General features: G+C 37.8%; 5 protein-coding genes, 3 long non-coding RNA genes, 2 other non-coding genes and 2 pseudogenes across 24 annotated transcripts; 8 read left to right on the forward strand and 4 right to left on the reverse strand.

Moving 5' to 3' along the window:
- Nucleotides 1–10,033: 10,033 nt before the first annotated feature.
- On the forward strand, nt 10,034–117,321 carry SLCO1A2 (solute carrier organic anion transporter family member 1A2). Of its 4 annotated transcripts, XM_081592266.1 has the most exons (18): nt 10,034–10,264; nt 42,328–42,410; nt 44,713–44,928; nt 69,037–69,226; nt 69,571–69,692; nt 74,206–74,347; nt 76,331–76,463; nt 80,457–80,563; nt 84,287–84,433; nt 88,693–88,791; nt 89,884–90,099; nt 92,000–92,164; nt 94,566–94,761; nt 98,271–98,433; nt 100,637–100,809; nt 109,318–109,382; nt 109,987–110,104; nt 114,769–117,321. In XM_081592266.1, exons 5-18 carry the CDS (start codon nt 69,633–69,635, stop codon nt 114,983–114,985), a joined length of 2,001 nt encoding a protein of 666 aa, XP_081448392.1. In that variant the 5' UTR covers nt 10,034–10,264; nt 42,328–42,410; nt 44,713–44,928; nt 69,037–69,226; nt 69,571–69,632; the 3' UTR covers nt 114,986–117,321. The 4 variants fall into 4 exon arrangements, 3 of the variants coding, with proteins under 3 accessions (XP_081448392.1, XP_081448391.1, XP_081448390.1); XM_081592265.1 differs by lacking the exons at nt 10,034–10,264; nt 42,328–42,410; nt 44,713–44,928 and adding exons at nt 56,157–56,387; nt 66,126–66,235; XM_081592264.1 differs by lacking the exons at nt 10,034–10,264; nt 42,328–42,410; nt 44,713–44,928; nt 69,037–69,226 and having other exon boundaries at nt 69,490–69,692.
- On the reverse strand, nt 24,375–29,778 carry IAPP (islet amyloid polypeptide). The gene is made up of 2 exons (XM_081588289.1): nt 29,693–29,778; nt 24,375–24,564 (listed from the first exon to the last, which is right to left on the reverse strand). The coding sequence occupies exons 1-2, from the start codon at nt 29,776–29,778 to the stop codon at nt 24,375–24,377; spliced, it is 276 nt and encodes a 91-aa protein (XP_081444415.1).
- A 10,335-nt stretch (nt 117,322–127,656) lies between the features above and the next one.
- Nucleotides 127,657–366,275, forward strand: LOC145546186 (uncharacterized). The gene is made up of 8 exons (XR_014082627.1): nt 127,657–127,786; nt 130,623–130,717; nt 313,495–313,571; nt 361,007–361,273; nt 361,830–362,378; nt 362,473–362,554; nt 364,309–364,554; nt 365,564–366,275. It is a non-coding gene; the product is annotated as an uncharacterized LOC145546186 (long non-coding RNA).
- On the reverse strand, nt 129,179–199,595 carry LOC145546180 (solute carrier organic anion transporter family member 1B3-like). 2 transcript variants are annotated; one of them, XM_081592263.1, is made up of 14 exons: nt 199,506–199,595; nt 174,108–174,249; nt 171,427–171,559; nt 167,259–167,380; nt 166,026–166,172; nt 165,734–165,832; nt 160,339–160,584; nt 157,190–157,354; nt 154,485–154,680; nt 142,843–143,008; nt 140,526–140,710; nt 137,815–137,879; nt 131,521–131,638; nt 129,179–130,484 (listed from the first exon to the last, which is right to left on the reverse strand). In XM_081592263.1, exons 1-14 carry the CDS (start codon nt 199,593–199,595, stop codon nt 130,289–130,291), a joined length of 2,070 nt encoding a protein of 689 aa, XP_081448389.1. In that variant the 3' UTR covers nt 129,179–130,288. The 2 variants fall into 2 exon arrangements, 1 of the variants encoding a protein (XP_081448389.1); XR_014082623.1 differs by lacking the exon at nt 199,506–199,595 and adding an exon at nt 185,204–185,592 and having other exon boundaries at nt 130,249–130,484; nt 137,720–137,879.
- On the forward strand, nt 163,725–189,754 carry LOC145546189 (uncharacterized). Its single transcript, XR_014082632.1, has 2 exons — nt 163,725–165,228; nt 188,152–189,754. It is a non-coding gene; the product is annotated as an uncharacterized LOC145546189 (long non-coding RNA).
- On the forward strand, nt 181,030–181,136 carry LOC145504017 (U6 spliceosomal RNA). The gene has a single exon (XR_014052010.1). It is a non-coding gene; the product is annotated as a U6 spliceosomal RNA (small nuclear RNA).
- On the reverse strand, nt 248,554–325,886 carry SLCO1C1 (solute carrier organic anion transporter family member 1C1). 2 transcript variants are annotated; one of them, XM_081592261.1, is made up of 15 exons: nt 325,438–325,886; nt 314,619–314,772; nt 313,090–313,231; nt 300,403–300,535; nt 293,250–293,374; nt 288,541–288,687; nt 286,213–286,311; nt 282,239–282,484; nt 280,901–281,065; nt 268,209–268,404; nt 264,557–264,722; nt 261,438–261,622; nt 257,825–257,889; nt 250,688–250,805; nt 248,554–249,149 (listed from the first exon to the last, which is right to left on the reverse strand). In XM_081592261.1, the coding sequence occupies exons 2-15, from the start codon at nt 314,745–314,747 to the stop codon at nt 248,927–248,929; spliced, it is 2,139 nt and encodes a 712-aa protein (XP_081448387.1). In that variant the 5' UTR covers nt 314,748–314,772; nt 325,438–325,886; the 3' UTR covers nt 248,554–248,926. The 2 variants fall into 2 exon arrangements, with proteins under 2 accessions (XP_081448387.1, XP_081448388.1); XM_081592262.1 differs by lacking the exons at nt 288,541–288,687; nt 325,438–325,886 and having other exon boundaries at nt 314,619–314,747.
- On the reverse strand, nt 327,566–954,669 carry PDE3A (phosphodiesterase 3A). Of its 9 annotated transcripts, none has more exons than XM_081592256.1 (18): nt 680,195–680,266; nt 555,725–555,856; nt 554,448–554,531; nt 499,272–499,322; nt 427,393–427,650; nt 424,515–424,669; nt 417,121–417,245; nt 402,141–402,360; nt 398,609–398,694; nt 387,350–387,504; nt 385,283–385,420; nt 377,318–377,429; nt 370,770–370,883; nt 370,432–370,631; nt 368,585–368,788; nt 367,738–367,893; nt 365,541–365,793; nt 358,144–359,480 (listed from the first exon to the last, which is right to left on the reverse strand). In XM_081592256.1, the coding sequence occupies exons 4-18, from the start codon at nt 499,317–499,319 to the stop codon at nt 359,251–359,253; spliced, it is 2,454 nt and encodes an 817-aa protein (XP_081448382.1). In that variant the 5' UTR covers nt 499,320–499,322; nt 554,448–554,531; nt 555,725–555,856; nt 680,195–680,266; the 3' UTR covers nt 358,144–359,250. The 9 variants fall into 9 exon arrangements, with proteins under 9 accessions (XP_081448378.1, XP_081448382.1, XP_081448381.1 ...); XM_081592255.1 differs by lacking the exons at nt 554,448–554,531; nt 555,725–555,856 and adding exons at nt 599,018–599,086; nt 675,853–675,903; XM_081592259.1 differs by lacking the exons at nt 554,448–554,531; nt 555,725–555,856; nt 680,195–680,266 and adding exons at nt 768,870–768,938; nt 954,376–954,669.
- On the forward strand, nt 685,897–775,625 carry LOC145546188 (uncharacterized). Its single transcript, XR_014082631.1, has 4 exons — nt 685,897–685,957; nt 687,282–687,487; nt 770,793–772,950; nt 775,054–775,625. It is a non-coding gene; the product is annotated as an uncharacterized LOC145546188 (long non-coding RNA).
- LOC145504118 (small Cajal body-specific RNA 11) lies at nt 860,789–860,917 on the forward strand. Its single transcript, XR_014052100.1, has one exon.
- Nucleotides 941,713–941,808, forward strand: LOC145504050 (U6 spliceosomal RNA; annotated as a pseudogene).
- A 52,082-nt stretch (nt 954,670–1,006,751) lies between the features above and the next one.
- On the forward strand, nt 1,006,752–1,011,442 carry LOC145546184 (mitochondrial carrier homolog 2 pseudogene; annotated as a pseudogene). The gene has a single exon (XR_014082625.1). The product of XR_014082625.1 is annotated as a mitochondrial carrier homolog 2 pseudogene (transcript).
- The last annotated feature ends 5,482 nt before the right edge of the window (nt 1,011,443–1,016,924 follow it).

Here is a 1,016,924-nt window from a genome sequence, read left to right on the forward strand (position 1 = left end):
CATTCCTGACCACACTGGTAATCACTCCTGCAAATCCAGTCTAAATAAATCTTTCTGATAAATTTACTTTGTGAGAGAGTGTGACATATTTTATCAGACATAGATTTCGATTTGCTACCCTTTTCACACTGAGGCTGATTAACAGTGAACAGGAAGTAGGCCACTGAACAGATTAACTTATAATTAATACCTGTATGCGTGCTAAGTTGCTTCAGTTGTATCCAACTGTTTGCGACTCTATGGACTGTAGCCTGCCAGACTCCTCTGTCCATGGGATTCTACAGGCAAGAATACTGGAGTGGGTTGCCATGCCCTTCCAGGGAATCTTCCCAACCCAGGGATCAAACCTGAGTCTCCTCTGACTCCTACATTGCTGGCACATTCTTTACCACTGAGCCAACTATACAGGAAGCCTAATACCTGTATATCTACTTCTAGATGTTTATCTGCTTATCTCTATGCCTAGATCTGATTGGAGTAGCTATATAAATACAACTGGTTCCCAAGTGGTGGCTTTGTTTTCTTTCCAGTTATCATGGATTCAATTTAATGATTTAATGTGGTCAATTTCTGAATCTGAATATATTTCTTCAGTTTCAGAAGTTTGTATTAATCGAAATTACCCAAATGTACTCTAAAAAGCATGTTTTACTTTTATAATGAAAAATATAATAAAATGAACTAAGAGAAGTACATTTAGGTTATGCAAATGCAAATCAGTATGACCATTCTAGTGTCATTTGAAAGTTTTTGTTTTATTTATTCATTCAACAAATATTTACTGAACACCTGCTTCATGTCAGACATTATTCCAGTCACTTGGATACATCGGTGAATAAAACAGACAAAAATTTCTGCCCTACCTGGATCGGGAAGATCCCCTGGAGTAGGAAATGTCAACCCACTCCAGTATTCTTGCCTGGAAAATTCCATAAACAGAAGAATCTGCTGGGCTATAGTTCATGCGGTTGCAAGAGTTGGACATGACTGAGCATGCGCATGCACGCACGCACGCACGCACACACACACACACATACACACACAAACAAATTAACTTGGATTATATGGTATGCAATAAAATTGATGGATCATAGCAATAAGTGAAAACCTTGAGTCCTCTCAAATTACATACAGCCTGAAGCTCTTTATAAAGTTTAGAACAATTAAATATGTACACGTGTACATGCAGGCACACACTCTTCAGAATTATATATACATGCAAAATTATATAAAAATGAAAGCAAGAGAATGATAAAAGATTCACAATGAAAACAAACTCAAGTGGTGGTTACCTTGGGCTGGATAAAACAGGAAGTGGGTTGGTGGGGGAAAACCACATGGTTAGATGTAGTTTATTCTAGATCTTATGAATAAGAACATACCATTTGTGGACAATGATGAGAATAAATTGTGAAACAATGAGTGTGATTAATCTAATTCTCTGTTTCTGAGGTCCCTAAAATAAAAATTTTTTCCCACATGAAGAAAAAGAAACCCTTTCCCCTAAAAGGGTTGTTTTCCACATTAAAAGAAAAAATAGAGCACAGAAAACAATTATGAGGGACCATGTCTGACTCATCATAGCTCACAGTGAGGAAAGAACTTATGCAATGGCATGAGAAGAACACCTACAATGTGTTTGATGTTCAAAGAGACATAAGATGCATGTACAGATTCTGAGGGAAGCTTCTGTACCATACAGCTCAAAGACACAACTATGATCTCAGAATTATTGTCAAAGCCAAGGATGCCAGCCACACATGGGTATGATCTCCCATGGCCTTGGCCTGCAATGACATAGAGCTGGGCTTGGGTTCCCACTCAGAGATTGAGGCTGGGTCCTGGCAGTGAGAGCACCAGATCCTAACCTCTAGACCGGTAGTCGGTGACAAGGGCCCTGACCCTTTGAGTTTGAAGAAAAGAATTTCCACAAGGAAGGGAAGTAGTGAAGCAAGTAGTTTGTTAAGAAGAAAAAGAATACACTATGGGTAAATAGACATAAGGGCAGGCTCAGAGAGAGAGTCCCTGAGTCACACCCTCATGGCAGTTTAAGTCACTTCAGTCAGTTCAGTTCGTCACTCGTGTCTGACTCTTTTAGACCACATGCACTGCAGCATGACAGACTTCCCTGTCCATCACCAACTCCCAGAGCTTGCTCAAACTCAAGTTCATCGAGCCGGTGATGCCATCCAACCATCTCATCCTCTGTCGTCACTTTCTCCTCCTGCCTTCAATCTTTCCCAGCATCAGGGTCTTTTGCAATGAGTCAGTTCTTCACATCAGGTGGCCAAAGTATTGGAGTTTCAGCTTCAGCATCAGTCCTCCCAATGAATATTCAGGACTGATTTCCTTTAGGATGGACTGGTTGGATCTCCTTGCAGTCCAAGGGACTCTCAAGAGTCTTCTCCAACACCACAATTCAAAAGCATCAATTCTTCGGCACTCAGCCTTCTTTATAGTCCAACTCTCACATCCATACATGACTACTGGAAAAACCATAGCCTTGACTAGATGGACCTTTGTTGGCAAAGTAATGTCTCGGCTTTTCAATATGCTGTCTAGGTTGGTCATAGCTTTTCTACCAAAGATCAAGCATCTTTTGATTTCATGGTTGCAGTCACCATCTGCAGTGATTTTGTAGCCCAAGAAAATAAATTCTGTCCCTGTTTCTATCATGGAGTGATGGGACCAGATGCCATGATCTTGGCTTTCTAAGCGTTGAGTTTTAAGCCAACTTTTTCAGTCTCCTCTTTCACTTTCATCAAGAGGCTCTTTAGTTTCTCTTCACTTCCTGCCAAAAGGGTAGTGTCACCTGCATATCTGAGGTTATTGATGTTTCTCCCAGCAATCTTGATTCCAGATTGTGCTTTATCCAGCCTGGCATGTCTCATAATGTACTCTGCATATAAGTTAAGTAAGCAGGGTGGCAATATACAGGCTTGACATACTCCTTCCCCAACTCGGAACCAGTCTGTTGTTCCATGTCCAGTTCTAACCGTTGTTTTTTGACTGGCATACAGATTTCTCAGGAGGCAGGTAAGGTCTTTTGGTATTCCCATCTCTTGAAGAATTTTCCACAGTATTCTGTGATCCACACAGTCAAAGGCTTTGGTATAATCAATTAAACAAAAGTAGATGTTTTTCTGGAACTCTCTTGCTTTTTCAATGATCCAATGGATGTTGGTGATTTGATCTCTGGTTCCTCTGCCTTTTCTAAATCCCGCTTGAACATCTGGAAGTTCATGGTTCACGTACTGTTGACACTTGGCTTGGAGAATTTTGAGCATTATGTTGCTAGCGTGTGAGGTGAGTGCAATCATGTGGTAGTTTGAATATTCTTTGGTGTTGCCTTTCTTTGGGATTGGAATGAAAACTGACCTTTTCCAGTCCTGTGGCCACTGCTGAGTTTTCCAAATTTTCTGGCATATTGAGTGCAGCACTTTCACAGCATCATCTTTTAGGATTTGAAATAGCTCAACTGCAATTCCATCACCTCCACTAGCTTTGTTTGTAGTGATGCTTCGTAAAACTCACTTGACTTCTCATTCCAGGATGTCTGGCTCAAGGTGAGTGATCATACCATCGTGATTATCTAGGTCATGAAGATCTTTTTTGTATAGTTCTGTGTATTCTTGCCACCTCTTCTTACTATCTTCTGCTTTTGTTGGGTCCATACCATTTCTGTCCTTTATTTTGCCCCAAACCTCTGAATTTAAGCTCAAGTATTATCTCCTCAAGGGTTTTCCCAGATAATCCCACCAAATATATACCTCTTAGGCACTCTCTGTATCATCATGCTGTTTGCTTCTCTTCATGAAATTTATTTTTTTAAGAGCTTCCCAGGTGGCTCTGTGGTAAGGAATCTCCCTGCCAATGCAGGAGATGTAGGAGATGGGGGTTAGATCCCTGGGTGGGAAAGATCCCCCTGGAGGAGGGAATGGAAACCCACTCTAGTATTGCCTGGGAAATCCCATGGACAGAGGAGTCTGGTGGGTTACAATCCGTGGGGCTGCAGAGAATCAGACATGATTGAGCATTCATGCACAATGACATTTATGCCTTCTAAAAATTATCTGGTTAAATTGTTTCATAAAACCTCTGGATGATCCTGCCAGAAGATGGAGAAATAGGAGATGGGCTAGGGGTTTGGACAAGGGGATGGTTCAGGGAGGGGATAGGGGTGTCTTGGGATATTGGCAAATATTGGCAATGGGATTATGTTTTCATATGATAAAAGTTAAAATTTACAAACTCATATGCTTTCAGAAGTATGGTTCTCCAAGGCTTTGAACACTCTAAGAGTGTATATATATTGCATCATAAGAAGGAAACAGAATATACAAATCTCTACAAAATTATTGTAATGCTCTTTCCCACCTGTTTGCTAAGTTAATGTCAGCTCTTGAAAGTTAGTGCAGTGTGTGATTCTGAAGCTGAGCTGTTGGAACTCAGCAGCCAGAACTCAGCTTTAAATCCCTCCTCTTAAGTTTCCCAGCCATCTGATCTTGATGACATTAAAGCTTGCCTATGTGTCCCAGCGACCTGATGAATTCTTTGAGAGAACTAAATGAGTTAATACACTTCTATTCTGGGAATGGCTCGTAGCACGGAAGGAATAGTTGATAAATATTAACTATCATTATCAGACAATAGGAAACAACCCTGCCACTTGGGGCTTCTTAAGAGAAAGGAAAGGCTGGAATTTCCATTTCCACTCTGGAAATGGAGGTGACCAGAAGGATCAGAGCACTTCCTGCTCCACCCCCTCTCACTTTCAAAGCAGTTCTCAGATTTTTGTCCACAGAGCTGCAGGTGGGCAGATATTTTTGTGTCCATTTTTCCTCAAACTACTTAAACAGGTTGAAAACAGTGACAGAAACATCACCTTCTGAGGTTGAGGAGGAGTACAAGAAATTTCTGAGAATTACTAAATGGTATTTGGGTAGAAAAAAATGTTGCAATTGATCTGGTTGTTGAGTATTTACACATACACAGATACACATCTTCTATCTTTTAAAATGTATTTATTAAATAGGTCTAGTGAAGGGAAAAGAGTCCTTCTTACAGAACTCAAGATCTCTCAACATTTAGATATTGATCCTTTTGGGGTACTTAACTGATCTGTGGGTTTCTTTTATCATCTGCTCTTTGTGCTGCCAAAAGGCAATTGGGAAATGCAAGACTGTAGGTGGGGGAAAAGGTTGGATTTAGAGGTAAAACAAAACAAAAAGCAGAAGAATAAAATCTCGGAGGAAGGCAAGAGTAAGGAGAGTTGGATTGCTATTTTCAAAATGATAAGTCATTAGGTTTTTGAAGGAAGTAAGGCCAGTTATCAGGCTTTGAAAGAAAGTAAAGTCATGCTCCTATATTCAGGGTCAGGTTGTCTGACTCAGTGGTAAGAGCTTACCTCTGCCTTCTTCCTGAGCCTTTAGCAGAGGATACAGCCTGAGGCGGTCACCACACAGGATTTCCTTAGATTCCCATCAACAGTTTGATAGATGAGTTTTCACCCCAAATCTCACTAAAGCTGTTTGTTTCTGTTCAGAGTGTCTCTGATTTCCAGAAAGGAGGTGGAGAAGCTGATGATTTGTGTAGAAAGGTTTGTTGAACCTATGTTGATTTATGACCTCCTGGCCTGAGGAGATAGAGCCCTGGCTCACCAGGCTCTGACAACAGCACCCCTGGAATTCTCGCTCCTCCTGGGCCAGCCTCGGGGCGATCACTGACCCATCGAAGCTTCTCTTCAGATGTCCAAGAGACCTGACACACTGCTGTGACCCGGCTGAAGGAAGTACAAAGTTTTAATACAATGAGAGAAAATGGGACGATAGGACAAGATGGCTCTCTTCAATATTTAAAGAGTTGCTGCAAGAGAGACTAGAGTAGTTTTGTGGCTTTAAAGAGCAAAATCAGAGCTGATAGGAGTCACCGATCTGAACTCAAAATGGTTCAGAATCGGGGGGAGGGGGAATTGGACGAAGGTGGTTCAAGGTACAAACTTTCAGTTATAAGATAAATAAGTCCTAGGGATATAAGGTTAAACATGACTCATCTGATTAACACTATATGTCACATGAAAGTTGTTGAGAGTAAATCCTAAGTGTTCTCATTAAAAGGAATAAATATCTTTTTTGCTTAAAAAAAAATCTCACAGTGAACTGCTTGCTTTTTTTTTTTTTTTAAACAGTTTTGGATTGTGAACTCACCTTCAGTGGGATTTTTCTAAAAATGTATTTATTATATTTTTTGGCTGCATTGGGTCTTAGTTGTGGCATGTGGAATCTTCGTTTCAGCACAGGAGCTCCCCGCAGTATGCGGGATCTTAGTTCCCCAACCAGGGATTGAACCCACATCCTTTGCATTGGAAGGTGGATTCTTAACCACTGGACAACCAGAGAAGTCCCAAGAGCCCCTCTTAATCTTACTATGTTGACTTGCTTATTTTCACCCTTCCTTTAACGAGAACCAACAAAGTAGAAATTTAAACTACTTTGCTTATTATTATATCCTTAGTACCTAGAATAGCATTTGGCATAGAACGTGTGCTAAGTCACTTCAGTTTTGTCCGACTCTTTGCAACACCATGGACTGTAGCCCTCCTGGCTCCTTTGTCCATGGGATTCTCCAGGCAAAATACTGGAGTGGGTTGCTATGCCCTCCTCTAGGGGAGCTTCCTGACCCAGGAGTTGAACCCTCGTCTCCTGCATTGCAGGTGGCTTCTTTACTACTGAGCCTCCAAGGAAGCCCTTGGCATAGAATAGGCACTCAACAAGTGTTTGTTGAAAGAAAGAACTATGATCTCAGCAATTCTTTCTGATTAGTGCTGTAATTATCCCATAGCATAGATAAAAAACTGAGGTTAATGAACTTGCTGAAGATCACAGCTCATCGGTGCTGGAGCTGGGTCTAGCTGGCACTTTTAAGCATCACAATACGTTTGTATTATGTTTCCCTGTTTTAACATATCAGTCCAAACTATGCTTCAAACTTCATCTCAAATTCCATTTGGATAAGACCACCTCAGCTACTGACACTGTCCCTAATATTTTGCTCATCCAGTTCTGCGAGCAAGTTGTGTGTATGCTCAGTTGCTCAGTTGTGTCCGACTCTTGTGGCCTCATGGACTGTAGCCCTCCAGGCTCCTCTGTCCATAGGATTCTCCAGGCAAGAATACTGGAGTGGGTTGCCATTTCCTTCTCTGAGGGATCTTCCTCGGGATTGAACTCACCCCTTGCATCTCCTGCGTTGGCAGGCGGATTCTTTACCACTGAGCCACCTGGAAAGCCCAGGTAGAAAGTTATCATGAGAATAATTGGTAAATGGTGGTTTTCTCACCGCAGTCAACTGCTCAAAAACGGTGGTGGCACCCAGTAGAAATGAATGTTCCTGCCTAAAACAACTCTGTTCTTCAAGTTTATTTCTTTTTGTAATATTATCTGTTCTTACATTTTCCAGTCACACGAGAAACTGAACTTATGCTTAGTATATTAGCCTCTTACTTTACTGAATGAGTGAGTGAAAGCAAAAGTCGCTCATTTAAGTCTGACTCTTTGCAACCCCATGAACAGTCCATGGAATTGTCCAGGACAGAATACTGGAGTGGGTAGCCTATCCCTTCTCCAGGGGAACTTCCCAACCCAGGAATCGAACTGGAGTCTCCTGCATTACAGGCAGATTCTTTACCAACTGAGCTATCAGGGAAGTCCTACTGAATGAGTAAATCAGTAAGTAATTCTTTGATTTACAAAAGACTTCTTAAAGCACAAAAGAAAAAAACTCAGAAAAGAGGTTCAGCTAGTTAAGTAACACGAACGCTTTAACTGAGTTCTCCTGTAGTCTCTGAACACGATGTCATAGTCAGAGCTCTGGCCAGGTAAGGGTTAACTGTTCAGACAAAACAAAACAGGAAGGAGGAGCCTCTGGTTCCAGTTGACTAATCTTTTCTCTCACCTGTTTCATGCAGCCTTCAGAGCCAAAGAAATTTTACCAAAGGATTAAAACTTAGGTAAACAGAGATTCTTTTATTTCTAGCTCTGATTCTCTGGAGAGCAAGAAGCCCCAGCTTACATGTATGCAGATGTTAATTCATATTGGTTACTCAATATATAATTTTAAAAAGTCTGAGTATCTTACAGTATAGAGGCAGCAATGAATGAAGGTGATGGTGAATGCTAAGGTAAAGGAAGTTCATTTATTTGGGCTGTTGTGGGTTGTAGTTTATCACTTCTGGTTGGGAAAAATAAAAGGTAGACTTAATGCTGAGAAACAGAAGACTCCTTGGGTTTTCTAATTTGTCTTTGATTTCCTGATAGTGACACCAATTCTATTTAATGTAGGATCATGTAATAGTAGCACTATTGCTTGTTCACCTACAAATCTGGAAATATAGATGTTGATTTTCAATCACAAAATATATTGATTTTTTTCAAATACATAGTTTCCAGTGGTTTAGAATATTTGAAGTGAGTCTAAATGATCCAGATAGTATTTGCTTCCTGCTTTTTTCTATCGTCTGAAAAGCCCTCTTTTGTTTATCCAGTTCCTCCAAGTTCATCCTTCAAGTTTCGATCAAGCCATATGTTTTCCATATACCTGTCTCCCTCCCCTGAAATCCTAGAGCATTAATAGTCTATACTAGACTGACGTACACAGATGTACACACACACACACACTTTGTTGGAATTTTCTTTCAAAATTCAAAAATGAGAAAGTTAGTTTTTCAAAGCCAAATAGCACGAAAAAAGTATAAAAAGACAAAGTCAACTTGGTGAATATCTTTTTACATGTAAAAATATATAGAACAAACATAATTGTATGAATTTATATGCATGTGCTCTCCTACTTTTATTCACAGGAATAGGATCATCATTAGATACATGACTTGACTTGCTACTGTATTCATTTAAACTGTGTACTCCGGGTATTCCTCTAGGTCAGCACATGTGTCTCAGTCATTCTTGGGCTATTTTTTTTTTCTTTGAAATATATCTATTTCTATAGAACAGATTTTCAAAACTGAAATTATAGAAACAAAGTGTGCGGTAATTCACAACCCTACTGTTTCTATACCCCATTATGCTGAATATTATAAATCTTTAAAATTTTGTTAACTTATCATATGAAAAAGTGAGAATATTGTGTTGTTTTAAATTGTGTTTCCTTGTCTATTAGTGAGACTTAGCATCTTTTATAAACTGCTTTTAATATATTTTTTGTTTATTTGCATTTCTTCTTTTATGAACCTCAGTCCATACCCATGTTTGTTTTTTTTAATCAATCTGTAGAAGCCCTTTTTTTTTCACATTAGCGATATAACCTCCTGCTTCTTATATATATTTTAAACATTTCCTCCAGCTCTGTTTTTCAAACATTATTTAAGGTAATTTTTTTTGCCTTTGTTTACTTTGTATTATGATGAATTCAACTTTGAGAACTTTTTCCATTACTGTTTTTTAAAGTTTCTTTGGTCTTTTTGAAGAAATTTTTTCCAATCCTAGCACTTTTCTACTTAAAAAAAAAAAAACATATATATATGTTTTTACATTGAAGTCTTTCATCCTTTGCTCTTTTTATTTTAAACATGATATTTAGATAGGACTAGCAGTCTATTTTTTTTTCAGATAGCGATTCAATTATGATACCACTATCATTCATTAAATAAGCTCTATTTTTTTCCCGATGAACTATTATTAATGTATTTATCATATACACATGTTCTGTTTTACTGAATGTTGTAATGGACTCAGTTTTACACCATTGACCTGTGTGCTCGTTTTTTGGCTCAGAACGTGCTGTTCTAATCAGACTAATGTTACAGAAGGTTTTAGTATCTTCATGGCAGTTTCCCACCATCCTTTTTGATTTCACGGCAGGGAGGGGCGGTCTTTCTCTCAAACTCAAGCCCAGTGAGCGAGCATGACTTTAAGAAGTTTGCTATGAGTGGTTTATCTGTCCTCTGCAATTTGGATGACACAGGGACTGGTGTCCGACTCCTGCTGAAGAAGTTTAAAAGGTTGTGGGAGGATCCACCTGCCAGGAGGTGGAAAGAAGAGAGGGCTCCGTTCAAACAGGAGTGATGTCCCAGTCAGTTGTGGGTCAACCAGAGCTAGTTTGGAGCTGTCTTACATCTGGACTGGATTATATGGAGCGATGCTGAGATCCCAGTAGAAAGAGGCTAAACGTGTATGCTGCTCCTCGAAATTTGAAGGAGAGATTGTGCCTGATCAATTAGCGGAGGTGCATTTACCCTGCCAGGGCACTGCAGGTGAGAGACGGTGAATGAGGGGTGGGATCGCCCAAGACCCCTGAAAGCGGTCACCAGAGAGCGTCAATTTCAAATATCAATCCTGGCCAAAGGAGGCAAGGATGACATTTCCTGCTTCATTAACCACTCCCCTCCCCACCACTCCTACCAAGTTTCAATTCTGCAGGAGACAAAGGCAGCCTTGTTCTGCTGAGGAGGAAGTGAGGGGTGTGTGGGGATGGGGAGAGGCCGGAAGAAGCTGATAGAAAACAGAAGCAACCTGTTTATGATGATATCAGGAGTGAGTATAGAATTTTAAATCTTCAAAATAGCCATTTACTTCTCATAAGTCAATAAATAAATAGAATTACATGTCCTGTATTTGAAATGAGGATAGAAAGTAGAAAATGTCTTGCTCACTCCAGTACTCTTGCCTGGGAAACCTCATGGACGGAGGAGCCTGGTAGGCTGCAGCCATGGGGTCGCGAAGAGTCAGACACGACTGAGCGACTTCACTTTCACTTTTCCCTTTCATGCACTGGAGAAGGAAATGGCAACCCACTCCAGTATTATTGCCTGGAGAATCCCAGAGACGAAGGAGCCTGGTGGGCTGCCGTCTATGGGGTCGCACAGAGTCGGACACGACTCAAGCGACTTAGCAGCAGCAGCATGCCAAGTTCCTTCAGTCGCGTCAGACTCTTTGCGACCCCACAGAACCCTCCTCTGTCCATGGGGTTTTCCAAGTAAGAATCCTGAAGTGGGTTGCCATTTCCTTCTCCAGAGGATCTTCCGGACCCAGGGATCAAACCCACATCTCTTGTCTTCTAGATACTTAGAGGCAGGATGTGGATAAGATGAAACTCAAGTTTGACAACTTCACTTTTCAGTTACTTTGTTAGCAATAGAGGCAGCTGAAACTACCAATTATTGAAACATGTCAGGCTCTCAGATTGGCACTTTACATCAATCATTTCATTCTTTGTTATATGCCAGGTGGAAGTCTAATCTTTTTAGGATCCAGCAAGAGACTTACTTATCTCCTATTTAGTCGATCTAGGAAGCTTAACAAGATTTATCAAGATGTTTTCTTGGCAGTTTCTGACGCTTCAGAGAAATTTAGGTCACTTGGATTTCAGTGTTAGAATTAATTCAAACGCTGACAGCAGCTGCTTCAGTATTCCAAATATACGATGTAAATGACAATGTAGGACAAGAATGAAAAAATGTAGACTGAATTCTGCATTGGCTTGGTTCACCAACATTTTTGTTTCACAGATTAGAAACTTTTTGATAGTAACAATCTGTCATTTCATCTTTTATGAGAATATAATAGAATGATTTTAGTGAGATGGTGTAATTTTTATTTGCATTCTAAAATGGGAAAAGTGAAAGTTACTCAGTCATGTCCAACTCTCCAAGCCAGAGTACTGGAGTGGGTAGCCTTTCCCTTCTCCAAGGGATCTTCCCAACTCAGGGATCGAACCCAGGTCTCCCACATTGCAGGCAGATTCGTTACCAACTGAGCTATCAGGGAAGCCCAACAGCATATGAAATACAACAATTTATGAAAAGTCCATACAAGGCCCTTCATTTTGAAAAAGTTCTGGTTTCTTTTTCTATCCACTTTCTTCCTTTTATCTCTATGTTTACCAGTGAGCTTATGTCATTTGTGGCTTCTAAGCTCCTGTTCCTTATGCTGTAAATCTTGTTAAAACCCAGGCTAGATGAGGCTAGTTGGTTGAACTACCAATGTGAATTCAGATATTCATTCAGAATAAATAAATTCAGAAATGTCAGAAACATACCCAAGTAGTGAACTTATCTTTGAATCTGCTATTCTATCTTTTGTTTATTTACGTGGCTGAATAAGTTGTTTATATGTGAAAGGAAGAGGGTAGAAGGTAAACTCTGTTTGAAGTTTCTGTTTTCTGGTAGGGACACTGATCATTTGTTAAACTGGATCTTAGCCTAGAAATGTCTCAGTGTATCTGGAAATTATGGTCACATTTGTGGATAATTTTAAGGGTGAATTAAGTTTTAAATATATAGTCCTAGGAAAGGCTAGAAAGAAAAGTGTATAGGTGACACTAAGACGTAAGCTTTTCTGGGACAAATTTCTGGATAAAAACATATAATAGAAAGTAACTCTAATGATTATAACTATTTTCAGACAGGTAAATATTACATCCTATTGCCTTCCTGTATTACAGATGGGAAGACAATTTGCCTCAGATTACTGGTCATAGCCCAAGCTCATTTCTGGTGGTAAAGCAGTGCATTATCCATTTTGGGTGATTTAGCTCCTAAAAAACTCAAAAGTAACAAAATAACAACATGTACTAGAGAGACATAAGATTTAAAAGATTTTAAAGAGCCTTGGCACATCATGTCTTAAGACAGCTCCATTTAAGCATACATTGTCGTTTAGTCGCTAAGTTGTGTCTGACTCTTTGCTAGCCCCATGGACTGTAGCCCACCAGGCTCCTCTGTCTGTGGGAAAGCATGCATCAGATTGTTATATTATGGTGTTTACAATGATTAAGTACAGAAAGGTCTTTTCTACATTTGAATACACTCTGGAAGATTAATCCTACACTTGCTGATTTTTCCAGTTGTAGCTATTAGACTCTCCTAAAGCCTTGACCTGGGTTTATTTTTTTCTTATTTTTTTACTCAGAAGTCTTAGAATCAAAATGGGGCCACATGTGGCAGTAGTGAAGTTGTATAATTTTTTTTTAATATCTCATGCTTTGGTCAATGCCATATCCTAGAATTTAATGAATAATAATCACAGGCAATATTTGTTAAAGGTGGTCGAGACAGGTGTAATTATATTCTGAGCCTTTTTCATGAATCATCTATCTTCCTATCTCTGCCAAGAAGACACATACACACACACATATATATACACACACACGTATATGTATTTTCACATACAAATAAGGCAGTTGAGGCTAAAAGAAGTTAAGAAATATATATAATGTTTTGAAAAGGAACTAGGATTTTAACAAAGGTCAGTCAGCCTGATTTTAAAAACCCTGCCCTTCTCACTATACCGGTAGTCTTACCATAGTAGTTTTCAGTGTCTTGTTGATTTTTTATGCTTCAAAAGCACAACTGGGAATTTTTTAAATGCTTAATTGTACTTTTAATATTATAACATTTGAACACATTTAGACAACCTGTCCTGGTACAGACAGTTATTAATCCTAAACTCAAATTCAAATAAAGCTCCAGAAACTTTCAAATAAAACTCCAGTGTCCTGGAACTCAAAGGGTTTGGTTCTGTTTCATAGCCTCTTTTATTTTCCAGTGTCCTTTCTGCAGGAGGGATTCTGGAAGCGGAGGATTCCTAAGGATGCAATACTGTCTGAGGAAGTCTGAAGAAGGTTCAGAGAAACAAATGATTTCTGTTGTCTTGTTCTTTTCTCTTGTCCTGCTAGCCTTTTCTACCTTGTTGGCCCAGGTTAACATTTAGGATTTTCATAACCAGAGTACAACCGGTGCTTTCAATATTGTTCAGGCATAGCTGATTGCAGGGAAATGGTTGCAAATGTATGTAGGCCCCAAAGCCTGAACACAGATATTTTAAGCGGTAATCAAGGCTCCTGTATGCCTTTTTCCTCTTTGCTCCTTCTTTTTCTTTTCCTTATAGCTCTCCTCGTTTCTTCCCTAATCAGTTTTTGTGTCTGCAGGAGCGTATTCCATTCTTCTAGGCCTTTGCTCTCAGGTCCTGTTATGTGACTTCAACTAGGCTATTAGTAATAGTGATAAAGATTTCCCTGTCAAGAGGGATTTGTCTTTTAATGAGACTCTTGAACTAAAATGCTTTTGAAATGCCAAAGAATGAATTTCAAGTTGCAGGAAGTTTGGGAGGTTAATTTGGGACATGAGTTCTTCTTGAGACCTGCTTCTATTTAGATAATTCATATTTCAAAAGTGGAGGTGTGTGTTCAATAAAGAAACTGAATTATCACAAGCCAGAATCTACTTTTTTTTTGGCTTCTCTGTTGGCTCAGATGGTAAAGAATCTGCCGGGAGACCCAGGTTTGATCCCTGGGTAGGGAAGATCCCCTGGAGATGGGAATGGCAACCCACTCCAGTATTCTTGCCTGAATAATTCCATGGACAGAGGAGTCTGGCGGGCTACAGTCCATGGGGTCACAAAGAGTCGGACACAACTGAAAGATTAACACACACACACACACACACACACAGAATCTACTATTATCACAGTTATAATTGGAACCACAGCTTCCTAGCCTTCATGTAAGCTGACACTATTCCATCATTTCACTTACGAAGGCCTCATATTCACACATTTATAGGATAATCAGGGCATTATACCCGTGAAGATGAAGAAGAGATTTTTTTTTTTAATGTAAAAATCTCCAAATTTTAATTAAGACAGTTACAGGAATTCCCTGGTGGTCCAGTTGTTAGGACTCCATGCTTTCTCTGCAGAGGGCCTGGGTTAGATCCCTGGTTGGGGAAATAAAATCCCACAAGCCTTTAATCATGGCCAAAAAATAAAGATACTGCTTTAAAAAAAAGGGCCATGATAGGTTTTTAAATTGAAGTGTGATTGATTTACAATATTGTGTTAGTTTTAGGTATATGGAAAATATATATTTTGGTAATTTTTTAAGATAATTTTCCATTATAGGTTATTACAAGATGCTGAATATAGTTCCCTGTACTATACAGTAAATTCTTGTTGCTTAAGAAAGATTTTTAAAAGTTTGTGCAATTTTTTTGATAAAATTAATTTTCCTTCTTATAATGCCTATCCATGATTTCAATTTTAGAAGTATTGAATTCATCAGTATATGATTTGTTATGTAGGAGGTAACATTGCCAGTTGCTGAAATTCTATTCCTTTCAGACATTTCAGAATTTGCTCTCACTCTTCTAATCTACTTATAAGTCAGGTAATCTCTGCCAGATGTGCTGTTTCTGCATTGTCTGAGATTTCCTTTATAGAATTTGTGTGCCACTTCTCACTGATCATAACTGTTGTTCTAAATAACAAGCAATGTTCCCACAGGGAAGAAAGAGGGGGGATTTTCAGAACCTGCATCTCGTGTAGTCCGATCAAAGTTTTGTAATTTTAGATGCGATGGTGTGGGACAAATGCCTTTGCATCATTGGTTATTGGAGCAGGAAAGGTATCCAATGATACAAATCCTCTTTAGGATTTGGACAGATTATTGTCATTATCCTAGTTCTCTTTTTGTTTCTTTGAACATTTCCCTACGCTGTTTTGTGCTCACTTTCGTTACCTACCTTTATGCTCCCCGCATTTCTCTCTCTTTTTTAATCCTCTGGTCTGGTTTGCTATTAATAACAAAAGTGCCCATGTAATATTATATCAGTTTTTGTTTGTGTAGAGTTATCATGGCCAGAATAGTTACCACTGACTGAATACCAGAGACATGCCACACACTTCGTGTATTTATTTCCTAATCTTTAATACAACCCTACAATTATTCTTGTTTTACAAAGAGGTTATAATATGTCATACTCTATCAGCTTCATCATTGTGTGATATCAGAAATTTACATGTGCAGTTCTAAGACAAACTGATTTGGCAGGGTTCTACAAAAAATAAGCTACAGTAGAAGTAAGAAAAAAAGATTTCTGTTTGGATATGATGTGTCAAAATTGCCCAGGCTTCGGAGTCTGATAAACCTCGGTTCCAGTCTTAGAATGACGGTTATTAACTGTGTGATCTTGGACAAATCAGCTCATTTTCTTTTATAGCTACTGTCCTTTATTTTGACAGACGTGTCTTATTATGAGAAGGCAAAGAAATCCATGTCATTTTTATCTATTCTTATTCTTATCTATTCAGAACGAAATTTTTATATCAGCCTGTTTGTTATTCCTTAGTTTATATCAGTTAATAGTGTAACAATACCTGCTTGATGGAGTTTTATGAGGATTAACAATAGAATACATATAAAGTCCTGGGTGTTCATTGGTAGGGCTGATGTTGAAGCTGAAACTCCAATACTTTGGCCACCTGATGCGAAGAGCTGACTCATTTGAAAAGACCCTGATGCTGGGAAAGATTAAGGGCAGGAGAAGAAGGGGACCACAGAGGATGAGATTGTTGGATGGCATCACCAACTCAGTGGACATGGGTTTGAGTGGACTCCGGGAGTTGGTGATGGACAAGGAAGCCTGGTGTGCCGCGGTTCATGGAGTCGCAAAGATTCGGACACGACTGAGTGACTGAACTGAACTGAACTAATATATAAAGTGCACGTAGATGGTACTTAGAAAACAACGACTTTTTTCCCCTCCTAATTCTGTCCTGATTTTTCATTTTCCTCAAAGTGCTGTGAAAGGAAGATGAGAGATTTTTACAAACCCCTGTGATTGGGGGAAGTCTTATAGCATAGTGACTAAGAGTACACTTTGGTACACACCATCACCCCACAAAATTAGAAAGTAAATTCCATGAGGATGGGGGATTTTGTCAGTCTGATTTACTGAGGTATCCCTAAAAGTTTAAAGAGTGTCTGACACATAAGAGGTACTAAGCAAACATATGGAATGATGAATAATTGGGTTAATATCTTGGCTCCATCATTGACTTGGTTTGTATTTGGTATAAACTGAGGCAGAAGAAGGTGAAATGATTTATCCAAGGTCAGACAGCCTCAGTTTCTTCATCTGTAAGATAGTGATAATAATAGTATTTTTATTGAACTATCATTGGCATATAACATTAAATTGGTTTCAGGTTTTCACAGTGTAATGATTTGATTCATGCATATATTGATAAAGATGACCACCATCATTCTAGTTGACATCCATCACCGAACATGGTTACACATTATTTTCTTGTGATCAGAACTTTTAAAGTCTACCCTCTTATCAACTTTTAAATGTACAATATATTATTATTTAGTCACTGTGAAGTTCATTACATCATCACAGCTTATTTTATAACTGGAAATAACTTCACTTCACAGGGTTTATTAGAAGTAAATGCATATAAATTTGAATGAGTTTAAAAACAGCATTTGGCACATAGTAAGACTACCATAAATGAAGCTCTAAATTGAAAGGCACTGGGGCTCAGAAATTAATGGGTACCATTAAAATCCTGCCAAGTACAAGCTGAGATAGAAAAATAGAAACGGAAATTCAAAGGTAGGGTAGAATCTCTATTATTTAAAGAATATATTAACTGCTCCCTCAAACATCTTCCTGAGCTCTGCAGTGAGCAGTTTCCACCCTCTTCCACAGTGTGATCCAGCTCCATGTGCTGTGGCAACGTGGCCCTTGTGGGAAACACATCACAGGGAGAAAGAGTGACCTTCTTCTACAAGGGGAAAGGGGAAACCAGCATTTATTGTAAGGCGAATTTGCAGCCAAAGTCTTAGCTATTCTCATCACTGAAAAAATCTCATTTCTTCCTCACTGCCCATCTCTTTGGTGGCTCAGACGGTAAAGAATCTGCCTGCAATGTGGGAGACCTGGGTTCAATCCCTGGGTTGGGAAGATCCCCTGGAGGAGGGCATGGCAACCCACTCCAGTATTCTTGCCTGGAGAATCCTCATGGACAGAGGAGCCTGGTGGGCTATAGTCCATGAGGTCGCAAAGAGTCGGACATGACTGAGCGACTAAAGCAGCAGCAGCAGTCAATCTCTGAGTCATTATTCTGTTCATGTCACACAAGAGGAGACAGAAATCCAGAGTAACTTGATCGTAGTCACCCAAGTCTATGTGGCTGCAGGCTACAAACACATTTAGGATACACCCTTATTGGCTGTAGCTTGGTTCCCCCAAGCCGCTTTGCTGTAGAACAAACACAAATCTCTCATCTTCCGAAGCATGGTGACTAACAGCAAAATGGTGTTTCCCTCCTCTGAGAAAGAGAAAGATTTTCTACCCCGTCCCAGGAGAAATATATTATCTTTTCTAAGACATATAAAAGACTTTGGATCAATAATGATACATCAAAACTCAAATCTCTGGTTCATACTGTTGTTCTCCCCCCCCCCACACTTCATAAGCATTTCTGCACTGTCATAATGAATAAATAAAAGTGAAAGTGTTAATCACTCAGTCATATCTGACTCTTCAGGATCACATGAACATAGCCTGCCAGGTTTCTCTGTCCATGGAATTCTCCAGGCAAGAACACTGGAGTGGGTAGCCGTTCTCTTCTCCAGGGGCTCTCTCCAACAAAGGGATCAAACCTGGGTCTCCTGCATTGCAGGCAGATTCTTCACCATCTGAGCCATTAGGGAAGCCCCATGAAGAAATAGCAGGTTTGAAATGATCAGGAGTGCTATTGACACCTCTTACACAATAAAGAAGAGGTGAAGAATTTGACTGCAATTTTTGAAGAAGCTACCATTGCTTACTTCATCTCAGCAAAGTTGTATCTCAAGCCATTAGAAGATGCCCAGAAATAGAACAGACCTTAAACGCACAATGAAATTTTCCACTGAATCTTGTTAATCAGTGATTTCTTCAGCAGAAAAAAGTCACTGTATAATAAAGGATTTCTCCCTAAGTATAAAAAGAAAACTATTAATATTAGTTGCTTTGTGAATAACTGTCACAGCATAATTTAATTTTCTAAGAAATTATTGAGAGTTGTCCTAATTCCAGATAATATAAAGTGTGACAACCTTTGTAACTTTAAGGATATTAATTGCAAGCCAAATGATAAAGCTATTTTAACTCATTCACAAGTTGTTTCACAGAAAAACATTTGGCTGTCAATATGTAAACTCTAAGCTTCTGTTTGTCTTCTAAGTTGATAAATATGCTTATCACGACTGCTTCATCCATTTCTCTCTTGTTTGACCAGAACTCTTAAGTTTATTTATTAAGGCATGTTTGAGTATAACAAATGAATTTCAGGTGTGGTCTGTGTCTTTATTTCTCCTGTTGGAAATTTCACAGAGCTATGACTCACTGTGTTTTTTGATATCTCATTGTGCTTTATTAATAGATGTTTCAAAGCAGAAACTTTCTCAAAAAGTATAGATTAAAGAGCAGCATGTAGATGACTGACCAATGTATATCACTATGTCTTCACAAAAAAGATCAAAAATTAATTTTCAAAGTTTTGTCAATAGGCAAAGATTTGAATTTTGTTTATAAAATTTGCTCATGAATTAAACTTATATTGTAAATTAGTCAAGGGGAAGGAATGTATGCTAGCATACATTATTTTTCAAATGCAAGAGCACTGTTCTTCCAGTAAAGTGAGAAACATGACCATTTGCTCTTATCTCATTCCCCCAGAAAAACTTTTATTTATGGAATTTACTTAATCTTACTTATTATGAAAATTTAGAATCTTTATTTTGATAATTATGCTATAGAATTTAAATATTGTATAGCACAATATTTAGTTTATTTGGAGATGGTATTCATTTCATAAATGGTTTAGTATTTCAAATCAAGAAAACCTGTTAATGAAGATACATTTCACAGCAATTTATCAATTACTTTTAGTTACATGGTAAAACACCACTGGGATATAATGTTGTGTTCTTCCATGATCTTTATGATATGTTTAGAAAGCACAGTTGCTTGATTTATTGTCAACCAAAAGATGCTGGTGGTAAATATCAAGTTATTTTCAGAAGATGAGTTGTTTAGCTGTATGCCAGCACCATATCAAGAAGAGAATATGGGAAGTGCTCAAGTAGTCTAAATTTCTCCAGATTATGTAGATAGGCTTAACTTCTTGATTGTGAAGTAATTTGTGGAATGGAAAATGACTAAGTTCCAGTCTCGTGTCCTTAGGAACCTAGCAGTATTGAAGAGTACTGTGTCATTCACACAAATAATACAGCAATGATATAGTTATAATACAGTATTTTACTAAAATAAAATAGTAATAATATAATATTCTAATATCAAACTTCTTTTGAATATTCACAGTGTGAGGAGAGCTCAGTGTGTGGGGAAATCATATTCAGTAGGGCAATGATGAAAGATTCTTGACCTCGTCACTGAAGGACTTCAAAAGGCTGCATCATGGGATAGTTGTACAATTTGCAGGGAATGGAGGAATAAGCCAGAGCCTGGGAAATAAGAGGAAATGTGATGATATCAGTTAAAGAGAAACAACTAAAGCAAGCAGAGAATTTGGGAGAGCATATGAATAGGAAATGAAATGAGGTGGGGAGAAGCTGGAAAAGAGGCTAGGGGTTACTTTACGAAAGGACTTAAATGTCAGGCAAAAGGAATTGATGTATTTTTGTAGATAATAACAAGGCTTTGAAAAATTTTGTATAGAAAGATTGATGCAGTAAGAAATGTGCATGTGGAACTTGTTCTGTATCAATGTATAGAGTAGCAGTAAATACTGGAGGTTGGAGAACTATTTTAGCAGCCTGTTGCAGGAGTCCTGGCTTGCAGTAAGGAGGACTGGAGCTATATGACTGGCACTGGGAGAAGAAAGGAGAAATATATCTTAGTAGCAGGAAGGTACTTTAGAGTACCTGTGTCTTGATGACTAGTTTGAATGTGTGGGACGAGGAATTAGAGCACTTGGTAATAATTTTAAGATTCAAGGCTGAATTATAGTGGAAGAATGGTTCTGCTACTATTAGATACCATAAAGTCAGGAGAGAAGTATTAACAGGGTAGTTAGGTATCATGAAGGTTACCTAACTGATTGATTTTGGTTATTGTGTGTGTGTTTTGGAAGGCTGTAGATAATGTCACAGAAGTTTATTTCTTGGTCGCACTCCATGTCCAAGACAGACGAGAGGGAATCTTTTTCTCCGTGAAGCCACTCAGAGTCCCAGCTAGAGGGACACCTCATCAGATTTTTTAACATACTGTGTCAGCCTAGATGTGATGCACATCATTTCTGCTAATATTTCATTGTCCAGAACGAGCCTCATGGCACCACCCAAATATGAGGGGGTTGAGAACTACACACCCTTGTATGCTCAGGAAGAAGAGGATGTTGGTGAGCACTAACAGTATCTATTACACACGCAGTGAATGTAAGGAAGATGGATTTTTCCATCCCTGTGGGTTATGTATGTGTAAAAGGTAGGATAATGGGTAGAAAAAGAATACTTTCTCCTACTGTATATGAAAAGCTCTCCCTGCACTCAGCCAAAGGAGCTTTAGACTCACAGGCATTTCTACTCTTAACCAAAAGGTATTCTTTCATTTCAGCATAATATTACCAGGTAATGATATTCAAGATTGACTGGTTTGACCAAACCAGTCAGTCCTAAAGGAAATCAACCCTGAATATTCATTGGAAGGACTGCTGCTGGAGCTAAAGCTCCAATACTTTGGATACCTGACACAAAGAACCAACTCATTGGAAAAGAAAGACTCCGATGCTGGGAAATATTGAGGGCAGGAGGAGAAGGGGGTGGCAGAGGATGAGATGGTTAGATAGCATCACTGACTCAATGGACATGAATTTCAGCAAACTTCAGGAGGTAGTGGAGGACAGAGGAGCTTAGTATGCTATAGTCCATGGGGTCTCTAAGAGTTGGACACGACTTAGTGACTGAACAACAATGAGATTCAGTCTTCAGAGGAATAAGAGGCTTATTGCAGAATGTTCTCTCACAATGCTCAAGAGAATTTCTGGAAGTTTTAGATGCTATATTAATAAATAAATTCTTTGTTCTGGGTCAGTATTGCAACAGGGAACATAGAATCATTTGTATTTCTAAATCTTCAATAAAATTTAATTTGTAGCATGTACATAAGTATTTGGAAGGCTACTCAATAGCACCTATGATTTCATGTACCACAGGCACAATAAGAAGAGTTGGAATAAGCTTAGTCACCAATATTTACTGTTGATATCACCAGTTACATAAATAAAGAAAAACTAATTATTTCCACAGGGTAATTATGAGAGGCCAGGGCAAGTATTTGTTAGGTTTCATGGCATAAAGCATTCCCAACCTTTATATATTTAGATTTCTATTGGTCTATGAATACCAATGAGGGAAAGGATGCTGCATGTGTTCAGATGTTTCACTTTCTTAATAAATATAATGAGTAAACTTTAGAATAACATCAACTATTTATATGTATTGTATCAATGTAATGAACTCTTTCCTTCTCGAAAGTCTCCTGGTTGGAGTAAGTGACATAGTAACCTTAACTCTATTCTATTCCTTAGCACCAGAAGTTGTTGGGTTACTATACATTAATTCTTCTTGCCTTATACCTGGGAATTGTGTACTGCTATATACAATGTCCTTGAATATTATATGAGCTCATTAAAGTGTCATTAACTCTTGAAAAATAGATTGGGGAGTTGATATAGATGGGAGATGCAATGCTGTTATTTAACGTAGACTATTATGGGAAAATTTTTAACTGAGTAAGTTTAAGAGATCAATTTATTTGTACCTTGAATGTGTGCTAAGTTGCTTCAGTGGTGTCCAACTCTTTGAGACCCTATGGACCATAGCCTGCCAAGCTCCTCTGTCCATAGGATTCTCAAAATGTTGAGCTTATATCCACTTTGAAAGGGGGCTAATAGTTGAATATCACAAATAGAATTTAATCACTTATTTATTTCTGTATGCAATTCATGATATAAAATCACTATAACTAACATCTCTTTTCTCTATACCCTCCCCTCCAAGAAAAAACCAACCAACCAACCAACAATAACAAACTCTAAAGATGATAATCTAAGGTAAATTTTATGAGGAGCAATTTTAATGTAGCAATTAAGTCAATGAGCGGGATTCTCACTATGATTGAAATGCTTCTTTTTTTTTTTCTTTTTAGTTTTTGTAAATAAAAGCTGAGCCCTGAGCAATGCATAATGCAGCATAATAGCCATTGATATGAGTTAATGATACGTTCAAAATTATGGAACTCACAGTCAGGGAAAAGTAGATACACTGTAGAAATTTGACTTAGAGCAAAATATTTCATTTCATTTCTAGTACTGCAGGTTCCTTCAAAAAAAAAAGGAGGGGGGCATCACACACTTGGAACTTCTGCCAGAAAAGTCCAATTAATTAAACAAAGAAAATAAGTTGCTATACAGTACATAATTTCCAGAAGTCTATAGTCTTTTAAATGAAGACAGAACTAATAGGAACACATATTGATTTTGCAGTACTCTGTATAAAAATGTGACTAAGATTTGCTGAAAGCCCCTTAAACAGAATAAAAGGCATATACATTTAATATAAGCTCACTGATAATAGCAGACAATAAAACTCTCAGGGACATTGTTCTTTTTTTTTTTTTTCTGTCTTATTTATTTATTTTTAAACTTTTAATTTTGTTTTGAGGTATAGCTGATTAACAATGTTGTGATAGTTTCAGGTGAAGACCGAAGGGACTGAGTCATGCACATATATGTATCCATTCTCCTCCAAACTCCCCTCCCATCCAGGCTACCACATAATATTGAGCAGAGTTCCATGTGCTATACAGTAGGTCCTTGTTAGTTATTCATCTTAAATATGGCAGTGTGTACAGAGACATTCCTTTTTAAATTTTGAAGTAACCTCTTAGTACCAGTAAGTACAACAAAAAGCAGAATTTAAAAAAAGTATTTTGACTGAGTCAGGAGAAGGCTTTAATTTATTTTGTAAGTAAACGCTTCATACCAGCAAATGCAACAAAAAACAGAATTAAAGAAATATTTTGACTGAGTCAGGAGCAGCCTTTTATTTTTTTAACAGCATTTTATCTCATTTCAGAAACCTAATGCAAAAAAGGATTGCTGAACAAGGTTACTTACAATTACTAGTTTTCTAATGTTTATAATCATAACTTTATTTTTAGCTCTCTACAATTTATCAAGTTTCCAACAACCATTTTCTCCTCTTTTCTCAAACTCAGGTCCTAAAGATACAGGCAAAAGAAACAGCTTTTAAAAAGTTTTTTAAAAATAAACACTACAGCAAGAATATTTCATTTTTAAAGACACTGCCTTTTTATTATGGGATCTTAATCAGTATTAATTTAAGCAATTCTTAACATGGCATTTTATATGCATTAGCAACAAACATGGGATGCAGAGATTCATACATTCACTCTAGTAATGGAAGAGGTACTGTTAAATAACAAAGGAAATCACTGGAGTAGTTATATAATACATTAAAGCAATAAGAGCTGTAGAGGTGCACTGACTCTAAATGGGTAAGTAACTCAGTGGTTCTCTCCTTAAGATCTCAACTTTTTTCCTCTTACCATATGTATTGGATCCCACCTTCGTAGATGAGAAAATGGTGCCAAGTTTGTTGCCAGATGGAGCTAAAAAGTTTACCAGCCGTTGAGTCGCACAAGTAGCAGTGCCGCACTTCCGCTTTTCCATCTGATGACTGGTGACATTGAACAAATACGAAAGGTTAGAAACTTAGCGTCAGGATTGGATACAACTATCTCTGTGACATCAAATACCTCACGTTGATGAAAATTAAAGGAAACGTCTTCACATCAGTAACTCAGTGTTTTGGTTTGCAAAATACTTGGATGATTTAATTGAGTTTCTGGACACCTTGAAGATGCAGCTTAGAAATCATATAGCAAACCCTCCGTTATAGTTAATGTTGAATTTCCCAGTGTAATCTTTTTCTTTAGAAATTCAGAATATATTCCAGATAATTATAAAAATATTTTTGTCTCATATTCTTTTAAATATTGGTTAATCTATTTCCCTCACAGCTCAGTTGGTAAAGAATCTGCCTGCAATGCAGGAGACCTGCGTTTGATCCCTGGGTTGGGAAGATCCCCTGGAGAAGGAAAGGGCAACCCACTCCAGTATTCTTGCCTGGAGAATCCCATGGACAGAGGAGTCTGGCAGGCTACAAGTCCATGGGGTCTCAAGAGTTGGACACAACTTAGTGACTAAACCACCACCACCAATCTATTTCCCAAATTTTTAAAAAAGTTCCTGAATTGCAAATTATATATGTAATCTGGAATATGTGAATTTAAATATATATATATATTCATTTCTCATACCTTTCAAACAAGAATTAAGCAGTGTTAGTTAATTTTTGTTAAGTTTCCTGATTTCAATGAATTGACAGTGTTGAGAAATGTCAGATATTATTTCAAGGGAATAAAATTTATCACCTATTCAGGCACTCTAACTACTGTAGTGTGGGAATTCTATTACTATTAGCATAAATACATGAAGATTAATATGTTCCTGCTATGTACAATGTTCCTATATTTTCAACAATTTTAATGATAGGTTAAATGTTAAAACCAAAAGGCTTTTTGTGCCAATGGTATTAATATTCATCATGTTCCTTCAGCCACCTGGAAAAATTACATAATAATAATATTATGGATAATTCATAAATGATAACAGTAAAAATTCATTTGAATCTTAACTTCTTAGTATTTATTTACATCAATCCTATATTTTTGCACCATCTTTTGTTTTAGTGTACTGGAAATAGACACAATGATTGCTTTTTTGCTGATTATTAGGAGTTCTAGGGAAATTTCAGCTCCTGTAAAAACCAAAATCTTGGTTAAACTTTGATTAAGTGTAAAGTGGGAGAGAGATACTGGTAGGAGGCTAAAAACTCAATGTCCAGAAGCCCGTGTATATACATAATTTGAAGCAATATGCAATGGCTTTTATCTCAATGTGTTTATTTTGTGTGGGAAGTACTTCATTGTCTATATCTTTGTATAGAGATAGCCTAAGAGTAAATATTTTAAAAACTCATGTGAAACTTTATGGTTTATACTCTCAGATATTCTCCACAGAAAACTTTTCTTACAGAATTACATGAATTGAGTATCTGTTGAGCGTGAGTTTATGCTGACAAACCAATTACTCAGGCAAAGGAAACACACCTAGAAGCTTAATTTGTGTATGTTAGTCGCTCAGTCGTGTCCAACTCTTTGCAACCCCATGGGTTGTAGCCCACTAGGCTCCTCTGTCCATGGAATCTCCAGGCAAGAATACCGGAGTGTGTTGCCATTCCCTTCTCCAGGGGATATTCCTGACCCAGGGATTGAACCCAGGTCTCTTACATTGCAGGAAGATTCTTTATCGACTGAGCCACGAGGAAAGCCCACAGAAGCCTAATTACCTGGCTTATATATCAGTCTTATTCATATTATCTGTTTAACTCTTTCTTTTCATGTGTGGTAAGCATGGCCAATGTGCATTTTCAAAGAATGGTTTAATGCTCCTATAAAGATTGAACCAGCAATTCATCTACTGAACATTCAATTCTAACAGGTGATAAACTTTTCCTGAAAAACAGTAGTAATCAGAATTTGACCCAAACACTTCAAACTAATAAATTTAAAGTAATAAAAGAAATGTGGGTCAAATTGAGAAGGTGCAAAAGGATTTCTTTTCCAGGATATATTTGGTGAATGCCTTGAACAGAATGTGAAATACTCTTTGTGCTCAGTGATAATTGGTGAATGTTTGATAATTGGTCTCAAGACCTGTAATAGAATTTAAAATTATTCTAACTAAAATATTATTTAATTTGAGTTAGCTAGGAGGGTCATGATTCTACTTTAAAAAAATACAAAGAACTTTCATGTTTTTTAGTTTCATACTTGTGAAACTGCTTTCCCAAACAGGAATTTTTATGTAATTATGATAGTCAGGATATACCCCAAATTATCATTAAGATGGAGAAAGTTGACTGAGTTGGTTAGTGAAAGGCCCAACACCCCAACTTTTAAGTATTTTCCCTCATTGACTACCAGCAGACATGGCCTACCAGCCTACTCACCAGCTAATAACAAACACTAGTTTAAAGCTATGACCATTCACACACACAGAAATTCTTGGCTTTAAGAGAACTTATTATAGGATATTGACTATAGCTCCCTGTGCTATACAGTAGGACTTTGTTGTTTATCTATTTTATGTATAGTAGTGTGTATCTGCTATTCTCAAACCAGTTTATCCCTCACCCACAATATAAGATTGTTTTCTATGTCTAGATCTGTTTCTGTTTCATAAATAAGTTCAATATCCTGTAATAAACCATAATGGAAAAGAACACAAAAAAGAAAAGAATATATAGAGAGAATACACATATATGTATATATGTATATATATAACTGAATCACTTTGCTATACATGAAAAACTAGCACAACAGTGTAAATCAACTATACTTCAATAAGAAGAGAATATAAACAGTGATAATTATAGGGCAAATTGTGACTCTTAAATTGTCTCTCTTTAAAAACATCTCAGTTTCAGGGGCTTTTGAAACAGTGTTTAAATGGGTCCTTTATCCCAGCTCTTAATAGTTGTCTGTGAAGGTGTGTGAGTTTCTAAAGGGAGCGTTCAGTGACTCTAGCTTGAAACTCATGTAATTATACTTTTGGTCACTCTCTTACTATCTGCCAGGCAGATGCCACTGAGCCTTATTTGCTACTGAGTCTTAAAAAGTTGGTGGGCAAGCGTGGGATCCTGCTGCCTCACTCATGAGTGTCAAGTAACATAACCATGTTTTGGTATGGCTTGTAAGGTCTGCCACGTCTTAATCCCATCCCATGCAGGTATAAGAGTTGAAAAAGATCTCAGATGAGATGACTGATTTTTGTGAAAAAACAATATTGAAGAATAAATCTTCATCAGCTTTATTTTTTAAAGGTGTTCAAAGTTTGAGATATTTTCTACATAGGCTTTCTCAGCTTTTTATGAGCTTCATAGAATAGTACATGGTTGAATGGCTCAGGATGTTAAATTCTTCCTCTCTCCTCAAAAAACTGACCAAATATACTGATTCCAGGAAATTCAATTTCCTGAAAAGTAATTGATGAATGTTTTATAAATATTTCTAATAATTCAAAAAGATTGTGAGACCAAAATGAAAATATATTCGTTAATAAATAATATTTGTGTTATTCTGTTTGTCAGTGAAATTCACTTCATAATAAATGAATTTCCTTAAAAACATACTGGGTAAAGATAGTTAGCAGATGAATATATCTAATGAAAGAAAAGATCAAGATATAGACAGAAATACTACCTAATATCACTAAATTTCTGTCATTGTTCAAATATTCTGCTAGTTTACCAGAAACTTCATGGCAGGTTTAAAGTTGTTTTTATCCAGGAGAAAACCAATTGAACATTACAGTCAGTTCTGAGAAGAATGTCCTGTAAACTAGGTAAGCCTTGAAATTAAAGGGAAAAAAAATCTACTTGTACTATCTATTACACGTAGGTGCTTTAGAAACCTTTATGTATTAGCAAAGGACCTCCACCTCGACAAAACACACCCAGAAGGAAAACAGACAAAATGCTGATAATTCTATGAGAAGAGTTATAATATGACTTAAAGCAAGATTTTTCATGAGTAAACTTATTCTCCTTGGTCTTCAAGAGAGTATAAATTCAGTTTTATAAAACCGTATGGAGTCAAAACCAATTTAGACACAAGCAAATCTTCATATTATTTATGACATATGCATGAATTTGGACTTAAGACTTTTTTTATATAGCATTTTAAAATTAATTTATTTTTTATTGGAGGATAATTGCCTTACAGAATTTTGCTGTTTTCTGTCAAAGCTCAACATGAATCAGCCTAAAGGGGTGGGATAGGGAGGAAGATGGGAGGGAGTTTCAAAAGGGAGGGGATATATGTATAAACCTATGGACTTAAGACTCTTAATATTAAAATGGATAATAACAGTTTTAAAGGCTTTCCAGTTGAAAGTTGTAAATACTGCAAACATTTTCACCCTTCACAGTTTTTAAAATTCCTTAAAATTACCATTCAATTAAAATGACACTTTTCAAAATAAGCTTTTTTTAAAAAAATCCTATGCACATGCTATTTATTGAAAACATTTTCAAGAAATATTAATTTATATTTAGAGCATCTTGGAATTAGTCTCAGGAAGAATAATATTTTAATTATAATTCTGTTTCATTAACAGAGCAGTTAGCAATATAGAAAGAATCCCCTAAGGACTAATGGCTTTTTAACTGGATCTTCTCAATTTAACTTCTTAGCAGATCTAATCTGCCACTTGATTATTTCCTACTTAGATTTCCAGAAAGAGATGTGAAAGTTCAGGATATTGCCAGAGCTAAGAAAAATAAGTCTATATAAGTACACAGCAAAATTCCACCTTATATAAAATATATACTTTGAGTTTCTCCTAGTTGGCTTGAGAATCAGATTAGTATAGTAGAAGTTACTACCTTTTGGGTTTTCTTGCTTCATGCTCTGGTTCTGCTCCTTTAAGTTCCAATAGCATATTTCTTGACAAAGCTGAAGCTATCCATTCCTGTCTGTCAGAAATTTCATCAGAGAGATTTATCAGACTAACTTTATTCTTTAAAGAACATAGAATTCAAGAAACAGTGGAAGAGCTTAATGTACTGTTCTTAAATATGACTTAGAAATCTAATGGCAGAAGGGCCGTTAATTACATAGCAGTATTTGATTACAATTTTTTCATACTTTCAGAGAAACTAGGATTTTCAAGTTACTAACCTTTCAGTGGCTTTACCACCACCTTCCAGATGGTTTAACGCAACAAAGAGCACAATCAGAACCACTGGCAGCTTCAAAATGCCCATCGCTTCTCAAATTTTCTGAAAAGAATAATTTAGCTCTGAAATCAAGAAATCTATTGTAGCTTTGTTTAATGACATATTAAACTAGAGCCTACTTTAAAAAATCTTTTAAAAATTTCCAAGGATCATAATTTTATTGATACGGTTCAGACTGTTCATGTAATTTTCAAAATTTTCCTTTACCCAGTTTCCTTCTAAAAACAATCTAGAAAATTGATATCAGTATACATTATCTCTTTAGTCTTCCTTTGAAATAAGCCATAAATTTAATCCCAAATTTGTTCTAATGCTAAATAAATAGTAGTATCCTAGACACAGAAAATTCCTTACCTTTTAGTGTCTCAGTGTTAGCAATATCAGAAAATGCTTTTGTTAGCAAGGAAGCCTCACGAAAAACCTCAAGTTGCATCCACTGGAGCATTTACCCCCAACCTGGTAGCCAGTAGTTCAGCTCATATATACCCTTCACACCTTTTCTAGCTCTGACATCAGACAGTTCAGAGAGACTCTGTCATTAATTTCCATCCCTACAAAGAGAAAGAGCCTTACAGATAGGAATAGCAGGTGGGTCATTATTATATTAACACATCAGTGAATGTTAACCTAGGAGATACAAAGTATCTTGGCAGAGTTAATGGTGTGTCACACACAACAGAAGTTTGAATTTGCCATCTTTGTAAAATACCAGAGTGAATTTTCAAGGATTAAAGAGAAGTTTCTAGTAGTGTGTGTGGCATGTTCAGTCGTGTTCGACTCTGCAACCCCATGGACTGTAGCCCACCAGGCTTCTCTTCCGTGCAATTTTCCAGGCAAGAATCCTGGAGTGGGTTGCCATTTCCTCCTCCAGGGGGTCTTCAGGACCTAGGGATTGAACTCCCATCTCTTTCTGTCTTCCACATTGGCAAGCAGATGCTTTACCAGTGTGCCACCTGGGAAGCCCAAAATCACTGTGTACACTTTGTAAAATACATTAGTTATCTTCTTACGGGAAATCATTAGTCTTCTAAATCATGTGATTTTTACATTCCCTTTCAGAACTTTTTAAAAAAAATACTGAAATTTCAGATTCATTGGTAACTAGAGCAAGGATTGGAAAACAGTTTCTTTCCTCCAAAGATCTTCATAAACACCCTCAAACTATATTACTCAGTTTTAAAGAAATATACGAAATCAGAGAACTTAAAATTTATTTGGAGAAGTTCCATCTTTTCTAGATGATACATACATGCCCATTTTCACTGACAGTCAGAATTTTAGTTGACATATATGTTCTTAAGTTGTTATAACTTAAAATATTAACTTAAATATATCTTAGAAATACAGAAAACAGAAACAATTTGGAGAAAATAAAAAATAAATCTCTTTTAAAATAATTATAATGTTTTCTATGTGATAATGAAAAAAGTGAGTGAGAAAACTGCTTGACTAGGGTTGTGAAGTTATCTGTCTCTAATGCTGACAAATGAATTTGTGTATTGGAAATGATTGCTTTTAGGCTTCAAGCCCTCTTGCTTCATTATAAATGGCTTTCAATTCTCTTCTGTGTCTTTTTTTCTATATACCTTGACTTTATACCTCAATATACTATTGAATATTCATGGAATTAAGCCCTTGGGGTTATTTGAATTCAAGTAGATGCTTCAAAGTCCCTGGCTTCATTCTTTGCAAGTAAACATATTTGTTGATATTTTTAATCACCTCTTTTTTACCAATTCCTTACTAGAAACTTTGGGAGATTCTCAAATGGTACCGGGGTAGAGTCTGCGTGCCAATGAAGGAGACTCAGGAGACGTGGTTTTGATCCCTAGGTCAGGAAGATCCACTGGAGCAGGAAATGGCAACCCACTCCAGTATTCTTGGAGAATTCCATGGACACGGACTGTGGGCTGCAATCGGTGGGGTCACAAAGAGTTGGACGCAACTGAGCATGCATTGCACATACAATGATTTAGAAATAATACAGAGGCCCAGGGGTGTCAAATAATATGTCTGATGTCTCACATTTAGTTTGTGTTGAATCCTGGACCAGATCTTTGCTTTTCTAATTCACAGTCTAGTGTTCATTTAAACCAAAATGCTTGCTTTTAACCTACATAGTTATTTGTTTTCCTAACTTTTTTTTCCCTCTGAGATGGTAAATGTACCAAACATACACTCAAAAATTGATTCTCTCTCCCCCTGGGAAATTAATGTTATAAGGAGAATGTTCTACCTAAGGAAGGAACAGGAGCCTGATAAGAACTACCAGATACCAAGCACAGTTATTTAACTGACATGAGAGACCCACTTCATCTGCTCACTTCTAAGGTGGGTATCAGTTGCCCTGATTGATAAATGATGAAACCGAGATCCAGAGAATATAAATTACTTAAGGTTGCACAACTACTCAAGGGCAAAATGAAATTCAAATTCTCATCTGTCTGTCCCATGATATTTATTGCCTTGTGGAAAAAGCACCTCTATTCCTATAGACTGAATTACCAATTGCTTCTTGTAAATTTTATGTTTTATTATAACTCTTTGAATGATTTTCTGATAGCTAGACATTTCTTTATGTTGGTTTTGTGTACTGTTGGGGTAAGGTCAACTTTGACACCAATTTCAAACAGTTTCAGGTCTTACAGTTTTCCTGTACCAATGAAAATCATGATAATTATGGTGTTTTAGACAATTTTTCTGAGGCAACTTCTTTACCAGATCATAAGGACAAACACCACTATCACTCATCTTTATAATCCCTCTGACCTTGCTAGTCAAAATGTGAATAAGGCACTGGCAGATTTGACATCACCCAAGAGCTTGTCAGAAACACCGAATCTCAGGCCAGATCCTAGATCTACTGAATCAAAACATGAGTTGAAAAACAGATCTCTTCTGTGGCTATCTGCAAGCTTTTGAGAAAAACTGTCCTACTGTACATTCCACTCATTCATTGATTCAGTCAGGATTGATCAAGGGCCTGTTCTGTGAAAGGGAATGTTCTAGGAAAGTGAAGGTCCTGGTCTCATGCAGCTTAGAGCCTGGGGAGGAAACAAAGACAAGCAAGTGAATAAGTATATATGCAATTACAAATGATAAGTACTGTGGAGAGAATGGATATGGTGGTGAGAGAAAGAAAAATGGCGGCATTTAAGTTGAATCCTAAACCATGAGACAGAACCAAGAAGAGAGTGCTGGGGAAAAGTTCAAGGCCAGAGAAGCAGCATGTGCAAATCCAAGGGAAGGATGAGGAGGGGGTGGAAAGATGGTACTGAAGACATAGTAGGAGCTTGAAGATGCAGAACTCAGAGGCTGAGTTTAAGACTTGGATTTATTCAGAGAGCAATCTGCAGCTATTGAAGGAGTCCAAGCAGGGTTGTGACCTGCTTTGTTCTTCATCTTTAAAACACCAGCCTGACTGCTGTGTATGGAATGGCTCAGAGGGTGGCAAGAGTGAAAACAGAACATCTGTTGGGAGACTAGGCAGTATTCCAGATGAGAGATGATGAAGGCTTAGTCTTAAGAAGAGTTAGAGAAATAAACAAATGCAAATCACATTTACAGTCGTGCATGATGTGGAAAGGATCAGGTATGGGGAACAAATGAGGGAAAATTGAGCACAAAGATGAGTGCCAGGTGAGGATAATATAAATGCATGGGCTTCGTATAACATTTTTAAAAACTAAAAGATTTAATTTCATGGCTGCAGTCACCATCTTTAGTGATTTTGGAGCCCAAAAAAATAAAGTCTCTCACTATTTCCACTGTTTCCCCATCTATTTGCCATGAAGTGATGGGACCGGATGCCATGATCATAGTTTTCTGAATGTTGATCTTTAAGCCAACTTTTTCACTCTCCTCTTTCACTTTCATCAAGTGGCTCTTTAGTTCTTCACTTTCTGCCATAAGGATGATGTCATCTGCATATCTGAGGTTATTGATATTTCTCCCAGCAATCTTGATTCCAGCTTGTGCTTCCTCCAGCCCAGCCTTTCGCATGATGTACTCTGCATATAGGTTAAATAAGCAGGGTGACGATATACAGCCTTGACATAGTCCTTTTCCTATTTGGAACCAGTCTGTTGTTCCATGTCCAGTTCTAACTGTTGCTTCCTGACCTGAATACAGGTTTCTCAAGAGGCAGGTCAGGTGGTCTGGTATTCTCATCTCTTGAAGAATTTTCTACAGTTTGTTGTGTTCCACACAGTCAAATGCTTTGGCATAGTCAATAAAGTAGAAGTAGACATTTTCCTGGAACTCTCTTGATTTTTCGATGATCCAACAGATGCTGGCAATTTGATCTCTGGTTCCTCTGCCTTTTCTAAATCCAGCCTGAACATCTGGAAGTTCACAGTTCACATACTGTTGAAGCCTGGCTTGGGGAATTTTGAGCATTACTCTACTAGCATGTGAGATGAGCGCAATTGTGTGGTAGTTTGAACATTCTTTGGTATTGCCTTTCTTTGGGATTGGAATGAAAACTGACATTTTCCAGTCCTGTGGCCACTGCTGAGTTTTCCAAATTTGCTGGCATATTGAATGCAGCACTTTCACAGCATCATCTTTTAGGATTTGAAATGGCTCAACTGGAATTCCATCACTTCCACTAGCTTTGTTTGTAGTGATGCTTCCTAAGGCCCACTTGACTTCGAATTCCAGGATGTCTGGCTCTAGGTGAGCGATCATCCCATTGTGATTATTTGGGTCATGAAGATCTTTTTTTTTTTCAAGTAATTTAGGTTGAATTTATTTATTTCATAAATAAGTATTCTTTAGGGATTAAACTTGAATTCAGCGAAGATCTTTTTTTGTATAGTTTTTCTGTGTATTCTTGCCACCTCTTCTTAATATCTTCTGCTTCTGTTAGGTCCATACCATTTTGTCCTTTATTGTGCTCTTCTTTGCATGAAATGTTCCCTTGGTATCTCTAATTTTCTTGAACAGTTCTCTAGTCTTTCCCATTCTATTGTTTTCCTCTATTTATTTGCAATGATCACTGAGGAAGGCTTTCTTATCTCTCCTTGCTATTCTTTGGAACTCTGCATTCAAATGGGTATATCTTTTCTTTTCTCCTTAGCGTTTTGCTTCTCTTCTCTTCACAGCTATTTGTAAGTCATCCTCAGACAACCATTTGCTTTTTTGCATTTCTTTTTCTTGGGGATGGTCTTGATCCCTGCCTCCTGTATGATGTCACGAACCTCTGTCCATAGTTCTTCAGGCACTCTATCAGATCTAATTCCTTGAATCTATTTGTCACTTCCACTGTATAATCATAAAGGATTATACAGTATGACCTTTGATTTAGGTCATACCTGAATGGTCTAGTGGTTTTCCCTACTTTCTTCAATTTAAGTCTGAATTTAGCAATAAAGAGTTCATAATCTGATACACAGTCAGCTCCCAGTCTTGTTTTTGCTGACTGTATAAAGCTTCTCCATCTTTGGCTGCAAAGAACATAATCGATCTGATTTCGGTATTGACCATCTGGTGACGTCCATGTGTAGAATCTTCTCTGGTGTTGTTGGAAGAGGGTGTTTGCTATGACCAGTGCATTCTCTTGGCAAAACTCTATTAGCCTTTGCTCTGCTTCATTCTCTACTCCAAGGTCAAATTTGCCTGTTACTCCAGGTGTTTCTTTTTTTCCTACTTTGCATACCAGTCCCCTACAATGAAAAGGACAGCTTTTTGGGGGGGCATTAGTTCTAGAAGGTCTTGTAGGTCTTCATAGAACCGTTCAATTTCAGCTTCTTCAGCATTACTGGTTGGGGCATAGACTTGGGTTACCGTGATACTGAATGGTTTGCCTTGGAAACGAACAGAGATCATTCTGTCGTTTTTGAGATGTCATCCAAGTACTGCATTTCACACTCTTTTGTTGCCTATTATGGCTACTCCATTTCTTCTAAGAGATTCCTGCCCACAGTAGTAGATATAATGGTCATCTGAGTTCAGTTCAGTCCAGTCGCTCAGTCGTGTCTGACTCTTTGTGACCCCATGAATCGCAGCACGCCAGGCCTCCCTGTCCATCACCAACTCCCAGAGTTTACCATTGAGTCGGTGATGCCATCCAACTATCTCATCCTCTGTCGTCCCGTTCTCCTCCTGCCTCCAATCCTTCCCAGCATTAGGATCTTTTCCAATGAGTCAACTCTTCACATGAGGTGGCCAAAGTATTGGAGTTTCAGCTTCAACATCAGTCCTTCCAATGAACACCCAGGACTGATCTCCTTTAGGATGGATTGGTTGGATCTCCTTGCAGTCCAAGGGACTCTCAAGAGTCTTCTTCAGCACCACAGTTCAAAAGCATCAATTCTTCTGCGCTCAGCTTTCTTCACTGTCCAACTCTCACATCCATACATGACCACTGGAAAAACCATAGCCTTGACTAGACGGACATTTGTTGGCAAAGTAATGTCTCTGCTTTTAACCCATTCCAGTCCATTTTAGTTCGCTGATTGCTAAAATGTCAACATTCACTCTTGCCATCTTCTGTTTGACCATTTCCAATTTGCCTTGTTTCATGGACCTAACATTCCAGGTTCCTATGATATATTGCTCTTTACAACATCGGACTTTGCTTCTGTCATCAATCACATCCAAAACTGGGTGTTGTTTTTGCTTTGGATCTGTCTCTTTGTTCTTTCTGGAGTTATTTGTCCACTGATCTCCAGTAGCATACTGAACACCTACCGACCTGGGGAGTTCATCTTTCAGTGTCCTATCTTTCTGCCTTTTCATACTGTTCATGGGGTTCTCAAGGCAAGAATACTGCAGTGGTTTTCCATTCCCTTCTCCAACAAAGGATTGGGATTATGAAATCAGTTCCTGAAGAAGACCTGTTTCACCAGTTTCCCTGGAGCACAGAGTGCCTCATTCTTCACCCTGGACACCCTTCAGGGCGTGTCAAAGGTCAACAGTGACAGCAGCACAGATTGAATCTCTGCAGAGGGAGATGGCAAACGCTCTTGGCAAGTGGCTGTTTGTAGTTGACACACTCGACCACTCTGACATAAGTGAGTTATTCTCTAGGCAAAAAGGTACAAATTAGCAAGTTGTGTGATTTTGTGATGCACATACACTTTCACTGCTTTGTACTGAAGAATCATTTTGCCGGAGAGGAATCTAGAATTGATACACATAATAGTCATTCTTTCTTGACATCCTTTTTGAAGTCCCTAAGTGAAAAATGACTTTTCCAACATTCTCCTCATATTTCCTACCAGGGTTTGAGTCAGACAGACTGGAGCTGCAGGCAAGTACCAGACAGGGCATCTCCTAGGTTCATTGGTAGTCATTGTCCCATTGCTGGAGGGGCCGGTTCCCTGAGGGACTGATGCTGCATTTCTTAGCTAGCTCTGGGTCTCTGCCTTGGTCAGAGGTGGGATCAGGGCTCAAGAAATTTGAGCCACACTTCTGCCCTGACTGTTGGCAGAGCTGGTCCTGAGCTGGCTCTGCTTCTTCCCTGGGGTATGCACACGCATCTGCAATGGTGAGTGCCTTGTGAGGAGAAGGGTTGGAGCAGAAGGGGCTGGTGCTGGAGTTCAGTGCAGGCTGCAGTGCACACTGAGGTAGTTCTGGCAGGCAGGCCAAAACCCCTGGCAGCTTTCAGTCTGCTGTCTCTGTGCTGCGGATCAGAGCAAATGTGTTTGTGCATGCACTCTTCAAGAATGGAGTTTTGCTTTTCTATAGCCCTCCCCGTACTGCATGCTGTAGTCCATGGGGGTGCAAAGAGTTGGACATGACTTGGTGACTGAACAACAAGAACAACAACAATGTCCCAGTGGTTTTCAAACCATCAAAAGTGCTCGTCTTCCCACTGTCATTCCCAAAGACGGGTTCCTAACGTGTAGCTCAAGCCCCCTGCTCCCTGTGATGTCCCTCCCCTCTTCTGGGTCCTCCTCTAAGGGTGCAGGCCTTGATCAACTCTCTTCTCTTTCTCTCCTACCAAACTCCACATGGTTTATTCTTTACAGCCTTGACTGTAGAAGTGTGGTTCTGCAGGTAGTTGTCAGCAAGAGTATGTTTTATATTCTCTCCTTTAATTCTGTTTTTTAAAAAGTTTTCTCAGTAAAGGAATTTCTTTAATTATTTTGTGGTCAAGCAATGTTTTCTACGCTACTTATATTTTAGACTTTATTAAAATTTTTTGTGATCTAATACATAATTAGTTTTAGTAAAACTTCCATAAGCACTTAGAAAGAGTCATATTTTCAATTCAGGTATAAAATTCAATATATATCCATACCATCTCCTTTATTGAAAACATTATTTAAGTCTTCTAAATCCTTTCTTATGCTTTTCATCTTGCTCTACCTTGGACTGGGGAGAAATGAATTCCTATTACTTGAATGCCTCTACCTGTTAATCTTTGTACCTCCTGCATTTTCTGTTTTATGAAATTGCCTTACTTCCACTGAGTGCATAAAAATGTGTAACACTTGTGTTTTCACTTTGAACTGTTTTCTTTAGTACCTTTAAAGTACCTTTCAATGTCTTGTATACTGCATTTAACTCTGAATTTTACCTTGTCAGATACTAAGATCATGACTTTTGCTTTTTCTGTTTTTTCTCTTTTCTTTTTTTGCATATGCTAAAAATACCATTGCTCATTCTTTAATTTTAGTCTTTGTATTTAGTGTGTCTTTTATACACAGCCTATATTGAGATTTGTTTCATGAATTACCTGGAAAAATTTCTTTGTTTTAATAAGCAAGTTAAGCCCATTTCTTGATGCAATAGATATGTTTGGGCTTGGTTCTGTCATATTAATAATGAAATATATTCTTCAGTGTTTAATTTTATCAGACATTGATCCAAGTATTTTATGTATATTATCTTGTTTAATCCTTACACACATGCCCCCCACCCTTTTAGACTAGAGAGGGATTTAGTGATAGAACTGGGATTCAGATTTAGTCTGAATCTTGTCTTGTGTAAAGGAGGTTGTCTAGATACTGTGCTTGAAATTTAGATTGCATGTTCAAATTCACATTTTTGAGAAAATAGAGGCCATTTTCCTCCATCAGAGTCTTAAAAAACACTTGATTCTCAATATGTTAAGATCCATTGATCTATATCAGTAACATTTCAGGACTGTCATGCTATCCCATTACACTATGCCTGTCCAAACCAAGCACTGAGTACACCCCAGTTATAGTCCTTTATATGGATTCCCTTACTGTAGCCTCATGGCAGAGGATTCATCATAAAGGGAAGAGAGACAAACTGATAGCTCCAGGAGAGGTAAGAGTTAGGTTAAGATAACATGTAAAAAAATGCCTGGCACCTACTAACTACATGTTCAATGAATGTTTATTGACTTTTTGTCAGGAAAGAAGAGTTTGGTGAGCCAGCAGAGAGAAAAGATAATTATTCGTATCATGTTCCCAAAGAACTGGGAGGCCATGAGGTTGTGAGCATAATGGAGAGATGAGTCCATGGGGAGGAGGGAAGTAGCCATTAGAAATGTGTGTCTTTCAGAAACTGTTTTGAGTCAGGCATTGTGTCCCAACATGTTTGTCCAATACGTAACTTCATCTTCAGACAACCCTGTGAAGTAGAAAATGTTAGCTTTCACAGATGAGCATTTGAATCTTTAGAGAGATTGAATAGCTTTTTCAGGTTCACCTTAGAAAGTGGCAAGGGGAAGAGTCTAACCTCTACTCATCACACAGAAAAGCTGCCACACCTGGGACAGTTATACAGATGTAGAGGAGTTAATTTGTATAGTTAAGACCAGAATTTGAGAGGAGGGAAATTTGAGTCTCTGTTTCCACTGTTTCCCCATCTATTTGCCATGAAAAAGGAAAGGTTATTTTATTCAGGAGACTGGCAACCTGGGGAGAAGGCAAACTTGTGTCCCAGTGCTCATGCCCAGGTGTGTCTGACTCTTTGTGACCCCATGGATTGTAGCCAGACAGGCTCCTCTGTCCATGGGATTTTCCAGGCAAAGAATACTGGAGTGAGTCACCATTTCCTTCTCCAGGGAATCTTCTTGACCCAGGGAGATAACCCGTGTCTCCTGCATTGCAGGCAGATGCAGTGGCTCTTTACTGCTGAGCCGCTGGAAAAGCCCCAGAACCAACTTCAAAGATTCTTTTTGGCCATGGAACTTTTTAAAGGAAAAAAAGAGGAGATAATCTTAATCATTGAGTTAGAAGTTCAGATTTTTCACCATCTTCCATTGTGTGCAGGTTTGTTGACTTGGGATCTTTCTTCAGATGCCATCTTGTTCATGCAGTCAGCTCACAGGGTTACTGAAGGGGAAGCTGGAGAAAAGTTTTAGTCATTCATGATTTATTCTTCATTCCTACTTCTTCAATCTAAGAAAAAAATCAACAGGTTTGACAAGGCATTGTGTGATCAAAAGACTTGAGAGGAGTGCTTGGGTGGGAGTTTGGTGAAGCACAGAGGCACCCAATGTAAAGGTTAAGTTAAAATATAACTTTACTAAAGTGACAAGACAAAGGGCCTTCTGAGAGGAGCTGCTTACAAATGACAGAATGATCCAGTGGGAATGACCATTAGCCTGGCCTACTCCTCTCTACTGACTTTTCAGCACTGTCCCTTTGATTCCTAGAGAGGTCACGTAGTCCTGCAGCCCCTGGGTCCTGCACCCTGCCCTCCTTCAGATCTGACAGCATGGAAGCTGGGACTGATGCAAAGCTCTGGGAAGGAGCCAAGTTGTTTAGAGATTTTCAAATATGAGCTAAATGGAAAGGGAGAACAAAAAGAACATCATAGATTCATCAGAGCAATCATGTGTTATTTCTTACCAAAGCCTCCCAGCTTTGATTTTATTTTTGTTGTTACTTTATTCTTTCCTAAAAAACAACCAGCAAGTACAGAAAGAGGCTGTGGAACCATCCATATTGTAGAAGCTTTAAGACCAACCTTGTTTCCCTCTGTACAATATTACTGTTCATTTTGGTTCAGGAGATTATTAGCTCTTTGGAGCCTTATTTACTTTTTTTGTTTTATATTTAGGAACACTTTACAAATAATATTACTTTATGTTGTTTGTATTTGAGTTTCATTACAATTCAATCGAATGCTAAGTAACTTCCAAACTAAGTAGATATGTGATAAAAATTAACTGGTTTTAAATAGTCATTTTTTTTTTGTTGTTGTGGTTGTGAATGCTGTGATTGTATATAATTACAGTCGTTGTTCAGTCACTAAGTTGTGGCCCACTCTTTGCTACCCCATGGACTGTATTCAAGGCTCCTTTGGCCTTCACTAATCTCCCAGAGTTTGCTCAAATTCATGTCCATTGTCTTGGTGATGCTATCTAACCATAATTATAGAATGAGTTTTAAGTGATAATGTGCATAGTCAAAAGAACTCTGATTTGGATATGGTTCTTTAGGCAGATCTTATAATAATCTGACAGGAACACCCTGTGATTAAGTTGTAGCACTGCTCAGAGAAGTAGCATGTGATTAAAGTTGAATTCTAGCTATTTTATATTCACTCTTAAAAAGTTTAATAATGTATGCCAAAAACTCCTTTAAAGATTAGCTGTTTCCCTTTAAGTGTAAATGTATTGGTTGACAAAATTGCCAAACTCACTGAGATAGTTTTGCCCACATCTACCCATACTCCTCTCATCTCCACTCCCATGGAAACAACCAATGAACCAACCAAACATGTGAGAAACAGAGAAAGAGCATTTCTATTTTAATGTGTTTCAGCATAAATGGATTGAAGATATTTGTTGCACTATGCTTTTGGCTTTGGGTAGAAGAGCCAACATCTATGTATTCTGAAAGTATATGTTTAGACTCAGAGACCCACCACAACAGAGTGAGGTTGTTTAACGTGTAAACAACAGATGAGGAGACAAAAAGGAGTGTTTACCTGTGGGCAACCATGAAGGACTCCTTGACAGTGAGTGATGGTTTTGGATACATGCTGCTGCTGCTGCTGCATCTTCAGTCGTGTCCGACTCTGTGCAGCCCCATAGATGGCAGCCCACCAGGCTCCCCCATCCCTGGGATTCTCCAGGCAAGAACACCGGAGTGGGTTGCCATTTCCTTCTCCAATGCATGAAAGTGGAAAGGGAAAGTGAAGTTGCTCAGTCATGTCCGACTCTCCGCGACCCCATGGACTGCAGCCCACCAGGCTCCTCCATCCATGGGATTCTCCAGGCAAGAGTACTGGAGTGGGGTGCCATTGCCTTCTCCGTAGGAGGGGTTTGGACACATACACAGCCATAATAACATCCTTAAGAGGAAGACTCAAAATGTTCAATTTAGAGATTCACTCGGTCAGATGACTTAATTGCAATCAGATGAAGGGAGAGAAAAAGCATAATGATCCAGTAATTGGGGAAATAGAATAGGCTTAGTTGGGGTTCTACTGACACTATTGCAATGGAGTCACCAGACTAAAGCCCTTCAGGACTTAGAATTTTATCTAATTGCTACCATCCACCCCTTCTTAATTCTTCCTCTCTCTGCATTTCCAGAGATAAATTCAGTTTTGGGGATGTAAGTCTGAACTCAATTGCTTGGTGAAGTACAATTTAATCTTTGTAATAAAACAGCAAACCTTCTGTTATGGTCTTTACAGACTTGGACCTGGGGACTGGAGTCGACGAAAAGAAGGTGAAGAAAAGAAGGACGTGGGGGACCCAAGTCTTGAGCGAAACAAGGGTACTTTATTCGCAGAAACGCATGCTTATGTATCTTCAATAAAATGATTACTTAGCCATTAAGAGTGAAATTCCATCAGTTGCAACAAAATAGATAGTCCTGTAAGTAAAAGGTCACTGAAGACAGTCACTGAAGGGAATCCAAGCATGTGCTCTTTCCCATGATCTCAGTCCTGAGAACTGTGTGCAGCTCTGCTTGTTCCTGTTTTCCAGGAGCTGATAAGGAACAGAGTCCTTGAGAAATGGCACACAAAGGAAGACAATGCAACATATTGGATCCCTTAAAGTTGAACGTCCCCTGACAATTCCCCTTTTTTTATTTTTTCATAATTGGGGGTAACTGTAGATACTTTTTGTGAAAAAGGCCCTGACCAATTGAGTTTGTTTAGTTTGAACAATTTTAGTTGAAAAGCATTGGTATACTACAAATATAATCACCAGGATAATTATCAGCGTTACAGCTCCAGATCCAATACTATATGTAATGCTTTGAAACCATCCTCAAGGATCTAGCCCAGATAATTGATCAGCTAGCTGTTCAGCTAAGGTTTCCAAATTGTTGGAAGAGGGTAGACTATTAGAGAAGGTTTCAAAGATTTCCTTTTGTAGTAATTGTACATTTAAGAAAGGATTATCATGTATGTTTTGCATATGAAATTTGATTTGTTCCCAATTGTAGGTACTATAGTTGAACCAAACAGGGATAATATAAAATTGAGTAGAATTCCAGTCACATTTTAGTATAACTTGTTTTTGTAAATCTATTAATTGATCTCCGACCCATTGGATGGCTGTTTTTATTTCCTGTATTTCATCTTTAACTTCCTCATTTATCTGAGCCTGAGTGGTCCACATAGTATGAGCATCTTTGGTCCAATTTTGAATAAAGTTATGTGTTTGAATTGAGGTTTGTAAAGCAATGCCTGCGACAGTGGCAGTAGTGCAAATGGCTATTAATCCCAAAATGCCAAGAATTAACCATCCAATGAATCGTTTAGATCACTGAAGTAATTTAGTAAGTAGCTGGGAGGCAAGTCCTGCCATGGGACCCTCTTCCCAGGGTCGTTGGAGATCTACTGGCAACCATAGATTACGTCGAGATTGAAGAATAAAAAGGGGTTCGTTTTTCAAAGAAACAGAGGAATTAAGACAAGTATACAATTTGCAATCTATACATGTCATAGAACATAAAGTCTTATTAAACTGCAAGTTCCCTATAGCTATAACAAAAGGAAGGGGAACACAAGCTTGTATGAAATATGAATGATTATAACAAAAGGAATAGTTACTATGACTACGATTAGTCCCCATAAAATATCTAGTCCAAGTTCCAAGTTCTTTGGTGCTCGTGGCAAGTTTCCAGATTCCCATTGTTCAGGCCCAATCCGTTTATTGAGGATGATTTGAGGGCAAGGGGGTGCCATTCCATCATCAAGCCAGCCAAGAAGTCCTTTGTCATGGTAATGTTCCCTCGTGGTATTAGTAACCTTCTATGCTACTTGAGTAGCATAATCACATACAGTGTTGTTTATATCACCTGAGCAGTTAGACAACCATATACCATGGGGTCCCCAATCATCAATGGTGTAATTGACCACAAATATTAATTTTCCTGATTTAGCTTGACATCTGTCCCAATGAACATGAGTATATTTACAGTTCTTATATGTAAACCATTTGCATAATGATTTTTGTCCTTTTCCTAGAGTTTCAGTAGTGTTGACATGGTTCTCATAGAAAGAAAGGGCAGTAAACAGTCCAAGCAATGCCCGAAAGTTCTTTGGAGGCAGAATGAAAGCCCATGTCTGTCGGCTAATGTTAATGCATAATTCTGCTGAACCCATGCATAGCGGAAGGACTTCATACCCTAGAGAAATATTAATTAGTCTTCCTTCTTTCTCAGGATGAGAGGGCCCCTCCAAGCTCCAAGGAGGAGGCATATGTACTGAGTCATTGGTGGATACGATCAGTCCTTTATCTGTTCATTTTACAACCTGCAGTAAAGGGGGGTTGGGTATATAGGCCCAGTAAGTATGATTAATTAATTCAGCTTGAGCAGGGGAAGCAAAAGCAAGCAAAGCAAGCACAGAAACAAAAATATTTTCTGGATTCCAAGGCATTCCCTGTTGAGAAAACAGATTTTCAGCTTGATTAGTAAGGGTTTTTACTTGTCTCCAAGTAAGGAGATCATGAGGTCAATGACGTCAAGGGCGGTGCTTCTTGGAGATTTTTAGAGCCGCCATGGCCTGTATGGGAATTTCTTCCTCCTGGAGATTCTGTCTTTTTGTCTTTATTTTGAACAGTGGAGGCTCCCCTGGAGTGGACCTTCTGAAGAGGAAGCCAATTGAGTTTGTTGGATCCATCTGGAGAAATACAAGCATACCCCTTTCCCTGTAAGATTAATTTCCCAGATTTTCATTGCTTAGTTAGCCCATCTTGATACCAACAGGGCAGAGGAAGAGAGGTATCCTTCAACGCCTTGAAATGTTTTTCTGCTCGTGTCAAGATATCTCCTTGAGGTAAGTTTAAAAAATTTAAAACAAATAAAGCTGTGTTAACAACAGTTATAGGATTAGAGAGTATATAGTGTTGAAATCTAGTAAAATCTGCTCTGGACAAGGAAGATAGAAATGTTCCTGTGTATTCCCTCTTTTTAAATTTTTTTTATTTGTAGTTTTAGTGTGTGATGTGTTTGTTCAGTTATGTCCTGTGCTTGTGGATTATAAGGAATGTCTGTAATATGCTTAATAGAAAAAGATTGTAAAAATTGCTTGAATTGCCTAGAAGTATAGGCAGGGCCATTGTCTGTTTTTATGGAGTTGGGAATTCCCATTATTGAAAAACAAGCTAATAGGTAGGTTATAAGGTGTCATGTAGCCTCACCTTGAAGAGGTGTGGCCCATATAAAAGAAGAATTTGTGTTGATACAAACAGTTAGGAAAGAAGATGGAGAAAGTTCAGGGCAATGAGTTACATTCATTTGCCATAATTTATTGGGTTGTAATCCTCGAGGATTAACATCTTGTGCAATGGGTCGAAGATGTAAGGGTCTACAAGTAGAGCAATTATGAATGATTTCTTTAGCGTGGCAGTATGGAATTTTTAAAATTTGGTGTAAGGAGCCACCATTATTGTGCAATGTTTTTCTGGAGTAGCAAAAGAAACAAGTTTATCAGCTTGTTTATTACCATGAGTCATAGGGCCAGGAAGGCAGGAATGTGTTTGAATATGGGTAATATAAATGGGGGAAGTGCGGTCTGTAATAAGAGACTGTAGTTTGAGAAAAAGTTGTTGAATAATAGGTTGATTGGAATTTATAATAGAGGTTTCTATATTTATTAATATAAAAACTGAATATAAGGAGTCAGAAACTATATTAATAGGGTAAGGATGTAGGTGAATAACTTGAATAAGAGTATATAATTCGTTTTGTTGAGCAGAATGAAATTTGGTATAAAAGACTTTATATTCTTTGAGAGACCAGAATGAGGCTTTGGCGTTTTTAGTCCCATCTATATAGAAAAACAGCTTGAGGTTATAATGTGACAATGTGAGAAATAATAAATTCAGTATTTTTGAAGAAATTCCAGAGTTTGTTAGAAGGATAATGAAATGAAATGTCTCCAAAATATTCCAGAAAGGCTATTTGGAAATTGGTAAAAGTTTGTAGTGTATTCTCAAATTGAGATTTATTAATAGGTATTACAATTTGATGAGGATTGGAGCCAATTAGAGTCTTAGTTCTATTTCTCCCATTGATAATTATTAGAGTGATCAAATCAAGATAGGGCGTAAGTGACCTTGTCCCTTTAAAATGGGTATAGATCCATTCTATCGGGTGTTCTTGTTGGGTAAGAAGTCTTTTGGGAGAATGGAGAGAGGGGAGTATAAATAACTCTAGAGGTAAATCAAGTCTAATACGAGTAAGAAACTGTTTTTATAATTTATTTTGTATTAAATAGAGTTTTTTTGTGTGTCCCTTGTGAAAGTGAACAAGGGCTATTTAAATTGGGATTTCTTTTTAAAGTGTTAAATAAATTAGTCAGTTGATAATTTGTAACGTCTAAAGAGGGTCTAATCCAATCTATATTGCCTAAAAGTTTTTGAAAATCATTCAAAGTTTATAATTTATTAACATGAATCTGGTTAGTTGGGGAGTAACAACAAATCTTAAGTAATAGTAAGGTGTAGATGTTTGAATCTTTTTAGGGGCAATGATTAATCTAGAAGCTTTTAAGCATTGTTGAGTTATGTCAAATATCTGTTGAGTTTCTAAAACAGATGGAGTTGAAAACAATATATTATCTATATAGTGAATAACAAGAAAGTTAGGAAGTTATTTTCTTATAGGTTCAAGAGCTTTGGCTACATAATATTAACATATTGTGGGAGAATTCATCATTCCTTGAGGCAATATAGTCCATTGATACCATTTGTGAGGCCTGATATGATTAGGATAAGGGAGAGAGAAAGCAAATCTCTCTCAGTCTAGAGGGTGTAAAGGTATAGTAAAAAAGCAATCTTGGAAATCTATAATAATGATGTGCCAGTTTTGAGGAATAGTGGTAGCTGATGGAATTCTTGGTTGTAATGCACCCATAGATTTCATGGATGCATTAACCTTTTGAAGGTCTGTTAAAAGATGCCATTTGTTAGATTTTTTTCTTCTTCATCATAAAAATGGGAGAATTCCAAGGGGAATAATAGTCCTTAATATGTTTTAATTTTAATTGTGTATCTATAAGTTCTTTAGTAACCTCTAATTTCTTTTTTGTAAGGGGCCATTGTTCTGTCCAAATAGGCTCATCATTTTTCCAAGTTACTTTAATAATTGTATTGTTTATTAAATGAGCAGCGGCCCCTAGGAAAAAATGTGGAATGTATATTTGAGTTTTCCATTGCATAAGTAAATCTCTTCCTGTTAAATTAAGGGGTGCATCTATCACATAAGGTTGTAATGTTGTAGGCTGGCCTTTTGGTCTCTCATATGGATATATTTGGACATTTTGATAAACCTCTTGTACTTTGGTTTGAGATATTCTCGTAATTTGGCAAGAAATTTTTTGTAAAGGCCAAGATTTGGGACATAAATGTTTGAAAATAATGGTAATATTGGATCCAGTATCAAGACCAGAAAATCTTTTGTCATTAATTTTGATATTTATATTTGTTTGTGTATATTTAGATACTATTGATGTCCATAAGAATTGTTTTTGATCAGTATTACCAAATCCACATGTCTGTATATCATTAGAGGAGTTAACAGAAATGTAAGGTAAAAGAAGTGTTGGGCAATTTTGTCCCCCTTTTTGAATTGCCATAGTATCTAAGATGACATCATAATTTGAATTTCTCCCTTATAATCTGAATCAGTTATTCCAGCGTGAACAGTAATTCCTTTAGAAGTCAAACTAGATCGGCCAAGTAAAAGGCCGAAGGTTTGCGGGGGTAGAAAGAGTATCTGCCTCATTAGTTTAAGTGGGACCTTATATATTTCTCAACTAGCTGCTGAAAATAGATGAAAAGAATACCTCAACGTTTTAAGAATTCTATTGGGCCTTTTCCCAAGATATACATCCTGAGATAACTTTGGTACAAGATCAGCCAGGGAGAACAGGTTCCAGACAATGTCTCTGGGAAAGATGTACTGTTGCTGTGTAATCAGGGGTACAATTCTTGGGATATAGGTTCCCAGGCAAGATTTGTTACAATTAAAATCATTAACATATATCTTAAGAAAAGCATTTCTATGAGTAAGACATTGTGCTGTGTAATCATTAGAAAGGTCAGTTCTTTGGCAAGATACATTGTTGCACAAGGCTTAAGGAAAGCATGAGTGAGAATGTTTGCCTCCTCCTTACAGGGCCTTGGACTGCCTGCCTAAGCTTTAGCTCTATCATTTCCTCCTGCTTTTAGGAGAATATGGTTGCCAGGGAAAAGGGTGGAGACATTGTTCTGTAACTTCTTCCTGCTGGGAAGGGGTGTAGACCCTAAATTGTTGAGGCAACATATTCTCCTTATCCTCATATTGGGGGTCTCTGATCCAGGGGCCCTCAGTAATAGCTAGAGGCAGTGGAAACAGAGTATGAACAATCACTTGTAACTTAAATGCCTAAGCCACTTAAATACAAAGTTCAAGCCACACAGATACAAAGATATATAGTTACAGATATAAAAAGCAAACAGCAAGAATAAGATGACTACAATTATTACAGTAAAGATAGTTTTCCACCAAGGAGGGCTTTGTATTTGAGCTTCTATAGCCTCAAATTGTCCTGTACTGATTAACATTTCAAAAGTAATTTGGTTTTGGGGAGTGCCAGCTCAAGCATTAAAATTGGCACAATCTCGGGCCACATCCTGAAACCACATTGTCCATTGAAGATATTCTCTTGGTTTAAGAAGAGGCCTTGTCAAAAGTTGCCAATCATAAGGAACAAAATTTCTAATAGAAGATGCCATAGCATTTAAAAGTTTTTTAGTAAAAGACAAATGAGGGCCATATATAGTTACAGCTTTTTTCATCTGTTGCATGTGAGAAAAATCAGTGTCTTCATATTGAGGTATTATTTGTCCTTGGGCATTAGTATTTTTCAAAACAGGAAAAGCAGAGAAACCATTGGCTTTAGAGATTCAAGATTGCAAACCCAGTAAATCAGAAAGCCTTCGTTGTGAAGGAGAATGAGTGGGAAGTATTTTTTTTTATAAATATGAGTGTGTGCCAAAGGCTTATCATTGTCATCAAGAAAAGTATTGTCATCCTTAGTGTCAAAAAGAGCCTCGGAAGAATCATCATCAGGGTCATCTTGTTTTTGAATCGAGGGGACTTTTGGTTTTGTGTCCATTGTAAGAGGAGGAGGAGGAGCATTTGAGGCAGGCTGGTGGGAAAATTTTGAAATATTTTATGTTGTTTTAATTGAACCTTTTGTAAAGTTTCATCATCTAATTCACATACATGTAGCAAGTGTTTTGCCTGTTGTTGAATATCGGGGCGGGGTGGGGGGTGGCTAGAATTACCTTGAAATGGCAGAATCACAGCTCTAATAAGAGCCTATAAAGGCAAGAAATCTATTGGAATATTTTTTTCCCCGTCTTGAGGCTCGTTTAACATTTTTTTAAATCTGGTTTCAAATTTTTAAATTGAAACTGTCTTTATTGGGGAACCGGGGATTATGTTCAACCACCGTTTGGAGATAAGCCTCTATTCGTTGATGCGAAACTGAAAGTCTTGAACTTTAAATAAATGATGAAGTAAAGTAGTGGAGAAGGAAATGGCAACACATTCCAGTACTCTTGCCTGGAAAATCCCATAGACAGAGGAGCCTGGTAGGCTACAGTCCATGGGGTTGCAAAGAGTTGGACATGACTGAGAGACTTCACTTTCACTTTTCACTTTCATGCATTGGAGAAGGAAATGGCAACCCATTCCAGTGTTCTTGCCTGGAGAATCCCAGGGGCTGTGGAGCCTGGTGGGCTGCCATCTATGGGGTTGCACAGAGTCGGACACAACTGAAGCGACTTAGCAGCAGCAGCAGCAGAAGTAAAGTATAAAAGTGGTGGGGCTTTCCAGCTGTTTGTCTCATATTCCCACACTTAGCGACATCCGTAGTTCCACAGTCACTCTGTCCACTTGCCAAGGGCATTCTGCAGGTCCCTGTTTGGGCGCCACTTGTTATGGTCTTTACAAACCGGGACCTGGGGACTGGAGTCAACGAAAAGAAGGTGAAGAAAAGAAGGACGCGGGGGACTCAAGTCTTGAGTGAAATAAGGGTACTTTATTTGCAGAAATGCATGCTTATATATCTTCAATAGAATGATTACTCAGCCATTAAGGATGAAATTCCATCAGTTGCAACAAAATGGATAGTCCTGTAAGTAAAAGGTCACTGAAGAGAGTCACTGAAGGGAATCCAAGCAGGTGCTCTTTCCCATGATCTCAGTCCTGAGAATTGCATGCAGCTCTGCTCCTTCCTGTATTCCAGAAACTGATAAGGAACAGAGTGTCCTTGAGAAATGGCACACAAAGGAAGAAAATGCAACATATTGGATCCCTTAAAGTTGAACGTCCCCTGACAACCTTCCTCTTAAAGACTGTCCAGAAATACAAAGGAAGGAAAGACCAGGAGGGATGGCAGGTACCAATTAGGGGTTTGAGTCATTGAAAACCTGAGGAGTTTTAGCTCCACATGCAATGGAGGAGCTTTGTTGTTGTTTAGTTGCTAAGTCATCTCCAACTCTTATTAACCCCAGGGACTCAGGCTCCTCTGTCCATGGGATTTCCCAGGCAAGAATACTGGAGTGGGTTGCCATTTCCTTCTCCAGGGGATCTTCCCAACCCAGAGATTGAATCCTTATCTCCTGCACTGACAGGTGGATTCTTTACCACTGAGCCGCTGGGAAGCCCAAGGATGAAGTTATGCTACAGGAAATAATCAGCCAGTCACAGAAGGACAAATACTGAGTGATTCCACTTTTATGAAGTACCTAAAATAATTGAACTTCCAGAAACAGAGCCAAATGGTAGTTTTCTGTGGCTGGGAGCAGGGGGAAATGGAGAGCTACTGTTCAACAGGTATAAAGTTCCAGTTGCACAAGATGAATAAGTTCTAGAGATCTGCTGTATAACATTGCACTTATGTTAACAATACTGTATTGTGTCCTTAGACATTTAAGACGGTAGATCTCGTGTTAAGTGTTCTTACAACAATAAAAACAACAACAACAAAACAATATGGAAATAAAATAAAACTAAAAAGTGGACAGTTAAAACCAAGACAAAACCAAACCAAACAAAAAACCCCAGCAAGCACTTAGGAGGCTGGTGGCAATTCGGAGGCCTGACATTTTCCATAACAATATAGGGATCTGAAGGCATCTTGAATCCTTCTCAATTTATTCCACAGATTTGTCCCAAGATTTTGTTGAGGTCATAAACTTTTTTTGAAACCCAGGAGGAAATGGCCTAAGGCTAATTTCAAATCAGTATAAACTAAGACCCAAAGACCCAAGAGCTTCCATGCTGTTTGTCTGATTTCAGTTGTTTGGGGACGTAACAGCCTAGTGTTGGTATATTTCATATACTCCCTTGGTTCTTTTGAGGCTTTTTTTTTCTTGAGTGTGTACTCAGTCATGTCCGACTCCTTGCAACCCCATGAACTTTAGCCTGCCAGGCTCTTCTGTCCATGGGATTTCCCATCAAGAATACTGGAATGGGTTGCCATGCCCTCCTCTGGGATCTTCCTGACCCAGGGATCAAACCTGGGTCTCCTGCATCGAAGGCAGATTTTTTACAGTCTGAGCCACCTCTATTAAAATATATATCTGCCTGGGAGGAGCATATTAAAATCAAAATTGAAAGGTGGTAATATATCGTATGAATTTATTAACTCAATTAGTTTCATAGCAACTGGAAAAGAGTAGAACCAGGGCATAAAACAATGAGTCAGGTGAAGCACTATAATTTATACCTCTGTGAGGCCAAGTGTAGGGTATACTGTGGGGTTGAGGTATGGTGGTTAAGGGGAAGAAATACTCCTTGGATTGTGTCTTCTGTCAGGCTTTCTACTTTCTATAATGCTAAATGGCTCTCTCATGCCAGACATTCTAAAAGCACATAGAACTGTTTAACCCCTAACGTTAATGCTGCTCTCAAATAGTCACTCAATACATTAGATTTATCTCTTTTTTTTAAAGATATATAAATTCAGTTATGGAAGTGCCAGTTTTCACTGCTTAGCAGTACTTTTATCAAACTTGCCATCATCAAAAGAAAAAAATGTCCGGCTCATATCATCCTTTTGGTTTTTTTTGGTCAATTCTCATACCTTATCTGTATCTTTTTTTAAAACTTATTTATTTTTTTTAATTAAAGGATAATTGCTTTACAGAATTTTGTTGTTTTATGTCAAACCTCAACATGAATCAGCCATATGTATACATATATCTGTATCTTGACTTTGTGTAGACATAGTTAGTCGCCTTGTAGTGGATGTGATTTAAAAGGTAGTGCAATATTTTGTGCTATTCTAGCCCATGTCCCTGCCAATGGAAACTTATTCCTTGCATGAGATAACAGAAGTGAAAACTTTTTCCTGTGTTTTACAAACACGCATTTCTTTTTATCTGGGAAAGAGGAAAAGGATAAGCTACTTCCTAATCAGAATGATGTCTTAGGTGAGCAGGTGTTATATTGGAAAGTAGTAAAATGAAGCAGTCAAGGATCATACCTAAAGAGTTAGGGGAAAGGGAGTCTAGGGGAAAGGCCTGAAAAATATGTTTTCATATTTTTATGAAGTTTAGCCTGACTTTGATTGATTAAAGAGAAAAAAAATGAAAAGGGCAGTTTACTGTCTGGAGATGGCAGGTGTGGGTCATGTGGGTACACATGTGGTGTGGGTTTTTCATAGGTGCTTTAGCTTACTGGAGACATGTGGTGCAACTACAAGCTTTATCAACTGTATCTATTGACCAAATATTTCACTATGCATAACGGAATCTGATAGTGGCTGATATAAAATTATCCAATCTACCCATATTTATTGAGCCTCTTTTACACATGGAAATACATTTTTAACAGAGATTTTTCAAGACTTTATTATGAAGGAGTGAAGGAAACTGCAACCTCTTGAGAATGATATTTTGGAATTAGTTTACTTAAAATCCCATCGGGGGCTTCCCTGGCAGTCCAGTGGCTAAGACTCTCCACTTCCAATGCAGGGGGTACACATTTGATCCATGGTCAGGGAGCTAAGATCTCACATTCAGTGCTGCATGGTCAAAAAATTAAAAAAAAATTTTTTTTTTAAAAAATGCTATTGAGTAGGCAACCATTTATTCTGGCTCAGTTGAAAGAAAAGAGTTAACAAGCCACCAACAGATGTTTAATTAACTCTCTCCATATTGGTAGGGCCAATGATATTTTAAACAAAAAGCATGTTAGTAAATTACACCTATTAACTGTTCTGCTAACCAAGAACCTATTACCCTTGTATAATGAATTGGAGGACAGGCACATTTCCACAAACTCAGAATTATGGCTTGGTAAGTAATGAAAGTAAAATGTTATCTAGTTACAAAAGCCAGTGATTGATGAATCATAATTAATGACCTTTTATGAAAACTTGAGAAAATGAAGTCTTTGTGATACAACCTACATTGCATTTCTTTCTGTAAGTTGTATTAATCAAAGCCCTTGGTGTAGCACAGCTAATTTGCAAGCAACTCAGATGATTAGATAAACTCAAAAGGATTTCATCTGTCTTAAATAATAATATCACTAAGGGAGTTGCTTAGAAAGTTGCTTGCTTAACTTTAAATAATACTTTGATCACTGGAGATACTGATGTCCATTCTATGCAGTGCCAAGTAAGGATCAAATTGGCAAGTATCCACTAACTTAAGATGCAGAGAGCTAGTTTGAATATTTCAGAAGCAATTAAAAAAATTTTTTTACTCTGCTTTCTCTAGTATTAAACAATGGTTTTTGTGCCTGACATAGTTATATCATTTTGGGGTGCAGACTAGATTTTTATCAGCTCCACTTTCTCCTTTATACACAATAGCATTAGCTACAACTAGGTTACATGAAGGAATTCTTTGTGGTTCTGTTACTCAAAAATAAATAAATAAATAAAATGCACATAGCCGCAGGCTGCAGGGCCACTTATTTCTTCTGTTTGGTTTGAAACCAGTCCCTCCTTTGGGTTAATATGGAGAAAACGGGGGTCGTTACCTCTAGGTGTTCACCTTAGGATACAACTGCCTGCAACTAGGTGGAAAATAAGGGATATGTGTGTGTGTGTGTGTGTGTGTGTGTGTGTGTGTGTTGGGGTTTAAAAGAACAGAGTTGGGGAGATGAAAGCAGAGGTGAGAGAACTGCTTTGGGAATCAGCAGATGATGGCTCACTCCTACAAATATCTCAGGTGTTACCTTGAGCTAATCTCAGTGTTTCTGGTTTCGGTTTCTCCATCTGAAAAAGGATATAATTATCTAATTCATCCCTGTCTTTCTATACAAAGAAAACATCAGAAATAGCAAGGAAATAGCAGAGAAGAAAGGTAGGCAAGGACCAGAAGAGCAACAATCATCAGACATTTAGTCCTGCTTCTTAGCAACTGCCCACCTTCTATTTTCGCCTGAGTGCCTGTGATGGAAATGCAGAGGTTCTTGAAAGAGCCATGCTGCTTTTGTGCTGACCTTGTTCTTTCAATCTCCTATCTAGAATGCCTTCACCCCTCACTTCGTCTACCTAAACTCTACCTTTTAAGGTCGAGTTAAGAATCTTAAGAATCACCTAATTCATGAAACCTTTCTTCCTTAATAATAGTAACTAACATTTTTGAGTACTTTCTATGTTCCAGGCATGATGTTAAGATCTCCACATATATTAATTCATTTGATTCTCACAAGAAACCTGGGAGGCGAGTTCTCCTATTGAGTGGATTTTACTGAAGAGAAAACTGAGGTTAGATAATTTTTCCAAGGAAACATAGGGAGAAAGTTATGTATCAGGATCAAAATCAAGATGATCTGGCTCCATGACCCCTTATTCCTTAGCCTAGGCATTGGCATTACATGACTTTGAATGATAGTTTCTGCTGTAGATGTTTTATCAGGTGATAGGCTTCATATAAATAGAAATCACACCTTCTAAAGCTACCTGTCCTCCACCTGTAAGACTGTTCTGTATGTATTAAGTTTTATTAAGTTTTCCAGGCAAGAGTACTAGAGTGGGGTGCCATTGCCTTCTCCGATGTATTACTGCTGCTAAGTCGCTTCAGTCGTGTCTGACTCTGTGCGACCCCATAGACGGCAGCCCATCAGGCTCCGCCGTTCCTGGGATTCTCCAGGCAAGAATACTGGAGTGGATTGCCATTTCCTTCTCCAGTGCATGAAAGGGAAAAGTGAAAGTGAAGTCGCTCAGTCGTGTCCGACTCCTAGCGACCCCATGGGTCTGCAGCCTACCAGGCTCCTCCACCCATGGGATTTTCCAGGCAAGAGTACTGGAGTGGGGTGCCATTGCCTTCTCTGTCTCCAATGTATTAAGTACATATAATATATGTTCATTGAGGGCTTCCCGGTTGCTCTGTGATAAAGAATCCACCTGCCAATGCAAGAGATGCCGGTTTAATCCCTGGGTCAGGAAGATCCCCTGGGGAAGGAAATGGCAACCCACTCCAGTATTCTTGCCTAGGAAATGGACAGAGGAGTCTGGAGGGCTACAGTCCATGAGGTCACAAAGGGTCAGACATGACAGCAATTAGACAACAGCAAATGTGCTTATTGAACAAATCTGTTACATACAGAAAGAATGGGGAGAAATATGTGATCAAATAAAAGAAGAAGAATTATTTTTTCCGTATTAAATAAAATGGTAGTGTACCATTGAAACCACGTGAGACTAGATGGTGAATTGGACTAGGATGGTGGCAAAGAGAGGAAAAAATAATTGAATCAAAGGTTACTTAGGAGGGAGAATAAAAACGTTAAATAAACAAGATGGCTCCAAATACTTAATGATTTCCTCCCCTCCTGGGTGGCAGATCTCTAAATTAAGGTATGTGCCTGGTAAAACAGTCGACAGGACTTAGCGACTGAACAACAAAAATGACAACAAGTATTTTTATCTACCTCATTTGTCCTGGTATGAGTTTCATGAAGGTGAAATAATAGGCAGAGACAGCTGCCTAAACTGAAAAGAGAAGGCATAGCCCATTCCTTAACCTTTATTATGTTTTCTATTTTTAGCTTTGTCAAAGGGAGAAGCAGATGGCCCCAAGATTCAGATGTATGTAGATAATGCGGACAGGTAGAAATTAGTTTGGGAGAAGGAGCAAGATGGCCGGTAGGTGGATGTGGAGTGCCTCTTCCTCCACGGATGCGTCAAGAATACATCTACAGATGCAATAGAACGCCAGCTGAATACTAGCAGGAGTCCTTGACCACCAGAAAGGATTATGCGGATCCACGAATAACTGGGTAGGATGAAAGAAAGAAGGGGAAGGAGGAGGAATGCGAGCAGGAATGGACCTCCACCCAGGGGTTGGGGAGCTGAAGCAGGGGAGAGACTCCGCATCTGGGGAAAGCGGTTGGGGCAGAAGGGAAGCGTTTGAGACTGTCAGAGGAGGGTGAAACAGCTGATCTGTGACAGTCTGAATAGAGTGAGAACCACAGACAATCTGTGCTGTGGCTCTTTGTAACCTGGACAGGCATGCTTGTCCACCAGTGCACATGGGTGCTGGAAGCTGGAGCTGTTGTGCCGTAAAGCCAAAATCATTAACTGTGCATACTGTAACCAAGGTATTGTTCTTATGAAATTGTTCATTGTATAAAGAACAATTTTATTTTTTTTTTATTTTTTATTTTTTTAGGACTTTTTTTTTTTTATTTTATAAATTTATTTATTTTAGTTGGGGGCTAATTACTTTACAATATTGTAATAGTTTTTGCCATACATTGACATGAATCAGCCATGGGTTTACATGTGTTCCCCTTCCTGGACCCCCCACCCACCTCCCTCCCCATCCCATCCCTCTGGGTCATCCCATTGCCCCGGCCCTGAGCCCTTGTACAGAGTCTCAGGCCCTGGACCACCAGGGAAATCCCATAGGCTTTTGGTATTTTTTTAATCATATTTTTTATTTCTTTCATATATTTCTACTTCTATGCTGGTTTTTTGCTGTTTTGTGCTTTGTTTTTGGTTGTTGTTGTTTTTCTTAAATATATACATCCTTTTAATATATTTCTATTTTAATTTCTATTTCTATCTTCTATTTTGCTTTTCTATTTTTTTCACCATTTTTGACTGCTTGCTTTGTTTTCTTTGCTTTATTCCTCCATTAGACTCTGCTTTGGTTTTATTTTCTGTTTTAGTTTTGTTTTTAACTGGTTGATTTCATTTTTGTCTTCTTTTGTTCATTGGGTCACTTTCTGTAATTTGGTTTCTTTGCTGTGTTTTGGTTTCTTTTGTATGTGTATGGGTGCATTTGTTTGCATATGGGTGCAAATGTTCCTTTGTTTTTGTTTTTCTGTTTGTCTGATTGTGCTTTTACCATTTGTCTGGGTTTGGTTTTTTGTTTTTGATTTTTTAAATTTATTTTTAATTGGATGACAATCACTTTATAATATTACGTTTGTTCTGCCATACAGCAATGTGAATCAGCCATAAGTGTACACATATTCTCTCTCTTGAACTGTTTCTTTTTCTTCTTTTTTTTCTGATATTGAGCTGCATGCTATACTACCCAAAGCAATCTACAGATTAAGTGCAATCCTTATCAAATTACCAATGGCATTTTTCACAGAACTAGAAGAAAATTTTTACAATTTGTATGGAAATACAAAAGATCCAGAATTTGAGAAAGAAAAATGGAGCTAGAGGAATCAACCTTCTTAACTTCAAACTATACTACAAAGCTACAGTAATTAAGACAGAATGGTATTGGCACAAAAAACAGAAATATAGGTCAATGGAACAAGACAGAAAGCTTAAAGATAAACCCACACACCTATGGGCCCCTTATCTTAGACAAAGGAGGCAAAATTATACAGTGGAGAAAAGATAGCCTCTTCAATCAGTGGTACTGGGAAAACTGGACAGATACATGTTAAAAAATGAAATTAGAACACTAATTCTGGTGGGCTGTTAATAACTCACCACTCCTTTAACCCGTTCACTAAATAAATGGCCACAATTTGGGAAGCTCTAGTGTAGAGGAGGACAACCAGTGAAATATCCTATCTTTCTTCAAAGAAATTATAATGTTACAAATATCCACATATTTATAATGCAAGGGCAGTGATACATTGAAAGGCAACAAATCATATGAAGGAAGATGAAAATGGGATGGGGAGACTTCAAAGAGTGACCTTGAGGAATAAGATAGCAGAGAAAACAGCAACATATTCTAGTGAGATGGACCATCATGCAGGAAGATACAGTAGTAGATGAGTTTGAAAGAGTGTCTAGCAGGTACATGCGTGTAGTTGGAGCACAGCATGAATAGAGAAGTGAGTATGGGTGTGATAACTTTTCAGAACCTCTGACATTATGGGTGTATATATGTCTCTACACATTGATATCGGCATGGCCATTTGGCATGTTTTGATCAGTGAAATGCGCTCAGAATGATATTTCGTAAGTTCCAGCATGAAGCATGAAGGAGCATTGATTGCAATTGCAAGTTTCTACTCACTTCGCCTGCATTCCAGTGAACTGATATGAGAAGAATATGCTTCAGATAACCTGTGTCCCTAAATGAATCAGTGAAACAGAACTAAAGCATCACAGAACTCTGAAGTCCCACCCAGCTCAACTAAGTATAGCCTTTATCTGCCTTAGAGCCAAACAAGAGCTGGAATGTGAACACACTTGTTGTTTTAATGCCATTGAAGTTTTTGTGATTGTTGTGCAGTGTTATTGTACCCAAACCCAATAAATGTAGGAATTGTTACTGGTAATAGCGTTCTTCTGTCACAAAAACATGAAACAGACATCACTGGTTTTAGAATCAGATGGCAATGAACTAAATCTGAACTGGAAAAATAAGGTCCCATGGTATGTGCTGGTGAAACATTTGGTCAAAGAATTGGTCTGCAATAATGTAGAAAACAAAAGAGAAAAAGTACCCAGTGAACTTGCAGCATTGGCAAGGAAGTTTTGAGGCAGAAATGTTGATAGCATGAATTGGTTTTGCTAATTGCAATAGGTAAGGTACTACAAAAAAAGAGGTACTCAGAGAGTGGCTTGTTTGCAGGCAGAATTGGAAGAGATTATGGAGAGCCCTAACCCACTCCAGTACCCTTGCCTGGAAAATCCCATGGACAGAGGAGCCTGGTAGGCTGCAGTCCATGGGGTTGCGAAGAGTCGGACACGACTAAGCGACTTCACTTTCACTTTTCACTTTCTTGCATTGGAGAAGAAAATGGCAACCCACTCCAGTGTTCTTGCCTGGAGAATCCCAGGGATGGTGGAGCCTGGTGGACTGCCGTCTATGGGGTCGCACAGAGTCAGACGCGACTGAAGCGACTTAACAGCAGCAGCAGCAGCATGGAGAGCCCCTGGTGGCTCAGATGGTAAAGAGTCTACTTGCATTGCAGGAGACCTGGGTTTGATCCCTGGGTCTGATCCCTGGGTCAGGAAGATCCCCTGGAGAAGGCAATGGCAACCCACTCCAGTATTCTTACCTGGAGAATTTCATGGACAGAGGAGTCTGGTGGACTACAGTTCTTGGGGTCGCATAGATTTGGATATGACCTGAGCAACTAACACTTTCACTTTCATGGAGAGCCCAGAAACTTGTGATTGCAAAATAAAATTGTTTCTCATCACGTTGATGATGTCTTGGTGATTAAGATGTATGTGCATGTGTGCATGCTAAGTCACCTCAGTTGTGTCTCTTTGCAACCCCGTGGACTGTAGTCAGCCAAACTCCTCTGTCCATGGAATTCTCCAGGCAAGAATAGTGGAGTGGGTTGCCACGCCTTCCTCCAGGGACTCTTCCCAACCCAGGGATCAAACCCAAGTCTCCTGTGTCTCCTGCACTGCAGGCAGATTCTTTACCACTGAGCCTTTGGGGAAGCCCAATTAAGGCATATCCTCAGGACAAAAATCATATCCTAGAACTATTCTCTAGGTACAGCTGCAGAGCAGAGGTTGGTCTATATAAAGACTTCTGAGAGGGTGAAAACCATGCCTACTAGTTTCTTTCATTTAGACAAAATGACTGGTCAGCAGTTGCATTACCATGAAGATAAGTATCTGTTGCTTCAGGCCATTAAGATATTGTGGTTGTTTGTTAGGCAGAATTCTCAAAGCAAAATTGCCCCTGAGTTTGGATACATTTTCACATTGGGCCATTTCTCTCACCACACAAAGTGGAGGAGCAAGTTCATTGCCTGAAGGTCTGCTAACTAGGAGGATCGCCTGTCATCTCTGGGTTTCGAGCCGCTCCCCGGAGGGGCTCTAGTTCAGCAGTGATTCGTTTTTGGTTTACCTCCACATAGTGAAATCACCCATCTGTAAACCAAACTCAGTCTTTCTCTGCCTTGTCTGTCAGCGGATTTTAAGGAACTTTGCTGATATTATAGGTATAACTTGATGGGGAGATGCAGGTGCAACACTGGTGGATGATGTGAAGTCTGATCTACTTGCTCTTGCCCTCTGAACCCGCTTGTATCTGATGCTGAAGGTATCACTTTGTTCTGAGAACAAAGGTCTTTGTTCAAAGGAGGCTCAGGACCTACCTCCTTTTCTGCCTTAGTGAATCTGACAGAGAACCCAGCTCATTATGGGCAGCTCTGGCCACATGGTCACTTGATGTGCCCTGGGCAGTCACTCCATCATTTCTAGCACCTGGTAGCTGCAGCCTTGATTTAGAAATCCAGGGGGTCTCTTTTGTGATTCTTATACTGAGGTTTACCATATTCTTCACACTGTCTTTTCCCCTTCTAGCTATCTCTGTAAATGTCTACTGTTTCCTATATGAACGCTCAGTTGCTCAGACATGTCCTCTCCTTCAGTCAATGGTTTCCAACTTGAAAAACAGCTCGAGTAGGGTAACTAAATAAGGTACTGTAACATTTTATTAGAGATGGCATCTCTCAGCCTCCTGATTATCCACCCTTGTTTTCTTTTGGTTGTGTAGGTTGAGTTATGTCCTTGTTGGTCATCTACCTATCTTGCACCTAGGGTTGTCATGTTCTGTTAACCATTCCCATAACTTTCTGTAGTTCAGATACCACTAGTTACCACCCCAGCCCTTATGCTCATTGCAATAATTATACATGTTTTGCTTCTGATCTTTAAACGCTACCAGCTGACTTCTGTTATTTTGTGATTTTTATCCTCTTTTGCTCTCTGCTCTCAGAGAACTCTGTTCTTTCTCCCTTTTGTTTTTCTTTTCAGCTGCGCTTTGCAGCTTGTGGGATCTTAGATCCCTGACCAAGGATCAAACCTGAGCCCCTGCTGTGAAAGTGTCAAGTCCTAACCACTGGACCTCCAGGGAATTCTCAGAGAGCCCTATTCTTTAATATCATCCCTTAATTTTAGCACTAGCCTGCAGAGGGCAGCCATCCCTGAGGTTCTCAACAATGCCAGCAATGAATTCCATATTGCTGCGGTGAACAGAGCGTCCTTTGGACTCCACTATGAAATACAGATGACTGGTGGGGGTTTTGGCCTTATGTGATATGTCCACTCTAGCCTGCTCACTTTGATCTTTTTGATCCCCTCTCCCATCATCTCCTATGGAAGTTCTGGAATTTCTACTTCACTTGGTGTGCGCTACCAGTTTTCTAAGTTTCCAAGAGACAGTCTAGAGGAATGCTTGCCTAACCTTTGACAAATATTAAACTTTGAAGAAACTTTATATGTAAGGGGTGGGTCATAAAAGGAAGAGAAAAACAGTTATAGATTGTTTTGAAATGTTGGCTATGGGGATTTTTTTTTAAAAGGGCAGAAGAAGTCATAGTCTTGCCAAATGCTAATTATAAATGTATCAGAAAATTTTCAGGAACAATGTATTTGAAAGCCTTTTGCTTAGCCTGAGAAAATTTCACACCCTTTGGGTGAACTATTCAAACCCTGATCTTGCCTTTCTGGGTGTTCTTCCATTACAGTTATTTTCACTTCCAACCTTAGATCAACAACCCACATATCTGGCTGTTCTGTGGCCTAATCCCCTCAAAAACCTACTTCTTAGCTGATATCTTCCACTAGAAAATACATTTCAATATATTTTTCTTTAACCAGTAATGTTTTATTTGTCTAACTCTCTCACCTTTCAATTAGTCAACTTTTGACCTGTATCATATTACTCATAACACAACATTCCCTGGGGTTTTAATCTGTCACTTCCTTCATTCTTTCTCTCTTATGTATATTCAAAATAACCTCATGGTCCATGATTTCAATTCTATACTTGTCTCTTAGATTCGTTTACTCTCTCAACCCATTGCTGAATCAAAACAACCAATTCCAAATTCCGAGTGAACACATGCATCTATGTGTCTCCCTCTTTTTTTGTCTTTCAAATTGAATATTTCTGGCGTAAAAATCATGATGATGTTGATGATCTGTATATTTCATATGATCCAATCTGACTCAGTCTAGCAAGCAATCTTTTTAGTCACTTCCATTTGACTTCCTGTTTTAATATCCATGATGACTATTTTGACTTTTTTCATTCTATTGAGGTCTTCTACCATATCCCTGATGCTCTGCCTTTCTGGTGAGAATGTAGGAGTCATTCTACACATATTCTTTCAACTTCCTCTTACCTCAGAATTTCTTCAGGTTTTAACAACTTTGCTTTCTCTAAGGCACCCCACATATCCTTCCTCATGCCAAGAATGTCTACATGAACATATAGACTGTACAAATGTGTACCAATCTCAATAGTAAGTGAGCAAGGATTAAACAGTACAGCCATTAATTGCTATCTCTGGGTGGAGTGTTTAATTGTAGGAGGGAAAATTATAACAGAGTCCATGATTCTGCTGAATAGAGAGAGAATGTCTTGGATCCAGTCTAAAATTAGTGTTCTAGCAAAAAGCAAATAAGAAAGTATAAAAACTTACAAAATGAATAAAAAAATACAAAAACAAACAAAACAACATAACATTTTAAATCAACAACAACCAAAAACAAGTACAGTATAGATTTCCTATTGCTTGAACACTGAGGCAATTAGCCAGAGGACAAAGGGTGCTCAAAACAGATAGGCTTGAGCAAATCGCAAGGCAACTGCAAATAGAGACACTGTCATCCATGGATAATAATTATCCATGCGGCAAGTACTTTCTAAAAAACTTTATTTATCAATTTATGGCTGTTCTGGGTCTTCATTGCTGAACATGAGCTTTCTCTAGTTGCAGCGAACGGGGGCTCCTCTCTAGTTGTGGGGTGCGGGCTTCTTATTGCAGTGGCTTCTTTTGTTGCAGAGCATGGGCTCTAGGTGCATGAGTTTCAGAGTTGTGGCACATGGGCTCAGTTGCTCTGAGGCATGTGGAATCTTCCTGAACCAGGGGTCGAACCCGTATCCGTTGTATTGGCAAGCAGACTCAGAATCACTAGACCACCAGGGAAGTCCTGGCAAGTACATTATGAAGCTTAATTTTACTTTAAACTAATAAACTAAGAAGGAGCATGAATTTTTTGAATAAAATTTCCAGGTTCTCTTGCATCTGATTTCCAGTTAGGCTGTCCATGGGAGGTACTGGCGTGAGACTGGAGTTGTAGAGGGGAAAAGAGACTTCTCCTGCTCCCTGCTCCCTGTGTTAAGAGGTGCCTCTGGCAGTGTCTGTCTGTCCCTGGCAGCTCAGCCTTTTTCCCTTTCTGATATAGTCTCAGGAGTGAGAGAGACTTGCCATTAACGTAAGTCTCTGGGTTGCTCACTGTCTTCCAAGTTTGACTTTTTAACTCTTCTGATGCTTATATAACTAATTTCCCATAATTAAATCCTCTATTAAATTACCTGTCATGGGTTCTATTCTTTTGTCTGAACCTTGACTGATAAAAAGATACAGATTATCTTCATTGTATGGGTGGATTAAGCAACTTGAACAAAATCACACAGCTAGCTTAAAAACAGGCTTTCAAACCAGTTGTGCCTCATTTCAAAGCCCAAGTAAAATGACTATGCTGTATGCAAAGGATATTCAGAATGAATGTTGAAATAAACAATTTTCATGCATTGCTTATTTTTATTACTTGGGTCAAATTGTCTGCATGATATCACTAAGCAACTATTATTAACATTTAACTGTCTATCTCTCCCTTTAGCTTGTGATACTGCTTGAGAGTAAGCACTTATTGTATTCAACTTTGTACTCCTAGCACCAACTACTGTGCTTGGAATGTAGTAGAGCCTTAATAGATATTTGTGGAATGAATGAATAATAATCACTACTGTTTACAGAGTGATTATTCATTCTAGTAAGTCTGCTAGGGGTCTTACATAAATTTTATAACTCAATCTTCATAACGATCTTGCAAGGTATTCCAGCATCATAGATAAGGGAAAATAGACTCAGAGTTCAAACAATTCACAACTAAACTAGAGTTAAAGTCTGATTATATCTGGCTGCTTCCGTTAATGTGAAGAAACAAATGTATAAATAATTGGGTTGGAAAAAAATCTAAGCATATTATTGGATTTACAGTTTTTAGAGGAGCTTCATAAACAGATGAAGTTTTATCTCTATGAGAAAAAGGAGGAGTTTGGTGTTTTCTTGCCATAATTAAATAAAAGAACGAGTTTTTGTATCTAAAACTATGCCTATGAAGTCAAAAGAAAGAGAAATTAGGATAAAAGTATGAAAAATGAAAGAGTTTAAGTTGCTGATGTGAAAAAACATTGGCTACTCCCATAATTATCTAATCATTCTCTAGAGTTACTTGACATGAGATGTAACACTGATGATATTCACAACCAGCTCTCCTAAAGACTTAGAAGACAGCTGTGGTACATATACACAATGGAATATTACTCAGCCATTAAAAAAATACATTTGAATCGGTTCTATTGAGATAAATGAAACTGGAGCCCATAATACAGAGTGAAGTAAGCCAGAAAGAAAAACACCAATGCAGTATACTAATGCATATATATGGAATTTGAAAAATGGTAACGATAACCCTATATGCGAGACAGAATAAGAGACACAGATGCATAGAACAGTCTTATGGACTCTGAGGGAGAAGGTGAGGGTGGGACGTTCTGGGAGAATAACATTGAAACATGTATATTATCATATGTGAAACAGAACACCATTCCATGTTCGATGCATGAGACAAATGCTCAGGGCCGGGGCAATGGGATGACCCAGAGGGATGGGATGGGGAGGGAGGTGGGAGGGGGGTCCAGGAAGGGGAACACATGTAAACCCATGGCTGATTCATGTCAATGTATGGCAAAAACTACTACAATATTGTAAAGTAATTAGCCCCCAACTAAAATAAATAAATTTATTTAAAAAACAAAAAACAAAAAAAGACTTAGAAGACAGATTTTAGCTTTACTTTCCCAGATCTTGGTTTATTATCCAATGTGCGTGTGTGCTAAGTCACTTCAGTTGTGTCTGACTCTTTGCAGCCCCATGGACTGTAGCCTGCCAGGGTCCTCTGTCCTTGGGATTCTCCAGGCAAGATTACTGGAGTGGGTTGCCAGGCCCTCCTCCAGGATCTTCCCAACCCAGGGGTTTAATCTGCATCTCTGGTGTCTCATGCTTTGGCACGTGGTTTCTTTACCACTAGCACCACCTGGGAAGCCCATATTATCTAGCACTAGTCAGTAAAGTAACTGGGTATCCAAAGTAACTGGGGTAGGTATGTCTATTGCTGGTCTACTGATAATGATTTTTACTTATATTTCTGAGTGTTCCATTCTTTGCTTTGCACAGTAAAATCATATGTGCAAGTCTATGGCCTGATTAAGTTTTTCCCTTAGTGTTAGCAGAGTGATACATTCCTGATACCTCCTTTGAGTTTGCACTTAAAATAATGCCTCTATTTGTAAGGCTGATTTGCAGAATCCATTGTCTTATTCTTTGATTTCTGATGAAAAGGAACTAATAGAAGCAAGATAATTTGGTAGGCATCATACAAAGAGCTGTTGTTGACTCTCCTTGTGCTTCTTTGGCATGTACTTGCCTGGCTTGGTATTCGCTGATATGATTTCAGCTGGATACCACCAAGAGGCTGTTCTCTTTTTGCAGAGCAAGGAGCCATTTGAAGATTCTGGAAATAAACAAGTTTCGTAAGATTTTTGCTGGTGTGACCCTGTCTTTTTTCCCAGGGATAGGATGTTCTCCTAAATCTTCTTCATGTATGTACTATTAGTTTTACCATGATAGAGTAAAGCCTTTATTATGTTAATTCAATAGTGTAGAATAATATAAAATTAAATGTATGCATTTCCCCAGGAGGTTTGTAACAATAGAAGCTATGTTTGTGTATTTATCATTGGGAAAAGAACACAATAAGACCATTTACTTGTTTTATAAAAAATTGTATTTTTTTGTGGTTGAGATGCATCATTATGGGCTGGATACCAAACGGTGTCAAAACCGCCAGAGTGTTGCTGTTTCATGGGTATAGACTTTCAATCACATAAGATGAAAAATTTCTAGAAATCCACTAACCAAAAACGTGCTAATTGTTCTGGAGTGAACAATTCTGTAATGTGATTTTACCACAATTAGAACGAAAACAAAAAGATGACACAAAAAGCAGAGTTGTGACCAGTAGACATGGAAAAAATTCAACTACCTTCATGCTGCAGAATTACCTGCTCCCATTTGAATGCTCAGAAGGAGTTAGAGAAATAAACTGATCGTCTACTTAATAAAACTGCAGCAAGGCATTTTCATCAGCAGTGATGATTGATAGGGATTGGGTCAGTGATGCTGCAGTCCTAGGAGCAGAAATCTCCATGTAAACAGAGCTGTGATGACAAAAGGGGACTGTTCATAAGGCTGGCACTAGGCTGGTCTTGAGGATATGAAGGAAAAAATATGTGTAGTCTCTGATTTAGGGCCAAAGTGCTCAGCAGTGACGGTGACAGTGACATTAACTAATTTTGTTAAGTAAGAAGAATAGAACTCATTTATTTATTTCCACTAAAATTTTTCCAAAGTGTCTGAAAAGCTAAAATGTATAAGATGGCAAATTTGGGAAAGTTTAGTGCTAATTTAGTGCTAATTGAGGGCTTCTCTGGTGGCTAAGATGGTAAAGAATCCACCTGGCAATGCAGGAGACATGGGTTCGATCCCTGGGTTGGGAAGATCCCCTGGAGAAGGGAATGGCTACCCACTCCAGTATTCTTGCCTGGAGAATTCCACGGACAGAGGAGCCTGGTGAGCTACAGTCCATGAGATCTCAGATAGTCGGACATGACTGAGGGTTAACACTAGTGCTAATTGAATCACATTTAATTCTTTCCAAATCCTTAGCTTTAAACACTGCATTTTGTCCCAGTTAAGACAATTGTTTAAAAACTTCTTTCAAGGCTGGAAACACATTTTGTAACAAATCCTTGAGGCATGATGATAAAACCTGCACAGTATCACAGTGCATATAAAGAAACAGAATTCCCCAGGGTAGTGATTTTTCTCTTACCAACTCCAACTTCTATGCCTCTGCAGCAATATGGGGAAAATGGGCATTTAGAATAGTCATGATTTTAGCCACCAAGATGCATGAGTACAACTTTGATGCCAAGAGGAATAAGTTCTCTCCCTCTCATTGTTTGGTTGGGTGGTTATATTGAGCTCTAATACATTGAAATATAAGCAAGCAAGGATAGGGAAAAAAGGGAAAAAAAGCATAGGAGAGAGGGATTTAGAAATGTATGAGAAAGAAAAAATCAGGGCAGGTAAGAACTTTATGATAAAACCTGATAAAGATGTGTGTGCTCAGTTGCTTAGCTCAGTCTGATTCTTTGCGACCCCTTGGACTGCAGCCCGCCAGTCTCCTCTGTCCATGGGATTCTCCAGGCAAGAATACTGGAGTGAGTGGGTTGCCATTTCCTTCTCCAGGGGATCGTCCCAATGCAGGATAGAACCTGGGTCTTTTCATCTCCTGCATTGCATCCCCGTAGATGAAGAACAAAGAAGAGGCGTTCCCAGTCTTTTGATTGATCATCCCTGTCTATGGGTTTTCTAAAACTGGTATCATGTACTTGCACTGTACTTAAGGTGATTTGGAATTTTATGGGAGGGGTTTTAGTGTGAGTTCATTTGTATTGTCATTCAGAATTGCTAAGGGTGGTCTCTAATAATTTTCACTTGTGATCTACGAATTTTTTCACCACTGACATACCAAACAATTTGTATTTGATCACACACTGTCCAGTTCTATTCCAATATGTTTTATTGAAGAGTTTTAACTTTCCCAATAAAAATATAAGTTCCTTGGGATCTGGGTTCAAGTACCTTTCACAGAACCTTATTCTTCTCTAGTGATATATATTTTTTGTCTTTAGGGCAACTTATCTGTCCTGTTCGCAGCTGGAATCCTATGCTTAGCACAATGACTGGCATAGAGTAGACTTTTGATACATATTTGTTGTTTTCATAAAAGAAGGACTAAAGAGAATTAAATTCATATATAACTTTTCAGTGGCTATTGCCTTAATGTGTGTAGGACATTAGATTCAGGTTTTTAAAAATTAGGGCCAGTCTAGATATTGTTAAATGGATATATTTCAGAGGATTTTGATCAATTAATCCTGGGGATACTGTTATGATAGCATCTGACAACTTGAAGTAAATTTATTAGAATAAATATTGTCAGAGTGAAATAGTTTGGTTTTGGTACAAAATATTGCCCTGGTTTCAAGAAAGGAAATAGACAAAATCTTTGACAACGCATTAGTAGAATTTAAAAGACATGGCCATCTTTTTATTTTACATATAAAAGTGTGTATCTATATATTACATATATATACTTAGACACACACATATCTGTATTTATTATACGTGTATACATATAGATTGCCACCTTTGTTCGGTCTTCTCCTAGACCTCACTTCTTAACTGGCAGCTGTAGGATTCCTTTCTAGATCAAAGAATTATTTGTTGTTTTTACTTAGGCTATTTCCATGATTAAAATTCCATGTCTCCCCAGGTTTCCGTGAATCAGCAGTGCCCCAGAAAGCGTTTCCCTTCTTGAGGCTCCAGGGAAGTCTTGGAATCCAAAGAACTTGAAGAGAGAGCCTGGCCAAATGAGATTTTTGAGCCTTTGTAGGCTTGCTAAACCAGATATTTAGCACAAACAGAAATCAAAGTCTGTGTGTTCCTAAAAGCAGCATTTTCATGTAAGTCCAAAGAGCTCATTTTGGTTTTATTTATTTTGGTTAAAGAAGTGAAGTTTTGTTTTAACCACGTGGCCATTATTTTGCAAGGAGACCATAACAAATTATTCTAATCTTTAATCTCATTAAAGAGTAACTAAAGTGATTTGATGTAACTTTTTCAATGGAAAACTAACAACTAAATCTTCTCTAACGTCATTACTTTCTGGATCTGAATCAGAAGCTTCCTAGGTATATTTGTTACACAACGGATTCTTGATTCTGTTATTCAGATTCAGTGTTTTCTTCACATGAATGACACATTATGACTTTGTCAGTAATTTAATAGATTTTTGTCTTCTTAAAAGACTAGAATTAAGAAATATCAAGATTTAGAACATAAATATCTTGGAGTATTCAGAAGAACAACATGGGAGAAACTGAGAAAAGAATCGAAACTCATAGAATAAGATGTATTTCCAAGTTGAAGGTATGGACTTGCTTTGTGTGGATATATGTATATGTACCGTATTTTCTTTTTAAACCTAGATCTTGTAAAGTTGTTTATATCTTCATGCGGTGATCTGATAATAACATCATACTACCTGATTTATTAATAATTTCTTGCTTTAATGAAATGGGTTTGTAACTGAGAGTGTGTCTAAATATGATTATTGATTCAGGAAATTTAATCAGTATAGCTTTGAAGGATTTAAATGGGAGACAGGATCTTAAACATTTTCAAGCACACATAATACAGTACGATTTACTTTCCTGGATCAAAGGCCAATTTAATGTTCACCCTTCTGGTGAGAGGAATATGGAGATCTCTCCTGGAAAATGGTACATTGGACAGAAAAGCTGTGTTAATCTGTATTCAGTGATGACTTCAAAATGACCCACTAAAACAAATGTTTACTTCAAGCTTTGGCAACATTCCAGTCATTCGCTATAAGAAAAATGCCCATTTTGCTAGTTGTTTTGGGCATTCTTAACTACTTCACAGCAATTCTTTTTGCATAGCCGTAAAACCATTTTGCCTTCAAGCAAGATTTGAAATTATTTTAAACCAGAAGAGCTGGATGCTTGTCCTGATTCTACAGCTGGTGCCTACAAGTGGTTATCAAACTCTGACACTGCAACCAATTTTCTTCCCATTGAAAGTTTGTTTTCTGTTTATATGTGTGTAGGAAAAACCTACACATGTACAGGAAAGTTGAGAATCATGATATAGATTTAGAAAACTACTTTTGTCTGAAATGCTACATTAATTATGTATTTTAAAAATCCCCTTAAATTATTCTTTAATTCTGATGTCCATCTCCTAAAACCGAGGGTTTAAAAATGAAGATTGAGGACCAGGCTTCCTAGATTTGTGCTGAGTTCAACTGCTGGTTTGCTATGTGCCCTTGGATAAGTTGCTTAACTTCTTTGTGGTCCAGTTTTCTCCTCTGAAAGAGATAATTATAATTTACTCTTATCTCATAGAATTTGTTTTTCTTTTTACATGCTCTGAACAATGACTGGAATGTTGTAAACATTCAATAAATACCAATTATTATTAATAGCATTTGTGGATAAAAGTCAAGAATTAAATATTAACAATTGGCTTTTAATTTTTTGTAACGTTGGAGTTTGGCAGGATTAGATATTGATTTGAATGAGACAGTCAAATATTACAAGCACAAGTTTATCAGGTAAAAGACAGCTGCTTAATAAGTCATTTGGGTTTCTTTGATTCTCTGACCTTAGAAATATGCTCATTAAGCAAGCATTTTTAGAAAGTAATAAAGGACTCTCTTCAACAAGTTTGCTTCAAAGGCTGGGGCATTATTAAAAGCTGATAGGACTAGATTTGTAAATATCAGGGTTATTTTGTACTAGACACGAGTAGAAATAGCGACTAGTTAGACAGCCTACCTAGATGTTTCAGGAAAAGAAAAGTGGGATCATGATTTATCTAGTTTCCTTTCTTAAAATGTTAAATAAAAGAAATTATTCTTTCAAATATGATTTGTACTGTGCTTGGTTGGCTTTGTTTGTTTGTAAATATAAAATCTGAATTATAAAATCATGTGAAAGTTATTTACAGTGTGTCTGCAAAGATTTACAGGAAGATGCCAGGCATGATTTTTATAAATGGGATTTAATATAAAAGGATAAATAGCTAGAGATATAACTATGCTATCTAGTCAGTCATATGACAGTATGCATTTTGACTTATATTGAGCTTGATATTTAAATTTCCCAAGTCTTTTCCACATATATTTATATTCAGATTTCCCCATATTAATTGGTGCAGGTAACTTTTGGCTTAGATGTTGTTAATCCTATTGAATTTCATCTATAGTCAGCTTACTTTCAGATCTGACTACTTTTTCAAGATGTTTTTGAATACTGATTTTGTCATTTATTCAATAAATTGCACTGAGTACCTATTGTTTGTGAGACTGAAGATTCAAAGGTAAGTAATATATGGCTGCTATCATTGAGACACTCGCAGGATAGTGAAGTAGGAGGTTATAGTCATCCAAACACATAAGTAAAGTGTACTGTGGGGAATTCCCTGGAAATTAAGTGGTTAGGACTCTGGCTTCCATTGCAGGGGACTAAGATCCCATGTGCTGTGTGGCATGGCCAATAAAAAAATAAAGTCCCTTAAAAAAAATAAAGTGCACTGTGCCGAGGGCTGTAATAGAGGCAGGAACACAGCAGAGTGGGAAGATAAGGAGGATAACTGGGAAGTAGAAAGACAAGGAAGACTCCTCAATAGAAATAATGGTATAGTGAATTTTAAATATTGAGCATACACTTATCAGATGCACAAACTGAAGAAAACACTACAAGTGGAGGACCACCAGTAAAAGTCACTGAGATTTAAAGTAGCATGGTGAATTAAAAGAGCTATAAGTAGAATATCATGCTTGGGGACAAGGGGCAGGAGATGATAGTGAGATATAGATGAGGCTTTGCCATGTAAAAAGTAGGGGTTTTTGTTAATGGGAAGCCACTGAAAAGTTTCAGGAAGTGGAATCACATGCTAATTATGAATTTTATTCATTAATTGGATGAATAATTATCATGGTCCAAGTTAGTGGTGGTGGCAGGTAGAAGGGAGATTGGAAGTGGGAAAGAGTAGAGGAGACAAGAAAAATGACTGCAATTGTCTAAGCTAAACTGTGTATCCATTTGAGAGATTTCGGCATCTGGGTGGTAGTCAAAGCTATAGGAATATGAGATTTACTAGAAAGAAGATATCAGGCGAAAACTAGAGGATATGAGACAAATGCCTGAAGAAGCTGGCCAAAGAAGAGATGACTGAATGCAGAGTCTAGCAGGTAGGCAGAGACATAAATATGCATTGGGAGAGGAAATTTCAGGAAGGAAAGAGAGATTGATGATGCAAAATGACTCTTTTAGACATCAAGTTAGCTGAGGACCGAGAAGTGTCTATTGGATGTGGAAATCAGGGAGTTGTTAATGACCTTTTACAGAGTAACTTCCAGAGGGGCTAGACTGTAGTAGACTGAAGGGTGAGTGGAAGGTTCATGTAGGCAATGAATCTAGACTGTTCTTCCAAACAGCTTGATAGTAGCTGGTGCAACCACCAGGGCAAAAGGAAGATTTTTAGGACAGAAATATCTTGCATATATTTATAAGTTAGTAGAGAGGGAGGTAGTAAAGAGTATGAGGTTGAAAATAGAAGAGGGGTCAGTAATTGATGAATTAGGACTTCAGCAATGGAAAGAATGGGTTCCAGAGCATGGATGGAGAGATTTTCTTATATATAGGGAGAGATCCATCCTTTTAAAAGTGGAAGGAAAATTAGAGGGGCAGGGAGAGGTAAATTTGAAAGTGAAGATGCTGAAATCATTTTCTGATCAAGAGGAGCACATGGCTGAGTTGGAGCCCTCCCTCTTGAAGGGAATGTATAAATTATGGGGTTGGTTCAAGATTGAGAAATTGGAGGGGTAAGGATTTTGGTGTATGAGTGTACTAGCTGGAGAGTGAATTGAATGGTCTTTCAGGATGGAAGTGTGATCAGGTAATATTTTTAAGGAGGTGAAGGAAAAAGCCCCGTGGTATAAGATTGGAGACCACCATTCAGGTTGACATAAATCTATTTATCCATAATTTGTTGATTTTGAAGCAGTAATTAATCTACCTAACTTATGATTACCCAGTATACAATGCTCCTTTTTCAAATCCCTTTCTAAGATCTAAATCTTTTCCCTTCTGATTTAATAAAACTATCAAAATGTTAACCTTTCATGTTTTAACCATTCTCATTCCTGCTGATCACAATGATTCTATCTGTTAAGTTGTCCTTGATTTTTGTTATGGATTGTGTCAGCCTGACAGCTGTCTAGAGTTATACCAATACATAGGAAATGCAATTCAATATGTGGAATATTGTATTCATATTTGTTTATCTTAGAAAGTATCTGTTCAGTTCAGAAACATTTCTGTTATTGTTTATAATTAAAATATTGCTTTAAATAAATTAACTGGCAATAAATAGCAAAATAATGCTGCATACATTGCATGTAGCTTTGCATGAAAGAGAACTTAAGCAAACTTGCTACAGAAATAATCCCTTTGTGTAATGCTACGTTCTTTTTTAAAAATTAACATGCATGTATTCTTTTGTTCTATGATAGCATTATAATGCTGAAAATCTATATAAATCATTTGCTATGTCTTATTTAGAATGATAACTTGTTTCTATGTATGTATAAGACATTTCCATAAAATAATGAGGCTACCAATGACCTACAGAATTCAGTATCACTAATCAATTAGTTCAACTTTGAATTTTTAAAGTGAGAACATAGCATAGAAAACAAGAAGAGTTCACTTTAAACGGTTCTTCCAAACATAAGAGTTACTTGAACAGGCAACATTCAGTATTTTGGTAGAAGATATTTATTTCATCAACAAGTGGCAAACATACAATTTAAAAATAAGTTTTTCATGTTTTCTTGTACTTTTTTTCTTCCTAGATGTTTCTGTTGGCAATAACATGTGCATTTGTAGCCAAAACACTATCCGGAGCTTATATGAATTCCATGCTCACACAAATAGAAAGACAATTCAACATCCCAACATCTCTAGTTGGATTTATTAATGGAAGTTTTGAGATTGGTAATGAATTGTTTTTGCATTGCTTCTTTGTATGTATTATCTATGGAGCTAGTCTGAATTTTACTTTCCTTATTTTCTGCTTTATGTCATTCAATCTGACTGAATATATTTTCTAAAATGGTTTAAATAACCTGGCTCACTTTGGAATATGTTTAGAAAGAATTCGTTTAAATATTATACCCAAATAACACTTAAACATTGTCACATATCCAATCACAGGATTTTTTATTCTAATGGTTAAATTTTTTTAAATCTAATCGTCTTTTGGTCAGCTAGCATAAGCAACAAAGTGTTTAGAGTACTAATACTTAATCTATCATTTAATTATCTTTAGGGATTTATCTTCATGTTTAGAAGATATCAAGGGGAAAAAGGGAATTCATTTTTTTTAAAGCAAATATTTTTATTCTCCTGTTGTTTCTGGAAGGTTGACAATTCTCTTTTCTAAGTGCAGAGGGAAGAAGAAACTGTTTTCATGTCTCACTGACTTTATTTTAGAAACAGCCTGTAGGGAAGAATAAAGTCTATTCTTGGGCTCTGATATTTGTGGCTGATTGGGAAGATGTGAGGACAGAGAGAAAGAATGAGGAAGGGAAAGATTTCTCCTATGAACAAAGTGGCATGGAAATACAAATACTACTCCTTTAGTTTTAGAGTGGATTTTACTTCCTTTAGGAGGAAAGTTGCCTTTAATACTTTTAATCAGTATCTGATAGAAAAATTAGGATTGGAGAGAGGCAAAACTGAAACCAGTGATGCTTGATCTCGTCTCCTAGTCTTCCGTCCTCTCAGACCTCATTTAGCACCACACGTGTGACAGATCCTGGCCACGGAGCCAGAAGTCACTCCTTCTATAGACCCTGTGTAAACCCAGCTCACAGTCTAACGAGGGCATAGATGCAAAATAATTTAATTGAATGCAGTTAAGTTTGGTGACATAGGTATTGACAGTTCCTATAGGAACACAGAGAAGAGACACAACCTCCCTTAAGGAAGATAGGCTCTTGAAGGAAAAGTTTTCCAGATGAAGAAACAGGGTTGATAAGTTTGAAGAGAATTCCCTTAGAAGAAGAAGCATAAGGATGAAGCAGCATGGTAGCTCATGTGTGGAGCAACATTAAGCCCAATATTATCAACTGGCCAAGCTTCAGGTGGGAATTACTAGATTATAAGTCTGGAGAAATGGGCAGGAGTGAGAAATAAGCTACTGGAGAGCTTTGTATGCTCACTACAAAACTTATCTTTTATCCTCTAGGTAACGGAGAGTCATTAAGAGATTGGCTGGGGTTATTAATATTTCTGTGTCAAGGACCTCTTTGGCAATCTGATGCCAAATGTTCTCAGAATAACATTTTAATTGCATAAATTAAAAACTATAAGAATACAAAGGAAGCCAATTATATTGAAATAAAATTATCAAGATATTAAAAATAACATATATTTGCACTTTTTACCAACCCATTAGATAACGATATCTACACCAGTTTTTAAGTAATCATTGATGTCAATAATATTTTGAGGCATCTGCATCAACTGTAATGTCATATGCAAATACCTGTAACTTCTGTTGGTGATAATTGGTGACAAAATTGCACATGCTGTCAATACTACTGTAGTTTGTGTCTGCTTTCATTGTCAAAGGAAATACTAATATTTAGTTAAGTTAGTGAAAATAAAGATGCAATTTTATTTTCCTCACTCAAGCTCATGGAACACCTGATTTCTATTCATAGACTGTTTCAGGGTTTATAGATAGCAGGTAAAGAACCTCTGTTGAAACACATTGTTAAACAGAGCCCTCCTTTGTGGCAGGAGTTGTGTTTTAATCACTTATTGTTTCATGCACCTCTAGCACCAATTCCAGTATTTGAGATATTTATTATACAATGAATGCTAGATAGCTAATGATTGGGTGAGGCTGTTAATTCAGACTTTGTTGATAATTATTGAAATATTTATTTCTCACATCAATTTTTTTTCTAGGAAATCTTTTGTTGATTATATTTGTGAGTTATTTTGGAACAAAACTTCATAGACCAATAATGATTGGTGTTGGATGTGTGGTTATGGGCCTAGGGTGTTTGTTACAATCACTACCTCACTTCCTCATGGGCCGGTAAGTATTGCAGCTTCCGATGATTTTTTAGGTGCAATTTTCAGCTGCAGGAAATCAGCTTGGATTTTCTTTCTAGGAATAATGCTTCCTAAAGGCACAGAGAACTGTCATAAGAACTGCAAAAAGAACTGTAGGTACAGATTCTGTCCTACTTGCCTCTTCTATGCTCTTGGCTGTCTGACTTCCATTTAACATGTCAATTTATGAAACAGAGATTTGGGACAGTGCTTTTGTGGAATTGAGTCTGATGAAGATTCTTTTTTTAATTTTAATTTCTTTAAATTATCAAACTATGATAACACATTTATAGGGGACTTGGAAAATACAGAGCGAGGTTACTATATATTACAATGATTTTTTTTAAGTAGATAAATTGAGATTTTTGTTGGAGTTTCCATATCAAACTCTCAAAAATTAATAGCATGAATATACAGAGAAGTAGAAGGATATAGTAGACCTGAAAAGCCCTGTGAACCAGTTCAACATAATTAAATTTATACAATTTTCACACAATAGTAGGATACAAATTCTACACATCAGACGGTTTCATTTTTGTCTTTGAGCTGCCTCCCCTGTCACCATTGATTCCATCTGCAATCTGAACTAGGAACTCTCCATGCCTGCTGCATGGCTTCTTCCTCGAAATTTTCACTCACTATTCTCCTTGGGAACTTGTTTTGCTTCTTTCTTCCATTCGGTTACTTACTTCCTGGGTACCGTATCTTCCACTTTCCTTTTCATTCTTACTCTTTTTGTGGAAAACATTATCTAATAGGTTTCTGAGAAAGTGTGTAAGGGATGTAACGATTTTAAGACCTTGGACACCTGAAAATATTCCTATTCTCCTTCCATACCTGGTTGACAGTTTACCTGGTATAAAAGCCTGGTTTGAGGTTTTCTCCCTAGGGATGTTGAAAACATCATTTTCAATGTTTTTCTCAAGAATCCTGTACCATGTTAAACCCTGTGATCAGTTTCTTCTCTCTGGAGCTACTGGGATTTTCCTTTAAACTCCAGAGTTTGAATTCATGATAATTGCCTTGGTATAAGTGTTTTTCCTTTACTGTTCTAGGTGTCTTCAATCTGGACATTTATAAAAATTATTTGTATTGTTTCTTGGATAATATCCCTTCCCCCCACTTTCATTCCCCTGTGGTATGTGTGTGTGCTCGGTTGTGTCCGACTCTGCGACCCGACGGACTGCAGCCCACCAGGCTCCTCTGTCCGTGGGATTTTCCAAAAACACAAGGGCGGCCTGCCATTTCCTTCTCCAGGGAATCTTCCTGACCCAGGGATCCAACCCAGGTCTCCTGCCCTGCAGGCAGATTCTTTACCAACTGAGGAATGGCAACCGACTCCAGTATTCTTGTGACACGACTGAGCACACATGCTTGGTCTGGAACTCTCACTCCTCCACTTCTCTCTGTAAAACTTCCATTCATTCTTGAATATTGTTACACTCGGAGTTAACCTGCAGTTTTCTCATCTTTTCTCTCCAATTTTCTATCTCTTTGTCTTCTTGTTACTTTCAGGGGAGATTTCTTTATCTTCCAAACCTTTGAATGCATTTCTAACTTTTGCTATCATATTTTAAATTTTCAAGGTATTGTGTGTTGTTCTTTGAAGGTATGTTTTTAAGAAACATCTTGCTGTTATTTTAAGAATGCAATGTCTTTTTCCCATCTACATTTTCATTTGTCTTCTTGTCTCTGTCTCCTTCAAGTGTACAGTTTTTTATTTGCTTTGTCTCTGTTCTTATGTTATAGGTCTTCATACATCTGGTGGTCCTTGGTTAGCTATTCATACTTAAGAAACAGGAATAACGACAACAAACTAACCGGAAGTTCTGTGTCCATGTACATCATGGTTGTGGGAGGACTTCTTCACAGCACAGGGACTAGATGGTTCAGAGCTGGCTCAGAACTGCTCATAACCTGTCAGTTAATCTAGGGAGGGGTTCTCCAATCTGCTGTCTGAAACATGGTGCAACTTGGCTACCAGCCAGGTGGGAGTGGGAGTCTCACTCTTCAGCACACAGATTCTTCTTTTACTTAATATCCCTAGTTTTTAGTGTGGCCTCTTATACGACTTAGGGACTAAATGGCAATGACAAGCTATCCTCAAATGCCTGTTCTGACTGTCTGCAGTCAAAGGCCATTTTTGTTGGGCTGGTGGACAATACCTGTAAAGGTTTAACTGCTCTTTATACACATTTTAAATCAATCCTCTGATTTTTTGGATCATATCCACCCCCACCTTTATCTTGTACCCTGTCTGAAATTTCCAAGCATGTGTGGCTCATGTTTGGTTGCTCCCCTGCAGGCACTTCCTCAGGCCTGTGTTTCTCATATTTTCTAGTTCAGTGACCACCCACTTATTGATTTTCCCATTTTCCAAATCTTGTCTTCTTGTCAAAATTTAAATTCTCTTTCTTCTTGTCAATCTTCCATTCTCTTTACCTTTGTGACATTATGCTTTTCCTTTGCCATTTTATAACCCATCAGCTGTCATTTTGCTGAGGTTTTAGGGATGAACGAACTTTGAATGAATTATTTTGATGAGTTTCGTGGATCAGATAAATGAAAATGATATGACATCTTCTCAGGTATTTCTGAAGGGATCAGGAGTTTTCAGGCAAAAAGTTTTTATTACCCTTTTATTTTTTATCCTGTCCAAGACAACATCAAGTAATATTCAGCTATTATTTACATTTCTTTCTACCCTCTGCTAAAGGTGCTAGTTTTTTGTCTGAAGCTGGCATGTCTCATGGGATCATGGGTGTGGAGACAAAAGCCTTGTTCACAGGCAAGCTCTGTGGCCATGACTGGACAATTGTTCTAAGGGGAAGGTATATTGACCCTTTTTATTATGTTCAATAGGATAGAAACTATAATTATCAGTGACTTCCAAGTATAACATTCTTTAGCTCATTTGGAACTCAGAACGGCAAGTTTATTTACTTATTTATTTATTTTGGCTTTCTCTTATCTAGTAGAAATATAGAAACTAGTCCAGCATAATTTCTAACAAAGAGAGATTTAGCTGGAGATATTTTCTTCCATTATTGCAGCTTATAATTTACTTTCAGAGAAAGGGCATGGGGATCTTGACGTATACACACTATGATATTTAAAATAGATAGCTAATAAGAACTTACTGTATAGCACAAGGAAATCTCCTCAATGCTCCATAAGGACTGATAAGGGAAAAGAATCTTAAAAAGAGTGGATATATGCATATGTATAACTGATTCACCTTGCTGTACAACAGACACTAATATAACATTATGAATCAACTATACTCCAACAAAAATTAATTAAAAAATAATTTACTTTTTGAGAAACGGCCTAGGATTCTTGTGGTTATTTGCCTATGGTATATAAGGTATATGTTCACAATCTATTAACCATTTTGTTCTTATGAGAAGAGAAAACGTCATTATATTTGTCACAGTGTTTGAATCTCCAAAGGTCTCTCATTATGATGGGCAAATGTTTTGTTTTTCTTGGAGATTGGTGAATGCATGAAAAGATTATTGTTTGAATTCTCAGAAAGTGGGAATATGTATCTTACGAGCAAACCTTAGAGAAAACAAAGTGGGAGACTTATTTCATTATGTTGTTCCTCTCCACCCACAAGCCTTTATTTTCTTAATTATACTTTGTAGAGTCTATTATTTTTCTTAGTTTTTGTTCCTTATCCCACAGTAATATTTCCAGGAAATGATCACCTAAAAATCACCAAAGGTTGATGTTAGGTAATCTAAAGTGTAGATATGCAGATAATCAAAAGCTAACTGTGAGTGAATTGCAGATTTACATGAGTGGCAAGTTCTTTTTGACATCAATCCAGGATGATTGGGTGGCAAAGATAAAAGGACATCTCATTGCCTGGGTTTGGATGTTGTATCTTAAAGGAAGCATGAACATCTTCACAACGCTCACGTTGTCCTCATTGACTCCATAACACAAGCATGTTTTTGTGTTCATACAGATATGAATACGAATCTACAGTTTCAATTTCCGGCAATTTGTCCTCAAACAGTTTCTTGTGTATGGAAAATGGAACCGAGATTTTCAAACCAACAAAACACCCGTCAGGTTGTAAATTTCATTACTTTAGTTAATTTGTAACAGAACACTTTCTATGGAGGGGCTTTGAATGAGTTATTGGGTTTGGCTAAATAAGGTAAATGAACAAAAAGATATTTTCCCCCCAGGATTTTTGAGAGGATCACAGAGAATAGGAATGGAGGACAGAGAATGTTAGTCCTCTTATATTTGCATCCACTTACTAAGACTGCCTTGCCTATTCTTTAAAATGGTTATTTAAAAAAAGTCAGGGACTTCCCTGGTAATCCAGTGGCTAAGACTGCATTCCCAGTGCAGGGGGCTTGGGTTCAATCCCCGGTCAGGGAGCTAGATACCGTACGCCACAACTAAGGGTTTGCATGCCACAACTAAAAAGATCCCACCTGCCACAACTAAGAACTGTTGCAGCCAAATAAATAAACAGATATTAAAAAAAAATAAGTCAAATACATCCTCCCAAGGACCACTGTAGAGTTAATTCCATCATGGAAAGCATCTTAGAAGGATGGGTTTATACTGATGATTTGGTCTATACAATTATCTAAACAAGAAACAGAGGTAGAAAGAAAATTCTTAAGATTTGTGTTATATTATTGGCCACTGATGCAAAGAACTGACTCACTGGAAAGGACCCTGATGCTGGGAAAGATTGAGGGAAGGAGAAGAAGGGGATGATAGAGGATGAGATGGTTGGATGGCATCACTGACTCAATGGACATGAATTTGAGCAAACTCCAGGAGATAGTGAAGGGACAGGAAAGCCTGGCATGCTGCAGTCCATGGGATCACAAAGAGTCAGACATGACTGAGCGACAGAATAGCAAACAATTGATATTCTATAGCAAAGAGGTGACCCTACTGACTTGCCTCGGACCAGAACTTCTTTTCCTGTGATGGGGACATTTTCATGCTGGATTCATATTAGTGAAAGTTATGGTGGTCCCCTAGGTTGGAAATTTCACTACCAGCATGGAATAAGAGGGAATCAAAATAGTTTATTTTTCTTTAAATTTTCATTGATGTATAGCTGATTTAAAATGTTGTGTTAGTTTCAGATGTGCAGCAGAGTGAATGTTATAAATATACATATATCCATTCTTTTTTAGATTCTTTTCCCATATAGGCCATTATACAGTATTGAGTAGAGTTTTCTGTGCTATTATATAGTGGGTCCTTATTCAAAATAGTTCAAAGGAGTTTAAGAATAGCTGTCTCAGAAACTCTAAGCTAAAGGAACCTCCTGGGGAAACAAAGGGAAACAGTGACATCAGCAGTAGGCTGTGTTCTCCTTGAGCTGGTTTTTACCAAAGAATGATTCAGGTCCTATTTCCTATTTTTCTTAATGTGCTTTGTAGTAGATAAACAAAGCCTTCCCAATATGGTGTGCCTCCAGGAGAGTGTGTTGATTCCTTGATTCCTTGGTATATTCATTTTTGCCTTAGAGGAAACCTAGAGTTTGCTTATTATTTATAGACATAAATCTTTGTGCTTGTCAAAGATAAAACATGAATACCAAGAAATGGAGATTATGATTTTCTGGACTGGACATGACTGACAGATAGCCTCACAAGAAATTTCAAGATCCAGCTGTGTTCAGGACCCTCACATCTGCAGGTGGTACAGTTTACTACTCATTGGGAAAATGCAAATCAAAAACCACAACGAGATACCATCTTACACCTGCCGGAATAGCTGTCCTCAAAAAGATGACAAGTAACAAATGTTGGTGACGATATGGAGAAAAGGGAACACTTCTAGGCCTCTGATGGGAATGTAAATTTGTGTAGCCACTGTGAAAAACAGTATGAAAGTTCCTCAAAAGAATAAAAATAGAGCTAACATATTGTTGTTCAGTCGTTATGTCGTGTTTGACTCTTTGTGACCCTATGGACTACAGCCTGCCAGGCTCTTCTGTCCATGGGATTTCCCAGGCAAGAATACTGGAGTGGGTTGCCATTTCCTTAGGATTCAGCAATTCTACTCCTATATATATATATATATATAGGAGTAGAATTAACAAAAATGTTAATTCATAGAGATACATGAATCTCAATGTTCACAGTTGCATTGTTTACAATAGCCAAGATATTGAAGCAAGCTAAATATTCATCAACAGATGGATGAATAAAGAAGATGTGGTATATACACAATGGAATATGTTAGCCACAAAGGAGAATGAAATTTAGCCATTTACAATAACATGGAGGGTATTATGCTTGGTGAAATAAGTCAGAAAAAGAGAAACACTGTATGTTTTGACTTATATGTGGAATTCAAAAAATAAAACAAATGAGTGAATATATCAAATCCAAAACAGACTCATAAGTACAGAGAACAAACTAGTGATTACCAGTGGGGAGAAGGATAGGAGAGGGGAAAACAGGAGAAGGGAATTAAGAGACACAAACTACTAGGTATAAAATAAATCAGACAAAAGGATATATTGTACAACACAGGGAATATAGGCAATATTTTATAGTAGCCTTGTATAGAGTATAATCTGTAAAAATATTGAATTACTATATTGTACACCTGAAACTAATATAGTATTGTAAGTCACTGTACTTCAATTTTAAAAAAAGTTATTTGGTGGTTAAGTACATAGTGGACTCTATATTACTATCCAGTTAAATATTTTAAGTTTGTATAAAATAATTATAACTGTAAAGGACTTAAACTCTTAAATCTTATAAATATAGTAACAATTTTAGAATGAGATATTTGTGTTTATTCCTCTCCCCAAAGTTAGTATATAAATTGGGTAGCAGTTACAGCAGTTAACTAAGTAGTTAACTAAGTAGTTGCTAGTAAATTAAGTCTCTGGAGGGGAAAAAAAAGCTATGATTTTTAGTGTTTGTAAATTTCTGTGGTGTAAATACTTGCACCAAACTACCGCTAAATACTGAATTGGGAAGAGATGTGTATACTCATCTCTCCTAACCCAGTCGGCACTGGCTCCAGGATACCACTCATTGTTGCCCATACCTAAGTATCTGTTAGAAAATGCAAAAAAGATGGCCCAATGAGTCTTTGCTGGCGTAGTAAATTTTTTTCACTTTATGCAATATTGCTTTGAATTCAATATTTTTTTTTTTATAACTTTTTGTTTTATATTGGAGTCAGAGAGATCTCCTGGAGAAGGAAATGGCAACCTGCTCCAGCATTCTTCCCTAGGAAATCCCATGGACAGAGGAGCCTGGCGGGCTACAGTCCACGGGGTCTCAGAGAATCGAACATGACATAGCAACTAAACAGCAACAATGAAAGAGTTGATTAATGGGCTTCCCTGGGGGTGGCTCAGTGCTAAAGAATCTGCCTGAAATGCGGGAGATATGAGTTTGATCCCTGGGTTGGGTTGATCCCCTGGAGAAGGAAATGGCAACCCACTCAAGTATTCTTGCCTGGAGAATTCCATGGACAGAGAAGCCTGGCTGGCTACAGTCCCTGGGTTCACAAAGAATCAGACATGATGTAGCAACGAAATGACAACAAAATAGCTGATTAACAATGTTGAGATACTTTCAGGTGGACAGCAAAGGGACTCAGCCATACATATACATGTGTGCATTTCCCCCAAACTCCCCTCCCATCCAGACTCTGGCATAGTAAATTGTTGGCAAGTGCTGGGGTCACATAAGAACTGTGACATGCTTACCAAAAACTCAGAGTTAAATATTGCTAATATTTCACTACTCAAACACTAATGCAATGCCTTTTTTTCTTTTAATGCAGAGTGTGTGAAGGAAGTTAAATCGTTAATGTGGGTGTATGTACTAGTTGGCAATATTATACGTGGAATTGGTGAAACTCCCATTATGCCTTTGGGTATTTCCTACGTAGAAGATTTTGCCAAATCGGAAAACTCTCCTTTGTATATTGGTGAGTTGGAAAATCTACCTTAGCCTCTTTTCAGGACAGTAATTTCTTTGAGCATGGATATGAGTTATTTATTTAGACACTTAGGCATTTTCAGAATGTTGAACAGCGTGCTTTGGCTCAATTGGCCATCAATTAAACTTTGTTGAATAGAGCAATTATAGGCTATCTCCAAGTAAGCCACTTTGCTAAAAGTGCTTTTTACTGTTGAAAATACTGATAATCTAGTTCCCCTGGAGTTCTATTTGCCTTCTCCATTTTCTTGGCACCACTATATACCCAATCTGTGAAGAAATTTAGCAATGTTTTCTCTAAAATATCATTTATTCAAAATCTTTCCCACTATTTTCATTACATCTATTTCATTCAGGTCTTTGTTAGCTTCGATATTGGTCATTTGATCTGTAGTATTTAAAATCAATTTCTTGTAAAAATTTTTGCAGTATAATTTTTCTCAAATATATTAAATGTCTTCTCTCTCATGTTGATGAAGCATGCTGACTCTTTATTAAATATGAGCCGTCCACTTATTCCTAGCTCTGCCCTCAATTTATCTAGTTAGTTTCCTATATAGTTTCTCTTTATCACAATCTCTCTATGATATCACAATCTCTCTACAGTATTTTCCATAAATATCTGTCTTCAGACCTTTGGTTATGTTTCCTGAAATTTCATTTTCTAAAATCTATCAGTACCTCCCACAATAGGCAACTTAACATCCACCTTTGTATGTTGCCTTACAATCTCCTAAAGAGTCTTAATTTATTGTGCATAATTTGTTTATATTCCTTAGTTATTCCATCTTTTGTTAGTTGTAAAATCATAACTTTGAATACTGGGACATTTTGCTATTAATGTTGAAATAGCTTTTTAAAACCAGAAAAATCAAAGAGGGTGAGAAGATAGGAACATAGCTACACATAATGAGGAGTTAAAATATTTATGAACCATTATTTGAAGCAACTTTGGGAGATTTTTGATGACTTATTGATTTTGAAATAATCTTTTTCAGTGTCTTTCTATTCAATCCTTTCAAATCCCTCTACATACTTATATTGAAAGAATACAAAATGCTCACCTGCAATAAATTAACAAATGTCTTGTTAAAATATGTATTTCTTTCTTCAACAAATATTAGAGTATATAATACATAGAAACAACTGATAATCTCTAGATGTATTAAGATGAGTAAGACATTGTCCATATAAAACTTAGTATATAAATAACTACATGTGCTCAGTTGCTAAGTTGTGTCTAACTATTTGTGGCCCTCTGGACTGTAACCCACTGGTCTCCTCTGTCCACAAGATTTTCCAGGCAAGAATACTGAAGTGGGTTGCCATGCCTTCCTCAGGGGAATCTTCCTGACCCAGGGATTGAACCCTCGTCTGCTGTGTCTCCTGCAGTTAGATTCTTTATCACTGAGCCACCTGGGAAACCAAATAACTACATAATTATAAATAAATAAAATTTGATAAATAAGTATATAATTAAATTTGAAAAATTACATTGAACTTAGGGGAAAGTGAAATAAATATGGCCAGGTATAATTTAACTAGCTATATACCAAGAAAAAATTTCCATGTATGTCTCTGGAGTTTAGGAGAGAATGTAAAAGCTAGACATAAAATTTAAGAATCATCTATACAGAGACAAAAATAAAATCAAGACGGAGAAATAAGATTGTGATAGGATGACTTATGCTATATAGTGAAAGGTCCCAGGATGATATACTAAGCAACAATTCTTATTTGTAGAGTAGAGGAAGTAGCGAAGGAAGCAGAAGAAAGGAAGGAAGTAGAAGGAAGGAAGGAAGTAGAAGGAAGAAAATTTTTAAAAAGGGGTTGTCATAAGGGAAAAAAGTAGAACAATAGATGAATGTATAGATTTCTGACTCTTAAGAAGAAGAGCGTCAAAAGAAAGCTGGCCAGATAAGAAGATGAAGACCATGAAAAGGACACTAGATAAGTGGCGGAGCAACTAACATAGATAAGTGGCAAAGAGAACACCGAGAGTTTTTTGAGTAGAAAGTGATAACATTTGAGTAGAGTGAGTGGTGAGGAAGTAGATGCAGAGTGTAATGACAAGAAAGAAATCAGTGTGAATTTGATATATTGCAGAAATCAGTGGATGGGGGAGATTGAACAGATACACAAGAGAGAGTGTTTGGTTGAACAGACATCAGAGAAGACAGAAAGGGTTAGCATCAAGAAGTCAGGTGTGTACAGGGTGGACTAACGCATGGAACTATGGAGAAGGCATAGGCAGTAAGTGAAGATCTATTTTGAAGTAAAGAGGAAGAAAGTTGAAGAAGCTAGTGCCTTGATTTTTAACGGAAGCAGGGAAGGATCACTATAGACTCAGAATTACAGACAAGTCATGAGATAGCTGATGATAACAATCCAGAAGAGTAAAAAGTCAAGTGAGGATGAAAGGGGATGTGGAGGATAAGAAAGGATATGACAGTACGATGGAAGAGAAGTATTATTAAAAGTGAGGATAGAACCAGAAAAAGTTCAAGTATTCTAACTAGAAAGTATTCCCCAAATTGATCTACATATTCAGTGAAATGCCTAGGGAAATTATAATACCAGTTGCTTTTTATTATTGGAGAAATGGACAAGCTGATCTTAAAATGCAAATGGAAATGCAAGGGGCACTGGACAGCCACAACATCCTTAAAAAATAAGAACAGTGGACTTCCCTGGTGGTCTAGTGGTTGGGAATTCATCTGCCAATGCAGGGGACACAGATTTGATCTCTGGTCCAGGAAGATTCCACATGCCTGTGGCAGCTAAACCCATGTACCACAGCTACTGAGCCTGTGTGCCCTAGAGCCTGTGCTCTGCAGCAAGAGAGTAGCCTCCATTCACCACAACTAGAGAAAAGCCCATGTAGCAATGAAGACCCAGCACAGTCAAAAATAAATGAATAAATAAAATTAAAAAAAAAAAAACAGACTCACACTTCTGATTTCAAGATTTACTACAAAATTATAATAATAACATTGTGATTCTGGCACAAGTGTAGATATATAGGTCAATAGAATAGAAGTGCTAGTCTAGAAATAAACCCATACCTCTATGGTTAATTGACTTTAAGATAGATGTTAAGATCATTCAATGAGAAAAGATTATTTTCAGCAAATAGTGAAAGGGAAACTGGCTATCCAGGTGCAAAAGTATGAATTTGGATTCCTACCTGGTACCATATGCAAAAATTTAACTCAAGATGGATAAAAGACCTAAATGTAAGAGGTAAACTCTGAAACTCTTAGATGGAAACACAGGTGTAAATCTTCATGACTTTGAATTAGACAACAGTTTTTAAATATGAAACCAAAAGCACAAGCAACAAGAGAAAAAAATAGAGAATTAGATTTTATCAAAATTTAAAAGCTTGTGCATTTAAAGACATTATCAAGTTGTTGATTTAGGAATGAAATTTTTCTGAAAATATGCCACAAGAAATTTATCATAACCTGATATTGCTTGAAAATTCATTCAAAAATATGACTGTGGAAAACATCAAAGAGGTTTTGCTCCATATTGTGACTTTTTCAATAGCAAGATCTCAGTTGTAATCAAAATATCCACCCATGATACGGGTATTGAAAATTCTATCCCAATATGGGACACGGTAATGGTTTACTCACAAAACACAACAGAATTCGCCATAAAAGGCCATGACTTTAACCAACCTATAATACCACAAGAGAAAATGGTTTTGAATCATAATATGGACAGTCTACTAATCTAATCTTTGCCTTATCAATTTACCAGGTCAATTTGAGATTGTGGAATATAAATGCCATAGAATTTAAAGATTCACATTTCTTTAGTTTCATTTTAAAATTATTATTAAGGAATGGAGTCATACAAACACTTTGCTAATTTTAAGTAAGTTAGTTTTTCATAAGTGAAAAGGGATATTTTCATCTTGGAGAAGGGAGTTTGCATACAATATCCTCATCCTGCTGCAGCCAGTCACTTCTAATCGCAAGTCTTTACTTGTAACCTGGCATGAAAGAGAATTTGGAGGCCTAGAGAAAGTGGCGTCAAATCATGAGATTCCTTTTTCAGCATTTAAAGAAACAACCGTGTTACTTATCGTAAACCAAGCTTAAGTTTCCAACAGATTGAATATATAAGGCAAAAATATCTAAGGTAATAGCAGTTCAGTCCTCAGACTCTTCATGGGATTAGAACTCTTTATGTGGGTGTAGTACTTTACCATAACTCTACATTTACCTTCATTTTTAGGGTTTATTGAAACAGGAGCTATCATTGGTCCTTTGATTGGTCTTTCATTAGCATCATTCTGTGCACATCTTTATGTTGACACCGGATTGGTGAACACAGGTAATTCCATAAAATCTATACAACATCTATAGTACAGAAAACATCATCAAGTATGTCATCACATTTAAATTTTGCTTACTTGACCCTCAGATAGAATCTCCACTTTTCAGGTGACCAATATGAGGTTGAGGAGTTTAAATAATTTTTCAAGTATTTCAAATCAGTGAACAGGAGAGCATGATAAAATGCTGATGTTCTAACACAGAATCCAATACTCATTCTATTGCACAAATAATATTTCTTTTTTTCCAGAGATTTAAGCACATACGTTTGAATTTTTTTAAAATCAAGCAATCATTTGTGGATAACAAAGTAGAAAGTGAAAGTGAAAGTCGCTCAGTTGTGTCCGACTCTTTGCGACCCCATGGACTATACAGTCCACGGAATTCTCCAGGCCAGAATACCGGAGTGGGTAGCTTTTCCCTTCTCCAGGGGATCTTCCCAACCCAGGAATCAAACCCAGGTCTCCCGCATTGCAGGTGAATTCTTCACCAGCTGACCACAAGGGAAGCCCAAGTATACTGGAGTGGGTAGCCTATCCCTTCTCCAGCGGATCTTTCTGACCCAGGAATCATACTGGATTGCGGGCGGATTCTTTACCAACTGAGCTATCAGGGAAGTCCCCTTATAGCTAATTAATATGTGCCTATTTATATATTTTTTTGTGTGCTCAGTTGTGTCTGACTCTTTGCAACTCTGTGGACTGTAGCCCACCAGTCTTCTGTCCATGGGATTCCCCAGGCAAGAATATTGGAGTGGGTTGCCATTTCCTACTCCAGGGAATTTTCCTGACCCAGGAATCAAACCCGAGCCTCTGGCATCTCCTGCATTGGCAGGGGGATTCTTTACCACCTGAGAAGCCCTTGTACCTATTTATAAATTCCTTACCCGTTAGGGCAGATAGTCAAACTAGTTTACTGCCAGGAAATATTGTAATACCATATGTTTTCAGACAAGTTTTATCAATGTCTGAATATTATGCAAATTCTATACTTGGCTAGAACTTGACAGCTGTAATGGTAATAATTTTCTGTAGCTTGTACAAGAAATAATGACTTAAGCTAATAAAAAAATGTGTATATCTCTTTACAGATGATCTGACCATAACTCCCACTGATACTCGTTGGGTTGGTGCATGGTGGATTGGCTTTTTGATTTGTGCAGGAGTGAATGTGCTCACTGCCATTCCTTTTTTCTTTTTGCCCAAAACGCTTCCAAAGGAAGGACTAGAGGGTAATGATGAGACCATTAAAAATGACAAAGAGAAACAAGGAGATGTCAAGAAGAAAAGGGATGGAATCACTAAAGGCAAATATAAACATTTCAAGTCTATATAATTTACTTTATATTGTCTATAATTGTGTCTGTATTTTAGTCTAACATTGCAGTGTACTAGGCTACATTAAGACAATTTGATATTAGCAGAGAGCAGTCAATTTCTAGTTAGTCTGATTCTTCACATGCTATTACATGAAAATAAGCGATATTACTTAGAAGATGAATTATCTCAGATCAGCATTTATATAAAATTTTATGTCAACCTGGGCATTCAAATAAGTAAGTAAATAAATTTGTCCCCATTTGCCTTAAAAAACTATTTTATATAGAGCATGCTGCTGCTGCTGCTGCTAAGTCACTTCAGTCGTGTCCTACTCTGTGCGACCCTATAGACGGCAGCCCACCAGGCTTCCCCGTCCCTGGGATTCTCCAGGCAAGAACACTGGAGTGGGTTGCCATTTCCTTTTCCAACGCAGGAAAGTGAAAAGTGAAAGTGAAGTCGCTCAGTCGTGTACGACTCTTAGCGACCTCATGGACTGCAGCCTACCAGGCTCTGCCGTCCATGAGATTTTCCAGACAAGAGTACTGGAGTGGGTTGCCACTGCCTTCTCTGATAGAGAGCATAGATCTAATTAAAAAAGAAATTCAAACCAAGGAAAAAAAGAGGAAAGATACACACTAATCAAAATAAGTACTGTATAGTTCTGAAACAAAAATACTAGCTTATCTGTGAGCTTCTTGGAAGCTAAGGCAGAAAAAGAAAAATGACAGGTCATGTAATTCTTTATATTTGATAGAGGAAAGGATAACAAGGGCTTAACTCAGTATAAGAAATCTAGAAAATAAATAGAAACTGCTGAGACTCATCTATTAGAACAGATTGTCAACAAACATGGGTAACTTAAGAAGCTTCAAAGAGCTCTGACACAAGTTTCTCCTCAGCCATGACTTTATTCAGAAATATGAATCCTACAACTAGATTCATTTCTTTCCTTCTCTTCCAGTTTATTTATTGATACTTTGTTTTAGAATGGTTATTAGGCAGTTTATGAAGCAAACTAAGATAGTATATGATAAGTAAGGAAATCAACATGAAGAACGTGAAGATAGGAGAAGTAAAAAGAAGCCGTAAGTGACACTTTGACCCCAAATGCAGGCAGCATGACCCAGAATCGTTGCCAGAGCTAGGTCACAAATTTGACTCTGAGCTTTCTTAGTCCATACAAACAGGAAAATGTTTTGGTTAAAGCATTTACACAGTATGTACAGTGTATCTTTAGTATATACCAAATGATTTGCATGGTATATTCTTAGTATACACCAAATGAATCAGGATCTCAGGCATGAGACCTATTTTAAGAGATTATTTATGAACCACCAAAATTGTACTGTAGAAGCAGAGAACCTAGTACTTGAGAAAATTTTTATGCTGTGAATTTCCACATGTATCTTCATTTTAAATGCTCAGGAATGATAATGTCAATTGTGAACCTCTCTATCAAATTAATTTCCTTCCTGACTTCAGAGAACAGAACAAGAGAACAAGTGATACCTAGAGAAGAGAGGAAGATAGTAGTAGAGGAAAAAAGAAGGATAAAAAAGGAAATGGTGTGAACTCAAACAATGTTTTACTCATGTTATGCTTTTTCCTGAAGGCACGATAGTAACTTAGTGAAGGTAAATGATTGTTTTCTGATCCCTGTCCAGTCAGCAGCCTCACTGACTTGCAGAAGCTACCAAAACAATGATACAACTTTACCTTCCAAAGGGTAAAAAGAATCAAAATAAATCATTTTGTAATGCACATTTTGTAATGTGCATTACAAAACAGGAAAACAAAATTTAGAGGGGAGGTTGATATTTCAGAAAAAGTCAGTCATAAAATGCAAAGCCAAGTTAGTTTGACACATTTATCACCCTTTCCTTTCAGATTTTTTACCCTTCATGAAAAGTCTTTCATGCAACCCAATTTACACGCTTTTCATACTGATAACTGTGCTGCAGTGCAATGCATTTGTCTGTATGGTTTCCTTCATGCCTAAATATATGGAACAGCACTACGGAAAATCAGCTTCAGAGGCAATCTTCCTCATTGGTATGTTTGTTCTTCTCTGTATTAGTAGCCCACTTTTTTTTCCCCTTGAAATGCTGAACAATGTGATGATGAATCTAGGAAACTCCTCAACTGAAATCTGTTAGGATATTTTTGCCTCTGGTACTCTCCCCCTTCTGCTTCCAGGGAAATCGTGAGAGGGTAGGGAAGGGAAGGAGGCAGAGAATCCTGATTTTCCTTTTCTCTTTGGGTCTTTTTCTGGGCTTCCCTGGTGGCTCAGAAGGTAAAGAATCTGCCCGCAGTGCAGGAGACCCAGGTTCAATCTCTGGGTTGAGAAGATCCCCTGAAAAGAAAATAGCAACCCACTCCAGTATTCTTGCCTGGAGAATTCTATGGACAGCGAAGCCTGGTGGGCTACAGTCCATGAGATCGCAGAGTTGGACATAACTGAGTGACTAACATACTTGGGTCTTTCTCTAGTCAGAATGCAAATTTGAAATGTTTGTAGAAATCTGGGGAATGTCCGTGTGATAAAATTTTCACATTGATAATTTGTTCACGTAAAAAGTAAGATAGTTAACTCATCAGGAGGTGTATTTCACTCCCAGATTTTGCTTTTCTGGCTCCGATCCATTAATTCTATGGTTTCTAACTTAGTTCCTCAGCTCTTCTGATTTTATTTATTTATTTATGCATTTTTGGGCGTGCTGGATCTTTGTGGCTATGTCCTAGCTTTTTCTAGTTGTGGTGAGTAGGGGCAACTTTCTAGTTGAGGAGCAGGGTCTCTAGAGTGTGTGGGCTTCAGTTAGTTGAAAAGCACGTGGGCTCAGTAGTTGCAGCTCCCATGCTTTAGAGCACAGGCTCAGTATTTGTGGCACCAGGGTTTAGTTGCCCCATGGCATGTGGGATCCTCCAGGATTTAACCCTTGTCTCCTGCATCAGCAGGCAGATTCTTTACCACTGAGCCACCAGGGAAGCCCCTCTTCTGGTATTTTGAGATATCTCTTAGTGCATATATTCTGATTTTCCTGCTACTACACTAATCTGTGTGGATTTAAAAAATATCCACAACCTAAAAAGCTGAGAGTTACGGTTTATTCAGGAGAAATTTTTAGGACTTTTAGCCTGGGAAATAGCATCTCAAGTAACCCCCTGGGAGAACTGCTCCTAAGAGGTAAGGGAGTGAGGAGCTAGGTTATAAAGTTTTACAACAAAGAGCAGGTAGTCAGAACATTGAAAGATGATTGCTAATTAAAGGAAACCAGATATGGCAAGTTAAGGAATTTAGCACTTTTCTATGTATGGAAAGATACAAGAGTCTGGGCTCACTGAAATCATTCCTTTGAAATGCATCTCAGCTATCTGGGGCCAGTTTTGGGTGTTTTAACATCCTGAGTTTCACATCCTCAGGGCTCACCATAGGGAGTGGCTGCAGTCTGATGGCTGCTAGATGTCACGTGTTCTTTCTTTCCTGAGTTCCTTCAGGGCTCACCAACTCGCCATCTGTGGCGGCTGCAATTGCTGCTGACTGTGCTGTCCTTTATTTACTGATATGGCTGGAAGCAGTCTATTTCTCAACTCCATAGTTCTACTCCACCTTGAGTTTTTCCTGAGATCTTTTTACTGTTTTGAAAGGAGAATTTCCAGATTATATGTATCTACGTCACCTAGAGTATTAAAAGTCCATATGCCTAGGACCCATCTCAAACATACTAAATTGGATTCTCTGGTTTGGGACTCAAGAATGGATATTAAGCTCTTCGAAGAATGTGATTCAGTAGACAGACCCTGATATTTTAAGGATGTAACCTAGGGCTGTCTTTCTCCCCTTTTTTTCTTTCCTTTACTAGGGGATTAGGGGAGGGAGAGTGCTAGTCAGTAGCAGTAAGGCATGGAATGAAAAGACACTTGACAATTACAAGCTCAGCAAAATACCTTTAAAATACCTTGAGCTGAGTCAAATCCTTAACAATCAGAATGGGAATAAACAGCTGTAGAATCATACAAATCATACTATTTATGATTTACTATTACTGTTTATGGTTTAACAATATATATTACATACAAATCATTATATATATAATCCCACCCAAACAACAGAAAGTAATAAATGGCTGGTTGACTTTGATTTGTCACTTCTACCTGCATCCTAAGAAAAGAGATATAGAACATAACCCTTTCGGACAAGAAATTTACATACTTCTGCTATTAATTAAATACATGATAATGATAACAGTCTTCCAAAACTACTTTGATGTTGTGGGGCATTTAAAAATCTCTCTGTATGTAATATGTAACTAAGTGGGGATAAGTTTAAATTAAACTTCTTCACTATGAGTTGGACCTAAATGATTTTTTATGTAAGACATAGTAGATCAATGTGTTATAATATTTGTTCCTTCGCTATGTCACTTTGTATATAATATTCTAATTGCATTTATAGGTATTTATAACTTCCCTCCAATATGCATTGGATATATAGTTGGTGGTTTAATTATGAAGAAGTACAAGATTACTGCTGTACAAGCTGCCCACATAGGATGTTGTTTATCTTTTACTGAGTATCTTCTCCATTTTTTGTGTTTTTTCATGATCTGTGATAGTTCTTCAGTTGCTGGCATAACCATGTCTTATGAAGGGTATGTTGTTTTCTAATGAATATTATACTCTCTCAACTGTTAATATTTTCCACAATGATTATCCATGACCAGATTAGTTGCCTATTGGAGTTAATTTGTGGTCTTTCTCCATCTTATTAAAAAGGTTGGGAATATATCACAGAGTTAGTGAGTTTATTATTGTGTTTGTGTGTCTTTGTGATATCCTAGTAGATAGTAAAATGAAGATCATAGAAACTACCTATGATTTTAGGTTGTATTAGGATGTGTTATGCATACATCCTATACAACCATAAATAGGTAAAATTAAGAGTTGACTATATATATAGTCTCAATCACCTTTATATCTTTCTTTGATGGGCTTAAATTTAGCTTAACTGAATCCTAACACATGTATAACAATGCTTTTATAAATTTATATATTTTATTTGAATATATATATCCATATCATTGAATGGTTTTAGATTCATATTTTGAGGGCTACCTGGGTTCACAGGAAGATTTTGCATATTGATGTTAATTTTTAAAATTCATCTATAGGACATATCTAGATAAAGGAGTAATTAGTTAAGATGAAATTAAGAGCATCATAAAATGGTTCCTTTAAAATTATCAAGGACTATATGATTAGAATCATATCAAATACATAATATGACTATTTATCAGATTACATCATGAAAATGTAATCAGAGTATATCATGCGAAATGCTGGGGTGGACGAAGCACAAGCTGGAATCAAGATTGCAGGGAGAAATATCAATAACCTCAGATACGCAGATGACACAACCCTTATGGCAGAAAGCGAAAAAGAAATAAAGAGCCTTTTGATGAAAGTGAAAGAGGAGAGTGAAAAGTTGGCTTAAAAATCAATATTCAAAAAACTAAGATCATGGCATCTGGTCCCATCACTTCATGGCAAATAGATGGGGGAACAATGGACACAGTGACAGACTTTATTTGGGGGGGCTCCAAAATCACTGCAGATGGTGGGTGACTGCAGCCATGAAATTAAAAGATACTTGTTCCTTGGAAGAAAAGCTATGACCAACTTAGACAGCATATTGAAAAGCAGAGACATTGCTTTGTCAACAAAGGTCTGTATAGTCAAAGCTATGGTTTTTCCAGTAGTCGTGTATGGAACTGAGAGTTGGACTATAAAAAAAGCTGAGTGCTGAAGAATTGATGCTTTTGAACTGTGGTGTTGGAGAAGACTCTTGAGAGTCCCTTGGACTGCAAGGAGATCCAACCAGTCCATTGTAAAGGAAATCAGTCCTGAATATTCATTGGAAGGGCTGATGCTGAAGCTGAAACTCCAATACTTTGGCCACCTGATGCAAAGAACTGACTCAGTGGAAAAGACCCTGATGCTAGGAAAGATTGAAGGCAGGAGGAGCAGGGATGACAGAGGATGAGATGGTTGGATGGCATCACTGACTCAATGGACATGAGCTTGAGTAAACTCTGGGAGTTAGTGATGGACAGGGAGGCCTGGCGTGCTGCAGTCCATGGGGTAGCAGAGAGTTGGACATGGCTGAGCGACTGAACTGAACTGAACTGAAAATCTTAAAGATCATCTCTATGTCCAATTATCCTGATTCCCAGAGCAAATGTATAAAAAGGCACAATCTAGTCATGAGCCAGGACTTTAATTCAGTTTCTAGACTCCCATGCTAGGGTTCTTTTTATCATATTACATTAAGCACAAGAAAACTATTTTAATTAGACTTTTAGATCTGTTTTTAAATTGAAAGAAAGTGAAAGTTGTTCAGTTGGGTCTGACTCTTTGTGACCACATGGACTATATAGTCCATGGGAATTCTCCAGGCTAGAATACTGGAGTGGGTAGTTGTTCCCTTCTCCAGGGGGTCTTCACAACCCAGAGATTGAACCAAGGTCTCCCACATTGCAGATAGATTCTTTACCAGCTGAGTCACCAGGAAAGCTCAAGAATACTGGAGTGGGTAGCCTGTCCCTTCTCTAGTAGGTCTTCCTGACCCAAGAATTGAACTGGGGTCTCCTGCATTGCAGGCAGATTCTTTACCAACTGAGCTACTAGGGAAGCCCTCTTTTTAAATTGAAATATGATTGATGTACAGTGTGTTAGTTTCAGGTGTACAGCAAAGTGATTCAGTTACACACACACACACACATATTCTTTTTCAGATTCTTTTCCATTATAGGTTATTACAAGATATTGAATATAGTTCCCTATGATATATAGCAGGTTCTTATTCATTTTACATAAACTATTTTTTATGTAATTCCATTTATTTTCATAGTGTATATCAGTTAATCCCAAACTTCTAATTTTATCCCTCCTGTCCTTCCACTTTGGTAACCATAAATTTGTTTCCTATGTCTGTGAGTCTGTTTCTGTTTTTGTAAATAAGTTCATTTGTATCATTTTTTTAGATTCCACATATAAGTTATATCATATACTATTTGTCTTTCCCTGTGTTATGCCCTTTCCCCCCTGATTTTATTAAGACATAAATGACAAAAACCATCAGGTATAATCTGATGATTTGATACATTATATATTCTCAGGATCAGACTCTGCAGATTGCCTCAGTGATCCCTGAGTGGAAGCTTTCCACAATCTGGGGGCACTAGGCTCTCTTTTCGCACTGCAGAAACCATAAGCGGAGCGGAGCTCTCGTGACGTGGTGTTGTGCTAACCTGGGGGAGGAGCCATCCAATCAGAGTTTTACTGCTCCTGTTATCCTTCTGAGGTCATCATTCTTGGTCTCTGGTTCAGGGGGTGCTTTGGTCTCACTGCTGGGTTCTTGGATTTTCACAGTAGTGTCTGTTTAAGGGTAGCTACGAATTGGTCTTCTTGATGATCACTGAACAGCCTTTTTTACTAGAAGACTGTGTTTGTTTACTCAAACAGTTACATTTCTGGAGCTAAATATATTATCTGCATTATAAATTGCGCTTACAGATTTTGAGCCCTTGAGATCGCTTTTATAAAGCAATAATCTCTCTTGTTATTTTGCCACCATATTGAGGTGCCTCCAGTGGTAAAGAACCCACCTGCCAATGCAGGAGATGTTAGAGACATGGGTTTGATCCCTGGAGGAGGGCATGGCAACCCACTCCAGTATTCCTGCCTGGAGAATCCCACGGACAGAGAGGAGCCTCGTGAGCTACAGTCCATAGAGTCACACAGATTCAAACATGACTGAAGCAACTTAGCATGCATGCATGGACCTAACACAGGGATTTATTTATCTTCATTTTTGAGTTCTGATTAATACCTGGAAAAATACTTTCTGTATAGTAGGTTTTCAGTTAATGCTTGCTTACTGGCTTTTATTTACTTGAAAGAAATCATTGAAAAAGTGGCTATGGTCACCAAAGCAACCTATCTGTTAGGCCAGAGTTATAATATCCAGGCCATATATTGACAGTTGAAAGATTTCTGTTTCTATTTTGGGGAGCAGAAGAAATATACTTGTGAACTGAGATGAAAAGAAAAAGCTCTAATATTCTTTCAATATCTATGGCATTATTTTAAATCATTTCAGAATGCACCAAAATTTACATGCGGGAAATTTCCTTGCTGACTGCAACATGAATTGTAACTGTCCGACTCAAGTATGGGACCCTGTGTGTGGAAACAATGGCTTGTCCTACATGTCAGCTTGTCTTGCTGGTTGTGAGATATCCTCTGGCAAAGGAAGAAAAATGGTAAAACATCCTATTGGCCTCTTTTTTTTTTTTTTAACAGAACTTTTGTCTTATGCACTGCATTGGTACATTCCAGCTATGAACTCGGTCCATATTTGACAAAAGTAAAATTAAAGTCTTTCCTCAAAACCAAATTAGAAACTTTTGTGAAAAAAATGTTACTTTCTATAGTAAGTCTGCTACATACAAATGTGCTCCATTCTGAGAGCACGTTTGTAAATCCGGTTTGTTTGTAAATCCAACAAATTTAGCCTAGATTCCCAACTAACACAATCGGCTCTGTAATACTGTACTGTAATAGGTTTATCATACATTCACACAAATAATACAAAAAAACCAGACACACAAAATAAACATTTTTAATCTTACAGTACAATACCTTGAAAAGTATGGTAGTACAGTACAAGAGCTGGCATTCAGGGGCTGGCATTGAGTGAACAATCAAGAAGAGTTACTGATGGGAGGAGGGAGAGGAGGTGGGAGATGGTAGACTGAAGGGTCATCAGCAATAGGAGATGGAGGGCAAGCTGCGACTTCACTCACATCTGATGTTGGTGGCACAGGTCCTTGTTTCTTGCTGGATTCAATGTAATCTACCCTCTTGAAAAACTGATCCAGCAACTTCTGGATAGTAACGCTTTGTCATCATAGATGACCCAGTAGCACTAGATTGTGCACTGTTCTACATTTGTTTTCCATGCCTCAAAAACTAACAGTGCCTCCTTAAATAAAGAAAATGCCCTTGCCATTTCCTGTGTTGTGACTCTTTGCAGTTCCTCAGTTACTTCTTCCTCTTGTCTCTGTCCTTCCTCTGGGCCTCCAGTTCTATCAGGTCTTTATTAGTAAGCTCCTTGTGTTGCACAGCAAGGAGTTCAATATTATAACAACAAGTGACTTCTACCATCTTTAAACCTCATTCCACTCTGAATTATTTTCACTTTTGTTTCCATCTTTATTGCTTGGTGCTTCTTAGCAGTACAAGCTACATCATCGCTGCTCTTACGCTTGCTTCCAGACATCCTGTGCTTACTGAACTATTGTACTCTGTACTGTACTGTATTGTATTGGGCTTCCTTGTGGCTCAGCTGGTAAAGAATCTGCCTGCAATGTGGGAGACATGGGTTTGATTCCTGGGTTGGGAAGATCTCCTGGAGAAGGAAAAGGCTATCCACTCTAGTATTCTGTCCTGGAGAATTCCATGGACTGTATAGTCCATGGTGTTGCTAAGAGTCGGACACAATTGAGGGACTTTCACTTTCACTTTCACAGTAAAGTACACAAAAGCACAACCACTTGTAGATGATACACACACGTGACAGTGTATGCCAGACACACGAACTAACTTACATGATTGGACATGTGAACGCATGCTGACATCTTTGAAAGTTCAAGACTTGAAGGTTTGTGTGTAGGAGACTTACTGTGTGTGCTCACTTCGTTTATATTTTACTTCCTAGATCTTATCTGAACACTTTAGCATTCCTGAGCATTGATCTTTAACTTCATAGCAATTGACATGATTACTTAACTTCATTTAAAACTATCTAGACTGAAAAATAATACTATCAACTGAGATAAAGTTGGCAGTTTTGATCTCAATTATCCAGTCAATTATTTTGCTATTTTTTTCTTTATTTCTGTGTATATACACATGTGCTTTCTGTGTTTTTTACATCCTGACAGCTTTTTAAGAAGATGGAATTGGGCATGTTTTATTGCTTAAAAAATGTCACTTAAAATCTTAGTTGGTGATAAAAATAAAATATAAATTTTGATTCTTATTAAAACCTGGGAATGTAAGAATTCAAAAAGGGTTGACTTTATTCTGTCTGTGAAATAAACTTTATTTTAAACAAAGCTTTGTTTATTGGTAAGTATCTAAATATTTCAATTGGGCATTCTGAAGCAAATTTTATTTGTCATATTTAGCATATGTCAAAATCGTGTGTGTTTGTAAAAAGCATGACTTTAGGACAGCTGAGTTATTGCAAATTTACTTAATAAATTCAGAAAGAAGTACCATTTTTTGGAAGCCACCCTTCTATGTTTTGTCACATGCTATAATCCTGAGAGAGATCATAAAGGATATGAGAATAAAGGGAGTAAACAACGTCTATCTTGATCTAACTGGGAAAAGAAAATATTTAGGATATGTGTTCAAGAGTTTCCTTCCTTACATAAGGTAATATATTATTTTTGGCAGGTGTTCCAAAATTGTAGCTGCATTCGAACACCAGGAAATTCATCTGCAGTTCTTGGGCTATGTGACAAAGGAAAGGACTGTTCCATGATGCTACAATACTTTTTAATCTTGTCCATGTTCCGTAGTTTCATATTTTCCTTATCTGTCATACCTGGATATATGGTTCTCCTGAGGTACAAGAATTATTTTCTTTATTTGGATTTATTTCTGGTTATTTAGTATGGAAGCTTTTTCCAAGAAAGTCACTTGAAGCTCACAATATCTGAGAACTTGGTGCTCTAATATATTATACCATTTATTAAGATTTTCCAAATAAGCATTGTTGAATTTTACAAAAATTTTTAAGTTAGCAACTTTAAATGTTCATCTGCTGGTATTTCCCTCCCTATCTTTCCTACCTTATTACTTAGAGTTAAATTAGCAAGCGCTCATGGTTTAACACAAGAAGAGACACATTTATATTTTAGGATAAATCATATGAAATGGTCAGTTCAGTTCAGTCGCTCAGTCATGTCCAACTCTTTGCGACCCCATGAATTGCAGCACGCCAGGCCTCCCTGTCCATCACCAACTCCCGAAGTCCACCCAAACCCATGTCCATCGAGTCAGTGATGCCATCCAACCATCTCATCCTCTGTCGTCCCCTTCTCCTCTTGCCCCCAATCCTTCCCAGCATCAGGGTCTTTTCCAATGAGTCAACCCTTCGCATGAAGTGGCCAAAGTATTGGAGTTTCAGCTTCAACATCATACCTTCCAATGAACACCCAGGATTGATCTCTTTTAGGATGGATTGATTGGATCTTCTTGCAGTCCAAGGGACTCTCAAGAGGCTTCTCCAACACCACAGTTCAAAAGCATCAGTTCTTCGGCGCTCAGCTTTCTTCACCGTCCAACTCTCACATCCATACATGACCACTGGAAAAACCATAGCCTTGACTAGACGGACTTTTGTTGGCAAAGTAATGTCTCTACTTTTAAATATGCTATCTAGGTTGGCCATAACCTTCCTTCCAAGGAGTCAGCGTCTTTTAATTTCATGACTGCAGTCACCATCAGCAGTGATTCTGGAGCCCCAAAAAATAAAGTCTGACACTGTTTCCACTGTTTCCCCATCTATTTCCCATGGAGTGATGGGACCAGATGCCATGATCTTAGTTTTCTGAACGTTGAGCTTTAAGCCAACTTTTTCACTCTCCTCCTTTACCTTCATCAAGAGGCTCTTTAGTTCTTCTTCACTCTCTGCCATAAGGGTGGTGTCATCTGCATATCTGAGGTTATTGATATTTCTCCCGGCAATCTTGATTCCAGCTTGTGTTTCTTCCAGCCCAGCATTTCTCATGATGTACTCTGCATATAAGTTAAATAATCAGGGTGACAATATACAGCTTTGACATACTCCTTTTCCTATTTGGAACCAGTCTGTTGTTCCATGTCCAGTTCTAACTGTTGCTTCCTGACCTGCATACAGGTTTCTCAAGAGACAGGTCAGATGGTCTGGTATTCCCATCTCTTTCAGACTTTTCCACAGTTTCTTGTGATCCACACAGTCAAAGCCTTTGGCATAGTCAATAAAGCAGAAACAGATGTTCATTTTCCTAGATAAGAGTGGTTGCCTATAGTTCATTTCCTATAGTTTGATGTATTAGGACAGTGGAATTAAAAGCTGTTGGAAATCCCAGTTTCACCAGTTATTAGCAACAGGGCAAAGGCAGGTGAATTGATCTTTCTGAGCTCTTTTTTTGTTTAATAAAAAAATGGATATAATAATGAATGCTCAACTGTCTTATGAGGCTCTTATGAGACACAAATGTTGAAGGGCTTACTAAAACTAGGAAACTGGAGAGCTAGATTGTAAACTTAGGTTTATCACAGAAGCTTTTTCAATGACAGCATCTTCATGCTTCATAAACAATTTTAAATATGGCTAGTAAATAAAGTCCATAGTTTTCTCTTTTCTTCATCTTGAAGAAGAGTTAAATTGATTGTAATTCTCAGTTCATAGTTTATCCTACGTGGTGTAAGGTTTTTCTCTTGTTTTATTTTACTTTATTTTTATTGTCTTTCATTCCATTTCCCACTTCCTATCACCATAGGCATCCACATTAATACGATAGACATACAGTCTTAAATACATGCTTTCCTTTGTAAAATACTGTTTGTTGTGTATTGTGTTTTACATTCACACAAGCAATACTGTGCTACAAATTTGTTTTGGTTCAAAATGCACATGCAAACATAAATTCACCAAATACTGCTATTATTTCTGAGTTATTCTCATGCCATCAACTCACACCTCCTTATTGGGCTTCCTTCATAGATCAGTTGGTAAAGAATCCACCTGCGATGCAGGAGACCCCGGTTCGGTTCCTGGGTCAGGAAGATCCGCTGGCGAAGGGATAGGCTACCCATTCCAGTATTCTTGAGCTTCCCTTGTGGCCCAGCTGGTAAAGAATCCGCCTGCAATGCAGGAGACCTGGGTTCGATCCCTGGGTAGGGAAGATCCCTTGGAGAAGGGAAAGGCTACCCACTCCAGTATTCTGGCCTGGAGAATTCCATGAACTAAGTCCATGGGGGTCACAAAGAATCGGACATGACTGAGCGACTTTCATTTTCACTTTCATAGCATTGCTAATATTTAGAATTATTGAACTTTCTGACTTTTACTATTCCAATGGGTATTAAATAGTAGCTCACCGATGTTTTAATATGTGATTTCCTAATTCAATGAGTTTAAGAGTTTCCTTAAACTTTTTTTCTAGCTACCAGTACTTTTACTTCAAGATGCTTATTTGTTATTTTTGTCCATTTTCATGTTAATTCCTATACTTTTCTGGTGAATTATAGACATTAATCTAATATTGTTTACTTGATACAATTATTTTCTCCTGATCTCTCATCTTTTCTTCAAATTTTTTCATGGTATTTTTGTGAAATTCAATAGTAACTTTTGTCGTACTGAAATCTGACAATTTCGTTGCCTTAGGTTTATGTATTGGGGAGTCACATTTCAAAAGGGTTTTTATATGACTAATTTATAAAAATATTCCCCTAAACTTTATCCTACCAGTTATATAGCTTTACCTAGTTCTTTAAATCATTATAAGTTTATCTTCATGTGTATGAAAGGGAGAGAGACATTCAATGTTATTTTTACCCAAACAATTTTTTTTCCCAACACCACAGCACAAATAAGAAGTCCTATTTCCATAGATTCATGGGGCCATCTTTATCATATTTAAAGTTTTTATATAACACAGGATGTTTTCACGCTTCCAGAGTTTTATTTGTCTGTTCTCAAAGTAGTGACACTGCATATGTTCATGTCTCACACAGTTTCTTCATCTACTCATCACTTTCACCTTCGCTCTGCCTTTCCCCCCCCCCAAATTGATTTAGCTATTGATGCATGAATCTTTATACTTACATATGAATTTTGATTGTATGGATTATATATATTAATTAAAGAAACTCTGACATCAAATATTTGTGACCATGAAATATTTTTCCATTTATTTAAAATTTCATGTGTAGATACTATACATACACATATATGTAATGTATATATGTATACATATATACAAACACAAAATGGTACAATGTACAATTATAAATATATGTGTACCCATTTATATCCAAGCCCATATGGATATGGGCTTATTGTAATTTAATATGGTACTATTTTCTCTTATATTTTCTAGTTGGTTATTGTTGGTTTAGAGAAATGCTGTTGATTTTTTGAAGTGTACTATTTATCCAGCAACTTTTCTTATTTGTTCTGATAACTTGCTGACTTTGTTAGGTTTTCTTTACAGAAACATGTGGACACAAGGAGGGTTTTATCTCTTTACTTCTAAAGCTTATACATCCAATTATTTTTTTTAATAAATTTATTTATTTTAGTTGGGGGCTAATTACTTTACAATATTGTAGTAGTTTTTGCCATACATTGACATGAATCAGCCATGGGTTTACATCTAATTTTTAAAAATTTTCTTATAGCATCAACTTGGACCTCCAAAACTGTGTTAAACTGTAATGGTGATAATGAGTATTCTTGTTCTTTTCTACTTTTAATGGAAACCATATAAAATTTTTCCATTAGATATGGTGTTTGCTATAGATTTTTAGTATGTAATTCTCATCTGGTTTCTGAGTTTTTAACCATAGAATCAGCCTCAAACTACTATTTTTCTTCTTCTAGGAAAAATTTACATATAATCTTCCAATTCAGTACTTTTAGTGCAGTGAAAAAAGTGATAGATTTTTTTAACTATTTGGACATCTAAGAAAAACCATAGTCACATTTAAATAACAATTTATTTAAAATTATGTATCTATGTTGATTGGTAAAACATAACTGTTATTTTCTATTCTTTTCATTTGTTTGTTTTTGAATCATTCTAGGCCCACAAAATGAATTGACAAATTTTTTATTTTTCAATTTCTGGAACCACTTACATTAAATATCTATTTGTTGAAAGTTTTATGAATTCACTCATAAAACTATTTGTACTTTGGGCTTACTTGGTCAGTGATACTTGGTTATTATTTTCATTAATCTAATGTTAGTGTTTATTTACATTTTCCATTTACGCTTATATCAGATGTTACTGAATAACTGTTTATAATATTCTTTTATCATTCTGATATTCTCTGATATATCTGAATGATTTTCCATTTTCTCTGTATTTTGTTTATCGCATTTTTTTTCTTGATCATTGTTGCCAGAGGTTGTTTTTTATCTCTTTTTTAAAGAATCAATTATTAGTTTTGTTGCTCTTTATTTCATCTATTTCTGCTTTTTATTTTATTTATTTAATTTTTCTTCCTTTTTGGCTTTCTCTGTTGTTCTATATCTAACTATTTGAGTTTAACACTTACATAATTTGCTCATTTTGATTAATATATATAAAATGATGCATTTTCTTCCAAGTATTGCTTTAACTATACCTCAGGTAATATTTTCTGTAAAGTTTTATTTCTAACTGTTTTGTAACTTCTTAGGTATAAGGATTTCATGCTTTTGTGAGATCATAAGGTGCTGTGTTAGAGGTCAGGGATAAAGAAAAATTCTTCAGTAAAATTTAAATACCGTATTTTCTATATTAAATGGTAACCATGGAAGCAAGAGGGTCATGTGATGTCTCCTGACTTTTATCACTTCCTTCTGAGTAAAATCAGTGATGTTGCCTACATAACCTATGTGTTAGATAGTGAACTGGTCAACTGTATCTCACTCTATGGTACTGAAGAGTTTTTCAAGTTAGTAAAACATTTATGTCAAGAAAATGCCCATCAGTTCAGTTCAGTTCAGTCGCTCAGTCATGTCCGACTCTTTGCGACCCCATTGACTGCAGCACACCAGGCCTCCCTGTCCATCACCACCTCCCGGAGTTTACTCAAACTCATGTCCATTGAGTCAGTGATACCATCCAACCATCTCATCCTCTGTCGTCTCCTTCTCCTCCTGCCCTCAATCTTTCCCAGCATCAGGGTCTTTTCCAATGAGTCAGTTCTTCACATCAACTGGCCAAAGTATTGCAGTTTCAGCTTCAACAACAGCCCTTCCAATGAACACTCAGGACTGAACTCCTTTATGATAGACTGGTTGGATTTCCTTGTAGTCCAAAGGACTCTCAAGAGGCTTCTCCAACACCACAGTTCAAAAGCATCAATTCTTTGGTGCTCAGCTTTCTTTATAGTCCAACTCTCACATCCATACATGACCACTGGAAAAACCATAGCTTTGACTAGAGGGAAATTTGTTGGCAAAGTAATGTCTCTGCTTTTTAATGTGATGTCTAGGTCGGTCATAGCTTTTTTTCCAAGGGGCAAGTGTCTTTTAATTTCATGGCCACAGTCACCATCTGCAGTGATTTTGGAGACCCCAAAATAAAGTCTGCCACTGTTTCCACAGTTCCCCCATCTATTTGCCATGAAGTGATGGGACCAGATGCCATGATCTTGGTTTTCTGAATGTTGAGGTTTAAGCCAATTTTTTCACTCTCTTCTTTCACTTTCATTAAGAGGCTCTTTAGTTCTTCTTCACTTTCTTCCATAAGGGTGGTGTCATCTGCATATCTGAAGTTATTAATATTTCTCCCAGCAATCTTGATTCTAGCTTGTGCTTCCTCCAGCCCAGCGTTTCTCATGATGTACTCTGCATATAAGTTAAGTAAGCAGGATGACAATGTACAGCCTTGAGGTACTCCTTTCCCTATTTGGAGCCAGTCTGTTGTTCCATTTCTAGTTCTAACTGTTGCTTCCTATCTGTTGCTTCCTGATACAGATTTCTCAAGAGGCAGGTCAGGTGGTCTGGTATTCCCATCTCTTTCGGAATTTTACAGAGTTTGTTGGGATCCACACAGTCAAATGCTTTGGCATAGTCAATAAAGTAGAAGTAGATATTTTCCTGAAACTCTCTCGATTTTTCGATGATCCAACAGATGTTGGCAATTTGATCTCTGGTTCCTCTGCCTTTTCTAAAACCAGCTTGAACATCTGGAAGTTCACAGTTCATGTACTGTTGAAGCCTGGCTTGGGGAATTTTGAGCATTACTTTACTAGCATATGAGATGAATGCAATTGTGTGGTAGTTTGAACATTTTCTTTGGCATTGCCTTTCTTAGGGACTGGAATGAAAACTGACCTTTTCCAGTCCTGTGGCCACTGCTGAGTTTTCCAAATTTGATGGCATATTGAGTGCAGCATTTTCACAGCATCATCTTTTAGGATTTGAAATAGCTCAACTGGAATTCCATCACCTCCACTAGCTTTGTTTGTAGTGATGCTTCCTAAGGCCCACTTGACTTCGAATTCCAGGATGACTGGCTCTTGGTGAGTGATCACACCATCGTGATTATCTGGGTTGTGAAGATCCTTTTTGTACAGTTCTTCTGTGTATTCTTGCCACCTCTTCTTAATATCTTCTGCTTCTGTTAGGTCCATACCATTTCTGTCCTTTATTAAACCCATCTTTTCATGAAATGTTCCCTTGATATCTCTAATTTTCTTGAAGAGATCTCTAGTCTTTCCCATTCTGTTGTTTTCCTCTATTTCTTTGCACTGATCACCGAGGAAGGCTTTCTTATCCCTCCTTGCTATTCTTTGGAACTCTGCATTCAAATGAGTATCTCTTTTCTTTTCTCCTTTGCCTTTTGCTTCTCTTCTTTTCACAGCTATTTGTAAGGCCTCCTCAGACAGAAATTTGGCCTTTTTGCATTTCTTTTTCTTGGGGATGGTCTTGATCCCTGTCTCCTGGACAATGTCATGAACCTCCGTCCATAGTTCGAATGGCACTCTATCAGATCTAGTCCCTTAAATCTATTTGTCACTTCCACTGTATAATCATAAAGGATTTGATTTAGGTCATACCTGAATGGTTTAGTGGTTTTCCCCACTTTCTTCAATTTAAGTCTCAATTTGGCAATAAGGAGTTCATGATCTGAGCCACAGTCAGCTCAGATCATGAACTATACATCATCTCTGTTTAGAAAGCAATTTTTTAAAATTACTATCTTTACCTGAAGCTGGTGGAGTCATATATCCTGCATGCCCCTGACTCACCACACCTCAAAGTGCCCCAGTGTAAACATGTGGAGTCCACTAAAGCTCCAAAATATATAGGTGCAGGAATTCCAGCTACAATTAAAGGGAGAAAGAAGAATCCATTAGCAAGGTAAGAAGATAATATGATAATTGGTAAGATAATTGGTAAGAACCAGAAATATGATGTTTTGCTAAAAATGTATTGTGTCCTTTTGTGTAAAAATTTGCTTTCATTTTCTCAGCTTTGGCTAGTCAAAGAAGGGAAGGGAATACAGAGGAAATCTCTAAGTGGATTCATTGAGCAGATAGCCATGCTAATGCTAAAGAGAGTGGAGCATAGCAAATGCCACTGGAAAGGATAGTCTTTATTTCTACATATAAGGGCTTCCCAGGTGGCGCAGTGGTAAAGAATCTGCCTGCAATGCAGGAGACCTGGATTTGATCCCTGGGTTGGTATTCTTGCCTGGAGAATTCCATGGACAGAGAAGCTGGCAGGCTACTGTCCAAAGGGTTCCAAAGAGTTGAACATGACTGAGCGACTTATACACACACACACACATTTCTACGTAAGGAATTTCAGGCAATGGTGAAAAGGTGGGGGAATTTTTGGAGAGAATGGATGAATCTGTGCAACTCTTAAAAAGATGACAAGTCACTTAAAATATGTTTGCTTTGGATTTTTTTTTATCACTTTCCTTGGAAAACTTTTTTTCTTGTTTTCTTTTCTCTTTACATTTACTTATGTAAATCCCTGGCTTTTCTGTATTTTGTTAATATGAATAATTTAAATACACCTAGGGTTGCATTCTTCTTTGGTTGAGGCTAAAGGTTTAACCATTAGAATCACAAACTACTTTGAGAAGAGGATACTGGGGTAGAAATCAATTGATATGAAATGTTTTCTTCTTTGATAACTTTATGATAGAAGTGAGTGAGCAAAAAGTGATGGATAAAATGCCAAAGACCAGAGGTGGGGCTTCTGTGAAACTTATGAACTGAATAATTAGGCCTTGAATAGCCAAGACTTGAGTATGCAAGAAAATTTGCTAATGCTCAATGCATTACTAGCATACAAACAGTTGTGTTAAGAAACTATGGTAGTTTTTAAATTTATGAATTCATTAATTTTTTAGGTGTGTCAAGCCCGAAGAGAAGTCTCTTGGTGTCGGATTACATGCGTTTTGTACACGAGTATTTGGTAAAAATAGTTATTTTTCCCAATATCACATCAGACCACTATTAAATACTAAGTAAATGAAATCACTCCCTCAGAGTAACAATTTAGCAAATATTCCTTCTGCTTGTGAATAGCACTTTGTAATTAGTATGAGAATAAAGAACAAGAAGAGATGAACAACTTCTTCCTTTTACTTGAAAAAGACCTACCTGACCTTAATTCTACTTTTCATCAATACACTTGAAAAGCAAAGAGGCAATGCTTTGTTAAAATAAAATGTGCTTGTCATTTGCCCAAAATATTGCAGAAAAAAGTATAAATAATCATTAATTCAATGTTTTTCTCTACTGATAATTTTTATTTTGCCTTTATCCATCTGATTACCTACCTTTTTTTTCCTTTTTTTTTCTTTTAAATTAATTTATCTATTTCTTAACTTTACAATATTGTATTTGTAGAAACTTGACTGTAAAAGTAACTTCTAGTTCCTAAAGGTAAAATTTAAAGCTGCAGATTTATATTCTGTTAAACTGTTCTACAAATAGAGAAAATTTAATCCTTTCAAACAAAACAACATATCTTCTTATCTTGCTAACGGATTCTTCTTTCTCCCTTTTAATTGTAGCTGGGATTCCTGCACCTATATATTTTGGAGCTTTAGTGGACTCTACATGTTTACACTGGGGAACTTCGAAGTGTGGTGACCCAGGGGCATGCAGGATATATGACTCCAACAGCTTCAGGTAAAGACAGTCATTTTAAAAAATTGCTTTCTAAGCAGAAATGATGTATAAAATGGTACATGGTACCATGGTACATGTCTAACACTTTCTTTGTCAAGTGACTAGACTACTTTTGGTTTTATTTACAAAATAGATACTGATACTATATCTCCATTTGTTATTTACATATTCACTTTATTTCCTCAATATTTTCAAAGTACTTGATAAATATAAGCACAGATGGCTTTCAAAAGGTTGTTCCTTAAATTGGTTGCAATCAGTATATTATGGAAGGCCATGTCTGTGCAGTAACTGCCTATCTAAATTATATTACTCTCAGTAGCCTCGTTTAATCCTACATGATTCCAGCATCTTACTAGCTTAAATCCTTACTTCCTTTGGCCATCCACTTCTGATCTCTAAAATATTTTTTCTCCATTAGTAAATTTCACTGACACGATATTCTTCATGTCTCTTGAAGTCTTATTTTTTGTAAATACAGATCTGATTTTGAACAAACTTCATCTGATATCTACCTGTTTTTGAGCAAAACTCTTCCATTTTTCTCTTTATTTTCACACTCTTTTCCATTTGGAGACCTGAATTTTGTTTAGATTTGTCTTAATTGCTCACTATGGGCAGTAAGAAAACTCTTTTAATTACTAAAAAATGATTTGGTATTGTTTAAAAGAGTCTAAGATCTTGATCAGTAAAAGGATATATATGTCAAGTACTGTGAAGAGAGCAGGCAGAATGAGATTCATGTTTTCATCAGTTCCCTTTTCCTCGGTTATATTGACTATAAGACAAACAGAATTTAAAGTAAGAAAATATCATAGAGTTAAAAAAGGGTATTATTTAATAATAAAAGAAATACTTTACCAAAAATATATGACAATCATGAATACATATAAATCTATCACTATAACCTCAAATATATAAAACAAAAATTCACAAAATTATAATCAGAAATCTACAGTGGAAAATTGCAACACATTTTTACAACAAGTGAATATAAAATGAAAAATTTGTCAGGATATAGAAGATTTGAACCATCTGACTGTGCAAGCATTATCTAATAGATACATAGTGATTTTTTTTTAACCCAACTACCAGCAACCATAGGAAAATAATAGAAATCTCATTGTAAAAGAGATTTTAAAAAATCTTTTGCATATTATTGCTGTGATACTAAGGAGGGAATAAGATACAGATACACCCAAGAACTAGATCAAATGATCTGCTCCTTCTGTGATTATTTCTAGTATCACTGTGAAAAAAACTAGGAAAGGCGTAAGAACCTGGGAAAGTGGGAAAAACAAAGGGAAAATGAACAGATTTGGAGGAGTAAATACAGAGAAACAGAGCAAACAAAGAAAACTGAAGGAAACAAAATACTCAAAAAGAGCTTGTAAACTAAAACATTAAAATGCATGAATAAATCCAATATTAAAAATGACAAGCACATAAATTACCAGTTGAAACATGACTTCATTCCAGATTAAATTACTCTAATGTAAGAGTCTGAAAAACTTTAAAATAAGATGTTTAACCAGCTCAATAGGATTAAAAATAACAAATTGATAGCATAATACCCATTAAAATGAATAAGAAATAACAACAAAAATTCTAGCAGAAATAAAAATATGAATAAGAACCCTTGGAAATATTAGAGATTAAATGGATAGCATTGAAATAAAAGGAATTCTAAATAGATAATAAATTTCAAGTCCACATAAGTTAAAATGAGAATTGGTGAACTGAAAGACGGTATTATAGAAATTATCTAGAATGAAAATTAATGATTTGAACTCATAAACAAAAAAGAATCACTTTAGTAATATTAAAGATCAATTAGCAATTAAAAGATATATCTCAGAAATTTTCAGAACAGAGAGCAGAGGAAATAGCAGAGATAAATTAATGAATTAATGGCTTAGAATTTCCTAGAAGTTAATAGAGACATACATTTTCAGATCAAAAGTGCTCTTTAAATGCCTAGTAGGATGAATTAAATAGACATAGCAAAATGAAATCACAAATGTTCAAATTAAGAAAAAAACATAAGCACAACCCAGAGAAATAAACATGTGGCTTGTAAAGAAATATGATTAGACCAATAGCTGATGGATTATCAACAACCATAGATCCTAATATCTTTATGATCCTTATTGCCTTGGGTTTGGGTTGAAACAAAAACAAACTAGAGAACAAGAAATGGGGAAATGTGACTGCATATAAAACTAAAAGCTTGTTTGCAATTAAAGACACTATAGACATGAAGAATGATAGAACGTAAATCGTGAGCATCAGGAACTCTCATACACTGCTGGTGTTGAATAAAAACTACTGAAAAGAACTTTTGGGCAATATTTAGTAAACTGCATCCTCTAAAATCCTTAGACATATTTTAGAGAAACTCTTGCTCACATGCACAAGAAGAAATGTCAACCAAGGTTTATTGCAGCTTTATTGATATTAGAAAAAATCTGAACAAAAGTGTCCAATAGGAAAATGGATAGTAAGCTGTGGTGTATTTATTACTGAACTCAGGTTTGGTTGCTCACCACTCAGAAGCCAGTAATTCGAGAGGTAGTGTTGGTAGAGAGGAAAGGTGCTTGAGTCAGAAAAGCTGCCAATCTTGGGAGAAGGTGAACTCATGTCCAGAGACCAACTCCAAGGATTCTGCTTAGTCATGATCGTTTTTAAAGGAAAAATATTGCGGGGAAAGATCTCAGTGAATCATCGAGGCAGGAGGGTGGGTTCTGTGTTCTTCTCCATTGAGTGCAGACTGGCTGACTCTCTCTTTAGTGTTATCTTGCCTGAATGATCTCCCTGAAGGATTGCTAAGAGGGCTGTTGGGGGTCAGAGAGCTAATCATTTTTTAACTATTTAATTCTTCATTCTTACCTCTTTTTATCTAGGAAAAGAATCAACAGTTTAGGCAACGCATGGTGTGCATTCAAGAAAGCATAAATCAGGAATTAGTTTCAATTGTTTAGTGATTTCTTTACTATAACTAGGTTTTTAAAGTTACAGGGGACAGAAATGGGTAAACAGAAAAGGGGCAAAACAATTGCTTTTATGTTCATATGTTGCAATATAGTTCAATAGTTAAACAATGTAGAACTACATGTATAAGCCTAGTTTTAAAATGGTGGACTGATAGAAAAAGTTCAGAATAAAAACATAATATTATGCCAATTATTTAAAATGTGAAAATATATACAATAATTGTATAAAGTATGAGTGGATACATGCATAATTTGTAAAGCTATAGAAATACAAAAATTTTGTAGGAACAAAATCCATAAAATTCAACATAGTGTTACACCTGAAGTGGGTTAGAATATAATAGAATCATAGAAATACACAGAGGAATTAAATGTATTAATATCTTTTAAAATGGTCTGAAACAAAAATGGCAAAATTTAATCATTTAAAAAACCTGGATGATGAGTATAAATATGTTTAACTCTTTTTTTCCTGCATTCTTGAAATGTTTCCTAATAAGAGAAAATATTAGAACTAGGAAAATGAATACAAGAAGCAGAAATTCATGAACAGACTATAGACCATAGAGGTTACCAAAAAGCTGTGTTCTTGAAAAGATTAAAATATAATAACAGCAATCTGGAAAGGCAAATAAAGAGAAGAGGCACAAATAAACACTATTAAAAATGAAAAAGGAAATATAAATACAGATACTTAGGAAGTTTAAACATTGTAATTTGGAAGCATATTAAGTAGAGAGTTTTTTAGATAAATATGTATTACCAAATTTTACTATAAATATGTAGAAAACATAAATATTTTCATAGTCATTAAAAAGTGTGAATGAGTCATAAATTCTCATCTTCCAAAGGCATCAAGTCCAGAAACTTTTAAGGCAAGTTTTACAAACCTTCAATGAACTGTTGATCCCTGCATTACACAAGTTATTCTTAGACATGGAAAAAGAGGGAAAATTTCCCTGTTCATTTTATAAAGCTAATGCAATCTTGATATTGACATTAGACAAGCTCAGTACAAGGCAAAAAGTATAGACTGATTTTAGTTATACATGCAAAAAGTTAACAAACTGAATCTGTTACTGTGTAAAAACTAACAAATGGAGTTTGTTTCTGAATAATAATAGTCTTGGCTATTCTGCTAACTACATACAGAAAAATGATTTGGTGATATTTTACAAATTCAAAACTAAAACTTTGAGCAAATTCAGAAGAGAAGAAAGCAATTTCCTTAACCTGATTAAGGTCATCTAAGGAAACTCAGGAGTAAATATTACAAATTAGTGATGATTCTTTGGAAGCACTCTTGCTAAACACTGAAATAAAACTGCTATCACTGTCAGTATTAAATTTAAGTCGGAGAGTCTAATGTAAAAAGATAAAATAAAAATAGTAACAGAAGATTAAAAAAGAGGAAAATCAATTTTGATTTTCCTGGATAAAAAATTCCCCAAATCATTTCAACAAAAGTTAGACTTCATAAGCTAATGAATGAACGCTCATGAGGTTCATTCCTAAGATTGATGAGATTCATTCCTAAGGCTGACATGCAAAACAATTAGCTGCTGTTGTCCTTATGGGGTAAAATATTAATAATTAAAAATATGCAAAGCTAGTTATTATTCACTACAGTCTCTTCATAAGTTTTAATATGTTTTAACTTTTTTTTAATAGATACATCTACCTTGGATTACCAGCAGCACTAAGAGGAACAAGCTATATTCCAGCCTTTTTGATCCTCTTTGTTTTGAGGAAGTATCGTCTACCTGAGGAAAATGCCTCTTCAGAAACTATGCTTGTGGCAAAGTTTACAGGGAAGGAAAATGAGGGCAAAGAAATGGATCAAAATTCCAAAGTTTTGAATGACAATGAATTGAAAACTAAACTATAATGCTCTTTTATATCATGCTTTCCAGAATTGGAGAACACAATACAACTTAATCATTTTTAAAATCAATAGAGGTACTGCGGGTAACTTTTCCTTATTTTTAAGAACCTCAACATTTTTTTTTTTTAACTCAAGGAGAAAAAATATTCATGATAGTATTTCTGAGGCAACAATGGCATTTGAGATTTTCCTCAGAGAGACATTTACACACAAAACAGGATATTAGAACCAGCTTTATTTTTATGTTAAATTGTTAAAACAACAATTTCTCTTTTAACTCATGCAAAATATTTCCATCTCTTCCAAATGATTTTTTATAATTTCCTATTATGAAAATCTATTTAATTCTATTGAAATCCTGCATTGATATAGTGATTATTAGGAGAATGAAATTCTTTTCTTCATATGTGAATATTTAAGGATTTTCTTCAAATTTAAGTGAACAAAGTGAAAGAAGTCAACAAAGTCAAAGACTTTAAGTGAAAGAAGCCTGAATAATTTTATTCTATTTTGGAATTTTTCTTTAACTCTTCCTATCCATTCCACATATGATTCTTTTAAAATAGATTATTCACAATAAAGGACAGAAATGGTATGGACCTAACAGAAGCAGAAGACATTAAGAAGAGGTGGCAAGAATACACAGAAGAACTATACAAAAAAGATCTTCATGACCCAGATAATCACGATGGTGTGATCACCAACCTAGAGCCAGACATTTTGGAATGCGAAGTCAAGTCGGCCTTAGGAAGCATCACTACAAACCAAGCTAGTGGAAGTGATGGAATTTCAGTTGAGCTACTTCAAATCCTAAAAGATGATGCTATGAAAGTGCTTCACTCAATATGCCAGCAAATTTGGTAAACTCAGCAGTGGCCACAGGACTGGAAAAAGTCAGTTTTCATTCCAATCCCTAAGAAAGGCAATGCCAAAGAATGTTCAAACTACTACACAATTGCACTATCTTACAGGCTAGTAAAGTAATGCTCAAAATTCTCTAAGCCAGGCTTCAACAGTACGTGAACCATGAACTTCCAGATGTTCAAGCTGGTTTTAGAAAAGGCAGAGGAAACAGAGATCAAATTGCCAACATCCGTTGGATCATTGAAAAAGCAAGCAAGTTCCAGAAAAATATCTAGTCCTGCTTTATTGACTATGCCATAGCCTTTGATTGTGTGGACCACAACAAACTCTGTAAAATTCTGAAAGAGATGGGAATACCAGACCACCTGACCTGCCTCTTGAGAAATCTGTATGCAGGTCAGGAAGCAACAGCTACAACTAGACATGGAACAACAGACTGGTTCCAAATAGTGAAAGGAGTATGTCAAGGCTGTACATTGTCACCCTGCTTATTTAACTTATATGCAGAGTACATCATGAGAAATGCTGGGCTGGATGAAGCACAAGCTAGAATCAAGTCTGCAGGGAGAAATATCAATAATGTCAGATATGCAGATGACACCATCCTTATGGTAGAAAGCAAAGAAGAACTAAAGAGCATCTTAATGAAAGTGAAAGAGAAGAGTGAAAAAGTTGGCTCAAAACTCAACTTTCAGAAAACAAAGATCATGGCATCTGGTCCCATCACTTCATGGCAAATAGATGGGGAAACAATGGCAGACTTTACTTGGGGGGGCTCCAAAATCACTGCAGATGGTGACTGCAGCCATGAAATTAAAAGATGCTTGCTCCTTGGAAGGAAAGTTGTGCCAACCTAGACAGCATATTAAAAAGCTTTGCCAACAAAGGGTCTGTCTAGTTGGACTATGGTTTTTCCAGTAGTCATGTATGGATGTGAGAGTTCGACTATAGAGAAAGCTGAACACTGAAGAATTGATGCTTTTGAACTGTGGTGTTGGAGAAGACTTTTGAGAGTCCCTTGGACTGCAAGGATATCCAACCAGTCCATCCTAAAGGAGATCAGTCCTGAATATTCATTGGAAGGACTGATACTGAAGCTGAAACTCCAATACTTTGGCCACCTGATGCAAAGAACTGACTCATTTGAAAAGACCCTGATGCTAGGAAAGATTGAAGGGGGGAGGAGAAGGGGATGACAGAGGATGAGACGGTTGGATGACATCACCGACTCAATGGACATGAGTTTGAGTAAACTCCATGAGTTGGCGATGGACAGGGAAGTCTGGCATGCTGCAGTCCATGGGGTTACAAAGAGTCAGACACGACTGAGCAACTGAACTGAACTGAACTGACTCACTAATATGCTATCACTTGCTTTCAGTTCATTCCCTCCTTTGTGATTAATATCATATATTTTCTCATTTTGTCCAGAGTACTGACAAACTTAATCAAATAATTAAAAATCATGTAGCAAAGACTGTTGGATTTTTATTTCTTCAGCTATTCAGACTTGGCAACTAAATTTTGCAGACCAATATGATCCCCTGAAAATTGGTTGCATCTTTTAAGAAGAAAGCAACCGAGAGGACTGAGTAGAACAGGTTTGGGTGGAGGATTAAAAGTTAAATTCTGTGCTCGTGAAATTTGAGATTTCACCTCTGAGTGTATTAAAAAAGAACCTTGATTCAAGACAAGAATAGTGTTGACACTGGAGAGAGGAGCTAAAATCATTGCAGCTGAGGACTTCCAACTCAGAGGAGGTGTGGCAACTGCGATGAGGGCCCATTGGGTATTAGAGTCAGGTGAAATGAAACTTGGAGCTGCTGTGTTTGGGAAGGGATGAAATTGGGAGAGTGGTCTGGAAGGTAAAAGAGGAGCAAGGACTCACTTTGTATCCAGAGAGTTGTGAGAAAAACAGCTACCATATGAGAAGCTTTTGGGGGAAGCAGAGGCCTCAGGAGAAACCCAGATTTTGGTGAGGCTGAACCTGTGAAAAAGAATGCTGGTTTATGAGTTTTAGAATATGAACATTTTGGAAATGAGGGACTCAGAATTCCAGGGGACCCACTGAAAGTGGGAAGATTTCAAAATTTGAGTCTGAGAGAAAAAGTTGATAATTGGAAATGAAATTAGACAATGAAAATTAGAAGAAAGGGAAGGAGAGATCATCTGGAATTCTGGGAATTTTTAGGTAACTGACATAGAGAGATGAGTCCGGATGGATTTCAAGGCAGATGGTGTTGGCAAGACCATGAATGTCAAAATCAGGCAGTGTCATGACTGGGTTCTCTCATGACTCCTTGTCACGGAGGCAAACTGAAGAAGTAGAATCTTGCTTGAGTACCTGTGGCTCTTTCTTGACTACTATTGATGCGTTTAAAGTGATCAGGGAAAGCTGAGTCTTAACTCTATGCATGGTTCACCCACTTGAATACCCTAAATGGAGCAAAGTAGATCAAGAGAGATATGATTTTGGACCCAGTGTCTTGGGCTCACCCTTATTCCTTGCTGGGAAAGATGGCATTTTGCTGTAGGGTTCTCTTTTGATGCTTCTTGAGTGTTGGAGTGCTTTGTGACCACTCCTGACCTCTGTTGTTCAAGTTCGTGAAGCCTGGGAAAGTCAATTATTGTTCTGGGCATTTGGCCTCTCTCAGGATAGGGTAGAAGTGAAAGTATAGCAGATGAAAGTAGAGGAGAGAAACAGCAGGAAACAGGTAATGGGAAGCCTAGAGTCATTCATGGTCTTATTTAATATTGCGAGGAGCCTACGTTCTTGAAATAAGAAATGATTCAATATATTATTTATAATTCTAAATATAACTAATATTTATAGGAACTTTACAAATAAGTACTTAGAAAAACCATGAAAATTCTGGAAAAGCATAAAGGGAAGGAGAGGGATTTTTCATATTTTATAGCACAGTTAAATGTGTTTTAATCATGATAAATTCAGATAAAATTGGCAAACATATCTTATTGGAACCAGAGAAGTGGTTGCCTCTGCAGCATCAGACCCAGGAAGAGATGCAAAGAGCAATGCATTTGCCTTTCATTTTTGTCTTTTTTATATTCTGATTTCTTTTCCCTGTGATCTACTTCCCTGGTGGCTCAGACGGTAAAGCGTCTGTCTACAATGCGGGAGACCTGGGTTCAATCCCTGGGTTGGGAAGATTCACTGGAGAAGGAAGCAGCAACCCACTCCAGTACTCTTGCCTAGAAAATCCCATGGACGGAGGAGCCTGGTGCAGGCTACTGTCCATGGGGTCGCAAAGAGTCAGACACGACTGAGCGACTTCACTTTCCCAGTGCATGTAAAATACAATGAAAAAATAATGTTTCACAGAGAACATATCAGCAAAAGCAATAATAAAAGAAGTAAGGCATTTTACAGAAAGGGAAGAAACTGAGTCTTCCAATTGTGAGAGCTTCAAAGTTTCTCCAGTGGGTGTTTATTGAACAATTTTTTTTCTATACTTGGTTCTAGAGGATATGCGTGTTGGTGCATGTATGTAAGGACATGGTAATAAACTAAGTTGTAGGCTGTAAAATTCAAGTTGGTGCCATTTTATTAGGTAAATACATATACACAGAAAACAATGACAGAACGATAAACAGCACAAAGTAATTTCAAACCCTCTGGACATAAGATGAGTCACTAAGTAATCAGAGTTGTTTTTTTTGTTTGTTTTTTTTTCCCAAAAGCTTCCCATCTAGTCTTGAGGGTAAAGATGACTCTGGGTTGATAAAAGAAAGATTAACACTGTGTCTTGATTCACAGAAGGGTAGAAACAAATGTAAGAACATCTCTTTTGCTGCTGGCTACAGTTACAGAGACTACAAGCTTTGATCAATGAGATACTGGCAGAGGCATAGATGGGAAGCGATTTCTTTCCAAAATAATAAGACAAAGCTTTCTAGACTCAAGGAGTGGCAAGAAGCACTGGGATGAAAGATGATGAAACATGGTGTGGCAGGGAGACAGGAAAAGCCTGGCCACGAGCAGAGGCAGGGCTGAGTTTTATGGATTTTTTAGCTTACCAAATTTGAGAGAAAGGCCTATAAAAAAATTCAAAATGGGGATTTCCTTGTGACCCAGTGGCTAAGACTCCCTGCTATCAATGCAGCGGGCTCAGGTTTTATCCCTGGTCGGGAAACTAGATCCTGTGGTTAAGACCTGGTGCAGCCAAATAAATAAATATTTTTACTAAATTAAATATGATGAATACAAATAAAGTTAAAAGTGAATATTTATTTATAATAACAATCAAAAACGTCATAACAAATTCCATGTGCTATACTTCAAGAGGATCATGATTTTTTTTTTTTAAATCCCAATGCAAACATTAGCGTTAAATGGGAAATTTAATTTTAATAAAGGTTTCCTGCTGAGTCCCTTGGACAGCAAGGAGATCAAACCAACCAATGCTAAAGGAAATCAACCCTGAGTATTCATTGGAAGGACTGATGCTGAAGCTCCAATACTTTGGCCACCTGATGTGAAGAGGTGACTCATTGGAAAAGACCCTGATGCTGGGAAACATTGAAGGCAGGAGGAGAAGGGGATGACAGAGGATGAGATGGTTGGATGGCATCACTGACTCAATGGACATGAGTTTGCTCAAACTCCGGGAGATGGTGAAGAACAGGGAAGTCTGGTGTGCTGCAGTCCATGGGATCACAAAGAGTCAGACACAACTGAGCGATTGAACAACAACAACAACTTCTAAGGAAGAGAAGCTTTTCTCTTCATGAGGATGGGCAACAAAAACTGTAGCTTGTGGTGCTGATGAAAACTCCTGCAGCTGGGAAGGGCAGCAGGAAGAAAAGCTCCACCACCCAGGGAAGGACAGGTCACCCCCAAGATCCTGGTTCACCGAGCCTGCCTGTCTCCATAGCCATGTCCACGTGAGACAAGAGATAGGCTCCAGACTAAGAAGGTGGAATTGGTGCCCTGTGGATAGATACTCGGAGAAGGCAATGGCACCCCACTCCAGTACTCTTGCCTGGAAAATCCCATGGACGGAGGAGCCTGGTAGGCTACAGTCCATGGGGTCGCTAAGAGTCGGACACGACTGAGCGACTTCACTTTCACTTTTCCCTTTCATGCACTGGAGAAGGAAATGGCAATCCACTCCAGTATTCTTGCCTGGAGAATCCCAGGGACGGGGGAGCCTGGTGGGCTGCCGTCTATGGGGTCGCACAGAGTCGGAGACGACTGAAGCGACTTAGCAGCAGTAGCAGCAGCAGGATAGATACTCCAAAACAGCAGGAGTGAGAGAGGAGCTGAGTTGTGCTCAGATAAGAGATCAAAGACCTCATATTCCTCATTCTCAAAGTCAAGGAGACCTTCCTGACTACAAACATACAGAAAGGCTCCTTGGAAGTCAAAAGACAGGGGTCATCACCTCATAGTGATATCAACCTACTCATAGGCCTCTTCACTAGAATTCATCTTGGCTAAGAGAGGCACATGCATGCATGGGAGGATCCTAGTGTTTTTGATCTCCTTTAGGATTGACTAGTTTGATCTCCTTGGTGTCCAAGGGATTCTCAAAAGTCTTCTCCAGCACCACAGTTCAAAACACCATTTCTTCAGTGCTCAGCTTTCTTTATAGTCCAACTCTCATTTTCATACATGACTACTGGAAAAACCATAGCATTGACTGTATGGACCCTGAGACCAACCAAATACAGATTCAGAACCAAGCAAAGCAAGATGATTTGCTGAAGAAAAAAACCCAGAAGAAATGCCCTATAAAAGAGATTCAAACTACCATGAGGGTTTGACTCTCTCTCTGAGCCTGCCTGTGTGCCTGCTATGCACATGGACTCTTTTTCCTCCTAATAAATAAACATTTTACTTGTTTTACAACTTTCTATCTCTATGTGGAAATTCATTTCTATGCAGTTGATGGGCCAGGGCCTTGTCTCTGGTCACTGGACCCTGATGGTCTAGTGGTTAGGATTCAGTGCTCTCACTGACTTGGCCTGACCTCAGTCTCTGGCTGGGAACCAAAACCTTGCTTCAAGCTGCTGCAGACTGAGGCCACACGAGATCACACCCATGGTAACAAGGATCCAGTAAAAAGAAGAGTGGGATATATTTGGGTGAGTGGCAAGAGACAGATTTTTCATGGGTAGCATGGCAAAGGGAGAACCAAATCCATAAAGGGAATAGATCCTAAATAAAGTTTTCCTAGAGGGATTTGAAGCTCTTGGTGCACTGAGGGTAACCATGCATGTGTGCACACAAGCTCAGTCACTCTGTGGTGTCCGACTCTTTTACGACTCCATGCACTCTAGCCTGCCAGGCTCCTCTGTCCATGGAGTTTTCCGGGCAAGAATACTGGAGCGGGTTGCCATTTTCTACTCCAGGGGAATCTTCCTGACCCAGGGATCGAACCTGTGTCTCCTGCATTGGCAGGTGGATCCTTTACCACTGAGCCACCTGGGAAGTTCCTGAGGGTAACCAGAGCAACCACACACCTCAAACCCAGCCTCACTCTTGATACAGAGCCCACACTAAAGGTCTAGTAGAAGGAAAGATGTGCTCATCTCCAAGTTTGAAAAATATTTACCTCCATATCAACTGTCGGCTACTACATTTATAGCCTTCAACAAAAAATTGTAAGACACAAAAAGGTAATAAAAAACAGAATAGACAAGGCAATCATCAACCACAAACCCAGATATAAAACAGATTAGTCAAATTATTAGAATTATTAAAAAAAAGACTTTGAAAAAGTGAATGTGACTCAAAAGGACATTTTTACAGAGGGTTTAAATGTCTGGAATCATTATGGTAGGATCAGTCTTAAACATAATGGTGAATAGACAAAAGTTGTTTAGCGCTTATGATCTCACTTTTCTGTTACTTTTGCTCTTGCTTTCTGAAAATCTTCATGTTTTCTACTTCCACTCCTTTCAAAAATATATTGCTTGAAAATGATTTAAATCTCATGCCCACTGTGATTGGAATCTCACTCTGGATAAATATATGATCTCTTCCAACTGAACTAGAGATGAAATCTTAATTCAAAGGGATAATGTTCTAAGGATAGAAGTTGAAACAGCCCCAAGTTTAACAGTGGAGATTGGCTGAGACTCAGAGGTATATCTGTGGGGTTTTTTAGTGATAATTTTAAAATTTTATTGTTGACTTAAAAATGCACAATGTGAGAGTTGTAAGTTAACTTTTATTTGGGGCAAAATGAGGACTATCACCCAGGAGACAGATCTCGGATAGCTCTGAGAAACTACTTCTAGGAGGCAGAGGGCAAGATCAGTATGTATGTGGTTTTGGTGAAGGGGGAATACATGCAATCAAACCCACAGTTTTTGCAGATTTCTGCTAGTCATGAGGAGTAATCATCACCATGAAGGATTTTAGCACTTTTGTAGATATGAAGAGGTACAGGTACAAGAACTGGGTTCATAAAATTGGTTCCTGAAAAGATCTGACTATCTGAAGCTCTGTTCTGCCATTTTTCCCAGAGCACAGAGTGCCTCATTTCTGCTCTCCACCATGAACTCCTCTCAGAGGGTGTTGAAAGTCAGCAGCTGCAGCAACATATGATTTAATCCTTGTAGAGATAGATGGCAAGTGCCAATGTGTAGTTGACGCCACTTTTCATCTACTTCTGAGGACATCCCCCTTACAAAACCTCATAGTCTTATAAACTACAGGTTTAAAGTTGGTGTTGCTGAAACCACACTGCTTATCTAATCATCTCATAAGGTTGGTTCTTGGTTTCCATGTGGTGAGCAAGCCTATTTAGGGTTTCCCAGGTGGTACTAATGTGCCGGAGTCCAGCTCCAGCAGGTCCAGGGTTTCCCTCAGGATGGACGGCGTCGGCGATGCGAATGAGAAGACACAGCGAGTCTCAGCATTTCCAAGTGTCTCCCAAGTGTCTTCCAACTTTATTATTTTTAAGACAGCTTTTATATTTTTTGTGGTACATAGAAACAAATGTAAAGTATAGAGTCATACCAATTCAGCTTAGTGGGCATACCAATTTAGCTTAATGGGCATATGAATTCAGCTTAATGGGCCTATCAATTCAGCTCAATAGGCCAGCAGTTTTGACCTTCATCGAAACTGTTTGCGTGTTTTTAGTTACAAAAAGCCTCATTTTGTTTACATCATCTTCTGGCCTGGTGGCCTGCTAACACCTTGTGACTCTCCATTGATAAGGGTTGATCAGTCAGAACACTTTTGTATCAGGCACAGCAGGACAGAATTCATCAACAGGAAGTTTTAAGGTAAAACCTGTTTTTGGTAATTTACTCTATGCCTTGAGCTTAACAGAAAAGAATGCAGTTCCATAAAGTCAAAGAACAGCAAGCTGAAGTTCAGCTTTAAGTAAGAATCATCAGTTAAATCAACGATTGTCTTATTATTTGTATTAAAGCTAAACTTCTACTTATATAAATCTCTAACTATTATGCTTTTATTATATAGGCTAAATACGTTAAGAGTAAAAACATAGTGAGTAAATATAGATTAAGTAACAGTTTCATAAAGCAATATTTCTTATATTTCCTAACAAGCCTTTTTTCCTGCGAAGGGTTTTGTGCCCATAGGGGCTTTCTGTGTGGAGGCTCTCAATGTTGTTTTATTATTAAGGAGCAGTTATGCATATTAGCTCTAAAGGCACAGGCTTATTTATTAAACAAATTAATGTTAGCAAAAGGAATTTAGATCAGCATACTCTATATCCCAGATAATTTTATTTAGGGTGCAACCGTTCAGGGGCCTTGTTGATTTGAGGTTTCAGAATGATCTATTTTAGAAGGAAATCGGGAAAGGCCTTTTGCTTAAGTCATAGAAAATAAGAAGAGGTTTTTTATAGTCAACATCAGAAAGACAGGTATCTTTAAGGTGAGCGCTGAGGCAGCCTTCCGAGAATCCCTGAGGCCTGAGAAGCCGTGCTCAATCATTCCTCTTTCCCATGACTCTGTCATGGGTGGGATCTCATGGGCTGGCTCCCGGCACTAATGGTAAGGAACCTGCCTGCCAATGAAGAGACATGGGTTCGACCCTTAGGTTGGGAAGATCCCCTGGAGGAGGGTATGTCAATCCACTCCAGTATTCTTGCCTAGAGAATCCCATGGACAGGGGAACCTGGTGGTCTACATTCCATATGGTTGCAAAGAATCAGACACGACTGAAGCAACTTAGCACAGTATACAAGTGCACCTTAGCGAAGGTGCAGAAGAGGAAAGTGACAATGGCCACTGCCAAATTTGTTGTGGTTAATTCTCAATACTTTTTGCAGGGGGCACAGTCTCCAGAAAGATGAATATTGAAATTGAGACAAAGAAGATTAGCATGGTCCCTATGAATGAGACACATGAACATCTTTATTCTAATATTTATTACATTGTATATTATACATTCATATTTTTAAGTCTTTAATAAATTTGCTAGAATACTGCTTCTGCTTTATGTTTTGGTTTTTTAGCCAGAAGTCATGTAGGATCTTAGCTCCCCAATCAGGGATTGAACTCACACCTCCCACCCTTTAGATGGAAGGTGAAGTCTTAACCACTTGACCACAAGAGAATATATTATCATACATCTGTGTGCCTATTCTCCACCTCATTTGTGGGCTCCCAAAGGGTCAAGATTCTGTTTCATAAATGTTTTAAATCTCTTGTGCTTAGCATCAGATGGCAGTCAAAAAATACTTTTTTGACATTTAAAATTTTACCTTTTCATTTAAAGATATTAAAGAAAATCTTCAAAAAATCAGAAACCATCACTACTTATCCAATGACTTAATGCAGCTATTCTTGCATGTTGTTTTTAGTTCTTATTTATAACATTCATATTTCATGTGACTGGCACTTTTGGAGTTCATTCACTCATTCATTCTCTCAAGAATAATTGATAAAGCACCTATGTGTCAGACACCAGCTAGATATTGGGGGCTTCCCTGGTGGCTCAGATGGTAAAGATTCTGTCTGCAATACAGGAGGCCTGGGTTCGATCCCTGGGTGGTGACGATCCCTTGCAGAAGGAAATGGCAACCCGCTCCAGTGTAGGGTCACAAAGAATTGGACATGACTGAGCGACTTCCACTTTAAACTAGATAGTGGGAATAAAATAAGTAGGTAAAATGAGTTCAGTTTCTACCCTCCTAGAGCTTATGACTAGTGGGGTACACAGTTATCAAATAACCATAATAAGTGTAAAATTACCTTTTTGATAAATGCTATACTGCTACAAATATATTGGAAGTTTTTTTGTTTTTTTTTTAACCAATGAGGAAGTCAGAGACATTGAAGGAATAGTGACTGAACTTAGATTTGAAGGCTGAGAAGCAGTTACATGGAAAAAAAGAGCATTTCAGGAAAAAACATCATAATCAAAGACCCCAGTTCATGAAGGTGAAAGAGAGTGTGAAGACGCAGTGTAAACAAGGAGACCTCAGTCTGGGTACTCAAGTCTTTCTTCAGAGCAGGAAGGCATTCTACCACTGAATCTCTGATTAATAATTCTTTTCTAACTCCATTTCTTCCTCAAAAATAGATTCATTAGGTTGGTGCCTTGTTTGTCCTCTAAATCACCTATTTTTATTTCACAAATTGCTTCGTTATCTTTTTATTCTACATTTTCACTGATTTTTTAAAATATCTACTCTTCTTTAGATTCTATTCCCACATAGGTCATTACAAAGTATCGAGAAGAGTTCCCTGTACTATACAATAGGTTCTTATTTGCCGGGAGCCAGCTCACGAGATCCCACCCGTGACAGAGTCATGAGGAGAAGACCTGACGAGCAGAGCAACTCAGGCCTCAGGGATTCTTGGAAGGCTGCTACAGCACTCACCTTAAAGATGATATCTATCTTTCTGATGTTTGCTATAATAAACTTCTTCTTATTTTCTGTGACTTAGGCAGAAGGCCTTTCCTGATCTCTTCCCAAATAGATCAATATGAAACCTTAATCGACAGGGCCCCCAAACGGTAGCACCCTATGAGATTATCCAAGATATAAAGTATTTTAATCTAAACTCCCCTTGCTAGCATTTTAGTTTGTTTAACAAGTGTGCCTGTGCCTTTGGAGCTAATGTGCATGACTGCTCCTTAACAATAAACAGCATTGAGAGCCTGAATGCATGAAAGGCCCCAATAGGCACAGAATCCCTCGTAGGGGAGAAAGCCTACTGAAAAATATAAAAAAATATTACTTTATGAAACTGTTATTTAGTCTATATTTACTTGCTATGTTCTTGCTCTTAACTTGCTTAGCCTACATAATGAAAGTATAATAGTTAAGGACTTATATAAATAAAAGTTTAGCCTTAATACAAATAATAAGACAATTGTTGAATTAACTGATGATTCTTGCTAAGAACTGACCTTTGTGCTACATTGTTTCAGCTTGCTGTACCATGACTTTATGGGATCACATTCTTTTCTGTTAGGCTCAAGGCGTAAGATAAATTACAGAAAACAGGTTTTACTTTGAAACTTTTAGTTGATGAATTCTTTCTTTGTCATAATCTGCTGTGCCTGTATGCTTTAAAAAATGTGACTCTGGTACTTTCTGTGCCTGATACAGAAGTGTTCTGGCTGATTAACCCTTATCAATAGAGAGTCACAAGATGTTAGCAGGCCTCCAGGCCAGAAGATGATGTAAACAACTCAAAACTTTTGTAACTAAGATATACAAACGGTATCCTGGTCTCGGTAAGGGTCAAAAAACTGCTGACCCATTGAGCTGATTTGGCATGATTCTACATTTTACATTTGTTTCTATGTACAACTAAGATATAAAAGCTGCCTTGAAAACAATAAAGTCAGGAGACACTATGAGACACTGAGACTTGCTGTGTCTTCTCATCCTTTCACCGACGCCATCCATCCTGAGGGAACCCCTGGACCAGCTGGAGCAGGACTCCAGCACTTATTAGTTATCTATTTTCTATAAAGTAAGTGTGTATTTGTCAATCCCAAACTTCCATTTCATCTCTCACCCTTCCATCTCTCTTTCCTCCTTGGTTACCATAAGTTTGTTTTCTATATCTATGACTCTATTTCTGTCTTCTAAAAAGGTTCATTTGTACTGTTTTTTTTTTTAAGATTCCACATATAAGTGATATCATATGATATTTGTCTTTCTCTGTCTGATTTATTTCACTCAGTGTGATAATCTCTAGGCCCATCCATGTTGCTGCAAATGGCATTATTTGTTTTTTTCCAAATGTATCTTCTTCTTCATGGATTTGGGTTTTGGGCCATTGACTTCTTTCAATTTTATCCAATGTATGGTTTAACTAGAGTCTTGCATTATTTTGCTTCCTCGAAGACTTTTCTTATCATATTCTTATCTCCATTGAATTTTTCCCCTAGGATCTGTATTTATGTTTAATAAATGCAATTGAATTAAAGATTAATATTTATTCTGGATTCTTAGGTTCTGAAGTAGATCAAATAATCTGTTGTATATGTGTTAATGTTCCTTTCCTTCACTGTACATGTCACATATAAACATAAAATTATCTTTTAATTTACATAATTTTATAAAATGTTATAATTTAATCTTGTTAATGTTCTTCTTCCCCTTTAAAGTGTAACCTCCATGAGGTAGTTCCTTTTTTATTTTACAGTTATATTTCATTTTACCTATCAGTTTCTTGACATTCAATAATTGTTGAAGAAATAAATATTCAAAATACTGCCTTTATTTTCATGCAATGTTTTAAAAAACAGCTCTGTAATTTTCTCTATTTATTTTTTAATGAGACAAGATCCCATTAGACCTGTCATATAGTAACCTTGCCTATGGGTGATTTTTCCCAATTTCTGCTTTTTTGATGAATGAATCTTTCTTAGGTCTACAGTTTAACAACAGGTTCATATCTATAACTTCCAATGTAATTCTCAGATTCTAGCAAGCATCCATGTGGTGTGACTTTGGTATACTCAGAGATATCTTCTCCTATCACATGGTTTGATTTTCTTGTGTCTCTTTATCAAGAGTTCTATGTGAATTTTTTAAGATAATTTTGTTTATTTATTTTTGCTTGTGCTGGGTCTTCATTGCTGCATAGGCTCTTCTCTAGTCATGGAGAGTGGGGCCATTCTCTAGGTGCAGTGTGCAGGTCTCCCATTGCCATGGCTTCTCTTGTTATGGAGCATGGGCTCTAGGGTGCATGGGTTTCAGTAGTTGTGGCCCGTGGGCTCAGTAGTTGCAGCTCCTGGGCTCTAGAGCACAGGCTCAATAGTTGTGGTGCAGGGGCTTAGTTGCTCCACTGCATGTGAGATCTTCCTGGATCCGGGTAGAACCTGTGTCTCATGCATTAGCAGGCAGAGTCTGTACCACTGAGCCACCAGGGCCGCCCTATGCGGATTTTTTTAAGGGGAGGTCCAGGCTGGTACTACAAATAATTAGAATCAGAATCTTGGGTGGATGTATGATTGTTATTTCTTTAAAAACATGTTTCACAGGTGATTTTAATGACCTCTAATTTTTTGTTTTAGCCTATTGAGAATAAAAACTACAGTTTTTAGCTTTCATTATAAAAAGCTGTCATCACTAGCAAATGCAATATTCAGATATTTGTTCTCATTCACTCCACTTCTTGTCCAACTTGTGGAGTTGTGAAAGATGTCTTTTTGTGTGCTAAACACAAACACAAAAAGCCAGGCAATTTTGAGACAGTTGGTAAATGATTCAATGCGGACTCCATTTCTTATAGAGAGCAGACAAACAAAGTGAAGACACACCTTTAAGTGGGCTTTGCTTTCTCAAGTTAATGTCAGTGTTTCTTAATCCACTTCCATGGACCTGAAGGAAACTTAACACAGTCTATAATATGCTGACAGCCGCAACTTGCAAATTTTTGATTAGCTCTATTTCTTCAGTAGTATTTTAATAAGAGGTTGGAAGAATATGCATCAGGGGTTGTGTGATAGTCAAATACAATTTCAAATTATAAAATAATAAGGTCTGAGAAATAAATGACTTAATTCATGAATGACAAATGTCATGATAGCATAAGTCTTCCATTATAATAGACTTTAGGTTTGAATAACATGGTCCAAACTCGTTTATTTGTAAGGAATTGGGCTTTTCTCCATATTTAAACTATTAATTTCTCTCTTCCTCTTTCACCTATACCTATTTTCTAGTCACTGGTTTTATTGTACTACAATCATCTGAACAAATATTTTTCTTCTGTTACATATTAATTATAACTTTCACCTTAAATTTGTATGGCTCATGCATTCTAATCTTAACCACAAAGGCATAGTCATATGTTAACAATGAGTACTTCCATTTTTTTTTCCCCCTTTGGTTTTGGCTCCATCATTAGTATAGAATGTGGAAATTGTCAGTGAAAACACCAGGAACTACTCAAAAATAACATCCTAATCAATTAATACAATGTTAGTTGAAAACACAGCAGCAGAAAAGAATTTTTTCTCCCCTAAATATGTGTTTCATGGTCCACTTTGACATCATTAATTAATGATTCTGAGTTTGCTTCATTCATGGCTTTTGTTTCATTTTCTGATGCCTTAATATCTTTCCCTTGGTATTTTTTCTTCATAGCAGAAATCAATACAATGAATAAAACAAGGGATGGGAATTTCAAGCCTGTAGTCAAGCCAAAGAAAGTATTTCTGTGAAAAGAGAAAAAAGAATCCATGTATAAAACACTTTACATTGTTGCTCTCCAGTATGCAGAAGACCTTAAAAAATGATGCTTGAAATCTTATGTAGAAATACTGAAGTAGTGATTCCAGTGATTCTTTTGATAGGAGCAGAAGAAGCCTATGATTATTTTTAAAGGAATGTTAACCCACAGAAGCCAAGGATGGTTCAAGATCTGCCCAAGTGCTATCCATAAAGTAAGGTGTGTTTGGAATGTTCAACTTTCTCAAAGACTGATTAGTTCATGTGTAATGAGAACAGATTATAAAGGAAATGAAGTGACTGTGAGATAATCAAATTGAGTCCATTTAGATTGAACCAGGAGCCAATTTTTACCTTATAGGCTTATGGTCCACAAGATCCTTGTAGTCTACTGAAAATTTTTTACAACAACCACATAAAATTACCTAGCATGCATGATCTATTCCTGTGATTTTTCAACTGGTTGAACATTAGAATCACCTGAGGAGATTTTAAAACCCTCATTCCGCAGGCCATACCCCCCAGACCAATTAAATCAAAATTGCTGAAGATGGGACACATAAATTAGCATTTTGAGGGGATTCTCTGGTGGTCCAGTGGTTAGGACTCTGTACTTTCACTGCTGAGGGTACGGGTTCAATCCCTGTTTGGGGAGCTAAGATCCTGGCAAGCTGTGTGGTGCAGCCAAAAAAAAAAGAAATTAGTATTTTTAAAAGCTCCTCAGGTGATTATAATGAGCAAGAAAAATTGATGACCACTGACCTGGTAGGTCAGGAATCTCTTGTCTGATAACATTGTTAACTAAATGTTGACAAACTTTATACAAAAGATACTTTGAACAGTTATTAGGGTTAACTGAAGGTGAATGGAATCAATTCTATAACTTTGAGCTATTTTTAAAGTTTATTAAATGGTGGCTATAATTATTAATACTGTTACTACACTTAAAATGATATCTCATTCTTTAGCAATTAACAGAGTCAAAGGAAAAAAAATTAATGAAGTATATTTATGACAACTTACCCATATAATGAGGAATTATATATTCTGCAAGATCCTTGCTTCCCATGGTTGTTGATAGACCACTTTATACAAGCTCTATCAATCAGAGCCCCAAAATATATAGGAGTCGGAATTCCTCCTGTAACATCAGATGAGAAGATGTCAATGGAGGAGAATGTTTCAAAGGAAACAGTGACATTCCACACTGATACATTTTGGATTATGTAGAAGTTGAAAATTTTGAAAGACTCATCCATTGATTTGGTCTAATTCTACTTAAGAATCAAGAGTACTGGGACTTTCCTGGTGCTCCAATGGTTAGGACTTGGCCTTCCAATGCAAGGTATGAGGGTTTGATCCCTAATCAGGGAGCTAAGGTTTCACATGCATTGTGGCCAAAAACTAAAACATAAAGTAGGAGAGATATTGTAACAAATTCAATAAAGATTTACAAAAAAGCATAGTTATTTTTTTTTTAAGATTCTAAATTATTAGGAATCTCCAAAGCTCAAATCACCTTTACCATGCCAACACACATAGGGAAAAAACAAGATTACATGTCTTTACATTGTTCTTATAATACCAATTAACTTAAGCCTGGTTAGCAAAAAGCAGAAAACTGTCAGTAAAACACAGAGGTTATATTGGTCATATGTAATTTTTTTCTTAGGCAAGGACAGCTGAAATAGTAGGAGTAGAGATATAACTTCACAGGGAAAGCAAAAAACTTTTTGCTCAAACGTAAAGACAGAAGCTTCAAAGACAGAAGATTTTTCAACTCAATTTTTAAGCAAAATTTAAGGTGAATGCCAGGTTTTCCCAGTGGATCAGTGGTAAAGAATGCACCTGCCAATGCAGGAGATGCAGTTTCAATCCCTGGGTCTAGAAGTTCTCCTGGAGAAGGACATGGCAACCCACTCCAGTATTCTTGCCTGGGAAATCCCATGGACAGAGGAGCCTGGCAGGCTACAGTCCATGCGGTCACAGAAGAGTTAGATATGACTTAGCAACTAAATAGCAAACAACAACAAGGCTTCTGGTTGTGCTTATTTCTTGCCTCAGGGCTCCACTCCCATCATCTTGGAGTCATTAGAGCCCACAACCATGCATTTTTCCCTCTACTGATTGTGTTTATTTTTTAATACCTCTTGAAGCAGCCTGGGCTGTCCAAATTATAGACTCTGGTGCTGAATTTTGTTTCTGTTAATATTCTAATCATAATGGTCTTGAGTGGTCTGTTACCTAACCTAGTTTTTACTTGTAGTATATGGTCTTGCAGTTTTCAAGGCTTTTCAGGAGCACTTTTGTTGTCTTATAGTGAAGTGTCCATCTGCTCTTGTTGTTATCATTTAGTCACTAAGTCATGTCTGACTCTTCTGCAACCGCATGAACTGTAGCCCGCCAGGCTCCTCTGTCCATGGGATTTCCCAGGCAAGAATACTGGAGTGGGTTCCATTTCCTTCTCCGGGGGATCTTCCCAAACCAGGGACTGAATCCATGTCTCCTGCTTGGCAGGCAGATTCTTTACCACTGAGCCACCTGTGAAGTCCATCTACTCTTACTGCTATTTTAATAAACTCTGAGATTGACTCCTAGTTCCAAGCATTGGTAATGTGACCAAAATTTTAGAGATATGCTGATTTTCAACTTCTATATTGTTACATAAAAATGACAGTGATTCATAGTTTACACTTTTGGAAATTCCATTTACTTATGAAGTGAAGTGAAGTGAAGTGAAGTGAATGTCACTCAGCCGTGTCTGACTCTTTGTGACCCCATGGACTATAGAGTCCATGGAATTCTCCAGGCCAGAATACTGGAGTGGAGAGCCTTTCCCTTCTCCAGGGGATCTTCCCAACCCAGATATTGAACCCAGGTCTCCCGCATTGCAGGCAGATTCTTTACCAACTGAGCCACAAGGGAAGCACATTTACTTATAGTCAGTCTCAATTTGAGATTTAGAATGAGAAACCTCAGATGTCAAGAAACTGGTATCCGAGACAAATACACCTGATGAAAATCGGTACTGAGAAACCAGGATTAGGAATTCTCAGGTTTTCACAAATCAAAGCCACCCTTTGTAAAATGAAAAATCAATTCAGTTCAGTCGCTCAGTCATGTCTGACTCTTTGTGACCCCATGAGCCGCAGCACGCCAGGCCTCCCTGTCCATCACCAACTTCCAGGGTTTACTCAAACTAATGTCCATTGAGTCGGTGATGCCATCCAGTCATCTCATCCTCTGTCATTCCCTTCTCCTCCTGCCTTCAACCTTTCCCAGCATCAAGGTCTTTTCCAATGAGTCAATTCTTCGCATCAGGTGGCCAAAGTATTAGAGTTTCAGCTTCAACATCAGTCCTTCCAATGAATATTCAGGACTGATTTCCTTTAGGATGGACTGGTTGGATCTCCTTGCAGTCCAAGGGACTCTCAAGAGGCTTCTCCAATACCACAGTTCAAAAGCATCAATTCTTCGGTGCTCAGCTTTGTTTATAGTCCAACTCTCATATCCATACATGACTACTGGAAAAACCATAGCCTTGACTAGACAGACCTTTGTTGGCAACGTAATGTCTCTGCTTTTTAATATGCTGTCTAGGTTGGCCATAACTTTTCTTCCAAGGAGTAAGCGTCTTTTAATTTCATGGCTGCAGTCACCATCTGCAGTGATTTTGGAGCCCAGAAAAATAGTCTGTCACTGTTTCCACTGTTTCCCCATCTATTTGCCATGAAGGGATGGGACCAGATGCCATGATCTTAGTTTTCTGAATGTTGAATTCTAAGCCAACTTTTTCACTCTCCTCTTTGATTTTCATCAAGAGGCTCTTTAGTTCTTCGCTTTCTGCCATAAGGGTGGTGTCATTTGCATATCTGAGGTTTTTGATATTTCTCCCTGCAGTCTTGATTTCAGCTGGTGTTTGATCCAGCCCAGCGTTTCTAATGATGTACTCTGCATATCAGTTAAATAAGCAGGGTGACAATGTACAGCCTTGACGGACTCCTTTTCCTATCTGGAACCAGTCTGTTGTTCCATGTCCAGTTCTAACTGTTGCTTCCTGACCTGCATACAGATTTCTCAAGAGGCAGGTAAGGTGGTCTGGTATTCCCATCTCTTTAAGAAAAATATATGCCAACAATTTATTTTCCCAATTTAATGGCCCTGGCTTGATCAAACTTATTGAATTTAATGCTTCCAGTAACAAACTTGGTCTTACATTACTGAAATTTAAAAATTTCAAATACTCTGTTTTCAAAATACATTTTTTCAGTTTAAAATGCCTTCCACATTTTACACCTACATTGTATTCAGACAGTTGTTCTTGATTAGATGTTTGGTCCTCAGTATGTACTTTTCCCCTAGAAGCAGTTAGATTCCTTTGGGCCATATGCTGGACACTTCAAAATAAGATGCTTGAACTCACAAGCAAAATCCTTTTTTCTCTATGTCATATCTCTAAAGGAACTTCTTCTATTCTAGGCTTCATTGCAGCATATTAGAAGGAGAACTAGTTCCCCAAATACTCTTTCCATCTGCTAACTTCTGTACCTTAGATTCTAGGAGTGAGGTATCCCCATTGGATCTTGAGGAACTGCCAGGATTAGACAGAGAGCTACGAAGAGATCTGTAGAAACTTAAATGCACATAGCTAAGTGAAAAAAGGCAGTCTGGAAAACTACTTATTGTATGATTCCAACTATATGATCCTTTTCCATAACGTTTGAATTATTCCTGCCAGCTGGAAATATACTATCCTCTTTAGAATGTTTTCCCCTATTTTTTTTGCCACTCTGTGCAGCATGTAAGATCTTAGTTCCCTAACCAGGAATCAACCCTTTGCCCCCTACAGTGGAAATGGAGTGTCATAACCACTGTACTGCCAGAGAAGTTCCCTCTTTAGTACTTTCAGCACTTTGCAGTTCACTCACAGCCCTTATCATCCGCAGTATCTCTATCTTCTCCTCTCTCATGCCCTTTATATGTTCTCTTTTTACCTTTGAGGATCTGTGAACTTCCCCCCAAATGTACTTCTTGGACAACTTCCCACTGTAATATGGCCATAGTTATGCTTCCTTCTTTTGCTCGCAAGAGTACCAGGGATTGACACCCTCTCATTTCCTTTCCCTTCTGCCATCAGTGATTGCCTCCAGGCCATGATAAGTCATCTACCCCAATCACTAGAGCAGTTATGCCTCTTCCTTCTTCCCTGAAGTAAGTATATAAGGTTAACAGGTCTTACAAAGGAGTAGCACATGGGTTATGTTAGAAGTTGTTAAACTAACAATAGGACTCTGTGTGGTATAAATAGCAAATGGCAGCAAGGGAAAAAGGATGATTTCTTAATTCTTGTACTAGTCGTCTCATTTGAATATTTAGAAATAAGCTTTTAGTCTCTGAATTCTATAGCTCTACTATTTGACTACCACCACCAACAAAACCACATGATTTCCCGAGCTTTCTTTCATTCAGAGCAATCCCAATTCCTGATACTCAGTTCTAGAGCTTTAGTTCCCATGACACCAAGCAGAATACTGTGGGGCAGCCAAGTACAAAGTTCCCTCCATGTTCCCTGCCTCTTGTTTGTATAAAAGCTGAAGTCTCAAATGCTCAGGGCTGGGGCAATGGGATGACCCAGAGGGATGGGATGGGGAGGGAGGTGGGAGGGGGGTTCAGGATGGGGAACACATGTGAACCCATGGCTGATTCGTGTCAATGTATGGTGAAAACCACTACAATATTGTAAAGTAATTAGCCCCCAACTAAAATAAATAAATTTATTAAAAAAAAAAAAAAAGCTGAAGTCTCCCAGGCATCCCTGAGTCACAAAAGAGCAAGCTCAAGCAGTTAATGATTAGCACAATAAAGTCACAGACTCTTTGTGTGTCTGATGTACACCCTGGAGTTGTTTTGCAGATATCATATCTGCTCCCAAGGGGAAAAGCTAACTGCATAATGACCAGACTGTAGACACGACATAAACTGTTGTCTTATGGTTAGCCCAATTGAAGAACTGGGCTCCAGATAATGGGATTCACATTATTGCTCATAATAATTATATCTTTGTGGGATCAAAATAATTGTAGTTTGCTCGGCCCATGTATGTAAGTGGGCAACTAAGATTATCAGCAAAAGGATACTACAGATCCATGTTGACATCTTTCACTTTAGGAATACGGAGTCCTATGTCATCCTGAAGAAGTTACAGAGACAAACCTTCCTCCCTAATCCCATAGACATGAAATGATATCTGACAAGTGGGAATTTGTAAGCACCTCTTTTGCCCCTTTCCTGTTTGTCTATTTCCGTTCCCCTTAAAACTTAATTTTAAAAATGAGATCACTAGGTAACATGTAACCTAACTCCTCACTTGGGCTCTAATAATGCACACTGTGCGTTGCCTAAACTGTTTACTCTTTTTCTACATTAAAATAAGTAGGAATGAGGAACTGAGTAGTTAAAATATGACTGACTCTCTCTACTCCCAGTAGCCCCCTTAGCAAATCTGAAGGCAGATCATGCAGGGGTAGGGGGAGTAAGAGAATCCAAAGGAAGATCAGGAGTACTTAACGGATCTGCATGTAGTGGAAAAATGACAAAGAATCTGACCTCCTACCTTAATAATTGACTGAGATTATTACACCCTTTTCCCTTGAAAAACTGTCACGGCTGAGCAGAATCTTCAGAGTTGGTTTTGGGGCATGAGCTTGCCTTCTCCCCAGATTGCTGGCTTTTTTGATTAAAGCAACTTTCCTTTCTATCAACCCTTGCCTCTGGAGTTTTGACTGGAGCATTGACTTTTGAGGAGGCAGCAGCCGAACCTGAGTTCAGTTAACACCCATTCCCTTTTGCATTTTAAATTTCTAATAAAGGTTAGCTGCTTCTGCTTTACAGAACTAGTCAGTGGGACTGTGAAAGTCTGCATTTGTTGTTTGGCACGATCTGTGGGCCTTTGGAGCTGTTTTGAGCATTAAGCCCCTCAGTGTATAAGGACAGCCCTCCACTCTGCATATGGGCAGAAATACCCCTACATCTTAAGTTAAAAATCTTTGGAGACCACTCATTCTTGCTTTGGAAAGGATATAATACAAGTGCAATGATCTCTTATTCTTACAGATTGATTTTACATAGAACTGACAATCAATTTTTCTTTTAGGTCATTTAGTTCTCCTTTATCTCATTATTTTTCATTTACCACAAAGATACAAATAATTTTTACTTATACCTTTAAAAAACTTTCTTACGATGAGAAATCACTTACATTTGGTCTTTGACATGAAAAATTGTATCTGAAATTTATCATCTATGTATTTATCATACCTAGTGTTCGAATAGTTAGTGAATGGAAACCCATGGCAAGTGATTTCAGTTCAGGTTCAACATTTCTGAAACAAGATAAAGGCAAAGAAACATTAAATATCCCTAAAATACCAAACGGAGTTAATATTAAAGCATTTTTCAGTGTTATTCTTTATGATTGAATGAAAACCCTCAAGTGAAGCATTGACATTGTTTAAAGTTATGTTTTCAGTTGTTTTAGAAGGCAAATAATGGTTATTATTCCTTTACTTATTCTATGTGTTACAAGCTCAAGACAGTTTTACAAACATTGTCATGTTTTATCTTTAGGAAATCCTGAGATAGTGGTTGAAATAGAATTTAGGATATCTAGGAAGACAATAATTTCATGTAATCTATTTAGTTGACATAGGCCATATGAGAAAGCAAATATGTTTATGTAGTTTTTTAGACTGAGTAGAATTCTTTTTTGTACCTTCTTTCTATCATTGCTATTAATAGAAAAGTTAACTAATATGTTTCAGAAACAACAAAATATAACCAGGAAGATCAAAAAAGTTATCTATATTCTAATGTCTAGTGTATTTAAATGTCATTTTAAAGGTAGTAAGTACATATTTATCCTTTCTTAAAAATTAACTCAGTCTTGCATTTAGAAAGTTCTTTCCACAATTCTATTTTTCTATGTTCAGTTAGCTAATGACATGACCATCTCTGATATGGTGAGGGACTAAGGCTCAAAAATTCTGTTTTTACCAAAATAATGATTTAACTGATACAAAGGCTTATTTTTTCTTGGTTTAAATGACTATATTTATTCAGAGATAAACTTTGTCATTCAACAAACCTTTGCCAAGTGCCTCCTACGAGATTCTATGCTAGTCTTTGTTCCTGATAATAAAGAGATAAATCATGTTTCATAGTAACTAGATGTCTTTGTTATTGTTTAGTCACTAAGTCATGTCCGACACTTTGCAACTCCATTGACTGTAGCCCACCAGGCTTCTCTGACATGAGATTTCCCAGGCAAGAATACTGGAGTGGGTTACCATTTCCTTCTCCAGGGGATTTTCCAGACCCAGCGACTGAACCCATATCTCCTGCATTGGCAGGTGGGCTCTTGACCACTGAGCCACCAGTGAAGTCCAACTAGATGCCTTTGTTAAGTCATTTAGCCTCTCTTAGCCCTAGTTTCCTTATTTTCTTAGTAGACTTATCTTGTATGTTATGAGGAGCCTATATAGTGAGCTAGCCCTCCAATCCTCCATTTTCTTTACACAAAATTGTCTGTTAAGTCTTTTAGGAGTGCTACTGTTGAGTGAGATTCTCAAAAGTATCCAAGAAAGCTTATAAAAATAAACAATATAAAAATTAAATTAAGCATAGCATAATAAAAATTAAACACAGCAGAGTTATTTATTAAAAGAGAAAATGAATTGAAAGGGGTTTTTGTCTGCTTTTTCAAAAGACAGGGACACTTCCAACTAGCTGAACTGAGGATTCACAATAATACACTTGAGGGCAGTGAAGCCATGCTAGCACGAAGAGGCTGTCATGTTATTCAAGGAGGCGGTTTCTTCCCTGAGGACATAGTCATGAAGGAACCAGCTGTGACAGTTAACTAGTGCATTTAACTGTCTCTCTTGCATATCAGAATTTTTAAAAAGGAGTCTTGGAAAGAGAGAAAATGCAGTTTGTTCTTGGTTGAACTCTCTGTAACAAGTGCCTGAAGTGTTACTTTTCATTGCTTTTGATTTCTTAAAGGGTACTTTTGGCATGCATGCCAGATGCAATAGAGGCAAAATTGAAATATTTGTTATCAACTTGTATTTTTAACCAAGGAGTGGGATAGTGGGCAGGAGAATTGAGGGGACTTGGAGATTGAGATAGTATCTTCCTGCAAGGAGGCTTGAAATCTTAGACAGCTCAGTGAAAATGATAGATTTATGTGTTATAGTGACACACACACACATATACACATATACAATAATGATCACAGACACTCCTACATCCACATGCACACACACTCACAGACCCCCATGCTCATACTTACATGCATGATCTCATGCATACACACATCATTATCATGTAAAATATTGTTCACTGCAGTGTGAGTGCTACATCAATCTGTATGGGAACAGGTACTTTATGTATTTTATTCACCATGGATTATTCCTCACCAAATGTGGTTTAAATATTTGCCTAATCAATGAAGAAAGAAATAAATTCTGCTCATATTCATTTCTTTTCTCTATGAGGGTATTGAAGAGACTAGGTCAAAAGCTATTCTTTTGGCTAGGATTAAAAATTTTGGAGTATCATAGACTGTTTATATTAGTTTGTCTGTCTGGTTCCCAAATTTTTAAAAATGAAATAAATAGGTGTTTCACTCTGATAGACATCTTAAAATTAGAAGTTTTTTAGAATCACAACAGGATTCTTCCACATTGATGCAGTTGTCAATCAGTCTCTGTCTTAAAATTCTTATTAAGAGAAGAAATTTTGTAGTGGAGATCAAATTTTGTAGATTTGGTAGTGGAAGAATCCAAGGCAAAATTATTAATAATTATGGCAGTGAAGAATCACAGTAATTCTAAGAAAATACACTCAGAAAATTTAAATGTAACAAAATCTGAATTTGGTTTCCAAATATATTATGGAAAAATATGTACATTATTAGGTATGTTTATAGGCTAATATACATAAAACCCCTTTTAAAAAGTCGTACTCACTTAAAAATCAGCATGATATTTGAGGTGCTTCCCAATGAAGCAGAAAAAAGGGCGAGTATTTGTGCTACTATGTAAAAATAAAATTTTCTTTTACAGTCATCACTTTTCGGGCATTCACCCAACTTCATCGAGTTATTTTTGCTCTGGAACCCATTTTCTTCCACACAACTACAGTTATGAAACATCTAAAAAATAATTTTTGAAATATTACAGAATATATTTGTAAAATATGACTGGGCTATAAATATATTTCATTATATTTAAAGACATCTCACTCATTTAAGCTAAAATATTTACAGTTTTAAAGAAAACATTCTAACAATGTTAAGTATTGAAAGGCATAATAGTTTTCTGGATTCCTTTCCAGATAAAAAAAATATTTTATTAAATTTTCAGTCATCCCTAAATTAAAAATTAGGAAAGAGTAGAAAAAAGTAATGTCTAAAACTCTGTAAATAATTTTCTCATTAATATGAAAGTTTCAAATATTTCTCTACTACTCACTTTTATTTTCTATGGCACACTTACTTATTCTCTTTAGCAATTTCTATGATGTGGGACGATCCCTGGGTAGGAACTGTCTAGGGAATCCAGAAAATATAGTAGTTTTGGAGGGGCCAAACCCAGGACTAAGTCCACCCACCAAAACGGAGCAGAGGAAAAGGCAAAGGAACCAGGTAGAGATGCTCGAATTATGCTTTGGCCGGCAAACACACCATTCGATTGCATAATGACAGATTATAAGATAAATAATGCCATTACCCAAGAGGTTCAGCATAGCAAAATACCCCAAAAGTTAGGGTTCAGCAGGAGAAAATTTAGGAACAAATGATTTTAGAGACTTATTTTAGCAGACAGTTTATGTGGCTAGATGGCTTTAATAAATTCTTTTCTGAGTCTAAGCTAAACCAATGTTTAAGGGAAGTTTGAACCCGTTAATGCCAAAGAAAAAATACTGAGGGAGGAACTGAGGAAGAATTTGAATTCATACTTATTTGATGACCGAGTTTTACCTTTTTACTAAGTACAGTATGGAGAAGTTCTTTATATAGCAAGCCTGCTGGTCAATAAAACCAAACTTACGTACAAAGAACATTATTTTGAGTGAATAAGAAGGGATGACATATTACTAAGAATTTGGTAAAAGAACTCCCCAGTGGTCCCCAAATGATAAAATCATTGCTAGTTTTAAGATGTTTCCATAGTAGACAGAGTTCTCTTTAGAATTCTAACATCATGTTGCTTCCAGCCCTTCATTCATGGACATGGTGGAACAATGTATTAAAAGGGGCACCCTTAGTGAAAGGCACTATAGCCATAAATATGAGATGTGGTTTTTTAAGTATAGTCTTTGGGGAATTTTTGTGCAAATTTATGTTTCAGCTTCAAAGAATCTAGGTTCTTCAAAGTTCTTGGTGCTATTCATTAATGCAATTAGCATGACTATGAGCAAGAAAAATGATGGAAAAAGTTTGAAAAGCAAAGACAAAAGGATGTGGTAGAGAGCAATGATCATATTGGATGCTATTGCTAACTGGTGATAGGAAAAGGGCCCAGGAAATGAGATATTCAGTGGATTGGAAGTGGAATGGATAACACCATGGGTGATGCCCAGCTGTTGGAAGTTATCTAGAGGATTGGGAAGAACTCATAATTTACATGGAAGGGGATATTTTTAGTGAAGAAGGCAATGGCATTCCTATGGGAGATGTTAGCAATAGGTAAGCAGAATATTGTTACCTTGGATAGGAGAATGCCAGTTTTGAAAAAAAATCAAAATTAGAAGTCAAAAATTGGACAGTCAAGTGAGCAAGAAGCCTTAATCAATTTCTTGGGAAGTCAAAGGATATTGAGCTCAGAGATAAGCTCTCTAGAATCTATATGCAAGACAGCATATAAATGGCTGTTCATCTAGGTTGACAAGGGATTGGCTCAAAACTTCTGCTTAGCATCTGAAGGGTAGAGTATCTCCAACCTAATGGAAATCACATTCTTTAGTCAAATGAAGTGCTTCCAAAAGATCTAAGTGTTCTTAAATTTCAAAAGGCTATAGTCTTATAAAGAAGAAAAAAAATGGGAGTAATCTCCTGAGAATTGAAGCCACAGAGAAACCTGTTGTGTCTCAGGCAGGATTTTATGTGAGGCTTTGTTTATATATTACAGCCATCACAATGACAAGCAATACGGGAATCTTTTTCTCTCTCTTTACTGGGGACCTTAGTTGTAAAAACATTTGACACGTCATTATCAAAGTTTAGTAAGTTACATCAGATCTGCAACTTTGATTAAGGAGAAGAGAGTAAAAACTAATACTCACAATAGACTTTTTGCTGCCACTTGAAGACGTACATCCTGCTAAACAAGGTGATATGTAAGTTATTCCATTGCCCCCACAGAGTGGTTCCCATTGAGTTGGGTCACAATTGCAGTCTGAATTGCAATAAGAAAGTGGTACATTTAGATGCGATGCCACTGGAGTATTTCTGGAAATATATGATAAACATGTATCAGAGAAAGAAGAGACGAAGAAGGGGAAGGAGAAAAAAAGATGAGGAGGAGAAAAAAAGAAGGAAAGGGAAAGGATGAGAGAGGAAGAGGAGAGGAGGAATAATGAAAAGTGCTGTCTTTAAATTAGAGAAATTTTGCTTTTGCTTTTCCAAAATGACAAAGTTTATTTTTGGTGCTTATTAACTTTTTCATCTTTTATCACTACCCAGACATTATTTATTATATAGAAAAAGTAAAACACAAAAAAGAGACCAAAGAGGGTAGGTCTTTACGAGGCTATTAAAAATTACTTTAAAAAAATCACTTCATTTTTCTGAAAATGATTCTGTTCAGTAGGGTCATGGCATTAGGCTAAGGTTCTTCCCAGCTCACTATAAAGTCCCATGAATCTGTGAATATTACTCAACTAGTTTGAATTTTAAAATCTATACTTTAAATACAGAAGAAAATAATTCAACATGGACAAAGGAGAATACTTAAGGATCAATTTTTTAAAATCAAGAGCAATATAATCAATTGAGAGAGACTAGAAAAGCTTCATAAAAAACTGAAACAAATTTTATAATAATTTACTGTAAAACATAGTTGTGCTTATGAAATATAATCTTATGGTTATATTTATAAAAAAGCTATTTGCACAGTTAATTTTCTGACTACAGATTTTTTAAAAAAAATTCTTGTTTTTGGTAAAAATCTTGATAAATTATCTTTGAAAGAGAAAATAATTTTCACAAAGAAAGAAAGAGGTAGAGTCAGAAATTCTGTAATCAATAATTTTTCAAAAGCATCTAATATCTGATTCTGCTTGGAGATATATAACAGATGGTGAATAATTTAGTATAATGATTAATAACTGAGTTCAGACATTGCAATTAGACATTCTTATGTTCCCATTAGGTCTGCCACCTCATAACAGTGTGACTTCACTTTCTAAAATCAGCTTTGCCATTTGTAAGTCATAAATCCTCATAGAAATTTGTTTTGGAAAAGTATTAGTTTAGCTGTTCTCAAACTTTCTGTTCTCAGCAGCATTTTCACTCTTGAAAAGTATTGAGGAACCTAAAGGTTTTCTCTTCAAGTGGGTTCTATTTAGTGATATATATATATATATATCTCACATATATATACACTACTAGGGATTAACAGCAGTAAAAAATTAATACACGAGAATGCACAAGCGCACACATCCTTAGCCATTAGACTGATATTATTATCACATATTTTGTAGCCTTAGAAAATATCACTATACAAGCACCGGAAACTCTGTTCAGAACGCTGTAATATCCTAAATGGGAAAAGAATTTTGGAAAGACTAAATACATGTATATGTATAACTGAATCACTTTGCTGTACACCTGAAACTAACACACCATTGTTAATCAAGTATACTCCAATATAAGATTAAAAAAAAAAGAAAATATCACTAGATATTCATGAGAAAATGAAAAAGGAAAACACTATCTTGTGTTAGTATAAAAATAGTTTAGAATTTGTTGGCCCTCTGATAAAGGCTATAGGTTCTCGGATCACATTCTGAGAACCTCTGCACTAAGTCATACTTTAAAAATTTACCCCAGGGGGCGGGGCTAAGATGGCGGAGGAATAGGACGGGGAGACCATTCTCTCCTCCACAGATTTATCGAAAGAACATCTGAACGCTGAGCAAACTTCACAAAACTACTTCTGAACGCTGGCAGAGGACATAAGGCATTCACAAAGACAGCGCATTATCTTCAAAAGAGGTAGGAGAAATTATAAAAGATAAAAAGAGAGACAAAAGAGTTAGGGACGGAGACCCGTCCCGGGGAGGGAGTCGTAAAAGAGGAGAAATTTCCAAGCACCAGGAAACCCTCTCACCGGCGGGTGTGGGGGAAGATTTCTTATCTCGGAGGGCAAAGTAACTGGGAAAAAAAAAAAAAAAAAACCCCACAGATTACGTGCCTAAAGCAACTCCCAGCAAAGAACCCCAGACGCTCGCATCATCCGCCACCAGCAAGTGGGGGCTGAACGGAGAGGAGCGGGCGGCACTGCTTAGGGTAAGGACCGGGCCCGAGTGCCCTGAGGGCAATCTGAGGGAGCTAACGCGAGATAGTAACCTAAACTGTGGGACAGCCAGAGAGAGAGAACTATCCCGCGAAATGCCCAAATCTAAGGCACTGCCAGCCCGCTCACAGAACAAAGGACTGAGCGATACCAGAGGAGAGCTAGCCGGCTGCGGACCGCCCCATCCCCCCGCCGGACACAGCAGGCAGGCGGGGCCCGCCAGAGCCGGAAAGGGGCAAACTCGGCCCCAGAGAGGGCACCCCCTACCAAACTGCAAACAGGCTCCCAGTTTCTAAGCAAAGACTGCCTGAGATCCCAGAGGGTCGACAGCCGCCGGGAGGGTCACAGCCAGAGACCAGCTCCCCAGAACCGACACAAAGCACACCGGAGCCGGGCGCGCCCGTAAACCGAGGCGGGGACCAGGGAGGTGATAAGCCGCACCGCCCCAACAGGGGAGAGTGCGTTCGCCAAACTCCTGGCCGCCTGAGCAGCTCCGACCGGGAACGGCACAAGCCGCGGGCGAAACCGAGTCTGCGCCTTTGTGGAGTAACCGGGAGCCTGAACCTGAGCGGCTTAGACCTGGGAAGTGCACGCATCTCAGGGCCCACTCCCTGGCCGAGTAACCTGAAGCCTGAGCAGGGTAGACGGGGAAAGCACACACGCTGTGAGCGGGGGCGAACCCAGTGCGGCCGAGACACTGCGAGCTCACCACACACACGCCAGGTTTGCAGTGTTCCTTTCTCCCCACAGCACGACTGAACAAGCGAACCTAAAGAGACCACCTCCACCCCTTTGTTGCAGGGCGGAAATTAGATACTGAAGAGACCTCCAAACAGAAGCCAAATAAACAGAGGGAAGCGCCTTGGAAGTGACAGGCCAACAGATTAAAATCCCTGTAGTTAATACCGACTGCATTGAAAGGGGCCTATAGATCTTGAAAAGTATAAGCAGGAACAAGGATCTATCTGAAACTGAGCAGACCCCACACTGCTCACAACAGCTCCAGAGAAAGTCTGGGATATATATTTTTTTACTATTATTAATTAAAAAAAATTTTTTTTTCTCTTCTTTCCTTTTTCTTCAAGTCCTCTATTACACCTTTAACTTTCATTTTCATAACCCACTATTAACTTGCAAAAAAAAAAACAACCCCTATTTTTGAAGCAAACTGCATACATATATCTTATACCTTTTGTGTTTTCTTTTTTTACTGTTTTTTTCCTGTTTTTCTTTTTTTACTGTTTTACTGTTTTTTTTCTTTTTACACTGTTTCCTTTTTTTGCTTTTTTTTTATATTGTAAGTTTTATAAGAGTCTAACCTCTACTCTAGATTTTTAATCTTTGTTTTACATATTTGATATCAATTTTGTACATTTAAGAACCCAATCTTTAGGACCCATTTTTACTCAGGAGTGTGATCACTGGCCTGATTACTCTCTCCCCCTATTAATGTTCTTTCTTCTACCCCAGGGAACCTCTATCTCCCACTCTCTGCCTTCTCTTCTCAACCCAATTCTGTGAATCTCTGAGGGTGTTCTGGGTACCGGAGAACACTTCAGGAACAGGATACTGCCCAGATCTCTCTCTCCCCTCTTGATTCCTCCCTTTCTGCTCATGCTCACCTCTATTACCTTCCTCCCCCCTCTCTATGTATCTCTGTGAACCACTCTGAGGGTTCCAGACTGTGGAGAGCACAGAGGGAAGTGCTTACTGGCTAGACTGCTCTGTCCACATTTGAATTCCCCTCTTCCCCTCCTGGTCACCTCAAACCCCCCCCCCCATCTCTCCATGTAACTCAGTGAACCTTTCTGGGTATCCCTCACTGTGGAGAATATTTTCACCATTAACCTAAAAGTTTTATTATTGATGCTGTATGGATGGAGAAGTCTTGAGGCTACTGCAAGAATAAGACTGAAAGCCAGGGGAAACATTAATTAATAAGAGACCATGCAATAGCCTCCACATATACACTGAAACCAAGCTCCACCCAAGAGCCAATAAGTTCCAGAGCAAGACATACCACGCAAATTCTCCAGCAACGCAGGAACATAGCCTTGAGCATCAATATACAGGCTGCCCAGAGGCACACCAAATCCACAGACATCTCAAAATTAATACTGGTCACTCCATTGCACTCTAGAGAGCAGAAATCCAGCTCCACCCACCAGAACACCGACACAAGCTCCCCCAACCAGGAAGCCTTGACAAGCCACCTGTCCAACCCCACCCACAGTGAGGAACCTCCACAATAAAGAGGAACTTCAAACTACCAGAATACAGAAAGGCCACGCCTAACACAGCAATCTAAACAAGATGAAAAGGCAGAGAAATACTCAGCAAGTAAAGGAAAATGAGAAATGCCCACCAAACCAAACAAAAGAGGAGGAGATAGGGAATCTATCTGAAAAAGAATTTAGAATAATGATAATAAAAATGATCCAAAATCTTGAAAGCAAAATGGAGTTAACAGATAAATAGCCTGGAGACAAGGAATGAGAAGATGCAAGAAATGTTTATCAAGGACTTCGAAGAAATAAAAAGGAGTCAATATATAATGAATAATGAAATAAAGGAGATAAAAGACACTCTGGAGGGAACCAATAGTAGAATAACGGAGGCAGAAGATAGGATAAGTGAGGTAGAAGATAGAATGATGGAAATAAATGAAGCAGAGAGGAAAAAAGAAAAAAGAATCAAAAGAAATGAGGAAAACCTCAGGAACCTCTGGGACAATATGAAACGCCCCAACATTCGAATCATAGGAGTCCCAGAAGAAGAAGATAAAAGGAAAGGCCATGAAAAAATACTCGAGGAGATAATAGTTGAAAATTTCCCTAAAATGAGGAAAGAAATAGTCACAGAAGTCCAAGAAACCCAGAGAGTTCCAAACAGGATAAACCCAAGGCAAAACACCCCAACACACATGTTAATCAAATTAACAAAGATCAAACACAAAGAACAAATATTAAAAGCAGCAAGGGAAAAACAACAAATAACACCCAAGGGGATCCCCATAAGGATAACAGCTGATCTTTCAATAGAAACCCTTCAGGCTAGAAGGGAATGGCAGGACATACTTAAAGTAATGAAAGAGAATAATCTACAACCCAGATTACTGTACCCAGCAAGGATCTCATTCAGATATGAAGGAGAATTCAAAAGCTTTACAGACAAGCAAGAGCTGAGGGAATTCAGCACCACCAAACCAGCTCTCCAACAAATGCTAAAGGATCTTCTCTAAACAGGAAACACAGAAAGGATGTTTCAACACGAACTCAAAACAACAAAGTAAATGGCAACGGGATCATACTTATCAATAATCACCTTAAATGTAAATGGGTTGAATGCCCCAACCAAAAGACAAAGGCTGGCTGAATGGATACAAAAACAAGACCCCTATATATGCTGTCTACAAGAGACCCACGTCAAAACTAGGGACACACACAGGCTGAAAGTGAAGGGATGGAAAAACATATTTCATGCAAATGGAGACCAAAAGAAAGCAGGAGTCGCAATACTCATTTCAGATAAAATAGACTTTAAAATAAAGGCTGTGAAAAGGGACAAAGAAGGACACTACATAAAGATCAAAGGATCAATCCAAGAAGAAGACGTAACAATCATAAATATATATGCACCCAACATAGGAGCACCACAATATATAAGGCAAATACTAACAAGTATGAAAGGGGAAATTAACAATAACACAATAATAGTGGGAGACTTTAATACTCCACTCACGCATATGGATAGATCAACTAAACAGCAAATTAACAAGGAAACACAAACTTTAAATGATACAATAGACAAATTAGATTTAATTGATATTTACAGGACTTTCCGCCCCAAAACAATCAATTTTACCTTTTTTTCAAGTGCACACGGAACTTTCTCCAGGATAGATCACATCCTGGGCCATAAATCTAGCCTTGGTAAATTCAAAAAAAATGAAATCATCCCAGCCATCTTCTCTGACCACAATGCAGTAAGATTAGACCTCAATTACAGGAAAAAAACTATTAAAAATTCCAACATATGGAGGCTAAACAACACGCTTCTGAATAACCAACAAATCACAGAAGAAATCAAAAAAGAAATCAAATTATGCATAGAAACAAATGAAAATGAAAACATGACAACCGAAAACCTATGGGACACTGTAAAAGCAATGCTAAGGGGAAGGTTCATAGCAATACAGGCGTACCTCAAGAAACAAGAAAAAAATCAAATAAATCAACTAACTCTACACCTAAAGCAACTAGAGAAGGAAGAAATGAAGAACCCCAGGGTCAGTAGAAGGAAAGAAATCTTAAAAATTAGGGCAGAAATAAATGCTAAAGAAACAAAAGAGACCATAGCAAAAATCAACAAAACTAAAAGCTGGTTTTTCGAGAAGATAAACAAAATTGACAAGCCATTAGCCAGACTCATCAAGAAACAAAGGGAGAAGAATCAGATCAACAAAATTAGAAATGAAAATGGAGAGATCACAACAGACTCCACAGAAATACAAAGGATCATAAGAGACTACTACCAACAGCTATATGCCAATAAAACGGACAACTTGGAAGAAATGGACAAATTCTTAGAAAAGTATAACTTTCCAAAACTGAACCAGGAAGAAATAGAAGATCTTAACAGACCCATCACAAGCACGGAAATCGAAACTGTAATCAGAAATCTTCCAGCAAACAAAAGCCCAGGACCAGATGGCTTCACAGCAGAATTCTACCAAAAATTTAGAGAAGAGCTAACACCTATCCTACTCAAACTCTTCCAGAAAATTGCAGAAGGTGGTAAACTTCCAAACTCATTCTATGAGGCCACCATCACCCTAATTCCAAAACCAGACAAAGATGTCACAAAAAAAGAAAACTACAGGCCAATATCACCGATGAACATAGATGCAAAAATCCTTAATAAAATTCTAGCAAACAGAATCCAACATCATATTAAAAAGATCATACATCATGACCAAGTGGGCTTTATCCCAGGAATGCAAGATTTTTTTTAACATCCGCAAATCAATCAATGTAATACACCACATTAACAAATTGAAAGATAAAAACCATATGGTTATCTCAATAGATGCAGAAAAAGCCTTTGACAAAATTCAGCATCCATTTATGATAAAAACCCTCCAGAAAGCAGGAATAGAAGGAACATACCTCAACATAATAAAAGCTATATTTGACAAACCCACAGCAAACATTATCCTCAATGGTGAAAAATTGAAAGCATTTCCCCTAAAGTCAAGAAGAAGGCAAGGATGCCCACTTTCACCACTACTATTCAACATAGTTTTGGCCACAGCAATCAGAGCGGAAAAAGAAATAAAAGGAATACAGATAGGAAAAGAAGAAGTAAAACTCTCACTGTTTGCAGATGACATGATCCTCTACATAGAAAACCCTAAAGACTCTACTAGAAAATTACTAGAGTTAATCAATGAGTATAGTAAAGTTGCAGGATATAAAATTAACACACAGAAATCCCTTGCATTCCTATACTCCAATAATGAGAAAACAGAAAGAGAAATTAAGGAAACAATACCATTCACCATTGCAACAAAAAGAATAAAATACTTAGGAATATATCTACCTAAAGAAACAAAAGACTTATATATAGAAAACTATAAAACACTGATGAAAGAAATCAAAGAGGACACAAACAGATGGAGAAATATACCGTGTTCATGGATTGGAAGAATTAATATAGTGAAAATGAGTATACTACCAAAAGCAATCTATAGATTCAGTGCAATCCCTATCAAGCTACCAATGGTATTTTTCACAGAACTAGAACAAATCATCTCACAATTTGTATGGAAATATAAGAAACCTCGAATAGCCAAAGCAATCTTGAGGAAGAAGAATGGAACTGGAGGAATCAACCTGCCTGACTTCAGGCTCTACTACAAAGCCACAGTCATCAAGACAGTATGGTACTGGCACAAAGATAGAAATATAGATCAATGGAACAAAATAGAAAGCCCAGAGATAAACCCACGCACCTATGGACACCTTATCTTAGACAAAGGAGGCAAGAATATACAATGGAGAAAAGACAATCTCTTTAACAAGTGGTGCTGGGAAAACTGGTCAACCACTTGTAAAAGAATGAAACTAGAACACTTCCTAACACCATACACAAAAATAAACTCAAAATGGATTAAAGATCTAAACGTAAGACCAGAAACTATAAAACTCCTAGAGGAAAACATAGGCAAAACACTCTCGGACATAAATCACAGCAGGATCCTCCATGACCCACCTCCCAGAATATTGGAAATAAAAGCAAATATAAACAAATGGGACCTAATTAAAATTAAAAGCTTTTGCACAACAAAGGAAACTATAAGCAAGGTGAAAAGACAGCCTTCAGAATGGAAGAAAATAATAGCAAACGAAGCAACAGACAAACAATTAATCTCAAAAATACACAAGCAACTTCTGCAGCTGAATTCCAGAAAAATAAACGACCCAATCAAGAAATGGGCCAAAGAACTAAACAGACATTTCTCCAAAGAAGACATATAGATGGCTAACAAACACATGAAAAGATGCTCAACATCACTCATTATTAGAGAAATGCAAATCAAAACCACAATGAGGTATCATTTCACACCAGTCAGAATGGCTGCTATCCAAAAGTCTACAAGCAATAAATGCTGGAGAGGGTGTGGAGAAAAGGGAACCCTCTTACACTGTTGGTGGGAATGCAAACTAGTACAGCCACTATGGAGAACAGTGTGGAGATTCCTTAAAAAACTGGGAATAGAACTGCCATATGACCCAGCAATCCCACTGCTGGGCATACACACCGAGGAAACCAGAATTGAAAGAGACGCGTGTACCCCAATGTTCATCGCAGCACTGTTTACAATAGCCAGGACATGGAAGCAACCTAGATGTCCATCAGCAGACGAATGGATAAGGAAGCTGTGGTACATATATACAATGGAATATTACTCAGCCATTAAAAAAATACATTTGAATCGGTTCTACTGAGATGGATGAAACTGGAGCCCATTATACAGAGTGAAGTAAGCCAGAAAGAAAAACACCAATACAGTATACTAATGCATATATATGGAATTTGAAAGATGGTAACGATAACCCTATATGCGAGACAGAATAAGAGACACAGATGCGTAGAACAATCTTATGGACTCTGAGGGATAAGGTGAGGGTGGGACGTTCTGGGAGAATAGCATTGAAACATGTATATTATCATATGTGAAACAGAACACCATTCCATGTTCGATGCATGAGACAAATGCTCAGGGCAGGGGCAATGGGATGACCCAGAGGGATGGGATGGGGAGGGAGGTGGGTGGGGGCTCCAGGAGGGGGAACACATGTAAACCCATGGATGATTCATGTCAATGTATGGCAAAAACTATTACAATATTGTAAAGTAATTAGCCCCCAACTAAAATAAATAAATTTATATAAAAAAAAATTTACCCCAGTGACTAGCATTTCATAAATGCTGCATATATACATTCTGTTAATAGTCATCACTAGACGATGAGTTTCATGAGGGCACTGATACATCCTGTAAATCTTCTTGACCTTTAAGGAGGCATTTAGTGCAATTTTACTGAATTAAAAGTCACATAGAAGTCTAGCTGTCTTCTTTGACTAGATAGCACTGTTACTGTACTGTATTCAGGGAATTGACTTTAGGTTAAAACCTATATACTTGTGACATGTTAAGTAGCATCATTCTGGAGTCACTGATTGGTTTCAAACAAGTCAAAGTTTCTCCAGGTCTCAACTAGAAAAGGAAGAGGATATAAGAGGGTTGGGTTGTGTAATCTCCAGGGTTCTTTTCCCCCTAAAGTTCAATGTTCTAGGTACTCTGTATTTGGATTTACCAGAGTGATAGTTGATAAGAATATTCAACAACAAAGAGGATGAGGACAGAGTGGGGAGATAATTCAAGATTAAGTTGGTGAGCCTCCAAGAATAAGATGATGTTAAGTCAATGTGGGAAGATTCAACAGGTTCAAATGGACACCTTATAAGATCCAAAGTTTAAAAGCTCAAAGCCAGCAATAAGCAGCGCTAAGAACCATGGTTACTAAACTATGATCCAGGGATATTTGCTTGTTACTTTATGTGATCTTTCCTAAACCAAAATTGTTGGTTATATTCAGGAGATGACAACAAATCTTCATAGAATCAGAAAGTACCTTGGTAGGGGCCAGAAGTTTGGGGTGGAGGGCATGGAGAGAGGCAATGGGGAATTAGTGTTTAATGGGGACAGTGTTTCAGTTCAGGAAAGTTAAAAATTCAGGAGATGGATTTTGGTGAGATTTGTACAGCAATATGAATGTACTTAGTAGGCACTGAACTGTACAGCTAAATATGGTTAAAATAGTGTGTTTTACACTATGTGATGTTTACCACAATGAACAAAAAAACAAAAAAAGCTGCACAGGAAGCTTGCCCTTGATTTGGGATAGAGACATAGTCCTGGTGGCTCAGATGGTAAAGAATCTACCTTCAAATCGGGAGACCCAGGTTTGATCCCTGGGTTGGGAAGATCCCTTGGAGAATGGAATGGCAATCCACTCCAGTATTCTTGCCTGGAAAATTCCATGGACAGAGGAGCCTGGTGGGATAGAGTTCATGGGGTCACAAAGAGTTGGACACAACTAACACTTCCACTTTTTACTGTAGTACTAGGTATATGCACAATGAGTGATAATAATGAAAAGTAGAAGTTTTCTAGGCCTAATATGCCTTATATGTACAGAATATCAATTCTAGTGCCAATAAAGATAATACCAGAAAACGTAATAGGTTTGCAGAGGAGGAGAACTCAGCACAATGTAAGGGTTTTCTTATAAAGATAATTGTTAAACATCAAAATTAACTGCAGATAAAGATTGTTCAGTCACTTTTGGAAAATGTCATTTATGTTTCTCTCATGAGTCATCCAAGACCGTAGTGGTTAGGACTAAGAGTTTTGAAGTCAAAGCCTTCAGATTTGAGTCAGAATCATATAATCTGTGTCTCTAAGTTCTGCTCTTCTTATCTATGAAATAGTGACAAAAGTACCTATCATTCATTGTAAACACCCCATAAGTAATAACTATTACAGTTACAGACTATATAGCTTTTCTTTTATGTATCTATTTTTTAAAGAATTTTATTTTATATTGGAGTACAGTTGATTAACAATGATTTGTTAGTTATAATTTTTTTTTAAGGAGGGAAAAAAAGGATCTTAAGAAGTGAATCTTTTGAGATCTTAAGAAATGTTTTAAGAATTTATAAACTGACATTCCTCTCAGCTTAAAGTTTAGTAAAAATTGGTATCTGCCTTGCTTTTCTTACATTCTCTTAAATTAAATAGCTTACATATTGTGCAATTGATATATTGATATATACAAACCCATCATAGGTCAGGGTTAGTCCGGCGACTGATTTATTTTCACAGATTAGGGCAAAGTTTGATAGATGAAATAGGAAGGACACCAAATGGGCACAAAATGAAAATTTGGCAATTCCAATCAAGGTAAATTTGAACTTTTTAACAATAAATCCTCCTGTAAACATCCCAGCTGCCAAAGATGGTATGGTTATGAATCCTAGAAGAGAAAAAAAATGTAATTATGTAATTATATAAATATGGTTATCCCGAATGTCTTTATGTGTGAAATGCTATCTATCAACCAAATTAATCCAATCTTATTACTTCTTAAATAGAAGACTGACTAGGATAGAGGTAGAGGAACAGTCTACCATGTAGAAGAGACAAAAATAATTTCTCCCTGCCAATGCTAAAGGTTTAGCTTCCCAGTAGTAAAAGTCAGTGACTGAGAATATTTGTATATCTGAGCATATTGTTTCTATAAGGTACTTTTTGTTCTCTCCCTGGAAAACTATAACAAAGTATCATCTTCCTGACTCTGAGACTTTTATCCTATCACCTAAATCCTATATATTTCTTTAAAATGAGGATTTCCTACCCTTAAAAACTTACTATAAATTTTCCCATTACTTTAGATTTGAACACTTAAATTAGTATCTCTTCCTTATTCGTCTAAACACACATATGCCCTGTGGTGATAAACAGGCCTATATGTGGTGTCACGAATAATCGATTCCGCTTATAACTTCCATTTCATGTCCTGCAAGATTTGTTAAAGATGAAGTTTCTTTTAACAAAAAAATTAGGCTGAGAATCTTATTAGGAGTTAAATTTATAGTTTTAAATTCTCCAAAATCACTGCAGATGGTGATTTCAGCCATGAAATTAAAAGACACTCCTTGGAAGGAAAGTTATGACCAACCTAGACAGCATACTAAAAAGCAGAGACATTACTTTGTCTACAAAGGTCCATCTAGTCAAGGCTATGGTTTTTCCAGTGGTCATGTATGGATGTGAGAGTTGGACTGTCAAGAAAGCTGAGCACCGAAGAATTGATGCTTTTGAACTGTGGTGTTGGAGAAGACTCTTGAGAGTCCCTTGGACTGCAAGGAGATCCAACTAGTCCATCCTAAAGGAGATCAGTCCTGGGTTTTCATTGCAAGGACTGATGTTGAAGCTGAAACTCCAATACTTCGGTCAGCTGATGCAAAGAGCTGACTCATTGGAAAAGATCCTGATGTTGGGAAAGATTGAGGGCAGGAGGAGAAGTGGACGACAGAGGATGAGATGGTTGGACGGCATCACTGATTCGATGAACATAAGTTTGGGTAAACTTTGGGAGCTGGTGATGGACAGGGAGGCCTGGCGTGCTGCGGCTCATGGGGTCACAAAGAGTCAGACATGACTGAGTGACTGAACTGAACTGAACTGAAGTTCAATAAGAACATCATACACAATTATTATTTTCTTGTTTACTTATGACTTGTTTATATACCTCTTGATAAATATAGCTTTAACTTATCAAATATTAAGTTTCTACAAAGAGCTGGGCTCTATACTGGGTATTCTACTGCTCTTCAGAATCTTACATTGGGGGTGTTGCTCTTTTAGTTGCTAAGTTGTGTCCTACTCTTACAGCCCCATGAACTGTAGCTCACCAAGCTCCTCTGGGATTTTCCAAGCAAGAATATAGGAGTGGATTGCCATTTCCTTCTCCAGGGGATCTTCCTGACCCAGGGATTGAACCTGTGTCTCCTGCATTGGCAAGTGGATTCTTTACTGCTGAGCCACCAGCGAAGACTATACTGTGGGTAGGGAAAGAATAATATAAGGAAACCTTTCCTTCATAAACACGCCTTCATGTGTCATTGGAAATAGATACTGTAGCTCTCCACCCCGCAAAAAACCTCTCTAAAATATGATATTTTTGTTTTGAATTATGTAGATATCAATGATGTATTTATATTGATTTTTCTTTTGGAAACAACAGTGCCCTATTTTTTATAAGTATTTGGGTCCTAATTCAAAGTTCATGAATGATGGGAGTATAATAGCCACATTACGAAAGGATTTGCCTCACGATCTCAGCACTAGATTGTAAGATCCAGTTATACAGATATCATAGCTACATGTATATTCACATTCACATGCCGCTTTTCCTTAAGGAATTCATCTCCTCCAAAATTACTTGAGGGCTTCGCTAGTGGCTCAGTGGTAAAGCATCCACCTGCCAATGCAGGAGATAGGGGCTCAATCCCTGGGCCAGGAAAATTCCACATGCCATGGAACAACAAGGCCCCTGCCCCACAACTATTGAGCCTGTGCTCTAGAGCCCAGGAACTACAGCTACTGAGCCTGTGTGTTGCAACTCTTGAAGCCTGTACTCCACAGAGCCTGTGCTCCACCACAAGAGAAGTCACCACAATGAGAAGCCTACACACTGCAGTGAAGAGTAGCCCCTGCTCACCACAACTAGAGAAAGTCCTTGCAACAATGACCCAGCACAGCCAATAAATAAAGGAATAATATTATAAAAAATAACATGAGATGCAACTCCAAAGGCAGAACAATGGTTATATCACAAGATGGATGGATCTGATAAAATTTGAAAAAAAGAAAACTATGTTTAATGAAACAGGAAATTACCTTCACAACAAAATATCACTTGGAACTCATTTACCCGGTAGTTTGTCGTTTATAAAGCAAACATAAACAATGGGTCTTACCAAGCATAATGCTTGTATCAGATGCTGATTTGCCATACTGCTGCTCTACGTATTTGAACACGTAAGTAACAGAACCAATATGGCTGCTGACTTGTAGCAGTGTCAAAAATAATGTTAAAACATACAAGGGATTGGTAAGGATGCTTTTCAAGGACTGGAGAAAACCTATAAAAACATCAAAAGAAAGAAAATATAATGCAGCTTAAAAGTACATTAATATCTTAATCTGGTAAATATAATTTATATGACTTAAAATTCCATAAATATATAGCACAGAAAGTCAGAGTACTCTGCAATTCTACCGTCAGCAGTTTTCTTAAAATATATTACTTCCATTCTTTCCATATGTACATTCATATTTTTATGAATAAACTGAATAAAATGAACTATTTATTTTGTTCATTTTATTCCCAAGTGGGATCAAGCATACATAACAAATGTTTGGGTTTTGATTGGGTACCAGGTAATATGCTAGGCACTGAAGGAACAAAAGCTAATGAAATGTCTCTTATTTATTAGCATTTAATAGTATAATGATTATATTAATAATATAATTATTAAGTAGAAATTTACCCTAAAAATAGTATGAACCCAAAGCTTACAAAAATAGAATACTAAGGTTCAAAAATCATAAAGGTTAATTTAGTACCAGGACTCAAAACTCTTTTTTTATGGTATATAGTTTCTACCATAAAATACTGCCTCAATAATTCTGGCAGTATTAACAATTACCTTTATTAAAGAGATATTGTGTCTCAAATGACATTATGAAAACAGTAGGCAAAAACCTATGCCTACAGACAGGAGTATAACAAATCCATAATTTCTGTACCTAGCAAGAATTATGTGATTTCAGTCTATGATCACCAGGTTAACCAGCTGCAATGGGAGTTAAAGTGGAAAGAACTACTTAGAAAAACAGTGGGAAGTATCAAAGTCTAGCAAGACTGAACCAGATATCGTTCTTGAGAGATGAATGGTATGGACTTTGAAAGATCTTGTGCTGTAGAACTCTAAAGGTTTCCATCAAACATGGTCAGAATCAAAACTTCTATCCAATGGTAATTAAGAAATAGCTTCATCTGCTTATAATAATAAGAAAAAAGATAAGGGCAAAGGACATAGAAGAGGAAAGAAGAAGATGTATGGAAATGTATAGCAGGAACAAATAATATTTAAAACTATTAGGTCAAAATGCTAAACCTTGCTCCATGGGACTCCCCAACCAGGAAGAACCATTGACTTGTGAGGCATTCTGTGTGAGTTGTGATATTTGATCAAAAGAAATAAGACATATAGGTTCATCAAATCACTGAATTTTTGAGGTGACTGAGAACTTGGACATTATTTGTACTTCTACATAATCATGATCCATTATGTAACCTCAATAACTGGATCAATAAACAACTCAAGTGACATTAAGCTGATTATTTCAGAAAGAAATTGCTCCATTTTTGGTCGATTCTCCATGTTTACAAATTGTTTCTTTAATGAACTGAAAGATTTATTTCTTTCTAATCAATTAGTCTTATTTCTGTTCAAATTAGATATATAATTTTTCTGACTAAAACTTCTTAGTTATTTCACCTGTTCCTAGTAGCACTTATGAAGGACCTGTTTGCTATCTTATATTGGTCACTATCTTGCAAACACAGCTGATAATATAGATGATATTAACAATTGTTCTAATTTTGTATTTTCATTATCCTCTCCTTTCTGGGCTTACAGTCAACCATGTTCTTTACAGGTTAAAATAATCAACTACTTTTAATGGATTTAACTTGCTGCAGTATGAAAATAGCATAAATTGGATGAAAATTCAATGGGATGCTATTTTTAGTGTGCATATTAATTTCAAAAACCTCCTCAGTGATGTGCTGATAAATGTTTAACAGCTGATTCTTGGGAGCACAATACCTGATTTGAGTATTTCCGAATTTTGGTAATAAGTGGTGGTAACTGCTCCCATTTGGCCAATTGCAAGTTACCAATGTGGTCGAAAAATTAAACCTTCTCTCATGAGCCCATACAAGTAACACCACTGCTTTCAGATTAGAGCGATGGAGAGGAGAAAGTAACAATAAAAGGAGTAGGTGGAAGAACTGATGAGAGGGAGAACTTGGGCTATACTAACAATCTCTAATGTCACTTCAGCTTTAACTTGAAAGGTTGCCAAGGGTTCAGGTGTTGCTCTGTTTTGGCTCTTAGTGCTCCACCATTGCTGCGTGATCTGAAAACTGCACTGTTAACATCTCATTGTTTCAACCATCTTGCTCTGACTGCTGCTGGATCAATCACAGATTAGTGCTCCTAAATTGTTCTCTACTAGTCTTTGGCGGCTTATGTTGGAAAGGAAAGTCACTATCCTCTACTATGGAGGATTCTTATTCATATGACTGACTCCAACACTCTTTACTACTACTCTTGTTTCTACTTCATTTTTGAATATTTAGGTAAGCAATTTTTTCTATATAAGTACCAAGACAATCTTACTCTAATTATCTAGAAAGAAACTTAATCTGATTTCCTTTTGCATACTGCAAGTCGCCACCTAAGTATACTTAAGTTACCCAATTTATAGGCACTCAAAATTCCTTATATAGGCACTGTACGGCTGTTGTCTATATTGTTCTTGTTACAACCTCACTGTTTTGTAAATACTTGAAAAACAGAGGCAATATTCTGTTATCAGGGCATAATATGATTCCTGGTACCATTTGTGAAGTGAAAGAAAGGAAGGAAGAGAGGGAAATAAAGAAGGGAAAGAAGGAAAAGCGAGAGAAAGGAAGGAAGGAAGCGAGAGAGAAAGCAAGAAAGAAAAAGAGAGAGAGTCTTTTAACTCATAATTTGTACTGTATAATTTGGAAATGAATATATACTCTTTGGTTTACTAATAACAGATAGTTTTTAAACCTTTAACTGGTTTCTCCCTGCCAAAGACCACAGCCTAAATCCTCTTCTCTACAGAGCTGATATGTGTTCAGAAAATATTATGACATTTAGTAGGAATCTTAGAAGAATAATCCAGCCAAATTTAGTACAGAACACTCACTTCAGGTGATTTGAGTATGACGTTATTTTGGAATATTCACCTCTCTCTTTCACTGGGATTAACAACTCCAAACTGACTATAAATGTGAAATACTTACTAGTTACCGTGTCAGTAACATTTTGCCCAGTCTTGGTCAAACGAACCATTTGACTCTTTTCTTCATTTTGCATAGGCAGAGATGTTGAGGATGCTGAAGCTTTTTTTTCTCTATTTGGTTTGTCCAAAGTTTTGGGCAAGAAAAAGAATGGTATAGAAGAAATAATGGACATCAGTCCAGCTGCAAGGAAACCAAGCCACCAAGCACCAACCCAACGAGAGTCCTCAGGAGTTATCCTGATAGTGCCTAGAATAAAGAATTAGAAGAAGCCAGTCAAAACTCATTTTGAAGTGCAAGAATTTCTGGGAAATAAGGGTAATAATTTCTGTCCTTCGTAGATGAAGAAAGTAAATTATGTTTCATCCATTCTGAGACAATGTTTTCTTTTTTTCACACATTTTCATTTTTGAAATAAGGGTAAGTCTAACATTTAATGACATCTTACAATTGCTCTTGTCTAGGAATCAGTCACGACACTGTTGTCATTGATGGAGCCTGTGTGAACTTGGTGGCTTTTGTATTGACATGACTGAACAGCTGCCCTTATGGAAGAATTAAAGCATGCAAACTATTTAATGGCCAACTTTGGAATTCCCTGGTGGCTCAGTGGTAAAGAATCCAACTGCCAGTGCAGGAGACACAAGAGATGGCAGATTCCATCCCTGGGTTGGGAAGATTCCTGGAGTAGAAAATGGCCACCCACTCCAGTATTCCTACCTAGAAGATTTCATGGACACAGGAACTTGGCGGGCTGAAGTCTACAGGATCACAGAGTTGGATGTGACTGAGCATCACAACGATGGCAATATGGAAGGCATGAATCCTCACTGTCTGAAAACTTATATTGGCACCAACTTCTGAGGTCAAGAAATCACCAGCAATGAAACTTATAGCAGTCTGCAAGAAATTCCCAGAGCTAATAATAAGGTTCCCCCCCCACCTAGAACCTGCATTTCCAACTCTTTGACAGCACAAAGGATGATAATGGTGAAGATATATACATACTGAAACTCTGAGTTCAAAATCTGAACTCAAAATTTTAGGGAAAATTTAACCATTTTATTTCAATAATATTTTCCCTTAAAGCTGTGTGAGTGATATGTATGTGCTATATTTGTATGTGTGTTAGTCACTCAGTTGTGTCTGACTCTTTGTGATCCCATGGACTGTAGCCTGCCAGGCTGCTCTGTCCATGGAATTTTTCAGGCAACAATACCGGAGTAGGTTGCCTTCTCCAGGGGATCTTCCTGACCCAAGAATCAAACCCAGGTCTCTCGCATTGCAGTCAGATTCTTTACCTTCTGAGCACCAGGGAAGCCGATGCGCTATATCTAGCTGAACTGTTTCAGTGAGTATAAAGTAAACATTCTAATAAGGAAGTACCACACACACAAACACACCACTGAAATTTGAAGCACAAGAATAGTGTTGCTACTCTTTGATCTATAAAAAAAAACTCTTTAACATGAGAAACATTGAATTGATATAGAGAAATAAATTATTCATTCTATTTATTGAAGTGGTTTTAAGCTATGCACACATCTGATTTTAAAATTGATTTGCATGTTCATATTATTTCATAATCAGCAACTCTAGTAGACTTTAGAAATGATTGGTAAAATCAGAGACTCCATCTATATGCCAAGTACTTATTCATCACCTGTCAGAAATGTCATTATGGTAACATTTTTTTGTGCTCTATCCCTGGTCTACACATAAGAACTAGAGATCATAACCTGTCTAGACACAGCCTTCTGAAGTGTTCTCCTTTACTCACACACTATCATAAAAATTGGAAGATTCTACATGGAAGTCTGGATTTCTAGATTTTCTTGAAAACCAGTCAGTAGATTTTGTCAATGCTGGATCCTGCTTTCTGCATGAAAAGAATAGGTTGAGCCTGAGTAATAAATTCATTTTCAAGTGTGTTCAGAGGGTAGTTCACCACCACCAGTTCTTACAAGTTTAACCATCATACATAACACTCTTTATTCATTTGTTATCTCATTGGCTCCTTTGGCGTTGGAGCTTGCCAATGTGTACTTCATAATATGTTTACATCACACCCATGACTGGCTAAGAGAAGATGTAATTAAGTCTTGACATTCAGTGGTAGAAATGGGATTACCATGTATCTAAAACATTATGAGTAGTAATTTCTGACTATAGAAAAGAGGTTATAAAACTATCATTTCAAAGACTTTAATAACCATTTATTTCTAAGTTACTGGTGGCAAAAACAATGATGAACCTGGAAGTGAATGAATAGGAACATAGGTTATGATTCACACATCCAAAATAGAAGACATAACATATTCCATCAGGTCCACATTTTAGTTTTATATTAAAATAGTTGCAAGATTGTGGTTATCATTGGACTGCTGTGAAGTCTACTCTATGTAGCCCTGGTGCAAATCTGATTTGAAAATCTGATTTGCTTATTTCCAAATGCTAATTACTTATTATATGTCAATACAGACACTATATTGTTGAGTTCTAATGGAGAAGCTCTATACAGTCAGCAAAAATAAGACCGGGAGCAGACTGTGGCTCAGATCATGAACTGCTTATTGCCAAATTCAGACTTAAATTGAAGAAAGTAGGGAAAACCACTAGTTCATTCAGGTATGACCTAGATCAAATCCCTTATGAGTATACAGTAGAAGTGACAAATAGATTTAAAGGACTAGATCTGATAGACAGAGTGCCTGATGAACTATGGACAGAGGTTCGTGACATTGTACAGCAGACAGGGATCAAGACCATCTCTATGGAAAAGAAATGCAAAAAAGCAAAATGGTTGTCTGAGGAGGCCTTACAGATAGCTGGGAAGAGAAGAGAAGCAAAAGGCAAGGGAGAAAAGGAAAGATACTCCCATCTGAATGCAGAGTTCCAGAGAGTAGCAAGGAGAGATAAGAAAGACTTCCTCAGTGATCAGTGCAAAGAAATAGAGGAGAACAACAGATTGGGAAAGACTAGAGATCTCTTCAAGGAAATTAGAGATACCAAGGGAACATTTCATGCAAAGATGAGCTCGATAAAGGACAGAAATGCTATGGACCTAACAGAAGCAGAAGATATTAAGAAGAGGTGGCAAGAATACACAGAAGAACTGTACAAAAAAGATCTTCACGACCCAGATAATCACGATGGTGTGATCACTCACCTAGAGCCAGACATCCTGGAATGCGAAGTCAAGTGGGCCTTAGAAAGCATCACTACGAACAAAGCTAGTGGAGGTGATGGAATTCCAGGTGAGCTATTTCAAATCCTCAAAGGTGATGCTGTGAAAGTGCTGTACTCGATATGCCAGCAAATTTGGAAAACTCAACAGTGGCGACAGGACTGGAAAAGGTCAGTTTTTGTTCCAATCCCAAAGAAAGGCAATACCAAAGAATGCTCAAACTACTGCACAATTGCACTCATCTCACATGCTAGTAAAGTAATGCTCAAAATTCTCCAAGCCAGGCTTCAGCAATACGTGACCCATGAACTTCCAGTTGTTCAAGCTCGTTTTAGAAAAAGCAGAGGAACCAGAGATCAAATTGCCAATATCCACCGGATCATCGAAAAAGCAAGAGAGTTCCAGAAAAACATCTATTTCTGCTTTATTGACTATGCCAAAGCCTTTGACTGTGTGGATCACAATAAACTGTGGAAAAGTCTGAAAGAGATGGGAATACCAGACCATTTGACCTGTCTCTTGAGAAACCTGTATGCAGGTCAGGAAGCAACAGTTAGAACTGGACATGGAACAACAGACTGGTTCCAAATAGGAAAAGGAGTATGTCAAAGCTGTATATTGTCACCCTGCTTATTTAACTTATATGCAGAGTACATCATGAGAAATGCTGGGCTGGAAGAAACACAAGCTGGAATCAAGATTGCCAGGAGAAATATCTATAACCTCAGATATGTGGATGACACCACCCTTATGGCAGAAAGTGAAGAAGAACTAAAGAGCCTCTTAATGAAAGTGAAAGAGGAGAATGAAAAAGTTGGCTTAAAGCTCAATGTTCAGAAAACTAAGATCATGGCATCTGGTCCCATCACTTCATGGGAAATAGATGGGGAAACAGTGGCTGACTTTATTTTTTTGGGCTCCAAAATCACTGCTGAAGGTGATTGCAGCCATGAAATTAAAAGACGCTTACTCCTCGGAAGGAAGGTTATGGCCAACCTAGATAGCATATTTAAAAGCAGAGACATTACTTTGCCAATGAAAGTCCATCTAGTCAATGCTATGGTTTTTCCAGTGGTCATGTATGGATGTGAGAGTTGGACGGTGAAGAAAGCTGAGCGCCGAAGAATTGATGCTTTTGAACTGTGGTGTTGGAGAAGACTCTTGAGAGTCCCTTGGACTGCAAGGAGATCCAATCAATCCATCCTAAAAGAGATCAATCCTGGGTGTTCATTGGAAGGACTGATGTTGAAGCTGAAACTCCAATACTTTGGCCACCTCATGCGAAGAGTTGACTCATTGGAAAAGACCCTAATGCTGGGTAGGATTGGGGGCAGGAGGAGAAGGGGACGACAGAGGATGAGATGGTTGGATGGCATCACCGACTCGATGGACATGGGTTTGGGTGGACTACGAAAGTTGGTGATGGACAGAGAGGTCTGGCGTGCTGCAATCATGGGGTCACACAGAGTCGGAAACGACTGAGTGACTGAACTGAACTGAACTGAAAAGAGATGGCATATCAGTGTACAAATATTTGTGGCTCATTGTGATAAAGACTACAGTAAAGACAGGCTCTTGGTGATTAACAGGGGTGTTTAATTTTTGGTGCCAGTAGAAGATGGTGAAGTAAGGCTTCTCTGAAGACGAGCCACATTTTAGAAGAGACTTTAAACTATGCAGATGAGAGGGTTTTCTAAGAAATGCAGGTAAGTGACATCAGAAGGCCTACTGAGAGATCTGCAATTAGTTTGCAATTATTTTGGATGAAGTCATCTTAAATTTCTTAAATTTTCTTGTTTTGTGCTTTGTTGTAAAAGCCTGAGTTAGATAGCTATGTGTGTGCTCAATTGTGTCAGACTCTGCGACCCCATGGACTGCAGCCCTCCAGGCTCCTCTGTCTATGGAGTTTTCCAGGCAAGAATACTGGAGTGGGTTGCCATTTCTTACTCCAAGGGATCTTCCTGACCCGAGGAATGAACCAGCATCTCTTGCATCTCCTGCACTGGCAGGCAGATTCCTTACCACTAGCACCACCTGATGCTGATAGGAGATGTATTTTATTTTTATTATAGATGTTAACACATTTCCTGTTTGTAATTTTGGATGATTAGTCTGCAAAAAGCCACTGAAAGAATGAATTCACTTATTTGGAAGAATGCTGTCATGTACTTCAAAAGCATTATCTTGTTACCTTGTTCTGAGAGTACTTACTCAGATCCACGAATCCAATATCCACATACATTTTAGAAAACTGAGATACCAGTACAAAGCCAATGATTGGACCAATCATTGTTACTGCAAGCAAATTACCTAAAAACATTATAAAACATTTTTATCAAATGCCAATAATATATGGTTCTTATTACATTTTTTAAAGTAATACTACTCAATATATTTCTCCAAATAACTTTTCATTAAATGAAAGAATGAGTTGAGGAGCACTGTTATCTCAAGTTACACCCATGGAAAGTAACCATAAAATCTACTATTTTCTGTACATTACCTAAATACAAAGAAGAATGTCCTTCTTCAGCAAAATCATCGATGTAAGAAATCCCCAAGGGTACAATAGGGGTCTCCCCAATTCCACGAAGCATATTACCCATTAGAACATATATCCACATATATGACCCAGAATCCTTTCCCAAACCTACATAGACAAGAGAATGCTATATTTTAAACATTAATCTTAGCATTCCTGTTAAAAACTCAACTAATGTAACCATTTAATTATTCCATTTAAAGTGTTTTGTTCTTTTCTAATTATAAGAATGATTTATAGTCACATTACAGAATTTGACAATATAGAGAAACACAAAGAAAACAAGTAAAATGATCTGTAATCCCACCACACAGAGAGCCACTCCTGATGTTTGCTTATATCTTTCACATTTTTAGTGAACACAAAAATATGCATAATATTCTCTGTGTTCTTATAGCAGGATTTTAATGACTGCATCATAGTGTGCTGAATAAGTTTCATCATTTCTTTAATCAATCTCTCTCCTTGTTTGTTGATTTTAGCTGCTGAGTCATGTCTGACTCTTTTGCAATCCCATGGCTCTACTGTCATGGGATTTCCCAGGCAAGAGTAGTGGAGTGCCATGGGACGCCATGATTATAATGATAAATAAATCCTTCTCTATATTCCAGATTATTTCCTTTAAGATAAATCAATAAAAGTAGAATAGCTGATTTAAGCAGATATGCATATTTTTGTCCTTTACCATCTTAAAAATTAACCTCCAAAAGAGAAATTTATACACTCTCTACAATACATAAAATGTGGCTTTTTCCTCTACCTCATTTCTTTTTATTTTTAATTTTTTTCCTATCTAATAGGTAGCAAAATCTTTAACTAGTACTATAATAAAAATGATTTGCATTTTAGTAGGTAAACAATTTTTAATTTGTGCAATAATTTGCATTTTTTGTAAAGAGTAAAATTACATTTAAATATATTCATGCCACTTCCTCTTCTTTTACATTAGTTGCATATTTTCTTTGCCAATTTCATATCAAAATATTCCTTTTTTCTTATTGCTTCTATAAGCTCTTTATATATTAACAATGATTTTTGTCTTACATACATAAAATGAAAATGTTTTTCCTATTGTTTTTTAATAAACTTTTCTAATAGATAATATAATAGTTTTTTATAGATGTAATATAATTGTTAAATTTTAGAATATTTATTTGTGACAGTAATATTCTATAGTGTGAGTTCAATTCTTACCTTTTCCCACTACCTCCAGTGATGTTCTATTGGGTAACAAATTTTGGTTAATAGAACAAGTTGGTAAACTCAATGTTGAATTCTCTGATGGATCAAAAGTGGTGTCTTTAGAATACCTGTAACTGTAAGAACATCACTATATTTACTGAATAATTTTACTTTTCCCAGAAATGCAGGGGAATTTTCCCTTTAACTGTACCATTCTCTTCTCCAAATTATCAGGATACTCTTTATCAGTTTCCCAGCCTATATGTTAGGAGAAGTGATAGGTAAAAGTAAAATAGAAGTGTTCGCTAAGAAATATCATGCAATACTCCCCAGGCAAGGTGGATTATCACATTGCTGTCATCCTAATAATTCTTACGTTCTGGTCAATATATGAAATATCTTGGTTTCAAGTTTTTAAAAAATTTCTAAGTGCATTTATTCATCCCTTTGAATTATCTTCAAAGATGGTTACAATCTAAACTTTCAAAATTAATTTACAATCATATTGATTCACCCGCATTTTCCATCAATAATTTACCTGAATGTCTTTCATGGACACACAGACACACACACCACACAGAGTCATATGCCTGACTCCTCAAAACTTAGTTTAAAAAGTTCTAGTCTATTTCAGTTTGATAAGGAAGAACTTAATTAGAACAACAGAGATGGATCTAGAATAGGTACAAATGTTGTTATTTAAAAATACATGAATGGATGTAAAGTTATAGTGCTTAGTAAAATAAGTCAGGCAGAGAAAGACAAAGATTGTATGTTTTCACTTATATGTGGAACCTAAAAAAAATAAAAAGAACATATATAACAAAACAGAAACAGACTCACAGATACAGACAACAAGTTAATGGTTACCAGTGGGAAGAGGATTGGGGGAAGAGAGAGAAAATAGGTTAAAGGGATTAGAGGTACAAACAACTAGGTACAAAACAAATAAGATACTAAGATGTGATGTACAGCACAGAGAATATAGCCAGCATTTTATAACTGTAAATGGAGTCTAATCTATAAAAATAATGAATCTCTATTTTATGCACCTGTTACTATTATAATTCATCCATTATAGTTCAATAAACAATATAAATTAAAAATACTGAGGTACCCTGTGAGTTCCAAGGGCAATCTACTGTGTGCCAGGCATTATGTACAACAAATCACTAGAAATAAAACACACAGCTTTTGTTATCAAAATATCTTACATCCTCTAAGATAAACATATATGATAAAAGATACAAAAAGGTTAATATGTCAGGTCCTGAGTGGTTGTAAAGGAAAGAGAGATGATCAACTTTGCTTGGATATTGAGAAGGGTGTGGATTAGAGAAAACTTCACAATGAGGATTTCTTAGGAGATGAATTTTGAAGATAGAAAGGAGTTTAACAGGTAGACAAAGAAGGAAAAATACTCAAAGCTGTAGAAATACTATGAACAAAAGTATGACCTATTATGGCACATTTGGAAAACTCTAGACCTAGAGTGCAGTCCTCAACCGTGGGAAGCCGTATAAAATGAAACTGGGAAGATAGTCAAGGCCAAATCAATGAGTTACCTGTATATGCAAATGAACCTAGATATTAATTTGTAGGCAAGAGGTTTTCAATACTTTGACCAACAGTGAGAAATGTATTTTGCATCACAATCACAATACAGACGTATCCACACACACACACACACACACACACACACAAATTTATAAAATCAAAAAGAAAGTTTCACAGAATAACTGTGTTTTCTTCTATTCTGTTCTAGTCTATTCTATCCTATCATATTAAAAAATTGTTGGTCTCAATAATCTGAATTGATTTATTGATTGGCAAGTTTTTCAGGATCTGAATTTTGAAAAATATTGCTCTAGGATATTGGGAGTTTTAAGTAGGAGTAAAATAATAAGATTTTTGTTTTTAAAATGAACACCGTAGGACTTTCTTGCTGATCCAGTGGCTAAGACTCCAAGCTCTCAATGTAGGGGGCCTGGGTTTGATCCCTGGTCAAGGAACTGGATCTCACATACTGCAACTAAAGATTCTGCATACTGCAATGAATATTAAAGATCTCATGTGCTGCAATAAGGCCCATTGCAATCAAATAAATAATTTTTTAAAATAAAAATTACAAAAAGTAAAATGAATACTGTAGTATAGAATGTGAGTTACAATGAAGTTGAGATGGGATGCAGAAAGTCCAGGCCAGAGATGATGGGAAAGAAAAAAGGGACAACTTTGACATACAGGAGGCAGAAAAAGCAAGATTTGGTGACCACTGGTCATGTGTGCTGAAGCAAAGAGTAAGTCTAAGATGAGATCCTTGACTTTGGTTAGAATCCCTCTGTGGATACATGAATCACTGCTGAAAGAGTGAATGTGAAAAATCTGAGCTGGTTTTGACACAGAGATAAATTCAGTTCTGAATATATGGGTGGAAAATGTTTGTAGGATATAAGGCTGGAGATACCCATGAGGCAGTTGATTATATAAATCTTGAGTATAAGATAAACTCACTGTTTAGTGATAGTTGCATTTAATGCATGTACTTGACACAGATCATGTAGAGTGTAAAGTGAAGAAGATTGGTAAGGGAACTTAGGCAAGACTGACCCTATGGCATCAGAAGCAGAAGGAAAGGGTGGGTATGATGGAGAAGCCAAAAGGAGGAAATAAATCAAGAGGGAGTAAGATGATGGAAATAAGAAGGAACAGTACTAGGAAGAAGAAAGACCTTATGAAAATCAAATATAGTAATTAACATAGTAACAAAAAAAGCATGGCTGTTGGCACTGATAATGAGTAAGTAATTTATATCTTTAGCAGAAGCTGCTCATTGACTCTCAGTATCCATTATTCTCCCCTTTCTATGGTAACAGAATCTAGGATCTTCAGCTGGGAAATGGAAGCCTGAAATAAAGTCTATCTTTTCCCAAGAACTTTATATCTAGATGTGAGGTGTAACAAAGTTCTGGCTAGCTTGAAGCCAGTAGAAGTGTTGTGCTTCTGAAGATATTTTTTAAGCCTCAGCCTGTGGGAGTTCTGTTTCTTCTTATTCTTCTCTTCTTCTGTCCTGTTGTAAGGAACAACATTGCCACAACTCAGACCATGAAGTCAAGGCCAGTCAAGGCCTAGGTTGGCTACGTTAACTTTTTATGTAAAAAATAAGCTCCTACCTTGTTTAAGCCATCACTAGTTTTGGTTTTCTGTCATCAGTATCTGACTCTACTTAAAACTACATAGAGACTTAGGTAGAAGTCTCAGTGGAGATGGTAGTGGGAAAACCCATACTACAGTGAGTTGAGTGGGGAAGTTGTGAGAAGCTTTTGGCAGGAAAGAGGTCTCTGCAGGAGGTCCCTTTGTCTCTTCACTTTAGCAAAACTACATTGTAACTAACTTTTAAATCAGGCACCGCATGTGCTACTCAATCTCCAGCCAAAGCACACCTTTCAAATCTTTTGATCACACGATATCTTACCTAACCTGTCTATTCCTTCCGTAGATCAAAGAAGTAAAAATGAAGACTGAGTAATTAACAGGTGATCAGATCTCTTTCCTAGCTTTCCCTTCAGTGAACAAACTGTGTGAACAAGGTAGCGTCTAAAGAAAGATCACAAGAAGTTGACAAGCCTGCCCACAGTGGGGGATGGTAACTTTGACCCTCTTTCTCAAGGATTAACAGATGCCTTCTGTTTTCCCTTCAAAAACATTTATGGCTAAACAGAATTATGGGAATTGATTTTGGGAGGATAGGAGTCCATCTTCTCCCCAGATTGTTGACATTCTGATTAAAAGCAAAGTTAACCTTTCTACCAACAATTGCCTCTCAGGTATTGATTGTTGGGTGGTAAGCAGTTGGACCTGAGGTCAGTAAATAAAGTCTTATTAAATAGTATCAAAATCTTGTAGGCAGAGACATAAAATATATGTTATAGTAAAAAGTCACAAAAAGCTTATTTATTTTCTATGAAACTGCACCTGATTTATTGCTATTCCTATTTCAATATCAATGAGAGCCACAGTAGATAAAACAATGAGTTAATTATTACATAGAAAATATAAAACATTTCTATACATGCTTAGTGGACATTCTTCTTAAAGGGAATACTTATTTAAAAATAAAAAATAAAATTCTATGATTAATTTACAAGGAAATTATCATTGATAGCATAGAGCCACTTACTATCCCATGAAGAAATGTGGTAAAGCAGTCAAAATACTTCCAGTTCCCATAATAATGCAACCAATTCCAATTAGCTTCGGTCTGTGTAATTTGGCTCCAAAGTAACTCACAAATACAATCACAAGCAAATTTCCTACAAAGAGAACAAAATTATTTTTATATGATTCATTATAGCAAACAGAAACTGAGTCTACATTTGTGTCCAAGAGAATAGAAAGCCCAGAATGGATACAAATAAAGCATAAGACATAGTATGTGCATGCTAAGTTGCTTCGGTTGTGTCGGTCTGTTTGCAATCCTATAACTGTAGCCCACCAGGCTCCTGTCTCAATGGAAGAATACTGAGGCAGAATATTGAGGCAAGAATATTGTAGTGGGTTGCCATGCCCTCTTCCGGGAATCAAACATGTACTTCTTAGGTCTCCTACATTGCCAGGTGAATTCTTTACTACTAGCACCATCTGGGAAGCCCATAAGACGTGGTACCTTTCTTCAAAGGTCTGGTAATATAATTAGGATAAAACTCACTTACCTTAGGCCACTCACTATACAGTTTATGGTATTAATAATAAATAGACTTGACTTTAGATAAGAGCGAAAGTACTTGAATTACTTGGTGATATCAGTGAAGCAAAATTTTATGAAGAATTTGGAGTTGAGTTGGTTGTATTGGAATGGAGAAAAATGGACAAAATTACTCAAGGAAAGATATCTACTCAATGCATTTTTCATTCACTTTTAGCATTCTTTAAATTCCTATTAAGTACAGAAGCCAGAAGTATAAGAAAAGAATAAACACTGTATGGTATCTGCTCTAAAAGAACGTACATACCACTGACAAGAGTAGATAAATGGACAGAGGGTTCAATCGCTGGTTGAGGAATTGGGATCCCACATGGATCATGGCATGGCCAAAGAAAAAGAGCATACTTGTGAAAAATGTATGTAATCTATACAACAGACATAAATTTTGAGTCCTTTCAAATAATTAAAAAGAGGGGGAAAGAGGAAAATTGGCAGAGGCATTCAGCAACCAGTTCATAAAATAAGAGAAATAATTCAATTTCTCAGTAATTCAATTGCTCAATAATTATATAAAGTCTCACTAGTATTGGAGAAATCCAAATTAAAATGAAGACAACAAAGCAATATACTCAATGTTCTTAAAAAAAAACCAAAACAATTTAACCCCAAATTCTATATCCTGTTAAATAGTCTGCCCATTTTCCTTTTCCCCATCTTTTTAGTGATTTGAAGGGACTCAAAATTTATGTCTGCTCTGTCAGGGGACATTCAACTTTAAGGGATCCAGTATGTTGTTTTCTTCCTTTGTGTGCCGTTTCTCAAGGACTCTCTGTTCCTTATCAGCTTCTGGACAGCAGGAAGGAGCAGAGCTGCACACAGTTCTCAGGACTGAGATCACAGGAAAGAGCACCTGCTTGGATTCCCTTCAGTGACCTTTTAGGACTATCCATTTTGTTGCAACTGGTGGAATTTCATTCTTGTTAATGGCCGAGTAATCATTTTATTGAAGATATATAAGCATGAGTTTCTGCAAATAAAGTACCCTTGTTTCACTCGAGACTTGGGTCCCCTGCGTCCTTCTTCTCATCGACTCCATTCCCCAGGTCCCAGTCTACGAAGACCATGACAATGCTCCATGTGGGATCCCAGTTCCTCAAGCTGGGATTGAACCCTCTGTTCGTTTATCTCCTTTGTCAGTGGTATGTATGACCTTTTAGAGCAGATACCATACAGGGTTTATTCTTTTCTTATACTTCTGGCTTCTAGGACCATGAAAGGTACTCAATAGGAATTTAAAGAATTCTAAAGGTGAATGAAAATTAAATTGAGTAAATATCTTTCCTCAAGTATTTTTGTACTACAGGTATTTCCTATAGCTATAGGAAAAACAGCTAAAGAAGTCAACATTCACAGGTAGTACGTTCTAGGAATACATTTAAACAGCTTTGAAACTGCAGGGGGACGTGTGTTTGTGAACCTGGAATTGGGGTATGATGGCTCAGATGGTAAAGAATCTGCCTGCAATGCAGCACACCTGGGTTTGATCCCTGGGTTGCAAAGATACCCCTGGAGAAGGGAATGACCACCCACTCCAGTAATCTTGGAGAATTCCAGGGACAGAGGCGCCTAGTGGGCTACAGTCCATGGAGTCACAAAGAGTCAGGCACAACTGACTAACACTTTTACTTTTTTCAAACAGTAGAACCTAACAAACATTGCTTCAAAACTGTTCCTCCCTCCTTAAATCATCAGAATCATATTCCTCTCTCCAATCTTTTTTTGCACTAGTGCATCTTGAGAAAAGGAAGGTTAAAACCCTGCAAAATATTAGTTTGCAGACAGTGAGCTTGTGTAAATCAGAGCTGCTTAACCTCTATACTTTTGACCTTTTGGACTAGGTAATTCTTTGTTTTGGAGCTGTCTTGGGCATTGCGGGATGTTTCGAGGCATCTCTGGCCTCCACCACTAGATGCCAGTACCATTCCCTAATCCTCAGTGATGACAACCAAAAATGTCTCCAGATACTGCCAAATTGCCATGGCAGGGGAGTGGGGATCCTTACCTCTGGTTAAGGATCAGTGGTGGAGAGCATATACGAACAGTTTTCACCTCTGCAATTCTGATTACTAAATAATCAAAATGCATATAAAACTTACCAATTTCAAAGCTTCCATCAATTAAGCCAACAGTAGAAGATGATATGTCAAATCTCCTTTCTATTTGAGTGATGGAACTTTTCATAATGATTGCACCCAGTGCCTTAGAAATAAAGCTGAGTGACAGGGCTGCCAAAAACATCTAAGGAAAAGCAGGAAAGGGAAAAATGATTAATCATAAGATCACATAATGCTTATATATATACAGAATTTAAAAAGCTTTCTTCTTTACTTACTATTGTGTGTGTGTACATGTGTGTGTTAAAAGAGTACTCACTTTCTTCTATTTCAATTGGTACTTCTTAGTCCTTTTAACATTAACATCATTATATCCATAAAGCATCATTTTCTAACTTGATTACAGTAGCAGATTATTGCAGCTGCTACTGCTGCTAAGTCGCTTCAGTCGTGTCCAACTCTGTGCAACCCCATAGACGGCAGCCCACCAGGCTCCGCTGTCCCTGGGATTCTCCAGGCAAGAACACTGGAGTGGGTTGCCATTTCCTTCTCCAATGCATGAAAGGGAAAAGTGAAAGTGAAGTCGCTCAGTCATCCAACTCTTAGCGACCTCATGGACTGCAGCCCACTAGGCTCCTCCGTCCATGGGATTCTCCAGGCAAGAGTACTGGAGTGGGGTGCCATTGCCTTCTCCAGCAGATTATTAGAGTAAGACAAAGTTGAATTTTTCTTTAAGTTAATGTCATTGGTTCATTTCTCAGTTCATTTCAGTCGCTCAGTCATGTCCGACTCTTTGCTACCCCATTAACTGCAGCACGCCAGGCCTCCCTGTCCATCACCAACTGCCGGAGTCTACCCAAACCCAGGTCCATTGAGCCGGTGATGCCATCCAACCATCTCATCCTCTGTCGTCCCCTTCTCCTCCTGCCCTCAATCTTTCCCAGCATCGGGATTTTTTCAAGTGAGTCAGCTCTTCGCATGAGGTGGCCAAAGTATTGGAGTTTCAGCTTCAACATCACTCCTTCCAATGAACACCCAGGACTGATCTCCTTTAGGATGGACTGGTTGGATCTCCTTGCAGTCCAAGGGACTCTCAAGAGACTTCTCCAACACCACAGTTCAAAAGCATCAATTCTTTGGCACTCAGCTTTCTTTATAGTCCAACTCTCACATTCATACGTGACTACTGGAAAAACCATAGCCTTGACTAGACGGACCTTTGTTGACAAAGTAATGTCTCTGCTTTTTAATATGCTGTCTAGGTTGGTCATAACTTTCCTTCCAAGGAGTAAGCGTCTTTTAATTTCATGGCTGCAATCACCATCTGTAGTGATTTTGGAGCCCCCCAAAATAAAGTTAGCCACTGTTTCCCCATCTATTTGCCATGAAGTGAAGGGACTGGATGCGATGATCTTAGTTTTCTGAATGCTGAGTTTTAAGCCAACTTTTTCACTCTCCTCTTTCACTTTCATCAAGAGGCTCTTTAGTTATTCTTCACTTTCTGCCATAAGGATGGTGTCATCCGCATATCTGAGGTTATTGATATATCTCCCTGAAGTCCTGATCCCAGCTTGTGCTTCCTCCAGCCCAGCGTTTCTCATGATGTACTCTGCATATAAGTTAAATAAACAGGGTGACAATATACAGCCTTGACACACTCCTTTTCCTATTTGGAACCAGTCTGTTGTTCCATGTCCAGTTCTAACTGTTGCTTCCTGACCTGCATACAGGTTTCTCAAGAGGCAGGTTAGGTGGTCTGGTATTCCCATCTCTTTCAGACTTTTCCACAGTTTATTGTGATCCACACAGTCAAAGGCTTTGGCACAGTCAATGAAGCAGAAATAGATGTTTTTCTGGTACTCTCTTGCTTTTTCGATGATCCATCAGATGTTGGCAATTTGATCTCTGGTTCGTCTGCCTTTTCTAAAACCAGCTTGAACATCCGGAAGTTCACGGTGCATGTATTGCTGAAGCCTGGCTTGGAGAATTTTGAGCATTACTTTACTAGTGTGTGAGATGAGTGCAATTGTGTAGCAGTTTGAGCATTCTTTGGCATTGCCTTTCTTTGGGATTGGAATGAAAATTGACCTTTTCCAGTCCTGTGGCCACTGCTGAGTTTTCCAAATTTGCTGGATATTGAGTGTAGCACTTTCACAGCATCGTCTTTTGGGATTTGAAATAGCTCAACTGGAATTTCATCACCTCCACTAGCTTTGTTTGTAGTGATGCTTCCTAAGGCACACTTGACTTCACATTCCAGGATTCTGGCTCTAAGTGAGTGATCACACCACCTTGATTATCTGGGTCATGAAGGTCTTTTTTGTATAGTTCTTCTGTGTATTCTTGCCACCTCTTCTTAATATCTTCTGCTTCTGCTAGGTCCCTACCATTTCTGTCTTTTATTGAGCCCATCTTTGCATTATATCCCTTGATATCTCTAATTTTCTTGGAGAGATCTCAAGTGTTTCCCATTGTATTATTGTATTATTTTCCTCTAGTTCTTTGCATTGATGGCTGAGGAAGGCTTTCTTATCTCTCCTTTCTATTCTTTGGAACTCTGCATTCAAATGGGTATATCTTTCCTTTTCTCATTTGCGTTTCACTTCTCTTCACAGCTACAAGAAAGGAAATCCTATCACATGCTACAACATGGCTGAGCCTCAAAGACATGCTAAGTGAAGTAAGCCAGTCACAAAGGGACAAATACTGTAAGATTCCACTCGTGTGAAGTATTAAAGTAGCCAAAATCATAAAAGTAGAAAGTAAAAATATGGGTCCCCAAAACCTGACAAAGACAACAGAGAATATTAGTGTTTAGTGAGTATTTCAGTGTTGCAAAATGAAAAAGTCTAGAGATCGTTGTAAGTAACACGAATATACTTAACACCACTGAGGTTACCTTTAAAAGTTGGTTAAGATAATAAATTAACATCATATGTTTTTAAAAGTATAAAAAATGTATTTTCCCATTAAAAAAATGTGGGTAGCCTTCTACTGAGAGAAGTAACATGTCCTGCTGGATATGTTCAAACTGTCACTGTGGCTGATGGATAGAGGTATGTTACTACATAGGTTCATTTTTTTTCCCCTGTAACTTCTCTTCACTTTTGTCCTCCCATGATATATGAAATTTATACAGATGTAGAACTTCCTGGTAAGCATTTCCTCCTCCACTCCTCTCCCCTACCCTTTATTAATTTTAAAGTTCTGTTCTTTTTATAAATATATATGTATAACTATAAATAAATAAATCTTATAGATATGTATGTATACATATACACACTTATGTGTGTGTGTGTGCACGCACGCCCGTGTGTGTGTGTGTGTACAGCCATAGGTGAATTTTTTAATTTATTAAGTTGTTGCCTCTTTTCAAGAGTGGTGAAGTAAATAAAATATCTGGTGATTCTTGCCTGCCTACTTTCTTTTACATATGGAAGCTCCCTGTCCTTGTCTTTGAATATTCAATCTTTGTGAAGCCTTTCTGGGATAGAGAGGCAGCAGTCTTTGGCAGCAGAGTTGCTCAGCAGTAAAGAATCAGCCTGCAAATGTAGGAGACCCAGGTTTGATCCCTGGGTCAAAAAGATCTCCCAGAGAAAGAAATGGCAACCTGTTTCAGCATTGAAGGGACAGAGAAGGCTGGTGGACTACAGTCCACAGGGTCGCAAAAGAGCCAGGCATGTTGTAGTGACTAAAACAAGTCAGTAGTTAATCTGCATGTGGGCCCTTCACTTCTCCATTGGTGTCACCAGCCACTAGAGACACTGTTCTGCTCCATATGCCCAGGCATCCACCCACACTCACTTTTCCTGCCCAGGGTAGATGCCTCTGCAGCTTGCTGCTTGAACTAAGTTGGGGTGGGAGGGTAATTTGACAATCAGGTGAAATGTTAAACAAGAAAAGAGGCATGTTTTCTCCGACTGAGTGAGTGACTATCCAGATGCCTGCTGCTTGTCTCTGGGACCTGTCTTGATCCCATGATCAATGGCTTTTGCCGTTGAAGCACCCTCGGAGTCACATCCGTGTTTTTTCAGCTTTCTTCTCCTGCACTTGTATTAGACTGTGATTTCTTTCTTTAGCCTAATTCTTTTTCCTTCTTAGTTTTCTGAAAACTCATAGTTTCTGATTTACAGAATGTATCTCTTCTTGTTTTCTAGCACATCCACAAGTTGCTTTTAATATCTTTTACATTTTTATTAAAGTCGGAGCGGGGAGGACATGGCTTCAGCCTTATTATTCGCAGTGTGCTGTATTGAACTGGAAGTCAAGTTCTACCTTTCCTTCTCTAATAAATGGAAAAAAATGTTATCAGGCTTTTTATCAAACTCAGATGCCTGACACATTATGAGTATGTACTCCATAAATGGTTTTTGTTTGTTGAATAAATTGTTGTTCCTTGGTTATAAATATGGTATAGAGTTTACATGCAGTGAAACCTCTCATTTTTTAGATTTTCAGCTTTTAGATGGAGATAATTCCAGTAAAATTGTTATGAAGATTAATTAAAATAATATACATAAAATTTTTGGCACATAATAAGCATTGATAAATGTTTGATTTTATTATCACTGTGAGCTATCATCACTTAGCTTTGGGCTATAAATTCATTCAGTTAAAAATAGAACTCTGATCACCTAGCCAAACACATTTTTTGTCAGGTACTATTTGAGTTGCTGCAGAATCAGTAATGAGCACACTGAAAAAATGATTTATTGATTATTAAAGAAATACTGAGGCACTCTTATCTAAGTCCTGATCATCAAAGCTCTAATTGGTACAATCAAAGAGGAGGGGGTTTCAGAAAGTAACAGGACATTATCTCATTAAAGCAGATACAAGTGTGACCAGAAGTAAAACTTGTCCTATATAAGAGCAGCTTTCTAAAAGTTCTGAAAAAGGTTTTGCAATGTCCATATTTTCAATCCTAAAAGGAAAATTAGCTCAAAACAAAAGAGAGATTCAATAAAATCAAAATTCGCACGGTATAATTCTAAGTTGGTTTTACAAAGAAGAAAAGAGTAACAGATGCAAACACAAGGGCTACAATAGGATTCTTCATAAACTGGGATTTTAGAAGGATATGGAATGAGTTACTGTAGATAGATTTATAAATGTGCTTTCTTTTATTCTATCTATAACCTGAGCTTTGAGCATTTTAGCCGTGTTCCTAATGTGGGGCTGAAGTTCAGAGAAAGAATGGTATGGCGGTTTTCTTAGAACATAAATAATTAGATAATAAAAAACTAATTTCTTCAATGAAAAATATTAAAAGACTGATGCCATGAGGATAGAGAATTTAAGATTGAGAGATTTCAGGACAGAGATACAAATATCCACAATTATCAAATACATTTTAAAATATCACAGGCAGAAAGACACAACTAGCACTGAGATAAAAGGTAAAGTCTGTATTTACCTTCAATAGTCAGGACTGACCAGCAGGTCAGTCGTTTGTTTATTATGGCAAGAGCTCTAGAATTAAGATCAGAAGGCAGTTCCAAGTTTCCACATTGCCATGTGTACAGCCATAATCAACAACATAAACTCATTTGAACCTCAATTCATTTACTCAGCAAACATTTGTTGAGCAACTACAGTATGGTAATTAACTCCACTAAGCCTTGGAGTTGGAAAAAGACTTAGAGTAAGATGGGAAGTAAAAACGATTAAGACATAATAAATACCCCCAAAGAATTAATGTTTCCCTGGCCCAATAAACAAATAATGCCAGTATAATAATGTAATGAGTACTGCAATTGCTATACATTTATAAATGTATGAGTACACAGGGAAGTGGGTAATTCTGTCTGAAAAGATCAAAGTTCCTATAGATGTGGTAACATTTGAACGAAGTTTTTAGGGAATAAAAGAAGCTTAGAAACCGAAAAAGAAATAAACATTTTAAACAAAATAGGAAACTCACAGAAAGCCCAGAGTAGTGGAAGAACACAGATCATTTGCAAAACATAAAGAATATCTGTGGGTGAAATATAAGGATAGAAATATGCCAACCGTTGGGAGATCAATCTGCATTTTTAAATGTGACCTAAGGAAATTAAATTTTAGAGGGCTAATTCTGTAGTCATGAGAAAGATGAATTTATGGCAAAGAAATTAGTTAGGAAGCTGATTTCAGAAAGAAAGATGAGCAGAGATGGGAAGAGGGGAACAGAAGGTTATAGACATGCTTAGGAGAAGTTTAAGAGGAGAACCAATAAAATATGGGAATAACGGAATATAAGTATTCTGATTTTGTTTTATAGTTTGCTTCATTTTATTTAGTAATACTATTATTTGGGATGAGAAAAAGAAGAAGTCTTAGGGAAGACAATGAAACCATCTCTTCACAAATCAAATTTGAGATGTCTAAAAATAAACTTCTACCTGATAGACACAGGTAAGGCAGATTTGGTGCTCAAGAGAGAGTTTTGTCTGGAAGCAGTTTTGAGATTTACCAGTGGATAACTGTACAGTTAATCCACATTCAGGGTTGTTACAATATAACGGCTTATTCCTGCCCCACTGCATCCTAACTTTTCCATAACTCTCTTTTTTTTTTCCTCAGTAAAAACCAAGATTTGTTTACATTTCCATGAATCAAATCTTATTTTTTTACAATATTCTTCTTAAGTACCTTCAGCAGGCTGAGGGTGATTTTTAAACATTTAGTTCTCCAGTGTAGCTGAATAAGTTTCCACTGGACTGATCCTGTAAAGTCTTAGGGGAAAACAAAAAACACCCCAAAACATGGGAGAGCCAAAAAAGCTGTCAGATTCTGGAGAGGACTTGACACTTAAAAGGAGACACTTAAAAGGAGACATCTAAGGTTAGTTTCTTTTTCTTATGGCTTTAAGGTGAGGCCACAGTTAGCATTATTCAGAAAAGTTAAGATTCTTTTAGAAAACTCACAGTACTTTTGACCTGAAGAATGAGAAAAAAGAGTTTAGATTAAAATTTAGGGGAGAGTGTTTGCTTTGGCAGCACATATACTAAATTTGGAACAATACAGAGAAGATAAGTATGGTCCCTGTGCAAGGATGACATGCAGGTTTGTGAAGTGTTCCATATTTTTTATGATACTTCTTAAAGACCATGAAATATATTAAAATGTGGATAGACAAGAGTAAATTAACATTTTGCCTGCAAAAAAAAAAATCTGTAGGTCGTCAGTGTAATGTTCTGATCAAAATGTAAATGTAGGGGCTTCCCTGGTGGCTCAATGGTAAAAGAATCTGTCTGCCAATGCAGGAGACACAGATTTGATCCTCTGTCCAAGAGGATCCCACATGCTTTACAACAACTAAGCCCATGTGCTGTAACTACTGAGGCCGTGCTTTAGAGTTTAGGAGCCACAACTACTGAGCCCAAGTGCTGCAGCTACTGAAGCCCGTGCACCCCAGAGCTCGTGCTACACAACGAGAAAAACCATTGTAATGAGAAGCCCACGAACAGAACTAGAAAGTAGTCTCCACTCACTGCAACTAGAGAAAAACCCATGCGGCAATGAAGACTCAGCATATAAACATAAATTTTAGAAATGTATATGTATACACATATGATTGGAATTGGATTATCTTAAACTCTCAATTTTTTATCTAAATATACCCTTGCATCAGAGGAGCCAAAGCACTTGGATCAGAAAACCTGCTTGTATTTTTGCAATAAATGTTGGTTTAATCTGAAAAATAAATTAAAGGGAGAATCTCATAAAGGAGAGATCCAGAGAATGGGGGCCTTAAATTCTGTATGTAAACTGTCCAAATATTTGACCTCTGAACAATTTAAACTAGCCCAGCTAAGGATAAAGTAATTGAACTGAGATTTGAACTATTTCCTAAGAGATAGAGATTGCAATTTCAGGTCAACAAACTTAATTGCCTTGTAACACAAATAAAAAATATCAACAAACTTTGGAAGAATACAACAATGTCTAAAATAATGAACACATGAAGAGCCAGGAAAATGTAGCCAATTCTCAAGAAAATGAACAATCAACCAAGTCCAACCCTTAGATTATGTTAGTAACTAACACATATGTTAGTATTGCTAGACAAGAATTTTAAAGCAACTAATCTAACTGGGCACTCTGATGTAGAGGAAAGTATGTCAAAAACAAAGGAAAAGAAACAGAACATTTCACACACAAAAAAACTGAAAAGAAGCTATAAAAATGAGAAAAATGCACTATCCAAAATAATATGCATAATAAAGATGCGAATTTATACCGCATCTTCTGAATAGATATATGTGTACTCTCTTTGTGCTTTCCTATGACATAAATATTAGTATACATCCAAATTTTCTTAAACAGAAACTGTAAACAGTCAATATATCCTTTAAAAAATGTTTGAGAGCAGAGATAAAGATGAAGGTTTGCATCTGACACCCTACAGAAAACTTAGTTTCTCCTCATTCACTAGATATTTCTTTTTCCAATTAATGCAGGAAGGACATGAAAACAATTTATGTTATTATCTGGAAGCTGATATTTGCTAGGATGTATACCAGGTATTCTACAATTATTATTTCTAATGCTCACAAAATCCTTGCCTGTCATGCATTTCTGTCTTCAGAATAAGAATAATAAAGTTTAGAGATGCTAAGTTATTTAACCAGAGGAGTAAAGATAAAAATGTAGCAGAACTGTAATTGAAATGCAAGTATTTCACACAGGAAAAGCAAACAATTCTTGGATCTGATATACTCACATACTTTTCCTTCATCTCCTTATCATCCTAAATCACATCCTTATTACTCTCATTTGGCTTATTTTTTTTTCTTAATGATATAGATTCTGACAGGTGTAAGGTGATATCTCATTATGGTTTTGATTTGCATTCCCCAAATAATTAATGATGTTGAACATCTTTCAATGTACCTTTCTGTATCTATGTATGCATGGCCTTTCAAAGGCCATCATATGTCTTCTTTGGAAAAATGCATTTCAGTTCCTCTGCCTATTTTTTTTTAAATGAGGTTGATTTTTTTGTTGTTGTTGTTAAGTTCTGTGAGTTGTTTAATATATTTTGGATATTAACACCTTATCTGACATATGATTTGCAAATATCTTCTCTCATTCAGTAGGTTGCCTTTTCTTTTTTTTTTTGATGGTGTCCTGTACTGTGCAGAAGATCTTTTGTTTTTTATTTTTGCTTTTGCTTCCCTTGCCTGAGGAGATATATCCAGAAAGTATTGCTAAGACCAATGCCAAAGAGTGCATTACCTATCTTTTCATCTAGTTTTATGATTTCAGTTCTTACATTTAATTCTGATCCATTTTGAGTTGCTTTTTAAAGTTGTCTGCTCCTGGACGTCTGTTTTTGGGACTTTCTTGATTACTATTTTAATCTCTTCACTAATGATAAGTCTGTTCAGAATTTATATTTCTCCACAATTCAGTTATGGAAGGTTGTATGATTCTAAGAATTTGTCCATTTTTTTTCTAGATTGTCCAATTTGTTGGCAAATAGCTGTTCATAACATTCTCTTGTAATTCTTTTTATTTCTGGGGTATCTGTTATTATTTCTCCTCTTCAGTTCTGCGTTTATCAGTTTTCCCTCTTTTTTTAATAGTGAGTTGAGCTAAAGGTTTGTCAATTTGTTTATCTTTTCAAAAGACAAGCATTTAGATTCATTGATCTCTTCTATTGTCTTTTCGAGTCTGATTCATTTATTTCAGCTCTGATATTTATTATTTCATTCCTTCTACTGACTTTGGGCTTCATTTGTTCTTCATTTTCCAGTTTCTTTAGATGTGAGATTTTATATATATATATATATATATATATATATATATATACATCTTATTTGTTAAAGTAGACCTCTACTGCTAAAAAATTCTCTCTTAATACAGCTTTTGCTGCATCCCATATATTTTAGTATGTTATATTTTTATTTTCATCTGTCTGAATTTTTTTCCTTTGAAATATTCATTGAAGTTGTTCAGTAGCATATTGTTACTCTCCAATATTTGTGATTTATCCAGCTTTGATTTATAGTTTAATGCTATTGGATTTGGGAAAAAATGTTTGATATGATTGCAGTCTTCTTAAATTTAATGTTTTGTATCCCAACATGTGGTTCATCCTTGAGATTGTTCCATGTGCTCTTGATAAGAATGTGTATTCTGCTTTATTTTGATGGAATGTTCTAAACAAATCTGTCAAATTCTCTTGCCTAATGTTTCATTTAAGACTGCTGTTTCTTTGTTGGTATTTTGTCTGGATGATGAATCCATTGATGTAAGCAGGGTGTTAAAGTCTCATTATTATTGTGTTGCTCTCAACTTCTCTTTAAGTCTTTTTATAATTGCTTTATATATTTTGTTGCTCCTATTGTAGGTGCATATGGATTCATCACTATTATGTCTCCTTTATGAGTTGTCTCCTTTATCATTGTATAATGCCTGTCTTAGTGTCTTGTTATTTTATTTAGCTTGAAATTCATGTTGTCTGATATGTATATGGCTATACTTGTTTTTTCTATGTGCTAGTTGCTTGAAGTATCATCTGTTATCCATTCACTTTGAGCCCAAGTTTGTTTTTAGAGCTGAGACGAGTCTCCTGGAAGGAGCATATAGTTGGGCTTTATTTTTAAATCCATCCAGACCACCTTATCTGCCTCCTGAGAAATCTGTATGCAGGTCAAGAAGCAACAGTTAAAACTGGACATAGAACAACGGACTGGTTCCAAATAGGGAAAGGAGTACTTAGAGGCTGTATATTGTCACCCTGCTTATTTAACTTATATGCAAAATACATCTTGCTAAATATCTGACTGGATGAAGAACAAGCTGGAATCAAAATTGCCAGGAGAAATATCAATAACCTCGGATACGCGAATGACACCACCCTCATGGCAGAAAATGAAGAGAAACTAAAGAACCTCTTGAAGAAGGTGAAAGAGGAGAGTGAAAAAGCTGGCTTAAAACTCAACATTCAAAAAACTAAGACCATGGCATCTGGTCCCATCACTTCATGGCAAATAGGTGGGGAAACAATGGAAACAGTGACAGACTATTTTCTTGGGCTCCAAAATCAATACAGATGGTGACTGCAGCCATGAAATTAAAAGACTCTTGCTTCTTGGAAGAAAAACTATGACCAATCTAGTCATCATATTAAAAAGTAGAGACATTACTTTGCTGACAAAGATCCATCTAGTCAGAGCTATGGTTTTTCCAGTAGTCATGTATGGATGTGAGAGTTGGACCATAATGAAGGCTGGACACAGAATTGATGTTTTTGAGCTGTGATGTTGGAGAAGACTCTTGAGAGTCCCTTGGACTTCCAGGAGATCCAACCATTCAATCCTAAAGGAAATCAATCTTGAATAGTCATTGGAAGGACGGATGATGAAGCTCCAATACTTTGGCCACTTGATGCGAAGAGCGTACTCATTAGAAAAGACCCGATGCTGGGAAAGATTGAAGGCAGTAGGAGAACGAATGACAGAGGATGAGAAGATTGGATGGCATCACTGGCTCAATGGACATGAGTTTGAGTAAGCTCCAGGAGATGGTGAAGGACAAGGAAGCCTGGCATGCCACAGTCCTTGAGGTCACAAAGAGTCGGACATGATTAAGTGACTGAACAACTGACAGTTGTTGTCAGTTGACAACAAAGCCACCCTATGTTTTTTCGCATTGGTGAATTCAATCCATTTACCTTTAGGGTGATTATAGATGAATGAGGACTTAATACTGTCTTTTTGTCTTTTGTTTTCTGATTTATCTATATCTCCCTTTTTTCTTTTTGTGTTTGTGTTTTTGTCAATCATTTTAGTTTGCTAAGTTTTTTTTTAAATCAGGTTTTTATGTTTCCTCTTTTTTGTGTTTTGTGTCTCTTCTCTAGATTTATGTTTCATGGTTACCATGAGGTTTGTATAAAATATCTCATAGATAAAATAATCCTTTTTCTGCTGATAGCATCTTATCTTCATTTGCCTATATAAGTGCCATTCTTTTCATCTTTTATGTTTCTGTTATCTCAAATTATCCCTTTTTATGTTGTGAGTTTGTTATCAATTTAAGGAGCTATGGTCATTTGTATTGCTTTTTTCTTTAACCTTTATTCTATAATGAAGTGTTTAAAATTCTATGTAGTTGCAATTTTCAGACTCTATTTATCACCTTACTCAGTGTTATGTACCTTTGACTTTTTGTTTCTGGTAGAAGACTTTTTGTTTCTGGTAAAAGAGTTTCAGTGTTTCTCATAAGGCAGGTCTAGTGTTGATGAAGTCCTTCGGCCGTAGTTTGTCTTGAAAACTCTTATTAGTTTCTCCTTCATATCTGAATGATAACTTTCTAGAAGTTATCATTAGCTAGATAGGATATTTTTGGCTGACAGTTTTTCTTCATTTTGAAAATGTCATTCCACTCTCTCCTGGCCTGTAATTTCTGTAATTTAAGAAACCTTCTTTCCTTTGTAGGTTACCATCTATTCTTTCCTAATTGCCTTTAAAAGTCTTTTTGTCACTGAGTTTTGATAGTTTTAATATGGTGTGTCTTAGAGAACATCTTTTTGTGTTGAGGTAATTAGGTATTCTCTTAGCTTCATAGAGAATGAATATTTTTCATTGCACTTCCAATTTCTGCCCTACATTTGGGAAGTTCTCAGCTATTATTTCTTTAAATAGGCTCTGTTTCCTTTTCCCTCTCTTCTTCTGGGATACCCATCATGCTAATATTTCCCTTCATAAAAGAGTCAGATATTTCTCAAAGAATTTCCTCATTTTGTTATGTCTTAATTATCTCTTCTCTTTTATCTACATCATTTCTAGATTTCCACCTTTGAGCTTGCTAATTCTCTCTCATATTATCTGCTCTATTTTTAGTGCTTACTAATGCATTCTTCATTTTGTTTATTGAGTTTTCCAGTTCCAGAATTGCCCTTTCTCTCTTTTTTTTTTTGTTGAGAATTTTGATCTTTTTTAGTAAAGTATCCCTTCTGTTCATTAATTTCATTTCTGAGCTTATTGAATTGCCTTTCTGAGTTTTCTTGTAACTCATTCAGTTTCTTCATGACAGCTATTTTGGATTCTCTATCAGATCACTATACTCTATCACTTTAAGAAAACTGTCACCTTCTTGTGACTCTGAGATTGTTGATGCCTTGCTGCTGTCAGTGTCACCACGTAGGTCACTGGAATGGCAGGATCTCCTTCACCAGAAAGACTTCTTCACCACAGACAGAGGGAAAGCATAGACTGGAAGCTAGGTTTTCAAGTGCCTCTGCTGTGTTCAGAGTTATCAGATTCACGGGGGCACCTACTGTGGGTGGGAGGTCTGGCTCAGAGTTGTAGGCACCTCCCAGACTAGAGGAAATCATCACAGACCCTGTTGCCGTCACTGCCCAGTTTCCTATGGATTTGGGCATTGCTGTGCCTGAGAGCCTGGAGATATGTGCACTGCTTGCCCTGAGGCTGTTGGGTCAGCAGCCATAAATGGGGGTCTGGGGTCATAGGAACTGCCTCTGCTGTCCCCCAGTTCCGCCTCTTCTGGGCATCCCAGCCCACTCTACTTTGGATGTGCAGATGCAGGGATGCTCTGGCATCCTGGTGTGTTGTACAGAGTCAGCTTTTCTAGGCTGTGGATGTTCTACTGGTTGCAGATTTAAGGGGATGGAAAAAGGGAGACTCTTACTTAACCATGATTTTGATGTCACCCAATTAGTCTTATTTTCAGAATATTTGTAATCTAAAATTGGGCTTCCCCAATGGCTCAGTGGTAAAGAATCTGGCTGCAATGTGGGAGACACAGGAGATGCAGGTTTGATCCTTGGGTCAGCAAGCTCCCCTGGAGGAGGAAATGGCAGCTTGCTCCAGTATTCTTGCCTGGAGAATTCCATGGATAAAGGAGTCTGGTCGGCTTTGGTCCATGGGTTGTGAAGAGTTGGACACAACTGAACAAATGAGTACACACATAATCTCAAATAACTACTATTTGTATTATTGAGACAAATTTGTTTTTTTCTTCTCATCTTTAAATTGTATAATTTCTTAGAAGAATTCCTAGCTAGAATGCTTAGTGAATGACATTATTATTAGATCTCAATTTCCATAAAGTTTAGTCTAATTTTTAAATGCAGCTTGGACCTCAAGGAGATCAAACCAGTCAATCCTAAAGGAAATCAGTCCTGAATATTCATTGGAAGGACAGATGCTGAAGTTGAAGCTCCAATACTTTGGCCACTTGATGCAAAGAACTGACTCATTAGAAAAGACCGTGAGGCTGGGAAAGATTGAAGGCAGGAGGAGAAGGGGATGACAGAGGATTAGATGACTGGATGGCATCACCGACTCAATGGACATGAGTTTGAGCAAGCTTCAGAGGTTGGTAATGGACAGGGAAGCCTGGGGTGCTGCAGTCCATGGGGTCACAGAGTCGGACGCAACTGAACAACTGAACTGAACTGAACTGACCTGAAGTATTATTGATTAAATATGCTACTTCCAAACAAGATTGGAATACAATTTGTTGGTATGTTTCAGAAAAACTAAGTTCTTGATATACTGTATCTATTTTTTTAACCCTGACTTTATTTTGTATATGGACTTTATATCTCATAATTCCCTCTTCTTTCTTCTGATATCCCCTACCCACTACTTTGTTTCCTTCTTAGCAAAGGTAGAAAATTATTTATGGATTACCTGGTATGCATGTGATGCAAGAAAAAAGAACGTATTTTGCAATCATAAGATCTAGATCCAGTTGTCTTGTTTTTAATTTCCTAACCCAACAAAGATGAAAAAATTACACAGTTCACTGAACTTCAGTTTCCTAATCCATTAAAAGATAATACAAAATAGTTAGCTTATTTATTTTATAGGGTCATTGTAAGGTTCAAAGGAAAAAATGTTCATGAGCTCATGGATATGTTTGTGAATGTTTGTCAATGCACCAAATGTATGTAAATTGCAAGGCCATTATAGATTTATCCTGTTTTTTCTTTTTATTAATATGACTTGTTTTTAAAACTTTGCTCCATTCACACTCTGCAAATAAATATATATTTTTTTGCACTAATGGAAGAAGAATGTTAAATGCCAAAGCCATTCCTACCACTTCTGTAAAACATATCATAACGAAGTTAGAATCATGTATATTATAGAGTGAAAAATATTATAAAGTGCTTATCTAATATCTGGGCTTCCCTCATAGCTCAGTTGGTAAAGAATCCACCTGCAATGCAGGAGGACCCCAGTTCAATTTCTGGGACGGAAAGATCTGCTGGAGAAGGGATATGCTACCCACTCCAGTATTCTTGGGCTTCCCTTGTGGTTCAGCTGGTAAAAAATCTGCCTGCAATGCGGGAGACCTGGGTTGGGAAGATCTCCTGGAGAAGGGAAAGGCCAGTATTCTGGCCTGGAGAATTCCGTGGACTGTATAGTCCATGGGGTCGCAAAGAGTCCGACACAAATGAGTGACTGTCACTTCACTATCTAATACCTAGCCCAAAGACTTAATTTTTATTAAATATTAACCTTATGTTTTAAAAAATATTTTGATGTCTTTCTAATGTGCTTGATGTCTTCGATTTTGATCTCTTTGATTGAATTTTGCTTTATGTAATTTTAATACATTGTGAAAATCACTTAAAAGTTTTTTGATATTTGATGTATTTCTTCTCTTTTCTATTATGTACTAATTATAAGCAATTGTATTGTCTTTTAAACTTCAATTTGGAAAACTATCTTGTGGTTAATTCCTTTCTTTTTTTTTTTTTTTTTACAGATTTTATCATTTTAAATTTCTTTTTTATCCATGCATTTTGGTTTGATTAATTTCAGCCAGATTTTACGTGTTCATTGTCATAATCCAGAGCTTTTGGTAATATACTGGTTGTTGCCTATGTGATTAGTTTTAGTGCTTATCAGTTTTAAAGCGCTTTATGAAACTTTGAACTTCTTTTGGCATAAGCTATTCCCTTAATTATTTAAATACATATGAATGCTGGGAGGAAAAAATTATAAATAAATAATTTAATAATATATATGTAATGTGCCACACTAAGGCATTGTATGAAACATTATGGATGGAGGTTCGTGACATTGTACAGGAGGCAGAGATCAAGACCATACCTCCCCACAAAAAAGCAAAAAGGCAAAATGGTTGTCTGAGGAGGCCTTACAAATAGCTGAGAAAAGAAGAGAAGCAAGAGGCAAAGGAGAAAAGGAAAGATATACTCACTTGAATATAGGGTTCCAAAGAATAGCAAGGAGAGATAAGAAAGCCTTCCTCAGTGATCAATGCAAAGAAATAGAGGAAAACAATAGAACAGGAAAGGCTAGAGATCACTTCAAGAAAATTGGAGATACCAAGGGAACATTTCATGCAAAGTTGGGCACAATAAAGGACAGAAATGTTATGGACCTAACAGAAGCAGAAGATATTAAGAAAAGGTGGCAAGAATACACAGAAGAACTATACCAAAAAGATCTTCATGACCCAGATAACCACAATGGTGTGATCACTCACCTAGAGCCAGACATCCTGGAATCCAAAACCAAACAGGCCTTAAGAAGCATCACTAGAAACAAAACTAGTGGAGGTGATACGATTCCAGTTGAGCTATTTCAAATCCTAAAAGATGATGCTGTGAAAGTGCTTCACTCAATATGCCAGGAAATTTGGAAAACTCAGTGGTGGCCACGGGACTGGGAAAGCTCAGTTTTCATTCCAATCCCAAAAAAGGCAATGCCAAAGAATGTTCAAACTACCGCACAATTACACTCATCTCACACTCTAGCAAAGTAATGCTCAAAATTCTCCAAGCCAGGCTTCAACAGTACGTGAACTGTGAACTTCCAGATGTTCAAGCTGGATTTAGAAAAGGCAGAGGAACCAGAGATCAAATTGCCAACATCTGCTTGATCATCAAAAAAAGCTAGAGAGTTCCAGAAAAGCATTTACTTCTGCTTTATTGACTATGCGAAAGCTTTTGACTGTGTGGATGACACCAAACAGTGGAAAATTCTGAAAGAGATGGGAATACCAGACCACCTGACCTGCCTCTTGAGAAATCTGTATGCAGGTCAGGAAGCAACAGTTAGAACTGGACATGGAACAACAGGCTGGTTCCAACTAGGGAAAGGAGTACATCAAGGCTGTATATTGTCACCCTGCTCATTTAACTTATATGCAGAGTATATCATGAGAAACGCTGGGCTAGAAGAAGCACAAACTGAAGTCAAGATTGCCAGGAGAAATATTAATAACCACGGATATGCAGATGACACCACCCTCATGGCAGAAAGTGAAGAAGAACTAAAGAGCCTCTTGATGAAAGTGAAAGAGGAGAGTGAAAAAGTTGGCTTAAAACTCAACATTCAGAAAACTAAGATCATGGCATCTGGTCCCATCCCTTCATGGCAAATAGATGGGGAAACAATAGAAACAATGAGAGACTTTATTTTCTTGGGCTCCAAAATTACTGCAGATGGTGACTGCAGCCATGAAATCAAAAGACACTTGCTCCTTGGAAGAAAAGCTATGACCAACACATACAGCATATTAAAAAGCAGAGACATTACTTTGGTGACAAAGGTCTGTGTAGTCAAGGCTACGGTTTTTCCAGTAGCCATGTATGGATGTGAGAGTTGGACTATAAAGAAAGCTGAGCACCAAAGAACTGATGCTTTTGAACTGTGGTGTTGGAGAAGAGTCTTGAGAGTCCCTGGGACTGCCAGGAGATCCAACCAGTCAATCGTAAAGGAAATCAGTCCTGAATATGCATTGGAAGGACTGACACCGAAGCTGAAACTCCAATACTTTGGCCACCTGATGTGAAGAACTGACACCTTGGAAAAGACCCTGATGCTGGGAAAGATTGAAGGCAGAAGGAGAAGGGGACGACAGAGGATGAGATGGTTAGATGGCATCGCCAACTTGATGGACATGAGTTTGAGCAAGCTTTGGGAGTTGGTGATGGACAGGGAAGCCTGGTGTGCTGCAGTCCGTGGGGTTGCGAATAGTTGGACACAACTGAGCAACTGAACTGAACTGAAGGCACAGTATAATTAAAATAAAAAGAAAGACAGAGAACTTTTTAGAATCAAGAAGAGAGAAACTTTTCATAGAAAGAGGAATCCCCAGAAGTCTAAGAGCAAGTTTTTCAGCATAAACCTTACAGGTCAGAAGAAATGAAATGATATGTTAAAAGAACTCAGAAAAAAGCAAAAACAAACCATACCATCCAAAAATGCTATACTGAGCAAAAGAAACCTTCCAAATGAAAGAGAGGTAAAGACTCTCCCAGACAAACCAAAGCTGAAGGAGATCATCAACACCAGACTTCCTTTATAAGAAACACTAAAGCGAGTTCTTCAAGTTGAAATAAAAGAATACTAGACAGCAATATGATAGCAGAAGAAAGAACAAAACTTGTTAGTAAGGTAGACATAGAGACAAATACAATATACTGTATTTCTATAATAGTAGTGGGAAAATCAGTTTTGATTCTAGTATAAAAGTTTAATGACAACAATATTTAAAAAATAGTTATAAAAAATATTTTAAAAGATAGTATACATAGATGTAAACTGTGACAATAATAATGTAAAGTATATGAAAGGGGAGAATTTAATATGTAGAGCTTTTCGGCTATCAAATTTGTTGCTATCAGCCTCATAACTGTTATAATTATAGATATGGAACCACAAAAGACCTCAATTTGCCAAAGCAGTCCTGAGGAAAAAAGATCAAAGCTGAGTGTGTCACTCTCCCAGATTTTAGACAACTGAACAAAGATATAGCAACCAAAACAACCTGCTACTACCACAAAAAACAGATACATCAACAGAACAGAATAGAGAGCCTAGGAAAAAACCTCACATACCTATGGTCAGTTAATCTACAATAAAGGATGCAAGAATATACCATGGAAAAAAGACAAATCTCTCAACAAGTGATGTTGGAAAAAATGAACAGTTACATGTAAGACAATGAAATGAGTACATTTCCTCACACTAAATATATATATATATATATATACACACACGCACATATATATATATATATATATATATATATATACACACACACAGCTCAATATGGATTAAAAAGTTGAACGTAAGACCTGAAACCATAAGACATCTAGCAGAGAACATAGGCAGAACACTGTTTAACATAAATTGCAACAATATTTTTTTTGGATCTGTCTCCTAAGCTAAAAAAATCAAGCAAAAATAAACAAATGAGATCTAATTAAATTTAAAAGTCTTTGCACATCAAAGGAAACTATGGATAAAAAGAAAAGATAGTCTATAGGATTTGAAAATAATATGACTGGCAAGGTGTTAATACCCAAAATACATAAATAGCTCATACAACTCAATATTTAAAAAAAATAATTAAATAATTGGCAGAAGTTCTGAATAGACATTGTCCAAAGAAGACATACAAATGGCCAACAGACACATGAACAGATACTCAACATCACTAATAAATAAATGCACATCAAAAGAACAAGTGTAAGATATAACCTCACGCTTGTCAGAATGGCTTATCATCAAAACAACTACAAATAATAAGTGTTGGTGATGATGTGGAGAAAAGATATAGCACAGGGAATTATATCCATTATCTTGTAATAAGTTCTAGTGTAGCATAGTCTGTATGCTGTATGCTGTTGATGGGAATGTAAATTAGTGCAGACACTTACAGTATGGAGGTTCCTCAAAAACCTAAAAATAGAACTAATATATGGTCCAGCAATTCCACTCCTGAGTCTATATCTGGAAAAATCAAAGACACTAATTAAAAAAGATATATGAACCCCACTGTTTATAGTAGGACTATTACTCAAGCATAAAAAAGAATGAAAATCTCCCATTTATAGTGATGTGAATGGACCTAGAAAATGTGATTTGATAAAAACAAATATTGTATGATATCACTTACACGTGGAATCTAAAAATTAATACAAGCAAAGGCTTTTTCTGTATAGCAAAACAGAAAAAGACACAGATATAGAAAAAGAACTAGTGGTTTCCAGTGGTGAAGGGGAAAAGAGGAAGGAGGCAATTAGGGGTATAAAATTAAGAGATACAAACTGCTAAAATAGATAAGCACTAAGTCTTCCCTGATGGCTCAGATGATAAAGAATCTGCCTGCAATGTAGGAGACCTGGTTTCAATTCCTGGGTTGGGAAGATTCCCTGGAGAAGGGAATGGCTACCCAATCCAGTATTCTTGCCTGGAGAATTCCATGGACAGAGGAGCCTGGTGGGCTATGGTCCATGGGATTGCAAAGAGTCAGACATGACTGAGTGACTAACACTTTCACTTTCAAGGATATAAGATATAGCACAGGGAATTATATCCATTATCTTGTAATAAGTTCTAGTGTAGTATAGTCTGTCAAAATACTGAGTCTCTATGCTATACACCTGAAACTAATATAATATTGTGAGTCAACTACACTTCAACTAAAAAACTGAAAATTAAAAAGAAGCAAGACTCAACTATACCCTATGTATAAGACTCTCACTTTCTCACTTTAGAACTAAAGACGCACAAAGACTGAAAGTGACGTGATAGAAAAGGATATTCCACAAAGTAGGTAACCAAAAGTGGTTGTACTTGCTTCAGACAAAACAGATTTTAAGTAAAAATGTCACAAGAGACAAAAGAAGACATTGATATTAAAAATGAAAGAGTCGATTGACCAGGAAGATTTAATAAATATCTCTTTCTATCCCCAACATCAGAGTACCTAAATATATAAACACTGAATGGAGAAATAAACAGCAGTACAATAATAGTAGAAATTGAATACCTGATTTTAAGTAGTAAATAGAAATAATAAAGAAGTGGATAACTTGAACAACATTATAGACCAAACTGACCTAAAATACATACACAAAACATTCCACCCAACAATAGCAAAATGCATATTACTTTCAAGTGTACACATATCTTTGCATGTTTTGCCACAAAATAAATTTTAACAAATCTAAGAAGATTGATCTAATCCCAAGTATCTTTTCTATCCACAATGGAATGAAACTAGAAATCAATAGCAGGGTAAAAACTGGAGAATTCACAAATACGTGAAAATTTGCAACACCCTCTTGAACAATAGTAAAGAACGCTAAAAAGAATTTAGAAAATACCTCAAGACAAGCAAAACTGAAATCATAACATACCAAAACATATGGGATGTACATATACAGTACTAAGAAGGAATTTCATAGTGATTAGTGCCTTTATATAAAATGAAGAAAGATCTCAAATCAGCCACCCAGCTTTACATTTCAGTGTGCTGGAGGGACAGTGGTTTCATTCTCACAGGCACACCAAAGTGATGACAATCTGGCCAAGCACGTATGATTGCCTGCATGGTCCCATGCAGCATATTTGGAGAGGAGCTTAGAGCTAGCAAGATGGCCTTGTGTATAAAGTATGTTAATGGCTGTCTAATAATAAAGCCCAGAGGAGCAATACAAATAATAGTAGCTAGCTACTAATAGTACTATACACCAGATGTTGTTCTAGTGTTGTACTTCTATTAGTAGATTTATTTCTTAGCATAATTCTCTCAGTCAGATGCTATTATTTCCCTTTCACAGATGAAAAATCTTAGATACAGAGAGGGTATTTTTTTCCTTAGAGGTTTTGGAGATTAGGATCTGGGCATCTTTGCATGCCGTTACTCTGCCTAACTATGACTATATTAGGTAACATGACAAGGGGATATTAAATTTGCAAATGAAATTAAGGTTGCTAATCAGATGACCTTGAAGAGATTATCATATGTTGTCCTTGTTAACTCAATGTAATCCCAAGAGTCCTTTAAGCATGGATAAGAGAGCAGAAAAGTCAACACCAATGTGATGCAATTAACAAATATTTGATTGACCATCACTAGCTTTGAATATGGAAGAGAGTTATTAATCAAGAACTTTGGATAGTTTCTAGAAACTGGAAAAGACAAGGAAATTAGCTTTCCTCTAGAGTCTCAGGAAAGAATACAACCCTACCAACACCTTGGTTTTAGCCCAGTGAGACCTATTTCAGACTTCTTGACTTCAAAACTGTATGATTATTACACAGCTGTAATAAATTTGTGTTGCTTTATTCCATTAAGGACATAGATATGCACACACACCTATACATATGTGTGCATTTGCATGTCAGTGTCGAGTGGTGATAAATGCTTTGAAAAAAAATCAATTTGGTTGAAGAGTTACAGACAGGAAGTGCTATCTGTATATATGGGTGATATATGGTGTATATATATATATACATATATACAGATATATGTATATACATATACATATACATATATATATACATACATATGCATATATATGTATATATATATATATATATACCACTGTTTATATGGGGTGGTCAGAGATGAGGTAATGTTTAAACAGAGATTTGAGTGAGATGAAAGTGTAAGATATGGGATTAGAACATTTCAGATGAGGAAACAGTAAGTACAAGTTTCTCCAAGTCAGAAGTGCACTTTGCATCTTGAAAAATAGCAATAGGACAGAGGCAATGAGCCAGAGGAAAACTGTGGGATAGGTATTCTGTTGGTGGATACAAATGGGATAGTTATCCTAATGATTTCTGGAAAAGGAATAGGAATGAAGGTAGACTGAGACAACTTTTACTTTTGCCCTGTTATTTATATTTTTTTGATGATGATGCATTACTTTTATGTTTTTAAAGAATTTTCATTATAACGCAGCAGTACAAGAAATATGTTTGCTTGAAGCTGAATTATTTGGTATGAAGGGGAATATTTGGAAGTATAGAATGACAAAGATTATTTAAAAATCCACTTATAAATCCATGGTTACCAGAATATCTTGAGGGTACTAATGTTATGGAAATTCACAGATACTTTGGCAACATGGAGTACAACTGAGATCATGGGATTTCAGACTGCCTGAGTTCAGACCTTGGATCCACCACTTAGCAGCTTAAGGACCTAGAGAAAGTCATTCAACCTCTTAAAGTTGTTTTTTTTTTTTTCCCATCTGAAAAGGGAAATAATAGCACATGGCTGACTGAATTGCGATAATTAATACACCCACTAGTAGAACTAAAACAGGCTTCCCTGGTGGCTCAGTGATAACAAATCCGCCTGTAATGCAGGAGATGCTGGTTCAATCCCTGGGTTGGGAAGATCCCCTGGAGGAGGGCGTGGCAACCCACTCAAGTATTCTTGCCTGGAGAGTTCCATGGACAGAGGAGCCTGGCAGTCTACAGTCTTAGGATCACAAAGAGTCAGATAAGATTGAAGCAACTGAGCACATGTGCATGCAGAACTGAAACACTAGAACAGGACTTCCCTGGTCCTGCCAGTGGAGGGCACACGGGTTCAGTCCCTGGTCTGGGAAGATTCCACATGCCATGGAGCAACTAAGCCCATGCACAACTACTGAAGCCCATACACCTAGAGCCGTGCTCTGCAACAAGGGAAGCCACCACATTGAGAAGCTCCATCTGCCATAACTAGAGAAAGCCTGCACAGCCAGTGTTCAGTTCAGTCGCTCAGTTGTGTCTGACTCTTTGCAACCCCACGGACTGCAGCACAGCATGCCTCCCTGTCCATCACAAACTCCCGGAGTTTACTCAAACTTCTGTCCATCCAACCATCTCAATGGATGGTGATGCCATCCAACCATCTCATCCTCTGTCGTCCCCTTCTCCCACCATCAATCTTTCCCAGCATCAGGGTCTTTTCAAATAAGTCAGTTCTTTGCATCAGGTGGCCAAAGTATTGGAGCTTCAGCTTCAGCATCAGTCCTCCCAATGAATATTCAGACTTATTTCCTTTAGGATGGCCTGGTTGGATCATTATACATCCAGTGTAACAAAAAATTAAACACTAGAATAGTGTCTTGCATAACAGTAGATGCTCAATATACTATTATTGTGATTGCTTCTCTGGTCTTTATTATTGGACTGCAATTAACATACTTTATACACACTGATGACTTGTTAACTTGAAGCTTTTCTACAAATATGCTGCAAGAGTCTACACAGGCAACTTTATTTGCTTTAGCTAGTTTGTTGTCATCTTGAATACACGTGCAAATGAAATCACTATAACTGTCCATGTTTAAAAGCAAAATAATCCAGCACATCATACTACCCCTAGACAATAGAATTGTTCCAAATGCATTAGCCAGTAGCTTCTTCTGGTGACTGCTTCTTGGCTTAAATATTACTTAAATATTTCATCAGAATAGACTTTACCAGTAATCCCTGAAAAACAAACAGACCTCATGTTCCCTGGACAAAGTTAAAAAATACATTATATAACATGATTGCAATTGAGTTTAATCGCTGGTCTTTATTCAATTAGACAAAACTATAACTTTGAGGAAAACATTTTAAATAATGATCAACATCAGCCCTGCTTGAGTTTTTGATTTCTTCTAGTCTTCTCTGCATGTGTGCGTGCTCAGTCATGTCTGACTCTGCGACACTTGGACCATAGCCTACTAGGCTCCTCTCTCATGGGATTCTCCGGACAGGAATACTGGAGTGGGTTGCCATGCTCTCCTCCAGGGGATCTTCCTGACCCAGGGATCAAGCCCGCATCTCTTAGGTCTCCTACGTTGGCAGGCAGGTTCTGTATTACCACTAGCACCACCTGGGAAGCCCTATGGGGGTTTAAAGTCTTTATTACCATATGTAAAATAGATAGCCAATGGGAATTTGCTGTATGGCTCAGGAAACTCAAACAGGGGCTCTGTATCAACCTAGAGGGGTGGGATGGGGACGGAGATGGGAGGGAGGTTCAAAAGGGAGGGTCTATATGAATACCTATGGCTATATGTATACCCTGTCTGTGAAAATCCAAATACAGTCTATATCATTCAGTGTTTCACTGTTTTGTGACAAAAGCAAGAGAAAGGATTATCACTTTTACCCATTGCATACAGAAAAATTAACTGACCATCCCAAGTTATCAACTAGGCTTTTGGGCCAGGTCTTTTAGTTATTACAGATCTCTTTTCCATCAGACTATATTATTTAAATTAATAGAATAAAAATGCTATTTTCTTTTTTAAAAATTAAATAGGTCAAGACCACAAAGTAATTCACAAGACTGATAAATCTTCTCTGTCAATAGGTCAAATATAAGATTTTTTAAAAAACATATCATCCATTATACAAAGACTACTTTTATTTGAATCATATTTTTTATAAGTACCTTTTGTTCCATGAAGAATGAAGAGAGGATACCAAAATCTTTCTAAATTTTCGTTAATAAATTCTAAGCCAGAAATATCACCAAAGAAATACTTTTTCTGATTTAAAGACCAATGTATACCAAGATAAGTATCATTCTATATTTTAATGTATGCTTCTTTCAAAAACTCTAATTTGACTTTTAAAAAGACTGGCTGCCTTTTCTTGAAATAAAAATTCTCCCTTTACTTATTTTAGTTTGAAAATATGAAACTCTTTCTACCTTGAATCCATTGCAGCAGTTCCTAGTTTTCCTTTTCTCAGAAGGTTGTGCCTCTGCTGTCTTATCCAAATGATGATTTTGGTCCATCATTGAACTGCATGTATCATGTGAATGTTTTCAGTTGTTGTTGATATTTAGTTCAAAATGATCACCTTTTGAGAGAGAAAAAGTATGTTTTATTTCACATTAACAATTCAGAAATGAGAAAAACCTCAAGGTCAACATCCATCAATAAATAATTCCACAAATATTCATGTAGGATTTATTATGTCCTGATGAGGCAGAAATTGCTAGACAGTCTAAGACTCTGAGACCTCGGTTCTTTTTAATTTCATTTTTTTTCTCTTCCCAAGTATGATCTCACTCTTTGTTCCAATTACCAGGCGATCAGAGGAATACCTCCCTGATCTGGAGGGTCATAAAACATTCAGACCAAGGACAAGACAATCATTACCTACTGTCCAGTTTATCAAGTGGAAAAACAAAAACAAAACTCCAAGAAGACCATTAGCTCTTAAACATACCTCTGGTTCCTAAATAATGGTCTGGGGTCTTGAGAAAGGGTTGAGGGATGGCATCACAATGTTTAGAGAAACTGAGAAATAGGGGAACCAAAAAAGCCATAAAAATGGCAAACTGGACTTTGCGACACTCAATCTGATTGGTCAAAAATGATGTACATTAAAGTCATGAGCCAACCAAAGATATACAATTTCATACTAGTAAAGATATAAAACTGCTGTAATCCCCGCCTTCTGGGGGCTCTTCACCCCCTCTCAGTGTCTATGCTGTGAGCTTTGTATCTCTATCCTTTAAAATAAACTTTGCCTGTGTGAGTGTTTGCAAGTTTGCAGATTTCATTTTTCGGCTTCATGAACAGAACTCGGGTTTCACGTTTCACCGATCACTGAAACACAAAATGAAGGGGAAGCGCACACACACACACACACAAATTTCTAGTTTTAGTGAGATTATAATTTAGGAAGATAAATTTATAAAGGGAAACTTGAATCAACAAATAAGGTAAAATAGAGTCACACACTAGATTAGATTAAACAAATTATTAGCAATATCTATTAGAAATAAAACCTGGGGACTTTCCTGATGGCACAGTGGATAGGAATCCTCCTGCCAATGCAGAGAACATGGGATCGATCCCTGGTCCAGGAGGATTCCACATGCCACAGAGGAACTAAGCCCACACCGCAACTATTGAGCCTGTGCTCTAGAGCCCATGAGCCGCAACTACTGAGCCCCCAGGAAGAGTAGTCCCTACTTACCACAACTAGAGAAAATCTGTTCACAGCACAGCCAAACAAATAAATAAATATTTTTTTAAAAGAGAAAGAAAGAAAACTTTGTTACATCTTCTGCATATCTGCATTACAAGATCTAGGAAAACAAACATGTTTAATTCATCTTTGCATACTCAGTCGTGTCCTACTCTTCGAGACCCTAAAGACTGTAGCCCACCAGGCTCCTCTGTCCATGGAATCTTCTGTGAAGAATACTGGAGTGGGTTGCCATTTCCTTCTCCAGGGGATCTTCCCAATCCGGGGATCAAACCTGCATCTCTTGCCTCTCCTGCACTGGCAGGCAGATTCTTTACTCCTGAGCCACCTGAGAAGCCCTTAATTCATCTTTATGTCTTTACAAAGTGTCAAATACTGCCTTCCACATAGTAGATAGTCAAAATGAGCAGAAAAATCAATGTAATAAATTATAATTAGAATGGCCTAAAAAGGTTTCATAGAGAAAATACCTCTGGAACCAGGCTCAAAAAGCAGGTAGAGTTTGGACTTGTTAAAAAGTGCTTAGTGTACTCCAAGTAACTCTCAGAGAGATATGGTCATGCCTGACCTCAGGATAACCACAATTCCACTTTATTTTAACTAATTAAACAGAATCATTCCTTTTCTTTGTATTTCTACTACTTTCCCAGACAGACTATGTGTCCTCACCTCTCTCCTACATATTGGGAAAAATATCCAGGTAAAGAGTTGGAAAAGTAGGCACTTTTACCTTATTTCTGGAAAAAGATTAAATTGCAATAAATCACTACAAATTAATTAAAAGAGTGGAATATCAATTCAGAGTTGACTGTAAACATCATGACATTTTAGCCTGACCTGTACTGGTGGTACTAAGGCGGGGAAAAAAAGGGAAAACAGCATTCACTAACTTTTTAGATCTTTTACAGTTTTGTAAAAAACAATAATTTTTAATTAAATAAACTTAACAATAATTATTAGGCTAGCCATCTTCCTGAATTGGAGAAGGGAGCTGATATTTTTGAGTCCATAGTTTGTGCCAAGAACTGGGCTGAGCAGAATTTTTTCTCATTGAATCAGAGATAAAATAATCTTGAAAACCTATTTCTTCCCCTTGAGTCAAACTTGAGTTGAAACAAATAACGTCAAGGTAGGTAAGTGTCTTTGAGACACATCCCATTTCTCAATGCTTGCCAGCTAACACTTCAACCCACATTATCCAGTTGGAATCAAAGAAATCAAGAGCAAGTTTAATAATTCTATATAGTCAGTGATAATAATTGCCTTGGAGCATGTTTTGAGAAGATAACCAGAGGTTCATTTTTTCAGACTTGAATTCCACTTGGATAGAAAGTAACAGGAATGGGATTTCAGACTTTATTGGTGAATTATCAATGTCTGATTTTCTGTCTTTTATTTTCAAAAACACAAGCCTGAGGCTCAGCTACCTCTAGAAGATAGGTTTTAAGGGCTTAGAATATAAGCATATAGAAGACACACGGCATAAAATGTGTAATATTTATCATATCCATCAAAACAATTTTTGTCCTTGAAATTTGTGGGAGTTTCTCACATAAGAGAAACACTGAAGTTTGAGAATTTAAAAAGTTCTTTCTTACCTGGACTTAGGATCCCACAGCAACAGGTCTATCCCTTTATCTGTTGTCAGAGTCTCTTGCTAAATAGTTAGCTGGTTATTTTTTTTTTCAGTCCAATGATGATTAACTACCTTATTAGGTCATTGTCCTAGGCAAATAGAAGAAAATAGACTACTTATTATAAGAATCTCCACTGCACACTTATATTTTAAAAATTATGTTAATAATGTCTCAGAACTTACAAAATATTTGTATATAAGAGTTCAAATATTAAGCTTTATTTCTGAGAATAATTTATATTTTCTTACTCAGTTTGCATATTTTCTTTAAAAATACAAATACAACAGATTATCCAAAGTATCAAAACTCTTCCATATAAAGAAGACTACAAGGCAATTTTTAAAACTTGTCTATAGATTGCTTTAATATTCAAAGGATCAAATACACTTTTTTGCTTGATTCTTTTTGTTATGAAAGTTGCTCAGTTGTGTCCAACTAACTGCACCCTCATGGACTGTAGCCCACCAGGCTCCTCTGTCCATGGAATTCTCCAGGCAAGACTACTGGAGTGGGTTGCCATTCCCTTCTCCAGTGTATCTTCCTGACCCATGTATCAAACTCAGGTTTCCTGCATTGCAGGCAGATTCTTTACCACCTGAGCCACCAGAAAGCCCCCTTTTGTTTGGTACTTGGGTGCAATTCTAACATGATCTGTCTGGATACCAGATGTCCCATATGGAATAGTAAAAGTGTCAATTTACTACAAGATAGATTTTCTAAATGACAAAATTTTTTAAAGATGATGGAAGTCAAGACTACTTTGCATGACAGGTTTCTTATAACAATGTCTACAGAAAGATAGATCACAAAGTTTCTATTAACCTGGTTTTTAGAGAAGGGGAGAGCTTGATCCAGTTGCAAGTTTTCTTGAGGAGGTATGAAGTTTAATGCTTTCATTCTTTCATTCACTCACTCAAACATTGTTGAATCCCCGTTATACCTCTTTACCCCAGTCATTGGACTCTGTTCTGGAGGTGTACAGAAGTTAAGTAAACGTGAAAGTGTTAGTCACTCAGTTGTGTCCAACTCTTTGCGACCTCATGGACTGTAGCCCGCCAGGCTCCTCTGTCCATGGAACTTCCCAGGCAAGATTACTGAAGTGGGTAGCCATTCCCTTCTCCAGGGGATCTTCCTGATCCAGGGATCAAACTCAGGTCTCCTTCACACGTACTGATGTAAGTGTCAACTTAAAAAATTGTCATAACCTAAAAGTTGAGTGTTTTGCTTTATTTGGTGGGAATTCTTAGGATTTCAAGCATGAGATGGTGACTGTAGCCATGAAATAAAAAAACACTTGCTCCTTGGAAGAAAAGCGGTGACAAACCTAGACAGCATGTTAAAAAGCAGAAACATCACTTTGCCAACAAAGGCCCATGTAGTCAAAGCTATTATTTTTCCAGTAGTGATGTACGAATGTGAGAGCTGGACCATAAAGAAGGTTGAGTGCTGAAGAATTGATGCTTCCCAACTGTGGTGCTGGAGAAGACTCTTGAGAGTTCCTTGGGCAGCAAGAAGATCAAACCAGTCAACCCTGAATATTCATTGGAAGGACTGATGCTGAAGCTGAAGCTCCAGTACTTTGGCCACCTGATTCAGATACTAGACTCATTGGAAAAGACCCTGATGCTGGGAAAGACTGAGGGCAAGAGGAGAAGGGGCAACAGAGGATGAGATAGTTGGATGGCTTCACTGACTCAATGGACATGAGTATGAGCAAACTCTGGGAGATAGTGAAGGTCAGAAAAGCCTGGAGTGCTACAGTTCATGGTGTCACAGAGAGTCGGGCATGACTTAGCTTCTGAAAAACAACAACAAGTAGCTCAAGAGACAGCATCTCAAGTAACCCTGAGAGAACTGCTCCGAGGAGGCAGGGGGAGGAGGCAGGTTATAGAGAGGTTTGCAAGAAAGGGCAGGTAGTCTGAACATCAAAAGATTATTGTTAATAAAGGAAAAACAGATATCTCAAGGAATTTAGCACTTTTCTGTGTATGGGAAGATACAAAAGTTTGGGCTCACTGAAATCATTCCTTTCATATGCATCTCAGCTATGTGGGGCCAGTATCTGGCATTTTCCACTCCTGCCCCCAGCTCCTCAGTGCTCACCTTAGGGAGTGACTGATGGCTGCTTGATAGCAGGTGTTGTTCTTCCTGGGCACCCTCGGGACTCAGAAATTCACATTTGGAGTGCCAGATTCGTGGATGACTGTGAAATCCTTATTTGTTGATATGACAGAAATACTCTATTTCTTATAAGTAAGATTTATACCTTTCTTCTATCACATGAATAAATAATATATATTATATATGTTTTATACATGTATGTTATTTATTTATTATGCAGCATACTTAATATCATATATGGATAGAGATATCTGCATGTGTGTATATATATATATATATATATATAGCTATTATATAGAGATAGCAATGTAAATGTATATGTATGTACCTAGATATGCACATACACATGTGAATATATATATACGCACATACTTATGTTGTAATGTGAAGATGCGTATGTGAAAATACTGTTATCCCTTATCACTTCTGCAGGACAATCTTTGATACAACTGCAACAATATTTATTTAAGCCCTGTATCTCAGTTATTTGATTGATTAGTTCTATCCTGGCTTATTCTTAGAACTGTTGGAACCACGGGAAGAACAAGAAAGTGCTGAGGGGAAAGGTTTAGGAATCTCTAATTTCTCAATTAAAGGTAACTGAGAAAAGAAGATCTGGGGCTGGGAAGATTAGGGTTCAGCCTCCCAAATATTCCTCAGCAGAATCAGCATCTATAGCAGTCGGGTCCCGACACCCAGGAGATTCTGATTCAGTTGACCAAAGATTATGATTTCTTAATAAGCACTCGAGTGACCTTTTGTGTGACACCCGATTTTGAGAACCACTGTAGCAGAGCTGGAGGACGTTTTGAATTGATTTTGTGTGCTTCCCTTTCATTCAGAGTCGGGATACGGTTTAGGTGTTCCTATGCTAATGATTTTCTCTCTAAATTCTATTCTACTCTAGCCGCACCACGTTGTTTTGAGACAACCGTAGAAAGAATGAAGGTAAAACAGTACAAGTTAACTAGATCCTTTTTAATCTAATCTAATCTCTGGTGAAATTCTGGAGTGTTTCCAGAGATCAAAGAACATTTGCTCTTTTTCTTGCGTGACTGTTTAAGCACTTAGACCGTTCTTGTGTGACTTGTGGAAGAATAAAAGTGGTCAGAGGAAAGATATTGCAACAGTTCTTTCAAGATCAATACTATGCTAACCTCCATAGGTCAATAGAATTGCAAAATTTCCTAAAAATAACCTTATTGATATTTACTGCAGAAATAATCACCCCAGTTCTAATGATATATTATGGTCTTTGAAATCTGATAGACTTTGATGCCAGTGTGTCTCTGCCACTTGCTAGCAGTATGAACTCAAGTAGGTTATCTAAACTTTTCTGAGCATTAATAACCATGTTTATACAGTAGGAAGACAATACTTGGATTAAGGATTAAATAATATACATAAAGTGTTTTGCATAGTACTTGACAAATTATTGATTCAATACTTAATAAGATTAACTGTATGACATTAGTGTATTATAAATATTTAAAGCAATTACTTCATATGAAGTGAATAAAAATAAAATCTCTAAGACACACCCCCAGCAGTTCTTTTTTTTACAGAAGCTTTTTATTTCCTGAGTGCTCAGATGTGTCCACAGACATTATTGAGCAGGGAGCCTTCAGGCTCAAAGCCAACCTGCAGTTGCCTACTCCAAACTTCTCTTGACAATGGTCAAGAGGCTGTTCTATAACACAACGTTATAAATCAACTATACTCCAATAAAAGTTAATTTTAAAAAAAGAGGTGGGGACTTCCTTGGCAGTCTGGTGGCTAAGGCTCTGTTCTCCTAATGCAGGGGGCATAGGTTTGATCCCTTGTCAGGGAACTAAGATCGTGCATGCTGCCCCAAATCCTGAAAGCTTTCCAGCATCACCAAAATTAAAAAAACACAGGAAAATAGTGGAAAACATATTTTAGAAAAAAATGGGAAGCACTAGGAGGCTGCAGACTCTTGGAAAGAACTCACATCTCTCTACCCACCAAAGCCCTGGTATCGTCGTGACTGATCTTACTGTGGCCATCATCTCTCTTATGTTGATCACCGCCATGAGAAGCAAGGGATTCCCTGATCATGCTTGTCAGTGCCATTCTGATTCCCATATGGCTCTGCACACTCCTGTATTTGTCCCTCATCTCCTATCTCTCTCTCAGTCCTGAAATGAGATCCTTCTCTTGAGATTTTTTTGGAACTCATGAGTAATCGCAAGTATAATTCCCTTTACCTTCAGCCTCTTTCCTGACACATTTTGCCTCACATTCTTGCTTTCACTTAAACTTTGCCTTTCCCTGAAGACACTTCCTCTCTGGCTGCTGTGATCAATGCTGGATGCATTGTTCTCTATTTTACACCACATTGGAAGCACTGGTTTCCAATTTGCCGCCTTACTTTGTTGCTTCTTTTTTTTTTTTTTTTAAGGATTTTTTGAATGTGGACTATTTTAAAATTCTTTATTGGATTTGTTACAATATTGCCTTTGTTTTATGTTTTCATTTGTTGGCGGGGCTGCAAGGCATGTGGGATCTTAGCTTCCCAATGAGGAATTAAACCTGCACCCCCTGTATTGGAAGGTGAAGTCTTAACCACTGGACTTCGAGGGAAGGCCCTCCTCTCTGTTTTTAAACCTTCTCCTCTCTGAACGCATTGGTATGAATCTCAAATTTAAAGACCATCACTTCTTCATGGTGGAATAATCTACCAGTCCTTGAGTGGTTCCTACCTCTTCTATGAGGTTCAGCTCTTGGTTCAAAGCCAATCTCTCAAAGTATCCCTGCTGTCATAATTATTGTAATGTCATTGGTCATGAAGAGAATCCTTCTAATCCTTCCACTTCTTAGTTTTTCAACTTTCTCTTCTCTAATAGTCTTTCTTCTATCCACTCCAATGGACATATCCTAGACTTTGTCACATCAAATTGCAATTTCTCCCTACTGCCAGCTGCAAGGATTGGATCTCCACTATCTATGTTGCCAGCTCACAAACTAGAGTACTCTGGATGCAACAGTGCTTTCTAATGACCAGGATCTATCTGACTATTGATGGATTCTACCAGAGATTTCACTGTGCCTTATTTCACGTCGCCATTTCCCTCCGTATCTGGGTTAAATTGCTGGTCATGGTAATCACTTTCATCCATATATCTTCAAGTCATTTATGATCTTGGTATCATTTTAATTGCTTAGCAGAACTACAACCTGGATTAAATACAACTCTCAGACAACTCTGTCCATTCATCCATATTGCTGAACATGACTAAAGGAAAATTCTCAACCATGTTGGCTTTAAATTTATGATCATGAAGTTCAAGGGGGGTCTTTCTTGGGCTTAGGTATCATGCTGCATTTTCCCAGTCCACATTTTGCCTTCTCAGTAACTATTTTGTGCCCTCATCTCTCTCTCCTCAAAACTCTAACACATCCTTTCCTATCTCCACCTTCAAATGATGATGATTTCACTAACAAAAATGAAGAACAACTTGGGAGTTGGTGATGGACAGGGAAGCCTGGCGGGCTGCAGTCCAGGGGGTTGCAAAGAGTCGGACACGACTGAGTGACTGAACTGATTGAATGAAGAACAAAATTTCCCAAATCTCCTTTCAATGCATCTATTAACCTGTAGCATCAGTACCACATACTCTGTCTTGATGAACTGTCTATGCTCTAGCTAAAACCAACCTCCACTTGTCCACTTGTGCTTTCTCTGGTGTTTTCAAGGATACCCATTTTTCCTTTCTAAAGACTTGTTCCCTTGAGCATATATACATGCCATCACTTTTTCATCTTCAAAAATCCCTCTTTTGATCCCATTCCCCTTCCAGGTATCACTTTACTTTTGTGCTGTTTTTACATTTTAAAAAATCTCAAAAAGCTTATCTATAATTACTGTCTTCTATTCCTTCCCTCACATTCTCCCTTGAGTACACTTCCATCAAGTTTTTACCCCCAACTCTTCACTCAATTATTCTTGCCTAAGTTATAAATTACCTAAATGCTACATGTAATGGTCTTCAGCAGACTAGAGCTATTAGGATTTTTTCCACAGTTGATTATTTCCTTCTCCTGAAAATACTTTTCAGGATACTATCTATTGTGATTTTCCTCTTAACTGGCTAGCTACTCCAATTCCACATCATTTACTGACTCCTTTATATACTTTGGCTTCTTAAAGTATTTCAGGGGACCTCCCTGGTAATCAAGTGGTTAAGACTTTCCCTTCCAATGCAGGGGGGAGCAGGTTCAATTCCTGGTCAGAGATCTAAGATTCCACATGCCTTGGGGCCAAAAAACCAAAATATAAAAAAAGCAGTATTGTACCAAATTCAATAAAGACCTTAAAAATTGTCCACATCCAAAAATCTTTAAAAAAACAATCGAAGTGCCTCAGGATTTAACTGTTCTGTTTCAATGCTCTCATTTTTCTCATGTCTTTAATGCTATCTATATGTTGCTAATTACCAGATTTTTATCTCTGATCAAGACTTCGCTTCTGAGCTGTTGATTTTTCCATTGCCTGCTCACCATCCCTTTTTAGCTGTCACAGACATCTCACACTTAGCATTTCCCAAGTTGTCCTCATCATTTTCCATTCCCAAACCTCATCTCCTGTACTATTCCCAATTCCAGGTGGCTCAGTGGTAAAGAATCCACCTGCCAATGCAGGAGATGCAGGAGACACAAGTCCAATCCCTGGGTCAGGAAGATTCTCCTGGAGAAGGAAATGGAAACTCACTCCAGTATTCTTGTCTGGAGAGTCCCATGGACAAAGGAGGCTGGTGGGCTACAGTCTGTAGCATCACTGAGAGAGTGAGCATGCACTCATCTTTCTAGTTGCACACACACACGTACTGGAATCATTCTTGACTTCTCTCTGACACCATATCAGGCTCTAATTTAAAAATAAATCCTGAAGCTGTTTTTTTTTTTTTTTTATCATCAGCAGTTATCACTTTGGTCCTGAATTACTGTAACACCCTTTAGCTTTTATTAAAAGTTACCTTCTTTACACTCACCCTCCTCCCCCCTCTTTCCCAACCTCACTTCCCAGTGTAAACTTTAATACAGCAGCCTGAACCCTCATGTCAAACAGGTCATCTTATGACACTGCTCTACTGAAGTCCTCCAACGGCTTCCTATCTTACTCAGCATAAAAATCCAAAGACTAGCCTCAAGGCTGTGCAAGATAGAGATCCTATAGCCAGGATCTTTGTACTTGCTGTTGCTTTTGTCGAGAATGTTCTTCTCCAGATATCTGCCTCATTATCTTTCATCATCATCATCATCGTTTCAATACCCATCTGAATGATACTTTCTCAGTGAAGTGTTCTCTGAAAATTATTTTAAATGTTGTCTCCTCTGACCTCAATATAGCTCCTCATTAATTTATTTTTCTCTTATAATTCATTGTATTATGAATTTTAGTCTTTAGGGGTCTTCAGTCTAGGATATGTATTTTCTTGGAGAAATGAGAAGGCTTTCCAAAGGTTATGCAAGCATAGATAATGTTTTAGAGAAAAATTAACAGCTTTATCAAAGAATATTGGATACACAGTATACTGTTTACTCAGTCACTCAGTCGTGTCTGACTCTTTGAGATCCCGTGGACTGTAGACTGCCAGGCTCCTCTGTCCATGAAAATTTCCAGGCAAAAATACTGGGACGGGTTGCCATTTCTTCCCCCAGGGGATCTTCCAACCCCAGGATCGAACCTGAGTCTGTTTTGACTCCTGCATTGGCAAGTGGCTTCTTTATGATTGCACCACCCGGGAAGCCCACTTAGTACACTATACATATGGAAATATAATTTAATATTTTGACTTATGTTTTCAATGATGAGACCAAAATAATGAACATAAGATCACTCCCAGAAATTTTCTTCTACCTCCTCCTTATTCCCCAACCTAGACCAAGCCAGCTCTATAGATTAATTAATATTTTATAGAATTTTATACTAATGTAATCAAATTGCATGTACTGCTTTTTGTCTGACTTCTTTCATTCAGCATAACTATTGTGAAATTCGACCATGTTATGTATATAAATAGTCTCATTCCTTTCAATGCTAATTAGTATTCTAATATATGGATATGTCATAATTTGTCTACTCACCTGGTTATAAAAATTTGAGTTGTTTTCAGTTTTGGGCTAGTACAGATAAAAGTCTTATGAATATTCATTTACATGTATTTTTGTGTACATATGCTTTCATTTCTCCTAAAAAAATATCTAGCTGTGGAATGCCTGGTTCATATAGGAGATTTGTGGTTAAGAAATTGTTAAACTTCTTTCTAACACAGTTGTATCATTTTACATTCCCATCAGCAGTGTGTAAGAGTTACAGTTCCTCCACATCCTCACTCATGTTGGTATGAACAGTCTTTTTAATTTTAGTCCTTTTAGTAGATGTGTAGTGGTATCTAATAGTGGTTTTAATTTACATTTCCCTAATATTAAATGATGCTAAAGAGTACTGGAGTGGGGTGCCATTGCCTTCTCCAGCTAAACATCTTATCATGTATTTATTTCCTGTCCATCTCCCTAAATATATTTTCATTTTTTCTTTTACTTTTGTCTTGTGAAATGTCTGCTCAAATCTTTCACCCAGTTTTGACTGGAGTGTTTGTCCTCTTATTATTGAATTGTAAGAGTTCTTTACATGTTCTCAAAGAAGGACTTTCTTGGATAATTGTTTGCAAAGACTTTTGAGAGCAAAAATTTAAAATTTGATAGAGTTCAATTTATTTTTTCTTTTCAGTTTGTGCTTTTGTGTTCTACATGAGAAATCTTTACCAAAATCAAGGCCAATGAGATTGTCTCATTCTGTTCTAGAGATTTTACAGTTTTAGTATTACATTTATGTCTGCATTCTATTTTGCATTAATTTTAGTATAAGGTGTGAGGCAAGGGTCAAGATTAATTAATTTGTCTATTATTATCTATTTATTTAGCATTGTTTGTTAAAAAGATTATTTTTCCCCTATTGACTTAAAATGTTTGTAAAATATCAGTTAAATATAAATGTGTTGGTCTAGATCCAGGCTCTTTATTCTATTCCACTAATTAATATGTCTATCTACACAGCAATAACATAGTATCTTCTTTACTATAACTTCATAATAAGTCCTGAAATGAAATAGTTTAAGTCTTCCCACTTTGTTCTTCTTCAACAATGTTGTGGCTATTCTAGGTCCTTGGCATTTCTATATAAATTTTTTAATCTGCTTGTCAATTTCTGAAAAAAAAAATCTCTGCTGAAATTTGGGATTGCAGTCACACTACAGATCAGTTTTGGTATAAATGGTATCTTAGCAATATTGTGTCATACAGTTCATGAACATGGTACATCTTGTTTAATTTGTTTTGTTTACATCTTGTTTAATTTCAGCTCAGATTGTAGTTTTCAGTGTATTGGTCTGTCACATGTTTTGTCAAATTTGTTAAGCATTTCATATTTTATACTATTATTGTTTTATTTTAATTTCAATTTCTGACTCTTCAGTACCAGTATATAGAAATAAAATTGATTTCTGTATATTGGACTTATATCCTGCAACCCTACAAAAATCATTTTTTAGTTCTAGTGGATTTTAAAAAAAATATGTTTCTTAGGATTTTAAATATAGGTTACCATGGTCTGTGCAAATAAAGACAACTGTACTTCTTTTTTCCTTTCCAATTTTGGGTCCTTTTCCTCCTCTTCCTTAGTGTACTGACTAGGACTTCCAGTCCCCTCTTTAGGCTAATCTATCACAAAATAAAAGTGCTGAGAGCAAGCATCCTTGCTTTGTTCCCGACATTAGGGAATAGAGTTTTTAACAACTAAGTATGATTCGAGCTGCAGGTTTTTGTAGATGTTGGTTAAAAAAAGTTTCCTGTTATTTCTATTTTTTCTGAGTTAAATCATTAATAAATGGCTTAACGTTCAAAGTCAATCAAGGTAATTAATTGCATCAGTAGGCTAAAGAGAAAAAAATCCCTTAAACATATATTATTTCAAGAGATGAAGAAAAAAGCATTTGATGAAATTTTTCATTCATTTATGATAAAAAAATCTTAGCAAACTATGACTAGAATGTTCTTAAGATAACATAGAGCATCTACCAGAATACCCATCTACTTCATTACTTTTGTATTGGTACTGATGAATAGGGAGAAAATCGGGGATCCAACAAATTGGAAGTTCAATGAGTTAGGAGAAAAGATACCTGAGAGAATTTGAGGGAATGAGATGAAGGTAAAATGTGGAAATCTAAATATATTATTTTAGAGCATTTCTGGATGATAACAAACACCAGAAAATGGCTACAGAATGGGTTTACTGAAGTGGAATAGAGGTGTGCGTTTTCTCATTGATCAAAAAGGCATAGAAATTCTACTTAAAACAACAGATATCATTTTCACCTATCATATTGGCAAAAATCTAAAAGATTCAATGTAACCAATATTGATGAAGATGTGGGAAAACAGGTATTTGCCCACATTCCAACTGAAGTGCAAATCATGTAGAGCCCTTTTAGAAAGCAAAGTGTCAGTATTTATTAAAATTCAAAAAATTTTTTTTTTAAAAAGAAATTCTACTCAAGGCTGTGTTGTGCCTTCAAGGCAGAGCTGAACATATTTCCTTCTATGATGATGAAAATGTTCATAAGTGGATTCTCAAATGCAGCAGCATTAGCTACACATGGCTATTTAGCACTTCAAAAATGACTAGTGAGAACAAGAAACTGAATTTTTAATTTTATTTAATTCAGATTTAAGTTGTCACATATTTCTAGTAGCTACTTTATTGGATTGCATAATTTCAGGGTACCAATCTGTACCCTTTTGGAGCAGAGGAAGAATGATCTTTTCCTGAGAATGTCACAAAATCTCACTTAAAACATTACCTTTAACTTAATTCTTTCCAAGGATTGAACTGCCTAATCATAAGGCAATTAAGAAACAGAGAAGATAGGCTATACTCTATTACTTCTATTTTCATGTATGATTTACCTCTTTCTCCTCTTTTCTCTCCTTTTCATATCCTGCTATCTCTCAAGATTAAGGATCAAGCACAATATCAGATATTGCAATCATTCAATACATGACAGCTATTATGATAGTCTTTTTCTATTTATAAACAATACTATAATGAACATCTTTATTGTAAACATTTGAAAATGTCTATGATTATTTCTATAGGGTACAATCTTAGTACCAAAATTACTGATTCAGAGAGTGTAAGCTTTTAAAAACTCACTTTTCAAATTGATTTCCAGATAGATTCTATCAATAGTGGACCCTCCATATATATTTCACCTCTCATTTCATATCCATCAGTCATATATGCTTTCAGTCTTAGAGTATAGATGCAAAATGGAAACTCACTGTTTTTTCATTTTGCATTTTTTGGTCAAGGACCATATTTATGCTAATTCCATAGGATCTTATGATCAAGTCCTCAAACATATTTTATATGACACAGATATTATTTCCTTTGTCTCTTTTAGTTTACTTTGGCTTAAACTCTGAAAAATAGTTTTTCATCCTCAAATGGCAAAAAAGTGTCCTCTTGAACTCTACCGGTACAGCATTTGGTTCACTGTAATAGAAATCCTAGTCATAAAATAAACATTTTTTTTTTCTGGAAATTCTAACTTTCCTAGATAATTCTCAGTTTGTTTGCTCTCCTGGGATATATTATAAAAAGACCAGTCACAATTCCCAAGGTTGTCTCTGCAACAACAGGATTCTCCTATTCTCAACTCCTGCTAATCAAGAGTCCCCTGAAATTCTAGTTGTGACCTGAGTTCCTTGAATCATCTTGTCCTCAGGCCTCTCTAAGTATGTCGTGTTCCATGGACTTCTTGTGGCTTCCAACGTCCTCTTGGATATCTGTAGCTGTCTAACAATATTCATAACACAACACGCTGAATTATTTAATCAATCACTCCAGAAGCTAGTACTAGAGACAGCTGGTAGGTTTTGGAGTAAGAAGCGCTAGGTAGATAGGAGCTGACATGGCTACAAGTCAGAAGCAAATACAAAGACCCAAATGGAAATTACCTGTGCAGTCCTGATGATTGTGAAATTCTCCTGCCAGTAGGTGGAAGCAGACTCCTGTCTGTAAAAAGTGATCCTATAAACAACTTGCATACCTGAGCCCTTGTTTACCACTTTGCAGTAAAAGCAGCTTTCCTTCTCCAAGAATCTGCCCTTTCTTGGGTAATATTTATGCAGTCAGTAATCCTTATTCAAAGGAGATTAGGAGCCTTCATGAATTTAACCCATGCCTAGGATATTATAATATTTTTCCATGCAAGTTCAGGTTAGGCAAAGCAAACATAACAAAAGAGTAAAATCTCATCTGTTGTTGTTTAGCTGCTCAATCGTGTCTGACGGTTTAGCAACCCCAGAGATCTTCTGTTCATGGTATTTCCTAGGCAATAACACTGGAGTGGGTTGCCATTTCCATCTCCAGGGGATCTTCCTGACCCAGGGGTCCTGCACTGGCAGACGAATTCTTTATCACTGAGGCACCTGGGAAGCCCCACACATCATCTGAGTAGGTTTTTAATGCTAATAAATTGATCATGGGACATCCTAAATAAATTCTGTTCTTACCTCATTTTCCTAAAAAGACAGTGCTACTTGCCTTAGGCTCAGGAAGGGAGGATTGGACTCAAAAGGGCAAATCCACAGAGAAGGAAGTAGGTGGGAGGGCAAACATGATTTAGTAATGGGGATAATGTGACCTGAGCTCCATGAGAGCAAGGATATATCTACAATGTCGGCTTCAAAGGCTAACAAGTTCCAAATACCTAGTGGATACACATGAAATATCTGTTAGCAAAGTGGTGAATGACTACAGAGAAGTTTGTATGGTGTCTCTTCTTAAGATTAGATATCTCAGCTGTATCCCTTGTAAAATGTATGTAATGCATGAAAGAACATTGAAGGCCATTGGAGAATGATGATGTGGGAGGCTGAAGAGTAGTCCTGAAAGATGTCTACACCCTAATCCCTCACCCCTGTGAATATTAACTTACATGACAAAAGATGCTTTATTAGTATAATTAAGGATCTTAACATGAGGAAGCCATCCTGGATAATCCAGATGAGTCCTAAATGTGGTCAAAAGTGTCCGTTAAGAGGCAGATAGGGCTTCCCTGGTGCTCAGGTGGTTAAGAATCCACCTGCCAATGCAGGGCACAGGGGTTCGAGCCCTAGTCCGGGAAGATTCCACATGCCATAGGGTAACTAAGCCTGTGCACCACAACTACTGAAGTCCGCAGGCCCTATGCCCATGATCTGTAATAAGAGAAGCCACCACAATTAGAAAACCCATGCATCACAACTAGAGAGTAGCCACTGCTTGCCTCAAGTAGAGAAAGCCCTTTCACAGCAATGAAGACCCCATCAGCCAAAAATCAATCAATCAATAAATAAAATTAAAGAAAAAATGAGAGGCAGGTAGAGGAAATTTGAACTTGGAGGAAGAGGCCATGTGTCAAGGAATCCAAGAGGCCACTACAACTTGAAAAGGCAGGAAACAGATTCTATCCTCTCAGAGATCCCAGAAAATTCCAGCCCAACTGACACTTTGACAGCACAGTGAAACTGATTTCAGACTTGTGACTCCAGAGCTGTAGGGGAAAATGTTTGAGTGTACTGCTGGGAGCCAGCTCACGAGATCCCCACTCATGACAGAGTCATGAGGAGAAGGACTGACGAGCAGAGCAACTCAGGCCTCAGGGATTCTCGAGAGGCTGTCTCAGCGCTCACCTTAAAAATGACATCTCTCTTTCTGACGCTTGCTATAATAAACCTCTTCTTATTTTCTATGACTTAGGCAAAAGGCCTTTCCTGATTCCCTTCTAAAATAGATCATTCTGAAACCTCAAATCAACAAGGCCCCTGAACAGTAGCACCCTAAATAAAATTATCTGGGATTTAGAGTATGCTGATCTAAATTCCTTTTGCTAACATATTGGTTTGTTTAATAAAGGTACCTGTGCCTTTGGAGCTAATGTGCATAACTGCTCCCTAGTAAAAAAACAGCATTGAGAGCCTCCGCACAGAAAGCCCCCATGGGCACAAAAACCTTTCACAGGAAAAAAGGCTTGTTAGGAAATATAAGAAATATTGCTTTATGAAACTGTTACTTAGTCTATATTTACTCACTATGTTTTTACTCTTAACAGCCTATATAATAAAAGCATAATAGTTAAAAATTTATATAAATAAAAGTTTAGCTTTAATACAAATAATAAGACAATTGTAGATTTAACTGATGATTCTTACTTAGAGCTGACCTTCAGCTTGCTGTTCTTTGACTTTATGGAACTACATTCTTTTCTGTTAAGCTCAAGGTACAGAGTAAATTACCAAAAACAGGTTTTACCTTGAAACTTCCTGTTGATGAATTCTTTCCTGATGTGCCCTATACAAAAGTGTTCTGACTGATCAACCTTTATCAATAGAGAGTCACAAGGTGTTAGCAGGCCACCAGGCCAGAAGATGATGTAAACAAAATGAGGCTTTTTATAACTAAAGACATGCAAATGGCTTTGATGAGGGTCGAAATTGCTGGCCCATTGAGCTAACTTGATGGGCCCATTAAGATATACCCGTTAAGCTGAATTGGTATGTCCCTTAAGCTGAATTGGTATGACTCTATACTTTACATTTGTTTCTATATACCACTAAAAATATACAAGCTGTCTTAAAAAATAATAAAGTTGGAAGACACTTGGAAGACACTTGGAAACGCTGAGACTCGCTGTGTCTTCTCATTCGTATCGCCGACACTGTCCATCCTGAGGGAACTCTGCACCCGCTGGAGCTGGACTCCAGCAGTGTATTAAGGCACTAAGTTTGTGACACTTTGTATTGTAATAATGGGAAATAATGCAGGTGGTAACTGCCTTTTTCATCCCTCATTTCTCCTCTGTGGGCCTCCAAGTTGCATATAACCAATAGAACATGAAGTTAAAGCCATCTGCTGCTAAGTCACCTCAGTCGTGTCCGACTCTGTGCGACCCCATAGACGGCAGCCCACCAGGCTCCGCCATCCCTGGGATTCTCCAGGCAAGAACACTGGAGTGGGTTGCCATTTCCTTCTCCAGTGCATGAAAGGGAAAAGTGAAAGTGAAGTTGCTCAGTCGCGTCCGACTCTTCACGACCCCATGGACTGCAGCCTACCAGGCTCCTCTGTCCATGGGATTTTCCAGGCAAGAGTACTGGAGTGGGGTGCCATTGCCTTCTCTGTAAAGCCATCTAGTTGACATTATCTATCCTAGGAGGAAAGACTTAGGCACTGGGATAGGCAATGGGACTCTGACATTGGAGTCCCAGCCAGGCCAGTCTTAGGGTAAAGGAATAGAGTCCCTCAACACAGAACTAAATTTTAGAACACCATTACAAATATATTAGTGATTCAAGGTCTGGGGAAAGTCAACTTCATTTCCATATTTTGAGAAATGTAGGCTTGAGATGATCTCTATTTGTGTCATCTATATATCTTAGGAACTTTTTCATCAGTCTTAGGATTATGGAAATTTGCTGAACACTGGAGACTGAGTACAACACACTAGTGCTGAAGACTCAACTTATTCAATTGACACAAGTTTATTGAGTGGTATTAACATTCTGAGAGGTGGGCATCTACACAAACAAATATGTTCACGTCCTCAAGAAGCTCCCAGACTGATTGTAGATAAAATGAATGACCTTAGGATGTGCTTCTCCCTAAGTAATATGCTACTTCACCTATGGTCAAACTATCAAACACTTAAATTTCTTTGATTAAGTTCAAGAGTCAGTAAAATGTTCAAACTAAATGTTAGGAGATTAAGAAAAGCAGGGGCTGGGGTTGGTTTTATGGTAAACAGCTTATTGATAATTATTTTCTTTTAAAAAATATTTTATATTGGAGTATAGCCAATTAACAATATTGAAATAGTTTCAGGTGGACAGCAAAGGGGTTCAGCCATTCATATACATGCATCCATTCTCCCCTAAACTCCCATCCAGGTGCCACATAACAGGGAGTAGAGTTCCCTGTGTTATACAGTAGGTCCCTGTTGGTTATCCATTCTAAATACGATCATTAGTTTCTGTTCCTCTAAATCAATGGTGGGGAAATTACACACTGAGGACCAAAAATAACCCCTTGATGGTTTTCTCAGAAAAAAATGCTTCATTGAAACATAGCCATGCTCATTCACTTATGTATTGTCTTCAGCTGCATTCATGCTACAGTTCAGTTCAGTTCAGTCGCTCAGTCATGTCTGACATTTTGCGACCTCATGGACTGCAGCACGTTAGGCCTCCCTGTCCATCACCAACTCCCGGAGTTTACTCAAACTCATGCCCATTGAGTCGGTGATGCCCTCCAACCATCTCATCCTCGGTTGTCCCCTTCTCCTCCTGCCCTTAATCTTTCCCAGCATCAGGGTCTTTTCAAATGAGTCAGCTCTTCGCATCAGGTGGCCAAAGTATTGGAGTTTCGGCTTCAACTCGTGCTACAATGGCAGAGTTAAGGGCAGAGTTAAGTGGTTGTAACAGAGATCTTATGGCTTACCATGAATGTATAGTCTGCCCTCTTTTGGGAAAAAGTTTGCTAATCTTTGCCTTTGTAAATTTTATCCCTTTCTGGCTATTAGTCTTACTCTCTATTTTGGGCTTCATATCAAAACCTATGATGAACAAAAACCTATAATATCAATTATTTGATGACTAGAATTAGAGTGGAGCCTGAATCCTCTCTCTCACTGGCCTATGTTCCACTTTCTTAATTAATTTCTCTACAGACTCCCTCTTTCCCAGGTTAGTAACACTAAAACCTATCTTATTCTTCCATAACCCCATATAATAACAAGTACATAAGTCTTTTCCATATACGTCTTCCCAAACTTGCAAAAACCACACGTACACTGGTAACATCAGGGTAATTTCCTCACAGGCAAATTAAGTTTGAGATATCTGTGATTAATTAGAAATGTGTCCAACAGACAGCTCTAGATTAGAAATGTCACTTTTAGGAGACAATGGTAAGAAAAAAAATTTGAATACAAGAGAAATCACTTAGGGGTGGGTGCAAGCATAAGTCTAAAAAACATAAACTCAGAAGAAATAGAAATGAAGGAGGGGCTTCCCTGGTGGTCCAGTGGTTAAGATTTCACCTTCAATGTAAGAAGTGTGGGTTTGCTGTTCAGGGAACTAAGAGGCTTCCCAGGTGGCACAGTGGTAAAGAATCTGCATGCCAATGCAGGAAATGCAAGAGAGGTGGTTTCGATCCCTGCATCAGGAAGATCCCCTTGAGGAGGAAATTGCAACCCACTCCAGTATTCATGCCTGGAAAATTCCATGGACAGAGGAGCCTGGTGGGCTACAGTCCATGGGGTCTCGAAGAATTGGACACAACTGAGTGACTAAACAACAGCAAAGTACAGATATGGCACTTGGCCAGCTCCCAGGTGATCTTGACCCAGATTTAGAATGGCAAAAATGCTATTTCAGAATGACAGTAAACTACATACTTTCAAAATGGCCAGGGTTCTGGCAGGCTTTTTTTTAAAATATGTGTTTCTTAATAAGGCAAAAACAGATGCATTTGTTCACCTCCTGAATACTTTTCTGTCTTGGAATTGGAATCTTTCACTACTTTGGATTTTCCTTATGAAGCATGGAGTATGTTCCAATCACATTGGCCTTAGGCATGAAATAAATCAATGCCTGGATTTTTAAAATATGGGTTTAATCCAAGCCAGACCTGGCCTAAAGCACTGTATAACCTAAGATTTGGTTGTACTGATGTTGGAGGCTGAATGTTAGAAAATGCGTTTATTAAAGGATCTTATGTGTAGATGCACCTAAGTAACCTCAGTTGTAAAGTCTAGTTAATTGTAAATAATACCTTAATAAAGGCTTTCTGCAAAGAGTAACTCCTGGAAAACTTTGGGTAAAAAGTTTGTTAGTTTCCAGTATGTGACATCTATTTACAAACTTTTCATGGGCAAATTGATTATTTTTTAATGGAGAAGATGTCTTCTACATCTCTAGATTTTTCTCTGTTGTCCTTCCTATTTATTTCAAATCTGGGATGTTTTATTCATTCAGTCATTAGGTGCTCTGTTCTATGTTCTTTATAGTAGAGAATAACAACTATTCCTTGACACTTTATGGAGCTTGAAGACAATAAATAAATGAGCAAGAGGATCTATATTAAGGAGTGATAACTACTATAAGGAGAAATAAGTAAGGTTAAGAGTGTACAGAGGGCCCCAAGAATACTGAAGTGTTTAGCTTATCCCTTCTTCTGATGATCTTCTTCATCCAGGAATTGAACCAGGATCTCCTGCATTGCAGGCAGGTTCTTTACCATCTGAGCTATCAGGGAAGTCCAGAGAGGGCCAGCATGTACTATTTTAGAGAAGGTGGTCAGGAAAGGCCTTCAAAAAGCTAATATACTAGAGGAAAGGAGTAAGAGATCAAGTCTTAGGGGGCACTTCCCTGGAGTCCAGTTGTTAAGAATCTGCCTGCCAATGCAGGGGACATGGGGTAAATCCCTGGTCCAGGAAGATTTCACAGGCTTCAGGACAACAAAGCCCATGCACAACTACTGAGCCCATGTTCTGCAGCAAGATAAGCCACTGCAACGAGAAATCCACGCACCGCAACTAGAGAGTAGCCCTTGCTCATTGTAAATAGAGAAACCCTGTGGGCAAGCCACAAAGACACAGTGCACCCAAAATACATATAAAGTCTTACAGGGCAAAATGTTGCAGGCAGAGAACTCAGGAATGTTGCAGGAAGTACAAAGACCCGTGACTTAGCGGCTGCTTGATTTTTGGTGCAACAGAGAGGGCGACCAAGTGGAACAGAGTGAGTGTGGATACAATGAGAGGAAATCATATTTGAAAGGCAGCTATGTTAGCTGATGGAAAGCCATGAAAACATTAAATATATCTAATCAACAATTATATGCTATATTGGGTTTCCCAGGTGGCTTAGACAGTTAAGAATTTGCTGGAGACCTGGGTTCAATTCCTGAATTGGGAAGTTCCCCTGGAGCAGGGCATGGCAACCCAATCCAGTATTCTTGTCTGGAGAATCCCATGGACAGAGGAGCCTGGGGGGTTACAGTCCATGAAGTCTCAAAGAGATGACTGAGTGATTAACACACACACAAACACACACACACACCACACGATATGTTAGTTTAAGTGCTTTATATACAAAGTTATCTGAGTTTCTCAGTTTTTAATTCTAGGCTTATCTATCTCAAATTTCAAAGTCTTTGATTTTCAACTCACTTTGATTAACAGCAGGTCTGGGTGAGAGATCACAGGATGTCAGGCATCCAGTCAGCAAGCTCAGCATAGCCAGTAAGTAACTGGATGTGTTTGGACTATGAGACCTTTCACTTGGGGACTCTGACTTTCCTGTCTGTTCACTGAACAATTTCCAAGATGACCTCCAATGCTGCATGCTGATATTTGGTTTGCCATGGGTGTAGGTGCTCTGTGTTTATTAGCAGGCCCTACTGCTGTTATGGGGTTCTTCGCAGGGTGTGTGCTAGTTGCTTAGTTGTGTCCGATCTTTTCCACCCCATAGACTGTAGCCCACGAGGCTTCTCTGTCCATGGGATTTTCCAGGCAAGAATGCTGGAGTGGATTGCCATTTTCCCCTCCAGGGGATCTTCTTGACATAGGGATCAAACCTACATCTCCTGAATCTACTGCACTGCAGGCAGATTCTTGACTCCTGAGCCACCGGGGAAGCCCTATTCTAGTCTAGTCTTAATTCATTCTTGCCAAATTCTTCCTGCAGTGAATTCAACAAAAATATGGAAATTTTATGAAGAATTATGTAAGGTGTGATTTTATTAAGACTTTTCTCAATTCCTAAAGGAAGTTTATTTTTCCTATATCACTAGTTCATTCACTTATTCAACATTTAGTTTGTAGCATGTATCTGGTAACATACAAGATTAAAGAGTTTCTACCACTAGTCCATATGGGGCCACTATCAGGTACTTTGGTGGTGCTGTGAGGCTGAGGGACAGGGAAACTGACTAGAGGGTACTGAACTGAACTGTCATGGAGGGGGAATTAGCCAGGTCCTTGCTAAGGACATGATGCTGCTGGTCTGTGGGGCTGGTTAGAATTGTAGAATCTCGGGCCTCACCCCAGAACCATTGAATCATCTGTAGTTCAAACAAGATCTCCAGGTGATTCACAGACATAATAAAGTTAGAGAAGCCCTGAGGTGGGTGAAAAGGTGAAAAAAGAGAAAGTGATTTTTAGGCAAAGAAAGTAGTAGGTCTGAACAGCACATTTAGGAAACTTTGTTTGGTACAATGGGCCAGGGGATCTAGTGAAGAATTTGATTCAGGGAGTTTGTGGGATATGGAGTGAGGAGGTCATCAGGGATCAGATCCTGAAAGGTCATGTTTTACCAGGATGATTGATATTTCCCCAAAATGCTGGAAAGCTATTGGTTGATTTTGAATAGCAGATTTAAATCATAAACAAATTTAAATTTTAGATGTATGACATATATAAATATCAGTAGGTTTCCCACCAGACAAAACAAAAAATGACAAGAAGTATCAGCTTTGAAAAGGAAAATAACACTCTTTCCTAGATTCTTTGATCACCTCCCAAGATATACTAAGAGAATCAATTGAGCAAATTAAACTAGTAATGGACTTTGGTAAAGAATACCAGTTACAAAATTAACATGAAGTTCCTAATAGCTTTGCTAAATCTGGTACTTATAAAATATAATAAAAGATCCTATGTAATCTGGAGTGGCAGCTGCTTGGTGCTGGAACAACTGTGAGGAGATAACCCATGTCCAGGGGCAAAGCAGAAGCTCCAGGAAGATGGGGTGGGGGGTGAAATCAGGTTTAGAATCAAACCCCATACCCACTAGAGATGTTCAGAGGGCTAAAACAAACCTTGTGCACACCCAGGACCCAGAGCCCCACAGAGACTGAGACAGAACTGTGTTTGAATGTCTCCTGTGGAGGTACGGGTCAGCAGTGGACTACCGCAGGAGCAGGGGCTCTGGGTGCAGCAGACTTGGGTATGGCCTAAGCCCTCTAGGAGGAGGTCACCATTAATCTTACCATAGAGCCACCAGAACTTACACAGTACTGGGAAACCGACACTTGGAGGGCACAAACAGAACCTTGTGTGCACCAGGACCCAGGAGAAAGGAGCAATGACCCCACAAGAGACTGACTCAGACTTACTTGTGAGTGTCCAGGAGTCTCTGGCAGAGGTGTAGGTCGGCGGTGGCCTGCTGTGGGGTTGGGGGCACTGAGTGTAGCAGTGCTTTCATGGGACCTTTTGAAGGAGGTCGCCATTATCTTCATTACCTCCACCATAGTTTGGCCCCAGGTAAATAACAGGGAGGGAACACAGCTCCAGCCATCAACAGAAAATTGTATTAAAGATTTACTGAGCATGGTCCTGCGCATCAGAACAACACCCATTTTCCATCTCAGTCAGTCTCTCCCATCAGAAAGCTTCCATAAATCTCTTATCCTTCTCCATCAGAGGGCAGACAGACTGAAAACCACAGTCACAGAAAGCTAACAGTTTGATCACATGGACCACAGCCTTGTCTAACTCAAGGAAATTATGAGCCATGCCCTGCAGGGCCACCCAAGACGGACAGGTCATGGTGGAGAGTTCTGACAAAACATGGTCCACTAGAGAAGGGAATGGCAAACCATTTCAGTATTCTTGCCTTGAGAACTCCACGAACAGTATCAAAAGGCAAAAAGATGGGACACTGAAAGATGAACTCCCCAGGTTGGTAGGTGCCCAATATGCTACTGGAGATCAGTGGACAAATAACTCCAGAAAGAATGAAGAGATGGAGCCAAAGCAAAAAACAACACTCAGTTGTGGATGTGAATGGTGTTGGAAGTAAAGTCCGATGCTGTAAAGAGCAATACCGCATAGGAACCTGGAATGTTAGGTCCATGAATCAAAGCAAATTGGAAGTGGTTAAACAGGAGATGGCAAGAGTGAATGTTGATATTTTAGGGATCAGCAAACTAAAATGGAGTGGAATAGGGAAATTTAACTCAGATGACCATTATATCTACTACTGTGGGCCAGAATCCCTTAGAAGAAATGGAGTAGCCATCATAGTCAACAAAAGAGTCTGAAATGCAGTACTTGGATGCAATCTCAAAAATGACAGAATGATCTCTGTTCGTTTCCAAGGGGAACCATTCAATATCACAATAATCCAAGTCTATGCCCTGACCATGATGCTGAACAAGCTGAAGTTGAATGGTTCTATGAAGACCTACAAGACCTTCTAGAACTAACACCCAAAAAAGATGTCCTTTCCATTTTGGAGACTGGAAAGCAAAAGTATAAAGTCAAGAAACACCTGGAGTAACAGGCAAATTTGGCCTTGGAGTACAGAATGAAGCAGGGCAAAGGCTAAGAGAGTTTTGCCAAGAGAACACACTGGTCATAGAAAACACCTCTTCCAACAACACAAGAGAAGACTCTACACATGGACATCACCAGATGGTCAGTACCGAAATCAAATTGATTATATTCTTTGCAGTCAAAGATGGAGAAGCTCTATACAGTCAGCAAAAACAAGACTGGGAAGTGACTGTGGCCTTAGATCATGAACTCCTTATTGCCAAATTCAGACTTATATTGAAGAAAGTAGGGAAAACCACTAGACCATTCAGGTATGACCTAAACCAAACCCCTTACGACTATACAGTGGAAGTGAGAAATAGATTCAAGGGATTAGATCTGATAGACAGAGTGCCTGAAGAACTATGGACGGAGGTTCATGACATTGTCCAGGAGGCAGAGATAAAGACCATGCCCAAGAAAAAGAAATGCTAAAAGGCCAAATGGTTGTCTGAGGAGGCCTTACAAATAATTGTGAAAAGAAGAGAAGCAAAAGGCAAAGGAGAAAAGGAAAGATATATCCATTTGAATGCAGAGTTCCAAAGAACAGCAAGGAGAGAAAAGAAAGACTTCCTCAGTGATCAATGCAAAGAATTAGTGGAAAACAAAAGAAGGGGAAAGACTAGAGATCCCTTCAAGAAAATTAGAGATACCAAGGGAACATTTCATGCAAAGATGGGCATAATAACAGACAGAAATGGTATGGACCTAACAGAAGCAGAAGATATTAAGAAGAGGTGGCAAGAATACACAGAAGAACTATATCAAAAAGATCTTCACAACACAGAAAATCACAATGGTGTGATCACTCACCTAGAGCAAGACATCCTGGAGTGAGAAATCAAGTGGGCCTTAGGAAGCATCACTTCGAACAAACCTAGTGAAGGTGATGGAATTCCAGTTGAGTTATTTTGAATCCTGAAAGATGATGCTGTGAAAGTGCTACACTCAATATGCCAGCAAATTTGGAAAACTCAGCAGTGGCCATAGGACTGGAAAAGATCAGTTTTCATTCCAATCCCAAAGAAAGAAATGCCAAAAAAAGCTCCATCTACCACACAATTGCACTCATCTCACATGCTACTAAAGTAATGCTCAAAATTTTCCAAGCCAGGCTTCAACAATATGCGAACCGTGAACTTCCAGATGTTCAAGCTGGTTTTAGAAAAGGCAGAGGAACCAGAGATCAATTTGCCAACATCTGCTGGATCATCGAAAAAACACAAGAGTTCCAGAAAAACATCTACTTCTGCTTTATTGACTATGCTAAAGCCTTTGACTGTGTAGATCACAGCAAACTGTGGAAAATTCTGAAAGAGATGGGAATACCAGGCCACCTGGCCTGCCTCTTGAGAAATCTGTATGCAGGTCAAAAAGCAGAAGCTAAAACAGGACGTGGAACAACAGACTGGTTTCAAATAGGAAAAGGAGTACTTCTAGGCTGTATATTGTTACCCTGTTTATTTAACTTATATGCATAGTACTTATGAGAAATGCTGGGCTGGATGAAGCACAAGCTGGAATCAAGATTGCCGAGAGAAATATCAATAACCTCAGATATGCAGATGGCACCACCCTTATGACAGAAAGTGAAGAGGAATTAAACAGCCTCCTGATGAAAGTGAAAGAGGAGAGTGAAAAAGTTGGCTTAAAGCTCAACATTCAGAAAATTAAGATCATGGCATCTGGTCCCATCACTTCATGGCAAATAAATGGGGAAACAGTGGAAATAGTGACAGACTTTATTTTTTTGGGCTCCAAAATCACTGCTGATGGTGATTGCAGCCATGAAATTAAAAGACACTTGCTCTTTGGAAGAAAAGCTGTGACCAACCTAGACAGCAAAAGCAGAGACATTACTTTGCCAACAAAGGTCTGTCTAGTCAAAGCTATGGTTTTTCCAGTAGTCATGTATGGGTGTGAGTGTTGGACTATAAAGAAAGCTGAGTGCTGAAGAACTGATGCTTTTGAACTGTGGTGCTGGAGAGTACTCTTGAGAGTCCCTTGGACTGCAAGGAGATCCAACTAGTCCATCCTAAAGGAAATTAGTCCTGAATATTCATTGGAAGGACTGATGCTAAAGCTGAAACTCCAATACTTTGGCCACCAGATGTGAAGAACTGACTCATTTGAAAAGACTCTGATGCTGGGAAAGATTGATGGTGGGAGGATAAGGGGACAACTTAGGATGAGATGGTTGGATGGCATCACCGACTCAATGGATGAGCTTGAGTAAACTCTGGAAGTTGGTGATGGACAGGGAGACCTGACATGCTGTGGTCCATGGGGTCACAAAGAGTCGGATATGACTGTTTGACTGAACTGAACTGAACTGAATCTTCTATTCTGAATAAATAATCTGAATATTTATTGGAAAGACTGCTGCTGAAGCTGGAGCTCAAATACTTTGGACACCTGATGCAAAGAGTCGATTCATTAGAAAAGACCCTGATCCTGGGAAAGGCTGAAGGCAGGAGGAGTAGAGGACGAAGAGGACAAGATGGTTGGATGGCATCACTGACTCAGTGGACATGAATTTGAGCAACTTCCAGGAGATGGTGAAGGACAGGGAAACCTCATGTTCCCCACACCATGTTCCTGATGGGAAGACTCAATATTATAAAAATATCAGTTCGTAAGTTTGGTGCTAGGAGACTATGTATTATTGTAATTTATAATAAGAGCAGAGCTCCTATAATCATTGGAAATTCATAAGTTAGAAAAATGAAAAGTTTAAAAGGAGCATCTTTTGTTTTTTGTAACATGCCCCTTTCAATCATCTGAGTTTAAGTTAATGAAATAATTTTAGCAAAGTTCCTAAGGAGGTGGGGCTGGTTGCCAAGGGAACCAGATATTTTAACTACACCAATTTTCATGCCCACTGCCCACCCCCCACTGGCACCTCGTGGTTCCTCCAGGAATAGGAAAGAGTTTGGAGGTTGAGTTCTCTGGTGGCCAATGACTTCATCAATCTTGCTTATTTAGTGAAACCTCGATAAAAAAACAAAACAAAACAAAAACAAAAGGAAACAGGGTTTCAGAGAACTTTCAGGTTGTTAAACAGTTGGAAGAGTTGGGAGGATGATGTACCTGGAAAGGACATGAATGCTTCTTACTCCTTCTCATATACCTTGCTCCATGCCTTTCTGTTCCTGAGTTGTGTGTGTTAGTTACTCAGTCAGGTCTGACTCTTTTCAACCCCATGGACTGTAACCAGCCAGACTCCTCTGTCCATGGAATTTTCCAGGCAAGAATACTAGAGTGAGTTGCCATTTCCTTTTCCAGGGGAACTTTCCGAAGCAAGGATCAAGCCCAGGTCTCCTGCCTTGCAGGCAGATTCTTTACCATCTGAGCATGAGTTACATTGTATCATAATAAATCAGTAATCTAGTAAGACTTCATGGATTCTGTGAGCAGTCTAGGTCACATGTGCTGTGTGTGCATGCTCAGCCGCTCAGTTGTGTCTGACTCTTTGCAATGCCTTTAGCTGTAGCCTGCCAGGCTCCTCTGTCCATGGGATTCTCCAGTCAAGAGTGGGTTGCAATTTTCTTCTCCAGGAATTCGAATTGATCTTCCTGACCCAGGAATTGATGCAGGCAGATTCTTTCCCACTGAGCCACCTGCATACAGCCTTTTATTGTGTGCATGATTAGACCACTCCCCATGGCTCTTCTCTTGGTCTCCGTACATCCCCTGCCTAACCACTGAGCACTTGCTTCACCTACACTCTACATACTTACCTGAACTTCTTATATACTTGCCCGAGACCCCAGCCATTGATTGCTCTTACTGAAGGGCAGTGAAGGACATGCCCCTGTGATAATTTCCCTGGGAATTGATAAGCCAACCTGAGATCAATTCCTCCTATAAATGGCATTCTCCCCCTCCCCGCCACGGAAGCCAGACTGCCGCCACGTCCTGCTCACTGTCTGCATCACACAGTGGGGTGTTGCTCCAGGACCTTGCTGCAGAGAGGTAAGCTCCCCGTTAGTTAGGGACTAAGAGGTTAGTCCCCAACCTCTTAGGCACCAGTGACTGGTTTCGTGGAAAACAATTTTACACCAATAAGGGTAGACATGGCAGGGTGATGATGGTGGTTTCGGTTTATCCCGTAGCTCACTTCCTGCTGTGCGACCCGAGTTTCTAAGAGGCCATGGACAGGTACTAGTGTCTGGGGACCCCTGCGTTAAACCTTGGGATCTCTATCACTGACTCCTGACTCTTTAAAGTTGGGGAAGTACAGTTCTCCTAGAACTGTGGAGTGCAGCCCAACTTGTGCTTCACAGATAATTGCATTTTCTTTTTTTTTAAAATTGATGGCTTGTGGCCACCTTGTGCCAAGCAAGTCTGTTGCCTCTGTTTTTCCAATAGCATTTGCTCACTTCAGGTCTCTGTGTCACAGTTTGGTAATTGTCAAAATATTTCAAACCTTTTCATTATTTGTTATGGTGAACTATGATCAATGATCTATAATGTTCCTACTATGTATGACTTGCTGAAGACTGAGATGTTGGTTAGCATATTTAAACAATATTAAGTATCTTAAATTACGGGATGTACATTGTTTTATTGAACATAATGCTGGGAATTCCCTGGTAGTCTGGTGGTTAGGACTCTGAGCTCTCATTGCTGCGGGCCTGGGTTCAATCCTTCCCGAGGGCCTGGGGAAATAAGATCCCATAAGCCTCATAATAGCTCTGTGATGTGGACAAAGAAAAAGAAAAAAAAAAAAAGATAGACATAGTGCTATTGCACACTTACTTGACTAGATCCACTATATTGCGGTGGTCTGGGACTGAACCTGAGCATCTCTGCAGTTTGTCTGTATTGAACCTGAAGAGGTGGTTTTTGTCACCTTATATCCGGATGGTCAGAAGCCCAGGTGATAACCTGCACTTGTGATTGGCCTCTGAAGGGGTGACCAGTCTTCTCTGACGAGCTCTTCATCTGTGGGATCTGACAATTACTCTAAGTAGATAGAACTGAGTTAAATTGTAGGACATCCATCTGGGGTTGGCAAACTGGTTAGTGCAGGGGGCCTAGGGGGAAATCCTGCTTGAGAAGAATGGGGATTTTCTTTTATTTTGTTATATATAGTACAGAGAGGAAGAAGGTTTATTTTTTTTCTCTTTTAGATTAATACTCTCAATTGGATACTTTTGGAACCTGACAAAATAATCCTAAAATTATTCAGGAAAAAGACAGTGAGTTTATTTAAGAAAAGTTTTTCAATGTTTATTTATTTTTGGCTGCCCTGTGTCTTTGTTGCTGCATGCAGGCTTTCTTTCATTGTGGGGAATGGGGATATATCTGTAGATGCACGGACTTGTCATCGTGATAGCTTCTCTTATTGTGGCTCTAGGGCTGTGGCTCAGCAGTTGTGGCACAGGGTCTCAGTTACCCAACAGCATGTGGAATCTTCCTGGACCAGGGATGGAACTCGGGTTGCTTGCATTGGCAGGTGGATTCTTCTCCACTGGGCCAAGGAAGTCTGAGAAATTTTGAAAATGAATTGTATGAAGAAAGACATTAATTGTCAGAAATTAAAATGCATTTTTACATTTTACAGATATAGTCTTAGAGTGACCCTAGGCAGTAATAGGCATATTAATGAGACTAGAAAGTCCCCAAACACCCATAATTTAATAAGTTTTAAAGGTGTAGGGTAAGAATTTGTTGTAAAAAATCTTTTTGTATGGGGGTATAGTCATTTAATAGTGTTATGATAGTTTCAGGTGAACAGCAAATGGACTCAACGTACATATACATGTATCCATTCTCCCACAAACTCCTCTCTCATCCAGGCTGCCACATAATGTTGAGTAGAGTTCCATGTGCTATACAGTAGGTCCTTGTTGGTTATTCATTTTAAATATAGCAGTGTGTACATGTCCGAAATAAGGGTTATTAAACAACAATATTGGGACAAGTGTCAACCATTTGTCAAAATAATGGTGCTTTTTATCTCAAAACTCATCAAAAAATTGAGATATTTTAAAGATCTTTTGGCATTAAATTATAACATACAGATAAATGTAAGTAATCATATCATCTTAAGGTAAGAAAATTCTTTAAGTATATATGCAAATATAGACTACAGAGAAAGGACATAATTGATTATACAAATTAAAAACAATTTTAAATTAAAAACAATTTTAAATTAAACTATATTTAAAACTAAACTATATTTAAAAACAAATATAGACTACAGAGAAAGGACATAATTGATTATACAAATTAAAAACAATTTTAAATTAAAAAACTTTAAATTTAAAAATCACATTAAACAAAATTGAAAATTTAGCCCCTATTACAAGTTAAACTGTGTTCCTCCCAAATTCATATTTTAAAGCCCTAACTAACACCCAGTACCCCAGAATATGAGTGTATTTTGTGATAGGGTTTCAAATATGTAATTGAGGCCACTCAATGGGCCTGAACCCAATCTCTCTGGTTCTTATAACCAGAGGAGGTTATGACATAAAAAGAGACATCAAGGATACATCTGTACAGAGAAAATACCATGTGAGCACATTGAGAAGGCAGCCATCTGCAAGCCAAGATGAAAGTCCTCAAAAGAAACAAAACCTGCCATACCTTGACTTTCGACTTGTAGCCTCTAGACTGTGAGAAAATATATTTGTGTTGTTTGAGCTTTACCCAGGGTGGTATTTTGTTGTGGTAACTCTAGCAGACTAATACAGCTCCCAAATTAGAAAATAATTGTTATAAGTGGGACACAGTAATGGTTAATATATTAATAAGATAACTACCACAATAAACATATAAGCAAAGCTATGAACACAATCTATAAGCTAAGAGATATGACCAATACACATAAAAGTTTTAATTCACTAGCAAAGACATGAAAATAAAAAAATGGGATGCTATTTTTATTTACAAAATTGATAAATTAGAAAAGTTTAAGGAAAGCTAATTCCCATGTGGCTCAGTGGTAAAGAATCCCCCTGCCAATCCAGGAGACCCAGGAGACTCAGGTTCGTTATCTCTGGGTCGGGAAGATCCCCTGAAGGAGGAAATGGCAACCCACTCCAGTATTTTTGGATGGGAAATTCTATGGACAGAGGAACCTGGCAGGCTACAGTCCATGGGGTCACAAAGAGTTGGACATGACTGAGTGACTAAACACACACACATATTTGTTTGAAGTATAAAATATTATTGTGAAACATAAACCATGTTCCTGATGGGACGAGTCAAGATTATAAAAATCAGTTACTAAGATTGGTACTAGGAGATTACATGATATTGTGAAACTGATTTATAATGAGACTAGAGCTCCTAAAACCATTGGAATTTTCTAAGTGATAAAGTTGAAAAGAACATCTTTGTTCTTCCTATCAAGCCCCTTTCAACCACCTGAGTTTATGTTTATGCAGTAATTTTAGGCAAGTCTCTAAGGAGGTGGGAGCTGGTTGCCAGGGAAACCAACTACTTGAACCACTGCAACTTTCAGCCCCCTTTCCCACCACCTCCAGGGATGAGAGATAGGCTGGAGGTTGAGCTAATCACTAAGGGTCAATGACTTAATATTGCTTACTTAATGAAACCTCCATTTCATTAAAAAAACAAACAAAACCATAAAAGGATGTGTGGTTTCAGCAAACTTCAAGTTTGGTAAACACTTGCAAGAATTGGCAGGGTGATGTACCTGGAGAGGATGTGAAAGCTTCCTGCTCTTCCACATACCTTGCCCCATGCATTTCTTCCATCTGCCTATTCCTGAGTTGTACCTTGCAATAATAAATCAGTAATCTAGTAAGTCTTCCTGAGTTCTGAGAGCTGTCTAGGGCATACCTTGTTTCATTGTGTGTGTGGTCAGGCCACTCACCGTGGCTGTTCTCTCGCTCTCTGTACATCCCCTGTCCGACCAGAGAGCACTCGCTTCACCTACACCCTACTCATTTACCTGACTTTCTTACATACTTGCCCCAGACCCCAGCCACTGATTGCTCTTACTGAAGGGTGGTGAGGGGGTGTTGTCCCTCTACTAGTTTCCCTGGGAACTGATAAACCAATCTGAGGTCAATTCCCCCTAAAAATGGCAATCTTCCCCCCCCTCCCCTTCGAAAGCAAGACTGCCACCATGTCCTGCTCACCATATGCCTCACAGGTGTGGTATCAGTCCAGGACCTTGCTTCAGAGAGATAAGATCCCCTTATCTGTCAGACCAGCAGTCCCTAACCTCTTAGGCACCAGGGATCGGTTTTTGGGAAGATATTATTCCACGGACAAGGCTGGGGGCAGTGGGGTGGTGGCGGTATTTCAGTTTCTCCTGCAGCTCCTCTCCTGCTGTGTGGCCTGGTTTCTAAGAGGCCACGGACAGGCACTGGGGTTTGGGGACAATAATGGTTTGTCCCCAAATGGTTTAACATTATTGTCTCTGTTGCTGACTTCTGGCCTTTCTTTGGCCTTAAAGTTGGTCAAGTACAGGTCTCCTAGGATTGTGGGGTGCAGTTGAACTTGTGCTTCACAGATAATCTAGTTTTTATTTTTTAATTGATGGTTTGTGGCCACCCTGTATCAAGCAAGTCTGTTGGCTCTGTTTTTCCATTAGTATTTGCTCATTTTATGTATTTGTGTTACATTTTGATAATTCTCAGAATATTTTAAATGTTTTCATTGTTTGTTATGGTGAACTGTGACCAGTGATCTATAATGTTACTACCATGTATGATTTGCTGAAGGCTGAGATGATGGTTAGCACTTTTTTTGAGCAATATAAAGTATTATTGAATTAAGGTAACTACACGATTTTATGAGACATAATGCTGGGAATTCCTGGTGGTCCAGTGGCTTAGGACTCTGACCTCTCATTGCAGAGGGCCTAGGTTCAATCCTTGCCAAATGCCTGGGAACTAAGATCGTACATGTGGCATGGCAATGCGGCATGGGTGGAAAAAAAAAAAAATATATATATATATATAATGCTATCACACACTTAATTGATTCTATTCACTTCATTGCAGTGGTCTGGAATGGAACCTGCAGAATTTCTGAGCTTTGCCTGTATTGAACCTGAAGAGGTCATTGTGGTCACCTTTGTGGCCACCTTTAGCTTATAGCCAGATGGTCAGAAGCCCAGGTGATAATCTGCACTTGAGATTGGCCTCTGAAGGGGATGGCCAGTCCTGTGTGATGAGCACTTAATCTGTGGCATCTGACAATTACTCTAAATAGAATTGAGTTAAACTGTAGGACACCCAGCTGGGGTTGCCAAAATGTTTGGTGTGGGGGAAGAGTAAACTCTGCTTGAGAAAAATGGGGATTTTCTTTTTCTTTAAATGTTACATATGATACAGATAGCAAGCAGATAGGGTTTGTTTTTTTTTTTTGTCTTTTAAATTAATAGTCTCAATTGGTACTTTTGGAACTTGACATGATAATCCTAAAGTTATTCAGGAAAAATAAAGTGAGCATATTTAAGAAAATTTTTTTCAATGTTCATTTATTTTTTGGCTGCTCTGGTCTTTGTTGTTCTGCCTAGGCTTCGTTTAGTTGTGGGGAATGGGGACTACTCTCCAGTTGCAGTGTACAGGCTTGTCATTGTGGTAGGTTCTCTTGTTGTGACTTGAAGGACCTAGGGTACTGGCTCAGTAGTTGTGGTACAGGGGCTTAGTTCCCAGCATTTATGTGGAATCTTCCTGGACCAGCGATTGAGCCCATGTCCCCTGCCTTGGCAGGTGGATTATTAACCACTGGATCACCAGGGAAATCCAAGAAATTTTGAAAATGGATCTTATGAAGGAAGACGTGAATTTTTAGAAATTAAACATATGTTTACATTTTACAGATATAATTCTTATATAGAGTGACCCTAGGCAGAAATAGGCATGTTAATGAGATTAGAAAGTCCCAAGACACCCATAATTTAATAAGTTTTAAAGGTACAGAATCAGGATTTTAAAAAAAAAGCTTTTTGTATTGGAGTATATTCATTTAACAATGTTGTGATAGTTTCGTGTGAACGGTGAAGGGACTCAACCATACATAAACATGTATCCATTCTCCCCCAAACTCCACTCCCATCCAGGCTGCCATAACATTGAGCAGAGTTCCATGTGCTATACTGAAAGTCCTTGTTGGTTATCCATTTGAAACATAGCAATGTGTACCTGTCTGAAATAAGGATTATTAAATTAATAGTAATGGGACAAGTGTCTACAATTTGTCAAAACAATGAGGTTGTTTGTCTCAAAATATTACATCAAAAGAGATATTTTAAATATCTCTAGAAATTAAATTATAAGTGTAGATAAATATAGGTAATTGTATCATCTTAAGGTAAACAAATTATTTTAAGCACATATGAAAATGTAGAATCTACAGAGAAAGGAGATATTTGATTATATAAATTTTCAAAAAATTTTCAACTTTAAAAATCAATTAGAAAAAAATTAAAATTTAGTCCCTGTTACAAGTTGAATTATGTTCACCCCAAATTCATATTTTAAAGCCCTAACACCCAGAACCTCAGAATATGAGTGCATTTGGCAATAGGGCTTTAAATGTGTAATTAAGTTAAGATTACCGTTAAAATGGCCCTAACCCAGTCTCTCTGGTTCTTAAAACAAGAGGAGATCAGGACAGAAAAAGAGATCCCAAGGATACATACATACAGAGAAAAGACCATGTAAGCACAATGAGAAAGCAGCAATCTGCAAGCCAAGATGAGAGCCCTCAAAAGAAAAAAAAAAACTTTACAAACATTGACCTTGGGCTTCTAGCCTCCAGACTGTGAGAAAACACATTTGTGTTGTTTGAACTTTACCCAGGGTGACATTTTGTTGTGGCATCTCTAGCAAACTAATACAGCTCCCAAATTAGAAAAATAATTATTATATTGGGACACAGTAATGGTTAACATTATCAATAAGATAACTACCACAATAAACATACAAGCAAAGCTGTGATCACAATCTATAAAATGAGAGATATGACCAATACGCATATAAAATTTTAATGCACTTGCAAAGACATGAAATTCAAAACTTTAAGATGTCATTTTTAATTTATAAAATTGATAAGATAGTGAAGTTTGAGGAGAGCTAATTCCTAAGTGGCTCAGTGGTAAAAGAATCCGCCTGCCAATGTAGGAGACCTAGGAGACTCAGGTTCGATCCCTGGGTAAGGAAGATCCCCTAGAGGAGGAAATGGCAACCCACTTCGGTATTCTTACCTGGAAAATTGCCCGGACAGGGGAGCCTGGTGGGCTACAGTCCTTGCGGTGCCAAAAAGTCAAACACAACTGAGTGTGAGTACACACACATATTTGTTTAAAGTAAAAAAAAAAAAAAATTATTGTGAAACATAAACCATGTTCCTGATGGGAAGACTCAAGATTATGAAATTATCAGTTACTCAGGTTGGTACTGGGCTTCCCAGGTGGCACTAGTGGTAAAGAATCCACCTGCCAATGCAGGAGACAGAAGAGATGCGGGTTTGATCCCTGGGTCAGGAAAATCCCCTGGAGGAGGAAATGGCAACCCACTTCAGTCCTCTTGCCTGGAGAATCCCATGGACAGAGGAGTCTGGCAGGCTACAGTCATGGGGTTGCAAATAATCAGACACAACTGAAGCAACTCAGCATGCAAGGTTGGTTCTAGTAGATTACATGATATTGTGAAACTATGATTTATAATAACAGAGCTCCTAAGACCACTGGAATTTTCTAAGTGATAAAGTTGAAAAGAGCATCTTTGTTCTTCCTAGCAAACCCCTTTCAACCACCTGAGTTTATGTGTGAGCAGTAATTTTAGGAAAGTCCCAAAGGAGGTGGGGCTGGTTGCCAAGGAAACCAACTACTTGAACCACTGCAACTTTCAGCCCCCTTTCTTACCGCTTCCAGGGATGGGAGAGAGGCTGGAGGTTGAGCTAATCACTAATGGTCAATAACTTAAATTGCTTATGTAATGAAACCTCCATTAAAAAAAAAAACATAATGGAATGTGTGGTTTCAGACAACTTCCAGGTTGGTAAACAAGTGCAAGAGTTAGGAGGGTGATGCACCTGGAGAGGATGTGAAAACTTCCTGCTCTCCTACACACCTTGGCCCATGCATTTCTTCTATCTGCCTATTCCTGAGTTGTACCTTGTCATAGTAAATCAGTAATCTAGTAAGTCTTCCTGAGTTCTATGAGCTGTCTGGGGATTACCTTCTTTTATTGTGTGTGTGGTCAGGACCAGGTGACTGTTCTCTTGTTCTCTGTACATCCCCTGCCCGACCAGTGAGAGCCTGCTTCACCTAACACCCTACTCATTTACCTGGCCTTCTTACATACTTGCCCCAGACCCCAGCCACTGATTGCTCTTATTAAAGGGCAGTGAGGGGGCGTTTCCCTGGGAACATATAAGCCAACCGGAGCTCAATTGCTCCTATAACTGGCAATAAGCCCCTCCCCCTGGAAGCCAGGCTGCGGCCATGTCCTGCTCACCATCAGCCTCACAAGGTGGGGTGTTGGTCCAGGACTTTGCTTCAGAGAGGTAAGCTCCCCTCCTCCGTTAGACCAGTAGTCCCTAACCTCTTAGGCAGCAGGGACTGGTTTGGTGGAAGACAATTTTTCCGCGGACAAGGCCTGGGGCAATGGGGTGGTGATGGTGGTTTTAGTTTCTCCTCCGACTTCACTTTCACTTTTCACTTTCTTGCATTGGAGAAGGAAATGGCAAGCCACTCCAGTGTTCTTGCCTGGAGAATCCCAGGGACAGGGGTGCCTGGTGGGCTGCCGTCTATGGGGTCACACAGAGTTGGACACGACTGAAGCGACTTAGCAGCAGCAGCAACAGCCATCTCCTCTCCTGCTGTGTGACCTGGTTTCTAAGAGGTCATGGATGGGCACCAGAGTTTGCAGACCCTTGCCTTAAACCATTGTCTCTGTTGCTGACTCCTGTCCTTTCTTCGGTCTTAAATTTGGGCAAGTACAGGTCTCCTAAGACTGCGGGATGCAGCCCAACTCGTGCTTCACAGATAATTGCGTTTTTGGTTTTTTTTTTCCGATTGATGGTTTGTGACCACCCTCTGTCAAGCAAGTCTGTTGGCTCTGTTTTTCCAATAGTATCTTCTCACCCTTGTGTCTGTGTCACATTTTAGCAATTTTCAGAATATTTCAAACGTTTTCATTATTATGGTGAACTGTAATCAGTGGTCTATAAGGTTACTACTGTGTATGAATTGGTAAAGGCTGAGATGATGGTTAGCGTTTTTTAGCAATATAAAGTATTATTTAAGGTATGTACATTGTTTTATTAGATATAATGCTGGGAATTCCCTGTTGATCCAGTGGTAAGGACTCTGAGCTCTCATGGCTGAGGGTCTGGGTTCAATCCCTTCCGAGGGCCCAGGGATCTAAAATCCCACAAGTGGCATGGCAGTTGTCTGGTGAAAGCAAAAAAAAAAAAAAAGATATAATGCTACTCACACTTAATTGATTCTATTCACTTTATTGAGGTGGCCTGAAAGTAAACCAGCAGTATTTCTGAGGTTTGCCTGTTATGAACCTGAGGGGGTGCTTGCGATCATCTTTTACTTATAGCCAGATGGTCAGAAGCCCAGGTGATAACCTGTACTTGTGATTGGCCTCTGAAGGGGATGCCCAGTCCTGTGGGATGAGCACTTAATCTGTGGCATCTGACAATTACTCTAAATAGATAGAATTGAATTAAAGTTGAGGACACTTAAGGGCTTCCCTGGTAGATCAGCTGTTGAAGAATCCACCTGCAATGTGGAAGACCTGGGTTTGATGCTTGGGTTGGGAATCCCCTGGAGAAGGGAACGGCTACCCATTCCAGTATTATGGCCTGCAGAATTCCATGGACTGTATAGTCCATGGGGTTCCAAAGCGCTGGACACGACTGAGCAACTTATACTTTCCCTTTAGGACACCCAGCTGGGGTTGGTGAAATGGTTGGTGGTGAGTGTGGGGAGACACCCTGCTTGAGAAAAGTGGGGATTTTCTTTTACTTTAAATGTCATATATAGCACAGAGAGGAAGCAGGTAGCTTTGTTTTTTTTTCCTCTTTTAGATTAATAGTTTCAATTGGGTATTTTTGGAACTTGACATAATAACCCTGAATTTATTCAGGGGAAAGAAAAGAGTGAGCGTATTTAAGATCTCTTTCGATATTTATGTATTTTTGGCTGTGCTGGGTCTTCGTTGTTGCTCGGGCTTTCTCTTGCTGTGGTGAGTAGGGACTGCTCTCTAGTTGTGGTGCTTAGCCTCTCATTGAGGTGGCTTCTCTTGCTGTGGATCCTGGGCTTTAGGGCACACTGGCTTCAGTAGTTGTGGCACATGGCTCAGGAGTTGCAACCAGGAGCTTAGTTGCTCCATGACTCATGGAATCTTTCAAGACCAGGGATGTAACCCATGTCCTGCATTGGCAGATGGATTCGTAACCACTGGACCATGAAGGAAGTCCAAGAACTTTTGAAAATGAATCATATGATGGAAGATATCAATTGTTAGAAACTTGAAATGTAATTTTACATTTTATAGTTATAATTTTTATATAGAGTGACCCTAAACAGAACTAGGTATATTAATGAAACTAGAAAGTCCCCAAACACCCATAATTTAAGAAGTTTTAAAGGTGGAGAATAAGGATTATTAAATTAACAGTATTGGGTTGTGTCTAACCATTTGTCAAAATAATGGGATTCCTTATCTCACAATATTACATCAAAATAAACAGATATTTTAAATAGCTTTAGAAATTAAATTATAAAACAGGTAGATGTAGGTAATCATCATCTTAAGGTAAAAAAATTCTTTTAAGCACATATGCAAATATAGAATCTATAGAGAAAGGAGATATTTGATTATATAAATTTTTTTAAATGTATAAATTTAAAAAATCACATGAAACAAAATTAAAATTTAGCCCCTGTTATGTGTTGAATGTCTTTCCCCCCAAATTTGTATGTTAAAGCCCTAGCATGTAGTATCTCAGAATATGAATGTATTTGGTGATAGAGTCTTTAAAGATGTGATTAAGTTAGTGATAAAGAATCCACCTGCCAATGCAGGAGATGCAAGAGACACAGGTTCAATCCCTGGGTTGGGAAGATTCCCTGGAGTAGAAATACCCATTCTAGTATTCTTGCCTGGGAAATCTCATGGACAGAGGAGCCTGGAGGGCTTTAGTCCAAGGGATCACAAAGAGTCAGACAAGACTGAGCATGCAAGCCTAAGTTAAAATGAGGCCATTAGAATGGGCCTGCCTGAGTCCAGTCTTTCTGGTTCTTACAGAAAGAAATTAGGACAGAAAAAGAGACATTGAGGACTCATATGCACAGAGAAAAGACTGTGTGAGCACAGTGAGAAAGCAGCCATCTGCAAGCCAAGACTAGAACCCACACACAAAAAAAACAAAACTTGCCAAACATTGACCTTGGACTTCTAGCCTCTAGACTGTGAGAAAACACATTTTCTGTTGTTTGAGCTTTACCCAGGATGATATTTTGTTGTGGCAGCTTTAGGAAACTAATACAGCTCCCATATTTAAAAAAAATGGTTATTGTACATGGGACACAATAATGATTAGTATCATTAAATCTACAACTATAAACATATAAACAAGGCTGTGAACACAATCTATAGAAGAAGAAATAAGAAATATGACCAATACACGTATAAAAGTTTTAAGTCACTAGCAAAGACATGAAAATCAAAATATTGAGATGCCATTTTAACTTATAAAGTTGATTAATTAGTGAAGCTTGAGGAGAGCTAATCTTTTAAGTGCTGTTTGTGTCAGGCTCTACTATCTTTGTCTTTTGGAATGCTGTTGATTCATATGTTTGAAATATTCTATCCCTAGGAATCTATTTTAAATAAAGATAAGGAAAGAATGCATGCACAAAAGTTTCCTTGTAGATTTGTTTATATTGCAAAAAGATTTAGAAAGTAAAAATAATCTATTAATAACTTTAAAGTTGTAAATCCTTGATTATATTAGTAAAAAAAAAATCTTGGACTTATGGGTAGGAGTGGAGGTTGGAAGTAAAAACTTTTTAGTTAAAATTTTTAAAGTTTTAGCTTTATTGAGCAATAGTTGATGTATATCCATTCATCTGTTGACAAACATGTAGTTTTCATACAAGATCTTGTCTATTGTGAATAATGATGCAGTGAACATAGAAGGGTGGATATTTCTTGAGATTCTGTTTTTATTTCCTTTAGATATATTCCCAGAAGTGAAATTGTGGGATTATATGGTATTTCTATTTTTAATTTTTTGAGCAATCTCCATACTGTTTTCAATAGTGGCTGCACAAATGTATTAATAATTCCTACCAAGAGTCTACAAGTGTTCTCTTTTTTCCACATCTTTGCCAACCCTCATGTCTGGTCTTTTTGATGGTAGCCATTCTAACAGGTGTGAAGCGATATCTTGTGGTTTTGATTTACATTTCGTTTTTATGTAGTCCTACATATTTATTTTTGCTGTTGTTGTGATTGATTTTGGCGCAAATCTGGAAAACCATACCATGACTAATGTCCAGGAGCTGATCCCTATTTTTCTTCTAGGAGCTTTATGGTTTCAGATCTTACGCTTAAGTCTTTTAAACTTAACATTTTGAATATTTAGTATTTCACGAAGAAAGTCAATAGACAACATTTATTGTCTGATTCTTGGTATTTTTAAAAGAGGAGAATGATATCAATGCATATTTTTATAATTTTGAGTTAACCAATTGCAGAATATTTTCCAGATTGCTAAAAAAGTGGCTGTAACTTCTATATTGCTGAGAAATAAAAGCAAAAATATAATACATATAGCATATGAAAGAATGTAAGGAAAGCATAAGGGAAAATTTAATGAATAATATGACAAAAATAAAACCAAACATATGTGATAATTAAATGACTTATTGATAGGCAAAATTTTAAAGTGAAAATAAAATTCAATTCTATACTGTTAACAAATGTCTAATGTCAAACAGAATACGGGGAACTTTTAAAAATAAAGGAAGGACCAAAGATATATCAAGTAAACATAATAAAGCAGAAATGGCAATATTAATTAATGAAGATAATTATTTAAAAATAAAAGTCAAAGTATTAACTATGACAACAAAGTTTTAATAATCAAATATATACATTATAATAGTTGTGAAACACAATGTTCATTTCTACAAATAAAACCTTTTTAAAAGTAGAAGTAATTCACAAAGATTCATTCAATCATAATTGGGAGATTTTAACATATTGTAACTCCAACCTTGAAGAGAAAACAGGGAAGAAAATAAGTATCAAAAGATGTGACTAGTATAATTGTTTGGTTTGGTAAATATATATGTAGTATTATCCTCTATAATCAGTGAACATACTTTATTTTCAAAATCTGAACATTTTCAAAAAGTGATGACTGCCTTAAATCCTCAAATTTCCAAAGTGATAAGTTGAGTAGGCTACATTCCCTAATTATAATGTAGTTAATCTAAAAACTAAAAGATTAAACTGAAATATTCAAACACAGGGAAACTTTAAATCATTCTACTTTTAGAGAAAATAGGAATTCTGAATTGAATAGAAAATCAAGAATGCATTTGTAAACAGTTAGGAAAATATTATGGGTACTGCAGTAGGGCAAAACTTTGTATTATGAACAAACTCAAGATTAGGCATGTTAAATTTTCTAAGCTAGAGCATATAGTTATATGCATACTCATCAAGTATTTAGGTAAGTGATTTTTTTTAGGTAAATAGTTGTGTGTGTGTGTGTGTGTGTGTGTGTTTAAAGCATGCATAAACAAAGAAAAAAAATTAATCAATTAAGTAGCAGGGAAACAGAATTCAAATGCTCTTTCTTTGAAAAGTCCAGTGAAACAAGTTCCTGGCAAGCACAATATGCAAAAAAGACAAACCCAAATACACAAAATTAAGAATGGGAAAAAGCATAATGATTATCTTAATTTCTCTAAGCTTATAATATTAAAAATGTCTTTTAAAAACCTGGAAGATCTTTCTAGAAAAATTACAAATATTGAAAGTTGAAATCAGTCAACACATTTTTTTTAGGAAAAGCTACAATAACCAATACACAACTTTTCAAGGTATTATTTCTCAAAAAAGCCTAAAATGTAAGAGCAGCAGATAATTCCTGTGCTACAAAATCTTTTCCAGACATTTAAAAACAAGATAGTTTTCTAGTTAATTTTATAAAACTGCGTAATCCTAATACCAGAAGCTGACAAAGATAGCAAAATTTTTAATAAAGAGGAGGATAAACTTGTGTTTTCCAAATATATTGTATGGAAGATTAGTCAGGTCCAAGACTTGTTAATAAAGCAGTGGATTTAACGCCAAATAAATTTGAAATGCACACTCCCTTTAGGAGATTGGCAATCTATAGCATCACCTCAAAGAATCTGAGATTCTGCAAACATATGAGAGCTAACATTAAATATTCCAAAATTATTCAAACATAAAACACTTTTAAACATCACACTTATTAATATTTAAATATGCTACCACTAGGCTGGTCCATAGCAGGTCCTCATTAAATATGTTTTTCCTTCTTTTTTTTTTTCCTAATGGTAGATTTCATGACTTCAACAGTAGATGGCATTGACATTGATCGTGATTGTAAACTTCAAGCCTTTCCTAGATGTAGCAGTTGCAGAGTTGACTGAAATTGTCGTCATTTTAACAATGTGAAAATAGAGGTACAGCTAACAGAAACAGAAAGATATACCAGAGTGTGCAAACATAAAGGGAAGGGAGGGGATCTCTAAGGTCTTCATTTTGTAGAGTGGGGAAAATTATAATACTTAATGTTTATTGAATAAGAAATGAAGGTATCAGTGTGATATTTGAGGAAACTAGTGACCTCACTATGTAGAGACTACTGAGGGATGAGTAAGTGAAATTAGTTCTAATCTAATAGAACACCTACATAATCAGTCAATAAACATTGCCTGCGATAATAAATCCAGAAAGTGGTGTGTGCATACTATTTAAAGATAGTGGAAGTGACCATCAGAAAAACCAACAAACCAAACTGGTTAGAAGTAATTCCCTTGAGGAACAGAAGTGAGGGTGGTGTGGAGAACTGTTTACTTCTCATTTTAAATCATTTTGTGCCATTTGATTTTTTTTTTTTTAAACATGTGCATGATTTAGTATGCTAAAACTTCTCTAATGGCCATGTGCAAAATTGGCTTTCAGCAAAGTTAGTGGAAGACTACAATTTAGGATCTGAAAGAGTCATTTCCTAGGCAGATTGATAAGAAGTCCAGGGAGGAGAAGGGGGTCTGGGGCTCTCAAAGTGGAGATAGGGGTCTGGAATTCTCAAGGAGGAGGAAAGGACAAACTTTCTTTTGTCTACATTCCTTAGTCTTAGTCAATTACACAACTCAGTTTAAACTCTGTACTAGGGATTATACAACAACAATGTATCCTGCTTGAGGACAGTTTCTCCTTCCTGAAAGTTCAGTTCAGTTCAGTCGCTCAGTCGTATCCGACTCTCTGCAACCCTATGAATCGCAGCACGCCAGGCCTCTCTGTCCATCACCAATTCCCGGAGTCTACCCAAACCCATGTCCATCGAGTCGGTGATGCCATCCAACCATCTCATCCTCTGTCGTCCCCTTCTCCTCCCGCCCCCAATCCTACCCAGCATTAGGGTCTTTTCCAATGAGTCAACCCTTTGCATGAGGTAGCCAAAGTATTGGAGTTTCAGCTTCAACATCAGACCTTTCAATGAACACCCAGGATTGATCTCTTTTAGGATGGATTGATTGGATCTCCTTGCAGTCCAAGGGACTCTCAAGAGTCTTCTCCAACACCACAGTTCAAAAGCATCAATTCTGCGGCGCTCAGCTTTCTTCACCATCCAACTCTCACATCCATACATGACCACTGGAAAAACCATAGCATTGAGTAGACGGACTTTTGTTGGCAAAGTAATGTCTCTGCTTTTAAATATGCTATCTAAGTTGGCCATAACCTTCCTTCCAAGGAGTAAGTGTCTTTTAATTTCATGGCTGCAGTCACCATCAGCAGTGATTCTGGAGCCCAAAAAAATAAAGTCTGACACTGTTTCCACTGTTTGCCCATCTATTTCCCATGGAGTGATGGGACCAGATGCCATGATCTTAGTTTTCTGAACGTTGAGCTTTAAGCCAACTTTTTCACTCTCCTCCTTTACCTTCATCAAGAGGCTCTTTAGTTCTTCTTCACTCTGCCATAAGGGTGGTGTCATCCGCATATCTGAGATTATTGATATTTCTCCCGGCAATCTTGATTCCTGAAAACCTTCTGGCTAATCCTGTTATCTTAAAATGTAAATTATGGGAGTAGGTCTAGTAAGATCTCTAAAACCTCCAGACGTTCTTTTGATTCATTGCAATAACTGATTAAAAGGTATACAACTCCATTACTAACACTAGCAAGGGGGGTACTCTTTTTGCCCTCTTCTGATGTCTATGTTAGAAGCTTTCTCTATCTCCTTTATACTTTAATAAAACTCTATTGCACAAAAGCTCTGAGCGATCAAGCCTCGTCTCTGGCCCCAGATTGAATTCTTCTCCTCTGGAGGCCAAGAATCCCGGCATCTTTTCGTGGTTCAGCAACAACCTTTCAGATCTAGATTAATATGGGCATAACATAGCTGTTTGGAGAAGGCAATGGCACCCCACTCCAATACTCTTGCCTGGAAAATCCTATGGATGGAGGAGCCTCGTAGGCTGCAGTCCATGGAGTTGCTAAGAGTCAGACATGGCTGAGCCATTTCACTTTCACTTTTCACTTTCATGCATTGGAGAAGGAAGTGGCAACCCACTCCAGTGTTCTTGCCTGGAGAATCCCAGGGACGGGGGAGCCTGGTGGGCTGCTGTCTATGGGGTCCCACAGAGTCGGACACGACTGAAGTGACTTAGCAGCAGCAGCAGCAACATAGCTGTTTAAATTTGATCAACCTCAGATTTAATCTTGGCTTTACCATCTATGAGAACACCTTGCCCTTGGAAGAGTCACTAAAATTCTCTCAGCTTCCTCTGAAACTTCATATCAGTACTCACACCTAACACATAAGTTATTTTGACCTTTGAAATTGAGATAATGTGTCTAAAGCATTTAGCACAGGTAAAGAGAGTGCTTAATTAATTAATATTAATTGTTATACTTAAAATTGTTATAACAAGTATAGACAGACATGTTGCAATCAATTTACTCTTTCAATCTCCTTTTATGTCTGAGTCTACAAATTTATAGTAAGTGAAGATTTCTTAAATGCGCGTGGTGACAACCTTCTTCCAGCTATTTTTAGGTGTTTTATATTGTTTACTTTTATTACTTGCTTTAGAGGCATCATAATATAAGGGAAGAAGCCAGCATTAGTGTGACCGCCTCCACCTTGAGCAAGCTGTTTAATCCATTTTAAGTCACTCCATTAATAAAATTATATTGCTAGAGCATTACCTGTCTGAAGGTTAGAGTGACTCAGATGTTCTTTTGAGGTGCTGATGACCTCCAGCGATCATGAATGTACAGTGAATGAATAAAGTGGTGCAATTGTGGGATCCCACACGTCTGTCAAGGCCTTACCTCTAATATTTGGCCCTGGGACTGAGGGAATTTTTTTGACCTCTGAAATGAGGTTTGGTTTGTCAAAAAAAAAAAAATTAATCATTTATTTTCTGAGCCGTAAAAAAATCTCTTTACTTCTGTCAGATGAATTTACTCATCTAAAACATCAAGGTTCCTTTTACTAAATTCACTTTGACTCTAAATGATACCCTGTTATACCATACAGCTGAATTTAGTATGTATAATTCCACTGTTCAATTAATGGGTATGCATAAAAATATGCTTTTCATTGACAGTTGGTGTTTTTATGAAAAAGTCATTATAAATATCCTTTATGCTAATTTTTATTTTTCAAGTCATTCAGGAGTACATTGGATAGGATCCTGTTGAGAAATTTACTTGCAAAGAAGTTATTTTTCAGGATATTGCTACAAAGGCTTTGAAAAATAAAGAGGATGTGGGAGACAGGATGAGGAACTTGAATTTTAATTACGTCTCTACAAAGAAAACTCTTGACAAGTGTACCTACTCACCCATTCAGTAAATATTTGTTATGGGGAAGACTGATACTGAGACAACAAAAGGGATTTTTGCTGACAAATTAGTGCAGCGGCAGCAGGTTTAAAGTAGAAACAAAACAAGTCTATGTTCATTTTAAAAAATAGCAAAATAGGAAATAATCTTGTACCACCAATTCAAATAAAAGGGAAAAGTTAATATATATTTAAAGAAGTTTTTTTCTGTTCTCCACCCCCACACTTTTCATCTCTGGTTTTTTCCATTCATCGTATTCTCAGGACTGGTACATAGAGGGGCAATTTAGAGACTATAAACCCTTTTGTCTGTACTATATGATCCTTGAACTATGTGAGTAAGGTGACTGCATTTCTCAGCTGGACCTTTTTGTTTAACTCGGTCTCCTAAGAAATACCTCAAAAAGACATGTTGCTGGGAGTGCCCTGTTTGTGTTTTCTGAAGGCTGCTAAGAATTGTGGCATAATTTCAAGACTTTCCTGGTGGGGAGGGGTGGATCTACCTGTCTGTCTTTCTTGGGAAGGTCAGATCCCTCCTAGGGTGCAGTTGTGATAGAGGAAGAAAGACATAGCACAGAGTGGAACTGAAGATTAGAGATAGTGGGCTGCTGAATCTGCTAGTTTTAGTGAGAGCAAGACCAGGAGGTCAGTCCAGAGGAAATGCCTGGCTTGACTTTTTCAGTTGCAGACAGAGAACTATATGGCAGGGTGTACCAGTGGTACCACCCCATCCAGAAACCTTGAGACGGATGCTTGAAGGGCACCAAAAGGGACCATACCCACCACCACTCAACCCATCACTCTGTGTTCCTATCATAATATATAAGTTCATTGTAGATTTTCAGAAATTCACTTTCAAATATGTATCAGTACCATGTCACAGTCATAAGTCTGGAGCTACTTATATACTTTAAAATGTGGGCAGTGTTAACAATATTTTTTACTCCATTGAATTGATAGAAGGACAGGAAAGCATATACATTTTATTACTTCACAACTACGGTCACTTAAAAAATCTCACACAAAATGTAGAAATAATGAACAGCAGAAGAGTTAGTAATTCAAAATTTGAATCCTCTAAGATCATTTGCAATGATAGAGCATATATATACTATATAGATTAATAGTAATCTATATCAGTTACTGTATTTCAAAAGAAAGGAACTTAAAATGAAATCTTCCTCTGCATGTTCTTACTCTATCCAAACATCATCATTAAGTTGATATTTGAAGGATGATGTTTCCTAGGTGGGTGGTGCTAGTAGTAAAGAATCTGTCTGCCCATGCAGGAGACAGTAGAGACACAGGTTCAGTCCCTGGGTCAGGAAGATTCCCTGGAGTGGGAAATGGTGACAACCTCCTCTAGTATTCTTGCCTGGAAAATTCCATGGAATTTTTCCCATGGCGAGCTACAGTCTGTGGGGTTGGAGAGAGTCAGACACAACTGAGTGACTGAACACACACACAAAATGCTTAATTTTTTTCCTTAAGTATTCTTTTATCCTAGGCAAGTATGTCGGTTTGGAAATTACATATAGCCATTGAATTATATTGACAATTGTTCTACTAGAAGTACAGCTAATATATCAATGGGCACAGGCAAAATTCCGCAGAATGAGTAAATAATATAAGGAATTTGTTTATAAATTAAAATATTTAAGATTAACTTTACCATCTACATCTTCTATAACATGATTAATTATGTTTGTTATCAGGTACAGTATCAAAAACAAAGCAGACCGCTTTTTGAAAGGAGAAAGAATTCACACATTTAAAACCCTTCTGATTAAAATTGGTTTGCAGAATTTCCAGAAATCAGAAAACATGGCTTCAAGTCACCATTTTTCTAAAGTTGTGTTTCCTTGCCTGGCCAATAGTTGGGTTGTAGCAAATGATCACTTGTAGTACACTTCTCCTTCCTGATTCTTGTTGACACTATTGTTCTTTCTCTCTTGGTTCTGAAGCTTCTGTGTTTTGAAACATAATTTTTCTTTAACGTGAAAAGCACTGCAGTACTTAGGAAAATGGACATTATGCCAAGCATCATGGTTAGTCCCAGATATATGTGTCTAGAAGAAGACAGAACCTCAGTCTTAATTATTGTAGCTATCCAATTTTAAATAAAATGTAATAATATCCAAAAATATCAATATCAATGAAATCAGTCAGTATCAAATCAATCAATATCAATAAAACTATCATGAGGATGGTTTTCTTTAAAAATGCAGATTCAGTGGCTATAAAAGGCCTTTTTGTGAACATTTGCAGACTATTGAAGGCAGTAAGCTAGTATAAAGCAAATTTTTAGTAGTATCATCATTTTCAGTTACTGCTAATTATATAATCCTTTCCATCCTCTCTGTAACTTATTTCCTTAGACCAGGTGACTATATACCTGTTTGCTTAGAACAGTCCCAGCATAAGCTAGCATAAGCTAGTGTTGTCCCAGGGTAATCTTTAATAGTTTCCCCTTTCCTTGTCAAAAATATCGAGATTTGAATGATAAATTATATGGTTATCCTCCCCTTAAAACTTGCCCAAATTCACTCCTACAGAAAAACTGCAAGAAGTAACATTAAGGGGGAATTGGAGATCTTAGTACACTAGCGTGACCTAAGCAAACCAGAGGTTTACGTCAGTGTCTTCCATGAGAAGCCTTTAGTTCTATTAGATCATAAGACATGAAGGTCTGAAAGCACAGGTTGAATGACTCATGCTGGTCACCTTATACATACACTCATAGTCTCTAAGTTACATTGTCTTTACAGTAAAATACAGCCTGAGTAAATGTGAATAAAGTGCCAATCTTCCTCATAGATCAGGTCCCTTTCAAAGACCAACATAAATTTCTCACATATCATCAAAGCCTATTAAGCAAATTTATTTGAGATGGTCAGCTCAATTCACATCCAACTTCCAACTTACAGGGTTTAGCACCAAGTTTATTTTTCTGGAGAATACTCAGCTTGTAAATAGAAAAAAAAAAAAAATCCTTCCTGCTTTTAAGCCATTGAAGCATTGCTTTAAGCACTAAGGGGGCTAAATGTTTGCTGAATTGCATTGAATGATACCATAGTGAAAAATCCATGCCTTCAACCCCATACACACATAGAGAAAACCTTTTACTTTTATGCATTTCAAGTACTGGAATAATTGAACATCAGTTTGGCAATAAAAGCCGGACAGATTTAGAGCCAAATCCAAATCTTGCCCAGGGGGATTATATCTGACGTAAATGGGACAATTTGGCTCAGTTTGGAAAAAAAAAAGAATTAAACCCCAAATGTGACCTAAATCTAAATGCTTCTGAGTTTCAGAGAATTAACTCAGTTGTGTGCATAAACTTTGAAAATCCTACTCTATTCTGAAATCTTCTGTCTTATCTTTTTTAAATGATGGGAGTCAAGATTAAGAATGGGGGAAAACGAAAGATCTAGCCAAATGGTCAGATGATAATAGAATTATTCTTTAAAACAGGACAAACTTCTGGATTAGATTCTCCTTTTCTTTACTAGTGATGAAACTGTGAGGATTATTCGTGCCAGTTGCCTCTTGCAAACCTGGCATGTGGTAGCAATGAGATGTAGGAAAGAGTTTGATACGGTACCTGAAAGCATTTGAATCATACAATCTACAGGATCCTTTACTTCCACATCTTTTAAATCCCCACTTGAGGCATGAAGTATCAATCAAAACTCCAAAATATATGGGAGATGGGATTCCTGCTGTGAGAAAAACAAGTAATTGCCACTAAAAATATATGCATATCTTTTTGGTTAGCCTACAAAGAATGACTCTCAGAAACCACATTCTGTCCAAAATTCACTTCTTTGGAAATAGCAGGGCCTCTCCAGGAGACCAGAATATGCCACCCTCAAGTATGCCTCTGGTATAAAGATTATTTTGAACTGATAATTTTGAGAAACAAGTCGTAGAAGAAGCTCTGAAGACAGAGCATAAGTCTCCCTTTTGTAAGGAAAATGTACATTTACAAAGGAAATGATTTGCAAGTTTCTCAACTCTTTGTAAAGCCTTCCCTGGAGGCTCAGTGGTAAAGAATCTGTCTGCCAATGCAGGAGATGCACGTTTGATCCCTGGGTTGGGAAGATCCCCTGGAGAAGGAAATAGCAACCAACTCTTTCATGCACTGGAGAAGGAAATGGCAACCCACTCCAGTGTTCTTGCCTGGAGAATCCCAGGAACGGCGGAGCCTGGTGGGCTGCCGTCTTTGGGGTTGCACAGAGTCGGACACGACTGAAGCGACTTAGCAGCAGCAGCAGTAGCTAGTATTCTTGTCTGAGAAATCCCATGGACAGAGGAGCCTGGTAGGGGTCGCAAAAGAGTCAGACCTGACTCAGCAACTAAGCAACAACTCTCTCTTTGTACCAAGATGAGAATTCCAGATTCAAAAAAGAACTAACTGCATAAACTTTTATTTTGCATAGAGTCCCATAAAACAAGATCACTAAAAGCTATATGGTAAAGCTTATATTGATAAAGTTGAATGGTTAATTTGGATTTTTGACATCATAAATAAAAATTATTTTTATATACATTCTCGAACTAAACAGATTGTCACCTAAAAACATTTAGATGATAACTATTAATAACTTTACATTGCTCCTAATAATGTGAAGACATTCCTCAGTATTCAAAGACTTGCCATCTTCTGTATGTTTTAAAATTTTCATAATGGCAAAATTTCAAACCTTCACAAAATTAGAGAGGATGATATAGTGCGACTTTATGTACCATCACTAACTTTAACAATTATTAAAATTTTGTTATTTTTGTGTCATATTTCTTCAGTCCCTCAATCTGTTGTCCATCCAGAAGCTTTTTTAAAGTAACATTTTAAGAGATATCTCAGCTATTAAGCAAGTCTCCTTACACGTATTTCAGAACACACCTCTGACAGGATTTTTTAAACATATCACTATGGGAACTTCCCTGGTTGGTCCCGTGGTTAAGACTCTGCACTTCCAATGCAGGGCATGTGGGTTTGATCTCTGGTCAGGGAACTAAGAGCCCACATGCTGTGTAGCTTGGCCAAAAATTAAAAAATATATATATATATAAAATATAATATATATAAAATAAAATAAAAAATATATAAAAATATAAATACAATAAACATAAAATAAAAAACCCATAAATTAAAAAATATCACTGTGCCATTTAACACATAACACATATTAAAATAATTTTTTTAATCCTATTGAACTCATATTCAAACTTTTCTAAATGTCTTCAAGGCATTGCTTTAGAACTGGTTCATTCTAACCAGAATTCAAACCAAGTAGACACATTAAATTTACCTAATGGCTCTTTATATCAGTTTCTTTCCCAACTTTTTTTTTTATATAGTAATGATTTTTGAAAAAAGACATTTGTCCTGTAGAATGTGCCACAGTCTGGGTTTGACTGACTGTTTCACAACATCATTTGCGTTGTTCTCCTATCCTTCATTTTCCCAATAATTTGGTAGGGCCTGCATTGACTCAGGCAGGAATAAGACATAGGTGGTTTGTGTTCAGACAGGAGACACTTTCTGCCTGCTTTCCACTCTTAGTAATGTTAAAATGAAACAGGTTCATGCTATGCCCTCCATTACTAAGTTTTTCATTCATTTTCACTTGTAGCTTTTAACAACTATTGATAAGGTTGCAAAGCAGATTTTTCAAAATTGCATTATTTCTTGTGTAAATAATTTAGGATTTCTCTATAAAAGAACTTATCTTCATAATTATATACTTGGTCACTTTGAAATACAATTAGTAGGAGGAAGGCAGGGTAAATGTTCAATTCTTTTCCATTTTAAGAATAATGAGTTGGCGTCCTAGTATTCTTCAAAATTACTTAGGTATCATTACAAACTTACAAATTTACAAATTTTACAAAATTACTTAGGTATCATTATATCTTTTTTATATTCAATGTATTTTGAGACACTGCAGCTATTACAATGATTGTTATATATTAATATAATAATTTTTTTCTTTTTTTTCATATAATAATATTTTTATTTATTATTTTCAGAATTATCTCACCTTGGACCAAGGTCCTCAGATTGTTCCTGTGTCCTTTTGATATATCCCTTTGATAGCTTTCTCACTTTCTTGCACCAAAAGTTGTCCCACAATCATGTTATATATTTTCTAACCTAGACCTTGGTCAGTTTTCCAAGGTCCTATGGTTTCTTTATTGAGGAATGATATTTAGATACCACAGATTCATTGCTATGGGTGCTCATTTCTCCTGGGTTAAATAGATTCTAGATTTTTCAGGAGACAGAGTTGTAAAATACACATTATTTTAAAATAAAACTATATGAGTTCATATTGACATTTTAAGTTTAAATTAAGAATGAATTTTACTTACAATATTTTATGCTTTTATCACTTTTCTATTATGCTGAAAATATTGATTCCTAATGATATTAACATAACGTCTTATCTGCTTTATCTTAAAATATATAATAGTTTTAACATAACAATGCCAAAGTTACTATTAAAAACAATACTATAAAATGTACTGAAGCAATGGGGAATTCGTAGTAATTCTGTTTTTCATGTAGTTTAATGTTTTTTCTGTATGGTGTGTCACTCCTGTAATATACAGTTAGTTTTGATTTGTTTTAAGAATTTCTTTGGTTCTTTTAATTATTTAAAACTATATAAACTTTTTGCATTATTTCAAACTAAAAATTATACAACAGCTATATTTACAAAGTCTCATTTCCATCCTGTTCTCTCCCCCTGTTTTTTTCTTTCTTCCCTAACAGGCAACTTTTTAAAAAATTATTATTCATTTTTAGTTTATTCTTCCATTGTTTCTTGTTAACAAGAGCAAATACACACCTGTGCGTGTGTATAATATTTTCACCTTTCTATACTTACACCAAATGCATCATACTGTATACAGTTTTCTACATTTTGCTTTCTTAACTTAGTTGCATATCCTGGAGATCATTTGACATGAATTGTGTCCCTCCACAATTTATAAATTGAAGCCCTAACTCCCAATATGATTGCATGTGGAAGCAAAATAATTGAGATAATCAAGGTCAAATGAGGTCGTAAGAGTGAAGCCCTAATCTGATAGGGAGACTGCCATTAAAAAAAATTATTATATAGTTTCTTTACAAAGTTGTGTTAGTTTCTGCTGTATAGCAAAATGAATCAGCTGTTTGTGTACATACATCCCCTCTTTTTTAGATTTTCTTTCCATTTTGGTCACCACAGAGTGCTGAGTAGAGTGCTATACAGTAAGTTCTGTGCTATACAGAATATACAGTGTATCTGTATATATATCTGCTATACAGTATATCTGGGTTATACAGTAAGTTCTCATTGGAAGTGAAAGTTGTTCAGTTGTGTCCTACTCTTTATGACCCCATGGACTGTAGTCCATGGAATTCTCCAGGCCAGAATACTGAAGTGGGCAGCTGTTCCCTTCTCCAGGGGATCTTCCCAACCCAGGGATCAAACTCAGGTCTCCTGCATTGCAGGAGGATTCTTTACCAGCTGAGCCACAAAGGAAGCCCAAGTATACTGGAGTGGGTAGCCTATCCCTTCTCCAGGGGATCTTCCCAACCCAGGAACTGAACCGGGATCTCCTGCATTGCAGGCAGGTTCTTTACCAACTGAGCTATCAGGGAAGCCCTCAGGTTCTCATTAGTTATCTATTTTCTACATTCATGCATGCTAAGTCCTTCAGTCACGTCTGACTTTTTGCAACCCTATGGCCTGTAGCCTGCCAGACTCCCTTGTCTGTGGGATTCTCCAGGCAAGAACACTGGAGTGGGTTGCCATGCCCTCTTCCAGGGGATCTTTCCAACCCGGGAATTGAACCTGCGTCTCTTATGTCTCCTGCACTGGCAGACAGGTTCTTTACCACTAGCACCATCTGGGGAGCGCATTTTATGCATAGTAGTGTATATACTGTCCTTATAAGAAGAGGAAGAGACACCAAAGACTGCTCTCTGTGCACAGAGAAAAGGTAGTGTGAATGCACAGTGAGAAGGTGGCCATCTACACATAGGAAGAGAGGTCTCACCAGACACCAGTCTGTTGGCACATTGATCTTGGACTTGGCAGCCTTTAGAACTATGAGGCAGTAACTTCCTATTGTTTAGGCCCCTCAGTCCATGGTGTATTGTTATGACAGCCTGTACTGACTAATAAACTTGGTAACATTAGAGACTTTTCCCCATTTGTCCATACAGCTGTAAAGTATTTCCTTATGTGGGTTTACTATAGTTTATTTAACCAGTCTCATATTGATGTACATTTAGACTGCTTGTAGCCTTTTACTAATATAAATAATGCCACAATGATTGGACCTTCCATGAGATTACAATTCAAATTTTCAGGAGCTCATTTTTTGGCATCAATTGCTAGAAGTAGGATTGCTAGGTCAAGAGATAAATCTAGATGTAATTTTTTTAGTTATTGCCAAATGTCCTTCTCCAGCAATAGTATAATTTTTACAATAGCAATGTATGAGTGTATCGATTTTCTATTTGTATTATAATACATAACAAACAACATTTGGTAATTTTCCGGTCTGTTAAGTAAGAATCAGTGTCTTAGCATAGCTTTAGTTTGTACTCTTCTTCTTATGAGGGGCCTTGACCATCTTTTTATATATTAAGATGTATCCATTTATTTTTCCATGAAATGGTTGTTTATACATTTACCCACTTTTGGGCTTCCCTCATAGCTCAGTCAGTAAAGAATCTGCCTGCAAATACAGGAGACCCGGGTTCGATTCCTGAATTGGGACGATCTCCTGGAGAAGGAAATGGCAACCCACTCCAGTATTCTTGCCTGGAGAATCCCATGGGCAGAGGAGCCTGCAGGCTATAGTCCATGGGGTCGCAAGAGTCGAACACAACTTAGCCACTAAACTGCCGATGCCACTTTTCTCTTAGAGCTTTGATCTTTTTGTTTTCAGTACCTAGGCATTCTCCATATAATAGGATGTTAGTTACTCATCTGTTATATAGATTGAAAAAAAATACTATATGTAGTTTTTCATTTGCTTTATGATATGTTTTCATTTTTAATTATATTTTTATTTTTTGAAGGTTACTTTTCATTTACAGCATTTACAAAGTATTGGCTACATTTCCCATGTTGTGCAATAGATCCTTGAGCCTATCCTATACCCAGTAGTTTGTATCTCACTCCCTCACCCCAATATTGCCCCCCACCACTGATAACCATTAGTTCTCTATATCTGTGAGTCTGCTTTTTGGGGGGTTATATTAACTAGTTTGCTGTAATTTTTAGGTTCTATCTATAAATGATACATGGGGCTTCCCAGGTGGCTCAGTGGTACAGAATCTGCCTGCCAATGCAGGAGACATGGGTTCGATCCTTGAGTTGGAAAGATCCCCTGGAGGAGGGCAGGGCAACCCACTCCAGTATTCTTGTTGGAGAAACCCATGGGCAGAGGAATCTGGCAGGCTATAGTCCATGGGGTCACTAAGGAGTCAGATATGATATAGCAACTAAATAACACCAATAAATGATATCATATAAGATTAAATGTATCTTCATTTTTATGGGGTCAACTTTATGAATTATTTTTTTTAATTAAGATGTGTTTCATACTGTGGTTACATCTATGTTCCCAAAAGGAGGTAGACAGACTAATTACAGCCTGGGATGTACATCAGACTCAATAACCTTTTTTCTAAATAATCTCTGTTTTAATATTGTAGAATTTGAGCCAACTGTGATGGCATAGACCTCCATTTTCATTGTTTTCCCAGGATTATGTTGTATCTTTGTATATATCCCTTTTTATATTGGATATCCTTTTATATCCTTTTTATATCCCAAGTTACATAAACCCATTTATTTAAAACTCTGAATTTTAGTTTTTCTCCCAAGTAGCTCCTTGGCAAATTGCTGTGCTGTTCTTAGTTGCTCTGTCTCCGACTCTTTGCGATCCCATGGAATGTAGCCCACCAGGCTCTTCTGTCCACGGGGTTCTCCAGGCAGGAGTATTAGAGTGGGTTGCCATGCCCTTCTCCAGGGATCTTCCCAACCCAGGTCTCCCTCATTGCAGGCAAATTCTTTACTGTCTGAGCCTCCATGGATGCCCAGAGGAACGTTTATAATGGTTTCCCTTTCTTCTTTAGAATATAAACTCTTGAAGGACAAAACCTAATCTGACTTATTCACTCTGTTTTCTATAGGTTTTAACTAATGAATATTGAAAATTCTGATAGTCATAAAAAATCATTTCAATTACATTTAAGAAATCTTGAACTCCAAGCCATACTGCTTTGACCGTTTGGATGATCTTTCTACCAGTGATATATACTAGCATTGAAAGTAGTTCAAAAGAATTTATATTTAGACTTGAGATTTTTTTACTAATTCATTTTTTGCTTTCCTCTCAGAGGGCTCTTTTATAATAGCAATGGGTTTTTGGAGACTAGATCAGTACTAGAAGAGGCAAGATTGTTATAAAAAAAATATTATTACTCTCATAAGATCACTTTATTATGGATACATCATTGATTCTCGATAAATATTTCTGGAAAAAAGGAGAGTATTCAAGGAAAAGAGGGAGGGAAGAAGGACATAAAGGAGGGAATAAAATTAAAAGAACATGAATCTACTACCTACAGCATTTAGTTATGTATCATAATTCTGTAAAAATATTTAGAAGACTATTAAAATATACTTATAATGGCTACCATAATTTAAGCATAGATTATACTTACCAAGAACTCTTACTGATAAGGTGTAGATACCCAGGGCAAAAGACTTAAGTTGTGGTTTAATGCACCTAAAAACAACAAAAGCACTATTACAAAAAAATAGTGCATTAAAGCATATAGTAAAGTCAGTTTATTATAAATCAGTCTTTAATGAGGTGGATTAGGTTACTTTGAAATTAATTCACATGTCAAAGGATGACTGTTAAGTTTCTCTAAAATTAAACTGATCAAAATATTGTATATATTTTTAATTTCCCACAGCTTATATAATAGAAACTGGTTAGGAAATATCTACAGAAAATAGGACCAAATATCCACAAATCTTTTTTGTATAATTTTTTAAAAAATTTAGTTATTATTTTTTTTGGCTACTGCATGTAGAATCTCAGAATTCAAGTAGCATTTATGGAGAACCACATATTCTAGCATAGGGAAAGCAAATTATGTAGAAGCCGTGTTCAATTATATGCAATGTATTGGGTTTTTAGTTAATATTTCTAAAAGATAAATCACTCTTATATGACATATTCAAATGGTATTCAGTTCAGTTCAGTTCAGTCGCTCAGTTGTGTCCAACTCTTTGCGACCCCATGAATTGCAGCATGCCAGGCCTCCCTGTCCATCACTAACTCCCGGAGTCTACCCAAACCCATGTCCATCGAGTCGGTGATGCCATCCAACCATCTCATCCTCTGTCGTCCCCTTCTTCTCCCGCCCCCAATCCTACCCAGCATTAGGGTCTGTTCCAATGAGTCAACCTTTCGCATGAGGTGGACAAAGTATTGGAGTTTCAGCTTCAACATCAGACCTTCCAATGAACACCCAGGACTGATCTCCTTTAGGATGGATTGATTGGATCTCCTTGCAGTCCAAGGGACTCTCAAGAGTCTTCTTCAACACCACAGTTCAAAAGCATCAATTCTTCAGCGCTCAGCTTTCTTCACTGTCCAACTCTCACATCCATACATGACCACTGGAAAAACCATAGCCTTGACTAGACATACTTTTGTTGGCAAAGTAATGTCTCTGCTTTTAAATATGCTATCTAGGTTGGCCATAACCTTCCTTCCAAGGAGTAAGTGTCTTTTAATTTCATGGCTGCAGTCACCATCAGCAGTGATTCTGGAGCCCCCAAAAATAAAGTCTGACACTGTTTCCACTGTTTCCCCATCTATTTGCCATGAAGTGATGGGACCGGATGCCATGATCTTAGTTTTCTGAACATTGAGCTTTAAGCCAACTCTTTCACTCTCCTCTTTCACCTTCATCAAGAGGCTCTTTAGTTCCTTTTCACTTTCTGCCATAAGGGTGGTGTCATCCGCATATCTGAGATTATTGATATTTCTCCCGGCAATCTTGATTCCAGCTTGTGTTTCTTCCAGCCCAGCGTTTCTCATGATGTACTCTGCATATAAGTTAAATAAGCAGAGTGACAATATACAGCCTTGACGTACTCCTTTTCCTATTTGGAACCAGTCTGTTGTTCCATGTCCAGTTCTAACTGTTGCTTCCTGACCTGCATACAGGTGTCTCAAGAGGCAGGTCAAGTGGTCTGGTATTCCCATCTCTTTCAGAATTTTCCACAGTTTATTGTGATCCACACAGTCAAAGGCTTTGGCATAGTCAATAAAGCAGAAATAGATGTTTTTCTGGAACTCTCTTGCTTTTTCGATGATCCAGCAGATACTGGCAATTTGATCTCTGGTTCATCTGCCTTTTCTAAAACCAGCTTGAACATCTGGAAGTTCACGGTTCACGTATTGCTGAAGCCTGGCTTGGAGAATTTTGAGCATTACTTTACTAGCATGTGAGATGAGTGCAATTGTGCGCTAGTTTGAGCATTCTTTGGCATTGCCTTTCTTTGGGATTGGAACGAAAATTGACCTTTTCCAGTCCTGTGGCCACTGCTGAGTTTTCCAAATTTGCTGGCATATCGAGTGCAGCACTTTCACAGCATCACCTTTGAGGATTTGAAATAGCTCAACTGGAAATGGTATTAGGTAAAGTAAAATCAAGTTTTATCAGTATAGAAGCAAAGATGGAATAATTCTAACAATTTGTAAGAATATGAGGCACAATAAAGGATTAATGACCTATAGCTAGTTTTTGTGGGTTTTGGTCTAAAACCATGGGACCCTATTGACTTAAGTTGAATTAAAATCACTGTGACATGCTGAGTGCTTTTGGTAAGTAGCGTGGATCTGAATTTACCAGCCAAGTACAAGATTATCTAAAATAACAAGAGCATCTTTAATAAAATGACTGTATATCTTGAACTGGGACCTCCCTGGTTACTCAGTGGTAAAGAATCTGCCTGTCAATGCAGGAGATACTGGTTCGATCTCTGGCTTGGGAAGATCCCCTGGAGAAGGAAGTGGCAACCCATTCCAGTATTCTTGCCTTGGAACTCCTATGGGCAGAGGAGCCTGGTAGGCTATAGTCCATGAGGTGTCCAAGTTGGACACAACATAGCGACAGAGTATGCATGCATAGCTTGAACTGATGGATTTTAATAGCGATAATCATGAGGATATATAATAACTACTGAGTGTTAACCATGCTAGTAAATTCTTCATATGCATAATATTTAATCTCTGCTTTAAAATGATCAAAAATTACAACTTTTCTCCTTTAAGCAAACATGTTTCTTTCTGGCATCAAAATAAAGTGTGGTTCATTTATGAGCTGGTGGTGAGGAAAACTCTTCCTCTGTTCACCTGTTTATTCACGACGCCCAGGTGACTACTTGGCACTACATAAGAAAATGTTGAAGAAATAGGTACCTGTGGAGAATGATCCCAGTCTGAGAATTCTGGTGTAACACTTTCCCACTAAACCTATGCTTCCATTTGAAAACATCAATATCTCATGTTCCCATTAAATCCTTTTATGAGGGACTTCCCTGGTGATCTAGGGAAGGAGATGCATGTTGGGGAACTAAGATCCTGCATGCCTTGTACTACAGCCCAAGAATTTAATAACTAATAAATAATTTTTTAAAAACCCTTTTATGAAAACAGATTTGTGGATGTTTGGTCCTATTTTCTATAAATATTCCTAATCAATTTCTATAATATAAGCTGTGGGAAATTAAAAATATATATACTATTTTGATTAGCTTCATTTAGAAAAAATAATCCTTTGATGTGTGAATTAATTTCAGTCACCTAATCCATCTCATAAAAGACTGACTTACAATAAATGGTGACTTTTCATGTTTAACAATTTCATCAAAATTTGTAGTATCTTTAGGTGATCTTGATCAGTTGTATAACAGTAATAATTGCAATACTAATTCAATGAGGACGAAACATTTACCACTGAGAATACTCGTTACAAAACTAGTATTTTAACATTTGAACTTATGTGTATATTGCATCGATTTTTGAGACGAGAGCCAATAAAAAATGTTCAAGCATAAATTATATTACAATAGAAAAAAATTTCTATCCAACCACATTTTTGTATAAAAACCTAAAGAGAGAAAAGCATAGCAGTGTAACAAGTTTCCTGAGAGTGCTGTAAGGAATCACAGTGACTCCACAGAGCAGAGTTTGGAGTAGATGGTCACAGTGTGTCTTCTATTAAAATTGGTGCAGGGAGATTCAAGGTTCACCTCAGAAGCAATATGTATCCAGGTATCCCGCCTACAGACAAAGTATAGGATGTGATGACTGCAATTACGAGGAAATACAGAAACATGTTGGCACATCCATTATCTTTTTGACATCTGCCCACCATGCCTGAGGAATTTCCTGATTTTGAGGCTGCAAGTCCCACACAGGTACAGTTATTAAATATCTGTAACACAGTACAGAAAAAATCCAATTATTGAGGTAAATACTATATAACATTAAAGACAAATATTTATTTTAAACGACTTTATAGTATACATTTATAACACAAACAGTGGGGAAAATTGTATTTTTCTGTGTTAGACTGTATCAAGCAAAGTGAAATCGAGAGAGAAAACATTTCAGTACCCAAAGAGCAGATGGTCTACAAACTGTTGATCCTACAGAACCATCTCTAAGCAAATCTCACCAAATCCAACGCTACCTTACCTTCTTCCCTACCACATCTAAATCCAAGCCACCATGGTCTCTTTGTGCTTGACCTGTTTCTACTCTTACCTGGCTCTGGTCTTTTTTCTACAATAACCCACGAGCCTTTAAAGATGGCAGTCAGATTGCATCACTATTCTCAACTTTCCAATGGCTTCTCATTGTACTTGGGTAAAATCCCAAGTCCTTAGAGAGGCTTCCACACTATCCACGATGCATCTCCTGAATCCCACTCTGATCTCATTGCTCCGTGATCTTCCCCTTCTCCCTCTGCTTCATGAGTTCTCATGGGACCCTTGCCAACCCTCAAACGTGGTGAGTCCAGGCCTCATGGTCTTCCTGTTTTCTCTGCTGGGTAATTCTTCTAGGGAGTACATGGTTGGCACACACACTTCAGGTCTCTGCTCAGATAGTTCATTAGAGAGAGCTTTCAAAACCACCGATTCAAAACAGTACCTCCATCTCTCCACACTGTTATTCTAACTTGTTTTCCTCACAGTGTTTATTACTTTTTATCAGGATATTATATAATCATTTAATTCTGAACTACATATCCCCACTAGAATGTAACTTCTGGCAGAAACTCTTTGCTTTGTTATCATTGTACATGTAGGCTTAAAAATAGGCCCTCAATTTAAGTGCTTAGTAAAAATTTGTTAAATAAATGGGCACAGTTTGAAGATATGAAAGAATATATAGTGATTAAGAGAAGGAAAGAAAAACCTTGATAAGTAAAACCCAACTAAATCTTGGATAAAGAGGCAACTTTCATAATCCCTCACCAGTTTACTTCTGTAAGTTTCACGTGTGAATGTGTACATGTAATTAGTTGTCATTTTTATTACAAAAGACTGTGCATTTTTTGGGTAAAAAAATGAAATAAAAGTGGCATTTCCTTTTCGAAGAGGAGTAGCAATAGGATTTTTGATTTTGTTTTGCGTGTCAGTGAAAAAGCTTTTGAATCTTAACTTTGCCTCTCACCAGATACATAAGTTTAGGCAGATCCCTTGTATCTTAATGCTTCAATTCTCACATGAGGAAAATAAGTAAAATAATACCCAATCACTTGAGAATCATGATGTCTAAATATTTTTTTAAAGCACTTCCCTTAGTCTCTGGCATGCAACATTTTCAATAAATGGACGCTCTGGTTAAGAAAGACCTTTCAGTGTAACTAGAGATTATCACACTAAGTGAAGGAAGTCAGAAACAGAAAGAAAAGTACTATATGTTACCACTTACATGTGGAATCTAAAATATTACACACATGCAACTATCTATGAAGCAGAAACCTGGACATTGAGAACAGATTGTCGGCTGCCAAGGGAGAAGGGTGTTGGGGAAGGGATAGAGTAGGGGCTAGGGTTAGCAAATGTAAGCTTTTATATATAGAGTGGATAAACAACAAGGTCCTACTGTATAGCACAGAGAACTATATTCATATCCTATGATAAATCATATGGAAAACAATATTTTAAGAAGGATGTATATATATTATAACTGAATCACTTTGCTATACAGCAGTAATTAACACAACATTGTAAATCAATTATACTTCAATTAAAAAAAAAAGCAAATCCAAAGTAAAAGAAAAGAAAATCCTTCAAGTGGTTTAGGCCAGAGTCTAGTGGCCAAAGTTGGGGGTTGGGTGGAGGAAAGTCAAGAAGGAAGAAAAGGAAGGAAATGTTAAAGCTCAGATTTCAGATGGGTGGGTGGTCTTGATAGCAGTGTTGCTAGAGACCAACCCATTCTTCTCTGAATAAAATGTCAAAATAACAGTAAACGGAAAATCAACAAGCATGAGACTATCTATAGAAGTGGTTGCCCAAGCATGCTTAATCTAGTGGGTAAGAATACGTAAATATGTGTGTGGTTTAATTTTCAGCTCTCTGGGGCGGTCAAATACAGGTAGATTTAATCAGTCACAAGCAGAAAGCCATCTGACCACTGTGCCTTATACACAATGAGTGTGAGGAAGAGTCTGTTAGGGACAGGGCTGTAAAGGTGTGATTAGAAGAATGAATCTGTTAATGAAGTACATAGTACTCTTAATTGAAGTACACAATACTCTTTGCAACTGGTTTCCTACCTATATTTCCAGCCCTGTCTTCCTCTTACATCCTATAGGAATCCTTGATTCCAGCCATCTACTCTTTTCATCATTACATGAATTGGCTTGATATCTCAGGCAGAGCTATGTCAGAACCATCAACCTCCTCTGGATCTCTGACCCCTGGGGCTAGACCTTTGGGCTAAACTTCCTTACACTGGCCTCTATGTGTCCTGACCTCCAAAACCTGCAAGGACCACTGGTCATGGGATCAGGAGAGATGGAGCCCAAGGCAGATGTTATTAAATGATCTTGTGACTGAGACATTCTCATTTGAGGCTATATTCCTTACTAGTAAAATAAGAGAACTAGATTACATAATTACAAAGTTCCTCCAGCCTGTTTCATTATTCTCATACTGACCCCAATTCTTACAACAACTGTAGTTCTACTAGTAGTGCTTTTATTTTCTGCCACCACACAAAAGAACAAAGGCAGAGTGAACACCATGGATTCTATCAGTGTGGTCTGCCCCTGGGTTGGTGCCTGAGCCCCCACAGGGTTGTATAGTTAAGCACTGTTGCATGCCCAGGGGCACACACTTTAGAGAAGGTTTCTTACAGTAGTCTTTCCACTCCTGGTGGAGGTTTGACAACCAGCAAGACAAGCTGATGCATATGTGATTCCATTCTCACCACATATGGGTTCCCATTTTGTCTCTGAACATTTGCATCTTGAGTTGCAATCTGAAAAGAGAGCTCGTTCATGATAAGAGACAGGTTTGGTTCTGGAAAAAAAAAATGTAATGATATAAAATGTTACCTCTTAGTAGGCAGTACCCTAATACTTTCAAAAATCAATGTTCTTGGGTATGTAAATGGCAATGCCAACAAAGTTTAACTGGAGGGAACACAACTGTCATCAGAAATACCAGCTTCTCATCATTAAATGTGAATTCACTCTTAGACAGCTTTCTTTTGATAATTACCTTTAGAGGTTTACCACTTTACATGATATCCTGGTCTTGGCTGATGGGTTTTACTAACATCTACTGACTCTAGAATGTTACAATATTTTTCTATGTTATGATGCATTTGAAAAAACTATCAAAGTAGAAAAACAGAATAAACTTCAAGAGCAATTTATGAAATTACTCTTACTATGTATCAATATAATAACAAACTCTCATATAGTATTCCATCTTGTAGAACTACTGTGGATTTGGTCACCCCAAATGTAATGACAAAAGACCTTTGAGATATCTTCTAGCAGAATGAGAGGCTATTTAACTAGGCCTCTTAAGAAGTCACCCAGGAATATTTTATCTTATTCTCTTCTCTAAGGCATGAAGTTTTAACTGAGACTGTTTTGCTGTATCTGAAAGTACAAATATGTGTCTTTGAAAGTTTAGAATCAGGCCACTATGGATACTGTAGAGCCGAGATTATAGAAGATTAGAGCCAAAAGAACAGTGAGGATGATCTAGGTTAACTTCTCATTGGGAAAATCAGGAAATTCAGGGCCAAAGTAGGCAGATAACTTGCTCAAATTCACAATGTTTGTCAGTGACAAACCCAGAGTTAGAACCCTTCCAGGCCTCTGGATTCTAAGTTCTTGTCTTGGGCATCAGACTGAATTCTCATCAATGCAGAAGAGAAACTTCTTGCACTATCATATCTAAAGCTTCTCTATATTGATCCTGAATGAATGTTTGGAATCAAAACAACATGGTGGAACAAAGAAACTCTGGATAAACCCTGGAGAGCATGTTTTTTTATATAGTCAATTCTTTTATATCACTGAAGGTAACATTAAATTTATCACTTAGGATAATCTTGAAGCAGAAATTAATTGCATATGTTTCCTGAAGGAGTGTTGGCAGTAGAGTCATTATTTAAATTTTTAATTATTAGTTTTATAAAATATGCCAGAAAGTTTATAATTATGAGATTTTTCTTTCAAAATAGTTGTGGTGAGAGGCGAAAGATTTCCCCAGTGATGTTGCCTTTTCTTTGGTTGCTTCCAATAACAGAGCTACTCTTAGAGGTTAAATCTTTGCCATTGTTGAGAATATTCTTAAAAATATGGAAAGCAATTTCAAAAGAGGAGATTTAAACAATGATAGCATTATTACTGGAGAAGGAAATGGCACCCCTCTCCAGTACTCTTGCCTAGAAAATCCCATGGACTGAGGAGCCTGGAGGGCTACAGTCCATGGGGTCACGAAGAGTCAGACACAACTGAGCGACTTCACTTTCACTTTTCACTTCCATGCATTGGAGAAGGAAATGGCAACCCACTCCAGTGTTCTTGCCAGGAGAATCCCAGGACGGGGGGGCCTGGTGGGCTGCCTTCTATGGGGTCGCACAGAGTCGGACACGACTGAAGCGACTTAGCAGCAGCAGCAGCAGCAGCATTATTACATTGTAGTTATAGTCTTTCAAGGTGAACTGCTTTCAGGGACCTAGTACTCAATGAAATTTTTTGTTTGTTTAAGAATATTGAATCTTTTAATATCATCTGAGTATACTTTTAATGTAAATCTCAAAATTTTTCTGTTGTCTACTTCTGTATTTGCTTTTGGCTTAGAGATAGCACAATGCAGTAGGAAAAAACATTATACTGGAAGGAAGTTAACTGACCTTTCTAATCTCAGTTCTTTAAATGAGGGTAACAAAACTTCATAAAGGCACGTTAAGATAGAAGTGAGATGATAAAAAGGTAAGGTGTTGTCTAAACTGCAAAATATAAAGTACTTGACCACTGTCCATCCACCATGTGGATCTTAGAGATAGGAAAACATGGCACAGGATTTCTACTCTCTCCAGAATCTTCTTGCAATTCCTGTTTATAACTAACATTCTTGATCTATATTGTTCAATGTTACCAAGGCAACACTACACTCTGTTAAGTCGAACTATTGCAGTGACAACTCCCAGAAGTAATGTTTTGTGAACTTTGCATTCACTAATTTTCCTGAACACTTGAGAGGACAAAAAGTATAATTGATGTGGGCTTCCCTTGTGACTCAGTGGTATAGAATCCGCTTGCAACGCAAGACATGTGGGTTCATTCCCTAAATCGGGAAGATCCCCTGGAGGAGGAAATGGCAACCCATTTCGGTATTCTTGCCAGCAAAGTCCCAAGGACTAAGGAGCCTGGTGGGCTGTAGTCCATGAGGTTGCAAAGAGTCAGACATGACTGAGTATGTATGTAACAACAGGAGAAACTAGCTTAATGAAGGTGTTGGAACATGAACACAAGACAGATAAATATGGAAAGAGGCTGGAGAGCAAGCAGTGAGCAAGAAGCAACTGAATCGTCAGGAAACAGAACATATTGTCAGGATGGTTGCCCTTTGAGCCAACAGGTAGAGTTTTAGGTAGCCGGACAGATAAAATCAGGGAGACTGGCCTGGCAACCTGTAGCAGCTCAATACTTTTTTTTTTTTTTTTAAACAAATGATGTATGGATAGGTAGGAGGATGAAGAGAACTGTCTCTGGGAACTCAGGTGCAGAGACGGAGTGATAGCGAGGACTCTTAAAGGGGAAGGATGAAGTAATTTCTTCAAGACCCAGCCTTTAGACTCTGGAAACTAAGAAATCTAATCACTGCCCCCACACAGGATGGCATAAATCTAAAAGCATCAGTAAATACTCTTGTGATCAAAGAGCTGCACGTTCGTCATCGGGTTGAGGGATAGCCAGTTTCTTCTTCAATTTCCCTTGACTTGAATGACAAAGACTATAAAGTGTAGCATAGAAACCATTTCAGTTTTCTAGGTATCTAGATGTTCAAAGAAAAAAACTGCAATTGTTTCCAAGAATGGCACTTCTATTTTGTGCTGGGTAAGTGCTAATCCCTTTCATATGTATTATCTTGCCTTACAAAACCTTAAAAGGGAGTTATTATTTCTGTTTTTAAAATACTAACATTGAGGCTAGATTAAATGACTCATACAGTATCACTTCACTAAGAATGGAGAAGCAAAATACAAGGTCTGTATTTTCTACTATCAGGTTGCTTCCCTAAAGAAAGATGTGGATTGGTATTTTTTAATATTTGCTTCCACTTTTAGATTCAAAGGAAATGACAGATTTTGGTGACAATAACAGCTTCCACGTCATAAACATTGTCCATTCTTCCACAATAAAACAATAATTCCTTTTCATAGGTATGATTCTTAATAATTTAATTATCTTATTTTGAAACATAATAATTAATTTGATTAAACAAACTGATCTCCTCTGATTACATAATGAGTAAACATACCCTTGGTAAGAGATAGTTAATCCTGCCACATCAGAGTTTTCACAGCCCAGTGCAAACAGGGAAAGGAATAGGAGGTACCCAAGGACCGATGATCCCAAATAAAGTTTTGCAGCACCACGAATACTGATTCTGAATTTTTTCATAACTATTCCCCCAGAGAATATTCCAAGGGCCACTGCAGGTATGTTGATGAGCCCTGAGGAAAAAGAAAAATGTGTCATTTTTGAGAACCTTTAAAAGAAATCAGTACATTCACCCAAACTTTCTAAGGGATTGATATGAAACTGTGTAATAATAGTTTTTAACTTATTATTAGACTACTTGGTCAATTTAAGTTTATAGAGCTTTTCAGCCACTAACATCTAGGTTTTAGATTAATGATAACACAGCTGACAGACCCAGGTTCTTCCTATCACAATGTCTAGCATAGGGTTTGAAATCAATAAACACCAAATCAATCAATGAATCTGGTGTTTTTGGTCTAATCCCCGGGATAACAGGTGCAATCAGGTGGCAATTAGATGATTATAATGCTTTTTAAGGTTGTGAATGAGGCACACAGACTGTAAGGAATTAACAAACGAGCACAAAAACAGGCCTGGTTCTATTTTCTGACCCCAACAATATTTGCTTTTATTGCCCAGCCTCTTAGTTTGATGCTTTCTTACAGCATGAACAATCACAGCATATTATTAGGCACCTTTTATATTTTTTTTATTTGCTTACAGTGTACCAGTCAGTTAGTTAAGCATTTGACATATTATCTATCACATCTACTCTTCACCACAACCTTAGAAGATAGGCATATGTTATCTTTATTTCAGAGAGCAGTTTATTCACGGTTGTGGTTAGTAAGTGGAAAAGCCAGATATGAATCCAGGAAGGCTGTTATCAAGTTAAATGCTTTCAATAACTATGTTAAACTGACTCTCCTTCAAGGGGGTTTGGGAGATAGAATTCTTCATAAATAGATGTTCAATCTCACTAGTAGTCAAACAAGTGTGACTTAAAAGCAATACTAGGAAGAAGTTCAACAAAGTGATAGAGAGTTTGGATCCCAAAGACCAATCTCAGTTCCACAACTTAAATAGCTGTGCAACTGCAAGTAATTCTCTGAGCTTCTTTAAAACTGTCTCCTCACATACAATATGGAACTAATAATAGTGTCCTTAAAGTGATTAAATGGCATGAAAAGTTATTAGCTTAATATCTGGCACAAAACATCATCCAGTTAGGTTATTATGAACATTTCCATCTACGAGACAAAGATGAAAATTTTGGGGTTGGGGGAAGTGGAACACCTCTGTGTTAGGAAAGATGGAGAAAGAGGCTCTTTGGTTGGATTGTGAATTGGTAAATAACTGTAGGGAAAGGTAATCAGGCACCCAATGCTAAACTTCTCTGTGAATTAGAATCTATTTCTCATTTTGTCTACTCATCAATCACTGATGTATCTTGAGATTTTGAGATAACACATTTCTTTCATGTAATAAAAAGGCTGAAGTTTGTATAAACCTTGGCCAGCATCTGTGGAGGTAAACAATAATTACAAGTATCCTTTTCTGACTCACACTGAAATTTGTGTTAAAAAATTAAGAATACTGACATACAGTGATGATAGATGCAAAGTAACTTCCTTTCTTCCTTTCCTTTCTTTCTTTATTTTCTGATTTATATATCTAGTCACTTAACTAAGTTTCATAGGGTCTAAAACATCAAATATATAGTGATACTTAGTTAGCTATTACATTATTTTAAACAATGTTTTCATTATTTATTTATAGATGATTTTAAAAAGGATATTTTGTTTCATTTCCTAATGACTATGCATTAAGTTAGCATTAACGTGATCACACTGGAAATTAACCCACTTTGAAGGGGACATGATAATGAAATTAGTGAAATTGAAAAAAGAAGAGATGTTCATTTTTGCTTCTTCAGCTGAGCTGAGGTTTGTGGGTGTGCAAATGGCAGAGATTGTGCATTGGGCTCCTGAAGAGCTGAACATCAGCTGAGAGGCTGATAATGATGTTGATGATTTTAACTTGAAAGTTTATTTATTTGAATTAAAGAGTATTTAAATTCCATAGTGCTTTACAATTTTTGAAAGGTTCACACAATGTGATTTCAGACAATCCCATAATAACCCCCCCTTTTTAAAAATCCCTTATCTCTATATTGTTCCTATCCCCTTCCCTCTCCCCACTGGTAACCACTGGTTGGTTCTCTGTATCTGTGAGTCTGCTTCTTTTTTTATTTTATTCACTAGTTTGTTATATTTTTTAGATTCTACAGATAAGTGATATCATACAATATTTGTCTTTCTGTTTGGCTTCACTTTTTAGCCTGATGTCCTCCAAGTCCATCTATGTTGCTGCAAATGGCAAAATTTCATTCTTTCTTATGACAAATGGGCTTCACTTGTAGCGCAGCTGGTAAAGACTCTGCCTGCAATGTAGGAGACCTGGGGTTGATCTCTGGGTCGGGAAGATCACCTGGAGAAGGGAAAGGCTACCCACTCTGGGATTCTGGCCTGGAGAATTCCATGGATCGCAGAGAGTCGGACACAACTGAACTACTTTCACTTTACTTTTTATGACAAACAGCTCATACAGCTCAATATTAAAAAAAAAACCAAAAAAAAACCCCAAACAACCCAGTCAAAAAATGGGCAGAAGGTCTAAATAGACATTTCTCTAAAGAAGGCATACAGATGACCAAAAAGCACATGAAAATATGCTCCACATCACTAACTACTAGAGAAACGAAAATCGAAACTACTATGAGGTATCACCTCACACTGGTCAGAATGACCATCATCAAATAACAAATGCTGGAGGGGGTGTGGAGAAAAGGGGACTCTCCTACCCTGTTGGTGAGAATGTAAACTGGCATATGGAGAACAGTGTGTAGGTTCCTCAAAATCTAAAAAAGTGGAGCTACCATATGATCCTGAAACCCTACTCCTGGGCATATATCCAGAGAAAACCATAATTTTAAAAGATACATTGCTCCCCAGTATACATTGCAGCACCATTTACAATGGCCAAGAAATGGAAGCAAACTAATTGTCTATCAATGGATAAATGTATAAAGATGTGATATAAAAAATATACACATACATACCTACACACACACGGAAAAAGAAACATGAAATACTATTACTCAACCATAAAAAAGAACAAAATAACACCATTTGCAGCAACATGGATGGACCTAGAGATTATCACACTAAATTAAGTAAACCAGACAGAGAAAGATAAATATCATACAATATCACTTTATGTGGAATTAAATTTATACAAATGAACTTATTTCCAAAACAAGCTCACAGACATAGAAACAAATTTATGGTTACCAAAGGGAAAAGGAAAGTTGGGGGAGGGATAAATTAGGAGGTTGGGGTTAACATATACGTACTCCTATATATAAAATAGATAATTAAGGACCTAGTATATAGCATAGGGAACCATATTCAATATTTTATAATAACCTATAGGGAAAGAGAATCTGAAGAATATATATATGTGTATGTGTATATATATATATATAAATAATGTATAACTGAATCTCTGTGCTGTAGAATCTCTGAAACTAACACAATATTAAAAATCAACTATACTTTAATAAAAAATAAAGAAATTTATTTTTTAAAGTACCCATCTTGCCTGGGACATCAGAAGCAATGGCACAAAATACACTCTTTGGCCTGAGCAGCATGTTGTGCTGAATTCCACTGACTTCCCAGCACTCCATCTGGCTTAGAATAGCCTGAGAATAAAGGAATTCTAGGGATATTTCTCGCTCAGAACAGATTGTTAATAATCAGGAATATCTTCTCTAGACTGACCTCTTTTTAGAGGCTTGTGTTCTCTTGAAACTTGCAGAGGGTTTAATGTGTTCTCTTGTAGGTCTCTCTGCTCAAGAATATTTGCTATCTCTGACACAGCATCCTCCCCAATCTCCATCCCTGTTCTCATGCGTTCGTCTTTTAACACCTCCCTATCCTTTTGCTCTTAATTCAGATATCATCATCTCCCAGGTAATTCTTTCTCACTCCAAGGGTATGCTTGTTCAACCAGAGTACTCTGCATGCATGCATGATCAGTTGTGTCTGACTCTTTGTGACCCCACTGACTGCAGTCCACCCAGGCTCCTCTGTTCCTGGGATTTCCCAGGTAAGAATACTGGAGTGGGTTGCCATTTCCTCCTCCACCAAAGTACTCTGGGCTTCCCCTAATTAGAGCACCTATCATATCCTCTACCAGCCATATCATGCCTCCAGAGGATGCATCTGATACCAGGGTGCATGACTTGGTCATGAGAACCCCCTTTTCATCCCTTGTGTGGGGTCCTAGAGGCAGCCTTGGTACTTATCACAATTTCCCGTTAGCTTGTTTATTCATACCTCTCACCCCCCAATCAAACCTTCAAGGGAAGAACTATGCTCATGATAGAATCCTGTGTTTTCACATAGGTGGATTTCTATTAAAATGTGCATAAAAACCATTTCTCCAGAATATCTTTCTCTATTTCAGGATGACTAAATTATAACATGATTCAAAAAAAGATTAGTAGGACTTGTTAAATATATTGTCAATTTGGTTCTCCCTTTCAAGTTCCCTAAGATCTGTATGTCATCCTTGCAGGGCCAATTTGGTGGCAAATTTCCTGAAAAGCAGATGAGATGTGCTTCTCACCTCCCAAAGCTTCTTTTCTTTCATCTTAGATATTTTTGAGCCATTTAATGAGGTAGAAATTTCAGTCTGATTTCTTCATTGCACACTTTTTCTACTCACGTCATAAATCTGAATATTTCAAGTGGAAATATTAGCCATAATTTATGCTGGCATCTATAATTTGTTTCAATTTATTTTATATATTTTCTCTTGAATTTAACATTTGTATTTATCCAAATATCAGGCAAGCTGAGCTTGTTGTTCAGTCACCAAGTCGTGTCCAACTCTCTGCGACCCATGGACTGCAGCATGCCAGGCTTCTCCGTCCCTCACCATCTCCCAGAGTTTGCCCAAGTTCGTGTCCAATAAATTGGTGATGCCATTCAACCACTTTGTTCTTTGTCACCCTCTTTCCTTCTGTCTTCAATCTTTCTCAGCATCAGGGTCTTTCCTAATGAGTCAGTTGTTCGCATCAGGTGGCTAAAGCATTGGAGGTCCAGCATCAGTCCTTCCAAAGAGTATTCAGGGTTGATTTGCTTTAAGATTGGCTGGTTTGATCTCCTTGCTCTCCAGGAGACTCTCAAGAGTCTTCTCCAGCACCACAGTTCAAAAGCATTAATTCTTTGGTGGTCTTCCTTCTTTATTGTCCAGCTCTCACATTTGTACGTGACTACTGGAAAGACCACAGCCTTGACTGTACAGACCTTTGTTGGCAAAGTGATGCTTTTGCATTTTAACACACTGTATAGGTTTGTCATAGCTTTCCTGCCAAGAAATGATAATCTTCTGATTTCATGGCTGAAGTCACTATCTCCAGTGATTTTAGAGCCCAATAAGAGGAAATCTGTCACTGTTTCCACGTTTTCCCTTTCTATTTGCTATGAAGTGATGGGACTGGATGCCATGTTCTTAGTTTTTTTTTTTTAATATTTAGTTTTAAGCTATCTTTTTTACTGTCTTCCTTCACCCTCATCAAGAGGCTCTTTAGTACTTTAGGATATTTTTAGAGATTTTTCCTCAGTGAAGTAAAAGTTCTGGTTACATCATAGACCTTTACGATGTTACTCTAATATTAGAAGACAAAATATTAAGATTTGAATTTTACAAAGAGAGAAAAATATAAGTAAAAATGTACACTTTCATATACCTGTTGGGTGTAGACAAGTAAACTTAGCCATCCTTCTTGGGCATAATAACAGTTTTTCCCCCTCACAAATTAAGATAGTTTTCCATCACCTCACAAGTTTTTAATGTAACTTTACTTAATTCTAGAACACATCATAATATTACTATTCTAAATTTGCCATTCTAGCTTAGCCACAAAATAAAGCTTTCTATTATAATTATCTTTTCTCAGATGATTATTTTAATTTTTCCTTATTTGTGTAACATCTCCAAAAATTGAGAATGGTAATCATTTTTGTCAGTTACAGTCAGTATTGTTATATCTTGTCTACTAGTTACTATTTTATTTAATCAAAAAATTTCAAGAAATTAAGCAAAAATAATTAATTGCAGTCTGAATTATAAGAAGCAGAAGAAGAGATCATGTCCATGTACCTTCACAGTGATTAAAAAAAGGCTTAAATGAAAGATTCACCTGCTAGTCAAATTTCTTTCAGTAGAAGTTGCAATGGAAATTTTTTTTAAAGCTCATACCATTTAAAAAAAGCAGAATCATTTTGCAATATACCCTCTCGTCCCTGAATTTGAAATATCTTTATCTTTCTTTCATTTATTTGTAAAATAAAAGTCATTAATATTAGAAAATACTATTTCTATACTTTAGAAATAATGTGACCGACATATAAAAACACGTACAGTAAAATAAATTTCCAGTTTTTTAAGGAATCTCCACACTCTTCTCCGTAGTGGCTGTACTAGTTTGCATTCCCACCAACAGTGTAATAGGGTTCCCTTTTTCACACCCTCTCCAGCATTTACTGTTTGTAGATTTTTGGATAGCAGCCATTCTGACCTGCGGGAGATGGAACCTCATTGTGGTTTTGATTTGCATTTCTCTGATAATGAGTGATGGTGAGCTTCTTTTCATGTGATTGTTAGCCATCTGTATGTCTTCTTTGGAGAAATGTCTGTTTAGTTCTTTGGCCCATTTTTTGATTGGGTCATTTATTTTTCTGGAATTGAGCTGCAGTAATTGCTTGAATATTTTTAAGATTAATTCTTTGTCAGTTGCTTCGTTTGCTATTATTTTCTCCCATTTTGAAGGCTGTCTTTTCACTTTGCCTATAGTTTCCTTCGTTGTGCAAAAGCTTTTAAGTTTACTTAGGTCCCATTTGTTTATTTTTGCTTTTATTTCCATTACTCTGGGGAGGTGGTACATAGAGGACCCTGCTGAACCCATTTTGATTGCCATATGACCCAGCAATCCCACTGCTGGACATACACACTGAGAAAACCAGAATTGAAAGAGACTCGTGTACCCCAATGTTCATCGCAGCACTGTTTATAATAGCCAGGACATGGAAGCAACCTAGATGTTCATCGGCAGACAAATGGATAAGAAAGCTGTGGTACATATACACAATGGAATATTACTCAGCCATTAAAAAGAACATATTTGAATCAGTTCTAATGAGGTGGATGAAACTGGAGCCTATTATACAGAGTGAAGTAAGCCAGAAAGAAAAACAGCAATACAGTATACTAACACATACATATGGAATTTAGAAAGATGGTAATAATAACCCTATACGCGAGACAGAAAAAGAGACACAGATGCATAGAACAGTTTTTTGGACTCTATGGGAAAAGGAGAGGATGGGATGATCTGAGAGAATAGCACTGAAACACGTATATTATCATATGTGAAACAGATTGCCAGTCCAGGTTCGATGCATGAGACAGGGTGCTCAGGGCTGGTGCAATGGGGTGACACAGAGGGATGGGATGGGGAGGGAGGTGGGAGGGAGGTTCAGGATGGGGAACACATGCACACCCATGGCTGATTCATATCAATGTATGGCAAAAACCACTACAATATTGTGAAATAATTAGCCTCCAGCTAAAATAAATAAATTAAAAAAAAATAAAAAGTAAAATAAATTGTCACTGGATCAGTCAGCCCTTGAACACTTTAGAGAAATTCCTGTTTATTCTTTCATCCATGTCATATCAAATGTTTTCTCTGAGAGTAGAATGGAAATGTGTCTTCTTTGGGCCTTTCTCATATTTTATCACAGAAAGGATCATTCTCCCACAACCCAAAGGAAAAAGCTGAAGGAGAAAAGAGCCAGGGGTAGGAAAGAAATGAAGAAAAGGAGAAAGCATTTGTTGAATGAGAGTTATGTGCATTTCCAATCCATTTTACATGTCTTTTCTCATCTTTATTTTAACCCAGTGATGCATTTCTTTTCACCATTCTAATTAAAATAAGTGTTAGGGATGTCAAATAATTTACCCACTTCCCTTACTCTGCTGTATCCTATAGTTACTAATGTAAAATCACACCACTCAGGAAAGTATCCTAGTTATCTCATGCTTATGTTAGTTGCTCAGTTGTGTCCAACTTTTTGTGATCCCATGGATTGTAGCTCACCAAGTTCCTTTGTCTATGGAATTTTCCAGGCAAGAATACTGGAGTCAGTAGCCATTCCCTTCTCCAGGAGATCATCCCAACCCCTTGCAGGCAGATTCTTTCCATTCTGAGCCACCAGGGAAGCCTAACAATATTGGAGTGGGAGCCTATCCCTTCTCCAGTGGATCTTCCCAACCCAGGAATTGCATTGCAGGTGGATTCTTTACTAGCTGAGCTACCAGGTATGCCCTGTGAAAGTCGCTCAATTGTGTCCAACTCTTTGTGACCCCATGGGCTGTAGCCCACCAGGCTCCTCTCGCCATGGAATTCTCCAGGCTATAATACCAGAGTGGGTAATGATTCCCTTCTCCAGGGGATCTTCCCAACCCAAGAATTGAACCCAGGTCTTCTGCATTGCAGACGTATTCTGTACCATCTGAGCTACCAGGAAAGCCCATCCTACTTATAAGGATGTGGAATTACTAAACATTTTTATTTATCTCTCAGAAAAGTGCCTGAATTATCTATAGATATGTCAGAAACATGAGAAATTAGAGTTCTAGGCAACCTTTGCTAGATGGCTCAAAAAAATCTGATGATGAGTCTGTTTGGATCTCAGAGTCCATTTCAGTATACAGCATAAGGTCATAGATTAAAAGAAATCAGCTAGTCATAGATCAAAAGATAATTATTAATCAGATTCTTCTTGTCAGTTTTCCAAAAATAATTATGCCCAGTGAGGAAATACAACTCAGAAACTCATATAAAATAGTTTCATTCCTGGCTATATCATTATGTATGTATGCTATATAAGCATGAAATTGGGCAGGCCGTTAAATCTCTCAGAATCTTACATTCTTCATCTGTGCTAATTACCCTTACAATAATTTTATAGGCAAAGCATATTTCATTTATTACCTACTTAATAAAGGAATGAGATTACATATAGTTTCATTTCTATTCTAAGTACCTTCCTCCAAATGCCCTTAATTTTCCTTTATGAAATAAACTTTTCAATTTGAAAATGGTAAAAAAAAAAAAAATCCTTATTCATCATTGTAGTGAGAACAAAATCAAATGTGTTATGTGTTATGCACATATGGAATCTCTAAGTATTATGCACATATTGAATAATGAGAAATAAACATGTATTAATGGTGTGTTCCTTCACTATAATTCACGGGGAAAAGATAGTCTCTTCATTTTGATAAGTGAACCTTGACTTCCTTCACATAATACAAAAAATAATAACTTGAAGTGGATTATAACATAAACATGAAATTTTAAACAATCTACTAGGAGCAGTTTTATTTTTCATAACCTTGGAGTTTGATAAATATTTCTAAAACAGGCTCAAACTAGCACTAATGAAGAAGCAAAAGATTAAAACTGACTTAATTAAAATTAAGAAGAGTGAAAAGGAAGGTTGAAGTCTGTGAGAAAGTATTTGCAAAATACAAAGAATTTGTATCAGGAAAAATCTACAGTACTCCTACAAATCAATAAGAAAAAGACTAACAATCCAATAAAAATGGGCAAGCCACTCAAACAGAGTTAACAAAAGATAATGCTGAAATGACCAATAAGCTTGGGAAAACATGCTCAGTATTGTTAGTCAGCAGGTTAAGCCACAGTAAGATACCATCAGACCCCATAAGAATGGTTACAATGAAAAAGACTGACAATACCAAACAAAAGAAGGGTGTGGAGCAACTGGAGTGTTCTTACACTTCCAATGAGTGTAAACATTTGTACAACATTTTAATGAAATATTGTGGCAGTATCTACCAAATCAAAGCATACACACACCATAGAATCCAGCAATTCTACTCCAACATATAGCCAAGACAAAGGACTGAATCTGCTTACCAAAATACATGTGGAATGTTCGCACAGTATTATTTAGAATAGCCCAAAGCAGTAAACTGGAGAAGGCAATGGCAACCCACTCCAGTACTCTTGCCTGGGAAACCCCATGGACGGAGGAGCCTGGTAGGCTGCAGCCCATGGGGTCGCAAAGAGTCGGACATGACTGAGTGACTTCACTTTCACTTTTCCCTTTCATGCACTGGAGGAGGAAATGGCAACCCACTCCATTATTCTTGCCTGGAGAATCCCAGGGACAGGGGAGCCTGGTGGGCTGCCGTCTATGGGGTCGCACAGAGTCAGACACGACTGACGCGACTTAGCAGCAGCAGCAAAGCAGTAAACAGGCTTCCCAGGTGGCTTAGTGGTAAAGAATCCTTCTGCCAGTGCAGGAGATACAGATTTGTACCTGGGTCAGGAAGATCCCCTGGAGGAGGGCATGGCAACTCACTTCAGTATTCTTGCTTGGAAAATCCCATGGACAGAGGAACCTGGTGGGCTACAGTCCATGGAGTCACATAGAGTTGGACATGACTGAGCAAGCATGCAATGCCAAAGCAGTAAACAACCCAAATACCCACCAACATGAAAATGAATAAGCTGTGGTATATTCATATAATGGGATATTGCACAGCAATGAGAACAAACCACCATTGCATGCAATAACATGAATGAACGTTTGTAGATTTCACTTCCATTAGAAAAAACCTAGACACAAAGGAGTACATAGCTCATTATACTATTTATATAAAATTCAGAAACAGGCAAGACTCATCTGTGATGATGGACATCAAAATAGTTATTAGTTTGGAGAAGAATGTTGGGTAGAAGAAGGTTTGAGGGAGCCAACTGGGATACTAAAGTGAGCTACATGTTCTGGATAATGATCACTACACACATTTTTGCTTAAATATTTGTCTAGCTGAGCTTACATTTAAGTTCTGTAGACTTAACTGCTGCTTGCAAGTTATGTCTCAATAAACAAAAGAAATATTAAAATAAAAGTTTTAAATGTTTCGGACTTTCATTCCATACACTGATTGGCATGGGTGGAATATGGGGTTGAAAAATGCTAAAAATATTTCTTCAGGTCAACCATTAAATAATAAAATTAGTTTGAACCAATTAATGTTGAATGTAAAACTTCAGTGGTATGTGCTAAGTTGCTTAGTCATGTTTGACTCTTTGCAACTCCGTGGATTATACCCTGCCAGGCTCCTCTGTCCATGGGATCCTCCAGGCAAGAATACTGGAGTGGATGGTCTTTTCCTTCTAGAGGGGACCTTCCCGACGCAGGGATCGAACCTGTGTCTTTTATGTCTCCTGCAATGGCAGATGGGTTCTTTACCACTAGTGCCACCTGGGAAGCCTCTCAATGGTATAGCCTTAGCAGTTAAAATTTAAGGGAAGAACAGACCAAAGAGTCAATTAAAATTGCATCTGCTAAGTGTCCATTGTCTACGATTTTATAGAAAAATTATATGTCTTAAAATATTATATGCTTAGCTGTTTCCTCACTCCCCATTCCCCAGGTTTTCTTTCAGAGATAGATGAATAGAGCAATATTTAAAATGTTTATGAAGGAATGATTCTAAACCACTGGAATCTCCTATCATAAAAGAACATGTCCAAAGGGATAGCATATGAAACAGTAGCATTAAATGACATCTTCATGGATTTTGGGGCTTCCCTGGTAGCTCAGCTGGTAAAGAATCCAGCTGCAATGCAGAAGACCCCAGTTCAATTCCTGAGTCAGGAAGATCTCCTGGAGAGGGGATAGGCTACCCACTCCAGTATTCTTGGGCATTCCTGTTGGCTCAGCTGGTAAAGAATCCACCTGAAATCTGGGAGAGCTGGGTCCAATCCCTGGGTTGGGAAGATCCCCTGGAGGAGGGCATTGCAACCCATTCCAGTATTCTTGCCTGGAGAATCCCCATGGACAGAGGTGCCTGGTGGGCTACAGTCCATAGGTCTCAAAGAGTCGGACACAACTAAGCAACAAAGCGCACAGTCCAGGTTTTAAAGTATACAGTTGCTTGCAGGACCGTGGTTATGTATTTGGAGATTCTGGTTCTTCTTCATTCATCTTTTCATGTTTTTCTTTGCCTTTGAATATCTTCCTCTTAAATGGTGGTTCTGCTCTGCTAGAAACACAGCCCTTTTAAACAACCCCAAATGCTGGGAGTTAGAGAAGTCTTTCAATCCTGAGTAAATACAAACTTTGTTTTGCAATACATACCTTCTTACCTGTCTGAATACTCAACTTTTGTAATCCTAGAAACTCTTCAGGTAGAAGAGGCACTATTATGAGGTTTCAGCTACACTTGAAAGACAGATAGCCAGTGTTAACAATTTCCTAACAAAATGCATGTTTAGTCTACACGATATGTTCATGGTCATTCACACACTGTTCTAAATAATTTTTGCTACAAAGTTGTACCATGGACTATCTAAATATCTTACTCTGCTAGATTTTTTCACTCACTTTCTAAAATGTCATAAGTTGCTTTCAGTCTAAATATCGGAACAACTTTTTAAAATTACTAAGGATCAACAAGACACGGAGTTGATAATACCTATTGGAAAGCAGGAAGGGCAGAGAGGCATACCAATAACAAAGTTGGCCTTAGAGGCTGACTGCCCATACTGTTGCTCAATGTACTTCGGTTTGTAAGTTACCATGCCAAATAAAGAATTGAACTGAACGGTGCTTGCACACAAATATAAGAAGTACACTGGATTTCCAAAAAGACTCTTCAGTGATGGCAGGAAATCTATAAGACAAAAATAGCACGGAGTAATTAAAGACAGTGTCACACTTGGCAGAAGATGCAGCCATAGCCTCAGAGCTGAACGGCTGGGTCCCATTGTCATGGTTCCCAGGAGCGTTTATAGAGTGTACACCCACACACTGGATGTTAAGCCAGTGGCACAAGACAGAGTTGAGATCTTGCCAGGCTCAGATCCAGACATAGGTGCTCACTTTCACAGGCATAAAATCTAGATGATAAATTAGAATCAGTCAGATGAGAACAGATTCCTCTGATGTGGTAAGAGACCTGAGGTATAAGAAAACTCCCTCCCCATCAAGCGGAAAGTCATAGGGTAGACATCAGAAACTTGAGTCTTCTGATCTCTCTCCTTTGAACGTGGGTCATGGAAGCAGAGAAGAGAATATGAAACTTTTCTCCAGTTAATTTCTGATAGAATGAGCTTTAGCATTCTCTCTTCTTCCTTTTATGCAAGCCAAAGAGAAAGTTGAAGATTTTCTGTAAATGTCAATATTCCTGGGCCAGTTGAAGGAGACCAGTCTTTCTCATGGCCATCCATTTCCACAGGAAGGGAATTCACTAGAACGTGTCTGACCTTTGGCCCCACACCACACTCACTCCTTTGATCATTGGTGGGACACATGCAGTGGTGGACGTTCTCAAGTGGGTGGATGTTATCTGTCAAATGGCCACAAGCCCTGAAGGCTCACTTTTCTGACCACGCAGACTAATGTGAAGCAGCCCTCCCAGGAGCACTGTTTGCAAGGTCTACACGGAAGAGGTGTAAGGGTGGGGATGGCAGCAAAGATTTTTAATAATCTTCATTTCTGCTTCCTGTGCTCAGTTGCATCCAACTCTTTGCAACCTTATGGACTGTAGCCCAACAGGCTCCTCTGTCTGTGGAATTTCCCAAGCAAGAATACTGGAATGAGTTGCCATTTCTGCCTCTAGGGGAGCTTTCTGATCCAGAGATTGGACTCTGAAGTCTCGTGCTTATCCTTCATTGGCAGACAGATTCTTTACCACTGTGCCATGTGGGAAGCCCTGCACCTGTACAGTTTCTCAATTTTTTTTCTGAACACATGAAGTGGAGAGAGAAGTACTGTTTATAGATCACCTCTAAAGTTTCAACAGGAATATGGAAAGTGCTTCAGAACCAAAGAGAATCGGGCTTACCTCTTGCCATTTCCATGATTTTTGATTTTTCTTCAGGAGGTGTTTGGTAGTCCGTGTGATCATCCATAATAAACTTAGATTTCTCAGAGGAGGAACTGGAGTCCTCTCTGCTCCTGGGTCTCGGTAGGGTCCTTGGTAAACACCAGAAAGGCACAGCTGCCAGAAGAGTGATGCATCCTGCTATGAGATAGCCAAGCCACCAGGCACCCACCCACTGCGGGTCCTTTGGGGTGATGGTTATATGATCTGAAAAAGAGACAAGGTGGCTAGAGAACATATACAGCAAAGCTAGTGTTTAAATCAGCTTCTTAAAAAAATCTTAGCATTAGCTCTATCACATCATAAAAATACATAATAATTCATACACGACAACTTTTTTTTATCTAATCTGAACATGTGCCTGATGAACTATGGACGGAGGTTCATGACATTGTACAGGAGACAGTAACAAGACCATCCCCAAGAAAAAGAAATGCAAAAAAGTAAAATGGCTGTCTGAGGAGGCCTTACAAATAGCTGTGAAAAAAAGAGAAGCCAAAAGCAAAGGAGAAAAGGAAAGATACACCCATTTGAACGCAGAGTTCCAAAGAATAGAAAGGAGAGATAAGAAAGCCTTCCTCAGCGATCAATGTAAAGAAATAGAGGAAAACAGTAAAATGGGAAAGACTAGAGATCTCTTCAAGAAAATTAGAGATACCAAGGAAACATTTCATGCAAAGATGGGCTCGATAAAGGACAGAAATGGTAGGGACCTAACAGAAGCAGAAGATATTAAGAAGAGGTGGCAAGAAAACACAGAAGAACTGTACAAAAAAGATCTTCACGACCCAGATAATCATGATGGTATGATTGCTCACCTAGAGCCAAACATCCTGGAATGCGAAGTCAAGTGGGCCTTAAGAAGCATCACTACGAACAAAGCTAGTGGAGGTGATGGAGTTCCAGTTGAGCTATTTCAAATTCTGAAAGATGATGCTGTGAAAGTGCTGCACTCGATATGCCAGCAAATTTGGAAAACTCAGCAGTGGCCACAGGACTGGAAAAGGTCAGTTTTCATTCCAATCCCAAAGAAAGGCAGTGCCAAAGAATGCTCAAACTACCACACAATTGCACTCATCTCACACGCTAGTAAAGTAACGCTTAAAATTCTCCAAGCCAGGCTTCAGCAATACGTGAACCGTGAACTTCCAGATGTTCAAGCTGGTTTTAGAAAAGGCAGAGGAACCAGAGATCAAATTGCCAACATCCTCTAGATCATCGAAAAAGCAAGAGAGTTCCAGAAAAACATCTATTTCTGCTTTATTGACTATGCCAAAGCCTTTGACTGTGTGGATCACAATAAACTGTGGAAAATTCTGAAAGAGATGGGAATACCAGACCACCTGACCTGCCTCTTGAGAAACCTGTATGCAGGTCATGAAGCAACAGTTAGAACTGGACATGGCACAACAGACTGGTTCCAAATAGGAAAAGGAGTACGTCAAGGCTGTATATTGTCACCCTGTTTATTTAACTTACATGCAGAGTACATCATGAGAAACGCTGGGCTGAAGGAAGCACAGGCTGGAATCAAGATTGCCAGGAGAAATATCAATAACCTCAGCTATGCAGATGACACCACCCTTATGGCAGAAAGTGAAGAAGAACTAAAGAGCCTCTTGATAAAAGTGAAAGAGGAGAGTGAGAAAGTTGGCTTAAAGCTCAACATTCAGAAAACTAAGATCATGGCATCTGGTCCCATCACTTCATGGGAAATAGTTGGGGAAACAGTGGAAACAGTGGCTGGCTTTATTTTTCTGGGCTCCAAAATCACTGCAGATGGTGATTGCAGCCATGAAATTAAAAGACGCTTACTCCTTGGAAGGAAAGTTATGACCAACCTAGACAGCATATTGAAGAGCAGAGACATTACTTTGTCAACAAAAATCCGTCTAGTTAAGGCTATGGTTTTTCCAGTGGTCATGTATAGATGTGAGAGTTGGACGGTGAAGAAAGCTGATCGCCGAAGAATGGATGCTTTTGAACTGTGGTGTTGGAGAAGACTCTTGAGAGTCCCTTGGACTGCAAGGAGATCCAACCAGTCCATCCTAAAGGAAATCAGTCCTGAATATTCATTGGAAGGACTGATGTTGAAGCTGAAACTGCAATACTTTGGCCAGCTGATGTGAAGAGCTGACTCATTTGAAAAGACCCTGATGTTGGGAAAGATTGAGGGCAGGAGGAGAAGGGGACAACAGAGGATGAGATGGTTGAATGGCATCACTGACTCAGTAGACATGGGTTTGGGTGAACTCCGGGAGTTGGTGATGGACAGGGAGGCCTGGCGTGCTGCGGTTCATGGGCTCAGAAACAGTCAGACACTATTGATCAACTGAACTGAACGTTATTATGATCTTGCTTTTTAAAGGAAAGAAGATGTCTTCAGAGCACAATTATTTCTCTTTTGTTCCTTAGATTAAAAGTATTGAATCCACAGTCTGGAAGGAGTTCTCACTCTGCTCTGGGCTTCTGCAGAGGGACCCTCAGACCTATGACAGGAGGAAAGCAACATGTGAGAAAGACTTAGGAGGGTTTAAAACCTCCCGCTATCTCTCCCACATGAATGCCATTTTCATCTGATTTACACATTGAATGTCTAGGATTTTACTGAAAGAAAAAGACCCTATATGCTCTGGCCCAAATCTAGTCTGAGCCACTCAGAATGTTATCTATTAAATGATGATTAGTAATATTTCAGAGATATTCTAGGTCTAAAACAAGATTTGTATATGTTTTAATAATTAAAACATCAATATTCATTATAAAATTTTTGATACTGTTTCTTATTTGACTGAAATGTAAGCATTGACAAGTGTATTTTAAGCAAATATAGTTTTTTTTAATGTGTATATAAGAACATGAAACATACTATTATACCCTAACTCTACTACACTCTATGAGAATCCTTTGACAAGTAGGCTTGACCGGCACTACTCTATACTCAGTGAAATGTTTGATGTAGTTTATTTCTGCATGTTCATTGCTTCCTTTTCATAATTTTCCTCTGTACCTCTCATCATGCCAGCACTTTCTTATCTGTATCAGCCACCATGACCAGATTTTAAACATCATGAAGTCAAGGAATCAACTATTTTGCTCACTTTGGTAGAACATCACTTGAGTTAGTGTAGACATGAAATAAATTTGAGGAGTAATAAATGAATAAACAAAATTTCTGGAATGCATATTCTGATTATTTGATTAAAAAAGAACAGCTAGCACAAGTGTTTTGCATTCTATTGTAACATAATAATCATTTGTAACACACACTAGTGACAAGGCAATTCCAAAATTTTTAAAAATAAAATTTGCTTTCTTGTTTTTAACTGCTTTCTAGGAATTCTTCAGAAAAACAGATAATTTCTATCTATGTCTAGGGCCTACATCTTATAAGGAAAGAAACAAATTAACAGCTATGGAGAGATGAAGTCCTCATTTATCCCCTCCACAAGCATTCCTCCAGAAGGAAAGTTAGTCTCACTATAAAGTTCCTTCAACTAAAAAAGATTTGTACGTTAAAGAAGGGAATTTTAGTTGCCAGAGATTTTCAATCATTGGCCTTTTTGGAAAGTCCAGAAATATGTTATTAATTGATGTGACTGTAGTAAATGTTGATTCACCTGAAGCCAACAAGAAGCCACAGTTGTTAGTCTTAACTAAGCTTGAATGCCTTTAAACTAGGAAACCAGAAGTGGAAAATGATACAACTGATTAACAAACTATGGGTCATCTGGTTATAATCACCACCTATTTTTCATGTGTCATTTATTAATGTGTGTGATAATTGTGTAAGTAACAAGTTTTCAAGGATTATTTTCATTTTATGAAAGACTACCATCCTATCACTTTGTAAAAAGACAACTTGATATTTTTGACACTATTCCCATTAAAAATTACAGTAACTAAAATGAATAAATATAAATAAACTTCCTTACCTAGATTTACAAAGCCAATGTCAACATACAGTTTGGCACATAACGAGCCTAACAGGAAGCCAAAGATTGGCCCTATAATTGCAACCGTCTGCACACATCCTGCAAAATACAAAAGTACCATTTCTTTGCTCTTGTAAATTAATAAATTTTTAAACAAGAAACATGCATGAGATCCAGTTAGTCACTGAAAATATTTCATCAACTCTTCCCTTAAGTGTGCTTAATTTGTCAACTTTTCAACCTCATTGAATCTGGAAATAACTTCTTCTCAGTGTTGGAAGAAGAATGAGCATCTTTAAGGCATTAATTACCTTTTTAGTAAGAAAATAACACTAAGACTCAGCTAATTTTGGCAAATGGAACAAATTTTACTCCCTAGGATTGGATTCCCCCTAGTGATAAAAATCAGAATTATATTGTTCCGACAGCCTTTTGAAAACCTTTTGTGGTCAGTTGCTTAATTGACCATAAGACTTGTTTCGACATTAAAATTGATTTCTTCCCTCTTAATGGGAAAGAGCTTGTGTTTAGAGCTTCCAGGGGACCACCTGTGAACACAGTAACTACGCAGCTCAAGCAAAGGAGCTTGACTTGAGAGAGGGGAGAGGTGCACTCTGCAATGCTCCTGACCCACCTGGGCAGCTCCAGGTAGCTGGAGCAGATCTCCTCAACGACATCATTTCTAGTAACCAGAAAGTCTGCTATTCCTTGCAAAATATCACCCATCTGCCTTTTATTTCATCACAGACCATATTGCGTATATCCCTGGGAGATTAACTGGAGGAGTAGATAGCAGCTGCGTATATGCATGTATGCTCAATAGTGTCTGACTCTCTGTGACCCCATGGGCTGTAGGTGGAGGACAGGACAGATCAAAGAGTCTAGCTCAGCAGTGGGTCCCCACAGTGTCATGCTGTACAGTGGAAGAAGAACCACATCTGGGCTAAGGGCTGAGTCCTCAGTCTTGTGGTCTTTGGCACTTTTCTTAAACTTTCTAGACCTCAGTTTTGTTGTTATTGTTGTTTAGTCACTAAGTCATATCCAACTTTTTTATGACCCAGTGGACTGTAGCCCACCAGGCTTCTCTGTCCATAGGATTTCCCATGCAAAAATACTGGAGTGGGTTGCCATTTCCTCCTCCAGAGAACCTTTCTGAACCTGGGATCGAACCCACATCTTCTGTGGCTCTGGCGTTGGCAAGCAAATTCTTAACACTGAGCCACCTGGGAAATTTGTACCAGATCTTTTACAGAATAGAAAAGAGGACAAAGGAGAAAGAGCAGCCTCTGAGCTCCTGGCCAGGACAGGGACATGATGACACCTATGTGCATCTCTTGGCTACAGTCTTTCTTCTGGTCCCCAGAGTAATGGCCTAGCACATGTGGTGGAGCTTCTGTTCTACTTCTACATCCTGATCTGTGCTGCAGCTTCTCATTAGAACAGGTGCCCTGTTTTTAACTACATAGAGCATGCTTGGCTGTCATCAGAACCCTCTGGAATTCCATGTGACTAGCCAGGACTGAGCTATACCTAGCTATAGTTAAGTGAGTGAAATTGCTCATCATGTCCAACTCTTTGCCACCTCATAGACTGGGGCCCACCAAGCTCCTCCATTCAGGCACAGCGCCACCTGCCCCACCCCCCGCCACTACCTTAATGAATTTAAATCTTGTCCTTCTGTTTCTGAAGGTGAAACCCTCAGAAGATCAGAACCCCCAGAAACCAAGACTAATGTATGAAACAGAGAACAAATTTAGCTCCCAGAACATAGAGGCTTTCAATAAATGCTGTTTTGATTCGCCTGGCTTTGGAATTGCTATATTTTTGTTTTGGGTCAGGAAGATCCCCTGGAGGAGGAAATGGCAACCCACTCCAGTATTCTTTTCTGAAAAAGCCCAAGACAGAGGAGTCTGGTGGGGAATAGTCCATGGGGTGGAAAAGAGTTGGACATGACTGAACGACCAAACACATATTTTTGTTTTCGTGATTTTAGCCACTATTCTATGCACTGGGACCTGTTCTAGAAAAGAGTGGCTCAGGCCTGGCTCTTGTCCTCCTTCTGTATCCGTAAAGGTACAGGTCATACATCACAGCAGTTGAGCTCACAGATAATTTCTTTTAATCCGATATTCTTTCCCTAATGCAATAGGTCCTTTTAACTGAAGTTTCTTCACTATCCAAACCCTCAGTGTGAACTTCAGAAAAGTGTGAACTGAATAGAGGAGTTAGATATGAAATATAAAACCTTCCACACCCTATTTAGTTGAGAATAGAGTTGAGAAAACCAGGTATCCTGCACCCCAGGAAGATGAATGAGGTGGAAATTACCAATATAGAAAGCCACGTTGTCCTGGCTAGCAAAATCATCAAGGTAGGCAATGCCTAGAGGCTGAATGGGAGTTTCTCCAAATCCACGAAGAAGGTTTCCCAGGAAGACGTAAACCCACATGGAAGAGCTGGCATCAATTTGACATTCTTAAAAGGAAAGCAAACAAGACGATTGAAATTCAATCAGTATTGAAGTTAAACATTTATTCTACATGTCTACAAGTTGTCCTAAAGATGCATGAGAATGCAGAAGTGAAATCAGCAATAAATCGATTGATAGGAGTTCGAGCAAGATATTTTAGGTAGTGTAAATCCCCCAGAAACTGACCAAGGAAATCTATTGTTCGCCTTATTTCTTATTTTCTTTCTTTTTATTTCATATTTCTACTGAATTATTTGAATTTCTACACTTTAGTAACATACAATATCCAATCTGGGACAAAAATAGAAAATTTGAACAAAGCCTTTTCTTGTCTTAATCTTTAAACCTTCTATTTTGCATTAGAAATCACTTGCAATTTTATTGGTGACCAAGGTTTATCTGAATTTCAAATTTATATGGGTGATACTTCAAATTTTAGCAGCATTGCCTACAGCTAAAATTGTTTGATAGTGAACAGACATGTTAAGGGCTCACATTTCAGAATCAAATTCATATAAAACTTAAAAACCATACTTGGTGGCTCAGATAATAAAGGATCTGCCTGAAATGCAGGAGACCCAGGTTCAATCCCCGAGTCTGGAAGATGCCCTGGTGTAGAGAATGGCTCCCCACTCCAGTATCCTTGCTTGGAGAATTCCATGCACAGCGGAGTCTGGAAGGCTACAGTCCATGGGGTCGCAAAGAGTCGGACGTGACTGAGCGACTGACACTTTCATGCTTTAGTGGTATAACTATTCCAAAAAAAGAAACTTCTGATATTATTTTTAGAGGGAAATTCAAAGCTAAAAATTTTTAAATGCTTTCATAAAAGTCATGTCTTAATATGATCATGTGAAGTAGAAAAATTACTCCCCATATTGTAATTAAATACAGTTAGGTGACTTTAACAAAAGTGACAATATTAACTACCTCCAACAATCACCACTTCTGGAAGCTCCCTTTCTGGCAAGCACTGAGCTAAGTGGTTTGCAGACATTTTCAAATTGAATTATCCTAAGAATCCTATGAGGTAGGAGATATTTTCTCTTCTAGTAACTTTGAAAGTAATTTTTGAAAGTGAAGTGTGGGTTATTAAGAACTGGGGTGAATGCTTTTTTGTGGATGAATCAGACTTTGTGACAGAAAAGATTACTGTGCAATCATGTGACGTTTAGTTCTGATTCTGCCTCTCCTAGAAATGTAGCCAAGTGACCAGGGATATTTCACTTAACTTCTCTGGATTTTTATTTCACTCCCCCAAATATAATGGGACTCCATTATATTTGGGGGAGTGAAATATCAATATTTCAACATTGATTCCAGTGTCAATTTCAGCCCTGACTTTGGGGGATTCTATTATTGTTGATAAGAAGTCATGTAGACAAATGTAGACACTTTACCTCTGGGCTTTGCAATACAGTGGCCACAAGTCACATGTGGCCAGTGGAATTTATTAATTAAAATTACATGAAATTAAAAATTCAATTCAGTCTCACTGGCTATACTTTAATTACTCAATAGTCACATGGGGCTAATAGCTACCGTGTGTGTGTGTATGGTGTTAGTCACTCAGTTGTGTCCAACTCTTTGCAACCCCATGAGCTGTAGCCTGTCAGGCTCCTCTGTCCGTGGTATTCTCCAGGCAACAATACTGGAGTGAGTAGCTATGCCCTCCTCCAGGGGATCTTGCTGACCCAGGGATCAAACCTGGGTCTCCTGCATTGCAGGCAGATTCTTTACCGTCTGAGCCACCAGTGGACACTATAGACATAGAACATTCCTATCACTACAGAAGTTCTGGTAGACAGCTCTGGCTCTAAAATATTTGGAGGAAATGGGGTTTGCATGCAAAGCATTTTTGAGGTGAGTCCTCTATTTACCCCGCTAACCCCTTTAGGATATGCTTGTGTCCACTGTGTCTAAGGTTTATATATATCTATGACTTTAAGTGAACAGGATTTCATTTAAAGGAAAGAAAAGCATTGATTTATGAGTCTTATATTCTGTACCTGCCTAATAATTTTTATCTTTACATTGAAAAACTTCATCTCCCACCCCTAAACCCTACCTTTCTCTTTTTAATATGAAAGGTTTAAATATTAGTTGTATTGTCATTTATGGGCTTCGTGGGTGGCACAATGATAGAGAAACTGCTTGCCAATGCAGGTGACACAAGAGATGTGGGTTTGATTGCTTTTCAGGAAGATCCCCTGGAGAAGCAAATGGCAGCCCACTCCAGTATTCTTGCCTGGAAAATTCCAAGGACAGAGGATCCTGGCAAACTGCAGTCCATGAAGTCACAAAGAGTCAAAAACGACAGCACACAAACACACACACATTGTCATTTATAACACGTCTCTCCCTTGATTGTCAAAACCAAACCCAAAATATCTTCAATGACTGTATATTATGTACAGACCAAAGTCTAAATCCTTTAGTCTGTCTCTTTGCTTCTTTGTGTGGATCTGAATTAAACTGAATTAAACTTCTGTTGCTCAGTGGCTAAGTCATGTCTGACTCTGCAATCCTGTGGACTGCAGCATGCCAAGCTTCCCTGTCCTTCATTATCTCCCAGAGTTTGCTCAAACTCATGTCCATTGAATCGGTGATGTCATCTTATCCTCTTTTAACCCCCTTCTTCTCTTGCCCTCAATCCTTCCCAGCATCAGGCCTTCTCCAATGAGGCGTCTCTGAGCATCAGGTAGCCAAAGTATCGGAGCTTCAGCTTCAGCATCAGTTCTTCCAATGAACATTCAGGGTTGATACCTTTTAGAGTTGACTGGTTTGATCTCCTTGCTATCCAATGGACTCTCAAGAGTCTTCTCCAGCACCAGAGTTCAAAAGCATCAATTATTTGGCACTCAGCCTTTTTTATGGTCCAAATATCCATTATATTCTTACATAAACAATCCCTCTGTTCTCATTCATTGATTTGTATATGTTCTCCTGAATGTATATATTGCCTTCTTTCATGCTTTCCTTTTCTTCTAGAATGCCTTCTTTTCATACAGCAGGACAGGATAAACCTTTTACATGTATATGACCACCCCCATTTTTCTCCTTATATTTCAGTATTTCTTTTAATTCTCCTATCCTTGCTTTTATTCAGAGTCAGGCCTCTCCGGTTCATTGGCCAGAAAAATGACATCTCAAAGGAAAGCATCAATGAGGACATCAGGGGAGTGAAAAGCTTTTATGCTGTAGATAGAAGATTTAGATGGATAGCAACTTTATAAAAGAAGGGCTTCCACGCTGCCTCTATAGAAGTGGGTTCCACAGCCTAGGAGTAGGAGAGAGATGAGGGTAGTGGAGAGGAAGGGTTGAGCCTATTGATGCTGAAGGTCTGTGGGGAGAGAGGATTTGAGTGTTCACCAGTGCAGCATCCCAGAGACATGGCAAAGACCTGTGGGTAGATTCATGGACTCCATGAGTGAGGAAACCTGTGCCGCCATGGCCAGGTAGAGCCAGGGAGGTAGCAAGATCCCAAGGACGAAATGCAGTATCGCTAAGCATCCTTGCCCCTGCCTCTTCACAGGGCTTCCAATACCTCGAATAACACAGAAGAGATGGTTCCCATGCTCCCAAGCATGGCCCACACATAGCCTTGCTGTGCATTGTGGGTCAGCCACGTGGAACTCTGGATATGCTAACAAAATTCCCCGAATCCTGTCTTGTGTGGACAGTAGAATTATTACCATGTTTCCATGATGGCCACTTTTGCATCAAAGAGAGCTGGTATGCTAAAAAGGACACGAATGTGGATATAAGATGACCCTAAGATGATGTGTATGAACAAACACTGTGGCCAGAAGGATTTTAAATATTTAGGCTGACAGAGGACTGATAACACCAAGACCTCCCCTCCCACAATTTCCCCCTTTACCATTATGTAAGCTCCTGGGAACGTGGTAGAGATTAGGGACAAATTGACTGACATCACGTTTTTGCCATTTTGATGAAAAGGGGCTAAACACAAAAATTAAACTGTGTTTGGGGAAAAAATAAATTTACTTTATATGAGAATTGTACATGTTAAACTTGTTTTACCCCATTTCACAGTCCACATTATTTAGAACTGCTGTAAACTTTCCCAGTCACCAGCAATCAATACACCATCTTTCCATAATATTTGATTCTCTGAGTATTTTCTTAAGATCTCATCATATACTGCTTTTGTTTTTGTCGTTCAGTCACTAAGTTGTGTCTGATTCTTTGCAATGCCATGAACTGCAGCACACCAGTCTTCCCTGGCCTTCACTATCTCCCAGGGTTTGCTCAAACTCATGTCCATTGAGTTGATGGTGCCATCCAACCATCTCATCCTCTGTTGCCCCCCTTCTCCTGCTCTCAATCTTTCCTAGCATCAGGGTCTTTTCCAATGAGTTGACTCTTCACATCAGGTGGCCAAAGTATTGGAGCTTCAGCTTTATATTCTGATTTTTTAATGGCACTATAATATCTCAATTTAAGTAGTAAAGCTTTTGACAGCAAAAATCATATACATATAAATTACATATAAAGACTTTAAAAAGAACTTGTTTACTCAAGTAAAAAATAGTCATCTTACCATTATTTATTTTGGATTGTGATTTCTCCACAACTGGAATTGGTAATGAATTATTTGAATCCAGGAGACATGGAGAGATGCTGAGAGTGGAATTGGAGACAGGAGAATACCTTTCATATTTGTACCTGTATAAAAAGAACATTTTCTTAACATCGTACTAAAAATATTATATTACTTGACTCACTAGGACACTTGTTTGAATCTACAGCTCTCCCTGAATCTATATCACTAAATCAAACCAGCATTTAACAGTACAGTTTTCTGAAGAGAGTGCTAGAATATCTGCTTCACATATATTATACTATATCTGAACCAACTGCCCAGTGTCATGAAAGACAATAAAAGAATGATTTAGAGAGGTTCATTTTAATATAAAATAATAACTATAAATCGCCTACTCTGTTGGTGAAAAAATATCAAACATTTCATAAAATCATGCTTATCTCTGAAAGCAATAATTTAACAATTATGGCTATTGATACACTGTACTTGGAGTTGTAAATTTAGTAGAACACCTGGAATGTTGATTCTAGAGAACTGAGAATGATACTTGGGCTTTTTGAACCCTTTATCCAGACAGTATCCTATTCTTCATTTTATTAATCTGGCTCTAAGTTATTTCTAATGTTCTCTGTTTATAAGGTTACTATGGCAACTGGATTGAGGAGCCAATGCCAGATGGTAGGACTGTGATCATTCCATCAACAGCTCCCCAGCACCGTTGTTGTTTTGTTCAGTTGCTAAGCTGTGTCCAGCTCTTCGCAACCCCATAGACTGTAGCATGCTATGATTTTCTATCCTTCACTATCTCCTGGAGTTTGCTCAAATTTGTGTCCATTGACTCAGTGATGCTATCTAACCATCTCATGCTCTGCCACCCACTTCTCCTTTTGCCTTCAATCTTTCCCAGCAACAGAGTATTTTCCAGTGAGTCAGCTCTTCTCATCAGATGGCCAAAGTACTGGAGCTTCAATTTCAGCATCAGTCCTTCCAATGAATATCCAGGGTTGATTTCCTTTAGGATTGACTGGTTGGATCTCCTTACAGTCCAAGGGACTCTCAAGAGTCTTCTCCAACACCACAGTTCAAAAGCATCACTTCTTTGGTGCTCAGCCTTCCTTATGGTCCAACTCTCATATCCATACATGACTACTGAAAAACCATAGCTTTGACTATATGGACCTTTGTTGGCAAAGTGATGTCTCTGCTTTTTCATATGCTATCTAGGTTTGTCATAGCACCGTAATCCTTCTCAAATTACCCTTCAGAAGTCGATTTTTTGCTCCACATGCACCGTTCAGGGCAGAGGTAACTGATGAAAGGAATCACATCACCTTGATTCTCATTTTGTTCAGGCATTATGTAACTAAAGGCTAATCATCATAGTAATGTTTAAAATAGTAATAGTTTAAAGCTATTTAACACAATAAGGTCAAGATGTATTGACTTGTTAACATATTCAGATTGATAAATGGCTTATCTTATATCAGGGCTTCCCTGGTGGTTCAGATGGTAAAGAATCCACCTGCAATGCGGGAGACTTTGGTTCGATCCCTGGGTTGGAAAAATCTGCTAAAGGGGGACGTGGCAATCCACTCCAATATTCTTGCCTGGAGAATCCCGTGGGCAGAGGAGCCTGGTGGGCTACAGTCCATGGGGTTGCAAAGAGTCGGATATGACTGAGTGACTAAGCATACAGCGCATTTCAGTGTTGCATAACCTACACCTCAATGGGTCTATGAATCCCATTGGAAAAATAAAAATATTTTTGTATATATGCATTTAAGGGAAGAGGTTCACAGTTTTGGCACTTTTATCAAATGAATCCTTAACCAAAATAGGTTTCCTAAGTTACAAAGACAAGTAACATCTCAGGTGTCAGGTGTATGGATGTTCCTGTGCAATTGTTTTAAGTTCTTTTTCATATGTCTGAATATTTTTATAATAAATCTCAGAAAAATTAAAAAAAGAACTACTTAATGAGAATAGATTTTAAAAATTATTAGCCACAGAGGAGAACATTTAGCATTAAAATTCTGGTAAATATAATTTTCTTTCTTTAATATAATTCCAGAGATACCAGGGATTATTATTGGGTTGGCCAAAAGTTCATTTGAGTTTTTCCGTGAGATGGTTACGGAAACATCCTAGTGGAGTTCTTGATATTAACCCAATATAAAACCTAAATGCCCTTAAAATGACTATCAATAGCAATTAGGTAGTATTTTGAAAATTTTTAGTTATTTGAGCTTTCCATTTAATCTATCAGAAGCAACTGCGGCATTAAAATTATTTAGATCTTGAATAAATAGAATTTTATGTAAGTGCCACTTTTGTCACTAAAGACTATAATGACAGCCTTTTCAAATTTCAGTTTTCTTAGTTATAAGATGGGGGCTATAGATGTGGTCTATGCTTATTTAGGCTCTATTGTATAAGGAAACAAAGAAGTGTTTGAACAGGGGGCCAGTGGTATTCATGTCAGTTCAGTTCAGTTCAGTCACTCAGTCATGTCTGACACTTTGCGACCCCGTGAATAACAGCAGGCCAGGCCTCCCTGTCCATCACCAACTCCCGGAGTCCACCCAAACCCATGTCCATCGAGTCGGTGATGCCATCCAGCCATCTCATCCTCTGTCATCCCCTTCTCCTCCTGCCCTCAATCTTTCCCAGCATCAGGGTCTTTTCCAATGAGTCAGGTCTTCGCATCAGGTGGTCAAACTATTGGAGTTTCAGCTTCAACATCAGTCCTTCCAGTGAACATCCAGGACTGATCTCCTTTAGGATGGACTGGTTGGATCTCCTTGCAGTTGAAGGGACTCTCAAGAGTCTTCTCCAACACCACAGTTCAAAAGCATCCATTCTTCGGCACTCAGCTTTCTTTATAGTCCAACTCTCACATCCATACATGGCCAGTGGAAAAACCATAGCCTTGACTAGACGGACCTTTGTTGGCAACGTAATGTCTCTGCTTTTTAATATGCTGTCTAGGTTGTTCATAACTTCCCTTCCAAGGAGTAAGCATCTTTTAATTTCATGGCTGTAGTGACCATCTGCAGTGATTTTGGAGCCCAGAAAAATAGTCAGCCTCTGTTTCCCCGTCTATCTGCCATGAAGTGATGGGACCGGATACCATGATCTTAGTTTTCTGAATGTTGAGCTTTAAGCCAACTTTCTCACTCTCCTCTTTCACTTTTATCAAGAGGCTCTTTAGTTCTTCTTCACTTTCTGCCATAAGGGTGGTGTTATCTGCATATCTGAGGTTATTGATGTTTCTCCCGGCAATCTTGATTCCAGCTTGTGCTTCCTCCAGCCCAGCGTTTCTCATGATGTACTCTGCATGTAAGTTAAATAAGCAGGGTGACAATATACAGCCTTGATGTACTCCTTTTCCTATTTGGAACCAGTCTGTTGTTCCATGTCCAGTTCTAACTGTTGCTTCCTGACCTGCATACAGATTTCTCAAGAGGCAGGTCAGGTGGTCTTGTATTCCTATCTCTTTCAGGATTTTCCACAGTTTATTGTGATCCACACAGTCAAAGGCTTTGGCATAGTCAATAAAGCAGAAACAGATGTTTTTCTGGAACTCTCTTGCTTTTTCGATGATCCATCGGATATTGGCAATTTGATCTCTGGTTCCTCTGCCTTTTCTAAAACCAGCTTGAACATCTGTAAGTTCACGGTTCACGTATTGCTGAAGCCTAGCTTGGAGAATTTTAAGCATTACTTTACTAGCGTGTGAGATGAGTGCAATTGTGCAGAAGTTAGAGCATTCTTTGGCATTGCCTTTCTTTGGGCTCTATTGTATAAGGAAACAAAGAAGTGTTTGAACAGGGGGCCAGTGGTATGAAAGCTTTTAAATCTGGGATTTTAATTCTGTCCTAGCTGCCACCCCCACTGACACACTCTTGATTCTGATGTATGAAATTGCAGAGTGGCCTCCTAAATCGTCTGCTTTCACATTGGCCCCACCAGAGTTATTTTCCTGAGCAGTGGGTATTAGATCCCTTTAAAAATATGTCAGATTGTGTCATTCTGCTCAAATCTCTCACCTGGCTTCTCATCCCATTCTGAGGCGGTATGGTCCTTGCAATAATTGGTGACCTTGCTACCTGTGTTGTGGGGTCTGTAGAGGTGTAGCACCAGCTGAATCTCAACCACCCACCCCGAGCTACTGACTCAGAATCTACATTTTACCAAGAGCTTCAGGCGATTTGAATGTCCATCAAGGTTTGAGAATCAGCTTGAAGTCTCCTTCTGTACCCCTCCCACACTTTCCTCTTGCTCGTCCCTGCAGCAGACATCATGGCTGACTGCATCCTCCTGCTATAGAAACATTCACTGTTCATTTATCCCCCAGATGTCTGTCCCCTCATCTCTTTCAGCCTTTCCCAAAAGTCATCATCTTGGTAAATCATCCCCCGACAACACTGGTTTAAACTGCAACCCCTCACGTACTGTTACGTGTCTCCCCTGGATTATTTTTCTCTCTGGCCCTTAACATTTCCAGCATATGTCATTATTTATCTGTTTGCTTACTCTCTATCTCTTTCTAATAAGATACATGACAGCAGAGAGTTTTGTCACTACTCTGTTCCTGTTACCTAGAACAGTGATCAATATGCATTTATCAAATTCATGAATCAGATGAGCTAACACACATAAAACTGAACACAGTCTGTTGGGAGTAGGCCCTTAATAATTGATATCTATAATTAATATTATGTTTTCTTGACATCTAGGGAATTTCTGCTAACCAGAGCATAGTCATCATTGAAAGAACAAAAATTAACATTTTGGACAAGTGTCCAATTAGTGACTAATGCTGTGAAAGGTTGAAAAGAAATTATTATAATAATCCTCAGTAGAGAGTAAAGTTCATGAGGGAAAGAAGTGTGTGTGTGTGTGTGTGTGTGTGTGTGTGTGTGTGTTTGGGTGGGGGGGTGTTTTTGTTCTTTCTTTTTGATTTTTCTCCATTGTCTGGCATGGTACCATCTGAGCCACCAGAAAAACCCACCAGGCAATTGGCAGACACTAAATAATAAATGAATAACTGTATCTTTCAACATATAAAGGTGGTTGATAAGAATCCGTCTTTATTTTTTCAGCACGAGCCTGAATGGCTTCTTAGATATAGTTCTCTTTCTGATTTTCTTGTGTTAGTATATTTGTCATTAACTTGAAGCGACACTATTCTTAATCTGAATGCAACACCTTTAAGACAAATCATTGCCATCTCTGGTTAAAACCAAGTGGCTTAATTATTTAAGGAGGATTGATAACAATACACGACAAGGATGACACAGCTGTTAGCTATGTTAGGAAACTTGGTAAGCATTTTACCTGTGTCATCTCACTGAATATCTTCAACAATATTACAAGCTAACTATTGTTTTATTACCTATAATGTGTATTTTAAGATGCATAAACTGAGGTCTAGGAAGGCTAGGTAATATGCCCAAGGTCACATTTCTTCTGAGCTACTGATGCCCTTCAGAATGAGTTAGGTCAAGGGTCAAGAATTTATCTAGTTTCTGTAACTTCTTTCAAATTTTATAATATTTTTAGTGGAACTCTTTTTTCCCCCCTGTGAGCAAATTGCTGCATGAAGGCTCAATGATTAGAATAGATAACAGAAATGGATCAAGCAGGGGTTAGGCAGATTGCAGACTATTTCCTTAGCCCTCTCCTTTGCCTCCTCCTTACCCACTGGCTGCATATAATACCTTTGTAGAATCTCAGTGACCTAAGGACACATCTGCTCTGTAGAAAGGAGGTCAGATAGGTTTCTAAAGAGTAGGCAGAAACCTTGAAGCCATGCAAAGACAAAGGGGTCACAGAAACCATCCAAACAGGTAGGAAAGATTCTATACAAAGGATTCTGTGAGCTGTCTTTACAGATCAGATATGGATGTCAAAATCAGACTATATTTATATAAGTGACCTGGAAATCCAAGAAAAATTTTGGACCAGATCATTTGTGGGCTTCTCAGGTGACACTAGTGGTAAAGAACCTGCCTGCCAAGCAGGACATGTGAGAGACATGGGTTCGACCCCTGGATCGGGAAGGTCTCCTGGAGGAGGGCATGACAACCCACTCCAGTATTCTTGCCTAGAGAATCTCATGGGCAGAGGACCCTGGCAAGCTAGTCTATAGAGTCACAAAGACTCAGACACAACTGAAGCAACTTAGCACACAGATCATTTGTAAATCTCTACGGCTTTAAAATGTCATTGTATGGTGGTCTAGAGTGGGCAGGCATCAAAGATTTATCTGATACATAATTTCCTAAAGTATTCTCTTGCTTGTTGCTTGGCTCAGTAGGCAATGGGCAACCACAGAGAAGAGAGGCAGTGTGTATATGTATGAAGAAGATATCAGAATGCCTGTTTTAAGGACCCAGTTCTGTAATTACAAGACACCTAAAGTTGAGAAGGTCCGACTCTCTAGGTATGGCCCTTAGCTCTAACTAAGAGTAAAAGGATAAGCTGTGCTCTCCTGCCTCAGGGGTTGTCATAAAGATGAAATAATACGATGACATCTTTGGAACTACTAAAGTTGTATGCAAGTACTAATAAAATTACTAACAAAAGTATCAACAGGAAACTTCAAGTCTACAGAATACAAACACTTCACTTCTGTTGAGAAAGTTCTGTGAGATAATATTTGAATATTGAATAGTTATTTCAGTTGGTAATGTATCCCTCAATGATCTACCAATCAATTTTATCATGATCCAGCATATTGTCTGTAGCATTCATTTATTACCCATTTGACACTCATTTGATGCTTATTATTTTTTCTTTACTTAGAACTTTGCCTCTGCAGTTGTGTTAAATCATTTGAATGAAGGCATACTTGTGACAATTTCCCTTAAATAATGTTGACATCCATACATAATGGTATATTGAAAAACATTTTTTTACAGTTTGTTAAATCATAAGTAAAATTGTAAGCATTTTGAAATTTTGCCCAAAGTACATGTGATAAAATAAGATGTAAATTATCATGGTTATCATGATACAAACTATCATGGTTATTGTAATAGCCAGGAATTATTTTCTCAAATTTAAATAATTAATTGTATTCATTAAAAGAGAGACAATACAGTTGTTGGTTAACACAAGAAAAGTATGTTTGCTTTAGACTTACTGCTTCATGAAGAACTGAGGCATTGCAATGAGCAATGTTCCAACTCCCATGATCAGGCACCCAGCTCCAATTATTTTTGGCCTGTGAAGCTTGGCTCCAAAGTAGCTAACAAATGCTATAACTAAGAGATTCCCTTTGGGGAAAAGAATAAAATATTCATCAATTAGAGAACTTAGAAAGTCATCAGCGTAATTAAATGACTATAAATGAATGAATGAATGTCTATGGCAAGTTGGGCAATGTTTGTTTTGACTAAACCATCTCCCACCATCTTCCGCATCATTTGTCTTTCTTTGCTTTGATCTGAGATGACTGTTGAAACAATCTTGAGATTCATTACTTCAATCATCTCATCCCTTTATCAAAATACTTTAATAACTAACTGTTCTACCTTGTTTTCATCCACCTTAATTATTTGTCCTTTTAAAATGTTTTATCAATAAATCAAATTGTAGAAGGTTTCCTATAGTTGCACTCTTAAATTTTCCTTGGTGATTTTGAAGTAAACTTTATGACTTTCTTCATTTGTTAACATTTTCTATTAAAACCTCTATTGGTTTACCATTGCTCTTGAAACATACATCATATAGTCTTGCTTTAGCTGATATTCCCCAAAGAAAAAAGATAAACACAACAGTTTCACTTTAAATGAAATCTAATTATGAAATACTTAGTTGTGTCCAACTCTTTCAGACTCCATGGACTGTAGCCCACCAGGCCCCTCTGTTCATTGAATTTTTCAGGCAAGAATCCTGAAGTGGGTTACCATTTCCTATTCCAGGAGATCTTCCTGACCCAGGGATTAAGACAGCATCTCTTGCATCTCCTGCTTTGGCAGGCAGATTCTTTACCACTACACAACTTGGGAAGCCTGCTTGCTTACTTTTTACAAAAATAAAAGGTTATTCTACATAGCTTCATAAATACATCAATTATATTTATATAATTATATCAATGTATGCTCAGAATACAAATTTTATGAAATAGAAAGTCTCTGTAAGATATAACCATCTCTTTTTAAAAAATAAAGAATAACATTTTTTGAAGGTAGGACTTAAGGCTTTCTAAAATATCTCCAGTGAAGTTGTCGATGATGGTGATAACTTATTAAACATGCTTTAGGCAAGATTTTCTCATGCCTTGCTGTGTACAAAAATTACTGGAAAGGAGTGGCAAGGTAAATATTCACAGAAACATTAAAAATGCAGAATCTTGGCAGCTCTCAACAGTTTCTGATTTCATGGATGGGGGAGGGGATGCAGGCCAAGAAATCTGCATTTTTAATACTCATTCAAATGTGTTGATGGGGATAAATCCTGGAACATGCTTTGATAAACATTGCTTAGGGTTTTAGATTTCAAAGGACTTTAATGTTTTAGCTATTTACATTTGGAGTATTTATTTTTGTAAAGATTGTGGTGCTAGATAAAGTAAAACTTAGCATTTCTCCAGCAATTGATTGTGGAGTTTGTTGGGTGGCCTAGGTTTGAAGTTGCCGATGTTTTCAATTTTCCAGAAAGAGTGAGTTTCCTCACATCTGTAAGCAATCATCTAATTTACTACTGTCTGTTCACATTGCCAGCTTTAGTTAAGTGCAAAAACAGCAGCAATTTTTATCATTTTGAGGATAATAATGATAGTGAAAAAAGTAGCTTGCTCCTGGCTGCAGTGGCTTCAGGCTTCTTCACCAGGAAGAATTGAGCTCTTTCTAGGTTTCATATAAAAAAAGCTTAATTCAGTATGAGATCTCTTATTTAAGTATTTAGTAGAAGAGAGGTTGTAATATATATATTGATAATTATGTCTGTAGTTTTGGTAATGTGTCACAGTAAATAAACAAAACTAAATCAAAACCTAACTTTCAGTTTATAGGTAATGTGCCCCCCATCACCACCATTACCTCCTTCCCAAATTCCCATATCACCAATATGTCACAATAAAGGACACATGTTTACAGGCTGTTTCTGTGTTATATAAGTGGGTATGCCAGACACTACAAAATACCATTTGAACTTCTGTAATATCTGTAGGTTTTGCTTCCTTTATTTAGTAACCTTTCTGAGTTCTCACAAGATATACTTAGAAAATAAATGGTGATGTGTAATCTTTAAAAAATCAAATTGGATATCAAAATTCTTTCACATCTACCATTACTAACTTCTGAAAAAACAACAGGTCCAGAGAGGTTTACAATTATGTTTTTATCAAATTTTGGAGTGCTAGATTTTTCCACTTTCTCTCTCTCTTTCTTTCCCCAAACACAGTACTTCAAATAATAGAAAAGAAAGCTGCCTAACTCACGCCTATAAGACTAATACAACCTTGTAATCCAAACTAGATGAAGACAGTGAAAGAGACCAAATGCAGTGTATTCTAGGAGTGGAAGTGAGTGAAGTTGCTCAGTCATGTCTGACTCTTTGCGATCCCGTGGACTGTCACCTACCAGGCTTCTCATCCATGGAATTTTCCAGGCAAGAGTGCTGGAGTGGGTTGCCATTTCCTTCTCCAGAGGGTCTTTCTGACCCAGGGATCTAACCCAGGTCTCCCTCATTGCAGGCAGATGCTTTACCGTCTGAGTCACAAGGGAAGCCCAGAAGTGGAAGGGTACCACCAAATAAGAAACAAATCTGTTAATTAAAGCTTTATATAAAATAATGGAGGAGAAAAATTCCATGGTTATATTGTGCTCAGTCACTTCAGTCATGTCCAGCTCTTTGCGGCCCCCTGAACTGTAGCCCACCAGGCTCCTGAATCCTTGGGATTCTCCAGGCAAAAATACTGGAGTGGGTTTCCATTTCTTATTCCAGGGGATCAGACATATAAAAGCACTTAATATAATTAACCATTTATGATGAGAAAAATCTGGGCAAATTAATTTTTAAAGTGTATCTATCAAAACTGCACAGCTCATAGATTGTTTAATGGTGAAATTTTAAAAGTATTTTCATTAAGGTAAGATGTAAGGCAAGGATGCCCACTGTCACTGCTTCTATTCAACATAGTACTGAGGCCAGTGCAATAACACAAGAACAAGAAATAATATATCTAATAATGGGAAAGAATGATATAAAATTACCTTGTTTCAGACAATACAATTGTTCAGGAAACTCTACAGCATCTATAGACAATCAATTAAAATTAACAAATTCAACAAGATTGCTGTATACTTGTAACACTAGATGTTAATACTCTTCCAGTACCCTAGGAATTACTAAATAAATGTAACAAAAATTCTTTTCACAACGGCAACATAAACTTTTAAAATGTAGGAACAAATACAACAAAAAATAAGTAGTATATTTATAGTTTAATACATATAATATTGAAAGCTTATAAAAAGACCTAACTAAATGAAGATATATACCATGTTCTTGGATGGAAAGACTCATTAACATAAAATGTCAGTTATCTGATTTGACATATAAATTCTATGCAATTTCATCCAAACCAAAATGGGATATTTCAGAAAACTATTCCAAGTACAACCAAGAAAAAATTTGATAGAAAAGTTGGAAATTTTCCTACCTAATTGCAGAGCTAGTTATAAAACTGTAATCAAGAAGACAGTCTTGTATTGAGTTAGGGATCAACGGACTTATGGAAAAGATTTACACTTAAGAGATATGTTTTTATGTGATAAAGAGGGTATTTCAAATACCTGGGTTAAGTATATATTGAATTAGTGCTGATTTGGACAATTTGTTATGATGATATAAAGAGGCTGCTACCTGGCTTTGTATTTTTCTAAAATTCTATTTTAAGAATGCCTCTTTTGATCCAGCATATAAGAAGCTAGAAGAATCCTCTTCATCCTAACACTAAGTAAAAACCTGAAAAATCAACAGATCTTCTTAGATCTGTCAGAGAGGTGGGGTCATAGGGTAAACTGCTGCTCTCATAATTGGAGAGACCAACAGGCAAATGCAAAGAATTGTGGCCAGCTGGAAAAGAAATCCACAACAATAAATCTCCTTGGGAACAAGTTCTGTGGTAAGGAAAACCTGAACTGTACCTGACAAGAGGCTCAGCATTGACACTTCTGAGGGATGAAAATTCCAGAGGGATCCAGTGATTGAGGGCCCCCACACTTTTGTGAGCTTTACTTCAAGAGCTCAATTAGGTTTTCACAGTGATATTGGAGAATAAATTTTTTGTGCTTCCAGCATGGAGAGGGGAAAGGGAACCATTTTGAAATATGCCAGGGCACTCTGTTTATCTTAAGAAAGCCTGCATTTAGGGGGAACTAGTAACCAGAGTCTAACCTGCTGGGGCATGATCAGAGCCCAGCTGACCTGGGGGAAGGGAAATATCCAACTCCAGCCATTCTTGTGATCCTGTCCCACCAGTGAGGTGTTGGGGGACTGACAAGCACACCTGAAGTTCACAGTCCAGAGGCACAGACGCCCTAAGAGCCCAACGCCCCTAGGACTGTAGAAAGCTTTCACTAAGATTCCCTGGAGAAGAAAATGGCAACCCACTCCAGTATTGTTGCCTGGAGAATCCCATGGACAGAGGAGCCTGGAAGGCTACAGTCCATGGGGTTGCAAGAGTCGGACATGCTGCTGCTGCTAAGTCGCTTCAGTCATGCCCGACTCTGCGCGACCCCATAGATGGCAGCCCACCAGGTGTCCCTGGGATTCTCCAGGCAAGACCACTGGAGTGGGTTGCCATTTCCTTCTCCAATGCATGAAAGTGAAAAGTGAAAGTGAATTCACTCAGTCGTGTCTGACTCTTTGCGACCCCATGGACTGCAGCCCACCAGGCTCCTCTGTCCATGGGATTTTCCAGGCACGAGTACTGGAGTGGGTCGCCAGTGCCTTCTCTGGAGTCGGACATGACTTAGTAACTAAAGAGAAAAAGAGATAAGTGAAGATAAATTTAAAACTTTTATTTTTCTTATTTGTAATAAGTAAGTCTAGCAGGTAACAGTTCAAAATAATAATATCAAAAATGTGTTCAGTGACGTATTCTTATGTATGCACGTTTTCTTATATATAAGTGAAATAAAATGACTAAAAACAGTGATACAAAGGATGAGAAGGAAGAATTCAAATTGAAAGATACAATCTGCCAAAAATAACATAGAAAGAAACAGATAATCTGAATACACCTGTATCTATTAAAGAAATTGAAACAATAGTTAATATTCTACCAATACAGAAAGTACCACATCAGATAGATTCACCGTGAACTTTTCCAAACAATTAATGAAGAAATTATACTCATTCTCTACAATCTCTTTCAGAAGATAGAGAGGGAATACCTCCTAATTCTTTGAGGGTAACACTGCCCTAATACCAACACCAGAAAAGGCATTACAAGAAAAGAAAACAAACTGAAACATCTCCTGAACATAGGAGCAAAAATTGTCATCAACATAATAGCAAATCAAATCCAACAGTATATAGAAATAATTATATGTTAAAACCAAGCAGGACTTATCCCAGGTATCCAGGGCTGTTTCAGCAATAGAAAATCAATTAATGTAATCCATCACATCAACAGGTTAAAGAAGAAAAATCACATGCTCGTATCAATATGTGCAGAAAAAACATTTGGCAAAATTCTACAACCAATCATGATAAAAAAAAAAAAACCTACATGAACTTGAAAGATACAGAAATGTCCTCAAGTGGATTTTTTAAAAAAACTACCAAAAAGTATAGCTAATATCATAATTAACGGTAAGAAATTCAAAGCTTTTCCACTAAGATCAGGCACAAGGCAAGCATGTGTCCTCTTAAAATTCCTTTTCAATATTGTACGGGGAGTCCAACTAAATGCAATAAAACAAGAAAAGGAAGTAAAAGTATGCAGATTTGAAAGAAAGAAATAAAACTGTCTTTCTTCCCATAGGACATGATCATCTTTGTAGAAAGTCTGAAAGAATTAACAAAAGAACTCCTGTAACTAATATGTGACTATAGAAGGGTTGTAAGATACAAAGTTAATACACAAAAGTCAATCATTTTCTAGTATGCCAGCAGTGAACAATTGGAGTTTAAAAACATATCATCTACATTAGCACCTCCTAAAATAAGTATAAATTTAACAAAATACATACAAGATCTACATGAAGAGATCATGTATAAAACTATACAAGAGATCATCTATAAAACTCTGACTAAAGAAATCAACTAACTCTATACATGGAGCGAGATCATATCCCACATCCACAGATAGGAAAACTCTGTATTATCAAGACATCAGTTCTTTCCTATTTGATCTATGTAGTCAATGCAATCTCAGTCAAAACCACAGCAAGTTATTTGTGGATAGTGACAAACTGATTCTAAAGTTCACATGGAGAAGTAAAATACCTAGGCAGCCAGAAGTAAAATACCTAGAACAGCCAACAAAATATTGAAGAAAAAAATGTTGGAGGACAGACACCACCCAATTTCAAGACATGCTATAAAGCCATAGTAATGAAGACAGTGTGACATAGGTGAAAGAATAGACAGATACATAGAACATAATAGACAGCCCAGAAAAGACCTACATGAATTATAGTTAACTGGTCTTTGGGCTCCAAAATCACTGCTGATGGTGATTGCAGCCATGAAATTAAAAGATGCTTACTCCTTGGAAGGAAGGTTATGGCCAACCTCGATAGCATATTTAAAAGCAGAGACATTACTTTGCCAACAAAAGTACGTCTAGTCAAGGCTATGGTTTTTCCAGTGGTCATGTATGGATGTGAGAGTTGGACGGTGAAGAAAGCTGAGCGCCGCAGAATTGATGCTTTTGAACTGTGGTGTTGGAGAAGACTCTTGAGAGTCCCTTGGACTGCAAGGAGATCCAATCAATCCATCCTAAAAGAGATCAATCCTGGGTGTTCATTGAAAGGTCTGATGTTGAAGCTGAAACTCCAATACTTTGGCCACCTCATGTGAAGGGTTGACTCATTGGAAAAGACCCTAATGCTGGGTAGGATTGGGGGCGGGAGGAGAAGGGGACGACAGAGGATGAGATGGTTGGATGGCATCACCGACTCAATGGACATGGGTTTGGGTAGACTCCGGGAGTTGGTGAGGGACAGGGAGGCCTGGCATGCTGCAATTCATGGGGTCGCAAAGAGTCGGACACGACTGAGCGCCTGAACTGAACTGAACTGAACTGGTCTTTGAGAAGGGAGCAAAAGCAACACAATAAAGCAAAGATAGTCTTCTCAATAAATGATTCTGGAAGAACTTGACATCCACAAGCAAAAGAACCAACAAAAAATCCTTAATCTAGACATAAACTTTAGTTTTCACAAAAATAAACTCGAAATGGATCACGGATCTAAGTATAAAATGTGAAACTATAATACTTCTAGAATATAACATAGAAAACCTAGATGACCCTGGGTTTAAGTGTTAGCCACTCAATTGTGTCCCGCTCTTTGTGACCCCATGGACTGTAGCTCATAAGGCTCCTGTGTCCATGGGATTTCCCATGCAAGAATACTGGAATGGGTTGCCATTCCCTCCTCTAGGAGATGTTCCTGACCCAGGGATTGAACCTGGGTCTCCTACATTGGTAGGCAGATTCTTTATCATCTGAGCTACCAGAGAAGAACCTGGGTTTGGTGATTACTTTTTAGAAATAACACCAAAAGCACAATCCATGAAAGAAAAAAAAACGATAAGCTAGACTTTATTAAAATTAAGAATTTCTGCTCTATGAAAGATAATGTTAAGAGACTTAAAAGACAAGCCACATACCAAGAGAAAATATTTGAAAAAGCCATATCAGATAAAGGACTGTTATCCAAAATACATGAAGAACACTTAAAATCTAACAATAAGAACACAAACAACCTGTTTAAAACATGGGCTAAATACCTTGACAGATCACCAAAGATACACCAATGGCAAATAAACACAAAAAAGAGATATTCAAGTTTGCATATCATCAGGAAACTACAAATAAAAAAAAAAATGAAACACTACTACGTATCTATTAGAATGGCCAAAATCTAGAACATTAAATGGTGCTGAGCGTGTGGGAGTAACAAGAACTCTCATTTGTTGTTGAGCTCTCATTCCAAATGGTACAGCCACTTTGGAAGACAATTTGGCAGTGTCTTACAAAACTAAACGTATTCTTCCCATAAGACCCAGCAAGTATGCTCCAATGTATTTCCCCCAAAGAGTTGAAAACTTACGTCTACACAAAAATCTGCGCATGTTTATAGTAGCTCTATTCATAATTGCCAAAACTTAGAAGCAGTTGAGAAGTCCTTTAGTAGATGAACAGATAAACTAAAGTCCATCTGGAAGATAGATTATTATTCAGTGCTAAAAAAATCATTTACCCAGTATGAAAAGACATGTAAGAACCTTAAATGCTTATTGCCATGTGAAAGAAGCCAATCTGAAAAAGCTACATACTGGATGGTTCCAAATAAATAGCATTCTGACATAGGCAAAACTATGGAGACAGTTAAAAGATCAGTAGTTACCAAGGGATAGAGGGTAGGGATGGATGGATAGTCAGAGCACAGAGGATTTTTAGGGCATTGAAAGTGCTCTGTATGATACTTTAATAGTGGATACATGTCATTATACATTTTTCAATCCCATAGAATACATAACACCAAGAGTGAACCTTAATGTAGACTCTTGACTCTGAATGATAATGACGTGTCATTGTATGTCATCAACTATAATGAATCCCACTCTGGTGGGGGATGTGGATAATGGGGGAGGCTATGAATATGTGCCAGTAGAGGGTATATGAGAAATCTCTATCTGCTCACTCTTGCTGTGAACCCAAAACTGCCTGGAAAAGCAAAAGCTTTTACATATTTAGAAGAAAACACCTGGGAAAATATTTGTAACAAAGAATTAATATCTAGAGATATTAGTAGGTCTTGATATAGAAAAAAATTCCTGGCCATTGTTTGAGAAAGAGTCCTTTGGGAAAATTTTACTTGGGAAGAAACTGAGTGTCCAGTATGTGGATATTAGATGATAATGACAATTGATATTAGAGGATAAATGAAATTGTTCTCCAAAAAATAATTGAAGAATTTAAAGCTAGAGACAGAGGGTGGGAATGGGTCCAGAACACTGGAAGGGAGGAATGTGGAGAGAGACAAAGGAGTGAATTAAAATTATGGTCAGGAAACCCACTTTTCTGGAAAACTAGGGCTTGCAATTAACTAGAGCAATCCCGTGATGTTTGGGATAAAGTTTTGCAATGAAAGTAAGAGGACTTTTATTGCATCTAATCCAGTAAACAATTTCTATCCTTAGAATGCTCTGGAAGGGTTAATGTGAATTTAGACTCAGGGTCCTTTTTCACTTCCTGTGTAACATTAGTACCCTCTATTAGATATAGATCCTCTCAAGTTTTGCACTGGGGTCTGGGAATGTAAGAGTAAGTTTGGACCAGATTCTAAGTTTCTTCAGCTCTAAAATGTTTTTATACTATAACCTAGAGTAAGCAATAATCAAAGAAATATTTCATGTATAATTTTCTATCTGCATATTTCTTCTTTTTTCTGTAAATCTAATTTATTCCTTTGATCTGCATCAGTTTCCTCTTTGTACTTGTTTCTTCTCTTGATGCAGTGTTACCTTTAACCTTGACTCTTTGTGGCGTTTTTGTAAGCAAAAATTATTTATTTTTGGTTGTGCTGGGTCTTTATTACTGTGTGCCGGCTTTCTCTAGTTCCAGCAAGCAGGAGCTAGTCTCTAGTTGCAGGGCACAGGCTTCTAATTGTGGTAGCTTCTCTTATTGTGGGGCATGAACTCTAGGGCATGCAGGCTTTAGCAGTTGTGGCTTACATGCTCAGTTGCCCCAAGGCATGTGAAATCTTCCTTGAGCAAGGATCGAACCCATGTCCCCTGCATTTGCAGGAAGATTCTTAACCACTGGATCACCAGGGAAGTTCTCTCCATGGTTTTTCATTCTGTTTGGGGTTGTAGGTAGGGCAGGCATCAAAGAATACATCTACTAACCAGACCTATCTAACGCAGGGGTCCCATAAACCCCAGGGCCAAGGACCAGTACTAGTCTGTGGCCTGTTAGGAGCGGGGGACACAGCAGGAGGTGAGCATTGGACAAGTGAGTGAAGCTTCATCTATATTTACAGGAAGCTCCCCATCGCTCACATTACTGCCTGAGCTCAGGAAAACAAGCTCAGAGCTCCCACTGATTCTGCATTATGGTGAGGTATATAATAATTTCATTATATATCACAATATAATAATAAAAGGTATAACGTGAACAATAAATGTAACGCACTTATTGCAATGTAATCATCTCAAAACCGTCCCCTCCCATGCCATTCACAGAAAAATTGTCTTCCTTGAAACTGGTCCCTGGTGCCAAAAAGGTTGGGAACCACTGATCTAAGGAGTTTACACAAGGGAGTGATACGATCAGATGTTTTATAAACTTGTTACACAGATTGCAGCCCATTGATGAATAGCATCAACATTGTATTGAAGCTTGTTAGATATGCAGGGCCTTACTTCCCTTCCTACAGAATCAGTCTATGCATTTTAACAAAATTGTCCAGTCATTTGTGTGAATATTAATGTTTGACTAGCACTGATCCAAGACATTTTTTCTGTAAGATGTTGAAAGATGGATTTGGGAAGCAAAAGCCTGAAGGTAAAAGATTACCTATATACTCTCTTCATTCTTATTGTGTTATTTAGGGTGCATGCTCAGTCGCTAAGTCATGTCCAACTCTTTGCAACCCCGTGGACTGTAGCCCACCAGTCTTCTCTGTCGATGGGATTTTCCAGCCAAGAACATTGGAGTGGGTGGCCATTTCCTTCTCAAGTTATTTAGGGTAAGAACTGAAATACATAGTATGAACTTATATGATCAGGCCCCCCAAGATAAGTGTTCTCTTGCTCTCTGTACATCCCCTGTCCAACCATGGCCTGCTTCAGTTACACCCTGCTCACATGACTGACCTTCCTATATACTTGCCCCTCCAGCTACTGATTGTTCTAACTTCAGATCAGAACATCTCCACAGGATAGCTTATCAAAGGGGCAGTGAGGGGGCGTGTCTCTTACTGGTCCTGGGAAACCAATAAGCCAACCTGAAAGGAATTCCCCCTATGGATGGTAAGCTCCCCCCTCTTCCCCTGGAGCAAAGACTACCACCAAGTCCTCCTGCCTGCCATCTTCCGCACACATGGTGGGGTGTTGCCCCAGGGCATTGCTTCAGACAGATAAGGCCTCTCAGTTAAACCATTGATGTCTCTATCACTGACTCCAGGCCCTATGTCTTCAGTTAGAGACTTAGAAATACGGTGGGGGTGGTGGGGTGGGGGGTGAGGGGCAAGGAGAGGGTGGGATGTATGGCGAAAGTAACATGAAAACATATATTACCATATGTAAAATAGATAGCCAATGGGAATTTGCATTGTGACTCAGGGAACTCAAACCAGAACTCTGTAACAACCTAGAGGGGTCAGATGGGGAGAGAGGTGGGAGGAAGGTTCAAGAGGGAGAGGACGTATATATACCTGTGGCTGATTCATACTGAGGTATGGCAGAAACCAACACAAGACTGTAAAGCAATTATTCTTCAATTAAAAATAAATTAAAAAAAACTTAAAAAAAAAAGCTGGGCCAAGTACAGGGCTTTCTAGCCTGTGACCCAACAGAATGAAAAAAGTAATTGTTGAAGAGTTGAAAAAGATTTCTTCACTCTTCTAAAGGTTCAAGTGAAGCTGAACCTGGAGCCATTATTATAGCATGTTACTTGAATTTCAACAGGCACTAAGGACCACAGAGGCTACTAATTTGTTTATTTCAACCAAAGATCGAAGACTTTAGTTTATCAGTTTAGGAAGATGACTAAGCAGGATTATGCTCTTTAAAATACTTCCAAAACAGTGACTAAAATCTCTTGGTCTTTTCAAGTCCTAAGAGGAAGTATAGAGTTGGTGGCTAACCAAAGGCCCCAGAGAGTAGAATTTTTGTTTCCTGCTTTGCTCTAGTGTCGTTATTAATAGAATTCCTTTATCTTGTTTGTAGGCCACTGGGCAGAAACACTCCTTTTATGGCTCAACTTTTTCTTAAATTATTACAATACATTTTTATTATAAAAATTTTATTGTGATAATTCAAAGACCTCCTTTGAATTCTTACAAATTTTGAATCACAGGGCTTCCAGAATATAACTTTTGTAAAGATGTTTCCCACATACTTCTAACTCAAAATACCAGCAGCATTTCACCCTCTCTCCTTGAAAAATCTCACTCTGATTGAAAACTTGTGTGAGTCATATGATAGAGAAAATCTGGGGCAGGATGTTAATTGTTTACTTGGAGAGAACAAATTGCCTCTACTGTAGCACAGGGCTTCCCAGGTGGCTCTGTGGTAAAGAATCCACCTGCAGTGCAGGAGACCTGGGTTCGATCCCTGGATCGGGAGGATTCCCTGAAGAATGAAATAGCAACCCACTCCAATATTCTTGCCTGGGAAATTCAATGGACAGAGGAGCCTGGTGGGCTACAGTCGCTGGAGTCACAAAAGAATCGGACATGACTGAGCACATATGTACACACTGTAGCACAAGGCTGTGGCAAATTATGTCCAAATAAGATTTTACACATAGAGTCTGATTTTGCACAGAGAGCAGATAACAATATGCAGTGAGGATGTCCTTCAGTCACGCCTAGAAACTTTGTACTTAAAAGTAAAGTCAGGTATCTGTAATACATACCAATTTCAAAACTACCATCAATAATGCCCACCAGTGAAGAAGGGATATCAAACCTTCTCTCTATCTGAGTGATGGTGCTCTTCAGATAGCCTTCTGCCAGTGCTTTGGCAAAGTAAACGAAAGACAAGGCACCCAAGAACACCTGGAAAATATGACAGGTCACACTTAGTCTAAATCCAGCCTGACCTAAAACTGGAAATTTGATAAACAAAGAAACAAACACAAACCAAGAACCACGGAACAAACTTGTTACCGTCGAAGATTTCATTCAAGCACAGTAACAGTCTTCTTCCCACCTCAAGCTCATGTGAAGTTCTAAAAATTCAAATTTTCTTAGAAGTAATAAATTTTCATTTATAATGTATATTGAATTTCTTTTTTCCCTTTCTCCTCCGCTCCCCAAAGGATATTTAAAGGTGTCTCGGCTTTGAAAAGAAGATCCATTGCTTGGGGAAGCAGAAGGAGGAAGGAGCCATTGAAAGGTAAGAAAATAAAAACCATAAACCAGACACTTAACATCTTATCACAAGTCTATTACTCATGACTGTGTTTCACAGGGATGGTACATGTTCCAGCAGGGAACGTAATAGATGAGAAGTAGAACTACTATTCCTAGTGATTAAGTTCATATTAAAGTTAAATCAACACTCAGATTCTTATTCAGTGAACAAAATATTTGTTTGATATCTGGCTTGTGTGTTTTGCTAGACCTGGGTCTGTGATGGAGTATCCATAGGTAGATTATATGGAAAAAGCATTGAATATGTTTGATGTGAAGAAGGTACAGGAACTTGGAGTCACATTGAGTTCCATTTAAAAGGGAATTCTGTCCCTTACCACGTGGGTAGGAAAGTCAAAATTTTTGATTATAGAACAGAAATAAAATGGATGTTTTGTAGATTGAATGTTGCAACTGTGCATAGAATAGTAACTGATCCATGGTAGATATTTAATAAATAATAGTTTCTTTTACCTCTCTTCTTTCTGTTTATGAGGGACATTCAAGTGAGCCAGAAAAGTAATATTTAGAAATTTAACCTGCATGGTCAAGCAAAGATTGCTTTCATTGTCTGGCAAAATGTGATTTTCATAAATTTCATCTAAGATCACTTTTTATTTTTCATTTTAAACTTTGTATTTTGTCTTGGGGTATAGCCGATTAACACTGTTGTGATAGTTGCAGGTAGAGAGCAAAGGGACTCAGCCATGTACGTATTCTCTCCCAAACTTCCTTCCCAACCAGGTTGCCATATAACATTGAGCAGAGTTCCATGTGCTATAGAGTAGGTCCTTGTTGATTATCCATTTTAAGTATAGCAATGTGTACATGTTCATCTCAAACTCCCTTACTATCTCTCCCCCCATTCTTCCCCCTGGCAACCATAAGTTAAGATTATTTTTTAAAATGGAAAAAATTTCTCACTTGTAGTTACAACATGGATCGAGAGCCAAGAGCATGGACTTCATCAAATTCTCCGACACTCTTCAGTTAACCACTTATGGTTGTTAATCACTTAATTGCTTGTTACCTTTAGTTGACCACAGCAGGGTTGTTTCTCCTCTGAGGAGGGATATTCTGTTTTAAAAGAAAGCCTCCCAGCAGGTTGCATGGAATTTTTGCTGAATAACCGGATATTTTCTTTGGATGAAGTGTCCATTTTGAAAAAGTTCCTTGATTCTGATCTGTCAAAGTTGATTTTTAAAGTAAAAAAAAAAAAAATTTAATACACATCCAGTTTTAATTTCCATGCAGTTTGTTAAACGATGTTTTTATGTCACAGTGGATCACAATTCTGTAGACATAATACTATGTGAAGCTCCCTTATTTTACCACAGTAAGTTGGCAAAGTTTTTCAATTAAAATTGACCAGGATAACTGATTAAGCAATCCTGCTATTGGGAGTCTGTAGCCAGCATTCTTTCTCAATCCCTCCAGTAAGCCTCATTATGGCAAAGAATAAATTTAAATGTTGCCTTTGGAATAAATAAAGAGGGAGAATTTTGCTAACTTTGTGGTCTTGCCAACTAAAACTAGAGGCAAGCAGGAAGTGAGGAAGAGGAATTCAGCCATTTGAATATTGATTCATTGGAATTAAATCTTTAAAACCTTTAAATCTATTATCTTTGTGGAATGAATAGAAAAGACTGATGCCCCTGGTAGATGCCTATAATACACCATGACTCCTATAGGGCTGTAGCATCCAAAGTAAATCTTAAAATATGGGTTGGGGGAGAAGGGGACCACTCTGTGTAACATTTTAGTTTGACAAATAGGGAAGCAGCATGATTTATACCTCAGGCTTAGTTTTCATTCAGGCCCAAGTAGTCTTTGGTGTGCCTTAAAGGAAGTAAGATGCCTCCTTTCCTGTGTCTAATTCCCACCCTCCTTTGTCCTTACCGAACTTTTCACAGGTTCATATACTCTAAACTTCTTTTCTTTTGATTCTCATCAATATTTACATATCCTATGCCCCCACTTCTTTAGGATTCCATATAGCTCACTGCCTGCCTGCTAAAGTAGTCTTAGTGAAGGGATTTAGAAATAAAATAACTTTTGGATCACCCTAATGTTTATTAGATGATGTATTTATACATTAATAGAGATTTTCTATATTCTCATCATACTAAAAGAATGACATTAGGGATAAAACTTAATGTTCTGTGGTAGAAATTTAAAATGATTCTATGAGTATATTACCTTGCCTTTATGTAATGATTGTTCTGTGTCTATTCAACCTCATTTTTCATAGTTTGAATTCATAGATAGTATCTCCAGCTGACTTAGTGGTAAAGAATCTGCCTGCCAGTGCAGGAGACACAGGTATAATCCCTGGCTTGGGAAGAGCTCCTGGAAGAGGGCATGGCAACCCAGTCTAGTATTCTTGCCTGGAGAATCCCATGGACAAAGAAGCCTGATGGGCTACAGTCCATGGGGTCTCTGAGCCAGGTGGGCTACAGTCCATGGTGCACTACAGTCCGTGGGGACACAGTGAGCTACTGATCATGCACACGCATGTGTATGTTACCTTGACTTTATGTAATGCTTGTTCTGTGTTTACTCAGTCTCATCTTTCATAGTTTGATTTCCTAGATGGTATCTCAAATTGAAAAATCAAGAAATAGCAGTGAACAAATTGTATTTTGAGATATGGAGTTAAATAACAGAAGAAAGACCTAAAAGATTTAAAAGTGGAGGGATTTTCTCCAGGGAATGAGAAATGGGTTGAGAAGGGTAGGTCAAGGACTTGTTTTTGTTTTAAACTTGCTATTACACTTTTAGATTACTCAATTTCATAAACAGGCATAAATTTAACTTTTTAAAAATGGATAAAGGAAAGTGAGGAAAACAAAAAATTTAAAGCCAAAAAATAAACAAAGAGCAGAGAATTCTAAACAAGAGCAAAAGCCAAAGACAAATGAACACAATATTAGTAAGATCTAAACACGGATGTTTAGAATACAAAATAAAAATTATGGGAAATATATAGAAATAACTTTAAGGTCTTTTCAAAATGGATAACTTTCTAGCAAATATAAGTTGCTATATTGATACAAACCAGGAGAAAAACACAGCTAAGAAAAACAGTAACAAAAATGCTCTAAACCTATCCCCTAAGTAAAAATAGTAAGACTAGATGATGTAACAGGGGTGCTTTATCAAGGAATATCCTTTAAGGAAAAATAGTAGATAATGGAAACAGATGCTAATAGTCTCCATTCATTTGACCAAGCCAGAATTATCTTAATAACAAAATCTCATTAAGATAGCACCAAAAATGAAAAGAACCAACCTAGAGATGCTAAAATCCTAAATACAATACTCGAAGATACAATTAATTAAAATTATATAATTAAGATTTTTTAAAAAAATATAACAACTGATTAATATTAGGAACTTTTCACTTAAATCATCATATTAAAAATTCAAAAGGTTACATGTATAATATATCAAGACATCACATTGTGTACCTTACATATATACAATCTTTATTGTCAGTCATATTTCAATAAAGATAGAAAAATTCAAAATAAAAAATAATAAAACTTCAGAAGATGCAGCATATCAGGTGATAAAGTTCAACAGGCATTCATGATTTTAAAATGTTTAAGAAATTGAGTACATAGATATTCTTTTTTACTATTTGATACCAATAGCCAACTTCTTATAACCACTGAATCATTAAAACTAGCTTTTCAGAATGATATTTTGCCGGAACAGTGAAAAAACATTTGGGAAGCATTGAGTTAAATAGATATCTTTACTAAAAAAATACCTTTACTTAAACCCCTGTAGAGACATATTGCTTATAAAAAAATTACCTAAATGTCCACAAATTACGGTATACTCACATAGGAAATCTTTGAAATCATTAGAAATTAGTGTAAAGAAGTGAATACAGAAATATATAACTTTTTATTACAGAGTTGATTTTAAAAATACAATGCTTAAAAACAATATATATGTGTATAAAATAATAGAAACATACATTCACTGGTGTGTATACATAGAAACAAAGCTACAGAAAGTTTATAAAAACAGGTTAGGGAGAGAAAAGATGGCAGAGGAGTAGGTAGACAGAGAGTACATCTCTTTTCATGAACGCATCAGGAATACACCTTCAGATGCAGATCTTGCACAGCACCAGCTGAAAACAGGCAGGAGTCCCTGACCACCAGAAAGGAATATATAGATCCACGCAAATCTCAGTAATATGAAGGAAGGAAGGGAAAAAGAAGAGAATAGTGAGCAAGCTGGACCTGCACCCAGGGTGTGGGCAAGCTGAAAGCAGGGGCAAGATCCCCACTTTGAGGCAATAGATTGGAACCAAGGGAAAGGCTGTTGGAGAGTAGAGGAGCTGATCTGTGACAGTCTGAATGGAGTGAGAGTCACATAGACGATCTGTGCCGCAGCCCTACATACCCTGGTCAAGGATGCAAGTCCACTGGAACATGCAGCAGTTGGGCGCTGGAGCACAGGGACTGGAGAGCAATCCCAGGGTGAGGGCTGCTGTTGACTGTGGGGAGATGGCCTGAGGGAATGGGAGGGAGATAGTGGCAGGGAATACCTTTGGAGGAGAGCTGGGCAGCCAATGGGTGCAGGGTGCTAGTGCTGAGTCACACGCAGGGATGGAGCCATCGCTGTAGCCTCTGGTTGGTTTCCTGACCAGAGATTAGGCCTGAGCCTGTGGCATGGGAGCACTGAGTCTGGAACGCTGGACTGCCAGAGAACTCCTGACCCCAGGGAGTATTAATTAGTGAGAACTCTCTGGAAGACCTCCACCTGTATCCAAGACCTGGCAGCACTCCGTGTAGGATGCCTCACCCAAACAACAAGGAAGACAAGAACACAAACCCAATCGTCAGCAGATAGGCTTCCCACAGACACCCCAAAACACACCACCTCACACAGTGCTGCCCATCAGAGGGAAGGAAAACCCTCTTCCCACCAGAACACAGGCACAAGTGTTCATGAAGCCCAAAATGAAGCCTACACAAACCATTAGAACAGCCTCACCCACTGAGGGCAGAGACCAAAACCAAGAGGAACTAAGGCCCTATAGCTTAGGGAAAGGAGACCTAACACAGAGTAAGATAGATAAATGAAAAAGAAACACTGTGCAAATGAAGGAACAAGGTAAAAGCCCACAGAACCAAATAAATGAAGGGGAAAGAGGCAAACTACCTGAGAAAGAATTCAGAGTAATGATGGTAAAGATGATGCAAACTCTCAAAAGTAGAATGGAGAAAATTATTTAACACATTTAACAAGGACCTAGAAGAAATAAAAGATTGGACATACAGTGACAACACAATTACTGAAATTAAAAATACTCGAAAAGGAATCAATAGCAGAATAATTAAGGCAGAAGAATGGATAAGTGAGCTGGAAAATTTGCTGTTGTTCAATTGCTAAGTCATGTCTGACTTTTTACAACCCCATGAACTGCAGAATGCCGGGCTTCCCTGTCCTTCACTCTCTCCCTGAGTATGCTCAAACTCACGTCCATTGAGTCAGTCATGCCATCCAGCTATCTCATCCTGTCACCCACTTCTTCTCTTGCCCTCAGTCTTTCCCTGCATCAGGGTCTTTTCCAATGAATCAGGTCTTTGCTACAGGTGGGCAAAATATCGAAGCTTTAAAGTATTGGAGCTGGAGTATTCAAAGTATTGGAGCTGGAAGATAGAATATTAGAAATAACTGCTGAAGAGCAGAATATAGAAAAAAAAGAATGAAAAGAATTGAAGATAGTCTCAAGAGCCTCTGGGGCAATATTAAACAGACCAACATTTGAATTACAGGGTCCCAGAAGAAGAGATGGCGAAGGAAATGGCAACCCACTCCAGTATTCTTGCCTAGAGAATCCTGTGGACAGAGGAGCCTGGTGGGCCGCTGCCCATAGGGTCGTACAGATTTGGGCATGACTGTAGCGACTTAGCATGCATGCATGCTTTGGAGAAGGAAATGGCAACCCACTCCAGTATTCTTGCCTGGAGAATTCCATGGACAGAGGAGTCTGGTGGGATGCCATCTATGGGGTTGCATAGAATCAGACACAATTGAAGCAACTTAGCAGCAGCAGCAGCAGCAGCAGCAGAAGAGAAAATGAAAGGGTCTGAGAAAACTTGTGAATAGATTATGGTCAAAAATGAAGTCCACGAAGCACAGAGAGTCCCATACAGTATAAACCCAGGGAGAAACATGTTGAGACACATGTTAATCAAACTAACAAAAATTAACACAAGGAAAAAATATTAAAAGCAGCAAGGGAAAAGCAACAAGTAATATACAAAGGAAACCCCATACAGTTAACAGCTGATCTTTCAACAGAAACTCTGCAGGCCAGAAGGGAATGGCAGGATATATTTAAAGTAATGAAAGGGAAAAATCTACAACCAAGATTACTCTTCCCAGCAAGGATGTCATTAAAAATTGATGGAGAAATCAAAATCTTTACGGACAAACAAAAGCTAAGAGAATTTAGTATCACCAAACTAGCTTTACAACAAATGCTAAAGGGACTTCTATAGGAAGGATACACAAAAGAAGGAAAAGTTCTATAGAAACAAACTAAAAGAAATTAATAAAATGTCAATAGGAACATATGTATCAATAACTACTTTAAATATAAATAGATTAAAGTAGAAAGCCAAAAGCACAGACTGGCTGAATGGATACAAAAACAAGACCTATACTATCTACAAGAGACTTTTCAAACATAGAGACATACAGACTGAAAGCAGAAGATGGAAAAAAATAGTCCACACAAGAGGAAATTAAAAGAAAGCTGGAGTAGCAATTCTTGTATCAGGCAAAATAGACCTTAAAATAAAGCGTGATATAAGAGATAAGGAGAGACACTATATAAAGATTAAGAGATCAATTGAAGAAGATGTAACGAATGTAAATGCTTATGCACCTAACATAGGAGCAGCTTAATATATAAGGCAAACACAGATATAAAAGGGAGAGGTTACAACAGACAAAACAGAAATACAAAGGATCAAAGGAGACAATCGCAGGCAACTATATGCAAATGCAGTGGATAACCTGGAAGAAATGGACAGATTCTTAGAGAAGTTCAACTTGCCAAGACTGAACTAGGAAGAAAGAAATTTTGAACAAGCCAATCACAAGCTCTGAAAGCAAAGCTTTGATCCAAAATCTCCCCCAAAAAACAAAAGCCCAGGGCCAGATGTCTTCACAGGTGAATTCTATCAAATGTTTAGACAAGAGCTAACACCTATCATTCTCAAACTCTTCCCAAACGTTGTGAAGGAAGGAACACTTCTAAACTCATTCTATGAGGCCACCATCACCCTGATACCAAAGCCAGACAAAGACATCCCCCAAAAAGAAAATTATAGGACAATATCACTGATGAACATAGATGCAAAATTGTTCAACAAAATTCTAGCCAACAGAATTCAACAACACATTAAAAAGATCACACACTATGATCAAGTTGGGTTTATCCAAGGGATGCAAGGATTTTCAATATATACAAATCAATCAGTGTGATACACCATGTTAACAAATTGAAAGATAAAAATGATATGATAATCAATACATGCATAAAAAGCTTTTGATAAAATTCAACACCCATTTATGAGAAAACTCTTGAGAAAATTGGCATGAAAGGAACCTACCTCAACATAATAAAGGCTGTATATGATAAACCCACAGCAAATATTATTCTCAATGGTACTGAAACCATTTCTTCTAAGATCAGGAACTAGACAAGTGTGCCCACTCTCACCACTATTATTCAGTATAGTTGGAAGTCTTAGCCATCACAATCAGAGATGAAAATGAAATAAAAGGAATACAGATTGGAAAAGAAGTAAAATTCTCACTGTTTGCAGATGACATGATACTGTACTAGCACCACCTGGGAAGCCCAATAATATACATAGAAAACCCTAAAGATGCTATCAGGAAATTGCTAGAGCTAATCAGTAAATTTAGTAAAGTTGCAGAATACAAAATCAATACACAGAAATCACTTGCATTCCTATACACTATAAATGAAAACCCAGAGAAATTAAGATATCAACCCTATTCACCATTGTAACAAAAATAATAAAATGCCTAGGAATAAACTCACCCAAGGAGACAAAAGAGCTGTATACAGAAAACTATAGACACTGATGAAAGAAATCAAAGAAGACATAAACAAATGGAAAGTATATCATGTTCTTGGATCAGAAGAATGAATATTGTGAAAATGATTATACTACCCTTTCACAGTTTGTATGGAAACACTAAAGACCCTAAACAGCCAAAGAAATCTTGAGAAATAAAAATGGAGATGGAGGAATCAGGCTTCTTGATTTCAGACTATATTACAAAACTACAGCAACCAAGACAGTATGGCACTGGCACAAAAACAGAAATACAGACCAATGGAGGGCTTCCCAGGTGGTGCTAGTGGTAAAGAACCCACTGCCAATGCAGGCAGATATAACAGATATAGTTTCTATCCCTAGGTTGGGAAGATCCCCTGGAAGAGGGCATGGCAACCCACTCCAGTATTCTTGCCTAGAGAAAATTCCATTGACAGAGGAACTAGCAGGTTAGGTCCATAGGATTGCAAAGAGTCAGATATGACCAAAGTGACTTAGCAAGGGTACAGACCAATGGAACAAGATAGAAAGCCCAGAGTTAAATCCATGGGCACCTTATCTTTGTTAAAGGAGACAAGAATATACAATGGAGAAAAGACAGTCTCTTCAATAAATGGTCCTAAGAAAACTGGTCAGCTATATATAAAAGAGTGAAATTAGAACACTCATAACACCTTACATAAAGATAAACCCAAAATAGATTAAAGATCTAAATATAAGACCAGAAGCTATAAAACTCTTAGAGGAAAACATAAGCAGAACACTCTTTGACATAAATCACAGCAAGATTCTCTACAATTCATCTCCTAGAAAAATGGAAATAAAAACAAAAATAAATACATGGAACCTAATTAAACTTAAAAGTTTTGTACAGCAAAGGAAACCATAAACAAAATGAAGACAGCCCTCAGAATGGGAGAAAATAATTGTAAATAAAGAAACTGAAAAAGGATTGATGTTCAAAATATATAAGCAGCTCATGCAGCTCAATATCAAAAAAACAACCCAATCAAAAAATGGGCGGAAGACCTAAACAGACATTTCTCCAAAGAAGACATACAGATGGCTAAAAAACACATGAAAAATGCTCAACATTGCTTATTATTAGGGAAGTTCAAGTCAAAACTACAATGAGGTATCACCTCACACTGGTCAGAATGGCTGTCATTAAAAATCTGCAAACAAATGCTGGAGAGGATGTGGAGAAGAGGGAACCCTCTTGCACTGTTGGTGGGAATGTAATTGGATACAGCCACTATGGAGAACAGTATGGAGATTCCTTAAAAAACTAGGAATAAAATTAGCATATGACCCAGAAATCCCACTACTTCGCATACACCCTAAGAAAACCATAATTGGAAAAGGCACGTGTACCCCAATGTTCACTGCAGCACTATTTACAATAGCCAGGGCATGGAAGCAACCTAGATGTCCATCAACGGATGAACAGATAAAGAAGCGCTTGTACATATATGCAATGGAAAATTACTCAGCCATAAAAAGCAATAAGTTTGAGTCAGTCCAGTTCTAGTGAGGTGGATGAACCTAGAGCCTATTACATAGGGTGAAATAAGTCAGAAAAAGAAAAACAAATATCATATATTAACACATATATGGATTTTAGAAAAATGGTACTGCTAAACATATTTGCAGGGCAGGAATAGAGATTCAGACATAGAGAACAGACTTACGGACACAGCAGGGAAAGGAGAGGGTGGGACAAATTGAGAGAATAGTATTGAAATATATATATATAAGTACATTACCGTATGTAAAATAGATAGCTAATGGAAAGTTGCTGTATAATACAGGAAGCTCAACCTGGTTCTGTGACAACCTAGAAGGGTGGGATGGAGTGGGAGGTGGGAGGAAGGTTCAAGAGGAAGGGGACATATGTATACCTATGGCTGATCCATGTTGATGTATGGCAGAAACCAAACAACATTGTAAAGCAATTATCCTCCAAGTAAAAATAAATACATTTAAAAAATAGGTTAACACTTTACTTTTGGCTGGTGACATTGCAGATGATTTCTTAAAATGTTTTGTATGTCCATATTTTCTAATTTTTCTATAAAGAATATACATTTCCTATATGAAAAAATGTTTTAAATATTAAAGATATAGAAATATCACCCAGCAAGAAATATATACCAGAAAGATTTTAAAATACAAAATAAATAATATCAAATTTACCATGTAAAATGGAATTCTGTTCCACAAACTAAACTCTATAATACACACTGGACTACTGTTTTAGCAGTTCAGGTATATTTATGATCAGTCATAATAGTAAAGTCAGTGACCAGAAATAATAAATTATTTAATAATAAAATACACTATTAGTTATGCTAATCATACCTTTAAAAGACTCAAAGGGTCATATGTAGAATGCTAATGCTAAAGAGGGAAAAATGTTGAAAATAATATTAAAAAACTTGGGACACCAAAACACACTGTCTTCTCTTTAGAGATGTTGACCCCAAAATCACTCTCACTAGAATCCAAAGGGATAACAGAACAAGAGAACTCCTAACTGATGTTGTATTAAGGCAAAATAACATCTAGATCAAAATATTGACACTGCGTAGTTTTACTGAGAAGACATTGTCATCTTGATGGTTAATTTGCATATCCTCTCAAGTATAGTATGTTTCACAGAGGCTACATGATTGAGCATTGAGCTTTTCATCTGTCTGTGAAAAGAAGGGGAAAGGCGACGCTCAGTGACATGAATGGAGAAATCCTCTGGGCTTGCCAGTGCACCTGCCCTCTCCCTGTCTCTCTCTCTATTAGCAATTGCAGAAGTAGACTGAGAGCAGTTATTTAGCAGGACTTGCATTTGGCAAATCGTTACTTTTTCTTATACAACTTGAACAGATTTCTGCAACGTTTCCCTTCAACACTCCGGGTTGGAGTAAAACTTATTCTGGAGGCCAAAAAAAAAAAGAGCTAAACAGTTTTTCTTCATTTCAGTTCCAAAAATGGAATTCTCTGTTCACAGAGGTTTGGAAGGTACTCAGTACTCCTATCTTGAAAAAGTGCAGGTGTGCTAGGAAGGTTGTAGCTGGATCCTGCAAATAGCCTGGCCGCCGTGCCCTGATCCTGTTAACAGATTCCATCCAGTGGTCAGCCTCCACCAACCCCACAGAGAGAGTCAGAAAGGCAGCCACTCCCATCACTGTCTTGTCTTAGTCATCTCCCATGAGGAAAAGCCTTGCACTAGCTTGTCTGGTGGACACCAGGATCCCTTCCTTCAGAAGGGAAAATAACCTCTAGGTACTTTCTAAGGAATATGCATTGTATAGAAAGCTGATCCCCTCACTACAAGTAACTGTTTGTGTCAGATGCAGATTTAATAAGCACTGTTTATGTTCCAGGTGATTTATATACTTGGTGCTAATCCTTAAAACAAGGTTAACACTTTAATTCTCACTTTATAGAAAAATCATATGACTCAGAGCAGTTAAGGGACTTGTCCAAAATAACCCATAAAACATGCATCAGAGTCACAATTGGAACCCAGGTCTGAGTTTCTGGGTTTATCTTCTTTAACCAGTATCCTCTCCCATTTCCACCAGCCTTACAAGGGCCCCCACAAGTTTCATGAGAAGTGGTGTGAGTAAGACATGTGCAGTGCAGAACACAAGGTTTATTGACCTCTCTCCTGTGAGACTCTGATATGATCATCATGAAATACAAAAGCAGAGAACCAGATCTTACCTGGAGGTGGAGATCAGATGGCCATTTCCCCTCTGTGTGCCCAGCAAGAGGCTGGACCACACTCAAGAACCTGAAAGAAGAAGCAGGTGGATCCTACAGCAGCTTTGAGCAATTTTGTCAGGTGGGGAGAGCCTGGTTGGACACAGAGCAGATCAGGGCAAAGTAAAGATACAGGGCATGGTCTCACCCCTGGCCAGTTTCTTCTCTTTTCTCTTGGCCTCTTTTCTCTGGCAGTCTGCAGGGAACAGGCCATGCTGGCAAAGCCACTGACGTGCATCTCAGCTCCCAGGGCACAGAAAGAGCTGAAGCCTTTGAGCCATTTCTTTGCAATTTGCTGCAAGTTTAAGGCCGCACGTGATAAAGCTTTCTTTATGGGAGAGAGTGAAAAAAGAAAAGACTACTTGTGATCTTACTTGCTGATTCCCAGAAAACAGAACTCTGCAGGAGGCAGAGGGTAAGGGAACAGAAGCAGGAGGAGGGACGGAAGTTTGTAACAAAGATCTCTCCTTCTCCTTCCAAGAAGTTTTTAAGCCAGCCGCTCCTTGAGGACATCACTGGAATTTTTTTTTTTTTTAAAAAGGTCCATCGTCTCAACCTCTGTGTGGCTCTGTATGGTCTCTTTCCCCATTGGGATTCTTTCTAGAATCTTCAGGGACCACGTATCAAGCCAGGATTAAGGCTCTGCAGAGTTCTTTCCAGAAAGAGTTAATTCTCAAAGAGACATGATCAGTTGCTTACACCCACGATTTTTATAAATCTTAAAAGTAGGGGAGAAAAAGAAAAACATTGAATTTTTGGCATTCAAGAGTTCATTCTATGTAAATTCCAAAGAACTCTTTGCACTGAGAAATTTTACAATTCTAATAAATTCTTTTTTCAAGAGAACCATTTTAGAGGATTTTTGAGCACTATTAGCTTGCATGTACTTTAAACAATAAATGAATTTGCTACCAGAATTATCCAAGATCTGCCATTTTCTTAAATGGCAGTGACCCTGGTCTGGTAACCCACCAGGCTCCTCTGTCCATGGAATTTTCCAGGCAAGAATACTGAAGTGGGTTTACTAGTTCCTTCTCCAGGGGATCTTCCCAAACTCAGGGACTGGACCCGTGTCTCTTGCATCTCCTACATTGCAGGCAGATTCTTTACCACTGCACTGCTTAGGAAGACCCTGGTCACTTTACTGAGTCTCAATTTCTTCCTTGGTGAGGAGAATTTAAAAAAAATAGATTCAGAGGGTGTTTTTAAGGATTAAACTACTATGTATTCAAATATACATTTCAAATAACAGAGTACTGACTGACAAAGTTATCATCATTATGTAATTTCAGTTCACATAATGGTCAGGATCATTAATAGTCAGATGTTATTATAAGGCATTTTACTATAAAAGAAAAAAAATACGAGAAAAATAAATATTTTAATGAAGAAATGGTATATCCAGACTTTGTAAGACCAAATACTTTGTTTTAGCAATCAGCCAGCACTTGCCGTCAAAAATAGTGAGCAAACATCTAACAAGTCATAGACTTTTCAATGTGTCTGACAGGTGGCCATTGGTGCATTGAAGGGGAGACACTGTTCACCAGCCAAAAAGGGCTACATTTTCACAATTTTCCCTCAAGAATGTAACTTGGTCTATTCTCAACTTGCTCAATTTCACTCTCTAATATGATTTCTGAACTCTTCACACTTCACACAAAATGTTCCTATTATGAACGTACATCATACTTCTTTTACATGATATTCAGAGTTTCTCATACACAGCCTTGCATTGGATTATATTCTACTTCCATATTGTAGACCAGGGCTCAGCAAACTTCCTGTAGAAAGTCACCTAATAAATATTTTAGGTTTTGCAAGGCCAGTCTCGGTCACAGACACTCAACTCAGTCCCTATGCTGTGAGGTCAATCATAAATGAGTTAACCATGAATGAATGAATTTCCTGGGATTGTGCAACAAAGAACCACAAACTGGGTACTTAAAAGAGCAAGACTTCATTATCTCAGTTCTAGAGGCGACAAGTCCAAAACAAAGTTGTGGGCAGAGCTATGCTCCCTCTGAAATCTGCAGAGGAGAATATTTCCTTCTCTCTTCTACCTTCTAGCACTTGCTGCCAGTCATTGGCATTCTCTGGCTTACAGGTGCATCACTTTAATCTTTGCCTCCATTGTCACACAGTCATCTTCTCCTTCTGTGCCTTGTCTGTCTTCTCCTGTTGTTTAAAGGACACAAGTCACATTGGATTAGAGTCTACTCTCAGGACCTCATCTTAACTTGATTATATCCGCAAAGACTTCATTTCCAAATGAGGACACATCCATTGATACAGGGGACTAGGATTTCAGTATATCTTTTGACGGAAACACAATTCAATCCATGTTACTTACAGCCTCATTTCCTTCCTTACCTGAGTTTCACACAATCATTTCATTTATTTGTTTATTTATATTAAAGTACAGTTGATTTATAGTATTGTGTTTCAGGTATATAGCAAAGTGATTTGGTTGCATATATACATATGTGAGCTAAGTCACTTCAGTCATGTCCGACTCTGTGCAACCCCGTGAACTGTAGCCTGCCAGCACCCTCTGTCCATGGGATTCTCCAGGCAAGAATACTGGAGTGGGTTGCCATGCCCTCCTCCAGGGGATCTTCCTGACTTAGGGAGTAAACCTATGTCTCTTATGTCTCCTTCATTGGCAGGAGGGTTCTTTACCACTAGCACCACCTGGGAACCCTAATATAAGCAGATATACATATATATGTCCCTATATTCTTTTTTTTTGGATTCTTTTCAATTAGAGTTTATTGCAAGATATTGAATATACTTCCCTGTGCTATACAGTAAATCCTTGCTGTTTATCTGTTTTATATATGGTAGTATATATCTTTTAATCCCATACTGCCATTTAATGCCTCTTCTTCCCCCCAACCTTTCTCCTTTGGTAGCCATAAGTTGGCTTTCTATGTCTGTGAGACTTCCTGTTTTGTCAATATGTTCACTTGTACTATCTTTTTAGATTATTTTTTGTTTGTGAAGTTGCTCTGTCGTGTCTGACTCTTTGCGACCCCATGGACTGTAGCCTACCAGGCTCCTCTGTCCATGGGATTTTCCAGGCAAGAATACTGGAGTGGATTGCTATTTCCTTCTCCAGGAGATCTTCCCCACCCAGGGGTCGAACCTGGGTCTCCCACATTGTAGACAGACGCTTTACTGTCTGAGCCACCAGGGAAAGCTCTCAGGACTCACTTTAGATGATCCCAATTTTGTTGGCAACATCCAAAGCATCATAGTCAGGAGCCAGTGGAACATATGCCTTCTTCTCTCCATCAGGCCTGATCAGAGTATTGACCTTAGCCACTTCAATGTCATAGAGCTTCTTCTTTTAGATTAGACAGTGATATTAATATCATATAATATTTGACTTTGTCTTATTTCACTTAGTATGCTAATCTCTAGGCCCATCCATGTTGCTGCAAATGACATTATTTTGTTATGTTTTATGGCTCAGTAGTATTTCAGTATATATGTCCACATCTTTATGCGGTCATCTGTTAATGGACATTTAGGTTGTTTCCATGTTTTGGCTATTGCGACTGGATCTGCTATGAACTTAGGGCTGCACATATCTCTTTGAATTAGAGATTTTTCTGGATATATGCCCAGGAGTGGGATTGCTGGATTATGTGGGTAACTTTATTTTTAGTATTTTTTAGGAAACACCATACTGTATTCCCAAATAACTGCACAAATTTACTTTCCCATCAACAGGGTAGGAAGGTTCCCTTTTCTCCACACCCTCTCCAGCATTTGTTTTTCATCTTCCATTTTTCCCATCAGTGTCTTATAGTTTTCAGAATACAGATCTTTTGCCTCCTAAGGTAGGATTATTCCTAGGTATTTTATTCTTTTCAATTTGATGATAAATGAGATTGTTTCTTTAATTTCTCTTTCTAATCTTTTATTGTTAGTCTGCTCAGTGGTAAAGAATCTGCCCACAACACAGGAGACCCAGGGAAAATCCCCTGGAGAAGGGAATGGCAACCCACTCCAATATTCTTGCCTGGAGAATCCCATGGACAGAGGAGCCTGGTGGGCTACAGTCCATGGGGTCTCAAAGAGTCGGCCACGACTGAGTGACTAACACACACACACACACACACACACACACACACACATACACACACACAGAAATACAAAAGATTTCTGAGTATTCATTTTGTATCCTGCAAATTTACAAAATTCATTGATGAGCTCTAGCAGTTCTGAAGATTTCTGGAATCTTCTGGATTTTCTGTGTAGAGTACCTTGTCATCTGCAAAGAGTGACTGTTTTACTTGTTCTTCTCCAATTTCAATTCTTTTATATCTTTTCCTTCTTCATTGCTGTGGCTTTTGTTGTTGTTGTTTAGTCACTCAGTTGTGTCTGACTCTTTGTGACCCCCTGGACTGAAGCACGCCAGGCTTCCCTGTCCATCACCAACTCCGAGAGCTTGCTCAAACTCATATCCATTGAGTTGGTGATGTCATCCAACCATCTCATTCTCTGTCATCCCCTTCTCCTCCTGCCTTCAATCTTTCCCAGCATCAGGGTCTTTTCCAATGAGTCAATTCTTCGCATCACGTGGTCAAAGTATTGGAGTTTCAGCTTCAGCATCAGTCCTTGCAATGAATATTTAGGACTGACTTCCTTTAGGATCGACTGGCTTGATCTCCTTGCAGTCCAAGGGACTCTCAAGAGTCTGTTCTCCATCACCACAGTTCAAAAGTATCAATTCTTAGGTGCTCAGCTTTCTTATGGTCCAATTCTCACATCCATATGTGACTACTGGAAAAATCATAGCTTTGACTAGATGGATCTTGTCAGCAAAGTGATGTCTCTGGTTTTTAGTATGCTGTCTAGGTTGGTCATAGCTTTTCTTCCAAGGAGTGTCTTTTAATTTAATGGCTGCAGTCACCATCTGCAGTGACTTTGGAGCCCAAGAAAACAGTCTCTCACTGTTTCCATTGATCTGACATCCATAAATGGCTCTCCCATTCAGGAGTTGTTTCACTTGGTGGCTGGTAAAAATAGTTAGTTTGTCCTAAAACTCTAAAAATAGAGTTTTAAAGCATCTTCTATCAGGACTGCAATAGATGCAAGATTTCAAAGGCAGGGAAAGATCTCTTCCCAATAAGGGAGTAGGACACTCAGGGACCACCAGAAACTTATGGGAAGATATTTGTCCATTCCAGCAACAAAGAAGTCCTCAGGTGAATCTTTTTGTAATTGTTTTTTGTGTAGCACCCCAAATTGTACAGGTTTGGGAGGAGAATGCTCCAGAGTAGAAGGTCAGGACAGAGTCGGTAGCCCCCGTGTCAACCAGGAAATTCTTGGACCTACCTGCCACATCCAGTTGCACCCTTGGCTCCAGCCCCATGATGGTTATCTGTGACAGGTGGGCTGGCTGGACCAGGAAGCTTCAGTCCTGTTGAACCATTGTGAGGGAAGGCTTGGCACTTGACCTTGAGCCTCTTGGGTCCCGAGGGCAGAGTGCTGCCCAATGTCCAGATTGATGGCACTTGTAGCAAGTTGTTTTAGGAGATTTGCCATGGTTTGGACACTGTTTGACCCAGTGTCCTGCCTGTCTACAGATTAGGCATTTGCCTTGTGCCTTGTCCTTCAAGCACTTGGGATTTGCCATAGGTCTTTCCTGGAGGGTGGCCAGCATTTGGGCATACCTTGTCTCTTTCCTTTTCTCCCATTCCTGGGCCTTGGCCTCCCTCTCCTGTTCTCTATTATAAAAATGTATTGGTGGCTCTCTGGACCATCTCATCTAAAGAGGCAGCAGGGTCCTGCTGCTGTAGCTGTTGTAACTTTATCCTGATGTCTGATCCACACTAGCACAGGAATTTGTCCTTTAAAACCACCTGTCCCTCATAAGAGTCTAAATCCAGATTGGTAAACTTTTGAAGGGCCTCTTTTAGATGTTCTAGAAAGGGAATGGGGTCTCATTGAGTTATTGCTGAGACTGTGCACAGTGCCACAACTAATAGGCTGCCTTCTATTTCCATGGTGGACTTCCTTAGGGGTGAGTCTTTCTGAAGCTTATCCTACCCAGTATCGTTGCAACCTGAGAGGTGGGCATCCCTGGGTCAGGGTGCAGATCCCCAGGCAGGCTGAGGGGTGACAGCCTCCTGGAGATCGAATCCCCGAACTGGTCAAGGCATGTTGGCCTCCCGAGAATTGGGTCCCTGGGCAGGTCAAGGCATGTCGACCTCCTGGAACTTCTGGACTGGTGGATCTTCTTTTTCTTGACTTGTTTTATGAGTATTCCTTTGTAATTAATTCTTTGCTTTTATCTTATTGCCTTTAGAATTCTCTATTTAACTTTTACCATTTTTATTATTATCTGTTTTGGTGTAGATCTGTTTGAATTTATCTTGTTGGGAGTCTTTGTGCTTCCTGTACCTGGATATCTATTTCCTTCTTTGGGTTTGAGAAGTTTGCAGCAAAAGTTTCTTCAAATACATTTTTTATCCCCTTTTCTCTTTCTTGTCCTTCTGGAATCCCTATTATGCTTTTATTGGCACACTTTATATTGTTCCATAGTGAAAGTGAAGTCGCTCAGTCATGTCCGACTGTTTGTGACCCCATGGACTGTAGCCTACCAGGTTCCTCCGTCCATGGAATTTTCAGGCAAGAGTACTGGAGTGGGTTGTCATTTCCTCCTCCAAAGGATCTTCCTGACCCAGGGATCGAACCCAGGTCTCCCACATTGCAGGCAGATGCTTTACCATCTGGGCCACCGGGGAAGCATATTGTTCCATAGATCTCTTTAATTGCTTTCATCTTCTCATTTGGCTTTCTGTCTGCTGTTATGATTGGGTAATTTCCATTATTCTGTCTTCCAGATCACTTCTTTTTTCTTCTGCATTGTTCATTCTTATATTCATTGCCCTTAGTTTATCTTTTGTATAAGCAAATGAATTTTTAAGTTTTTCTTGACTCTTCCTTTTTATAGTAATCTTCATCTCTGTTGACAGCCTTTCTTAATTCCTTCAATATTTTCATTGTGTCCTTTTAGAACTTGGTATCTATTGCACTGAAGGAGTCTGTTTCATTGTTTGTGCCTTCAGGAGAATTCTCTTGGTCTTTTAACTGGGAGTAATTCCTCTGCTTCATCAGTTTGATTATATTTCTCTTATCATTATGCATTTATTAGAATGACTCAAATCCAGAATGCTGAAAACATCAAATGCTGAAAAGGATGTGGAAGAACAGGTACTTATATTCATTGCTGGTAGAATGCAAAATGGTACAGCCACTTTGGAAGAGAGTTTGATGATGTCTTATAAAACTAAATTTACCTGTCCCATATGAACCAGCAATCATACCTCTTGGTGTTTACCCAAAGGAGTTGACAAAAATTTTGTCCACTCAAAACCTGAACATAGACATTTGTTGTTGTTTAGTTGCCAAGTTGTGTCTGGCACTTTTGCGATCCCATGGACTGTAGCCTGCCAGGCTCCTCTGTCAATGGGATTTCCCATGCAAGAATACTAGAGTGGGTTGCCACTTCCTTCTCCAGGAGATCTTCCCCACCCAGGGACTGAACCTGCATCTCCTGCATTAGCAGGCAGATTCTTTACCACTGAGCCACCAGGGAAGCCCACACACATATTTATAGTAGCTTTAACTGGTAAAGAATACACCTGCAGTGCAGGAGACCCTGGTTCGATTCCTGGGATGGAAAGATCTGCTGGAGATGGGATAGGCTACCCACTCCAATATTCTTGGGCTTCCTTGGTGGCCTGCAATGTGGGAGACATGGGTTTGATCCCTGGGTTTGGAAGATCCCTTGGAGAATGTAACAGCTACCCACTCCAGTATTCTGGCCTGGAGAATTCCATGGACAGAGGAGCCTGGCAGGTTACAGTCCATGAGGTCACAAAGAGTTGGACATTACTGAGTAACTTCACTTTCACATTGTTCATAATTGCCAAAAGTTGGAAGCAATCATGATATTCTTCAGTAGGAAAATGGATAAACTGTGGTCCATCCAGACAGTGGAATATTATTCAGTGTTAAAAAGACATGCATGCATGCTAAGTCGCTTCAGTCGTGTCTGATTCTTCACAACCCTATAGCCCATAAGCCTGGAGGCTCCTCTGTCCATCAGATTCTCCAGGCAAGAGTACCAGAGAGGTTTGCCATGCCCTTCCCCAGGGGATCTTCCTGACTCAGGGATCAAATCCAGGTCTCTTAAGTCTCCTGTATTAGCAGATGGGTTCTTTACCACTAGCGCCACCTGGGAAGCCCACTGAAAAAAAAAATGGAGGTATTTAAAATGCTATTTCTAAGTGAAAGAAACCAAGTTGAAAAGGCTATATGATTCCCACTACATGACATTCTGGTAAAGTAAAAATTATGACAACAGTTAAAAGATCAGTTAGAGTTGCTATGGTTAGACTTGGGGGGAAGATGAATAAACAGCACAGAGTATTTTGGGGGGAAGTGAAATTACTCCATCTGATACCACAATGAGGAATACATGTTGTATATTATATAATCAACCAGCTAGGTGAGGTATTGTTTTTCTTTTACCGATGATGTGACCCAAAATTTCAGTCTTGAGGGCCAAGATTCTTCATGGTCCTGCCTTTATTGGGATGCTCTAGTTTTATACTACATTTGCTGTTTGACATGAAAGTACTAAAATGCTCAATAGAGAATCCTCTGTGCTTGAAGTACAATCTTGCTACTGTACTGTAGCAGAAATCATATTTCAACTTGATAAATTGGGATCAATCACTTCCTCTCTTGTTGAGAGAGAGAGTGAGAGAATAAAATGAGTAGATGATAGCATTAATTCTAGATAATGGAAACATCTTGTCCTCTGGTCAGAGTATCCCTTACTCAGAAACCATTTTATTTCAACAAGAAAAACCAAAATTTTAAAGCATAGGTAGAAAATATAACTAAATTATTAGGTATAATAATGAGAGAAACAATTCCTATTTCCTTTTTCTTTAATTCCAATATGTATATTTTTTTGGCTATTGGATAGACAACAACATATAATGGTAGCTGGTCAAGAGCATAAACTGCATTATATCATACCACATCTCAACAGCTTATTTTCTTTATTATTTTTTCAATTTATTTTTTTAAGTACAGTAGATTTACAATGTTGTGTTAGTTTCTTCTGTACAGCAAAGTGATTCATTTTTATGTTTATATATTCTTTTCCATTATCATTTATCACAAAATATTGAATATAATTCCTTGTGGTATATAGTAGGACCTTCTTGTTTTCTGTTCTACGTATAATAGATTGCATCTTCTTATTCCAGACTCTTAATCCATTCCTCCCCCAGCTCCCATTCCCTTTGCAACATAGAATTTCTTCTCTATGTCTGTGAGTCTGTTTCTGTTTTATAAATAAGTTCATTTGTATCATTTTAAAAATATTCCACATATAAGCGATATCATATATTTGTCTTTCTCTCTCTAGCTTTCTTCATGTAGCATGATATTCTCTAGGTCCAACCATTTTGCTGCAAATGGTATTATTTCATTCTTTTTTACAACTGAGTAGTATTCCATTGTATATGTGTACCATATCTTCTTTTTTCATTCACCTATCAATGGACATTTAGGTTTTTTCTATGTCTTGACTATTGTAAGTAGTGTTGATGTGAACATATGGATGCAGGTATCTTTTTGAATTAGAGTTTTGTCTGAGTATATGTCCAGGAGAAGGATTGCTGAATCATATGATAGTTCTACTTTTAGTTTTCTGAAAAATGTCCATATTGTTTTTCATAGTGGCTGCACCGACTTTTAGTCCCACCAGCCGTGTAGGAAGGTTCCCTTTTTTCCATATCCTCTCTAGCATTTATTTGTAGACTTTTTAATGATGGCCATTTTGGCAGATATGAGAAGGTACCTCATTGTAGTTTTGATTTGCATTGTTCTAATAATTATTGATTTTGAGCATTTTTTCATGGGCCTGTAAACTATCTGTACATCTTCTTTAAAGAAATGTCTATTTAGGTGTTTTGTGCATATTTTGATTGTTTTTTTTTTAATTGAGCCACATGTTCAGTTCAATTTAGTCACTCACTCATGTCTGACTATTTGTGAACCCATAGACTGCAGCACACCAGGCTTCCCTCTTCCCCATCATCTCCCAGAGCTTGCTCAAACTCATGTGCGTTGAGTCAGCGATGCCGTCCAACCAACTCATTCACTGTTACCCCTTTCTCCTCCTGCCTTCAATCTTTCCCAACATCAGGATCTTTTCCAAAGAGTCAGTTCTTCATATCAGGTGGCCAAAATATTGAAGTTTCAGCATCAGTCCTTCCAATGAATATTCAGGACCGATTTCCTTTAGGATTGACTGGTTTGATCTCCTTGCAGTCCAAGGGACTGTCAAGAGTTTTCCCCAACACCACAGTTCAAAAGCATCAATTCTTCGGTGCTCAGCTTTTTATATGGTCCAACTCTCACATGAGCTGCATGAGCTGTTTGTAAATTTTGGAAACCAATCCCTTGTCAGTCGCATTATTTGTAAATATTTTTACCCATTCTGTAGGTTGTCTTTTCATTTTGTTTATGGTTTCTTTTGCTGTGCAAAAACTTTTGCGTTTAATTCAGTACCTTTTTTTTTTTTTAATTTTACTTCTGTTGCCCTGTGAAACTGACATAAGAAAACATTGTTATGGTTTATGTCAAAAAGTGTTTTGCCTATGTTCTTATCTACCATGAGTTTTATGGAAGTTTTATGCCTTATATTTAACCATTTTGAAATTTTTTGCATGTATGGTGTGAGGATGTGTTCTAACTTCATTGATGTACCAGCAGCTGTCTAACATTTTCAGCTCCACTTCCTAGAGAGCCTATCTTTTCTCCATTTTATATTCTTGCCTCCTTGGTTGAAAACTAGTTGACCGTAGGTGTTTAAGTTTATTTCTGGACTGTCTATTCTATTCCACTGATCCATACGTCTGTTTTTGTGTCATTACCTCACTGTTTTAATTACTTTAACTTTGTAGTGTTGTCTGAAGTTTGGCAGGATTGTGCTTCCTGCCTTATTATTTTTTCTTAAAATTGCTTTGGCAATTCTGGGTCTTTTATGGTTCCATATAAATTTAAGGATTATTTGTACTAGTACTGTGAAAGCTTTGATGTGGATTACATTAAATCTGTAGATTTCTTTGGGTAGAATGGCCATTTTAATGATAGTAAAACAACAACACCAAAAATTCTTCAATCCAAAAGCATACAATATCTTTCCAGTTCTTTGAATCATCATCAGTTTCCTTTATTAGTGTTTTATAGTTCTCAATCTGCAAGTCTTTCATCTCCTTGGTCAAGTTTATTCCTAAGTTATTTTGTTTTATGTGATCTTAAGAGAAATTTTTTTATACTCCCTTTCTGGTATTTCTTTTTTAGTGTAAATAAATGCAACCAATTTCTCTGTTAATCTTGTATCCGGCTACCTTGCTGAATTCATTTATCAGTTCTAGTAGTTTTTGTGTAGAGTCTTTAGGGTTTTCTATATATGATATCATGTCATCTGCATATAATGACAATTTTACCTCTTCCCTTCCAATTTAGATACTTTTATTTCTTTTTCTCATATGATTGTTATGACTAGGAATACCAATGTTAAATTAAATAGAAGTGGTGAGAGTAGACATCCTTGTCTTGTTCCTCATTTTAGCAGGAAGACTTTCAGCCTTTCATTGTTGAGTATTATATTGGTTGTGGATTTGTCATAAAGAGCTTTTATTGAGATATGGTTCCTTTATACCCATTTTGGAAAGAGTTTTTATCATGATATGGGAGATTAAATTTTATCAAATGATTTTCTGCATCTATTGAGATGGTCCTGTGTTTTTTGTCTTTATTTGATGTGGTGTATCACATTGATTTATTTCCATATGTTGAATTATTCTTGTGACCCTGGGATGAATCCAACTTTGTCATCATATATGCTCTTTTTCATGTGTTGTTGGATTTGGTTTGCTAATATTTGTTGAGAATATTTGCACCTATATTCATCAAAGATGTTGATTGATCTGTAATTTTCTATTTTTTTGTGGTATGTTTGTCTGGTTTTGGTATCAGAGTGATGGTGGTTTCATAGAACGTCTCTGGAGTGCTCATTCCTCTTCAATCTTTTGGAAGAGCTTGAGAAGGATTAGTATAGTTTCTTCTCTGTATGTTTGGTGGAATTCACCTGTGAAGCCAAAAGTCCTGGACTTTTTAGTTTGTGGGGAGTTTTTTAAGTCCAGATTCCAATTTACTTCTAGTAATCAGTCTGTTCAAATTGTCTTTTTCTTCTTGATTCAGTTTTGGTGGGCTGTATGTTTTTGGAAGGGGCTTCCCCGGTAGCTTAGCTGGTAAAGAATCCACCAGCAATGCAGGAGACCCCAGGCTGATTCCTGGGTCAGGAAGTTCTCCTGGAGAAGGGATAAGCTACCATTTCCAGTATTCTCGGACTTCCCTGGTGGCTCAGATGGTAAAGAACCTGCGTGCAGTGTGGGAGACCTGGTTCGATCCCTGGGTTAGGAAGATCCTCTAGAGGAGGGCATGGCAACCCACTGCAGTATTCCTACCTTTTGAATCCCCATGGGCAGAGGAGCTTGGTGGACTATAGTCCATGGGGTTACAAAGAGTTGGACACAACTGAGTGACTAAGCACAGCACAGCACATGTTTCTAGAAACTTCTCCATTTTTTCTTTCTAGAAACTTCTCCATTTTTTCTTAGTTCTTGAATTTTTTAGCATATGATTATTCATGGTATTCTCTTCCAGTTTTTTGTATCTCTGTGATATCAGTTATTATTTCCCCCTTTTCATTTCTTATTTTGTTTATTTGGGTCTTCTCTCTTTTCTTCTTGGTTAACCTAGTCAGTGGTTTGTCAATTTTGTTTACCCTTTTCAAAGAGCCAGCTCTTGGTTTTATTGATTTTTTTTTTCCTATTTTTTAAAAAATCTCTATTTCCTATCTGTTCTTTACTATTTTTTCCTTCTACTGACTTTTGACTTTGTTCTTTTTTTCTGAATTCTTTTAGGTAGTACGTTAGGTTTTTCTTGTTTTGAGGTTTTTGTTTTTTGAGTAAGGCCTGTGTCCCTATGAACAGAATTCTTTCTAATTACTGCTTTTGCTGCATCCCATAGATTTTGTAAGGTTGCATTTTTATATCATTTGTCTCAGGCATCTTTTGCTTTCCTCTTTGATTTCATTGCTGGTTTACTGGTTTATTAGTAGCATATTGTTTAGTCTCCATGTAATCTTGTTTTTCTAATTTATTTTTCTGTAGTTGACATCTAATTTCATGCTGTTGTAGTCAGAAAAGATATTTGAAATAATTTCTATACTCTTATATTTGCTGGGCTCTTTTTGTGCCACAGTGTGTGTTCAGCTCTAGAAAATGTTCCATGTGCACTTGAAAAGAATGTGTATTATGGGTTTTTTGGATGTAATGTCCTGAAAATATCAATTAAGTCTACCTGTTTTATTGTATCATTTGGGATCTCTGTTACCTTATTGATTTTCTTTCATTGATATGAGTAGGGTATTAAAGTTTCTTACTATTATTATTGTATTCCTGTCAATTTTTCCTTACACCTGTTGTTTTATGTATTTGGGTGCTCATATATTGGGTACATTTAGGTTGATGAGTGTAATGTTCTCTTCTTGTACTGATCCTTTTAGCATTATGTAGTGTCCTTCTGCATCTTTCTTCAGCAGTTTTGTTTTAAAGTCTACTTTGTCTGATATGAGTATTGCAAGCCCCTTTTTGTCATTTCCATTTGCATGAAATATCTTTTTCTATATGTTCCCTTTCAATCTATGTGTGTCCTTTGCCCTAAAGTGGGTCTATACACTAGAAACTACACAGCATGTTGAAAACTCTTGTTTTTTTTTATCCAGTCTTCTACTCAGTGTCTTTTAATTCAAGCATTTAATCCATTGTCATTTAAGGTAATCAATGTTGTTGGTGTTCAGTCACTAAGTAGTGTCCGATTCTTTGCAACCCCATGGACTGCAGCACCCCAGGCTTCCCTGTCCTTCACTAACTCCAGGAGTTTGCTCAAATTCATGCCCTTTGAATTGGTGATGCTATCAAACCATCTCAACCTCTGCCACCCTCTTCTCCTTTTTACCTTCAATTTTTCCCAGCCTCAAGTTCTTTTCCAATGAGTCGTCTCTCCACATCAGTTGGCCAAAGTATTAGAGCTTCAGCTTCAGCATCAGTCCTTCCAGTGACTATTCAGAGTTGATTTCCTTTAGTATTGACTGGCTTGATCTCCATGCAGTCCAAGGGACTCTCACAATTCTTCTCCAGCACCACAATTCAAAGGCATTAATTCTATGGTACTCAGCCATCCTTATGGTCCAACTCTCACATCCATACATGATTACTGGAAAAAAACATAGCTTTGACTCTATGGTCCTTTGTCAGCAAAGCGATCTCTTTGCTTTTGAATATACTTTCTAGGTTTGTCATAGCTTTCCTTCCAAGGAGCAAGCATTATTTGTTTCCATGGCTGCTGTTACCATCTGCAGTGATTTTGGAGCCCAAGAAAAGAAAATCGGTCACTGCTTCTATTTGTCCCCCTTCTATTTGCCATGAAGTGATGAGACCAGATGCCATGATCTTGGTTTTTTGGATGTTAAGTTTTATGCCAGCCTTTTCACTCTCCTCTTTCACCCACATCAAGAGGCTTTTTAGTTCCTCTTCATTTTCTGCCATTAGAGTGGTATCATCTGCATATCTGGACACTTTTCCCAGCAAGCTTGATTCTAGCTTCCGATTAACCCAGCTTGGCATTTTGCATGATGTACTCTGCATGTAAGTTTTAAAAAATGGGGTATAGCTAATATACAGCCTTGGCATAGTCCTTTCCCAATTTTGAACCAGTTACTTGTTCCATGTAAGGTTCTAACTGCTGCTGCTTGACCTGCATACAGGTTTCTCAGGAGACAGGTAAGGTGGTCTGATGTTCTTGTCCCTTGAAGAATTTTCCACATTTTGCTGTGATCTACACAGGTGAAGGCTTTAGTGTAGTCAATGATGCAGTAGTAGATGTTTTTCTGGAATTTATTTGCCTTCTCTATGATCCAACAAATGCTGGCAATTTGATCTCTGTTCCTGTGCCTATTCTAAACCCAGCTTGTACATCTGAAAGTTCTCAGTTCATGTACTGCAGACGCCTAGCTTGAAGGATTTTGAGCATGACCTTAGACTAACATGCAAAATGAGTGCAGTTATTCAGTAGCTTGAACATTCTTTGCCACTGACCTTCCTTGAGATTGGAGTAAAAACTCCTCTTTGAGTCCTGTGGCCACTGCTGAATTTTCCAAATTTGCAGGCGTATTGAGTGCAGCACATTAACAGCATCATCTTTTAGGATTTGAAATAGGTCACCTGGAATTCCATCACCTCCACTGTCTTTGTAATAATACTTCCTAAGGCCCACTTGACTTCACACTCCAGGATGTCTGGCTCTAGGTGAGTGACCACATCATTGTGGTTATCTGGGTCGTTAAGACATTTTTTGTACAGTTCTTCTGTGTATTCTTGACACCTCTCTTAATCTCTCCTGCTTCTGCTAGGTCACTACCGTGTTTGTCCTTTACCAAGCCCATGTTTGCATTAAACGTTCCCTTTGATATCTCCAATTTTTTTGAAGAGATCTCTAGTCCTTCCCATTCTATTGTTTTGCAATAAGGAGCTCATGATCTGAACTACAGTCAGCTCCAGGTCTTGTTTTTGCTGACTGTATAGTGCTTATGCATCTTCAGCTACAAAGAACATAATCAATCTGATTTTGGTACTGACCATTTCGTGATGTTCATGTGTAGAGTGATCTCTTGTGTTGTTGGAAGATGGTGTTCGCTATGACCAGTGTGTTCTCTTGACAAAGCTGTTAGCCTTTGCCCTGCTTCTTTTTGTATTCCAAGGTCAAACTTTTCTGTTACTGTGGGTATCTCTTGACTTCCTACTTTTGCATTCTAATCCCCTATGATGAAAAAGACATCTTTTTTGGTGTTCTAGAAGTTCTTGTAGGTCTCTGTAGAACTGTTCAACTTCATTTTCTTCAGCACCAGTGTTGGGCATAGACTTGGATTACTGTGATGTAGAATGGTTTGCCTTGGAAACAAACATCATTATGTTGTTTATTGAGACTGCACCCAAGTACTGCATTTTGGACTCTTATGTTAACTACAAGGGCTACTCCATTTCTCTAAGTGGTTGTTGTCCACAGTAGCAGATATAATGGTCACCTGAATTAAATTCGCTCATTCGCACCCATTTTAGTTCACTAATTCCTAAGATGTCAATGTTCAGTCTTGCCATTTCCTGCTTGACCACCTACAATTTACCTTGGTTCATAGACCTAACATTCCAGGTTCCTAGGCAATATTGTTCTTTACAGCATCAAACTTTCACCACCAGATCCATCCACAACTGAGCATCATTTCTACTTTGGCCTGGCCTCTTCATTCTTTCTGGAGCTATTATTAATTGCCCTCTACTCTTCCTCAGTAGTGTATAGGATATCTTCTAACCTGGGGGTCTCATCTTTCATTGTCAAATCTTTTGGCCTTTTCATACTGTTCATGGGGTTCTCACTTCAAGAATACTGGAGTGACTTGCCATTCCCTCTGCCAGTGAACCACCTTTTCTCAGAACTCTCCACTATGATCCGTCTGTCCTGGGTGGCCCTGCATGGCATGGCTCATAGCTTCATTGAGTTACACAAGCCCCCTTGCCACAAGGCTGTGATCCATGAAGGGGGCCATTGATATATATATATATATATATATATATATATATATATATATATAGTCATTTTAAACCTCGTTTTCCAGTTGATTTTATGTTTTTCTTTGTTCCTGTTTCTTTTTGTCTTTTTTCCTTTGTATTATGCTTGTGTTCTCTTATTTTTGGTTTTTGTGAATCTATTATGTATTTTCTGCAGTTATTCCTTTTAAAAGTATGACTCCTTTCTATGTCTACTTTGTTTAGACTGATAGTCATAAAAATTAAAACACATTCTATAAACAAAATCTACATTTTTTACTCTCCTTCCCCACATATATGATATAATTTTATGCCCTCTTTTATATCTTCATGTTTATGATTTTGCTTTTCATTATGGTTATCATCACTTTCAAAATTGTTTTCTTTTGTTTTTAAAAAAATCTATGCTGGTTTATTTAAATGAATTACTTTCTAATTGTGGCTTACTTTCTTCTATAGATTCTTGGTTATTTTCTATTTGAGACATCCTTTCAATATTTCTTTTAGGATAAGTTTTGTATTCCTGTATTCCTTTAGTTTTTGCTTGTCTGAGAAATACTTTCTCTCTTCTTCTATTCTAAATAATAGTTTTGCTGGTTACAGTAGTCTTGGTTGAAAAATTTTCCCTTTCAGGACTTTGAATGTATCTTGCTACTCTTCTGACCTGCAACATTTCTACATAGGAGTCAGCTGATAGCCTTATGGGGGTTCACTTTTAATTAACTCTTTTTTATTATTGCTGCCTTTGAATGCTGCCTTTGTCTTTAACTTTTGCCATTTTAGTTATAGTATGTCTTGGGGGACATTCTCTGGCAGTTCAATAGTTGAGACTGTGCTTCCAGTGAAGGGGTTGGGGGTTCAATCCCTGGTCAGAGAAATAAGATCCCATATGCTGCATGGTGCAGCCAAAAAATAAATAAATAATTTTTTTTAAAAAAATTGAAAAAATATCTTGGTGAAGGTCTGTTTGGGTTCACTTGGTTTGAGACCCTCTTTTTTCTGATGCATGGATATGTTTCCTTCTTTAGGTTTGGGAAGTTCTCAGCAATAACTTCTTCAAATACATTTTTGATCCCCTTTCTATTTCTTTCCTTTTGGAATCCCTATTATGCTTAGATTGGTATGCTTTATATTATTCCATAGGTTTCTTATATTGCTTTCATTGTTTGCATTTGGCTTTCTGTCTGCTGTTCTTAGTTGCAGCACATGTGATCTTTAGTTGTGACATGCAGGATCTATTTCCCTAACCAGGGATCAAACCTGGGTCCCCTGCATTGGGAATTCAGAGTCTTAGCCACTGGACCACTTGGGAAGTACCTGTCTGCTCTTCTCGTTGGGTGATTTCCATTATTCTGTCTTCTAGATCATTTATTTGTTTTTCTGTATTATTCAATCTGTTATTCATTACCTTTAGCTCAGCTTTTGTTTCAGCAAATAGGTTTTCTAATTTTTCTTGGCCACTCTATGGTTTCTAGTTCCTTTTTAGAGTAATCTGCATTTTATTAATATTCTTTCATAAGTCCTTCAGTATTTTCATTATCTCCTTTTTAAAAAGTGCCTATTAGACTTAAGTGAAAGTCTCTCAGTCATGTCTGACTCTTTGCAACCCCATGGACTGACTATACAGTCCATGGAATTCTCTAGGCCAGAATACTGGAGTGGGTAGCTGGTCCCTTCTCCAGGGGATCTTCCCAACCCAGGGATTGAACCCAGGTCTCACACACTGCAGGCAGATTCTTTACTGCTGAGCCACAAGGGAAGCCCAAGAACACTGGATCCTTCTCCAGCGGATCTTCCCAACCCAGTAATCGAACCTGGGTCTCCTGCATTGCAGGTAGATTTGCTACCAACTGAGCTATCAGAGTAGCCTTCTGTCAAGGGGGATTCTCCAGCAAGAATCCTGGAGTGAGTAGCATTTCCCTTCTCCAGGAGATCTTCCCAACCCAGGGATTGAACCCAGGTCTCACACATTGCAGGCGATTAGACTTAAGTGGTCTGTTTTATTCCTTCTTTCAGGCATTTGCTTGATCTTGTAATACAGAGTGGTTCTTGTGCTTCATTTTTGCTTATATTTCTTTTACTATATGTATTTAAAAGAAAAAAAATTACTGTTCTTAGAGGACTGTCTTTATATGGGAGCATCCCAATGTAGCCTATGTGCGGTTAATATTTTTGGTGTGAGGTCTGTTTTTAGTGTGGATGCTTTCCACCTCTTTCCTCAGCTTGTGCTGGCTGTTATCCCCTTCATAAGGGGTGTGACTTGTGTTGTGGTGACCAAAAGGCTTCACTGGATGTTGAGTGAAGCCTCTTTGCTGTGTGATTGTAACAGCCCTCTCAGGGGAAGTTCTCCTCCCTAGTTATTGGAGTAGAAGTCTCCAGATCTGTTTTTGAGCTGCATTGTGAGGTGGGTGGAATATTGGAGTGCTCCCACTGGGAATGGAGCTACTGAATATCCCCCCACTGAAGCTGTCTACCAGGACATGAGCTTTATGGTGTTGCCCATTACCCATTGTATGGGCTCACAAAGTATCCTGTTTTGGACACTGCCAGCCCCACCTCAACCATGGGAATGCTGGCAGTTGGCCCAGGTGTCCCTAAGGCATTGTTTTTACAAAGTCATAATGTACATTTGTAGGCTCAGATCCACTGAAGTCAGATTAATAGGACTGTTTTCAGTATTCCCATGTTGGGACCCTCCTCGGGAGTTATGGAGACAGCCCAGACCCCGGCCCAGCTCTGCCTCCATGTGCCTGCACCCGTGAAACCTTAGCTTCTAAGGTCTGAGCTGTCTCAGTCGTGGAGCAACCATTGTTCACAAGGATGTCCTGAAGATGCTGAGTTTCCAAAGCCAGCAGTGGTAAATCTGTTGTAAATCTGTGGATCACACTGGTATAGGGAGAAGGCTAAGATTTCAGCCCTGCTTCTTAATTTGCATGGCCCCTGGGAATCAGCTCTGATTTCAGCCCTGCCTATGTATGGGTAACCCACTGGGCACCTGCAGATTCCTAGCGCTCATAGAGGTAGCGCTAAACCAGATGAGAGTGCTTGGAGAAAGAGGTTGCTATGGCAGGCCCATCCTTTTCTTTGCTTGTATGTGGATTAACAATAGGGTTTCAATGGTGGCACCACGCCCACTATGAGCATGCCTAGAATGAGACTGCTATAGTGGGCTCAACTCCTTCCTTTGCGTGCACCTCAACAATGGCACTTCACTTCTATGGCAGGCCCCGGCTTCTTCTGTGTACACTCTGGGTTACAGCACTACCACACTCTAACCCCTTTAGGCTGTCTCTGCAGAGCTAACCCCAGTCCTGTGCCGGGTCTGTCCTCTACGGCTTGAGTTTCAGCACCCGGCCCCTGCCTGTACCAGTAGATGCACATCTCAGGTTTGGGGGTGCAGGGTAGGACCATCTGTGCAGGTCTTCCTCTGTTCTGTCTGCTGCAAGCCCATTGCTGTGCTCTCCTCTAAGCTTCTGAAGCTCCCTTTCTTTCCCAATGTATCTCCACACGGTGAGGGGGTCTTCCCAGGGTACACGACTATTTCCTCTTTTGTAGCCCTCTCCCAGTGGGGCAGGTCCCTTCCCAGATTTTTATTTCCTCCTACCCAGTTATGTGGAGATCATTCTTGAACTTCGTTTCTGAGATCTTCTGCCAGTGTTCAGTAGGTATTCTGTGAGAACTGTCCCATGTCTAGGTGCATTTTTTGATGTATTTGTGAGAGGAGGTGAACTCTGTGTCCTTGTATCCCACCATCTTGATTGGAGTCCCTCCAACAGCTTATTTTCAATAGGCTGTTCCAGTGTTTTCAAGACTGGGCCTTTCCCGCTTTCACCATTGTCACTGCTGGCTTTTTAAAACTGAACGGCCAGTTTCATTACGGACATGAGCTTCCATGATGTGGAACCGCTGTGTGGTCCATATGCCTTCACTGTCTTAATTGTGTTCCTCATTCTTTTCATGATTTGTGGAAGATAAGATTATAGTCACCAAAGATATCTACCTTCTAGTCCCTAAGAAACTAAATATGTTCAGTGGTAAAGAATCTGCCTGCAATGCAGACTACTGCCTGCAATGTGGGAGACCTGGGACCCAGGGAAGATCCCCTGGAGAAGGGTATGGTTGCATAACCCACTCCAGTATCCTTACCTGGAGAATTCCATGGGCAGAGGAGCCAGGCAGGCTACAGTTCATGGGGTCACAAAGAGTCAGACCTGACTGAGCCACTAACACTCATTTTCACATGGCAAAAGAGTTTTCAGATATAATTCACGTTAAAGATCTTAATATAGGGAGACGAGCTTGGATCATTTGGATCTAAGATAATCACATGGGTTCTTAAAAGCAGAAAATTTTCAGGAGCTGGAGTAAGAAAGAATGCAACAGCAGCAGCAGAAATTAGAAAGTTGCAGAATATAAGAAGGAATCATATGCCACGCTAGTCTGAAGGTGGAATGGGAGCTGGGTGTGAGGGGCAATGCTCAGAGGAACTTAGAAGCTAAGAGAAGTTCCCAGAGGAATGTCAGCAAAGAAACGGAACCTCAGCCCTGTAATTGGAAGGAACTGTATTCTGCCAACAAGCTGAATGATTCTAGACACTTCAGAAAAGAGGCCAGGCTGGCAAACACTTGATTTCAGTCTTGTGAGAGACCCAAAGTAGAGTCCAGCCAACCCCATCCGGACTTCTGACAGAGCTGCAAGCTAATAAGTTTGCCTGGTTTTAAGTTACGACTTTTGTGGCAATTTCTTATGCCAGAAATAGAAAACCAATATATCATCTTTATCTACTTTGAAGTCCCTGAAGGATAGAGTCCAACCTTCTATGAATTCACCTTTGGCATCTGGTGGGGAAAAGCCAGTCACTTTGACAATGGAGGAGGAGCTATTCCATCTCCTGACTGTAACTACAAAGTGTAAAGCAACACTCCCCTCTCCCATCCAGCTCTGTCTGGTCCTAGTAGCCCAGATGAGCCCAGAAAACAGCACAGGCCACTCAACAACTCTTCACATCTGTCAGATTACCACAGAGGTGGATCTGGGTCTTTACTTTTTTAAAGAGCTATTTATTAATTTCTTTGAATTTTTGGCTGTGCTGGGTTTTTGTTGCTGCAAGGGTTTTTCTCTAGTTGCCGTGAGTGGGGGCTATTCTGTAGTTGCAATGTGCAGGCTTCTCATTGTGGTGGCTTCTCTGGCTGTGGAGCATGGCCTCTCGGGTACACAGGCTCAGTAGCTGTGGCTCCCGGCTCTAGACCGCAGACTCAGTAGTTGTGGTGCACAGGCTCTGCTGCATGTGAGATTGGGATCAGGGATTGAACCTGTGTCTCCTGCAAGAGACAGGGAGAGAACTGGCAGGCGAATTCTTTACCACTGAGCCACCAGGAAGACCCCAGGTCTCCTTTCTTAAGCCAGTAATGGTGTAAGAAAGAATGACCTGGACATGGAGTGGTTCCAGGATTTAAAAGAAGCAAGACTGTTGCTTAAAACCAGTCAAATGGGCAGAAGTTTTTTTTAATTATATAAGAACTAATTTTATTTTTTCTTTTCATTGGTCAGCTCCACCTCAGGTGGCTCAGTGGGAGCAGGAGTGATCTGTAGAGTTGGACCAGGTGTGGATTAGTAATATGCCCAAGGACATACTGAGCTGCTCTCTGAGGCTATTTTAGGCCGTGACCTTGGCCAACCTTCTCCTCTGGCCTGGATCTCAGGCTTCATTATAATTTACCTATCATCCTTACTCCATCACATAAATTAACCTTTCCTTATCTAAAGCCAGTTTGGTAGCACCTAATGCGGGAAGATGAAAGTTAAGATTGGACTACCTACTTATTATCTCCTTTCTGTGAGGACCAGATTATCACCATAAGAAAATCGGGAGAGGGATGGAGTGCAGAACTCAAAAAAACATAGTCAATCTAGTCCTGTTGTGTTGTGTGTTCAGTTCAGTTCAGTTGCTCAGTCGTGTCCGACTCCTTGCAATCCCATCAACCGCAGCACGCCAGGCCTCCCTGTCCATCACCAACTCCCTGAGTCCACCCAAACCCATGTCCATTGAGTCGGTGATGCCATCCAGCCATCTGATCCTCTGTCATCCCCTTCTCCTCCTGCCCTCAATCTTTCCCAGCATCAGGGTCTTTTCCAATGAGTCAGGTCTTCGCATCAGGTGGTCAAAGTATTAGAGTTTCAGCTTCAACATCAGTCCTTCCAGTGAACATCCAGGACTGATCTCCTTTAGGATGGACTGGTTGGATCTACGTGCAGTCCAAGGAACTCTCAAAAGTCTTCTCCAACACCACAGTTCAAAAGCAACCATTCTTTGGCACTCAGCTTTCTTTATAGTTCAACTCTCACATCCATACCTGACAACTGGAAAAACCATAGCCTTGACTAGACGGACTTTTGTTGGCAAAGTAATGTCTCTGCTTTTTAATATGCTGTCTAGGTTGGTCATAACTTTCCTTCCAAGGAGTAAGCGTCTTTTAATTTCATGGCTGCAATCACCATCTGCAGTGACTTTGGAGCCCAAAAAAACAAAGTCAGCCACTGTTCCCACTGTTTCCCGATCTATCTGCCATGAAGTGATGGGACTGGATGCCATGATCTTAGTTTTTTGAATGTTGAGCTTTAAGCCAACTTTTTTTACTCTCCACTTTCACTTTCATCAAGAGGCTCTTTAGTTCTTCTTCACTTTCTGCCATAAGGGTGGTGTCATCTGCATAGCGGAGGTTATTGTTATTTCTCCTGGCAATCTTGATTCCAGCTTGTGCTTCCTCCAGCCCAGCGTTTCTCATGATGTACTCTGCATATAAGTTAAGTAAGCAGGGTGACAATATACAGCCTTGATGTACTCCTTTTCCTATTTGGAACCAGTCTGTTGTTCCATGCCCAGTTCTAACTGTTGCTTCTGACCTGCATACAGGTTTCTCAAGAGGCAGGTCAGGTGGTCTGGTATTCCCATCTCTTTCAGAATTTTCCACAGTTTATTGTGATCCACACAGTCAAAGGCTTTGGCATAGTCAGTGAAGCAGAAATAGATGTTTTTCTGGAACTCTCTTGCTTTTTCGATGATCCAGCGGATGTTGGCAATTTGACCTCTGGTTCCTCTGCCTTTTCTAAAACCAGCTTGAACATCTGGAAGTTCACGGTTCATGTATTGCTGAAGCCTGGCTTGAGAATTTTAAACATTACTTTAGTAGCGTGTGTGATGAGTGCAATTGTGTAGTAGTTTGAGCATTCTTTGGCATTGCCTTTCTTTGGGATTAGAATTAAAACTGACCTTTTCCAGTCCTGTGGCCACTGCTGAGTTTTCCAGATTTGCTGGCATATTGAGTGCAGCACTTTCACAGCATCATCTTTCAGGATTTGAAATAGCTCAACTGGAACTCCATCACCTCCACTAGCTTTGTTCGTGTGATGCTTTCTAAGACCCACTTGACTTCACATTCCAGGATGTCTGGCTCTAGGTGAGTGATCACACCATTGTGATTGTCTGGGTCATGAAGAACTTTTTTGTACAATTCTTCTGTGTATTCTTGCCACCTCTTCTTAATATCTTCTGCTTCTGTTAGATCCCTACCATTTCTGTCCTTTATCGAGCCCATCTTTGCATGAAATGTTCCCTTGGTATCTCTAATTTTCTTGAAGAGATCTCTAGTCTTTCCCATTCTATTGTTTTCGTCTATTTCTTTGCATTGATCACTGAGGAAGGCTTTCTTATCTCTCCTTGCTATTCTTTGGAACTCTGCATTCAAATGGGTATATCTTCCTTTTCTCCTTTGCTTTTTGCTTCCCGTCTTTTCACAGCTATTTGTAAGGCCTCCTCAGACAGCCATTTTGCCTTTTTAGATTTCTTTTTCTTGGGGATGGTCTTGATTCCTGTCTCCTGTACAATGTCACAAACCTCCGTCCATAGTTCATCAGGTATTCTGTCTATCAGATCTAGTCCTTTAAATCTGTTTCTCACTTCTGCTGTATAGTCATAAGGGATTTGACTTAGGTCATACCTGAATGGTCTAGTGTTGTGTGAGTGTTGTGTGTAGTTGGAAGAATTTGTGTGTGTGTGTTGTGTACATGAGTGTAGCATAAAGGGAGAAAGATAATGGATCTATACAGAGTGTGAAAATACCCCGCTAAATTGATTTGCCTAAGATACAGAAATATAAATAATAAATAGCTGGTTCCTTTAGATGGGGGAATGGTTTGAGGCCAGAGTGAAGGGAGCTTTGAATATAACAGGCTTAGACATTTGAATTTTGTTTCATAGGTAATGGGGAAATTGATCTGTGTAGAATGAAGAATTGATTCCTTGGAAACTGAATAGAAATTGCATTTTGCTTTTGTTTGTTTCAGAGAACTCCATTTGAGTGTTTTCAAATCATTCAAAGTTTTGTAAACTTTTCATCTACACAGAACAAAACCAATTCTGAGTCTGTACAACAAATACTCCCATATACTGGACATTCATAGACAATCTAGGATTAATTGTGGCATTCATGGTATAAATGGCAGCACTGTGTATTTTATAGGACTTGGAAGCTAACTATCAGAAATCTGGTTATCTTGGTTTTGGTGCTAACTATGCAGTTGGAGAAAGGACACAGTAATTTAACATGTTTACAGTTTCTCAGGGATTAGAGGGTAGATATCTTGGGTGGCTATAAGTTTAGCTGAAGAAAGTTAGATGAGGATTAATGCAGCTAAGAATTCATCAGTGGTAGGAAGAGGTATGTGAGCATGGGAATAGAAGTTTCCAGGAGTCCTTTGAAGTTGTAGGAAGGCTTACATGCATCATTATAGACAGTGTAGGCTGGGTACAGGCTACTGCATTTGAATATGAGAAGAAAGGGCTCCTTCAAAACTGAATGGAGGGCTTTGGTTATAGAAATGACTACATCATACATGATACCACAGAATATTTATATTATACATTGTCTTCACATTGTAACATCCACATCAATCATCTGTGACACAATTCTAATAATTTTGAGTATATATTTACTATAACATTAATATATATATGTATATATATATAAAACCAAGAGGCACTTCCAGTAATTCTGGCCAAAAAGGAGCATCATTATAGTGTCTAAGCTAAAAAATAATAAAAATAAATACAATGTATCTAATTTTTTTCTGTACAGATTCTACTTTTTACAAAACATTTATCAGTCATTAACTAAGTCACTTAACAAATACTTGTTATAGGACAATACAAAGTATTGCTACATATATTAAGTGCAAGATACAGATGAGAAGACAAGATTTATTTCAACTGCAAAATGATCACTTAAGTTCAATGCCTCATTCTCTTGTTTTTAAAAGTTGATAAATTTGGAAAGTTATTAACAAACATATTCAGGTTTGTCGAGATTGATGAGCATTACATTGTTAAAAATCATCATGTACAAATGACATCCCTTACAGTGTTACTTTGGTAGTTATTTGAAAATATTGCTTTTTAGGAATACTAAATTAAATTAATCCAATACTCTCTGGTTTAAAAATAATACAGAGACAAATATTTGGGACATGCTAATTTGAACTTTCCAATGAAAGTTTTTGTCAGGAAGAGGTAATGACTGATCAGAGTAACTGCCCCACCAAGAATCACAACATATTTTAACACCAAAACCCAAATCAATTTAACCAAACCAGTCAAAACCCAAAATACTCTGAATTAAAGTTATTTCAGTTGCATATCTTAATATTATTATAAAAAGCCAGGGAGAGTCTTGTTTTCATTATTTTGCATTGTGAATTTCAGAATATCTGAAGGAGCACCAATTTCATTTTGTGATTTGTATGACAAAAAAATCTGTAGGAAGAAATATTAGGGGATAATTGGAATTAGTGATAATTTATTTCCAGTGCTTGTCAACTAACACACTATTCTTGTTGAAATAGAAACGGTATGCATTCTTCTGTGAGAATGTATTAGGAAATGAACTGACATTCATAAATGGCAAAAACTGCACCAGTTAAGCAAATATAGCAAAATAGCCCATGCACATATTTTACAGAGTATTAAAATAGTGATTTTTTAAACTAACAAATATATACTTAACGTCAAGACATTGAAACTTCACTGACAGGTGATAAATAGATATGTCAGGGTTGTTATTTAAAGATAGAAATACTGTAGTACTGGTTTATGCTTATACATAGCTAAAATGAAATACCTGGTATAATATGCATTTTTGAGTCATAAATATAATCAATTTTCAAAAGAAAAGTGATGGAAAATTCTATCAACTAACAACTGATATACACAAAGAAAACATCTTTAGATAATTACTTTTAATTTCACATTAAACCATATGAATATTTTGTTATTATATAGCAAGAAAAATTACCAGATTAAAAAAAAAAAATCCCTCCCTTCAAAAAGTATTCAAGCAGCTAAGGGCTAGTTCACATTGCAAAATGTGTATGTAAGTGCCGATTGTAAAAGGAAGTCAGGGTTGAAATATGGATCCATTAAGTCCCTTTGCTCCAGAGTAACTAAGAACTGAATTGGTTTGCCACAAAAAAGATGGAGAAGGGTCCTGGGATGAGCCTTCAAGTTTTATGCAGTGTTCGCTCCCAATCCACCGCTTTTTTTTTTTGTTTGATTTTTAGTATCATTGGGCTGCATGATGAAACTAGGTGTGGTGCATTAAAACGAGGTGAAAGTCCTCTTTCTCCTTATCATAGCAGAAGAGAATTTCTGATGGATTTTTCCTGTACTAACTTTGAGTTAGTGAAGTAAAATTGGAAATAAGTTATACTTTTCCCCTATAATTTGACTTTTTTTTGTTTTAAAGAAGAATTCCCTGCTATAGTGTGTTTCATTTGAAATAGGTATTTCTACTGACACCAAAAATTTAAAGCACTTATGCTTTAAAAATAGTTTAAAAATTACTTTTATACTTGTGAATTTCAAATTTTAACCTACCATTTGATCAGTCTTGGCAGATGCATGTAGTGTGTGTGGTTTATTGATTGGTCAGTGCTTGCTTTGTGAAAGATTAGTAAGATTTAATTTTTCTCAGTAATGAAGATAAGTATTTGGGTTCTTAACTGTGTTAGAATTTAGTGAAATACAATCTACATTAGTAAATCATTTATCTTAAAACAAGAGCTTCCCTCCTAGCTCAGTTGGTAACTAATCTGACTACATGCAGAAGACCCTGGGTCAGGAAGGTCCCCTGGAGAAGGAAATGGCAACCCACTCCAGTATCCTTGCTTGGAAAATCCCACGTACAGAGGAGCCTGGTGGGCTGCCGTCCATGGGGTCTCAGAGCTGGGCATGCCTGAGTGACTAACATTTATCTTAAAACAACCTAAACCACGACAAATTGCTAGATAATGCATTTCTCTTTCTTGGGATAATTCAGACTCTATACCCTAAATCTAATTAAATTATGGAAACTAAATTTATTTTTATCTATTCCATGTATTTATTGGGCTCTTCATAAAATATTTTCCTCCCTGAGGCACACAGGGTATTGGGAAAAGAATTAAATATTTTTTCTAGTTTTCTGTTACATAATAGTAGTTCTGATTATATCAAAACATTCAGCATCTCTACACTATGAAATATCATTTTGTAGGTTTCATTTTAATTGATTAAAAGTGTTAAAAGCTTTGTTTCAAATACTGAAATTTAATATTCTTGATAGTAGGTATGTACCATTTAATATTATTCTCTTTGAAGCATTTTTTGTTTGAATTATGTGCATGATTAAAGAATCACTTCTTAATGTGAAACAATTGAGAAAATTTGTCTGAACGTGGACATATTCAGTATTTCTTATCAATAATAAGGCTTGCCTTTTCTTCTTTTGCTCCACAACTCCTCAGGGAAGTAGAAATCCATGATACTAATGCCTATCGATATAATCAACCTTATAAGTATGACAGGGAAAATAACTAGCTGCCTTTAGATGGGGAATTTGGAGTCATAAAAGCCCTAAGCACATGTCAAATTTCCATACGGTCTTACCGTATGGAATATAAAAACAATTTATACCAGATCAGTATTTTTTGGATCATGATATTGAGTTCCACCAGCTAAACAATGCCTTAATCTTCAGTTTTCTATATTCAAACATATTTAGCAACAAAATGTTCAATTATTTTTTGTCACCATTGTTAACCTGTTAGAACAATTTGATAGTGTGAACATAAAGATCAGCTCAGATGAGATAAAAACAGCATCATTTTAACAAATGAAATGTGTTACATGACAGCACAAATTAGCTAACATCTCTGGTGCATAATATAGATTGAAAAACATGTCCTTGTTCTTCTCAAGCCATGGCTCACTAGTGAGAAACCACAAATACTTATGCAAACCTCAATTTAAATTCATTATCTAATGTACTGCTTGTACTTTGACTCAGTGCTTATAGTTAATTACTTTATCCCCAAATTCACAATAAGAATTTGAGTATTTTCTGGAGGAACAAATGAATATAAGACCTAAAACTAGTATATTTCCTTTTGATTAGAAATGCTAAGCATAGTTTAATTCCAGAATGTTTGTCACCTAAAATGGCCAATTGTTCTATTTTGGCAGGGGGTGAGGGGAGTGTGGTCATGCAGTGCAGCACGTGGGATCTTTATTTGCTGACCATGGAATGAATCCACACCACATACCCCTGCATTGGAAGCATCGAATCTTAACCACTGGACCACCAGGAAAGCCCTGGTCTCCTAGAGTTCCATTTGGGTGGACAGACAGTATCAGCAAGGTCATAGTTTTATTTCATAGAGAAATCATGAGAGAAATGAATGACCTATAACAATGGTTATGCAGTATTCTCCTGCATGTTAGGAGAGAAGGCAGATGAAATGAATTCAGTTTGGTCTGAGAGTATACAGACATTGTAGTGCTCAGATATCGGGAAGTGAGCTATTAGCATTTGAAATTTTATTGATTTTTTTTTCCCCACACTCACTAGCTGATTATTTTATGGAGAATTTTATTCACTCTAGACTATGAAAGTGTACAGACTGTGTTTTACTGGAGTCTTCTGCCAGTTTGAAAAAAGGAAAGTATTAAGCAGGAATCAGACTTAGGATGGAAGAGTAGGATTATAAGACCCTTATTGTGGCTTTCACTATTATTTTAGAAATTTTGTAAATGGCAAGGACAGTGGAGATCCCTATACTAACATGAAAGCACCCAAAAACCTCCTAAAGCAGAAAAGAAATATTTTTTTGACTCATCATTTGCCACTTGTCCATAACACAAATAGTTCACATTTGTAAAGCAGTTGTTTCAAACTTTAGACTTTATTTACAATGATAATTTTCATATCTTTATTACTTAGAAAATAATTTATATTTTTTCATCATTTAAACAAAGAATAGGCCTGAGTCTCATGCCTTTTGCACAGCTTTTACCTTCAGTGAAAGTTCTCTGGGAAGGTGACACGGGACACTGCAAATCTTAGAGAGGCAAGGGCGTGAGGAAATGGCAATACACACGTGCAATGAAGCCTGCTTGACATACAATGCCTTATCTTTAGTTTTACTGGGACTGCAATGGTAAGGATTTGTTCTGGAATTCCATCAAAACAGAACAGACATAATGGGGATTTTTGTGTTTAGAAAGTAGATATTTTCTTAAACATCATATGAGGAAATTCCTTCACTTCTCAGATGAAGACCAACATAGATAAATCCCTGTACAGAGCTACTGTCTTCATTTTCGACTAAGAGCAAAACCAGGTCTTATGTAAGTTACAAAAACAAATTATAGTTTAAAAATATGCTAAAGTGGTGTTTTCACCAAGGAAACAATATAGCCTCAGAGTTGGCTTAGATTGATAACCAGAAAGACAGTTTATCAGCATGCAGGAAATAATGTTGGTGACACATTTAGTATACCTGGTCTTTTACTGAACAGAGAGTGACCACAAGCATCAAGGTCACCAATTCATACTTTTCCTACCATTAACTTCATGGCTGTCCATACAATTCTCCTTTTCCGTAAGAGGGCTAGACATTCCTTCATTTGTAAGACCTGAGTTTATCTAATGGCACCTATAATTAGGCTCATATAAAAATGTAGTAAATTACAACAAATACACTGGCACCACAGGAAGTAAGCTTCGGAGCTGGAAGGGTGCTGTCGCCAAGGACAGGGAGACCATCACTAGCAGAAAGTATCTTTTCACGTCCCTTGGCATCCTTTGGGATGTAGGTACGGGTGTATGAAAGTCACACACTTGATGAATCTCCATTCCTTTTTTTGAACTGATTTTTAGCTTTAACACATGGGCAATTTATCTTAGAAGAACAAATGGTTAATCTGCCTGGACTGATGAGCACAGTTCTGGAATGAAGAGGTTCTCACTGCTTTGGCTATCATTATTTCACGTACTTTAAACAAAATGAAAATCAGGCCATGTGCTTAGACTTCTACTCTGGCAGCCAGGTTGGCTCCTACTTGGGGTTACCGAGCTTTGATGAAACCACCAATACACAATTATGAATTTAGAAGTATTTTGCTGCCATTTTACTTGCTCAACACCTATTTTTTTCCTTGACTTTTCTATTTATGGCATTTGGAGCAGGGGAAAAGATTAGCTTTGTTAAGTAATTAGATACAAGAGGTATGTGAATATAAGTGCTTTTCTAAATCCTTCTGTTATTTGCAACGGAAGGAGAATAGTTAAATTTGCTTGGGAAATGTATTTGACTCACAGTAAGTTTTGCAAACATAGGGACACACAGGCAATACAAGGGAAAAAAAAAACTCAGTAAGTCCTGAATAATGAAGACCTGGTATTAGCTAAAAAAAAAAAAAAAGAAAATCTCATTTAGGTAGAATCTACATCCATTTGATCATTTTCATATTTTCCTATGTATTGGGAAAGTTGTCTTGAAACTGTTTATTTTTGATTCTACTATCTTTGCCTTACTTTAAGAATGCCATGGGTTATTGTATTCATTGCTTTAGAAGGGAAGAGTATCCATTTATGAGAAACAAAGGCATTTCAATGTAAACACTCTTTTCTATGATTTCAGAGGAAATAAAAAGTAGAAATTACAAGCAAGATTAACTTGAAGCTAAGGTTGTTTAGATGATGAACAGGCTTGAATATAGTATTGTACTGAAGGAAAAGTTATCAGCAAAAAGTCTTGGGGAGAAAGGGACACTGATTATAAACATTCACGATTAAGACGGTCTTTTGCTTGGGAGACACGGATCCAAGAGTTACCCGAAGTTACTTACTGGTGAAAAAACGTTGTTTGCAGCATCCTCATTTAATTGGCATAAAACAACTATATCAGATGATTATTTAAATTAGAACAGGTAGATGAGTGGGTGTTCATAGACCTCATGCAAATGAACCATCACTCTTACTGGGCTTGGAGATAGCTACAATGTATAAAAATGGTGATTAAAGTAGAACTTTATAAAAATGTTTCCCTTTTCCCTTTAAAAAAAAAGTTGACTATCTACAGAAACACAAACAAATCTTTATATTTACATCAAGATAACTATTCATGACAAATATATAATAATATGAAATAAAATATTGAAAGTGAGTATCAACTTTTTAAATAGAGGTTTGGCTCACAGCATAAACAAGTGTAGATAAACAAACCAAAAACAAAGAAAAAAAGATTTTCAATGATAGGCCCAATCCCCCCAAATCCCTCTTGAGTCCTCCCTGCCAAAAGAAATGTGACAGTGGGCCAGGTTGCACATACAGGCCACCCCATCACACCCCTCATGGAATACAACAGGGTTGTCCGTGCAGCTTTAGCCAACTAAAAGTCAACCTTCAACAGCTGCCAAGAATCAGGCTTTCACTATGTCAATAAATACCAAACCCTAGGTTGAAATTTTTCCCTTTCATCTGTCACCATCTATCTCAGAGTGGGTTTCTGTTTTCCTTCCTTTCTTTCTTTTTCTACCACACATTTTGCAGCAAATTAAGACATGGGAGAGCCCAGTGAAGAGTGGTTTCCCAGGTCTTCTCTGGCTACCGTTTAGAATTCTCACCTGATGAAAAGACCTGACTCCAGCTCCTTCTGAGGTGTTTCTGTGTAAAGAATGCCATCCCCTTCCATGGCGAATTGATCTTAGGTGAATGACAGACACACTCGCAAACAGCTCCTATACATTCATTCGGCGACTAGACTGGAAAATGCCTCAGTCTTCCGGGCTTAAGGCTGGTGACAACAGGAGAACCAGACCTGTGGCCCTGTCCCTCATCCTGACAATTCCCTCCGTCTGCAGAGGGGCTTCTACTGAAGCCAAATGGAGGTGGAGACACTCCAGAGTGCACTTCATCCTGTTTGTTCACCTGTGCTGAGTTGTCTGCTGCAGCCATGCTGTGAACGACCAAAGCCAATTCTCTATTTAGGTGCACACAAACGTACATACACCTGAGCATCACTTCTATCTCTCTCTCTCTCTCACACGCATACAATGTTGGCAGGATGTATCAGAATTCAAACAATGCTCTGGAACTTTCATCCCTCAGGACTGAGAGCAAACGCTCCTTAGTCATAACTTCATTTGCCGTACTGCTTCTGGGCTAAGCCGCACCATCTCCTTTGTGATTTGTTTTCCTTCATTTTTTTCCTTTATGATTTATTATATCACAGTGACCACTATATATCTTAATATGAACGTTACTATATTGTGGGGCCAGGAATCCCAGCTTTCAGTGTGTCTGTGTGTTTGCATGTGTGTCTGTGAATATGTTTTACATGGATCTACGTGAGAGCTTATATACATACACACATATATACTTCTTCCTTTAAAAAAAAAAAATCCTTGGAAGCTGGTGTTACAATGTGAAAGCTTCTCTGAGCGAGAGTTTTTTAAATCATGTACCTCACTGTAAAAATAAACACATAAAATGCGAAGAATCCCAAAATGCCGTAGCCATTTGCCCATCTTCTTGTATTTCTACAGTGTTGTGTCTAAGTGTTGTGCTGGCTTGAAGAGAGTCTGTGTGACAAGTAACTGTTTGGAAACAGCTCATTCTATCCATTGTCACTGGTTTGGCTTTGGGGCTGGGGTCTCCTCTCCTTTCTGCTTCCCCTTTTCTTCATCTTCTTCCCTGATGGCCTGGATCTGTTCTGAGGGATGCTGCTGGGGGGACTGGTCCTCTATGCCCGCCAACCGCTGTTCCTCCTCAATGACTTTCTTCCACATCTTGTGGTTCTGCAGGAGGTGCTGAGTTATTTGACAGTAGACTTTCCTCCTTTTGAAAATTTTCTTTCCTGAGAAAGCACCAAATTAGACTATTTATTTGTGTGTTAAGTACATGGCAGTTTTTCCATCTTATTCATAGGAGTTAAGTACCAAATGATATGTGTACACTTGATGTGTATATCATAATTATCATTTTTGAGAGTGGGGAAATAAGAGGAAGATGGCAAGAAGCATTAATGTATCAGTAAGACGTACTGTGAACAGTATTCAACATCTGGTAATATCCAATACAAGGTTCTGTTTGTATCTTGGAATTATTACTCCCACTCCATTCAGGCTCTCAAGATTTCCACCTAGATTATTGGGATAATTTCTTGTTACATCGTTCTTTGCTTTGTCAACCAATTCAACTCATAAAAGTTTTTTTTAAAGACATTTTTGATAGTACTGTTATGCTTCCTGTGGACTAAAAAAATTAATTCCGAACTCTTCAAGCAGCGAGCTTTGATTCCAGTGGGAAGATAGAGAGTAAGCAAATAGGGACAATTATATTGAGTTGTACAAAGTCTTTGAAACTGGCAGGAAGAGAGGGAAATGACTTAGCTGGGAGGATGCCTCATGATGAAGGTGGCTAGGACTAAGATGGGGATAATGGAAGTGAAGATGCATAGGTTAATAAATGTGAGATACATTTGTGAGGTATAATCAATAGGACTTGGCAACTATAAAGAAAAAAGGGAGAAATCATAGACAACCCTGAGCTTTCTGATGTGACTAGGTGAGTGACAAGATGAACTGAGAAAGGGGACAATAGGTGAGAAGCAGATTTGAGGAATATGTTGAACATGCAGGGATTGGTAAATCTCCAAGCAGAGAGGTTAAGCAGGCAGCTGTTCTTGTCTAAGCAACCAGATTATAACGTGCCTTCGTTTGAGTGATCATTTTAGACACAGGCTGAGAATTTGGAAGTTAGGGCAAGATTCTCACATTGGACTGTAAACTTCTCCATGGACAGAAGTTTTACTAAGTGAATTATGTTCTTTCTAGTTTCTGTTCCACAGTACCAAGTAAATGGTAAAGTGTTGATATAATAAAGTGATAAACATAATAAAGGTAAGAAAAAGTGGTTCCCAGGAAGTTCTGATTTGAGACTATATTAAAGAGTTAACAATACAAGTTACCAGGATGATCTGCAAGGCAATTTGAGGGTACTTAATCAAATAGTAATGATTTACCATGAATAATCTGGAAGGAAAAAGAAACAAATAGTAACAAACAAATAAAGCTGATGGCTATGAGATATGCCATCAACCAAAATTTTTGTGGAAATGCTGACGATTCCTTCAACAATTTTATTATAAATTTTTTTCTTGTACTTTATAAAATGTTAAGATCAATTTTAAAAACAGTTCAGAAAAAGAACACTAAATTAAGTTGCTTTTGAACCATAGAGACACATAAGGAAATTAGCTGAATGAATGACAGGGGGAATGGATATAGGTAGTCATAAGCAAGAATTAAAAAAATATTTTCTATGTTATATTATTCATGATACGAATAAGCTTATCTTTACCACCTACTAACTGACAAGCAGGGCTTCCCTAGTGGCTCAGTGGTAAAGAATCCACCTGCAACGCAGGAGACGCGGGAGATATGAGTTTGATCTTTGAATCAGGAAGATCCCCTGGAGAAGGAAATGGCAACCCACTAGAGTATTCTTGCCTGGGAAACCCCATGGAGAGAGGAGCCTGGTGGGCTACAGTCCACGGGGGTTGCAAGGAGTGAAACACGACTTAGCAACCGAGCATGACACACAGGAACTGATGTGGCAGTTTTCTGGATGCTACAGAAACAAAAGCCAGTGAGTCTCAGAGTCTGCCTTAAAGGAGCTTACCATCTATAGGAGAGGGGGCCCAGAAGACCAAAACTGAAATACACATGCTATGTTTTATGATAGACCTATAGTGATCAAGAGAGCCTTAATGTTTCCCTCATGTTCATTAAACTTTAGTTAGACAGGTTTCTTCCAGACTCTAGGACCCTGATCTCTTTTTTCTTAAAGCATCTACTTTATAAAACTTGTAATTGCAATTTCTTGCTCCGCTCCTACATAGTGTAGAAAAATCTCTCAGCCTCACTGGTTTGACAACCCAGGAAACATTTTTCTCGAGGACCTGAGACCCAATTCTTTGAAATGCAATTATTCAGAAAGACAGGGTCCCTTCCCCCACATCTCCATGGGAGGGAAGGAGGCTAACTTCAATAAGAATCAATTAACAAACATAAGTGGCCTAATCATATCGACCAACTCCCCTCTAAGGCCTCCAGTACTTTTATCACCAGCTTATCCCAGTGTGTAAAAACTCTTCTGCTTTTGTTTCAATCAGTTGAGTCTAACGTCTCTTTCCTATTACAAGAGTCTTGAAGAAAGTCTTCCTTGTCATTTTTAAGAATATGCAGCACAATTTCTCTCTGACACATCAAAGTATGGCAACATCAGGTACTCAACCTGTGAGGGAATAAATAAGACTTTTCCAAAAGGATGTGTAAATTATGCGAACGAAATATACTGGGTGAGTAAGCATTCCAGGTAAGTGATAGGCATGTGTATAGGCAGACAGCATGGAGTATAATATCACTTTCTTCAATTATAAGATCCTTAACAAGGGAAATAAATAAACTAAAATTTAAAACAATCTGAACTCTTTCTATAGAAACCAATAAAATATATGCCTCTATTAATATTTAAGAGCAAACCTTGAAAATTACTCTTCTACCAAAGTTATCTACTTGTCTATTTCTACATTGTTTTTATTGCAGTTAAGGTCATATCAGTTACTGTTGAGAATCTTTACATGTCAACATAATTTTTAACCTAATCCTTTGAGTCAGGACACTTCTAGGTGAATCATCATTGGCTGAAGGATGGACTTGAATCAGACATAGGACATACTCTACTGCTCAAGGTGATTAGTCCATCTGAAAGTTATACACATTCATGGCAGTGAATTCACAGGGAAGAAGCTAACAAAAGCTCATTTTTTCTCTTTTTCCTTTCAGGGCAGCCCCCATGAGAGCAGCTGTTCTCTTATTAAGGCTGCTCAACGTTAGCAATAAACCTCTCGGAATTAAAATGAATAAGGTGACGTAGAAGGGAGTTTGTACCAAATAAATTTGCGTAGATTAGAGTCCGCAGGTGGTCTAAAACATGCCTATATTGGGAGCCAAATTGTTCAGCACTGGAACCTTTTGAACTGAGAACAAAGGTCCTTTCATTGCTCAAATTCTAAATGCAGCTTAGTACTTCATTAGAAACCTCTTAGTTCACTGTAGGAATCTTTCAGATTTAATTATGATTTGGGGAAAAAAGCCTTCTTTCCCTAGGATACCATATTGAAACATTTTATGCTGTATTTCCTGAGAGATCTACAAGTTAAGCAGATTGCTGAAATTATCAGTGCATATTTAATTTACATTTTTTCTGAAATCTAAATTTTAGGATAAATCAAGTTAACCATCTCAGTCATTATGAATCCTGAAATTAAAATTACTAAGAGTCAGTAATAATAGAGTTAAAACTGAGGAAACCTGAGTTTCCTTTCTGGTTCTGCAGAAACCATCTACACCTTGGGATGCCAGTTGAACTCTTCAGCCTCAGTGTAGAGTTTTGTAAAATGAGGCAGCTGAACTGGGTGGTCACCAATTCCATTTCTAGAATTCCATGTGGCCAAATTTTACTAAACACTAATGCTGCTCAATATTTATCATTTTCTTGGCTATAATGGGAAACTTCAAAGGTAATTTTTCAAAACCTATGGTTATCAAATCATCGCTGATGATGTCTTAAATTTTAATTTAAGGTGACCAGTTGACGTTTAGAAGCCATTAGTAAACAGAATCCACAGAATTCTCATTCCCGCTTTAGTGAGCATGATTAAAAAATGGGAATGTCAGGAGAGTAACACATTAGAATCTGGGAGTCAGTATGACCACCCAACTCTACAGAACAGAGACAAAATGGATATTTAGCATTTGCTGCTAAACCCAATATTGACAGGTTGAGCCTGTTGAATTTCCTAACCTAGGTGCTTTAATTCTTGATGCGTAGATTATGTGTGTGTTGTTTCAATGTATTTGAGTTCAAATAGCAATCAGGTAGGGCCCATGGGAACAAAGCTTTTCCAGAGACTAAGCCAACCACACTTTCCAATAACATTCAGTGGAAAAACTGCCCAGTCCTTAGTCAGACAGCAAATTACCTGGCTCTTTGAATGAAAAAAAAAATCATGCATGTTTGTTAAATGAGAAAATGAATAAATAATCCATGAATCCTAGCTTGGCTCCTAACTCTGAATGCCAAGATCAGCACAGAATTTTTAATAGAAATCTTTTTATAAGCATCAGAGGAATAAAATAAAATTACCTTGAGAATAGAATACTGAAGAAAAACAACATCTGGTTTTCCTCTCATTCTGTATTAACATTAATATATGGGTAAGAACTTAAGCAAAAGCTGACCTAAAACCAAATTTGCCCCTCTCTCCCCAGCCTGTGGTTAATAATGAGTTCTTTTTCTCTGCTTATGTGAGCTTATAACAGGGCACTTATGTGAGGGTGAATAGGTTAATATCCACATTAGACTATCTCTTTACAAGATGGCCAAAATGAACTATGTCATGCATTTTCCTGACTGCTAAAAAACAGGAACAAATGATCATGGTGTCTTTCACTGGTAATATTTTTGGGAAGGGCTCTGAAAACTACCAGTAGTAAGATTGTGTTTGATGAAGGTAGCTAGAAACTGCATACTATATTTCCATGAAAACAGGAACAGTATTTGTGCAATGTCACTATAAAGGTTATTGGTTTTCCTAATTGTCCTTGTCCCTATGGCAGGAGTAACAGCAGAGAATATTTCAAGAGATGAAGAGATCGGAATGGCTGGACGATACACTGCAAAATCAATGACCAGATGTGACCACTTCTCACTGTCGCTACTGTCACTGCCCTGGTCCAACGCCTCAGTCATCTCTCACTTGGATGATTTCAAGAGCCTCTTAACACACTGTCCTGCTTACACCCTTGCTCACCCCAAACTCCAGAAGATTCTCCATGCAATAGCTGAAGCAATCCAGTTAAAACGTAAGTTGAATCAACTAAGTCTTCTGTTCAAAACCTCTGATGGCTTCCCATCTTACTCAGAGAAAAAGCCAAACTCCGTTCTGTAGAGCCCTACCTTCTAACCCTCTATCATCTGGGTCCCCACTGTCTCCCCCTGCTGCTCCCCACCTACTTCCTCTGCTCCAGCCTCTCAGCACACCTGGTGCTTCCTGAACACCCAGCCAGTGTCCACAGCAGAACCTTACGAGGCTGTCTTTCCTCTCTCCTTGAAATGCTTTGTCCACAACTATTTCCATGGATCACTCCCTTGCTTCTTTCAAAGTTTTGGTTTTTTTAAAAACACCTTCCTTATTTAGACCTTCCATGGCTATCTTGTCATGATTTTAATCTTTCTGTGCAATATTTCATATCCTCTTGAACTCTAGCATTTATCAGCATCTAACATATTACAGATTTACTGATTAGTCTTCCCTAGTGTCTGCTGACCCCACTGAAAACACAAGTCAAAAAGGGCAAGAACTGAAGGATTTTTTTTTTTTTTTTGGTCTGATTTGTTCATGGTTCTATGTTTAGTACCTGGAAAAATGTCTGGCACAGAGTAGGTGCTTAATAAACATTTGATGAGTGAGTGATTACGACCTCTTACCACTTCAGCATCTCTTCCCAACCATGCCAGTAAAGTCCTATGTTGGTCTAGATGGTACCTGAGATTCCTTTCACTGCTAAATCATTAAGATACTCTGAAAAATAGACTTTGACTACTTATTTTTTTTTTTAATTCATGACAGAGAACATACCTTTGTATGAACGTGATATTAGAATAGATTCCATAATCTGTAATTTCCATTATGATGGTGATATTTGGGAAGAGGGGAGTATCCATAATCAATTCACCAGACGATGTGTGGACTCAACTAGGTAACTCATGAGCAGCATCAACTTTATCAGAACCTACGTAAGAAAACAATCCCAGGAGAAACACATTCGAGAAAGATTCTATGACTTACTTGGAGATTCATTATTTTCACAGGTTTCCTCTTCATTTGGTGCTTCCTCCTCCTCCTCTTCTGGGTCATCCGTGTCTCCTGACTCATCACTGTCTTCCACCCATTTCCCTGGCATTAGTCCTGCTGAATCGTAGGAGTTGCACAGAGGACCCACGATGTGTGAGATGAAGGATTCCTGAAGGTTGGCCAACTGAGGGGCAGAGCGGTCCATGAAGGGGCTTATTGGTAACCCAAGGCTGGCCTCTTCATCACCCTAGAAATAGGAATGTAGCAACATGGTTAACTAGAAAGGCAAACGAAAAGGAAAGGATAAAATACAAATTAAGTCACCATTCACTTGGCATCTAAAATGTGCAAATTATGCAAGAAGCTGGGCACTGATGTGTGAACTCTATCTGTACTTGACTGCTAAAAGATTTTACCCAAATTACTAAGATTCCTATAGGACTACTTTGTCGCTACTTACCCTTTGGTAATCTTGAGGGTTTGGTTTTCGATCAGGGGGACTACCAGAAATGGTTTATGTCTCAGTAGATGATCTCTGTCATCACACTAGTCACTGTTCCTTATATTAGAGTGTAAATTAGAATATAAATGCATCTTAAAAGGCACTGCTGGACATAAATATCCACCAGATAACCTATCATGTTTGCCTTTTTTTGTCTTGTCTGTTAGAAAGTTTAAAATAACTTATCCTCAATTAAAGTTAGTACTTTATCCCAGCTTTGGGTTGAATTATGTCTTCTGTGGTTATATTGTTTCTGATACTCTTATTTTTCTATGTTTAATAGTACTACTGTATAAGTACTACTGTGTGTTTTTATTTTGAACTAATTCATCTTTCTGAAAAAAAAAATCAGATTGAAAGCCCAAAATTACCTAACAACATTAATGAAGGAATTAATTATACCAAAATATCAACAATGGTTATGCCTACATATGTAATGGAATTATTACAAGTTGTTTTTCTTTACATTTTATCTATAGTCAATGTTTCAGAACTGAATATCAATTAGTTCCAAGAAAACACAATCTTTTCTAGAAAGTATAAACCTTTTTTTATGAGTCCTATCTATAATACTGAAAAAATTCTTTCTTTAAATATCTTTGGTGAAAGGTGATTTGTTACTTACTAAGAGGCCTCATCTTATTTCTGGATGACTTTGGGAGTACAAATTTCTTTTTGACATTGACCTAAAGCCTGTCTCCTTATAACTTCTATAGACTGGCTATAGTCATGTCTATTTTTAGGGAAGCTTGTTTTTTTTTTAATAAAGCAAATCCTGTAGTAAGTATCTTATATAATTTCTCTTTAAGCTGTACAACATCATGATAAACCTAATCCTAAATTTGTATTTCAGTCTTTTAAGTATCTAAAGAGAGTTATTACCTCTGTTTTTCCTTAGGGTACATATTTGTACTTCTTTCCTGGCCTTTTAGGTCACTACTGATGCCTGTCATTTACCAATCTCCACTACCTCGAGATTCCTCTTATGAGAGATGTTTACAGCACCAAACACAAGGTTTCAAGTGTGGTAGGGGTAAGGGCATGTGGGGAAGATCCCTTCATGTTCTGTTGGTAATGTGTCAAATAAAATGCTATTTTTATTAGTTTTTTCATGTACTGCTGTTATAAACTATCAGAAAAGTAAATGAACTTAATTTGATATACATTCATTCATATAAATTTAAACTAGCTTCTATTATGATAAAATTGATGAGTATTTCAGTGGGATTCCTAGTATTTTCTGAGGTCATTCCATTAGCTTAACACCTTTTTCCATCAAAGTACTTAATAACTTTACCTTAAGAGTTTTATGTTTATAGTTTAGTTCAATTTTTGTCATTTTCTAAACCTCTGATTAAAATTGGCCAGTGCCTTTTCTCATAGTATCATGAATATCAAATGACTAATCACACTTTTACAGCCTTTGGAAGCTTTAGAGCAGGGGTCCCCAACCTGCAGGATCAAATGCTTGATGATCTGAGGTGGAGTGGATGAAATAATAATAGAAATAAAAAGTGCACAATAAACGTAATGTTCTTGAATCATCCTGAAATCAACCCTCTACCCTATCTGTAGAAAAATGGTCTTCCATGAAACCAGTCCCTGGTGCCCAGTAGGTTGGGGATTGCTGCTTTAGGGAATCTATAAGCAGCCTCAATATGGATTAAGAAAAATAGTTAAATTAGTTACCTGTTCATAAAATTCATTGACAATTCCCTCCGTCCACTGAAGATGGAGCTCTTTACTCTTGGCTGGCCCATTGATATCAGCCAACTTTATACACATTTGACAAACCAGTAGACGATCATTTTCATTGGTCCAATCTATTCCAACTTCATCATTCACCTGTTTGAAGGGCAAAGTTTAAATGAGTGCACAAGTTGAACAGGAAAATAAATTACAGAATACTGATCATCTTGTTACTATGGATTTTGATCTGTCTACCATGTGCAGATAGGGATACCAAGTAATGAGAAACATCTCAGCTGTTTCAAATAATGTTATTTGGCTTGCATAAATTAGTAGTGAAATAGCTCGCCTAAAAAAAATAATAAAAAATGATGGATAATTATGGAACTGAAAATAAATGCTATTTAATACTAGCATGTGTTATAAATTACTATTAAAAACTGTAGCTACAAATAATAAGAAAATTTCTTGAGTTACTATTTGAGCATTTATTATATGTTTGATGATGTATCAAATTCTGCTTCAGGTTTTTGATCTTTACTACTACCAGGTAATTAGTATTCCACAGAGATGAGAGCAAAACAAAATAAAACAAAATCACCATGATAGTTAGAATTCTATTCTTCTTCTGTAGTACAAGGTATAATATATACCGACAGGACCTCAATATATTAGGTTTCCAGGTTGGGACCAATGCCTAAATAACTGCTTCTGGTTTAACACTGCATTGCATTTCATTTTCACATTCAACATCTGTGAGGTGGCAGCAATGAGTTTTCTTTAACACTCTAATCCCATAACATCTTTCAATGTGGCCAGAAAATGACTGGTACAAATCTAGTAATACCTTGGCATTAAATTTGGCAACAAAGTCGAAGTGTTTCTTCAGGTCAGTGGCCAGAATTGCTTCAATGACAAGGAAACGGAAATGCTTAAATTCCACATGGTCAAGATTCACTAAGAAGTTATATTCTGGCCGGGACATGAAAAGGTTCCATGCAGCAGCCGCATGATGATTCTCCAAGACTGAGCGATCATTGTAGAGCACCGCCTAGGCAAAGACGAGAGTCAAGAGTTCAGCTTTTTTTAAATTAGAAACAAAAATAAAAATAAATGAGAATATGCAAAACATTTGGAATCCTCTTTTATCATGGAACATAGAAATGCAACCTTGTGACAGCTAGTTATTAAGAATCACTTGTTATTGTACATTGACTGTTTACTTTTCTTGGTTATTTTTTCTTTTTTTGGTAAGATAAAGTTGATTTCCTTGAAATTTTATTTCAGATTCTTGTAAGTGAAGGGCGTAGACTTAGCTTAGATTACTCTTCTTTTTGCAAGACACAGGAATTTAACCATAAAAGTATGCAAATATATTAATATCCCTAAGAGGTAACTCAGTTATCTCCCACGTCTAAAATAAGAATGACTTCCTTTCAATTAAACACATGTAACTAATAAAGAGGGATGATATCTCAGAGAAGCCCATAATTCAAAATATTCTTACCTCACAGTCACAGGAAATATCACCCTCTGTCTAGTAATTGAAAGTAATAGTAAATATCTACTTGTTTGAATAATGCTGAGGGAAGCTGTGAAGGAAAAGAAAGTTGCCTAAAAAAATGCCTAAAGTGTGGCAGATTGATGATGGAAGGGAAAAAAGTTATAAGGACAAAAAGGAAAATTAATGAAAATTAATATTGAGGTAAATGAAAATACAGGGACATGTAGGAAAACTGAATGGTAAAATGTGCTGGCCAAAGTATTTGCTTATATTTAGGGAAAATATATAGTGTATGGAGGAAACAGTAAAAGAAATGTAAGTAGTCAGAAAAAAACTCAGGATATTTGTACTGTATACAGATGAAAGGAAAATTACTTAAAGGAAATTAATTAACTAAAGGAAAACTCTAGGCTAGTCTATAAAAGAGAGTGTGGAAACAGATAAAAAACAGATGAGAATAAAGTAAAAGACAAAAAGCAAACATGACAAAAAAAAATAATGGATCAGATTAGTCTCCTAGAGCCTCTAGAAAGAAAAATAAGATCATGAGATCTTTAGTAAAATGGATCCATCCATCTGATTAAATCAAAGTTTAATTATATAGATGGAGATTCCTAAATACTTAGTGATTGATATTTAACTTAAATTTAAGCCCATGTCCAGAGGAACTTCTTTAAAGTTACTTTTTTGAGAATACTATGTTCAGGTAAAAATTTTACCTCGAATAAAATAAATCAATCTTTAATTCTTCCTAATCAATAAAAATGCCATAAAAATGATATAATGAATACATCTCAAAGGAACTTGATTTATCCAAAGAAGCCTCTAATTCTTAGAGAACCGAGAAAGATTTGGTTCTCCAGTCTTTTCAGAAAGAAAACTTTTGCATAGGTCAGATATTCTTTGTTGAGGAAATTCATTCACATGAATTCAAGCAATTTTTCTTCCTAAGAAGAAAACTGAGAAGGGATCTCCATAGGTGATAAATGTAGACCCATCTTTAATAATTTAGAACAAACCATGATATCTTTTCAAAATGATTATGGTCTCTAAGAATTTTATCTCAGGTCTAAGTATAGTTTGGTTCGTATTCACTTGGTGCCTGCTATAAGTCAAATTTATAAAATTAATGTTTTTCAGAGAAATCTCAAAATTGAATTACTTCCCCTGGTCAAAATCGAAAGGTTTACCTGAGGGGCGCTTGTTGCAACCAGGAAAGCATTAGTCCTTCCCGGGTGATCATAGTCATGCATGGCTGCAGCCACATACAAGGCCATCAACTCCAAGGCAGGGATATTTCCAGACAAGCATCCGTATTTATCATCAGGCACATTATACATTTTTGAGAATACATATCCCATATGGCCATGTGTAAATCCACTGTCAGAATCTGAGAAGAGACAATGAAAATAATATTGCTTTGAAGAAAGTAGTAAACTGATATCAGTTATGTTCACTTCCTTTTTTAAAAAGCCACTCTTCACCGTTCCCATAGTTCACAAGGGAGCACAAAGAACTTAATATATACCTGAATCGCTTGCTGATCCGTGATCATTAATCACAGTCGAGAGGCCTGGAATAGGTTGTGTCGTGAGATACCAAACAGCATGTAAGACATCCGTGGCATGGATTCTGTTGTGGTCTGTAACCAATGCAAAGGAACAGGCATTCATCTGTGAACTCTGGGGTCCAAGGACTAAGAGTGCCACCTACTGGACAAACAGTTTAGTCCTCACATTTAAATAACCTGGGTGAAAGTCAGCCGAACATTCTAGGACAAATACTCTGATTCCTCTTCCATTTCTCTATAATATTCACAGTAACAAGAAAAAAAAAAAAACAACAAAATTCATCACACATGCAGATGTCTGAAATGAACAAAATCTGTGTCCAGCATCCACCTAACATAAATAAATTTCACTCAATAACCCAACATATATAAACTCACTGTGCGAATTCACTGCAATATTTACTCTTGTCCTTATGCCCATGTTCCTATGTGAAACTAGGCAGAGGACTAGAACAAAAGACCCATGATACACTTAACCTAGGTCAGACCAATGGTCCATACCACCCAGTGTTTCATCTCTGATAAACAGCACTCAAATATAGCCTGTGAATTGAAAATAGTGTTCTTCTTCTGTATCAAACTTAAAACCCCGTAAGAAAATGAGTAACATTTTTTTATAGGTATTAATAGATAAAATCCACAAAGCAAATCAAAACCGAAATTGATAATGTTCTCTGATCTACAAATTCTGATTTGGGAATAAAGTTCTAGGAAATACAGAAAGAGAAAAAATTAAAACCTCTTTGTACAGTAACATAAGGGGTTGAGCCATCCCGAAGTGTATAAATCTACAGGGCAAGCAAATCCCCCAGTTAAAATGCCCGTATCATAGGAATGGGGTTCTGTTTCTACACGTGTCGTCTAGCTTCTATGGAACCATGACCAAAGGCCCACTGTGTTCCTGGCTCACCTTCTTTCTCAGTCCAATTTTTCCATGCTTTTCTCTTATCTGGCCCTTCAGAATACTTCACTGATTTGGTATGCTTTATTCTAAGTATGCTCACTTGATACATTTTATTCCTAATGACCAACCATGATATGATTTCCTTCTATAAGGTAATAGATGACATCTCTGAATAGCACTCAACAGATGAGGAGAAGCAAAAACAGAAGAGAACAAACAGAATAATAATGAAAATTTGAGAGCAACACCTGTTCTCTGATCAGGGAAGAAAACAGAAATTAGGACATCTGTGGTGTTGGAGGCACACAGGAGCGCGTAGGAAGATGGTGTTTTCCTACATTTCTGGCAACTTTAAGTGAAGACACATAGGTAAATCTTGGGTAAACATTCCAGAAACTCAGTGAAGGGTTGAGGAAGGTCTTGAGAGGATGTTTTCAGAAGAGCTTTGAGAAGCAGACTCCTAGGTTCTGGAGCGGTAAACAGCAAACCTTGTTCACAGTATCATTGCCAAAGGTGAACACTGATATTACCTAGTCTCCAAAGAACACTTTTATTCAAACTGGGGTCTCTGTCTCCATGTATGGACTATCCCAAATGATTTAAGACAATTACATTTTAAATCTATATCTGTGCCAGTGTACAAAGTTGATCATGCTATAAGTCTCAGGGTCTAGGACATACCTGATTTTATCTCTGCTCTGACATTTATTACCTGTGTTGCTGAGTCATTTAAAACATTGTCTCATTTCCTGATCTTAAAAACATGGAGACAATAATAGTGCCTATTTCATAGTACAATTTTGAGAATTACAGAAGGGGACCTATTTTAAAGTGGCTGCTGTATAGTAAGCTTGTGATTGATGTACATATCATTCACCTAAAATACATGATGAAATGGTTGGATGGCATCACCGACTTCATGGACATGAGTTTGAGCAAGCTCCGGCAGTTGGTGATGAACAGGGAGGCCTGGCGTGCTGTAGTCCATGGGGTCGCAGAGAGTCATATACGACTGAGTGACTATACGGAGCTGAACTGAAAATACGTGATTGCTCTTACAACACAATGACGAGTTAGTGCAGATTACCAGTTTCCTTTCAAAAATCAATGCTGGATTTGTAAGAATAGAATTGAAGAGCTAAAGTCAAAGCTAAGCTAAGCAATGGAGGAGGGAGAAGGCAGTGATGACCCACGAGAAGAACATGCAACCTGGTCAGAGAGTTTCCAGGGCTATGTTGGAAGAGAGTTTCTGGGTTAAGTTCTTTACTCTTCCCTTGTGACAAGCTGGGAAAATTACTGTGTGATGTAACTACCGTTACTACTACAAGTCAGAGAAACCTGTGCTTGTGCCCAGCATTACAAGGTGGGTGGAGGCGGTATCAGGGTATTGACTGTGTCTCTTTGGGGTGAAAAATAGACAACACCAAGTCAGGTGAACTTGTAGCTCTTGAGTTACACTGCTGCCTTGCCTGTTCCCCATCCCAAGGTCCAAGTCCAGAAGGCTTTATAGATTATTTGTGTGTGTGTGTGTTTGTGTGCGCTTGTGCTTAGTCAGTCAGTTGTGTCTAATTCTTTGTGACCCTATGGACTGTAGCCCACCAGGCTCCTTTTTCCATGGAATTCTCCAGGCAAGAATACTGGCATGGGTTGCCATGCCCTCCTCCAGGAGATCTTCCTGATCAAGGATTGAACCCATGTCCCTTAGGTCTCCTGCATTGGCAGGCAGGTTCTTTACCACTAGTGCCACCTGGGAAGCCCAAATTTCAATGAACAAACTATTTAAATAATTTAGTGCTGAAAATGTAAAAAAAAAAAAGCTTGTCAAACACATTTTTTGAGGTAAGTATAACCATTTTGGGGCTTCTCTGGTGGCTCAGATGGTAAAGAATCTGTCTGCAATGCAGGAGACCCAGGTTTGATCCCTGGGACAGGAAGATCCCCTGGAAAAGAAAATGACAACTCACTCTGGTATTCTGGCCTAAAGAATTCAATGGACAGGAGAGCCTGGTGGGCTCCAGTCTACGGGATTTGAAGAGTCAGACATGACTGAGCACTAACACCTAACTTAATTTATAATCATTTTAAGTAGATAACACCTATATGTATAACTGAATCACTTTGCTATACACCTGAAATTAACACAACATTGTTAATTGATTCTACTCCAACATAAAATAAAAGTTAAAAATTTTTTTCTATATATGTTTCGGTTTTTAGAGGTTAACATAATCTTGATTTAAAAACTAGGAATGAGAGTATATGGGGGGGAAAAACCTCTCCTTTTGCTTTTGAGTATAGGTTCACAAGTGCTAAAGAAAACAACAGCTAACCAAACCTAACTCCTTTAATATATATTACATATATTTATATAGAAATAGTTATGCAGGTGTAACTCTAAAAGGATTACATTGTCACTATCACTTAAGCAGAATGGAAAATTTATCTGCCTTTAAGAAGTCATTAAGACATTTATTAAACACCTACTCACATCTACTATGAGAAAATATTGGGCCAAGTGCTGGTGACACTGTTGCTCTTGCCATTAATTCTCTGGGGACCAACTCAGGTGCAAAGGCACCGGAGTCAACATAGGGGATTGAGAAGTTTCTATAAGACAGACAAATATGCTCAAAGGCTGCTCTTCTTTTTATGGCCTTGATAGGCAACTGACAGAGCTAAGGAATGAAATCAGAGCTATCCTTATTTTATCATTATTCTCATCCTCTTCCTTCATCTCTCCATTTTGGACAAATCTCTTAATAATTCTCTCACCCACCTGGCAAACACCCCCTCGGCCCCGCCTCTTGGACAACACATAAACACATGTGCACATCCTAATAACATCACCCACCTTCCCCTTTCCCAGAACCTGCCTACCCCCTCTTCTGTTTTAATAGACTTGTTTTCTCTTTTTCTCCTTTTCCTCAAGCACAGGGTTGAAATGAGCTGCTGTGGAAGGCTGGGGTTGCATATAAAATTTATAGGTTTTTTAGAACTCAATTTACAGATTTTCTATTTAAAGTTTTCTATGTTCCTATTCACCAATGAGTGAAGCAAAGTACTAAAGAATAGAAATGAGACTTGAAGCACTTTTTTTGGAAAGTAGCTAATAGTGTAACAGTTCTGCCCTTCAGGCTTGTTCCGTGTCACCTCAGTGTCTACCTTTAAAATCAGTGGGCACATCACATACAGCTTAACCAAACTGAACTAAACAAAGGTTGTGCTGTCTGTGCTCAGTCGTGTCTGACTCTGTGCCACCCCATGGACTGTAGCCCGCCAGGGAACCTTCCCAACGCAGGGATCTAACCCCCTAGTCACTTAATGTCTCCTGTTCTGGCAGGCAGGTCCCTTAGTAAAGGTTCTAGGCATAAATTTACAAGCTCTCATACTTTCCCTCTTTTCTTGGAAATTGTTAAAAAGTGTAATTAAAACTGTAATAAAATTTTAGTTTCTAACATTTTAGCTCATTGTCGTATTAAGGCTAATCTAGCCCTATTTTGGTTACCTTTAGGCTTTTTTCGTTTAGCTATGGGTTTATACAGAGATATTAGAAACATAGTTCTCTAGGAATAAATGTTAAATTTTTGCACGTTAATTTTAAATAATGATAAATACAGCTTTTAATAAATATCCATCTTTCCCTAAATTTATAACCCTATAACATGCACAGTATTATGATTTAAAAGTGATCATGAATTAAGTTAAAACTTTTCTGTTAGAAGATGTAAATTCCCTTTCACGTCTTACAGAACAAGCAAAGATATAACAAATTCTTTTTACATGGAATGAAGAACCTGGTATTTCAGGAAAAATATCTGTTTACTTGCAACATATAAATAGGTAATAATAAAATTTAGAATCTGCAAACTTTTTACACTTAAATATTTACTGGTCAACTTTATGAGTTAATGGAATACTATCTAGAGAAAAGTTGAAAGATAGAGATTTTAACTCAGTGGAACTTGGCAATAGCTGATTATATTATATGGAAATTTAATATTAGTATTATTTATACATTTAATTTAAATTTAATTTGTCAATTAGTATTATTTGTAAATTTAGTTGATGACTAGCTGTTTTTTAGTGTTTGCATGGCTTCCTTTTTGTAAAAGCTTATTTATGTAATTCCTTAAGCTTCGAGAAATCACTAACACTTAGGTCAATCCCTGGCATTCAACCAGGGTAGCCCTGGGAAAGTGGTATTAAAAAAGCCAGGCTTATCTTAAGATCCTTTCAAACTACCCCTTTTTCATATCTCTCTCTCCACTTCCATGGCCCCATCCTCCAGACTTTCCCACGGCGCCCAGAGCGCTTAAACTCCCCTCTCTACCCCACCGTTCTAGTTTGTCTGCGTTTAATCCCATATTCTCCCACAAATCTCATTTGCAGATTTAATTCTTGATTCTCTTTTTCTACCACACAACTTGTAAATTCAATAACTCATTCCTCTGTCCTATCACACAACATCAAGTGTGCATTTTCATCCTCACATAGCATGTGATGGCATTTTCAAAACCAGCGTCTTAATAATGGATCACTTGATTAATACACTACCCTACCCCTTCTGAACACACTTGTTCTAGTCTCTGTACAACTTTTACTCAAGCTGTCTGCTACTAGAAATAGACATGAGTTCTGGGGTTCGAAAGTTCAAAGTACATGAAAGCAAATTTAGAAACTTAAAAGTTAAAACATGATTTAAGTAACACAAGCTCTAGTCAACATACTATATTTAACTATTTTTTCTTTCTATGTATTTATTTCTCAAGTTCCATGTGATTTCTGTACACTTCTGATTAGACTGACAGCCATTTCTCCAGTTTCATATATTCTGTAGCATGTAGGACAATGCTACTTACATGTTCTGATGATACAGAAATGCTACATATTGAAAATTTACTGTCTCTTCTGTGTTCCAGTTCCTCATGATTACAAAGGACAGACTTATTCTTGCAATATTCAAAGTTCAGAAGCTTGGACCCTTGGTTATGTCCTTTCCTTTGGTTTTCACATTTTATCTTGATTTTTTTTAAAGTTCCTAATAATTTCTCCACAACCGCTTCCAGTTGTCCTTTCTTTTTCTATTTTATTCATTAGACCATCATCTTCCTGTCCCTCTATTCCCAGCCAGGCTTATCTTATACTGAAAAACTTTAATTGTGAGTTAACTCGGCAGATGCTAGAGCAAAGGTTGAGAATCCTACCCAGTAAGAGGAATATGTTACAAAATGATCAATAAATTAACATGTATTTATTTAGTACACACTTAAATTGGAGCTACTTATGTGCAAGGTACTATTATAACCCATTAATAATTATTATGTCATTTTATCCTTGCAACAATCCTATGAAGTAGTTATTATTATATCCCTTTTACAGATTAAGAAATGAGGCATTTAGAGGTTAATTAAGACCAGGGTGTCCTACAGCTGTTTTGTAAAGGGACCAGGATTCTAACATAAACTATTATCTCCTAATCACTATACCAGGTGACCATATAGGATGCTCACAATGTGTAAAATTCTGTGCTAGCTCTTAATTCAATACCCCATTACCCATAGCAAATTTAATGGATTTCAAAAGTATTAATTCTTCTACTTACAAGGAATTTCCCTGTAGCCAGTCTCCAAAGCATGAAAATAATTCATGAATTCCCTAACTGGAATTTTAAAAGCTTCAAAGAGGCCCATGTCTTCAAAAAGTCTGTATGATACCTGTAAAAGAAAAAGACAAGGTCTTAAAAAACATACCTTAATGTGTATTAGACATAAAGAGAAAAATGGGGAAAAAAGTATACATTCTATCAACCACATTAATGTGTTGCCTATAGAAACCCTTACTGGAAACAACAGATCAAATAGATATTGAAGACTTCTATGTCCTAGCCCTCTATATAATCTATTTTTAAAGGTAGATACATAAACCCAAGAAACAGCCAATGAAAAAATCCAGTATACACTAAAGAAATATAACAAGGTACTAAATTGTGTGTGATATCAATAATAAGAGAATGATACTGAGTAAATTGCTAATCATATAATATATGTGCTAAATAAAGAATGAGAGAAAGCTTTCATCTGGACTAATTTTATAAATTAAAAAAAGCTTTCTAGAGGATAAAGAACTGTGCCTTAATGAAGAATAAGGGAATAGAATTACAAGAAAGAAAAGGTTGTCTTGACTGAAATACACAGAGAAAAAAAGATTTGTTCTAATCCAGTATAAATAAAAATTTTTGAACTATTTTTCCACATTTGCCATCTCTCTCCTTTGGATATCTAGTCTCCTTCTAATTACTTTCATAGCTCTAGAGACTCAAATCAACCAAATATCTTTGGATGTGACTGGTATCTTTGATATGCAAGTTGTGGAGAATGAAAAAAAAATGATAAAGGCACAGAAGAGAGTAATTGGGAGAGAAATGGTTATTCACATGGCAGGGTGGAGAGCAGCACCATTTATAGTGACCGCACTTTTATTTTTAAAATCCAATGTGTAAATCAATGATATTTCAATATAAATTTTTTAAAAAGTGGACTCATTTTATGTCACAAAGGCACAGTACTGGTTATAATTCAGGAGACTTTGAGAAAGAATTATTTATCCTTTCAGTTATTTGTATTCTTGTTTAAAATTCTCAAACTACTTCTTCTAAATGTTTGATAATTTCATAGTTAAATTTCTATTTTCGTTATGAACTTTACATCTACTCAAATTCACTAACATTCTTTTATTTAGATATTTAATTTTCATCAGTGTCATATATTATGTTTATATTTGTGTACATACATACACATTTATGGGAGTTCCCTGGTGATTCAGACAATAAAGAATCTGTCTGCAATGCAAGAGACCCCAGTTCGAATCCTGGGTCAGGGAAGATCCCCTGAAGAAGGGAATAGCAACACACTCCAGTATTCTTGCCTGGGAAATTCCAGTGACAGAGGAGCCTGGTGGGCTACAGTCCGTGGGATCACAAAGAGTTGGACATGACTGAGTGACTAACACACACATACACATTTATATATAACTTAAAAGGGATTTATTCATTCAACATATGTCTACTGAATGTCTCCTTCTGTTTAAGACAATTTCCATATATAATGCATATATATCCATATATATATATATATACATGAAAAAACAAGGAAGCTTTCCTTAAAAGAATTTATGGTCCAGCAGCTGAGGGCAGTAAACTATAGACATAATTAATAAGGTACACACTATGACTGAGCTTCCCTAGTGGCTCAATCTGCAATGCAGGAGACCACCTGCAGCACAGGAGATGTGGGTTTGATCCCTGGGCCCGGAAGATGCCCTGGCGAAGGAAATGGCACCCCATTCCAGTATTCTTGCCTGCAAAATCCCATGGACAGAGGAGCCTGGTGGGCTACAGTCCATAAGGTCACGAGAGCCGGACAGAATTTAGCAACTAAACCACCACCACACTATGACTGAAAGGGATGTTATACGAAAAAAGAAAAAGGGAAGCAGGAATAGAGCTTTGAGTCCAGGAGGACATGGCAGTTGCTGTTTTAAATATGGTGGTTAGAAGAGGCATAGTCAGGTGAGTTTCGGCAAATAATTGAAGGAGATGCAGAGTGTGGTGTAGGCATATCTGAGGAAAGTTTTCTAAGCAGAAGAGAAAGATGGTGCAAAGGCCCTGAGGTATGTGTGTTATACTCACAAAACAGCAAGAAGACCAACATGGTCAAAACAGAATGAATGAGCACAGGAATAAAATTGAAGTTAGTGACTATAGAGGGGTATTGACTGCGTTGCAATCCTGTTGTTTCAAAGCCAGATTGACCAGTATGAGGACTTTTATACTGAGTGAGGCAGGGAACCTTTGAAGAGTTGAAGCAGGGAAAGTGTCTTTATTTGACTTATGTTTTCAAAGGAGTACTGTGGCTGCCCATTGGGAATAGAGTATGTATATTATTTACATGCACTTTTTTCACTTTGAATGGCAAGTATACTTAATTTTGCCCCTTTTTCTGTGTTACATAACATCTCCACCTCCTCTCTTTAAAAATGCAATAGAAAGTTAAGTTTGTGGTTTCTGTCATATTTCATAGTTCTTCTAGTTATTTTCTCATTATTGCTTTAAGCTATATTTGAGTTCTTGTTTATAAATAGCCAGTGGACTTAACTATACATGTTACTGCAATAAAAATTATTTATAATAGTAGCAGCTATTGACACACACATATACTCACTATTTTGTGTAGATATATCTGGCATTTAATAAGTTTGATGCCTCCTCCAAGTAGTTTACATATATTAATTACTTACATTAATTAATCTATGTAGCTTCTTATGAGATAGACACTGTTACTTATTACACTTAAAAGCAGAGGACTCTAAGGCACAGAGAAGTTGAATGACTTGTAAAATATGACACAGTTGACACATTATCAGACCAGAATTCAAGTCCAGCATTATGGCTTCAGACTGTGTGCTCTTAACTGCTTCATATCCTATCACCATTATTTGAAAAGCAATATTGTTAGGACTGTAAATGACTAAAGTTTCCTATTATTTTCTTAAAATATTTGAAACATGAATTGAAAAATTCAGACAAGATATTTTTAGGGTATGATTTTCAAATAGGAAAATTTTCACCAAGAAGCTGTTAGAAATTAACAGGCAATGATCCAAACTCATAAATAAAGAAAAGTCACTGTTAACTGGGTAAATACTGGTAACCAAAAAAAGTAAATACTCTTCCCAAATCTGAATGATGTCCTTTTAAATTTGTTAAAATAAATATGATAATCATCAAAAAGGCAGGCAGTACATTAAGGCTGAGAAGTCATTTCCATTGCACATATGTCTCTTTAAAAGTCTTTTGAAGTGAGACTTTTTCTGTGTAGTCTCAGCCAGAAGGTGATTTCTTGGAATGTTCAAGTTAATTCATTTCAGCTGTCCTAAAGCCTTATAAAGTGAAAAAAAAAAAATGCCTTTTGCACACTGAAAATTTCATGGTTTTTGTGCTTATAAACTGAAATCAGAGAAGAAATATCATAAAGTTCTACTTAGCAAGGCAAATAAAGTTGCCTTTTTCAAAGTTCAATATTTGGTTTTTTAGCAAAATAGTGACATTGTAAACCATGTAGTTATGTATTTATTTTTGAAAGACAAGTGGAAAAAAGATACAAAAATCTAATTGCTATTTATATCTATAATCTTTCTATTGTCTGTTTATATTCACAAGTTAGAAAATATTTTGTGGCAGAACCTGTCAAGTCCCTTCCGTCACTCCCCCAACCCGCCCCCCTACCTCCCGCTCACAGAATATCAAGGGGAGTTAGGTTCCTGCAATGCTATTTAGTACAGTCACTTGTGCTGTAAAACCAACTGCTATAATGACAACTTTCTGTTGCTCAGACTCTCCATTCTGAGTTTGAAAATATAATAAATGCATTGGCGGGGGTTGCTGAAAAGAATTTGAAATAAAGGCAAAAAGCCTGGACTTCCTATATATAGATACATCAAATCCTGCGTCCAATGTTTACCATATGACTTTAGATGAGCAGTATCATTTCTCTTTTAAGTCTCAGTTTCTTTTTCTGTCAACTAGAGATTTAAAAAAAAAAAAAAAACCTGCATCCAAGTTACTCTAAAGACAAAATTGTAAAGTTTTGGGACATCTGTGACATGTATACCAAATACAAAACAATTTGAGACTTTTCTTCCCGTACCAGGGAACATACTCTTCAATAGAAGAGGAAAAAGAATTCCTGGCCCGCTGCCACCTCTTCTTGTGGCATTTCAGGCATTTTTCCAGGTAAAATCACACCTTCAGAGTTCTGGTATGCAACGAGTTTCAGGGATGGGACATGAAACCTCCCTGGAGAAGTCTTGAGGCATGAAGCAGAGGTGGACTGAATAAAACAGGGGCCCTTTTAAACCTGCCTTCAAGCTCAGCCAGCGTAAAAAGATGCTGAAGATGCTGCTCAGGGTCAAGGAGAAAGGAAGAGAAGGAGAATGGCACTATTAATTTGCAAAAACACGCATGTATCTTGATATCCTGCCAAATGAAATAAGTCAGACAGAGAAAGACAAACACCATATGATTGCACTTATATGTGGAATATAACAAATAAGATTAGTGAACAAACCACACAAAAAGAAACATTTGTAGACAGAGAGAAGAGAGCAGTGATGAGAGAGGGCAAAATAGGTGAAGGGGGTCAGCTGTATGGTGACAGACGGAAACTACATTTTCAGTGGTGGCACACAGTAGGGTCTATAGAAGAACAAATACAGTGTGCACATGAAACTTGATTAATATCCTAAACCAATGTTACCTTAATAAAATTTTTTTAAGAAAAGAAAGGGATAGTATCTCTAAGTCAAAGTTCAAGGGCTGCCACTCTGGTTCTCAATGTGTTCATGGTCAGTACAGAGCCAGGCTTCAGCAATACGTGAACCGTGAACTTCCAGATGTTCAAGCTGGTTTTAGAAAAGGCAGACGAACCAGAGATCAAATTGCCAATATCCGCTGGATCATCGAAAAAGCAAGAAAGTTCCAGAAAAACATCTATTTCTGCTTTATTGACTATGCCAAAGCCTTTGACTGTGTGGATCACAATAAACTGTGGAAAATTCTTCAAGAGATGGGAATACCAGACCATCTGACCTGTCTCTTGAGAAACCTGTATGCAGGTCAGGAAGCAACAGTTAGAACTGGACATGGAACAACAGACTGGTTCCAAATAGGAAAAGGAGTACGTCAAGGCTGTATATTGTCACCCTGCTTATTTAACTTATATGCAGAGTATATCATGAGAAACGCTGGGCTGGAAGAAACACAAGCTGGAATCAAGATTGCCGGGAGAAATATCAATAACCTCAGACATGCGGATGACACCACCCTTATGGCAGAAAGTGAAGAAGAACTAAAGAGCCTCTTGATGAAGGTGAAAGAGGAGAGTGAAAAAGTTGGCTTAAAGCTCAACGTTCAGAAAACTAAGATCATGGCATCTGATCCCATCACTTCATGGGGAATAGATGGGGAAACAGTGGAAACAGTGTCAGACTTTCTTTTTTTTGGACTCCAGAATCACTGCTGATGGTGATTGCAGCCATGAAATTAAAAGACGCTTACTCCTTGGAAGGAAGGTTATGGCCAACCTAGATAGCATATTTAAAAGCAGAGACATTACTTTGCCAACAAAAGTACATCTAGTCAAGGCTATGGTTTTTCCAGTGGTCATGTATGGATGTGAGAGTTGGACGGTGAAGAAAGCTGAGTGCCGAAGAATTGATGCTTTTGAACTGTGGTGTTGGAGAAGACTCTTGAGAGTACCTTGGACTGTAAGGAGATCCAATCAATCCATCCTAAAAGAGATCAATCCTGGGTGTTCATTGGAAGGTCTGATGTTGAAGCTGAAACTCCAATACTTTGGCACCTCATGCAAAGGGTTGACTCATTGGAAAAGACCCTAATGCTGGGTAGGATTGGGGGCTGGAGGAGAAGGGGACGACGGAGGATGAGATGGTTGGATGGCATCACTGACTTGATGGACATGGGTTTGGGTAGACTCCGGGAGTTGGTGATGGACAGGGAGGCCTGGCGTGCTGCAATTCATGGGGTCGCAAAGAGTCGGACACGACTGAGCGACTGAACTGAACTGAACTGAACAGAGTCCAACAGAGTCTATGACCGTGTGTTATGGAGACTGTACTTATTTCGAGCTTCACAAGCCATCCATCATTTGAATATACCTCTGTGTATTAAAGTGTCATTATTTGGATACATATCTAATTTCCTTATTGGAGCAGAAGTTCCTTGAAGGCAGGGGCACATTTTTTGTCTTGAAGACTAGCCTAGCCCATTAGTGTTTGAGGAACAGTAGAAGAAAAGTTCTCTCTATTTCTTCCTTTAAACTTTCATGGATCAGGAACCCTCACTTTGGTTTTTTTTTTTTTTTTTTTTTGGTGTCACTGTTTTTATTTTATTTTATTTTTTTTAAGTTCCACAATCAGATACTTGCTCAGAGTTCTGAAGAAAGCCCATGTCCACCGCACAGAGTAGAAATCAGTCCAGCAAATGATTTCTCTTCTAGTGTTTTGCAGGCAAGGGTTACTGGATCCTGAATTCTCACCTAAGTCTGATATTAACCAATCTTTTTAGTCTTTAGTATCTCTGCTGTGATATTTCTCCAATCTCTAAGAACTCACTTAAAACATTTTTAAATAAGCTGGTAGCTATCATTTCAAGATAACTCAGTTGGTAAAGAATCTGCCTGCAATGCAGGAGACCCTGGTTTGATTCCTGGGTCGGGAAGATCCGCTAGAGAAGGGAAAGGCTACCCCCTCCAGTATTCTTGGGCTTCCCTTGTGGTTCAACTGATAAAGAGTCTGCCTGCAATGTGGGAGACCCTGGTTTGATTCCTGGGTCGGGAAGATTCCCCGGACATGGGAAAGGCTACCTACTTCAGTATTCTGGCCTGGAGAATTCCATGGACTACAGCATACCAGGCTTTCCTGTCCTTCACTATCTCCCAGAGTTTGTTCAAACTCATGTCCATTAAGTCAGTGATACTATCCGACCACCTCATCCTCGGTTGCCCCGCTTCTCCTCCTGCCCATGATCCCCACTGATTAAGAGTGTGCATTTTAATAGGGGCTAGATAATGAAGCAAATCCCTATGGTTTTATTTATTGAGAACAAACATGTTCAAATTCTTAATTTCTGTATGCTTTCTCTCTCCCTCAGGGAAGTGAAACATTATTTGGGAAATCTTGAAACTGGTCAAACTTAAGGAAAAAGTACTTAAGGAGAAAAAAAAAGACTTTTTATGTAGCAATAGTTTTATTCTATATTTCTTGTGATACTGAAAGATGTTTTTCATATTTAAATAAAGAGAGCTATATATAATATGCTTCTCACAGATTGGGGAAAACATACTTTTAGTATTTTATTTTTGATAAGGACTAAAGTGAAAGAAAGTAAAAGTGTTAGTCGCTCAGTTGCGTCTGACTCTTGGGGACCTCAGAGACTGTAGCCCACCAGCCTTCTCTGTTCACAGAATTCTCCAGGCAAGAATACTAGAGTGGGTAGCTGTTCCCTTCTTCAGGGGATTTCTTAACCCAGGGATCGAACCCAGGTCACCTACACTGCAGGTGGATTCTTTACCATCTGGGCCACCAGATAAGGCCTATGCACTGTACTACTCAAAAGTCAAAAAAAAAAAAAATAGTCATTGGAAATAATTAGACAATAAATTAGTGTTTATAAATTGGCAGCTTTCTTCTTTTGAGGGCTTGGTTCAACTTTCATTTGTTGAATTCTATGAATTTAGATCATTTCTTCACTTTTGTATCCCTGGTCCCTCCATTTTGTCTTAGAATATATATAATATTTTAATTGCAGAATACAATATTCTTCTCACTTGAAGTTCCAATTTCTTTTGTTATCCCACCACCAAGGATTCTACAGAATGCTGGGTATTCTCCACCTAATGCTCACCAGTGGTGTTAAGCATGTACAGAGCTTTAAACAACTAAGGAATGTTTTCCCTCCATTTAAAGTCATATGTATGAATGCATTTCTTACCTGACTAAGAATACGGCCACATTTTCTTCCTATTTTTTCCACCAAATCAAAAATTGGAAAATTCCAAGTATTCAGTTGCTCCATAATTGAGTCCAAGTTATCCATGACAAGAGGTTCAGGAGCAAGAATTGGTTTGTCCTATAATGAAGATAAAAATATTTTAACAACGTGCAGTTTTTCTACACAGTGATTTGTTCCTTCTTTGGTAAGTTCAACAGTGGAGTTTACCTGAAATAAATGACTTTGGGTAAATGAGTGATCTTCAAAAAAAAAAATAGTCAAAACAAACAAAGTATCGACCTCAAAGTAATGAGAAAAGGTCTTAATGATTCAGACCATGAGTTTTGCATTATGTGCCTGCCTCTTGCTGGTTCATCTATGCTATAGAAAAATTGGATGCTTCTTTCATAAATTAACATAACTGCTTTTTAGTCTTCTGTGGAATTCTTAAATAAAGATTCAAGGACTTCAAAACACTCTGAAATTGTATGCAAATTTATCTCTATATATTTATGTAAATTCTTCTGAGATGAGGATTCCTGGCTTATATTGAACTCTAAAAAAAAAACCAAAAAAACCCTGAGTAGGGAGAGGGAGTAAATCACCCTTACTCTAATTGGTCCAATTTATATTATTGCTTCAAAATCAGCATTAATCCTATAGGGTTACAATTACTACAATTTTCAGGTATTTTAATTCAATTCATGTGATGCATGGTTTCCAAAAAACAAGCACCAAATATATGTAAAGACAAAAATGTATAATATAATAGGTACCAAGGAAGACATTATTAAGCATTTATTTACCAGAAAAAAATAATGAGGGTAAAGAAACACATAAGTTATTTTATCTCACAATTTTAAACTATAAATAGTAGGAGGGGATATATATATGTGTGTGTATATATATATAGTTATATATGTATATAGTTAGGGAAGATCCAGGTAGTGCTAGTGGTAAAGAACGTACCTGCCAATGCAGGAGATGTAAGAGATACAGGTTCAATCCCTGGGTTGGGAAGATCCCCTGGAGAAGGAAATGGTAACCCACTCCAGTATTTTTACCTGGAGAATCCCATGGACAGATAGAGCCTGACAAGCTACTGTTCATAGGGTCACAAAGATTTGAAGCAACCGAAGCGACTTAGCATGCATATGTATAGCTATGATTTGCATTGTTGCATGGCAGAAACCAACACAAAATTGTAAAGCAATTATCCTCCAATTAAAAAATAAATAAAAAAGTATAAATGGTAAATTAGGTAAAAGAGAAACGATAAAAGCAGCAATGGAAAATCACATTACAGTCAACTGTTTTCTGCTATTTATTGCCTCCCCCAAATGAACCAGACTCAAATGTATGCTTCTGTCCTCTTTAAGTGGAGCTCTTTAAATACACGGAATAAGTCATCACTAAAAAATATTTTAATGGGGAGCAAGTGTCAATGTCAACCTGGTTTAATATAACAAGGAAAATAAACATTGGCTCACTTTCTAAATCAAGGAGGTGCTAGAAGAAGCCAACAGAAGTCCTAAGATAATGAATAGATTTCATTTTGATTGATTACTATTTATAAAATATTATCTTCCTGATTGAAACAATTAATTTTCCTAGGCATATTTACATTTTTAGATTGGGTTAAGAAATACTGTAATCAATTGTGGAATGAATACTTAAGTTTTTAATCATTAAATAATAGAACTGACCCTATGGGCTGTAACCTGCCAGACTCCTCTGTCCACAGGATTCTCTAGGTAAGAATACTGGAGTGGATTGCCATTTCCTCCTCCAGGGCATCTTTCCTACCCAAGGATCAAACCCACATCTCTTAATGTCTCCTGTATTGGGAGGTAGGTTCTTTACTACTAGCGCCACCTGGGAGGCCACAATAGAATCTCGAGACCAATAAGACTTCGATAGAGAAAAATAATACAGGTATATATAGGAAGGGCTACAAGATACATGTAACCCAAGTAAGATATGATTCAGGGATCTATTTCTAAGTTAATTCTTGTCATAGAAACCAATTTTTCAAGGAAATGAATGAGATAAGTAATGGGGGTCTACCAGGAACATCATGGTCTCCGGAGCATAGGTGCTGCAAGCTGACGTCTTTCTCAGAGCCTCTCTGGGGCCCTCGGTCTCATCTTCATTCTGTAAAATATCACTGCTATCACTGTTGTTATTGGTTTCATAATCAGAGGTAACTTGAGTGATGTCATCTGCAATTAAAAGGCAATAGCTTATTATGAAACTTGTAATGAAAAATGGGGTCCCATTTAAGCAACTAGTCCTAAAACACATAGTACAGATAACATAGTTAGGAAAATACTACTTCCCTGAGCTTACACACCAAGAACATAGGATCATTGGGTGGGCAAAAGCACACATTTTTGTTGTTGTTCAGTTGCTAAGTCATGTCCAACTATTTGTGACCTCATGCACTGCAGCACCCCAGGCTTCCCTGTCCTTACTATTTCCCAGAGTCTGAGCAAACACATTCTTTTTAACCCAATAAAATAGATGGGATTATGATCTGTGATTTATATGACATTCAATAATCCCTCCATAATAATGCTCAGGTCAGTAGTTGATACCTCTTTGTCATCCCACGGATTGTAGCCTGCCAGGCTCCTTTGTCCATGGAATTCTCCAGGCAAGAATACTGGAGTGAGTTGCTGTTTCCTTCTCCAGGGGATCTTCCTGATCCAGGAATCTAACCCAGGTCTCCTGCATTGCAGGCAGATTCTTTACCATCTGAGTCACCAGGGATGCTAATCCCCAAATCCTACTTTATCTCTCCCTCACAGGCTTTCCTCTTTGGTAACCATAAGTTTATCTTCTATGTCTGTGAGTCTACTTCTGTTTTGTAGATAAGTTCACAGGTATCATATAAACTCCTATGACTTTGTATTTCTTTTTCTTTTATGCATGCTCCAACACACTAAACTACCAAGTAGTTGACTAGAACCCTAACTCTAGAAATGTCACATGGGCAAGAGAATTTGAGGTAATACCCAAGAACAAAGCAACCTGTAGAATATAGAAGCCACAGCATGTGCTAAAGAGCATGGCAGGTCCTTGTATCCAATCTTGGTCCCTAGAGATCTGTGCTTCCTTCCTTCCTTACCCATCTCCACTGTCTTTCATTGCAGTCAGCACTAAACTATGTTAATCAGAAAATACATCAGGTAATGTCAAGAGTCTGAAGAACATGCTTCTGGGGTAAAGACCTCAAGAAGCTTCTTGTAGCTGAATAAAACACCTGACTGAAATTTATGGGGTGCTTGCTACGTGGCAGATATCACAGAAAGCACTTTATTTGTACAAACATGCTGAATCCTCTCAACAATCCTATGAGGTAAGTATTACTACATTACTGCATTACTAATATGCTCACTTTGCAGACAGGAAACTGAGGCACAGAAAGGCTTAAATTGCCCATGAGCCCACAGCTGGTATATCCTACCACCAGAAGCAAACTCATGAAATCTGAATTCCTATATTCTACTTCTGATGAAATCTAGCTTTTTTTAAAATGGTTATTGCTTTCCATGGCCTATGAAATCTTCACCTTTCCCTAAGTCACAAAGATATCTTCCTGCGTTCTCTTTCAGAAGTTTTACTGTTTTAGCTTTTACCATTAGGTCTGTGTGCCATCTCAGGATAAACTTTCATATAGTGTGAAGTAAGGGGTGAGATTCATTTTTTTCCAGCCCCATTGGCTTGGAAAAGTGGATCTTTGTTGAAAGTTCAACAACTGAATAGGTGTGAGTCTAATATGGGACTTTCTACTCAATTCCATACGATTCTATTTGATAATCTTTATGCCAGCACCATACTTTCTTCATTATGGTGGTTTAAGTCTTGAAGGAAATTTTGTTCTTTTTTTCCAAAGCTGCTTGAATAGGTTTGTCACATATCCTCATATTGCTGGTGAATAATGGCTTTTATTATGTAGCCTGTTCTGATCAGGAGTATCCAGTGGCACATTTTCAAGGACCTGTCTTTCTTTTATCTTTCTCATGCAACTGCTTCTATGTTAGAATCAGACACAGTAATTATAGAAAATGTAATTGATAAGTTTCAGTCCCAGAGTTTGCGGAAAAATGAAGAAGCACACTCAAAGGCCATATAGCTCTACAGGAGACCAAAGGTGATACAGAAACACTCCTTATTCTATCAGCCTCAGTAGAGTCAGGGAAGATCAGGAGAACCCTCCTTTTAATTTCTCCTTGCCTATGTCCCTGGACCTTTGTCCACTGCCATAGAACATCATTCTCGTAGGCAAATAATCAATATTTATTGAGTATTAAAAAATGCTGGAGCAGATAAGTAAGAACCATTCTTAGATCACTCTATCATCATAAAGTCTAAAGCTCATATGTGTGTGTGTCGCCTGCACATGCGCTCAGTTGTGTTTGACTCTGCAATCACATGGACTATAGCCTGCCAGGCTCCTCTGTCCATGGAATTTTCCAGGCAAGGATACTGGAGTGGGTTGCCATTTGGTACTCCCAGGGGATCTTCCTGACCCAGGGATTGAAACTTGGTCTCTTGGGTCTCCTGTATTGTCAGGCGGATTCTTTACCAGTAGCGTCACCTGGTTTCCTACCTTGTGAACTTGCAGCAATAACAAAACCTAGTCCCTAAGGTTATACCAATAAAAATAATAATTATTACGATAATTTTGGCAGCAAACACTTACTCCTTACAGTGACCGAGATACTGTAATAAATGCTTTATGGGGGGGAGAGCAGAAGATGGCGGAGGAATAGGACGGGGAGACCACTCTCTCCTCCACAAATTTATCGAAAGAACATCTGAACGCTGACCAAACTTCACAAAACTACTTCTGAAGGCTGGCTGAGGACGTCAGGCTTTCACAAAAACTGCGCATTATCTTCAAAAGAGGTAGGAGAAATTATAAAAGATAAAAAGAGAGACAAAAGAGTTAGGGACGGAGACCCGTCCCGGGGAGGGAGTCGTAAAAGAGGAGGAATTTCCAAGCACCAGGAAACCCTCTCACCGGCGGGTGTGGGGGAGGATTTTTTATCTCGGAGGGCAACGTAACTGGGAGGAAAAAATAAATAAAATCGACAGATTACGTGCCTAAAGCAACTCCCAGCAAAGAACCCCAGACGCTCGCATCATCCGCCACCAGCAAGTGGGGGCTGAACGGAGAGGAGCGGGCAGCATTGCCTAGGGTAAGGACCGGGCCCGAGTGCCCCGAGGGCAATCTGAGGGAGCTAACGTGAGATAGTAACCTAAACTGTGGGACAGCGAGAGAGAGAACTATCCCGCGAAAAGCCCAACTCTAAGGCACTGCCGGCCCGCTCACAGAACAAAGGACTGAGCGATACCAGAGGAGAGCTAGCCGGCTGCGGACCGCGCCATCCCCCGCCGGACACAGCGGGCAGGCGGGGCCCGCCAGAGCCGGAAAGGGGCAAACTCGGCTCCAGAGAGGGCACCCCCTACCAAACTGCAAACAGGCTCCCAGTTTTTTAAGCAAAGACTGCCTGAGATCCCGGAGGGTCGACAGCAGCCGGGAGGGTCGCAGCCAGAGACCAGCTCCCCAGAACCGACACAAAGCACACCGGAGCCGGGCGCGCCCGTAAACCGAGGCGGGGACCAGGGAGGTGATAAGCCGCACCGCCCCAACAGGGGACAGCGCCCTCGCCAAACTCCTGGCCGCCTGGGCAGCTCCGACCGGGAACGGCATAAGCCGCGGGCAAAATCGAGTCTGCGCCTTTGTGGAGTAACCGGGAGCCTGAACCTGAGCGGCTTAGTCCTGGGAAGTGCACGCAGCTCAGGGCCCGCTCCCCGGCCGAGTAACCTGAAGCCTGAGCAGGGTAGACGGGGAAAGCACACACGCCGTGAGCGGGGGCGAACCCAGTGCGGCCGAGACACTGCGAGCTTACCACACACACGCCAGAATTGCAGTGTTCCTTCCTCCCCACAGCACGATTGAACAAGCGAACCTAAAGAGATCACCTCCACCGCTTTGTTGCAGGGCGGAAATTAGATACTGAAGAGATCTCCAAACAGAAGCCAAATAAACAGAGGGAAGTGCTTTGGAAGGGACAGGCCAACAGATTAAGATCCCTGTAGCTAATACCGACTGCATTAAAAAGGACCTACAGATCTTGAAAAGTATAAGCAGGAATAAGGATCTATCTAAAACTGAGCAGATCCCACACTGCTCACAACAGCTCCAGAGAAAGTCCGGGATATATATATTTTTTACTATTATTATTTTTTTTAATTTTTTTAATTTTTTTTTTTTTAATTAAAAAAAAAAATTTTTTTTCTCTTCTTTCCTTTTTCTTCAAGCCCTCTATTACACCTTTAACTTTCATTTTCATAACCCACTATTAACTTGCAAAAAAAAAAAAAAAAACCCTATTTTTGAAGCAAACTACATACATATATCTTATACCTTTTGTGTTTTTTTTTTTTTAATGTTTTTTTCCTGTTCTACATTTTTTTACTGTTTCTTTTTTTACTGTTTTACTGTTTTTTTTTCTTTTTACACTGTTCCCTTTTTTCTTTTTTTTTTTTTTTTTTTTTTTTTTTTTAGATTGTAAGTTTTATAAGAGTCTAACCTCTACTCTAGATTTTTAATCTGTGTTTTACATATTTGATATCAACTTTGTACATTTAAGAACCCAATCTTTAGGACCCATTTTTACTCAGGAGTGTGATCACTGGCCTGATCACTCTCTCCCCCTATTGATGCTCTTTCTTCTCCCCCAGGGAACCTCTATCTCCCACCCTCCTCCTTCTCTTCTCAACCCAATTCTGTGAATCTCTGAGGGTGTTCTGGGTACCGGAGAACACTTCAGGAACAGCATACTGCCCAGATCTCTCTCTCCCCTCTTAATTCCTCCCTTTCTACTCATGCTCACCTCTGTTACCTTCCTCCCCCCTCTCTATGTATCTCTGTGAATCACTCTGAGGGTTCCAAACTGTGGAAAGCACAGAGGGAAGTGCTTACTGGCTAGATTGCTCTCTCCACATTTGAATTCCCCTCTTCCCCTCCTGGTCACTACAACCCACCCCCCCCCCACCTCATCTCTCCATGTAACTCAGTGAACCTTTCTGGGTATCCCTCACTGTGGAGAATCTTTTCACCATTAACCTAAAAGTTTTATTATTGAGGCTGTATGGAAGGAGAAGTCTTGAGGCTACTGCAAGAATAAGACTGAAAGCCAGGGGAAACATTAATTAATAAGAGACCATCCAATAGCCTCCATAAATTCACTGAAACCAAGCTCCACCCAAGAGATAATAAGTTCCAGAGCAAGACATACCACGCAAATTCTCCAGCAACGCAGGAACATAGACCTGAGCATCAATATACAGGCTGCCCAGAGGCACACCAAATCCATAGACATCTCAAAAATTAATACTGGTCACTCCATTACACTCAAGAGAGCAGAAATCCAGCTCCACCCACCAGAACACCGACACAAGCTCCCCCAACCAGGAAACCTTGACAAGCCACCTGTCCAACCCCAACCGCAGTGAGGAACCTCCACAACAAAGAGGAACTTCATACTACCAGAATACAGAAGGGCCACGCCTAACACAGCAATCTAAACAAGATGAAAAGGCAGAGAAATACTCAGCAAGTAAAGGAAAATGAGAAATGCCCACAAAGCCAAACAAAAGAGGAGGAGATAGGGAATCTATCCGAAAAAGAATTTAGAATAAGGATAATAAAAATGATCCAAAATCTTGAAAGCAAAATGGAGTTACAGATAAATAGCCTGGAGACAAAGATTGAGAAGATGCAAGAAATGTTTATCAAGGACTTAGAAGAAATAAAAAGGAATCAATATAGAATGAATAATGAAATAAAGGAGATAAAAGACACTCTGGAGGGAACCAACAGTAGAATAACGGAGGCAGAAGATAGGATAAGTGAGGTAGAAGATAGAATGATGGAAATAAACGAAGCAGAGAGGAAAAAAGAAAAAAGAATCAAAAGAAATGAGGAAAACCTCCGGGACCTCTGGGACAATATGAAACGCCCCAACATTCGAATCATAGGAGTCCCAGAAGAAGAAGATAAAAGGACAGGCCATGAAAAAATACTCGAGGAGATAATAGTTGAGAATTTCCCTAAATTGAGGAAAGAAATAGTCACAGAAGTCCAAGAAACCCAGAGAGTTCCAAACAGGATAAACCCAAGGCGAAACACCCCAAGACACATATTAATCAAATTAACAAAGATCAAACACAAAGAACAAATATTAAAAGCAGCAAGGGAAAAACAACAAATAACACACAAGGGGATCCCCATAAGGATAACAGCTGATCTTTCAATAGAAACCCTTCAGGCTAGAAGGGAATGGCAGGACATACTTAAAGTAATGAAAGAGAATAATCTACAACCCAGATTACTGTACCCAGCAAGGATCTCATTCAGATATGAAGGAGAATTCAAAAGCTTTACAGACAAGCAAGAGCTGAGGGAATTCAGCACCACCAAACCAGCTCTCCAGCAAATGCTAAAGGATCTTCTCTAAACAGAAAACACAGAAAGGATGTTTCAACACGAACTCAAAACAACAAAGTAAATGGCAACGGGATCATACTTATCAATAATTACCTTAAATGTAAATGGGTTGAATGCCCCAACCAAAAGGCAAAGGGTTGCTGAATGGATACAAAAACAAGACCCCTATATATGCTGTCTACAAGAGACCCACCTCAAAACTAGGGACACACACAGGCTGAAAGTGAAAGGATGGAAAAACATATTCCATGCAAACGGAGATCAAAAGAAAGCAGGAGTCGCAATACTCATTTCAGATAAAATAGACTTTAAAATAAAGGATGTGAAAAGGGACAAAGAAGGACACTACATAAAGATCAAAGGATCAATTCAAGAAGAAGACGTAACAATCATAAATATATATGCACCCAACATAGGAGCACCACAATATATAAGGCAAATACTAACAAGTATGAAAGGGGAAATTAACAATAACACAATAATAGTGGGAGACTTTAATACTCCACTCACGCATATGGATAGATCAACTAAACAGAAAATTAACAAGGAAACACAAACTTTAAATGATACAATAGACAAATTAGATTTAATTGATATTTACAGGAGTTTCCACCCCAAAACAATCAATTTTACCTTTTTCTCAAGTGCACATGGAACTTTCTCCAGGATAGATCACATCCTGGGCCATAAATCTAGCCTTGGTAAATTCAAAAAAATTGAAATCATCCCAGCCATCTTCTCTGACCACAATGCAGTAAGATTAGACCTCAATTACAGGAAAAAAACTATTAAAAGTTCCAACATATGGAGGCTAAACAACACGCTTCTGAATAACCAACAAATCACAGAAGAAATCAAAAAAGAAATAAAATTATGCATAGAAACGAATGAAAATGAAAACACAACAACCCAAAACCTATGGGACACTGTAAAAGCAATACTAAGGGGAAGGTTCATAGCAATACAGGCGTACCTCAAGAAACAAGAAAAAAATCAAATAAATCAACTAACTCTACACCTAAAGCAACTAGAGAAGGAAGAAATGAAAAACCCCAGGGTCAGTAGAAGGAAAGAAATCTTAAAAATTAGGGCAGAAATAAATGCAAAAGAAACAAAAGAGACCATAGCAAAAATCAACAAAACTAAAAGCTGGTTTTTCGAGAAGATAAACAAAATTGATAAGCCATTAGCCAGACTCATCAAGAAACAAAGGGAGAAGAATCAGATCAACAAAATTAGAAATGAAAATGGAGAGATCACAACAGATTCCACAGAAATACAAAGGATCATAAGAGACTACTACCAACAGCTATATGCCAATAAAATGGACAACTTGGAAGAAATGGACAAATTCTTAGAAAAGTATAACTTTCCAAAACTGAACCAGGAAGAAATAGAAGATCTTAACAGACCCATCACAAGCACGGAAATCGAAAGTGTAATCAGAAAACTTCCAGCAAACAAAAGCCCAGGACCAGACGGCTTCACAGCGGAATTCTACCAAAAATTTAGAGAAGAGCTAACACCTATCCTGCTCAAACTCTTCCAGAAAATTGCAGAAGATGGTAAACTTCCAAACTCATTCTATGAGGCCACCATCACCCTAATTCCAAAACTAGACAAAGATGTCACAAAAAAGGAAAACTACAGGCCAATATCACTGATGAACATAGATGCAAAAATCCTTAATAAAATTCTAGCAAACAGAATCCAACATCATATTAAAAAGATCATACATCATGACCAAGTGGGCTTTATCCCAGGAATGCAAGGTTTTTTTAACATCCGCAAATCAATCAATGTAATACACCACATTAACAAATTGAAAGAAAAAAACCATATGGTTATCTCAATAGATGCAGAAAAAGCCTTTGACAAAATTCAGCATCCATTTATGATTAAAACCCTCCAGAAAGCAGGAATAGAAGGAACATATCTCAACATAATAAAAGCTATATATGACAAACCCACAGCAAACATTATCCTCAATGGTGAAAAATTGAAAGCATTTCCCCTAAAGTCAGGAACAAGGCAAGGATGCCCACTTTCACCACTACTATTCAACATAGTTTTGGAAGTTTTGGCCACAGCAATCAGAGCTGAAAAAGAAATAAAAGGAATACAGATAGGAAAAGAAGAAGTAAAACTCTCACTGTTTGCAGATGACATGATCCTCTACATAGAAAACCCTAAAGACTCTACTAGAAAATTACTAGAGTTGATCAATGAATATAGTAAAGTTGCAGGATATAAAATTAACACACAGAAATCCCTTGCATTCCTATACTCCAATAATGAGAAAACAGAAAGAGAAATTAAGGAAACAATACCATTCACCATTGCATCAAAAAGAATAAAATACTTAGGAATATATCTACCTAAAGAAACAAAAGACTTATATATAGAAAACTATAAAACACTGATGAAAGAAATCAAAGAGGACACAAACAGATGGAGAAATATACCGTGTTCATGGATTGGAAGAATTAATATAGTGAAAATGAGTATTCTACCCAAAGCAATCTACAGATTCAATGCAATCCCTATCAAGCTACCAATGGTATTTTTCACAGAACTAGAACAAATCATCTCACAATTTGTATGGAAATATAAGAATCCTCGAATAGCCAAAGCAATCTTGAGGAAGAAGAATGGAACTGGAGGAATCAACCTGCCTGACTTCAGACTCTACTACAAAGCCACAGTCATCAAGACAGTATGGTACTGGCACAAAGATAGAAATATAGATCAATGGAACAAAATAGAAAGCCCAGAGATAAACCCACGCACTTATGGACACCTTATCTTCGACAAAGGAGGCAAGAATATACAATGGAGAAAAGACAACCTCTTTAACAAGTGGTGCTGGGAAAACTGGTCAACCACTTGTAAAAGAATGAAACTAGAACACTTCCTAACACCGTACACAAAAATAAACTCAAAATGGATTAAAGATCTAAACGTAAGACCAGAAACAATAAAACTCCTAGAGGAAAACATAGGCAAAACACTCTCCGACATAAATCACAGCAGGATCCTCCATGACCCACCTCCCAGAATATTGGAAATAAAAGCAAAAATAAACAAATGGGACCTAATTAAAATTAAAAGCTTTTGCACAACAAAGGAAACTATAAACAAGGTGAAAAGACAGCCTTCAGAATGGGAGAAAATAATAGCAAATGAAGCAACAGACAAACAATTAATCTCAAAAATATACAAGCAACTTCTGCAGCTGAATTCCCGAAAAATAAATGACCCAATCAAAAAATGGGCCAAAGAACTAAACAGACATTTCTCCAAAGAAGACATACAGATGGCTAACAAACACATGAAAAGATGCTCAACATCACTCATTATTAGAGAAATGCAAATCAAAACCACAATGAGGTATCATTTCACACCAGTCAGAATGGCTGCTATCCAAAAGTCTACAAGCAATAAATGCTGGAGAGGGTGTGGAGAAAAGGGAACCCTCTTACACTGTTGGTGGGAATGCAAACTAGTACAGCCACTATGGAGAACAGTGTGGAGATTCCTTAAAAAACTGGGAATAGAACTGCCATATGACCCAGCAATCCCACTGCTGGGCATATACACCGAGGAAACCAGAATTGAAAGAGACGCGTGTACCCCAATGTTCATCGCAGCACTGTTTACAATAGCCAGGACATGGAAGCAACCTAGATGTCCATCAGCAGATGAATGGATAAGGAAGCTGTGGTACATATACACAATGGAATATTACTCAGCCATTAAAAAAAATACATTTGAACCGGTTCTACTGAGATGGATGAAACTGGAGCCCATTATACAGAGTGAAGTAAGCCAGAAAGAAAAACAACAATACAGTATACTAATGCATATATATGGAATCTGAAAGATGGTAACGATAACCCTATATGCGGGACAGAATGAGAGACACAGATGCATGGAACAATTTTATGGACTCTGAGGGAGAAGGTGAGGGTGGGTCGTTCTGGGAGAATGGCATTGAGACATGTGTATTGTCATATGTGAAACAGAGCACCATTCCATGTTCGATGCATGTGACAAGGGCTCGGGGCCGGGGCAGTGGGATGATCCAGAGGGATGGGAGGGGGAGGGAGGTGGGTGGGGGGTTCGGGAAGGGGAACACATGTAAACCCATGGCTGATTCTTGTCAATGTATGGCAAAAACTATTACAATATTGTAAAGTAATTAGCCCCCAAGTAAAATAAATAAATTTATTAAAAAAAAAAAAATGCTTTATGTACTTTAGTAATTTAACTATCTATAATCCTGTTCCAGTAGGACCCTAATTTCTCTTTTCTACTGATGAAGGCACTAAGACGCAGAGATTACAGACGAGTCAGAAGCAGCATCAGGATATAAATCAGGCTGCAATCCCTATTTTTCTGAGCCTCTATAATACTGCCTCAAGAAAAACTATGGTTTTTACTTCCCAGGCTCACAGTCATCTAAGCAGGGTCAATTCTCAGGCTCTGCGATGGAGATCCCCAGAGCATACCCTAAAATAGATAACCCTCCAATGTCCAAGATAAAATAGCATCTCTATAGCGTTCTATACATTATAGAAAATAGTGTCTCATTTAAAATTATATTCGTGTATAGACACAATAAATATTTTGGATAGATTTGCATCAAAACGTAACCCATGATTAGGTAATAGAACTACACTGTCTTTTTAGACTTGCAATCTAAAAAGATCAGAAACATATATTACCTTTTTCTGATCAGAAAAAGAAAAATCTAGTAGAGCAATTTCCATTTTGAGGAACAGAATCCAAAGAAGAATTACCTGTTCTGCTTGATGTCCGAATGCCTGCCCCGCTTCTTTCCAGGGGCCCATCGGGAGAAGTCCCCTGGGAATAGGGTCTGCCACAGCTGAGAAATAATGGAACAGCTGTAAGTAGGTCCTTTTTTTCAGAAAATTGTAGGCACACACCATGCATATATACATTAAGATAAATAACAATCAAATATTCTGGCACTCTACTTATTCCTTTGATGGAAAAAAATCATTTTGTCTTATACATGGATGTTGATATGTAGGATAATGTTTTGGGCAGTGGTGAGGAGGGCATAATCAATACAAAGGATCAGACACTGTTCAACTCTCATGCTCTTCCACAGTCAAGATCATATTTGAGGTGAAATGAAACCATTGGTAACTTTCTCTCACATTATTTAGAGAATCCTGGGATAGTCAGCTACATACATACAGCAGTGATTTTGGAAGTGCCCATGTGTATTTGGTCAAAAATATCTTTCCCAGTGGAATCACTGTGTGTCTGCTATAAAGCTTCATGATTAGATTTATTTCTGTGGGTTATGTCCAAAAAGCCCTTTAAAAAATGATTGCAAACATGAAAATAAAAAAACCAGTAGATTATTTTATCTTTTGCCATAAAATTTAATTATTTGTTTTCTGATGGATCGGTTCACCTGTTAAGGCCCTATGGAAATGAATAAAGGATACGTACATTTTGACAAACAGTGGATGTAAACCTGACTACACAGGACGCAAGTTGAGAAAAACAGATCAAGGGAGTCATACTGTGGGTAACGGAGAAAAAGGGCTTCCCTGGGGGCTCAGTGGTAAAGAATCCGTTTGCCAATGCAGGAGATGTGGGTTCAATCTCTGGGTCGAGAAGATGCCCTGGAGAAGGAAATGTCTACCCACACCAGTATTCTTGCCTGGAGAATCCCATGGACAGAGGAGCCTGGAGGGCTACAATCCATGGGGTTGCAAAGAGTCGAATATCAACATGGAGAAAAATGTTGGTCCTTGAGAGGTGGGCAGGGTTCTTTAAAAGAGGAAGTTGGAAAAGGCAGGCTACTTTAGCTTTCTCAACAGTTTTGACTGTTTAATAAATTACAAAGTAATCCCACAAATGGTCTGGCAAGTTTCTTCTCTCACTTATCTTGTTTAGAGACTTGATTAGGTTTTAATTCTGTATTTTGTTTCTGGGTTCTTCGTTCTGCCTAATATTATTCATACAAAGGGTCTCAGAGAACTTTTGTTTGTTATTTAGCCACAAATTACTCACTCTAAATGGAAAAGAGAAGAATCGTAGTTTATAATTTAATATATTAAATATCTCATCACTTTTTCCCCTTGAATTGTGTTTATATGTGTAGTAGAGATAAGCATTTCCCAGTTAGAGTGTTTTCATCCAAGGCAAATTTATTTTTCAAGCCTTGAATGTCAGTGGAAAGCATCACATACAAAATATTTCTAATTATGAAATCCCATCAGTCTGATTTAGGGACTCAAAAAAAAATGACAGAACCGAAGGAAAAAGCCCATAAATGTAAATGATGGGCTTATGTTCTGGGATGAAACTTGGTAAAAGTAGTTTACTGGTTTGAAGATTTTTCTTTGCAAGATAATACTTGAAAGGAACGTTTAAATTAGGAGTTCAAATAGACTACCTCTCCTGCCAGAAAAACAGCTTGTTGCATAGACATTACAGCAGCCAAGAGACTCGGATTCAACGCCAAGCCCTTCAAGTTCAGCAGGGAAAACCACAATAATTAGTCGTGTGTTTCTGGAGCTCTCTGTGCCTACATGGGTGGCTGCCTTGAAGGCAATAATAAAACATGGTTTGAATTATAGATTTATAAAGCCCCAGCAAATAAAACACACACTACTGGATTTATAAACATTACTGAACAAGTAGGCAGTGAAATTCCCTTGTTTTTCTCCAAAACCTCTTTTATAAAAATCCCATTACATTCTTTCTGCTAAGAATACAAAAAAAAAAAAAAAAAAAAGAAAGAAAGAAATAGACTGCGGTGAGAAAAGCTACGGGAGTGGTATAATACATCTTTTCTGAACCCCTGGGTTCTTTCTATAGGCAACTTATTTCTCACAAGTGTGAAGCTCACAGTGGGAGTGTCTCCCTAGAAACGCTGCAAGCAGATGTCATTGAGTCTGGTGACTCCCTTGGGTTTCATCTAGGCCCAGGATGCACACCACAAAAAAGTGTTTCTTCAGGGTGTTCCCCTAGACACTAGCTCCACGGGCAATTATTGGGTGTTAACCTAAAGAAATGGGTTCTGTGGTCAAATAAAGTCAGGAGATGCCGAGGAAACAAAACTCCAGGCGTTTTCTTTTTGCAGGACTTCTCAGAGCTTCCAATAAAGTGATGCGTGTTGTAAATAGCTAGAAGGAAAATACGATAGGCCTGTTTTACCACAGAAAAAGATGGGATTAACATCCCAAGGGAATGGTTTTATTGAAAATGGTGTTACGCAGAGAGCAGCAGAGTAAGTTTTGGATGGTGGAATAGCTTTTCACTCCGGTCCTAACCAAACACAAATTATTTTCCCTTTGAAAGTATTTGTAAAGAGAAAAGAAGCAAAAATAAAGATTATAAAAATAATTATTTAACACAATTTATGAACAAAGGGTCGGAAAATGAAACGTGTGAGGCTTAAATTTGAATTCACTGGTCAATTCTGGGTCTGTGACCCAGTATTTGATATAAGAAGACCAACATGTAACTAATTTATTCAAAGTTATCATCATTCATCTTAGGGGGGAAGATAACATTTTATTCAAGGCACTCTCATAATTATACTTAATTTTAAAACACTCAACTCTTTTCTACTTAAAAAGATTGTAATGCTTTAAAGCAGTTATTCGAGATGAAGCTGTTACTGAAGAACAATAATATGTTAATTGGTAGAGGAGGTATTCCTTTTTTAGTGACAATATAGACAAAATAATTAAGCTTCCCATGTTAGATCCTTTTTTCTTATCCCCTGTAAGAGACAACACTTTGTCTCTGTTTCAACATGACAGAGCAGCACGAGCAATTGCTTCATTATATTCAGAGATCCATTTGGGAACAGTCACAATGTGCCACATGTTATCTGCACATTTTTAAAGTGTCACAATGGGAAATGCAAACTTAAAAAAACAGTACCTTTAAAATCAGTATAAAATTCTCTGGAGAACAAGTAAAAAAATATCCCAACAAAATACCAGATTATATTGAATGACTCGATAGGAGTTTTTAATTAGATGTTTTATGCATTCTCTATCAGTAAGCAGATAAAATATACAACCAATTATTTTATATCAGCACCAAAGACATGTCTGAAATATAAGGTCTCTAAAATTTCTATTAATGGAGAAGCACTGAAAAATTAAGTTTCTATTCCAGCCTATTCAACACAGACCACATTATCTTGTACTTTCTTGTCAACTACTTAGGCAACCTACACAAAGCTATGCAGGCTAGTGTTGAGAGTTCCTAAGAGGAAAACCAGTGTTAGTTTTATTATTACCTAGACTCCAGTGAACAACATAAATTCCTTACCTGCTGCATATAACAGGTGGATTCAGGATCTGAGGAGAAAGGTCGGGGGCACTCTGTGTGTAAGTTAAGGCCCGGTGAGAACTTAGGCCTGATTTGGCAGTTGCGTCGGAAGACTCTGGAAACTGCACTGCAGAAACTTTGCTGACTGGGCTGCTGGCTGGGGTCCCGTGGAGAGGTGAGGAACCGGGTGAGGAAAGAGGTGAAATTTTCACAAGGGAACCTAATAAAGAAAGAGAGAATTGTTAAGTCCTAGGTAAATGTCTTTGAAAGTAAAAACTGCAGCTCTTAGCCTTCCCGTTGGACTCCTTTTAACTCAGGAAGGACCATGTGAGTCCTCAGACCACAGGGCCGGCCTCCTCTGCAGACAGCCTGCACAGTGGAGGCATCACCGCAGCATGAAATATGAGAAATGAATAATCATGAAAATTCAGTGGCAATGCTGGCAAGTTCAGTTAAAGCCCTGGTGTCCTGGAGTAACTTCAGGACAGAAAGATATTATTTTCTAATTTTTATTGGAGTATAGATGATTTACAATGCTGTGTTAGTACATCAAAGTGAATTAGTTATATATATATATATATATATAGATATAGATATATATAGATATATATGTGTATATATATCTCCACTTTTTTAGATTCTTTTCCCATATAGGCCATTGCAGAGTATTGAGTAGAGTTCCCCATGCTATACAGCAGGTTACTATTAGTTACCTATTTTATATATAGTAGTGTATATATCTATTCCAATCTCCCAATTTATTCCCGCCCCCATCACTTATACTCTGGTGACCATAAGGTTTTCTACATCTGTAACTCTACTTGTTCTGTAAACATGTTCATTTGTAACCATTGTTTTTGTTTTTTTTTGTAGATTCCACCTATAAGCGCTATCATATGATATTTGTCTTTCTGCAGAAGGGTATTATTTTCTCCTCCCATTTTTGTTTCTTCTTGGCATTCTGACCTGATGATAATAGTTAAAAATTTCTCATGTTTTTGCCTTCTCTTTGGTTATGAGGTTTTTAGTAGCAACAGGATCTGCCATAGTTTTCAACATTAATGTATGTGGAGCAGAGTTTTTAGCATGCATTGATTGGTTAGTGGTGGTGATGGTTTAGTTGCTAAGTCTTGTCTGATGCTTGTGACCCCATGGACTGTAGCCTGCCAGGCTCCTCTGTCCATGGGATTTTCCAGGCAAGAATACTGGAGTGGGTTGCCACCTCCAGGCAATCTTCCTGACCCAGGGATCAAACTTGTGCCTCCTGCTTCACAAGCAGATTCTTTATCACTGAGCCACCAATGGCTGCTTAAAATATGTCAATGAAGAAGATCCTTTTTTGAGGGGCTTTATTAACCATCCACATTTTCAGTGAAACTAACTTTTGTGTGTCAGAAACTGTTTGGATCAGCATCATTTCAGAAGGAGACATTGAAAAATGTAACATGATCCATTTCAGATGAAACAATGGCCTCAAGCTCAAATGATAAGTGTGGACATTTGTGCCAAACTGTATTTACTCTTGGTTGTGAAAATTTTAAAGAGCACTGGCATCGATTTCCAAGCACTGACGTCTGAGGACCGGGATGTATTTTGAAGTTACTCTCTACAAATACAGAGAAAGCAGCCTGCACTAAAACTGAAGGAGAGAGAGAGAAAACTTCTAAACAGCCTCCTGCTTACTACTTCTCATGACTAAACAGTCTAGTGTAAAGCAAATAAAATGAAATCCTTAAAAGTCATTTTTTCTATTGCTCATCACCCTGGGGAGATGTACAGCCAGCGATATTCACATAATTGAATAAGATGTGTGGTGACCTGGCAGCTGACCTAGTTTGCTTCCAACGTCCAGTTCTCTCAAAAGTTTTATTTGTCACACCCAGAGGTTTTCTGGTCTACTGAAAGGAATATTAGGCTTGTTGATAGGCTTTTATAATGTTTAAGTTTCTTGTTAGCACTGCTATTTCTTGTTTTGTCTACTTTAAAAGATAAGAAATTATACTCTTTCTTTGATTAAACGTGGAGGCCAGCTACCTCTCCAAGTCCTTTTCTCAATATTTCTATGGATTCCTGATCAACAGCTCAACCCCTGCCTATGTTGAACAAATGAAACCACTTTGACCCAGGAAGATTAAATAACCTCTCCAGGGTCACAGTGAGAGGAAATAGGAGAAAATGGAGTGAGCCTAGCATTCTTGGTAAACTGTGCTTTATTAGCACATTATTCTATAAGAAACTACCCAACGAGGAAGGAAAATTCATTACCTACTAGGTTGCATCTGTTTTGCTGTTTACAATCACATACCTTATGGTTTTCATTTTGATTTCTATTTTCTATTGAAAAGATTTAGCTATTTTACCAAAGAAAAATCAAAGTGTTAGTTGTGTTTGACTCTTTGCGACTCCATGGACTGTAGCCCACCAGGCTCCTCTGTCCATTGGATTCTCTATTCAAGAATATTGGAGTAGGTAGCCATTCCCTTTTGCAAGGGATCTTCCCAACCCAGGGATTGAACCTATGTCTCCTGCATTGCAGGCAAATTTTTCACCACCTGAGCCACGGCTGACAAACTATCTCATTATGTAATTTCCTGAGCCAAAAGACAACTAAGTGCACTCGATTTTTAACTCACTGTTTCCCAACCAACCTATCATTGTGTGCAGCAAATAAGGTACAAGTGTTCTGCGAAGTACTAATGGTCATACATTCTTTATCAATTTGAATGCTCCAGAATAAATTAAATTTTAATATGATCACTAATATAATTTGATTTTCTTATCATTTTATAAAATATATACAATTTTCACAAACCTCTCAATTCTTTTCATGTCACAGCTATATAACATCATATTTGCACATATCATTATACAAATATATAAGCTCTCATATAAGAAAGGTTAGAAAGTGTTAGTTTAATTTAGACTATTTATTAAATTAAAGCTGACTGAGTCTCCAGATAATCTTAGAAAAGCAGCTTAACCATTAAGGAGTTAGATACTAGTTCAATGTGGTTTAAAGGTTATCAAGGTATTCGCACAGAGTAAGTATCCCAATGATTTGTTCCTTTAACAAATCAGTGGGGCACACTGATTGTGTGCCCCATTCCAGGGAGTAAAGGATGCGGTAGTGAATGAAAGAAAATTCGCTGCTCTTGGAGCTTTCAGGGGAGACAGAAACTAGAGAAAGAAGAGAAGGAGGAAGAAGAAGAAAGGGGGGTGGGGAAGAAAAGAAAGTCAGGGAATTTTAACTGGTACAAAGAAACTATTATACAGAGTGAAGAAATAAGTCAGAAAGAGAAAGACAAATACTGCATATTAATGCATATATATGGAATCTAAAAAGATAGTACTGATCACCCTACTTGCATAGCAGCAAAGAAGACACAGACATGTTGGACACAGTGGGGAAAGGAAGAGGTGGGATGATGAGAGAATATCACCGTATGATGTAGGGAACCCAAAGTCAGTGCTCTGTGACAACCTAGAGGGGTGGGGTGGAGGTGGGAGGGGGGTCAAGAGAGAGGGGACATATGTATACCTATGGCTGATTCATGTTGATGTATGGCAAAAACCATCACAATATCGTAAAGTAATTATTCTCTAAAAAAAAAAATATATATATATATATACAAACACACAAATAAATATATTTCATACCCAGAAAACAAATAATGCAGAGGGTAGAGGATCAAGAAGGACAGAACACACTAAGGGTCACATTTGAACAGAGGCTTGATAAAATAAGGAAGACATGTAGACAAGTATTTGGGAAAGCATGTTCCAGAAAGAGGGACCTACCTGGGCATTGTCAGAGGATCAGTGAGGAGGTCAGTGTGACTGCAGGTTAGCAAAGAGGAAGGAGGGGCAGGGAACATGGTCAGAGAGAGATTGCGGGGCAAGGCTGTGTGGGGCTGGCCAGGTCATGGCAACGTTTTAATTGCCGCATCATTTTTTTTTTTTTAAGGAATTATCTTTTTTGTGGTGGTGTTTTTTTGTTTGTTTTGTTTTGTTATTTTTTGGCTGCATTGCAAGGCATGAAAGATCTTAGTTTCCTGACCAGGGATTGAAACTGTGCCCCCTGCAGTGGAAGCACAGTGTCTTAACTACTGGATCACCAGGAAAGTCCCAGTTGGGTGGCACTAGTGGTAAAGGACCTGCCTGCCAATGCCGGAGACATAAGAGATGTGAATTCGATCCCTGGGTCAGGAAGATTCCCTGGAGGAGGGCATGGCAACCCACCACAGTATTCTTGCCCGAAAAGTCCTATGGACAGAGGAGCCTGGTGCCTACAATCCATAGGGTCACAAATGATCCATACAGTCCATAGAGCAGGACATGAATGAACAACTGAGCACACACACAGGCACACCAAAGAGACTCCTGACAGGCACCGCTTTAGGCAATTTCTTATTCTGATAACTAATTGTGAGTTTGGGGATAGTTTCCTAGTACTTTTTTAAAGTAATTGAAAGCCTGTGGGAACATGATCCATTTCTGTCTGCACACAATATATTTTCTGAAGGCAATTTATGAGAGGAGTGATTTTCTTCATTGTTGATTTTTAATAGCTGCCAGCTGATTCTCTCCGAGACATGCAATTCACTCTCAAAAATACAAATTTAAAAATCCACTCAACGATTAGAGTTCTTGGAACTCAGGGATTAACAAAATTTAAAACAAATAAGCAGAACTAAAGACTCCAGACTTACTGCCTGGGATGAGATTTAAAATGAACCTTGTAACAGAGAAAAAACACTTTGCTTCTGCAAGGCTGTGAGGTTACATATTTTGAATGATCTGAACAAGCAGGGGTCTTGGCAACCCCATGAAAAGCAAGAATATTTTTATTCTGCAGGTGCGAAGATAGAGGCATAAACATATAAATTTCTTTTTCCTCAAGCCAAACTATTTCTCACAGTGTGCCTTATCATGGTTTACTTAAAATTTTAAAAGCAGAAATGGTTAGGAATGCTGTAGGAAATGGCCATATATTTACATATATTAGTCTTCAAATAGGAGAGATGACAAGTGTAGATAATAACCAAATGAAAGAAGTGAAAATGAAAGTCGCTCAGTCATGTCTGACTCTTTGTGATCCCATGAACTATACAGTCCATGGAATTCTCCAGGCCAGGATACTGGAGTGGGTAGCCTTTCCCTTCTGCAGGGGATCGTTCCAACACAGGGATTGAACCCAGGTCTCCCACATTGCAGGCAGATTCTTTACCAGCTGAGCCACAAGTGAAGCCCAAGAATACTGGAGTGGGTAGCCTATCCCTTCTCCAGCATCTTCCCGAACCAGAAATGGAACCAGGATCTCGTGCATTGCTGCTGCTGCTGCTGCTAAGTCACTTCAGTCGTGTCCGACTTTGTGCGACCCCATAGATGGCAGCCCACCAGGCTCCCCTGTCCCTGGGATTCTCCAGGCAAGAACACTGGAGTGGGTTGCCATTTCTTTCTCCAGTGCATGAAAGTGAAAAGTGAAAGTGAAGTCGCTCAGTTGTGTCCGACTCATAGCGACCCCACGGACTATAGCCTACCAGGCTCCTCCATCCATGGGATTTTCCAGGCAAGAGTACTGGAGTGGGGTGCCTGCTTTCTCCGCTCCTGCATTGCAGGTGGGTTCTTTACCAACTGAGCTATGAGGGAAGACTACTCTTTCTTAAAAGGAGAGGCTACAAATAAAATTATTTCACAGAAAAAGGATATTATTGTATGTCATCAAAAACAAATTACTTTATAAGATTATTTGAAGTGCAATCATGTCTAAAGTTAGAGGGATAGAATTGATAACCTCTGAAGTCTCACCCAATTTTATGTTACACAAATATACACATACACATGAAGGAACTGAGATAAATATGCATGCTCTCAAACATTTATCTTCATTTTTTTTTGAATAATTTTAAGAGACTCCAGGAAAAAGTCTCAGCTCATGAAATACAATTCTTTGGATGATTCAGACCACTCTACTCTGAAATACTTAAAGTTAGAAATTTAAAAATTAAAAACATAACTTTGAAAAGTTCTTAAGTACCAAGTCCTTTGAGTAACTGAGTCTTTAATTTCTTGCTCCTGAGAAGATGAGAAAATCTGTGTCAAGACACAAGGAACTTTGGACAATCAAAAGGAGATGATAAACAATACTGGAGGGAAATGATTTAAGTGAATCCATCTGTTTGTGCTTTAAAATTCTGTTTAATTTTCATTGAACAAAAAAGGGACCAGCCTGTCTGATAAATACATGCCTCTTCTCCACACCCACAGGAAAGCAGCCCCAATATTTTTCCAAAACAAAAAGTAAAGTTACACAGATGCAAAAGGAAAAAAAAAAAACAAAATCACAAAGCCATAATTCAAGTTCTCTTTCATTTCAAATTTTCTATAGGCAAAACTCAGTCTAACTTTCAGGTGTAGAGATATCTGTAATCATTGCAATAGGATTATCAGAATCATAAAATTTGTAAGAATCTGGAAAGGGAATGACTCACTGCAGCTGTGATAAGCATGAATTAGAGAGATTCAAAAGCAGAATGACAGAAAGGCATTTTTACATATTCAGTGACTCAGAAAAGCAACACAGAAATATAAATTATATTTATATCTCCTGCTTTCAGGCTTTAATCAAAGGACTCCTATGTGATTTCATCCATTTATTTTATATTGGTAACTGCATAATAATTGGTTGTGTTTCAACTGTTTAAATGAATACTGATGGATGGAGCCAGAGGAGACACTGTTTACTTGATTTGCGCAAAGAACAGATTTAATTAGTCCCATCTCAAAACAGGTCATTTATCTTCTAGTGTTTCTGTACTCTAAGTTTACGCTTGCATCCCCCTATCTCTTTTGCCTACTGCTTCTTACTTTCTTCCTCACACTTTATTTAATTCCATTTCCTTACTCTCTTGGCCACATAAAGGGGCTTTTCTCTGCCTCTTTCCACAGTTTCTTGAAACCCAGGGCAGGGGTAGGGGGTTGGGGAGGTGGGTATAGCAGGTCATCACGTTCACTTAAATCACATCTATTTGGCAAATCAACCCCAACCTGCCATCCATGCAGGGAGATGAGTTCCCAAACAGAAGGGCCCATCTGATCAGGTAGAATTGTACTTGAGTTTCAGCTCTCTTGATTCTTGATGGATAGTTTTCTTCCTTTTGGCAGACTTTCAGGGATTTAAACTGAATTCAGCATACATAGGATTCAGGTTACTTTATAAACATTTAGCTCTGCTGTGAGAGCAGTCTAAAGATGGCACAATGCAAAAGCCTTCCCAAAGGAATCAATGACAGAGATGTTTTATGTACTTTAAGGCAAGAATGTGGGAGGCTCTTGCTGTTACTGTGACTCTCGTGTGTGTGTGTGTGTGTGTGTGTGTGTGTGTGTGTGTGTGTGTGACTCAGCAGTGTCCGACTCTTTGTGACTCCATGGACTGTAGCCCACCAGGCTCCTCTGTCCATGTTAATTTCCAGGCAAGAATACTGGAGTGGGTTGCCATTCCCTTCTCCAGGGGATCTTCCTAACCCAGGGATTGAACCCATATCTCTTGCATCTCCTGCATTGGCAGGTGGATTGGGCCACCTGGTGGACTGGGCTACCTGGGAAGCCCAACTCCCATCTCTACCATCTGCCTTTGTGGTATTTTCTGTGGAGCCTCTTTTCCTTTCACATGTTGCCCTTCTTAAGCACAGGCATATGAAGCCAGAAGCAGGGCACAGAATCTGAGGTTGTTCCTCACGTCTGTCTCATCATTTGCTCTGTTATTTCCAGGGAATACACTAACCATTAATTTCTATCTTCTTGACTTTATCATGTTGGTTATCTTAAGAATTTTAATTTCATGACCCAGTGAAGAAACGGAGAGACAGAAAACCAAATCCTTTCATTATCTTGTCCTCAGCTAGGGGCAAGACCTAAAAAAAATCCTAATTTTAAGTTATCTCAATTTGTCATCCTCAATTTTTTCCTAATCAGTCTTTAGGACAAAAGAAAGAATTCTGGATTAATTATGTGGCAAGTTACTCAACATTTCTGCCTCAGTTTCCTGATCTGAATCTGTTTTCTGAGCAATACAAGAGTGCAAAACACTTCAATTCATCCTTCATCCTTTGAGTTACATGTTATTATTGTCTCATATTTTAATGCTTTTCCTTAAAAATCTTTAAAAAAAACACCTACAATCTGAAAACATTGGGTTGGCCAAAAAGTTCGGGTGTTTCTGTAACATCTTATGGAAAAACCCAAACGAACATTTTGGCCAACTCAATACTATTATTTATGCATATCATGTTTGTTTCAATGGAATCATGATTTTCTAATTTACCTGTTCATCATTTCTATTATACCTTACAAATTTTCCTCTGCTCTTTTTTTTCTTTCTAGAATACATCCATCATACACTTCTTTAGTTAAGATCTGGTAGGTGGTTAAGTTGTGACTTGCCTGAATATGTCTTTATCTCTACTCTTTTGAAACAGATTTGCCCAGTGTACAATTTTAGGCTGACTATCATATTCTCTCAAAACTTTGAAGAAAATATTTTTCTGTCTTCTGACTCCATTTATTTCCAACAGCTTTGCTCTCAGACTGACTGAAGGGACTGTTCTCTGGCTAACTTGAAGAATTTTTTCATCTCTGGCGTTCTGTGGTTTCACTATTCTGTGTTTATGTTTAAATTGTTTTTTTTTCTTTGTCCTTTCCTCCTCAAATAGTTTATGTTTCCTATCCTCTACTAAAACTATGATTATGTATATTAGACTTTCTAATTTCTCCTCCTATGGCTCTCAGAATGTATTACATTTTCCAACTTCTCATCTGAGCTTCATTCTGGATACTTTCTTCACATTCTCTGCCTTCCAGTTTACTAATTCTCCAAAATTTCAGTAGTCTTTTATGCCATTTCACTTATCATATTTCCCTGATTATATTTCCAAAAGTCATTTAGCTTCCCTGCAATTATGTCTTCTCTCGTTTCTATCTTTTATGCCCTCATGTTTTTCTTCAAACATCTGAGTATTTTTTTTTATCACTTAAATAACTTAATATTTTTTTAAAAAATATTTGGCTGCACAGAGTCTCAGTTGCAGTGTGTGGGATCTAGTTCCCCGACCAAAGATCAAACCTGGGCCCCTGCATTGGGAGCATGGAATCTTAGCCACTGGACCACTAGGTATATCCCATTCAACACTTTTAGAGATCTGTATGGTTGTTTTCCTGTTTTTTTCTAACTGGTGTTGTTTCCGTGCACGTTTACAGTGATCTGGTTTGTAAGTTCTAGCTGGTTTGAACTTTATATGTTGGAGCTGCATGGCTGTTAACTGGTGATGCTTTCCTCCAAAAATTACCTATGCATATTTTGTAGGGAGCCAAAGGGTCCTTTCTGACCTGCCTCTTAAGAAATCTGTATGCAGGTCAGGAAGCAACAGTTAGAACTGGACATGGAACAACAGATTGGTGCCAAATAGAGAAAGGAGTATGTCAAGGCTGTATATTGTCACCCTGCTTAATTAACTTATATGCAGAGTTCAGTTCAGTCGCTCAGTCATGTCCGATTCTTTACGAATCCATGAATCGCAGCACACCAGGCCTCCCTGTCCATCACCAACTCCCAGAGTTTACCCAAACTCATGTCCATTGAGTCGGTGATGCCATTTAACCATCTCATCCTCTGTTGTCCCCCTCTCCTCTTGCCTTCAATCTTTCCCAACATCAGGGTCTTTTCAAATGAGTCAGCTTTTTGCATCAGGTGGCCAAAATATTGGAGTGTCAGCTTCAACATCAGTCCTTCCAATGAACACCCAGGACCGATTTCCTTTAGGATGGACTGGTTGGATCTCCTTGCAGTGCAAGGGACTCTCAAGAGTCTTCTCCAACACTACAGTTCAAAAGCATCAATTCTTTGGTGCTCAGCTTTCTTTATAGTCCAACTCTCACATCCATACATGATCACTGGAAAAACCATAGCCTTGACTAGATGGACCTTTGTTGACAAAGCAATGTCTCTGCTTTTTAACATGTTGTCTAGGTTGGTCATAACTTTCCTTCCAAGGAGTAAGCGTCTTTTAATTTCATGGCTGCAGTCACCATCTGCAGTGATTTTGGAGTCCAAAAAAAAAAAAAGTCAGCCACTGTTTCCACTGTTTGCCCATCTATCTGCCATGAAGTGATGGGATCAGATGCTATAATCTTAGTTTTCTGAATGTTGAGCTTTAAACCAACTTTTTCACTCTCCTCTCTCACTTTCATCAAGAGGCTTTTTAGTTCCTCTTCACTTTCTGCCATAAGGGTGGTGTCATCTGCATATCTGAGGTTATTGATATTTGTTCCAGCAATCTTGATTCCATCTTGGGTGTCATCCAGCACAGTGTTTCTCATGATGTACTCTGCATATAAGTTAAATAAGCAGGGTGACAATATACAGCCTTGACGTACTCCTTTTCCTATTTGGAACCAGTCTGTTGTTCCATGTCCAGTTCTAACTGTTGCTTCCTGACCTGCATACAGGTTTCTCAAGAGGCAGGTCAGGTGGTCTGGTATTCCCATCTCTTGAAGAATTTTCCACAGTTTATTGTGATCCACACAGTCAAAGTCTTTGGCATAGTCAATAAAGCAGAAGTAGATGTTTTTCTGGAACTCTCTTGCTTTTTCGATGATCCAACGGATGTTGGCAATTTGATCTCTGGTTCCTCTGCCTTTTCTAAAACCAGCTTGAACATCTGGAATTTCACAGTTCATGTATTGCTGAAGCCTGGCTTGGAGAATTTAGAGCATTACTTTACTAGTGTGTGAGATGAGTGCAATTGTACGTCATGATAAATGCTTGGATGGATGAAGCACAAGCTGGAATCAAGATTGCCAGGAGAAATAACAGTAACCTCAGATATGCAGATGACACCACCCTTATGGCAGAAAGCAAAGAAGAACTAAAGAGCCTCTTGACGAAAGTGAAAGAGGAGAGTGAAAAAGTTGGTTTAAAACTCAACATTCAGAAAAATAAGATCATGGCATCTGGTCCCATCACTTCATGGCAAATAGATGGGGAAAGAGTGGAAACAGAGACAGAGTTTATTTTCTTGGGCTCCAAAATCACTGCAGATGGTGATTGCAGCCGTGAAATTAAAAGACGCTTGCTCCTTGGAAGAAAAGATATGACCAACCTAGACAGCTTATTAAAAAGCAGAGACATTACTTTGCCAACAAAGGTCCAACTAATCAAGGCTATGGTTTTTCCAGTAGTCATATATGGATGTGAGAGTTGGACTATAAAGAAAGCTGAGTGCTGAAGAATTGATGCTTTTGAACTGTGGTGTTGGAGAAGACTTTTGAGAGTACCTTGGACTGCAAGGAGATCCAACCAGTCCATCCTAAAGGAAATCAGTCATGAATATTCATTGGAAGTACTGATGCTGAAACTGAAAATCTAATACTTCTGCCAAGTGATGGGAAGGACTGACTCATTTGAAAAGACCCTGATGTTGGGAAAGATTGAAGGTGGGAGGAGGATAGGATGGCCGGATGGCATCCTTGACTCAATGGACACAAGTTTGAGTAAACTCTGGGAACTGGTGATGAACAGGGAGAGCTGGCATGCTGCAGTCCATGGGTTCACAAAGAGTTGGACACGACTAAGCGACTGAACTGAACGGAACTGAAGGGGTCCTTCTGAAGTAGGGTCACTTGTTCACTAGCTCAATCCTGTCTGACTCTTTGTGACCCCATAGACTGCAGCACGCCAGGCTTCCCTGTCCTTCACCAACCCCCAGAACTTGCTCAAACTCATGTTCACTGAGTTGGTGATGCCATCCATCCATTTCATCCTCTGTTGTCCCCTTCTCCTCCCGTCTTCAATCTTTCCCAGTATCAGGGTCTTTTCCAATGAGTCAGCTCTTTGCATCAGGTGGCCAAAGTATTGGAGTTTCAGCTTCAGCATCAGTCCTTCCAATGAACATTTAGGGTTGATTTCCTTTAGGATTGACTGGATTGATCTCCTTCCTGTCCAAGGGACTCTCAACAGTCTTCTCCAACACCACAGATCAAAAACAAGAATTCTTCGATGCTCAGCCTTCTTTATGGTCCAACTTTCACATTCATACACAACTACTGGTAAAACCATAGCTTTGAGTATACGGACCTTTGTCGGCAAAATAATGTCTGCTTTATAATACACTTAAGTGCCCCTTTAAAAGTCTAAGGTTTAATATGGAATGCTCAGGTTCAGTTCTTCCACCTTGCTGGGTTCCCAAATGAGCCTCTGCATTTCGGAGCTCATCTAAATTTGCCCAGTGCAATCTCTATTTAAGTATTTTCTCACATTGTCCTGTTTCTGACCCTTATGAAAGATAAATTCTAATCCTCAGGTCATGAATGACTTGCAAGATACAAAAGGATAATAAATATTTCTAAAGAGTCCAGAGGACCAGATTAATTTCTGGAAAACCAGATTGCCTTTCATTGTTTCTTTCAGTAATTCAATGCCAATAAAATGGTATTTTGTGGAGGAAGTGTCTTCGTATGCTCACCAGTAGAGATTTAAGCAAAAGTGTTCATCGCTCAGTCATGTCCGACACTTAGTGACCCCGTGGACTGTAGCCTGCCAGGTTCCTCTGTCCATGGAATCCTCCAGGCAAGAATACTGGAGTGGGTTGCCATGCCTTTCTCCAGGGGATCTTCCCAACCCAGCGATTGAACCCAGGTCTCCTGCATTGCAGGCAGATCGTTTAACAGCTGAGCTACCCAGGAAGAATAGATTCAAAAGTTACCAGTATAAACTAGGTGATCAAAGGAGAAAGAAAGCACTAAATTTTCTCTTATAGATGGAAGAAACAACAGAAGTCCCTCCTTAAGTTGTGCTGTTTAAAATTAAGCTTATATTCCAAGGTCGCCTCTTGAAATATTAGTGGAATGTGAGTACTAGTTCTCTAACCCTCAGAGAAACACTACCATTTCAGGACTTCTGCTTCTGGCTATAATGCAATAATTTGTACTAAATCCATCTATTTGTTCTTTGAGAACAAATAGAAAAGCTGAGTTAAAAATAAAAAAGCTATCACGGCAAGGCAACCAACTTGGTGAGATAGGTTTCCAAATAGAAGAGACCCTCAGAAGGGTGAGCCAAAATCCTGCAAAATGTTCTTCCATCCAGAGCATTATTTATTGACCACTGGCATGGAACAAGAGGCTAAGAATCCAGGCAGACAGATGCAGCTATTAGGAAGGCAAGCCAACAGAGCTTTTAGTAACGTCATAAGGTTGATGACACAAATACTGGAGTTTGGGGCTGCCATGGCAGCCAGGACTTGAATGTTTAACAGCCCAGTTGGAAGAGGGCAGCTTTCCCTTTGAGCCATTTTGTGAATTCCTGAGCTGCGATAAAGGCAGGAGATTAAGAAGCTAAGCAGGGAGCTACTGAAAAATCTCAGCAAGGCTTTCTACAATGCTGAGAGATGAAAACTTGGAATGAGAATATTCCAAGGAGTTGCTGTTGTTGTTTAGTCACTAAGTCGTGTCTGCTATTCTGCAACCCCATGGCTATAGCCCACAAGGCACCTCTACCCATGGGATTTCTCAGGCAAGAATACTGGAGTGGGCTACCACTACCTTCTCCAGAGGATCTTCCCAACCCAGGGATAGAACCTGTGCCTCCTGCATTGGCAGGTGTAGTTTCTACCACTAAGCCAACAAGGAAGCCTCCAGGAAGGAAAGGTCAGAGGAAATACCCAAGACTCTCAATTGGGATTTAAGGATGAGGCCAATTTGGAGATAGAATCTGACAAACTATTTCAATTTTGAGTTATCACAGATTCTGATTAACTAAGGTCATCTTCTCTGAAATTATTCTCTAGATACATTCCTACCTGAAACTTCACTGATACTTAAACTCCTTGCCAAAGCTCCTGGGTTCCATCTGGCCTCTGTCTACAGACCTGCTTTCATCTCCCTCTCTGCATTCACTGTTCTCCCTTTCTGCTTGTTAGCTTTGCCAGTCATCATTTAGAATCTTAAGTTGTTGAAGCTTTCCATCCACACGTTGGGTCTTATATCTCTTTAATTCTTTGAAAGTTTTCCCTCACTTTCTTATCATAGCCTTTAGCACACTACATATATACTAATAGCTTATACTCTATATCTGTTTATACGCTCCACTTGAATGTAAGTGAGAATTCTGTGAAAGGAGAAGTAGGGTCTGGCTTCATCACTGCTGTATTCCTCAAACTATTTCAGTGGCAGATAGTATCTCTGGATAGTGAACACTCCATACATATTTATTAAGTGACGTTTGAGGGAAAGAAAAAACTGATACTTAGAAGCACAGAGGGTACATTGACACCAACCTGAAAAACCCCATGCAGATCCTTCCTAGTCAGGAGAAATCACATTAAGTTTCATTCTGTACCTGGTTTAAAAGAGAAGGAAAACCTCCCACCCATGTTACTCCTGGGTTTTTTGGTTGCTGATTTTTGAGGTTTTTCAAAGGGCTGTCAAAGGTCCTGAATTGTATTTTCTCTGAATTTACATACCTCTTCCTTTCGTATTTTTATATTGGGGGGGTATGTGCAGTTAAGTGACATGGAGCAAGAATTTCTTTGAAAAATTATAATATGTATAGTAAATGAAGCATTTCCTAGAACTTATAAATATCATACTTCTGGAAAATATTTCTTAACAGACACTAAAAATAAAATTGAAATTTCGTAAGTATTTCATTAGCTTTTATATTAATAAGATAAAGCTTGCCTACTCAATAGTTACACTGATTTAATATTCATCCAGTAAGTTCAAGATGGGATATTTGGTGCAGCTACCTTAAAAGAATCTGCATCATCCTATAAAGTGGAAATTTCAGTAACTAATTGGTTAGTGAGGTTTTTGTTTTTAGAAGAGTCAAACCAAACACATCTGAGTGTTGCAACACTTAAAGCTTAGTTCATGCCATGATGGCACACTCAGTGAGTGTTAGCTCTTTCCTCAGTAAGTTCTTTACCTGGTCGATTTTGCTTTTTAGCCTTTACATGGTTAGAGGCAGAAACAGCGTAGGATGAAGTGAAGGATCTGCTTTTGGTGAGAGTCATCATCACTGGGTTTTTCCAAGAATCTGGATTAATAGCACTGTAAAGACAAGGTATAAAGAAAAATGAAGAAACTATCCTTTGATTATTGGGGCAGACCTTACCAGAACCAAACCATCATTTTCATAATAGACATTCCAATCTGAGTCATGGCCCAGGTTCAGTGACAGAACCACTTGACTTCCAAGTGACAAACTAGGTTATCTGAATTCAATCTGTGCTACAGGGTCACAGGACACGCCCTTCAAGGATACCAGGTTAACCAAGACAAAAAGAGAGCTTTACTGTTCATTCAATTACTCGGTATCCAACACATTCTCATTCTATTTCCATAATCATGTTCCTCAAAGATTTTCTAAAAACATGGCAAGCTAATTTTAAGATACAGGTAAACTTACATTAGGTATGAATGACATGATGCTTTCTTATATACTCTTTTAAATTTATTATTCTTGGTATAACTAAATTAAGAAATTCAAGTACTTATCATTCAAAGACAATATTCTTGCAGTATCTTGAAGGAAAAGGTTAATAACAGGTCTTTAACCAACCATTTCTTTTACTGGTGATACCCTGCAAAGAATGGAATGATGAGACAAATTCCCTTGCAGATACTAATGATACTAATGGACTTGCTACTAAAGGTAGCACTGATGCTATTTACTAGGAGAAAGGTAATGGCAGTGAGTCTTCACTTGAGGGAATGCTTTCAGCAAGATATCCTTGTTCTGTCTAGGTATTATTGTAAATAAACCTGGAATCAATTTAAATAAATTTAAATAAATCATAAATCAATCTGGAAGGCTGGGATGGGGAACACTACAAAAAATCCATGTAACTAATGGGATATAAAATTTAGAGCTGTTTCAAACCAAAATTTATCTGCAGGCACTGCTCAAAACCTTACATTCTGAATCTGAAATAGAATCTATTGTAATTTGAGAGAAAAAAATATTTGGGAAGCCATATAGACTCTCTTGGTTTGCACCAAAGGAAAAGTGTGCAGTCTATAGCCATACCACCCTGTACACGTCGGATCTTGTCTGATCTCAGAAGCTAAGCAGGGTAGGGCCTGGTTAGTACTTGGATGGGAGGAAAAGTGTCTGCTTTATGTTTTGGTTTGTGTTTTGCTAACATCGGTGTGTTTTCAAGCATTCGTAAATTTGGTAATGCATAAAATCTATAACTTGCATGAATGTAATTGGACAATTTGATCCTTGGCCAATCTTAGATTGGCAGTGTAAGCAGGATGTACCTGGTTTCTCTGTGTAGCTTATTGTAAATAAAGTTGAAATGGATGGAATTATGGGGTCATTAATGAGTAGAGATTGTCATGTAAGCTGTATAGTTAATGAAGTATAATTTGGAGGTGTTCTATAATCAAAATAGTCACAATAAAGTTATGGTTTTTCCAGTAGTCATGTATGGATGTGAGAGTTGGACCATAAAGAAAGCTGGGCACTGAAGAGTTGATGCTTTTGAACTGTGGTGCTGGAGAAGACTCTGAGAGTCCTTTGGACTGCAAGGAGGTCAAACCAGTCCATCTTAAAGGAAATCAGTTCCGAATATTCAATGGAAGGGCTGATGCTGAAGCTGAAGCTCCAATACTTTGGCCACCTGATGCAAAGAACTGACTCACTGGAAAAGACCCTGATGCTGGGAAAGATTGAAGGCAGAAGGAGAAGCGGACGACAGAGGATGAGATGGTTGGATGGCATCACCTACTCAATGGACATGAGTTTGAGCATGCTCTGGGCATTGGTCATGGACAGGGAAGCCTGGTGTGTTGCAGTCCATGGGGTCACAACGAGTCAGACACGACTGAGCTACTGAACTGAACTATAACCAAAATGGCATCCTTTGTGCAAGCATCATGATGTGTAACACATGCAGAATATGTTACAATTCTGCATATTAAGTCCAAACCAGAACATGTGCTAAGGTGAAATAACAGGACTTTTAGGGTGTGCTGTATTACCAGCTTGAGATCTCTCAAAGGGGAAAATGCTGAGCACTTGCTTGGCTACTGCCTCTGTTCTTTGATTATGAGTAAATTTACTGATGGGAAAGATCTGTTACCTGTGTTCAGTCTTATGTGACATTCTGCTACTAATTACCTCATTTCATATCTTTATTCCTTTTCAGAGAGATTTTTCTTCAACTGTTGACCCAAATATTTTAAAATTTCATCTTTTCTATTTACTTTAAATAGCATTTGAAAAGTGGAATGAGTTCCAGCAATTTATCAAATACAATTAAGGATAGCCTACAAGATAATATTTGTTTCATATCCTTCTTGGAAACCTCATTCTAGGCAATTCACAAATGTCTGGAATTTTGAAACAATAATATCAAATAAAACTTTGAATCTGAGATAGACAACTATATCAACTATTTCCTGATACCACTATTCCCTGTCAACTACTTTTGCTGGATTGATTTTGTATGAGACTTACTGTGAAGACATTTTATGTAATGTTTATGTGGCCTACATGTCTTCTCAGAACACTGTATAATAAACAGATTGTGACTTTTCTATGTAGGCTTTTAAAAAGACCTTAACATTAACTGAATTTCTTTTTTAATACTTTAAAGAGTTATATTATTAAAACTGTGTTAGTCACTCAGTCGTGTCTGAGTCTGTGAGCCCATAGGTTGTAGCCTGCCAGGCTCCTTTGTCCATGGAATTCTCTAGGCAAGAATACTGGAGTGGGTAGCCATTCCCTTCTGCAGGAGATCTTCCTGATCCAGGGACTGAACCCGGTTCTCCTGCATTGCAGGCAGATTCTTTACCATCTGAGCCACCAGGGAAGCCCTCTATATTATTAAAGCTAGCTCAAAACTGTCTACTTCTATTTTATATTTCTTTAATAAAAACATTTAAGATAGGTTCACTTTGAGAAATTTCATGAAGTGCAATAATGGAGCATCTTTAATGTGTGGGAAGTTAATGAACTTCAAGATAAATAAAATCCTAGCCATATATCCTTTCCTAATATGCTAAATATCAATTCCTTAAGATATATTGTCAATAAAAATAACAAATCAATATATATGTGTGTATATATGTATATATGTCCATATACACACATACATACACACTTTATAATTTACAGGTACTTTCAAATGTATTCCTTTGTGTGAGTCTTCAATAGTTTTCAGCTGTCTATTGAGCTTTGCCTTTGTGATTCCTATTTAGATCTTATTAATATGTAATTTGAATTTCAGTGAGAAAAATAGCTTAGGGGAACCTCTACTTGGTCTTGTCATACTAACACAGCATGCAAAAACTATCTATGTGTCTGCTGTGGAAGATCTCAACCCTCCTCTACAAAAGTGGATTTTATCACCTTAGTTCTACTCATAAAAACTTCATCCTAGGTCCTGAAAGTCTTACCAGGTCCTAACAGTTTCTTTTACCGAGTTTACAGCCTGCTGTCATTTCCATGGCCAATGTGGAAGGATTAGAGTATGATTCATTTCAGACTTTAAATTTCTCTCAAGGTTACTCTTTTATTTTTTTAAATAAAGCACCTATTGGTATTCTTCCACTTAATTTTACTCCACTTGTGTCATCATTCCCCCTTTCCTGAAGAATTCCTTCTGGTGGGTACCAAGGCTCTGGCTACACATCTCTGAGTGGTGGGGTCAAGATCCTTCTGACTCTCAGTCCAGTGTCTTTTGACTCAGCTGGATTTAAAACCACCCAGGAGTAAATCATCCAGCTATGAACCTAAAGGAACATAAGTTGAGGACTGTTTCTACTTTTCACTTCCTACTCTTGTTCTTCTGTTGATCACTGCAGTCCTCAGAGAGCCTCGGCAAAAAGACAGACATGGAAAGGAAGAAATAAAAGGACTGACAGGGAAGAAGCTTCAAAGATTAAAACTCAAGTCAGTTTTGAAATCAGTCGGCAGTTTTAACAACAGATCTTCCAACTGAAGAAGGTTTTAACTTTGGTTTATTAGTAGGGCTGGAGATGTTCTGAGGCCATCTTTTCACTATTTTCGCCCACAACAAAGGATGAGTCAACCCAAACTGGCTGTGTTTAATGGTGGTACCATTGCTACTCACTGACATATGGTTTTCCCTTAAAGGGCTAAATTTCTGTTCAGAATGAATTTTATTACTATCTTTTTTATAATGGTGAAAAAGTTGTATCACTCTCAGATGTTATATCAGGACTTTTAATAGGATAGTGAAATTAAGGAAGAGTAAGTTAGTGGAAAAAAGCATACCTAGGCAGGACATTTATGAGTAATTTTAGGACAAAGGGAATGAGTGGGATTATATGCCATTCCTTTTCTATTTTGAAAATAGTTGAGAAGGAGCATTTATTTCATAAAACAGAATGACAAAAGCCTTAGGAGTTAAGCTCATAAAAGTTTTTGAAAGCCTCTTCCTCATGTTGATTTCAATTTCAGCCTCTAATCTCATTTAACTAAGAGAAGAGCGGAGTAGGAGAAATGAAATTTGATGAGAAGTAACAAATAATAACAAAAAGAAAGGAGACATTTAAGAATGCTTGAATGGATTTTTGGTAGAATCATTCTATGGTTAGTAAATAAAGGAGCATTAACTATACTATGACAGGAATCTTGGCAAGGTGCGCTGGTAAAATAGACAACCTCTCTAAAGATATATATCAAAATTCATGTTTTTAAGCAACAAATATATAACTATAATTTCCTACCACTTATCAGGATTTGCTGCTGTAAAAGTCAACAACAGTCAATATTTTCATGGGAAAACACTATTAGTGACCTGTAATTTTGTACTTCAGGAAATGCTCATGAAACAGATTAACATCCTCCTATGGTGATGTTTCGAAGTTTCACAAACATCCAGGTGATAAGACAGAGTGGAATTATGTGAATTCATATGAAAGAAAGAATCATTCATGCTTGCTTCTGATCCTATAGGTTTATTAGACCATCAATAATATTTAACATGAAAGAAACCAATTATGTTTTTAAGCAAGAAAGCAAGAAAAGTTAGCAGTCATTAAAAATTCTTAGGACTTGAAAGGTTTCCATTTCTCTGCCAGTTTCAGAATGGGGCTTTATATTCAAAGCCAAGGTCAAAAGAAAATCACTTCTAATACTGTCATCATGGAGTTCAATAAAGATGTGGTAATTTTTCAGTCATTATGTCATTAATAAAACTGATGTAAATGTTTCAAAAACCTGAAATCGTATATGGTAAATGTTCTCATAATTATTATTCACATAAAGTATGCTATTTCTATGCCAAATAGAAAAGGACAAACGTAGTTGCTTTCTCTGAAAGAATTTCTCTCATGATGATGTTTTCTTCAAAACTCTTTCTAGATCTTAGTATTATCTTTTTCTTAGCTTTGGTAATTCTGATTTTTCAACCACTTTGTAAAATTAGAATTAATATTCTAAGTAAATTGTATTCTATTTATTTTTGTTGAGGTACAATCAAAATATAACATTATATTTGTTTCAGGCACATAACATAATGATTTGATATTTGTATAGACTGTGAAATGATCACCACAATGTGCTGTGCTTAGTTGCTCAGTTGCATCTGACTCTGTGACCCCATAGACTGTAGCCCACCAGGCTCCTCTGTTCATGGGGATTCTCCAGGCAAGAATGCTGGAGTGGGTTGCCATTTCCTCCTCCAGGGATCTTCCCAACCCAGGGATTGAACCCAGGTCTCCTGCATTGCAGGCGGATTCTTCACCATTTGAGCCACCAGGGAAGCCCAAGAATAATGGAGTGGGTAGCCTATCCCTTTTTCAGGGTAACTTCCCAACTCAGGAATTGAACTGGGGTCTCTGTGTTGCAGGTGAATTCTTTACCAGCTGAGCTATCTGGGAAGCCCAGTAAGTCTAGTTAATGTCCATCTGGTGGCTTAGACGGTAAAGAATCCACCTGCAATGCGGGAGACCTGGGTTCCATCCCTGGGTGCCCAGTAAGTCTAGTTAATGTCCATCTGGTGGCTTAGACGGTAAAGAATCCACCTGCAATGTGGGAGACCTGGGTTCCATCCCTCGGTTAGGAAGATCCCCTGGAGAAGGGAATGGTTATCTGCTCCAGTATTCTGGCCTGCAGAATGCCATGGACAGTCCATGGGGTCTCAACACACATATTTGTACATTTTTTTTTTTCTTCTGATGAAGACTTTTAACATCTATTCTCTTAGCAACTTTCAAATATACAATACAGTATCATTGACTATAGTCACCATGCTGTACATTCCCACAACTTACTTATTTTATAACTGCAAGTTTTGATCCCCTTCACTCATTTCGGCTACCCTTGACCTCCGCCTCTGACAACCACCAATCTGTTCACTGTCTGAATAAAGTTTAAGTTAAAAACTCTTTGAACATATTTAGTAACTCTTAGAATAATCTACTTTTGATCTGATTTTCTGCCCTTCAAATAATGCCAGGAGAGCTGGTCTGGTGAACCGGGGGAAATCTAACAATCATTTGCAAATGTTAGGTTGGATATCTTTGATGTAAAAATCCAACACAGATCTCAGTCCAGGTAAAATCTAGTCTGTCTTTATTCTGGGTTCAACTGTACCCATCCAAATTTACAGTAGCAGACATCACTTCAAGTCTCTGTCCCCATTTATACTTAAGGCCATACAACACCATTTAAGCATAATTACCTGTTATCAATCCCTATACTGCTCTGGATTTAAACCAAACCCCTTTTTCATTTTCAAAGCTGGCCTCAAACCAACTATAATCTGTTGGGCCTCCCTTCCTCTGTAATTTTTTTTGCCATATATTATAAATCTTTATTAATGATCATTTTTCATAATTAGGTAAATAATCACTTTGGATGCTACTATATTTTACTTTATATATATATATATACTTTATATACTTTATATAATTATATACTTATATATATATATATATATTTTTTTTTTTTTAACTTTTCATTTTGTACTGGGGTATAGCCAGTTAACAATGTTGTGATAGTTTAGGTGCACAGCAAAGGAAGTCAGCCATGCATATACTCGTATCCATTTTTCCCCACGTTCCCTTTCCATCCAGGCTGCCACATAACACTGAGCAGAGTTTCCTGTGCATGCAGTAGGACTTTGTGAGTTATCTGTCTTAAATACAGCAGTGTGTACCTGTCCATCTGAAACTCCCTAACTGTCCCTTCCTTCCATCCTTCCCTCCCCCCGAGAAACCATAAGTTTATTTTCTAACTCTATGACTCTATTTCTGTTTTGCAATCCCCTGTAATTTATAATTAATTTTTGATAAGGAACTTCTCCTAGAAACATGAGCCCAACAGGAACATTGTCTAACCTGGATGAAGGTGCTTCATGCAGCTTGATGCTGGCACTACGGTCCCTCCGGACAGGGGCAGGCTCCAAAGTGGGCAGACCTGTGGCAGAAGTGGTGGTGGTCCAAGTTGATGAAACTCGTCTCAGCAAACCAGGGGGCAAACTCCTCCTCAGGCGCTGGGGAGAAGGAACATTGAGTTTATTACCAAGCATATTTCCTGTCACTAACTTCTATCTAATATAATGAAAGAAAATGAGTTTTTAATTAGCAATGAATATATTAAACCATATTGGTTGAATATCATATCTCTAAAATTTGGGCACTCAGAAATTCAACAAGGAACTCTGGCCAAAATATTACAAAAATAACATTTGGGGACCTTCATTTCAATGATTATATAAAAATGGGATTATGGGAAATGAGAGTCATTTACTTTTGGGCTTATTGTCATATTCGTCCAACAGGGCTTACATACCTATATATATTAATATATAACTTATTATGAGCTGCATTTCTACTAACTAGCACAACTGTTGCCATACCAAAGTGTTTACTGATTTAATTGATTTAATCCTTGATTTAGAAATGATGGGACCTAAGGGCAAGAGTGTAACTCACAAGATGTACCATCTCTCTTGTGGTTAATAGGACTTAAGACAGACAGGCATTTGGGTAATGTCATAAGGACGAACATCTTTTTTTTTTTTGAAAGGAAATTATAATTTCTGCATACAACCAATAAACCTGATACAGAAGAGGTGACAGGACAGACCAGGAGTGGGTGTGAAGAGACTGGGAAAGGTGCAGCAAGAAAGTGAAGGAGCGCAAAGAGGAAGTGGGTGTGGTTCATCATGCAAACCATCACTCTCTCCAGCCCCTCCCAGGGAGGAGAATGCTCCCAAGTCTCCCCAGCCTGCCCTCCACTCTTTTTCTCTGGTCTCAAAGGCAAAGCAGTCTGCTGACTAGGCCCCCTCCTTGACCAACTCAAGTTTAGTCCATAACCAGGTCTTTGGGAGGGAGGGGAGAAGTCCCCCAAGAACCCAAGTCCCCAGAACTAGGGGTTCCCCTCCATGTCTGGTGCACTGTGAGGATGAACGCCCCTTAACAGAAGACTCTGCTAGTCGACCTGTGATTCCCCTCTTTGTCATTTCTTCTCCTACCATTGCCTAAGTGGGATTCGTGACACCCTCAGCACTCAGGCATGATTCTGAGTTCACCAGGATGAACAATGACCCTCCAAAGAGAGTCTTAATCTCAAAAATGAAAGGGAAGGTAATCTAATACAACTACAGCAATAGTGATGAGGTAGGAGCTCATTATTTTATTTGTGGCCGGTGACTCCTAGAAGAACAACTGTGCAAGCTGCTGCTGCTAAGTCGCTTCAGTCGTGTTCGACTCTGTGCGACCCCATAGACGGCAGCCCACCAGGCTCCCCCATCCCTGGGATTCTCCAGGCAAGAATACTGGAGTGGGTTGCCATTTCCTTCTCCAATGCATGAAAGTGAAAAGTGAAAGTGAAGTCGCTCAGTCGTGTCCGACTCCTAGCAGAGTTTAACAAAGACTCTGCTCTTCCTGAAGACAGTAAAAGCTTTGAGAATTAAGTATATGGCACCTTGGGATTCAAGAAGAACTCTGATATTAAATAATTTCCAAAATCTCTTAAAGATATATACCTTAGGAGGGAATTCAACAGGAAGAGAAAATGTCAAGCAATGTAAGTATCAGGATTCTTGTCTGTAAATCTGTCACTGACTCCGTGTCTATTTTGAGACCCGAGTGAATCAGTTTCTCTTTCTCCATCCGTTTATTGTCCTATCGTGCTTAGCCCTATCTTTCTCAGAGAAGTAGATGTTCAAAGGAAACTTAAAAACACCTAATTGACAAAGTTATCTGAAGGACACAGTTCTGAGTCCAGAGACCCACAGTGGCAAGAACACAGATGTTACTGACTGACCATCAGCTCCAGGGCACAGCTGCTTATTTACCAAATAAAGAACTGTGCTGGATATACCTGAGACCACTGAAATTCTGATTCTTTTCCTTTTTCTTTTGGTCCTTAACCTGACTTGTTTTCAACTAACACTGAGGTCTGAACTGGAGGCAGAACCCTGCTCCCTACAGCTCACTTAAAACTCTCATATCTTATATGTAAAAAGAAGAAAATACACAAATCTCTAAGGCCAACTTCTACTTTAAATAATCTAAAATCAGATAAATTCTTCTAAGTGAAAAACTTGTTGGGTTTGGAAAGACATGAGGGTACCATGAAGGCTACCATACTACAAAATCAAAGAGGAAAGGAATCTCGCATTTTAGAAGACAGTGAATTTTTAACAGAATCCACAAAAGTGGGAGCAGGGGATTTTGCCTGCTTTTATTTCCCACTGCTATTATTTTTATCCCACAGACTAAGGCCTGATATATAGAGAAGAAAAAACCTGAACACATGAATAAAAAAAGTTAATGGGAAAAGGTAAATTTTTTTGTTTACAGAAAGCTATCACGTATAAGGATGGAAGTCTTCACGGTTACTTTTCTATTACTTTGGTCACCATGATTGACAAACACTTCTTAGGGGAAAGAAAGTGAAAGTATTAGTCGCTAAGTTGTGTCTAGCTCTTCGCAACCCCATGTTCTTAGCCCACTAGGCTCCTCTGTCCATGGAATTTTCCAGGCAAGAATACTGGAGTGGGTTGCCATTCCCTTCTCCAGGGGAACCTCCTGACCCAGGGATTGAACCCAGGTCTCCCACACTGCAGGCAGATTCTTTACCATCAGGTAAGACTTCTTGTGGGGGGAGGGGCTCACTGATATGAATCTCTGGGTGGGTCTGAAGTGATAAGAAAAAGGTCTAGGAGGAACAGTTTCACCCTTTCAGGAGCATGTCATTAACACCTACCTTGGGAATAGCCAGCTTGTCTTTTTCAGAGCTTTCTTCAGAATCAGAGCAGGTGTAGTTTTCACTGAAGGACACGATGGGGTTCACCCTGGGCTTGTGAATGGCCTGGATGGTGAGTTGCGTGCTGAGGAGGTTGCTCACTGCCCTCAGTGATGTGCACACGTTGGGGGGCAGGGAAGGGTCTGCCAGGAGGTCAGTGATGAGGCCATGAGCCTCGCCCATCACGGCAATATCCACAGTGATGCTGGTTCCTGAAGACTGAGACATCAAACACAGGAGGTAGGGTGAGAAAGGCCTGAGGCTGGAGGCACAGGAAGGGAAACTGGGCTTTTTCTAAAAAGTAGACCAAAGTGACACTAGGGTAGTAGTAAAGTAACATTCAAATCACATTTTTTTTTCATTTTTTAAAAAAATTTATTTATTTTAATTGGAGGCTAATTACTCTACAATATTGTAGTGGTTTTTGCCATACATTGACATGAATCAGCCATGGGTTTACATGTGTTCCCCATCCTGAACCTCCCTCCCACCTCCCTCCCCATCCCATCCCTCAGGGTCATCCCAGTGCACCAGCCCTGAGCACTTGTCTCATGTATCGAATCTGGACTGGAGATATGTTTCACATATGATAATATACATGTTTCAATGCTATTCTCTCAGATCATCCCACCCTCACCTTCTCCCACAGAGTCCAAAAGACTGTTCTTTACATCTGTGTCTCTTTTTCTGTCTCGCATATAGGGTTATCGTTACCATCTTTCTAAATTCCATATATATGCGTTAGTATACTGTATTGGTGTTTTTCTTTCTGGCTTACTTCACTCTGTATAATGGGCTCCAGTTTCATCCACCTCATTAGAACTGATTCAAATGTATTCTTTTTAATGGCTGAGTAATATTCCATTGTGTATATGTTCCACAGCTTCCTTATCCATTCGTCTGTTGATGGACATCTAGGTTGCTTCCATGTCCTGGCTATTGTAAACAGTGCTGCGATGAACACTGGGGTACATGTGTTTCTTTCAATTCTGGTTTCCTCGGTGTGTATGCCCAGCAGTGGGATTGCTGGGTCATATGGCAGTTCTATTCCCAGTTTTTTAAGGAATCTCCACACTGTTCTCCATAGTGGCTGTACTAGTTTGCATTCCCACCAACAGTGTAAGAGGGTTCCCTTTTCTCTACACCCTCTCCAGCATTTATTGCTTGTAGACTTTTGGATAGCAGCCATTCTGACTGGCGTGAAATGGTACCTCATTGTGGTATTGATTTGCATTTCTCTGATAATGAGTCAAATAACATTTCTGTTTCAAATTTTGCCCAAATTTGCATCTTTTTGCTATTTTTGTGTTCATAGCACATTTTTTTACTGAAAGACCCGGTACCCGGTAGACTTTGAAGAGACAAAAAGACAAACATAATTTTTTTTAAATAAAAAGCTTCAGGAAACAAAAAAAATATTCATATCAATCACTCCTTATGAAGATCTCAACATTTTAATGTACTTCATATAGTAAGTGTCCATCAATAGATGGACTGAAAAAGATGTGATATGATATATATATACACATATACACACACACATATATATTATATATATATATATATATATATATATATATATAGTATATATGGTTGGCCAAACAGTTTGGGTTTTTCATATAATCTTACGAATTTTATATAGACACACACACATACATGTGCATATATAAATATATGCCAGGCTCCTCAGCCTATGAAAATCTCCAGGCAAGAATACCTGGGTGGGTAGCCATTCCCTTCTCCAGGGGATCTTCTCCATGACCCAGAGGTTGAAACCTGGTTTCCCATATTGCAGGAAGATTTTTTACTGTCTGAGCCACCAGGGAAGCCCAGACACACACACACACATATATATATTTATAATATACTACGTGTATTCAGTTCAGTTCAGTCGCTCAGGCGTGTCTGACTCTTTGCGACCCCATGAACTGTAGCACGCCAGGCTCCCCTGTCCATCATCAACTCCCGGAGTCCACCCAAACCCACGTCCATCAAGTCGATGATGCCATCTAACCATCTCATCCTCTGACGTCCCCTTCTCCTCCTGCCCTCAATCTTTCCCAGCATCAGGGTCTTTTCAAATGAGTCAGCTCTTCCCATCAGGTGGCCAAAGTATTGGAGTTTCAGCTTCAACATCAGTCCTTCCAATGAACACCCAGGACTGATCTATTTTATATTTATATCTATCTATCTATCTATCTGTATAGATAGATAGATAGATAGAGATATAATGGAATACTGCTGCTACTGCTAAGTCGCTTCAGTTGTGCCTGACCTTGTGTGACCCCATGAATGGCAGCCCGTCAGGCTCCGCCATCCCTGGGATTCTCCAGGCAAGAACACTGGAGTGGGCTGCCATTTCCTTCTCCAACGCATGAAAGTGAAAAGTGAAATGGAATACTGAAAGTGAAAGTGAAGTCGCTCAGTCGTGTCCGACTCTTTGCGACCCCATAGACTGTAGCCTACCAGGGTCCTCCGTCCATGGGATTTTCCAGGCAAGAGTACTGGAGTGGGTTGCCATTTCCTTCTCCAGAGGATCTTCCTGACCCAGGGATCGAACCCAGGTCTCCAGCATTGTAGGCAGACGCTTTACCGTCTGAGCCACCAGGGAAGCTGAAATGGAATACTACTCAGTCATAAAAAGTTTCATTCTGAAAAGTAACATCAATGTAGTATAAAACTTTAATTTTAGTAATATTCTCACATGATATTTGAGCCTGGTGTGTGGTAATTATTCAATTAATGTTAGAGAGAAACACAAAAAGCACCTCATTGTGCTGTTCAGATTCACAAACTGTCCCTCTTCTTGTTGTCAGGAAGAATAGAAATTTCTGTTCTGGAATTCTGTGGCACATCTGTCATATTCTGCCTAACTGCCTCTCAGATTCAGAGTTATTACTCTATACTCGGTAAAGGAATGAAGAGCATAAAACACAGAGGACAGGGATGTTCTTACAACCTGCTGGTCAGGCAGTAATGTAGACAGGAAGATGTGGGGGCAAGGGAGAGCATAGGCAGGGTCAAGGTTAAGAAAGTAGATGGAGCTGAAGGATGGCATACAGACGACTGTTTGTACTGGAATGGTGCCACAGTATGAGGCACAAGGAGGCCAGAATACTGGCGTGGGTCGCTGTGCCATTCTCCAGGGGATCTTCCTAACCCAGGGATTGAACCCAGGTATCCTGCATTGCAGGCAGATTCTTTACCAGCTGAGCCACCAGTGAAGCCCACGAGGAAGCCACATAACTTTAAACTGAGTAACAGTGACGGATGTGCAGGTTTTGGAACTAGGTTATTTGCTCCAAATTCTGACTCCTGACCCTACCACTTTCTATCGCATGATCTCTGGCATATTAGTGAGCTCTCTGCACTACGACTTCTCCATCTGTAAAATGGATATAGTATAGTACCAACCTCAGAAGTTTATTTTAATGATAAGAATTAAAGGGCAGGGACTTCCCTGGTGGTTCAGAGACTGAGAGTCCGCCTTCTAATGCAAAGGATGTGGGTTTGATCCCTGGTTGGGTAACTAGGATCCCACATGCTGCCGAGCAACTGAACCTAGGTATCGCAACTACTGAGACTGAGTGCTACCACTAGACAGAAGCCCGCAAACCACAAAGAAAGATTCTACTTGCTGCAATGAAGATTTCAGGTGCTGCAACTAAGACTCAATGCAGCCAAAAATAAAAAACTAAATTAAAAGAGGACTTAAAAGGTAGATTATATACAAGGTACTTTACTATTGTGCTGGTTATAAGTGTCCAATAATGATAATGATATAAATAATAGTAGTAATTCTGGAGTTTTTCAGTAAGAGGTTATTAGAAGTTAAGCTACATAGTTGGGAGAAAATAAAGTTTAATCATTCTGACAACAGACTTAAAAATGAACTCCAGAGACATGAAAAATTTAAATGTATAAAATTATCAGATTATTAAAAGGAAATATGGGGGACTACTTTATAATCTTGGGATTAGGAAGACTGCTAAAAATAATATAAATGGCATAAACTGTCAAGAAAACATCTAACAGATCTGACGAAACACATAAACTTCTCATAAGAAAATACGCTATAAGCAAAGGTAAAAAACAGTCCATGAAAGAATATCTGCTACCCAGAGAAGATAAAACATATGTGAATAAAAGCCCTTTAAAAAAATAAAACTCAATATAGAATTCCCTGCTGGTTTCACTGCTGAGGACCTAGGTTCAATCCCTGGTAGGGGAACTAAGATCCCACTAGGTGTACAGCGGGACTATATGTATATACATATATGTATATATTTATATATATAAATCAATAAAAGATAAACTTGGAGAAAGGGAATGAATATACAATTCAAACAGAATTTAATCATCAAATACAAAAAAAACTACTTGCCTCCTGAATGCTTAAGATACAAATTAATGCAATACAAGCAATGTTTACTTATTAAATAAAAAATAATAAAATATTACTAGTACCAAGTATCAGTAATGGGTTGAGGAAATGAGCCATAAGTAAAAACAATACAATATTTTTGGCAAGAAGTTTTTGCTGAACCTATCAATTTATAGTTTAAATGTACATATTCTATAATCTAGCAAGACAATGTAGACATCTAAAGAAAAACTACATTTACACAAAAAATATAAAGACAAGATCACAAAGGGCACTACAATGTTCTGATAACAATCAAAGAGTGTGGCCATAAATGCATATCAACAGAGATATTGTTAAAAAATGTTGCAATATAAACATAAAATATCATATACTTGTTTTAAAATATTTGGGTAGATCTGTAAATGTTTATTTGGAAAAATATTTATAAAATATTGTCCTGTGGGGAAAAATGTATGTCACAGAAAAAGTGGACATGCATTTTTTGGTAATCAGAAAAATATGATAATTATGAAAATACCCAGCATCTATGAAGGTATCTAGTCTTATAGCAATAGCAAGGATAAATTATTCTGTAAAGCTATCATATAGAAACTATGTCTTTTCATACTAGAATAATAAGAGTAGCAATAGTAATACTGATGGATAATAATGGTGACAGCTGATATTTATTCAGCGCAAGTCTACAAGGTAAGAACTATTATTTTTTTATTTTTATTAGTCAAAAATCACTTGCCAAATAACTGAGTCAAAAATAACTCAGAATCCGATAGCTGGAGCATGAAAACGTCAGGCTGCAAACACATACTCTATTTCTACAGCCCAAGAGCTGAGCTAGCAGGACGAAATAAATACCGAACGTTTTCATTGTACGTTACTAAAGATATCTGTAATAATTTAATGTTTTATTTAATCATTGTGCCATGTTTTTCTCTCTCTGTAGGTTTAAATATCTTCCATGAACTGACATGAAAAATTTAGTGTAACATTAATAGTTTTAGGATATATGATTATGTTGATTTCACATATTTACTTACATTGTTAACTTCAAAAATGTTTGTGAGAAATGACACTGAATTAGTTTAACATTCCCTTTCAGAAATGTATTCTCAAATGCATCTCTACTTATTATGCTTCTGAAAAACTCATCCGGTTTGATCTTCTTAAGCAGTAATATACATTTCTTCCCATGTCATTCTAATAAGCTTAATCTACTACTTTATCACTGTACTGTTACCCTAGAAAACCGAAAGTTTAAATCAAACTTTGTATTCAGGACATAAAATTTTAAGATGTTTTGACAATAAAATTAACAGTTTATATTCTAATGACTAATAATTTAACACATTTCCTCAAAATGGTCTCAATGCATAAAACTTACAAATCTGAAGAAAAATCAGAATATATTCACTGAAAATTACGAATACATTTTAAAACAAATTTATTGGTGAGAAAACAAGTCTATCTTACAATTCTCTAATTTTATGTCTTTTTATAAAACACTTTTTAAAAAGTGATGGATGAATTTCATATATATACTCAGAAAAAAACAAACAACTAAAATATTGAAAAGGAACTTTAAAATAAAAACAGAACTGAAAACTCATCCTTACAAGCAAATGTCAGTATTACATAAGAATTTAGAAAACAAGTACATTATGTAATTCAATGCTATAATACTGTTGCTTTCGTGATAGCAAAGGTCTTCAATTGAAAACAAAAGCAATATTCAGGCTAATAAAAAGCAAATTATCCAGAGTGGAATTGGCTAAGAAACCAGACACTTTTACTATTGAAAAAGTCTCCCTACTGTTATAAACACACGACTTTTCTTTTAGCTTTATGATTTTAAAATTATATAACAGTTAAAAGTTTATCACACATAAGAAGTTATCATCAGTTTTTGGCTCAAATAACAAGAGGCTTCAATAAAGCATGAAATCTAAACCCAACCATCATAATCGTTTGTCACAAACTCGCCAAGACTAACCACACATGAATTGCTGAAACACAGAAAGATACATGGGCTGCTATTTCAATAAACAGAAGGCAAACTATACAGACCTAGGCACATTCAGAGAGTCATTTTAAAGAAATTTCAGGGGAGAGGGGCTTTGGCTGATTGGTAGCGTTTTTTTCAAACAAAAACACAAAATATAAAACATCACGAGGTGACTCACACAGCGGCTATTTCCACACCTATTCAATTTTCAAAATAAAATAATTCAGTTTCTAAGTATACCAAATAATGCTCAGTAAAATTTTCATCTAACTGGTGAAATCTTAGATAGTGATAATATACACTAAAGGTTAAGTTGATATTAAAGCTACTTTAAAGGAAAGTCTTAAGCTAACAGCCTGAAATCATCTTTGAGTGCAATAAATAACCCTACTGAGCATAAAACCACAGTTGAGTCTTTTTATGCTGCACACGATCAAATGAATCTTTTCTTAAAAACAGTGACCAAGCAATAAAAAAAACATTTTACTTTGCATGCTATCCTTATAATGGAAACATTTATACTTAACATTTGAGAAAATGCAAGTATAATTTTCTGGGCCCTATTTAAATGACAACCAAATTTGGATTGCCACCTTTAAATAGAAAATCTGCATTTTCAGTCTGATAAACAGTGGAGTAAAGTGCAGTTTTATAAATCAAACCAAAAATAACCAGTTCTTTTGGGAAATCCAACACTTTTCAAAGCACCCGGTTCTTTCAACATCTTCCTTTACCCCTTCATCTCCTTCCAGTCTATTTCACCATCTCCAGAAAGTCTACCCAGTGTTGGTTGCTATGGTAACAATCTAGTTTGCTTCCAAGTTACTTTACTCATCATAAACCAAAGGCCCAGAAAAGCTGGAGTTAGAGATAAGTTAAGGAAACAACAACAAATACACTTAGAAATAACATTAAATGTAACTCCCAGGCTAGGCATGTATCATCCAATTCAATTATAGAAAATTTGTTTTTATGGTCACTACTTCTGTGGTAAAACTTTGAAATTACACTACTGGTATGACAAAGGGGAAAGATTTGAACATGTGTAGGGGTCAGAAAAAAACTTATACTCTAGGTAGGGCATCTAAATTTCTAAACCACCGTAAGCTGCAAATTATAAAAAATTTGACAAATAAATCTATTTGATCAAATGACTAACAGAATATAAAACAAAATTATGTATATTTAATTAACATGACAGATTATTTACTGAGGTCCTGTGTTTGGGTTTCTATCAAAATGTTATTCAGTAATGGAGAATTTCTTTTTGTTAAAGAATGTTAAATTTTATTATAATTACATTATTCAAAAATTAGTTTAATTTTAACCGGTAGTAAATGCTTATTAATGACTAAGTAATAAACACAGTATAAAGCAAAATTATAAAAGGCACCTGTGGAAAGTCACAGAAATGGAGAATTCTTCAAGGAAAAAATCATTCAGAAATCTTAAAAGATAACTATAGGAACAAGGTAAATAAAAACAAAGTAAACAAGCATTATTTCACTTCAAGAAAGTGAAGGTGCTCAACGGTAAAATCAGAAAGGGTTTGAGAAAATTGATGTCAACATCAATTAGTGATTCAAAATAATGAAAGAGATTATTTGATGTAGAAGGTAAAGACAATGCATCCAATTCTTAACAAAATTTTTTGGGGATGGCATCAGTATAGTCAAGCTATAGCTCTTCTCCCTATGTATTTTGAAGCAAATTTAAATGGATAACAATGCAATAGGCTAAATACATCCCTGCTCAAAGGCAGAAGATGTAATAATTCTCCAGTCTTTTGACACAGTGAATCATTTGATGTGTCACTTGCTTTGGGCATTAATTTATTCTAACTGGAGGAAAATAACTGGAAGTAGCACAAAAGCCACTCTTCATAATTCTACATGAAACTCAAAGATAGCTTACAAATGTAAAAGCAATAGAATAGAGGTAATTATCTAGACAACCAAGTCAAGTTGCTGTATTCCTCAAATTACATCATTTTTTTATTCAATATTTTACATTTTGTGATGGTTTCCAAAACCAACCATGGCTTTTCTTCTAGGAGATACTGTATCCATTGGAGCAATCAGGGTCTCCCCCTGAAAAATCAGAGAATCAGCCTGGAACTTTCTAAGGTCCCTTCCAGATTCTTTACTGTCTAAGCCACCAGGGAAGCCCCTCCAATTGTATAAGTCGAAAGCATTTCTTTATATAACATACATGTACACATATATCAGAGGAGAAAAAAGGAAATAATTTTAATTTTAGAGGTATTAGATTGGATAGACAGAGTGCCTGAAGAACTATGGATGGAGGTTTGTGACATTGTACAGGAGGCAGTGATCAAGACCATCTCCAAGAAGTGTGAAAAGGGAAAATGGTTATCTGAGGAGGCCTTACAAATAGCTGAGAAAAGAAGAGAAGCTAAAGACAAAGGAGAAAAGGAAAGATATATCCATGTGCATGCAGAGTTCCAAAGAATAGCAAGGAGAGATAAGAAAGCCTTCCTCAGTGATCAATGCAAGGAAATAGAGGAAAACAATAGAATGGGAAAGACTAGAGATTTCTTCAAGAAAATTAGAGATACTAAGGGAACATTTCATGCAAACATGGGCACAATAAAGGACAGAAATGGTATGGACCTAAGAGAAGCAGAAGATATTAAGAAGAGGTGGCAAGAATATACAGAAGAACTATACAAAAAAGATCTTGATGACCCAGATAACCATGATGGTGTGATCACTCACCTAGAGCCAGACATCCTGGGATGTAAAGTCAAGTGGGCCTTAGAAAGCATCACTATGAACAAAGCTAGTGGAGGTGATGGAATTCCAGCTGAGCTATTTCAATTCCTAAAAGATGATGCTGTGAAAGTGCTGCACTCAATATGCCAGCAAATTTGAAAAACTCACTAGTGGCCATAGGACTGGAAAAGGTCAGTTTTCATTCCAATTCCAAAGAAAGGCAATGCCAAAGAATGCTCAAACCACCTCACAGTTGCACTCATCTCACACTCTAGCAAAGTAATGCTCAAAACTCTTCAAGCCAGGCTTCAACAGTACATGAACTGAGAACTTACAGATGTTCAGATTGGATTTAAAAAAGGCAGAGGAACCAGAGATAAAATTGCCAGCATCCATTCAGTTCAGTTCAGTTTAGTCGCTCAGTCGTGTCCGACTCTTTGTGACCCCATGAACCGCAGCATGCCAGGCCTCCCTGTCATCACCAACTCCTGGAGTCTACCCAAACCCATGTCCATTGAGTCGGTGATGCCATTAGATCATTGAAAAAGCAGGAGAGTTCCAGAAAAACACATACTTCTGCTTTAATGACTACGCCAAAGCCTTTGACTGTGTGGATCACAACAGACTGTGGAAAATTTCAAGAGATGGAAATACCAGACCACCTTATCTGCCTCCTGAGAAATCTGTACACAGGTTAAGAAGCAACAGTTAGAACCAGACCTGGAACAACAGACTGGTTCCAAATTGGGAAAGGAGTATATCAAGTCTATATATTGCCACCTTGTTTATTTAACTTGTATGCAGAGTACAACATGTGAAATGCTGGGCTGGATGAAGCGCAAGCTGGAATCAAGATTGCTGAGAGAAATATCAATAACCTCAGATATGCAGATGACACCACCCTTATGGCAGAAAGCAAAGAGGAACTGAAGAGCCTCTTGATGAAAGTGAAAGAGGAGAGTGAAAAAGTTGGTTTAAAGCTCAGTATTCACAAAATGAAGATCATGGCATCCAGTTCCATCACTTCATAGCAAATAGACTGGGAAACAATGGAAACAGTGACAGACTTTATTTTCTTGGGCTCCAAAATCAACGCAGATGGAAACTGCAGCCATGAAATTAAAAGACACTTGCTCCTTGAAAGAAAAGCAATGACCAACCTAGACAGCATATTAAAAAGCAGTGACATTACTCTGCCGACAAGGGTCCATCTAGTCAAAGCTATGGTTTTTCCAGTAGTCATGTATGGATGTGAGATTTGGACCATAAAGAAAGCTGAGTGCCAAAGAATTGATGCTTTTGAACTGTTGTTTGGGAGAAGACTCTTTCGAGTCCCTTGGACTGCAAGGAGATAAACTAGTCAATCCTAAAGGAAATCAGTCCTGAATATTCATTGAAAGGACTGATGCCGAAGCTGATAATACAATACTTTGGCCACCTGATACGAAGAATTGACTCAATGGAAAAGATTGGGAAAGATTGCTGGGAAAGATTGAAGGTGGGAGGAGAATGGGACGACAGAGGATGAGACGGTTGGGTGGCATCACTGACTCAATGGACATGAGTTTGAGTAAACTCCGGGAGTTGGTGATGGAGATGGAGGGCTGGCCTGGCCTACTGGAGTCCATAGTGTCGTAAAGAGTCAGACATGACTCTTTCAGAGTGACTGAACTGAACTGAGATTGCTTGGTCCCCGGGACATGTTTGAAAAATATTATATAGCACTGTATCATAATTATTTTTGCCTTGAAAAAGAGTGTGCAAAAGGGTGCATATTGTATGTGTGTGTTTGTCTTCTATATATACTGGGTCCGTAGTTTCTTTATAAATGGAGGCAACTCACAGATATCATTTGTCTACCAATGTAAAGAAACTCAAACAACAAAAGCAATATCTGAAATAGTTTCCCTTTTTATTCTAGGTAAATGTAGTAATAAAGATTGTACTCCCTACTCCCATAGACTCTGGAGTATTTTGGAGCTGAATTTTAGGCTCTTAGAAAGTGATTGTACAAAAGTCCTGGTTTCATTTAGTATGGTTGACTGCCCTGGTATGATTTATAACACACTATGAGAAAGGAATTCTGAAAGCAGGCATCTCAGCTCCATTGTTGGAAGTTTTTTTTCTCCTTTCTATTTAGTCATCTTGGGAGGCTCCCTGGGAGGCAAACACAGCATGGGAAGAACATTCTCAGGGTGAAAAGGGAGACGGGATAAGGGAGGAATAAACAGTATAACGCATGACAAATAAAGGAGTCACTGGGACTTTTCTTACCCAGCCTTGGTCCTAATGCTGGGAAAAAGATGTCTGTTGGGCTTTGGGGAGCTGTCTCATTCTATTTCTCTAAAGCAGTTTGCTACCCCTCACCCTTCAAATCTTTCTCTCTGATACCAGGAAGCAGTCTCAGTCTTCAGTGTCCTAAATTCACTTAGGAGATGAGCTGGGTTCGATAAATGATCTTTGGTGTATTACTGGTTCTGACCTCAGAGCCAGCAAAATTGCATATGTGTTTATACTTTCATAGGACCCATTTATAATTTTAGACTTGAAGTTGGTTGGGAAATTTTTTAAAAATGAAATCATGTGAACAGTTTGCAGTAACTCATTGTAGGCTGAACCTTGGCTAAATGTCATCCTAAGGAAGCAGATGTTTGCTTATTTTAATTTTCTGGCAGGGAATACAAGTTGACCTTTGGATTTTCTCCTTAAGATAATACATACGTACAGTAGGAGGAAAACATATAGGGCCCTTCATGAAACTGCTTTCTAAAAACATCTTGCTTGGTCAGGCTCATTTGAGATGTGAGATGCAGAAAACTCTAGCAGTTGCCAGAATTCTTAACTTCCTTCTCCTTTGATGTTCAGAGAACATTCCATGTTACCAAATAGGATGTACATGTACATGGCCTTATGTTCTTACATATTTCTCTACAATCTGTCTGCAAATAAGCCCAAAGCTGTTAAAACAGTCCTTCCGTTTATGTTTTCTAAGATCTTCAAGACACGAGCAAATTCACCCAAAATCCTCAAAAATAACAATGATCACAGAATACTATTTTATTATTTAGGAAATAAAACATAGTTACAACATTGCTTACTTAAGTAAGAACCTGTTATCTCTAAGAAGATAACCTTAGCTGCCATTGATTTGCAGGCTGGCTGTCTCTGTTTCTTCTAATTATGAAAGATGAGGTGGCTGTCAAAGCTAGGAGGAATTCAGGTAATGGACCATTCCCGTGACTGCTCATGCAGAGGAACTGGGAAGGCTTGGTTAAGCATAAGTTGCTATGTAAATAAGAACCATGATCATTTCTGTTAGGGAAAGAAACTGGATTCTCCAATTGATCATGAGCTTGTAAATATTACAGAAAAAAAATCAGTCCATGACGTAAGTATGAACCCTGACATGAGTATAAATGTTGACGGTCTTTTGTTCATTGAATTTTAAGAATTGCTATTAAACTTTAACGTGAAGGCTTCTGTTTGCTTAGCCTAGAAGCAATTTCAGTGAACAACAGATGGCAGTCTCCTGCCTTTTAAAAGGAACTCAGGTTGTCTGAACATCTTGTTGAACAAGTGCTGCTCCCTAAGTAACAGGACGAGTTTTGTTTCTTTTTTCACAGAAAAAAAGAAAAAACAAAAACAAAAACAAAACACAAAATCCTTACATAACACTATCGGTAGAAAGTAAATAAAATATCCTAAATTGTGTTATACCTCTCAGGATCATTGTTAATGTGGAACTAGATTTATATCCTTAAGAACTTGTCTCAATTACAAACATCTCATCTCTGTCATCTTTCTCCATTTTTATAAGCTACCCATGGTAAACATAAGCCATTTTCGTACACAATTTGATGTAAATATTTTTCATGTGTAGTTTTCTATTGCGGTTAAAATAGTCATAAAACACAATCATCAAGACATACATTATAGCACAGGGTTTTGTGTGCCTGCATGGGTTGCACAGAGTCACAGGCATGCATTAGCAGTTGCTTTGTCCCCATTGTGTTGTCTTCAGATTCTTGCCCACCTTGGTGCAATGGGCACTTACTCGAGGCTACTGAATTGCTTCCACCACTGTGGCTCAGATGTAAAGAATCTGCCTGCAATGTGGGAGTCTTGGATTCGATCCCTGGGTTTGGAAGATCCTCTGGAGAAGGCAATGGCTACCCACTCCAGTGTTCTTGCCTGGGAAACCCCATGTACAGAGGAGCCTGGCAGGCTACAGCCCACGTGATCACAAAGAGTCAGACACAACTGAGCAACAAACAGACACAGACACACACACACAAACGTGGCTGGTTCAGGAGATTTTCAAAGCATGCTGCAGTAGCATCCACATTGGTTGCCATGTGAACGCCTTTGGGGGCATCCTGTACTTCATCCACTGGAAGTATCAAAACCAAAAACAAACAGCTGAAAAACCCCTGGAATTGTAACTTTTGAAAAACCTTCCATTTCTGACCAGTTCTCACATATATTCAGAGAACTTCTCTTACTGCATTTGTGACAGTTTTCCATTCAGCTTTTGGTTGCGATCACTTGATGAAAGCTTGTCTTCCTCTTTTTTTAAAAACTGGAGTAAAATTGCTTTATACTGTTGTGCTCATTTCTGCTGTGCAGCAAAGTGAATCAGCTATATGTATACATATATCCCCTCTTTTTTCGGATTTTAGGGTGGAAGTTTGAGGAGGACAATGGAAATGCTAATTTTTGCTCACCAATTTAACCCCAGGATCTCCTTTAGTATCTGGTAACTTTTCAGGCATTCAGTTATACTAGAAATGAGTGAAATCATAAGCAGCATTCTCTAAACATCTAAAAATAAGTAAATTTCCTCTCTATGGTTCTGTACTTTAAAGCAATGTAAAAAAAAGAAATTACATTGTCCAAGGCATTTTCTTAAAACAAGTAACTGAAATTTCTAGAAGCCATCCTAAAACATGCAACTTTTTAGCACAATATCAGATAAAAATTGAGAATTATTAGATTCATACTGAAATTATGAATAAAAATTATATTCCACAAGCTGATTCTGGAACAACTACTATACAGAAAATAGTAAAACTGCCAAAGAGAAGTAACTACTGATAAAAGAAAGCAACTTTACATCTTTCTATAATCTGTTACATATATGAAAGGAGTAATTAAGCATAGGATTGAGATATAAGGATGAATATTTTCTGGAAAAGAGAAAAATCTAAAATGAATGGAGGTAGAGAAAGAATGGCCTTTAGGCGGACAAAGTTCAGTTCATGTTGAAAAGGGTGAATCTGTGAATAGCTTGCTGACTATAGCTAATAATACTGAATTGTATATTTGGGTGGCCCTAGTGGTAAAGAACCTGCCTGCCAATGCAGGGGATGTAAGAGAAGCAGGTTCAATCCCTGGGTGGGGAAGATCCCCTGGAGGAGGAAATGGCAACCCACTCCTGTATTCTTGCCTGGAGAATCCCATAGACAGAGGAGCCTGGCCGGCTATAGTCCAAAGTGTCCTAAACAGTCAGACACAACTGAAGCGACTTAGCACGCAAGACAGTAGATCTTTTTCCTTCCATTACAAGGAAAAAAAAAAAATGTGTTACTACACATGGTGACACATGTTAACTGATTGACTGTGGTACTTGTTTAGTAACACACACAAATATTGAATGACTATGCTATACGTCTGAAACTAGTATAATGTCTTGTGTTGACTATACCTAATTTTGGTTTTTTTTAAAAAAGGAAGTAAGGGTGTGTCTGGAGAAGTTTGACGGAACATACCAAGTCAGGAAGATGAGCCCAATTCAAGAGAATTCAAGAGCTTTCATGAGCTACTAAAGGCCATGGGAAACCCCTGCAGGGCGGTGATTTATTGGTGTGTGTGAAGGAAGGAGTCAGGCTGACTTTCGGGCTTTAGGCTTGGGCAGATGGGCAGCTGGATCTTCCCTAATGGCTCAGAGATAAAGAATCCGCCTGCAATACAGGAGACACAGGAGACTCAGATTTGATCCCTGGGTTGAGAAGTTCCCCTGGGGGAGGAAATGACAACCTACTCCAGTATTCTTGCCTGGAAAAAAATCCCACGGATAGAGGAGCCTCGTGGGCTACAGTGAATGGGGTCTCAAAGAGTCAGATACGACTGAGCGACTGAGCATGATCATGAGATGGGCAGCTAAGAATCTTTTCCTAAGTTATTGGAGAAGGCAGAAGCTTTGGTGTGGGTGCTCAGATACTCAGTTGTTAGGAAATATGTGATATTTACAGGATGATTCCAGTTGCACATCAGGAGGGACCCCTGAACTGAAAACATGCATTTGGGTATAGACAACATGGACGTGGCCATTTCCCTAATGCTGCCATGGGAAGATATAAGGGGAAGAGAGACGTGGACAGAGGGCAGAGCCATAATCAATAGCAACTCTTAAAGGGGGAGAGAAACTCACAAAGAAAAATGAGAAGGGACAATAGAAAACCACGAGTGTAAGGTCAAATGGGCCAAGGGAATGCTTTTGTCAACAGAGTGGAATCGTCAGCAGAGAGCAGCGAATTTGAGAGAGTAATATATTCTGGAAAAATATCCATTATTTTAGTGTCTGGAATGTCACTCCTGACATTAAAGAGAACATTTTCAGTGAAGTGCTGATGTTGTGAGTCACACTGCAATCAACTGAGCAAGGAAAGGAAGATATGAAAATGGGAACAACATAGACAACTCTTTTGTGAAAACTAGTTGTACAATGGAAGATAGAGATCTGTCCACATCTAGAGGGAAAATGGGCTCCAAAGAGCTGGTGAGCAAGTGAGCAGACAAAAATGTTGAAAGGGGGGAGATGTCCCACTAGTTTGAGGGGTTTAAAACACAGTAAAGACAATGTGGGTGACAAATAGATCAAGGGATGAAAGAAGAAAGTAAAGGTTGAGGGTATTAACCTTTTACAACCAGGCGTCTTTCTCATGGTGACAGTGAGAAAGAAGAATGTTAGTAGATTCGCAGGTGAAACTTTAGAGTCCTTACTCTTTGGCTTTTATTTACTCTGTAAATTAGTCCTGAGTCCCTGGTTGAGAAAGTGAATCACGCAATGTTGAGGTCAGAGATGCAAAAGAGAATGAGGAATGTTTGAAAGAGCAATGAGAAGAGCTGGCTAGATTCTCTAGCGATCCTGAAGGTCTAGCTCAGTTTGGAGACATGAATTCCAATATGTTTTCTACATACTTTCCAGTGTTGCACAGCATGAAGATTTACATGAAAAGGCAATGAACTGAAAACAGGAAGGGTCTGCCAGATGGGAAAGAAAGAAGACTGGACAATTGGACTGGAGATCCTGGTGGGGTGGAAGAACAGGTGCACAGTAGGCAAGAGCAGAAAAGCATGATTCAGAATGTGGGCAAGTGTTTGCATGAGAAAGATGGATACAGGATTCATGAGTAGACTAATCTCTCAGGCAGGCTTTCTGCTTTTTATTAGTAGAAAATAAGGCTGAAAAGGAAATATGAGGCCAGATTTTAGATGCCCATGAATGAAAGACAAGTTTTCTAATTCTATCAGTTGGCAACTGAGTGATGAGTGATGGAAAATGATGTAATCTAAGAGGACACAGGGCTTGAGGAAGGTGAAGGGACAGCATGGATGGAGATAGGTTAGACCAAGGTTGCCACAATAATCAATATTTGAAACCAGGATATCTGCATCATGAATGACTAGGAAGGGGTGAGTAAGAGTAACATTAAGAAGAATCAGTTGTACTTGTAAACTGACTGGATATTGGGGCATGAAAAACTGCAATGTATTTGTCCCTGTAGTAGTCTTCTTTACTCTGTCCGCAATATTCTCTCTGTTCCTTCTTTCGGATATTTCTTCAAGAGTTTCTACCTTCACAAAATAAAATGTGGATAGTTCACTTGTGAAGGTATCAGTCCATACTTATTGTTGTTGTTTAGTCAGTAACTCGTGTCCGACTCTTTGCGACTCCATGGACTATAGCCTGACAGGCTCCTCTGTCCTCTGTCCATGGGATTTCCTAGGCAAGAATAATAGAGTAGGTTGCCATTTCCTTCTCTAGGGGATCTTTCTGACCCAGGGGTCAAACCCGTGTCTCCTGCAGGCAGTTTCTTTACCACTGAGCCACCTGAGAAGCCCATAAGTCCATACTGGGTCTGGCCAATTGTCTTAAAAAAATGTTTTCTTTGGATATACCATGGTAGTAGCCCTCCACAATGTTAAACTTCCAAAATAATGAGTGGATACTCTTAAGAGCCTCAGATTGTTTTAATACAACATAAAATCCTTTATAAATGTATTTTAAAACTCAATACATTTCAGTTTCTATAATTAATAAAAGAAACCATCAATTAAGTAATAAAGCTTCCAGACTTATAAATAGATCAAATGTCAAAACACTTTTAAATCAATTTTTTTGAGAACTTAGAATGCATTTTTCTAGAGAACTACTACTATACACGGTATCGCTTAATCCTAGGTTAGCTCACAAAAGTTTATAAAACCACTTAATAATAAATGTGATAGTATTTTTAAATTTTTCATTGTGAATGTACCCTTTTTCAATCACACAGCAATATTTTTAGAGACAAAATATTTTTTCAATGGTGTGATTGAAAAAGAGGAATATGGAGGCACTGAGATACAGTCATTTCTGCTTCATTTATTCAACATGTTTTAACTGAACATCTGCTGGATACCTGGGACTGTCCATACCTTCAGGCTCCAGAGATGAATGGGTTTGGACTGCTGCTCTCAAGCAACTTACAGTCTAGTGGAAGATGTTCAAGGAAATGAAAGAGATCAGAGGATAAAACAGGAAACTGGAAGAACCCTGTGGATATATTACAACCACCTCTGGTTATTGGGAGAATGAAAGAAATTGCTTCTCAAAATTAAAATGGTCTCAAAACTTCTGGTCATGTGGTTCTCTTCCATACACACTGAAAATGGCTGCTCTGAACTGTATCACCATTCTCACCCATATCTCTCCCCCAAGCAGGATTTTAAAAAATAATAATAAAAAGCAATTCTCCAGAGAAGACAAGTGTGAGAGGGAAGAAGGACTGGTTCTAAAGATAACATGGATGGATAAAGTGCTTAGAAGATGACTGTGCCTGCACGCTAAGCTGCTTCAGCTGTGTCTGACTCTTTGTGACCCTATGGACCGTAGCCCGCCAGGCTCCTCCGTCCATGCGAGTCTATGGGCAAGAATACTGGAGTGGGTTGCCATTTCCTTTTCCAGGGGGATCTTCCGGACCCAGGGGTTGAACCTGAGTCTCTTATGTCTCCTGCATTGGCAGGGGTGTGCTTTACCATTAGTGCCACCTGGGAAGCCAGTCATCACTCAGATATGAAAACCTCTTGTTTTCCTGGCATTTCCCTCAAAATCTTCAGCCCTTGGATTTCTCATAGCTCCAATACCCAAGTCTCATCTTGGAAACGTGGATTTCAGGCCTCCCCAGCTTCCCATACCCCACTAAGATATAGAGAACTTGAAGCCCCCTTGTCTCTTAGAGGACTTGAGGGTCTGCTTCCTGACACCTAGTTTTAAGGGATGGGGTGAGCTTATCTGTGAATGACTTGGCATACAGAAAACACTTGTGTAAACTACTAAAACCTGATAATATCACTTCTTGATTTTCCTGAAGGCAACTTGCAACTCTAGAAATTATATTATAAAGGGAATGACTTTCAAATTTTGAAACTAGTGCACAGAAGGTTAAGTAAACTTGCCCAAAGTTACACAGATAGTAAGTGGCAGAAGTGGAATTCCAATGCAGGAACTCTGGGTCTATCTGACTGATCATAACGCTAAGTATCTTGGGTAACTGTTCCTACATATGGTCACCTACTTTTGATGATGTGAAAGTATCTTTGCCAATTTTCGACCCACTGTTAGTTTTGCAAATTCTTCCTTCAATTAATTATCAACTTACATCCCCGTTATCAAGGGTTATTAATATCATCAGTAAACTTTTAAGAATTCCTTGTATACTCCCTCCCTTCACATCTTTTCTGAAAATCAAATTAAACTGTTTCCAGAACTAAGTCTTAGGGAAGACCTACAGTATTATATTTCTCCATCAGGAAAAATGCCATTTGTTCCTTCTCCCTATTTCTCCCACTCAAGGTAGATCTCTTGTAATATTTGCTTCTGGAAGGAGAAACTAGTGGGCTTTGGTGGAGACTTCTGTGGCCACTAGAAAAATCTCTGTCTTCATTTTCCTTCTAGGTGGTAATGAAAATTTTATAATGCATCTGTCTGCAAGTCTGGGTTAATTATTTCAAGTTTAAGAAACTAGTTTCAGTTACAATCTGATTATATTCAGAATGTTACGAGAATTCAGAAAATAAACATGATTATCTTTGGATCATCAGACCCCAGTAGCTCACCAAGATATTTAAGAGGCAGATGGACAGAATTATAAAATTTTCTATGAGAAACATTTCAAAACGATACTCATTCCTCCTCCTGTTTAGCAACAATGTGCTGCTGAGGAAAGGAGGAAATCAGGCAAGGAAATAAGTCATTTGGTCATAAGATGAGTCACTCAGCACTTATGTCATAGATTTGTTTTCTTCCTTGTGGACATAATTGCTAGTTCAGTCAATGCTCCCATATGCCCTGAGTATAGCAATAATAGCATATTTAAGATGTATAAATGATGAACAATTGGTCGCGATTCAGCACAGATCCTTTAAGACAAAGATCTATGCAAAGAAGATAGAATAACTTTGAGAGTGATCTCTAAGATCATAATCTTGTAAGACTGATAAAACTGCTGGTTAAAAATGTGAGCTAGCTTTTTTTCCTGGGGATCAAGAAGGACCCAGGAAGAGACTGCTAGTGAAATTCTTCCTCTTCAGCTAAAATTTCAATTCATTTTAGTTTTATTTCATCTTAAAACAAGGAGATTAGAACAGAAGTATGGTACAAGAGCTTCCCAATTAGAATATCCCATAGAAAAGAATATACAAAGTGTTATTAAAGCAAACACAACACAGAAGCAATGAATGTTTTCACACACTGAATCAGATGACAAACTAAAAACAGACATTAATACAGACTGAAGTCTAACTAAAATAGCTTTGAACTGTCTTTCTTCTGGTGTTAATATTTCTAGGAAAGACTTTTAACCTACAGACAACTTCAATTATTATATAGTGTATCACCAGCCACACTCTAGAGAAGATTGTAAGAGGTCATCAAAATGATGACCATCATTCAGATGGTCATAAAACAGGTCCTGTGGCTGCTGGATCAACTGACAGACTTGACTGTGACTGTGACCCTAGGGACTGTGGTAGCATTTTAACCTTAAGGAGGATATGTCCAGAGACATTGAGAAATGCCTCAATTCTGAGCTCTCTTCAAACCACATACAGTGGATGTTGTGACAACTCTCTATACCAGTCATGTTGATTTCAGCCATAAGGGCAAGAATTTGGTCCAGGATGGGCAGCCCTTAGTCAATGTGAGTCATTGAGACAGGAGAGAAACTTTGTTTACTGCTTCTGGGAAAGGAAATCCTTTACCAAGAAGGAAGTGATGCTGCTGCTGCTGCTGCTAAGTCGCTTCAGTTGTGTCCGACTCTGTGCGACTCCACAGATGGCAGCCCACTAGGCTCCTCTGTCCCTGGGATTCTCCAGGCAAGAATACTGGAGTGGGTTGCCAAAGTGGAGAGAATTAAAAAACCTAGGTCCATCATATAACATTACTGAGCCTTGAATTGACTAATCCTGAAGACTTTCCTCCTCTGGCCTTTCTATCACAACAGACAGTGTATGTGTGAGTGTGCTCAGTCGTGCCTGCCTCTCCGTGACCCTATAGACTGTAGCCCAACAGGCTCCTCTGTCCATGGGATTCTTCAGGCAAGAATACTGGAATGGGCTGCCATTTCCTACTCCAGGAGATCTTCCTAACCCAGGGATTGAACTCCCGGCTTCTGCATTGGCAGGCAGATTCTTTACCAGTGAGTCACCTGGGAATCCATGAGAGATAATAACATTTTTTTTTTTATGACTACAGCTAGTCTGAATAAAGCATCCTTTTGCTTATGGTTGGAAATAATTAACACAGAATAAAATTTTACCACATGTGTATTGACTAGGAGATAAGTAGGTGGTAATGAAAATAAAATCTTACAATGTACCTGTCTTATAAGTCAGAGGTAGTCATTTTGGTTTAAGAAACTGGTTTTACTTAGAATGTTACTATGTTCAGAATGTTATGAGATAATAAAAAATCTGATTATCCTGGATTCAACAGAGCCTGGTAAGGACTGAGAGCCATGAAGCAATGGACAGTTTCACTCTAGCCCAGGGCCCCACATCTTACCAGAATGCAGTACACTATCCACATTTGTGCCTTAACTGCAAACTGTCATATGCCATGGACCTTACATGACTCATCAAAACACCATTCATAAAATCCTCCTGTGCAAACAGACTCTGTCACACATGTGTGGCTCTCTGAGCTTCTTAAAGATAAGAACACTTTTATATTTATTTTCTATTCCCACAGCAAATTTTACCAGACTCAACCAAAAGGTGCCTCACTGAATTAAATGAACTGTTTCGCTCTAGTTCTTTCTTGCAGAAAACATAACATTTATCAACTTGTTTACTGGGAATTTTAATTTACCTTTATATAAATTTCTAAATAGGGGTAGGATTTTATAATTCTTAATTTTCCGCCTATTGTTTCAGTGAAACACTCTTTTTTTTTTTTTAAATATCAGTTCCCTACCTCTGTGTACTTCTGATTTCATCCTGCTAGCATGGACAGCCGATTTCTTCTTTTAATTTCTGATCTTCTCATTTGATCTCTGTTTCCTACTCCTTTCCATCTTTGCAACATAAGAAATGGTTAGCATTTCCCTTGCTAATGAAATTGTTCTTTGACCCCATCTAAGGTGCAATTCATTTTTTTTTTAATTCAAATCTATTAAACTATTGGAAAGAGAGCTCTCTTCTCTCTTAACACCCTTTCTAAAGGTATTGAGTCTTCCACTCATGGAAGTCTGATTGCTGTCTCTTCCTGGAAAAATAAAATTATCTATCCATGCAGAGAATATGTTAATTACAACATCCCATGACAACATTCCTGACTTTGTCCTCCGTCTGGGGCTGCAGTCTCTTCCTTCCGCCTTGGCTGTGCCCTGGCCTGGCTTTCCACAGGCCCTCTGAGAAGGGACTCTCTGCTTTACTGGCTCTTTTTCCCTCCTTGGAGCTACGCTGGTGGCTCACACAGTAAAGAATCTGCCTGCAATGCAGGAGACCTGGGTCTGATCTCTGGGTCGGGAAGATCCCATGGAGAAGGAAATGGCAAACCACTCCAGTATTCCTGCCTGGAGAATTCCATGGATAGAGGAGCCTGGCGGGCTACATGGGATCGCCAAGGACTGGACACGACTGAGTGATTAACACTTTCACTTTCTTTCTCCCCTCCTTAACATTTGTTTCTTTTATTGTTTTTCATTATCCTAATCTAAGCCCTTCCTTTCCAGCTCTCCCCTGTGGTACAGTGAATATCCATCAGTCTGGAGCTCCAATGCCAACCACTTCTCTGGACCTCAGGCCTGTGTTCCTATCTGCTGATTATTTCAGACTCACTTCTTCCAAAGAGAAGACGTCCTCTCCTTCTTCCAAAACTCTTCCTTCCCGTCTTTATTGCCTGTCTCGATTATCGACAAAAACACTCACCAGAACTGACTGCTTTGACTTTCTTTTTAACTAACTTTTTTCTTTCTCACTTCCAGCATCAAACTGATCATGACATCTGGCAATTTCTACTAAAGAGTCGCTGTTAACTATTTCTTCCTATAAAATCCTTTGATCTTTGCCCTAATCTGTTTCTTCTTATTCCATACACTGGTGGCTGCAGTTTTCTTCCTCAAGTTTTTTCCTACCATTGACATATTTTTTCCAATACAAGAATTTCCCAGGCAAGAATACTGGAGTGGGTGGCCATTTCTTGCTCCAGGGGATCTTCCCAACCCAGGGATAGAACTCTCATCTCCTGTATTGGCTGGCAAGTTCTTTTACCACTGCACTGCTGGGCAACTAGTATCTTTCCTCCCCAATAATTCTGAATTTTCTCAAATATGCTCAAAAACCCATGCCTGTGTTCATAGCGTTATTTCTGTCCAGCACCTCATTTCTCTGATATATTGATATTAGTGATCAAGATAAAAACATGTAAACATATTACCTTCATTCTCAAACTGATACCATGTTAACCACTTGTGCCTCAAAGCCTTTGTATACTTTGTTCCAACATCTATTATCATCATCTGCTATTGCTGTTTGTGACCAAACTCCTTGTCAGACTGTGAATTTGAGGGCAAGAATGATTTTTTTAATTCATTTTTTAAAAATAGAATCTTAGTATTCAGCAGACTGAAAGAGCTGAAAAAAAAAACAAAACAGAATTCTTGAATGAGTGAGTTCTGCCTTTTAACACAATATGCTGTCTTACAAATGGTTCTCAAAAGTTTGGAGAATCTGGATCATTCAAATCATTCTGAAGATTGTGTGGACACCTGGCCCTTCGAGTCAGACAAGCCCCCCTTCAAGTCCTCACCACCTCCTACCGAGTGTCCTGTTACTTGAGGCAACTGCCTGCCTGCAATAAACACACCCAACTGACAGGCAACATAGATTCCCATGAGCAATGAAAAAAAGGGAGTGTTGAAGACAGGAGAGGCACCCTGGACTAATTTCCTTCTGAAGTTCTCTCTGATTTCCATTAGTCCTTGACTACGTGGCCCAGTGCTTATTTTCAGGGCTCCTTTTCATGATTAGTACTGAAGCATGTGTTCATGCTCGACAGAAAACAGCCTGCTTTGTAGTAAGGGCACATTTACATCATAGGAAAATATTGGGAAATAGAGGAAAAAAATAAGAGTGAACAGATACTGACTGACTGCTAAAATAGTTTGATACTGTAGACAGTATATGATTTCATACCATGATTAAGTTCCTTTTATTTAGTCCACTCTTATCATTTATACCTTTAAGGAAAGGTAATTCTGGAGGTCTATAATCAATCCTTCTGCTCCCTTAAAGTAAATATTATCTTTTCAGCTTTCCACTATATATAGGACTTAAGCATCCCAGATGTTCTTCGACGACAATATTCTTTCTTCTTTTGGTTTTGATAAGTTTTTTTTAAAGCCTTTTCAATAAAATCTTTAAGTATGTAAGATTCATCCCCTTTCCACATATAACCCAGATAAGACTATAATAATTGTGTTTCTTTTTGGGAGACAAAAAGATATTTGTGCTGAGATGTTATGCATGAATTGAAGATGTTATACTGAGAATTATATTTGTTGTGAAGCATGTACTAGACTAAACACTTTGTAAATATTAGTAATGATAAGGAATATTAGAAAGAAGCAGCTGGAAAAGAAGAGCTTGTTTCAGTGCAACTGCAACTCAACTGCTCGTAACAGGCTAGAGTGAGTTTTCAAAAGAAGCTGGCAGATAAAGCCTTGACACTGAGAAGGACACATTAAGCTAAGGGCAAGATGACCATAATTATTAAGATCATTCACGTCTCTGAAATGACACTACCCAGGAATCTTCTGACACCAGTGTCTTCTATCAGCCTATAAATCTACCCAGGTCCCATCACTTAGACACACTCCAGTCTCTCCTTTGTGAGGACATCCTCTATTCTTCTTTAATCCCATATTCTTTCTCCAATATCCACACCCGAGTCAACTCCCACCCAATCTTTCTACCAAATATTTTAAAGGAACAATTAGTATTCAGTATCTTCATTTTCTCACCTTTTGTTCATATGTCAATCAAGTGAGCCAGGCTTCTATGACAAACTGTAATTACTCTTGCTATTTACAGCAGGTTTGAACTGCCAAATTCAAAAGATACTTTTCAGTCTCTACACTGCTAGACTTCTTCATAGAAGTTTACAAAACTGGTGATTCTCATTTTCTGAAAATCTCTCTTCCTTCAGCTCCTGTGTTATCATGCCCTTCTAGCTCTTTTCCTGTCTCTCTCAACATTTTTCTGCTGCTTCTTCTGGACTTTCCCCCTCACTTCCCATCCCTCTCAACATTTTAAATGCCAGCTTTCACCTCTTAGTCCATCTCTCTTCTAATTCTCTAGACTCTCTCTATATGTGTCCACACAATTTCATGAGAGCCATACCACCTCCTGCCCCAAACCTCTGTTCAGCGTCTCCTTTTCTAATAGACTCCTGGAAGATGTGCATTGTGGGTCCACAGGGACTAGCATCCAAATATCACCTTATTTGACTCTCCCAACCTGCTTATCAGACTCTAGAATCTCAGTCAGGGCCTCCAACATCTACCAAATCATTCCCACTAGAAATCCTTATCTCCTTCCTCACTTCTTTCATTTCATCAATCAGAGTCCTGCAATGTTTACCTTCTTTATAGCTTCCACCGAAATCAGATTGATTATATTCTTTGCAGCCAAAGATGGAGAAGCTCTATACAGTCAGCAAAAACAAGACCGGGAGCTGACTGTGGCTCAGATCATGAACTCCTTATTGACAAATTCAGACTTAAATTGAAGAAAGTAGGGAAAACCACTAGTCCATTCAGGTATGACCTAGATCAAATCCCTTATGAGTATACAGTAGAAGTGACAAATAGATTTAAGGGACTAGATATGATAGACAGAGTGCCTGATGAACTATGGACAGAGGTTCGTGACATTGTACAGGAGACAGGGATCAAGACAATCCCCATGGAAAAAGAAATGCAAAAAATGCAAAGAGCAAAATGGCTGTCTGAGAGGCCTTACAGATAGCTGGGAAGAGAAGAGAAGTGAAAAGCAAAGGAGAAAGGGAAAGAAATTCCTATCTGAATGCAGAGTTCCAAAGAATACCAAGGAGAGATAAGAAAGCCTTCCTCAGTGATCAATGCAAAGAAATAGAGGAAAACAACAGATTGGGAAAGACTAGAGATCTCTTCAAGAAAATTAGAGATACCAAGGGAACATTTCATGCAAAGATGGGCTCGATAAAGGACAGAAATGGTATGGACCTAACAGAAACAGAAGATATTAAGAAGAGGTGGCAAGAATACACAGAAGAACTGTACAAAAAAGATCTTCACGACCCAGACAATCACGATGGTGTGATCACTCACCTAGAGTCAGACATCCTGGAATGTGAAGTCAAGTAGGCCTTAGAAAGCATCACTACGAACAGAGCTAGTGGAGGTGATGGAATTCCAGTTGAGCTATTTCAAATCCTGAAAGATGATGCTGTGAAAGTGCTGCACTCGATATGCCAGCAAATTTGGAAAACTCAGCAGTGGCCACAGGAATGGAAAAGGTCAGTTTTCATCCCAATCCCAAAGAAAGGCAATGCCAAAGAATGCTCAAACTACTGCACAATTACACTCATCTCACATGCTAGTAAAGTAATGCTCAAAATTCCCCAAGCCAGGCTTCAGCAATACGTGAACCGTGAACTTCCAGATGTTCAAGCTGGTTTTAGAAAAGGCAGAGGAACCAGAGATCAAATTGCCAATATCTGCTGGATCATCAAAAAAGCAAGAGAGTTCCAGAAAAACATCTATTTCTGCTTTATTGACTATGCCAAAGCCTTTGACTGTGTGGATCACAATAAACTGTGGAAAATTCTTCAAGAGATGGGAATACCAGACCATCTGACCTGTCTCTTGAGAAACCTGTATGCAGGTCAGGAAGCAACGGTTAGAACTGGATATGGAACAACAGACTGGTTCCAAATAGGAAAAGAAGTACGTCAAGGCTGTATATTGTCACCCTGCTTATTTAACTTATATGCAGAGTACATCATGAGAAACGCTGGGCTGGAAGAAACACAAGCTGGAATCAAGGTTGCCGGGAGAAATATCAATAACCTCAGATATGCAGATGACACCACCGTTATGGCAGAAAGCGAAGAAGAACTAAAGAGTCTCTTGACGAAAGTGAAAGAGGAGAGTGAAAAAGTTGGCTTAAAGCTCAACGTTCAGAAAACTAAGATCATGGCATCTGGTCCCATCACTTCATGGCAAATAGATGGGGAGACAGTGTCAGACTTTATTTTTGGGGGCTCCAAAATCACTGCTGATGGTGATTGCTTAAAAGACGCTTGCTCCTTGGAAGAAAAGATATGACCAACCTAGACAGCTTATTAAAAAGCAGAGACATTACTTTGCCAACAAAGTTTCAACTAGTCAAGGCTATGGTTTTTTCAGTAGTCATCTATGGATGTGATTGTTGGATGGTGAAGAAAGCTGACTGCCGCCTAATTGATGCTTTTAAACTGTGGTGTTGGAGAAGACTCTTGAGAGTCCCTTGGACTGCAAGGAGATCCAACAAGTCCATCCTAAAGGAGATCAGTCCTGGGTGTTCATTGGAAGGACTGATGTTGAAGCTGAAGCTCCAATACTTTGGCCACCTCATGTGAAGAGTTGACTCATTGGAAAAGACCCTGATGCTGGGAAGGATTGGGGGCAGGAGGAGAAGGGGACGACAGAGGATGAGATGGTTGGATGGCATCACCGACTCGATGGACATGGGTTTGGGTAAACTCCGGGAGTTGGTGATGGACAGGGAGGCCTGGCGTGCTGCGATTCATGGGGTTGCAGAGTCAGACATGACTGAGCGACTGAACTGAACTGACACTTTTTTTCACAATGATTACTCCAAGAATACTTAGTGCTTATGTTTTTCACATGTTATTTTTAAATCATACATATCTTGGCAAATGTAGTTGCTTCTGCTATTTTCCCTGCTTTCCATCCCTCACCACTACCTTGATTTAGTTTATTCCTACAACCCCGTACTATTTAATTCTTCCAAAAACACTTTTTCTTATTCCCCACTCTGCCCCTAGCTGGGGTAGGTACTCATCATCTGTACTCCTATAACACCTTAATTATATTGAGTTGGCCAAAAATCTCATTTGGATTTTTCCGTTACCTCTTATGGAAGAACCCAAATGAACTTACTGGCCAACCCCATACATTAATCACTGCATTTGAGTTGAAATGATTTGTTTCCGTATCTTACTTCACTACTAGACTGTGCATTTTACTTAACTCTGTCTCTAGTGCTTATCACGACATACGGTACCTACTAGGTGCAAAAAATGTTTACTGAATAAACATATTTCTTTATTCACTGATATGTCTGCTCAGGAAGACTCTCTGACTCTGAGAACAAAATACTAGATAACCAACATGAGTGTTATCATCTGTTTGGCAGTGATATTTCCCAAGAAAAATGAGTACACTCAAATCGTGCTTTATTCATCAGCCTCTCTCTTATGTTAAAATGCTTGAGTTTTTTGAAACCTGACTCTCTGGTTTAGTTAGTATAAAGTTTATATGTTAGTATAGAGTTTTTAAATCAAAGAGAAAAAATAACACCCTTACAAGACCCTCAGCTAGACTCATGGGACTCAGCCCAGAACAACTTGACTTCCTGGCTCCCTCTGATCTTAAACAAGGCACACATCTTGGCCATTTGCTGGAAGTGTGGGAAGGTTATATCTGTGTGTTAGGATGAAGATGCTCCTGTAGTTTCTCCCTTGTAAAACGTAATTGTGTTTAGGATCTCAGCATAAGTACTGAGACATCAGGTGCTAAAAAGTTATACACTAACTACTTCTCATTGAAAAATGGAGTTGGTGTCATCGAAATAAAATTGGATGGTGGTTTGATTCTAAGGTAGCTTGACAATGGATTATTCAATTCTTTGTCCTGACACTACAAATTGAGTGAGATCAATATATGCTTCTTTTACTGTCTTTGAGCTGTAGTGCTGCCCAAAGTTTGATATACATAACTGAACTGTCCAAACTTAATTTCATGATTAAGAGATACACATGAATATAGTGTTATTTGTTGATAGCTGAGACATAAATGAATCATGGGATTGCTGTTTTAGGAAGCCCTTGGGGCAACAAGGGCTTCCCTGATAGCTCAGTTGGTAAAGAATCTGCCTGTAATGCAGGAGACCCCAGTTCAATTTCTGGGTTGGGAAGATTCGTTGGGGAAGGGATAGGCTACCCACTCCAGTATTCTTGGGTTTTCCTTGTGGCTCAGCTGGTAAAGAATCCACCTGCAGTGTGGGAGACCTGGGTCAATCCCTGGGTTGGGAAGGTCTCTTGAAGAAGGGAAAGGCTACCCACTCCAGTATTCTGGCCTGGAGAATTCCATGGACTCTATAGTCCATGGGGTCACAAAGAGTTGGACACGACTGAGCGGCTTTTTTTCCACAATATGGAAAAATGACTATCACCTAGAGTTACCCTCAGGAACATGTTGTTTTCATTCTGGCAATGTTTGGGCAAACCTTCACATGTTAGATAAGGGATGATGAATAACAACCACTGTATTATCAACAATGGCAGCACTTATGCCTGGGACAAGTGCTCTGTACTTTCAGAGTGGACAGGGAGCTAGGACATGCAAAGTAGGACACTGCTATTAACACTACAGCTTTCCTAAGGTTGATTCTTGGGGCATGAACATGATGTTTAACAGATCTAACATGATTTGCATAACCTTGAGATTCAGGCTCAAATACACCCCATACGAAATGTGTGTTTTATGAATATATTTCTAATTTCAGGTCTATCTGAGAAACACCTTGGTGCTGCCTAGAGTCGAAGCTGGTGACTTATATTTATACCCCTTCCCTTTTTAATTTCTAACAACCTTCCCATGTGGATTGTATTTCATGACACCTTCTTTTTTCCTAGGAGTTATTCTTTGACTTTGGTTTTGTATTCCTTGCTTCTGACCTAATGTCCTCACTCAGACCCAGATGTGCTCATGGATACATACAAGATATTGATAATGCTCCTCCACCTGTCCCCATACCCTGAAGTTGGAAGGGAAGGGGGATCAGAGGAAGCTGAAAGAGGCTGCTTAGTCTTCACTATCACCTCCCAAATCTCCCTAAACCCTGAAGTAGAACCTGAAGTGTGAAATTAACATGAGATGAATACACTCCCCAGTAACTCCATTTGTATTGTTTATATTTGGAAACTACTCTATGGACATGAGTCTGGAGCAGGGAATGGTAAGAGTGACTGTATTTGTTTCATTTGCAGCATAAGAGGGCACATGGAACACTGCTCCAGGTTCTTCCATCACTTGAGTCAGTGGTCCTGGCATCCACGTTTCCTGCTGCCACTGATGAGACAGCAAACAATATTTCACTAAACTCAGATTAGCAGTTTCATTGTAAGTACCCTGTTATCACTGCCAGTGTGGATGTAAGACTGAGACTAGGTAGTACATATGCTACTGCTAAGTCGCTTCAGTCGTGTCCGACTCTTAGCGACCCCACGGACTGCAGCCTACCAGGCTCCTCCGTCCATGGGATTTTCCAGGCAAGAGTACTGGAGTGGGGTGCCACTGCCTTCTCCGGGTAGTACATATAGTTAATTTTTAAGCCTTTCTAGCCCCCAGTCCCCAATTTCCTTGGTACACTAGATGCTTTTCATTTCAGTCCAACACAGACTTACCACTATCAAAACTTCTACTTTTGAAATATCCTATCTTGACTTCAGGAAACAGGAAGAAAGTGACTTGGGTAATCCATCTCAGAACAATTTTAAAACATCACATCATATACCATGATTAATATGAGCGACACCCATAGTTACAAATAGTTACAAAAACTTCCTCTGGTCTAAGTACTTCATCCTTTTATTCATTCTCAAGTCAACTATAGAGATCAATCCATCCAATTAACTGCTACAGAAAGAGGTTCATTATAAAAACATATACTTGCTAACCCAGAGACTGAAAAGTTTGAGAGATGCCAGGCATTAAAACAAAGTAAAACATGAAAACTTCTGGCAGTGGGAAGGGCTGATAGTGAAGAGGGAGTGGCCCTAGGTCAGTTTCTGAGAGCAGATCCCAGCATTCCAAACCGCCCTTCTTTCTTTCTTCTACATATGAACCCACAGATTTTCTACAAGTTCATTTTTTTCCCTCTGTCCTTCCCAGTGGTGTGGGAATGACATCATGGAGCAAGATGGTGAGGACAGAGCTGTATGTATGTATGCTCAGGGCTGTTGTACTGAGTTGGCCAAAAAAAATCATTTGAGTGTTCCTGTAACATGCTATGGAAAAATCCAAATGAATTATTTGGCCAACCCAATATGTTAGGTATTTTTCAGCCTATGTTAGGTATATTTCACAGAAGCTGCCCTTTCAGACCCTTCAGGTGCTACTGAGTGTCTCCCAGGGTGTCAGGATCCACGAAAGACCTTCCGCAGAGATTTTTTTGAATGATCACATTATAGTCCTAATTGAAGCTGAGTAGCTCACAGCCCTCTGAAGCTGACAGTGAAACATGCCATTCTCAGAGCATGTGTCCCTTATCTGAGCCACTTAAGGTAAGAACATCCTACAAAAGGCCCTCTGGGTCTCTGAAGGGACAGAGCCCTCACTACTCCTACAGTTAGGAAAAGCTTTAGCCCACTTCTGGGAATGCAAATGAATGAAACCCCATGTGACAGCTGTAATAAAAGGCTCCTGTCTTTTTGCAAAACATTCAAATGCCATCTGGCAATTTCGTTGACGTCAGCAGGCACAGAAAAACAACTGCCCCCACTGCCTTCTTCATTACTGCCTTCCACCCCCATCTTTGCATTCCCCTCCTCCCTGGCAAAAAGCTCCAACTTTGAGTTATGGAGACAGACAGGAGCAGAGTAGCCTTTTAAACAGATTTACTCTAGTTTTGGTTGACTCTGTTTTCAGAAACGGCTTCAGCATCACAGCAGGACTGGAATCTGGCCCCCTGCTCTCCAAATGTGAGTTAGAGTATGTATAGATCATTACATTAAAAAGAAATTGTAGAGCCTTTTCTGTTCATGTTTTCGAACTTGAAAGACCTTTCTTCCAAGACTAGAGGTGTTAGAGAAAACTATTAATCTGACTTCTGATTCAACACAGATCCTCTTTGATCATTATAAATAAACAGCCAGTGTTATACCAAGAACAAGTCTGCAGCCGTGGTGTACAGACACTGGCTTGAGAACTCACACGTCATACATACATCTTTCAACAGTTCACTAGAAGCTTATATGGACAGATTTTTTTTCAGTGTTCAAATCATATGATCAAACTATTTTGCCTTAGATGTGTTCCATGGAAAATAGGCTTTCCTAAATTGTTGAACATAAAGAAAATAGGTCAATGGAATGCTTGTACCCCCTGTAAAAGAAACATAGAATTATAGAAGGAACACGATTAACATGAATCCTATCCAGAACTCCTAATTAAAAAGGAAATCCCACCCTAGTATTTGCACACACAGTAGAAGGACATAGAAATTTTAAGTAATTATTGCCTACTATGACTTAAAAAAATTTTTTTTTACAGGGGAGAAGTTCAATACTCACAATACCTAGTCTGTTCATAGAAATGAGCAGTCACTACTAACAGAAAAGAGGAAATGGCTTCATTAGCTAAGTCAATTAATCAGCCCCTTTCATTCAGGCTCCAAATGATTTCCTTCTCAAAGTAAACAAATATTTTTTTTTAATGAGATCCTATAATTTCATCCACATCACTGGTATCTATTACCTAGTTAGACTATTACCAGATGAAAAAGATTTTTGAAAAAAACAATTTTACATAGTAAATTAAGGATAAGTCTATGAAGTAAGATGAACCAATCTTGGTATTGCTTAGATCCATTGCTATAGACCAAATGCTTTGTCTTTCCTAAAAGTTTTGCTTTTTCACTTAAAAAACTTGAGCATTCTAATATTAAAAAGTTATAATTTATCATGAAAATATATGTCACAAAGTGAGTGATTATAAAGTACAGATGTGACTATATTTCTTCTAGGCTACATTTTTTTTCAATAGCTCCCACTTATCCATTAAACTCTATCTTGCTCCAGATGACTTGAGGGATATGATACAGTCGCATTAGCAGAAAGCACAAAGTTAGTAATGGACACATGGGCTTTGGGGTTAGGAGGAAAAAAGTAATGGGAAGGTTGTATAATTTGAAATTTTGCTCTAACTCTAAAGAGGAAAGTAGCCCCCAAACCAAGGTCTTGTATAACTGAATTCTCCTCTCCCCACCATTTCACCTCAACTCCCACATTTCTTCTTATTTTATGAAATCTTTGTGGTTCTTCCCTCTCAACAGACTGTGGCTTGCCTCCTACTCATCCTTGAAGATTTTGCTCAGCAATTCCTCTCCTCAGCTGACCCATGTCTGCTCTGCTTTGAAAATGCCTGGTGCACAAATCCTCATTTTAATTTCTCCATGCAATGGTGCATGTCCATTTCTCATAAAACTGTGAATTCCATCAAGGGACGAAGAGAAGCCTTTACCCTTGTGTCTTCAGAAGCTAGCCTGGTATTACACATTGAACAAACAGCGATGAAAGGAATAACAGAAAGAAGAAAAGGTCAAATAAGCCCAGAAATAGAAAGGAAAGATATCAACCCAAGTCAAAAGTGAAATGCCATTACTAAAGAAAGCAGAAAGAAAAAAAAATTAAAAGATAACTTATTACAGTGGAAGGGAAAGCTAGGACTTACTGAATATTGATTATGTGCCTAACAGCATGCTAATCATTTTCACACATAATTCCATTTAACAGTCAACAAAAACCTGAGATATGGAGAATTGTTATTACCATCTACATATGAGGAATCAGATTCAGAGAAATTCATGAACTTTGAAAGGCCCCTCAGTTGGCAAATGGTGGTGGGAGAATGGAACACAGGTATGTGGGACATTGTAGCTTATAGGATATTTAATGTCCTAGATTGTTTTACTTAAAACAGGAGGGAGAATGGGAAAAGAAATAAAGGAAATGAATAACCTATTGTTGAAGCTGAGCTGAATCTTCAACGGTCTAAGAAGAAATCATCCATCAGGGCGTAAGATAAAAACTCAACAAGGTACATTTGGAAAATACCAAGTTGAGGCTAAGCCTAAACTACATTTCAGTTCCAAGACTTCATCTGGACTTCTAACAGCTCCTGGAACAAAAGGTCATTAGTAGCTGCTGATTCAGAGGCAACGTCTTCACTGAACATATAAACTAAGCAAGTTTTTTCAAAAACACCTGTCACTTGGTAACTCCTGTTTTTTATGAGCTGCGTGTATTGGTTTAAGGGTGGAAAATAAGAAATGCAGAAGGCCCTGGAAGAATCAGGCAACGGAAAATGTCACTTTAGCAAATGGAGAAAGAATGAGATCAAGGAACCATTAGGAGACTTGTACTTTCAAGCTTTTAATAATGGGCAGAAAGGTCTGACATACTTTCTCAGTTCAGTTCAGTTCAGTCGCTCAGTCGTGTCCGACTCTTTGTGACCCCATGAACTGCAGCACGCCAGGCCTCCCTGTCCATCACCACTTCCCGGAGTCCACCCAAACCCATGTCCATAGTCGATGATGCCATCCAGCCATCTCATCCTCTGTCGTCCCCTTCTCCTCCTGCCCTCAGTCTTTCCCAGCATGAGGGTCTTTTCCAATGAGGACATACTTTCTAGAAAGTATTAAATAAAGCATAGGAGCAAAGACTCGCTGTTAGTGCCTTACCTAATCATAGCTTCTTTTTGGTGAACACTATTTTTTTCTCAGAAGGTAACAGAAAAATAAAGAGAATAGACTCTAAAGCTGTCCAGAATTCAGTTAACATGTTTTTAGAGGAAGGGAAGCAAGGATACAAAAGATGAAAATCACCAGAAAAAGAAGATACTCAAAATTTGAATGCCAGAACAGGTCTTGCCTAAGAACTAGTTTGAGTCAACGAAAAACATCTCATATTCATAGCAAACCTCTGGGGAATTATTCCTAGGACTATAATGTAAAAAAGGACAACAGAATTTATACAGTGGTCTGATAGCTAGTCTAAAGGAAAAAAAAATTTAACCCACTCTAACAATACATCAAGATAGGAAGCTGCTGCTGCTGCTGCTAAGTCGCTTCAGTCGTGTCCGACTCTGTGCGACCCCATAGACGGCAGCCCACCAGGCTCCCCCATCCCTGGGATTCTCCAGGCAAGAATACTGGAGTGGGTTTCCATTTCCTTCTCCAGTGCATGAAAGGGAAAAGTGAAAGTGAAGTCGCTCAGTCATGTCCGACTCTTAGCGACCCCATGGACTGTAGCCTACCAGGCCCCCCCTGTCCATGGGATTTTCCAGGCAAGAGTACTGGAGTGGGGTGCCATTGCCTTCTCCCAAGATAGGAAGACCAGTTGCTAATAAGGAAGAATCAATACATACAAAGTTTTTTAAGTTGCAGAAGTGGGTTCTGATTTGGAGGAATAATGCTGCTACACCTTACATAGATGGAAACACTCTAGAGATATAAGAAACTCAAGATCATCACATTCACACTATAATAACCTTATGCTCCACTCCCTCTGAGGAAGAATTTGGGATTCTGTGTCATGTCATGTATTACTTGGTGAAACTTCCTGGGCAACTGACCAAAAACCTAAAATTTCTTGACAAAACTATCATAGAATTTTGAGTTGATAATATTTTATCTGACTTATGGCCTCTTGTGAGTAGTTCAGAATTTGATTTCTAAGCTACCTCCCAGAAATGGGTTTCTGGAACTGCAAAAGGGAGGGTGATGCTTTTGATAAGACTCTCCAGCTGTGCGGCCCTACTAGATAAGAGTAACCAGTCTTTTTTGGATTCTCTTCTGCTGAGAGCATCAAGGACTTCAAAGTAGTCCCTTGTTGTACTGGAAGCCTGTGTTCCTCAGAGGACTTTTCTGAACCTGAGACTGACCTTCATCAGTAAGTTCTTCTATCCTTATAAGTCAAATCTCTCTTACACTTCATTGTTGTTCATATAAATGAGGCTGAGACCTTTTCTGAGATGAGATCAACCTTCACCAGTAAGTTCTTCTGTCCTTAACAGTCAAATCTCTCTTGTACTTCACAGCTGTTCACAGATGGTTTAGTTTTAGTGATTACTAAAATTATCTTTGTTCCTATCAGTGTATTAATATTGTGGGAGAATATTATTTCTAAATGTACTTCCTTTTATTCTTTCACCTCCATGTTCCACCATGAATTTCACTCAATGCACTTGTTTTCAGCTGCAGTCAAGGATTATAGTAGAACACATATTTCTACTTACAGAGAGGAGCAAACACAAAAATGATAAAAGCTGCAGTCCCCTCAAATATTGCCATAATTGTCAATATGCACATGTGCAATGACTCATTTCAAATTCTAGTTTGTACTATGGAACATGGTGACAAATCATTCTCAGTTACATAATTTACTATCTAAGTGTACATATTTGTATTACTATAATATTATTACTACATTATTCTGGGATATTTAAAAACATAAGTTAATGATTGATAATAATATCCCAGAATGTATTCTTTACAAAATTACTATAATTCTTTCTATAAAAATAATTTTCTTTTATATCCATTTTTAAAACAAAAGATCACAGGAGGCTATTTCCATTACATCTTAATTTGGAGGGGAAAGCCTTTATGTAAAAATGTGTCTTCAGATATCTCTGACTCAGAGAATAGAGATTTGCTAAGAAGATAAAAAAATTTAAAATTCCCCAAACTAAATAATCCAAATACATATTTGCAGAATGTAGAGTTAAATCTTTGAAAGGAGCTTCTCTTCTTTACCCTATTAGTCAATGAAACTGAGCTCAATTTTAAAATTCTGGTGTTTCTCCAATTTCTCTATAGATTTCATTTTAAAAACATGCAGGGACAAATATATATACATGCCTAATTCCAAAGGAAGAAAAAATACTACAAGCTCTACAATGTTGTTCTATTTGCAATGTCTATAGAGTGTGTATTTAACTAGTTTAGCAACAAATTCTAATATGAGGGAAAAGGCAATAGGTGAGGTGCTAGGAGATACATTTGGCTCCAGGCTATGAAGTATGTTGTCCTTAGTTCCTTATAATTCCATCATATTAAAGAGTCATTTGTTGCTTGATGACCCTTCAGCACAACAAAACAAAAGCTAGAATATTACTTCAAAATAGTAAGAATCTGAAAATACTGGGTCATAAGCATTCTATTCGGAAGGAAAATTTTACCTGTAATTTGGAGTTCAATTTAATATGTTTGTCATGGTGATAAACTATTTCTAAGTTGCCTTTATCTTGCTGGTGATGAAATTCAATATTCTGAGTGCCTTTCATAATTTTAAAAGGAAATTTAGAAAGAACTGTCTTCTGCTATTTTTTGCCAAGCTCAAATGAGTTCGTTGTAAGGAAGGTTGTTTGACAATCTCTGTAATAAACAAACCCAGAGGCTATAATTTTCTTGATAGTGGAACCCTCCATTTGCTTCTGAAAGCTGCAGAAGGGCATGTCATTCTTCTTTCCATTTATTATTCATAATTCACCACCATCTTTTATGTGCTACCGTAGTTTTGAAAATGACCGAAGCAGATTCAGGAGGTTAATTTATACCATTAGCTGTCACTTTTAAGAAATGCTTTCAAATTTGCATGGGTTTCAGGGAAGCCACGTGTGAGTGTGTGGAGAGGGGTGGAGGAACATTACTTTAATACCAGGCTGTGCATTTACTCCTCTGACTTAGCATACTCTGGTGCTCTTGGTGTCACAAAAAATAAATAGCAAAACAGAATTTGCAGTTGTTTGATTGATAGAAATAGAAACAGAAAAGAATCATAAAGCCCTTGCCTGTCAAAATGCACAGTAGTTCCTTGTTTGCTATAATCATAGAGTTAAAGTGACTAAGTACTTTTGGACCTTAGTATATTTTGAATATTGTCAGGGTGGTGATGGAGTTGAATTTTGAAATGACCCTTTCTTCCCTTCCACCCCCATCATTTATTCATCCTTCAAAGCTACCAGCTTCTATGAAATTAGCCCTGAAGACCAGCCTAGACTCATATTTTTCTTCTCTGATTCCACTCACTATAGTCAACCATCAAACCTATCTGTTTTCTTAACTTATATTTGTTCCTTATTTTTTTCTAATCCAAATTTTAGGTTTTGAAAAAAGGAGTTTCTCATATCTTTGCCAACTCCCCAACACTCCTCATCTCCAAGTGATGGGCTCATTACAACTGCCACAGAAGCCAAGAGTTGACTTATTAAACAATAATTATGACGGGTGCAGTGATTTTCATTTGATTGAACAGATACTTCTTCAGTAGTAACTGTGCAACTTTAATTGGTCATATTTTTATATTATTAAATTTTGATCTAATATGCACAGTTTCTTCATCCCAAATAGTGAGATGTTTCTTAAAGCTTACAATTTCATTCATCAATGAATCAACTCTAAGGCAACCTTTTAAGTAGGTCTTCTTCTTCCTGTCAAAGATGACTTTACCCACTCCATTTTCTATTGGGTCATCCAAAAAGTTTGTTTTTGTTCTTCCATAACATCATACGGAAAAACCTGATCAAATTTTTTGGTCAACACAATACTCAGCTCTTCAGTTACTTTCTCTGCACTATAGGTTGAGTCTAAAAACCCTGATTTGGGTTTTTAATAAAGCATCACCAGAAACACAAGCTGGAATCAAGATTGCTGGGAGAAATATCAATAACCTCAAATATGCAGATGACACCACCCTTATGGCAGAGAGTGAAGAACTAAAGAGCCTCTTGATGAAAGTGAAAGAGGAGAGTGAAAAAGTTGGCTTAAAGCTCAACATTCAGAAAACTAAGATCATGGCATCTGGTCCCATCACTTCATGGGAAATAGATGGGGAAACAGTGGAAACAGTGGCTGACTTTATTTTTGGGGGCTCCAAAATCACTGCAGATGGTGACTGCAGCCATGAAATTAAAAGACGCTTACTCCTTGGAAGGAAGGTTATGACCAACCTAGATAGCATATTTAAAAGCAGAGACATTACTTTGCCAACAAAGGTCCATCTAGTCAAGGCTATGGTTTTTCCAGTGGTCATGTATGGATGTGAGAGTTGGACGGTGAAGAAAGCTGACCGCTGAAGAATTGATGCTTTTGAACTATGGTGTTGGAGAAGACTCTTGAGAGTCCCTTGGACTGCAAAGAGATCCAACCAGTCCATCCTAAAGGAGATCAGTCCTGGGTGTTCATTGGAAGGACTGATGCTGAAGCTGAAACTCCAATACTTTGGCCACCTCATGTGAAGAGTTGACTCATTGGAAAAGACTCTAATGCTGGGAAGGATTGGGGGCAGGAGGAGAAGGGGATGACAGAGGATGAGATGGTGGATGGCGTCACCGACTTGATGGACATGGGTTTGGGTAAACTCTGGGGGTTGGTAATGGACAGGGAGACCTGGCGTGCTATGATTCATGGGATCACAAAGAGTCGGACAGGACTGAGCGACTGAACTGAACTGACTGAAGGTGCAATGCAGAATCACTGCATAGACACTGCTGACTACATAATAAAAGCCATCCAGAAAGGAGGACATAAAAGTTGGATGCTGCAGTAAAAAATCACTAGTATACGAAACAATGGGTTAGTGACCTGATGGCACATGTGGAGGAGCTTGCTATTAGAGGCTGGAGCAATGGTCCATGTGATCCTGAAAAGGAACACACAGTAGCATTATTGCCTCAAGTACCTCAGAAGGTAGATGTTAGACCTAATGAACTTGTAGCTCTAGCAGAGAGAGAGAGAGAGAGGAAAACAGGATGCAAATAGCATGAGCTGTGGCTGTGAGCTGTATTTGACAAGGTAGGAGAGGTACAGGTGACCTCAAAAAAAATTGGTATCATTTGCAAGGGAGAAGAAAAAGGAATAGAAAGAGCAAGAACAGAGAAGAGGCAACTGCTTCCGATTCTCAGATGGCAGAAGGACAAACTTAGGACACTGAACTAAAATTGCCTGTTATGATTCAGCTTTGGTAAGAATTAACCAAGAATACGGGGCTTCCCAGGTGGCTCAATGGTAAAGAACCCACTTGCCAAGGCAAGAGAAACAAGAGACACAGCTTTGATCCCTGGGTCAGGAAGATCACCTGGAGAAGGAAATGGCAACTATCTCCAGTATTCTTGCCTAGAAAATCCTATGGACAGAGGAGCCTGGTGGGCTACAGTCCATGGGGTCACAAAGAGTTGGATACAACTGATCACACATGCGTGCATACACAATCAAGCATCAGGTTCAAATTGTTCAAACTTCTGAATGGATGAAGCTGTATGAGAGCAAAATAAAACTAAGGTGGAAGTACTCAACCCATCCTTTCAGTGGTATTAAATAACTCAGAGAAAAGAGAAGAAAGATGCTTTTCTCATGAAAAATTTGCTAGGGTCTCCTAACAAAATCAGAGAGGCTCACATTGTCAGCATCTAAGTTGGGAGTGAGAAGGAGAGAGAGAGAGAGAGCACAAATCTAAGTCATATATTCAGAAACAAAACCCTGTAAGTGTAGTGATGAGCATATGAAGCCAAATGGAGTATATTTTAAGAGGAGTTATGTTTTTGAGAGGGTCCTCCTGCCAGAAGAACCACCTTTCAATTCTTAATACAATTTTTCAATTATAATGCTCAAAAGGTAGCAAGTGATGAAATAAATGTACTAAGCCCCCAAAGAGGGAAGGCTTGATATGTATACATATAACCCCTCTTTTTTTGATTTCCTTCCCATTTAGGTCACCACAGAGCACTGAGTAGGTTCTCTGTGCTATAGTATATAGTGTATACTACTACATATAAAACAGACAGCTAATGAGAACTTACGTATAACACAGGGACTTCTACTCAGTGCTCTGTGGTGACCTAAATGGGGAGGAAATCCAAAAGAAAGAATATATGTATACATAAAGCTGACTTACTTTGCTGCACAGCAGAAGCTAACAACATTGTAAAACAATGATTTCCTAAAGTAAATCAACCCTGAATATTCATTGGAAGGACTGATGCTGAAGCTGAACCTCCAATACTTTGGCCACTTGACGCAAAGAGCCAACTCATTGGAAAAGACCCTGATACTGGGAAAGAGTGAGGGCAGGAAGGGAAAGGGGATGACAGAGGATGAGATGATTGGATGGCATCACTGACTCAATGGACATGAACTTGAGCAAACTCTGGGAGATGGTGAAGGACAGGGAAGCCTGGTGTGCTGCAGTCCATGGGGTTGCAAAGAGTCAGACATGACTTAGTGACTGAACAAGAACAGCAACAACACTGTAAGGCAACTAAACTCAAGTAAAATAAAAAAACAACAATAACAACAGAAAAGAGGGCATGCTTCCTGATATCCACTTTACAGGGGGTCCCAGGGGAAAATCAGATTAGGAGAACTTCTGATGTTGGAGCTGGTGGGCCCAGAGAGCAGTAGACAGGGGTCTTCTCCCAGGAAGCAGAACCAAGGTCTAATAAAAGATTCAACTCATCCCAGAATATGGAACCTCAAAATGGCTTCCCAATGAGATTGGGAATAGTTTCAGATGAAGAATGCTGTGTGACTTCCTTTCTTCCCTTTCCAAATGTTCTCATTTACTGTGTCAATCATGTCTACTTTCCACGTGTGAGTGTGGGACTGTGTACTAGCTGGGGGAGCATGGGAAGGCTGATAACCTGTCTTTTACATTCACAGATCTCTGAATTCATAGGAACCACATGCAAATCTGATACAGAAATGACGGCAAAACACTGCCTGTCGTGGTTCAATTGTGCCCCCACCCAAAAAAAAAATGTCAAACCTAGACAGTGTGTTAAAAAGCAGAGACATCACTTTGCCGACAAAGGTCCATGTAGTCAAAGCTATGGTTTTTCCAGTAGTCATGTACGTCTGTAAGAGTTGGATCTGGAAAAGACTGAGTGTTGAAGAATTGATGCTTTCGAACTGTGATGCTAGAAAAGATTTTTGAGAGTCCTTTGCATAGCAAGGTGATCAAACCAGTCAATCCTAAAGGAAATCAACCCTGAATATTCATTGGAAGGACTGATACTGAATCTGAAACTCCAATACTTTGGCCACCTGATGCGAAGAACTGACCCACTGGAAGACTCTGCTGCTGGGAAAGATTGAAGGCAGGAGGTGAAGGGGTTGACAGAGGATGAGATAATCAGATGGCATCACCAACTCGATGGACATGAGTTTGGGTAAACTCCAGGAGATAGTGATGGACAGGGAAGCCTGGTGTGCTGAAGTCCTTGGGGTGGCAAAGAGTCGGACACGATTGAGTAACTGAACAACAAAACTCATGTGTTGAAGTGCTCACCCCAGTACCCCAGAATGTGACATTATTTGGAGATGAGGTCTTTCGGGTGGTCCCAATCCAAAATGACTGCTCTTCTTACAAATAGGGGAGTTTGGGGACAGATGCAAGCAGACAAGGAGAATGCCAAGTGAAGATAAAGGCAGAGATGAGTGACACACATGCATGACAATGCCGAAGATTGCCACCAAGAAACCACCAGAAGCCAGGTGAGGGGCATGGAATCAATCCTCTCTCACAGTCCTCAGGAGGAAGCAAATTGGGGATACCTTGATCTCGGAGTTATAGCTTCCAGAACTGTGAGACAAGGAGTTTCTGTTGTTTAAGCCACACAGTTTGTTGTACTTTGTCATGGCAGCTAGAAAATTAATACATTCCCTACTGAGGAAACTATTATGCACCACATGCACACTGACTAGTCAGAGCTTTCTGGTTGTCTTCCGTGAGAAGGACACAGTGCGTTTTTCTTGACCTGAAGAGAATAATTTTCCTTACCCAGTGATGACTAGAAGGTAAGCTAAGGTGGTGTATGTTAACTGTTTCTAGCCCTTCTCTCATTTCTGGATACATGGAAGGATTACGATTTCCTGGTTTCTCTGTGGTTACGTGGGGCCAGGCCATTACTTATGGCCAATAAGTGATGCATGCATGCATGCTCAGTTGTGTCTGACTCTTTGCTACCCCTCCACAGAATGTAGCCCACCACGCTCCTCTGTCCATGGAATTTTCCAGGCAAGAATCCTGGAGTGGGTTGCCATTTCCTCCTCCAAGGGATCTTCCCAAACCAGGGATCGAACCCACGTCTCCTGCATTGGCAGGTGGATTCTTTACCACTGTGTCATCTGGGAAGCCTCAATAAGTTGTGAGGCATTAAGAACTGATGCGTGCTACTCTCAGGGTGTGGCTCTTAAGTGCTAAAATGAGACCCCCTTTCCCTCCACTTCTATGACGGACAATGCCTTATACCATAGCTGTTCCACCATCTCCATTCTAAAGTGAGGGCAGATCTAAACAGAGACCTGAGTCAAAGCATGATGGGTGCTGCATGACAGAGCAAGAAATAAGCCTCATGATTTTGAGAGCTGAGGTCTGCTTATTATTTCAGTACCACCTTGTCTGTCCTGACTGATCCTGTCCGCAACTTAAAAATAAAAATCGTAAGGAAGATGGTTATTTACGTAGCCTTCCTTGGGGAATAGATTTAGATGAATAACCTGGCTCCTGCTCCTCTGGAGGAGAGTGAAATTCCCAGAGGAAGTGAAATCTAGTGCACAAGGAATATGTAAGGATTCCTCTCATTCTGTGAACTGTCAGCTCTCCAGTTTCTCCCTGAAATGAGCAATGAAATGGGTACGATTCTCACAGAACTGCTCTTCTGTTCTGAGAAATATTCTAAACCTACATTTGTTACTAGCTTGTTTCTGATATCAAATCAATACTTTTGTCCCATCATTTGAAACTAACTGCTTTGGTTATCCTTATATTTTTCACTAGCTGTTTCTTAGTTATAAAAGGAATCAAAGACCCCCCCACCCCCGCCGCCACACTTGTTTCTAGTAAATAAAAAGATTGCCTATTTCCTCTTTCTTTTTTTAATAGTGGAAGTGGAAAGTCAAGTTCCACTTTCATAGCATATAATATAGCCACAAAACTTCAAAGTAAGAAGGGACATTAGAGAGTCCAGGCAAATTCATTATTTTTTTTAAAGTAATGAAGCTGGAACATAAAGAAGTTATTTAACTCATCCATTGGAAATGATCATTTAAGTGAAGTAATCAGAGAAAGACAAATACCATATGATATCATTTATAAAGATATGATACAACTGAACTTATTTACAAGAAAGAAATAAGACTCACAGGCATAGAAAGTAAATTCATGGTTCCTGAAGGGTAAAGAGGGGAGGAATAAATGAGGAGTTTGGGATTAACAGATACACATTACTATTGATAAAACAGATACACAACAAGGATCTACTGTAGAGCACGGGGAACTATTTTCAGTGTCTTATAATAACGCATAATGGAAAAGAATCTGAAAAAGACTATATATATAAATATATGAATCACTTTGTTGTACACCTGAAACACACCACTGTAAATTAACTATACTTCAATAAAATGATAAAGGGGGAAAAATAAGTTATTTAACTGGTCCAAAATCATGCTGTTAAGAGCTAAGACAATTAGTATCCAACTGCAGGTCCTGATTCCCAGTCTTACGGAAGGTATACAAAAACACACGTGAACGTGGATATGCACTGATCCAAAAATAGAGTTCAATGACCTGGTGGGAGGCGGATGGACTTTGTGTAGGAAACCTTCCTTTCGTAGCATTCTCCAAGAATTTCTGTTACCTACTCGTTGAATTCCAAACTCTTTAGCAGGACAAACAAGGTGTGTCACAGAGGTCTCTACCTAACACACTGGTGCATTGCTTTGCAACACTTTTGCCCAAGGATTACTTGCTCTAAAGGGCCACTCTGTCCTCTTTTCTGACCTTTCCCTGGGCTCCCAAAGCACTGTGTTCATGCCTACTTATATAGCTTCGCTCTAACAAGCTCTTTATCTGTGATTCCCTGCTTGGGTAGTTCTTGGGTAATCTAGGGAGTCCCTGTTCCAGTTTCTACTAGATATGATGAGAAGATTTAATACCTCCCTCCTCTAAAACACTTCTGATGTAATGTTAGTGTATTTACTGAAGCTATGCCTTATTGCAAGGTGCCATCTCTCAGTTTATTTGGGAAAACTCATCTGGTTGAGTTCATAAATTTCCAAATCTGTATCTCTAATCTGGCCCTTTCTTAAGAATTTCACAATCACATGTGCAATTGCCTTTCAGATAGTGATAAACTGAATTCATATCTTCAATCCTCACTGAAATTTGTTCTTCTTAGACTTCGTATCTCAATGATTGATTGAATGACATCATATACCCAGTTGCCTCAATGAAAAAAATAGGATATCCTTTGCCTGTTCTTTAAATGTATCAATATTTATCAAGCAACTACAAAATTACTAGGTGCCACATATTTTGCTAGGCACTGAGAACACAACTGTGAAGAAAGCATATACGGGTTCAGCCCATTTCCAGGTGGTGTAAGTAGCAAAGAACCTGCCTGCCATTGCAGGAGATGTAAGAGATGAGGATTCGATCCCTAGGTCGGGAAGATCCCCTGGAGGAGGGCATGGCAACCCACTCTACTATTCTTGCCTGGGAAATTCCATTGACAGAGGAGACTGGGGGGCTACAGTCCATGGTGTCACAAAGAGTCAGATACAACTGAAGTCACTTAGCACAAGAATACAACTGTGAACAGAGCATATATGGGTTCAGCCCATTCACGACTAGATTATGGTCTCAGTTCAGTTCAGATCAATTGCTCAGTTGGGTCTGACTCTTTGGGATCCCATGAACTGCAGCACACCAGGCCTCCCTGTCCATCACCAACTCCCAGAGTTTACTCAAACTCATGTCCATTGAGTTGGTGATGCCATCCAACCATCTCATCCTCTGATGTCCCCTTCTCCTCCTGCCTTCAAACTTTCCCAGCATCACGGTCTTTTCCAATGAGTCAGTTCTTTGCATCAGGTGACCAAACTATTGGAGTTTCAGCTTCAGCATCAGTCTTTCCAATGAATATATAAACGGGACTGATATACTTTAGGATGAACTGGTTGGATCTCCTTGCAGTCCAAGGGACTCTCAAGAGTCTCCTCCAACACCACAGTTCAAAAGCATCAATTCTTTGGTGCTCAGCTTTCTTTATAGTCCAACTCTCACATTCATACATGACTACTGGAAAAATCACAGCTTTGACTAGATGGACCTTTGTTGGCAAAGTGATGCCTCTGATCTTTAATATGCTATCAAGTAGGGCATAGCTTTTCTTCCAAGGAGCAAGCAAATTTTAATTTCATGGCTGCAGCCACCACCTGCAGTAAATTTGCAGCCTCCCCCCCCCCAAATAAAGTCTGTCAGTGTTTCCATTGTTTCCCCATCTATTTGGCATGAAGTGATGGGACCAGATGCCATGATCTTAGTTTTCTGAATGCTGAGTTTTAAGCCAACATTTTCATTCTCTTCTTTCACTTTCATCAAGAGGCTCTTTAGTTCTTCTTCACTTTCTGCCAGAAGGGTGGTGTCATCTGCATATCTGAGGTTATTGATATTTCTCTGGGCAATCCTGATTCCAGCTTGTGCTTCATCCAGCCCAACATTTCTCATGATGTACTCTGCATATAAGTTAAATAAGCAGGGTGACAATATACAGCCTTGACATACTCCTTTATTAGGAACCAGTATATTGTTCCATGTCCAGTTCTAATTATTGCTTCCTGACCTGCATACAGATTTCTCGAGTCAGGTCAGGTGGTCTGGTATTCCCATTTCTTTCAGGATTTTCCACAGTTTGTGGTGATCCACACAGTCAAAGGCTTTGGCATAGTCAATAAAGCAGAAGTAGAATTTTTTGTGGAACTCTCTTGCTTTTTTGATGATCCAACAGATGTTGGCAATTTGATCTCTGGTTCCTCTGCCTTTTCTAAATCCAGCTTGAACAGCTGGAAGTTCACGGTTCACTACTATTGAAGTTTGACTTGGAGAATTTTGAGCATTACTTTGCTAGCATGTGAGATGAGTGCAATTGTGCAGTAGTTTGAGCATTCTTTGGCATTGCCTTTCTTTGTGATTGGAATGAAAACTGACCTTTTCCAGTCCTGTGGCCACTGCTGAGTTTTCCAAATTTGCTGGCATATCGAGTGCAGCACTTTCACAGCATCATCTTTTAGGATTTGAAATAGCTCAACTGGAATTCCATCACCTCCACTAGCTTTTTTTGTAGTGATGCTTCCTACGGCCCACTTGACTTTGCATTCCAGGATGTCAGGCTCTAGGTGAGTAATCATACCATTGTAATTATCTGGCTTATACTAGATTATACTAGTATTTGAATTATACTAGATTATAATCTAGTAGTGAGATAAATCGGTCTTCCCTGGTTGCTCAGCTGGTAAAGAATCTGCCTGCAATGCAGGAGGCCTCAGTTCGATTCCCAGGTCAGGAAGATCCACTGGAGAAGGGATAGACTATCCACTTCTGTATTACTGGGCTTCCTTGGTGGCTCAGATGGTAAAAGTGAGGTAAAAGTGAGGTAAATGGGTAAATCAAAAATTATTACAAATTATGGTAAATATTATAAATAAATAGAAGGCTGTAGTATTACATAATGGTGAGGTATAGAAGGGGGCATAAAAGTTCCTAATTTAGAGACTGTGAAAGGCCTCACTGAGGACATGACATGCCTTCCTATGAATTTCTACACTTGGTCTAGCCTATATTTTATTTGTGTTACTGTCAAAGTGTCCAAAATTGTCTCCTGCCTCAAGTGTCCTACTTTCAACTCATCCATTACTTGAGTGCTATGAGAGTGACTTCTTAAATATTAAAAAAAAATTTATTTTACTTTTCATTTCTAAGAAAGTGTTACCGGAGTATAACTGATTTATAATGCTGTATTAGCTTCAGGTGTACAGCAATGTGAATCAGGTATACATATATCTATATCAACTCCTTTTTTTAGGTTATTTTCCCATAAAAATCATTACAGAATATTCAGTAGAGTTCCCTGTGGTATATAGTAGGTCAGTTATTTATTTTATATATAGTATTATATACATTTGAATCTCCCAAATCCTAATTTATTCCTTTACCTGTTGTTAATAATAAGTTTGTTTTCTAGGTCTGTGAGTCTACTGGTGGTTTAGTCACTAAGTCATCAAGTCACTAAGTCTGACTTTTGCGACCCCATGGACTGTAGCCTGCCAGGCTCCTCTGTCCATGAGATTCTCCAGAGAAGAATACTGGAGTGGGTTGGCATTTTCTTCTCCAGGGGATCTTCCCAACCCAGGGATCGAACCCAGGTCTCCTGTATTGAAGGCAGATTCTTTACCAACTGAGCTATGAGGGAAGCCCTGTGAGTCTATTAGTGTTTTGTAAATAAGTTCAATTGTGTCATTTTCTCAGATTCCATATAAGTGATATCATATGATATCTGTCATTTTCTGTCTCACTTACTTCACTCAATATGACAAAACTAAATGTAGAACTACCATACAATCCAGCAGTCCCACTCCTGGGCATATATCCAGAGAAAGCCATAATCCAAAAATTACATGTACCCAATGTTCACTGCAGCACTCTTTACAATAGCCAAAACATGGAAGCAACTTAAACATCTACTGACAGAGGAATAAATAAAGAAGAGGTAGTACATATACACAATGGAATATTATTAGGCCATAAAAAGAAGGAAATAATGCCATTTGTAGTAACCTGGATGAAAAAGAGTGATTTTTAAAAAGTGGTGATCATTTAACCTTTTACCTATGTTGGTATTAGAACAATTTTCTGAAATCTGGATCTAATTATATCAGTCCCCTATCCAAGGTCCTTCAAAAACTTTAGAGAAGTATCAGCTAAAAATACAAGGACCTGTAAGATGTGAACTCCCTCAGTCTCAAGCTACTTCCTGCCTGGAAGTCTTTGCTCTGTTCTACTGAATAACGATTTTGCAAAACTTTACATTTGCCTGCAAAGTCCTCCACACCCTTTCCCTAGTTTGACCCCTAACTAACTTTCAAGTCAACTCAAATGTAACCTCCTTTCTACCAGGGGTGCCTGGTTAGTTACATCTTTCTTATGAGCTTCTGCCATTCTCAGAGCATGCTGCCAGCAGAGTTCCAATCAACACTTCATTGTATATGTTTCATCCATTAGACTAAGAACAGAACAGTTTCATTTTTGTGTCCCTATTTCTAATGCCTTGTACAGTGTCTGCCATGCAGAAAAGACACAATGTTGAATGAATGACTTCATGAAATGATGAATGATGGTAAGTATCTCCTTTTATTTTCAGCTGTGCAAGCATCATGCTTAATCTTACCTTTATAGCACTTAACATAAAATAGATACTTGAAGACTATATTCTGAGTGAAAACTCACAGGAATACTGTATGGATGTGTGCTATAATGGTAATGTAAAGACAAGCCTAACAAAAATTAAAAATAACTAATTGTGAACTCATGTGTGGCTCTGAAATTCAAAGATCTAAAAGTAGAAACTAGAAAGCATCCATTCACTTTGTATTTACCAACTTATCCTTTCTTTATTCCTTTGTATAACTCCGTGTTACTCCTTCTGGGTTCCTGAATCTTGTATTCTAACAAGTGGACGAACTCCATTTGAAATATGAGAAAGTCCATCTCTTCTTACAATAACACATGGCTAAGAAAGAATATATAAGATTTTCATTATTGTTGTCCTTATGTAACTGACAGGAAAACTGTTTTCTGCTAGACAAATTGTATTTTTGTGAATTTCCATAAATTGAGCCTACTTAAAATGAAGACTGTCTGTCTAATCTCATTTCCACTGGTAAAGACTTAATACTCAAAAGAGTCAGTTCCTTTTTTCTGTTTATTGCTACTAGAGGATTTAGTCCTTTCACATTATGTAAGACCACGGCAATCCTTATTTCCTGTTTTCCAGATATCTTAAGGTTTCTGCCAAGCATCTCATCCCTCTGGTTTTAATTAGTTTGTATATGTCTTTATTTCAGGATGGTCACATTTTAATTTTAGTCAATTTTGCTATTTCCTGTTAATCTAACATTTGGTAGACAATGTAAAATTTATAATACATGAAATAGCACTCCCAATTCAATTACTATATATACTCATTTCATTCTGAAATTCCTTGCTTCAGAGTGACAGACACTATTTTACTCCAAACCTTTACTCCAAACTCGAGTTTAAAAACTTAAAGACCAGCAATGCTGAAGTTTAAGCAATTCTCTCTGTAACATTTGTTGAATATATTAGTATACTAAAAGGCTCAAATTAAGATGTGGCAGTAGTTTCTAGGAATGAATTCTTAGATTTGTGAATATATGCAAGTGTTGACTTAATTTCTACCACTTTTGTACATTTGAATCGAGCTGTATGTTAAAATAACCTTCTATCCAATCAATCTTATACAGAAACTAAATGAAATTGTCTGATAAAATTTGCAACTGGAGCTCATTTGTCAGGTCAAATACAGTACTTTGGGCTTGAAAAAGATAGGAGGGTGAAAGAAAGAAATAGCTTCTCCGTGAAAATTGTATGGGCTACTAATTTTTACAGAATCTTGTAACATGATGTTACACAGAATAAAGTAGAAAAAGGACTCTTTTCACAAGGATGGAAGTCTATAAATCACTCCAAACAATCTCAGAGGTTAATATGTATTATATGCTAAATTATGTAAGAAATTATATACATGAAATATATACAAAAAATTCTCAAACACATCTGTGAGGCACGCGATTACCAGTAAACAGTATTGGGTAACTTTTTAAGCTGCCTTTTTTTGGTTAAAGTTTTTCTTTTTTTTGTAATTGTCCATTTAATCAGAGCTTTATTTGCCTCTCTTGATTTTAACCAGGAGGTTTTCTTTAAAGTTTAATATTAATTAACTTTATAGCTTAATTTTTAATATTTGAGCCCTAATGAAATGGTTAGATAACTATAAAGGAAGCTGAAATTTATTTAACGTCAGTTCACTTTTGTTGGATGCTAAGTAAAAAGGATGTCAATTTATAAAGTTAAAATTCAACTTTGGCAAAGACAACTTAGTTTTGACTTGTTTTGCAAAATATAGGACATAAAAATTTAGTATTCTCATTGAAAATATCTGAGAACTATTTTATAGATGATATTATATTCATCCTCATAAATTATCTGAGAAGTAGGCATTCCAAATGAGATAAATAATTATCTTACCTATGCAATCAGAGGTGATTCAATAAATAATATGTTAAATGACATGTATAGAAGTTTAGAAGCAAGATAGCTTCTCTTCTGGTTCAGTGGTCTGAACCTGCCTGCCAATGCAGGAGACCCAGGTTTGATCTCTGGCTCAAGAAGATCCCCTGGAGAAGCGAATGGCTATCCCCTCTAGTATTCTTGTCTGAGAAATCCTATGGACAGAGGAGTCTGGCAGGCTATAGTCTATGAGGTCACAAGACAGTCAGACACAACTGAGTGACTAAGCATGCATGCATAATTTCCATTTTGGAGCTGGGTTATGATGCCATTTCTTGTATATCAAAGAAATCTGTGAAATGGTAAACTGAAGCTAACGATCTTTTCAGTGGAATAGTTCATAAGGTAGCATCCTCTCTCTGTGTCAAAAGATGATTGAGAGATGTCTTTCTCTCTTTGGAAAAGGACAAAGAACATGCTACCAATCAATGTATTCAGAATATTTTGACATAGGTGATTGTGTAAGCTGTTTCCTAAGGGAAAATGAGTAGTACATGTTCTAGAGCCTAGAATCTAGGCGATCAGATGAGAGAGGAGGACTGGGTCATTCATGTCATGTTGAGTGATTAAAGAGCTGCAGACAGAAGTGGTGGAGGTGACGGTGGTAGAGGTGGAGGTGGTGATGATGGCAAATGATGATAATGGCATTTCAAGCTACCATTTCATTAAACTTATTTATTCCATACAATATTTTTGATTCAATACCTTTACTATGTATTATATCCACAGAACAACCTTACAGATTACATATTATCTCATTTTCCAGATGAAAAAATTATGACTGCTAGTGGTTAACTCTCACATTATGGTGACATGTGTTTAATGGTGGCCTTGGGATCTTTATGATGTCAAAGGTTACTCTCTTAACCACCACACCAACCTGTCCATCATTCCAGTTAGGGTGGAATTCTGCAGGACTACACTCTAAAGGTTGTAGTTCCATGAAATTCCAAGCAAATTTTATTATAACCTTTTTCTTTGACAGATGTGCAGCTTTAAGAAGATGAGGTATAGTAAATTTCACCTCTGTGAGCTGCTGCTGGTTAAATGAGAGGTTGTGGCCCTTTTAGAGGTCTTCCAGAGTTCATATTCAGAAGTAATTTCTACCCCATCATAAATAAACTAACCTCCTTAACAATCCTGCTGGTTACGTGGTGAAATGGAAAGGTTAGAGAGTTGTTCAGGTTTGGAGTATTACTTCTTTGTGCACTGTACATAATAAATCTAATTTATGGAAGGCAGGCTTGGCAGCAGAAAATGCAGTGGTATATTTCTGTTGGCTGAACCACCATTTTTTTGTCAGAAAAGCAATTCTGAGATGTTTATTTTCCTGCACATTTATAAGGCTGTTTGGAAAACCCACCACTCAAAGGTTGACCTTGCTGTTATTTAAATATTTCTGAGGCTCTAAATTTATAACCTCCATGACAATACAGGGCTTATGGTTTGAATGAAAATTAAGGTTTCTTAATTCCCTAAATAAAAATGAACTTACCTATTTTAAATGATGGTAACTTGTATTGGTATGAAAAGAACTCACTTTTTACCTTATCTGGTAGTGTTCTGATGGACTCATGACAAATCAGATCTTAAATATTCCTTGGTGAGAGTCAGTATAGCACAGTAAGAGTCAAAAGCAGCCCTCTCGAGTCAGACAGATGTGAGATGAAATATAACCTAACTTCTTTCTAGCTCTGACATTTGGCAAGTCATATAAACTGTTTTGTCTATCTCTTGATTTATATTGGGTTGGCCAAAAAGTTTGTTCAGGTTGGTATGGAAAAACCCTAACGAACCTTTTGGTCAACCCAATAAATGTATAATGTTACCCAGAACTCTTACAGACTTCCTGAGGGGCAAATTTCATTTGTCCTCTTTCTACCGAACAGCTTCAACAACAGCACTGTAGCCACACAGAGGAGAAGCTCCAAACCTGAGCTTAATAATAATTGACCTTTCAGAACTGTTTTGTAGATTAAAATAAATTTTGTGAATAAAGTATCTAACATAAGGTGTGGCCAAAACATACATTCAATGATTATTAAGGCTTTTTTGCCTGTGGTTAACTCAAGATACGTTTTAAATATTTTATTTCAAACCTTTTCTCTTTTGTAACAGGAAGCAATGAGAAATTACTTATCACATAGGGAAAAAAAAATCACCAACAAAATTAATGGGGAAAAAAAAAAGGCACAAGGAATTTACAGCTCAGCACATGAGCCTAAGATCAACTGAACCCCAAGTATGGAAAGAGAGGAAGGATCACCATTTCGACTGGTAACGAATTATTAGTAACAATCATCATAACATGGGAGAGGTGAAGGGGAGATATTAAAATACTGACATTTCTGGATTCTGTATTTCATGCATCTTAGCAGGATAACTTCTAAGTAAAAAACAAAATACACACTTGAACTGCAGAATTAGAGTTTAGCAGTCATGGTGGTAAATAGTTTTGTCTAAAAAACTACTTGCGTAAAATAAAATTACTTGCGTATCTTATATTTAAATGACTTATCTGCTCATGTAGTTATTCTTTCAAAAGATATTTATTACTCTATGCTAGGGTGATAGGGTATTATATATTTTTATATTCTTCCATAAATTTTAACAAAGAACCTTAAGAACTCCAAGTATGCAATCAATGAAGAAGGAAAATACGGAAAAATGCAGAAAGAAGGACATTATTAATCTTAGATAAATGTAGATTTAGTACCAGATACAAAGATTATAAAGTTTTACAACACTTGAATCATTTATGTTTGGGTGAAAAGATTGGGTTTTTATTTGGGAGTTTAGTGAAATGTTTTAAGCTAATAAAATATTCTGTTTAACATTCTATGATAGTTTTAAAATGCCTCAGAAATCATTCTAGAACTTTGGCTGTAAAGTTTCTTCCTCCCAGATCATATTTTTGTTCAAAATGAACATTAATATTAACCTAAGAAAATACTTAAGAAGTTAAAGAAGTTTATCACAGACTTGATTTTATTACTTTCTGGGTTTCTTGTTTTTAAAAGCATTTCTGTTCTCCTTCTTTAATATAACTTCTGTTGAAAATCCTTATAGAACAAAAAGCTATTCATACCTTGTTAACAGTAGCAGCCCTACAATTTGGTAAATATTGTCACCATGTATAATCAGTAATAAGATATTTTTTTTAAGTGCAGCCTTCGTTACAACAATTAGCATTTCTTCAAAATATGCTTTCCTGAATACTCACTGGGACTCCAGTTATCCGCAAATGAAAGCAAGGCCACATCACAGCCAAACTGTGAACTAGCTTAAAAGAAAGTTCTGTGTGCTTCGATTTTACACTGCACACCTCATGCATTCATTCATTGACTCAACATTTCTTGAAGAACTTCTGAGTGGCAATCACTGCAGAGGATTCAAAAAAGACACAGTTCCTGAATATGAGAAGTTTTAGTCTGGCAGGAAATTCAGCATAGCTTTCTATGATACATGCATGATGGATGAAAATGTATCCTGGGAGCACAGATAATGCTTAAATAAGAGTTGGTGCTCAATATCTCAACTGTGTTGAAGAAGGATTTAACAATATAAAAGAGAAAAAATGTATTTAAATTACAGGCAGAGAAAACATGCTTGTAAAAGCACAGAAGAGTGGAATAGCATGATGCCATCCAAGGTACAGGAAACATGATCTGTTTTGGAAAGAGCAGGGAGATGTTAGGAGAGAGCTAAAAGTCAAAAATTAATAGGGCTTGCAGCCTCTTTCTTAGAGTTAATCAAGTGACACAATCAAGTTCAGGTTTTAGTATCATCATTCTGAGATGAGTGCAGAAGTAGATTTAAAGGGCTAACCAGAGTCAAGTGTGCAGCTGTGCATGTTGTACACTGCACACCCCCAGGGGGCGCTGCTCATGTAGACTGCACTATGAAGGGCTCTCCCTGAAGTTCTGTAAATTATTGCCCTCATGCCAGAAGAGAAGCCAGGGTCAGTCCTCAATGTCATTTCCCTGTCTTTCAACTCAAGTATCATCATTTCTTTGCCCTTACATAATCTCATCAAATTTTCTTCTCACTGCTTCATTCATACAAATGACTGATATCAATAAAAAAAAAAGTAAGCTTCCACAATCTACAGATGAACAGGCAAGGAACAGCAAAAAAAAAAAAAAATTAGCTCTAATTCTCAAATTTCAGGCAGGCATGAAACAAAAAAGGTTATTTTAGGCCCTGAAATCCTCTCACCATTCATTTTAACTCCTTTAAGTCAACAGTATAAAAATATGGGCACTCTTCATATCACACAGGAAATTTCCTAAAAGGAAGACTTCCTAGGTGCATCTAAAATCTGTCTAACAGAATCTCTATGAACTCCCTACATTATGCTGAATGCATGCTGCTAATCCATGGGATCAAATGCTTTAAAATTGCTCCCCCAAGTGGAAATGACCATTCGACTCTGTTCTATAGAGTCCAGATATGAGCTTAAAACTCAGGGCATGCCTACATTTGGAAATTTCCATCAAATGAAGAGCATAATCATAGGATTATTTTCTGAGGCACACTAATTTAGAAGACTGAGCTTTTAGTATCTTGGACTATTCATCACTATTGAAACAAACGAAAACACCATATGAAGTTAGTCCACCTACTGTAATAGAAACTATTCTCTATGTAACAATCTCTAAACCAGACTTTTATTCAGGAAAATCATTACCTTATTTCTAAATCAATTTGAATTGCCTGAAAAATCTTTCTTGTGTTCAATAAAAATCTTACCTCACTTGTGCTCTATTTGTCCAAACAGTATCTTTTAAATTTTTATTTTTTACTCTATTTTTAACTTTTAATTTTGTATTGGGGTGTAGACTATTAATAATGTTGTGATACTTTCAGGTTAAGTGAACAGTGAAGGGACTCAGTCATACATATACATGTATCCATTAACATTCCAGGGTTAAAAAGAAAAAAAAAAAACCTCACAATTCCTTCTAGATCCAACACTTTTGCTGATTCGAGAAAATACTTCTTTTCTCCCACACTGTTTCTAGATATTCTGATCTTCCTTCTGTGTGAGTGTGTCAGTTTTCAACACCCCTATTGCAATTTGACATTCAGAACTGAATGCAGCACTGTAGGTATCATCTGGCCAGTACAGAGTTTATTGAATCAATCCTTCTGCTCTGTCTGCCAAAACTACCATCAGTAATGAAGCCCAAGGTTACACTTGCTGTCAGAAAAGCCTTACAATATTGTGCTTGAAGTCAACCCAAATCTTTTGCTTCATTTGTTTATAAGCAAATATGCAGGCACTTTCCAAACTGGAATTTTATTAAAATTTATGTGTAAAATGTTTTGGAGTTTAATGAGAATACATTCTATACCCTCATCAAGTTATTCACACATTAGCTACATATCCCATTTTTTAATGCCAAAATGTAACTGTATTCTTTGGTCTATATTAATCATTGAAAAAAATCTGAAAATCGAGTGTTGCTTTAGGATGTTTTACAATACTTATTTTAATTTTTGATTCTACTGTGATCAAAAGTAGAAAAGATGAATACACTAAATTGACCGAAAAGTTCATTTGGGTGTAAGACAGAAAACTCAGTACACTGTTACCCTAATTCCATATAAATGATTAAATAAACTTTAAAAATAAAAGTGTAGAGAATATCTTCACCTTTTAAGCTGCTAAAATAACCATTAAATATTAATAGAAATGTACTGAAAGTAACACTTTTAGAATACATTGTGTCAACAGATAATAACATCAGTTTCCAATTGTATAGTTTTGTACAGGAGGTTAATTTTAAGAAGTTAAACTGGTGACCCAATACAGTGATGATTTTAAGAAACTTAAGTCTGGTCAAGAAACCGAATCTATCTAGAAGAGAATATTTAATATTAATAAAATTTCTTGTATTCTTTTCTTAATATTGCCAAGTAGATAATTATTTTATTTTTAATACAGGAAATGCTTATGACTATACTTAGGTATTTATTAATATGTTAACATATTTTTAGATACATAGTTATTTAAATATAGTAGTTAAAAAAAAGTAGTGTTAGTTACTCAGTCATGTCCGACTCTTTCTGGCCCATGGAATTCTCTAGGCAAGAATACTGGAGTGGGTAGCCATTCCCTTCTCCAGGGGATTTTCCCAACCCAGGGATGAAATCTAGGTCTGCCACATTGCAGGAGGATTCTTTTCTGTCTGAGCCACCAGGAAGTCCAATACAGTGGTCATATACCAGCAACTGATATTAAAGTAGATAATAGTTGATGACATTTTTATCAGTATACTCTGAAAAATAAAATGCATCTTACTTATCTTCTTGAAAAACTAATCTTGCCATATTTCTTCCCATAGTCTTTAACTCTTTCTCAAACTCTAATTCTTTCCATATTCTGTAAATTCCCACACAAATACTGTGAAATAAATTTGTCTAAATATAAATCTATTAATGAGAAAAAGTGTATAAATTATGAAAAGGTATAATAAGAATATTTCTAAGAAATTACCTATCAATTAAAAATTTAGAATCGTGTCTGTGTGTGTGTGTATACACATATAGTGTTCAAAGTCAGGGTGTCTCCTCCCTCCTCCCTCCCTTCTCCCTTTTTTCTCATAACATGGACTTTTTAAATGCAACAGTGATCATGTCTCAGGGAGCACAGAGATCTGAAATTTATATAAGGCCTTTAATAGAAACTTATGACACATGATCTGACCAGGCTTTTCACTATTTTTTGCCATTTTTTTGGCTTAAATCCAATGGAACAAACTGAACTTGGCATTGCTATTTCTGTTCGAAAAGAAGAAAAATATATAATTTTACTATTTCTTATGTTTTGGTTTTGGCACTGTGGCTTTTGTTTATGGAAAAAGACAGGGGAGGAAAATGCATTATTTTAACTTCACATGATAAATAATCATACCAAACTGAAATTTCCTTAAAAAGTATTTGTGCTTTTTTTTTCATTTCTTATTATTACAATGCACTGTTACTAATCCAATGCAGGCTTGAAAAAAGAAATAATAATATCTTCTTTAGATAACATTATAGATTTAAATGCATGGGAATATGGGTTTTGTACATTGTTCACTGTACTTTGCTGCATGCTTGAAATATTTTATAATACAAAAAGAAAGGCTTCAACTATTTGATATTTTGTAGAAGGAAATGGCAACCCACTTTGATATTTAATGTAACACAGCATCTCACATGTTTTAGTTATGCACATAATTAAACAATACACTGTTCATTCTGGGAAAATTTTTCACCTTCTATACTGCATCTACCAATCAAAATTTTCATGATCATCAACATAAAATGGTAGAAAAAGTTTCCTGTAAACACTGGGAAATCAGAGGTATTACTTATATTACTATTTTTCCTTCTTAGTATTTGGCAGAAATTCACTCTAGATAAAAATAGTTATTTTTTAAAGTAGCTAATAATATCCATAAAGCACTTATCAAGAAGAAAACAAAATTGTCCTAGGATTAGATTTCATAAGCATACTTAGTACACTGGAATATTTTTGTAAAAAGTCATATAAAGGCCTAAAAAATGTAATAAACATGCATCATACTGTCACATTTTTTAAGAACCAGAGAACTGTCAAACTCCCAAATCATGATGTTCAAAATCAAAGGACTTTTATGTATGTTTCTAACCTTCTCAACATGGTTGCAAAGTCACGTTCTTATCTTGCTTTATGAAATGGTCTTTTCTCTATTTACTAATCCTAGTTCCCTTGGGTCTCTTTGTATCATCTTTGATATACAACTTCTTTCCATTTCTCTGTGTGTAAAATCCTTTGGGAATGAGAGCTTTTACATCTGTTTGCACTTCTTTATCTTTTTGACTGATCACATTGGTTTACTTTAGAAATTTCTACTCCATCTGTTGGTCTCAGCCACAATTGCCTTCTCTTTATTTTTTCCTTCCCCTACTTTTTTTCTAACTGCTCTTTTAAGTATGTATCACGGACACAGTATAAACAACTTTCTGTAGTCTTAGAGTTAAAATGACTTGAAAAGAAAAGAACATCATTATAAAACTCTAAAATGGAAACAGTTGTAGAAATCCAAGTGTGAATTGTCACCAGAAGTATTTAACCATCAGGCCACAGAATTCAGCAAACAAACTATTTTGATTAAAATCTGATAACCTGAAGATTTCCAATAAGAAAAAACTTGAACTTGTAGCACTCAGAGTTTTCCAGGAATTGGTCATTGCACAAAGCAGTACCACAAAAGCAAAAACAAAACAAAAAACAAACAAAAATACCCGCAATGATCTGGAAAATCAAACATGACAAAAAGCTTCATGTTTGTGATTTTTGAGATAATTTTTAGTTCACGAACATCTCTAATGTTATTCCAAGACTTTGCTTTGTAACTATTAACACCAGCCCTTGGATTTACTTTATTTTGTCTAATGGGTGCATTCTATACAAAATGCAACAATCATTTAAGGCTAAGGAAGAAGGTCATGTAACCTGCATTCTCCAGTATAAAATTCTGTAAAAAAAACAAGTATTTTTGATGGCATTATAGACAGTATAAATTCAGATGAGGAATGTTATTGAATAACCACTTAGTTTGTTCCTAGAATGAAAGCATGGAAAAATTCCTATGCCATGACTAAGACTGTTATGTATAGAAATACACATTTTTACAAATAACTTGGATATGTGCTACTACTAAGAAATTAAGTGAGACATTCATTCTCTTCAAGTTTCTATAAATTGCACCAAGAAGATACTGTAAAATCTGCACTTTGTGCTTTTTTGTTTGTATACTAAAACACTAGATGTGCATATTCACCTTAAAAGATCAACTATTTCCAACAACTATTTCCTATTTCTGTTGCCTTAATTCACCCTTTCTAGTTAATTGACCTTCCAACTGTCATTTGACCTTCCTCACCTCACTCAACTTTACCTCTTGTTCTACCTGATGGTTTGCTCTAGGCAATATATACCAGTCTTAGGTTTCTGTCTCCTATGAAAGATCTAATGATATTCAATCTTTTTTCATTGGTTTTATGTAAAAAGTAGGATAAAAATTGAAAAATCTGCCCCTTAAATTTTCCTTTTAGAGTATGTTTTCATAATCAATAAAGAACAAGATCTTAGTCTATGTCAGAGATTGCATAAAATTCCCCATCATGAAATAAAATGATTTCCCTTTGTGCAGTACTACAATTCAAAGATAAAATGGACAGTTTTCAAATCTCCATATCTTTTTTCCAGTAGTACAGCAAATGGAAGGCAAAACTTGAGAGCTCCAAGATTAGTTTCTAATGTCTGTATTTAGTTTGTATGAGCTCACATGCAAAAATGCATGCATTAATCAATGAATTTTCTAAATGTTTACACCAAGATATCTAAAAAATACACTATATAAAACAATTGAAAACACTGTGGCTTACAGTGTCAGGTACTATTTTATCTCTTTCAAAGTTTGCTTTCATAATTCAGTAAATTTGTTCATTGATTAAGCTGTTTACATCTCTGGCAGATAAATAGCTCTCATCTACAGTTGCTTACTTCATTTGTTTTGTTTCATATAATGTACCAGAACTTTCTGATTCGGCAAAAACAAGCATAAGGCAGTGCAAGTGACGTGTGAATGATGTTCACAGTCCTCAAGATAAGAGGGTCATTCGATAAGTATTAAACAACATGTCCACTGATCTACAAACATGGGAGGAAAAAGCATAAATGCCAGTGGCAATTTTCCCTTTTATTTCTTTTGACTTGTTTGATTCCTGTTCATTGAGGTCCATTGAGAGAGACCAGGGCTTTAATAAAGAGTGACCTATTCAAGGTCATCCATCTGTTCACCAGAAACACATGCTCTGCAAAACCCACTGCCTAGACAGAGTCATGCCCTCCCAGGCTGCTCCACTGACACTCGAATGCTTAAGTGGAAAGAAGGCATTTTTCCTCCTAATTTTCTAGGACATGATTCTACTGTGAGTAATACCTAACTATGAAATGACTATGATCTTTAAAATTAATGTTTAGTAGACTTAAATATGGAACCTGGGAAGTTTAGGGTTTGTAGGTGTAAGCTTTTATATACAGAATGGATAAACAACAAAATGCTACTGTAGCACAGAGAACTATATTTAATATTCTATGATAAATCATAATGGAAGAGAACATAAAAAAGAATGTGTGTATATATATATATATATGTATGTAGGTATGTATAACTGAATCACTTTGCCATATAGTAGTACTTAACACAACACTGTAAATCAACTACAATTAAAGAAAAAGAAACCGGAAAGCTTGAAAGCATATATAATTAAGAAGCATCTTCCCATTTTTCTATAAGACACGTTGAAACTAATCAGCAAATATCTATTTACTAACATTCTCTTCCATATACATGGCAAAGAGATTATGCCATAATCTCAACAGTTCTCAATCAGAAGCAATTTTGCCTCCCAAGAACACCTGATAATGCCTGGAAGCATTTTCCTTGTATCAGTTGGACGGCAGGGGGTTTGCCACTGCTGGGTTTGATTGTTAAAGAGAAACACCGCTTTCCCTTCTCTAAACAAAAATGGCTCCACATCCTTTTGACACTGAGGATATGCAGACATTTCCAAAAATATCCCAAGCAGGACAGATTTTCTAAGACTGTCTTATAAAGTTTCTCAAAGCAACTTAAATAACACTAAATAACTAGATAAAAGCAATTTCACAGAACTAGGGTAGAGGTAAAAAAGACTATCCAACAGTGTAAATCTTATTCATGGGTAAAATTTCTTTAATAATTGACTTACTTTAATTGGAGGCTAATTACTTTGTAACATTGTGGCGGCTTTTGCCGCACATCGACATGAATCAGCCGCGGGTGCTTGTGTGTCCCCCCATCCTGAACCCGCTCCCACCTCATTCCCCACCCCGTTCATCTGGGTTGTCCCAGAGCACCAGCTTTGAGGGCCCTGCTTCGTCCATCAAACTGGCACTGGTCCTCTATTTTACATATGGTAATATACGTGCTTCAATGCTAGTCTCTCAAATCGTCCCACCCTTGCCTTCTACCCCATAGTACAAAAGTCTGTTCTTTACATCTGGGTCTCTTTCACTGTCTTGCATATATGGTCGTCATTACTGTCTTTCTAAATCCCATATATATGTGTTAATATAATGTATTGGTGTAAAACTTAAAACACCTAGAGGAGGATTTAATGGATAAGTGTGAAATACTCATCTTTATCTCATATAATATACCAGAAAGTTCTGATTTAACAAAAACAAGCTTAAGGCAATGCATGTGACATACACATGATGTGCAGTCTTCAAGATATAAGGGTTGTTCAACAAATATTAAACAAGCAGGTCCTCCCCTGTCACTCATGGGCACAATGACAAGGCCAGTCCTAACATGCACAGGGCTCAGACAAATATTTGGTGTGTGACTCTGTCTATATAAACAAAATTCAAATGAATTTTACAACACAACAATAAAAGCAAAAACTTTTCTTGGAGGGTAGCCAAAAAATAAAGTTATTATTGGAACAATTTCTAAGCCAGTGGCAATAGTTATTAGATTAATAAATGGAAAAGTGAAAAAAAGGAGAAGGAAATGCAAATTAAAACAACACTATGTTAAAAAAAAAAAAACTAACACGGGCAGCCAGCTTCATCAAGGGCATGAGTTATCCTTGGTAACACATCAGGCGTTTGGGTGATGTAATAATGAACTCCCAGTCTGCTCATACTAATCCCCTGGAATAAATTACAGGGAAATCTGGAAGGCAGTCTTCCTAAAATGTGTTATATGGAATTAATAGCAATAAATTTATATATCATTATTCCAGGTATGTCTAGAAGGCATTTAAATTACTCTTTACACTCTCCTATTTAAAAAAATGATTTAACTGAGAGAGAAATTGTCTATTACCAAATTAGATTCACTAAGAGGCAAATACTTAGGTTCATCATCTTTAGTAGCTATTATTAACAGATCCATTCTCATGAATACCCAAGTAGACAAGATACTGAATGATAATAACTTCCAATTAAAATTCATCCGTGAGACTTAAAATACTCCTAGAAGTTTCTTATTCTAGAAGCTTTATGGTTTGGAGCTTCCAGTATGTGATAGATAATTAAAGTCATGCTACCAAAGAGGATATAGATAAATTTAATTTTTAAAACATTGATATCAATTTATTTAAACTAAAAAAAAAAATTAGAAAAGAGAGTTCACTCACTTCTCACACTTCCCATCCCTTGTAGTCATCAGTCTGTCCCTTGTATCTATGAGATTTTTTTTTTAAATTCCTCATGTAAGAGAGCTCCTACGGTATTTGCTATGTTTGACTTACTTCACTTAGTTTAGTGTCTTCAAGGTCCATTCATGTTGTCACAAATGACAAGATTTCATTCTTTTTTTATGACTGAGTAATGTTCCATTGTGTATATATACTACATCTTTATCCATTCATCCACTAAAAGATACTTCCTGGCTATGGAAAATAATGCTGCAGTGAACACGGCAGTGCATATGTCGTTTTCAATAAATGTTTTCATTTTTTTTGAATAAACACCCAGAAGTGGAATTTGGTGGTTGTATTTTTAATTTGTGGAAAAACCATTGTCTTCCTTAGTGGTTGCACTCATTTACATTTCCATCAACAGTGCACAAAGGTTTTCTTTATCCTACATCTTGCCAGCATTTGCTTGTTGTCTTTTTTTTTGATACGTAATTCTAACAGGTGATAATTCAGTGTGGTTTTGATTTGCATTTCCCTGATGATTAGTGATGTTGAGCATCTTTTCATGTACCTGTTGGGCATCTGGCAACCCACTCCAATACTCTTGCCTGGCAAATCCCATGGACGGAGGAGCCTGGTAGGCTGCAGTCCATGGGGTTGCTAAGAGTCTGACATGACTGAGTGAGTTCACTTTCACTTTTCACTTTCATGCATTGGAGAAGGAAATGGCAACCCACTCCAGTGCTCTTACCTGGAGAATCCCAGGGACGGGGGAGCCTGGTGGGCTGCCATCTATGGGGTCGCATGGAGTCGGACACAACTGAAGCGACTTAGCAGCAGCAGCAGCAGCATTGAATATGTAGATTGATTTGGGTATTATGGACATTTTAACAATACTAATTCTTCTAATTTATAAGCACAGAATATCTTTCCATTTCTTTGTGTCTTCTTCAATTGCTTTCATTAATGTCTTATAATTATCTATACATAGTTCTTTCACCTCCTTGGTTAAATTTATTCTTAGGTATTTTGTTATTTTTGATGCATTGTCAGTGGAACTGCTTTCTTTATTTCTATTTCTGATACTTTGTTATTATTGTAAAGAAACAACAGAATTTTTGGTATTCATTTTATATTTTGAAACTCCAATGAATTTGTTTATTAATCCTAAGAGCTTTTTGATGAGGTCTTTAGGGTTTTCTACATCTGATATGTCATCTGTATGTAGTAACAATTCCACTGCTTCCTTTCTAATTTAGATGCCTTTTATCTATTTTCTTGCTTAATTGCTCTGGCTAGGATTTTCCATACTATGTTGAATAAAAGAGGAGAGAGTTGGGATCTTTGTCATGTTCCTGTTCTTAGAGGAAAAGCTGATGCAGTGAGATGTCAGCTCTGAGTTTGTCACATATGGCCTTTAGGATATTGAGGCATGTTACCCATATAACCACACTGTTGAGAGGTTTTTTTTTTTATATGATAAACGGGTGTTGAATTTTGTCAATTACTTTTCTGCATTTATTGAGATGATCATAAGAATCTTATTCTATATTCTGTTAATGTGGTATGTCACTCTGACTGATCTGCAGATGTTGAACTATCCTTGCTTCCCTGGAATAAATTCCACTTGATCGTGGTGCATGATCATTTTAATGTATTGGTGAATTCAGTTTACTAATATTTTGTTGAGGACTGTTCCACCTATGTTCATGAGGGTAATGACTTACACTTCTCTTCTCATGTCCTTTTCTGGTTTTGGTATCAACATAATGCTGGCATCATAAAATGAGTTCAGAAGTATTCCCACCTCTTCCATTCTTTGGAAGACTTTGAAAAGGATTGGTAGAAATTGGTGCTAATGTCTAGTAGAATTCACCATTGAAACCTTCTGGCCTTGGTTTTTCTTTGTTGGAAGGTTTTAAATTATTGGTCTGTTCACATTTTCTGTTTCTTCATGGTTCAGTCTTTGTAAGTTGTATGCTCCTAGGAATTCATCCATTACTTCTAAGTTACTCAGTTTGTTGGCATATAATTATTCATAGAGGTAGGCATTTATCTCTAGGAACTGCTTTCTTAGAACTGCTTTTGCTATTGGGTTGGCCAAAAAAATTCATTTGGGTTTTACTGTAAGATGTCACAGAAAACATGAATAAACTTTTTGGCCAACCTAACATATCCCATAACTTGTAGTGTATTATATTTCCATTTCATTTTTAAGCATACTAATAGTCTATTGCTACCTATTATCTTTTTTCCCACCAGAATATTCAGCTATTTTCTTGTGTTGTACATACTATAATTCAATCACTTAGAAAGACAAACCAGGATTTCTTGTCTAAAAAAATACCTCAATTATTTGAAGACTAAATGTATCACACATAAGTTGTGTCTTCAAAAAGTGGTCTTAAGTGTAATTGATAAACCTTGGTTGCTAGTATATATATTATTAGTGTATATATACTACACAGATACACACACACACTAAATGACTACGGAATCTGTTCATCTCTACTGATAGCTTAAGGTATCAAAAATGCACTAAACGATGAAAGAACCTGCTAGTCTCTAGCTATTGATAAATACAGGCCCACTGGTTCCTAGTATATTAAAATGTTCCTAGTACATTCCCAGTATGTTAAAATGCCTAGTACAATTCACAAATCAAAGTGATCTTTTCTCACAAAGACTCTTAGCTAAGTAACAAGGAAACTATTGGTTCCTTCAATGCCCTCTTACCTCTTGTAAGCTTTTCAAAGGAGAACAATTTTCTATTCTCTCTCTTAACTTTCCGCTGAAAAGCTTTTCTTCAAGAATTTATAGCAAAGAGAAAACAAAACAAGAAAAACACTTAATTGCCTTCTGAGAATTTTATCCTCTGACTTCATTTGGTATTACTGGGAATGCTGCCAGAAAAAGAGTTCTGCCTGCTGCTGAGGTTTATATATCATTTAGCATCTTCCCTAATTTGGATGATCTCGTATTTGAGAGCTTATACTAAAAGAAAAAAAAAAGGAAGAAGAAACCATCAGCCTGAATGTGTGAGTGAGCTGACAAATTATGTCACAGAATTATTGAGAAGAGAATAAATAAATAAATGTTAATTAAATTCTTGCTGAGTTTGAAGAGTCATATACAATTAAGAGCTGGATTTAACTTGAAGTAAGATATTCATTTTTCTATAAGCATTTTATATGAAAGGTACACTTTATTATTTGTAATAATATGTATATAATTTCAGAAGATGACTTCAAATTTGAGAAAAACTTCTGTCTGAAAGCACATAGGAGGAAAGTCAGAAGTTTAACTTTATCCTGGTCATGATGAATGTTCTCAATACGAGCTGATCATTTTTATTTTCCTCATAGCTGATACTGACTTTAGAGAAAACTATATACTTCTTTCCCGAAGGCCAAAATTGTTTATAGTTTGTTTTTGACTCCTTGAAGGTTAAAAACAGTGCCAGACATATATTGGTGTTTTTTACATGAAGTAAAAAACACCAATATATGTCTGGCAGGCTGCCCTTCACACGTGTGACAGCCCACTGCTATCTACCAGGTATTTATTGATGCTCACACATCAAGTCAGTCCCCATTTTTGGAAATCTAAAACAAATGCACTCCATATATTTTCTTCCATTCAAGGTTTTCCACTGTAATATCCCCAAGTTTATATACTCTTTCTCTTCCAAGAAAACTGAAGTCATCAGGCTCACTGTATTTCCCTGGTGGCTCAGTGGTAGAAGAAAGTGAAAGTCACTCAGTCACATCTGAATCTTTGTGACCCCATGGACTGTAGCTTACTAGGCTTCTCTGTCCATGGAATTCTCCAGGCAAGAGTACTGGAGTGGGTAGCCATTCCCTTCTCCAGGGGATCTTCCCAAACCAGGGATTGAACCCAGGTCTCCCACACTGCAGGCAATTTCTTTATTAGCTGAGCCACCAGGGAAGCCCCAGGGGTAAAAGAATCTGTGTGCAATGCAGGAGACAGGAGTTTGATCCCTGGGTCAGAAGGTTCCCTAGAGAAGGAACTGGCAACCCACTCCACTCCTTGCCTGGGAAAGTCCATGCACAGAGGAACCTGGTGGGCTACAGTTCATAAGGTTGTAAGAGTTGGACATGACCTAGCGACTAAACAACAACATTTCATTTTTGTACTACCTGTCCCCATTTATTGTCTCTTGTTCTGGTATAAATTTCTCTACTTTCTTTCCAAAGCTTCTTCATTGGTGCTTATTGGTGGATCTAATAATTCGTTTAAGAACATGGTCAGTTTTTCTGAACTAGAGTAAATGGAAGAGTTCAGGGTAGGGACTGGTGGAGTGTAAGAAAAACACATAAATGGGTGTCAAAGGACCACTTTGAGAGAAAGTGCATTCCCTGCCCTGAACTACAGTATTTTCTCAATCCTTAAATAGGTCACTATCGAGAACTCATTAATAGTTATTAAGACATATATCTCACGTTGGCATAAAAAAATGTTCCTCACTTCTGCTGCTATTTCTTTTTTTACTGAAGTATAGCTGATTTACAATGCTGAATTACTCTCTGTTCTATAGCGAAGTGATTCAGTTATACACACATACATTCTTTTTTATATTCTTTACCATTATGGTTAATCACAGGATATTGAATGGTCCATGAGGTCTCAAGAGTTTGACATGATTTAGCAACTAAACCGTCACCATTCTTTTTTATATTCTTTACCATTATGGTTAATCAAAGGATATTGAATATAGTTTACTGCCATACACTGGGACCTTCCTTGTCATTTTTCACCTCTTTCTTAATTCTACTTTTCTTTTAAAACAAAACTCCTTCAAGAGACCTTTCCACTCTCTCACACCAAAAAGTGAAAGTTAAGTGAATGTGTCAGTCATTCAGTCATGTCCGACTCTTTGTGACCCCATGGACTGTAGCCTGCCAGGGTCCTCTGTCCATAGAATTCTCCAGGAAAGAATACTGGAGTGGGCAGCCATTCCCTTTTCCAGGGGATCTTCCTGACCCAGGGGATCTTCCTGACCCAGGGATCCAACTTAGGTCTCTTGCATTGCAGGCAGATTCTTTACCATCTGAGCCACCAGGGAAGCCCAATCTCACACTAATTATCTTCTTAATTTCTGAATTCTGCTTTCCACCACTACTTAACTGAAAGTGTATTCTCAGAGCCCACTAATGACCTGCTCATCACTACATCCAATAGCATTTCCCATGTTTTTTGTTTTCTTGAACCTATGTTTGTGGTCTCAGCCCTCTTTTGAGTGTAACTTGTCAGCATGCTCACCACTTTTGATTCTGCATTAGTTCTCCTTCCTCTGGTCTCCACTGAGCCCATGTGTATGTTTTAACTCCCTCCCCAGGCTCCTCTCAGCCTGTATGCTGAGCCTCCCTCAAGAATCAGCCTTTCTTCTGTTTTCCTCTTTTCATGTTCTTCTTCTGGGATCTACTGCCTGATTTAACTCTATTATCATACGTATGTCTGGTACTCTTTAGCTGACATCTTCTGCTCTCAATCTGGCTGTGGTGGTGGTTCAGTCACTAAGTCATATCCAACTCTTGTGACCCCAAGGACTGGAGCTCTCCAAGCTCCTCCGTCCATGGAATTTCCCAGGCAAGAATACTGGAGTGGGTTGCCATTTTCTTCTTGCAGGGATCTTCCTGACCCAGGGATCGAACCCGTGTCTCCTGCATTGTAGATGGTCTTCTGCATTGCAGGCAGATGTTTTTATTCCTGAGCCACCAGAGAAGCCCTTTCATCTGACTACAGAGCCCAGAACAGCATCTCAAGTATCCATCTGAAATTCCCTTTTGGGATTGTCATCTTCACTTCTCACTCAACATTGCAAACACTACCCTCATTATCTTCCCTGTGAACAGGCCTGGGTTACTGGCACTCATCTGTGAAGTACAGGATTTCAAACTCCTGACCCTCCTTATTTCTTCCTCATCTAACCAAAAAAAAATTGACATCCTCCAGATAATTCCTTCACAGGAGTTCCTGCAACAGTCCTTAGCCAGTCAGGTTTTATAAAGTAGTTATAAAGAAAGTTCACACATATCCAAACAATCCCATACTTTGCCAGTTCAGACTTTTTCCTCAGGCTTTTTCCTTTCCCTCTTTACACTTCTAAAATCTTATAACACAACCTTGAAGGCTCACCTCAGACACCACCAAATTTCCCCATTTCTACTAGGCATAAATCAACAATCTGTCCCACCTAAACTTTTATCACACTTTGTTTATATAATCAATTTTACATCTCCCACTCTGCCTTATAGGCAAATTATCTACTCAAGTATTGCTCTATTTTCAACTATACCTTGTAAGCTCTCAGAACACAATAAACTTGTCACTTGGTTTTCCCTCAGACTGAGACCTACCACAGTGCTGTCCACATAGTAAGTGGTCAAAAACCTGTCTTCAATTAAACTAAATCTTTTCTTTTCCTAAAGAGATGGTATTTGAGTGAGGCCTTGTGGTATTAGGAAAATACTTAGAGGTCTGTATTCAAATGCAGTCAGCAATTCCTTTCAAATAGCTGAAAGGCTTTAGACATGTTGTTCAAGGAAGTAATAGCAAGATAAGAAGAGATCAATGATCTAAAACATAACTACAGTGTTTCTCCCCCCACCTCTGGTGGGGAATTAGAATTAGAGGTTTTACTCTGTGCTTAATTTATCTAAGTCTAAGTATAAGTCTAAGTCACTTCAGTCGTGTCCGACTATGTGTGACCCCATAGACGGCAGTAAACTATTCTGTTGTAATTGGTATCTTTTTAATTTTGGGGTGTGTGTTCTTGCTTTTTAAAACACTTATTTGTTTTTTAATTGGAGTATAATTACTTTACAATGTTGTGTAAGTTTTTGCCATACAACAATCTGAATCAGTTATATGTATACTTACTGTTTTTGCTTTTGACATTGACAATTTTTATCTGAGTTGAGAATCAAGGTGAGATAAAGGTATACTCTATTGTTGTTGTTTAGTTGCTAAATCATGTCTGACTCTTTGTGACCCCCCCAGGCTCCTCTGTCCATGGACTATTTCAGGCAAGAATACTGGAATGGGTTGCCATTTTCTTCTCCAGGGGATTTTCCTGAGCCAGGGGATCAAACCCACGTCTCTTTTGTCTACTGCATTGGCAGACAGATTCTCTACCACTATGCTACCTGGGACGCCCCGTTATCCCAGAAACCTGGGGTTTCTTACTGGTGCTCATCTTTACCTTTGATTGGTTTAGAATTACAAAGAATTTACCATGCATTCGTTACCAATCTGGCAGCAAATTCTGATTTAAAATATTAAATGTGTACAGAGGGCGAGTTATTGGAGAAAATAGAAAGGGAGAAGTAAGAGTAAGGGAAAGTGAGGCATAAATTCTTTTTGGATAATCCTGATTTAATTGGACTGGTTTATATTATCTACTCATCAAATTGATATCAGATGAAAAGAAAAACACAGCTATTAAACTTGCCACTAAAAACAACTGACTGACTTGGTTGTACTTTCTCAGTGACCTAAATTAAGCTGTTATCCATGAAAACTTAATGATAGCACAGGTCATGTCAACTTGGTAAAACCCTGGGGAGAATTTCATATTTCAAAATGATTTTTCATGTGTAGTACTGCACATCCAATTCTCTTAACCATACTTTTAGTGTCAAACAGAAAATGTGAGCAGCAGAGGTAAAAATGTTCCACCCGTTTCATTTTTTATTTGGCGTGTTTACAGTCAGGTAAGTGCCAGCAACTAAGAGAAAAGTGATTTTTCTATTTCTTTACAAAGTACCCTAGCAGGAGAGATAATTTTCTTAGTGTAAAATTCAGCCTTTATTCTGTCAGGCAAAGTAATTATGAAAGCAAAACAAATCCACATTGTCTAATTAGGTCATTAAAAAGCATAAATGCGTCATGGAAGATTTCTCCTTGCCTAAGACATAAAGTAAGACAATGAGAACAGTCTGGTAATATAGAAAGGTTTATAATTTGTTTCTTTTCCTAAATAATAGGTCCTTTCATTTTTCTATTTCCCTAAGATGAAGACAGTTCATTTAGAGACAAAATCTGTAATTAGTTCAGGGTTTACTGTGATTGTATTTCAAAATATTTAACCAAAATCAGGAAGATAGAGACAAGAAGAAATACATAGAAAAATTATCAAAGGAAGTGAACAAAATCAAGACAGTAGGTTGCTGATGAAAATAAATTCTGCAGAGACGAAATGAATATAAAATCTCTATTGAGAGGAACATGAACACGACCAATCTGGGATACTAGAAAGCTCTTCAGAGGAATATAGTGATATCTGCCCTTGGGATCTGAAACCAGACTTTAATTACAGCTAACTTAAATAAAAACAAATGGCATGACTGCTGTGCCTCTTCTTCTCTGTCCTTATTTCTTGAGTTTTAGAAAAGTCATGGCTCCAAGTGTTAAGCAACAAAATGCAAAAAAGGAAAAGAAATTTACCTGTGATCCTCGTGGGCCTCGTTTGTGGTCCCATTCTGAATGTCCCATGAGCTGTAAGACAATACAATAATGACAGTAAATTAAATGATACCTATTTTATATGTCAACAATTTATAGTTTTTCTTTTATAGAATGATAGACTGTTGAAACCTATGTTTTAATAGTAAGGTATTAAATAGCTTTAGCCTGCTAGACTCCTCTGTCCACAGGATTCTCCAGGCAAGAGTACTAGAGTGGGTGTCATGCTCTCCTCCAGGGAATCTTCCCAACCCAGGGATCAAATCTGCTTCTCTTGTGACTCCTACACTGGTAGGAAGGTTCTTTACCACTAGTAGCCCCTGGGAAGCCCCAGAGGTCAAGACAATATAGTAGTGACAGTAAATTCAATTCAGTTCAGTTCAGTCACACAGTCGTGTCCGACTCTTTGCAACCCCATGGACTGCAGCACACACCAGGTTTCCCTATTCATCACCAACTCCTGGAGCTTACTCAAACTCATGTCCATCAAGTCGGTGATGCCATTCAACCCTCTTATCTTCTGTCGTCCCCTTCTCCTTCTGTCTTCAATCTTTCCCAGCATCAGAGTCTTTTCAAATGAGTCAGTTCTTCACATCAGGTGACCAAACTATTGGAGTTTCAGCTTCAGCATCAGTTCTTCCAATGAATATTCAGGGCTGATATCCTTTAAGACAGACTGGTTTGATTTCTTTGCAGTCCAAGGGACTCTCAAGAGTCTTCTCCAACACCACAGTTCAAAAGCATCAGTTCTTTGGCACTCAGCTTTCTTTATAGTCTAACTCTCACATCCATACACGACTACTGAAAAAACCATAAATGACTAGAGGGACCTTTGTTGGCAAAGTAATGTGCCTGCTTTTTAATATGCTGTTTAGGTTGGTTATAATTTTTCTTCCAAGAGCAAGCGTCTTTTAATTTCATGGCTGCAATCACCATCTGCAGTGATTTTGGAGCCCCCCAAAATAAAGTCTGTCACGGTTTCCATTGTTTCCTCATCTATTTGAAATGAAGTGATAGGACCGGATGCCATGATCTAGTTTTCTGAATGTTGAGTTTTAAGCCAACTTTTTCACTCTCCTCTTTCACTTTCATCAAGAGGCTCTTTAGTTCTTTGCTTTCTGCCATAGGGTGGTGTCATTTGCATATTTCTCCCTGCAATCTTGATTCCAGCTTGTGCTTCATCCAGCCCAGCATTTCTCATGATGTCCTCTGCATATATGTTAAATAAGCAGAGTGACAATATACAGCCTTGACGTACTCCTATCCTGATTTATAACTAGTCCATTGTTCCATGTCCAGTTCTGTTGCTTCCTTTGTGCTTTTTCAATGATTCAACGGATGTTGCCAATTTGATGTCTGTTCCTCTGTCTTTTCTAAATCTGGCTTGAACATCTGGAAGTTCACGGTTCATGTACTGTTGAAGCTTGGCTTGGAGAATTTTGAGCATTACTTTGCTAGAGTGTGAGATGAGTGCAATTGTGCAGTAGCTTGAATATTCTTTGGCATTACCTTTCTTTGGGACTGGAATGAAAACTGACATTTTCCAGTCCTGTGGCCACTGCTGAGTTTTCCAAATTTGCTGGCATATTGAGTGCAGCACTTTCACAGCATCATCTTTTAGGATTTGAAATAGCTCAAGTGGAATTCCATCACCTTTGCTAGCTTTTTTCATAGCGATACTTCCTAAGACCCACTTGACTTCGCATTCCAGGATGTCTGGCTCTAGGTGAGTGATCACACCATCATGATTATTTGGGTAATGAAGATCTTTTTTGTATAGTTCTTCTGCGTATTCTTGCCAATACATAAAACTCTTGCCAGCAAATTCTTGATAGTAAATTAAATGATACCTATTTACACAGAAACAATTTCTACTCTTTCTTTTAAAGAATAATAGGCTTTTTGAAACCTATGTTTTAACAGTAAGGTATTAAATAGTCCTCACGAATATAAATTAACATATCTAAAGTAATACACCTCTTTTTAAAAATTCTTTTTTATTGTAGTAAAAGTCACATAACATACTATTTTAACCATATTTAACTATATATTTCTATGGCACTAAGTACATTCACATTGTTGTGCAACTCTCACCATCAGCCATCTCCTTAATCTTTCACTTTCCTCAACTGAAACTGTCCCCATTAAACACTAAGTCCTCCCCAACCTTGCCCGTATCCCCTGCATCTAACAATGCACTTTCTGACTGTATGAATTTAACTATTCTAAGTACCTTGTATAGTGGAATCAAAAAGTATTTGTCTGTACCTACTGTATATTAGAATGCATTTTTAAGGTTAACTTGTATCCTGCAAACAGATTAAAAAAAAAAATCAACTTGGTTTGATAGCTAGTATTTCAATTACTCATTGTTTTGAAGATATTTTAATATCACTGTGTTACTAAACAAGTCTGCTAATGTACAGCTTTCCTAGTCTTTGTCAGGAACATTCTAGAGAGATGTTAAACCATGTTAAGCTTTATTTGCATGGCATTAAGCTTCTAGTTTATTAACAAAATATCCTGCAGAAATCTACTAGTGTAGCCTAGCCTACTGTCAAAAATGATAAGAATCAGAAGGCCAAAATATTTGAATAATTTTAAATTCTGTTTTGATAAATCACAAAAATATGAGAGTTCTAAGGAGCAAAAATTATTTAATCTGAAATATGCCCCCAAAGTTACAAATATACATTTTTATAAAAACACAGACTATAAGACATTATCAAGTTATTTCCAGAGTTGTAACAGCACTGAGCTACTTTGCTTCAGATCATGATATTTTTTTGCCGAAAATAACATTTACCATGAAGAATATTAAGAAAATGCAAGATATCAACCAAGAGGAATAAAATTCCATTTCTCTGTCTAGTCACTCACTAGTCATGTGTACCAATGAAAGAAATCCTTACCAATAAGAAGCTGTCATGCTAACAAGACATATTGTAAAGCATGTTTATATATATGAGTTTTTCTATTCAATAGTACTGACTCCTCAGTAGATACAAGAAAAGACAAAGAAACTGTTCATAGTAGCAACAAAAAGTAATATGCTCTTGAACATTATCAAGAAATGTTTGATAATCATACACAGAAAATGGTAAAGCTTCACTGATGAACATAAAATGTTCCTGTTTGAGAAGTTAATTTGAAAAAATTATGTTCATTTCTACCCAAATAAATTTATAGGTTTAACTCAATTCCAATCAAAAGTTGTTTGCATTTTTTAAAGATACTGAAAAAAAAAGAACCTAAATTTTATCTGAGAATAAACTAAGAAGCAAAATATCAGAAGGGATAAATATGCCCTAGTGGTTATTAAAGTATATTAAAATAATAAAATTTAATTCAAATTATAGGATAGTGATTCATGACTCAAAATATAAATGAATGAAATGTAGTGGACAGTTCTGAAATAAATTCAAGTATATGTAGTAACAAAATGTGAAAAAGAAAATATAAAAATTAATGAGTTTTTGATAAATTATTCAATCAATGGAAAAAAGAAAAAATTATAGAGCTGAACCTTATAAGATACATAAACTCTAGGTAGATAAAAAGAGTAATTTTTAAAAGGTTAAATTGTAAGTATTAGAACAAAATGAAAACAAATACTTAAACTATCTTGGAATAAAAAAAGATTTTCCAAATTTAAAAAAAAGTCAGATCAACTGATCAGGATACCTGAAATCTTCAAGTGCCTTCACAAATGTTACACTGGCAAAATATAGGCAGTAAATGGTAGGTAAAGAATAACATCTTCAGTCCACTAAGGAATACATATTTTAAAGAAACACAACCCTAGTAGATAACTGGAAGAAGGGATAAGGGCAATTTACACAATAAATATCAAGTCAAGAGGTTTATGGGAAACAAATAATTTTATTAGAAGTGAAAAACCTCAGTATAAACAATAACAAAAAACTACTGTTGCCTACTTTACTTGAAAATTGCTTATGTTGAATATTAGGTGAGGATTTACAGGGATAAGTGTACACATATATTGCTATTATATAGAAAACATATATACTGAGATATATATGCATATATATACAACACACTTATAGAGACACACAACATATATGTTAATTTTAATACATGCTATATACTATTAAATATCCATACCCTTTGATCAGTAAATAAAATTGTAAAAATCTGGTAGTTACACTGTGCTAATCACTGTGTTGTTCAACAAAAGGGGAACAATTCAGTAAATTATAGTATATAAAAAAAAGAATATAGCAATTAAAGTTTGACTTTTAGAAGCTTTAAGTTACATGAGAAATGCTCATGATATAATAAGTGAAAAATACAATTAAGTGATTTTAAATTACTCATTTTTAATAAGATAGTCAATTATTATAAGCCTTGGAATTACTGTAATGATTTAAGTATAGTTTGGCTAGCACATAATCCTGGGTGAATTAGCCAAAGAGAGTCATCATGTAAAATTGAATGCTTGCATAGGTGATATGTCCTTAATGCTTTAATTTTTCGATTTGTAGATTTATTGACATACATCTCCCAGTAAATATTCATTAATGCTAATTTAAAGTTAATTATAAGATTAAATATTAATCAACCAATGAAACAGTCTGATTCAGAAACATATAAAGTAAGAATATTTAATCAATTATTCACTAGAACTATCAAAACAATTGACACATTTCAGTCATCTTACTGAAATTTTGGGAGTATCTTTGATTTATAATAGGGAGATGAGATGCTTGTTTTGGCAACTATATAAAGAGACTTGGGTACTAGACTGATAAGAGAAAAATGATTTTTAAGCAGAAGGCTTACTTTCTCCTCTCTCACTATTTTGTCTAGGTTTTCTCAAGAAAACAGTTGATAAAATGTTGTTATGACCATTATCTTCTTGCTAGTGAATTTAAACTAGCAGGGTAACTTGGTAAATTCTACTATTCATGAGTATAAAAATAAAAAGAGGTAAATAAATAACAAACATAAATTGTAATCCACTTATACTAATTTAAGGGAGAATATTTAATGATGACAGGTGCAAAGTCAAGAACATAACATTTCTCCAAGATCAGAATTAAAATAAGAAAAACTTGGGATTCACGGCCCTCTGCCATTAACTCTCTTAAAGAGGACTTTTAGTCAAACAACAAAAACATTCCAAATGTGACTCATTTGGGTCTTCACTTACTACAGAAGAGAATTTGATAATTTATAAACTAAAACTTATACACTTCCAATAGTTTCATTGTCTGACTTTTTAAAATAAACTATAAAATAGTAAATATACTAAATGTGTTACGTATCAGACAGAGTTATTTCCTTGCAGTATATAATAAACTAATGAGAAAGATTTAGGCCAAAGGAATTCTATTTCATTGTACCATTATATACTTATATTATGTATTAATACCATTGTGTGTGTGTTTGTGTTAGTTGCTCAGTCGTGTCTGACTCTTTGTGAACCCATGGACTGTAGCCAAAAAGGCTCCTTTGTTCATTGAATTCTCCAGGCAAGAATATTGGAGTGGGTTGTCATTCCCTTCTCCAGGAGATCTTCCCAACCCAGGGATTAAACCTGGATCTCCTGCATTGCAGGCAGATTCTTTACCATCTGAGCCACCAGAGAATTCCAATTAATACAATTATTATAATATTTTTGAAAATCTGAGTTGACCAAGCATGTGGTAGTATTTCAAAATGAGACTGCTACTACTTTTTTAAAGGTAATTAAAAGTTACAGTAATCTACATGCTATGCAAAATATTTAAAAGATAATAAACTCTGAAACAGTGAATGAGATGCTGGAATGTCCTCTATTCAATAAGACAAGAGGGAAAAGAAAGCAACAAAGTGTTTTGTCCCTTTGGACTTGAGGAAATCATATAAGGGCTTTATCATTAAAAAGCTATTTTTCATTAAAGTAATTTGAGCCAAAATTTAACATTATCTCAGTGTTGAGTGTATGAGGTTTACTATAGTATTTTCTTGCATTTGTTTATTAAACGCTGGGAAAGAGGTTGGCGGGGTGGGGGGACACTGGTTAGGGTGTCAAGATCACTGCTTACCCAGCGCTGGTGAGGGGTGAGTGAGGATCAGCTTCATATTAGTAGATGATAGCATCTGAAATGTTTACACTATTTACATTATTTATTTTACAGTACTGTCCTCAGATCATGGATCCAAGACTAAAAAGAACACCATTCTTTCAGTATCATTTTTAACAAAGCTATTCATAGTATGATAAACTACCTGACTTATTTAATACTATAGATTATTTAAATTAAAATGAAGCATTTGACCACTCGTCAGTATTCCCATTAAAGCAGAACCATAGGCTAAAAGTTTTAGAAAGTACAGCAATACCTCCCTAGCCTCACTCTCTTTACTAATGATTAGGACAAAAGAAAAAAAATTAGTCAGTTATAATAAATACTGAAGAAGAGAACTTGCATCATAAGTCACTGCATTACAGAATTCCGTGCAAATTGATGTTGATGTCACACTAGTGAGAAAGTCAAAACTTTGAATCTATAGGTAGATAGATTCTTCTACCTTTGAATCAATAGGTAGAATCAGTGTTAAGTTGCAGACATCCAATGTAGTCATTTGATATTATCATGGGATTAGATGAAAGACAGAAAAGGGTCATGGACAATGAGGAACAGAAGTAGAATTTGTGGAATCATTTTTTTTCTTTTTGCAATTGAATTCATATGGACTAAATGTTCAAGATAAGTGAACAGCAGTATGATACCTAGGCCCCTCTGGGAAAAGAGACAGAGTTTATTAATATGATATGATACACTTTTTAGAGGAGGAATTCTTCTGATTTTATGATCTGTTATACAAAGGTTCTGGAAATATAGGAGAGAGAGAGAGAAAGTAAGACTAAAACATGCATAATAAATGGGAAATTCAAATATATTCTGTTTGATAAAGAGTACAGGGCTTCTTAATTCAGGAAGAAAAAAATGTCTATCTCTCACCTTCTATAAAAAATACCCTCTTGGCTATTTAACTGTGATTACTCCTCTGGGTAATAATATTTTAATAAACATCTCACCAGGAAGTTTGAGGACATACAGGCCACCAAGTTCATGACTACACATGGCAAACAGAAGGAATTCTCTTTAAAACTGTATACCTTTCCTTCATTCTCAGTTCCCATTAATCAGGATGGGTGAAAAGAAGATGCTTAAATTTATTCCCAGGAAACAAAATACACTTCCTTGCAAAGAAACATAATTTGTTATGTAAAGCATTTTGAAAATCCTAACTTCCTTGACACTAAGTATTTTTCATCCTTATGGAATAAATTCCTCTTTTATTTTTAATAATCAATTTCTACATCACTGCCTTTAGCTAACAGAATGTTACACAGTACTTAGTTCCAAGCAAAACAAAACTGCTGCCAAACATGGAATTTAAAAAGTTCACAGGGGAAGCAAATGAGAAGTTAGCATGGAAACAAAATGGTTTCAACCAAGCAAAGATATTTTTAATAATATCATGAGAAATGCAGATAGCTGAATGTGTGTTTCTGTAGGCAAAATATTTCCCTTTCTCATTTATATTTTTCCCTGTGCTAAGTTCTCCTATTGTTTTTTGTGTGTTACTATAATAATGAATGCCCTTTTAAGGACTTCTTGGGTGAAAAAGCATCACCAGAGCTATTACTAAAGGATGAAAGCTGTAGGAAACCACAACTGAATGCAAAATTTAAAATATATATATGTATTCATTGCATTACTTAAAGAGGCAAGAGGTTTCAAATATGAAAAAATGTAATGATGGAGGGTAACAGTCACACTGTTACCCTCACATTACTCTCAAGTAAACCAATCTTCTACTTCATTTGTTGAAAACCCACAGAATGGGAGAAAATATTTGCAAATGATGCAACCAACAAGGGATTAATATCTAAAATATACAAACAGCTCCTACAACTAAAAAAATGGGCAGAAGACCTAAACATACATTTCTGCAAAGAAGGCATACAGATGCATAAAAGGCACAAAAAGAGATGCTCAACATCAGTAAGTATTAACAAAATGCAAATTAAAACTACAATGAGGTATCAGGTTACACAGGACAGAATGGCCCTCATCAAAAAGTCTACAAGTAACAAATGCCGAAGAGGGTGTGGAGAAAATGGAACCTTTCTCTACACTGTGGGTGGGAATGTAAATTGGTACCGCCACAATGGAGAACAGCACAGAGGGTCCTTAAAAAACTGAAATAGAGCTACCATATCCCCTACTCCAGTGTTCCTGCTTGTAAAAGCCTATGGACAGGGGACCCTGGTGGGCTGCAGTCCATGGAGTCGCAAAGAGTTGGACATGACTGAGCACACACCATATGATCCAACAACCCCACTCCTGGGCATATATCCAGAGAAAATTATAATTCAAAAAGATACATGCATCCCAATGTTCACTGCAGCACTATTTAATATATATATACACAAACACATCAGAATCACTTTGCCGTACACCCGAAACTAATACATTTTAAATCAACTATATTTCAATAAAAAATAAATGAATTTAAAAAAAGAAAATTACTATTTTTGAAAGCATAAAGATAATATATGTGCACTATGATTTATATAAGATTATTTATATAGTATAATATATATTTATTATTACATATGTATATATAGTCTGTATAGTACATACAGGGAAGTATAACATAAAACTCTCCTTTTATTTAATATTATTCACTAAACAAATATTTCTTACATGCCTATTATATGCAAGAAATTATTCTAGGCATAATCTATCATCAGTGAACAGACCAAGATGCATCTGTATTCTCTTGGCTCTTACAATTTTAATGAAAAGAGATATAACATAAATAAACATAAACCAGGAGATGATAAAGCTATAAAGATACCTAGAGTAACATAATGGATAGAGTGGGAAACTGTGGGTGGGGGCTGACAATGGAGCTAATTTTATGTAAGTAGATCAGAGAAGTTCTTTCTGAAAAAGTAACATTTAAGATGCTTGCCATGAAATTAAAAGACTCTTGCTCCTTGGAAGAAAAGCTATGACCAACCTAGACAGCATATTAAAAAGCAGAGACATTACTTTGCCAACAAAGGTCCATACAGTCAAAGCTATGGTTTTTCTGGTAGTAGGAATGTGAGAGTTGGACCATAAAGAAGGCTGCTGCTGCTGCTGCTGAGTCGCTTCAGTCGTGTCTTGACTCTGTGCAACCCCATAGACGGCAGCCCACCAGGCTCCTCCATCCACAGGATTCTCCAGGCAAGAATACTGGAGTGGGTTGCCATTTCCTTCTCCATGCATGCATGCATGCTAAATCGCCTCAGTCGTGTCCGACTCTGTGCAACCCTATGGACAGCAGCCCACCAGGTCCTCCATCCACAGGATTCTCCAGGCAAGAATACTGAGTACCAAAGAATTGATGCTTTTGAACTGTGGTGTTGCAGACAACTCTTGAGAGTCCTTTGGAGAGCAAGGAGATCAAAGCAGTCAATCCTAAAGAAAATCAGTCTTGAATATTAATTGGAAGGATTGATGCTGAAGCCGAAGCGCCAATATTTTGGCCACCTGCTGTGAAGAGCTGACTCATTAGAAGAGACCCACCAACCGCCCCCTACCCCCCACCCCCACCACACAAAAAAGAAGAAACCCTGATGCTGGGAAAAACTGAAGGCAGGAGGAGAAGGAGATGACAGAGGATGAGATGGTTGGATGGCATCACTGACTCAATGGACAATAGTTCGAGCAAGCTCCAGGAGATGGTGAAGGACAGGGGAAGCCTGGTGTGCTGCAGTCCCTGGGTTTGCAAAGAGTCTGACATGACTGAGCAACTGAACAACAACAACAAAGATCAGGGAAGTCCTTTCTGAAAAAGTGACATTTATCAGAGACCTATAGAAAGTGGGAGAGTTGACATACAGGTATCTGAGGGCGGGGCAAGCAAGACAGAAGACTCAGAAGGTGTAAGACTGTGAGATGGGAGCAGAAGTGGTACAGCTGAGGAGCAGCAGAGCCTCCTGCAGCTAAAATTTCATTGGATTTTTTAAAAAAATTTTATAGGAGTCTAGTTGCTTTACCACGCATTAGTTTCTACTGCACAGCAAAGTGAATCAGCCCTATGTATACATATAGCCCCTCTTTTTGGATTTCCTTCCCATTTAGGTCACCACAGAGCATCTTTGAAATCATAGGTCTCTATTTGGAATTTACTGCCTTCCTCTGGTATGAAATTGTCCAAGAACGTCATCGTTAGCTCCACTAATTAAAAATAACAAAGTACACTGTCTAGAGAAATACTCAAGGACCAGAGAGTCTTCCTTCCCCAATCTCTAACTCAATTTTATTCACAACAGGATTTATGAAGCATATACCACAGCCACAAAGGCACCCTTGTATTAGTCATAGTACATAGTATAATCGTGTTGTCCCTTTACACATGGGTCTTGTTTTTCCAGAGTCGTAAAATGCATAAGAGCAGGGGTTGCTTTTTTAACTGCAGTTAATATGAGAAGCCCAGGACTTTCAATTTCATAGGCAAATTAAAGCTCTTCTTTACCCTTGGCATGTCCCCTTTGAATTCTTCCCTTGACATACTTGTTTTATAATCTCTTTAGTCGTTATGTGTTTACTCTAGGATTCCATGTGGGAAGATGGGCCTGGACTACTCATTCCCCTGAGTGCAGGGCCCACTGGATGGCAATCTCAGGCATGGGAGGATGGGTGATGGATACTGTGGAGCAGCGCAATTCCTACCTAGTCCTTGATGTTTTTTTTACTTGGTCTCTTGTTATCAGTAGAGTAAGAAGGTCAAGGCTATGCTGTGCTCTACTGTAAGGGAACTGGAAATCTGTAAATTTAATTATAAAGGAGGGTAAATCTTTTTCAAAATAATTTGCATGAGGTTTTTTGAGGCCCTAAAGCCCAGCGAAGGGCCCTGGAGGGCTGAGTGACAATGTGTGGGAGCCTCAGGGACTTTCTTAACAACTTTGGCCTAAGGCCCAAGTCAAATACTGATTTCCATGGGCCTCCTGGGAGACTCCACCAGCCTCCATTGGGTAAACAAGATACCATCAGCAACCTCTGTTCTCAACACCAGGCTAGCTTCACCCACTACCACTTTATCACATCCATCCACAGCCAATCCAGTCCACTCTAGAAGGAATCATCAAGTGATGGGGACACTGCTGAAGGTCTAAGGTGGGGACAGGACACGGTTACATCACTAAAATATCCATCAGGTATCTCAGCGGGTGTCACAAAGCTTTTTTTTTTTTTTTTCGGTGGCTGTCACTAGGTCTTGCCTTTTACTCATTGGCTTGGGGGTAGGGAGCAGAAATGAAACTTTTTTCAGGCTTAAAGGTCTTAACCTTCATTCTTCAGGGATCTTTCCCAAGATCTAAATCTCCTTTTTTATTATTCCCAACATAATTTAGCTTTCTCCTATTCTCCCCATCTTGACTCTTCAGACAATTTAGCAGAAAAAGAGGATTCTTTAGCATTTACCCTCCTTAGAAAGAACTGAGAGGCTGAAAGCAGTAAAGCACTACACATGACTGAAATCAAGGGATATGTTTTCCTTTCCCAGTTTGTGATAACTACCTAAATTCCATTCACTTGGCAGAGAATAAATCCCTGAACCTAATTCAGCTTTCCAACTCAGCAGCCAGTATAAATTTCATAAACATAGGGGAATGAGAAAACTTCAAATAGAAAGACATATTCTAGAGTTTGAAATCCCAGCCTCTCTGCTGACTGTAAGTCCTGTATCTCTTTCTGATAAGGATGATAATGATGTTCCCACACTTTGGGAATGTTTCCATAGTTCTATTTCTGTCCCTGTTATCAAAATTACAATCACTACTCTAAACCTATATGTAGCTATCGAGGCTGCAGAGCTTCCTTTATTTTTACTTAATATATCTTGACTACCTTGATTATATGGAATTTTTTGCTAATTTGCATCTGGTGTACTAAACTACTGATAATGCAATCTCCTCAGTTTTGGGCTTAACCAGTAGGGCTTCCCTGGTAGCTCAGCTGGTAAAGAACCCACCTGCAACGCAGGAGACCCTGGTTCCATTCTGAGTCAGGAAGATCCCCTGGAGAAGTGATAGGCTATCCTCTCCAGTATTCAAGGGGTTCCCTGGTGGCTCAGACGGTAAAGAATCTGCCTGCAATGTGGAAGACCTGAGTTGGAAAGATACCCTGGAAGAGGGCATGGCAACCATTCTAGTATTCTTCTCTGGAGAATCCCCATGGACAGAGGAGCCTGGCGAGCTACAGTCCATGGGGTGGCAAAGAGTCCGACATGACTGAGTGACTAACACACACACAGTGTTTCCTTATGAGATATTTTATAAGGAAATGGCAACACTGTAAAATAAACTTGTGAAATTTTGCATAATATAATAAGTACTTGGATAATCCAAATACACATTAACATTATTAAAGTTTGGTGAAGTATTAAACAAAGGAACTCAATTCAACTAATGTTTTAAGCATACTTGATCACAGAACACTTGTTTCAAAATAAATTAACAGCTTTCCATGGAACACATTCTGAGAAACTTTTAAAAATTGCTTACAGTTTTCTAAATGCTTTTCTCATACATTATTTTATTTCATTATAAAAGAATGGATGCATATGACTCCTCCTTTATAGCTATGAGTCAATAGAGGTAAAATTAAAACACAACCACTAGCTAGTGGCTAAATATGGATCAAAATTTAGGTCTGCTGACTATGAATCATACACTTTACTTCTGTAAAATGTTTAACAATGAATAATTATTGAGTTCAAACCAAGTGTCAGGTCTTGGTCAACTTGGTCAACTAAGTATGTGTGTGTTCATGCATGCTCAGTCATGACTGACTCTTTGTGACCCATGGACTGCAGCTCACCAGGATCCTCTGTCCATAGAATTTCCCAGGCAAGAATACTGGAATGGGTTGCCATTTCCTACTCCAGGAGATCTTCCCAATTCAGGGATCAAACCTGTGTCTCCTGTATTGAAGGAAGATTCTTCACCACTGAGACACCTGGTTCACAACTAGTTCACTGGTAAGAAAAAAAAATCTCATAGGATTTGATTTGTCTTCATGGGACTCGTGGTGGTAGTTAATGCAGTAGCTTTATTTCCCCAAACTCCATTTTGAAAGATTTCTGGGAGATACAGCAATAACCTCAGGTATGCAGTTGACACGACTCTCATGGCAGAAAGCGAAGAAGAACTAAAGAGCCTCTTGATGAAAGTGAAAGAGGAGAGTGAAAAAGTTGGGTTAAAGCTCAACATTCAAAAAACCAAGATCATGGCATCTGGTCTCATCATTTCATGCCAAATAGATGGGGAAACAATGGAAACGATGACAGACTTTGTTTTCTTGGGCTCCAAAATCACTGCAGACGGTGACTGCAGCCATGAAATTAAAAGACGCTTGCTACTTGAAAGAAAAGTTACGACCAACCTAGACAGCATATTAAAAAGCAAAGACATTACTTTGCCAACAAAGGTCTGTCTAGTCAAAGCTATGGTTTTTCCAGTAGTCATGTATGGATGTGAGAGTTGGACTATAAAGAAAGCTGAGTGCTGAAGAATTGATGCTTTTGAATTGTGTTGTAGAAGACTCTTGAGAGTCCTTCAGACTGCAAGGACATCAAACCAGTCAATCCTAAAGGAAATCAGTCCTGAATATATATTCACTGGAAGGACTGATGCTGAAGCTGAAACTCCAATACTTAGTCCACCGGATGCAAATAACTGACTCACTGGAAAAGACCCTGATTCTGGGAAAGATTGAAGGAGGAGAAGGGGAAGACAGAGGATGAGATGGTTGAATTTTATCACCAGTGCAATGGACATGAGTTTGAACAAGCTCTGGGAGTTGGTGATGGATAGGGAAGCCTGCAGTGCTGCAGACCATGAGGTTGCAAAGAGTCAGACATGACTGAAAGACTGAACTGAGTTTTAGCATCTTTAAAAACTGTGGAATAAAAGAAAAATTTAATTTCTTGGAAAAGTCTACATAAATGTTAAAAATCAATCATATATTTCAACGTTGGCTATGGAATTACCTTAAAATGTATACTAAATTATACGCCAGAGTTTGTTATGCCAAATTCTCTACTAGTAAATCTTAGTAGTACATATTATTCATTCCTGAATTCACCTATTCACTCTTTCAGTCATACATCCTTTCAACAAGTATTTATTGGGTACCCACAATATCTAGCCCTGTGTTCTATGTACACATAATAAATGTGGCTACTGCACACCCCATGGCACCACAGGATCTTGAAGTACCTTTAGAATCATTAATAAACTCTAGTACAGTGGTCAGGCATGTGGGTTCTAGAGGCTTGATTTACTGGTTCAAATTCTGTATCTGATACTATAATCAATTTTACTGGATACATGATCTTAGTTTACTTAATGTTTCTGTCCCTCAGCTTCCGTATCTCTAGTATTTAGATACGGAGTGCGTGCATGCAAAGTCACTTCAGTCATATCTGACTCTGTATGACCCTATGGACTGTAGCCTGCTAGGCTCCTCTGTGCATGGGATTCTTCAGGCAAGAAATTCTTCAATCAACTGGAGTGGCTTGACATGCCCTTCTCCAGGGGGTCTTCCCAACCTAGGGATAGAACCTGAGTCTCTTATGTCTTCTGCATTGGCAGGCAGGTTCTTTACCACTAGTGCCACCTATGGCATCTAGCTCTGTTATTACATAGATTGCCATATATACACTGCCATGTGTAAAACAGCTAGTGGGCAATAGCTGTATAGCACAGGGGGATCAGCTTGGTGTTCTGAGATGACATAGAGGGGTGAGATGGGGTGAGTGGGAGGGAGGCTCAAGAGAGAGGAGATGTATGTACACTTCTAGCTGACTTGCATTGGTGTACAGCAGAAACCAACATAACATTATAAAGCAATTATTCTCTAATTAAAAATTTAAAGAAAGCTTGAAAAAATGACTACCAAAAAAAGGCTTAGTATAGTATCTAGTATGTAGTAAGTACATAATGTTTAATGTTACCTATTAATTTATAATTTTTAGTAATGATATAATTTTATTGAGATGTTATTATATTCTAATTCTTTAAGAAAAGTATAGTTCAAATGATACACATGTGGTGCTGGTGGTTGTTTAGTTGCTATGTCATGTCCCACTCTTTTGCAACCCCATGGAATATAGCCCGCTAGGCTCCTCTCTCCATGGGATTTCCCAAGCAAGAATACTGGAGTGGATTGCCATTTATTTCTCCAGGGGATCTTCCTCCTGACCTAGAGATCGAAGTCTCATCTCCTGTTTGGCAAGCGGATTCTTTACCACTGAGCCACCTGGGAAGCCATACATATGGTTACTTTGAGAATCCCATGGACAGAGGAGCCTGGCGGGTTGCATTCCAGGGGGTCACAAGAGTCGGACACAACTGAGCGACTAAGCACAGCATAGTACCTTCAAGTGGGTCATTTATTAATTGGAAAACAAATTTCCAATGCAAGTGATAGGCCTAAAAGCAATAAGCAAATAAAATTAAACAAACAAATACGTAAAATCCATGTAAATAGTTCTAAAATAACCACAATAAAGTGCTTTTAAGTACTAAGCAGCAAAACAAAATGTAGTTTTCTTATGAAATATTAAACAAGGCATTAAGGCTTTAATTTATTAACTCTATCAACTTCAGGTGAAACCCAAATCTCTGAGCAGCATTGAGTGTAACTATAAATCTGCATTTTAGAGTTTGTTCAACTACCACTTGTACTACCTCTGCCAATTTGGGTAATTGATCAGAAATCATACCAAAAACAATGTCACTCATTATTTCTAGCTCTTCACCTGTAGTCTTGCTAATATTTCTGTTACTGTATATATTCAGATTCCATTTATATAATGCCTCATTCAAGGCTATTTTCCCCAGAGAATTATTAAAACTCAGTCAAACCTCATGACATGAGGGCAACTTAATGAGATTAATCTATTAATACAAACTTGATCTTTCCTTAGAAGAAAAAATTGGAAATCCTAGAGAAAATAATGGAACCTAGATATTATACCTTAATTGTGGCAAAAACATTAACTCAAAAGGTCTCACATTTGGATGGCTTGAAGGCTTTCTTTTTCTTAATCAAGCATTCTCATATTGCTTGTGGTGTAAACATGTAATTTCTTAAATTGTAACATTAAAATTAATAACATGTGCTGAAAAATGGGAAAACTACTTTGATCCCCAAATCACTTACTTTTGTGGACATATAATAATATAGATAGGTCACTAGTTAGTTTTTAAGGTGTTACATAAAGCATCAAAACTAATTAAACTAGGGCAAAATTTCCACTTAACCATCTTCCTTAGAAATGGTCTTAAAAATCAATAGTCTGACTTTTAAAAAATCTCAATAATTCCCATGACTTAAAAAATGAAACTCATTTTAAGTCCGATAAATGACATAAAGTACTGACTTCATTTTCATACAATTTCCTCAATGTGAAAATTACTTTTTTCCAAAAGTGGTGTTTTTTTTTGTTAGAAACTTAAAGTCTTATTTTATTCAATGCTTTAGCTATGTTTTTCATCAGTGCCAAGAAAACTTCAGCAAAATAACAAAATTCCAAACATTTTCCTGGCTACTTGTCTTTCTCAAACAGCCTCACTTAAGAGGGATTGTGGCGGAAAGGAGAGATTACGTGGGCAATATGTGCCAACCCCATTATACGTCCCTTGGGTTTCTTCCTTTTTCTCTTAACTTGATATTGCCAAAATGACTTTAGTTCCACATCTGTAATATGTAAGTTTTAATAAAACATGTGCACCTTGTCCTTAGTTCTTTAAATGCTGCTGGAAATAATTTACAATAAAGCCTGAAGACAAGTCTCTCAACTCAGTTTTAAGGAAGAGTATATCCACATCCCTGAATGTGATAAAGCCTCTCAATTCTTCATGACTCCAAGACTCATCAGATATGTTGAAATTAATTTCATAGGTTTGTTTATACCACAATCAATGTTCTTTTGCAGACAGAAGTTTCCTTGGAAATATATTCTCTTTTAGGACACATAACATGTGTCCCTAGGGATGAAGGAAGGAAACTGGAATATAATAAGATGGTGTGGCAAGGAACAGGGAAGGGGGAGAAAAAGATCAGAGTATGATATAAAATCTTACCTTATGAACCAATGTGGGTAGAATTACAAGGTCAAACGGGATTACTATTTTCTTCTCTACTTTATTCTCACCTCAAGTACTAGAATGCACTCATTCATTCTTTGTTTCTACTGTTTTCTTTTTTAAAGTAACTCCTATGTCCTAGAGCTTGTATTAAAGGCAAAACACAGAAAATAAGAACTTAAAAGTGAATCTGGAGAGAAAAATACACACAAACAAACAAAACATGAGGAAATAGACAAACAGCTACCTAACAATGGCTATGTTTGAAAAACACGATTCTGGGGAATTCCCTGGCAGTCTAGTGGTTAGGACTCAGGGCTCTCATTGCCAGGAGCCTGGGTTTGAAATCTGGTTGGGGAACTCATATCCTGTGAGCCATGCCATGTGGCAAAAAAAAAACCACCCACAAAACAAAAACAACAACATTCTGGGCTGCAGAAGAGGAAGCTTGATTAATGTATCAATTTACCACTGACTTTGTCAATTTGAATGAATAACATACAGTGCATGGGATTCTTGTATTTTTAAAAAATTTATCTAAATTGAAAACTCCCCTGTGTTTTGTTTTGTTTTTCCTTTTGTGGGAAAGAAGCATCTTAAAGGAAGTTTAAAATAAAATATTTTCTAGTAAACATTTTATTTGCTTCCAGCCATGATCAGAACTATTAAATATTTCACCAAGGTTTGTGTTTCAATATAAACTATGAGCTGAAAATGGAGAAAGGGATGAATTTTGACAAACAAAATATTTGTACATAATTGCTGGGTCACAGCTGAAGTTTTTAATGAAATTACCACAGTAAACACTTTAATTTCTCATCTTTTGTTGAGGAACTTAAAACTTAGAATTGTGGGATTTAAAAATGATGAGGAAGTACATGTGAAAATTAAAAAGTATTGTCACTGATGGAAGTAACTTGGCGATTTTCCTGTTAGGCTACATTTCTTCTTTTTTGGAAATGGTCGTGAAGGAATGACTGCTGCAACATGGTTTCTGGCTCCAACGTATGTACAAAATGCCCAAGATAGTATTCTTAGAAGATGGCAAATTCAATTTTTCAGAATCGATAAATTACAGAAGGTACAGCTTTAGATGTGTAGCCAAAGTGAACCTTCTAGCCTGAGCTTGTAATGTTTTTCTTCTTTCAAGCTGTTATTCTAAACTTTAAGAAAAATTTATTTTTGCAAGTTCTATATACTCAAAGAGCTCATTGGAACTACAAACTAGACCCCTCAGAATAATATAATTTCTAAAATATTACAAGAACACAATTCTGACTGGAAAACAAAGTCAATCAGAGGAAGCTCTGAGAGATGAGGCTATGTCTTCGTCAGTCTAAGAAAAGTTTTTAAAACACTTAAACATGGAATCCATTAAGTTGGCAGAGATTTTATTTTCAGTCTCTCTCCTTTTTGCTGATTTAACAATACAGGTCCTGTTATTCAAGTTACTGTACATATTACAGTGTATTTATTGAGTCTTTATAACAGTACATTGTGGTTAAGGGTAGACTCTGGAGTCAAATTTCTTGAAATCAAATCTCAACTTCACTCTTACTAGCTCCATGAATCTGGGTAAGTTATTTTATCATTTCTAGGTCCAGTTCTCACATAGTAAAATGGAGACAATAATAAATTACCAATTCATAATTTTATGAAGATGAGATCCTCAATGTAAAACAATTCAATGGCTTCTCATTTTACTTAGAATTAAATTTGAACTCACTGCTATAATCTACAAGGCTAGAATACTTCTGTTTATTGTGCCTAGAATGAATTTTTTCATTTCTTAGCACTGTTAGCTCATTCTCATCCTTCAGGAATAATTTCGAACAGCACTGCTTCAGAGATATTTTCCAATACTCACCAATAAGCCATCTTTCCATCCATGCCTCCATCCATCCAATATCAAGTATATACTGAGCATCTACTCTCAGCCAGGTTTGATACTAGGTACTTTGAGTTAGAGAATAAACAAGAGGCCAGCCTTACCTTCATCTTACCCCATTACTCTTCAGCATGACCCTCTGATTCCTATACTTATGGCAGTCTGAAATTATCTTGTCTTTATTTCACTGCTTGCTTACTGTCTGTCTCCAATTCTAGAAAATGAGTTCAAGGACAGCAAAAATCTTTTGGTCTTATTTGCTAAATGCACTGTGCCTGGCATCAGTTAAGAGACTCAATAAATATTTATTTAAAGAATGACTGATTAGTTTACCCAGAAGTAAATGCATAAGGGAAGTTAACTACTTAGGAATTTAAATGATGAGTTGATTAAAAAATTCTATAGCTGGGAAAATAACTCTGTCTTCAATTTCATTCTCTCAAGAGTCCTCTCCCTATTAAAAAAAATCTTGTGAAATATGTTTGTTAAATTATAATGAATAAAATGCCCTCTATTTTAGTTTTAAGATACTGGGGTACCTCTTGATGGAAATGGAGACATTCTGAGTTGCCATGCACTCAGGATGCAAACAAGAGAACACAAGTAATGAAGACGCTTTGTCCCTTCCCTTTCTAACTTAAGATTTTTCTTTCATCCCTTGTGGCCAAAGACTGCTAGTTTTCCATACATATAAACTTGTCTCCTTCACAGAAAAGAAGTATGTGTATGTATGGGAAACTCTTTTTCTCTGCACAATTTCTGCAGAGATGACAATGTGTCTTGCTTAAAAACATTCCCTGACCTCCCCTCCCCAAGATCAGGAACCCTTGGGACACAGTGTTGGCCAATCAGATATAAACAGAAGTCATCATGAGAAATGTCCAAGAAAATACTTTAAAAGGGGAAACGTTTGGCTAGTGTATCTCTTTTTCCTTCTCCCTTTCTACTCTTCCTGCCTGGAAGCATTTTAGGATTCTGGAGATGAAGCAATAATCATCTGACCCAAAGTGACCAGGAAGAAAATATAATTGCTTCTGACCCAACATCTTGAAGCCATGAAAATGTCATCACTGAAATCAATTTGAGGAGACATATACAAATGCAAACACATACACACAGAGATACGTGTTCACATACACTATGGGGTATGAGCAATAATGCCAGACAAAGAATAGGAAAGTCCTTGGAAGAGAAACAGATCTACACATTAACTGAATCTGGATTCATTCCAAAGCAAAATTATAACATTCTAACTATATGACTGGTATACAGAGGAATCATTAATTTGATTCTCATTATGTATATGATACTTATATCAAATTCAACCTTGTGAATTTGAATTCAACAAAGATAGCAGAAATAATTTATTGATATATCAGTTCCCTTTGTTGCCATATACCTAGTTCTTGAATAAAAAAGGACAATCACTATTTTTTCTTTAGGAACAAATGCCCAGAATGATGAGAATCAAGTACAACCAGTCTGGAAGACAGAGTAAAACAGTGATTCTGAAAAAAACAAAAACAAAAACAAAAAAACAACAACACCAATGTTTCTGAACCTAGTTGAGTTGTTTTGTGGAAAACAATCATTAGTTGTTAATAGTTGTTTGGGGGAAAATCACCTTAAAGGACTTTAGAAATATTGCTATTTTTAACACAGAATTTCACATCTTTAATAATATGACCTCACCGTCATCAATAAAGCAAATGAATTTCTCAATAGTCTCAATTTCTCAAATATACTTTATCTCAGAAACTGAACTCATTTCTCATGGAGCACCTATGTACCACAGAGCAGAGTTTGGGAAATAATGAAATGAAGAATATTTTTTTCAAAATGCTTCAATTCAAAAACTTAGAATTTCAGAGAAGAACAATAAAAAATGTGAATATACATATACTTGTAGATAAGGCATGACCATGAAGATTAACCACAAAATCTAGTATTTAGAGTAATTTGTCTGATTTTTGTTTTTAAAATAAACACACACAACAATTGCATCAAGAAAGTAAAAAGACAATCCAGAGGGTGGCAGAAAATATTTACAAATCACAAATCTGATAAAGGGCTTGTATGTCGAATAATTGTGCAAAGGATACAGAACCCTGATATAACAAAAAGAATTTAACCCACTAAACAAGTGGGCAAAAGTCTGAACAGACATTTCTTTAAAGAAGATAAATGAATACCCAACAGGTATACATGAAAAGATAGTCAACAATGTGAGCTACTGGGGAAAAGCAAATCAAAACCACAATGAAATACCACTTTACACCTCCTAGAATAGGTATAATGGTATGTAAAACACACATACACACAGAAAACAACTACTGGTGAGGATGTGGAGAAATAAGGGAGCCCTTATGGTAAAGTGGAGGAGCCAATCTCGTCTTTTCACTCCAAGGTATATATCTGAGAGAAATTAAAACTTATGTCAACACAAAAATTTGAACATGAGTGTCCATACAAACATTATTCATAATAGCTAAAAAATGCAAACAACTCAAATGCCCACTCATTAATAAATGGAGAACCAAAATGTGATCCACTCATACCCGGCAATTCAATTTGGCAATAAAGAGGAATGAAGTGTTGATATAAGCTGCAACATGGAAGAATCTTCACAGCATTATTCTAAGTGAAAGAGATTAATCACAAAGGGCAATAAATAGTCCTGTAAGAAAAGTCCAGGATAGGAAAACTGATAAATAAAATAGATTAGTGGTTGACTTAGGTTGGACGTGGTAGGGAAGCAGACAGGAGAGGGAGGTGATTGTGGATGTGGAAAGGGTTTCTTTTGGAGATGCTGAAAATGTTCGGGAATTAGATAGTGGTAAGGATTGCACAGCTCTGTGAACTATGAAAAACCAATGAATTTTATACTATAAATGCATAAATTTATGGTGTCTGAATGATATCTCTATAAAACTCTTTCTTTTTAAAAAATAAGCAAACATACCTCTATGTACACACACATTCCACATTAAGGAACTAATTAAGGAAAAATTATATGTATTGCATTCATCTCTATTTAAATTTGAGATGTATTATCGAAAATACTGCAGAACAGAAAATTAAAATTACTTCTTTACGTGTAAGATATTTTAACTGTTTTAAACAAGTTTAAGCATGACTCGTTTCTAGCAGCAAGTGATAAGCATAAGCCTGGTGATTGCTGTTCCTACTACTAGCCACTCTGGAATTACTCAGGAAACTTTCCACTTACACTGATTCTACTACAGAATCTGAACCAAGGGGAGATTTTATAGGTACCAACATTATTTTTGTTTCTAAATTGGCTCCAGGAGTAATTCTCCACTAAAGAGATACAATATCTGACATTTGGGGATTTGCTTTTTTAAACTGTGATTTATGCAGTTACTTTCATTTTCCTTTTTTTCTGTGAGCAAAATGCCTCTCAAAATATTTAAGTATCAATGACAGCATTAATGGAGCTTCCCAGGTGGTGCTAGTGATAAAGAACCCACCTACCAATGCAGAAGACATAAGAGACACTGGTTCAATCCCTGGGTTGGGAAGCTTCCCTGGAATAGGGCATGGCATTCCACACCAGTATTCTAGTGTGCAGAATGCCATGGACAGAGGATCCTGGTGGACTACAATCCATGGGGTCGAAAAGAACAGGACACAACTGAAGCCACTTAGCAGGCATGACACCATTAGCAAGGGTATTTAAAAGTTATTTTAATAATCTTCTTGTAATAATAATTCTTCAGATATTATTTAATGTTTGGCACAACATGTGATAGTCTACACATATTAATGTCAGTAAACATATATCCAATATTACATGTCAAGAGCTGTTAGATGCTTTGTGTACAATGAAGACAAAGATGGAATTCTGATCATCTCATTTTTAACAGAGGAGAAAGATACATAAGCAAAGTAAGATAAAACATAAGCACATATTTGTTTCTCTCACTTGTGGCTGACTCTTTACCGTGTTGCCAGGCACACAATAAGTATTTTCTAAGTAGGTCAAAGGCTAACAGAGTTTTGCCAAGAGAACGCACTGGTCACAGCAAACACCCTCTTCCAACAACATAAGAGAAGACTCTACACATGGACATCACCAGATGGTCAATATCAAAATCAGACTGATTATATTATTTGCAATCAAAGATGGAGAAGCTCTATACGGTCAGCAAAAAGAAGACTGGGAGCTGTCTGTGGCTCAGCTCATGAACTCCTTATCACCAAATTCAGACTTATATTGAAGAAAGTAGGGAAAACCACTACACCATTCAGGTATGACCTAAATCAAATCCCTTACGATTGCACAGTGGAAGTGACAAATAGATTCAAGGGATGAGATCTGATAGACAGAGTGCCTCAAGAACTATGGACGGAGGTTCGTGACATTGTACAGCAGGCAGTGATCAAGACCATCCCCAAGAAAAAGATATGCAAAGAGGCAAAATGATTGCCTGAGGAGGCCTTAAAAATAGCTGAGCAAAGAAGAGACGCTAAAGGCAAAGGAGAAAAGGAAAGATATACCCATTTAAATGCAGAGTTCCAAAAAAAGCAAGGAGAGATAAGAAAGTCTTCCTCAGTGATTAATGCAAAGAAATAGAGGAAAACAATAGAATGGGAAAGACTAGAGATCTCTACAAGAAAACTAGAGATACCAAAGTAACATTTCATGCAAAGATAAGCACAATAAAGGACAGAAATGGTATGGACTTAACAGAAGTAGAAGATATTATGAAGAGTTGGCAAGAATACACAGAAGGAAAGGAAGGAAAGTCGCTCAGTCGTGTCCGACTCTTTGCGACCCCGTGGACTGTAGCCTGCCAGGCTCCTCCGTCCATGGGATTCTCCAGGCAAGAATACTGAAGTGGTTTGCCATTTCCTTCTCCAGAAGAACTATACAAAAAAGATCTTCATGATCCAGATAACCACGATGGTGTGATCACTCACCTAGAGCCAGACATCCTGGAATGCGAAGTCAAGCGGGCCTTAGGAAACATCACTACCAACAAAGCTAGTGGAGGTGATGGAATTCCAGTTGAGCTATTACAGATCCTAAAAGGTGATGCTGTTAAAGTGATGCATTCAATATGCCAGCAATATGCCAGTTGGAAAACTCAGCAGTGGACACAGGACTGGAAAAGGTCAGTTTTCATTCCAATCCCAAAGAAAAGCAATGCCAAAAAATGCCAGTCTACCACACAATTGCACTCATCTCACACGCCAGTAAAGTAATGCTCAAAATTCTACAAGCCAGGCTTCAACAGTACAAGAACTGTGAACTTCCAGATGTTCAAGCTGGATTTAGAAAAGACAGAGGAACCAGAGATCAAATTGCCAACATCTGTTGGATCATCAAAAAAGCTAGAGAGTTCCAGAAAACCATCTACTTCTGCTATGTTGACTACCTGAAAGACTTTGACTGTGTGGATCACAATAAACTGTGGAAAATTCTGAAAGAGATGGGAATACCAGACCACCTGACCTGCCTCTTGAGAAATCTGTATGCAGGTCAGGAAGCAACAGTTAGAACTGGACACAGAACAACATACTGGTTCCAAATCGGGAAAGGAGTACGTCAAGGCTGTATACTGTCACCCTGCTTATTTAACATATATGCAGAGTACATCATGAGAAATGCTGGGTTGGAGGAAGCACAAGCTGGAATGAAGATTTCCGGGAGAAATATCAATAACCTCAGATATGCAGATGACACCACCCTTATGGCAGAAAGCAAAGAACTATAGAGCCTATTGATGAAAGTGAAAGAGGAGAGTGAAAAAGTTGGCTTAAAGCTCAACATTCAAAAAACTAAGATCATGGCATCTGGTCCCATCACTTCATGACAAACAGATGGGGAAACAGTGGAAACAGTGAGAGACTTTATTTTGGGGGGCTCCAAAATTACTGCAGATGGTGACTGCAGTCATGAAATTAAAAGATGTTTGCTCCTTGAAAGAACAGCTATGAAAAACCTAGACAGCATATTAAAAAGCAGAGGCTTTACTTTACCAACAAAGGTCCATATAGTCAAAGCTATTATTTTTCCAGTGGTCATGTGTGGATATGAGAGTTGGACTATAAAGAAAGCTGAGCACCAAAGAATTGGTGCTTTTGAACTGCGGTGTTGTAGAAGACTCTTCAGAGTCCCTGGGACCACAAGGAGATCCAACCAGTCCACCCGCTGGGAAATCAGTCCTGAATATTCATTGGAGGGACTGATGCTGAAGCTGAAACTCCAACACTTTGGCCACCTGATGCAAAGAACCGACTCATTGGAAAAGTCCTTGATAGTGGGAAAGATTGAAGGCAGGAGGAGAAGGGGCTGACAGAGGATGAGATGGTTGTATGGCATCACCGACTCGATGGAGTTTGAGTAGGTTCTGGGAGTTGGTAATGGACAGGGAAGCCTGGCATGCTGCAGTCCATGGGTCACAAAGATTCGGACATGACTGTGCGACTGAACTGAACTGATGCATTATTTTGTAAAGTCCTTGAAATAATACCACTGGAGTCATATAATTTCCCCTCTTGTTTAAATGATGGAACTGTGACATACAGGGAGAGTGTCTTACTATGTGGAATCTGCCAAAGTTCCCACAGCAAGAATGTGTAAAGCAAAGTCTACCAGTCAAGCACTAGCTCTAATCGTCTATGTTATACTCCCCACATATCACAAAGGAATAAGTTGCTAATGGAGTCACAAATATGGAAGCAGTGAATTCTTCCTTGAGAAGCAAAAGCAATAGTGAGAGCTGAGCTAAGATGCTAAGATGAGAGCTAAAGATAGGATGCAATGTCTGTGATGGGTTTTTTGATACATACAGGAAATTACCAAGGATTCTAGATAGGTTAGGGTCAAGACACAAAGATGTTTGTACATGAAGTTAAAGGGTTCAGAGTACACTTTAAGGGCAAAATAAGGCATCGAACACATTAAAGTAGCAATTCTATGATCATTCCTGTGCTTTAGGAAAAGACAAGTCTATAAACATAGTTGCAAATTTTTTGTATGATGGAGTAATTTGTGGGAAGGAGACAAATGGCAAGATCACTTAGGAGAGGGGTCCATGATTATTTTGGCACCATTTACTGGTTTCATGGAAGACAAGTTTTCCGTGGACCAGGGTAGGGGGGATGGTTTTAGGATGATTCTCATAAGGAGCCCTCAAAGTAGATCCCTCACATCTCAGTTCATAGTAGGGTTTGTGCTCTTATGAGACTATAGTGCTCCGCTGGCCTTATAGGAGGAGGAGCCCAGTGAGCAATGGGGAATGGCTATAAATACAGATGAAGCTTTGCTCACTTGCCTGCTGCTCACCTCCTGCTGTGCGGCCTGGTTCCTAATGGCCACAGGGCAGTACCAGTCCATGGCCTGGGGGTTGGGGACTCCTGACTTAGAAGACTCCTACTAAACAAAGAATTAAAATAATATTTTCAACTTAAAGTCCATTCCCATTTCAGTCTTATCCCCCACAGGAACTCTACTCAATTCAACATACATTTGAACTGGGATACAAGCATCTGACTCTTTCAGATTCAATGAAGAAGACCATAAAATGTCACATCAGTTATTAGTTATTTTCACCTGAGGTTGCAGCTGTTTCAACAGCTACAATCAACCAAAGAAAATCAAAGCCTAATAAATTAGAAACCCAAAGAAAGGAAATAGAGAACAAAGAGAGAAATGACAATCTTGCTCTTTTATCCCTTTAGATAGTTAATTTAAATCTCAACTGCAGCTTGAACACTTTTAAAGGATCCTTGAGCCATAAATTATAGCCAAGATCTAGCATGGTTGACAAGCACTCAGAATTTCACGTTTTTTATTACAGAAGTTAGTGTAAGGGTTCTTTCCACTCAGAACACTGCACTTTAAGTATGAATGTGAATAAGGATGAGACAAAAAAAAGTTAATCTCATGACATGCATTACCCATTAGAGGTAGAGCATACTTTCTTCATCAACTGAGTAGCTCAAACAAAGGATCAAGACTTTTTAAAGTCAAGGATACACATGCTTCAATGAAGAGACCTATATTACCAATGTACTATTTACTAATTCCAGAATTATTAAGCACTTACTACCAGAGGCTGGGTTATATAAGAGAACCAAAAAACTAAATGATTGTCTACCTCAAAGGAACTCTCATTCACTGGAGGGAAAGAAACATATAAATAAAGAATTAAATGTAATATTATGACCCTTAAACTATCTGTTCCTCAAAGAAATATTATATTGAATCATTTCATATGTGTTTTGAAGATTTAAGAGGATTTTGATAAAAAGAAAGAAATGGTAGGCAATCAAGGTGTTTGAAGGATCATCTCAAGTGAACAGAATGTGAAAGTGCATGGATTATATGTTCAGGAAAAGGGGACTAGTCCATCGATGGCCTGTATTTAGGATGCACTGCAAAAGATGTGGGGCTTCCCTGGTGGCTCATGTGGTAAAGAATCAACCTGCAAAGCGGGAGATCTGGGTTCAATCCTTGGGTTGGGAAGATCCCCTGGAGGAGGGCATGGCAACTCACTCCAATATTCTTGCTTGGAGAATCCTATGAACAGAGTAACCTGGCAGGCTATATATAGTCAACGCAGTTGCAAAAAGTCAAGACACAACTGAAGCGACTAAAGCACACACAAAAAAGAGGTGCATGTAGTCAGTTCAGTTCAGTTCAGTCGCTCAGTCGCGTCCGACTCTTTGCGACCCCATGAATCGCAGCACGCCAGGCCTCCCTGTCCATCACCAACTCCCAGAGTTTACCCAAACCCATGTCCATCGAGTTGGTGATGCCATCCAACCATCTCACCCTCTGTCGTCCCCTTCTCCTCCTGCCCTCAATTCTTCCCAGCATCAGGGTCTTTTCCAATGAGTCAACTCTTCGCATGAGGTGGCCAAAATATTGGAGTTTCAGCTTCAACATCAGTCCTTCCAATGAACACCCAGGACTGATCGGTGGGCACCAAATTTTGAAGGGCCTGATATGACAGGCTAAGAACTTGGAATATTTACACCATGGGTTTAAGACTGTCACTGCTTTGTTCAGATTTGTTCTTGAGACAGAGCTTATCTAAGAAAGTGTATACAGATTGGGGTCAGTTGAAGGTGGGAACCTACGTGAAGACCAGTTAAGAAATAAGTCTATAATCTAGGCAAGGGATAAGGTGGAACTGAGCCACAGAAATGGAGGAGATGGGGTAGAGGGAGAGAGATTTCTGAGGTGGAATTTGGTTAACATATATATACACTTCCCTGGTGGCTCAGACGGGAAATTATCAGCCTGCAATGCAGGAGACACGGGCTCAATTCTTGGGTTAGGAAGATCCCCTGGAGAAGGGAATGGCTACCCAATCCAGTATTTTTGCCTGGAGAATTCCATGGGTGGAGGAGCCTGGTGGGCTCCAGTCCATGAGGTCACTAAGAGTTAAACACAACTGCGCCACTTACACACTTTTTTTTTTTTCGTATACACGACCATGTGTAAAATAGCATAGCTAGCTAGCTCAGCTTGGTGCTCTGTGGCAACCTCGATGGGTAGAATGGATGGCTCAAGAGGTGATATATATAAACATATAGCTGACTCACTTTGTTGTGCAACAGAAACCACACAACATTGTAAAGCAACTATACCCTAATTAAAAAAAATGCAAATAAAGACAGCGATAGAAAAGGGAATATATTACTCGTATTCTATGTGCTTTCTATACTGTGTTCAAAACATCTATTTTAAAAAATGCAAACTCCTTGATGGCAAGTCTATATGCTATCCACTGAGCCTAACACTGTGCTTGGCACCTAGGATATGTTCCAGAACTGATAAATTATATCATTGCTTAAATGCTGAAATACTTAGACAAAAGGGTAATAATAATACAGTGGTACAGTCTGAGTTCTAATATCGAGTGAATACCCTAATTGCATTGTGTTTGGAAGTTTTCTCAATACAGCATGGGACACTTAATTCAGTTTTACAGGTTGATTTCAGGCAGTTTCTATAAAGAAGAAACTGATACACAGAAATCTGACCTCAATGTGCCTATTCATCCCCATTGTTTGTCTCACATGTCAGTACTGCTCATTCACATGAAACATTAGTTATTTGCCTGTCATTTCTAACCACATCAGTGCTGTCAATTTAAATTTGTAAACTCAAGAGATCAGAGATTTTGTCTGACTCATTTTGTACACAAAACAGCACAGCTAACTCTTACTGAATGTTGGTCATTATGGCTATTTAAAATACTTTCCAAAATAAAAGTCAAAAATTTTCAAATATCTATACAGCGCACCTACTAACTACTCAGTGTTAAGTGAGAATGTGACTAAGGCCTGGCATCCTTATCTGCGTAGTCCTTATCACAGATTTTGCCAGAATTTGCCTTCTTGTCCAAAGCATCTATTATTACTTTCGTTTATAGCACTTCATAAAGCTTTGGCTGACTCTAGATATGTAACTATGTATGTTGTTATTCAGAGAGTATATTAGCAAATAAACAAAAACTAGTTAAAAACAAAGTTAGTTAAGGTGTTCAGTGGATTTGCTTCATATTTTGTTGTTTGCTACTTGTATCTCTGAGAGCAGATCCTAGAACTTTAAGGTATAAATTTATCCATTTAGCAATCACAGAATACAAATCTATCAGGCATAGGACATAAGAAATTTTTTAAACAAGCTCTTATTTCATAGTTTCAAAAACTGAATAAAAATAGACGTCTAAGACAGAGAATAAACAATTTACTGATTACTCAAAATTTTTGATATAAAAGAAATCCTCTAATAATAATCTCTCTGAGTATTCAATTAACGTCTTAGGTGTTTTAGAAATTCCTATTCCTGTCAAAATTGTGGCATCATTTATTTAGTAATGGCCTAATATCATAACTGTCAATAATTCCCTAATAAATCTATACAATTTAAGGTTCAAATAAATTGTTACAGTGGATTTTTTCCGACAGGACAAACTTCACATTATCCTTTAAGATTTACCAGAGGGCTTCCCTGGTGGCTTAGAGGTAAAGAATTCAAATACAATGCAGGAGACTTGGGGGAGATGGGTTCAGTACCTGGGTCGGGAAGATCCCATGGAAGAGGAAATAGCGACCCACTCCAGTATTCTTATCTGGAAAATCCCATGCACAGGGGAGCCTGGTGGGCTACAGTCCACGGGGTTGCAAAGAGTTTGACTTGACTGCGTGACTAAACAATGGGAACTAAGCTTTATGATATGAGTGTCCTTCGGAAATCCAGTCAATTTCTCTTGGCTTCAATTCCTAAGCAAATGCAGGGCACTACTTATTCATCTCAAAGGGATTCTATGACAGAGCAAATGAGAGAATAAACACAAAAGTGCTTTCTTATCCAATGTAATGACTGTGAGTCAAAAAAAAAAATCTACCTAAAATTGTGAAGCAATTTCTAAAACAATTGATTACATGTTTTGTAAATTTAATATGTGGTCAAGCATGAGAAATATAAGGTGATCTTTAGGATTACTCTTCTTCACATCAAATAAACATTATTTTGCCCTATAATAATGGAATACAGAGATGATTGTTTATAATATGTTATAAATTACCCTGCAGGAACAAATAAATGAGAAATATGTTCACATAGATGATGTTTTTGAACATGAGGGACAGTGATTTTGCTGAAATTTTTTTCTTTGTTGTTGTTTAGTTGCTCAGTGGTGTCTGACTCTCTGCGACCCCATGGACTATAGCCTGCAGGCTTCTCTGTCTATGGAATGTCTCATGCAAGAATACTGGAGTGGGTTGCCATTTCCTCCTCCAGGGTATCTTCCTGACCTGGGGATTGAACATACATCTCGTATTGCAGGCAGAATCTTGACCACTGAGCCACCAGGGAAGCCCTTTTGCTGAGATTAGTAGAAGGAATATTGGAGCACTTCTGTTTTGGATTGTTAGAGTAAACAGGTCTAATACGATGAGGCTAAGCGGAGAATTGTGTATGGGTGTTAGAAATATGTCCTGATAAGGAAAAACTCTGTTAGCCTTTGGGAACTTCAAGTGGCCTAGTATGAGTGACATTTCCAAGGAGCAGACCTCTGGATTATCACAAGAGAGAGTGCTTTTCTTGGCTGAAATCTGAGACAACAATAAATCTCTTCTTTCTCCGGATCTCGATTCTGATATGATAAGATTTTAATTAAACCCAATCAGAACCTAGACTGAATGGAGGTATTTAAAAATACGGTCACTTTCTACAAAATGAACAGAGCCTTATTCTAATTAATGTACACAAGATGAAAAGGCCTGGGGGAGAACTTGATTGATCCACATTCTGTTTTTTAATTTGTTAAGCTCAGTGAGGCATGGGCATTTCTCTTTTTAATTCACTAATTAACTTTAACTTGAAAAGAAGGGGGGGTTAAATGGGATTTTTCCATAATACTGATTCTTAATAGAATGTACTTTTAGAGTCATTCTTATTGATTGGTAGACTCATTCAATCTTTGAAAAATTATATTCGAATCTACTACTTGGCACTCACGTAAGATTCATAATCTCACAAAATGTATACTCTTGAGTCTTACATTCACTTTCTGGAGAAGGGTGTGCCCATGAGATATAGTAAGTCAAGTTTTGCTGACTCTAATTTCTTAACTACTATGGACTTGGATGTATTTTAGAAACTATGGCTTCAGTGTTCACACTAAGGAAAAGGTGTTATAATAAGGGCATTCTCTAGATTTCACTGATCATTGTGAGAAGTGAAAGGAATGGTTGAAAACCTTGTACCTCAAGTTTAATTTTTCAGTTTTCATAGATGTAGGCTGAGACAGAAATTATTAGATTTCAGGAACCTGTTATAAATAAAATCATTTATGCACAAAAGTAACTAAAAATGGGCAATAATAAAATGATAGTCCCTAACAATTTGTTAAATATGATGTATTTAATTTTACAGGAAAATAAATGAAATGGATTATTTCTAAAGGCAGGCACTAGGCACTCAACCTGGTATACAGAGAGAACGGGTTCCTGACTGGACTACCTTACTAACTGATACCCTATAAGGCCATACCCAGTAATGTATAGGATGTATTGCTTTCCTAGGGTCACTGTAAACAAGGTGTCACAACCTGAGTGGCTTAGGATAACAGAAATTTATTATTTCAGAGTTCTGAAGGCTGAAAGTATGAAATCAAGGTGTCAGAGGAGCAACACTCTCTGAAATCTATATTGAAAGAATCCTTCCTTGCGTCTTCCTAGTTCTGGCAGTTTACTAGCAATCGCTTACATTCCTTGGCTTGTAGGTGCATCATTTCAGTCCTCTGTTTTAACATGGCTGTCCTTCCTCTTTGCGTGTCTGTCTCTATGTCCAAATTCCTATTTTTTTATAAGGACACCTGTCATACTGGATTCTTTGTTGTAGTTTAGTCACTAAGTGTCTCTATATCTTTTGTGACCCCTGGACTGTAGCCCACCAGGCTCCTCTGTCCATGGGATTCTCCAGGCAAGAATACTGGAGTGGGTTGCCATTTCCTTCTCCAGGTGATCTTCCTGACCCAGGGATTGAACCCAGGTCTCCTTCTTGGCAGGTGGTTTATTTACCACTGAGCTACCAAGGAAACCTTCATATTGGTTTGAAGTGTGAGTCGCTCAGTCATGTCTGACTCTTTGTGACCCCATGAACTGTAGCGACCAGGCTCCTCTGTCTATGGGATTCTCCAGGCAAGAATACTGGAGTGGGTAGCCATTCCCTTCTCCATATTGGTTTAGGTCTCCCCTAATGACCTCATGCTACTTTGATGATGATGAGTCCTGTAAAGACCCAATTTCCAAATGAGGCCACATTCAGAGGTGCTGGGGGTTAAGATGTCACCATACTCTGTTGGGAGACATAATTCAACTCATAACATATAAACCTTAGTTTTCTCAAATATAAAGTGTGGGAATGATAGATTACTAATGGAGTTCTCAACCAGTTATGGATGAAGCAATTTTTTTTATTTCTTCAAAATAAAAGAGATACTTGATGAGTGGTATTGACAGCATGTGCTGACGGAAACATCCTGATAAGAGCTGTGCTTCCTTCTGCAGCTTCTAGAAAAACCTGAGAAGAATCAGTTATGTTCAGTAATTGACCATATAAATCCCCCAATAGACTTAATTTAGAGATTGAGGATGCCTGACCATTTAACTGACTTTTACAATTCTAGAACAGTTTTTAGATTTGCATTTTTATAACATAGATGAAACGATCAAAATAAGACAAGCGGCTCTATCTTGCCCAAGAAATTTTAAAATGAAAACAGGAAAGTCAGGAAAAAATCATTCTCATAATTCAGAACACTTTTCACATTACTATGATGAACATCTTCCCTAATGCTCTTCATCTTTTCAAAAGTTGAGTTCATTCTCTGCATATACTATGGTTCTCCAATTAATATACTCTTCTCAGAATATACACCATTTGGTAAATCAGAAGTGTCAGCAACACCTGTTTACCAGGTGTTATATCCCAGCTCAGCCTACCTCTGCTATGATGTGTGCTCTAGGAAGACTGTGGGCGTCTCCCTGCCTCAGTTTTCCCAGGTGTTAAACGGGGATGTTAACACAAATACTATCAGATATGTAAAGTGAGCGTGGGGCTTCCCCAGTGGCTTAGCGGTAAAGAATCCACGTGCAATGGAGGAGACTCGGGTTCCATCCCTGGGTGGGGAAGATCCCGTGGAGGAGTGCGTGGCAACAACTCCAGTATTCTTGCCTAGAGAATCCCATGGACAGAACAGCCTGGCAGGCTACAGTCCATAGGGTTGCAAAGAGTCAAACAGGACTAAAGCAACTGGGCATGCATGTATAGTGAGCATACCTTACTGAGGAATAACTTATTACTAAGTTATTACAGATACAATAAGGACTAGGAAGATAATAACCACAGCAAAGATTTTGAACATGACCAATAGCATCAAGGTTGCAAAGGAGATAGTTCACCCTGGAAGAAGCAGCAGCTTCATTCATTTACATTGGTAAGCCACTAGCTAGAACTTATCTGTTCCAGTGCATGTAATTCAAAATGTCATCATGCCTTCTGGGGCAACTGTACAACGGCCACTATGAGAAAATCTCACAATATATTATTCAACACCAGTGTGTGTCTGTGTGTGTGTATGTGTGTGTGCGTACACGCAGATCACAAAACATGAGCATGTTCTTCATGCTAGTAGCTGGTTGTTGAGAGAGGGAATGAAATGAAAGCAGGACAGCTAATGAAAAGACAGAGACAGGGCAGATCCAATGAAAATCAGTGTGACAACCTCCTGGGTTGCCGACCATTCCCAACCTCAATTTTCAGCAACTGAGAGTTACTACTCCCAATGAAAAGAATAACAGTAACCAAAGGAAACTACTGCAGTTGTCAGGGCATTCCAAAGTCTACAGACCCTTTGATGGTTGGGTTTCACCCTGTTCAGAAGGACTTGTTGGTCTTTTCTCACAAATTCCCCTACTTTCCATCAGAGCCTGGGCCTTGGAGAAGAGAGTGCTTCCAGCTGCGCAGACAGAGCCTGAGAAAGTTTTCCAAGGTTGGTTCTTCCCCCGCCCTCCACCTTTTTTTTTTGCTTTTAAAGTTACACAGACACACATAAAATATCTGCTTTGACATTTTAGCCACCTCAACATATGAAACGATGGGGTTGAAACAGTAAAATAACAATGTAATGAAGGGGGGCTGTCTTGCCCCTGGCATCAGGTATTATAAACATCAAGGAGTGCCAGTGTAAACCTTTATTCAAAAGACTGGCTTCTTTGTCAAGCAATGCCTTTCTTCCAAAACATCCTCGCTGCCATATGTCTGCACCCAGCCAGCTGCAGATCTAATAAGAAAGTTCTTATTCATGTTGTATAATGTTTTACAGGTTTGCCACGGGGGTCACACGCTGTGAGTTCTTTACGTCAGAGTCGGAGCTCTCTAACAAACAGAGAGGGGAAAGGTTCCAAGAAATGTAGGTTGGGAGGAGGGAGGACCCAGAAAATACAAAGGAAATAGCGCATCAAGCTCACAGCCTTTCTATTTATCTTGCTCTCATTTAATGCCAGAAGCAATGTTTTCATTATTAGGGAAGAAAAAAGAGAGAAAAAGGGGGCAACTATTAGTTTGGATAAACATTATCATCAAATATAAGATTAGAAATGTTTAATGATCTCCCTCCTGACTATCTAATTTAGAAAGGGGGGGGATGCATTAGCTGTTTCAGATGTTGGGTGGCTATTTAATTATGCTCCTGCTGTTGCATTCATCATGTTAAAAAATACAAAGAAAAAGATGTTTCTTAATGGCCTTAAAACATGAAGATCTTATTAGGTTTATAATTTACTTCACTGGGGGACCTGGATACATCATTAATTAAAAATGCTACATTATCTAATAAACTCATGTTGACATGAAATGAGATGCAACAAGTGAAAAAAAATCAGTTTGAGACGGGCACTTAATGTTTTCAGAAAGTAAATGGATGATAGCTTTTTCTGAGAGTTCAGTGCCTCAAGTACCAACTGCCTTGCTGTGAACTCATTAAGTAGATGTGTGGGATCATTCATAAAACAGAGATCTCTTTGCCAGATGCTCTGAGGTTTAGAAAGACATGACACGCGCTCATATTACTGTCTTATGTTGACTTGATTTAAAGGTAATATTTTTTCCTTTGCAAGTTTGATAGGAAAGCACATTTTGAGTGAACTTTTAGATGCTGGGTACAGTTTTAAAATTTAATAAAAAAGAAATGAATTCTTTGAAATCAAACACAATGCAGTCTTAATAAAAAGGAAACATTTCTGGCTCATTAAAATACAGAATCTGAAAGCTAACAGACAGGTGCCTACAGTGTTGCTGGCTAAAAGTCAACTTGAGAACAATAAGTATCTTAGGGAGAAAAGTAATCTAACTGGGGAAAAATAGCATCAACTAAATAGAAGGTAAGAAATTTCCACAAGGTGCCTAAGCAATGTGTCATGGCAGTGAAGGTATGAATCAAGTATCAAATGTGATGTTCATTTCACAACAATCTCTGCATGAGATCTGAGGACAAGGAAAAGTGGCATCAAGAGTTACTAACATCCTACCAGTCAGTTTTACATTAGCATTCACAGCCTCGTGAATTTTGAAATCAACTGTTCGAGTAGAAGGCTGTTTTCTTTTACTTGGAAATTTTCTTTTTATTATTTATAAATACTCAGAGCAAAAATCTCCAAGTGGGAAATTGTTCTTAGGCTCCTGATACTGATAAGATAGCAATTTTTAGTAACTCATTTTCTTCTTTTACTGTTGCCAAGTCTCCTCTTGTCTCTCTTCCAATCATTTATTCTCTCTGAGTCTGAGAAGTACCCTTTAGTGAACTGAGCAGAGGCCCCAACTCCTCCAAAAAGGACCAAAGTTATATTTTGCAAAGTCTGTCAAGTTTGAATGTCACCTTTCACTGTATTCAAATGTAACCAGTTAGCACTAATATTACTTAATTGAAGAGCAACATCCTGTTAAGACTAAATCTTATAGGCCAGTGATGGTGTTATGTTTTGAAATAGTGACCCTGACACTGAAAAATCTTTTTTTTAAAAAAAGTTCCATGATGCTTCAATACAAAAATCTTAGGGAGGTATTTTGAAAGTTCTCAGTCACAAAGTGAAACAGATAATATCAAAAAGACCCCAGATAAATCAGGACATTTCCACTCTGAATGAGTTGAAAAAGGAATAATAAAATTATTACTCTAAAAAGCAATTTTTAGTCCTTCAAACTCCATCTGGTTGGCAACACTGAAACATAAAATTAAACTTGATCCAGCAATCCCACTCCCGGGCATATGTCTGGACATAATTCTAATTCAAAAACATACATATACCCCTATGTTCACAGCAGCACTATTCACAATAGCCAAAACATGTGAACAACCTAAATGTCCACCGACAGCTGAATGGATAAAAAAGATGTGGTACATACATGAAAACACACATACAAAGAATACTATTCAGCCATAAAAAAGAGCAAAATAATTCCACTGGAAGTAAGTCAGAAACAGAAAGACAAAATGTCATATGATAACACTTATATGTGGAATCTAAAATATGACATAAATGAAACTATCTACGAGACAGAAACAGAATCAGGGACGTAGAGAATAGACTGGTGGTTGTCAAGGGGGACGAGCTTGGGGGAGGGAAGGGGAGTTGGGGTTACCAGATGTAAGCTTTCATATATAGAATGGATAAATAACAAGTTCTTACAAATTTTTACTTTTCATTCATTAAATCTTCACTATCCTTTACTAACTCTTTTTCCCAGTGTTAGCTGAACCCCAGGACTTGGTCTTCAGACCACTTTCCCTCTCCATGTACGTTTGTTCTCTTGCAGATCTCATGGTAGCTGATTTCTTTAAATACCATTCCTATGATGTTGACTCTCCAGTTAGTACTTCCAGCTCCTGGAATAGTAGGCTCATATATGGCTTCAAGGATCACCAATGTGCCATTGAAACTCAACATTTCTGAAATCAAATGTGTTATTCCTTCCCCAAATCTGCTTTTCCCTGCCCCTCCCCATTGCCTTGTCTCCCATTTTACCAGGAGGCACTGCCAGTGAATCATCAGTTGCCTAAGCCAACCACCTTCATGTCATCCTGCAAACTCACACTCATCTCCAATAAATTCAACGTAAATTCTGGCATCTCTACCTTCAACACATCACAATTTCAACTACAAAATTCACCAAATCCTCTACCTAGATTACTGCAAAGCCTGCGCTCAGATATTCTCACAGTTTGCCTTCTCCCATCCTTCCAGTGCTTATACAGCCTCTCAGAGAACCTTCCCCTGACCACGCCAGGTAAAACTGTACCCATTTATACTCTGTCCTCTTTCCCAGCTTTCTTCCCTTCAAAGAACTCAACACTTTCTTACGTACTTAATCATGTTTCTTATCTGCACTTTGCTGTATTTCTCAAACTCTCACAATCACCAGGAAGGTTTATGAAAAGGCAGATAACTGGGCCCCACCCTCCTGCAAAGAGTTTCAGAGTCAGTAGTTCTAGGCGGGGCCTGAGAATCTCCATTCCTAACCATTCCCAGGTAATGCTGATACTGCTGGTCCACATATCACATTTTGAAAAACACTGCCTTGCAGAATGTGAGCTCCTTGAAAGCAGGGCCATTATATTTTAGTGTTTTTGTTTGTTTGTCTGTTTTAAGAAATTCATTCTATTTAATTTACAAACTTTATATAGCTTATTAAGATAAAATAAGACAAAGCAAAACAAAAAACGATGAAAATAAGATACTATACTTTCAAGGTCTGTGTCCTTCCAACCTTCGGGAAGAATTGTGAAAGTTGCATTTATCAATTGGAAGCACAAACCAAAATTCTGAATGGTGCCATGATTTTATAGAAGGGATCAACACTTATTCCCAGCATGTGGGAGAGCACCTGACCTAGTATGTATATACGTATGGGTGATGCTCAATAGCACTTTTTGAACAAATGAATGACTAATTCTAGAATAAACCTGTTTCAAGGTAACAGACACTTCCATGGACAACTGATCCTAAATAATTTATATCAAAACATTCCTAAAACAAAATGTAGTATAAATACACATGTATATCTTTTCAAAATAACCTGTTCATCAAGTTGGAAATCTAGGCATTACCAAACATTATGAAACACAATGGTAATAAAGACAGTGATACACATTCAGTAATGAAGGGTCCTAGAGTGACAGCCAGGAGTGGGTCGAGGAATGGATTTGAAGCAGAAGGAGAAGAAATATACCAAATATACCAAACAAAAAAGGAAGGAAAAACATATCTCTATGCTTGGGACAAAGTATGTTCTCACGTGCACAAGTAGCAGGGGCCTTGCTTGAGTCTCAGCCGTGGGAGGACATGAAGAATGTTCCATCAGAGAGATGGGGAAAGAGATGCATCATGAGTCAAGATCCTCTTCCTGGCTCCTCTCCCTCAGTCTCAATGTGGCATGAGTTTCACGGTTGCCAAGAACAAAGCAGAGAACTCCTCACCCCACAAAACACATGCTAGGACTTATCAGAGCAACACTCAGCTCTGGTTTCTGCTTGCCTGATTCCAATGACATTGTTCATTTTGCCACAGGGCTGTGAGGTGGAAGTAAGTGCTCCTGAGCACATGAAGCCAGGAAGCAGCAGTTTCTGTTGTGCAGTCACTGAGTTGTATCTGACTCTTTTGCAACCCCATGGACTGCAGCCCACCAGCTCCTCTGTGCATGGTATTTCCTAGGCAAGAATACTAGAGTGGGTTGCCATTTTCTTCTCCAAGGAATCTTCCTGACCCAGGGATCAAACCCACATCTCCTGCAACGGCAGGCAAATTCTTTACCATTGAGACACCAGAGAAGCCCAGGAAGCAGCAGAGAGATCATCAAACCTTGAAAAAATGACTCAGCAACTGTTGGCCTGTTACCTTAAAACAAACCAACGATCAAAAACACAATATAGAAAAATCTTTCCATCCTATTGGCATACATACGAAAAGCAATCAAAATTATTTCCTAGATATGCAGGTGTGTCTCTTGGCTGACTGTTTATGGTGAACTTTGACTTCTATGTAAGCTGATAGCCAGCACACAGCAGAGTAGCATTCAACTACTTCCCACCAACTGTCTATTCAGGAAACAATAAAAACCACTTGAACTAATTGGTTCTAGAGATCTAATGTTGACTACAGCTCCTGAATTTTGGGAGGCACCATGATGTCTTTGGGGCTTCCCAGGTAGTGCTAGTGGTAAAGAACCTGCTTGTCAATGTAGGAGATGTAAGAAATGTGAGTTCAATCCCTGGTCAGGAAGACTCCTTGGAGGAGGGCATGGTAACCCATTCCAGCATTCTTGACTGGAGAATTCTATGAGCAGAGGAGCCTAGTGGGCTACGGTACATAGTGTTGCAAAGAGTCAGACACACCACACACACAGGATGTCATTGGACTTCCCTGGTAGCACTAGTGGTAAACAACCTTTTTGCCAATTCAGGGTGGCGAAGTTCCCCTGGAGTAGGAAATGACGTGTACAGATGTGAGAGCTGGACAATAAAAAATGCTGAGCACCAAAAAATTGATGCCTTCGAACTGTGGTGCTGGAGAACTCTTGAGAGTCCCTTGGACTGTAAGAAAATCAAACCAGTCAATCCTAAAGGAAGTCAACCCTGAAAATTCACTGGAAGGACTGAAGCTGCAATACCTCGGCCACCTGATGAGAAGAGCCGACTCATTGGAAAAGCCCCTGATGCTAGGAAAGACTGAAAGCAGGAGGAGAAGGGGATGAGAGAGGATGAGATGGTAGGATGGCACCACTGACTCAATGAACAGGAGTTTGAACAAACTCTGGGTGATGGTGAAGGACAGGGAAGCCTCGAGTGCTTTGCGATCCATGGGTTGCAAAGAGTTGGACGTGACCAAACGACTGAACAACAACAAGAACCACAGGAAATGGGAATCCACTCCAGTATTCTTGCCTGGGAAATCCCATGGACAGAGGACACTGATGGGCTACAGTCCATAGGGTCTCAAGAGTTGGACATGACTTAAGGGCTAAACAATAACAAAATGATGTCATTGTCTAGTCAAAACTAATGCTTTCAAAAGCCTCCACATAACTTACAGGAAAAAAAATTCCAATGTATTTGTCAGGACACAGGGATTTTCAGATTTCCTGTCTCTACCTCTTTAGTCACTTCTTATATTCTGTGCTTCAGTGATATCTCACTACTTGAGTGATTTCTCCAAACATCTGTGCTGTGCTGTTCATTGCTGATACTAATGACTTATGGTCCAATGCATGGGATCTGGTGCTAAGCAAACTTAGGTTCAAAGCTTGGCTCCCTCACTGAATAATGAAGTTATCTTGAGCAGGATTCTTAGATTCTGAATCTTAGCTATGTTGTCACTCAAATAAGTTTAAGGACACCTACCTCATGGCACACTGGGAGAACTGAAGTGAGATGATGTCTCTACAGTTCTTAACAAAGTCTGGAGCACATCGGGACTTATCTTCCTGACTCACCACCAGGCCTGCTTCGGCTCATCTTTCAAAGTCTGCTTCAAATGTCATTTCCCTAATGCAGCCTTCTCTGCATGCATCCTCTCCATCTTGCCCTCAGCCAGAAGAAAGTCACTTCTTCCTCTGCTCTTCAAAGCCACACTGTACATACACCTCAATTACTTCACTATTTCTTTTTGACAATGCAACACATTTATTTTATTCTCATCTTTATTCATTAATAGTAGACTTAAAAAGACACATATGTTCACATAATATTTGTGTTCCAAATACTTAAAATTAATACTTGCTACAAAGTAGCGTTAGTCACTCAATCGAGTCCGACTCTTTGTGACCCCAAGGACTGTAGCTACAAAGTAAGTTCTCGGTACATGCAGAACAAATCAATAGTTGTAGAGATTAAAGGGCAAATTCATACAGTGGGTTCTATTAGTACATAGCAAAAGATGAGTTTTATATAGTATGCTCTGCTCAGTCCCTTCAGTCGTGTCCGACTCTGTGCAACCCCATAGACGGCAGCCCACCAGGGTCCCCCGTCCCTGGGATTCTCCAGGCAAGAACACTGGAGTGGGTTGCCATTTACTTCTCCATTTATATAGTATATCACTGTCTTATTATTGCTGGACATATTTAAAATTGAAATATATGTTCCTGATTTACTTGCATAAAGATTTATCAAGAACCAAATGTATGCTAGGCACTGTAGATAGCAGAGACAATAAGACTTTTCTTCAGATGGTGACACAGCTTATGGGGTGGCTAGGGATACTGTGCTAAAAATTCCAGGGGCAGCACTCAGAATTTGGTTACTCCAAGTGTTGCATAACATGAACCTCCTGATTCATTCTCTCATATCTACTTGCTTTAAGAAAGAGACTTTCAAAATAAAAGCAGGGAGAGAAATAATAACCATCTCTCAGGCTTCCCTGGTGGCTCAGATGGTAAAGAATTCACCTGCCAATGCAGGAGATGCAGGCTCAATCCCTGGGCCAGGAATAACCCCCGAAGTAGGGCTTGGCAACCCACTCCAGTATTCTTGCCCGGAAAATCCCAAGGACAGAGAAGTCTGGTGGGCTACAGTCCATGGGGTCGCAAAATAGTCAGACATGACTTAGTGACTAAATAACAGACAAACCAAGTATGAGAAAGTCAAAGAACTGCTCCAAAAGAAGCTGCTTTTATAAATTCCAATGCTAAATATTCATAAAGCTTTCTGTGCTCATGGAGAAGTCAGTGAGCACTCTTACAGTTTTGAAAAGTGCATATTCCATTTTCTTCTAGAGCAATACAGTCCAATACAATAGCTATTTGCCAAATGTGGTAATTTATATAAAATAAATAAAATAAAGTTTCAAATTTAACTTCTCAGTTGCATTAGCTACATTTCATGTCTTCAATAACCACATGCAACTAGTGTTTTCCAGACTGAACATAGTTATAAAACACTTTTATTATCAGAGAAAAGTTCAACAGAACTGTGTTGCACCTAGAGAATTAAAATGGAAATTTTTTTCTGAAAAATCTGATTATGCCCCTCTGTTCTCTTAATCCATTATTAATTGGTTTTAAAGCAACTGATAACTATTATCTTTTACATGGTAAAGGAAAAAAAAATGAAACAAAATTCAGGTCTGAAACATCTGGTAATCTTTTTTACAAATATAGAAACACTCCAATACACTATCAGATTTTTTTTTATGGTAGCAGTTTGTTGAATTTTAAAAAGTAGTCCTCTTCACATGATCTCTGTTGCTTTTCCTTTTTTTTTAAAAAGCTAATATTTTCATGTTAGTCTCTCAGTTGTGTCTGACTCTTTGCAACGCCATGGACTATAGCCTGCCAAGCTGCTCTGTCCAAGGGATTCTCCAGGCAAGAACACTGAAGTGGGCTGCCATTAACTTCTCCAAGGAATCTTCCCAACCCAGGGACTGAACCCGGGTCTCCTGCATTATAGACAGATTCTTCACTGTCTAAGCCACCAGGGAATATTTTCATAGGATTAAGGAAAAGGCCGAAGGTGGTTATATAGAATATTTCAAAATCTTCTCCCAAATAGATCCCCATTTTTTTCAGTGTTAAACATCCATGGAAGTTTTAAGTTTGAACTCTAAGAGTTCAGTCATTATCATTGCAAGGATTAAAGAACTTTCAAAAAGTGTCCTGTAAAGATCAACTTAATCTTCGCCCATTAAAAATTTCTGTGCCTATAATACATCTGAATATTGTCAAGATAGATCTCTTTTTGTAAGCAGTCTGCTGATGAATAAACAACCAGCCCTTTCTGAGAAATGAAACACTGGAAGATTTTGCCTAAAATTTACCCTTGTGAAGCAAATTTACTATATCTCTCAATTCTTAGGGAGATGTACATATTGGGTTGGCCAAAAAGTTCATTCGGGGTTTTCCATTTACTCAACTCAACGTTTAGCTATTCAAATAATGTACAGGAATTGCCCATGCCAAGGATAGAGAGCTCTCATCTATCTTCAGAAAACCAGAGCTGGTGTTTCTTAAAGTGTGGTCTTGGACCAACCATGTTAGGGTCCTCTGATCAGGAGGGTGTAACTAAATACAGACACATGTGCACCACTACCTAGGATCCCAGGTTTATTAAGTAATAACACTAAGGTTAGGGCCTAGGACTCTGCATTTGACAAGTTGGTAGGAGACGTGTACACATTTCAGTGTGACAACCATTGCCACAGAAAAGGACTCTGTACTATATGTTCCCAACTTACTGAGCTTGAAGAATGAAGAATCCGATACTTAAGGTAGTTGCAAAGGTTTGCAACAGCAGACCTGTGGGATCACATCCCAATGACCGTATATGTAAACAAGTACTATATATATATATTTTTTTTCCCCAAGAATATCCAGTAGAATTAGGGCATAATCAATAGTATTCTGCAGTGAGGAGCTATAAGAAAAAGAGCAGAAAATCAGTAAAGAAGTTTATTTATGTCACCATGGTACCTATTATACAATTAAGAAAAGCACCACATATGTGAGTTCTTATAGTCACACACTTGTATAACCAAGCAATCCAGACACATACCAAGGGCAAGTTTTCCCTCCTTTCCTCACTGTTCAAAGAGCTACTGTAACCTCCAGCCTCCAACCCCACCTTCGTATCTACTGGCCAGGAACCAGGGCTACAGCTTATTTTGTTAGTTCTGTTTTATTCCTGGATCACTTTAATTATTAGAGTGAACTTGTTGAATGGATGGATAAATGTATCAATGATAAACAGGAACAACAAATGGCACCCGATGCGCTGAAAAGAGCTCAAACAATTTTCAAAACCACTCGCTATTCCTAGTCCTGCACTGTGATGTATGAAACAGAAGAAAGAACTCATATTGTTGATGTAGACAAACTCACAACCTTGCCACTGATTAAATGCCTCTGAGACACCAAGCAAATCCTGTGTTATCTCTGGGTAATAACTATGTTGATTTTTAGTATGCATGCTCAGTTGTTCAGTTGTGTCTGACTCCTTGCGACTCCACAGACTGTAGCCCACCAGGCTCTTCTGTCCATGGGATTCTCCAGGCAAAAATACTGGAGTGGGTTGCCATTTCCTCCTCCAGGGGATTTTCCTGACCAAGGATTGAACTTACGTCTTCCTGTGTCTCCTGCATTGGCAGGTGGATTCTTTATCACTATACTGGAAGCAGAACTGGCCTTGTACATTACCTGATAGCTTCACTAGCACTCTAAAAACTATAGTTAGGTGAATCCCAGTTTACTTTTACATTTCCACTTATTTTAAGTGCTACTCTACTAAACAGGAAACAAATTAATTTCACCAATAGATCACTAAGGGACCTCACATTGAGCAAGACTAGGGGATATTACTATCGTTATAAATATAAAAATCTGCGTATGCATCTCTGACTGCTTCAGACCAGACTATTTGACAGCTCTAGGGATAGATCTGAAGAAAGTGTCAGTCACTCTGTCATTTCAGACTCTTTGTGACTCCATGGACTGTGGCCCACCAGGCTCCTTCATCCATGGGATTCTCCAGGTCAGAATACTGGAGTGGGTAGACTTTCCGTTCTCCAGGGGATCTTCTCAACCCAGGGATGGAACCCGGGTCTCCTGCATTGCAGGAGGATTCTTTAACGTCTGAGTCACCAGCAAAGCCCAAATCAGAGGAAATTGATAGCAATGCAAAAGCTTTCTGTCCATAGCAGCGTAAAGGATCCTGTTGATAACAATGCAAATTAATTTTGTCTGGTTGAGAACATAAATTCCTGAAAGTTAAATCCTTATTTGAACTGGGTTTAATACCTTCCTGATTGCCTCATTAATTAATGAGTTAAATATAATCTTTGACTTGTGTTCATTTTATGTTTCATGATTTTATTATTGTGAAAATTATACTTTAACATAGGAAAAATGGTCTCTAGAGTCCATAGTTATGTTTCAATGGGAATAAATAATAAAATTCATTCTCTCATGAATATTTGATTATTTCTTTTAGGTATGAGATTACTAGAAAAAAAGTCAAGTATTATTTCAGATTTTCCTTCTGAATTTCAAGTTGATAAAAATTAAACTACAAACACTAACTCTTCAACCACTTTTTGTGATTCAGTTTTTTTGTTATTGTTTTATTTGTTTGTTTTTAGCAAACAGTAAGAACCCTGTTAGATCTTTACTTGTTAACTTAATATCAGTACCTGGTAATTTATTAGAACAAATCACACAATGATGGGTTAAAATAGAATCCAGAACTCTATTGATAAGGTTGATGTTGTCCTCCATATTTATACTTATTTTCTAAAGCTAAAAAGCCTTTACTCTGAACTTCATACTTTCTGTTGGGGTTCTCTACCCAAATGTCCCTCATAACTGCAAGCTAAAATTCAAATGAATTCATCTCATCAAACCCTCTAGTCCCTCCTGTCAAACTTGTCTCTTCTCTGCATTATTTCTTGTATTTCCCTTCTAGCCATCCAGTCTCTAAATAACAAGCTAAATCCTTTCTGCAGCTCCACTGTCAGTCACCTTACTGAGAGTTAGAACCCTACTCCATTCCCACTCCAGTAGTCAAGGACTCATCACCGGTTCCACAGTTTATATCAATTATGTTCCAAGAGATTTCTCTACAGCCAGTCTCTCCATCTCAATTTTGTGGCCTGCATGGATCATTGAGAAGGAAAGATTTCTTAGATCAGAAATATAGCTTTGACTCTGGCTATGTGGGTTGGCTCTCCCTGACAGGATAAAGGATCCTGAACATGAAATGATGACCCTCCACCATCTGGCCTTGTTTCCTCTGCACCTCATTTCTGATCACGTGAGCCTTCAAAATGGATGCTCCAGCAATAAAAAACAGGGTAGGGTCAAGTATTCTTGGTTCGTTCTGCCTTGAATATTTTTTTCTGCCTTTCCTCGATTCCTAAATTCCACCTTTCTGGCTATCTTTTTAAAAATACAGTTCAAAGCATTATTACTTATACTTCCTTAAACAGTTTTCTAGGCCCTTGCCTATTTCAAGGATGCAACTATTCAAACAACTATTCATGCAACTATTCAAACAACTATTCATGCAACTATTCAAACTTACTTTTATTATTGCACTAAAAAAATCCATTGTAATTAATCTGAATAGGTTTCCAGTGACTTATGGAACTATGAACTCCTTGAGGACAAAATTCAAAACCTACTACAAATTTTTAAAATCTGTTACACATGTCTAAGTTCACCTCAACTAAATATTTAAGCACAGAAAATACATTTCAACAGTGCAAACACTATATAAGCTTATATCTCTTTTAGATTCCTGCCTTGACATTTTACAACAAAAATCAGAAAGAAAAATTATGTAAGTATTTCTCATTAACAACGCCAATATTCTTAGTGTAAAGGCTCTTCTGTTGTCATTATAAAGTAACATCCCCCAAACAACTAGTAAATCAATAAACGGAACAAGAAATGTTATTCTAAAATCTTTCCCCAAAATATTATCACCATCAGAGTGACACAGAGGTAGTGTAAGTGACATAAAAGAGATTGTCATAAATATTACTCAGGTTATTTTTTCTCAATCCTTTACATGTCTTATACTTTCTTTTGCCTGTCCTTCCCATCACATATTAAACTGTGAGTTTTATTCATATTGGTTGGTAGACATTAAACATTTCACCAAATCCCCTATTTTATCTGGTCTTAGCTCCCTCAAATATTTCTAACATAGGATGTTAACATACTTTATTGCTAAAATTGCATAGATTTATGTTCTAAATATAAATATGTTTTCACCAGATGACTATAAACATGGTTTGATTTTATGATAGTAAGGCCCAGATTTTTCAATATATTAAATTGTAAAATGTAAAACATGGAAGATTAAAAATCACCGCTCAAAGGCATACATGTTAAAAAGAGAAATTAATAAGAAGGAGATGAACAGAGCTTCAAAAATATCCTTTGGTAAGATGGAAATGACCCTATATAATTATTCTGGGGAAAAAAACATCATATTTATTCCAAAAAAACTTAAAAAACTAAAAATGAATAAGAATCTGGTGACCCTTACTATGAATAATGCTATATTATTGAATGGATATTTTTATATCATGATAGATGTTTCCTAAATAAATAATATTTCTTCCCTCCTAAACAATTTATTTGGAATCTGGCACTTCTGAATTTTCCATTACTCACTCTTAGGACAGCAGATCACTACCTAATGTGATGGAATTGAAATTTACAAAGCAATATCCTCATTTACTAAGCATTGATAATGGTAGATGTGGGCCTAATGGACTCAAAAATTTCTAGACAGTACTTTTGTTTAGCTTAAAATGTGCTCTAATCTCCCAGATACTGTATTCCATAATTAAACTCATTAAAGGATTTCTGGGTCCTAGCCCAAGGCTTTACACATGGCAACATTGAATAAGTATTTACTGAATAAATGCATGAAAAAATCCAGACATAAATAACATCTATCACCCTCCTCTTCATACTCTGAGCATGCTTTCCTTCTTATTTTATGGAACATATAAAAGTCATATTATAGAAATTGCCTCAATTTCAGACCCTCCTTCCTACCAATACACATGCACCATATCCATCTCTATTGTCTACTTCCTAACTCAATGGAAACAGCGCTTGTCTTCAGCCACTGTTAACAGATCCATCTAGGGGTTAGATTCCCTCTTCCTGCTTCTTCAGGTCTAATTCTACCAGTGCTTTGCCTGAACCATCCTATGCTATAGATCTTTCCATCTCAACTTTCCTTTTGGCAAACATGCTCAAGTCTCTCCCTTCTATTCATAAATATAGATTTTTATCTCCAAATCACCTTCCTTCGCTATTTTTCTTTTTGTATTTCTCATTATCCAGCACCTTGAACAAAAAATAATCTAAGTTATATTTCTCCATGTCCTCACCTCCAATCTACTTCTCTCTCCACTATTATCTGGCTTCTATCACTAACACAGTATAATTTCTACCTAGTCTTCTAATTCCAATATGTTCTTTATAATTTATATTTAATTGATCTAATATCTTAGATTGATCATTTAATTGATCTAATATCTTAATAAACCAACAGAAAAGGCATGTACATTATTCAACTAAATTTGCTGGAAATTCTGTATCACAACTTAGAAAAAACCCACAATTAGCTTATTTTCATGGAAATTACCATTCACATAACTGAATTCCAAAAATGTTCTAAAACTCTATTTCAAATCAAACCCAAAAATTTAGAAGAAAATGATAATTAATTCGTTGTTGTCTGAATGAAGATAGAGTCTTTAAGAATTTTTAAAATACAAAGATAATGTCTAAATATAAAATGGTAAAACATTTACATTTCAAAAATACATTAAATAAATATATAAGGCAAGCACTACTCTATAATAATCACATAGAATATGTAAATATTATTAATACTTAAAATGTTAATGAGAACATATTTCACAAGAAACAACAAATGGCTGTTAAACATAAAATATTCAGCTATAAAAGTCATAAAATAAATATGAATTAAATAAATGAACTATTCTTTCTTTACCTATCAAATTTGTAAGTAATTCAAACACAGCTTCCAACTCTAGTAACTGTGACTTAAGAGCGCCGTTATACTAGTGGCTGCTAGAAAAGCCATCATTATATATAAATTTGATCATTTCATTCATTTCTAGATTTTTGAAGCTGCACCAAAAAAAGTCAAGACGTTTTATAACCAAGGAAAACATTAAGTGCCATCTAGTAACAAAATAACCAGAAGATATAAAATTGTAAGTTCAGGATCAGACACTATAAAACAATGGATTAGGCTGAAATACCTCCTGAAATTATCACAATTCCCTCTCATAATAGTTCTCCTACCAACTTACTCATATCCAACTTTTTAACGGAAAAAAAAAGAAAACTATTCATTTAGTTGAAAATTAAGCTATAAAAGCAAATACTTCCAGGATAAATACTTCACACTAAGACATAAATGAAAACCTCTGGAAAATAGGTTTTTAATGACTGAAACAGAAGGGTATGCAGCAGGAACCCAAAAAAGACAAAGTGGACTCTCTGTGAGTGGGGAAACAGATGGTTAACTTGAGGCCAAGAACAGTAAACACAGGCTTTGCCTGATACCTAAAATTATGCTTTACGTACAGATTCTTTCAAAGGCCCTTGTCCCAAATATTATGCTATGGTTCTTGCCTAAAAGGAAGCAGCTGTGGACACAGATGTGGCCTTACTCTGCTATTCAAGCCCCCACTGGATAAAAGCAGGTTAATATAGCTTTAATGGTGGCAGATTAGATATTTGGCCTGTTTGTTAGACGTAATTGAATCTGTGTTTTTGAGAACAGCTCTTGATGACGCACGATGTCACAAATCCAACATAAGAAGGGCAATTCAAGATCTGGTGACAGAATACGTATGTACTAACATGAAATGAATAAAAAAAATGCTGGGTATATAGGAGAAAGACATATGTAGATAAATTATGATGGAACTTTATGTTTTCAGTTGGAGCTGTATTTCCTTATCTTGAAAAGATGGCTTCAACTGAATGTCTACATTTATGAATTGGGGATGCTTAGGAGAAACAAGTACAGGGCAAAAATATTTTTAAAATCAAGATTTTTGGGGGGTGGGGGGGTATCAACTACTTGGCTGAGTATTTGTAGTTATTCAGGTTGATACAGATTTCAGAGATCAAACTGTCAACATAAGTTGGATCATCAAAAGAGCAAGAGAGTCCCCCAAAAATATCTACTTCTGATTTATTAAGCTTCCCTGGCGGCTCAGAGGGTAAAGTGTCTGCCAGCAAGGTGGAAAACCTGGGTTCGATCCCTGAAACCTGGGTTTGATCCCTGGGTCAAGAAGATCCCCTGGAGAAGGAAATGGCAACCCACTTCAGTACTCTTGCCTGGAAAATCCCATGGATGGAGGAGACTGGCAGGCTACAGTCCATGGGGTCGCCAAGAGTTGGACACGACTTCACTTTCACTTTCACTTTCTGCTTTATTGAATGCCAAAGCCTTTGACTGTGTGGACCACAGAAATTCTGGAAAATTCTTCAAGAGAGGGGAATACTAGACCACCTGATCTGCCTCTTGAGAAATCTGTATGTAGGTCAGGAAGCAACAGTTAGAACTGGACATGGAATGACAGACTGGTTCCAAATTGGGAAAGGAGTACATCAAGTACATCAAGCTAGGATCAAGGTTGTGGGAGAAATATCAATAACCTCAGATATGCAGATGATACCACCCTTACAGCAGAAAGTGAAGAGGACTAAAGAACCTCTTGATGTAAGTGAAAGAGGAGAGTGAAAAATTTGGCTTAAAACTCAACATTCAGAAAACTAAGATCATGGCAACTGGTCCCATCACTTCATGGCAAATAGATGGGGAAAAAATGGAAACAGTGAGACACTTTTTTGGGGTGGCTCCAAAATCACTGCAGATGGTGACTGCAGCCATGAAATTAAAAGACGCTTGCTTTTTGGAAGAAAAGTTATGACCAACCTAGACAGCATATTAAAAAGCAGAGACATTACTTTGCCAACAAAGATCCATATAGTCAAAGTTATGGTTTTTCCAGTGGTCATGTATGGATATGAGAGTTGGACTATAAAGAAAGCTGAGTGCCAAAGAATTGATGCTTTTGAACTGTGGTGCTGGAGAAGACTCTTGGTAGTCCCTTGAACTGCAAGGAGATCCAACCAGTTCATCCTAAAGGAAATCAGTCCTGAATACCCACTGGAAGGACTGATGCTGAAGCTGAAACTCCAATCGTTTGGCCACCTGATGTGAAGAACCGAATCATTTGAAAAGACTCTGATGCTGGGAAAGATTGAAGGCAGGAGGAGAAGGGGACGACAGAGGATGTGGTTGGATGGCATCACCGACTCGATGACATGAGTCTGAGCAAACTCCGGGAGTTGGTGATGGACAGGGAAGAGTGCAGTGCTGCAGTTCATGGGGTTGCAAAGAGTCAGACAGGACTGAGCGACTGAACGGAACTGAATAATAATAATGTCAAAATCTATATGCCATGCATATTTCCAAATGCTTTGCATATATTATACCTCATCTAATCCTTATGGCGACTCTGTGTAGTAGTTTCCCAGATATAGGAACCAAAGCCCAGAGAGGTTTAGTAACTTTTCTGGGAACACAGCCAGTAAGTTCCTGGATACACACACTGTTACTCTGGATTTGTATGGTTGTGCTTGCTACCACAAAGCATAAAATAAGAACTGAACTAAACTGAGGTTGATACAAGAATCAGAAAGCTGATGATCCCAATGAACTTTTTATGTGGCAGTAACAGCAGTCAATCCAAGGCAGTGCAATTTCAAAAGCACCACCTTTATCTTAACTACTTAATCTATGCGGCTTTCCAAGTGTTTTCCAAAATGCACATAGAATACTCTCACTGCTCTTCTGTCTAAATGGGTTCTTTTTAAATAAATAGTATGGGATAAAATGTAAACAAATCTAACAGGGCATTTTTCTGATCTAATTATTGCTACCCTTCCACCTGTATTTATTGAGCATCTATTATGTGTCAGACACCATTCTAGAAGCTTGAGAAATATCAGTGAACAAAATTTTAAAAAACGCAGCTCCACAATCATGCTTTCCAGTCAAAGGGACAGAGAGTGAAGAATGAATGTAATGAATAAGTTCTACCATGTACGTGAAGATGATAAGTGCTCGTGGAGAAAGAGAGAATAGGATAACGAGGATTGGCAGTACAAGTGGTGGAGGCTTCCGTTTGAAACGGAGGGACTGGTCGGGCTAAAACTGTATGTTAGAAAGGCAACACTGGATTCATGACTTGAAGACACAGGCATGGAGGAAATGAGCCTTGAGGATATCTCAAAAAGCAAGTTCCCACTGTACAGCACAGGGAACTCTGCTCAGTGTAATGTGACATTGGGTGAGAGGGGAGTTTGGGGAAGAGTAGATACATATATATGTATCCCTTGAGTCCCTTTGCTGTCCACATGAAACTAGCACAACATTGTTAACTGGCGATACCGCAATATAAAATAAAAAGCAAGTGCTGCAGGCTGAGAGAAGAGTCCATGCAAATACCCTCAGTGGGGATGCATAAAGGATAGTAAGAACAAGTGTAGCTCAAGCAGAGTAAGTGGGGAGAAAGGTAATAAGATATGAAAGTGAAAAGAAAGTAAAAGTGAAGTCACTCAGTCATGTCTGACTCTTTGCGACCACATGGACTGTAGCCTACCAGGCTCCTCCTTCCATGGAATTTTCCAGGCAAGAGTACTGGAGTGGGTTGCCATTTCCTTCTCCAGGGGATCTTCCCAACCCAGGGATTGAACCCGAGTCTCCTGCATTGCAGGGAGACGCTTTACCATCTGAGCCACCAGAGAAACCCTTGTAAATAAGAGATGATGTAATGACAAAGATAAAGAAGACCAACTGCCTAGGACCCTGAGTGTGGTTGTAAGATCTAAAACTTTTACTCTGACACGAGGAGTCATTGTTGAAGGGCTTCACACAGAGGAGCAACATTGACTGACTGATTGATACTCTACCGTGAATCCACAATAAGCGCTGAGAGGCTTCAGTAGTAGTCGGGACTAGGAATGATATTTGCTACACAATCGTTGCAGCGGAAAAGGTGGTGAGAAGTAGTCAGATTCTGGATTCTTCAGCAACTGGACTTGGTAGTGGATTGGGATTGATGTGTAAGAGAATAAGATGAATCAAAGAGCCCCTCCCCACGTTCCCAGGATCTTTGACAGAGCACCTGGAAAATTGGCGTGTGTGTGTGCGTGCAAATTGCTTCAGTCATGACTGACTCTTTGTGACCCAATAGACTATAGCCCTCCAGGCTCCTCTGTCCATGAAATTCTCCAGGCAAGAATACTGGAGTGGGTTGCCATGCGCTCCTCCAGGGGATCTTCCCAACCCAGGGATTGAACCTAGGTCTCTTATGTCTCCTGCATTGGCAGGCGGGTTCTTTACCAATAGTGCCACCTAGGAAGCCCTGGAAGGCTGGGACTAGGAAGGCTGAAGATGGAGCAGATTTAAAGGAGACTATTAGGAGTTTTATTTGGGAAACATGGAATTTGAGATTTGTTTAGATATCTAAGTCAAGAGGTCATTTACTGCTGTTGGATGTATAAGTCTGGAATTCAACGGAGGCCTCCAAGCTGGAATTATAAATTTAGAAGCTGTAAGCCTGAAACTTAATTTCTAGTTAACAGAACAAGAAAAGCAAAGCACTCATTGGTCACTTAACATAGACCAGGCCCTATACCATAAACTTTCACATTCCTTATGTCATTGAATTCTTGCAACTCCCCTGGTATTCAGACTAGACCATTTTACAGGCTAGTAAATTAAATTGAGAAAGTCTAAGTAAACTCTGTAAGACTAACCAACTTTCCTTACGGCAATTAATATTGGAAGAGGCAGAACTTGAATTCATATATATGCATTTCCATTAGCTATATAACCTCTTAAAGGCCCAATATGGACAGAAATGTATCTTACATTCTAGCTGTAATAAAGGAAAAAAGGAATCCAAAAAGGAGATGCAGAACTGTGAACAAATACACTCTAGTATCATAATGTGGTGGTTTAGTCGCTAAGTCATGTCCTACTCTTTGCAATGCAATGGACTGTAGCCTGCCAGGCTCCTCTGTCCATGGGATTTTCCAGACAAGGATACTAGAGTGGGTTGCCATTTTCTTCTCCAGGGGGTCTTCCCCATCAGAAACTGAACCTCGATCTCCTGCAGTACAGACAGATTCTTTACCAACTGAGCTACCAGGGAAGCCCCAAAAGTCATCCAGTTGTATCCGACTCTTTGTGACCCCATGGACTATACAGTCCATGGAATTCTCCAGGCCAGAATACTGGAGTGGGTAGCCTTTCCCTTCTCCAGGGGACCTTCCCAACCCAGGGATTAAACCCAGGTCTCTTACATTACAGAAGGACTCTTTACTAGCTGAGCCACAAGGGAAGCCCAAGAACACTGGAGTGGGTATCCAATCCCTTCTCCAGCGGATCTTTAGCAACCCACTCCAGTATTGTCTGGAAAATCCCATAGACAGAGGAGCCTGGCAGGCTAAAATGCCCATGCGGTTGCAAAGAGTTGGATATGACTTAGCAAGTAAACCACCACCAGTATCATAATAAATGTCCTTAATAATGCAAATTTCAAGTTTAAGTTTAAAATTAAGTTTAATAATTCTTTGTAAAGAAAGAATAAAAATACACAAAGTATTTCAGGATTTGAATCAAAATGTTTAAAACATTTTACAGTTTTGTTTCTTGAATAAGTAAATTGTCTTCTTGAAAAGTCATCAGTTTCTCACAAGTCACTCTATTTTAATATGCCACCATGAGCCCAAATTGTGTACATATATGTGAAACATTAAGTAATCTATTTTTTCAAAAAGGCTATAAAAAGAATGGTTTATTCATTTGATATCATATTTTTAATTGTAAAATTCTATCTTTCAAATCACTTGGCTTAAAAGTTTAGTACGTTACTTTCCTTGTCTTTTTAAGTGTATAATATATATACTTCACAGTGAAGGTGTTACCTTTTAGAAAGCAACTTTGAAGATGTGATGAAGGAACTTGGGAAAGGAAGATTATATGGAAGACCCAATGTCATCACCAGGGTCCTTAAAAAAGGGAGGCAGAAGGGTCAGTTACTAGTAGGAGATACAAGATGGAAGAGGTCAGAGCAACGTGATGTAAGAGGGACTCAATTTATCTTTGTTAGCTTTGAAAGTGGAGAAAGAGGGTCATAAGCCAAGGAAACTGGGCAGATTCTAGAAACTAGAAAACAAAGGGCATGGATTCTACCCAGAACCTAGAGAAAGGTATGCAGTTCTGGGCAACACCAGGATTTTAGCCCAGTGTGATCAGCATCAGATTTTGATCTACTGATCTGTAAAATAATAAATGGGTACTAATGCTATCAAGTTTGTAGTAATTTGCAGCAATAGAAAATGTATACAATTAGCTTAAAGGATATGTTTTCTTTGTAAGTGAAGAGATATTTTAAAATTCATTCTTGAAGCATTTACTGAAAGTCTAAGATGTGCCAGGCTGAGGAACCTGGGATTAAAAGACTGAGATGTACTCTACACAGTTAGACATGAATACTTTTTGCATGTATATGAATCGGCTTGTATATGCACATGTTACTGTGGGTACACAAACGTTTATATGCATGTGTATGGCAACAGAGTAACCAAGAAAAAGAGGAGATTTTAGAAATCACCTTAAGCCAATTATACAAGCCAACGAGGAAACTATAGCTCAGTTGGGCTATAAAGTTTGGCATCTATTAATACTTTCTCAGATCCAACTAGCACTTCTTTTGCTTAGCTAATAATGTGGAAGTTAAAAAGACTTTCTCCTAAGATTCTGATATGAATAATCCCTAAATTTCAACCGTGAATCAATCAAAGAGCCTTCTGAAGACAATCAGCGGTCTTAGCATTTTCTTCTTAACCCAAAATTTCCAAGCTAAGGAACCATTTTATCTTTTCTAATGGTAACTATAAATTATTACAGACTCCATTACATTTGAAAAACAGCAATTTAAAGACAATGAACCTCACAATGGTCTATAAATTCTAAAGAATGGTAAAAAATTATGTTTATTGTAAAATTAGAATCCAAAATAAGCTACCACACGTGGAAATGTGTTGATATAAAAATCATGACACTTCAGAAACATGCATCTGAAAAACTTAGTTTTTTAAAAATATCAATTATTCCATATGACTTGAGGCTCAAAAATATAAATTCAAACTAAATGACACCTTAAGATAGAGAATGATCCAAATGTATCTATATAACTTACCTATGTCTAGAACATTACCCATGCCTTCTCTTAAACATCAGTTTTTTACCCTTTCTTACACTGCCTCTTATAGGCAGAAGAGAATGTCACAGAATGAAGTAATGAGTTGGGATTCTGGTCTTTCCTCAACCCCTAAGGAAGAATAAAGAATACAGAGGAAATCAACTAACCAATCAATCTCAGGCTTAGTTTCTTTATAGAAGCTAGAAAGATTAGAGAAGATGATGTTAAAAGTTCTTTTATAGTTCTGTAATTCATTCATTCATTCCATAGACACATCCTAATGGCCTTCTGTTGGTCAGACCTCCTCTAGGTATGGAAAACATTACAGTGAACACAGCAGAAAAAGGCCCTGACTGATCTGACTCGGATAAGGAAGACAGAAAATAGACATACACTTTTGAGCACGCTGCTTCAGAGAAGGCACTGTTCATAAGGGATCTTTGAATTGATACCAGAATAAAATGAGAAACTAAGCCACAGCCCCATCCATAGTAATGGCTTTCTAGGCAGGAGGACCCATTCTAATGGCCCCTTCAAAACTTAACTAGCTAGACCATCCTTTCAACTAGATATATGTTCTATATGATTTCAGGACTCTCAATCTTAACTAAAAACTTTAAAATGATTGTTAAAAAAACATATAAGTGATTATTAGAATTTAGCTGATCCTTACTCTTTCCTAGACACTTCCATTTATAGACTGAAAATACATGGGGGATGGAGCAAGTCATGTTAGTCAGTACCAAGTGCCAAACCCGTAATAATAATTCCTACAAAAATACATGAGATAGATATGATAGATATACATATATCTATATATGTATGTATATATATACATGGGCTTTTCTGGTAGCTCAATGGTAAAGAATCCACCTCCAATGCAGGAGGTACAGGAGATGTGGGTTCTATCCCTGGGTTGGGAAGATCCCCTGGAAGAGGTCATGGCAACCCACTCCAGTATTCTTGCCTGAAGAATTCATGGACAGAGGAGCCTAGTGGGGTACAGTCCATACGGTCACAAAGAGTTGGACATGATTGAAGGAACTGAGCACGCATGCATATATATACACATATACACACATGCATATACATATACTATATGTATATACACACATGCACACAAGCTATATGTATATGCACCTACATATATATGTATATACACACATACATGCATGCATGCTAAGTCGCTTCAGTAGTGTCCAAGTCTTTAGGACCCTATGGACTGTAGCTCACCAGGCTCCTCTGTTCATGGATTATCCAGGCAGGAATACTGGAGTGGGTTGCCATGCCCTCCTCCAGGGATGGAACCCAGGTCTCCTGCACTGCAGGCAGATTGTTTGCCATCTGAACTACTGGGAAGTCCATGTATATATACACACATACATATATATATACATATATACATACTCATAATATATAGGTGAGGATAATCTTAGATTAATATTATTTTGTAAAGTTTCATTTACAAATAGATGAACAATGATTTGTATTCCCTAATTTTTTAAAGTTCATTCCATACAAATTGCAAAGTTTAACAAATACAGAGGTTACTGAAGTCATAATGGAGGCTCTAATACTGTAAGAGGATGAGCCGCTTAAAGTTAGGCGAATTACTTAGTATAAGACTAGAATAATGACAGCTTAATGCACTAAATCTGTTACGTCAAAAGCAATAATGCCGTCATTTCCATTACCATTATGTTCTCAAAAATCTAACAACATTTTCAATTTTATTACCATTGCACTGAACTAACATAGATACTGAAAAATAGTCTGGAATAATCATTTAGAATATTTAAGATCACTGCAAAATAGTTTCATTTTTGTAAATGCTCCTTTGGTATAATTTTCTAGGAAAATAAGAATAGTAAAATTTAATTTCTTAATTCTATGAATAACTTGCAACCACTTCCACTGACTGAACTAAACAGAAAATTTTATTCCATTTAAAAACCCCAAAGTTTATATAAAAATGTTGAGGAGATAATTTTATACATAATTAGAGGAGTGGTATTGTTCATAGCTGGTTAAAATACTAAATCATGTATTCCTTCATTAAGGTAATTTCACAGAATTTACTTAGCACTTTTCAAACAATAAACCACTGGCTTGGCACTGAGTTTACATAGATTATAGAACTATAGACATCTTTCAATGGATAAAGAAAATATTATCTTTGATTCAATGAATATTTTCTCATTTCTCACTTAATTATTCTATCTTACTTTTAAAAGTTAGAAAAGCCCTCCAAGTAACATACAATATGTGCATTTTTAAAGACTTGGAGGAAATCCATTTGAACTAATATTTTGTTATATTCTTCTGCTTAGCAAACTGGCTGAAGAACAGTCCAAATAACAAATATAGAAAATAATTCTGAAAGAAGAAAGGTAAAAAGAATTTTAGATCATACCAAACAGAAAAATATTCAAAGTTTGAGTGAAAATTGGTGGGGGACCAATTTTAGATCAATTTTAGATTGTGGGCCATTTTTTTTTTAACAATATGGGCAAACATTTTAAATTTCAAAATACAATAGATTAATCATTTTCTTCTTTAAAACAATATATTAAAGATTGCTCCTTATTATTTGAGTATCAAAATACATTGTCACTAGTCAATGGCAATTTGCCTTCAGTCAAAAATAACAGATGATACATATTCCAAGTGAAGTAAATTGGACTAAATTTTAATTAGATTATTTTGTTCATGCTGCATTCTACTATATAACATATATACAAACACATAGTTTCTGTTTTCAACAGGTCCCGTCACTTACAGGAAAACACTTCAATGTCTCTCTATATACTGGATTTCATTTTGATTAAAATATACTCAAAAAACAGAATGACTGAGAATAGTTTGACTAAAAGAATTTGTGTCGGTGCTTCCCAGGGGGCTCATTGGTAAATAACCTGCCTTTCAATGTAAGAGACAGCAGTTCAATCTCTGGACTGGGAAGATCCCACCTGACACAGAGGAACTAAGCCTGTGCACCACACTACTGAGCCTGTGCTTTAGAACTCGACAGCTGTCACTACTGAGCCCACCCACCCTTGAGCCCATGCTCTGCAACAAGAGAAGTCACCACAATGAGAAGTCCATGCATGGCAACTGAGAGAGTAGCGTCCTTTGCTGCAACTGGAGAAAAGCCAGCGCAGCAACAAAGACCCAGCAAAGCCAAAAATAAAAATAAATAAAATAAAATTATTTTTTTAAAAAAGAATTTGTGTCAGTTTAATTAGAGTGAAAATAAATTGTTGTCGGGCTTCTACAGAGGTGACAGAGAGATGCTGCTCAGGGGTACAGCTTAGGTTCTAAGGCAGCTCTCTGTGACTTAGGCAAAGCAAGCGACCTTAGTGACTTCATGCTAAACTCAGTTCTCATCCGTAAAGTGGGAAGAACAGTAGTTTGAAACAGGTAGGATTGTTGGGAGCACTGACGAATACATGGGTAAAATGTTCCATAGATACTTGACACTGGTTATTACTCAGTAAATGTTATGTGTTAATACTGATGGTAAAGGAAACAATGATATGAACAGAAAGAATATATGCAGGTTGCATGCATTTGTCACACTCATTGAAAAGTACACTTAGGATCTGTCTACCTTACTGTATGTAAATCATATCTCAATAAAATAACTAAAGAAAAAGAACACACATAAAGGTAGCAAAACAGAGAGAGAAGATATAGACCACTTGATTCTATTAAACTGAACAAGTTTAACAAAAGTCATTTGCATGAAACTGTACGTTTTTGCATTAGTCTAGCCATACAAATACTACCATTGACTCTTATATCTGTCTTATATATCCAAAAATCAGTTAATCTCATTTTTAAAAATTATAAATTCTGAAACAGACATAGGAACAATTTCAGGAATATTCCATAGTCAATCTGTAATTGCCTATGAAAGTCTTTACTTTTATTGCTTACCTGCAACAATTTTGTAAGGGTTCATTGAATGGTATAGTAACGAAGATGACTAAGAATAATCTCAAACAAGTACATGGCAGCCAGTGAGAAGCTACTGCACATCAAGCATAGTGCCAAGCATTTGATATACATTTTCTTATTACAATCTTACCAGAAACTCTACAGAAGTAGACTCTGCAATCTATCAACAAATATGGTCTGTGGAACAGTTAGACTAAGGACAATGTCCAAGGTATCCTGGTATCAGAGCATAGATTGGAACCCATGCCCAACTCCACAGGCTGGATTTTAATCTCTACTTTCCGAAGGGCCAGAAGTGCAAAACACAACTGTGTGCCAATTTTCTACCCAGACATCTAACAGAAGTGTGAGTTTTGATCCATCTTTTGCGTGCGTCAATGCAAGGGGGCAACCATTTACTTGACATTCTTGCTTTTTACTGCTGTTGCTTTTACATATCTGTATTTAAAAGGAAGAGAGGGAGAAAGGAAAAAAGACATTGTTTTCCACCATGATATTCTACATCAGATATACAAATAAACAAAGTTCAGTCCTATTGGTTCGAAGTCCAACTGATAAAGAAAAATAAAACTTGATGAAATCAAGTAAAAGCCTTATAACTTGATTTTGAAATAAATGTAGATATATAAAATAGTCCCAGAGTATATCCTTCCATCAGGAATACCTCATATTTTAATTCACAAACTCCATGGTGCCCACCAACCTAGGAGACTTGGGATTTTTTATTATTTGATGTTAGGGTAAATTTTGCTTTAATAGAACAGGCGAAGTTATCACTCTATGTAATGGAGATTGTGGAAAATGCTTACTACGGATTAATGGGAAAACTATAGGACATAAGTTATATTTCTTGTATTCAGTTTCTTTTAGTTTAGCATATAACCCTAGTAAGTCTTTTCTGCTACATCACATGGTTCTGTATAGTTCATTGGCTCATATTCAATGAATTGGTAAATAGTGGGGTAGCAAAAGATGTATGACTTATGTGACGTTTTCTTCTCCAGCTGGTTAAAGTTTAGCCACCAATTTACAGGGGCAGAACACAAAGTTTACCAGCACAATGAGCAGAACGAGACACTTTCTCACCCATTTACTCCCACTCCATTCTTTGTTCACTTTGATTCATGGGTCTCTCTTGGAATTTAGCAATGTGTGTTTCCCTGATCTTGATGTATTTTGCCCTTGCCTCCACTTCTAAGAAGGCACAACTTTTCATTTCTGTCCAACAGTCTACCCTCACCTTTTTTTTTTATTAAGGTAAAATTTTACACTTAATGTACTATTTTCTTTCTTTATTTGTACTAACTTGTGGCTCTAATGCCACTAGGGGTTTGTTTAGATTTACCATTTTTCTGTTAGCTTTCTGGTTACAAAGTTGTCCAAGTTCTAAGTGGTCTGTTCCACCTCTTTTTCTCATGGTCATATTTTTGTCGTTTATTGTTGGATTTTTTGGGTTTTGTTTTGTTATTTGTTTAGTTTTTAGGGCACAGTTTGCAAAACCTAGGTTTCATATATAACATGATAGCAGAAATACCTGCCCAAGATTTTAACTTGTCAACGAGCAACACTAAAGTATAGAAGCCTCTTAAAATACATCCATTTAAGAGACTATAAAGAATTCATTACATTTCAAATAATCATATATATATATAGACATACATATAGATATATAGATTTAAATCAAGACAAGTTATGTTTCTAGGGTTGGCAGGTATAAAATACTTTATCAATTATACTAAAATCACATGTTTTTAATCTTATGAAGATGTTTCCTAAATAAGATTTTCTTTAGTGAACTATCACTGGCAGCTTCCACTACAGCAGCCTGGGTGGCCTTCTGAGAAGAAGGATCTAACACTATAGTTTCCATTATAGAACAGATGCTGTCTCAACACATAAAATAAACAACTATGATAACATTGAAACTTTCAGATAATATGGAGAACAAAATTCAAGGATAATTCTTCTTCATGGAACTTCTCTTAACATTTCTTGGGCCGATCCCCTTATATGTGGCAAGGATGGCATTAAGGATATAGACAGTAAGATAAATGATTATTTTCTGGAACCCTTCTGACCTCCCATGTCACATTCATATATATACATATATATATACATATATATATATACACACACACATATATATGTCACATTCATACATATACATACATACACACACATATATATCCTATATACAAAGTCTGGCAGCTGTGGTTGAAGAATGCCTTCTTTGAGTATATAGCCCAACTCAATGAGAGACAGAAGTTTAAGTTCAGAAGCAGTATTTCTTTTGTCCAATACAGCAAAGCAAATCAAAAACTGTGTTTTTGAAACAAGGCATACTTCTTAAATCCTAAATTCAGGTACTCAACTTTGGATGAATTCCAACAACTGAATACAGACACCTGACTGAAAAGAAAGAATCAAAGTAAATTATCTGTATGGCTCTAGAAGGACTTGGCGCATGAGATGACAGAGGTAATCTGGAGGGCACCACGTGACCTAAAGACATTAGGAATCACAGCCGCCATGTCAGATTTCTGAGGATTAGCTTTGTGTGTGTGTGTGTGCACGCACGCACGCACGCACACACATGCCCACATGCTCACACAAGGGGAAGGGGTTGGTTCCATTACAGTGACGGAAGGCCAAGACATTTTAACAAGTATCATTCTGATAAGCCAAACACGCCTTCATCCATGGTAAAGAGGGTCGCCCCTCTATACTACAACTGTGAATGGACCACTTTGAATACTAGCAGGTTTGTGTGTTTATCACTTCATCACTTCATTTATTCTTCCATTATGCATCCGGCCACCAGTTAAGAATATCAAGTACCCAGTGTCAGTTCCTGCTTCCTTCCCCACAGACAAGGCAGGCACCATGAGCCAGTCCAGCGCAGCTGTTTTCTGTAACTCTTAATCAGTTCCCACTTCTCACCACTGACTCCAATCCAAAGGAAAGGGGTCAGAACCCCAGCACAGTATTTTTTAACCTCTGTTGATTTTTATAGACATCAAGAGTGACCAACAGCAGCAAAATATTACTCAAATTCAAGCTATTATTGTAGTCTGACGATCTAATGAGGATAAAAGCAATATAATTTAACATGCGGAATTCCTGCAATGCATAATAGAAACCAAACAGACCAAAATTTTCATCTTGACAGTGAAATGCCTGAAGAGTTATGCTCTCATTTTTGTTTTAATGATCAGATAAATGTGGTCCATTTGGTTTCTTAGCAAAGAAATCCAATTAAAAACTTAGCAGGCACTCTCCTACACTTCTCGTGGGAGTGTAAATTGGTACAACCTTCTTGAAAAGCAATCTGGCAATATGTATGGAAAGTTTTAAAATGTTCATACCATTTGGCTTAATAATTCCACTTCTAGGAATATTTTTATAAAAATATCTACAACTTAAGATTTTTTTTAAAAAAATCTATTATTTGTAATAGGGAAAATTAGGTGACAACACAAAATGTCTAAGAGAGTAAGTTATATCATAGCCGTAGAGTAGACTGGCACACGACCATCAAAGATGTTTTTGAACACTTAATACGTGAAAAAAGAGCTTGTGAAATAGACTTAAATTTAAAAGGAATATTCAAAATTAAACATTCTGTACTGTTGCACCTCTGTGTAAAATACAACAAATGATTGAAGGTACATAAAACATTGTTTATCTCAGAGTCATAAGATTATAATGATTTTTTCTTTTACTTCTCTGTATTACCCTAACTTACTAATCACTGAGCTTGTGGTTACAAAGGAAAGTAAACTAAAATCTGAAAGCATTTCAAGTTTGGCTGGATATTATGCTAGATTCTAGGGATAAAGATTCAAGCCTGACTCTTCATCCCCACTCCCTACCACCGTATCCCCTGGTCCAAGCATCTACCAATGTACTTTCTGACTTGATGAATTTGACTATTTTAAGTACCTCATATAAGTGAAATCAAACAGTATTTGTCTGCACCCAATGTATATTGGAGTGCATTTTTAAGGTTAACTTAATACATGCCCTACAAATAGATCATACCATCTCCTTTCAAGGAGATGGATGATGGTGAAAGTTGCACAATGTGAATGTACTTAGTGCCACTGAAATGTACAGTTAAAAATGGTTAGAATATACGTTTTATATTATGTGACTTTTACCAAAATTTAAAAAAAAAATTAAAAAGGACAGTAAAGGTTCAAATCTGAATCCAGAGACATAGATTATCAGAGTATGTGTTAAAGACCACAGAAGAGCCACAAAACGGGCAGGAAGGCAGGGAGAGGACAGCAGAATCTCGTGTAAGCATGAAGTAGGTGGCACAGTTGGTAAAAAATCCGCCTGCTAATACAGGAGATGCCAGAGATGCCAGTTCAATCCCTGGGTCATGAAGATCCCATGGAGGAGGGCATGGCAACCCACTGCAATATTCTTGCCTAGAGAATCCCATGAACAGAGGAGCCTGTCAGGCTACAGTCCACGGGGTCACAGAGAATCAGTCAGACATGACTGAGCAACTGAGCATGCAAACATATTTCTATCAGGCAGAGTCAGGGTGAAAGATACAGCATGGAAATTCATAAAACATTCTCTTTCCCTCTATTTTTCTCAAATTGAACATTTTAGACAAAAGTTGTATCTGAATAAACACATACTGTACATACTATACAATTTGTTTATTTACAATAATCTCATGCATCCTAAATCACTTATGTGATGAAACTGAGTGGGACTGTATTGAGGACAGCTTGCCACCAGAGCCACTAAAACACACATTTTATGCAGAGCTGTTTAAAATCTCATTTGTTCTAATTATCTTCAGTTCATCCTTAATAAACACTAAGTGGAAAAATATCTTTTCTCATTCTAAATTTTCCACTACAGGACAAAATATTCTTAACTACTGCAATGCAGAATGATATGTATTGCTATCCACTTAGAAGCAGAAAAGTAAATAAATGTCACTTTTTCTTCATATTTGATTAACTAAATTTTAGAAAATGTACTCCATTGTAAAGGGAACGTTTATTTGTCATGTAAGGATAAAAAAGTTCTAGGTCAAAACTCTCTCTCTCTAAATATATATATATATATATATGTATATATATATATCTCTCTCTATATATGTAGTGTGTGTGTGCATGTATATATACATATATATAGTGTGTGTGTGTGTATCATGGTCATAAGACATATTATTGCATTAGATTTCAGCCTGCCACCCACAATTGTGTTTCTCTGACCTAAATCCAGTGAAATCAACAAAATTAAAAATTTGCCTTTGAATTTGTGTACACAATTACAACATTTTGATAAAATATATGAGGTCTGAGTGTACTATAGTGTATTATACCATCAAGAAAATAATATTTAAAAAGTCATTCTTCATAGAAGTTAAAGGTCATGAGAAGCTATAAGGCTTTTCTTTCTCTATAGAGTTGAATGGGGTGAGGACCTACGAAAATGAAAGGCTTCAGCCACTTCCGGAACAGCTGTACTCATGTCACTCATTCACATTCCTTCTCATCAGAGTGGCCTGAAGATGATTTTATGTAGATGGTTCAATTGCACAAAACACACTTGCTTCTTTTGAATCTAAAATTAGCAAAGGTGAAATGCTCCTACAGTATTGTGCATAATAATAGTGAAATAACAAAATTGTCCAAATTTCCATCAAAACAGCAAAATTTATACATATCATGGTATAGTCAGAAGAAGAGGGCGACAGAGGATGAGATGGTTGGATGGCACCGACTCAATGGACATGAGTTTGAGCAAACTTTGGGAGATGATGGACAGGGAAGCTTGGCGTGCTGCAGTCCACGGGGTTGCAAAGAATCAGACATGGCTGTGCAACTAAACAACAAATGGTATAGTCATACTATGGAATACTCTGAAGCCAATAATAAGTAGAGTTCAGGAGTGTGTGAGTGAAAGTCAGTGCATATGTGTATATAGAGAGAAGTGGCTGTATTTTATGTATGGTCATTTATGTATATGTATGTATAATGTATATGTATCATCTTCATGTATGTATATTTATATACACATACAGAGAGAGAGGATCAAGATATACTACTAAAGTAAAAAATCAGTTTTTCAGAATAGTCCATGTAAAATGAATTCATGAAGTAATGATGGTGCAATTAATAATACTTGCTTAACCCATGTCTACCCAGGGAGTACTCATCTATACATTTCATTTATAATAACTCACTTATCTCTCACAATAACCCTGAATTATTGGTTCTATTATTTTCCCCATTGAACTGATAAGGAAACTGAAGCACAGTAACCTGCCAGTACAGCTTCTCAAGTCATGCAGCTAGAAAGAATTTTTGTCTGTAATATTCCATCTGCCCCTCATTCCCATCTCATCTTCCTCCTCTGATTTCAGGGACTTCCCTGGCGGGTTAAGACTGCACCTTCCAGTGAAGGGGATGTAGGTTGGATCCCTGATCAGGGAGCTGAGATCCCACAAGCCTTGCAGGCAAAAAATCAAAACCCATAAAACAGAAGCAATATTGTAACAAATTCAACAAAGATTTAAAAGAAGAAAAAAAGAAGCTGATTTCTACCCATGGCTACGCATGGACTCCTGAGTCTATGGATTTAGCTGATGAGAGTGACCCTCAAAGGTGAGGTGGAGAAAGTTGGTGGAAGTGGGAGCTTCACACCCACCTCCAGGGCCTTCCCTTCTTCTGCTCACTGCCATGTAGTGAGCCAACAGGGTCTGCTCTCCTCTCCTCGAGACCACAGTTTCTGCTCTGTAACTCCCTTCCTACAGCTGCTACTGCCACTGAATTACAATAACAGCTTCCTCTCTCCCTGTGCTTTCTGGCCCAGGGGAGTGGGGGTGGGGTGGGGGGTGCGGTAGGGCATTCCCCTTTCACTAACCCAGGTTGCCTCACCATTCCTTGTCTCCCTCCACATCTCCGTAACTAGTCGCTTCCTCAAAGTCTTCAGTCACTTTGATTGGGTCTTTCCTGCCAGAACCCTGGCTCACAGAGTAGGAGAAGTGAGTGTCTGTCACTCAGTTGTGTCTGATTCTTTGCAACCCCACGGACTGTAGCCTGCCAGACTCCTCTGTCCACAGGATTTCCCAGGCAAGAGTATCAGACTGGGTTACCATTTTCTTTTCCAGGGGGTCAGACAGGATTCAAATCCAGGCAGTTTTATTCCAGAATCTGCGCTCCATCTCCAGCCACCACGCAATCCTGCCTCCTTAGTAAGGTAGTACGTGTGGCTTTGGTAGTATTAAGACTGTGCACTAAAATATTGATGGGAGTTTTATCTGGGAAGTAGGATTACAGAGGAACATAAACTTCTCTATTTTATAGTTCTACAATATTTAAATTTTACCTTATATTTTTCCAATAAATATGCAAGAGAGTGTTATATAATAACCATTAGTGAGATGACAAAGGGATTTGATACCACTTATTACTACTGACTATTACTTAAAGAAATCTGGTATACCTGTAGACTAACCCTTCAAGGACGGATACCCACTTCAAAGTTAAAATTTTAATTTTGACTACAGGCTTTTTTATAATCTTATGGAAAATTGTTCTCTAGCATAGAGGTCTAGACAATATGTTATGAACTGTTACTCTTGGGTTGCAAAAAAAATCCTTGAATAGGATAATAGAACATTATTATTTCTCCTATTTGGTAATGTGCCCAAGAGATGCTGAGAACTGGCTTTTCTGATAAGATGAGAACCAAAAAAGAGAAACATTTAATATTACACTTTTAATACTTCAGAATTTAATAATGATGGAATCTTATAGCTTCCTTTGGGGCATTACTAATGTATAATAGAGTAAACATGCTTCGGATTTCATCACACCTGTATGATCAGACTATATAAACAATATTTTATAGGGAACTGGAGTCTAAAGTCACATTTCAAGCTCAATGTACACACGCAACTCTCTGCTTAGTCACAATGCAGAGAAATCTTATATTTCCCTCTTACATCCTGCAAATGCAACATTCCCACATCACTTCTTCAACACTCATGGAGAGTTTCCTGCAGAACAAAGGGCTTTAGGAAGAAAATGGGATTCAATTACTAACAGTTTTGCCCCATCACTAGACACTTTAGAATACTTCCTTTCTGAATGTTCAAAGATAACTGCTATAGTTTTCTGATACATTAAAAAATTCAATCTTCACCTTTAAATCATAATTAATAACAAATATGTCTTCCTGAAATCTATGGAGCTCAAACAATGCTTGATATGAGTACCTAACATCAAATTAACTAATTCTATTCAATTAAAGACATCATAAAAACCAATATTTCTCTTTCAATTCTTCCCATCTTTCAGCCCTTCTTAACGTGACATGTGAAATCCATCAGCTGCACTTGTGATACTTCCTAAAAGGCAAATTTAGCTTAACAGAAAAAATGTAAACCCAGAAGCCCCCCACATCTAGGTACAGGAAACCTCCAGATGTCATTCAGATTCCAACTCTCCTACCAGGGATTTAGTAATGAATGGACTGCCAGCGGGAAATATGCCACAGCCCCTAATCCTTTAGCCTCCATGACGTCAAGACCTCAAACATGTGGAAAAAATCCAGGTCATTCATTATTAGAGCGTAAATGTTAACAATCAATGTCTCCAAGCTGTGGACATTATTCTGCCCTAAGACCCATCTGTCATCAACATCTAAATCAGTGAACATTACTCTCAGACTTTTTCTCAATAGAATAAAAGCTATGTTGGATATAGGTGAGGCAGAACTTGGAATTAAACTATAAATCTTACATAAATGCTGTATCTTGAGATCACATACAATTGTGTATAAAACAGTTCAGTTAAACAGTAATATACCTACGCATGAATTATTTCGCCTCCTCTGTAGAGACTGGTGGAGAGCTACACATTAACTTTACATTCTTACAATTATATGTAATATATGTAAGTTAAAGCAAATGGTTCATTTGTCTTATTTTCATGGCTATAGTCATTTACTTATACTCAGTACATTTTTTTTTTCAATCGAAAATGGCAATAAGTGAGAGAAAGCATCTCAGATTGCTCTGAGGAAATATTCAAAAGAGGTAAGGGAGCAGCCAGCATCTATAGGAGTTTTTGCTGTTGAAAAAAAAAATCAAAAAGTTACTGCTCCTCACAACAGATATCTCAAGTTAATGATTTTAGTGCTTTTCAAAGTGTAGGAAAATTCAAGAGTCTGAGTTTACTGAAATTATTCCTTTGACATATACCTTAACTGTCTAGGGTTAGTATCTTATTTTTTTCCATCCTGAACTCCCCTTAGGGTGCACTGTCCTGGATGCTACAGTGGCTGATGGCAGGCAACATTCTTTGTCCACACTGCTCCTTTAACTTTCATACATTTCTATATATGTACCCAAAAATAACTAATAAAGATAAAACCTGCTGTCAGGAAAAAAAAAAAAATGGTAATAAGGCCCTGGCACAGGGGCGGCCATCTTTTTCATGTTCACCTCAAGGTCTGCTCATATTTTCAGGGGCTGACTGCTAAGCTCAGTAGCTATGTTACTCTGACCATAGATCACAGCCAAATGAAAGTTAAGTAGGGGATTTCCATTAATAATTTAGTATTAACTGCTAGAAAAGACAAAAATGAATCTGTTTTCTCTTCTCTTGCCTATGCACTAAAATGAAAATAAAATACAAAAGGCATTAAATGAAGAGAAAAAATGACCAAGAAAATAATTGTTAATAAAAACATACACTTAAAAGGAAACAGGCAGTAAGTTTATTTTTTTTTTATTAAAGTATAGTTGATTTACAATGTTGTGCTAATTTCTGTGCGTAACAAAGTAACTCAGTTATACATACATACACACTCATTTTATATATTCTTTTCCATTTATCCCAGGAGATTGGATATAGTTCACAGTGCTATATACAGTAGGACCTAGCTGTTCATCCATTCTAAATGTAATAGTTTGCATTTGTATGGTGTGCTCAGTTGTATCCAACTCTTTGAAACCCCATGGACTGTAGCCCACCAGGCTCCTCAGTCCATGGAATTCTCCAGGCAAGAATACTGGAGTGGGTTGCCATTCCCTCCTCCAGGGACTCTTCCCTATTCAGGATCAATCCCTTCTTTTCTGTGTCTCTTGCATTGGCAGACAAATGCTTCAACATTAGCATCACCTTGGAAGCCCCAGGTTGCATCTACTAACCCCAAACTACCAGTCCCTCCCTCTCCCTCCCCTAAATGAGCTCTCTCTCCTCCAAATGAGCTCACTTTTGGATAGCCATGTTTAAATTCAGAATATGTAACTGAATTTGGAATACTGTATTCATCAGAAACTCCCAAAGAATTGATTAGTTCCTGAAGAATTATTAGCTAAAAGTGGCTACTAAAATATAAAATATCAGTTAGACCCTGGATACTTCAGACAAAATAATATGATTAAATACTGAGAATGATATTTCTGGCATTAAATAGCCAATTCCTCTAAAAAGAGAGAATTGTCTCATGGGAATAAAAACAGAGATGAATTTTGAAAAAATTTTGAAGATTAGGCTACTTTGGCAAAGCTCTATAACCGCCGAGAAATAGAAGCTATAAAGGTAAATGCTAAGAATTCTTGTTCACAGACAATGAACACTGTTGCATGCATTACTCAGATGGTGTGGCTAGTCTCATCAACTGAAGCAAGAAAAATTGCAAACTTCAGAGTCAGGATTGGGCTAGTCAGGGTGGCTGTATGTCTGGGGAGTGGAGGCAAAGTGCATAACAGAAAGTAAGGGTGCCTGGGACACAAGACAGTGAAGAAGGGATATAGTGTCCTCTCCCAGAGTAAAGAAAGGGACGGAAGAGGAAGACTGGTTTTGATTTACTTTTGTTTCCTTATTTTTGTGTTTGTTTATGCATTTCATAATGCTCATTGGTAACTATGTGGACAATCATGATGTCAATAGGAAGAAAAATACACATGGTTGATTGTCAGTTGCATCAGTTGAAAAAATGGAAAAATGCGAAAACAATAATTCCAATTGATGAAAATAAATACTAACACAAGCTGCATGGAAAAAATTGTGAAACACTATGAAATGGGGGGAAAAAACCAAGGCAAAACAAAATAAATGAGTGGGTTCCTGACCAGCTCAGCTCACACATCTGGACACCTCTGGCTTTCATTGTCTTGAAGCCATTTTATAAATCCTAAGTAACAGAAAACTGATAGCCACGCAAGTTACTGTCCGAACACTGATCCTAAGAGAAAGGCATGCTCTGCCCATTGGAATGCAGCTGTTTTTGCCCTATAGACAGTGATCAGTTTTGCATTTTGAAAAAATTGATTCCATCATACTTTATCTGACAATGAATGTGGGACACTTTGACTTCTCCTATGAATCAGTTGCCATATCTTATCTGTTCCCTCCTTAATCAGATAAATGAAATATTTGGCAGGTATTCATTTTATGTTTGTGTGAGTCATGACTTACATTTTTTATAAAAAATTACTCTTTAGATCTATACATAGGCATGTGTACTCACATTCACAGATAAGTACAACACCAATAGTATTTAAGAGTATCTATATTATGGTTGAATTGCAAGTACTTTCTCCAATATATTTTTCTGCATTTTCCAAAATTTGTTTAATAAGCATGGATTACTTCAATAATCAGAAAAGTTAGTATTAAAAAAAAAAAAGTAAACATTCTAGAACCTAAAGTAATCCTCTGAGAGTTTCTACACATAAAGGTTGATCTCAAACAACCATATGTTTTTAATATCTGTGATTAGATGACCCCTCAAAAGCAGCCAGTTCCTAAAACACTATATGATCATATTTTCACTTTTAAAAACAGAGACACATACGTACCAGGAATCTAGACTTGCTAATCCCAGTAAATTTATATCACTATATCAATATAAATATCAGGGCAAATGTATTTTAAAGGCCTGACAGAAACTGGGTAAAATTAGAATTTAGAGTTGTGATATTTAAAAAAAAAAAAACTATATCTTGGATTTTATTTAGAGAAATAATGAAATATCAGTAAGATCCACAACCAGGAATACCCAGGTGTTAGTGGGGTGAAGTCCTTCATCTAGTTGTTCAGGCCGCAACTGTCTCAGTTGTTTCAGAGTGCTCATCAAAATTTATTATTTATTTTTTGCTAACCCAGAAAAAAATAAATCTTTGTACTCCATAGCCTGCCATATTAAAAAAGAGACAAATGTACTGAAATTAGGATGCATGCATGCTAAGTCGCTTCAGTCACGTCTAACCTTTTAGGACACTGTGGACTGTAGCCTGCCAAGCTCCTCTGTCCATGGGATTTTCCAGGCAAGAATACTGGAGTGAGTTGCCATTTCCTCCGCCAGGGGATCTTCCCCACCCAGGGATCGAACCTGGATCTCCTGCATTGCAGGCAGATTCTTTACCACTAAGCCACCTGGGAAGCCCTGAAATTAGGATAGTAATGAGCAATAACTCTTAATGGTAAAATTTTTTTTTTAAAAAAGCATACAAAGGAAAATAAATATTATAGATTCTGAAGACACAGATTTCATAGCAAAAGCAGAAAATCAAATCCTTATAGTTCAGTAGTTTTCATAAAATATCAATATCAGCACATGCATGACAGAATAGGAAACTTCATTTTTTAATCATCATGAAACTTCAACCTATTTTCTCACTAAATAAGTCAATACACTCGAGTGGACTTTTCATCTCACTCTGAGCACTCATGACAGAAATAGAATGCATTCAGAAAATTAAAAATTCATCACAAAGGAACAAAGTAATGATTCAAGAACTATTATGGGTTAAATTGGGCCATCCTATCCCCTTAAAAGATACTGAAGTCCTCATCCCAGCACTGTGAATATGATCTTATTTGGAAATAGGGTCTTTACAGATGATAAAGTCAAGATGAGATAATGAGAGTGGGCCCTAGGTGACTCAGTGGTGAAGAACATGCCTGCCAAAGAAGGAGACCCAGGATGTGTGGGTTCAATCCTTGGGTTGGGAAGATCCCCTGGAGAAGGAAATGGCTACCCATTTCAGTATTCTTGCCTGGAAAATTCCATGGACAAAGGAGCCTGGCAGGCTACAATCCATGGGGTCACAAAGAGTCGGACACAACTGAGCAACTGAACACACATGCATGCATAATCCAATGTGACCACATCCTTATACATAGAAAAAATTTGGACTCAGGAACAGACACACAGAGTGAACGTGATGTGAAAATAGAAGCAGACCACTGCCTGCAAGTCAAGGAATGCCTGAGACCACAAAAACCTAGGAGGCAGACATAGAACAGTCTCTGCCTTCAAAATTCTTCCAAGGGACGAATCCTGCAGACACTAGCGGTGGAAGGAGAGGGTGGGATGAATTGAGAGAGCAGCATGGAAACATATACATTACCGCATGTAAAATAGACAGCCAGCAGAAATTTGCTGTATGATGCAGGGAGCTCAAATCAGGTGCTCTATGACAACCTAGAAGGGTGGGAGGTTCAAGAGGGGGCGGACATATATATACCTATGGCTGACTCAAGTTAATGTATGGCAGAGACCAACACAATATTGTAAAGCAATCATCTTTCAATTAAAAATAAATAAATTAAAAAATATTCTATCCTGCAGAACTGAGAGACGATAGCTTTCTGCTGTTTAAACCATTCAGTCTGTGGTACTTTGTTACAGAGTCCTAGGAAACGAATACAAGAATTGACATTTGTCTAATTTCATATGCTTCTTATGATCTCAATTTGTTTGTTCAGTCGCCAAGTGGTGTCCAACTCTTGGCGACCCCATGGACTGCAGCATGCCAGGCCTCCCTGTCAGCCTGTCCGTAACCCACCAGGCTCCTCTGTCTGTGGGATTTCCCAAGCAAGAATACTGGAGTGGGTTGACATTCCCTTCTCCAGGCCATCTTTCCGACCCAGGAATTGAACCTGTGTCTCCCACATTGTAGGCTGATTCTTTACCATCTGAGCCACCAAGTATGATCTGAATAGAATATGATGATATTTTGCTATTGCTTGAAGGGCTTCCCTAATAGTTCAGATGGTAAAGAATCTGTCTGCAGTGCAGGAGTCCTGGGTTTGGTCCCTGGGTTGAGAAGATCCCCTGGAGAAGGGAATGGCAACCCATTCCAGTATTCCTGTCTGGAGAATTCCATGGACAGAGGAGCTTGATGGGCTACAGTCCATGGGGTCACAAAGAGTCAGACACTACTGAGTGACTAACACTTTCACTTGCTATTGCTTAAGCACACTAATAATGACTGAGCAAGAGATTTTGTGAAGATTCAGTCCTTTCTTCCCAAATCAACCTCCACCAACACACACACACACACACTAGGAAAAGAGAGCAAATATCTTTGAGTAAACAGTACTTTTTAAAACACAACTTACAACTGACTAGTTGTAAGTTGGTATCATCAATTATTATTATTACCGATGTTCATTAATGCTAGTTGTTTCACATTTACTGCCACACTTTTAAATATTAAGAACATTTCAAAATTTCTGTTTTCGCTTAGGTATCATAAGAAAACAAAATTGGGACAATGAAATAAAGAATGGTTAAAGACAAGGAAGAGGGTTAAAAGTAAATCAAAAGTTTTCTGAAATGTTTATTAAATTTAATGGAGCTCATTATCCATTCACAGATATCAACATTAAAATGAGAAAGAACAAGCACACTGAGTTCTACTGAGAAACCCCTTCCTTGCAAAGATCAGAGGTAAACAAAAAGTCACATTTCCCCTTACCCCCAAAGACTGGAAACTATAAATAAAAGTGTCATTAATTTGGAGGAAACATATAGAGCCATAGCTGGGCTTCCCAGGTGGTTTGGTGTTAAAGAATCCCCCTGCCAATGCAGGAGACACAGAGACGTGGGTTCGATCCCTAGGTCAGAAAGATTCCCTGCAGAAGGAAATGGTAACCCGCTCCAGTACCCTTGTCTGGGAAATCCCATGGACAGAGGAGTCTCATGGGCTACAGTCCATGGGGTCGCAAACAGTCAGATGTGATGGAACACACACACACACACATCTGTATCTACTTTGGTTTACTATAACTAACTTAGTGTTTAATAAACAAAAATTAAAATGTTAAAGAAGATATTATATATTAGTGAAACTAAGAAGAGACTTTGCTACTAAGTTAGATACTACGTCACTATAGCATGGTATAACTATTAAGCTATTTCTCAAAAATACCTTTGAGAAATGAGAAGTTTCAAGGTAATCACAGTAACTAGCTCCTTGCTAGGTTTAAATCTGGGTAATAACTCAGTAACTAAAAGGGAGTGGGGAAATATAAATTCACATCTGTTACAGAATTCTGTCTGCATTACCAACTATACAAAGAAATTAAGAAATACCTAGGTAACATTTAACAAGACTCTAACACACACACACACAAGAAGATCTTTGAAAATACTTCATATAAAAAGCATAACTTTAATAAAGAACACCTCATAGCTAAACAATGAGTCAAGTAGGTATGTGAAGAGTAAAGAAACAGTCTAGGAGGTTTTATTCAGCAAACCTAAACATTCAGAGTTCTCTAGACAAGACCTACAGGAAAGATTAAGAGTGTTATGTAATTTTTAGATCAAAGTTTAAGAAATTAAGATTATTTCTACACCTATGGATTCACAGTTCTATTTACAGGATGAAAAGCTATGAGAAATAAAAGATGTTGAAACCAAGAAAAAATTTTTAAGTTCTTTTTTTTGTTGTTGTTTTTAAGTCTTTACTGAGTTTGTTACATTATTGCTTCTGTTTTATATGTTTGTATGTTGGTGCCAGGAGGTATGTATGATCTTAGCTCCCCAACCAGGGATTGAGCTTGCACCCCCTGCATTGGAAGAAGTCTTAACCACTGGGCCAGGGAAGTCCCCCAAACTGAGATAAATCTTAGATGTTTATTATTCCTCCAGTTTTTCTTTCCTTTTTTTTTTTTGTTAAAGTTTAAAGAGATTGAATTTTAAAGCATGGAAAAGGATGAATTATCCACAGCAACTAAGCCAGAGAGTAGATTTTTAAATGATATAGGAGACACAGAATAAAACACAGGGAGATAGAAGAGGACAACACATATTTTTACATTTTAATTTAATTGAACACATTAAGATAAAAGTATTCCTATGTATTGAAAAGTCCAAGTTTTAATTTAAACCATAAATATATGATGCTGGTTAACACTCAAAGCAAATGCTATTTAAAAATTAATGGGTATAATTTTTTTCTCATTTTCAGGTCATTTGTCAGAATCTGCTCTAGCTTACAGTGTTTTGGGAGATTTGAGATAACAGACTAATGTCTGGGCATCAAATCTTTTCATCAGTGTGATGTGAAAAGGATGGTTAGGCCAGAAAGATAGGACATATCACTCATGCTTATAAAAAAAATCAAGCAAAAACTTTTGTTTGCCTGATTTCTACTTCATATCATACTTTGCACTTTCTAGGAAAAAGAAATCAAGCCTTTCCCTTCCACAGAAACATCGCTTTTTGCAAGACTGGAAGCAACCGACTAAAAATTAAGCAATTGTTGCCAATTAAACTGTAGTACAGCTGCACCCATTTAAAAAGAGCAGCTGTTGAAGAAATAAAAGTACGTTCTCTGCATCAAATGACAAAACATTAAAAAAAAAGTGACATTTGATTAAATGGATATTTATTAGATACAGCTCCATATGGCTTTTACATAGATTCTTCTATGTAAACACCAGCTTCTTCTTTTACACGGAAAGTTGAGAAGTGCTTATCTCTGAAATACTCACTTAGCTCCCATTTTGTCCTCTGAGAAACAATTATTTTATTTTAATGTGCGTAATATCCAGGCCAGCTTGAGTATGTGTAATTGGGCTCTAATATTTTGCATTTTTCAACTCTTGAGTGTTAGAATCTGCTTCTGAAACTAAAATCTAAAGCTAAGTTTTCTCATCCTTAACTTGTACTTGCTTTTTTCTTTCCCACATTTTCCAAAGTAAAGCATGATCTGCTCATTTCAAAAAATATAGATCTATAAGAAGAGGGAATTTCTCTATGCCATGGTTGTCCTGTCATCTTGAAAAAAAAATATTTGTGCTTCTGCATGGGTTAGAAATACTCTTCTATATCAGGATTTTTTAGAGCTTCCCTGGTGGCTCAGACAGTAAAGAACTGCCTTCAGTGCCAGAGACCTGGGTTTGATCCCTCACTCGGGAAGAGCCGCTAGAGAAGGGAATAGCTACCCACTCCAGTATTCTTGCCTGGAGAACTGAATGGACAGAGGAGGCTGGTGGGCTACAGTCCATGGACTGCAAAGAATCAGATATGACTAAGCAATTAACACACAGGAAAAAAGAACACATGTGCAATGTATAAATTTAGTCATTAAAATAACAAAAGATTTTTTGTTTTCCAGCTAAATGATCAATTATGTAGTCATAACACTCAGAGCAACAAGGAGAAATAATGTAGTGCTTTCCATACTTTCCAGAAAAAAAAATCACTTGGGGAGCTTGTTAAAAATATATATTTACCAGGTCACTTCTCTGGAGTTTCTGAGTCAATTGTTTAAGCCAAGAATGTGGGTAGAGTTCAGGGAATTTGAGAAGAAGTGCTGTAGGCAATAAAAGGGATTCATCTTAATGTTTTAAAAAGATAGAAATAAAGATACACTACATGTATCTATTTTTTGCAAGCTGCTTCATTGTGCCACTTTATATATAACTGGAAAAGACTCATCTCAGAGTTAAATTTGGTCAGGCTTAGATTTATTACAGGTTTCCCTGGTGGCTCAGACGGTAAATAATCCGCTTGCAAAGCATCAGACTCAGGTTCAATCCCTGAGTCGGGAAGATGACTTGGGATACCAAATAGGAGACGTATACCTTGTAGTCCTGTCCTTTATAAAACATTGGTGAATAAGTGTGTGAATAAAGAATATTTCAAGTTAAACTCAAATATATATTACCTGTACACTGAATTTGGTCAGATGATTTCCTGCTCTACATAACTCAACTGCACTGACTGATTTTTTGTTGTTGTTAACCAACTACTACTGGAGGAGGGCATGGCAACCCACTCCAGTATTCTTGCTCAGAGAGTCCCATGGACAGAGGAGCCTGGTGGGCTATACAGTCCATGGGGATCTCATAGATTTAATACAGCAAATGTCTTGTTATACAAGTGACCAGGACTGGTAGTTGGTTAACAACAACAAAAAATCAGTCAATGCAGTTGAGTTATGTAGAGCAGGAAATCATCTAACCAAATTCCATGTACATGTAATATATATTTGAGTTTAACTTGAAATATTCTTTATTCACACACTTATTCACCAATGTTTTATAAAGGACAGGACTACAAGGTATAGGTCTCCTATTTGGTATCCCAAGTCATCTTTAAAAAGAAGATAACCTAAACATCTGTAATGCAACAAGGTTATTTGATCTTTACAGTTCTCCAAGTATTTCACAATTATATCACCTGCACCTAGTTTGGAATTCCCTGGTGGCTCAGCGGTAAAGAATCCACCAGCCAATGCAGGAGACACAAGAGATGGTGCATCCAATCCCTGGGTTGAGAAGTTCTCCTGGAGTGGAAAGTGGCAACCCATTCCAGCATTCTTGCCTGGAGAATCCCATGGACAGCGGAGCCTGGTGGGCTGCAGTCCGTGGCATCACAAAGAATGAGACACGACTGAGCACCACAAGAGCGATGACAACATCTAATTCAACATGCAAGCTCTATCCACTTGACCTTCATCAAGTTTTTCAAAGAAAGTATTTAATGTTTTTAATAAAAACAGCAACTATTTTTTGTTTATATTTCCATCGTTAATATAGTTTTAATTAAATTATCTGATTACAGTAGTAAGTATAGGTGGGAAAAACACACTTGCTGAAGCAGCAAGCGTAGGTTTGGGAACAGCTGATGAGCATCAGTTTTTTATTTTCAACGGAGACTGGAGAGCACTGACTAGTTATGTAAGCTGATTAGGGAGAGGTCAGTGAAGAAAATGTCCCCTATGGTTTCATTTCACCGCTTGAATGGTGTTCTGTTTTCACTGTCGGTGCTAGTTTTCTTTCAGTAGTTTCCTTTGGTTAGTTTCTCCCCCTAAAACTTATCTTTGTAAGAATATGGTGGGAAATGTTAATCACAAATAGTCCTCTCTTTACTGTCATCCTATGGTTTTAAAGTTGACTGGAATAGCTTCTGAGCAAATCAATGCTTAAAAAAAAAGAGAGAAGTTATGCAATCTAAAGCAAATATTTAGAGGAAAATTTTCCATGAGACAAAAATGGTCAATAGACCAAGTTACAGAAATTAATTCCTAATAGACTTGCAATTAATCAAGTCATTTCTTTAATAATAAATTCTGTTAACTTTGGAAATACTCTTAGTTCTTTGAGCAATAACTTTTAGAAGACATAATTGGTCATATTAAATTACACCAGACCTAATACAAATAGCAGTTCATCCATTAGTGGAATACTTTTCAATCCTGGATGCTCTATTATGTGACTGATAAAGAAGTTCAGTAAATAACTTTAAAAGGCTTGAAGTCATAGGGCTTCTGTTACATAGCTAACAAATACCATTCAAGCAAGGAGATGTTCAATTTCTTTGACTTGGCTTTCTACCCTGTAGTTTTCTACAATTAACTGTGTCATTTTACAGCAGTGACACTAATTGCCAAATTCATCTTATTGTTTGGACACCAACACATCTCCAAGAAGACCCAAAATCCACGTTCTATTCAAAGATAGTGGGGTATTTGGCCTAACAGCTATTAAAATGAGGCCAGAAAGCAAGATCAAGAACTTCATGGACACATGAATTCATCTTTATTGCCAGCCCTGTTGCCAAAAGAAAAAATTTCCTCAGATATTTGCTCTTGTCAACATTGATGAAAAGGACTCAGAACATGATGATGAAATCTTGACAAACCAAGCCCTTTAATCATCCAGGGACTTCAGGTTTAGAGCCTGCCTTCTTGATTTTGCGCTCTTGTATAATTCCCAGCCTCTCTGCTGCACTAACACTAGTAAACTAAAAATCATTTGAATCAACAACAATAAAAATCATTTTATTATACAAAGTCCAACTATTAACAGAGAAAAAAGATTTCAAGTAATTGCGAGAATCTTCTAAGCAATCCCAGCTGCAGAAGTCTCTGATCCAAGAGTCCTCAGTGTAATCTGAATCACTTTCCACCCACAGTTTTTGCCATGCTGGCCCCAGGAAAGCATTTCCTATATGTGCTCATGTTTGGTCATAAGTTCAAAGGACCGAGATGTGGATGATATCATGAGCAACCAAAATATTTTTATGTGATGAGATTCCTTTTCCTTCCTTTTGACTCCTAACCTGGGGTGATTCTGACCCTCAACCACAGAGACATGAGGTGCATCATGGTATATTACAGGAGAACAAATGGAAAGGAATTTAAGTAGAAATATATATATGAACTTTGGCATGGATCAAGGGGGAGGATGGTGGCAATACAATCACATTATGCCCATAAAAACAGAGGCATCTATTAGGAATCACTGCAATGAACCTTTTACAGCACACAGTATTTGATATACTTCTACCAAAACAAAAGTGCCATTTTCAATGTTTTACAACTTCTGTTGACTGTGTCAGCTACCTTAAGAGAAGACTTAAAACTTTTTAAGAACGAAGAATACTTAAAAGGAACAGAAACCAGGGTTCAACTATTTCTCTGAAGAAGTACTGCCATATCACCTGAAAAATCAGAGGTCAAACTCAGCTGTCATTTTTCCAAGCAAGAGTATAGGTAAAAAACCTGGCCATGAGAAACTAGGAGTTTTAGTAAATGTTGAAAATTCACAAGCAAACATTTTCAAAGGAGTGTAATTAATTCCAGCTCTTTTATGAAGATAGTGAGGAAAATGCATGTTAAAACTCAAAAGGCTGACTTTTCAACTACCCAAAAGCCTAGGCAAAAATTCATATGCCAAAATTTGGACCTGGAAATGATTTGCAAGTCATGAAAGAGGAACTTTTTACATTTGTATTAATAATACTAAAACACAGCCCCTCCAAATATTGATATTTTCCTGGTGTTTATAAGGATTTCATAATATATAATTATTTCATTAAAATTTGCTCTGATAACCAAGAAGGAGAAACGTCACTTAAATTATACTTCAAAATAGGTAGTATATTTAGATGTAAAGTGTTCTTTCCTGGAAATTTTTACAGTTACAACCAACATTTACATAGTACATTTGCAGGCAATTTTTAATATTGAGAACTACATCCAATATTTATTGCGTTCTTATTGAGTGTCAATAAGACACTAGACAGCATATTAAAAAGCAGAGACATTACTTTGCCAACAGAGGTACGTCTAGTCAAGGCTATGGTTTTTCCATAGTCATGTATGGATGTGAGAGTTGGACTATAAAGAAAGCTGAGCGCCGAAGAATTGATGCTTTTGGACTGTGGTGTTGGAGAAGACTCTTGAGAGCCCCTTGGACTACAAGGAGATCCAACCAGTCCATCCTAAAGGAGATCAGTCCTGGTTGTTCATCGGAAGGACTGATGTGGAAGCTGAAACTCCAATACTTTGGCCACTTCATGCGAAGAGCTGACTCCTTTGAAAAGACCCTGATGCTGGGAAAGATTGAAGGCGGGAGGAGAAGGGGATGACAGAGGATGAGATGGTTCGATGGTATCACCGACTCAATGGGCATGAGTTTGAGTTAACTCCGGGAGTTGGTGATGGACAGGGAGGCCTGGCGTGCTGCAGTCTATGGGGTTGCAAAGAGTCAGACGTGACTGACCTGAACTGAACTATTGAGTGTCAAGAACTATGATGTGTACTAGAAATATAAAAAAAGCACGAAAGAAAGAAGGGAATAAAGGAAAGGAGAGAGAGAGAAAGAAATATACAGAGAGAAAGAAAAGAAGGAAGGACAGCAGGAAGGAAGGGAAGAGAGAAAAAGAAAGAAAGGGAAGAAAGAAAAAATAAGTAATCAGGGGCTCACTGGAGGCAGTAATTGTAGTGGGAAGAATTATGGGCTCTGAATCCAATATTTATGACACAATCTAAGTGTTTCCAGAAGCTTGATCTGATGGAGGTGTATAAAATGAAAATAGCTACCTAGGGTGTTTAGGTCTCATTATAACTATCACTATATTTATTTTCTCAGTATCCTCTTCGGAATCATTGCTCCTTCCAATTTAGCAGGCTGCCTCTAAACATGGCTCCCTGTTTATTCATACAGACCAAGCTGTCAAACGTAATAAACCATCCCTATTCCTAAAAGCACTTTAAAACAAAAATTTACATGAAGCATAATTCCTGAAGCTAATTATTCCTCTCTCACAATTATCATTAGGAGCACTGCAACTGTTGACAGACTATTTTGGAAGAACATGACTCATCAACAGAATCTTAAAGCCTTACACATTTTATTTGTTTGTTTTCAATTAATTGTTTGAGAATCGAGCACTTCCGAGATTTCAAGAAGCCAACTTTGTGGCTTCTGGCGGAAGATTAGATCTGGAAAGAACTGCTTACTTTGGTGACAAAGGAGAAAGGCAAGCTGTTGGAGAGATGAATCATGAAAAGCCTTTTCAAGTTCCATTTTTGGTTGTTATAAAGGAAGGGTGGGGGTAGGTGGGGAGGACTAAGAAGTTTTTCAAAACTGATTCTGTTGTTGTTTAAGGGTCTTCTTCTCAAGGCTAACATGCTCAACGACAGAGAAAAGGAAATCTTTCTGGGTTTCTTCCCCTTACATTTGAGTGCTTCTTTAAATCAAGAATATCTTAATTACTTCAAAGCACGCAACTCTTTCCTTTAGGACTCCATAGCCTACTGAGTTCCTTACAGAATTATACATAATTCTGCATGGGAATGTAAATCATGGGCATAAGCTATAACATAGCACAGACCTGAGAATGAAGGAATGTACGTTCTCTAAACACACAACAAAAAACACATGCTCATTTGTTCTTTGCAAAATATTTTAAAAATGCTGTTCTTGGATTATTCAACTATATATGGCATCTCTTCAGGTAGGATCTAACTGACATAACTATATGTGGCAACTTAATTCATAACATATTCAAGGACATTAGCTCAATAATCATAATTATATATTCATATGTTAAGTGTTAGTCTCCTGCCCAGGCTAAAAAAAAAAAAAAAGACTTCAAGCTGTGTTAGAAGTCTCTTTGCTAGAACTCAATGAAAGAAAGCTTACATCTGAAATGAATTCCCTCAGTGGAAATTACATTGTTTCTCCTCCTTTTGAATCTCAGAATCAACTAAAGGAAATATTGGTAACAAAATTTAATGATCTAAAGAAAATGCACTTTTCCCAGGTTAATATAAGCAGTGTTTCTCTTAGGAACATTTATAGCTAAAAAGGGATGGTAATGCTTATAATAATAATTTAACTCATCAATTCTAACTTCAGGTTTAAACAGCTTTTAAAAGCAGATATAACTACTGTGCGTATGCACGCACACATAATTGAGAGAAAAGATATCACAAATTGAGAGAAAAATTAAGATATTCTGAACAATAAATTTTATACTAGAAATAATCCCTTTAAGAGACAACTGTCAGGTTTCAATACTAATAGTAGGAACTAGGTTTCTAAACAACAAGGTCCAGCAAGGTCCAGCAACCAGGTACAGCACATGAACTATATTCAATATCCTGTAATAAATCATAGTGGAAAAGAATAGGGAAAGGATATGCATGTGTGTGTGTGTGTGTTTGTGTGTATATATATATATATATATATATATTCAAATCACTCTGCTGTATACCAGAAATCAACTATACTCCAATAAAAGAAGAAACTAGCTTTTATTTAATATCAAATACTTTGGTATCAGTCTATAAAGAACAGAAAAAAATGAGTTGCACAAATTGAGAGTGGTATTATTTTTACTGATGCTTCCCAGGTGGCACTAGTGGTAAAGAACCCGCTTATCAATACAGGAGATGTAATAGAGGTGGGTTCTATCCCTAGGTCAGAAAGATCCCCTGGAGGAGGAAATGGCAACCCACTCCAGTATTCTTGCATGGAGAATCCCCATGGACAGAAGAGTCTGGTGGGCTACAGTCCGTAGGGTCGCACAGAGACAGACACAACTAAAGCAACTCAGCACACACACACACACTGCAAGACGAAGGAGGAGTGTGTAGAAAACCTTGTCTAAGTGTCATATACACAACCAGAAAAAAATAGATGTTCTTCTCGGGTAATTTTGAAAGCATGATATACATGTTAGGCATATTTTTAAATAAACAGGGGAATGCCTCAATTTGTTTTCTATTATCAAGATGCTGGTTTAGAAAAAAGAAATGCAAGTCAAAGTCCAACACATGTGGATGTAAATCCCAGCCTGCTGTATACCATGGACAAGTGACTGACCTCTATAAACCTCCATTTTCTCACAAATAATGTGAAGGTAATAAAACTAATTTATGAGGCTGTTGTAAGGGTCAAACCAGATAGTAAATATGCAGTGCTTAGCATGGTAAGAATAACTGAAAGCAATTATTAACTTAATAAAACTGTTCTTTTTTAGTCAAATCCCAACCACTTGTATTTTTGGCACCTTTTTCTCCCCACAAGTACTTTATTCAGCCAACCATCTCTAGACTAGCAAGCTTAAAAGATAACTAGTTGGAAACACATAGTACTGAATTCTATTTAGCAATATGCATTATTACTTCAGAGAAGTATGTCCATATCTGCAACTTACTTTGAAATGCATCAAAAAATGTAGAGACATTAGTGCACAGATAAAGGACTGGAGAGATAAATGGTATGTGCATAAGCAAGCATTATAAAAATGTTATTCCCTGGTGGCTCAGAGGTAAAGAATCTGCCTGCCAATGCAGAATACATGGGTTCAATCCCTGGGTCAGGAAGATACCCTGGAGAAGGAAATGGCAACCCACTCCAGTATTCTTTCCTGGGAAATCCCATAGACAGAGGAGCCTGGTGGGCTACAGTCCATGGGGTCACAAGAGTCGGATATGACTTAGTGACTAAACAATAAAATGTTAATGGTAGAATCTAGCTGATACATACATGGGTGTTCAACATAAAGTTCTTTCAGCTTTTTGGTATGTTTGACGTTCTCCATATACAAAGTTGGGGGGAAAAAGTAATTACCCATCACACCTCACTGAAACCTTTGAATCTTGAAAAGTTCTAAGGTTTCATTCCACATAAAGGAATGGTGGGGAGCAATTTACTGCCTTCTTCTTTCAAGTCAAAAACAATGCTTGGATTGTCGATATATGTTGCAGGAAACCCCAAACTGGTGCTCTGTGACAACCTAGAGGGATGGGGTGAGGAGGGAGGTGGCAAGGGGAATCAGGAGGGAGAGGACACATGTATACCTATGGCCAATTTATGCTGATGTATTGCAAAAACTATCACAACACTGTAAAGCAATTACCCTCCAATTTAAAAAATATCTCAAAAAAATAATGCTTGGAGGTTGTTACTAATCTATTTAGAATTTTACACAAAACGGGAAACCTTTCTGGCTAATGTATGAATCATATGCATGAAATCAATTATTTTTTTATGATGTAAAACATCAGGTCAGCTGGTCATGAGATCTCCTCTATCTTAAGCTGACATTGTTAAAGAACATGCAAATACTGGATGGTACTGGAGAGCATGTGTTCTAGAAAAGTGAGTCTGCTTTTTTTATATTAACTTTTAGGAACCAGGGCATGTGTCTCTTACTCTCAAAATCATGTCTCCACTGTCCTCTGCCCTACTTCCCTCCCACAAAGCTCAGATGAGCGGGTGGACACCATCACTTGTTCTTTGTTTTAAAGAGAAGTTTCTAGCAGAAACTCGAGGTTCCTTTTTTTTCACCTCCTGTTTATCTAGCTAGATATTGAATTATTCCCTTTGACTTGTGGCCTTAATGGTTTGTCTATCAGAAGTGCTGTCCTTTACGGCTTGGTAAAAATAAAGCATTTGTTCAACAATGGGTGTGTTATTTCTGATCAAAAATTGGAAGGCTGGAATCCCTTACTTGCAAACTGCATGATAATTATCATGATAATTAGGAATATAAATCTGCTGGCAGATAGTATTTGTTTCTTGCTGTGGTATTTTTAAACATACGGAAAAGAGATATTTGTGGTGAAATATTTAACTCATGCTTTTCTTGTGGTAGCTCCAAATTTCACAGGCAATCCCTAATCAAATGTATAGTCCTTTCTTTTTTTTTACTCCAAAAAAGTATCCAACGGACTTTGAAATTCTTGAAAATTTAGTAACATGTCTCTGTAAGTCAGAGGTGAGCATAGGGATGGAATTTACCTACACTAAAATTCCCGGGCAGTATTACTAGGAGACAAGACAGTTTCTGCACGTTCTGTTGGTTTTGGTTTTTTGTTTTAATTCATAATCAACAGTGACTCTGTTACACCAAAGAAAGGAATGCTCAACAGCCACTTCATTGCTATTGGTAGAAAGGATTACAGTACTTTCAGCCATTATATTCTTAATAAATTTCAACGTATAATTTAATAAATATTGACATTTTCAGCCCACAGAGTCAAAACAATTTGATGGAATTTGCCAAGGGTATAGTCTTGTTGATGTATTTTTTTGCGTTTTGGAGAAGAATGTTTCATCCAAACCCCAATGCACTGCTTTAAATCCCAGTGGATCAAGCATATATTCAAGAGACTCATCATCCACCCTTTCTGGATAATTCAGATAATCATTAGAAATGAATTCCTCTTCCACATCAACTTTATTCTCCTGCATTAGGTTCATAAGATATATGATGCCACAACATGAAAAAGGATAGACAAAGATTGAAACAGACTAGTGATATGAAACATGTCTTTAAGTTTCCATCTTTAGGGCAGGAATAACTTGAATTACTCATTATACTTACAGTCAAGTTATTCTGAATGCTTCTTAAAATTGTAAAATTTTTTTATCCAAGTTCCCTACAAACATAGGAAGGATCAAAAATAGTTTCTACTAAGTAACTGACATGCTTTCATCTAATAAACAGTTATGAATTAGCAATCCGTTGGGGTCTTGCTTTTCACATTCACTACTAGGAAGTTTACAGCAAATTTAGGCTATTCACAGAAATTACGTAGGCTTTGATAATTTTTGTCAAATTCTTGTTCTTGTCACAAATCTCACTTCTGATGACATTTGTATGCCTGTTTTATTTACCACATACTTTTAGCTTATATATTGCTTTGTTATATTTTATATGTTCATATAAGCAGTGATATGGTTATAAATGTTTTAACAGTGGACTCTCCAGACAGTAGGGGTATATGTGTATATGTGTGTAGTGTAACAATGATACAAAAATGTATAGCACATATTTTATAAGTAATAATATATATTTTTTTATTGTAGATTTCATATAGTCAGTTGATTTTCAGAGAATACTTTTGTGTTTTCCCTAACTTCTATATCCTTTGCCACTTATGGTTGCATTTTTCATTTTTTTTAAATTTTCAATTTTTATTAGCATGCCTCCTCCCTAGCCAAAATCTGCTAAGATTCAGCTATGTTCATTCTTCTTCAATACTGTATGATGCTTAGTTCACTGCTGGAAAACTCTTAGGAAGATCTTCAAAAACTAACATGAATATGTAAAAGAATGAATCCAGGATTTATATAGACATATTGGGTTAGCCAAAAAGTTCATTTGGGTTTTTCCATAAGATGATGAACTTTTTGGCCAACCCAATATATCTATATAAATCCTGGATTCATTCTCTTACATATTCATGTTAGTTTTTGAAGATCTTCCTAAGAGTTTTCCAACAGTGAACTAAGCATCATACAGTACTGAAGGAGAATGAACATGGCTGAATCTTACAGTTTTACAGTTTTGGGCTAGGAAGATGCACGCTAATAAAACCCAAATGAACTTTTTTGCTAACCCAGTAGAAACACACATATACAGATGGATCAAAGCTAGAAAGCATTTTTTAAAATTTTTACTTCTCCCATACCCCATCCTCTGCCTCTGATAACCACCAACATGTTCTCTATAGGTATGTTTTTTTGGTTTTTTTTTTGAAGATTCCACATAGGAGAGATCATACTGTATTTATCTTCTCTGTCCGACTTCTTTCACTTGGCATAATACCCTCAAGCTCCACCCAGGCTATCATAAAGGGTAAGATATTCTTCTTTTACATTTAGTTGCTAAGTCATGTCTGACTCTTTTGCAACCCCATGGACTGTAGCCCACTAGGCTCCTGTGTCCATGGGATTTCTCAGGCAAGAATACTGGAGTGGGTTGCCATTTCCTTCTTCAGGGGATCTTCTTGATTCAGAGACTAAACTTGTGTCTCCTGCATTGCAGGCAGATTCTCTGCCACTAAGCCACCTGGGCTGCTTCTTTTATGGCTGAGTAAAATTCTACTACGTACGTGTGTGTGTGTGTACACACCTTTATTCATTCATCTGTCAATGGACACTTAGGTTATTTTCATTTCTTGACTATTATAAATAATGCTGAAATGATTTACAGCATTTACAGGGATGCTGATAACTTTCCAAGAAAAGGATTTCATTTCCTTTAGATATGTACCCATAAGTGGAACTGTTGAATTACAAGGTAGTTGTATTTTTAATTTTTTGACACAGCTACCTACTGTTTTTTACTGTGTCTGCTCCAATTTATATTCCCATTAATAGTGCACAGAGTTCTTTCCGTTTCTCCACTTCCTTACCGACATTTATTATTTCTTGTCTTTTTTGACAGTAGCCATTCTAACAGGGGTGAGGTGACAGCTCACTGTGGTTTTGATTTTCATTTCCCTGATGACTAATGATGTTTACTATCTCTTCATGCACCTAGTGGCCATCAGTATGTTTTCTTTGGAAAAATGTCTAGTCAGATTTTCTGCCTATCTTTTAATCAGGCTGGGTTTTTTTATATTTAGTTGGTTGAGTTCTTTATATAATGTTGATATTAACCCTTTATCATATAACTTGCCAATATTTTCTCCCATTCAATAGATTGTCTTTTCATTTTGCTGATAGTTTCTTTTGCTGCGCAGACTTTTTAGTTTGATGTAGCCCCACTTATTTGTGCTTGAACAATCCTTGCATCCTTGAATTATTTTCATATTCTAATCACAGAAGTTAACAATCTTCACTTATTATGATCACATCCATAAAATTCATCCCATAAAACTCAAATATAAAAATCAAATATTATGTAGCACAAACTACATAACATACTTGTCTCCCCTTTACCACTTTGCATAGCTATTACCAAGATACAGATTTTTCCCCAATATAAGAACACTAGAGATCAATTAGAAGGGTGTGATATCAGTATTTTGTTTGTCAATTATAGCAGTGCTATGCTGGTACTTTTCTAAGTCTTCCCACAATCTTCAAAGTAAGAACAGAAGCCAGAAGAACAAAATCTTACTTTTATATCTCAAAAGAAAGAGTAAGTCATATAAAATGCAAATGATTGAAGCAAAGAGATTTAAATTAAGAAAACAACCAGATGGGACTTCCTTGGTTGTCCAGTGGTTAAGAATCTGCCTGCCAACGCAGGGTACACGAGTTTGATTCCTGGTCCAAGAAGATCCCACATGCTGCAGAGCAGCTAGAGACCATGCTCCATAACAAGAGAAGCTAGTGCAATGAGAAGCCATCCACAGCTAGAGAGTAGCCCCCGCTTGCCACAACTAGAGAATGCCCATGCAGCAATGAAGACACAGTGCCGCCAAAAGTAAATAAGCCAATTTTTAAAACAGAAAACCACCTGATCTTTAAAACTCAATAACTTCTACCATGAACTAAAATGCAAACTGAAATATTTAAGCAATTCTTGTGCTTACAGTTTCTTGACTCCGACTCACTCCACTCCTATTTCTACTTCCACGCTTATCAAGCATGTCTCCTGCATTCCCCTCCAATGGTTCAAAGAGTATCTGCTTTTCAGTTTCTTCCTTTATTGGCAGTAGAGCCTGTGTAGCCTGTGCGTTAGCCCATTGACATCCTAACCTATTTTCAGACACACAAAACCAAAAGCTTTTTTTTGTTACTATAAACTTAAAGTTAATGAATCATTAGGCAAAGAGACTGCAAAACGTCTTTGCGTCACTTCCCTCATTCTTTACTTAGATTTTGTCACAGAACAGAGCTACATGGAAAAGTAAGTGTGAACTCACTGGGGACACTCAGGCCCAGGATTTGGTCACTTTACTAATTTCTCTGCAGGTGTCCAGGAATTGGAAAAGATACATATATATATATACACATTTTTACACACATATATATACATTTTTTACATATATATGTATGTATGTATGTATTTCCCTACATTTAGCATAAAAAGTAGATGATAGAGAAAGAACTTTCTGGGATCATTAAAGGGCAGAACTGTTTTGTCATTCATTTCTGATCAACAGTGATCTAAAGAAATTAGTTAACAAATCATTCAGCTAATCTAACCTGTGAAGATTCAATAATATAGCACACTCTCATCTAGTCCAAAGTTAAAAAAAAAAAAAGCAAAACATAAATTTATCTACTATAGTCAGCTAAAAAAGGGCCCCAAAGAGAGTATACTGTAATCCCCAGAACCTGTGAACTGTCATATGACAAAAGCGACTTGGTAGATGTGATTAAATTAAGGATCTTGAGATAGTAAGATTATCTTGGATTATCTGGGTGGCCTTAAATGTCATCACAAGATTCCTTGTAAGAGGGAAGTGGAGGGAAATCTAAGAACAGAAGCAGAAGGCCCTGTGAGGACAGAAACAAGATGCTAAGCTGTTGGCTTTGCACGTGGAGGAAGAGGCCAAGAGCCAAGAAACACAACTCTAGAAGCAGGAAAAGGAAAAGAAAGCAATTTTCCCCTAAAGTCTCTGGAGGGAGTGAGGCCTGCTAAAACCTTGATTTTGCACGAGTGAAACTGATTTCATGCTTCCGACCTCCAGAGTTTTAAGTTTAAAGAGAATAAATGTGTCTGTTGTTTTAAGCCACTGGGTTTGTGATCATTTGTTTTAGAAGTCATAGGAAACTAGCACAACTACATTAAAACACAAAAATAATATTTGTCACCCAGATCAACTTTGGGCATCCCCCTCAGAATGAATCTGCAAGAATCTGCTTGCAGTGGGGGAGAAAACTGCCATGCGGGAAACTCGGGTTTGATTTCCAGACTGCGAAGATACCCCGGAAAAGGGAATGGCAACCCACTCAGGGTTCTTGCCTGGAGAATTCCACGGGCAGAGGAACCTGGCAGGCTAAACTCTATGGGGTCACAAAGAGTCGGACATGACAGAGCAACTAACACTTTCAACTTAAAGAGAATGAAAATTCAAGAAAATACTAAGAAAAAAGTGCTCTCAATATGTATCATCAACAGATGCTATGCATATGAAATACATTAAAAAAAACCTCATGAAATAAGACAGACAACAAAATATAAAGTAGAAAAAAACAAAGAGGCCTCTAAATAAATGAAAAGAGGTTCAAACTCAGTGAAAATCATGAACAGGACAATTAATGCCACAGTAAACTTCATTTTACATCCATCAGGTTTGTTGGTTTGCAGAACAAGAATCCATGCAATCTGCCAGGGAGAATGTACAATGTACACTCGTACATCCACTTTGGAGGGTGGTTTGGTTCTATCACGGAAAGCTGAACAAGCACATACAACACGATCCAGCAATTCACTCCAATGTGTGCACCCAAAAGAAATACTTGTTCACGCACACCAGAAGCCATATACAATTTTACTCACACTATTAGAAAGTAATATTCTAAGCACATTGGAAGCAATCTAAATGTTCACCAGTACCACAGTGGGTAACTATGCTATGCTCAATACCTTCACACAGTGAATTAATATGTAACAGGAACATGCATGAATTATAGCGGTATCAATATAGTTGAATCTCAGCAACAACACTGGGGGGAAAAAGAAAGTCATAGAAACATATACACAGTATGATTCCATATTATAATATTCAAAAGCAGAACTAAATGTTTTTAAGGAATTCATACTACAAAGAAAAATAAGATAACTGATTTTACAAAGCTTAGGATATGCATTAACTGTGCAAAGGGGAGAAAAGGAAGGGATCAAGGTAGAAACCCCAGGGAGCTATAAAACCACTGGTAACATATTTCATAAGCCAAACAGTGGGATGAGCACCAGTCTTCAAATAGAACACATATACTGCTTCAAGTGCACGATATTCACAATTATAAGTTTTTATCTATGAAAAGTCAAGGATACAACTCACCAGCACTGTTATAAAAGCCAATTAGATATCATTTCTAAGATCTGTCTCCCTATTTGAATTGCTCATTATTGACTATAGAAAATCTATAGGTCTTACAATTGAACTATATGTAAGATCACATACAACCCTGCACTGAGTATCACTTATAATATGCTAACACATTTAAAAGATTTACCATGTTAGCAAAGAATCATTTAATTCATTTAAAACGTAAATCTGAAAATATACCCTCTATAGTATATACCCTCTATACGATTGAGTGACTGAACCGAACTGAACTGAACTATCTTTGGATAGTAAATGGCTTATGTGCCCAAATATTTTGCCCTTCAATCCAAGCCAATTTTTAAAAGTTCCCCCCAAAAGATTAAAAGCTAACATTCTAACATCTTAAAAATTTCAGAGGAATCCCTGATAAGGTTTAGGCTTTAAACCATTCTTTTATTTTTGTTCAGGGTACAGAGAGTCACTAGCTACTTACTGTTTTTCTGAGACATAGTTCTAAAGATGAGTTGCAGCTGTGATAATGTGGTCATTTCGATGAATAAAACCCCTGAGGGATGACTAGATTCAAAAAGATTTAACTGAAGAGAGGAGGATTTCATATGCAACTGAATAGCTGTACCTTTAGGAAAAAGAAAAAAGAAGTGGTATCCAGATTTCCTACTGATTAGAGTTTGCAGTCGGAGTGAATGGGAGGGGTTGCTGGAGTGTACAGAAGATAACCTTCCATAAAACTGACATCAAAGATGCCAACTATCAGGCAAAGATTTTACACTAAAGACCCTGAAAGAAACAGATGAGAAATACATGACATTGACTAGAGATTTTCTTAAAGACACTTTGAATAGCTTTATGCAACCACAAAGGAATTCCTTTCAAGTTGTCTTTTCTCATCCACTCTTCCAGGAAATATGTTTTTTAAAAAAACTCTTAAACCCCAATTCTGAGCTCCTCAATCAGAATCTCAGAATCTCTGGAGTTTTACCCAAGAACTGCCTAAATTATGCTGACATACATTAAAAGGTAAGACTCCACAAGGGTCTTTTTTTAACTAGCTTGAGACTATGTAATTAAAATGAAGACATAGTCATGTGTTGCTTTTCTATTTCTTTACTTATTTATGCCAGCTTGTCTCAAACACAAGAATAATTTTGCAAAAGTTCATGTTTAAATCACAGTCACTCCTTTTAGGGGGTTCTGTTTTCAAGGTGTTTCTTTATCTGCTTCTAATTGAGGCAGTCACCTAATGTTTTCAATAGTCTACCTGGAAAGTGAAATACTGATCATTCTTACAAGAAATTATACTACTTTGATTATTTGAAATGTTGGTTAAAACTTGCCTCATGCAGTAAAACTCGTAAATATGGAACTATTCTAGATCCAGTAGTTGTTAACTGATTTTTTTTTTAAGATATTAATAAATTTTAACACTTTTCTGGGAAAAGAAGAGGGTGGATAGAGATGTATCTGTCTCTTTTAGTGTTAAATGCAGGGCTAATATTCACCAACAGGAACATAAGGCTCCTAGTGGTCTATGTCCTTTCGGACTCACCATGTCAGTGTCAAACTGATTGAACCCAGGTATCCTGCATTGCAGTCGGATGCTTTACCGTCTGAGCTACTAGGGAAGCCCAACCTAAAATAATGCTGCTGTTGCTGCTGCTGCTGCTGCCAAGTTGCTTTAGTCGTGTCGGACTCTTAGCGACCCCATGGACTGCAGCCTACCAGGCTCCTCCGTCCATGGGATTTTCCAGGCAAGAGTACTGGAGTGGGGTGCCATTGCCTTCTCCGACCTAAAATAATGGATGATACTAAATGATTGCTGTTATGCAAGTCAGAAGAATGTTGCAAAGAAACCAGGGTAGAACAAACCAGGAAAGAGATTTTTTCCAGCTTTACTGGAGACAATTAACGCATAACATTGTGTAAGCTTAAGCTGTATGTTAATTTGATACACTAATATATTGTGAAATGTTATCACTGTAGCATTTGTTAACACCTCCATCACCTCAGCAAATTCCTGTAGCATTTGTTAACACCTCCATCACCTCAGCAAATTCCTGTTTCTTTTTTGCAGTGAGAACATTTAAGATCTACAGTCTTGGCAAATTTCAAGTATATAACTCAGTGTAATTAACTAGAATCATCATGCGGTACATTAGCTCTCCAGAACTTATTCATCTTTGAGTTGAATAGGTTCATCTAAGTGGAATCTATCTTACAACTTTGTACCCTTTGACCAGCATCTCCCACTTTCGCCACTACTACTTGGCAAGGGCCATCATTCTACTCTCAATGAGTTTTACTTTTTTAGATTCCACATGTAAGTGAGATCATAGGGTATTTTTCTTTCTCTGACTTATTTTATTTAGCATAATGCCATCAAGGTCCATCCATGTTGTTGGTAATGGGAGAATTTCCTTCTTTCTCATGACTGAAAATTGTATGTATACCACATCTTCTTTATACATTCATAGATACTTAGGTTGTTTCCATATCTTGAATACTGTGAAAAACACTGCAAAAAACATGGCAGTGCAGATATCTCTTCAAGATCTTGATATTATCTCCTCTGGATATATACCCAGAAATGATACTGCCAGATCATATGGTAGTTCTCTGTTTAATTTCTTGAAAATCCTGCATGTTATTTTCCAAAGTGGTCATAACAATTTACATTCCCATCAACAGCGCATGAGGGTTTCCCTTTCTCCACATCCTTGCTAACATTTGTTATCTCTTTTCCCTTTTGATGACAGCAATTCTGATCTGTGTGAGTTAATAGCTCACCACAGTTTTAATTTGCATTTCCCTCATGATGAGTGACATGGAGTATCTTTTGAATGTCTTCTTTGGAAAAAAAAAGTTTGTTCATTCCTCCTGCACATTTTTAACTGTGGTATTTGCTTTGCTATTGACTTGAATGGGTTCTTTATATATTTTGGATATAACCCCTTATCAGATACATTATTTGCAAATTTGCAAATATTTTCTCCCATTTCATAGGATGCCCTTTTGTTTTCCTGATGGCTTACTTTGCTGTTCAGAATCTATGTAGTCCCATTTTTAAATTTTTGCTCTTGTTGCCTTGTGCTTTTAAGGCCATATCCAAAAAATCATTGCCAAGAGAATGAGATGAAATTTAAGATATGATTTCCAAGAAGAGGTGGAGATTGAAGCAAATTTAGAAAAGAAGAAGACACAACTTTCCAAAGTCATTTTTGGCAGAGAATGTCATTTAGAGCTCCCTTAAAGCCCATAAAGGAACACTTCTGCCATGGGAATATCTATTCTGTCTGCCTTCATTCTTCAAAATGACCTTTAACTTCAAATTTGGGGCATTATTTACAATCACAATACTGCGGAGTGGTTTTGAATAATTTCCTCTGTTTTGACTTCTCAAATAACTTACTATTTCCTTAGTTTCTCCCACTTAATATTTTCTTTCAGATGTCATCAGAAATATATGCTGTGCCTAAAATTATTATGCTTCTCAAGACACTATTCAGTATGTAATGTCTTTTTAAAAATATATAAAAAAGTGTTTATTGGAAGGGAATTTTAGGTGTTTTTAAAACTCCAACAGTTCCTAAATACCTAAATACTTATTATCAACAACATAGCATCTGAATTAGTTTATCAAGTTCAGAAAGAATCAATCAGTTTCTATGCTGAATAAGTAACCTGCAGATACGTATTTTAGGAAAGTGACCATGGAGACAATGTCAAAGACTGAACAAAGGCAGGGAGTCAAGAGGCTAGAAACAGAAGCCCATGACTAACAGCTAGGTGGAGGTGACTAGGATGAGCTAAAGCTGCAAGAATAGAAAGGAGTTGACAGACACAAAACTGACAAGATGTTACAACATATTAAAAGTAAGGAATGAAGTTCAGGGGGCAGGCAAAAATGGATCTTGGACATCACACCCAGGTAACAAGAAGGATACTATTAGGTTACTGATTTCCTAGCTACTAGGAAAATCTGAACACTTCAGTCACTCCCAGGATTAAAAAACAACTTCAAAGTCTTTCAGGGTTAAACGTGAACGTATGTCTGAAAATCTGCCAAACAAATACAAATGAAAAATAATCATGAGAACGGTGTGGTGTGATCTCTGCTTTCTCAGACTTTATGATTATTGGTTTTTAAGCACCCCATTATTGGGTTCTGAGACTTATACCCCTGAGCACCAAGAATCTGGACTCACTTCTCAGTTCATGTGGAAGTGAGAACTCAGATCACTAGACCATGTTAATGATACACTTAGTGACAAAGCTGGCAGCCTCACAGTGCACAAAAGAAGCTATTTGGTAACCTCTCCTCTAGGGTCATTTAACAAAATAACTCCCACCAGAAAAGATGTCTGAAACTTTGAGAGGGTATTTGTGATCCTTCCATCCTTTCTGTACAGAAATCCTACAAAATTCAATTACACTGCTTGGCAATGCACCACTAACATGCAGTGAACAAATACTTTTTAAGCACTGATTTTTCTAATTTCTCTCAACAGTATCTAGGTTAAAAGCCATAACAGCAACAGTGAAAAAATTCTCTTAAACCTTGCTTACTAGAAGCTGCGTAATGGTGATAGAGGAAGTAGAGGGCAAGATTATCAGTATAATCTGTGATGTTAGGCAGACCTTTGCCCAATGTCAATGTCAGGTGACTTACCTCTTGCATCTTTACCTAACTATGATTAGTGGGAACTTGCTAGGATTCTAATGCCAATGCCAGGTAATTTATCTTTTATCATTTCAATTAATCTTTATAATTAATCTTATAGATCCACACAATTGCTAAGGCAAGTTTACAGATGACACAATACAATCCAGAGAAATGAAGTAACTTTCCCCAGACAACAGGCTAGTACTGAACTTGATCACCTGCCTTTTGAATTTCCAGACAAAAGGCTAATGACAAGAAGCAACAGATACAAACACAAAATATATATGTAATATGTAAAATGTAATTAAAAGGCAAGACAGCAATATTCTGAGACAGCTCAGAGTATGAAAGGGAGTACGCATAATTTTGCAAATGAAAAAATAAATACCATAATGAATTTATGAATAGAGCCTAGCAGAACAAAGTTGCTATTTTGAAACCTAAATAGCGTAAATTACTTTGCTTGAGTTCAAAGGACAAAAATCACAAAGCTGGCTACAAAAGGCAGATCTGCTATGAAGTTAAATGAGTGTTTCAAGAAATATGTTTACCTATTGATCAACATTCCACTGTTTAATTAGCCCAAATATTCAGATTAAAGTGGATGTCCTAACTACACATAAGGAAAGTCTAAAATCTGGTAAAAGATGTCAGAAGATATACATCTTCAATGCTCTAAAGAGAAAATCACACACAGAAAAAGTGAATCAAAAAAAGAGATTTTTAAACATTCTATTTTATATAATCAAATTAATAACTCATTTTTAGAAAATATTGAATGTGGAAATATATATGACTATAGAGTAAGGGAAAACATAGGAAATTACTATACAAAGCTTTGGGGTAAAAAGTGGGTGGACTATGTAATATTGTACATCAACTATACTTCAAAAAATAAAAAGGGGTCAGGCTAAATTATCTTTAAAATTCATTTCAGAATTCAAGATTCCTAGATACCCAAACAAAAGAACAAAATGACCACTGACTTCTTGTATTTGCTTCCTTAAAGCATCTCTTTCAGAGATTTCATATAATCTATCATTTTAACCAAGTCTATCCGCTCTTTCTCAAACCAGAATTTTCAGAAAGACAAAAACAACCAACAACTTAGAATTTATGTTTACCAGCTGTTGTCTTTACTCCCAATTAGATAAAAATTGAGTGTACTTATTAAAATAACACTCAGGTCAAGCAGTTCAACAACCAAGAAAAAACTTTGGAAGGCACAGTTAACAAAAGCAGCCCACTCAACAATGAGAAAAACAAGTCTCCAAAAAAGCAAATGAACTGTGTGCTCATCTCCGCAAATTTTGCACTCAACTCTGGAGTTCAAATGACCATTTGTTTTAACCCTTATAACCACAGGATGAGGAGCACATACTGAAGTTCCCTTCCACATTCAAACTAAAAAAGAGACGGAGAAGGACAGGTCCCTTTAATAACTAGACCAGGTGGTAACTATTAAGAAGGAGAAAGAAGATACATTTTATCCTCAAGTTCAAACTTCATCACTCTCATACAGAGCCACACTTAGCTAATTGTTAACAGACTGATTTCTGTATTCAAATTGGATTTGTCTAGAGTATCTATTACACACAAAAAAAGTGAGAAACACAAAGATAAACAAAATGGCCTCTTACTAGGAGATATTTTAAAATAATGTTCTAGGGACTTCCCTGGTGGTCTAGTGTTTAAGACTCCCTGCTTCCAATGCAGGGGACATTGGTTCGATCCCTGGTCAGGGAACTAAGATCCCACATGCTACAGGGTAGGGCCAAAAAATAAAACTAAAAAAGATAATAGGAAAGCTAATTATATTTAAAAAATAATGTTCTAGTCATAATCTAGTTCTAAAATAATTTCATTAAAGTGACACTTACATCATGGCCACTCATTATATTACATTAGAAGTCACCTGAACACAACTCAACTGTTTATTAGATGGTTCACCAAATGGTACCTCCTCATCTTACTGGAACACCTGAGAATTACTGCTTCCAACTTAACAAAAATTCTTAATTCTAGAGCTTTTATTTTGGTTGAAATGCTTTATAAAATTAAAAAAGAATTAAACCCCCATTCATTTGTTCATTTAACCAAAAGAGTTTCATTCACAGATTATAACTGTCAGTGTGAAGTGTTTGGACTCCACAGAAGCATCCCGTTGCTTTGCTTGACTTCCAAGAGTTTGGCCGTCCAAAATAGAACTGGGACCAATTTCCCTGTTGCAAAACACAGTTAAGTGTACTGGACAGAGGGTGGGGCCTCAGGACTCCCAGTGACTGTTTGGATGGATCTCTAGGGAACATGCTTTTCAAGAGGCAGGAGAGAGAAAAATAAATGGGCCAGAGGGTCAGGTTTTAACCTGCTGACTTACTTTATTGGCTCTTCACACACAGCAGTGGCCTCCAAACAAATTCCATTGAACATGTTTTTTCTTAATGATCTAAAAATCGCAAAATCGCTTTGATGAGTAATTTTTGGCACATGTTTGCATTATTTATCATGTTTTCTTCTGGAATATCTCTGGAATATAGTCTCTCAAGTTCTAAGAAGTAGGAACCACTTGTCCCATTTGCTCTCCTATTTTATCCACCTCTAGGACTTCCAACTTTATTGACTATTTTATTCAGGACATGCTGCCATTTTTCAAATAAATAAAAGTATTAAAGATATTTAATATTCTAGAACACATAAGGACTTAACTGGGGGGAGGTTAGCGGAAAGGAAACCATATCAGTTTTAGGCATGTGTAATGTTAACAATTTAATATGACTAACGTAAAGGTTACTCCGTGCTTGATATACACTGTAGAAAAGAAAAAAATAAAATATTAATGAAGAGAATAAACTGTGGAGAGCAGTCTCCAGTTTTATTGACTTCTATCTCTATACAAGGTTTGATGAACTAAGAAAAACACCCAGAATTTTTATAAGCTATACGTCATTTAAAATTTCTAAAAAAATTTAAACAGGGCATCATGAACCTAAAAACAAAGGAAGATGGGAGAGAGGTCTGGAAGGGAGGGGACATGGGTGTATCTATGGCTGATTCTTAATGAGGTATGACAGAAAACCACAAAATTATGTAAATCAATTATCCTTCAATTAAAAAAATTTAAAAAAAACAAAGAAGTAAATAGTAATGCATAAAGAACCTATATGTCATGGCTAAGTTTCTAACTTCTTTAAGGTTCTTTTATATTCTCATATGTTATTAACTTTTTCTTAGTAATACTGAGATTTGCTTGATGGTATAAATGGAGTATGAAATTTAATAGGTTCCTAAGGTGGTGAGAGAACTTCTCTGAAAATATCTGATTTACTTCCTATGAGACAAGTTGTGATGTTAATGATCCAGGTACATCTGGAGAGTTTTGGATAAACTTTTTACTCACACATGAAATACTCATGCCTGTGCCCTTCTGTCTCATTTCACTTAATAACAGATCAGCTATTTATAGTCCTGCAGTACAGTATTGAGGAAGAAAGAAAACTTGCATCACATACTATTCTGCTATGAGCTTAGGGCGTATACAAAAAAAATACAACAACAAAACATGTTTTGAAAGTAATCGCAATTTAACCCATGGTACACATCTTAAGATTATCAACATACAGAATAAAATCTTACAGATATAGAGTATATCTCATGGGCCTAGAGAATTACACTGTCACTATAATCAAGTACAGAAAAGACAATTATGATGAAAATTAGCTGACTAATGGATGAAATGATGACATACTCAATATTACACTTACAGACTGAAAAAGCGAACCCTGAAAAAATATTTCAGGTATCAGTTTATCAATTGTCAGTGGACCTTGTTAAGTGACTATATTGCTTCCTAAGTACATAAACTCCAGGACTTGGTGATGGACAGGGAGGCCTGGGGTGCTGCAGGCCATGGGGTTGCAAAGAGTAAGACACGACTGAGTGACTGAACTGAACTGATGTTTAATATAATGCTGATAAGATCAATCAAATTTCTCATCATTTCAACATAATTACAACAGGGCACATTTTGGGGAAGATCCCTTAAAGTAGGAAAAGGCAACCCACTCCAAGTATTCTTGCCTGGAAAATTCCATGGACAGAGGAGCTTGGTGGGATACAGTCCATGGAGCCGTGAAGCATCGGATGCCGCTGAGCAACTGAACACACACACAAATACACACATACACTTTTGGGAAACATCACTCCAAGAACAGAGCCATCTAGTGGCAAGTGCAGAACCAAGAGTATTACATCAAATTACCAATGAGTGTAAAAACACGAGTAAATATCATCATTAACTAGGCAGAAACAAATTTAAAACGATTCTGCTTTTCAGAAAAGAAAATTAAGTGAAAAACCCAGCTAAAAGTGTATATACGCCTTATTTAGTAAGGTTCTCACCTGTAAAAGAGACTAAACCAACAACTACACACATGCTCACACACAAACAATATACATAGGCATGCACACACAGTAGAAGGAATTGTGCTAGAATATTAACAGTGTCTAGGCCCAGGGTAGTGGAACTAACTGTGATGTTTTGTCCCCTTCCTGAGGCCTTTCTGAATTTTCCTCAATGAATAAATACTGCTTTTGTAATTAGAAATTATAATATTTCCAAATACTCTGAGCAAACACTGAAACAAATGTAAAAACTAAAAATAAGACTAAAGCCAATAATCTTTGAGTATATTTGATGTTTCCCATTTCTTAATTCTACATATTTGTAGCTCGTTGATATACATGAACTACTACCATTTGATACATTTGTTATAGGTATAGTTGATTCCTCAACCCGGGAATAAGTTACAATATGCTTAGATATAAGGCATAGAGCTTTGCACCAAGATTTGATTGAGCAACAGGTAAAAGTTTAACGTATTTATGTGGGATTTTAAAAACACATATAAGGGACTTCCCTGGTGGTCTAGTGGCTAAAACTCCATGCTCCCAATGCAGTGTGCCTGAGTTCAACCCTTCATCAAGGAACTAGATTCTACATGCAGCAACTAAGAACCAGTGCAGCCAAATAAATAAATATTTAAAAATAAAACACATATATATTACTTGCCAGCATACTTAACACTGCAAATAACACAGAGGTGGAAAGGAAATTTCTTTTTTCATTTTGCAGATGCAAAAATGGAGATTGAGAGACATCATATTATTCGTCTCCAGCGCTGCCATTAATAAGCTAAAAATCTCCTGATTCCTAGTTTATTATTCTGCATACTGTAACAATTTTGATGCCTGGAGTTTACATTACCTGCAAACTACTTTCATATTTATTCTCAAAAGTTCTGATTGATGGCAACAGCAACTCTCCTCATTCCTATTCTGAGATGGACATAGGTAATATACTATAGCTGAGACAATTTATCCTGGGTATAACATGAATATAGGTTTTACTCTCCTACAATATGTTGATATTTTACCAGAGTTTTTTAACTAAATGAATACTGAATTGTAAGAAAGCTTGACATAAATTTTTAAATACTGTAAGTTGAGAATGAAAGGAAATGCTGAATATTGAAAATATTTTTCAAATTATTTTAAAATGTATTAAAAATTGCTTTAACCAAAACTAAAATTAATAATGAGTCAAATGAATCAGAATGTTGTATAGGGCAACTTTGAGAAGGACACACTTCTGATGAGAGAACTAATCCTAACTCAATTATAATCTTCATGAACTACCAAAAAGTAGTGTTAGTTTTCAATCTTTCCGATGTTCAAAATTGACTTGGAAATTTTGGGGTTAAGTACTTGTCAAATAATGCTTTTAATATATTTTCTACCTAAAATTACAAGTCAACAAGTCACAGGTGAGATCCAGGGCTGATAATTAACTCTTTTTTTCGTGGTAACATAGACTATATCCTATATGATACACGTAGCACCCAAAGTAGAGAAACACAGCAGTGAGGAGGCAAGAGAAGTACTTCATCTCTTTCCCTGCTTTTCATATTCCTTTTATTCCTACTCTAATTGCTATTTTAAAAATCTTCCATGACTTCCCTGGTGATACAGTGGTTAAGACCTTGCCAGCCAACGCAGGGTGTGTGGATTTGATCCCTGGTTGGAGAGCAAAGATCCTATATTCCTGTGGCCAAAAAACCAAAACGTAAAACAAAAGCAATGTTATAACAAATTCAGTAAAGACTTTAAAAATGGTCCACATCAAAAAAATGTTTAAAAATAAAATAAAAAATAATAAAAATAAAAGTTTTCTGATACTATCTATATTTTGGTATTTTATACTGCTGCTGCTGCTAAGTCGCTTCAGTCGTGTCTGACTCTGTGCGACCCCATAGACGGCAGCCCACCAGGCTCCCCCGTCCCTGGGATTCTCCAGGTAAGAACACTGGAGTGGGTTGCCATTTTCTTCTCCAATGCATGAAAGTGAAAAGTGAAAGTGAAGTCGCTCAGTCGTGTCCAACTCCTAGTGACCCCATGGACTACAGCCTACCAGGCTCCTCCATCCATGGGATTTTCCAGGCAAGAGTACTGGAGTGGGGTGCCATTGCCTTCTCCATACTATAGATACATAAAAATAATTTTTGCAGTAAGACAGGGTATTACTAACTTGTAAATTGACATTTTGACACACATCTGCATTTTGTTCACTTGGTGAACCAACTGGTCAAAATTCATTTAAATTTGCTACAAGGTTACTTGAATAGGAATTTTGGTTTAAAAAAAATCAGCAATCAACAATCATCATTATTATCCCTTTTAATTACTGGGTTAAACTCAAAGTTTAACACAGATTAGTTAGGGAAGAAAGTAGGTAAAAATGATTATTTTAATCTAACTTTTCAAGATAAGTCTATGCTTTTATGCTTTATATCTTTATATAAAAGTAACTAGAAATAAAAGATGGAAGCAAACATAATATGTATCATCAATTCCAAAATTCACATAGTAATCGCCTTCATGATTCGACTATATTATGGACCAACCCACCCACAATTTAGTACAAGTAAGTTCAAATTTCCTTCAGTTGAATTTATTTTTTAAAAAATTTGCATTGCTTCTTAAACAGAATGTGTGAGTGTGTGTGCTAGTCACTCAGTTGTGTCCGACTCTGTGATGCCATGGCCTGTGGCCCTCCAGGCTCCTTTGTCATTCTCCAGGCCAGAATACTGGAGTGGGTTGCCTTTCCCTTCTCCAGGGGAGCTTCCTGATCCAGGGATGACACCTGGGTCTCCTGCATTGCAGGCAGATTCTTTACCATCTGAACCACTAGAAAAGCCCCACTTACATGTAAACTCAATAACAAATCAATAACATTTTTTATGTAAGTAGAAAGTTACCATTAAATTAAATTCAATGAGAAAAAATGCCAGGCAGTTACATTCCAGCAAGATGCTATTCCCTGAAAAATTCTCAGGTATGTTCTCTGTTATAACTGGAGATGGGTAAGTACTGAGGGGATATTGAAGGCCTGCTAGCACCAAACAGATCTGCTTCCTTTCTTAAAACACACACACACACACACACACACCTTTTTATTTTCTATTGGTATATAGACAATTAACAATGCTTTGATAGTTTCAGGAACTTTCATACAACCACTGATGTGGGCTCTACATTTCAAGAAATACCATAGTATATTTCACTAGACATGAACGAATGAGATAAAAAGTTTTAGCTTATCAGTAATGATGATGGTTACACTAATAATACACTGGCATTCATCTGTGACCTGAATGTTTCAGAAAGGGTACTGCTGGACATGAATGGGAGCAGTGAGCCAAAAAAAGAGTGGGAACTGAAGTATACCTCTGAGACCAACCCCATGACCCTACTTAAACTGATGAAGATGAACAATACAACTACTTGGGCCGAAGTCACCCTTTCAAGTTTCCAATGTTCTCAAGAGGTGTTGCTAATAATAATGAAAAGACTACTACAATTACTTTTCCCATCAAACTATGAAAATAGCATTGTCTTTGTTCTAATATATTAGTGATGTGAATTCTACTCTAATAGGAACAACTTTTTTCATGTTCCTCCAAAAACTGAAATATCTCTCTCAGTTACCAGGAATTAAAATTTCCTGTATCGCATTCTTCTTATAAACTATGCATTCATTGTTTCAGAGAAGTACATTTCTCTTTCCTGCTAGCATCCTATTTCTCCAACCGTTAATTTCCTGGCAACATTCTGCCTTAAAAAATGATTCTGCCAAAGACAGAAGGCACTGATTAGGTATTTGAAGGTGGAAGGAAGAAAAAGTTCTCTCTCTTTTTTTCTCTCTATTTTTAAGCAAGGAAACAGTGGCAGAGCACTCCGAAGAGACACTCCAAGTGGCTGTGGCATCCAGCCTTCTAGTGGCAGAAATGTTAGCAGTCGACTCAGTGGCATCAGTACTGATCCAATAATGGCAGCAAAAACAGCAGTCCTCTCTTCAGCAACTCAATGTCAAATACACTTTCCTGGCCTCCAGCCCCAGTTGCTCAGCAATAAAGAATCCACCTGCAATATCAAAGGTGCAGGAGACTCAGGTTCCATCCTAGGGTCGGGAAGATCTCCTGGAGGAGGTCATGGCAACCTACTGCAGTATTCATGTCTAGAAAATCTCATGGAGAGAGAGGCCTGATGGGCTACAGTCTGTGAGGTCACAAAGAGTTAGACATGACTGAGTAACTGAGCGCGTGTGCATGTGTGTGTGTGCGCACGCACGCGTGCACACACACACACACACACACACACAACCCTGAGTGGTAACAGTTTTCAGTTTTGGAGGAAGCAACCTCTTGCTCCCTTTGGCACTTCTAATGCTTTTGTTATCAATGTAACCGATTCCTTTGAATCTCTCGCTGCTTAAAGTGAGTTCTCCCCATGCTGCTGTTGGGAATGTAGACTGGTACAGCCACTATGGAAAACAGTATGGAGGTTCCTCACAAAACTAAAAATAGAGGTACCATATGATCTAGCAATCCCACTCCTGGGCATACAGTCATGCAAAACTATAATTCAAAAAGATGCATGCACCACTGTGTTGATACCAGCACTATTCACAATAGCCAAGCTACAGAAACAACTTAATATCTATCGACGGATGAATAGATAAAGAAGATGTGGTATACATACAATTGAACATTGAAAGTGAAGTCAAAGTGTTAGCCACAACACTGTAAATCAACTGTACTTCAGTAAAAAAGAAAACACTACAGGACATCCAAAATTTAAGGGAAATTATGCTAATAATTTTAAAAATGTCTTCAACATTTTTACTCTAAGTATCTTTTAGTATATTGTCTGCCTTTGATGCTCTCTATTAGGATGATTTTGTTTGCAACGAGGTGTAATGGAAGGGGCATGGTATTTGGGATCATACTACACTACTGTCTTCATCTGACCACTTCTAACTGCGTAATATTGTTGAGAGTCCACCTCACTAGAGCGTCCAGAACTTGACATGAAATTACATATGCAAAAATAGGGTGCCCTCATCCTTTTTCCATCTGTTTCTTTTGTTTAAATAGCAACTCGATGTATACTCAAAGTCATAAAATTACAAATAGAAATACTTACTATAAAATTTTTTGATAAGTACAAGAAACGTTAAATAAGGGAAAAAGTCATTCTTAATTCAGCCTTCTGACAAGGAAGCACTGCTAACATTTGAAGTATTTCCTTCCCCTTATAACTATGTACTTCTATTTACATATGTTACTCATTTTTTAAAACCCACCCTTTTTTCCTTCTTAGGGTTTTATGATAAGCATTTTTCAGATACTCTGTGAACCACTGTCAATACCATGTGACTGACTATGTAACACAGTGGGAGACATCTTGATGGCTTCAAAAGGCAGAAACCCCATAAAATATGAACACCATCCTCACTTGTGTTTTTGGTTTTTTACTACAAGACCTCCATGTTCCTGTACAATGACCATATATCATGCAATCCCACTCCTAGATACATATCCAGAAAAACTCTAATTTGAAAAGATACATAACCCTGTGTGCGAGACAGCAAAAGAGACACAGATGTATAGAATAGTCTTTTGGACTCTATGGGAGAGAGTGAGGGTGGGATGATATGGGAGAATGGCATGCTGCTGCTGCTGCTGCTGCTAAGTCACTTCAGTCGTGTCCGACTCTGTGCGACCCCATAGAATGCAACCCACAGGCTCCGCCATCCCTGGGATTCTCCAGGCAAGAATACTGGAGTGGGTTGCCATTTCCTTCTCCAGTGCATGAAAGGGAAAAGTGAAAGTGAAGTTGCTCAGTCATGTCCGACTCTTAGCGACCCCATGGACTGTAGCCTACCAGGTTCCTCCGTCCATGGGATTTTCCAGGCAAGACTACTGGAGTGGGGTGCCATCACCTTCTCCGGGAGAATGGCATTGAAGCATGTAAATTATCATATGTGAAATGAATCACCAGCCCAGGTTCGCTGTATGATACAGGGTGCTCGGGGCTGGTGCACCGGGATGACCAGAGGGATGGGATAGGGAGGGAGGTGGGGTGGGGTTCTGGAAGGGGAACACATGTATACCCAGGCAGATTCATGTCAATGTATGGCAAAACCAATATAGTATTGTAAAGTAAAAGAATAGATAAATAAATTAAAAAAAAAGAAAACATCCATGCACTCCAACATTCATAGCAGCATTGTTCACAGTAGCCTCAACATGGAAACAACCTAAATGTCCAGCAACAGATGAATGGATAAAGATGTGGTACATGCATACAGTGGAATACTACTCATCATAAGAAAGAACAAAAAATAATGACATTTACAGCAACATGGATGGACCTATAGATTATCATACTAAGTGAAGTCAGAGAAAGAGAAATATTGTATGACATCCCTTGTATGCAGAATCTAAAAAGAAATGATACGAATGAACTTATTTACAAAACATAAACTCACAGACTTAGAAAACAAATTTATGGTTACCAAAGGAGAAAGATGGGAAGAGGGATAAATTAGGAGGTTGGGATTAACATATATTGATACATACTACTATATATGAAATAGATATATTATAATATATATATATATATATATATATATATATATAGTATGTCCATAAGAAACTCTGCTCAATACCCTGTAATAACCTACATGGGAAAAGAATCTGAAAAGTTATATATATATATATGTATAATTGATCACTTTGTTGTACACCTGAAACTAATACAATATTGTAAATCAACTACAAAATGCAAAATGAAAATTAAATAAATAATATATAAATTTTAAAAAGAAAAGAAGAGCTGTGTTTCTCAATCACAGTAAAGACAGACTGTTTCTTATTTACTTTCAATTATAGCAAAACTGGGGGAAGTACCTGGAGTTTCAGTAAAGTTCCATCTTCCTTACAGTTCGTAAGAACTCCTCTCAGATCAGATAATAAGCTGTTAATTACAGTTTTCTGCATACATCTTTCTCTTTGTTTCTCAGGGCACATTAATAGAAAAGTGGGAATAAGATATGGACCAGATGCCATTTCTAAACTATAACCCAGTTCACTCAAGTCTACCCAAAAAGATGTCCCCAGCATCCAATAATTTATCCCCAAATATGCTTTTGGAAGTTAATGTTTATATCAATTAATGAAATTCAGCATAAGTCAAAGGACTACTTTTGGGAAAAAAAAAATGAAAATGGTGGCAACAAATTCAATACAACGTTGAAAAGAAATGGAAATACCAGGTGAGATCTCTACACAAAAGGCCACCCATAGAAGGTGACCTTTATCAACAATGTTGAAACAAAGCTACAGAATCAGCAGGCACTGCACTTTGGACTTCTGCAATAGCCCAGCTAACTCGTCTATAAATACTAAATCAATCCAAGTGAAGATGAGCAAATACAGGAAGACAAAAATTCACTAACAGATTAAAATATCCAAGTTCCTGAAATCCAGAAGGAAAAAATATTTGGAAATATTTTTGAAGACAAAGATGTCAAAGATCACATCTGTGAGTTAGTAAAATTAATCTCTAACGGAATCACCAGATAATCATAATACCCAACTGTATAAACGAAGAACACTGTGAAAATTGTGGAGAAGATGGGGTCAGGATGCAGCAGTTTTAGGGAAATGAGAATCGCTTACTCATTTAGTCAGGGCACAGTTTAGAAGTTCTTTTTTTTTTTTTTAGTTTTACAGTATTGCCATAAACCAACTATGACAAATTTAATGACACTGTAAGTTATTTTTTAACAGATATAAGAGCTCAGATGATAAAATGTCCTAACATTTAATCTGCCAAAAGTAGATTAACCCTTAGAATACTGTAGAATAGAGACATGACACCCTTTTTTACCATTCAGTTCAGAGTTTATAAAATCAGTATTCCACTCTGGACCTACCACTTGGACATTATCAAAAAAAATATTATAATTTATATATATATAATAATAAGCATACATATAAAATAATAATGAAAAATCTCCTAAATGGATAAAATAAAACATACATGAAAATTAAGGTGTGTAAATATATTCAACAGTTGTGTTGTATGTATGAACTTACATGCATGCACAAACTCATGTATATACATACATGTCCTTAATTCATGTATGATTAATTTTAATTCATAAATGAAATACTCTAAGTATAATACTATTGGAAGTCCTAAAGAAATCTAGGATGCCAACATACGTCTAAGGTCTAAATATAGAATGATTATGATTAAAAACAAAAGAAAAGAGATAAATCAAAATTTTCCATCCTCAGAACTAGAAAATAGAATTTCTTTCTTTTAGTACTCTCCATATTAGGAGGGGGATTCCTTTTCCACTCAAGCACTTTATCAGAATTTACTGGAGGCTTTTATCTCTATGTGAATTTCTCACTTATTTGTTGTTATTGTCGATTTGTGTTTTGTTGAAAGTAGATGCATCTCTGGGGATGAAGTGATTGATTAGTCTTCATAAAAAGTATGAAAAGAATGGCCTGGGAAGGTGGTTTTAGCATACAACATAACTCAGGCCAAGGGAGGACAAAGCTAAAACTAAGGTTAATTGACAAAATCATTTCCATGCTCAGTCAGGGAGCGAGAACATTTCCAGAATGGTCCTCAACTGGAGAACTCAGTCAAAAGCATAAATCCTCTGCTTGATTCTAGTGGGCAAATCCATGCCTGTGACTAAGTGAGACTCTGTAAAGAAGGAACTATAAAGGATCATTAAAATTGTATATTAATAAACTGAAATAACCACACTAATTGTTCAACTATCATGCAATGCTTACCAACTCTACCCTTGGACATGCATATGTCTCATAGAATTTTCAATTAAATTTTTGGTAAGGAGTCTTTGTTACCAATATATCAACAGTATGGTCCTAAACTTGTCAGATTTTTAACCGTTCCAACTCTGGCCTGTGACTTATAAATTGGCTTATTAGATTTATAGCTATCAGTTGAGGTTATGCGGGGTTTGTTTCACTCCATACTGCAGAAAAATGCATCTTTTCAAAAAATTTGGAAATATAATTTCCTAAGAAATTAACTTTAAAGTATAGACATCATGGTTCAAATGTGAGCTATTCATATTTGTTGTAACTATTCATCATTTGTTGAACTCCCCAAATTTGTTTGTATCATACCTCTTCTTGGATGCTGTCATATATTACACAAGCAAACAAACTCCCAGAGAACAGAGTACTAAATTTAGAACAAACACTACCAAATCAGTATTTAAAATTCTACCTGCTTCCATATTTTAGTCACATGACTTACTTGTCACTTAAAAAATTTATATGGAGCAGAACATAGTAAATGTCTTCATTTTTCTCTGTTCAGAAATGTGGATTCTCTCTCTGCCTGTTGGAGAAGACAACCACCTACAAAGTTTGCCAAGGTATCCTGGACACACTATTTAAATGGGCAGTTAACTTTTTACTTAACTCATATTTTTTCATATTTTCCTCCAAGTATTTTCATCACAGGAAAAAAAAATCATCTGTTGTGGTCAAGTGTCAATTTCTTTATCACTGAAAATGTCACACTGATTGAAATCTTTACAGGGATCTATGATATTTTGACTGAGGAAAACTTTAGATATATCACACAGTAATAGTTTCTAAAACGTGGTCAGGCAGATTCAAGAGGTAATATCTGAAAAGATTATTCTACTTTCTATTTTTTTCTTCCAACATTTTCAGCATTTTAAAACACTTGCTTACCCCTTATGCCACAGGACAAACAGGAGAGCAACAAATCGTATGATGTTTACCTATATGTTTATAATTAGTAAGCTTACTGATTTTAGCATAAACATACAGAGATGACTGGAGTATATTCCAGAAGCAGCTTACCATTTCTTAGTAAATGTTGAGTGCCAGAACTCGCAAGAAGGCTTACCCATGCATTCTCTCATCTTCATTTATTTGGCAAGAGTCTGCCACCAGCCTATTGTGTGCTGGGAACCCTAGGCATGACTAAGATAAACCAAGTCCTCCTCTTATTGGGGCTGGAGCAGGTGGGCAATAAGGAAATAACATGACAAGTCGCAATATGAACAATTCAAAAAACACAGACAGGTAAAGACAGAATAATGAGAGTCAGCGTGTAAAAACTGCTTAAAATAAGGTCATCTGGGGCAGACTCCACTGATGAGGAAAACCAGAGAGGAGACCTTAAGAAAATACTGATGTAAGAATAAACCTCAGGGATACTGAAAGGAAGTACAGCCCAGGTGGAGAAAATAGTACGTACAAAAACCCTGAGTCAAGGTCAGGCTCAGCAAGATCCAACAAGGGCAAAGGGCTGATATGACAAGAGGAGACATGAGTAAAGTGTTAGGAGAGAAGGTCCAGGACACAGCAGATAGGGAAGTCACAGCTGAGCTCATTGGGCGCATGAAGAACCTGAAATTTTATTCTGAATGGGAGGTGAGGCAATCACAAGATTACAGAGAAATGACATATCTGACTCACCTTTCAAAGGATTAGTTCTAGTGCCCTGTGACAAATAAACTATAAGGGAGTGAGGGCGGAAGCAGAAATCTTGTAGAAGTCTATTGCACTAACACAGGTAACAGATGATGGTGATTGAGACCAGGATGGTAACTGGGTAGGTAAGAAGTGGTGAGAGTCTAGCTAATTTTGAAGTTGGGTGGAATAGGATTTGCAGATAGATCAGATGTGGGATATTAGAGTAAAAGAGCTAAGAAGGATGAAGCCAAATTAGGCACCCTGAGCCACTGGACAAGTACAGCTGAATAATCAGTGTATCACAACAGGGTTTCCTGAATATGACCCCTATTTAAATTCTAAGCAAGAGCAAAAAGTATCTAACATTTTACAGTCTTTCCTCTCTAGCTTCTTTAATCAAAAGGTTCAATTTTCTAATTTACTTAGTTCTTATATACTCTGACCAATATTGATTCTCTTTCCATAGTTTTTGCTGCCTATATACCTTTATTATGGTCTTCCCTGATGGCTCAGACAGCAAGGAATCTGCCTACAATGTAGGAGACCTGGGTTCAATCCCTGGGTCAGGAAGATCCACTGGAGGAGGAAATGGCAACTCACTCCAGTATTCTTGCCTGGAGAATCCCATGGACAGAGGATCCTGGTGGGCTACAGTCCATGGAGTCACAAAAAGTTGGACACAATTGAGCAACTAACACAATACTTTTACTATAAGCAAAGGAGTGAATGGATGAATAGATAGACAGAGATAGACAGAGATCTATCTATAGTTACAAATTTGGAAATCAAAAGCCCATAAGCCTTCCACCCAACTTTTTTCAGGCTAGTTTTTAACCCCTTGCATCTGCTGATTCAAACTAATGATGCAGACAGGCAACAATTAAGAGGAACATAGTATTTTTTTCTAAAAGTTCCTGATGACAGAGGCTGGAAACTCTAAAATCTTACCAAGACAGCACCAAGGAAAGCAGGCAGTCCACAGTGCCATGAGAAGAAAAAGCAGGTTCTTTAGCTGGAGAATCGGCTTCCCAGATGGCTCAAGTGGTAAATAATCTGCCTGCCGATGCAAGAGATGAGGAGATGCGGGTTTGATCCCAGGGTTAGGGAAGATCCTATGAAAAAGAAAGTGACAACCCACTCCAGTATTCTTGCCAGAGAAATTCCATGGACAGAGGATCCTGGTGGACTACAGTCCATGGGGTCACAGAGTCGGACACAATTAAGTACACACGCTTCCTTCCTTCACTGGTGAATAAGGCGCATGCTTCCATATTCAGAGCCCATCACTTAAACAAGGTAAACTGGTACAAGCTTCTGAGGGACTGTAAGGTCAGAGGTCATCAGCGGCAGGAGTCAGGCATACTTCCTTTCCACGTGTTTGCTGTCTATGGCTAACGACAATCATTAAGTTAAAGCCAAAAGACTCTGAGCTCTTGATGGGTAGTTTGCTCCTTTCCAGTCTCTTCCAGCATTTCCCCAGATAAGTTCTGCAGATCATTAACCACATCAGATGCTCTGAGACTAAAGATGATTCTCCAATCAAATAAATGTAGGAAATACTCTACTCCATATTCTTCCTGTAGAAATTTACAATGCTCCTTCATTAAAGGTTTTGTCAAGTTCCATGATAATCAAACCACTAACTCCTTAACCAGCATTTTCCCAACTTATTTTACCCACAAAGAAAACAAGGACCTTAACTAGGACATGAGAAGAGGATGGCCATTCAGAGAGACACTGCATAAGAAAACTGTCAAAATCTGGTGAATAATGAATGGATGACAGAGAGGCAGATGTCAAAGTTGACTTCAATACTAATACCACTACCTTGATGACCAGGTAAGGGGAGGGGTGGGGGGGAACTTCTATAGTAAAACAACTGACTCCAAATTTTTTTTAAGTTATTTTAATTCAATCATACACAGACATTTATGGATTGCCATGTTCCATACATGAAACAAGGCATCAGGAGCAAGAATCATGGACAAGACAGGGACCGTTCTTGCCTTTGCACAACTTAATGCATGGGAGCCATTCCAGCTCCGTATGAGAACTCATTTGATAAGCACAGAGGATGCCCATGATTCAGGAGCAATAACATTCAACTTGAGTTTGGGAATGTGGAAACACTCCAAGAGGAAGTAATTATCTCAGCTGAGCCTTGAAGGAGCATTGTTAACAGGTGACAAGAGAGAGAATACTGCTCACACACAGGGAGGGACAAGGCAGATTCAAAAAGAAGGTAAAACACCGTGTGGGTCAGGTTGGAACAAGGTAACAACGAGAAATTGAATAAGTGTTTGAGTGTAGCACACAAGAAGAAGTAATGGCATAGAGTTAGTCTCTGTTTTATATTTACCTGCTATGTATTATAGGCACACATTGTTGTTGTTTAGCTGTTCAGTCAGGTCCAACTCTTTGAGACCCTATGGACTGTAGCCTGCCAGGCTTCTCTGTCCATGGGATTTCCCAGGCAAGAATACTGGAGGGGATTGCCATTTCTTTCTCTAGGATAGGCACAAATATTTTAAGTAAATATAAAATATGAATTTTCCCAAATGAACTCCAACATTCTCAGTTATTTTGTTAATTTTTTTCTTTTTTTATTGAAGTATAGCTGATTTACAATGTTGTATTAGTTTTAGGTGTACACCAAAGTGATTCAGTGTATACACACATACACATATATTTCCCCTACACTGTAGTTTTGTATGTGAGAAAAATCTTCTGGACATCAGATTCATGTAATGTGGTGGAACTGAAGAGAGAGAAATTAATTCCCTTTTGCTTTGGGATCTACTGATATTCAGAAAGGTCTTTTCTTCTAGAAAAAATAAATAAATAAAAGCCATTGGTGAATTAGAGACCCCTGAAGAGTACCTAGGAAAGCTGTGAATACACTGCAGTCTGCAAGTTTCCTGAACTGGGAGTTTGAACCATATTCTGAAATACCCGTTATTTTACAATTACATCTGCCCTCTATGGCCTTTTTCAAGAGATCAAGGTATACTTCCAAATATGAGAATTTTTGCTGATGTATCTGAAGGGATAAAAAGGCTACATTTACATTCTAGATCGAAGCAGCGAGTTTCGTAAAAGTAACACACCTCTTTGCAGGTTACTGGACTCCCCACCTGCACACTCTGACTCAGCCTGAGTTAAAAACTGTATCCTGCCTTGAACATGTTCTCAAAATCCAAGGCGGATACTCATGAACCCAAGTAAACAACCTTTCTTTGGCACCACCCTGCTGTTTTGTTGTATTTCTTACACCTTAGCAAGACCTGATCGGCTCAAACTTTTGACATGAAATTCCCTTTGAAATAGAAATACATTTTCATATATGCGTATTTATTTATTTGGAGGATAACTGCTTTGCAATGTTCTGCTAGTTTCTGCTGTGCAACCTGAATCAGCAATAAGTGTGTGTGTGTGTGTGTGTGTGTGTGTGTGTGTGTGTGTGTATCCCCTCCCCCGTGAGCCTCCCTCCCACCCCTGTGAAACAGAAATACATTTGATGTATTCAAACTACAAGCACATGCTTGCCCTTGTCCAGCTACAGCCTATGTTTCATGTTACTCTTCTGAAGAGCAGGTCAGATCATGGCCCTCCTCTGAGATGTCGCCTCTGGACCAGAATAAAGTTCTCAACGTGACCTCAAAGGGCCTCCAAGATGTCCCACTGCTTTGTCTACAACCACTTGCCACACTACTCTTGGCTTTGCTCTGAGCTTGCACCATCACCTGTGACACTTACACTTGCCATTCTCTCTGCCTGAAACACTTTCCCCTCCCCCAGGTACATACATGGCTTATTACCCTGAGACAACCAACTGTCCCCTTATCAGTTCAATCTTCTTTGAACAGTCTACATAAAACAGGACACAGGTGCCATCCCCATCCAGCAAAAAACTCAGCCTGCTTGATTCTCCCTCACAGGACTGATTCCACCTGAGACGTGATCTACTAGAATGAAACAGAAAGTGAACAAAAGATTTATGTACTTGCTAACTGATATCTGGGGAGAAGGCAATGGCACCCCACTCCAGTACTCTTGCCTGGAAAATCCCATGGACAGAGGAGCCTAGTGGGCTGCCGTCTATGGGGTCGCACAGAGTCAGACATGACTGAAGCAACTCAGCAGCAGCAGCAGCAACTGATATCTGAAATGCTTACAATAGGCTGGCACATAGCAGGCACTCCATAAAGAAGGCTGAGTGTGAAGAATTCATGCTTTCAAACTGTGGTGCTGGAGAAGACACTTGAGAGTCCCTTGGGCTGCAAGGAGGTCCAACCAGTCCATCCTAAAGGAGATCAGTCTTGAGTGTTCATTGGAAGGACTGATGTTGAAGCTGAAACTCCAATACTTTGGACAACTCATGTGAAGAGTTGACTCACTGGAAAAGACCCTAATGCTGGGAAGGATTGGGGGCAGGAGGAGAAGGGGTTGACAGAGGATGAGATGGCTGGATGGCATCACCAACTCAATGGACTTGGGTTTGGGTAGACTCTGGGAGTTGGTGATGGACACGGAGGCCTGGCATGCTGCGATTCATGGGGTTGCAAAGAGTAGGACACGACTGAGCGATTGAACTGAACTGAACTGAACTGGACAGCAAGGAGATCAAACCAGTCAATCTTACAGGAAATCAACACAAATATTCATGGGAAAGACTGATGCTGAAGCTGAAGCTCCAATACTTTGGCCACCTGATGTGGAGAGCCGACTCACTGGAAAAGACCCTGATGCTTGGAAAGCTGAAGGCAGGAGGAGAAGGGGGTGACAGAGGATGAGATGGCCGGATGGCATCACTGACTCAATGGACAAGAGTTTGAGCAAACTCTGGGAGATGATGAAGGACAGGGAAGCCTGGTGTGTTGCAGTACATGGGTCGCAAAGAGTCAGACATGACTTAGCGACTGAACAACCACAATAAAGAATTAATGGTCACTAAAAAGTTTTGACAGATGGAGAATTAAGGGATAAATAGTTGGGGTTTGGGACACAAACTCAGGGACACTGCCCCAGCTCCTTGCAAACCTCTTTCCCAGCCTTACCCCAAAGTGAGGTGATTTCTAGCAATTATCCCTCTAGGGAAGGATCAGATCGAGGTAACAGTTTGTAAGTCAAGTAAAGCAGTTGAAGGAGAACACAATAATATTCCTCACACGCCCCATCTCAAAACAGCCAATATGCTGTTCCCCACTTGTAAGGCACTCCATAATAAAGGCTTTCTGGAAGGATGACCATTTTTATGTTACTGGAGAGGAGAACGATTAAGGGATATGACATTTTCTCATGATGTGCACTTTTGTGACTGGACAAAGGGAGAAAGCATTGCTGTACTGTCCTGGGGGGAGGAGAAGGTTCTTCAAATTTTCACCAAGTACAAATCCCTTTATGCACTTTGGATGGGAAGGGCTCCACTACAGGCAGGTTGAGGAGACAGGGTGGAACGGGACATGCTATTTTTAAGCTATTTGGTAAGAATGGCTGTTTTTCCCTCTGATATTCTGGAGCCACTCGAATGGCATGTCTCCACACATGGCTGTCTGGATGCTATCAAAGGCACTGACTGCTTTGAGTGAGAGGAAGAGGTCATATGCTCATCTTCTCACATGCTGCTACTGCTGCTGCTTTTTTTTTTAAAAAAAAAAAAAGCTTTGTGACCTAGAAAGGAGATGGACGGTATGAATGATGCACGGACTGCTGAGAGCATTGGGCGTCATCAGTCTATTTATACCTCCAGGAAGGAAAAAATGAGTACAGGCCAATGACTCTACTCCATGGACCGAGTAGGCAAAGATCATCTGGAAGAGACAATAAACAACACAGCAAGGAGGGCACTGATGCTGTCAGTGAGAAATAAAAGGCGAGGCCGTATGCGCATCTTCCTTGGTGTTTTCCAAAATCCTGCTTGCTTCCAGAGAATATCAAGTTGCTCCCTGCTGTTTCCCACTGTTGTAGAAAGCCTCCTGAATCTTAGGGAAAGACACTGCCACCCACATTTGAAAAACTGGCTTCACTCCATAGGTGCATACATGCTCACATTTGGCCATAATGGGCAGCCATTTGGAAGCGCTGTCAGTTTGCGGGGAATGTTTTTCAGGCTTAACAAAGTGTTTGGAAAAGTCTTATAGATTCTTGTGTGACTTAACTCTGAAAGCGGTGGGAAAATGAGAAGATTTACACGGATTTGCACAATCTGGTAGAGATTTTTTTTTCCCCAAGGTATGTCATCAGCTCCTCTGAAATGGTGAAGTATTTACAGGACAAAGTAGAGGAAAAGCACCCGGGCACAGCTGTTAACACTTACTCCTGCATGACTGGAAAATTTAATGCCAGGCTTTACCTCTAGAGGTTGTTTCTAGAGGAAGTAGTACAGTGTGGGACCCAATGGGACCCAATGTTGTAAAATTTCCTCATTTTGCTCTTTTGTCACCCATTTACTCTTGCAATTGCTACCAGCTGAATTTGCTTTCGGTGTTATTTTACCAGCTGTGGTGATGGGTTTGCTGACAACTGGCGAGAGTATGCACTGTTTTCCAAGGCTGGAGATTAGGTACTTCTGAGCGTGAAATTTATTGTTCAGCGTGGACTCAAACATGGAACCTAGATTCCTTCACAGAACATGAACTGATTTATTTTGAAGACATCTGCTGGTAGTGGTGGTTTAGTCGCTAAGTCATGTCTGACTCTTGCGACCCCATGGACTGCAGCCTGCCAGGGTCCTCTGTCCATGGGATTCTCCAGGCAAGAATATTGGAGTGTGTTGCCATTTCCTTCTCCATGAATACCTAAGGTTCATAATAAAACAGTTCATAATAAAACACTTCCTGTTTCTCTAATGATCCAAGTCTTCTCACCATCTCTGAGGCAGATAATTTAAGGCCAGCTTCACCCTTCCCTTTCATTTGCTGAAATCACGTTTGGTTTTAATCCACGAGGCAAGCACTGTCATTTCATTGCAATCACTTCTTTCATAGCCTGACCTACAAATGGAGTGAGGCTGTGATTGTTCAGATCAAAGAGCATTAATGCTTTCATATTTCATCATTTCAATATGCACGAGGCAATTGTGGAACTGATAAATGTCAATCATTTGTTGTCCAATTGGTATTCTTACACCACTGCTACATATTGGAAACATACTGACTGATGGATAGTCAATGAATTTAGATACGATGATAAACTTCCCTGATTGACTCGACTCCTCAGAATGTAAATTGGCTGATAAAAACCAATGCAATCAACTTGCTTTCTTTGTGTTTGTTTTGTTGTTTGCATGAGCTTGCAAGTTTAAGAGGTATTGCTACTTATTGTTCACATGTATTTGGTGTCAGAAAGGTAAAGGGAGAGGTGTGAGGTCTATTAGAGAGAAGACAATTCTAATGCATACAGGAAACTAAGGGACTTCCCTGGCAGTCCAGTGGTTAGGACTCCGCCTTCTAATGCACAGGGTGCAGGCTCAATTCCTGGTCAGGGACCTAATAGCCCACATGCCTCACAGCCAAAAAAACCAAACAGAAACAATGTTGTAACAATTTCAATAAAGACTTTTCAAAAATGGTGCACACCAAAAAAATCTTTAATAAAAAAGAAAAGAAACTGATAGTTCTGACGAAGAGAATGGGAGCTGCTGGGGGAGAAGGGAAAGCCAGGCAGAAATGAAAACTCAGCCATAGGTACTTTAAATAAATAGGTACCTGACAAATACCCACTGGTCAATTATACAATAGAGAGGAAATGAATTATGGGATGTATCATCTTTGAAATCTCCCCTACATGCATTCCACTACCAAGAACAAGAACTTAATTTTCATGCACTCAGTAATTTTAAACGTTTCTTGTCCTTTAAATTTCTACCACATACACTAAAATGGCAAGGTTCCCCCTCCGTATCTTTCTTCCTTCATACTGCCACAAAGACCCTGCCTTTAAATGGAGAGAAGCATGGTACCTCCAAAATAAGTTGGATTTTTGGGAGAGTATGGAAATACAAACCTCAGGGGCAGTTCTGAACAATTTGGCAAATTTTCTATGAGGCAAAAGAAGGACGTTCCATAAGAAAATTCTCTAAGTGAAAAAAGCAGATCCAAAATTCATGCCTATTTCTCCTTTAAAAAAAAAATTGTTTTCATGGAACAGTGTATTTTATGAGTTCCACATTAATCCTTAATTTATGCTGATGTATCTCTTGATCACAGCACAATTACTATGAGAAAAAGAAAGCTAAGGGTTCTACTCAGACATATTTAACTCACACACAAGAAATGGAAGGAGATATTCTTGTTGTGCTAGAGAAACAAAACACAGGAAAAAGCAATTACTGGCCAAATTTTGTGGATCGCACAGATACTGCTTTTGGATTTCCTCATTTTATATTTGTATCCTTGATTACACTGACAGTCAGTATTCATTCCAGAAAATAATGAGGTATTTCCTAAGAAGCTAATACACAAGTAATTCTGGTATAACCATATACTTAATTTTTCTTTTCACCCATATCCTTTCACATACCTACACTCAAGGTACATACATACACTCAAGGTAGGGATGGAGACTTCAACAATATACTTTAAGAATATCCATATTTAGGATAGAGTAAGATTTCTCTCCTTATTAAATGTCCTTCACTTCAATTTCTATATAACTTCTTCTTGCAAAAGGAAACAAACAGCAGTTAATGTTGACAATTACTGGCTGTCCATCAGTGCTGACAATTGAAAATAAACCAAAGGAGAATAAACATGAAAAATGTTATGTTTTTGTAAATTCAACAAATCTTTACAGGAGTACTTCAATACGGAATTTTGACTCAAATTCTGCTGCCTTTGACTGATGAATTCTGAATGATGATCATGGCCTCCCAGAAAAGACGATCCTTCAAGCACAACATATCTCAAGATAATTCAACCTATTTGTTATGACACTGCCTGTTTCTTTGATGTTATCTGTGGACAAGATGGTTTTAGCATATATTTTTGTACCACAGCTAGCAAGAACTTACATTTATTGAGTTAAGTGTAAGCATCAAATTCAACGTTTCCAACTGAAATAATGGTTTCAAAAGACACATAATCATGTCTTAGAATTTTTTAGTTTTAATTTCCAAAGTGCTAGCTTTGACTACATGTTTTCAAACTGCTAATGGACATAAACTTCAAAAGAACTGGCCTACAATTTATAATTGTTAACACATTGCAGTGCTGTTGACTAAATATTACCATTTGTTCTCCAACTTTTCCACCATATGAGAGGATCATGCTTCCCTGTCTCCTTAACGTTCAGTAAGGCCATGTGAGGTCAGGGAAATGTATTTGCAAGTGGCATGAAATCACTCCCAGGCTGAAGTCTAACAGACAGTAGGTGATTTACCAACCCTGTTCTCTTGCCCTGCGATTGGGGAAGCACATGTCAGGGGGAGCTTCCTTCAGAAATAACGGAGAAAAGCACAGTCTTCCTGCCAAGCCACATGAGAATAAGAAGAAAGTCTCTTTTGTTATAAGCCATTACCATTTTGGTGATTGTTGTTACTGCCACCTAACTTAGCCTATCCTGACTGCTACACATACCTGGTTGTGATGATATGGTGTACACTGGAAATTAAAAAAAAATTAAAAACAACCTATATTAAATCATTGTGAAAGCCATTTTAATATGGATATGGAGTGTCAACAGTTAAATTCCATTTTGATGTAGAATTGCATGTCGAGAAATTCTCAAATGTTATATGAATGACTTAGTGACTGGAGCAACAACAATATGAACAAGAGAGCTAACATGGGTCAATATTTAACAATCAATGTGAACAGAGGAAGGGGATAGGGGAATCCAAAGGTGAGAAAGGCATCCAGATGGAGGCACTATCCTAGGAAAAGTAAAGGAGTTAGAAGACAAGGCGATTTCAGATAATGGAAACTAGTTCCAAATGAAGCTCTAGACGGCAGGGGCTATACACCATGGGAAGCATCAGGAAACAAATGCTGTAGGCCTGGAAACACTGTAAGCTTGCAAGAAAAGGCACCAGATGATCAGGTCTATAATTTTCAAAGGTTTCTCTCCATAGTTTGAAGGCAGGGTTTGAAGAGAGGAATGGGTGGAGACAGGAAGGTCAGATGAAGCAAAAAGGAATAATTGGGAAGAAAACATTACTAAACATGCTTAAAAATATCCCATGAGTGACAAGAGCTTACAGAATCATTCCTTGTAGTACCAGATGTCCTCCAAAATCAGGGTACAGAGCTAGTGGTCAAGGCCTCAGTCTTTAGCTTGGAGTTCAACTTCTGCCAAATGCCAGTTGTATGATGTCCTGTTTTCTTTACCCATAAAACTCTACTTCTTGGGCTTATCATAAAGATTTAAATAAAATAGTAATACATGTAAATGCTTTTTTAGTCAAGTATTTGGTTCTCAATAAGGGTTAACTAGTACTAGTAATCTAGTGTATTTTATGACCATAACATTCATAAGCCATTACTGCCTAACACTGTATTTTTTTCATCCTTCCTCTACTAATGATGTTGCCTTTGAATGTGTCTTTTCTCAGTCTCCACCTGCTCAAATTCCACTCACCCTTCAGGATCCAGCTCATATACCATCTACTCAACAAAGGTTTTCCTGAATGAATGCTCCCCACCTACTAAGAAATAATCATTTCTAATTCTGAACTATAACATGATTTCTAACTTCTTCATGGCACTTAATTATAACCTATCTGCTGGCTAAAAGATTCATAATATAAAGCTTATTTTTCTCAGCTATATTAGATTTTTCTTTAGCCAGTATTACTTCTTTCTCTATCCCTGTATATGTCCAAAGGTATTTAATTGTGATGCCTTGAATGTATTGATCTTCACTGTGGAATAATTTAAGGAATCATACCCAATTCTAACATAACCTGATTAAGTTTTTCAGTATGATATATAATATTTTCATTCACAAAGTTCAGAAACAACTATTTCACAAAACTGGTAATTTTCTCCTTTCTTTTATCTATAAATCAAAGGTTAGACAGACTGATTATTTTAAAATCCCATGGCATGTTGTTGATAAATCCTAAAGGAAAGTTCACAATCTCTGATGGAAAACCCATAATTCCTATATTCCAGGAACAGAAAAAGAAGAAATCTAATCTTTCACAACTGGACAAATAGCGTTCTTCACTCTGACAGCCCTCAAGATGTCATCAGGCAGAGAGGGAACCTTGTAAACAACTAGCCACTGAAAAACAGTTTGTGTTTCCCCCAGACTGAATCAACAAATAAGCCTAGTGCTCCTTGATACCCTTTGTGTCTGCTGTAATAAACAAGCATTCAAGAGGTGTTGTGTAAGTGATGGGATTTATTGGGAAATAGATTTGCACTTGAAAAGCAACTAGTCCAATAATTTGATCACTGCATCCTGAAAAATACACAGCCTGGTCCAGGTCTCTTTGGTTAAGTGATCAAATAAAATCCAAAGGGATTTAGGGAATAGTTCCTGCTTACCACCATGTTGCAAATTTTCTAAAATAGAGTTTGACCTTTAATCTCCATCCCATGAACTTTTTTAGAGCCTGCCAAGTAACCTGTGGGATTATAGAGCCATCTCACCAATTTCTTTTCCATTACAAATGACTTTGGAATTTAAGTCTTTTGGAAAGCAAAGCTTAAAAATGAAATCCTAAACACTCCTTGGAAAACATAAAAACTGGGCAGTATCATAGACACAATACATCACTTAAACTTTTCATATCTCACCACACATGTTAACTGTTTCAAATGTCCCTTGTGTAGGTGACTCTATACTCATGAATCAAAGCTTAATTAGATTTCTTTTGATCCTACACTATACTATGATTTTTAAATTTTTATTTTCTTTACTGTCCAATAATCAAGCAAAAAAATGATTTTGAAAGTATATCCAAATAACTAGGAAAGTTAGACCTTTCGTATAATTCATTAAGCAAAAAAAAAAAAAAAAATGTTGTCACAAAGCAAAGTTCTATTAGATAGTGCTAGCTGTTTGTCCCAATTTTTTCCAGGCTGACTTATGCAACATCCTGATGCTTAAAACCATCCTGCATGGAAAATCTGTCTCTAGGGTCGAGGGGTGGGGGCAGGAAAGGAGTCTCATTTTCTTTTTAAAGTTGTAATTTGAAACAGATAAATGATAAAATAAACGTCTGTACTTTACAAACACTTTGAATTAGGTACTGCAAGACGCATTACTGTATTTAAAATAGATAACCAACAAGGTCTTACTACATATAGCACAGGGAACTCTGCTCAGTATTCTGTAGTAACCTAAATGGGAAAAGAATTTGAAAAAATAATATATCTATAACTTTGAATCATTTTGCTGTATACTTGAGACTGACACAACGTTGTTAATCAACTAACACTCCAATATAAATTTAAAAAAAATTTTAAAGACTACAAGGTAAAGGCAGTAATACTCATTTGAAAGTAAAAACTCAGCAGACCCTCCTTTTGCCCAGAGCATTTATAATACTGTAATATCAAAATATTTTGCTTTGCAAGATAAGTAACCCACAATACTCAATGATCTGACTATTTTTGTGTGTAACACTTTATACATCAAATAGAGTTTTTCTTTGGTTTTCTTCAAATGTTATTGTAAAAATTTAATGATTAGTAAGAGATGAAAAGACGTTGCTTTTTTATTAATGTAAGTAGGGTCTCAGTACTATGGGTATAATAAAATAATAATTTATGTTTCTCTTCTTTCTATTGACTAGAAGTTGACAAGTACGTAAAATTCATATTGGATGTCATATATGAATGCTATGGCAAAAACTTAAGAGTATCTTTCCAATTTGGCCTTGGTCTCTCCAACAATTAAATCGTATGGCTTTTCACCCTTTCCTTCCAAAACTAACTGAGATGGATAAGGCTTTTAGTGTCCAATCATCATTTTATGGAAATGATTATAGAAAAATTACATTTTCAAACTCAGGGAAGATTTTTTTTTAACTTTTGAAGTTGACTTAAAGGCAAAACATTTGAAGTGACAAGAGAAGTCAAGAATCAAGGGTCTGATTTGGGGATTAAAAGCAGTAACCCACCTGGAAGAAAAGCACATCACATCTGGACTGTAGCCGCATTGACAGGAGACATGCTAACTCAGAACACAGTACAGCTCATATCCTGTGTTATGAAGGTATGACAGAAAGCTAAATCACTCTACCATTTCTGTATTATAGTACCTGTCTGAAAGCACACATTTATCTGTCCTGAATTTTTGCATTACGTTTGAGATGAATGACTTTGGAAACATATTTTCTTATACTACTAATACAGTAAGTGCAATGTCAACATCTGAAAATAATTATTTCTGTGTCTTCACATAAGCTTGGAATGCTGACAAATGAATTTGGCCTCAGACACGGCATAAGAGCCATGACAACTCCACCTTAACATTATATACGGCAGACTTCTTTAAGGGAGAATTACTATATGGTTAAATCTTATAGTAAGCACTCGAAAGCAGGATGTGCTAAAGATAAATTGAAATTTTAGGAGGCTGAACACATGTGGAAAGTTAGGAGTTTCCTTTAAAGAGAAATAGGAGTAGCTTGGTGAATTCTGGAGAAAATGAAATTAATGCTTTCTAGCAATTTTCTCTACATCCCATAACAGAAATCCTTCTTTACTACATGGAATCAGTTATAAGAAAACTTAAGGAAAGTCTTTAATGGGAGCAATACTTTTGCATGGGTTTGTTTTGGAAGACAACTACAACAAAATAATTACCTGTTTGATGGGTAGTCTTATTGGGAAAATAATCCTTTTTCTTTATATAAAGGAGGATTAGCTAAAATTGAAGAAAAAAGCAGCTTAACATAAGCAACATAGTGCTAAACCTCAGTTTAGTTCATTTCAAACTTTTGAGTTATGGGCTCTTTTTTTTATTTTAAATTAGTTTATTTATCTATTTTTTAACTTTACAATATTGTATTTGTTTTGCCATACATTGACATGAATCTGCCATGGGTGTACATGTGTTCCCCTTCCAGAAACCCCCTCCCACCTCCCTCCCCATCCCATCCCATCCCTCCGGGTCATCCCAGTGCACCAGCCCCGAGCACCCTGTTTCATGCGTCAAACCTGGACTGGCGATTCGTTTCACATATAATAATTTACATGCTTCATTGCCATTCTCCATATCATCCCGCCCTCGCCCTCTCCCATAGAGTCCATAATACTGTTCTATTTATCTGTGTCTTTTTTGATGTCTCGCATACAGGGTTATCTTTACCGATTAACTAAATATGGGCTCTTTCAAAAGGGTATCCCTCATGATAAAATGTAAGCTGTGTGACTGAGTATAAATCTCTAGTATCTACACTAAGCCTACCACCTATAATATTACTAGCATATAGTAAGGACACAATCAGTATTTGTTGAATAAATGAGCGAAGGCTGAGTGAGGTACAGCACTGGTTCCCAAATGCTGGCCATGACAAAATTTCACTCATCAGTAGCAAAATTGGATAAATAAGGCCTGAAATTGTGTCATCAGCCATCTATCCATCTCCAGGATTAAAGCTGATTTGCCTTACCTCAACCAACACTCTCAATTTTTGTTTGCCAAGTCCAGACCTAGAGTCAATACACAAAGGAACTGTACAGCATATAGCTCAAAAAAAGGTCATAAATTTCACCCAGGACCCCAGGCAGAAAAGAAAGAAAAAGGGAAAGAAAAGAGCAAAGTTGTTAACACTGAAATCACAGAAGAGGAAAGATTAAAAAAATTATTTCATCTATCCTTCAAAGAAGTGTGCTGATCTAAGGGAAGAGTTTATTCAGTTTTATTTAATCTTAAACCTTGCTAACATTGGAAGTGAAGATTAATTAGCAATTATATAGAAAAATTCTGGGTATTACAAACAGACTCTGAAGAACTAGTTTCTATTTTCAAATACTCATGTGATCTTTATCAAGAATTTAAATGACTCTTGGTCTCAATCAACTTCATTCTTTTTTATAATAGAGGAAGGGTTTTTTTTTTTGTTGTTTTTTTGTTTTTGTTTGCAAAATGCCCTGAGTCTCTGAGAATGTGTGCCTCATGGAGCTTAGACCAGGCAGAGTAAAGCAGCACTTACCCATCACTCTCCAAGAGCAAAGGTGACGAGGAACCAAATCCTAGAGATGAAATCATTGCTCTCCTGATAAATTCCCAGTTCCTCTGACTAAATATTTCCCTCCTTAATCCCGGACACTATAACTGCCAGTCATTTTGGGTCTGTTATTCCAATATGAAAAGTCTAACTTAAGCACCATAAAAGTCTTGGGAAAAAAACATTTTTGAACACTGGTAGGCTCAGGGGACTGACAATGGAATATGAACCTTTCACCCCAAAGATGGTTCCTTGGGAACAGAAAGCAAAATATTGGATTTTTTTTTCTGTAATAACCCTCCTGTGCTCCCCACTTTCCCAGGTGGTGCTAAAGCATCCAGCAGCTGTTTACTGTCAGTGTCCCTGCAACATTCTGAAGAGTCTTTTGAATGATCAGGATCAACTTAGAAAGAAATATGTCCATAATACTGTTCTATATCTGTGTCTCTTTTGCTGTCTTGCATACAGGGTTATCTTTACCGATTTACTGAATTTCATATATATATATGGGAGAGGGCAAGGGCGGGATGATATGGGAGAATGCCACTGAAACATGTGAATTATCATATGTGAAATGAATCACCAGGCCTGGTTCGATGCATGATACAGGGTTTCGGGGCTGGTGCACCGGGATGACCCAGAGGGCTGGGATGGGGAGGGTGTGGGAGGGGGGTTCTGGAAGGGGAATACATGTACACCCATGGAAGATTCATGTCAATGTATACCAAAACCAATACAATATTGTAAAGTTAAAAAATAGATAAATAAACTAATAAGAAAAAAAAAGAAAGAAATATGTCTACCCGGGCGCTTGAGAAAATTTGCATATAATCACCTGAGGATTTGTTTAAAATTCAGACTTTGATTCAGTGACCATCAAAGGAGGGGCCTAGGAGTCTGCATTTCTAGCAGCCCCTAGGTAATGCTGATGCTGTTAGACCCATGAACCCATCTTTGAGGAGCCAGGATCTATCCCACCTTGACCTATGCTGTTGAATTTGATGATCCGATTGACACCACAAAAATTTCCTCTGCACCAAAAATCTCAATATTGCCCAATACCAGAAACATACACACAAATGTATGCAAGCACATACACTGAGAGAAAACAAATTTCAGTTTCAATTATTGAACTTACTGGTTCAGATGTAACATTGCATGGTAGCAAGAGTGGTTACACCGCACTTGTATTCTTATATCTGACCCTTTCGAGCTTTGCACCTACACTTCACTAGAAGAGCATCTGTACAGTCCTTGCCAAATCCTTACAATGGTTATGAGCTGAGCAGAAAAGATACCTGTAATTACTATTGAAGAAAGGGGAAAAATAGACTGGTCAAGTTAAGCAGTTTACTCATGACATCTCATAACTAGCAGGAGTCAGATCCAGTGATCATACTCAGATTTTATGTCTCTCCCCCAGGAGATCAAACCAGTCAATCCTAAAGAAAATCAACCCTGAATAATCATTGGAAGGACTGATGCTGAAGCCACCTGATTCAAAGAGCTGACTCATTGGAAAAGACTCTGATGCTGGAAAGATGGAGGGCAAGAAGAGAAGGGACAACAGAGGATGAGATGGTTAGATGGCATCACTGATTCAATGGACATGAGTTTGAGCAAACTCCCAGAGATGGTGAAGGACAGGGAAGCCTGGTGTGTTGCAGTCCACGGGGTCACAAAGAGTCAGACACGACTTACAACCCCCAAGTCTAGAACATTTCCAATGTAACAGTGCTTTTCACATCATCCATCCCTGCTATGTCCCAGCCAAGTTCTCTATGATGTATATTACACTATTGTTCCCCTAGTTGTAGAACTAACAAAGTTCAACCCGTGTTCTATGGGATTATTTGGGGACTCACTATTTTGGAACAAGCTGCAGTCTCAATGACTCTTTTTTTTTTAATCTGGAAAAGCTGCCTGGATTCTGCTGGACGATAGAGCTGGATAGAAGAATTAGCATTCTCAAGATCACTGACTCTTTGTGATCCCATTATACAGTCCATGGAATTCTCCAGGCCAGAATACTGGAGTGGGTAGCCTTTTCCTTCCCCAGGGGATATTCCCAACCTAGGGATCGAACCAGGTCTCCTGCATTGCAGGCAGATTCTTTACCAGCTGAGCCACAAGGGAAGCCCAAGAATACTGGAGTGGGTAGCCTATCCCTTCTCCAGGGGATATTCCTGACCCAAGAATCAAACCAGGGTCTCCTGCATTGATTCAACAGCAGAGTGCTATCTTTGATCAAGCTGAATACAAATGCCAGTCACAGATCATCAGTGTTAGTAGTGAGTGAAAATGTTTCACAATTAAGAATCTCACAGTGATTCCCAGTAATATGGAATGCAACTAGGATTTGCTTTGATAGCAAGAAAGGAGCAGTACTGCCTGCCTGGTCAGGTGACTCTCAGAAGGACATTCTCTCTGGAGTGTAAGTTCAAGAACCTGGGTCATTCTTTATTTTTGAAGGATAATTGCTTTACAATATTGGTTTGATTTCTACCTCACATCAACATGAATCAGCTATAGGTGTACCTATGTTCCCTCCCCCTTGAACCTCCCTCCAACCTCCCACCCTTTCGCAGGTTACAGAGCTCTGGTTTGAGTTTCCTGAGTCATACAGTAAATTTCCATTGGCTATCTATTTTACATATGCTAGTGTATATGCTTCCGTGCTACTCTGTCCATTCATCTCACCCTCTCCTTCCTTCCCCTCCACACTCTTGCCCATAAGTCTGTTCTCTGTGTCTATGTCTCTATTGCTATCTTGCAAGATCCTGGATTGTTTCTGCTTTGTTGACTGCTGAATCCCAGCACCCAGAACAGTGCCTGATACACAGAAGATGCTTCAGAAATATTCTTTAAATCAAATGAAGAACTGAAGTTTTACTATAACTATAAACAATGTGTTAAACGTTAAAACTGGTTTCAAAGTACTACTCATTTCCTTCATATTACTGTGAACCAAAAGTTGGTTTTAAATATTTTAATCCTTTGGACAACTAGAGACACTCAGCTTTTCACCAACTTATGAAAAAGTACTCTTTAGTATCTTAAAGATATAATCTCAATGCAATATATCCCACACCACAAAATACTGTATCTAACCTGCCTCTTGAGAAACCTGTATGCAGGTCAGGAAGCAGCAGTTAGAACTGGACATGGAACCAGTTAAAACTGGTTCCAAATAGGAAAAGGAGTACATCAAAGCTGTATATTGTCACCCTGCTTATTTAACTTATATGCAGAGTACATCATGCAAAACGCTGGGCTGGAGGAAGCACAAGCTGGAATCAAGATTGCCAGGAGAAATATCAATAACCTCAGATATGCAGATGACACCACCCTTATGGCAGAAGGTGAAGAGGAACTAAAGAGCCTCCTGACGAAAGTGAAAGAGGAGAGTGAAAAGTTGGCTTAAAGCTCAACACTCAGAAAACTAAGATCATGGCATCTGGTCCCATCACCTCGTGGCAAATAGATGGGGAAACAAGGGAAACAGTGAGAGACTATTTTTAGGGGCTCCAAAATCACTGCAGATGGTGATTGCAGCCATGAAATTAAAAGACACTTACTACTTGAAAGGAAAGTTATGACCAACCTAGATAGCATATTAAAAAGCAAAGACATTACTTTGCCGACAAAGGTCCATCTAGTCAAGGCTATGGTTTTTCCAGTAGTCATGTATGGATGTGAGAGTTAGACTATAAAGCTGAGCACCGAAGAATTGATGCTTTTGAACTGTGGTGTTGGAGAAGACTCTTGAGAGTCCCTTGGACTGCAAGGAGATCCAACCAGTCCATCCTAAAGGAGATCAGTCCTGGGTGTTCATTGGAAGGTCTGATGTTGAAGCTGAAACTCCAATACTTTGGCTACCTGCTGTGAAGAGCTGACTCATTGGAAAAGACCCTGATGTTAGGTAAGATTGAGGGCAGGAGGAGAAGGGGACGACAGAGGATGAGATGGTTAGATGGCATCACCGACTCAATGGACATGAGTTTGGTAGGGCTCTGGGAGTTGGTGTTGGACAGGGAGGCCTGGCATGCTGCATCTCACAGGGTCGCAAAGATTCGGACACGACTGAGCGACTGAACTGAACTGAACCAAGTAAGAGAAGGCGAATGACTTAGATTTATTTCAAGCCTACTCTTCATGTTATCATGGGAATTTAATTTCCGATTTTCCCTTACATCTTGGAGTAATCAGTATTTTATGAAAAAAGCCTATCACAGGCTCTTCAGAGCATGATGAGTCTCCCTTTCTTGCTGTTGTTCAGTTGCTCGATTATGTTCGACTCTTTGTGACCCCATGAACTGCAGCACACCAGGCTTCCCTGTCTCTTTCTTAAACATCACATTTCATATGTATTTGCTTTACCTTTGTTTGCCACTGGGCTATACTCTATCTGGTGGCTCACACAGTATAGAATTTGCCTGCAATGCAACAGACCTGGGTTCTATCTCTGGGTCAGGAAGATCCCCTGGAGAAGGAAATGGCAACACACTGCAGAATTCTTGCCTGGAGAATTCCATGTACAGACAAGCCTGGTGGCAGGCTACAGTCTATGGGATTGCAAAGAGTCAGACACAATTGAGAAACTAACACTTTCACTTTTTTCATATTCTTCGGACAGGAATTGTATCTCGTTTTGCTCACAGCTGTATCCATTGCCCCTGTCTGCTCTTGATCCTCATCAGGTCTAGGAGTTATAAAAACTAGCAAATATCCTCTAAAAACAATTCTAAACTGCCTCTCTGGCACTTTCTTTACATAAAGATGAGAATAGAAGTTTCTCCAAGAATTTCGATAAGACCGCTTAAATTCAAACCTCTAGAGAGTTTTGACGGAAACACATTATAACCCTACATGACAAATGCATGTCTTCCCTTCTGGTCCATGGATGATTTGGGGCCCATATGCTAGTCATGAGAAAGAATGGGTGAAAGATAGTCAAGGCTAGAGTAAGAGACAGAAAATGCAGAAAAAGGAAAAGGTCACTCAATATTCAATATTTGATGAGTTAACATATCAACCAAGATTAGGTACTTTGTTGATACAAGAATATCAATGGTCTACATTCTTTTAACAATGGAGGAACTGCGAACCTCCTCCATCAGACATATTGAGTTTAAGGAAGAACAAATCAAATTCAAGTTAACGGACAATGGAGCTCAGATTGGAAAACAATAGCTGATCACTCAGCTTTTCTATAAGTAATTCTTATTCAGTATTGGTCAGAGAGGAGGAAGACAACCCTAGCATTGTGACTGTGAAGGAATTTCATCCATGCATACAACCTGTCTAGGAAAAATTCCCATTATCTGTTAAGTCATTAAATAGGAAACAGTCTATGAACAAAGAATTTGAAGGCAAATTTGTGACAGAGAAAAACATATATGTTAACTAGGTAGATACAGAAATCTTTCTTTTCAGTAGCTACTCACCTGAATCTATCTTTCCAGAAGCCCATACTTTCTGCAACCTTAGTAAAATTATATTTTGTGCAATTTTTAAACATTTTTACTCTGTTCTTAGAATTCTGACACTAAAATACGGTATAATATTTATTAAAATTTTACTTAATTGTCTTTTAGAGATATTAAAAATCAAGTTCCAGGCTAAACACATTAGAAATAAACAAACAGTTATCCATGGACCTCAGGTGGTCCAGTGGTTAAGAATCCACCTATCAATGCATGGGACACGGGTTCAAATCCACTTTGGGAAGATTCTACATGCCACAGAGCAACTAAGCCAGTACTCTCAAACTACTGAGCCTGTGCTTTAGAACCTGTTAAACACAACTACTGAAGCCTGGGCCCCTAGAGCCCATGCTCTGCAAAAAGAGAAGCCACTGCAATGAGAAGCCCTTGCACCACAACTGAAGAGTAGCCCCTGCTCACTGTAACTAGAGAAAGTCTGCAGGCAGCAATGAAGACCCAAGTGCAGCAAAAAAAAAAAAAAAAAAAATTATTTTAAAAAACAGCTATCCTGAGAAAGTAGTGTTGTTTGTCTAAAGTTTCATATTATTTTTTTAAAGTCATCCTGCATATAGAGACTCCCCAAGCAGACTCAGAAGATAACAATATATATCACCACAACCAATACAATTTCTAAAGCTATACACCACTTACATATCCTATTTCAACCTTTTTTTTTTGTCTACTTCATAATGGATCCTCAGAGTTGCACATGTGTCTCTTTTAATGTTAGGAACATAAAATCTCCAGCTTTTCTCAGGACAAAGTTTCTTGTCTGTCCATCATGACTGCCACCCCCTTCCTCCTCCTTAATAGATTCCAGATTTGTTGAGGCATCTACCACTTTCTCACATAACTCAAGTATTCCAGGTCTCCTGGTCCCACCAAGGTTAGGTTGGTTAGGGAGTCATCTCATTGAGAGAACGGTTCAAAAAAGATAAGAGGATGATTCCTGGGGGCTGCTGGGAAGATTCTGCCTCATCCATATCTCAACCTCATTGTGCTTAAATAAGACCCAGGAATAAGTAGCTCCGTTTTACCCACTTGAGGAGGGTAAAGTCAAAAAATCCCATGGAAAATGGAACCAGAGCTCATTGATAAAGTCAATCCTGACACCTTCTAGACTTCCATTTGTGAGACAATATACTTTTGCTACTATCACATCTATCATTTGGGGGTTTTCTACTTCCTGTACACAAACGCATGGTAAAAGATATTAAAACATACTAAAAGCATACTAAGAGAAAGCGCTAGTTGTGTCCGATTTTTTGAAACTCCACAGATTGTAGCCCACCAGGCTCCTCTGTCCATGGAATTCACCAGGAGGTAACACTGGAGTGGGTTGTTATTCCCTTCTCCAAGGGATCTTCCTAACCCAGGGATCAAAACCAGGTCTCCTGGATTACAGGCAGATTCTTTATTGTGTGAGCCACCAGGGAAGCCTCATTTTAAATAATACATTTTAATTATTTAACAACGATTTGCCTAAATTTCAAAAACAGTTTTAACTAGCAAATGACATTGCACCAAACTGAATATTGCTTTTGGAATATAACGTGGATTTTTTTAAAAAATGTGGTTTAGAAAGTAGGTTAAATAAACCAAGGAATTCGCTGTCTGAATTTTTATAATATGGAAAAGGGAAAGAAGAGAAAAATAATTGAAGCTATTCCCTTTTTTTTCTTTAATAAATTTCCCAGCAAATTATATAATCCTCAAAACATAATGAGATTCAACAGTTGATCGGAGAGAAAATTCTTCAAATTATGGCACAGAAAAGAGTACCTATATTTGGCGACTTGGTAAACTGGCTAGATCCACCTCTGTGTGACTTTGGACAAATCATTTAACCATCTTAGGCCTTAGCTTGTTCATCTGTAAAGAAAAAACATCTTTTCTAGGTTCAAATGTTTCACCAACACTGGCATACTGTCACTGCTTTTTGCAAAAAAGACACCGTGCTCATAAGTGGCTGTATTTTAAAAGTGCTTACAGATGAATACTTAATGTCAGATCACCAGGTCACATAATTTTTGTCTTAAAATGTTGGTTTAATTCTCAGCAAACAGCAACTTATGAACCTTATAGCAGTTTCATAATATGTTATTAAATTAATGAATAAAATGGAAACATTTTATTTCAAAAAGTGTATATACAACTGAAAAGATAAAGCACATAGATTATCTTTGATCTCTCTTAGTTTACTTTATGCTCTTCAAGTGAATTTCAAAGACCTGAAACATAATCTAACATGGAAAATTTAGATCTATCATAACTACTTATATATCCAAATAGTGGTACTGTTTTGCTTTGTTTTTCCCTGACCAGTCACTATCTGACAGGCCCAATGTCCTAACACTGAACTTATCTGATCTAAATTAATCCTCACAATAACCCATGTTCCCATCTTAAATAAAAAAGAAATAGTCTCAGAAAGACTAAGTAAATTATGGTCATGAAGCTAGATAAATCTTTCATCTCTACCATTACATACAGCATCCTCATTCTCTCCAATGCTAAGGACTTTTTTTAACCCCATAGGAACCAAGATGCCAGAACAAGATTTCAGTCAACAACCACAAAAATATCATCTTATAAACTTTTATGGAAAAACTGTTTTCAGAAATTAAATAAGACTTTGGTGGGGTGTTTGGGGGGGGGTCATTGATTTTGCTTCTGAGTCTAGTGCCTTATATCCTGTGTGAAGAGCCAGGCTAGCTAGCTATAGAGTGAATCTTCCTGTAGGCTCATTTCATTCTGTATCTTTGATCTTCAAAACATAAAATCAAATTAGCTGTTTTAGACAGAATAATAGAATGGCAAGCAAATGAATAAACAAACTTCACAGTAGAGTTGTCAAGTTCGTTGTAAAGTTGTTGTAGATGAATAGAAGTTTACTTCTACAAATGAGACAATCTGGGGGAGACAGTATTACTGAGAACTTAAAGTATAGAACAGAGATGCAAAAAAAGAAAAATCTTCCAATGAATCCAGAATATCTAAGCATTGTGGCAACAAGAACAGCACAGAAAGCATGACTTGCTTGCTGTCAAGGAGTGAATCTATTTCAGTCCTGGATGAGAACATGGTTAAAAGGTAGTTTTCCCACTAAAATGATCCCTGCCAGCAGAGGAATAGAAAAAGGCCATAATGATGACTTTTCCTACAACACAATTCTTTCAATAACTGTGTTTTATACACACACACACACACACACACACAGGAGCCTGGTGGCTATGGTCCATGGGGTCACAAAGAGTCAGACACAACTGAGCCACTAACACACACACACACACACATATATATACACGTGTGTGTGTGTGTGTGTATAAAGAGGGAATGTAGGCACCCTGGGACTCACTTGCCACCAATGCTTATATATACACACCAGGGACCTATTTTTCAAAATATCATTATTTTAGGATACAATGTTAAGTTTCTATGAGTAGCCCATTACAACTTTGTTCACCTCCATGGTTTGGCAGTGTAGTGCTTTGCTTCTATTCTCATGTAATAAAATAACATGGCTTCCCTGGGGGCTTAGAGGTAAGGAATCTGCCTCCTAAAGCAGGAGATGCAAGAGACGCAGGTTCGATTCCTGGGTCAGGAAGATCCACTGGAGGAAAGCATGGCAACCCACTTTAGTATTCTTGCCTGAAGAATCCCATGGAGGAGCCTGGCAGGCTACAGTCCATGAGGTCACAGAGAGTCAGACACAACTCAGCAATTAGACAACAACAGTAAAGTAACACATCTGGACCCCAAAACAAAGGATGAAAAATTGAGGTAATTTGACTCGAAAACAAAATGGACAATTTTCTTTCAAACAAAAGAAAATCTTGGAAAAGGCAGAAGTTCATCCAATGTATGGTATGTACAAGAACCAGGGGATTGGGACCTCCACGGCATCCAGGGGTGAAGACTCCACGCTTCCAGTGCAGGCGTTGCAGGTTCAATCCCTGCTCGGGGAACTAGGATTCTACATGCCTTGCAGTGTGGCCAAAATGTTAAAAAAAAAAAAAAAGAACTAGGAGATTATATCAAGTGATTTTAACAAAAACTGGCTTGACTCAAAAAATATCTGCCTAAAAAATCTAGTTTGTGAATTTGCTACACCAAGAACATGAGCACTTCCTCCCAGAAAAGGTACCTCCATGACACAGACGAAAACAAGATAAACATTCATTCAATACAGTCAAGGAGTTCTTGAATAGAGGCATCTTTGTAAGGGTCTCAGTATACGTGGGCATGAACTCAGTTGCAATAGGAGAGGTGGCAAAAACACAAACCCTAAAAGGATCATTTCAGTATAACATTTAAATGTTAGTATTGGTAGTAAAAGTTCTCAATTGTGGTCTCATTATTCACTCATCATTGGTATGAATACCATCTCCTAAGTTTTCAACAAGATCACCTTCTACTTATATCTTTTAAAGAAGTTTTTCACAAACTTTTCCAAAGGTAATAGGGTAACTAAATTAAATCAATATAAGGTTTAACGTCAGACCATTTTTCTCCAGCATCAGGACAATAAGGGGCCCCAAATTCCACACTGTATTTTTATAATCCCTTAAATGAAAATATATATGTGTTTTCTATTCCTTTTCAGATAATATGCTCTTTTCCTAAAGGAGGAATAACAGCAAACATGAAGAGTAGCTTGGCGGTTACCCACACTCTCAATTAACACGCCCTGTTACTGTTTATCTCTGAGAGTCAGACATGGAAATTTCCAAGGCTGTAACATCAGCCAGGTCCATTAGAGGGAGCTACAAGGAATTTTAGTTACAGGACTTAAGTTCTCAGGTGAGCCGCTGACAGAAAATGTGACCAAGCAACCCAAGAATAGTACTGTAGGGTATTGAATACCTCAAGCCTCTAGATTCTCAGCTCCAAAACACATGTAGATCACCATACCCCTGCATGGCCAAGACCATTTGTGTTCATCTGTGGTAGAGCTTAGACATACGAAGACTACTGGGGAATCAGTTCTGAAAGCAGCGCTATAAATCGTTTACCAGGATTCAGAACAACTGGATGTTCACTGACAGTTTCCTGACAGCTTTGGACAGAAAAGATGATGCCACCAAGTGTGCAGAGAAGAAATTCAGAGTGATGTGGAAATGGGTAGCATCAATAATCGAAATCTTCATACACAAGAATTATGATTAATGTTCTCCTATATTCGTAAGCAGTTCGTCCTGTGTGAAATGCTTAAACATCGAGAAAACAAATGTCTTAAACTAGTAGCTTTTTTTTTCTTAAGTTTCCCATAGTTGAAACTATTTAATCATGTTCTGCTTTCCAAACCTTGAAATCAGACCTTAAAGATTGAATAAGTGCTCACACACTCTTTTGACTTCCCTGGTGGCTCAGATGGTAAAGCATCTGCCTACAATGTGGGAGACCCGGCTTCGATCCCTGGGTTGGGAAGATCCTCTGGAGAAGGAAATGGCAACCCACTCCAGTACTCTTGCCTGGAAAATCCCACAGACGGAGGGGCGTGCGTGGTAGTCTACAGTCTATGGGGTCGCAAAGAGTCAGACACGACTGCGTGACTTCGCTTCACTTCACACATTCTTTCAAAGCAATCAGATTCTGCTTTTTATTGAACACAGCTAACTTATAGTCGAAGCAAAATGACATCATCCTAAACATTCCATGAACTTTTTCTTTAGGGAAAAAAAAAATCAATTTTTGATAAGAGCCAAGGAATTGTAAGAATTTTCAAAATGATTCACACTATCACCTCTCCAAATGCTTTAGTATTCTTTAGTTTTCTATTTGATTTTCTTGAGGGTGAAAGTGATCCCAATTAAAGATAAATGACTGGAGGGCTAATAAGTTATCTATAGAGTTCTCATTGTCATATATGCATATGCTAAAATTATTTCATGATTTTAGCAAAATTTTAACAAATGACTTAACATATTTGGATGATATAGATCATCACTTCCTTTTCCTTTTTAGGAGAAGTTATTGTTGACATCACTTTTTTTTAAGGGTATGTATTTATTTATTTTTTGGCTGTAACAGACTTTCTCTAGCTGTGGCAAGTGGGGCTATTCTCCAGTTACTGTGTGCAGCTTCTCACTGTGCTGCTTTTTCTTGTTGCAGAGCATGGGCTCTAGAGTGCAGGCTTTAGTAGTTGTGGCACATGGGCTTAGTTTCCCCAAGGCATGTGGGATCTTCCCAGACAAGGCATCCAACTAGTGACCCCTGCGTTGCTAGCTGGATTCTTAACCACTGGACCACCAGGGAAGCTCCACTTAAAAAAAAATTGACCCTGCATCAAGCCCAGCGCCATACACTTTACATACAGCATCTCTAATTCTTTCCAAAACACTGATATACAGACATTATAACCATTTTGCATTTTATAGATGAAGAAATCAGGGCTTTGGAAGTTTAAATGATTTGAGGCAAGGCCATAATTTTAGCAACTTGCAGAACCAACATTCAGTCCATCTCAATCCAAGGCCACATGAAAATCCACTCTAGCCCAATTACTGTTTTGCTGTTCATGACTTAAGTACAAATGCACATCTCTCTTGATCATTTTAGTCACTAAACTGGAGTCACAGATACTACTAACAATGATATGTCATTCTCCAAGATTTAAAATTTTGCTGTATAGATTTTTTTTTATGGCTGACAAGATCAGAGTTTGCCCACCTGTTTGATTACTTCACCTGGGTAAAATCACCTTATACTGTGTGTGAGTCGCTCAGTCGTGTCCAACTCTTTGTGACCCCATGGACTGTAGCCCACCAAGCTCCTCTGTCCATGGGTTTCTCCAGGCAAGAATACTGGAGTGGGTTGCCATTTCCTTCTCCAGTGGATCTTCCCGACCCAGGGATTGAATCCGGGTCTCCTGCATTGCAAGTGGAAACTCATCTGAACTACTAGGGAAGTTCTACAATCACTTTATTTCCTGGGCAAAGTACTAGACTGCTGTACTAGAAAATCTGGGCCGCCATCATGACCTGCGCATTGGTTATCTGTAAGCTTTGCAGCAAGTCTCCAAATTATTCTATGTCTCTGATGTACAAATGACATCCATAATCATCCTCGAGATGTTTGCAGCTGTGTTTATGATTCAGATAGCAAGCCTAACACTTCACACAAAGGTACTCCCAGAAGCCACAGTTAGAATAGCAAATATGCATTTCAATATTAGTATGATTTGTTATTGCAGGGCTAACAGAATTGATAAATGCTAGAAGCCATTTCTTTGTGATAATATGGAGAGGTAAACGATGTTAGAATTCAATGGGTTACTAAAAAAAAGGAAAATTACACCAGGGGCACAATTTATGGAAAGCAATTCACAGTCTATTAGGTCAGAAAATTCCAATTCTAGATTTATGTTTGATTCTGTTTTCAAAGCACATGCAATAGATTTTTTTTTCAAGGGCAGGGTCAAAACTGGTTGGCCGTAATGTTGACTGATTTGATTCTCTTCTGCTAGGGGCAAATACTTCAGGATGAACTGTGTCATAAAGGTGATTTTTGGCTGCAAAAATTGTAAATACTTATTCCTTCCCAAAGGTCAGATACTATAATGAACTTTGAAAGATAATGAAGCAGTGTGCTAAGCCATAAATATTTTAATTTTCAAACCCATGTTTAAGTAGTCAAGTCACCTTGGAGGAGTTTCTCTTTTACGTGTAATGCTCTTTTGAACTGCTTTTGTACAAATATGTTTACCTAAGCAAAGTGACTCTAGCAAACACTTAAATACCATATGCTACAAGTCATGGAAAAAAAAAAAGTTGAACTACAGTTCACATAAAACTGAGACCTCAAAGGAAAGTTATTTTTAAAATGTACATAAATAAATTTTTAAAACATTTGGGGACATTTTGGAGTTGAAACCTATAACCATAAGCCAAGATGAAACAGTGTTGGCATTTGGCTGCTGAACGGATGAGGGAATAACATAAGAGAAGCCACATCTAGGATATATGAAACACAAATTTGATGCTTCAGTATTTGATACAAAATGAGAAATTGAAGTGATAGACACAAAAATCAAAAACAGAAACATCAATAATGACACACACAAAAAGTAACATAAGAGAAATAACCTGTGCTACAGAAATACAGAGTATCATAAGAAAATATTATGAACAGTTATATACCAACAAAATGGGAAACCAGTCAATTCTAAAGGAAATCAACCCTAAATATTCATTGGAAGGACTGATGCTGAAGCCCCAATACTTTGGACACCTGATGTGAAGAGCCTGATGTCACCTGATGTCACTCACTGGAAAAGACCCTGATGCTGGGAAAGACTGAAGAAAAAGGAGAGGAGGGCAGCAGAGGATGAGATGGTTAGATAGCATCACTGACTCAAGGGACGTGAATTTGAGGAGATAGTGAAAGATAGGGGAGCCCGGTATGCTGCAGTTCATGGGGTTGTAAAGAGTCCGACACAACTTAGTGTCTAAAAAACAACAAAGAAGAAATGGACAAGTTTTTAGAAACATATAACCTGCCAAAACTGAATCAAGGAGAAACAATAATTTGAATAGACTGATCACTAGAAGTGAAATAGAATCTGTAAATTTAAAAAGCTCCCTGCAAACAAATGTCCAGGACTGGATGGCTTCACTGGGAAAACCTACCAACATACAAAGAAGAACTTACACAGATGCTTCTCACACTCTACTGGCCAAATATATCAACTTCCTCATTTACAATCTTTCTCTTCCAACGTGTCCTGCATTTAGTAGGTACTCAGTAAAGGGTTTACTTATTTTAGGTGAGCCTATTACAATACTCAGGATAGTCCCCTCTCCACAGGGTTATTTGGCTAAAAATGACTCTAGCTTAGAAGACAGCTTCTCAAACACAAATGTGACCAGTACAACTGTCTTACATTCAGAATGCTCTTCATCCCAGAAGGCCCACACTGCTATTCTCTCAAATTTTAATCATTTTTTTTTAAACGGCTAAGTTGTAGCACTCTGCCAAAGAATAATTTGAGACAATGATTGAAAATAAGATAAAACAGCCCCAAAAGTAACCATTTAAAGAAAAATAAAGAAATCAGAAGTCAGACCCCTATATGCTATTTTTCTGACCTATATTCACCAAAGGCAATATTAAGAAATACAACTTAATTATACTCAAAACCATTACTTAATGAAATGCTTATTCATTACTATCAACTAAAGTCCTTTTCCTCAAAGGTCCTAATGGAGATTTTGAAATAGCAGAATTATAATCAGAGGAGAAGAAAGAAAAGGTTTCTAGACTCAATATTATTTAGTGTCAAGAAATTCTACAAATCCCAGTTACAATCTTATGGATGAGATTACATTTTTTAAAGAAAACATTCCAGTAATTAAACACCTTTGATGGTACTTATTTAACACATTTTGAAGCAGAGGAATAGAGGTTTCAATTTGCAATCTGAACTCTTAAATGCACAACAACCTCACTAATTTTGCACTATCTACTGGAGTTTGCTCAAATTCACATCCATTGAGTCAGTGATGCTGTCTAACCATCTCACCCTCTGCTGCCCTCTCCTCCTTTTTCTTCTGTCTTTCCCAGCATCAGCTTTGGAACATCAAAAAAAAAAAAAACCCTCCAAAATGAATGGATTGCAATTAATCTACATATCAATTCTATTCTTGTCCACATTAAAAAAACAAAATATGTATCAAAATTGAAACATTCAAAGAAGATGGTTTGATTGGTGATGTTTCTTCACAATTTAACAGATTACAAGAAGCCAAAATTCTATGGAAGGACATAGTCCATCACTGCGTCCTTAGTATAATAATTCAGAATTTAGGATAAAAATATCAATATTAGATGAGACAGAGACCACAGATAGTTGTGGAAATAATTCCTCAGATACACCCATTTCTGTTTCAAAGAAGATGAAGAAATTCGTTCTCTGAATAGTTTGTGAGGATTACAGAATATTTTAGATTATTTAAAAAAAAAAACTCATGTTATCTAACACTTCAAAATAAAAATATATGAACATGCCCTTTTACTTTTCTATTTAGACAATCTTTTTTGAAAAAACAAAAAAAATAGACAATCCTTCCTTACTTTTTATTTATTCTACCCTCTGTGGAAATATACACATTATATGGTTAAGTTTATTCGACTAAATTTTAAAACACCCGACCTCTACGAGAAAAATGCAAAATTATTAAGTCTATTTTATTACTTTTTCCAAAGAAATTATAATAAAAATCACTGAAACTGAACTATGTAATGTCTGAAACTTGGTAGTAAAAATACAACAAAGGCAAACATTTTGGCAAAATGAGTTTAAAGAAAGGCTAATGTTTAGGACATACCTAACCAGAAGAAAAGCATATATTTGAAGACACAAGAATGAAATATCACAAGAGAAACACACCTATAAAATATGAAGTCAGTTCCCAAGGATACATCATAACTATCTTATATTTTACAGTAATATATTCATTTCACTCAATCTTTAAAGAGAACCCTTACTGGACTGGTATGAAACTCAAATAGAGTTCATACATGAAATTCAAAGGTATCCAACATTTCCACTCTTCTTAATATTTGCACCTACCTAGAGATCAGGGAACTCTATAGATTTTCTCTATAGGTTTTCTTTGATCAGAAAGAACTATTTTTCTCTGATCACATCCTCAAACCATATAACACTCAACCCGTCTTTATCAATTACTTTTGCTGGCATCCATATAAACAATTCTGAATAACTTACTAAATCTAAGTTAAAAGAATTTATGAAATTTGGGAAAACACCATATCACCAGTGTTCCCTGATAAGTGTTAAATAAGATTTCAAAACCAGCCTGAATAAAAATTAACCAATTACATAGATGTTTTTTACTCCATTCATGCAATCATCTTATAGCCTTAAAAATCTTAAATGAATTTTCCAGGGATCATCACTACCCAAGCCCTGTGAGTATATAAATGCATCAATTTGATTTTAGTTATTATTGGTATTGGAATCTAATCTGTGACAACATACAGTAATTTTTCATTCAGCACTCCGTCAAGACCCAGAATCACTACCCATTATTAAGGGGAGCAAACTATCCTAGACCCCTGAACACATGGGTTAGGGGCACCAACCTGCCACACAGCTGAAAGTCTGTGTGTAACCTAGAGCCAGCCTTCCATAGATTCAACCAACTGCAGATCAAGTTATACTGTAATACTTACTATGAAAAAAATTTGCATATAATTGGACACATGCAGTTCAAACCTGTGCTGTTCAAGAGTCAATTGTACTCCCATCATTGGACTCTCCAGCTGTTAAAGAAGTTTTCCCCCTTAAGGTAGAGGTAAAACATGCATGTGACTTTCATTATATTGATTCTACTTTTGCTTTCTAGAGCAATATACAAATGTGTCTTTTTTTTTAATGGCAACCTTGTAAATAATTGGAGACAGGTGTTTTCCTTTCCTTTAGTTTTCTCTAGGCTACACAGTCCCACTTCCTCTGTTTTCAACATGATTTCCAGACTTCTGGCTCTCCAGCTTGTCAACGTCTTTCCTAAAATTATGGTGTCTTGGACAGAAAACAGTCTTTCAACTGTGATTCAGTCAGTGTTAAGTACATCAAAGATATGACTGCCCATCATGTGGACACTTCTATTTATACTGCCTAAGAAAGTTTTAAGGGGTACATTTTTTCCTTTTTCTTTTTTGTTTCCTTTTATGCAGCTGTATCATATAGTTGGCTCATATTAAATTTTTAGTCAAGTAAAATCTAGATACTTTTCACAAACGGAAAGTTTTCATATTCAATTCTCACTTTGGGCCAGCAACCACTTACTCCAGTAACAGGCAGAGAATTCATATGTGTAGCTGCCTGAGACAAGGATAAATATCTGGATAATCCATTATGTTTTATTATAAAGCCTCTTCCAGTGGCCATTCTCATTGCTTAAGTTTTATCAACTGAATTAAGTAGTTTCCCTTTGGAGGAAAGTCTTGAGTATTCAAGTATGTATTTATGTATTTTATTACTTATGTTGTACTTAATATGTGCTAGTCACTGTTCTTATTTTCTTAGGCTCTAAAATCATTGCAGACAGTGACATCAGCCATTAAATTATAAGATTTTTGCTCCTTGGAAGAAAAGCTATGACAAACCTAGACAGCATATTAAAAAGCAGCGACATTACTTTGCCAACAAAGCCCATCTAGTCAAAGCTATGGTTTATCCAGTAGTCATGTATGGATGCGAGAGTTGAACCATAAAGAAAGCCTAACGAATTGATGCTTTTGAACTATAGTGCTGGAGAAGACTCTTGAGAGTCCCTTGGACTGCAAGGAGATCAAACCAGTCAATCCTAAAGGAAATCAATCCTGAATATTCATTAGAAGGACTGATGCTGAAGCTCCAATACTTTGGTCACCTGATGCCAAGATCCAACTCATTGGAAAAGACCCTGCTGCTGGGAAAGATTGAGGGCAGGAGAAAAGGCAGATGACAAAGGATGAGATGGTTGGATGGTATCATCAACTCAACGGAAAGGAGTTTGAGCAAACTCCAGGAGATAGGGCAGGACAGGGAAACCTGGGGTGCTTCAGTCCATGGAGGTCAAAAAGAGTCAGACACCACTGAGCAATTGAACAACAACAGTCACTGTTCTCAGAGCTTTAAAAATATTAACTCATCTTATCTGGATAATAACTCTTCCAAGTTAGTACTATTATTATACACATTTAACAAATGAAGAAACTGAAGGGCAGACAATTTAAGTAATTTGCCACAAATCACATAGCCAGTAAGAAAGAAGCAGAGGTGAGATTCAAAACCAGGTAGTCTAGAAACAGATTGGGGCTCATAATCATTATATTATTCTGGCTCTCTTGACCCTAAATAAATGTTTAGAACAAAAGGCACTGTGTCATATACTTGGAAAGCAAACAAAATAATATATCATGATATTTCTATATGTTTGTCTTAGCTCCATTAAAAGGATGATAGGTACACACATAGACACATAGATAGAACTACAACAAGCAACACGGAATAGTATAATTACGACTGGTTTGCATCATTGTAATGGAGAAGGAAATGGCAATCCACTCTAGTACTCTTGCCTGGAAAATCCCATGGATGGAGGCGCCTTGTAGGCTACAGTCCATGGGGCTGCAAAGAGTCGGACACGACTGAGCGAATTCACTTACTACTTAAGGCAGAAGCCAACACAACATATAAAGCACTTATCCTCCGATTTAAAAAAGTGAAATATTTTCCTAAATATGGAAGAGAAGCAAGGTAAACATTGAAGCATGCAGGACTATCAGAAACACCTCATGATGGAAAGATAAAAATCATTCAATTTCTTTAGTACCCATCTTCTACTGGAAATAATTTTACCATCATCATGTGTGTCACCAACTTGCTTGGGGTTTAAAGACAAAACTACCCTAAAAAAGCTAAGCGTAGAAGAATGGATGCTTTTGAACTGTGTTGTTGGAGAAGACTCTTGAGAGTCCCTTGGACTGCAAGGAGATCCAACCAGTCCATCCTAAAGGAGATCAGTCCTGGGTGTTCATTGGAAAGACTGACGCTGGAGGTGAAACTTCAATACTTTGGCCACCTGATGCAAAGAGCTGACTCATTGGAAAAGACCCTAATGCTGGGAAAGATTGAGGGCAAGAGAAGAAGGGGATGACAGAGGATGAGATGGTTGGATGGCATCACCGACTCGATGGACATGGGTTTGGGTGGACTCTGGGAGTTGGTGATGGACAGGGAGGCCTGGCGTGCTGCGGTTCATGGGGTCACAAAGAGTCGGACATGACTGAGCGACTGAACTGAACTGAACCCTAAAAACATGCATTACCACCAAACACGGGTACCTAAACCAATCTAGGAGCTTGCCTCTTTAAGTACTCTAAATTGGTATTTGGGGGGAACTTATATATATTCCTGCTAATGGACCATAATCTAAAACATGTTCTTTTGACAGTACTTTCAAATGAATAACCCAGGTTTCCTGATACAGACTCTCGTTTTTGCTTAAGACTAAGGGCTATATACCAGTAAAACTTGAAGTATCTCTTCACTAGAATTTCCTAAGCAAACTTGTCCTCATTTGGCTTTGGAGTGTGGTTGCTGTGCTGTTTAAGGAGACAGAACAGAACTTGAATGTGGCCAAGGACAGAATCCAGGATGGAATTCTACTGTCACCATCTCGTGGTCCATTGCCTTGATATGGCTGTTCTATTGTTGATGTTCTGGTTTCTTTAAATAATAATCATCATTAAAATTTATCAGAGTTTGTTTCTGGCTGTCTGGTTGACTCTACAGTGTGAATGATGAAAACTTGCTTATTTTCTCTATGATAGTTTGATTAATAGTCTATACACAGCAGTTTTAATGTAAATCATCCATAAGGCAGCTGTAAACATTATTCCACATCACTCCTCTAACAATTTTTATTTTGCCATAGGTAGAACATCACTGTTAATTCATCCCTGAGTTTATGTTAATAATTTGCAACAAATGCATTTCTTAAAAAAACAAACTCCTAAGTATACATTCAAATTCTTAGTTTAGAATGTCAGCAGTTCATTTACATTTCTCCACATCTATTTGTACCTATCAAACTATTTTCCTAAGGACATAGAAACTTGTGATCAGAAAAATAAATTAAAAGGGGAAAGAAGGGAGAAAAAAAGAGAAAAAGCAAGAGGTCTAGTTATACACGGAGAAGGCAACGGCAACCCACTCCAGTACTCTTGCCTGGAAAATCCCATGGACGGAGGAGCCTGGTAGGCTGCAGTCCATGGGGTCGCGAAGAGTTGGACACGACTGAGCAACTTCACTCTCACTTTTCCTTTCGTGCATTGGAGAAGGAAATGGCAACCCACTCCAGTGTTCTTGCCTGGAGAATCCCAGGGATGGCGGAGCCTGGTAGGCTGCCGTCTATGGAGTCGCACAGAGTCAGACACGACTGAAGCGACTTAGCAGCAGCAGCAGCTAGTTATACAAGTTGATGCCCCCTCAAATACAAAAGTGACAAAATGCTTTGTTTCACTCATGTTGCCATTGATCACTACCCATTCCTTTTTTTGTCTCCACCCCTTCCTAACAATTAAGAATGGACCACTTATTTTTATAGTCATTCTATAATACAGCAAGAAATAACATGGTTACTCTAATACTATTTAAAATTTCAAGCCAAAAAAAAAAAAGATTCATCTTGTTAAAGCATTACTTTGGTCATACCTATTGTCTCTGAATTCAGTATTTACCATCATGCTAAAAGATAAAAAATCCAACATCTTCTAGTTTGTTTCCTCTCTCATCAGATTCCCCCTCAGTGAAAGAAAGTGCCTCTTTTTCATCCTTGCAATGAACACAACGCCTCTACTTACACCCTAGTTATTTCTTACTAGGTTATTATATGTTCTATCTGCTCTTTCTACATCTTTAGCACCCAAAGGAATAAAAACACCCACCTGCTACCTCCATGTTTACCAATACTAGTCTTACCTTAGCACGCGTTCGGGCAGAAGTGCTTATCATCTCAGTCTGTGGACCCAGCTTCTGTTCAGGAGGTTACGAGAAGCTGGAGGGCTGTCTTTGGCCCACTTGCTTACAAAAGGCATCAGACTTAAGAGGAGACACAGTCATGGAGGTGTCATAGGGAAGATGAAAGCAAGGGAGAAGCAAAACACAGATCAGCCACTCACCTGCATTAAAACCTTACGCATGAGAGTCCACTTAACCTTTATAATTATTTCTAAACCCGAATTAATGATTCTGAAAGTCTGTTTTGGAAGGAACACCTTTGTTTGTCCAGGTGCATGAGGTTGTTTCCGTCTGCCACAGAAAAACAAGTTCAAGGCATTATGAAAAGTGTGCACTTAAAAAGAACACTTTCATCTCAGCGGTCTGTGTGCTAGGAAACATTTCAGGATTAACATCTCAAGAAAGAAGTCAATCTAGGAGGATATGAGTCTATGAGTGTGTACATTGTGTCTACGGGGAGAGGAAAGGAGGGATATTGACGGGGGGTGGGGGTGGAATTCCAGATAGAGGTGTAATATTTGATCACCATTAATTTTTGCAACATTCACATCTATGATAATACAAATCTTTATAGGGTTCTATTTTTATTTTCTTTTTTGCCACACTGAGTGGCATGTGGGCTCTTAGTTCCCTAACCAGGGATGGAACCTGTGCCCCTTGCAGTGGAAGCGTGGAGCCCTAGTTACTGGACCACCAGTAAAGTCCCAGGGCTCCATTTTAAATATGAGTATATTTCATACATATGTATACTTCATTAAAAACAGATAAATATGTATAAATAAATTTTGATAAATGAAAGGCCACATTTTCTTATAAACCTGAATATAGACAGTGACATTTTAATTTGGTACTGTATGAAACAGAACATAATGAAAATCAACCCTCCTTTCATTGGCTACACATTCCCATGATTTCTAGCATTCCAAGTCTAATTATCATGCAATGGAAATTTTAAACAATTGTTTTTGTTGCTGTTCAGTTGCTCAGTCATGTCCTACTCTTTGCAACCCCATGGACTGCAGTATGCCAGGCTTCCCTGTCCTTCACTATCTTCCAGAGTTTGCTCAAATTCATGTAACATTGAGTCACTGATGCTATCTAACCATCTCATCCTCTGCTGCCCGCTTCTCTTGTTGCCTTCAGTCTTTCCCACCGTCAAGTTCTTTAAACTATTATTGTTATATAATTATTATAACAAATTAGAAAAAGGTATCAGGATTGCAAAATTATGATCTCTAGAAAATATGTGTTATATCCTGACAGTCATAATTGTAAAAGACAGGAAATTTTTAAAAAGTAAACACTAGACTATTAAATCAGATTTCAAAAGTCTATAGTAATTTAAACTGAATCACCTTTATAGTCTTAAGAATTATCTCTAAGACAGGAGTTAAACATGCTAGTAACTCAGCCTGCCTTTTAAAATTCATATATTTCTAAATATATAAAAATATTCATATAATCTTCCCTTTGGGACAACTTAGCAAAACTGGCCTGTTTTTATTTTCTTAGAGGAAGGAGATGATAATAGTATTGGTAAATGGGATATTTCCTAAATATTCAACTAAGTCTAGCTGGAGCTACTGTCACGTCCTTTTCTACATATAATACAAATTTAGAAGATGACCTTGGTGAAAATAAGTCTTTATTAAGTGGGTCTTTTCCTGACAAAAATATTTTCTAAAACAAGACACTGTATATATTATAATAGAAGCTATATTAATATTATTGTGTTATTGTTCAGTCACTAAGTGTGTTTGACTCTTTGCGACCCCATGGACTGCAGCATGCTAGGCTTCCCTGTCCTTTACCATCTCCCAGAGTTCATTCAAACTCACGTCCACTGAGTCAGTAATGCCATTCAACCATCTCATCCTCTGTCAGCCCCCTTTCCTCCCACCTTCAATCTTTCCCAGCATCAGGCGCTTTTTCCATGAATATGTAATAGGAGAAAATATTCATTTTTACTCAAAAGTATTAATTGAGTATATAACCTAAAACTTACACCAGAATTCTCTCTTCTAATACTATGTCTAGTTATCCAAAAACAGGCACTCGAGGGCTGGGTTGTCATATTAATATATTGGCCAGCAAATTACTGCTGCCCTAAAATTCAAGAGTAAATGCAGCAATAGCTCTAACAACACAAGTGAAGTAGACACATTTCAATGATTGTTATTTGGGAAACACATGCTATTATAATAGGGCTTGCCAGGTGGTTCAGTGGTAAAGAATCTGCCTGCCAAGCAGGAGACACAGGTTCGATCCCTGGGTCAGGAAGATGCCCTGGGGAAGGGAATGGCAACCCACTCCAGTATTCTTGCCTGGAGAATCCCATGGACAGAGGAGCCTGGCAGGCTACAGTCCATGGGGTCACAAAGAGTTGGACATGACTGAGCATGCACACAATGCTATTTTATTAGTAAAACTTTATAATTTAGCTGGGAAAGGAAAACATAGCTATGACACAGTCTGAGCCAAATTATCCTAGACTGGCTATTCTCAGAGCTTGGATTTCCCAAATATTTACCCACTCTTGATTTTATGTTGCTCATTACCAACCTGTGTTTTTAGGACTTCAAAGGCCAGCTATTACAAGGAGCAAGAAGCTAGACAGACATGAAACTTGGATGCCACGCTTAGGAACACAGAGTGCTCCTTCCTGCCTAGCCACAAAACCAAGCCTCATTTCACCTTTCCCACTTCCTGTTAATAGCAAAGGTTAGAAACAGATTCTGTTCCCAAGCACAAAAGTCAGCATGTCTTTTTTTTTTTTTATTACCAATAAAACTCTGAGCAGCACACACAGGTACAAGTGTTTTATGCTATTTGCTTATTCTCTACCTGAGTTATAAACCCTTAAGACAGATGGCAGTATAATTGTTAAATTCTATAGATTAACTTGGTTGCAATTAAAACAACAAATCTCATAGCCAATAGAATAGTCTCACAGTCTTGAGCTGTTAACCTGGTGTGAACACAGATTTATATTTGATAGGGACATGTATAAAAACATTAATTTGATCATCAACATTAGAGCTACTACTAGTAGAAAATGTTTCCTGAGCAGCCAAATATGAAAATTATATTTACACAAAGGCAAAATTAAATGGCAGAAAGGTCAATTTTGGGGGGAAAAAACAGAAAAGTATACAAATATATATACATAAAATCAATGCTATAATATTCTAAGGTGGGTAATTTAATCTCAACCAGTGGAGCCATAAGTTTATCTAATATAACTTTTCTATTGAACATACCATTACTAGTATGGTTTTTTCATTGCAATATCCTCTATTTCATCCCAACCAAATGCAATTTCCACTCAGCTTAAACATCTCCCATGATCAGAAGAGTATTTATTTTTGTCCCTAGATTCTACTACTTGGGATGATACACTCATATATATGCCCTTCCCCTATTCCTATTAGAGTTCAAATGCTTGTTAGATTGAGGACATATGAATGAAGGATGAGACACTCATGCTTTTATTGCCTGATAACTTATCTGGAATCTGATAGCAATGTGGAATGACTAAACCTTAACTCAGAAATATCCAGAAGTTTATATTTCTAAAGATAAACCTGAAGTGCATCCAGCATGGGGACTTGATTTAGCACCAGGGAAGCCAATTCTCAGGGACTCTGCTCCATACAACAGTGAAAAGTGGAACTTGTGCTGTGAACTCGGCAGTGTTTGTGAAATCTCCTGTAAAGGAGCCTTCATCTGGGGTCTTGCTGCCACTGGGATACAAGAAAAATTGTCTTGGATGCTCCCAAATCCCAGTCAATGAAGGTTCCTGACTTGACCTTAACTCTTGGCCAAAATTCCAGCTCCTTGTAATTATCCATTGTTTTTCATCTTCTTAGATGTTAGCTTATTCCAGAGTTGCTTATACCCCACATCATGTCAACTTCAGCATGAAGCTCAGATCATGCTCGCATGGTAAAAATAATGTAAAACTTGCAAGCAATCATGCATGAATTTATGCGACTTGATTGAGTTTGTAAGATGGAGACATGGGGGATTTATGCATTGAGGTTTACTGCCAACTTCTGGTTCCTCTATTTCCTTCTTCCCTTACTCTTTGGTATGTTGCCAAGAAGATTCTAAAATATTCTGTCTCTATCACAAAGTATTTCCTCACTTCTCTGAAGCCTTGGCTCCATTTGACACCCAAGCCCTTGAGAATGGTAGAATGATGAGAGAGTGCTATTTTCTCCATAGCTGCAACAATATCTAAATATTTTTTTGATACTTTTTTTCAAGGAGAAATGTTGGTGACAGTTGTAAAGTTGGCACAATATTCTTCACTTGATTTTTAATTAAGTTTCTAAAACTATTCTCATGCCACTATCTTTCTTCATTAACATTAAAATTAACCAGAGGGTTGAAATTTAATTTCAAAGAAATTACTAATTAAATATGATGTTCAGGATATAATAATGAGTATTCAAAATAAAAAAACTTTTCATATTTCATCATAAAAATGAAATGGAACATATGACTTAAACTTTTGTTAAATTTGACATTTTGAAAGTGCATCCTTGTTAACAAATAAAAAAGTATTACTTGCTATTAATAGAAAAATAGTGAAAAAAGTCACCTTCAGTGGATAACTCTTTCCTCTCAATAGTAAGCCCAAAGGAGATGTCACAGAGTATTTTAAAAACCACTGCTTCAGGATTTTTAAAAGAAAAATTCTTCCAATTTTAACTGTTATACTATAAACCCTTACTTTAAAATTCAGATTACTTACTTTCTTTAATTCAAAATCCCGAACATAAAACTGTATCTGGAGGAAATAATCAGAAAACCAAACTAGGATTTACACAAATATTTACTTCAGCATTACTTAAACGGACAACATCTAGAGATAACTGACCAGACCAATAAGATAGAAATGCTTAAATAAAATATGACACACTCATACACTGACTATTAAAAAGTATACACATGTAAACCCATGGCTGATTCATGTCAATGTATGGCAAAAACTATTACAATATTGTAAAGTAATTAGCCCCCAACTAAAATAAATAAATTTATAAAAAAAAAAAAGTATACAAGTGATAAGAATGATGCAAAGCGATACAGTTACAAAAGTGATAAAGTAGTCATACTTTTAATGTTGTAGAAAAGAAAATACCATTAATTTAAAAATATAGAAAACCCATTAATAAACAGTGTAATCCTAATTATACAGCCATGAAAACACTGAAAAAAGTACTGAGAGGAATTGATAAAATATTAATGATAATATTTTCTCTTTTGTTCTCTATTTCAGAAAGGATGTAAGCTAATGAATCTTTTTAAAAATGTAACTGTGTTAAATATTAATAAAACATAAGCAAAATGAATCAGGAAAATGGACCATCAGAAATGAAGAGGAATACCAAGGTGCTGCCGGTGGTGAGTTTGGTTCACAAAAGAGTACCATCAAGACTGGTTCACAGGACATTAAAGAGAATGAGATAATGTCATTTGCAACAACATGGATGGACCTAGAAAGTATCATGCTGAGTGAAGTACCTCAAAGAGACAAGGAGAAATATCATATGACATCCTTTGTATGTTTGGAAGAAGGGGGGGAAGAAATAGGGAGTTTGAGACCGACATGTGCACACCTCTATATTTAAAACGGATAACAAACAAGGACATACTGTACAGCACATGGAATTCTGCTCAGTGTGGCAGCCTGGATGGGAGGGGAGTTTATGATACAAGTATATGTATGGCTGAGGAGAAGGAAATGGCAACCCACTCTGGTACTCTTGACTAGAGAATTTCGTGGACAGAGGAGCCCAGTGGGCTGCTGTCCATGGGGTCGCACAGAGTCAGACGCGACTGAAGCGACTTAGCATGCATGCATGCATTGGAGAAGGGAATGGCAACCCACTCCAGTGTTCTTGCCTGGAGAATCCCAGGGACAGAGGAACCTGGTGGGCTGCTGTCTATGGGGTTGCACAGAGTCGGATGCGACTTAGCAGCAGCAGCAGCATATGTACGGCTGAGTCCGTCTGCTGTCCACCTGAAACTATCACAACACTGTGAATCAGCTATGGTGGTTTAGTCACTAAATCATGTCTGACTCTTTGTGATCCCATGGACTGGAGGTTGCCAAGGCTCTTCTGTTCATGGAATTTTCTAGGCAAGAACACTGGAGTGGATTGCCCTTTCTTTCACCAGGGGATCTTTCTGACCCAGGGATCAAACCCAGGTCTCCAGCATTGTAGGCAGATTCTTCATGAACTGAGCCACCAGGAATCAGCTATTCTCCAATATAAAATAAAAAGTTAAAAAAAAAGTGCACAGGACTCAGCAAAACCATAGCTGAGCACTAACAGCAGATGTAATCAGTCACTCGATGCACAGTCCTCAAAGCAACTATAAGAACAGTTAACCTTTAGTGGGTGCCTATTATGTGCCAAGCTTTGTGCTCGGCAATTTACACACACAATATAAATTGTTAAATGAGGCTAAATGTTCTTAAAACAGAACATTTAACTCTCCCAGCCCCTCTAGAGTTGATATCATTATCACCCTCATTGTGCAGGAGATATTTTGAAGGGTTAAAAAAAATACGCAATTAACTTTATCAGCAACACTTGTTAGGCCTGATTTTTAGGGCCAAAAAGGAATGAACATGTTAGAATGAATCTTCAGTTTCAGATGTAACTGAAACACACACCAACAGGGAATTAATTAGTTTTAAACAGCATGTGTGTGGTGTGTGTGTCCCTCTAAATTTGGGGGAAAACCTGGAACTTTAGAAAATGGTATTTAGTCTGCTATTCCTGGTACATAGAGATTGCTCTGCTTTTCAAATGTTTAATCCTGGGCTTCATGACCATTCAGCCATCGATACACACACACACACACACACACACACACGCGCGCGCACACACACACACACACACAGACACACACACACACAGACACACACACACACAGACACACACACACACACTCAATACAAATGTGGCTTGCATGCATTGATTATTAAGTTTCTGAATTTATCTTAAATTCATTTATTATTTTATGCATTGATTGAACCATTATTGATTCTTCTCTGAATACTTAAAAATGTATTAAGTAACTCTTGGAAATAAAGGAACTCAATTTAGTTATCAATATTCTCCATAGGAAAATGAACCTAATGACAGGGTTTGTAAATACATAATATATATTATAAATAAATAATATATATACATGTGTGTGTGTATATATATATATAAATAATTTAGATCACTTATTATCATATCCTGAAATTCAAAGGAGCTGATGTTCACAATAAGACCATCAATCTGTTTTAAGTTCCTCATTTTTTCTCGGTCCACCCACAATTTCACATACATTCAAAGGTCAACGTGGGAAATGTTTATGCAACTAAAACTCAGACTATGCTTTGGATGTCACTGAGCCACAGATACACACCTTAGATCAGCAACTGTGGTTTTATATTTCTTTTTCTTTTATTGGAGTACACTTGATTCACAGTGTTGTTTTAGTTTCAGGTTTATAGCAAAGTAAATCAGTTGTAAAGATACATATATGCACCCTTTTTAGATTCTTTTCTCATAAAGTCCATTACAGAGTACTGAGTAGAGTTCCCTGTGCTATATAGTAGTTTATAATTTATATTAGTTATCTTTTTTTTCTTACTTATCTATTTTATATATAGTAGAATATATATGTCAATCCCAACCACCTAATTTATCCCTTGCCACACTTAACCCCTGGTTACCATAAGTCTGTTTTCAATATCTGTAACTCTATTTCTGCTTTGTAGATTGCAGCACTATTTAAATAGCCAGGACATGGAAGCTACCTAAATGTCCATCAACAGAAGAATGGATAAAGAAAATGTGGTACATATATACGATAGAATATTACTCAGCCATAAACAAGTAAAAGATTGCCATTTGTAGCAACATGGACAGAAATAGAGATTATCAGAATAAGTAAGTCAGAAAGACAAATATCATATGATATCATTTATTTGCAGAATCCTAAAAAAGGATACAAATGAATTCATCTATATTCTAAATGAAACAGTGATGGGGCCCATTGTGTACTGCTTTAAAATCTGCCAAAATGAGCCCTTTTGGATCAGCGTTTCCAAGGCAGGTAGTTAACGCTTCTGTTTATACAAGAGGAGGTTAAAACCCACAGATAGTAAATACTACATCCACAAGCTAGTATGTATCTGGGTCTGGACTAACCCCTACTCTGTTTAACACCGAAACACAGGCTACCCCTTTGTGTCTCCACCTCTCTTCTCATCTCATGAGCTTCACTCACAATCATTTTACAAAACCTCCGAGTCATCCATTTGCCAACATGTCTCCAAGGAACGAGGAATTCGGTGAGGAGGATGAAGGCTTATTTAGAGTGAACTCAATACTTCATCATAAAAAGATCACCTTGTTTGGGGGTAAAATAAGCATAATCACCCCTATGGGAGACCTGATGGATTGTAACTTGGCCATAACTACAATTCAAACACGTGTTTCAAATGTCAAAACAAGGATCAAAGCCAAACGAGAGCGAAAAAAGGAGCATGAGAAAGTCTGTGGGTTGGGGTAAGGGTTAGGGAAACAACTGTTGTGGGCATGATACAAAAAAAAGGGGAAAATAGCAAGAGAGAAATTAGAAATATATAGAACATAATTATCTCTACATTCTGTGGTTTAAAAAGAACTTTTTTTTAAAAAAAAAAAAGATATTTTGGAGGGTTAAAAAAATATGCTATTACCCTTATCAGTAATCCTGTAAGGTTTGATCCTCAGGATTCAAAAGTATGGGTTTTTTTATAGTCAGAATTTCATTATGTTTGACATATTTTTATATATGGTTTATATTTGCTTATGAGACACATTCTTTTTTAAGTCAGCCTTTTGCTCTTAAAAAAAAAAATTGCTGCCCTGAGTTCAAACCATGAGAAAAGATACCTACTGGAAACAAAGAATAGTAGCTTAATTGTGTTTCTACAACCTACAGTTATCTACACTTGGGATCAAGACCATCCCTAAGAAAAAGAAATGCAAAAAGCCAAATGGTTGTCTGAGGTGGCCTTACAAATAGCTATGAAAAGAAGAGAAGCAAAAGGTAAAGGAGAAAAGGAAAGATATACCTATTTGATTACAGAGTTCCAAAGAATAGCAAGGAGAGATAAGAAAGCCTTCATCAGTGATCAGTGCAAAGAAATAGAGGAAAACAATAGAATGGAAAAGACTAGAGATCTCTTCAAGAAAATTAGAGATACCAAAGGAGCATTTCATGCAAAGATGGGCACAATAAACAACAGAATGGTATGAACCTAACAGAAGCAGAAGATATTAAGAAGAGGTGGCAAGAATACACAGAAGAAATATACATAAAAGATCTTCACGACCCAGATAATCATGATGCTGTGATCACTCACCTAGAGCCAGACATCCTGGAATGTGAAGTCAAGTGGGCCTTAGGAAGCATCACTACGAACAAAGCCAGTGGAGGTGATGGAATTCTAGTTGAGCTATTTCAAATCCTAAAAGATGATGCTGTGAAAGTGCTACACTCAATATGCCAGCAAATTTGGAAATCTCAGCAGTGGCCACAGGACTAGAAAAGATCAGTTTTCATTCCAATCCCAAAGAAAGGCAATGCCAAAGAATGCTCAAACTACGGCACAATTGCACTCATCTCACACACTAGTAAAATAGTGCTCAAAATTCTCCAAGCCGGGCTTCAACAGTATGTGAACTGTGAACTTCCAGATCTTCAAGCTGGATTTAGAAAAGGCAGAGGAAAGCGAGATCAAATTGCCAACATCCACTGGATCATTGAAAAAGTAAGAGAGTTCCAGAAAAACATCTGTTTTACTGACTATGTCAAAGCTTTTGACTGTGGATCACAACAAACTGTGGAAATATCTGAAAGTGATGGGACTACCCGACCACCTGACCTGCCTCTTGAGAAATCTGTATGCAGATCAGGATGCAACAGTTAGAACTGGATGTGGAACAACAGACTGGTTCAAAATAGGGAAAGAAGTACATCAAGGCTGTATACTGTCACCCTGCTTATTTAACTTATATGCAGAGTACATCATGAGAAATGCTGGGCTGGAGGAAGCACAAGCTGAAATCAAGACTGCTGGGAGAAATATCAGTAACCTCAGATATGCAGATGACACCAGCCTTATGGCAGAAGGTGAAGAACTAAAGAGTCTCTTGATGAAAGTGAAAGAGGAGAGTGAAAAAGTTGGCTTAAATCTCAACATTCAAAAAACTAAGATCATGGCATCTGTTCCCATCACATCATGGCAAATAGGTGGAAACAGTGGCAGACTTCATTTTTTTGGGCTCCAAAATCACTGCAGATGGTGACTGCAGCCATGAAATTAAAAGATGCTTGTTCCTTGGAAGAAATGTTATGACCAGCCTAGACAGCATATTAAAAAGCGGAGACATTACTTTGCCAACAAAGGTCCATCTAGTCAAAGCTATGGTTTTTCCAGTAGCCATATATGGATATGAGAGTTGGACTATAAAGAAAGCTGAGCACCGAAGAATTGATGCTTTTGGACTGTGGTATTGGAGAAAACTCTTGAGAATCCCCTGGACTGCAAGGAGATCCAATCAGTCCATCCTAAGGGAGATCAGTCCTGAGTGTTCATTGGAAGGACTGATGCTGAAGCTGAAACTCCAATACTTCGGCCACCTGATGGGAAGAGCTGACTCATTGGAAAAGACCCTGATGCTGGGAAAGATTAAAGGTGGAAGAAGAAGGAGACGACAGAGGATGAGATGGTTAGATGACACTGACTCAATGGACATGAGCTTGAGTAAACTCCGGGAGTTGGTGATGGACAGGGAGGCCTGGCGTGCTACAGTCCATGGGGTCGCAAAGAGTCAGACAGGACTGAGCCAGTGAACTGAATTGATTCCAAAGAATAAAGATTAGTAAGTGAATCACTATCCTTTAAAAATGTACAGTGTATGAAATCTGCATAGTTCATTCAGTCAGCAAATATTACCTATTTTTTGCCAGGCATTGTATTTCTCTGGGTTCATTGAATAAAAGAGAAGATCCACCTACAGTCCAAACCAATAAGTCTTATGAAAGCAAGTACCTGATATACTTCTAAACTCACAGAAGAATCAGGTTGAGCAACCAGGGAGAATAATCTAGAAGCAAAGTCCAGGGAATTATTGGATTATTCTTTTTGTAAGCAGGGACACTGTATATACTTAAACTAATTTGATTACTTGAGAAAGATCTTAAATTTTTCTGCCACAAAGGGAGTTAAGTATAAACATTGGAAGAAATTGTTATACTCTTACAATGTATAATTCAGTGCAGACAAAACACCAACACGGGGCTGAATTGGATTTTAAAAACCTACACTAAAAGGCAAACTTGAGACTTTTAGGCCATGACTTACAGAAACTATATCACTAAGGTTAAGAGGACCTCTTGACTCATCTTTATTTTGACTATATCGGAAGATGTCCAAGTCATTTCCAGTTATGTGGTTTTAAATCTATACTTACCTGTCCTAAATGCACCTCTACTCTCTTTCTAGATATCAGTGTTTTCCAGAGTACTTCTTTTCTACAGACTTCCAAGAAACTGTGTCCACTTTCATGGCCCTACTGGCCATCTTTAGAAAGATGATTCCAAAATCTGCTCCCTAGTCCAACTTTAGTGTCTCATCTACAGCACACATCCCAGTTATTCTCTGAACCCTTACTCAGTATCATAGAAATGTAGTTTTATGTGCATATAGTTGACCATTCAGTATAGGGGGCTAGGGGTATCGTCCCCAGGCAGTCAAATATCAGTGATCCCTACTTCAAAAAACAAAGAAATTGATACATGAATCAAAGGCAGGAAGCTCAAACAATTTGGACAGCATCATGCTCTTGTTCTTTTGATCGCACATATTGTGATACGTTATAAAACACAAACTTTTCCCCACACTTAAATGTTCTGTAAAATGAAAATGCAGACATTTATTGAAAAAAAATCCGATTATAAGTGGACCCGTACCATTCAAACCTATGTTGTTCAAAGGTCAACTGTATACACCTTCAGTAATTTTGGTGGGTTACCAGGCATCCACGCGGCACTGGTTATTCTGACTTTGGGATTGCTGCTGTCATTCCAGATTTCCCCATGAGTCACTCTTAAACCAGGAGCTGTTTCAGGTCAGAACACTACTTGCACGAGATACAGTTACTATAATGAAGGTGTTGGATCTAGGCTGTGGTTTGTGCTCCAAGATGAACAAATTAGTTCTCAATGACTCCTCTTGTATTCCTGTTAATAAAGCATCTACAAATGAGAAGTCTGGGGCAGGTGTGAAAACAAAACCAAATTCAAAACAGAAGCAGCACACTGAGTTTTCAGTATCTATCCTACCCTATACTCCTGGACCACACTTCTGGGCCTTGTTGTATACCTTGTTTTTTCACATCAGGAATGAGACCAATTCATTGGACTATAAATTCTGAAATATATTCCCTTTGGACAAGAAATGCTGGAAATGCATGTTCATCTGTAATAAACTGGATGTTCAATATTCAGGTTTCATTGACATTTTTACACATGGCAGAATATCTTACATACTATGTTAGGCAGGGCACGAATCAATGTCCCTATCAGAACAGATCAGGAAACCAAGGTGAAGAGAAGTTAAGAAACTGCCCAAGGGTCCAGCTTGGGTTGTTTTGTGACTTTCACATCCATACTCTCTACAAAGTCACAGTGTCTTCCTCTCACTGTAATATTCAGACATGCATCCCAGATGACCTGGTATTATTTTCTGATTATTTCCCAAGTATAAGACATAGAAAACCTTATAGTGAGTGTTTAATGTGAACAAAGCTGAAATGAAATAAAGGAACCCTATATTCATAAAAATACAATTTTAATACAGTAATCCCTTACATAAAGCAATCCCCAACGAAACTCTTGGAATGAGCTCCATTCAAAGGGTACATTCTCAAGTGCAATTTGTAAGTCCAACAAAGTTACCCAAGGTACCCAGCTAACACAATCAGCTATATAGTACTGTCCTGTAATAGGTTTATAGTGCTTTTCACACAAATAATACATAAAAAACAAACACAAAAAATAAAGAAGACATTTTTAATCTCACAGTACAGTACCTTAAAAAGTACAGTAGTAGAGTACACCAGCTGGGCACGTTTGAACCTGAAGGTTCCTATGTAGGGAATTTACTGTATACATACTAAAGGACACTTACTCAAAGATTCCACCAATCCCGTACACAAGATATAATTAACTTGCTGTTCTCTCCCACAGCAATCAGTATTCTATATAACTTTAATCACATTCACATACTTGTAATTACTTCCCTGGTGGCTTAGATAGTAAAGAATCCTCCTGCAAGGAGACCTGTGTTCGATCCCTGGGTTGAGAAGATCCCCTGGGGAAGGGAATGGAGACCCATTCCAGTATTCTTGCCTGGAGAATCCCATGGACAGAGGAGCCTGGTGGGCTATAGACCATGAGGTCTCAAAGAGTGAGACATAACTGAGCAACTTTCACTTCACTTCAAACTATAAAATCCATAGGGCAACATGGTGTTACTTGATCATTTTTATTCCCAGCACAAGACGTAACCAGTGAGCCAATGTATTATTACTGAATTGTGCCATATCTGCTTGATGCCACATACACAGAAAGAGCTATATGCCTACAGACTTAAAAATGTATTCCCTCACTCTAATTACAGTATTTAATCTTTACAGCTAGTATGATGTTGTTTAATCTTAACAAAAAGAAGGGAAATGAAGGCCAAAATGATAACTCTCACTCTCCTGAGTTGGAAGAAAAAAATGGGTAACACTCCTCCTTACTGAACAATGCCCTTAAGTTTAAGCTTCAGAAAAGGACTAAAAGAGTTCAGGAAGACAGAGCAGTCCAAAATAAACAAACAAACAAGAACTAAACAAGATTCTTTACACAATACCCCATTTACCTACAAAGGTCTAAGCTCTAATAGCATTTACAGTTGATACCCTAGTGCCAACATCAGAGTTCAGGTGGGGTTTTGTTTGTTTTTCCCTTTCTTGGATATGTATCTACTGATAAATCACCTGCAGATATATCAAAGGCTTCTCATTTTGGAACAATGTGGGCTAAAACATAGATTAAATCAAATGATTCTCTTGTGGGTTTCTCAGGGGAGAAAAAAGAACACTAATTATTGTCTTAGATGTTTCCACACTTAAAAGTACTTGCAAGTAAATTAAGTGTGGGTGGTTTAGAAACAACAGTTAAATAGAAAATGAAAGCTTTTATAGAGTGCCTATAAAGTATTCTGTTACTGCACTATTAACATGAAAATGCCACTAACACAACAAATATTTATTGCCCACTTAATGCATATTTGCACTCTGGTTGCTAATGTGAAGCTAGGAAAAACAAGCATCAAGCTTCAAAAAACTGAAATCTAGTTAGCAAACTACTAACAGGTACAACATAATCTATAGTAAATGTGTGTAGGCATAAGCCTACAACTAAATGAATTATAAACAGGGCTAGAGCAGTTGTGAAGTTTTCATGAAGAAGGGGCTCTATACAGAATATATGATATTTGGACAGGTCATGAAAGTAAACTAAAATTTTCATCTGACAGGAATTAAAGGCAAAAAAGAAGAGACAAATAAAAACAATGAATTCTGCAGAGAAAGTTAAATGACTCCCTGATGGAAATGAAGGTCCTTGGTGAATAATGGTGGTACATAAATTAAAGCACAGCGTAATGAGATCATTAAAAGCACAGAATCTGACCAGATCAGGAAGGACTCAAAAATTAAGGAGAAGGGGCTAGACTGGATGAGGAGTATCAGGAGGAAAAGTGTAAGGTTTTTAGTAAGAATGGGGCTATTTAGGACCCCTGGGTTGTAGCAACCATCCATGCGACTCCATGCCTGGTAATCCTGTGGTCAAAGCCAGATGAAAGCCACGTTTGTAAAGATGACTGTGACATCACAGATGATGGCTGTAAGCAAGCAGAGGATCACCAGAGATTTGTTAAGGCATCATGTCAGGAACTCAACTGCAAAGTGATAAAGACTTTTTATCTTTGTCTTTAAAGACTGTCAGAGAGGAAAGAAGAAAGAAAAAGGTTAAATCAAAATATAATGTCAGCATAAGAAATGCCAAATTTCTGACACATGCTGCAATATGGATGAACTATGAGGACATCATGCTAAATGAAATAAGCCAGTCACAAAAAGACAAATACAAATACTGTATGATTCCACTTATATGAGATATCTAGGGTAGTCAAATTCATAGACCCAACAAGTATTACAGATCATGGTTACAGGGGCTAGGGGAGGAGATGGCAAGGGTTTATTGCTTGGGTACTGTTTCAGTTTTTCAAATGAAAAAAAGTTCTGCAGATTGGACTGGTGATTTGCCCAACAATGTGAACACATTTAATATCATTAAACTACACATTTAAAAATGGTCAAGGTAGTAAAATTTTATGTTCTGTGTATTATACAATTTAAAGAAATAATTAAAAGAAAAGGAAATTCCAAAATTTGGGGTCAGATTAAGGGAAGGGAGAGAATTCTGAATGACTCTTTGATCACTAGCTTAGAAGAGGGAGAAAAACTGAAATAAAATAAGCGGATCTATGCTGACAGAAGGAAAGAGAATCAATTGTCAAATATGTTTGATAGGAACATCTAAATAAAAATGTTTCACAGGCAGCTGGAGACAACAGATAAGCCTCTGTGGATAGAAGAGGAAATATGCTGGTTTTTATTTTAGTGTCACCGTGTTGCCCAGGGATGGGGGAGGGGCTTGGAGTCAATCATCAGGTTTAATTCTGAGCCCTAGATTTTCAGAGCTATTCTTAAAATGCGCTGTTATGTTCTACTTTTTAACATTTTTCTATCTCTGAATTAGGATGGTCTTACAATGAACATTGTCTTTTGATGAAAAACAGTAGTTGCAATAACAGAAACTAACTCAATATAGCTTTAGGGCAGGGTTATTTATAGACAGGGGTGGGTAAAAACGCAATGCAGCCTCAGGGAAGGAGGAGAATGAGAGTCAGGGAAGCCCCAAGGAGCTTCAGATTCCTCTTTTTACCCCTCCAACCCGCCTCCTCTCTGTATCTGTTTCATCCTTTCTGCAAATGGACTTTTCTGTGCTACTTAATCCTTATGGGTTTTGGAAAGGAGTTCTTGCATTTTGAAAAAGACTGACTTAACTCACATGTGGCCCCAAGACCAAATTATTGAATCAGAGGTTCATTGCCTGGCTTAAGTCCAATCAGTACAGTCAAGATAATAGGGTCATGCCAAACAAGTATGGCTTCCAGAGGACGGCTACTGTTAGTGCAGCATTATATCCAGTAGGCATCAAGTCCCACTACATCCCAGGGAAGAGGAGAGATGTTAACAGGACAGCTGAATTATATGGACAACTTCAGTCAGGTGAGAAGACTTCAAAGTCCTAAGAGGCCAATGACAATAGTCTTTCACTATTTAACTTTATCACATAAAATAGTAAATAAATACTAAAAAAAAGGGGGGGGTTAAAGTTACAACTGAGCAGTTTTTGACTCAACATAACCATCCAATGTATGTGTGTGTGTGCTCAGTCATGTCCAGTTCTTTGAAACCCAATGGACTGTAGGCTACCAGGCTCTTCTATACATGGGATTTTCCCAGCAAGAATACTGGAGTGGATTGCCATTTTTTCCTCCAGGAGATCTTCCCAACCCAGGGATGGAACCATGGGTACCATTGTCTCCTGCATTGTAGGTGGAGTCTCTACTGCTGAGCTACTGGGGAAGCCCAACCATACTACAGTAATGTTTCATTAAATGTTTTGCATAAGACACCATCTGTGTTATCACTTAGCAAACATGCAGACATGGAATTTAATTTTTCACTTAATGGATGGAAAGCCAAAGCTAAGAAATTCACTAACTTGTCCACAATTTGCACGAACGTTCCTTTGGATTCAAAGCCCTTCTCTTTTTCTTTTCTCCAGCTTTACAAGCATTATGCCGAGAAATAAAAATTGTATATATTTAAGGTATACAACATCATATTTTGATATATGTGTACATTTTGAAATGATTTCCATTATCAAATTAAATATCTATCACCTACCATTTTTCTCCTTCTGTATAATATACCCATCACTTTGTATTGATTTGAACATAGTGTGCTTTCTTTCATTCAAGTTATTCAAGCAGTAGCTAAATAAACATGTGTCACAAAATACTACATGAATAATAACTGTTTTGGGTGAGAAAATTATCTGGCCTCTCTGATTATTTCCAACTATAATAATTCACAAGTTTACTATTTTGGATTCAGTGACCTCATTTTGAAAGCATTCATTATAAGCAAATATGAACACTTTTTCCACCTATTAAAGATTTTGCAACATCAATAATTTCTCAAAAGAAAAAACTATCTATTACATTAAAATTTCTGGTAAGCATTTTTTTTAAGGAAAAGAGATCTGGTTCATCTTTAAGTAAGAAAACTAGTAATAGTAAATATATATAAGTCTGAAAAACAATGTTTTCTAGGAAGAGTTGTAAAAGTGACCACAGTTGGTGAAATACAGAATTTTTTTAAAGTATAACTATTTTTCACAGAATTAGAACAATGCTAAAATTTATGTGGAACCGTAAAAGACTCAGAATTGTGAAGATAACCATGAGGAAAAAGAACAAAGTGGGACAAACCCTCCCAGACTTCAGACAATGCTACAAAGCTATAATAATCAAAACAGTGTGGTACTGGCATGAAAACAGACATACAGATCAATGGAACAGAACAGAAAGCCCAGAAATAAACCCACACATCTATGGTCAATTAATCTATAAAAAAGAAGACAAGAAAACACAATGGGAAAAAGACAGTCTCTTCTGCAAGTGGTGCTGGGAAAGTTGAACAGCTACACGTAAATAAAGGAAGTTAGAAGACACCCTCACACCATACACAAAAATAAACTCAAAATGACTTAAAGACGTATATATAAGATATGACACCATAAAATTTCTAGAAGAGATTATAGGCAAAACATTCTCTGACATAAAGTGTACCAATGTTTCTTAGGTCAGTCTCCCAAGGCACTAGAAATGAAACAAAAATAAACAAATGGAACCTAATCAAACTTACAAGCTTTTACATGGCAAATGAAATCATAAACAAAACAAAAAGACTACCTACAAAATTTGAGAAAATATTTGCAAACAATGCAACTGACAAGAGCTTAATTTCCAAAATATACAAATAGCTCATTAAACTCAACAACAAAAAAAAACCACCTAAACAAAAAAAAAGGCAGAAGATCCAAATAGATATTTCTTAAAAAAAAACAGACATACAGATGACCAACAGACATATGAAAAGATGCTCAGCATCACTGATTATTAAGCAATGGTGGCACAATGAGGTGCCACCTCACACCAGTCAGAATGGCCATCATTAAAAAGTCTACAAAAACAAATGCTAGAGAAGGTGTGGAGAAAAAGGAACCACTGTTAGTGAGAATGTAAATTGGTGCAGCCACTATGGAAAACAGTATGCGGAGTCCTCAAAAACTAAAAATGGAATTACCATATGATCCAGCATTCCCACTCCTGGGCATATATCTGGACAAAACAGCAATTTAAAGAGACACATGCACTCCTTTGTCCACAGGAGCACAATTCACGATAGCCAAGACATGGAAACAACCTAAATGTACATCAACAGGTGAATGGATAAAGATGTGACATGTTTATACTTATACACACACACACATACATATATGAGAGAATATATACAGCCATAAAATAGAATGAAATGATGCCATTTGCAGCAACATGGATGGACCTAGAGATTATCATACTAAGTGAAGTCAGAAAGAGAAAGACAAATACTATATGATATCACTTATATGTGTAATCTAAAATATGACACAAATGAACCTATCTACAAAATAGAAACAGACTCACAGACACACAGAATAGATTTATGGTTGCTCACAGGAAGGGCACAGGGGGAGGAACGAACATGGGGGAGTTTGGGGTTACCAGATGCAAGCTATTACATACAGAATAGATAAACAACAGCATCCTATTGTATAGTCCAAGAACTATACTCAGTACCATGAGATAAACCATAATGGAAAAGAATATTTTTTAAAATGTGTATATAAATAGATAGACATCACTGAATCACCTTGCTGTTCAGCAGAAATTAACACAACATGGTAAATCAACTAAACTTCAATAACAAAGGTACAAACTATTCAAGGCAGAATGTTGTTTGTGGCTTCAAGCTGGGTCTTTGACTTTTAACAACCATCTAGACTTCAAATGATTCAGTAAATAGTACTTTAAAGCTTCCGTTTTCAGATGCGCCAGTCCAAGAATCTAGGGTAGAGTAGGAGGAGTTCAGGTAGAGATGATGAGAAAAATCTGGCCCCCACACACTTCAGTGGTTGGATCTGGTTGGTTTGTTTAAATCTATCATTCATTGAATTTGCACACGATTTCATAAGAAACAAATGTTCCATTTCCAAGAGGGAAAAAGGAGGGGAAGGGGAGAGGGAGAAGAGGCAAGAGAGAAGGGAGAGAGGGAAGGGAAAAAGAGAAGGAAGAAAACGGGAAGGAATAAAAATAGTGTCACTTTTTAAGAGCTTTCCAGAGTTCTCACTCTCAATGGATTCATCATTCCATGTTGAGAAACTATGCGGTAGAAATAATATATGTACACATATTATCATAGATTTTAATGTTTTTGTGGCATTTAGAAAAGGCTTTTCTAAATGTAGAATTAGAAATTATTTAATGAAATGAATACTGTGAAAAGAGAAATAATGGCAATAAATTATATAGTCATTCAGGACTATATATTTTCCTTTAAATCTCAGTTTTATAGACTAAAAATATATTTTAGAAAAACTCCAAATAAGGGAAAAATAGAAACAGATGTTACATTAAAATAATTACTTGTAATTCCATTTAAATCTTTGAAATAAGAAAAATGACCCCTATGAAAAGATACTTTTTAATAAAATCTATCTGCAAATTAAAATCAGCTTGAGCCAATTTTCCACAAAGGAAAAAACTGATGCCTTTAGTAATGAATATTTTCTCACATCTATAGAGCCAAACAACAGTGTAAACAACAGAGTAATATATCATCATTATAAATATAAATTTTTAACTATAATTTCAGTTTTCACTTAAGGTATATAAGTGCTATGTCAGTATTTTATAAAGGTAGACAGATACACATTTAATTTTTTAAATTTAATCCCTACTTTTATAGATTTCCAAGATACTTCTATATATGGTATTTTTCCAATAAAGTTTTACTCAGAAGAAAATACATCTGACTACACTTCAGTACCAGAGGAGTCAGAAACATAATGAAATTCCACAAAAAATAAAAATATTTTTGTGTTCACTAATTGTTTTTCTTCATGTAGTTACTAAGAAGACAGACACAATGCTAGACACATGGAAATTAAGTGGAAGCAATCTTTAAACAGCTGTAATTTTACAAAAACTCAAGCTCAAAACTTAAGTACGCCAAAAGCAATTAAAAATTTAATTCCAAGTAACAGAATCTTTGAGTTGTAAGGAATTAGGAAGCACAGGAATATCTTCCTGTGTGTATCCAATCTAATAAATCCGGCCCAATAACACTGCCAATCCCTTTATTTGATAATCTTGGTAACCAGGTACATGACATAATAATAGACCTCATCTTGCTAGAGTTAGAGACACTGTTTATAGACTAAGAATACCTACTTTCTTTATAGACTAAGAATACAAACTATCTCCTGCTTCCATTGCCTGTCTAAAAATTCAACTATCTTAATTGGAATATAATTACTTAGTTGCCAAAGACAGTGTTCAGAGAATACCTATTCTAAACCCATGCATGCATGCTAAGTCACTTCAGTCATGTCTGACTCTTTGTGATCCCATGGGCTACAGCCCAGGAGGCCTGAACAGTCCCCAGAAGCAGACCCTCATGTAATGGAATCATCTGAAACAATGTAACAAAGATGGAGAGAAAATTCCTGCAGGAGCAGGGAAGGATTAACAAAAAGTCATGGTTTAAGTAGCCTGGATCACACTTACTATTTCTTCTCTTCCATGTTCTCTAGCACCTCTCTCTCCTCATCCCAAATTCAAAGCTTTACACAGAAAACCTGATAGTACATTCATTCTCTGAATAAAAGCTTGTCAGAATAACAAATGTTAGGGAAAGAGATAAAGTAGCAGAAAACCTTAGCAATTCGTGGTCAGGCACTAATCAGTAGACAACCACATATTCATCAGAAAGGATTTTGTGCTAGGTCCTAACACCCACCAAGAAGTCCAAAAAATGGATAAGCTACACAGACGTGGATGAGCAATGATGTTTGGCAAGTAGCCAACAGTTCAAGGAACATGAATCATGCCTAAGGAAAATATTTTAGATACACACAAACATGGTGATCTGAAGCTGACAGGTGAAAGAATATGCATTTGTCTACTGGTTAGTGCCTGACGACTTCCACCCAAGAAATACTAGTGAAGACAAATTACCATTTCTCTATAAGAGAAAGAGTACATTTCAATACATTTACTTTGTAACCAATAAATCAATAAAATTACATAATGAGTGTCTATCCTGTATATAGTAACTTACTAGGTTCAATTCAGGATAAGGGAAAAAAAATTAAGAGATGTGGTTCCTACCTGAAGGAACCTACAGTATTATATTTTTAACTTGGAAGTTCCCCAAGTTGTCTCCTTCCTTTTCTATACCTACAATTATATGGGTTCCTACATAAATGTGATTTTATTAAGTCCAGAATTTAATTAGTTTTAAGCAGGATGAAGCTCCAGAATTATAATTAAGTCACTTTTGCTGAAATGTAACTCAGTAAAAGACAGTGGGAAATATTTCCCTTCTGAAACAAAGTAATAAACCAAATGAACTTATTAAAGAAACAAAAAATGTTACTCAATTATCAATGGTGTTTAAGAAAATAACACATATTCCTACTAACAGGACATATGATTTCTCTATTTTACTTTCTCCCCCAATTCTACCACTAGAATACTCAAAAGCTATCCTGCATTTTTCTGTCTCTTAAATTATTTTTCTTCAAGAATCCAGTCAAATGATGTCATGTTAGATATGCAAACCTACCTGCCAAAAAGAGAAATTCCAGGAAAAGTCTTTCAAAGGAAATGATTCATTAGGGAGTTCAAGGAGAAAACTAAATATTGAACTTTGACTAAATTATTAAGTTTCAGAGTTAGAAAATTAAGAAATTAGAGTGCCTACCACACATACAGTGTCTCTCTTGAAATATTAATAGATACCCATAAATAGTTACATATAAATGTATGTTAGTCGTTCAATCACGTGTGACTCTTTGTGACCCCATGAACTGTAGCACACCAGGCTCCTCTGTCCATGGGATTCTCCAGGCAAGAATACTGGAGTGGGTTGCTATACCTTCTCTCGGGCATCTTCCCAACCCAGGGATTGAACCCAGGTCTCCTAAATTTCAGGCAGATTCTTTACTATCTGAGCCACCATGGAAGCCCACATGTACATGTATAGATAATTGAAATTAAATTCCTGATTCTCCAAAAAATGTAAACAAAAATTTATTAGAGTTGATCATCCTCACCTTTTATTCTTATGTGAAGCTCAGATTTGAAATAGCCTTGAGATAAAAACAAGTGATATTATTTTTTGGTGTTATTTTAAAAAAACAGACAAAATTTAGGTTGTCATACTTCTAATTTCCTTCTTTATCACAGAATTATCATTTTGAGCATTCTGATGTTAACTGTCTTCATTTCCTTCAGGAAGCAACACCAACAAACTCTTTCACTCAAAACACAGTTGTAAATGCAGCTATAATGGAGACAAGGCTCCTGAATAGTACACACAACTGTGGGCACAAATGCTAAACTCTGTTCTACAAGGGAAAAATATATGGTCACCCTCAGGCCACCATCTAGAGCTCACTGAATAACAGTGGATAAATAAGGCCATCAAGTTAACAAGAGTGGTTAAGTGCTCTCTCTGCAAACTTACAATCTTCCTTGCAGCAGAATCAGATATCTGCTAAGCACTTAGGAGAAATACCTCAGAGGGAGGGAATAAAAGTTTAAAGAGGCACACATAACAATATGGAAGCATGGAAGGTTAAACCATTCAGTATTGAGAAAATATCTTTATATGCATGTTATTGGTCTCTGAGGATGTTATTGTACTGCTGCATTTTAAAATAATTCAAGTGGATAATGAAGACCTTGAGCTTGCAAGAAAAATTTTAATTAAAGTCAGTGTGTGCTAGGTACACACCCACACACTACAAAAATGAAATAAATTAAATTTGGTTCCCAATTTACAGCAACAATAAAAAATCAATGAGATGGCATTCTTTAAGAAGAGAGAAAAATAAGACATGAAATAAGTACAATGAGTAGGAGTTATATGTTATTTCACCATTTCTGTATAACCTTCTTCCAAGACATAATGCTCATTTATAAAACATTTTTTGTTTTTGGAGTTTTAAATATAATACATGTGGGCACCCAAGCTTGCATTTCTCTAAAATGTATGCTAACCTAGAGTATCACAGGATAAAGTATTTAACTCGTGTAGCTCAGAGTTAGAATTATATCAACATAAATCTGTGCCTCTGAGTTATACTCTTAAGACTAGGATATAGATCTATTATTTCAAAGTAGCACCTGAAAATACCTAACTTTTGTTTCAAAAAAAAATAAAAAAGCAAAATCTCTAATTCAAAAGGATTCATACACCTCAATGTTCACATCAGCACTATTTACAACAGACAAGACATGGAAACAACCCAAATGTCCATCACAGACAACTGATTTAAGAATGTGTGGTATATACAAATACATACACACAGGAATACTACTCAGTCATAAAAAAGAATAAATTGTCGCTTGCAGCAACATGGATGGACCTAAAGAATATTATACTTGGTGAACTCAGAGAAAGACAAATACTATAAGATATCACTAATATGTGAAATCTAAAAGTAGTACAAATGAGCCTACACACAAAACAGAAACAGACTTGCAGACAGAAAACAAATTTATGGTTACCAAAGGGGAGCAAGAGGTGGAACAGATTAGGAGTATGGGATTAATAGATACAAACTACTGTGCACACACACTGTACATAGAATAGATAAGCAACAAGGATTTATTGTATAGCATGGGGAATTGCATTCAATATCTTGTAATAACCTATAATAGAATATAATCTGAAATATATATCTGTATGTAACTGAATCACTTTTTGCTGTACATCTGAAACACAATATTGTCAATCAACTGTATTTCAATAAAAAAGAGACTACTTCATTTTTATAAAACTGCAGAAATAAAGAAAAAATGGAATGTCCATTACAGTTAAAGAAAAAAAAACAGCCTAATTTGGAATGACTGGGTCCAAAAATTTTAATGTTTATAATAGAACTTATAAATCTCCATTATAAATTTCTTCAATAAATTTGGAATGATAAATTTTTTTCAAAACCACCACACTAAAAGATAAAAATACCAATGTCTGGGTACCATCTCAGACCATCAGATGAGAATCTTTGGGAGTGGAGCTTGCTTAGTAAATAACTTATCTTAAATTTCCTGAAGGTGAGTCCAAGGCACAAATAGTGTCCAGAAACCCTGAATTCAGTTGCCCTGGAGGTCCTTTTAGCTCCAAACTGCTTAACTTGGGGTCCCATTGTGCCCTACTCCCAAGACTAGAACTGGCACAAAGTGCCATGGATATTTCCTGAGCCTATCTCTATAAACTTCCAAATGTTATCCATAACATGCAGATAACCACCAAATTCCACCCTATTGTTGTCAAATAAGAAAAAAGTACACTTCTACAAATTTCCAAGCACTATATGCACATAAGTTATGATACCGATTCATTTGTTGACCATCTCCACGAATCTACGATAAACAATGTGACACACAGGACAAGTGGACTCAATTATACCCAGACCCTCCCCCCATGCCAAGGACCCCAATCTCACTTATAAAAATATTTACACTCCAAGGTGGAAAATATAAATGCCATTAGAAAGGAATAGGTATGGTGCTATGGAGATTCAAGGAGAAAAAACTTCCAACCAGGATGACCAGAAAATACATCACTGAAGCAGATATAAGATGGGCAATTTTTTTATTTACATTCGTTGTAGATCAGCTTAGAGAGATGGGCATTTTGTGATAACAGGAATAGAAATAAAAATGTAGAGATCCCCCATCCATGAAATCATTGCTTGCTTAGAAAAAATAGAGATCTGTCTACCCATGGGAAAAGAGAGAGGGAGAGAGAAAGGGAGGGAGGGGAGTGTAAGATCACATAAGCTCACACTACAAGCAATTTGTGGTGTTGGAGAAGATGCTTGAGAGTCCCTTGGACAGCAAGGAAATCAAACCAATCAATATTAAAGGAAATCAACCCTAAATATTCATCGGAAGGACTGATACTGAAGCTGAAGCTCCAATAGTTTGGCCATCTGATGCAAAGAGCCAACTCGCTGCAAAAGACCCTGATGCTGAGAAAGACTGAGGGCAGAAGAAGAAGGGGCAACAGAGAATGAGATGGTTGGATGGCATCACTGACTCAGTGGACATGAGTTTAAATACACTCCAGGAGATAAAGAAGGACAGGAAAGCCTGGCATGCTGCACTCCACGGGGTCACAAGGAGTCAGACATGACTTAGCAACTAAACAACAAAATAAACAATTCAAATTAGTTAGAAAATTGATGTGACAAAAGAAGCAAGCAGTTTGAAAAGGCTGAAAAGTAGGAAGGGCAGATGAGAGGAGGTCATAAAACCTAAGTTAAGAGGTGTTCATTTTATTTGAAAGGCAACTAAGAATTACAAACTGTTTGTTATCAAAGGGTTAACATGATTTTATATTAATAGTAGCATTCAACAAAACAACTGTCATTATTAGACTTGACCATCAGGAAGACAGTGCAATAGTGCAAGGGGTGAATTAATATTCAGAAAGCAAGGGGTGGGAAGATCAGTTCAGAAGCTCCCACAATAGTCCATTCAAGTATGATGTGCCTGTAAACTAGGATAGCCAGAGTATTAAAGGAAAGGAAGGGCTGGACATAATGATTATCACTCTGAAGAAAGTTATATCCTGGAAATTCTGGTGATGCCTTTGCTGGCTAGTGCAATGGAAACAGGAAGCCTTCTGAGCCAGACAGACCTGGACACAAGACCAGGCTCTGCATCTGATAAACAATAAAATCTTGGGTAAGTTACTTAACCTCCACAAGCTTCAGACAGGAACAACAATACGTTATCTCTAATGCTGTAATGAGAATGAGTTGTGATATCTGCAAAATGTTTAGCATATTGGGAAGGCAATTAACAATAGGGAAAAGAGCAAACCAGTAAAAGAAACAAAAATGTAGATTAAGATATTAACAATGTTAAAGAGTCAATGAACTTTTACACCAGAGCTCAGCTACCCTCCCTCCACGTTCATCAGTATCTATCTGGCTGTCCCTCTCCAGATAGCGGGAGACGTTCTCCAGTATCACCCTGGCTCCAGGTACCATCTCCTTATTTTAATCACAGAGTTCAGGCAGACACATGCCAGAACACAGAAACAGCCCTTCAGAACGTAAAATGATACCTGCAGCCCTGCTCCTGATTTCATTTGTGTTTGGGACAGAGAAAGGATCAGAATTCAAAGTATCTACTAGGGCTTCCCGGGTGGCCCAGTTGTTAAGAATCCATGTAATGCAGGGGACACCGGTTCGATTCTTAGTCTGGGAAGATCCCACATGCCACAGATGCCATGGAGCACCTGAGCCCGCTCAGTAGTGCTGCAACTACTGAAGCAGACACATTCTAGATTCTGTGCTCTGCAACATGACCAACCATCACTGCAGTGAGAAGCCCATGCACCGCAACTAGAGAGTAACCCCCTCTCACTGCCACTAGATAAAGTAGGTACACAGCAGTGAAGACCCAACCCAGCACAGCCAAAAACAAAATAAATATTTTTTTTTTTATAAAAAAAGCATTTACTAATGGATGCCTCAAAGTAGCCATGAACATGAAGGGATTTAGGGAGAACTGTGCAGACAATGAAAGTGGAGGATTCTGACAAAGCTTTTAAACTAGAAAAATGAACATGCAATTCCCTCTGTCTAATTCAATTATTTTTTAAAAAATTTGCCTCATTTTGAATGACAAGAACGAAAATTAAGATGATACACCACTGAGTGTTTAAAGTAGTCTTCAAAGAATATTTGTAAAAGGTCTGTCAAATATGGTGAAGCCATCTTTACAACACTTATGAATTCAGAATACTAGCATACTGGTTTTACAGATGAAACATTTTAATTTTAATTTATCTCCTCCTTGTTGGAAAAAAACAGAGACAAGACAAGCACTGAATGCTCTTGAAGCAGGTGTTATTTCTGCCCATAGTTTTATTTGTTAACGTATAGATTTCTTTACTTCTCGAGTAGAAAACAACAAAAATCATAGTATTTTTAAGCTTTTTGAATCAACTATTAAAATGTCTGAATCCTATATGTAACAACCAGCCAAGCAATAAAATTACAATTTTAACCCCAAGTTTACAGTTTCTAATTAATGTGCTAAAATTCCCATGTGTGCATTTTATTCTCTTCCTATAATTTTTCACCTTTCCATGAGGAGGTGATGGGTTAGGATCAGCTTAGGAAAAGTGTCCCAGTTAAACAAATGCAGTTAAGTCACCCACATTTGCTATGAATCCTTTGTGAGCTTGACGGTTTTATATAAAAGGTTTATGTGACTGTCATTTTTTTAAGTAACATAAAAATCTTTATATTTGTTCATCCATGTCCGTAGCAGTATTATTCGTAATGGTCCCAAAGTGGAAGTAATCTAGTTATCCAGAAATGGATAAGCAAAATGTGATCTACACATACAATATTATTCAGCCTTAAAAGAGAACGAAATTCTGACACATGCTACAATGTTAGATGAATACTGAGGATGACATGATAAGTGAGATAAGCCAGTCCAAACCCCCCTGCCTCAACTATACTCTATGATTCCACTTATATATGACATACCTTGAGCAGACAATTCATAGACACAGAAGGAAGAACGGTAGTTGCCAGGGGCTACGGTGAGATAGAAACAGGAAAGAGTTATTGAATGGGTACAGAGTTTTGGTTTGGGAAGATGGAAGAAGTCTGGAGATCCTTGCTCAACAACGTGAATATACTTAATGCCACGGAACTGCACAATTATAAATGCTGAATTGTTATATTGGTTTTATGTCTATGCCACTCCAATTTTTTTTTTTTAAATCTTCCTCTAGTACTGAAACTTCTTAGAGACATTGGAGTTCTAGGAGTGAATAAGGAAAAGTTTGGGCTCCAGAATAATAGGTCCAATCATTTATGCTGAACCAACTTGTCCCCATGTCCACTTTCATTCCCTTAATTTAGGCATTCAAGAAGCACTGTTCTCACATAGCCTGGAACGAAGACTACTAAAAGAAAAGGCTTTTATTAGGAATCTACATCATTTTAAGGAATGCAGAGAAACCTAGAGTAAAAAGTAAATACAGTTCTTTCAACGACCCCCTTTCTCTTTTTACAAAAAAACGTGAGGCTTCTTAGAACTCTGACGTGCAGTACAGATTTTCAGAACAGTATTGGCAGGGTCAGGTGACACAGCGGTAAAGAATTTGTCTACCAAGGCAGGAGACGCAGGAGATGTGGTTCGATCCCTGGGTCAGGAGGATCCCCTAGAGTAGGAAAGGGCAACCTACTCCAGCAGTCTTGCCTAGAAAGTTCCCTGGACAGAGGAGGCTGTGGGCCTCTTATGTATCTCCTCTAGGATAATACTAAGTTTCTCCTCCCAGCCTTCCCTCCTCTTTCTTTACCATAGGCTTCCAGGTATTTTCCTACTTCCTCCTAAGTTAGGTTAGCCTTAGTAATTATGTAAAAATAAAGGTTAGAGTTTCTGCTCTGGTTAAAAAAAAAAAAGTTCTTAGAGATGGCTGGCACTGTTGAAAAAATGGACCTTGTCACAGACAAATGGATATCAGCAAGCTTCAACAGTATGAATTAAAGAATTGATTTAAGTTTAATCAATATTCACCAAGTCCTCTACCTCTTCTAGACCTCCCTGTATTTAATCAATACTCTTGTGAACAACCTTCCTTTACTATTATTCATTTGCAACCTCATCTTTCCACAATTGTTAAAATTAGTTTTGTTGGCGTTTAAGATAATTAACTGTTGTCCTTTTGATGAACTTGCCTATTTTAATAATTTTTAATTAATCAATATAGTTTATAGGCCATCTTTAAAATAAGTAATGAAGATGCAATTATTTTCTCAGCCATTTCCTAAAATACCTTTATAGGGTAGCTTTATTTTTTAAAATTTTTAGCTAATAACACCTAAACTTTAGAGATTAAACATTATAATTTACCCAAAGCCAGACAGTTAATATATGGCAGAGTAGGGATTTGACTAATTCTAGGCTTCCTGAACATTTTATGTGTGTGTACACTAAGTCATTTCAGTAGTGTCCAACTCTTTGAGACATCATGGACTGGAGCCCACCAGGGTCCTCTCTCCATGGGATTCTCCAGGGAAGAATATAGGAGTGGGTTGCCATGCCCTCCTCCAGGGGATCTTCCTGACCCAGGGGTCGAACCCACATCTATTATGTCTCCTACATTGGCACGTGTGTCCTTTAACGCTAGCTGGTCAGTATTCCTCTTAAACTACAGCAAGCAGAATTGGTCAAAATTCTAAAAATACAGAAGTAGAATTCTGGAATAGAAGGAAGGTTCAAGAGGGAGGGGTCATATGTATACCTATGGCTGATTTATGTTGATGTATGGCAAAGACCGACACAACACTGTAATTATCCTTCAATTAAAAAATAAATATATTTTCTTGAAAAACTGTATCTTACAAGAGAGTTCGAAAGAGGCAGACAACTCTCTGAACTGAGACCCATCCAACCCTTACTATTTCTTCTTTCTTCAAATAGGAATTAGATAATGGTCTAAACTCCCTCATTACAAAATTTTAAAATTTTTTCTAAAGTCAAATTTATAGGCACTTATACTTTCTCCTGTTAAATTTAATATTCTTATTTTTTTGCCCACTGTCTAAATCAAGCACAGAGTGAAATTTATATCCAGTCATCCAGACTTTGATCCATACCTTCCAGTTTCAGACAACTGGAAATTTAATAAATATGCTTCCTGTGTTTTTACTCAAGTCCTTAATAAATTGCTAAAGAGTACCCAGGCAAGGAAAACATTCTGGCTTTGGAGATGCAAGTTATAAATTCCCCTGTCCTCTTTTTTACTCACCACCCAGACCAAATTTCACTGGCTTCATGGACAGCACCACATGCCAAAACAGAAGATAAAGGCATCAATATGACCAGCTTTATCACGCCAGTAAAATTTTAATGGGTCCTACAGCGTCACCACTTTTAGAAAGGTGACTACAGAGGAAAACCAACTAATGGAGATAAATCAGCAGAAAGGGAAACTCTGCAAACTAGAAGAGGAACATTTTTTAACAACTATCATATTTTTCAATGTTTGTATTGGGAAAATCTGAGGATTTTGTTGTAATGTTTGCAATGCTTATTTTCTTAATTATAAAAAAATATGCTTTTTGAAAAAAATTAATCAACATAGAAGAATATAGTTTTAAAAAAGAGAGGAAAGATCCTTTCTTCTTTTTAACAAATCCCACTGGTGATGTGTGTTAAGAATTTGGCATTTTTAAATGTCCATTTCCTGTCTTGAAGACTGCACTATTATAGATCTTTCATGTGGTCAAGTATTCCTTCCTAGCTTTTCAGACACACATAGAGATATATAGACAGAGATTAACATGTTTAAAGACTACACTGCTTCATTAAATTATTGGGAAATCTTTATGATTCATTCCAAAAAAATCATCACTATTGATACTCTATCTCACTCCCCATAAAACCATACCAATACTATCCTACCAATCCCAAATTATGTTCTAAACATAACAGTGGCTACTATTCACTGATGTGTAAAATCTTCCAGGTTACAAACAAAATTTACCAGAGCAAGTCTGTATGGTAGATTTCATCATCCATACTTTATAAATGAATATATTCAGTCTCAGAGGGATTAATCATTTTAGGATTAATTATACATATTTAAGGTCAGACAGCTAGCAACTGTCTGAAGTGAATACTAGAATCCAAATATGATAACAAAGATGGCATCTTAATCACTGTACTCTGATTGAATCCCTCCAAGATCAATAGATTTTGCTATTGTCACACAGAATAAAAAATTATAATTCAATTTCCATTTATTTAATCTACTTGCTAATATGGAGTATTAATAAAAATAAATGCTCAATACTCTAAATTTTGTTTTTTTCCCCCAATCTGGGCACTATATACATTTTAGGTTAGATAATTCTTTGTCTGAGCCTGTGTATTGTAGGATGTTTAACAATATTCCTGGCTTCTGCCTACTACATGTACCCCCCCACCCCCACCCGCAAAGTCCCAACAACTAAAAATATCTTCAGACATACTTGGCCATATGTCCCCTGGGGGGCAAAATTAGCCCCATTGATAACCAATGCAATACTCTATTTAAAACTTTGGAAACCCAGAGTAAACAAAATAAATGACTCAAGTCCCGGTATACGTTATTCACATTTTAAAATATTTTCTTTCTCGGAGATTACCATTATAGAATTTGGCCTTTCTGGAGGTATATGTAGGGTTCTACTTAGTAGCAGTGCTTTTCTGATAGCTCATATATTATACAAATCAATGTTTAAGTAAATTAGATAAAAAATATTTCAGGTGCAACTGTTTAGCAGTCTATTTCATTCCAATGTTAAATAAAGTAAACCTTCACTTATGCCCAAAGTGGCAAAAAGAGGTTTATTATTTATCTCAACTCATGAAAAAGTAATTCAGACCATCTCTAAGGCAGAGATATCCTTTTAGAACATTCAGTGTTCTAGCTACTCTCTGCCGCATTTTTTATAATTTCCCTCTAAGTTACAAGCATGCACTCATAAACTATAGAAAATAAATAATGAAGCATAACTCTATGGGGGGAAAATTATGAAGTAGTCTGCCGTTCAAGGTTAGAAAACCAGTAATTAAAGTCAAAAGGAAAACCAAATGACCTGTAAAAATCGAGGCAAACATTGCCTCCCGCAAGAATATTTCATTGATGTCAAACGAAACTCCCGAAAGAGGCCCTTCCTCCAAGCTATATTTATTTAAATCTCTTCTAACAGGAACTTTGCACAGGAAAGTAAATGCTCACTTGGTCCACAAATGAGGTTCATGCCCTTCTTGGATTAAGTTTATAGAGCTGTGATTTGCAGACTATTTTTTTTTCTTCTCACTTCAACATACCTGATGGATGTGACAGACACATCAGTAACTGTGGCTCACTACAGCATTGATTCAGGATGTGGGGAGGTCTCCCTAGAGAGAACATATCAGAATCAAGGGCAGGTTAGAGTTTGAAAAAGCCTATCATGTGACACCTTTGTGAAGACAAAGGGCCATTGTTCCTGCCATCTCAAAGGGCTCACCTAGGATGAAAAGTCATTTCACCATTGATAGTACCATCTTATGTGGATAATATTTCCAAAGGTACCCATAATTTGATGCATCCTATCTTTAGCCAACATTTTCCAGCTACATTTTAGACTTACGTAGGGGGGTAGTTACAAATTTGTCGAATTGTTTTCATATTTGTATTAAGTATTATGTACAAAATCATGGACAAAACATATTGCCGGACTAGTTCTTATCATAGCTTTTTTTAGCTAGAAAAGTTAACTTAAAATTTTTTTATTTTATATTGGAATATAGTTGATTTACAATGCTGTGTTAGTCTCAAGTTTACAGCCAAATGATTCTAGCTATGGTTTTGTACCAAGGAGAACTTTAGACATTATTAAATTTGTTGTAGATTTCTATTGCATTAAAGATCTATTTTGAATAAACAGCAAGTAGATAAATGAAACTATTTAATTCTCTAAAATCTGAACAAGTTTTGTATACAGCGTTTGTTTCTCCCACTTTCCACTGTCCTCAGTTCAGTTGCTCAGTCGTGTCCGATTACTTTACGGACCAAAAAAAGCAAGGGTAGTCTTAGTATTTGTTAAGGGGTCTTCTTATTGAGAGGAGTGGTGTATAGGGTATGTCTAAAGAATCACACGGCCTTCTCCTGCACCCACATTTTGATAAGGTTAAGGTTTAGGATTGGTGCTTAGGCAAGTATATGCTACAAAAAAAAAAGTGCATAAATCATTTTGGTAAAAAAGGTGACAATCACACTCTGTTTTGTTCCAGTTAGACCACATCTAATGGTAAAGAATCTGCCTGCAATGCAGGAGATCCAGATTTGAGCCCTGGGTGGGGAAGATCCCCTGGAGAAGGGAATGGCTACCCACTCCAGTATTCTTGCCTGGAGGCTTCTATGGACAGAGGAGCCTGGCAGGCTATAGTCCATGGGGTTGTAAAGAGTAGGACACTAGTGAATGACTAACACTTTCACAACCCCCAAACTACTGTGCCAGGTTCTGGACTTCTCCAAAGGAAAGGAAAACAGGGGGGAGGAGAGGGGAAATGGTATGAAAGGGAACTTAGCTCCCCATCAGGGTAGTGACTAAGCAAAAGCATAATGAGGACCATTTGTTAGGGATTCCATAAATTTGGCTCTACTGTCAATGTCCCTCCAAACTTGTAACAACAGGAATGGTTTTTAAGAAAAGGAGCACATACATAAACAAAAGAATTCCTCCAAAAATCCACTATGATATATAAGGACAAATTTAGAAGAATACTGAGAGTGGTGAAGATTTTATCAGGTAAGAACTTCCACCAAATGGGCAAAGAATAGAAATCACACTGCAAAATACAACATTGCAAAGCAATTATCCTTCATTCAAAAAAAAAAAATCACATTGTCATTATAGAAACCTGACCTAGAGTGTATAGCCTTATTTATATATGTGTAATTATATATATATTATATATAAATATACACTTATATATGTTAGATAATTAAATTGCATACATTAATTATATATGCATATGTGCTAAGTTGCTTCAGCCATGTCTGATTCTTTGCGACCCTATGGATTGCAGTCTGCCAGGCTCCACTGTCCATGGGATTCTCCAGGCAAGATACAGGAGTAAGTGGCCATTCCCTTCTCCAGGTGATCTTCCCAACCCAGGGATCAAACCTGTGTCTCCTGCAGCTCCTTCACTGCAAGCAGATTCTTTACCACTGAACCACTGGCAAAGCCCATAATTTTATATATATATATATATATAAATTATATATGCTACATGTTATATATAGAAACCATTTATAGATTTATATATACTATATATAAGTCACTGCGGACAGTGACTGTAGCCATGAAATTTAAAGATAGTTGGTCCTTAGAAGGAAAGCTATGATAAACCCAGACAGCATGTTAAAAAGAAAAGGCATCACTTTGCCGACAAAGGCCCATATAGTCAAAGATATGACTTTTCCAGAAGTTATGTATAGATGTGAAACTTGAACCACAAAGAAGGCTGAGCACTAAAGAATTGATGCTCTTGAATTGTGGTGCTGGAGAAGCTCTTGAGAGTCCCTTGGACTGCAAGGAGATCAAATCAGTCAATCCTAAAGGAAATCAACCCTGAACATTCATTGGAAGGACTGATGTTGAAGCTGAAACTCTAATACTTTTGCCAGCTGATGCAAAGAGCCAACTCAATGGAAAAGACCCCGATGCTGGAAAAGACTGAAGGCAAATGGAGAAGGGGGTGGTAGAGGATGAGATGGTTAGACAGCATCACTAACTCAATGGACATGAATTTGACAAGCTCATGAGGTAGTGGAGGACATATTAGTCTGGTGTGCTTCAGTCCATGGGGTCGCAAAGAGTCAGGCATGGCTGAACAACTGAACAGCAACAAAGTATTATCTAAAGACAAACCATTATAAGCATCTAGAATAACCCAAGAAAAATAAAATAAGTGAAACTCAACCAGATAATTTTAACTAGATTTTAACAAGATTTTAACAAGATTAACTGCTCTAGACCATCTAGTCTGTCTCAATTGATAAAATAGTCTTTAATTAGTTATATGAGCCAGCATTCACTTGTTTCGAGGATAAGAATCTTCTCTTGTATTAAAATTTGTATTAAAATCTTGTATTAAAATTTGATCCGGTTTATGACACACTATGACGGCAGAGGTTCTCAGAGGGTTACTCTGGGTTACTCTGAAGCTTCAGTCTGTACTGACTTTAGTCGATCTCTTTCCTTTGTAAGATCAGTACCAAGAGTACAAAGTTGTCTGCCCTATGAGACTGAAAACCCTATTTATAGTCTAATTTGAAATAGGGTGACAGCCTTGTGCTGATTAAAATGACTAAGGTTATAACCTCTCTGTGTTTGCAGTTGTAGCCCGGACACAAGAGGCTTCTGTTTCTAAGAAGCATGTACATACTGAGCAAGAGAACAGGTCGAGCAAATCTAATACTAACATTTTTGTGAATGAATGAAACCAGGAGTCTTCAAGCATACAAAATCACATGAGGATGCAAAATTAACACATATCACTGTGTCCAAATCATAGCCACACTTCATATCCCTTCCTCACTCAGAACCTAAAACAAACAAAAACTGCTCTTTTGATGCTTTCTGTCTCAGAGAACTGACAAGGGATTAATCTCCAAACTACACAAACAGTTCCTGCAGCTCAATATCAAAAAACAAATAGATAAACAAGCAATCAGAAAATGGGCAGAATATCTAAATAGAAATTTCTTTAGAGAAGACATACAGACAGCCAAAAAGCACAAGAAAAGATGCTCAGCATCACTGATTATTAGAGAAATGCAAGCCAAAACTATAATGAGGTATTACCTCATACCAGTCAGAATGGCCAACATCAAAAAGTCTACAAACAATAAATGCTGAGGATTGTATGGAGAAAAGGGAATCCTCCTACACTGTCGGTGAGAATGTAAACTAGCACAGTCACGATGGAGAACAGTATGGAGGTTCCTTAAAAAACTTAAAAACAGCTAACATATGATCCCATTTATGGGTATATATCCCAAGAAAACCATAATCTGAAAGAATACATGCACCCCAATGTTTATTGCAGCACTGTTTACAATAGTTAAGACCTGGATGCAATCTAAACGTCTAAACGTCCCTTGACAGAAGAATAAATAAAGAAGTTGTGGAACATATATACAATGGAATACTACTCAGCCATTGAAAAGAATGAAATAAGCCATTTGCAGAAACATCGATTGATCTAGAGATTATCATACTAAGTCAAACAAAGATAAATATCATATAATATCATGTATATGTGGAATATAATTTAAAAAATGATGCAAATGAACTTATTTACAAAATAGAAATAGACTCACAGATCTCAAAATCAAACTTATGGTTACCAAAGCGGCAAGGTGCGGGGAAGTGATAAATTAGGAGACTGGGATTGACATGCACACACTACTGCATATACAATAAAAAACTAACAAGGACCTACTGTATAACATGGGGAACACCACTGAGTAATCTCTAATAACTTATATGAGAAAAGGAATTGAAAAAGAATGGATATATATATATATATATATATATATGCATGTATAACTGATTCACTTTGCTGTACATCTGAAACAGACACAACATTATGAATCAACTATACTCCAATAAAAATTAAAAAAAGAACAGCATCACCATCTTTCCAGTTTCTCAGATTTGTAACGTTAAGGACTCTTCATGCCCATTGTTCACATCTGCCACCACCAGTCACTGTCTAATCCTGCCAATTACAGCTCTTCATTTTCTCTTCAACCACCTTTCCTTTCTACCACCGTCCTAAGAAATCTTCCAAAAATTAAAATTAAAATAAAAATATACAAGTAAATATATAAGTAAATACATAATAAAAAATAATGTCTGTAACCAGGACTTTTACAACAGCCTCTTAAATATCTCCTGTGTCCAGTTTGCACCCATTTGACCCACTGCTGAAGCTCCAATACTTTGGCCACCTGGTGCGAAGAACTGACCCATTAGAAAAGACCCTGATGCTGGGAAAGACTGAAGACAGAAAGAGAAGGGGTCGACAGAGGGTGAGATGGTTGGATGGCATCACCGACTCGATGGACATGAGTTTGAGCATACTGCAGGAGTTGGTGATGGACAGGGAAGCCTGGCATGCTGCAGTCTATGGGGCTGCAAAGAGTCTGACATAACTGAGGAACTGAACTGATCCATTGTTTTTAAAATTAAGTTTAATCTGTTCACATTAGTCTCCAGCTAAAACCCTTTCAGTAACTTTCACTGCAGACAAAATAATGTTCATCTTTCCCAGCCTAATTCTGAAGACATTCGTTTTTCCTTCCCCACCCCCAACCTTATCTGTCTCGTCTCTTAAAAAGGTCCCACCACACTCACCTCCCCTACCCACACAAAGGCTGGGCTATCTGTTCTATGTGTTGTTTCCAGAACATAACATTGCTCCACACCTGGCATTCAGCTCCGAAACAAGCTTTATCCTATTCCTCCCTCCTTCCCTCTGGACACCACACCCACAGGAGAAAAATAGCAAAATATTCTTTTAGAGGTTTATTCTTACTTTCTTCTTATTTAGATATATTTCCTACTGTACCAAACACCATTAGAGTAAGCTTCCTATTAACATAAACATGAGAAAAATGGTTAAACGTAAATCAAGAAGAGAAGTTAGAAAGGAAAGGAAGATAGAATATTACCAGAAATCCATGTGAAGAGGGTGATGGCATTTGAGCAATAAATTTAGCTATGACCTTTCTAGAGGGCAAAGTTCCCAGGACTTTCTGTATTTTAAAGCATCTATCACTTGCCACTGGAACCATTTGTTAACGTAGTATCTTTATTATAAGCTCAGGAAGGGGATGCAAGAGTAGTTCACTGTGAACCCTTCCCCAACCACCACCACCCCTCCCGGCACCCCCCCGGCCCCCGTTGCCACCAGCGTGTTAAGGCATTCTTCAAACATTCTAGGATAAAAAGCACGAACAGTCTAAGTGTTCCAAGGGGAATTCTCATAAACCAGAGATCTGCAGTCCCAGTCTAGGGAATAATCATGCTAAAGGTGACTTTCCCACTAGGAACAAGAAGCATTCACCGGTAACCACTGGCTCTCTGCTCTTCCTTACAGCTAAATTCCCCAGTGTAAATTAATCACCTGACATTCGGATTGATGAGTTACGGTTTTATTATTAGTGTGTCTCGGCAATGGATAACCTCGGGTTCTATGGAAAAAGACCTACAAGGCTGAGATATGGACTCCAGCCAAACACAAACTTCAGTGCCAACACTCCCACCCGCCTCTGCCCTGCCAGAGTCCACTAACCCACAGACACTCAGCAGAGAAACGCCTACCCATCTCTGTCACCTTAGCTCAACCATCTCAAACAGAAGCAGTTAGGGCTAATCTGCTAATTCTTCTACAACAAAACAATAAAAAGAAGGTGCAATGCATGAGTAAAGGTTATTTTGCTCTGTTCAACTAATTCTATCATATTTATGTCTGGTTCCCTGAATCTGTCACATTTATTTCTGGAAACATTTTTTGGAGGGGGTCAAGTGATACCACAGTCTATTTTTTTAAGTCGTTACAGAAACTAGTTTGCTATTCTCCAACTTATTTCCACAGAAATGTATAGTTCTTCAAATGAGAAAACATGTGAATAATGCTAGAAGTGGAAGTAATTTGTGAAATATTACACACTGCTTTCTTTTCCTATTCATTTATTTAAACAAGTAAAAGCAAATGGAAATACACAAAGTTCCTCAGCCTTAGATAGGAAATTCAAAGAATAATCAACAAATCCTGACAAGCAAGACTGATATTAATCAACATTATACACAGAGTAACTCAGATGCAGAAAAAGCAAAATACAGAAACAACCTATTATATGTCTGCATATGAGTTATGGATAAAATTTTAAACTACTCTAAAATTAAAGTGCTTATATTTTATTTATGGGCTATGCATAAACTATTAAAAAATCATACTATGTATTAATAAGTACTTTGATAAACTGAAATCTTTCAAGCTGAAAAAAATTTTTATGTTTGTTACTTTAAAAAACAATTATTATAAAGTTGATTCTTATTTGCTGGTCTAATAATCAGCAAGGTAGGCTCAATACTCTCCTTATATATGTTTTATAAAGAATTTTTCCTCCTTATAATACCCAACTCATTTTCATGTTGATCTCAACATATCACATTCATGATTAGTTTTGTTGCCACCTTTAAAATGAAAATACGTCCCAAATACATTGTAAAAATTGAAGCATCTTTCAGTATATGTGTACATATTTCAGCACACCTGTATGTATATTTTTTTAAAAAACCATACTATCACGTCAAGTTACAAAAATTGTGTGTATTCCAATCTATAATTTCAGGGACCCATATTGCAGGATAAAATACCAGTTGAACCGTCAATCTTATAAGAAGCTGATGCCTTTCCAGCCACTTGGGGGAAGAACTGGGAATGCAAGAGGATTTTACTTCTGAACATGTTTTACCCAGTACTGGAGACCACATTACCATTCATAAAAGCATCTGGAGTTCCTATTTCCATGACTGCAAGTCCACAGACCAGTACTGAGTAAGTGACCCTCAAAGCACTCTGTGAACATATCCGGGGAAAAAGGTCAAATGACTATGTTTCTTTATATAAAGTTTTGTTTTTCTGACTATAAAATAAGTACACAGGGTTAAAAACTGAGACACTATTGAAGAGAAAAATACACCAAAATCATCCACGATGCCCTCATCCAAACAAGAACAAACATTTCAACCACTTTCTTTTCAGCTACGCATCTGATAGTTGGAGTTGATAGCATGCTGCATCCTACATTTTATTTCCTGATTTCCCTCTCCATTCATCAGAATATTTTCCAATGTGATGAAAAGCTCTTCACTTCACAGGCTTCAAATTTCCTTATCTTTTGTGACTCCCAAGCAGTATGGAAACTATTTCATAACCAGATACTAACCATAGTGTAGGGTTAGCAAACTCTGAAAAGTTACAAGGCAATCAAGCTATCATAATTTAAATATTTATACAGCACCTATCACTAAAGTGCTCTGTAGGTTGACAAATGGTCAGAGTTAATATGAAAACAAAATAGAAGTATTTCCTCTATAGGAAGGTCTAGAAAATACTGGCAAGATGCCTTCAGATAAAAATGGGATTTGTCAGACTATTGAAAGACTAATAAAACGAGAAAGACTTGCATTTTCTTTGAACAGTCTATTTTTTTTTTTGCTATATTAAACCTCAGGATATTAAAGCATGTGTTACAAAGATATCTGTTTAAAAGAGATAACATAAGAATAACACTTACATGTATTAAAATTTTATTTTATTCAAGTTTATTTTAAAATTTTAAAAATGTTTATGGAAGAATAAAATTTCAAAACTAACTTTTATCCAGCCAAATATTATAAAACCCAAAAAACTACTGGGTTGACCAAAAAGTTCATTTGGGGTATTGTGCGAGATGTTAACAGGAAAACCCAAAGTTTTTAGCCAATCCAATAATGCTTTATGAAGTGTTTACGATACTTCCCTAGAGTTTCAACATTAGAAGATCTGATGGTTTTCTAGAATGGCAAAGATAGAAGATAAAATTGAAAAGAAGAGAAAAAAGTCAACAGTATTTTAAAAGCAAGAAATGATTTATATATATATAAATATAAATATATAAATATATTATATATTATATAAATATATATTTATTATATATAATATATATTTATAATTATATAAATAAATTTATAAATATATAAATATAAAATAAATATATAAATAAATACAAATTATATTTATAAATATATATAAATATATTATATATATTCATTCCCTTAGTATTTGCTTTTTAGTCACTAAGTTGTATCCAACTCTTTTGAGATCCCATGGACTGTTGCCCACCAGGCTCCTCTGTCCATGGGATTTCCCAGGCAAGAATACTGGAGTGGGTTACCATTTCCTCCTCCAGGGAATCTTCCCAACCTAGGGATCAAACTCTTGTCTCCTGCATTGGCAGGTGAATTCTTTACTGCTAAGCCACCAGGGAAGCCCACCGTCTAACACTACCTCCTGATATAATTCCCAGTCCTCCCTGAATTAATGCAATAGGGCTTCCCTACTGGCTCAGACAGTAAAGAATCACCTGTAATGCAGGAGACCTGAGTTTGATCCCTGGGTTGGGAAGATCCCCTGGAGGAGGAAATGGCAACCCACTCTGGTATTCTTGCCTGGAGAATCCCCATGGACAGAGGAGCCTGGTGGGCTACAGTCTATGGGGTTGCAAAGAGTTGGACACAGCACAGTCTGTGCACAGCATAGCACACAGCACAGTCTTCTAACTGATCACCCACCTTCCACCCTACTACCCATTTCCATTTGGCACAAAGAGCCTGAGAGAGCCTACTGAACATAAATTTGATCATATCCTTTCTCTACTTAAAACAGTTCAATGTCTTCCCCTTCTGCTTGGAGCACCACTCTTGCAATGACCATCCCCACCCCACTCCATCATGGCCTATTGATCTTCGGGCCCTCCCCATCACCATTCTGACATCTTCTTCCCTATCACAAAAGTAAAAACAAGAACCTTCTATGACCAAATTGGATTGCCCAGAGCAGAATTCCTAAATTGAAACCAATGGTGGTAGAATGAGATGATACATGATTCCTGTGTATCACAAAACCACCACCTGATTCAAGACTGAAAAATCATTCAACAGGTGGGAAAATCTGGAATAAAAGTGGTCTGAGTGTTGAGTCCCTGGGGAAGCTGGTAAAAAGAGGGAACAGCTACAGGAATAGTCTAATGTGATGAAATAAACACTGACTGAGGGTCTTTACTAAATGAGTACTGAACTAGCTTTTTTTCATATATTACAAGCAGGAAGTCTCTGTTATTTGAGAATAATGGTCTCATAGACAAATAACAAGAAAAAGGAAGGGTATGACTAGAATTATACCACAAAAATTAAACTAAAAACTCTTAAAAACAAAAAGAAAAAACAACCAGTTTGTTTTCCAAAACAAAATATGGTTTATAATTGTGGCAAAAGTACAAATCAAGTTGCTGATGGCATTATATGACACATGATTGCACAAATGACTCAAAAGAATCATCAGGTATTTTTACAAACAGGTTCAAAGACTCTATCAATTTTCCTAAATATCCTCCCTTCATCCTTTTTCACTCACATGTTTACTTCTGAAGCACCTGTCACCATCTTTGACAAATTTTTCTTTTCCACTATTAACTAGTCTGACTCTCCAGGCTCTTCATTGGCCAGTGGCTTTGACTGTAATTTAAGCAACTCTCTAATATTCTGATAAACTTCAGAAAACCTGATTTTTATGTTAGACTTCCAAGATTGCTTTTTTGTTTCAGTTTTGGATTTTTTAATCAAATGCAAACCTTCAATGACATGGCCCTAATGGATATAAGTAGATACTATTCTGTTCAGGCTTTCCAGTTGATACTAGTGGTCAAGAACCCACCTGCCAATGCAGGAGACACAAGAGATGCCAGTTCGATCCCTGGGTTGGGAAGATCCCCTGGAGAAGGAATTGGCAACCCACGGGGGAGCCTGGTGGGCTGCCGTCTATGGAGTCACACAGAGTCGGACACGACTGAAGCGACTTAGCAGCAGCAGCAGGTATTCTTGCCTGGAGAATCCCATGGACAGAGATGCCTGGCGGGCTACAGTCCACAGGGTCACAAAGAGTCTAATACGACCGAATCAACCTAGCACACATGCACCATTCTTGTTCGGGGGGGGCGGATTTTGACAAGAACCAATGTCTGTTATTTCTATTAACTTAATCTTCACACTTTAAGAAGTAGGCTATAGTCTTCCTATGTTAGATAGGATTATTCATGTTCAGAAAGTTGAAGGACCTTGTATACATTACAAAGCTTCAGCCTGTCTCTGTCCAGAGCATATACTCTTTCTACTTAACATTTGTAGGGTGATATATTTTTATTTAAGCTTTGTAACAGCACATACGAGATAGGTGAAGAAATTCTTTCTTCTGCCTCACAGAAGAAGAAATTGATCTGTAGAGTATCAGGTAACGTCTCTGAGATATCCTTAATGAGGAAATCAAAGTGAAAATTTTATGAATGTCATAGGTTAATGGGGCTTCCCAGGTGGCTCAGTGGTAAAAGAATCCACCTGCCAGGAGATGCAAGAGACCTGGGTTCGATCCCTGGGTGGGGAAGAGCCCATGGAAAAGGAAGTGGCAACCCACTCCAGTATTCTCCCCTGGAAAATTCCATGGACAGACAAGCCTGGCAGACTACAATCCATGGAGCTGCCAAGAGTCAGACACAACTGAGCATGCATGTACGCATAGGTTAATAAACTATAATAATCTGTTCATGTGTATATATATATAGATGTGTGTGTTTAAATGTTTTCCTCATGATACTCAATCAAGAGCTTTTTAACTGCTTAATCAGATTGCAAAAGTCCCAATGTTGTCTAGTTTTAGTAGATAAAAGTTTTTAGTTCTGTGTTTCTTCACTAAGGTGACCTAAATGCTCTAAAACTCTAGATTTTTGGACCCCATTCTACACATAATTAAATCAGAGTATCTGGCCTTAGGACCTAGGAATTATCATTTTAATAAGCTTCCCAAATAACTATTCATATTAAAATTCAAGAACTGTAGCATTTGAAGACCATATAGCAGCTTGACTTAGAAAGTGCTAGATAAGGTATCATGGTAAGTAGGTGAGGTCAGGTTATCTCCTACAAGAGTTTTGAAAGCATCTGAAGGAAGAAGTCTATTTATCTATTAATCAGAGCTTTTTACTATCAGAATTCATAAACAACAGTTTCATTAATCAGTTCAGTTCAGTTGCTCAGCCATGTCCGACTCTGTAACCCCATGGATTGCAGTACACCAGGCTTCCCTGTCCATCACCAACTCCCAGAGCTTGCTCAAACTCACATCCATCGAGTTGGTGATGCCATCCAATCATCTCATCCTCTGTCATCCCCTTCTCCTCCTGTCTTCAGTCTGTCCCAGGATCAGGGTCTTTTCTAATGAGTCAGTTCTTCGCATCAGGTGGCCAAAGTATTGGAGCTTTGATTAACATGGCATTATAATTACATAAGATTACTGCCAAGGAAAAAGATGGTAAGAATTCAGGTATACTAAAATACTTAGAAGGTAACAAATAGTCAGCGTGAAATAAAGAGTGTATGCGTACGTGCTAAGTCACTCAGTTGTGTCCAATTCTTTGAGACCCTATGGACCAGAGCCCACTAGGCCCCTCTGTCCATGGGATTCTCCAGGCAAGAATACTGGAGTGGGTTGCCATGCCCTCCTCCAGGGGATCTTCCTGATCCAGGGATCGAACCCACATCTCTTCAGTATCCTGAATTGGCAGGTGGGTTCTTTACACTATCACCACCTAGGAAATAGAGAGTCAATCTTAAGTAAGATATATTTATCTGCTGACCTTTTGCATCCATCTTGTCATAGAAGAGGTAAAAGTTCACATAAGATTGCCATAACGCTACATTTAAAAGTCAAAATGATAAATGCACTAAAAACCTAAAAAGTAAGAATCCACATCTTTGAAAGTAATCAATTTCTGGAAAGTTCATGAATAGCACTATGACTTGTGAAAAATGATCAAAGAGTTTTAGGTCTAAAGTTAAGAACAGATCCTGACAATGCATGGCTGGGTAGGAAGTGACACCCCCAGGGTCTCCTCTTTCCAAACCATAAGGAGTTCTAGATTTTAGGGGCACCATCATTACTTTCCCAGAAGACCATTCAATCAATGTGTATATGTATATTTTTAAACAGAGGAATTCTTCTTTCTATTTCAATCTAGTCTTCTTTCTGCACAAGAAAAATAGTAGCTTCCATTTCTTTTACTCATTTATTATGGGCAGTTTCCACTTCTGAATGCTACTTTGGTTTTTAGATAATTTACTTAATCAGTGTTGTTATATCCTGATCCAACGTTCCCAATCGAATTCTCACACTTTTCAATAAGGACTAGTTAGTGGCTTACAGAAATTCCACTGAACATACTTAAAAGCTCTTGTCATTCTCTGAAGGAGTGAAGAATAGCTAATTCAATTATTATTCAAGTAAAAAGAATGAGAAGTGGACAAAATGAGACCTTAATAGCTGCTATAATTTAGGCCCTGCTTATATAGCAAAAACAATTTCAATTGTAGCACAAACAAATCATTAAGACTAAAAACAGACACTATTCAAATGGTTAGCTTCCTGTACCAAAATGAAAATAGAGTAAAAGGTTTTGCTCCTAAATTTCTTATTCTATATTACATTTGACAAAAATGTCAAATAAATTTAGAAATGTCTCCTTTACCACAAGAATATATCTTGTTTATTTCAAAAGATGAATTAATCTATAACTAAATTCTCAGTTTGTAATTTATGTTTTCAAAGAGAAACAACATTCAGGTTTTAAATATATTCAAAGATACCTCAATCTCTCAAAGTTTTCAATAGAGGTAGCCTTTCTAAAAGATCTATGAGACCATTTGACATCTACAAACTAAAAGAAACTTGTTTCTGGAAAAGAAAGTTGGAAATAACTTTTTTTTTTTTTTCTAAACTGGACTCCTACTTCATTTAAAGGCATGATAATCTGCTTAACATACTCAGAAGAGAAATGTCTGCTTTCAGTGAGAGGAGATGACAATATCTCTATTAAGAGTTAAAATAAAGCAACAAAATAGTCTTATTTAACTTAAAACTTCCTTTCTAACAAGTTCTATTAAAAACTAGATAGACCATAAAATTGATTGGATAAATTAAAACCTGTCACTCTGATGAAACTTTGTGAACTGTTGATTTTTAAATTCCTCTGAACTCTGAAATTATGCTACCAAACTTCTAGATTATTCAGCACAATTGGACTAGCACTATAGTTGGATGACATTTGAAAAAAGCTAATTTCACAAAGTCATCCCTGGAAGCAATGGGCTCAAATTATATTTTCTAACTGAGAGCAATTAAAAGATAAAAAGGAGACAGTAGTTATTTTACATGAGACTTTTCAGGAAATGCAGCAATTCAGTAAGAACTTCTAACAAGAATATAGACTAACTGTAAAAAGGTGTAGCTGAACACCTACCAACACTTTGTAGAAAGCCACAGGAACAAATGTCAAAGTCCACTCTTTCTCAATTAAAGCATTAGTGGTACATGAAAAAGACTTGAACTTTTATTTTTCTCAAAAACATACCCTAATTTCAGATACTGTTCTGAAGTTCATACCACATTGGTCTTGGGGGTGGTTTGGTTATTTTCAGTTGGAAGTGAGCTAAAAATAAATATCTAGGACTCATGCTGAGTGGGGTTTCCTACCACGAAAGGCACAGGCAAGTTCAGCTCCTTATCTGACACATGCCAGAGAATTTTTTTAAGTTATGTTTTGAATTTTTATTTATTTTTAATTGGAGGAAACGTCTTCACAATGCTTTATTGGTTTCTGCCATACAACAATGCAAACCAGACATAATTATACATATATCACCTCCCTCTAGAGCCTCCCTCCCTTCCTCCAACCCACCCTTCTAGGTCATCACAGAGCACCAGGCTGGGCTCCCTGTGTCATAGAACAGCTTCTCACCAGTTATCTATTTTACACATGGCAGTACATCTATGTAGACAACCTTCAGATTGGGAGAAAATAACTGCAAACGAAACAACTGAAAAAGAATTAGATCTCCAAAATACATAAGCAGCTCATACAGTCCAATATCAGAAAAACAAACAGCTCAATTAAAAAATGGTCAGAAGACCTAGACAGACATTTTTCTTAAGAGGACATACAGATGGCCAATAAACACATGAAAAGATGCTCAGCATCACTCATTATTAGAGAAATGTAAATCAAAACTACAATGAGGAAACCTCACACCAGTCAGAATGGACATGATCAAAAAAATCTACAATAATAACAGTAACAATAATACAAAACAATAAATACTGGAGAGGATGTGGAGAAAAGGGAACCCTCTTGCACTGTTGGTGAGAATGTAAATTGATATAGCCACTATGGAGAACTGTACAGATAAACTTTTTATAGTAATAAAAGTATAAATATTTTAAAAAGGTAAATTCACAGACTAGTGAAGAGGCTACTTTTTTTCTACAGAAGTTTACTTCAATAGGTTTAATCACTAGTTCAATCTCAGGAGACTGGGGGATAAATATTTCAGAGTAAAATCATTTCTTTCTTCTCTGTCCCTTTATTCCACTAGCTGGTGCTTACAATGAGCAAGACACTGGACTGGAATTTTCTAAAAAAAATATTAATGGCTGACACAAGGAAGGGAAGAAGGGTTGATTCCTTTTATAATGAAAATGCTGTGACATGAGTGTGACTTCTTCAGTTCTTGAGCCTAGAAAGCAGATTTTCGGGGAGCCCAGGATGTCTCTCCCACCTCTCAGGGAGACTGTTGCGGAGTCAGGTGTTTGCTCCCACCCAAACACGGGGTTGGGGTTGTTTCGTACGACAAAGACTAGCATTGCCTCCTGAAGAGCATTTCCTAAGCAGACCTGTTAATTTCATCCTCTGAAATACTTAGTTTAAAAATAAGAACCATTTCCTTTCTCTGTGCTCAAGCTAGTTTAAAAATGTCCAAAGGAGGCTGAGTCCACAGGGGTTGCCCCCAAATAAACCATTCCCCCCTCCCGCCAAATAATATTTCTATGACTTCAAACTTCCATTAGGTTTATTTAAGTGGATTATATCTGAAGAGGAGGAAACACTTGCCACAGACACAGCATAAATATTCAGTTATTTCAACTTACTTCAGAAGGTGGAAAAATTCTATTAAAATTCTATTAAATTTAAACCACAAGCTTCTTTCATAAAATTATTTCAATATTCTGACAAGGTACAGTGGGGTGTGGGGGATAGAAGAGCATTCCTTAAATTTTTAAACACACTCTGAGTGAGAAGAACCTATTTTGTTAAAAAAATATGAAATAAAATGCATTGCTTGGAGAAATATTTATACATACACACACACACACACACACACACACACAGGACATTATAAGAGAAGAGACTGGCCAAAAAAAAAAAAATGTACAAGCCCAACCTCTACATTTATTTAAAGTCATTTCAAAATTAGCCAGGGTGAATGACTAGTTATATTAAATACAAACTCAAGTAACAGTTACGATTACTACAGCATTTTAATATTTATCTAGTTACTTCAAAGAAGGCTAAATTAAGCCAGCTTCACCAGGAGTGAGACTGAGTCCACATTATTTCTTTTTAGATAAATGTACTTCTTTGTATACCATGATTCAATTACCTTTTGTTCTTTTTAGATTATCTCCTAAGTGACACATGAAAACCTACCTACCTCTGTATTTTTATTCTCTAATGCAAAGATAAATAATGTCTTACTTTAAAAGGGAGAAATTCATAAATTGAAAAACATACAATAAATAACACATACAGATTATAAACCAATATACACAAAATAAATGCCTATTTTAAAAATAATTCTATACATCTATGTATATAAAGGATCATGCGATCTATCAAAAGTTGTCTTTTCATCAATTCTCAATGTAATATTGGAACTATGCCTAGAGTTAATGAATTCATAGAGTTTGAGGAATGGAGATGGAAAGAAGGTGACTTTTTTGGAGTGGAAGGGGGGCAAGAGGCCTCATTTAATTATTTTTTTTCAATCTTTGGCGGTGCCATGTGGGGTATTAGACCTCCGACCAGCGACCTAACCCCTTTAGTGAAGGCTCAGAGTCTTAACCACTGGACTGCCAGGGAAGTCCCAGGATGGTGGGACTTTTCAAGTTTGCCTTTTTCATCTGTACACTTTTCTAGGTTCATTCTGCAGTTTGAAATCATGCAGAGCTTCAAAAGCCACCTAATCTCAATTCCTAGTTTAGAAATTACACATTATCAAAATTTCCAGTCCTCTCTAGACACAAAATAGAAGCATTTTCCTTTTGTATATCTATGAGAGTGGTGTTTACATAAGCAATAGCAAGGAGTCATCAGCCCTTTACAGACACTGTTAGAATTTTCATCCATTAAAGCTACTAGCAGGTTTGTCACTTAAGTTTCCTAAGTTACCAAGATAACGACATGCATTATAAACATAAGCACTTCCATTTCTAAAGAGACATTAGATAACCTAATAACAGACTAATCACCGTGGCTGATCACATGTTCACATTGTATCCATAAGCCATCCCTGTTAACCAATCACACGTTGAAAGGCAAATTCATAATTAGCTGATAACACTAATTCTGTGTTATACATCAAGTTAACAAAAAGGTTCCTCATTAAGGACTCTGTTAAACTCTCCCTCCAATTAAAATCAACATATTTTAAAATATGTGCAATAATGTCAAACGAAGAAAAGAGGAAAATCAGACTGACTTGCCAACTATTAGAGCAGCAAGTGATACAAAAATGAGCTATCAAGATTATATACAAATGTGAACAGTTGTATATTAAGTGCTATCATAAAATCTACATGGATTTCCCATTATAATGGAAGAGGTAACATTAGTATTCAAGTACTTCACCTCTTTAAAAACATTCCAAAGATTAGCCATCAGCCACATGAGTCTACCAAGTACTTGAAATGTAGCTACACCAGACTGAGATGGGCTGTAAGTGGAAAACATACACCACAAATTCAGACTTTAGCACAAAAAAACAGAAAGCAAAATATCATGATTTATATGTTGATTTTATGTTAGCATGATATAATAGATTAAACAGTATTATCATGGATTTCACCTAGTTGGTTTTTATTTTTTACTTTTTTTTGACTTTTTTATGAGGCTACTAGAAAACATGAAATTCAGTAATTTGCTCCTATTATATTTCTATTGGACAGCGCTTATCTATAATGTTTACAGGACTGTTTTCATCAAAGCCACTGGGTGACACTGTTTCTCCATTAAATTGATGCAAGTAAAGCAATTTCCTGGCAGAGGAAAAAGTCTTGCACATACACAGGCATGCATACATGTATGCACACACATAAACACACACAACAGACATCATGTGCTCCTTATAATTATCCATATTCTTAGGATGAAAAAACATGAATACACCTAAGTACTTTTATTATCATCTTAGCAGGACTTGAAATACTTAAAATCTGTGATAATCATTCAGATTCCTCAATGATAAATGACAGCTCTAATCAAATCAAATAAGAAGTTGTCTAGTTTGTGACTTTTCCCAAACAGCTTTCCATCTTCTAAATGGTAATGTTTCTCATGACTGCCTCTAAAAAACTTACATCCTATCTACTTACATTTTAATGGATTCCCACAGAAACCATGAAAAATAATTTAGATGAACAAAAACCACCAGCTGTTTTTGCTAGCAAAGAAATTTTACCCACTTGCAGATTCCTTTTCACCTTGAAGTTTGAAATCCTGAACATTTTTAAATCGATTTACTACAAACTAAAATGAAAACAGAAATCAATATTTAAACCACCATCACACACTCTTCTTTGATGAGATAAAGATTCCACAAAGTAGGACTTTGCAATGCAATTGATATTCATTTCTGGGACAAAGTCTTGAATAATACAGTCTAAAGGCTGCTTGGTAGATGACCAGAAAAACTCACCTTTGTAAGGGCTCCAGAGTTTTGTATTATCTGTACATTCAATGGGTTTTATTCAATCTTCTAATCCTGAATGAGAATTTAGAATTGGATTCCAGTGTAAAATCACAAGTGATTAGTAGGTTTTAAATGATCTGCCTAACTCTTTTCCCACTGTTCCCCAGCAGCAGATTCAAGTCCAACAGAGAACTGGATAAAAGTCAACATTTTACCTCAGGTTGCTACATACTTTTAGCTGACTCTCCTTCAGTTTCCTTTTCTCTAAAATCAGACTAATTCTAGTCTCCTGACTACAACCTGCATGGAATTAAGCATTTTAAGATCTCGTTGCAACAAGTTCCTTAAGCCATAGACTACACCTCAGGATAGGAAAGCCACCACTGTGTTAGCTTGAGGTATACGTAACGTGTCCCAAATTCTGTATTATCTTTATTTCAGAAGTCCTATTAGTGTATACTAAATTACTTTCCACGTCAAAGAAACAATTCTCCCTTGCCTTCAAAACCTAAACCTGCTCAAAACCTAAAACAATTATGTTTAACCATTATGCATTGAGGACCCTCTGAAAATCTATGAAAACATAAAATTTTTCCCCAGAAAAATGAAAGGTTGAACTTTTGCATAAAATGTCAGAGATGAGATGAACAGTTCTGGCTCTAGATTTAAAATCTGCTCTAAGATATTATATGCACTGCTTCAGTGATTACCTAAGAGGCCATTTCCATATTTTACTGTGATTTCTCCCTTTCTTATGTTGATATCTCATTATCCAAACTAGGCTCTAAGCTCTGAAGAGCCAAGGTGCTACATTGTACCTGTATAGAATTTGTATGCTTTTTAGCACAAGGCTTATTAATGCTCAGACAAAACACGTTGACTTGACATTGTATAGGTTCACTGACCAAAGACTTGAATGAATAACATTAGCTAAGGATAGCATCTTCTTCTAAAATAGTAGACATTTTGGGAGAACACAGACAGCCAACTAATATTTTCAGCAATCAGTATCTGACAAATTTTTCTCTGAACTATGACTTCTGCACATCTTTTTAAGATTTTTCCCCCCAGAAATCAAACCTGTGTATTTTATGTTGACAATCGTGCAAGTGTACATTCTCAAGAGCAACGCTGAGATAATTCCCCAGGAGAGCCTTACAGAAAACAAAAACAAAAAGCTTCTTTAAAAAAATACTACCAATAGTAAAAGTATATACTGCAAGGTAATTCCTACAAGGATTTAAATTTCTATGTAAGGAACTAATGTTCAGTTGAATATTAAGAGCACAGCTTTAAGTGCAAGAACATGGAGGTGTCTCTCTGGTTTATTCTGAATTATTTGATAGAGCTTCCTTGAAAATAGGAATGTATTAATAGAAAATAAACATGAATTGAGTTTTCAATCTAATACACTTGAAGCTTCTTTTAAAGATAAATATCACACCCAGAAGAGGAAAGAGGGGTGGAGACTCCACGGAATAGGGGACACGTGGCCAATGAAAGGCTTACCAGGTGGCGCTAGTGGTAAAGAACCCACCTACCAATGTGGGAGACTTGAGAAACACAGGTTCAATCCCTGGGACGGGAAGACCCCCTGGAGAAGGTAATGGCAACCTGCTCCAACATTCTTGCCTGGAGAATCCCGTGTACAGAGGAGCCTGGCGGGCTACAGTCCATGGGGTCGCAAAGAGTCAGACAAAACTGAAACGATTCAGCACACATGCACACACATGGCCAATGAAGACAATTCACCAGAAACATGTAGGATTGTATCTAATTTCACAAAGCTCAAGAAACTTGCCCTATGCAAAAAAGGTTTTCTGAAAAATCCAACTCCGCCCCCTACACCCTAAATAAACTCACTCTTTTACTAAGAGTAAATAACCCAAGTTTTCAATGAAGTGTACATAGACTACTGGGCTGTTACAGGCACAAATCACATTAATTGAAAATATTAAAATATAATATATATGCAGATTTCTACTTTTGAGGTTCACAAACATCCTACTTCAACATAATAAATGAGAGCTTATTAAAAAAAGAAGTGAAATTAAATTTGGTGAAGACTTTTATTCACCTAGAGTCCTGAAGAGATTCTTCTCAGAGCTGTATTTCCTAACAGAGTACAGCAAATTCACACAAATGTCACTACAGATATAATGAATGTTTTTTCATGCCAGTGTCACTCACCCTTGCCTGCCTGAACCCCCTCCCCACTAGGCTTTTCAAAATGTATTTCATACACAGAGTCACTGTTCTGGTTGTTTATTTAATTAACATGACAGCCCAGCATACACAGCATTTCTTTCAGTTCTACAGTTTTAACTTTTTTACACTTTAGACTCAATACAGAAAGAGTGAAATTACTGTTTGCCTCCTTCCAACCTCTGTAAATTTATATAGATTCACTGACTATTTCTGTCAGTTAAAACACTTTTTTCAGTATGCTTTAAATATCTATATTCACAAAGTAAAATCACAATTTTGTCCCTATACACCAAAAAATTTTCTGCCCTCACCTTTCCCAAGGGATGAGAAAATCTTGTTTTTCCTTTTTAGGGTTTTCAGAAGTTGGCATTAATTAATTTTAATTCTGTCAGCAGGTCATAAATAATCAATATTGTTCTTTGTATTGCCATATGCCAAGTTATACTCCTGAAATGTGATAGAAGCTACATTTGGATTAAAAACGTACGATTATTTCTGAAATTTATTGAATTTGAGAAATATGTTCTGTTATCCTGAAATGTATTTAGGAGTTTAAAGAACAATTCATTCTATATTTTCAGAAGAAATACTTCTGTATTTTAAAAATACACAGTAAATGCAAGAATGTTGTACTTTTTACCAAAGATGTAAGAAGGCCCACCATTGAAAACTACACCTACTACTGTATCCTACTCTTTTTGCTTTGCTGTTTCTGTTTTTGGATTTTTTTGCTTGAAAATATCTTTCTTATATCAGTAATGAAAAATTTGATTCTACTTTTGACAACCAACCACTAGACTCTTACAAAAACTATTACATTCCTATAAAAACCTGCTAAAGATCTTTTTGCTAAAGATATTTAATTAACAGCATTAAGGCCCTACGTGTGCGAAATATTTTGATTTTTAATCTCACAAAATGAAGTATACAGCTGTACATTTCTGACTGAGAGTATACCCACCACAAAGAATTTTGTCATGAAGTGGTACAAAAGTATTAACGGTGAGAGGCATACAGCTTGTGTTTATTTTATGTGGAACTGTAGGCAAAGATATTAAATCCTTCTTAACATGTAACTAAAATAAAATTGCACTGGTTTGAGTTCTTTCAAAAATCAGTGTGTAAGGTGGTCCCAGTAATTAGAGGGAAAGAGCCAGCCGATTGTGTTGGGTATCAAGAAAAGAGACACCCTTTCAAATACAATATCCAAATGTTAAAAGTGCTGAATTAAAATTTTATGTTGAAAAATAACATATTTAGTAATCATGCATAATTTCTAATAATTGAAGAAATTCTAAGGACCTTAGTGTTTGGAAGGCAGGGTCATACCTGCTCAGGGATATAAACATCCACTTAAGAAAGATACATACACCTTAATGCAATCATCTGCCTTCTGAACCAAAAAGTACAGTTTGACTCACTGATCTACAAAATTTTGAACCTACTGGGCCAATAGGAGTGAGTTAAAAGCCATGCAAATGTTACCAACTCTGTTCTTTCCTGAGAGCCTACTCCTTCATTCGCATCTCACAGATACACCCAGTGTCCCATTAATTCTGAGACTGAAGACTAGATCGATCTCCTTTCTTTGGCTAAAGCTGTATTTATGATCAATGCTGCAAAACTCAGCTCTGTATGTAATAGCTGATCTATTGTCTTCATGATGGTTCAGCAAGGCGAGAAGGAAGGCAGGGAGGGAGGGAACTCTGTCATTTGGTTTGCCTTATGACAATTTTATCATCTATTCTCCTTGACCTTTCAGAATTGAGTCATTGCCGAGAGATAGCTCCTAAGCTAGTGGCCACTATTATTCACACGGAGAAGAAAAGGTTGGAATTCTCTCACCTTTAAACCTCACAATGAGCAAAGTCCAAATGAAATTCTCCAGAGGACTCTGCCAGCTTCTCTGTGTTTTATGATCTTACACCTCTACTTAAAATTCACTTGTTGCCTGAGGATTGTCTTCAAGAGGAGACATTCTTTCAGAAAAGAACGCCTAATCAGGTAGCATTCAGGGCAGCATTATATATGTGTTTTATAATTATTTTGATTCTTGATTTCATAAAGCATGCGGATGACAGTGGTACACTTTGCACCCTTAATCAGAAGTTTGTTTCCTTATGATAAAACAGATAAGCCATTTACTATATAGCTCCTGAACTTTTCACACAGTTAGGCTAACGTATGAGATATTGCCCTGTCTTATAAGATCCTAGTGCATTGTCAGTTCCCACCCACCCCCCACAATTATGCTCAGTAACAACTTTAAAGGGTCATATATAAAAACTAGCCTTAAGTAACACGCACACACGTACCCATGCCCTCATTAAAAATTCAAGTAAATTTCTGCTAAATGTCACCTTGCTTTCCCATCAACCATAAGAGATAGTCTCTCATTTTAGAAGAGTCTTCATAAACAGAGCCTTTAAAAAAAAATGGCAACCAAAGAGACTGATCAAAATATATTATGAATATACATGATCGACAGCATTCATCCACAAAACATGTGAAAATTCAATGCTCAATAATTTTCTTAGAAGTCTGCAGGCTATTCAAATCATCCATCTGTCAATTCAAACCAAAGAAAACCAGTAAAAATCTATGGGTTAATTAACACTGCTGGTTAATTCCCTTAGACACCTTCTCATCTTAAATCCACCCTTAACTCTTAAATGTTAATAAGAAATTTCAGAAATCGAATTTCAGAGGTAAAATGATATGAATTTGGAGTCAAGTTACTTATGCTTAACTCACAGATTTGCCTTAGAAATTAAGTTTCAAGTTTGCAATGATCAGGTCACATTTCCCTGTAAGTTAAAGAAAAGTGTACTTGAAATACATTTAAACTAGCAGTGTTTTCATTTAAAAGATGTTCTATCGGTGACTTTAAAAAGAAATTAAAATGTGTTTTCCTCCAATTGGCTTATAGAGAGCTTACTTTATTCTGGTGATTTCCAGATTTTTACCAAAACTAAGTATCAGTCAGTGGCCTGTTTTTAACTTCACTCTTAGAGTAAGCTAAACCCAAAAAATATTTGCTTTATCTAAACGAAAAGCTAAATAAGTACATTTGTTTTAAAATAAACACAGAGACTACAATGTTGTCATCCATTCTGCTAAATAATGTCAAACAACCACATTCTGTGTAATTAACTCCATTTGAGAAACAAACTGGTCATCACACCATATGGTGACTGCTATTTCTTAGAAATACCCAAATGATTATCCACAGAATAACCTAAAGAGAAAAAGCTCACTATGTCTTAGGGGTATTCTCTCACTCCCTAAAGTTGTCCACATAGTACCACAGGTAGGCATAAACTTAAATGAGAAAAGTGTAAATTTCCACTTGCTATACTTAACCAGCTCTCTACCACCTCCATCCTCAAGTGTCAAATCAGCTTGAAGTCCAGAGGTGAACACTGAAGTTCTCCTCAGATACAATCTGCTTTTAAAATAGGGATTTGTTCTTTTACACCCTTTATAGCAACTGTATTCCATGATCTCAAAACAATGATAATAAGGAAATAAGTCCCCCAAATTCACTAAACATTATCTGAGATAACCTCACTCATAATTCTAGATTCCGCCTCCTCTCTGAAAGATTTATATTACCAGCAATTTAGAAATATTTTCCTGAATTATTATTTCCTGTATAAATCCACTTGAATTGCTAAATATTCACTAAGTATGTAGATACTCAAGAGAAATTTTTTCAAGTTGACACTAACAGCGCAGTCCACGATTCTGACAAATTTTGAAGTTCAGACATATTGTTCCCCAAATTGAAGTTTATGGTTATAATACAAAACACATCAGCATGGAATAATATATGTCCCCAAATTACATTTTAAAAAGCAAACTGGGCACCACCAAACGCAGCCTTTTCAAGTAAAACTTACTGCAAAACCAGAGTATATCAGCACTTCACCTTCAAGCATTCTTTGCTTTAACTCTAGAATATTTTTACTGACTTCCATAAATGTTTACCTGTCACCTCAGAAGAAAGAAATTTTATGAAAAGAAACAGAAAGAGATTCTATAAAAAGAAACAGAAAGAAATCTAGCAAAATCCTCGTTTTCAAAATCACCCATTTTTTTTAAACTTAATTCGAACATTTCTGCTAAAGGAGGAAAACATGAGAGCACTTAAAAGTATAGACAAGTCATCTGCCAGGTGTAGCACATCTAAAAAGTTGGCTCAGCTGTGGAAGACCCTGCAAAGACCATCTAGTTTTATTACTTATTCGTGTTCCTGTTGTTCAGGTTATAAAATACTGTGCGAGAGGGCGAGAAAAACTCGCTGGTTTCCAAGTCTGAAGTTAGGGCACTTTGCTGGGCTGTCTTTCCTTCTGTTCCCAGTGCTCCAATTCCCTCCACTTTGTGGCGGATCCCAAAAGCTTTGAAGTTTTCCCGAGAGGCGGGTGAGAGGGGGGCTGCAGGTCCTTACCTGTTCCCTGGGGATGCAGGGCAGGGAGGTCCTCCGATGGGACTTGCTGCTGCAGCCGGACATCTCGGCGGACACCACGGAGCTGGACCGCCTCCTCCTCTTAAACACCGGGATCTCTTCCTTGGTCCCAGCGATCAGCTGGGACCCGAAATGCTCCCTCGGAGCCGCCCCCGAGTACTGCGGCAAGATCTGCTCCACGTACCTGGCCAGGAGGATCCCCAGCACGCCGGCCAAGTACGCCAGGTAAGGTCTCCAGGCAACCTTGAACCTCTCTAAGGAAATGAGGGCCACGGTCCTGACCGCGCTAGTCAAGGCGATCATGAGGACGCCCAGCCTCAGCCTCAGCACCAGCCATGTCGCGGCGGCCAAGCAGCTGAGCACCACCCCCGCGGCGGGGAGCGAGAGTAAGTGATCCTCCCCGACGCCCAGCCCAATCTGGACGAGCGCTTCCCCCCCGCAGCAGACTGCCAGCAGCGCGACGGCCAGAGGCAGGCGCACCCCGGCGCGCAGGAGGTACAAGCCCATCCAGAAGAAGGCACACAGGAGACTGAAGAGCAGCGCTGAGGGCTGCAGCCAGGGGCCGAGCTGCGCGCCGCCCCCGGGAGCACCTCCCCGAGGCCCCGGGAAGACGCCCCCTTCTGCTGCCGGGGCTGCTTCCTCCTCCTCCGCCGCCGCCGCCGCCTCCTTACTCCGCTCCAGGTCACAGCCGATCTCCCCGCGGACCAGCCTCACCAGCAGCGCCAGCAGAAAGGACAGGGAGCCCGCGCACAGCGCCGAGGAAAGTTTCCGCGAACGCCGGAGCGGCCGCAGCACCCGGGCGCCCCAGCAGCCTCGGCAGCCAACGTCCCGGAACGATGCGGGGCCCGCCACTGGGGCCGGCCTCGCCTCCCAGTGGCCCGGGGTGGCCCCGACTCGGGCAGCCTCGCCTGGCACGGCCATGGTGCGCCCTCTTCGTGGAGTCCCCTAGGGCCCCCCCGACGCCCCCACCCCGCCACACACACACAAGCGCGCGCTCACGCCCGCCGCCCGCTCTCCTCGCAATCCCACCCTCGGAATCCCTCCTGCTCCCAGGCCCGCGAGCACTGAAAGTTTCAGCTTTCGAATAACTCCAGGAGAAGGCTAGATGCTCCAAAGAGACTCCTTCCAGTGAAAAGCTAGCACAGGCAGAAGCGATCAGACTTCCTCTTTTTCTCTCCTGGAAAAGCTTTGCAGCATTCTCCGCTCCACCCCCACCCCCGACTTCGGTCCTCCGGGGTCTCTCCGGACTTCAGGATTTTAAAGATCGCCCGAGGCGTCCGGCGTGCGGGGGTCGCAGCTGGAGCCGGGGACTCGGGGCGAGCTCGCAGCCATCCTGGACGCTGCTGCACGATAGGGGCCCGCAGCCAACGGAGGTCCCCCTTCCTCTCCTTAATGCAGCTCTTTCTCTATCACTCTTTCTTTCTCCTCGGCCGATCCTCCCTGACCCGGCCCCAGGAAGCGAACCGCCATTCCCTGGGGCAGAAAGCACAGCCTTCCCTGCGTCTGTCGGTCCAGTTCATGGCAAAAGGTGGTGAAAACGGAAAAGGGGCTGAGAATAACCAAGAAGTTAAGTCCCGTCGGAGAGACACCCAGTCGGAGAGACGAGCGGCTGCCGCAAGGGAAGGGAGGGAGGGCGAGCGAGCTGGAGAGGAAGGGAGGGTGGGAGGAAAGGGAGGGCGAGAAAGGAGAAGATTTACAATTTTTTTTTTCCTTCTTTTTGGTGCGAGGTCGGTGGTGATTTGCAATTTTGCAGAAGGGAGGAGTGTGGAGACGACTGATTAAAACTGTATAAAAAAGCAAGCAGCTGGAGTGATCTGCAATCCCGCTTGCTTTCTTTAAGGCAACTCCCTAGGAAAGCGTTCCCAGCCCTGCTCCCGCCCCTCCCCGGAGGAGGCGCTCTTCTTAGCTCGAGCTTCTTTCCCTGGAGCCGAGCCGGGCTGCGCTGCCAGCATCCTGGGGAAGGAGTGGCTCAGACCCGTCCGCCGCCGGGCTCGCAGCCTCCCTGGGCTCTAGGGTCTCAGGCTGGCCCTCACACAGAGCTGCCCAGGACGTTGGAGAGAAAAAAAGGATGGTGCTTGGATACTTAGCTCGAGAGGGGAGTCCGCAGACTTCCTACTGTCCTGAAAAATGACAGCCACATCTACTGTCTGAGGGATTCAAAGATGCTTATAGACTCAAGTCAGGTCCAACAGCAAACCAATGTCAGGTGGCGTTGTAAGGCCTTGACTGCTCCTGCTGGAAGGTCTGTTTCGACAGAGAACCTAGACTTTCCTGTTGGTCCAAACAATGAAAAATCTCAACAAGTTACCTAGACCTGAATAGCATTATTAAAGAGAAGGGGGAAGGGGAGAGCTCTCTTTTTGTTGTTGTTACTTAAAAAAATACAGTGTATGAGAGTATTAGTCAATGGTTGTTGATGGTGGATGGTAAATTACATTGAAATTAAGTGGCCCTAGCCTCAGAGAAGTGTACCAAGTTAGGAAGCCCAAACAATCAGAAATATTTTAAAAAATCTCAAAGTGGGGGTGGATAAGAAAGGGTAGGTTAACACTAGGAAAGATCTTAGAAGAATGCCTATGGTGAAATTGTCTACAATGAAAAAAGCTTGTGAGAAAAAAAAAAAATCAGGACCCTAGTTATTCATGTTTATAGGCTACACGTTTCCTATGCTGTAGTAATGTCGAGTTTGAGAAACTAAAAGTAAAAAATTTTAAGCTAACTCTTGGCAGCATCCTTTATAAAGTCCATCAGTGTGGGAGGTTGGTTTCTCTTCATACTGAACACAGACCAGTCCACTCTTGTTCATTTTTAATATGGCTACCTTAAATATAATTTGCCCTCACTAATAATAATAAAGATAATCTTAATTATCTGAACATTCCAGGGTAAAGTGTGTTTAGAACCTGGAGTATTTGGATGATTGGCTCAATGAGAGTGAAAAAAAAAGTGAAAAGTGTTAGTTGCTCAGTCATGTCCAACTCTTTGTGACCCCTTGGTCTGTAGCCCACCAGGCGCCTCTGTCTGTGGAATTCTCCAGGCAAGAATACTGGAGTGGGTAGCCATTCCCTTTTCCAAGGGATCTTCCTGACCCAGGAATGGAACCTGCATCTCCTGCATTGCAGGCAGATTCTCTATGGCCTAAGGCACCAGGGAAGCCCAATTGACTCAATATGCTATTGTATTTTATGTGTAGAGATGAAGCAATCTAAAGAAAAGGCAAAGGAGATACCTGAAAAAAAAAAAAATTGTGAGACAGGGGAGAAGATAGCTTAAGACTTAAGCTTAACTTTGTTGCAAACAGCCTGCTTTAGTTTGGGGGCAGATGTTAATACTTAAATCAAGGTGTAAGTGGATATGAGGAACTGTGATAAAACAGCTTCTCTCCATCAGATGTCCAGAATCCTGTTACCACATGGAAAACAAGTTGGGCAGCTAGTCAATGGCAGTGGGCACCATCTGTTTAATAATTAAACAGGAGCCGTGATCTCTTTGCCAAAGACAAATGAGCCCCTAGCCTGCCCCTTTTTTGAGTTTCCTTTTTAGACGCATGATTCATATGCCAGAGCCTACCTGAAACATTTCAGAATGAAAAGCCTTGATTGGAATATCGTGATGATATCCACTGCCATCAAGAAGAGCATATTAAAATGAAAAACTGTTAAGATCTAGGCATATATCAAGATTAGCAAGAAAGGAATAGTGAGAAGTTTAGAGTATTTCCATTTTTCCCTGTACCCTACTGCTACAAGCATCTCAGTTCTTTAGAAAAGAAACAATAAATCACCATAAAAACTGAACTTGTAAGAGATGGAATGTAGATATTAAAGCAACATTATGACCAGAAGAACATAAGAATGGCATCTGTTAATGGCAGCAAAACAGAAACACTAGGTCTGTATGTTACTTGCATTCTTGAAATGTTCAATAGTATTATAGAGGCAGTGTCCTGGTTTCTTCCAATTCTCAATAAGCCTCACAACCAGAAAGTTATTTTTTCTACCAAAAGAAAAGAAGGTAATCAGAAGAAGGTAAAGCTGATTCCACATCTCCTGGCATTACCATCCAGAATCTGGAGGCAGGGAAATGAAAACAATAAAATCTTCTTCTTAGGTAGATGCAGAAAGTTACAGAGCTGTACTACCTGAAAGAAGTGTCTAGCATTGTATGCAATATATTAAGTGAAATCAAACCCAACACGTAAAGTGGACACTGAGCAACCACATAGAAATAAAGGTGCCCATTTTCTCCAGACAGTTCACTTCAGTTGCTCAGTCATGTCCAACTCTTTGCGACCCCATGGGCTGCAGCATTCCAGGCCTCCCTGTCCATCGCCAACTCTTAGAGTTTACTCAAACTCATGTCCATTGAGTCGGTGATGCCATCCAACCATCTCATCCTTTGTCATCCCCTTCTCCTCCTGCCTTCAATCTTTCCCAGCATTAGGGTCTTTTCAAATGAGTCAGCTCTTCGTATGAGGTGGCCAAAGTATTGGAGTTTCAGCTTCAGCATCAGTCCTTCCAATGAATAGTCAGGACTGATTTCCTTTAGGATGGACCTGTTGGATCTCCTTGTGGTCCAAGGGACTCTCAAGAGTCTTCTCTAACACCACAGTCCAAAAGCATCAATTCTTCATCACTCAGCTTTCTCTATAGTCCAACTCTCACATCCATCCATGACTACTGTAAAAAACCATAGCTTTGACTAGACCGACCTTTGTTGGCAAAGTACTGTCTCTTCTTTTTAATATGCTGTCTAGGTCGGTCATAACTTTTCTTCCAAAGAGCAAGCATCTTTTAATTTCATGGCTGCAGTTACCATCTGCATTGATTTTGGAGCCCCCCAAAAATACTCTGTCAGTGTTTCCACTGTTTCCCCATCTATTTTCCATGAAGTGAGGGACCAGATGCCATGATCTTAGTTTTCTGAATGTTGAGTTTTAAGCGAATATTTTCACTTTCCTCTTGCACTTTCATCAAGAGGCTCTTTAGTTCTTCTTCACTTACTGCCATAAGGGTGGTGTCATCTGCATATCTGAGGCTATTGATATTTCTCCAGGCAATCTTGATTCCAGCTTGTGCTTCATTCAGCCCAGCATTTCTCATGATGTACTCTGCATATAAGTTAAATAAGCAGGGTAGCAATATACAGCCTTGACATACTCTTTTTCTTATTTGGAGCCAGTCTGTTTTTCCATGTCCAGTTCTAACTGTTGCTTCCTGACCTGCATACAGGTTACTCAAGAGGCAGGTCAGGTGGTCTGGTATTCCCATCTCTTTCAGAATTTTCCACAGTTTGTTGTGATCCACACAGTTAAAAAGGGCTTTAGCATAGTCAATAAAGCAGAAGTAGATGTTTTTCTGGAACTCTCTTGCTTTTTCCATAATTCAACGGATGTTGGCAATTTGATCTCTGGTTCCTCTGCCTTTTCTAAATCCAACTTGAATATCTGGAAGTTCACGGTTCACGTACTGTTGAAGCCTGACTTGGAGAATTTTGAGCATTACTTTACTAGCGTGTGAGATGAGTGCAATTGTGCGGTAGTTTGAGCATTCTTTGGCATTTCCTTTCTTTGGGATTAGAATGAAAATTGACCTTTTCCAGTCCTGTGGCCACTGCTGAGTTTTCCAAATTTGCTGGCATATTGAGTGCAGCACTTTCACAGCATCATCTTTTCAGATTTGAAACAGCTCAACTGGAATTCCATCACCTCCACTAGCTTTGTTTGTAGTGATGCTTCCTAAGGCCCACTTGACTTTGCACTCTAGGATGTCTGTCTCTAGGTGAGTGATCATACCATCGTGATTATCTGGGTCATGAAGATCTTTTTTGTATAGTACTTCTGTGTATTCTTGCCACCTCTTCTTAATATCTTCTGATTCTGTTAGGCCCATACTATTTCTGTACTTTATTGTGCCCATCTTTGCATGAAATATTCCCTTAGTGATGAGTTCTAATTCAAGATTGACATTACAGCCAAAGGATCATGAAAATGTGGTGCACACAGAAAGAGAATATGGAAAATGGAAAGAAATATTCAAAAGACTCACTAAAGCTCTCCACTTAGCCAAAATCAGGAATGTTTCCATGAGTACTTTGTGAGGAGGATTTAAAAATTAACCCCATTGCATATCACTTGCATTTTGCCAGATATAGGTATCATTAAGGGAATTCTTTTAAATTTAACAGTTTACACCCCACAGTATGGGTTCACTCATTCTCCACAACACACTTAACCTCTGTGTACATATATCCAATTGGTAACTAAAATATGAAATGCTATGGCCAGAGGAGCCTGGCGGGCTACTGTCCATGGGGTCGCAAGAGTCAGACACAACTTAGCAACTTCACACAATTTAGCAACTTAATCACCACCATCCAAAACACAATTCTTAACTTTCAGCTCCCTCCTCTACCCTATCACCAATCCCCAGACACCCAACCTATTTCTCCTCAATCCTCCCCTACCCCAAGAAAAAATCATTACCACCTACCTGGTTCTCACACCTCTAAAGAGGGTATTACCCTCTATTCCTTCCTCTGTTTATCTTGCTCTCGTTCTTGTCTATTAGCAAGTGCACTTGATTCTATTTCTAAAATACAACCTGAATCCATTAACTTTTCACCATCCCTCTTTGATGACCAACTCAAGACCCACCATCATCCCTGGTCTGGACAACTGCTATAAGTTGGTGATGCTCGTCTACCATTCATTTCCTACACAATAGCCACAGTGATCCAATGATGTCATTTTTAAATTCAATGATGTCGCTCCCTCCTTAAAACCATCCAAAAGCTTCCATTGAACTTGCAGAATCCAAAGTTCCCCAACAGCCCACAAGGACCTTTATGATCTTTCCAAGACACTCTCTGTGACCTCTTGTCCTTTTCTAGCTTTACTTCACTGTGCAACACTGTCCATTAGCAATTTCTTCTATGATAAAAAATACTCTGCACTTCAAATATGGTAACCACTAACCATGGGTAGCTGTTGAGCCCTTGAAACATGGTTAGTACCACTGTGGTGGTGGTTTAGTCACTAAGTCGTGTCCAACTCTTGCAACCCCATGGACTATACCCCACCAGACTCCTCTGCCCATAGGATTTTCCAGGCAAGAATATTGGAATGGGTGGCCATTTTCTTCTCCAGGGGATCTTCCTGACCCAGGGATGGAACCCAGGTCTCCTGCACTGCAGGCAGATTCTTTCTCGACTGAGCTATGATTTTTTGTATTTAATTGTCCACTGAAGAACTGAATTTTTGTATTTAATTTTAATAGCCTCATGTGACTAGTGGCTTCTGAGGGAGAGTACATCTCTTGCCCCTCAAGTTGTCTTTCTGTTCTTTGTCATGTTAAATCAGGACCTTGGAATCTACAGATGTTCACAGAGCTGGCTCCTTCTGACCCATCAGTTCTCACCTCAAATATTGCCTACTTAGAAAGACTTTTCCCCAACAATCTTAAAAATTCTTGGGACTCCGTTTGTACACACGCATTTTTCAGTCACTCTCACACTGACCTGTCTCATTTTATTTGTAGGACTTCTCGCTACCCAAAAGGTTCTTGTTCATTTATTTGTTTTCTTGTTCATTGTTATTGTTAAAGACAATCTCCATATACTTTTACATATAAATGCTCAAGTGTGTAGATGCCTCAAGATCTGCATTGAAGATCTGGTTGCCCAGATTGGACCCATAGACAAAATCATGCAAGCAAGTGCTTTCAACAGAAAGTTGCTTTTTTCAAAATTGCTCAATTACTCATTTAGAAGAGCAACATGTAATAGCCAACATTCTGAAAGCTTTGTTTTGCTTCTCAGATGACATGTCCATCATCTTCAGCAGGTTTCTGACAGGCATGGGGAAAAGTCATTCAAATACATGCTTTTGGTTACAAGTCAGATGAGAAATTCAGAACCAGGAGTTGTCTGAATATAAATTACTGCCTTAAGAGTCATAGCTCACATCATAACCTAACTACTCCAATTAACACTTCTTGAGTGGCTGAATTTAAGTTTAAAAATTAAAACAATTTGGAAATACAGGTCTTATTAACACATTATTCCACATCCAGTTAGGGAAAAATGTAGAAAATTGCATTTTTGGGATGCAATTACATATAAATGCTCAAGTGGGCAGATGCTTCAAAATCTACATTGAAGATTTGGTTGTCTCGATTAGAAAGTTAGAGTCACTCAGTCATGTCCAACTCTATACAGTCCATGGAATTCTCCAGGCCAGAATACTGGAGTGGGTAGCCTTTCTCTTCTCCAGGGGATCTTCCCAAACCAGGGATCGAACCCAGGTTTCCTGCATCACAGGTAGATTCTTTATCAGCTACACCACTAAGGGAAACCCAAGAATACTGCAGTGGGTAGCCTATCCCTTCTTCAGCAGCTCTTCCCTATCCAGGAATTAAAGCAGGCTCTCCTGCATTGCAGGTGGATTCTTTACCAACTGAGCTATCAGGGAAGCCCCATTAGAAGTCCCAATTAGACCCATAGGAAAAATCATTCAACAATGCTTTTCACAGAAAGTTACTTTTTAAAAAACGCTTGATAAATTACTCATTTATAAGATAAATAAGTAATAGTCAACATTTTCCTTCCCGCTCTGTGGAATGTTGCCCCTCTTTTTCATTCCCAAAGATTTTAAGTAACATCTTTGGATATATGATAGTGAACTGGTGTGAAAACCCTAAAGAATGGAAAGCAAGATGTAAGAACAGGTTTCCTCCACAATACTTATTCAGGGAGCCAGGCTATCTACAGAACAAACCACCAGGACAGTTCACTTCAGCTTCTGTGTCCTCCGCCTCCCCAGTGTTGGAGAGTTGGCCTTTCTGACATCATCACATTTTGGGTGTTAAAGCCTGGCTCAACCTTTTCTAAACAAATCATTAAGGAAATCAGAGTGCTTTCAGTATAGGGATTCCCAACCTTGTTCATATGGTAGCACATGCAGAAAACGATAACATTTTGTTGTCACGTTGGATTAAAGGAACAAAGCTTTTTGCAGACAAAGACTTCAGGCCTGGATCCCGAGAGATTAAAATCTCAAGCATACCTTTAAACTTTGGCACATTAGCTGGGAATTTATGAGACATCTAGTATTTGATGCACTTGATGCACTAATAAAATGTGTAATTCAGTTGTATTCTTTATAAAGGCTGTTAAAAGAAACACAGGGTAAATCCCAAGATCTCAGTAGCTTGTTAACTATGAAAGTCACAGGTTTTAGGATATCTTTCATATCACTTCCCCATAAATTCCCTCAGTTGGTCTGCAACACAAATCCATGATCTTCATCTAGTTGTAAAATCTGGCAATGAGACACACTATGTTTGATTTATGAAATAGATGCGATCATGATTAGGCCTAGAATCCAAATCTTCCCTACCGTTCATTGATGGGTATCCATTATCCATCAGGTCCATGATTTTACCCTGGTTGCTCACATCAGTAACTGATCAGTAACATCAGTAACTCTTTGTTGTAGACATACAAGTGCTGTCACACTTTAGAAAGTGAATTAGTATATAAAAATGAAAATATATATTCTGTTAGAGTTTTAGAAATAATGATAAATTGTGTAATTGTGTGTGTGTGTGAAATCAGCATAATTTTCACTCATCGAGTCTTATCTTTTAATACATATACATCAAAAGGTGATGTTCTAGTCAAAGGGGAAAACTTGAGCTTTCATTTACAGAGTTCTTTGCACCCACCATGTCTCAATCTTAGTAGATTACAAGATTATTAAGGAAGAAGGAACTCACAGGGTACAGAATACCTGAGTCAAACAAAAGAGTGTGAATACATTTATTGTATATTTGTTTTTTTACAGATAGCAAATATTATGGATAGTATGAGTTTTAGAGCTTTAAGACTGCTTATATTATTAAAGAGATTTATTAAAATAGATTATTTTACTTCTCTGCTTTAGCATCATAGGCAAAACAAATTTAATTGAATCTTTCTGTGTTGAGTCAAAATCTTGTGGTGTCTCAGGCCCATTATCATGAATAGTGATTTGCAGTTGTATCTGTGGAAGTAAATGGTAGTGCTAGGAAAGGACTGAATGTGAACTGCTTTCTGTTCAGTAATAATTATTTAAAAATGGCCCTCATTTCCAAATAAAGCAATATGTTGGCAAAAGCCTAAGAATAATACTATTTTATGAAGAATAATGAATTTTGCTTAAAATGTAAAAGGAATGTGTAACAGTATGAAAAAAAATTAAACTTCTTTGTGGGGAGAGGTAGAAGGAAGAAAATACAGTGCCTGCCAAGTAAATGACTAATAAATTGTCCAAGACTAAGCTCTGACTTCATGAGCAAATACCTCAGTTCTATAGCTGGTACTGATGTGTAGGCCATTCTAAAATGTAGAACTTAAGGATGATCTGTGCTTTCCAGTAGAGAATATTTATAGAGAAAAATTTGATGGTTGCTTGATAGAAAGGAAAATGTAAGTATAGGTTATTTCTTTTGATATTCCAATATCACTGAATTTTAAAGTTAGTTTTTAATTTACCCTCAGAAGTTATCTCCCCTGGAAAAGGAAATGGCAACCCACTCCAGTATTCTTACCTGAGAAATCCCATGGGCAGAGGAACCGGTCATAATACAGTCCATGGAGTCTCAAAAGAGGAGGATATGACTTAGTGACTAAACAACAACAACAACAAAAGTCATACTAACCCCCAAATTTTTGTTCGTGTGATAGTCAAATACCAGGACAAAATTTATATATAGCTCAGAAACATCTGTGGTCTATAAATGTAATCCTCTTTTACATGAAATCTACCAGTGTTTTTAAAGGTTAACAAAGTGTTTTGAGCTTCCTTATCACTTAGGGGGGAAATCGGCATGCTCAGTCCTTCATTAAGTCGTGCCTGACTCTTTGCAACTCCATGGACTCCTCTATGCATAGCATTCTCCAGGCAGGAATACTGGAGTGGGTTGCTATTTCCTTTTCCAGGGGATTTTCCTGACCCAGGGATCGAACTGGCATCTCCTGCATTGGCAGATTCTCTACCACTGAGCCATCAGGGAAAATTATAATCAGCCAAATGTCTAGAATTAGGTGATTGATGGAATTGAGAGATAAAGAGAAAGAATAGAGATAATTAACTAATTGAAAATCTTACCTGAATAATCCATCAAGCCACTTCTCTTTTCCTTTACAACCTACTTAAGGAGAAAGCATATTTAAAAATAGAATAAAATTGTAAAGTAGATCTAAAACTCCATCATAAAAGATTAAATTATGCAATTCTGGAAATACGCTAATATGACATCTATACTGTGCTCTTCAGTTCTGAAAGTAATTTTATATTTATTATCTTAATTAATCTTCACAATGTATGTGTTGTCAGTAAAGCTTATATTATCATCCCTATTTTTACACAAGAGGGAACTGAGACCCAGAAAAACTGAGATTTGCTCCAGTTAATAAAACATCAAAGACAAAGAACCCATATCTCCAGATTCTTGATCTCAGGGCTTGTTATGAATTAATGCTAATAAGGGCTTCCCTGGTGGCTCAGTTCGTAAAGAATCTGTCTGCAATGCAAGAGATCTGGGTTCGATCCCTGGGATGGGAAAATCCCCTGAAGAGGGAAATGGCTCCCCACTCCAGTATTCTAGCCTAGAGAATTCCACAGACAGAGGAGCCTGGCAGGCTACAGTCCATGGGGTCACAAAGTGTCAGACGCAACTGAGCGACTTAACACTTTCACTTTTTTTTCATCCTCTAATATAATCTAACAATTTAGAGGTCACCATCTGTCTCTCACCTAATCAAAATTGGAACAATCTGAACATTTCCAAAGAGGGAATATCCCACTACTTTTTGGTTTTTAATTGGGATATAATTCATACACCATAAAATTTACCTATTTAAAGTGTACAGTTTGGTGGTTTTTAGTGGATTCACAAAGTTGTACAATCATCACTGCTATCTAATCCCCCAAAGAAACTCTATTCCCATTTATTGCCATTCTTTATTCCCTCCTTCCCCAGCCCCAGCAACTGCTAATTTACTTTCTACCTCTTTGGATTTCTATCTATTCTGAACGTTTCATATAAATGAAATCATATAATATGTCATCTTTTTTGTCTGACTTCTTTCACTTAGCATGTTTTCAAGGTTCATCCATTCTGTAGCAAGTGGCAGTACTTATTTTTTATGGCTGAATAATATTCCATTGAATGGACATACCAAATTAGTGTTCTTTAATATTCTGAATACTAGTCCCTTAAACTCTCAGTATTAAAAAAAAAAAAAAAATGACAACAAGAAGCAGCCTTTCCATTCCGTGTGATGATTCTTTCATTGTGTATATTAGTTGAAAACAAGGATCACCTAGGTAAAACAGCTTGGATAAAATAACGTGGATAAATCCCCAGGGAATTATGCTGAGTGAAAGAAGTCAATCCCCAAAAGTTACCTGATATGATCTCTCTTATGTAACATTCTTGAAATGAAAAAAGCTATCAAAATGGAGAACAGATGAGTGGTTGGCAGAGGTCAGGGAGTGGGCTGAGTGGGAAAAGTGTACTACTACTACTAAGTCACTTCAGTCGTGTCCAACTCTGTGCGACCCCATAGACGGCAGCCCACCAGGCTCCCCTGTCCCTGGGATTCTCCAGGCAAGAACACTGGAGTGGATTGCCATTTCCTTCTCCAATGCATGAAAGTGAAAAGTGAAAGTGAAGTCGCTCAGTCGTGTCCGACTGTTAGAGACACAAATGGACTGCAGCCCACCAGGCTCCTCCATCCATGGGATTTTCCAGGCAAGAGTACTGGAGTGGGGTGCCATTGCCTTCTCCAAAAGTGTATGTGACTACAAAAGAGCACTGGAGGGGTCCCTGTGCTGAATCTGCTCTATATCTTAACTGTGTCAAGGCCAATATCCTGCTTGTGAATTTGTCTTATACTTTTTCAGGATGTTACCATTGGGGGAATTGAGTAATGGGTACATAAATCTCTCTAAATTATATCTCACAACTATACATGAATAAAAGAAAAATGGATATGTTGCATTTTCTCTGATATTACTTAAAGGAGAATCACTATTATTTTTTGTGTGCTTAGGTATGTCATTTTAAGAAATCTTACTGATTTTCTCTGTACTGTTCACACATTAAAATTCTTTTGATATTTGGTTAAATTTTGAAATAATTGTAATATATCCTATGCATGCATTCTCAGTTGTGTCCTATTCTTTGCAACCCTATGGACTGTAGCCCACTAGCCCCCTCTGTCTATGGGATTTTCCAGGCAAGAAAACTGGAATGGGTTGCCATTTTCCCCTCCAGGGGATCTTCCCAACCCAGGGATCAAAGCCGTGTCTCCTCTGTCTCCAGCATTGCAGGTGGATTCTTTACCACTGAGCCATCCAGGAAGCCCTGATTATATATAATATAAGGTAAAATAAAACTATAAACTAAAAAAATAGAGCGTATAATAATTTATTATTTTGATTATTATAAAACAGTATGTTCTAAAAAGAAATGCTTACAAGTATTTAGTATTTTTATTCTTTGCTTCCAAAGATAATTAGCATTGTTTGTCATGAAATATACAAAATGGATGGAGCAGATAATAACATCTTAATTGGATAAATATAGAAAGAAGCACAGATGCCTCACTTAAGATACTCCACAATTCAGTCTGGATTTTAGGTCTGGTGATGCCATGATCCAGCAATTAGTATTTTTCATCGTGAAGTCAATGTAGTTGAATAATACTGGAACTTGACTAGTCATTCTACACTCTTTACTGGGCTGGAAAAATCCGCTAGAAAAATGATAGGCTACCCACTGCAATATTCTTGGGCTTCCCTTGTGGCGCAGCTGGTAAAGAATTTACCTGCAATGTGGGAGACCTGTGTTCGATCCCTGGGTTGGGAAAATCCCCTGGAGAATGGAAAGACTACCCACTCCAGTATTCTGGCCTGGAGAATTCCATGGACTGTATAGTCCATGGGGTTGCAAAGAGTCAGACATGACTGAGAGACTATCACTTTCACTTACATTTACAGTATTCTTCTAACTCATAGCTATATTGGATCTTATAAAATCTAGGGCTATTTGTTATACTACCTGGTAAATTCTTGCACCCTGCTCCCCCGTCCCCCACCCCCACCCGCAAAGGGCAATCTCATTTATGACTCTGGCATGTCTATTTGCCTTGAAAACAATAATTATGTTGAAAGAGTATAGCCAAAGTGTCAAAATTCAGCATTTAAACAATAATCACCTGTAGAAAGTGTAGAAAAAGAGTAATCAGTGTCTACAAATTATTATTTACTCTTAAAACTTAAACTCAAATACAAAGAGGAAAATGCTAAAAGTCTATTATTTCTCCCACTAATATGGAGTTCAGAAAAGAAGGCACCATCTGGGCTTCTCAATGTAATCAATATCTTACATTCATGTACCAAGAGGGAAATATCATGTTAATTAATCTGAGTTGTTCTCTGCTTGAAACCGTGAGGCATTTTTTTTCAATCCTGCTGGAACCACAGAGCTATGGTAACTTTCCACAGAAATGGCAAATTACCTACAGAGCGTAGGCTCAATGATTTCCTTTAACCAAAATCTAGAAATGGGGCATTTTGAGCTCAGTAAGGATAGTAAGTGATTGTAGAAGAAAGTAACGTGGTTCATCTTCCATCCCAGAAAAGGGTGACTCTAGATAAACCTAGGAATGTGCAACTTTTCTCTGATAATCACTCTCCTCTCTCTGACCAAATCTTTTTATTGATTTTCTTTTTTTCTTTTCTAAGGATCTTGGTCTACTTACTATTAGGAATAAATTGTATGGACTTGCTATGATTTTTGTAATTATAATGTAAAATTATGGATGACACATAGCTAAATGAGATCAGGAAAAACTTTCAGATTACTCTAAATTAAAACAATTATTTTCATTCCCTATGCAACTTATTCCATTTCCTCTTCTAATTATCAGTTATTCTGGAGACTGAAGAAAACCCAAGAAAAAACCCTCAAAATACAAGTCATTTCATCACCACATATAAATCCTGGAGAGGGTCTTTAAATTAACCCTTATTTTATGAGCTTATTAAGAAAAGGGAATTATCTTTCATCTATAAATACATTTATGCCCCAATAAGAAAGTCACTCAAATAGGTGTATTTTGTTTTGCTACTTCCTGAAAGAAGAGTTCTGGATACAATTCTGAATCAATCCATCTGAATATTCTCCCATAGAAACGTTAATCATCCTCCTGAAATTTCCACACATATTTTATTTCTAGAATTTACAAAGAAGCCAACATAGCTACCCAACTGGAACCAGACTGCAGGACACAAGGATCCATCCTTAACCTTATAAAAATGCCCTGGAATTTTTAATGAGCAGAAGTGGTCACAACCTCAGTCTTACATCGCATCCAATAGATGGTTCTCCTGCAGCTCAGGGCTCCATAACTCACAGCCGGGAGCTGGCTTTGGACCACCTTGGGATGGACGAAGGCCACCTACTGAATCACCGCCACCACATCCTGCAACATCTCCCATCCAAGTCTTCCCTGGGCCCACCCCTGCCGAACTCCCAAGGTCAGAGGAGATCCCAGCTTTAGAGCGTTTCATTACAAATTTTAAATTTCCATTCCCTGGTTTTCATATTGCATTTCAAGATCAACATCCTTATTAGTAGAAGTATACTTTTTGCTTTAAAATTTTATAACACCTTTTCCCATGGAGACATTCAAAGCAGGCTACTGAACTTCATTACCACACAGGCAGAAATCCTCACAACACCTCTGTGAAGGAGGTGTTAAATGAGCAAGAGAGAGAGGGGTCACCATTACCTCCTCTCACACAAGCCCAATCCTCAATAATTAATGAATGAAAAGACATCTTGAATCCAGTGGTCACTAAGAGTAATTGGCGTATATTTTCTCAGCTGCCTCTAAATTAAAATGGTAATAATTTAACCAATATATCTGAGCTGAAGGCTAAAATTAGTTTCCTCTTGCACCCAAGCAGTAGGACTAAGTGGGATCTGAACAGATGACTCTCTGTTACCACTTGATTGCGGAAAACTCACACGTTATGCTCAGTAACTGAGGACTTCAAGTCCTGCACACACTTACAATCGCCTTTCTCTTTTCCTCATTGAAGAGATCCTGAAAAATTAGGACACAGGTTATATTTGACTTGCTTTACTTCCTTTTCTCTGTCCTCAAATTTACCTCACACAGTTTTTTTGTGTCCAAATGACAGTATAAAATAAAGGACAAAATAAAAGACGGAATACTTTGAGTGATAAAATAAATACAGTCTGGCCATCAAGAGAAAATCATGTGACGTAATGGATAGTTGATAGTTTAGTGCAGCAGCTCTTTGCATAGTATCTATTGTCCCTCCAGTGGGTGGGTTTTCCCCCACACTAGCTAACAAGCAATTCTTGGACACCAACTGGGTGTTCTACTGTTCAACTCAATTCTGACACTACCCACACAGAGACAACATCAGGTTCCAAAGTGAAGGGCTCGGTCCTATAAGATTGCCCTCCCTCCCATGAACCCCACTCCACAGTCCACTTCACTACCTCTTCAGAACCGGGCAAAAGTATCACTGTGCTTATGACCAAGTGGCTATAGATTAGAGGTTTCAATGACTTCCTCCTCAGGTTCAGTTTATTTGCTTGAGTAGCTCTAGAACTCAGAGAAACAATTTGCTTACTAGATTTGTTGTTGTTTAGTCACTAAGTCACGTCTGACTCTTTTGCAACCCCATGGACTGTAATGCAGCCTCTCAGGTCCCTCTGTCCACAGGATTTCCCAGGCACAAAAACTGGAGAGGGTTGCCATTTCCTTCTCCAGAGGATTTTTCTGACCCAGGGATCAAACCCACGTCTCCTCTATCTCCTGCATCGGCAGATGGATTCTTTACCACTGAGCTACCAGGCAAGCCACTTACTAGATTTCCACTTCGTTATGAAAAAAGCAGCTAGATAGAGGCAAAATACAAGGCGTGGAGAAAAGTCTCCAAGCTCCCAGACTCTCACAGGACCAGCACTCTTGCCAAATCTCCATGTGTCCACCCATCTGGAAGCTCTCCAAACCCTCTACTTCTGGGTTTTTCTGGAGGCATCATTACATACACATGATCAATTAAATTATTCAACCTCCAACCCCAATCCCTTTCCTGGAGGTCAAGAGCAGGAAGGAAAGTTTCAGTCTTCTAATCAAGTGGTTGATTCTCTTGGCAACCTGCCCCCATTCTTAGGTGTGGCCCAAGAGTCAACCTATTAACATAACAAAAGACACCTTTACAGCTCTCATCACTGAAGAAATTCCAAGAGTTTTAGGAGCCCTGTGCCAGAAACAGGGATGAAGTCCAAATATATATTCCTAATTATAAATCACAATATCACAGCCCCCTTTAGTATCAATGCAGCAGACACTGTCAGCTCCCATCACATACACCATGGTTGTACATACCAGCGACTTACTTCTGATCTCTAACTGGGGAATTATTCTGGTTGCAGAAAGCACTATCTCACAGAGGTCATGCCAGCCAGAAGATGCAAGCCTGATAGAACGGTAAAAGGAACTCATAAGGTAGAGACAAATGGGGAGGGGAGGTTGGCTGCTGCACAGCCCTCCACCCTGGGACACAATTGAGGATTCATTACACCTAAAACTTTGGCTGCTGTCTAGACACGTTACATGTCTCATGCTAGTAGACCAGCAAGCAAAGAAAGGAGTTACTCTACTGCTTATCATGAGAAGAGAGGTTGATGCTATAGGGGGCAGAGAGAAATAAGACTGAAACTCAAGGGATTCATTGAGGAACCTCTTGGTACTTTCCATCCCTGGGGATAATCTGACAAGATCAAGTCAGTTTAAGGCTGAGAATCCTCATGGAGGTATGTCCTCGATACATCAGGCAAGAAGCTTAGGCCAGTGGAAGTGCTTCCTGAGAGTGAGGAGACTTTAAATGGGTGGTAGAAGAGGGAGATTTGTTTTAGAAATTGTATGTATTATGTGTGTATGTGAATAAAGAGAGAGAAAGAGAGTGAGTCTGGCCCTTTGTAGAATCGATAACAGAGCAGATTAATTTCAACCAGGGCATAAGTGGGTCTGGGTGGTGCATGGGATGGACTGTAGCAGATATTTTTAGTGTCCTACTCATCAGCACTCCTGTTCCTTAAAAATGCTGCAGCTTCATTTTGCAAACAATGTACCTTGCGTGGGGTCACAAAGAATCAGACATGGTTGAGTGACTAAGCACACACACACTCCAATTACCTGAAGAAATGCAGTCATCAAAAACATCTGATTGAGACCAGCCATCAAAGAAAGTTGAAACTTGGAAAGAATAAGTGTTTTGTTTTCAGTTGAAAGAGACAGAAATATTATCCATTGGTAAGTTTTTCACATCCACATTTCCCAGCAGTCCTGTGTGTGGAATGGGTGAGTGTGAAGATCAGTGCAGTTACTGATCCAGTACAGGAGGTGCGGCTTGCTTACACAATCATTTTGTACATGCTTTTGTGACTTGGCCAGAGAAGAAAGAACTTGCTAATAATGAAAGTCATTTGAAAATGAAATGATCGACAACTTTGACAGTTGGTAATGTTTCTTCACCAAGGGAGTTTTAGCCAAGGACAGACAATCATTTAGTAAGATTTACCAGAGTCAACCATCAAGCATAGGAAAGGTGGAGACTGGGGGTGAAGTTTGCAGTCAAATGCAACCAAGAGAGAAGCATCCAGTAGATGAAAGAAAGAAGGTTAAAATAAAAAGTGAAGGGACCATTCACGTTGAACAAAGCTGAATTCAAGGAACAAAGAGCCCTAACACCCAAAATAAATTCTAAGGAAGCTCTCAACCTCCGTATAATAATAAAAAGGAAAACAAAACACTGCTTATGCAGATCTGGTATATATTTTATTGTAAAGGCACACTTCTCATGTTGTTCATAAGAAGACCAGTGTTGCAGACTGGCTATGAGCTTGTGGTCCTCTGTGTGTTTCTGAACCTCTCTCTGACCCATTGGACTCTTTAATGTCTACTAAGCCCATTCTCCAAGCAATGTGTTTTGTCTCCTGTCCCATTGCAGTGCTCCCTTCAATAAAATATCTTAGATCTTGACCTTCTTTATTATTTTTTAAATTAATTTTTTTTTTTTTTTTTTGGCTGCAACATGCAGGATCTTAGTTCCCCAACCAGGGATCCAAACTGTATACCCTACAAGTGGAAGCATGGAATCTTAACCAGTGGATCACTATGGAAGTCCCTTTTATAAAATTTTTTATTTTTTAAAACTTTTTAAATTAAAAAGAAAAATTTTTAACTAACCCTCTTAAGTTTCTGCACTTGAGTTGCTTTGTTCCTCCCTGGCACAACATTTTTGGGTGCCATGTTAGTCACTTTGAGCTGTTATAACAAGAATGCCATAGACTGGATGGCTTACACAGCATTTATTTCTTACAGTTCTAGAGGCTGGAAGACCAAGATCAAGGTACCAGTTGAATCAGTATCTGGTGAGAGGCCACTCTCTGGTTGCAGATGATGAACTCCTTGCTGTGTCCTCACAAAGGACTGGAGAAAGCTTTCTGGAATCTCTCTGTGGTCCTATTCATGAATGTTCCACCCTCATGACCTAAATCATTAGGTGTCACCTCTTGATACTATCACCTTGGAGTTAGGATTTGAACCTATGAATTTTTGTTGTTGTTCAATCGCTAAGTCATGTCTGACTGCAGCACACCAGTCTTCCCTGTCCTTCACTATGAGTTTTCTCAAATCACGTCCACTGAGTCAGTGATGCCATCCAACCATCTCATCCTCTGTTGTTCCTTCTCCTCTTGCCCTCAATCTTTACCAGTATGAGGGTCTTTTATGAATTTGGGGGGGAACACAAATGTTTAGTCCATAATACACACCAAAAACCAACTAAGAGGTCACCATGGTGCAGCCTTAGAACACTTTTACTCCCAAAGCCAATTCACCTTTTCCAATCCCAGAAAGACTGATCCACATAACTATTGAAAATATATTTTCTAAATAAAAGATTTTATTTCTATATGTTCTCAGAGTCACATGGGAAGGGCTTCCACTTACTACAAATTTGGTCATCTCTAGCTACATTTTAGAGAGTTGGCTAGGATTATACTTTTGAAACGCATAATTATGCTCATGAGAATTGCCGTGGCAGAATACATCACGTTATCAAAATTTTTTAAGCATTTAGGCAAAAATGGTGATCTCTTTACCTCTCAGGCAGGCACTATGGATTTAAAAGAAGTTCATACTTGATAGAATTGTTTTTGAACTTGGGTTGGGACACATTGGGAATTACAGAATAAAGAAAGCAGCGAAATAACACATCACACAAATTGTCTTCTGAAAAAGTCCTTAGGAAACATATACCAGATTCTTTGGGAAAAGGAATCTGTCAGAGACTAAATCCATAAATCAAATAGAAAAGAAAAAAATGTGCTACTGTGGGAAGAAAAAGAACAAGTCTGTAGGGTTTAATCTAATCGTGGGAAGGTATTTCTTTTTACTTTACCACAAATACCATGGAAACGAAGTAAAATTGAGGCTACGTTGTGACATGAGTGATGTCACAAGGGGAAATTCATCATTAGAGATGTGAACCAAGAGACACATGACAAGCACAGGCAATAAAGAAGGAAGACGGAAAGAAATGCCAAGAGTTGTGACTCTAACACGATAGTTTCTATAAAATAAAATTGTATCATTATTTTGTCCCATATTCTTTAATTAATGACATTCTATCTATCTCCCCAGACTGATATGTCCTGGAAAAATCAGGTTATAAATATAAATTTTAGAAGGTATCCTTTGCCCATTTTTAACTGTCATGGTAACTATCAATGTATCATCATGTCTTTATATCCTGCCCCCCACCTTAGTACCTTCTTCTAAAGAAAGAAATTGTGTAAAATGTTACAGTAGCTCAACAAAAACCACAGGCAAATATCTAAATACATACACTGTAAACACTTCAAAGAAGAAAGCTTAAAATTTAGCAGAAAATTTCAGTTCTAGGAGTCATTCTTTTACTTGGAAAAATGACATGGTTTAAAATAGATAAATATTTCCCATAAGAATCAACAAAAATACCTCAGTTATATTAAGAGACATTCATCAAAAGAACAACAATGGCAGATTCAGTCAGTATATTGTGTGCTGTGCTTAGTCAGTTGCTCAGTAGTCTCTGACTCTTTATGACCCCATGGCCTATAGCCCGCCAGGCTCCTCTGTCCATGAATTCTCTAGGCAAAAATACTGGAGTGTGTTGCCATGCCCTCCTCCAGGGGATCTTCCCAACCCAGGGATCCAGCCCAGGTGTCTCACACTGCAGGCGATTTCTTTACCATCTGAGCCACCCTATATATCTGTGCTAAAGAACTATGGATTATGAAAGAGAGATTACTCTCAAAATAACCTCAAGATTTTAATCTTAATAATCTCAAGATTGCAAACAGGCCAGGAAGGGAGCATTCTATGATGATCCAGTCCTCAGTTGTAAACACAATTCCCACTAAAGCTTTCTTTTGCATCCTATTTCTCTGATCCCAAATCAAGCCTTCTTAGGAAAGATCTTTTAAATATTCCAGAAGAAATGAACAATTCTTCACCTGAATATTTATTTCTCTCTTCCTGGACCGTGGCCTGAATTTGGTTTGGGAAAGAGGCACAGTTCAGATTTTTCCACAGGCCTTCTTGACCTACACAAGTCAGCTTGCTATAAACCAAACCCCTGCAGCTCTCCTATCCTGGCAGAGTTAGGAAAGCCATAAATATTTTTGGCAAAGCAGACCCTAAAATAAGACAAGGTTTTTTATTTCGAGATCACATAACATTGGTCAAAGTGGCATAGTGAGGCAAACAGTTAAAACATATTTTTAAAGCAAATATGTGGTGATATAGAAATAGTTCTCACACTAATCTATGTCAACGATCACTTGAAAGTTTCAAATGCTAGGCTATATAACGTACGTTGTTTCAGGTGGGGATTATAAATGGCTCTAGATTCTGTTGGATGGAAGGAAAAGGTGCTGACATGCCCTGAGCTACTCAGAAACCCAGCTACCACCTTGTCAGGCTTGAAGTCCTAAAGATTTAAGAACAGCATCTAACCAGTGGTTTCCAAACTTTAGTGCATTTCAGGTTCAACTGGAAGACCTGGCTGGGTCTTAGTCCTAGATTCTGATTCATTAGGTCAAAAGGTGAGTTCCCAAATTCCTATTTCTAGCAAATTCCCTAGTCTTACTGATTCTGAAAGCTCCTGGAACACACTTTGAGAAATCTTGCATTAGACTGACTGGGACACCACAGGAACCCTTCAAAGGAAAAGGAACCTTAATCCCATCAATACTGCAATTTCCTGTCATGGTTACTTGTGCTAAATCCACTCCAGTCTTGCAACAGTCACTTACTTGGTGAATAGCTGATATTCAGTTTGTTCATGGGTAATCAGGCATGTCACCCAGGTTCAGAATTTAAAAGGTAATTGGGAGAAGTCAGAATAAAGAGTAAATCACAGACCCAAAACTCATACTTACTGTTTTCTCTCCCCATGGGCTTTATTACCACGCCAAAATCTACTGAATTGGACAAAACCACAACTAATCACTAGCTTGCATTGATAAGATTTGGTTCTAGCTGACATTCTTTTTTCACAGGGTGATCCCATTTTCTTAGCTATTCCACAGGATTTACTATAAATGTAAGACTAAGAAAGGCTAGAATGTATTTTTTTAAATGTCTTATTATTTCACCTAAGAAATAAGGCATCGTAATATACGACAACATAAATTCTTGATGTACTTGGGCTGTGAGTACTCTGCTAGGTTGGAATTGTTTTTTCCAAGTCCTCCCTACCCTTTCCTGTGAGAGGATTACATATTCCAACCCCTTGCCTTGTGCTTGCCTTCCTCAGTGAGACCAGCTCCCTTTCTACCAGACTGATACGTGCCTTCATCATGTGACTTGCTTTGGCCAACAGAACACAAGCTGAAGGGATCTACACAAGGCCATGGGTTCTATCTAGTCTCCCCTCTATCATTAAGCTGACATTTACTGAGCAGAGGTTGTTCTTCCATGTGTGTATACTAAGTCTCTTCAGTTCTATCTGACTCTCTGACCCTATGGCCTGTAGCCCACCACACTCCTCTGTCCATGGGATTCTCCAGGCAAGAACACTGGAGTGGGTTGCCTTGCCCTCCTCCAGGGGATCTTCCCAACCCAGGGAATATCTGCTGCTCTTCCAGCCTGTTCTTAAATGAAGATAATGTAGAGTAGAGTCCCAGCTGACATATATCACAAGTGAGAAATAAACCTCTATTTTTCCGAGACACTGAGATTTGGACTTTGACAGAACATGTAACTTAGCAAAAGTACAACATGAATGCATATAATATGTAAAACAAGAGGGAAACTTTAATGACTCCTTTATTGAGAAAATGGTCATGGAAAATATGGAAAGGGTGGATGGAACTTATATAGTCTCACTTGCAATTGATAAACCTGAAATATACAGAGGTCAAATGATTTGCCTAAGGTTACAGGCATAAGTAAATGGACTACTATTATTTTCAAGAAAATGGAAGAGAAATAACAAAAAGTGAGGGCCCTGTTTGAAGCAAAGGGCTCACCTGTACAGTCCAGTGTAAGTCTAACAGACAGATATTAGAGTTCTATATTCTAACATATAGTTCGAAAATCGGTTTCTCTTAGAAACTGGCTGTCTCAAATTTAAAATATAGTTTGCTTAACCAGCTAGAATTTTCATTATATGACAAGTGCTGGAGACAACATATAGGTCTCCAGTGAGGTCCCCAGCAACCAATGCCCAGACCACTTCATAGATGCATAATCAGTGTGAAGCTGAATACAACAGGTTGTGCCAGAAAATATTTGAATTATATAGCAAGCTTTCTTCCATCTCGTTCCTTGTCCACCAAAAAAAAGTCTGATATTTCTATCTATATCCACTTTTAGCTTGCTCAGGGGGAAAAAGTATGCTGGTCAGGCTGAAGTGAATATTTACTTATTTTTTAAATTTTTTATTTAAATTTATTTTTAATTGGAGGATCATTGCTTTACAATGTCGTGTTGGTTTCTGCCATAGGTACACTTATGTCCCCACCCTCTTGAACCTCCCTCCCACCTCCCACCCCATCCCACCCCTTGAAGTGAATATTTTTAGCTCCATTATGTTTTTCATTGCATAATGGAATCTCCTTTTTATGCCTAGACTCTTTCTTACTTTCTAATAATAATAATACATAGCATTTCCTTTAAAAAATAATGAATCCTTACCCTTAGGCTACAAAATCAAGGAGGGGTTGACTTCATCTTCAGTCTCAGGACCGGCTAACATGAATCAGCACATGTTAGCTGATGATTCCCTGGCCTGGTGACTGGTTCATGGATGGGTACATGGCTCTGTGGGGGCCATGATAAGAAGATCCAGGGTAGCTGGGGAAGAGAGACTCTCCCCACTTCCACAATGGATGTGAAGTCTGGAGCTACACTGTTCACTTTTTAATCAAGAATAGTGAGCATGTCTGGCAGATGTAGAGAATGGACTTTTGGACACAGCAGGAGAAGGAGAGTGTAGGACAAATTGAGAAAATAGGACTGACGTACATACTCTATCATATATAAAACAGATAGCTAGTGGGAAGCCACTGTGCAACACAGGGAGCCCAGCCTTGTGCACTGTGACAACCTAGAAGGGTTAGATGGGGTAGGTTGGGGTGGGAAGGAGGCTCAAGAGGGAGGGGATATACGTATATGTGTGTGTGTGTGAGTCATCAGTCGTGTCCAACTCTTTGTGACCCCATGGACTGTAACCTGCAAAGCTCCACTGTCCATGAAATTCTCCAGGCAAGAATACTGGGGTGGGTTGCCATTCCCTTCTCCAGGGGATCTTCCTGACCCAGGAATCGAACCCAGATTGATCAGACCATTGCAGGCAGGTTCCTTGCCATCTGAGCTATAAGGGAAGCCCATGGATATATATACATATACATAAATACACACACATACACACAGTTATGGCTGATTCATGTTGTTGTATGGCAGAAATCAATACAACACTGTAAAGCAATTATCCTTGAATTAAAAAAAAAAAAAAGAATAGTGATATGTCTGCAAATGAATCCAACACATGTAGGGAAATCAGTCTAAGACAGAGAAACAGGTTAACTGTGAGATTGTTTGAGCCTCAACATCCAGTCACCCAAACCTCAAATCTCCAAACTTTTGTGATTATTTAAACTGATAAATTCCTTTTGTGCTCAGCTTGACATTGCGATTTTTGTCACTCAAGTTCCAGAGTTTGAAGTTATAACACATTATACTAACAAAGTTGGCATTTTTCAGCCTCTTATGAGTTTGGAAAATGCAAGTCAGCCTCCTTGACATTCAGAGACTCTGGGTGACTGACAAGATTATTTTGGCTGGGATGTCAAACTCTGAGCCTAGGTAAACTGACCAAGGTAAATGTCACCTCTGAGGCTTACTAATAGCCCACTGTTTTTCTCTTTTAATTCAAGGTTATCAGGCATCCAATCTCATCTTGCTTTTGTCTTTTCACTGTGTACACAGTACTGGGGAGATTTATCCTGGTTTATTTTAAAGATAAACTCAAAAGAAGAAATCCTTATATTCATGATATTTGGGGTTAAACTAACAAGTATTTGGGGTTAATGAACAGCCGCATTTGCCCAGTCTGGTATTAGTGCATTGTATCCTGATAAGAATAACTTTTCTTATAGAATTCTCCAATAAAGGATGCTACCCTGGTATATCCAACACTGGGGCCAGAATCATGCCTGCAAGCTACTGGGTTCAGATTCTATCATGAACAATATCTAGAAGGTTTCTTTATCTTAAGGTTCTATGAAGAAAAATATAAGGGTGACATTTAGATTTTACTAACATTTAAGGATAAGTATGTGCAACAAAATAGCAGTAATATTGAGTAGTGTATGGAAATTCTTTTCTAATCCTGTATTATTAGCTCAGTGAAACTAGTCAAGTGTCTCTATTCGGGTCCAGCAGAGAGGAATTTTCATCTGTTGTTAATTTGTCATTCACATCCTTTTTACAACCCGGCTCTGTTACACTAGGGGCTTCCCAGGTGGTTCAGTGGTAAAAAAACAAACAAACCAAAAAAAAACAGTTGCCTGCAATGCAGGAGACACGAGTTTGATCCTTGGGTGGGGAAGATCTCCGGGAGAAGGAAATGACAACGCACTCCAGTATTCTTGTCAGAAAATCCCATGGACAGAGGAGCCTGGCAGACTACAGTCCATGGGGGTCTCAGAGTCGGACAAGACTTAGGGACTAAACAACAACTGCTATACTGAGATAATCATTTCTTTGTATCAAATTCCTTATTGCTTACAGTAGAAAACTCTTTGTTCCTATCTTTGATTGCTTTTCAGATTTTAATACAGTCTTCTTAAACCGTATATAGTTCATGGTGAAAGCAGTTTCGCTCCTCCCTGTCAGCTAACTGGCTACTGCAAGTATTTATTATACCGGGACTGGCTTCTGTCTCTATTTGAGCAGCCCAGCAGCTTTCTGTCTTCTCTGAGTGCTCTCTGTCTGCTGCCTCTGTGTTCTGCCAGCGCTGCAGCCGCTGCGAGGACAGGGTGTATATGCTACTGCTTTTGGCTGGGAGAATAAATTCCAGCTTAGGTCCAAGTTGAAAATGAATCCCCCACTCGGCAAAAACACGGACTCTAGGATACTTCCTGTGTACCCCGTTAAAAACCTCTTTGGCCGCAGCAGCCTGGAGTTTCACAGTGGGGCCATTTCATGCTTAATAGCATGTTCTGCACTAGGCAGAACCGTGGGAAAAAGAAAGGCAGACGGCCTTGCTCCCTGCATGGAGAAGTGCAAACTCCAGCCTGGGAGGCAAAGTTTGTTATCTACACAGAAACACACATGTGTATGAGTGTACACGTACATGCACACATCTTGAAATGAATACAGCACAGCACACAAGATTATGGTGGTGATCCTAGTTGGTGAGAAGAAATCAAGGTAATTTTAATCAGTTGGAAAGACTTCACGGATAAAGCCAAACTTGAACTGCGCTTTGGGTGCCAAGGAGGGCTTAAATCGTTATGTGAAGTCTGGACCAGCCAAAGGCTGGACTCTAAAGTTGAGAAGTACAAACAATCTAGTTAAAACACCTGGCTCCACAATGGCTTGTCATGATGTGGGCCACATGTGTATATGCCAAATTCTTCCCCTTGAAATGGCTTATTTTGGCCCTGTAAAAATCCAACCTATATATTTTGGGCTTTCATTTGGCAATGAATACTTCTAAAAGTTTCTAAGGTCATGTTTGCTGAAATCTGACAGAGCAGATTTTAAACCTGATTGTCCTTGTGTGAAAAATCACTAAAGCTCTTTAAAAGTTTCAAAATCAGCATTTAAACAATTCTATCAGTTTTCTAAGTGAATCCATACGGGTGCAGTTTTCAGGGTTTATCGATCTGTTGGTAAGATGCCTTTATTACAAACCCAGACATTCTGCAAATAATTCTCTAATGCATTTTAAATAAATAAAATCCAAATTTTGCCTTTAAGCATCAATAAAATCAGGAATGCGTCAAAGCAAGAAATTCAAAGTTGAACTCAATGTGTCCATGAGAAAATTCCACTATTCAAAGGCATTAGAAAATGATTCTGGAAAGGTGTAATATTCCTATGCCAAGTCCATTTGATTACTTTAGATCATATTAGAAATAAAATATCCAAGCTATTTGCCATTGATTTTTCAGAATGTGTTCATTCACTTTATTCCTTGAACTTATTTATAAATATTTTCTGCATCATACTAGGTCACTTTTAAAAGTGAGACTATCTCAAGGGTTTTTTTAATAGGGTAGTGCAATGAAACAGGCATGATTTAAACAATTTACTTAAAAAGAAGTATTCTACTTGTAAAGTCTAAAAGCAGTACTTTAAGATTTTAACACAACAGCCCGATTTTACTTGGTTCAATGTCTTGAAAAAACAGCATGGCGAGAAGGGTTAAAGGTGAACTTGCTACTCATTGATTCTAGAAATGACTAATCACCATACTGAAGGGAATCTCCCACAAGTCTATAGTGTGAGTTTATTTTACTAATTTAGTGCTGATTTCAGCATCAGCCTCCTTCTTCTTTCTCACGGATGCAGAAATGTAAATGAGTCAGGAAAGGATACTTCCTATGAGAACTATTTTTTTCTCAGTAAGAAGGAAGGCCGAGGAAAGCCTTATGCTTTCCTTCTAAAGTTCACAAGGCTTTTAACTAAGATCCTCTTGCTGATTAAGTTCCTTTTCATTGACTCTAATTTAAGACACTTGTTTTTTAAAAAACATATTTTCCAGAAAACATCTGGTATATTACAGCCTGTATCTACGAGTGGAATCTAAAGTTAGAAACAAGGTAAAGCAAATTTAACGTTCTTTTTTGTCCTTCCACGGTTATAGCATCATTCTTATGTACAAAGAGAATGTCTAAGAATATTATCTGCATAGTTAGAGATTAATTTTAGCAAACTGAAATAGTGTTCCGGGGTACTGATTAACATTCAAACATAAAAACTTTTCAATGTTTTATCATCATAGGTCATTAAAATATGACATTTGAAAACAGACGGAGCAAAATATTTGTGTAATTAGTATTCAAACATAAAAACCTTTCAATGTTTTATCATCATAGGTCATTATAATATGACATTCGAAAACAGATGGAGAAAAATATTTGTGTAAAACATTAAGTTTATAATGCTGGGCCTATCATTCTTGGTAAGTATAATCAATTGTGCAATAGACTTTTTAAAGATATCTTGCGTGCTAAGTCGCTTCAGTCATTTCGACTCTTTTCAACCCCTTGGACTGTAACCCACCAGGCTCCTCTGTCCATGGCATTCTCTAGGCAAGAACACTGGAATGGGTTACCATTTCCTCCTCTGGAGTGATATCTTAACGGTACATAAAGCTAAACTAGTCAATTGATGACTCATAATTTGTAAAATTTCTTTTATTTAATTGAGATGTAACGACATACAACATTGTATAAGCTTCAGGTATACAACATAATGATTTAAGGTTTGTATATACTGTGTAATGATCACCATAAGTCTAGTTAACATCCATCACCACACATAGTCTCTTTTCCTTGTGATAAAAACTTTTAGATTTACTCTCAGCAACTTTCAAACATATAATGAAGTATTATCAACTGTAGTCACCATGTTCTACATTATATCCCCAGGACTTATTTACTTTATAACTGGAAATTTATATGTTCTGATGTTCTGACTGCTTTGACCCTTTCTGCCTACCCTGCCACACCCAATCTATGATAACCACCAGTCTGTTCTCTGTATCTATGAGTTCAGTTATTTGTTTTTGTTTTTGCATTTTTAAAAACTTTTTATTTTGCATTGTGATATAGCCGATTATTGTGACCATTTTTGTTTGTTTGTTTGTTTGTTTGAGGCTTTCCTTCATTTAGAGAAAGTTCAAAGAAGTCCTTGTTGTATTTCTGTTGCTAAGCATATGAATTCAGTATTCTCCCCTTATGAAAAAAGTAAATATGAAGTTCTTGAAATTAAGACAATTGTTCAAATATAACATCTTTAAGGTATGAGCAAAAAACTCCTCTTGAAATAGTAATGCCTTTTCCACTACTATACCCTTCATTTTTAGGACATTTAAATTTTCTTAAGAGCAAGGTTCTTATGACCTTATTTAAGATTGAGTCTGTATACTAAGGAACCACTTGAATACTATTACAATAAAGGACCAATTTAGGACTATTTTTTAAATGTACAAGTATAACTCATAGAAATATTAAATAAACACAAGTCAAATATATTATTTAATTTAATATTTAGTGAGGGAACCAGTAAGATGTTACAACTAAGTCAAAGTGAAACTCGCTCAGTCGTGTCTGACTCTTTGTGAACCCATGGACTATACAGTCCATGGAATTCTCCAGGCCAGAATACTGGAGTGGGTAGTCTTTCACTATACAGTCCATGGAATTCTCCAGGCCAGAATACTGGAGTGGGTTGCCTTTCACTATATAGTCCGTGGAATTCTCCAGGCCAGAATACTGGAGTAGGTAGCCTTTCACTTCAGGGGATCGTTCCAACCCAGGGATTGAACCCAGGTCTCCTGCATTGCAGGCAGATTCTTTAACAGTTGAGCTACAAGGAAAGCCCAAGAATTCTGGAGTGAGTAGCCTATTCCCTTCTCCAGCAGATCTTCCCAACCCAGGAATCAAACTGGGGTCTCCTACATTGCAGGCGGATTCTTTACCAACTGAGCTATCAGGAAGTAACTAAGTCAAAGGAGAGTTTAAAGAACCATCCTATATATATAGGCAAAAGAGAATGCTAAAATGAAATTACAAATAGATGCAAAAGTAACCTATCCATAGGGCAACAATCAGTTGCATTCTATCAGACCCATTTCACTTGCATTTCTATGGATAAGAATCACTTGCACAATTATCAGTATTGTAGAAGTTACAGAGTTATGAAATAGTTCAAAGACAATAAAATATGGAGGTAACCAAGAAACATAAGCTAAATAGATACCCACTATTGTAGGCAGAATTCTAACATGGCCATCATAATTGCCGCCTCTGAGTTTTTCCTATGATTGTGTTATGTTACCTGGCAACAGGGTTTTTGCAGATGTAATTAAAGATACTAATAAGTTAACTTTAGGATAGGAAGATTATCTAGACGGACCTAACTAATTACATGAGCCCTTTAACAGAAGTGTTTCTCCAGCCAGTAGCAAAAGAGGAAGTCAGAGATTTGACATATAAGAAGGATTTGACATGCCATTGCTGACCTGAAGATGGTTGTAGCCATGTGGAAATGATTTGAGTGCGGCCTCTAGTTGCTGAAAGTGTTCTCCAGCCAATAGTCAGAAATAAAATAGGAAACTCAACCATGCAACTGTAAGAAACTATATTCTGTCAACAACCCAAATAAGCTAGGAATAAAATATTTCTCCAGAGCTTTCAAATGAATACTTATCCTACTTAACACATGATTTTAGCCTTTGATACCCTAAGCTGAGAACCTAGTCACATTGTGCTGGACTTCAGATCTACAGAATTGAGATGATAAATAAATGCTCTCTTAAGCTGTTAAGTTTGTAATAATTTATTATATAGCCATAGAAAACTAATATACACAAATTGTCTTTGTCTGTTACACAGATACTTACCACAGCAGTAATAAGTATTGTCTAAGTCTATAAGAAGAAAATAACTATCCATGTCTTATAAATTTTCCCCTTGAAGTTGGTATTATTAATAAATTTTTCTATTAAAAGCTTTAAAATTTTGGAGATATAAAGTTATACTTGAGAGATAAGTTGAAAATGGACAAGTTTCTCATTTAATCACCATGTACTGTATACAGAGGGCTTCCCAGATGGCTCAGTGGTAAAGAATCCACCTGCCAATGCGGGAGACAGGGGTTTTTGATCCCTGGGTCAGGAAGATACCCTGGAGTAGGAAACAGCAACCCACTCCAGTATTCTTGCCTGGGAAATTTCATGGACAAAAAAGCCTGGCAGGCTATAGTCCACGGGGTCGCAAAAAAGTCAGACAAGACTTAGCGACTAAACAACAAACAACAAAAACTGTTTATGGAATCCACAAAGCAAGCCATACCCAGATTCCACATTCCTCTTTACTCTGTGGCCATGGTTTAAAATTTAATAAGCACTGTCTTTGAGAGTAGCTGTTTTTCTAAACACTGTACTGCATTAATAAATACTTTCTTTCTAAAAGAAAAGCACTTGTGAACATATTGACTGTCGTCCTTTCCTGGGGAGAAGGCAGCTTACTTTCTATCACCTGCAGAGGCACTGGAACGAAAGCATAATCATTTGTATTGAGATTCTGAATCATATGTGCCAGGTTTCAGGGCTTTCACCCTGGATTGGCTGGCCTTTGGGAGCAGGAAAACAGAAGAGGAAATGTCCATGTTTGAGCTGGCATGTACTGTGCAATTTTATCCAGCACTGACAAGTCCCTGCTGTTGGAAACCTGTAGAAGTAGTGCAGTTTGTAACTATTGGCCAAATAATCATGCTGTGTGCATGAAAGAATAGAGAAAAGATGAAAAATTTACAAAAACACGTACACCTTCTTAGAAATCAAGGTGTCTCATTCTGATTTGACTCCTGAAGCTGTCCCACAATATATGTTTTTAAAAATTAGGTGGATATTTAAGTTCATTTTTAAATCTCTGTTGTGTGTGTGTTTGAGAGAGAGAGAGCTCAGTTGTGCATGACTCTTTGCAGCCACATGGACTATAGCCTACCAGGCTCCTCTGTCCATGGAATTATCCAGGCAAGAATACTGAAGTGGGTTGCCATTTCCTTCTCCAGGGATCTTCCCAATCCAGGGATCGAACCCACGTGTCTGAAGTCTCCTGTATTGACAGGTGGATTCTTTATCACAAGTGCCACCAAATCTCTGTTATCATATTGCAATATGTCAAGGCCATCTTGCAGCATATTTGAAAGAGTATTACGAATTTATTTTTCTTTCAAACAGAATTTTAAATAAAGGCAAAATTCATTTTAATAACTGATTAAAGTTTCTCTCAGGTCTTTTATTTTTCTTATTTATTAAGGTCTGGAAACATCACTTTCAGCTTCCTCCATGAATATAAAGCAAGGTGCATGAGATGGAAATAATTATCAGTAATTAGTTGGTGCTTCAACACAGCAGTTTTAGGCTTTTGAAACAAAATTAATCTAGAAAATTGCTCTACTTTTTAAATGGCATGTTTTTAAATGTCATGCGTGCACTATGGTTGATGTATGGAAACATGCCCAGTTACAGACGCTATATACACACAGATGCTCCTCACTTTGCACAGCAACTGTGCTCAAGAAAAGCTATGTATATAAATCACACATTTTTTAAATTAATTATTTAGAAATTCCTCAGGGGTTTCTACTTCAAGAACCCTTGTATTGATTCATTTTATAACAAAAAATAATCTTGCCCAGAAATTATCCCTTTTGAAAGTCCTGTGTCTGACATAAGTATTATATCAGTAGAGAGAGGCAAAATCAAATTTAAGAACTAGGACTTTGAAAGCAGAAAGAAGTTTTAGCTTTTTTTTTCTTTTTTAAGTAGTGTTTAGGAAAAAAATATACTCAATAAATGTTAGGAAAAAAATATACTCGATAAATGTTAGCAGTGTAACTATTTTTTCTCTTTTCTCAAAGATATTTTTTTCTTAACTGACTGAAGGAAATATATATATATGTGTGTGTGTTTGTCTCTCTCTCTCTCTCTCTCTCTATATATATATATATATTTTTTTTTTTTTTAACTGACAACAGAGGATGAGATGGTTGGACGGCATCACCGACTCAGCAGACATGAGTTTGAGCAAGTTCTGGGAGATGGTGAAGAACAGGGAAGCCTGTGGCTATGGGGTCACAAACAGTCAGACACGACTGAGTGAACAGCAGTGAACAACAACTGATCTACCCTTCCGTTCAACAATGTCTCACTCAAAATTTGGAATTCTTAGCAGAATACTCAAGTTCTCACCAGTTGTAATTATGCCGAGTTGAAAGATAAGTAAGGAAGAGGATATAATGTGTTTATCTAGGTCTAACCAGAGAGGTAAAGCAGAAAATTTTCTGCATTGCTCATGTGATGAAGACCAAAATTAACTCTATGGTTTTTTGAAAAGCATATGCAATACATATTTGTATACTGAACTCTGATTTTTCCATTTTAGAAATTTGCTTTGCCTAAAAAGAAAAAATATTCAGCCCAGATGTGTATACTAGTTACCTATAGCTACCTCAGATACGTAGATGATACCACTCTAATGGCAGAAAGTGAAGAGGAACTAAAGAGCCTCTTGTTATGGGTAAAAGAGGAGAGGGAAAAAGTTAGCTTTAAATTCAACATTCAAAAAGCTAAGGTCATGATGTCTGGTCCCATCACTTCATGGCAAACAGATAGGGAAAGATTGGAAGCAATGACAGATTTTATTTTCTTGGGCTCCAAAATCACCACGGACAGTGACTGCAGCCATGAAATTAAAAGACACTTGCTCCTTGGAAGAAAATCTATGACCAACCTAGACAGCATATTAAAAAGTAGAGACATCACTTTGCTGACAAAGGTCTCTATAGTCAAAGCTATGGTTTTTCCAGTAGTCATATATGGATGTGAGTTGGACCATGAAGAAGGCTGAGCACCAAAGACTTGATGCTTTTGAACTGTGATGCTGGAGAAGACTCCTGAGAGTCCCTTGGACTGCAAGGAGATCAAATTGGTCAATCCTAAAGGAAATCAACCCTGAATATTTACTGGAAGGACTGATGCTGAAGTTGTAGTTCCAATACTTTGGCCACCTGATCTGAAGAGTCAATACATTGGAAAAGACCCTGATGCTAGGAAAAATTGAGGGCAGGAGAAGGGGGAAACAAAGGATGAGATGGTTGGATGGCATCGCCAATTCAATGGACAAGAGTTTGAGCAAACTCTGGGAGATAATGAAGGACAGGGAAGGCTGGTATGCTCCAGTCCATGGCGTTGCAAAGAGTCACACACGATTTATCAACTGAACAATAACAACAACAATTGCTACTCTAACACATTACCACCAATTCAGTGGCATAAAGCAATATAAGTGTATTATCTTACAGTTCTGGAGGTCAGAACTCCAATACCATTTGCATAGGGTTAAAGTCAAGATATCAGTAGATTGGTTCCCTCTGAAGTCTCTAGGAGAGAATTTCTTTCTACTCTTTTCCAGCTGCAAAAGGCTGCCTGCTTCCCTTGGCTAATGGCCTCCTCCCAACAAGCACTTTTCTCCAACCTTGACTTCTTCCATCACCACATCACCTTCTTGTCACTGACCATTCTTATAATGACCCTTGTGATTACAATGGGCCCCCCTGTATAATCCAGAATAATGTTCCCTTTTCAAGGTTCTTAATCACATCTGCAAAGTTCTTTTTTCCACATAAGGCAATATATTAAATATTAACAGTTCTGAGAATTAAGACCTGGGCATCTTTTCAAGGGGTTATTGTTTTGTCTACAACTCAGTGTTAGAAGCTCATTTTAGGGTATTAATATCAAATTTGTTACTCTGTTTCTCCTCCTCACTACACAAACAAAATGATTTAATCCTCACCTTTGGAATTAAAATTAGTCTGCAAGAATGTTCATCTAGCAGTTACTGAAAACATTCTATATACCAGGTACTAGGCCAAGTACCTTGTATCTATATATTTAATCCTTAAAACAAACCTGTACTATTAATTTTAGCTCACTGTACACATGAGGAGACTGTAACACAGAGTGTTCAATTCCTTGTTCAAGATACTAAATGTAGCAAGTGATGACTTGGTATGTCAGTGCCAGTATGACTCTAGAGTTTCTCCTCCTAACCACAACTTTATTCCAGCTCTCTTTAGAAATTAGCAAAGAGGATTCTCATGTGCAAATTAAAAGTATGCATACAATGCATTGTGTGTGTGTGTTCAGTTGTTCAGGCCTATCTGACTCTTTGCAACACTTTGGACTGTAATCCATGAAGCTCTTCTGTCCATGGAATTTTTCAGGCAAGAATACTGAAGTGGGTTGCTATTCCCTCCTTCAAGGGATCTTCCCAACCCAGAGATCGAACCCAGGTCTCCTGCATAATGCATTAACTATGCCAACTAAGATGTGGGCACATTCAAACTAGTTACTGGAGTTAAGGTGAGGCACCTCCTTAGAAGGCTGATGGTGTCTGTTTGCAACTGAGACAGCATATCAGATGATAATGTTATTAAACCAACTCTCTTCAGTTTAGAGCATTAATCTATGAAAACCAAAGACTCTTGAAGCCACTTTTACATTTATTCATGTAGGTGTACACGGTTGTGTTGGTAGGATATCCATACCTGAATATCAGTTAGTTTAGTCAAATTGCCTTTCCCCCAACATTACAAGTTGAGTAGAGCACTCTGGAGGTAGTAAAGATAAGATTTCGCTATATCAGGATGCACCTGAGGGAAGCGGCTCTCTTAGAGTAAAGACCACAAGCCACTTCTCATCCAAAACTGCATAAAAGCTTTAAATTCCTAAGAACCCCATTAGCAAAAATCATTTCTTCCATTTTTCATTTTGCCATTATTATAATTAATTTAAATAAATAAATGACTGGTGATAGAAGCAAGATTCCATGCTGTAAAGAGCAGTAATACATAGGAACCTGGAATGTTAGGTCCATGAATCAGGGCAAATTGGAAGTGGTCAAACAGGAGATGGTAAGAGTGAACATCGACATTCTAGGAATCAGCGAACTAAGATGGACTGGAATGGGTGAATTTAACTCAGATGACCATTATATCTACTAATGTGGGCAGGAATCCCTTAGAAGAAATGGAGTAGCCATCATAGTCAACAAAAGAGTCCAAAATGCAGTACTTGGATACAATCTCAAAAATGACAGAATGATCTCTGTTCGTTTCCAAGGCAATCCATTCAATATCATGGTAATTCAAGTCTATGCCCCAACCAGTAACGCTGAAGAAGCTGAAGTTGAACAGTTCTATGAAGAACTACAAGACCTTCTAGAACTAACACCCCCAAAAGATGTCCTTTTCATTATAGGGGACTGGAATGCAAAAGTGGGAAGTCAAGAAACATCTGGAGTAACAGGCAAATTTGGCCTTGGAGTACAGAATGAAGTAGGGCAAAGGCTAATAGAGTTCTGCCAAGAGAACGCACTGGTCATAGCAAACACCTTCTTCCAACAACACAAGAGAAGACTCTACACATGGACATCACCAGATGGTTGACACCAAAATCAGATTGATTATACTCTGCAGCCAAGATGGAGAAGCTCTATACAGTCAGCAAAAACAAGACTGGGAGCAGACTGTGGATCAGATCATGAATTCCTTATTGCCAAATTCAGACTGAAATTGAAGAAAGTGGAGAAAACCACAAGACCATTCAGGTATTATCTAAATCAAATCCCCTACGACTATACAGTAGAAGTGAGAAATAGATTTAAAGGACTAGATCTGATAGACAGAATGCCTGATGAATAACGGATGGAGGTTCGTGACATTGTACAGGAGACAGGAATCAAGACCATCCCCAAGGAAAAGAAATGCAAAAAAGAAAAATGGCTGTTTGAGGAGGCCTTACAAATAGCTGTGAAAAGACGGGAAGTGAAAAGCAAAGGAGAAAAGGAAAGATATATCCATTTGAATGCGAAGTTCCAAAGAATAGCAAGGAGAGATAAGAAAGCCTTCCTCAGCGATCAATGCAAAGAAATAGAGGAAAACAATAGAATGGGAAAGACTAGAGATCCCTTCAAGAAAATTAGAGATACCAAGGAAACATTTCATGCAAAATGGGCTCAGTACCTAACAGAAGCAGAAGATATTAAGAAGAGGTGGCAATAATACACAGAAGAATTGTACAAAAAAGGTCTTCAAGACCCAGACACTCACGATGGTGTGATCACTCACCTAGAGACAGACATCCTGGAATGTGAAGTCAAGTGGGCCTTAGGAAGCATCACTACGAACAAAGCTAGTGGAGGTGATGGAATTCCAGTTGAGCTATTTCAAATTCTGAAAGATGACGCTGTGAAAGTGTTGCACTCAATATGCCAGCAAATATGGAAAACTCAGCAGTGACCACAGGACTGGAAAAGGTCAGTTTTCATTCCAATCCCAAAGAAAGGCAATACCAAAGAATGCTCAAACTACCGCATAATTGCACTCATCTCACATGCTAGTAAAGTAATGCTTAAAATTCTCCAAGCCAGGCTTCAACAACACGTGAACCGTGAACTTCCAGATGTTCAAGCTGGTTTTAGAAAAGGCAGAGGAACCAGACATCAAATTGCCAACATCCGATGGATCATTGAAAAAGCAAGAGAGTTCCAGAAAAACATCTATTTCTGCCTTATTGACTATGCCAAAGACTTGGACTGTGTGGATCACAATAAACTGTGGAAAATTCTGAAAGAGATGGGAATACCAGACCACCTGACCTGCCTCTTGAGTAACCTGTATGCAGGTCAGGAAGCAACAGTTAGAACTGGACATGGAACAACAGACTGGTTCCAAATAGGAAAAGGAGTACGTCAAGGCTGTATATTGTCACCCTGCTTATTTAACTTACATGCAGAGCACATCATGATACACGCTGGGCTGGAGGAAACACAAGATGGAACCAAGATTGTCGGGAGAAATATCAATAACCTCAGATATGCAGATGATACAACCCTTATGGCAGAAAGTGAAGAAGAAGTAAAGAGCCTCTTGATAAAATGAAAGAGGAGAGTGAAAAAGTGGGCTTAAGGCTCAACATTCAGAAAACTAAGATCATGGCATCTGGTCCCATCACTTCATGGCAGACAGATGGGGAAACAGTGGCTGACTTTATTTTTCTGGGCTCAAAAATCACTGCAAATGGTGACTTCAGCCATGAGATTAAAAGACGCTTACTCCTTGGAAGGAAAGTTATGACCAACCTAGACAGCATGTTAAAGACCAGAGGCATTACTTTGCCAACAAAGGTCCGTCTAGTCAAGGCTATGGTTTTTCCAGTGGTCATGTATGGATGTGAGAGTTGGACTATAAAGAAAGCTGAGCGCTGAAGAATTGATGCTTTTGAACTGTGGTGTTGGAGAAGACTCTTGAGAGTCCCTTGGACTGCAAGGAGATCCAACCAGTCCATCCTAAAGGAGATCAGTCCTGGGTGTTCATTTGAAGGACTGATGTTGAAGCTGAAACTCCAATACCTTGGCCACCTGATGCAAAGTGCTGACTCATTGGAAAAGACGCTGATGCTGGGAAAGACTGAAGGCAGGAGCAGGAGACAGCAGAGGATGAGATGGTTGGATGGCATCACCGACTCGATGGACATGGGTTTGGGTGGACTCAGGGAGTTGGTGATGGACAGGGAGGCCTGTCATGTTGCGGTTCGTGGGGTCGCAAAGAGTCAGACACGGCTGAGTGACTGAACTGAACTGAACTGAAATATTTTTATTTCATATTTTTCCATTGGTGCATTTTTTTCTCTCCTAGTTTTATTGAGATGTAATTGATATATATATATATATATATATATATATATTAATAGCACTGCATATGTTTAAGGTATGTGGCATAATGATTTGGCTTACATCATGAAATGACTATCATAGGTTAACTGAACATCCAACAGCTCACAGAGGTACAAAATTAAACACATAGAAAATAATTTTCACTTTGTAATGAGAATTCTTAGAATTTGTTCTCTTGACAACTTTCATGTATGGCATATAGCAATGTTAATTATGTTTATCATATATCACTAGTACTTACTCGTCTTATATCTTCAAGTTTGTTCCTGTTGATTGCCTTTACCTAATTCCTCTTTTCCTACACCCTGCCTCTGGTAAACACAAATTCAACCTCTTCCCTTGCTAGATTCTTAAAGTTCACTAAAAATCAGAACAAGGTCTGTCTTATTCACATCAGAGCAACTAATAGCACATATGGTGTATATGTACTCAATATTTATTGATAGATGGAGAGAAAGGAAGAAAGAAGAGTGGAAAGAAGGAAGGAAAAAAAAAAGGTTCAGTCACTAGTTGAGCCCAGATAAGAAATAGTGATACATTGGTGCATATATGAAAACAAAAAATGAGACATAAGTAGTCAGAGTATCTCTCAAGTTTAGAGTCATAATCCAGCTACACAGCAGGCAAAGTTGAGAAGGCAAGCATTCATTGATTTAACTCCCTATATGGAGCTTGGCTCATCCTGTTCAGAGTGGGGATGACTTCACGAAGCATTTTTTGGCCTCAAAGGAAAAGAGAAAAATAAATTTTTGAAATACAGCATTGGGGTAAAAAAAGGCATTCTGGGGAAGGATGAGAGAACAGCATGGAATTCCCATCAAAAAGGCCCACATCTGATACAACAGTATGGTAGCTGTTTAATTTCCCCTGGCATTGAATGGTAGGCAAATTAAGAGCATGGCTTATGTCTTTTATCTTTGAAATTCAGCATTTAGTAAATACTTAACCGATGAATCATGGTGTAAATAGACAAAGGCCATGGGGGAAAAAGACCAGGTAAGATGGGCACAGAAGCTGTAAGGTACAACTACAGAGTGGCACTCAACAGGGTAATCATCACAGAGAAATGATGCTTGGCCCAAGTCTTGAAAGATAAGGAGGGGGTTCCCAGTGTAAGAAAGAGGAAAAAGTGTTCTTTTCAGATGAAGTTGGCTGAGTGTATTCTGAGAACCACACATGATTTGATGTGGAGGGAGTAAATAGTAGAGGATGTGGTTGATCTGAGAGAAGTGACAAAGAAGATGCTGAGGCTGAAATAGTTTGAGTCTTCGGCTCCCATCATCGGGGGGAATGTGTAAGGTTAACCACGCAGGCTTCCCTGGTGACTCAGTGGCAAAGAACCCCCTTGCAATGCAGGAGATACGGGTTCAATCCCTGGGTTCGGAAGATCCCCTGGAGAAAAGAATCACAACCCACATCAGTATTCTTGCCTGGAGAATCCCATGGACAGTGAGCCTGGTGGGCTACAGTCCACGGGGTTGCAAAGTGTCCAACTCAACTTAGCACGCAAGCAGGCAGGTAGCCAACATGACTGGATAATTTCCCCCAGCTCTGTAGCAACTGAATTATAAGGGGTTTGGGGAATGGAGATTGTTTTGGATTAAGAGAAAGGTAACTGCAGTAGTTTTGGTGAAAGAAATCATGAGCACTCAAGTCAATGTACTTTCATGGAAAACTTAGAGGCGAGGATGGTGCTTAAGGTGAAAGTTTAGACAGAGTCACTGATGTCTCCCAGGATTCAGACCAGAGGATCTAAGTGATACCATTTGCCAAGTCAGATAAGAAAACAGAAAGAGACTGGAGTTGTGGGTGAGGTAGTATGGAATATTGCTCAGATACACTGAGCTTGAGATGAAAACCACATTATTAACTCTAAGCTCTATGCTGGGCTCCCTTTTCAGTGTTTCCATGAACTTCAAATGAGAGGATGTGTATAAACATTTTTGGGGAAAGCATTAAGTGCAACATTACTGTGTAGATTAGCATTTGTCCCTTCTTTTCTATTTTTACTACAGTTAGGAGAGTAAGGCTCTTGGATTTTTTTCATTTTTCTTCTTTTCCCTAAACCAAGAAAATTACACTGTAAAAAACTCGAAGAGATAATAAGTCAACAAAGTGTTATCTATTACCTTTAAAAAATGACTTAATGGGACTGCATATTTAAATGATTCTAAAATAATACCTTCCTCTACAGCAGGGGTCCCCAACCCCTGGGCCATATAACAGTACTGGTATGTGAATCTGTAGTTCTTTATGGTTTTCAGTCTGTACCATGGAATAAGTAGCTTTCAGTGCTTCAGGAGAATATATTGTTCTAGAACTGCTGGGTTTCATGTTATCCTGATAAACTACTCGTTGACGTTAACCTGGTATATTAGGTAAACTGTTTACCATGGAGTAAGATGCTCTATAGTAGAAACTACTGTTGAATTATAAATGAGACACTAAATACAAAAAAAGAATGAGTCCTACATTTTTCTCATCTGAAGGCAAAGGTAATGAAAGTACACAAATGCAGCAAATACAATTATCTTGTGTAGTCGGGCCTTCAGGAATGAAAATGAACCAAGAAGGAAAGCTAGTAATATGTATTTAAGAATTAAGAAACTACAGTATAGAGTCAATGAAATACATTATTATTTGGGCAGTTTAGTGGAAAGAATTCTGAGTTTAGAATCAAGGACCCAGGTTTGAGTGTTGCTGTGTTGCTCGTGTGACTTTGGACATCTCTGTAATCCTCAATTCCCAATCAATGTTCTATGGCATTTATATATTTTACACACATTAAATATGCATTCTAAAGTGATCATTATGGGGACTTCCATGGTTGTCCAGTGGCTAAGACTCCATGCTTCCAACACAGGGGATAATGGTTTAATCTGCAGTCAGGGAACTAAGATCCCACATGCTTTGCAGTACATTCAAAAATAAATAAATAAATATATAAATAAATAAAGTTATTATTATTATTATTATGAACAGTGAAAATTAGTACGATGTATATCCCAGATGACTCAGTGGTAAAGAATCTACCTGCTAAGCAAGAGACATGGCTTCAATCACTGGGTGGGGAAGATCCCCTGGTGAAGCAAACAGCCACACAATCCAGGATCCTTGCCTGGAAAATCCCATGTGCAGAGGAGCCTAGTGGGCTACTGTCCGTGGGGTCACAAAGAGTCAGACATGACTGAGCAATTAAACAACAACATATCAAACTGTATATTTTTAATTATGCTTCATTGGATAACAATATTTTTTAGTGAAAATAATTAAAGTGAGACCATGTTTTCTAACTGCAGTAATGAACTGTCAAAAATACATATGTCACTACTCTAATTTTTATTAGCATAATAGTAATGACATACCAAATATAAACTCTTGCTTATCGTAATAAATTGTAATGAAATAGGATAATAATGGCATTGACACTCTACTTATGAAGTTCTATTTATCATATGAATTACCTTGGGAAAAAAAATGAATCTAATCAGATAACACTTCCTTGGTAGTCTTAGATAAAATAGGACTCCCACTTTCTCTCCTCCAAAATTATTCTTATTGGAGCAAATTTCACTACCTTAAACATTATATTTAATTATTTGTATATTTTCTGTCTCCAGTTGGGTACAAACACCAAGAGAACGCAGACTTTCATTCAATACTGTGTTCCCAGTGTCTTGACCAGCACAGAGGAAGCCCACAATAAATATTTGTTGGATTAATGTATTTCTTTCTGCTAGATATTATGTTATATTAATGTGTTTTCTCATTTAATTCACATATTAATCCTATAAATAGATAGTTGTAGTACAATAAACTTAATTAAAGCTTCCTAGATGCTTTATTGGAGAAGGCAATGGCACCCCACTCCAGTACTCTTGCCTAGAAAACCCCATGGATGGAGGAGCCTGGTAGGCTGCAAACCATGGGGTCGCTAAGAGTCAGAAATGACTGAGTGACTTCACTTTCACTTTTCACTTTCATGCATTGGAGAAGGAAATGGCAACCCACTCCAGGATTCTTGCCTGGAGAATCACAGGGATGGGGGAGCCTGGTGGGCTGCCGTCTATGGGGTCGCATAGAGTCATACACGACTGAAGCGATTTCGCAGCAGCAGCAGCAGATGCTTTATTGATGCTCTTGAATTGTGATGCTAGAGAAGACTCTTGAGAGTCCCTTGGACTACAAGGAGATCAAATCAGTATATCCTAAAGAAAATCAACCCTAAATATTCATTGGAAGGACTGATGTTGAAGCTCCAACACTTTGGCCACCTGATGTGAGCAGCTGACTCACTGGAAAAGACCCTGATGCTAGGAAAGATTGTAGGCAGTATGAGAAGGGAGTGGCAGAGGATGAGATGGTTAGATAGCATCACTGCCTCAGTGGATATGAACTTCAGCAAACTCTGGGAGATAGTGGAAGATGGAGGAGCCTGGCGTGCTAAGGTCCATTTGGGCACAAAGAGTTGGACATGACTACTTAGTGACAGAACAACAACAACAACAACAGGTGCTAAGAAATATTCTCAGGACTTCACTTAAATAATTTCATTCTCACATAACCCATAAAGTATTTGCATTTCACAGATAAAGCAATGGAGACACAGAGAAATTAAATCACTTGCCCAAAGTCATTCATTAAGAGTGGCTGAACCAGATTTTAACCTAGCTAGTGTGGCTTTAATTTACATGCTGTTAACTATTACTTTATAAACTTTTCGATTTTTTATCTTACATCTTAGATAGCTAAGGCTGAGAGCATTGTATGGGAACTATACTGTTTCCTTATATACATTTTATATTCATGCTGTATTTATGTTAATCATTGATTAAAGAATGTCTCTTCATTCTATGATATAATACAAAATACTATGATATAATACTGATATTATGATATATCATAATACTATGATATAATACAAAATGAATATGGAAAAATATTGCGGATATGTGTTTAAAACAAGCCATGGTTAAAGTCACTGAATTGCAGGGAGTTATCATGAAAGAAGACCTTAAATGTCACTCATTTTCCAATTGGTCATTTTACAACTGAGAAACTGATGCTCAGACAGGTCAAGTGACAGTCTGTGGTCACTTAAAATGTTAGTTCTCATGCCAGTCTGAAGTTCCTTCCCTTGAGCAGGATGCCTTTCCATTGAGTAGTTCAGAGGACATACTTTTTCAACTCCTCCCTTTCCACCATAACATAGATTGTTATGGTGATAACACTATACAAATAATAAGTGAAACAGAAAATAAACCAAACAGGAGGGAGGAGGGCAATGGTCTCTTCACCTCCTAGTGTTTGATGACTAAGCTGTGCATCTTCATGGAAACAGAAACTATGACAAAAGCCATTGTACTATCATTTGTCAATAGATGCTTTCAGATCTTAAGATTCTTGAACTTATTGTAATAGCTACTCCTGTACCATTTATTTGAATGAAGAAATCAACTTTGCCTGCAGTAGTAATTGTAACTTTCACTTTTCTTGCTATTGTTTAACTTGAAATAGATGATGAAAGTAGACTTAACACAAACATTTAATATCCACATGTCAGCTTTTGTAATGGGCATTCCTGCTTCGTGCATCCAGACAATGTGTGTTTATCACCTTCCTGCCGATGCCAAGGACTATTCATGGACCTAGGACTGTTCCAGGTATAGAGTGGTGAACAAGCTAGACAAATAATACAGCACTTACTCTCAGGAAGTAAGAATCATCAGGAAAGATAAAACAGAATTGTGGGGCCAGAGAGACTACTTTTGATAGGATGGTCTGAGCAGGACCCTTTGGTGAGGTAACATGCAACAGAGCTGGATGGATTAAAGGACTGAGCTACAGTAAGCCCCCTACGTGCGAACCTTCAAGTTGTGAACTTTCACAGATGCGAACATGTGTCCCATCAATGTCAGGCATGAGTGAAATTGCAACTTGCACTCTGTCTCCTATTGCTGATGATCCTTCCGTTCTACCATCTCCCACCTCTTCTCCCTCCTCCAGTCAGTAAATCTTCTTGCCTGTTCACTCGATTCCAGGCCAGCTCTACTACTGTACTGTTCAAGGTACTGTACTGTAAGATTAAAAATATTTTATTTTTTCTGTTTTTTAAATGTATTATGCATGTGAAAAGTATTATAAACCTATTATGGTACAGTACTACATAGATAATTGTGTTAGTCGGGTACCTACGCTAAATCTGTTGGACTAACAAACAAATTGGACTTATGAACACACTCTCAGAACACAACTCATTCATATGTACAAGACTTACTGTATAAGAACATCTTGATAAATGCACGGAGTATATTGAAAATAGGAACAAGCAGGAAGACCAGTGTGACAGAAGCAAGACAGCAGGAAAACCAAGGCAGACAGTCACTGAGGTGTCCAGGAGCCAGACTAGAGAGAGCCTTGGAGGCCATTGTAAGAATGTTAGGAGTTTCTTATAAAATAGGACTGGTCCATTTTGGCCCAACAGCAGGCAGAACTAGATTAACCCAACTTCAGATTTTACAAGTGAGTATGATATACAAGAAAGGAGCCCATCAGTGGCCCAGAAATGATGATGAATTCCTGGAAGCAGAACACAAATGGCCACTGATTGATACAGAAACATGAAAATTCAAAGAGGATGAAGCCTCCTGGACAGAGATATCAGAAAAGAAAAAAACAAACAGTTCAAACATTTAGAGCAAGAGCAAATAGTCACTTGGGAGCCCTGAAGGAGCTCCCATCTCAGAATCAACAAATGGAAAGAGAAGTAGACCATAGAAATTAATTTAGCAGCTGCTCTCAGATCACTGGAGGGAATTGCATCGCTTACCCTCTTTGACCGCCTGTGTATTCAGCATAGCTGACACTGATTGCTTTTGGCTGAGACTAAAACTTCAAGAATGTCTCTCAAAATAAAGTGGGATTACAACTCCTAGATTTTGGATCTAAGAGAGCTGCAAAGGGAAATTTAAGGTACGTCAGAGCTGCCACAAGAGATACAAGGGAGAAGGGAAGAAAAATACACCAATAAACCCAGGCATTAAACCCACCAACACCCACATAAAGCCTTCCTCATAAAGAACATTGTAGGGAAAACTAGCTAACTGGCCTCCTCCCTGCCCTCCTTAAAGGTATCTTGAGTTTTGACACATATCATCTATTTATATAAAGCTCTAAGTCAGTCTCCTATCCATAACTTTGAGGAGTGATGGACAGAGGTTAAAGGACACAGAAATGCTAAAATATTTCAGAGAATTGAAGCCAATAAGAAATGTGAATTACTTTAACATCAGACTTCTCATCAGCAATCCTTTCTGTTTGAAGATAACGAAATGATGTCTTCAAAATTGTGATGGAAAAATTATTGAGAGTCTATTTTTACATTTCCAACCAAACTGTCAATTAATGATTAATGCAAAATAAAGTCCTTCTGTTTATATTCAAAGACTGAAAAAACTCTTCACTTATTCCCCTATAGGAAAAAGAAAAGCAAGAAAAGATGTATTCAAGCAGAATAATAAGGAACCTTAGGATAGAAGATGATGTGGGTTACAAAATGATTGACAAGTGACAAGTCCAGAAAAAGATAAGATGGTAGGAGAAAAAAAGAGATCTCCTGGCTTTGATGAATATTTCATTTTCAATATATGGGGTTCTATTTCCTTTACTCTGAGTCCAATTGAAATAATACATTTTGCTGTGAATCTGCATGCAAGGATACTTCAGAGACATTGTGGCCCTGGATCATAGAAATAAATCAAATATCACAATAAAGCAAGTCACACGACTTTATTGCTTTACCAATGCACATAAAAAGTTATGTTCACACTGTACTGTAGTCTTAACATCTGCAAAGCAGAAAGTCTAAAACACACACACACACACACACACACACACACACACATAATCTTGAACAGCAAGGAGATCAAATCAGTCAATCCTAAAGGAAATCAACCCTGAATATTCACTGAAAGGACTGATGCTGAAGCTGAAGCCTCAATATGTTGGCCACCTGATGAGAAGAGCTGACTCACTGGAAAAGACTCTAATGCTGGGAAAGATTGAGGGCATGAGGAGAAGGGGATGACAGAGGATGAGATAGTTCGATGGCATCACTGACTTAATGGACACGAGTTCGAGCAAACTCTGAGAGATGGTGAAAGACAGAAAAGCCTGTCGTGCTGCAGTTCATGGGGTCACAAAGAGTCAGATACAACTTAGTGACTGAACAAGAATACATAATCTTAAAATACTTTATTGCTAAAAAAAAAAGGCTATCCATGATCTGAGCCATCAGAATTGTAGTCGTTGGCAAAAGTAATATCAAAAGATCACTGATCACATATCATCACAACAAATATAATAATAATGAGAAAGGTTGAAACACTGTGAGAATCACCAAATCCTGTTGGGAAAAAAATGGTGCTGATGGATGCAGGGTTGCCACAAATCTTCAATTTGTAAAAACACAGTATCTATGAAACTCCTTAAAGCAAAGAGCAATAAAACAAAATATGCTTGTAATCATGATATTATAAATGGTACTTATTGACTTATCATCAGCTTATAAGAAAATTTAGGAAAATAATTTATAATTACTAAACTAAATGCAAGCATATAAATTTTTATCATGCAATAGTAAGCTAACAAGAATCAGCAGGTGAAAGACATGTCAAATGGGGGAAACAGAAGAATTTCCTTATCTTTTTGCTGGTAAGAAGACTTCAAATAAAAACATCAAAATTGATTTTTAAAAAAAAGATTAAAAAGATTTCTAAAAGGGATGAAAAGTTATAAAATTAAACCAGAAAAATAAAGATAATTCTAAATTCTGGTAAAATAATTCTGCAAGTAGGGTTCAGTCACTCAGTCCTGTCCGACTCTTTGCGACCCCATGAACCGCAGCACGCAAGGCCTACCTGTCCATCATCAACTCCCTAAGTCCACCCAAACCCATATCCATCGAGTCGGTGATGCCATCCAGCCATCTCACCCTCTGTCGTCCCCTTCTCCTCCTGCCCTCAATCTTTCCCAGCATCAGCATCTTTTCCAATGAGTCAGCTGTTCACATCAGGTGGCCAAAGTGTTGGAGTTTCAGCTTCAACATCAGTCCTTCCAATGCATACCCAGGACTGATCTCCTTTAGGATGGACTGGTTAGATCTCCTTGCAGTCCAAGGGACTCTCAAGAGTCTTCTCCAACACCACAGTTCAAAAGCATCAAGTCTTTGGCGCTCAGCTTTCTTTATAGTCCAACTCTCATGAGGGTATTACCCTCAGTAGTATTTGTCTGTAATGTTATTATGTGAATTCACTACTTTAAAATATATTTAGCTATTTTAAAAGTTTAGCTATTTGAATTACCTATTTCTAGTCCTTTTGTAATAATTCTCAAGGGAAAACATACTGTTTAACCAGCAATTCATTTTCTCAAGAAGAACCGATTGGTTCTTGTGTACTTTCTAGTATAAGAAATATTGCTTAAAGCTAAGCATGCTGTCAGCATTCTTTCTTTCAACAAATGTTCTAAACCAGAAATCAAATCGTGCATCTCATGGAAGGTTTGGTCTGTAAAAATGTTGAATTTATCTATGATAGATTTTGCTTATTTTTTTAAATGTCACTAACATTTTAACAATCACATAAAATTCCATATTTCTGGCATATCTTACAAACTCAGAAAACTTTACTAACATTGTCTACAGGCTCCCCCCTGGCAACAAGTGACTGGAACCCATAAAATCAAACCCATTGGTTTGGTTGGGGTGGTGATATTTAACTTATGCATTCACCAGAATCACTCAGAATCCCAATTCTAGGTAGATTCTAGGTGCTGGACCTTAACTTCAGAGTTTCTGATTCTCTAGGACTGGGGTGGGAGGACCAAATTTATATCTCTAACAAGTTCCCAAGTGATGGTGCAGGTCAGGGGACCACACTTTGAGAACCACTGGATTAGTCCCTGTTCTCATGGTAGTCATCACTACTCTTAACCTTTCCAAGTCACTTACTAGTGTAATCTAGCTGGCCACTAAGTTTGTGCTTCCTGCTTCAAATCTTACTTGTAGTCATTTTTCTAATGAACAGGCAGTATTCCTCATTTGAGAAAAGCCCTTCCGTCATAACTAAGGGGACCCACTAAATATCTGGTCTTATTTGAGCATATTGCATAAAGTAACCTTTGTTGGGAATCCCCTGGTGGTCCAATGATTAGGGCTCCATACTTTCACTGCCAAGGGCCCAAGCTCAATCCCTGGTTGGAGAAATAAGATCCCACAAGTTACACAGCACAGCCAACAAAAAAAGTAACCTTTGCTGTTGTTGTTGTTCTTGTTTTTAAAGAATTTTTATCTTTAAAGAGCTATTTAAAAGAATAAAAACACTCTATTGATTTTCTTTTATATATCATGGCTTATCTTCCATTCATGTAAAACTGTATGTGCCAGGCTCTAGTTGCCAATACACTGGGACTTGTGTCCCTGATCTTCCTCTTACTAGCAATTGTGTCTTGAATGACAAACTCCATTTGTCTACACCTCAGCTTTCTTACCCACAGGAGAGAGGATGCAAAGTTAATGGTATGACTTGAGGAGGGTTAATAGAGCTGATGTCCATAGAGCTCCTAGCTGAAGGCTGGGTACCTCATAGTAACTGTGAAATTGAGGATTCTGATAAAGACCATGCTGTTTAACCTCTATTCTTTTGACTTGGGCATGTTAGAAAATGTGCATTTTTCTGATGATACAATATTATGAAACAGTTTTGAATTAGTTATGTATAAGGTAATTCCTAGGGTTCTTGGTTTGCTACAAGCAAATTTAACGCTTAAGTGAATCATCCCAATAATAGGGAACTCCGGTATTGCATGTGTGATGTGTGCTTAGTCGCTTAGTCGCTCAGTCGCTCAGTGGTGTCCAAATCTTGGTGACCCCATGTACTGCAGCACGCCAGGCCTCCCTGTCCATCACCAACTCCTGGAGCTTACCCAAACTCATGTCCATTGAGTGGGTAATGCCATCCAACCGTCTCATCCTCTGTCGTCTCCTTCTCCTCCCACCTTCAATCTTTCCCAGCATCAGGGTCTTTTCCAATGAGTCAGCTCTTCACAGCAGGTGGCCAAAGTATTGGAGTTTCAGCTTCAATATCACTCCTTCTAATGCATTCAGGACTGATCTCCTTTAGGATGGACTGGTTGGATCTCCTTGCAGTCCAGGGGACTCTCAAGAGTCTTCTCCAACACCACAGTTCAAAAGCATCAATTTTTCAGCGCTCAGCTTTCTTTATAGTCCAGCTCTCACATCCATACACGACTACTGGAAAAAACATAGCTTTGACTAGACAGACCTTTGTTGGCAAAGTAATGTCTCTGCTTTTCAATATGCTGTCTAGGTTGGTCATAACTTTCCTTCCAAGGAGTAAGCATCTTTTAATTTCATGGCTGCAGTCACCATCAGCAGTGATTTTTCAGCCCAGAAAAATAAAGTCAGCCACTGTTTCCACTGTTTCCTCATCTATTTGCCATGAAGTGATGGGACCAGATGCCAGGATCTTAGTTTTCTGAATGTTGAGCTTTAAGCCAACTTTTTCACACTCCTCTTTCACTTTCATTCAGAGGCTCTTTAGTTCTTCTTCACTTTCTGCCATAAGGGTGGTGTCATCTGCATATCTGAGGTTATTGCTATTTCTCCTGGCAATCTTGATTCCAGCTTGTGCTTCTTCCAGCCCAGCGTTTCTCATGATGTACTCTGCACAGAAGTTAAATAAGCAGGGTGACAATATACAGCCTTGACGTACTCCTTTTCCTATTTGGAACCAGTCTGTTGTTCCATGTCCAGTTCTAACTGTTGCTTCCTGACCTGCATACAGATTTCTCAAGAGGCAGGTTTGGTGGTCTGGTATTCCCATCTCTTTCAGAATTTTCCGCGGTTTATTGTGATCCACACAGTCAAAGGCTTTGGCACAGTCAATAAAATAGAAATAGATGTTTTTCTGGAACTCTCTTGCTTTTTCGATGATCCAGCGGATGTTGGCAATTTGATCTCTAGTGATTGCTATTTTGCATAACTGTGACCAAACTATATAGACAGCCGAATTACCCTCCATTTTACTTTTGTGAGAAGAAAGGTGATGGAGAAAACAAAACTGCCAACCAGCCTCATGGATATTCAGTAAATGACCAGGACATTTCAATGAAATGATAACAAACATCAGAATTATTAATAATATTCAGATTTTTGAATGGTTTTCTAGACACAAATACATTGTATGATGAGAAATGGGGGGAAAACAGTGGAAGTGAGCAGAAACATCAAGAAGATGGAGAAATACCTTGAGTATTTGAGGTCATGAAGCATAAATATGAGTTCCATTCTGATACAGGGGACATGACTTTTCAGTGTTAATCTTACTTTAAAAAATTTTTTTGAAGTATAGTTGATTTACAGTGTTCTGTTAGTTTTTTATGTATAGCAAAGTGAACCAGGTATGCATATATTCAGTCTTTTAAAAATTCTTTTCCCATATAGGTCATTACAGAGTGTTCAGTAGAGTTCCCTGTGCTATACAGTAGGTTCTCATTAGATATATATTTTATATACAGTAGTGTGTATGTTATCAATCTCCCAATTTTTCTCTCCCTACTCTAGTCATACTTTTTTTGAGACTAGCAATTTACCAGATGCAGGGATTAAGCTAAATAGTGATATTCTTAGAGCACCTTTCTTAAAGACCTTTAAAAGTGTTTTAAATCACATCATGAATGGAAGTCTTTGGGTAAAGATGCTGCATTTGGCTTCCAAATGGAATTTTATAAAACAAAAGTCATAATAACGAAAGTCTTAGAATTTACTCATTTTCCCACACTGCTGCGTTTAGAAAAAGACATATTTCAAATTTAGTCAGCAATACATTAAAGTTTAATGTTTTAGCAATGTAATTATCTGGCTTGTATGCAATGATGAAAGAACACATTATTTCAAGTATATTTCCCTCTTTCTGGATTTGAATAGTACTTGAGCAGAGTATAAAGATTCTTTAGAATCACTTTGTGACTAATTTACTTACCCTTAGAGAAATTTCGATGAAGCTAAGTGCTTATTTTTACCCAGGGCTGAACATGGATTGTAAATGAGAAACCTCCTTATTAGACACACAAAACAGAAAAATAACATACAAGAATACTAGTTGATGTATCAAAGTTCTGAATTGTAGCCTTGGCTTTAGTAGTCAATACTGTGTGACCTTAGTAAGTCACTTTATCTCTACAGACCTTAGTTTTCTCATCAATTAAATGAGGATTTTAAAATAAATGATTTATAAAGACCCTCCCAGTGCTAAAATTGTTGACTCTAAGTAGGCATCAACTGGGGCTTCCCCAGTGGCTCAGCAGTAAAGTATCTGCCTGTGATGCAGGAGATGAGTGTTTGATCCCCGGGTTGGGAAGATCCCCTGGAGGAGGGCTTGGCAATTCACTCCAGTATTCTTGCCTGGAAAATTCCATGGACAGAGGAGCCTGGCAGGCCACAGTTTCATAGGGTGGCAAAGAGTTGGACATGACTAAAGCGACTGAACCCAGCACACCCACACAAGCATCAATTATTTTCAACATATTTCATCAGTTATTTTCAATATGTAGCAAATATGTAACAATGATTATAAAAGAATGTAACCTGGTCTCCTTAAAACTAGGATACTTACTTGGAAAAAAAAAATGTGCCATACACCCTATGGTCTACTTCATGTGCCTTTCAGACTTCAAAGATATGTGTGTGTGTCTTTTTTCGTCACCAATTGATATGTCACTCCACTGGGTGAGAGGAGGTATATCTGGGTCAGGATCAGTTGGGATCAGTGCTTCTTACTCATCCCTGTTGCTTTGAACATGACTCTTTCCTACACTTGTTCACGATTTCCAAAGGGACTGTATTTCATCCCTGTGCTTCATGTGATTTGAAATATCAGTTCAGTTCACTCAGTCGTGTCTGACTCTCTGAGGCCCGATGAACCTCAGCACACCAGGCCTCCCTGTCCATCACCAACTCCCGGAGTCCACACAAATCCATGTCCATTGAGTCGGTGATGCCATCCAGCCATCTCATCCTCTGTCATCCCCTTCTTCTCCTTCCCTCAATCTTTCCCAGCATAAGTGTCTTTTCCAATGAGTCAACTCTTCGCATCAGGTGGCCAAAGTATTGGAGTTTCAGCTTCAACATCAGTCCTTCCAATGAACACCCAGGACTGATCTCCTTTAGGATGGACTGGTTGGATCTCCTTGCAGTCCAAGGGACTCTCAAGAGTCTTCTCCAACACCACAGTTCAAAAGCGTCAATTCTTCAGCGTTCACCTTTCTTTATAGTCCAACTCTCACACCCATACATGACTACTGGAAAAAACATAGCCTTGACTAGATGGACCTTTGTTGGCAAAGTGATGTCTCTGCTTTTTAATATGCTGTCTAGGTTGGTCGTAACTTTCCTTCCAAGGAGTAAGTGTCTTTTAATTTCATGGCTGCAGTCACCATCAGCAGTGATTTTGGAGCCCAGAAAAATAAAGTCAGCCACTGTTTCCCCATCTATTTGCCATGAAGTGAGGGGACCAGATGCCATGATCTTAGTTTTCTGAACGTTGAGCCTTAAGCCAACTTTTTCACGCTCCTCTTTCACTTTCATCAAGAGGCTCTTTAGTTCTTCTTCACTTTCTGCCATAAGGGTGGTGTCATCTGCATATCTGAGGTGATATGTTTCCTGGCAATCTTGATTCCAGCTTGTGCTTCCTTCAGCCCAGCGTTTCTCATGATGTACTCTGCATAGAAGTTAAATAAGCAGGGTGACAATATACAGCCTTGACGTACTCCTTTTCCTATTTGGAACCAGTCTGTTGTTCCATGTCCAGTTCTAACTGTTGCTCCCTGATCTGCATACAGATTTTTCAAGAGGCAGGTCAGGTGGTCTGGTATTCCCATCTCTTTGAAATATATGTCAATTCAAACGTGAAATATTTATTTTTTTAATAAATGAGATAATAGCCTTTAAAAAAAGTCATGTTCCTGTTTGCAAATCTGACTTAAAAGGACAAAGCTATCTAAAAAATTACAAGTGTCATGGTAGATGAATAAATTTAAAAAATCTGATGTACAACATTGTGTCTATAGTAAATACTGAATGGTACACTTAAAAACTGTTAAGATAGTGGTTATCATGTTGTGCTTTTTCTACAATAAAAACATTTTTAAATGATGGCAAATGCTGATAATTTTCATCAAGATATAGATCTTTCACCACTTAAAATAGTGAATAGGATAAATAGTATGATAACTATAAAAGTCTCACCCACTATTCTTGCTTATTAACATCACATATAGCATTATTACTCTCAGTTCAGTTTCTTTTTTCTTCTTCATCAGCTGGTAACAGGGAACTCCCTGGGAACCTCAGGCACAGAATGAATGAGACCTTGGCAGTGACGAACAGGTAGGCTCACTGTGGTTCCTAAACAACTTGCTTAGAGATACCATTCCAAATGGCATGTTGCCACCTTTACTGGGTCATGAAATAAATTTAGTAGGTTGAAACCAGAATTTGGAAATTAAATAGAGGAGAACTAAAAAAGATCACTGTACACTGCATGGGTATGTACATGTATCTTTAGTTTTGCAGAGCATTTTTTTTTCCAAATACAGTTGGCCTTTTGTATCTGCAGATGTGAAACCCACAGATACAGAGGGGGGTTACTATACTCACTGTACTCTGCCACTTTATATAAGGAATTTGAGCATCTGAGATTTTGGTATCCACAGGAGTAGCGTGGCTCCTGGAACCAATACCCCAAGGATATTGAGGACTGTATAAATGTTAATGGAGGAATGGTACAGATGATAATAATATTTCTTACTGTGGATCTTTGTCAAAACAGTTTGAAATGTACTCTCCTTAATAATTAAATGGCATTGAACATGTCTGAGTGAGTGACTGAATAAATACAAGATCAGCTAGTGTTTAACTCATGATGCTCAGTTTGTGTCCCACATCCCTAATACACTGAGTTCAATCATTCAGTTAAGATACAAACCCAGTAGCAAGCCAGAAATTATTTCTCAAAAGCGGCACAGCTACTTGTCATGAAGAAGCTGGCTTTGGTTGAAAACTATAAGAGGCCCTAATCTCTAATGGGGCTTGGTATGATGTACACAGCATCTTGATCAGGGGAGGCTCTGTACCTGCTGGATCCGAGGTACCTAACTGCTGTAGAGACATTTGTATCACAGGCTGGCTAGTGGAGAGTCTTCTCTTGTTCTGAGTATCACTGAAAGCTGGCAGCTTCTCTGGCCACCTGGTAAAAGGGTCAACTCAGGACACCAAACATGGCAGAAATTGCCTCCAGATTCTAAAGGGCCTCGCTGATAAAGTTTTCATTTTCCAGTTTTCCTCTGTCCTTGTGTTTTAAGTGTGTCTCCTATAAACAATATATAGATAGAATGCTAACTACCTAGTAATTTTAAGCATCTGATAATTGCTTTCCTTTAAAAGGCTGATTTATGTATTTGTATCCATTGGCCTATTTCAATTATCTTTACCATCTTATGTTTTTATTCATTTCTTGAAGCTCATTTTTATCTGTTGGTCAACACTGGATGAAGTCTGTATTAGTTTACCCAGCAAACTATCAGAATCTGGGTTTTCTAGTATGTATATCATTATTGGCACACTGATCTAAAGTTATGCTTTTTTCACATTTTGAACACTCTAAAGTTTCATTTCATACATATTCCTGAGCTTCTTTCTAATATGTATTAGAAGAGCTCTGTAATTCCTTTAGGTGGGCATTTTCCCTCCAGGTTTGAATTTGACTCCTGAGGGCATGTTGAGATATAAATGTATCAGATTTTGATAAAATAAGAGGAAGAACTGGCTTCCTTTTGGAAGGTAATTATCTCAGGTAAGGAAATGATAGTGTCCTGAAGCTAGAAGAGGCACTGGCTAGTGAGGCAAAGGGGTGGGGGGAAGTGGGAGGGAAGGAGTGGCTGCTTTCTTGGGTAGAGAAGACTCAGAAGGTGGTGAACTTAAGTTCTCTAGTCTTTTGATTTTCTTCTACATCCTCATCTTAATTCTCAAGGCCTCATTTGTTCCACATCAATCCCCTTTTACATAAGAAATCTCTCCAGGTAATCTCTGAGCTTGGTTTTGAGCTTCTTTGTTTATTGGCCTACCCAACAGCTCTCCAGCCATAAGTCTTAAGAAATTTTTTCATTCTAATAGTAGAAATTCTCCTAGAAATCTATCTTCCATTTCTAGTGACATGGTGGTTTAACAGGCTAAAATAACACTCCAAGTACAGAATAGGAAAAAAGATTGAATCAACTACACACACACACACACACACACACACACACACACACAAAATCACCTTTCTATAGGCACGCATAAGGTAGTTGGAAAGTAAGGTAAATTCTTAGATGCAAACTACACAGGTGTTTGGGGTATCTGAAAATTCTTGACAGGGTAGAGTTTGAATTTTAACATCCTATGTAATAGTTAAGAGACAAAAACCAGAGCACCCTCAATGTCTGTGGTTAAAACAGAGAGGCCATTGTATAAATCAGTGCCCACCAAGTAATCCCATCAACAGGTTAACTAAAAATCTTACTGAAGAATAGTATTTTGCCTGCCTGAGGCTTCACTCTGGATGGTGGTGGTGGAGGAAGATGGGGAGGAGAGGGTGGTTCCTAATGGTAAGGGAGCCTTTACACAATTTAGAACAGAATATCTGATGGATTCTAAAAGCCTTAAACTGAATATTTAAAGCCATCCTTCTGGTACCCTCAACTGCCTAAAAATTAAAAGAAACAAGTGCATTAATTTCAACCTCAGACCTCAAAGAATTCCAATAGATAAACGTCCAAGAAACATAAACCTATGATTTAAAAAAATCACAAAATAACCCAAAAAGCAAGCTTCTGAGAAAATAAAGTCAGCTGAAAGGAAATTTTCAGAATTAAACATGTCAGAAGTTTGTAAAATTATCATATGGAAATATAGGATAATTGTGTTTAGTATGTTCCAAAAACATCAAACTGTGACAAAAGAACAAGTGATCATAAAAATTGACAAGATACATTTTTTAAAAACTGCATATTTCTAGAAACAGAAAGCAGTATAACATATTAGGAATTCAGAATGTGTTAAACACAACGAAATTATAAAATGAATATGTTAAATGGAAGATTAGACACAAGTAAAAACGGAATTGATAATCAGTGAGACAGAACCAAAGATTACACAGAATATACCACAGAGAGTCAAAGAGATAGAAAATATGAAAGTGAGGTTAACTTTGATGGGGATATATTAAGTTCATTTGTCTATATCTTATTGGAATTTCAGGATGAGAAGCTGGAGAAAATGGTTGTTGAGTTGCTAAGCTGTGTTCAACTCGTTGCAGCACACCAGGCTTTCATATTCTTCACTATCTCCTGGAGTTTGCTCAAACTCATGTCCTTTGAGTCAGTGATGTCGTCCAAGCATCATATACTCTGTCTCCCCCTTCTCCTGCCCTCAGTCTTTCTCAGCATCAGGGTCTTTTCTAGTGAGTCAGCTCTTCTCATCAGGTGCCCAAAGTGTTGGAGCTTCAGCATCAGTCCTTCCAATGAATATTCAGGGTTGATTTTCTTTAGGACTGACTGATTTGTTCTCCTTGCAGTCCAAGGGACTCTGAAGAATCTTCTCCATCATCACAGTTCAGAAGTTTCAATTCTTTGGGACTCAACCTTCTTTATGGTCCAACTCTCACCTTCGTACATGACTACCAGAAAATCCATAGCTTTGGCTATATGGACCTTTGTCAGCAAAGTGATATCCCTGCTTCTTAATATGCTATCTAGGTTTGTCATAGCTATTCTTCCAAGGAGAAAGTGATAGAAGTGCCATATTCAAGAACATAGAGGCTGAGAATTTCCGATATTCACGAGAGACATCAGAACTGAGTCTTAGGAAACCCAGTGAAACACAAGAAGTATAAACAAAAATTGTGTTATTGTATTGTAAAATTGCAGAATACCAAGAAAAAAAAAAAGAACTTACAGGAATCTAGAAAGAAATTACTGATAACCTAAAAAGTAATAAGAATTAGTCAACAACTAGGCTCTCCAAACAAGCCAAAAGATAGTGAGATAATGTCCATATGTTAAGAGAAAGTAACTATCACTTAGAATTATTTTCCCACTTTTTCAAGATTGAGATTGATATGAAGACAAATTTTATATTATACAAACAAAAGCTGAGGATTTGTATACCAACATACATTGCTAAGGGAACTTCTAAACAATGTACATTAGAAATATGGAAAATGATTTTAAAAGGAAGACATAAGATGCAAGCCTGGTGATCAAATAAAATAGAAACATGCAGTTAAACCAAACCAAATACTGACTAGAGAGAATAATAATATCTAATTTGGGGGCTAAACAAACAAAAATTACTGAAATACTGGACGGCTGAAAATATGGGATAAATGGACAAAATAACAACTACAAATCAATTTACTTTAAACAAATGAAAACAGTAAAATTTCCAGAAAAAAGGAAAAAATGGGCAGGATGAGTTTAAATAACCAGATATTTTATTTCACTGAACTAATAAACTGGATTAGAGAGGCATTATTATTTCATAGCCTACTAAGAAAGAAAAGTCAAACACTACCTTTTAAACCATGACACTGTGTTTTAATGTTAATCCTCTGTGTTGAAAGTTTTCTGTAACTCATAAATTAGTCACACCAGTCTCTCTGCTTTGAAATAGTTTTAATTTATTCTGAAGGATTTGGGATGGTTTCCACCACCAGTTATATTGATTAATGTGATGTACAATCCTTTTGCGTGTATTTAGGAAACAACCATAACATCAAAGTTAATGGTGAGAAATGAAAAACTATCCCACTAAAACCAGGTACAAAGTAAGAATATCCCTTTTAACCACTCCTTTTCAACAACCTACTGGAAATCTTTGCTAATGCAATGAGGGCAAGAAAAGGAAATAATAGGTATACAGATCAGGAAGAAAACATAAAACTATCTTTGTTCACAGACAACATGATCATCTATGGAGAAAATCTGAAAGAATTGACAAAATCCTTGAACTAATAAGCAGTTATAGCAAGACTGCAGGATACAAAGTTAATATACAGATGTCAGTTGCTTTCTTATATATCAACAATAAACAAAATGAATTTGAAAATAAAAACAATGCCATTCACATTTTCACCCCCTCAAATGAAATATTTGGGTATAAATCTAACAGAATATGTATAAGATATGTATATAAAAAACTAAAAAAATCTGACAAACAAAATTAAAGAAGAACTAAATAAAAGCAAAGGCACCCCTTGTTCACGGATAGGAAGACTCAATATTGTGCAGATGCCAGTTCTTCCCAATTTGACCTACTTATTCAGTGTGATCCTAATCAACATCCTGGCAAGTGATTTATGGGTCCAACAAACTGACTCAAAGTTTATTGTAGAGAGGCAGAAGACCCAGAATAGCTAACACAATATTAAAGAAGAACAACAAGGTTGAGAGACTGCTGCTGCCTGACTTTAAGACTTACTACAAAGCAATAGTAATCAAGATAAAGTAGTACTGTCAAAAGAAGAGACAAACAAATCAATAGAACACAATAGAAAGCTGAAAAATAGATAATCGTAAATATATATAGTCAACTTATCTTTGAAAAAGAAGCAAAAGCAATACCATGCAGCAAAGATAGTCTATTCAATAAATGCTGCTGGAGAAATCAGACATTCACATACAAAAAATCGATCTAGACATAAACCTTACTCCTTTACTTTCCTTTAAATCAAAATGGATCATAGATATAAATAGGAAACACACAATGATAAAACTCCTAAAAGAGAAGATAATATATAAGAGATACTAGATGACTTTGGATTTGTCAACAACTTTTTAAAGATAATGCCAAAGACAAAATCAATGTAAGAAATAATTAGTAATTTTAAAGTTAAAAGTTTGTGCTCTGTGAAAGATGCTGTGAAGAGAATGAGAAGGCAAGTCATGGACTGTGAGAAAATATTTGCAAAATATACATTCAACAAAGGATTGTTATTCAAATTATATAAGAATTATTAAAACTCAACAATAAGAAAACAACCCAATTAAAAAATGGACCAAAGATCTTAAAAGCCCTCACCAAAGAAGACATGCAGATGAAAAACAAGTGTATGAAAAGATGCATCATGTCATATGTTGTCTTGGAAATGCAAATTAAAACAACAATGAAATGGGACTTCCCTGGTGGTCCGGTGGCTAAGATTTTGCACTCCCAGTACAGAAGGTCTGGATTCAATCCCTGATCAGGGAACTAGATCCCACATACTGCAACTAAGACTTTGCACGCTGCAACTAAAAATTCCACATGCGCGACTAAAAAATAAAGATCCTGCATGCTGAAACTAAAAGATCCCAAATGCCTGCAACGAAGACCGAAGATCCTATGTGTCGCAACTAAGACCCAGTGCACCCAAATAAATAAAAATAAAGATGAAGAAAAGAAAAACAATAACAATGGGCTACCACTATAAACCTACTGGAATGGACAAAATCTCAAATGCTGGCAAAGTCATATCCTGGCAGGGATGTGGAGTAACAGAAATCTCATTCATTGCTGGTGGTAATATAAAATTGTACAGTTACTTTGGAAGACAGTTTGGTGGTTTCTTACAAAACTAAACATACTCTTACCATGTGATCCAGCAGTCATGCTCCTTAGCATTTACAGAAAAACCTGAACACAAATGTTTATAGCAACGTTATTCATAATTGCCCAAACTTGAAAGCCATCTACATGCCCTTCAGTAGCTGAATGAATAAATAAACTGTAGTCCATCCAGACAATGGAATATCATTTACTGCTAAAAAGAAGTAAGCTATCTCAAATAAACAACCTGGCCTTACACCTACAGCAACTAGACAAAGAAGAACAAACAAAACCCAAAGTTAGTTGAAGAAAAGAAACCATAAAGATCAGAGCAGAAATAAATAAAATAGAGATAAAGAAAAGCAAGAAACAAAAAAATGAAACTAAAAGCTGGTTCTTCAAAAAGAAATTGATAAAGCTTTATTCAGATTCATCAAGAAAAAAGGGAGAGGACTCAAATCATAAAACTAGAAATGAAAAAGGAGAAGTTACAACTGATACTACAGAAATATGTAGGATCATAAGAGACTATTACAAGCAACTATATGCCAATAAAATGAACAACCTAGAAGAAATGGACACGTTCTTAGAAAGATACAATCTTCCAAGACAAAACTAGGAAGAAGTATAAAACTACAAGACCAACCACAAGTAATGAAATTCAAAACTGTGATTGAAAAAACTTTCCACAACAAAACTCCAGGCCCAGGTGACTTCACAGGGGAATTCTATCAAACATTTAGAGAAGAGTTAACAACTATCCTTCTGAAACTATTCCAAAAATTGCAGAGGAAAGAATATTCTCAAACTCATTCTATGAGGCCATCATCACCCTGATACCAAGACCAGACAAATGATATACTGTTCAATGAAATATTACGCTGCCATTAAAAACAAATGAAATAATGCCCTTTGCAGCAACATGAATGGACCTAGAGATTATTATACTAAATAAAGTAATTTGGGAAAAGATAAATACATGATATCACTTATACTTTGGAGAAGGAAATGGCAACACCACTCCAGTACTCTTGCCTGGAGAATCACATGGATGGAGGAGCCTGGCAGGCTACAGTCCATGGGGTCACAAAGAGTTGGACATGACTCAGTGACTTCACTCACTCACATACATGGAACCTAAAAAATGATCCAAATGAACTTATTTAGAAAACAGAAACAGACTTAACTGACTTTGGAAACAAACTTATGGTTACCAAAGGGGAAAGGTGCTGGGAGGGACAAATTAGGAGTTTAGAGTCAACACATGCACACTACTAAATATAACACAGAAAATTTGTAAGAACCAATTGTATAGCACAGTGAGCTCTACTCAATATTCTGTGATGACCTGTATAGGAAAAGAATCTGAAAAGGATATATCTATATGAATAACTGAATCACTTTTCTGTACAGCAGAAACTAACACAATATTGCAAATCATCTATATCCCAGTATAAAATAAAAACTAAATGAAAAATGAAAAAACAACCGATGAAGCTATGAAAAGATATGGGTATTACCAAGTGAAAAAAGGCATGTGAAAATGCTACATAATGTGTGGTTCCAACTGTATATCACTTTGCAAAAGGCAAAACTACATAGAGAGTAAAAATGTCAGTGGTTGCCAGGGCTTTGATCAGGGAATGAGTAAGTGGAGCATTGAGGGCTTTTCGGGCAGCGAAAATACTCTGTATGATACTGTTATGATAGATTCATATCATTTTATATTTATCCAAATCCACAGAATGTACAATACCAAGAGTGAATCTTACTGTAAACTGTGGCCCTTGGGTGAATATGATGTGTCAATGTAGGTTCATCAGTTGTAACAAATGTGCCACTTAGGTGGAAGATACAGATGATGAGGAAGTTATGTATGTGTCGGGGGCAAGAGGTAATATAGGAAGTGTCTGTATCTTCCCCTCAATTTTGCTGTGAACTTTACAGTGCTCTATAATTTTAAAGTCTTAAATAAAAAATATTCCTATCATAGTTTCAGGTATAGATCTAAGGCGATCTTCAAGGAGATCAAACCAGTCAATCCTACAGGAAATTAGCCCTGAATATTCATTGGAAGGACTGATGCTGAAGCTCAAATTCCAATACTTTGGCCACCTGATGAGAAGAACTAACTCATTGGAAAAGACCCTGATGCTGGGAAAGGTTGGGGGCAGGATGAGAAGGGGATGACAGAGGATGAGATAGTTGGATGGCATCATCAACTCGATGGACATGAGTTTGAGCAAGCTCTGGGAGTTGGTGATGGACAGGGAAGCCTGGCATGCTGCAGTCCATGGAGTCACAAAGAGTCAGACACAACTGAGTAACTGAACTGAACTTAATATTGCAAGAAAAATGTTTATACTTAAGTATGTATATTAGAATATAGTAAATCTGACAAAAAATACTTCCATAGAAACTATAATGATAATCTTTAACATAAGAACAAAAGTCAAGGTGACAGAAAACAGAGAATCAAAAGATAGTTCTTTGAAGAGATTATTGCATATAACAAATTTAGAAAGAGGATTTAACTGTGTAGTCCTGGTATAGACGAACAAACCATTGGTATGAAGTGGAGGGCAGGCCCAGTCATTATGTGCTAATGGCTATCTGATGAATGGCAGAGATAAAATACCCAGTCAGCTGGGAAAGAATAACTATTCACAAATAGTGCTAGGACAACTTTCTATACATATAAAATAAATTTTGAATTCTGCTTTTCATGAATACAAATGAAATAATTTCTACACAAACTTACTTGTTAAAGACAACTTTCATGAACGCATAGGAGAACACATCAGAGTTGGGAAGGATCCAAAGTTCAAGTCTAAAAGATAGGATTAAGATATTCAAATACATTAAATTAAATAACTTCTTATTACAAGACATTGTGAAAAGACAAACAACTAAGTCAGGGAAAAAATATTTGCCAAAATACATGACCAAGAAAAACTTATATCCAGAATATATAAAAATTACCCCTCAAAACATGTAAAAGCAAATAATATAAAAGTGGGGAAATATAAAAGAGGCATTTGATAAAAGAAATATAGGTAGCCAACTTATTAATGTGTGTGTGGTGATTAGTTGCTCAGTCATGTCTGACTCTTTGCGAGCCCATGGACTGTAGCCCCCCAAGGCTCCTCTGTCCATGGGGATTCTCTAGGCAAGAATATTGGACTAGGTTGCCATGCCCTCCTCCAGGAGATCTTCCCAACCCAGGGGTCGAACTCAGGTCTCCCGCATTGCAGGCAGATTGTTTACTGTCTGAGCCACCAGGGAAGCCCTACCTTATTAATAGGTAAAGAATTACAAAATAAAACAAATTAAGTTAATTCATATCCCTGATACAGATAAAAGTTTAAAAGACTGACAATTCCAAATACTGGAAAGCATGTAGTGGAACAGGAACTTTATAAAGTACTGATGAGGGTATAAATTAATTCAACAAGGGAAAGCAGTTAGGCATTACCTAGTGAAGTTGAGGTTATGCTTATACAAAACCCAGTAATTCTATTCCAAGGAACATAACATAGAGAGCTATTTATATATGCTTATCAGGTGATATATACAAAAATGTCAATAGAGGGAGAGTTTGAAACAGGTAGGAAATAATGCAAATGTACATTAATGAGAGACCAGATAAGTAAATCATCTTAAATTCATATACAGGTGACCTCAAACAACACTAGTTTGAGCTGCACGGTCCACTTATACCCATATTAAATAAATGAGGAAACAATGGAAACAGTGAGAGACTTTATTTTTTGAGTCTCCAAAATCACTGCAGATGGGGACTGCAGGTGTGAAATTAAAAGACGCTTGCTGCTTGGAAGAAAACCTATGACTACCTAGACAGCATATTAAAAAGCAGAGACATTACTTTACAAACATAGGTCCGTCTAGTCAAGGCTGTGGTTTTTCTGGTAGTCATGTATAGATGTAAGAGTTGGACTATAAAGAAAGCTGAGTGCCGAAGAATTGATGCTTTTGAACTGTGGTGTTGGAGAATAATCTTGAGAGTCCCTTGGACTGCAAGGAGATCCAACCAGTCCATCCTAAAGGAAATCAGTCCTGAATGTTCATTGGAAGGACTGATGCTGAAGCTGAAACTTCAATACTTTGGCCACCTGATGCGAAGAACCGACTCATTGGAAAAGACCCTGATGCTGGGAAAGATTGAAGGTGGGAGGAGAAGGGGATGACAGAGGATGAGATGGTTGGACGGCATCACTGACTCGATGGACATGAGTTTGAGCAAGCTTTGGGAGTTGGTGATGGACAGGGAAGCCTGGCGGCTGCAGTCCATGAGCAAAGAGTTGGACACGACTGAGCTACTGAACTGAACTGATATTAGAATAATTTTCTACATTTGTGACAATTTCAAAGGAACTCACAGATGAGTCACATAGTCTAGAAATATCAAAAAATAAGAAAAAGTTAAGTATGTGAAGAATGAATAAAATATATATAGATATTAGTCTGTTCTATTATTTATTATCATAAAATATATACAAATATATTGTAAAAGGTTAAAATTTATCATAACCTATGCACTTACAGACCTTACATGGTGCAATTCCAAGTAGAGAGAAACAGAAACAAATATAAAGATGCAATATTAAATCATGACTGCATAAAATTGACTGTAATGAACACTAATACTATAATAATTTTGTAGTATTTCCTGTTGCTTTTGCAGTGAGCTCAAGTGTTGGGAGTATCTGCTTAAAAGACCGTGTGAGGCTTATCATGTGCACGTGAGCAGTTTGTCTCTCCAGTAGATTGTGAATCGCAGTAAAGAAGTGATCTCTTGAGGTTCCTGAGTATTTTTCACCACACTTAGTGCAAAAGCATAAACCCTGAATAACACCATGGGACCCATACAAAGTACCACTAGTGATTCTGGAAGCACTCCCAAGACGCAGAGAAAAGTCATGACATTACAAGAAAAAGTTAAACTGCTTGCTGTGTACCATAGATTGAGGTCTGCAGCTGTGGTTGCCCACTATTTCAAGATAAATGAATCCAGCATAAGGACCATTGTCAATAAAAACGAAAATTCACGAAGCCATAACTGCAAATATGTCAACAGGCATGAGAACTTTGCACTTTCTGTGAAATACCTTTTTATCTTATATTGAAAGTGAAAACCTCATATTGAAAATGAAGCTTTCATGTGGGTGCAAGATTGCTACACAAAAGGCATACCTGTAGACTCAATATGATTTGAGAAAAAGCAAAATTATTTATAACAACTTAAAGCAAAAGGAAGGTGAAGCATCTAAATCTGGAGATAATTTTCCAAATTATGTCAAGATATTAGGAGAAGGAGCTTCTTCTACCAATAGGCAGCAGAAGAGTTTCTATGCCATTAAGAAACCTCATTCTCGTTAAGGAGAAATTATATCTGCCTGACTAGATTTTTCATGCAGACAAAAATGCCCTATTCTAGCAGAGGGGGGGAAGCCACAGAAGACATTTATTAGTAAGGCAGAGAAGTCAGCACCAGTATTTAATCAGGAAGGGATAGGCTAACTCTACTGTTTCATGCAAATGCAGTTGGATTTATGATCAGCACTGCCCTTATCTGTAAAGCTGCTAAACTCCAAGCCTTAAAGGGAAAAGATAAACACTAGCTGCCAGTTTGTTTGTGGTACAAGAAGTTCTAGTCAATGAGATCCTCTCACTGGTTCCATCTATATTTTGTCCCCAAAGTCAGGAAGTACCTTGATAGCAAAGGAATGCCTTTAAAGGTTCTTTTCATACTGGACATTGCCCTCAGCCACACTGAACCCTGTGAGTTCAACACTGAAGTTTTCTACTTGCCTCCCAACACAACATCTCTAATTCAACTTCTAGATCAGAGGGTCATGAGGACCTTTAAGGCTCATTACTCACAGTATTCTGTGGGAGGGACTGTCAATACTGTGGAAGAAAACCTTGATAGAGAGAACAACATGAAAGTCTGGAAGGATTATACCATTGAAGATGCCATCGTGGTGTTACAGAAAAATCAGAGCAAATCAGCAGCCAGAGACAATAAATTCCTGCAGGAAAAACTATGTCCAGATGTTGTGCATGACTTCCCAGGATTGCTACAGAGTAGATCAAGGACATTATGAAGAGAGGGTGGATGTGGCCAAAAAAGAAGGTGGAGAGGAAGTGAAGCGTTTCAAGATATGGATCTTGCAGAAATTCAAGAGCCAATAGACACCACACTAGAAGAATGAACAGAAGACAGTTTCATAGAGGTAAGTTCTTCCCAACCAGTGTCAGACAATGAGGAAGAAGGTGTAGAAGAATCAGCACTAGAAAACATACTGACATCATATCATTTGGCAGAAGAATTTATTGAAGACTGCTTTTGACTTCTCTTAGGAAATGGATTCTTCTACAGTATAGGCACTGAAACAGAAGCAAATGGTGGAAGAAGGATTGGGACCATATAGACACATTTTTAGAGAAATGAAAAATTACAATATATGTCTGTAAATTTACGCTGAGTGTGCCTACCTCTCCTGCCCACCTTCCCCTCCTCCACCTCTGCCAACACAGAGGGTCCACCCCTCCTCTTCCTTCTGCTCAGACTACTCAATGTGAAGATGACGAGGATGAAGACCTTCATGATGATTCACTTCCACTTAATTAACAGAAAATAATCACTATGCTGTACAGTTAATACACTCGTCTGTTGTGTGTATGTTTGTGCCTTTATGTAGAAATCTAACAACTATGCAGCAAGAACTGTATGAGAATTTTGTGTCATCATTGCCTAAGTATTCATTGTGTGCAAGACTTGTATTGAAGTAGATACCCTGTCCTTACCTAGATATAAGGTGAGTGATATTAAATATAAAATTAATAATGTTTTAGCTTTCTTACTGTTTTATAACTTTAAAAAAAAACTACATGACTGTACAGTTTGTCTTTCTTGTAACTGGAGAAACTATTATCAGCCTATCAGCACAGGTGTTTTTTTAATGTAACAATATTTCCAATAGTGTATTATGAATATGACTGTAATACCATTTGCCATAAAAATTTTACACTGATTCATTCATTAGTGTATAGGCTATGGCACCATGAAACAATCATCTCGATTAGTCTAGGCTACCACAAAACAATCACACTGATTTTTTGTTATCAGTGAAGGAACTGTTATACCTATAAATAAATACAGATTTCTTTTTCACATAATTTTTTTAATTTTTGATGTATAGTGTTGGCAATACATAAAACATCTACAATGTACTGTATAAGTCAGTATTGATGTAGCTACTGACAGGTGATTCATCTTGCAAACAGATGATGTCAGTATCAATAAATATAGTAGAATACTGTATTTATTTAAATGTATTTTCTCCTTCTTATGAGTTTCTTAATAACATTTTCTCTAGCCTACTTTATTGTAAGAATATAATATAATATGTATATATATATACCTTACAAAATACATCTTAATTGACTTTATGTTATTAGTAGGGCTTCTGATCAACAGCAGGCTATTAGTACTTAAGTTTGGGGGAGTCAAAAATTATACTTGAATTTTCAACTGCACAGGAGAGTCAGAGCCCCTAACACCTGAGTTGTTCAAGGGTCAATTATAGTTGTAAATCATACATTATTGAAAATAAATGAAGCAGGCTATCAACATAAGTGAAATTCAAAATATAACATTTAGGGGAAAATCACCAAAGGGCATATAAAAGAGTAAGTTATTATCAGCATATAAAAGTAAAGAGCAGACAAAGCTAACCAATATTTTTAGGACATACATATGTGGTAAAAACAAAAAGAATATCAAGGGAAATGTTAATGAAAATTTTAGAATGTTGACTCCCATAAAAGATGGGCAGAAATGGAAATGGACTTGACCTGTGTCTAATTTTCCAGTTTTTAAGGCAGGTGGCTTGTATATACTGATTTGTCTTATTGTTCTTTGTAAAATTGTACATATCTGTCAAATAGTTTTAATGTATATTTCACAATAAGATCATTAAATACTCTAATTTTATGTCTGAGTAAAGAATAAAAGCATTTGAGCTTGATTTTATCTATATGATGTTCTCAAAAATAGTCACCCTCTCCAGCTGTTCTTCACTAATCAAACAAGTTTATCCTAAACAATTCATCACTACTTTAGGAGTAGTAGCCATTCTGCTTTTCTTTGAGGTAATCACTGCAAATATTTCACCACTGCATGCTAGGGGCTGAAGTTCTAGAACATTTATGAGACTGTCCCTGGATTCTGCTGCATCTTAGACTTAACCAACCCAAATCCCTCAAATTTCCTGAAGCTTTGTCTGAAACCTATTCTTAAATATCAACTCCCATGTCACTCGGGATTCCAACTAACCTGACACAATTTTTCATACTTAAACATGCTGATGTTTGCCAAGTTTAGAAAGATACCAAGGAAAAATAACTATTACATATTTTGAAAAGACAATACATATACCATCTTCCAAGGACTTATAAGAAATTTAAAAAATGGTATGAACTTCAAATAGGCCCTGGTAGAAACAGGGAAATTAAAAAATCATAAACAATTTTAGATAACCATCTGCAAAAGTGAAAGACTGTTAAACACAGTTGACAAATTTAATAGCCCTTATAAATTTCTATCCTAATAGATTTGTTTGACACCCTGAATAAATTGTTATCCACAATTACTATAGCAGCTATGTCTCCTTGACGTTGTATTTTGAAAACAGGCATACCCAACTATGGCTAGAAACTGACTTATGTTAAACAGTGAAAGGAAAGTTTAGGGATAATTCATTTAGGTTAGACAAAGAAAGGGACATCTCAGTGTTACATGAAAACACATATAGGTTCAGTTAATGGAATTTTTTTTTTCTTTCTTAATGTTGATCACAGGAAAACCGACCTGACAAGGAGACAGGATCACTGATATACTCTTTTCTCTCTCCTAGCAGTAGCCGGAAATATCAGAAAGATCTTTCTAATTCTGATATCCTGTCTTCTTATAGCCTCTGGACATGGTTCATCTCAGATAAGTCTTGATCACTGCCCTATAGCACTGGTTCCTAAGCATTCTTCCTTCCCTCTGAACAAAAGCAGATACAATTAAACTGAAACCATTGAAGATAAAAGGAACCACTTATGGAAATGGGTCAGAAGAAAGAAAAGCATGGCAAAGAAGTAAAGCCTGGTTGTCTCAGACGGAAGTTTATAAATTTTTGTATTTAAAGTGAGAGGACAGGGCTACGGTGAAATTTTAATTTTTAATACTGTAGATAAACAACTTCAAAACTAAGATGTTGCAGAAGTAGCTACTATAATTATTTCCCATCATTCTTCACTAGGACCTGAAGATGCCAGATCAATCAATCACGTGCTGGGCAGCTTTTCCTGTGTCCTCTTAGTGCACAAACACATGTATATCTCTCTGTGGGGGGTATTTAGTTGCCCTTTGTGCCAGCGGGCTTAACTCTTCTACTTTGCATTTAAAAAGAAAACCTGAGTAAATCTTATTTAGCTATGAACATTATGCTGTTAAGTCCTCAGCCTGCTTCTTTATCTAATAGCAAGGGATATAGAAAACTCTTTGATCCTGGCTCCTAAATAGGCTCCGCTGCTTCAAGTTTCCAAGGCTTTTTTTTACTGTCTGTTGGGACTAAACCTTCTCTTTATCCTTCACCTAACTAAGATTCAACTGACTGCATGTCAGAAGTCTGTTAGATGCTTTATATGCATTACCTCAGTTGGTCTCTCATCCACACTCAGAAGTAAGTTCACTCTCTACTTAATATTTGAGAAAACTAAAGCTTACTGGGGTTAACTTGTCACATGGCTCATAAATGGTGAAATCAAAGCTACTTCTGATTCACCTGGACTACAGCTGCGACCATGGAAATGAAGAACTAGAGGCTTAAACTTCTAAGAGACTTCTCTGCAAAAATTGACAGGATTCAGTTGTCATTGGATCTGGGATTGAGAGACAGGCAGTAACCAGGGGTAAGTGGAGGCTTCTGATGTGGTGTCACCAATAAAAGCTCTGGAAGGCAACTTGATGGGAAAGGGAGTGAGTTTGGTTTGGGCAGGCTGAATCTAAGTACCTATGGGACATTCAGGTGGTTAACACGTAGTTAAACAAGTTCATATTGTAGCCCTGAAATAAAATCTAATGAGAATATGAAGCAGGAACTTAGGAGGAAAAGTGCAAAATAAAATTAGGGTTAAAAAATCCTTTTGGCTCTGAAAATAGTATACACATATGTAATACACACATTTATTATATATGTGTTTAATAAATAATATGAGATGAAATATAACATTGAAATATGTATTTCAATATAATATATTGACAAATAAATAAATGAAAAATTTAGCCACATTAAAAAAATGCCTAGTTTTCTAATCAGAGTAGATGCTAACATTATGACCAATAAAAATCTTTAAATGTAGTTAGCTTATTTGAGTTATTTCTACATTTTATAAGAAATCCAATAGCTCAAATACACAAAATTTAATTGGGAAAGCAAACACTATATTGATCTTAAGCTGAAATGAAATAGAACTTTTGGTTATGAGAAATTTCTCAGAATTTGTTGTATATTGTGAAGTCATTACCAAAGTTCATTTGATGCAGAAATTTTCAGTGGGTGCTACAACCACTATTTAAGATGATGTGGTGGCTATCAATTTTTTTTCTCTTTCTCGCTCTTATGTGCCTATCATATATAATTTATTTGCTGGTATTTACTTTTCATGATGGTGTGTTTTTCTTGTTTTTAGTGAGAGGGATTTCCATAAAAGCTTTTATGGGGCTTTATAAAAATAAATGTTCCTTTTTTTTTTTTAATCTCATACACACTAAGAAAGAGAGAAAGAGAGAGAAGGAAAGTATAAAAGAAAAGAATAAAATCTGACCTAATTTAAGCTCTGGCTAAACTTTCAAAACTATAAGGCATTAAATATGCTTATTAAATTAAATTAAAATGTTAAAACTTCTTGACTTATACCACTATGCCATATGTGCTAATTTCATTTAATTGTTCCCAGCTAGACATCAATTTTTTTTAAAGGGAGTGAAATAAAAAGAAGAATGGAAAATTCTTAATCTGGATAGGTAATAATCTGCCTACAAATTGTTCATTTATGTCACCAAAGGGAAAGGGGCGCTCACATTAATACTGCATGATAATATGCTTCTTCTAGCTTACGCCATACACATTAACCCAAATTGCTATTAGTCTACAGAAATGTCACAAAATATCTGTGCAAGCTAATTTTCAGAGTTTTGCATGAAAACCTTGGGAAACATAGCCAGAAAATGGTCTCCCCATCATGGTCACTCCCTAGATGACTTTCAGATCTCTTTAGCTTTGAAAAGAAACCTCATCATTGCTTTTGAACATCCAATTGCCAACTACACTATGGCTTTTTGTTGACTAGGAAAAAAGGTATCAGATGATTTTGTTCCTAAAATATGTAAGTGTTCTAAAAATGCTTAGCTGCTTTCATTTGTATATGAAGTGACTCAAATGTAAAATAAATCTCTCCTCTCTAATGGCTATTCCATTTATACAAGACATAGTCAAAGTAACTACAGAAACCCATAATCTGTCCATTAAATACGTGGGTCACATTCTTAGCTTTAAACAAATTCTGAAGTTTGTTACACTTAGTGAATTTGCTTCACGAAGTGTAAGTGACATAAGAGTATTTAAAGATCTGCACTGTGTGCACGCTCAGTAGTGTCTGACTGACTCCTTGCGACCCCATGGACTGCAGCCTTCCAGGCTCCTCTGTCCGTAGATTTTTCAGGCAAGAAAACTGGAGTGGGTTGCCGTTTCCTTCTCCAGGGGATCTTCCCCATCCAGGGATCCAACAGACATCTCCAGCGTCTCCTGCATTGGCAGGTGGATTCTTTACCACTGAGCCACCTAGGAAGCCCCCATTTAAAGATCTTGTCCTAGCACATTTCACAGTTGAGGGAAACTCAGGTCAGTGAAGAGCAGTAACTTCCCCTTGGCCCTGTAGTTGATGAGGTGACAAGAACCAGAACTTTCTCCCATGTTCACAGCCTCCCAGTTCAGTGATGTTCCTCCTGGTCTCATTTCTTTAGGATTGCTAACACACAGGAGGACAAAACTCTCACCCTGAGCACTGGCAATAATGATCAGTTGTGTAATCTTCCAATTGCTATTTCTCTAGGGAAGTGAAGTGTTTCCTCCAGAATTGAATAATTGAAAATAATAATTGAAATTATTGTCCCTTTGGTGACATAAATGAACACACACACACACACACACCTATATATACACATGCATATATTCTTTGCACATCCATATAGAACAATCCTGGAAAGAAAAGACACACTGAGACAGGCTGAGACCTGGGATCATTTACTGCAGTGCTTGCCCCTGACTAAAAGTTTCCTCAAGCAGCAAAATACAAAGAAACTGTAAGGGACTAAAAATAGCTGAGCATATGCTGCACAGTTGGGGCAAATGATGGACAAGAAGATACAAAAAGACCAAAACCCAACTGCCACTTCTGAAGAGCAGGAGCAAAAGCTGGGTACTGCGCATGCCCCCTTCACTCAACCCTGCCAAAAGCTTGGGCAAATCACCTAAGCCACCTCTCTGACCTGATCCTAGACATACACACTACCCTCACCCCATACAAGGAAACCAGTTTGCTTCACCTCTAGGAGCTAGTGAGGGAAACTGTTACTTGTTTTCATTCCCCACTGCTGCTGTAGGGTCACAATAAAACCTTGCCTGGATTTCTTGTCTGAAAGTGAAGTGGAAGTGTTAGTTGCTCAGTCATGTCCACAACCCCTTGGACTGTAGCCCACCAGGTTCCTTTGTCCATGGAATTCTCCAGGCAAGAATACTGGAGTGGGTAGCCATTCCCTTCTCAAAGGGAACTTCCTGACCTAGGGATCGAACCTGGGTCTCCTGCATTGCAGGAAGATTCTTTCCCTCTGAACCACATTTCTTGTCTAGTTCCTTATCAATTTCTATTGGTGAAGGAAGGCCAAGAACACTGCTCAGTAACAACACTACAGTCCTGGTCTTGGTAAAGAGCATCAACCAAGGCTAGAGAGATTATAAATGAAACACACAACTTTCAGTGACTAATTGGACACACAGAAATGAGGAAAATGAATTTTATTTCTGAAGCTACTCTTCTGTGCATTGTGACTCATGCTTGCTAACACTGAGTCACTCTGTGATGAAAATACTAAGCTTGTTCCTCTCCAGCCTTACCAATACATATAAAACAAATGTCATCAAGTGTGTGTGAAAACATTTCTTTGCTGTTTCTCTTTCCTACTAGATTGTCAGCTCTGTGAGTGTGGAGTCCATGTTTGTTTCAATATCATTATAACTGCAGTGCCCTATGCATGATAGGTACTCTGTATGTATTTTTTTATGTTTTATTATTATTACTATTTTGGTGGCACTGTGCAGCAGACAAGATCTTATTTCACTGACCAGGGATGGAACCCATGCCTCCAGCAGTGAAGCATGGAGTCTTAACTACTCGACTGCCAGGGAAGTTGCGTGATCTTTAAAATTGTGTTAAATACACAAACAAAGAGGGATCTGTGTTCTAAAAGGAATAGGGGCTATAGACTGTTCCCACAAGTCTAAATTCCTGAATCCATTTTTCTCAAGCTTAATCCTGAAATGAGACACAAATCTATATCATGGGAAGTTTACTGGATTAGCAGGCAAGCCTAGACTCTGCTGACTACCTGAGTGGTGTAATTAACTTCTCCAGGCAGGCCTTAGTTTTCTTGTCTATAAAATGGGGGAAATACTTGTTGTAGTTCCCTCTCAGTGTTTTTGTGAGGACAAAATATTAATAAAAACCAAGCCATGTAGAGATTATATTCAGCTACTTAGCCAAAAGGCCTATCACTCTCACTGCCACCGTGGCCATCTGGGAGTCATTCTGGGAAGTTACTCTTCTCTCTTTCCTGTGTCTGCATTTGTCCCATGCCCAGAAGGTTCTTCTCAGGAGTCGTTCCAATGCTAATGGCAGCAGAAACTTGAGTCTCCTGTGCAAATAAATTCTTAAGAAGGAAAGTAAATATATTCCTTTAAAATGACATTTTCTGAGGAATAACATCATTTACGAGTTTACAAATGGAAATTTTTGATAGTGCATTATCGATTCATTGCCTTTTAGTGGATTTTATTTCAAAAGATAGTAGACTTGTGGATGACAATGGAGTCTATATCTTTGAGCCTTATGTTGTGGTAATTCTTTGAACATAAATGAACATTCTCAGAGAAAACACATGTTGTCTTATTTCTACAGAGGCTGTGGAGTTTTTTCAGGAGCTGAGTAGTTTTGAGGCCTTCTGAATGCAGAAATTGCTTTTTAAATTATGCTAAAAGATTTCAAACTATATTTCTTTTGTTATAGAGATATATCCCCCTTCAATTGTAAATCAATTACCTCCAATAAAAGCATGTTGTCAACGTGTTAATTACTGAGTTCCTCATAATTCTTTGGTACATGGAAACAAAAAAGCACTTTTTATATTAGATTGTCCAATGGAGTATTTAAATTTGGTTTTGAAAGCTTTCCTTTGTTTCTACAAAGTAAATAGCTACTTTTCTCAGTGAGATTTAAAAAAAAAGGAGTATATTTTTTAAATAGTTTTTTTTTTTTTTGCTTGAAAGTTATTGAGGTGAGTGGATGTTTTTTGTTGCTGTTGTTTATTTTTTGTTTTATGAAGTTTGAAGATTGACTAAGCAAGCAAACAATTTGGGCTCTTAATATCAAGAAATTATGCAGGAGAATAAGCTCACCATATTTTAAAACACATCTGAGATGTATCTCAAAGCTAGCTAAGATTTTCTAAGCCTACTTTGGAAGAAGACTCTTGGAATTGGTCATCATCATTTACCAAAGACTTTTTTGAGTGACCGATTTGCATAGAAAATCCTTGAAAGGGTTGCTTACAAAAAATTATACCAAACATAGTTTGCCCAAGAAGCTACTAACCGTGTTGATATTCAGTTAGCTGGCCAGTAAGAGAGTCATTTCAATAAAAGACCAAATTTTTCATCAGAAAGGTCCCACCTCTTCTGATTTTAAGAACTTGAGTAGCTTGCTCAATCTCACAGTATCTTTTTTCAACTGTAAAATGAGGTTATTAATATATTTATAGGATTTGAATGGACTAAAAAAATGTGTTTTGGGATGTGACAGCATTTTATAAATTGTGTAATTCACAGATGTATGCAAACAGCAAGTTTTATTTAAAGACAATGTATGCTAGGACCACAAACACAGTTTACACAGTAAATGATACAGAAGTTCAGAGAGGAAACAAACAGCTGGTAGTGGCAGGATATGTTTTTAATGAAGTATATTGAAAGGTTCATTTAAACTTAAAATTAAGTTAGGCTAATTATGGAAAAGCACTGCTTGATTATACTTTTAAATAAAGAAAGTCTCTTTCTGACCAAGTTAACAATGCAGCACTTTTTTTTTCTCCCTTCTTTACATTTGTGCTAACCAAAACCATGTCTAGATTGGAAAACATGGTTTGAAATTCAGCCTCACCTAAAATATATTTTCTTCCACAGATGTATCTTTGCTAATTTCAGCAGGAAGTGTGGTGCTGACACGTGATCAGCAGAGAAACAGAGTGTGACCAGCAGCTGATTGGATCTGAGCCCAAGCACAGCCATCAGATATTAACCACTTTGAGTCACAATCTTGAGTGCATTGAATGCATCTGATTGGTCATTTAGTTTCCTGTCATCCAATCAGTTCAGTTCCCTTACACAGAAAGTTCTATTTAAGTTTTCTGTTTTGTAAAGTTCTTGATTGAAATATCTAAATTAGAACTGATATGGTTATTTCATTTTCATTTTTTTCCTGCAATTCAGTTGCCAATCTCATTTAGACTTTTATATATCATTTTTACATTTTAATTTTTAAATCAGTTTTTTTCTGTGCAACTACCATCCCTTCCCAAATAGCAGTGTTATTTTATTATTTCACTACCACTTTTCAGATTCTTTTCATGTTATGAAAAGCCAGTCTATACTTTTCCTTCCATTTTGTAGGCATACATTCAGATGGGGGGAAAAAAAGATACATAGTAGCTTTCATGAGTCCCTTAATTTTTTAAAAGAGGACTTTAAGGAGTATTTTAATATGGTATTCAAAAGTGGATGTTGAGTCATTCCTTTGGTTACCACAAGATAAAAGAACAAAGAAAGCAGAAATTTAATCAGCATTTATCAGATTTTTAGAATATCTCTTACATGCAGTAGCTGTGGCCAATACAAATGAGACCAGCCTAGTTTTATTCTGGGCAGAAGATACTTTTAATTTCCCTCAGGTAGTCAAAAAAAGAGCAAAACTTTTGGAGTCTGATAGACCCGGATTTGAATCCAGGTACCACTGTATACTGTGCATTCTTGAATAATGATTAGTCTCTCTATACTTCATTTCTCTTGTATAGAAAATGGAGGCAATGCTGAACATGTTGTGAAGATTAAAATGAGATAGTACATGTAAAGTTCATGACAGCATACCTAGCACATATTATGTACCCAATAGTGATGAGTTTTCTAACTCATTTTTCAAAATAAGCCTTTGTTATCATAGGTCACTACAATTGCAACATTAGCTGCTAAAGCATAACCTAGCTTATCCCCAATGCTACTGTACTTAGTACCTAGAAATGGGAATGATATATACCAAATAAGCTGTAATATGTGGCACTGACTAGGAGGCTGATAGTGAAGAAAGTAACGTTTCAGGGTGAAAGGACAGTAGTCCATGATACGCTCAACTGAAATAGTTTAGAAGGTTAACAAGGTATAGGATGAGCTTGGTAAGGAGATGCTGGAGAACAGAATGTCAGTGTTATTCTTAATTCCATTGTCTGCCTATGGCAAAATATAAGGAAGATACGACCTTAGAAAAGAGCAGACTGATTTGCAGATAGGAGTGAAGCAACATAGAGGGAAGTTACCATGTTAGAATCATATATGGATGAAAAGACAACTACACTTCTCAAGCTTAAACAGGAAAAACATAAAATTAAGAAATACTCTGAGGGGTGGCTCAGATGGTAAAGCATCTGCCCGCAATGCAGGGGACCTGGGTTCAGTCCCTGGGTCGGGAAGATCCCCTTGAGAAGGAAATGGCAACTCACTCCAGTATTCTTGCCTGGAAAAGCCCATGGAGAGATGATCCTGGTAGGCCACAGTCCATGGGGTCGCAAAGAGTCGGACACGGCTGAGCGACTTCACTTTCTTTTCTTTCTAAAGGCTGATTAAAAGCTTGACTTTGTGGTAAGAATCAAGACAAAGCCATACATATCCACTGTTAAAACTCCTGAATAGACCCAAGTGGTGGCCCCAAAATTCTTAAATTTGGACAAGATGACTCAGTAAATAGAGACTAAAGTTATAACTCTCCCACTAAAGTCTTACATTTCCAAGGTATCCATAGTAAGTCAAAAAAGAGAGACACAAGGGAGAAGAAATCGAACAAAATTGCACATATACACATAATACATATATATATATGTGTGTGTGTGTGTGTGTTTATATATATATATATATATATAAAAATATGTCTAGTAAAGAACAAAGAACCATGACTAATAGTACAGGGAGGTAACTGGAATTTAACATACAGAAACCAATAATTTTAAGAGAATTTATAGCCATAGAATCTGAACTAAGAAAGTCTTTCTCAAAGGAGAAAATTATCCTTCAGTCTCTACATTTCTACTGTCAGTTAGTAGGCTAAGTAAGAATGCGACTAGCTTCCCAAAAGAGACTATTCTCCACTGTTCGCTGCAGATGGGGCCAAGGAACTTAATGAGAAAACAGAAAGAAAAACAAACATGCAGAGAGAAGAAATAAAGTCCATCAGAGAACAATGGACTAAATAGCCCTCCCAGGGAACAGAACTTGACAAAACTAAGGAATATTCCCATCCTGAGGGCCCAGAGGGATTTAAAAACTAGCACATCCAGGTTATGCTATGCTACAGTATGAACAGTATGAAAAGGCAAAAAGATAGGACACTGAAAGATGAACTCCCCAGGTCGGTAGGTGCCCAATATGTTACTGGAGATCAGTGGAGAAATAACTCCAGAAAGAATGAAGAGACAGAGCCAAAGCAAAAACGACACCCAGTTGTGGATGTGACTGGTGATGGAAGCAAGGTCCGATGCTATAAAGAGCAATATTGCATAGGAACCTGGAATGTTAGGTCCATGAATCAAGGCAAATTGCAAGTGGTCAAACAGGAGATGGCAAGGGTGAATGTTGACATTTTGGGAATCAGTGAACTCAAATGGACTGGAAGGGGTGAATTTAACTCAGATGACCATTATATCTACTACTGTGGCCAAGAATCCCTTAGGAGAAATGGAGTAGCCATCACGGTCAACAAAAGAGTCCGAAATGCAGTACTTGAATGCAATCTCAAAAATGACAGAATGATCTCTGTTCGTTTCCAAGGCAAACCATTCAATATCACAGTAATCCAAGTCTATGCCCCAGGCATTAATGCTGAAGAAACTGAAGTTGAAGGGTTCTATGAAGACCTACAAGACCTTCTAGAACTAACACCCAAAATAGATGTCCTTTTCATTATGGGGGACTGGAATGCAAAAGTAGGAAGTCAAGAAACACCTGGACTAACAGGCAAATTTGGCCTTGGAGTACAGAATGAAGCAGGGCAAAGGCTGATAGAGATTTGCCAAGAGAATGCACTGGTCATAGCAAACACCCTCTTCCAACAACACAAGAGAAGACTCTACACATGGACATCCAGATGGTCAACACCAAAATCAGATTGATTAAACTCTTTGCAGCCAAAGATGGAAAAGCTCTGTACAGTCAGCAAAAGCAAGACCGGGAGCTGACTGTGGCTCAGATCATGAACTCTTTATTGCCAAATTCAGACTTAAGTTGAAGAAAGTAGGGGAAACCACTAGACCATTCAGGTATTACCTAAATCAAATCCCTTATGATTATACAGTGAAAGTGAGAAATAGATTTAAGGGACTAGATCTGATAGAGTGCCTGATGAACTATGGACGGAGGTTAGGGACATTGTACAAGAGACAGGGATCAAGACCATCCCAAAGAAAAAGAAATGCAAAAAAGCAAAATGGCTGTCTGAGGAGGCCTTACAAACAGCTGTGAAAAGAAGAGAAGCAAAAAGCAAAGGAGAAGAGGAAAGATATACCCATTTGAATGCAGAGTTCCAAAGAATAGCAAGGAGAGATAAGAGAGCCTGCCTCAGTGAACAGTGCAAATAGAGGAAAACAACAGAATGGGAAAGACTAGAGATCCCTTCAAGAAAATTAGAGATACCAAGGGAACATTTCATGCAAAGATGGGCACAATAAAGGACAGAAATGGCATGGACCTAACAGAAGCAGAAGATATTAAGAAGAGGTGGCAAGAATACACAGAAGAACTGTACAAAAAAGATCTTCACGACCCAGATAATCATGATGGTGTGATTACTCACATTCACCTAGAACCAGACATCCTGGAATGTGAAGTCAAGTTGGCCTTAGGAAGCATCACTATGAACAAAGCTAGTGGAGGTGATGGAATTCCAGTTGAGCTATCTCAAATCCTGAAAGATGATGTTGTGAAAGTGCTGCACTCAATATGTCAGCAAATTTGGAAAACTCAACAGTGGCCACAGGACTGGAAAAGGTCAGTGTTCATTCCAATCCCAAAGAAAGGCAATACCAAAGAATGCTCAAACTACTGCACAATTGCACTCATCTCACATGTTAGTCAAACATGAGATGTTTGAGCATCTCACATGCTCAAAATTCTCCAAACCAGGCTTCAGCAATAGGTGAACTGTGAACTTCCAGATGTTCAAGCTGGTTTTAGAAAAGGCAGATGAAGCAGAGATCAAATTGCCAACATCTGCTAGATCATCAAAAAAGCAAGAGAGTTCCAGAAAAACATCTATTTCTGCTTTATTGACTATGCCAAAGCCTTTGTGTGGATCACAATAAACTGTGGAAAATTCTGAAAGAGATGGGAATACCAGACCACTTGACCTGTCTCTTGAGAAACCTGTATGCAGGTCAGGAAGCAACAGTTAGAACTGGACATGGAACAACAGACTGGTTCCAAATAGGAAAAGGAGTACATCAAGGCTGTATATTGTCACCCTGCTTATTTAACTTCTATGCAGAGTACATCATGAGAAACGCTGGGCTGGAGGAAGCACAAGCTGGAATCAAGTTTGCCAGGAGAAATACCAATAACCTCAGATATGCAGATGACACCACCCTTATGGCAGAAAGTGAAGAAGAACTAAAGAGCCTCTTGATGAAAGTGAAAGAGGCGAGTGAAAAAGTTGGCTTAAGGCTCAACATTCAGAAAACTAAGATCATGGCATCTGGTCCCATCACTTCATGGCAAATAGATGGGGAAACAGAGGCTGACTTTATTTTTCTGGGCTCCAAAATCACTGCTGATGGTGACTGCAGCCATGAAATTAAAAGACACTTACTCCTTGGAAGGAAAGTTATGACCAACCTAGATAGTGACAAAGCAGTGACATTACTTTGTCAACAAAGGTCTGTTTAGTCAAGGCTATGGTTTTTCCAGTAGTCATGTACGGGTGTGAGAGTTGGACTATAAAGAAAGCTGAGTGCTGAAGAATTGATGCTTTTGACTGTGGTGTTGGAAAGACTCTTGAGATTCCCTCGGACTACAAGGAGATCCAACCAGTCCATCCTAAAGGAGATTGGTCCTGGGTATTCTTTGGAAGGACTGTTGTTGAAGCTGAAACTCTAATACTTTGGCCACCTGATGCAAAGTGCAGACTCATTTGAAAAGACCCTGGGACAGATTGAGGGTAGGAAGAGCAGGGGACGGCAGAGGATGAGATGGTTGGACAGGGAGGCCTGGGGTGCCGCAGTTCATGGAGTCACAAAGAGTCGGACACGACCGAGCGACTGAACTGAACTGAACTGAACTGAACTGATGTAGATGACATTACCCTTATGGTAGAAAGTGAAGAACTAAAGAGCTTCTTGATGAAAGTGAAAGAGTAGGAAAAAAAGTTGGCTTAAAGCTCAACATTCAGAAAACTAAGATCCAACATTCAGAAAACTCAATGGACATGAGTTTGGGTAAACTCTGGGAGTTGGCAATGGACAGGGAGGCCTAGTGTGCTGCTGTCCATGAGGTCACAAAGAGTTGGACACGACTGAGCGAATGAACTGAACTGAAGTGATCCAGGTTAAAAAAATTTACAATGGGTTTATAACTGATTCTAAACCAGTATAACAAGTACAAGCAGCATACATGTCCACATTTTGTCTGTAAATCTCCCTCCACCACATTCAGAATGCACTTGTAGAAACTTAGAGATGCTAATTCTGATTCCTCTTTTTATCAATAGGTACCACCACCTGCCATATACACAGAGGAATAAAATGGTGTGTATGATGATTATAAAAGGTGGTCCACGTATGACGCTTGTTTTCCTCTTTCTGACTTACTTCACTCTGTATAAGAGACTCTAGGTTCATCCACCTCACTACAACTGACTCAGATTTGCTCCTTTTTACAGCTGAGTAATATTCCATTATATAAATGAGCCACAACTTGTTTACACATTCATCTGTCAATGGACATCTGGAATCTAGCAAAATGGTACTGATGAACCTAACAGAGAATGGACTTGACACATCAGGGGAAGGTGAGGTTGGGACAAGTTGAGAAAGTGGCATTGACATATATATGCTATCCTGTGTAAAATAGTTAGTGGGAAGCTGCTAAATAACACGCACCAGCCTGGTGCTCTGTGATGACCTATAGGGGTAGGATAGGGGAGGCTCAGGAGGAAAGGAAAATTATGATTGATTTGTGTTGTTATATGGCAGAAATCAACACAAATTTGTAAGGCAATTTTCCACTAATTAAAAAAAAGTGGTCCACAAAATGGTACTACCGAGCCTTATTTCAAGTCAGATAATACAGATTTAATAAATGAATGCTTGTCACTGACTACCTATTCTTCATTAATGAATAATGAAACTGCCTCCAATTTAGACTTTCTATAACTTAAATTCCTCTTGTTGAAAATATCGATAGCTATGCCTGTTACCTTTTCTGCTGATTTTCTTAACACTGAACTTCAATCATGTGCCCTCCCTACTCATAATCTTTCCATGACTCTCCATTACTCTCCAAATCATGGACAAACTCCTTACTCTGGAACTCTAGGCTCTTCTCCATGGTACCTTCCTCTAATTTTTTCAACTTTATTTTTTGCTTCTAGCATAATTGAACAGAACTGCCACCAAAATGGGTGGTGCCTTCTGTCACAGAGTAGAGAGCAATTCCAACTACCAGGAAAATAAAAAGGAAGATTTTTAGGCTACAGATCCCTTTTGGACACTCAGAAATAACAGTACTCCCTGTCTTACACTGTCAAAGCAATTTGACACTCATTAGGTCCCTTTTCTGATCAATCAAGTCTTTGTTTTAAATCTTGTTCCTGATGGTGCTCACCCCGCACTGTTCAACTGAGCTGGGCTACTGGACTCTTGCCTTTGGAAACTTGCCCTGCCCCTGTGTTGACACCATGGCATCTATCCATTTCTGACTCCTGGTCTTTGCTCTCAGATTTCTTTCAGCAATTGTGTAGTCCCTCAAGCTTCAGCCAATCCTGACAGCTCTTCATGCAACTTGGCCCCATCGGTCATTCAATCATCCCTCCCGTCCTTCTTGGCTTCAGCAGCTATTAACCCAGGTTCCTCAGGTGGGGCTCAGTGGTAAAGAATCCACCTGTGATGTAGGAGATACAGGAGACTGGGGTTTTATCCCTGGGTAGGGGACATGCCCTGGAGAAGGGCATGGCAACCCACTCCAGTATTCTCAACTGGAGAACCCCATGGACTAAGGAGCTTGGCAGGCTACAGTCCACAGGGTTGCAAAGAGTTGGACACGACTAAAGCATAGCATGAGCACTGCCCTCAGGTAGGGCTTGGAAACACCCTCCTCTGGGAGTTTGCAGCCGGTCCTTACACTATACTATACGCTATACCAAGCTAGCCTAGCCATGTAGTCTGGTGCCTGTATTTCCATCCACCTATTAGGGTTTGTAGGGTGGGAAGATACTGTCTATTCTTCTAAATATATCCTAAATGTCATCTTCTGTGAAGCTTTCTTTATCTCACTCCCCTGGATAAAATCAAGCAGTTATCTCTCTATACTCTCATAGAACATTTTGCTTCTTCTAATTGATATTAATTCCATCATTTCAAAATTCCAAATCAAGCAAATGCTTAATCTGCCCTTATGGCCCAGCTCAAATGCTACTCGTGTATTTCTCTGGCTTTCTCCCTGTTCACACCAGAAGGAAATAATTCCTTCTCCTGTTTCCTTGACATTCATGACAGATCTAAGTTCCTTAATGGCAAGAATATACTATGTTATTCTTTGTATTCTTTATACCCAGCTCAGTAAATTATCAGTAAGTTTCTGCAAGACCTTACTGATGACATGGAGTTTTAACTATGGTATTTCATTTGATCCTTACAATGACAAATAAAGAAAGAAGAACAGCTATTATCTTCATGCCAGAAGGAAACTGAGGCTCAGAGTAGTTAATCAGTTCAGTCCCATCTTGCACAGGTGCAGCTAGAACCAGGTCTCAAACAGACTTTAAGTCCAATTAACTTACCACTATTCATTCATTCATTTATTCATTCATTATCTGGATTTCAGAGTTTCAAACACAAATGAAACATGGTGTTCTGCTAAAAGACTCACCTATTGAAGAAGATAAAAAATTTGATTCATGCACTGGTAGGAAAAAAGCTTAGAATTGTATCAAACCACATATATGATGGTGTACCCAGCTTAGATGGGGGTGGAGAAGGGCCCGGAAACATTTTTAGATGGGATAAATCCTCAACTAGGTCGTAGAGGATAAGTAGCTATTATTCAAATGAGTAAGTAGGGATAAGAAATTTCCAGACATGAAGAAAGAATGTGTAAAACCATGGACTTGTGATAGGAGATGGCCCTCCCAGGGAGTTGCAAGCATACTGGAACAGCAGCTGTGAAGAATATGAAGAATGGGCAGACAGAGAGTTGACACACTTCTTGGAAGAGGCGGCATCAAAATAACAAAGAGGGTTAAAGCAGAATAACTCAGTTTGTATTCCCTGCCCATGAAGGACAATATTTTTTTAAAAAAGCAAATCCATCTTGGTCGTCATCAAGATTTAAAACTGAATGTAAATAAGGAAGTAGTGGTTTCCTCTCTCTGTTGTTTTTACTGTTTAGTCGTTAAGTCGTGCCTGACTCTTTTGCAATCCCATGGACTGTAGCCCGCCAAGCTCTTCTGTTCATGGGATTTCCCAGACAAGAATACTGGAGTGGGTTGCCATTTCCTTCTCCAGGAGATCTTCCCCACCCAGAGACTGAACCCACATCTCCTGCATTAGTGGGCAGATTCTTTACCACAGAGCCACCAGGGAAGTGCTCCTCTCTCTGGGAATATATGTATTCATGGACACATACATATACATACACACACACATATATATATGCATGAGCTTCCCTGATGGCTCAGATGGTAAAGAATCTGCTTGCAGTGCAGGAGACCTGGATCCGATTCCTGGGTTGGAAAGATCCCCTGGAGAAGAGAATGGTTACCCACTCCAGTATTATTGCCTGGAGAATTTCATGGACAGAGGAGCCTCACAGGCTACAGTCCATGGGGTTGCAAAGAGTTGGACATGACTGAGCAACTAACACATACATGTATATATGCACATAATCACATACGTCATATTGTATAATGTATCATTATATTTATTTATCTATATTTACATACATATCTGTGTCTCGAGTTATTCTTGGCAAGAGCATGGTTCTATCACAAAATGACTCCACCATAGCTAAAAGTCATTATTAGAATGATATTTGATATCAATATATGAAGTGAGTAAACAAAAATAATTTAGCCCAAGTGACATTCTTACATGAAATTACTGGAAAGAATTTACTCATGTTACTTTCTAATACTGTCAGATCGCTGCAGAATTATACATAAGAAGTAGCAATTATTAGAGTACAGAAAAAAAGTATTCTCCCAGTGTTCAAAAAGAACATAAAAATAATTTCCCTAAATACAGGCCATTAAGCTTTAATTTTGATCCTCTTTAACATATTAATATGGATTATAAATTGTTTTCCAACTCTCACAAAGGTAATGCCTAGAATCCAGCATGGGTTCACTTAGAGGAGGCTATGCCACAGAAAACTCATTTGCTTTTTAATAGCCTGAGCACACAGGTAGAAAATAGAAGCTCTCTGATAATACTACAGCATAGAATATCTATATTCAATCAAAATTATTTGAGTAGACTCTTATAATGACTTTTTGGACATGCATGATACAATTAAGTATAAAATAATTTGTCCTGATTGAATTCTAGCCAGAGTATTGATTAATAGAGCTGAATATTCACTTACACTATAGTGTTAAGAGAAATTACTTTGATCTATCCTGTTCAACAAGTTTGTCAGTTATTTTAACAGCTTAGAAGTAATGCTTATTCCATTTTTTAGCCATATAAAGCTGAGAAATCTTAATTTGGTTTAAGAAAAGCAGGATTCTGAAAGTCTTCTAAGTAGTATAGACTGTAGGGCTTCCCTGATGGCTCAGTGGTAAAGAATTCGCCTGCCAGTGCAGGAGACACAGGTTCGTTCGATCCCTGATCCAGGAAGATCCCACAAGCCACGGAGCAAACTTAGCCCGTGTGTCCCAACTGTTGAGCCTGTCCTCTAGAGCCCGAGAGCCACAACTGCTGAAGCCCGCATGCCCTAGAGCCTGTGCTCCACAACAAGAGAAGCCACCACAGTGAGAAGCCTGTGCGCCACAACAAACAACAGTCTCCGCTTGCCGCAACTAGAGAAAAGTCTGCATAGCAGTGACGATCCAGTACAGCTAAATAAACAGTATACAAAAACAAAACAAAAAACAATATAGACTGTAAGGACCAAATAATTAATAAGAATCAGTTCAGTCACTCAGTCTTGTCCGACTCTGTGATCCCATGAACTGTAGCACGCCAGGCTTCCCTGTCCATCACCAACGCCCAGACCTTGCTCAAAATCACGTCCATGGAGTCGGTGATTCCATCCAGTCATCTCATCCTCTGTCATCCCCTTCTCCTCCTGTCTTCAATCTTTCCCAGCATCAGGGTCTTTTCATAGCTCTATACCTTGTAATGTAACAACTGTCCTATATTCTAAACAGTTTCATGTCTATAAATTAATAAGAATAAATATAAGTAAAAACGTGAACCTGTATTTTAAAAAAGTAATTGAGTATGTATAAAATGGACATTTCATTTTTATTGTAAAAGCCTCAAATACTTTGAAAAACATTGGCAGAATTGTAATGTAAGAGCAGGACAATGACAGTTATATGTCATATTTGCTTATCTTCACCTGTTTTAATGTGGATATCAGATTTTAATTGAAATACTAGCAAAGTGTGATACATCTAGAGAAAGATGACTTACAGGGTGGTTAGGAATTGTTGAAAATTTGGACTCAAATTACTTGGAATTATAAATCCTATTTTCCCATCGGACAGTTCTTCTCCATGAAAATTGAGGAGAGATTATAGAAAAACTGTCATGAGGGAGGAAATAGACTTATTTGGACAGGAAAATGAGTATATATAAAGCATAGTCTTAACTTGCTGTAAGGTGCCACTTTTCCCTAAGTATAGATGTTGAAAACTAAATTGGCTATCTTGTAATGGAGAGCATGAATTTATCCATTTTTAATTCGTTTACTCATTTGATAGCTACTGAATGCCTAGCCTGTGTCAAGCATTATGCTATGTATTAAAGAGACAAAGTATAATTAGAAACAAGACCTGCTCACAAGATCATAACTTAGAAGGAATGGAGTGGGAGAAATGTGATAAATAGAAAAATAAGTAAACAGAATATGAAAGGTGTTATAGCAATACACAAGCTCTAGTACTCATCAAGAGAAGGAAATGGCAACCCACTCCAGTGTTCTTGCCTGGAGAATCCCATGGATAGAGGCCTGGTGGCCTATAATCTATGGGGTTGCAAAAAGTCAGACACAACTAGGCAACTAACACACACACACACACAGAGTACTCATCAAGCCACAGGAGTGGCTAGAATTACCAATTCTGTCCCAGGAATAAGGGAACATCTAGGAAAGCTTCATTATAATTAAAAATATATATATTAGCTAAGAATAGATTTTTCTACATGGGACTCTCTATACTAAATTCTTTGTACTCGTCATCTCATCTAATCCTCAAGACATCCCTTTTGTCTATTGTTCTTTTCATTTTACAAAATAGGAAATCAATACACAGTAAGTATTGTTTTTCCCATTTTACAGAGAAGGAAAGCAACTTTGCCAGGATTACCCAACTACTATATGGCAGAGCTAAATTATAAACCCAGGAAATTTCACTCCAGGGACTGTATTCTTTACCAATGTTTTCCCAAATCTTTGTTACAACCAACTGGTGAATCATGAAATCAATTAATGTCTCTAATATAATTTTTGAAAGTTACTAGGATAGAAGATATCTGGGTAAGGATGAATATCGTTTTAATAAACTCTAGCTGCTGCTGCTGCTGCTGCTGCTGTTAAGTGGCTTCAGTGGTGTCCGACTCTGTGTGACCCCATAGACGGCAGCCCACCAGGCTCCCCTGGCCCTGGGATTCTCCAGGCAAGAACACTGGAGTGAGTTGCCATTTCCTTCTCCAATGCATGAGAGGAAAAGTGAGAGTGAAGTTGCTCAGTCATGTTCGACTCTTAGCAACCCCATGGACTGTAGCCTACCAGGCTCCTTCATCCATGGGATTTTCCAGGTGAGAGTACTGGAGTGGGTTGCCGTTGCCTTCTCCTAATAAACTCTAGCTACAGAATTTTATATACAGATGTCTATATTAAACCACAATATAAAATGTATTTCTTATATGTGTATTAGTTATCAACATTTGAATAACAAATAACCCTAAAACAGTAGGTTAAAAGAGCAACATATTATCTCATAGTTTTGTGACTCAGGAATCTGGGCATGACTTGGCTGGGTTTCCTGACTCTGGGTCTCTCATAGAGCTATGGTTTTCTCAACATTTGACTAAGGTTATTCACTCCCCAGTTCAGTTTCTTGGTGGTTGGCAGGATTCAATTTCTTCTAGGCTGTTGGACCAAGACTCAGTTCCTCAGATGCTATGGACTGGCAGCTTTCTCCAAGTTTCCCCATGTGACCTTTCTGTAATCATGTGATGACATGGCATCTGGCTTCACAGAGCAAGTGAGAGAGCAGGAGGCCCAGGGGTTGTCTGCACCAAAAGAGGGCTAACAAGATGGAAGGAATAGTCTTCTGTTACTTAATCACAGCAGTGACCTCATCCTACTTCTGCCATAGTGTATGTGCTAAAACCCAGCTACTAGATTCAATCCTCACTCCGAGGAGAAATTCCTCACACGCATGAATTCCAGGAAGTGGGTATCAATGGAAGTCATGCCAAAAGCTGCCTAACATGAGCTGCTGCTGCTGCTAAGTCGCTTCAGTCATGTTCGACTCTGTGCGACCCCATAGACAGCAGCCCACCAGGATCCCCCGTCCCTGGGATTCTCCAGGCAAGAACACTGGAGAGGGTTGCCATTTCCTTCTCCAATGCATGAAAATGAAAAGTCACTCAGTCATGTCTGACTCTTCGCAACCCCTTGGACTGCAGCCTACCAGGCTCCTCTGTCCATGGGATTTTCCAGGCAAGAGTACTGGAGTGGGTTACCATGGCCTTCTCTGACCTAACATGAGCAAACCGTAGGTATTAAGAATTATTGCTCAGTAGCTTCAGTCGTGTCTGACTCTTTGCGACCCCATGGACCATAGCCCACCAGGCTCCATCGTCCATGAGATTTTCCTGGCAAGAATACTTGAGTGGTTGCCATGCCCTCATCCAGTAAGAATTATTAGGTTTGTAGAGAAATAATGGCAGTTTCGGACCATGAATTTTAAATCATTATAATTAGGCTCAAACACATCTTTATTAATCAAAATAGGAACTATTACAATCAATGTATTTTTGCCAATGAGAAATAAGTTTGTTTATTCCTATAGTGTAAAAATCTATGCTTCAGAATTCAGTGAACTCTTGGAAGCCATTTTCTTCCTCCTCCTGATTTTTAAAATGTTTTCCCTGCAAAAGTGGTTAAGATGCTTGAAGAAGCTGGCAAGAGGTCAGATGAATGTAGCCGATCAGGCAGAACTTTGTAGTCCCATTTGTTCAATTTTTGAAGTGTTGGTTGTGTGATGTGTGATCGAGAATTGTCTGGAGAAGAACTGGGCCCATTCTGTTTACTAATATGGGCTGTAGGCATTGCAGTTTTCAGTGCATCTTATTGATTTGCTGAGCACACTTTTCAGATGTAATAGTTTTGCTGGGTTCATAATGCTGTAGTGGATTAAATGGGCAGTAGACCACCACACAGTGATTATGACCTTTCTTGGTGCAAGTTTGGCTTTGGGAAGTGCTTTGGAACATCTTCTCAGTCCAACCACTGAGCTAGCCATCTCTGATTGTCTTATAAAGTCACTTTTCACTGCAAGTCACAATCCAATCGAGAAATGGTTCACTGTTGTGTAGAATAAGAGGACAACACTTCAAAATGACAATTTTTCTTTTTTTTGCAATCAGCTCACGAGGCACCCATTGATCACGCTTTTTCACCTTTCCAATTTTCTTCAAGTACTGAACAACTGTAGAATAGTTGACATTGAGCTTTTCAGCAAGTCTCTTGTAGTTGTAAGAGGATCAACTTTGATAATGCTCTCAGTTGGCTGTTGTCACCTTGCAACAGCTGGCAATAGTGCTTCTTATGTTCAAGGCTCTCATCTCCTTTGGAAAAGTTCTTGAAGTACCAATGCACTGTATGTTCATTAGCAGTTCCTGGGCCAAATGCATTGTTGATGTTGCAATTTGTCTCTGCTGATTTACAACCCATTTTGAACTCAAAAAAAAAAAAAATCACTCTAATTTGCTTTTTGTCTAACATCATTTCTATAGTCTAAAATAAATATAAAATACACAGCAAGTAATAAGTCATTAGCAAAAAAAGTGAGAAAATGTGCATTAAAATTATGTGTAATATAACCACAATTATTTAAGAATGTATTCCAATTGTTATTCATCAGTCATGCAGTTGTGTCCCACTCTTTGCAACCGCATGGACTACAGCATGCCAGGATTTCCTGTCATTCACTATCTCCTAGAGTTTTCTCAAACTTATGTCCATTGAGTCCATGATGCTTTCCAACCCTCTCATCCTCTGTTGTCTCCTTCTCCCCCTGCTCTCAATCCTTCCCAGCATCAGGGTCTTTTCCAATGACTCAGCTGTTCTTTGCATCAGGTGGCCAAAGTATTAGAGATTCAGCTTCAGCATCAGTCCTTCCAATGAATATTCAGTGCTGATTTCCTTTAGGATTGACTTTGATCTCCTTGCTGTCCAAAGGACTCTCAAGAGTCTTCAACATCACAGTTCAAAAGCATCAGTTCTTCTGCGTGCAATCTTCTTCATAGTCCAACTCTCACATCTGTACATGACTACTGGAAAAACCATACCTTTGACTAGACAGAACTTTGTTGGCAAAGTGACATCTCTGCATTTTAATATGCTGTCTAGGTTTGTTATAGCTTTCCTTCCAAGAAGCAAGCATCTTAATCTCATGGCTGCAGTCACTAGTGATTGTGGAGTCCAAGAAAATAAAATCTGCTCGGGTTTCCTTTTTTCCCCATCTATTTGCCATGAAGTGATGGGACTGGATGTCATGATCTTAGTTTTTTTGAATGATGAGTTTTAAGCCAGCTCTTTCACTCTTCTCTGTCACCTTCATCAAGAGGCCTTTTTGTTCCTCTTCACCTTCTACCATGAGGGTAGTGTCATCTGCATATCTGAGGTTATTGATATTTCTCCCAGCAATCTTGATTCAAGCTTGTGATTCATTCAGCTCAGTATTTCACACAATGTACTCTGCTTATAAGTTAAATTAGCAAGGTGACAACATATAGCCTTGATGTATTCCTTTCCCAATTTTGAACTAGTCCATCGTTCCATGTTTGGTTCTAACTGTTGCTTCTTGACCAACATAAAGGCTTCTCAAGAGGCAGGGTATGGTGACTTGATATTCTCATCTCTTCAAGAATTTTCCACAGTTTGTTGTGATCCACAGAGTCAAAGGCTTTAGCATATTCAATGAAACAGAAGTAGAGGTTTTTCTGGAATCTTGCTTTTTCTATGAACCAACAGATGTTGCCAATTTGATCTCTGGTTCCTCTGCTTTTTCTAAATCCAGCTTATACATCTGGAAATTCTCAGTTTGCATACTCTTGAAGCTTAGATTGAAGGATTTTGAGCATTAGCATGCTAGCTAATTCACTTGCTAGCATGTGAACAGTGTAATTGTGTGGTAGTCTGAACACTCTTTGCCATTGCCTTTCTTTGGGATTGGAATGAAAATGGACTAATATTGGTTTTCTAATATCAAACAGCAAAGTTCAACAATGCAAAACCGCAACTACTTTTGCACCAAGCTAATACATGCCTTATTTCTTTTATTTATTCATTCATTCTAATATTCATAACAGTTCCACTCACAAAAGACAAAATGTAGAAACAATCTAATGTTCATCAACTGATGTATATTGCCTTACTTCTTTTAAACTTGCATAACTAAAGGAGTGGTATTGGAGTGTTTCTTTCACTTGCAAAAGGTTGACATTGAGAAGCTTCACTATTCTCTCCTTTTAAAACTCTTGAAAAATGAGTCCTTTCCTCACAGCTTGGACAACGATCATTTCTAACAAGTACTAGTATCTACAACATGGCAGGCAGTGTTAAAAAACTCTCATGAGTATTTTAGCACATTTAATCTTATGTAGTATTATTATCAGAAAAAGAAATGGCAACACACTCCAGTATTCTTGCCTGGGAAATCCCATGGACAGAGGATCCTGAAAGGTTACAGTCCACATCTTTCAGGTAAAAAAACTAATATATAGAGAGGGCACAGAGTTACTGAGTGGCAGAGCTGAGACTTGATTTCAGAGAAAATGGTCTTAGTCATTATGTATAATAATGACTCCCATTGTATGTCCTAAAAGCTAGACCCAATGCCTCTTCTCCACCTTATCTTCTTCGACCTTTCTACAGTATTTGTTCTGTTGACAGCCCAAAATTTCTTGACATTTTCATTTCCCTCATCTTTCAGAACACTACGATATCAAGGCTATAGATGGATGATTTCTTTGACTGATATCAGATCATATCAGTTGTACTGATGTACTTTGTCCATATGTACTTTGTCTCCTCTAGTGGACTGTAACCCATTTACAGGTACAGATCAGTCAAAATGATCTGACATCCCTTATATGCAATATCTAAAAAGAAATGATACAAATGAACTCATTTACAAAACAGAAACAGACTCACAGACTTAGAGAATGAACTTATGGTTGCCAGGGAAGAAGGGATAGTTAGGGAGTTTGGGATCAACATGTACACACTGCTATATTTACAGTGGATAACCAACAAGGTTGTACTGTAGAGCCCATGGAACTCTGCTCAATATTATGTGGCAGCCTGGATGGGAGGGCAGTCTAGGGGAGAATGAATACATGTAGATGTATGACTGAATCCCTCTTCTGTCCACCTAAAACTGTTACAACATTGTTAATTGGTTATACTGCAATAAAAAAAAGTATCTGTGGAATTGGTAAAGTGAGGGCATAATAATAATCATTTGTTAGCTAACTTTAGAAACTTTCCATTTATACTGAACATAGGAATTTTGCTCCTACTGTGTTTTGTCACTTTATAAATGGGTATGTGGCAGTTATTACATGTCAGGTACTGTTCTAAGTGCTGGGTAAACAGCAGAGAATAATCTAGACAAGACTTAACTTTCATAGCGTTAATACACTACTCATATACAAAAGGAATGAATACAAGAATCGGATTCTGATTAGCCAATGTACAGTCGAACACTGGGAAGCCATAAATGCACAAATCACCAGAGATAATCTCGCCAAAATAAACAGAACAGGTTTAGTTGTTTTTCTTTACATTTAAAACCATGAAATTCTTACTTGGTGAAGTTCTGTGCCTCTACTGAATGTTCAAAAATGTTCTAGGCCTTGCTATAACAGACACTTCATGGCAAATAGATGAGGAAACAGTGGCTGACTTTAGTTTGGGGGGCTCCAAAATCACTGCAGATGGTGATTGTAGCCATGAAATTAAAAGACACTCCTTGGAAGGAAAGTTAAGACCAACATAGACAGCATACTAAAAAGCAGAGACATTACTTTGCCAACAAAAGTCCATCTACTCAAGGTAATGATTTTTCCAGTAGTCATGTATGGATGTGAGAGTTGGACTCTAAAGAAGGCTGAGCACCAAAGAATTGATGCTTTTGAACTGTGGTGTTGGAGAAGACTCTTGAGAGTCCCTTGCACTGCAAGGAGATCCAACCAGTCCATCCTAAAGGAGATCAGCCCTGAGTGTTCATTAGAAGGACTGATATTGAAGCTGAAACTCCAATACTTTGGCCACCTGATGTGAAGAGCTGACTCATTTGAAAACATCCTAATGCTGGGAAAGATTGAAGGCAGGAAGAGAAGAGGACGACAGAGGATGAGATGGTTGGATGGCATCACCGACTCAATGGACACGAGTTTGGGTAAACTCCGGGGGTTGGTGATGGACAGGAAGGCCTGGCGTGCTGCAGTCCATGAGGTGGCCAAGAGTCAGACACAACTGCGCAAATGAACTGAACTGAACTTAATAACAGACACCAAAAGGAAATGAAGAAGTTTCTCAATTTTATCCTTGACTGAAAGTGCTTCTATTGCCTACCTTTTTAAGAAATAAAACATAGAGCTTAATGTAATAATTTTCTTTCCAGAAGAGCCTGTTTTCTTATGCAGCCTCTCAGTTTCTCAGGTTTCCTAAATTCCCCCAGCACTATTTTCATATGCACTAACTTAGCTTCTGGGCAATCCATGTTTTTCCCAGCCAGTGACCCCTTCCCGTTTTTTAGTTCACTAATTCTTATGATCACCCTGTTGCCTCACTAAGCTGTTCTCAGTTTCAACCACCTCAGCACATTCTGAAATTATCTCATTATAATAGTCCAGAAATATGTCATAAATTAGGATTCTATTGTGGTTTAATAATTAACTGCAACCATAGAAAGAACTTCACACCAGATGAGGAAAAGCATTTTGATCCTGCCAGGGGGCCTATTTTCTTATTCATTTGCAAATTTCCCAGGTCTTTTCTGGAAGATGGTTTCTAAATCCTACAAGGTCCAGCCTACACAGCTAACTGGGGCCCTCATGAGGCTGTAATTTTCCTTAAGTGATTTGTTTCTTTATTAATAATCCTTGCCAAGTAATATTTTGGGGACATCAGAAGTACCAAAGCTATCCTGTTCCTTTTTAAATTAGACAAGAATTTGTGCTGCCACCCACCCACTAGTTTGTTAATAAGGCTTTGATGAAGCTTACAAGTTTTTCAAAGACAGTGTCCTGTTTTGGATGACAAATGCTTCCTTAGACACTGGGGAGGTCCCTGTGGAGACAGCCATTGGTGTTTGTTTGTTTGTTTGTTTCCAACTATTCAAAGAATTGAATATAGTAATACAGAGAAGTGAACATTTTAAAGAAATTTTATATTGGACCATAGGGAAGGCAAAAGGAGAAGAGGGCAACAGAGGATGAGATGGTCTTATAGCATCACCAACTCAATGGACGTAAACTTGAGTAAAGTCCGGGAGGCAGTGGAGAACAGGGAAGCCTGGTGTGCTGCAGTCCACGGGGTTGCAAAGAGTCAGACATGACTTATCAACAGAACAACAGTCGAGTGACCCAGTGGTAAAGAATCCATCTGCCATTACAGGAGACGCAGGTTCAATCCCTGGGTCAAGAAGATCCTCTGGAGAAGGAAATGGCAACCCACTCCAGTATTCTTGCCTGGGGAATCCCATGGACAGAGGAGCTGGTGGTCTATAGTCCATGGAGTTGCAGAGTCGGACAGGACTGAATGACTAAACAATAGCAACAACAAGTAGTTGATTTAGAACGTTGTGTTAGTTCCAGGTGTACAGCAAAGTGATTCAGTTATACATATACATGTATCTATTCTTTTTCAAATTCTTTTCCAACTTAGGTTATTACAGAATATTGAGCAGAGTTCCCTGTGCTATACAATAGATCCCTGATGGTTATCTCTTTTATGTATAGTAGCGTGTATATGTCAACCCTAACACTTTAAGGAGTACTCGCTATAGAACAATGATCAAAATGCTTGCAGTGAATACATGAGGAAGAAAAACAGAGGATGAGATTAAGCTTTTAAAGATCTATTTACAAAGGAAAGATCTGCAGCACTGGACATATCAAAAGAGAAGTTGATATTGGAACTTTTTTTAAGACATAACTGTTCTCTTTTCATGCTTACATCCAATAATTTTGCTGTATGTGGCTATTTCCCTATTAAGGCAGATCTATATTCAAGATAATCACTTTCTAGATTGAGGACTTTATTGCAATCATACTTCAATATTTTTTTGTCAAATGCATTTTAGGTATCTCAAATCCATTTAAATTCAGTTTATATTACACATTATAAACATGCATCTGGATGGATATAAAACCAGTTGGTAATGTGTATATATTTTTATAAACTATTTATTTCATGAGAATAAGAAAACTTTATATTTTATAAGCACAGATGAAGTTAATGAAAAATTATAGTCAACTTTGATATATTTACTTTTCCTAACCCCCCAAAACTCTTCATTTAGAATTTAGACAAGTTAACTGCACTGAAGAAAAAATGGCCTTGGGAATACTATACAATTCAGTATGTGGCATTAAAAGAAGAGACAATAGGTTTCAATGGAGTGTCATAAAAATATTTTTTTCATTTATTTTGCTATAACTACTGTATTCTTTTGAAAGATGTATAATAAGATGAATTTATATAAACATATATGGTTTGGCAATCTTTATCAGACCTTTCATATTCTAGAGAATATCCAAATAAATCTTTGATTATAGAAAGTACATCTGAACTCTCCTCCCTTTGGGGTTGCCTTGTTGTTTGTTTTTTCTGTATTTACTGCTGCTCTTTCAGCCTCCTGTGAAAATCCCTCCCTCTTTCCTGCCTTTTTTTTTTAACTAAACAAATAGTAGCAACATCTTCCAGGAGAAATTAATGATCAGGAAGTTTTCAGATTTCTCTGATTACAGGAATCTTCCCATCTTTCTCTCAGGGTTCCACGGTTGGTTGTGTCCACATAGCATAGTGTTAAGAGAAACCAGGGGAGAGAAAAAATATTTCTTGACTAGCTTCAGAAAATATTTCCTTGAATTTATTTTTCCTTTAACTGGCTGGGATCTGGAAAACAAGACTCTTGTTTCTCTGTAAGTTTCAATTGTTGCTCTCCCTGACATTAAAAATCTTTCTACATGTCAGGCTAAGGAAACAAGAGGCTGAAAACTGAAACGAGAAAGGTGAGAAAACAAGAGGTTGAAAAGAGGCTCAGGAAGCTGTCACAGCTCAAAAACGAACCCCAAATGGACTAACTAGCTCGGGAGATGCCTCAAAATTGTACAGTTCTCAATGATTATTACTACACAAGATCTGGGACGAAGCTTTAATAGTTAGAGTTGATGAATATTTGGAAGGATGGACTCATAATAACCAAACCCCAAAGAGGGTAATTAGAAGTGAAAAGACCAATTAATTAACTAGTTAATTAAGAGTAGATCTATCAAGAAAAAGGGGTATCACTCTACCCCGCTTATCTTCTCAAAATGAAGTTCCTGTATCTCTCTTTATAAAAGTAATATATGAACATTGTTTTAGTTGGCTGAATTGTGTCCCTTCCCCAAATTCATATATTCAAGTCTCAACCCCACTACCTCGGGATGTGACTGTATTTAGAGATAGAGTCTGTAAGAGGCAATTAAGTTAAAATGAGGTCATTCCAGTGAACCCTAATCCAGCATGACTGGTGTCCTTATAAGAAGGGAAAACTTGGACACAGGCCCACACATGGGAAGACCATGTGAAGGCACAGGGAGAAAACACCCATCTATGAGTCAAGGTCCATATAGTCAAAGCTATGGTTTTTCCAGTAATAATGTACAGATGTAATAGTTGGACCATAAAGAAAGCTGAGCACCGAAAAATTGATACTTTCAAATTGTGGTGCTGGAAAAAACTCTTGAGAGTCCCTTGGACAGCAAGGAAATCCAGCCAGCCAATCCTAAAGGAAATCAACCCTGAGTCTTCATTGGAAGGACTGATGCTGAAGCTGAAGCTCCAATACTTTGGCCACCTGATGCGAAGAGTTGAGTCATTGGAAAAGACCCTGATGCTGGGAAAGATTGAAGGGAGGAGGAGAAGGGGATGACAGAGGATGAGATGGTTGGATGCCATCATGGACTCATTGGACATGAGTTTGAGCAAACTGTGGGAGATAGTGAAGGACAGGGAAGCCTGGCATGCTACAGTCCCTGGGGTTTTAAAGAGTCAGAGACAATTGAGTGACTGAACAATGGATAATAACGAGCCAAGGAATGATACCTCAGAAAAACCAGTTCTGCTGAGAACTTGATCAAACAGCTGGCTTCCAGAACTGAGAGCAAATAAATTTCTGTTGTTTAAGCCACCCAATTCATGATATTTTGTTATAGCAGCCCTAGCAAACAAATTCAGTTGTAAGGAAAAAAATCAGAAACTTAAAAAAAGAAATTGATGAAGTTAATAAAGAATACATAATAATTCCCCAAAAGTTGTGGTTACAGCATTGAACATATTCTTTTATATACTCTCTGGTGTATATACGACTGTTTTTTTAAATATGTAATTTTACTCAATATAATTTATAAAATGTATTTCTATCTGTACAATACATTTAATAGCTGGATAATATTTCATTGCATGCTTTTATTTTTTTCTTATCTAGTCAAGCCTTTGGTATTGGACATTTAGGTTGTTTTCAATACTTTTACTCTTATATAAACAGTCCTTGGTTGAAAACCCAGTGCTACAACTTTATGACTATGTGGATTTAAATAATTTAATTAGCAATAAATTTGGGGAAAAACAACTTCATTAAAAAGTGGAACCATCAGTTCTGAAATATATGAACCAAATTACATAATTGAGTTTAGTACTTTCCTCTTCAAAATATTTTCTTTTTTGGCTGATTCAAATCTTTAGCACCATATCACGCATCTGGGTCATGTAGATGATATTCTTTGCCAAAGCCTGATTGCTTGCACATTATTTCAGGATTAATATCCTACTTTGTATTTCAGAGTATTCATCACACAAAAATTTAAAACAGGCAATGGATAAATTATTAATTCCATTTTTCACTGGAGGCTTAATCTAAATGTTTTCCTCATATCCGGTGTTCTAATAATAAATGAACGGTCATACAACTTAACCTTGAAATTTAGACTTGGATCATAGGCATCTATAATACTCTAACATAAATTAAATATGATCAAATTCATTTTCATATTAGTAAAAAGGAAACTGGCTAATAAAGGATAGAATGAGAAATGAAGAAAAATTACAAACATTTGAATACTCAGTGATGTTCTTATATCAAACTTATCCTCACTTTCTTAAGTAGCTTTAGCTACTATTATAAAATTGAATTTTTTTTCATTTTATCTTATTTCAGATTTGGAGATTACTTGAAATCAGTGACTCAGTGGTAAAGAATTTGCCTGCCAAAGCAGGAGATGTGAGTTCCATTTCTGGGTTGGGAAGTTCCCCTGGAGAAGAAAATGGCAACCTATTCCAGTATTCTTGCCTCCTGGGAAATCCCATGGACAGAGGAGTCTGATGGGCTACAATCAATGGGATTGCAAAAGAGTCAGACACAACTTAGCAACTAAACAACAACAAAACTCATTTTCCTAGAGTAAAATTATGCCTTAGCTATGCTTGTAGTAATTAGGAAAAGGAAAAAAAAAATCAGTATTATATTTGGTTATGTATATAAAAGACATGAGTTTTTTTCTATTATTTTCTTTTTAGATGATAAAATAAGGGTTTTTAATTAAAATTAACAATATAAAATTTAACCTATACTACTGTAAAATGGGGCAACTTGAATGTTCTTACGCTACTCACTCAGTACAAATAAAATTAATGCAAATACTACTATCCTACTACCACCATGCTACTTAGAAGAGTTGGTGTCTATACAACAAGGAATTAAACTGGAATTTTCATATATAAATGCACTTTATATATTTTTCTTGATTAATAGAACTCACCTTTACAGTCTTACTTGAAAGAAATAAAAGCAATAATAAAAGGCTTGTCTTTTCCACCTGTTTAGGAAGAGAGTAGTGTTTGAGTCACACTGAGAACAAGGAAACTCCTATGGAGGCTGAGTGCTTCCTTCCAGAAATTGTTTGAATATTAGGTATCACAAGGTAATGTGGTAGGTGCTCATGAAAAGTGAAAGTGTTAGTCATTCATTCATGTCTGACTCTTGCAACCCATGGATTGTAGTCCTGTCAGGCTCCTTTGTATGTGGAATTCTCCAGGCAAGAATACTGGAGTGGGTAGCTGTTACCTTCTCCAGGAAATCTTCCCAACACAGGGATCTAACCCAGGTCTCCTGCATTGCAGGGAGATTCTTTACCATCTAGACACCAGGGAAGGTGCTCATGAACTTGGAACCAAAGTTTTTGATCAGGTTCGAAAAAATGAAAGAAACAAGTGTACAGCCCAGAATTGTCCCCGATACATTTTGCCTAAAATATAACTATTACATTAATAGAATTTATTTTGATTGATTTCTAATTTCTACAGAATTAAACATGTTACAGAAGTCAGGGCAAGGTTCAAATAGTATAATATAAAGGTTTGAGTTAATTAAGTTTGCTACTAGGTATCCCCAGAAAGAGCTTAACTCTGTGCTGTTGCCTACAGATTTACACTGGGATTTTTATTTTGCTCTGTTTAGTTATCATAGATTTTCATTATTTTTTTTTTAAAAAAGCCAACAGTTCAAAAGTGGGAAGAAAAAAGTAAAAAAAAAAAAAAATCATGAAAATCCCACTATGAAGAAAGAAAGTGAAAGTGAAGTCGTTCAGTCGTGTCCGACTCTTTGCAATCACTATGTAGAGGTGACCTGTATTCAGATACTAGAAAAAGTCTCTCCGTGTATATATGTGGTTAGCAGATATTCGGTTGTATTCAGAAGATAAGCAGATTTGGTCCGCCACGGATTGTTGTGGACAAGACAAATTATCAAAAACCTTTTGACACATGGACTAGACGTTTTAAAGACATTTTGGATTGGACCAAACGTCCTGTAAGGATATAAGTAAATACAGAAATAAGCATGTAATTTTACATAAATGGGATTTAGCCCAGAGGTTAAAAGTATGGGCTTTGCAGACTTCCCACTTCACAGGGTATTATAAGAAATAAATGAATTAAAAAGCAAAGAATTGTATCTGAAACATAGTAAATGCTCCAAAATATTTGCTATTATCATGTAGAGACATATGTAAGGGTTATAAGCTTGCAACCCCTGAACCAAATCTTCAAAATAAACATTAAAACATGTATAAATATAATTAAAATGGTTTATTAACAAATATAAGTAGGATTCAATATTTACCTGAGTCAAAGGATTGGTAGGAAGAATCATCTAGATACATAAGAGTCAAGGTGCTAGCTGTTTTTCAGGGGGAGAGAGGCAAGGTATATTCTTGGATTCTCATTCCATTAAAAAATATACACATTAACTTAGAACATTAGGAGCATCCTGACCTCAAGCCCTGCATTTTTAACCTATCACTAACCTATTGATGGTAATCATAATGACAATAAAACAATTACTAGTAACAATCATTAATAGGTAATACTATTTGATATCTTACTCTGAAATAGGCACTGTTTCAAGCATATTACATATATATGAGCTAATTTAATTCTCACAATAATCCCATGAAATAGGAACCATTATCCCCATTTCAGAAATGAGGAAACTGACATGATAGGGTGAAGAGTTTCATAGAACCACTCCCCAGTGAAAATGATATAAAAATGTAGCCATTTGCAAAGCAGAAATAGAGATACAGATGTAGAGAACAAACTTATGATACCAAGGGGGTTAGGGAGAGTGGGATGAAATGGGAGACTGAGATTAATATATATACACTACTATGTATAAAATAGATAACTAATAGAGAACCCACGGTATAGCACAGGAAACTCTACTCAGTTCTCTGTGGTGACCTAAATAGGAAGGAAATTTAAAAGATAGAGGATATATTTATACATATGGCTGATTCATTTTGCTGCACAGCAGAAACTAACACAACATTGTAAAGCAACTATACTCTAATGTGGAGAAGGAAATGGAAACCCACTCCAGTATTTTTGCCTAGAAAATCCCATGGATAGAGAAGCCTGGTGACCTACAGCCCATGGAATTGCAGAGTCAGACACGACTAAGCAACTACACCACCACCACCATACTCCAATACAAATCAAAATTTAAAAAAAAAAGAACAACTGTTTTCAAGTGAGCCTTAGTATAATAATTAGGCATAGTAAATAGAGACTATAAAACTGGATTAGAAAGGAAGACATCAAAGGAAGTTTGCTCTATTCTAATCAACGAACATTCACCTGTCTGGAGTGAATATTGTACCAAATGCATGTACCTAACGGAGAAGGCAGTGGTACCCCACTCCAGTACTCTTGGCTGGAAAATTCCATGGATGGAGGAGCCTGGTAGGCTGCAGTCCACGTGGTCTCAATGAGTTGGACACGACTGAGCGACTTCACTTTCACTTTTCACTTTCATGCATTGGAGAAGGAAATGACAACTCACTCCAGTGTTCTTGCCTGGAAAATCCCAGGGATGGCGGAGCCTGGTGGGCTGCCGTCTATGGGGTCGCACAGAGTCGGACACGACTGAAGCGACTTAGCAGCAGCAGCAGCATGCACCTAAAATGTTAGAAACACTGATATAGTCTAAGACAATTTTCCTAGACTAATATATTATTAAATCTTTAAAATATTTTTGTCATCCTTTGAAGATGAGTAAACTATGGGAAATGTGCATAAGTTAAGAGATTTGCAAGCAATTAACCAGTGTCACAAATTTCAAAGATGATCATTGATTAAAGTATGGACGTATTGAAGTATTAGTCCCTCAGTCATGCCTGACTCTTTGTGACCCCATGGACTGTAGCCCACCAGGCTCCTCTGTCCATGGGATTTTCCAGGCAAGAATACTGGAGCCGGTTGCCATTTCATTCTCCAGGGGATTTTCCCGACTCAGGGATTAAACTCTGGTCTCCTGCACTGCAGGCAGATTGTTTACCTTCTGAGCCACCAGGGAAGCCCAATTATTGATAGCAACTGCTTTCAATTGCTTCCTTTTTTCCTCACACATTTTTTGAAACTGATAAATACTTCAAACTAAACACAACCAATTAAGACTTCTCAAAATGACCCTATGAAAATACAACAAATGAATAAACATTTATTGAAAGAAATCTATAAAATTATGTAAAAAAAGTTAGAGTCTGTGGTGTTTGAACCAAGATCACTCTCCCACACCTCCCTCCCATCACAGCAAGGCAAAGAAACGACTTCAGACTGGGGCAGCCAACAGCACAGGGCTCCTGCTCAGTACTATCTCTGGCTGGAGGTGTTTCTTCCAGGAAGGAGCAGAATGTCAGCATTTCTCATCCTGCCCCCAGTTACCTGTCCCTGAGGCTAAGTTCCAGGTGAGTGTTGTCCTGAGGTGGCTTTTGCCCAGCCCCCACTACTGGAATGCTACTGAGAATGCTGAGGCCTGATCTCCTTACATGGCTTCATGAAGTGGTGGTTCCATGTCAGAAGAGACAAGCTAAGAACACCCGGGACACTGCTTCCCCTCCACCTAGCACTCAGGAACCAAAGCCAGAATGTCATTCAAAGAGAACTGTGCCACTGGTCCCACCCCAGAGCCCCAGCTCAAGTACTTTGTCTGGGAGAGAACTGGGGCATAAAACAGATAGCTAGCTTCTAATTTCTTCCCAAAGGAACTGACTTCATTTGCAACAATCTGAAAATAAAATTAAAAAAAAATTCCCTTTATATTTTATGCTTCCATCACAAGGAATATAATACTTAACAAGAGAAATGCAAATCTTATACTCTGAAAACAAAAAACCCAAGTTGTTGGAAAATTAAATAATATCTAAATAAATGGTAAATACATTTCATTGATTGGAAGGTTCAATATTTCTAAGATGGAAATATTTCCCAAATTAATCGACAGACTCAATGCATTTTTAGCAGAAACCTACATGACTTTTTTGGAGAAACTGAAAAGCTGACTGTAAAATTTATCTGAAATTGCAAGGGCTGCAAAATAGCAAAACAATCCTGAAAAAGAAGAACAAAGTAGGACTCACTCGTCCCTATCGTAAAACTTGCTAAAAAGCAACAGTAATCTAGACTGTGTGACACAGGGCAGACATATACATCAATGGAACAGGATATTCCAGAAAAAAACAAACGAACATGTATTGATGGTCAATTGCCTTTTGACAAGAGTGCTGAGACTATTCAAGACAGAAATAGTTTTTCCAACAAACTGTGCTGGGAACAACTGGATAGCTGTATGCAAACAAATGAAGTTGGATCCTTATCTTATACCATCTGCAAGAACTAACTCAAAATGTGCCATAGCATTAGATCTAAGACCTAAAGCTATTAAACTCAGAAGAAAACATAGGGGTAAATCTTCATGATCTCAGATTTGGCAAGGAATTCATAGCTTTAATACCAAAAGTCTGATCGACCAAGGGAAAAAATAGATACTTTGGACTTCATCAAAATTTTAAACTTTTGTGCTTCAAAGGACACCATCAAGAAAGTGGAAAGACAACCACAAAATGGCAGATTGCGAAATGTTTGCAAATCATACATTTAATATGAGACTTGTATCCAGAACATATAAAGAACTCTTGTAACTCAATAATAAAAAGACAGATACTCAACTGAAAACTAGGCAAAGGATCTAAACAGACACATCTCCAAGGCAAATATACAAATAAGATCAATAAGCACATGAAAATATGCTCAACCTCATCACTCATTAGGGAAATGCACATCAAAACTATGATGAAAGATACGACTTCACACCCACTAGAACTTGTAGAATAAAAAAAAAATCACACAATAACAAGAGTTAGTAAGGACATAGAGGAATCAGAACCTTTATACAGTGCTCATAGAAATATATAATGGCAGAGCCACTTTGGGAAATAGTCTGGCAGTCCCTTGAATGAGTAAACATAAGACTTATTATATGACCCAGCCGTTCCACTCCTGCTATGTATGTAAGAGAAAGGAAAACATATGCCCAAAAAAACTTTTTATAGCAGCATTACTGATAATAATGTTTATAGCAGCAGTATTAATGATAGCCATAAAACAGAAATAACCCAAACATTCATCAACAGGTAAATGGATAAATGAAAAGTGCTATATCCATATGGGAGAATATTACTCAGCCATAAAGAGGAATGGGATACTGAGACATGTTACAACAGGGATGAATCTTAAAAATATTATGCTAAGTGAAAGAAGTCAGTCACAAAAAGCCATGTACTATATGATTCCATTCATATGACATATTCAGAATGGGTAAGTCTATAGAGACACAATGTAGATCAGAGGTTGCTTGGAACTGAGGTAAATGGGGAAATAGGTGGATGATATCTAAAGGGTAGATATCATCTACCCTTTTTTTTATCATCTACTTCTTTTTTGAGACTGAGGAAATGTTCTGAAATTGACTATGATAATAGTTGTGATCTGTGAATATACTAAACCCCACTGGATTATATACTTTTAATGGATGAATTGCATTGTGTGATGGTTAATTTTACAGGTCAACTTTGCTAGGCAATGGTACCCAGACATTCTAGATGTTTCTGTGATAAAGGGATGTTGTAAAAGAAATCAACATCAAAATCAGTAGATTTTAAGTAAAGCAGTTTACTCCCCATAATGTGAGCGGGCCTCATCCAATCAGATGAAGGTCTTCATAGAAAAAGACTGACCTTGGAAAGCAAGATGGAAGTCTGGCACCTTTGGACTAGACTGCAGCTCTTTCCTGGGTCTTTAGTTTAGTTTAGTTCAGTTCAGTTCAGTCGCTCAGTCATGTCCGACTCTTTGCGACCCCATGAATCGCAGCATGCCAGGCCTTCCTGTCCATCACCAACTCCCGGAGTTTACCCAAACTCATGTCCATCGAGTCAGTGATGCCATCCAGCCATCTCATCCTCTGTCGTCCCCTTCTCCTCCTGCCCTCAATCCTTCCCAGCATCAGGGTCTTTTGGCCCCGCATATTTTGGACTTGCCAAGCCTCCACATGACTCCATATGAGCCAATTCTTAAAATCAGTCTCTATTTCTCTCTCTCTCTCCCTCTCTCTCCCTTTCTCCTTCTCTCTCCCCGACTCCTTCACCATCCTGCTGTTTCTTTTCTCTGGAGAAACCTAATACTTATGGTATGTGACTCTATCTCAATAAAACTGTTTTAAAAATAAGGACATTCAGGAAGAGTGAGGCTAATTAGCTGCCCAAGTTTCCACAGCTGGAAAATAGCAGAATGGAAAGCCTCTCTTTAGTACAACCTGCCATACAAGGTGTTATTTGTGTTCTTGTTAACTTCGGGCCAGGTGTGGAATGTTGTTGCGAAGTTTGTGCAAAGTCTAGGACGGAAGCATTCTTGGTACAGACATGGGGGTTGCTGCATCAGGGCAGCTGAACAGGAGGAATCGGGCTCTGTGGAAGGGATGAGATTCAACATGTTAGCAACTGGTAGGAAACAGACTTTAGTATATTAGAATGGACCCAGTCAAGTTCAATTCGAACTGCAAAGAAGTCCACATCAGCATCATATTAGCCCTGATCCCTGAAAGGCTTGTTATGCGTGACATTCTCCCTGGAGCAAGTACTTATCACATGGCAGCTTTATTATTCAAAACTTCCTACTTCCCTCACTGAAGCAAGACAGGGGTGCCAAGGCATAGTGAGATGATTTCTGCAATTGACTGCAGAAATACATACATATTCTTCTTATGGCAAGAAAACACTACTCTAGCAATGAGAAACAGTAAATTACTTCATGTTTTAACCACTTGGTAAAAATTATACATTTTTTATGGGCTTCCCTGGTGACTGCTTTTGTGAACAAAGTAAACAGAACATCATATTTTCATCTATCATCATTATGATCAGAATGCGGTAGAATTCTCCAATAAGGCAGGGATACCCTCAGAGGCCATTGAGAGATTCTAGGCTTGTTGCTTATATATTAAATGGTCCTGATGCCTTCTGAGTTGTTATGCCTGGTTTCAAAAAAATACTTTTTCCATATCTCACACATTTTCAGACTGTTGCCTTCTCAGCCATGATACTTTTTGGTTTTTGCTAAGTCCTTCCTCAACTGGGGACTGAGAGAGCAAACCTAACCTGTTATGGTTTTGAGTCATGGGCCTTAATATTTTTTTCATTTTCAAATTAAAAAAAAGTTATTTGGCTGCACCAGGTCTTAATTGTAGCACATGGGATCTTTAGCTGCAGAATGTGAATTCTTAGTTGCAGCATGCGGGATCTAGTTCCCTGACCAGGAATTGAACTTGGGCCCCCTGCCTTAGAAGTGTGGTGTCTTAGCCACTGGACCACCAGGGAAGTCCCCATGGGCCTTAATTTTAATACGTTTTTTTTTGGTATCATTTATGTTGTCCACTCAGGGGCTTTGGCCATCTTTTCCAGAATTCTCTCTGTAGTTTTGGATAGGCAAAACTTCAGATAAGATGAGTTTTTCTCATAGTTATGTAGCATTGCTTGGTTGATGTTTTCAGGTAAAGCGTCACAAGGTAGCAAAGCAAGTATTTAGTCTATGGGGGATTGACTGGCATTAACCAAATTCTCAAACAAATTTCATTACTTCTTATATTTATTTAAGACACTTTATAGGATACTGAACACACAAGACAATATGATAGGTACAGGGGATGCAATGGCCTCTTGAAATCCACAGTAAAGAAAAGGATAAAGACATTCATTTATACATCTATGGAATACAACTCTTATAGCAATCAGTATGTTCATGCTTCCCTGATACCTCAGTTGGTAAAGAATCCACCTACAAAGCAGGAGACCCCGGTTTGATTCCTGGGTTGGGAAAATCCCCTGGAGAAGGGAACAGCTATCCAGTCCAGTATTACTGGCCTGGAGAATTTCATGGACTGTATAGTCCATGGGGTCGCAAAGAGTTGGACAGGACTTAATGACTTTCACTTACTTTACAAGACTTCCATGATCAGGGCAGCTGAAAACCAAACAATTGATGAGAAAGTTTTCTGATGTTTCTTGAATCTCTAGAGTCTTCTGAGGCCATTTATCCTGACTAAAACTTATCAGAGTATTGCTTTTTTCTAGAAATTACAAAATAATTAGGATGTTCTATTTTTTCCTTCTATTCATTCCTTTATTCCATACAAGCCCCATGTATTGATATGTCATTTTTATAATTCCCAAAGGTACTGGGACAGGGACAATGAGGGCATGAAATCTGGCCTGTGCTTTGCTCACCAAGCTGTTCCCTGTGGGATTGTGACCCCTGATGGGGACAGATTTGTCCAATTCATCTGCCCTGAGGGGAGGCCCTTTTAAATTCTTCCTGCTCAGAGGTCTGTGTCCTGAAGTCCTGTGCTTGGGCTTAAATATAAATCAGATATGTGGCCTAACCCTTAAATGAACATTAAATGTGGAAATACTTGATATACTCTTTCTCTTATTTATACAGTGTTGAATAAACCCTGATGGATCTGTTCTAATTCAGCTACTTTTTATTCAGTACTCCTTATCAATTATAAAACATTTCAGTCATCCCAGAAGCTCATTAATTTTAATAGGTTGCAGATAGATCACAACTTGTTTTAGCTGAGTCTCATTCTACACTGATGCTTTAAAGAGATTTATACCCTTCACTGAGCCCTTTAGGAGAGGCCAGAAACAATAAGATGTTTCTAACATAATTTAATACTGTGGATCACTTTTCAGACAGCCTAAGTATGATATGGACTTCAGGTTCAGAAGGATATCGTGTCCCTAAATTTTGGAGTCTGCTTGAGGCTGCCAGCTTCCCATGCCTTGACAAATCTTCCTCCCCCTCCATGTCAACAGCCCCACAAGGGGGAAATATTAGAACTTCCTGCGTCATCTCTGCTGACTGGTTGCCGAGCTGCTGTAACCGTTCCATTCATGGAAAATATTGCATTTAGAAGCAGACAGTTCCATCTTCTAAATGTTCTCTTAGGGCCTTCTTTCCCTCAAACTATGCCATTATCTGTCCACTAATTGTGTCTACCTATACAAGTGATTGAACTGACTGAACTGATATAAGACTTAGCGACTAAACAATACTGATTCTGGACCTATTCCATGGGGTACGCACATGACAAGTCTAACTGTAAATCAACTTGAAATGCCTTCTGGTATTGAAAAACTTAAATATACCCATCCACTTAATCTTTCCTCCAAACTTCTCTTCTTTCAAAAGATATAGGTAATTTTAAAAATACTGGCTTGGGAGAATATTCCATTAAATCTTATGAATTAAAAAAATACATAAATCCATAAGATGAGGCATCTCAATCATTTAAATTGTTAGAGCAAAAAAAAAAAAAATCAACAAGTTCTTATCTAAGGCCCTGAAGTTATGACAATTTAAACTACAAATCAGTTCTGTACATCAACTCTACATACAGGCATGAATATTTTGGTGTAATTTATTGGGTCACTATAATCAAAGAACTAAAATGATAACATGGATTCTTATGTTACTTGCCTATAAAATGCACGGCTTAGGTTGACAGTCAATGGTAAGAACATGTATTGGAAACTTTACTTCTTCTCTGTGAATTAGTGATTAACATACACCCCTAATAGAGAGAGAGAGGTTTGTTTTTTCTTAGCTATTTTAAGATACTTTCTCAAATTCCATCACTGGAAATTTTTGTCAATTTTATCTTTAAAACTCTATACATCTGTGCTTCTTACGATATTGCTGAGAGAAATATCACATATTATACTTCTAAATAATTATACCCAAAACAATGTTTATGATTTGTATCAAATGACATACTTTTATTTTTGTTAGCCTAATGCATTTAACATTTTGTGAGTGTAAGAGGGGTCTCACTGAACAAGATGTTGCCATTGGAGGGAAGTATGCTTTGTCATTGGATTTTACTATCAACATAGCACAATCAGTTGTTAACACAAGTCACACTCAGTGGGTTTATGCCAATTCTTTTTCAGTCTCATTCCTTCTGCAGCTTATTAGAACTTAGCAACACACCAGAGCTACTTAGGGAGAAAAACCCTCCATACGTGAATCTGTTAGAAAATGAGGACTGTGCTATAAAAGAAGTTGCAATTGTACTATTTTGCTTCTTAAAATATTTTTTCATTAAAAGACAGATTATATATTGCAAAAGCGAGGAGGCAAAATATTTTGGACTCAGATTGCAAAATGTGAATTCTATTCTGTAGTTATTTGGTATTATTTGTTAAGATTGTTGTTGAATGAGTATATGCACAAAAAGATGCTGCAAATAAATTTGACTATGTGATCATGCTCCCGAGGGGAAAGTCACACATTTTTCTAAATTAAAGCTTTGGCTCAATGTGTACAAATATTTGGATATGCTTTCCTATCGTACCTTTTAAGCTAATATTGCAATCACTACCATATTAAAATAATCAATCACCAAAGCCTGTAAGGCTGTTAAAAGCCTTATGGACAACTAAAAGTCTTTCTCTGAGATACACTTATTATTTAAATTGCAAAAGTCCTAGTTCCTACTTATACCACTTGGAGTATCACAGACTTCAGTAAGTTTGTTTTCATGCATTCTGTGGTCTTATAGCAAGAGCAGATATATTGTGCCTGAATGTCCCTGTACCTCTGGTCACTTAAAGCCGATGGGAGATTGTTACCAGATGTGTGACATTTTAGGGTCTAGTTCTTGTTCACTGGAAGGAGGAGTCAAATATCTCATATTGGACCGTGGGACATATTCTAACAGATGCTTTTTCCTTTTACAGATGCTTCTGATTTAATTCGTGTATTAGATGAAGCCTATGTTTGCTGTTCTAATGGCAAGGATGTCAGAAATTCTTTCTGAAGTTAGGAGATGAAAGCCTTCAAGAATGGTTTTAATCTCTAGGTTTGTTTACCAGAGGAGAATATTATGGGAAAAAACATTCTGCTCATCATCTTCACACCCTATATATTCCTGGGAAATGGAATGAGAAAACACTCTCAGTTTTGCTAATACTCTGATTCTATTCTTAGCTGTTAACAAGCAAGATGTGGAACATAAATGCCATGGCAGAACTGCTAACAAAAACAGGGTCAAGGTCTTTAATAGCAAGAGAATAACTGGAACAAAGCTCCCTAAGCCATGTTTATTCTACTTTGGAGTCTTCCGGTACAGATAGCACCTTCTCGCACAGTCATCTGCACCCCAGATGCTGGAGCACTTACCATCTCAGAGAACAACTATTCCTGGGATTCTAACAAACTCTCTCATGCATGTGAAGCACGAGTACTATTCTCCACCTTCACAAGCTGGAGAAGATGGAGCACACCTTTGATTGCAAAATAAGATTTTCTTTGAGAGAAAGAGGAGATGGAGACAGGATATACGTGGAAAGAGGTCAGTCAATGTCAGGGACAGGAAAGTGATCAACAGTTGCTTCCCCATCACACTGTCCAGTCAATAGATGTCACTTAAAGGAGGAATGGAACTTTATATGCACAAATAAATGTAGATCGACTCTGTGGGATTAGGTCCCAGTTCTGCAATTTACTGTGCGTGTAACCTTAGGAAGGGTTTCCTCAGTGGCTCAGATGGTACAAAATCTACCTGTAATGTGGGAGACTGGGCTTCAATTCCTGGGTTGGGAAGATCCCCTAGATAAGGGAATAGCAACCCACACCAGTATTCTTGTCTGGAGAATTCCATGGACAGAGAAGCCTGGCAGGCTATACAGTCCCTGGAGTCACAGAGTTGGACATGACTGTGTGACTGACACACACAACACAACCTTAGGAAAGTCACCCAACACCACACAGTCTGAGGCTCCCCATCTTCATTTTTTAAATTTGGAAATAAAGGTTTTAAGATAAATACATTCTAATTATTTTTTAAAAGCACATAAATGACTCCAATTTAAATTAATAAATTTTAAAAAGTACATAAATGAATCAAATAAGAAATAAAGTCTAGCAGCATCCACAAATACACATACCTGACATATTTCCAGGAGGTGGCTATTGCTTATCTGGGCATATCTTTTCATTTCTTCATCAACAAACTGGAGATGAAAATCAGTGTATATCATAGTGTTTGAGAATAAAAGGAGATAGCTATGTAAAATGCCTATACGGCTGGGAAGTTTTGTATTTCTTTTCCCTTTTTTTCTAATTTTACTTGTTTTACTTAATCTGATGCTTGTTTATAACCAGACCAGTTTTTAAGTCCACAGGGTATTGTCTTAGCCAGATGTTGCCAAAAACAACCCAGTATTTCAGTGTCCTGTTACCTGCAACATTTACTTCAGGGTCAAGGGTCTGCACATTGGCTGATCTTGACTATCTCTGGCTACCACTGGGTCAGGCCCTCTTGGCATTTCACTTAGTGCTGGACCAGATAGCACGGATGTAAAGAATCTGCCTGCCAATGCAGGAAACATGTGTTCAATCCCTGGGTCAGGAAGATCCACTGGAGAAGAGAATGGCAACCCACTCCAATATTCTTTCCTGGAGAATCTCATGGAGAGAGGAGCCTGGCAGGCTATGGTTCTTGGGGTTGCAAAGAGTCAGACACGATTGAGCACACACACTCAAGCTAAGTAGCAACAGCTGCAGAGCATTTTTTCCCAACGGGGATGGCAGAGGCTCAAGGGGGACAAGTGAAAGCATGTGATGCCTAATTTTGAGAAAGAGAAAGACATGTAACAAAAGTTTTTAATTAGTTTTGTTTTCCAGCGAAAGGTATGACTTTCCCCTCTCATTCCCTTTACCCCCTAAGAAGGCTTTATGGACCACATCTTACTTCTCTGTGATGTTCTGATGTTTTGTTCCCAAATCTTGAAGAGAGCAGATAGAAATGCTAATATCTATTCCAAGCCTGATGTCAGTAGACAACAGAGGCTGCTTGGGAGGACAAGTTAACATGTTAAGTTAAACATGAAAGATGAGTAAGTGCAAGAGACAACAGTTGGATTCCTGGGTTGGGAAGATCCCCTGCGGTAGCAAATAGCAACCCACTCCAGTATTCTTGCTGGGAAAATCCCATGGGCAGAGAAGCCTGGCAGGCTATGGTCCATGGGGTGGCAAAGAGTCAGACAAAACCGAGCACATGAGCACACACAAGGATGGCAAGGAGGTTTCTAATATGGGAGAGTTGCCACTGAGCAAAATAACAGACAAAGCGGGGGGGGATGGGTGTTTGGGGGGAAAAGAGTGAATTAAGGCCAGTGGTTGGAAGCAGGAGTCCCAAACAATGCTAGAAATGAAGAGGGTAGAGTGATAAGAAACATATGTTAATCAAGGGATGAGGAGGTAGCTTGGATTGTTCAAAATAATCTTGTTTTTTTATCCTTCCAACTTCAAAAAGAAAAAATAGAAGGAATAGGAAAATAAATGATATTATGTGCAGATTATCAAAAGAAGAGAATTAGATTTTTTAAAATAATTTTACTGGAGTATAGTTGCTTTACAAATTTGTGTTACTTACTGCTGTATGGCAAAGTGATTCATCCACACCTACACATAAATTCTCTCATTTTGGGATTCCCTTCCCATTTAGGTCACCTCAGAGCACTGAGTAGAGATTCCCTGTGCTATACAGTAGTTTCTCATTATATGTTTTAGACATATTACTGTATACACGTCCATTCCAATCTCCCAATTCATCCCACTACCCTTTCCCTCCTTGGTGCTCATATGTTTGTTCTTTATAGCTGTGTCTCTATTTTTGGTTTGCAAACAGGTTCATCTGTACCATTTTTCTGTATTCCACATATATGGGTTAATATACAATATTTTTCTCTTTCTGAGCTACATCACTCTGTATAACCTAAATGTCCATTGACAGAGGGATGGATAAAGAAGATGTGGCACAGATGTACAACAGAATATTACTCAGCCAGAAAAAGGAATGAAATTGTGCCATTTGCAGAGATGTGGATGGACCTAGAGAATTAGACATTTTTAAAAACTTGTATTGAACTCCCATTTCCCAATTTTATGAACAGTTTAATCTGTTTTATTTTCATCCATGCTTACAGAGAAGTGAGCGATGGAAATAAGCATATTCTCTTCTAAAAACTTCTGCTGCCTTGTAACTACATGGCCACCATGACTATAAAAACAGGTTTCTCACTTCTGTGACCAAGACAGTAACTATGACAATCTTTTTTTTTTTCTTTCAAAATTATCAATGCTAAAGGTAAAAACATCTAAGTATTCACTTAAAAGCATCAATTCTTCGGCGCTCAGCTTTCTTTATAGTCCAACACTCATGTCCGTACATGACCACTGGAAAAACCATAGCCTTGACTAGACAGACCTTTGTTGGCAAAGTAATGTCTCTTCTTTTTAATATGCCGTCTAGGTTGGCCATAGCTTTTCTTCCAAGGAGTAAGTGTCTTTTAATTTCATGGCTGCAGTCACCATCTGCAGTGATTTTGGAGCCCATGAAAATAAAGTCTGTCACTGTTTGCATTGTTTACCCATCTATTTGCCATGAAGTGATGGGATCGGATGTCATGATCTTAGAATTTTGAATGTTGAGTTTTAAGCCAGCTTTTTCAAGTTCCTCTTTCACTTTCATCAAGAGGCTCTTTAGTTCCTCTTCCCTTTCTGCCGTAAGGGTGGTGTCATCTGCGTATCTGATGTTATTGATATTTCTCTTAGCAATCTTGATTCCAGCTTATGCTTCATTCAGCCTGGCATTTCACATTATGTACTCTACATATTGACAAAGATCTGTCTAGTCAAAGCTATGGTTTTTCCAGTAGTCATGTATGGATGTGAGAGTTGGACTATAAAGAAAGCTGAGCGCTGAAGAATTGATGCTTTTGAACTGTGGTGTTGGAGAAGACTCTTGAGAGTCCCTTGGACCACAAGGAGATCCAACCAGTCAGTCCTAAAGGAGATCAGTCCTGGGTGTTCATTGGAAGGACTGATGTTGAAGCTAAAACTACAATACTTGGGCCGCCTGATGCAAAGAACTCACTCATTGGAAAAGTCCCTGATGCTGGGAAAGATTGAAGGCAGGAGAAGGGGACGACAGAGGATGAGACAGTTGGATGGCATTGCCGACTCAACAGACCTAAGTTTGAGTAAGCTCCAGGAGTTGGTGATAGACAGGGAAGCCTGGCTTGCTGCAGTCCATGAGGTCGCAAAAAGTTGGACATGACTGAGAGACTTCACTTTCACTTTTCACTTTCATGCATTGGAGAAGACAATGGCACCCACTCCAGTACTCTTGTCTGGAAAATCCCATGGACGGAGGAGCCGGGTAGGCTGCAGTCCATGGGGTCGCTAAGAGTCAGACATGACTGAGCGACTTCACTTTCACTTTTCACTCTCATGCATTGGAGAAGACAATGGCACCCACTCCAGTACTCTTGTCTGGAAAATCCCATGGACGGAGGAGCCGGGTAGGCTGCAGTCCATGGGGTCGCTAAGAGTCAGACATGACTGAGCGACTTCACTTTCACTTTTCACTTTCATGCATTGGAGAAGGCAATGGCACCCCACTCCAGTGTTCTTGCCTGGAGAATCCCAGGGATGGGGGAGCCCGGTAGGCTGTCGTCTATGGGGTCGCACAGAGTTGGGCACAACTGAAGTGACTTAGAAGCAGCAGCAGAGCAACTGAACTGAACTGATCGCACTTAAAATATCCCTTTCCTCTTATTTGACCAGTTCCTAGTAGTTTGGAAAAGTCAGTTTCATCCTGGGTTATTTTATATAATCAAAGTGATGGCTTAGTCGCTAAGTTGTGTCTGACTCTACGTGGCTTCATGGATTGTCACCCGCCAGGCTTCTCTGTCCATGCGATTTCCCTGGCAAGAATGCTGGAGTGGGTTGCCATTTCCTTCTCTAGGGGATCTTCTTGACCCAGGGATAGAACCCACATCTCCCAGATTGCAAGCAGTCTCCTGCATTGCAGGCGGATTCTTACTGCTGAGCCACCAAGGAAGCCCTATACAATCAATACTCTGCAAATAATATTTCAAAAAATGTCTACATTGAATTACCTTGTTTTAGTAAATTCCAGATACATACATACAGACACACAGATATACACGCACATATCCTGCCCTTAGTTTGCAATTTCAATTTTTATAAAGGTAAAGGTAAATAAATAGTTTGGATATTAGATAGCTGTTCTCTTCTAGGAAAACATTAGGTATACTTAAAAATGTTTTGAATCACTCTTGGCATTACAACTGGGATTATTTTAGCTCAGTTGTCAATCTGCTACTGCACTGTGAAGGCCTTCCTTAAGATGTTTCTTTTAGCTTTAGAAATTTACTACAGTTTTCTCTAATTCTCTTCTTTGTATTCTTTCATCTCAGTTTCACACTTAGTCAAGAAAACTTAACAATAGTCTGCATGCTGCATACTAAATCGCTTTAGTCGTGTCCAACTCTGTGTGACTCTATAGGCTGTAGCCTGCCAGGCTCCTCTATCCATGGAATTCTCAAGGCAAGAATACTGGAGTGGGTTGCCATTCCCTTCTCCAGAGGACCTTCACTACCCAAGGATTGAACCCAGGTCTCCTGCATTGCAGGCAGATTCTTTATTGACTGAGCTACCTGGGAAGCCCAAAAGCTTAATAGTATAGGTTATCTTTAAAAAACACTATCCACTTAAAATGGAAAATAATCACTTGCTTTTCTTTCTTATATACATGAAGAGATATGACAATTTTGTTCATATTACTTCCTTTCAGGTTTAGAAATCATTGTAGGAACATTTTTAAGCGCACAGAATATAGTGTGGGGAAAACCAAACGGCTCTGTCCAGGGCAGTAACACATTTAAATCTTAACAATTCTACTCATATTATTTCCACTTAAAACAGTTTTGATTGAAAGACAAACTTAAGATTCATCATTATAAAAAAAAAAAAATCTTTCAAAGGACTTATATCCCATTCCACTTCTTTAGATGAAAGGAATATCAGAGTAGGTTATATGAGGGAGAGAAAATCATAAACATTTCTCAGATTTAATTATTTCCAACCCAATTTTGCATTTTTCCTTATAGAGAATACCTATAAAGAGACCTTTACTGAATTTTCATCTAGAATGCTTACAATTGCAGTTTCTTACTGAATTAGAAGTTACCTTTAAGATTAATTTAGTACATTTTATAGCAAATAAAGCACCATTACGGATTACCTAAAATTATCAGTAGCAAAGATTTAGCAGTAGTGAGTATGCAAAAGTTATTCAGAGAGATAGTGTCTGTTACTCCCGAGGTGAGAAGGAGAAAATGTAATCCATTAATTCATCTTCAAATTAGGTAAACTATAAGGACAGAACTCCAACTATAGTAAACCTTGTGAATATGACTGATGGAAATAAGGAAGACCATTAATTATTTTGACAAGAGAAAGAAGAGCATAATTTCAGGAATAACTTTTAGATATTTTTTTCCACTGACATTAATCAAGAACATTAAGTAATTTTTCTCCAGGTTATTTCCCATTATATACATTCAGAATTATGCTCAACAAAAATCCAATATCACAAAATAAAGATAAAATACTCCCAAGCTTTTAGATGGTGAAATATCAGAAATGGTGAAATATCAGAAATGCTGAAAATAGTAGATAATGTTTCATTTCTGTAATTTATTAGAGCTTTTAAAAGGCTTCACATACATCATCTCACTGTACTCTTGAAATGATCTCATTCAGGTAAAATTCTTATTAATCTCTGCTCAGAGAGGCATTGGGACTGTTTATCCAGATAATAACTAACAAAACTTATTTGACTCTAGGGCTTTGGATTTCAAAACCATGCTAGTTTTGATTTATCACTCTGCATTCCTGATTTTATGAACACACTTTCTCATTATCCACTAATAGTAGTTTTTAAAAAGATAGCCACAAAATGTGATAATTTATACTTGGTAGTTTTTTTATTTTTATTGCTCAGCAGTATATAATCAATACATTATTAATTCATTTTTCTGGGATGTTTTTAAAAATCATGAAAGTTATTTTATTTGTATCTCATTATCTAATTTTGGCCCAAGCTATTGAGTATGTAGCAAAACAATACACTTAAATGTAATATTACAATTTCACCCATTTATTCATGTAACACTCACTTGTTTCTCACAATCTGTGCAAATATTTCTGTATTAAATGCTGGGGATATAAAGTCCATTAAGAAATAAACCTTTCTCCCTATATGGGAAAAGAATCTAAAAGAGGGTGCATATATGTATATATGTATAACTGATTCACTTTGCTGTACACCTGAAACTAATACAACATTGTAAATCAACTATGCACCAACATAAATTTTAAAAAATTAAATCCCATAATATATTGGGGGGAAAATAAACAGGCCCTTTTCTCAAGGAACTTATAGTTCTCTGGGAGAAAGGCAAGTAAATCAAAGATTTCCATAGTTAGATGAGTGCTCATAGCAATATTCACTGTGTCATTGGTACATAGAAAAGAAGCCATATATTGTGCCAGAATAAAGAGATATTCATTGAGAAGGTGATATGTAGGGTACGTTTTTAAGATTTAACTGTAAAAGGGAAGATGGAGGCAGAGTGATTAGAAGTGAAATCTAAATCAGGATAACTCTTTCCAGGACACACAGATTCACTTAACCATGTGATCTGATGTTGGGTGGGGATTTCCCCAGACTCTGGAATCAGCCAATAAAACCCATGAGGACAATGAGGCATTACATTAAAAAGAAGGAAAACAGAAGGTGAGACAGAGGTCGGGAAGGCGGTGTTGCTAGGTACAGATTTTCCTTTCCTTCCCTTTTGAAAGGAACATCCTCCAACAGAAGAAAATTTCATTGAAAAGGGCCTCCCAGGAGTCTGGGAAAAAAGAGTCCAGTGTCTCACTGCCTGCTTGGACCTGAATTGTCAGCCATTGACTTGTTGATTTTCCCACTTGTGCCTCAATGAACACGAGAATGAGAGGTTTGGGGGGAAGATGCCAGGGTGTGGGGGAGAGGAGGTGGACAGCCTGGAGCAGCTTCTGAGCCAATCTCTGGGCCTCATAACAACGCGTGAGATGCTTTTGGACACATGAAACACTGAAAGACAGTTTAGGCCATCAGTCCAGTGCCAGACCAACAGAGTAAAATGATTGTGAGGGGTTGGCTGGAGCAGTAAGGGGCTAGTGGTGTCCCGACGGACAAGGGTAGAAGAGGCCCAGGTGGAGCTAGCTGGCTCACAGCTGGGAATTGTCAAATGAGAAGAGTCCCAGGAGAGCTGCTGAAGGGCTCAAGCATTCGGATTTCAACAACAGAGGGGCCCTGATGGCCTGTCACTGATAATCAGGGAAGCAGCCACCACCAACAGCAAGCTACCAAAGTGTCTGATAAGGAAGAGACACTACTTTATCCCCCTCCTCCCTCCCCAGCTTCCCTGGTGGCTCAGAGGGTAAAGTGTCCGCTTGCAATGCGGGAGACCTGGGTTCAATCCCTGGGTCGGGAAGATTCCCTGGAGAAGGACATGGCAACCCACTCCAGTACTCTTGCCTGGAAAATCCCATGGACAGAGAAGCCTGGTAGGCTACAGTCCATGGGGTCACAAAGAGTCGGACACGACTGAGCAACTTCACTGTATCCCTCCCCAGCAGACTAGGAGAAGAGCTGGAGCCAGGGACCGGGAGACAAGAGAAGTGTCCCAGAGCCACACATGCTGCTTCCACTTTCTGCTCTAAGATGAGCGAGTGAGATCCCTGAATCACAAAAATTATGGGCCCTGGAAGAGGGAAGTAAGAGAGATATAAAATATATGAGCTCTGATTTCTAAGATGGAGAGATTTTACAGAATTAGCAGCCTTAAACAAATCAGTGAATCTGTATTTTGAAATGTCCTGTCCAGTGGGTGCGGAAGTTTTGAAACAGGAGGGAAGCGGCAGGGTACAACCTTTAAAAGGACAGCACGATGACCGCGACAAAATCTGGTTAGAGCCAAGATGGCGGAAGATTCAACTTCAGTAGACCTGGACCCTCACCGTAATACATTTACTTCTAAATGGCACACCTACCAGTGCCGTGACAGTTCCGGCCTGCCTGCTGCTAAGTTTCTTCAGTCCTGTCCACCTCTTCGTGACCCTATGGGCTGTAGCCCACCAGGCTCCTCTGTCCGTGGGATTTCCCAGTCAAGAATACTGGAGTGGGGTGCCATTTTCTCCTCCAGGAGATCTTCCTGTCCCAGGGATCAAACCTGTTTCTCCTCCATCTCCTCTATTGGCTGGCAGATTCTTTACCACTGAGCTACTCGGGAAGCCCCTGATATATGTCACATATATTACCAACAACGCTCCAAGTTAGGAGTCAGGCAAGGAAAAATCTATGACATTTTCACTTCAATTTCCTGCCTTTACCTAGGGTGCCTATAATACAATGTGTTAAGCTTTTCTTTCTTTTCATCTAACTCTAGAATATTATGCCCTTTATTGTTTCATTTCAGTTTGGCAGGCAAAAACAAACAAAAAAAAAATCCAAAAGAATAAACATCTAACATTTAATTAGATGAAACATATTTGATACAAGGAGCATAATAAATAAATGAAGGTATTTCTTTTTAAAAAGTCAAAAAACAGTAGAAAAAAAACAAAAATTAAAACAATTAGGGGATGCAAATTAAATCACTTAGAAAAAAAACATCTGAAATGTCTACAACCTTGTAAACTCAAAAGTATGGTCTTTGAACAGTGTCATTGGAATCACTTGGAAGCTTATTAGAAATGAAGGATCTCAGGCCTCAACTGAGATGATGAATTCAAACTTACATTTTAACAAGATTGCTAAAGAATTCTCTTTTTAAAAAATTTTATTGAAGTATAGATGATTTACAATGTTGTGTTAATTTCTTCTGTGGAGTAAAGTGATTCAGTTTTATATATGGTTTTTTAAAAAAAACCATTTCAGTTTTACATACATACACATATATACACACATACATTTATATCCTTTTCCTCATTGTTTTCCATTACAGTTTATCATAGAATATTGAATGTAGTTCCCTGTGCTCTACAATAGACCCTTGTTAACAATTCCTATACCTGTTGAAGTTTGAGAAGTTAGAACTCCAATGAATGGCTTCTACCCTATAATATAGGAAATTAATTTAACCCAAGACTATTATCAAAGTAAGAATACTTCCCCTCCCCCCAGATATTTAAAGCAAATGTAAGCTTGTTTGTATGTATACAATTTTTTTCAAAGTTCCAACATATTAATATCTTTATATATGGAAACTGAACATACATGAACAGTATGAAAAGGTAAAAAGATAGGACACTGAAAGATGAACTACCCAGGTCAGTAGGTGCCCAATAAGCTACTGCAGAAAAGTAGAGAAATTACCCCAGAAAGAATGAAGAGACAGAGCCAAGTGAAAACAACACCCAGTTTTGTATGTGACTGGTAATGGAAGTAATGTCCGACGCTGTAAAGAACAATATTGCATAACAACCTGGAATGTTAGGTCCGTGAATCAAGGTAAATTAGAAGTGGTCAAATAGGAGGTGGCAAGAGTGAATATTGACATTTTAGGAATCAGTGAACTAAAATGGACTGGAATGGGCGAATTTAACTTTAGATAACCATTGTATCTACTACCGTGGGCAAGAATCCCTCAGAAGAAATAGAGTAGCCATCATAGTCAACAGGAGTCCAAAATGCTGTACTTGGGTGCAATCTCAAAAATGACAGAATGATCTCTGTTCATTTAAAAGGCAAACCACTCAATATCGCAGTAATCCAAGTCTAGACCCCAACCATTAATGTTGAAGAAGAAAAAAATTGAACAGTTCTATGAAGACCTACAAGATCTTCTAGAACTAACACCCTAAAAAGATACCCTTTTCATTATAGGGGACTGGAATGCAAAACTAGGAAGTCAAGCGATACCTGGAATAACAGGCAAATTTGGCCTTAAAGTACAAAACGAAGCAGGGCAAAGACTAACAGAGTTTTTCCCAGAGAATGCACTGCTCATAGCAAACAACCTCTTCCAGCAACACAAGAGAAGACTCTACATATGGACATCACCAGATGGGCAATACCAAAAAAAGACTGATTATACTCTTTGCAGCCGAAGATGGAAAAGCTTTATACAGTCAGCAAAATCAAGACCGGGAGCTGACTGTGGCTCAGATCATGAACTTCTTATTGCAAATTTCAGATTTAAATTGAAGAAAGTAGGGAAAACACTCGACCATTAGGGTATGACTAAATCAAATCCCTTATGATTATACAGTGGAAGTCACAAACAGATTCAAGTGATAAGATCTGATAGACAGAGTGCCTGAAGAACTTTGGATGGAGGTTCATGATGTTGTTCAGGAGGCAGGAATCAAGACCATCGCCAAGAAAAAGAAATGCAAAAAAGCAAAACAGTTGTCTGAGGAGGCCTTACAAATAGTTGAGAAAAGAAGAGAAGGCAAAAGCAAAGGAGAAAAGGAAAGATATACCCATCTGAATGCAGAGTTCCAAAGAATAGGAAGATAACAGAGCCTTCCTCAGAGATCAATGCAAAGAAATAGAGGAAAACAATAGAATGGGAAAAACTAGAGATCTCTTCAAGAAAATTAGAGATACCAAGGGAACATTTCATGCAAAGATGGGCTCAATAAAGGACAGAAATGGTATAGACCTAACAGAAGCAGAAGATATTAAGAAGAGGTGGGAAGAATACACAGAGGAACTGTACAAAAAAGATCTTCATGACCCAGATAATCACGATGGTGTGATCGCTCACCTAGAGCCAGACATCCTGGAATGTGAAGTCAAGTGGGCCTTAGGAAGCATCATTATGAACAAAGATAGTGGAGGTGATGGAATTCCAGTTGAGCTATTTCAAATCCTAAAAGATGATGCTCTGAAAGTGCTTCACTCAATATGCTAGCAAATTTGGAAAACTCAGCTGTGGCCACAGGACTGGAAAATTCAGTTTTCATTCCAATCCCAAAGAAGGGAAATGCCAAATAACGTTCAAACTACCACACAATTGTACTCATCTCACACACTAGCAAAGTGATGCTCAAAATCCTCCAAGCCAGGCTTCAGCAATATGTGAACCGTGAACTTCCAGATGTACAAGCTGGATTTAGAAAAGGCCGAGGAACCAGAGATCAAATTGCCAACATCTGCTGGATCATCAAAAAAGCAAGAGAGTTCCAGAAAAATATCTACTTATGCTTTATTGACTCCAAAGCCTTTGACTGTGTGGATCACAACAAACTATGGAAAATTCTTAAAGAGATGGGAATATCAGGACACATGACGTGCCTCTTAAGAAATCTGTATGCAGCTCAAGAAGCAACAGTAAGAACTGGACATGGAACAACAGACTGCTTCCAAATTGGGAAAGGAGTACACAAGGCTGTAAATTGTTACCCTGCTTATTTAACTTTTATGCAGAGTACATCACGTGAAATGCAGGGCTGGATGAAGCACAACCTGGAATCAAGACTGCCGAAAGAAATATCAATAATCTCATTTACACAGATAACACCACCCTTATGGCAGAAAGCACAGAACTAAAGAGCCCCTTGATTAAAGTGAAAGAGGAGAGTGAAAAAGTTGGCTTAAAACAACATTAAAAAAATTAAAATCATAACATCCAGTCCCATCACTTCATGGCAAATATATGGGGAAACAAGGCAAACAGTGACAGACTTTATTTTCTTGGGCTCCAAAATCACTGCAGATGCTGACTGCAGCCATGAAATTAAAAGATACCTTCTCCTTGGAAGAAAAGCTATGACCAACCTAGATAACATAATAAAAAGCAGAGACTACTTTGCCAACAAAGGTCTGTCTAGTCAAAGTTATGGTTTTTCCAGTAGTCATGGGTGGATGTGAGAGTTGGACTATAAAGAAAGCTGAGCACAGAAGAATTGATGCTTTTGAACTGTGGTATTGGAGAAAACTCTTGAGAGACCCTTGGACTCTAAGGAGATCAAACCAGTCTATCCTAAAGGAAATCAGTCCTGAATATTCATTGGAAGGGCTGATGCTGAAGCTGAAACTCCAATACTTTGGCCACCTGACATGAAGAACTGACTCTTTGGAAATGACCCTGATGCTGGGAAAGATTGAAGGCAGGAGGAGAAAGGGATGACAGAGGATGAGATGGTTGAATGGCATCACCAACTCTATGGACATGAGTTTGAGCAAGCTCCAAGAGTTGGTGATGGGCAGGGAATCCTGGCGTGCTGTAGTCCATGTGGTCACAAAGAGTTGGACACGGCCGAGCAACTGAACTGAACTGATATAGAAACTAGTTTTGCTCTGTCAAATAAAAAGAACCTAATCCTCTGATTTGATGAAAAGAGTTTCTAGAAGTAAACTCCATGTTTAGAAAGCACCTGCAAAAATGGAAAGCTCCACATCATTGCTCAGATATGGCCCTGGTATGCCAGAATGAAACACGATTTTCTTTTTGTCAACTGTGCATTTTTTCATTTGGGCTGAGTTAGAACCTGAATCATTAACTTGTTTTTATTACTCTTCCTCTTCTTTCTTTTGCAACAGTTGACAGTACCCTCTTCTTCAGGTAACAGCCCTGAGAGCAGGAAATCCTGTGAGAAAGCGTTTGCCTATTTGCACTTTACTATTTCAAAGGCTTAAGAAAAACATTAAGAATAATCGCAGAGGAGAGATATGGTGATGAAGATTTAAAAAAAAAAAAGAGCAAGAATGTGACAAGAAGTGTTACATGGGAAATGTAAAAATAGTTACATATTGTGAACAAACAGATGCACAAAGTTGCTTAGAAATACATCTTTCTCTTTTTTTATGTTGCTATATCATCTTATAAATCACTGCAGATGGTGATTGCAGCCATGAAATTAAAAGATGCTTACTCCTTGGAAGGAAGGTTATGGCCAACCTAGATAGCATATTTAAAAGCAGAGACATTACTTTGCCAACAAAAGTCCATCTAGTCAAGGCTATGGTTTTTCCAATGGTCATGTATGGATGTGCGAGTTGGACGGTGAAGAAAGCTGAGCGCCGCAGAATTGATGCTTTTGAACTGTGCTGTTGGAGAAGATTCTTGAGAGTCCCTTGGACTGCAAGGAGATCCAATCAATCCATCCTAAAGGAGATCAATCCTGGGTGTTCATTGGAAGGACTGATTTTGAAGCTGAAACTCCAATACTTTGGCCACCTCATGGAAGAGTTGACTCATTGGAAAAGACCCTAATGCTGGGTAGGATTGGGGGCAGGAGGAGAAGGGGATGACAGAGGATGAGATGGTTGGATGGTATCACCGACTCGATGGACATGGGTTTGGGTAGACTCCGGGAGTTGGTGATGGACAGGGAGGCCTGGTGTGCTGCGCTTTATGGGATCACAAAGAGTCGGACACGACTAAGCGACTGAACTGAACTGATACCATCTTATACGTTTTATGAAAGAACTTTTGTTCTGGATGGTAGCTTTGTGGTTACAAATCTAAGAAATAGAGATTACATTATTGCTTTTGTTTATTAAAGGAATATAGTGACTTTTAGCTTTTAAAATGCCAAATGTTATTATTCACTGCTTATCCATTTGGTCATACAATAATTTATTCAGTAAATCTCTGCTGAGTAAAGTATGCTCCAGGGACTATCCCAGGTGCTCGGAAGACATCAGTGAGTCCAGCAAGGATGATTCCCTGCCCCACAGCCCCAACTCCGCCCTTGAGCTTGAGTTCTAATGGGAGGGGAGAGGGAGACAAAAATAACCTATAAACAAAATAAATAAATAATTGTAGAGATTGTTAAACTATCATACTAAGTCAAGTCAGTTGGACAGAGAAAGACAAACATCACATGATACAACTTATATGTGAAATCTAAAAATATTATACAAATGAGCTTATTTATAAAACAGAAACAGATGCACAGACAAAGAAAACGAACCATAGTTACCAAAGGGGAAAGGAGAAGGGGAGGGATATATCAGGGGCTTGGGACTAACAGATACAAATTTATACATAAAGCAGATAAACAACAAAGAACTATTGTATAGCACAGGGAACTATTTTCAATATCTTGTAATAGCCTATAACAGATTAGAAGCTATAAAACAACATATATATATACATATATATTTAAATATGTATATATATTTGAATCACTTTGTTGTACATCTGAAACTGACCAACACAGTAAATCACCTATACTTCAAATAAAAAAATAAAATGAAAAGCAAACCATATTTAAATAAAAAAGCTGTAGACCATTTTGTTAGAGGATTCCATTAAACTAAATTGGCAATTCACTCCCTTTCTATTCCACGTGAATAGAATAAGTATGTCCAAGCAGTGAAGGAAATAAAGTACATAGCACTGTACTATGAAGAATATAAGAGTTACTCTTAAATACCTTAGAAACTGAAATAATGAGATACAACAGGAACATATGTAAATATTACAAAAGTCAGATTATTTCAAGTGGTTTAAAAAAAAACATTATAAAGAGTTTCAGGGGACTCAAGGGAAGGAATTTTTTATTTAAATAAATGAGACGACAAGAAATGAGGAAATGGAATATTCCATTAGAGAAAGGAAGTGCTAATTTTAAAGAGCTTAAATAATAGATGTGACAAGTTGTGCTTAAAGAAAATATTTCAACTGTGTAATAAAAATACATTTTCCAAGTTGAAAAATATATTTTAAAAATCTGGGTGATTTCAAACTTCAAAGAATGAACACTCTGAACTTTGACTAATCCAAAAGGAATATTTATATAAGGCTTTATAAATGGCCAATATCCTTGTGTTTTGAGACTATTTCCTTTCTGTTATTTACCTTCTACTTTCACTGTTGGGCTCACGCAACAACTGTGTTTTTGTGAGGTACACGTTCAAATTTAATTTTCTTCATCGGCATAGAAGTTGTTTCATTTGTTAGTGAAATCACTTCTGAAATACAAGGCACTAGTAAGTAAAGGTGGAGATTGTGTTAAAAGTGCCAATTAAATAGAAAACCAAAGTCTTAAGAGGATAAATCATCAGTAAAACACCCCAGTCATAAAGGACTCCATTGTTAGGCTGATGTTTTCTTAAGGTCTCCAAGAAAAGATGAATTCACCCTGATTCTTTCAAGAAATGAGTCTTACCTGATCCTTTTCATTTTTTCTAAGCAACAGATAGACAAACAAGGAAAGTGTAGTGACCGTGGAGAATGGCAAATGTATTCAGGAAGAGTACAGAAAAACTTTTTGAATTCCAGGAGGCAATGAACAAGGCAATAAACGTTAGGCCAATATAAAAATGGTACAGAATATTAACAGTTAACTTTTGTAGTATGCTTCATAGTTTATACATGAACTCTTTGCTTTCATTGATCATTAATTATCTACTAGTCATTATTTCTCATGAAATAGACACAACTTAATCTCACTGTCACCTGTGGCTGAACCTTGAACTGTGGTTATTTTGAGTTGTTTCTTGAAATGGAAGGATGGAAAGAAACCTCTGAAAATGTTTTGTTGATAAAAATCTGATACCATCCAATAATCTGGAGGGGTAGCAAAACAAACGGCCATGCAAAACTTCTTCCACTTGCAGAATAACCAGCCCAAAGTGACTTCAAGCAACACACATCCAAGGTAGGAGAGGCAAAGCTCGATTCAGAACATACAAAGTATCACTAAGATCCATCACTTTGTTTTATGTGCTTGGACAGCCTCTATTTTCAGGCTGCAGTGAGAGGGTGAGCTTTTTCAGGCTCCCATCATTGCAATTCCCAGTACATCAGAAGATAATCTGCTTTCTGGCTGATTTAAAACTAAGTCCAGAATTGAGTTTAATTGGCTGTTTCCCTTGCCTTGGGTCACTGTGCCTCCCAAAACTAATAACTGCAGCCAGGGGAAGGGACAGAATGTCCTAACTGTTGGCTAAACCTAGGTCAATGCACCATCCCTGGAGCTAAAAGGGAAGATGTAACATTAGCCTCCATTCTTGGAGCAACAGAAACCTAACTGGCAAAAGCAACATATATCTATTACTTCAAAGAAGCAAACTGTTGCAAAGAAAATGTTTCATACCTTGCTATTACTGTATTCCCGCCACCTCTCGTCTTTTCCTTCTCCCATCCATTCTACCTACTGCTTCCAGATTAATTGTTTTAAAGGACAGTCTTGTTTATGTCACACTTCTATCCAGAAACCTCAAAAGCTCCCTGTGATTTATGAAACAAATTTCATATCCCTTATCCTGCCATTTGAAGTCATTCACAACCTGATCATGTCCAAATGTACCTTACCATTTCTATCTCCAGCCAATCAGAACTTCCATGGGCCTTTGTTTCTGCTGCTTTCTTCTTTTTTTAAAATGTCTTTTCTTTGCATCTCTGCTTGTCTAAACTGCATTGACAGTTTAATAATTAAAGCAAATGTTATGTGTTTTTATGAAGCAGAAAGTAATTTAGCCCTCCTTTCAACTTCCAGAACTGTAAACTTCTCCCACAGTCCCTACTACTTCCTGCCTGAGTCATTATTTCCAGATCTGTCTACCAGACTCCCTATACACCCACTGAGGGTGGTTTATCTCTCAAACATCTTTGCTAATTTTGAAACAATAAACTTATATTCAATTATATGACTGTTTTTTAATGAAAATAAATATGGAGTATCAGGGAAAATGTAACTCATCCTATGTCTTCTCTATTTAGGCAGAAAAATTTTTTGACGTTGGTTGTGTCCAATTCTTTGCGACCCCATGGACTTATAGCCTGCCAGGCTCCTGTGTCCATGAAGTTCAGCAGGCAAGAATAGCGGAGTGGGTAGCTATTCCCCTCTCCAGGGATTAGAAACAAAGTTTTAGCAAATCAGTTCTTCACTTGTTCAACCTTTGTCAACTGCAAACTCTGTGCCAGGTATGCTGTAAGGTGATGGAACACACAAAATCAGAAGGGCTGGTTCTCATTCTCAAGGAACTCATGGTTTAGGTGGAAAGACACACAGGTAATTTTAGAACAACAGAATAAGATGATGTGGGGCTACAGAAGAGGAAAAGATGGATTCTGTCATAAAAATTCTTAAAAATCTTCATAGGGAAAGAAATATTTTAGTTGGAAAGAAAGGACCAGGAGAACAGCAAGCATAAAAGCAAAAAAGTAGTGTTGGGGAATTATTAGAGTTCAGTGTCATCAGTGTTGAGTGTATTTTGGGGTATAGATGAAAATGAAGTTGGAAAAATGTATCAAAGTCAACTAATAAAAGGCTTTATTTTGTATTAAAAGAATTGTAGGGCTTCCTTGGTGACTCAGTGGTAAAAAATCCACCTGCCAATGCAGGAGACACGGGTTTGATACCCGATCCAGGAAGATCCCTCATGCCATGGAGTAACTAAGCCCATACACCACAACTACTGAGCCTGTGCTCTACAGTCTGGAACTGCAACTGCTGAGCCCACGTTCTGCAGCTACCACAGTCCGTTTGCCTGAAAGCTTGTGCTCTACAGCAAGAGAAGCCCGCACACCGCAGCTAGAGAGCAGCCCCCACTTGCTGAAACTAGAGAAAAGCCTGAGCAGCAATGAAGACTCACCACAGCCAAAAATTAAAAGATAAATAAAATTATTTAAAAAGCTTATATTTCTTCATGTAGGTCATTGTACATTAGCCATAATTTAGGGGTTGGGGATTGGGATCAGATTTACAGTCTATAAGGTAATGTAGGGGATGAAGGAGGAGTTGGCAGGAGGAAGGGAGTAGGAAAGAGAGACCAGAAGATAGTTACATTCTACTCTAGGAAACAGGATACATTTTAAAGTCACTAATGACGTCAAGAGTTATGATAGATTTGGGGAACAGGGAAAAATGATCATGTTGAATTGGACATTCACAGAACCTTCAGGTGAAGGTATTAACAGGTGAAATAAATCATTAGAAGTCATTATGACCTTATCTATTCCACAACTCTATATCTATCTATCTACACTATGGAATATTAGTCATAGAAAAGAATGAAATAATGTCATTTGCAGAAAGATGAATGAACCTAGAGATTATCATACTAAGCAACAAAAGCCAGAAAAGACAAATATCATATGATATCACTTATATGTAGAATCTAAAAAGAAAGACAGAAATAAACTTATTTACAAAACATAAATAGACTCACAGAGTCTATTTAGAAAACAAGCTTATCAAAAGGGAAGAGGGGGGAAGGATAATTTAGGAGTTTGGGATTAAAATATACACACTGTGAATTACTAAATACACAGTGAATTACTAAAATCACTGCAGATGGTGACTGCATCCATGAAATTAAAAGATGCTTGCTGCTTGGATGAAAAGCTATGACCAAACTAGACAGCATATTAAAAAGCAGAGACATTACTTTGCCTACAAAGGTCCATCTAGTCAAAGCTATGGTTTTTCCAGTAGTCATGTATGGATGTGAGAATTGGACTATACAGAAAGCTGAATGCCGAAGAATTGATGCTTTTGAACTGTGGTGTTGGAGAAGACTCTGGAGAGTCCCTTGGACTGCAAGGAGATTCAACCAGTCAATCCTAGAGAAAATCAGTCCTGAATATTCATTGGAAGGACTGATGCTGAAGCTGAAACTCCAATACTTTGGCCACCTGATGCAATGAACTGACTCACTGGAAAAGACCCTGATGCTGGGAAAGATTGAAGGTGGGAGGAGAAGGGGATGACAGAGGATCAGATGGTTGGATGGCATCACTGACTTGATGGACATGAGTTTGAGTAAGTTCCGGGAGCTGGTGATGGACAGGGAAGCCTGGTGTGCTGCAGTCCATGGGGTTGCAAAGAGTTGGACTCAACTGAACAACTGAACTTAAAAAGATAAAGAAAATAAAACAGAAATAAAAATGACACAGATACATTGGAAAAGAGGTAAGACATTCTCTATTTGCAAACATCAGGGGTGTTTATGTGGAAAGACCTAAGGATTCAAAATTTAAAAACTGTAGACCTAAAGCAAGTTCCGAAGATAACAAAGTCAACACATAAAATCAATTGCTTTTCTATTTGTTAGCAGCAAATAATTCAGAAAAATTTTAATGCATTTATAACAGTGTTGAAAATAAATAAAATACTCAGAGATAAATGTAATAAAAAGGCATATAAAATATATATGTTGAAAACTATAAAACATGACTGAAAAATTAAAGAAGACCTAAACAAACAAAACAATAATACAGGTAAATATATTATTTGTGCTTTAAGAAATATGAATAAATGGTATGAGAGTCTTGGTGAATTCCAGAAGGATTCAAACTAGAGGTGCTTATTAAGAGTTTTTAGTGAGATTTAAGTATTGAACAATGAGCTAAGTTCAATAACAACTAAAGCAAACAAGATATATTTTATCAGGTAACAGTTTGTAAGCAGAACTCTGTACAATGACAGTCATTCAGACTGTATTATGTTGTGCTCTATCGAGAGAAAAGGGGGTCAGAGCAGGGAATGTCTGTTCTAAGAATTCTCTTTCTTATATAATTTATTCCAATGTAATCATATTTTTCCTTACTTCTTTAAAAGATATGGAAAAATAATCATGCTAGGAATATTCATGAAAATTGGTGGAGGTGCTAAAATCAACAAATTGATCTCCATCTTGGAAACATTTTTCCCTTTGCCAAGGCTACCTTTACTTTCCATTATATTTTTCTCTTTCTTCTGTCACATTTTTTAATATATGAACTATATTTTTCAGCATCACTACTTTATTATTTCCCATGTACCTGTTTCTATTTCTTTAAGAACCAATCTCAAGAAAGATTTCAGTGGTCTCTTTCATGTCAAACTCAAAGGTCTTTTCTCTCTTCTCATTTTTTGACAGCTGTTGAGCTCTTATCTCTATTGACCACTCCATTTTTCTTGAAAGCTTCTCTATCTCCAGATTTCAAATACACGAGATATCACCAGTCACTCATTCTACTGCTCTTAACTATTCTGGTGATAATTCCTAGACAGATACATCTTCCCCTCATTCCCAGACTACTGCTCTGTGAGTATACAAATAAGAATAAGACAGATTCCTGGGAATCTCACCATCCAGAGGAAGCTAGCTGGTCTATTTGCTGTAGAAAGAGGGGGTAGGTGCCCTGAGATCAGGTACATAGCAAATGCATAGGCATGGTAGTAATAACCCATGGTATATCAGATATGGGCTGAGAAGTTCAACAAGGCCAGAGTTTAAAGGTAGATGCTAAGTTGAAGATTAGGAGAGCTGAAAAGTAGACAGGACTGGGTTGTATTTTAGCAACACAGATGGACCTAGAAATTATTATCCTAAGTAAAGTAAGCCACACAGAGAAAGACAAATGTCCTATGATATTGATTATATATGGAATCTTATATATATATATATATATATAAACACACAAACACGAGAACTTACATACAAAACAGAAATAGATTCATAGACATAGATAACAAACCTATGGTTACCAAAGGAGAAAGAAGGCAAACAACTTACAGTATAAGAGAACACAGAATACTTCCAAATTTACAGGGCATTTAAATAACTGTGGGAGAAATGAGTAGTAATTAATGTGTTTACAGTCAATGCATATGGACTATCACAAGTGAATTCAGAGTTGAATTAGGCCTTGAAAGTTGAGTAGAATTTGGATTGTGTTAAAAGAGAAAGGAGGACATTTTACATAGATGGAAAACATCTAGCAAAGACATGAAGCTGAAAACTGGCCAAAGCTAGAAAGAGAACAATACTATCATTGGCCTGTATGATGCTACAGTGTGCTGGAAAGTGTGATTGTCATTGATGGCAGTCGTGGCCAGCCACCAAACTGGTCCCACATGATCCTCTCCCTCCTGATATTTATCAGAAGGCTGCAAAAAGAGAGAGAGAGAGAAGCAAGCTACAAAACTTTTTTTTTTTTTTGCTGTGAGATTTTTTTTTAATTGAAGTATAGTTGATTTACAATGTTGTATTAGTTTCAGGTGTATAGCACAATGATTCAGTTATACATACACATGAATATATATATATATATATATATACACACATATATATATATAAACTGTTTTTCAGATTCTTTTTCCATTTAGATTATTATAAAATATTGAGTATAGTTCCCTGTGCTATATAGTAGGTCCTTGTTGGTTATCTATTTTATATATGAAGTGAAGTCGCTCAGTCGTGTCTAACTCTGCAACCCCATGGACTGTAGATTACCACGCCCCTCCATCTGTAAGATTTTCTAGACAAGAGTACTGGAGTGGGTTGCCATTTCCTTCTCCAGAGGATCTTCCCAACCCAGGGATCGAACCCGGGTCTCCCTCATTGTAGGCAGACGCTTTACCATCTGAGCCACCAGGGAAGTCATATTTTTATATAGTAGTGTGTATATGACTTTCCTGGTGGTCTAGTGGCTAAGAATCTGCCTTCCAATGCAGGGAACGTGGGGTTGGTCCGTGGTCTGGGAACTAAGGTCCCACATGCCAGGGTGCAACTAAGCCCAAATACATCACAACTACTGAGTCCGTTCACCACAACGAATGGCATATGACACAGTGAATGTCAACAAATCCTGTATGACACAACAAAGAACCTGAGTGTGGGTATGTTTCTATATACAGAAAACAAACTTATGGTTACCAAAGGGGAAGGGAGAGAGGGATAAACTAGGAGTTTGGCCTTAACATCTGCAACACTTTTGATAAGAATCAAAATCAAAGGTGACAAAGAAACAGGCAGAATGAACACGGTAAGAAGTGTAGGACGCTGTCAACAGAACAAACAGAAGTGAGGCAAAATTTAGAACTGTTCAGAATAAAACTCAAGTCACTTTGATAGAGGACTCCCTACCCCTCAGTTAGACGTTTTGCAAAACCCTAAGGGGCAGACTACTGGCAGACAAAGGCCTTCCCAATGTGTCTTATTGACCTTGCTGAGTAAGTCTTTTATTGTATTGCCTTCTTTAGCACTGTGGCATGCTCTAGCTGAGTGAGCGAAGTCACTTAGTCGTGTCCGACTCTTTGCGACCCCTTGGACTGTACCCTGCCAGGCTCCTCTGTCCATGGGATTTTCCAGGCAAGAATACTGGGGTGGGCTGCCGTTTCCTCATCCAGGGGATCTTCCTGACCCAGGGGATCTTCCTGACCCAGGAGTCGAACTCGGGTCTCCCCCATTGCAGGAAGGCTCTTTACTGTTTGAGCTACCAAGGAATCCCAGGTATGCTCTAGTATGGATGGTTTTCTTCCTTCCACCTTATCATTTTGCTCTGCATGCCTTTCTGCTTCAGGAATGTCCTGAGCCTTTGTGTCTATTCAAGTACTGAGAAATTTTATATATATATATATATAAACAGACCAACTGAAGTCATACTTCTAATTAACTTTGATCAATAACTTCTCAGAACTCTTAGTGCAAATTAGGGAGGTTCCCTTCTGAGTCAGAAAAGCTCTCCTTTTTGGCTATAAACAGGGTCAGAGCAATAACTCGGCTACCCACGGTCATTTTAGTTGGTGGAATTAAATTTGTTCTTTCAACTCGAAAAGCATTCCTCCATTACTACATATATATATAAATGTAGATCTCCATATCTTTCCTAAGAACTTTGCTTAATTTCTTTCTCCTTCAAATTAGTAGCATATCTTGCCATCTAGAAGCATTTCCATTATTTACAGTTTCTTCGGTCAGGTCCATTATTTACAGTTTCTAGGTGGCTTCCCAGGTGGTTCAGTGGTAAAGAACCTGCCTGCCAATGCAGAAGACACGGGAGACATGGGTTTGATCCCTGGGTCAGGAAGATCCCTAGGAGGAGGAAATGGCAACCCACTCCAGTAATCTTGCCTGGGAAATCCCATGGGCAGAGGAACCTGGCAGGCTACAGTCCATGGGGTTGCAAAGAATTGGATGCAACTGAGCATGCACTCATGCATCATCTTTTAGTGTACTAAGACTGAGGAAAAAAATCAAGTTTATACATATTACTTCTTTAGCTCTTAGGCTTGATATGGAAGCTGCTCCTTCCACAAACCACAGCAGAAGTATAGTGAAATGTTTGGTCATAATTTCCTTCAACATCATAGCATAAAGATATACATACATATATTGGACTTTACAAAAGAGATAATTTAATTACTATATGTAAAAAAGTAAACCTAAAGATGTATATTTTATGAACATTTCAAGGTAAAAGATTCTGACATATTATACATTTCAAAGGAAATTTTTTTGTTGAATTCATCCTACTTTCTGACATTACTTTCCTCTTCTTAGGTATTTTCTTATTTGTAAAACAACCTCTTGATTCAAATCTTTAATGACAGACTACTTCACCAAGTCTGAATAATTCCATGTAAACCTAGACAGTTACAGGTCTATATACTACACTACTACCATTAGTCATGTGTGGCTATTGAGCATTTTAAATGTGAAAAGTCTGAATTAAGATGTGCTTTGAGTGAAAAATAACTACCAAATTTTCAAGACTTAGCACACATACAAAAATATAAAATAATAATTTGTACATTGATAGCTTCTTGAAATAATATTTTGGATATACTGGATTAAATAAACTATTATTAAAATTAATTTCACGTGTTTATTTTTGCTTCTTTCAATGTGGTTATTAAATATACATGTGGCTTGCTTAATCTTATACATATAATTCTACTGGACACCACTGGGCTTGAATAATGAAGAGGGCACTGGTGGGAGGTGAAGCTGGGGGTAAGTTGAAAAGAGAAGGAAATAAAAAGCCTCAGTAGGATAGTGTGTGGTGGGCTATGCCATTTTAATTCCAGCAGAAAAAGTCTGGAGGAGGTTTTCTTCTTGTCATGGTCAAGTTGAAGATATGGGCACCCTAAGTCTTATCTGCTTATAGCTATACCTCAATGGTGTGAATCACAAAATTAAAAACAAAATTCTCCTTGCTATTAAGTCACAGTTTGTGTCTGCATGCTCAATCGTGTCTGATTCTTTGCAACCCCATGGACTGTAGCCCGCCAGGCTCCTCTGTCCATGGGATTTCCCAGACAAGAATACTGGAGTCGGTTGCCATTTCCTTCTCCAGGAGATGTTTCTGACCCAGGGATCAAACCCGCATCTTCTATGTCTCCTGCATTTGCACAGAGCCACTGGGGAAGCCCAACCGCACACATAGATAAAATTCTAAAAACAGCTCCACAAAGTGAATTTTACTTTCTACAGACTATGTTCTAATCAAAGACTGCACACTCCAATGCTAATAGGAGCTAGATGGGTCACTTAAATAGTTAAGGGTCAGTGGATCAGGTGAGATCTGTGGAAACCCCCAAAAACACATTTTATATTGAAAAGGGGTAGCTGGTGCTGGGCTCCAGACAATTGTTCCCATGAGGGAATGCTAGCCCTGTGATGCCAGACCTTCTCATATTTTCAGACAAACTAGGAATCCTGATTTTCATGTGACCTTTCCTTACTTAATGTTTAAAATAATACTGGGTGTAGTATTCACAAATAAATAAAATGGGCTTCCCCAGTGGCTCAGTGGTAAAGAATCTGCCTGCAATGCAGGATACACAGTAGACTCAGGTTTGATCCCAGCATTGGGAAGATCCCCTGGACAAGGGAATAGCAACCCACTCCAGTATTCTTGCCTGGAGAATCCCCATGGACAGAGGAGTCTGGTAGGCTACAGCCCATAGGGTCGCGAAGAGTCGGACATGACTGAAGCAACTTTGCAGGCACACATGTAGTATAACAACCCATATTGGGGTCGTGTATACTTTGAGTTATAAACCTATTATCTGCATCTAAATTTAGGGAGAAATAACAATTTTCTAAAGAGCTTCATAATTTCTCAGGCTGCAGCTAAGTTTCACCACCAAGGAATCAATTGTCAACACACGGGTTCAGATCATCTGATCTTCCTTCATCTTTTTTATTTGCTTTCAAAGTTGGACATTTTAAGGACAATTAGACCTCAAAAAAGGCAGTTTGCTACAGTCATGTATTTTTTAATTTATTCATTTCTATTTATGAAATAGTTCAGACATTCAACTAAATGGGAGAAAACAATGTAATAAGTGATCATACCCATTACCCAGGCTAAGACATAAAACTTGGCAAGTGAGTGAATTGGTACAATCCCTATTCTGAAAATTAACATTTTTATGTTTTGTTACAATTTCTCTGTGCTCCTCTTCTCAGTAACATTTAGTTACCCAAAGCACTACCTCTTCCCTCAGTAATCACCATCCTGAATTTAGTGCTAATGATTCTCAGATGATGCTTTTATACTTTTGATATGTATCCATAAATAAATAACATGGGTATCCCTGGTGGCTCAGTGGTAAAGAATTTGCCTGCCAGTGCAGGAGACGTGGGTCTGATCTTTGGGTCACAAAGATCTCCTGGAGAAGAAAATGGCAATCCACTCCAGGATTCTTGCCTGGGAAATTCCATGGACAGAGGAACCTGGCTACAGTCTATGGGGTCACAAGGAGTCAGACATGACTTAGAGACTGAGTATGCACACATGCATAAATAATACAGTATTATTTATTCATATTTTAACATTTACTATGTCATACAGTAAAATTTTTTCTGAGACACATTGTTTTTCCTGGTATGTCTTTTCTCATCTGTCTGTGTTGCATGTGCCATTTCTATATTTAATCTTACCACTAAGATCAAACGATGGGCCCTATTATTTTGAGTCCTCAACATTATGTCTTGTGAGGTTTATCCATTTGATATATTTGTGGCTAGTTCCTTTTAACAGCTATAGAGAATCCCATTGTAGGAAGAAAACAATGTATTTAGTCATTTTTACGTGAAGTACCTTTAAGGTCTTTCCAATTCTTAACTACAAACAGTGCTGAAACATTCTTTCATAAGGTTTTTTCTGCACATGTGGCAGGGCTTTTAGGGCAGTGATACTCACGGGATGCTCCTAGACCAGCAGACTAGCATTCCATGCGAAATTGCCAGGAATGCAAATTCCCAGGTCCTACCTTAAGGGAATTAGATGTTCTAGGGGGTGGAGTGTAGCCATATATTTTTAAGAAGCTCTGCACGTGATTCTGTTATATCAGTTCAGTTCAGCTGCTCAGTCATGTCTGAATCTTTGCAACCCGATGGACTGCAACATGCCAGGCTTCCCTACCTATCACCGACTCTCAGAGCTTGCTCAAACCCATGTCCATTGAGTCGGTGATACCATCCAACCATCTCATTCTCTCTCATCCCCTACTCCTCCTGCTTTCAATCTTTTCCAGCATCAGGGTCTTTTCTAACAAAGTAAAATTCTAATGAGTCAGATCGTCATATCACATAGCCAAAGTATTGGAGCTTTAGCTTCAAAATCCATTCTTCCAATGAATATTCAGGATTGATTTCCTTTAGAATTAACTGGTTTGATCTCCTTGCTGTCCAAGGGACTCTCAAGAGTCTTCTCCAACACCACAGTTCAAAAGCATTAATCCTTCACTGTTTAGCTTTCTTTATGGTCCAGCTCTCACATCCATACATGACTACTGGAGAAAGAATAGCTTTGGCTAGATGGACCTTTGCTGGTAAAGTAATGTCTTTGCTTTTTAATATGCTGCCTAAGTTTGTCATCGCTTTTATTCCAAGGAGAAAGTATCATTTAATTTCATGGCTGCAGTTACCATCTGCAGTGATTTTGAAGTCCAAGAAAATAAAATCTGTCACTTCTTTCATTGTTTCCCCACCTATTTTTCATGAACTTTATTGACTACACCAAAGCCTTTGACTGTGTGGATCACAACAAACTATGGAAAATTCGTAAAGAGCTGGAAGTACCAGACCACTTGCCCTGCCTCCTGAGAAATCTCTAAGCAAGTAAAGAAGCAACAGTTAGAACTGGACATGGGCAACAGACCAAATCAGGAAAGGAGTACTGTATATTGTATGGGAAAGGAGAAAGGTTGTATATTGTCACCCTCCTTATTTAACTTCTATGCAGAGTACATCATGCGAAATGCTGGGCTGGATGAAGCACAAGCTGGAATCAAGATTGCTGGGAGAAATATCAATAACCTCAGATATGCAGATGACATCACCCTTATGGCAGAAAGTGAAGAAATAAAGAGCCTCTTGATTAAAGTGAAAGAGGAGAGTGAAAAAGTTGGCTTAAAACTCAACATTCAGAAAACTAAGATCATAGCATCTGGTTCCATCACTTCATGGTAAATAGATGGGGAAACAAGGCAAACAGTGACAGACTTTATTTTGGGGAGCTCCAAAATCACTGTAGATGGTGACTGCAGCCATGAAATTAAAAGATGCTTGCTCCAGGGCAGAAAAGCTATGACCGACCTAGACAGCATATTAAAAAGCAGAGACATTACTTTGTGCCAACAAAAGTCCATCTAGTCAAAGCTATGGTTTTTCCAGTAGTCATGTATGGATGTGAGAGTTGGACTATAAAGAAAGCTGAGTGCTGAAGAATTGATGCTTTTGAACTGTAGTGTTGGAGAAGACTCTTGAGAGTCCCTTGGACTGCAAGGAGATCCAGTCAGTCCATCTTAAAGGAAATCAGTCCTGAATATTCATTGGAAGGACTGATGCTGAAGCTGAAACTCCAATCCTTTGGCCACCTGATGTGAAGAACTGACTCTTTTGAAAAGATCCTGGTTCTGGGAAAGATTGAAGGGAATCAAGAAGGGGACAACAGAGAATGAGATGGCTGGATGCCATCACCGACTCAATGGACATGAGTTTGAGTAAGCTCTGGGATTTGGTGAAGGACAGGGACGCCTGGCATGCTGCAGCCCATGGCATTGCAAAGAGTCGGACATGACTGAGTGACTAAACTGAACTGATGAGACCGGATGTCATGATCTTCATTTTTTGAATGTTGAATTTTAACTCAGCTTTTTTACTCTCCTCTTTCACTTTCATCAAGAGGTTCTTTAGTTCCTCTTTGCTTTCTGCCATAAGGGTGGCATCATCTGCATAAATGAGTTTATTGATATATCTCCTGGCCATCTTGATTCCAGCTTGTGCTTCATCCAGCCCAGGATTACTCATGATGTACTCTGCATATAAGTTAAATAAGCACGGTGGCAATATACAGCCTTGACATACTTCTTTCCCAATTTGGAATTAGTCCATTGTTCTATGTCCGGTTCTAACTATTGCTTCTTGACCTGCACACAGATTTCTCAGGAGGCATATCAGGTGGCCTGATATTCCCATCTCTTTAAGAATTTTCCATAGTTGTTGTGACCCACACAGTCAATGGTTTTGGCATAATCAATAAATCGGAAGTAGATGTTTTTCTGGAATTCTCTTGCTTTTTCTATGCTTCAGCAGATGTTGGCAATTTGATCTCTGGTTCCTCGGCCTTTTCTAAATCCAGCTTGTACACCTGGACGTTCACGGTTCACATATTGCTGAAGCCTGACTTGGAGGATTTTGAGCATTACTTTGCTAATGTGTGAGATGAGTACAATTGTGTGGTAGTTTGAACATGATTTGGCATTGCCCTTCTTTGGGATTGGAATGAAAACTGACTTTTCCAGTCCTGTAGCCCCTGCTGAGCTTTCCAAATTTGCTGGCATATTGAGTGCAGCACTTTCACAGCATCATATTTTAGGACTTGAAATACCTCAGCTGGAATTCCATCACCTCTACTAGCTTTGTTTGTAGTGATGCTTCCTAAGGCCCACTTGACTTCCCATTCCAGGATGTCTGGCTCTAGATGAGAGATCACACCTACATGGTTACCTGGTTCATTAAATAAATAGTTCTGTGTGTTCTTGCCACCTCTTCTTAATATCCTCTGCTTTTGTTAGGTTCTTACCATTTCTGTCGTTTATTGTGCCCATCTTCACATGCAATATTCTTTTGGTATCTCTAACTTTCTTTAAGAGATCTCTGGTCTTTCCCATTTGATTGTTTTCCTCTATTTCTTTGCATTGTTCACTTAGTAAGGCTTTCTTATCTCTCCTTGGTATTCTTTGAAACTCTGCATTCAGATGGGTATATTTTTCCTTTTCTCCTTTGCCTTTTGCCTGTCTTATTTTCTCAGCTATTTGTAAGGCCCCCTCAGACAACCATTTTGCCTTTTTGCATTTCTTTTTCTTGGGGATGGTTTTGATCACCACCTCCTGTACAGTGTTACAAACCTCTGTCCATAGTTCTTCAGGCACTCTATCAGATTCTGTTGTATAAAAGTTTACAAACCACGGCTCTAAGATATAATCCTAGGAAATGTATTACTGTCTCATGGAATACACACATCATTAATTATGTGTTTTAAAAGTAGTTTTCAAAGTGGCTGAAGCAATTTATAGATAGCAAACTTTATAACATCTGAGAGGGCAATTAGGTGGTAAAATATGCTCCAGTGTCTCAGTAGTTAAAAGAAAGCAGTATTAACCTGTGAGTAACATAAAGAACAAAAGTTCAGAACCAAAAGGCCACAAATAGACCCCCAAATGTCCAGAAGCTTACCCTAAGAATATGGGGGCATCTTTTCTCAGAAAAGATAAACTTTTCTCTGAATTCTGTTTTAACAGCTGGGAGACACATGGAATAAGAAAAAATAAGGTTCATTCTTAGGTAGATTGAAAATCAATAAATAAAGGATATAGAGAGACAGACACTCTGTGTGTGTAATTTTAAAAATGGCTAGTAGAAAAGAAAACATGGAGAACTGACTTGCCTCAGAGTGGGGAGACCTTTCTCTCTATGACATAAAGTTCAGAAGCCATAAAATAAAATTAAATTAAAAAGCTTTCACAAGTGGCAAAAGCAAAGCAAAAGCACTCAAATTACACACATGGGAAAAATGTATTAATAACATATCACAGACGTAGGCAATTCTCCCTATGGCAAAATAGGCAAATGACACGAAAAGAGGGCTCTCCCAAAATGAAATACAAATATCTCTCAATAATATGAAAAGATACCGAAATAGGGTTGCATTAAGAGAAACTCATTCAAACAACAGTGAAACAAAATTTGCATCTACATGATAGGCTAAAACAAAGTATACTGTGCTGGCAAGGGTATAGGGAAATAGAAACTCTCATAAGTATTGTAAAATTTTAACCTCTAGAGATATTATTTGGCAGCATTTATCATAATTAAAATGTATATAGCAAGCTCCAAGAGTTGGTGATAGACAGGGAAGCCTGGCGTGCTGCAGTCCATGGTGTCTCAAAGAGTTGGACATGACTGAGCGACTGAACTGAACTGATATACTCTGGCAAGGTAACTTTTTCCTAGGGCTTTATTCTAGACAAAGGATATCATGTGTATAACTTCTTTTTTTTTTTTTTTTTTAATAAATTTATTTATTTTAGTTGGGGGCTAATTACTTTACAATATTGTAATAGTTTTTGCCATACATTGACATGAATCAGCCATGGGTTTACATGTGTTCCCCTTCCTGGACCCCCCACCCACCTCCCTCCCCATCCCATCCCTCTGGGTCATCCCATTGCCCCGGCCCTGAGCCCTTGTCTCATGCATCGAACATGGAATGGTGTTCTGTTTCATATACGATAATATACATGTTTCAATGCTATTCTCCCAGAACGTCCCACCCTCACCTTCTCCCTCAGAGTCCATAAAATTGTTCCATGCATCTGTGTCTCTTATGCTGACTCGCATATAGGGTTATCGTTACCATCTTTCAAATTCCATATATATGCATTAGTATACTGTATTGTTGTTTTTCTTTCTGGCTTACTTCACTCTGTATAATGGGCTCCAGTTTCATCCATCTCAGTAGAACCGATTCAAATGTATTTTTTTTAATGGCTGAGTAATATTCCATTGTGTATATGTACCACAGCTTCCTTATCCATTCATCTGTTGATGGACATCTAGGTTGCTTCCATGTCCTGGCTATTGTAAACAGTGCTGCGATGAACATTGGGGTACACGTGTCTCTTTCAATTCTGGTTTCCTCGGTGTATATGCCCAGCAGTGGGATTGCTGGGTCATATGGCAGTTCTATTCCCAGTTTTTTAAGGAATCTCCACACTGTTCTCCATAGTGGCTGTACTAGTTTGCATTCCCACCAACAGTGTAAGAGGGTTCCCTTTTCTCCACACCCTCTCCAGCATTTATTGCTTGTAGACTTTTGGATAGCAGCCATTCTGACTGGTGTGAAATGATACCTCATTGAGGTTTTGATTTGCATTTCTCTAATAATGAGTGATGTTGAGCATCTTTTCATGTGTTTGTTAGCCATCTGTATGTCTTCTTTTGAGAAATGTCTGTTTAGTTCTTTGGCCCATTTTTTGATTGGGTCGTTTATTTTTCTGGAATTCAGCTGCAGAAGTTGCTTGTATATTTTTGAGATTAATTGTTTGTCTGTTGCTTCGTTTGCTATTATTTTCTCCCATTCTGAAGGCTGTCTTTTCACCTTGCTTATAGTTTCCTTTGTTGTGCAAAAGTCATGTGTATAACTTCACACATGTGAAAGTGCATATGTACATGATTACTCATTATGGCATTACTTATAATAGTAAAAACATAGAAAAGACACTAAATTTCCATTAGTAGAAGGCTGTTTACAAAAATCATGGTATATCCACACACAGCATACTTTTCAATTGTTAAAAAGTGAAAAAGAATTGAGGAAGTACTTTGTAAATGGGTTAATATGACAAGAACTGTAAGGTGCAAAATAGCATATAATATATGCTACAAGAGTGGGATAGAAACTTCATTCCAGGTACATTTTTATATTTTTATGATGTTCTAACTATGTGAATATGTTACCAACTCAAAATTGTATGTGTCTGAGTTTGTTAGAATAGATTTGCTCAGATTCTGTATTAGAGAAGTCAACTATATTACACTCATTCCATTAACACAGTATAATTAATTGGTGATGTCTAATGAAGGTGTGGTGGAGAAGGCAATGGCACCCCACTCGTACTCTTGCCTGGAAAATCCCATGGATGGAGGAGCCTGGTAGGCTGCAGCCCATGGGGTCACTAAGGGTCAGACATGGCTGAGCAACTTCACTTTCACTTTTCCCCTTTCATGCACTGGAGAAGGAAATGGCAACCCACTCCAGTATTCTTGCCTGGAGAATTCCAGGGACGGCAGAGTCTGGTGGGCTGCCGTCTATGGGGTCGCACAGAGTCGGACATGACTGAAGCGACTTAGCAGCAGCAGCAGTAGCAGAAATGAAGGTGTGGATTATGTTGATAGAATACTACTATGTTCCACTCCCTAAACTTCATTTGAGAATTTATTTCCTTTTGTACGTGACATTCTTGGTGATTTTTCTGCTCCGGTGTTATGTGAAGCATATTCCAAACTACTCTTTGTCTACAAAGAATTTTTTTTTTTTTAATAAAACTCTTCTGCCATCAGTGAAATAACCTACCTCATAGAATATTTTCACATGTTGATTTAATTTATTATTAAATATTATATGTAGTTAAACTAGGGCTTGGACTTGGATCCGCCATTTTCCTCTTCCATGTTCAATTTGTTGTTGCCGTTGATTAGTCACTAAGTTGTGTCTGACCTTCATGACTTCATGGACTGTTCCCCACCAGTCACCTCTGTCCATGGAATCTTCCAGGCAAGAATACTGGAATGGAGTGCCATTTGCTACTCCAGGGGTCTTCCCCACCCAGGAATCAAATCCACGTCTCCAGCATTGCTGGCATTCTTTACTGCTGAGCCACCAAAGGAGACTTCCACGTTCAATAAATTCTCTTTCCTTGTTTCCAAATCATCTCTTTTCTGCACCTCCCCTCTCATGCTTGGTCCATCTCCTTTCCATTGTTTCTTTCTTTTTTTTTTTCCTGATGTGGACCATTTTTAAAGTCTTTCCCTGAATTTGTTCCAATATTGCTTCTGTTTTATGTTTCAGTTTTTAGCCTCAAGGTATGTGGAATCTCAGCTCCCTGACCAGGGATCCACCCCACAGCCCCTGCACTGGAAGGCGAAGTCTTAACCACTGGACCACCGGGGAAGTCTCTCCATTGTTTCTTACTACATCTTCACTTAATATTCACTGAGAGATTTAGCCTAATTTCTCTTCTAAAATTTCTAACATTGATCTCTGATTATATTGTGAACCAAAGTAAAATGGTTAAACATCTACTTTTAAAAACTTGCCATTTTTTCCAGGATTCTCAATGACTAACCACAATTATGTCTATATACTTCTGCCTGCAATGCAGGAGACCCAGGTTCGATTCCTGGGTGGGGAAGATCCTCTGGAGAAGGGATAGGCTACCCACTCCAGTATCCTGACCTGGAGAATTCCATGGACCATATAGTCCATGGAGTTGCAGAGTTGGACGCGATGGACTGACTCACACTTTAAAGTGAGAGCACAGATGGTTTAAATCAAACAACTGATTTTTGACCTTCCCACTCCTGGTAAGGCTTCCACTTCTCACAAGGACCATATGCAAGTACATCAAAAAGCTGTGTGCTGCTCCCAGGACTCTATCTATACATCTATTAAAATGAGCCATTGGTCCAAGCCCTCTGGCTCTGTCACATGATAGCATTCTGTGACATGGGGCACCTCCTTCAGGTTTTTGTTCAAATATCAATTTCTCAGGGATGCATGCCCTGGTCATCCTTTTTTAAAAACTGATACCTTTTTAAACTCCCAATTCAGGGACCACTGGTTTCCCTTTAATATATAAGGTGTGTTTGTGTGTTTTCATTCTGGTGTGTTCCATTGAAAAACATTTTTATCAAAAACATTTTCACGTAAAGGTACAGATATACATATTTACTGTGGAAGATCCACGGCAGCAGTGTTTTTTATTCTTTTTTTTTGTCCACCACTATATCTCCCAGTATATAGAACAAAGTCTGGTTCATAGAGGCACTCAGTGAATTATCTGTTGAATGAAAAAGTATAGCATTCTTGGAAATCAAGAAGCCTTAAGACTTCAAATTGGAAACAAAATCAGATTACATCTTTAGCTGTAATTAAAAGATTGAGCTAAAATCTATCCAATGAAAAGTATGAATTTTATCATTTCTCTGATAGCCATCTATTTTTTATAAGTATTAATGAGAAGGTCAGTTCCAAACTTGGACCAGCCTGGGGAAAGTACGAGCAAAGAGGGACCTTGGATGAAAAGTCAGAGTGAAGAACAACAAAAGAAATATAAATGAATGTCTAAGCATTCACTAAAGCATTGTAAGTTTACAATGAACAACAAAAAAGCCAACTGTGCCATAAATGCTTGGGTTATAATTTCATTTTTCTAAATGTCCTCATCTAGACAAAAATGCGCTCATCATCTGTATGATGATGAAATGTGTCAGAGAAGTGAGCTATGTAACTAGGGCTCTTTTTAATTTTAGCTAGAGATATCTGGGAAGAGGGCCATGCCCATTACATCTGAAGACATCACTGCAGGATATTCTCCTCTGGAATCTTGAACCACTCATTTTATTAAGAGAGTTTCAAACATTTCTGTTCTGAGTTGTAACTAAAGTTAACAAAAGCTCCGTTTCCTAGGGAGGATTTGCTCAATTCCCTCTGGCCAGATGGCTTCTATATCCTGGGTTTCCTTCCTGTGCTAATCTTTAGTGATCCACAGCTGCACACTGCCTTGAGTACTTAACCTTCTCTCATTATGCTGTCATCTTGCTAAAAGGGATTCGCCGCAGATCAAATCCTAAACAAATCTCTTTTACATAATTGCATCCAGAAATAAAATTGAAATAATATATAAAAAAGCAGTAATTAAGCAAAAATTTTAACAAATAAAAACATAGATATGGATATGGCAACCTGTATTTTTTAAAGATTTATCCCATTCAAGAATTATCATTGTAGATAATGATTACTACAGCTTTGTATGCATAGTGCCTGGCAAAGAATCTGCTATGTAATTTTTAATACCATGCTTCTTGAAAGAAAATAATGTTGATAGCTGGCCCAGTTTATATATAGAATTGATGATTATATAATATAAACATGTTATTAATATAATTAATGAATGCTTGTTGACCACTAGAATGAATAGTTATTTTATAAAGTTGGGGGTTTCAGGAGATGCAGGAGACTTGGGTTCCATCCCTGGGTTGGGAAGATCCCCTAGAGGTGGGCATGGCAAACCACTCCAATATTCTTGCCTGGAGAATCCCAAGGACATAGGAGCCTGGCAGTCTACAGTCTATGTGGTCACAAAGAATAAGACACAACTGAGCAACTAAGCATGCACACATGCAGTGTCTCCAAATAGTAGCTGTACATTTGAATCAAGTGGAGTAAAGTTTTGAAAAATACTGATTATCGGCTTTACCCCCCAGCAACTTTTATTTGTGTGGGATGTTTTGCAAGCATCAGTATTAATGTAAAAAAAACAAAAAACAAAAACACCCTCTCTAGGTGGTTCTATGTGTAGCCAAGATTGAGAATTTCTGCACTACATGAATCCAATGAAAGAGAGGAAGGGATTAGACTGTTAGCTGAAAGGATCACAGAATGATGTCAAAAACTAAAAGCAAAAAAAGTATTATCTGTATTTAATCAAGAATACATACTTTTTAGCCCCCAGCATTTGAGCATTTACTTGTGTTGCTTTTCCTAGAAGCTAAGACCTTTTCCTACGATTTTTAGAAATCTATATCTAAAATTGTTCTCCTTTTTTTTCAGAGAAAGAAAACTTCTAAAATTTTGCATTGTAAAAGACTGATTTAAAAGTAAAACTAAATTATGTTCCACTCCTGATCTGAAGATCTTGACCAAAAGAAATGAATGACAAAAATTTTGTTTGAATTTTTATTAACATAATCAGTGGGTATTTGTTGAACTGGAGATTATTCAGTGTGGATTGAAATGCTGAATTTTTCGATTATAAATAAGAAACACCCAACATTTCCACAAATTAATCTTATTTGTAAAATTTGGAGTTACCCAGTGTTTGGTAAGGCAGGGTATTGGAGATAGATGACAGAGGAAAATGCTAATTTATTGCATACTTTTGAGATACTCAAGATCATTTTTCAGAGCCTAAGCTATCACATACAGAACCTGTATTCTATTGAGATACATAGTAACATAGGCTCCTTAAACTTCTAGAAATACCCATCTTAGAAAAAGTGTACCTTTGTAATATAATTGCATTTTAAGAAAGGAATTAATTAGGCAGATTTTTCTCTTCATGTACAGGTTGGACTGAACTATGTATGAAATTCATTTTTATGTTAAAGGTTTATCTGATTATCTAGGAGTATCTAACCTAATTTATTTTTCTATTTACTGTTGATTGAGCTATTTTACAGCTCTATAAAGGTTGTTAACTAACTTGCAGAAATCAAATAGCAAGACAAGTTATTCTTGGTTAATAACAACAGAAATGCAATTCTCCTATCAAGAAGCATTATTTCTGTTCATAGAAAAAATTACAACCCCAAAGTTTTAGCTTTTTATTTATTTTAACTTGTGTGCCATTATCTGTTGAATTTATCTGTGTTCTTCATGGAAGGAGAACCAGTGGATGGAGTAATATGGACACACATAACCTGTAAGGGTTTCCCAGGTGGCAGTAGTGGTAAAGAACCCATCTCCCAAAGCAGGTAGACATAACAGATGGGGGGTTCAATTCTTGGGTTGGGAAGATCCCCTGGAGAAGGGCATGGAACGCACTCCAGTATTCTTGCCTGGAGAATCCCATGGACAGCGGAACCTAGCAGGCTATAGTCATAGGGTTGCAAAGTGACTTAGCATGCACACACACCAGTGATGCATTAACCCTTTCTCCAGAAGAGGCAGTACAGTATTCTTGATCCCATTGTGGATGACAGGATAACTGAGAAAAGATGACTTGATACCCACAGAATGAATCATCCTATCTACTTTATTACCAAAATCTTTCTCTGCAGAAGTGACAGCAAACAGACACAAATACCTCCTTACAGATGAATGCAGAAATAATGTTTGACCAAATATCTGGGCAAGCTTTAGCCTAATCAAGGCAACAAATAAAATTAACCATCACACCAGTCTTGCATGTAATTTCACAATCTTATTCCATCATTCTTTCATTGGGTCACCAAAATACTTTTGTCTTTTCTGCATATTTTTGAACCCAAGTTCAAGTTTTATCACTATTTCATTAAAAAACCTTTGAAGTGCTCACTCTGTGTAAGTCATATTTTGAACTTCAAAAAATTACACCATGAGAGTTTGGGGAAGTTTCCCTGAGATGTTCATGTGGAAACCATCTTGCTAAAGCAATTAAACTGAGTTGCCCAAGAAAATGCACCTCATATTTCAAGCACAGCATACTCTTCTTGCCTCTTGGAGAGAATGCCAAGTGGCAATAGAAATTACTCTTGTTTCTGTTTTAATTTCTCATTCTATGGTTTTATTTTCTATTTCTTGATTAAGTTTAATTCTGTTTCTGGTTTGCACAAGAGAGCAAAGAATGCAAATATGTGTGTATGGTCTGAACATTTAATGATCTCTAGTGGGCACAGACAGATTTGCTCTCTAATAGATTGCCTGAGTTATTGGTCTTTTTGTGAGTCTATTTATGAGTTCAAACCAGTTAAGAAGACATGTTATGCTCATTGGAAAGGAGAACAGCAGTCTGGCAACTGGACTAGTGATTTGTGTGTTTTCACATTGAATTTGACCTGCAGCCAAAGTCATTGAATTGAAGTTGCAGAGTCTGTACATGTGTCTGTGTCTTTAATTGAAAAAAAGCCTTTAATTCTCATTGTGAGTATGAAATGTTTTCCTACCCCAGAGGGTACTGCATGAATACATTAGATACAAGTCTCTAAAAATAAGTGAGGTATGTTCTGATATAGAAACTAAAAGTCACAGACATAATTTGAGTACTTCTAGAAAATAAAGACATAAAATTTCTAATATTTTAATGGGCTATCTCTTTAAGAGGAAAATGAAAAATCTTTCTCACCAAAACTGCTATCTCAGAGGCATTTTTTATTAGAAATTAAGTTGGTGTGAACAAGTGAATCTTGAACAAATCAGACCAGCTTGATAATTTTGGATTAAGAAATCCCCAGCAATACAGAACTTCCCTCTGAATATCAGCATACAGTAAAACTTTTAAAAGTAAAAGGTATCTTCATAATATTTGTATTTGTTTTCTCAGAGACTAGTTAATCTGAGCTTCTTCATTATCTTATAGTGGTTCATTAATGAGAAAAACTAATAGTATTCCCACAAAATCTTTTTAAAGCAGCGGTCCCCAACCTCTTTGATACCAGGGACTGGTTTCCTGAGAGTTTTTCCACAGAACGGGGAGGGGATGGGGGATGGTTTCAAGATGATTCAAGTGCATTACATTTATTGTACAGTTTATTTCTATTATTATTACATCAGCTCCACCTCAGATCATCAGGCATGAGATTCTGAAAGTTGGGGACTTCTGCATTAAAATTTATCTACTTAGAGGTCTATTTGAATAATCTACAGCCTTGGGTCATTTCTGAGTTAGAACACTGAAACATTGGTGACGATACAGTTAATTTTGTGTGGATAAATTGTTATTGATATAAACTTATTTTAGAAAGTGTACACTCTGGAGGAAGGGCCTGGAAATTTACAAGGCTTCCACTGAAGAATATTTTCTCACCTTCATTGAAAGACAATTCTCCATGGATCTCTTGCATGTCTGTATGAAATGCAAAGGACAAGCTTTGGCTGCCTTGTTCTGGGTTACATTTCCAAGGATATTTGTATAGCAAGCAGGATTGGAAGATAGAGTTTCTATCCAGAGCAGGGGGCAGGTTTGTTTACCAGTATTAGTAAATTTCTTTTTTATTTCCTTGCAGCCTATTAGAAAAGACTTGTGTTCCCTAAACTCTATGTTTCTCAACTATGATGCAAACCCACTGCAAGCCCAGCATCCATCTGGGCTTCTTTATCTCAGTCCTTCCACAAAGCAGTTGGCAAAGACAACTGATGGAAACATGACGATCATGCTTGCTTTGTTATAATTCAAGTAATGAACAGTCCCTGCACTCTGACTTAGGAGTGTTGTCAGTTCTGCCTGAGTGCTTGAAACTGTGGCAGGCTATCTTATTTAGCCAGCAAGTAGATAACATCTCATATCTCATGGGGTAACGTCACAAATACTGAAAACTATCAGGGAAACACAGAAACACTCTCCATACTGATACTGCAGATAGAAAGAAAACAAACCGTGTTAGCAAATGAGCATTTCAGATTTGTAGGCATGTAAATGTAGCCTGTGGAGAAGGCAATAGCACCCTACTCCAGTACTCTTGCCTGGAAAATCCCATGGACAGAGAAGCCTGGTAGGGTGCAGTCAATGAAGTCACTAAGAGTCAGACACGACTGAGCAACTTCACTTTCTCTTTTCCCTTTCATGCATTGGAGAAGGAAATGGCAACCCACTCCAGTGTTCTTGCCTGGAGAATCCCAGGGACGGGGGAGCCTGGTGGGCTGCCGTCTATGGGGTCGCACAGAGTCGGACACGACTGAAGCGACTTAGCAGCAGCAGCAGCAGCAGCAAATGTAGCCTGAAAGTGTGTATAAAGTCTTGACAGACTGGATACATTTTCATACGTTATAGTTAGGTAAGGAGAGAACAATGAAAACTTCTCATAGATTCTTAGGAGATGAAACAATGCACATGTGATTACCTCCTATATATGCTGAGAGAGACCCCCTCCTAATTCTGGGAGAAAAGTGTTTTCAGTTTCAAAGGGCAGGAGCCCTAAGACTTGCATGGTCAAACCGAAAGGTTGGGCCTTTTATCAAGCCAATAATGTTTTGAGGAGACATCTTCAGAACGTGAGGTGGGGAGGCAGGTACCTCTCTCATCTTTATTTAAAAAATAGAAACCTTGGAATATTGCTAAGCCATAAAAAGAAATAATGCCATTTGCAGTAACATGGGTGGACCTAGAGATTATCACACTAAGTGAAGTAAGTCAGAGAGAGACAAATATATTCTATTGCTTATTTGTGGAATCTACAAAAAAAAAAAAGGAAACAAATGAACTTATTTTCCAAACAGAAGGAGACTCAGACACAGAAAACAAACCTATGATTACCAAAGGGAGGTGGAAGGAGGGATAAAGCAGGAGGCGGGGATTAAACATACACACTATATATATATAGAATAGATAACCAAAAGGACATACTATATAGCCCAGGGAACTATTCTCAATATTATGTAATAATCAATAAGGGAAAAGAATATGAAAAAGAATATATATGTGTATTTTCCACACATATATAAACTGAATTGATGTGCTGTACACAAACATATTGTAACTAACATGATATTGTAAATCTATATACTTCAAAAAAATTAAAAAAAAAGAAAGCTTGATCATCTCACCCTTACTCACCCCTCAGAAGAACCACTGGTCAAATCCTCATGCCAAGGTAATACATTTATCTCAATAGAAAATATCACCCTGCTCCACTCTGATACTGCTGGTTACGGTAATAAACTAACCACAGCCTTTCACGCCATATCAATAGGCATTTCTGCCCCCTTTCCTGCTTATCTGAAGGCTCTGCTACAGGTCAGAAATTTGGTTTTCAAAAAATAAACTGTCAATACCTCCTGGAAAGAAGCTTAGTAGGTGTTTTAACTACTTATACTTGAAGAAATAGATTCATTAGTAGCAGCTTTGGAGTTTAAGGGGTATCTCTTGGATGACTGTAAAGATTGCATTAGAGGACTGACTCAAGAGTTTTTATTTCAGAAGCAGACAACCTCTTGAAAGCAAACGGGTGTTAGACCAAGAGGAACAATAATTACATAGTACTGATTTAACTAATGAGGGAGTTTGAGTGGTTATGTGTTTTTCACTTAGAATATTGTTGATATTTTTGATGGACATATGAAACATTGTTCTTCCTCGAACCCTCAATAACTTAAGACTGGTTTTGCAGAATAAAAAAAGCATTCTTTAAATGCTATCTTTTTTTTCTGTAAGAAATCTTTAAGGTTGATTCTTACACTTCTTTTTTTATACTAAACCTTTCATTTCAGTGGTAACATAATTATTTTCACAGGTTAATAGGTATCTGTCTCTTTCAAAAATTGAGATATCAATACACAAATCAATTGTGCAGCCAAAATCATATTTAGGGGGGTGAGGGTTTCTATTTGAGCATTCAATAAGCTCACCATCTTCAAGGCAAATACATGGGGAAACAATGGAAACAATGGCAGACTTTATTTTCTTGGGCTCCAAAGTCATTGCGGACGGTGACTACAGCCATGAAATCAAAATACATCTACTTCTTGGAAGAAAAGCCATGACCTACCTAGACAGCATATTAAAAAGCAGAGACATCACTTTGCCAACAAAGGTCCTTCTAGTCAAAGCTATGATTTTTCCAGTAGTCATGTATGGATGTGAGAGTTGGACCATAAAGAAGGCTGAGCGCTGAAGAATTGATGCTTTTGAACTGTAGTGTTGGAGAAGACTCTTGAGAGTCCCTTGGACTGCAAGGAGATCAAGCCAGTCAATCTTAAAGGAAATAAACCCTGAATATTCATTGGAAGAAGCGATCCTGAAGGTGAAGTTCCAATACTTTGGCCACCTGAAGTGAAGAGCCAACTCACTGGAAAAGATCCTGATGCTGGGAAAGATTGAAGGCAGGAGGAGAAGGTGACGACAGAGGATGAGATGATTGGATGACATCACCTACTCAATGGACATGAGTTTGAGCAAACTCTGAGAGATGTTGAAGGACAGGGAAGCCTGGCATGCTGCAGTCCAAAGAGTCGGACATGACTGAGCAACAATAATAAGCTCACCAAAGAACAAGGGTGTAATTCAAGTCTGGAATCTATGTCCACAAAGTGCTCCAGGAAACTCGTCTTACACCTTCTGTGGTAACAAGAACACAGCCTCACGGACAATATAATAGATCAATTAATTCTTTGCTGGTCAGATCCCTTTAACAGATTTCCTGAAACTTGAAAAAGTAGAATCCACACACATAGATAAATACTGCAAGTGTATCTCTAAGGAGATAAAATTCTCCTTTTGCTTTTCCTACCCTCAGAATGGAAGAGTAAATAAGAGTTATTCAAAATTCAACCCAACCCAAAATTGAGTGTGTAATCAAGAATAATCTCTGGAGCTTATTTTAGGATAACAGGTAGAGACTGTCATAATGAAGCATTGTCTAATAGGCTCTCCCAAGGGTTATCTTATTTTGGACCTTTGTTTGGATTTTTTCCTTAACTATTGGTTGGAGTATTTTACTACTTTCTAAGGCCGCATAAGACATTATTTGGTTTTGTATATGATTTCATGGTACTCTCTTACCATTCTTTTATTTGGTCACTATAAATACTTCTGTTTCTTTGAAAGTTTTTTTGAAATAGTTTCACCTTTCTTTGTTCATTAAAATGTTAAATGAATCTTTGGTGTGTGCTCATTTTGAAAATTCATGTGTTTAATCTTTAAAAGCTGTATTTTTACAAAAAATTGAGGATTGAAATAGTAACATATAAAGATATTTTCATTTATATATATATTATGTGTGTATATATATATATGCATGTGATATATATGTTCTTTAATAAATAATATATATATATCTGCCTATGTGAATTCTTATAGAATAGTCTGATTTGTTGGTTTTTCAACCTATTCACAAGCTATAAATAAAACAAACTATTTTATCTCTAGAACTTTAATTCGGTAATTCACCTTGCTTTACACTTTACAGCTGTAAACATGATGTATTTTGCAATGTTGGGACTCACAGGTTCCCCAGGTATATAATTCACTCAATCTATGCAGTCCACTAAAAAATGAAAATCTCCCCTGAAGCACTTTCAAAGACTGCTATATTTTTAATGCAATAACGAACATTAAAATAACTAGTAGTTATCTATTTTATGTAATTAATTGCATATAAGACCTAGATATTACTATTGTAATCTTTATTACCAATAGCCATTTTTATTTTTTAAAGCATAATTTATAAAGATCACTTTGGATACTGATTTCTTAATTTTAAATTTTTAAAGTTGGTATGTTATTTGATTACATTCTAATTTCATATACTTAAACTTACTTAGTAATAATATTATTTTTGTAACTTAATAGCTATGGTGATAAATTACTTTGAAGGAATTTTTTGCTATTTTAAAATTATATTTTGAGTTTATATGATCTGTGAAAATTGTACCAATAAAGATAGCAAGTCCTCTTAAAGAAAACAGAACAGCATTGTATAATTTTAACTGAGAATGGGAGCTTAGGGGTGATTTAAATTTCAATAACTTTAAATTTCTCATCTAAATTTAATGTTTGGATATTAAAAATTCACTGACCTGGGGAAGTCTGTCAAGATGCACAGAAATCTCCCTCTCAGTTTAGGAGGGCTGTCCTATGAATCAGGCTGGCTCCTAGAGAGGATGATTTAGAATTAAAAATAAATAATTGGCTCTTGACGGAGAAGGCAATGGCACCCCACTCCAGTACTCTTGCCTGGGAAACCCCATGGACGGAGGAGCCTGGTAGGCTGCAGCCCACGAGGTCTCGAAGAGTTGGACACGACTGATGCGACTTAGCAGCAGCAGCAGCAGCAAATAGCTTGAGTGTGTGTGCACACATGTTTTATAAGGAATGCTGATGAGCAAAAAATGAATTTATCATAGATATTTTGATGAATTTTTCCAACTTAGATTTTGTTTAAAAAGAAAATATATTTTAAAATAGTCTTTCATGGCATTTAAAAGTAGAGCTTTCTGAAGCAATCTTGAGAAAGAAGACCAAAGCTGGAGATCTCACACTCCCTGACTTCAGACTATACTACAAAGCTAAAGTATCAAAATCAAAACATAATGGTACTGGCACAAAAACAGACATGTAGATCAGTGGAACCGAATAGAGAGCCTAGACACAAACCCATACACTTATGGTCAACTCATCTATGACAGAAGGAGGCAAGAATATACAATGAGGAAAAGACAATCTCTTCAATTAGTGGTGCTAAGAAACTTAGACAGCTATAGGCAAAAGAATGAAATTAGACCATTTTCTCAAACCACATACAAAAATAAACTCAACATGGATTAAAGACCTAAATGCAAGACCAGAACTCCTAGTAGAAAACATAGGCAGAACACTTTGATATATATCACAGCAGTATTTCATTGATCTATCCCCAAAGTCAAAGGAAACAAGCAAATATAAACAAGTGGCGCTTAATTAAACTTAAAAGATTTTGCACAGCAAAGGAAACCATCCACAAAATGAAGATAGCCAACTGAATGGAGGAAATATTTGCAAATGATATAACCAATGAGGGTTTAGTATTCAAAATATATTAACAGTTCCTACAACTCAATATAAAAAGGTAAAAAATAGGCAGAAAATCTGAACAGACATTTTTCCAAGGAAGACATATAGATAGCCAATAGGCACATGAAAAGCGCAACAACAGTAATCAGAGAAATGTTGATCAAAACCACAATGAACTATCACCTCACACCTGTTAGAATATCTATCATCTAAAAGACCACAAATAACAAAGGTTAGGGTATGGAGAAAAGGGAACCCTTTTTCCCTGTTGGTGGGAATATAAATTGGTGCAACCATAAAGGAAAAGAGTACGAAGGTTCCACAAAAAGCTAAAACTAGAACTACCTATGCTCTTGCAATTCTACTGCTGAGTGTATAGCCTAAGAAAACAAAAACCACTAATTTGAAAAGATGCAGGCACCCCTATGTTCATAACAACATTAGTTACAATAGCCAAGATATGGAAGCAACCTAGGGTCTATCAACAGATGAACAGATAAAGAAGATGTGGTATATATTACACATGCACAGAATTGAGTACTACTCAGCCATAAAAAAGAATGAAATTCTGCCATTTGTAACAACACGGATAGATCTAAATTCACTAATCCATTCACAACATGGATTCACTAAGTACTTCATTGTGTTTAGTGAAATAAGTCAAACAGAGAAAGACAAATACTACATGTAATTGCTTATACATGAAATCTAAAAAATAAAACAAATGAACATAACAAAACAGACTCACAGATACAGAGAACAAACTAGTTTCTAACCAGTGGGGAGAGGGAAGAGGGGAGGAGTAAGAGAGAGATAGGGGATTAAGAGGTACAAACTACAATGTATAAAATAAATAAACTACAAGGATATATTGTACAGCACAGGGAATATAACCAACATTTACTAATAACTTTAAATTGAATATAATCTATAAAAAAATTTGAGTCACTGTATTGCACACCTGAAACTAAGATAGTATATCAACTATATATCAATTAAAAAAAATAAGCAAGTGCTTTGAAAAGTTTTAAATCATTCTCACCGGTTTATTCTCTTTAATCAACTACAATTTTCCATTCATACTATAATATACATGTTCATGCATTAAACCTTAAAAATTTCTAAATAATTGTATGACATGAAATCTATCGTAACCACTTTGGGATGTTAGAGACATTTTTCCAAATAAAAAAAGGATAAAAGTTAGAGTAGGAAGGCTATTTTGCAAATTTATTATTAGCCTGGATTTGGGTTTTGCTACGCAGCCCTAGAAGTCACCTCTTTTTTCTTTCCTCTTTAAATATAAGAAAAAGTGAGTTAAAAATTTGAGATTCTCCATCCTGCAGGAATTTGGTTAGACTTTCTATGGTCCCTACAGAGAAAAGGATGGTTTGGGCTATTTTTCTTCAATTTTCACATTCTGTTGGTGAGATCATATCATGTATACCTGCTGTTAAGAGACACACAGCAAAAATATAGCTAACAAATTCAGAAATGCAAAAAAAAATTAGCCCTAGTTACCAGGGGCAAATGAAGCCTTATAATTAAGAGGATTGGATAGTCATGGGTGCAGAGCAGGGCCTGGTCAAGTAGGGGAGGCACATAGAACAAGAGAAAGCCTAACCATACAAATACTGATACAGTCCTAGTTATATTTCTTTAATATCATATAATTTTAGAAAAGACATCAAAAATCATTGAAAATGAGAAATTCAAATGACAGGAAGATCATTCTTTAAAAAAAAAAAAAGAGTTCAATAGCTAGGCATAAAGATACAATAAAAAAAGACTCTCCCCTGGGTTTGTCTCTCACTGCATCCTACTTTTAAACTCACTGTTCCCTCCCTATATTTTCAGTCTGAATTTGACCAACGTTGAGACTCTAGTATTAGATCTGTAGTGAAGGAAGAAGTATTAGTCAAAGTTCAACCAGAGAAGCAGGAGATTATATCTACAAGCAAATATAAGTCTATTTGCTTGTGTAACTGTGGAAGCCTGTTGAGCATGCAGAAAGGGTCAGCAGTCAGTTGGAACCCAGAGGAAGGAGCCAAAGCTGGTCCATAGGAGGAAAGCCTCCACTCAGAGAAAAGAAAGTGAAAGTGAATTTGCTCAGTCATGTCCGACTCTTTGCGACCCCATGAAGCCTACCAAGCTTCTCCGTCCATGGAATTTTCTAGGCAAGAGTACCGGAGTGAGTTCCCATTTCCTTCTCCAGGGGCTCTTCCTGACCCAGGGATCAAACCTGGGTTTCCCTCACTGCGGGCAGACGCTTTACACTCTGAGCCACCAGGGAAGCCCACTCAGAGAGGGCCTGAACAAATCTGCAAGAACTTCCAATCGATTAATTCAAGCCGGCACAGGATAATCTCCTGTCCAGTTAATTTAACTGATTAGTGTTTTAAACTATCTGCAAAATGCCTTCACAGAAGATTCTAGATTTAGTTTTTGACTGAATTAACTGGGAGCAGCTCTGTGTATGCTATAATATGGCTTTAACTCCTGACTCTTCCGTTTATATGCATGTAAACTTAAGCTGGTTATAAAACTCTGACTTTCAATTTCCACATCTGTGAAATGGGAACAAGATCTGTGTTATAGAATTGTTGCGAGTATTAAAAACTTATTACAAATGAGAACTATCACTGTTAATCATAGTTTTAAGAAATTTTGACATATGTTAACTAATTTAATTCTCATTGTAATCCTGAAAAATGTTTAGATATTTTTTCCTATTGAAGACAGGAAAAAATAGAAATTATACAGCTAAAGCATTAATCAATGAATACATAGAAATAAAAATCAATAACTGCCATAAAAGAAAAGCTTTAAAAAAGCATATTTATAAAATATAGAACTTGAGCAACTATTTAAGTACATAAAACACAGATTCACAGCAAATAATTGTTAACTCTGAAAACTGTTATAGAGCTCAGATTTTCAGAAGTGTAATGTTAACCTGTATACTTGTAATAGTTTCCTTTATAAATCACACATTCAGAAAGATTTCAAGTATGCCCTATCTCTGACACTTTTTTCTAATACATTCACTACTAACAAAAACTATGTCATTTTTTGATTTAAAAAAGATATCAGAGAAATAGTAGATTTGATGTAATGAAAATTACAGTTTCAATGAAAATATTAGTTTACAACCAGGTTTTCCCAGGAAGACAGTAGCTAAGAAACAAGCCACCCCACAAAACTACGCCTCAGTTTCCTTCCAGCACACAAACATACAGTTTTAATATGATTTAAAATATCACACTTAATGCCTTGCCTTATACGTAGAAGTTTGAACAGCTACATTTTAAAACTGCCTAAGTCTATCAAAGGTTAAAGAAGCATAGTATGACAGGGACATGGTGAGAAAAATATTATAGAGAATATATTTTCTCTTGAGGAAGAAAATGTTAACTGTTTTTGTCTGAGTGGATTTGAATGTTAAGAACTAAGGGGGAAGTGGGTCTCCCAGGGTAATAATGCGGATTTTTTAAAATAAATATTGTATGACTCATCTGTGACTGAATGACTGATATCAGATTAAATTTTCCATCTAGAATAACTCAAGAAGCTTAATAAAATACAAACAAAAAATCTTGATAGAATTCAAAATAAATGGTGGCATTGGAGAACCACCAATGCAGCCAAAACTTAAAGGGCCAGGCTCCTAAGTAACTGGGAAGGCATTAAGATGAGCCTGCTTTTACCACCACCTTCTTGCATCAGGGTGCTATGCTCAGTTGCTCAGTCATGTCCAACTGTTTGCGACCCCACGGACTGTCGTCTGCCAGGCTCTGTCCATGGGGATTCTCCAGGCAAGAATACTGGAGTGGGTTGCCATGCCCTCCTGCAGGGGATCTTCTCAACCCAGGGATCAAAGCCAGGTCTCCAACACTGCGGGCAGATTCTTTACCATCCATGCTACCAGGGAAAGCTATCAGGGTGTCTGCTGGTAAACTAACATTGGAAGAGAGGTCAAACAGAAAATGTGTTGTGGAGCTGGCAGTAGTGTCACTGACCTGAGAAGATAAAAGTTGGTACTCAGGGCTACCAAAGCAGCGAGGACCAGAGAGACCAATATCTTGAAGGAAAGTGAATTACAGAGAAATGAACCCAATGTTCTCAGTGCAATTGCCCCTCAAGTGTATTCATTGACTTCTAAGTTCCCCATGCTTTAGTCAAAAGGCCAACACACCAAGTAGAAAGCAATTGGTTGCTGCTGCAAATATTAAGCAGAAATCAGAAGTCTCAAAGTCCTGGAGAGATGAACCTAAGAGTTTGGGGACTATCAAAGAGAAAGGGAATGGTTAAACACACACACACAAACCCTAAAGCTAAGGTTTCTTTTTAAAGACCCTTGGAAAGTTTTGCCTTGTGAGTTTAGAGTATTTAAGAAATAAATCAACAGTTAAAACTACTGAAACCAAGATGTCATGCTCATGGGACTGCACGTCATAGACCTCCATCTAAAGGGAGTTTCGTTGACCAAGGGACCAGATGCTACAGAGCAGCATGGCCATACTTTCTACCCTTATGTGTGTGTGGACTGTGGCCCACCAGGCTCCTCTGTCCATGAGATTTCCCAGGAGAATACTGGAGTGTGTAGCTTTCCCTTCTCCAGGGGATCTTCCCGGCCCCGAGACTGAACCTAGATCTCCTGCATTGTAGGCAGATTCTTCACTATCTGAGCCACCAGGGCAAGCTCTACTACCCTCATCCCAACTGATAGCTGAGCACTGTGGGGATTCTGAGGAAGGCTCATGCCTGGCAGATATGGAACCCCTCTAACAGCTGACCTAGGCTCAAATACAGTCATCCCTCCTCATCTGTGGTTCCACTTTTCATGGATTCAGTACCTGTAGTCAACTTCAGTCCTAAAATATTGCATGAAAATTTCCAGAAATAAATAATTCATAAGTTTAAAATTGCATGTCTTTTTGAGTTAGCAGGATGAAATCTCCCACAGTCTTACTCTGACCCACCCGGGATGTGAATCATCACTTTGTTCAGCTTGTCCTGCCTGTTAGTCACTTATGAGCCATCTCGGTTATTGGGTTACTGTCCCAGTGTCACAGTGCTTGTGCTCCAAGTAACCCTAATTTTACTTAGGAATAGCCCCCAAACACACGAGCAGGGATGCTGGCAATTTGGAGAGGCCAAATAGAGCTCTAAGGTGCCTCCTTTAAGTGAAAAGGTGAAAGTTCCAGAATCAAGGAAAGAAAAAAAAAAATGTAAGCGGAGGTTGCCAAGTATCTGGTAAGACAGGGCTGGTGCACTGGGATGACCCTGAGGGATAGGCTGGGGAGGGAGTTAGGAAGGAGGTTCAGGATGGGGAACACATGTACACCCATGGCTGATTCATGTCAATGTATGGCAAAAACCACTACAATATTGTAAAGTAATTAGCCTCCAATTAAAATAAATTAATTAATTAAAAAAAAGTCTTCTATCCATAAAACTATGAAGAAGGAAAAAAAATTCCTTTTGGGCTGTTGCACCTCCAACTGTGAAAGTTATGGCCACAACGTGTGGTTCAAATTTAGTTAAGGTGGAAAAGGCATTAAATTTATACAATTTGAGAGAGAGAGAGACCACATTCACATAACTTTTATTACAGTATATTGTTACGTGTGCATGGTTACTCAGTGGTATACGACTCTTTTTGTGACCCCATGGACTATAGCCTGCATGGCTCCTCTGTTCATGGTATTCCAGGCAAGAATACTGGGATGGGTTGCCATTTCCTCCTCCAGGGGATCTTCCCAACCCAGGGATCAAACCTGCATCTCCTGCATTGGCAGATGGATTCTTTACACTGAGCCAACTGGGAAGCCCAATATTGTTATAATCATTCTATTTTATTATTAGTTTTGTTGTTAACCTCTTAATGTGCCTAATTTATGAATTAAACTTTACCATAGATATGTATGTATGGGAAAAAACAGTATTTGTAGGGCTCAATAATGTCCATGGTTTTAGGTACCAACTGGGGGTCTTGGAACATATCCCTCATGGATAAGTGGGGCTACTGTACTCACCGACAGCTTTGCTGAACCTTCTTTAGACTGTAGCATGGCCTAGGATCTTCTACTTCACCTTCTTTCCTTCTATCCTTTCCGTGGGTTCAACTTGCATTGTAGCCTGCCAGCTCTCTTAGCCTCCCCAGACCCTTTGTCTCATAGGCATTCTCCTGATGAAATTCTTGCATATTTATTCCTGCTTTGCTGTCTGCTACTTGGAGTATCTGCACTTTCACAAATGGCACCAGAATTAGCCTGAGAAAACAGGCACCAAGATGGCGACGTGGAGGATGGCTCACCAGCTACACACCCAGAAGTAAAGAGAACACTTTCCTAGCTGATGGTAAGCCTAGATAATTCCCGGCAACATACTGCAGCTCAGTTGCCTGGTTTCACTGGTAGTGAGTGACCTGGGAAAACGTTCTGTTGAAAAAGAATGTTGTAGCAGGTGCGAAGAGGCAGGTTATTTGAAAAACAAGGAGGGGGCAGGGAGGAAAATGCCTAAAATCACAGCAGAGTCAGCTGGTTTTCCTGAGATGTATTGACACCTGGTGGAAAAGACTGAAGACTCTTAACAAGGAGCTGTTGCTGTTGTTTAGTTGCTAAGTCATGGACTTTAGCCCACTAGGCTCCTCTGTCCATGGGATTTCTCAAGCAAGAATACTGGAGTGGGTTACCATTTCCTCCTCCAAGGCATCTTCCCAATCCAGGAATTGAACCTGCATCTCCTGCAATGGCAAGCAGGTTCTTTGGACTGTACCGCCAGGGAAACTCCCAATGAGCCGTTAGTAGCTATTTATGAGTCAGAGAAGCACTCCTCAGTCAGGCTGGGTAGCTTGCATTGAGCCCACATCACCTGTGTTGGGAGGACCAAACCGTTTACTGACAGGTTGAGACTTATCTGTTGGAGTTGCAACATTTCAAAAAAGTAGGAAAGCTCAGGCAAAGCAGTCCTGTTATGTGAAGTCCATGGCCTGGTGGATAAAATGTGAGATCCTGAACCATGAGATGGAGACATCTACGTGGCTTCTTATCCACCCCCTCCCCCACTGCCAGAGGGTGGACTCTGTAAGTCTCCCTGAACACTTTGGGCTTGCTGAAGTAGCTCGTTCTTTCCTTACAAGAAGTAGAACTTCTGCTATGCGAGAAGATGCTAACGAAGCCTCTCTCCTGTGAAATATAAGGTGTGTCCCTCAGGACTGGTCCTCACTTCTTCTCATGGCTGTTAAGCTGATAACTAGGGTTAAATCCCAGTACCACCTGGCAGGGCATGTGCTAAGCCTCAGAAGGGAGGAAAATCTCATAAATGTAAAAAAAAAATAGCAAGAATTAACCAGAATGGAACAGTGAGCAATGTGAGTACTACTAGGATTAGATTCTTTTTTTAAGGTTATGTTTCTCCCTTTTTAAAATTTATTTTAATTTTTATTTTTAACTGGAGGATAAGCAATTATCCTGGGATTGGATTCTGATGGTGCTTGATCAAGGGAGGTAGAATGTAGGGCTAGATGAGAAAGCATTGATTTACTCAGCTATACTTTCTTGAGACACAAGACTTAAAGCCCAAGCTAGGATCCCCAAGGATGGGGCCAACTCATTGTTGGGCTCTTTAAAGTCAGAAAAACAAAATGGCATACTCTCAGCAAAGTAGAAATGCCTGAATTGCCCTGGCATTTGACTTTCCTGGTGGTTGAGATGATAAAGAATCTGCTTGTAATGCAGGAAACGTGGGTTCAATCCCTGGGTTAATAAGATCTCCTGGAGAAGAGAATGGCTACCCACTCCAGTGTTCTTGCCTGGAGAATTCCATGGACAATGAAGCCGGGTGGGCTACAGTTCATGCGATCATAAAAAAATCAGACATGACTGAATGACTAACATTTTTTAACTTGGTATAGGAAAGAAAAAAAGAAGTTTACAGAAAAAATAAATGTGCTAGAATGGATATATTAATAGTAGCTAAGACCAGAGACCCATCAGAAGATCAAGTTCCATGAGAAGACCAGGAGAATCACACATTAGCCAAGGTCATCAGTCACGCACTGGTATGAGGGCCAAAGCATTCCTGTGAAGTTCAGGGGTGGGTCTCTTCTGCAAGTTAGTAATGACAGGAGGAGAGGCAATCACAGAGTAGGGTGAATGAACAGCCACAGGGATAACATTTGGGACCACATCTCAAGAGTAAGGACCAGGTGGCAAGGGTTATCTACGATCAGCTGCAAGGCTGTCATCACCATAAAGACCAGAAAGGTCAAAGCATGAGCTGAGGAGGAGCCAAGAAGACTTGACCCACAAGGAAAGGCACAGATGATGAACAGAGTGTGTTGTCCTTGAGAGCAAGAGAAATAGGCAGTCCACAGAAGTTTTGCTCAAAATCAATGACAACACCACCAACAACAAAAGAGCAAGAATGGAAGGGTAGGGAGATGAGGGAAGCTGCCCCAATAAAATGCCACCATCCCTTGCTTGGTTGTCAGATCTGAGACAATATTCAGATTTGGAACCCACTGACTGAGTCCTAGGGACCCTGTGATCCCTGGGGCCATGAAGCTGTACACTGTGGCAGTTCCCTTAGACTTTTCCTAAAGGGACTTGCTCAGTTGTGTCTCAAAAAGTCAGACAAGACTGAGCAACTGAACAACAACAAGGGAACTTATAGTTATTCACTTTGGTGACTCTACACCCCACCAAAAAAGGGAGAATCACCAGACATTTCAAGAACTACCGGACTCTGAACACCAGTCAGTTTGCTGTCTCAGCGCCACACATCCCCAAAATCCAGCTGTTGTCCTAAGGAGACTATACATTACATGATGAGTACACTTCATATGTAAGTGCCCTACCTTTGTCTCTCTAGTGTTTTATCTTTAGTATCCTCCAACATATTCGAACTGGTCATTTTATTTAGCTTTTCTAGTTGCTCTTAATAGGAGTCCTGGTCTCTCCAAGTTACACCATCCCTCTTAGGATGAAGCCTCATTTAGCATTTTAGCATCTTCTGGAATAATGTAATTTTTCTCTTCTTTTTGTTGACAAATAGTTATTTAATAGTAATTATAGAACAGTAGAAGAACAGAGTCCAGAAAAAGCCTAAAAGTCTACCACCTAGAAAAAAATAAATATTTAGCATTTACAGATACCATGTTAACACCCCCGCCCCCATGCTCTTCACACTCCAAACAGTACTGCCATCTCCTCCTCCCTCATCTCCAGAACTCACAAACTTGTCTCTATAATTTGCTTTAAGATCATCAAGTTTAATCCTCTTGTTTCTATTATTGTTTTGCATCTCAGTCACAACAAGTCCTAGGTCACTATCCATCTCCGGGACCCCAAACCAACATTGCTCTGTAGATCTCCCACCCAATCCTTACCTCTTGTCATTCATTCTCCAATTCCTGGAACCATTCCACTAGACCCTCTGGGCTAAAGTATGTCTTTAGCCTATGTCTTCAAAAAAGGCAGTGAGGAATCTAAAAATTATATATAGGAAGGATAAACAACAAGATCCTACTGTATTGCACAGGGAACTATATTCAATATCCTGTGATAAACCATAATGGAAGCTAATAACAGCAGAAATCAAGACAATATTGTAAATCAACTTCACTTCAATTTAACATAAAGTCCATTCTTAAAAAATGGTACCAATGTACTTATTTCAGAGCAGAAATAGAGTCACAGATGTAGAAAACGAACATGGATACCAAGGGGGAAAAGGCAACGGAGGATAAATTGGGAGATTGGGATTGACATATACACACTACTATCCATAAAATAGATAACAAATAAGAACTTACTCTATAGCACAGGGAACTCTACTCAGTTCTCTGTAATGGCCTGTATGGGAAAAGAACCTAAAAATGTATATCTGGTTAGATGTAAATCTACAACATGTACAACTGATTCACTATTTTTTTTTTCCTGCTGTACAGCAGAAACTGACATAATGTTGTAAAACAACTATTACTCTAAAAAAAATTTTTTTTAAATATGGCAGTGAGAATTCCCTTCACTTTTTTTTTTTACTCCAACAGAGAAGGTCCATTTCCACTCAGGTCCCTGACGTGCTGGCTAGTTTCCCTCTCCGCGTCCTACCATCCCTAGGTGTGAAGGCTAGTGGGTATTCCTCATATTAGCACTTCCTGTCTCTTCCCCTCTGTCTTCCTTAAACCCACCCAGATTAGAATGTCACGCCATCAGTGTGTTCAACACACCCCCCTCTTTATTCCAAGTCACCTCAGTCCTCTCCAGTTACTGACCTATTTCTCTGCTTTTCTGAAATATAACGTCGTACATTTATTTTTGCCTTTATTTCTTCTCTTCTTTTTAGCCTCATCTCTCCACGGAAGCAGCTTTTGTCAAAGCAGGAATACTCTCCCATTGTTTAAGCTTTTAATCAGTTCTCTTGCCATGATTGTTAAGCAACATTTGGTATCAGTTGTTTCATGGTTGAAAAGAAACACTTGGCGCCCTTGCTCAATCTTCTTTAAACATGGTTATCACTTGGCTTTCAAATAGAAAATTCTTCTGTTTCTCCTCCTACTTAACTGAGTGCTCTTTCACAGTCTTTGCTTTTGCTTTTCCTCTCCTTTTTTTTTTTTTTTTGGCCTGTCCCTATTTTCCTCAGCCCTTGGCAGTACTTTTTCTGCTTTCTATGAGCCTGACAATAATAATAATAATAATAATGTCACATACAAGTGATACCATGCAGTGTTTGTGTTTCTCTGGGTTATTTTACTCAGCACATCGCTCTGAAGATTCATTCATGTTGTTGCAAGTGGCAAGATTTCTTCCTCTCTCATTGCTGAATAAGAGTCTATTCTCTCAAGTGCGAGGGGATATATGCAAACTTATAGCTGATTCACAGCATTGTTGTACAGTAGAAACTAACACAATATTGTATAGCAATTATACTATTAAAAAATAAAAAAATAATATTCCATTCAAAAATGCTTTTCCCACCCCACTAAGTATCTACATCTGTCTCACCTCCTCACATCTTTGGTCAGACACCATCTTATATATGAGACTTCCCATAGCTGTACTTGAAACGGAACATGTGCACACATGCACACACACAAACAAACACACGCATGAACTCCATAAGCTACCTTTATCTCTTTTCCTTGTTGTCACCCCCATTTGATACAACATGTATTTAACTTTGATAATTCTGTCTTTCTACACTAGAATGTGCAGTATACAGGGAAGAATTTTCTTATTTTCTTTATTGCTAGGATCAGTGCAAAGAAATAGAGGAAAACAATAGAATGGGAAAGACTAGAGATCTCGTCAAGAAAATTAGATACACCAAGGGAACATTTCATGCAAAGATGGGCTCAATAAAGGACAGAAATGGTATGGACCTAACAGAAGCAGAAGTTATTAAGAAGAGGTGGGAAGAATACACAGAAGAATTGTACAAAAAAGATCTTCACAACCCAGATAATCAGGATGGTGTGATCACTCACCTAGAGCCAGACATCCTGGAAAGTGAAGTCAAGTGGGCCTTAGGAAGCATCATTACGAACAAAGCTAGTGGAGGTGATGGAATTCCAGTTGAGCTATTTCAAACCCTAAAAGATGATGCTGTGAAAGTGCTGCACTCAATATGCCAGCAAATTTGGAAAACTCAACAGTGGCCACAGGACTGCAAAAGGTCAGTGTTCATTCCAATCCCAAAGAAAGGCAATGCCAAAGAATGCTCAAACTACCACACAATTGCACTCATCAACCACACAATTGCACTCATCTCACACACTAGTAAAGTAACGCTTAAAATTCTCTAAGCCAGGCTTCAGCAATATGTGAACCATGAACTTCCAGATGTTCAAGGTGGTTTTAGAAAAGGCAGAGGAACCAGAGATCAAATTGCCAACATCTGTTGGATCATCAAAAAAGCAAGAGAGTTCCAGAAAAACATCTATTTCTGCTTTATTGACTATGCCAAAGCCTTTGACTGTGTGGATCACGATAAACTGTGGAAAATCCTTCAAGAGATGGGAATACCAGACCACCCGACCTGCCTCTTGAGAAACCTGTATGCAGGTCAGGAAGCAACAGTTAGAACTGGACATAGAACAACAGACTGGTTCCAAATAAAAGGAGTATGTCAAGGCCGTATACTGTCACCCTGCTTATTTAACTTATATGCAGAGTACATCATGAGAAACGCTGGGCTGGAGGAAGCACAAGCTGGAATCAAGATTGCCAGGAGAAATATCAATAACCTCAGATATTCAGATGACACCACCCTATGGCAGAAAGCCAAGAAGAACTAAAGAGCCTCTTGATGAAAGTGAGAGAGGAGAGTGAAAAAGTTGGCTTAAAGCTCAACGTTCAGAAAACTAAGATCATGGCATCTGGTCCCATCGCTTCATGGCAAATAGATGGGGAAACAGTGGAAACAGTGTCAGACTTTATCTTAGGGGGTTCCAAAATCACTGCAGATGGTGATTGCAGCCATAACATTAAAAGACACTTACTCCATGGAAGGAAAGTTTTGACCAACCTAGATAGCATATTAAAAAGCAGAGACGTTACTTTGTCAACAAAGATCTGTCTAGTCAAGGTTATGGTTTTTCCAGTAGTCATGTATGGATGTGAGAGTTGGACTAGAAAGAAAGCTGAGCACTGAAGAATTGATACTTTTGAAGTGTGGTGTTGGAGAAGACTCTTGAGAGTCCCTTGGACTGCAAGGAGATCCAACCAGTCCATCCTAAAGGAGATCAGTCCTGAGTGTTCATTGCAAGGACTGATGTTGAAGCTGAAACTCCAATAATTTGGCCACCTCATGTGAAAAGTTGACTCATTGGAAAAGGCCCTGATGCTGGGAAGGATTGGGGGCAGGAGGAGAAGGGGATGACAGAGGATGAGATGGCTGGATGGCATCACCGACTCGATGTACATGAGTTTCGGTAAACTCGGGGAGTTTATGATGGGTAGGGATGCCTGGCGTGCTGTGGTTCATGGGGTCCCAAGGAGTCGGACACGACTGAGCGACTGAACTGACTGACTGACTGATACCTCCAGTAGTCAGATCCATGATTAACACATTGGAGGCACTCAATAAAAATTACTCAATTATCGATCAAAATAATGAACTAATTCTTAGGGATATAAGGCCATTTTGAGGATAGCCAAAGAGAGACACACCACTGATATGTCTGGTAGAATTTTCAGTGTATAGGTGAATTTAGTATAATGTACATGGTCAATTTAAAAAATATTTCTCAGATGATATATTCCCAGGGAAGACTTTGGAGAAGAGATATACAGGCTTCCCTGGAGGCTCAGATGGTAAAGGTCTGCCTGCAATAGAGGTGATCCAGGTTTGATCCCTGGGTTGGGAAGATTCCCCAGAGAAGGAAATGACAGCCCACTCCAGTATCCTTGCTGAGAAACCCCATGGACAGAGGAACCTGATGGGCTACAATCCATAGGGTCGCAAAGAGTCAGACACGATGAGTGACTGACACTTTCACTTTCATACAGTCTTTCACTTTTATTATCAGTGAGACTCACAGACAAGCTTAAAAGTTGTTTTTGACTATAAACCAATGTTGTCTACTCAGTTTTTATGTGTTTTCTCACATTAGCAAGCTCTCTCAGTCTCTGAATGTAATTAAGTTATTCCTTACTCATTCAGCATTATGTATTGAGTACCTACTATTGGAGAAGGCAATGGAACCCCACTCCAGTACTCTTGCCTGGAAAATCCCATGGACAGAGGAGCCTGGTAGGCTGCAGTCCATGGGGTCACTAAGAGTCGGACATGACTGAGCGACTTCACTTTCACTTTTCACTTTCATGCACTGGAGAAGGAAATGGCAACCCACTCCAGTGTTCTTGCCTGGAGAATCCCAGGGACAGGGAAGCCTGGTGGGCTGCCGTCTATGGGGTCGCACAGAGTCGGACACGACTGAAGCGACCTAGCAGCAGCAGCAGCAGCATTTGCCATGACACTTGCTAGTTGTTGGGGATATAGGGTTTCTGCTCTTAGAAAACTTACAAGTGTATTTTTCTCCATGATGTCCAATGGCCCCCCTTACCTATAGCTTCAGTAACATTATGTAAGGTTAGGTGGTTATTTGTGGAAATCCTTATTGACCATAACTGCTTTGAGTCTACCCAAAATAAACACTCAAAAATAGACAGTGTGATCTAACATAGATGATACAGCCTTTCAATACAGAGACCTGAATTCTAATCCCTTGTTATTGTTGTTCAGTCTCTAAGTTGTGTCTGACTCTTTGTGACACCAGGGACTGCAGCATGCCAGGCTCCCCTGTCCTTCACTACCTCCCAGAGTTTGCTCAAATTCATGTCTATTGAGTCGGTGATGCCATCCAACCATCTCATCCTCTGTCGTCCCCTTCTCCTAACTTCAATCCTTCCCAACATCAGGGTCTTTTCCAATGAGGTGGCTCTTTATATCAGGTGGCCAAAGTGTTGGAGCCTCAGCGTCAGTCTAATTTCTATAATGTGATTAATCTCTGTAGCAGGTCAGAGGGTCTCTATTTTCTTTAGTTTCTTCATCTTTGAGAAAGAGTTAGTACTCTCTACTAAATGAAAGAGATTCTTGTGAGGATAAAGTAGCAGTCAATAAAATGCTTTTGAAAACTTAATGTTCCACTTAAATATGTAATAAAATTTTTAACTCCATTGGGACTCAAAGCATGATGTGATGAAGACCAGAGTTTTGGAATCAAATCCCAGCTCTGAGACTAGTCAGGAAGTGGAAACAATGCCATTTAATTTGCAAAGTCATTGTGGAAATTAGAAGTGACATATTTAAGAAGTCTAGCACCTAACACAGGATCAGGCACAGAGTAGGTGCCATTGTCAACTCTTTTTCTTTACTGTAATATTTTGGCACATGACCATAAGAATTGCCAATTTTCTTCCATTTTTTAATATACCTCAGTTTTCAAATCTATAGAATAGGGAAATATATTGTAATGGACTTTTTCCAAAGGCCTCCTGAGAAGTCCTAAGAGATGATAATAATCCATCATAGATAATAATAGATGGTGATCTTCAAGCAAAAGTCATTATTGTCACATCCTCAAGGGCGGCACTTTGACATTCTTTATTAGATTTCTGCACAGTCAACTCTGAAGACCCAGACAGAAAAAAATCACATTCAGGAAAAGCTCTTCAGGGAAGGACACCAGAGGAAAAGAAGAATAATGAGGTTGTACAAATTGTAAAGTAAACCAGGCAAAGAGCCAAGAATTTTCACGCAGAGGGAGACTGGAGAGAATCAGGTCTCACATACCTACAGCTTCCAGCTCCTTTCAAACAGCAGGAGACAAAGAGCACTATTCCCTGCCAATTTAGAAAAGTCAAAGCCAAACAAGCCCCTTCACTTCCACTGAGGTTAGAGGACATCCCTTTGCTGTTCATGGTCAGCCTCAGCCAACAGGCTTTACTGACATCATTCTAGTCAAATGGCAGTGCTGTGCTGTGCTTAGTCATGCAGTCATGTCCGACTCTTTGTGACTCCATGGACTGTAGCTCACCAGGCTCCTCTGTCCATGGGAATTCTCCAGGCAAGAATACTGGAGGGGATTGCCAGGCCCTCCTTCAAGGGATCTTCCCCACCCAGGGATTGAACCCAGGTCTCTTGCATTGCAGGCAAATTCTTTACCATCTGGGTCATGAGGAAAGCTCAAGAATACTGGGATTGAACCCAGGTCTCTTGCATTGCAGGCAAATTCTTTCCCATCTGCGTCATGACGGAAGCCCAAGAATACTGGAGTAGGAAACCTATCCCTTCTCCAGAGGATCCCCAGAATTGAACCAGGGTCTCCTGCATTACAGGCGGATTCTTTACTAGCTGAGCTACCAGGGAAGCAGTCACACGGTGGAGATGTTGAGTTTGTGGAAACTTCAATTCAATTCCACAGTAACCTAGTGTCAAGGTTATTCTACTAAACAAATGAAAGTGGAATAAGGAAATGGGCAAGTCATCTGATCATAGTTGGGTTGTACAGGCTTTGTGTCTCCACCAAAATTTCCCAGAACTAGGAGTTCCCAATCAAGTACTTTTGGTCTTTTGAAATTAAAAAAAAAAAAAAAAGTAAGCTTTATATTATAAAAGCTCAAAGTGAGCTGCTGCTTTGGCACACTCTGAAGCTGTCTTCTGATGCCCTTTGCTCAACTGCCTCCATCCTAGCAGTTTTTCATCCATTTTAGACGGCCTGAAACTGAAGGTTTCTGTTTCCTGATTGATCACTTAATGCTTTAAAAACAAAATAATACTTTATAAACCAGTGGGAAAACTCAGTTGCATTATCTAGTACCAAAATTATATCAATTTCACAGCACTTCACTTAAAAAACTAATCTGTGGGGATTTAGGTCACACTTTAACAATTCAGCCTATGAAAGTGTAACCATTTTTTTTTTTTTTTAATTCCCTGGTCAAATCTGAACATTCAAGAGTATCACAACAAATTATATTTTTCTACATCATAAGCTCAGGATGTAATTGATTGTTATAAGATTGGAATTTTACAACTGCTGTTCAAAGGTATATGATTACCATGAAACATTACCACAAATAGAATCAGGAGAATAGCTGTTATTTATGTATATAAGTATGTATATTTGTTTATTTTTAATATTATTGCAAAAAGATAGCCCGTCTCTGCTTAAGGCATTAAATATTGAACAGTTTACTACCATAAGAAATGGGAACTTCTGATTCCTGATCCATGGCATTTGATATTTATAACCTTGTTCAATATGTAATTTTGATATTTAAATTTGGTTTTGTTCTTTGCCTGGTTATTATTTCAGGGTTTGTCTACATGCTAGTCATTTGCTGCTGATCAGATGCTTTCTTGTTTTTTGGTAATTGATTTCGAGTTAAGCAAGTTTCTTCTCTCTCATCCATCTCTTGCCCAGTCTTTCTCAAGCTCATTAATTTTGTGGCCTAGGTGAACTTAGATTAATCTTTTCTTCAGAGTCATGGTTTTATTTATCTAGTGACCATACTTAACATCCTTATGATATACTTTGGGCTTCCCTGGTGGCTCTGACGGTAAAGAATCAGCCTGCAGTGCGAGAGATCTGGGTTCGGTCCCTGGGTCGGGAAGATCCCCTGGAGAAGGGAATGGCTACCCACTCCAGTATTCTTGCCTGGAGAATTCCATGGATACAGGAGCTGGGTGGGCTACAGTGATGGGGTCATAAAGAGTCAGACACAACTAAATGACTAACACTTTGGGTCAAGATAAGGTTTTCTAAAAAGTAGTGCTCATGAAATATTTTCTCACTGTAACAGAAGTGCTGTGGTTTTCCACCCAGCACAGAGGCATGAGAAGCAGGAATTCTTTCCTCTGCTGTTTCCAGAAAGAAGAGCTAAGGCTCTCAGGGTTTCCTGGTCTCTCTGTGATCACAACATACTGCTAATGGCCCGAGGCACTCATACATGTCCGGGAGCTCTCCAGCCTTCTCTTGAACTAATTCCTTCCAGAGCGTCTGTTCAAGTGTGACTCATCACTTTACAAAGCCAGTGCCTCCCAGCATTCCTCCTGCCAAATGTGGAGGGCATGTCTTTCCCATTGGATTCTTGCCATGTCTTTCATACATTTGACGTAATCCTCTTTCCCATTGTGTTTGTGCACCAGCTTGTACAAAATTGCAGGCAGAAAAGTAGAGCAGAACCTAAAAACCTACAAAATGACTCTACTGAGTTTCCTTCAGTTATCTTGGGCTATGCTCTGGGCGTGAAAATCTCCATCAGTTTGAATAGGGACTTTTAATCCTGTTTATTTGTATGTTTGTTTTTCGGTGAGAGAGTAGGGGCTGTTGTAAGGCTTCATAGGATTTAGGAAAGTAGCAGAGATTAGAGAAGACATAAAAAAATATAGTTAGAAGTAAAAATAATTTTTAATAAAAAATTTGAACATATTTAGTAGAATTTACCATCTGAGCAGACACTAGACCTTACTAGAGATTTCATGGCAACAGAAGTATTCATCATATCCTGTCTCTGCCTGGACTTTCCTCCATTAATTATCCCTTCTCTTCTCAGTACTGTCAACCTTTTCCTTTCCACTGGCTTCTTTCCCTAAGTCTATAAACATGCTCAAATCTCTCCCATCTTAGGAACAAATACTTCCTCAACTCTGCCTCCAATCAAGCTACTGCACCTTCTCCTTTAAAATTATTTTTTAATACTCAGCTTCTAGAACAAGTGATCTACACGAACACTCTCTAACTCCTAATATTTAGTCCTTTACCTTATTGATTATAATCCTTCCTATCCCAACATTATTTCTATTCCAAAGGCAGTTCTGTGTTGCTGATTTCAATTTTACTACTCGATATTCTTGGATCCAAGTGACTAAAAACTCAATTCAAGCTGAGTTATGCCAAGAGAAAAGTTAGTTTTATTATTGTGGTTATTATTATTACTTAGCTCCTCAGTTGTTTCTGTTTTAGTCACTAAAACAGAGTCATGTCTGACTCTTTTGTGACCCTCATGGACTGTAGCCTACCAGGCTCCTCTGTCCATGGAATTTCCCAGACAAGAATACCAGAGTGGGTTGCCATTTCCTTCTTCAGGGGATCTTCCTGACCCAGAGATTTAACTTATGTCTCCTGCACTGGCAGGTGGATTCTTTACCACTGAATCTCCTGGAGAGCCCACTTAGCTTCTTTACCTAAAAAAAAAATTCATAGTTAGAGCTAATTTCATTCAAGTCCAACTGAACCAGGACTGTCACTTTCTTGACCTTGTCTCCCTTGATTTTGGCTTGACTTCTTGGCAGTTCATGCTTCATAGTGGCAAAAGATGACAAGGATTTCTAGGTTCACATTCTCATTGCTTTAAATCTATCAGAAAAATAGACCTTATCTCCCATATAATTGTCAAGGTTAACTGGTGGACTCAGAATGAGTTACACACCCACTACTAAATCAAACAGTCCAAAGGGCTGCAACATTCTGATTGATTAAGGCTTGTGTCATATGTATTCTTTGGATTTAAGCATGGCTTTGAATTTCAGCTCTAAGAGTGTTTATTAGTAGTAACAATATAATTACATCTATATGTTATACACTTTACAGCTAACATCTGTTCTTTATAACAACTATACCAATTCCATGTTAAACATTTTGTAGGTGATAGGTAGTTGAAGAACTTGAGTAACTGGCCCAACTCTTAAAATTAATAAAGAAAATCTAGGGTCTGAACTCAGGTTTGTTTAGTTTCAAAATCGTGTTCTTCCCACTAATCAGGCCGAGATATGTTACCTAAGGCATTCATCACAATGCTAGCACATACTTAACTCATGCTATTTCTTTTTCTTTTCTCTGCATATACAACTCTGATCATGTCATAACTCTTGAATATTTTGTCTTGAAGGACCCTCCATAACCTGGTCCTTGCCTACCTATTTTAAGTGGCTTCATCTCTTACCATTTTCTCCCAGGTCATTCTGAAACATTTGTTTCTACTTTACTTATTTGTCTGAAATTTTGAATATAAAATGTCTTCATCCTGTCTCACTCACCCTCCCCATGGCAAACTATTCATTTTTCAAGTTTGGCCTCCAGCTTTTACTTTCTCCTGTGTTCCTCTGCAGTTCATATATTATATATACCTCCATTCTGGAATTGATTATATTATAAAGTAGTGATTTCCACATGTTCTCTCCATTATGTGTGAAGTCTTTAAGTTAAGGCCGTGGATCAGATCACTTTATTTTCATATCCCTGGAGACACAGTGCAGATGCTATGTAAATGTTTGTTGAGTGAATGAATTTACATATAAAGAAAACAATTCTTCTTTTCCCAAGTTGGTACAAAGTCCCTTTCTCAGCATGAACTCTGTAAGATACAAGCAGCAATAAGAAAAAGCAACAGAATGTGAGAGAGGGAAAAAAAAACAGAAAATCCATCTAAAGCCATGTAGAAAAATTACACAGAAAATATTTCTTATCTTTTATATAAATAGGTGATCATTGATCTACAACCAACTATTAATTAAAAAATAGAGAATTCAGGCTTCTTGCCTTCTTGTTCCTTGGTGGACATAGCAAAAAATAATTTCCTAGAGCCCCTTTGCTTTTCCACCCAATTGATACTGGTAAAGCTTTCTTTTTCTTTTTTTTTTTAATGTGGATCATTTTTTAAAAAGCCTTTACTGAATTTGTTACAATATTGCTTCTGTTTTATGTTTTGGTTTTTTGGCTCCTACATGTGTGGGATCCTAGCTCCCAGACCAGGGATTGAACCTGTACTCCCCTCACTGGAAGGCAAAGTCTTTCATAACCACTGAACCAACAGGGAAGTCCCTGATAGATCCCTTAAATAACCTTCATTCTATGCGCACTCCTCTATCTCTATTGCTTTAGCTACTGCCTTAGTCTAAATCTTCATCTTTGCTTGAATTATTGAAAGAGTCTCCTTCCTCCCCCTTCCTTCTGCATGAGCCTCTCTGCAAACTGTCTTCCACTTGGCTGCAAGATGGATATTACTAAAATAAACAAGAAATCCTTCTATAGGTTTCTTTTCTTGTTAGCACAAACTCCAGACTTCTAAAGTATCAAAGCTATTCAAAACTGTTCTAGTCTATCTCTTCGATACCTTTCTCTTTATTATTACTACATTAACCTCTTACACTCCAGCCATACCAAAACTACTTAAACCTTCCTGCATTCACCAAGCGTTTCGATTCTCTTTACTTTTTTTGTGCTACTGCTTTTTTCTGGAACACTGTTATCACTTTGTCCATTTGGCAAGCACAAGCTCACAATCATCACAACCATCATTTTATCTGTATACTTGTCAGGTCCTCCTACATAGATGCTTCTTTCCTTTTCCCTAGAGGTATATACTTTTATGAGACAGCCTACAACACTTTAATCTTTGCATTTATGGATTCTATCTTTACCACTAGATGGGAAAGCCGTTGATGTCAGGGACTGTATCTTACTCATCTCTTGTTCCCTGGCACCTAGCCAAGTGCTCAGAACATAAATATCTGGTGCTTGGGATGAAAAGAAGGAAGAGAGAAGAGACAGAAATACGGAAAGAAGTAAGTCTGCTTTCACTTTTGTTTCAGGCCTCTGACATATATACCACAGAGAGAAAAATCTGTGAAAGGGTAAAGGAGAGAAGGGTCTTATTTATATTACTTTTTTTCCAATAATAGTATTTATTGCAACAGAGTCAAGTATGTATATCCATGAATTATTTGGTGTTACGTTTTTGCTTGCAATATTTTAATTCTACCAGGAATCGTCTTTCTTTAGCTGGTTTTAAAACTCAGTGTTAATTTCTGGGGGATAAAATTCAAGAAGCTTATATTCCTATTCTGCTTGCTAACAAAAAAATTGAAGTTAAATAAATGAATTATTTTTGTTATATATGTATTTCTTCCCCCAATATTTGATGCGATTCTTTTTTTCTTTCCCCCATTGGAGTATAATTGCTTTACAACGTTGTGTTAGTTTCTGCTGTACAACAAAGTGAATCAGCTATATGTGTATGTATATCCCCTCCCTCTTGGACCTCTCTTCCACTGCTCCCTCCACCCCCCACCCCACTCATCCCACCCATTCATGGATCTAGAGCATTGAGCTGAGCTCCCTGCACTATACAGCTGGTTCCCACTGGCTGTCTGTTATACACAGAGTAGTGTATTTATGTGAAACCTAATCTCCAAATTCATCCCACATTTCCCTTTCTCACCCCCCATGTCCACACATCCATTCTCTACATTTGCTTCTCTATTTCTGCCCTGGAAATAGGTTCATCTGTACCATTTGTTTTTTCCTTTCTGACTTACTTTACTTTGTATGTGGTACATATATACAATGTCATATTACTCAGCTATAAAAGTGACTTGATTCTTAATGAGAAACAAGTAAATCATATAACAGAATCAGAGGGCTATGGGCAACCAAGACTCTGCTCTTGAAGGGCTCATGAACGAACTCACTAGCTCCAATGCAGAGGCAGCAGCTTTAAAACTGCCTGAGTCATATGTGGAAGAAATTCACTGACTAATTTTGAGGTATGTACTGGAAGGGCAGGGATCTGGTGGAACTTTCTGGGTATGAAAATGCCTTTTTTCTTTTTTCTCTCCTTCCACTGAGCTGGCCCAGTGTTGGCAGGTACCATTTCTGTTGCTCTCCATCAACCTAGCTAACACTGTGTGCCCATTCAACCAGCCTGTCCTGGTCAGCCCTCCCAAAGTGGTTCCTGCTCTGCCCCAGCTAGCAGCAGGAGCACCCTTTTAAAGCATCTTCCACTCCAAGAGGCTGGTCTCACACACCAGCATGCCTGCAGTAATTATGGCCCAACCACAACAGAAGGGTACATCAGACCACACAGGGGATATGCCCAGAGCACCTGGCTCTATTGCCAGGAGATTGTGGCCCTGGGACTCACAGGACGTCTTCTACATAAGGACATTCTTTTAAGTTTGGAAGATGTAGCTGATACATCTAGTGAAAAGTGAGTGTTAGTCATACTCAATAGCGTCTCTCTCTTTGTGACCCCATGCACTACAGCCCATCAGGATCTTCTGTCCGAGGGATTTTCCAGACAAGAATACTGGAGTGGGTTGCCATTCCCTTCTCCAGGGGATCTTCCTGACCCAGGGGTTGAACCTGGGTCTCCTGCATTGGCAGGAGGATTCTTTACCATCTGAGTAACCAGGGAAGCCCAATATATTGAGCGCACAGATACAAACACAGAGAATTACGCAAATAAGGAGATGGGGGAAAACCTTTCAAACAAAAGAACAAGACAAAACTTCAGAAATAAAATGAAAGATAAGCATTTATCAAATAAAGAGCTCAAAGAGTGATTAGGACACTAAGCAAAACTGGGAGAAGAATGGATTAACTCTGCGAGAACTTTAAGAAAGAGATAGAAAGTTTTAAAATGAAGCAATCAGAAGTGAAGAACACAGAATCTGAAATGAAAAATAAGCTAGAGGGATCAACAGCAGACTAAAGGATCCAAAAGAGCGAAACAACAATCTGGAGAACAGGATAGTAGAAATCACCCAATAGAAACAGCAAAAAGAAAAAAGAATTTTTAAAAAAGAATAGTTTAAAGGATTTCAGAGATAACATCAAGCAATATTCAAATGATAGATTCTCAGAAGGAGAAGAGAGAGAGTTGAGGGCAGAGAACTTATTTGAAAAAAAAAAATGGTAATAACTGAAAACTTCCCTAACCTGGGGAAGGAAATAAACAAAGCAAAATTCAGGTCCAGGAATCAGAGAAGAATCCAGGAAGCCATACAGATGGCCGATGGGCCCATGAAAAGATGCTTAACATCACTAATCACCAGGGAAATGCAAGTCAAAACCCAATGAGATATCACCTCACACCCTTAGCTGTTATCAAAAAGACAAACAAATGTTGGTGAGGATATGGAGAAAAGGGATCGCTTGTACACTGTTGGTGGGAATGTAAACTCGTGGAGCCACTATGAAAAACAGTATAGAGATTTCTCAAAAAATTAAAAATAGAACTACCAATATGATCCAGTAAATTTACTTCAGGATATTTACTCCAGAAAAACTCCCAAAACAAAATGAAAACACTAATACTAATTCAAAAAGATATATGTACCCCAATGATAATGCAGCATTATTTATAACAGCCAAAACATGGAAGCAGCATAAGTATCTATTGACAGAGGAATAGATTAAGATGTATAACGAAATATTACTTAGCCATAAAAAAGAATAAAATTATGTCATTAATGACAGCATGGATGGATCTATAGAGTATTATGCTAAGTGAAATAAGTGAGACAGAGAAAGACAAATACATATAATTTCACTTATATAAGGACTCTAAAAAACAAAATTAATGAACAAATGAAACAAAACAGAAACAGACTCACAGATACAGAGAACAAACAGGGAGTTGACAGAAGGAGGGGTATGGGCAAAATAGGTGAAGGGGATTAAAAATACAAACTTTGTTAAAAAATAAATAAGTCATAGGCATGTAATGTACAGCACAGGAAATATAGTCAATAATATTGTAATAACTCTGTATGGTGATGAATACTAGACTGATTAGAGTGATTAATTAATAATATATATAAATGTCAAATCACTATGTTTGAAATACATAGTATTGTATGTCAACTACACCACAATAAAAATAGAAAATAAATTTAATTCAATTTTCGAAAACTAAGCTTTCTGAATTGATTTTCAGCATGATCAACCAAGAGACATGTTATGTTAATGTTAAATTTTATATATACACACATATATATATATGAACACACAATATACATATACATGCCACACATGCACAAATACCTATGTATGCCAAAATGAACTTAGGATAGATTAATGCTAAAATGTAACATCCAAAGTATATCAGATATTACAGGAATTAAAGATATTCTTGAGTATATATAAATAATTCAAAATAGAATTGGAAATACTTATCTCACTAGCTCTTCTAATCACTTCTGGTTTGGTGCTGCCCAGTTTGAATCAATTTTTTGCTTAAATAAATTCTGAAAGCTTTAGAAAAATAAGAAATATTTATCTCTTTTTTTCTTCCAATTTCTAATATCTATTCAATTTTCTACATTTCAGAAGTAATGATTCTGATTCTTTGGTTGTCTTGATACTGAAACACTGAAGAAAAAACATGAAATCACTTGTTAAGCAGACTATTTGGTATTCTGTAGACTGAAAAAGTCAGTCACACTGAATTTAAACATTTTGAAACCTTATTTATATTAAATGGATTTACCACTGAGACTTCATGCATTCTTATCTCTCAGGACTCCTCCAGCAAAGTAAGTCCTTTGATTTAAGCCTGATAGCTGGAAATGTAACTGTAAGATTTCTTTTCAAGGTGCTTTTAAATATAGTTGATCTTAAAATTAACTTTTCATGTAGTTTGACTGCAAATGCTAACAAAAGAGGCTGCCTTACTCTAGAAGCTCTTGGCTTGAAACTCTAGTTAGCAACTTAGAGTACAAATAATTGTGTGTTCAGTTTTTACCTACTCAAAGAAAATGTAGAGTCAGGAAGAATTATCTACAAGAAACGAGAGCTAAATTTTGAAATGCAGCTAGTTTCCTATGAAAATCTACATCTAAAATGAATAACAACAGCACCTGATATCCACTCATTAATATGATACCCACTGAAATGAATATCCCCTGAAAAAACACATTCCTGATTTAGTTTTAAGGGAACCATGGGGAACTCTTTATGGACTCATGAATGAAAGCAGTAGATAGGAGTTTATTATTTTGGAGCAGGTAGCACATATTCTGAAATTGCAGTGTTTTCATGATTTCACCAAAGACAAAGTATGCCCTATGTGTATCTCATGGTGACTTGGATTAATGCCAAAATACACAGCACTAGCATTCTGAGGGTTAAATCATCATATACTATCAACTTGAACAACACGGTGATTCAGTCATTTGCCCTGAAAGCAACTGAGAAAGAAACTCAAGTAAAGCTAGTTAGAACAAGTCCATCACTGTTTCTAGGAAAGTAAAAATGTGGGGATTGAATTTTTCAGAGGCACTCTGGAGTATACATGTAAACAAATGCAGTGTCTAATTATTAAAAATAAGCTTCTTTTATAATAGGTCATTTAAGTCCTTTAGAGGTAGGTTTTCTGCCATATATTTAAAATACTTATTTCTAACTTAGTAAAAAGCAACCTAAAAAACCATCCAAGTTATTCAGCCCTTAGCTCCAAAATAAGCTGCATGCTGAAAACATAATTTAGTATTTTTAAAATACTTTATAAATTTGAATTTCTATTTAAACAGAAGTCAGTCTTGCTCAGAAGGTCTGAGAAGTCTTGGCTTAATAACTATTTTTTTAAGTCAGTTAATGGGGACCGATTGGAATGTACTACAAATGGCTGATGGTAATCAAATAAATGTACCTATTAAAAATACATGTACCCATACCTCTGAGGGATTTTATTATTCGTCAGTGAAAACCCTTTTTAACAACTACATTTGATTCCCCACAATCATCCATGTTCACAAACATCCAAACCAAAAGTGGACAAATATTTTCATCTTGTATTAAGCGATATTATAAAGCCCTGCGCATGATAATGAAGTCAAAAACATTTACTGGCATACCAGGGTGATATAAAAATAGTAATAATTTTTGACAACAAAAAGCTTAGTCAACTCACAGTGACAGTCGTTTTCTGCATTAAATATGAAACTGACATTACCTTAAAAATCATCAGAAGGTGGTACAACCTAAAATTCTATTTACCTTGAATTTTATAACTATAAATCTACAAAATAGCATTTCTGGTGAGAAGAATTTAATCCTTTTCAAATGCATTATGGCTGAATATTTGAAACTACAGGCATATTGAAACATACAACTGTTTAACTGCTAAAACTGTATTTCTAAAGTAGCTAAATATACAAATACTTGTTGAAACGTAACCCATTTAACTAGTTTACACAATTAGCCGCTAGACAATATCCATTTCACTTATCTTATTTCTCTGGAAAAAAACTAACATTGTAATAAAACAATTAGAAGGGTGGTTATACAACTTATATCATTCCCTTTAAAACCACCTACTAGTTCACAGGGCTATAATCTTGAGCTTTGCTCTTTGATAAGTAACATAGTGATTTTTATAGGCTTTTTGTGTATTAACCTCTGAGTATCAACGAGAAGAAAAATTTTACTTTATGCTGCTTGAACTGAAAAACAGATAGAGAAATGATTTTCACTTATTACAGTGATGGAATGCAAATAGAACACACTTTGGACCACAAAGACATTCACGTTTGGCTCCCGTTTATGGGTGTGTGTTCTTAGTCTCTCAGTCTGTCTGACTCTTTGTGGCCCCATGGACAGTAGCCTGCCAGACTCCTCTGCCCCTGGAATTTTCCAGGCAAGAATTCTGGAGAGGGGTACCATTTCCTACTCCAGGGGATCTTCTTGGCCCAGGGATGGAACTTGTGTATACTACATTGGCAGCTGGATTCTTTACCACTACCAGCACCTGGGAAGCCCTAGCTCCCATGCCTTTGGCAATTATACTTTAAACTTAATATCGATACATTATTTAGGATTCTTGTTGTATTTTATATAATAATGACATATGTATATAGAAAATCAATTAAAGCCCTATTTCATGGCTCTTAAAAATGGGGAAAAAATGAAAGCAAATTTGCTGGAATATAATCAGGGGTCCTGTAATTCAAAGAAATAAGTATCATACTTCTGTACTTTGTTGATGAACTGGAACAGTTATTAAACTATTTAACTGCCAGGTTCTTTAACTTTATCATATACATGATAGGAAGATAAATTAGAAATATGTATTTTTGTGCTGAGATTCTCATAAGAAAGGGACTGTGTAAAATACTGTAGAAATCAAGGATATGAAAATGGTTACTTCCAGGAAAAGGCTATATTGCTAGATATATTTTTTAAACCATAGAAATAACCTCCAAAAAGAAAACCAATGCCTTTCAACAAAATACAACATATTTTCAGAGAAATATTTTTAAATGTTTAAGGTTTTTATATTGGTGAAAATGTTATTCACTCATCATGTCTGACTCTTTGTGACCCCATGGACTATATAGCTTGCCAGGCTACTCTGTCCATAGAATTCTCTAGGCAAGAATACTAGGTGAGTATTCATTTCCATGATCTTATTTTCCTTAATGGTATTTGGTACAGATAAAGAATACATAAGAATAAATGAATGTCTGGACTCTGAAAACTAAAAAAATATTTGAGTTAATGTAAAGAAGCCCTAGTATATTTTGCCCATGGGTAATTACATGCAATCATGTCAAAATCTCAACAGGATTTTCCTTTTGTTATATTTTTTGCTAGACACTATAAAACTCACATGGAAATACAAAGGACATTAAATAGCCAAAACAATTTCAAAAAGAACAAACCTGAAGGACTTAAACTACTTGATTTCAAAACTTATTATAAAGTTATGGTAATCTAAGACAGTGTGGCACTGGCATCAAGAAAGACAAGTATATGAATGAAGTAGGACAGACGGTCCAGAAATAGACCCACACTTACATAAATGTTTTTGACAAAAAAGCAAAGGCAATTCAACGCAGAAAGGATAGACTTTTCAACAAATGGTGATTAAACATTTAGAAATCCAAGTGCAAGAAGATGAACTTAGATCCTGTCTAGTACCATATATAGCATATTAAAAAGCAGAGACATTACTTTGTCAGCAAAGGTCCGTCTAGTCAAGGCTATGGTTTTTCCAGTAGTCATGTATGGATGTGAGAGTTGGACTGTGAAGAAGGCTGAGCACAGAAGAATTGATGCTTTTGAACTGTGGTGCTAGAGAAGACTCTTGAGAGTCCCTTGGACTGCAAGGAGATTCAACCAGTCCATCCTAAAGGAAATCAGTCCTGAATAGTCATTGGAAGGACTGATGGTGAAGCTGAAACTCCAATACTTTGGCCACCTGATGTGAAGAACTGACTCATTTGAAAAGACCCTGATGCTGGGAAAGATTGAAGGCAGGAAGAGAAGGGGACGATAGAGGATGAGATGGTTGGATGGCATCACTGACTCATGGACATGAGATTGAGTAAGCTCCAGGAGTTGGTGATGGACAGGGTGGCCTGGCATGCTGCAGTCCATGGGATCACAAAGAGTTGGACATGACTGAGCAACTCACCTACACTGAACGGAGTGCCATATAAGAAAATTAACACAACTGCATCATAGACATCAATGCAAAACCCAATACTATAAAATTTATGGAAGAAAGCATAGAAGAAAATCTACGTGTCCTTGGATTTTCAAAGGTTTCTTAGGATACCAAAAACATGATCCATATATATATGTATATATATATATCCATATATATTATATATGGATATATATATATGAACTAGACTTAAAATTAGGTACCTCTGTTCTTCCAAAGACACTTTTAGGATGAATAAAATCACAAGCCACATAGCCACATTGGGAGAAAATATTTTCAAATTTTAAAAAGTAGGTTAAAGATCTAAACATATAAGACACCAAAGAAGAACTAAAGAATGGCATGGTACGCTGAATAATGGCTTCCACAAACTTATCCCTGTCCCTGTATCTGGAATCTCTGAGTGTTACCTTGCGCGTGCTCGGTCACTCAGTCGTGTCCAACCCTTTGCGATGCTACAGACTACAGCCCACCAGGCTTCTCTGTCCATGGGATTTCCCAGGCAAGAGTACTGAAGCAGGTTGCCATTTCCTTCTCAAGAGATCTTCCAGACCCGATGTTAACCCCTATCTCCTGCTTTGGCAGGTGGATTCATTACCACTGATCCACCAGGGAACCACGTGAGTGTTACCTTAGTGGGGGAGAAAAAGGACTTTGTAAATGTGAGTAAATTAAGATTCTTGAGATGGGGAGATTATCCTGGATTATCTGGGCGGGCCCTAAATTCAGTCAGGTGTTCCATACAAGAGGAAAGCTGATAGCTTTGACCACAGAAGAGAAGAAGGCCATGTGACAGAAGCAGAGGGAAGCAGAGTCAGAGAGAAGATGATGTGCCATGGCTTTGAAAATGCAGGAAGGAACCATGAGCCAACGAATTCATGGAATTCAGCCCTAGATGCTGGAAAGGGCAAGAAATTGTATTCTCCCCTAGAATTTCTGCTAAAACCTTGATTTTAATTTAGTAAAACTGATTTCAGATATCTAGCTTCCAGAACTGTGAGAGAAGAACCTTCTGTTGTTTCAAGCCAACAAGTTTGTGATAATTTATTATAGCAGCCATAGAAATATAACACAATGTATAAAAGCACATGAAACGATGCTCATCGTCATTAGTCATGAGGGAAATAATTAATAAACCAAGAATATCAAGTGTTGATGAAAATATGAAGGGACTAGACCTCACACACAGATGGGGGGAATGTAAAATGGTACAACTACTTTGGAAAATGGTTTACTGGTTTCTTTAAAAGTTCATAAATACACATCATATGATGCAGTCATCCAAATCCCAGGTATTTACTCAAGAGAAAAGAAAGTAAGCTTCCATATATAGACTTGCATGTGAATGTTCCTAGCAACTTATTTGTAATATCCCCAGACTGGAAATGGCCCATAAATAGGTAAATGGATTAAAAATAAATTAATAAAATAGCAGTCTATCCATTCAATGGAATGAAACTCAGCAGTAAGAAGGAATGCACAAGTTAAACATGAAGATACATGGAAGCATCTCAAAATCATTCTGAGTGACAGACCTAAGGAAAGTACATACTGCAAGATTCTATTAAACAGAACTGTAGAAAATAAAAATTAATCAACAGTGACAGAAAGCAAAGAAGTGTTTGCCTGGGAAGAAAGCATGGGAGGGACAGATAGGATGGCTTTCCAAGGGCCAAGAGGAAACTCCGGGTATGACCGATGGTTTCATATATACTGGGTTGGCGAAAAATTTTGTTTGGAGTTTTCCATAAGATGGTACAGAAAAACTTGAACGAACTTTTTGGCCAAATCAATATATACACGTCAAAACTCACCAAATTGTATGTATATGCAGTTTATATTTATTGTATATCAACTATACTTCATTAAAACTATTAAATGAATCAATAAAATAATACTTTTGATTATCTATTTTCAGTCTAGGAGCTGGATCTAAATTCCAAATCCACTGACTGTTAATGTTGAGGGCATTTGTTTTCACAAAGCATGTAAGACCTCCAAAAGATTTTAGATGCTTAAGCCTGACTAATTTGATTTCAAGTCAAGTTGACAATAAGACATCATATATTATGTCTTAGTGAACTTTGCTTCCATTATAAAATAACATCCTATATAGAACATCTATTGATTAATACATAATATTTAGTTTTCCAAGTCAATAAAACTACCTGAGGGAGGAAAAAAATGTCTCAGTTTAATCGGAAAAGAGGGTATGAGTTATAACATCCATAAGGTACCTAGCATGTGAATAAATGGTAGAACTATAATAAAGATGTAAAAGCCTAAGGAAAATCAATATAAAATATAATTCTGCAAAATGTTTAAACATATAAAAATGAGTCATTTAGTTTCTAGTCCACTGTAAATTCTAGCATTTCTATACTATCTTTATTTTTAACTTATTTATAAAAAATAACAAGTCATTTATAAAAATTTATTTTTAAATTATTTATAAAAAACATTCACAGAGTTCCAACATATGTTTAAACATGTTATTTTGCTTCTAAGCCCTTAAAGATAAATAATAAAGTCCTGGACTTAAATAAGCAGACATATTAGGAAATGAGTTTGTACATTTAAGAAAAAGATAAACTGGACTATAAATAAATAATATGACAGCTACCTGGAAGTACTGCCTGAGGGTAAAATAATCTTGGAATGGGTATTTAAAATGGAAGTCATGATTAAAGCTCACTCTTTAGGTTAATTAATTTATTTATTAATATTTATTTATTTGGCTGCATCGGCTCTTAGTTGCAGCATGTGAGATCTTTAGTTGCGACCTGTGAATTCTTAGTTATGGCTTATAGGTTCTAGTTTCCTGATTGGGGATCGAACGGGGCCCCCTGCATTGGAAGCTCAGAGTCATAGCCACTGGACCACCAGGAAGTCCCTCTTTGGGTTAATTTTAACAAAACTGAATTTTCTTATTATGTCATAAAATACTACTACTAATAAATACTAATAAAATGAAATATTAAAAGGACCACTGCTCTATTCCCTCCCTCTATATTCCTTCAGTTCTAGTTCAGTTGTTCAGTCGTGTCTGACTCTTTGCAACCCCACGAACCACAGCACGCCAGGCCTCCCTGTCTATCACTAACTCCCAGAGTTCACCCAAACCCATGTCCATTGAGTCAGTGATGCCATCCAGCCATCTCATCCTCTGTCGTTCCCTTTTCCTCCCACTTTCAATCTTGCCCAGGATCAGGGTCTCTTCCAATGAGTCAGTTCTTCACATCAGGTGGCCAAAGTATTGGAATTTCAGCTTCAACATCAGTCCTTCCAATGAACACCCAGGACTGATCTCCTTTAGGATGGACTGGTTGGATCTCCTTGCAGTCCAAGGGACTCTCAAGAGTCTTCTCCAACACCACGGTTCAAAAGCATCAATTCTTCGGTGCTCAGCTTTCTTTATAGTCCAACTCTCACATTCATACATGATGACTGGAAAAACCATAGCTTTGACTAGATGGACCTTTGTTGACAAAGTAATGTCTCTGCTTTTTAATATGCTGTTTAGCTTGGTCATAACTTTCCTTCCAAGGAGTAAGCATCTTTTCATTTCATGGCTGCAATCACCACCTGCAGTGATTTTGGAGCCCCCCAAAATAAAGTCAGCCACTGTTTCCACTGCTTCCCTATCTATTTGCCATGAAGTGATGGGACCAGATGCCATGATCTTTGTTTTCTGAATTTTGAACTTTAAGCCAACTCTTTCACTCTACTCTTTCACTTTCATCAAGAGGATCTTTAGTTCTTCATTTTCTGCCATAAGGGTGGTTACATCTGCATATCTCAGGTTATTGATATTTCTCCTGGCAATCTTGATTCCAGCTTGTACTTCATCCAGCCTAGCATTTCTCATGATGTACTCTGCATATAAGTTAAATAAGCAGGGTGACAATATACAGCCTTGACGTACTCCTTTTCCTATTTGGAGCCAGTCTGTTGTTTCATGTCCAGTTCTAACTGTTGCTTCCTGACCTGCATACAGGTTTCTCAAGAGGCAGGTCAGGTGGTCTGGTATTCCCATCTCTTTCAGAATTTTCCACAGTTTATTGTGATCTTCAAAGAACTTACTGACCAGTTGCTGGGAGTATGGTGAACTACTCCCTACAAGCTGCCGGCACTCTCCTCATTGACAATAGCTAAAGAAAGTCTGCTCATCTAAAGTCACTGCTTTCTTTTTCATATAATTTTTTTGTTTTTAATTGCAAGATAATTGCTTTACAATATTGTTTTGGTTTCTGCCATACATCAACATGAATCAGCCATAAGTATACATATGTCCATATGCCCCCTCCCTCTTGAACCTCCCTTCCATCTCCCACCCCATCCCCACCCCCTCTAGGTTATCACAGCACTGGGTTTGAGCTCCCTGCATCATACAGCAAATTCCCACAGGTTATCTATTTTACATATGGTAATGTATATATTTCCATGCTACTCCCTTCATTCACCCCACCCTCCTCTTTCCCTACTGTGTCCACAAGTCTATTCATTATGTCTGGGTCTCCACTGCTGCCCTGCATATAAGTTCATCAGTACCATATTTCTAGATGCTATATATATGCGTTAATATATGATATTTGTTTTTTCTCTTTCTGACTTACTTCACTCTGTATAATAGGCTCTAGGTTCATCCACCTTATTAGAATTGACTCATGTGTTCTTTTTTATGGCTGAGTAATATTCTGTTGCATATATGTACCAGAACTTCTTTATCCATTCATCTGTTGATGGATATCTAGGTTGCTTCCATTCTTAGCTATTATAAACAGTGCTGCAATGAACATGGGGTACATGTGTATTTTCCAATTATGGTTTTCTCAGGGTATTTGCCCAGTAGTGGGATTATTGCTAGAGAAAACTTGAGAGCCGCTTGGACTGCACACTGCTCAGAATGACATCATCAAAAAATCTACAAACAATAAATCCTTTCTTGAGGACAGGCTGCATCTGGTAGCTGAATGAGGCAGGAGTACAAAGGTCAGCTAATTTGATCCTAATCTAGGATACTCTGAGGGGCTAACCTCACTCAAACACTTCCTGCAGAGTTAATAAGATTGTGTCAGCTCTGCCTTGTAATTTCTTCCTCTGCCAAATTCAGCTTCTTCCTTTTCCCCTTCACAGGGGTTGATTCCTAATTTTAAAAAATTGCCTTTTCACCTTCATCTCAGCGTGTGCTTCCAGAGACCTCAACATGTGATTGTTGGTATTAGTAGTGGTCCAACAAGCAATCAATAAGATCAATAATAAACTCAACATTCAAAAAACTAAGATCACGGCATCCGGTCCCATCACTTCATGGCAAATAGATGGGGAAACCATGGAAACACTGACGGGCTTTTCTGGGGGCTCCAAAATCACTGCAGATGGTGACTGCAGCCATGAAATTAAAAGACGCTTCCTCCTTGGAAGAAAAGCTGTGACCAACCTAGACAGCATATTAAAAGGCAGAGACATTACTTTGCCAAAGAAAGGCCTGTCTAGTCAAAGCTATGGTTTTTCCAGTGGTCATGTATGGATGTGAGAGTTGGACTATAAAGAAAGCTGAACGCCAAAGAATTTATGCTTTTGAACTGTGGTGTTGGAGAAGACTCTTGAGTCCATTGGACTGCAGGGAGATCCAACCAGTCAATCCTAAAGGAAATCAATCCTGAATATTCATTGGCAGGACTGATGCTGAAGCTGAAACTCCAATACTTTGGCCACCTGATGCAGAGAACTGACTCCTTAGAAAAGACTCTGATGTTGGGAAAGATTGAAGGCAAGAGGAGAAGGGGACAACAGAGGATGAGATTGTTGGATGGCATGACCGACTCGATGGACATGAGTTTGAGCAATCTCCAAGAGATGGTGAAGCCTGGTGTGCTGCAGTCCATGGGGTCACAAGGAGTTGGACACAACTGACTGACTGAACTGAACTGAAGATCAATAAGATGGGATATGGGATCTGATCACTTATCTGGCTGATAATGAGAAGTCTTGATGGCAGATGGAACACACAGCTCCCGGCACAAAGTGGCCTCCCAATTGTTAAAAGTGTCACTAGTTGTAAATTAGGAGGCTGTTAACAGTGGAAGGGACAGTGAATCTGGGAATGAATGAATGAATGCTCACTCATTGGCAGCACCCCAAACTCCACCTCAGTGTCTGGTCCATCTCCAAACCTACAACATCACCAGTTTCACCTTTGGACATTCACATGGAGGCTGTCTACTCCCTCTGAGTGCCACTGTGTCTGTGCAAAAGTATCAGTATCTTGGTGGTTTCTACAGCAAGGTAGAAAATTTCATTGATGTTAACACCAGAGAGTTGTCTATTCACATAATTGCACTCAGAATGAGAGAAAAAACCACATTTTTGCAAGGTCAAGGGTACTATCAGGAGGATAATAAAACTTCAGAACAGTGGAAAGTGAAAATCGCTCAGTCATGTCCAACTCTTTGCGACCCCATGGACTATATAGTCCATGGAATTCTCCAGGCCAGAATACTGGAGTGGGTAGCCTTTCCCTTCTCCAGGGGATCTTCCCAACCCAGGGATTGAACCCAGGTCTCCCACATTGCAGGGTGATCCTTTACCAGCTGAGCCACAAGGGAAGCCCAGTATAGTGGAAGCTGAACTACAATCCTGTGCTTAACTTCACATGCAAAATGCAGAAATGAATAGGAACATCTGCTTGACAGGCAAGGAGAAAGAGATTTTTTTTTCCTGGTTCATGCAACAAAGGAGACACAGATATAATGAACAGACTTTTGAACTCAGTGGGAGAAGGTGAGGGTGGGGTGATTTGAGAGAATAACATTGAAACGTGTATATCACCATATGTAGAATAGATGACCAGTGCAAGTCTGATGCATGAAGCAGGGCACCCAAAGCCAGTGTTCTAGGACAACACCTCGTGGGACAGGGTGGGGAGGAGGGTTCAGAATGGGGGGGACACATGTATAACTGTAGCAATTCATGTTGATGTATGGCAAAAACCATCACAATATTGTAAAGTAATTATCTTCCAATTCAAATAAATTAATTAATTTAAAAAATAATTTTAAAAAGAGTGAAAATGAAAGATGGGGTGTGTTGGTGTCTAAAGAGAATGACTTCGTGTGATATATTACTCCCTCAAAGAAATCTGCTTTGAAGACTGACATTATTCTTTAAGGATTCTGGAAATAATTTTTGCTTCCTTTTAATGTGACATCTTTTGTAAACTGGAGTTAAGAGAGTCTAGCTTTATTCAGGTTATTTCTGAGGAATTCTCATTCAAGATTTTAAACCTGCAGTTAAGTATTCAGTTATATCTCAGATTGAAATATACAAGCTAAATTGGATCCAGGAGTAAATTTTAAGTCTGATTATCAAACTGAAGAAAAATGGTGTAAATAACTGTGGTCAACAGACCCAAGCCATCATGGTTCCTGGAATACACAGAAAATCATTATGGAGGTCTTACCACAATCTGAATTACAATTTCATAATTCTTAGTTCTGAACCAGTTGTTACAGAGGAAATACTAGACAGATAGCATTATAAGGATTGACTAAATTGAGGAAGTGTTAAAAATTTCCTCATTACATCATCATCTAAAAATTGCTTTACAGTCTAACTGCAACAACCTCTGAAACTCCTAAGAAACTGTTTTTCCATCTATAAGGAGAGAAGAGGTTGATGGCAGATGTGCTGAGAAATTTATCTTTCTCAACAGAAAATCAAAATATGCTGGATTTTCTTTTTTTACTGCTTCTGTAGGCTTTAAAATTATGCAAGCTGTGGAACATTCAGTATACTGTCTCTCTAACACTGGAGAAGTATATGGAGGTACTGTGCCAGGGTTGGTAGAATAATAACTATGATTAGAGCATGCTGCTAAAATGGAATAAGGATAAAAGTCCTGGGCCGCAAGTTCCCTCTTGGTTACTACCTACAGACAGAGCTAAAAAACTACCTTGATAACAAATCCCTGGTTCGACACAGAGAAACAATGTATTAAGTCTCAGACAATCACGACAATCCCATTTACTTTTCCAAACACCCAGTTTCCCAGCTTGCCTTGCAGCCGAGGTGGTCATGAGTCTCAGTTACCATTAATGAGATGTAAGGGACATATGGAAGGAGGGAAACAGACGTAGCCAGGTTTATAGATTTTATAGCAGAAAACTGAAGTTCTCAAATGATAGAGGTCCCATTCATCACATACTAAACTGTAAGTGTGAACGGTGAGTACTCAAACATCTGAAAAATTGAAAAACAATGAACATATTTTCTCTGTGAAGTGAGAGGTAAAAATTCATCTGTGGAACAGGATGGGGGTGCAAAGAGGGTCGTGTGTTTGAAGGAAGTGTAAAGCTTCTATATAATCGTTTACATTTTGTGTCCAGTGCTCGTCCAAGTTCTATTCATTCTATGGAACATCACTCCTTTGCATTTCTTACTTGTGTACACGGCCACTCTGGGAAGCCAGACCCCACTTTCAGCATTGATGTGTTTCATTTGATTTGGAAAGTGGGGCTTTCCTGATAGCTCAGCTGGTAAAGAATCTGCCTGCAATGCAAGAGACCCCGGGTTGATTTCTGGGTCAGGAAGATCCTCTGGAGAAGGGATAGGCTACCGACTCCAGTATTCTTAGGCTTTCCTGGTGGCTCAGATTGTAAAGAATCTGCCTGCAATGTAGGAGACCTGGGTTCCCTAGGTTGGGAAGATACCCTGGAGTAGGGCATGGCAACCCACACCAGTATTCTTGCCTGGAGAACCCCCATGGACAGAGGATCCCAGTGGGCTACAGCCCACAGGGTCACAAAGAGTTGGACATGATTGAGTGGCTAAGCACAGCAGAGTGGCAGATGAAGCAGAGTCATGTGGGTCCAGTGAGGTCATATTCAGGTATCAAAAACACTATGATTTGCACTATAGTGGGCTTGATGGAGTCTGTGTCAAAGCCCAGAACTCATTTGGAGAGGTTGAAACAGGTGGCAGTATTAGTGGAGGAGACAAATAGGAAGGCAGTTGGAGCTCTCTATCAAGCAGGCAACTAGGACTCAGAGGATAATGGGTAAAAGCAAATCTGGAGGAATACAAAACCAGAGGTAAAACATCCTATTTTCATTAACACAGCCGTCAGCCCAGTCTGACGTAACCATACAACTTCATCTAGAGTTGTTGTAAAGAGACGTAAAAGGCAGGGAAAGAAGTGAAGGGAAGCTTAAAGGAAAGGAAGGTTAAAAGAAGAGAAAGAAATCATGCCACTTGATTACTTCTGTTCCACAGATGCCCTCATGCAGACAGCAGCACAGAAATCCAGGAGGTCTGGAATTCGTTAATTTAGGACAAGATCAGAACTAAAATCAACAGTGATCTGGTCCCACCAGGGTGAGAATGGGGTAGATAGAACACTTAATTTAGAGGAATTGTAGTCAAAGGTGAATTTAGACAATCTCCCAAATTTTTCCTAAATGTTAGGTGAAGGAGGGGTCTGATACCACTTAGTTTATAATTAATAAGCAGTAAGAATATCAGAATAAACAATCTCAACTCTGCTTAATTTCCAAAGGGACAGACAAGGTGCCACTTTTTTTTTAAATCATCCTCTGGATGTCAAAGAGTTGGACACGACTGAGCGACTTTCACTTTACTGGATTTCATGGGGATTCTCTCATTCACATGAGAGATTCTTTGTGACCCCATGGACTTCCCAGGCTCCTCTGTCCATGGAATTCTCCAGGAAAGGAATAGTGGAGCCATTTCTTTCTTCATTGGATCTTCCTGACCCAGGGATCAAATCTGGGCCTTCTGCATAGCAGGCAGGTTCTTTACCATCTGAGCCACCAGGGAAGCCCAAGAATAACGAATCTCAATTATATTCAATTTCTAGAGGGACAGACAACGTACCATTTTAAAAAATCATGCTCTGGATTCATGGAGAATCTTTCATTCACATGTCTGCACAATGCTGCTGCTGCTGCTGCTAAGTCGCTTCAGTCGTGTCCGACTCTGTGGGACCCCACAGATGGAAGCCCATCAGGCTCTGCCGTCCCTGGGATTCTCCAGGCAAGAATACTAGAGTGGGTTGCCATTTTCTTCTCCAATGCATGAAAGTGAAAAGTGAAAGTGAAGTCGCTCAGTCGTGTCCGACTCTGTGCGACCCCACAGATGGAAGCCCATCAGGCTCCGCCGTCCCTGGGATTCTCCAGGCAAGAATACTAGAGTGGGTTGCCATTTCCTTCTCCAATGCATGAAAGTGAAAAGTGAAAGTGAAGTCGCTCAGTCGTGTCTGACTGCTAGCGACCCCATGGACTGCAGCCTGCCAGGCTCCTCCGTCCATGGAATTTTCCAGGCAAGAGTACTGGAGTGGGGTGCCATTGCCTTCTCCCTGCACATTGCTACTGGCCCTTATTTTTTTTCTCTGAAGTCTTCTGCTTCTCTGCAGCTGAGATAATCTTTTATATATAGAGAGAAAACATAAAAGAAAAGACCAGTTCTCCAGTTCATGCTCCATTAGATAGTGTCATTTGAACATATAAGCTAAAGTTATGGCACTTTTGTTCTCCCAGGGGAGCTGCCTGTCTCTGAAGCTGTGGACCATCGTCCATTTCCCTACCAGACTGAGAGCACAAGTGGCTGCTTCCAGTCAGGTAGGAACCAGCGCCTCAGTTACTACTCTGAAGATGGCTGCAGTATGAGATTTGATCTAGCCGCCATCTTTCTTCATTGTATCTTGCTATTTTTCTCCACTCCTGTTCCACAGCTTCTACAGGTACAATTGAGATTTAAAGTAAAATACACAGTTTATTTATTCCTGTCAACATCATCTTTCTCATACAGATAAAGCATCTTCACTTCTAGAATATTGTTTTGAGACTTACTCATATTTATGAGATCACTCAGCCTTGTGTCATCTACAGAGCTTAACCTAAACAAAGACATTCTCTTCCAAAGGAAGATTTACAAGAAGTCTGCCTAGAGGAAGTGAGATGCTCCAGATGACCCCTGAAAATCCCTGCCAGGTTGTGTTTTGAATTTCCCATAACATTTCATTATGTAAAACAGACCCACTAGCTGTGTTTACTCAGGCACATGGAAGAAAATTGAGACAATTACCTAAAATCCTCTGTAACTTTTCAGTCAATGTTATTAAAGAAAAAGTGGGAAATGAGCTTGAGTTATCCAGGGTGTTTATTTCCACTGATCAAAGTAGTAAAATAATTATTTCATTTTACCCTGCCAGATTAGTCCTAAGTTCTTGACAGTTTTTATCTTAGGATAGGCTGAAAGGAAACATAGTAAAATGCTGTAAAAACTGACATCTGCTATGTTAGTTTTTAAATAAGGATCCATTAAGGGTTCCTTATTTAAAGTGAAAAAACACTTTCAAAAACTCAGAATTTTTAAAGTGTAAGTTAGATGACTAAGGCTACAAAAACTTATTCAGTGATTAGTGACCAAGAAATGATCATCAGAATACTAACTTTGTACCATAAAATAATAAAATGGGTTTTGCTAGTCCTTAGTCAGAATCACAGACATGATGTTGAGTTTCACAGAAGATGACAAACAAGAGGTAAATAATATATGAAGTACCCTTTCTACCACGGTCAAGTGAAAGAGACATTTTGAAACATTGCTTAGAATGACTGAAAACTTACCCATGGATTTATTAATGAAATTTACCAAGGAAATGGGAACACAAAAGTCAAGGCAATCCTGAGAAAGAAAAACACAGCTGAAGGAATCAGCTTCCCTGACTTCAGATTATACTACAAGGCTACAGTGATCAAAACAGCATGGCACCGGCACAAAAAACAAAAATAGAGCACAATGGAAAAGGATAGAAGGTCCAGAAGTAAACTCATGCACTTACGGTCAACTATGACAACCATCTATGACGAAGGAGGCAAGAATATACAATGGAGAAAATACACTCTCTTCCATAGGCGGTACTGGGAAACCTGGGCAGTTACATGTAAAAAAGTGAAATTAGAACTCTCTCTCAAACCACATACAAAAATAACCTTGAAATGGATCAAAGACCTATATGTAAGACTGGACACTATAACACTATTAGAGGAAAACATAGGCAGAACACTCTGACATTAACCGCAGCAATATCTTTTTTTGATACACCACCTAAAGTAGTGAAAATAAAAACAAAAGTAAACAAATGAAACCTAATTAAAAGTAAAAGCTTCTGCACAGCAAAAGAAACTACTGAATGTAAACAAAACAAAAAGACAACCCACAGAATGGGAGAAAATATTTACAAACTAAGCAATTGACAAGGGATTAATCTCCAAAATACACAAACAGCTAATGCAGCTCTTTGTCAAAAAACAAACAACCCAACTAAAAAATGGGCAGAAGATCTAAATAGACATTTTTCCAAAAAAAGACATACAGATGGCCAAAAAGCACGTGAAAGATGCTCTCCATCACTAATTATCATAAAAATGCAAATAAAAACAAAAATGAGGTTCTACCTCACACTGGTCAGAACAGCCATCATCAGAAAGTCCACAATCAATCAATGCTGGAGAAGGTGAGGAGAAAAAGGAACCCTTCTACACTGTTGGTGGGAATGTAAACTGGTACAACTATTATGAAGAACAACATAGAGGTACCTTAAGAAGCTAAAAAAAGAACCACCATATGATCCAGCAATCCTACTCCTGGGCATATATCCTAAGAAAACTATAATACTAACAGGTACATGCACTTCAATGTTCGCTGCACTGTTTACAATAGCCAAGACATGGAATCCACTTAAATGTCCATTGACAGAGGAATGGGTAGAGAAGATGTGGTACATATATATAGTGAAATATTACTCAGCCATAAAAGGAATGAAATAATGTCATTTGCAGTAACATGGGTGGACCTAGAGATTATCATAGTGAAGTAAGTCAAATAGAGAAAGACAAATATGATATATATTTGATATCATATTTGATATCACATATGATATCACTTATATGTGGGATCTTCAAAAAATGGCACAAATGAACTTATTTATAAAACATAAATGGAGTCACAAATGTAGAAAACAAACTTATGGTTACCAGGAGGAAAGGAGGGTGAGTGATAAACTGGGAAGCTGGGCATGACATAAACACACTACTATATATATGAAGTGAAAGTCGCTCAGTCGTGTCCAACTCTGCGACCCCAGGGACTATACGGTCCATGGAATTCTCCAGGCAAGAATATTGGAGTGGATAGCCATTCCTTTCTCCAGGGGATCTTCCCAACTCAGGGATCAAACCTAGGTCTCCCACATTGCAGGCAGATTCTTTACCAGCTGAGCCACCAGGGAAGCCCTATAGATATCTACTATATATAAAGTAGATAACAAATAAGGACCTATTGTATAGCACAGGGAACTCTACTCAGTATTCTTTAATAACCCACATGGGAAAAGAATCTAAAAAAGAGTTGGATATATGTACATGTATAACTGATTTAATTTACTATACAGCAGAAAGCAACATAATACTGTAAATAAACTATACTCCAATAAAAAGTTAAAAAAAATTTATCAAGGGAAACACAAGATAATTCTGATGATAGGAAAAAAGAAAATAACGTAAATACCAAAAAGATTGGACTACTATGATTTGAGAAAGTGATTTAAGACAAAACTTAATTTTTCTTTTTCCATGGTTAATATAGTATCAAGTCACAAACCATGCTCATCATAATTTTCTATATATGGTACTAGCGAGGCTATTTACTTTCGGCCAAAGATCAGGAAACATTCCATGGCAATGAGATCTCTTAATCTGTGAAACATTATCTCAGGGAAAATGGTAGAGTCACTTTCACTGGCCCCTCACTGTTTACTTAAAAATTAGAGTGGACAAAATATGATAAGATACATCATGGGAAGCAAATTCAGTTTAAAGAGAGAGGTAAGACATTTAAAAGATTAAAAATGAAACAATTGCTGCTCAGTGCCCACTCTGCGGGGAAAAAAAAATCATTTTAACACACTTCTTTAATATTCATAGCCACTCTGGGAAAGGATGCTATGAACATTTTACAGATGAGAAAACTGAAGCTACAGCAGCTTGCTGAAATCAAGAGTTGTGAGGGACAGAGCTGGGGACTTGACCCAGGTCTGTCTTATATCCTGATGGTTAATTTTATATGTCAATATAACTAGGGCATAGGATGGCCGCATCATTTAATTAAACATTATTCTGGGTGGGTCTGCAAGGGTGCTTCTGGATGAGTGTTATACAGAATAACATTTTAACCGACAGGCTGAGCGAATCAGATTGCCCTCCCCAGTGTGGGCGGGTCTCATCCAATCTGTTTGAGGCCTGAACAGAACAAAAGATAGAATAAGAAAGAATTTGTTCTGTTTTTCAGCTGGGATATTGGTCTTTTGCACTTGAACTGGAACTTACACCATGAGCCTCTCCCGAGTTTGCAGAAGGCAGATTGTGGAACTTCTCAGCCTCCATCATCACATGATCCTATTTCTCAAAGTAACTCATATACGTACACACACGTGTGTGTGTGTGTGTGTGTGTGTGTGTGTGTGTGTGTGTGTGTGTGTGTGTGTGTGTGTGTGTGTGTGTGTGTGTAGGGATATAGGGGCTATATATATACATATATAAGTGTATATACGTATATATAGGGCTTCCCTGGTAGCTCAGTGGTAGAGGATATGCCTGCAATGAAGGAGACTCAGGTTTGATCCGTGGGTCAGGAAGATGCCCTGGAAAAGGAATTGGCAACCCACTCCAGTACTCTTGTCTGGGGAATTCCATTAACAGAGGAGCCTGGTAGGCTACAGTCCATGGGGTCACAAGAGAGCTGGACATGACTCAGCAACAAAACAACAACAACATCCTGTGGTCCAGTGGTTAAGATTCTGCTTTCACTACAGGGGGCGTGAGTTTGATCCCTGGTCGGGAAACATGCCACGCAACTTGGCCAAAAATTATTTTACAAAATTAAAAAAAAAGTTAATAATAATTTTTATTATTACAATTTAATTAAAATAACAGGTAATATTTGAAGGGATGGAAATCAGAAGAAGTAGAAGTGATTCATTCTGGAAAAAAGATGGAAGAAGGAGAAGATGTGAGTAAACGCAGAGCCACTTAAGGCATTGTAGTCATTATCTCCAGTAAATCAAGAAGACATCAGCCGTGAATAAAAATGTCATGCTCAGGGACCTGAATAAAGTAGAATAGTCTAGAATATGTAATGTGTGCATGGAAAAGGGGACAGAGGTGGAAAGAAGGAACTGGATGGGAAAAAAGGAAAAGGATTGGGAATTACCTGGTGGTCCAGCTGTTGAGAATCTGCCATCCAATGCAGGGGCACAAGGTCAATCCCTGGTCAAGGATCGAACCTACTATGGAGATGTATGCTATGGAGCATATGCATCCATAGATGTTGCTATGGAGCAACTGAGTGCACATGCTGAAAGTACCAAGACTGCACACCTTGAGCCCATGCTCCCACAAGAAGAGAAGCCTGTGAGCTGCAATAGAGAAGCCTTTATGTGTTGCAACTAGAGAAAAGCCCAGACACTGAAAGGAAGACCGAGTGCAGCCAAAAAAACCCCAACCGACCAACCAACAAATAAACAAAAATGAGGAAAAGAATTGTTGTGTTGTGCAGCCCTAGGGGATTTGAGATGGGAACAAAGTTCCTGCTTAGATGATATTTGCCACCAACCATCAGCGTCTTGGAAATAGAAAGGAGATGGTTTGATATTTCCTAGGCTGATGACTCAGAGGGCAACAGATGTGATCAAAACAGCAAGAGTACAAGTAAGAATAGAGTGGAATTGGAAAGTCAAGGATCACAAACTAGGAGGGAGATGAATGAATATAATTGGGACTGATATTCTTGTTAATACTAATCCTAGAAAACTAGTTGGAGATATCAACAAGCTGACTCTAAAATTTATACAGAAAAGCAAAACACCTAGAATAGGCATTTAATACTGAAGAAGATGGGCTTCCCTGGTGGCTCAAAGAATAAAGAATCTGCCTGCAATGTGGGAGACCTGGGTTTGATCCCTGGGTCAGGAAGATCCCCTGGAGAAGGAAATGGCAACCACTCCAGTACTCTTGCCTGGAAAATTCCATGGACAGAGGAGCCTGGTAGGCTGCAGTCCATGGGGTTGCAAAGATTTGGACAGGACTGAGCAACTTCATACTTTCTCTCTTCTTTGTTTCACTGAAGAAGAAAGAGAGCTCATGTTATCTGATCAAGATAGTTATGTTGACACAATAATCAAGATTGCATAGTACAGATAAAAAAAGAGACACATACATCAAAGAAGAGGACACAGAGCCCAGACATAGATTCACAAAAATATAGGCAACTGATCTTTGACAAAGGTGCAAAGGTAATTCATTGGAAATAAGGTAGCCTTTCCAACAGATATTGCTGGAACAATTGGATGTAAGAAAAATAATGACCTTAGACACAGACTGTATGACTTTTATCAAATGGACTCTAAATATTACATAACTGTGAAATGTAAAACTATAAAACTTCTAGAAGAAAACAAGAGAAAATCTCCATTTGATCTTGGGTTTTGGTGATGATTTTTTAGATAAAACACTAAAAGTATGACTCATGAAGTAAAAATTACTAAATTGTACTTTGTTAAAATTAAAAACTTCCTTTCTTCAAAAGACACAGTTAAAGAATGAAAAGACAAGCTGTAAACCAGGAGAAAATATTTGTGCAACACATCTAGTCAAAATAAACAATGCATTTGTAAAATTCAACAACAGAAAACCAAACATTCTATTAAAATGGGAAATCTCAGATCAGACACCTCACCAGGATATGCAGGTAGTAAATAAGCATATGAAAAGATGTCCTACATTTGTCATTAGAAAAATGTTAATGAAAACAACAGTGAGATATGGCTATTTTAGATTTGTTTGAATGGATTAAATTTTTTAAGACCTGACAATATCAACTGGTAGTGAGGACTCACAGAAGCTCTTACTCATTCCTGGTGGAAATGCAAAATGGTACAGCCACTTTAGAAAATAGTGTGGAAAATTCTTTCAAAGCTAAACATAATCTTCTACAACCCACCCAGCGTGTTTGAAAACTATATTCCACACAAAATTTTGCATGTAATTTTTTATAAGACTTTTATTCATAATCATCAAAACTAGAAGTAACCAAGATGTCTTGCGATAGGTGGACAGAAAAACTGTGGTACATCCACGCAATGGAATATTATTCAGTGATAAAAAGAAATGAACTATTAAGTCATGAAAAGACATGGAAGAACCTTAAATACATATTGGTGAGTGAAAGAGGCTAAACTGAATGAAAGAAGTCTGAAAAGGCTACATACTATATGACTCCAATCATGTGACCTTCTGGGAAAGGTGAAACTGTAGAGATGGTAAATAAATCAGTGGTTGCTAAGGGCTCAGGGTTATGGGGAGAGATGAATAGGGGAAATATAAGGGACTTTTTAGTATGGTAAATGATGCTGTAATGATGGATACAGACATTATACATTTGTTAGGATGCATAAAAATTTACAGCAGAAAAAGTGAACATTAATTAATGCAATTCAAAAATTCATTTAGGAGGTTGAGGATTCTGGATTCAGTATAGATTGTGACAAAAGAATCTAACTAAATTACAAATGTAGGAAGCAATCTAATTGAAGTGGATAGGAACGAAAAGATACTGACCTAAATAACTTGAGAAATGTGCTCAGTCACTCAGTCATGTCAGACTCTTTGCGACCCCATGGACTGTAGCCCACCAGGTTCCTCTGTCCATGGGGATTCTCCAGGCAAGAATACTGGAGTGGGTTGCCATTTCCTACTTTAGAGGTGATTAATGATTTTCTAAGGCTAAAGGCAAAAGGAACTGCACATAAGCACTTTCTAGTTAATGAAGTTATTTTTCAAAGGGGTACACGTTAACAGTTCTGAAACCACTATACATATATACTGGAATAAACAATTACATAAGTGGATGGCAGGGGATGGGAAGCAAGTTTCTCACTGTGGGAGTGAGAGGTTACAGGTAAGCAACAGGGAGAAGGTTAGAATGATCCATGTGGTATTAGATGATTACTCATGTTAGCTTAATATGATACTAATGAATATGATATATGTAAAAATATTTATAGATATGCGTGTACTCAAAGATTAGTATGTATAGATATTTCCTTCCTCGCTTATAAACAGAAACCAGGCTCCTTGGAGAAATGACTGATTCTAGGACTGGGTTAGGGAATAAATATGAGCCTCAAGCATGTCATAGTGCCAGAAAGTAAAGTATTACTAAAATGTTTTAAATAAGCAATGGTGTGGGTTTACCAATGGGATATGGGGGACAACTGAAAGAGCTCCCAATGGCCAAAGGAAGAATAATTTGAGCAAAAAAAAAAAATCAAGCAGCACTGGCTTATAAAGCAACTTTTAAAATAAATATTCAGGAAGCCATACTGATGTAAATAAGTGATCGAATTATTATATAAGTAGAGGAAAGGAAAAAAATAGGTGTTGTAGAAGAATTCCACATAATTTTTTTCCACATAATTTATATAGATGCTTTGTCCTTAAGAGGAGCATAACTTCTTGGTTCATTAAGTGGGGGATATGCGTAGTGAAGGCTTCCCAGGTGGCTCAGGAGTCAAGAATCCACCTGCCAATGCAGGGGATGCAGGAGATGTGGGTTCAGTCTCTAGGTTGGGAAGAACCCCTGCAGTAGGAAATGGCAACACACTCCAGTATCCTTGCCTGGAGAATTCCATGAGCAGAGGAGCCTGGTGGGCTACAGTCCATGGGATCACAAAGAGTTGGATATGACTGAGCATGCACATGCACACTTCTTTCCCAAGGAGTATAGTGTAAAGAGGGTCAGGTGGTGTGAAAGCAACTTTACAGAGAAGAAACCTTACAAACACTACCTCTCCGGGGTTTGTCAAAGTTAATTAACATCAACAGTGCTAACTCATGTCAAGCATTCCTCTTGATATGATATGATGAATATAATAATGATATGATGATATCTGTGTGCTCTTCCTCAAAACTCCTCACTTTAGTCAAATCATAGAAGAAGAAAAAACAAACAAACAATAAAGGGACATTTTACAAACTACCTGACTAGAATAACTCTCAAGGTCAAAACTCTCAAGGTCATCAAAAACAATAAAAGCCTGAGAAGCTGTCACAGTCAAGAATTACCTAAAGAGACATAATGACTAAATGTAATATGATACACTGGATAGAATTCTGAAACAGAAAAAGGACATTAAGTAAAAACTAAGGAAACCTGAAAATGTATGGACTTAATGATAATGTAAGTGAAAGTTACTCTTTCGTGTCTGACTCTTTGCAATCCCATGGACAATACAGTCCATGGAATTCTCCAGGCCAAAATACTGTAGTGAGTAGCCATTCCCTTCTCCAGGGGATCTTCCCAACCCAGGGATTGAACCTAGGTCTCCCGCATTGCAAGGTGATTCTTTACCAGCTGAGCCATCAGAGAAGCCCAATGATAAAGTATTGATATTGGTTTATTATTTGTGACAAATGTATCACATTACTATAAGATGTAAATAATAAGAAAAGCTGCATGTGGGGTATTTGGGAATTCTTTGTACTCTGCAAATTTTCTACAAATTTAAATATATACTGTGTAATATATATGTAAAATGGTCTATTTAAAATAAAAAAGCATCATGTCTAACATTAAAACCTTATCATCTTTGGTCAAAAGTCATTTTCTCACTATCAACTGAGTCATTTATGTCAGAAAACTAGATTTTCTTGATTCTTTCCTTCCTTCATCTGTTTATTTAAATAATCACTAAGTTTGGTCAATTATTCTTCCTTCATAATTTACAAATTAGTTTCTACTTCTTTCCACTGCCTTAGTCAGTATTTTTCACCAAGCACCTCAAGAGATTTATATTTAATGTCCCAGGTTCTTCTTTTTTGTCCCACTTTAGTTCATGGTGTCATGCTATAACTAGTGAAATTTCAGTAAAACCAAAATGATTATTTTTCTTTAGTGTTTAAAATTCTTACTGACACCCCTGTGTCTCCGTCATGGAACCCTAACAGCGTAATCACATCATAGCAGGCCTTTGGTGACAACCTTTGCCTACTTTTTCATCATCATCTCTATATTGACTCATGCCCACCCTCTTCTCCATCATATTGAAAGGCTTACAGTTATTTAAATGGTTTAACATTCTCATATTATTCTACTAAGTTTTCCTTCTGCAGCTGAAATGCTTTATTTTCCGGGAAGCCTTTTCCACTTCTTCCAGGCTATTAGATATTCTTCTTTTTTCCCCTAGTTTTCTGGGTGCACTTCAGTGAAAACAGTATTGCATAGTAATTTTGTGTCATTTGTTGAACTCACATACACTCACCTTGTGGGCTTCCCTAGTAGCTCAACTGGTAAAGAATCCACCTGCAATTCAGGAGACCCTGCTTCAATTCCTGGGTCAGGAAGTTTCCCTGGAAAAGGGACAGGCTACCCACTCCAGTATTCTTGGACTTCCCTGGTGGCTCAGATGGTAAAGAGTCCACCTACAGTGCAGGAGACCTAGGTTTAATCTCTGGGTTGGGAAGATCCCCTGAAGAAGGGCATTGCAACCCACTCCAGTATTCTTGCCTGGAGAATCCCATGGACAGAGGAGCCTGGCGGGCTACAGTCCATAGGGTCTCAAAGGGTCAGACACGACTGAGCACAGCACACTCATTATGAGCTCTTTGAGGAAAAGGACAGCATTTTTCTCTCTGAATTCTCAGAATCTAGCACAGCATCTGAATGTAATATTCAGCAGACATCTGTTTAAGAAGTTCTACAGCTTAATTCCTGAAACCATAGCTGGCCCTAAAGAAGCTCCCTTTTTTCTTTTAGAAGGAGTATGCTGTATATTTGGGGAAAGGAAGAGGGAGGTGATAATATCTGTTAAGCAAATATCACATGCTAGGTATTAGGATGGGAGATGCATATGTATAGATAAATTAACTCATTGAATATATTAAATCCCATTTGCAACTGACAGTTCTGAGGCTTGGGTGGAGGAAGCTACACTGGGCAACAGTTTTGAAGTTTAGAGGCATGATTCATAACTTGAATTCAGGAACATCAAGATATAAATGCAAGAGCCTGACAGACCTAAACAAACAGAACTCCATGGCTATAAGGCTGAAACTTTGGATTTTATACACAAATAGAGTCAGATCTGCAAAGCTGAGGAAACTACCAGAATCGCTGCTTCAAACACATCAAATGCCCCCACCATTGACATCAATTTGGGGAAGATAAGCTTCCAGACCTGTTCTAAGTTTCAGAAAATGAGACCTCCCATAACATCAGTAAGGAACTAAGCTTTCTTGGATATCAGACACTACTGAGCATGAAGGGATTTTTCCTAGGACAGTATATGTATTACGATTTTGTCGAGCTTGACTGAAGAAAAAGGATGATCCCTATGACACTACATATTTTACCTGAAAGTACAGTTCACAGAATTCTCTTTAAAGTTTTTTATGAAAAAAATACAGTACAGGATATAGACAATCAAAACTGGATTTTTTAAAAACATAATTGTTTTGACTTCAAAGCCAAAGATACCCATTTCAAATTCATGTCTAAGTTAATTCATTAACTCTTGTGTTAGCTCAGTATTATTAACAATGAACTCAAAATGTTTATTGACAGATTGAAAACAACTATTTAGCAGTATTGAGTTCTTTACATTCTTCTACAGTGAGTTCCTAAATGCTATCAATTACAATAAAAATTGTCTTCATATTTGTTCATATAAGAAAACTGTAAAATCATTATTCATTATCATACAATGACAAGTTTCAATTTCAACTTAAAATCTTGTACCTCTCTAACTAGGTCACAGACAAGCTTTCCCTCCCCTGCTTAGAACTTCAAATAGCTCGTTCATATGAAGTGTGAAAATGAAAATCACAATGCCATAGATAAACCAGCCTTGTCAATGTGGATGCAAGTATTAAAGGAGAATGATTTTTCAGTTATGTGAAATATCTACATTTTTACATAATTATTTATGTATCAAATAATACTTTTGGGACACCTAAAGTACGTGAATATACTTTTCCAACTGTGAATTACATAAAATCACTTCACCTATTCCTCATAAAAACTGAGCATCCAAATATGGTATACTGTAAGTATAAAGTACACTTAGTAAGAAGAAAACAATCTAAAATATCTCAATATGTTTTATACTGATTATGTGATGGAGTATATCATGTTATATGAAGTATATTATGAAAATTTTCAAAAAATTGAATTAAAAAAATAAAAGTGTAAAAGTTTTAGAGACAAATGATAGAAAATAAAGTAGTTCTAATATATTCACAATTGAGGTCTAAAGGAGACATACTAGAAGAATTGACTAGACATACATAAAGGAATGGACTAGAACAAATTATGTTTATAATAAAAAATTCATTACATAAACAAAGATAACATTCTTTCAAAGATACTTCAAAAATGAAGACAGAAAACTTAAGGAATACAGAGAAAAATATCAAATCATTTGTGGAGGGAAAAGCAGACTGGCCTTTTGTTTTTCTCCACTGCAACATTCAACAGTAGAAAGCTAAAGAACAATAATTATCTTCAAGTGGGCAGATACAGCCCCTCTCCTGGGGGTTCATAATAGAACCCAGATAGGCAGGGAAATCTGAACAAACCATGCCAGTGAGTATGAGGCTTTGCAGCTTACACCCATCTAAGAATTTCTCTTCTTTTCCACTGTATTTCTTCCCCCTTTATTCTTATAAAACATTGTGTATCAAGTAAATACATTACTGAATTTTTTTTTCAGATTTCTCACTGAGAGTTTAAACAAATCACAGCTTCGTCTGTAAAAGATAGAGTCCTTTAGCATCATTTAGCAGAGATCACTAACATCTCTTCACAGGGAATTGGAAATTAAATTTGTAAGTACTTATATTTAAATAAAAATATTGTAAGTATAAAAGAGTACAAGACACTCAAGAAAGATTCAGTTCAGTTCAGTTCAGTCACGCAGTCATGTCGGACTCTTTGTGACCACATGGACTGCAGCATGCCTGGCCTCCCTGTCCATCACCAACTCCTGGAGTTTACTCAAATTCATGTCCACTGAGTCAGTGATGCCATCCAACCATCTCATCCTTTGTCGTCCCCTTCTCCTCCCGCCTTCAATCTTGCCCAGCGTCAGGGTCTTTTCCAAGGTGTCAGTTCTTTACGTGAGGTGGCCAAAGAATTGGAATTTCAGCTTCAACATTAGTGCTTCCAATGTACATCCCTGACTGATCTCCTTTAGGATGGGCTGGTTGGATGTCCTTGCAGTCCAAGGGACACTCAAGAGTCTTCGCCAACACCACAGTTCAAAAGCATCAATTCTTTGGCGCTTAACTTTCTTTATATTCCAATTCTCACATCCATACATGACTACTGGAAAAACCATAGCTTTGACCAGACAGTCCTTTGTTGGCAAAGTAATGCCTCTGCTTTTTAATATGCTGTCTAGGTTGGTCATAACTTTTCTTCCTAGGAGCAAGCGTCTTTTAATTTCATGGCTGCAGTCACCATCTGCAGTGATTTTGGAGCCCAAAAATAAAGTCTGTCACTGTTTGCCTTGTTTCCCCATCTATTTGCCATGAAGTAATGGGACCATATGCCATGATATTAGTTTTCTGAATGTTGAGCTTTAAGCCAACTTTATCACTCTCCTCTTTCACTTTCATCAAGAGGCTCCTCAGTTCCTCTTTACTTTCTGCCATAAGGGTGGTATCATCTGCATATCTGAGGTTATTGATATTTCTCCTGGCAATCCTGATTCCAGCTTGTGCTTCATCCAGTCCAGCATTTCTTAGGATGTACTCTGCATATAAGTTAAATAAGCCAGGTTATAATATACAGCTTTGACATACTTCTTTCCCTATTTGAAGCCAGTTTGTTGTTCCATGTATAGTTCTAATTGTTGCTTCTTGACCTGCATACATATTTCTCAGGAGGCAACACAAGTGTTTTAATATATAGCCAAATTATCTTATAAAAGACTCATGCAAAAACTTGGGAAATATTATTTCCGTGAGTAAGTACTTCTTTAGAAAACTACTATAGTCAAACTTCAGTCAGTCCAGAGACAAACAGAAATCCTAGCAAAGAAACATGCTGTGAGAACCAAGGTTAAAGTAGATGTAGGGAGTGGAGTGAAAGGAAAAAATATATATATATAACCATTTGTTCTGAAAATCTAGAAATGATGGAACTAAGGAAAATTTGTGGGCAAAGAGGGGGGAAGGTTGAAGGTAAAGAAAGTTTACTGATGACTTCATCTGTAATCTCTGAGTCAAAGGATATCATTTAATGCTAGCAGATCAATTAATACATACTTAATCATATTTAACAGTACAAAAGTAAATATGAAGAAAGATAGCACTGTTGACTAAAGTCAGTCCATGGAGAGAGAGAGAAGTGGAAATATGTGATTTTAGCCTTGCTTATAGTAGAGAACCAATAGCAATTGGCTAAGAAAACATTAGATCCAAAATGTGTATATCAAAATAGAAATAGACTCACAGATGAAAGCAAAGTAGTGGTTACCAGTTTGGAGAAGGAAGTGGGGACAGGCATGGGATTAAGAGATATAAACTGCTACATATAAAACAGATAAGCAACAAGGATATATTGTACGGCACAGGGAAATATAGCCATTGTTTTGTAATGACATTAGATGGGATATAATCTATAAAAATAGTGAATCATTATGTTATACACCTTAAACTAATATAATTCTGTAAATCAATTACACTACAATTTAAAAACAAAAGACACACTAAACCAGTGGATCTCAGAATGCTACTTGTGGACATAAAGGAGTCCTGACAACAGTTTGAGGAGGTTTAGGAGATCATAAACCAAAATCACTGAAGACGGTGACTGCAGTCACAAAATTAAAAGACACACTCCTTGGAAGCAAAGCTGTGATAAACCTGGACAGCATTGACATTATTTGCAAAATGTGTAAAATGCCAACCTTCTCATGAGTAGTTTGTTTTGAAAAATTATATTTATAAATATTTATGTATTTATGTTATATTGTGATATTTATGTTAACATAATGAGTTTATATTACTGTTATATTGAAATAAGATGAATATTTTTAAAATATCTCAACTCTAATATCTAATACAGGAAATATGGGTAGGAATAGCTCACATAAACAGGACTCTTTGGGGTTCTCAGTACTTCTTAAGATCATAAAACAAATCCTGAGGCAAAAAAGTTAGAATATTAAAGTGTGTTATATAGCTTGACAATTTAAAAGCCTACCTTGGAAATAATCCTTTAAAATGTAGGATTAAATGGACTTACTTGTCATGCATTGCAGGCAGATTCTGTATTGTTGGAGCCACAAGGGAAGCCCCTTAATATTATTAAATATTTCTTAAATACATTTGAAACCTTGCATTATACATCTGCTGGATATAGAAATCTAGGAAAATGTGTACTACCTTTTATGACTTCCATGTTTTCTAATAAGAAATTCATCCTCACTGAAATCATTATTCCCCTATAGGCACAGTATTATTCTGCTGTTTTCAAGAATTTTTTCTTTGTCTTTAGTTTCCAAAAGTTTGATCATGTGTCTTGATATGGACTTTCTTGAGCTTATCATATTTAGAAGTTATGCAGCTTCCTGATTCTGTAGGTTATGTCTTTTACCAATTTGGAAAGTTTTCAGCTATTATATCTTGAAGTACGTTTCAGCCCTGTCTTCTTCCCCCTCTTATTGCAAGACTTCAATGACATGAATGTTACTATAGTCTCACAGGTTCCTGAGGCTCTGTTCAAATTCTTTTCAATCTGTTTTCTCTGTTTTTTGAGACTTAGTAATTTCTGTTGTTCTATAGTCAATTTCACACGTTCTTTCCTCCCACTTTCTTTCTGCTATTGAGCTCATTTGTCACCCTGCTTATTTAGCTTATATACAGAGTACATCATGTGAAATTCCAGGCTGGATGAAGCACAAACTGAAATCAAGAAAGCCAGGAGAAATATCAATAACCTCAGATATGCAGATGACACCACCCTTATGGCAGAAAGTAGAGAGGAACTGAGGAGCCTCTTGATGAAAGTGAAAGAGGAGAGTGATAAAGTTGGCTTAAAGCTCAACATTCAGAAAACTAAGATCATGGCATGTGGTCCCATCACTTCATGGCAAATAGATGGGAAACAAGGCAAACAGTGACAGACTTTATTTTTTGGGCTCCAAAATCACTGCAGATGGTGATTGCAGCCATGAAATGAAAAGACACTTACTCCTTGAAAGGAAAGTTATGACCAACCTATACAGCATATTAAAAAGAAGAGACATTACTTTGTCACAAAGGTCCGTCTACTCAAGGCTATTGTTTCTCAAGTAATCATGTATGGATGTGAGAGTTGGACTATAAAGAAAGCTGAGCATTGAAAAATTGATGCTTTTGAACTGTGGTGTTGGCGAAGACTCTTGAGTGTCCCTTGGACTGCAAGGAGATCCAACCAGTCCATCCTAAAGGAGATCAATCTTGGGTGTTCATTGGAAGGACCAATGTTGAAGCTGAAACGCCAATACTTTGGCCACCTGATGTGAAGAGCTGACTCACTGGAAAAGACCCTGATGCTGGGAAGGATTGAGGGCAGGAGCAGAAGGGGATGACAGAGGATGAGATGGCTGGATGGCATCACCGACTCGATGGACATGGGTTTGGGTGGACTCAGGGAGTTGGTGATGGACAGGGAGGCCTGGTGTGCCGCGGTTCATGGGGTCGCAAAGAGTCAGACACAACTGAGCAACTGAATTGAACTGAAAACATTTGTCACATAATTCTAACACCTCTGTCGTTTTAGTGTTATCTACTGATTGCTTTTTCATTCAAGTTGGGATTTTTCTGGTTCCTGGTATGATGTGATTTTCTACTGAAACCTGGACATTTGGGTATTATGTTATGAGCCTCTACATATCATTTAAAATTTCTATTTTAGTTAGCTTTCTTTGACAGAACTCAAGCAGAGGAAGGGAAAAAGACACCTCTACTGATGTAGGTAAAGTCCAGGTTCTCATTCAGTCTCTGTTGACACCTGAGGGGAGAAGAGACTCTTTGTTAAAGGAGGTATTAGTGGGAGCTCTGTTTCCACATTAAGCCTTTGCTGATACCATCTAGATGGGAGGGGTAGACTATTTACTACTTGGTAAGGGTGAGACTCCTGGTTCTTCACTGGGCCTTCTCTGATACCATGGGTCATGGAGAAGAGCTGGGTTGAGGATCATCAGCTTTTGCAGGAATAGGTAGAGTCACAGTTTTTTCTGTGATATTTGGCTAGTGTAAAAGGGTTATTGTCTAAACATTTTCTGTTTTGTCCCCTTCCTTGTTATCTGGCTAGAGAGAGTAGGCTTTTGTTGTGGCTTGCTTTTTGTCTATGTCTTTACCATCTGAGCCACCATGGAAGCCCAAGAATACTGGAGTGGGTAGCCTATCCCTTCTCCAGGGGAACTTCCCAACCCAGCAATAGAACCAGGGTCTCCTGCATTGCAGGAGGATTCTTTAACCACTGAGCTACTTGGGAAGCACAATGTAGTTTATATATATATATGTGTGTGTGTGTGTGTGTGTGTGTATGTGTGTATATACATATATACACACATACATATTCTTTTTCAGATTATTTTCCATTATAGGTTATTACAAGATATTGAGTCTAGTTCCCTGTGCTAGACAGTAGGTCTTTGTTGTTTCAGTTCAGTTCAGTCACTCAGTCGTGTCTGACTCTTTGCAACTTCACGGACTGCAGCACGCCAGGCTTCCCTGTCCATCACCAACTCCCAGAGCCTACCCAAACTCATGTCCATAGCGTTGGTGATGCCATCCAACCATCTCATCCTCTGTCATCCCCTTCTCCTCCTGCCTTCAATCTTTTTTGTTTACCTAGTTTATATATAGTAGTTAGTTTGTATCTGTTAATCCCAAACTCCTGCTCTCCCCACCCCCACCATTTTCACCATAGTTTGTATTCTATGTAGGTGGGTCTCTTTCTGTTTTGTTATAAGTTCATTTGTATTCTTTTTTCTTGAGATTCCACATATAAGCAGTATCATGCAATATTTGTCTTTCTCTGCCTTACTTCTCCACTACTCTGTCCAGGATGGTCCATGGCAACTGTGGTGGTTTTATTTTTGCTTTTTCTCTCTCAGTGATGACCTGCCTCATGATATGCCTCATTCAAGCTACTTTCTTTCCTTCATCATTTCAAAGTAGTGTATTTCTAATTCCCTGATGATTTTTCTCCTTCAACAATTTCTACTTAAGGTGAATAGAACCACTATAAAAGTTGTATGCTAGCATCTAGAAGATCAAACTCCACTAGTATTTTTGCAGTACCTCAAAAATATCATCCGTCAGCACTTGAGGTCAAAATGTTCAGTATAGTAATGAACACACACACACACACATAAAACAAAACCTGTTTCTGAGACACACAGCGAGGACACAGGTAATGCTTATACAGCCTTGTATTTCCCCAATGTCCTGCCAGTGCCTCACAGCAACCCTCCAGGGTAGGTCCCATCCCTTTCAGTTACCCAGTTACCTTCCCTTCTGGTTACCCATGAGGCTGGGCAGGGTGAATTATTCAAATTGGACAGCAAAGATGCCTGTCACGTTTAGACCTTATTGTTTCAGAATTCATATTCTTTCACAGTACCATCAGCTTTCCTGGGTATTGCTTTTATTCTATTTTTTTCCCTAACCCTTATCCATTGTGACCTAACATTCCACTCTCGGGTTAATCTCACCTGCAGATCACAGCTAACTTAGTCTTCTAACTCTACCAATAAGGAAATAATTTCATTAAGTAACCAATCAACTTGAGAAGGAAATGGCAACCCACTCCAGTATTCTTGCCTGGAGAATCCCATGGACAGAGGAACCTGGAGGGCTACAGTCCATGGGGTTGCAAAGAATTGGATATGACTGAGCGACTAACACACACACAACCAATCAACAGGTCATCGTTATGTGTTCCTTTCTGGGTGCAAAAGCAATCTGCCATGTCTTTGGCATCTTTGCTTGCAGAACTTCTGAGAACAAGAGCTGTGATTTACTTCTGAGCTCCCAGAATTACACATCCCTGAAGTCTATACAGATTACTATCCTCTCCTTTCTCCATTCTGAGTTGAAGACTCTAATGGCAAAATACACCATACAATTTTTAAAAATTCTGCACCAGCATGGTTGAGCAAGCACAGGATATTTCAATATCAATTTGACTGAGAGAGGTACAAAATGCTATTTTCTACACACATTGCATTTGTGGTGTGCAATTGATTCCAGAAATAATTACAGGATTTGTTTAATAAAAGCTATGACAACAAAGTGGAATACTGGTATATGCTTCCTCAGGGTCATTTTTCATTTCCATATCCAATAAGTATTTACTGTGTTTCTACTAAGTTCCAGAATTATGCTGAATATAATCTAGATAATACAAAACAAAAGCTGATAATGTGCGATGCCTACCAAGGAAACATGGCAAGGAGAGTGTTGGGCTGGGTATTCAGACACCTGGATTACAAATCTGTGTGCAAACAAGTGCTGTGTGATGTTGTGTGTGTGTGTGTGCACATGTGTGTGTATTAGTCACTCAGCTGTGTCCAACTCTTTGCGATCCCATGGACTATAGCCTGTGAAGCGCCTCTGTCCATGAAATTCTCCAGGCAACAATACTGGAGTGGGTTGCCATTCCCTTCTCCAAGGGATATTCCCAAGCAGGGATTAAACCCAGGTCCCTCGCATCACAGACAGATTCTTTACCATCTGTTGGGCAAGTCATTACTCTCTGAAGTTCTTTTTCCTCAGCTATAAAATAACTTAAATTATTTCTTCATTCAGGTCTCTCTCAAGGTTCAAAGTTGTATGGTCTGCAATAGGGGCTGAATGGTCAACAAAGTGAAAAACACAGATATTTACTTATAGACAAAATATTGGTGAAATTCCAAAGTTAAAGAAAAAAATCCCAGGATCCACTTTCAGTATTGCCTGATAAATTACTTGATCCTTTGAAATGTTTATCTTCTTTTCAAGAGTCATCCCCCAGGTCTGGGGAGGGTGAGGGGGATACAACATGTAATTACACTAGAGCTAGATATTAAGGAATCACAATCGAGACTGTTTTAAAAATAGTAACAAACAGAGAAAGACGAATACCCTATGATTTCACTTATATGTAGAATCTGGAAAACAAAACAAATGAACAAACATAACCAAATAGAAGCAGAATTACAGATACAGAGAGGTACAAACTTCCTGTTGCAAAAAATGAGTTATGGGTACAAAATATACAGAGTGGAAAATTTAGTTAATAATTACACAACATCTTTGTATGGTGACAGATGGTTTCTGTACTTATCATGGTGATCATTCTGTAATGTATAGAAATATTCGATCACTATTTTACATACCAGGAAAAAACATAGTGCTGTAGGTTAGTTATACTTTAACAAACAAACTCACAAAAACAGAGGTTAGACTTGTGGGAAGTGGTCAAAAGGTACAAACATTCAGTTATAAAAAAAAGTAAGTACTAAGGATGTAATGTACATTATTAAGATAATAAGCACTACTATATGTTATATATGAAAGCTATTAAAAGAGTAAATCCTAAAGAGGTCTCATCATGAGAAAAAAATATTTTTTGTTGTTTTCCTCTTATTTTGTATCTATGTGAGATGATGGGAATTCACTAAATTTATTATAATAATTTCATGATATATGTGATTCAAACCATTATGCTGCATACTGACTTATACAAGGTTATATGTCATTTATATCTCAATAAAATTGGAAGAAAAAAGTCAGCAACAAGAATTAAACAATAAAAACAACAAATGGATCACTAAACTCTCTCATTGGCAAGATAACGTTGTTTATTTTACATTGTAAATGTTATCTAATTTCCCTCTTTAGCAATATTACTTTGTCAGTTCATGTCTCTCCATTTTGCTACTAACATTGTTTGGCACCTGAGTCCACATTTGGAATTTTCTCATCTCATTGTCAAATAAGTAATTTTTTGTAATAGAAGATGTTACTGGTAAGCTTGAAAAAACAAGACAGAAAGATCATCTTTAGACTCTAGTTAAGTAATACTCTTATCACTATTTCTCACCTGGAATCCTTCTTTTTTGCACTTTTGCTTTAAATCTTTTTTTTAAATTTAGAACTGTATGAAGGATATGAAATACTGTATCAAAGAAGCTGTTTTGAAAGGTCATTTAAAACATTTCTAGTGTGTTCTTCTCTACATATAATACTAATGAGGACATCAAGTCCTGCTCGAACCATGAGCGTTATCATTAGCACTCTGAGCAAAAATGTGATTCCAAGTAAAAATATTTATCCATAAAACTGCAAAACTCAAATAAAGTATGATTTATCAAGATAACTGACTCAATAAAACAGAATTCTATTCCCAAAGATAATTTGTCAGAAGGGTTCCTACTCCACAGACAGCGGAGTATATCTGAGAAGTTCAAAACATCAGTGATATGCATGATCCCATCTGTAAGAAACAGGGAATGAACTAATCCTCTAATTACAGTCACGAAGAACAAAACTTAAATCATGTTAATCCTTTTTTAAGTTATTGAAGAAATCAAGGAGACACTGAAAAGCAGATGAGAGCCAAAAGAGAGGAGTGATTTTAAGCAAATGGTTTATTAGCAGAAGCAGGAAAATTATGTTGGAAACAAGTCTAAAGATATTACTTAGCAGAATGCTTAGAAGTACATTCTTGCCCACAAGTACACTCAGTGGTAAAGACACTGCTCTCAGAAAGTGACATACTTGTCTTATACTGGGCACCTCCTTCTATTATATAACAAACCATCAAGTAGAATCCTCCAGCTTTACTTTCCCGCCTTTGGTTGGGATGCAAATATATTAAAAACAAAAACATAAAATTCAGAGACTTCCCTGGTAGTCCAGAGGTTGGAAATCTGCCTGCCAATGATGGGGACACCTTCAATCCCTGGACGGGAAGATCCCACCTGTGGTGGAGCAACTGAACCCCTGCACCCCGACTACTGAGCCTGTGCTCTAGAGCTCTGGAGCATCAGCTACTGAGCCCCTACCTCCAATCCAAGAGTCTGTGCTCTGCAACAGGAGAAGCCACTGTAATGAGAAGCCCGCATACTGTAGCTAGAGAGTAGTCCACCCCCACCACCACATCTAAACAAAGCCTGCGCAGCAACAAAGGCCCATCAAAGGACCCAAGGACCCAAAATAAAAACATAAAATCCAAAGTTAATATTATTTTCTTGTTTCATCTTGAAGTGACCACTTTCATACAGACTATAAAGTTAAATGATACATAGGAAATTAAATAGACTAATGCTAAGTCATTTTCAAAAATCCAATTACTTAACTTACATTTTTGAACTAATAACATAAAGAAGATCTTACATTCCAGGTATCAGTTCAGTTCCGTCACTCAGTCGTGTCCGACTATTTGTGACCCCATGAATCGCAGCACGCCAGGTCTCCCTGTCCATCACCAACTCTCGGAGTTTACCCAAACCCATGTCCATCGAGTTAGTGATGCCATCCAACCATCTCATCCTCTGTCGTCCCCTTCTCCTCCTGCCCCCAATCCCTCCCAGAATTAGGGTCTTTTCCAATGAGTCAACTCTTCACATGAGGTGGCCAAAGTATTGGAGTTTCAGCTTCAGCATCAGTCCTTCCAATGAACACCCAGGACTGATCTCCTTTAGGATGGACTGGTTGGGTCTCCTTGCAGTCCAAGGGACTCTCAAGAGTCTTCTCCAACACCACAGTTCAAAAGCATCAATTCTTCGGTGCTCAGCTTTCTTCACCGCCCAACTCTCACATCCATACATGACCACTGGAAAAACCATAGCCTTGACTAGACGGACCTTTGTTGGCAAAGTAATGTTTCTGCTTTTAAATATGCTATCTAAGTTGGTCATAACCTTCCTTCCAAGGAGTAAGCGTCTTTTAATTTCATGGCTGCAATCACCATCAGCAGTGATCTTGGAGCCCAAAAAAATAAAGTCTGACACTGTTTCCACTGTTTCCCCATCTATTTCCCATGAAGTGATGGGACCAGATGCCATGATCTTAGTTTTCTGAACGTTGAGCTTTAAGCCAAATTTTTCACTGTCCACTTTCACTTTCATCAAGAGGCTCTTTAGTTCTTCACTTTCTGCCATAAGGGTGGTGTCATCTGCATATCTGAGGTTACTGATATTTCTCCCAGCAATCTTGACTCCAGCTTGTGCTTCTTCCAGCCCAGTGTTTCTCATGATGTACTCTGCACATAAGTTAAATAAGCAGAGTGACAGAATACAGCCTTGACGTACTCCTTTTCCTATTTGGAACCAGTCTGTTGTTCCATGTCCAGTTCTAACTGTTGCTTCCTGACCTGCATACAGGTTTCTCAAGAGACAGGTCAGATGGTCTGGTATTCCCATCTCTTTCAGAATTTTCCACAGTTTATTGTGATCCACACAGTCAAAGGCTTTGGCGTAGTCAATAAAGCAGAAATAGATGTTTTTCCGGAACTCTCTTGCTTTTTTGATGATCCAGCAGATGTTGGCAATTTGATATCTGGTTCCTCTGCCTTTTCTAAAACCAGCTTGAACATCTGGAAGTTCATGGTTCACGTATTGCTGAAGCCTGGCTTGGAGAATTTTGAGCATTACTTTACTAGAGTGTGAGATGAGTGCAATTGTGCAGTAGTTTGAGAATTCTTTGGCATTGCCTTTCTTTGGGATTGGAATGAAAACTGACCTTTCCCAGTCCTGTGGCCACTGCTGAGTTTTCCAGATTTGCTGGCATATCGAGTGCAGCACATTCACAGCATCATCTTTTCGGATTTGAAACAGCTCCACTGGAATTCCATCACCTCCACTAGCTTTAGATATGTATTTGCTTAACACAGTCAACTCACTCTTGTTAATACTTAGCATCACTGTAAAGAAAAGTCACTACAATGGAACTTCATGTGACAGAGCTGGACAAATGAATTCCTATATGGAAATAATACAATATGATTGCTAAAAATATGAGATCACCTTAGTGAAAGTGTGAAAGTCACTCAGTCGTGTACAACTCTTTGCGACCCCATGGACTTGCAGGTCAAAATACTGGGGTGGGTAGCCATTCCCTTCTCCATGGAATCTTCCCAACCCAGGGATCGAACCCAGGTCTCCCGCATTGCAGGTGGATTCTTAACCAGCTGAGCCACCAGAGAAGCCCTTATTTTACTTATAAGTGAGCAGATATGTAGGATCAAGGGCTCAGACTCTCTTCTAGCAGCTTCCTTTGCTTAAGCAAAAGGGCAAAGGAAAAGGAACACTCTCATACAGAGGTGGATGTCACCAGAGTGAACCTCACCATTCTGGATGTAAGGCCATTGGAAATAAGAGATCACCTTAGGCTGAAAAGAAAAAGAAAGAAAGAAAGTGAAGTCGCTCAGTCGTGTCTGACTCTTGAGATCCCATGGACTGTAGCCTGCCAGGCTCCTCTGTCCATGGGATTTTCCAAGCAAGAATACTGCAGTGGTCTGCCATTTCCTTCCCCAAGGGATCTTTCCAACCCAGGGATGGAACCTGGGTCTTCCACATTGTAGGCAGACGCTTTTACCATCTGAGCCACCAGGGAAGTTTATAACTTTTTATAAGGCAGTCAAATATATGGCGGTAACAGTATTCTCACTGGTCATACCACAACTGGAATATCTTTCATTCTAGAAAGTGAAAGTCACTCAGTCATATCTGACTCTTTGCGACCCACCTTGGAATTCTCTAGGCCAGAATACTGGAGTGGGAAAAAATGCTAACACACATCTGCTTTCCAAAGAGACTTATGATCACTAAGAAAAGCCTTTTCATCAGCTGGCCATTTCACTCATCTGGAATTAGTAAAATGAGCTAGGGGCTGAGTTTTGGAGTAAGGACTGGAAAGAACTGTATTAATTCAAATTAATTATAATATTTTGCATGAATTATGCAGAATTATTATTAAAACAGAATGAGTTTTGGAAATACCAAAGACAATCATGAATGCCAGGAATTATAAGGAACAGAGAAAAGTAACTGAGAGGCAAAGGAGACTTAGAGTCAAAGGAGATACAGTTCAGACAAAGGAAACAAGTAAGTATGATTTAAAGCAAAGAAAATGCACTGGGGTGGTGGTGCAGTTGGGAGGAATGATCAGGAGTTGTCAGACAGGAAAATTAGTCACAGGATAGAGTCTGGGTTTTATCCAAAGGCTGGTGGGAAACCATTAGCAAGGAAGCTGCATGGCCAGTTTTGAATTTTATAAGGGCTATTTTGTCCATGAAGAACAAGTAGGAGTGTATAGCTTTATATCAGGTGAAAGATGATGGTGACAAGAAATGAGGCAGTTCCGTTAGTAGTGGAGACAAGAGAATGATTTGATAGCCCAGGGTAACTGACAGAAAAGATAGTATCAAGGTTGACAGGTTTTTCTGGTTTCAGCTGTAGTTAGGGCTCAAGTTAGATTGGAAGAAAACCATGGAACTTCTCTTTGGAAATCCTTCCATTGCTAGTTTGCCTCCTGAAATTCAGCTTCTGGTTTTCTCCCATGAAACATGCATCCTTTTCCAAAATCTTGAACCCTAGGGTTTTATGTTAACAGGGCTTCCCTGGTGGCTTAGACGGTAAAGAATCCACCTGCAATACGTGAGACCTGGGTTCAATCCCTGGGTTGGGAAGATCCCCTGGAGGAGAGCATGGCAACCCTCTCCAGTATTCTTGCCCAGAGAATCCCCATGGACAGAGGAGCCTGGCAGACTTCAGTCCATGTGGTAGCAAAGAGTAAGACACGACTGAGCAACTAAGCACATACACAGCACATAAAGAGCTAGATGGTTATAGAATTCACTAAGCTAGATGAAGACGATGATGACTTCCGTTTTGTACATGTTCAATATGCGGGTAGACACATAAGTTTCTTGCTCTGAGCCAGAGATACCCATTTGAGACTTAGCCCTGCATCAGGATAGTGCATGGAGACTTGAGTGCAACAACTTAACACAAGGAGAATCTGGAGAGGAGATTGCTTAGAATAGAAATAAACAACCCCAGCAGTTAAGTGCCCTGGAAAGGCTGAAGATCCAGCACTGCATAGTAAAGAGAAATAAGAAGGATGAGGAAACTCAGACAAAAGCATTCCAGAGGAGAGAGCAGTTCAAAGTGATGAGATTTCAAGTAGCCTAAGAATGTCCTTTTAGATTAATAACCAGGAATGTTTTGATGAGAATTCTGAGTACAGTTTTAATGGAAAAATGAGAATGTTATTCCTTAAAAGTCTCTGTGATCCTTATATAAATATGATTAATTTTATTTTTTAAAGTTAACACTGAAAGAGAATTTCATTGCCTAAACCCTGCTTAACATTAAATTATTCTGAAAAGTGAGAAGTAAAGCAATACTATAAATTTTGCTGAAGTCTGAGTATTTCTTCATAAACACAGTAAATGAGTAATTCACAGCAAGGCCAAGGGATATAACATATTTTTAAGAATCAGACAAGAGGTGTTGAAATCTGTTGCTCATGTTGGTTGGAAAGAAGTGACTGTAATACTTATAAATAAAGAGGGTAAACTTACTGCAGTGAAGTTCTTGAGCAAGAGGGCTGAGATATTGGCCTTTGATAGGTGTGTGAATGATCCTTTCACACTAACAGGAGAAGGGGAGAGATGAGCACAGATATACATAGATTGTTAAATGTGATTCTAAGAGTGTGCAGTGGTTCTCTTCTAATGGCTTCTATTTTTCTCAGTGAAATAGGACCAAGGTCATCAACTCAAAGTAGGTGAGAGAGGAAGTATTGGAAGGAGGTGAGCAGAGAAAAGATATGAAATAGAAATCTAGCAGAAGAGGCAATGAATGGTTTAGAGAAGTGTTCTAAGATTATGGGCAGCTCTAAGGCTGTACACGAGGATCTGTGGTCATGAATTTAAAGTGAGAGAGTCAGAATGGTATTGTGCTGTTTCTAGCCACATTCATCTGGACATGTGCTGACCAAGCAGAGAACTGAGGATTTTGCCTGGTAGGCACATAAAAGTACACAAAAATAGGGACATTACTTATTATGAAAGAAAGTGAAAAGTGAAAATGTTAGTTGCTCAGTCATGTCCTACCCTTTGCAATCCCATGAACTGTAGCCCACCAGGCTCCTCTGTCTATGGAATTCTACAAGCAAGAATACTGGAGTGGGTTGCCGTTCCCTTCTCCCGGGGATCTTCCTGACCCAGGGATCGAACCTCGGTCTCCTGCATTGCAGGCAAATTCTTTACTGTTTGAGCCACCAGGGAAGCCCTAGAGGATAACAAGTGAATTTATACTGAATAAGGAGAAAAATGAGAACTTGAGGGAAATGAAAGATAGTGAAATGCTGGTGGATTCATTTGGAGTAGGATAACTTTGGAATTGGAGTAATCACAGAAGTAAATTAGAAAGATGAGAGGTTATGGTCAGAAAACAGTGTTTAAAATTGAGACTATAAAGTTTGGGTTATTGGTGATGACAAGATTTAAGTTACATTCAAGAAGGAAGATGGGAGATGGCTGAGGTAGAGTGCAGATCAGATCATTAGAGAAAGAGAGATTGAGGAATTGAGAGGGCAGCATATTTGAAGGACTGTCTGTGTAGATGCTGAAATTGGTACAAAGAATGAGAACAGTGCTGTGGACAGCACCTTTGAGTGTGAAATTTAGACCTTCAGGGAATGAGGAAGAAGGACTTAGGAGTTCTACAGTTGTCTCCAGCAAGGTGAGTTAGGATGTGGTTTAGTTTGATGGGTTTAAAGGTAGTAACTTTTAGAGTAAAAAGGAGACACAGAAAAGCAGCGATAGAAAACAAAGTGAATCAATATGATTTCAATGCTATGACTGAGGGTTTGAGGAGGGCCTCTCTAGGCAGAGCTTAAAGAGAAGCAGTGTCCTTGAGTAGAAACATGTGGTGGGTAATTTCCTTACTCTAGATCACATTTCTCTCTCTCTCTTTCTTTCTCACTCTCTTCTCATTTTCTTTTCTCTCTCTACATACACACACACACTCACACATATACATAGCTGCTTATAAGCACATGTATCAGGTAATGCCATCCCTTATCTTCTTTTTCAGACAGCCTATCATTGTATGTGGGGCTTCCCAGGTGACGCTAGTGGTAAAGGATTCTCCTGCCAATGCAAGAGACAATGCAAGGACGTCACACCCATCAACGTGGATTTGATTCCTGGGTTGGGAAGATCCCCTGGAGAAGGGATGGCAACCCACTCTAGTATTCTTGACTGGAGAATCCCATGGACAGAGGAGTCTGGCGGGCTGAAGCACATGGAGTCACAAAGAGTTGGACACAACTGAGCAACTAACACCTTCACTTTTCCAAGTTGAAAAAACTTCAAAAAGCCCCAATTTTCCTCTTATAAGGAAACCAGTCATTGATTAGGGCCCATTCTAATCCAGGATGACCTCATCTTAATCTGATTAAATCCACAAAGACTCTATCTCCAAACAAGGTCACCTCAGCCCACCCAGATAAGAAATTCTGTGTTTCCTGCTGGCCCAAGGAAACTGATTCCTGGAATCTGCCTCCAAGTCTGCCACTGCCCACTCATGCTAAGTTGCTTCCATCATGTCCTACTCTTTGCAACACTATGGACTGTAGGCCACCAGTCTCCTCTGTCCATGGGATTCTCCAGGCAAGAATACTGGAGTGGGTTACCATGCCCTCCTCCAGGGGATCTTCCCGACCCAGGGATTGAGGTCAGGTCTCCCAAAGTGAGATGCTTCCTCCCCTCCACAACTGGCAGACCTCTTCCAAGGCCACAGTTTCATTCCAAACCCAAAGAGAAAATTACATGGAAAAAATGTATATTATTTTGTTTTTTAGTGTACAAAATTCTTAATGCTCTCAGTAAGAGGAATGTGGTATGAATCTGTTAGTAGGATTAATGATCTTATTTTCCTTGATAATGAGACTGACCAAGCCCTGTACAGCTCCAAAGAGAAAGGAGATTTCTGTCCATTGTCTTCTTTGCTTGTTTTGCATCATTAATTTTTCTCAATCCATTGTTTCTTAGTAGGAATCTTTTAGAAACACTTGTCAGTTTGGGTTAGTATAATTAAGATAAGATACTATAATCCATAAATCCACTTCATCAGGCAGAGGTAAACTGTGATATATTGTCAACTCCTTCTATGTTGTGAAATGTCTGTGGTTCTCCCAGGATGTGTTGGGAAATGTACATCATATGATTGTCTCTTGTACATCCAAGTGAAGAAGCCAAGACCAATCTACATACTTAATATTAAATAAAATACTATTCTTTTTATAATAAATATAATTAGTATTCAATTCGAATTCTTATATTGTCTCCATATTTCAGTGGCTCCTCTTACAACACACATTTGGAGAACAACCTTTCCAGGAAACATCAACATATATCTAAAAGAACTATCCAATAAGATGCTGCTTCAGTTCTTTAATGTTCCCCCTTTCATATCAGTCACTGTCTCTTTTCTTTAGTCATCATCAACACTTCTATCTGACCTCAAGATTTTCCAATTCTAGATTGCCTGGTCAACTATTATTTTAAACCTAATGCTCTATATTTCATTGAGAAAATCAGTCTCATTACCCTTGTATGCAACTTGCACCTCTTTCATCCCTTCACTTCCTTCTCAAGCCAGTATAACAGAGACAGCAAAATATGTGAGCTAAAATCTAGGATTCTAGAGTCAGAAAAACCTGGGTGTGTGACATATGCAGAGTTGTTTTATTTCTCTGAGCCTCTGTCTCTTTGACATAGAAAGTGGGGATTAAAAACCAAAGCCAGTATAGTCTTCTTCAGAATAAAAAAAAAAAATTAAGGTATGCAAAGTATCATCCAGAAAGCGTGTGGTTCTAAAAAAAGAGTCAAATGTAAGAAATGGTCCAGATGGATGAAGTCTGTAAGTATCCAGTGAATTTGACTGCACACACAAAAAATGTGCTATAGTAGTAGCATCATCATGTCTGTTGATTCCTTGGTTGTTTGTTCATCTCTCTCTAGACTCCGTACCATTCTATCACATCTGAATGAGGAGACATCATTCAAGTGCTGACTGTTTGTTACCATCCGCCCTCCTTAAAATCTTGTCCTTTCCTTATTGATTCCTGATGCTTCTCTAGACTTTGATAATGTCTCCTCTGGTTCATATTGTTAACTCTCCCAGCTGCACAACTGAGACTCAACTTGGACATTATCAGTGTTCCAGGATTAAAGATACTGAAGCAGGGGCTTTCCTGGTGGCTCAGTGGTAAAACATCCACCTGCCAATGCAGGAGACAAGGGTTCAATCCCTGACCCGGAAAGGTCTCACATGCCACAGAGCAACTCAGTCTGTGAACAACAACTACTGAGCCTGTGCTCTGGAGTCCGAGAGCCACAACTACTAAAGCCTGCTCACCCTAGAGCCCATCCTTAGCAACAAGAGAAATCACTGCAAGGAGAAGCTCAAGCACTGCCTCAAGAGAGTAGCCCCCACGTGACTCAACTAAAGAAAAGCCCACGCAGCAAGGAAGACCCAGCACAGCCAAAAATAAAATAAGCACTGGTTTTTTTTTTTAATTGAAAAAAGGAAAATGACTAAAAAAAGATATTGAGGCACAGAAAAGAAATGTAGGGGAATAGGCTGGAGTAACCTAGATGGTAAAGTCTATCCCTAGGGCTACCACTAAAATAAATGGTTTTCAGGATTGGAATTTAGCATCATTAAAGAATTTTGTTCAGAAAATGGTAAATAGGCAGTGGAAAACCAAGTTGAAGGCTCTGTTTCTACCTGAATCAGGTCACCATGAACTCGACTATGAAACATGCTCTGTAGTCATCCTTCATACGGTGCTCATGGTGTCCTGGGTCCAAGTCATCTAGATGGCTGAACACTTTTTAAAGACAAAACTTTGTTTTTTGGTTAATTTGAGCACTCATGGCTTGATTTTGAGCACACAGTCTCGCTGAAAATGTAGGTACATATGGCTTAAACTGTCACTTGGAGTGACACTCTCTCATATATATGAAGTCTCTATACCTATAAGTAGAACAATCAGGGCAGTAATTTCTAGCCATACAGGAAAGTTTCTCCACCTGCTGTTCTCATTTCTCTGGTTTCCATGCAGTACCACCTGCCCCATTTATCTTACATAAGGTCGTTTTCCTCAATTGGTCAAACTTTACAAGCTAAGCAGCATCTCTGTGAAACCAGTCATTCTTTCCAAAGTTCTAGAGATGAGATAAAACTAATAAAAGTGAAACTTGTGCATAAAAAAACAATGGCTCTCACATCTCCAGTACACATATATCAACCTTTGAAATTTATTGGAAACTTTAAATTTTATATTACTAGAACCCAGAACAGAATTCTGAGCATTTAAACTGAGCTTCTAGGATTCCATTAGAGGATAACTTACACTTGAAGCATTTAGGACACTTAATTTTATAAACTTTGAAGCCAGGAAAATGTTCTTAGGATTTATAATCTAGGGGAAAACACATACACATGGAAATAAAAGGAAATATTCAGTTTATACTATCTTCAGGATCACATCATTGTTTTTCAGTTGCTAAGTTGTGTCCAACTCTTTGCAACCCCATGGACTGCAGCATGCCAGGCTCCTCTGTCCTCCACTATCTCCTGGGGTTTGCGCAACTTCATGTGCATTGAGCCAGTTATGGTATCTAACCATATTATCTTCTGCTGCCTCCTTCTCCTTTTGCCTTCAGTCTTTCCTAGGACCAGGGTCTTTTCAAATGATTCAGCTCTTCATATCAGGTACCCAAAGTATTGGAGCTTCAGCATCAATACTTCCAATAAATATTCAGGGTTGATTTCCTTTAGAATTGACTGGTTTGATCTCCTTGCTGTCCAAGGGACTCTCAAGAGTCTTTTCCAGCACCCTCAGGATTACATATAGAGTTATATTTTAATGGTCTGCCCAGAATTCCGAAACCTTGGATGTATATATCAAAGATACTGTGTTCATGCCTTCTCCTTTGCCTCTGTTACTTCAGACACCCAATTTCCCTTTGACCTTAAGCAGAGACTGAATGCCACGATCTCTTGTCTGCAATATGTGTATAGATAGCATGATCAGACCTGAATCAGAAATCTTCATGTTTTCTCAAATGCCAAATAGGCACAGTCATTTTAGAAGACAATTCCACTTGAGATGACAATGGCTAAGTATGAACCCAAATTGTCCATGTGTTAATGCGAGATCTGAGTGTTGGAAAACTGAAAGGGGTCATTTCTGTCAAGCTTCACAATGTGGGCAGCCATTTATTTGTATTCAGTAGCTTGCAATTTCTTTCAAGTTCTCACCTCCTTCTTACATTTTAGATTCTGGCACCATGGAGAACTGACTTTTTACAACACAGTATTTCTTTATAGTCTCAGAATTGGATTAGAAATTTTCTCAGTCTTATAACTTTATTGAAGCTTTCAATGGCTAAGTCAAAAGATCTCTCTTGGTAAATGTCACATTACACTTGAAAATAGGTGGTTATTTTCAAATATCTTTTGATACTGATTTCTAACATAATTCCACAGTGATGAGAACATACTCTGTATGATTTCAATACCTCTAGACTATGAAATTTTTGCACCTTGTTTTATGTCCATGGGTATGTTTCAGTGTCTCCTAGTTTATAATCTATGGGAACTTGAATGGAATTTGTATTATTGTGGTGTGAAAATTGTAAAAATCTTAATTATGTTGAATTGATTCATGGTGATTTTCAGGTCTCCTATATCATTCTACTTTTCTGTCTATTCATTCCATTAATTTTTGAGAGTTTGATATTGAAACTTCAACTAAAAACCTTAATTTATCTACCTAACAATAATTTAAATATTTAGTGGAACTATAGGCAACTTTGTTTTGCATTTTCCAAGTCTCCTGTAAATGTGTTATCATACTTTCATAATTGAAAAAATTAAAAAGAAAAAAAATAAGAGAGTCTAGCTACTGCTGAACAAACCAGGAATACTGTGCTTTGTGAACTGTTTATACTATGCATCTTTGTACACTGCAACATTATGCTGGTTTTCCAATATGCAACATATTTGACACATCCTAAACTTGTTCTCTTTAATGAGTTAGAACACCTTTTAATCCTCTAGTGACATGAGTCACAGCAAGAAACACTGTAAAAGAGGAGAAATGAGCATAAATTTTACTCAAGCATCCCTTTTATCATATACAAGACGACCAACATGTTATTATTTGGGCATTGCAAGGGATAAAATAAATTATTTTTAAAGTTTTACTAGTAAGTGTAAAATGCAAAACTGTAAAACTCCTACCAGATAACCTAGATGACCTTGAATATAGTAATAACTTTTAAAGATACCACACTAAAGACACAATCCATGGAAGAAATAATTGATATATTGTGCTTCATCAAATTTAAAAATCTCTGTGAAAGACAACATCAAGGGAATGAGAAGATAAACCACAGACTAGGAAAAAACATTTGCAAAAGAAACATCTGGTAAAGAAATGTTATTCAGGTTACGCAAAGAAGTCTTAAAACTCAACAAAAGAAAGCAGACAACCCAATTAAAAAATGGCCAAAGACCTTAGCAGACATTTCACCAGAGAAGATATATGGATGGCAAATAAGCACACGAAAAGATGTTCTACATCATATGTCATCAGAGAAATGCAAATTGAAACAACTATGAGATATCACTACATATCTATTCGAATGGCCAAATTCAAACACTGACAATATGAAATGCCAGTAGGAAATGAAGCACTGGGAATGGTCATTCACTGCTGGTAGACTACAAATGATACAGCCACACTGAAAGATAATTTGGCAGTTTCTTACAAGATCCAACATACTTGTAACACATGATCCAGCAAGTGTGCTCCATAGCGTTTACCCAAAGTAGTTGAAAGCCTGTCTGCACAAAGACCTGTACGTGGATATTTGTAATAGCTGTGTTCATAATTGCCAAAACGTGGAAACAACCAAGATATCCTTTAGTAGGTGAAAGGATAAACTGTGGTACTTTCAGACAAGGAAAATTATATATATATATATGTGCTGTGCTTACTCACTCAGTTGTGTCGGACTCTGCAAACCCACGGACTGTAGCCTACCAGGCTCCTCTGTCCATGGGGATTCTCCAGGCAAGAATACTGGAGCGGGTTGCCATGCCCTCCTCCAGGGGATCTTCCCAACCCAGGGACTGAACCCAGGTCTCCTGCATTGCAGGCAGATTCTTTACCATCTGAGCAACCAGGGAAGCCAATACATATGCACTAAAGCCCATTATCAGCACTAAAAATAAGTGAGCTATCAAGCAATGAAAAGGCATAAACTTAAACACATATTACTAATTAAAAGATGATGCTGAAGCTGAAACTCCAACATTTTGGCCACCTGATGCGAAGAATGACTCATTGGAAAAGACCCTGATGCTGGGGAAGATTGAAGGTGGGAGGAGAAGGGGATGAAAGAGGATGAGATGGTTGGATGGCATCATCAACTCAATGGACATGTATTTGAGCAAGCTCTGGGAATTGGTGATGGACAGGGAAGCCTGGCGTGCTTCAGTCCATGGGGTCGCAAAGTGTCAGACATGACTGAGCGACTGAACTGAAATGAAGTAAAAGAAGCCAATGAAAAGACTACATGCTATATGAATCCAAGTATATGTTAATCTGGAAAGGGCAAAACTATGGAAACAATGAAAGGATCAGTGGTTGCCCAGGATAGGGAAATAGGGGAGGGAAAAATAGGCTGAGCACAGAGGAGTTTTAAGGCAATGAAAATACTCTGCACCATCTTATAATGACAGATGCATATCATTATATATTTGGCCAAACTCATAGAAAGTGCAACACAAAGAGTAAAACCTAATGTAAACTATGGACTTTGGATAATTATGATGTGTCAATAGAAGTTCAGCAATTGTAAAAAATGGATCTCTTTGATGGAGGATGTGACAATAGGGGAAGCTTAGCAATCATGAGGGCAAGGGATAATGCAAGAAACCTTTGTTCCTTTCCTTTCAATTTTGCTGTGGACCTAAAACTGCTCCAAAAAAGCTACTGAAAATAATAATTAATTTTTTTAAAAAAAGAGAGGGTGGGGGTGTGTGGGAAATGAGTGCTGTAACATATTTCCTAACAAAATTCACTTGTGAAAGCACTTTTAAATCAGTGTTCTATACAGATGAATTAATACTTTGCCTTTGATAACCTCAAAGTCAAGGACTTTAAAATTCAATATATAATATTTTTTCATTATAGTTTCTCTCTAAAATTGCCACTGTAAAAAAAAATAAATAAATAAAATAAAATAAAATTGCCACTGTATTTCCTGACATTTAAATTCAATATCTAGGCTCAATCAATAGATATGAATGTATTTGAGATCCCAAATCACCTAATACCTAAGTGCTCTGAACAGGTGTCTGCTAAGAAACATATAATCCATTTAGTGGAGGTCTATAATACTTCTTTCGTTTTCACAGGTGGTGTTGGATTATTAAAGTGGAAATATGCCAAGAAGTTTTTAGAGTATATTTCCATTTAAGTTGGACTTTACATTATTTAAAGCTATGATAATTCAACTCAGCTCTAATCCTCTTATAGTCTAGTCTGACCAAATCCATTATTTTCTATATTGCCTGAATTTCAATTTTTCTGTTACTAACCCCCGCCTCGTACAAAAAGTTTCAAGGAGGAGAACATCATTCATGTCCAATGTGTTTAGCCCATAGCCCTATTTTTCTTCTTTTTAGAAAGCAGACAATGGACACTAGTGGGTTGAAATGGAGTTAGAAAAAAAAATAATGGTGAATATACTACTGACCGACTATGGGGAGATCATTTGGTCGTTCCTTATTTCACTTTAATTATCTGCTAAATAAGGTAGTAAATTTGTTCACACTACTAAGTTTTAAAGAGCAAACATGTTAAAGTAGCTCAAGATTTGCTTATTTGTTGAGAAATAATATAAATTTAAAATATTATCATTATTTAGCTAATCATACACAGTATCTACCAAGGGCCTTTTAATTACTCAGGATGACAGTCCATGTTGTAGAGTAGAAAGATTTGGAGTTGGATAATGAATTCAGTTCTTTCGTTTAGTTTTGTTTGTTTAGTTTGTTGTGATCTTCAACAAATGACATGTGTGTTTCTTTGGCTGCCTAGAATCTGAATTACTTTATCCCCGGGGAATTCCTCATCATATACATTTCTGTTGAACTCTCTCCTACCAAAGAAGCTGAAAAGACCAAAAACCTACTCCTCTATCCTCTACACTCTTCAGCCCTAGCACCTAGGGTATTGGCACAGAACCTAGGCTTCTCCAAATATCAGATTATTCCACTTGAAATTCTTGAATGAAATAGAGTACAATTCATTTTGCCAGTTGGAATGGCAATGGTGGAGATGGTGCTTGGGCATTTCCACTGAGCTGTTCCTACTAAGCAGTGCTACTGTTATTAGTCGGGAGGCTGAAATGGGGATTCAGATGGACAGTCACGATATCTATCCTGACTTTCTACTGCGAAACTGGGAGAAGCCAGAGGATGAATTTAGGGCATGATATTTCATATCAGAATCCCATTTATCATGTGACCCTTCTGAAACACTCATTCAAACAAATGGACTCAGTGGTAAGTTCCCAGCAATTAGTTTTAGCTCAGAGCTGGTATGATTAAGTCCTAAGAGATCTGTGGGTTTTTTAAGCTGTCAATACACTTGGGAGGCTAGAGGACACACACACGAGGACTTGCAGCTACACTCAATTGTCCGTTCTCATGCTGGTTAGCCTCCCCTTGGGTGACAATGGGCCCACAAAAGCACAGCATGAGTAATTTCCCTCTCACCATGAGAATCTTCTCCAGGCAAACCAACTTATCAGGAACTACTTTCACAATCCCCTAAGGAAAGGTAAATGTTCCTAACGTGCCGTCTAGAATAGATTAAAATTGCAAGCATATGCAAATACTAAATGCTGCTGCTGCTAAGTCGCTTCAGTTGTGTCCGACTCTGTGCGACCCCATGGACTGTAGCCTACCAGGCTCCTCCGTCCATGGGATTTTCCAGGCAAGAGTACTGGAGTGGGGTGCCATTGCCTTCTCCGAATACTAAATGAGTTACCGCTTAATTAGAAAATATTAAATTTGTCATTTTTATTACCAAGAATTCACTTTGAGGGATAAGCCGCATCAGACTCATTTTAAAGATGAGAAACAGAAGCAACCAGTGTTCTTAGCAAATATTAACCTAGAGTTTGAAATTGTGGTTCTTTAATTTAAACTATATTGACTCATGGCTGAGTCCCTTCATGGCTCACCTGAAACTATCACAACATTGTCAGTTGGCTATACCCCAATTAAAAAAAAAAGTTCAAAATAATATAAAACACACTGACTCTAGAGATAAAATTCCAAAGGTACCAATACTAAAAAGACATGTTAATTTGTATATTATAATATTTAACAAATGTTTGGCTTCAGAATTAATTTTGCTCCTTTTAAAAATATGTATTTTAAAAGGAAATTATTTTAAATGGATAATACCACATACAAAATAGACTATCCATCAATACTGCTTCCCTAGTGGCTCAGATGGTAAAGAATCTGCCTGCAATGCAGGAGACCTGGGTTCGATCTCTGAGTCAGGAACATCCCCTGGAGAAGGGAATAGCCACCCATTCCATTATTCTTGCCTGGAGAATTCCATGGAGGGAGGAATCTTGTGAACTACAGTCCATGGGGTCCAAAAGAGTCAGACACAGCTGAGCAACTACCACTTTCCCATTCACTTCACAAATCATACAATGAAAAATCTTTTTTAACTTAAAAAATTATTTTAAGGAATTTAAACAACCAGGACTTAATGATGAAATTCTGATAATAAGATAGTGGTTGACATAGTAATAGAGAAATTGACCAACTGAATAGAGAGTATAGAAGCCCAGAGGCAGAGCTAGTCCAGTGCAGAAAAAAATTTGGTATATACAAAGAGATGAGGAAGAGAGAAACTATTTAATAAATGAAGCTGGAAAAAATTTCCGTTATGAAAAAGATCAAATTTGATCCCTACCACAGGCCATAATTTTTAAAAAAATTAGAATTGTCTAAATGGAATAGGGATTGAAAATACAAAAATAAAATAAAATTTCTAGAAGAAAATACAGGTGAATATTTAAGACCCTGATGTAGGGAAAGATTTCTTACTTTAAAAAAACCACAGAATAAATAAAAATAAACTTTGCTGTATCTAAATTAGGAAATTTTGTTCAAAAACGTCTTAGGGAAGAGGGTGTGGATAGGCGAGGGCTTTAATGCAAGAGAAGACATATGGATATTTGTAACAAGAAACATTTCTATAAAGAATATATCTTAGACTTCCCTGGTGGCACAGTGGGTAAGAATTTTCCTGCAATGCAGGGGTCACAGGTTCAATCCCTGTTCAGGAAATATCTCACCTGCCATGCAGCAGAGCAACTAAATCCATGTAACACAATTCCTGAGCCTGAATTCTAGGGTCTGAAAGCTGCAACTACTGAGCCCATATGCTGCAACAACTGAAGCTCACATGCCTAGAGCCTGTGCTTTGCAACAAGAGAAGCCACTGCAATGAGAAGCCTTCACACAACTAGAGAGTAGCCCCCACTTGCCACAATTAGAGAAAGCCATGCACAGCAAAAAAAACAACAACAACAAAAAAAACCCATCACATTCAAAAATTAAAAATAAGCTAATAAAGAAAAGAATATATATTTTAAAACTCTTAAGAAAACAATAAGAAAATCAATATAGAAACTATAAGAATAAAAGACACAAACATTTAGCTAAAGATAAAATGCATATAAATAAGAAATACATGATAGTCAACATTGTTAATAATCAGTGAAAGGTAAATCAAGACCCAAATGAGATACCATGTTATGGCCATTAAATTTGCACAACTTAAAAAATCTGGAAATGTCATGTGTCAGGAAGCATATGAAATTCCAAGGTCTCTTATACATTCCTGTTATAAAGGTATCTGAATGAAATCACTCAGGAAAACAGTTTTATATTATCTCCAAAATCCAAACATTCATAAACCTTATGACCGGCAACTTAATTTGCAGGCATATATGCTAGAAAAATTCATAGATATGTACAATAGGAGACATGGATAGGAATCTTATAACAGCACTACTTTCAACAGCAGAAAGCTAAATGCCCATCTACATGAATAAGCTGGTATATTTACACGGTGGAATATTACATAGGCAGCATTTTACTATTAGAGCAATACAAATTGTGGTAGACTGAAAAATGGCCCCTGACAATACACTCAAATCCCAATTCCCAGAACCTATGAATATAGCAAGTCCTTCACACCCTCTCTGTCTATGGGTTCCATATCTATGGGTTGTGCATTCATGGACTGAAAATACAGTTTTTAAAATCCTGAATGTTCCACTAAGCAAAATTTGAATTTACTGCTCACTGGTAGCTATTTACTTAGCATTTATATTGTATTAGCTATTATAAGTAATCTCAAGATTATTTAAAGGATGTACATAGGTTATATGCAAATACTACACCATTTTATATAAGGGTCTGGAGCATCCTCAGATTTTGATGTCTGGTAGGGATGGGTCCTGAAATTAATACCCCACAGACCCCAAGGATAAAAGGCTAGCTTAAAACTCAACATTCAAAAAACTAAGATCACGACATCCGGTCCTATCACTTCATGGTAATAGGTGGGGAAAAAAATGGAAAGTGACAGACTTTATATTTCTGGGCTCCAAAACCACTGTAGATGGTGACTATAGCCATGAAAGAAAAGCTATGACAAATCTAGACAGCTTATTGAAAAGCGGAGACATCATTTCTCAAACAAAGTTCCGTCTAGTCAAAGTTATGGTTTTTCCAGTAGTCATGCACGGATGTGAGAGTTGGAACATAAAGAAGGCTGAGCACCAAAGAAGTGATGCTTACAAATTGTGGTGCTGGAGAAGACTCTTGAGAGGCCCTTGGACTGCAAGGAGATCAAACCAGTCAATCCTAAAGGAAATCAGTCCTGAATAGTCATTGGAAGGACTGAAGCTGAAGCTCCAATACTTTGGCCAACTGATGTGAAGAACTGACTCATTGGAAAAAACCCTGATGCTGGGAAAGATTGAAGGCAGGAGGGGAAGGGGTTGACAGAGGATGAGATGGCTGGATGACATCACTGACTCAGTGGACATGAGTTTGAACAAACTCTGGACAATGGTGAAGGGCAAAGGGGAGCCTGGCATGCTGCATTCTATGGGGTCTCAAAGAGTCAGACATGACTTGGCGACTGAACAACAACAGACACCAAGGGACAAATGTATTACTTTATATGGCAAAAGATACAGTCAAGTTAAAGCTACTGAGAGGAAGAACTTATTCTTATCTTTTTTATGGGCCCTAAATGATATCACATATATCCTTATAAGAGAGAGGAGAGGGAATTCTGAGACAGACATCCATAAAAGAGGAAACAAAACCCACCAGACATCAAAATCCAAGGATGCTCCAGACCATTATATAAAATGGTGTCGTATTTGCATATAACCTATGTACATCCTTTAAATCATCTTGAGATTACTTATAATAGCTAATACAATATAAAAGCTAGGTATATAGTTGTAATATAAATGCTAAGTAAATAGCTGCTAATGAGCAGTGAATTCAAATTTTGCTTAGAGATTTGAAAAATGTTGACAATGTTGTGAAAAGCAAAGGCATGCTAGCAGCCACAGAAGCCAAAAGAGGCAAGGAACAGAGTATTCCTCTTGAGCCTCTGAAAGGTGGACAGCCCTGGTAGCACCTTGATTTAGGTCCCAATAAAACAAATTTTGGACTTCTGGGTTCCTGAACTGTGAGAGGATTAATTTCTGTTGTTTTTAGCCACCACATTTATGGTAATTTGTTACAGCAACCACAGAAAACTAACACACAATCCAGTGATACATCCATAAATATAGCAAGTGTATTTTCTAAAATGTTGGCTGAATGACTGCTCAGTGCATATACGAAAATTGGAACGATATAGACAAGATTAGCATGGCCCTGCCAAAAGATGACATGTAAATTCGTGAAGCATTCCATATGTTTAACGAATATTAGGATGTTAACAATAAATACAAAAGAATGAAAAAAAATTAGCTGAAATAGAAAATGAAAATAAAAAGCCTAAATGAAAACCAAGTAGGTTTTGTAAAATAATTTATATTAACATGGAAGGCTATATGGCAAAAATGAAAAGAATAAATCTAAAAAAATAAGGGAGAAATCTTCCTTAATTAAGAGATCACTATATCAAGGCCAATATCCTTTTCTGGGACATTGATCATACTGTCTGACTATCCATAGTGCATGCTTAGTGACTCAGTCGAGTTGTCTGACTCTTTGTAACACCATAGACTGTAACCCACCAGGCTTTTCTGTCCACAGAATTCTCCAGGCAAGAATACTGGAGTAGGTTGCCATTTTCTTCTCCAGGGTATCTGCTCTACCCAGGGATCAACCCTGGGTCTCCTGCATTGCAGGCAGACTTTTTACTGTCCGAGCCACCCGTGATCCATAGGATTATAACAAAATATGAGGCTTCCTAATTATAATAGGATATGAAATGATGGAATGATCATGGAATGGTGATAAGAACACTAGCTGTTTGGGATGTAAGGGAAAGAGACACAGGAATAAGTTTGTTAAAATATAGATAGGACGAACCAGCAATTTGAGAAACATAGGAATGACAGGTAGCATCCAGAGGGAATTCTGATTTAACTTGTATTAAGCAAGCAGCTTATGACAGCCTCATCTAATTTTCCACTATAGTATATCCATGACAGTGGTTCTGAAACTTTGATTGGAATCAGAATCACCTAAGAACTGGACATGAACCCAAAGGCTCAGGCCTACCCTCTTCAATTAGCCTGCTCTACTGTCTTTGTCCTGAGTTCTCCGGGTGTTCCAATATGCATCAGCATTTGAGAAAACCAGCAACGTGGGGAAATACACACAGGGAAAACTGTAATGTCACTGGCAGCTATTGACTAGGCCCCCCCAAAAAGTAACAGAAAGCTATTCTTTTCCCTCTGTCCATTCAAATCTGCTCTCTGTGGTTAATTCTAAGCAGAAATCTAAGCAGATGCCATGACTTTTTTGATCACTCTCAGAAAAAAGTTCCTCTAGTCATCTTTAGTCACAAAATATTTAATTTGGGTACTTCAACGATCACTCCCAAGAAATACTCAAGACTCCAAACTTAATTTAAAGCTCCTCCCTCCCTCCCTTCCTTAGAGAGGAAGCTAGCATGGGAAGGTTTCTAGCTCCCATCTTCTCACTCACTGTCTTCTTCCCATCAGCTGGCTGGTTCTAGAGCATCTAGATTTCAGGAAGGCATATTAGAAAGAGAGAAGGCCAAGAAAGTTCTCCTTTAATAGTCACCAGTAGAATCTGACACTGGTATACCCCAGCTTGGCAGGAATTTAAGGCTGATTCTTCTCCTGGACAGTGTTTGGATTTTCTATGGAGTCCCATCACTGGCAATGGGATCCCCCACTGCTGCTCTCTTTAAATGGGTGTGGTCTCCTCTGCCTGGACATTAATGACCTCACCCTGACTTTCTGAGGCCCATTCCACTCTCTCAAGAGCCTAGAGCCCCTCCAAGGTTGCTCCAGGTATTCTTTCTCTTACAGGTGGCCCCTCTGGCATCCCCAGGAAGCCTGAATGATTTCTTCCTTCCAAAGACTTCCAGCAATAGCAAGCTGTTCCTAAGGCAGCCAGACTTGAGGTTTTTCTAGCAGCAATATCTGTGCCTCAGACTGCAATACACGAGGCAATCTCTTTAAAGGGCCCCCTTGAATCGTCTCTCATTTGGCTTGAGGAGAAATGGAAAAGACATTTCATAGCACTCCAAATCAAATGATCTCTACTTAAAAGATAGACAACCAAAACAAAACAGCATGGAAAGATGAAACAAAACAGTGGGTGACAGTGCATTTAGAAGCATCGAGAAAAGTGAAACACACATGTACACCCATGGCAGATTCACGTCAATGTATGGCAAAACCAACACAATATTGTAAAATGAAAAAATAGATAAATAAATAAATTTAAAAAATTATATTAAGTAAAAATAAAAAAAAAGAAAAATGAGACAAACAGCTATGTAAATTTGAACAAAGTAGAATAGAAAGATTGTTTTTAACATGGACAAAAGAGAATCATGAAAGTTATGAGATGAAAATCCTAAGATGTATCAAAATACAGAAGGACAAATTCTTGGAATTGAGTGATAATTTGACATAGGCCCAATTCTATACACATTTCACAGCCTCTAATCAATTATATAGAAAATATCTGATTATATTTAGGCTTCCCTGGTGGCTCAGATGGTAAAGAATCCACCTGCAATGCGGGAGACCTGGGTGCAATCCCTGGGTTGGGAAGATCCCCTGGAGGAGGACATGGCAACCCACTTCAGTATTCTTGCCTGGAGAATCCCGTGGACAGAGGAGCCTGGAGGGCTAGAGTCCTTGGAGTCATAAAGAGTAAGACACAACTGAGCGACTAAGCACAACATACAGCACATAAAAATTAGAATAAATGAATTCAGAATTTTATATATATCAAATTTTGTGAAACTTTCAATAGAATATTAACCAGTGCACATGACCCTTTAAAAACAATATATACCTTGCAAAAAACTTAAATTCCAAAGTATCAAAAATATGCTACCTATAGTCTTTCTCTGCAAAAGAATAAAACTAGATATTTTCAAAAGAAATATTTTTAAAAAAGGATCTGATTAGTTAATAAATCAAATACAGTCTCATAATACATTGGGCCAAAACATATGTATAATTATAACCTGTTTAGGAAGTAATGGTAATGAGTTATATGTATAATTTGTAGGGGATAGTCAAGGAAATGCTCAAAGGTAATTTTATATTTTAAAAATAAAATTTTAATTAGCTTAAAATGAATTATTTGTCTTTTATTATGTTGTCCTAAATTCAAATATTTGGAGAAAATCCATAGAAATCGAGGCAAGTCAGAAAGAAAATATTAATAGCTTTGAATCTTTGGACTTCGATGCTGAATGAAAAAATATCTACTTTTTATTTATTAAAAAAAAAAAATTGGGGCTTCCCTGGTGGCTTAGTGGTAAAGAATCCACGTGCCAATGCAGGAGACATGAGTTCGATCCCTGATCCGGAAAGATCCCATATGCTGCAGGACAACTTAGTCTGAGTGCCACAACTATTGAATCTGTGCTCAAGACCCCATGTGCCGCAACTATTGAGCCCACATGCCTAGTGCCTGTGCTCCATAACAAGAGAAGCCACTGCAATGAGAAGCCCATGCACTGCAACTAGAGAAAAGCCCCCACAGCAACAAAGACCCAGCACAGCCAAAAATAAATTAAAAAATAAAAATAATTTTTAAAATTAGGTGCTTAATTCATGCTTGGCATCTTTCCATACAAAAAAAAATAAAAAGAAGAACAAGTCACAGGTGTTATCCTCCAGAAATAGGGAATGAAGTCAGTAGGGAATTAAGTCAATAGATAATTAAAATATAGGGGATATCAGGGATTCTCTGATAGTAAGTACAAGAGGCCAAAAGGCAGGTAGCTGTACCATCTATAAGCCATAAGGTGACAGTGAAGGTCTTTTGAAGGAAGGATATGCAAAGTAAGTCTTGAGGGTAAAAGGCATTATCCATTAGGGAGAAGGGTGTGGTCCACATACAGGGAAGCATATGGAAGGAGAAAGAACAGAGTGCATTTAAAGAACTGAATACAATATTGCTGTTGTTCAATTGCTAAGTCATGTCTGAATCTCTTGCAATCTCATGGAAATATAGCCTGCTGGGTTCCTCTGTCCATAGGATTTCCCAGGCAAGAATACTAAAGTGGGTTACTATTTCCATTCCTTACCCAGGGATCGAACTTGCATCTCCTGCATTGGCTGGCAGATTGTTTACCACTGAGCCACCTGGGAAGTCCCCAAAACAATATTGTTAGAGAGCAAATTATACAATTTGGTCATGGAGAGGTAAGCCTGGACCCTATCCTGGAAAACCTCACGGGAAATGTTAAGGAATTTCAGCTTCATCCTGAGAAGAGATGAAAGTAGAGGTCTGACATTTTAGAAATGTGGCGGGCTTCCTCTCTTGGGTGAGATCTATGCCACGCTAGGAGCAGAGGGGCTCATAAATCTTAGCAAAGCCACAGACATAGATGTGAGATGAAGTTAAGCAAGGAAATGAACACTGAAAACCTAAAATTATGTACAGGGAGCCAGGAAGTGAATACTAACAGATACTGACTCAGGAGAAAACAGAAGATCCAAAAGTGAAGGAAAAAGTAAAAGCAGCCAGAGATAAGGGTACAAAGGAAAGATTCAAAACTCAGAGGAGAATGGAGATAAAATAATAAAAAAATTAACAGAGATGTTATAAATGATCAGAACTGAGGAAAATGGGCAAAGCCTTCATTGTAACCTTAGGGAAAATAATTTCAGTGGAGTTGCACCACAATTCTATTGGGTTTCCTTTAAGGTCAATTGGCAAACTACTTCTTAGAAACTGATCATTCAGTCCTATTATGAAGTTTTAATCCTCCAATCAATTAAAAACACGTATTACACTCCCATTCCCAAGATACCTAGGTAGGCTGAATGTGAAAGCTTAGAAATCAGGTTTTGATTCTCTGGAATCACAGAGCAGTAGTTACTCTACATAAGGACTTTAACAAAAACAAAACGAAAGTTTTATGGGAAGCTTCAGAGTAATCGTGCAAGTCAATCATTAATTTGAATAATATTGAAAGCTTTTAATAAAATAATATTAATTTCCTGAATGTTATTCCCAGCAGTGATGGTAACATCACATCAACTTATAACCAAAGCAGTATATGTTAAAAGTGAGAGGCTTCAATCTAAAATGTGAATTATGGGAATGTACTAAATTGCAGCAAAGAATTTTTAGGGGGTATGGTTTGTGAAGTATCACTTTCTCTCCACAGATTAGGAAATTTCTTCCCAGTGCCACTGAGCCCTTCTGCTTCCATCAATTTGGTTACCAATTATTTTCTAATATCCATCAATGCCAGTCACTAATATGTTTCTCTGTGGTATTTTAAAAATAATTTTAAGGATAAAGTGGAATGGAAATGAGTCATCTGCTCTTGCTGGAACAGTTGGCCAATTCAAAATATATAAGTGCCAGTTCTGAGTGTTATTATGAGTATCACGTTAAATACATCAACTTCCAAAGCTGATTATGTGCATACACTCATAGATGAAGTTAAACTTTGCAGAATTTCAGTAAATTGAAGTTCAAGGATTATATAAGCATCTAATAAACTTTTTAGTTATTCAGTTATTCAATCAATCATACATTAAGTATTTATTGAGCATCTAATATGTACCAGGTCCTCTTCCAGTCACAGGAAGTAGCAGGAATAAAAAAGAAACAACTATATTCTCAATGATTATCACAGAGTTGCTTTCTCTAAGTATTCATTTCTGAAATAAGAAAAATTCATGACACAAGATATTTTGAAGAGGTATGTATTCTTTGAAAGCTCTGAAGATGAGTCTGTGATATATTTTGTCCCTTATTCCCAAATCCATTTAAAATATTTATCATCTTTCTCTGACAAAATGCAAAATAATGTTTCTTTTTTGAAGGCAATGAAGAAGGATTCTGTAATAAAATTTGCTTATTGCTCATGAGAAAGAATTCTAATAACAGAGAGAATTTTTTTTAAAACACAGTTTTTAAAAATTATAATTTTAAATTTGGAATCTGTCAGCCACATACTTGATTTACCAGTTACCTGCATATTAGAAAATTCAGTAATCTCTAGATGTGTCTCACGAAGAATAAGAACACATCAAACCATGTTTTACACCTTTCTTAGCCCACTCCTAATACTTTTGTTCTGCTTACATATTTTAAGAATTATTCATCCTTTTGCATATTCATGAGTAGTGTCATATAAAGACATGGCAGAATTGAGAGCTTTTCACATTTTCACTTATTCAGAAAACATTACAACTTACAAATGTAAACAACATGCATAACGATAAGTGCATATACTTCTTTGCTTTTCTTCCTTAAATTCAGCACCTACTTCATTACATTTCCCACCATTTCATGACTCTGTTGCTGGCCAGCTCGTATCTTTTCTTGTGATTTGCTGCTGAAAAGTTTTTACACTGTATGTAAGTTGATGCCCATCATTTTTCCTACTTTGATGAAACAGTTGGACATGACTGAGTGACTAACACTTTCATATTCTTTTAAAGACAAAATTTAGTTACTCTCTTTTATTCAACCTCTCCTGTGTAAAGTTTTGGTCCTTTAAGAGCACAGTGTTCCTACAAAATATACTTTAAAATCATAAAAATTTAAAGTATATTTCATATCTTTCTTGTATTTTATGTTTCTAGGGCTCTCTTTCTAACTTTTTCTCTACAACACCTTCTTTGTCTTATAAAGGTCTTTTCTTATATTTAAATTATTTGCTAAAATAATTGGTGTAAATAGCTAAATGTGCCATAGTTTTACCATCAAAAATATGAATATCAGTGTTTTTAAAAACTCAGTATTGTACCTTTAGATTTGAGATAATTTGGGTTAATAATTTTGTGGCTGAGATTGGAAATTGTCCCTGACACACATTCCTCCCCCTCCTTCATAGTTGAAGTTTGTCCTTTTGGGGTTCTTCTTTTTCATTGACTGGGCCAAAAATAAGAGGTGGTGGTGGAGGTTTAGTTACTAAGTCACGTCCGACTCTTGAGACCCCCATAGACTATAGGCCGCAAGGCTCCTCTGTCCATGGGATCTCCCAGGCAAGAATACTAGGATGGGTTGTCATTTCCTTCTTCAATGAATAAGAGACTGGAGCTTAATCGGTCACATGTGACCATAACATGGAAGCCACATAATGACTACGGCCCAGCAACAAGAGAGACGGCATTTCGATCCCCAATGATTATGCAGGCATCATGCCAACCCTGGACAGTAACACTAAGATTCTGTTTGCCTGAGACAGAAAACCCCCATGTTGCTTACAACACTGTCATTTGTAGATTTCTATCAGTTGCAGACAAATCTAATCCTACGTGAAGCATAGTCCATAACTTATTTTCATAAATTTAACAATCTTTTCTAGATCTTATACAATTATGGTCACCCAGATTATTTATTGGAAATGAAGAAACTTTCAGCTATGACTGTTACTGACAACAGCATGATTCCCCAGTCCAACGCATGGAGATTTTTTCTGAAAAATGAAAGCACAATCTTTTCCTAACATCATTTTCAAATAATCACAGATACCTCAGGAAAAAAACAAATGAACCATGTCAAAAATAGCAAGTGACTGGTGATAATAAAAGTACATGCTTGTTGAGTTATCAAACGATTGACTAATTACATTAGGATGAAAGACAAGAAATATTTCAATTTATGAATTACAAGTAGATTCCTACCAAAGGGAATGATAATATTTTGAAAGTGAGACAACAGACAAATACATTAGCTCAGGCAGCTCACAGCAATCAGGCAGAAAAAAGGCACTACTTGAGTGTTTGATTAAGAAAGATGCATTAAGTTGACCATAAAATTTACTTTTTTTTTTTTTTATCAAACAGGATATTGAAAAAAATCCACTCTATAAAATTACAGTAAAAGGTGTGACTTGTGTTTGTATAACTGATTTATATAACTTGTATAACTGATTTAATGTAATTGTTTCTATTTTATCACTTTCCTCAGAGTTAAATTTTGCCTCTCCCCATTTTTCTGGAAAATTAGAATTTGCATATTCCCCACTCTTTCCTTTTTCCTCCCTCTGCTTGATGCTATCTTGTGCATGAAATTGTACAAGGGGTTCACCTTCGTTTTCTTTTTCTTTTTTTAAAAATGCTTTGTTTTGTATTGAGATATAGCCGACTAACAATACTGTGATCTTTTCAGGCGAACAGTGAAAGGACTCAGCCACACAGAGACATGTCCATTCTCCGCCAAACCACCTTCATTTTCTAACCAAGATCTTGTACATTAAATACCAGATCCACCATATGTCATGCAACTGTCACATGTGCTGATTATTTTTCCAAATTTCAATGATTCACAACTACTGCTGAATTGCTCAAGACCATTTTTAATCCAGAGTGGTTAACATGACTTGAACAGTGACATTATTTAAATGGTAACACCGTAGGTTTACAAGCAAAAGCAAGCCTTACACCAGAGACATCAAGTCGGTAAAAAAATAAATAAAAGAGAATGAAACCATCAAATTTTAAAAGCTGATGTGAAAAGTGTCTTATTTAATTCTAATAAACTACTATGGAATAATCCTTTAAAACATGTAGATGAAGAGCTAAGCACCTAAAAGTGAAGATAACATCTAGTTGAGAGAGATGGTTTATATTCTGTTGGATGGTGGGATTAAATAACACGATGACTCAAAATACACCTACATATAAAGAGTTTGGTTCCCAAAACAATTTTTAAATATTTATACCATCTCTAAGGGAATGGCTGGAATATGAACTAAGTACCCTGTTTAAAAGAGTTTCAAAGAGCATACCTATTGTTGCAATTAATTTACTTTCTGACAGGCTGAAAGAAATTATAGATCTATGCAGAAGTTTATGGTACTTGATAAGCTTAGACCAGAAATTATATTAACATTTGTGATTATCAATAATAACAAAACAGTTCAAGAGATTCAACAATGCAAATAGAAACTCATTTATTCCATAAGTGCAAAGTATTAAAATTTTATTGACTTTTAGTTTTTACTACTTTAATTTTTTTAATGTGCACAATGTTTACAGAAACAGTACAGAAATGCTTATTGATAGTATGATATTGTGAAGAGTGATTAGTCAGACTGTCCTGCGTTCAAGCCCAGGTCTTTGCCATCTGTATAATTTCAAGCAAATTGCTTACTTCCACTTGCCTCAATTTTTAAAATGAGAAAAATAATAATATTTCCTTTATAAAGTTATGTGAGGAGGAGCATGTAAGGCTCAGAGTCTCAAATGAGAAGCGGACACAAAAAGTCAATTCTGGCCTCATTTACCCTCACTTGCTTACTTTCTTTTACGTCTTTGAGTAGCAGTCCAAGGAAGAAAAACTACAGACACACATTTCTGGATGAATTGCTAACGTCTTCCTTCTCCTTATCCACCAGTGTTCTTGATACACTGAAAGGAAATTTAAGGAATTGGAAAAATCCTATTTTCCATGTCAAAAGCTATGACATCATCCTACTTGCAACATGTCTTAATCTTCTCCAGGTGGGATGAATTCTTGGGCCAACTAGAACAAATGTCATAGACTTGGAAAGCTAGAAAAGAATGCATATTTGAATTTTCCAAAGTATTATCGCCATCATTACAGTGTAAAAGGAAGAGCAGAGTGATTGAGCTGGAAGGACAGGAGGTAACATGGCTATGCTTCTGAAAGGATACTAGTCAAACAATGGAGAGGAAATGGTATTATCTGGAAACAAAGCCAAGCAGACCTTGACAGACACAGACACGGTGAATCAGTCCCTTATTAGATTTGTCGGTCTCAGCTGCCCACTGAGCTTTAGAGTTTAGCTACATCTACTCCTCCTACAATCACAATGAAAAATTTATAAGGAGAAGCTCTTTAACAATTAGAGAGGCTCCTGGGGATGTGCCCATGAGTAATCTCCTTTAATTTGTCAGTTTCCTCCCAATACACTGGAAGGGTATCTCCATGTAGGCTGTATATTTTTATTTTAAAAAATTAACTTCACTCCTGCCAATGCAGCAGATGCAGAAGACGCAGGTTTCATCCCTTGGTCAGGAAGATTCCCTGGAGGAGGAAATGGCAACCCACTCCAGTATTCTTGTCTGGAAAATCCCATGGAGAGAGGAGCCTGCTGTGCTACAGTCCACAGGGTCACAAAGAGTCAGACACGACTGAGCAACTGAGCACAGCACAGCTCAAGTTCTGTATTAACTATGAGTTTTACCACTATTTATGGAGAAGTAACATCTAGTTTAAAACAGCAGCCACACTGATTTAGCCTCACATGGCCCTATAGGATTGATAGGAGACTCATTTGTACCAATATTTTCTGATTCTGTTCAAGGATTATCAAAGATGTATAAATTCAATTTAGAAAATTTCAATCTCTAATCACACGTTTAAACATCTTCAAAAAATCAATTAGTTCATTTTCAATTAATTAAACCATGAAATCGTGAAAAACATTAATCTTGATCATATCTCAGCAGTTAACACACTTCAAGAAGCTGATTTTTGGCTTCCATGTGGCTTCTCTTATACACATAGCATTAATCTCTACCCTGCTGTTCTACATATTAATGCTCATATTTAAAGGTAGAGGCACATACATCTTAAAATGTATTTTAAAATTTAAACTGTGAAATCAAGGTTTTAAAGATTATATTATGTCACAGTAAAACATTTATTTTGCCCGTGGGGCACTTTTAATACGACACTAGAATGGCCCTAGTAGTAAAGAACCCGCCTGCCTTCCCTGGTGGCTCAGCAGTAAAGATTCTGGCTGCCAGTGCAAGAGACTCAGGAGACATGGGTTTGATCCCTGGGCTGGAAAGATCCCCTGGAAGAGGGCATGGCGACCCATTTCAGTATTCTTGTCTGGAAAATCCCATGGACAAAGGAGCCTGGCGGGCTACAGTCCACAGGGTCGCACAGAGTCAGACACAACTGAAGTGATTTAGCATGCATGCAAGAATATTTAGTGTTTGAGCAAGACAAGTCTTGTAAGGATTGCTAATACTGTCTTCAAGCTTCCTAGAGAGCATAGGGCTTTAGCCTCCCTTTTCAGATGCAAATAACAGCTTGTTAAGTATTATTCTTAGAGCAATGACTCCTCTTGGCTCACTTTATGATCCCAGCTCTGGAGAGATAAAGATGCATCTTACCCTAGCATACACTGGGTCATACTTTTACCAGATCACAAGGCCCAGGTAAGACCCATATGTCTGCCAGGGTGTGCCTTCCACCTAAAGAAACAGCTATCACCCCTTCCACCCTCAGTGTGCTTCTTCTGAGGAAATAAAAAGAAGGTGAGATGGTAAGGGTGCTGAATACTTGTTTTTTTTAAACAATATATTTTATTTGTTATTTGTTTATTTACGGCTGCACTGGGTTTTTGTTGCTGTGCACAGGCTTTCTCTAGTTGTGGTGAACCAGGGCTGCTCTCTAGCTGCAGTACACAGGCTTCTCATTACAGTGGCTTCTCTTATTGTGAGCATGGACTCTGAGACTCATGGGCTTCACTAGCTGTGGTGCATGGGCTTGGTTGCTCCACTGCATGTGGGATCTTCCCAGACCAGGGATCAAACTGGTGTCTCTTGGTCCCTTGCATTGCAAGGTGGATTCTTAACCAATGGACCACCAGAGAGGCCCAATGCTGAACGTTTTAAATGGGCAAGTGATCTCCAACAAGTTATTGTTGCTGTTGTTCCTGTTCAGTCACTTAGTCATGTCCAATTCTTTGAGAGCCCACAGACTGCAGCACACCAGGCTTCCCTGTCCTTCACTGTCTCCTGGAGTTTGCTCAGACTTATGTCCATTGAGTCCATGATGCCATCTGATGATCTCATCCTCTGTCATTCCCTTCTCCTCTTGCCTTCAATCTTTCCCAGAAACAGAGTCTTTTCCCATGAGTTGGCTCTTTGCATCAAGGAGCTGAAGTATTGGAGCTTCAGCTTCAGCACCAGTCCTTCCAATGAATATTTGATTTCCTTTGGGATTGACTGGTTTGACCTCCTTGCTGTCCAATGGACTTTCAAGAGTCTTCTCCATCACCACAGTTTGAAAGCATCAATTCTTTGACTCTCAGCCTTCTTTATGGCCCTACTTTCACATTTGTACATGAATACTGGAAAAATCATAGCTTAGAGTATACAGACCTTTGTCGGCAAAGTGATGTCTCTGCTTTTTAATATGCTGTCTAGGTTTGTCATAGCTTTCCTTACAAGGAGTAAGCATCGTTTAATCTATTATGATTGCAGTCACCATCTGCGGTGATTTTGGAGCACAAGAAAGTATTATCTGTCACTGTTTCCACTTTTTCTCTATCTATTTGCCATGTAATGATAGAGAAAGAAAATGTTCTAAGCAAAAGAGTAACATATGAGAAGGGAGAATTTATATTGACTGTGTAAAGTCAATTTATATTGACTCTAGGGCAGAGGTGATAAGGGATTGAAGCAGGACAGTGACCATAGAAATAGAAAATAAAAGAAATAGCCCGATTTATGAAATGTTTAAGGAAGAATTGACAGGATTTTGTTATTACTTGGATGTGTGCAGTGGTGGGAGAAGGCATGCAGTACTACTCACAACACTTCTGACACCGTTAGCATGGGAGTTTTTCCCCAACAACATTCAACTCTTCAACTCTCTGAACACCAAGGGGGTGGCCTATAACTTAACCTGGAGTTGGTGCAGACCACACAGGTTAAAGGCTCAGTCCCACAAGGCTGTCACCCCACTTCAGACACCCATCACAAATCCTCCCCTTCTTCTAACCAACAAATTATCAATCAAGAGTTCCCACTACACCCTCCCAACATTTGATGATTTGCTCACAGAATTCCAGAAAAGTTTACTTACTATTACATGTTGATTATAAAGAATACAATTCAGGAACAGGCAAGGCATAGGGGTAAGTTCACAGAGCTTTCAGGTTCTCTGGGTACACTCCACTCTCTCAGCACCAAGATATGTTCACCAAACTGAAAATGCTCTGAATCCGGTTATTTAGGGCTTTTATGGAAGTTCTATCATGTAGGCAAAATTGATTAAATCACTGGTGGTAGATAATTAATTTGATCTCTAAATCTTATCCCTTCCCAGAAGTTGGAGAAGAAATATGGATGCTGAAAGTTCCAATCCTCTGGTCATGTGGTTGGTTCCCCTGGCAACCAGCCCCATTCCTGATGCTATCCAGTGGTCCACCGAGAATTACTGAACTAGCTTAAACTCAGATATGGATACAAGGAGCTTGTTATGAATAACAAAGATGTCCCTCTCACCCCTTTGAGGAAATTTTAAGAGTTTTAAGAGTCGGACATGACTGAGTAACTGAACAACAAAAGAGCTCTGTAACAGGAACCAGGGGGAAAAACCAAATAGGTTCATATTATCAAACAGTATCACAGGGTATGGTTGTTCAGTTATTTTCCTCCCCAGGTTGTACATTAGGAAGAGGACCTATTATTTAAACCTATAATAACTGCAAATTTATATATCTATAGTCACATTTATATTGAAATCCCAGCATAACCTTGGTTGTTGAAAGACAGCTCTAGACATAGTCATGGTCAAACACGTCCTTTTGTCAACTACTTACTATTAACTTAAGACATCATATGTAAACATGAATATGAATATGCCCTTTTCAAAACAATTTCAAGGGGTTCTATTGTGGAATCACTGAATTTCAGGGTAGGAAAATTTGTTACAAAACCTAATTATTTGGGACACTCTGCAATTTAAGCTCTAGCCATAATTTTATGAGGTCAGTAGGCTAGAGAGCAAGGGCCACTTGCTTTGACAAGTTTATCTTCAATTCCTGGTTCTGAGAAGTAAGATTTTGAGAAGAAGGTGGGAACAAAAATATGTGACTACTGATTTCACAGCCCCCTGTGATTTCAAGTTCACTTTCCTAATTTGTCAAACAACTGTCAAACAAGGATATTTTTTTCCTCCTCATTTCAATGTCTCTCACACTTCCTGATATTAGAATCACACTAAAATGAAATTAGCCACTGTTTGTTCTCATTTTGCCTAGCTTGTTTTACCGGAAAGAATAATATACCCTAAAAGGAATATACACTTAAATGAGTGGGTGAAGTGTGACTATATGAGTCACATGGGGAATAAAACTGCTCTATCAGAAACAGTAAGAATTACTGCTATATAGTTCACAAACTAGAAACTTACAGATTATTTTCTGAAATTTCATTTTCAATATTGAGAACATTCGGTATGAGGATGATATAATATTTCCAAGCCCTAAATCCAGAGGTAGTGTTGCTGTGGTTTAAATAAACTATTGAACAAAACATAATTTATCAACTCTGTGTGGGACAAACCAAAATCTCCTTTCCTCTTCTAGAAATTGAGTTAGAATTTACTCAACTCAATTTACTCAATTTACTTACTAGAAAATGATTGCTTAGAACATTCCTTAAGTATCCAAAGACACCTATAAGTATAAAGAGTTACATGGACTTATTCAACCTAGAAAACATGTATACACACACAAACACACACTTCACTCATATATACATACCCATGTCATACCAGATTTATAGCCTTTACCATTTGGAGCAAGGAAAAAGAAGGAAAAGCCTTTACATGTGGAAACAAAAAGAAAATGACAAGTCATTTTTGGTATTTGATAAGCTAACCATAGATTTCTGACATAAATGCATGCTTATAAATGCAAGATATCTTTCTAACGCATCATACCAAATAAGCCATAAATTCTGAAACATGAGATCAACCAATGACTAAGGTCTGGATAAAAATCATGACTGAATACACAGGATGAAAGCCAAAGAACAGACTCCTATGGATAAATAACAGTTAGACATCACGCATTTAAGTTAATGTTTTACTTTACTTATTTTCAAAAATATTGCATTAATTCAACGAATATGTGAAGATCATTTTTGTGTGTGTATGTGTGTGTGTGCACATGCGCACGCTCGCTCAGTTACGTCTGACTCCTTGCTACTGCCTGCACTATAGCCTGCCAGGCTCCTCTGTCCATGGGATTTTCCAAGCAAGAATACTGGAGCTGATTGTCATTTCCTTCTCCAGGGAATCTTCTCAACCGAGGGATTGAAACTGCGTCTCTTGTATCTCCTGTATTGGCAGGAATATTCTTTACCACTGTGCCACCTGGGAAGCCCTATTACATGCTGGAATCATTATTCTGTTTGTAGCAAATTCAGGGTCATCAATAGGTGCTAAAAAGTAATCTCTTTCCTAAGAGATTTTATTTCACTCACTGCTGACCTTGTGCTCTTTTCTGTTGTTTTTGAAATTGATAAATGTTTACCACATTCAGTAACATTTTCCAGACTTCCAGACAGATGAATTCATAGCATACACATTCACTTCCTCTGGGAAACACAATTTGAGCTTTTGTTTCCAGAGAATACAGGGTAAGTTTATTTTTAAGGAGAATTAATGAAATAAAATGATTGCTTCACCGAGGAGCCTAGCCTCAAAGCCATGGATAATCTAGAGAGCTTCAGGGACCTGTGTCTTTTTCTGCAGGGGTTTGTTCCAATTAAAGTGAATCTACTCTCCTGTAAAGTTCTCTTTATCCAGCTACCACCAACTTACTGAGAACTCCACTACCTGCTCCAGCCTCATCAAACACACATTCAGGACAAATCCTTCCATGTTAGCTGCTTTACATGTTGACTTTGTAATGACTTTTTGTACAAATATTTGTAAACAATAGTCTTATTTCTTTTACCTGTTCTACTATAGCTACTGGAAAATAGAAAAATTATTTTAGGAATGTAATTTCTTGGTTTCCTTGTATTGTTCTCTGTGGGTATCTGTGGGTATCTCTGTGGGTATCTGTGTTTTGTTCATCTGCCTTGTCCTCACTTGAGGGCAAGAATCAAATTTATAGCCTTATATAGCCCTGTAACTAAAATATCTTTTAAAACCATAACTCATTTGTTTACCACTCCTCTGGAGATTTGTATAGATTTATTTAGATATGTTTATATCACACCCATCTGCTGATATTAACATGGATATTAGTGATTTTGTCATGTGCCAAATAGTTACTTAATTAAGACTTCCAAAGACTGACAATCAGAATTGGAATTCTCTAAATTTGAGTCTACAGAGTTTGGTGGTGACTATGTATATATACATACATACATACATACATACATATATATATATGTACTTATATATATATATAATATTCTGGATATATACTAACTAGTGTCAAATGCTCAACAGAAGAACCTTGTTAATGTTAATGCTAATTCAGTTATTCAATGTTTCGTTAAGTAACTTGATTACTGTATCTAGTCCTGAAGAGGCTATTTGATCTCTCTCTCAGCTGACTTGATTTCTACAACTTTTCCAAAGTCATACAGCCAAGAATAACCTAGAAGTGGACTTGAGTTTGTATGTCTAGAAAGCTTGCATTTTTCACATTGGGCAGAATTACATCAATGTTTTGTTCTCCCACCTCCACCCATGACCTGTTTTTCTGTATTTTAAACATAAGTGATCAGCAGCATAATCTATGAAGTCACCCATGTCATAAATCAGGAAGCCCTCTGAGGCTGCTCCATCTTCCTCCGAGACCATTTATAATTAGTCCCAAAGATCAGGAGAGTTGACCTCTTTAATATTCCTGGTACTTTGACTCTTTTTTTCTACCTCTACTGCCTTAGATAAATTCCTTATTTAAATTAACATTCTTCTCTTTCTCTCACCTACTCCCCTCTATTGAATCCACTTATCAACAAATTATCTACATGGCAAAATTAACTTCCCACACATACACATTGGAGAAGGCAATGGCAACCCACTCTAGTACTCTTGCCTGGAAAATCCCATGGATGGAGGAGCCTGGTAGGCTGCAATCCAGGGGGTCGCTAAGAATCTGACAAGACTAAGCGACTTCACTTTCACTTTTCACTTTCATGCATTGGAGAAGGAAATGGCAACCCACTCCAATGTTCTTGCCTGGAGAATCCCAGGGACGGGGGAGCCTGGTGGGCTACCGTCTATGGGGTCACACAGAGTCGGACACGACTGAAACTACTTAGCAGCAGCAGCATACATACACATATGCATGAACACACACACACACACCGTCACCACCATAAAATTCAAGATAAAATTCAATTTCCTTGGTATGCCATATAGTGTTCTCTATGACCCAATCACTGCCTAACTCCCTCTGGGCTTTGCTGACATATCACACCTTTTATTTTATTCCTCAATTGTATTAAATCACGCATTTTCCCCTGAATATCTCAAGGGTTTTTATGTTTCTGCAACTGTTCAGCAGCTCCAATTATCTGATTATGCTTTGCTTCCCCCAATCTCTTCAGGTCAAGCAGTGCTTCTTCTGTGAGGCCTTCTGTGAGTCTCCCCTTTGGGAACACTGGCATTGACTGCCGAACATTAATCTCACCCAAAATTTATTGGCTTAAATTAGCGTAATCTCATTGCTTTATTTTATATGGCTTCAGGATAATGTATTTCACAACTCCAGCCAAAGTTAGTTTCCCTGTTATTTTACAAGATTAGCATCTTTTACAAGGCTTTAATTTCTTGAATGGCAATAAATCTCTGACATTCATTTTTGTAGTGGTAATATATGTAACTCCTACATGGTAGGTATGACCATATTATTTCTATAATAGGCACTGCCATTTAGTAACTAGAATCATATTTGTCTTTGTCATATAGTAGACTGTCATGTAGAAGATTCAATCATAGTTCAACTGTCATAGAGCAGGCACTTAAACGTTCACATAATAAATTAGTATTTGAATAGCAGTACTTAACATGATAATTTAGACAAAGTTGTGAATTAATCAATATTTTTCAGCATAATGCAATTTCACCGTGCTCTTATCATAGTTAGTGTTTCCTTTTAGTGACTTTATCCAGTGTTTTCAGATCTTGAGATTGTTTATGGTAAATTTATCATTTTTCAGACAATTCTGTCCTTAAAAAGATCTCCATCCATGTCATTATACTATTTTCTGCTTTCATGAAATTATATTACTAAATCAGATTGTGTCAGGTTTGCTTCAATGTGTTCTTGATAGCTTTATTGAAGTATAGTTGATATATTAAAAATGACACATATTTAATATATACAGTTTGATGACTTTATAAATAAGTATACAGTCATGATATCATCATCACAATCAAGTTAATAAACACGTCTATCACCTTCCAAAGTTCCTTGTGTCTTGTTTTCATGAGGTAAGAACACAAGGTAAGATCTGAACATGAGGGTACTCTAACAAACTTTTGACTGAGCAATATTGTGTTGTTAACTACAAGCACTAGGTCAAACAGCAGCTCTCTCAACCATAATCATCTTGTGTAATTTGTAACTTTATACTCATGGAGTAACAACACCTTATTTCCCCTCTGCCCATCTCCAACCACCATTCTACTTTTTTCCTCTGTAAGTTTGATTATGCTTTTTTTAACAATTAAAAAAGAAACCACAATTCACCTATTTCACCCACCCTCTGTCTTCTGCCACTGATGAAAACCAATCTGTTCTCTGTAACTATGAGCTTGTTGGTTTTTCTCTTTTAGATTACACATGTTAAAGTCACATGGTATTTGTCTCTGTCTGACATATTTCACCTAGCATAATGCCCTCAACATCCATCTGTGGTGTCACAGATGGTAAGATGTCATTATTTTTATGGCTGAATAATATTCCATTATACCCACCTACAGCCAGAAAACCTGGAATGTGAAGTCAAGGGAGACTTAGGAAGCATCACTACAAACAAAGCTAGTAGAGGTGATGGAATTCCAGTTGAGCTTTTTCAAATCCTAAAAGATGATGCTGTGAAAGTGCCGCACTCAATACGCCAGCAAATTTGGAAAACAGCAGTGGCCACAGGACTGGAAAAGGTCAGTTTTCATTCCAATCCCAAAGAAGGGCAATGCCAAAGAATGTTCAAACTACCGCACAATCCCGCTCATCTCACACGCTAGCAAAGTGATGCTCAAAATTCTCCAAGCCAGGCTTGAACAGCATGTGAACCGTAAACTTCCAGATGCTCAAGCTAGATTTAGAAAAGGCAGAGGAACCAGAGATCAAATTGCCAACATCCACTGGATCATAGAAAAGAAAGAGAATTCCAGGAAAACATTTACTTCTGCTTGATTGACTACACCAAAGCCTTTGACTATGTGGATCACAACAAACTGTGGAAATTTCTTAAACAGATGGAAATACCAGACCACCTGACCTGCCTCCTGAGAAATCTGTATGCAGATCAAGAAACAACAGTTATAAATGGACATGGAGCAACGAACTGGTTCCAAATAGGGAAAGGAGTATGTCAAGGGTGTATACTGTCACCCTGTTTATTTAACTTCTATGCAGAGTACATCATGAGAAATGCTGGGCTGAATAAAGCCCAAGCTGGGATCAAGATTGCCAGGAGAAATATCAATAACCTCAGATATGCAGATGACACCAACCTTATGGCAGAAAGTGAAGAAGAACTAAGGAGCCTCTTGATGAAAGTGAAAGAGGAGAGTGAAAAACCTGGCTTAAAGCTCAACTTTCAGAAAACTAAGATCATGGCATCAGATCCCATCACTTCAAGTTGAATAGATGGGGAAACAATGCAAATAGTAGCTGACTTTATTTTTGGGGGGCTCCAAAATCACTGCAGATGGTGACTGCAGCCATGAAATTAAAAGACACTTGCTCCTTGGAAGAAAAGCTATGACTAAGTTAGACAGCATATTAAAAAGCAGAGACATTACTTTGCCAACAAATGTCAGTCTAGTCAAAGCTATGGCATTTCCAGTAGTCATGTATGGATGTGAGATTTGGACTATAAAGAAAGCTGAGCACCAAATAATTGATGCTTTTTTTGTTTGTTTTGTTTTGTATATTTATTTATTTCAATTGAGGCTAATTACTTTACAATATTGTAGTGGTTTTTGCCATACATTGACATGAATCAGCCACGGGTGTACATGAATCCCCCATCCAGAACCCCCTCCCATCTCCTTCCCCATCGCATCCCTCTGGGTTGTCCCAGGGCACTGGCTTTGAGTGCCCTGTTACATGCATCAAACTTGGACAGGTGATCTATTTCACATATGGTAATATACATGTTTCAATGCTTTTCTCTCAAATCATCCCACCCTTGCTTCTCCCCACAGAGTCCAAAAGACTGTTCCTTATATCTGTGTCTCTTTTGCTGTCTCGCATATAGGGTCGTTGTTACCATCTTTCTAAATTCCATATATATGCGTTAATATACTGTATTGATATTTTTCTTTCTGACTTACTTCACTCTGTATAATAGGCTCCAGTTTCATCCAGCTCATTAGAACTGATTCAAATGCATTCTTTTTAATAGCTGAGTAATATTCCATTGTGTACATATCCCAAAACTTTCTTATCCATTCGTCTGCCAGTGGATATCTAGGTTGCTTCCATGTCCTAGCTATTGTAAACAGTGCTGCGATGAACATTGGGGTACACATATCTCTTTCAATTCTGGTTTCCTCGGTGTGTATGCCCAGCGGTGGGATTTCTAGGTCATATGGCAGTTCTTTAAGGAATCTGCATACTGTTCTCCATAGAGGCTGTACTGGTTTGCATTCTCACCAACAGTGTAAGAGGGTTTCCTTTTCTTTGCACCTTCTCCAGCATTTATTCTTTGTAGACTTTTTGATAGCAGCCATTGTGACTCGCATGAGATGGTATCTCACTGTGGTTTTGATTTGCATTTCTCTGATAATGAGTGATGTTGAGCATCTTTTCATGTGTTTGTTAGCTTCTGAATGTCTTCTTTGGATAAATATCTGTTTAGTTCTTTGGCCCATTTTTTGATTGGGTTGTTTATTTTTCTGGAATTGAGCTGCAGGAGTTGCTTGTATATTTTTGAGATTAATTCTTTGTCAGTTGCTTTGTTTGCTATTATTTTCTCCCATCCTGAATGCTATCTTCTCACTTTGCTTATAGTTTCCTTCATTGTGCAAAAGCTTTTAAGTTTAATTAGGTCCCATTTGCACTTTGGACACCTTATCTCTGAATAAGGAGGCAAAAATATACAAAGGAGAAAAGAAAAATCTCTTTAACAAGTGGTGCTGGGAAAACTGGTCAACTGCCTATAAAAGAGTGAAAATAGAACACTTTCTAACATCATACACAAAAATAAACTTAAAATGGATTAAAGATTAAATGTAAGACCAGAAACTATAAAACTCCTAGAGGAAAACACAGGCAAAACACTCTCTGACAATAATCACAGCAAGATCCTCTATGACCCACCTCCCAGAGTAATGGAAATAAAAGCAAGAATTGATGTTTTTGAACTGTGGTGTTGGAGAAGACTCTTGAGAGTCCCTTGGACTGCAAGGAGATCCAACCAGTCAATCCTAAAGGAGATCAGTCCTGAATATTCACTGAAAGGACTGATGCTGAAGCTGAAACTCCAATACTTTGGCCACACGATGCAAAGAACTGATTCATTGGAAAAGACCCTGATTTGGGGCAAGATTGAAGGCGGGAGGAGAAGAGGATGACAGAGAATGAGATGGTTGGATGGCATCACCGACTCAAAGGACATGAGTTTGAGCAAGCTCTAGGAGTTGGTGAAGGATAGGCAAGCCTGGCATGCTACAGTCCATGGGGTCACAGAGTTGGGCACAACTGAGCAACTGAACTGATATATATGCAATATATCTTCTTTATTCATTCATATATTGATGAACAATTTAGATTGTTTCCATATCCTTATTGTAAATAACGCTGCAATGAATACAGGGATCATATATATATTTTTAGTTAGTTGTTTTGTTTCCTTCAGATAAGTACCCAGAAGCTGAATTTCCGGATCATATGGTAATTCTGTTTTTAAATTTTTGAGGAAGCTCTCTATTGTTTTCAGTTGTGGCTCCACTAATTTTCATGCCAACCAACAGTAATATTTCCTTTTCTCCACATCCTCACCAACACTTAATATTTCTTGTCTTTTTGATAATAGCTAACATAAAATAAGGTATGGGAAAGTAAAAATGTTAAGCTACAAAATGGCATTAAACTTAAGCTATTATCAGCTTAGACTGTAATATGTAAAATTTTTTATATCTAAGGCTCATGGGAACCAAAAAAGAACTATAGTAAATATACAAAAGCAAAGGAAAAGAAATACAACTATACCACTGAAAAAAGACATCAAACTACAAAGGAAAAGAGCAAGAGAAGAACAAAAGAACAGAAAAGAACAATAAAAATAGCCAGAAAAAAATTAACAAAATGGCAATAAGTACAGATTATCAACAAGTTCTTTTAATATAGAGAATGGGGCTTGCCTGGTAGCTCAGTGGTAAAGAATCTGCCTGTCAAGTGGGAGACATGGCTTCAATCCCTGGGTCAGAAAGATCCCTTAGAGAAAGAAATGACAACCCACTATAGAAATTTGCCTGGGAAATTAAATGGACAGAGAAGTCTGGTGGGCTATAGTCCATGGGGTCACAAAGAGTCAGACATGACTTAGTGGCTAAACAACTATACCTATTTTTTATTATATATATATATATATATATATATACACACACACATATATATATAATAAAACTGACATGGAATAGGTTAAAATTAGAACCTCTTGCTGTTTTTGAATCCATGGATTATGGTTAACAGAACATAAAGGGAAAATTTAGTTTATAACTAGTAATACCATTATGAAACATGACAACGACCATCATTTTCACATACATTAAAATACCTACCACATGCCAGACCTAGGAGCCTAGGGGAAACTTCCAAGGTAAACAGCCCTGCTTAGTAACCACTACAGTCCTTTTCTTCTGAGGACAGCATATATTTTGAAATGACAGAATGTAGTTAATTATAAAGTCTCCTGATAGGATTTGTACCTCATCATCTGCTAAAACCCAAGAGCACAGTCCCTTTATCACAACTCAGCCTGTGATGCAATGCAATGCTAGGACTTTGTCAAAAGAGTTGAACTGTTGCCTATCCTATCTAACTATGATCTTGGCAACATATTCTATGAGAAAGCTAACAGTTTTGCCTCATAATCAATTTTGCCTTCAGGGCTCTAGAACTCTATTTTTACTCCCATTTTGGTTTCATCTGCGTAAGAATTGAGCTATGCCCACCAAATCAACCTGATGCGATTCATACCACTTTTCTCATCAGTCAGTCATTCCCCATTTTCATCCAACAGCTTTCTAAGAAACTATATTCTTTGGAAGCCAAGTACAGTGACTCTCCCTTGTTTTAAAACCCCCTTCTTCTGAAAGTCATCTGAGCTTTTCATTTCTTCCTACCTTACTGCTTCCCTGTGTGCGTACGTGTGAGGGGCCTGTACATTTCTGAGCATAGTCAAGACCACTGCTAGGCTAGTATCTCCTGTGAGTATGTCTCACTGAGAGAACTGTGATATCAGAAATACCATCAAAACCAGAGTATAGAAGATATCCATCAACTGAGTTTAACCATAGGCTGGTCTGCTGTTTTGTTCTCTTCTTAGGAGAAAAGAAAGTATAAGCATAATATTTCTATAGGAATTGCATGCTACTTCTGCCAATATCTCTAAACAAATGGTTTCTCTGCCCGCTGTGTGTGCTGTGCTTAGTCGCTCAGTCATGTCCAACTCTTGGTGACCCCATGGTCTGTAGCCCACCAGGCTCCTCTGTCCATGGGGATTCTCCAGGCAAGAATACTGGAGTGGCTTGCCATTCCTTTCTCCAGGGGATCTTTCCAATCCAAGGATCGAACCCAGGTCTCCCACATTACAGGTGGGTTCTTAACCATCTGAGCCACCAGGGAAGCCCCCCACCCCCATCGCCTACTAAAAGAGGGAATTTATTCAAACTGTCCAGTATCAGACTCCACCACTACATACAATCTTACCTGGGTAGCTTCCCCTGGAGGTATTCAATATTACAAACCTCTCATCTTTTATAATCAATATGTGCTTAATTTTTCTTTGTAATAAGGAGAATCTACCCCTCCAACTCCCAGGTGGCACAGTGGTAAAGAATCTACCTACCAATGAAGGAGATGCAAGCTTAATCCCTGAGTCAGGAAGATCCCCTGGAAAAGGAAATGGACACCCACACCAGTATTCTTGCCTGGAAAATTCCATGGACAGAGAAGTCTGGTGGGCTACCGTCTAGGGGTCACAAAGAGTCAGACGTGACTGAGCACTTACCTACCACCACCACAAGAGAATACTTGCTTTGAAATCTGAAAGAACTGGGTTTAAATCTCCAGTCTCTGCTGAAAATTATTATCATGGGAAACTTAATACTAACTTCAAGTTCCTTCAAGGATTAAATGACAAAATGTATCAAACATAGCAATATAGGAGATGTTTTATAGTTGTCTATGAAATGTCTTTTCCTTAAAATAATACGAGGGAAGTCTTGAATTATTTTGTGCAAAAGTCAGATAACATAAAGGCAAATGAGTTTCTCTCAATAAGGCCAAAAGATTCTCTGAACCTTAAGCAATATCAAGCAATTACAAAAGATGCAGAAAGAGCCCCTTGCATGGCCCTGCAGTCAGTGAGGCTAAACATGGCACGTAGCCAGAATCAGATGTAAGTGCTGAAGAAACTGGCTCTGGAGTTGGGCTACCACTTATGGCTCTTTGTTGAGCAAAGATCTTCACCTCTCATGTACTCTAGTTTCCTCATCTCTGAAATAGTTTCTGCTTCGTAGGTTTGTTAAGAGGCTTAGAGTTGATACATAAAGCATAAGGCAGAAGATGAACAGAGAAGCAGAAAAATAAAGATGTATTACTGACCACCTCTGTAGACCTGAAAGTTTATTTACCCAGACCTGAGCACCAATCTTTTATTTTATGTGATTATTAAGAATGACTACATGCTTTCCACATGGTGAAATTTCGTTGGTGCATATATCACATAACCTTTCCTTCCAAGTGATTTCACATTTTTTGAAATTTATTTTATTGAGGTACAGTTTATTTACAATGTTAATTTTTGCTGTACAGCCAAGTGATTAACTTATACATGTATATTCTTTTTCATATACATATTCTTTTCCATATGGCTTATTATAGAATATTGAATATAATTCCCTGTGCTTTACAGTAGGACCTTGTTGTTTCTCTGTTCTATATATAATAGTTTGATTCTGCTAATCCCAAACTCCAAATTCATTCCTCCTCCACTGGCACCACACCCCAACTTGTCAACCACAAGTCTCTATGTCTGTGGGTTTGTTTCTGTTTCATAGATAAGTCCATTTGTGTCATATTTTAGATTACACATGTAATTGATATCATATAATATTTGTCTTCTTCTTTCTTGTTTCACTTAGCATGAGAATGTCTAGTTCCATCCATGTTGCTGAAAATGGCAGTTTTTCATTATTTATAATGGTTGAGCAATTTTTCATTGTGTGTATATATATATATACACACACACACATATACATATATATATATATATTTATATATATATATATATATACACCACATCTTTACTTATTCATCTGTTAGTAGACATTTAGGTTTCATCCATTTCTTGGCTATTGTAAACAGTGCTGCTATGCACATAAGAGTAGATGCATCTTTTTGAATTATAGTTTTGTCTGGATATGTGCCCAGGGATGGGACTGCTAGATCATATAGAAACTCTATTTTAAGTTTTTTAAGGAACCTCCATACTGTTGTCCATAGTGGCTGTACCAATTTATATTCACCCAACTGATTGCTTTTGTTTGCCCTCTCTTTCCCACTGTTGTTCATATAAGGTACACATTCTCCCCTAGAACTTTCTATCATCTACACATTTTCTCCTGCTTAGTTTTTAATCATGATGACTTACATGTAAAAACCTACAGGGATATTTCCATTGTTTTTCATTCTTACCTTTTGACATATTTTAAACGTTTCATTTCAAATATTTTTGATGAAATAAAAATTCCAAGTTTTTAGTTGTTCGTTCACACATTCAAATAACTTCAAATCACAGAGACTTGTGACTCTTAAACCATTCATTCCAAAAGAAAGAAAAACAGATCAGTGCTGGGAAAAAGCACTGGAAGCAAATATTGGTGCAAATGTTCATCTTAAAGAAGTTCTGATTATGTTTCTTGTAAAATGATAGCTATAGGAAGCACAGATTTTGACCTGTAGCTTCTACTCTATTTAAATCTAATACAGCCAACAAACTGTCACAATAGTGTACTTTTCTTCTTACTGTGGTTAAGTCAAGACATGACTTATTTGGAACAAACCTATCCTAATACCTCAACAGCTGACTTCAGCTTTAAGAGAATCAACAGTCAGGCAAAATTTATTAATAAAGGAAGCGACCAAGACCAAGCAAGAAAAACATGAGGCTGAATGCTCTTAAGATCCTACTACAGAGATCTTCTTTTAAATCTTGTTTTAAAAGATTTGTTTTAAATGAATGTGGTTCAAATCTCTGAGTGTGGGGTTCTACATCAGTTGGTAGTAATTCTACCTTCCCCTTTTTATATGCTAATTATATATTAAAATCATTCTATTACACATTTTAACACGTAAGCCCTAGGTACCCCCTGTGCTATGGCTGAGAAGGTTATGAGAAGGCTGATCAGGAGGGCATACCATTTCCTGATAAAAGCTGTTTCTAAGAAATATAAATAGAAGCTTTTCCAAGACTGCAGCTTGATGCTATATTGGGAATCATGGAACATTTACAATATACTCCCATGCAAGACAATCTTGCGCTAAAGCGTTGCTAAAAGAGATAGAAACTTTGGAATTGACCACATATGCTATTCAGAAGTAATGGCAAATCCAATCTCCTATCTTAATCCTCACTTGCTATTATGGTAAGTAGCTTCCTGGTTTTAGGCTTTGCCCAGCAAACACTGTACTATTTTGCCCATTAGAAGTAGATAGTGAACATTCCTCTCAAAATTCCATTTGCTTGATCTGTAGCTACTGTAATAGAATTGAAATGAAAGATTTTTTAAATAGGATGAAGCCTTATATCTAAGCTCTTTTCAAATGAGATAGGTTTAATTCAAAACAGGAGAGAAATTTAACTCAAATATCTAAAAGAATACCATGCAATGATCTAGAAACTTTTATGAAGAGCTGATAAGAATGCCCCAAATTTTAAATTTAGATATTCATTTTATTATATGATAGTTTACCACACATTTTGACTCATTGGTTTCCTACAGAAGGTGCATATCTCAGTATCTCAAGTTTTTTGTATAAATTCTAGATGATGTTTGGCATTTTAAATAATTTCTGGAGGAAATCTTATAATTCATATGGAAAAAATATATGCATGATTAAGATGTTTGTGAAGCTCCCTAATTAATCTTGTGAACTTGGATGCTGGTTTCGCTATGGATATATTTCCTTAACACTCTGAATTTTATCATATGTTTAGAGTAATAAATACAATTCTTAACTTGAAGATGAAGGAAAAAATGGCAACATGATGCCACATTAAACCTGAGGAACAGATAATAAATATAAGACTATAGGTTAAATTCTTCTCAGAGACATCAGTGAGCTTCAAGATATCCCCAGGATTTGCTGGACCAAGATCTGGAAGAAGACAATGAATCAGAGACAGTGATATAAGCTCAGGCACTCAAAGCACACATGCCCTAAGAATACTGACCACTTCTGTGGGAATAGCTGAAAAACTGAGCAGTGCTTTTGATGGCCTTCTGGGACTGCAGAAATAAAGGTCAAAATTAGGAACACTGATAATGCACCCACTCCAAACAGTGATACCCATAAAGTAAGTTAGAATAAGTAAACCCTCTCCTGAGCATGCAACCTATCATCTTTTGGGACAGGGAAGCTTAACTCTTGACTTTAAGTATTTCTCAACTTGTAGAACACTGATGCAGCCTGAAAAAAGCAAATAAAAATCCACTATGAAGGATGACATCATATGAAAGTTATCAAAAAAATTTTTCAAATGATTTTTAATATAATATTATTTAAAGTCAAATAAAATGAGGTACTCAAGGAAAGGCAAAATCATGAGTGAAAACCAGCAGACACAATAGATAAAGAGCCTTCCTGGGTTTGGGGCTTCCTTTATGGCTCAGCTGGTAAAGAATTCACCTGCAATGCAGGAGACCTGAGTTCGACCCCTGGGTTGGGAAGATCCCTGGAGAAGGGAAAGGCTACCCACTCCAGTATTCTGGCCTGGAGAATTCCATGGACGGTATAGTCCATGGGGTCGCAAAGGGTCAGACAGGACTGAGCAACTTTCATTTTCACTTTCCTGGGTTCGAGAATTCCCATGCTCCACCTCAGGCAGGAGAGCTAATGCATAGCCCCGCCCACTATTGACTGTAGTTACAAACTTCATCCAACCAGAAAATGTGGCCATAAAGCCTAGAAGCTGTGTAGCCTAGCAATGTTTGAGCACAGAGTCCAGGCAGGCAGAGCTGATTGTCCGTAGAGCAAAGCCAGTGGCCCTGTTTGGCCAGAGAACTTGGGTTACAGGTTGGCTTGAGACAGGATCACAAACAAAGCCTTCCTGGCCTTGGAAGTAGTTTTCCTGCTCTTCTCAGGAAACTAATTTGTAGCCCCACCCATTGCTGAATATAGCCTTCAGCCTGTCATACCAGGGAACCTAACCAAAGCACACAGGAAGCTGCATAACCCATCCAACCACCCTGCTTACAGTGACACTTGAACAGACAGAATAGTCTGCGACTTTCTCCATCTACAGAGCATAACCAGGGGCTCTGCCAAGTCACTGCAAAGGTTTGCCTGATTTGGGTCCCCAAACAATGAGCTACGCAGGTCATGGGACCTGTTCTGTCAAGGACAACGGCAGGGAAGCTAATTCATAGCCTTGCCTACTTCTGTATAGAGCTCAGGCCCAGTTGTCTAGAAAGCCTGACCAGAGAGCCTAGGTAACTTCAGAGTCCGTCCTACAGCCTGACTTAGGCAGGGAAGCAAGCCAGTAGTCTATCCAAGTGTTCTCAGCCAGGAGCAACCCCCACCACCTAAGGGCTCAGACAGTGACCTTGCCTCAAAATAGACCCTGCTAACAAGCCTCACCTGCCAAAGGACAATGCCAGCAGATAAATCTAGAAATTAAACCTGAACTGATTGGAGAAGAACTGTCTCTGCCAAATCAAACTTGTAAAGTATGGAAGAGGAAACCACTTATTCAAATGTGCAGATACCTATGTGAGGAATCAAGGTTCACAACAAATCAGGTAAGCAGGGTATCAAAGAGAACTCATAAAGATCTAATGTGCTATGTGAGGTGTGCTTAGTCACTCAGTTGTGTCCAACTCTTTGTGACCCCTTGGACTCCTCTGTCCATGGGGATTATCCAGGCAAGAGCACTGGGGTGGGTTGCCATGCCCTCCTCCAGGGGATAAAGAAATGGAAATCTATGAACTGTCTAAGAATTCAGAATAATCCCCCTAAAGAAGTTTTGTGAACTACAGGAACACAAACAGACAACTAAACAAAATTAGGAGCACAATGAATGAACAAAACAAGAAGTTCAACAAAGAAACAGAGATCATAAAAAAAAAAAAGGTCAAACAGAAACCCTAGAGCTAGAAAGAACAATGACTGAACTGAAGAATTCAATAGACAGCTTCAAAAAACTTAACCATGTGGAAGAAAGATGAATGACCCAGATGATAGGATATTTGAAATTATCCAATCAGAGGAGGAAAAAATAAAATAAATGAACAAAATACATACACACACACATACACACAGTATAGGAAAAATGGACATCCAGATCAATAAGGTGCAAACAGGATGAACTTAAACAGGGCTACACAAAGTCACATTATAAAGTGTCTAAAGTCAAAGCATTTTGAAGACTGCAAGTGTAAACTCTTTACACTTGCAGATGTTATATATAAAATAACCCCCATAAGATTACTGACAGAAACTTTTCAGGCTGAGATATAATGGGATGACATATTCATATTCAAAATATTGAAAGAAAAAATTGTTAAAAAATAATTCTACATCTAGCAAAATTATTCTTCAGAAATGAAGTAGATAAAACCTCTAGCAAACAAACAAACAAACAAAAACTGGGGAGTGCATCACCAGTAGATCTGACATACAAGAAATGCTACAGGGAATTCTTTGAGTGGAAGCAAAAGGATGGAAGTTACCAACATAAAAACATAAGAAGGTAGCATGAAACTCACTGGTTATGGTAAATACATAGTTAAAATTAGATTCTGTAATATGGTAATAGAAGCGTACAATCCACTTACAAATCTATTTTAAAAGTTGAAAAGCAAATGTAGTAAAAATAACCATAACTACAATAATCTGTTATTGGATATACAATATAAAAATATGTAAACTATAACATTAATAACCTAAAATTTGAAGGAGAGGAGAAGTAAAAGCATAAAGTTTAGGAATATTATCAAATATAAGTTGCTACCGGTTTAAAATAAAGTGTTCTAAATTTCATTTATTTTATATAAACCTCATAGTAACTACAAGGGAAAAACCTGCAATAATTACATAAAAGAACATGATAAAGGAGTCAAAGCATATTAATACCAAAAGGCATCCAAACATCCCCCTAAAAGACAGCAGGCTAAGAAACAAAAATAATGGATCTACAAAACAGCCACAAAACAATAAAACACCAATAGTGAGTCCTTACCTATCAATAATTATTTTAAACATAAAAGGATTAAGCTATGTATTAATAATTAAAAGCATGGAATGACTGAATGAATCAAAAACAAGATTTTACAATGTTAACTATGAAACATTCACCTTAAAGATACATATAGACTGAGAAGGAAGGAGTACAAAAAGATGTTTCAAGCAAATGGTAACCAAGATCAATTAGGTATAACTATAGACTTATATCCGAATGACTAGATTTTAAACTAAAAATGGTAAAAAGTGATAAAAAAAAAAGGATATCCTATAGTAAAGAGGGGATCAATTCATCAAGAAGATATACTAATTCTAAATATTCACCTATCCAATATCAGAGCACTAATCTATAAGCAAAAATTAACAGAGCTAAAAGGAGAAATAAACATGAATTCAGTAATAGTTGGACACTTTAATACATCAGTTTCAACGATGGATAGATCATCCAGGCAGAGAATCAATAACAAAACAGCAGATTTGAACAACCTTATCAACCAGACAAACCTAACAAACATAAACAGAACATTCTATCTGACAACAGCAGCATACACATTTCTCTCAAGCATACACAGAACATTTTCTAGGATAAAAGATATGTTAGTCCACAAAACAATTTTTAGTAAATTCAATAAAATGAAATCATACAACTATCTTCTCTAACCACAATGATATGAAGTTAGAAATCAATATAGAAGTAAAACCAGAAAACTCATGAATACATGGAAATTAAGCAACACTCTCCTGAACAACCAATAGATCAAAGAAGAAATTAAAGAGGAAATTTAAAAGTATCTTGAGTCAAACAAATGGAAACACAGCATACCACATCTTATGAGATGCAGGAAAAGCAGTTCTTAGAGGAAAGTTTATTGCAATAAACAGAAACAAGAAAGATTTAAATAAACAAATCTATGTCTTAAGAAACTAGAAAAAGAAAAACAAAGTGAGCCCAAAGTTAGAAGAGGTAAAGAAATAATAAAGATTAGAGTGGCAATAAATGAAACTGAGAAGAGGAAAATAATAGAAAACAAATAAAAGAGTTGGTTCTTTCAAAAGATAAATAAAATTGACAAATTTTTAGCTACACTAACCAAGGAAAAAAGAGAGAGGACCCAAATCAATAAAATCATAAATGAAACAGGAGACATTACAACTGATATCACAGAAATACAAAGGATCATAACAGAATACTATAAATAACTCTACACCAACAAACTGGACAACCTAGAAGAAACAGAAAAATATCTAGAAATATCAATATAAAACCCATCAAGCCTGAATGAGAAAGAAATAGAAAATCTGAACAAACTAATTACTAGTAAGGAGATTGAATCATTAATCAAAAATTTCTCAACAAAGTTAAACATAGGACCAGAATCTTTTGCTGGTGAATTTTACCAAACATTTAAAGAAGAATGAATACCAATTATCAAACTCCTCTGAAAAGTCGAAAAGAATGGACTATTTTCACACTCATATTATGAGTATAGCATTACCCTGATACCAAAGCCAGTAATGGACTCTATAAGAAAAGAAAACTGTAAGCCAATATCCTTAATGAACATGGATACAAAAAATTTCACAATAAAATACCAGCAAACCAAATTCTGAGCACATTAGAAGGATCATTCACCATGATCAAGTGAGATTTATCCCTGGGATGCAAGGATATCTTAACGTTTGTAAATCAATAAATATGCTATACCTGATTAGTAGTTAGTCACTCAGTCATGTCCGACTCTGTGCAACCCCATGTACCCCAGAGGCCCACCAGGCTCCTCTGTCCATGGGATTCTCCAGGCAAGAATGCTGGAGTGGGTTGCCATTTCCTTCTCCAGATTAGTAGAATAAAAGGAAAACAATTATATGATCACCTCAATAAACACAGAAAAAGTAGTTGAGAAAATTCAACATGTATTTACGCTAAAAAGTCTTTAAAAATTAGGTATGGAAGGAATGTACAACAACATAATAAAGGTCATGTATGACAAGACCAAAGCTAACCTCATACTCAGTAGTAAAAGCTTCATCCTCCAAGATCAGGATTGAGACAAGGGAACCTGCTCTCACCACTCCTATTCAGCATATTACTGGAAGCCCCAGCCAAGTAACTAGGTAACATAAAAAATAAAAGACATCAGAATTGAAAAGGAAAAAGTAAAGTTGTCTCTATTTGTATAATAATTTTATACATAAAAAAAAAATCCCAAAGACTATACACACACACACGCACAGATGTAAGCAGCAACTTCAATGAAGTTGTAGGACAAGAAATTAGCATACAAAAACCAGTACATTTACTGATTCACTAACAGTAAATTATCCGAAAAGGAAATAAAGAAAATGATCCCATTTACAGTAGCACAAGAGCAATGAAACACTGAGGAATAAATTTAACCAAGAAAGTGATGATATCTACACTGAAAACTATAAGACATCAATCAAATTGAAGTAGACACAAATAAGTAGGAAAGCATCCCATGCTTATGTGTTGAAAGAATTAATATTATTAAAATGCTCATTGTATACAAAATGATCTATAGATTAAATGCAATCCCTATCAAGATTGCAATAGCATTTTTTTAAGAAAGAGAAAAGCAATCCTCAAATTCATTTGGAGCCACATAAGACTCCAAATAGCTAAAGCAATTCTGAGAAAAAACAAAGGAGGCATCGCACTTCCTGATAAACTCTTAATATGTTATACACTAGAATAATTAACCACATTATACTGGCATAGACACATAAACCAATGGAATAAAGAGTTTAAAAGTGAAGTCATAAATACACGGTCAACTAATATTTGACAAAGAGCCAAACACAGTCAATGGAGAAAAGATAGTCTTTTCAATAAGTGGTGGTGGGAAACAATATTTACATGCACAAAAATGAAACTGTGCCCCTATCTTACACCTCTTACAAAAGGTAACTACCAATTGGTTAGAGACTTAAACATGTAATATCTGAAAACATAAAACTCCTAGAAAAAAGGATAGGGAAAAATCCCCTCAGCATTAGTTTTAGCAATAATTTTGAATATGACACCAAAAGCACAAGCAAAAAAAGCAAAAAATAAATAAGTGGAACAACATCAAACTACAAAGTTTCTGCATGAGAAAAAGAAATAGTCAACAAATTGAAAAAAAACTAACATATGATACAACAGTTTTCAATTCAGTTCAGTTCAGTTGCTCAGTTGTGTCCGACTCTTTGCGACCCCATGGACTGCAGCACGCCAGGCTTCCTGTCCATCACCAACTCCCAGAGCTTACTCAAACTCATGTCCATAGAGTCTGTGATGCCATCCAAACATCTCATCCTCTCTTGTCCCCTTCTCCTCCTGCCTTCAATCTTTCCCAGCATCAGAGTCTTTTCCAAAGAGTCAGCTGTTTCCATCAGGTGTAAAGTATTGGAGTTTCAGCTTCAGCATCTGTCCTTCCAGGATGGACTGGTTGGATCTCCTTGCAGTCCAAGGGACTCTCAAGAGTCTTCTCCAACACCACAGTTCAAAAGCATCAACTCTTCAGCACTCAGCTTTCATCATAGTCCAACCCTCACAACCATACATGACTACTAGAAAAGCCATAGCTTTGACTAGATGGACCTTTGTTGGCAAACTAATGTCTCTGCTTTTTAATATGCTGTCTAGGTTGGTCATAGCTTTTCTTCCAAGGAGCAAGCGTCTTTTAATTTCATGGCTGCAGTCACCATCTGCAGTGATTTTGGAGCCCAAAAAAATAAAGTCTGTCACTTTTTCCATTATTTCCCCATCTACTTGCTGTGAAGTGATGGGACCAGATGCTATGATCTTAGTTTTCTGAATGTGGAGTTTTAAGCCAACTTTTTCACTCTCCTCTTTCACTTTCATCAAGAGGCTCTTTAGTTCTTCTTCATTTTCTGCTATAAGTGTGCTGTCATCTGCATAACTGAGGTTATTGATATTTCTCCTGGCAATCTTGATTCCAGCTTGTGCTTCATCCAGCCCAGCATTTCTCATGATGTACTCTACATATAAGTTAAATAAGCAGGGTGACAACATACAGCCAACAGTTTTACTTCTGGGTAAATATATGAAGGAAATGAAATCACTATCTCAAAGAGATATCTGTACTCCCATATTCATTGAAACCTTATTTTCAATAGCCAAGATATGGAAACAATCTAAGCATCCTTCAGCAGATGAATGGATAAAGGAAAAATACAATGGAACAGTATTCAGAATAAAAGAAGCAAATCCTGCCATTTCTGACACTATAGGTGAAGCTTAAGAAAATAACACTAAATAAAATGTCAGCTAGAGAAAGACAAATACTTTATAATCTCACTTGTGGAATGAAGAAAAGTCAAATGCATAGAAACAAAGAGCAGAATCAAGGGGAAAGAGGTGGAGGGGAAAGGAGAGGAGTGATGATGATCAGGGGGTGCAAATTTCAAGTTACAAGATGAATAAGTTCTGGTCATGTAATGTAGAGCATGGTAACTATAGCTTACACTACTGTATCATATATTCGAAAGTTGCTAAGGCAGGAGATCTTAAAATTCTCGCCACACACACAGATGATAACTGATGGATGTGTTAACTAACCTTATTTTTGTAATCATTGTGCATTATTTACATATATGAAATCACCACATTGTATACCTTAAACTTACACAATGTTGTATGTCAATTATATCTCCATAAAGCTGAAAGAAAAACCCTTAATATAAAAAAGTATTAAAGAGATACTTTACATTCTTTTTATTAAGCCTTTCCAAACCTATGTATGTTTTAAACAACAGCATGTCTCAGTTAGAACCAGCTACATTTCAATTATTCACCAGACATTTGTGCCCAGTGTCTTGCATGGTCTAAACATTCCCTGAGATGAGACTTTTGTGCAAGAGATAAGTAGATTTTGCATATGGAATTATGTAAATAATTGTAGCATTCTGTAACTAAATATGAAATTGCATAATAATTATGAACCAGATTAAATATGACCACAAATATTTTGTAGCTCTTTCCATTAAATAGTGGAATTATTTCACCACTCCTTGAAGTTAGGTTCACCTTTTGACTGGCTCTGACCAATAAAGTGGCTTTGTATGAGTTCCAGAACCTAATTCTCAAGAAGACGTGTAGCTCTTCTTTCACAGTCTTGGAAAATACCCCTGCTATTTAAGAATGCTGGGAGCCAACTATTGAAAGATGAGATTTTCTAGATCATTGATCACAGGTAACAGGGAACATCGAGACTCCAGGCTTGTGAGTAAGATCACCTTAGATACCCCACCCCTGCCACCATGACTGCTGCAGTATGAGTAAGCCCAGGTGAGACCAGCAAAAGTGCCCAACTTCTCCAAACTATCAGTTATCGTCTCTGCTATTGATAATCTCCAAAGAGTCCTCTTTACTACCTCAGTTCAGTTCAGTTCAGTCACTCAGTCATATCAGACTCTTTGCAACCCCATAGACAGCAGCACACCAGCCCTCCCTGTCCATCACCAACTCCTGGAGTTTACCCAAACTCATGTCCATTGAGTCGGTGATGCCATCCAACCATCTCATCCCCTGTCGTCCCCCTCTCCTTCCACCTTCAATCTTTCCCAGCATCAGGGTCTTTTCCAATGAGTCAACTCTTCGCATGAGGTGGCCAAAGTATTGGAGTTTCAGCTTCAACATCAGTTCTTCCAATGAACACTCAGGACTGATCTCCTTTAGGATGGACTGGTTGGATCTCCTTGCAGTCCAAGGGACTCTCAAGAGTCTTCTCCAACACCACAGTTCAAAAGCATCAATTCTTCGGCACTCAGCTTTCTTTATAGTCCAACTCTCACATCCACCAATGACTACGGGAAAAACCATAGCCTTGACTAGATGGACCTTTGTTGGCAAAGTAATGTCTCTGCTTTTTAATATGCTGTCTAGGTTGATCATAACTTTCCTTCCAAGGAGTAAGCGTCTTTTAATTTCATGGTTGCAGTTACCATCTGCAGTGATTTACTATCTATCAGCATTTATATGGCAAGGATATGTCTGTGATACTACTTTCAACATTCCATATGAAGAGGCATTCAATCTCTCTCTTCTCAGCCTTACATTTGTAAACTGAATAAGACACGCTGCACACTGTTTACAATAGCCAGGACATGGAGCAACCTAGATGTCCATTGGCAGACAAATGGATAAGAAAGCTGTGGTACATATACACAATGGAATATTACTCAGCTACTAAAAAGAATGCATTTGAATCAGTTGTAATGAGGGGGATGAAACTGGAGCCTATTATACAGAGTGAAGTAAGTCAGAAAGAAAAACACTAATACAGTATACTAATGCATATATATGGAATTTAGAAAGATGGTAACAATGACCCTATATGCAAGACAGCAAAAGAGACACAGATGTAAATAACAGTCTTTTGGATTCTGTGGGAGAAGGCGAGGGTGGGATGATTTGAGAGAATAGCATTGAAACATGTATATTAACATATGTGAAACAGATCACCAGTCGAGGTTCGATGCATGAGACAGGGTGCTCAGGGCTGGTGCACTGGGATAGAATGGGGAGGGAGGTGGGAGAGGGGTTCAGGATGGGGAACACATGTACACCCATGGCTGATTCATGTCAATGTATGGTAAAAATCACTACAACACTGTAAAGTAATTAGCCTCCAATTAAAATAAATTAATTAATTTTTTAAAAAAACATACTGCAATATTCTCCCTTTTAAATGTCTTCTAAGATTTCTCTGGCTCTCTCTTCCCCTCCATAGTTTAGCATTCTTAGCTTATATGGTGGTGGCATAGGCAGCTGCTTCTGCCTTATCACTTATTTTCTCAATTTTCTTCCTGTCTTACAGTTATTCAGTGAGAGCCTTCCTTTGAACAATGCCTAGCTGGCCACAGCAGGGTTGGATCACAGGTCTAAAGTAGACAGATGAAAGTGGAGGCAGAATAGGAATATATCAGTTATTTGTACATAATCCGATCCTATTCACAGTCCAAATAAATTGCAAGTATATGGGCAATAAATAAGCTTATCATTCTTACAGGCAATGCAAAGAGTTGACTGCATGGTAAATACTAAACTGAGTATGTAAGTTTAATTTGTTGACTGAGCTGACAAATCCTTTCCGAGAGAATTCATTCCTTTTGCATGTTTGACTCTTCTTTCCTCAGAGGAAGGTTATACTTCCAACTCTTTTGAAGTCAATGGGCATAAATCTTTCTCAAAATATCTACACAGACAACTAGTGGCTGCTGGGTAATTTTCTACCCTGGGACAAAAGGAACAGAGGATATGGGAGAGGGAAAGAGCTATTATGTACTATACATTCATGAAAACACACCCTAGGTTCCATCCTGGCTAGAAACAGAGAATTACTCCAAGCAGGTCTTAAACTATAATTTTTTGATATCTTAATTAGTTCAGTGGTACAATAACTAGAGTTTGTAATCTGCTTCAGATTTTATAGCTTGCTGATTTTCTAAAATATACTTAGAGATTTTTTAAATTTTTACAGTAAGGCTTTGATTATATCAGATATTGAAATACTATAGGTGGGAAACAATGTAAGATCATAAAAAGCTGATTAGTTTGAAATATAAATCAGATATCATTTATCATGTGAATAAATAAAATATGAATTTTCTACTCATTTCCAAGTTATCAACATGACTGTTGTTATTGTTCAGTCTCTAAGTTGTGTCCAACTCGTTGCAACCCATGGACTGAAGCCCGCCAGACTTCTCTGTCCATGGGATTTACCAGGCAAGAATACTAGAGTGAGTAGCCATTTCCTTTTCCAGGGGATCTTCCCGACCCAGGGATAGAATCCACATCTCCTGCATTGGCAGGCGTATTCTTTACTGCTGAGCCACCAGGGAAGTCCATCAATATGATTAGCGGATAGCAAGAGCTCATATTTTTCTAAAAAACAGCACTGGTCAAAATCCAAATCTTTACCTATTTATCTCTTTCCAGATCCATAACTGAAATTTCATGGCAAAATAATAAAAAATATTTTTGGAAATAGTATAAGTATGTATACACACATATGTATATATATGTATGTGTATACATACTTATACTATTTCCAAAAATATTTTATAGATATATGTATGTTTTCTATCTATGTGTATGTCAAAGTTTACAAAGTAAGGAAAACCTGTCATGCAATTCTAGACACACACACACACACACACACACACACAAATAGAATAGCATTGGTAAAATGTGAGACACATCAAAGTTTCCAATAAAATTTTTGAATAAACTTGTATTGATTTTGGAGAGCTAATTTCAAAGTTTAGATAATTAACTTCACTTCGTAAATTACTCTTTGCAAAATAGTCATAATTCAGGTAAATGAGCATTTAATAACTATGTATTCATTGTAAATGATACTGTTTCTAAGAAAAAGTTCCTGCCTTTTATCAACACTTCTTTTATCCAAAAAGAAGGAAATGAAAAGGGAAGGGAAAAATCCATAATGTGAATTTTGTGTATTTTGTTTATTTGTTGTTTTTGCCTTCCCCACTCAGTTTTTTTTTCTTTCTGGATCCAGATATTTAATGTATCAACCAGATAGTTTGATCAGTATACTAGTTTTTGATTTTAAACAATACTGGATTTCATGGAACCAGCGACTCTAAATAAGTTCAGTGAAGCACAGGGACTTTTCAGAGAAACACTAAAAAACAAAGTATAAATCACAAATATAGTTGTTCTGCCATTAAACTTTAAGATTAGATCATTTTTAAGTCTAGATTTTTATTCCAAATATTCTGATTAAAATTTATTATATTAGTAATTTCGTTGAAAATATTCATTGAGCCAAGTTCTCCTTGGTGCCAAAGTTACTCCCTAACAGTAAACATAACAGTTCCAAAAAGTGAAGTTCCAGTAGCCTGAGAGAGTTAACGCTCTCCTTGAAGGAGTAACTTAAATCCAAAGAAAATACAAACCCATAAATGTAGAGATTTTCATTAAATGGAAATTAAGAAGAGCACTTTGGAGGACCGGTACAGAAAAAGCCACATTAGGAAATATCCTTTCAGTTGGAAAGAATAATAACCACTTAAAAACTACTAAAAAGTCATTTAAACACAAATACTATATGAAGTTTGTTTGACCATAGTTTTGGGGATGTTTAAGAAAATTGGAGATTTTTAAAAGCACAATATGCAAACATTTTAATGCATATATATATATATATTTCCCCTCAGACTCTTAAAAGCTGAATTTTCCCCCTAGAGCTCATGTATCTATGTGTATTAAAAATGCCATAAAGCCTAATCTCCTTGGCTCAGACTTTCATGTATGGTTTGTGTGGTGTTAATGAATTACTCAACCTATAGTCAAGATGGCAATCCACCTCATGTCCTTGGGGACCTTATTCTGTCTCTTGCAAACTCTTTCTTCAATATCTTCAACATCTTTATTTACCCAGCCTGGCTGGCACCCTTAATTGTTCCTTCCCTGCAAGGCAACAAGAGCTCTATAAGAAGCATGGCTATGTTCCCAAAACACATGCAGTTTCTCCAGGATCTAGTTCCTACAGTCCATTTTAATGCCTTTCATGACAGCTTTATTTACTCTGTTTTTATCCTATTGCCTTGAATCAGGAGTCTCCCTTTAGATTCATTCAAGTTGAAAATCTGCCTGCCTTGGATTTTCTCTCCCCTCTCAGAGGAGTTTTTTCTTTGTTCTGCAGCCCAGAGGCCAGGCCTGCCCAGCTCTAACCCGGCTGGTTGCTTCCTGACTATCGCACCCACCTCATGACCTGGTTGGCCCCTGTTTATCCACTTATGAAGTTAGCCAAAACTGAGTCTTTTCTTACAGCTTTTAAACATATTCAAGTCTACCCTATCTAAAAAAAAAAAAAAAATTCCATGACTTATCTCAAATTCTTCTCTTTTCGAAGACTTCCCTGGTGGTCCAGTGGATAAGACTCTGCTTCTATTGCAGGGGGCATGGATTGGAGGAGCTAAGAACCCACGTGCCATGTGGCACAGCCAAATAAATAATAAATTTTAAAAAGGAAAAAGTAAAAAATCTGGAGGAATTTTTTTTAAAAATCTTTTTGAATTCTAATTCCTCTCTCTCTCCTTTCCCTTTTGATCAAGCTCTTTGAAGATGTAAGCTACTTTTAGTCTCTACTTCTTTACCCAACAAGCCCCAGACTACCGTCCCCCACAGCACATTGAAGCTGCACCATCCTCCCAATCATTAGCTCCCACCCATACTCTTCTGGATTTATTTTACTTAAACTCCTCATGGCCTGAGACTCTATAGACTGTTCTTTCTTTCTTGGAATTCTCTCTTATGATATATGTGGTCCTTCTTTCTTTTGGCTTCCAAGCAGGTCAGAAAGGGGGAGTGAGAATGGCCCTAAATACCAAAGAAAATGATCTAAAACATAAATAAAGCATAAAATGTGAATCCTCATATGACTTGCAACATCTCATTTCATCATCATACCCATACTGAATACAAAGCAGCACAAAATTGCATATTCGTGCTTCATTTTGGTGTCTAATAGCTACTTACTCTGGTGGCTCAGATGACAGAGAATCTACCTGCAATTCAAGAGAACATTTCTATCTGTGGGTCAGGAAGATCCCCTAGAGAAGGGAATGGCTACCCACTCCAGTATTCTTGCCTGAAGAATTCCATGGACAGAGGATCCTGGGTAGGCTACAGTCCATGGGGTCACAAAGAGTCAAACACAACTGAGTGACTAACACTCTCACTCTGTATCTACTTACTCAGCCTTACTGGAGAGCTGCTGGCTGAGGGGGCAGCTTAGTTATAATTCTTGAGGGCAAAGAAGGTAGAATAGAGCCTAAGACAGATTTCCAGTCCTTCTCAGACAAGTTGCATCAAAGCTTCCCCATCTGGGAGGTTATCTGTTGAAGGCTGGGATTTTCTTGAGGCTGAGGCATATATGGTTCCCTAAACTTCCCTGATGGAAAATGGAAGAAAAAATGTTGGAAGAGGTTTTTAAAAAGCAGGACAGATGCAAATTTTTTGCTTCCATTGGAGTTTTCGGAGCAACTGTTGAAACCCAGGGCTAAAAGTTGGCTGGGTGTGAGGAGGTGGTTCCCTTAGAACTACAGAGTGGAAAATAAGCATGGGCCTGCTTTACCCTTCCACCAAAGATTCTTTCAGTTCAACAAATATTCGTTGACTGGCCCTTATGTGCCAGGCATCCTTTTGGGCAATGAGGATCCAAGGACAGGGAAGGCATAGGTTCTAACCTCAAGGGACAACAGACTAATGAACATCCAGTTTTATCAGGTGGACCTCAGAGAATAAAACATAAATAAAACAATGCAACATAAAACATAATAAAACATCAGGAATCCTCAGTTTATCTAGTGAACTCTCTCCCTCCTCTTCAACCTCTGTAGGTGGAATCTCAATTTTCACTCATCAGTCCCCTTACAGTACTATTTATACCTGTACTTCTGAGTTCCATAATGACACTCGGGATGAAGCTTTTATTACTACCTTCAGTTTGTCACAGGAATTTTACTTTCAGTGAATTTTTTTATAGGGGATATGAATTCACCTCCTGCATGAGTCGTTAAGATATGCAACTTCTGTTGGATAAAACATTGGCAGGGGCTTTTGACTCATCCCATGTTATCCACATTTCTGTTCCTTTTGTAAGTATTCCTACTGCTTTGGGATTTTAGTCGTTAAGAGGACAACCAAATTGAATCAAAACAATTATGTAATAAGATGCATGCCAAGCTTTCCTGGCACTACTTCCCAGAAATTCTACAGTGTTAGAGTGTATTGCCCAAATATTTTATTTACATTCAACTTGTCCCAAGGTATTGCTAAGAATAGGAATGAATATATAGCCTGCCTGTCTGGAATAGTAAGCCTCATGGCCATATTTGGACTGGTTAATGTTGCATCTCCCTCATGAATAGAGAATATGGAATTGAAAAATGACTAGCATGGAAGACAGAATGACTCAGAAATCTAAGAATAACTAAATCATGTGAAAAGACCCAAAGGCTGCTTCAAAATGAACTGCATCTGCCCGACTCACAAAACCAGCAAATTACATTATTTAGGTCTTTGCAAAATAGCATCTCACCAGCCTTTCATCTGCATATTTAAATTGGCTTTGGGTTGGTATGGATTTTCCTTCTTACTGTGAGATAATGCATAGGTTCAAAGGTGCACTTCTAGCTTAAAAATTCATCTTAAACTACTTTGCTTTGTATATGATTATAAATGAATAGCTTCAGCTTCAGTCCTTCCAAAGATGGCGTCACCAATGCAATGGACTTCATGTCCATTGCATGGTGACAGAATGGGAGATGGTGAAGGGCAGGGAAGCCTGGTGTGCTGCAATCCATGGGGTCACAAAGAGTCAGACACAAGTTGGTGACTGAACAACTACATAAACAAATAACTTGCACTGTCTGAAATTTTAAGACTAGAATAGATTTGAAAATACACTTTGGACAAACCATAAGCTCTGTGGAGGTCTAGGAGTCACTAACCACCAAAGCATCAAGAAAGGAAGATAACATGAAAGCCTCAGATGCCATGGGAGGTCCACTGTTGCTCTGGAGCTCATTATCTAGGATTTGGGAAATAATCAGATCCTCTAAACAGTGTCTCCTCCACTTTTATAGTATGAGCCGCCTTATTGGGATCTAATTGGGAACAGAACCGAGAGTAATCTGAGAGGACACACTCTTTACCACTCTTGTCATGACATTCATCACCAATAAACCATCAAGGAAAGAGCTGAGGACAAGGTCCCTGGAACTGACTGTCACCTGCATGATTAGCCACCTTTGTTAGCCACCCTCTTTGCCATCACACTGTGCCCTCTGGAGTTTCCATACTTTGATCAACAAACAAATCAATATCCCAAATTTCTCCCACAAAAGTCTTTGCAACCACATGCCTCAGTTAAAATCTGGCTCTCATCATGGGCTTTGCTTCCCCTGCAGCTCTTTCAAGTGGAGGTTGATTTGTTCTCACAAGCAGTGTAGGCAGCTTCACCATCTACCATTGCCATTTCCACATCACTACTTTATCTCTAGAACCCCTGCTCCTTTTGGTGCTGTGCCACCCAGAGAAAACATTCAGTCTCCTTGATTCCTGTTATTATGATGTCGAGACATGCCTGGTTCTTCTTTCTCTTATTATAAGACCACCATTTAATGTATTTAAAAATTCTCTCCTTCCAATAAAACATATTCTATTTTTAACTAATTTTTATTGGAGTATAGTTGCTTTACAATGTTGTGTTAGTTTCTACTATACAGCAAAGTGAATCAGCTATACATACATATGTATCCCCTCTTTTTGGATTTCCTTCCCATTTAGCTCACCATAGAGCATCGAGTGGAGTTCCCTAAGCTATACAGTAAGTTCTCACTGTGTGCTCAGCCGTGTCTTACTCTTCTGACCTCATGGACTGTAACCCACCCAGGCTCCTCTGTTAATGGGATTTTCCAGACAAGAATGCTGGAGTGGGTTACCATTTCCTTTTCCAGGGGATCTTCCAGATCCAGAGATCAAACCCAGGTCTCCTGCATTGCAGGAAGATTCTTTACCACTGAGCCACCTGGAAAGCCCTAGATTCTCATCAGTTATCTTATTTACACATAATATCAATAGTGTATATATGTCAATCCCAATCTCCCAATTCATCCCACCCTCTACTTTCCTTCTTGGTGTCCATAGTTTTATTCTCTATGTTTGTGTCTCTATTTCTGCTTAAAACATATTTTAAATCCATACACTGGTCTGCATTGTCACTGTCATAAGCCTAGCCTAAGTCATTATGATCTCTTTTCTAGATTGTTGTAGGAGCTTTTTACCCGAGCTGTCAATTCAGAGCAGTTAAAGGGAGTAACAGCTGTGCAGGTACATGAGGCCTCATGCTTAAAAGAGTCCCGTGTTTTGTTTAAAGCTCTGCTGCTGCTGTCTTGAAATTTTAAAGAGTTTTTGACCAAGAGGCCTCACATTTTCACTTTGCACTGGGCCTCATACTTATATCGGAGAAGGCAATGGCAACCCACTCCAGTACTCTTGCCTGGAGAATCCCAGGGACGGGGGAGCCTGGTGGGCTGCCGTCTATGGGATCGCACAGAGTTGGATACGACTGAAGTGACTTAGCAGCAGCAGCAGTATACTTATATAGACTGTTCTTTCCTATTTGTATTCCTGCCCCTTCTAACTCACTCTATGAAGTCAGGGTATTAGCCTTCCCGTATAAATCACGACGACACTCCCCTGCTTAAAATACATTGATGGCTTTCCTCTGCATCTAGAATGAAATCGTCACTCATACTATGGTCTCCAGAGACTTGCCTGGTTAGGTGGCAGTCCACCCTTCCCCACTCCTTCACCCTCCCTCACTGAAATCTCGGGCACACTGACATCTTCCAGTCTGTTGTTCACAGTGATTTCTTTCCTATCCCTGGTCTTTGCACAGGCCATTTCCTTGCTCTGAAATACTCTTTCTCACCCTGCATCCTTTCCATCCCTCAACATGTAGCTTAAATAGCACTCGATGTGTCACAATGCACTATCTGCCATAAGAACCCCCAACACTCAGTGGCTTCTCAAAAACAGGCTTCTCCCTCAGTCGTGACAAATCAGCTGGTGTCAGGTTTCTAAGGAGGATTCAGAGATCTACTCTTTCCAGTGGAGTGGCTCCATCACTTACTAAGGTCTCAGATTCCTTCAGATCTCCACCATATTCAGCAGAGAGAGGATGGAAGAATGTGTAGAGCATCACAGTGGAGATCTGACACCAGGTCTCAAGAGGAGTGTGTTAATTTTGCCCCCAATTCCACTGGCCCCATATAATTGTCAAGGGGCCTGGGAAATGTTTTCAGCTTGGTGCCCAGTGAGGGAAAGGAGATGGGTTTGAGGTCATGCTACTCTCCTGGCCACTGTCCTCTACTCAGAGTCTTACCAGATTTCCTGTCTCAAACAAGTCAGTGCTATTTGACTGAGTAATTGATGTCTTTCCTATCTCAATGTGTTGGTTGTTTTACTTTTGCATTTTACCTCTTTAGACCAGCTGTCCCCAACCTTTTTGGCATAGGGATAGGTTTTCTGGAAGACAATCTGTCCACGGATGGGGTGGGGAGGATGTGGGTGGGGAGGTAGTGGTTTTGGAATGATTCAAGTGTATTACCTTTATTGTGCACTTTATTTCTATTTTTACTACATCAGCTCCACCTTGGATCATCAGGCATTAGCATTAGATCCCAGAGATTGGGTACCCCTGGTGTAGATTGTCTCCCCTACTAGGCTGCAAATGCCTATGAGCAGAGATCAATCTCCTATACCACTAGAGCCTCAGGGCTTAGAGAAGGATCGGGTGTAAAGTAGATATTTCATTTAAAAATCTGCTAACTGAAAAAGAGCAGGGAAATCTGTCTTTCTCCTCCATGTTATCAATATTGGTAGCTACTCCTGCCTGTTGAGCAGTAGTGACAGACTGGAGAGATTCCCTTCTCTCACAGTGAGATTACTGGCACTATTAAAGGCAGCACATAATCATATTTAGATGCACAAATTTCTGGAAATCTGGAATCAGATTTCCTGGGTTCAAACCCCAGTTCAGTTCAGTCACTCAGTCGTGTCTGACTCTGCGATCCCATGAACCACAGCATGCCAGGCCTCCCTGTCCATCACCAACTCCTGGAGTTTACCCAAGCCCATGTCCATCGAGTCAATGATGCCACCCAGCCATCTCATCCTCTGTCGTCCCCTTTCTCCTCCTGCCCTCAATCTTTCTCAGCACCAGGGTCTTTTCAACTGAGTCAGCTCTTCACATCAGGTGGCCAAAGTATTGGAGTTTCAGCTTCAACATCAGTCTTTCCAATGAACACCCAGGACTGATCTCCTTTAGGATGGACTGGTTGGATCTCCTTGCAGTCCAAGGGACTCTCAAGACTCTTCTCCAACACCACAGTTCAAAAGCATCAATTCTTCGGCACTCAGCTTTCTTTATAGTCCAACTCTCACATCCATACATGACCACTGGAAAAACCATAGCCATTGCTTATCAGCTATGTAATCTTGAACAACCTACTCAATCTCTTGAAACCCTGATTTCCTCTTCTGTTAAAAAGTATAATAATAACTCAGTCATAGAAAAAGAATGAAATAATGCCATTTGTAGCAATAGGGATGGAACTAGTAATGATCATATTAAATGAAGTAAGTCATACAAAGACAATTATCATGTGCTATCACTTATATGTGAAATCTTAGGAAGTGATACCAATGAACTTAATTACAAAATAAAAATAGGCTCACTGACACAGAAAACAAACCTATGTTTATCAAAGGGGAAAACCAGGGGGAGGGATAACTTGGGAATTTGGATTAACAGATGCACATTACTATATACAAAATAAACAATAAGGACCTACTGTACAGCATAAGGAACTACATTCAATATCTTATAATAATCTATAAAGGAAAAGAATATGAAATATATGTATAACTGAATCACTTTGCTGTAATACCTGAAACATTTTAAATCAACTATACTTCAATTAAAAATAAAATAAAAATGTTAATGGATAATAACATTGTCCACATCACAGGATTATTGTGAGAATAAAAGAGATACTATAAGTGAAGTGCTTGGTACCATGCTATGACTAATGGCTCAAGAAATCTAAGTATGATTATTGCTCACCATAACATACTCATGGTCTGCCCCATACCTTGCTCAAGCAAGCACTCAGTATATATTGGTTGATTAAATGAACAAATGAGGAAGTGAAAAACCTTCTCTCATAGTTAGGTGCATGCATGCATGGTTGCTCAGTCGTGTCCAACGCTTTGGGACACTTTGGACTGTAGCCTGCCATTGCTCCTCTGTCCATGGGCTTTTTTGGGAAAAATTACTGGAGTGGGTTGCCATTTCCTTGTCCAGGGGATCTTCCTGACCCAGGGATCGAATCCATGTCTCCTGTGACTCCTGTGGATTCTGTACCACTTAGACATCAGGGACTCTGATATAAACAAGAGATATCTTTATTGGAATCTTACAGTCCACTGATGACCTTAATTATATGTTCAGCTCTAAGAGAGTGCTCTTAGGCAAGACAATATATACAAGACCTAGAGAACATCCAGTCTTTTAAAAACTGTCTGGCATTATGTGTAAACTTGAACAACAGCCACAGAGACCATTCTCTGCCCTAGCAATTTTTAGTATATCTCTCCATTTACATCATCTGATTTTTATATTTTTAAACCAGGCTTTTTCCATATACATGAGGAATACTTAAATTTATTTCTATATAAAGAATAATGGTGAAGGAAATAAATGACCAGTTCATATTAAACTTGAGAGTCAGTATTTCCATATAATTTTAAGATATTTTGAAAAAAGTTAATCAAACAGGCAGATACACATTCACAAAAATTTTCAAATGGTATAGAGGAAAATATAATAAAAAAAAATACTCCTCCATTACTGAACACCAGTCCCAGTCCCCAGAAGCAAAAATTGTTAATAATTTCTTGTGTTTCTATCCAGAAATTATCTATGCATGATAAGCCCAGGTTAACTTACTTTTGTTACCAAAAAATGGACTCCTATATACAAACTGTTCTGCAACATACTTTTCTTTAACAATTTACCTTCCATATTTTTCTCAACAATACATCTCTCATTCCCTTTGCTGACTGCATAATATCCCATTGTATTGATATACTATCACTTTTTAGATACTGTTTGGTGATATTTTTTCCAACTTTATGAAATACAGTTCACATATCATATAATTCCTCCACTTAAAGTGGACAACTCAGTGGCATTTAGTATATTTACAGAACAGTGCATTCATCATCACAATCAATTTAAGAACATTTTTGTTATGACCCAAAGAAGTCTCATATTCCTTAGTTTTCATGCCCCAACCATAGCCTTGACTAGACGGACTTTTGTTGGCAAAGTAATGTCTCTGCTTTTCAATATGCTATCTAGGTTGGCCATAACCTTCCTTCCAAGGAGTAAGCATCTTTTAATTTCATGGCTACAATCACCATCAGCAGTGATTTTGGAGCCCCCCAAAATAAAGTCTGACACTGTTTCCACTGTTTCCCCATCTATTTCCCATGAAGTGATGGGACCAGATGCCATGATCTTAGTTTTCTGAATGTTGAGCTTTAAGCCAACTTTTTCACTCTCCTCTTTCACTTTCATCAAGAGGCTCTTTAGTTCTTCTTCATTTTCTGCCATAAGGGTGGTGTCATCTGCATATCTGAGATTATTGATATTTCTCCCAGCAATCTTGCTTCCAGCTTGTGCTTCATAGGGCCACACCTCTTTCTAACCCCCTGAAAATCAAGCTTACAAGTTTCAAGATACTTTGGCTTATTTGGTACCTAGAGAATATAACAAATTACTTTTCTTTTATCACAACTTCCTAAATTCTATACTTTGATGATTTATTTTGAAGATTTCACAATAGCTGTCTCAGATCCCAGTCAGATTTTTGCATCAGAGAAGCTGACACACGAATTTCCCTTCAAACACTTGGATGTCAAATGACAGATCACTACATCCTGCCAAAGTTTATCACAGTATATTCAAGCTGAGACTGTACTGACATATGGAGAAGAAAATGGCAACCCACACCAGTACTCTTGCCTGGAAAATCCCATGGACGGAGGAGCCTCATAGGCTATAGTCCATGGGGTCACGAAGAGTCAGACACGACTGAATGACTTCACTTTCACTTTTCACTTTCATCCATTGGAGAAGGAAATGGCAACCCACTCCAGTGTTCTTGCCTGGAGAATGCCAGGGACGGGGGAGCCTGATGGGCTACCGTCTATGGGGTCACACAGAGTTGGACACAACTGTGGCGACTTAGCAGCAGCAGCATACTGACATAAAACCCAAATATCCAGATGAAGAGTGAAATATCCAAAGAATCATTTGAATTTTTCTTTACTATAAGACTTAATTAGTTGAAAATTATTTCAATTGCCTATATTTCCAAATATGAAACCAGAGCTCAAGAGATAAAACTCTGTCTTTTTTTTCTTGCGGTCTATTTAAAGAGGCAAATAGCAATAAAATGATAACGAATACTGATTGGCTTTTGCATAAACAGGCACAAATGAATATGGATATATCATGTAGACAAAAAAAGACTGAATCTCTTTTTTAATGATTAAGTTTTTCCACTGCTTTTGCTTTTAGAGGAATTAGCTAACACAATTTCTTTTTTAAAATATTTAATTTTAAAAATTATTTCAAAACTAACATTTCTCTATAGTATCTCCTGGGATAATGACCTCTTATTTAATGATAATGAGCTTCTGAATTGCCTTAAGTCCTTAAAATTAAATCCTGTTAAATGCAACAAAGAATACATTTGCTGGGTATTATTTGACAGGCTTTTATATGATTGCCTTAGTCACTTTAATAGGAAATGACTCCAGCCTGTTTTGCCAATAGAAGTTAATAACAACTGAAGAGGTGACAGTGAATGTAAATTGTAGTTTTTCCATTTTGGTCCTTGCTAATATATCCTCTAAAAATCAATGGAGTTTCCCAACTTACGTGGTATCAGTTTGGTTTCCAGTGATTAAATAACTATTTAAAAGAGGTCAGTTGTGGTAAATAGGCCAAAATCCCCAACTCCCAAAAGATGCAGAAGACTGGGCACCAACATGACTTTATACCTCCATCACTAGGTGTGATAACATGACATCCATATTCTTAAATGGTTTTATTAGCTTCAACTACTTGCAATACTTAATATTTAATAGCAAAGGAGAATTGCCAACAATTAGCTCCTGGAAAGTGGCCAATCTATCCACATTAAACTGATGCTTGCCCAGCAGAGTTCCCCAGGCTAGATTCTTAACAAAAAGGAGTAAGAAAGTGAGATTGTCTCTATGAAGTATTGTAGGGACACATCAATGCAGAGCTTTCTTTGAGTTACCTGGACACAGCCTCAAACTACACAGGAAAATGAGCACCTCCTAAGAAAACCTAGTAACACATCTGTTTGAATTTGAGCAATCAGAAATGGGTTTTATCTCTTTGATCAAAGAAAACATACTGAGAAATAAAATGATGGCGTTTTGTGACTATGGCATCAGGTATAATGAATGATGATTGTAACCACAATCCAAATATCACAGAAAGCCAACACACATGTATTTACCTTCTCTGTCACAGATTTACATAATGTGCATGGAGTTAAATGGATGATTGTGTGTGTGTGTGTGTGTGTGTGTGTGTGCACATGCGCTTGTGTGTGTTACTTCAGGCTCTGGGATCAGACAGATCTGAGTTCAAATTCTAGTGCTGCCATTTGCAAACTATTAGAAAAAAATCTTTCAAGTCCCAGTTTCACGACTGATAAAATGAGAATAATAATTGTACCTAGTTTATCAGCTATAAGAAGTATAATAATGCCCATTAAAATATGTCACTGATCCTGGAAGTGCTTAATAATTTTTAACTACTATTCATGTTATTGTAGTCAATCATATATATGGTTTCTAGAATGAGTAAAAGCCAAAGAACCAAGATACCCAGTTAAATTTTAATTTGTTTGAATTTCATGTAATGAATAATTTCTTACTATAAATATATTCCATGAAACATTTGGAACAAACTTATTCTAAAAAAATTATCTATTATTTTTCTGACATTAAAATTTATCTGGGCATCCTTATTTTACTGGCAACCCTATTTATACATCATGTGAGCAAGAAAGTTTATTTATCTGTGACTTAGTTAAAAACCTGGGCATATATCCAGAGAGAACCATAATTCGAAAAGATACGTGTACCTTCATTGCAGCAATACTTTCAATAGCCAAGACGTGGAAGCAACTTAAATGTCTATCAGTGGATGAATGGATACAGAAGATATGGTACACACACACACACACACTGAAATATTACTCAATCATAAAAAAAGAATAATATAATGCCATTTGCAGCAACATGGATGTATCTAGAGATTATCATACTAAATGAAGTAAACCAGAGAAAGACAAATATATGATATCACTTTTATGTGGAATCTAAAAAAAAAGATACAAATGAACATATATACAAGACAGAAATAAACCCACAGAGGTAGAAGACAAACTTACAGTTACCAAAGGGGAAAGCTGGGGGGAGGGATAAATTATAAATTTGGGATTAACATAGACACAGTAGTATATATAACACAGATAACCAACACAGACCTACTATATAGTACAGGGAATTATACTCAATATTTTTTAATAACCTATAAGGGAAAATAATCTGAAAAAGAATACACACACACACACACACACACACACACACACACATATAACTGAATCACTTTGCTGTACACCTGAAACTAACACAACATTGTTAATCAACTATATTTCAATTTAAAAAACCTATTGATAAATAAAAGAGATCAAAATTGGTCAAACAAAATGGACACATTAAAATTTGTTTTCATTTATTTTATGTAAAGAAATAGTCCCTCAATTTTGACTCAGTGTCTATGCACCTTAACTTCAGATTTAAAAAGTTCATATTCTGATTCAGAGATGCTTGTCTTGGAGAGTTTCACCTATAAAAAGGATCAAAGTTTACTTGTGGAAATGCTCCAAGCCTTCAAAAGGAGCTGTAGCACAAGCTGCTGGCTACAAGAAGTACTCCCAGTCAGGCCTGCCTGCCCCACGCCTCTGTGCTTTATCTTCTGCTTGGCTCCTGTCAGCCTGTGACCCTAGACTGAGCCAGGGACTTTGGCTCTCCCACTGGTATCTGTGCTACTCCAATCTCGGGCCCCAGTCACGTCCCTGATTCTGTTTCAACGGCATGGACTGTGCTTTGGAATGCTGTCCATGTTTTCTCAGCCTTTCCACCCTTGTTTTGTTCCTGGCTTGACTTTGCACCCTCAGCTCAGTGCCAATATCTTGCACAAGTCCATTCTGCTATGTTACCAATACAAGAACTGTTTTCTAAGCCCCAACAGATTAGACTCGACAAATTAGTGAAAGAGCCAGATATAACAGGAACACTGATAGCAGTGAGAAATTATGGTTAGCCACCTGACAGCAGTGATAGGCTACAATAATAGTGTCCCATTGGTGGAGAACTTGCTGCTCACCAGTCTGTACATCAAACACTTAGCTACACTGTGTCTTTTTATCCTCTTGAGAGTAGGCGATACTATACCCATTCTACAGATGAAGAAAGTGAGACCATGCTGCTACTGTGTATCAGAGCTAGAACTGAATACATCTTTCTAACTCTGCACACCACAGGCTTTTGACCACAAAAGGCTATATACTCAGCAAAAGAGGGCATAGAAAAGCAAAGTCTTAGTGGCATGAACGCCCAAAGCATTGTAGTTTTCAGCCAATGAATCTGGTACTAACAGTGATTATTTGTAAGTATATTCACTGTCTCAGGAGCAAAAGGTTACCTTGGGATTGACAGATACAAACTATTATATATAAAATAGATAAATAACAAAGTCCTACTGTATAGCACATGGAAGTATATTCAACATCCTGTAATAAATCATAATGGAAAAGAATATGAAAAAGGATGTATATATGTATGTATAACTGAATCACTTTGCTGGATGTCAGAAAATCATACAACACTGTAAATAAACCATGCTTCAACAAAAAAGGAAAAATGTACAATATAACAATGTATATATTACATATATATGCATACACATATATTTATTTACAGGACTTCCCTGGCAGCTCAAATGGTAAAGAATCTCTCTACAATGCAGGAGAACAGGTTTAATCCCTGGGTCAGGAAGATCCCCTAGAGAAGGAAATGGCAACCCACTCAAGTATTCTTGCCTGGAAAATTCCATGGACAGGGGAACCTGACAGGCTACAGTTCATGGGGTCACAAACAGTCGAACATGACTGGGTGACTAACACAACACATATTTATTTATATATAAGCATCACTACGAACAAAGCTAGTGGAGGTGATGGAATTCCAGTTGAGCTATTTCAAATCCTCAAAGATGATGCTGTGAAAGTGCTGCACTCGACATGCCAGCAAATCTGGAAAACTCAGCAGTGGCCACAGGACTGGAAAAGATCAGTCTTCATTCCAATCCCAAAGAAAGGAAATGCCAAAGAATGCTCAAACTACCGCACAATTGCACTCATCACACACGTTAGTAAAGTAATGCTCAAAATTCTCCAAGTCAGCCTTCAGCAATACGTGAACCGTGAACTTCCAGATGTTCAAGCTGATTTTAGAAAAGGCAGAGAAGGCAGAGATCAAATTGCCAACATCTGCTGGATCATCGAAAAAGCAAGAGAGTTCCAGAAAAACATCTATTTCTGCTTTATTGGCTACGCCAAAGCCTTTGACTGTGTGGATCACCATAAACTGTGGAAAATTCTGAAAGAGATGGAAATACCAGACCACCTGATCTCTTGAGAAACCTGTATGCAGGTCAGGAAGCAACAGTTAGAACTGGACATGGAACAACAGACTGGTTCCAAATAGGAAAAGGAGTACATCAAGGCTGTATATTGTCACCCTGCTTATTTAACTTCTATGCAGAGTATATCATGAGAAACGCTGGGCTGGAAGAAGCACGAGCTGGAATCAAGATTGCTGGGAGAAATATCAATAACCTCAGATATGCAGATGACACCACCCTTATGGCAGAAAGTGAAGAAGAACTAAAGAGCCTCTTGATGAAAATGAAAGAGGAGAGTGAAAAAGTTGGCTTAAAGCTCAACATTCAGAAAACTAAGATCATGGCATCTGGTCCCATCACTTAATGGCAAATAGATGGAGAAACAGTGGAAACAGTGTCAGACTTTATTTTTTTGGGCTCCAAAATCACTGCTGATGGTGATTGCAGCCATGAAATTAAAAGACGCTTACTCCTTGGAAGGAAGTTTATGACCAACCTAGATAGCATATTAAAAAGCAGAGACATTACTTTGCCAACAAAGGTCCATCTAGTCAAGGCTGTGGTTTTTCCAGTGGTCATGTATGGATGTGAGAGTTGGACGATGAAGAAAGCTGAGCGCCGAAGAATTGATGCTTCTGAACTGTGGTGTTGGAGGACTCTTAAGAGTCCCTTGGAGTGCAAGGAGATTCAACCAGTCCATTCTAAAGGAGATCAGTCCTGGGTGTTCATTGGAAGGACTGATGTTGAAGCTGAAACTCCAATACTTTGGCCACCTCATGCGAAGGGTTGACTCATTGGAAAAGACCCTAATGCTGGGAAGGATTGGGGGCAGGAGGAGAAGGAGATGACAGAGGATGAGATGGTTGGATGGCATCACTAACTCGATGGACATGGGTTTGGGTAAACTCCGACAGTTGGTGATGGACAGAGAGGCCTGGCATAGTGCGATTCATGGGGTCTCAAAGAGTTGGACATGACTGAGCGACTGAAATGAACTGAACTGAACTGATACATATATATATCTGTCATGTGTGTGTGTGTGTGTGTGTGTGTGTGTGTGTGTGTGTGGTGTGTGTGTGTTGCATTATCATACTCTTGAACCCAGATGGTCCCACTCTATTAGGATGCAGGTCAGCTTGATATTTAATTATAAAAGCAGACTCACCACAGAGTCTTAAATCATTCATAAATACAATATAGTGAGGCTATTAAACAAGTTTGGGGGAAGTGTGGTCAGAGGACTGGTTTCAATTCTGGATTCACTCCTTCCCACTAGTTAGGAGAACTTGACCAAGTTCTCAACTTCTTCAAACCTCAGACTCTATGATAAAATAATGGTGATAGTATCTACCGCATATGTTGGGAGTGGGGATTAAATGACAGTACGGGTGGTGTGATCATTAACTCGGTGACAGACAAATCACCATCACTGAAAAATGTTAACTTAAAGTAACACCAGGAAATATGTGGTATGTTTTAGATTTTTCTCCAAAACAGTTATTTAAAAAAAGGACAAGTTGTTTTTAAAAAGGAATGCAACCCTTAGCTAATAGGAAGTCAGTTATTCAGAATAATTCATATACTACTGTTCCCAACAGCATAGCTGTATACAGTTGACCCTTGAATAATGCAGACATTGGGGCCCCCACCCATTGCCAAGTTGAAAATTCACTTATAGCTTGTAGTCAACTCTCTGCATACATGGTTCCTCTGTATTTCAGACTCTACATCTTGGGATTCAAAACTCATATTGTTGTAATACTGTAGTATTTACTATTGAAAAGTATCTGCATATAAGTGAGCCTGCACAGTTTAAACCCCTGTTGCTCAAGGGTCAGTTGTATATTTATATATTTGTACACGAACACACAAAGCAATTTCAAAGTTTAAACTTTCTTTAATTTACATAAGCCCTTATAGTCCCAAGACTCTGGTCTTTTTAGAATTTGAGGAACTATAATCTAAAAAAACTTCCCCCATAGCTCAGTTGGTACAGAATCCGCCTGCAATGCAAGAGACCCCAGTTCAATTCCTGGGTGGGGAAGATCTCCTGGAGAAGGCATAGGCTACCCACTCCAGTATTCTTGGGCTTCCCTTGTGGCTCAGTTGGTAAAGAATCCACCCGCAATGTGGGAGACCTGGGTTTGATCCCTGGGTTGAGAAGATCCCCTAGAGAAGGGAAAGACTATCCACCCCCAGTTTTCTGACCTGGAGAATTCAGTCCCTATACAGTCCATGGGGTTGCAGAGAGTTGAATGCAACTGAGCGACCTTCACATAGTCTATAGTATGGGCACCTTAGCCCTCATGTCAGTAATAGACCTCTGTATACTCTTTATATAATCTCCCTCTCTATATCTGTACTGATATAAACAGGTATAAACATCCACGATCTATATACTACACCTATCGCCTATTTCCTGCAGACTTGGTCCTCATGTACTCATTTAGCAGATACAATCAATCAAGGGGAAAATCTACTAAAGCCCAGAGTATGACCCAGAAAGGAATTATTTCTAGAATATAATAATTACAGTGCAACCCACCTCCACCTTCAGGAGTTGTCATTTTTAAGTGACTAATTAAAGAATTAATAGTGGTGAAAAAAATTAAAAAGTTGGAATGGTCTCCTCTGTCCAGCATTTTGGGAGTCAGCCTGTGTGGTCTGTGCATGTGGATTTGTTTGGGAGACATGGCAAGCATTTGAGAGGGCAGCTGTGCTGGGTAGAACCAGCAGTGGGCATGACGACCAAGGGTGTGGATTGAAATCCTAGTTCTCCACATCCTGGCCAAGCCTCTTAAAATTGTAGAGCTTCAGTTTCCTCATCTGTAACGTGTGAATGATACCACCTACATCAGAGAATTGTTGCTATTAGAAGGGTTTTGTGTGCAAACACTTCTACACAATGTTTGGCACAGAGAAAGCACTTAATAACTTGATTGAAAACTGCTCTTCTAGAAAGAGTTAGTAGAAGCAGAATGAGATGCTCTTGGAGGAAGTCCCTAGTAGTTTCGATAAGGAATCAGAGAAATCTTTCTGAACAGTTGGCTAGTTTTCAACATTAAAAGAGATAAATGCCATTTCAACATTTGGGAACTTACAGATTCAAACCTTATGACACTTACCTCTTACCAACTGCCCAGTGAATTAACAAAGTACATACTGAGGTCATAGAAAATCTTTAAAAGTGTGTGTAGGAATGAATGTATTTAATATCACTGGACTGTATACCTAAAATAGTTATAATTGTCAATTTCTTTTCTTTTTTTAAATTAATTTTTATTGGAGTATAGTCGCTTTACAATGCTGTGTTAGTTTCTGCCATACAGAAAAATGAATCAGCTCTATGTATACATATGTTCCCTCTTTCCTTCCCATTTCAATCACCACAGTGCCTTGAAAAATGGTCAGTTTCATATTATGTATTTTAGTACAATAAAAACATGGGGGTGAAAGTGTGTATAGGAAGGAGGGTGGAATATGGAAGGCATAACTGTTATTATACACTTAAGATAAAAGGTTTTTTCCCATTGTATTTCTGTTTTTCTTGATTTCTCTAGTTTAATAAATTTAAATTCAAAGCGTTAAAAAGCATAAGACTAAGAGTACTTATTATGAACTTCTTCATTTGTGCAGTATCACATGGGAAGGTTGGAGAGGGTCAGAGTACAAACTGATAATTCTATACATGGGTGAATTCTAGAACACCTGCCCTAGAATATCACAGGATTAAAACTTTTACAACAGAGCAAACCAGTGAAGTGAATTTACCTAATGGCCAATTTACCAATATGCCAAGCTGGCTCAACTAGTTTTTTGAATGCTCAAGTGCTTCCTTTTGTATTTTCATTAGTTGTACAGATAATTACCCAGTCCAGTACTCTTCTCTGGGATATCGCACGGACAGAAGAACCTGGCAGACTACTGTCCATGGAGTCGCAGAAGAGTCAGACACAACTTGGTGACTGATTAACAACAGATATTACATAAGATTATCTAATATTACCTGATGCATATCTGGTACTTCAGTTCAGGTTCTCAGTTGTGTCTGACTCTTTGCAACCCCATGAATCGCAGCATGCCAGGCCTCCCTGTCCATCACCAACTCCCGGAGTTTACCAAACTCATGTCCATTGAGTCAGTGATGCCATTCAGCCATCTCATCCTCTGTCGTCCCTTTCTCCTACTGCCCCCAATCCTTACCAGCATCAGGGTCTTTTCCAATGAGTCAACTCTTTGCATGAGGTGGCCAAAGTATTGGAGTTTCAGTTTCAACATCAGTCCTTCCAATGAACACCCAGGACTGATCTCCTTTAGGATGGACTGGTTGGATCTCCTTGCAGTCCAAGGGACTCTCAAGACTCTTCTCCAACACCACAGTTTAAAAGCATCAATTCTTCGGCGCTCAGCTTTCTTTATAGTCCAACTCTCACATCCATACATGCCCACTGGAAAAACCATAGCCTTGACTAGATGGACTTTGTTGGCAAAGTAATATCTCTGTTTTTAATATGCTATCTAGGTTGGTCATAACGTTCTTTCCAAGGAGTAAGTGTCTTTTAATTTCACGGCTGCAGTCACCATCTGCAGAGATTTTGGAGCCCAGAAAAATAAAGTCAGCCACTGTTTCCATTGTTTCCTCATCTATTTGCCATAAAGTGATGGGACCAGATGCCATGATCTTAGTTTTCTGAATGTTGAGCTTTAAGCCAACTTTTTCACTCTCCTCTTTCACTTTCATCAAGAGGCTCTTTAGTTCTTCTTCACTTTCTGCCATAAGGGTGGTGTCATCTGCATATCTGGGGTTATTGATATTTCTCCCGGCAATCCTGATTCCAGCTTGTGCTTCCTCCAGCCCAGCGTTTCTCGCGCTGTACTCTGCATAGAAGTTAAATAAGTAGGGTAACAATATACAGCTTTAACGTACTTCTTTTCCTATTTTGAACCAGTCTGTTGTTCCATGTCCAGTTCTAACTGTTGCTTCCTGACCTGCATACAGGTTTCTCAAGAGACAGGTCAGGTGGTCTCGTATTCCCATCTCTTTCAGAATTTTCCACAGTTTACTGTGATCCACACAGTCAAAGGCTTTGGCATAGTCAATAAAGCAGAAATAGATGTGTTTCTGGAACTCTTTTGCTTTTTCGATGATCCAACACATGTTGGCAATTTGGTCTCTGGTTCCTCTGCCTTTTCTAAAATCAGCTTGAACATCTGGAATTTCACAGTTCACGTATTGCTGAAGCCTGGCTTGGAGAATTTTGAGCATTACTTTACCAAAGTGTGAGATGAGTGCAATTGTGTGGTAGTTTGAGCATTCTTTGGCATTGCCTTTCTTTGGGATTGGAATGAAAACTGACCTTTTCCAGTCCTGTGGTCACTGCTGAGTCTTCCACACTTCCTGGCATATCAAGTGCAGCACTTTCACAGCATCACCTTTGAGGATTTGAAAGAGCTCAACTGGAATTCCATCACCTCCACTAGCTTTGTTCGTAGTGATGCTTTCTAAGGCCCACTTGACTTCACATTCCCAGATGTCTGGCTCTAGGAGAGTGATCACACCATCGTGATTATCTGGGTCGTGAAGATGTTTTTTGTACAGTTCTTCTGTGTATTCTTGCCACTTCTTCTTAATATCTTCTGCTTCTGTTTAATTGGTCACAATTTCCAGTGCCATTCTGTCAGAATTTTTTGTCCCATTGCAGTCACAGCTGTGGTTCTCATAGTAGTTCTGAAAGCTGACTATCAGGCAGCAGCATTAGAACAAATCAGCCTTAAAAACATGTAAGATTCAAAGGGTAGTAAGATGGGACTAATCTGAGTAGGAGCTCTATCTTCTCTGTGCACATGTATGTGTGCATGAGACGGATTTTAGTTACCTACTTTCAATGTTTGCATTTCATCTTCCTGAAATTGGATCACAGGCTGCATGTATGGTTAAACTAGGTGGTCTCATGTTTTCTTATCAAACTTGAAGCTCCTCTCCCTTTCCTACTCTTCACACATGCTGCCACCAAAGAGAGGGGAAAAGGTATTATGTTTTTAATGGTCAGGTAAGGACTTAATGGACACAATGTTAGCAGATGAAATCTATTGAGAAGAGAAAAAAAAGATAGATAGGAACAAATGTTCTCTTGGCTCTCTTGGTTGTCCTTTGCTTCCCATTGCAGTATTTTTTCTTTCCTGGGGTTACCTCCAGTTAATCCTTATAAAGCTTAAAAATCAGTACTGCTACAGAAAAGAGAAAATACAAACTAGGGGAGAAGCCTGCTTTACTACCATGATTTCCAAGAATGACTGACCATCAGAATCAGCTAGAGAGCTTTTTAAAAGTACAGATTCCCAAGTTCTTCTTCCAGTCTACTGAATTGAAATCTTCTAGACTCTCTATGGCAGCATCAAAAGACTGTTACCTAGCCAGCTGGGTACTGGATCACAACTGTAGTCTAACCACCAAGGCAGAAAATGAGGAAAAAATTTGTTATCAACTTAGTAACAGGAGTATTTCTTCAGGCACACCATCTGAGGTGCAAATACATTTTGAGTATGCCACAGTCATGAGTACTAAAATTGTATTTGACAGTAATTATGAGGATTAAATGGGCTTCCCCAGTAGCTCAGCTGGTAAAGAATCTACCTGCAATGGGGGAGACCTGGGTTCGATCCCTGGGTTGGGGAGGTCCCCTGGAGAACGGAAAGGCTACCCACTCCAGTATCCTGGCCTAGAGAATTCATGGACTATATAGTCCATGGAGGTGCAAAGAGTCAGAAATGACTAAGCAACTTTCACTTATGAGGATTAAATGAGCTGATCTAAACTTAAAGATTTAAGTCCTAGATGTATCAATCTGCTTCTCTGAGATTAAATGAAGAAAATGGAGACAGAACTTAGTATTGGTGAACCATGTTCTTTGGAAACTGAAAATTGTAGCCGCTTATGCTGATTTAATCTTACCAATAAGAATATTACAGTACCTACTATTTACTATATGAATTATATGTTATATACTGTACAAAATTCTGCTTATGGTTTACCTTATATAAGCTTTACAATCATCTCTTGAAGTTGATAATTACACCCAAATTTATAGGCAAAAAAATAAAAATTTTAGAAAAATACAATAACACAGCTCAGAAGAATACTCAAGTTCATTTGCTACTGAAGACTGTGATATTAATTACTTCATCACAATGCCCTCTTAATATTAATTGTGTATGATATAAATTATCAAGGTACCCAGATATTTTTAAATATGTACTTGACTCTTCTATTCAATTATGTCATCTATCACAACCACAAAATATGTATTAATATACATATAGTGGAATGCAGTTAAAGATGTCATAATTATATTGCCTTTAAAGCACTAATAAATTTTTACTTTCATATAAGTTTATTTTCAAATTTAATAGAAAGGCATCATGCAGAAATGTGGCAGAATTAGAATTTAAACAGTCTACATTTCTCTAGAGAGAGTTGATATCCTTAATTCAAAGAATTAAATTTCAATAAGAAAAAACAATAGCAACCCAGTATAACACTAGACAAAGTATCAATACACAAACAGGCCAATCATAGAAAGAAAAAAAAAGAACACTGGCTAAATATATGCTAAATACAATCAGTTTTACTAAACTGAATATACTGTAAATATTCATCATAATAAAATGTTTAAACATGAGTTTGTCCATGCTTTGGAACATTATATAATTCTTCAAATGAATGCGAGAGATAGACATCAAAGTCAGAAAGTTCTGGAAGAATATTTGCCAAAATGGCTCCCTCCAGAAGCAGGTTGAGTTTGAGAATCTGTCATCATGGGCAAGAGGTGGAGAAAATAACATGCGTGCTTGTCCAAGGCTGTACTTTTGGTTTTTACTGCATATATTTCTGTAATGCTTGGCTTTTTATAGCTAAATTATATTTATATTGAATTTTTTTTAATTTAATACTAAAAAATTTATTTGATTAAGATGAAAATAAGGAGTAAAACATTGGATAGAATTCCCAACTATATTATGAGGAACTGAACGTAGGAAAGAGAAAAACAAAATAATTTTAGAAATATTTAGAGTGTTATCTATACTAATTATTTTGAAACCTTCCTTTAACAGAAAACCCACTCATCTTCACTTTCATATTTTTAATATGCAATATTTTCATATTTGTAACAAAATGCACTATAACAATATCATATGTATTTTTATATGATTTTACAGTATTCTTACATATCATAGTGGGTTGAAAGATGGCCCTTCAAATATGTCCATGTCCTAATTCCTGGAACTTGTGAATATTATCTTATGTGGAAAAGAGTCTTTGCAGATGTAATTAAATTAAGGATCTTTAGATGATGATATCATCCTGTAACAGGCTTCCCAGGTGGCGCAGTGGTAAAGAATCTGTCTGTCAATTCAGGAGACATGAGTTTGATCCCTGGGTCAGGAAGATCCCCTGGAGAAGAAAATGGCAACCCACTCTAGTTTTCTTGCCTGGGAAATCCCATGGATAGAGGAGCCCAGTGGGCTACAGTCCATGGGGTCACAAAAAGTCAGACATGACTTAGGGACTGAAAAACGACATCATCCTGTAAAATCCAGATGGTTGCTAAATCCAGTGGCAAATGTCCTTAAAAGAGAAAAGTAGGGGAAAATTTGACACAAAAAGGAGAGGCAATGTGGCCACAGAGACAAAGATTAGAGTAAAGCAACTGAAAATCAAGGAATGCCAACAGGCATCAGAAGGTACAACAGGCAAGGAGTGGATTCTCCCCTAGAGACCTCCAGAGAGAATGCAGCCCTGCTTGCAGCTTGATTTAAGACTTCCCATCTCCAGAAGGGAAAGAGAATAATTTTTTGTCCTTTTAAGTCACCCAGTTTGCAGTAATTTGTTTCAGCGGCCACAGGAAACTAACACATATAGTTTATATGTCATTTTGGTTTTGTTTTCTGTAGCAATCCTTTGAAGCACCTAGAATCAATGTTATTTTCCAAATGTTCTCAAACTTTTCTAAAAATAGGAGGGAACAGTTCCCAATTCATACTGTGGTGCCAGTATCACCCCAAAACCAAATATACACAAAAACATTATAAGTAAGGAAATCTACAGAATCATGTCACATGTAAAACTCCTCTACAAAACGCTAGGAAGCCAAACCCAGCAGCATATAAAAAAGATATTGGAACTTTACCCAGTAGTATTAATCCCCAAAATACAAGACTGATTCAACATACAAAACTCAATCACTGTAATATATCATATCAACATAATAAAAGAAAAAAATCATCTTAATAAACAGAGAAAATATTAGACAAAATCCCACACGCTTGATAGAATATGATACAAAGTGTAATATGATATAAGCACTGAATAAACTTGGTACACAAAGGAACTTCTTCAACCTAATGAAGACCATTGATGAAAAACCTACACGTAACATTGTTCAGTTCAGTTCAGTTGCTCAGTCGTGTCTGACTCTTTGCGACACCATGGACTGCAGCATATCAGGCTTCCCTATCCATCACCAACTCCCGCAGCCTACTCAAATTCATGTCCACTGAGTCAGTGACGCTATCCAACAATCTCATCCTTGTATATATGATAAAAAATTGAAACCGTCCCACCCCAAGAACAAGAATAAGATGGACTTTTACCATTCTGTTCAACATAGTGCTAGAGGTTATAGCTGGTATAATTAGGCAAGAAAATGAAGACATAAATTAGAATGAAAGAAGTGAAAGTATCTCTATTTACAGATGACATCCTCTTGTATGCAATAAATCCTAATGAATACACATACACATAAATGTTAGGGCTAATAAAACAGATTCACTGAGGTTGCAGATTATAACCAATATACAAAAATTATTGTGCTCAATACATTGTAATAACCTATAATTTAAAAGAATCTGAAAAACAATTTTTATGTACATATATATACATACATATATATATTTACATAACGGAACCATTTCCTGTACACTGTAACTCAAACATGTGTGTGCTCAGTTGCTCAGTTCAGTTCAGTTCAGCCGCTGAGTCGTGTCCAACTCTTTGTGATCCAATGGACGGCAGCATGCTAGACCTCCTTGTCCATCACCAACTCCCAGAGTTTACTCAAACTCGTGTCCATTGAGCCGGTGATGCCATCCAAACATCTCATCCTCTGTCATCCACTTCTCCTCCCACCTTCAATCTTTCCCAGCATCAGGGTCTTTTCAAATGAGTCACTTCTTCCTATCAGGTGGCTAAAGTATTGGAGTTTCAGCTTCAGCATCAGTCCTTCCAATGAATATTCAGGGCTGATTTCCTTTAGGATGGACTAGGTGGATCTCCTTGCAGTCCAAGGGACTTTAAAGAGTTTTCTCCAACACCACAGCTCAAAAGCACCAATTCTTCAGTGCTCAGCTTTCTTTATGGTCCAACTCTCACATCCATACATGACCACTGGAAAAACCATAGCCTTGACTAGACGGACCTTTGTTGGCAAAGTAATGTCTCTGCTTTTTAATATGCTGTCTAGGTTGGTCATAACTTTCCTTCCAAGGAGTAAGCATCTTTTAATTTCATGGCTGCAGTCACCATCTGCAGTGATTTTCGAGCCCAGAAAAATAAAGTCAGGTACTGTTTCCACTGTTTCCCCATCTATCTGCCATGATATGACAGGACCAGATGCCATGATCTTAGTTTTCTGAATGTTGATCTTTAAACCAACTTTTTCACTCTACTCTTTCACTTTCATCAAGAGGCTATTTAGTTCTTCTTCACTTTCTGCCATAGGGGTGGTGTCATCTACATATCTGAGGTTATTGATATTTCCCCTGGCAATCTTGATTCCAGCATGTGCGTCATTCAGCCCAGCGTTTCTCATGATGTACTCTGCATATAAGTTAAATAAGCAGGGTAACAATATACAGCCTTAATGTACTCCTTTCCTGATTTGGAACCAGTCTGTTGTTTCATGTCCAGTTCTAACTGTTGCTTCCTGACCTGCATACAGGTTTCTCAAGAGCCAGGTCAGGTGATCTGGTATTCCCATCTCTTTAATAATATTCCACAGTTTGTTGTGATCCACAGAAAGGCTTTAGTATATATAGTCAATCAAGCAGAAGTAGACATTTTTCTGGAACTCTTTTGCTTTTTTGATGATCCAGCAGATGTTGGCAATTTGATCACTGATTCCTCTGCCTTTTCTAAATTCAACTTGTACATCTGGAAGTTTACAGTTCACGCACTGTTGGAGCCTGGCTTGGAGAATTTTGAGCATTACTTTACTAGCGTGTGAGATGAGTGCAATTGTGAAATAGTTTGAACATCCTTTGGCATTGCCCTTCTTTGGGACTGGAATGAAAACTGACCTTTTCCAGTCCCATGGCCACTGCTGAGTTTTGCAAATTTGCTGGCATATTGAGTGCAGCACTTTCACAGCATTGTCTTTTAGGATTTGAAATAGCTCAACTGGAATTCCATCACCTCCAAAAGCTTTGTTCGTAATGATGCTTCCTAAGGCCCACTTGACTTCACATTCCAGGATGTCTGGCTCTAGGTGAGTGATCACACCATCGTGATTATTTGGGTCATCTTTTTTGTACAGTTATTCTGTGTATTCTTGCCACCTCTTCTTAGTACCTTCTGCTTCTGTTAGGTCCATACCATTTCTGTCCTTTATTGAGCCCATCTTTGCATGAAATATTCCCTTGGTATCTCTAATTTTCTTGAAGAGATCTCTAGTCTTTCCCATTCTATTGTTTTCCTCTATTTCTTTGCACTGATACCTGAGGAAGGCTTTCTTATCTCTCCTTGCTATTTTTTGGAACTCTGCATTCAAATGGATATATATTTCCTTTTCTTCTTTGCCTTTAGCTTCTCTTCTTTCCTCAGGTATTTGTAAGGCCTCCTCATACAACCATTGTGCCTTTTTGCATTTCTTTTTCATGGGGAGAGTCTTGATCTCTGTCTCCTGTACAATGTCATGAACGTCCATCCATAGTTCTTCAGGTACTCTATCAGATTTCATCCCTTGAATCTATTTCTCACTTCCACTGTATTATCGTAAGGGATTTGACTTAGGTCATTCATGAATGGTCTAGTGGTTTTCCCTACTTTCTTCAATTTAAGTATGAATTTGGCAATAAGGAGTTCATAATCTGAGCCATAGTGAGCTCCCAGTCTTATTTTTGCTGACTGTATAGAGTTTCTCCATCTTTGGCTGCAAAGAATATAATCAACCTGATTTTTGGTATTGACTATCTGGTGAGAGTTGCCATTTCCTCCTCCAGGGTATCTTCCCGACCCAGGGATCAAACCGAAGTCTCTTATATTTCTGTACTTCAATTTTTAAAACTAATTACATTTCTATGTACTGCTATGACTGTTTCAAAAATGAAAGTAATAAAACAATTCCATTTGCAATATTCTCAAAAATAATATCTGAGAAAAATTTAACTAATGAAGTATAAGATTTATACATTAAAAATTATAAAATATTGTTGAAACAAGTTACAGAAGACCTGAGTAAAAAGAAAGACATTCCTCTCTATGGATTGTACAACAATATTGTTATAATGACAAAAATTCAAATTGATCTATAGAGTCAATGAAGTCCTTATCAAAACTCTAATTTTTTTCACAGAAATTGTCAAGCCGATCCTAAGATTTATAAGGAAATACAAGAGTTCCAGAATAGCCAAAATAATCTTGAGAAAAAAGAATAAAGTTTTAGAATTTACCCTTTAAATTGTCAAAGCTTATTACAAAGCCACAGTAAAAACTCCAGTGTGACATAAGGATAGACATATAGATCAATGAAATACAATAGAGAGTCCAGAAATAAACTCTTACATCTCTGGTCAGTAGATTTTTCAATAAGGGTGCCAATACAATTCAATGAAGAAAATATAGTCTTTTTAAACAAATGGTTCTGAGACAGTAGATCCAGTTCAGTTTAGTTCAGTTGCTCAGTCGTGTCCAACTTTTTCTGACCCCATGGACTGAAACACACCAGAATTCCCTGTCCACCACCAGCTCCTGGAGCTTGCTCAAACTCATGTCCATCAAGTCAATGATGCCATCCAAACATCTCATTCTCGGTCATCCCCTTCTCCTCCTGCCTTTAGTCTTTCCCAGCATCAGAGTCTTTTCCAGTGAGTCAGTTCTTCATATCAGATGACCAAAGTATTGGAGTTTCAGCTTCAGCATCGATCAGTCCAATGAATATTCAGGACTGATTTTCTTTACGATTGGTTAGTTGGATCTCCTTGCAGTCCAAAGGATTCTCAAGAGTCTTCTTCAACACCACAGTTCAAAAGCATCAGTTCTTTGGTGCTCAGCTTTCTCTATAGTCCAACTTTCACATCTATACGTGACTACTGGAAAAACCCTAGCTTTGACTAGACGGCCCTTTGTTGGCAAAGTAATGTCTCTGCTTTTTAATATCTGTCTAGGTTGGTTAAAACTTTCCTTCCAAGGAGCAAGTGTCTTTTAATTTCATGGCTGCAATCATGATCTGCAGTGATTTTCGAGCCCAAGAAAAGAAAGTCTGTCACTGTTCCCATTGTTTCCCCATCTATTTGCCATGAAGTGATGAGACAGTAGATAACCATATGCAAAAAAAAAAAAAAGAAAACAAACTCCTATCTCACATTATATATAAAAATTAACTCAAAATGAATCAAAGACTTAAATGTGAAAGATAAAACTTTTAGAAGAAAACATAGCAAAAGTGCTTTATGATACTGAGTTAGGCAATGATATCTCAGATATGACACCTGCAGCACAAAGGAAAAATAGATACATCAGATTTTACAAAAATTTAAAACTGTTATGCATCCAAGGAGACTATCAAGAAAGTGAAAAGACAACCCAAAGAAAGGGAGAAATTACTGCAAATCTGAACAAGGATCTAATACTCAGAATACATAAATACACATATAACTCAAAATAAAAAGACAACCCAATTTAAAAGTGAAGAAAAGATCTAAGTAGCTATTTCTTTAAAGAAGACATAAAAATATCTAGTAAGCACATGAAAAGATGATGAATCTTTTCTCTAATCATTAAGTGATTAGAGAAATGCAGATCAAAACTAGAATGAAACACCACTTAATAGCCACTTGGATGAGAATAATAATAATAGAGAAAATCAAGAATTGAAGAAGATGTGGAGAAATTCACACATTGCTGATGAGAATGTAAATTAGTACAACCAATTTGGAAAAAATTTTGACATCCTCTCAACATTTAAACATAGAGTTACCATTCCTACTATATTCCCAAGAGAATTGAAAACATACTTTCTCACAAAACTTCTTTCACATGAATATTTATAGAAGCATTATTCCCAATAGTCAAAAAGTGAGAATAACCCAAATGTCAATCAACTGATGAATAAATAAACAAAAGATGGTATATTCATACATCAGAATATTATCCAAAGGAATGAAGTAGTGATACATGCTATGACATGGATGAACTTTGCAACATGCTCAGTGAGAGAAACCAGACACAAAAGTTCACATACTGTAGGATTCTATTTATATGAAATGTTCAGAATAAGTCAGTACATAAAGACAGAAAGTAGATTAATGACTGCACACTCTGTGGAGAAGGGGAAAGACTGTTAACGGGTATGGGGTTTCCTTCCAGGGTGATGAAAATATTCTGGAACTAGACAATAGTTCCGTGTCACACCCTTCTTACACACTAGCAACGTAATGCTCAAAATTCTCCAAGCTAAGCTTCAACAGTACATGAACCAAGAACTTCCATATGTTCAAGCTGGATTTAAAAAAGGCAGAGGAGGTCCGCGGGTGCCATCATGGTGGACCCAGCCAGTCAGGTGCTCCTGGGCTCCGGTCTCACCATCCTGTCCCAGCTGCTCATCCAGGTGGGATACGAGCCTCTTGCTCCAACAATAGGACGAAATATTTTTGGGCGGCAAGTCTGTCAACTTCCTGGCCTCTTTTGTTATGCTCGGCACACTGCGAGCATTGATGGGAAGCGTGGATTGTTCACAGGCTTAAGTCCAAGACTGTGTTCAGGCGTCCTTGGAACTGTGGTCCATGGTAAATTTTTACAGCATTACCAGGAGTGTGACAAGGCTGAGGCGTCAGGATCTGGAAATGTACAGAAAGAAGTTTCATCTTCCTTTGACCAGGTTATCAAGGAGACAACTTGGGAGATGATGGCTCGTTCTGCTGCTACTTTCGTCACACATCCCTTCCACGTGATCACTCTGAGATCTATAGTACAATTCATTGGCAGAGAATCCAAGTACTGTGGACTTTGTGACTCCATAGCAACAATCTATCGGGAAGAGGGCATCGTAGGATTTTTTGCAGGTCTTATTCCTCACCTCCTCGGTGACATCATTTCCTTGTGGCTCTGTAACTCGCTGGTCTACCTCATCAATACCTATGCACTGGACAGTAGGGTTTCCACCATGAATGAAATGAAGGGTTATTCCCAAGCTGTCACAGGGTTTTTTGCCGGTATGTTGACCTATCCCTTTGTGCTTGTCTCTAATCTCACGGCTGTCAACAACTGTGGGCTTGCTGGTGGATGCCCTCCCTACTCCCCAATATATTCTTCTTGGATAGATTGCTGGTGCCTGCTACAGAAAGAGGGAAATATGAACTGAGGAAATAGCTTGTTTTTCTGGAAGGTCCCCTTTGGGAAGACTTACTGTTGTGATCTGAGAATGTTAATTTGAAGACGTGGGGCAGGGACAGTGACATTTCTGTAGTCCCAGACACACAGAATTATGGAAGAGAATGTTGATTGCTATACAGTGTGGCGTGCTTTTTTAATAATCATTTAATCTTGGGAAAATGGAGGTGTTCAGTGTCTGCTTTTTTTGTTCTTTTTCCCAGCACATGATTTACCACTGATACTCCCCCTGAAATGGGACATTTTTACTCCAGGTTATTTTACTTAAAACAAGAAGTTGAATTTACCTAAAGGTACTGGCAAGTGGTCATGCAATTTGAGTCTTAATTTAAGGCTTTGTAAAATGAAGAGAGTACAGTCCCATGAAGAAAGGGAAATAAATCTGTAAAACTTAAGAAAATGAATAACGCAAATGATACTGGAAGTTATAAAATACCTTTTCTTTAGTAGACCTTAAAAACTCAACAGCATCCACTGGAATCTGCCTCCCAGCATATTCTTTTTAGCACATTTAATTAACCCTGTCTCTCGTACTTCAAAGAAAGGACAATACACAGCTAAACTACCCTAGAAAATCTGCACACTGTTATTGCAAGGCAATAAATTGTGTTGCCAACAACAAGAAAAAAGGACAGCTACAGATAATAAGCAGGATTTGGAAAGGAAGTGTAGTGGCTCCTTTTTCGCCCCTCAAAGAAATTCTTATTGTCATATGAAATATGAAAAGCAAATACTGTAGCATTAGCCTTGCTGGTCCCTACATTACATCATTATACAGTTCTAATTGTATATAATCTTTTGTTCATCTTTTCATTTTGTTTGCATTTTGTCATTGCAGAAGGTGAGTAGTTTGTTTTTCATTCCTCATGACACCTTTGGAAGGTGTACTTGTAACCTCACGTCTGACTATTGACCAGCTCGCATGTCATAGCCTCAGTTAGGCATATTAACACTCATAGTAGGGGGAAAAAATCATTTTAGAAGGAAATAAATTTCCACTCAAACATAAAGCTCTTATTTTACTCAGGCCTTTTCCAAGCAGGTTAAAATGCTCTTAAAATGAGACAGCATTTGGTTTTACTTATTTAAATAATCCACTGGGTTGTTGCCAAATGAGTAAATGCTTCATTTGCTGTTTTTCAGAAGAATTTGCTACTTCCCACCAAAGCAGCAGCATCCACAATGTTAGATTGAGCACGCAAGGTCTCCTCTCATCACCCTCCACACCCCGAGTTTAAGAATATAGCCTGAAGCTCATGAGTAGCTTATCTTGAAATTTCTTTGATGTCTCTTTGTCTCAAAAAGTAACGTAAATTTTATATCCTATTCAATATTATCTGCATTTGTTTTAATATAAAAATGTTTTGCATTACCTACTTTCCCCACCCCCAAAAAAGAAATCTTCAAGTAAAGATGATCTAGAAAACTGCAAAAAATAAAAAAATAAAAAAGGCAGAGGAACCAGAGATCTGATTGCCAACATCCACTGGATCATAGAAAAAGCAAGAGAGTTCCAGAAAAACATCTACTTCTGCTTCATTGACTACACTAAAGCCTTTGACTATGTGGATCACAACAAACTGTGGAAAATTCTTAAAGAGATGGGAATACCAGACTACCTTACCTGCCTCCTGAGAAATCTGTATGCAGGTCAAGAAGCAAGAGTTAGAACCAGACATGGAATAACAGACTGGTTCCAAACTGGGAAAGGAGTACATCAAGGCTGTATATTGTCACTTTGCTTATTTAACGTCTATGCAGAGTACATCATGCAAAATGCCAGGATGGATGAAGCACAAGCTGGAATCAAGATTGCTGGGAGAAATATCAATAACCTCAGATATGCAGATGACACCACCCTTATGGTAGAAAGTGAAGAAGAACTAAAGAACCTCTTGATGAATGTGAAAGAGGAGAGTGAAAATGTTGGCTTAAAACTCAACATTCAAAAAACAAAGATCAAGGCATCCAGTCCCATCAGTTCATGGCAAATAGGTGGGGAAACAATGCAAACAGTGAGATACTTTATTTTTTGGGCTCCAAAATCACTGCAGATTGTGACTGCAGCCATGAAATTAAAAGACGCTTGCTCCTTGGAAGAAAGCTATGACAAACCTAGACAGCATATTAAAAAGCAGAGATATTACTTTGCCAGCAAAGGTCCATCTAGTCAAAGCTAGGGTTTTTCCAGTAGTTATGTATGGATGTGAGAGTTGGAACATAAAGAAAGCTGAACACCAAAGAACTGACACTTTTGAACTGTGGTGTTGGAGAAGACTCTTGAGAGTCCCTTGGACTGCAAAGAGATCAAACCAGTCAATCCTAAAGGAAATCAGTCCGCAATACTCATTGCAAGAACTGATGTTGAAGCTGAAGCTCCAATACTTTGGCCACCTGATGCAAAGAACTGACTCACTGGAAAAGACCCTGATGCTGGGAAAGGTTGAAGGCAGGAACAGAAGAGGATGACAGTAGATGAGATGGATGGACAGCATCACTGACTCGTGGACATGAATTTGAACAAGCTCTGAGAGTTGGTGATGAACAGGGAATTCTGGTGTGCTGTAGTCCATGGGGTTGCAAAGAGTAGGACACCACTGAGCGACTGAACTGAACTGTGACAAGAGTGATGGTTGCACAACTCTGAGACTACAGCAAAACCACTGAAATGTACATTTTTAAGATGGTGAATTTTATGATATATGAATTATATCTCAATAAATAATTTCAGTAAATAAAATAAAAATAAAGCTTTAAATTATTATTCCAGGTTCTATGGCTGCATAAAAAATTAGCCCACATATGGCAGCAAAAAAAATGACTCATTGGAAAAGACCCTGATGCTGGGAAAGATTAAAGGCAGGAGGAGAAGGAGACGATAGAGGATGAGATGGTAGGATATCATCACTGACTCAATGGACATGAGTTTGAGAAAGTTCTGGGAATTGGTGATGAACAGGAAAGCCTGGTGTGTTGCAGTCCATGGTGTCGCAAAGAGTCAGACACAACTGAGTGACTGAACTGAACTGAATATGGTCATGGCATTCAAACAGACTAGAGCAAGATGGCTTTTCTCTGCCCTTTGATGTCTGGAGCCTAGGTTGGAAGGCTCTAAGAGGCTAAAATCTTCTCTAGACACCTTTACTCATATGTCTGATAGCGGATGTTTGGCTGTGAGCTGAACCCTTTGCTGGGAGTGTTGACTAGAACACTTTCCTATGGCCTGGGATTTCTCACAGCAGGGTGGCTAGGTTCCAAGGACAAGTGTCTCAACAAAGGAAGAAGAGTCAGGTGGGAGCCGTTTCACCTTTTATAATCTAGCCTCTCAGAAGTAACCAGGTCATCTCCCACACTGCCATTCCTTAGAAGTGAGTCACTAAGTCTAGCTGGTATTCACCGATGGGACTACAAAAGTCACCTCTCATTGGAGAAATGACAGTGTCACATTTGCGCTCAGTCACTCAGTGGTGTCTGACTTTTTGTGACCCCATGGACTGTAGCCCACCAGGCTCCTCTATCCATGGAATTTTCCAGACACGAATACTGGAGCAGATTGTCATTTCCTACTCCAGGGGATCTTCTTGACCCAGGGATCAAATCTGTGTTTCTTGTTTCTCTGGCATTGGCAGGCAGATTCTTTACCACTCTGTCACCTGGGAAGCCCCCATACTACACTTGACCTTAGCCAAAAGGCCAAGAAGCAATGTCACATTTATGTTACCTAAGTATAGAGAATAGGATAAATTAGGAAAGAAAATCTGCTCCACTCTTTAATAACAACATCCCCCTGAAAATAAAAGCATAATCTATTCAAAGCAAATTTTGTAAAATAGAAAAGCTTGAGAGTCTGTGGATAAGCCACTAGACTGAAGCAAAAAAAGAAAACACAACAGTGTCTCATATACAAGTACTATGTATAAAATAGATAACTAAAAAGAACCTCCTGTATAGCACTGGGAACACTTCTCAGTACTCTGGCATGACCTACATGGGAAGAGAATCAGAAAAAGAGTGGATATATATATCAGTATATGTATAGCTGATTCACTTTGCTGTACAGCAGTAACTAACACAGCATTGTTTCTAAATTTTTAAAATTTTTACAATATGGCATAGCATTTTAAATCAACTCTACTCCAACAAACAATTTTTTAATTTACAAAAAAAAAAAAAATTCCCAAGACCAATGTCTACAACTACATGACAACGAATGAACAAGCATTGAGAAGCTGCATATATTCTGAGCACTTTTTTTGACTGTGAGTAGCTTCTTCAATCAATCATTCCTTCCATTATTCACCCATTAAACAGAAAATTTGTTATTTCCAAGTGTTCTTTTAGGCTCTGGGATGGCTGAGTGAGCAAGAAAAGACATATGGCCCCTCGCCTGAGCAGGAAAGAATAATGACCAGAGTGACATAAATGCAATCAAAGGGGAAATATAGCACAGCTTAGTGTCTGCTCAGACTACCCAGATGTGTAAATAGCCACTGTTTGATGTATACTTTTCAGGCATTAATCATAAACATCATGATCCAGAAGAGTACACATTAGTTGCTGGAAAAAAAAAAAATCCTTCTGCAAATGAAAAAAGATATCAGAGCAAGGTTTAGGCAATTTAAATAATTAACTGGAGAGTAATACAATCATTCATTGAAGAAACTTATGTTCTCTTTCCCCCTCAATCTCCCTTTCCAGTCTCGAGTCTCCTAAACCACAACCTTCAGAATGACTGGGATGGGGGTGGGGTGGGGATTGGAATAAAATCAAATGTTTAGGTGATTATACAACAAGTACCAGCAACTTTTTAAACCCTAGGGATACTCTTCTTTTGCTGTTGTTTTTTAATGACTCACATAACAGTTTTATTTTTTTTCATATCATTATGCCCATATTCAGAGTTAAATTTTTTAGTAAATTCATCACCCTTCACTATATTTAATCAAAGTACAGCAAATGAGTACAGAAGAAACTAACACAACATTGCAAATCAACTATAGCCCAATGAAAATTTTTTAAAAGATAACGGAAAAAAAAAGAAAGAAAATTCACTTTAGTCATTTCCAAAAACTTACATATTCTGTAATCATATTGATGCTAAGCTGGCATTTTCCTTAGAACATATTTAATGAAACCTAGTTTTTCCCCCCAAGCCTTAATAGAACATGAAAGTAGTGACAATGTACAATAATTATAGCTTTATGCAGCTGAAATTCAATCCATTTATCAAGTTACATAAAAAGAGACAGGACACTAACTCACTCAGGGAACAGAACCAAGAGCCTTAAGTTTTCCTGGCCAAGACAGTTCAACCCTGGAAAAGGAGCTTGCAGTCTTGTGAAATGGCAGCTGGGATGAGAAGAGGTGACTCTTGCCATTTTGAACACAAAAAATAACTACAACCAAACACTTTGGTCAGATTTTGAAGACATAAAATTCTGTATTATTTTCAGTGTAGCTAAAATTCTTTTGGGTGAACTAAAATTTTCATTTCGAAAGTGACCAAAAGGATTTAGGAAAGGTCTTTCTGAAAACTCATCTGCTTAAAAATTAAGTGTAAATGTATTCCCACTGTCTAGAACACAGTCCCACCCTCTCCTGCCTCGTCCTCCCTGAACCCTCCATCTCTCAAACCTCACATGAG

Source organism: Giraffa tippelskirchi, chromosome 4 (assembly GCF_054371585.1).
Source record: "Giraffa tippelskirchi isolate mGirTip1 chromosome 4, T2T-mGirTip1v1.2.pri, whole genome shotgun sequence".
Lineage (NCBI taxonomy): Eukaryota > Metazoa > Chordata > Mammalia > Artiodactyla > Giraffidae > Giraffa > Giraffa tippelskirchi.

What these genes read in the sequence shown, in the direction of transcription:
- LOC145546180 (XM_081592263.1), bottom strand. Translation starts at nt 199,595, where the DNA reads ATGATGGACCAAAATCATCATTTGGATAAGACAGCAGAGGCACAACCT. An exon ending in CCACATTTCTTCATGGGATA is followed by an intron (nt 167,381 to 171,426) that starts GTAAGTGGCTCT and finishes ATGTTCTTACAG; the next exon opens with TTACAGGTATTCTAAAGACA. An exon ending in ACATTCTTCTTTGTATTTAG is followed by an intron (nt 165,833 to 166,025) that starts GTAATGTACAGA and finishes TAATGTTTTTAG; the next exon opens with GTAATTTGCTTGCAGTAACA.
- IAPP (XM_081588289.1), bottom strand. Translation starts at nt 29,778, where the DNA reads ATGGGCATTTTGAAGCTGCCAGTGGTTCTGATTGTGCTCTTTGTTGCG. An exon ending in GGTGGTAAAGCCACTGAAAG is followed by an intron (nt 24,565 to 29,692) that starts GTTAGTAACTTG and finishes CAATGTCACCAG; the next exon opens with TCATCAGATGGAAAAGCGGA.
- SLCO1A2 (XM_081592266.1), top strand. Translation starts at nt 69,633, where the DNA reads ATGGGAGAAACTGAGAAAAGAATCGAAACTCATAGAATAAGATGTATT. An exon ending in TAATGGAAGTTTTGAGATTG is followed by an intron (nt 74,348 to 76,330) that starts GTAATGAATTGT and finishes TTTTTTTTCTAG; the next exon opens with GAAATCTTTTGTTGATTATA. An exon ending in AAGGGATGGAATCACTAAAG is followed by an intron (nt 90,100 to 91,999) that starts GCAAATATAAAC and finishes CTTTCCTTTCAG; the next exon opens with ATTTTTTACCCTTCATGAAA.
- PDE3A (XM_081592250.1), bottom strand. Translation starts at nt 706,138, where the DNA reads ATGGCCGTGCCAGGCGAGGCTGCCCGAGTCGGGGCCACCCCGGGCCAC. An exon ending in CATGAAGCACCTTCATCCAG is followed by an intron (nt 417,246 to 424,514) that starts GTTAGACAATGT and finishes TTGTCTTTACAG; the next exon opens with TGCTATTAATCCAGATTCTT. An exon ending in TTGCCAAATTTAATGCCAAG is followed by an intron (nt 367,894 to 368,584) that starts GTATTACTAGAT and finishes CCCTTCAAACAG; the next exon opens with GTGAATGATGAAGTTGGAAT.
- SLCO1C1 (XM_081592261.1), bottom strand. Translation starts at nt 314,747, where the DNA reads ATGGACACTTCATCCAAAGAAAATATCCGGTTATTCAGCAAAAATTCC. An exon ending in CCTGCTGTGGTCAACTAAAG is followed by an intron (nt 313,232 to 314,618) that starts GTAACAAGCAAT and finishes CATATTTTCCAG; the next exon opens with GTGTTCTTGGGTGCCTTGTC. An exon ending in TATGATTCAAATGCTTTCAG is followed by an intron (nt 249,150 to 250,687) that starts GTACCGTATCAA and finishes GTCTTCTTCTAG; the next exon opens with ACACATATATCTGGGACTAA.